The following is a 1,153,433-nucleotide window of genomic DNA, read 5'->3' on the forward strand; positions in this document are numbered from 1 at the left end:
AAAAGACAAGCAGATAGCCAACAGGGACATGAAAAAAATGTTCAACATCACTAATTATTAGGGAAATGCAAAACAAAACCAAAATGAGATTGTTACCGAATGCAAGTCCATGTGCCCGACGCACAGTGAGGCCAAACGATACCAAAACGTCGAAGTTTGGAGCAGAGAAAGTTTTATTACAGGGCCATGGATGGAGACAGGTGGCTCATGCCTTAAAAACCCTGAACTTCCCAAAAGCTTTCAGCAAGGTCCTTTTATAGGGAAGATGAGGGAGGGGCATGGTTAGTTTTTGCAAACTTCTAGGTGTCAGATCCTTTATTCTTGAGGTCAGGTCATGGTCAGTCATGATGTTGCTGTAAACCTCCACAAAAACAAATGTTATTCTCTGTTCTGACAAGAAAGGGCAAGGTCCCGAGGCTCAACTTTTACCCTCTGAGGTCCAGGCCCTGGCTAAGAGGAGGGGGTCCCTGCATGGGTTGGTTACCCTGCCTGGGAGCATTTGTCCAGCACCCAGTCTGGGTGCTCCCACCAGTGCCCAGGCCTGGCTGAGGAAGCAGATCTCAGATGGCAGCAGAGATGACCCTGCCCAGCCATCATCACTCAGGCAGCCGGGCGCCCAGAACCCAGCTGGCCCTCAGGCTTCTCAGGCTGTGCAAAATGGGGGCGGGTCCTGCAGACTGTGACCCATGGAGACTGCCACCACGGCCATTAGGTTGTGGAGGAGGGGATGGGGGAGAGGTTCGCTGCTGCTTCAAGGCCTGAGCCTGGCCAGTGGGAGGCCATGGAAAGGGCTCTGGAGCCTTGCAGGACACAGCCCTCAGCCTGTCCCTGAGCCCCCCAGCTCACCTACCAGCCCCAGGCTGGAGGGCCTGAAGGGCCCAGAGGGCCCAGGGGAGAAAGCTGTGATCCACCTCTCACTGCACTCTCTGCTGCCAGGACCACTGCCCGGCTGACTGCTACTGGAGCAGGATATCTAGGGTCTTGCGCTAATGGCCTCGCACCTGCCCTGCCCCTATTACAATTCCCCTCTTTTCCTGCAGGACAGAAACAAAAGGGTAAAGTCCAACGATTTCCTCAACTTTTTCACAGCCACAAGAGAAAACAGTATGGAGGATCCTCAAAAAATAAAGAATAGAACTAAAATATGACCCAGCTATTCCATTTCTGGGTATTTATATGAAGAACATGAAAGCACTAATTTGAAAATATATATGCACTGCTACGTTCATTGCAACATTATTTACAATAGCCAAGATATTGAAAAAACCTAAGGGTACACTGATGGATGAATGGGTAAAGAAAATATGGTATATATATATATATATATATATATATATATATATATATACAATGGAATACTACTCAGGCATTAAACAGAATGAAATTCTGCTATTTGTGACAACATGGATAAACCTCGAAGGTATTATGTTAAGTGAAATAAGTCAGACAAAGACAAATATCATATTATTTCACTCATATGTGAAATCTAATAAAAAAAAAACAACTCATAGGTACAGAGAACAAATTAGTGGTTACCAGAGGGAAAGTGGGTTGGGGGTAGGTGAAATGTGTGGAGGGAGTCTACTCTATGGTGATGAATGGTAACTAGACTTATAGTGGTGATCATTTTGTAGTGTACACAGATGTCAAATTATAATGCTTTACACCTGAAACTTACATAATTTAAAAAAAAGATAAGTAGGGAACTCAAGTAGAAGTTGTATTTCAGGGTGTTTGAATATCTGGACAATCGAAGCTATCTTCTATAAGTGAGGAATTCACTGTATAGTTTCTCAAATTCTGTATTTTCTATTATCTTTAGAAATAACCTATGTATTTAGAATTTCCAGCTCTTGTGCAAATGTTAGCTGTTTATCCCAATTCTGATTTTTTTAACTTAGAAAAGAAAGCGGCAACAAACATATCAACTTCCACCATAAAAATACTGATTTGGGTTCTTTGTGATACATATTGTTGCCTCTAGAATCATTACATTCACTCACTAATTCCCAGAAGCAAACTTTCCTACCTTTTTAGAAACATAATAAGCCATCCACAATGTCATCCAGAGTTGTAATTGTAATTATGGCTAAAAAAATTCATGGCTTCAAACCAGTTAGATATATTTGAAGATAAACACAAACATAAACGTGGCACGGTATTAGCACAATGCCCTGTCTCCCGAGTGCCACCAGACATCTGTGTTGGAAAGAAAGAAGCAAATGCACAAGCAAGCTCTGGCTTCTCCGTCTCTGAATGTGTGTTCTGAGATGACACACCAGGGTGTATGTGAACAAATAATGAGAAAACGTTGTGATCAACACGACTCATTACCCACATCTCATGAGGATTCCTGTTGGTAGTTTGTTGTCAATTTGTGCCTCACTAATTCTGTGATCCTGAACAGAAAACAAACTCAAACCAGAGTTAAAGGTAATAATATTAGTTCATTTCTAGGTATTTGAATGAACTTGTCAGGCTGTTTATAGTTACCATTCCCCTGAAATAGGGAAAGACTGATATCAATCACATTGGTAATGGAGCCCACTTCTTTGTTACTTCCAGCTGCATAACATGATGGTTCTAAATATCTTCCCCCATTGGCACTGTTTTGTATACCATGGATTCCAGTTATACAAAGCTTTGCATTTAACTGTTCCACAAATATGTGCTGATCATGTTACGGGGAGAATGAGTTTATTCACCAAGTCACACCCCTAGGATTGGGGTGAATCAGTTTGAGCATAATGACCTTGGTTAGTTAAAGTAAACATTTATTAATTCACATTTATTATATAATAAACTGTGTTAAATGCTGGGATATACCGAAGAGCAAAAATCAACAAGATTCCTACTGGATGCAGATGAAGGACTGTGGGAAAGCAAATTGTAATTACATACTCAAAACTATAGCTCTAGTGATGGCTAAGAAATGAGAGGTGTCAGTACTAGTTAACAGCAAAGAGGAGAGGGGAGAAGCAGTTTATGCTGAAGTATCAGCCCTTGCAAAGGTCTTATGATAAAGGGATCAAAGAAGGATTGCATGACTGCAGTGGAGAAACTGGAGTGGAGTATGACTCAAAATGAGGCTGGGGAAATAGTTAGGAACACGACTTTTGTTCCTGTTTTGTTAATATTTTGTTGTGAGACCAACAGGAAATTGTGAAGGGCACATCATTGCGGCTGTGGGATATATAAAGTGCAGACTGACTAGAAGGAGTCAAGGGTGGATGAAAATGAATAAGTGTATAGTGAGGAATTTAGCCCTACCCAAAGCAAGGTCTGGCTTTTGTTTCTGGCTCTTGTTTCTGGCTCCTGTCAGGTAACCTCTAAATCCTTGGAATTTCCTGAGTGATAGGAGTGTCTTTGTTACTTACAGCAGGCCCCAGGGATGATACCTGATAGTTTATGCGAATGGCATGACCTGTGATGGGCTCCTTGGCCCACATAATATTGGCTTGACCTCCAGAGAGGAGTGAGATTGAGTTCAAACACATGGGCAATTGATCAATCTGTCATGTCTACATAATGAATTCCCAATAAAAACTTTGGACACTGAAGTTTGGGTGAGCTTCCTGGGTTGTCAATGCTCTGTGCAGATTGTCACACATGAAAACTGAGAGGGTAACACATTCTGAGGAGACTCTGAGATTCTTCCCTGTCTCTTCTTTTGGCTGAATTTCTGTATCCTTTCCCTGTAATAAATATAACCGTGAGTATGATAGGTTTTCATTAGCTCTGTGAATTTTTCTAGCAAATTGTCAAACCTGAGGATGGTTTTGGGAAACCCTCTCTGATGGTTAATTTCATGTTTCAATGTGGATGGGCTAGGGTGCCCAGATATTTAGTTAAACATTATTCGATATGTTTCGGTGAAGGTGTTTTTTAGAAGAAATGAACATTTAAATCCGTGGATTTTGAGTAAAAAAGATTAACCTCTATTATGCGGGTGGACTTTATCCAATCAGTTGAAGATCTTAATAGAACAAAGACTGACCTCCCCTGAGCAAGAAGGAATTCTGCCAAAAGAATGCCTTTGGACCTCCACCTGCAACTTTTCTCTAGGCCTCCAGCCTGCTAGCCTACCTACAAATTTTGGACTGGATAAAGCTCTGCAATTGCATGAGTCAGTTCCTTAAAATCTCTCTCTCTCTCTCTCTCTCTCTCTCTCTCTGTACATATATGTACCACTGGTTCTGCTTCTCTGGAAAACCCTGACTAATACACCCTCCAAACTTGCGGTTAGTATCAGGTAGGGCAATTTTGTGTGGACTCTTCCCTCTAACTTTGTAATCAGGCCCTAACTTTTTGTAGTATGGGTCAAAAGTCTTGGGCAGACTTGGAAGTCAGGTGCACTTAACCTCGTGGCTTGGCTAACTCTGGGTAACAAGTTATGAGGAACTTCTATAGTCCTGGAGAAGATACAGTTTTAGAACAGATAAAAATAGAGCTGAGAGATATATGTTAAATAAAATCAACAGGAATTAGTGAGAGGGGTGAAGAAGGACAGGATGTAATGTTGATCAGGGAGTTTGCAGATGTTCTCATTGGATCATTAGGAGGGTATACAAGTATGCAAGGAATTAACTGTTTGGATAAATGGAGTATGAAAATTATTTACAGTGGTCACATACAGATGTTTGGAAGAAACCAATCCTTTTGGTGGAGAGATGACTCTAATATTGAGAATATATGTGGAGAACAAAATATGCAAGAACAAACTAAAGCCAACAGTTAACCCCCTTGTCATCTCCCCTCTCCTGTGTTCTCCTTCCCATTCTCCCCAGAAAGCTTGAGGACCAGCTCATTTCAGTTGATTCAGGATGCGCCAGTCATCACAAGAACAGACTCTGCACTATTAGGCAGTTCCAAAAGGTGCTGGCTAGAGGAAAAGCACCAAGAACAAGCAATGGGTCTGTAAAATTTGTGAGACATTTGAAAGAACAAACACTGACGTTTGCATTTTCCTCTGGGAGACCAAAAGCAGAGATGTTTCAAGAGAAAGGACTTGAAGAGTAAGGGGAGAAAGAATGGTGACTAAAAAAAAAAAAAAACCAAACAAACAAAACTTGTAAAACATCTTTTGAGGGCTTCCCTGGTGGCGCAGTGGTTGAGAGTCCGCCTGCCGATGCAGGGGACACGGGTTCGTGCCCCGGTCCGGGAAGATCCCACATGCCGCGGAGCGGCTGGGCCCCTGAGCCATGGCCGCTGAGCCTGCGTGTCCAGAGCCTCTGCTCCGCAATGGGAGAGGCCACAGCAGTGAGAGGCTCGCATACCGCAAAAAAAAAAAAAAAAGAAACCCCAAAACAAAAAACATCTTCTGAGAATGTAGGGACCATCTGTTACCTTTCTCTCTATTACTAATAAGTGATGGAGTTTGTGCAGAGTGTAGCTGGTAGACCAGACACACACTCTGATTCTCCCCTTTAATAGTACCTGTCCCTCTCCCTATAAACCCCAGATGCTCTACTTTGCTCTGTGTAATAATCATCACATTCTTGAGTGAAGAACTGATTAAATCCTCCTTGAAGTACTCAGATCACTGGTGATATATGAGATAAGTGGAAAAGTGATGGTCCCTTCTTCCCTGGACTGAGGCAGGCTCTGGTAACATCATTTCCACGGATTGCGTGTCACAGAACATCTTCCTTTCCATGTTCCTTTTTGGAACATTCTAATTAGAGAAGTAGTCTGGTAAGTCATTCTTGCTCTCCCCACAAGTTCTGAATGTGTAGTGTCATGTTCTGTGGGTCAAGAAAAGAATGGACCTACCACATTCATTACAATCTCTTTTTCCATGTTTCAATTTAGATTTCCTTTTAGTTCATTAAGTCCTTTGATGATAAAACACAATACGAGAATTCTGATTCTACTGTAGTCAGACAAGAAGCTATTGTTTTACTGAGGTGATATACTCACTCACTTTTCAGAGGTGTCAAGACATACACAATTCCAGGTGGAGAGAGAATAACTATCTATTAGCAATAATGTGAAAAGGGCTCCAAAATAAGACTCAAGACTGAGTTCCAAGATAATTTGTTTACACCTTTCAACAATAACACTAGTAACCAGTCCAACTACAGAAAATTCTATAATCTGACCTCTAGCCTTGGGCCACGATGCATGGTATGTCTGACCCCTGCTCCAAAGCATTCAGAACATTCTCACAAAACAGGCTCACCCTTAGGTCACTGGGAAATGGCTAAAAAGAATGATTTCTGTGAGTAAATTGAATCCAAATAGTGGTAAATATATAATCCTTATTCTAAATAACCCTAATGATGGGAGGAGGTTTTATGAAAGTTAGGTTTGAGAAACATTTCTGAAGCACAAATTCTACTGATGCATATATTAATCAGACATATTTATGGCAAATGTTGAATGCATAGAGACCTTAAAATGTGTCTGAATTTAGTGATAAAATATTGTACACATTTTAGTATTTTAAATTGTTTATCAGTTGAAGATTACATAAGCTATATCTTTTGTACTGTTTAATGCATATTTCCAAAGTCTCACAGACACATGAATCCCTGGACTGATAAAACTCTGTCTGTTGCATATTCCAGTAATGCAGCATATATATTTCTGGGCTTATTGTGGAAAATTACAGAGCCTCAGGTGTCTACAGTAGATACCAAATGATGTTTAAAGCTGTCTTTATCCTTATTTTTGAAGTAGATTTCTGATGAGAAAATACTGCAATGACACACCTTGCTTCTTTAAACTTAATATGTTTCATGTGAAAGTAAGAGATCAGTTGTCATTTTACCAGGGAGATTAAGATGTTTGATCATCTTAAGTACTGCTTTAAGAAGGAAATACCTTTCTTGCATTATTTTGGGAGTCTGGTAAATTAATAGCTTAAAAGTATTACATGCTCTGCAGAAACGGAGGTGTATATACTTGCAAAACCTTAGGAACATGTAATTGAGAACAATTTTGAACTTGCTTAGGCTTTTTAAAATTCAAAATATACCAATATAAGTCAATTATTTAGACTGTTCTAAGGCTAGCTTTCCTCCAATATGAAAATAATAAGGTGACATTGTCATTAAATCAGAGGCTTACATTTGACCACTGTGAATTTGCCAGGCTTGAAGGAAATGTGAGGGAATGGTAGTAACTATGTAAGTGTTTTTGAAGACAGGAGTCTCTCTTGCTCTTCGATTATACACCACAATCTCCACCTGTACAAGCTGGCAACCAACTGGCATCAGGGGATTGGCTCATTAAATGAAAATAAACCTAACCCATTTAGGCTAGCTTGTACTTTACGAAACTGGGGCACACAATATTAGTATATTAATATTCAGTAGAATGCGGGGAAATATCAAAGCAGATGTGTTAAGTTCAAACTTCGAAGGTACTGGCAAACACAGTCAACAATTCTGCCTCTCCCTTCATTTATAAAAGCATTTAGTAAGTTGAAACGCTTAAACAAATGTTAGCTACTGTTTTTTAGAGATCTTAAATTCTAGAATGTCATCAACATCACAGACTGCTCACAGATATTCTGTGAGTTAGTTGTAATGTTAGCATGCTAGCCTAATACCTTCATCTACTAGATGAAGAAAACAGGCCCAGAGAGCTTATGAGACTTCCTGAATGAAGTTCACACTGTAAGTCAATAGGAAGTGAGCTTAGAATCAGGCTTTCTGACTCTTATATTGGCACTATTTTCATATTATCACCGACACTGACTTTTTTGAAATATTAGTTTTTTAACTAAATCTCTGTTCTTATTTAAAAAGCAGTTTCAGGGCTTCCCTGGTGGCGCAGTGGTTGAGAATCCGCCTGCCGATGAGGGGTCACGGGTTCATGCCCCGGTCCGGGAAGATCCCACATGCCGCGGAGCGGCTGGGCCCGTGAGCCATGGCCGCTGAGCCTGCGCGTCCGGAGCCTGTGCTCCTCAACGGGAGAGGCCACGACAGTGAGAGGCCCGCGTATCACAAAAGAAGAAAAAAAAAAAAAAAAAAAAGCAGTTTCAACTTGGTATTTTCCAACTTTGTCTGTGTATCACAATGACAATGACAAAATTGCCAATGATATTTTGAAGTCAAACCATCATAATAGGTGCAGGGTAGGCATGCAGAGTTAACACTGAGGTTAGATGCTGGGCTCCGCCAACAGTCAGGTGGGTAGTGGTCCTGGCGGCAGAGAGTGTGATGACAGGTGGATTGCGGCCTTCTCCCCGGGAACCTCCAGGCCCTTCAGGCTTGGGACCCGCAGGTGAGCTTGGGGGCCCAGGGACAGGCTGAGGGCTGTGTCCTGCAAAGCTCCAGAGCCCTCGCCAGGACCTCCCACTGGCCGGGCCCAGGCCTTGAAGCAGCGGTGAACCTCTCCCCCGTCCCCATCTCTGCGACCTAACGGCAGTGGCAGTCTCCATGGTCACAGTCCATGGAGGCCTCAACAACTGGAGTATATGGACACTGTCATTAAGGTAACAGCTTCAGCCAGCTTCAGTCTCTCCATTCAACTTTCAAAAACTGGTACCGCTTAGATCAGTTGTCTACCCCTAGGAGATGGCCAGAGGTCAGGGTTAAGTTGCCAGGACATTGCACATCATTACTTCAGGTCCACCTCTGTGGTTGGGACTATTCTCAAAGAAGGGCAGTTGTTGTGAGCTGAGAATTAACCTGATTGGTGTTGGCTACAACATATATTCCTACTGATCCTATACAAATGATTCTCTCCAGTTTGAATGAAAAGCCTAAGAGCTGGCTGGGTCCTAGGCGCCTTGTTCATTCAGTGATGACAGCTGGGCAGGGTCTGGGGACCCTGAGATCTGCCTCCTCATCCAGGCCTGGGCACTGGTGGGAAGACCCAGACTGGGTGCTGGACAAATGCTCCGGGGCAGGGTAACCGGACCACCCAGGAACCCCCTTCTCTTAGCCAGGGCCTGGACCTCAGAGTGCAAAAGTTGAGCCTTGCGGCCTTGCTCTTTCTTGTCAGAACAGAGAATAACATTTTGTTTTGGTGGAGGTTTACAGGAACATCCTGACCTGACCATGACCTGACCTCAAGAACAAAGGATCTGACACCAAGAAGTTTGCAAAAACTAACCAAGCCCCTCCCTCACCTTTCCTATAAAGGGGATTTGCTGAAAGATTTCAGGGAGTTAGGGATTTTTAAGGCTTGAGTCACCTGTCTCTTTGCATGGCCCTGCAATAAACCTTTCTCTGCACTAAACTCCGAAGTTTTTGTATTGTTTGGCCTCACTGAGTGTCAGGCACATGGACTTGCATTCAGTAACACCATGTCTCAATTAGCAACGAGCAAACCCAGACAGAGAGAGGCAGGGAGAAACTAAGGTCAGGCAGGGATTCCTAAGGTCATGGGTGACAAAGACAGGACTAGAATGGATTTTGTTGACTTTTCAATTATGATAAAAGTTAGAGTTGAGCCTAAACCGCCTCAGAACTGTAGGAAGAGAAGGAGAATTGGGAGGTGTTGTCAAGTACTGGAAGGGTACAGTGAGGCTCTGATCCTGAGGACTTACTTGGAAGTAAGGGAACATGGTGGTTGCCTTTTCCTGTTGAGACTTTTTCTGTTTTTCTTGCCTCACTTTTGCTGTTATCATCTAGGCAGCCTCTTCATAAAGGAAGGAGGCACCTGACCTACGAGATGAATAATTAATTTAAAACAATCATGATGATTCCGTTTCCCTTTGCCACTGATTGGATTAGTGGTGGCCATGTGACCTAGATCTAACCAATAAGATATAAGGGGAAGTCTTCCAGGAAAAATGACCATATTAGCAAAATAGAACAAAAAGAGAAAGCTCTCTTGGCTTTGAGCTTACTTGTGTAATTATGTGATGTTTGGAAATGCAGAAATCTTTTTTCACCATGCAAGAAAATTAGGAGACTCTTGAAGAAGTTCAGTGTCCTGACATCATTGAACTGGTGAACCAACTCTAAAATTTATATCATCAGATATCTTTTTTTTAATGAAACAAATAATTACATTTTGCTTAAGCCACTTTTAGTCAGGAAATTTGTTACTCATAGCCAACAACATCATAAAGGACTCTGGTTCCCATTAGTCTTCCTTTGCCTGCAGGTCCCTTCTCTGCCCTTCTCTGTCTTGCTTTGTGCCTTTGAAGACTGACCCCTATAGGGACTGTATCACCTAGACCTCTTTGCCTTCTGGTTTCTGGTTGGCATTACCTAGTGAGAGGCTCCTATAGATCATAGTATTTTTTTCCTACAACTGTGTCTCTGTTTCAATGTGGTTCTGACTATGCTGTGCCCCTAAGGGGGTGGCTTCTCTCTGGTAGCCTTTATTTCATGGCTGCAGCTCTCAACTAGGCTTAATGACTTACATTTTTTCCCATTTTTCCTTCAGGTCAAGGGGGACAATATTAGATTCTTGCCGTTGATTCCTCCCCAGTGTCTCAACATCTTGTGGATTTCTTTAGCCTTACCTATACCTCTATAGATAGTTCCTTCATTAAAAATTCTCAGCTGAGGCTGTTGACTATTTCTACTGAAAATCTGGTGGATACATACACTGTCTAAAGGCTTTTAAAAATGAATCAGAGCAGAGATATGTCATTTATTTAAAGAGTAGAATAATTCTAGGCCAACACAAGTTGTTTGTATTGAATAATTAAGGTGGAAGTCTTACCCTGTGTATTAGTTTGCTAGGGCTGCCATAACAAAATAACACAAAAGAGTTGGTTAAACAACATAAATTTGTTGTCTCACAGTTCTGGAAGCTAAAGTCCAAGATCAAGATGTTGGCAGGGTTTGTTTCTTCTGAGGTCTTTGAAAAAGAATCTTTTCCATTCCTCTCTCCTAGTTTCTGGTGATTTGCTGGCAGTCTTTGGTGTTCCTTGGCTTCTGAAGTATCACCACAGTCTCTGCCTTCATCTTCACGTGGTGTTCTCCCTGTGTGCTTGTATGTGTCCATTTCCCCCTTTTATAAGAAATCAGTCATATTGAATTGGGGTTCCACTCTACCCCAGTATTACCTCAACTTTACTAATTATATCTGCAATGACCTTATTTCTAAATAAGGTTACATTCTGAGGTGCTGAGGGTTAAGACTTCAACATATAAATTTTGGGAAGACACAATTTGATCCATAACACCCTGTCTGAAGAAACCAGTATGGTTAGTTGTTCAGCCTTGGAACAGAAAAAGGACTTAGAAAAGCCTGTCAAACACTAGTTATGGTTGATGGTACCCTGGACCAGGAATATCAACTCTCCACATAAACTCTCTAGTCTGAATAGTAGATACACTGCCATCTTGGAAATGGTTATCTCACATAACTTTAACCATATTTACCAAGAAACATTTTGACTGTAATTTACCTGTCCATTTTAAGATTTAAACATTTATTTAAATACTTTACATGTTTTATTTAATTTAATCTTTACAACAGTCTTATAAGTTAATACTAGCCTCATCATTTTTCAGATAAGCTTGAAGTCACTTCACTAAGGTCTACCAGCCAGAATGGTGAAGCCGGAATTAAAATCTAAGATTTGACACAGTGAGAGAAGGTCATAGCTAGGGATCATAGTGTGTCATCTTGGCTTTCTAATTTTTTATTGGTTTGTTTAAGTTATGAAACTGAAAATCTCATGTGTACATCAGTATCACTAATTTATTAAATGTTAGGTTGTCCTGGGACTGATTGATGTCCTATGCTGTCAACTCTGTTTTCCAACTCTCAAGTCTGAGGTTCACCTATAACCCCATCTCTGCTTGTTTTCTTTAAACTTTCACAAGAGCTAATAGACAGTAAAGTTACTCTGAGTGAGGTTTAGCTAAAAAATTCTTCTCTTTCCTAAATATAATTTTTCATGCTTTTATTTATTTATTTATCTATTTATTTTATGGCTTGTGGGATCTTCCCTGACCTGGGATTGAACCTGGGCCCTGGCAGTGATAGCACCAAGTCCTAACCACTGGACCACCAGGGAATTCCCTTGTGCTTTTATTTTTAATAAAGCATTCCTATGTGATGAATATAAAGAGGATATTCCTTAAAACCACTCACACACAACTATGTAAGATATGATAACTGTCCCAAATTGGCATGGGAAACTGACGAGAAGCTGTGTAAGACTGCAGTAGAAATTAGTATGTTTGATCTTTACCACTGCCTGAGAAAACCATACATTGGAAAGAACATCCTTCCCCTTCATTCACTGGGAAATAAACAGGCAGCAAACAGGACTACATTCTAAAGCAGATGGAGTTGGAGGCCTGAAAGATTAGCATAGCTCCAACAATCAGAAATTGCAAACTAAATCGTTTTTCTTTTCACAGATTACTTACTAATGGATGTAATTCCTTACATTTAGTCAGACAAAAATTGCCTTATTGGACCAGGTAAATCTTGTTATCTTTAAGGACAGTTGGATGCCTGTGGTCAGAGTGGGTGTATTTTTGCTGCTGTTTTACCATTTATAATGTAGTTTAAAAGCTTTGATTACATTTCAAGCCAATATACTCTTCTCTCATCCCTCTATAATTGGGCTTCAGAGACTTGAGATTCAAATTGGCTTACATATAAAGTTATAAATGCAAAATTTATGGATGTCAAATAAAACAAGTAGTTGTGGATGCTCAGTATTATGGAGAAGTGGGTGAGAGAGTGGGAGAGTGTCCATGATGTGCCAGCTGATCTCACATAGATGAGTTCCCTTGATTCCTTCAACAGTGTTTGAAGTGGATATGCTTACATTTATCAAATTTATGAGAATACTGGCGTTCAGAGACATTAAATTGTCCAAGGTCTCATAGGTAGGAACAGAAGACCTGGGAATATAGATATCATCATTTTAATCTTAAACTCTTTATAGGATAGCATACTCCCTTACATAGCAAATTAAATTCCTTACCAGACATGTTATAACACGATAGTTACAAAAAGTCTGTTTTGTAATAATTGACTCTGCCAATTCATTAAGTACATTCCCATCCTTCTTTCCCTTCTTACTTCTTTCCTTCCATCTCTCCTTCCTTCCCTTCCTTCCAACATTTTTTATCAGGCACCACAATGAACCAGATCATGTTTCATTTTAAAGGGGACATGGATTCATTGAGCTGTAATTCTCAGGTAATGACAGTTGTCTCAAGGAGTCCCAGGCTTCAGAGATGAGAGACCTGGGCCTATACTGGGTGAGCTAGGAAATCACATCCTCATGAGCCTGGCAAGATGGTATAAATCTGGTGGGAGAAAAGGAAAGTTCAGAGTATGGCGCACAGTGTAGCCACCTCTAAACAGAGCAACGTGGCCAGTCCTACTTTTCATGTGAGAATTTTATTACCCTAATTTTAGCTAACAGCAAACTTAAGTCTTATATATAAAGTAACATTGACCATTTAATCTACGCTCCTTGGTCAAGTAGTTCTGTCTTTAGAAATCAGACTGGGAATGACAGAGATTGAATTTGGGGATGTGGCCGCTGGGCAGTCCTTTGCCGCACATCTCTGGAGTCAGATTTAGCACAGTTTTGAATACTACCTACTTTTGAATGTTAACTAGAAATCAGTTTCCCTGGACTTTCCATATGTTCATGATATACTTTTAATTAATTATCGTTCTTTACTTTTGTTCATTCATTTCTTTCTCTATAAATCAAATATAAATTAAGGTTTAATATTTCTTCCTAGCCCAGTGGTAGGCTCTGCAGTTAGAGGAAAGAAAAATAAAGATCTCTGTTCTCTGAACTCCATTCAAATTGTGGCTGGTATATGTTTGCTATATTTTTACATTCTCTATTCGGCTTTCACCAACAAGCATACCGATGGGTATTATCAGAATACAAGTATCAGTGTATTAAATAGAAGTCAACATTTTAACATGTTTATCATTTCCTAGAATTTGAATATTGAATTGTTTCATCGATGCAATACATTACATAATAGCATAGTACTTGTGATTTAAAAATATACAACAGTCTACCATTCAGGTTTAAGTATTGGACCAAAAAACTTTTTATGGGAAAAGTCCCAAGACATTGCTTAAAACACCTTGAGAGGAATCTGAGATGAGTTGATTGCCATCTTGAGACAAAGCAGTGCTGAACCTAGTCAAGATTCAAGCCCATCCAACTACCGTTCAGCTTTTCACTTTGATAACTTGATTTTGCATTCAACACAATCTCTCGGCATCTGAATCTCTGTCAAACTTAACAGCTCTGCTTTACATACATGTTTTGAAAAGCCTCACAGACTCTCTGTTTGCACATACAGTGTACCTTTTAAATAATATAAACTTGAAGCAGCATTGAACGATTATTTTCATAAAAGGAAAACTAGAAACCAGTGAAGCTTACATGTTTGCTGTCTTCACAGGAAAAAGAAATGCACTCCTTGCCTTATTTTCACTCTGTAGCAGAGCTCTGCCATTTTGAGACTGTAAGCACAATTCTTTTTTTTTTTCGAATAATTCAGAGCCAAGATATGGGGTTGCTTCATTTCTCCCTAAACCTAAGAGCTTTTTCAATCATAAATTAAATGTTTTCTCAAAGAATTGAAACTCTGGGACACACATTTTACCTATTCTTTGTAGCCCAGAATTCCAGTGAATATTATTGGTAACCTATAAACTCAAAGACTGGTAACAACACAGAGCCTACTACAGAGTTTGATTGTGCTTAAAAGACAGAGTGTAGACTATGGTGTGGGGGTGATAATTCTTTCATGATTTTCCTTTTGTTATGTCATGATCTTATCTACATTTGTATCTTATTCTTAAACTCTTTATAAGACAGCATATATCTTGTATATTACTCAAAGTTTCTTTATTTACAAATTTACATGGACAAATAACTATTTATAAAAAGCATGTTTTATAAATATGCTGATTGATCCAACCAATTCATATATGTACATTTCCTTCCTTACTTCTTTCTTCCCATTTTCATCCTCCTCCCTCCTTCAATTACTCCCTTTCCCCTTCCCTGACTCCCTCCTCTCTTCCTTATTTTTTTCCATCCAACACGTGTATTGTGCACCACAATGAACCAGGTTATGTTTCAGTTCCACGGAAAATGGGTCCATTGATCTGTAATCATAATGCTTGCAGGATGATTGTTGACTCATCCAGGGGTCCCGGGTTTCAGAGATCAGAGACCTGGTACTATATAAACTTTTAAAGGTTTAGAAATCTCATTTTTATTCTCTACTCTTTTCTATAATGGATTTCCTTATAGAGAAATAAATGTCTCTTAGTCTGTTCTATCCTCTGGACTTAATAATCATGTATAGATATGAATTCTACAGGTGCTACATGGAATTCTGAATCTGATGCCTTCATGCTTGCATTAGAAATTTGATCAAAGGAAGAACATTATAAGGGATGAGATTGTGGGCCTGGAGGGGTTTAGTGCTTAAATTTTACATATTCCATTTTAACCCTGGTGATGCCACATGTTTCTAGTTAACATCCAACAGAGATGAGCGCTTTACTAGGCTCAGCAGTAATTCATGCTGTGAGCTCATAAATAATACTACAGGTGTTGCTTAATAATAAATAATGTTATCAGGAATAAAAAAGATCAACACAGAAGAAGGGGCAAAGAAAAATAGCATCCTAAAATGTGACATTTTCCATGGTTCTTACCAAAATCTTAAGAGGTTACTCCTGATAAGTAAATTTTCTGTGTTTATATAGCTCATAGATAACCAGACTGGTATTCATAACCTTAAAATTTTAGAAATCTGGCTACAAGTCTATATGCATTCCAGTCTACTGTGATTCCTCTCATATTGATACAAACCTCCCATTTGCTCCATGCTGAGACAAACTTTTATTTTATTATGTATGTATGCATTTATTTAGTCATTTGATACTTTTTATCTACTATGGTAGACATGGATTTATAAGAGATGTAAAAGAATGAGGCAACATGATATAGTTGAATAAGTACTGAAATCAGGCAGATTTGGATTGAATTCTCATTACTGTCATGGAGACTCAAGCTGGTAGTGGCTTTAAGTCATGCCCACAAAGAAATGTAATATAATGTCAAAAGTAGTATATTTTTAGTACCCTATGAATATGATAGCAAATAAATGCTTAGAATTCATTGGAAGAAGACCTTACAGTGTTCATATTTAGTTACTTTGAATCTATATACATAAACCTATCTAGTACAATCAGCCTGAGAAAGATACCCATGTCTTTTAAAGTCCACTTGGAATTATCAAGTTATATAGAACATTTTACAATTTTGCTATATTTTAAATAAAACTTCTAAAATGTTTAATAACATAGAGTAATCCTACTACAACATAATTTCTTTATTTAGCTTTACTTCCTAGAATGGAGTACACATTTAAAAAATGTATCTAAGTGGGACATAAATATTCCTGATTTATTAAATAGTCTATTGAACAAGGTTTATATTCTGCTTTTAAAGATATTAACCTTCATGTTTTGCATCCTGTCTGTCGAATAACTGGAAGAGGAAGAAGATGAATACACTCATTTTGAAACATTTTACTGATTTATCCCATTCCTGACTCTCTCAGCTTCCTGTACTGTTTGCCCTTAACAAATCTGAGTGCAATACAATCAGAGGTTGTAAACTGGCAGCTGGAGGACCCCAGATGGTTCACAGATGCATTTTGTTTGACTCATACAGTGTTGGCTTACACAGTATTTATATTTTATTCTCAATTAGAACTGGGAGATTTCACTTCATTTGTGAATAATTGACTTCCCTTGAAAAAATACCAGAAAATTTCATACCAGTGGATCTTTTTTCAAACATTGTGATTACTCGCTGTGTTGAGGTCACTTTCCCTCTAGTTCACCACAGTCCCCACCATTCCGTATTGCATCCTAACACTGAGGCCCAATATCAATTTCTATGTAGCAGAGCACTTGTGCTATTGTTTTTCTTATTGTTGAATGAGAAGAAAAGTTAAATAGTTTTAATACCTGCCTCTATCTTATACAAGGCCAACACTGCATATTTATATAGTCATCTGTTGAAATCTATGGTGGATTAGTTCCAGGAACCCTACAGATACCAAAATTCATGGATGCTTATGTCCCTTATATAAAATGTGTAGTCAGCCCTCTGAATCCACAGGTTTTGCATCTGCAGATACAGAAGGCAACTGTATTATATGCCTTTCTCTAAAATTATATGACTTTAGGACTCCTATATCAATCATTAGATAGTTGACCCAGTACAGTGAAAAGGATCAAGCAGATTTAGATTCTGACAGATCTGGGTTCAAATCCAAGTTTGCCACTCACTGATCGCATAATAGTACAGTCAACCCTTGAGCAACAGGAGTTTGAACTGTGCAGGTCCATTATACATGGATTTTTTTTTCCAATAAGTACATATTACTGTATTACACCATCCACAGTTGGTTGAATCTGCAGATGCAGAGCCATGGATATAGAGTATGTGTGGACTGTACTGCGTAGAATGAGAGTTGGCACTAATAACCCCTGTATTGTTCAAGGGTTAACCATATACAAATTAAGTCAACTGACTAACCTTACCAGGCCTTTGAGGTGTCTAAAAGAAAGCACTAAAAGTATTTTTATACTTCTAAAGAAACTGAAATGTATTTAAAATATTTATAGAAATTAAATACATTTCAGAACGGTTTTTATGATAAACATTATACAGTGCTTGTATGATACCTTTGGTGCAGAGCAGACATTGCATATACATGCAACCTCCATGCAGTGATGAGACAGATTTCTTTGTGGACTCATGTATTTTGGTGCTTCTCAGTATCATAAGGAAGTGTTAGTCTTGCTTCTCCCTCCTCAGGCCTTAGCAGGGAACTAAGGAGTCATTAATAGAGAGTCATTAATAGGGAGTCATTAAACACAGCTACAAAATTGCTGCTTCTAAATTCCTTAGGAAACATAGAAGTTGCCTCTGTGACATGCCATCTATTCTTTTTTTGTTTTTTATTTTTTGTTTGTTTGTTTTGTGGTACGTGGACCCCTCACTGTTGTGGCCCCTCCTGTTGCGGAGCACAGGCTCTGGACGTGCAGGCCCAGCGGCCATGGCTCACGGGCCCAGCCGCTCCGCGGCATGTGGGATCCTCCTGGACCAGGTCACAAACCCGTGTCCCCTGCATCGGCAGGCGGACTCGCAACCAATGTGCCACCAGGGAAGCCCTATTCTTTTCTTAAATCTGTCTTCTGATTAGAGCAGAGTATCTAAAAATCTAAATCCTGTATTGTTATCTATGCCCCCTCCTTGTCGAGTTTAATTAATAACTTGTATTTTGGCCTTATTTCTTCCACCTACACTGAAGAAAAATCCCTATGCAACTATAGTAGCATATGGATCATTACTATAAATATACTGTGAAGAATACTCTATTTCCTTACCTTTTTTTTTTTTTTTTTTTTGTGGTACACGGGCCTCTCACTGTTGTGGCCTCTCCCGTTGCGGAGCACAGGCTCCAGACGCGCAGGCTCAGCGGCCATGGCTCAAGGGCCCAGCCGCTCCGCGGCATGTGGGATCTTCCCGGACCGGGGCACGAACGCGTGTCCCCTGCATTGGCAGGCGGACTCTCAACTACGGAGCCACCAGGGAAGCCCCTCTTGATACGTTTTTGAACTACTCTTAATAACTCAGTCAAATTTGATACCTGCTTCTAAGAATACTGTATGTTGTGTACCATTTCTCATTGTATATTTATAATATTTTGTTTTGAATATTAAAGTCTTTTAAAAATCTCCTTATTTTAACATTTTAATTTTAACTTTATTATGTCTTATTGTATTTATTTGCTAAAGAGAAAATTAAATATGTTTTGGAAGATGGAAGGAAGAAAAATCAGTTTCTTTTTCTTATTTGCTATTTACAGTGGGATGGTAATGGCATTATGGAGTCATGCAGACATAGTGAGAAAGATTTTTACAGAAGGTTACAGAAATTTATGTATATGGTTAGTAAAATAGGTGGTAACACAGAACACTCTCAGAAAGGATCAACTTCCCAGAGTTCCCTACAGATGTAAGCAGTTGTGGATAATCCCTCTTATTCAGAGGAGAGAATGTGGAAAGTCCCTTTGGACCTTCATTCTTTCAGTGATTTTTTTTTTTTTCTTTTCTTTTTAATCTTCCTGACATTTCTCTAACTCCTGATTGTTCCATGACAATGGGCTCATATGTGCTCACTCTTCAGAGGAAAAAAAATTGTTGCAAAAAAACCTTCACTTTCCTTACAAGATTGAGTGAAGTGAAATTTAATTTCCTTAAAGTGTCTCTTAGCAGATCAGTGATTCAGCCAGTCCAAAGTCCATTCCTGCATCTCAGGTCATGTTCTTGCCATTATGGAATAAAATTGAAAAAGCCTATGATTTTGTGCATCCAAGTTTGATAAAACATAATTTATTTGATGAGTTTGTCTTATAAAATATATTTGTCAAAGAAAGGTATTCTTAATGGAGGCAAATAAAATCAACTGTGAGTATTTTAGGGGTAAAATGTTTACACATTTTAATATAAAAGTTTCATTTAGAATCTTTTCCATTGAGCATATTGGCTTTCTATGGACAGGTGCTTTAGCAGGAGGAGTAATGGCTGCTCATATCTTTCTTTAAGAGAAATTGCTGCAAGGAGTATGGCTGTCTCACAGCCTTCAGCTGCCACACCTAGGGATCTGGTGTGGCATTCATGCTGAGGCATATTCTCTCTGAGATCAATCCATATGTGATATATTGAATCATGCTCCTTAAATTCCTATTTTGAAGCCCTAACCCCTCACCCCACACCCAAATGTGACTGCGTTTTGAGATAGGGCCTATAAGGAGGTATTAAGGTTAAATGAGGTCATGAGGATGGGGCCCTGGTTCCATAGGATTAGGGTACTTATAAGAAGACATACCAGAGAGCTTGGTTTTTCTCTTCCTTTGTCATGTGGGGAAACAGCAAGATGGCGGCTGTCTGCAAGCCAGGAAGGATTCACAGTAGAAATCAAATTGGCTGGCACATTGATCTTGGACTTCCCAGCTTCCAGAACTGTGAGAAACAAATGTTCATTGTTTAAGCCACCCAGTTTGTAGTATTATAACAGTGGGAGCAGACTAAGACACCAACCAATAACTGAGCCTGGGGGTGGAGTACTAAAGCTGGGTCCCTTCCACTCAATGCAGTCTTTGTTGGAGACTCCTCAGAAGCCTGGCCTAGACTTTACCAGAGCTGTGCTCTTTCTACACTATTTTTCTTCCTTTGATCTCTCCTTTCACAGGTATTAGACCTGCATCATGGTCTAGAGACTCTCCCTGCCTACTCCTGGTCTTTTTCTTCTTTATCCTCCATCAATCTCTTGCACATGTGAATTCATCCTGGCATCTTATTTCAGGAGGATTGAACTGACACAACACTCCACTTACAATGATAGCAATTTCAAAACTTTTAGTCTTAAGTTTCAACTGTGAAGTAGGTTCCAGGCCATTTTGTGAAAACCAAAAAGGATATTAAGACCATATTTAAAAATACATTCTTCTGAAAAACACTGTGTTAGAAAAATAAAGCTAAGAAGCTTATTAAAGTGTGTAATTATCTACCAAGAATAATTGTCTGTTCTGTTTTTATTTTAATGTATAATAAGATATAAATATATAGTTGTTTGTTTTTATATTCACTGACATACTTTAATATTTGGAAATAACTAGGTTTTTAAAAACAATTTTTAAGCAAGAATGTATATAAGTTTACCAATATAATACAACACGTTTTCAGTCAAAAAATAAATATTTCAAAAAGTATGTAATTTTAATTATTTCAAGACTCTGTTTTAGAACTCAAAAGTGTCTTGGTTAAATAATATAGTCACACTACCTGTAGGGTACTAGTCGTGATCACATTGACCATTTATGTTAAAAAGCTAGGAAAACTTTAAAGTGATGTATCAGGATTAACTAGGTTACTCTGTGGCAAAAAATAACACTAATACTGAAGCAGCAACAAGCAGTGGCATGTTTTCTAATTCAGAATAATTTCTTCCTATCTTTCCTTTCCTCCCAATTTCATTTTTCTCTTACATTCTCCAAATATGAACCGATCATCTGTTTTCTTTATTGCTTGCACTCTGAGCTATAGAGCTACATAATCAGCAATCTACAAGAAACTTCCCACAACAAATCTCTAAAAATAAAAACATAAAAAAGCTTCTAAGGCAGTATCTGACTTAGTACCAAATGGTATTAGAGGGAAATAATTATATATTTATTTACAAAATATTTATTGACAAGCTACCATATGCCAGATGTTATTCTGGCACTAGGACAGAGAAGGAGAAAAACAGGAATATTTTTTCCCCTCATGGAGCTTATATTCTAGTTGGGAGAGGTCAATAACAAACAAATAAACAAGTAAACTTTTAATTTTTTCAGACATAATAATTGTATGTGTCAATTGACTAACTCTGTTTTGAAAGTTTCACTTAAACATTATATTTAAGCACAGACTTTGTGAAGATAAAGGGCCAAACCATGAATGTATCTGGATGAACATTCAAAACAGAGTTAGTAGCTATATTTAGAATATAGAACTAACATGGTTTGCTAAGAGATGGGATTATCAAAGACTGAAATTCCCATTTATTGACTTTGGGATAGACTGTGGGAAGAGCAAGTTTGGGGGTAGGTCAGGAAATCAGGAATTTGAACATCTAAGGATTGATGTTGGCAGTTGGATTTATGTGCTTGAAGTACAGGGATAATGTTCTAGCTCTAGATATAAATGTTGAAGTCATTAGCACATAGATGATATCTAAAGTCAAGGGGCTAGATGAGATTACCTAGAGAGTAAGTGTAGAAAAGGAATAAACGTGTTTGCTGAGTGGGCCCAAGCTCAAGTCAGCATTTAGTTGTTGAGACATTGGGAAACACCAACAGAGGAGACTGAGAAGGGAAGAGCATGACAAAGAGGAAGAAAAAAAAAGAGAATGATGTCCAAGAAGCCAAGAATGTATCTCAAGGATAAATAACGAACTTTGTCATGTTGACCTTTAAAATAAAACAGCCAGTTATTTTACCAGCAAAATAAGTTTATTCAGGAATAGCAAAGGAATTGCAATTTGGGACATGCAAGCTATGGTAAACCAAATACAAGTCTGGCGAACAAAGGAGAGGAACACTACATAGAAAAAAGAAGAAAGGTGGGAGGGGCTACTTTGAAGGAAAGTCCATTGGAGTAAAGTGAGGGCTCACAGTGGTGATGGTTTCTCATTGTCTGAGTGGTGGTAGTTTCTCATTGGCTGAGACTGTTGCTGGGCAAGGAGAAAATCCTCCTTCTTCCTGCTGGCATAATAAGGTAGTGACCTTCTTCCTGCTGGTGATGCAAGGTACATCTCTTCCTGCTTGGGGTTTTCAGAATGCAATGAGTGATAGAGCGTGAGAGCTCCCCGTTCAGGGCTTCCCGACTCCATTTTAAATGAGGTCACCCTTTATTAATTTTCACAGTAAAATTCTACTGATAGGTCAAGTAGGATAACTAAAAATTGACCGTTGGAATTAGCAACATAGAGCCATTGTTGACCTTGGTTTTTGTAGTTTCAGTGGCATATTGGGGACAATGGTTTTATACTCTAGGGTTTAAGACAAAATGGGTATAGAAAAATTAAAAACAGTGACTAATGACAAGCATCAGAAGTAGTGCAGAAGGAGTCAGTAGCTGGAGGTGGGGATTGTGAGTGAAGATTATGTGTTTTTTAAGAGGGAACGAAGGAAAGCATTTTTTTAAAAAAGAAGAAAAGCAGTTTTGCTTCTGGGAGTGAGTCACTGGAGAGGGAGAAATTGAAAGAGACAGTGATAAAAAGTCAGGTAGTATGGAGGCTGTGGAAGTAGGAATCTCTGCTCTAGGAAGGATAGAGAACCTGCACCATCTCCTAGGAACTGAGATATTTCTGTTTCCTAAACATGAGAGAATTTTTTCAAAAGGATACATTTCTTGCTTTGATTTAAACACTTTTTTTCTTGTACATATACCTGTAGCCAGAGAAAGCAGCTGACGAGATTCCCATCATAAAAAATCCTGATCAGAAATGGAGATTGGTAGCTTCTTTGCCTTTTTTCCTTCTTTACTGCTCAGCCTTTTATTCAGTTGAGGGGTTGATATGTATCTGTTTACATTTCCTTGCTCCTAAGAGGAAAACTACATAATGAAGTTTAATATATAATCTAAGAACAGTGATATACAAGTGATTCATTCTTCATTTAGTATTTTTATGTTCTTGCTCTAGCTTCCTAACCATAAATATTTTAGAGTGTATATTTTAGATCCTGCCTTTTAATGCATGCTCTTGTATCCAATATAATAGATTAGAAAGAGACCTAGATTTATAATATCTGTATTTGTGCTCTTCTGCTCCCACTTTTAGTTGTATGAACTTTGGCAAGTGACTTAGTCACACTAAATCACAGTTTATTCAAGTGTAGATGAGCGTGACATTTTTTGATTCACTACATTAATGTGAAAATTTATTAATTAATTCAAAAATAAATATCCAGTTAATGATCTTTTGCCAAGTATATTTATATGAAGTTGAATTTTAAAAGTGTCTTTATTAGTGATGTGATCACAGTTATGGGAGACACTATCTCCTACATTATCATTGTCATCATTATTGTAAAGTAATACTTTCAAATCCTGAAGCCTGAAGTCCAGTTTAATCATGCCTCTGAGGTAGTTTTTACTATTTAAAATATCATTATGGGTTGAGGTTAATAATAACTTATATGAAACTAAATGTAGGATCTATGTAAGGAAATGATCAGAGTTTTGGTTTTTTGTAGAGGTCACTGTGATTTTCTCCCCTACATTTTGTTCTTATGAGTGAACTGAGTCCCAGTTTAGGGTTGGTTTTTAATTTGTACAGATTAACCGTCAAGAATTCCATTCCCAATGAAGCACTCCTATGGTGTACCCTCATGCACAGGTATCAGTTAAAGGATAGTATAATCAGATTAACTTCATTAGATTTGATGAGGAGAGCACTGTGGTGGTACATATATCATGGCTGAAAACACACAATAATTTTGGTGTAATGACAGAAGTCCGCTTGAGAATGAATCCTACATTTAGAATAGGGCAGAGAAAAGACAATTACAGGGGAAAGGATCAGGAGACTGAAACAAACCATACTTGGAATTAACTCTGCTTCTGGATTTTTCAGCAATGTAGAAAAACTTATATATTTCTTATAGCAGTTTGAGTTGTATGTTCCATAACTTGCAACAAGCTTCCTAATTGATTCAGTTTAGCAATCAGCAATGAAGTAAAAAAAGCAGACTCATTTTCCCTGGCATCATTCTTTTTGAACACAGCCACTTTCAAACTTCCATATGAAATTAAAATCCCTATGTGTTCCACAACAGATTTGTTGCAGAATTTTCTCTACAAGTATACCAGATATGCATTTTCATTATGAGACTGATTTCTCATGCAATAGAGAAAACAAGTTTATATCAAGTTATAATTCCACGTTAATATGACTTTCTCTATAAAATATTTTATCATAGGATGGACCATGTACGTTTGCAGAATATAGTCAGCTATGAATTGAATGACAGAAAATTAGAAATCAAGGAGTCTGACTTTAACAGCTCTTACTTTATCATCTGTTTATGATAATTTACAAAATCATTAAAGAAACTTTTTCTATTGTAATCTGGTAAAGTATAAATATTTACACAGCCCCTAATATGTACAAGGACCTATGCTAAATATCTCCAGAATTCAAAGGAAGAGTTTGTGGAGATGTCTTCTCCCAAGATACCTAAAATCTACTTAGAGAGATGAGGTGCTCATGAATTACAAGTGAGAAATCAGACCATATCTAATTGGCAGTTAAATTAGGACTTAACCTCTAATTCAGAGCAGCAAAATATCAGTAAAGACTGAAGAAATCAGTGAAAGCTCTCCTGATTTTTATTGGGTTATGTTCAAGGATTTTTTTCTTAATTTTTATTTTTTTATTCAAATATAGTTGATTATAATGTTTCAGGTGTACAGCAAAGTGATTCTGCTATATGTATATATATGTATTCTTTTTCAGATTATTTTCCATTATAGGTTATTACAAGATATTGAATATATTTCCCCGTGCTATACAGTAAATCTTTGTTGTTTATCTATTTTATATATGGTAGTGTATATCTGTTAATCATAGTCCTAATATATCCGTTTCCCCCTTCCCCTTTGGTAACCATAAGTTTGTTTTCTATCTGTGAGTCTATTTTTGTTTTGTAAATAAGTTCATTTGTATCATTTTTTTAGATTCCACATATAAATGATATCATATATTTGTCTTTCTCTGTCTGACTTACTTCACTTAGTATGATAATCTCCAATAATGTTTTTATATGAAAGTATTAGATAGAACAATATTCAATATCTTCATGAATGAGGACCCTCATGGTCTGTAACCAAGACTCCCACTCTTAAGTGTTTTTGTAGTTGTACTTATGATTGAATTTAGAAGTTTCCTTCATTAACTGAATATTCTCTGTATATTTTATAGATTGTGGATATAAGTCTAGCACATATTCATAGACACTAACAGTGTTTAAATAATTAACCACCAATTGGGATTTAATATGTTGTAAGAAAGGTGTTTTGCATAGGTAAATCGAGTTCTAGAAAGGCTTATTGTTGGATTGAAAAGAGTTAAAAACTTGGGATCAAAAAACTTTGGACTGTTTCCCAGCTTTCCAATTTAGTGGTTTTGTGGACTTGCCTGGTTTTGTTCTGAGTTTTAGCTTTCTTGTACATAAAATAGGAATAGTAATAACATATATAGCACCGAAATACTGGCGATAATTGTGTTTCCATACAAAATATGGAATATCAAAGTACTTGTACGTTGCATGTATTTATATGGATTTTAGTTATTATTGCTGTTTGTCCTAGGAAATTTCTAGATTTCTATTTTAATAGCTGGTGTGAAAACTTATAAAACTACTTTCTGGTGAAAGATATAATAGAATCAAAAACTATAAGAAACTTGGTCATTGATGACTAACTTTTGTCCAAATTTGCCAAATTTGTAATGAATTTTTTTTAATACTATAAAGAAATAAATTCCTTGGTCATCTAGTATAAAGGAAAAAGCCCCACACAAACTGCTTCTAAAATATAAACAGATCTTAAAGTTCACTGGTTGGAGCTCTGAAGATTATATGCAGGAAAAACTTCACAAATAACCAAAGGAACCAAGTCTAACTGTATGGAAGGGTACAATACAAGCTGTACTCTTCTCATTTCTGATTTTTATCGTCAGTTTTGTTTAGTACTAATGTCAGGCAATGCAACCCAATTCTTAGATCTATCAGAAAAGGTGCTGTAAGAACAAAATGAGAGTAGAGCCTCTGATCAGATATCTCCTCAAACTGAATAATTTTGATATATGTGCAATTTTGAAAACTGGGCTTAGAAGGATGAATCAAAAGCCATATTCTGTCTATTATGCACATTTTGTAAATGGAGATTTTGAAGCATGAATTAAACAACTAAACAAAAATTTGAAATCCTGATAATATGAGAAATCAAGTTCAAGAACAGTATAACTCTGCTAAAGAGCTGTAGAAAATTACATGTGTGTCTTTCTGCTTATGGTCGTTAAATCTAAATCTAAGAACCAAATAGTGCTCTTACAAAATTATGATGCCCGATAACTATAGTCTCCTCTTATTTTCATGCAAGCTATTTTCACATGTAGAAGAAAGAAGGAAGAGTGGAGATAAGAGCAGATTTTCTTTTATTCACACATCATGAACTATTGCTCTTTTTATAATAAAACATGTTAGTAAAGGAAAATTGATTTCCTTCAGAAAGAAGATACTTACTGTAATATTTCACTTAAACTGCAAAGAACAGTGAATGATGAATAATTCACTGAGAACTATTTTAAGGAATTTAAATGACTAGTTTACCTGTTGTGTTATTATCTAATTCATTCTCCATTGATTTACATTAGTCATTTTTAAAACATTGCTCATATGGCAAACGGGAAGGGCTTATCACAGTGCTGATGGATCATGCGATTCTGGATAATATTGAAATATGTTAAAATAAGTACAAAAAGAAGGATTCCAGACACATTTCCATCACAGTAGCAGCAAGGAAAGCATGCATATCATTTTTTTCTGCTGAAGAAAATATCTCTTTGTCCTATTTTCACTCTCCCAGAGTGGCACAGGGTCCACATTTTAATGATGACCAGAATCTTCCAAGTAGAGAAATATTTCCCTGAAGAAAGGTAGTATTATTAAGATAGAATTTCTAACTGAAGTTAAACTGAATTTTTTCTAAATATGTAATGTTTCTTCCAGCTTCCTAATTAATTATTGGTGCTTATGAAGTTTATTATTGAAGTTGGGTTTGAGATAGGAGGAAGATTGGTGGAATATTTCACAAACGTTGTCAGAGTACAGAATGAGAAGAATGTCATAGCCACCACTCCATTTCATTGACTACTGGAGAGATGGGGAAATGTGCAATCGTTTTGCTGGTAAGGAAATTTCTAACCCTCTAACAGACACATACAATTGATGCTCATATTTCAATATCCATGCCATAATCATTAACTGAGGATCTTCTAAGTGTCTATCACTTTGCTAAAAGTTATGCAGACAATGCACAATAAGAATAAGAGGTGAAAGGGGCAAGGAAAGACAAGAGCAAGGAAACCATCAAGCTACAATTGTGAATAATGAGATAAAGTCAGTGTTTTTCTTCTTCTGAAGCTTTTCATGAGTGTTATAACTGAGCATGCCTATAGTTCTCCCAAATGGCAAAATTTAGCATTTGTATTATTTATATTGTTTACCATATTTTCACTTTGAAGCATTTTTACCCCATGATGCAGACTCCCTGAAAATCCCATTTTCACTCCTTTGCAAACCCCATTACACTTAGCACAGTGCTGAGTGTAATGTGTGTTCAGCAAATTGTTGTTTGTTAGGTTAAATGTGACATGTGTCACCCCAACCCCCAGTTTACAGAATATAGAGGTCTTCTTACATGCTCTTTTTGACAGATGTCATTGAGATGCTTCAGTCTGGAAGAAGCCTTTACCAAGCTTTAGACTGGCACAGAACAGAGTTCAGTTATATCAAAGAATAAGTAGGACTGAAACATTTAAAGCAAAGAACTTCTCAGGATTCTTTGGACCCAGGCTGACAAAAAACAAAAATAAAACAAAATTTAAAAAAATGCATTACATTAGTATAGGTTTTGATGTAGCAGTTACTTAATAATTTCTAAAAAAGAGGGGTACAAATCTGTGTTCTGATTGGAAGGAGTTGGGGGCTTAACACCAAATATGCATAGCACTTTACTTGAGATTGGAGCTAAAATCAATTTTTCCCATTAAAGATGGAGTCTTTAAACCTGGTCCACCCAGCCCCAGTTGGAATTGTCTCTTAGGCTTGAACCTTGCTGGCAAGACAAGGGGAAGGAGGCTCTTTTTTTCTAGGTTTAAAAGATACTAATTACCAAAACAGTTCATAATTTCCTGAACCTCATAGTATTGACTCTTTAGGCAAAGATAACAAATTAGGTAAGTAAGCACTCTTTATTATTTTCATTTTGTTTTAAACAAAACATCATGTATAACTTAGAAAAGTCCTTAATTACTATTTTCTAATGTAGTACCAATAAATATATAAATGTGTTGTTCTATTTAAATTCAAGTAAGGTAAAAAATTTCTAATTATTAAAATTTAGTCACTGATAAGAGGTAATATTTCTTTATTGAGAAGTTTAAATGGCTGTCCAAAATCTGAGTAAATGCACTAAAATTTTATTGGCAAATTCGAAAGTATATTTTCTTAAACATGTGAAAAAAGTAGTGCTTAATATGTCATCTCATTTGGTCTTTCTGTGAGTCACTCTCTGAAATTGTGTCTCTAATTAAATTTTGGATGAAAATCAGTAACTACCCGATTTCCATAGGTATTTTGATGTCTTCCAGAAACACAGATTAATTTCTTACAAAGGAATTGTTTGATTAACTTACAGAGGAAGGGTTACATTTTAAAAAATACATCCCTAGATAACAATGTCTACTCTTTACATTAACCATGTATATTTTAGTGATTCCACTGAAATCACTTTGGTTGTTTTCACTTACTCTACCCTTTTATTTTTAAGCTTTTATCATTTTACAAATTTGTTATTTTTAATCCTTGCGTTCTCCTCAAATGAAGAAAATAAGTTTTGTTCCTGCATGTGTATCCATGTCATATTTTTTCATCTTCAAAATCCCCATTTGTGACTAATAGACCCTTGTAACTTGAGGGAAGCTAATTCCATTCCTACTTTCAGGGGTAGAGCACATGACCTAGGATGAACCCTAGCAGTGCATTTCAATGTCTGGCCAATGTGATTAGTAAATGGAGCACATATGACTTAACCTGATTGGAGTACATCTCAGAATTTGCTGAATGTTTTGGGCAAAAGATACTCTAGCACATCTGTAGAATATGAAAGAGGACTATGCAGCCAAGTGTCTAGAGGAAGCATTTTGAGATCATAAGAGGAATCCTCTGCAGGAGAAGACAGGGTAGGAAACATTGTAGAGACAAGGAAATAAATAATGTGGCCTGGCTTGGTAATAACACTGTGTTCCTGGCTCTCAAGCCTCAGGACATGTATTCAAATTGGGTTTGCTGTTGTTGAAACTAAAAGCATCCAAGTGGAAATATCAGTACTAAATTTTTTATTCATGGATGAATACAATTAAAAGTCTGTTTTAATTGGAACTGAAAGTATGTGGTATATCCTTCCATAATTGTGTGAATTCCTAAGCCCTAGAACTACCTAGCTAAGATCAGAAATGAGGTCGCTTTGATTTCTAGTACAAATCCATTTTACCTATCTCAGCACTTCCCCAGCCAATGTCCCTCAAAACACCTCTACAAGTTAATAGGTTTTCCATGGAAATATTCCTTTTTACTTGAATAAATTTGAAACTTTTATTTTGTACTTTAAACACATTCAAAGTAGTGTCCTTTCTGTGTAACATCTCAGGGACTTCTCAATACACTAACATACTAGTGTGAATCCACAGGAGAGAGAATTAAGTTCAACATTTCCTAGTCTTATGTAAATATCACATTTTCAAAGCACTCTTACTAATGTTTTCTAGATTAGGGCTGCGATGAACAGAACCTTGGTGACCCCAGTCCTATTGTATTCTTAATACTTTATATTATTTTTTTAAAGAATAGGCAATTTACCTTGTAAACTCTTTGTCTTTAATAATTTTATTCTATGTGATTTTGAAATTTCAAGGAACATTGTTTTGTGATATGATCTTCATGTCATAATGAACTGTGTTATAGTGGAGTTCTATTTATGTTTTTATATTTAATAATATAATATATTTTATTTAATTATCCTTTTTGATAGGCAAATATTAGAGGTGTTGTGCAAAGACAGCATTGGAAAATGGATACTTTATTAGATGTGTTATATTATTATTACCATCTCTACTGGTAGATTGGACACTAGAGGAATAAGAATAATAATTCCACAAGAGATCTAGAGACCATTCAGCCTCAGTATTGAACCAATTACAGTGAGAAGGATGAAGCTGGAAATTTGAAGGTGCTCTTATGGTAGAACACGTAATTTTAAACAGTAACAATTTTTATCACATTCTTTGTACATGTCATTTAGTTTAGCAATGAAGCATTGTGTGCTTGACTGCACATACCCCCCTCACTAAAATCATATATAGCACTGACCTTCCCTTCTACCTCTTTGGAGCAGTTTCTCAGAGCTATCTGAAATGCTGTCTCCCAGGCTATATTCCTCATTTTTCCCCAAATAAAGCTTAACGCACAACTCGCAGATTGTGCTTTTTTTTTTTTTTCAGTTGACAGTCTTCCCAGGAGGACAGCATGGACTGAGGGATAAAAAATTAATAGCATCTGGAAAGATGGAGGAAATGATCACATCTCAAAGGAGAGAAAATTTTAAATATTCTGAAACACTGTGGATATCATTAACTCATTAGACATTCATTTATGTATATTAACTATGAAGATTGCATATATGATGTACATTCTTCACTTTTAAGCTGTTACTGTTGACTCAGACACATTTCAGTAAAATTTGACTTCCTTAAGCTCTTTTATAATTAATATCTTCACTAATTGTTTAGGCTTTGCTCATCAATCTTATGATTAATTCTAAGCCATAAAATACAAGAAAAAAAATAATTCTAGTGCCAAGAAGATACACACATACCATAAAATTTTTTCATTGAACTTCTAGTAGCTTCTGATCATAGTTTGGAGAATTCAGCATTGATAATTATCTTCATATAAGGTAAAATTCACAGACCATATTTTAAAATATGGAACTTGCAGCCAGTTCACTCAAGATTAGAATTCTTTTCTTCAAACATGCATTTTTAGGCTTACAATATGACAGCTGCTTAAGCAAAGAAAAGCCTGGTTTACTAACAGACAGGAGGAATAAAAATTACCACTGCAGTGCCCCTGTTAAAATAACTTGAAGTTTTCTTGGCACTGGAATATGTTTGAGATTTCAGAGACTGCTGCCCTGTATCTCTCTAGACCTGTGCCTGAGTAATCACTTTTCACTCTGTGTGCCATAGAATTATCCCTGAAAGTATGATTATTAGGTTATTTTGGCATCATTCAATGTAAAGCATCTTTCAGGAACTAGGGCAGGGATCCCCAACCCCTGGGCATGGACCGGTACCTGTCCATGGCCTCTTAGGAACCAGGCCGCACAGCAGGAGGTGAGCGGCGGGTGAGCGAGCGAAGCTTCATGTGTATTTACAGCTTCTCCCCTTCACTCGCATTACCGCCTGAGTTCCGCCTCCTGTCAGATCTGCGGCAGCATTAGATTCTCATAGGAACGCGAACCCTACTGTGAACTGCGCATGCGAGGGATCTAGGTTGCGCGGTCCTTATGAGAATCTAATGCCCGGTGATCTGAGGTGGAGCTGAGGTAGCGATGCTAGCACTGGGAAGTGGCTGCAAATGCAGATTAACATTAGCAGAGAGGTTTGACTGCACAGAGACCATAATAAATCAATTGCTTGCAGACTCATACCAAAACCCTATCAGTGAGTGGCAAGTGAAAACAAGCTCAGGGCTCCCACTGATTCTGCATTATGGTGAGTTGTATAATTATTTCATTATATATTATAATGTAATAATAATAGAAATAAAGGGCACAATAAATGTAATGAGCTTGAATCATCCCGAAACATCCCCTCTGTACCACCCCTAGTCCATGGAAAAATTGTCTTCCACAAAACTGGTCCCTGGTACCAAAAAGGTTGGGGACCGCTGAACTAGGGGGAACACATTCAAGTTGGTCATCTAAAATGCAACAGACTTCCCTCTCACTGGTGATACAAGGTAAACACAGGGCTCATCTTATTGAATAGCTGGCTCTACTCTATCAGTGCATTCATTTGCAGTGGGAAATACACATGACAAAATTATTGGGCATGGAGGTTGTCGTAGATAGGGTGGCCTTGGTGACTCTTTTGAGCGGGAATTATGGTGAGAAAAACAAAACAGTCCAGTAGAAACAAAAACAAATTCCTCCCTCCAAAGAGCCAGGAGTAGAGTGTTGGACATAATGGAGATAGTATGTAGAGTGTGTACAAGTATCATGGAACTTAAGCAGCTGGTTTTATTAGAAGTATCACAAGGTCATGTGACAATATGACGAGAGGGATGGAATAGAATCTGAAAAATATACATACATATGTGTATATATGCATGTGTAATTGAATCACTGTGCTATACATCTGAAACTAACATGACATAGTAAATCAACTATACTTCAATTTTAAAAAAAGAAAGAAATGAAAAGAGAGAGGCACAATTATGAAAGTCTAATAATTAAAGAAATGTAGAATTTGGTGAACATTGTGATTGGCTTCTCAACACTCATCCCCCCCCCCGCTTATTGATTAGCGACCTGAGAAGCAGTTGGAGGGCTTGATCCAAGACAATAGGCCAATCAAGTTACTTTTATCCCTCGACAATCATTGTTTCAGGAACTCTGGTCTAAGCCAAAGAATGAATCAAATTCCTGGGACAGCAGGGACTGATTTTGGAAGGGGCATGTGCTATCCCAATCAAATAATGAAATGCAAGAAGAACTGCCAGCAAAGGAAGCCAGAGCTGTGGAACTGAGTCATCTCTGAGGACTGCCCTAAACTGTACTCCCAGGGTTTCCTTTCTACTTAAGAATAGTGGAGGTGAATTTTCCCATTATTTTCAGCTGAAAACATCTTTTTTTTTGCTGTACGTGGGCCTCTCACTGCTGTGGCCTCTCCCATTGCGGAGCACAGGCTCCGGACGCTCAGGCTCAGCGGCCATGGCTCACGGGCCCAGCCGCTCCGCAGCATGTGGGATCTTCCCGGATCAGGGCACCAACCCGTATCCCCTGCATTGGCAGGCGGACTCTCAACCACTGCGCCACCAGGGAAGCCCACTGAAAACATCTTAACTGATATAAAGTCTGTGTAGGAAAATTATACCTATTCTCTGAAATTTAATGCTAGCACTCACAGGCTAAAGAGACAAATTATTTAGCCTAGATTACATGATTCACAACAATCCTAATTTAAGGAAACATTTAAACTGGAATAAAATTACTTTTTTTCAGAGAAGTGCAATCCCTTTGGAACTGTCATCAACCGATTCTTTATTTCCTCTTTGTTACCAAAAGCAGTGCTTTTCAAATTTTAACATGCATACAAAGCAACTGGATGGGACTTGAGATTCAGCATTCCCAATAAGCTTTAGATGATGTTGATGCAGTTGGTCCATGGGCCACACTTTCTGTAGCAAGAACCAAGTGGACTTCAGACTTCCGCAGCAGTAAGGTCAACAAAAATGAGTAATCACTGGACTCTGACCATGTATTGTATTATATTCAAAAAGATCCAATGAATATTTCTACATAGAATCCAATCCCAAACAGAGCTGTATGTTTCACATTCATCACCACCTCAAATATATATTTTAAAAAACTGGGAAGGATAGAGTGCTGGATAGAAAACTTCTTGATTAAATTTTCTTTTCCCATTTAATTTGATTTTACTGACATAAATTCACTAGTCAGTGAATTTGCAAAATGCAAAAATGGGAAAAACCATTGACACATAAATTGGGCAAAATAATCCCGAAATACTTACACAGATTTATATGAAGAAGCAATGTGCATAACATGGTTACTCAAATAGCTTAGTGTATTTTACTTGGATAGTTTTAACTGGGCCTTCATCCAAATGCTTTCATTGCCCTAATTAGTTACCATCATATTCTAGATTCTCTTTAATTACTTGTATTGTTCTTTTTTATTTCTTGAGTGAAACAGTACTTTCAATTGTGTGCTAAAGTGAAAAAAATATTAAAATGAAGAAATTTTATAAAGATGCAAATTTTGTGATGTGTTCCCAATTAATATTTTACAATTTTTAAAAATAAATTTATTTTATTTATTTATTTTTGGCTGCAGTGAGTCTGTTGCTGGGTGTGGGCTTTCTCTAGTTGCGGTGAGTGGAGACTACTCTTTTGTGGTACGCGGATGTCTCATTGCGGTGGCTTCTCTTGTTGTGGAGCACGGGCTCTAGGCATGCAGGCTTCAGTAGTTGTGGCACGCAGGCTCAGTAGTTGTGGCTCATGGGCTCTAGAGTGCAGGCTCAGTAGTTGTGGCACATGGACTTAGTTGCTCCACGGCATGTGGGATCTTCTCAGACCAGGGCTTGACCCTGTGTCCCCCGCATTGGCAGGCAGACTCTTAACCACTGCGCCACCAGGGAAGCCCTAAAATGTTTTTTTTCCCCTCTATATTTGAAAGAACTGACATATAATGATCACTATACTGTAACCACATTTGGGGAAATGCAAGAGAGGAATGCTTTTCTTTTTTGCTGCCTTCATCCATTTATGCAAATATGTAATATGCAGGTACATTATGAACCTTAATTTCAAAATACTTTTCTATCTACTTATATTAATTGGGGGTAATTAGCAACTGTAACACCTTAAGCAAATGTGTCTTAATACGATAGAAACTTATTCTCACTCATGTTTCCCAGTGAGGGTCCTTTTGGCAAGTAGGTAGCTTGCCTCCAGGTCATACTTTGGGGACTCAGGTTTTTTTCATCTGTTGGTTTCTCCTTCGACCAAAGCCTTGGAACTCTCTACATTCAGTTAGTGAAAGGCAAATGGGAGGGTAGAATATACCAAGCTGTTAAAAGCCCTGGCTTTGAGGCGATATATCACTTCTTCTAAAATTTCACTGTTGAGAACCAGTCATGTACATTATTAGGGAGCTGGCAAATTTAGTCCACAGGTGGGAAGTTGTTTCCCAGCAACAACTAAAAATATGAAAGGAGAAGCACACATTTTGGTAAAAAGATTGCCTATCTCTCCATTATTATTTCTATATTATTATACATATTTTGTACAAAATTTGTACATACAATTATTTGTATTATTAGTTCATTATCTGTGCATTGGACCAGGTCAGGAGAGTCAGTAGAAAGATGAGTGAGACATTGAGCATTACTATCTAATGATGTAAGCAGGAATGCAAACTTTTTAGAAACATAGTATAGTGTGGTAAGTACTAGGAGTTGAAAACACCAGAAAACAATGTTTAATCAGAACACTTGCTTGTTGTATAGTTTATTCTGATGACATTAGAAGACAAATAGTAGAGAGAGAAGACTCAGGAAGAAGTTTCAATTGCTTATGTAAGTCTTGACAAGAGCTTAAAGTTAGATATTGACAACGTGAAGAGAGGGAAGATTCAAGAGTCATTTATTCAGCAATATTAAAAGAATGTGTACAATAAAATTAGAAGTTAAAGTTTCAATATAGCATGATTTAGCATTGACCTTGAGAAATTGGATGAATGATGATACTGATATAGGGAATTAAGAAGTTACAATAGAATTTCAGTGGGTGAATATCAATTGATTCATTTAGAAATGCCTAGTGAGTATATATGAAAAGTTATGCTTGGTTCTTATAGCTCAGGAAAGTGATCAGAGATTGAAATAGAATTCAACAGCATAAACATGGTAGCTAAAGCCAAGGATGTAGCTGAAATTGTGAGGAAGAACATGTATAATTAGAAGAGACAAAACCAAAATGGACTAAGGACAAAACCAAAATTTAGGCTGCAAAAGTAAATAAAATAGAATCCAAAAGAAATTAGATTTACTGCCAGATTTTTGCTCAAAGAAGACAGATTATGTAACTCAATCTTTAGTGGAGTAAGTATACTTGAATGAATTTTCAATGATTCTTAGTAGTTTTGCACTCATAGATATTGCAATGTGACAAATAATTTTCTGTGTCAACTTGATTGGGCCAAGAGCTGGTAAAGCATATTTCCTGGTGTGTCTGTGAAGGTGTTTCTGGAAGAGATTAGCATTTGGATTGGTATCTGATAATGCAGATTGCCCTCCCCAATATTAGTGGACATCGTCCCGTCTGCTTAAGGCTTGAATAAAACAAAAAGGCAGAGAAAGGTTGAATTCTTTCTCTCTGCCTGTTTGAGCTAGGACATAATTCTTCTGTCATTGGATTGGGGCCATCAGCCTACTAGTCATCAGGCATTTGTACTGGGACTAAGCTACACCACTAACTTTCCTGAGTCTTCAGCTTGCAGATGGCAGATTGTGAAATTTCTCAGTCTTCATAATCATATGAGTCAATTCTTCATATTTATATATATCCTATTGGCTCTGTTTCTCTGGAGAACCCTAATACAGACATATTTAATAATCAATGAAATTCTTATCTTTTCTCTTAAAATATGCACATATGCATATGCACATGAATCATTCCAACTAATTTCGAGATCTCATAGGCTTCTGGAAACCCATACATGGTACGTAAAATCCAGGTTAAGAATTCTAGCACTGTGTACCTAGAGGTCTTAAACTGTAAGATAAGTTTAAATAACTTTGGTGACTTATTTCTTTTAAGGCAAGCAAAGTCTTTTTTTTTTTTTTTTTTTAACATCTTTATTGGAGTATAATTGTTTTACAATAGTGTGTTAGTTTTCCCTCTACAACAAACTAAATCAGTTATACATACACACATGCTCCCACATCTCAAGGCAAGCAAAGTCTTGAATATGTTTCTAACAAGTGAAAAAAAAAATTTAAAGGAGATACTATGTTCTCATTGCATTGATACAAAATCTTTTATAAAATCAAAGACATAATGGAACTCAGATTTTTTAATTTCTCTCACTTTGATTTTCTCTTTTGTAGGGAAACCCTGAAATATAATAAAACAAAAATACATTTTATTTTGGTGTTTTATAACCAGACATGTTATCTGCTACTTCTTTTAATTGTCAGCTTCATTATTGTTTTCATTTCATGGTTGGTTTATTTATAAAATTCTTCATAGAAGATACTGATTTTTCTTCCTGCACATTTTCTATTAGTAAGATTTGACTTCTGCTTCTAGTTTTCTGATTATTTCTAATGGATTTGAAAAATGACATTAGAATGGATTGTTTGTTTATTATGCTCATTAAAAAAAATTGACCATAAAAAATGATGTCAACATTACCCAACATAAACAAAGGTAAAATATATTAATGACTGAATCAGCTAGAGGAAAACTGAAAGATAATCAGAAAAATTAGACTGATTTTAGTTAGGCTGACAGAACATTTTCTGTAGTTTGTTTTATAGTGTTTTGTCCATTTTGCTTTTAGACAATTGAAGTAATCCATATTTTTCAGTTTTATAGAGGGATGTATTCCTTTGATTGATTTTTACTTCTAAATTTGTATCACTTCTCCATTGCTACAGATTATGAGATATAATGTTCTTTTTTTATAAATTTATTTTACTTATTTATTTATTTTTGGCTGCTTTGTGTCTTTGTTGCTGTGTGCAGGCTTTGTCTAGTTGTGGTGAGCAGGGGCTACTCTTCGTTGCAGTGAGTGGGCTTCTCATTGTGGTGGCTTCTCTTGTTGTGGAGCGTGGACTCTGGGCGTACGGGCTTCAGTAGTTGTAGCGCGGGCTCTAGAGCGCAGGCTCTAGAGCGCAGGCTCAGTAGTTGCGGTGCATGGGCTTAGTTGCTCTGCGGCATGTGGGATCTTCCCTGACCAGGGATCAAACCCGTATCCCTTGCATTGGCAGGCGGATTCTTAATCGCTGCACCACCCAGGGGAGCCCTATTACGAGATAGAAATTGATGTAGTTTAGTCATTTCTTGAAGCTAGCTTAATTCATTTTCTGTAGATCTTAGACTGTTATAATTAATTAGTAAGAACATCAACTTTTAAACATCACCTATTTCCAATTCTCATTTTTCACATCTTAGCAAGTAGTTTTTTAGGGGTTTTTTGTGTGTTTATTTTATTTTGTTTTTGTTTCTTAGTAATATTTACCCTATTTGAACGAGTTATCTCTGTGCAGCTTAACTTCAGAGTGGCAGACACTGGGAGACACTGAAAGAGAGAACTGGTCAAAATACTCCAAGAAGAGTTTAGTATTCCATGCTTAATCACCAAAGGCAAGATCTCATTTCTACTCCACCCACAAGTAGGACAAATGAATTCCTGATGTCAATAGTCATTCACATAGACATTGTTTTATTTAGCTCATTTTCATTAAGTGCTAATCATATGTTGGGCACTGTTTTGGGAGTGAAGAATAACTAGTCAAAGATACATATATTAAGTACTAAAAAGTTTAAAGAATTTCCTACTGCCTCATTATAATACAAACTTATATTTCAGTATCCGTTCATTTGACCAGTAGTTAACATCTTTTACTAGAAGTGCCTAACCTCTCCATGAGCCCACTCAATCAACATTCTCTGATTTTCCTTGGTTTAAGCAGACTGGATCCCTTTTCGCAGAGGCAGTCTTGTACTTTGAAAGAAGTAATTTTTTTTAAAGACTTTATTCTTTTAGAGCAGTTTATGTTCACAACAAAATTGAGAGGAAGGTACAAAGATATTTCATATTCTTTCTGCCCCCACACATACATAGTCTCCTTCACCACCAGCAGATTTGTAATCATAGATGAACCTATATTGATATATCATATTCACCCAAAGTCCTTAGGGTTCACTCTTGTACATTCTATGGGTTTGGACAATTGTATAATGGTGTATACTCATTATTATGGCATCATACAGAATATTTTCACTGCCCTAAAAAGCCTCTGTGCTTTACCTATTTGTCTCTCCCCATCTCCTTCATCCCTATCAACTGCTGACTTTTTTATTGTCTCCATAATTCTGTCTTTTCCAGCGTGTCATATAGTCAGAATTGTACAATATGCAGCATTTTCAGATTGGCTTCTTCCACTTAGTAATACGCATTTAAGTTTCCTCCATTTCTTCATGTCTTGATAGGTCACTTCTTACTGATGAATAATATTCCATTCTCTGGATGTACCAAAGTTTATTTATCCAGTCACCTACTCAGGGACATCTTGGTTGCTTACTTGGCATTTATGAGTAAAAACGCAGTAAAAATCTGTGTGCAGGTTTTTGTGTGGACAAACTTTTCAACTTCTTTGGGTAAATAACAAGGAGTGTGGTTGCTGGATGTTATAGTAGGAGTATGTTTAGTTATGTAAGAAACCACCAAACTGTCTCCTAAAGTGACTATACCATTTTGCATTCCCACCAGCAAAGCATGAGAGTTACTATTGTTCTACATTCTCTCCAGTTTTTGGTGTTGTCAGTGTTCCAGATTTCAGCCTTTCTAATAGGTGTGATGTGGAATCTCCTTGTTTTACTTTGCATTTCCCTGATGACATATGATGTGGAACATTGTTTCATATGCTTATTTGACATCTATAAATCTTCTTTAGTGAGTTATTTTTAAGGTTCTTGGATCACTTTTATTTATTATTATTGTTTTTTGCTGCACCGCACAGCATGTGGGATCTTAGTTCCCTGACCCGGGATCAAATCCCTGCCCCCGGCATTGGAAGTGCAGAGTCTTAACCACTGGACATCCTGGGAAGTCCCTCTTGGCTCATTTTTAAATTGAGCTTTTTGTTTTCTATAGTTGAATTTTAAGAGTTCTTTATATATTTTGGATAACAGCCCTTTATCAGATGTGTCTTGCAAATATTTTCTTCCAGTCTATGGCTTGTCTTTTAGTTCTCTTGACATTTTTTTTTTCAGCACAGAAGTTTTTTAGTTTTAATGAAGTCAAGCTTATCAATTATTTCTTTCTTTTTTTGTTATATGTATTTTTTTAACATCTTTATTTGAGTATAACTGTTTTACAATAGTGTGTTAGTTTCTCCTTTACAACAAAGTGAATCAGTTATACATATACATATGTTCCCATATCTCTTCTCTCTTGCATCACCCTCCCTCCCACCCTCCCTATCCCACCCCTCTAGGTGGTCACAAAGCACAGAGGTGAACTCCCTGTGCTATGCTGCAGCTTCCCACTAGCTATCTAATTTACATTTGGTAGTGTGTATATGTCCCTGTCACTCTCTCACATCGTCACCGCTTACCCTTCCCCCTCCCCATATCCTCAAGTCCATGCTCTAGTAGGTCTGTGTTTTATTCCCGTCCTACCCCTAATCTCTTCATGACATTTTTTTTTCTTAGATTCCATATATATGTGTTAGCATACAGTATTTGTTTTTCTCCTTCTGACTTACTTCACTCTGTATGACAGACTCCAGGTCTATCCACCTCATTACAAATAACTCAGTTTCATTTCTTTTTATGGCTGAGTAATATTCCATTGTATATATGTGCCACATCTTCTTTATCCATTCATCTGTTGATGGACACTTAGGTTGCTTCCATGTCCTGGCTATCGTAAATAGAGCTGCAATAAACATTTTGGTACATGACTCTTTTTGAATTATGGTTTTCTCAGGGTATATGCCTACTAGTGGGATTGTGGGGTCATATGGTAGTTCTATTTGTAGTTTTTTAAGGAACCTCCATACTGTTCTCCATAGTGGCTGTATCATTTTACATTCCCACCAGCAGTGCAAGAGTGTTCCCTTTTCTCCACACCCTCTCCAGCATTTATTGTTTCTAGAGTTTTTGATGATGGCCAATCTGACCGGTGTGAGATGATATCTCATTGTAGTTTTGATTTGCATTTCTCTAATGATTAATGATGTTGAGCATTCTTTCATGTGTTTGTTGGCAATCTGTATGTCTTCTTTGGAGAAATGTCTATTTAGTTCTTCTGCCCAGTTTTGGATTGGGTTGTTTGTTTTTTTGTTATTGAGCTGCCTGAGTTGCTTATAAATTTTGGATATTAATCCTTTGTCAGTTGCTTCACTTGCAACTATTTTCTCCCATTCTGACGATTGTCTTTTGGTCTTGTTTATGGTTTCCTTTGCTGTGCAAAAGCTTTTAAGTTTCATTAGATCCCATTTGTTTATTTTTGTTTTTATTTCCATTTCTCTAGGAAATGGGTCAAAAAGGATCTTGCTGTGATTGATGTCATAGAGTGTTCTGTCTATGTTTTCCTCTGAGAGTTTGATAGTGTCTGGCCTTACATTTAGGTCTTTAATCCATTTGGAGTTTATTTTTGTGTATGGTGTTAGGGAGTGTTCTAATTTCATACTTTTACAGGTAGCTGTCCAGTTTTCCCAGCACCACTTATTGAAGAGGCTGTCTTTTCTCCACTGTATATCCTTCCCTCCTTTATCAAAGATAAGGTGACCATATGTGTGTGGGTTTATCTCTGGGCTTTCTATCCTGTTCCATTGATCTGTATTTCTGTTTTTGTGCCAGTACCATACTGTCTTGATTACTGCAGCCTTGAAGTATAGTCTGAAGTCAGGGAGCCTGATTCCTCCAGCTCCATTTTTCATTCTCAATATTACTTTGGCTATTCTGGGTCTTTTGTGTTTCCATACAAATTGTGAAATTTTTTGTTCTAGTTCTGTAAAAAAAATGCCAGTGGTAATTTGATAGGGATTGCTTTGAATCTGTAGATTGCTTTGGGTAGTAGAGTCATTTTCACAATGTTGATTCTTCCAATCCAAGAACATGGTATATCTCTCCACCTATTTGTATCATCTTTAATTTCTTTCATCAGTGTCTTATAGTTTTCTGCATACAAGTCTTTTGTCTCCTTGGGTAGGTTTATTCCTAGATATTTTATTCTTTTTGTTGCAATTGTAAATGGGAGTGTTTTCTTAATTTCACTCTCAGATTTTTCATCATTAGTGTATAAGAATGCCAGAGATTTCTATGTATTAATTTTGTATCCTGCTACTTTACTAAATTCATTGATTAGTTCTAGTAGTTTTCTGGTAGCATCCTTAGGATTCTCTATGTATAGTATCATGTCATCTGCAAACAGTGACAGCTTTACTTCTTCTTTTCCTATTTGGATTCCTTTTATTTCTTTATTTTCTCTGATTGCTGTGGCTAGAACTTCCAAAAATAGGTTGAATAAGAGTGGTGAGAGTGGGCAACCTTGTTTTGTTCCTGATCTTAGTGGAAATGGTTTCAGTTTTTCACCATTGAGAACAATGCTGGCTGTGGGTTTGTCATATATGGCCTTTATTATGTTGAGGAAAGTTCCCTCTATGCCTACTTTCTGCAGGGTTTTTTATCATAAATCAGTGTTGAATTTTGTCAAAAACTTTCTCTGCATCTATTGAGATGATCATATGGTTTTTCTCCTTCAGTTTGTTGATATGGTGTATCATGTTGATTGATTTGCATATATTGAAGAATCCTTGCATTCCTGGAATAAACCCCACTTGATCATGGTATATGATCCTTTTAATGTGCTGTTGGATTCTGTTTGCTAGTATTTTGTTGAGGATTTTTGCATCTATGTTCATCAGTGATATTGGCCTGTAGTTATCTTTCTTTGTGATGTCTTTGTCTGGTTTTGGTATCAGGGTGATGGTGGCCTCATAGAATGAGTTTGGGAGTGTTCCTCCCTCTGCTATCTTTTGGAAGAGTTTGAGAAGGATAGGTGTTAGCTCTTCTCTAAGTGTTTGATAGAATTCAGCTGTGAAGCCATCTGGTCCTGGGCTTTTGTTTGTTGGAAGATTTTTAATCACAGTTTCAATTTCAGTGCTTGTGACTGGTCTGTTCATATTTTCTATTTCTTCCTGGTTCAGTGTCGGCAGGTTGTGCATTTCTAGGAATTTGTCCATTTCTTCCAGGTTGTCCATTTTATTGGCATAGAGTTGCTTGTAGTAATCTCTAATAATCTTTTGTATTTCTGCAGTGTCAGTTCTTATATCTCCCTTTTCATTTCTAATTCTATTGATTTGAGTCTTATCCCTTTTTTGCTTGATGAGTCTGGCTAATGGTTTATCAATTTTATTTATCTTCTCAAAGAACCAGCTTTTACTTTTATTGATCTTTGCTATTGTTTCCTTCATTTCTTTTTCATTTATTTCTGATCTGATCTTTATGATTTCTTTCCTTCTGCTAAATTTGGGTGTTTTTTATTGTTCTTCCTTCTCTAATTGCTTTAGGTGCAAAGTTAGGTTGTTTATTCGAGATGTTTCCTGTTTCTTAAGGTAGGATTGTATTGCTATAAACTTCCCTCTTAGAACTGCTTTTGCTGTATCCCATAGTTTTGGGGTCATCGTGTCTCCATTGTCATTTGTTTCTAAGTATTTTTTGATTTCCTCTTTGATTTCTTCAGTGATCACTTCATTATTAAGTAGTGTATTGTTTAGCCTCCATGTGTTTGTATTTTTTACAGATCTTTTCCTCTAATTGATATCTAGTCTCATAGCGTTGTGGTCAGAAAAGATACTTGATACGATTTCAATTTTCTTAAATTTGCCAAGGATAGATTTGTGACCCAAGATATGATCTATTCTGGAGAATGTTCCATGAGCACTTGAGAAAAATGTGTATTCTGTTGTTTTTGGATGGAATGTCCTATAAATATCAAGTAAGTCCATCTTTTGCAATGTATCATTTAAAGCTTGTGTTTCCTTAATTATTTTCATTTTGGATGATCTGTCCATTGGTGACAGTGGGGTGTTAAAGTCCCCTACTATGATTGTGTTACTGTCGATTTCCCCTTTTATGGTTGTTAGTATTTGCCTTATGTATTGAGGTGCTCCTATGTTGGGTGCCTAGATATTTACAATTGTTATATCTTCTTCATGGATCGATCCCTTGATCATTATGTAGTGTCCTTCTTTGTCTCTTGTTATAGTTTTTATTTTAAAGTCTATTTTGTCTGATATGAGAATTGCTACTCCAGCTTTCTTCTGATTTCCATTTGCATGGAATATCTTTTTCCATCCCCTCACTTTCAGTCTGTAAGTGTCCCTAGGTCTGAAGTGGGTCTCTTGTAGACAGCATATATATGGGTCCTGTTTTTGTATCCATTCAGCCAGTCTGTGTCTTTTGGTGGGAGCATTTAATCCTTTTCCTTTTAGGAAATTATTGATATGTATGTTCCTATTACCATTTACTTAATTGTTTCAGGTTGTTCTTGTAGGTCTTTTCCTTCTCTTGTGTTTCTTGCCTAGAGTAGTTCCTTTAGCATTTGTTGTAAAGCTGGTTTGGTGGTGCTGAACTCTCTCAGCTTTTGCTTGTCTGTAAAGGTTTTAATTTCTCCATCAAATCTGAATGAGATCCTTGCTGGGTAGAGTAATCTTGGTTGTAGGTTTTTTTCCTTCATCACTTTAAATATGTCCTGCCACTCCCTTCTGGCTTGTAGAATTTCTGCTGAAAGATCAGATGTTAACCTTATGGGGATTCCCTTGTGTGTTATTTGTTGTTTTTCCCTTGCTGCTTTTATTATGTTTTCTTTGTATTTAATTTTTGACAATTTGATTTTTATGTGTCTTGGAGTGTTTATCCTTGGGTTTATCCTGTGTGGGACTCTCTGTGCTTCCTGGACTTGATTGACTATTTCCTTTCCTATATTAGGGAAGTTTTCAACTATAATCTCTTCAAATATTTTCTCAGTCCCTTTCTTTTTCTCTTCTTCTTCTGGGACCCCTATGATTCGAATGTTGGTGCGTTTAATGTTGCCCCAGAGGTCTCTGAGACTGTCCTCAGTTCTTTTCATTCTTTTTTCTTTATTCTGCTCTGCAGTAGTTATTTCCACTATTTTATCTTCCAGGTCACTTATCCGTCCTTCTGCCTCAGTTATTCTGCTATTGATCCCATCTAGAGTATTTTTCATTTCATTTATTGTGTTGCTCATCGTTACTTGCTTCCTCTTTATTTCTTCTAGGTCCTTGTTAACTGTTTCTTGCAATTTGTCTATTCTATTTCCAAGATTTTGAATCATCTTTACTATCATTATTCTGAATTCTTTTTCAGGTAGACTGGCTATTACCACTTCATTTGTTAGGTCTGGTGTGTTTTTATCTTGCTCCTTCATCTGCTGTGTGTTCTTCTGTCTTCTCATTTTGCTTATCTTACTGTGTTTGGGGTCTCCTTTTGGTAGGCTGCAGGTTCGTAGTTCCCTCTGTTTTTGGTGGCTGTCCCCAGTGGCTGAGGTTGGTTCAGTGAGTTGAGCAGGTTTCCTGGTTGGGGGGACTAGTGCCTCTGTTCTGGTGGATGAGGCTGGATCTTGTCTTTCTGGTGGGCAGGTCCACGTCTGGTGGTGTGTATCGGGATGTTGGTAGCCTTATTATGATTTTAGGCAGCCTCTTTGCTAATGGATGGGGCTGTAGACCTGTCTTGCTCTTTGTTGGGCATACGGTGTCCAGCACTGTTCGTTGCTGGTCCTTAAGTGAAGCTGGGTCTTGGTGTTGAGATGGAGGTCTCTGCGAGATTTTCGCCGTTTGATATTACATGGAACTGGGAGGTCTCTTGTGGACCAGTGTCCTGAGGTTGGTTCTCCCACCTCAGAGACACAGCCTTGACACCTGGCTGGAGTGCCAAGAGCCTTTAATCCACACAGCTCAAAATAAAAGGGAGAAAAACATAGAAAGGAAAGAAAGGAAGGAAGGAAGGAAGGAGGAAGGGAGGGAAGGAAGGAAGGAAGAAAGGAAGGGAGGAAGGAAGAAAGGAAGGAAGGGAGGGAGGAAGGAAGGAAGGAAAGAAGGAAGGAGGGAAGTAGGAATGAAAGGAGGGAAGAAAGGAAGAAAGAAAGGGAGAAGACAAAATAAAGTAGGATAAAATATAGTTATTAAAATAAAAAATAATTATTAAGAAGAAAAATTTCTATTAAAGACAAAAGAAAAACGGGTCGGTCTAACCCTAGGACAAATGGTGCAAACAAAGCTATACAGACAAAATCTCACATAGCAGCACCCACATACACACTCACAAAAAGAAAAAAGGGGAAAATAATAGTATATCTTGCTCCCAAAGTCCACCTCCTCAACTTGGGATATTTCGCTGTCTATTCAGGTTTTCCACAGATGCAGCGCACTTCAAGTTGACTGTGGAGCTTTAATCCGCTGCTTCTGAGGCTGCTGGGAGAGACCTCCCCCTCTCTTTGTTCGCACAGCTCCTGGGGTTCAGCTTTGGACTTGGCCCCGCCTCTGCGTGTAGGTCGTCCGAGGACGTCTGCCCTTCGCTCAGACAGGATGGGGTTAAAGAAGCAGCCGATTCGGGGCCTCTGGTTCACTCAGGCGGGGGGGAGGGAGGGGCACAGATGCGAGGCGAGCCTGCGACGTCAGAGGCCGGCGTGACGCTGCACCGGCCCGAGGCGCACCGCGCGTTTTCCCAGGGAAGCTGTCCCTGGATCTCGGGACCCCGGCAGTGGCGGGCTGCACAGGCTTCCGTGAGGGGCGGTGTGGAGAGTGACCTGTGCTCGCACACAGGCCTCTTGGTGGCGGCAGTAGCAACCGTAGCGTCCCACACCCGTCTCTGTTGTCCGTGCCGACAGCCGCGGCTCGCGCCCGTTTCTGGAGCTCCTTTACGCGGTGCCCTTAATCCCCTCTCCTCGCGCCCCAGGAAGTGAAGAGGTAAGAGAAAGTCTGTCTCTTCGGTAGCTCCGTGCCCGTTTCTGGAGCTCCTTTAAGCGGAGCGCTTAAACCCCTCTCCTCGCTCACCAGGAGGCAAAGAGGGAAGAAAAGGTCTCTTGCCTCTTCGGCAGCTCCAGACTTCAACTGGACTCCCTCCGGGCTAGCCATGGTGCACTAACCCCTTCAGGCTGTTTTCACTCTGCCAACCCCAGACCTTTCCCTGGGATCCGCCTGAGGCTCAGTTCCCAGCCCCGCCCGCCGCGGCGGGTGAGCAGGCAAGCCTCTGGGGCTGGTGAGTGCTGATCGGCACCGATCCTCTGCGGAATCTCTCCGCTTTGCCCTCCGCACCCTGTTGCTGCGCTCTCCTCTGTGGCTCCGAAGCTTCCCCCTCCGCCACCCGCAGTCTCTGCCCGCGAAGGGGCTCCTAGTGTGTGGACGGCTCCCTCCCACTGGTACAGGTCCCGTCCCTATTCTTTTGTCTCTGTTTATTCTTTTTTCTTTTGCCCTACCCAGGTACGTGGGGAGTTTCTTGCCTTTGGGGAGGTCTGAGGTCTTCCGCCAGCGTTCGGTGGGTGTTCTATAGAAGTTCCACGTGTAGATGTATTTCTGATGTATCTGTGAGGAGGAAGGTGATCCCCGTGTCTTACTCTTCCGCCATCTTCTCAATTATTTCTTTCATGGACTGTGTCTTTGGTGTTATATCTAAAATGGCATCAACATACCCAAAGTAATATAGATTTTCTCCTATATTATCTTCTAGGAGGTTTATAGATTTTGTCTTTTACATTTGGTTCTATGATCTATTTTGAGTTAATTTTTGTGAAGGGTGTAAAATCTGTGTTTAGATTCACTTTGTGTGTAGATGTCGAGTTGTTCCTGCATCATTTGTTGAAGAGACTATCTTTACTGCACTGTGCTCTGTGCTGTCTTTGCTCCTTTGTCAAGGATCAGTTGACTGTATTTGTGTGAGTCTACTTCTGAGCTCTCTATTCTATTCTATTGATCCATTTATCTATTCTTTTGTGAATACCACACTTTAGACTATGTCTTGATATCAGGTACTATTAGTCCTCCAACTTTATTCTTCTTCAATAATGTGTTGGCTATACTGGGTCTTATGCCTCTCCATATAAACTTTAGAATCAGTTTGTCAATATCAATAAAATAATTTGCTGGGATTTTGATTTGGATTTAAACGTGTTACAGAGCACGTTGGATAGAAACTGACATATTGACAATATTAAACCTTCCCATCCATGAACATGGACAATCTCTCCATTTGCTTTTTTAAAAATCAGTTTTCTAGTTTTCCTCACATAAATCTTATACATATTTTGTTATTTTTATACCTACGTATTTCATTTTGGGGGTACTAATGTAAATTATATTGTGTTTTTAATTTCAAATTCCACTTGTTCATTATTCCTACATAGAAAGGCAATTAACTTTTTCATGTCAACATTGTATCCTGCAATCTCACTATAATTGCTTATCGGTTTCATAAGTTTTTTTTCAACTCTTTCAGATTTTCTACATAGATGATCATGCCATCTGTGAACACACACATTTTTGGATCTTCCTTTCAAATATGTATAACTTTTCTTTCCTTTTCTTGCCTTACGGCATTAGCAAGCACTTTCAATACAATGCTGAAAAGGAGTGGAAAAGCTTCAAGGTTCTCATTATTAAGCATGATATTATCTGTGGGCTTTTTGTAAATATGCTTTATCAAGTTGAAGAAATTTCCCTTGATTCTTAGTTTACTGAGAGTTTTTATTCTGAATAGTTGTTGGGAGAGCAATTACTTTTAATGGTAGAATGGCAAGGGGCCATTTGAAAATACAAAAGGACTTCTTTCTACATAAATGGATTGATGACAATCCCTTATCCTCAGAAAGCATACTACACATATTAAATAACGGGATTGGAAAGGGAGAGGTAATGAGATTTTTAAGTCCTTCAAACTTTAAAGAAAAGTTTCAGAGATTTAAAGGAAAGGCTGAGAAGCACACCACCAGTGGGAGACCAATGGGAGTCTTTCTCTTTCTCTGACTCCATATCCCACCCCCACCCCCAATACACACTACCCCTGTGGAGGAAGGCTACTGATAGGGATCAGTCAAAGACAAGAAAAGAAGTTGACCATGTTTTGAAAGAGTCAAAGAAGTGCTTTATGTGTGAAGAAAGAAGAGGATAACAGCTCTGAATTTTCCATAGCATTTTCTTTTAGGATTTGTTTTCTCTAGTGGATGCTGGGCAATGGCTATCTAAGTGTCCATTCCATTCTCCTTTTACTGCATATGCTGAAAAACTAAAATCATCTACATTAGCAGCTAAAATTCTGAATGTACATTTGGTTTCATCAAATTACATTATATGCGTTCAAGTGAGATTTGAAAATAGGAATAGGAGTTATGTTGCTGATCTTTTGACTGTCTTTTCTTGGTCATGGAGTAGTGAATGTGTAGTTTACTTTTCATAGGTCTGCCTAGCGTAGGCAGAAATCATCCTCGCAGCTCCCTGTGGTTCAAAACGTCACCAGAATCAAGAGTTCCATAGGGGAGCTTGAGAGGTAGGCAAAACTTCTTAGTAGTAACCTGGCATTGCACTGGACACATGTCTTCTTCAAGTACTGAGTAGAACTGACTGCAGTTTTACCAGGTGGTTGAGCAAAGCATATTTGATTTGGTGTAGAGATCCATCACACTACCCTCTTTTTGTACCTGGAGAAACATCTCTCTCTTTTGTGCCATTACTTTTCTTCATACATATTTTCTTCTTTGTACAAGTCGTTGGCTAACAGACTAGACTCTGAGCTCATTGAAGGCATAGGTGCAAGACTTTTTACATATTTGTGTCCAAGGTGCTGTGCAGGACACTTTATAGGGCTCACAAGTAATTACTGAGTTAGTGAATAAGCAAATTCATAAATAATAGGCACCAGAAATTTTAGATTAGACCATTCTTCAAACTACTTGCAGTTCTGCCTTCAAGAACAAGAATTAAGTATTTTATTTGTCATTGCTAAATGAGTATAGAACGCCAAATGTTCTAAGAGTAGAAAAAGTACTTTTAAATATTACAGCATATTATTACACTATTACAGTATTAACTACTTAGCCAAACAGAAGAGCAATAAGAAATGTAGTAATTTTCTTCAGCTTTTGTCTATTAATTTGTTAAGGGGTTGAAGAAAAGTGTGGGTCACTACCAGAAAAGAGATTAAGGCCTTGGAAATCTAGATTCATGATTAGTTTTTAGTTCTGAACTTGTATATTTTTACCTACCTGGATGAGTTTTATTTACTTTTTGACTAAGTATTTAATGCAGCACTTCTGTACTTACTTAATATTTCCTATTTTCAAAGGTGATTTAAATTCAGAATTGAAGGGTGAAATAGGCCAAAGGATTACAGATTCATGTGACTCATCACTACTTTCTTGTTTATGGTATATTTCCCCTTCACAACCTATGAACATGAACTTATACAGGTTATAGCATAAAAGCTGAATAATATTTAAGAAGTATTTGATCTCTGTAGGTCTCATTTTGTGGTTCAGGAAACCGAAGCAGTTAAGCTACGTATTCTGCACAGAGACCAGAAAGCATAACACCTTCAAAGGAATATACATATACATGTGTATATATATATATATATATATATATATGTGTGTGTGTGTGTGTGTATATATATATATATATATATATATATATATGTTCCTTCTCTAAAAGCATTCTTTATTATATGAGAGTAATCCCATCACTTTCCACATCGGAAAATAACTCAGGGCTTACTGATTTCTGTTGAAATAAACAATAGAAATTCATTTTAAACCTCATTTGGAGGCATCTTTCCTAGAGGACAACAGGAAAACTTGGATGTACAGGTTCTATTTCCTTTTTTTTTTTTTTTTCCTTCCAAGTCTAACCAATGTTTCACCAGTCCCAACCAGTCTGGACAGAAACGAGTTTACATTATTGATAATAAGAGACCATCTCTGTCTCCGTTTGTAATTGCAAGTCAGTAGAAATCCAGAAACTCTAATTTGCTCCTAACCAATTTTAGAACATCTCAGGGAGATTGTCACATTTATTTCCAACACTCTGTCCACTTACACATTTTTGTATGCTGTTCAAAATGACCTAAAATTAACTGCTCTGAAGTGAACAGTTCAATATTATTCTCCTCTTCTTGTATTACACATTTTAAAAAGCATATTTTGGCAACATAGAGAAAGACACAAGTTTGTTCCTTTATCTTGTACCTGAATTTGATCTGAGTTCCTGGGGATGTGTAGGGCCTTAGGCCAGAGGTTGATCTTTACACCAATCTCTCTGCTGATCATTTGTTTTTGGACAAAGTGTGCAGATTCTGAACCTCTTTTCTCTTTTGGTGAAAACATCATGGTCCCTCCTGCAAACCGATGCCCAAAGAGCCTGCTTCAGGGGCATCTAAATAGGGGATGAGTTTTTTTGTGGGGATACAGCTGACACCAACATTGTGTGCCTCCATTTCATCTGAAAATGCATTTATTCTATAAATTACTCATGTAAAAAGTGACCTTTATTTTTGTCCAGATAATTGTTTGCAATCTCTTTCTAGTTCACTGGAATACTAATGAAAAAATATTCTGATATAAATACTTTCATTTTGTTATCCTTAATGTTGTTTTACTCACATGATGGTCGTGTGTTTCATGACTTCCTCAGTCTTCATAAATCTGTCTAGCTCAATGGAAGATTGTTTTCCCCTTTCATTTTTTAAAATTTATTTTATTTATTTATTTATTTTTGGCTTCTTTGGGTCTTCGTCCCTGCACGCGGGCCCCTCTAGTTGCAGCCAGCGGAGGCTACTCTTCGTTGTGGTGCGTGGGCTTCTCATTGCAGTGGCTTCTCTTGTTGCAGAGCACGGGCTGTAGGCACGCGGGCCTCAGCAGTTGTGGCACGTGGGGTCAAGAGCTCAGGCTCAGCAGTTGTGGTGCACGGGCTTCATTGCTCCGCGGCATGTGGGATCTTCCCAGACCAGGGCTCGAACCCATGTCCCCTGCACTGGCAGGCGGACTCTTAACCACTGCACCACAAGGAAAGCCCTCCCCTTCAAACATGTTGAAAAATAACTCCTTATTGTGGCTTCCAGAAATTCAGCTAAGGTTTAAGGAGGTATAATGGATATTAACAGTCTATGTGCTACACAACTTTAGCTCAGTAAGTAAAATACACATGAAAAGGATTGGGATTAATAAGACTCTAGGGCTTAATAGAGATGTAGTATAGATATTACACTAAGTGGAACAGAGCTCCCGCTTTCCAAATGAAATTCTTACATGAAATCGAGAAAGTGGTTTTTTTTTTTTTTTTTTTTCCTCTGGTACGTGGGCCTCTCACTGTTGTGGCCTCTCCCATTGCGGAGCACAGGCTCCGGATGCGCAGGCTCAGCGGCCATGGCTCACGGGCCCAGCCGCTCAGCGGCATGTGGGATCTTCCCAGACCGGGGCACAAACCTGGGTCCCCTGCATCGGCAGGCGGATTCTCAATCACTGCGCCACCAGGGAAGCCCGGAGAAAGTGATTTTTTAATGACCAGATGATTTGGTAGGTAAAATACACCTGCCATCTCTAAAGAAGAAGGGCAACTTGCTTCTAACTAGAAAGTAAAGTTCAAAGTTACAAGATGCCTTGTCTTAACTCTGGCAAGAATGCTTGAACATGTTTTTTGTCTTGAATGAGATGTTTATTGATTTTCTGATTTTTAACTCAGATGGCAACTGTGTTTAAAAGTACTTCTCCCCCAGACATGTGGAAAGCTTAAATTCATCCACATTTCATTTGCATATGTGCTGAGATTCTGGGTGCATGATACTGGGCACAGAGCATGGCACTTTTGAGCTATGTGAACTCTTAGCAATCGTTTGACTTGATGCCATCATTTTACAACTCAAAAAATTGATGCTGAGATAGAGTATGATATATCCTTAAGGTTACACAGTAAGGTTTGTAGCAGAACCTAAATTTGAACTTATATCTATGATACCCAAATAGACCATACCCTTTCTTGTGCTCTTTTCTACCCAAAATGATGCAAATATGTCAGTTTGTATAACTAAATGAATAATGGTAAGTCATTTTTATTAGATTTGATGCAAATCTACTTCACTGGCATTTTTGTTTCTCTTTTACCTTATAGTTTTAGTATGTGGGCACAGTTGAATACTTTAGGATGTGACACAGTTGATGACTGAGTGCAAAACAAAAAGAAAAAATAACACTCATTGCATGTTTTTATAACGTGTAGTTATTTGGGATAATATGATACTTATTGAAAGGTTCCAAAACATGTGAACCTTAAATATTTTCTGCTTCAGGTTGATCAATTTATTATTTTTGCATACAAAAATAAGCTACTTAACTCATTCTTTGCCTTATTGATTTATTTTTGATTTTTACCTTTTTTTTTCCCCCAGAACATTTTTGCTTCAGTACCTTTTTGCTGTAAAAGACACTAATCAAATGTACGGAGTACATTAAATGATTAGCAGAAAAGGAAATTATCTGTCTAGAAACAAATGTTGCCATCTTTTGTATGCAAAGAAGACAGTGCGCTGACTATAGGATTTACCCAATACTAGGAAACTAAGAGATGAACATAATTCTCCCAACTCAGCATGGACCATAGTTGTATAATTTAATGTAATATTTCTTTGCTTAACTAATGATTACTTGTGGTGATGTTGGAAATTAAGTTTTCAATTTGTGTGTGTTCTATATGCTAAAGATTGAATATAGGCTAATGTCATGTGATTACAGGAGCCTTATTAGCATATACACTTTGGTTCTGCTTGCCCCTCTACCACTGACAGCTACACATTGGACATCCTGAGACATGTCATTCTTCAGAAGTATTTGCTGAAGATGACCTACTGGTAGGAAATGCCGAAAGAGGGCACTTCACACACAACTGTGAACTTCAAGTCTTTATCTCATCTTGAAATGTATGATGAGTATAATACAGTAATTCTAAATTTTTAGACAATTGAATTTGTCAATGCATGAATAATTATGATCTGACCTTGCCAATGATTATTTCCTTTTAAACATTTCAATATTTCTTGAGACCTGAGTATGAAAAGGAGTTCTGAGAAATAAGTGTATGAGTTTACCCATCTTTGAAGATTTATTTCCAATCTATAGATGCAAAGGAACTAACATCAGGCTATTGCTATTAAATTTTTAGAAACACTACCCATGCAGTAAGATTTCCTGACCTTGCAGGCTAATAAAATGTTTTAATGTATCAGAATCAGCAGAGCATGTGGGCGGTAAGTCACTGAGCTAATTAGTCACCCCTCTCCCAAGAGCTGTATATGACTTAGTGGAGTGTGTTTAGCATTACAAGTAAATCAACATTGTTGCAGCAGGGAAGTATCATTTCAGAGTCATTTCCATAACTCTGCCACCTTGACTTTCCAATAAAATCTTCCAGGTTTATGATGCTAACAGCTTGTGAAAAGGGAATGTAGCAGGAAGGAAATTAATGCCACACATAATCTTATGATAACTAGAGTACACTAATTTTAAGAAACAGAATGGATTCCTGAGTAACGGAAATGAAGATATAAATATGCCAGTTCCTATACATAAATGAACAATGATGAGTAAGTTATTTTCATTAGAAATGACCCACTGCTATTTCACTGGCATTTTTGCTTATTTTCCTCCATTATAGTTTTAGGATGTAGACACAGTTGAATAGAAAATCAGCAAACTTGAAACAGTTGAGGCTGAGTTTCAGGCAGATCCTTTTATGGGAGTAGTGAAGGGAACTTTCATGGCTCTCCTTGGAATTCTTCCAAGGAGCAGGAAACAAGCAATAAAAATAACAAAATTTTAAGCTTTCTATATAATTATATTTTAGTTTTTAATCTTTACTTGTACATTTCATAATCTGTTTTGCAAATACTTCTAGTTTGGACTCTTTGAGTGAGTAAACCCATAAGATAGGCCAGACAAAGACTATTGTTGTTATTCTAATTTTATAGATGGAAACTGAGATACAGAGAGACAAAGTTTATTGCTAAAGCTTACCTGCTTGAAAGTGGCAAAACTCAACATACTTAATACAGTAATACAATGAAAAATGGATCAAAAATTGAGATAAGGAGAGTGCAAGAAAGTTTCCCATAATTAATGCTTTCTGTCTTTCTCTCCTCATCAACTCTTTCTGTCCCTTTATCTTTTAAATAGGCAAACCTCTCTGATCTTAAGACTCATTTCCTTGGCTCTATATTTTCCACAACTCTATTCGTTCCTCCTCTCAATTCCAACATCTGAAAAGAAAGAACAACCATCACTTTCTTACCAAAAATTCCTTTTGTAAACATTTGCAATCTGGCTCTTGCCTCTCACTACAATGAAATTGCTCTCTTGACAGATACCAGTGTGCATCCTTAACTTTAATATTTTGTTCTCAGTAATTCCTCATCCCTCCTTGAACTCTGCAACATTTAGAACTCTTGAAAATTTGCTTACTTAACCTCGCTCCTCTCTGGAGATAAATGACACTGCAAGCCTCTGGAAGAAAGAACGTTTTTCAGACCCCACTTCTGCCTCCTCTTCATCCAGGTCTTGAAAAAGGCCTTGTTTAAGTCTTTCCTTTGGCTGTCTTCCCTATATGTCATTCTCATACATTCCTATCAAATATCATCCTACTGGGTTCTTCCAAATTTCTTTCCTCAACTTCCACTTTTCTCTTGAGCAACTGACCCATATTTCTAATTACCTGTTAGATATCTTCATATAAACTCAATTTAACTACACTTATTATCTTATCCTTCAAGACCATCTCAGTTAACATTCCACAATGTACCTAATTCCCTGGATCAAAAGCAAAGCAAAACAAAAACAAAACAAAAATAGGAAAGCAAACTTGATGTAGAATCTTTTCCTGAATCTAAGGCTTCATTATTTCCTTTTGATCCTATTTCCCCTCTGTCTCTTTCATGCGTTCTTTCCATTTTATTTTTCACTATCATTTCCCTATGTCAGTTCTAATACTCGGAGTACTGAATTTCTCTGTTGCCTAAATTTTTCAACTATAAAAAGGGTTTTGTATTAGTATAGTATTTTATCACTGTTATGAGGTTAAATAAATTGATGCATACAGGACACTTAAACCAGAGCCTGGCTCAGAGCAATTGCTTAATAAATGCTAGCTTTTGCTGCCACCACTACTACTATTACTATTTTTACTACTACACCAGGACCACCTACATAAATTGTGGAGCCCATTAAAAATAAAAGTGTGGGGCCTCAGGGTCAACAAGCAGGAAAAAAAAAAAGAGCTTAAATCAGTTTGTATTACCTTTTATGTTTCCAACTACATTTCCAAAGTCAGTTTCTATTCTACAGTGACAAAATAGTGTCAAAGAGAAATTATTCGCCAGACACTGGTTAAAAATTACAAGGCAATGGGACTTCCCTGGTGGCGCAGTGGTTAAGAATCTGCCTGCCAATGCAGGAGACACGGGTTTGAGCCTTGGTCTGGGGAGATCCCACATGCCACGGAGCAACTACTGAGCCCTCGAGCCACAGCTGCTGAGCCGATGTGCCACAACTACTGAATCCTGTGTGCCTAGAGCCCGTGCAAGCCACCGCAATGAGAAGCCCGCACACCGCAACGAAAAGTAGCCCCTGCTCGCTGCAACTAGAGAAAGCCTGCTTGCAGCAGCGAAGACCCAACGCAGCCAAAAATTTTTAAATAAATTAATTTAAAAAAATTACAAGACAGATTTTATTCTGACTACTGCAGTAGGGAAGAGAGAGATTTCAGTATACAATGTGCTCAACTCCACCAAAACAAAAGATAGGAGGCTTTTAAAATGCTGGGCACGCTAAAAGAAATGTACTGAAGGGCATGAAGGGAGTTAATGACTAGGCCAATTAATGTGACTAGGCCATCAGGGCTTGTTAATTAACACTAATCTGGAGGAGAAACAAACTTTTAATAATTTTAGGACATGAATTAGTTTTGTAAATTGGATAAGGCACCCACCAAAGTTAGGCTCCTACCCTCCCACAGGAACTGGGGGACAGGAGAGCTATCTCTCTGGATGTTCTCATTTCAAAGAGCTGTTTCCCAGGTTCTGAAGGAGGCATTTCTGCATGGTAGAAGATTTACATCTTGAAGGGACAGAGAAAGGATTTATAATTACAAGTTTGCTAAGGTAACTGCTCTAAAAAAAAGGAAGGTCAGGAGCCTATAGTCAGGTTTTGGCTGGAATAAAGGGTAGATTCTTTTGTCAGTTATAATAGTCAGTGCTCTCCATTGATACACACACTCAAAAAAGATACACACACACACGATTTATTCTAAGGAATTGACTCATACCATTACAGAGGCTGAGAAGGACCAAGGTCTGCAGTCTGCACGCTGGAGAACCAGGAGAACCAGGTGTGGTTCCAGTTTGAATCCAAAGGCCTGAGAACCGGGAGAATTGATAGTATAAGTCCCGCCTGAAAGCCAGCAGGCTCAAGCCCCAAGAAGAGCCAACATTTCAGTTTGAATCAAAGTCAGGAAAGAACTGATGTTACAGCTCAAGGCAGTCAGGCAGGAAGAATTCCCTCTTTTCCATGGAGGGTGAGCCTTTTTGTTCTATTCAGTTTATTGGATGAGGGCCACCCACATTAGGGAAAGCAATCTTCTTTGTTCAGTCTGTTGGCTCAAATGTTAATCTCATCCAAAAACACTCCCACAGACACACCCAGAATAATGCTTCACTAAATATTTGGACACTCCATGGCCCAGTCAAGATGACACATAAAATTAGCCAAAATTAACCATTACAGCAGTGTTGAGCTTTCTCAAGTAGACATCTTAACGGGGAGGGCAGGCTGTGATCATCCGAGGAACATGGCCTTGGGCCAATAGAAGCTATTGTAGAGTTTGGTTAATTCTCATAGCATGGAAAGATTGCACGGTGTTGTTTGTGCCAAGAATTTTACAGTTTTCAGCAATCAAGCGGCATTATTATGACATGATCTCCCTTATAATGAGTTTCATGTGATTTAATTGGTCAATGTTTTAAGCCAGTTTAGAATTTAAGAACATTTTAAATGAAATTTGTCATGATAAAAATTATAAGATAAAAATAAATGATTCATGTATCCATTGTAGAACTGTGCATTTTTGAATTGAACTAATTTCTATATTTTGAAGGGCTACAAATTCAGCTCTTATTATTATGTTCAAATTGCTGCCTCATGATGTCCTTACTCACTGCTTGATGTGTACATGATCTTAGGTATTTTGAAAATACAGAAGCAATGAGCTCAGTCACACAGCCTTGAAATTTCAGAAAATATTCTTCTGGCTAAATAAATAGAGCCAGTTTTATATCATTGCTCTTTCCCCTTTAAAGATCAATGTTCTTCAGTTTACAATTATTACATACCAGGATCTTGTTATGGAATTTTATCACTATAATTAAATGAATAATGAGTATAGCAAATATTTAGTAAGTATGTACATAGTAGCAGGTTCTGTGGAAAACAAGTTGTTTTTTTTTTTCTCAGTTTACATACACACCTAACCAAGGAGCTCTTCTTAATTTGAAAGCACTTTTTTCCAAGTATGCATGCTTCTCCCTCTTCTGAATGAGACTTCAGACCTTAGTCAAAGTCCTTAACCTGTGTATTTAACATTTATTTCCCCCTTTGTGAATTCCCTGGAGTATCTATTGGTGAAATCTTTAAAAGTGTCTTCCATGATAAGAAGCAGGTAGCCCAGTACACCCTCCAAAGAAAGTCTTCCTCAGTATTTTGTTTCCTTTTTTCTTTTCTAGATATCCAGTCCTCTTAATATTTTAACCTGTGTCCATAGTATCAGGGTAATTTATAGTACAGACTATGTTCCTATTTACAGGGGAAAATTACTAGTATCATAGAAAATAGACCAATTTCCAGTATTTTAGATATATTTTAAAGTTTTTATTTTCTTGATCCCACTTTAGATATTCAACAAATATTTATTGAGTTCCTATTATGGACTATAAATATATATTGAGTGCCTCCGGGAAGCTGAGACTACACTAGCTAATGAAAGAGAGCATGGCCTCAGACACACAGAGCTTTTAATCTGGGAAGACAAGGAGTAGTCAAATAAAACACATGATGATTGATAAGTGTTATGAAAAGAAAACAGGAGTATTGATAGATATAGAGACCTTGGTTAAGTGACCATTTTTAACAGGTGAATAGGAAGGTTTCACTCGTAAGGTGACATTTCTGAAAAGAAGCATGAGAAATGGAAGTGTAATCTAGAAGAGGATTCCAAACACAACATAGGGCAAGTGTGAGTGTCCTGAGGCAGAAGTGAACTTACCATATTAGAGGAATAGCAAGGAGGTCAGTGTGACGGGAACAGAATTAACAATTGAAGAGTGGTAAGAAATGGGCTCTTAGAGAAGTAGTAGGGGGGTCAGATCACACAGGGCTTTGCTTATCAGTATTTGGATACTGTCTTTCACTCTGAATGTAAAGCTATTTAAGGGTTTTGTGCAGGCTACTGATCGGTATATGACCTACATTTTGGAAAAGTTCCCCTCACTGCTGTTGTTGAGGATAGATTAAAGGAGGATGAATTTGCAAGTAGAAAAATGAATCAGATGCTATTGAGATAATGATGGCTTGGATGAGGGTGTAAACTACAGAGGCGATGAGAAGTGACTTGACGCTGATTTTATTTTGAGGCTAGAACTAACAAGGATGATATCCAGAAGTTTGAGAAATAGGACGGTCTAAGATGAATCCAAGATTTCCGGTTTTGAATATAGCTGCCATCATCTAAGAAGTGTAGAACAGGCAATATCAGGATTTCTATGTTGAAGGTGATACTTTTGAAACTCAATTATTAATCTGAGTGGAAATGTAGACTAAATAGTTGGTTACATGAGCCCACAAAATTCTGGCTGGATATATATATTTAGTAGTTGTCCACATATCACTGGTATATAGAACAAAGAGGCTGGATGAGCCACAAAAAAAGTAGTGTAGATAGAAAAGAGGAGGTTCAAGGACTAATCTCTGGGGGCCCTCATGGTGTTTACAGGTTGAAGATTTAAGTAGAATCTGGTACAGTGGACTGCAGATAGGAAATAAGGAGGTTGTCCTGAGAGCCTAGTGAAGAAATTCAAGGATGACTAAATGACCAATAATAATTATCTGTTAGATTTAGATATATAGTGGTCACTGGTGACTTTGACAGAAACAGGTTCAATGGAGTGGCAGCTTAAAAGTCTGAATAAATTAGTTCCAAAAAAAAAACCCAGGAACATAGTCATGAGATCCAGCAAATATCAAAAACTCCTGAGGTATTGAGGTATATTACTGTTAATAAAAGGAACCTGAGATGGGGGATCAAGAGAGAATTTATTAAAGATAGAGAAATTGTAGCAGATCAATTGAATGGCCGTGGGAAGCATTTTCAATTCTGTTTATATCTGTAAAAAGAGGGTCCCATAGGAATCTCAATGTCATTTAGGAACCTATTCAGATAACAAAATTTGATCATGATCAGAGTTAGCTAGAGAACACAAAACAGACAGTAACCATAGAGAAATTGGTACATAGGGCTGAGAGGTAATGGAGACAGAATATCAGTATTTCTGGAAAGTCTGAATATTCAGACTTAAGTTTATATGGTCATTTTCTAAGCATATGTATATGAATCGTCTTGTTTTATACTCTCAGCAACACTGGTAATAAGTGGAAGTTATTACACCCTCATTCTGAGGCAAGAATGAACTATCTCCAAAGTCAAGGGCTTGACTTAACCTCTCTAGCAATTTTTACTTTCTCATGATATATTAGTGTCACAGCATAGATCAGGGTCGTCAGCTTTCCACTTTAAGAAGATACATATTCTAGGAAGATGACTAGTAAAAAAATAAGATAACCAGTCATTTAAAACATATGCAAGCATTGGAGTTCATTGAGAGGATGTGACCGCAGGTTGACCTGTGAGCTGGACCTGGGCAGTCTAAGGCTTCTCACCCCTCCCCTGTCCTTGGAACATACATTCTATTTGCTTTCCCTGCAATAGAAGCTGCCTCAAGGACAAAGCCCTGAGATAATAATGTGTTATTGAGACCATCTGGAGCATATGTGACTGAACCCACTTAAGACCTCTATTTAAACTTTTAAGATTCTGGTGGGCGGGTTCAGAGATCTACTCATGCTGCCATAGCTGCCCAAGACAAGCCTGGGATGTCAATTCCCTTGCTTATTAGAACTCCAGGGGCTTCCCCGGTGGCGCAGTGGTTAAGAATCTGCCTGCCAATGCAGGGGATACAGGTTTGAGCCCTGGTCTGGGAAGATTCCACATGCTGCGGAGCAACTAAGTCCGTGAGCCACAACTACTGAGCCTGTGTGCCACAACTACTGAAGGCCGCATGCCTAGAGCCTGTGCCCTGCAACAAGAGAAGCCACTGCAGTGAGAAGCACGCACACTGCAATGAAGAGTAACCCCCGCTCGCCACAACTAGAGAAAGCCTGTGCACAGCAATGAAGACCCAATGCAGCCAAAAATAAATTAAATAAATTAAAAGAAAAACCAAACATAGCAAAAACCCCCAAAACTCCACTACCCAGCTGGAGTGACCTGCTCCTTTCTTTGGTCTCTCTTTGGTGTCCCAGTACAGGGGCCTGTTTCACATTTCACCATGGAAGTTCTTAAGGCTTTGAACCGACAGCAAGAGGTAAGTTGAAAAATACAGTAAAATATATTTACAGTAATGCAAAATATAGTTTAGTTTTATGTTGGAAAATGACATCATAAATATAGAAATCAAGGGAGATTTGTACCAAATGGTTTCTACAGCCATAGATAGAGCCAAAGCTTCTCAGAAAAGAACCTGAGATAAAATTAGCTTTAAGAATTTTGACAGGGAGTTAATTGTAGAGTAAATTCTGTGTTTCCTGTTGTAGAGAGGGAATTTGCTGTCCTGTTAAACAGATTTTTAATTAATAAGGAATTATCACATACACTATACATGGGGATTACCAATTTTCCAAAGAATTAGAAAACAATAGAATATACTTAACACTAAATTAAATCAAGCACAATTTAATCATGTTAATGACTCCAAAGTTTGCTAGAAATACTTTACATTAGTAAATGAGATTCAGCAGTTGTCGAGTTTGACACAAATACAAGTGTATGCAGTAAATCAGGTTACTGAGATTATATCAATATTTTGGAGGTGCTAATAACAATGAAATTCAGATCATAGAAACGTATAGACATGGTGTTTGTTATGTAATACAGGAGGATTAGTCATAACTTCATTCATTCATTTATTCATCCTACATTTGTTGAAAGCATGTAGGAAGCTTGGCTTCAGTTGTAGTAATTGTATTGTTATAAGTAGGAATTGCATTAACAAAACTTTGTATTTTCATGAAGTTGACCAAACAGTTCAGAGATAAGAAAAGTTACGTATAGGAGTATATGCTTGATAATATGGAAGCACAGGAGAGAGTTTCTCAACCTAGTCCTAGTGTTACGGACCCTCTAGTGTTGGTGGACCCCAACTAGGTCCTTTCCTTGCCTGGTGCCGCTAGCAACAATTACAGAAGAGGCCAGGTTCAGCAAAGCAGAGCGGAAGCTTTATTCGTTGATCAAGGAATGGGGAAGGGAGAACTCCTGCTCTAAAGACCCCTTCTCCAGGGGTGGGGTGGGGTGGGGGGATGGTGAGGGGAAGCGGAAAACTTTTAAGGGGTAAAGAGATGAATATGCAATCAGAACCCGGGAAAGGAGAGGTGAGTTCCTGAGAGAAGGAGCATGCGCAGTCCTCTGGTCTCCTTTGCATGCGGAACTAATCCAGCCTAACAAAGTGCAGTCCTCCTGTTGGGCGGAGATCCTAGCATGGTAAAGAAGCAAGGCAACTTTCTGTCTCATCTGTGCAGGCGCTGCCATCCTGGTCAGGCTGGAGCCAGTTCAGGGCAGTTGACTGTCGCCCTCTTGGTCCTTTTTGGCTTCAGAGTGGTTCTGTGGTTTTGCTTATGTGGTATCTGCCTGAGTTTCTGTTAAACAAGTACAGCTGTGGGCATAGACGGATAGATTTTGGTGTTGGGGAAGAAAAGTAGGTTAGCCTCTGTGCAGGATGGGTCTCTTCCCTGTGACATTAGGTTGGAAAAAGGAGAAGAATTTTTTGGGAAACTCACCTCTCTATGTTTGAAATGCTGAGGTTTGTTGCCAGTGTATCCATCGTGCATATGGGAGCATATTTAATGGAAAGAGAGATAAGTGCATGTAGTGGAGTAAAGAATTCAAGGTGAAAGTCTTGGGTATTGCTGGTTTAGACTGATTGAATATGTAAGAGAAGGCAGTCCTTTCTGCAAACCTGTTGATGACGACTGAGAAGGTATTGGAAACCACTTTTCACTGAGTTAGTAATGCTGGCCCATTTTTTTTCTAAAAAAGCATAGTGTTTAAATGCAACTCTGGTTTCTTTATCAGTGGCCTTTAGGGATTGAAGTTCAGCTGAAAAATTCATAAGAATTTACACACTGATTTCGTAAACAAATACATGTAGGCAAAAGGATCATTTGTTAATCTGTAATTAGGACATATGTATCATTCAGAGGCCAGTCTGGAGATAGAACTATAGCAGTTTTCATTGTTGTTTTTTTCTGATTTTGGTTTTGATCAGGAGTATTTAATATAAAGATGTAATATTAGTCATTGTAGGATTGGAAAGGCAGAAAGGGTATACTAATGCCTCCGAGATAGTAGCTACTGGAAGGTGATTCCATCCTAAGGCTGGGGCATTTGAAAGGTTGAAATTATTAAAACATTGGAGATGGAGTAGGGAATCTGCAGAGCCTGAAAGTCAGGAGGATGAAACTCGGATGTCCAAGGAGGAACCACTGCTCACTCTGTGAAGCTGACATCTCTGAGGAGGTGTGATAAGGTTGGTCCTGAAAGTGTTTGGATAGTGCAAACTGAAATCAATTGCTGTTACTAAAATGGAATTGTTAGGGTGAAAATATGTTGCTATGGTAAGAGCAGCAAGAAGCAAAAACAGGAACGGGAAACAAACATTAAGGAATGTGTCCCTTCTTTTTCCTTAATTTTTCCACTACTTTTCTAGTACCTAATACTGGTACAGACTTACAGAACCCAGAGGACAAAGCAGTCCCAGTCCCAGAATCACAGACTGAGTATAAAGCACGGGGTTAACTGGAACAACAGAACTTATAACATACATTAGCAATAAGCATACTTGAGTATAATCTTGCAGTAGCCCTGTATAATTTAAGTTTAAGGTTGGAAATGAAACTTTGTGAAGAATTTGCTTTTGCTCCCATAGAATTGAAAGTTGATTACTAGTCAATGCATTTATACTTTTAAAAAGCTTAGTTAGATAAAAGTTGTAGAATATTGTCATAAGTTCAACATGCTTCAAAATAGAGAAAGCTCAATGAGTGGATGGATCCCTCTTGAAGTCATTTTATTCTTCTTTGCTGTTTTTATTAAAGATTGGTATTTAATTTTGTTTCTGGAATACAGTGTGAAAGTTTGGACTGAATTAAGGATATCTGAACATAAATACAAAATTTGCATCGAGGCAATAAACTAGTTTTGTATTTCTTTCCTTTTTCATGTTACTAAAAGAAAAAATTGCTTTAATTCTGAAATATTCTCATTTCAGCTTTATCATGTTTTATCATTTTCTCAAGTATCAATCCACAATTAGCAATGGGAAGAGGTGAAAGAATCTGGTCTTCTGATTATTCATGTAAAAATCTAAAAAGAGCTCAGGATTAGAACAGCCACGAGCTAAACTGTTGGAACTCTTACAAAACTATAGAAATTGCTCAACACAGGAATTCACTCAAAGATGAAATAATATTTAGAGGAAATTATTATTTTCCTTTATTAATGTTGATGTTAAATTGTTAAATTGGGTATCATGTCAAAACTGAGCATTTTGTTTCTTAAGGGGAAAAAGGTAGGCGGAAAGTTGATCAAGCAAAACAATAAGAAATGAGATTTTGTAAAATAAGTAGATTTTAATTGCATCAGTTGCTAAAGTATTATTTTTCCCTCAAGTATTCTAAGTCAATTTTTCATATGCATCATTGCATAACACCAAAGTTGCTTATTGTCCCCCATTTAGATTTTGCTTCTAATCATAAGTCTTTTGAGCAAATTAATAAGTTTGCATATTTTACCTGACTCTCAAGATGATTTTCTTTTAATTCAGCAACTAACTACTGTGGGTTTCTTAAAAGTATTATAGCATTATATAGTTCTGTGAGTTTTCTGATTTATTCTTTGCTAATAATTAGGCATTGTGGGAAATTTAACATCAAGTTTGAAGTTTATACCTAAGATAAATTGTAATACCTATATTTTTGATATAAAAGACTAAAAAAGACATGGATCTCTTTAGTCTTCAAGAAAGAGAGGCCTTTGCAAGCCCTTTGGAAAATTATTTCTTTAGCTTTATTAAACTAGGTAAATAAATATTAACATAATTATATTTTTGATTCAATTAATTAAATTAATAAACATATTAGGCTTGGTTTAAAAGGGAGAAAATATTATCAAATACTTATAATCTCATAATCTCAATTTTTTAAAATCGTGAGAAAATATTTTAAAATTCTTATTAAAAGCAAACAATAAACTATGGCATTTCAAGATGTTCAGGTATGCTTATGTATATAGAATAGAATGTTTTTACTTTTGAATGATAGTTTACTACAAAGTCATAGGTAATAATGAGAGTAGTATCCGTTATCATTTATTAAAAGAATACTCTGTGGTCAGCACTGTGCTAGACTTTATTTATGCTTTTATTCAACAGATTTCTTGATTGATTTTTGTGTATTAGACATTAGGTGAGACAACTGAGACCTCAAAGATTAATAAGGAAAATCTTCTGCCTTTAAGATGACAATACAATATGATAAGCATTGGAGATATAAATATGTTTTTAACTTTTTCATTCCTTTATTTATTCATGCACTCATTTAACAAGTATCTATTTTGGCAGACATTGTGCTAAATGGTGATAATTCAAAGGTGAACAGATGTAGACCAAATACTTTCCAAAAAGGACTTTATAGTATGGAGTAGGAGGTAGAAATTAATGGGATTAGTAGATAAGTAAATTTAAAACTGAACTGTTATAAAAATTACATGGGAGCTACATGGTCCTATGAGAGGGTATGATAGGAGTGTCTACCCTAATCAGGAAAGATAGGAAAATATTTCCTGAGATCTGAAGAATGAACTAGAGTGTGTTGGGGATCAGAGGAGCCAGCATCTTGGCAGAAAGACCATTATGTATTAAGGTCCTGTGAGAGGGAGAGGAATATTTTAGAAAGTGAAAAGGGACAAATGTGACTACTTTGGTAGATAAAATTCAAACAATTTAGAGCCTTCAAGTTAAGAATTTTGATATTTATCCTAAAAATTAAGAGAATATTAATATTATTTACTCAGTCAGATGTACTGGTGGTATTATTGAACCAATGCAGTTTTCATTTTTAAAAATTGCTCTGGCTCTAGTGAAAAACTTGAAGAAAGAATGAGATAAAGACAAGTGCATCTCTAGGAGACAATGTAAGAAGCTATACTTAACAATATTTGCATTCATTTCAGTGAGCTCATAGCTCTCTTGGAGCTAATCCATAAAAAAAGATCTGCTGTTCTAGAGATTTAGTAATTAAAATAAAATTTTATAAAAGAGCTAGTAAGACTAGCTCTGAGATCTGAAGTTTATTTTATCATGGAGGAAAGAACTAGAACAAACCCATGGATTTTGAACTCTTTATATACGGTACTTTTTAATACAATAGTCCAAGATTGACAATATGAGACTATTCTGCCTTGCAGACATTTGCTTATGTTAAGCCCATGGGATTAAGAAACACATCTATACAGCTACACATCTCAGGTTTTTAGTTATCATTGGTTTTGCATTTATTTCTTGTGATTTAGAATTCTTCTGTGAAAGGGAGTGTGACTTCAGTATTCATTTTGAATCAGTAACAATGATGATCAAAGCATTAAAAACAAAATGATAGGTAATATTTGGTTTGTGTATACAATAAAATAAACACTGCTCTAAGAATCATCATCTCAAGAAACAAAATTCTGAGGTGAAACTTTTTGTTATTATTATCCTAGAGATATGAGGAAATTGAAGATTGGAAGAGTAACTCACATAAAATTATATAGTTAACAAGAAGAAATTGAATTCAAGCCAGTGTCTGTTTGACTCCAAAAACCATACTCTCCCTTATTGGGAAGCAGGTAGGGAAGGTCAGTTGCAAATAGTAAGTAAAATCATCCCCTACATTGTCACTTTTAAGCCAACTAGTTTATAGAGGTATTAAGTGCAATGAACAAGGGTTTTTTGAGATAGAGAATAAAAACAAGTAAAATAGAATTTTAGTGAATACCACATAATCGTAAGAATATATACATTCTAGATTTAACACAAAATTTACTATTTTTAACTTCCTGTTTCAAATTGCCAGAAAATATGTAAAACAATAGAGATAAAATTTTAGAAAAAACTTTCCCCTTCTTTTCTCATAAGAGACAAATAAGAATGTGATGTATCCCTTTTGTTGTATCCTGCTTAATACTTTCTACATAATATTTTGTTTCTCTGTAAATAAATGAAAGAATTTCACAATAATTTAATTATACTGTTTTGTTAAGCCTTCCTGGCACATTGGAAGAAGTAATAAAAATGAAACTGGGTTTGTTCGGTTAGTACAATGATGATAGTGGAATATTTTAATCTCTTTCTCTAGAGTGCATTCAAGGCATCACAATTTCTCCTCATTATAACCAGAGATGGAAGGAGCTTGTAGTGGAAGTTGAATAACCCTCTCTGGGTTGATAAAACATATTGTGAAGAGAATACAACATGCTTAGTTGTGAATATGAAAGACTAATTCTGTACAGAATGTTTTTAATTTTTAAAAATAACTTGCTTCATGCAGTTTGATTTTAGTAAGATTTAACTTTTTTAACATTAGATCCTCTGACTTTATTCATCATTTTTTGTTTTAATTAAAGTATAATTGATTTACTATATTCTAGTTTCAGGTGTACAGCATAGTGATTCAATATTTTTTTATAGATTATACTCCATTTAAAATTATAAAGTATTGGCTATTTTCCCTGTGCTATACATTACATCTTTGTATCTTATTTATTTTTACATAGTAGTTTGTATCTCTTAATCCCATACCTTTATCTTGCTTCTCCTCCCCTCCTTCTCCCCACTGGTAACCGCTAGTTTGCTTTCTAGATTTATGAGCCTGTTTCTGTTTTGTTATATACATTCGTTTTATTTTTCAGATTCCACACGTAAGTGATAACATACAGCAGTGATCCCCAACACACACCCCCTCCCACCCCTGGGCCGCACAGCAGGAGGTGAGCGGCGAGTGAGCGAGTGAAGCTTCACCTGTATTTACAGCTGCTCCCCATCACTCGCATTACCGCCTGAGCTCCGCCTCCCGTCAGATCAGCGGCGGCGTTAGATTCTCATAGGAGCGCGAACCCTACTGTGAACTGCGCATGCGAGGGATCTAGGTTGCGCGCCCCTTATGAGAATCTAATGCCTGGTGATCTGAGGTGGAGCTGACGCGGTGATGCTAGCACTGGGGAGTGGCTGCAAATACAGATTATCATTAGCAGAGAGGTTTGACTGCACAGAGACCATAATAAATCAATTGCTTGCAGACTCATACCAAAACCCTATCAGTGGGCTTCCCTGGTGGCGCAGTGGTTGAGAGTCCGCCTGCCGATGCAGGGGACGCGCGTTCGTGCCCCGGTCCGGAAAAATTCCACATGCCGCGGAGCGGCTGGGCCCGTGAGCCATGGCCGCTGAGCCTGCGCGTCCGGATCCTGTGCTCTACAGTGGGAGAGGCCACAACAGTGAGAGGCCCGCGTACCGCAAAAAAAACAAAAAACAACAACCCTATCAGTGAGTGGCAAGTGAAAACAAGCTGAGGGCTCCCACTGATTCTGCATTATGGTGAGTTGTATAATTATTTCATATATGTTACAATGTAATAATAGTAGAAATAAAGTGTAAAATAAACGTAATGTACTTGAATCATCCCTAAACCATCCCCCCACCACCCTGGTCCATGGAAAAATTGTCTTCCACAAAACCTGTCCCTGGTGCCAAAAAGGTTGGGGACCGCTGACATACAGTATTTGTCTTTCTCTGTCTGACTTATTTCAGTAAGCATAATAATCTCTCTAGCTCCATCCACATTGTGGTGAGTGGCAGAATTTCATTCTTTTTATAGCTGAGTAATATTTCATTGTGTATGTATATATGGATATATATATAGAGAGAATGTTGTGTATATATATATTTTTTCAAATTAACAAACTGTAATTGTTTTCCCAAAGATATTTTTTTCATACACATCCATCATACACTGTAACCAAAAAAAGCAGTGTACGTGAAATAAGAGAAAATAAAGTAAAAATCCATAGCATAGGTAAGGAGGCTCTAGTCTGGAGCACAGCTGAGTTTCCAGCAATATAAGGAGGCTCAAAAGTTTCTTTTATAAGAATGCCTGCTAACAAGGGTTCCAGCCACATGGTCGGTTGGTCTGTAGGTCAGTCTTGAGTACTCGAAACAGTTCTGTTCGGTTTTTTTCCCTTAGCATTTAGAATAGCCATCATTGTCCTGCAATACACAGAGCTATCCAGGAAAAATGAGGGAAGGAACCACAGAGGCAGTGTGAGATCCAAATACAACTCAGAGGTAATTTGTCCAGTGGTGCCTAGGGAAGGAAGAAGGGAATGGCACTCCAGGGTTAGCCATCTTCCTTAAGGGGAGTGTACCAGCTGTTTTTATCGTGGATCTGCACCGAGGACATGTAGGACTGCTGTGCTCTTGTCAGGCTGTATTGAGATTTTTTGGCTCCAAACTGCACACGTGCTTTTCCCTTCACTAGTGTGGCACTGATCTGCATGATCACTGACTCTACTGAGTAGGCACTGCTCCAGCCCTGCTTGGTGAGAAGATCCATGCAGATGGCACCTCCATCTGTTGATGGACACTTAGGTTGCTTCCATATCTTCTTGGCTATTGTAAATAATGCTGCTATGAACAATGAGTTTCCATGTATCTTCAAGTTAGTGTTTTGTTTTTTTAAAAATATATGTCAAGGAGTGGAATTTCTGAGTCACATGATAGTTCTATTTTTAGTTTTTTGAGGAACCTCCGTAATGTTTTCCACAGTGGCTGCACCAATTTACATTCCCATTAACAGTGTACTTGGGTTCCCTTTTCTTCACATCCTCGCCAACAATTTTTATTTGTAGACTTTTTGATGTTAGCCATTCTAACAGTTGTGAGGTGATATCTCATTGTGATATCTCATTTGCATTTCAATAATAATTATTGATGTTGACCTTTTCATGTGTCTACTAGCTATCTATATGTTTTCTTTGGAAAGATATCCAGTCAGGTCTTCTGCCCATTTTTTAATCGCGTTCTTTGGGGGTTTTTTTTTGCTGTTGAGTTGTATGAGCTGTTTATATACTTTGGATATTAATCCTTTATCTGGCATATCATTTGCAAATATTTTCTCCTGTTCAGTAGGTTGTCTTTTTGTTTCTTGGGTGGTTGCCTTTGCTGTACAAAAGTAGGTCCCATTTGTTTATTTTTTCTTTTATTTCTTTTGCCTTAGGGACAGATTCAAAAATATATTGCTACAATTTATGTCAAAGAGTGTTTTGCCTATGTTCTGTTTTAGGAGTTTTATGGTTTCCAGTGTTATATTTAGGTCTTTAATCCATTTTGAGTTTATTTCTATATATAGTATGAGAAAATGTTCTAAATTCATTCTTTTACATGTAGCTGCCCAATTTTCCCAGAACCAGGAGATTTAACTTTTTTTCTTCTTTCTTTACCACTGCCCTCTGTCTTTAGATAGTCTTAAAGGTTAGGTTTTACAGGAAAAGTAAAAAACAAATCTGAATTTATCTTTTTAACTTCCCCCCTCAAAAGTCTACTCAGATTAAAGGGTATTAATGCCGTCCCTTCTCTTTTTAATGATAGGTTTCGACCACTGGAAATATCTTAACTATGTTCAAAGTGTATTTTAAGTTATGGAGATAATGTGCAAGATGATGACATAGCTTATTTAAGGTTTGCAGAGTACATTCCTGTCACTGGATGCTGGTTATGTACAATACCTAGCATTTTGTTTACATTCTAGTACATCCCCCATCCATGGTATGAAGACATAAAGTTCCATTTTCCTATTCACACATTCTTAAAGCACCCTGAAAAGAAACATAACATGCTAAAATTGTTTTGTTCTTTGTGGCACTACTCAGGTTTAGGTTAAACCCAAATCTTCATAATTTCTTCCATGGTTTGACAATTCTGTCTGCTTATTGTAAACCCAATGAAGCTTTCTACAGGAGAAAGCCTAGCTTTGGGGAAAGCAGTTGCAGAAGGCTGCAAAAGACAGTGAAATGAACAATGCTAACCTCAGTTTGTTAATTAAAGTCATTGGTTAGCTTTAGAGAATACTGTATACACAATTAAGCAAGCATTTCACACTGATCTTCCTCATTAACTGGTTTTGAGATATTCGGCTGAACAGAAAATTGATGGGCAGGGTAAACACGCTCTAGTTGCCTTATTAGCTCATGTAGTATAATTACTGGTGTTCAATATCTATCAACAAAGCAAAGGTGCTTTAAATGTCATATAAACACTAGAAATAAAAATACAGCACAAAGGAATTTCACACAGTCAGCCATCTGAATGAAAGTCAACTTCTTATTAATTCTGTTTTATAATGTAGAAAACTCAACTTAGGGAAAGAAAGACAAAAAGAAAAAGTACCTTATTTGATTTTAAATTGCCACTTCTGAGCGTTAGAGAGGCATTTAAGAGGGTGTTTACTAGCTTTATAAAACCTCACATTAACTTGGAATACTAATATAGCTATCTAAAAAAGTCAGACTAAATGATACCAGCAGAAATTCTCCCATTCTGTAGTCTCTCCCACTATGCAGAATAGGCCACCGGGAGGATTAAGGATTCCATCCTACAGAATGCAATAAAGTCTCTACAAGTGCAAACATGTTGGTGTGGTAGACTGAACTTACATTCAGGTATAAATTTTTAGAATGTTGTTTTCTTCTAATATCATTTTTACCAATTCTTAGATGTAGCTTTCCTATCATGCCTGCCATTTATCCATTTGATTATTGAGCTGGTACTTTTTAAGTAACCACTTTGTGCTAGGACTGCAGTAACATATACTTGAAATTCTTTGTACATAAAGGATGTCTCAGGGTAGTGGACAGGCTGTAATGGACAGCCCAGGTTGACTTTTCAGTGTTCATCCCCACTTCCTTTATTCCTAGGAGAACCTCTCTCCATACAGCCTTGTGACTTGGGGAAACCTGAGTCTACCCTCAGCTCCAGGTGGTGAGTGAGCTAAGGGTAATTCCAGTCCCCTTCCAAGAGATTAGTTTAGTAGTGAGCTCCTTACCCATTGAGCAATTGAGTCATTATTAGAGATTTGCTGGAGATTTGGGGAAAGTTATTCCATACTTTTAAATTCTTATGAGAGAGTTTCCAAAACTCTTTTCCTCTGGATTCTGTAAATAATAAATGTCAACACAGAAAATGTTTCAATCATTTTTCACATGAAGGAAACAGCCCATAGAAGAAGGGATCACAGAGAGGAAGGCACATTCAAGGCAACAGTAGTTCAAAGAAAGCAGAAACATGGGATTAAGCTGACCCTCAGGAAACCCACTTTACCTCTGACTTTATTATTTTTATGTCAGTATATGTTGTTTTTACTGGTACTTGGAGTCATAGTACATTAGTTTATAAATCAGAGAAATCCCTTTATCAAAAAAATTATTCAGAACCATTTTATTTCTTATTGTTTTCTCATCTTTCTGTCACAATTTGTCATAAAAAATGTGGGCTTCCCTGGTGGCGCAGTGGTTGAGAGTCCGCCTGCCAATGCAGGGGTCACGGGTTTGAGCCCCGGTCCGAGAAGATCCCACATGCTGCGGAGCGGCTGGGCCCGTGAACCATGGCCGCTGGGCCCGCGCGTCCGGAGCCTGTGCTCCGCAACGGGAGAGGCCACGACAGTGAGAGGCCCGTGTACCGCAAAAAAAACAAAACAAACAAAAAAGTAACAAGTCAAGACTACCTGATTATTGGTATATTATACAAAAGGAATTTCTTAATTAATCATCTTTGTTAATGTAATACATGCTCATAGTTTATAAATCAAATAGTTCTGAAATGCTTGTATATATCATTTAGATGCAATATCTAAACTGTGAGAACACCAACTGATTTTTCTGAGGACTTCTGGTATCTGGATGTGCTCTATTTTCTCCCTTTTTCTGTTTAGTTTAGTATTTCTTTTTTAATTGGAGACTTTCATCAAATATCTGGTGATTTTTGGCTATTTGTTAATAGTTAAAATTAAGAACTGAGATAATTAAAAGTCTTAAAAAAACAACATTTATATACTTTCACCAAGTAACTTGATTTCCTTATTTCCCTCCTACATCACAAGTTTCTGTATCCCAATCTCCTCAGCTGGCTTCTCCTCCTGTGTCTGAATTTTAAATTCCATTCTCTCCTGAAATACCCCATTTTCAGAGAATTCCCTGAGCAAACTTATTGAAAATGCTACTCCCCACCAGCCACTCACTAATCCTTATAGTCAGTGCTCCAAAGCACTGATTTTTATTTCAATTTTGAAGTTTTAAAATTTGAAATATTACAAATATTTGAAATATTACACAGCTCTATGCTCTGGTTTATGGTCTGTCCCCTCCTCCTTGTGCCTAAGGTCCATGAGGTTGCAGATAAAATCCTGTTTGAATCTGTATTGCCGTGTAATATGGTGCCTGGCACGATAGATTCTCATTAAATATTCATTGGGTAAATGTATTACCCTTAAATGAGTACTAAGTTCAGCATGTCTATTCTTAAGGGCAGATTGTTCTTTATTAAACTTTTTTGGGGGGAGAGGTGTTGCAGGTATAAATAGAAAGATTGTTTCAAAAGTCTAGACAAGTCACTACAGTTTAAGACCTCTTAAGTTATATATTCAATGTATGCATGGCAGGCAGTGCTAACCATTGTGCCAAAACTCACAAGGAAAGTCTGGCATTTTTGTAAAGTAATTTCAGTGCAAGTATCTTTAGCTTTAGAACCTAGATGACTGGGAAACTGAAATAATTTCCCACTAAAAAAACAGTGATGCACTCAGTGAATCTGTCATTCTGTCACATAAAGGACTAAGGGACTCTTCTTGATTTACTCTAGAGGATTTTTTAAAGTAGTTCCTTTGGAAAAGTCTTCATCTTGCTTAAAGCTACACCTGGTAAATGATGCTCAACAAGGCAGTTTAATTTCATCTAAATTATTTCATGTGTTAATAGATCACTAAGAGAGGAGAGAGCACTAGATACCATTTTTAAAGAAATATTTGGAAGTACACATTCCACGTATTTTGGAAATTTTATTAATGAGGGAAAGACGAGGACTGAAAGCCTTTGTTATTGTTCTTTTTTTCCCTGTGAATTCAGATATTAGACTTCAACTAAATTCAGCAAATGTTAATTGACTGGCTTCTGCATGGAAGGTACTCTTGGATTTAGATACTAGAGATACATAGATAATTAATCTGGGAAACCTTTTTCACAGGAAAACTCAATGTAAGCAAATGTTTGCAACACATATAGAAAAGTGGTATGTGCCAAGTCATACAGAATGGAGTGAAAAAGAAGGAATGATTATCTCTGGTTTGGAGGATATGTGACTGAGGACATTCTAGGAAACCTGAAGTAAACTCTGAAGGCTTGTTGGGGCTTTAGGAACCATAAGGAGTAATTCAGATCAGACTGCTCCAACTTCGATAGAGTTTTAGTAGCCTCGAAAATTTGAGGAGTGAGTTTGCTGGGAACCACAGGGGTAAGTGTGTGCATGCGTTTAAGTCTGTGTTAGGGAGAGACAGAGAGAACCACTTTAGTGACATTTACGCAAAAGACTCATATTTTAAAATGGCTTAAAGCATATAAAGTTTGAATCAAATTGGAGTTCGATTTTGGCAACTATAATTCAGGCTTATACAGCAGGAAGCTAAGAAGTTTTTTCAATATAGTACTCCTATGCTTTAAATAATCAGCAGGGTTGCAATGTCTTTATAATTTATATATTGTTAAATAGAAAAACAAGATCCTCAGTAAGCAACCCAAACTATTTGTGACACAGATGCTTATCCTCCTTGATTGTATTTATATTTTCTATAAAAGGGAGGTTTACAGAATTTAAAAAAAAAAAGATGCAAAGCACCAGCAATTACTTTGTATTTGAGGTAAGGGAGGAGAGACAGGAGTCATATCCATGTCACTTCTTAAAAGTGCAGTAGTAAATTTTTCCATATTGGTCTTTATTTCTCTGTCTCCTTTAACCTTGGAACATGTTAGATTTTACTCCTCTGTGGCTTACAAGGAATAACATTTATTAGCTGGATATTATGCACAGTTGTTACCATTAATTACTTTGATACTAAATCAGGATAATAATACTCAGCTTAAGATAAATTAAAAGTTGCTTTGTATTCTGGAGTCTGACTTGTCAAGAGAAAAAAAAACTCTCCTATGCTTAAAGAAAACAAACATCTAAACTGAGAATAATCTAATATTGAAGGAAGACAAAACACTAAAATGTTATTTTTGGTCTCAATTCAATAGCTTAGATTAGAAAGAACTTATTTTTTACAATAAAGCAAAATAATTTATTTTGTACTATCTATATATTTAGGTATGTCAGCTGCCCATATCTCATGAAATATTAGTATCCTCATGAGACAAAAGAAAATAACACAGAAAATGAATGTGTCAGTACTTGGGTTATATATTATTAGTTTAAAAGTTATATCGTTTATTTTTTGTGATTGCTAGGTTAGGACAAGATTTTAACTTTAGCCATCAAGGACTTTAATTCTGAACATAAAAGGAAAAACATAACTGTGTCTCTGTGAGTGCATATCATTTTGGGAGCTGTCAGACTTTTCTGAAAAGGTAATTAATAATTCATGAAAAATAGAAAACTCTCTCATCCGTGGGTGTTTGGTCTCAGAGGTGTAGACTGAGGTGTAAGACCAAAAAAAATCTATGGAAATGTATACAGCTACAGGCAGCCTTCTTGCTGATCTGGTAACTAACCTGCAGCCCTGAAAAAGACAGGCTTCCTCCCTGCCAGTAACAGGAGATGAAAACCCAAAAGGCAGTTTGTCTGGAAAATAAAGACATGGCATTTGAAAGTGTTTCTACTTGTAGGAAGAAATGCTGCATTAAAGGTTTAAGTACCTCATAAGACTTGGTATCTCTTATGTAGAGAGTCTATATGTTTTTCTGAACTACATCTGTGGGTTATAAAAATTCTCTTTGTTTTTATATAATTACCATTTCTTTTTCCCCTTGTCATCCTCACAATGAAGCATTTAAATAATATAAAAAATAATAATTAAATATATAATCCAAAACATATTCTAACACTCTGATATAAACACCAATAATATTTTAAAATTCACATTTCATATGTTTTCTATGGATACACATATATATCACATCATATTATCATCTATTTTATGAATATAATCAATTTTATTTTTATTTTATTTTATTTTATTTTTTGGTGGTATGTGGGCCTCTCACTGCTGTGGCCTCTCCTGTTGCGGAGCGTGTGGCTCACGGGCCCAGCCACTCCACGGCATGTGAGATCTTCCCAGACCAGGGCACGAACCCGTGTCCCCTGCATCGGTAGGCGGACTCTCAACCACTGTGCCACCAAGGAAGCCCAATTTTGTAGATTTTAAAGATTTTCTTTTCTTTGAACTTTCTCCCGAACTCCTCTCTAAGATAACAATCTTTATAAATATTTTCATAGCCTTCTCTCGTCTCCTATCATACAGACAGTAGAAAATTTTGGTCATTTTATTCTATGTGAGGTCACATTATATGCACTGCTTCCTTGCTTTCTGCTTTCAGCCATGCATCTTTAAGTCAACGGATACAAAGGTAACCAATTTCATTTAATGAGTTGCTGAACCTCAATTTGTTCAACTATTCCACAATTGATGGGATATGCTTAGCTTCTAGTGTTTTGTAACTATGCAAAAGATGTTACAAGAAAGCTTCTGCAGCAAATATCCTAAGGTCCATGTGCTTATAATTCTGTGGAAGAGACATGACATTTTTAATTGAAATGCATATTGCCAGTTTGCTTTCCAAAAAGACTAAATTTATTAACAAAAATTTTCTATGAAATATTAGCTTCTGTTTCATCTCAAACATCAGTAGTTATTATTACTCTTTTTAATTTTTATTAATCTGATAGGTGATTAATAGATTATTTTTGTTAAGTGTTGTTTTCTATATTGGCTATTGACTTTGAACCTGATTTCAGTTATTCATTGGCTGTTGGCTTGGCTCTTTTGTGATGTTCACTCAGTCTTGTACCCATTTTCATTAGATTTTTTGACCTTTAGTCATCAGTTTATAACCAATGTACTATATTATAGATAATTTATCTTATTTGTCTTGCTATTTTCCCCATTCTCTCAGATGCATTTGATATTGTCTATGATATATTATAGCATGCCACATAATTAATTTCATAGCCAAATATATTTCTTTCTGATTTTTTTCTGACATAGAACAGATATGCTTATCTTTAGCTTGTTTTGGCCTAACCACATACAAATCCTTTATTTATTTATTTTATTCATTTAATATTGGAGTTTATAATTTATTTTGTAATAATAGCCAACATTATTTTATTCTAGATAGCCAGTTTTAGTAACACTATTTATTAAATTAACATTCATTTGTCTCACTGAATTAAAGTTCAAACTTTTTAATAAAATGAATTCACAAAAATATTTGCTTCTATTTCTGGATTTTCTACTCTGTTCTACTAATTTAGTTGATTATTTCTGTAATAATCTCATACTTTTTTAATTAAAATTTTTTGGAGTATAGTTGATTTACAATGTTGTGTTAGTTTCTTCTGTACAGCAAAGTGAATCAGTTACAACCTCATACTCTTGATTACAGTAACTTTATAGTATATTTTAACAATTGGTAAGGCAAAGTACTTATGATTATTTTATTTTTATAATGTTCTTGTCTATATTTAAACATTTATTTTGTTCACATTTACTTTATGTTGATTTTATCCAATTTCCCATTTCCTTTTCCACCATAAATATTGGGACTCAATTATAATCATATTAAAACTCTATATTAATTTTGGGAGGATTGTCACTTGTCTTTCTGTCAAGAATATGATAGGCCTTTCTATTTTCAATGTTTATGTTTTCTAGTAATAAAGAATATCTGACATCAAAGATCCTGTTAGTTCTTTTTAATTAATTTAGACTTTTACATCATTTGGTTATGGACTATTTGTAAAAATTGATATATGTTTTGGAAGCCAGATGAAATGCTAAAATCTTTTTTATTGTCACCTACAATTCTTTCACATTTCATTCAGGACTTTTGCAATTTTTACATGATCAGTTCTTGGATATATCATCAAACTACAGAAGATTTCTTGTCTTGGAGTGGCTCTTTGGTATGTGAAGTCAACTTGAAACTCATTTCTTCATCAAAAAAATAAACACACACGCTTTTTTTTTTCTTTTCTGGTAGATTTTAGATGTTAATTTTTTTCCTTTAATAGTTTTTCTCCTTATTTAACCTCCTTGACTCTCTGTGATCCCATTTAGTTTGTAATATAGGAAATGTTAATTGCAAGATAATTTTTTTTCCCTAAAATTTCAACTTAAGAGTATTGATCTTTTCAAATCCAAGAGTGGAGAATTCCATGCTGACTTAGAGGATCTGAGCTTTGTAGGTCATGTTGTCTTCCCACTCATATTTAGTTTTTTTCTAGCTCTCTGCACCTCCAGTCCAGGTTTAATTCTGGAGCTCATGGTTTTCATAGCAAACACAGCAGACCCAACTTTGCCCATTTATCTTAATGCTGTAACTTCCTAAGAAACAGGCTATTGAAGGTAAACTTGATGCTAGCCCTGTGCTCAGAATTTTTCCCCTTTGTTTATATCTAATCAAAATGGTGCTCTATTTACATTTAATATAACGTCCACACTTCTTCCCAATGCTGTAACAGCCCTGCTTCTTTGTTTAGCAAGAAAACTATATTTGCTGGCCATTCTTCCTTGTCCAAGTAAGAAATAAAATTAATTTGTGTTTTTTTCATATGGGTGTGAATTATGATTAATTTGAACAAACCTAATAACCTCAAATACAGTCCTCCACTCTAAATCCCATGGATTTTGGGGAATTCTTAAACTTTATCAAATTTTGCAACAGTTTTCAGAACCATATTGTCTAAATATATTACTTTTTAATTGTCTTGAGCAAAATTTTTAAATGGGAAGAGTGCAATTTTAGTAAAATCTTTGTATTTTGTTCTGTCTTTCCCTATTCTCCTATTGACACATTTACTGCTCACACTGTCTCTATCAGCTCTGTTCACATCCTCAAATGTACCAAAATGTTTCAATAAAGTCTGCTGCTTTTCCCATAAGCTCAACTCCTCCACACTCCATGCTCTCCAAAATAAATCTCTGTCCTGTGCTTTACTCCAGTAAAGCTCTTGAAAGCAACAGAAGATAATCTGACAAACATTCGAACCAGGACATATTAAACAAACAGGATAAATACTAGAAATACCCTATGGAAATTAAAAGCTAAATGACTGACTCTGAATATCAAATAAAAAGTTCATATACTTCTTCATGTTGAGTAAAATGTAGTTAATTGCACAGAGATCATTACTTGTGGTGTGTGTGTGTGTGTGTGTGTGTGTATGTGTGTGAAGAATCCTGTATAAAGTGGCTTAAAACATGTTTGTTTTGTTTAGTAAATTTAAATCTTCAAAAGAAAAGCTGTCTATCCCTGAAATATCATAATTATACAGTGGAAAGAGGAGAACTGGATCATTAAGTTGTGAGTCAGCCATGGACACAGAGATGTTTTTCATGGCATTTATTGGGGAAGAGAATTCATTCAACTTCTTGTGTGAGAGAGAGATATAACACAGGTCACTAAGACAAGCCAGGAGTAGGGTGGGAGTATGTGGAATAGAAAAAGCTAGTACATCAAAATGCTAAGAAGAAAATTATACTCTTTTCTCTGTCTGGCTGGAATAAAGCATCATTAGTTTCCTCCAAATATTAAGTGTTAAAAATATATTAAACTTTGGAGGCAGTAAATAGTTTTCTTTGTTTCCTGGAGTTAAATCTATTTTGATGAGTTTGAGGAAGCTAATCTTTGACAGTGCATTTCCCAGTGAAGCAAAGTGGTAAATTGGAGCACTGGAATTACTATTAGAAAACTAATGTTGAGATTCCAGCTCTGTTAATTACAGATTATGTGATCTTGAGTGTAGATAATTGCTCAGCACTTCTATTTCCTCAGGCATAAAATAGTTAGGTTACTGCTACTGCTTACCTCACTATGTTATTCAAAATTACATTAAATGAAGTATGACAACAGCCCTACCTCAATAGTGGTATCTTACAATTGCTGTATTTATTGAAAATTGTATATGTGATGAAGACCTTAAGCACAACATTTACCATGTATGAAAGATTACTCTAAAAGCACAGAACTTAGAAAGTACTGTGGTGGACAGATTTTAAGATGTCCTTCATGAGCATTAACTCCTAATATCCACAGTTTTCTGTAATTCCCTCCCTGAAACATGGTGGGGAGGGTCTGTGACTTGCTTCTAACTGATGGGATATGACAAAGGTGATGGTATGTTTCATAATTATTTTGTGTCAGAGAAAACTCTGTCTAGCTAACAGACTCACTCTAGAATCTATGCCTCCTTTGCTGGTTTCAAAGAAGCAAATTACCATTAATTCTCCAGCCTCAAGGTAGTGAACTTTGCCAACAACCTGACCCATCCCCAGTTGAGCAGTCAGATAAGTACCACTCCTGACCATCACCTTTGCTTGCAGCCTTGCAGGGAACTCAATTAAACTGTGATCAGAATTGCTACCCTCAGGAACTGAGGGTGTAAATGTGTGTTATTTTAAGCCATTAAATTCGTGGGAATTTGTTAGGCAGCATAGAAAACTAACATCGGGAGCACTTCTCTCCAATGAGCTAGAGAACATCTCTTAACAATTGTTTTAGTTGTGCTTTTAGCTCTGTCAGTCATGAGCATTCACACTAAAGGAGTGGTATGTTCATATATTAGCTAGAAAATATACCAAAAAAATCAACAAAAGTAACTGAGTGCAGGCTCTTGACTGGGGAGTTAAATAGGAAAAATCAATTAATTTTGAAGGTATACTTTGTAGAATATAGACAGTAGCAGTAAAAGAAAATTCAGCAGAGTCTGGGAGTGGAAATGAGGGTCACTACTTATGTTTCATAAGATGGACAACCAAAAGTAGGTCATGTTGGCATTCTTCTCCCTATGATTACAGTTTTAATAACTAGTAAAAAGTTATTTCACTATTAAAATATAATTCTTTATCTCCTCACCTAGATTAGTGACAGAAAGCTACAAGGGGCTATCAGGATTTTAAGTGATTTATAAATATTCGATTAAATCTAATACACAATTATCAAGCAGCTACTAACATTATAAACTACCACAATACATTAGGAGCTTAGAGATTACATGTTAATAACAGCTTAATGTCATCCCCTCAGTGAAGCTGTATGTGGCTATCCAATGCGATCTGTTCTCTATCAAGGACAATATTCTATGTTTTATTTGTATGGATTATTTAAGCACTTTTCCATCATCACCTGAACTTTGATATTTTCTTATTAAAGTTTTATTTTTCTGCCCTTCATTCCCCATAATAAGAATGAAATATCCATGAAAGAAGAGACCTAGTCTACCAGGCTCAAGTAAATGAATAAAGAAATGATCACACAGATAAATGGAGCATGGAATCTGCCCCAAAGTGAATTACAAATAGACAGTGATGGTGGTTTAAAGGATGGAGTGATTACAACCAGTATTATTAGTGGGAAAAGCACTAAGGTTTTCTGACATTTTGGAAACACTGTCCACACTTCTCACATGTCCAGACCCTGTATGTTAACTAAGTTCTAGCATACATTCCAACTTTATACAAAAGTTTTATGAAGACACTTCCACTCCTCTCCTCACCTTTCCACTGATATCAGTTTCTTTTATTGTTTATTCTGCAAATATTTATGGGATGCCTTCTTTGTCCTAGGCATTGTTTTAGGTTTTGGAGATATATCAATAAGCATGGGACGAAGATGTACTGCATGACACCACAGAAATGAACATGTAACTGTGAACAGTGATGAACATTAAGAAAAAAAGATCCTAGGAGTTCACAACCTGGGAATAGGGGGAGTTAAATGACTCTTAGGTTGGGATGTCAAGAAAGATTTTTTTGACGAAATTGGGCATTTGAGCCAACATCTGAAGGATGAGCTGGAATTAATGGAGATAAAGTCTGGGAGCAGGCTTTAATGGACATTCTGGGCAATGAGATCAGCACATCCAGAGGTTGGGATGTGGGTGTGAACTTGAAGAACTGAGAGGAGAGTTGGCATGGGGAGGGGATAAATAGCAGAAATATATTTATCTGTCATTTATCATGTCCTTTGTGCTTTCTATGTTTCAGTTAACACATTTTTCCTTACTCTGATATTAGAAATACTTCAATGTTTTATTCTGAAAAAGTTTCAGACTTTTTTTTTTTGAAACATATAGGTCATTACTCCTCCAAAATGGATTTAAATCTGGCACAAAGAAGTAAATTTTTTAATTTTTTATTAACTTGAGATGGAATTTATTCTAACCTACACATTTCCAGGTGTCTTGAAGTCCTCCCCCTGCCCAAAGCAAGGCAATGTGTTTCTTTTTGGTGATTACTGGATTCATAAAATTGAAAATCAGGGTGCTTACTTACCCCCAGTCCTGGCTTTCCCGGATCAACTTTGCTCAGCCACAGCCTACACCAGGTGGTCCTTTGGGGCCACTACAATGCGGTCTGTTTTCTGGATTCAAAGACAACGATAGCCTTCCAGCCAGCGTGGTGGTGGGTTTAAAAAAATTTTTTTTTTGATAAGTGACACTAGTTTTTCCAGTGTCATTTATTGATGAGTACATCTTTTATCCTGATTTGCAATGCCATCTCTGACATATATGTATGTATATATATATAAACATCTATATTTAGATATGTTTCTAGAGTTTCTGTTTAATTCCAATGGCCATTCCATTGTATACAATTGTTCTAAAACTACTTATTTATTTAAGTTTTGACTGAATCTTGATATTTTTTTAGACAGATTTTCTCATTTATTCTTTTTCAAAATTGCCTTGACTGAGAAGATCTTCACAAGTACACTGAAGAATAATTTGTCTCTAGTAGTTTTGTCACTTAGGGACTGCATTGTTCATCTTCCTGTGGGCCCAGTGAGTCTGGAATTGGACTCCATCCTTAGAACAATAGCTTACTTTGCCATAAAAAGCTCTATTTAAATGATAAACAATTTATATTGCAGAGAGAAAATATGTATGCTTTTAAAATATGTGGTGATTTTTAACAAAAATAACTTATATACTGATATACAAAGAAACCTCAATAATTACCCCAAACTATACATTTTAGAAGTCATATCCCTGATTAAAATTAAGAGGATGGGTTTAAACATTTTGGATCTTTACTTTTTTATATAGATAACTGAATCAGAGCTTCATGTTATATAGATGATCATTTTGTGATTTTGATGGGACAACTTTGAATTTATGGAGAAAAATAGACATTCTTATGATATTGAAAATTCCCCTATATATTATAAAAGCAATGTATCTCTACATTTCTCTGTTTATTTTTAAATCTTTCAATTATGTTTTGTATTATTCTCCATAAAGGTCTTTATACATGTTTTGCTACTTTTATTCCTTAGTACTTCATATTTTTGGTTGGTATATCTAAGAACATTTTACTGACTCTTTATTGCTAATGTGTTAGGAATGCAGTTGAATATTGTCGGTTCATCTTGTTCATTTAACTTGCTGAACACTTTTGCTAATTCTAATTAGGGTATATACAAGACTTCATTGATCAAATTTGCTGGGATTTTGTCTATTACAATAATCTTTTAATGTTTTGTTTTATAAATTGTGGTACTTTGTTCTTATGATTTCAATTACTAGTAAACTTTTTGTTCACTGACCTTCTTAATCTTTTCTTCATATATGTATATATTTTTTCTTCATATATATATCTTTAGTTCATTTTATCAACAGGTCTATAACTTCAGGGATTTATAAAAATTTATTATTTGCTTTGAGTAACTTTTTCTTTTGCTTCCAATTGCTTTGCTTTCTTATGTCTTTTCTAAACACTGTTCAACTAAATTTTGGGTTTTGTTCAGCTTGATAATCTTGCAGTGCTTTTTCATACATTTATATTTGGTTTGTTTTAAAAATCTGATTGGGTTGACCATTTTACACTTATTATTCTTTTTATTATTATTATTATTATTATTATTACAGATTTTGCTTTATCTTAATTTCATTGGATTTTTGGAAATGTTTTAAGTTCAAATTTATTTTTATTTTCTGGATTGAATGTGATACATCCAACTTTCGTTGGTTTTGTGTGCATTTTTTTTTTGTGTGTGGTTAACCTTAGAATTTTAACTTTACACTTGGCCTAACAAAATTTAAACTAACTAAAATTTATATCCTGAAGTTTTAATAAAGCAACATAGATGGTTTTTAATCGTTACCTCCTGTGCAGAGCTGCATTGTGAAAAGACAGTGGTGGCTCTGAGTCCATGAGCTGGAGGATACCTCAACTTGACCTGAATAAGTTTCTCTAGGGTGAACGTGGGCTCTGATGATATGGCCATGTTCTTGATTTTTAAAAGGCAGTAATTTTGAGAGCACAGACAATGGTCATGCATGGCAGTGAGGGATGACCTATCCTTCTTCACTCCTTGAATGACCTGAATGGATTCTACTGCATTAGGTCTAATCCAGACCAGAAGTGCAGCAGCAGCCAGATGTCCTGACTCCAGTGTTGTATTTTAGCACCATAACAGTGGCAAGTGGAAGATCTTCCTCAGATTGGAATTGATAAAAGAGTTGGCCATCACCAATGGGTCGTTGTCCAGGCACAAAGTGAGAACTGCCAGAAATCACTCTCAGTATAAATAACTATCAAAAAAATAGGCATTTTTGCTAGTTGAATCAGGATAGCAGAGTGGGAAACTTAATCCATTTTAATTAGAAAATTCCAAGGTTATTTCTTACTATAAGATGATAAAGTGAGACAAATTGCTGCATGCTTCCTTGTCTCCTAGAGGAAATCTCAAATACTGGCCTAGCATTATTGAAACTGGTGACTAACAATCTAACTGAAGGTTACTCTTTATTGGGCTCCATTCTCAAATAGCTTAAATGACTTTCCTCTTGACCCTCACTACTCTAATCATTGCTATTGGCATTAAAGTTTTATACCAGACTAGATTCTTGCAATACAGACTGGTGTATTCTTTGATACTTTTTTTTTCTGTGCCATATCATCATGCAGATTTGCTTCCTTGAATCTACTTTTACTGCCTTTTGATGTTCCTCATGAAAATATTTTCTTCCTGGGCCATGCCATAAATCTAAAATTATTACTCACTCTGCTATTGTTTAATGTTTAACACTAATAAAAATGCTACTTAACATTTACACAAACGTTCATATTTTTAAGGTGCTTTATAAGGACTATTACTCAGGTGTTTTTTAATGAGTGTATTTTTAGAAGCAATTTATATGAATATTCAGGAGGTGTTATGAATGTGAAGCTAAAGCCCTGCTCCTGTGATGATTTGGAATTTAGATATGTAATACACAGAAATAGGAAAGTGCTGATCTGGCAATCACAAATAAAAAAGAAGCATTTATAGTACTTTATTGAAGTCAGTAAGATGGTTATATCTATAATTTACTTATTTATTTATAATTTGGATAGATTATTTTTATAGAGGACAATGTCTCTAAAATAAGTTTTTAAACCACTTGAGTCTCTAAATTAATATAACATTCATTAAACTGAGACTTTTTTTAAAATTGAGAGCAAACTTCAGTTTGATTTAAAGCCAGAATTTATTACTTAAGGTTTCAGGCTGTTGTTGTGTTTTAGCTTAGTTCATTATGGGTGTGTTTTAATTTAACTTACTCTGATAGAGAAAATGTTCTATTGTCCTATTCAGATATTCATAGGTATTCTGAAAATAAAATTCATTGCCTTACACAATGCACTCCAATTCTCATTAATAAGTGCAAAGCATATGTTTGAGCTGTTAATAATTCTATCTTTGGTTTTGTCAGCACAGCTCTCAAGAATTAGTAATCCTATGCTTCTTCCAGAGGCTTTTGTACCACAAGAGAATTTCTGTATAGAGAATAAATATAAAGTAAAATTATTTCTTCATGCCTGTACTGAGTCAGTAAATGTCTGTGGGCTGCTAGTTACTGATCATATGTAGAGGAACATCATTTCAAGCAATACTAATAGCTTGCGTGGGAGAATTCTGCTGCGGCTGATGCTGATTTCATGGATTTATTGGTTGTGCATCACTTGGAACCGTGCAGAAGCTTTCCATCCCACTCAACATTAAACTTAAGTTGCAGACCACAGCCTGCATAACTTTCTCTCATCCTATGTGGTACCATTCCTTGTCCTCCTTGTCCCCAGTGCTCTGATCACACAGGACTTTGTTTTGTTCTTTGACTCATTTTGTTTCCTTCATAGAGCTGTCTTCATTTCCATAGATTGTATCACGGGTGTTTACTTCTTGTCATCCAGATCTCATCTTGAACATAACCTCTCAAGAGAGGACTTCCTGACCATTCAAGTCCCACAACTCTCCGTCATGTTATTGTAATGTGTGATGGTTAATTTTATGTGTCAACTTGGCTGGGCCATGGGATGACTAGATATTTGGTTAAATATTATTCTGGGTGTTTCTGTGAGGGTGTTTTTGAAGGATTAACATTTAAATTGGAGGACTTTGAGTAAAGAAGTTTATCTTCCATAATGTGGGTGGGCCTTGTCCAATCAGCTTTTTTTAAAAAGGCTGACATTTCCCTACCCCAGCAAGAGGAATTCTCCAGTGGATGTCTTTTAGAGTTGAACTGAAACATCAGCTCTTCCTAGTTCTTTAGCCTGACGGTCTTTGACCTGGAACTGAAACACTGGCTCCTCCTGAGTCTCTAGGCTGCCAGACCACCCTGCATATTTTGGACTTGCCAGCCTCCATAGTTGCATGAGCCAGTTCCTTACAATAAATCTCTATATCTATCTACGTATCTATCTATCCATCCATCTATTTATTTAATCTATCTGTTTAATCTATCTATATATCTAATCTAACTATTTGTCATCTATCCATCTAATTTATCATCTATCTCTCTTACTGGTTTCTGTGAAGAACACTGATTAATGCAGTGTGTTTGCTTATTATATTTTCCTTCCCTACTAGAGGTATGTTTGATGAGAACTGTAACCTTACTTTCCTTGTTCTTGGCTATATCTGCAGGGCCTAGCATGGTCTTACCATGAATAATTTATTACTATATATAGTAATAAATTATTGTTGAATGTTATAACCAATGACTTAATCCATAGATACCAGTTTGTAAGGATACTTAAAAGAATAAATAATAGTTGGGTGCTTCTGATTATCATGTATTCTCTCATGTGAGCTATACAAATATATGAATACATATGAATATATACACATAATATAATTACAAACAAATCTATTAAATAAAAAAATATATTTTGAAATAATTGTGCATTTTAATTACTTTGTTACATTATTATAGTAGCCAAAACAGCTATCACTTATTGCATGACAGACAACTTATACTTGATGTGGCTTATTAGATTATTAATATTAGATATCTATATATCTATTTAATAATACAAGAATACAAATGATTAGGCTTTATCATTCTCATTTACTTCTCTTTACCTCACTTTCCTCATATGTAAAAATAATAACAGTGTCTATGGCACAGAATTTTTGTAAAAATTAAATGAGTTAGAATAGTGCTTGCAGATTATATTAACTATTATTGTTGTTACTATAATTGGTATTGACAAATGCACTCTGTCTTATAGGTTAATGTAAGATTTCATTAATTATATTAATGGAATAAAAGCAACTAAACTGGAAATTATGTTTTTTTAATTAAATTATAATATTTTCAGGTAACATAAGAAATTCCTTTTGGATGTTATTCTATTTTATTATATCATATTCCTGTGAGCTATGCTAAATAATTACCTTTACTTCTTTCTCTTCACACCTTTCAAATATTTATAAAGTTTCTTCTTGCTAAGTTATACAACTTTAGCTCCTCTAATTTTTCACTTAAGACATTGTGTTGACTTCTTTAATTATTTAAATTTCTCTGTTCTGGATGTTCTCCAAATTTCTTAAGTTATTTGGAAAAGATAAGCTAAAAATACATATTATGAAAATTTTAAATATATAATCTCAACCAGAATGATTTCAAAATAATATTTTTGGACATCCAGTGAAAATATGTTCATTACGTTCTTTTCTGAAGTGCATGATGTGTTTTGGTCACATTGGATTTTATTCATTTCTCTAAATATGTCCATACTAAACTAGTATATACAAAAACACACAGACAGAGACATACATCTACATTTACACAGTTGGAAACACAAACACACAGAGGTGCATATGAATTATTTCTATGATTAGATTGGTAAAGGCTTCTGATAAAGAATTTCTTTTGACTCTTAATAGGAAGTCACAATTATCCCCAGTTTCCAAATATAAATACTAAGAGGTCAAATCATGGGCCTTGAGAAAAGTCTCATTTACACTTTCTTTTGCTTTGAGCTAGTGGATTTATTGCTACAAATTCTTTAGAGAAAATGAAAGAGACCTTGCATTTGCATCAGTTTTAGGCTCTGTTGTCTATATTTGCATGCCCCTCACCTTAGAACTCAGCTCTCAAAACATTTCCATGGGGACTTAAAACATGCAGCAAACTTGCTAGAAGTAATAATGAATTCAGTAAAAAGAATTACTATGGCTCCTCTACTGCTACATCATCAGTCAAGCTTCAGTGGAATGTTTTCTAGCTGAGTACCCAACATTGAAGCAAATCGGTCTAATGACTTCCTTCTGGGTCACATAGGATTGAAGGAATGACCCTCTGTCTAAGCAGAATGAATATATGACAAAGTTAAACATGGGGTTATCACACAATCTCAATTTTCTCCAGACCCACACACCGCTCCTTCATCTCTAAAGAGGGTCTGTTTAGTTTTTCCCATTTGAAGCAAACCTGTCTGATGCCCATATGTGTATGTTGTTTATGTGCCTCATAGTCTGTCTGTGGAAAACCTAGAAGTTGTAATTGTGACTCCCAATGTAATAAAAAGCATTCTGGGGCCTGGAAGCCAGACATCCCAGGACCTGTCTCTGCCCACAGATGGAAAGATACACCGTGCTCATGAATTGAAATAATTTATATTGTTAAAATGACCATACTACCCAAGGCAATGTACAGATTCAATGCAATTCCTCTCAAAATACCAATGACATTTTTCACAGAACAAGAACTAATAATTCTAAAATTTGTATGGAAACACAAAAGATGAATAACCAATCAATCTTAAGAAAGGACAAAGCTGGGGGTCTAATGCTCCCTGATTTCAAATTATACTACAAAGCTACAGTAATCAAAGCAATATGGTACTGACACGAAAACAGACACTAGATCAATGGAACAGAATAGAGAGCCCAGAAATAAACTCATGCTTAAACAGTCAATTAATCTATGACAAAGGAGGCTAGAAAATAAAATGGGGAAAATACAGCATCTTCAATAAATGATGTTGGGAAAACCAGACAGCTACATCGAAAAGAATCAAACTGGACTAATTTCTCATGCCATGTACAAAAGAAAATTAAAATGAATTAAATATTTAAGTGTAAGACCTGAAGCCATAAAACTCCTAGGAAAAAAACATAGAAACATAGGCAGTATGCTCTTTGACATTGTTCTTAGCAATATTTTTTTTGGATCTGTCTTCTCAAGCAAGGGAAATAAAAGCAAAAATAAACAAATGGAACTACGTCAAACTAAAAAGTTTTAGCACAGCAAAGGAAACTATAAACAACAAAAAAGTCTGCCTACTGAATGGGAGAAGATATTTGCAAATGATATATCTGATGAAGGGTTAATATCATAAATATACAAAGAAATCATACAACTCAACATTTAAAAAAAACAAACTTGATTAAACAATAGACAGAGGACTTGAATAGACATTTTTACAAAGAAGACATACAAAACCTGAAAAGATGCTCAACATCACTAATCATCAGGGAAATGCAAATCAAAACCACTATGAGATATCACCTCACACCTGTCAGAATGACTCTTATCAAAAAGACAACAAATAACAAGTGTTGGCCAGGATGTGGCGAAAGAGAACCCTAGTACAATGTTGGTGGAAATGTAATAATAATAAATTTGTAATAATAATAAATTGGTAGAGCCACTATGGAAAAGAGTATGGAAGTTCCTTAAAAAATTAAAAGTCAAACCACTATAAGATCCAGCTATTCCATCTATGTATTTTTATAAAGAAAACAACACTAATTCAATAAGCCATAACACCTCATGTTCATTGCATCATTATTTATGATAGCTAAGATATGGAAGCAGGTAAGTGCCCATTGATAGCTGAATACATAAAGAAGATGTGAGTTATACACACACACACACACACACACACACACACAATGGAATATTAGCCATAAAAAAGAATGAAATCTTGCCATTTGCAAAAACATGGATGGACCTATAGGGTATTATGCTAAGTGAAATAAATCAGACGGAGAAAGAAAAATACTGCATGATTTACTTATTTGTGGAATCTAAAAAACAAAACAAATGAACAGTCATAACAAAACAGAAACAGAATTATGTATACAGAGAACAAACTAGTGGTTGCCAGAGGGGAGGTTGGGGGAATGAGTGAAGTAGGTTAAAAAGATTAAAAGGTACAAACTTCCAGTTATAAAATAAATGTCACTGGGATGTCATGTATAGCTTAGAGAATATAATTGATAAGTAATAATTTTGTATGGAGACAGATGGTAACTAGACTCATTGCGAAGATCATTTTGTAATGAGCAGTTTCATAGTCCTGTTGTGAAAATTAAATGAAATAATTGAGATACATTCAAGCATAAATTGGTAACGTATCCATTGTAATGGCAATGTTAGTGTTTCTCATACATTTTCTTCATGCTAAATGCATACCTAATACTGTAGGAATGTGTTTTTTTAAGCACCATTTTTACCTTCTAAATGATCTGACATTTCCTCATTTTCTCATTATATGCATATCACTTCTATTTTTGTTTCACCACTTTTAATTAATCAATCATTTCTATTTATGAAGATTTCTCCACATCCCCTAGTCTTTTGATATCAGTCTAATACTCCCAGAATTTGTCAAAATAATTAGAAATGTTTAATGAGTTTACAAGATAATTATCTTAATTCCATATGATAACTGCCATGGAGTTCAGCTGATATGCTTTCTTCTGAGTATTCTTTTATCTTTGTGCAAAGCTTTAGATCTTTTGAGAAGCCTTTCACTAGCTGGTGGCATTAACTCTAAAAGTTTCAGCTTAAAAAATGAAAATCTATGTTTAATCATTATTATTTTTGTTTCTAGTATTTAAAGCAATATCTTTATATTTTTAAAATTACAGATTACTCTAGTTATATGGAGAAAAGGTAAAATTCCTGTTTTAAATATTTGTTTTCTTCATTTGTTTTCTATAAATCAGCATTCTTTTATTTGTACAAATAAAATATGCTTGATTTTTCCATCTTATATTTAGTATATATTTGGCACCTTTAGCAGGTCACTTTTATTCAACAGACACTGGATTTTAATTGCCCTTTTACTGTGTTATCCTAAATGCGTTAGCTAATTACTCAATTTTAAAACTTTTCTGATTCTTCTCATAATAATTATATGCTCCTTTTGAAGAGAAAATCAGGCAAGTTTACAAGTGAAGAAATGTTTGCTTCTCACCCTGGGAAATTTCCGATCTTGAACAACCTTACTTCCTACCCCTCTGGTTGAATAAATTAAGTTGGCATCCAAATCTAGTTGTTCCTTGTAAACTAAGAAATATAGACCATAAATGTGACTGAGTACCAGGTATTAGAGTAACCACACTTTTCTCCAAAACCTGGAAGTAAATCAACAAATATTTAGGCAGAAAAATCCTCTGATACTATAAGAGTTGACCTGTTCTGTTTCTTGCCATGCATGTAAGGATTAAGGGGAAAAGAAATTCTTTATATAAATTCATTTCCTTGGTAAAATGAAACTGGTGGAAAATAGTTTATAGTGGAATGAATGGATGAATAATTAAATGCCTATGGGCACTATCATTGTGTCTATTTGCTTCTTACCTTTGAGTCAAATAATTATTAACAGTGAATTTGTGAGATCACAGCATTAAACAGACACTATATTTTAGATATTGACCAAATGGCCATTTGCTTCTGTGATGTCAATTTCAAGGTGATTTTTATTTTATCTAGATATGTCTATTGAAAAACCAAGAGCAAGTTTGACACAGCTCCATGTTTCTACATTACTTACTGTTGAGAATTAGTTGAAACTTGTTAGTTAAAGCACAACTACTAAAGTTTTCTGGATTTTGTTGTTGTTTTTGTTGTTTTCTTTTTTGTTTGTTTGCTTGTTAGGTAGTGATAAAGTTAATTCACATATCAGGATCCACAGAATGGAGGACACCACCTTGGTCCAGCCCACATCACAAATCTAAGTCAGCCTTAAACTTAAGTCAGACTGAACTTACTGAAATGCCTGTCAAGGAATTCTAACTGTATATCAATCACAATCCTCCCACTCAGCTTTACCTAGCTCACCTTACCCCAGAAAATAGAACCTGCTATTCCTATAAGGACATCCCAGACCTTCTAGCCAACCATTGCCTATTTTCACGTTGCCTCTAATGCTTTTTAAAACTTGCTTTTGCCCAAAATTCCTGATAAAGAGTGCTCCACTGCTTGTGAGGCACTGTACTCCTCCAATTTGTGGATTGTGTTCCCTTGAATAAAGAACATAAAACGTCTCACTAAATCATTTTAGTTTTGTCATTTGACAGTTTGTGATGGTAGAAGTCTATAATCAGTGGTAGGTGACAGTTAGCTATTCTTTAGAAAGTTCACTACCAGATTGTGATGAAAGTCCTAAACTAAATTCAATTGCACACGTGTAAACGTCTTAGCAAGCAGACACTAAACAGTGACACAGCCTGTTCTGTGAGCTCAAAGAAATTTATCTTTTAGTCTTTTTGGTGCTGTAATTCCACCTTGCATAAAAGGGTCCTCTTAAGCAAATGCAATAATATCCTAACACAACATTTGTCTAATCATCTAAAAAACTAGATTGATTCTAAATCAATCAAGAATCTTCAGAACAAATGATGGAACAGAGCATCTGCTGTTACAGATACATAGGTATATAAGTCTGCTGCTCTAGGTATAGGATGAAGAATCGGATAAAAGTTTTACATTTGGTTAGGAAAATCTCTGACATATTTAATCCACCCACTTAAAAATATAAATATATATATTTCAACAAGGAGAGTCTTTTGAAGCATCCATTCTGCTCATAAACAAGAGACTAATTTCACTCATGAAAACCCATTTCTAATGCTTATTTTGCTAATTAACATCTCTGGCATTGTTCAAGATAAGAAGAACTGAAGTTGTAAGGACTGACTCTAGAGTGGCCTTTCTGATTAAATGATAGAAGACCACCCTTGGAGTGTGACTTACTGATTAGAAACTGACTGTCCCTGGAGTACAGCTTAAACTACCCAACACCTACACAAGATTATACCTTCTATATAGAAGTTATTTTAAAATAATTTACAAACATGATAACATTGATCTTCTCTGAACAAGATCAGAAAGTACCATTCTTTTTTCATGCCAATCAACCACAATGTGTGGCATGGAGCCAGTGTTGAAGAGGGACAGATTAAATTGAATTTTGTGGGGGCAGGAATAAATGATAAAGATGAGGAATTAACCATGAATGACTCATCCTATCAATTTTGCTCCTGATATTATGTGGGATTTGGCTCAATCTCCTTGAAAACACTCTGTGTTTGACTAGTCTATCATTCTTAACAATTCAATGTTTTTTTTTAATCAGAAGGTATGTAGATTATTTAATAACCTAACCATTTTAAAATTTGTTTTGAATATTCAAAAAAATTTATTATAGAATTTTTACCATTGTACATCTTTGTATGAGATGTATAATGATGTGACACTAGGGATATTGAACATAAATTTAAGGCAATCATATTGCTAAAACCAAAACAGTAACTTCTATTTAATAGATGTATTTCATTATAGGAAATTATGATAGCTTTTCCTAATTCTACTGGATTTTAGTATTTTCTTCCCATTTAATCTGTATGTATCTCATCTCTAGTTTTCATACCATTTTATTTGTAATTCATTTGACTCTTTAGATAATTGTTTTTCATATTTTAAGTCATTCTATTATACTTACTATAGGTGAAGAGCAACATTGCCTCTTCCAAATTTATTTTCTTTTGCAAAGTGTTCTTTTAAATTTTATATGACTAGAAACTGATAGATAATTTACACATGCATTTTTCTTAGTCTATAATATAAGTTTTTAACTTTGGAAACAATGAATGTGATTTAGACTGTAAGATTTTTATAAGAATAAATAAACTTTTTCGAAGATCTATATATAGTGATTTGTGCATGCAAAAAATGTTCTGGAAAAAATACAGTAGTCTAACTTTCAGTTTGAGATTACTATGACAGCATCTTTATTTTATAGAAAAAATTAGAATATATGAGTGTGTTCTAGATTTCTCAAAAGTGGAAGGAGTGTGTGTTTCTGTATGTAAAAAAGTGCATACAAATAATTATAACCAAGAATTAAAGAGCTTTATTTTTCTTTAATTATTTATTTTATTCATTAATTTTTGGCTGTGTTGGGTCTTCGTTGCTGCATGCGGGCTTTTCTCTAGTGGCGGCAAGTGGGAGCTACTCTTCCTTGCGGTGCATGGGCTTCTCATTGCAGTGGCTTCTCCTGTTGCAGAGCACAAGGCTCTAGGCACGCAGGTTTAGCTGCTCTGTGGCATGTGGGATCTTCCCAGACCAGGGTTCAAACCCATGTCCCCTGCATTCGCAGGCAGACCCTTAACCACTGAACCACCAGGGAAGCCCAAGAGTTTTCTTAATAGCCAATAATGAAGTAAATTGTACTAAGCTGTCTGGCAACAAAACAAATATCAATTTCAAATGAACATTTTATATTTTAACCTTAATTTTAAGCTTGTTAACTACTAACAAGCAAGGACCTAATAGTGTTGTAAAAATAGCTATATTTCTGTTTGAAAAGATACATTGTTGTAGAACCCAAGTTCATGTGCCTGATGCACAGTGAGGTCAAATAAACCAAAATATCAGAGTTTGGGGTAGAGAAAGGTTTACTGCAAGGGCCAGGCAAGGAGAACTGATGGCTCATGCTCAAAAAAGTCTTAACTCTCCAATGGGTTTCAGGGAAGAGTTTCTATAGGCAAAATGTGGGGGCAGGTCTGCAGGGTGTGTGACTTTCCTCTGGTTGGTTGGTTGGTGGTGAGGTAACAGGGTGGTATTCCAGGAATCTTAATCATCGGCCATCTGGTTCCAACCAGTCTGGGGCTCACGTGTTTGTGTTCACTGAAGTTATCATCCTCTGCCTAGTTGGAGGCCTTAGTTCCTGTAGAACTCAGATTGTTATGTATCAGATTGTTATTTATATTCTGTGAGGAGGAACCAGGACCCTGCCCCATTGCTGCACTATTTTCTTTTCTTTTTTTTTGACAGTGAAGTGATAGGTTGTTTTTTTAATTATTACATTTTAAAATTTTTCTGTGGGTTCATATTTTATTTAGTTATTTTTAATTAAAGTATAGTGATTTACAGGGTTGTGTTAGTTTCAGGTATATAGCAGCAATATGATACTTTTAGAAATATGTTGATTATTCTCTTCAAACATCTGGTTTGATACTAAAGGAATTATAGTTTGCATTCTTGCTCTTTAAAAAATTTAATTCAGCAAAGAATTCACAAATCTATTTAGCTAGTTTCATTGTAGCCACATTTAATATAGCAAACATTTTGAAAAAAATAACAACAACAACACAAATGTTCATGGGAAGGATAGTAGATAAATAATCATATGATCACAGAATAAATATTATTATAAAACTGTTAAAATGAATGTACTGAAGTGACACATAATAATATGGATGAATCTTAGTAATAAAATACTAACTGAAAAAGTACATTCAAATGATCATGTAGAACATCAGTACATTTTTATAAAACTAAAAACATTTAAGATATATATATGTGCATATACATCTAATAGTCCCATATATGTATTCTATATTATTTGCACATCTTTTTTAGTAATGCATATAAATGTAATTTGAGATTGATTATGTGATGGTGAATATGGAACTCGGGATGATTTTTTATTGATTTAGGGAGGGACAGGAGGTTTTATTGATAGGAGGAGGGAAACCACATGGTTGAATGTGGTTTGGCAAGATCTTAGATTTTCTTTTGGGTGGAGGGCCAAGGTTGTCCATTGCAGTATTAAAAAAATAATTAATAACTAACTAAATAAGTAAATAAAAGTAAACTGTTCATGGACTAATTATCAATGAGAATATATCTTGAATCAAACTCTCTAGAGTTTTCTTAGGTTCTAGTTTATTACTAGCTCTTTTTCCTAGTTTGTCTTTCTTTTTCAGGCTTTTCAGTTTTCACCGCTTCAGACAGTTTTTGGCCTGCCTTCTATATATCCCTTTCTTTTTGATCTTTTAAAATTCTATCTTTATTTGATTTATTTTGACCATTTTTATTTTGTTAAGGAGAGAAAATTTTTACCTTCATCCCTTCCCAATTCTTTGGCCTAATAACTAAATTGACATAAGACAGATTAACTGGAGAAAAAAACCCACAAATTTAATTTTGCACATATGGGAAATCATAGAAATATGGGACTAAAAGAAGTGACCTAAGCAGAAAGCTTTTATACCTTTTCAACAAAGAAATAATTATTTGTGAAGAATGGACAAAGGGTTTTGGTCTTGTGGTGCCAATCACTGGAGAAGTAATGAAATTAGTTTACACAGCCTTCTTGGCATGAATTCTCTATCTCTGTGGTAAGGATGCATTCTACCCTCCAAGCACAGGGAGGGTACCCTTCACATGGAATTTATTTCCTGTTTTCAGGGGGACGAAGGACAGTCAGAGTGTCCTTCTCATACCAGTTGTTTCTTAAGTAACTTTAATTCAAAATAATCAATATGCCAGAGTGGCGTATTTTGAGATGGCCTGCCCTAAGTCCTATCAATTCTTTCCTCTGAAATTTCTCTGGAAGTTTCACATATTAAAAACTGAGCTGATGGCTGTACAAAGGAGAGTCAGGTTAGCAGTTGAATGGCAAGAGATCTGCAAAGGGGGAAAAGAATCTAGATTAGAATGAGAATGAACAAACAGAAAAGAATAAATCAAAAACATTCACCTATGACTTATTAAACCAGTCTCCCAATCCTGGGAATAGATCAGTCCAGTAAAATGGCTGTGCCTCATTTATGTGATGGGAATTGTTGATCCTTTCTTTTAATAGATATAAGTTAAACACTATTTGTCATATTTGACTTATATATAAGCAGCATTTTACCCCAGTGATTACACAAATTCCTCTTTGCTGGGCAGTCAGGGTCTCTAGGGCATGATGATTTTGGAGTACAACAGAAGCTAAGCTGGATTAGTTCCAAAGTTCACATAGTGGTATTGAACTCTTGTTCTATCACCATGAAAAGATTTCAGATTTCCCTTTACAATTTATAAATTGTAAAGTTTGGGAATAAGGTCCTTAACATTGAAAAGAACTTAGAATTGTGTTCACAAACAGATTTTCTATGATTTCTTGTCCAACATGTTTGTACAGCGTGACTTTACAAACAAAGGAGCCCAAGTTTGTAATTTGGCTGGCATTTAAGGTAGAGTATCTGGTGACAGAAGGAGCCAGGTATCCAAATCCATACTCTCCCAACCATTTAGATGGGAACGCTTTGTATACCGTGTCACCATGTAAGATAAAAAATCCAAGGTGATTCAAAGTCAAGGTCAGAGTGGAGTCTGTAATTTCTCAGATCTGGGGCATTCATTACCTTTGCTACTAGTAATGTTAGCAACCATATATTTCCACTTTCCAAGTACTCTGTCAATTTGTAAGAGCAGAACAGGTTCTGAAATATCTGATATAGAAAGCTTGCAGTCTGGTTTTGACAGCTACAGAGCTTAGTTTTGTCACATAAGTTATTCCAGATTTTTGGTCCACCCATACATATATAGTTTGAAGTATTGAGCAGTCTAATCAGAGGAGCAGCTGAGATATCCCAATCGTACAAGAGTGGCCAGTGAACTATTCAAAATATTTGGTGATTTGGCAAGCATCTGTGCCAGAGTAGTTCGTACTAGAGTCAATTTTACTTTCTTTGACAGCTTTGAAGATGCCATCTATGGAAGCAAACTGCAGGGTTTGATTGCAATAGTTTCCTGGTATGTCACCCAGGAAAGGTCCAGTAGTATACCTGTTTTTAATACAAAGGGAAAAGTTTTCACTTATTGTCTTTATCTGGGCAACAGACAGCCCTTGAGCTTCTATAGAAATTTTCCTGGACCTAATCACTCACCAGAAGAGTCAGAGTGATGTTCCTCTAGTCATGGATACCATGTCTGTTGTTTATCTCTCTCTTTTTTTTTTTTTTTTTTTTTTGCGGTACACGGGCCTCTCACTGCTGTGGCCTCTCCCGTCACGGAGCACAGGCTCCGGATGCGCAGACACAGTGGCCATGACTCACGGGCCCAGCCACTCTGTGGCATGTGGGATCCTCCCAGACCGGGGCAAGAACCCGCGTCCCCTGCATCGGCAGGCAAACTCCCAACCACTGCGCCACCAGGGAAGCCCCTATCTCTCTTCAATACTTAGTCCAGCAGGTGCTAACAGTGGCAGGAATGAAAACTAGTTCAGGTTCTTTTATACTTTCTAGAGTTTGACACAACCAACAGTCAGATTGATTAGTGAACGTGGCCAAGGTTTGTTAAACTGGCACAAGAGAGTGTTTGGTTTGTGTCTGACCTGCTGAAAAAGTAAGCAATACACAGGTTGAAAGAGAGCGTATAATCAAAACTCAGAAGGAAAGTAGGACAGATTGAAACAAGCAATCTCCAATCAGCCTTTTAATTAAGATTAATAAATGTGAAAGAAAAGAAATATTTAATAAAAAGGGTTTGTTTTGTTGTTGGTTTTTGGTGTGTGTGTGTGTGTGTGTGTGTGTGTGTCTGTGTGTGTGTGTGTGTGTGTGGTGTGTAGGGATTCTTAAAAAGGGGGATTGGGACAGGTGAGAGAAGTTTCTTGATCTGTGCTCTTCGGAAAAGTTGTCTACTTTATGATGCTGTCTGCTTCTGGAGCCTGAGCATTGGTTCTGGAAATCCCTATTTTAAGATCATTTGTAGGGAATGTCTTCCATGTCTACATTTTTACATTCCACTTGCTCTGATAATAGAGAATGGTATGGGTATGAAATTTTAATGAGTACTCCTGAGCTTTTGTAAGCAAGTTTATCTCTGTTGTAAAATGAGTTCCTTGGTCAGATTCAATCCATAAAGAAATGGGAAAATACAGAATATTCTCAGTTATTAATTTCTCTACCCTAGTTGTGGTATCAGCATGTCTAGTTGGATATCATTCAGTCCATCCACTAAACCTGCAGACAATACCCTGACAGTAAGAATAGCCTAAAGCTGGAGGTAAGTCTGAAAAAAATCAGAGTGCGGCAAGGTTCAGTGTGGGCTTTGCAGGACTTCAAGGTGTATGTTGATTCCTTCCACAAATTTGGTGAGATTTACAAGTGGTGCACTGGGAAATAATTTGCTCAGAAATTTTGTGGATACCAGAGAAGAACCAATGGTCTTTAGTTCCTTAATTTCCCCCCAGCTGCACTCATGTATCATTTAATAGGAGATAAGTGCAAGCCTAAAGGTCAAAATAAAAGAAGGCTACAGGAAGTCTGTTTGGACCAATGTATAATCCGCTTGATAGGAGATTGGAACCAAGTTGGTGGAGTAGACTGATGTGCTCTCACTCCCTCTTGTAAGAACACCAGAATCACAACTAGCTGCTGGACAATCATCAACAGGAAGACACTGGAACTCACCAAAAAAGATACCCCACATCCAAAGAAAAAGGAGAAGCCACAATGAGACTGTAGGAGGGGTGCAATCACAGAAAAATCAAATCCCATAACTGCTGGCTGGGTGACTCACAGACTGGAGAACGATTATACCACAGAAGCCCACCCACTGGAGTGAAGGTTCTGAGACCCATGTCAGGCTTCCAAACCTGGGGATCTGGCAAAGGGAAGGAGAACTCCCAGGGAATCAGACTTTGAAGGCTAGTGGGATTTGACTGCAGGACTTTGACAGGACTGGGAGAAACAGAGACTCCACTCTTGGAGGGCACACACAAAGTACTGTGTGCATCGGGACCCAGGAGTAGGATCAGTGAACCCAGGGGAGACTGAACCACACGTACCTGCTAGTGTTGCAGGGTCTCCTGCAGAAGCGGGGGGTGGCTGTGGCTCACCGTGGGGACAAGAACACGGGCAGCAGAAGTTCTGGGAAGTACTCCTTGGCATGAGCCCTCTTGGAGTCTACCATTAGTCCCACCAAAGAGCCTGTAGCCTCCAGTGCTGGGTTGCCTCAGGCCAAACAACCAATGGGGAGGGAACCCAGCACCACCCATCAGCAATCAAGTGGATTAAAGTTTTACTGAGCTCTGCCCACCAGAACAACACCCAGCTCTACCCACCACCATTCGCTCCCATCAGGAAACATGCACAAGCCTCTTAGATAGCCTCATCCACCAGAGGGCAGACAGAAGAAGCAAGAAGAACTGCAATCCTGCAGCCTGTGGAACAAAAACCACATTTACAGAAAGAGACACAGGATGAAAAGGCAGAGGGCTATGTACCAGATGAAGGAACAAGATAAAACCCCAGAAAAAAACACTAAATGAAGTAGAGATAGGCAACCTTCCAGAAAAAGAATTCAGAATAATGATAGTGAAGATGATCCAGGACCTCAGAAAAAGAATGGAGGCAAAGATCAAGAAGATGCAAGAAATGTTTAACAAAGACCTAGAAGAACTAAAGAACAAACAGATGAACAATACAATAACTGAAATGAAAACTACACTAGAAGGAATCAATAGCAGTATAACTGAGGCAGAAGAATGGATAAATGACCTGGAAGATAGAATGGTGGAATTCACTGCTGCAGGACAGAATAAAGAAAAAAGAATGAAAAGAAATGAAGACAGCCTAACAGACTTCTGGGACAACATTGATCACAACAACATTCGCATTATAGGGGTCGCAGAAGGAGAAGAGAGAGAGAAAGGACCCAAGAAAATATTTGAAGAGATTATAGTCAAAATATTCCCTAACATGGGAAAGGAAATAGCCACCCAAGTCCAGGAAATGCAGAGAGTCCCAACCAGGATAAATCCAAGGAGAAACGTGCCAAGACACATAGTAATCAAAATGGCAAAAATTAAAGACAAAGAAAAATTATTGAAAGCAGCAAGGGAAAAATGACAAATAACATACAAGGGAACTCCCATAAGGTTAACAGCTGATTTCTCAGCAGAAACTCTACAAGCCAGAAGGGAGTGACATGATATACTTAAAGTGATGAAAGGGAAGAACCTACAACCAAGATTACTCTACCTGGCAAGGCTCTCAGATTCAATGGAAAAATCAAAAGCTTTACAGACAAGCAAAAGCCAAGAGAATTCAGCACCACCAAACCAGCTCTACAACAAATGCTAAAGGAACTTCTCTAAATGGGAAACACAAGAGAAAGAAAAGGACCTACAAAAACAAACCCAAAACAATTAAGAAAATGGTAATAGGAACATACATATCGATAATTAACTTAAACGTGAATGGATTAAATGCTCCAACCAAAAGACACAGGCTTGCTGAATGGATACCAAAACAAGACCCATCTATATGCTGTCTACAAGAGACCCACTTCAGACCTAGGGACACATACAGACTGAAAGGGAGGGGATGGAAAAAGATATTCCATGCAAATGGAAATCAAAAGAAAGCTGGAGTAGCAATACTCATATCAGAAAAAATAGACTTAAAAAGAATGTTACAAGAGACAAGGAAGGACACTACATAATGATAAAGGGATGAGTCCAAGAAGAAGATATAACAATTATAAATATATATGCACCCAACATAGGAGCACCTCAATACATTAGGCAAATACTAACAGCTATAAAAGAGGAAATCAGCAGTAACACAAGAATAGTGGGGGACTTTAACACCTCACTTACACCAATGGACAGATCATCCAAAATGAAAACAAATAAGGAAACAGAAGCTTTAAATGACACAATAGACCAGATAGATTTAATTGATATTTATAGGACACTCCATCCACAAACAGCAGATTACACTTTCTTCTCAAGTGCACACAGAACATTCTCCAGGAGAGATCACATCTTGGGTCACAAATTGAGCTTCAGTAATTTAAGAAAATTGAAATCATATCAAGCATCTTTTCTGACCACAATGCTGTGAGATTAGAAATGAATTACAGGGGAAAAAACTTAAAAAACATAAACATGTGGAGGCTAAACACTATGTTACTAAATAACCAAGAGATCACTGAAGAAGTCAAAGAGGAAATCAAAAAATACCTAGACACAAATGACAATGAAAACACAACAACACAAAACCTATGGGATGCAGCAAAAGCAGTTCTAAGAGGGAAGTTTATAGCTATACAAGCCTACCTCAAGAAACAAGAAAAATCTTAAATAAATAATCTAACCTTACACTTAAAGGAACTAGAGAAAGAAGAACAAACAAAACCCAAAGTTAGCAGAAGGAAAGAAATCATAAAGATCAGAGCAGAAATAAATGAAATAGAAACAAAGAAAACAATAGCAAAGATCAATAAAACTAAAAGCTGGTTCTTTGAGAAGATAAACAAAATTGATAAACCATTAGCCAGACTCATCAAGAAAAAGAGGGAGAGGACTCAAATCAATAAAATTAGAAATGAAAAAGGAGTTACAACAGACACCACAGAAATACAAAGCATCCTAAGAAACTACTACAAACAACTCTATGCCAATAAAATGGACAACCTGGAAGAAATGGACAAATTCTTAGAAAAGTATAGCCTTCCAAGACTGAACTGGGAAGATATAGAAAATATGAACAAACCAATCACAAGTAATGAAATTGAAACTGTGATTAAAAATCTTCCAACAAACAAAAGTCCAGAACCAGATGGCTTCACAGGTGAATTCTATCAAATATTTAGAGAAGAGCTAACACCCATCCTTCTCAAACTCTTCCAAAAAATTGTGAAGGAACACTCCCAAACTCATGCTATGAGGCCACCATCACCCTGATACCAAAACCAGACAAGGATACTACAAAAAAAGAAAATTACAGACCAATAACACTGATGAATATAGATGAAAAAATCCTCAACAAAATACTAGCAAACAGAATCCAGCTGCACAGGATCATCCACCATGATCAAGTGGGATTTATCCCAGGTTTTCAAGGATTCTTCAATATATGCAAATCAATTACTGTGATACACCATATTAACAAACTGAAGAAGAAAAACCATATGATCATCTCAATAGATGCAGAAAAATCTTTTGACAAAATTCAACACCCATTTATGATAAAAACTCTCCAGAAAGTGGGCATAGAGGGAACCTACCTCAACATAATAAAGGCCATATACCAAAAACCCACAGCAAACATCATTCTCAATGGTGAAAACTGAAAGCATTTCCTCTAAGATCAGGAAGAAGACAAGGATGTCCACTCTCACCGCTCTTATTCAACATAGTTTTGGAAGTCCTAGCCTCGGCAATCAGAGAAGAAAAAGAAACAAAAGGAATCCAAATTGGAAAAGAAGAAGTAAAACTGTCACTGTTTGCAGATGACATGATACTGTACATAGAGAATCCTAAAGATGCCACCTGAAAACTACTAGAGCTAACCAATGAATTTGGTAAACTTGCAGGATACAAAATTATTGCACAGAAATCTCTTGCATTCCTATACACTAATGATGAATAATCTGAAAGAGAAATTAAGGAAACACTCCCCTTTACCTTTGCAACAAAAAGAATAAAATACCTAGGAATAAACCTACCTAGGGAGACAAAAGACCTGTATGCAGAAAACTATAAGACGCTGATGAAAGAAATTAAAGATGATACCAACAGATGGAGAGATATACCATGTTCTTGGATTGGAAGAATCAATATTGTGAAAATGACTATACTATCCAAAGCAATCTACAGAATCAATGAAATCCCTATCAAATTGCCAATGGCATTTTTTACAGAACTAGAACAAAAAATCTTAAAATTTGTATGGAGACACAAAAGACCCCAAATAGCCAAAGGAGTCTTGAGGGGAATAAAAAGGAGCTGGAGGAATCAGACTCCCTGACTTCAGACTCTACTACAAAGCTAGAGTAATCAAGACAATATAATACTGGCACAAAAACAGAAATATAGATCAATGGAACAAGATAGAAAGCCCAGAGGTAAACCCATGCACCTATGGTCAACTAATCTATGACAAAGGAGGCAAGGATATACAATGGAGAAAAGACAGTCTCTTCAGTAAGTGGTTATGGGAAAACTGGACAGCTACTTGTAAAAGAATGAAATTAGAACACTCCCTAACACCATACACAAAAGTAAACTCAAAATGGATTAGAGACCTAAATGTATGACCGGACACTATAAAACTCTTAGAGGAAAACATAGGAAGAACACTCTTTGACATAAATCACAGCAAGATCTTTTCTGATCCACCTCCTAGAGGAATGGAAATAAAAACAAAAACAAATGGGATCTAATGAAACTTCAAAGCTTTTGCACAGCAAAGGAAACCATAAACAAGACAAAACGACAACCCTCAGAATGGGAGAAAATATTTGCAAATGAATCAATGCACAAAGGATTAATATCCAAAATATATAAACAGCACATGCAGCTCAATATTAAAAGTACAAAGAACCCAATCCAAAAATAAGCAGAAGACCTAAATAGACATTTCTCCAAAGAAGACATACAGATGACCAAGAAGCACATGAAAAGCTGCTCAACATCACTAATTATCAGAGAAATGCAAATCTAAACTACAATGAGGTATCACCCCATACCAGTTAGAATGGGCTTCATCAGAAAATCTAGAAACAACAAATGCTGGAGAGGGTGTGGAGAAAAGGGAACCCTCTTGCACTTTCGGTGGGAATGTAAATTGATACAGCCTCTATGGAGAACAGTATGGAGGGTCCTTAAATAACTAAAAATAGAATTACCATATGATCCAGCAATCCCACTACTGGGCATATACCCAGAGAAAACCACAATTCTAAAAGACACATGCACCCCAATGTTCACTGCAGCACTATTTACAATAGCCAGGTCATGGAAGCAACCTAAATGCCCATCGACAGACAAATGAAGTTCATCTGAAACTTTGTCTGAAACTGTCGAAAAGAAGTTGTGGTACCTATATACAATGGAATATTACTCAGCCATAAAAAGGAACGAAATTGGGTCATTTGTTGAGACGTGGATGGATCTAGAGCCTGTCATACAGAGTGAAGTAAGTCAGAAAGAGAAAAACAAATATCATATATTAACGCATATATGTGGAACCTAGAAAAATGGTACAGGTGAACCAGTTTGCAGAGCAGAAATTGAGATATGGATGTAGAGAACAAACGTATGGACACCAAGGGTGGAAAGCGGCGGGGGATGGGGGTGGTGGTGGGATGAATTGGGCGTTTGGGATTGACATGTATACACTGATGTGCATAAAATTGATGACTAATAAGAACCTCCTGTATAAAAAAAAAAAATAGAAAAAACCTATTTATTAAAAAAATAAGGCTTTGGGGCTTCCCTGGTGGCGCAGTGGTTGAGAGTCCGCCTGCCGATGCAGGGGACATGGGTTCGTGCCCCGGTCCGGGAAGATCGCACCTGCTGCGGAGTGGCTGGGCCCGTGAGCCATGGCCGCTGAGCCTGCGCGTCCGGAGCCTGTGCTCTGCAACGGGAGAGGCCGCAACAGTGAGAGGCCCGCATACCGAAAAAAAAAAAAAAAAAAAAAAAAGGCTTTTTCAAAAAAAAACCTTCACAGCAACACCTAGATTGGCACTTGATTAAATCACTTGGTACTACAACCTAGCCAAACTGCCATAGAAAAAGAACCACCACAGAAGCTAATGGAATTAATTTCTCCTTATTACCATTTTTTCTCTATTACTTTTCCAAAACCTTTGAATGAAAAGACAAGATGGCATGGACATAAGGGGAGATTGCTACTTTTGAAAAGCTGCTACACTTAAACGGTTGTTAAAATGAAATTAGTTCTCTTAAAGAATGAAAAAAATCCACTTGTTAACTGGCATCTTTTAGTATCCATTTGTCTTTTACAGATTATGGGGCATTTTCCTGATAGTTACGGAAGAAGGTAGGTTTAAAATCGGTTGGAGAAAGGACAGGGGTGTCCATTTGGGGCTTCATCTTTAGCAGCCTTGTTAGCCCTATCGTTTCTTAAAGATACTGCATTTCCTTACTATGGCTGAACAGTGAACGATGGCAATTTTAGAAGGGAGGTAATTAGCTTGTAATAGAGCAGCAATTATATGCCCTTTAGCAATAGGAGTGCCAGCAGAGGTTAAGAATCCACATGATTTTTAAATCGTGCTAACAGTATGGCAGACTCTAAAAGCACATCTGCAGTCAGTGTAAATAGTGACAATTTTCCCTTTTGTTAATGTGTAAGCCCTAGGAAGAGCTATGAATTCAGCAGCCTGGGCTGATTTTACATTGGGCAGAGTATGTCTCAATTGGTTCATGTGGGGGAAAGCTGGCACAACATGTTATTAATAGCGTTTACAGGAATCATCACAAAATAGAAGTAAGCCTAAGGAAGTGTCTAGGAGGTTTTTTTGTGGCTTTGAGAGCATTTCTGTGGAATAAAGTAGGGCTCTCCATCATCAGCAAGGGGTAGTAAAGAGCTGGGTTCAAAGTGTTACTATGACATAAGATGATGGAAAGGTTAAACAGTCCTGTTTGTAAAATAAAGAATGTTGCTCACCATTCCAGTTCAAGCCATTAGCCACTGTAGCTGCTCACAAACAGTGCACCTTGAGGGGAATTCAGTATGGAGAAAAATAGGACTCATTCTGTGCTTTGCCCCTGGATAGTTAAGATGAAATTTCTCTGAAATTTCATATGTACATTTCAATGACTCCAGATTCTTGCATCTTCCATACATAGAAAAGCACTGAAATCATTAACTTGAGATGTCTGCTTTTTGTGATTACCAGCGATCTTTTAATGTTTGATTACATACTCTTTTGTAGCAAAAGAATCATGTATATCCTGGCTCCTTCCTTACCTCTTTGGATCAGTTGGTCAGAGCTACCTGAGAAGCTGTCTCCCAGGCTATAGTTGTCAGTAATTCCCCCCAATAAAACCTAACTCACAACTTTTATGTGTGCTTTTTTCTTTCATTCTACATGTTCATAGGTGGTCTATAACCATGCAGACAGGTGTTGTCTCATGAACTTGTGAGAGGGCAAATGTAGCATGGGGAACATAAAGGCAAATGTGGGAGTCTAATGTAAGAGTACTGACTTTGTTAATTTAGGTGGCAGTTGGACACAAGCATGGGGGTGTATTTGAGAGGCAAAAGCTTGTCCTAGAATACCTGCAGCAATTCCATTATTTGTGTAGCAGTATAGACGAAAAGTTTTGTCAAAATTAGGTAAGCTGAGAGCTGAGGGGGAGTGGAATTTTAATTTTAAAGCTTCAAAGGAGATTAATGCCTTTGAAGGTCAGGAAATAAGATCTGGAGTAGTGTATGGGAGGAGGGCATACAGAGGTCTAGCAAGGGCAGCAAAGTTAGCAACTTGTGGCAGCAGTTAGTTGCCCTGAGAAATTTATGTAACTGTTTTTTTCATTTTGGGGATAGGAATGCACGAAATTGACTCAATGCATTTTGGGGTGAGTTTTGAATGCCCTGAAATATCTCCTGTCCTAAGTTTATAAGTTGTTTGTACCCATTGAAGTTTGCATCGGGAGACTTTATGGTCTTGTTCAGCTAGTGCCTTTAGGAGAATGAAGGAATATATAAGGGCAGCCTGCTTAGTTTGGTTACAGAGCAAATGGTCGTAAACATACTGAATAAGAGTGGAGCCTCGGAGAAAGGCTACAGAATGTAAGTCAGATAAAAGGATCTGTGAGAATATTGAAGGAGATTTGTAATATCCTTAAGGCAGATGAGTCCACATTAACTGTCTCCCTCTCCATGTAAATGTGAAGAGAGTCAAGATGCATTGGGATTGAAAAGAAAGCTGAGCAGAGGTCAGTCACTGTAAAGCAGACTGCATCAGCAGGAATTGAGGTAAGAATAGTGTCTGGATTAGGGACCATGTGATGGTGAGGAATTACAAAAGAGTTTATGGCTCTTAGGTCTTGCACAAATCAATAGATTTTGTTCTCATCTGAGTCAAACTTACCTTCTTTCTTCATTGGCAAGATTGGAGTGTTACAGGGTGAGGAAGTAAAGACAAATACACCCTGCTGTAAGGGAGAGTCTATTGTAGGTTCATTTCCTTACTCTGCATCTCTGGAGAGGGTGTACTGGGTTACTGATGGAAATAGTTTATTTGTTTATTTATTTATTTTTTTTTTGAGTAGTGCACATGGGCTCTGCACTTAGTAACAATCCAATTCCATTTGCATGTGTGGCCCAGAGACCAACTGGGATATCTTTAAAGATGCATCCTTTTCAGAACAATTTAGATCAAGAGGAGTTTCCAGTAAGGAAAGTAGGAAACTTTAGGGTTTGGTCTGAGGGCAAGGAAACAAAAACATCTTTCTCATTTAGAGTGGCATTACATTTATATAACAAATCTGTACCCAAAATTTTCCTGGTAAGGAGCTGTAAACTAGTGTCTACTGAAAACAAACAAACACAACATAAAAGCTGTGGGTCTAATTTATTCAGTGTGTTACTGAGGACTATAGCTTGGGAGACAGCCTCTCATACAGCTCTGAGAAACTTTTCTGAAGAGGTGGGGAGGAGGTCAGTGTAGTTATGATTTTGGCAAAGGGAGTACATGGAATCAAGCACACATCTCAGTAGAATGCTGTTGCTAGTCACAAGGGGTAGGTGTCTCCATTAATGATTTTAGTGATTTTCTAGGTGTGAGAAGATGCAAAAAATTGGGTTCATAAAATTTTCTCCTGAAAATACCGATCTGAAGCCCTGTTCTGTCAGGTTGATGTTTTTTGTTTGTTTGTTTTTGTTTTTTCCAGAACACAGAGTGCTTCATTCCTGATCTCCACCCTGAATTCCTTTCAGGGTGTGTTGGAGGTCAGCGACTGCAGTGGCTAATAACTTAATCCTCGTAGAGATGGATGGCAAGCCACATTCTTCAGTTGGCTTTAGAAAGGTTTGATGAGTATTAAGAGGACCTAAGGATATTAGGATAGGCTGAGATATGGGCAGTGAAATAGGTTGTCTGAAAACTCCAACCGTGAATAGAATCAGAGGTGACAGGTAGAGATAAATCCTCTGAATGGATGGTAGAGAATTGTACCAGTGTCAATTTAAACTTCCAGTTCTTGATCCTCTATTTTAAGTTTAATGGTGGGCTCTGGAGTGTAACTGAGGATTGGCAGACCCCATCAATTGATGGAGAATTGTCCCATCAGAGGAGAAAAACATACCCTCTCGGGGTGCTGGGACCTATGTGGGTTATTTTTTAAATGTCTCTTTTCCCTTAACTGCAGGATAATTATCCTTCCAGTGTCTTTTTTTTTTTTTTTTTTTTTTTTTTTGAGAAGGGGAATTTTAGAGCCAGGAGCCAGAGATCCAAAAGATCTTCTAGAGGGTCAGAAACAGAGAGGTGCGTAAAAAGGTGGAGAAGGGGAATTAATGCTGGGTGTGGTGTTTAATTTCTGTTCCAAATCTAATTTCTGTCCTTTCGTCTTGTGAAGGGAATCTCTAAGTCTAGGCATTATAATTTTTGTATGCTCTTCCCAGAGACACCAATAAGACGAGAGTTCAGGATGAGAGCTCTGTAAAAAATTTTTCAAATACAGAAGTTTTTCCAATGCAACCTATCCATCAGTTGGCCATTGATGAGTGGGATCTCTATTCATATATTTATTCCAATAGCAATTTAATTCAATAAGGCTTTTTTATGGAAAGACCTGGAGGTAAATTCCCAGGCTTAGAATAAATCTTTACCATAGATACAAGAGGTGTCTTTGAAGTGGGTACAGAAGATGCAGCCCCCATGATCCAGGAGTTCATTTCCAGAGTTAGCAAAGTAAGAAAGCAGAGACTTTTGCCATTATGGGCAGTAAGAATGGTGTAGCAGAACCAATGTCTTCATGTTCTCACGGGAATATGAGAGTCCTCCAGTTATAGACCCAATAATCTGTGACACCAGGCAGGTGCTACTACAATGGGACTTTTCCAGCACTAGCCAGACAATGAAGGTTGAGATGACAAAGGTCCCTTCTGACAAAGATCCCTGAAAACTGACATGACCAGACAAACAGCATACTGCTTGTGATGGTGTCTCAGAATCTGAGTCTATTCAACTGGCCATCAGATACATGGCAGTACATGCCCCTTCCAGGTGGTGAAGGCCTGAGGGAAGGTCATTTGTCCTAAAGCCAAGCTCTCAGGATGTAGAGCAAGACAAAGGGAAAGCTTCATCCAGTTTTTATACAGAGGACCCACAGCAAACTTTGTCTAAACAGATGTCAGTCTGGTGAGAACCGTGAACTTTCCAGTCTGTGAGCCAGCTTGAACAGCAGACCTATGCCTGCCTTTTACACTATAGTTTTCCTCCTTATGACAAATGACACAAAAAGAAAACAATTACCATCTCTGGGAGGAATGAGATCCATAGAAAACAAGAGTACTCATAACAAATCTTTATTAGAGTTGCTATACCCAAGGCATGAGTTCACCCAAATATTTTCTCCTGTCAATCTAAATTTCAAAAAAGAAGAGACTTTCCCTACTCTGTTTCCACCGGATCCTGCAGGCAGAGATCCAAGAGATGGATGTCATAAGTATTCTTACCTTCTGCCAGCTCTTGTCAGAGGTCCCTGGATCTCTCCCCTGTGGTAGTCCCAGAGCAGCAGTGTCCAGCCAGTGAAGTGTCCCACATTGGGCATCAAAAGTGTAGTAAAGAGGCAATTTTTTCCTTCCTCCCTTCTAAGTTCTTTGGCTGGACTAATAATTAAATTGACATAAGACATATTAACTGGAAAAAATTAATTTGGTACATATGGGAGCTCATAAAAATATGAGACTCAAAAAAGTGACCAAAGTAGGCAGTTTTCATACATTTTAAACGAAGAAATAGTATTTGTGAAGAATTGACAAGGGGGTTTGGGCGTGAGTGGCTAATCACTGAAAAAAGTAATAAAATTGTGAATTCCCTATCTCTGGTAATAAGGATGCCTTCTACCCTCCAGGTGCAGGGAGGGTACATTTCATATGGAAATTTATTATTTGGGGGGGACAAAGGAGGGTCAGAGTGTCCTTCTTGTGCCAGCTGTTTCTTAAGTACTTTTAATTCAAAATAATCAATATGCCAAAGTGGCATATTTGGGAATGGCCTGCCCTGAACCCCTTCAATTCCTTCTAAATATCCCTTATCATATTTTCAGGTAAATATATCTCCATTTTTATCTTGCTATTTCATCTTCAATTATGTGATATTTTGTCTGTTTTAAAATTTCTTTCCTAAGCTCACCTGATCTTTTATGTGTTTCTGCTTTTGTCTATTTTTTTTCTGAGCTTCTGAGTTTCTGATTAGAGTTATTCCTTTATATCTGCAAGTGCTTGCTTCAAATTTTTTTCAAATGTGAGTACTATACTAAATTTTTTCTCTGCTCGTGTTTTGTTTCTGTGAGTGTTTTTGTGTATTTCAATGTTTTGATTCGTATTTTCTATGACAGCTTTGTATGAATATTGCCTGCCTTTTTTGGCTTATTTTAAACTTTTCACATTCTCATCTAGCAGTAACAGTATTTCTGTTTATTTATGGTGAGAGATTTATATAGTTCACACAGTCACGTAGTTCATAAGTAGCCTATTTGGGGAGACAATGTAGTGGGATGTTAATAGGTTGGGACCTTGTTTTGGGAGAAGATATGATTCTGCTTTTGAGATAGCTCCTTTTATTTTTTTCTTGTAATACCCTGATTTCCACCATGAGTCTTCTTTCCTTCAACAAATCTCCAATAAACATGCCTTCTCCATTCCCACCAGCAAATAGTATCTTCAGGAGACTCTTACTCTTGTCATGCAAATATTCACGCCCCTTCTTTCAATTCCTTAGAAGCCCTGTTCTGACTCACTATGTTGCAGCCATGTTTTGAGCATTTCCACTACATCAGGCAGACACTTCTCTTTTTTGGAGGGGGTGGTGATTTTATGTGTTTTCTGCCACCACTGGCCTTTGGTAGTTCCCTCTTTTCCCTGCTGCCTCTACCTGGCTCTGCTTAGGTATTGAGTCTGGAGATGGCTTTGCAAGATTTGAATGTTTATTTCTTGACTTACATATACACTTGTTTGTAGTATTCTCCATCCCCAAGTTGTTTTTGAGAATAGTGTGATTTGCTCTTGGATCGTCCATCTGTAGTATGGTTTTGGGGGAATGTGTGAAGAGATTCAGATTTAGGCAGCCTCCATTCCTTGGGAGCCCTGAAGCCTATATGGTTTTTAAGCATGAGTCTTTATTGACTGGTGCCTCATTGAGAGGCTCTTATTCTCTCCTGTATATTTTTCAGCTCTAGCTGTGCCTGTGTTTTACACAGGCTGTCTATCTATTTAAGCATTCTGTGGTTGCTTCCTCTCTGTAGCCTTGGTGTTCTTCCATTTACTGTTACCAGGGTGGAGATTTTAAGCACTTTTTATTGGAACACAAAACATGACAAGCTACCTGCACAATGTCAGTTCATTTCTGTACACAACATCAAACAATGTAATAAAAGCTCCCTTTCCCCAAACTGCTTGTGTGAATAAGATAAGGGAACCCATCTTTCTGGATGACTCTTCTCTGAGCCAGAAGACTCAGCTTTGCATGTGAAGCTGCAGTGGCCTTCAGACTATTTTTATCCTCTCAGCTTTGGCAGGGCCCATCCTGCAAAACCTTACATAGCAGTTCCCTGTGTCTACTCCCCATGGAACCACAGTAACCAGAATCATCTTTTGACATGCAAATGCCACTTAGAAGGGCTAAAGCTAAAGATAATTAACTTTTTAATATACCTTTATTTAATAATAAAACTGTCACTTCCATAAGCAGTTGGCAAGGAAAAAGAGCACAAGTTGAAAAATAGAAAGTACAGCAGTAAAGCTGGGCTTACTAATGATGCTGAGGATGGGCAAAGTCAGATTAGATATCAGAATGAAGGGCTCTGAGATTTGCTTCTAATGGATGGGATATGATAGAAACACATATTTGAGAGGAAGCTCTCTTTCTCTAAGCTTTGGGCTGCTGTAAAATATCATGACTTTGTGAAAGAAGTTACATTTTGTACTGTCTGGGTACTTAGAAGTGTAGAACAGAAGCGAGAGTTGGCTCCCACAATCACTAATTGACAGAATGATTTAATATTAAGTGACTATTTCAGCAATAATTTTCAAAACTTGTGGAAGAAAATGCTCTGGAAAATGTGGCTAAGGGCTGAATCACTGTGAAAGCACTGTTTCAGTAAGTGACACTAATTGCAAAGTAATGGCCATAGACTTTGCAATCAGACTTATTCTGATCAATGTTTTATTATTTTTTAATTTACCACCTTATAAATCCAGTTGGCCTGCCAGAACTCCTTCTTGAATTCTTTTGGAAATGAGCCTGGACATTTTTAGCTGGTTTCTGCTTGATGCATGCCAAATATGGGTTCTTAATTTAAACTCTTATTATGGCAGTACCAGCTACCCCTCCTAAAATCTTAAAGATCCATCAAGATATCTTCCGAATCTTGGTTTCCAGTGAGTCTTAACTAAGCTGTAAAAATACGATTTCTCTCGACACTTGGGATGTCACATTTCCAGGGTAAATGTAGCTCTTATTCAATATCTTTCCATTTCTATCCTTTTCAGATATTTAAAGAATAAAGTGTTGCTCAACATAGTTATGCATTAGGAAAATATTTTTGTCATTAATGCTAATGGTTAAAAATTGAAATGTTGTCTTTGACAAAGTTTATATTGCTAGCGTTACATTTCATTTTATTTATTCTGAGCACAAACAAGCATCTCCTTTAATGCATGCTTTACTGTGATGTTTGATTTGGGGACAAGGTAGTCCCTGGAGAATTCTGGAGCTAATTCTGGCAAAGCAAGGCCTATGGAGCTAAGTTCAAAAAAAGAGTACAGCTGAGTGTCTTGATTTTGTCTCTTAATAGTAGCTCATTATTATTCCATTTATTAATATTCACGGAATTTCAATAAATATTTTTTCTTATGTTTCCTAAGTCTTTCAGTGTCACTTTTCCAAAGATTTAGTTTGCAACTTGTCCTTGTGCCCTTGCAAATTACTGTGAAAATGAAAAAGAAAAAGAAAAAAGCCATCAATGCAGCTGTCAAATGTATGTAAAGTGCCTCTTATTACAAATGATTTCCAAAAGGTCTTTGACTCATGTGCAAGGTGTAGTGGAAAGAGCCTGGCACTTCCAATGGGGCAGAAATAGATTCCATAGAATCTACAGTCACTTTACAATCTACGTAGTCACTTTCTAAAACATAAAGTAGAACTTTCAATGCCTCCTCTTTGTCTCAAGAATTTTAATTTCTCTGTTTAAAAGAATCTTTATTGTTATTATTATTATCATGTTAACAGTGATAAAGCTCATATCTTTTGAGTGCTTGTTGTAGATATTATAATCATTTTAGTGGCGTTGGCATATAATACCTATATCATTGAATCTATTTGTAATGATATTATGATATAATGTAGAGGAACTTAATTACTCTAAGCCTCCAGTTTTTCATTTGAAATATCAAAACAATATCTTAGGGTTGTTTTTCAGATTTAAGGAAGCAACAAATTTAAAATAACTAGCCTAATGTCTGACACATTATAATCTTTAATAAATGTGAATTTCCTTCCCTTGTTTACTGACCAAAGAGAATGGATCCGGTATTTCTTTCTAATATTGAATCTTATATATATATATATATATATATATATATATATATATATATATATATATATGTATATATATATATATATATATATATATATAATTGAAGTATAGTTGATTTACAATGTTGTGTTAATTACTGCTGTACAGCAAAGTGATTCAGTTATACATATATACATTTTTTTTAGATTTTTTTCCATTATGATTTATCATGGGTTATTGAATATAGTTCCCTGTACTATACAGTAGGACCTTGTTGTTTATCCATTCTGTATATAAATGCTTACATCTGCTCACCCCAACCTCCCACTCCAACTCTCCCTCAACCTCCTCCCCCTCAGCAACCACCAGTTTGTTCTTTTTCTAGTATTATATTTTATTTGAGAAAATCACTGTATAGTTTAAAATTTGCTTTCTTACACATCATCTTAATTTGTTTCTTATTGAAACAGTTTTATTCGTGCCACGTACCTAATGGAGAAACAGAGGCCCAGAAAATTCAGTAACTTTTCTCAGACTAACACCAGACTCCTAAGAGACTTAGTCTGCACCTCATCTATTCTTCCTGAAGCCTCATATTTTTACTTATGTGCTTTCAGAAAAACTTAAGTCACTTTTACAGACTATTGTTTTGTCATCTAGTTTTTGACTGATTTGGTAAATATTATATTGAAGTAGGAAGCACAAGTACTTTCAGAACCATGTAGATCAACTTGTAACAATGTGCTCTTGCCACATCTCAAGTTCTTAGCAAAGATAATAAATTTAGAAGCTTGTTTGTAGACGTGGAGATGACAACTGGGTCAGGACTCTATTTGCTATCATGAGGTTGAATGGAAATGACATGGAGGAGCATGGGAATGGTTGCAGAAAGAACAAATCAAACAGAAGTGTGAGAATACACATATTTGCCTTTTCCAGAATTTTATAAGGAAAATATTAAATACTTCATCATTATGTGTGATGTGAGCTGTAGGTTTTTCAGATGCCTTTAGCAGATTGAGGAAGTCCCTTTCCAGCCCTAGTTTGCTGAGATTTTGTCATTTTATCATCATTTATGGTTGAATTTGTTAATTTTTTTTCTGTACCTATCAACATGATCATATGCCAATTTTATTCTTTATTCTGCTAAATTGGTGAATTGTATTACTTGGTTGTAGAGGAGTAAACCAACTTGCCATCCTAGAATAAAACTCACATGACCATGATTTATTTTCTTTTTCTCATTATTTTTTAAAAATAAATTTATTTATTTTTATTTTTGGCTGCGTTGGGTCTTCGTTGCTGTGCATGGGCTTTCTCTAGCTGCAGCGAGTAGGTGCTACTCTTTGTTGTGGAGCACGGGCTCTGGGCGTGTGGACTTCAGTAGTTGTGGTGTGTGGGCTCAGTAGTTGTGGCTCACCAGCTCTCTAGTTCAGGCTCAGGAGTTGCAACCCACAGGCTTAGTTGCTCTGCAGCATGTGGGATCCTCCCAGACCAGGATTCGAACCTGTGTCCCCTGCATTGGCAGGCAGACTACTAACCACTGCGCCACCAGAGAAATCCCTATTTTCTTTTTATATATTACTAAAATCTATTTGCTAATACACATAGAATTTTTCGCATCTATGTTCCTGTGGTCATTGGCTTAAAATTGTCTCTCCTCATGATGTATTTGTCTGGTTTTATTATCAGGGTAATTCTGGTCTCTGCAAAAAAAAGTTGAGAATATTTCCTTTACCTTACTTTTGGAAAACGACTGTGTAAGATTTGTGCATTCTATCAAATTTGATAAGATGCACAAGTGAGAAGTTACCAGCGAAGTCATCTAAGCTTGAATTATTCTTTATGGGAAGATTTTTTTATTATAATTTCAGGTTTTTAATAGATATTGAGCTATTCTGATATGTAAGTTTAGTTTTTTACAGAATTTGTCTATTTCATCTTAGTTGTTAAATTCATTAGCTAAAAGAGTTTCATAATGCTGTTCATAATATTTTATTACCATTTCAATGACTTGATATAGTTATCTCACCTCTTTTATCCTGTTATTGATAAATTTGTATTTTATTTTATATTCAGACTTGCTAGGGGCTTATCAATTTTATTAATTATTTCAAATAAGCAAATTCAGGCTTTGGTAATTTTCTTGACTGTTTTGTATTTATTGACTTTTGTTTTCATCTTTTTATTTTCTTTTACTAATTTTTGGCTTAATTTGCTCTTTTATTAGCCACATAAATTAGACACTCAGGCCATTGATTTTAATCCTTCTTGCTTTTGGAATGTAAGTATTTAAGCACTACATTTTCCTATAAGTGTTGTTTTAGTAGCCTCTCAAAAATTTGGAAAATACGTTTTTATTAAAGTTCAGTTCAAATATTTATTTTTGCCTTGTGATTTCTTATTTGACAATTTGGCTATTTAGCCAAATTTGATTAATTTTGAAGTATTTGGAGATTTTCGAGATATCAAAATTATTGATTTTTAATTTAATTCCATATTGGTTGAGAGTACATATTCTTTAAGATTTCAAAGTTTTGAAAATTTTGAGACTTATTTTATGGCCCAGGATATGTTCCAGGTGTCCTGGAAAAGAATGTATGTTCTACAACTGTTTGTAGAATGCTTTGTAAATATCAATAGTTCAAGTGTGGATATACAGCATTTCAGGCCCTCAGTATCCCTATTGATTTATCCATTTAGTTGTTTAATCAATGACTGAGAGATTTCCAGATCTGGCTGTGGGTTTGTTGATTTCTTCTTTATTTGTAAGCTTTGGTTTATGTATTTAGAAGCTCTATTACTATGTACATGCACATTTAGGATATTTATGTTTCCTTGATCAATTAATCCTTTTTCATTGTGCAATGTCCCTCTTCATTTTTAATAATACTCTTTGATTTTACTTTGCCTGCAATTAATAGAGCCATACCAGTTTACTTATGCTTAGTATATGCATGATACAATGTTGTATACCTTTACTTTTGAACTGTCTCTTTGTATTTAAAGGGCATCTTTCTTAAATAGTATGTAACTTTTTTATTCACTAGTCTGAAAATTTTGTCTTATAATTGGAGTATTAACTTCATTTGCATTTAACACAATTTTGATATATTTGGTTAAGTCTATCAGAAACTGTAATGATATATCTGCAAGCCAAGGAATGCCAAAGATGGCCAGCAAACCACCAGAATGTAGGAGTGCAGCATGCAGCAGCTTCTCCTTCACAACACTGGAAAAAAACAACCCTACCAACACCTTGATTCCAGAACTATGAGCCAATAAATTTCTGTTGCTGAAGGCACCTAGTTTGTGGTACTTTGTTGGAGCAGTACTAGGACACTAGTATACCAGGTACATGTAGAATTTATACTGAGGGTCTGTTTGAGATGATATTACTTAGAAAGATAAAAATTGTCAGGCAGGCAATTGATATTTAAATATCAATGTAAATTCTGGAATTTTTCTTTTCCAATACTGTTGTGCTTTTCTCCTCTTAGGAAGTAGAACCAAAAGTCATAGTTGCCTATCAATGTTTATAAAGTGATTATATCTTAGATTAAAAATGTGCCATAGATCAAAGACCACTTGAAATTGTCAGCATAACTAGTTCACAATAATATACATAGTTATTGTTTTAAAATATATTTAACATAAAATTCACCATTTTAACACATGTACAGATCAATGGCATTAAGAACATTTGCACTGTTGTACAACTATCATTACCATCACAATATATCTTGACATCTAAACTTAGCTTGTTATGAAGAATTGAGCATTTAAACCAATTTAGGCTCTCACTCCTTTGACTGAGACTTAGGAGTCAATAAGCCAGTGAAAATAAGCCCGTCATTTCTAATGTCATTAAGAAGATTATTCACTTGATCCCTTGTGACTTCTTCAACAGCCCACACTTATTTCACAAGGACAAGTTAAAGGCAAAACAAAAAAGCAGGAGAACAGGAGATCTAGCAAAGCTGAGTTCTAGTCCAAGGTGGTCATTGGTTTTTTCTGTCATCAGTCATATCAATTCATACCCACTATGAAAAATTATACTCATATCATGATAACTTCTTATCTTGGGCTAAGATGTGAGATTTTAGGGGGATAAAGATTGCTACTGTTTCATTTTTTTTTCCTTTTTATCAAAATAAACAGGCCTTTCTATGTTTAATTACATGGTATACAAAGATATATTTAGTATAATGAGAAAGGCCAATGGAATAGATTGAAAAGAAATATTACTACCAATTACATAAGCCAACCCAGAAGACTTGAAGTGGTGGCAGCATTCTTGGTATAGATCAACATTTCCTGTTTCATGTATTAACATCACTCATTCAGTGTATTCCAGAGAGATCAGGGCTTTTTTCTACTCCATGAGAAAGTTATATGTATGCTGGTTTATAGGGACAAATAGATATGAAATGGGGACCCCAACTTTCCTTCCTATTGCAAGAAGAACTGGGATTTTATCAACAGGAGAAAAAGATATAAATGGATAGAACTTGAAAAAGTAAAATGGATAGAACTAGGATGATTTTGATAAGCATGGCACTACATTGATTGTTGTATTCCTCTGATCCTGACTTTTAGGCACAATAAGGTGTGAAAAAGCCTTATCCAAAAGGAATATTCTTGTTTCCTCTGACTTCCCTTTGCTTCCTTGCTCAAAACAGCACTCTCACCCTCTGAAAATTTGAGAAATGATATATTTATATATGTTATGTCTATTAAGCAATTTTAATGGCATTCAATAATGTGTATAAATATATACTAAAATGGCTTACATACTGCTTATTATTTAAACAGGATATATGTATAAGTTACTGAATTTTATGGGGTTGATGGTATTAATGTAGCTTTTCAAAATATAAAAAGAGAGAGAGAGCATGCAGGAACCGCAGGAGTTAGTGTTCTTATGGTAAAAGCACTAGTACCAATTCCCTATCACTCTTTGCCACCTCAGCACATGGCTCTAGTTTATTCACACCTTACAACACACAGTACCATACACACACAGTACCAGATTAGTGACTCATTTGAAATCTGCACTACCTGGATCATTGAGAAAGTCTTATTATATAGTACTTCAGTAAAAGCTAATGAAAAATTTGTTCAGGCTTTATAAACCTATATTGACTTTATAATTCAGTCATCTTGGTATACAGAGAAGACAGAACCTTTTTTTCTAGTTTTCTCTGAGTTTATTACAATGTTCTCTGCAACCATTACCCCTTGCTTGTGATTATTTTCAATGGTTTGATGTTTAGGGTTGCAATCTAGCCTTTAACTGACAAATTGCCTTCTTAGCAAAACAACAAAAAGCTGTGATGTTATTTGCCCTTCGTGATCAAGTGCATGGCTGGGAAGAAATAGTTCTTCAGTTGCTTCAGGTTGCTTTCCTATATTACAGCCCCGGTGAAGACTACAACTTTCAGTACAGCATTTATAGCAGGATGATAATTTCCTCTCCAAAAGTCAGTACAGCATAGAGTCAAGGTAAATTAGAATGGTTCTTTGCCTGTTTGTTCTTCCTTGAAAATACACTCTCCTAAAAAGTATATTAAACCAAGGAAATTAAATCCCTCAGTTATTTTTGAAAGAGAGCCTTTTATTTTTTATAAATTAATTAGTTAATGGAAGAGGGAATGATGAAAGCAGGAAGGGACAAAATTTCTTCTCAATTATTCCAATTTTTGTTTTCAAATTCAAATCTTAAAGTTCTAACATTTTGGAATGCTTGTTGAACAATACTGCACTTTAGATGCTGTCTTCAAAGAGGGCAGGACATGCATATCTATACCATAATATACCTTATATCTTTGTTATCAGTACTGACATCTCATAATTATTAACTAGAAGCAACTTTCTCATCATCTCTTAATTTCACGTGTCCTTCCTCTACTGTCCTCTTCTTCCCTCCTTTCTGGGACAAAATATGTTTGCTGAATTTATTTGAATATCAAGTGTTAAAATATATTAATAACAAAATTATTTATCCAAAGCCACAATACGTACATACGTACACATGCACCATTCCTGCCATAACAGTTGCAATTTTTATAATCAATCCAGATCCTAGCACTGGACTATCAGAGGAAGCTGAGGGAACCAAGAGTGACATGGTTTTGTTAAGAAAAGGTCATTTTGGTGAAGAAAAAAACCCATAGGGTTACAACCTAATGATTAAAAACTTAGGGCTTCCCTGGTGGCGCAGTGGTTGAGAGTCCGCCTGCCGATGCAGGAGACACGGGTTCATGCCCCGGTCCGGGAAGATCCCACATGCCGCGGAGCGGCTGGGCCCGTGAGCCATGGCCGCTGAGCCTGTGCGTCCGGAGCCTGTGCTCTGTAACGGGAGAGGCCACAACAGTGAGAGGCCCGCGTACCGCAAAACAAACAAACAAAACTTAGATGAACACCATTTCTGGCATTTCAGAGTTGCATGATCAAGTTACTTAATCATTCACTCCAAACTCAAACTTCTTAATTCATAATGTGGGGAATGATAACCTGTCTTATATACTTACTGTTATGCTTAAATAAGATAATATGTAGAAAATGCTTAGCGTGGTGCCTGCACAAGATGGCTTCTAAAACAGTAACTTCCTTGATGAAGTTGGGTGGCAATTAATCTTAGTTCCTAGCCAATTGTTAACATGAAACAATTTTTGCTTGAAAAACAATAATTCAGGAATTGGAAAACACATTTCTCCCTTTTGCTGTTCTTTATTCACCAGTTTGGGAAAGGAATAACCAGATATGTGTGATATGCTTAAGTTTTAAACATTTGTTCTGAATTTATTCTAATAACTTATTATTAATACCTCCTCTCACAGTTTTCTCAAATTACACAGGTTTAAACCACTGCTCAGTGATGATCTGTAAGATTTATTTGAACACAAAGCCCACTTCTTTTTGGACTTAATTTTGGAAGTGTAGTTTGAGGTCAGGATTTAAGAGGACTCTGAAAACTTTAAGGCAATGGGGAGCTATGGAAGCCTTCTGATTGGGAAGATGGATTATTAGGTGTTATTTTAGGAAGATTATTTTGATATTCTGACTAGATTGAAGTGGGAAGGTAAGGAGTTCTGTTAAAACTGGCATTTTATGTGTAAGTGAAGTAATCAGGAACTCAATAAGGGGCAACTATAAATTAGAAGGTCTATAGAAAGAACTTCTTGAGGACTTGGGGGCAAATGGACTTTGCAGTTTTTACAAAATAAATATCTGATTATGCTATTCCTTTACTTAAAATCTTTTCATAATTTCACAATGCTCTGAGAATAATTTCCCACATCCTTAACATCATTAGACTGTTTTCGCCTCAGATAAAATCAAATCTAAGTGCAGCTGAAGCGATAAGGAGTTTATTATTGTAAAATGAAGAAATCCACAAAAACATCTGATTCCCAAAAGCCACCATATCTTCTAGGCTGTGATTCACCCTTATATTATATATATATATATAGATTTTATTGGATGAATTGCATCCCATAAATATATGTTAAAGTCTTAACCCTTGGTACTTGTGAATGTGACTTCATTTGGAAAATGTCTTTGTAGATGTAATCAAGGTAAGATGAAGTCATACTGAATAAGTGTGGGTCCTGACCCAATATAACTAGCATCCTTATAAAAAGATGAGAAGAGACACATACATACACATAGAGGAGAATGCCACGTGAAGACGTAGACATATAGGTACAGTGTAATCCTTTTCCTGACTCTAGGGTTAGTCCTCCAGAGGTGCCATAACAAAATACCACAGATTGGATGACTTAAAGGATATTTATTTCTCACAGTTCTGGAGGCTGGAAGTCTGAAATCACGGTGTCAGCATATTTAGTTTCTCCTGAGGTCTTTCTCCTTGGTTTGCAGATGGCCATCTCCTTGTAGCTTCCTCATGTGGCCTTTTCTTTCTGCACACACTTCCCTGGTGTCTCTTCTTCTTATAAAAGCATCAGTTCTATTGGATTACAGCCCCACCCTTATGGCCTTATTTAATTACTGATTTAATGCTCCTATCTCCAAATATAGTCCCATTGGGGGTTAGGACTTCAACAAATGAATTTCAAGGCAGGGAATTCCATCCATAACAACTCCCCAAATAGGTTTTCCTTCGTGTTCAATTGGCCATGGTTTAATATTATGCCTAATCCTAATCGCAGGAAAGAGAAAAGAAAATTGCATGGTTAGTTTATCCCAAATAAGATTTATCTCTTAGATTGGGAAGGGGATTAGCTATCTTGGACTCATTGAGAGTGCATATTTTAATGAAATTGGAGTTCTGCCTGTATGGAAGAAGGGAAGATAGCCTTGTAATGACAGTAAGCCATCATTACACAGTGTCTTCAAGGCCTCTTGTAATCGTGTTCCCTACTTTCTCTTTAGAATCGAATATTTCCACTTATTGCCTTGCTCTCTACACTCTAGCCAAAAAGATTTTTTTTCTTCTTTTGAGCTCATCATACTCTTCTAATTTTAATGCTTTCATGTTGGTTGTTCCATATAATTGGAATCTTGTCCTTTATGTCCTCACATAACTCACCTATTCTTATGCTTTAGGTCTCAGCTTAAGTAATATATCTTTGGAAAGGCCTGACTTTTCATATAGCACACATGTTGGTCACATAGCATTCTGCATTTTTTTTTTTTTTTTTTTTTTTTTTTGCGGTACGCGGGCCTCTCGCTGTTGTGGCCCCTTCCGCTGCGGAGCACAGGCTCTGGACGTGCAGGCTCAGCAGCCATGGCTCACGGGCCCAGCCGCTCCGTGGCATGTGGGATCCTCCCGGACCGGGGCACGAACCCGTGTCCCCTGCACCGGCAGGCGGACTCTCAACCACTGCGCCACCAGTGAAGCCTGCTTTCTGCATTTTAAAAAATTTTTATCACACATATTATTTAGATGATATTCTCCTCCATACTAGACCTAAAAAAGAAAAAATCCATAACAAGAATGTCCTTATCTGTCTTATTGATTTCTTCAACATGATTGCTTGACACTCAGTAAGCATTTGTTGATTGGTTTAATGCATACAAATGAGAAACAGGAATATTAAAAGACAATTTACATATTGAACTTAACTCTTTGAAAATGGTTCAGTCCAATAGCTGAATTACAGAAGATAAGAAGCAAAGATTATTTACAGAAACAGTGGAAAGTGTCACCTTTAGTGACACTAATCATATTTGGGTAGAGATACATTTTAATGACTTAAGTACATAAAGTAACATACAAGAATATTTTTCAATACTCTGCATCTATATTATGTTTAAATTTGGTAGATATGCCAAATTTAGATGTTTAAAATTTATTAAACTGGTCATTTATTTTCATGGAGCTAGGTAAATTATTTTAGTGAATTTGATTATTTTCTTTTCTCTTCATGTTGCATAAACATGGTGCCAATTGTGCCACATCCGCTATGAATTCCCTGACGTTTAAATTAGACCAGGGACTTCCCTGGCAGTCCAGTGGTTAGGAATCCATGCTTCCACTGTAGGAGGCACAGGTTTGATCCCTGGTCAGGGAACTAAGATCCCACAAGCTGTGCAGTGAGGTCAAATAAATAAATAAATAAATAAATAGATTTTTTATATAAATTTTTTATATAAAATTAAAACCTACAGTGTGATATATACTAGTGAATATATAAAAATTGGTAGCATTTCAGACTAGCTAGCTTTCCGTATGCTTAATCAGATTTCATTGTTGTTTTAAGATGTAAGGACATGACAGTTCATCATAAATACAATTATAAAGCATTTATAATAATCTGCTAATGTTTAAAAGATATTATTTTCTCTTGTTAGGGCAAGCAGTTTCCAAACATTCACAATTTAATGTAATGATCCCTAATGGATGGGATATTTTGTGGATTTAAACTTTAATTTTCAGCTGTTTCATAGAAAGAAAAGTTTATTCTTTGCTTTTCCAAGTTGTAAAAGATTCAGGAAGGTTGTCTTTCAATGATTTCTTCACCAAGGTCTTAGAAGACTTTTTACTTATGGGGACTTTCAAAGAACTTAACATCAGCTAAGGTTTCAAGCCAGGTTTTATGGCTTCCATGATCTTTAACTCTTGTCATAGTAGCTTAAAATGTTGAAAGAATGAAGGTGAGATGAAGCAGAGGAGACGGGTGGTACATGGGGAGAACAGGGCACAAGGCACAAAGCTACTGTGGGAAAGTAAATGACTGAAAAATTGCTGAGAAATTTATTTGGTGCTGTGTGAACTTTTATCTTAACTCTTAATGTGAGAAGCCATTGGCTTCAGTCACATTGACTTTGAACTTGTAGACAGCATGTGTTCTGAATTTATATTTATATAGTAACAACTGCATTTTCATTTTTAGTCAAAAAGACACAATTTTAATGACATTTGGGGCCAAAATGAAAATAAAAAGTTATAAAAAAGATTTAGATCTGTAACTGATGGGTTTTCAGTATTTTTTGGTGATTGGAAAAAAGCCATTTAAAAGTTGCTACAAATTTTCTATTTTTAAAAGTGAAAATGTTTGCAGCAGAATTTGTGTATTTTGAGAAAGCCCTAGGCTAGGCTAAAGTTCCACATGTTTTTGAAGAACTGTAAAGAGGTTCCAAGTGCTAAAAGTTTCATTTTTAATGTAAACAGAGTTATGTCATTACTAGAAGTACCTTTGCCCTTGCATAATTGGGGAAGAACTCCCTTCCGTGTGATTGTGTTCTGTGTGCTTGTGTGTGTGTCAGAGTGTGTTTGTGTTCATAGTTCAAGCAAGGGTTGTTTACAGGAAATGGGCAGTAGAAATGGGCCAGAGAGCTCAGGGGGCAGATCTTTCCCTGAGACTGATGTAGATGTATAAGAGAAATGGCAGGCAGTGCCAAGGTCCATTTGAGTGGAACTTAGTGCACAAATAAGCCAGATTTGGGAAATGAACTATTGACTATTATCTTTACTTTGTTTAGGATATGGGGGTCCAGCTCAAATTTTGATAAAATACTATAAGAAGAGGAGGAACACTGACAAGAGACTAGTTCTGAGATGACACAATTCTCCCCAGACTTCCGGGGCAGCAGCATTGTGCTGTGAGGACAAACGAATGAGTTAACAAGAGATCAGTAGGACTGAACTGTAGAACATGCCAGAATTCCTCATGAGTTTCCCAGAATTTGCTGGAGAAGAGAATTGAATTTAAATATTTGATTTTTTGTGGTCATTTGATGAAGTCTCTGACTATTGTTACCAAATAGACTTGATTACCAAAGAGAACCATATATACTTGGGGATAAATGGGAGACTTATGTTTATGGCTGCCTCTTTCTCTATCTCTGTCTCTACCTCTTTAGAAAATGATCTACTTATGGGCTTCCCTGGTGGCGCAGTGGTTGAGAATCCGCCTGCCGAAGCAGGGGACACGGGTTCGTGCCCCGGTCCGGGAAGATCCCACATGCTGTGGAGCGTCTGGGCCCGTGAGCCATGGCCGCTGAGCCTGCGTGTCCAGAGCCTGTGCTCCGCAACGGGAAAGGCCACAACAGTGAGAGGCCCGCGTACCACAAAAAAAAAGAAAATGATCTACTTAGAGCAAACTTGTAATGATATAGATTTTTATAGAGGCATCAAATTTCGGGGCCAAAATGGAATTTAAAGGCCAAATAGTCCAATCAGCTCTCTGATGTTTGATTGAATCCCTTCTCATGGCTTGGTCAAGTGGTTATTTACACCCATATTGTCAGGGATCTCGTTACCCACTGAGGGAATATATTCAATCAACTGATGACACTGAATATTATTATACATTGACCTCAGACTTATCTTCTTGGACTTCCACCTATTTGTCCTACCACCTAGGGCCATGGAAAGACATTGTTTGATGGTATCCAAAATGACCTATCATGACCCACTTCTCTTCAATAGGCTACTTATCTTGAATGTCTCAAACTATTCCTCATGGCACATTTTACTCTCTTCATTTCTTATTTTACAACATCACACTTTTACCTGATTATTGAATTCCTCTTTTTGAATGCTGGATCTAGCAAGACAAAAGAAATCATGGAGAAACAAAACTATGCTAACCTCATCATGGCTTTTATACTCATATTTTGATTAAAATAATGCAATATGGTGATAACCTATTCAGAAACATTTGTGATGAACAATTTGGAGGACTCTGACTCTCTTTACTCTTATGTATTTGTCAAATTTTAATTGCTATGTGCCAGGAACTGTGCTGTTTTATCTGCATTGACAATCAATTCTATGACTTTAGTATTATTATTTAAGGCTAAGTGGAGTTATATAGCTTTCTCAAATTTATACAGCTACAGCATAAGCCAGGTTTCAAAACCTAACCTTTGTTGCCAGTGGAGATAATTTGACTCTTGGTCAGTTTGTAGTTCTTTCCCAGGAAAGGAACTGTCAATACCAGCAACCTCATGTTCAAAATTCACAAACTTGTAATGATGGTGGCAATACTATATGTTCTCTTGGTCAGGATATTTATAACATTCTTGAGAGTCACAGAGAGTATAATATAGGAAGTAGGTAGATGAGTAATGACCTAGAGGTCATAGAAAATACAGCCTGAGCCAGACTTAGACCTCATATAAAGACACAGCAAAAACCAGACTACCACTGGGACTTATTACAGCACCAATTCGATTGCCAGGAACTCACTGCACTGTGTCAACAATGACAGCTACTGTCTGTATTGTTTTTGTTTGTTTGTTGAGGGCTCTAGTTGATTTAGAGATCCATTTAAGTGATCTTCTAGAACACTTCACAGTACATTTTAAGAGAGTGGTACTTTTAGGAATGGGGCAGGGGTCTCATTCTCTTTGGTTCCCCCACCCTTATCCCCACTTTTAGTTCAATATTATCAACATATATTTGTTTCTGTATCTATTCATTCAATGAATGCTTATTTAGTGACAAATAATATACTTAGCTAATGTGCTAAATGAGTTAGTCCCTAACCTCAAGGAAATTACAGTCAACTACAGGAGAAAGACAAATGTATTTTAGGGGCATTTTTAATTAGCATCAACAAATTCAGTTTTTATATTTCATTTGGTATTTCTCATGGAATTCAAGATGAAAAATGTTGCTGAACCTCAGGAATGATAGGAATTAGACACTGTCAGAGCTCAATGTCTCTTGACTTTTCTCTGCATATATGCTTTGTTTGTCTCCATTCCTCCTTCTCTCTCACTCAGTCTTCTCACTGGCTCTTCCTTCTCTCTTACTCGTTATATCTCTCCAGTTTGTCTTATTACTTTACGTAAAGGGTCACCAAACAATTTCTGTAAAAGCTAAAAAGGCGATATTTGATGCTTTGTGGACCATAAAATCTCTGTTGCAACTACTCAAGTCTGCTGTAGCATGAAAGCAACCATGGAAGCTATATAAACAAATAAATGTAGCTGTGTTCTAATGAAACTTTCTTTATGGACACTGCCATTCTAATTTCATATAATTTTTACTTGACATGAAATAGTTTTTTCTTTTGATTTTCAACAATACTCTTAGATTTTCAACAATTCAAACACGTGCAAACCATTCTAGTTCACAGTGCATTCACAAATAGTCTCATGGACCATAGTCTTCCCACGCCTGCTCTGTAGAGCAAAATTTGTGACAGCTGCCAGTTCCTGAGCCTTCTATCTTACACCTTAGATCAAGATCTTTTCAAAAATTCTTACTTCTTATGGGCCAGAGGTTCAGGCACGTGTACAAAATGATCTCACTTAGAACAAACATACAAAACAGGATGTGAGTGTGTGGGTTATTAGTGGGAAATATCAGGAGAGTTTCAAGTCAAGTGGAAAGACTGCCAAGGAGAATATTGTGTCCAGTTCAAAAGTTAAATAGGCTATTTCAATACAGAGACTTGGAGAGATCACAGTTAGGGTGACACATGGAAATCATTATTATTTTTTTTTTTTTACTGGCCTGTAAACAGCCAAAAAACTAAAGACATTAGCATAGGATGTGATGTATAACCAGGGAAATTACAATGTTACCTGTTCAATAATCTGGAGTATATATTGAGATGTGGAGTATGCTAAAGATGAGCCTAAAGGGAAAAGCAGAGAGCAGATTATAGCAGCTCTCTTCTGCTACACCTAGGAGTTTGGACTTTCTCCAAACTCATGATGATTATGGGTTGAATTGTGTCTCCACCAAAGATGTTGAAGTCCTAACCCCCAGTACATGAATATGAACTTGTTTGGAAGTAAGGTTTTTGCAGATGATCAAGTTAAGATGAGGTCATTAGGATGGGCCCTGATCCAATGTGACTGGGTATACTTATAAAAAGGGAAAATTGAAACACAGAGATAGATATGCATAGAGAGAAGACAGTGTGAAGACACAGGAAGAAACAATGCATTCTATAAGCTAAGGAACATAATAGACTGCCAAAAGCTAGGAGATAGTCTTGGACCTGATTTTTCCTTACAGTTTTCAGAAGGAAACTACCCTGCCGACACCTTTATTTCAGCCTTCTAGCCTCCAGAATTGTGAAACAATACATTTCTATTGTTTCAGCCCTCCAGTTTGTGGTACTTTGTTGTTTGGCAGCCCCAGTAAACTAATACAGAGAGTAATAAAACAGAGGATACTATCTCTCGAATGTTTGCTTTGTATAGGTCACTGATGTTGACAAGGAGAACACTGATACGGAGTTACAAGTTTGAGATTAGAGACAGCTATTTAAAATACTTAAAGACAGAAAAGAAATGATTTAGCCCCAAGAATCTGGGACAGGTATCAGAAGACCAGGCAGCAGAACTCAAAATTAATCACTTCATTTTCTTCGCGTTAGAACATGATGGATTCTTGACTTCACTGGAAGCAGCAAGAGCAGCATTACTGTCAAGCTGTGTATCAGATTCACCACACAGTCTATTATTAATTCTATAATCAAAGAAAATGTGACTATAGGAGCCTTCAATATTTGTGGTTTTCTTCACTGTTTTTGTTGTTTTGCCTTCAGGGGCTCTGCTGTTTTGGTGCCGATCTCTCTTAATTTTCTTAAAAATATAATTGTGAACTTCAAAGTTATGAAGACAGATTTTTAAATAATACCTGTTATACACATACAATATGGATGTCAACCGTTTCCTGAAGCCTGTGCCTCTGTGTGGCACACACTGGGATTGCTTTCAAGTTAGTCTTGACTAAGTTCTAAGCACCAGAACTATGTTTATTTAATGACTGCCAACTTGAATCCGTTAATAAAATAATTCAGAAATGAACTGAATATCCTAAGGAGGTAACAGTGATCACAGCACCATCTTAAGAACTGAAAAATATTAAAATTGTAGACTTTCAATCTAGTTCCCAATAAATTTGTTCCTAAAAACACAAAACCTATTCATTTGTGATTATTACCTTAAAAGATTATATGGTAGGTTTAAATAAAATATTTTTTGTTTCTCTAAAAGAATCTGTTGGTAAGTTAGTTTCGGCTGAAGATGTCATTATTTAAGACGGAGTGCCATATCCATCTCAATGGATGAGGGAAAGGAGATAAAGAATTGCTCTCAAAGAGTGGTCTGGCATCCACTTTCCAGCTCCAGAGAGCAAATAGAGTTAATTTAGAATACTGGATAAAGCAAAGGAGTCAGGGAAGTGAAGCCTGGATGCAGAAGAATCAGAGACAATGTATTGCTTGTAAGAATAGATATCTTGGGGCTGGGAAGGAAAGTGCATTAGGTGTCACTTGTAATCAGAGGGAAACTCCTTTGGGGTTTACAATAACTAGTCTGCATATAGGTGGTCAATATTTTATGCTCTCTCTTTGCATATCTTCCACAGAGAGGTAGAGTGTATTTCCCTTTCTTGTGATTTGCATTTATCAATAGAATGTGACAGAAGTGACATCTTGCAAGTAGCTTTGGGTTCAGCCCTTAAAAGACCTGTAAGCTTCTACTCTTGCTTTTTCAATCTAGTTGCAAGGAAAAATCAGGTCTTTCTTCTGGAAAGAGACACTGTGTTGAAAGGCCCCAGAGGCTAAGGCACATGCTGTTAGAGAGAGACCAAGTGGAAGAGAATAGCGGCACCTTAGTCAACCACTGGCACTAAGGCTCCAGATATGTGAAAGCGGTCTCCTTAGAACTTTTAGCCAAGCCTGTCCAGCTTGGGTGACCTCACCTAATTCTTCGGGGATTAGATTTGCCCAGTCAACTTTGAGAATGGTAAGAAATAGCAAATCATTTTTGATTTAAGCCACTAAGGTTTGGAATGGTTTTTTTAATGCAGCAAATCATATTTCCTGTGCTAGGTTGAAGAAGTATGAGTAACAGCTTTCTGACAGAGAAAATATTAACAAAAGTGTAGATGGCTAGAATAGTGATGGATAATGCAAAAACATATTTTTTTCCTTCCAAGGGTACTTCAATAGCATAAACATTCTGATTCTATGCCTTCTTTACTTATTCTGCTTAAATGGAGATGAAATGAATTCTGTTTTAAGTGAGTGTGGCAGGAGAAACAAAGCCATTTGTAGGCTGGTTTTTCCCTTTCTTTTGTCTTGCAATGAATCTTCTGTAACCATTTTCCTCTGTTCACCCATCTCTATGACATAAAAGGGATAATTCCCACCTGGCATGGCCTATCCTGTCTTGTATTGCTATAAAATTGAGTGAGTGCATCTATCTAATTCTGAGATTTGGTGTCAGGAGTACAACTCTCTTAAATATATAAACCATATTCTACAACATCAGCTGCATCAGTGCTATCTGAGGACAGTGAATCTGGTACTGAAGGAAGAATTAGGTTTGCGCTTCCAGCTTAATGTTTGGGCTTTGGCCAACAACTTTGTTGTATAGACTAGAAATTGGGTCCTAGATAACTGGACATTTAAGAACACTCCTATTTGGAGAATGCAATTATGGAAATCTTTGTGGGAATTCTGAGGGTAAATTGAGGTAGGACCATTCTTTTTTTCAATTTCTCAGTCATTTAGAAGTTCTGTGGGGAAGAAGCATATCAATTATTGGGCGTTGCTTAAGGCCTGATGCTATTAACCTCCAATCTAAGAGTGATGTTTTAAAACTCACTTTATAAACAAAAGTTTTGTAACTTGATTATTAATTCTTAACTACCTAATCAAGAATGTATTTAGTTTTATAAAATATTGCTATCCAGGTATTTGAAAATGACCTGCAGTGACTAAATAAATGAGTTTTGTACCTTAACTTTGAAATGCATTTAAAAGCACTCTCTTCGATTACATAGAAGGTCTTTGCTGTTTAGAAAAGTATAAACTATGGAAAGCTACATATTATTAAAAAGCAGATAATTTTTCAAGAAAGAAAGGTTTTGTGGTATAATTGGACGCAAGCACGTGGAGTAAGAATCGGAACACCTAACTCTTTTATTGATTTTTCTCTTTTCATTCCTCAATTTACTCAACTAACTAGTATAGAGCTGTCTAACTCTCCAGGTGGTTGTAAATATGAAATGAATAATGAATAAGTATACAGAAAACACTTTGAAAATAATCACAAATATTAAAATATAAGGGTTCATTTAATATATTCTCACAGATATGTATTATTATGCCTTTCTGGGAGCTAAGTGAAACTTTGAAAGGTTTTCTATTTGGGACCCAAGTAAACAAATTACTACAGTTCCATCTGGAGTTAAAATGAAAGTTGAATCATGATCATTACCAAGTGCAACAGACCTTTCTGTAGTTATTTTGCTGTCAGTTCAAATTTTTAAGTACTATATATATACTCCTCTTTTAGACTTTATAGCTGCCTGGTTGACCACTATTCCCTGATTAAAGTTAAAAACCACAGCACCCTTAACTAACAAGTCATAAATCATCTCATTCATAAAGGTGCAGATTACAACAGGGGTACAACCTCATCACTTTTATGGATGACTGTTTCTGATTAGGCAAAACATACAACAGGTATATTTTCTAAGCCTGACAGAAGACTCTGGCTCACAATGGTACAGGGAACATCTGTCATTTTGCCTCTCAAGCATCCATCAGGCAAAATTATTAAATCAACATGCATCATTTTGTATAATAGAACTAAAATCACTGTTATAGAACATAATTCCTGGATTGATTTTTCCTGCTTTGAAAATAAAAAACTTGGCTTCACGTTCATGGTTATGTAACAGTGGGAGATCATAATCTTGTGACAAAACTCTATATTATTGACATTATCTCTAAATGATATCTTGAAAGGATATATAAAATTTAATATACATTCAATTTAGAAAGATTCCATTCACATCACACTGACATCTATCTATTTTCTATTTATTTTACAGCCAACATTTGAATCCAAGCACAATATTTATTTCTGTGATGTTTACTTCTTGCTTAAGTCTCTCAGCAAATATAATCCTGATGAAAATCTTGATCTAATGAACAGACTTTGACACCAAATGCTTACCGATGCATCCTGACTCCAGTAGTGTGACCTTGGATGGGATACTTGCCCTCTGATGAAATTTACTAATCTATGAAATAGGCAGAATAATAATAATAAGGTGTAATTCATATAATGTTGCCTGGAATAAATAGGTTCATACATTTAATATTCTTAAAGCATTGTCTGGTATATAGTAAGAGAAATATGATGAACATTCAATTTATAGCATTCACCGTTTCATTCATTTTTTATTCCTTTCTTGGTTCTGTGGCTTAGAGCAACATGTTTCAATTCTCTGAGCCACTGTGTGCTAAAAAGACCTTCTGCCTTTCAGCTGTTTGGCATATTAGATGAGGCAAAATTTGCAAATTATATTTTTAAATAGCATAGAAAAATATCTCTTTCATAAATGATTCAGGGCAATTTGGAAATTAACTCTTTACAAAAGTTGGAATTATGATACTATAGAAAATTTTGTTTTGCAATCATTAATTGAAAGTTATTTTAAATTGACTATGTATTGCTCTGAGTATTTTACTTTTCCTCCTCTAGTTCCACTCTTTATCCTTAATTCTGCTCTGTGCCACAGAAAGCTGGCATCTGTAGACTGTGTCAGTCTGCACCTTTGCCCTATGTCTTCCTAGTGGATTTGATCTAAGTGGGGCATCAGTTGAAGAGGAGAAGTCAAAACTGAGGGAAGTGAAAGTATGTATAGTCTTGATTCTCTCTCTACCAGGTCAAAGGGAATTAAGTGTGTCTCTTTACTGAAGGCCACACCTCGGTTTGGAGGTGACCCCCTCCAAACAACTCTCACCGTTTTTGTTCTGATAACCACTTCTTATTCTTGCCCATTTAGACCTAGAGGTAGTAAGGCTCCAGCTCTTGCCAGCCCAGGAAACTGTATTGTCCCTTGGTAGTTTTCCCAATTCACCCTTGTGAAGCCCACCTTTATTAAACTATCTTGAATTACCCAGTTTGAGTGTGCCATCTGTTTCCTGTCTAGACCCTCACTGGTACATAAATCCGAGTTTGAACTGTAGAGTAAGCAGGCGTACCTGAGGCATATGAAAATGTTAAGTGCTTCAGAGATGAATTTTATTGTTGCTGAAGTTCTTTAGTGTGTCCAGGGTGTGGTAGTTGAAGTGCTTGTTTTATGTGTAATCATTTTGAAGATGTGAGAGTGTTTGTCATCCTCAGCAATACAATTTTTTTTTAAGTGTTAAAAAGTATAGTGCCTTTTGGAAACATAAGGTCAGATTAGCATTCATTTGGATTTCACAAGGTAACTGAACACAGATTTGAATTGCAAAGTAGCTGTAATTTTCTTTTTAACAGACACAGTAACTCTTCTTGGCAACCAGCACTATAATTATAGACATTGTGTTCACTACAAACTTCCATGTTTTTGACAGGCTAGAAGATGAAAAGATACACAAGGACTTCCCGTTTTCAGTCTCACTTTTTGTCTCTTCTCACATCTCTTTACATCTGAAACTATGACCCAAATGGGAATTACACTTCATTATTCATGACATATTGTCCTCTTTAGAGGAATAAAGAAACTATGCATTCATGGAATAAAGCTGATGTTAGGGCTAGAATGAAATTTATTGTTTGCATGATGATGATAACCTTTCTAAAGAATAAAATGTGCCTAGATATTGAGATATTTGTATAGGCAAATAAATACTACTATAATATAATAATAGTAAAAGTGAAATAATTCTTAATAATAAGATATAACACATCAGAGATAGTGGTAATAACCAAGCACGTCAGAAAACTCAGGAAAAATGCTAGAGCAGAAATGTAAAAATGCATTTCTGTTTGGAACATCATTTGGTGGGCTTATGATACATTAAAATGGTCACCAGAGCAATTTTTGGTTTTTCAAGCAACTCTGCCCAAATTAGGGGCAGACATACTCACACTCAAGAAAGCTGCAAACCCCAGAAACAAACCTCATATCCCCAATTTCACACCTCACCTTTCTAGCTGATCTCATACTTATAGTGCCTCTCTACCAAGTTGGTTGATAAATGCTAATGTGTTTATAGATATCAGGGAAAGATTTTGCTTAATCTTTTGAGAATGAAAATCACACTTTTAAAATGAGTATCTCTATAAACTTCTTTTCTATTCTGACTTGAGGTGAAAATATTTATTGTAACGATTAGCTGAGCGGTTAGGCAATGGTATGGCTACACCAAGGAAATGAAATGAGCCATAACTGTTTCATAAAAAAAAATTTTTTTAAAAAGTAATGGGAAAATTGGTTTAGCATTTTCAAGGAGAAAGTTTAGTGGGAGGTAAAGGACAAGTCCAAGACGTTCCAGACACTTGTATTTTGTGATTTATTATATAGTATGTATAATAAAAGTTATTTATAGAAAACATTATTATTATTATCTCATCTTCCATCCCATCTACTTTCACACAGGGAAACAGCCTCAAGTTTTAAAGAGATAAAACAAAACCTTGCTCAGGTTCATAACCTACAACCATTGCAACTCAGCACACAGTCATCTCAGGGAGTGGCTGAGTCAACTCAGGCTGCCGTAAGAGTATACCATGGACTGGGTGGCTTAAAAGATAGAAATTCCTTTCTCACAGTTCTGAAAGCTGGGAAGTCCAAGATCAAGGTGACGACAAGGCAGGTTTCACACTGAGGCCTCTTGGCTTGTAGGTAGCCACCATCTCACTTTGCACTCACGTGATCTCTTCTTTGTGTGTGAGCAGAAAAAGAGAGCTCTGGTCTCTTTTCTTCTTTTTATAAGAAGAAATCTCATCAGTAATCTCATCATGGAGGCTTCACCCTTGTGCCATCCTCTAATCCTATATACCCCCTCAAGGTATATAGGTGTTAGCTGCAAATATCATATTGGGGGTAAAGCTTCAACATGTGAATTTTGGAGGAACAGACACATTTGGTCTATAACAGAGAGGGTACATTTTATACCTGTTGATCCATTGGTACTCTGAATTGGGTGATAAAGGAAGTTATCCCATAGGTGATTTTCTTGCTTTTCTTTCTTCTTTCCTTTTTTCCTTCCTTCTTTCCCTGCTTCCTTCCTTCCCTCTTTGAGGTTTATACATGACTATGAATAAATATAAGTAGATGATGTGTTCCTAACCAGTTTTTTCCTTAGGAAGTATATGGCCATTCCTCATTTAATTTACAATTTGATTCACAATTACATTACTATTTTTCCAAAGAATGCAAAGAATTTATACATATTTTCATAGTGTACACTTTAACAGTGTATAATGATTTTTCAAAATAATAAAGAAAATTAAAATTTCAGCTCCAATTACCTGGCACTCAGAACTCATCTCACTTGTTTGCAGCCTCTGGTGTAAGAGTTATTTTTTTTTTTAAAGCTGATTTTAGACATATCATCTGATCACTTTTTTTATTGTATCTTTAAGCTTGTACACATGTGCATATAAGTATATTATTTTATAAGAATATATATATTGAGGATATTATGTAATCCTAATCCTTCCTGTCATTCAGGAAATGATAAAAGTGATTTTTTAAAAAACCAGTAGGGCTTCCCTGGTGGCGTAGTTGTTGAGAGTCCGCCTGCCGATGCAGGGGCCACAGGTTCGTGCCCCGGTATGGGAAGATCCCACATGCCACGGAGCGGCTGGGCCCGTGAGCCATGGCCGCTGAGCCTGCGCGTCCGGAGCCTGTGCTCCGCCATGGGAGAGGCCACAACAGTGAGAGGCCCGCGTACCGCAAAAACAAAAAAAAACAAGACTGTGACTTTTAGTGATACAGAATAAAGAAAAGTATATTTGGGAAAAGGAGAACAATTAGATATAAGAATAATTTACATTTTTAGGAGTAGACATGAAATTAATCAAAAACATTTGAAAAGAAGGTGGTAGATATAGTGGTAAATATTTGATGATTATAATTGTCAAATATAATTTCAGAGAGCATAATTTTCAATGGAACAGACAGAGAAAGAATCCAATATTCTGCCTATAGTGTTTTATGTTTTAGTCCTAGTCTTTCTCTCAAACATCCCCTCTTATTATTATGTTTTTAAGCAAATTAAATGAACAAAGCTGTTTGATTTGAATAAAGTAGTCTCTGTATGTCATGTACAGTGTTGGTCTTCAGGAAGTCTAACAAGTTAAAGTCAACTCTATTGGTATGTTTTGAGAGACTTGGTCAAGCCTTTCTTTCCACGTCAATCTTAGAAGGAAGCCAGCATGCATTGATCATCCTCCTTTTAGGATACTCAGGCATATGTCACAACCTAGTGAGATGAAGTATAGATTTGGCCAATGGCAAAAGTAAGCTGATTCATTGTATTGATTGATATCATGATAGTTCTTTTCTCAGAGGAAGAAGTAATAAACTATTTAAGAATTGTGGTGATGTATATGACTAGATGAGGCTAAAAGACAGGGCCCAACCTAATCAGTTAAATTTGTGAATAACTTGGTCTGTGGCCATATGTGACATTCTATGACATTCCTCAGAAATTATAGAATACACTACAGCCTGTATCAGGCCCTACTCATAAGAAAAATGCATACTTTATTATCAAGCAATTTGGATTTAGTTGGACCCATCAAAAGTCCTGATATTTTGTTTTCTCAAGCTTCCTGTTAGCTTTGATACATGAAATTACACATTGAAATGTGGTCCAGAGCACATATAGACATGCAGCAGACTGAACTCAAACAGCATCATTAATCAGCATCAATAACATATGATGTTATCATACAAATGATTTTGAAAGTAACTGCTATGCAGACACATAGAGGATGCAGTCTATTGTAGAAATCTAACATTTTGCTACCATAATGATTATTGAAATTTTGGGCTCATAGGTTACCTGATGCAGTGGATAGATATAGCTCCTTTGAGGGACATACAACAACCTGCTAATGAGCTTTGGTGAAACATCCCCACTGAAAGACATCAAGTGATCTGAGAACTGAAATATCTTTTCTGTCATAGGTGTATTAGAGAGACATTGCAATAAGGATAGGCCATTTCAGCAAACCTCATTAATAATACGGAAATAGATTACAGGAATATGCCACCTATATATCCTATAGGTCGCATCACATCTCTGTTTTGGGATAGGTAATAGAATCCCCAGAAAAATGGTCAATACCTATAGATGAATAGTACAATTTCTAAATATTCTCCATGAATTCAGTATGAAGCAAGCTGACTGGTTGACTGATAAAAGTCTCATAATGAAGGATGCAATGTCATTTGGAAGTCTGCTGCTACTTGTCTTGGTTGAGGAAGAAAAAGATGAATCTGTGCAATGAGTAGAAATGAGGATAGTGCATCTGCTACTGAAGGAAGAACTGGGCTCTCACTTCCAGGTCAATGTTTGGGTTTTGGCCAAAAGCTTTATTGTGTAGTCTGGAAATTGGGTCCTAGATAACTGGACATTTAAGAACACTCCTATTTGGAGAATGCAATTGTGGAAATCTTTGTGAGAATTCTGAGGATAAATTAAGGTAGACTTTTATGATGTTTACCAATTGCTAGCTCAGAAAGCAATTGTAATGCCAAGGCTGATAACCTGATTTGGCCTCTGGACATGGCTACTGGTGAATATGAAGTCAGAAGACACAGAAGTGTTTAAGCTGTGCAGTTTTGGATAAAATGATGATATATTCCTTTGTCAATGACTGATGTTGCAAATGTGGTTAAAGATGTACAGAATGCCAATAGAAAAGAAATCATCAAATATGATTATGGTAGACAGTTTTCAAAGAAGATATCTGATGAATCATACCTGCCAATATTTAGCCCTCGTACAGTCTTCTCACACCTTGAAAGTGGACTGACCTGTGACTCATGTTGACCAATAGACAATGGAGGGAGTCACTGCACCAGTTACACCTCTAGACTTCAAGACGACAGGTAGCTTCTGCTTCCTTTTTCTTGGAATGCTCACTTTCATAAGCTTTGAAATAATATGTAAGAGGTATAACTACTGTGCTGAAGATATGAAAAAATCCTGTAGAGAAGCCACTTGGAGAGGAGAGGTCTTGAGATTACATGAAGATGGGTAAAGATATAACAGTCCCATCATCACAGAGACTCCAGTGACTCCAGCACCAGTTGCTCTCTGCCTGCAATTTTATGAGACACTCCAAGTGAAACCAGTGGAGCAACTTCCCAGCACATCCCAGTGAATTCACAAAACTAGGAAAGGTTTTAAAAAATTAAAAATGTATTTTAAGCTACTAAGTTTTGAGATGGTTTGTTATTTAGCAATCAACAATCAAAATAATGACCCCGGATGAGATTCCCAAAGCTATATGATTTGGTAAAGAATTTATAAGTTTACTTATAGGGATAAGTGAAAATAAAGCTTACATAGGTAATGAACCCAGGATGAAAAATATTTTGTAAATTGTCCTAAAAGCCTCAATTGATTTAATGTCCGTGAAGACTGATGAGCTAAAAGAAAATATGAATGTAGTTTTGGAGTGTGGTATGCCTCTACTAATACCTATAAAATGTATAAGTGGGATAAAGGGGAGATGGGAGAATAATTTAACTGGTAACAAAATATTTTAAAAAGTAAGCATATATGATCACAATAAACATATTTTATTTTTTCTAACTCATTGACTGATAGAGATGATAATGATTGGGTGAACTTGGGGAAGTAGAGAGGTAAACAGATGATTCTTTTTTCTTTCATCTACCTTCTGAAATGCCAAAAGACCTCTGGTCAAATACATCTTGTAATATTGACTGACGAAAAGTATAGGAGGATACAGGATCCAAGGTAAATGAGCATCTGGCCAAGAGCTGAGTACTAGAGCAAACATCTGTACTTCAATATCAATAATGGCTAATAAGTAATGACTAAGTGGTATTGATGGTATGCACCTAAACCAGAGAATGAGAGCTATCCATGTATTCCTGAATCTACAAATTAGGAGTAAAAGCTGAAAGAAGCCTAGATCTGATAACTTCCCTAAGCTGAGGTTGAACACACCTAAGCATCATCACTGTGACCATGCACATCTCAAGGATAGAATGATTGCAAGATGTTCAGATGCTGGACTTGTTTATATGCCATTCTTATAATCTATGTTGTTACTTGTTTAATTTCTTAAAGCTAAGTAAATTTATTGCAGGAAGAATTTACTATGTCTGATAAATTTGGTTGAAAAACTGAATCCAGGATTACTGCACCTAAGAAAGTAAAATGTTTTTTGCTGCTAAGAATCAGGGATTCTTGTGGCAATAGGTAAAAGGAGTCTCAAGGTTATGTGATTGTGTCAGTGCCTTACTCTGATAAGGAGGGACTTGTCTTCTCCTGCTTTTGAGCATCTAATGACTAATCCCTATCTTCTTTTGGGCAAGGTACTGACATCCACTGCTGAAGTCTGTAACTAATCAAATTCATGGTTTTCTTTCTGTTGGCTCCAGTTCTTAATGAGCTCATCTTGTATGATTTTTGACATTATTGGATTCAGTGCTACAAGACCTATCATGTGTCACATTTAATAGTTCTCATTTGCTCTACTGGGAATTCCTTCTTTGCCTCATGACATCTGGAATGCAACAAAGGACTCTGCATATTTCTAAAATGTATGAAAATTTCCAATTTTTTGTCCTTGTAACTGATAAACAATCCCCAATTGTATCTAGTTATTTGTAGCTTCTGCTGGCTTCAGAGTTTCTGCCCAGACAGGGATCTAGGACATATTTCTCACTTCCTGTCCTCTTCTTTCTAATTCTCCCTCAGATCATTTAATTGTTACTTCCTGCTTGGCAGAAAATACCCCTAAGTCCTATGGTTTTCTTTTTCAAAGTACCACTCGTTTTCTCCTTTACTTCAGACTATAATTGAACACTGAAACTAAAGAATTCATTCATTCTACATCAAGTAAAATCAACATCTACCATGAGCCACACTTTATTCTAATGCTCGGGTTAGAGTTGTGAACAAGTGAGATAAGATCACTGATCTCATGCAACATATTTTAGTGAGGAAAAACAGAAAAAAGCAAAAAGTATAGAGATAAGTAAGGTGAAAAATATTAGACATACAATAAAACAATATGATTTGGGTGATGACTTAGGTTGGGTAGTCAGAATAGGTCTTAATGAGGCGGTACATTTGAGCAGAGACATGAATGAAAGAATAATAGAGTGAGACCTGCAGGGATGACAGGCCAGATTATTCAAGTGAGGAAACAGTGAGGGCAAAATCTCTTGCTAAAAAATGGTTTGAAGGCCCATGAATCAAGAGAATAAAGAACCACTGAGAGAAGAGTAGATTAGGTCAAAGAGCTCAGTAGGCAGCAAGTCATGTAGAAGTTTTTACCATGATGAAACATTTAAATTTGAGTCCATTTGCAAAGAGAAAGTTTTGGAAGATTCTAAGCAAAGATGTGACATTATCTGATTTATATTTTTCAAAGATCACTCTGGTCTTGTTTGGAATTCTATGCAGAAACTGTAGCAGGGTAAAGAGAGCAAGCAGAAAGATCTGTTATGAAGCTATTGCTGAAACCTACATGAAAAATGGTGATGTGTAGAGAGAAAAGGATATCTAAGGAACATCTTTTTGTGGTAGGGCCTATAGGACTCACAAGTGGATTGGTTGCAATACATAAGGAAAAATAAGAAAGTAAGAATGATTCTACATTTTTGGTTTGAACAAGTAGGTGGATGGTGACTCTATTTAGAGAGATGAGTAAGATTAAGAAAATGACAATTTAGGTAGGGGTGGGAGAAGAAGAGAGGGATTATTCTATTTTTTTAATATTAAATCTGAGGTTTCCTCTTGGACATCTAACCAGTGCAGATGTCAAGAAGCAGGTTTATTATATTAGTTTGAATCCTAATGAAAAGTTCCATGTTGGAGTTATAAACTACAAGATACCAGTAATTTTAGTACTTAAAGCTCTCATAAAATAAGGTTATGTGGAAAGAGAAGGCCTAAGATTTACCTTGGAATAATACAACACTTAAAATTTGAGTTGAATAGGAGAGGGAGAAGAAAAGTGGTTGTTATTTAAGAGGAATCCGAGAAGGATGTGTTGTCATGGAAGACAAGTGAAGAAGGCGTTTAGGAAATAGGGAGTGGTCAACTGTGCAGAACACTCCTGAAATGTAGAGTAAGACGAGGCAGTGGATATAAGTATGTTTACTCTTTAACCTTTCAGATCCACTCTGTCGTTCATGTGCCTGTGTTCTGTCCCAAAAGGCTGAGATGTGTAGAATAATCAAGAGTTGCCTTGAACTCCGAATTCTGTCAACTCAGTTAACTGGGATCTCCAGCATGACATCTGGAGAGAGAGAAGAGAGTAAAGTCAAATGTTTATTCCTTACCTCATTTCTTGGAGGCTTGCTTTGTTCTGGCTATGTTCCTCTACTGGAAGACATAGCTTCTCTCCAGGGGGCTCCTTCTTCATGACTTTTTTCTTCATGATTAGCAAATGCATTCTTCCATCATCATTCCAAGATAAGGGTCAATTACAGCTCTGCTGTTAGTCGACCTTGGGTGCTATTTTATCTCTGTGGTATTTCTAGAGTCTTCCTACATTTTGTAAATAAACCCTGTATTCAACCTTCCTTGAATTACGCTAATTGTCTTATGTAATGTTTCCTGTTGCAACTCTGAGTGTGACAGTGCATAAAAATGACATTGGATTGCAATGTGGATGTTGCAGCAGTCCTTAACAAGAACAGTTTCATCTTACGAGGGGAGTTGAAACTTAATTAGAGTAGTGCATAGGGAAAATGATGTGAGGAATTAGAAACAGCAACAGTAGAACAAATTTTCAGGATGTTTTGCTGTAAAGGGAATAGGGCATTGGGGTGGTTCTTAAGAAGGGGGCATGTGGTAAAGAAAACATTACTGACAATGAAAAAAACTGAAATGAATTTCAAAAATATCCTTATAGTGAGAATTTTTTCATATATGGTATCCAGTTATGTTACCTTCATATAGAAAAACACTATGACCCTGAAGCTCTAAGAGGGATTAAGAGGATGTCCTATGTGGACATTGGGGATAGAAAGAATAAACTCTATTCCTTAGTTCAACTCTGCTGCTTCACCTGAGAAAAAATAGAAAACAAAGGAAGAGGAAGGGATCTTTGAGACTCTAATTTTCCAAGATTTTTTTATGGTAGTAAAGAAAGCAGGGGTTAACGGGAGAAGATCTGTTCACTCTTTTAGAAAGTTGTGTTTTGTTAAGCTGTTCAAATGTTATACATCTTTAGAACATGAGCAAAAGGAAAACATGCATTTGAGTAATTCTACACACATTTTATCAAGTATTTTATAAATAATCCCCTTTAGCTTTTAACATAAAATTAATTATACTTGAAAATAATAGCTAATTTCAGACTTTAAGAGTTCTCAGTTTCTTAAAATCTGTGCTTACAGCAATTTACAGTTTGTCTCATAAGGAAAGGTGTTGGTATAAGATACATCTGTGGGAAAAATGAGAAAAATGGAACTGCTGTGAGATCAACACTGCCTGGGAAAATAGGGTCATGGAGATATAATTGCTGAGACTCACCCCTTAGGTCTCATTTATTTCCCCAGGAAAAACATAAGAAGCTTTAGAGAGGAGGAAACATCTGAGAGTAAAGAAACTAAGCAGATCTAAAGTGTAGTTGATAAAAAAGTACAAACTCCTAAAGCTTTTTCTTTGCCAAACAGTTGTCACAGAGATCCTGACCCTCTTCACAGGTCTCTTGTGACTAGATCAGTTTTGTGAGATGCCTCATTAGTTCAAGAGAGCTGGAAATGGCAAGCTACTACATTTGTATTACATTCAAAGGCACCACTCACTTTTATGATATACACTTGATGGATTCACTTGAGTAATTACATTGGTTTAGAGCACAGCAAAAATCAAGTTTTGGCAATATATTTATTTCACTAACCTATTAAATGAGTTTTTCCCTGTAAAACAAATATATAATAAAGTAACAAATGCAATCTATCTAGGTCAAATACTGAAGCTATAATGGTATAAAATTCTAAAGATTGGCCAACAAAGTTTTTAATAATATATTCATATATCTCCAAGATGATGAGAGGCTAGAATTTGAAAAAGTATTGGAAAACTTCCAAAATTATATTCTATTCTACAAATATTAAGGTATTATTATTTATAAATATGTGTTTAAGTTAGCTTTAATTATTTATCCAATGGTTGTGGCTTCTTTTTGAACCTACAATAACAAAAAATCAGAACAAAGAGTTCATAATAATGTAGTTTTAAAAATGTGTGTCAGTTGACAATTATGTTGTGACCACTGATAGGCTTGCTGACCATAACAAATATTCAACAACATTAATATCTGCTTAAAAAGGCAGAGTAGTAGTCTAGCTTAGTAGGCTTATTTCTTTCCTTTCCAAGGGGAAGGCACAATAATGATAGGAGAGCAATGATCACTGCACACAGGAAACTGCAGTTTTATAACAAGCAGAAGCACACAGATAAGCATAAAAGGCAAAATGCAATATATCAAAGATAACTGATTAGACTTAATAGTAATTAATATTAAAAACTCATCACCCTAAACTCATCATTCTATTAGGGTCTGAGGAAAATCAGTGATTGGTATCTCTGTTTACTTCACTTAAGTTCAAAATCTGTTAAGAAACAAAAAAGATTATGGCAGATAAAAATCAAAGTAGAATATTTATTACCAATAAAGCTGATACTAAAGAATGTAAATTAGGTGTACTACAACAGTGTTTTAATACTGAACGTCAGTGTTAGACCTGCCCATCTACTAGGTTGGAAGATCTGTGCACCACACGTTTGTGTTCCTCCAGGACAATCGAACAAACTTCACAGTCATATTTTAGAAAAGCTTTTCAAGGTACCTATTGTAATTTTTTTGTTTTCCTCAGGCTTTCTAAATTACAGCCAATATCTCTCCTTTCCTTTCTTTTTTTTGACAAACCACTTCAAAATTTCCTTACGGGTGTGGTGTGTGTGTGCGCTTGTATCGCGTATTTGTGCATGTGTTATGTGTCAAAGTCCACCTTATCGACAATAAAATATTTTTTTAAATTGTGGTTACATTTGATAGGCAGTGGAAAATATTAAAGTTTTTGGACAAATATCAATTTAAGATTAAAAATTTATGATTACAACCTGAAATTGTGAAATTGATCATGTTTTAGAACGTCCCCCTTTCCCTACCATTACTATATTTCATTAAGTGAAGGCATTAAAGGGCAGCATTTATAAAAGTTAAAGCAAGTGGCTTATCCACAACTGACTCTCAGTAAATGACAGTTCCCCTTCTCCCTTCACTTCCTTACTCTGGACCCTTGGAGGGAAAGGATGTGAATTCTGAATTTCTAGGTGAATTTTATAATCATGTAGAATTGGTAGCTTCTGAAATTATCGCCATTGATTTTTTTGTATCATTTAAAAATAGAATTGTGAAGTGTTATGAGAAGAAATAAGCCTGTTATTATTTGGGAACAGGGAAAGGAAAACCACAGTTTTCCAAAATTTCTTTGTGCTTTTCAGAATTCACTAAGTCAACATATTTGTTCTTGATGTTATCACTACACTTTCAGTTTCACTTTTCAATTTTACGGTACTTTTGAAAGAAAGTCTGTAGCTTAAGCTTTATAAATATTTAAGCTGCTGCCAGATAGAGTAGAAATATGAAGCCAAGTGGAAAGAAGGAAACGTATTTGAGGAAAAAAGACAAAACATTAGGAAAACCTCAAACAGTGTCTGGAGAACTTTGTAGGAAAACAAATGTGTTGACAGACAGAATCATCTACTTTGGAGCTAATTTTAAAATACCCAAAAGCTGAAAAAGTACACAAAAATTCTTGCATGTTCCATTGTAATAATTTGTATATAGGACTAGTATTAATATAATCAAATTCCCTTCTATAGGTTTGGGCTTAGAACTAGGATCTTAGTAAGAATAGATAGCGTTAAACAGCTAGTATAAACCTATTTATTCTATTTGTTCTAAAAATAAATTGTGATTACTCATAAAGCACATATTTAATAATTATAGCAATAATTAAAAGTTCAAAATACTTCTAAGTAGTAGGCATGATAATAAGTGCTGCAGAATTATCCTCTCACGTAGTCATCCTCATGAAGTAGATCTTATTATTCATACTTTATGTATGAAGGAATTGACATTTATAGAAGTGAAGTGACATCAACTTCACAAAGCTAACAATCAACAGAGCCAGGACTCTTAGCCAAGTCTGTTCTACCCCAAAGTCGATGATCCTAACCACACAAAACACAATTATTATTATCACCTGGTGCAGTAGGCATACTTTAGAGAGGGCCCCATGATACCTGTCCCTGGGTGTTCATGCCTGGTATAATCTCTTCCCCCTGAGTGTGGTAAGACCTCTGAGTTGCTTTTAGACAATAGAGTGCAAGAAAGGTGAAGAACTTTGGCAAGTATAATTACAACCCAAATCAGACTCTCTGTGCAGCCTTGGTGAAATAAGAGGCCAGGTAGGGAAAGACCATGTGGCAAGGAACTGTGAGTGGGCTCTAGAAACAGTGGGCAGGCTCTAGGAACTGTGGGAATCCTCTAGGACCTGAAGTAGGCTCCAGGTGACAGTCAACAAACAGGCAGCATCCTTACTCACACAACTGTAAGGAAATGAATTCTGCCAACAATATGAATGAGCTTTGAATTGGATTCTCCCCCAGCCAAGACTCCAGATGAGAATGTAAACCTTTTTTTTTTTAATATTTTATTTTTTTTTAACATCTTTATTTGAGTATAACTGTTTTACAATAGTGTGTTAGTTTCTCCTTTACACCAAAGTGAATCAGTTATACATATATATATGTTCCCATAACTCTTCCCTCTTGTGTCACCCTCCCTCCCACCCTCCCTATCCCACCCCTCTAGGTGGTCACAAAGCACAGAGGTGAACTCCCTGTGCTGTGCGGCAGCTTCCCACTAGCTATCTAATTTACATTTGGTAGTGTGTCTATGTCCCTGCCACTCTCTCACATCGTCACCGCTTACCCTTCCACCTCCCCATATCCTCAAGTCCATGCTCTAGTAGGTCTGTGTTTTATTCCCATCCTACCACTAATCTCTTCATGACATTTTTTTTTTTTTTTTAGATTCCATATATATGTGTTAGCATAAGGTATTTGTTTTTATCCTTCTGACTTACTTCACTCTGTATGACAGATTCCAGGTCTATCCACCTCATTACAAATAACTCAGTTTCATTTCTTTTTATGGCTGAGTAATATTCCATTGTATATATGTGCCACATCTTCCTTATCCATTCATCTGTTGGTGGACACTTAGGTTGCTTCCATGTCCTGGCTATCGTAAATAGAGATGCAATAAACATTTTGGTACATGACTCTTTTTGAATTATGGTTTTCTCAGGGTATATGCCCAGTAGTGGGATTGCTGGGTCATATGGTAGTTCTATTTGTAGTTTTTTAAGGAACCTCCATACTGTTCTCCATAGTGGCTGTATCAGTTTACATTCCCACCAACAGTGCAAGAGTGTTCCCTTTTCTCCACACCCTCTCCAGCATTTATTGTTTCTAGAGTTTTTGATGATGGCCAATCTGGCTGGTGTGAGATGATATCTCATTGTAGTTTTGATTTGCATTTCTCTAATGATTAATGATGTTGAGCATTCTTTCATGTGTTTGTTGGCTATCTGTATATCTTCTTTGGAGAAATGTCTATTTAGTTCTTCTGCCCATTTTTGGATTGGGTTGTTTGTTTTTTTGTTATTGAGCTGCATGAGTTGCTTATAAATTTTGGATATTAATCCTTTGTCAGTTGCTTCATTTGCAAATATTTTCTCCCATTCTGATGGTTGTCTTTTGGTCTTGTTTATGGTATCCGAGAATGTAAACCTTGATTGTACCCTTGTGAGACTCTGAGTGGAGGACACACCTAAGCTGTGCTCAGATTCCTGACCCAAAGAAACAATGACATAATAAATTTGTGTTGTTTTATGCTGATAAATTTATAGTAATTTGTTATATAGCAATACAAATACTAAATTATATTAACTGTAAGAACATTTCTTTAAAAGAAATTTATTTGGATGGGCCAATGTTTATAATCTACTTTCCTCCCCGCCCCAACTTCATTGAGGAATAAATGACAAATACAATTGTATATATTTAAAGTGTACAATGTGATGGTTTGATATGCACATACATTTTGGAATAATTAAAAAATCAAGATAATTAACATGTCCATCACCTCACTTAATTAATTTTTGTGTGTGGTGAGGATGCTTAAGATCTACTCTTGGCAACTTTTAAATGTATAATACTATATTATTAACTATAGTCACTATGCTGTACATTAAATCCTTAGAACTAATTCTTCTTATAACTGAAAGTTTGTACCCTTTGACATATATCTCCCCGTTTTCCCCTTACCCTAGCCTCTGACAACCACCTTTCTATTTTGTTTCTGTGAAATCAACTTTTTTCTTTTTTTTAAGATTCCACATATAAGTGGAATCTTCACAGCATTTGTCTTTCTCTGTCTGGCTTATTTCACTTAGCATAATGCCCTCCATGTTCATCCAGCTTGTCACAAATGGCAGGATTTCCTTCCTTTCTATAGCTGAATAATATTCTGCTGTGTATGTATATCACATATTCTTTCAATTTTTCTTCCTACAGTGTTATTTATTTATTATTGAGGCAACATTGGGTTATAACATTATATAAGTTTCATATATACAACATTATATTTCTAGTTCTGTATACACTACAGCGTGTTTACCACCAAAACGTTAGCTTCCATCAGTCACCATACAGTTGACCCCCTACATTTCACTCTACTCCCTGCTCTTTTCCCTCTGGTAACCACTACTCTGGTCTCTGTAGCTACATGCTTGCTTTTGTTTGATTTGGTTTGTTCAATTATTTTATTTGTTTGTTCATTTGTTTGTTTTATATATTCTACATGTAAGTGAAATCATACTATATTTGTCTTTCTTCATCTGTCCTATTTCACTTAGCATAATACCTTCCAGGTCCATCCATGCTGTGGCAAATGACAGAATTTCATCTTTCTGTGGCTGAGTAGGATTCCACTGTATATATGTACCACAATTCCTTTATTCATTTATCCATCAGTGGGCACATAGGTTGTTTCCATATCTTGGCTCTTGTAAATAATTCTGCGATGAACATGGAGGTGCATATATCTTTTCAAATTAGTGTTTTTGTATTCTTTGAATAAATATCCAGGATTGGAATTCATGGATATATGGTAGTTCTATTCTCAATTTTTTGAGAAATCTCCATTCTATTTTTCATAGTAGCTGCACCAATTTACATTCTCATCAACAGTGGATGCAGGCTCCCTTTACTCCAAATCCTCTCCAGAACCTCTATTTCTTACCTTTTTTATAATAGTCATTCTAACAAGCATGAGGCTTTATCTCATTGTGGCTTTGACTTTCATTTCCCTAATAATTAGTGATATTGAATGTCTTTTCATGTGCCTGCTAGTCATTTGAAAAAATGTTTATTCAGGGTCTCTGCCCATTTTTAAAATCAGGTTATTTGTTATTGTTGTTCTTGAATTACAAGAGCTCTTTACATATTTTGGATATTAACCCTTTATCAGATATAGATTTGTAAATATTTTCTCCCATTTGGTAGGTGGTCTTTTTGTTTTGTTGATGGTTTCATTTGCTGTGCAAGAACTTCTTAGCTTGATGTCATCTCACTTGGTTATTTTTGCTTTTGTTTCCTTTGCATGAGGAGAATTATCAAGAAAGATATATCTAAGACTGATGTCAAGGAATGCACTGCCTGTATTTTCTTCCAGGAGTTTTATGGTTTCAGGTCTTACATTTAAGTCTTTAGTCCACTTTGAGTTGATTTTTGTGTATGGTGTGAGAGTGTCTAGTTTTATTTTTATTTTTTGTATGTGGCTGTCAAGTTTTCCCAACACCACTTATTGAAGAGACTATCTTTTCTCTGTTATATGTTCTTTGCTCCTTTGTCATAAATTAATTGTCCATATATGTGTGGGTTTATTTCTGGGCTCTCAATTCTGTTCCATTTATCTATATATCTGTTTTTCTGCCAATACCATGGTGTTTTGATTACTTTAGCATTGTAATATAGTTTGAAATCAGGTTTATTCTTTTTTTCTCAGGATTGCTCTGGTTATTCAGGGTATTTTGTGGTTCTATATACATTTTATAGTTTTTGTTTTATTTCTGTGAAAAATGTCCTTAGGATTTTGATAGGGATTGCACTGAATCTGTAGATTGCTTTAGGTAATATGGACATTTTAACAATATTAATCATTCCATTTCATGGGCATAGACTATCTTTCAATTTATTTGTGCCTTCTTCAGTTTCTTTCAAATGTGTCTTACAGTTTTCAGTGTACAAGTCTTTCACCTCTTTGGTTAAATTTATTCCTGAGTATTTGTTTTTATTCTTATCATGATTGTAAATGGGATAATTTTCTTAATTTCTCTTTCTGCTAGCTCATTGTTAGTGTATAGAAATACAACATATTTTTGTATATTATTTTATAACCTGCAATTTTACTGTATTCATTTATTATTTCTAATAGTCTTTTGGTGGAGTTTTTAGAGTTTTCAATATATAAAGTCATGCCATCCACAAATAGTTAAGTTTTACTTCTTTCTTTCCAATTTGGATGCCTTTTATTTCCTGTTCTTGCTTAAGTGCTATGGCTAGGCCTTAAAGTACTATGATGAATAAAAAAGGCAAGGGTGACATCCTTGTCTTGTACCTGATCTTAGGGAAGGTTTTCAGCTTTTCACCACTGAGTATGATGTTAGTTGTGGACATATCATATATAGCCTTTATTATGTTAAGGTACATTCCTTCTATACCTAATTTGTTGAGAGTTTTTACCATGAAAGAATGTTGAATTTTGTCAAATTCTTTTCTTCATTTATTGAAAGGATCATGTGATTTTTACCCTTTATTCTGTTAATGTAGTATATCATATTGATTTGCATATGTTGGACCATCCTTGCATTCCAGTGATAAATCCCACTTGATCATGGTATATAATCTTTTTAATGCACTTTTGAATTCAATTTGCTAGTATTTTGGTAAGGATTGTTACATCTATGTTATTCAGGGATATTGACAGGTAATTTTAACTTCTTATAGTGTCATTGTCTGTTTTGTTTTAACAGTAATGCTGGTTTGGTGAAATGAGTTTGGAAGTGTTCCCTCCCCTTTAATATTCTGCAAGAGTTTTAGAATAATTGATGGTAATTATTATTTATTTAAAGAATTAAAAAATCCAGTATCAGGAACAGGGAGGAATGACTAGACAGATCACTGAGGACTTTTAGGTCTATGAAATTAGTCTGTATGATACTATAAATGTGGGTACATATAATTATATATTTGGAAAATCCATAGAGTAAAATAAAAGGGAACCCAAATGTAAACTCTGGATTTGGGCTAATAATGAAATGATTTGCCAATGTAAGTGCATCAGCTGTAGCACTCTGATGTGGGATGTTTGTAGTGGGAGGAGGATTTTGCATGTGTGGGGGAAGGGGTATATTGGAATTCTCTTTAATTTCCACTTAATTTAGCTATGTACATAAAATTGTTTTTAAAAATAAAGCTTATTTGAAACAAAGCACAGCAATGCTGAAATGGATTTTTTACCCAATATTTACCATTAATTATCTCTATGTAAATTATGGTCAGGAAACTGATTTTACTTAGGTTTAATTTAGATAGCAGCAGTGAGATGTAACACATTGTTTTGAAGTAGTGTGGACAAGAAGCAAGCTTGACAAAAATGAGAGTTTGAGCAACAAAGGACTCCACAATCCACTGCCTAATTACCTTAAATATTACTTGTAACTGTTTTCTATTTGTTGTATTAGTTCTTTGCTTTTGAACCCCTCTTGTTCTGCCTTCTATGATTTTAATTGATCATTTTATTTGATTCCATTTTATCTCATCTCTTATCATATCAATTATATTTATTAAAAAAAAATTCTAGTGCTTGCCCTAGATCCTAAAATACATGGTAACTAATCTGAGTCCATTAGCAAATAATGCTATACTGCTTCACGGGTAGTGTGGTTACCTTACAAAGTATTCCCAAATTCTCCCTCCCATTCCTAGTATATTGCTGTCATTCATGTCACTTACTTTACACATTCATTAGATTGCCTGAATAGATTCCCATTGGCTTCCTAATATTAGTGGCAGAGAATCCTTGGATCAAAAAGTAAGAAGTGCCCTGTGCAGCTGTGGCTGGCTGCTATCAGGTCACTCCTGCACATAGCTTGCTGCTGTAACAACTCAAGGAAAAATGTAGTCAGCAAGGATGTGAGATAGGTTTCAAGAAGAGTACACTTTTGTCTCTGGAACCAGATTGATATAATTTAATTGCATATTTTACTGTTTTTACTTAAGTAGCATTGGAAAAACATTATTTTATATTTCTCAACTTGTTTCCTCATATACAAAATGAGCATAGTAATAACATAATTCACGGAAATGTTGTAAAGGCTAAAGGTATATATGATATATCTATTATATACATAATATATATATATACACAAACATACACATATATTTCTGTGGATAGTAAATACCAAAAATAGTTTTGTTGTTAATATTTGCTATAATAAAATAATTATGTGATAATGAGGGAGTAGGAGAGCCTGGATGGAGGCTGGGTTGAAGGTTAGCGCCTTTTCCTAGCTGCCGTGGCATGGATCCCTACCTGAACACTGCAAGTGACTTTTACCCTGGGATTCAGGAATGTCTACAGGACTGAGACTGGAACTGCTAAAGCTATCAAAAAAAATCAGTAAGATCAGGAGAGGCAAGTGGGAGCAACCCTCCCAGACCCTAGACTGGAGGAGCAGGAGAGGAGGGCATTTGCCCCACCCACTTGAGCCCAGGAAGCCTGCTGGGCTCCCAGGTGAGGTACCCTGCTCTCTGAGACCAGGGATAGGAGGCACACCTGGGCCCCTTGGTTCCTTGAGCTGAAGCCCCATCTTCCACAGCCCCCAGGACCTTTTCCAGCACTGTGGGTCCTGAGCATTGGCCCCACCCACCACCTAAACCTCACCCTTGCTTAGGGCCCGCTCTCCACAGCCAAGGCTTTCCCCCCACCCTTTTTTTTTTCTTTTCCCTCCTCCTCTTTTTTACTATAGTGGTACTGATGTACTTTCTGGTTGTTGATTAATCTATATTTTTATTTTTACATTCTTTATAACTTATCTGTTAGTTTCCTAGTCTAATTTTATTTTTTACTTTGTTATTGGTCTTTTTTTTCTTCTGCTGCCCCACATGGCTTGCGGGATCTTGATTGGTGAGCCTGGAGTTGGGCGGAAGCTCCTGCAGTGGGAGCTCTGAGTCTGAACCACTGGATTAACAGAGAACCTCAGACCCCAGGGAATATTCATTGGAGTGAGGTCTCACAGAGTTCCTCATCTCAGCACCAAGACCCAGCTTTACCCAATAGCCTAAAAACTCCAGTGTTGGAAGCCTTAGGCCAAACAACCAGTAAAACAGGAACACAATCTCACTAAAAAAAAAAAAAAAAAGGAACAGCAAAAAAATATGTCACAGATGAAGGAGCAAGGTAAAAACCTACAAGACCAAATAAATGAAAAGGGAATAGGCAACCTACCTGAAAAAGAATTCAGAGCAATGATAGTAAAGATGCACCAGAATCTCGGAAATAGAGTGGAAGCACAGATTGAGAAAATACAAGAAATGTTTAAGAAAGGCCTAGAACAACTAAAGAACAAACAAACAGAGATGAACAGCACAATAACTGAAATGAAAAATACACTAGAAGGAATCAATAACAGAATAATGGAGGCAGAAGAATGAATAAGTGGGCTGGAAGACAAAATGGTGGAATTAAATGCTGAGGAGCAGAATAAAGAAAAAAGAATGAAAAGAATTGAAGTCAATATCAGAGACCTCTCTGGGACAACACAAAATGCATCAACATTTGAATTATAGGGGTCCCAGAAGATGAAGAGAAAAAGAAAGGGTCTGAGAAAACATATGAAGAGATTATAGTGAAAAACTTCCCTAACATGGGAAAAGAAATAGTCACCCAAGTTCAGGAAGCACAGAGAGTCCCATACAGGATAAACCCTAGGAAAAACACATGAAGACACATATTAATCAAACTAACAAAAATTAGATTCAAAGAAAAAATATTAAAAGGAGCAAGGGAAAAACAAAAATAACATACAAAGGAATAGCAAGGAATACAAAGGAATAAGATTATCAGCTGATTTTTGAGTGGAAATTCTGCAGGCCAGAAGGGAGTAGCAGAATATACTTAAAGTGATGAAAGAGAAAAACCAACAACCAAGATTACCCAGGAAGGATCTCATTCAGATTCAATGGAGAAGTCAAAAACTTTTCAGACAAACAAAAGCTAAGAGAATTCAGCTCCACCAAACCAGCTTTACAACAAATGCTAAAGAAACTTCTCTAAGCAGGAAACAGAAGAGATGAAAAAGACCCACAAAAACAAACCCCAAACAATTAAGGAAATGGTAATAGGAACATACATATCAATAATAACCTTGAATATAAGTGGATTAAATGCCCCAACCAAAAGACACAGACTGACTGAATGGATACAAAAACAAGACCCATATATATGCTGTCTATGAGAGACCCACTTCAGACCAAGGGACACATAGAGACTGAAAATGAAGGGATGGAAAAAGATATTCCATGCAAATGGAAGTCAAAAGAAAGCTGGAGTAGCAATACTCATATCAGATAAAATAGACTTAAAATAAAGTCTGTTACACGAGGTAAGGAGGGACATTACATAATGATCAAAGGATCAATCCAAGAAGAAGATATAACAATTATAAATGTTTATGCACCCAACATAGGAGCACCTCAATTCATAAGGTGAATGCTAACAACCATGAAAGGAGAAATCAACAGTAACACAATAACAGTGGGGAACTTTAACACTCCACATACACCAATGGACAGATCATCCAAACAGAAAATAAATAAGGAAACAAAAGCTTTAATTGACACTATAGACCAGATAGATCTAATTGATATTTATAGAATATTCCACCCAAAAGTGGCAGAATATGCTTTATTCCTAAGGGTACATGGAACATTCTCCAGGACACATCACATTTTGGATCACAAATCAAGCCTCAGAAAATTGAAATCATATCAAGCATCTTTTCTGACCACAATGCTATGAGATTGGAAATCAATTACAGGAAAAAAAATTGTAAAAGACACAAATACATGGAGGCTAAACAGTGCATTACTAAATAACCAAGAGATCACTGAAGAAATCAAAGAAAAAATTTAAAAATACATAGAAACAAATGACAACAAAAACACGACAACCCAAAACCTATGGGACACAGCAAAAGCAGTTCTAAGAGGGAAGTTTATAGCAATACAATCTCACCTCATGAAACAAAAAAAAAATCTCAAATAAACAATCTAACCCTACAATTAAAACAACTAGTGAAATAAGAACAAAGAAAACCCAAAGTCAATAGAAGGAAAGAAATCAAAAAGATCAGAGCAGAAATAGGAACAAAGAAAACGGTAGCAAAGAGCAATAAAACTAAAAGCTGGTTCTTTGAGAACATAAACAAAACTGATAAGCCCTTAGCCAGACTCATCAAGAAAAAAAGGGAGAGAACACAAATCAATAAAACTAGAAATGAAAAAGGAGAAATCACAACTGACACTGCAGAAATACAAAGGATTATAAAAGACTACTACAAACAACTGTAGGCCAATAAAATGGACAGCCACAAAGAAATAGACAAATTCTTGGAAAGGTACAATTTTCCAAGACTGAACCAGGAAGAATTAGAAAATGTAAACAAACCTATCACAAGTAATGAAATTGAAACCAAAATTAAAAATCTTCCAACAAACAAAAGTCCAGGACCAGATGGCTTCACAGGCATATTCTTAGCAAACATTTAGAGAAGAGCTAACACTGATCCTTTTCAAACTGCAGAGAGAGAAACACTCCCAAATTCATTCTACGAAGCCACCATCACCCTGCTACCAAAACCAGAAAAAGATATCACAAAAAAAGAAAATTATAGGGCTTCCTTGGTGGCGCAGTGGTTGAGAGTCCGCCTGCCGATGCGGGGGACACGGGTTCGTGCCCCGGTCCGGGAGGATCCCACGTGCCGTGGAGCGGCTGGGCCCGTGGGCCATGGCCGCTGAGCCTGTGCGTCCGGAGCCTGTGCTCCGCAATGGGAGAGGCCACAGCCGTGAGAGGCCCGCGTACCACAAAAAAAAAAAAAAAAAAAGAAAATTATAGACCAATATCACTGATGAATATAGATGCAAAAATCCTGAACAAAATACTAGCAAACAGAATCCAACGGCACATTAAAAGGATCATACACCATGATCAAGTGGGATTTATCCCAGGGATGCAAGGATTCTTCAATATATGCAAATCAATCAATGTGATACACCACATTAACAAATTAAGGAATAAAAACCATATGATCATCTCAAAAGATGCAGAAAAAGTTTTGACAAAATTCAACAGCCATTTATGATCAATACTATCCAGAAAATGGGCATAGAGGGAACCTACCTCAACATAATAAAGGCCATATATGACAAACCCACAGCAAGCATCATACTCACTGGTGAAAAACTGAAAGCATTTCCACTAGGATCAGGAACAAGACAAGGATGTCCACTTTCGCCACTCGTATTCAACATAGTTTTGGAAGTCTTAGCCATGGAAATCAGAGAAGAAAAAGAAGTAAAAGGAATACAATTGGAAAAGAAGAATTAAAACTGTCACTCCTAGCCTATGACATGCTACTGTATATAAAAAATCCTAAAGATGCCACCAGAAAACTAATAGAACTAATCAATAAATTTGGTAAGGTTGCAGGATACAAAATTAATGCACAGAAATCTCTGGCATTCCTATACTCTAACAATGAAAAATCAGAAACAGAAATTAAAGAAACACTCCCATTTACCATGGCAACAAAAAGAATAAAATACCTAGGAATATACCTGCTCAAGGAGGCAAAAGACTTGCATTCAGAAAACTATAAAACACTGATGAAAGAAATCAAAGATGACATAAACAGAGGGAGAGATATACCATGTTCTTGGATTGGAAGAATCAATTTTGTGAAAATGACTATACTGCCCAAAGCAATCTACAGATTCAATGCAATCCCTATCAAACTATCAATGGCATTCTTCAGAGAATTAGAACAAAAAGTCTTACAATTTGCATGGAAACACAAAAGACCCTGAATAGCCAAAGCAATCTTGAGAAAGAAAACCAGACTTGGAGGAATCAGGCTCCCTGACTTCAAACTATACCACAAAGCTACAGTAATCAAGACAGTATCGTACTGGCACAAAAACAGAAATATAGATCAATGGTACAGGATAGAATGCCCAGAGATAAACCCACACACATATTGGCACCTAATTTATGATGAAGGAGGCAAGAACATACAATGGAGAATAGACAGCCTCGTCAATAAGTGGTGCTGGGAAAACTGGACAGCTACATGTAAAAGAATGAAATTAGAGCATTACCTAATACCCTACACAAAAAAACTCTCCAAATGGATTAAAGACTTAAATGGAACACCAGACACTGTAAAACTCTTAGAGGAAAACATAGGAAAATCATTCTTGACATAAACCACAGAAAGATCTTTTTGGACCCACCTCCTAGAGTAACAAATAAAAACAAAAATAAACAAATGGGACTTAATTAAACTTAAAAGCTTATGCACAGCAAAGGAAACCATAAACAAGACAAAAAGACAAGACTCAGAATGGGAAAAAATATTTGCAAATGAAACAGCAGACAAGGATTAATCTTCAAAATATGCAAACAGCTCATGGAGCTCAATATCAAAAAAACAAACAATCCAGTTAAAAAATGGGTGGAAGACCTAAGTAGACATTTCACTGAAGAAGACATACAGATGGCCAAGAGGCACATGAAGAGATGCTCCACATCACTAATTATTAGAGAAATGCAAATCAAAACTACAATGAGGTATCACCTCACGCTGGTCAGAATGGCCATTATCAAAAAAGTTAGAAACAATAAATGTTGGAAAAGGTGTGGTGAAAAGGGAATGCTCCTACACTGTTGGTGGAAATGTAAATGGATACAACCACTACGGAAAACAGTATGGAGTTTCCTTAAAAAAATAAAAATAGAACTACCATATGACCCAGCAATCCCACTACTGGGCATATGCCCTGACAAAACCATAATTCAAAAAGATACATGTACCACAATGTTCTTTGCAGCACTATTTGCAATAGCCAGGACATGGAACCAACCCTAATGTCCACTGACAGATGAATGGATAAAGAAGATGTGGCACATATATACAATGGAATATTACTCAGCCATAAAAAGAAATTAAATTGAGTTATTTGTAGTGAGGTTGATGGACTGAGAGTCTATCATACAGAGTTAAGTAAGTCAGCAAGAGAAAAACAAATACTGTATGTTAACACATATATATGGAATCACCCCCCCCCAAAAAAAATGGTACTGATGAACTAGTTTCAGGGCAGGAATAAAGAGGTAGACATAGAGAATGGACTTGATGACATGGGGAGGGGCGGGTGAAGCTTGGACAAAGTGAGAGTAGCATCAACGTATATACACTACCAAATGTAAAATAGTTGGCTTGGTGGGAAGCAGCAGCATAGCACAGGGGACATTGGTTCGGTGCTTTGTGATGACCTAGAGGGATGGGATATGGAGGATGGGAGGGAGGCTCAAGAGGGAGGGTATATGGGGACATGTGTATGCATATGGCTGATTCGCTATGTTGTGAAACAGAAACTAACACGGTATTGTGAAGCAATTATACTCCAATAAAGATGTTTTTAAAAATAAATAAATAAATAAATATGTGATAAAATTAATCAGATTTTAGATTAACAATAAAAAAGCAGACAAAAATTATCGGATGAAATTTTTTTAATTGATCAAGATGTGTGTGGGAGGATAAGTGAATTGGTCTGAGGAAGCAACCCTTGTTAAGTTCCTCATATTAAATGAGGAGTACTCAAAATGTCCTATTTATTCCCAACCCTGAAAAACAGATACATATATTTTAAAGAATACCTTGGAATACTGTGAATTAACAATTGATTGGATAAGATGTTCTCTATACCTTCAAAAGTACTAGAGATACAAGCAAAAAGTCTTTATCTACAGAAATAATTTGCAAGTCTTAAAAAAAGGCAAGATGACCAAAGATCAAGTAAATCACTATGAAATCGCAAATGTGATACAAATTAATTTTTGTAAATGAGAAAATTTACTTATAGCAAATTTAAAACTTTCTCCAAGGTCATGTAATTACTTGGAATACATTTATTTTTTTGTATATGTACATATATTTCATAAATATATGCGTGTACATATCACATTTTGTCCAAAGGTTTTGAAATCCTTCACATGACAAGTTAAAATACAAAATTTAATTTTCTCAGTTCCTTGAACACTGTCAAACACAAATCTGTGAATAAATATTTTCTTTCCATTGAGTCAGTATATTTTATGTGCACTATATATTTGCTTGGAGTGTTTATCATTAGGAAACAGGAAATATAGTGCCAGAGTTATTTCAGAATATCAGGATATAATTTGATGAGGAAGAACCATCACTTTTATGATATTTTATGAAACCTTTATGAACAGGTTGATATCACTGATTTGATAACATTTATTGAAGTTGTAAAGCATAAAGAAACTTCCTAAGTTTTGTCTTTTACTCTTGGAAGTAGATATACTCCAAATAACTACTTAACTTAGGGCAATGTGATTTATTATTTTTTATATACTTTGATATGATTTTTTAATCTAAAAACATTAGATTGAAGCTCTATGAAACTTTAAGACAAAGAGTAATGAAAATGCAAAAAAAGTTAGTACTGGGGATTTTTATGGACTGAAATTTGTGTCCACAAAATTCAACCAGTAAAGCATTAACTCCCAATGTGACTGTATTTTGAGATAGGGACTTTAATGAGGTAAATAAGATTAAATTAAACCATAAGGTTTGGGGCTCTAGTCTTATAGGACTGGTGTACTTATAGGAAGAGACACCAAAGATCTCTCTTTCCGCAGGCACAGAGGAAAAGTCACAGGGAGAAGATGGCTGTCTGCAAGTCTGGAAAGAGGGATCTCACCAGAAAGCAACCCTGCTGGCACTTTGATCTTGGATTTCTAGCCTCTATAACTGTAAGAAAATTAATTTCTGCTGTTTAATCCACCCAATCTCTGGTATATTATTATGGCAGCCTGATCTGACTAATACAGGGATAAAATGATGGGGGGAAATATAGAAGACTCTGTGGAAAAATCTACAAAGGTAACATCTCAGTCTTAAATTGGTAAATAAGATAGTTCTAAAATGAGGAAAATGATAATAGGAAAATGGAAAGATTAACTTAAGGTTAACTAAGAACTATATCAATTAAGTCTTAACATCAAAGTCTTTAATTAGTTCTTCTATAATGTATATTAATATGGCTAGGGAATATAACAGGAAGCATATATAATTGCCAGAAATGATACTTAAAATTCAATGGATTATGTTTCTGTAAAGTTTGTTTCATACACCCTAACTTGTGAAAATCCTAAATGAGTAACTCTGCTTCAAGAAGTCTGTGTGTGGGCTTCCCTGGTGGCGCAGTGGTTGAGAATCCGCCTGCCGATGCAGGGGACACGGGTTCGTGCCCTGGTCCGGGAAGATCCTACATGCCGCGGAGCGGCTGGGCCCATGAGCCATGGCTGCTGAGCCTGCGCGTCCAGAGCCTGTGCTCCGCAACGGGAGAGGCCACAACAGTGAGAGGCCCGTGTACCGCAAAAAAAAAAAAAAGTCTGTGTGTGTGAATGTGGTATGTTCTCTTTTTTTTTCCTTTTTTAAAATTAATTAATTAATTAATTTTTGGCTGTGTTAGGTGTTCATTGCTGCCCGCGGGCTTTCTCTAGTTGCAGACAGCAGGGGCTACTCTTCCTTGTGGTACGCAGGCTTCTTATTGCAGTGGCTTCTCTTGTTGCAGAGTATGGGCTCTAGTCACATGGGCTTCAGTAGTTGTGGCACGTGGCCTCAGTACTTGTGGCTCTCGGGCTCTAGAGAGCAGGCTCAGTAGTTGTGGTGCACGGGTTTAGTTGATCTGCGGCATGTGGGATCTTCCAGGACCAGGGCTTGAACCCATGTCCCCTACATTGGCAGGCAGATTCTTAACCACTGCACCACCAGAGAAGTCCCAAATGTGGTATGTTCTATACTTTTATAGCCAGGATAATTTTTTAACTTTATAATTCATTTTTTAACAGAAAACAAATATACCTTTATGTTTTATGTACTTGACTCCATAAACAAATCTAATGCATAAAACTAGTATTTAGGAGCATTCTGATATTCCTCAGTAATTGACAAACACACTCATTTAAAATGTAAATAAGATGGTCAAAATATTCATAATATATATCATAGGCATTTTCAAGCTAATTATACCATAGATTCCTTATTATTAGCACTCAAGAGAATTTATATGTATCAGAATGTAAATTAAAAATGTTTGTGAAAGACAAAGTACTTCAGTGTTACATTTTGTAGTTAAAGTACAAATCATTCAGGGAGTTATTCTAATGGTTTATTTTTTCATGGGAAATAAACACAATACCTTATGCCTTAGTGTGATTAATTAGACTAGGTCATATTAATGTAGACTTTGAGAGGGAAGAGGGTCTGACATATACACACGGAGGAATCTGAATGGTACGGTCCTTAATACTGAATCACATTGTTTGCTAGAGTCTTATTGTTTCTCCAATTTGGGATTATAGGCAGCCTCTCTCTAACTCTACCTAAAACACTTCAGTTCTATTTTTATTTTAATTTTTAAAAATTTGGATATGACTATAATGTTCTACTAAAAACAATTTAAAACTTGACTTATATTTCAGTATCAATTTAGTTAAATTATTATAACTTTTAAAAAGTGTTATCACCTTTCTGTTTCTTTTACAGACTCTGAAATGTTGTCCTAGTTCTTTCTCCCCATCCTAATAACATGTCTGGCTATCACAAAAGATAAGAATTTTACCATACACTTCCACAGAGCCCTTCCCACTTTAAATTTTTATTGTGAGAATCTAAAAAGGACACTTCATAAATTTTTTAGACATTAGATTCTCACATTAGGGTTCAGAAAAATAAGGTATTATCATCTGCAAAATGTAATGTCACATATGTGGAAATATTATATAGTCTTTGAGCAGCTTAAATCTAGAACATGACACATTTTTGTCTAATATAAACCTATGTAATAACAAGATTGATGAAAATAAGATAGTCTGTGAATAATTATGTGTTTTCAAAATTTTCAGAATACCTGTATGGTTAATCTTAGGTGGTTTATATGGGGGAGTGGAAGGAGGAAAAGAAATGAGTATCTATGTTTAATCATGTGCTGATGATGTCAGGACAAAATGATTGGAACTTATTCAGTAGACTACTAATCCATTTTGAGTTATTAAATAGGCAAGTAGGAAGACAAACAATATTTTGGGAAGAATAATATTGCCACAATATACATTATGGAGAAACTTTAAAAGTGGAGTCATTACAGCCCAGTGAATTGTTCTATTACAAAAAGGTATAAAGACAGCATGAGTCAATGCAAAAGAAAAGGTATAAAGTTTTGTTGCATGAATAGATATAAGCAGGAGAGAGAGAAGTATAAAATGAATTTGGGATTTTGATTTAAAGAAGTGGAAGAATGTAATACATTTAACAAAGTGAGAAATTAGATATATAGGGGAAATTCATGAATTCTCCTTTAGGTGTGTTCATGAAATGGAAGTGGAATATTCAGTAGGTGATAAACATATAGAACTTACTACATATACACATACTTCTAAGCAGTTTACAGATATTTACTCATTCACTATTAAATAATATATTTTAGAATATGTAAATAATACTTTAGGCAATTGTCAGTATCTGGTTTAGAAATGTAAACTTTCCTACATGATCATCAGTATTTATCGTTATTGCAGATCCACAGATGCGTGGATGTGTATGGATGTGTGGGTGGGAGGTTTTGTAAAATCTCCTCTGACTCAATTTGTTCTTTGTAAAATTTGAACTAAGGTCGGAGCTAATAATAAGAGAATGGCACTACTGGAGAAATAAAGAGAAAGGAAAAGGTATGGAATAGTCATTTAGAAAAGTGGAAGAATGAGTGAGGGAAACATGATTTTTCCAGGCATTATAAAGGACCACTTGAGGTTTTTGATACTGACATTAAAGTGAGAGTAGCCAGCACTGTTTTATTTTGGTTTTTTGGTTTTTTGTCCTCAGATGCTTTTAGTTCTGGAGATACTGGCCTGCAATATGTTTACTCTTGGCTTTAACTAGGTTGTTGCTTTAATCAAACAAGTATATCAACGAGAGAGGGGAGCAAAGATATTGATGATGTATGCATATGTGATAATTTATCCAAACATTTACTTGTTTATTTTCTTTTAGGTGGCTTTATCAATAGAGTTTCTCCAGAGAAACAAAACCAATAGGGTGTGTGTATGTTTACATATCTATGTATCTATATCTATGTTTATTTCCATATCTCTATCATCCATCTATCTATCTATCTATTGAGAGACTGATATAGAGATAGAGAGATAGAGAGAAAGGAAAGGAAAGCACTTTATTTATTTTAAGAAATTGCTTCATGTGCTTGTGGGGGCTGGTACATCTGAAAGTTGCAGGGCAGTTCTGCAGGCTGAAGACCCAAGGAGGAGGTGATATTTCAGTGCAGTCTTCGGTGATGGTAGTTTGGAACATAATTTCTTCTTTTTCCAGGCCTTTTCTCTTAAGGCCTTCAGCTGAATGCGAGACCCACCCACATTATATAGGGTAGTCTACTTGTTCAAAGTCTACTGATTTAAATGTTAATTACATCTAAAAAATACCTTCACAGCAACATCTAGACTGGGGTTTGACCAAAAACGGTACCATAGTCTAGTCAAGTTGACACATAAAATTAACCAGCATAATGGTTTATAATTTACTTGCCATCACAAACATTGCAAAGAACTATCTTTTGGGGGTATGATACAAATATCTATAGGATATTTTAGGGTATGATATAAATATTTATGTTATAATAGTATATTACTATATTATTATATTTTTAGAATTTTTCTCTAAAAGTAGAATTTGCTGGGAAAGGTGTTTTTATGTGTTAAATATGAAATATATTATCTTCCAAAAATGCTACATTTAATGTACACTCTGAGTCTATGAAATTGCAAGATATATTTAAGGATTTTTCAGTAATTCTCTGTGACTACCAACCATAAAAAATATGATTTCATTTATTCACTGTTTAATCCAATATATAATTACTGAGTACCTTCTATCCTCAGGCATTAGAGAAGTAATCATACAATTAAGTAATTGCCCTCAAGGAGCTTAAGTCTAATGGGGGAAATACAGACAATCAGATAATTATAAATGATGTGGAAAGTGCTATCATAGATGTGTGCACAGAATATTCAGCAGCATGCAGTAAGTGCCTTCTCATTCTCTTAGAGTTTGGGAGGGAGGGACATCTGGGTTAAAGACTTAAAAACTAGCAGAGAGCCATAAAAAAGAAAGGGATGACATTTCAAAAACAAAACCCTGTATGAGCAAAGACACAGAGGTTAGGAATTATATTGTATCTCTGGGGACTCTATACAGTTTCACACTGCTTGAGCATGAAGTGTGAAGTCAGTCGTGACAGAAAATGGGGCTGCGGAGCTAAGCAGTAGTCAGATCATGGATGACCTTGAAAGCTATTTTAATGAGCTTGCATTTTATGTGCTAGATGATGAGAGGATTTTACGGGGTGTTGAGCAGGACATGGAAGTGATCATATTCACATTGCTGATGCATCGTGTGGAGAAAGGGTTTAAGCAGTGCAAGGGTGCAAGGGTGATGACAGAGTAACCGGGGGAACTGAAGTAAGATGTACGTTTGAAATGGTTAGCAATGGCCAGACAAATGGGAACCTTATTTGAGTAATGAATTTCAACTTTATCTGACCTAAAAGGAAGGAATTCAGGCAGAGGATTAATATAATTAAATTTTAGAAAGATCACTTTCAATGATATAAAGGATGGATGGGAGTAGTGGGGATACTAGTTTGATGAAATTTAGTTAATATTTGCCAGACAAAAGATTACTGTCTGTAAACTTGTAAGGTATTCTATTAATTAGTGAGAAAAAGCTAAGTAATTCAAAATAAAAAGAGCACAGTCTGCCTCCCTATATTTTTCCCAATTTTCTAAAATCCATGTTTTCCATTTTTTAATGTAATGTGTTGTGATGAAGTCCAGAAAATAATATTCATATCTTTCAGGTTATGAAGCAATTGGGTATTACAAGAACCAGTAGTGAAAGAGTAAACTGTTAACTTTATTACTGATGAAGATAAAGGTATCTAGGAAAGGTGGTATTTAACCCAAGTCTCTGCATTAGAGAAAGGCCCATTAGGAGGAGTGAACAGTAGATACTGAGCATCAATTTACCTTATCCCCCAATTCCTGAGCCATGTCACTTCTTAGGAAGGTTAAGGGAAAAGAGGGGGGCAAGAGTCATTGCCAGCTCTTTTTCCCCTTCTTAACCTGCTGGATATAATCACAGGTCAATGACTGACCGGTAGAGTAGTTATGGTTACCACCTATCAGGATGATAAGTCTCTAACCTCATGAGACAATTCTCTGAGTATCAATGACTGCTCCTTTGGTTCTCTTCCTTGGACCATTCATCAGCAGAGTAGTTTAAGCTTATACTCTCAGAAGTCTCTGAAATGGGTCAGATTTGTCTTTAGTAAGTTCCTTTCAGAGTCATTCTGTTCACAAGCCCGAAAATTCATTTATCATTCAGTTTCCTATTACAAATTTTGTTCAGCCACATTGTTTAATCTACACTATTAGAGATTCTGTAATGAGGAAATAAAATCATAAGAGAATTCTATTATTTAAACACTAGCTACTCCAATAATAAAATAGCCACATTGAGATGCCCCCAATTCTAATAAAACCTTTTTCTATTTTCAAATTCCAAAGATAAATTGAACATTAAAGGTTTAAATTCTCTTGAAAAAATTAAATTCAGAAACAAAGTCAGAAAGAAAGAAATTTTAAAGTCAAATTTTATTATTTTAAACTTAAAAGTCTAAAATCCAAAATCATTGCTACATATTTTTCCAAAATCCATCCTCCCCACTATTTTCTTTTTTTTTCATTTTGGACAAAGTCAGTAAAAGGGTTCTCAATGCCAGTGTGGGGTTTGGATTTTTTAGAAGCCGAGCTGTCTTTTATTGGAATGGCTGTGGTAATTTCTGGGTCTCAGAAGTTGTATTAATTTAACATCAAATTTTTCTTTAGCTTTATTTTGAAAGAATTGAACGAGTTAAGAAGATGTGCAAGAATATACCAGCACTGAGCTTATGTATTCCAAATTAGGAAAATATATATTCTAAGCCCTCAGGCTAATTATCTCAAGTTTAATTAACAATTCTGTTCCCAGAAATCTAGTTGTAGTTTTGTAAACACATACACACACGCACCATAGTATAAAACAACTGGTACTGAGTGAAGGTGGAGAAATCTTTGTTTTTACCTTATTGGAATGCTAGTTGGCCTTTGCCAGCTGTCAGAAATTCATCACCTGTGAACCTAAACTGACCTGGGTACTATACATTCTTAGGGGGCAACAATCCATATATCTACTCTTTCAGAGTAAAAACTGAGACATCTGAGAAGTTGCTGACTTCTCACAAAGTTCAGAAATTTAGGGTGACTGCACTCATATTCCATGCCTTACTTGCCTATCCATTATATCCAATTATACTCCACTACCCCATCAATAATGAATTGTGTGTAAAGTCTGAACATTAAAAGAAAAAAAACTAACAAACAAACAAAACTTCTTTCTTTAATGAGAAGGCATTCCTGGGTTGTGTGCTGCAGTGTTTCTACTGACTGTTTTTACAGAACTGCTTAGGTCTGAGAAAGCTACCTCTTACCGAAGGATCTTGCCTCATATGCAGTGAATCCCTGCAGAGCCAGATTTAGTCCTTGTGGCACCAGATGCCTCCAGAGCATGTGTTCAAGCGACAGGAATCCAAGCTTAGTCAGCTCTTCTGCAGTTCCATTTGGGAACAAAATAAGTACTAATTACATTATTAAGTTATAATAAGTAACGTCTTTCCCTAAGTATGATTTTCATTCATTCATATATCCACTCATTTATTTATTTAGTTTTTTTCTGTGAATATATGTGCTTTCCTCACTTATTCTTCCTTTCTCCTGTCCTCCCAAAGAAGACCTGAAGGTTAGAGCAATTTTTCTCAGATACCACTAACTGGTAGAGAGAATAGGTGGGATGTTCAGCAGAGAGAAAATTTTCTGAGATCCTAATGATCTGTAAGAGAGTTAGACTCATTAGTTACCTTACCAATTAAAAGGGAAGGTGAACAGATGTCATCCTATTTGGTGAAGCTTATTAAGATGCGTTAGAGTTATTCACGGTGCAGTTCGGCATAGGGGTCTATGTATATTTATTGCTATCTGGAAGCTCCATGCCCTCCTCCCAAACTAGTTTTGGCTCTAGAGTTATAAACTTATAACTTGGTAGATTTATTTAGGAACTTTTTGTAACTTTTAATAGCTTTAAACAGCTAAGAAAAAAAAGGATCCTTCTCCACTTCCACTATCCTTCATATTATTATCAGAGAAATCCTCCTTCATCAGTCAGCCTGCTCACTCACATAGTGGGTTTCTACTCTTCCCTAATGTGAAGAGCCAACTTGGCCTTCAGGCTTGGTGTATTATACCTGCTATGCTCTTTTCTTCACCTCTTTTCTTTCTTCCTAATTCCCATCCAATTCCCATAGTTAATGATTTCAAATAACAGAGTCATGGCCATAATGGAGATAACCTGCCCAAAGAAATTGGGTATACAGTACAAATTTTCAATATAAAATCTGTGTACCCTAAAAACATATTTTTTATTGTAAAATAAAACTCATATATACATAAATCATCATAAACAAATGAATTGCCTAATGATTTATTGTAAGACTAACCCGCATATAGTTTTACACCCAGGTCAAGAAATGTAACCCAACAAAAATAAATGATAAATTAATTAATAAACTCCTACCCCCAACATATTCTTAAAAAAATTTATATATATATAAATAGCTCATGCAGCTGAATATCAAGAAAAACAAATAACCCAATCCCAAAATAGGCAGAAGACCTAAATAGACATTTATCCAAAGAAGACATACAGATGGCCAAGAGACATATGAAAGCCTGCTCATCATCACTAACTGTTAGAGAAATGCAATTCAAAACTAAAATAAAGTATCACCTCACACCGGTTACAATGGGCATCATCAGAAAATCTACAAACAATAAATGCTGGACAGGGTGTGAAGAAAAGGGAACCCTCTTGCACTGTTGGTGGGAATGTAAATTGATACAGCCACTATGGAGAAGAGTATGGAGGTTCCTTAAAAAACTAAAAATAGAATTACCATATGACCCAGCAATCCACTACTGGGCATATATGCAGAGAAAACCATAATTCAAAAAGATACATGCACCCCAATGTTCACTGCAGCACTATTTACAGTAGCCAGGACATGGAAGCAACCTAAGTGTCCATCAACAGATGAATGGATAAAGAAGATGGGTACATACGTGCAATGAATATTACTCAGCCATAAAAAGGAATGAAATTGGGTCATTTGTAGAGATGTTGATGGACCTAGAGACTGTTATACAGAGTGAATTAATTCAGAAAGAGGAAAACAAATATTGTATATTAATGCATATATGTGGAATCTAGAAAAATGGTTCAGATGAGCTGGTTTGCAAGGCAGAATAGAGACATAGTTGTAGAGAACAAGCATATGGACACCAAGGTGGGAGTGGGATGAACTGGGAGATTGGGATTGATATATATACACTGATATGTATAAAATAGATAACTAATAAGAACCTGCTGTATAGCACAGAGGGAACTCCACTTTGTTGTACAGTAGAAATGGACACAACACTGTAAAACAACTATACCCCAATAAAAAAAAAATTATTTCACAAATTAAACAATTTAGACTATCACTAGATTGCCTGTACCTATTATGCACACATCATAACAGCTTGAATCTGAAAAATGGAGAACAGTAATAGTCAAATTGTCCTTTTTAATTGTACATTAATTGTGATAAATTTCTTGAGCACTTAATGTGGTTTGAGAATGGTTTAAACATACTGTAAATAGTTTTTATATTTGACACAATATAATACAGAAATAAATTCAATACCATAGTTAATATGTAAAGATCTAGATTATACATTTTAAACAATATAAAATTCCAAGTATTCAGGCATAATTGTCTATATTTCTTTGAAGGAAATTTTTCCAGTGAATGTTCATCTCCCTGCAACATGGTATTGTTATCAAGAACATGCCCCCTGTGTTCAGATGGCGTGTGTTTGAATCCTTGCTCTGTTGGTTGTGAATTATGTAGTCATGGATAAATTACTTAACTTCTCAGTGTCTCAGGTCCTTGGTCTTTACAGTTCTTACTTCTTCTAGTGTTTGATTAGTTGAGCTGATATCTGTACGTCACTTAGAACTGTGGCTGACACACTGAGCTTACCCATGTGTCTTTCTATATATAGCCTTTGATTTTTAAATAAATTATAGACCACATTGTTGCATGCATTATTTTAAATATCAGTTTTAGTTTAGTTAATATTACAGCTAGCACACTTTAAAATATCTCAAATATCCTGTTGGTGAACTTAAGATGTAAACAATAAATGAGTTTGTATTCCTTGAGTGAGAATGACTATTAATATTTACAGCGAAATTGAAATAAAAGGCGCTATGTTTCTGTGCTGTGTAAGTGTACAGCTGACACATTCCAAACGCTTGCTGGAAGAACTGTTACTGAGCATGTCCCAGAGGTACAGAGTCAGCAAAAATTTCCTAGTCCTGTTATCCTGAGGAATCGTGTCTCTAACAGATTGCCAGGAAAGATTAACTGCTGCAGGTAGAACAGCTGCTGGTTCAAACAATTTTGATCTTTTGATATCTCATGTTCATTCTGTTCCCAGGCGGAATTGTCCCAATTGTTAAGGAGAGCTGCAGGTAGTCCAGCTGCTGGTTCGAAAAGTCTGGTTTTCTTATACTTTGTGTTTTGACATAGAATTGGCTCAGTTGTTTTTGTAAAGCCCCCAAGGGAAAGTTTTTACAAAATAGTTTCATAACCTTTTCAAGGAGACAAAATACCTCCCTTGTTTACTTCCTCTGGCAAGTAAAATAGGCCATTCAGGAAACCCAGCTGTAAAACTTCTGCCCTAAAATGTATTGAAGAGAGTGGTATAGAGTTCAATAAATTAATCAGGGAATTGATAAATGGCCAGACTTTCATGATTAGCTTTTTCATTTTTAAATGGGTATTTGGCCATTACAACTGAGATTCCTGCATTTGTGTGTAGGAAGGTTTCTGTGCACTTGAAACATCAAAAGGAAATTGTTCTCCTGAAGCATATTTTAGAGAAAGTTAATTGCCCCTTACTACAGGACTTTCCCCACTCAGAGTACAGTAGCAGGGCTTTTGGATTGTGTTCATCACAGCCTTTTAAACATTTCAAATTATCAAAAAGAATGTCTATTTTATACAGGCATATTTGTAAACATATATAGTATTTACAACAATAATATCCAGATGCTATATATAGCTGCATGTTATTAAGGTGAATTTCCTTCTGCTTCTCCAGGTTTGTTTGTTGTTTTTTTTTTTTTTTGCGGTACGCGGGCCTCTCCCTGTTGTGGCCTCTCCCGTTGCGGAGCAGAGGCTCCGGACGCGCAGGCTCAGCGGCCATGGCTCACGGGCCCAGCCGCTCCGCGGCATGTGAGACCTTCCTGGACAGGGGCACAAACCGATGTCCCCTGAATCAGCAGGCGGACTCTCAACCACTGCGCCACCAGGGAAGCCCTTTCTCCGGGTTTTTGATTCTAGATATTCTGAAATCCAATTCTGAGTTTCATGCCATTACATTCCCCTACCACCAATGAATAAAAGTTACATGCAAAATGATTAACATATGATTGGAGAAATCACTTTCTAGTACATTTGTTCTTCTTTGTGGAAAATTACTGGGTGATAAAAAAATCTATATGCAAATCTCTTCCTATTTTAATTAAAATCTTTAGCTGACTCTAATATCATTTATATATTTTTGGCATACGCTATATCTTTGTGCTTCTCAGATGCAACCCTCATTTAAATCCTTCCTGATAAGAAGTAAACAATGAAATCATTAATTTAAAAAATAAAAGCATAATTTTGATTAAATACTAGTAGCATAAAACATCATTAAAGAGAAAAACCACAGGCCCCAAATAGTGCTAAAGTCCATGATACAAAACCTAGATTTAATACTTAACTATAGTTTCAACCTTCCTCAGAAATGTAATCTTAATCATCCAGAAATTTTCTGGTCAGTACCAATGAGGTAATCAGTCATGTGGGCCCTCTCTATTCTCCCCCCACCACCAGCCCACCTCCAGGAAGAAGAGGCAATCTGCAGGATAAAACATTTGCTGTTCTCTTTCCAGGGAAAAGAGGATATCCTGGCCTAAAATAATCCTTTCTTTTATTTTGCTAATAGCTCCCTTGCCCCACCCTTCTCCCTACAAAACCCTCCACTGTGTATAAGCCCTCAGAGCACCCAAGTTGCTAGAAGGGATGCTGCCTGATTCATTGATTGCTGAATAAAGCCAATTAGATTTTCAAATTTACTCAGATGAATTTTGTTTTTTAAGAACACGTAGCTTATTAATCCATTGGTTTTCAAAAGATATACTATAATTTAATCAGTTGTTGAATGACTGACCTATCATAAATGTAGAGAAAAAAAGATGATGAAATATAAAGTTTTGTCCCATAATTGTTTTGAATACCAGTGTATACCCAACATAAAGTACAGCATATAACATAGAGTAGTTAATTAGGCAATTAATAAATAAGAAAAATGCATTGTAAATCTTCCCTTTAATATAGGAATTGGTTACCATATAGGTAAACATCTATTCATATCTATGACTAGATAAACAACTGTCTTCAACATTCTAAGATTTCTACCTGTGACAATGAACATAATTTATGATAAATCAACTAGGCATGATTTATTTTAACAAACTAGCAAGAGCATTCTAGAAATGACAAAATAACTGGTGCTGGTTCTAATACTCATAGAAATAACAATTGCCAACACTGTACAAAATATAAAGAAACTCTTCGAAGGCCCTGAGGAATGGCAATAGCAAGCAGCTATTAAAAGAGTCAACCTTTGAAAGAAGAAAACCACACTCACTGGATGACATTCACAATTATATTACATTTCCCTAAAGTCACGCCCCTGTCAGTGTGATGTGAGGCCACTTGAAATATAAGCAGAGAGGTACAGTTTTATTGACTTAAGGTGTCCAAGGAGAGCGTTTAGGGCTGTCAGAGTAAATGAACATTGGTTGGGGGTGAGTGGGTGTCCAGGAAAGGAAGGAGACCTAAAATCTGTGAGTAGAATCCCCTCAAATATTTGCCTGACTCTAAACTTCATGTGTTGGGGTTCCTGCTAAAAATGACAGCCAGAAAGCTAAAAGAATTGGGCATATATTTTAGCTGATGCCTATTGCAATAAAAACAGTTTGCCGTTTGAGTTCTGCTGAGTTTGATGAGTTTGATAAACAGCTCATGCTTTATACAAATCTGCACTGTCCAATATTAAAATCAAGCCTCCACAGATTCTTGGTGATCACATACTAATTTGTCTGCCTGCTACAACAATAAGCAAGCATCTTTAGAGAACATAATAGAACCAGGGAAAATGTCCTTAATAAATGAAAAGTCACCAGGCATATGTAGGACAAGAAAATGTGGTATATAGTTAAGAAACAAAGTAGTCAATAGGAACAGACCCCAAGGTGACTCAGATGTTGGAATTAGCAGACTGGCACTTTAAAACATCTATTATAAAAGCTCAAAAATTTAAAGAAAAAGACAGCTATAATAGGTAAATAGATGGGAAGTCTCACTAGCAAAATAGAAAATACAAGAAAAAAAATCAAATTGAAATTCTAAAATGGAAAATTACAGTGTCTTAGGGGTAAGGGGGGGAGAGATAAACTGGAAGATTGGGATTGACATATACACACTAGTATATATAAAATAGATAACTAATAAGGACCTACTGTATAGCACAGGAAACCCTACTCAATACTCTATAATGTCCTATATGGGAAAAGGATCTAAAAAAGAGTGGCTATATGTATAACAGATTCACTTTGCTGTACACCTGAAACTAATACAACATTGTAAATCAGCTATACCCCAATAAATTTTTTTTTAAAAGCTACAAAGAGATATTGTACAACACAGGGGCTATGTTTTATAGTAATTATATATAACCTTTAAAAGTTGTGAATCACTATATTGTACACCTGTAACTTATACAACATTGTACATCAACTATTACTTCAATTTTTAAAAAATGGAAAAAAGAAAAAAAATAGTGTCTTAAATTTTTAAAAAATTACTGGATGACCCTAATAGTATTTTGGTGATTGCAGAAAAAGAATCAGTAAATTTGAAGACAGATCAATAGAAATTATCTAATCTGAGGAACAGAGAGAAAAGGATTTAAAATGAAAAATCAATGAAAAGAACATCAGTGACCTGTGTGGCAATAGCAGGCAGTCTAAGGTATGTGTAATAAATTTCATAACAGTCTACTGTGCTTATCTATACTTTCCATCATTTCATTTTTTGTTTCCTTCTTAGTTTTAACCACATCTACAATCATCTCATATAATAATATTAAAAAATTTCATTATCTTAATCTTTGTAACACATAATTGAAATTGTCTCTGATAACTTACAGTTTTGTTGGGGCTACCTGCATTTGTTGGACTAAGGGATATCATAGTCTGGCTTTCTTATGATATTAAAAATAAAATCTGATGTAGAGTGAAATGGGGAGCCCCTGAAAATTCCAGCATTTGGATCATACTTCATTTTCCTTAAATATTTGCTTCTCAAACTTTTATACATCAAGAAACACAGATAAAATGATGCTGTTTTTACAGAATACTGAAGAAAATGAAAAACCCTCTTGTGGCCAGAGGTACCCAGACTGGGCCCCCTCAAGTCTCTCAGACCCAAGGCTGAGAGAATCAATGTCTTGACTCACCTTTAAATCATCTGTAGCTCCTTAATTAGGACATCTGACTAATCTACATCTATCGATCAACTTTAGCAAGTTGAATGTACTAAAGGTTACTAATTCAATCAATCAATCAATCAATCATTCTTTATTTATTACACAAATATTATTAAGCTTCCTATGTGCCAAGCACTGATTTAAGTATGTTTATTTCGGTGAACAAAATCTTTTCTTTTAAAATTTGCATTCTGATAGTAGTTGACAGACAAAAAATTAAATGATATAAGACAATCATAAGTACTTTAGAAAAAAATCAGACAAACTAAGAGAAGATTTTGAGTAATGGGCATTAAAGTTTTCAATAGATCAGTCAAAGGATCCTCACTAAGAAAGCGTCATTTGAGCAAAGACTTGAAGGAGAGGATGCAAGAGGGGAAGATATGAATGTGTTAAGGTAAAATATTTTAGGTAGAGAAGGAGCCAGTGTGAGTCCCTGAGGTGGAGGAATGCTTGACATCTTTAAGGACATTGAGGAGGCAACTGTTGCTAGAAAATAGTGCACAAGAGAAGATTAGTCTGGAAGAAGTACAACTAACTTGGTTCCTATTAAACATTATAAATTCTCTGACTTTTACTCTGAAGAAAATGGGCAGCCATTGGAGGCATTTCCATAGAGAAATGCCATTGGCTAAGTCGCATTTTGAAAAGGGATCACCATAACTGCTGAGCTAAGAATTGATTATTAGAGGGAAGGTTAAGGGTAGAAGCAAAGAGCCAGTTGCAATAATATGACAGAATGAATTTTCTTCTTGTATGATGGCATTGCAACAGCTAAATCATGTTTGGTTTACTGGATTATAACATGACCAGCGTAGATCTCTTTTCAGTTGGAGAAGACTTAAGAACTGATTCATGGATTAATATTCTTCCAGATTTTTAGGATTCATCATCTTGCATAGATAAATGAACAAGCCACTGTTTTAAAATTTTTCTTTCTCTACTACCAATACCAGTTTTCAGGGTATTGAGGGAGACAGGTTTCTTTTAATGTATAGTAAAATTACCTTTCACTTTTTCATATTCAAAGACTATGTAGGCCATTACTCTACTTAAAGTTATGGCACTTTCTTATAAATCTAGGTTTGAGCCCTTGTTTTTCAAATACAGAGCAGGTGGAAGTGCTTCTCCAGGTGGAGGGTGAGACCATCTTCAAGCATTATGAAGTCTCATTTTTCACCTTTCACATGCCTATCACAAAAGCATGCTTGCTGATGTGTATTCTCTTAGATAAAAATGTCTTTTGGATCTGTTCATCTCTTAGCAAATGAAATGATATTTGATGGTTAATTAGTTTGTATGGCTGAAAATATTGATTTTGTTGAGCAAAATTGTGTGAACAAAGTTCTGCAAGTGTACCAGCATATTAATCAAGAATGCTAGAACACACACACACACACATGTCACACCAATGACCTCATCACTAAACATTCTAATACAAAAGTGAAGTTGGTTTTGACAACTTACATTTCTAATGGGGCTAATGGATTTTGTTGCACTAAGAATTTTTAAATGGAGAATGAATTCAAATTTAAAATGCTCTTATATCCTGATATAAGAGTAATTAAGCACATTCATTTTACTGAAACACAAATCTAAATTCAAATCAGAGTTTTGAACTTAATATATATATCAACTTGGAAAATAACTAAGCCTCCCTAAAGTTCAGTTTTCTTCTCTCTAAAGTGGAGAAAATTATAGTCTCTGTCTCATAGGTTTTTGAAAAATTAAATGAGATAATGCATGTAAAGAGCTACCATAGTTTCTGTCATAGAATAGATATTCAATACATGCTAGCTATCATCACTATGGTTATCAGCAGTATAGTTCTTTATATTAAGGTCCTTAGTAGTAGTACATGTGGAATTCTTATCAAATAGGGAGAAGCAGGGTCTATATCTGTTTCTCTCAATAAAGATAACTTAGTTTGAAATAAGTATGTATATAAGTAGAAAATGGAGACAATTTTAAATTGTTGTATAAAGACAAACAAAAATACTAAATCAAGTTCAAAGTAAAACACATCTTTAAAGGGAGATTTTATCCTATTTACTTAGTATCAGGCTATGCTTTCTTCAGTACACAACTTGTACACTTGACCTCAACATACTTAGTCGAACAGGAATCAAAAATATTTATTCATATTCTTCTTGTCAAAGAAGTAGACACAGAAAGCATGAATAAAACAGAAAGGTAATTTACTTTTAGAGATCAGGATGAAAAGATTCAAGATATATATATGTGTCTTTCTCATCCTGAGATAATTATAGTCTCTGTTTCACAGGATTGAGAAAAATTAAATTAGATAGTGCATGTAAAGATTATATGTATAATTATGTTTTTCATATATATGTATATATAATTTATTAATGATAAACAGGATCATTTTTACCATGGAAATATTTTTATAGTTTACACTGTACAGAATGGTATATTTTTATTATTTCTTTGGATTAAACAATTGCTTTAGGAAAAACCTAATAGGATAAAGATTTACAATATTTTAAATGTGGATCATCTACAGATGGTTAGACTACAATGAAGTGAGGATAGACTGACAATATATAGTGTTGGTAGGATTTCTCAAACAAATACAGACCTAATAAGCAGATTTTTATAATATATAGTTTTTTTTAAATCATAGAACTAATAGATGATCTACCAACTTAAAACCTATATATGAGAAATCTGTATTACTTAACAGATTATTAAGTAATTTACTATTGAAAATTATGTAACTTTACTTCTAAATCTCCCCCATGTTCAATAGTTGTAGGCGTACCTACATGCATTTATAACATTTTTTTTCACCTCTGATAGCTTTCGTTGAGAAAGGGCAATTGTGAACTACTTATAACTTAGTATGTGCTGTTGAAGAAGTGTGAACTGAGTAATTAAATCTTACTTAAAAAAGAAAATAGATTTAGCCACTGTTCATGCCTCTTCAACTCCTTTCATCTAGCTTTAATAGTTGCTTTTCTGAAACAATACTGCCATTTCTGTTAACCTCAATAGACAGTTTTAGGCAAAATGTATAATCTGGTTTCCTACACTATTGAGAATTATTTTATGCAATATTTATTCTGCTTGGAGAGTAAAAATCAACTCAAATAGTAATTTAGCGTACAGATGCTTTGTCTTCAGATAACACATTGAAAATGTACCAAAAATGTCTCAATGGACATTTTTGTCCGTAGGACTACCTATATTTGATCTTTTTGATAATTTTATGTGATATTTGAGTAATAGAGCATTTAACTAATGAATTCAATTGCAATAGAGGCATGTTGGCTCTCAGTTTACATCCTGAAGCATGAAGACTTAATTACCTTTAGTTTATCTAGATAGCTACAGGCAGCATAATTGGTCATAAAGTTATATAGGGCTTTTTCAAAATTCAGACATGGTATTTGACTCAAGAGTCTCCTGCATCAGTGAATTCTATTAGCAAATAGAATATTTTTTTTGGAAACAATCTAATTTGTTTGGAAAATTGCATATATTACTTTTCTTTATTTGTATGTACTATACTTTTTAAAAACATTTTTATTGGAGTATAATTAATTGCTAAACAATGGTGTGTTAGCTTCTGCTTTATAACAAAGTGAATCAGTTGTACATATACATATGTTCCCATATATCTTCCCTCTTGCATCTCCCTCCCTCCCACCCTCCCTATCCCACCCCTCTAGGTGGTCATAAACCACCGAGCTGATCTCCCTGTGCTGTGCGGCTTCTTCCCACTAGCTATCTATTTTACGTTTGGTAGTGTATATATGTCTATGCCACTCTCTCACTTTGTCACGGCTTACCCTTCCCCCTCCCCATATCCTCAAGTCCATTCTCTAGTAGGTCTGTGTCTTTATTCCCATCTTACCCCTAGGTTCTTCATGACCTTTTTTTTTTCCCTTAGATTCTATATATATGTGTTAGCATACGGTATTTGTTTTTCTCTTTCTGACTTACTTCACTCTGTATGAGAGACTCTAGGTCCATCCACCTCACTACAAATAATGATGAAAAATCTGAAAGTGAAATTAAGAAAACACTCCCATTTACCATTGCAACAAAATAAAATATCTAGGAATAAACCTACCTAAGGAGACAAAAGACCTGTATGCAGAAAATTATAAGACACTGATGAAAAAAATTAAAGATAATACAAATAGATGGAGAGATATACCATGTTCTTGGATTGGAAGAATCAACATTGTGAAAATGACTCTACCACCCAAAGCAATCTACAGATTCAATGCAATCCCTATCAAACTACCACTGGCATTTTTCACAGAACTAGGACAAAAAATTTCACAATTGTATGGAAACACAAAGGACCCCAAATAGCCAAAGCAATCTTGAGAATGAAAAATGGAGCTGGAAGAATCAGGCTCCCTGACTTCAGACTACACTACAAAGCTACAGTAATCAAGACAGTATGCTACTGGCACAAAAACAGAAATATTCATCAATGGAACAGGATAGATAGCCCATAGATAAACCCACTCACAAATGGTCACCTTATCTCTGATAAAGGAGGCAAGAATATAGAGTGGAGAAAAGATAGCCTCTTCAATAAGTGGTGCTGGGAAAACTGGACAGCTACATGTAAAAGTGTGAAATTAGAACACTCCCTAAAACTATACACAACAATAAACTCAAAATGGAGTAAAGACCTCAATGTAAGGCCAGACACTATCAAACTCTTAGAGGAAAACATAGGCAGAACACTCTATGACATAAATCATAGCAAGATCCTTTTTGACCCACCTCCTAGAGAAATGGAAATAAAAACAAAAATAAACAAATGGGACCTAATGAAACTTAAAAGCTTTTGCACAGCAAAGGATACCATAAACAAGACCAAAAGACAACCCTCAGAATGGGATAAAATATTTGCAAATGAAGCAACTGACAAAGGATTAATCTCCAAAATTTACAAGCAGCTCATGCAGCTCAACATCAAAAAAAGAAACAACCCAATCCAAAAATGGGCAGAAGACCTAAATAGACATTTCTCCAAAGAAGATATACAGATTGCCAACAAACACATGAAAGAATGCTCAACATCATTAATCATTAGAGAAATGCAAATCAAAACTACAATGAGGTATCATCCCACACCAGTCAGAATGGCCATCATCAAAAAATCTAGAAACAATAAATGCTGGAGAGGGTGTGGAGAAAAGGGAACACTCTTGCACTGCTGGTGGGAATGTAAATTGATACAGCCACTATGGAGAACAGTATGGAGGTTCCTTAAAAAACTACAAATAGAACTACCATATGACCCAGCAATCCCACTACTGCGCATATACCCTGAGAAAACCATAATTCAAAAAGAGTCATGTACCAAAATGTTCATTGCAGCTCTATTTACGATAGCCAGGACATGGAAGCAACCTAAGTGTCCATCAACAGATGAATGGATAAAGAAGATGTGGCACATATATACAATGGAATAATACTCAGCCATAAAAAGAAATGAAATTGAGTTATTTGTATGTACTATACTTTTATTGGCATAGATAAATTTTGCAAGAAAGTAAAAAATAAATGAATCACATTTGTTTTTTGTTATAGAATAATCTTATTTGTTAATAAAGATAATACATGTACTCCATTAATTTAAGAATAGAAACGTTAATCTCAGTTATGGTGTAGAATGACTATTTCACATCTTTTCTATCTTACTATATTTGACACTGCCTTGTTCTCACTTTTGTAGAAAACCATCTCCTCATTTCACTCAAATCTGGATTTGCTTTCATCACTTCACCAAAATCATCCTCACTTATTCAAGTGTAGCCTTTTTTTTTTTTGACTTCCAAAAGACATTTTTTCAATACCCTTTAGTATTTACCTCACTCTTTTTTTTTTTTTTTAAATGAAACTTTCTGGACTCTAGAATCTCATGAGACAGCACTTTCCTCTTTCACCCTATATCTCTCTGGCTACTATTTCTAATTCTTTGCAAGCTCAATCTCCTTACATTCAGTGTTGTAGTCCTAGAGCCTTTTTTTTCATAGATTTTCTTTAGGCACTATTGTACACATCTATGGCTTAATATCTGCTATACAAAAGTGATCCAAACATCAATGTATTCCTTAAGATTATCAGGAAATAAATATGTATTAAGTGAATAATCAGATAAATAGAGTTAGAGCTCTTATTCCAAGTTACGCCATTATGAATTTTAAAAAGCTTCTTTTTAAAATTAAAACTAATGAAGTGAATTTATTGGGATACAGCCAATTATTTTTTCCTAGGAAGATAATAAAAAAGATCACCTCGAGACTGTAATTTCCAACTCTATAAACATTAAAAAAAAACTCCCCAAAAGAAAACATGAAACTTTTGTTTTTATTTTCCACTGAACACATGGATAGCCAACATAATATAGGGTGTGTATAATTAAACAGTCTCTCAGCCAAGATTGCTCTACTCCAAGGAGATTTTTAATGGTCATACACAGGAAGTATATTGTCCATCCAAGGTTCAGCCCCATGTGACATTCCAAATTCAGTTGTAACTCCAATTTTGCCAGCATAGAAAAAGAGGTTTAAAATACCACTTCTATTCTTCTTGGAAACAAGGGAGCAGAAGTCTGTTCGGAGAACAGCAGTTTTGGTTTAGACAAGAAAATGCAACAATGCATAAGCTTAGAGATAACTCAGTCTTTGACATATAAATAATTAGTAAAATTTAATCCTACTGGGTCTGTGTGTTCTTAAATATTAATATAGAATAATATGTGTTATTTGTAAGTTTTTTATACTAAAGAGATTTTTTGAATCAGATAAACCTGGGATTAAATTTCACCTTTGCTTCCTAAGAAGCTAGAATTTGTACAACGGGACCTTTGCTTCCTATTTTTGAATTGAGATCAGTTTGCTCATTGGTAAAGTGGAAACCATGAGGTATTCCTCAAGTTACTTTATGAATAAGTCAATGACTTACATTAAACTACTAGACTGTGCTTTTCTCATATCAGGAGCTCATGAAAGATTTGTTATTTTTCTTGGCTTTTCCATCTTTTCCATTTCTATTTCTATCTATCTATATATCTATCTAATAACTACCTATCTATCTATCTATCTATATAATCTATATATCTTTTACAGGGTCTTTATTATATTTATTATCCACTAAGATCTTAAATGACAACATAGTAAGATTTTTGTGACTTCATCAGAGAGGAGAAGATAAATCTAGATGAGGATTCTTTCTAAACTACTGGTTAAAGAGCACAAACTGTGGTATCAGAAGGAAGTAAGTTTGAATCGTACCTTGATCTTTATAATATAAGGCAAGCTACATTATCTTGCTAAGACACTGTGTGTGAAATTAAAATGACATTTGTTTTTTGTTTTAGAAAAAAACATGTTTTTGTGAATGTTTTGTTAACTGCTTGTGATGTTCACAATATCTGCATATATATAATAAAGCACTCAATAACTTTTACCTCTTATTTCATTGTCACCCCTGGAACTACTAGATTCATAATACATCTGACTATTCTTTATTCTGTTTACTTATAAGGGGTGGTCTTAATACAAATATGAAGCACATAGATATTTGTGGAATTTTAACACCAGGCTTATAATCGGTGTTTTTGAAAGCTTTCAAGAATTAGTTTCTATAATATCTGAGTAAAGTCAAGTTTTATTTCCCTAGATTTACTGATTTAATAAACGAAACCCTGAAAGTCCCAGGGAGGTTTAGCCAAGAACTTAACTTCTTTAAGTTCATACCAATTCCCTCATTTATTTTTGGTTTATCATAGTCTAGGATTTTACATCCCTCTACTTGCAAAATTAAAGTGCTTAGCTTGCACTTACTGTCCTGTCCCAGGCTCCCTGCCCAGTGGGCTTGTAATATTATTATTACTTAGTCAGAATTGAACTTCCCACTAAAAACAACAACAAAAAAGCTTAAATAAAGTTTAAATGAAAGAAGTAAGGAGTTTATAAAATATGCATATTTTATTATTTTATATGTTTCCCTCAGTTTCAATGTTAAAAAGAAGTTTTCAGGAAAGTTTCATACTAAGAGCAATAAACTGGCCCATTAAACAAATGTTGACTATTTTACATTATTCTTTCTTTCTTTGAGCTCACTGATTTTAGTATATCCTTTTATTTGGGACAAACTTTCTTTAAAGTAACTTTAAAAGGAAAGGATAGGAAATAGTTGTTTATCAGTTCCATTAATATTTCATTACTTGCCTTAGTATGTTTTTAATGATTTTAAGGGTTTGAATGAAAAGTATTGTGACTAATATTACCATGTTACATGCAATTTTAAAGATTATAGACCAAAAGTAAGTTAACATTTACTACAATGATAATTTTTTTAATTTAGTAGTCAAAAAATTTCTTCTATGCATAAGTCTATTTCCTAATTTTTAAATTATACTGATGTAACAGACTGTAGCTCTGCTATGTTTTATATATCCAGGCTGGCATTAGTCCTTAGTCAGTACATAACTTAATACCAAACCTCTATACATTTACTTGAGCATATAAAAAATGTAAGTGAATAAATTAAAAAAGCATACAAACAAAAATCCCACAGGCAATTAGGGCATATTTTATTGAGGCACTCTTCTCTGCCTTGTTATGTATTCCTTCAATAATACTCAAAAACTTTATGGCTTGGGCTACATCAGTTGAGGAAATTGAGGCATAGAAATATTCAAAGAGTTGCCCCAGGACACAGAACTCTGAAGAAAGTGCCAGGATTATGACCCAGATTATGGAACTCCAGTGCTCTTATAATCATTACACTAAATAGGCTTATAGTATTTACCTTGCTATACACATTCGATCTATCTTATACAAGTTCTATGTCTTAGCATCAAGTATGAAATATTACAGATTGTTAGTAATTGAACATTGAACCTTAAAATTTGTCACAATAGGTAAGAAATGTGTCTGCATTCTAAAGATAAAGAAACCTTGACGAGAATGTGATTGCAAATTTGAAATTTGCTTGGAATAGGCATTACAATACCACAAATAAAATTGTTAATGCCTGAATATGATTTTAAAGGCTATGGCTCTATTTGATGTATCATCCAGGCACAGGAGAAAGAGTTCCAAGATCACTCATCTAAAAGCTGAAGTAGGAAAGAATTAAATTGTTTCCTACTTCACACACTATCAAGACAGTTCCTTCAATAAACAAGTAAAAGAGGTAATAAGTTTAAACACGATAGCAGAAGTCTTCCATGAGGGTATGCACCATTAAATTTCAAAGGTCACTAAGTTTGAGTCTATTTCCCAGCATGAGTTTATCCTACCTTATATTCACTGGCTTAACTCTCCCAATCGAAAACAGTCTCTGTGAAAGGTGAAATAAGACCTGATATCTTGTTTGAAAGCTTAACAGGTAGGCAGAATAATGGCTCCCCAAAGATGTCCATGTTCTACTTCCTGGTGTTAAACCTGTGAATATGTTAACATTACACGACAAAAGGGAATCATAGTGTATATGGAATTAATGTTGTTAATTAGTTGACCTTAAAATATGGAGAGTATCCTTGATTATCCAGGTGTGTTCAGTGTAGTAGTCACATGGGTCCTTAAAGTTACAGGATAAAGCAAAAAGAGTGGGTAGGAAAGATACGACAATGGAAGAAGGCAAGACAGATGGCAGCATGTGAAGGATTTCATACCCTGTTGCTAGTTCCCAGAAGTAGGGAGCCATGAGCAGGGATGAGAAAGATGCCTCTAGTTGTTAAGCTCAGCCCCCAGATTACAGCAAGCAAGTAAATGGAGACCTCAGAACAGCTGTGTGGAACTAACTGAATTCGCCTGCACCTGAGTGACCACGGACATGGATTTTCTCCCGGAGCCCTCAGAAAGGAACGCAGTGTGCTGGCATGTTGATTTAGCCAGTGAGTCAATGTTGGACTTCGGATTTCCAGAAATGTAAGTTCATAAATTTGTGTTGTTTTAAACCACTAATAGAGTTTTTAGTCATTTGTTATTTTGTTATTGTAGTAATAAGAAACTAATACACTAAGAACCCATAAATCACCACTCAAAATCTTCTGTTTTTCTATCACTTCTCGTTACTTTTCATTTCAAACATTTTAACATACAAATAGTGGCTCAGTCCTCTTTTTAATTGGTACCCAAATCGTCAAACTGCAAGAAATTGCTATTTAAAAGTTAACTGCCAATATTCTATTTTGAAGTATAACTCAGAAAAATAATACAACCAGAAAGTAAAAAAATACATGTTATAATCTAGGCATAGAAATAACTAATTGTCTTTTATTTTCTCACAAAGCCTTAGGGTTGTCTGATATTTTATAGACAAACTTCTTGATATCTGGGTGTCATTCTAGAAAAATAAATGGTCTTGTAATATTATTGATTATTGATTAAATTTCTTTATTAACTATAGGTGTATTCAGATGATTATTTTTCCTTGTGTGAGTTTTGGTAGTTTGTGGCTTTCAGGGTACTGGTCCATTCCATATCAAATTCGTGAGCAAGGAGTTTATCAAATTTGTGGGCATAGAGTTGTTCATTTTGTTCTTTGTTATTCTTTATTGCCATGTGATCAGTAGCAATGACCTCTCTTTCATTTTAATTCTAAAATTGGTCACGTGTCTTTTCTCTTTTACCTTCTTAAGAATGTCCATCAAAGGCACTATTTCTGTTAAAGTGTTTTTTTGAGTTCTTATATTTTCTTTTGATTCCTTCCTAGAGTTTCCATCTCTCTGCTTATATTACCCATCTGTTCTTGCATGTTGTCTAATTCTTTATTAGATCCTTTAACATATGAATCATAGATATTTTAAATTTCCTGTCTAAAAATTACAACTTCCGTGTCATAGCTGAGTCTGGTTCTGAATCTTGCTTTTCCTCTTCAGACTGTGTTTTAGCTTGTCTTTTGGAAGGCCTTGTAAGTTTTTGTTGAAACCAAAAATGTACTGGGTAATAGGAACTGAGGTAAACAGACTTTAGTATGAAGTTTAATATTGACCTGGCTAGGAGCTGGATTATGTTTAATGTTTGTTCTGGTTGGATTGAGAGGCTTCCAATTACTTTAGCAGATTTGTTTTTGTCTCTCCTCTTGACTTTGGTCTTCCAGGTGTATTTCTCCTCAGAGACAACCTGCGTCATGCAGCTCTTTCATTTGTAAACCATAAAATTGCAAAAAACTTTCTTGTGTGTATCTTCACATTTTTAAGAATAACCTGGATTTGATAGTTTGTACCTGGGAAAATTCAAGGCAGACTGAAGAATACCAGAATATTATTTCAAATCCTATTGGTTAAATTTATTCAAAAACAATTTTCACCAGCTGAATTTAATATTCTTAGATGTTTAACAATTTCTGTGGGAAAGAAGTCAGAAGTTTATGACCCAGAGATATTTAGCATTTGAGTGATATTCTATGACACGTAAGTTGCTCACAAGAAACATTTTTCTACCTTAAGGAATTGAGTATTCTGAACTATTTGGCCATTCTGTTGCCATTTACTTCATTGTGTGACATATGACATATACTTTTCTGAGTGTCTAATAGCTTTACAACATGTAATAATTTTTAAGACAATCGAGGATTCATATTCAAGTACGTGGTTCAAAAATCATAAGTGAGGGCTTCCCTGGTGGCGCAGTGGTTGGGAGTCCGCCTGCCGATGCGGGGGGCGCGGGTTCGTGCCCCGAGCCGGGAGGATCCCGCGTGCAGCGGAGCGGCTGGGCCCGTGAGCCATGGCCGCTGAGCCTGCGCGTCCGGGGTCTGTGCTCCGCGGCGGGAGAGGCCACAGCGGTGAGAGGCCAGTGTACTGGAAAAAAAAAAAAAAAAAAATCGTAAGTGAGGGCTTCCCTGGTGGTGCAGTGGTTGGGGGTCCGCCTGCCGATGCAGGGGACACGGGCTTATTCCCCGGTCCGGGAGGATCCCACATGCCGCGGCGCGGCTGGGCCCATGAGCCATGGCCACTGAGCCTGCGCGTCCGGAGCCTGTGCTCCGCAGAAGGAGAGGCCGCAGCAGTGAGAGGCCCAAGTACCACAAAAAAATAAATAAATAAAAATCATAAGTGAGATGATAATCTGATAAAAAGTATATTATTCAAGGTTCCTGGTTCCTACCTATTTTAAGCAGAAGGAGAATTTATCAGAGAACATTAAGTAACTAAGATTAAGTAAATTTCAGTAGATTTGTTCAGTTTCTATAGATCTCATGATTGTTACCAATCATGAGATCTATAGAAACTGAACAAATCTACTGAAATCTTCATTGCTCCCAGGCTTTGGACCATTGAGTTGGGGGAGATGACACATATAACCCTGTTGCTGGGAATAGATACAAACTCTATTACTGCTATTGCTGCTAAGACAGATATGTTAATCCTCACATAAATGATCAATACTGTGCATCCTTTGTTCCTCATCTAACATGCTTCTTCATGTCGCTCAATTCCAAAATTATGAAGCTTAGATGTTCTTAATTGAGGGTCCTAGGTTACATGCCTGCACCCAAGCTGCAGAGGATGCTGGGGGAATGAGTTCTACCTTTTGCTTTTGGAAGAAAGGACCAATCATGTGAAAAGCTTCTTTGAATAGAAATGTCAGTTTAATACTTCTAAGATGAGTTAAATTTGAATACTTGCAATGAGTGAGGCTATATAATATCTGGATAGCTGGTAAAATTTTTTCTTACACTGACTGTAAGGGAAATGTTAATTTTTAGGAGTTAAATATGCAAAAAATATATCATAGAATTAACTACATGAGATTTATATCACTTATTTTCCCACTCTATGAATAAAGAAATTGAAGGCCTAGAAATAAAATTATTTCTATAGTATGTGAGTTGTACAGTCAAAACAATTGTCTTTTACTGTGACTACAAGTTTTAGGTTAAGTAAAATGATGTATACTATTTGGTGTATTAACTGTAGATATAAAAGTAATATTTTAAAATAGCTTTCTTTTATTAGTTACAGGTAAAGAATAAATTTCTAATTTATATAGCATATATTTAATGAAAATTGCAGCTGTTGAATTAAGAACTTGGGTGCCTGTATGGTGTACATCAGGTTTTATATAGATAGATAGATAGATAGATAGATAGATAGATAGATAGATAGATACCTATATATATGTAATCAATATATGATTATGTTTTCTAAGTAGCTAGTAAATAAATGCCTAAGTAGATAGTTTGAAACTCTTTTAGGACCTCAAAATGGAAGGGAAAATCTGTAACTGCACTGTAAATTGAAGAGCATATTGTGCTCTTTATAGAAGTTATCTATTTTAGTAATTACCTGTCATCTGCTGGAACGAAAGAATGGAAATGGAGCCAGAGAGAAGTAAGATTCAAGGGAGAGTTTTTTATAGACTGAAAAGATCTTGCATAATTGAAATTTTTCTTTAGTAGGGAATAATGTGAAATTGATCTTTCAGACTATAAAATTGACAAGCTTTTTCTGGAAAATTAAATGCTTGCATAAATGATGAATCTCAGGGCATAGGCTAATACAATTTTATTTCTGATTTTTGCATAACTATTTGTATAGTTAGAAACATCTATTCATGAATTCTGAATATCTTCTTTATAATATGAATTATTAAATTGGACATTAAGTTAACATGGATGCTATAATTGTTTTTTTCTATAAACTAAGAATTTACAATTTGCATTGCTTTTTGAAACTTTAAAATACTGAGACAATGAGCCTCATATACGTCCCTTTAACAGATGTGTATTTTAGAAGCTGATATCTAGAATCTGCTCATTATTAAATCATAATATAAAATCACTAAAGAAAATAGAAAAGAAGGAAAGAAGGAAAAGAAAGATGCAAAGAAAGAAGGGAAGAAGAAAGGGAAGGAAGAGGTGACAGAGGAAGGAAAGGAGGGTACATTTCTGTTTCAATTTCTCCAACTCCAGAACCTAAAGAAGCAGTTGATTTATATATTGTTTATGTCAAACTGACTTCCCTAATTTAAAAAAATTCTTTATATCTTTCAAAAATAGATGAAATCTTGCCATGATAGGGACTCTGTTACATAATGTAGTATGGAATCACATGATTAGTAAAATAGGATTACCTGATGAATGATTATGCAACTGGGAAAGATTTGCCACCCTCCTGTACCACCCAGGTGCAGGTCCTTTGCATGTTCCTTTCCTAATGAGCAATAACTTTCTAATACTAAGGATGCTATTTTGTGTTTGGGGCTATCATGTATGCCCTAGAGCTTTGATAAGTGACACTTCAACTTGGGATACTACAAATGGGTCACAGTAAAGTCTTATTGCATGAAATGTCATCATTGCTTCTTGTTCACCCATAGACAGCATGTAGGTAGTTGTAGATGGAAGACCCTCAGCAAAGACCAACCAGACGATACACTCAGCTAGGACAGATCTCCAGCTCTGCTGACAGAAAGTACGTTCTTAAATAGTCATGGGTGTTTGCAGGCTTTGACTCAACTTTCACAGGTGTCACCGGTATTGGTCAGTCATGGTTCTGGACAACTTCCAGATACTGATTCTCTCTTTCCATCAACTGATGTGATTCCCTTGTCTCAGGCTTCTTGAAGCTGCTCCAAAATCATGTCCTTTTCTTCTCCAACTAGTCAGCCCACTGAATCCCTGGAAAGTGGAGTTCTCTGATCTTGCTCTTACATCTTCCAAATTGTTGCAATAAAAACTGTTGCCCTGATTCCCTCAGAGACTTCCATTATGATTGCTTTGAGACCTTTCTTCTCTCAACACAACCAGCTCTTGGAAATCAAAACTTTGGCTTTATTATTTGTGTGTTCTTGCAGATCTTTTATAACAAGACTAAATGCCTCTAAAGAAATGTGGATACTTCTGACATACAAAAATAGTGATTCTCGGACCTGGCTATACATTAGAATCAGCTGGAATTTAAAATTACTAATATCCATGCACCAACCCATGAATCATATATAATTGCTATGCTATGTAACCTAAAGATCAGTAATTTTTAAAAAGCTGCCTGGGGAGTTCAACACGCAGCTACAGTTGGAAATAATGATACAACAAGAAGAATCATACAAAGACAAGTTAAAAAGTAAAGTACAATGATTCATATTGATATTTTAATGAAATCATGTTATAATTGTTTAACACTATAGGGAAAATTATCAGTATGGGGACTTTTCAAATATTAAATAATTATGAGATTTGTTTGTTAGAATTATATAAAATGTTAGACAAACAATAAACTATACAAAAAATGCTCCAGTGAAATGAATTTTCCTTTAAATATTACCTTAGGAACTAGACAAGAGTCTCAGTCATGCCATTTTGTTTCAGAACATTAACAAAGAAAAATATCTAATACTATTGATTTGGAAAGATTCTTAATTCCTATAAAACAATTTTAAATGAATTTAATCTTTATTTTTTGGAAGGACGCTTTAAATTTGGAAATTGTGAAAATGTTTGCAGATATACCTGCAAGATTATTTTTAAACAAAAATATATTCTATTTTAAAATTTATTTTAAAAAATTATTTGTTCCAGACATCATCTTAGGTTACATGATTTCTCCAAATGTTAATAAATTGTGTTTTGTGCTACCTGATAATTATATTCTACTGGGGAGCAAATATGAAAAAAACAAAAATGCTATATAAATAAAAGCAAGTTTCTCTAGTTTTGTTTTAATATTAATAGAATTGAGATACAGCTAGTCATATTTTCACCAGATTTGGAGAATAAGATTTGGGATGATCTATCATAGAATGTAGGCTGTATGTGGACTCTAAGAGCATCCCAGTGGTATAGGTAGGAACACTTAAAAGCAAATAACCGAGATTTCTATTATGACTCAACCAAAATAGACATAGTTATACAGCTTAGATTCTTTTGAAGCATTTTAAATAGGTGAATAGCATGCCCAGACCAGTTGGTAAGACCACTCTGGCTATGGTGTGTAGGATGTATTGATTCCAGTAGAAGACCTGGATTCAATAATAAGGTTTCAACAGTCATTAAAGAAGAGATGTGACCTAATCTATGGCCTTTAAAAAAAAATCCATTGTTTAATACTTTTAGGGAAAATAATTTATTAAAATTCTTTTGTGGTGAAAAAAAGAGTCCTCTCCCAGAGTAATTTTATTAAAGGCATTGCCATGAGCAGTGGTACCAAGACTGAGATGAGAGTGCAACCTCCAAGTAAACTTCTTGAACTGTAACACACAAACACATGCATCCTAGAATTTTTAACGCACATTTGCCACTATTTTTTAAAATGAGGTGCAGAATTTCTGTATATATTTGTCATAAGGGAATAAACTTTTCTTTTAACATTTTTATTAGAGTATAATTGCTTTACAATGGTGTGTTCATTTCTGCTTTATAACAAAGCCATAAAAAGAAATGAAATTGAGTTATTTGTAGTGAGGTAGATTGACCTAGAGTCTGTCATACAGAGTGAAGTAAGTCAGAAAGAGAAAGACAAATACCGTATGCTAACACATATATATGGAATCTAAAAAAAAAAAGGAAAGAAAAGAAAAAAAAGGGAATAGACTTTTTAATCCTGAAATCTACTAACCAATTAAATTGACCCAGGAACTGTGTCTAATAAAAAGATTAGATTTAGATAAACTATGTCCATCTGGTATTTGCTTGCCTCATAGTAGCCAAAATGGATAGACTACCAAGTTGCAGAATTTAGTAGATAGGGGGACAAAATAATGAATGAAATACTGTCAATAAAATAGTATAATTATAGTGTAACACTTCCACCATGCTTTAGTTTTGTATTTTAGAAATAAGGTCTGGGTTCATTTTACGAGTAGAAGAGGATTTAAACTTTCACATTAGTATCCTGAATCCAACTTGACTTTTCTGAAGTAAGTAAAGGAATATCTATCATCTCAATAATGTAATTATGTTAGTGAGTATCATGGGGTATACTACATTAAGAAGAGATGGCCAAGTAGGCAGTTTATTCTGGCTGTGTGCCAGAAAGTATCAAACGTCTCCATGGATTTCCAGAAATCAGAGAGCTTTTCAGTCTCTTCTGAGCCTGAGAGACTTCCAAAATACTGGGTAACATATGCCAGGCCTGAGGACAATGAAAAACGTGGCTTAACGTAAGATATTGGTGCAAAGATAACTAGAAAATATTGACAGTAAAATTAGCATAAGAGAACAGCTCAAGCATATTAAAATAGTATCCTAGTTACGTAAAATTCATAAATTAATGCTCCCAGCACAGTAACTAAAAGAGATCTGTTATTTAATTCCATTCCATTCTATTCCATTACAGAGTCAAATGTTCTTTTATTTCCATGGGGAGAAATTCAGTCCCAGATGCTTTTCTGCCCTTTCCTGTCAGTAGAATTTTCACATTTGTACCCAAGCATAGAAAAATTCTATTTTACTGAAAGCCCTGAGAGACTTTTTATTATATACTATTCTCCAAAGCCTTGTTAGAAAATCCAAGCAATTTTACATTATAAAATGTTAATCAAAGTCTTGGGTCTCATCATCTATAACTAGTTGCTTCTCATTCCTATATTTACCTCAGTGGAGGTGACTTTTCCTTCTACATAGACTGATCATGTTTTGTAATGTATGTAAAAGAGTGCTGTGTAATGTGATTTTACAGTAACGATTGTGGTTCAATATTCTTTCTGAAGGTAATTCTGTTTATTTTCTTTTAAACTTTCTATCACAATCTCAAGAATACAGATCTGCTATAATCCTCTGAAGATTTTTTATATATTGTTAAAGAAAGGAAGGAGGAGATATTTGCTTGTTTCTTTGAGTGTTTTTCCAACCAACAGTGGTTTTTCCAAGCCACTAAACCATGAGACAGGTCCTTAATTCTTAAATGAATGTAATCAAAATATCATCAGGATTTTGAATGGACCAATGATCACATGAGAGGAAGTTAAAAAATGAAGTAGAGATATAAAATTAGAAGTATGCTATAAGGCCATTTCTCCTCCACTTATCTAAGCATCCTTCATCTTTTGTGCTTCTAGCTGGACAATTTTAGTGAGGGCTAGATTCTTCAGAATAGTTTTCACTCAGCTTAAAAGAGACATTTCTCATTTAGGCTTGAGGGGTAAAGAAATGCATTTAAATGCAGGTAAGAATGAGAGGAGAGTCATATATATATATATGGAGTCAAATATTGAATATTATGTATGCAAGGGATTATTAAGTACCCAAATGTATAATCAATGTATATTTAAACTCAACAGATCATAATATGACTGAAAGTTTATCTTATAATCATCAATTATATTATATGGCGCATTTACTAAACAAATTATGCAAGTTTTAAGTTTTGAAAATAGAAAATATCTGAACCATGTATGCTGCACTTTATGTATTTGGAAAATGTTTTAGAAATATGTGGTATTATTTCGTATACATACATCTATTTCCTTAATAGTAAAAGTAGAAAAACAGTAGTTAATATTTTACACAAATGTACAGTTTGATGAAGATATTTGATGTCGTTGGTACTGTGCCTAGCAATATTTTCTACTGTGTTAAATATATAAATATTTGCTCTCTAAAATAGGTGCTCTTCCCTAACACTGACTAGATAGACTGTCGTCATATTTACAATGTTTATGCTTATGGTGATTTTTTTTTTTTGCTCTTATCAGATTTTCAAACTGATTACTCACGTCTCAGGCTCACCAAAACTAAAAAAGCATTATATTATGAAATCAATCTTTGTAAACTGAAAAATGCTGTCTACATTTTAGGTGTTAGTGTTAATACTCATACTATGGCTGAGTGTCTAAGACATGAAAAATTGTGTGCTACTGAAAGTGACAGTTGAACTCTTTTATCCCAGGGGAAACCACTTCGGATAGCAGAGATTCAATCACTTGTTTTTTTTCTCTCTATTGGTGACAAAATAAAGGGTGTGTTTTACTATATACTAAGTTGTAAAGAAATCATTGTATATAAAAAGGAACAATGGGGCCTCCCTGGTGGTGCTGTGGTTGAGAGTCCACCTGCCGATGCAGGGGACGTGGGTTCGTGCCCCGGTCTGGGAAGATCCCACATGCCGAGGAGCGGCTGGGCCCGTGAGCCATGGCCGCTGAGCCTGTGCTCCGCAACGGGAGAGGCCACAACAGTGAGAGGCCCGTGTACCGCAAAACAAAAAACAAACAAAAAAAAACAAACAAAGGAACAATGGAAATATGTGAGACACAATCATTAAGTTTGGCTGACTCTGCATTCTGAGAACTGCCTCTTTCTGTTTCCTTCTTCCCTACCCACAAAATTACAGAGAAGGACCTTGGAATACATCTTGAACAATGTAAAGTGCATCCCACCATGTGCTACATCCCTGAGCCATGCATAATTGATTAGTCCAGAAGGGGCTAAATCATTTATTTCTTTAGGAGTCTGAAATTTAGATATGGAGGGAAAGTCTAGGTCTCTCTTTAGGTTTCTGTAACCAGATATTGTAAAGTGGGCACCTTTCATTTTGTGTGTACAGTAGAGAATTTCTGTTCGCAAAGTCAGAGAGTAATGATGCTACGAGGAATAAGTTGAGAGACAGAGAGAAAATCTGGGGAGTGTTTTTTATTTCCTTGTTTCAGTCCAAAAGACTTCAGTGAGACAACTGTTTATCCTTATTATAAATCACTGTTTTACTTCTTGATTTTAAGCTGTTTCATTTGTGTTACATTACATCTTAAAAGAGTGCAACAAAATTTAAATCTTGAAATTCACAAAATTTATTGATGGTGGGCTTCCCTGGTGGCGCAGTGGTTGAGAATCCGCCTGCCAATGCAGGGGACACGGGTTCGTGCTCCGGTCCGGGAAGATCCCACATGCTGTGGAGCGTCTGGGCCCGTGAGCCATGGCCACTGAGCCTGCGAGTCCGGAGCCTGTGCTCCGCAACGGGAGAGACCACAGTGGTGAGAGGCCCGCATACCGCAAAAAAAAAAAAATTATTGATGGTATCAATAACAAAATTTCCAACATTTTCATAAGATATCAAGCATAGTAGGTATTTTGTAATTTATTTGCTAACATTTTTCCTAATTCCTCCAATAATTTCTGGTTTTAAAATGAATATAAACCAGGGTGCATTCAACTGTATTCTTACCCTGAGACATTATTGTATTTTAAAATAGAATGGATTAATACCGTGTTGAGTAACTACTGTAGAATGCAATTCTCTATGGGTGTCTCCTGTTTCCACACATCTCCTGAGCAAAGCATTGACTGCACTGTGTCCTGGATTTTATATATATATATATATATATATATATATATATATTTTTTTTTTTTTTTTTTTTTTTTTTTTTTTTTTTTTTTTTCGGTACACGGGCCTCTCACCATTGTGGCCTCTCCCGCTGCGGAGCACAGGCTCCGGACGCGCAGGCTCAGCGGCCATGGCGCACGGGCCCAGCCACTCTGCAGCACGTGGGATCTTCCCGGACCGGGGCACAAACCCGTGTCCCCTGCATCGGCAGGCAGACTCAACCACTGCTCCACCAGGGAAGCCCGGGACTATATTTTTAAGATGTGTATATAGTGAACAGCCATGGGGGGAGCCATGGGAGGTAGAGATAGGGCTCACCTATTTGGCAAAGGACAGATTTGCTCACAGTCTTTCAAGACAAAGACAATGCTCTTTCTAGAACAAAGGGCACCATGCTCACTTCCCCAGAAGATTTGGGTTCCCTAAGCTCAGGGTACACATGAGCTATGCAGGTCTTATCTGGCCCTCTTTGTGTCACCCTGTGGGAATTGGGGCTCTGGGAAACAGTGAAAAAACACTGATACTCCATCTACTGCTATTTCTGTGAGTACTAACCTGTCTTCAGTCTCTAACCCAGGAATCCCATGTTTTCTACTATCATCCATGTAACTGAGACAGGTTAATTTATTAGTTTGCATGTGGGATGATGTTTGATATCCTTCATAGTTCTTGACACTTATTTCTTATCAAGTTTGTAATAAATTATTCATTCTTAATAATAATTTTGTCTAAGCTCATTAACACACACCTTTAATGGTAAAGAAAGTAGCTCAAATTAAATAATATGGTGTAATGGCTTATTTAGAGACAGTATTTGAACTCTGTTCTGTCTGCTTAAAAATACATAATCTTTATGTCAAGTATACCTGAAAAAATATATATGTATATATTATATATATATATATATATATATATATGTATAAAACCTTTCTACAGTACCACATACTAACAGGTGGATTAATTCTAAGTTTTTAGTGATCTCTGTCAGCTATTTAATATTTATTGGATTTGTATTTGTATGTTTGATTTGATTATTGAGTTTCAATCATCTATTAATCATCAGGAAAAAATAAGATTCTTACATTTTGTATTTAATATTCTCATAGGATTCTTCACAGTTTAATATAAAATTAATCACAAACCTTGGTTAATATGACCATTTGGCATATTGTATTTACAGTGCTCTTATATAAATTATTATAGCTATTTTTAAAATTATCATATTTTATTATGCTCTTGCCATATTTCATCAACTCACATTTGATTTCTGTAGTAGACAGTTCAGTGGGAGCTCAGACCCACCCCTCCATGCCAGCATAAGTGGTACAACTATCTAACCAAGGGTCTTCTCCAAAGCATAGCTCTCATCCAGCCCTCAGATTTTATGCAAGCAAGCCTGAATGGCCAGGGAATTAACACCCATGGGGAAATTTCTCAAGGAAGGGTGAATAACATTCTAGATATAAAGGTCCTTGCTCCCCCTTTTTTTCCCCAAAGTATACAACTCTGGGAAGAATTCTGTGGGCTTTCAGATAGTACCACCAGTATAACAACTCTTTCTCAAGCAGTGATCTCAACAAACTCTATAATATATCCTTCTATGGTCATTTCCTTTTTTGACTCTCTCTTGAAGCTGTCTTCTTTCTGCCTCTGGGGCTCACCCTGCCAACATACCAATAGATCATCTCCAACCCTGCAAACAAATGCTTACCTCAGGCTCTGCTCTGGGCAGAACGCAATGAAAATGTAATTTAATTGAAGTTTATTGAATGTCTTCTCTATATCAGGCATAATATACACTTTAGCTTCATTTCTTAATTTTACAGAAGAGGAAATGAGCGATATAGGAACTAAATATTGAATCCAGTTGTCTTAATTCAATGGCCCCATCTTTTCTACTTTATGTTTATAACACCTAGCCAGAACTAGGTGCATTTTAGGTTAAAAAATTTCTTAGTGATATTCTTGAAAAGATGGTATTTTTTGTGGGAGCCTGTTCTATAAATTGTAGGATGGTTAACAGCATTCCTAACATCTACTCACTACATGATTGTAGCACCTTCCCTTCCGCCAAGTTGTGACAAGAAGAAAAATCTCCAGATATTGCTAAATTCCCCTTGTGTGGGGGGCAGGGGAGGCAAAAATCCGAAATCTTCCCCACCCCGGCACAACACACGAACAATGTTTAAAACTACTGTGCTAGACTAAGCTTTCAAAGCATAAAGACTGCACCATTCTTTTGTTCTCCAGCATTTTTCACAGTGGTTGACACCTAATCAGGACTTATTAAATATAAAGTTGATCCTTGAACAACAAGAGAGTTAATTCTAATATAATTTATAATTGGCCTGCCATATCCACAGTCCCTCCCCATCCTCAGATTCAACCAGCCATGGACCATGTAATGTTACAATATTTACTGTTGAAAAATATCCGTACATAAGTGGACCGGCTCAGTTCAAACCTGTGTTGTGCAAGGGTCAACTGTATACTGCAAAAAAAGAAAGAGTAAACCCCTTAGAATTAAAAAGAAAATCACTATAAAAGCTTACAACTCATTTATTAAAAGTGTCAGGTATCTATTTAGTAATTTGTAAACTACATTTTTCATGTTACCTGTTAAATTTTGGTTACTAAAATTGTGTAAATGTATTTTTTTTCTCTCAGTTTTAAACAACTGACCTCTACGGGGAAAAATACACTAAAAGAGAACACTGGAGGGTTTTTTTTTTCCATTTTCATTTTTCTGTTTCAGCAAAAACTTTTAATTATTACTCAGTAAAATGAAGTTATTATTTTCACACGACTGTAAATTTGTGTGAGCTCAGAGAAAAGCCTCAAACACTTATTGTTGATGACTTGTGTTATTCCTATGTCTTTCATGAAAACATTTTCCATCAGAGTTTCTCCTCCTTCCATAAAATATATTTCCACCTATTGAATAATGTAAGTTTTTGAAACACATAGCAATATTCATAGCATTATATGAAAAAGTTTATAAATACATAGGAATTTAGGTGTAGTTAAAATTGAATTCTTATGATTTATGAGGTCTGCAGAATGTCTGAGAGTAAGACCCATAAGATAGCTGTCTCAGAATGAAATTTCATCACTTTTTTAATACTTAAAATATAATAGTCTCATCAAATTTATCAGCAAGATGTGTTTTAATGTTTTCATGGTATTTAAGAGATAAACAGCATTCTTCTTTTCATTGTAATATTGATGTTCTTGTTCCATATTTTCAAAATCTGGGATTTTATGTCTTCATAAAATCAGTGGCTGAGATGACCTGCCATAGTATATTTGAATAAATTATACTTATTAGAGGTATTTATTAAAATCAATTCCAGTGATAATTTTAAAAGTTGCTTTGCTTATATCCCTAGTACCTGCTTCAGCTGTAAAGAAACAAACAAAAATTGGTGGATTAAACCAGGGTTTGTTATATGGTTGTAAACGTGTACTGATAGGAGATTCTAAGCATGTCATAATACGATACAAACACATTTCTACTGCCTAATATATCTTTATTCTTATTAAAACTGCTAAGTTTTAAATAGGGGCAACATTGTTTCCAAAATTTATTCAGAGATAGGATAACAGCATGAAAATTTGATGACCTGGCTTCATATTCCTGTCTCATATCCAACAAAATTTAAGCTACATGAAAGTATATTTTACCTGTTTTGGTCACTGATGTATCCCAAGGAACTAAAACAGTTTCTGACAAATTACAGAAATTTAAAGATTTCATAAATGAGTGAAAGAAAAAATAACTGCAGTCCTTGAGTATGAGCTTTCTATTGTTGCTGTATCAAATCACTACAGTCTTGGTGGCTTAAAACAACACAAACTTATTAGCATACCGTTCTTGAGGTCAGATGTCTGGCATGCATCTCCCTCAGTTAAAATCAAGGTCCTAGCAGGGCAACCTTGTTCCTGGAGGCTACAGGGGAACATCCACTTTGTGTCTTTCCAATTTCTAGATGCTGCCAGTATGTCTTGGCTCACAGCCACCTTTCATCTTCCAAATGAGTAATGGCTGGTTAAATCTTTTTCACATGGCATTACTCTGACACTAACTTTTCTTCTGTCTCTTGCTGCTTTTGAGGATCCTTATGATTAGGTTGAGTCTGCCTGAATAATCCAGGATAGTGTCTATTTTGAAGTCATCTATTAGCCTCATCACTTCCAGAGACAATCTTATTTCCTCCTTGGCATCTATGTAACATAACAGATTCCAGGGATTAGGACATGGATATCTTCAGGTGGTAATTCTGCCTACTATAATTTGGCACTCAACAATTATGGAATATTAGGTAAATCATTTAACCATATTGAACTAGTTTCCATATCTATAAAGTACAGATCCTAAGAGAACCTATTTATCAATTTGTTTTGTTGCGTTATGGGAAGCTCTTGGAATAGTATCTAGCACACTGTAGCACACAGTAAAAGTAGTTCTTATTATAACTGTGTCTCTTTGAAGCTAAAATTTTGTATTTAATAATTTAGTTCTATTCTTGCTTAAAGGAGGATGGATTGATGTCATCTGCCTAAGGTTCTTTGTATACTGAATTACATTCAGGATTTGAAAATAGAAAAAGTGAATGCAATTTCAAGATTCTATCCTCAAAAGGAATATCTTCCTGGCTTTAAGTGGTGAAAAAAATCACCTAAAAATATTGTCAGAAAAGGTGAACATGTTTGCAGGGTAGATGAAGTAGTGAAACTCTTAAGTTTAAAAAGGATATATATATATATATATATAGTTATCTAGTTTTTATATATTTGCATTGTACATGTAATGCAAATATATAAAAACTAGATAATCTTGAAAAATAGAAAGTTTGGGGGCCCTCTTTTGAATGTTTCTTAAACAATAGGTGTAAAGGTGGTATAGGAGGAATTAATTATATTAAACAAGGGACTATCATTCAGATCAATACCATAGCACAGTGTGAGGAATTACCTATTTCTAGAGAATGAGTGCTTAGATACTTGAATTAATCTTTTGGCCTCTCAGCTAAACCAAACTATCCCTACATCTTCGTAGGAGAAAAGTGAGATATAATAATGACAGGTATTTGTCAATGTGAGTTAAAGATTGTTAAACGTTATTAAAGATTGCATGCTTGTGTATGGTGTTAGGAAGTGTTGTAGTTTTATTATTTTACATGTAGCTCTTCCATTTTCCCAGAACTACTTATTAAAGAGACTGTCTTTTCTCCATTGTATATGCTTGCCTGCTTTGTTACAGATTAGTTGACCATAGGTGCCTGGGTTTATCTCTGGGCTTTCTATTATATTCCATTGATCTATATTTCTGTTTCTGTGCCAGTACCATACTGTTTTTATTGCTGTAGCTTTGTAGTATTGTCTGGAGTCAGGGAGCCTGATTCCTCCAGCTCTGTTTTTCTTTCTCAAGATTGCTTTGGCTATTCAGGGTCTTTTGTCTTTCCATACAAATTGTAAAGTATTTTGTTTTAATTCTGTGAAAAGTGCCATTGGTAATTTGATAGGTATTGCATTCACTCTGTAGATTGCTTTGGATATTATAGTCATTTTGATAAAACTGATTCTTCCAGTCTAAGAACATGATATATCTCTCCATCTGTTTGTGTTTCCTTTGATTTCTTTCATCACTGTCTTATAGTTTTCTGAGTACAGGTCTTTTGCCTCCATAGGTAGGTTAATTCCTAGTTATTTTATTTTTTTGATGCAGTGGTAAATGGGATTGTTTCCTTTATTTCTCTTTCTGATCTTTATTTTTAATGTACAGGAATGCAAGAGATTTCTGTGTATTAATTTTGTGTCCTGCAACTTTACCAAATTCATTGATGAGCTCTAGTAGTTTTCTGGTCGCATCTTTAGGATTTTCTATGTATAGTATCATAAACACCAAATGAATTAAAGACCTAAATGTAAGACTGCATACCATAAAACTCTTAGAGGAAAACATAGGCAGAGCACTCTGATATAAATCAACAGCAAGACCTTTTTCAACCCACCTCCTAGAGTAATGAAAATAAAAACAAAAATTTTTAAAAATGGGACCTAATAAACTTAAAAGCTTTTGCACAGCAAAGAAAACCATAAATAAAATGAAAAGACATCCCACAGAATGGGAGAAAATATTCACAGACAAAGTGCCTGGCAAGGGATTACTGTATATAAAATAGATAACTAGTAAAGACCTGCTGTATAGCACAGGGAACTCTACTAAATAATCTATAATGACCTATATGGGAAAAGAGTCTAAAAAGAGTAGATATATGTATATGTCTAATTGATTCACTGTTCTGTACAGCAGAAAGTAACACAACATTGTAAATCAACTATGTTCCAATAAAAATTTTTAAAAAAGAAAGATTTCATGCTGATTGTGTAGCAAAGGGGCAAAGCTGCAAACAGTAGCCACTTCCTCAAGATGCAAATAATTTCATGTAAATGTAATTAATAAAATAACAATAAAATAATTCTTAGTATTGTCTAATGTAATTGTAATTTGAAGTATGGGTTTATATGTTCTCCAATAATCCCATAAAATATGAGTCAGTGTTCTACTTGCTTCGTTTCATTTCTCCTGAAAAAAAAATTATTTTCAAACAGACTCTAACTGTATTTGTATCACATACTTTTGTACATTTTGAAGATACATTTATCTTCAAAATAAAATTTTATTTCTTGGCAAAGAAGTTAAACTTAAGGGAAAAATTGCTGTTAAAATGTAAAATCTTTCTATGTTGCTTCAATGTTTTTTCTGGCTCTTCTATTCAAAATAAAACTCTAGTATTGTTTTTCTCTTACAATAAGAGAGAATTCTTTTTCCAGAACAACTAGTGTATATTTTGGTCATGCATTTAATTTCACCAGATATCATCTTTCTCATTTGTTAGAAATGGGCATATTATTACTTGTCTTTCTCTCTTATCCTTGTAAATATCAAATGAAATGACAGATGACCAAAAAAAATTTTGGTCTATGAAGTTTTTACATGAGTCATATTGTTTAGTATTTTAGCCTTGCTGTTGAGTTGCATTAGCTCTGTGAGTCAAGTCCATTTGAACCTCCTGAACAGTTAGTTGGCTGCTGTGTGAGGTCAGTGACTTGGAGTTGCAGAGATGGGTGGCAATGATAGTTATCGAACGTGCAGGAATTTACTGTTTCAAATGTAGCCTCTTTATTGTTTGTTATGATATTGTAGATTTGTTTTGAATTTATTTCAAGGAGGAAGTGGGCAGAAAGAGTTTAAAACAAAACAAAAATCAGAAACAAACCAATAACTGGATGCAGACTTTCCCTCAATATCCTATTACTACTGTTTGCACTACTATTGCTACTTCCACCACCAATATAAACACAGCAACAATAACAACTTTTGTCATGCCAGAAAGTTTTCCAAATGCTTTTATAACAAATTATTATGTACAAATACAGTGATTTTTCAATTTCTCTAACTCACCTCTATTATTATTTACTTAGTATATTTTGTAAAACTTTCATGCAGACTGAATATTCCTACTTACTTTAGCTTCCTCTTGAGAATTATTATCCTTGAAAGAATGGGAAGGATATGGCTAGTCATACTGTTGTCTAATCCTGATTTAAAAAAAGCAAATATGGAAATTTTAGAAAATTTATTAATATGTCTCTTAAAATAAGCTCTTGCTTCACCATTGGTTTGCTAGCTACACTTTGGGAAAGACTAGATGCATTTCTATACTCATTTTACAAATGTAAGAATACAGACTTATGGAGGTCCAGTTACATGTCCAAAGGCACACAGTAAGTCAGAGGTAGAGCTTTTCATCAGTGTAAAATTCGTACTCTAGTAGCCTGTGAGCTCATAATCCCTTGGTATGCTAGCCCAAATTCATACCATCTCACCATCCATTAGGGATTTTTCAGAATGGCTTTTTGTCTTGAGAAAAAGACAGGGCCAGATGTCCACTTAAGCTATTATAAACTTTAACAAGCCAAACAAGAAAGTTTGTGTTGTTTGTCCTTGGATTGGGCATTTTATTTCTCATATATCAAGTTATGCCTTTGTTTGAGAGCATCATGACATTTATTAATTATCCAAGCTGAATTCTCATTTTCAGTAAATGGCACCTTACACAGTGGGACCATGTCAAACAGGAGCCTTGACTGGGGAACAAATGTCAGTGTTGTGGGGAGCCTGCTGAGTGTTTAATAACTACAAATGAGTGCACTGCTAGTGTTATAAAGCATCGTTTCATCACCCAGTAGGTTTCCTTTGTAAGTAAAGATAAAATGACTTGGACAATCTGTACTAAATCCATCAGCTTTAACTGTAAAAGCACCAGGCAAGACAAGATCTCCTCTAATAGAATGGATGTTGGAGAAGAAAGAAAAACAAAAAGTCACTATCTAATAAGAGGTGAAATATGTAATCAATGAATGCACAATATCATAGTTTTGGGAAATTAGCTTTAGAAATGATGAGCTATTTTTGAGCCCTACTCATTCTCTGAATGTGGTGGACTTAAGGAGTTGGAGAGATGTGCATGAGGGACACAATGAAAAACATGACAACTAATTCTAAAGGAAAAGAATCAATGATTTTATTGTGCCTGTAGGTCTCCAAAAGACAGAGAATATAAATAAAGTAAGCACACTGTACATAATAAAAATGTGATATATTGTCACCAGGGCAAGAGGTCTTTCTTTCAGCAAAAATTCTAGTGTTTGTGACGTTGTCCTGAATTACAGCTCAAAGAAATGACAGTCCTTGGGAAGAATTGTAGGCAAATAGGAAAAAGCTGGATTAAACATGAAGGTTTCATGAACATTTTATTAAACATAGCTTCTGAGCTATTTGTTTCATGAATATCATCTTCTTTAATTCTTGCAAAAATCTTGTGAAATAAGTAGTATTATAACTTATTTAAAGCTGGTAAGAGTGATGCTCAGTGATTTAAGGGAAGTCAGAGTCAATCAGAACAAGGGAGATCAAATCCATGATCTTTCATGGCAGGCAGTACTGTGGCCCTGCTGTATAGTCTTCAAAATAAATATGGGTCTGTATGAGTCCAAGTGACATATTAGTGGAATCTATACTGACCCTGGCCAGAAGACATTAAAAAAAAATGGAGTATATTTCATGGGCAAGACTACATGTGCATGGAGAACTTTCATGGTAATGTTTTAAAAAATTACTTGGAGCAGCCAAAGCAGGTATATAGTTAAGTTGGGACAGAGATATAGAGGGAGAGAGAGAAAGAGAAAGAGATACTATCTTGGAATGAGTTCATCAGGGGTGTCATTGGCTCACCTGGCACTGATTCAGTCCTGAAAGTCCCATGATTTGAGTTTCTCTCAATCCCTTATTCCTATCTCAGACGTTAAATTATCTTTCCTAAGATCCTCCTCAGCAATTTATACTGACTACACCTATTTTTTTATTCATATTGGAGACATTAAACTAACATCGAGTTGAGGAATCATCAGGTTTGGGTTTGAACTTTCATTCTTCCCCTGGTTGATGAGTAACTTGCACAATGGACCTGACTTCTCTGGATGAACTTCAATATTGTTATTTTAAAAATGAGGATATAACCACTTCTCATGGGATGGCTCTTAGAACTACATAAAGCAATGCACCTCTGCCCTAATGATAAGTAGCACATGCTTACTATTGCATGGGGTTTACAGAGATTTTTTTTCCTCTTGAACCATCAGAATTGTTCATTAGTTCTATTAGTTATTGTTGTATTAGTTATTCTATTAGTTCTACTGGTTATTCTGAACTCAGGTGACAGTAAGAGAGTGGTCTGTTCTCTTGCAGCTGAAATAACTTGCAAGTTGTATCAATTCAATTTAGAACTCATGAAATATTTGACCATCTTTTAAGATAAACAAGCAACCGCAACATATAAATACCCTTACTTAATTTAAGCAGGAGACTGGTTCCAGGGAAAAAAAGAAATGCCTGAAGACAGGGTAACTTCATGATATATGATACTGCACCTGTTTATGCATATATTTCATGAAGTTACCCTGTCTTCAGGCATTTCTTTTTTTCCCTGGAACCAGTGCCTCCTGCTTAAAACGTCAATTTCTATGTTCTTTCAAAATTATTAAGACTTTTTTAAATAAATAGGAGTCTTTTATGGAGGAAAATGCACAAGAAAGAAAACAATACACCTTTTTGTCTACCCTCAAGTCTAATAATGTAATGACTATAATTAATACAATTAACTTAAGAAAATATCTGTAAAACTTCTGAACAATGAGAAAAGCTACTTTTTAGGAATCTGCCATCTGAGTCAGAAGATGGTACTCTTTCCTTAAAATAGCACAAAAGTATCTAGAATCTTGGGAAGCATCTAATATGACTACTATTTATACTTAAAGAGATGGCAGTAGGTTGGCCATTATCTTTCCTGATGAAGCTGTACCATTATAAGTACATCAGATTTTCTTCTGAAATTGGCTCTACAAAAGATCAGCTTTCTATTAAGATGGTAGCTGAATACAAATTAGAATCTTTCTTTGTCACCAGTTCTAGGAACAAATCATTAGCATTAATGACTATGTTGTTTTTACATATTTTGACATTAGCTTATTAGAATAAGAAGAAAAAGGGGGTCCAAGTAATTTACAATCAATAATAGCTTAGCTGTCTTGTCAAATTTCAGAAAGTGAACATTTTACCTTTAAAATGAATATTAAACTATAGCTGAAGTTCCTTCAAAATTTTATAAGCAGAATGCTATAATTTGTTAAAGTAAATATTTTCTGGATACTTTTCATTAAAATATTACTGTGATTTGTCAGTACATATTATTTAGAGGCTTCTAAAACATGGCATGTCTTCTTTAATTGTTGAATATATAGAATGTGATATAAATGATTATTCCTAGTTTTTCATACTTTACTTATATTTGTATATTTTAAAAAGGAAAACACTGAAAAGAGAAAATGCAACAAGAAAGTTAGAGTGAAGATGTGTTGTTTGATTTTGACTTTAATTAATGATTCGTAGAGTTTCATTTTAAATGTCAAAATGTGTATCACATACCTATTGGGATGTGTTTCATATATATCGTTGTGCTAACAAAAATGCTAGCATAGCCGGGTCAAGGTAAAATTGGAAAGACAAAATGTGTGTTTCCTAGACTCTTTGTCAACCATCTTTGAACCCAGGTTGGAGGATATATCATTATTTCAAATTACATTCAGATTTGTGTGAGATTAAAAGAATGGCTAAGCATGGGGAAATATGACATATTTTTAAGTGTGAGGTGCTTTGATACTGATCTCCTAATTATTCCCAATAAGGGAGTTACTATTTTCAATAGAGAAAGTAAGTTAAACTTAATTGAACTGGTTTCTCCAACAAAGAATATCTGTTTTATTTATCAATAAAGATTTACTAGAGTATGTAAAATCTTAAAAAGCTGAATTCATATAAACAAAGAGTAGAATGGTAGATGTCACTGGGGAGGGGAAATGGGGAGATGTTGGTCAAAGGTCCAGCTATAAGGTAAATAAGTTCTGTAGATCTAATGTATAGCACGGTCACTATAGTTAACAATACTGTATTATATACTTGAAAATTGCTAAGAGTGTAGATATTAAGTGTTCTCAGCACACATACACACACACACACACACACACACACACACACGGCAACTATGTGAGGTGATAGATGTCTTAACTAATCTTATTGTGGTAAACATTTCACAATATATACATTGATTCATATACACTTCAAAATAACGTTCATATGTTACTTTATTCTACAGAATAACTGACTGTGATGTTACCACCACTTTGTAGGTTAAAGAACTGAGACCCAGGGGTACAGAGCTCCTAAGTAGAAAATCCAGGCCTATTACTCATGACTTTTTTCATGAAACATTGAACTGAGGAATCTGGTGGAAGGCTGGGAGAGAGCTTTAGGGAGAGAGATTTGCTGGAGAAGAAATGAGTGTAGAAAAGTTTTCATTATATAGTTGAACACATTTCAGGGCCAGAAGAGCTAAGTCATAGCAGTTTTTTCAGTCACCAGCTCTATAAATCCTTTTTCTTCAGGGTTGTAGAGTATTGCATCTAAGTGCAGAGGCAGCCATAAGAGATCAGAAAAAGATTCTGAATCTCTGGATATCAATATATTTCTTAAAAAAATTTTTTTTGCTACTTTAAATTTAAATCTTTTATCACATAAATAAGGAATTAAAAGGAAAACTCAGGATATATTCCATTATACCTTTGTATATCCTTTTTGAAGTTGTTAAGCATGTAAGATTTTCAGAAGACTTGAAATTGACACCAGATGTGTATATCTCAGTTTCATAGAAGGTAAAAATAATATTTTAAAGGCACTTTTCCAAATAGTCATATCCGTTATTTACTTTTACTACCTCTGCTGTTGTATATCAGTCCATGAGTATGAGCAGAGACACTTACAAATACGTTTTTGTCTGTACCTTTTTCAGACATTCTAATCCCACTGGCAAGTTTCCCAGCTATGATTTTTTCCCCAGTAATAATGCTTTGCCATATTTTCATAGGAAAGTAAGAGAATGCAGGGAATATTTGGCAATGTTTAAGATGGTTCATTCTGTAGCACTCTTTCATAGGTAATTTTTACCAAGTATGTACATTTACTGTTGTTGCGTATGTATTGAGTATATTCATTTATTTGTTATTATCTTGTGGTGCATCTATTCTTGGGATGTTTTACTTAAAATAGACAACATATATTGCAATATAAGGTATAATAATGAAGAAAAAAGGAATAAAAATGTGATCTTGTGCACATATATATTAAAATTTAGGAACTTTTTGTCACTATCCAGTGTCCAAAAAATCTTAGCTGTAGAAATTAAGAGAAAAGAATATAGTATTTGGGGATGGAGGGCTGAAGGCAGAGGTAGCAAAGTATACATATAACTCCATAAGCCAATGGAGAAAAATTAAATGTGTAAAAGTGATATGGGATTTGGTTCTAATAGTAATAGATTACAGATGTCATTGACAATTTGTTAACCCACCTTGTTCTCTCCAGTGTATGTTTACAGTGTGTGGATATTCTGCTATGAATTCTGGTCAAGAGTCATGGTAACTGTTCATTAAATTCTGATTGAATATCTGACATACACTAATTAACAGTTTTCTCATTAAAGGATAAGAAATCAGTTGGCAAAAAATGGAATCAAATGGTCATGTCTTCTTGGAGGCTATACTGGAATTTGAACTATAGCCTTTTGCCCCTCTTTAAGGATGTGAGTTAAGTGATATTCTTGCTGTACTATTAATTCCACTCAAGTTAAACTTCTGAATATATGGTTGAAAATTTAGCTCTTTGAATAAAATCTGTGTTATTTGGTTCCTCTCAACCACCACTGTTTTTGAAAAGGCAGTCCAACAAGACAGAAGGAAGAAAGGAATGAAAACTGGAATAAATAGAGGAAATTAGAAAATGAGTAAAGAAACAAATGAGTAAAGAAAGAAACTGGAAAGTAGGAATAAAGAAGAGTAGGTAGAAGTGGAGGAAAGAAAAGAAAAACAAATGAAATGAAATAATGAAATGAAATGAAAAAGATAAAGAAATTAGTGTTTATTGCATCTGTCCCAAAATTCTACTGAGTTCCCACAGTTACCTTATTTAATTCCTACATGAACTTGAAATCTTGCATGTAAAGTGCAAAATTCATGTCAAGCTGTCTCTTAAGCCTATACTTGAAAGATGATCTGTTCCTACTATCCTATAGTCTGCCCTGGACCACATATGCTTGTCCTCAGTAGCCACTGAGGATTGGACAGACTTGGACCACTTGCCCCATCAGGAACAATCAGTTTCTTTAATGAGTGTTTGTCTTTGAATATCATGATTCTAATTGGTCTTTGCTGAAAACTTGAACTGATAAAGTATATCAAGAATAAACTGGGGGGCTTCCCTGGTGGTGCAGTGGTTGAGAATCCGCCTGCCAACGCAGGGGACACGGGTTTGTGCCCCTGTCCGGGAAGATCCCACATGCCACGGAGCAGCTGGGCCCATGAGCCATGGCTGCTGAGCCTGCACGTCTGGAGCCTGTGCTCCACAACAGGAGAGACCACAGCAGTGAGAGGCCTGCGTACCTCAAAAAAAAAAAAAAAAAAAAAATTATTAAAAAAAAAAGAATAAACTGGGGCAAATAAATCTCTATGGGGACAAAAAGACTAGATGGTAATTCATTACAAAGTCAGAGAAAGACAATAAGCCAAACAGACCCATAGAGAAGGAGAGAATGGCCTCAGTAACCTAATGGCTTTTTAATGCCTAATCCTGTTCCTTGTATTCAGTTCCATGAAATATCCATGTATTATTTTCAAAAACTCACTTTTGGGCTTTCCTGGTGGCTCAGTGGTTGAGAGTCCGCCTGCCGATGCAGGGGACGCGGGTTCGTGCCCCGTTGCGGGAAGATCCCACATGCCGAGGAGCGGCTGGGCCCGTGAGCCATGGCCGCTGAGCCTGTGCTCCGCAACGGGAGAGGCCACAAGGGTGAGAGGCCCGCGTACTGCAAAAAAAAAAAAAAAAACCTCACTTTTTTCTTAAGCTATTTTGAATACATTTTTATTTGCAATTGAAAGATTTCTAACTGAGGCAATAATATGAGTAATATTCCATATTTAAACAAGAAATCAAGAGTTACGGTGAAAGTAAGAGTCCAAAGTGAGACTGCTAATGTGGGTCAAAGCTGTGTTGAGGAATACACAGTATACAACATTAATTTTTCCCTAGTTGATGTATTACTTAGTAAATTGTCCTTTACTATGTGTTCTTTTCTCCTAAGAAGAGTTTCTTATTCTAGAAAGCAGAATTTATGTCTTTTCTTTTTAAAGTTCCCACAGTAACCTAATATAGTCCTCTGTATACACAGTGTACATTGGATATTGTTTTCTACCTGAAACTATCGCAATTAATTCTGTAAGCAAAATGGGAAAACTTGTGCCTAGCAATTTTTTAATCTGTTCTTATGAGAGACACCTTCAATAACTTGTAAAATTGTATAAACATTAAACTATGGTTATATTAAATTCCGAACAAAATACCTGCATTATTAAAAACTTATATGAAGCATCAGTATGAATTATCAGTGGTTACAAATGCCAAAGGGAACAATGCATCTCCAGTTTCTAAAGATAGCCCCTTTGAATACTACACTGAGTGCTTCATTCCAACAAAATGATCTTTCAACATAGGCTGTAGGGGCATCAAAGATTTTAGTTTTACTTTTTCAAAATTTATAGGGATACAATGTATATATAATAAAATGAATATATTTTATGTGTACAGTTTGATGAAACTTGACAAATCTATACAACTGTGTGACTATAACCATAATCAATATACTGTAGAACATTTCCATCATCCCCCCAATATTTCCTTTTCCAATATTTCCCCCAATATTTCTCTTTCCAAGTCAACCCATATCTCCAGCACCAGATTTCTTTCTATAACTGCAGAAAATATTTGTCCTTTCTGGAGTCTCATGTAAGTGGAATTATACAATATTTTCATGCCTGGTTTCTTTTGCTCAGTATAACATTTTGGAGAATCATCCATATTTATGTAGTGTGTGTGTGTGCACGTGTGCACATGCACATGTGTGTGTTCCCTTTTACTGCTGATTCATATTCTACTTAGGAATATATAAAATTTGTCTTATTTATTCTGATGGACATTTGAGTTGCCTTTAGGTTTTGGCTATTATAATAAATAAAACTCCTAAGAATATTCGTGTGTAGGTTTTTGTGTCATTATATGTTTCCATTTCTCTTGAGTAAATAATTAAGAGAGGAATCACTGGGTCATTGGTAAGTATCATTAAACCTTTTAAGCAACTGCCAACATGTTTTCCAAAGTACCATTTTGAGTTCTACAAGCAATACGTGCATGTTCTAGTTGCTCTGCATTTTCAGCTTATTTTAATGCTTATTATTATTTTACTTTTTATTTTCTTTTTGCGGTACACGGGCCTCTCACTGCTGTGGCCTCTCCCGTTGCAGAGCACAGCCTACAGATGCGCAGGCCCAGCGGCCATGGCTCATGGGCCCAGCTGCTCCGTGGCATGTGGGATCTTCCTGGACCGGGGCACGAACCCGTGTCCTCTGTATCGGCAGGCAGACTCTCAACCACTGTGCCACCAGGGAAGCCCTAATGCTTATTATTAAGCAGTCTTCTTAAGAACCAGTCTTCTTTATTTTAGCCATTCTGATGGATAAATACTGCTTACTCTACTTGTATTAATTTGCATATTATTAATGACTAATGATGAACATCTTTCCATGGGCTTATTGGACAATTTACATATTATCTTTTGTGAAGTGTCCTGTCAAAATTTTCCATTTAAAAAATTAGGTTGTTTCTGTTTTTAGTTTTGGATATAAAAGTATTTTATACATCCTGGATAGTATAACTTGCCATATGTATATTATGGATATTTTTCTGTCTTTTCATTGTGTGTTTTGAATAGAAATCTTTAATTTTGATGAATTCCATTTTATCAATTAGTGTATGGATAATCTTTGTCAGTGTGTTTTAATCTGCCTACTTCTGTGTTTTAAAGATTTTCCTCTGTTGTTTGCTTTAATAGGTTTATAGTTGAAATTTTAGTTTATATCTATGATCCATTTGAGTTAATTTTTGTGTATAGTATGATGTAAGTGTTGAGTTTTATTTTTTATCACATTGTAATAACTTCTCACCTTTTCCATTGACTTGTGCTTACATTTTAATAGTTTCCTTCATTCTATTTACTTTGGGTCTGTTTTCCTCTTCTGTCTATAGTTTAAAATGAAAATATATTTAATTGATCTTAGATCTACCTTCTTTTCTAATATAAACATTTAAATTTATACATTTATTTCCAAATACAGCTTAGATGAATCCTATACATTTTGATGTATATTTTAATTATTTGTGTAAAAATACTTTCTAAATTCCATTTTGTTTATTTTTGAACTATGGATTATTTATAAACACGTTGTCATCTAATTTTCACATAAATGAAAATATTCCAAATATTTTTCTGATTTTCATTTTTAATTTAATTCTGTTGTGATTAGAGAACAAACTCTGTATGATTTCATTTCTTTTAAATTCAATGAGATTGATTTTATATCCTAATGTATGATTTTATATCCTAATATATCATCTATCCTGCTGACTGTTTCATGGAATTTGAACAGAATCAGTATCCTGTCCTTGTTGGGTAGTGTTTTCCTGAGCAGAGTGTCATTTGCATCAAATATGTTGATAACAGTAGTTGCAATTACCTCAGCATTTGTTTCTCTGAAATTGCCTCCCTTTGTTTTTATTTAAAAATTTTTTTTCTGAGTATGGAATTCTGGGTTCCCAAGATAGAGTATTTTTTTCTCAGCATTTTGAAGATGCATTCCATTTTCCTTCAGTGTGCTAGTTTCTAATATGATTCTGAAATCATTCTTACCCTTATTCTTCTGTACATAATGTTTTTTATTATCCTCCTGCTATTATTAAGGTTTTCTCTTTATCACTGGACACAGGAACTTTATTTGATGTGTCTCGAGTGGCTTTCCTTGTATTTTTCCTGCTTTGGGTTCACTGAACTTCCTGATTGATTAATCTATAATTTTCAGAAATTTACAAATTTTATGTCATCATATCTTCTAATATATTTTTTGTTATCCCTTTCTTTTCTCCTCATATAGGACTACAATTACTCATACTGTGTCTAATATTGTTCCATATATCACTGAGAATTTTTTTGCCGTATATTTTTCTCATTTTTCTTTTTATGGGAAAGATTCAGTTGTTATATCTTCAGGTTCACTGATCTTTGCTTCTGCAGTGTCTAACCTATGAAATTTTTATTTCTGATTAAAAAAATTATCTTCTCATACTTCCGTGATTGTGTTAACATTTTCTTTTATATCCTGGAACTTATGGAGCATAAATTATTTCACTTTTGTCATTTCTGGTTCTCTATTGACTGATATTCTTATGAGTTACATTTTCCTGCTTCTTCTTTGGTCCAATAATTTTTTATTGCATGTCAGATATTATGAATTTTGTATTCTTGAGTGTTAGTCTATATTGCAGTCTTCTAAGGAGTACTGGACAGTTTCTTCTGGTTGGTAGTGAAATAACTTACAGATCAAGTTGACATTTTCAAGGTTTAGTTTTAATCTCTTTTAAGTTTATAGAAAAGTGTGTAATTTAGGGCTAATTTAGCTGCACTTGAAGTTATGTCCTATCTGATGTCACTATTGAAAGTCTCATATACTAAATGAAGTCTTTGATGAGTGGAAACTTAATCAGCCCTTGGCACTCTGATCTCTGGAAATTGCCCAGCTTACAGGTGAGACTCTCTAGTGCCTTCTGAGTCTAAGCTTTTTCAGTCTTTTTTCTTTACTCATTTGTTCCATTTCCACGATGGAATGAATTCCTCAAGGGAACTAATTTATTCCTTGCTTTGGCTATCATCAGTAAACAGAAATTTTCTTTCTCTATTCACCCTTCTCCCCTCTCTTCCTTTCACTTTCCTCCTTTTATCTCTCTCCAGTGCTCTGTGCTTCTGTAAAGTCCCAGGTGAAATTTAGGGGCCAGGATACAGAACAGACACATGAAAATAGTACATTTCCTATCTTATTAGTTTTTTTAAAATTGATCTTTATGTTACATAAATTGCATTTGATTACAATTTTCTTTTCTAGACTTGTTGATACTTCCTCTTGTATTTGTTACTTATTATATCTCCTCATATTATTTGATATTCTCCTTATTATATTTTTTTCCTGCTAACTAATAAAGGACAGATTAATTGGAAACAGAGAGAAGGAAATTCAAGCAATTTGATTCTTCAGGGTTATATTGACCCTGTATTTGTTTCAGGGCTAACACTTTTGGTTTCCAGCCCTGAACCTTTCATGTAGAGAAAAGCCATGATATTAGAGCAACTATAAATTTTTTAGCAAATTATTGATTCAAGTTTATATTGACATGTGGACATAAAGGGATAACATGAAAGTTGTAATTGTTTATAAATAAATCTTTCACATTATAATATCTTAACTGAAGATGTAATTTCTATTTAGAGAAATAATGAAATAGCTTACTAGTGGAAGATGAAGATGGTAACTGCAGGATTCTTGATCTATTGATTTACAAAAATATGTGGTTACATGAGTTATTGGATTAAGTACATATTTATGGACAATAATCCAAAGCATAAGACTAGAAGTACTAATAGTGGCTTTTCATTTCATTTATGCTTTTTGTAAAAAGTCGATTCCTTTTTCCCATTCTCTCCTTAGATAACAGAATAACACACACAGCAAATTATTTTCATGAGTATTATTTAATGGCTGTAAGATAGTATATGTATAAATGATATACATTAGCATTATTTATAATTTATTACTCAGCTGAGCTTTTATCGCAATTAGAATTCATTCAAGACTAATGAAGCTTCATCATCACTAAATTATCCAATTGTCTTCCAAACATTCTTCAGAGAACAGATTTTATTTATGCTTTTCATATAAATCCTTCTAATATAAAGCCTATGATGATGATGGTCTGTTATGATGATCTAAATGCTTTTACCATCAGTCATAGTTACCTAATGCTGAATAACAAATCATCCCAAAACTCAGTGGCTTCAAATGATAACTATTAGTTCATGATTCTATAGGTTTGTGATGTAGGCACCACTCAGCACAGACACATAGTTTCTGCTTCACAGCCTGTCAGCTGGGTTCACTCAGGTTTTGTAGTCTCGGGTGTGATGGTGGGGACTGTGTAGTCTCTGGTGGCCTCACTCACATGTGTGGAGCCTGAGCTCCACTGGCAAGGCTGTGACAGTTGAGCCTCTCTCTCTGCACAGTCTCCCTCTGTTAGATCTGTCATCCTGATAGATTCTATCCTGAGCCTCTGCACAGGTAGTGATGCACTGAAGTGGCAAGAGCAAAAGTTACAAGATCTCTGAAGTCTTGGATTCTGAAGTTATACAATATTTCTTCAGACACAGTCTATTGGTCACAACAAGTTACAAGAGCAGCCCACATTGAAAGGTTGGACAAAGAAATATCAGCATGTTTATGTAAATATAAGGGGAGATAAGCAAAACATTTTTCAAGTTTGAAGACCTAGATTAAAATCTTGGCTCAGTCTCTTATTAGCCATATGTTTAACATCAAAGCATGTAGTTTCTCTGAGTCTTCCTTTCCATAATTATTTTATTAATAAAATAGATGTGAGAAGTAAGACTTGGACCTGGGTTACAGAATGTATAAGGCAGTTAAGAAATGTAGGTAATGCATAGGGAAGAATTCTAAATGCAGGAAGTGTTATGAAAGTGTAAGGTAGTCATTTTATTCCCATAAAGGTTCAGTTTGGGCCATGCTCTCTATAGGGAATTTGAAATAGACACATCATATGAGACTACTGTACCTCACTGCTGTCATTGCCTCTACAGTTCTTTTAATGGAAGTGGTGTTGCATTGTAATTGATGTCAGTTTTATTCGAGGCCTCTATTTAGAAAATTTCTACTCAGCAAAACCTCAGAAAAAGGTTGTCAATAATTTGGACCAGAATTCTTTGTAGAGATTTTGATCCTTTGCTGTAGAAGAGAAAATTTAGTCTGAGACCGACAATGACCATTTTTTTAAAATGACCCTTTGCATTTTACCCTGTTGATGGATAATGGATAAAGCAGCTTCACCTGAACCTTGTATATTTCTCTTAACTCAGTAGACATTGCTGTCTTTTTCTTACTTCTATCTCCCTATCATACGATACTCTGAATTTAATCAAGAGCTTTTAAATTATTCTGTCCTTGAAAAAACACTGATAGATTACCATTTTCGTTTTATAGATTATAAAACCAAAGTCAAAGCATTCAGTAAAAATTCCAATAGATTGATAATGATTTTTAATGCTATCTAAGGATAGATTCTTATGTACAGAATTACTGGAGCAGTGGTAACAACTATTTTGAAAACTCTTGATACAAATTGAGAACTTGCTTTCAAAAGAGAGCATCTAGAAATGAATATATCTGACCCCAAAGAATTTGCCAAACACTCCCTATCACTGACGATTAACTTTAAAATGCGTTAATTTGGGAGACAGAAAGGCATTTTGTCAAAAGCCATCAATTACCATTGAGACGAAATATTTCTCTAGGTTTATTTAAATTATACATTTCTTCTTTAATTTTCTTCTTTGCTTTACCTTTTTCTATTATCAGTTTATTATTACCTATTTGCAGCAAAAATTTTCATAATTTACAGTTGTTCTTGTAATTTTTTTATGGTATAATTTTATGTAAAGTGGTTTATATTTCTACTTATTATTTCAGAATTTTATTTTGGCATTTCTAACATACATTTTTTAATTTAGATTTTTTAAATGAAATTTTTATTTTGTAATAATTGTAGATTACTTGCAGTTTGAAGAAGTAATACAGAGAGATCCAATGTACCTTTTTCCCAGTTTCCCTCCAGTGGCAACCTCTTACAAACTTACAGTACAACATCACATCCAGAATATTGACATGATGCATATGTCCATCACCATGAGGATCCTCATGTTACCCTTTTATAGCCATGCCCACCTCCCTCCCAACTACTCCCTTCTGTAACCCCTGAAAAACTACTGCTTTATTCTTAATTTCTTCATTTCAGAAATATTATATAAATAGAGTAACAAAGTATGTAACCTTTTGCAGTTGACTTATTTTTTTCACTCGGCATGGTTCTCTGGAGACTTATTCAGGTTATTGTGTGCATCAATAGTTAGTTCCTTTTTTTTTTTTTTTGCTAACTAGTATTCCATGGTATGAATATATCATCATTTGTTTAATCATTAACCTGCTGAAATGGTTTGTTTAGCCATTAACCTGCATCGGGATTGTTTCCAGGTTTTGGCTAATACAAATAAAGCTGCTTTACACATTCATGTACAGTGAACATGAGTTCATAAGTTTTCATTTCTATGAGATAAATTCCCAGAAGCACATTGCTGAGTGGTATAATAATAACATATTTGGTTTTTAAGAAATCATTAAATTGTTATTCAAAGTGACTGTGTGATTTTATATTCCTACTAGCAGTGTATGAGTGATTAAGTTTCTCTGCATCCTTATCAGCATTTGGTGTTGTCACTATTTTTTACTTTTAGTTATTCAGATAGGCACTGCAGATTATAGTTTAAATTTGCAATTCTCTAGTGGCTAATGATGTTGTTATTTCATTGTGCTTATTTTTCATCTTTATATCTTTGTTGGGCATATTTGTTTGGGTTTATTTCTGGGTTCTCTTCCATTAATTTATCTGTTTACCCCTCTGTCAGTACCATATCATCATGATTACTGTAGCTATATAAATGTCTTGAAACCATATAGAATGATTCCTCCCCCTTCAATCTTCTTTTTCAAAATTGCTTTAGCAATTTTAATTCCTTTGTTTTCTATATAAATTTTCAAATTATATTTTTTATATCTATGAAAATATCCATGCTTGGATTTTCATAGGAACTCTATTAAATGCATATATCCATTTGGGAGGATTGACATCTTTTCTGTGTTGAGTCTTCCGATTCATGAACATAGTTGTGGTAGACATTCTAATTACTAGACTTTGTGTAGTTTTCAGTTGTAAAATTTCCCTTTGGTTTTGCTTTGTATCATCTATTTATTTACTGATAGTTTATTTTTTGCTAAGACTATTTTCCATTTGTTTCAAGCATGCTCCTAGTTGCTTGTTGAAATATTTTTTAAATGGCTGTTTTAAAAGCTCCCTTAGCTAGTCCTAACATTTCTGTAATCTTAGTGTTGGTATCTTGATTGCCTTTTTTTTTCATTCAGTTTGATATCTTTCTGGTTCTTGGTGTGATGAGTGACTTTCAAATGAAACCTGGACATTTTAAGTATTATGTTACAAGACTCTGGCTTTTACTTAAACCTTCTATTTTATCTGGCTTCTTCTGACACTACCTTGGCAGGAAAAGGGAGTTACCACCTCTTTACTGCCAGTTGGAGATGGAAGTCCACGTTCCCCACTTGGCCACATCTAATACACAAGGGAGATCCTCATTACTCCTGGGTCATTTGGTCATTTTGCTCTCCACTTGTCCTCCATTATACTGCCCTGGTTGGGAAAGGCATGTATGCCTACTTACTGCTTCTCATGTGGCCTCCAATGACACATGGGAGGTGAGGCTTCATTATTGCTGGATGGTGGTGAAAGTTCTGATTATCCACTGGGCTCCCTCTGATACCACTGGGGAAAGGGAGGGGAATTCATTACTGTTGGATGAAGGTTGAAGTCCAAACATCTCACACGGTCTTCACTGACTCCACAAGGGAGAGGGCTCATTAATGCCTGATGGGGATAAAAGTCTTGGCTCCCTTCCACTATAGTCTTCTCTGCTACCACTCTGGCAGGGAGTGGAGAGGGTGTTGGCTGCCTACTTTCAGCTGAGCCAGGGTAGAAGTCTAGGCTCTTCCCTTGGCCTTTGTTGGCATGCATGGGGATGGAGCCATATGTTTTTCTTGTGACTTTTGCATGGAATAAATCAGTTGTTGTCTAAAAATTTTCTCTCTAACTCATCACTGTGTTCTTCCTTTGGTTTTTGAGGTCCCTAGTTGGTCTTTCTACTTTTCCAGCTTTCAGAGTCTTCATATGTTTGTTTCATATATATCATCAAGTGTCTATTTAGTGGGAGGGTAAAGAAAAGAGCCCATTGGGACTTCCCTGGCAGTCCAGTGGTTGGGACTCTGCACTTCCACTGCAGGGGGGCATGGGTTCAATCCCTGGTCAAGAAACTAGGATCCTGCATGCCATGTATCATGGCCCACTGAGAGCCTGTTGCCACGGGAGTGGTCATGCGAGCCTGCTGGTGCGGGTGAAACAGAAGTGTGGTTTCACAGGAGTCCTCTCAAAGCTGCCTGGACCCATGGGAGCTACCTGTGACCCCTGGAGCTGGACTGCTCCCCGGTGGCCTGAGGGCCTCCAGTCACTGTGTCCTCTAGGAGCCTGAAACCAAGGAAGCCCCATGAAGCTGCATGAGCTTCCTGGAGCCTCTGGAGCAGGCACACTGGTGTGAGATGGGAGCCCTTTGGGAGCTACTGGGGCCACTGGACCTGACAGGCACAGTGAGCCAGTGGTCTGAAGTCACTGGAAGCTGCCTAAGACTGCGTGAGTCAGCTTGGTGCTGGGACAGGTCAGCTTTGGAGTCCAAGGTGAAGTTGGATGCTCACCATAGGAAAGGGGTCTCCATGCTAGGCTGCCAGCCCTTTGGGGGCCGGTGATGGGAGTAGGGTGAATCCATCTTCTACTCTCCTCAATGTGTCTTTTCTTATTTCTCTGCTTCACTCAGGTGCTATCAATGCTCACCTGGAATCCTTGGCTATTGTGAAGGTTTTCTCCTGCACAGAGAGTTGTTCAACTTGAGGTTTCTGGATTCGGGGTGAGTGCTAGCAATTCCTCTTTTGCTGACCATTACGCAAGTGTCTAGTCATATTTTAAAGTAAATCAAATTCCTAGTAGTGTTTGATTAATTACCTTAGGTTTATAAGTGAATTTGGAGGACTTTACCTCTTTACTATATGTAATATTTTCCTATCGATGTCGATTTTTTGCAAGTCTTTTTTCTGACATCATAGTCTTTTGGCACTCTTTGTCAAATGTATCTAGATACTTCATATCTTTTGTTACTATTGTTAATTGGCCTTTTCTCTGGTATATTTTACGAATGTTTCTACTCATATAAAAAATATAGCCAATGGTTATACGGTAATTATTATTTTTCCAGTAGCTTTATCATATGTCTGAGTGTTTAGTAGATGATTTAGGAGTGTTAAGAAAGTGTTATTATGAAAGATGCCATATAATTATCTTTACAGTCCAATCTGTGAGTCTTTCACTTTTAATAGATGAGTTTATTATTTTTATACTTTTATTAACATTCATTTTTATTTTTCTATTATGGACCTATTTCACTTTTCAAATACATATATATTTAAAAATTTTTTATTCTACTCTATAAGGTTACATTTTATTTTTTTTTCTTTTATATTATAATTCTATTATATGGCCTTGCTCTACTACTATCCTCTGCAAAGATCTTGAAGAAATGGCACATTTCTTTTAATTCTGTTGAGGACTTTGGACTTCCTTTCAGAGATTCTTTTATATTTATCAAACTAAGCGCCTATCAAAGAAGATATTTTAAAAGGTAACTTTAATGCTTTTTTGAGATATGTTTCCAGGTTTTCATATATCTACTTGACTTTGTTAATTTTATATAGAGTCATAAATTATGCTATTTGAATTTTTTCTTACATTGCAGATTCTAATTGGTTTTGTAACCAAACTTAAACTATAATTAGACTACATGTATGACTGGTTGTAATGCTGTCAGTTAAAAGCCAAAAAGTTTATTAAAGAAGGTTACATAATTGATGCATTTTCTGATATCACACAAGTCTGAGAATTTCTATGGCTATGCTGACATTGCTTTGGAATCACAAACTTATTTCCAGCACTTTGCAGTTATTTTTAATTTTTTTTCTTACAGTTTGGTGTTGCAGAAAAATCAACAATATTCCTTAGATTTTTGTTCCTTTATGGGTAACAATATTTTCTTTCCTTGAGTTTTATAGATTCTTTCATTTTATTTGATAAATTATCCTTGAAAACTTCAAAATGATACATCATATAATACAACTATATTATTTACATCTATCTAAATAATATAGTTTTTGATGATTACATAAGACTGCTTATGCACTTTGCAGAAACTATGAAAATATAGAAAGTATAACATGAAAATTAAAATCTACCATAATTTCAAACCAAGAGAACACTTGGTCAATAGTATATCCTATGATTTATTTAGATATACTGCTGTAAAATAGCTATAACAAATACTGGTTGATACTATCATCCAGCTTGTATTTGATCTTTTTTATAGATCAAATAATAGTTTGAAAAATTCTTTTCAAATTATTGAATAAATAATATTTATTTTTCAGATATAATTTTATTGTTTAATACCTAAGGTGATTGCACTACGCTTCAATGAACAAAGATGAACCTAAGTCTATTTCCATACTTATGATTCTGTTCTTAGATTAATTTCATAGAAATATAAATAATAGGTTAAAAAGCACATTTAAAATATTTGTATGTATGACTGAATTTCCTCCCTGATGGCAGAGACAATATAGAAATATACAAGAGTATCCATTTTCAGGAGTGTTTCTCTTAAAATTAATTTTGAATGCACAACTTACTGTCAAGTTTTGGGCATTATGTTACAACAGTGTTTTACTTCCTTTCTTTGGCTTCATTTGTATTACTTCAGCTGCAGTTTATTTCTCTTTGCTGTAGAACTTCTATACTGAGATTTTATTGATCGTTTGTGTAATCTAAGAAAATACATCAACTACATAACTTTCTTTAATAAATTTGTTGGCTATTAACTGACAGTATTAAAACCAACCATACACATGGTATAATTATAGTTTAAATTTAGTTTCAAAACTTCATATTTTTTTTCCTCTCATTGAAAAATCAAAAGACTTCTCTATTATTTTTTTGTCAGATTTGGGAAATTTTTCCAACTTTCTTTATGGGTAACTTAGTAATCTCTTTCTTAAAATTTTATCAGTATATGGCCTGCTCTTCACAGACACCATTATAGTTTTAACTCAATAATTCTGTTATTTACCTATACAGTGTTTCCTACTTTTAGAAATCTTCCTTTTACAGTGTAGATTTTATAGATAGATTTTTCTTTGGAATTTTGTTTAGATTAGGTGTATGCTTTACTTCATATTTGCCAGGAGTAAATCCTTTGCAAATCATGGCATCTTCCATTTTCTTTGGGTCTTCAGTAAGATTGTTTGATGGGTGGAAATGACTAAGCTTTGATGTTATCCGTTCGTACAGTGTGGGCAATACCTGCACTGCACTGATTTATATATGTATCTAAGGGTCGAAAGGGTTTTTCACTACTGGTGACATGCCTGACCACATTTTGTCTAGAGGACCTTGAGGGATGGCGATGAAAAAGTAAAAAGTTGCCCGTAAATTTCTAGTTCAAAGAGGGAGTATGGGAGCAATGAATAAAAAGAGCTGAATTTATAGACAGCTTGAGAGCCGTCTTTTAAAACTGAAAACATCTTTGTGAAACACACAGAACCTGACACTTAATTTCTATTATAAATCCTGAGGGGTTTTTTTTGTTGAGGTTTTTCTTTGCTCTTTACAATACCAAGTTGCCATAACTAAATTCAACTGGCATGCCTTTCTACAGTAGGGGGAAATCTTCGACCGCTGAGGACCTTCTTTAACCAGTCAAAAGAGATGAGAGCCCAGACTCCTTACCTCCGTCATCCTTTTAGTTGGGCAGATCAGAGAGCATTTTCAAAAATATCCTCAGTATTTATTTCGTGAAAAGCTGTTCTGTTTTTTAGATGGTAGAGGGAGTGGGCATCAGATGGAGTGAAATACTGGAGATGGGGTTAGACAGATTCTCAATGCTTCTGTCAAGCTCTTGTCATTGAAATTGTATCAATCACACCAATAGCACCTATCCTAAGTTTCTTTTTTATTCCATTTTGATACAGGTTTTCTCTCTTTTATTTTTTCAATTATTTCTGTCAGTGGGAGTGCGCAGTGAGGGATATAACTACTGTGTTCATTCTAACATCTTGTCTAAAATGTCTATAGATGTTTATTCAAATGATTATTTGAATAATAAATAACAACAATAAATAAAAATAACATTGTTGGGGACTTCCCTGGCAGTATAGTGGTTTAGACTTTGCCTTCCAATGCAGGGGTTGCAGGTTCGATCCCAGGTCAGGGAGCTAAGATCCCACATGCCTTGCGGCCAAAAAAACAAAACATAAAACAGAAGCAACATTGTAAAAAATTCAATAAAGACTTTAAATAAAGAAAAATAACATTGTTAACAAAATTTACCTTGTACTTACTTCTTAGCTCTCTTTCATATTTTTTATTTTATAACAATTAACATCAACAAATATTACTAAGTTATTATATTTGTAGGTATAAGCTACATAAGGACACATATTTTATTGTTGTTTTCTTTGTCATTCAAGAAATAAGGAGCTTTATTGGGTGAAACAATTTTCTCAGTTTCTTTTTTGCATTTTCTAATTGTATTTTACTGTTTATTAAGATATAGTAATTGTACCTATTCTCCATATCTCATCATCTGCTTTGCTTCATTCTGACTCATTTTAAAATCCTGCTAGTACAAAAAGTGGCTTGGTGTCCATACATTTGTTCTCTCCATCTGTGTCTCTATTTCTGCCTTGCAAACCAGTTCATCTCTACCATTTTTCTAGATTCCACATATATGCATTAATATATGATATTTGTTTTTCCCTTTATGACTTACTTTACTCTGAATGACAATAGAGAACAAACGTATGGACACCAAGGGGAGAAAGTGGGGGGGGGAAGAATTGGGAGATTGAAATTGACACATATACACTAATATGTATCAAATAGATAACTAGTAAGAGCCTGCTGTATAAAAATAAATAAATAAAATAAATTTTTTAAAAAGTGGTTTGGAATCTTTGTCTCATGCCTGAAACAGGTTAAAAATTAATCTATTTTTGAGTATGGATGACCTTGTTACAGAAAACCCTAGTCAATTGATATAAATTAATATCTTCTCTGAAGTTAAGAAAAATAGTTAAGAGAAAGCATTAAGCTTAATCAAAACTAATTCTCCTCTAATAGCTTGCTTTCCTGACAGTTATTTAAGTGACCTGCAGAGTAAGATGGTGAAGGCCATTCTAAGTGGACGGTCTGGGGTTATTTATTATTCCTGACTATTAAAACCTTCTGTAATCTATGAAAAGCCTAATGTCATAATTTACAATGACAATCATACTTCATAGAATCAATCTGAAGACCTCAAGTCCTTTCTGAAAATGTAATTTTTATTCACCATAAATAAACTAAGATGGGTTAAGTAGCTAGACCTGTATTTCTTTTCTTTTTTTTTTTCCGAAACTCAGGCTCAGAGTTTAGTAGTAGCCCTTAAAGTAGGTTTATGGTTCTACAGAACTGGCTTCCAGGGTTAGAAATAAGAACAGCTGAGTATTTTAAAGTAAGACTCCCTAGTGGATATAGTTGCCTGAAAACTCACAGTATCTTTGTCTCAGTGTAAATACCATATGGAATAGACATGGTTGAGGTCAAAGATTTACTCTTATTTTTATTCCTAAGCTAAAACAATAAAGAAAATCCATATGCAAAGGATAATTTTAATGACATTTTAAGTAACATTAATTTGTAATAAAATTTACTGTGCAGTTCAATATATCTTTGATTTCTTTGTGACTTGTGCTTTTGATGACCATATTTCATTCATGATATAAATGAGAATGATTACTGGTAGGGGACATAGATATGAATATAGATTATAATTAAGAAATAAAAACCATTCTGCCCAATTTTTTCCTACAGTATAAATATCTTTACCTTGGCAAGAGTGTATAATCTTATTCTGAATGTTTATGTGACTCTATGTAGATGTGTTAACTAAACCAACGTGCCTCAAAAACAATTCCATGAAATATTAATTCTGTAAGACAGATTATGAGTGAAAAGCAAATTTATAGGAAATTCAAGTTTGAAAAACATGGGATTCAATCATGTGTAGTAGTTTTTGCACTGCAGCAAATCTCAAAGACTTTAATCTCCTAATATGTGTTTTTAATTGATAAGAAGGAGATGTTTGGAGCATTTTCTAAGATGATTTTATCATGACATATGACATCTTATTGGACTATATTTGAGAATAAGGATTTAGGCTTTCTGAATGTGTTTCCTCTTTTGAAGAATGCATATATGCCAAATGATCTTTTTGAGAGTCTTCTGTACCTCATTATAACCTTGGGAGAAATCATTTGTATTTTGTCTAGTTTTATATTTAGAATTTTCTTAGAGATTTCTCAAGATAAAGTCTATGAATAAGTTATAGTATGAACATCGGGGCAAAACACAAGTTGGTTTGTTTTGTTCAGAGATGCATTTGCTCCTAGAACAATGCCTGGCACAGAGTAGGTACACAAATATTGTTGTTTACTGATGGAACTAGTAAGCTACTGCTTTTCGAGGAGGGCTTTGATTTTCTTCATCAACTTCTAGAAAACATTGCCTTCTTGGTCTGCTGATGCCATAGCTGTGCCATGCTGATCTGAAAGCATGGCAGCCAGTTACATTCTTTCTGCTGCTCCTAACACTCAGTGTGACCAGAGATGGGGTGGCCATTTTGAACACATTTGGCTGTGGAAGAATTACCGCTGTCAAAACTGGAAATAGTATGTCCATCTACACTTTCATAACATCATTAACAGCAGCTCTTATTAAATCACTTCACGCCCAATATAAGATGACACAAATAGCATCTCACTGCATTAGCCATGGCCTAGAGAGTCAGCAAGAATGGAACAGTGGAAAATATCACAAAAGTCAGAAGAGTAGAAGTCAGTGAACATAGGGTTAACCATTACCTTAAGAGAATTATTAAGACAATAGAGTGACTTCAAGATTCTCACAGTTACCAAAAATTATATATAAGAAATGACTTTATGCATGTGTGAATTTCCCTGATGAAGAGTTCATAGCTGTAGAGGTTGCCATGCTGTCTCTTTCTCTTCCTCTCTCCTCTCTCTCAATGCCTGCACATCAGTATACATAAAAAAATATTCAGTGGCACTGTCATCCTCATTACATACATATCTCTCACTAGTGGCTTAAAAGAAGATAATATATAATAGACATATATGTGTGTGTATACACATTTACATGTATGTTCGTTACATATATATGTATGTATGTAATGTACATATCTCACTTCTATATTCCTAGAGCCTAGCACAATGCTCAACACTAGTAAGTGAAGAACAAAAGTGTAAGTAGAAATTCTAAATTTTCCTGAATTTTCAACAAGATCAGTTACATGTTCTTCAGTTTACAGTTTTCTGGGATAAAATTAAATTTAATTTTAATCACACACACAAATGCACACACACACTCTATCATATGCAGGAGCAGAATATTTACCTCATTGAGATAAATTTCTTCTGTGTTTTAAGTTAGAGATTTTCAACTGAATGTCTCCTTGGCTGTTTTAATGAATGTTGTTAGAAATATGCATCCATAAATATTCATAGGAAGGAGTAATATGAATATTTATAAGGAACTGAAATTTTTCTGAATTGGAGGACATTTATTTCTTGGAAATCCAGTATTAACAATAACAACTACTGTTTCTCTTACCTCTTGTTATCTTGTTAAGGGCTTAATACAAACATTTCAGGAACCTTTAGGCAAAATACATCTGAAGAAGCCAAACTTTGTTGCACTGATTTTATTTAAATGAAATATTTGAAATGCTTTTTTTGTGTGTGTACCGCAGTACAATGCAATAAAACTAATGTATGTACATAAACCAATTTTGCTCTCAAATATGCATATGTAGAAAATTTGAAAATAAACCAAATCTATTGGAACAGTGTATTTTCAATATGAATTAATTGCTGAGTGCTTGGAAACATTAATTTCTTTTGAATTCTTGGAGGATATATACTTAAATCTTATATTTGAAGTCAGAAAATTATTCTGTTACCTAAAAAATAACTGACAAGTAAAAGCATACACTGGAAACCTCAAGAATTCCCCTATTTGGGACTTCCATAGTGGTCCAGTGGTTAAGACTCCATCCTTCCAATGCAGAGGGCACTGGTTCAATCCCTGGTCAGGGAACTAAGATTCCACATGCTGTGTGGCATGGCCAAAAATATTTTTTTTAATTAAAAAAGAAAGAGTTCCCCTATGTGTAATATCACAGGACACATTATTTTAAAAAATCACTTTAAGTCATAAAGTAGAATACAGGTACTGAAAATTGTACCATAGCTAGAAAGACATAACTTTTATTTGGGGTTGAGTATGCCTGATTTAATCTTTATTTTCAAAACCAATGGCCCACGAAACTGATAGTTAAGAGACATTATTTTTTGATGTTTCTCCAATTGATCTTATAGTTCATTAATTTTTCATTTAATAACAATAATAGGACAATGATAAGTAACATCTGTGGAATACTTACTATGTGTCAGACACCTGTCTAAGCGTCTTTAGAAAGTAGAGTTCTTATTTTTCACATTTTATAGATAAGAAAATAAAGACTTGAAATATTTGATCAGTTTGTCTAACATATCTCAGCAAATATGGTGTCTTGAGTTGAGATTCAAACCTCTACTTTGGAGTCAGCCTGACTCTGAAACTCTTTTCTTTTCAATTCTTATAATGTGCCCAGATGGCACTTCTGGAAAAACAATTGTGTTAATGCAAACCAAAACCAGAAAGTCATAAGGACAGATTTCTAAGTGAAAACTAGATGCAGTGAATGAAAATATTTGCACTTATCCCAAATGCCAACTCAACATCTATTTATTCATACTTTTTTATAGTTCTCACAGATTGGCAATTTTATTTGCAAGGGCATAGAATACAAGAATAGAAAACTATTTGATACAAGAATACTGAGTACAGGAAAGTAGTGAAGGGTGTCACAGAGTAAATAGTGAAATATTCCTAGGAAAATCAGGAAAAAAACCCTTAACATTGTTGGATGATTTTACGTTACAAATTGACATTTGATACACGTATGTATCACATTCATTCTTTGTCTGTTGCTGCAGTAGTAGGTATTGAGCATACAAAGGAGGAAATATTGCTCCCTTAACTATAAAGCAATTAAATGACAGCATAAACAAAAAATTCTTTTAAATGTTTGAAAATTTGAAAATCAGACCCATAGTTCTTGAAAATAATCAACATAAGACACAGAAAAAATAGAGTATGTTAATTTTCACATAAATGATTGTTTTAAATAAACTGTCTTGGGGACCACCTTGCTTTCAACCAAATTGATTGTACTCAGAATTTATTAGCAAATTTTGGGGCACAAATGTATGGGCTAATACTACATGTTGACAATTGTTCATTTATTTCTACAATGTCTAATTAAGTAATAATTATATACATTTTTGTTATTATTTTTATCAGTTTTGTTTGAATGCTTTCTAGATTAATCACAATGGTCAAATTACTTAATTTATTGACTCAGTTTCCTTTTTTAAACATGGATATAATGATAACACCCACATCACAGGCTGATGAGTTGAGTTTCTACATGTGAAATACTTAGCTCTGTGCATGGCACATAGTGATTTCTCAGGAAATGATGGCTTTACTAAGCTTTTATTAATAAAGATGTTTCTTACATATCTTTGTAAATTTATTTATTTTTGAATTAATTTTTATTGGAGTATAGTTGCTTTATAATGTTTTGTTAGTTTCTATACAGCATAGTTACTATAGAGCAAAGTGAATCAGCTATACATATGCATACATCCCCTCTTTTTTGGATTTCCTTCCCATTTAGGTCACCACAGAGGGCTGAGTAGAGTTCCCTGAGCTATACAGTAGGTTCTCATTAGTTATCTATTTTATACATAGTATCAATGTGTATATATGTCAATCGCAGTCTCCCAGTTCATCCCACTCCCCATTCCCCCTTGGTGTCCATATATTTGTTTTCTAAGTCTGTGTCTCTATTTCTGCTTTGCTAATAAGATCATGTATACCATGTAGATTTTTCTAGATTCCACATATATGCATTAATATATGATATTTGTTTTTCTCTTTCTGACTTACTTCACTCTGTATGATAGTCTCTAGGTCCATCCACGTCTCTACAAATGACCCAATTTTGTTCCTTTCTATGGCTGAGTACTATTCCATTGTATATATGTGCCACATCTTCTTTATCCATTCCTCTGCTGTTGGACATTTAGGTTGCTTCCATGTCCTGGCTATTGTAAATAGTGCTGCAATGAACATTGGGGTGCGTGTGTCTTTTTGAATTTTGGTTTTCTGTGGGTGTATGTCAGGTAGTGGGATTGCAGGGTCATATGGTAGTTCTATTTAAAATTTTTTAAGGAACCTCCATACTGTTCTCCATAGTGGCTTTATCAATTTACATTCCCACCAACAGTGCAAGAGGGTTTTATATATTGCAACAAGTAAATTTGTCCCCATCTTTCATTTTACTATAATCTAAAATCTCTCTTTCTCAATCTTCATTTTGTAGCTGTTAACATGTTTTATTCCTTTGTTAACCTCAAAGCTATAAAACATTTTATGACAATGATTTATTATACATTTATTATATATTATGTATATTTTATATATATTGATTCTAATATATCTAGGTGATTATTAATGTATTTCCTGGATCATTGTACAGAATAAATTATTGATTTTAAATGATTACTATGAGTGTTCCATGAACCAAAAGGACTTATTGGTGTTTATAACAAGTATAACATTTGTAACATGATGTTGGTAAAATATATGGACCACATTTTATTTTACTTTATGTTTTATTTTATTTATTTATTTATTTATTTATTTTTGTGGTACGCGGGCCTCACTGTTGTGGCCTCTCCCATTGCGGAGCACAGGCTCCGGACGCGCAGGCTCAGCGGCCATGGCTCACGGGCCCAGCCGCTCCGCGGCATGTGGGATCTTCCCAGACCAGGGCACGAACCCATGTCCCCTGCATTGGCAGGCGGATTCTCAACCACTGCACCACCAGGGAAGCCCTGGACCACATTTTAGAAGAAATGCTTTCTTTGAAAAGTTAAATAAGTATATGTATATATAATCACATACAGTTATATATTTCTATGTATGTATACATATGCATATAGATATATATGTGTTTATACATATAAATATATACAAATGCATATATATGTATATCTAAAATAAGGTGGTAACCCTACAAGTATGGTAACTCCTTTCTTTGCTTACTGAGTTACCAGTATGAGGAGACCAAAGTGATCAGGTGCCAGCTGCAGATTCATGTTTAGTGGGGATCTTATTGTGTCCTGTAATGAAAGATTCCTTTCTCTGGAAAGCAGGATATCTAGATCTACAAGGTATAAAATTGTGAGATCAGAAGTAGAAATTCCTCAAGGGTATCTCTAGGAGTAATAGGAAACAGAGACACTCTAATGTTCAAACTAGATGCATGGAGTCTAACCATTGGTGACACAATACAATATAATGCCAGATGGTTAAACCATATACCAGATCCTGACACTTTCTTAACCTCATAGTATGTCATCTTTATTTAGCCCCTTAGCTGTACCTTCAAGAGGATATTCCAATGTTTCATCAGGCTACCATTCTTCTCAGGAATGTGATATGTGGTAAGAACAGTGGATCCATAATCATATGCCTTTGGCCACACTTCCTTAGTCATAAAATTGTTCCTTAGTCCATGGTGGTCTTATCTGGGATCCCATGTCAATAAAACACATGCTTTGTGAGTTCTTGGACAGTTAGTCTGGCTGAACTGCTGTAGACATGAAAAGCTAACCATACCCAGAATAACTGTCAGTGGTGGTCAGAAAGAATTGCTGCCTTTTCCAGAAGGGAAGAGTGTGATACAAACTATTTTTTTCACAAGTGGCTGGTTATTCTCTGTGATGACAAGAATTCTAAGATGTCTCCCCAAGATGTCTACTCCTAATCCCCATGACTGTGAATATGATGAGATATCATGCCCCTGATTGTTCCATTGCATGGAAAAAGGAATTTTGCAGAGATAGTGAAGTTGCTAAATCTTAAGTACTTGTGTGTAGTTAATTCATGTGGATATCAGTTGTTTATATTCATCAGTTGACTTTGAGTTAATCACAATGGAAATGATCCAGGTAGGCCTAACTGAATCACATGAGCCCTTTAAAAGCAGAGACTTTTCTCCTGCAGGTTGCAGAAGGTGGAGTCAGAGAGACTTGAAACAGGAAAACAACTCACATATTTTAGCTGTCTTTGAAGTTGGAGGGGTCAAGTGCCAGGCCTTGAGAACGGCCTCTAGGAATTGAGAAGCTTGACTGACAGCCAGCCAAGAAAAGTTTAGACTCCTACAAACACATGGAACTGAATTCTGCTAACAATTTGCATGAGTTTAGATGTGGATCTTCCCCAGAGCCTCCAGATAGGACCTAAGCTTGGTGGACATCTTGATTTTGGCCTTGTGAGATCCTATAGGGCCTATCTAGGGTCTCACACTTGTCTCATGCTTCTGACCTACAGAATTGTGAGGTAATAAATACTTACTCTTTTAAGTCACTCAGTCTGTGGTAATTTGTTATGCAGGAACATTCTCCTTGAGGCATGGTGCCATGTTTAGAGCTGTGTTTTCCTTGTCTCCTAATTGTCCACGCAAAAAAAATGGTCAGTAACTAGATCAGTCTTGGCAAACACATGCTGTTAGGCCTGTGCAAGGCTTCCATGACTGCTCCTTGCATGGGCTTTTGGACAATCACATGTGTTGTCAAGACCAGAAACTAGTTCATATCTCTGAATTAGTTATGTTTTCCACCTGGGTGTTTGTTGGTTATTTTGCAGTTGTTTTATTGTGGCTATTAGCTGAAAGTTAAAAGTAAAAAATCTTCAGTTCAAGATGTCCAAGGGTAGAGAACACTGGTAGAAATTACTAATGATACACATACTTGGTTATGAAACATTTACATTTAGTTCCTCCTATAAGCTAAGCAACCAGTGAGTTAATGAGGGTGAGAAGGACAGTAAGGACACTGTTGTATTAACAATGGTCAGTCTGCCATTGACTCAGATGCTCTGACTCTCCTGCTGTCAGGTCAGTGACCTCTGTTAGGAAAAATTTTTCTTACAGTCTGCATAAGAAGGTTGGAGTTTTCTCACAGTGTGTGCATCCAACAGAAAACCCAGTTCAGCACAATCCATGAAAGTCCCAGGGAGATTGATGCTCAATGCTTACTCATTGTAGGGCTGGCTAAGTTTCTGTGCCACATATTTTCCTGGGGGATCAGAGGTTCTGGTAGCTTGGAGTATTAGCAGAGATCTCTATCAGGGTTTCCACAGGCTTTCTTTCAAACACAAACAACTGGCTTACATTACTTTGTGTTATGGACTGAATGTCTGTGTTCCCCCAAAATTCATATGTTGAAGTATTAACCCTAAATGTGGTGATATTTGGAGGTAAGGCCTTTGGGAGTTAATTAGGTTTAGATGAGGTCATGTGGGTGGCACCCTCATGCTGGGATTAGTGTCCTTATGAGAAGGACACAAGTGTGTCCTCTCCCTCCAAGGCATGCACTGAAGAATGGCCATCTGAGCACATAGAAGGTGGTTGTCTACAAGCCAGGAATCAGGCACTCACCATGAACCAAATTTGCCAGCACCTTGAACTTGGGCTTTCTAGCCTCCATAACTGTGAGAAATAAATATCTGTTGTTTCTGCCATTGAGTCTGTGGTAGTTTGTTATAGCAGCCTGTGATGGTTACTTTTTTGTGTCTACTTAAGTGCACCATGGGGTGTCCAGGTTAGATGTTAGTTCTGTCTATGAAGGTGTTTCTGGATGAGATTAGCATTTGAATTGGTGGACTCAATAAAATAAATTGCCTTCCCTAATGTAGGTGGGAATCATCCACTCTTTTGAGAACTTGAATAGAACAAAAGGCAGAGAATGGAGGAATGTGTCTCTTTTTCCTCCTGCTTGCTTACTTGAGCAAGACATTTGTCTTCCCCAGCCCTTAATCTAAGATTTACTTCATTTGCTCCCCTGCTTCTCAGGTCTTTGGACTTGGACTGAATCATATCACCAAGGTTTTTGGATCTCGGCTTGCAGATAGCAGATCATGGGAATTCTCAGCCTCTGTAATCATGTGAGCCAATTTCTCATAATAAATCTCTTTATCTCTATACTATGTATCTATCTATGTATCTATCTATGTATGTATCTATCTATCAATCTATCATCTCCTATTTGTTCTATTTCTCTAGAGAACCCTGACTAATACACAGCCTGATCTACGATAATTTCTTTTTAGGTAAAATTTTTATCAAAATGCTTTCTCAAAAATAACAGGTCCAAAATAAGATTTAAAGAAATATGTTCATGGAATTTTTAATGACAAAAGTTTTACAATTTAACAAAGTAGGGGTGAAAATGCTAGTAAAACAAATTCACTTTGGGGGCAAGTGAAGCATAATCCTTTACAAATTCTAATACAAATCACACACATAACAGCAGGGGATGCTCCCTGGTGAGCATTAATGTGTGATGAACCAGTCCTCACATTTCCTGTTCACTTCTTCAGTTCTATCAACATTCCTTTTACCTGGCACCTTGTTTCTTCCAAACCTTGATAAAAGTCAATCCATTCACCATCATCCAGGGATCCAATTGTATTTTTACATCAGAATGCTTCTCACTGTCCATAAAATGACTGACCAGATCTGCTGCCCAGAGCTCTTCAACTGTTCTTTTCTCTCATAATTCTCCGTCTTTTAGGGATACCTTTGAGTAGATCTCTAGTGTACCAGCATTCTATCTGTGCCTTACTCCAACTAACTGAGTCAACCCATCTGGGAACCAGGCTCAGCATTTTTCTCCTCTTCTAGCTCTTTATAGGGAACCACTCATGAGACCATAAGTATAAGTTGAGGGAGAGGCATTGATGCAATAGTGATAGGTGATTTGTAGGTAGAGACCACCTATTTATGCAACTTATTTGTGTTCTTTGGTTTTCCTGGAGGGTAATTCTGAATATACCATTTCCAGTGATATAATCTTCTGAGGCTGCCCAATTACTTATTTGACTTAGTGTCTCTGCCCAAACTGAGCTAATAATGGGAAGCTTTGGTTTCTCAGTCACTTGATGTTAGTTGCTTGGTCTCAAATCAGACTCTCTATCCAAAGCTCCCAAAGATCTGGGTATTTCTATCTCCCCAGTATGAGTTAGTCCTTTTGGGCCATATGTCTCTTTGGGCAGGACTATGAAAGAACTATACATTCACTTGCTACATTAAAGTGAACAAATAATTTTACTTCTCCTTTAACACTTACATGCATAGATACCATATACTTTTATAATTAGGAAAAAATTATTCTGCTTTATGTATTGTTTGGTAGTGATTTGTTTTCCTTAAGTAAATGATATCTGAAAATGTTTTAACTATAAATAGGTAAAAAGATTTAATCTTAAGGTAAACAATAAATAGTATAATTAATCTTAAATTGTATAAATTGAATAAGTTACTGATATAATTTAAATAAAAATGTTTTGAAATTTAGCATACTAATTTTCTGTTGCATAACATATTAGTTTCTATTGCTGCTATAATAAAATATCACAAACTTAGTTGCTTGAGACAATTCTACCTGAATATCTTATATTTCTTTATGTTATAATTTAATACAAGTTTTACTAGGCTAAAATCAAGGTGTGGGTAGGGCTGCATTTCTTCTGGAGTCTCTAGGGCAGAATCTGTTTCCTTGCCTTTTTCAGCTTCTACAGGCCACTTGTATTCCTAGCTCATGGTCCTCTTCCTCCATCTTCAAGCAAAATAGAGCAGGGAGAGTCCTTCTCATATTGCATCACCCACTGAATCTTTTGACACTCACTTTTAAGGACCCTTGTGATTACATTAGCTTATATAAAGTAAAAGTGAGTGTAACCTATTGTACATTAGGTTACCTAATATAAAAGTGAGTGTAACCTAATGTAATCACCTGGAAAATCTAGGCTACTTTCCCTCTTTTATGTCAGATTATTAGCAAACTTAATTCCATCTGCAACCTTAACCTCCTCTGGTTACCTAAAGTAATCTATTCACAGATTACAGATATGAGGTAGACATCTTTGGTGGGGAGGAGTATCATTATTCTGCCTACTACAAACACACACATGATAGTGTATAAAATGGGAAATATTTACTCCACAATTATTTTCCTTGCTAGGTTTATTTTACAGTGGAACAAAATCCCATCTGTGAATATATATTTATATATTATATATATATATGTAGGATATATATATATATGTAAGTCATATATATATGGATATAAAATAATTTTATCATGATCTATGCAATGTTTTATAACTTTGTTTTATTATTTTAAATTAATGAAAATATTATTATATATTCCTAGAGGCTAAATTCAGCACTGAATTTATTTAGACTATAGAAATTATTGCTCTGAATTGCTAAGCATAAACTGTTAGATGATGAAAAAAGGGAATAATTTTGTAATGAAATTCAAATTTTCCTTAATAGACATGACTCATGATACATACACAGTGTGTACTATTCAGTCAATTGAAGCATCACAATACTTTGAAATACAAGCTTAGCTTGATATGCTAATTGGAATCATCACCAGATGATACCCATAATATGACATTTTATTATAGAGATCTCTTCTGAACTTGGTAGTTTGAGGCATACCAAAGAAAAACTGAACATATCTTTTGTTGTTATCAAATGAGAAATAATTTCAATTTTCAGGCATTTATTAGTAAAGTGGAAAAGTGTAGTTTCTTATTGGACATAATTATTGAGAAATACATTTTAGAGTAAGCTAAATTGAATGTTAGCAAGGTTACAGTGAACTAATGTTATTTTATTCCTTTCTTTTCTCTTGGTTCAAACGATTATGGGCCTGACATGTAGTTTATCTTTGATGGATGAAAGAAGACAGTAAGAGAGGGGATGAGCTAATAATGGTAAAGTCAGTATTGAATCAGAAATATATTGAGATTCTGAGAGAAATCAAGATATGTGCTCCAGTCGTTAGAGTTTGTCACTACTGAGATTTGTTGTTTGATGAGCTGTCAATGAACCAAGAGAAAAAGCTTTTATAAGAAGCAACTAGACTTGCAGAAAAAACAGTTTAATACCCAAAGGACTCTATAAATAGAACTTATAAAGTAAAAGTGGCAATAAAGTTTGTAGATCAGAAGGGATAGAGTTTAACTTAATTCAAAAAAAGACAGCTTCTATATTTCCCCTTTAGTATGTAAATTTTTTATAATGACTTTTAAATATGATAATGTCTCAGCTTTTTCCTCTAAGTAAAGAGGCGTGTAGATGCAAAACATGATAAACTACAAGATGTAATTTTGTCCTCAAACCAGTCCATTTTAGTATCATTAGTATAAATATTTTCTATGGTCAATTTAAATCAAGTCTCTGTTATCCATGGGTCATGAATAATTGAAATTCACAGACTTTCCATGGATTTAACTCTGTTAAAAGTTCTGGGGCTTCCCTGGTGGAGCAGTGGTTGAGAGTCCGCCTGCCGATGCAGGGGACACGGGTTCGTGCCCCGGTCTGGGAAGATCCCACATGCCGTGGAGCCTCTGGGCCCGTGAGCCATGGCCGCTGAGCCTGCGTGTCAGGGGCCTGTGCTCCACAACAGTAGAGGCCACAACAGTGAGAGGCCCGTGTACCGCAGAAAAAAAAAAAAGTTCTGAAAAATGCATCTAGTGAAACTTTTACTAGAGGGGCTAAACATGGCTTTGGGTATATACTAAATATTTTTTTTTTAACTTCATGAATAGAGAAATGGATTATTTTTGGTCATCCCACAAAACACTGAAAGTATATCATCCCCATGACATTAATCAAGTACTAATTCCTGATGTTTCTCTAAAACTTTCTATTATGTCTACTGTTTACTTCACTAAAATTTATGATGGATTCTGAAGACTTGTGTCTTTGTTCACAAAATTATCTGCATGGATCTCCTTTTCTGAAAATTCTTAGAAATCAGGAACAGACCTATTTGACTGATGTGATTTACTTGTTAGTCTGTGTATCTGAAAGAAAGATGGATTGTTGAAGAACAATCTACATTTGAGATTCTTTGATATGGGAACTTTCATTTTAGGAAAATTGGTCATTTTCTTTATTGAATAACTTGTCTTGGAGTATTCTGGGGAGACCACAAGGCCAAGGTTTCCCTAGAATCCATGCTGTTTGATACTTTCCAATGCTTGTTCACAGGCTCTCAAGAGGGAAATATTCTGCTCATCTGGGTCCTAGGCCTTACTCACAACCTTAAACTTCATGTTTGGTGTGTTTGCTTCAACAGAAACAGTAAACATTGGCACTGGGAGAGGATAGCCACAGGGATATGTTGAATCTGCCATCTTTCCAACATTGTTAGCTAGTGAGAGTTGTATAAAACAATGTGTTTCCACTCATTCCAATAGTAGTTACTTAAGCTATACAGAGGGTCATCTATTTAAAATGGAATTTTGTTTTGGTTTGTTTTCTTCTAGAATCAATTAAATGAGTTAGCTGAAACTTTAAATTTTAGGGTATGTATGACATGGAAAAAGCAATCCTTTCATTAGCAATTATATACATAAAATATGACTTAAAATCAGTTTATTAAATTGTAGCATTTGGTACCTGGAGACAAAACCTTCCCTTCATTTAATGTATGAAACAAGAGTACAGAAAATAATTCTGAATAGAGTCCATTGAATAAAAATATCTAATTCACATATATAGTAAAATTTTAAATATTACATTGTGGCAGAAAGATGTAGTAGAAAGGAAATGGAATTTGGTGTCAGACATGGTTGGATTTCATTCATAGTCCCTCCACTAACTAGATCTTTAAAGTGTATAAGGTGCTTAAAAATATGAGAAGCTTAAAACTATCTGGAGTGAGTCTTACTGTTCAGAGACTAATTTGATTAGGTGAAGTCTACTCTGTGCCAGAGGGTAGTGCTGCATTTGATGTCTGGTCAGGCCTAACATTTTGGTCTATTTGTCTACTGAGCAGATAGTATGGACTAGTCAACACACTAACCATTTGAGATATAAGGAATGAGACTAGGAAAACCCTGCCATTGCAGAGTCTACAATCAAGTTGACAAGAATGGCATTTAAAACTCATATAGACTTGATCTGGATAATATTATTGGCTGGAGACATAGTTGATTTCCTCCTAGACTTCTATAGTCAGTTTCTAATTTCATTGTTTTCTTTACTTTTTATGAATCAAAAGTAAATTTTTAACCTAGCTGTGTATGATTTTGAGCCTTATTTTGTGCGAGGTATTTGAAAAATGTTGCAATATAAAAAAGCTTTTGTGATACATTCATTTTGGCAAAAGTGAAATGAGTTTGAAATATCTCTTTGGTTACTCCCCTAATGCTGTTCATATAATATAAATAATAATTAAAACTCTTAAGATTATATATTTGATGATAATCTTCACATTGCTGACAAAATTCAAAGACATGACTTTACACAGAAATAGATAACAATGGTAAAGTTTTTCAGTGAAACTCAATGACATAATATATTCATCTGTGAAACAGAGTATGATAATAAATTTCTTGAAGGATTGTTTTACATTTAAAAGAAATAACCCAAGTATAGTAACTAACACTGTGCATGACATTTTGTGAGTTTTAAATAACTATTACTTTTCTTCTACTTCCACTTATTGAGTAACTGCTGTATATGTGGTACTATATGAAAATCAGGAAGGTAGCCCAAAGACTATCGAATAGTCTTGACAAATGGAAATTAAATTATTAGAAAAGTACAGAGACAGGAAATAAAATAACTAAACTAGTTGTGGCAATTTGGAATTTCTACCAAAAGCTAAATTCCAGGACTTTCAAACTAGACTACAGAAAAGTATTTGAGGTGGTTATAAAAATTTGCTATGAAAAATACATAGCAAGTTTGACTTGCATTTCATAAAGTTTGACTTACATTTCTATGCCTTATCCCCTTCCTCAAAGCATTAAAGAAGAAGAATTGAAACCAATAAATGATGGGCAGTGTATAATCTCTCTGTTGCTTATTTCTCCTTTCTCATTCCCAACACAAATATTCTATCACATGTCCATTAAGAGATGCTTGCCAACTTCACATTCCTCTTTAACATTCTTGAGCATATAGATTGCATTGTCCAATCTCCCCTTGCAGTCATGTGTGGCTATGTTCTTGAGTTCTAGCCAATGATATGTGCTGTAGGATGACTGTATCCTCAAAAAATTGTATATTAAAACCTTATCCCCAATGTGATGATATTTGGAAGTGGGGCCTTTGAGAGGCAACTAGGTCATGAGTGTGGAGCTCTCATTAGTCAGATTAGTGCCCTTATACAAGAGACCCTAGAGATTTCCTTCACCTCTTCCATCATGTGGAAATAGACATGACACAGAAAATAGACAGTTGTCTATGAGTTAGGAAGTGGGGCCCTCACTAGGCACTGAATCTGTGGGTGTCCTGACCTTAGACTTTCCAATTCTCCCAGAATTATGAGAAATAAGTGTTTGTTGTTTATGAGCCACCCAATCTGTATTATTCTGTTATAGTGGTTCCAACAGACTAAAACAATGTGTTAACAGATGTTAAATGTGCCTTTTTCAGACATAGGTCATACAAACCTCTTGTATTTTTCTAATGGACACTATTGCCGCAAAACTTAGCAGCTTAAAATAACCACTTTATTTTTCTCAAATTTGGGGGGGGGTCAGAAATTTGAGAAAGGATTGGTTTGGATGTTCTTGGGTAGAGTCTTTCATGAAATTGCAATCTCCTGAAGGATCCTCTGGACTGCATGGAGATCTTAAGTCATTCATGTGGCTAGATGTTGAGGCCAGCTGTCAACTAGACTTCCTGTTCAGCCAAGAATTGTGACTGGAGCATCTACATGGGACATTCCAGTAAGGTGGACTCAGGGTAGTGGGAGTTTTGAAATGGCATCTGCCTTCTCTGAGGGTAAACACCTTGAGATCACCAGGCAAAAGTAGCATCTCCTTTTCTGAACCAGCCTCAGAAGTCACATAGCTACACATAACACACTGAATTAACTGAATTCCACCCAGATTTATGGGGCAGAACATAAACCTCATATTTTGATAGAAGTATCAAATAATTTGGGAGCCATTGTTATAAACTTCCACTCTTCTTTTTTTCTCTCCCTTTGAGTCATCTGCATATTGGTGTCCAGCATAACATTGGAAGTCATACGTAGAATTTGGAAAAGATTACCTTAGTTTAAGTCCTTGAAGAAAACTATGTGGAAGAGGAATTGCTCACTCTTTCATTCCTATAATGTAAGAAAGGCATACATTACCATTATTTGTAAGATAGGGTACATTTTTATTGTATTCTTTATGACAGCCTTTTCTAACACACACACATCGGTTTTTTTTTGCTTCTCAAGAAGTACTCTTTAGTATCATTTTTTTCTAACAAAAAGTTTCGGGTTTATAAACAACACACACTTTTTGTGAAATCCAGATTGAGAGGTATGACATATTTTAAATGTATTTAAGTAAACACTATAGCTTTTTGTTAAAATTTAGAGAATAATTAAAATAATTATAACATCAGCTATTATTATATTACAATATTGATAATTGATGATAATTAACAATTAAATTCTATGAAAGCTTTACTCATTTGATTGTTTTTTTCATTTATGCAGTGACCAGTGTTTTGTTGTTTGCTATAAAATGTACTTGCAAACACAATGAACTTGAATGAATAGAAAATATAAAACACAGAATCTCTATTCAATAGTATAGTATAAAATCAATTTTTGATTCATAATATAATGTTTTCATTTAGTTGTTTGGCTTTTTTACTATTTATATTTCTTTTAAAAAATTTTTATTTTATATTGGAGTATAGTTTATTAACAATGTTGTGTTAGTTTCAGGTGTACAGCAAAGTGATTCAGTTATACATATACATGTTTCTATTCTTTTTCAAATACTTTTCCCATTTAGGTTATTACAGAGTATTGAGCAGAGTTCCCTGTGCTATAAACTATTTATATTTCTATTCAGAAATGAGCTTATATTACATAAGATGCTAAAATTCAGACATGTCTCTAGTTTTACTTTTTAAAGTGTAATTTAAAAATTTCTGCTTTATTCAAAGAGAAACTATTAGTTAACTCTTATTTGAGTGACTTGAGAAAGTTGGTTAGCCTCTCAGAAGTGTTTCCTTATCAGAATAATAAGGATGATTTAATTAATTTCCTCATAATTTTTGTGAGGATTCAGATCAGTGATGTAAAAACAACATGGGTCTAACACATAGTCAGACCCAATAATTAACAGTCATTTTCTTATTATAGTTCAACATTATCTGATATTTACTGAGAACCTAAATTATTTAAAATCCTTTGCATATCTCATACACTTATTTTAATTCATACAATAACTTAGAAGTTCAAAAGCTATTTTAATCATCACTAAAAGATAAGTTAAAATGTCAGGGAACTTAGATCACTTTCAAAAGCATTAGAAACATGGCTGAAACATAATTTTCCACATAAAATTATTTTTCATTTGTACATTCTAGATCTGCTTCCATTTTGTCAGTTGAAAACATACTCTTTTCTCAAGACCTCTAAAAAAAATAAACCACCCACTAATCCCACAGCAAAATGATTCCTTCTTTGTGAAATGGTCCATAGTAAATAATGGTACCTATCACGTATTAGACAGAATTCTAATTGTGTGTGTGTGTGTTTTGTACTAGTTTGTAGCCTCTCTGAGATCGAAAGTTCTGCTTTATTCTTATTTTGACTACTATTCTTCCTAGCACATATGTTCCATATATTAAGTGATCAATACATATTTATTACTTACATTTCTGAAATATGAAGTCAGTCTCCAAAAGGAAAGAGCTATGTGGGGAGAATCCACTCTGAGGAAGTTCTAAGATAATGGAAGGAACACTAAATGAATGACTTTACCTACTTAGACAAATTTGCTGTCATTATTTTTGTGGTGAATATCTGCATGAAAATTTGGAGAGCTTTGTAACAAAACCTTAATTTAAAATGGTTAATTATAGTCATTAAATTCTTAACTGTTTGCTGTGTAATATGGATAACAGTTTCTGATGTATTATGGATAAATGAAAATGTTTGCAAATAAATGCAACCAGAGGGAGTACTCTACTCCGCTGAAGATACCCACGAGGATATATCAGGGAGGGATTATTATGCAGAACATGATATTTCCCAGGGGTCTCTTGAGAATTTTGAGTTATAATAAATTTTGCACAGGAAAAATTCAAGTGTCTTAGTACCTCCTTGACTCTGTGCTCCCACTTTTCTTCCATATTTAGTCCCTCACTCCAAAGCACTCCCTGGTTAAGCTAGTTATTATTTCTCTATGAAAAGGCTAAACTAATCAATCTACTGGCAGATAATCCTGTGTTGGTGGGAAGGGTATTTTCTTCCAGGTCTTTTCTATATAAATGGGTAAGCGCTAAGATTGAAAAAATGCCTGGGTCAGTCTTCAACTCTTCTCACTACTCTTATCAACTTCTTTATGATCCTTTCCTCGTTAAATTAAAAGGCTCAATTTCTGAAGGCTTATTTAGCTATGAGGAAAAGAAAATAAATTAACTAAGAGACTGTAAGGGATAACTCACTTAGTTCAAAGATAATTGCCTCGTGACTGATATTTTGCAATCCAAATAGAATTTAATGATGGAAATAAGTGAATAAGATTGAAGTCAGCATAAACCTATAGCCAATTAAAAACAATTAAAGGAATGAATAAGGCATTAAATTTATTCTAAATAAAAGTAAAACTGAGTACACTTACAACTGATAGAGAGGAGGTTGCTCTATTTATTGAACAGAACAAGACATATTAATGACTTATGCATACTATTATATTAAACTGAATTAATGTGAAATTACAGCATATATGTTAATCAGCATCCTTTTCAAACTATAATTTTATAGGAAAATATTTAGATTATTTCCCTTTCTTTTCTGTTTAATGGAAATGAAAAAGATGATTTTTTTTTTTTTTTCTATTGAGGGCTGGTTCAGGCATAGTTGGTCCCTAGTGTAGGTTGTATGTTAAAAATAAAAAATAGTTTCACATGGCAAGCCTTTGCCTACTCATTAAATTGTAAGTACATTCAACATCAAATTCTTTCCTAGGAAAATTATCAAATTTACATAAACTTCCTATGAGGAGTTAATAAATACTATCATAATTTTTCTTTATATATTCACAGATAGAAGAAAAGGTTTATGGGAACCATAAGAAAAGATGGTTAAGAAAAAGAGGAGGATAGTACTAACTTCTGACATTACACAGAGCAAATTTACCTACAAAAAAGTATCAGCTTCAAATATTACAGCTAGAACTATATTCCCAACAAACATTTAAAGTAAGTTAGTCTTCTCTACTTGGGGTCACTCTTCTCAAAATACATTCTGAAAGCAGTGATATCTGCTATAAACTGTAATAGCCTAAGAGTATCACCATTATTTGGCAATCAGAAAACTGACATAAGAGAAATGATTATCATTAAAATATGTATAGTATATGTTATATAAGGTGATGAAAAACAGGAAGTTTCTTTAATCACAATTTGGACCTTTGAGATTATATTCTAAAAATAGAGATATACATAGAGAATGGAGAATCTAGTTATTATCATGATACTCCTGCCTAGACTCCCCTCCATTGTTGAGAACGGGGAAGTGATAAGGAAAAACATCAGAAGCAGATGGTGACTCTGCCATTAGGATTAACAAAAGGGAATCTATTCTATAATCAACCTATTTTCCTCACAAGTATATATATATATATATTTTTTAAATTTATTTAATTAATTTATTTTTGGCTGTGTTGGGTCTTCGTTGCTTCGCAGGGGCTTTCTCTAGTTGTGGTGAGCAGGGGTTACTCTTCATTGCAGTGCGCAGGCTTCTCACTGCGGTGGCTTCTCTTGTTGCGGAGCACGGGCTCTAGGCAGGCTGGCTTCAGTAGTTGTGGCACACGGGCTCAGTAGTTGTGGCTCGCGGGCTCTAGAGCGCAGGCTCAGTAGTTGTGGCGCATGGGCTTAGTTGCTCCACGGCATGTTGGATCTTCCCGGACCAGGGCTCAAACCCGTGTCCCTGCATTGGCAGGCGGATTCTTAATCACTGTGCCACCAGGGAAGCCCTCATATATTCTTTAGTTTATTACTTTCTTAATTTATTGAAAAGAAACATTAAAGTACACTTAATATGTGCTGAAAACTATTATAGATACCGAGGAGGCAAAGATGAGAAAGAACCACTTTTTGGTTTTGAGGAAATATTTTCCAAAAGGTGGACAATGAAAATCAGGTGGTCCCTATTGGTCTCTGAAGTGGCTCATAGGCGCTTAGTTTAAGAGGAAAGGCAAGTAAAGGCAGTTGTTTTACAAATTTGATATGTAAGACTTATCTTAAGGATATTTATGCTTTTAGAGGTGGAACATATGCTACAAAAATTGAATGTATCAGTTGACATTTCATCATTAAGATACAGTTCGTCTTAACCAATACAGTTTCATAGCATTTGCATGCTAGAGTTTACACTTTTTAAATTACCATTTTTCATGTATACTATTGTGTTGCTCTAGCTTCTCAATTCACAAAATATTTAAACCACTCCAAAGGTGTTCAATTAAAAATAAAAATACATTTCTTCATTGAGTAGTTATGAATACTACAGTTTAGACATTACGAAAGTAAAATTAATGGAGAACTTACTGTGTGCCAAGAGGTAAATATTCAACAGTGAACAAGACAAAGTTTCCAAATTCAAGAACCTTATATTCTAGTGGGAAGAAACACAATAACTATTTAAATAAATAAATATGCAACAACATCTCACATAGTATTTACTGTAGAGAAATGTAAAGCAAGGTAAAAAGATGGTGAGTGATAGAGAATGATTATTTTAAGTAAGGTGGTCATTGGAAGATCTCTAAGTAAAGGTAATTTTTGAGGAAAAGACTGAATAAAATGGAGAAGCAAATCAAATGAGTTTTGAGGTTAAAATTGTTCAATGAATGAAAAAGATTAAGTGAACCATTCTTGAACAGAAACCTGTAACTAAAATATGAATTTTGATATGCTAATGATAAGAAGTCTTATCAGCAACTAATAATGGAAAGGATATAAAAAAGAAAAATGTCAACAAGATGAAAATAAATATTTTTAAGAAATGTAGCCCTTTTAAACATCATCTCTTGTGCTACGAAATTATCCCTAGTAGTCATCAAAATGTTGAGTCATTTTTCAAATAAGGCATAGAGTGCCCTTTTTAAGAAGTCAAATGAGTTTTTCTCTAGAATACACATAAAATATTGCTTTCCAATATTAAATTGTTTAACTTTGTTGTAAATTATTTCACCATAGTATCATCATTCAAGTATGATATGGAAAGGTGTTTTTCTTCTTCTTTTTTAAATTTTTTATTTAAAAAAAATTTTTTTAAACATCTTTATTGGAGTATAACTGTTTTACAATAGTGTGTTAGTTTTTCTGGAAAGGTGTTAAAACTCACATTTTTCTTGAAAAGTTTATGAAACTGATCATAACAAGTATGTTTAGAGTGAAAAATATAAAGAGTTCCTGGAAATATTTGTTGTCAAATAGCACAGTTAGAAGATACATATTTTATTGCCATCAAGAGCACAATGAAATGACAATCACACGTGTGTTCTGCAAAATAGCTCACTAGAGAGTTGGAAGAAATTACTAATGACCAGATTATAAACCAGTTCTTGACCCTGACAGTACAGTGCCCAGTTAATTATCTCTGTTCACCATTGAAACTTTATGCAGTATGGCTTTGAGTTTCTTATTCAAATATATTTTAGAGCCAAGATTAATTCTTTCTCAACTCTGACCCCACATTTTTTTACATAATCATACTTAGACTGTAGGGAATTGGTTCCAGTTATATGATCAGGTGGGTTGAGTTAGCCCTAATAGATCACATGATTCTTATTCAGACAAGTAATTCCCACCAACAAAGTGGTGATAGGATGAATATTATGCTGGGCAGAACAACTGATGTTCTCTTCTTGTTCTACCCCATGACTGCCCAATACATATGCAACCATCAGTGTGAATGACTGATGTGGTACTATAATAGGTCATCAGTAGGTTGTATATCCTCACAATGATACTTAAAGAAGAACTGCACTTAAAGTCCTCAATACTTACATGTAATTTTAGTAGGGAATAAGTAGTTTCCCTCAAAAGTGGATAAAAGCAGTATAGGGCAAAAGGCCAGATAGGAACATTAGAAGCCTACTGAAATATTTAGTAATGGTTATTGATATGTATTTGTGAGAATAGTTATCATCTTCTATTCACGATTTTGGGGGAAAAAATCCCTGTAATAGTTTTATAAATCTTGAAATCAAATGCAGTAAAGTAAGTATTCTACCTGATATTGTGTGTCAATCAAAATTGTAGGAAATTAAAATGTGGCTTCTGAAGAAATATTCTTTTGAGATATTGTAGAATAGCAAGAATTCTGTATAAAAATATGTTTAGAAAAGACTGCATGTTTTACTCCCCACTCCTTTAGTGATTAACATAAGCTCTTCATATGGTTCTGCTAAGTAATACAGAAAAGCAATTTATTTAGTTTTTTTACCTAGAATTTCCTAAATGTATTTGTCTAAAAAAAATGTTTTCTGGTATTAAAAGCCTGTGTAACCATGCTCCTTGGCATACAGTTTGGGAAAGACTGTTTTAGGCAGTCTTTTGCTTTACTGTAAAATAGGAAATTTGTGTCATCTGTTTTTCTTAACAGTGAAATTGAAATTTCGAAAGTGAAAGCACTGTTCAGTAGTGCCAACTGAATTTGGCAGCTAGGATAGTATTTTCATGATGACTTTTGAAGCTAAGAGCTGAGATTTCTCTTGGTAAAATCTTATTTAATCATAATCTCTTAAAGCTTCAAAAACATCTATGAGAGCAAACAAATGGCCACGGGGATTGAAAAATGAATACTTTCATGTGTGGAGTCTCATTGGATCCTGTAAACGTTTACAGTATTTTCTGTCTCTAGATTTCAGTGCTCATTGTACCCTAGGGGGAGAAAGAGAGAGATAAACACATACATATATTTCTAAAATCTGCGACTGCAAAGTTAATTTTCTTTATTCCAATCTATCAGTAGTCTCAACTGTTAAATCTGTTGTTTAAATCCCATATCAAAAATGAGAAAATTAGGGCTTCCCTGGTGGCTCAGTGGTTGAGAGTCCGCCTGCCGACGCAGGGGACGCGGGTTCGTGCCTCGGGCCAGGAAGATCCCACAAGCCGCGGAGCGGCTGGGTCCGTGAGCCGTGGCCGCGGAGCCTGTGCATCCGGAGCCTGTGCATCCGGAGCCTGTGCTCCGCAACGGGAGAGGCCACAACAGTCCCGCCTAGCACAAAAAAAAAAAAAAAAAAAAAGAGAAAATTAAAGGGCATTTGTTCTGAAGCTGTTGACTAGGAGTACAAACTGGACAGATTGATAAAATCCATTTTAAGTGTGAAGTCTTATTTAGGTACTTTATTCATGTCATTTTTGGATTTTAGCTCTTTTACTCAGGTGGTAGGCTATAAATATAGGATGATGGCATTGGGGGGGGGGTGAATAATTGTGGATACTTTTATACATATTTCTTCATCTCAACAGAGAAACTACATTATTGCACTGTTTTAGCAAATTTGGACTTTGAATGATTATGCATTTGTGTCATGCATGTAATCACATTAGAGATGTATGTTCTTGGAAAGAATGTACAGGTAACCTTCCTACACATCTCTCTTGCATTACTCCTTTCTAAAACTCCCTTTGGGGCTGGTTATCTGAGGTCACCAGCAAAACATTGTCCTACATTTACTAAGTGATGACTCTGGTATTAATGTCCAGAATTGAGTGCTGATTCAACATTATCACTCAAGACAATTTACTTCATATTTTTGATTCTCTGTTTATATATCAATAAAATGGGTGTGATAAAGAGCATACTACATTGCATTGTTACAAATAAATGGGATAGTATATATAAAGATTTTGAAGAAGTGTATTCAAAAAATAAGTGCTCAAATAATTGGTGACTATTTTTATTACTGTCTAAAATACCTTTCCCTCTAGCCCCTTCTCATCCTTTTAAACCCTACAAAGCTAAACTACTAAAAAGTCTTCCAAACTTTTTTGTGCATCAGAATCATAATAAGGACTTGTTTAAAAAAAAAAGCATAACAAAGCAAAACAATACAAAAACAGAGTCCTGATATCTATCTATAGTCTTCCTGAAGCCAAATATTGAAGTGGGGTTCCTCGCTATATAGATTTACATCAAGCTTTCCTGGTGTATCTTATGCAAGAATGTGAAGTCTGGTTGTATTTTAAATATGTTATATTGCCAAGTTATTCTCCTACTTCTACCTCCAAATACTTTAAGTATACTTCCTTATTTTCATATCCCTGGCCAGTAGTTTTTTTTTTTTAATGGATTCTTTTGTTCCCCTGCCTTTGTTTAAAAAAATGTCATAGCAGGTATAGTTTTAAAAACACTTAAAAATATTTGTTATATATAGTATATAAACTAATATATTTACCTATTTTTATTCAATAAAATTTTCCCTCTGATCAATATAAATACTATGAAAATTTTCCCATGCTCTAGGTTGACTCTTACTGTCTTCTGTTTCAAATTTTTATAGCTTACTGTGAAGGCTCTCTCTGCAGAAGTCATCTTAACATTATTTTCCATTATTCTTAGGTATAGATTTTGGGGTTTTTTTTGCGGTATGCGGGCCTCTCACCGTTGTGGCCTCTCCCGTTGCGGAGCACAGGCTCCGGACGCGCAGGCCCAGCGGCCATGGCTCACGGGCTTAGTTGCTCCGCGGCATGTGGGATCTTCCCGGACCAGGGCACGAACCCGTGTCCCCTGCATCGGCAGGTGGACTCTCAACCACTGCGCCACCAGGGAAGCCCTTCTTTTTTTTAGCAAAGCAAATCTTTGCTTTCTCTAGAGCATAGATGATTTAATTCATCCTCCCAAACTATACACATCTTCTTCTTCTTTTTAAATTAATTATACATATTACCTCTTTAAAAATATGACTGAAGATTTTTCTTATTGAGATGTATGGCTTGCAGCATGAAGTTTCATGGAAGTAGAAATGATTTCGAGTACTCTGCTTGAGCATGGCGGAGTACATAAAAACTTATGTCATACTTTGGTAATATTACTGTTTAATAAAAAAGGCTGAGGTGTCACATGTTATTGGGTAATAGTCTATGTTAATTTTTAACTTATAAGTATTTAATCAAAATGTGGAAATATCAGATTATGACTTGGAACTAATCTAGGTAGAATCATTTAAGTGAGATGCAAAGAGAAGTTTCTGAAAGAAGAAATCACAAGTGAAAAAGTATGAAAGAGCATAATATGTTTCAGATATTCTCATTTTTTCTCAAATATGGAACAATGAAATCTTACAGAAGAGTAGGGTAGAGGGAATACAAGAGATTGGGTCAGGTCCAGAATTCTGTTTGTATGCTTGACTAAATAATCCTAATCCAAGAATTAAAGCAGATATGAGGTACTGGCTGCAGAGATTTTACTAAAGTAGCCCTATGGATAAGTCATCCAGTGCAACTGAGGTAGGAAATGGTACAGTGAACCTTGGGATTCTTAATTCACCATAAAGTAGAATGATGGCAGTGGTTGGAGATTTAAATGAAACTAAAGACCAAGGAGTTGTAATAGCCCCCACCAACACAATCATAATTTTTCTCCAGCAGTGAAAACTACCTGGATTTTGGTAGGATTACTTACGGCCTCCCAAAATATCCAGGTCCTAACCCCTGGAATCTTGTAGAAAAAGGAATTTTGCAGATGTGATTAAATTAAGGCTCTTGAGATGGTGAGATAATCCTAAATAGAATAAGAATTGGCATTGACTGGATTCTGAGTAAATCAGGCCACCCACTAGTGTGGATGAACAAGAAGCTTAGGTATTTGAAGTTATTAGTATGAGAGAATTGAATTGATGGCAAAATAAGGTAGTTTATTCAGAGTAAGTTGAGACTAGTAGCTAGTGCTGTGAAAGTGAGACTCAAAGAGAAAGGAAAGGCCATGCATTAGAAGATTTACTGAGTTGAAAGGAGGTTAAATGAAAGTAAGAATTGAGAGATCTGAAGGAGTAAATTTTTATAATGAGTTATTAGAATTTTGGAACCCACAGATGGAGCCCAACATGAGGCAATGGAGAGGTGCTGAGGCTTAATTCTTTTCTTTTTCCTTTCAGTTCACCCTTAGATAACCTCAAACTAGCAAAAAAAAAAATTGTTCAATGACTAAAAAGTGGAAGCTGTGCATTTGGCTGTATTTATTCATTTATTAAATGTTATTTAACAGTCTTTGGGAATTATCTATTTTCTCATGATAAAAAATGACTGAAAAAAAAGCATTTGGGATAATAAATTCATAAATAAACTATCAATTTGTATAGGAATACAGAAATAACTGTTGCTCTAATTGTAGGTATAGAGTGTGGTGTTACTTCACTAATGCAATTCATTGTATGAGCATTCATTTTCCTAAAGGTGGGGTGTTCTCTTTTTGTTCTTTAAGGCAATAATACCAGAAGAAAATTGGCATTAGTTTCTCCTTCTTAAAATATATTAACATATGAAAAAGAGATTGAGAGGAGACTAAGAAGATTTATGAGACTAGAAAGATTTATAAAAGATCAGCAGGAAGTAAATAGTACTAAAAGAAGCCCTTTAATAAAAAGAGCCCTCTTAGTCTTTCTAGCCTTTTGAATCCAATTCTTTGTAACTCATCCTAGTGATTCCTTCAAGGGTAAGTTATTGTACCCTGGGACACACAACTGAATGGTTCTGGGTCAGGAAGTACTCATAATATAGAAAGTTCTACAACACATGTTATACATTTGTAAGTTTTTAGGTAGTCTTCTTCCGGTCATATAGGTATCTACTATATTGCAGTTCTCCTCAGGTTATGGAACTTTGCCTATAGATACTGTGGGGTTATTTACAAAATATCAAATAGAATAGTAAAACTTAGCAATAGTACTCCTGGAAAATAATAACACATTTCCTGATTGTTTTTTAACAAATGAGGCTTACATTTTAATTTTCACAATAGAGGGAAATAAGCTACTCTGATTTAACCCATTCTTAGGTTATCTTTTCATATCTAGTTTGAGAAGGAATTGCTCATCATATACAATTAGCATATTTTATAGGAAATTATAAGTAGTTTGGGGTTGTTTAACAAAAAGGCTGTGCAGCAAGAAAGTGTGTATTTTTAATGAAAATATCTTTAGTATTATTACAAGAGTAATGAATTCTGTTAAAAAGCTTTCTAAAAATATAGAAGTATAGAACATTGAAAGTATAGTCAATAGTCCTCTAGGTTGTAACCAAAAATAATTATTTTATAATTTTTTTCTCTCTCAATATCAACACTAGTCTTATATATTTTGTCTTGAAACCTGACTTTTTCATTTACTAGTACATAGGAAAATGTTTACAGATGTATAGATGCTTCATGACTCTTTAATCTTTTTTTTTTTTTTTTTTTTTTTTTTCGGTATGCGGGCCTCTCACTGTTGTGGCCTCTCCCATTGCGGAGCACAGGCTCCGGACGCGCAGGCCTAGCGGCCATGGCTCACGGGCTTAGTTGCTCCGCGGCATGTGGGATCTTCCCGGACCAGGGCACGAACCCGTGTCTCCTGCATCGGCAGGCGGATTCTCAACCACTGCGCCACCAGGGAAGCCCCATGACTCTTTAATATTCTAAACTATACATAACTTTAATTTCTAAATTTCTATTGATAAACATTAAAGTTCATATCATGTTTTACTAACACAGACCCTATTTCTACAAGGGTAGAAATAGGGTCTTGTTCAAGTTAAATTTCAAGAACTGAAGTTTGCTTGGAAAAAGCAATATGATATCTTCACACTGTACTCTTGCTTTACTGTACTTTTGTAGATATTTTCTACTGAATACTACTCTGAAAAGGGAGTGATGAAGAACATTTGACATTACTAGTACATAAAAAAAACGTAGAATTTCAAACTTCAATTGATTTTATTGTTAAATCAAATCAGGTTAAAACATTTCTTAAAAATAACGTGTATGATCTTTCCTCCCTCCCTCTTTCCCTCTCTCTCTCACACTCTCTCTTATACACACACTCGTATGTATGCAATATATATAAAGCAAATATTATTGTCTACCCTACTTTAAAGCTTAAGACACTGTGACTGAGAAATGTTAAGTGGCTTATCAGAGCTCATGAAATAAAGACAAATATAGATTGTATATTTTTGCTAAATTTACAGTCAGAATTACAGATCTTTGATACTAGATCTAACTGATCTAGGTTTGGAGCCTTCAATATATGAATCATTTGTTTATTCCGAACTTTGTTCTGCATTTTTCTGTAACTTAGCATTTACATCTATAGTATCTAGTAACCATGTTATATGAAGAGATATGACTGTGAATTTAAAAGTACCCTGAAAAATATATCACACTATTCAAATGTACGGTGATATCCATGAAGTGAATTGTGGTTTTGGAACAGATTTTAATTCTTTTTTGATAAATGGAACATTGATGCATATATATAGAGAGATATATAGATATATATCTCTCTATATATGTATATAGAGATATATATTTGTATGTGAGTGTGTGTGTGTGAAAATAGGAAACAAAATGGTTGGATTTGAACATGTTGACTACTGGGGACCAATGAGATAAAAACCACAGAGAGCTAGCAACTAGATATTAGAGATCTGAAGTGGAAGTACAGATACATGAATCCCCACCACATTGTCAGAGTCTTGGGATTTGAGATTCTAGGTGGGGGTCTGAAACTGACATAGAGGTCTGAGTAACTCATGATATGCCACCATAACAATGTGCTTCTCCTCCAGCCTTTTCTATCTTAGTAAATGCCAATAGTGCTCATGGAGTTGCTCAGGAAATGAACCTGGAAATCATCCTCGATTCCACCCACTCTTTCAACCTCACATCCAGTTCAGTCTTATCTGCAAAAGTACATCTCTAATTCTAGAGACATTTTATTTTCTTTATCACCTGAGGTACTATCATAGCACTCTGATTTTTCATCTTGATTCCACTCCAGCTTTTGTTCATGCAAACAACAGTCAGAATGACCTTAAAAAACTATTTTTATCCTGTAATTCATTAAGTTTTTATTCCAGTTTCTTATTCCAATCCAGTAGGGATTATTTCTGTATTTACAAAGAATGACTTGTGTGATATGGCCCTGGCCTTCCTTCCAGACACCCCCTTACTTTATAACAAATTCTTCCATCTCAGGGTTTTGTTGCATGCTCTTTTTACTACCTGACATTCTCATTCTGCCCACCCTTCATTCTCATATACCTTACTCATTCTTCTCAGCCTTAAGTCTCAGTTTAAGTATTAAATCCTCAAAGATGACTACCATTCCTTTTAAAATAGGTGATTTTATTTTATTTTACCCTACTTTGATTGCCTTTGGCTCATAATACTCATGCAATGTATAAGTACATTAATTGTGTGATTGTTGGTTAAAACTAGGTTTCCCACAACAGACACTCAACTCTGAGAGGGAAAGCACTATGTAACTTGTGCTCACTACTGCATTCCTGAAGGCTAGAACAGTCTGCCCCAGAGTAAAGAGTAAACAAATATTTGTCAAATTAATGAAGTGGTAATTGTAAAACAAGGGCTGATGGAACTGATAGATATCATTAAGGACATAGATGATTGTGGTCTATTTCACATACTTGGGTGACATTTCCATAAGCATTCATCATTCAAAGTATTGGGGGAGTGCTGCAATGGGCTAATCAGTTTGAATGATCTAAAATTACACCTTTGGAAGTAAGATATCATGAAACAAGGGAGTAAAGGACGTAGACAGATGGTTGGTTGGGTTCAGAAATTAGTGATTTCAAAATTGGGAGAGTTCCTGTTGTTGACACATTTCACAGGGTATCTGTAAGAATTTATGTATGAATTGGTACACAAGTTTGTGTCCTTGATGAATGAGTAGGGAATAACTGGAAGGATATTGAAAGACAGAAAAGTGGAATAGTAGAGAGTAGTAGAGAGATGACAAGACTCTCAAAGAAAGATAATTTGTAGAAAATGTAATATTCTGAATGTAGGAAGCTAAAATATTATAAGCCCTACTCTACACTTCATGACACATAGGGCACAATATTTAATATAAGCATAGAGAAATAAGTTTAGATAAATAATAATAATGACATTAATACTAATTTTATGCTTGGCACTGTGCTAAGAGATTAGCACTTATCTCTTAAATTCACCAACACTAATGAATTAAGTGTTATCATTATCTGTATTTACAGATTAGGAACAAGAGGCTCTTAGATTCTGTTGGCTGCCAAGATACAAGGGCAAGAAAGTGACAACCTTGACAGGCAAATGCAGGAAGTGTGCCCACTAGCTGATTTACTTACCTTTATGTTACTACTATCAGTCACTATGCCAAGTATTCCACTTAATTACCAGTATTTGAAATAAAAATATGTAAAAATGTAAACTTTATGTAGATATATAACTAAAATTATAGACATATAACATTGGTCCTGAATTTATATTATTTCTTCTTGGCATAAGATTTGAAGGAGCTTAGGTATTAAATGTTCCTTCTAGATTTGCTCAATATCCACATTGGTGGGATGGCTTTTTAGAGACTAGAAGTGCAGTTTCATAGACTGATTCCTTGACTGATCTTGCAAACCCATTAATGACATAAATTCTATTAATTCCACATACTCATTGAATGAGAAAACTGGACCCAGACACATTTTAGGTTTGAAAAATTCAATAAGAATAGAATGTTTTCCAATTTTGCCAACTGCGTTTTATAAAATCTCCATACATGTAAATACACACACACACACACACACACACACACACACACACACACACACACACACATATATATGAAAGTAAATTTAGATTCTGTCTTTTTTTCCCCTTGCATTTCCATTCTCACCCTTTGAAAAAGAGCCACAAGGACATTACAAGAGAAAACATCCTTCTGGTTTTCCTGGTTTGGAACAGAAGTTAAAGTATAGTAAATCTCATGAGAAAGTCTGCTTTGTGACATTTACAGCTCAATTTTACTGATTCAAAGGTTTGAATAAGCTTCGGATAAGCATCCAAACTTATCCAGGGTGAACCTGAATTCTGAAACTTCTAAAGTTCCATCATTGGTAATCTGACCTTACTTTTGAAGATGCCAGCCATAGCATCCCAGTGGAAATCCTGGTTTGCCATTGTACCTCACAGTCAAGGATGAATAAGGTCATGTATTCATCACTTTATTAAAAATATAACATAAGAGCTGGCCGAGAGGAAAACTCCTTAAGAATCAATGATGGAAAGAAGTGGGAAGATGTCTTAATAATGACTAGGTAGTATAAGGTCATGCAATTCATCTAGTACATTTCAAAACTATTTATGAGACAAAGTAATAATGATACCAATTAGTTAAATGTAATCTTGTCAACAGAATTGATATTTTTATGTGTACAGACCAATAATGTCAGTAGATCAGTACTTGGAAGAGCAGATATGCAGAATAATAAAATAATATACACACTAAAAATTATTTAATTTTATACATGCAGATAATTTCAATGAATATTAAATTAAAACACTTAATGGAGCCTCTCTCTAATATAAATGTATATATGTAATGTACAGTATCCTTTGCATAAGAATGTTTCAGAACAAGTTGAGGGACAGTTTGGTTAGGAGTAATTAAATACTTGTATAAAATTTGAGGTTTATGTCCACCTTTGTAATGGTCTTCACAACTGAACTTATTTAAAACCCTCTCAACAGAGAAAAGTCAACTGATAAAGCTGTTTCAAATTTAAATTCTTAAACTTTGGTACAGCTGAATGAAAAATAATTTCCTTATTTTTGATTTTCTGTCTTTAAGTTCATGTAAGAGTAAGAAACAAAAACAGTAAATCATCCACAATGGCTTAGTATGTCTTTTTTAATTACATTTTTTCCCATATACTAATTAGTTTTCTAAAAGTTGCTTAGACTAATCTCAGGAGCTCAGAAACAATTTTCAGTACCACACTTTTATTAAGCTCAATCTACTGTATGCAATTTTTAAATAGATTTATAGGAATTATCAAGTGAAGAACAACTTAATGTGTGCATGTTCTTGTCTCTTTATTTTCTCTTTGAAGGAAAATCTTAGAATACTGCTATTGTTTTCTTCCTAGTGTAGCAGAGTAACATCTGTGCAGTTACACAAACCTGCAAATTACTTTTCTTTTTCTTGTGAGCTAATTGCTTCAAAATTATTGTGGAAAAAGATTTCAAAATCTAAATATAAAGCAATGATGGGCAAAATTAAACGGTAAACATTCTGATTAACATATAAAATTTAATGAGTGTGTTTTGATAGAAAATCTTGAAAATAATGTAAGGATATAGAACTGTTGGCAAATATTTACTTTAATTAATGAATTTCTATAATTGATAGTTGTATTTCACATTAAATGATTATTATTTAACCCACATTCATTTTCTTTTCTGCTTTGTAAATGAGAATACCCTTAGGAATCTGAAGAAAAGTAAAACTGAGTTGAATTATGCTCCTTTCACAGACTAAGAAAAAGAATGAAAACACACAAGTTTAAATAACAGTATTATTTTGATATATTTGAAACAGAAAAAGTCAGCAAAAAACTGTAGTCCATGGAACAAACTCACTTGTGGGACTTTTACTGTCTGGACTATGAATATTAGTTAGATATCATCTTCTATTGTTTCTTGTCTCCAACTTCAAGTTTTCAATAATGAACGATTTGTACTCACCCACACAAATGTGCCCATACAGAAGTATTTTTCTAGAATGTTCCTTTGCCTTTCTGTCCCAGCTAGTCTTAGTGTACATATTATTTCCTTCCAAATGATTTCTTCAAATCTTTAAGTCCACTTTGTAAATAATTTTTATATAGCTGACTTTTCCTTTAAGTTTAATATTTTCTGTCTTCTGGATATGGAGTGGTCTTTCTAAAACACAAGTACAGTCATACCTTAACTTATAATTAAACAAAGTGGTAGCAAACTGGAAACCACTTGAATATTCATAAAGAATGGTTTAATTAATTCTGCTAATTATCTAATATGGAACAGCATGCCACTATTTAATTAAATGGTCTAGACATTTCTTAAGTATTAACTATTTACCTGGAATGATAGTTATATTTCATTAAATGATGAGCACCAAGTACAGAGCAATAGTATAATATTAATTTTTTAAAAGAAGAATATGTGTGTTTATGAGCATGAATAAAAGTTAGAAAATATATTCACCAGGTGGTGGTTACCTTAGAGAAAAGAGTGTGAGTGGTAGGTATGGAGTTAGGGTATTATTTTGTCTTCCATGTACAGAAAACAAGTAACCTCTAAACCTAAAGAAAAAGTTCTATATAAATTATTCAAAGACTACAACTTGTGATCTGAGATTTTCAAGGTACCATTACAGAATAAAAACAAAGAAAACTATACCTGGGCACATCATAGTCAAGTAATATAAAACTGAAGATTAAAAAGTAAAAATCTTAAAAGCAACCAGAGACAAAAAGACATTACATAGAGGACGTAAAGATAATGGCTGAATTTTCACTAGAGAACATGTATAACAGAAAATGGTAGAATCACAACTTTAATGTGTTGAAAGGGATCAAAGTCCTGTCATTGAAAAATTCTATATCCTGCAAACATATCCTTTGGAAATGAAGGTAAAATAAAGGCATTTTCCTATAAAGGAAAAGTGAGATAATTCTTTGCTGGCAAATCTGCACATAAGAGGTACTAAATGAAGGGATTTAGGCTAAAAGAAAATAGCCAGATGGAAACTCAGATCTATAAGAAAAAGTAAAGAACACCAAAAATGGTAAATATCCATAGCGATATGCATAATGTAGATTTTTTCTCTATTTAAAAAAATATAGTACTGCTTTCAGAAACAATTATAATATTGTATTATGAGGTTTGTAACATATGTTGATGTAATGACAAAGTACTATGAATAGAGCATATTAAAACTGCTTTTGCAAGTTTCTTACATTTTACATGAAATAGTACTAACATTAAATATATTATGATAAATTAAAGATGCATATTATGATTCTGAGAGCAAAACCTAAAAGAAATTGCCTAAGTGTAAAGCTAAGAGATATGAAAATGAAATAACAAAATTATGTTAAGCTCTGAATATAAATCTATAAAATATCTTCTAAATATCAAATAAGTAATAGATATATCTATCATGCTTCTCATTAGAATCTCATGAATAATACTATGTACCATTCATTGTGATGTTTCATTAATATTTCCATAAAGAGCCAAGAAAGGGCTTCCCTGGTGGCGCAGTGGTTGAGAGTCTGCCTGCTGATGCAGGGGACACAGGTTCGTGCCACGGTCTGGGAAGATCCCACATGCCGCGGAGCTGGGCCTGTGAGCCATGGCCACTGAGCCTGTGCGTCCAGAGCCTGTGCTCTGCAACGGGAGAGGCCACAACAGTGAGAGGCCCGTGTACCACACACACAAAAAAAGAGCCAAGACAAACTGCATAGAAATTTAAAGTACAAAGGCAAACTTTATAAAAATATTCCATTTTTCTAAAAGTAAACATACTATATTATTTTAAAATAATATGAGTATATAAATTGTATAAAACAAAGTCAAACTTAAAAATGATTATTTTTTTCCAATCTCCCCCCAGAGATCACTGCTTTTTAACTGTTTGGCAAAAGGGAGGGTTCCTTATGACTTCACAATATACATGGTAGAAGCTCCACAGAAAAGACTGGGATAACACAAGAAAACATATTTGTTTAAGAACAGAGGGAATATTATGGAACAAGAGAAGGAAAACACAGGTTGTCATTCAGGATATGATGAAAGAAGTTGCCACTTACCTCTTTAAAAATCAGCCATTTGGCCCATAAGGAGATATGGTTCCTATTGGATTTCAAGGGATAGTGTACTTGCCAATAAAGCAAGAGCAGAAGGCACCCATAGACTGATCCTAGGAAAAGGTGAAATAACCATTGTGTTATAGTTATGCTCTATCTGTGGGACACCATATCATGAATTTAAATTTGTTGGAATGGTAGCTAACTCAAAGGAGTCACTCAAATTAAATGTAGGTTGATATAATGTGATTTTGTCAAAATGAAATTGTTTCTTGTTAGCTTGTTGTAAATATCAAAGATTTTTAAAAAGATAAGTTCAAGTCTCATCTCTTTTTTTTTTTTTTCCCGGTATGCGGGCCTCACACTGTTGGTGGCCTCTCCCGTTGCGGAGCACAGGCTCCGGAAGCACAGGCTCAGTGGCCACAGCTCACGGGCCCAGCCGCTCCACGGCATGTGGGACCTTCCCGGACCGGGGCACGAACCCGTGTCCCCTGCATTGGCAGGCGGATTCTCAACCACTGCGCCACCAGGGAAGCCCTCATCTCTTTCCATTTGATTTTTAAGTGTTCTTTATAATCACAGTGCCTTATGGACATTATTACTAAACATAAGAGTTTTAACTTAAACATTCAACCCTCAGTAGTTATATTTCTTTTTTTTACAATAGCATAATAATAAAAAAATGTGCTCACTCAATTTAAATTGACAATACTGGAATAGAGAGAAATTGAGTGATAAGATTGAATTCTAGAGGAATACATACAAAAATAAATTTATTTTATTACTTTAAGAATCCAAGAAGTAGCAACAAAAATGGAATAAACTATGATAATAATAGAACGATTAACAACTAGTCCCACATTCCTTCTTATCAGACATATGATCTCTCTAGGTTTCAGTATTTTGTTTTCTAAGACAGAGGTGAGAAGTTTCAAAGGAGAGAGACCCTTATAAGAGATTGGGATTGGTAAATCCATAGTACACACGCCTTCCTATCCTGTGTCCAGGACAGACACTGTTAATTGATGATTATATTTTTCATTGCTAAGTTTCAATAGTGACTCAAACTTTCCATACAATGTTCTGGGCCATCAGTATCAATTATTTAGAGTTCCCACTAAAGATGAAACTTCTTTGTTATTTATTGCTGAGATGACTTTTATAGCCTCTTTATTGTCTCTTCAATAAAGGTGCAAGTTCAAACACTTTATTATTCTCTTTTTATAGAAGTTACCATCATTACTGTTTAAAAGTGATCTATTGAGATGTATTCAATTGGCGAGCATCCCAGTACCAGGACATGAGTTCGATTCAGGTTGATCCAGATTAAAAGTCTATGTTCTGGGGCTTCCCTGGTGGTGCAGTGGTTGAGAGTCCGCCTGCCGATGCAGGGGACAAGGATTTGTGCCCCGGTCCGGGAAGATCCCACGTGCCTCGGAGTGGCTGGGCCCGTGAGCCATGGCCGCTGAGCCTGTGCTACGCCACGGGAGAGGCCACAACAGTGAGAGGCCCGCGTATAGCGAAAAAAAAAAAAAAAAAAAGTCTAGTTCTGACTTAACTACCTATGATGTGATTTTATGCGTCAACCTGACTGGACCGAGAGGCACCCAGATAGCTGGTAAAACATTTCTGAATGTGTCTGTGAGGGGGTTTCTGGAAGAGATTAGCATTTGAATTGGTAAACTAAGTAAAGAGATCGCTCTGACCAATGTGGATGGGCATCAAACAATCCATTCAGGGTCTGAATAGAACAAAAGGTGATAGAAGGGCAAATTCGATCTTTCTTTGAGTAGAGACATCCATCTTCCCCTGCCTTCAGACATAGGCATCTTGGTTCTCGAGGCTATGGTCTCAGATTTAATTATACCACTGGCTTTCCTGGTTCTCCAGCTCAAGGACTGCAGATCATGAAACTTCTTGGTCTTCACAATTGTGTGAGCCAACTATAAATAAATATATTTATTAATACTTGGAGGTATCTAGACGGATGATCCCTGACTTAATGATCTTTCAACTTTATGAAGATGCAAAAATGATATGCATTTAGTAGAAACTGTACTTTGAATTTTGAATTTGATGTTTTCCTGGGCTAGCAATATGCATTATTCTACTCTCATGCTGCTAGGCACTGGCAGCGAGCTGCAGCTGCCAGTCAGCCATGTGATCGCAATGGTAAACAAATGATACACTCAAACCCATTCTGTACCCATATAACCATTCTGTTTTTCACTTTCAGTACAGTATCCAATAAATTACATGAGATATCATTTTTTATGAAATAGCCTTTGCGCTAGATGATTTTGCCAGACTGTATCTGGCAAAATGGAAATGTTCTGAGCACATTTAATTAAGGTAGGTTAGGCTAAGCTATAATAGTAGGTTAGGTGTATTAAATGCATCTTGACTTACAATATTTCCAATTTATGATGGCCTTATTAGGATGTAACCCCATCAGATCTGTATATCTCCTATTGGTTCTATTTCTCAGGAGAATCTTGACTAATATACCATCCATTTTACCTTCTTTAAGTGATATAAAGTTTAGAATGACCCAAGATAAAATTAAAGTCATGATGCTATTTTTTTCTTATGTCTGAAATCATGGAAGTATTCATGGTAATCTTTGAATATGTACTCTCTTTAAAAAGAATGTCCTAAGTAGAATTATATTTCCTTCTTTTTAAGGGTTGTTTCTGTTTACAATTCAACGCTATTACTGTCTGTTCACAACATTCTAATATTTCCTCATCCTTTCCAGTTGACCTTGCTATATGTCACTTGAAGGTTTGGAGCAACACAAAACTAATCCTCTTTTTCATTTTCTGCAAGTGTTTATAGGTAATAGCACTAATAGCCTCTATGCTTCATTAAGTATTATATTTAATTTTCTCTACAAATTCATGTGATAGGAGCCATTAGCTGTCTTCTGAGTCTTTTCATAATTGAGAGTTCAAACCATCAATAATACACTAACATGACTGATTTTCACAAAGCTGTGATCACAATTCAGATTTCCAAATCAGGGGACATGATTATTTTTAATGACTTAATAATTAACTTAAATAACAATTAGCATTTTTGTTGGTTTTCCTGCTGTAAGTCTTTTCTTAAGTTTTTTTCTATACCCTACACAGACACTGATATTCCAGAATCATTTTTCATTACTGAAAAGTCAATTTAGAAAGGCATGAAGTATTAGTGTTGATTTTCTATTCTCAACTCTTATCTAAAGCAGGTATCTACTTTAAAGGTTCCAGCCAGTTTCTCTGGCTCCTGCATGAATATTTTGGTTAGCTGGGAGTATGAACTCTGCAAAGCAATTTATTTTCTATTGTAGAGTTCTAATTAATAGATGGGGTTTTTTTGTTTTTTGTTTTTGTTTTTTCTGCAGTACGCGGGCCTCTCACTGTTGTGGCCTCTCCCGTTGCGGAGCACAGGCTCCGGACGCGCAGGCCCAGCAGCCATGGCTCACGGGCCCAGCCGCTCCGCGGCATGTGGGATCTTCCCGGACCGGGGCACGAACCTGTGTCCCCTGCATTGGCAGGTGGACTCTCAACCACTTCGCCACCGGGGAAGCCCCTAATAGATAGTTTTGGTTTTTATTAATTTGAATCTCCATCTGCTTTTGGAAACTGCTTTTGATTATTCCATTTTTATCAATGCCTCCTCTAGTCAAAAATTTGCTGACATTTGTTTAGAAGTCTTTTCAACAGTGCCCCTCCCCATAGGTTTCTTTTTTAAAAGTATTCACATTTACATGGGATTTTTGTGTAATTTATGACTCACCAGTTCTTAGTATTTTTAGGTAAATTATAGTTGGTCTCAGTTTAAATTTGGATTAGAGAGAATAAATAATTCGTAATGATATTCAGATGATTTCTTTTCATACATGCTATACAAAACATGTTAAAGAAAGGGTAGGTAATTCTCAAACTCTATCTTCCACAAAGCTGGGGGAAGGTGGAGAGAAAGAGATGCTGATTGATTTTCAATTCTTTTTTTTTTTTTTTTTTTTTTTTTGCAGCCCATTGCTGCATTTCAATAACAAGCTTTTGCAGCCATTCTCTTTGGTGCAAAGTTTCAAGCATTTTCATATTTTTCCTGTAACTCCAACAGTAAACATTAAACCTTAAAGGTAAGAAGGATTGTAAAATATTTTGTTTTTGTAAAAAGCATTTTTAGTATTTAATGTATATAAAGGAGGGTGTACTAAAGAAAACTTGATGGATAGTGAGAGTTTCTAAATGTGTCTAGGTTTTTTTAATTAATTGATATAAGATTAACATACTTTAAGATTTTGAAAGTGAATGTACCAACACTTGATGTAGCACACTAAAGGATGTTTTTTCCCAAAGAAGGGATATTTAGAATTGATTTACTAGAAGTTGTTAAAACCAGTGTGAAACTCAAAATATGATAAATATGCAACAATGATTATTATGATTATTAGTGCAGAGGATGGCCTGATTAAGCGAGTAAATGAAATGCTTTAATTGGATAGATAATGTACAGGCAACAACCTGCAAAAAAGATGATGCTTGCTTCTTTTTATTTATGAAAAAATTGATTAGGTGAAAAGAACAGATTCCATATTAGGTAATGATTTATATAAAATGGATATAAGTATGTTATACAATCTTGTATTATATAATGGATTCCATTAATATTTCACATTCACTTAACACATACTATATATTTCAGACATTTTATTAAATACTAAAACAAGATGAATAGGAGAGTTTTTTCCCTTAAGATGATTACTTTTTGATAGGAAAGGTAAACCTAAATCATATAAATAAATATCTATTTACTCATATAAGTGTAGAATTAAATATTTGGATTATTATAAATATTTACATCATGGAAAAGTATACCAAAATAAATTAAAGGACCTCTGAAGCAACACAATTCAAAATTTGCTGTACATTCATAAAGAATAATATAGACCTACATTTAATAAAATTGCTATATACATAGCCATTATAACTACAATTGTTTTTTAGTGTTGATTATCAGTCTCTTTTTTACTCCTCCTAGACAGAGGTTACTGAGGACTGCTTGGGATGATATTGGTGTTTTGCTCCTTCTTTTCTCATGTCTGTTCATGTGTTTCAAGTCTGTGCACTGCCAATATTGATTTCTGAATATCCATTGGTGTGTAAATGACTTGAATCATAGCAGATATAATTCTTAATTATGTTTAGATTTGCTTAACTTTCAATCTTTGCAGTGCAAAGTTTGTATCACACATTCACACACAGACACACTCATATTTCTTTCCTTCTATTTTGCTGATTTTAGGTTGGAAAACTGGCCTATCCTCTTTTGGCCATAATGACTGGATTGAAAGTAGATATTACAGTGTTGTGCTTTGTTTTGTTCTGCTTTTTGGTTTTTTAAAATTGAATTATTAGATGTTGCTCTTGAGGATTTATATACTGGGTATATGGTTCTGAGGAGATCTCTGTAGGAAACAGATTTCTGCTAGGATTAATTTTAAGCCCACCAAATTTCATCATAGAATAAAAGGCTTTCAACTAATACTGCTTTTCCATGAACCATTCAACCAAAATTTTTTTTCTACTTAACATCCCTTACATGTATCTCTTTACATCTGATTTTAGGTTTACTAATTGAATTAGTTGTAATGATAGAATCAAGAACATTCAATTTAGAAAAAGAGGAATAAACTTGAAATAATACATCAGAATCAAATGAAGCCAAACTTCATTTTAAATTATTGCTTAATATTTAATTTTTAGTATAGGCCTCCCAGAGGGCTTCAATTTGGTTCAAGATCATCACCTACTTGTGGAGTGCTTTTTATTTTTCTCTATATTCTTAGTACTTGTTTTAGGTGTTTCAGTAGCCTATGTGGATTTGGAGTCTCATGGGAATATGTTGTGGTCTCCTGTAAAACTTGCTCTCTATTTTATTTTATGTTCATTTTAAAGATGATATAGTAAAGTGCTATCAAAAGTGAAGAAATTCACATCAGGGTAGAAAGTTATTAAAGTACCAGACTTACGTATTTGACATATATTTCAGATGTAATAACAAAAGAACAGTTTTTTTTCCCTTCTTTTTAAAAATTAACCATTGTTGATTTCTTTTGTACCACTTAACTAAATAATAATTGTCTTTTAAACTTAATATGAATTTATCAAAGCCAAATTCAAAATAAGTATACCAATGTCAGACCAAGTCTAAAATATTTGAACACTTTTAACAATTTCAGAAGTGTTATTGACTTTGTTGACTCGTGGAAGATTGGCATATATGTCAGGGTCCAGCATCATGACCATAAGCCCCCTTCCAGAAAATATAAAACACTCACCCTTCACTGTCCTCCTCCCTCCTGAGGAGACTGAGGATTTGTACCCTACAAGGTCTCTTCTCCTGATTGAGAATCCCTGATACTGAAGAAATGGCATCACCAGCTGTATATTTGCTGAGCTTTGCCTTTCCATAATTTGACTGTAAAACAACAGATTTATTTTTGCCTTCCCAGAAATGTCATTTTTTATATTACCAAATATGCTTTTCGAACTCTACAGCTCCCTTCTATCCCTCATTCCTTACAAGATTTTAATACACTCCTTCATGGGGAAAAGACATCCCCTCTTGAGAATCACTGAACCAAAATATAATTTCTGAATTACTATTCATGATAAAGCTCAATAACTAAGTTTGAGAAAACAGAATTCAATTTAAAGATGGAAAAATACTGTATCATTGATAAAATGAATATTATAATATTGAGTATATTCTAATTATTAAACCAAATTATTTAAACTTCATTCTTGAAAACTAATGTAGAGACTTGTTTTTAAAATGATCTACTGAAACCATAATGAAATGTACCTTTCATACTGGTAAATTATAGTAACAAATTATATTGCTTTCCTTTGTTGAAATGTTTTCTTCGATTATATAATCCACTCATTTTCAGATATTCAGAACTAAAACTTTTAGATTCTTCTAAATAAATTTTTATCAGTTTCACCTAGTTTAGCAACTTAGAATTGAATCTGTTTCTTCTATAGAATTGCCAACTAGCACAAACATCTCTCTGACTGATGCACAATGACAAGAATATAAAATAGCCATGTCTGCAAGAAATACTTATATTGTCTTTATTTTTCCAAATTCTAATAGAATGAAATTCTGTATACCCTGAAGCTAGAATTATAATGCATATAGAGTTTTAAAAATAGTTTTGGAGAAAATATGGATGCATTTCTTTCCAAATTTTAAAAATGATTTTCTGCATCTAAGTTAAGTAGATTGGAAAGAGGAAACAGGAAAGGTCTACCTCCAGATCCAAGGTGAAGGGCCTAAATAAAATCATTCAACACAGCCCCCAACAAGGCACAGTAGTTTAAAATTTTACACCAGTGACACCAGGGAGGGGTCCCACTCCCGTGGCTGTCAGTATTCCAAATCGATGTGCTTTGGGATGGTGTTCAGCTAGATGTTTGAAGTTCTTTCATACATTGTACCAATCTTCACATCTTGGAAGTATTTTTCCACAGGGTAATTTTTGGTGTAGCCTACTCCTCCCATCCACTCGATACATTTGCCAGTTATTAGGCCTGCAATCTCTGATGCATAGTACTTGGCCATAGCTGATTCTTTAATGAACGGCCTTCCAGCTTCTAAAAGCCTTGCAGCGTTGTATGTGAGTAATCTTGCAGCTTCTAGCTGGGTGGCCATGTGAGCCACTTGGTGTTGGCGTCCCTGAAAATCAAATATTATTTTGCCAAATTGTTCCCTTTCTTTAATATATGGAATATTGTAGTCAAAACATCCTTGAGCCAGTCCCAGCATCTGTGCAGCAATTCCTATTCTACTTTCATTAAGACCTCCAATGGCTTACTTATAGCCATGTCCAATTTGTCCCAGGATATTGGCTTCTGGAACCTTTTCAAACATTAATGGGCAGGTAAAAGAAGCCCTGCTTCGCATTTTGTTCTCTGGTTTCCCTATATGAAGACCCTCAGTATCACAATCTACCAAGAAGCAGGTAATTCCTTTATACCCAAGAGTAGGGTCTACATTTGCCTTCACCATGAAGAGATTAGCATCCTTGGCGATGCTAATCCACATCTTTGACCCATTGATGACATAATAATTTCCCTTTTTATCACTTTTGGTCTTCAAAGCAAATGAATCACTACCTGCTCCAGCCTCTGAAAGGCAGAAACTTCCCATTTGTTCTGTAGCTAGCTTGGGCAAATAGATAGCCTTCTGTTCTTCTGACCATATTTTCCTAATTACTGTGTTCTGGATGTCACATACCAGAGCCACAGACGCATCAACTTTGGCTAATTCCTCTATCACTAGGATAGAGGAAAAAAACGAAGCTCCTGTTCCTACATATTTTCTGTCAATTTCAATACCCATCAACGCTTGTTGAAATAATCCTCGTATGACTGATTTTTCCATTCTTGAATTTTCATCCACTTTTGAAGCCAAAGGAGCAATTTGTTCCTGGACAAATTTTTTAACCGTGCTCTTTATCATCCTATCCTCATCTGTAAATGTTTGCAGAGGGGCATAGCGTAGGCCATTATTTGTTGCTTTGAGTCCAGCTCCTCAGAGCTGGGAAGATTTTAAGACATCAGGAGGATTTTTCCAGGAAGACAGGCAAATTGGGAAGTTTCTTCTTAGCGGTGCGCTGCCACACAGCAGCCGAACCGTGGCTCCCTCCATCTGCGCCCCAGGACAGTCGCCCTATAATTCTTCTTTTCGTTTTAAGCATATTTATGTTTTTAAGTTTCTGCAATTTCTTTAGCATAAGATATATTGTTAAAGATATATACTATTTTAAAATCTAAAAATCACACACATTTTCAATAGTGACAAAACATATTTTCCTATTATATCTCCTGTTAAGGTTTTGTGACTCAGAATTAAGTTGGGACCAGGGTAATATTACTACTTGATACACAAATTATTCCTTTGACTTACTGAATACAAACTCACAGTCAACACATTTATCAGGAGAGGAATAGTTAAGAGCATTTGTTAGGTTTGTATATGTACACAGTAAATAGCAAAATATTAGGTTTATGGGACAGAACAAGATAAATGAAATGAAAATTAAATGTCTGATAGTGTATTTCTAGTCTGTTTCAGCTGCTCTAACAAAAATATCATAGACTGGGTAACTTGTAAACAAAATAAATTTATTTCTTATACTTCTGGAGACTGGCAAGTCCAAGATCAAGGTACCAGCAGATATGCCTGGTGAGAGCCAGCTTCTTGGTTCATACACAGTCTTTTCACTGTGTCCTCACATGGTAACAGGGGAGTGGGAACTCTCTGGAATCTCTTTTGTAAGAGTCTCTTCAGAGTGTCTTTTGATCTCATTCAATGTGATGGTATTTTGACATGGGACCTCATGACCTAATCAAAGGTCCCATCTCTAAATACCATCACATTGGGTATCAGGTTTCAACATATGAATTTGGGCAGTGGGGAGGGGGCATAACTATTCAGTCTTTAGCATAGTGACTAAAGAATAACATAATATCTCTTCCATACCATTCCACAGAAAAGGATGTAATGCAGAGGAAAAGAAATAGTGGAAAGTTTGAAGGTCTGGGTTCTAATCTTTGGCCTGCACATGCTGCTTTCCTTTTGTTGTAGACAAGCTGTGTAGCCTCTATTAACCACAAAGTCCTCATCTAGGAAATATACTTGTTAGCACCTATGAAAATCCTTAAAGTCTCTTGAAGCCTTAAGATTTTTTTGTTAAATTAACAATAGATCAAAGTAACATGAACCATGAATAGTTAAAATAACATGAAAAATTATGATGTATATAAAGATCTGTGGATTGTTCTAATCATAAATAAATTGTAAATTTTGCATTTTAATTATCCTTCCTAGACGTCCATCTAAAAATATATCTATACTGTTATTTATTTTGTAGTGTTGGGAGAAACGAACAAAGCTTGAGTGCTACACATGGTGATAAATTTAACATATGTTAAAAAAACCACGTTCTGATTTGGCAATCATTCTTTTGTGTATATAATGAACCTGTAGTATTTTTCTTTCAAATTTTACTTCTGAGCTATAGTTATCTACAAATACATGTGCATACATACCTAACCTTTGGGTTTCCAAGAGTGATTGTAAATAATTTAAAAAATAAATCCCTTTACAATCTCTCATGCAGTAAGTATGTGCTAGAGCAACTTATTATGGTGAGAGAAAGGATGTATCACATTGAGGTTTCATTAATTCCATACTGTGCTAAAGCACTAATACAAAAGAAGGACATGAATTAACAAACAGCACATTTTACTATTGAAGTATGTTAGATAATACAGTCAGATATTATAACCTAATTTCCAACTTAGAAAAGTTTTAATGAAAACTGTGGATAGTTGCTCAGATAAGCCAGAGGAGGAATAAAGAGCACAATTGTCCACCATTAATCCATTTCATTAAATTCAATAATTTGAGCATATTAAGATAAATCAGAATAAAGGTAAATGCTGAAAGCCATATACCTTTCAATCAAAAACAGGATTAGGAGCTGACATTGAACTGAGAGAGAGCCTAATTTAAACATGCTAGCCTCTGAACTTTTGAAGCCCCCCTGAGAATGAAGTTTTATTCATATGAAGCACTTGTTCTGAATAATAACCATGTTCCTTTGGCACTTATACCTAAGGAGTTTAACTTAGTCAATCATCACTTCTTTCCATTGTCTTCTTACAGATAATTATGTCTTGGGGCCGCAAATAATATCATTATTAACTCTTTGAGATAGCCACTGTGTCTTCTGAATAGTGGCAAAATCCGTAAAGCAGTTAAGTGGGTTTTTACATCACTGGAAACTCATCAGTCAAGAGATGGTAGTCCTGTTAAGCAGGTGACAGACATTAAAGAGATTCATTACATCTGAAAATGCCAACTCCTTGTAACAGCTTACTGAATATCCCTGCCACTACAAAGGCCAGTGTGTAAGATGTGACTAATACTGTTGTCAGAAAGCTCATATACTTCAATGCCAGTTTTCATTGCACCTTTTGTTTGGCACATATTGGGTGAAAGTTGTATTATTTTTCATCTACTTGGAGAGGTAGATAATAGCTAGAGTTTGTTTATGATCACAGTGCTTCATTAAATGCATTCTGCATTAAATGAATCAAACTTATTGGCTTTATTTCTGTAACTTTCCGTTGAAGTGTTTAAGGTTACACTATGAGTGATCAAAAAATACTTAAGATGCTATGTTGACACCTTTGACAGACCTAAGAATGACTTCTAATGAGTCTGCATCTAGGTAAGTGTCAATGCTTCAAATATGAAGGTTCCAATACCCTGTTTGGATTAGAAGGGGAAAAATGGTATTTTGCTTATAGCTAGCATTTCCTAAAGATCCTTTCATAGGCAATTGTATTAATGCAAGAACAGTTCTCTATATAAATGTCTGTGGTATTTGCACAATTCCTGGAATATTATGGTTGTATATATACATATATATGTGTGTGTGTTTGTGTGCATGTGTGTATAAAATAATGACCAAAAATAGCACCAAATAAAAGTTATGGGCTCCATTCTTCCCCTAAATTCTGGGGAATATAGGCTCAAAAATACTAAATCAATATACCCTATTTAGTTTCCTCAGCTTCAAAGTCTCCAATTCACATTAACCAAAGAGTGTGATTATTGATGCTATATGATCCTGACATCACTTACAGTGCCTGGAAGTGTTGCCCTGGTAGGGAATAGAAAATGATCTTATAATGTTTCTCTGAAGTTGGTTTATATATTTGATTCATATTTAAGTATGCTTATTCTTGAGAGAAAGTATAACATTCTCTGAAGAAAATTTTTTCTAACATTTGTACCTGAAATATCTTTCCTATACTCTACACTGGCCGTTTTCCTATCTGAATGTAACTTTAAAACTTTTAAAAATATGAATGGATCACTCTACCTTAAAGTCCAGTACACTGGTTTCCTATGAATAAATTGTTCCTAGCCACTTTAAGAAAGTCATCTGATCCAGAAATCCGACAGATTAAAGTATGCTAGAATATGGCGATTTTTTTTTCATTAGAAGAGGTAAATCATATATCCTAGGAATAAAGTGTCTGCTACATTAATGCCGTTGACTTCCGGTCATAGTCTGTCCTTACATAGTGACTACTATATCATTTATATCGAACAAAGAAACATTTTAAAGGAGGCAAGGGAGGTGAGTGGCATTTGTCACACAGCTGTGCAGAGATATCTCAGGTAATTTCTTGAGCCTCTGATGTATTGTGCTATCAGTCTTAATTTTCTCCTGCCATTTCTTCATCAACCAAAGAAAATGAAAAATTATTTTCTTAAGATCTCAAGGGAATGCAAAAATAAGATCAAATAACATATATTTAGCAAAGAAAGTTTTTTAAAAAAGGAAAAATGAGGTGGCTTAAATTTTAGAAGATAGACCTGACATATTATGTCCCCTTTAAATGTTTCCTCATCAGGTTACATGTTCTGCTAATTTTTAAAGAAATCTGAGCTAGAGATTTTATATTACTTAGATTAAAATAAACTATTTTATGTGAAGTAAAATGTACATAATATGGAGCTTTAAGTAATATTTTATTATGTCACTGTATCTCTGCCGGTGAGAGGCAGTGTTATTTAATTCTGAAAGGATGGTATGGTAAACTGTGTACATATTATTAGCTCTTTCTAATGCACACAATATGAAGAAAGAACTGAGATTTAAAGCATGAGACTTTAGTTCTAGACCAATCTGCTACTATCCAGTTATGAAATATTAGTGAGTGAACAAGTGTCTCTGGACATTGATAAATCTTCTTTTAACTGAATACATACAATGAACAATATCTGAAGTTCTATAATCAGTAATGTCTTTAATTTTAATCTCTTGAGAATAAGACCAAAATATAGGCTAAAATCACATTTGGGAATGATTTTTCATTATATGTATATATGTATATATGTTTTATATGTATATGTATATATGTTTTTCCTATTTCTAATCCCATGTCCCCACTAATATAAACATATATTTTGGGGAAGAAATTTAGAAAGGCATACGTGCACAGATTTTATTGGTTACTGAAGTACCTGAACCTGCCAAAATAAGCATTTTATTAAAATATTTGTTTGAAATAAGTAAACACAGGTTTCTTCTTTCAACCTAATAGACTGTCATCATATGTTTTGGTATTGAAATGATGCTAGCATGCCTCCAAATTACTTTAAATGAGGAACATAAAAGGTACAATAAATGGCAAAGTAAATGGTAGAATAAAGCACTGATCTAGATTCCCTCTCCGGTAAGCTCTAGGGATAATAAGTTCAATTTTTTTAAGGCAAGGTGTTCAGTGATAAAAGATTGGGCCAGCTATCATTTATAGTCTCTTCACTCGAAACCCAACCTTCTTTTTTCCCAGTTTTGTGGACCCTGTACATATTTCTATTTCTCTAGCTGGTACATTGTTGGGCTTTTGTTTCAATAATGAGTGCTGGAGCGACATAGTGAGGTGATAGTGACAAGAAGCCACTTCCCTCAGGTTGGGTGCTGCCTCCATATTTTATCCAGTGCAGGAGGTGAGGCCTGGTGGCTCTCATTTCATGAGACTTTATAGACAGTTTCTAGTCTCACTGTCTTTCACAGGAGCTGTGCCCTTACTTTTAAGCCATGCTCTTCCTACCTGGCTGGCTGCTTTTATAGATGAACTTCATCCATCATCAAGCAACTGACTATCCTTTATGAGGTTGCTTCTAAAGAAGGTCCAGCTGAGACCTCAGGCAACTGTCTCACCAACAAGTAACTTACTTCTACAGACAAGCTCACATCTGCCCACTTCCTTTGGCAATGGCAGACCGTTTATGTAGATCAGCAATGGCCTGCATCCTCTAGAAAGCTTTGTTGCCACTGGAAGACTGCTTGTCTCTCTCTAGCCATGCCTTCTGCAAAGAGTTTGAAATCTCAGCCTTGGGTGGAGGAACCTCTCCTAAGCCCTCAGTTTCTTTCACTGTCCAGTATCCTTCAACTTAGTAATAGTATAACGTGTTTATTTGCACTTGCAAATTCTGGACTCCATAGGGTTCCTTATTTCTCTTTTAGTAGTTAAAGGCTTTGTATAGTTAATGATTCTTTATAATAAAGATTCCTTGTTTAAATTACTAGTGTATTTTTTGTCTCCTAACTGGACCCTCACTGATATAAAAGTAAAATGGAACTCATTGCTTTTGTTCAGCAATTCAACTTTCATATTTTTTGGAAGTATATGCATAAAAACAAAAAAATGCAGTGAGTATATGAATATTAGGAAAATAATTTGAACTAAAGTTCACAACATTATTGTCAGAGGAAATATTTGTCAGAAGAAGAAAATTAATATTCCTAGGCACTAGACACTCTTATGGCTTCCTGAGATATAAACACCCCTTTCACCTGCCAAGATCCAGGATACCTATGTAGGGCTTAGGTATTGGACAAATGAATTATCTGTAATTCATGTCATCTGTATCAACAACTAATTTCATCTTTCTTAAAATGTCCAGGTAATTGTAAATTTTTTGACCATTCCGCTTAGCAACATTTTAATCTTTTCTTCTGTCAGTATAGTTTGCCTCCTTTTAGAGAGGGGAAGAAAAGAAGGTGGAATATTAGACTGAGATATGGTATATAAAAGAGAGACAGAGAGACTTGAGAGAAAAGGGGGAAAACTATTAAAATAAAGCTTCGTGGGCTTCCCTGGTGGCGCAGTGGTTGCGAGTCCGCCTGCCGATGCAGGGGACACAGGTTCGTGGCCCGGTCCAGGAAGATCCCACATGCCGCCGAGGGGCTGGGCCCGTGAGCCATGGATGCTGAGCCTTCGCGTCCAAAGCCTGTGCTCTGAAACGGGAGAGGCCACAACAGTGAGAGGCCCGCATACCGCAAAAAAATTAAAAAATAAAAAAAAATAAAGCTTGGTCTTTATGTTTCATCAATGGCCATATTCCCCAGCAAAATACAACAGAAAAGAAATTGAACTAAAATGAACTACCATGTAATTATTCTGGGAGTTTTAATTGCCCTTACCTTCTCTTGTTCTCAGCTTGCTTTTGTTAACACGCCTACCCACTTTTCCTTTATGTATGACCTCTGCTCAGTGTTAAAAGCTAGAATGTCCCCAGTAGATGTTTAAGCTGAACCTCTGAGCCAACTGAGGCAACAAGTTGTGGTTAATAAAGTATAAGAGTTTAGAATTAGAAGGGGCCTTAAAGATTGTCTACTCAAATCCTTAATTTCACAGAAAAGGGGGATAAAGCTAAGGGAGTTAAGAACTCAAAAATAAAAAAGGACGGTCTGACATAAGAATGGGTAGTTTGGGTTCCTGGGTTCAAACTTGGTTCCATGAACTTGGTTCTCTATCTATCATATACTCTTGAGGTTAACATCAGGCCTAACTTTCAAAGTACATCAGGATTTTGCTCAGAAAACATAACATTATCCAGATTAAAGAAATTTTTGTTGATATTAGTAATTATATTCTTAACTCTGGCATTCCTGGAAGATGCTAGTAAAATGTTTTTAGGTCAAAAGGATACTCTCACAGTTTTCTAGGCAATTCTCAAATATTCATTCTTTCTTTCTTTTAACAAGCAATTATTGAATGTCCTTAATGTGTTCTTGGTGTTGGCTAGGCATTCGGGGAGAAGAAAGAAAATTAATAGAAAAAAGCAGAAATGTTGATCCTTGATTTCAAAAATCCTAAAACCTATATTTTAAACAACATAAGCACATTTGATTGGCATTAGTACATTTAAAATACTATAATTCTAAGTAATAAATTATATGGGTCATACAGTCTAAACAGAAAGAAAATAAAGGCATAATCATGGTAAGGTACATTTAATCTGGAAGTTTTTTGAGAAGGCTCAATAATGTAATGAATACAAAGGTGAAGAGGAGAAAAAGTAGGGAAAGGCTTTTTAAATGGTAAAACTCACACAAAGTCAGGAAGAGTGAATTATAAAAGAAAGTGGCAGATGAACTAATGTGGATGAAATAGTAACTAGTTTGAGAAAGTAATTTTAAATGGCAATATTTATCTGCAGTATAAGAAAAGAAACAATTAAAAGTAGATATTCATAACATGGACAGTAATTCTATTAGATAGATCGATAGATAGATACATAGGTAGTTAGATAGACAGATAGGGAAACAGAGCTACATCTGTACCTGTACATATGGGTACATTTATCTTCTATGTGCATTCTTTGAAGAATGGTGTACATAGATGTTAGGGGCACTGTTCCTGAAGACTGACTTCCTGGTGCAGTAAATTCCCCACACCTCCTATGTGAAAGAAAGGTGCCTATGGCACTTAACTATAATGTTATTGTGTGGATGAAATTAGATAACTTGTGTAAAGTTTAGCATGTTAATGGTATCTCACGGCCTAATAATTCAAATAATGTTAACTATTTTTAGTAAGATACAGAGAAAAACCATTAAAATATGAATTTGAAAGGATGGTTAAATTTATTTAAATTGATAATTAGCCAAAGGTTATAAATAAAAATGCACAACTAGTCTCCTTGCACTGGAAAGGCTTTAAAAGCATTCTGTTTCAGCATTTAAGAAACTAAAAAACTAATAACATCTAAGAAATCTACATTCCTTGGTGACATCTGGGGGCTGGGGCTGAAAAGCAGCTGCTCATTGTAGCAAGCACATGTTGTTGTTGCTCTTTTCACATGTCCCAAGCACTGGTTATTGTTCTTTTACCACTGAGCTTTCTTAATTTATTTTTCATTATCTGCCTGATCCCAACAGTTTTTTAAATCACAACTTCTAGTTAATCGAATTCTGAAGACCCTACCAAGTAAAGATCTGCGTATGACTAATGAGGGAAAAATACGTGCAAAAAATTATATCCTATATTCATTATAGAAAACTTGAAGCTACATGTATATTCTTTGAATGCAATATCCCCAGAGGTAACCTTTAGTTCTCTTACTTTAATATGTTGCTTATAACATATGCATTTCAATCACTCTATAAGATGATGTTACCATAAATAATTCAAGTCAGTAGTCCACTGTACAGCATTTACTATAAAAAGCTAACTGATAAAATATGTAGAATTATCATTTACATTTTGGACAGCATAAGGGCATGGAGCCAATCATGCAACCATGCTTAGTTTCAACAGAATGACACTGTACACCTCTGCCTACATTGATTAGCACAAAGAAAGCCATTGCTTAAGCTTATAATCTTTTGGATGGATTTAATTTTCTAGCAAGGAAAATCAAGACAAAGAATTGTTGAGACTGTATGTTTTCTTATAGTTGTGCCTCATTTAATTGGTCAGTTGCATAAGGGCATTCTAAGTATTCAAATCCAGAAGTTATAAATTGGGCAGTCTAATGCTTCACTTACGGAAAAGTGCAAAGTTAGGAAGTTATTCAAAAGTCAGCTACTGATTTACTCTCTAGCCTCATTTCCATATATAAAGGCATCTAGATTGTTGAGGGTCAATTGCCATGAACATTCCCCAGGATAAGTGGTTAGTCAAATAAATGTATCAAAGTAGTGAATACTTTTTCTCAAATACCAAGTATATTCTCATGGCCATGATACCAATGCTAGAAAGAAAATTAAACAATTAATTAGATACTATTCTGGAGGGGGTAATACATGCAAACAATAAACAAATAAGCTAGTGAAACAGTAGCTACAGAAATACATATTTTTTTATAGGTGATAGTGCTAATAGTTTTTACCTATCCCACAGGCTATAGACGAGTATCTTTTAAATCTTAAAAGTATGTATTGTATTGGTCAAGGAAAATCTATAAAATGACTTATACAGCACACACACACATAATGATCCAATGTTCTTTCAGTTGTAAACTTAGAAAGAAAATATACTTTAAGTGTTAGCAGTACCAAAACTCATTTATGACCAATATAATCTCATGCATTTTGGGATAGAAAATATTTTCTGTTGGTGAGAAGGGGTCAGAGATATATGATTTGGGCAGGTAAGACAATATTTTTTAAAAGTCTAAGGAGAAATCAAAGAAAACTCTAAGGAATTCTAAAAGAAAACTATGTTTTTCTCCTGAAAATCTGCTCTCATTCATTACTTGATTTATCTCACTGAATGATATATTCCCCAATATGCAACAGAATGGACAAGCAGTCAGAGAAATTTAGTTCAAGCATTACCAACTTTTAGGTCTGTGAGCAACAACCCTGCTATTCAATGTGTGGTCGGTTCATAGACCAGCAGGGTGGCATCATCAGAATAGCTCAATCTGAATCTACATTTTAACATGTTGTGTTTGGACTGGACATTCAAGTTACAGAAACTTTGTTTTCCACACCATCTAATCTGAGAATCTGTGTACATATTCCATTACTTCGCCAGTTTCTAATCTCTTTTCTACCTATCATCTCTCTGGCTATCTACTCAAATCTTCTACTTTTAATTAAATCACTTCCTGACTTCGTCATAAAACCTCATGACACTGTTCATCTACTTCTAAGTCCTTCTATGGTTCAGTACTTCTCATTTTCTGCCCTTCAGACATACTGTCTTTCTCTCAGTTACTCTTGATCTTAACTAATTAAGAAATGTTAACCAAGACTTTCTCTATTACTAAATGTATTTATCAAGAATTGTTGATTTTTGTCAGCTGCCTTTTCAGCAATTATAGAGATGAACATATAGCTTTCTCCCTAAATGTATAAGTTTGGTGTCTTATATAAAGAGAATTTCTAATACTGAAACATCTTTGAAATCTTGAAATAATCTCTACTGAGATTCAATTAAGTTTTGTGAATCTTTTTAAGAATATTTTCATTAATATTTATGATCTAATTTATAATATGTTTATGTCATGTCATAATTTTACTAGCATGGGATTATCAATTAGTTAGAGTTTGTTAAAATTTACCTATGAAATAATTTATTCCTAGTGTTTGTTGTTTTTCTATCTATCTATCTATCTATCTATCTATCTATCTATCTATCTATCATCTATCTACAATCTACCTATCTATGTATCATCAATCTGTCTGTCATTTTTACAATGTGGAGAGTAGCAATTTACAAATTTTTCTCTTCCTTCTGCAGAAATTAGTCAATTTGAATTTAAATTTTCTCTAAGATCAGTTTAAGTAAACTTTATTATTCTATTAAATTACCCATTTAATCTAGGTTTCAAATTTTTTTGTTTGAATATTATCATAAAAAATATTCTAATGTTTTGTGAAATTTATTTTTATCTATGAATTATGTTCTCCTCTAATCATTCTTTAGGCTTTAATTTCATTACTTTTATTCCTTGATTTAAATAGTGGTTTAAATAGTGGTTTGCTTTTTTTATGTTCTTTTATCAAAGAACATTATATATTTATTTATTTTAATTCTGCTGTACTTTTTGTTCTCTAATTCCTTTAATATTGATTTCATAATTTAAGTCCTTTCTTTTGCTTTATCTCTGTTTAATCTATTGTTATTACTCAATTTAAAAAACTGAATGCTTAATTCTTTTATTTTGTTTAAAAATCAATATAGGTCCTTAAAGTTATGCATTTTTTCCTCTGCACACTGACTTAGATATAGTACAAGTGTTAGTCTATATATTGTTTTATTTTCATCATTTTCTAGAAATTCTTCAACTATGTTTTGTATTTTCTTTAAGATTTTTTAAATTAACATATTTTATTTTTAAAGTAGTTGTAGATTTACAGAAAAACTGAGCAGAAAGTACAGTGTTCCCATGTACCTTCCTCCCATTTCCATTTTTATTAATTTTGCATTAGTGTGATATATTTGTTACAATTGATTAAATAATATGGGTATTATTATTATTAACTAAACTCTGTCATTTACATTAAAGTTTCCACTTTGTGATGTACAGTTCAATGTTTTTGACAAACGCCTAGTGTCATAAATTCACCATTACAGTATCATAGAGAATAGTTATACTGCCTTAAAAATCACCTGTACTTCACCTATTCAGCCCTCCTCTCTCCCTCTCCCTCTAGATCTTCTTAATGTCTCTGTAGTTTTGCCTCTTCCAGAAAGTTATATAGTTTGACTCATACAGTGCATAGCTTTTTCAGACTGACTTCTCTCACTTAGCTGTGTGCATTTAAGATTATTCCATGTCTCTGTGGATTTAATAGATCATTTCTTTTTATTGTTTAATAATATTCCATCTTATGCATGTACCAGAGTTTATTTATCCATTCATCTACTGAAGGACATCTTGGTTGCTTCCAAATTTTGGCAATTTTAATAAAATTGCTATAAATATTTTCATACATGTTTATGTATGGACATAATATGAATCAGATTGCTAGATCTTATGCTAAGACTATGCTTTGTTTTGTAAGAAGCCGTCAAACTGTCTTCCAAAGTGACTATCATTTTGCATTCTCACCAACACTGATTGAGAGTTCCTATTGCTACACATTCTCGCTAGCATTTGGTGATGTCAATTATCTGGATTTGGGTGATTCTAATAGGTGTATAGTTGTGTCCTATTGTTGTTTTAATTTGAATTTTCTTCAATTACATATGATGTTGAGCATCTTTTTATACACTAATTTGTCACCTGTGTATCTTCCTAGTGAGGTGTCCATTCAGATCTTTTGCCCATTTTTTAATTGAGTTGTTTCTTATTGTTGACTTTTAAGAGTTCTTTTTATATTTTAGATACAAGTGCCCTAGAAGATATGTTATTTGCAAATATTTTCTCCCAATTTGTGGATTTCTTTTGATTATTTTAATTTATTCCATTTGACTCAATATTTCTTCAGCATCTAGCATGATGCCTGTTCCACAGAGGGTCTTTAGTGGTTATTTTGGGAATTAATTCATAATGATTAATGTATACAGAATATAGGTACAGAAATATATGGTCTTATATACTAGATTATTTCTCTCCAGTGCAGAAGTAGGAAAATAAAAAAGAAAGTAATAACTCAGAAGAATACTAATGATATGTGAAAAATAACTTTTAAAATAAGGTAAAAGAAATGGGAATGTTATTAAATTCCTTTCCAAAAGTAAAATTATAAAATGAAAACTGTGTTGATACTTGACATTTTAAAAATAAGCTCTGAATAAAGTTGAAATTGTTAACTTGAAAAAAATGTATGCAGTATTTTCTCTCTGCATACGTTTTCTGCATTCTATGCATGGCAACACCATGCTGTAACATCTATCCAACCATATTTTACAAGTTACTCTCTTTTGCTTATAAATTCCTTATTTGTTACATCCTTTAACCATCAGAGACCTTCCTAATTTTTCCTTGAAGTCTCTATGAAATTTTCTCAAACTCAGTGCAATTAGTCATTCTATTGTCAATATTTGCTAACAGTGTGTGAACATTTCTCTCAGCACTTTTCTTATTTTTTTTTGCAAATATTTGTTTACCATATTGTGTACCCAAATAGTCCATTTGTCTTTGGAGGGTTGGGACTATTCTTATTTTTCTTCATAATCTATCAGCATTGGATTAAAAACTAGCACATAGAAAGTTCTCAATAAATGTTAATTAGATATATAATCCAGTGAAAAATATTCTAATTAACATTTTTCTTTAATATAGTAACAACTCTTAATTTTTAAAATTTTAAAATTAAAAGAAATATAGTAAGAAATAAAGCCCATGACTTTGGATTTTTAAATCTTCTTTTATGCCCAAACATCTTTTTAAAAGCTTAAGGTTTAATACTGAAACCTGGCAACAAATATATAAAATCTTTTAAATGTAATTGTTAAACTCAATAGTATTTTAATAAAGAGAATCAAAACTGGCAAAATATAATGACAAATGTTTTATTTTAATAGGCAGGTGGTGAAAAGAAAGTTATATTTATTGGCTATATTTTATGTCAGGCACTGTACTAAGTATAAAGCATTTACTTTGCACAACAAATCTTGTAAGTATTATAATCACTATATGCAAGGAAATTAAGACTTAGCAACAAAAAACAAGTTGCCCAGTGCATCATACATGTAGAAAGACACAAAAGAAGGTCTCTCACACTCTTAACACCATTATCATTTTGCTTCCAAACTGCTTTCATGAACATTATATTTAATTAGTTTTCCATTTAAAGAATATTACATTTCATAGGGTAAGAGGTTTGCTCAAGATACCATAATAATAACTAAGAGATATAGAACTCAATTCCTTTCATTTCATAGCTTCTGGATATTCCATTTACTCATTACTATAATAGGAGAAATATAAAATCATTAATATAGAAAACAGTACAATGATGACATACTTGTATTAAAATGAGGAAAAAAAGAAGTGTTTACTTGTGTGTGTGTTACTGGAAACTCTTTATTAAATGGTTAATATGTATTCTTGTTCACTTTTACTAGTTGTGTTCAAGGAAAGAATAAATTATATGAAGATTTGACCAAAAGCAAAGAAAAACCCAGCAGTCTTCATTGAGATTAAATGTTTCTCAGAAGCTCATAAGTGAACAAGTCAGATCATTGTGGTCGTTTATCTGTAGTTGATTGCATCCATTTATCAAACCTCTTTTGTTTCCCCCACTTCTTATTTTTTTTTAGTAGAAGTCCACTTCTTACCCAGTCAGTGATAAAGTAACTTTACATGATGCTACTTTTCTTTAAATAATTTTCTTCTCTGACCATTATTGCTTTCTTCATTTCTTATATCATTGCTTCTGATCATTCATTAAGGAGTTAGCAGTTTTAATGATAAAAAAAAAAGAAAACTAAAACTAGAGAAGATGGAAGAAAGGAAGGAAAGATATACATTGTAGTAAACTCATCATCTTTATACAACGTTTGTCATACTAAGAAAGGAGAATTTCTTAAAACATGTTTGGATGTCACCAATAAGACTACTTGTAGGTTTTTCTAGGAATGATGATAGTCTTACCTGTATATTCATATACAGAGTTGAACTATGACTATATGAAGATTAATCACTCAATTTTTATTGTAAGAATGGATTTAGAATTTATATTAAAGTCAATATAGATATTTGAGATTATAGATGAATTTTCTATTATAATTATTGTATATTTATGAAAAATGACTACAGATTACATGTGAAATTATAGGGATTATTATAGTGTAGTTATGGAAAAATATGAACACTTTATGGGATAGTCTTAATTTAAAAATAAAATTTCATATCTGAGAGTTTAGACATTGGAGATAGGCTTACTCATACCATAGAATATCAAACTATGCACTTTCATAATAGTAAATGCTACCAAGAATAAGCCTTTACTGAATTAAGAAGACATAATATTTCTAAGTTGCTAAGTAATATAAAAGAAATTAAAGCACATGCAATAATTAATACTGGTTTTATAATTCTGTTTAACTGTTTGTAAAATGTCTAATGTATACAGTGAGTTAACTATAAAAATAAAAATATGTGCCGTAATTGAGTAAAAGTCAGTACATATCATAAAAATAATTTGATATATGGTGACTCGAATGTAAATTTTCGCTGAAGATGTCTAGCCTTAAGTCTGATACAACTTTTCAATATACCTATACTGTTTTCCAGAGTTTTCACAGCATAGTCATAACATTAGCCTGATGTACATGTTAAAAGCATATTTGAGTAAACATTTCAACATGTACAATAAGTCAAAATAAACACAGAAATTGATACTTTATAAGCAGATCAGGATGAACATGAGATAATTCTATGTATCTAATAGATTGAATGATTTTACATTTTCATGGACAAAATTACAAATATGCTAGAAAAAATACTGAATTTGAAGTCAGAATTTTGGGGTTTCCATTTTTGTATGTCCAATCGTTAGCTTTTTACCTACTTTAGCTCTCTGAGAAACTTTCTACTGCTGTGACTGCTTTCCCTACTGGTCCATTTCTCTCATTCTAAACATGTCATTATATTTCCCATCCTTAGGAAAACAAAGCAAAACAGTAACAATTATATCTACACTCCAAAAATAAAACGGTTCTCAGATTAACCATCTACACTTTGGAATAGACTATCCTATTGTTCTCTTCCTCTTCCTCCCTAAATTTATTTTTAGACCACAGGTATAAAATATTGAGTAACCATTTTCATTAGTGTAAAGCACTTTATCACCATCAGTAGAATGCCCCCTCTTGTTTTAATATTTAATATTAATTGTATTCCTTTTATATCCATGGATACTCTGATCCCCATTGGCATTTACTTAAACACATATGTATATATTTGAAAAACGATGTGCCCTTGCAAAATGCCTGCTGTTTTATGTGTATATTACACGTTAAGTATATGTGAATGGCATTTTGCTATTCTGCCCTTGTTATTCTTTCAACACTATGTTGTTAATGTGTAGGTTATCGCTAATTACATCTAGCTTGCTGCTTCTGTTTCATAGAATTCTATGGTGACATATACCACATTTTCTTTAACCAGTCATTCAGAGATGGGCATCTAGGCTAGCTCCTACTCCCTACTACCACAAATGATGTTACATTGAACATTCTCACACCTATCCTCTCATGAATCAGCATTAGATGTTTTCTGGGATGTATATTGCAAAGTGGGATTTCTAGGTCATATTTTATTAACATCTATCCAATATTTGACATTATATAACTTTTTGCCATTTTCTCTGGATGTGAAGTGACATCTCAATTTAAATAATATTTCCTTGAATGCTTATCATCTCTTGATACTTTTTTATTTTAGCACATTGAGTTCTAACTTCAAACATGCTCTATTTGGTAATTTGTTTCCTTTTAATGACATAATGGGAAGATTCCAGAGCTTTCCAGTTAAGAAACTAAAATAGCTTATCTGAATATCATTCATTCTGTTAAACAGGGGGAGCACCTCCAGAGGAAAAAATACATAAAACAGGTCAACCAGACTAGTTTCCCTGTAAATGTATTCTCAAGTAAATAGAAAAAAAAAAAAAAAGATATATGCTGAGAGGAAGAGAACTTATCATTAAAATGCACTTCATAGGATGATTCTGCCTAAGAATAACGTGTACTAAGTAGGACTTAGGTTCCCTGAGACTTGATACCCTGGAGAATTCTGTGTAAGCTATGCAATCTCTGATATAAAATGGAGACGTGTCATAATTGAAATTCTTGCTGTGAGAAGCAAGCAAGCACTCTACAAATTCATTAGGAACCTCATCTCTCCTGTGCCAGAGATGCATATCTGACATAGAAATGTGGGGGCCTGGGGAACTGCCTCAGTTTCCCTGACCTCTTTTTGTTTCACTGCACCTCTTGCTTGCCTATGTCCTTGAATTTATTTAGTAAAGCTTGACACCCAGTGAGATCTCTGATTTTAGCTGACTGAACAGTCTGATCCTGTATTTAGCCCATTAGTCACTTTCTGTTATTAAATGTCTCATTTGATAATTTAAGTACATTCTCAAGCATTAAAACTTTCAGTCTAGTTCAATTTAAGATATCAATCTCACATCCAATTCAAAGCTTCCAAATCCAGTTTGAAACTTGATCTTAAGCTCAAGAACCTGCAGCAGGAAGAGAAGCACAAGCTGCTTTCTCGTTATTCCTTCCTCTCACTGCCTCCATCCATTCCCGCACAAGTGGCTCTTCTATAAGCTGAAATGAGAGGTTAAGGGATCATGTAAACAGGTAAAATCCTTATAAGACTGCCACTACTTTAATTCAGACTTCAGTGAGAGCTCTATCACAGGCATTTAAATGTTGCTGTTTCTAGGATCCCCTTCTTCAATTTACATTTTTGGGAGGCCTTATTAAGGCATAGAAAGACAGATTCCTCACGTGGGAAGTACATTTTCATGAAAGTTGACTTCTTGTGATCCCACCCCTCAGGGCTCTTGCTACTGGCAACTCAAGCAAGCCTTGCACAGGGTCTTCAAGGCAGCTCCTTGGTGAAGTCTGACATGACTATGAAGAGAGGAGACTTAGCTGATTACCTGCTGAACCTATAGGCTTATCTGAATGAGCCCTCAAATTGCATCACACAGGATTGTATTTCCTGTTCACAAAGAGCATCAATATCCACAGAAAGAACTACTATTTACACCACATAAATGAAATGCTTTTTCCCATTTTCTATTAACTACGCTCATCATACAACTCTGTAAGAAACACAAACTTCAGGGTAGGGAAGGGAAGATGACTGAAAGAGTATAAAGAAGAAGAATAAATCATGTTCCCATACTTTCTCTTGGGAAGGATGCTAAGCCACAGTTCTACTGTGAGCCCAGAATAAAATAAGTTGTATTTGCTGTGAGATTAAAGTTTGACAGAGTATTGGACAGGACTTTATAATATCTGAAGATAAATAGCAATCACCAAAATTAGACCAACTGCAAAACAAAAATCAAAGGAAATCTCTGGGATGCACTGAGATCATCAAAGAGTAGATGTGAGAGAACTGGCAGAGCCTAACTGAACACAGGAGTAGAATAAAAATAAAGCCATTGCTTATTTGTGCCCCATTAAAGTCAACTCATTCAGTGCATCCATTACGTACATGAGTCGTTTGGGGTTCTTGTCTAAATTGTCTCTTTATAGCCTCCCTACATTTTTCTTTTAGGTTTTCTGGGATTTTTGACTTCTCTCTCAGCCAAGTATTGTAAAAATTATCCAGTCACTCATAGCTTTACTATACATTTCCCATCCTCAAATATATTAACACAGCTTCTATTTCTTCCACTCTATTAAAGCTGTTTTTCTAACATGGATTCCTGCATGCATATTTTACTGAGACTCCCTAATGCTGTTTAATGGTCAGTTTTTAAACTCTTTGTTCCTTCTAGTTTAATGAGACTATTTTGTCTGATTTTTCATCCCCAGTCCTTTGTATCCACTTTTATACTTGACCCTTAAACACTGAATCTCCGAAGGAGTTGTAAACTAGTCCACTGTACTTTTTCTTTCTCTGTTTGTTTTAATCTACTCTCCTGGCTGAATATTCCATCAATATGCTAATGATTCCCAATGCCTCTCTTTAGCCCTCTACCTGCATTTCTAACTCATGTATTTACCTGCTTATAAGTCAGGTCTGTATGTCTCAAAGATGTCTTAAGCTTATACAGTTCAAATTATAACTGAATACTTATTATGATGTCACTTAAACTTCATATATATATTTAATGGCATATATCTGTTAATTTAATGGCAAAAATTTAACCCAGGTACATGAATCTGTAACCCAGGGTCTATCCTGTAATTCTTCTTCTCCTTCCACTTCCAATCAATTTTCAACACCTCTAGAAGACTTCTCTGAAATGCCCTTCCCCTCTTTGTCATCATACCACACCATACATGCTTTTATTTTAATGCCTATATTGGAGTGGACGCATTTATTCATTTGTCTCTCTCATTAAAGTATATGCTTATCCCGGACAGGAATTCTTAGGCACCTCTGTAGTATATTACCTAGCATAGAGTCTGCAATCAAAAAGTATATGTTCCATATGTATTTTCTTCCCTGAACTGACTTCCAGTTTGCAAAATAGTTTTCTTTTACTTGCTTCTAAGATTGATAACCTTTCACTAGATCAAAATATCATTCATGTGAAATATTTTATAAAGAGAAATATGATGTGCCCTTATTAGCTGTGGCTGACCATCTGAATTGCTTTGTGAAATGATGCATAATAAACAAACAACAAAAAATTGATCACTAAATTTAATTTATAAATGTTTTTTCCTTCCTTTTTAAACATATGCAGTGCCAATTGTTATAAAATTATTGATTCAATTAGGAGAATGCCACTTTATAGAGAATATAATTAAAGTATAAGAATACTTCACAGAATTGCCATAAAAGTAAATTTAAAAAGTTCTCTCTATTTCCATGCTGACTGCATATGTACTATTTCCTTCCTTTTGCATTAACCTAAGTCCCTCTCACAAACAAACTTATTTGCCCTTGCTGTGCACTGTATCTATAACCAGTTTTTTACTTCTATTTTCTACAAGATATATTATTTTGCTTTGTACACCTACTATTGCTCTCTCTTTACCTTGCTTTCACACTCTTTCTCATTATAATCTGGCAGCTATATCCTCTTGGTCTTTGTTCTCCTTAATCATTTTTGTAGGATTTAGCAATGTTGACCATTTCTTTTTGGACATACTTCCTTCTTATCCAAATATTGTTCTACTCAACTGCTCATTCTGTCTCATTTTCTCTTCATAATAGAGAAGGTAATAAATTTCCATTGATTTATTCAGTCAGCCAACAAACATGTATTAAATGGCTCCTGTGTGTCAGCACTTTGCAAGTGATAATAAAACACTTATTCCCGAAGAACTTACTATTTGGATGGGAAGACAGATATATAATGAATTCAAACATAAAGAGGAAGGCATTCTAAATAACATATAAACATCTGGAGGGTTAAATTTAATTTTGACCCAAAAAAGCATTAAAGGAAAAAGTAGATACCATATACCAAGAAATATGGTGAGAATTTCCTATCTAATATTTATTCCTTTGTAAGGCAATGGAGGAATAAATTCAACTATGAATCATTGATAGACAAATCGGAAAATATAAGTCAAGAAAGGCTAGCTTTGAATTCTCAAAAGATATTGCTTTAGAAATTCCTATGCTAATTTTCCACTTTTGTAATGAATTTATGTTTTAAAAATAATCTAGTCAAGAATTATATAATATTTAAATAATATTTTTCCCCCTCTGATACACTGTATAGCTAATTCAAGTGCAGTAGTCTGCTGTAGCACAAAGTTTTTATCATGCCTTTTGTGATATTTCGTACTGATAGGATGTTTCCTGTCACTCAGAATGATCTTGCACAGTCTTTTGAGGACTCATGCATGTGAAAAATAATCCTTCGTGACAGTTTCCTCCAATTTAAGACAGCAATTTCTTCCACATCTGCCTGTTTTATTGATAAGCGTCATTGGTGAAAGGGAATTGTCTGCAACCCAGTATAGATGAAAATGAATAGTACTGGAGATTATAAATGTAACCTTGCTAGAGAAATTATATCAATTTGAGACATATTGTCTCTTGAAGGTAGACAAATACTAAAAAGCTGAACCATACAGTTTATGAAACAATTTATTTTTGTCATCTCTTTCAGCAAAATCAAAACCAACTTTTTCTTTCTTCCTTCCTTCTTTCCTTCCTTCCTTCCCTTTCTTTTTTCTTTTTCTTTCTCTCTTTCTCTCTTTTTCTCCCTTCTTCCCTCATCCTCCCTCCCTTCCTTTCTTTCTCCCTTTCTTTCTTCCTTATTTCCTTCTTTCCTTCCTTCTCTCTCTTTCTTCATTTTTAGTGCTATATATGTGAATCACTGTGCCTCAGTTTACTCATGTATAAAACTGGCATACCAATCATACTTCACACAATTATAATTTTTAAAAATGAAATGTTTTCAACAATGTCTTTCACAGTAGTGTTATTTAAGTGTTGTAATATTATTTTTTCATATCCTTATCAACTTCTTATGAAACATTCAAGTATAAATTTCTGTACCTTATATTGTGAGTCAAGGGCTATGATTCCCTCTCTTATGCTATGTGCAGTGGGCAGAATTCCCCTTAGAACTGTCAATGCCCTAATCACTGGAAGCTGTGAATATGTTACCTTACATGGCAAAAGAAAATTTGCAGTTGAGATTAAGGTTACGGTTCTTAAAATAGAGAGAAGATCATAGATTATCAAGATGAGTCCAATATAATTACATGAGCTCTTAAATCTGTCTTTGTGTGGAGTCGAGTGAGATGAAGTAGGAAGAAAAAAAAGAGAGATCCCAATCACAAGAATACTGCCACCAACACAATTTGCCCACCATCACTACACTATTGAATCTCAGAGGCAATAAGATGAGAGAAAGACAGAGGGAGAGAGAGATAGTGCAAGGATAAGAAGGAAGAAAAGGAGGGGAGAAGGAAGTAGTAATACAAGAAAAACAATAATAACCTATTCCAAAATAAAGTAAGACTGTAGAGACATCACTTAAAATAGCAACAAAATTAAAAAATATTTAAGAATGAATCTAACAAAATTTACACAAAACATGATTGAAAGAAAGTTGAAAAGCATGATTGAAAGACATAGATTTTCATTTGAAGCAAAACAAAACACAATAGTGTTATAACAAATGGTCTTCAAAGCTAAGTCTCTTATGAGAAACACAAAGAATGGAAGGCAATTTTTCACATTGTCTAGAAATCAAGATATATTATAAAATATATTAATTAAAATCTAGTAGTTTTATACAAAATTATGGAAATAGATTAGTGGACTAGATACAGATTCGGAGGACAAAATATACATATATTTTGCTCTAATTTGAGAGAGGAAGGCTTATAAATAATCAAGAAAAGATTACTTAGTAAATTTTCCAAAAGTTAGAAAAACTAAATATATAAGAACACATTAGATATCAAATCATTCAAAATTATATAAACATGATAACAGTTAAAATTTAGAGAAAAATTTCTTATCTTGGTATATGGATATATATCTTAAAAAGCAAAAAGCAAGTATATTAAAGAACTGATAAATTTACCATATTAAAAATAAATATTTTGTGAAACAAAAGACATTCTAAATGTTCAAATAAGCAAAAGACGAATGAGTATAAAAATGGGTATAAAATTAATTCGTGCAAAATTATGACAAGCAATTTATTTTAAAAAAAAAGATCAAAGGAAGAGTTCCTCATAATCATATAATGAGATTCTGTGGAGCAAAAAGAGAAAAATTCCTTGATCTACAAGTATCAACATGGATGTGTTTCCATTACGTTAAATGAAAACAGCAAATTTCTATGAGGCAGGATAATAGGACAGAACTTATGAGAATTACAAATGTTCATAAAAAGTATCATCATAAAGTTTATGGCTATACATATATTCAATATATAGAAATATGCACTGGAACAATACATAACTTTTTTTTTTCCCTGGAAATATCTGATGGGGGCTGGAGCAGGGGAAAATACACATTAATTTTGAGTGTTGTGTACAACTTGTGTCTATAATATTAGTTTCTGTGCTTTTAATGTTTTGGAAAAAAACAAAGTAAAACACGTGGGGAATAATCAATCAGGTTTTTTGGCTCTTTTTGCAACATTATATTTGTTACCAAACTTAAAACTTCCATCACTTTCTGTATCCATATTATTTTGTCCCAAAAGCTCTGATCTCATTTGCATTCAATTTACTTATAAGAATTTCATCATACCAAATTATTTTTCTTGCTGACAAATTTGTAACAGGTATAAAAAGATCTTATTTGACTTCTACTAAACCTAAGTACAATAAAAGTATTATATTTAATATTGATGACTCCAAAGACATGTCTGTATTAATTAGATCAAGAAACTAACTTTAATACCAGGTATTAACAATATTGAATATTTCCCAGTTCACATGAACCTGAAACTCATTCTGTCTAGTTCCCCCTATATTTTTTAGAGTTCAGTCTGTAAGTGCTTATTTTTAAGTCAATTAAATAGGGCTCTTTTACAAGTTCAATTTTGATAATATTTCCCAGGGATAGAGACATGGCATATGTATAATTTGTACACTGACATAAACAGACAAAACTAGAGGTCTCATAGCTTCACTTTAAAAACTTAGTCACAACACAGAACACAAAGTACACATGCACAGCCATCACAGGTTGACCAGCAGAGGCCCTAATCAGACACTCCCAAATACAACTGTCTCTCAATGGCATATGCATGTCAGAACCCACTGGCCCCAAAGAGCACCCCTTACCCAAATGGTGCCTGGTGCCCACAAATGATTCTCAATGGCAGATGCACATCAGAATCAAGTGGCCGTGCCTGGGCATGCTCCATTGGGAAAACCTGGTCCTGGAGCTTGTCAGTTCATCCAAATGCACGTTCCCATCTCCACCAACTGAAAGTGAAAATTGGCAGCTGGTGCTGAGCAGGGGAGAGACAGGGAGCATCCCAGGAATGAATAGTTTCCGCAGCTGCTGGGACTTCCCTGATAATACCCCACTCTGGCCCGACTAGCCATTAGCATCTGGCTCTTCATGGCCAACCCAGCATGGTGCCACAGCTGGCAGCTTCAATCTAGGAAGCCTGGAGGAACTGGATGCTGCACGAGTGCAGCCCCATGTTGGATGCCATGTTACCAAACTCAGCTCCAGCTGCTTGCTGCTCAAAAAACAGTACCCGAGAGGCAGTTGTTGATAGAAAAGAAGGTTGCTTTTAATCAGAATGCTAGCAATCTGGGGAGAAGGTGGACTTCTCTGTTTCCCCCCAGAAACCAGCTCTGAAGATTCTGCTCAGCCATGGAAGTTTTAAAGGGAAAAGGGGAATCAAACTTGTAGCCATCTCCCTCTGCATACAGGCTTGTCAACTCCTTGTAATCATTCTTTAGATGCTATCTTGTTCACACAGTTTGTTCGGGAGATTACTGAAGGGGAAGCTAGGGAAGAGATCTGGTCACCTGTTAGTTATTCTTCATTTCTACTTATTTGATCTAAGTAAAGAACCAAATATACATTTGAGATATATTTGTATAGCAAATATATCTCACATTTAGAGCAGACAGAAATGAGTATTAAATTACTGTTATCTACTACTGACATTATTGTATTTAGGCAAGGTATTGTGTGATCAAAAGATTTGACAAGTGTTCTTGAGTCAGAGATAAGGAGAGCATGGGGGTCCCTGGTTTAAGGTTAGTTATAATATAGCTTTGCTAAAATAAGAGAAAAGGGGTTTCCTGCTGAAGGTGGTTTCCTGCAAAGAGCTGCTTACATATTCTCATTAAGAAACATTGCAACACATTTCAATTTTCACCATAAATTTTGAAAAAGTTTGAAGTTTAAAAACTTTGACTTAATTTTTATGAGAATATTTGTATTTACAAATTGGCTTAGCATTAACTCTTCTTGTTAACCACTGAAAATGTGGCATAAAGCAAGCAAAACTGCAATTTACATTTAAAATACACAATGCATTATTCAATTGTACTCTGCTTTACATTTCTAGAACTTCAAAAGGTGGTGGGAGCCTTATTTTAATCTCAAATAGAAATCCGAAAAATATTTTAGGTGTGCAGGCTTTTTGTTCATTGACTGATTCATTCTTTTTATTTTTTTATCCAGGTGGTGCATATATATTGACCTAAGTACATTGCTAATCTTTGGAAATAAAACAGTGTTTCGAAAAGTACTATCATGACTTCTAGAATTCTCAGTTATTCGGAATTTTTTTTCCATTTTATTTAGGCATAGAGAATAATTGTTCCGACTAATGTTGAAGATCTGCTTGGAAAAGACCAGAGAAAATTTTTACTCTGCCAGGTGAGAGGGTTTGAGGAAAAGAGGTATGTGAGTAACATCATGACATATTGGCGGGTCTAAAGTTGGCAGATCTGTTAAGTAATACATTCCTGTTGATTACCAAAGAAATCTCCCTTTCATGTTTTAGGTACTACTTGTTATGCCATGAAAATGACCCTTTTACTAAGGTTTGAGTGAAATAATATTTGTAGATAGTCACACATAATTATGATAGAAATAAATGCATCATTTATGTTTCCATAAGTAGATGAATAATAAAAATTTTAAAGTATAAAATTTTATATTTTTTACGCTTTTATTTCACAATAACCAGAAACCTGACTTATCCTAGCCAACACAATTGCAAAAATGTAATGTGTGTGTACTTATAAAATGTTAAAGTCATGTTTAAAACAATTGTAATCGTTTGTTCTTGACAATGAAAAGTCATAATCACTCATTTTGACAACACAATGATGGGTTCTTTTTATAGATCACTCAGATGTTCTAAGAACTTAAGGAATTAAACTTAAATGACTTATATTTAAATACCATTTCTAAATCATAGACCTGCTCGGATTTTTTTGATCAATCTTAACAATGAAGCCCTAATGCATAATTTAGATATTTAAAATGTGTCAATTTTAAAAGCTGAATTGAACAGAAATATTATTTAGAAATCAAACAAATCTCTCTCACTTAAAGTTGATGAAAAATAAACTTCTCTTAAAAATGCCCTTATTTTTTTACTATATGTTAATGCTTGTAGATAGTTTTATTTGCTATGATTTTTTCTTTCATAGAATTATATTTCTAATAAATATAAAAGTATTAATTATAGGCTTAATTAAATTATCTAGTGATATTGATAAATTACATATCTTAATATCCTGGTAAACTTTAATTGCCAATTAAGCTTTCTAAAAAATTTGAATTTTTTATTGGCTAAGAAAGGGACATCTTTTATGGGCAGTGGACAACAAGGGGACCATTGAATTACTATAATGCTTTTAAGCTATATACTTGTAAAATTTTGTCTGTATTCTGAATAATCTTACAAATATTTGTTTTGCTATTTTTCATATTAGAGGTAGCTGTGATTAATCATTTTTTTCGAAGTAAATTCATATTGTTTCCATTAAATTAAGTACATTCTAAATCAATGAATACTTAGAGCATAAATGGTATCATGCGGTCATCTGAAAATATTTAGACATAAAAAGTGTTCCTCACATTGGATCATTTAGAAGATAGTTCTGCCATTGTTTGCTCATTTTAAGAATTATTAATGTTTAATTTTTTCAATGCACTCTAATTTTTCATGAGACATTTTATTGTGATGTCTCCATTAAAACTATTCTCCTGCTAAAGAACTAGAAAAATGATTATTGTAATATTCTCTCAAGACAGCAAACATCTAATGAGAAAAATTTATTTTTACTGGCAATGATAAATTACATTTTAAAAAGAGTTTCTGAGGGAGATAGGATATGTACATTGACTTAATTATATATTTAGTCAATCTAAACAACTATTGTCTTCAGGTATAGCAAATATATCTCACATTTAGAGCAGACCGTAATGAGTATTAAATTACTGTTATCTACTACTGCCATTATTGTATTTTGCCAGATTACATTATGAACAATATATGACGTTAAGACTTAGCTGAGCAGAGTTCTGAAGTCTAGCAGTATGATTCATTCTGTTACATGCCTTGCTCTGTATATATAACATCTGAAGTTCATGAATAGAATTAAAAAGAAACAAAATTCTAAAATAAAATATGTTCTTAATATTTAGTCAACTTTTATAACAATTAACATGTGGCTGTTCCTTCACAGGGTGCATTCCTATGTCAGGTGTAATAAACATTGTGTGGTGAGGCAAGATAGTAGTCACTGATATAGTTTTTAGTGTTCTAAATTTGTTAGGAATGGTTTGCCTGATTTAATACTTCCAGATTTTTTCCATTATATCCATGACATATGATAGTCTGGTCTGATAATCTGATATTTTGCTAGCATTTTTCTTGTTTTTAAAGATTAAGCCTCTTATAGTATTTTATCATTAATACAATCTATAACCAATCATGATGTCTCAATATAATTATCTCCCTGCTATTAGGCTAAAATCTATTTAACTGGGAAAACCTTTCCTAATTAATAGGGCAATACTTATACAAATGAGGAACTTCTCATGAAAGAAATTCACATAATATGTGTGTGTGTGTGTGTGTGTGTGTGTGTGTGTGTGTGTGTACCGTGGTATATTTTGTAAATTTGCAATCTTTTCAATCGTGTGACATACAGCCACCTCATAAACGATTCACATGGTGCCCAGAAGTACAGTTAAAAAGGGCAAACTGATGTCATGAATGCTTGTTTGTATAAAGCTCTATTAATAATAAATTAGTTCTCTCTTCTAGAGTCAGGATATAGTACCTGTGTCTAGTAAATGGTAAGCATAAAATCGGGCAATTCTTTACAAAGAAAATGTAAACTTCCAGAAATATATATGTATCCTTTGGCTCGTTGTAATGATTGTCTCAGAATAATAACAGTGAAAATATAACAACACATTTAAAATAAGTTTTCTACTGTATATTGTTGGAAAATAAATAGGGAACCTCCACTTTCTATTTCAGCACATTGTTCTTTTTATTTTTAAATCTATGCTGGTAAGATACTGCTACAAATTGACCCACTGTGCTAAAAATATGCTATGAAAAGAATAACAAGAAAGAAATTTTATATTTAACCTTCCATAGGGGACTTCTTATAGCTGGATGAGCTTATAGTGTGTCTGAGAGTCATTTTCATAATGTATTCCTTTATATGCATATGTGTAGTAGTTACTCTATAGCTATAAAGTGTTACACTTCTTTTTTTTCTTACCAAATTTGAATTATTTTTACTTAGTGTAACATTAAAATCAAAAGTACTTAAGAAAAGTAAAACTTCTGATTAAAATCAGTGAATTGAACATTAAATTCCACTACATCTGCAAATCACCAAAATGACCATAATGGAGGTTTTAAAGGTATTTCCCACAAAGACATAACAAAGGAAAGAACAGCAGTATATATCTTGAGATTTGGTTTGACATTAGATGAATGGAAACTGGGCTTACCTGAACCAAAATCTCTAATCTAAACAAAACAAACAAACAAAAATGAAAATCAATTTATATCATAAATACGTCAGAAGATTGAAGAAGATATGAGTGGGGAGATGCAATGGAGGAATAAGCATGATAAGATTATGTGGCAGTCTTTTAAGAAAAAGACCAATGTATCTACCAGGTTAATTCTACAACCCTGAATATTCCTCTACCCCTTGGGAGGAGTCTGGAGATTTAATCTCTGCAGAAGGTGAGAGAAAATATTTCTGGACATCAGGCACAATGAAGGACCCAGACTGGACATTAAAGGAATGTTTACAAAATGTATAGACCACGACTTACTTTCCCCATGTGCTAAGCACAAAATTGGTAACCAGGTGGTTTACAATCCATATATGGTATTGGAATAGTCTCCTCTCTGAAATGTGATGAACCCAAAGGAAAATTCACAAAGATATTCTAATGGAGTGTGTGTATGTTGGATTGATGGGGAACAGTCTTTTTCAATCAGATTCTTAGTTTTCTATCATAAATACAAAGTGACAGGTAAGGATCACCACACATTTAAGAAAAAAATAATCTAAGGAAAATATCTTAAGAAAATTATCTAAAATTAAATGCAGAAACAAAAGAAAAACAAGAAACAAATGTAGATTGAAGGAAACAGTTTAGATAAAGCTGGAGTAATCAAATTTAAAAGATTACCAGTAGGGCTTCCCTGGTAGTGCAGTGGTTGAGAGTCCGCCAGCTGATGCAGGGGATGTGAGTTCGTGACCCGGTCTGGGAAGATCCCACATGCCGCGGAGCGGCTGGGCCCGTGAGCCATAGCCGCTGAGCCTGCGCATCCGGAGCCTGTGCTCCGCAACGGGAGAGGCTGCAACAGTGAGAGGCCCGTGTACCGCAAAAAAAAAAAAAAAAAAAAAAAAAAAAAAAATCACCAGTAATATTTTTAGTCTTTTGAGTATCCCTAATAAAAGAAAAAAAATGCTGTAATAATTATTTACCAAAAAAAAAAAAAAGGAAGTTAAAAGTATGATGGCAATAACTAACACCTAGTAGAAATATTGGAAGAAAGATGTGAAACAACCTCCCAGAAGGAGAGAAAACAAAAGAAAATTAGAACACTGGTCTGGAGAGCCAATAAATGTTTTTTGTCAGAAGCGTGAACTCAGAGGCAATGCAGTCTATTTTCACTAAGTTTTGAACGATTCCTGCATGTTTCAGAGAGAGACAAGGCCCACGATTCTTGTGAATTGCTGATCCCTGGAAGGTGATAGTGAAGCCTTTGATTTACTCTTTACTTAGAGCAAGTGAAATCACTGATTCTTTAGAAGCTAAAACGTGTATCTTAAACACATCCCCAGTGTCTTTGATGATTATCAATTCTGTGATAATCCATAGAAACTAAGAGAGCCTTCCAGAGCTTTCACGTCAAGACGCTGAAAGAACAAAAGGCATCCATGGTTGGGTAGTCAGGACTTTCCAAACAGCTCAGAAACAAAGGTAAAAGGGGAACCTTCCAGGTTACCTGGGGAGGCACTATTCATTCCATCTATTTCCAGTGGTAGATGAATATGTTATAATCTTTTTCTGACTTTTCCCCTTCTAATCTATTTCACTTTGAGGGCTGAGGAAATATGTTAAAATTTAGGTATCCCCTAGGCATCAAGAATATCACTGGACTCATTTTTGGCAGGTTATTATGTATATATTTTTGTAATTTAACCTGACAGTCAACAGTTTTCTTCCATTCAAAGGTCCCAGTTTCATATATGCTTGTACTCTGTAAATTCTTGTCCGTAACCTCGGCAAGGTCATTTGGAAGGGAATTAGAGATAAATATTCATGCTACACAATAACCACTTATTGATTTGTTTGGCTCCAGTAAAAATAATATAAAAGTGTTACTTAGGAAATGATCCCAAACTAGTTTCCAAAGAGTAAAAAGTTCATATTTTACCAAAACTTTGAAATAAAAGAATTAAAAGAATCACTTTACTTTTGATCTTATAAAAGTATGCATCTTCTTTGCTTACATGATATAAACTCTCCTGGTATGTGTATAATATGTTGAATGTAGTTTTAAAATAATCTATAACATAGGTGGAGAATATTATGAAATTTACTCAAAAACTTCCTAAAACTCTTTCTTACGCAATGTTAAAGGCATAATATTGTGGAGGACTGCCACTTCCAGCCACAATGAAGTAACAATTCTTGCTGAAATAACTTAAAATCCAGGAAAAAATATATGGAAAAATTGTTTTTAGAAACAAGGTAACAGCAGCACAAAGCAGTGATCGCTGAGAGAGCGAAAATAAGCAAAGGCAGCCCAGTGTCTGTCTCAGTTTATTGCCTGGAAGAGTCCTAGATCAAAGCACAGGGAGTGGGACCTCAGCTGTTCTACCCTGAGCTCACCAGAGTATCTTGTGCACATGCATATCCAGCGAAGGATGTGAGGGGGTTTATACTCAGAGCTTTTGTATTCACATTATATGACACCTTCCTTTCCAGGTTTCTCCCCCCAGTGACAGCTCTGAATCCCTCTGACACCTTAAGCCAGTGACAATGAAGATTTCCCAGAGAGCTCTTACCACCTCTTGCTAATCAACTGGAGAGTGGTGTTAGGGGCCAAGCCACATAAATGTGGACTTCACCCTCTGCAGTTCACTTCTTTCAAGGACTGAACTCTTCCAGATTCTGTGTGATTTAGGTCATTCCAATTCCATCAAATAACCATTTTATTTTTTAGTCCAGTATATAATGGTCATCAAAGTTAGAGTTGCATCCAAAACCAGTCATGTGAAATTAGTTTTCTCATAACTGTTTACACATGTTTCTCAACTTGAATTGGAGCATATATATAAAAATATAGGTATCTACTTATATTCATTATAAAACATGGCAATGCTTAGCAGTCTACCATCTAGTACTCATACTGGAAACATACAAACTCATTTAGTATACTGGAATCTCAAATATTTCATTTTCTGATCACATTTTTTGTGCCCAGGTACATTACTGATGAATAAGTTCATAGTTATGGTCTCATTTTATAATATTTCATAATTTTAAGCATAAAAGGTAGCAAGCAGAATGGGTGACATTTCCTTCTGTAAACAATCTTTTACCAAGCTATTCCCTATCTTGTTCATTTGTTTGAATCTAAACATATTATTACCAGTCAACAGTTAGTATTCCAGTTTGGGACACAGACAAAACAATACAAAAGACATGAACATATAAAGTAAGCGTTATATTTATTTTGGGACTCATCCATGTTGCTGTGTGAATCCCTAGCTCTGGCTCTTTGTTGCTGAGCCAGACTGGAAAAAAAAAATATATATATATATACTATAAAATTCCAGTTGCACAAAATTCTATAAAACACAAACTGATGGACTCACAGACAGCAGGTCATAGTTGCCCGGAGGTGGCGGATGCAGGAGGGAAGGATTGCAAAGGGGTATGGTGGAACTCTTGAGGGAGTTGTGCATGTTTACTGTCTTGACTGTGGTAATGGTTTCACTGGCATGTACATATGTCAAACATTTATCAAATTGTGCACTTTAAATATACATGGTTTATTGCATGTCAACTATAACTCAACTGAAAAATTTAAATTAGAGTCATTAAAACATTAATGATCCCCTAAAAAAAAAAGTTAAGTACATATTGAGATGAATGCCATTGGGGAAATACACAAATATTATGAAAGGTATGCCCCTCCTTCATGCAATGTTCAGAGACAGCCTCCTGGAGAGCGTAACATTTAAGTACAGATATGAAGATGAGACAAAGTCACTTTGCTACATTTTGATGGAATGTTTTCCATGAAGAATGAACAAACTATGCAAAGACGGACTATAGAGACCAGTGTGACCAGATTTTGATGAGAAAGTAGCAGGGGAAAGATCAACAGCGACCAGATCATAAAGATCCTTATCTCTATGGTATGGAATTTAGACTTTTAAGTATGAGAAAGAAAAATCTACTGGATTTTTTGGAAGGAAATATGACTTAAAATTTTAAAAATAAAGTCATTCTGTGCTAAATGGAGAAGGGAGTATGAAACCAGCAGAAGATAAGCAGGGAAAAGTTGCTTTCATGGGTGGTTGATTGGAATTTTGCTGATTGGGAGGTGAAGAGAAAGTGAATTAGATTAAAAACATAGATTAAAAATATAATCTGAGAGTACAACAGAGAGATTTAAAATGATAGACTGAATGTATGTGGCTGATGAACAAGGTAATTCTTTGATGCCTTTGGAATTCACGATTATTACTATAATGATGGGGGGTTTGATTAGGAAGTTGGTTATTTCATAATCCATCTGAATATATGAAGCCATATTTGTCATGCATCTTAAAATAACTTGATGAGTTTCTATACGTTTTAGCAAATTCCTCCTGTGCATTTTAAATATGGCACCAAAACCACAGTCAGGGCTGGTATATAGCTATTGTCTTGTACATCTAAACCACTTGCGTAAATGTTGAATTTCAATACTTCTATACTGGTTGGTCACTACTCCAAGTCCTGATATGCTCCCTTTTCTTCTCTCAGGACCTCTAGATTTTCTGGTGATCCCAAAATTAGAGGACTAAAACTTAGCATGGTAGGAAATGTCCAGAACTCTGCTGTAGTTTTATGGTTTAGCTCCTGTGTCTACTCAGAACGCTAAGGCCCAAGCCATGTATTTTGGATAGTACACAAGACCAATTTTTTACAATTATTCAATTTTTCTCTAGATAAAGTTTCCTAGCTATATTCATTACATCTTTTAGAGCATTTTTCTATCTCTAAAAAATATTGTTCTAATATTTGCATTGTGATTACATTACATATATAGATACATTTAGAGACGACATTAAAATTCTTTACAAAATTGAAAATAAAGCAATTTTACCCTAGGTCATAAAATAGAATTTTATAATTTTATTTATGTAAGTTCTATACATTTCTAAAGAAGTTTATATTTCTAGATTTTATGTTTTAAAAATGTAAGTGGGAATTAAAAAAAAATTATACTTGCTATGTGCTATTAAAATTTAAGAAAAATATTTCTTCTCTCACATTTATTGGTGCAACTGACCACCTTACTAAATCTCAGAATTTTCCAGTGGTTTTCATCTTCCTATGCTTTGTGCTTAGTAAATCAAATAATTTTTTTGATGAGTAATGATCATTATTTTCCTTCTTACCTATATTTATATTTCTTGTGTATATGTTACATACATCAGAGTTTCAATTAAATAATTATGGCTTCTTTCTCTGCAATTGTAGAATTACACTCCTTTACTCCCCTCAAATCAGATATGACTATGAGGCTTGCTTTGAACAATATTTATGCATGTCAGAATGGTTAGAAATATTTCATTGTGTCCCACCTAAAGAACACTATACAATCCTGCATCCTGCATGTATTCAATATGCACTATGTCTAGAAGAAATTCTATAAAATATGCTAAATATGATTAGTATCAATCCCTTTTTTCAGCTCAAAGGGATTTTCCTTCTTATAATTTTTCTATGAAGAAATGTACTTAAATTATCTGATTCAGAAAATAAAATTTGATGCCATTTTTGCATATATAATTGTGTGTATTCATACACATATATTTCTATTTAAGAAAACAATAGTGCTTAAAATTAAGCAGAGTTGAATCAAACAAGTATATCATTATATACATATGCTTTATGTATGATATACATCCCCCCTCACACACACACTTCCTGTTGTATAATAAATTCCTTGAGAGAAAAGGATTACTTATTTAAAAATTTTTCTTTATATATTACATACCTAGTATAATATCTAGTTTAAGAAATATTTCTTGACTGAAATTCTAACTGTAAATGCTACTGTATATCTTATAGTTTCTGCACTATTGATATGGTCAAATAATTTGTGCACTTAAAATATGAAAGGTTGTAAAACTTGCCATTGTTTAAAAATTAAAAAAAAAAATTTAGTTTTCTCTCCAGCCATAATAAAACGATATAAGCAAAGCTTTAAATGACTATATAAATGTGTGTAATTCTCTGCTTATAGTTTAATAAATACTATTATTATTTCATGAGGCACCGTTAACTTTTATGGTGGTTTTTCTATACATATAAAGTCACTGCCCATTTGATGTACTGGGAATTCTTATTTTAAGATTAATATAAATAATTGCATGCACAGGGCTCTGGTTATTTTTTTGTAAGAGCATATTTTAATTGAGTTTGAATGCCTAGGCAAGGAAATAATAATTGGAATACCAAACATAAAATGAATCATCCTTATCCAGGACTGTTCATTTGTGCTAATCTTTAGGATTGGAATCATTAACAAATAAAATGTATATCCTGAGCATGAAAACCTGAAGGCAATGGATTTTTTATCTTGTATAAAGCATTGCATAAAACCTGGGAACTTGCCTGCTGTGTAACTATCTAACTCCAAAGCTAACTTTGCTCTATCTCTAGATATTTAGAAACAAAATGTTCTTTACAAAAGTTGTCAGCTTAAGGTAGAAAATTAATTTCTTCGTACTCTATGAAATAAGTTTAAGGAGTGTAGCTAATGATTTTTAAAAATGTGATGTGATACAAGAATGATGTAAAATAAATGAGATGAGTTATAAAGTAATAATAGATGAAAAGTGGTGATAAATATAATTTGTATGGCAAAATAGCTAATACCTGAATCACAAGCACTCTAAAAATTATAGTTAAATTATAAGAAGAGTAAAAGTAATGCTACTAATTTACATAAATATATCGTATCTAGAAGACATCCGTTCCATATGTCTGGAAGTTACCAGAAAAGAATCTTAAGGGGGAGAATATACTCATTCTCAGATGCCTTATGGATTATTATAATCTCATTTAAAAATATAACTGGAAACTCTCTTGATATTTTCAGTGTGAGAGCTTTGGGAGGGAGATTAATTATCATGTTATTTCCTCCTACCTTCCTTTTAATGCCTAAAATCCAAAAATCATTCTTCCACCTGTTCCAGGGTTCTCAGCTGAAGAGGCTCATGGAATGGATGCCATTGATGATATGGCTCAGCTCTCTGTGATGCCCAGACGTTGTGTGCTGTATTTTTAATCTTAAATTCCTAGAAAGGTAAATATGAATGTTCAAGGTGAACCAATCAATTGGTTCTGGGAGACCAGGTCCAAAATCAGGAATATGAGAGGAAGCCATTATTGTGAATACGGCAGACTTTTCCAGCAATTACATACTGGTTTCTTCTAATACATATCCATGAGTCTTTTTCTGACTACAATCTCACCTTGTATCATAGTTTCCAAGTCGCACCATTCTGCAGATATTCTGGTCTCCCAGTTTCTTAACCATATGCAACTATTTTCTCAGCTGTGGGTTTTTCACTTGTTTCTTCTAACTGGTATATGTCCTTCTATGCTTCTTGCCACACTTAACCTAGGGGATCGGCGGGAGTGGGGGGGTTCTTTTTCTGCATGCTGAAATTTCACAGGTAAATTACTCTGTTGAAATTAGCATCCTCCCCGTGTGGTCTTTCATATCACCCTTTAATCATCCTGCAAAGACTCTATTAAAATCTGTAGTTTTCTTCTTTGTAGAAGAAACATGTAGGTTTACGTTTTATTCTGATTTTGCCATCAGAATTTGAGAGCCATAAAGGCAACATTTTTTAATCCTCATTAATGTTATATCTCCAGTGACTAGCACAATCAATACATTTGCAAATGAATAAATTTAAATAATTCAATAGTGAAAAGTGAGCTTGAATGTATGATTCCTGAATGTCCTCCTCCCATTTCACAATTTTAAAATAGAATTATCGACTACATTAACCAATTAAATATAATTGGTGAATACATATAAGTTGTTGATATTAAAAATGAAAAATCATACACATTAGTATTAACAAGAGTTAATGTTGTTGTGGAGACATCTTCATGTTCATATTACAATTAATTTTCAAAATTCTTATATACTAAAGCAGAGAGGCCTGAGTGTGTAGGGTCTGGAAACAAGCTGAGTTTAAATCCTAGCTTGACACCTTCTCTTTATGTCACTTAATTTCTCTGTGACTCAGTATTTGTATCATGAAGGTATAATAATAATAAATATGAAATTGATTTTTATGGACATTAAGTAAATACATAAAATGATTATAATATGAAAATTATAATTATGTTCTGTCTTTAACACTGGAATATTCACTAATCATTTGTTTACATATCTAAAAATGAACTACACAGAGAACGGATTTCTTAGTAAATTGCTCAGAAAAGTTGTGATCCAATGACAGAATTTATTATATCTTCATGATATCAAGTCCCATGGCAAATATAAACACAATATTTGTATTTAAATTTGAGCCACATTTATTAACCTAAATCAGTCATTACATTAACATTGATGTCTTTACTTTATAAATCATGGATTTTTTTCCCACGTTATAATTCTAACTCCCTTTTCATCTATTTTACAATAAACTGCCCTTCAACTTGAACACAGGAAAAATTTACTGCTTTTTAATAGTGTGTGATTATCTTGTTTATTTATGACAAAAGGATGAATTTGCTGTTTAAACTACATGACTCATCCTAGACAATAATTGTCATTCTACAGCAAAAGCTTCACTTTCATTTTTACTCTAGGCAAAATATGTCTTTATTTGTTTCAAACAGAGAGAATGGAAAGGGATGGTAAGCCTAACTATTTGAATCCTGGGGTAAATATTAAGAACTATGTTTAGGAATCCAATGTCTCATTTTTTTAAATGTAAGTTTTATCCTTATTTCATCTTTAAAGCAAAGAAAAAAAGTTTATCATAAGAGTGGAAGTATGATTGAAAAGATTTGCTCACATAGAGAAAATAATTTATGGTTATCCATAGTTTAAAAAGTTTATTTTAAAAGAGAAATGTAGCCGATTTCACAATTTAAATGGATAATAAGGATCAGAAGGAATGTTAAATGTATCCAGATGACAACAATAAGCATAAAGATTCATGAGAAAAGATCTGCATAAATAATGGCTATAAATTTCTCAAATTTGAGAAAAAAACATTAACTTATACCTCCAAGAAGTCCATTCAACTCCAAATAAAATCAAACCAAAGGAAATCACATGGAGACACATTATAACAACATTGCATAAAGCCAAAGCTAAAGAGAAAATATTGAATGCTGCAAGAGAAGAATGATACATCACTTACACAAAACAATTAATCAAATAATGGTTGAACTTTCATCAGCAATAACAGAAGCCAGAAAACAATGGAATGACATATTCAAATGTTGAAGGACAAAATCTGTCAAACAAAAATTCTTCATACATTGTAACTATTCTTCAAAAATTAAGTGAACACACATATGGTCACCTTATCTTTGATAAAGGAGGGAAGGATATACAGTGGAGAAAAGACAGCCTCTTCAATAAGTGGTGCTGGGAAAACTGGACAGCTACATGTAAAAGTATGAAATTAGAATAATCCCTAACACCACACACAAAAATAAACTCAAAATGGGTTAAAGACCTAAATGTAAGGCCAGACACTATCAAACTCTTAGAGGAAAACATAGGCAGAACACTATACGACATAAATCACAGCAAGATCCTTTTTGACCCATCTCCTAGAGAAATGGAAATAAAAACAAAAATAAACAAATGGCACCTAATGAAACTTAAAAGCTTTTGCACAGCAAAGGATACCATAAACAAGACCAAAAGACAACCCTCAGAATGGGAGAAAATATTTGCAAATGAAGCAACTGACAAAGGATTAATTTCCAAAATTTATAAGCAACTCATGCAGCTCAATAACAAAAAAACAAACAACCCAATCCAAAAATGGGCAGAAGAACTAAATAGACATTTCTCCAAAGAAGATATACAGATTGCTAACAAACACATGAAAGAATGCTCAACCTCATTAATCATTAGAGAAATGCAAATCAAAACTACAATGAGATATCATCTCACACCGGTCAGATTGGCCATCATCAAAAACTCTAGAAACAATAAATGCTGGAGAGGGTGTGGAGAAAAGGGAACCCTCTTGCACTGCTGGTGGGAATGTAAATTGATACAGCCGCTATGGAGAACAGTATGGAGGTTCCTTAAAAAACTACAAATAGAACTACCATACGACTCCGCAATCCCACTACTTGGCATATACCCTGAGAAAACCATAATTCAGAAAGACTCATGTACCAAAATGTTCATTGCAGCTCTATTTACAATAGCCAGGACATGGAAGCAACCTAAGTGTCCATCAACAGATGAATGGATAAAGAAGATGTGGCACATATATACAATGGAATATTACTCAGCCATAAAAAGAAATGAAACTGAGTTATTTATAATGAGGTGGATGGACCTGGAGTCTGTCATACAGAGTGAAGTAAGTCAGAAGGAGAAAAACAAATACCATATGCTAACACATATATATGGACTCTAAGGAAAAAAATGTCATGAAGAGATGAGTGGTAGGACGGGAATAAAACACAGACTTACTCGAGCATGGACTTGAGGATATGGGGAGGGGGAAGGGTGGGCTGTGACGAAGTGAGAGAGTGGCAGGGACATATATACACTATCAAATGTAAATTAGATAGCTAGTGGGAAGCTGCTGCATAGCACAGGGAGATCACCTCTGTGCTTTGTGACCACCTAGAGGGGTGGGATAGGGAGGGTGGGAGAGAGGGTGATGCAAGAGGGAAGAGATATGGGAACATATGTATACGTATAACTGATTCAGTTTGTTGTAGAGGAAAAACTAACACACTATTGTAAAGCAATTATACTCCAATAAAGATGTTAAAAAAAAAAAAAAGTAAATAGTTCTCTGGCTTTGAATAAAGAGTACCTATAAGGACCTTTCATCTATATACCCAACAACATCAAAGAATGAGTGCTTCAAATGCATATTATAAAACTACAGAAGAAAAGTTTTATCTGACACTTGATAAGTTTACTAAACTATGTGTGGAGGAAAGAAAAGGCTCCAGTAGCAAAACAGAAAGACATAATTGATTACACTATTAGAAAGCTGTTACAACATGAAACAAACATCAGAGATTGTAAGAAGACTCAGCTAATAATGTATTTCTGACATCAATAAAATTAGTTGTTTTTCAAAAAAAAAAAAATTAAGTGAAATAAAGACATTTCTAGACAAACCAACAGTGAGAGAGAATTTGCAAGCAGACCTACATACAAGAAATTCTTAAGGAAAAATTGTTGAAATGATGTCAGATGGTAACTTGAATCCACAGAAAGGAAAGAAAAACACCAGAAGTTATGTTATCTGAATTTATTTTATAGTCTTAGAACCATTTAAAGTAAATAGGAGAAACAAATACATCTAATGATATTGTAATATATAAAGTAAAATATTTTTCAAAATGTAATAGAAATAAATGTGCCTAATGGCATTGTATTAATATGTAATTTTATATGAAAATATAGTGCTCTCTGCCTAAACCAAGTTATTTATAATTTCAATATCATTCATTTAGACCAGCGGTCTCCAACCTTTTTGGCACCAGGGACCAGTTTCATGGAAGACAATTTTTCCATGGACTGGACGTGACTGATGATTCACCTCCTGCTGTGAGGCCTGGTTCCTAACAGGCTGCAGACCGGTACTGGTCCACAGCCCAGGGGTTGGGGACCCCTGATTTAGATTATACTTTTTATATGCATTCATTGAAAACTCATTTCTTTTAAAAGAGAAAACAGGGATAAATTTAAGTATATGCTAATAAGGAAATCAGCTATGTTTCTTCATTTTATCTAATAGCTTTAACTTTTTTCTAAAGTCCATTTGTTTAAAGTATTTGAGTTAATTTTAATTTAATAAACAGGCACAGTTTCTTTCATAAACACAATTTTATTAACCTTTGTGGGAAAGCAGAAGAATTCTAGAAATTGTGTTTTTGAGGAAAACACTTATTTATGTTATGGACTGAACTGTGTTCCCCCCAAATTCATATGAAGAAGTTCTAACCCCCAGTACCTCAGAATGTGACTGTATTTGGAGATGGGGCCCTTAAAGAGATAATTAAGGTAAAATGAGTTCATTTGGGTGGGCCCTAATACAATAGGACTGGTGTCCTTGTCAGAAAAAGGATATCAGGACACAAATAACAGAGACCAACCATATGAGGACACAGCAAGAAGTCAGCCATCTGTGAGTCAAGGAAAGAGGGCTCAGAAGAAACCAAACACCTTGACTACTAGCCTCTAGAACTGTGAGAAAATTCTTTTTTCTGTTCACCACCCAGTCTGTGGTATTTGTTAGGGCATCCATTTCAAACTAATAGAACTCAATACCTCAATATTCTTACAATAATAACATAGAAACACCACAATATGATCTCAATCTTACTGATTATTTTCTGACTTAGTATTACTTTCTCAGTTAACTATGTCTGTTTTTAAGTTATTATAAGTTTATAGGTACTGTACACACATGTATACATACACATATAGACACACACATATATATAATTTTGCTTTTTAATATTTTGATGATTTTTAGAGAGCTGAAACTAAAAAATATCTAAAGACAACTGAAGATTTATTAATTACTATTCTTAATATAATCCAAACAGTAACCAAAAATCATGTAATACAGAGATACCATGAAGCCAGTTGATATTGCAACAATAAGAATAAAATATGACATTTTACCCTCCTTTTCCTTTATATATGTTATTTTTCAAAGATTATTTTAATTGAAACAGTTTTTATAATTACTTTTTTGTTTCATTTGGTTTTATTCTTCATTCATCTGTCATTATGAATTATATGTCTTTCCAAAAGTATATACTTATTGAAAGAGAATATAATTAATAATGTGGTTAATAATTAACTAATATTTAATTTAGATAAGAACATAATGTCAGAACCTGAATAGCCCATGACTCTTAAAGTTCCTTAAAAATTCATAAACTGTCTAGGGGTTTATATTTGTTCAAAATCATGAATCACCAAGATGTATATCACAGTTAATACAATTTACATATATTATTTTCTACTTTTGTAATATATTCCATATTATTTATGCTTAGTAATGTATATAAGTAGGAAGGTAGGCAGATAGATAAATAGGTAGATAAATGGATATTGCCAAATTCCTCTTTCTGGAGTTTGTATCATTCTGTCTCTTCACAAGCAAGATATTAGAGTTCCAATTTCTCCAAACTTCACCAACAGAATATGTTTTAAATTTTAATCAATCTGATAGGTGAAAAATGGTATCTCAGTATATGCTGATTTTTTATTTTGTTAGGAGCAAGGTTGAGCATCTTTTATACATTTAAGCTATTGGTATTTCTTTTAATCAAACTGTGCATTCATATTTTGACCATTATTCTATTCAAATTTGGGGTTTCACCTCTCAATTTATAAGAAGGAGGAAACAGAGAGAAGTAGACAGGTTCTATTTCTATATTTAGAGAATCTAGATTTCTCTGAATATAAATTATTATAAACTTGAAATTATATGGTAAATAAATAAAACTAAACTTAGTAAAGGGGGAAAGCATTCCCTAATTTGGAATACAAACTTTAAATGTCTTTGGAAAACAACTGTAGAGGAAAAATAATTCCCCCCCCTACCCTTCTAGGTTCTTGGATAAGACTCTCCTGTAATAAAAGAGAGATTAACAGGAGAGAAACAAATAGAAGTTTAATAACTTGTATACCTCCTGTTTATATGGAAAATACCTAGGAAAACTGAGTAACTTCCCCGAATGGCCCAAGCCTCCACCTTAATTCCATCTCCAGGTAAAGATAATAAGAGAATGTTGGGAGGTGGGGGAGAGGTTTCAGGAGGTTACAGGAAAAACACAGTAAACAAGGATATATTTGCCATGCAGATTTAAGTCGGTACCATGTTCTTTAATAAGAGTTTCTAGAGATTTGGTCATACTCCTCTTCCTGGTACAGAGATGGAGACACCCTCACAAATGGAGATTTTCCTTGTAAATGTAAATGTCTCTTAGAAAAGAGTAAGTTCTACTCTGTTTTCAAAGCTTCTCCTATGTCTCCTGTTCCTTGAAATAATCTTTATGCCAAAGAAGCATATTTTGTGGTGGCATGTTCTGCTACCCTTCAGCTGCTTTGTGCTTCTGCCACGATCATAAAGACATACCTAGACTAGTCCAGTGTTCTCAAAAGAGGATAATAAATAGTCAGAGCAGAGCCCTTATGCCCAGGTGCCCCCGAAGAGTAGCCCACTCCTACCCTAAAGCATGAGCAAATTTAGCTATGATCAGCACAATCCACAGATGTCCCAATCCTGGATCAGCTGACTTTCAGTCCATCCATGGTAACAAGAGCTAAATAAATGCTTATATTGGGTTGGCCAAAAGGTTCGTTTGGTTTTTTCCATAAGATGGCTCTAGTAGCACTTAGTTGTTTTACCTTCATTCAAAACAATTTTGTTAGATTGTGTTGTGACCGCTGTCATATCAGCATGCATTTAAAAAAAAACATCAAAATTGGTAAATATTTGTGTAGCCATTTTAATATTGAAGATGAAAAAAGCAACATTTTTGGCATACTATACTTACTTATTTCAAGAAAGGTAAAAACTCAACTGAAATGCAAAAGAAGATTTGTGCAGTGTATGGAGTTGGTGCTGTGACTGATTGAACATGACAAAAATGGTCTGTGAAGTTTCGTGCTGGAGATTTCTCACTGGATAATGCTCCACTGTCAGGTAGACCAGTTGAAGTTGACAGTGATCTTAATTGAGAACAATCAACATTATACCACGTGCGAGATAGCCTACATATTCAAAATATCCAAATCAAGCAATGAAAATCATTTGCACCAGCTTGGTTATGTTCATCGCTTTGATGTTTTGGGTCCCACATAAGTTAGCAAAAAAAACCTTGACCGTATCTCCTCATTCTATTTTCTACTTAAACATAACAAAACCGTCCCGTTTTTAAAACAAATTGTGTCAGGTGATGAAACATGGATACTGTACAATAATGTGGAACGGAAGAGATTGTGGGGCAAGCAAAACGAACCACCACCAACCACACCAAAGGCTGGTCTTCATACAAAGAAGGTGATGTTGTGTATATGGTGAGATTGGAAGGAAGTCCTCTATTACGAGCTCCTTCTGGAAAACCAAACGATTAATTACAACAAGGATTGCTCCCAATTAGACCAACTGAAAGCATCACTCCATAAAAAGTGTCCGGAATTAGTCAACAGAAAACACATAATCTTCCATCAGGATGATGCAAGGCCGCATGTTTCTTTGATGACCAGGCAAAAACTATTACAGCTTGGCTGGGAAGTTCTGATTCATCTGCCATATTCACCAAACATTGCACCTTTGATTTCATTTATTTAGGTCTTTACAAAATTCTCTTAGTGGAAAAAATTTCAATTCCCTAGAAGACTGTAAAATGCACCTGGAACAGTTCTTTGCTCAAAAAGACTAAAAGTTTTGGGAAGATGGAATTATGAAGTTGCCTGAAAAATGGCAGAAGGCAGTGGAACAAAACGATGAATAAGTTCTTCAATAAAGTTCTTTGTGAAAATGAAAAATGTGTCCTTTATCTTTACTTAAAAGCTGAAGGAACTTTTTGGCCAATCCAATATTTGTATAACCACGAGTTTTGTTCTTGTTGCTGTTTCTTTCACATTGTGGCAATAAATAACTGACAGGAATAATAGGAGGGTCTGTGTTCAAATGCCATCTTTCTTTCACATATTGGTTATTTAATGTTCTGGAAGATTCTTAAACTGAGTTTCCTCATACATGTGATGTGGATAGTAATACTTAATTCAAGAGCATTAAATGACAGGGGCATGTGATTGTTTCATAATAGGGACATATTTCGTGTCAAATATAGCAGTAATAAAGGTATTAAAATATCTCAGGTATTAAATACTCATTTTTCAAAGAACCTTTCTTATCAATTTTTAATTAATCATACGTTTTTGATTACCTACTATGTATCAGGCTCTGTGCTAAGCACTGGGAGTAAAATGATAAGGATGATAAAACCAGTGTCTGTTCTCGTGTAGCTCAAAGTTTAGAAAAAGAAATAAACAACAAATAATATAAATATGCATATACAATTGCAGCAAGCATTACAAAAGTGCTATATGATGATATCAAATTTAAAGCAGTGAGAACTGCTCTGGCATCGAGGTTTAGAGAAGATATTCCTAAGGAACACTGTTTGAACTGAACTATGAGTAGATAATTTCAAATAGATCTCTTCATAACCCAGATGAGTGTTGTGTGAATATGCATTCGTGTGTGTGTGTATGTGTTGTACCTTACTATTTGGAAAAGTTTGGACTATCTGAATCTTTTAATAGGTATCACGGATTAATTCTGGAAATGTATTTGTTGTTATTTCGTGATTACATTTTCTTTATTCTCCTTCAAACTATTTTTCCTGGAACTCTAATTAGGACAATGTTGGGCTTTACACTCTTCTCCATGTTTCCTAATGTTACTTCTATATTTTCTAGTTCTTTGATAATCTTTGTTGAATTTAGGATAATATCTTCAGCTCTATCCTCCAATTTACTAAGTCTTTCCTCACTGTTCATTGAGGTTCTAATTTTTATTGTCATGTATCATATTTCAAGTTCCAATTGATTACTTTCCAACATTGCTTTATTTGTTAGTCTCTTTTAACTTTGTTATACTTCATTCATCTCCTTTTATTCCTGAGAACATATGAAATGTGTCATTTATATTTTTATTTAATAATTTCAATATGTAGATACAATATAGAGATTATATTTCAAATAATTTTAAACCATCAATGTTTCTGTTTGTGTTTAGTAATATTTTAAAATTATTTGCTCATATTATTTCTATATATTACATGTGGCAGATTTTTGAGGACTAATTTTAAACTGTTTTACTCCAGAGAGATTTGCTTTCTGTTTCTGCCAGGCACTAAGGCTTCACATTAAACTTTAAGTCAAATTTCTAGGTTCCTTGGTTGTTGACATTTTTATTATTGTTTTTATGGTTGTTGATATTTTTTATTATTGTTTTTATTTTAACTGCAAAGATATCATTAAATATAGCTTAAACTCATGAAAAAGTGTCCTTTATTTAGGAATGGCCAGAGGGAAATTTTGTTCTTTTTTGTTGAATTTATACTTCCTGCCTTCTACCTAGAGCCAAGATTAAGACAGTCAATTAAGTATTCCCTGTTAATTCTGAAGAACAAGTGTTTTCTAGTTCACTCACTGAAGAGAATCTGTATTATCTGGGTAAGTCTGAGTTATCTCCTGTATTCTGAAAGTATAGTTCTTGCCTCCTTTGTTGTAGATTAATTGACCTTAAGTGTGTGGGTTTATTTATGGGCTCTCTATTCTGTTCCATTGATCTATGTGTCTGTTTTTGTGCCAATACCATACTGTTTTGATTACTGTGGCTTTGTAATATAGTCTGAAGTCAAGGATTGTGATTCCTCTAGTCTGTTCTTATTAGTCAAGATTGTTTTGGCTCTTTGGGGAGTTTTGTATTTCCATACAAATTTTAAAATTATTTGTTCTAGTTCTGTGAAAAATGCCATTGGTATTTTGATAGGGATTGCATTGAATCTGTAGATTGCCTTGGGTAGTATGATCATTTTAACAATATTGATTTTTCCAATCCAAGAACTCAGTGTATCTTTCCATCTGTTGGTGTCATCTTCAATTTCTTTCATCAGGGTCTTATAGTTTTCAGAGTACAGGTCTTCTGCCTCCTTAGGTAGGTTTATTCCTAGGTATTTGATTCTTTTTGATGTGATGATAAATGGGGTTGTTTCCCTAATTTCTCATTCTGATCTTTTGTTTTTAGCATATAGCAATGTAACCAATTTCTGTGCATTAATTTTGTATCCTGCAACTTTACCAAATTCATTGATGAGCTCTAGTAGTTTTCTGGTGGCACCTTTAGGATTCTCTATGTATAGTAGCATGTCATCTGCAAACAGTGACAGTTTTACTTCTTGCTTTCCAGTTTGGATTCCTTTTATTTACTTTTCTTCTCTGATTGCTGTGGCTAGGACTTACAAAACTATTGTCCATTGGTGTAAGTGGGGAATCTAGGTGGTTTTGATAAGACAAAATAATAATGTTCCTATGAATCAACATATCACTATCAATTCCATAATATTGTAGATTTGTGGTTTCTCAAAATTAATTAATAAATAATCTTACATCAGTGATTCATGTACATGAATATTTATATTCTATAACTTCTATCCATAAAGACTGCATTTTTATAAACTCTCCTGCTCAAGTGTTTTCTACACCACATAGAAATACTAGTATAGTTATCTTACATTGTTTATGATGGTTAGTTTTATACATTAACTGACTGGACCATGGGGTTTCAGATATTTGGTCAAACATAATTCTGGATTTTTCTGTGAGGGTGTTTTTGGATGAAATTAACATTTAAATCTGTAGACTGACTAAAGATGATTACCTTTCTTAATGTGGGTGAGCCTCATGCAGTCAGTTAAAAGCCTGAATAGAACAAAAAACTGACCATCCCCTAAGTAAGAGAGAATTTTTCTTGCTCCATGGCATTTGAGCTGGAACATTGGCTTTTTAAATTGTCTTTCGACCTGAACTGAAACATCAATTCTTCCCAAGTCTCACCACTTCTAGCCTTTAGACTAGAACAGCAACATTGTCTCTCTTGGTTCACTGGCCCTTTTAGCCTTGTCTGGAGCCAAAACATTGGCTGTCCTGACTTGCCAGTTCACCCTAAAGATCTTGAGACTTGCCAGCCTCTATAATCATGGGTCTTAAATCCTTATAATAAATCTCTACATATGTTTACACACACACACACACGCTACTGGTTTTGTTTCTATGGAGAACATTTACTAATACAATATTACAAATCTTTCGATTAGGCTCCAACTTGATATTTAATAAGATTGTGTTCTTGATATTATAGTCTGTTTGCAATTTTTGTAGGCAAGAAATGAAGTCATTAACTCTCTCAAAGCAGGACTAATCTTTTTTTTTTTTTTTAACTGTAGAAGTATTTGGCTGATGGTACCATAGAGATCATGCGTATATTTCTGATATTCTTTCACAGCATTTTCCATCATTCTGGGCAGGAGGCCAGATGGTGACAGGTGTCTATGATCACTGTGAGCCTCAGGAAGGAGGCAAAGAAGTCATTCCTGCTGACATTATATTGGAACTGCTTCCCCACCATGGTATCCTCCTTTTCTTCCTCATCCTTATCTCTCTCCCTGCTACTGCTGTTAACATGATCCTGATCAATGTGGCTGCTCCTAAAGTGCAAACCCATGGGATGTAGCTCCAACCATGCTGCCACTGTTGGCGTCATCTATAACTTCCCAAATAAGCAGATTCCTAGAACCCAAGAGCAACTGAATCAGAATAACTTACAGTTACATGTAGAATTTAAAGTTTAATATGACTGTTATAAAGAAAATGTTTGAGGAATATTTTATTCATGTGAGTAAAAAAATAAATTAAGCATTATTTCTATATCAGCCCTCACTGGGAAAAAATTGCTTCGTTCAATGTTAATCTTCCCAAAATGAGAAAGTCAATTTAAAGTTGTTATTCAATATGGCCACCATTGTACATGGTAGTCCTTCTATCAGTCACCACATGTATCTTTGGCTTGCCTACAGGTAGTTGCCTTGATCTCAGACATCAATTTGGGGTCCATTCAGCTGTAGTCAAGAGTGCAGAGACAAATGGCATAGTATCTTAGACTCAGTTATCTACTTATGGAAGATCACAGTCTGGGAAATGGGTAGTGAGTATAACCATTCATTAATCATAGCCTTATGATCTGAGAAGACACTTCTGAGAAGACTGTTCTACATCCAGAAATACAGTAATGAAATGACTTTCCTTTTCTACAGAAAAATGAGAGAGATATGGAGAAAGAAGAGATAAATCTGTACCTTATATTGAAAGTAAGCCTGTAGAGTTTTTGTACTTAATCTCCTTGGATGTACAAAGTCTATATTTAGTCCATCTGTGTGTTTGTATGTATGTTCATACTATTCTTTTCCCATTCTGGTTAAGGAATCAAGTCAAAACACTAGAGTAGGTATTAAAAGAGACCTTCATTGTCAGGAGCAATGGAAGAGGCCAAGGAAAGGATGAGTTCATGGGTAGTTCAGTCAAGGTGCTAGAAATAAGAGCAGCAGCCAAAGACACTTTAATTCTATAAAGGTAACAATACTGATTCAATATATAAACTCATGGACAAGGACAGGACTAAAAATAGTCATATTGGCCAACTTTTTGCCCTTAATGAGCAATGCAAGACAATTAAGGTGCCCAAGGGAAGGGGAAGGGGAACTTCAAGGACATGAAAAAAGTACCATACTGGGCTTCCCTGGTGGCGCAGTGGTTGAGAGTCTGCCTGCCGATGCAGGGGACACGGGTTCGTGCCCCGGTCTGGGAAGATCCTACATGCCACGGAGTGGCTGGGCCCGTGAGCCATGGCCGTTGAGCCTGCGCGTCCGGAGCCTGTGCTCCGCAACGGGAGAGGCCACAACAGTGAGAGGCCCGCGTACTGCGAGGAAAAAAAAAAAAAAAAAAAGTACCATACTATTGCCTGAGTGGTTTAATTATTCACACATTCGACAGATATTTACTAAGTCCCTATTATATTCCACAGACAGTTCTAGGCACTAGGTATATAGTAGTGAATGAAAGGAAAATAATGCCTGCCTTCATAGAACTTAAAGCCTGAGAAGTGAAATGACTGAACAAACATTCTACAATTTATTGTCTGAGATAAGTGACATGAAGGAAAAAATTAAATAGATTCAGAGGGAAAGTAAAGAAAATATAATTTAAATAGAGGGTATAAATTTACACAAAGATTCTTTCTGTAACTGATATTTGCGCTGATGTCTGAAGAGAAAGTTGCCATTATCCTGAGAGAAAAGAGAAAATGGGAAGGTTTGATGGGAGCAATCATTGGTTAAATATGAGGAACTAAAAATATCTCAAATGTGACTAGATCATAGTTAGATTATTCAGAACCTTAAAAAATACTACTTAGCATTTTAATATACTTATAAACTTAAATAAAGTTTATATTTAAGTATTTAAGAAATGTGAATTATAAAACTATAAAGTTCCCATTTGGACAAAAAATATAGGCACAGAAGTAATGAGAGATAATTAGAAATTACATCAGAAGAGCAATAAAAGATTCTTTGTTTGGTTTCCTGTTAGCACTAAATAATATTCCATTGTCTGGATGTAGCATAGTTTATTTATCTCTTCCCCTCTTGAAGGACATCTTGATTGCTTCCAAGCTTTGGAAATCACATAGAAAGCTTCTATAAACATCTGTGTTCAGGTTTTTGTGTGGACATAAGTTTTCAACTCCTTTGGGCAAATACCAAGTAGTACAACTGCTGGATTGAATAGTAAGAGTATGTTTAGTTTTGTAAGAAACTGCCAAACTGTCTTCCAAGGTGGCGGTACCATTTTGCATATTTAGCAGCGATGAATGAGAGTTCCTGCTTCTCCAGTGTTTTAGATTTTGGCCATTCTCATAGATATACTGTAGTATCTCATTGTTTTAATTGGCATTTCCTTGACAACACATATTGTGAAATATCTTTTCATATGTTTATTGTAGTGTATTTTTTATTTCAAAAATATATTTTCAGTTCAGAAGATGCGTATTTTGTTATCTTTCATTTCTCTCATTATCAAGCTAACATTTTCCTCTACCTTCCTGAATAAATGTAATGTACTTTTAAAAGCTCTTTTAATGTCTTTGGTCACTAACCCTATAATCTGTACCATTCCTCAATTTGTTCTATTAACTGATTGATGTCCTTATTATGGTTTGAATATTCTTACTTCTTTGCATGTCTGCTAGTTTTTTTTTTTATTGGATGACAGACATCATGTAGCTTACATTATTAAATGTTGAATACCTGTATTCTTTTAAGTATTTTTGTTTAAGCTTTGTTCTGGAATTTAGTTATGTTACTAGTAAAGGCCTTGATCCTTAAGAAGGTTGCTTGCAATTCAACCAAAATCTATGGCTATTCATGAGGTGATACCCTTCTGCGGGCTTTACTTGACTGTTCTTGTGTTAGGAGGTCTTTCCATTCTGACCACTGGGTACCTGATCTATTTGTAGCCCTCCATGAGCTTTGAGGATTTTTCTAACTGCTTGTCTTCAGGGGTTCTTTCCCTGACTTCATTGTTTCTTTTCATGCATGAGCTGTTCAGTATTCTGCTAAAGACTGGAGAGGAGCTATTCCATGGATCTCCAGAGCTCCCTCTGCCTTTCTCTCCCCTCTGGTACCATCTTTACATGCCATCTTACACATCTGGGTTTACATGAGCTCTGAATCCAATGTTCTCAACTCAGTGGAATTTCTGGCCTTTTTTGTGCTCCGGCTCCCTGTACTACAGCCTGGAAACTCTTACCAGCCTATTATATGGCCCATCTCATTTGTTTCCCTTCTCTTAGTATTTACTGTTCTGTATTACCTGTTGTCCAATTTCTGAAAACCGTTGTTTCTTGTTTTAATTCTATTCTATTTTACTCCATCATAGAGGTGAAATTCTCAACATTGTTTGAAAATTAATTTGTTAAAATTTCTCATCCATTAGTTTAGCAAAATATCTTTGGGAGGAAGAAAATATTTCATATGTATTTTCTATTTTCAAAACTCTAAACCCAGAGATTTTTATAATGGTTGTGTTCATTATAACAACAGTTTGTTTATATGTATCAGTGAAACACTGCATTTTATTAGCAAATTCAATCAAATATCACCCTAGACAGAAATGGTAATTAAAAAAAAAAAAAGCAGTTACATACAGCCTGAATGAGTTTCACATGTTGAACCAAAGAAGCTAGATGAAAAAGCAATATATATTGTGTGAATCTAAGTATGTATATATCAAAAAAACAGGCAAAACTAAACTATGGTATTAGAAATTAGAATCACAGTTTCTTTGGAGACAAAGGAATGTGTAATGATTGAGTGGGTGCTGGTAATGTTGTATTTCTTATATGTCTTGCAAATATTTTCTCCAGTCATTTTTAGCTTTATATTTTAATCATATGGAAGATTTTAATTTGTATCTAGTGAAATTTATAAATATTTGATTTTTTAGTTGGGGATTTTAGCTTTGTATCACTCATATTCTTCTAAAACATTTCAGGTTTAAATTTTTATAACTGAATATAAATCTATGCTCCATTTGAAATATATGTTGAAGACAGGTGGAAAATAACATCATTTTTAATTTTTTAATAATATCCTTTAAAATTTTTTTGTCAATATACAGCTTATAGATCCAACACCATTTTTTCTCAAGGATTCAAAATACCATATTTTCTTTTTCAATTTTATCTAAAATTTACCATTAAAGATCACTACAAAAAATGAATAAATACTAATATTTTGTTTGAAGATGTGTAAGACATAAAACTATATCAAAAATCATTGGCCAAGGTTCTAGGGACAAACAACGGCACAGAGAGGTAAGCATTTGCAGAGGGAGCTCAGTAAAACCTGACACCCTGGTTGGAATCCTGAAATGCTTCACCCCTGAGGTAAGGAAGATCCATAAACAAACATAGAATTCTTTCTGGAAGAAGAGAAAATTACCCTAGCCGTCAAATTATTTACTACAAAGAATTGTGCAAACCCAGTATCTAGCACACAATAAAAAATTCCAGGCATATAAGAAGATAATATAGCATGAATGAAAAGTAAGGGAAGAAACTGACAACAGAAACAGAAAACCAGGGGTCCAGTTATTGGAATTCTTTAAATAAACTGTAGTATATCTGCTTGCTATGTTCAACGAGTTAAAAGGCAAGATAGAGAAACAGATGCTATAAAGAAATGGGTGCTATAAAAGAGAAACAGATGTGATAAAAGAGAATCAAGTGAAATTCTAATCCTGAAATATATAATAAGCAAAATTAAGAACTCAAAAAATGACTGTAATGGAGAGATACAGATAGAAAAATAATTAATTATTGGGAATATTGTCCAGAGGAAAATATAAAGAATGAATAATTAATAGAAAAATTATAGGGAATTAACTAAATAAATGTAGAAATACAATATACTAATGGTTTGGGAAATTAAATACCATCATGATGTTAATTATTTCCAAGCAGATCCTTAGATTCAAAGTTATCCCAATAAAAATCTCATGGAAAAATTTTTAATATGTATATGTATATAATTGAAAAGGTCAATTCTAATTTTTGTACACAATTTCACAAAACCAAGAATAGCCAATATTATTGAGAGCAAATGAGAATAAGTAGGTCCACCTGATATAAAGATGTATTGTGAGACTTTAGTAATTTTAAAAGTGTCATTAGCATAAGAATAATCATGTAAATAAATGAAATATAAAGATTCCAAAAATATATTTACTTTTTTGTTTGTTATTATGTATTTTTCCAGCTTTATTGAAATATGATTGACAAAAAAGATTGTATATATACTTAGATTGTACATGTGATTTTTTAAGGTGTAAAAATGTGATGATTTAATAGACATATACATTATGAAATTATTACCATTATGATTTAATAAGTTACTAATATATCTATCACCTCCCATAATTACCTTTTTTGTGTGGTGAGAACACTTAAGATACACTTTCTTAGCAAATTTCAAGTACACAATAATACAGTGTTAACTATAATCACTATGCTGTACATCAGGTCCCAGAATTTGTTTATTTAATAACTGAAAGTTTATGCCCTTTGACCAGCAACCAGAAATACATTTACATAAAATAATGTGGGCTTGTTGCAAAGATGGAGCATTTGCATGTATGTTAATTACAACTACGTCCTCAGCCATTCTGAAGTGTGGAAAAAGTCCCACAGATTTTTCTGTTGCCTGAACACAACCTCTGTCTGTATTACTAAAAGGCTAGTTTAGCACTTCTAATTTTTTAAATCAGGTTTTGGGCCCTGGGAATGGAATTCCTGGGTTAAGAACCTGGCTCTGCTGCTTATTGGCTATGCCTGGCTTGCAGTATTGGTATTCTGATCAGATCTTCCTAGATCTCTATTACCATTTTCTGTCTCTCCCTCTCCCCCTTGAGCACACACTTCAGTATGCTTTCTTGTTCTAACAGTCAGACTGCAGCTCTTAAGCAACTTGAGCCTGCTTTGCCCATATCCAGAGACACCCAGACATTACTGGGAATTTGTAGCCCCCAGGGTCCCATATGAATGACTAGAGAGAATGGAGGAATCAAGCTGAAATATCTTTCTGTGGGACTTTGCCTGAGATCTCACCCTTACTCGGTGTTCTCCCTTTCTTGTCCTGTTTCTTCTGCACATTTTCTGATTGATTCTCCCTGTGACCACTTAGAAACCCTGGCACAGGAATCTTCATCCTGGAGCCTGTTTCTGGAGAGCACAACTGAAGACGTGGTGTAATATGAAACTAGTTGTGTAAATTCCTCAGTTTCTTCCACTGCAAAAATGTATTAAAAAACACCCTTTTCATAAAGTTGCTATGGCAATTAAAACAATTAGCACAGAGCTGGGTGTGTGCATACACATATGTATATATGTTCTTATTTAGCTTCCTCTCATGAAATGTTGTACCTTTTCTGTTTCATTACTTTTTGTTTATTTTATTGTATTGGGTGACTGCTTTCAGGGAAGAAAGTATACTATTGTGCTATTTTTTACAAAGATATCTAATCAGTTGAAATAGGAATTGATTTTACAACACTGTTACCTTTATTGATTATAAAGACATACTTATAAAAAAGGGACATAATTGTTTTGTATTTTCCTTCATTTAAAAATTGTCTAAAGAAGTAAATCTAGGAAATGAATACATAAAAGTACAAAAAATCCCAGTATATTTTTGAAAGTACAATATGGCTCCTTTTCTTTTAAATCAAACGGTCCTACGGCCCTAATTCAAATTTTGTGAAGTGTTGCATGAGCCTCTCACTACATGATTCCCGTTAAAGTCAATGATCCTCACTGACTGTAATGGGGATCATACAGTTCCACCCCCAGGAAGCCCTTTGCACATTTGCTTATGTCTATAAAACTACTTAGGCAACTTAGGTATTATTTTGTTTCAATAAGAAAAAAAAATTGGTATTCTAAAAAGGCTTAATTTTCACCAAAAAAGCACAGTCTAAAACAGTTGAATAACGTTTTAAAGAAAGAATGCCCCACATAATTGGATGTTGTGACTAAGTTTTGGCACCACTTAATTTCATTTCATGCAAGAAAATAAAGAAGTGTAGTTTAATGACATGAACATTTAAATAAGAATACAGCATCTAATATCAAGACCTGGTCAGGTGATTCCTCATTGACAGTACTGGAAATTTTATTATTTCCACTACTTCTCTATTTCCTTTGCAAATAAGAGGGATCATAGAACAATGACCTTTTTTTTTTCTGGAAAATTTAAAGGAGCAAAAGAGAAATATTTGGTAATTTTCTATCTTATTTATCATCTCTCTCTTACAAACAAACACACATTCTCAAACACACATACACACACACACAGAGCATGAAGATGCATGAACACTTTTCATTTCTAAGTGGAAACAGTATATCCTGAAGGTAAGCTCTACCTTCTGTAGAGCTAGACTGCTCAAATGGAAACCTATCCCTTAATAGCTAAGTCAACTTTGATAATATCAAACCTCACAATTTTCCTAGTCTATAAAATGAGGATAACAATAGGATTTATATTGTAGGGTTATTGTCTGAAAATATATGTGTTAATATGCGAAAAGCACTTAGAACAGTGCCTAGTATGTTAAAAGATCTCTACATATAAGCTAATAATTTGAACTACCCATATCCATATTTCAACTAGGTGATTTACATTATGTATACTTTGCCTAAGAAGAATGGGAAGGAAGGGAGAATATGTGTGTTAATCTTAGGTATAAGACACTGTGCTTGGTACTATAACGTGCATTCTGTAAGTAAGCAGCAAAGCTGTATTAATACCTTTATTTTGACAGATAAGGAAAAAAGTTCACAGTGCTTAAGTAACCTTAAAAGGTCATGAACTGGGGCTTCCCTGGTGGCGCAGTGCTTGAGAGTCCGCCTGCCGATGCAGGGGACACGGGTTCGTGCCCCGGTCCGGGAAGATCCCACATGCCGCGGAGCGGCTGGGCCCGTGAGCCATGGCCGCTGGGCCTGCGTGTCCGGAGCCTGTGCTCCGCAATGGGAGAGGCCACAGTAGTGAGAGGCCCGCGTACCACAAAAAAAAAAAAAAAAAAAAAAAGGTCATGAACTACTGATTGGTGGATCTGTGAGTAAAACTTAGATTTCCTGGAAATGTATCAATTCATTCCTAAGTGATTTTCATATGCTAGCTATGTGCTATATAATATCCCTGAACAAAACAGACAAGGCCCCTTCTCTGATGCTTCACATGTTCTAGTAAGGAGAGAGAGAAAATAAACATGGTAATAAACACAAGATAATTTCAACAATGATAATTATCTAAAGAAAACAAAATGAGATCATTTAAGAAATTGTAGGGCTTCCCTGGTGGCGCAGTGGTTGAGAATCTGCCTGTATGCAGGGGACGCGGGTTCGTGCCCCGGTCTGGGAAGATCCCACATGCCGTGGAGCGGCTGAGCCCGTGAGCCATGGCCGCTGAGCCTGCGCGTCCGGAGCCTGTGCTCCACAACGGGAGAGGCCACAACAGTAGTGAGAGGCCCGCGTACCACCAAAAAAAAAAAAAAGAAAGAAATTGTAACTTGAGAAAGGAGGCTTACAGAAAATAGAGGTAACAGGAGAAACACTGAAGAGAGTTAACATATGAGTTAAGAAATTAGGGTTGCTGGAGGTGGTGAGATTTCAAAGCAGAGAGAACTACAAGAATAGGGGGCTTGATAAGAGAAAGAGAGAGATTAAAGATGCTAGCTTGAGCAGTTGATTAGTACTGGTAAGAATTACTGGGAAGAAAGAGGAACCAGTTGGGAATCAAGTACAATAATTTGATCTTGGACAAGTTAAGTGTATATTATCTTAACAGATATTCCAGTGGAAATAAATCAGCAATTGAAATATAGGTGTAGAGCTGAGGAGCAAAATCATCTTCGTATGTATGATGTGAATTTTGTTGACGCACTGAATGAAAGGATCTGGAGAAGAAAGCACAGAAAAGAAGGAGGCATAGGCACAAGGCTTGGGGTACTCAAAATTATAAGATTAAACAGAAAAAATATTCAGTAAAAGAAATAAAAAAGGGACAGCCTGGTCTAGACAGAAAACAGATTGTATTGTCACAGAAGTCAAGTGAAACAAGTTTTTCAAAGACATGTGAAAGATTACTTCAATGAGAAGCTATTAAACAGGAAAGCAGAAAGAGCATAGAGGATAGTTTGTAACACAGATTTCAGGGATCGATGTGGAGTGATGTGGTAAGAGGTATGCTTGCTCCGGATTAAGGGAAGACTTCAGGGTAGGGGATTAGAGGGAGCTGGTTGGGACAACTGTTTCAGTGGGTCGTCTGGAACAAGAGCAGAAACCTGGTTAGTAGCAAATGAAGAGGTCATATAGAAAATGTTAGAACACCTTAAGAAACAATAGATCACGTTGTTAGCTAATGAAAATGAACAAGTAGAAAGAGTTAATTTGATGATGTAGAAAAGAGAGAAAACTTGTCAGAGTAAAATGCTAAAGTGATTAGAATATATTGAATCTAGGGCACAAAGAGGAGTTAGGCTTAGACAAATGCAGAAATGTGTTCTTCATTTTAGGAAGAGGAAAAGGAGAAGGTTTAATTGCTGCTGCAGGTGGGTTGGTAAATTTGAATATGGAGGATTATGGAATTCTCACTTGATTACATCCCTGTTCTGAAACTAGGGTAGAGTAAAGCCTTCAGCTTCCTTTGGTGAGTTAGATGTTTAAAGAGGGAAGAGAGGATGCAAAATGGTTGTTTTGGAAAGTACAAAAGTAAACATACTCACTAACATGAAGGAAGATTCCTGTAAAACGCTGAGTGTATAAGCCAAATCAGAGGACACATAACCAGAATTACATGAATCAGAGATCAAGATTTGCTAATAATTTCAAGTAATTAGTCATTTAAGAGGGGCTGAAGAATTAGTGAGAGAGCTAGGATGTTGAGGACAGCTATGTTGGTCCTATATTCCTGTACCAGACATGAACTACCTGGCCCAGAATAATAAATGAAGTCTCCAATGAGGTCTGCATGAGGTCTGCATGTCACCTCACACAGCAGGCAGAATTTATGTAATGGAACATATCTGTTTTATATTATAGACAATTGCATAGCTTACATGACTTTATCCAGTGAGCCATGTCTCAGGTTTATTTAGTATAAGATATACTTTAGGCAGGGAACGTCCTATAGATATGTCCTTCCTTCTAATAAATACTCTCAATTTACTTTCCTGGAAGTGCAGTTGACAAGGATATTAGCCTAGATGCATGTTCTATTTCCTTGCCTTGCCTCAAAGGAGTTTCCCCACCTTCCCAAGGAAGCAACACAATACATGCCAACAGTTTTCCCGTTGCGGAGCACAGGCTCCGGACGCACAGGCCCAGCGGCCATGGCTCACGGGCTTAGTTGCTCCGCGGCCAACAGTGTTAACACCTTGCTCCTCAGTGCTCATTTGCAGTTTGTGCATTTATAGATTTTAAATGAGAGAAGTCATCATGCTATTTGTTGCTATTATTCGTTTGTTTTATAAAACTAGTAATGTTAATAGATTGGAAGTCTTGAAAAGATTTTTAAAATATTGGAATGAGGGATTCTAGTGTAAAAGTACTTAAGAGTAGTGGCATAGTGGTGCAGTGATTAAAGTTAAATCTTTAGAGATGGTGTAGTTATAAGTGATAGTAAATTTAAGATAACTATGGGAGTGGAATGTGGAAGGAGAATAAAGGAAAATACTATAGGAGGTAAGGAAACCAAAGAATTGAGAATCTGGGTTGAAATCATACACATATGAATATACATATCCATTCATATATATATAGATATATATACATATATATTCAGTTAAAACTTAATCTAAAAGCTATCATATAGAAGTTAAAATATGTTTACATTGAACTTTTGTGAGATATTTAGTGAGTTAAGTTTCTGGAAACGATCATAATCAATGTTATTGATTATTCTAAAGCCATAGAGCTTTTAGGGCTGAACCATATTTTCTTTAATGAAATCTACCTTTCAATGTTTATTCATAATGTTCTAATTAATTGTCAAGTGCAATCCATCAAAACAAATTGGGATACAATTTGCACAATATTGTGTAGAATTTGACCTTCACCAAATTTTACCTCACTAAATCTTCCTCATATGCCTTTGAAAATGCCCTCCTAAGTCAAATGTATTTCTCAGTTGTCTTGTACGTCAAGAGGAAATACAACTAGAGGAAATGAATGATAGGTATACATTTTATATTTAATATTCAGTCAGCCCTCTTCCATTCAACAGCCAACTCACACAGTCCTATAAGTATTAAGAAAAGAATTAACAGTGGAGGTAACACTGTTTGCTCCTCGTAGGACTAGGTTTCCCTCCTTTCAATCCACTAAAAAAAAAAACCTGGATGATGATACGTGTGTATTTCACACGTATGGCACACGTGTGTATTTCACACTTCTGACTCTAACCATACCATCAGAAAGAGAGAAGAGACAAGTGTAGGACTACATGGCATAATTGGCAAGATCTTCAAAACGGAACGAAAGATTCAGCTGAGTTAACAAAAATATACGCATTAAGTTTCACGACAAATACCTATCAATCTTAAGAACCGCTCAGGTAATTCTAGGAATGCACAAATAAACTAACTAGAATCACGGAGGAGAAAATCCTAGAGCGTATAAGAAAATGTATGGGGTGGGAATGTTGGAAAGGTGGGTTGAGCCCAGACTTTCAAGGATTATGAAATATAGAGCCATCAAATAGTTTTACACGAATTTTAACTAGAATCATTGAGCCATAAAGAGGTAAATGTCCACTGAAAGTTGCAGATTGTTGTAACTAGGCAAAACAATGCCCCCTTCTCCCAGATATTATACATACTGTTTCTATAAAACTAGAGAAAATAGAGTGTATAACATGTAAATTGAATATTCCAAAATGTTTTTTCCCTAATGAAACGATAATGATTGTCGTAAAACTAAGGAACCTGAGAAAAGAAAACAAAACAAAACAGAATTTCAGCATTTCTTTAAGCAGTATATTGGGTGGGGGGCAGAAGTGACTAGCAATTGCAGCAAGGCAAGGTATTAAGTGGATGAGGTAAAGCAAGAGACGAATTTGCTCAAATGCAAAAATAATCCTTCTTCATAGAAAATTGGACAAGTTACGCTTTTTCAATATCCAAAATGGATTACTCTAAAATGGAATGATTTCAGTCTTTGATTGAAATATCAGAAAGAGAAATATTAAAATCCTTAAGTTCTGAAATTGAAGGGGAAAAGTGAACCAGATAATTGATCATCATTTTGACACCAAAGGAAATAGAATTTTAAGGACATCTTAATTCATTAAAGGACTGAGAATCTGAAAAGTATTGATAAGTGCTCAGGAGAAAATGAATATCTATGAATCAATTCCAATGCTAGGTTAGCAGTAACAGGAAGAATTCAACAGGGCAAGATTTATGACCAGAGTGAGGAAGATCATCGACAGCAGGGCAATGGAAATAAAATTTTGCTAGATGGTGTGATAATAAAAATGTAATAAAATGGTCAAAGGCTTAGAGACTCATAAAACATTTTGAAAGGTGAACAATTCGTATTATATTAACCAGACAAGAAAAATATGAATATGATGTAGCTATATTCTAAAGTTTAGGAAAATGCTCTTTGCTAACCCATGCAAAATTGAAGTGATACTCATGGCTAGGACATTACAGTAAATCTACTTGATGTCTCATAGAAATGAAGGCAACATTGTTTCCAAATGACAGTTGATAAAAACATAGGAAGGTAGTGGCCTACCGTAATATGATATTAAACTTCCTCTAAATCTGAAGTATTATGTTGATCAAAAGAGTTGTGAGCAAATATTTTTTATTTTACTACTAGCAGTAAGTAATTTTAGATTGAGGATAAAATTTAAATTGAGACTCACCATAAGAACACGTTTACCTAAATGTTCAGATATTTGCGTTCAGTACTAACAGTTGCGGAGAAAGACTCTGCACGGTGACGCAGAGTGATCTATTTAGCCTTAGCCTCCCAACTATCACACTCACACACACACACACACACACACACACACACACACACACACACATTCCATATTCCTCTTATATACTTTATTTCATATTGATATTTACATTTTATGTATTCAAACTGACAGAACATGTCAGTAATTGATATTAAGAACCACAAACCCTTATAAATCAATAATACAAAAGATAAATAATACAAATGAAAAATAGACAAAAATCCTAAAAAGTTAGTTCACAGAAGAGGAACCACCAGTTGCTAAAAAGATTTGAAGAGAAGCTAAACCTCATTAGTGATAAGGAACATATGCATTGAAATTTCTTTTAAAATCGCATTTTTTATACATTCTACTGGAAGCAATTAAGAACTCTGATAACACCAATGTTGGAGAAGATATGGATCAATAGGGCTATTTATTCATTTTGAAGGGGTGGGAAGTATAGAATGCTTTAGAAAATGAATTAGCACTACTTTTAAGTTGACTAGTCACATTCCCTACTACTCAACAATTGCACTTCTTGGAATAATCAAGATAAATTTTAGCATATTTGAACCAAAAGAGGAAAATGATATTTATACCATTGTTCTTTTAGTAATAGTTACAATAGAAATAGTAGTTATAATAATAATTATTATTATAATAGAAATAATAACCTGAAGATATTCAAATGCCCATTGATAGGAAAACTGGACACATAGTTAGTGGTCTATTCACATAATGGCATAAAGTTAGGGGTAGTTACACAACAATATGAATTCTAGTAACTTAAAACTGAGTTGCCAAAAAGGAAGTAGAGAAGAAAGAATGTAATATATTATAGAATGTTCAATCAAAACTAAATCATGTATCATTTGGACATACATATATGTGTAATAAAAGTTGAAAAATTTAAATAGGAGGGAAATGATGAAACTAACTAATAGAAAAACATCTGGGGAGGTACTAGGTTCAGGGTATAGGGAAGAGAATATGGGAAATATAAGAAACAAGTAATTTCATAGTTGTTTGAGGAGTAGGTCCCTGAATGTAGATCATATATAATAAATTTTAAGTTAAGTCATCTATTCACTCTTTAAAATAGCAGAGGGCTGTATAGAGGAAAATAGGATTAACCTAATTCAGTGCATCTGAGGATAAACACAACCATTAGAAGAAATCTTTGATAATAATTTATGTAATGTATATAATTAGGAGGTAAATATTACAGTGCATACAAGAGTTAAATTTATCACCAATATTTTTATGCTTCTTTAGTTTGTAATAGTTAAATGTATGAACAGGCTTCCAAGGGTCATCTCTTCACTTCTCTGTAAGTCAAGTTTCTCAAACTTTCTTAGCCTCACATTTCATATGTGGAAAATTAACATAATAAAATTAGTTTGCTTAGTTATTTGGGGCATTACATGTAACTGTGTGTGTGTGAAAAATAGGACAGAGTATTTTCTCAGTAAATACTATTATTGTATTACAATTCCTGGCAGTGGCCTACATTCCCCTCTACTAATATTATTTAGAGAAGACATTCCGTATTAAATCAGATGCTTTGGGTTTGGCAAACAAGCATTGTCTATTCAGTTAGCTCCTCTTTCCAATGATGTCTTCAGATGAAAATCATAGACAGCTCAGTATTTTATAAACTGTGATTGTATAGCATTCAGAGAGCTCTGGCAAATACCATCACTTCCTTTATAATTATGCAATTTATAGGAGTTATTAACATAAAGTAATCTAGCTACAAGTAATTGATATAAAAGATACTCGAAAAATCATTTAAGAAGAAAAAGGAGAAGCAAACTCAGGAAAAATTCCCTGATTAATGAGGGAAAATGTGAGATTTGCTTATAAGGTGCTTGAAGACTTGAGATGGGCTTGGAGGAGTTCCTAAAAAAACATTAGCATAGGAAAGATATAGTAAGAAAGCTAATACAATTTTTACACATTTTTTTCTAGGAAAAAAATTGGGTTGAGTTAAAAAACAGCTCACTTGAGTTTCTTTTTTCTTTTTTTTCATTAAAAATATGAGACTTTAATAACTTCTGAAGATAAAAGTGTAATTTTTGAATTTGCAAAATTTTATGAAAATGTTATGAAATTGCAAAATTTAATTTATAAAAGGAAATGAAAATCAACCTAAGTCTGATCAGCAAGTTAGGAACTTCCAGTCATGACCAGTGTGGAAATCAATTATACATGGAGATGAACATATTTCTTTTTTTTTTTTTTTTTTTTACTTTGTAGGTTTTATTTCATTTAACTTTTTATTATGGACAATTTTAAACATGTGCATAAGAATATGGTGTAATAATCCCCATACACCTAACCCAGCTTCAAAAATTAACAACTCATGGTCAATCATGCTTCACCTCTACCCCCACCCAACCCTCACCTACCCTATATCATTTTGGAGCAAGCATCAAGAGATCATGTAATTTACTCCTTAAATTTTCCAATATGTATCTCTAAAAGATATGGATTTCACAAAAAAATAACCACTATAGCATTATCACACCCAAAATAAAATTAAGTCACTTGAGTTTCTTGAACTTCTGGTTCAAGCTTCTATCTACAAGATTTGGCTCATTAAGTGTTTTAGTTATTTTAGGTACATATAGTAGTGCCCAATAACAATGAGTTAGTTAAATGAATAAAATAAATAAGAAAGAATTAAATATATCAATAGCTGGAGATAGACTACGGATGTTTTTAAAAATTTTTCTCATCTTATTTTTCTTGATTATTGAAACCACAGTTCATGTAATTTTAGTTTTATTTTTTTTATATCCAATATCATAGCCCTCCAAGTTCTTTCCTGTTCATAATTCATATGATTAGTTTTGATCTCTGGCCTCATTACTGAACATTCTGGCATATTTAATCACATTAACAACTTTTTTTAGCCTGTAAACTTTACCTAGGAGATTTTGAAGGATAGCATGAATTGAAATTCATAGTTAGTCTTTGTAGTAATTTGTGTCTGCTACAAATTCAGGGGCTATACGCTATTTAATTTAGTTTATGTAATTATGTATAACATCATCTTGCTCTGAGAAGTCTCTTTTAGTCCATTTAAATGAGTTTTAATTATTTTTCTGTATAACAACTACCTTTAACTTTTGCTCTATTAAAAACAAACAGTAAATTGAAAGTTATCATAGGTAAGGTATTGGTTCTAAAAATTATATGGAAGAAGCTATAAAAATAAGGACTGGTTTGCATAATTAAACTGATTAAACTTTAAAAGCACATCAAAATTTGTTTAAAGTTAATATTTTCCATGTTTTCAGACTTTGTATTACTATCATTTATTAATAATTTCTTGATTATTTAATAACTCTCAGTCCACCTCTTCATTGTATTGCATGTGTCCATTATTGGAAAATATTTGCTTGTGCCCATATCCTCTAAAATTAACTGGCAAATACCCCATTAATTCATTGTTAAAATGATAATTTAAAGGATAATTCACAACCAAATTAATTTTAGGAAGACAATAATAAAATTATTAGGAATGTTTTCAATTATCAATGTAAACTAAACCAAATTGTATAATAATATCTGAAAGCCATTTGATAAAATTAATTCTCCTCAACCCATCTTTGAAATAATTATTTCCTAGCCATTTAGTTCACCTAATATTGCTACTTATGACTCAGTCTATACAGTATATTTATTTTACTGCAAACAAAGTGTCTGTTAACACAAACTGGGGTCTGTTAACACAAACTTGTGGGAGAATTAACAGTAAGGTATATTTGGAAAGCACAGAATAACTCAATTATATTTAGGACTTAAATAAATTTATAAGAAGTTTTGGTTTTCATATAACTCCTTTGGAAAGAAGTTTAATCTTAGTTATAGCACATGATGAGTATTAATTATTATTGAAAAATTGCTGGGATGATATGAGTTTAGAATGGCATGAAGTAACTATAACTTTATTAACCCCCTTACTCTTGGAGAAATATGTCTTTCCTATGGGGAAACTCAATCCTTGTAGTCCCTGTGATGTCACCACCCTTGATCCACACCAGGGAAAGATGTATGTCTTAGGTTTTGCTAATCAGAGCTCTTCTTTCACTTTGGTACAAACATATAGACAGGAAGAAAATTTTTAATTATATAATTCAAGAAATCTCTCCTTTCTTTTGCCCCAGGTGTTTTGAGATGGATTTCTATAAGAATTCTAGTTAATAGATAGTTTTAAAATCACTATTAAAGTTGTATAATCAATGATTGCTGATTTGATAACATGAATTATTGACCTCATTTGTATATTTCAGTAATAGCTGAAAAGTCCAATTTTTAAAAGGGTTAACTGATTGATAACATTACAAAATTCTGTGCTAAAGAAATTTCAAGAGATTCCTTAAAACTAATCTCAGAACTTTTGGTATGCTAATAAGTGATAGAACTCAAAGAAAGGGTGTAGTTTGCTGAACTATCCAGGTTTCTTTGAAAACAGAAAAATTTCACCTTCCAACTAATGTCTCTTAGGATACTCATGTTCATTAACAGGCATTGGCAAAACTGGGCCAAGCTGCTTGTTTTTGAAAATAAAGTTTTATTGAAACAGTTACACACATTTCCTTTTTCTGTTGTTTTAATGTATTTTCTGTGCATATTTTTGGGCTACAACAGCCAACTTGCTATGGAAACTGTATGCCCCATGAAACAGGACATATGTACCATCTGGCCATTTACAGAAAAAGTAAATTGCCAAACCCTACTGATATGAAAAGTTTGGGGACAGCATATATGAACTTTTACAAAAGAATTCAAATTACTGAATGAATCATTTAATCTGAACAAAACTATTAGCATATGTGACTTTTTGGAAGACTAGAGAGGTATCTGAAAACTATTATTCATTAAATATAGGCCATTTCTATATATATTCCAGTATTTATTTAATCTCTATGAATATGAGATATGTTCTTATCTTTTTGGTATTGTTAAGACTAAATAACTGTAGTAAAACAACAGGCATGGAGTAGTCCAGACTCTTTCTTTTAACTTGAATTCAGTGGGTCTGAAAATTGCTAGATTATTTGCATAAGATCATATGACATATGTGTGCAAAAGTGTATTTATTTTCAGAAATAATTTAAATCTTGTATCTTATTCCATTAAGATGGGACAGATCTGACAGTTAACTCTTGTGTCTTTTTTTTGGTAAGACATAAAGAAATTCTGAATGTGATGGGTTTTAATAACCAAATCTCTCAATCTATCTGCAGACAAAACTGTAGACAGAATGGTGAAACTCAGCCTCCTTTAAATCTTATTATTTTGATAAAATACTATGAACTACATTACATTTTACTGGGAAGGAGAAATATTATTAAAATATGTTAAGATTGAACACATCCAACCCAAACTCTGATTTCTCACACTGATAAAGTACCTTTCTCCGGCACCAATTTTTACACATAAGTTGGTTTATAAAACATTTTATCCTAAATGCTTTTGAGATCATTTCCTTCAGGAGCTCAGAATAAAGTATTTAGTTAGAAGTAAGCAATGATTTTAACATAGCAACTATTTGGAGATATCCTGCCTTTTAAATTCTGCCTACATATTAATTTGAAAACATTTATCAGTGCCCTTCCTTTAGGCACTAAAGTATTTTTCCCTTTTGACCTGCCTTGCAACTCAAGGAAATTATTCTGAAATAATTATCCCAACAGAACTTAGTGATCAGTACATCAGCAGAATTGTATGTCTTGGGAGCAAAATCAGCAAATTAAAAGGGCATTTTATGAAGAACAGGTCATTTAGGCTAGTTCAACTCTTAAACCTGAAAGGAAAACCATAACAGAGAGAGAGAGCTATTTTCCTAACGTCCTTGAGTATACTGGAGCAAAATCTTCTCAAGTCTTTTACACAAAGAGCTCTGTTCATAAGAAATTAGGTCAAACTATTAAACTCACCTCTGTTTGATGTAAAATAAAACTGCTTATTGCAGATCTAACAAAACACTCGGTGTCCTATTAGGTTGCCTTCAAAGAATGTCCTAGATAACCTTAAGGTAATTTAAAGCACAAGCTAACTTCAATCCTTCTTGTCTACTATAGGACTCAAGCACATTAGAATATATTTGAAAATGCAATCTTGCCAAAACATAGCCATTTCTTGCTGATTATATGTTTCTTTTCAACTGGTCACCTGTGTTTTAATTTCTCTATGTTTTGTATATCATAGAGAATGTTAAGATAATTAAAGGTAAAATAAAAGAACCAGGTTAATTAATGTTAAATCGATGAAGCTTTGAAAGGCATATTGATATACAAAGCATCAGTGCCTTCTTGTGTGATATAACTTGACTCCTCTTTCCCTTCTCTCTCTCCTCTCTTTATCTCTCAGTGTTCTATAACCGTAGATAACTTCATGTGAAACTATATTTTCCTCTTTCATTTCCTAAAATGATAGAGGGGGAACTTTAATCCCCATTTTATACCAAAATATTTGTAAATAATATTTTTAAATACTCCTTTAATTATTAAGGGAAAATTACTCATAACCCAGATGCACCATCAAACAAAATTACTTAAGAACACTTGTATATTGATTCAGTATACTGTACTCTATCTTTCTTTGCCTATAAGACAAAGAAAGATACATTAATCCATCCGGATGTTGCCTATGCTACTCCACAGCAAGGCAGCAAGAAGAGACTCTTACATATTTTTCAAAATTACATGAAAACTATTAATTGACTGATTTCTATTAAAATATCTTACAACATAGTGCCAGGTAAGTTTGCTGCATGACAAAAGATTCTCAAATGTATTGGCTTAAATGTTATTTTAGTTCATGATCTGTGTGGCGTTTTTCCTCTTGGTCAAGCTCAGCTGATTCCAGCTAGGTTCACTCATGGGCTCCCTACAGTAGGCAGGTTAGCTAGAGACTGGCTTGCACTGGATGGCCTCATTCACATGTTTTGTATTTGTTGGGTTTTGGCTGGGACAATGGAGACTCGGTTCTCATCATCTCATAGGCTAGCCTGGACTCTTTCACATTGTAGATGGATTTGAAATATTATGTTTTCTATTTTCAAATTAAAACCAATTGTTATGAATTAAAAAGGAATTAAAAATGTAATTCAAATTTGATTCAGATTACAAATATCACACATTATAATGCAAAATACATTATATATGTATATATATATTTACAAAAACACCTGTTGTTTAATAAAGTACTGGGGTGATATTTACATTTGGGATTTATTTTACAGGTTTATTGGTACTTAGATTTTTTTTGAATTTTAAGGGTGAGTCTGCTTAATTAAAGATAAATAAAAAGCAGATAAGATTTCAGATGGGATTTTATTTTAACTATATCGATGTTTATTCTATATGAATTTATTTTGGAGATACTTCTCCAAATATTGTCCAAATTGAAGATAGAAATGCTAGTTTTTTTCTCATATTTTTCTCTTATTCTGGCTTGAAATTATTTTTCTACTAGAATTTAGTATTGGGACTTTGCTAAGTCATACTATGGTTCCCAAGGTTTTATTTTCCTTTTTTAGGAGCTTCATATTCACCTGCTCCATTGACATCTGACTTTACCATGTGACTTGTGGTGTCTCACGCAGAAGGAAGATTAAACTTTACTTTCCACTGTTGTCATGCTTGGTGATGTGATTTGCTTTGATAAAATTTGAGAAAATGGTATTCATCACCTTTCAGCAGAAATTTTAAGAGATCCTTCCTATGATTCTACCATGGCTCATATGTTTCCCTCTGCAAAAAGTTTAGGCATGTCTCAGCATATTCTTCCAGTAGGGTCCTATACTGAAGGACATGTGGAGCAGATTCAAAGAAATCATCAATGAACATGTAAAGTAAGACAGAAATAAACCTTTTTTGCATTAGGCCACGAAGATTTTTTTAAAACTATCACATGTTGACTGATAGAGAAATGAGTAATTAGAAGTAGGGTGCTTCCAATGTGAGAAAATCTATGATATGTGACTTTGACCTGGGAAGAGGCAGCATCTCATGTTAGAGGCATTGTAATTGGATGTTAGAGATGGCATTTCATACTGCTGTGCAGTGGCAGCACATTTGGTAAATGGTGCCTGTGATAACATATAAAGAAAAAACCTGTATCTAATAAACTTGCGGTTTTAGGTGGAAATAAGGGAAAAAATGTTAGTAGTTGACATTGTTGCTCTTGGCTCTCCTTGACAAAATACTTAAAGAAACCAATGAATTTAGAAAATACTAGGCCAGATGCAAGAAGAAATGTAAAAAAATAAAGTCCAGAAATTCCAAGATTTGCAGAACTTGAAGATGAAATTATTATCGTTGTTAACCAAAAACCGAAAGCCCCTGAATGGCAAGGATAATTCAAGTGCAGCATCATGGCCAAAAACAAAATCAAGGATGTGGCCCAAAACCCCCAGAAAAAAATTCTGATTAAGATGGCATTTAAATACTTTTTTAAACATCTTTTTTGGAGTATAATTGCTTTACAATGGTGTGTTAGTTTCTGCTTTATAACAAAGTGAATCAGCTATACATATACATATATCCCCATATCTCCTCCCTCTTGTGTCTCCCTCCCACCCTCCCTATCCCCCCACACCTCTAGGTGGTCACAAAGCATCGAGCTGACTTCCCTGTGCTAGGTGGCTGCTTCCCACTAGCTATCTATTTTACATTTGGTAGTATATATATGTCCATGCCACTCTCTTATTTTGTCCCAGCTTACCCTTCCCCCTCCCCATGTCCTCAAGTCCATCCCCTATGTCTGTGTCTTTGGAGTAAATGGCTCAAAGAAAACACAATAAATGCTGGCTCTCAAACAAAGTCTGATTAAACTCACTATAGATGTAATTAAGCTAAATTTAATAACAGTATGGTTATTGCTATAGGCATGTCAAATTTATTGAAAGCAAATAGATTTTTTTACAGGTTATGAAGGTTTTGAGAGAGGTGTATGGCCAAAAGAACTACCGACCTGGATTAAAAGAGATTGCAATTGTCTGAAATTCAATATAATTTTTGGTTTCCAACCCCCCTCAAGTAGGAAGCCCTTTAGAATACTGAAATATTCCTCACTTAATTATTTATATATGGCCAAGGAGGATAATAGGATAGCACAGCCAAAAGTCATGGCAAAGAATGGGCTAGGTGACATTTCCCAGGAAGCAAAACTGGGGCCTGGCAAAGCTCCAGAGTTGAGACTCATATTTGCCCAAAGAAATTTCAGAATCGCAATTGACTGATTACTGCTCTAAGCTTTCCATTCTTTCCCTTTTTAATGGGAATGTTTATTGCATTTGTCTTGTCCCTGTTCCATCATTGTGTATTTCATGTTTTATTAAATAGGAGCAGAGAACAGATAATTTGTTTTCTTGTTATTGTACTTTTTTGTTGTATGTTGGTTGTTTGGATTGCTTCTTGCTATTGTTCATAGGTCTCAATATCAAAAGCAACCAGACATAACTAGATAGAAATAGATACTATCATACAATTCTGGGCTTTTGGACTGATGTTATTGGATTAGATTGTTGGGTTTTCACCCTTGGGAGAGGGTAAGTATCTTTTCAAACTTAAGGAAGAGAATTGGATCATAGATACTGGTTGATTATATTTTCTTCTCAAGTTTCCTTACATTTCCTGAAGTAGAATTATGCTACATGCCCCAGTGAAGTCTTAGGTTTCCACATTATATGCTTTGGCCAAGGATATATACGTGGAAGCAATTTATGTCACTCTTGAGAAATTTAAAAGTCATTGCTTGGTTCTACCATTGTTTTTCCTTTCTTTCCCAGCTCAAAATATCCCAAATAAAGGCAGCTCCTTTTTAAGCCTGGGCCCCGTGATAAAGAAAACATGATATAAAACCGAGCCAACATGCAATAAATGAAAAATAAATATCAATTTTATAAACTATTTGATATTATTTTGATATTTAAAAAATTAGATATCAAATATTTTTGATATTAAAAATATAAGGTGTTAGAGTTGTTTGTGTAGTTGAATAACTCATCTAAGATGATTTATTCAGACTCCTGTTGAGCACAGCCTAAACATTCTTAGAAAATTGAAGTATTAAATTTAAAGAACATGTGTTTATGTAGAGAAGAGGATCCATGGGAAGGCTAGCTGCCTAGACAGGCCTACACCCTGCTGAAATCAGGAAGTCTTGGCTCTTTATTTACCAGGCTACAAAACAGCACTTGTCAACACCACAGATCTGTATCACTTTAAGAATGAGAATAATACTAGCCTTTATTTCTTAGGGATTTTAAGGAATAAAAGTATCTGGAAAAATGTAAATTAGTATAAAATAACATTTATTTTATCTGGTTCTTAATTATATATAATATAATATGTTTTATATGACTGGCAGCTTGGTGTTCTTATTGATTTATTTAAAACAAAGGAGGTCACATCTGTATAACAATATCAATATTTTAAGGTTTCATATCAATATTTTTAAGGTTTCACATAGGGCAGATTAATGTTTTATGAATTATTTTAATGCTTTAGGAATATTACAACAGTATTTAAAATGTACAGTACATAGGGATGTCATAATTAATGAACTGCTGTTAAATAGACTAATTTTGTTGAGGCCAATTTGACCATTGTTAAATAGCCAATTACTGGGAGTTAGAGCTGTAATAATCATAGTCTTTGTTATTAATTAGAGTTTGAGACTTCTATTTCTTTAGTTGTGATTCATCATTTTCATACTTACAAAGAATTAGCCTAAGTGGACTTAAACATCTAAAAATAGCAAGACATTTAAATGGCAGAAACAGATTTCTAGATACCTTCTCACACCTCATCCCCAGTAAACCTCTTCTTTCCCCATTCTCCCCAACTCAGTAAAGCCACTCACAACTCCTATGCTCCTAGATGCATAAGATAAACCCAGGGAACCATCCTTGAATCCACTTTGTTCTTCTCTTGACATCTAGACTCTAGCAAGTCTTATTGTCTGTCTTGCCAAAATATATTCTGAGGCCAACCACTTCTCTCCATCTTCACAAATAATTCCTTAGTCCAAACCATTGTCTCTCAGCTGAAGTACTGAAAACCATCCTAAAAGTAATTTTATTAAAAATAGTAAAGCACATCATGTTATCCTCTATCTTAAAATCTTCCACTATCTTCCCTGCATACTTAAAATATAAATCTAAATTTTTATCAGGTCCCTAAAGGCCTGTGCAGCCTGGCTCCTGTGGCCTTTGTGAACCAAGGTCCCATAGCTCTCCCCTTACTCGTGGCACTGTCCACGTCACTCTGACCAAGCTCCTGCCTTCTTCAGGGCCTTTCCTGGGCTTGAGAACTCTGGCTCTAACTGGTCACATAACTGATTTTACCTCATTATTTAGGCTTTAGATCACAGACTGCCTTAAAAAGTGCCTTTTCAGACCAAGCCAGAGAATCATAGGCCCCAGATACTTACTGTATAACAAATTACTTTATTTATTTTCTTACTGCACTTCCAGTAACTTAAATTATGTTATCTAATTATTGGTTTACTGTTCAATAAAAAAGTAGAGAGAGATCTTGTCTGCTGTAATTCTCCCTATAATTCAGTTCTTAGAATAGTGCTTGCCAAATATGAAAAAAAATTCAGTGCATCTGTTGAATGATAAATTAATGAATATTCCTTTTCCTTTGGGGAAACAAGTGGCTAAATTTCTGCCAAATCACTTTCTTTAGTGGTTTACCATGCAAAAGCACCCAAGTACAAAGACATTTGTGTAAACGTTTTTTATGTAAGAAGACAGAAAGAATGATCTCTGGAAAACTCTGCTTAGAACTGAGAGATTAATTTTAGTTTAAAAATACAGTATGTAAAACATTATTCATGTCATCAGAAACTTCACATTTATATTTTCAATTACTTTTCAATAAGTGAGCAATACTTCATCAATCATTACTAATAGCTTTCTAATCAATACAGTATAATTTTCCCCATAGTAATCTTAGATGCCAAAAGATTACTGTATGCATATGAACTAGCAGTATCCTATGTTAGTTTTAGACCATTTCCCAACTATATTCCTGTCTTCTAAATGGAGAAAAGCATAGGAAAGAGACATTTGTGTATGTGAAGGCTTTTAAATGCATGATCAAAGGTCTAATCTAATTTCAAAATAACCATATTTTAATAATATTTTGTTGTCCTAGCTGGTACCATAAAGTCATATCTAAATATATCAAGAAACAAAAAATTTATGAAAATGAACTGATAAGAATGGTTTGTAGCACTTCCTTTAATACTACAGCTAAGGAGATAACAATAGGGAAAGTGACTTAGACACTAATAAAATAAAGAATTGAAATACTGTGTAAATATTTTGAAATAAATGCTGTTTAATACCTGAAATGCTTTAATCTCAAATATGTTTAATTAAATTTTAATGTTTAATGGTTACTGTTCAGAAATACTAAATACTCAAAGAGATATTATAGTTTGACACAGTATATTGCAATTGTATTTGGTTATGAAACTGTTTCTTCAGCTACCAATTGCTGGTGACCTTGGGAAAGTCACACAATATTTCTAGATTTAATTTTCTTCTTTGTAAAATAGGAGTATGGAGATTTCTTACAGTTATCTTCATGCCTAGCATTATTTTTATCTCTGTGACCTCATCCTCTGCATTATTTATTTTTGACCTTCATGTAATGAATTTTTCTTTTGGCACTGACAATTGTGCTCCGACTATCTGTGCTGTACATTTAATCTGAGGTCTGAATTTTTATTTTGTCTACATTCCTTGCATATATATCCACTTCATTTTCATCACAGCTTGCATGTCCTGCATTCTCTATTGAGACAAAATAAAAATCTTCCTCTTTCCTTTAGAAAATACTTCTCATGAATGTAATAACATTAATGCAAAAATAACAACTGCTAAACCTTCATTTTGCTAAGCTTTAGGCTATTTGGTGTAAACACACACCCATGTACACACATTATTTTCCTACCACCATAACATTTGTATTATTATTCAAGTTGTATACATGACAAAAGTGAGGCTTATAATGACAAAGTAATTTGTTGTCCAAAGTTATACACTTGCTAAATGCTAAAGCCAAGATATAAATGGCGGTTTCTCTGATTCTAAAACTCATGTGATTATGCATTAAACTCCACATCTGCCAACTTTGTATTGTACTCTTTTTTCCTGAATTTTTAGAACAGTGATCTTCTTCTACTTGATATATTTTATATAATGTATCCATATATTTTAAATGAAATACTTATTTTGGAAGAAGAAACATCCTCAAGATTAGTGTTTGCCAACTATCAGAGTGTGTGTGTTTCCACATCATCGATTATCTCATTTCTTCTATGATTGTGCTATCAGTTCTTAAGTTGAAAGGACAGCATTTAATCATTAGTCAAATAATGAAATTTCTGGTATCAAACAGGTATTCATAAAGGATAATTCTGCTTAACCGAGGCAGGATATTCTCCTCCAGTTATCTATTCTGAATATAAAGTAATTATTTTCTGATTGATTTGAAAAATATTTTATACATATCTTACTAGAAATAGGGTTTTTTTAAAAATTACATTTACTGACAGCATTCCTTTGAGCCCTCCTTCTGCCTTTGCTACAGCTGATTGGTTTATTTCTAATCCAGTCTGAAATATGCCAGCCCATTCCACAAAAGCTCACTTTTATTTTATTTTTTTTAACATTTTTATTGGAGTATAATTGCTTTACAATGGTGTGTTAGTTTCTGCTTTATAACAAAGTGAATCAGTTATATTTATACATATATCCCCATATCTCTTCCCTCTTGCGTCTCCCATTACCTGGGCTGAAATGAGTTTTGGAGACACAAAACCTCCTTTGGATGTTTAAAAGTTCTGATGTAGCAAGGAGAAAATTCAACTTCCTTTCCTTCTTAAAATTGGCTTCTGAATAATTGCAGAAGACTTTTTTTTCTCACTGATGCAGCCCTAAGCCGCTGATACTGGGGCACAAAGCAATTCTAAGTTTGCTTTCTTTTAGAACTCTAGATATTAGTCAGTGTAGTATGTTGAATTGTGTCTCCCCAAAAGATATGTTCAAGTGCTAATTCCTGGTACCCGTGAATGTGACTCTATTTGAAAATAGAGTCTTTGCAGATGTAATCAAGTTAAGGTGAGGTGATACTGGATTAGATGACTTCTAAATCCAATTTCTGATGTCCTTATAGGAAAAAGGGAGGGCACACTGAGAAGAAGGCCCTGTGAAGATGGAAGCAGAGATAGAAGTGATATAGCTATGAGCCATGGAATATCTAAGATTCCAGGCAGCCACCAGCTAGGAACAGGCGAGGAAAGATTCTCTCCTGAAGCCTTCATAGGGAGCATAGTACTACTAACATTTTAACTTCAGACTTCTAGTCTCCAGAACAGTGAGAGAATAAATTTGTCTTTGTTTAAGCTACTTATTTTGAGGTAATATTTTATGGCTGCTGTAGGGAATGAACACAGTGAGCAACCTGTAATTCCTCAACATTTAGCAGCTATCTTCCTTGAGACTACCCTTCCTAAAGTTTAAAAATCTGTCTAATAATAGCCTCACATTTCTGTACCATTATGACTTTGTATCTTAGAATGCATCATGAATATTTCTTTTCACTCAAAGAGATGTAACTGAATCCATCTATTAGTCACCACAAATTTGAAGTTTGATATTTACATTTTAAAGTAAAATAGTGAACATAAAAGTTATTTTAGAGACAGCTTAAAGCAGGTTGATTTTCAAAATCACAGAGTATATACATAGTATTTTATTTCACCTAAACATTTCAAAGCATACATATGCACACAAATAAAGGCTTTTAGTTAGATTCTTATTTGTTGACTATTATTCCATTTTTTTACTTACAAGTATTTATTTGTTTAAAAGAACAATACAAATTCATATTAATATATGCAAATGGTTACATATGGTTATATATGTATATATATATATTCTCTCAAATTATTAAGATCTACTTCAGAAGTTGAATAGATGAGAGAGAAAGAAATAAAACATCATAAACTGGAAAAATGATTTTCCTAAGCCATAATAACTAGCCCAAATAATAAAGGTTTGATTATTGAAATTTTATTATATTTCTATTTTTAGAGTATTATCTTTGTATTAGTTTCTGAATATTCAGGGCACTCTAGAATAGGAGTTAACTGAAAAAGAAAAGACAGTAGAAAGACTTTCAAAAAGTATATGGAGCTTTGGACTATATATTTAGACTATTTAAAGTAATATTTAATTAAAGATACTACAATAAAAATTAGTTTACATTTGCTGTTTCTGCTGTAAGTATTCCTGCTGCATCCTCATCACAGCAGAAAACCAAAGCTTTGTTCCACCCAGGGGTTTTTGTTTTCAGGCTTCCCTGAATAGTAGCCAGGCGTTAAGAGATACCTCATTAGGATGGTCTCAAAAATGAGATGGAAGGAGGCCTGACGTGGGAGTACAGGACTCACAGCAGAACACAAGCGTCCCTGAGACTGTGAAGGAGTAAGTGTCCATGTGCTGCAAGTGTGGGTGTGTGATCAACTTCGTATGTTTATGATGACTTTTATCCACTAAATTTTGCACATCTTTCCATTATCTTTTAACAATTTGATTGGTTGTGGACTGAGTTTATTTGTTTTTATTGTTTTTCCCTGATAGCAAAAAACAATTTTATGCCTAGATTCTAGAAGGATTTTTCTTCTCTTTTCCATGCTTTAAAATTATATGAAAATCTATATCTATTACTGTATGTATAGATATAGAAAATAAATCTTCCTTTTTCTATACTATATTTAGCAGCATATCTATTAAAATATTTTTACACACTAATTTTCCATATGTGAGCTATATCTGGCCAGTCCCACCTATTGCACAGTCTCTGTCTTTTTCTCCATAATTTTGTCCTTTTTCTCTGCATTCTGAGGTATTGTTTTCAAGTAGATCCTCCATATATCACTGCTTCTTTTTTCCATGCTATCAATTTGTTCTTTATTCCTGCTTCATTCTTTGAAATTATTACATCCTATATTGTTTCTAAATATTCACCCCACTTAGAATTCACTGAAATCTTTTATTATAATTGTTGTGATACCACTTCTCTTTCTACTTCCTATAGTTGTTTAATCACTGTAATTACAAATTTCCTTTTATGTTGCATCCTGACCTGAGATGCATTTTATTTGGTTTCTATCATGTAGGCTTATATCATTTAGAAGGTGAATAGCTAATATTTAAAAAATGGAAACTTTCAAATAAAAATTTAAATGGCCTATTTCTCTATAATATAATTAGAATAACTAGCAATGATGGTACCACATTTCCATGTGACAATTAAGTGGAACTCAGTAGTGATTCTTCCTTTTAGATGAAACAAGCATGCACTTCCCAGAATGTCACAGTCCCCACTATTCCCTATTTATGCTTGGCCTACTTAATCTATGAATCCTTCAATCATCTGCACTCTCCTCACGTTTTAACTTTCTGAAAAAAAAAGTGATATAAGCTTACAATGGTAAATTATATATTATATAATCAAAATTTCCCTGAATATTCAGCATGGAACACAGAGCTTCCATAAAATGAAAGTGCTTTATGTTACCACACATTTACTATCAGAAATAAGACTATCAGATAATCACTGATATGAAACATTAAGCAATCAAAAAAATTAAATTTTGTATTAACACACTAGAATTATCCTGAAAATTCTAAACATGAGGAACCAACATTATTGGAAAATATAAACATGTTTTTCCTAAAAAGAGTAACAGTAAAAGCTTCATCAAATAAAGATGGCTCAGAAATCCTTTTAAAATATTTTAGCAAATTTAGTTCTCTTCCTAAAGGCTATCAGTTGCTCCTCTTTGTTTTCAAAATCAGGATCTCAGAGATTTGCAGCCCCACTTTTGTTATAGCATCATTCACGATAGTTGAGATGTGGAAACAACGCAAATGTCTGCTGCCAGATGAACAGATAAAGAAAATGTGATATGTACATACAACAGAATATTATCCAGCCTTAAAAAAGAAGGAAATTCTGTCATTTGTGACAACCTAGATGAGCCTAGAGGTGACAGTAAGTCAAATAAGCCGGTCACAGAAGGACAAACACTGCACAATTCCCCTTATACAAGGTATCTCAAATAGTCAAACTCATAGACGCAGAGTAGAACGGAGGTTGCCCGGGGCTGAGGTGAGGAGGGAATGGGAAGTTGCTCAGAGGGTACAAAGTTTCTGTTATACAAGATGAATGAGTTCTAGAGATCTGCTGTACAACATAGTGCCAATAGTCAACAACACTGTATTGTGCACTTCAAAGTATGTTAAGAGGTTAGATCTCATGTTAAGTGTTCTTAAGATAAAAAACAAAAAACAAGCAAACCACACAAGGAAATTTTTGGAGGTGATGAATATGTTTAGTATTTTGATTGTGGTGATGGTATCATGGGTGTTTGCATATATCCAAACTCATCAAAATGTATGCATGAAATGTATGCAATTTTTTTGTATACCAGTTATAATTCAATAAAGCTTTAAAAATGGGTTCTCACGGCATGTTGTAAATATATTAGCTAATCTTCATTTACAAAATAAACTCAAGTATATGAAAGTGTTTATGGAGAGAACATTAAGATTCATTAAGATTCTGATCATGATGATTTAGTTTTGTATTTATAAATAAACAATATCAAGCTTTAGTTTAAATAATAATATTCCAGGACTTCCCTGGTGGTGCAGTGGTTAAGAATCCGCCTGCCAGTGTAGGGGCCACAGGTTCAAGCCCTGGTCTGGGAAGATCCCACTTGCTGCAGAGCAATTAAGCCCGTGTACAGCAACTACTGAGCCCAAGTGCCACAACTACTGAAGCCCGTGCGCCTAGAGCCCATGCTCTGCAACAAGAGAAGCCACGGCAATGAGAAGCCCAAGCACTGCAATGAAGAGTAGCAACCACTCGCTACAACTAGAGAAAGCCCGCATGCAGCAACAAAGACCCAACGCAGCCAAAAATAAATAAATAAATTTATTTTAAAAAATAATAATATTCCATTCTTTCCTCTTAAACTTTGAAATGTCTCTCTTATTTTTTAACTTGAGAGATACAAGATGCCAATTTCATTAGTCTGTGTTGATTCTAACTATATTATAAAACCATACATTCGTAGTCAAATTTTAAGTTGGAAGATATTATAAAAATACTGTTCATATTAAGATTTTATGATGATCTGGGAATACTTAAATTTTAATATTTCTCATATTCTAAATTACTCATGCTAAATATCATGCTACAATACATGTTACAAATAATATGACAAGCATAACAAATATGTTTATATTATAAGTTGTGTATGCAGATGCATTTTTCTTTAAAATTCAAGCATAAGAATAATGAAATATAGACTATGTCAGTAATTAACGACCTTTAATTTTGAAAATATATTTATATATTTAATTTTTAAGTATTAAATATACTATATATAATTCCAGGTATTATAACACATATAATACATCCTAAATATCTGTGAAACTAGTAGAAAATCCAAAATTCAGAGAATAGATACTATGGGTATCAAACATTAAAGTGTGTCAAAGGAAATGAAAATTAAATATGATATTGCATATCAAATTATCCAATTATTTTAATGATGTTTTGGTGGTACAAGCATGTTAGAACATTGTTCTGGCTCTATAAATGTACATAATGTGGAGTAAAAATAATATTTTGATTAAGTTTTCAAACAGAAGTATTTGATAAAATTCCCCTAGGATATATTCATAAAAATATAGTTACTAAATTAGAATTATAAATAGTATGAGTTCTTGATATATAATATATTGTCATATTTATTTTCCAAAAAAGGTATACATTTATAAACATTATAATTAATTTTAATTAATTCAGATGTATGTTTTTCAAAATGAGTCGTAAGTAATAAGATTAATTACATAAACTAAATTTATTTTTCATGTATCCAAATAGTCTTTGCACTGAAATCTTATATTTTGTGTTAAAATAAAATAGAAAAATGTTTTACAAAACAAGGGAAAATATTAACCTGTAATTTGCCATACTTATTAATACTCAATATTTTGTTCCAATACAAACATATTTAACATGTACTTCTAGAAAATACACTTGGTTTACATGTAATAGATGAATAAAAAGTAGTAAATAATTAAATCTTCCTAGGTGGATAGGAACTGGTTAAGACAATATTAAGATTTGATTTTGTATCTTTGAGTGTTCAATTTCAGGGCTTAAATTATATACTAAATTATTAAATTACATTTTTAGGTCCTTGGAAAATAGAAATTACATTTAAAACTACTTAATTTGCTTTCTGTTATGTACTTAACATTTGTCATTCATTATATTCCCATTGTAGTATTCTAACTTTATTAAGTATTTTATCCATGTTTTAAACGATAAAATATCCCATATGATTATCAAATAATGAATCACTTATTCAATTCCATTTTTTAATCACTAAATCAGAATAACAGTAATTTATCAGATACAAAAGTGATTTAAAAATTTTTCTGATCAACTGATAACTGTATAGAGAGAAGTACTTTGTGACCACCTAGAGGGGTGGGATAGGGATTGTGGGAGGGAGGGAGACACAAGAGGGAAGAGATATGGGAACATATGTATATGTATAACTGATCCACTTTGTTATAAAGCAGAAACTAACACAACATTGTAAAGCAATTATACTCCAATAAAGATGTTAAAAAAAAAAAGGAGAAAAAGTGATGAACTACTTTAAATCTGTATTATTTGGCAGAAGGGCATTTTTTCAGGATCCTATGAATCACCTAAGGTTGGTTTCAGGGTTCTATGAGGTATAAGTCTTGAATATAAATAATTTATTATTTCTGTCTCACTAAGCACTATTCTAATTAATATACAGTAGGTTTATAAACTGCATTGAAATATAATTTAGTGTCAAAAAACAATTTTTGTTGCCTCCTGGAGTTCAAATTATGAATCTAAATGGACATAATTTGAGTGATTATAAGTGGTATAAATGTATAGTCCTTCTACCCATACATTTTTCTAGTTGCTCTACAGTGATGATGTAGAAATTCTTACTACTGTAGAGATACTTTTGAGACAATGCGTATATAAATACTTTGTCACTTTATTCCAATTAGTGTGTCAGATTAGAAAATCAGTTCCTGCTGAGATCATGAAGGCAAGCAACACGGCACTGACTATTCAAAATAGTGAGAAGATATAATGTTGAAAGTCTGAATCAGGCTTATTAAGATCATATGGAGTGTTCCAATCACAAATTTTCCTATTAGCTTCTCTTAGTGCTGTTTATCTTTCCTATATGACATTTTTACCAATTGCATGGACTGAAAAACAAAAAGAATTATATCTGTCATTTTTTTACAAAGTACACAGAAAAATTTGATTTTCCTTGTATGCTACTAGTTAATCTAAAATCTAGTGTTAACCTAATATTACTTTGTATGTGGTTTTTACTTTCTTTCATGTTGATAATGTATGTTACTGATGTAATAATGATGTACATATTTATCTTCAAAAATAATACAAAGACCGTGAAAGCCTTTTGAAATATACTAAATAAAAAATAAAATGATGAAAGGTCAATGACTATATTTTTTCTATTCTACATGATAAGTGACACATGTCATATTTTCTAAAAACACAGAATCAATAATTTCAAATTCTTTTAACATAGCCACTCATTAAATTATAAAGAAAAAGTATATTGTCAATTTTGTTCAATACATATACACACACACATACAACCACCACCACCACCAAAGCCTGAAGTTAACAATAGTCTATTTGCCAAATATTTAAAAGTTATATTTCAACTTTTCTAAAATATTTTGATTTATGTTTATTATGACCACACCTAGAGCCAGAATCACATTAATAATAGTTTGTAAGCAATGGAAACAGTTTCTACTGCCTTAAGTCCAAAACTGTCTATATTATTTCCTTCTTTATACAGCATATCTCTTATACTGATGAAATTAGCAAATAAAGAATAATCTTACAAAAGAAATATAATTTGTAAGATTCAAACTAATTGCTGATTTAATAAAAAGTTAAGACAAAATATAATGCTTGCATAACTAAATCATTTTATATCAGTTTTATAAAGACTTTAATTCTGGCCTTGTGAAATTCTTCATTCATATGAAAACTAATTTACATTGGATTACTAAAAAGGCTCATTATTGTATTCTTAATAAATTCATCTTATTTGGCTAAAAAGGACCGTAATGAAATTTGTTTGATAGTTGCCCAGTAAACATACATTTCATAAAAAGCTGGAGAAATAAATAATAATTACATCATAATAGTCTTCATTTACAAATATAGCTTAGTTTTCTCCTAAAAAAATTTATACTGAGCTTATGAATGTTTAGTGCTTCAGAAAGAGAATATGACCTCACTTAGCAATTAGTTTTCTTTCTATGCTCCATAAAATTGAAGAGATTTACAAAGCAAGTGGAAATACTAACTTTTATAATGATGAGCCATATGGTACTTGTTTTACTATATTTATGCTTAGCACAGAGTATAAAATTATAGTTATTGCATTTTTTTTTTTTTTTTTACAAAATGAGGTTACTACTTCTATTATGCTTACAAATTAGCAAAATGAGGATAACAACCACAAAAAATTCAGGTTACTTTAAAAAAAAATTGATTCTGCTGAGACTAACATTTTCCTTGAGCTGTTCTGGTTTATAAATAAGTTTTAAAATGTTTATAAACATGAAATATTATGTTTATAAACAATTGTCCAGGTGAAATCCATGACACAGTTCATTTGATTTGGGAGGCATCTTACTCTCAGTCCAAATGCGTTCTTAAAGGAAGAGAAACAGAGGCACTAACTCTGATCTCCCACTTACTCCCTATCTCCTCAACTGAGTATATTCAGTTTGAAATGGATAAATTTGTACTTAGTGACAGGTTAATCTATAATTCATTATAAGAGATTGTATAGGCCCATATTTTGGTAAATTTTAATCTCCAAATGACCTGGAGAGGCAGATTTATGTACATGAAATGTGGTAGATTTAGCTAATAAAATGTAGAAACCAAGTACGCCATTTATTAGTTGTGTGGTTATAAGCAACTTACATTTTCTGCTTGGGGGAAGCTCATATGCCTTAAAGCAGATAGTAAAAAAATATTAAAAGTACAATTTTTTTTCAAATTATAATAGGAAGTCTTAAGAGCATTTTAAGCAAAAATTATTAACCTAGTTCACATAAAATGTGAACACTTTCACCTCTTACGCATTGGCCACAGAGGGGCCAACATAATGAAATGATCCTAGGAGAACAATGATCAAGTATGTTGGTGATAACACATAAAAAGGAGATTGCATTTCATCTCACCTCAAAATAGAGTGAGGATGGATCAAATATTTTTTAATATTAAAATAGTCATCAGTTGAGTGAAAACTCAGAATACCATGTTGACTCACCCACAATATTTTATTAACATAATTATGCCAATTTTCTGAGGATGACAAATATTTACCACTACTATGAACATATTTTAAAATCACAATAGGTCTTGTTTACAATGTCTTGGCTATGCAATCTCAGTTTGAAAATCATCATACTATGCCCTCATCTCAAGCAACAAAAGGCAATGAAAAGTTTAAGTGTAGACACAAAATATATATACCAGCTATTCTTTTAGTAAGAATTTAGTATATATTTATGTCATTTTGGTGCTACACAATCAACATCTCATAATCAGAGCCCATTAGTTTGTTACCATACTCACAAAATGATAAATTACTCTCACAGCCTTCAGTTCCATCTAGTTTTGAATACTAGATCAAAGTAGCATTTTATAATGAGAGTAGGGCTGAACTCAAGCTCATGGTCACTGCAATGAATTAAAGAGTAAAAACATTACACTAGTTTCAAAATAAATAGGATAAACTATCAGGTATTTGCAGAAACAGAGAATGGAGCATAAACCAGGGAAACTTTCTAGTAGTATTTTTATTTTCCGTAAGTCAGAAAGATTAGCTTTCCTTTGTATAACAATGTGCTATCATTTTGTAATGCTAACAGAAATGATTAAATCAAAAAATGTAAATGTAATCAGTTTTAAAGCCATCTGAAGACTCATCATCTAAGATATAAATTATAGGCTTTCCATGGCTGCTGAAAACTTAATAGCCTTTATTTCTAGAATACATACTATATTGAAAGTCTGATGTTTTACACAGCTTAATAAGAATTCAAATCAGAGTACTTGTAAAAAGAAAGTAGTGGTTCACACTCGGTCAACCATGATAAAAACCTCTTCCTACAGCTATCTGAACTACTACATAAATCCATTCTCTTGTCAATTGTAACTTGTTTCAATTGCCCCTTCATACCTTTTAAACAAAATGTAAATGGACTATTTCAGTCTATAAATGGATTAGGTCTTTTATACATAGATCTATCTTGTACATTTATTTTCAAGAGCCTCTACTGTAATGTCAGAAAGATCAAACTCATCAACGGTCATCACAAAGATCATTTCTAAACTTTTAAAACTCCCTCTTGGGAGCACAAATTTTTCATCGACTATTTTATTTATTTTTTTGCTTTTATAAAGTTCTAAACTAGCATTATTGATAGCAGTGTAATCTGCCACTCTTTTCCCTTCTGACTGTCAGTAGTCATAAAAGTGGTGTAGTTTAAAAGATGGAGCCTATTGATTTTTATACTCAGTTAATGAAAATACTTTCTCACTGCCTGAAATATTTGGGAATGTTGGCAAGAAATGTGACAAAAAAGATAAAGTATGATTAATACAATCTCCAACTTTGAAAATAAATTACTTTTACTTGAATTCTGACTGACCAATTTATAGAAAAACACTGAAGTAGGTGAGGACAGGAATTTTATATTGCTGACTTTATGAAAATGTTTGTATCAACTAAATCCTTGATTCTCATTATCAGTTTATAATCTGAATGGAACATGTAAATAATGAAAGATATGGTTTAGGAACTCTTGTTAAAAAGAATTTAAATCATATTTGTCTACCAAACTAGTGAAACCAGTTTTACATATTTGGATGAAAGGTTCAGAATAAAATTTGCTGTGCAGAGTGAGATCAAACTGAAAAAAAAAATTGTTTAAAAATTACACCTGATGAAATTTAGAGCTGTGGTCACAATAATCTTGGAGAACAGACTCTGTCAAGCATGAGAAATGTGGCTAAGGGGATATGACACAAGTGTCATAATGCATTTTGGAAGTGAAGTACCTCATGATGATGGAGGCTGGACTGAAGTGAGAAGAAGAAAGTTATCTCTATGGGCATTTTAGTCAATATATATTTCAGTAAACTAGAAGGCATTAGAGAAATATATTAAAACCTTCCAGTAAAGAGAGATGCAGAAGAGCAACTGTATTTTAACAAAGCCCTGTTCACTAAAGGCCACATTTGATTGTCATATTGTTTGCTTTTTCAGTGGAGACTGGAGTGTCTCTATAAAATATACCTTACAGCTTCTTTATTTTTAGCTCTTTCACATGAACTGCCAAATTTTTCACATACTTGTGGTGGAACTTTCCTTTAATATCAAACTGTGTAGACCTGCCCTTTATATTTTCAAAAATAGTTACACATTGATTCTTGATTTCAATTTTATACTTATTTTGGATAAATATAAATATTTTTGCACTTCCAGTTATGGTAATGTCCACAATATCTAATTTGTTTCAATTTTAGCCTGTTCTCCCACTTCCAATTCATCACCATCTTGTTGCTTACATTGTATGTGTGAGAGAGAAGAAGAAAAGGAGAGACAGAGACAGAAAGACAGAGAGAGAGATTTCCCATGTGTAAACTCATATGTATATTCACACAGACACACACTCACTTCATCCTCCTCTCTTGCTGTCCACCACTTCTCTGACTATATACTTCCATAGTGTGTTTGTGTCACCTGCACCCAGGATACTCTCCACAATGCAGCAAATGTGATACACATTTTTTACTGGAAATATCATCATATATCTTCCATGTGTAATATAATACACTTCTTATTAGTTTTAGTTTAAAAGTCAAAGTTCTTAACTAAACCTGCAATACTTTGTCTTTTCACCCCTGCCTAAATCACCAGTCTCATCTTTCAACACTCATTCCTCTCCCTCTCAACACTCTGGCCAAAATGTCTTTTAATTTTATGTGTGCTGCATTCTGTTCTGTTCATGACCATTGCATATGGGTTCCTTTTCCCAAGACATTATTCCTGAGGTCTATGCTTGGCTGACATCTACTGGGCTCTTAAGTCTTGAAGAGTCTCAGGAGCTTCCTTTATGTGGCCTCAAAAAATACAGCGTATCCCCTTCATGGCTGATGTGGCCATTTTTTCCAGTTTCTTTTTCTCACCTCCATGGCATATGGCTGAGGATAGAGACTTGCCATTTCTGTCCTTCACATTATTCCTAGGACTACTTCATTGATCAGCATATTGCTTAAACATGTTTGTTGCCGAAAGAAATAAACATGATGTGAAGCTATCCATGGTTAGACATGAAGTGCTCCATTTAACCCCCTTCCCTCTTTCTCATGGGTACTACAATCCAAATGGGCATTGCTAAACTGTCACAGTACCCATGCTTCTACCTAATGGCTATTAATACTCCAACTTAATAAACTCTACTCCTTTGAAGATCCTGTAATTAAATTGTACGTGCAACTTCAGCATTGCTACCTATTGGCCTCCTGAGAGTCCATGGTTTGTTATGGTTTTAGCACATGGTTTACAGGTTACCTTTTCAACCAGATGCCTATTGCTAGCCTAGGTATTTGCATGTTCATCATCATGGACAGAGCGAGACATATACTCTTGCCTTTGCTTTTCTCTTTGCCCTGCTTAAATTCTATTATCCAGAATCATCTTCCTTCTTAGGCAAATTCCCTAAAATCATTGTCATTTTTTCCAAAATCAATTCAGCCATTCTTTTGAATTAAAGTAGTTTAATTCCACTCAAGAATATTTTATAATCTGGAATTTATTAAATGACAATATTAATAAAAGCTGCATTTACTATATGCCAGGCCAAACAGTTAATCTTCACAATAACCCTATGAGGTAAATGTCTTTTATCACTACATTCAACAAAATTTCCAGTTTCACTTGTGCATTTTAGTACATTTCTCTTACTGAATTCATTCATTCACTCTTTGCTACAATGATTTTCATACACTTTCTCTCATAGGATCCCTCAACCTTATCTCTGCCCCACTACTCTCAGTCGATGACCTTTCCTCATCTTTCACTGACTGATTTCAAGTCACCCAATGGAACACCTCTACCCTCCTGCCACACCTCTCTCCAGCATCTCTGCAGGTACTCTATCTTTCCCTCCCATTATAGTGGCAGAACTGCCTCTACCAATCAGGGGAAAACTACTCTGCATGTGTCCTGAAGCCTATCCTCTTCTCTCCATGTAACTTGCCTTCTACAGAATATCGATTATTCTTCCCCATTCTTTTATACAATTCACTTTTTCCTGTCTCCTAGTCCTTTTTTTTCAACTTCCAGTATCTTTTCTTTTTCCTAGAAGCTGGATACAATTAACTCTAGCAGGGCAATGCTCAATACTATTGAAGCCTCACACTTTAGGTTCTACTACTTTAATATTTGTAAATGCGAGAATGCACATTCCAAGAACTGCAAACTAAAATTTGACATTATACCAACAAGTTTACTCAATATTGATGTAATTATACAGAAGCTTAAATATATCACTCAAACTTTAATATTACAGAATTTGGCCTTCTTATAAGTCATCTTACATATAAACAAAGTTACTCTTTGCTTATCTGTCCTAACCTATGAAACGTTGCACCAACAGACTCTTCCCATAGTTCTTCACTATGTACTTAAACAGGTGATTCCTCCCACTTTGGGAAGGTGAAAAAACTCAAAATCCCTATGCAGAAAAAAACGTTAACTCCGAATTACCAAATTCTGAAGTTACAGCTGATGGTACACCATAAATAAGTTTTGGGAAACTCCTATTAAAGTCTTTTACCTAAGTAGGACTATAGGAAGTTACAATGGTGACCAAAAGAAGACACACGTTCTTCATTAAAATTTGTTTTAATGGGTCTCAAAGTTCTGTGACAGATTTTTGGTCAAGTTGTTTCCATTAGAAAGTACTGATTTTAAAAACTAATAACTTAAAATAGTCACACACATGCACACACAAGTAAATGGCCCACAAGACATTCTCCTTTCCTTCTGAAGGCTTTACAATGTGTTTTATCATTAATCAGTCCTTTACTATTAAACTTAAATGGCCAACTGAGACAAACAGTTCTGAGACTGTTCTACCACTGATTAAGACATGGGTGGCAGGGATTGGGGATAATATTCATCTAACCTTCTGAGCTTTGGGGGCAGACTTGGTGACCTTACCAGCTCTAGCTGTCTTCTTGTCCACTGTTTTGATGACACCCACAGCAACTATGTCTCATGTCACCAAAACGAAAGTGCACCAGACGAGGATTTTCACAGAAGCTCTCAACACACATGGGCTTGCCAAGAACCATATCAATGGTTGTGGAGTCACCACATTTCAAGAATCTGGAAGCATCTTCCAGCTTTTTCCCAGAACAACAATCTATCTTCTCATTCAGCTCAGCAAACTTGCAAGCAATTTAAGCTGTGTGACAATACAGCACAGGTGCATATTCAGCACTGGTCTGGCTGGAATTGTTCAAGATAATCACCTGGGCCGTGAAGCTAGCTACTTCCATTGGTGGGTCATTTTTGGTGTCACAAGGCACACTGCCACAATGGACATCTTTGACAGACATGTTCTTGATATTGAAGGCCATGTTGTCCCCAGAAAGAGTTTCACTCAAAGGTTCATGGTGCATTTCAATAGAGTTTACTTCAGTTGTAACACTGACTGGAGCAAAGGTGACCACCATGCTGGATTTGAGAACACCAGTCTCCACTCAGCCCACATGGATAGTATCTATACCAACAATTTTATAGATGTCCTAGAAGGGCAGACACAAGGGCTTGTCAATTGGATGAGTTGGTGGCAGGATGCAATCCAGAGCTTCAAGTAGCATGGTTCTACAGGCATTGTCACCTTAATGGGTAGCTTTTTAATCCCTTGAACCAAGGCATGTTAGCACTTGGTTCCAGCTTGTTGTCACCATTTCAACTAGAAATTGGCACAAATACTGCTCTGTTGGGGTTATAGCCAATTTTTTTAATGTAAGTGTTGACTTCTTAAAGATTTCCTTGTATCTCTTCTGGCTGTAGGGTGGCTCAGTGGATCCATCTTGTTAACGCCAACAATTAGTTGTTTCACACCCAGTATGTAAGCCAGAGGGGCATGCTCACAGATCTGCCTATTCTTAGAGATAACCTGCTTCAAATTCACCATCACCATCAGCAACAATCAGGACACTGCACAGTCAGCCTGAGATGTACCTGTAATCATGTTTTTGATAAAGTCTCTGTGTCCTGGGGCATCAATGATGGTCACACAATACTTGTTGGTCTTGAATTTCCACAGGGAGATACCTATCAATAGTGATACCAAGCTCAGTTTCAGCTTTCAGTTTATTCAAGACCCAGGCGTACTTAAAGGAGCTCTTTCCCATATCAGCAGACTCCTTCTCAAATGTTTTGATGGTTCTCTTGCTGATCCCACATTTGTAGATCAGATGGCCAGTAGTGGTAGACTTGCCTGAGTCTACATGTCCAATGATGATGATGTTGATATGAGTTATTTCCTTTCCCATGTTGCCTTAGATTTAGCAGTGGTTTTCATGACACCTGTGTTCTGGTGTCAAACCCATTGTGAAAAAGCCCTCCTATTCCTTTTAATCAATATTCAATATTCAAACATGGGCTGATTGCTCCCAAATTTAAAAAAAGAAAAGAAAATAAGATTCATCAGATACCATGTTCTCTTCCAGCTCCCTTCCACTGACAGCTAAGTTCAAAGAGAAACTGACCATACCCACAATTTCTATTTCTCCATCTCTCATGCCTCTACCTCTGCTCTTACATGTCATATTTCCCCAAAACCTTCATTTTTCACTCTGACTGCTCACCTAGATGATTTAATCTCCCCACAAGTTGTCAAAAATAGTCAACTCTATTATATTGACTCTGAGCTGTAAATTTCTTTCATATTTAACATCAAAAAGGTAATTCACTTTTAGATTAACTGCATGTCATATTTCTACAGGCAATTTTTATTTCTTTCTGTGTGGTACAAAAATAATGGTGCATATTACAAATATAGCATCTTCTATATGAAGAAAGACAGAATCGGCATAAGCAAACATATGTTGATTCTCCTCTCCATTCCAAACCTGTATCTGAGCAATAGTTACATGCAACTTTTCCTCAACATTTGTAGATGGAGTTCTCTCAAGCATCTTGTATTCATCAAATAAAAAAGGAAATCTGTGGAGTACATTAATCACATATGCTCCAACTATATTTTTTACCATTAAAAAGAAGCCTTAATTTTTCAGAAATTTGGGAGTGATTATCAATATTTGTCTTAAATCCACATTCAGTAATTTGGTAAGTTTTACCTCCTAAACAATTATTAGTAAAACTAATATTTATTAAGGAATTCATGTACAAACACTTTAGGCTCTTTGTATGCATTACCTTAGTTTTATTACAAAAGAAAACAAAAACTAAGAGTTTGGTACCACTGTCATCCTCAATTTTCATATAAGGGAACTGAGACAGAATTTTCCAAAGCTACTCAGCTAGTTAAGTGGGAGTCCAAAATTTGATTTAAATACCTTAGGATCTGTGCTCTGTTAATTTTTCTTTTTCTCACATTTTTCATGAACTTCAATAGAAAATCCACTCAACTCCTATTAACTGTGTATGCTGCACACAAGCAATCTTTTAAAAGGACAAATTGAATTGCTGATGTTTCTCTTGCTTAAATTCTTTAATTTGTTTCCATTTAAAATACAGTCTAAAATTCTTATAATAATCTCCAAAATTCTTCCTTACCAGGTCTGTCTCTCTTTTAAGTTAATTACATAGTATAATAGTATGGTAGGCAAAATAATAACCCTCCCAAAGATTTCCATGTCCTAATTCCTGGAACTTGTGAATATGTTAGGTTACATGGCAAAGGAGGAAATTAAAGCTGCAGTTGGAATTAAGGTTGCTAATCAACTGACTTTAAAATAAAGAAATTATCCTATATTATCCCAGTGGGGCAAATGTGATCACAAGGGTGATTACATTAAAAGAGAAAAGAGAACCAGAGAAATGTCAGTGTGAGAAATACTGACATTGATAGCACTGAAGATAAGGGAATTGAACAATGCATCAAGGACTACAGGCAGCCTCTAGATGCTGGAAAACACAAGGAAACAAACTCTCCCATAGAAACTCTAGGAAGAATGCAGATGTGTCAATATCTTGAGTTTAACTCAATGTGACTCATTTAGGAATTCTGATCTTCATAAATGCAAGATAATAAATTTGTATCATTTTAAGCCATTCAGTTTGTGGCAATTTGTTACAACAGCAATAAGAAACACATGGTGATATTTCTTTCAAGCATTCATTTATTCCTTCAATTATTCTTTGAACAGGTGTACTGTGCAGTTGCTATCACTTATTAGAAACTGCATATTCAGTCATTTAAAGAAATACTCCTATTTTCTCAGATGTATATATTTTCTAAAATATATTGAATTTATTTTAGATAGATATATGAAATAAAAGGAGATATGGGTATATATGTATATGTATAGCTGATTCCCTTTGTTATAAAGCAGAAACTAACACACCATTATAAAGCAATTACACTCCAATAAAAATGTTAAAAATATATATTAAATGAAAAAAAAAAGATGCTAGCATCCCTATAACAGTAAAGATTTTGGTACATGCATCCACATTGAGAACTTAATGAAATGTTAGAATCATTAACCCCCTCTTGCCTTGTCTCTGTGGCAAGTTTGCTCTTGTGCTACAAGCTCCAACAAAAAAAGAATGAGACAGAATAGCATATGTGTTCTCTGGGAATGTAGAAAGAAGAAAAATTGAGTATCAAAATGATGTGGAATATGAACATAGATACGTCCATGTTTTTAAAGGAAATACTAATGTTTAACAATGGGTAAATTTTTCAAATCTTAATTTAGAAAGTGTCCAGTACATACTTATAAGACAACTAGTAGCAAGCACATACAGGGTTATCTATATATTCTTATATTTTAATAGTTTTCTAACAGTCAATTGTGTCAATTGATAGAAAGCCATGTTTCATTATTTTACAAACTTAAATGGATTCATTTCTTTTGGCAGTTAAACTCAGCAATTAAAATGATGGGAGAAATAATAACAAAACTGAATTTTTACATTCCCCCCTCTTTCCTATTTTCTTTTTAGACTATAATCAGTACATGACAAAAAAAATAACCTTATAGATTCTTTATTTTGAATCTTATTTATTTTTTTATACAACAGGTTCTTATTAGTTATCTATTTTATACATATTAGTGTATATATGTCAAGCCCAATCTCCCAATTCATCCCACCCACCACCCACCCTCTGCTTTCCCCCTTTGGTGCCCATACGTTTGTTCTCTACATCTGTGTCTCTATTTCTGCCTTGCAAACCAGTTCATCTGTACCATTTTTCTAGATTCCACATATATGCATTAATATATGATATTTGTTTTTCTCTTTCTGACTTACTTCACTCTGTGTGACAGTCTCTAGGTCCATCCACATCTCTACAAATGACCCAATTTCGTTCTATTTTATGGTTGACTAATATTCCATCGTATATATGTACTGCATCTTCTTTATCCATTTGTCCATCGATAGGCATTTAGATGGCTTCCACGACCTGGCTACTATAAATAGTGCTACAATGAACATTGGGGTGCGTGCATCTTTTTGAATTATGGTTTTCTCTGGGTATATGCCCAGTAGTGGAATTGCTGGGTCATATGGTAATTTGATTTTTAGTTTTTTTAAGGAAACTCCATACTGTTCTCCATAGCGGCTGTATCAATTTACATTCCCACCAACAGTGCAAGAGCATTTGTTGTTTGTAGATTTTCTGACCATGCCCATTCCAACCAGTGTGACGAGATACCTCTTTGTAGTTTTGATTTGCATTGTTCTAATCATTAATGATGTTGAGCAGCTTTTCATGTGCCTCTTGGTCATCTGTATGTCTTCTTTAGAGAGATGTCTATTTAGGATTTCTTCCCATTTTTTTGATTGGGTTGTTTGTTTTTTTAATGTTGAGCTGCATGAGCTGTTTATATATTTTGGAGATTAATCCTTTCTCTGTTGATTCATTTGAAAATATTTTCTCCAAATCTGAGGGTTGTCTTTTTGTCTTGTTTAGAGTTTCCTTTGTTGTGCAAAAGCTTTTTAAGTTTCATTAGGTCCCATTTGTTTATTTTTGTTTTTATTTCCATTACTCTAGGAGGTGGGTCAAAAAAGACCTTGCTGTATTTTATGTCAAAGAGTGTTCTTCCTATGTTTTCCTCTAAGAGTTCTATAGTGTCTGGCCTCACATTTAGATCATTAATCCACTCTGAGTTTATTTTTGTGTATGGTGTTAGGGAGTATGCTAATTTCATTCTTTTACATGTAGCTATCCAGTTTTACCAGCACCACTTGTTGAAAAGACTGTGTTTTCTCCATTGTATATCCTTGCCTCCTTTTTCATAGATTAGTTGACCATAGGTGTGTGGGTTTATCTCTGGGCTTTGATCCTGTTCCACTGAACTATATTTCTGTTTTTGTGTCAGTACCACACTGCCTTGTTTACAGCTTTGTAGTATAGTCTGAAGTCAGGGAGTCTGATTCCTCCAGGTCTGTTTTTTCCCCTTAAAATTGCTTTGTCTATTCATGATCTTTTGTATTTCCATACAAATTTTAACATTTTTTGTTCTAGTTCTGTAAAAAACGCCATTGGTAATTTGATAGGCATTGCATTGACTCTGTAGATTGCTTTGGGTAGTACAGTCATTTTCACAATGTTAATTCTTCCAGCCCAAGAATATGTTATATCTCTCCATCATCTGTGTCATCTTTGATTTTTTTCATCAGTGTCTTATAGTTTTCTGAGTACAGGTCTTTTACCTCCTTAGGTAGATTTATACCACGTATTTTATTCTTTTTGTTTCAATGGTGAATGGGAGTGTTTCCTTAATTTCTCTTTCTGATCATTCATTGTTACTGTATAGGAATGCAAGAGATTTCTGTGCCTTAATTTTGTATCCTAGAACTTTTACCAATTCATTGATTAGCTCTAGGAGTTTTCTGGTGGCATATTTAGGATTATCTATGTATAGAATCATGTCATCTGAAAACGGTGACAGTTTTACTTCTTCTTTTCCAATTTGTATGCCTTTTATTTCTTTTTCTTCTCTGATTGCTGTGGCTAGGACTTCCAAAACTATGTTGAATAAGAATGGTAAGGGTGGACATCCCTGTCTTGTTGCTGATCTTAGAGGAAATGCTTTCAGTTTTTCACCATTGAGAATGATGTTTGCTGTGTGTTTGTCATACATGGCCTTTATTATGTTGAGGTAGGTTCCCTCTACACCCACTTTCTGGAGAGTTTTTAATCATAAATGAGTGTTGAATTCGGTCAAAAGCGTTTGCTGCATCTATTGAGGTGATCATATGGTTTTTATTCTTCAGTTTGTTAATATGGTGTATCACATTGATTGATCTGCATATATTGAAGAATCCTTGCATCCCTGGGATAAATCCCACTTGATCATGGTGTATGATCCTTTTAATGTGCAGCTGGATTCTGTTTGCTAGTATTTTGTTGAGGATTTTTGCATTATATTCATCAGTGATATTGGTCTGTAATTTTCTTTTTATTGTATTATCTCTGTCTCATTTTGTTATCAAGAGTGATGGTGGCCTCGTAGAATGAGTTTGGGAGTTTTCCTTCCTCTGCAATTTTTTGGAAGAGTTTGAGAAGAATAGGTATTAACTCTTCTCTAAGTGTTTGATGGAATTCACCTGTGAAGCCATCTGGTCCTGGACTTTTATTTGTTAGGAATTTTAAAATCACTGTTTCAATCTCATTACTTGTGACTAGTCTGATTATATTTTCTATTTCTTTTTGGTTCAGTCTTGGAAGGTTATACCTTTCTAAGAATTTGTCTATTTCTTCCAGGTTGTCCATTTTATTGGCATACAGTATTGTCTCTTAGGATGCTTTGTATTTCTGCAGTGTCTGTTGTTAACTTCTTTTTCATTTCTAATTTTATTGATTTGAGTCCTCTCCTTTTTCTTGATGACTCTGGCTAAAGGTTTATCAATATTGTTTATCTTCTCCAAGAAAAAGCTTTTAGTTTTAATGATTTTTGCTATTGTTTTCATTTCATTTATTTCTGCTCTGATCTTTATGATTTCTTTCCTTCTACTAACTTAGGGTTTTGTTTGTTCTTCTTTCTCTAGTTCCTTTAGGTGTAAGGTTAGGTTGTTTATCTGAGATTTTCTTGGTTCGTGAGGTAGGATTGTATTGCTATAAGCTTCCCTCTTAAAACTGATTTTACTGAATCCCATAGGTTTTGGATCATGCTGTTTTCATTGTCATTTGTCTCCAGGTATTTTTTGATTTCCTCTTTGATTTCTTCAGTGATCTCTTGGTTATTTAGTAATGTATTGTTTAGCCTCCATGTGTTTGTGTTTTTTACATTTTTTTCCCTGTAATTGATTTCTATCTCATAGCGTTGTGGTCAGAAAAAACGTTTGATATGATTTCAATTTTCTTAAATTTACCAAGGCTTGATTTGTGACCCAAATGTAATCTATCCTAGAGAATGTTCCATGTACACTTGAGAAGAAAGTGTAATCTGCTGTTTTTGGATGGAATGTCCTATAAATATCAATTAAATCTATCTGGTCTATTGCATCATTTAAAGCTTGTGGCTTCCTTATTAATTTTCTGTCTGGATGATCTGTCCATTTGTGTATCTTAGGTGTTAAAGTTCCTCACTATTATTGTGTTACTGTCGATTTCCTCATTTATAGCTGTTAGCATTTGCCTTATGTATCGAGGTGTTCCTATGTTGGGTGCATATATATTTATAATTGTTATATCTTCTTTTTGGATTGATCCCTTGATCATTATGTAGTGTCCTTCCTTGTCTCTTGTAAATTTCTAAGTCTATTTTATCTGATATGAGTATTGCTACTCCAGCTTTCTTTTGATTTACACTTGCATGGAATATCTTTTTCCATTCCCTCACTTTAGTCTGTATGTGTCCCTAGGTCAGAAGTTGGTCTCTTGTAGACAGCATATATATGGGTCTTGTTTTTGTATACATTCAGCTAGCCTGTCTTTTGGTTGGAGCATTTATTCTATTCACATTTAAGGTAAGTATCGATATGTATGTTCCTATTACCATTTTCTTAATTGTTTTGGGTTTGTTTTTGTAAGTCCTTTTCCTCTCTTGTGTTTCCCACTTAGAGAAGCTCCTTTAGCGTTTGTTGTAGAGCTGGTTTGGTGGTACTGAATTCTCTTAGCTTTTGCTTGTAAAGCTTTTGATTTCTCTGTTGAATCTGAATGAGATCCTTGCTGGGTAGAGTAATCTTGGTTGTAGCTTCTTCCCTTCCAACACTTTAAATATATTGTGCCACTCCCTTCTGGCTTGTAGAGTTTCTGCTGAGAAATCACCTGTTAACCTTATGGGAGTTCCCTTGTATGTTATTTGTCATTTTTCCCTTGTTGCTTTTAATAATTTTTCTTTGTCTTTAATTTTTTGTCAGTTCTATTACTATGTGTCTTGGTGTGTTTCTCCTTAAGTTTATCCTGACTGGGACTCTCTGCACTTCCTTGACTTGGTGACTATTTCCTTTCCCATGTTAGGGAACTTTTCGATTATAATCTCTTCAAATATTTTCTCAGGTCCTTTCTCTCTCTCTTCTCCTTCTGGGATCCCTATAATGCGAATGTTGGTGCTTTTAATGTTGTCCCAGAGGTCTCTTAGGCTGTCTTCATTTCTTTTCATTCTTTTTTCTTTATTCTGTTCCACGGCAGTGAATTCCGCCATTCTGTCTTCCAGGTCACTTACCCATTCTTCTGCCTCAGTTATTCTGCTATTGATTCCTTGTAGTGTATTTTTTATTTCAGTTATTGTATTGTTCATCTCTGTTTGTTTGTTGTTTAATCCTTCTAAGTATTTGTTCTTTAATTCTTCTAGGTCTTTGTTAAACATTTCTTGCATCTTCTCGATCTTTGCCTGCATTCTTTTTCCGAGGTTCTGGATCATCTTCACTATCATTATTTTGAATTCTTTTTCCAGAAGGTTGCCAGGGACCCAGGCTCCTTTGAATTTACTTCTTCTGCCTTGGGTCTCAGAGCATGTAATGTTTTGTGTGCTCCCTTTGGGTGCAGCATCTCTGTTTCCTGCTGTCTGCTGGCTCTCTTGAAAGCAAGTCCTTCTGGCCTTGGGGTTCTGTTCTAGGGGTTCATCTTCCCAGTGTAGGACCCTTCGGCTAGGGAGCTCAAGTGGGGTTCAGACCCCTCGCTACTTGCGGAAAAGCTCTGTAATTGTGATTATCTTTCTGCTTGTGCCTTGCCTACCCAGGGGGATCCATCTTGACTATACCATGCCTCCACCCCACCTACCTGTCTTGTTGTGGCTCCTCCTCTTTTATATCCTTAGTTATAGATGATCTTTTCTGCTAGTCTTAATGTTGTTCTCATTGATAGTTGTTCTGTAAATAGCTGTAATTTTGATGTGCCTTTGGGAGGAGGTGAGCTCAGGATCTTCCTACTCTGCAATCTTGGTTACCTATCAAAGGCCTCCTACATTTTCACTGTTGCAATGCTCTTTTGAATATTTTTAAGAAAAGAGAGTAATCTATACTTTATTTTAATGTTTCCAAAAGTAAATTTATTTCTGAGATAACTGCTTGAACATTTATAAAATTGGTGTTCTCCAAATTTATAATATTAAAAATCTTTTCCCCAAGATTTTTTCCTCTTCTGAAGTCCACAAACCTTTGAATGGTTTGTTACTTTTTACTAAAATGCTCTCTTTGCCATTTATTTAGCAGACCTTCTTCCAGATATCCAATTTACTGTGTGGAATATATATTTTATATTTATATCTTGCTTACATGGTTGAGACAGTATTTGTTTTATTATTATTTATATATTTTGCTACCTAGCTAAAAAACATTGCTTAATAACTGTGATGGTCCATTTTATGTATCAGCTTAACAGTGTAAAGGAATGCCCAGAGAGCTGGTAAAACATTATTTCTAGATGTGTCTGTGAAGGTGTTTCTGGAAGAAATTAGCATTTGAATTTGTCGACTGAGTAAAGAAGATCAACCTCATCAAAGCAAGTGGACATCATCCAATCCATTGAGGGCTTAAATAGAACAAAAAGGTGGAAGAAGGGTGAATTTGCTCCATGTTTGAGCTGGAACATCTATCTTCTCCTTCTCTCAGACATCCGGGCTACTGGTTCTCTGGCCTTTGGGTTTGGACTGAAACTATGCGTCGGCTCTCCTGGTTCTCCAGCTTGCATATGACAGTTCATGGGACTTCTCAACCTCCATAAAATCATAAGCCAAGCCCTCTTAATAAGTCTCTTTCTATATAGCTACATGTATTCTATTGGTTGTTTTTCTTTGGAGAACCCTGAGTAATACAATAGGGCAGGGAGGTGCTTATAACATCATCTTGCCAAAATAATTTTACTTTAGTTAACTTGGTTATTTTAATAATTATGAATGATGTCAAAAGAGCAGAAAATAGAGAGTAACAAACTCAGGGAAACCCATTTGTGCAACACATAACAAATATAAAACTCTTGCATATATGCTTATGATTAATTTGCTTTTAATCTATGAAGCATCATAGATTACACTGAAGATCTACACCTCCCTGCAAATACAGACATCCTACACCCCTCCGTCACTCCACAGAAGTAATATCTTAATGTATTTGAGCATCTCCTCCTCCTAAGGACTCATAATTTTACTAATTACTCAAATTATCATAAAGAACATATAATATACTTTAAAAATGTACATAAATGGTATAATGTTTTTGCCAAAATTTAATTCAAAGTACACTTTCAGTATTTCTCTGTGTTGGTAATTACTATTTTTTATTTTATTCACACTTTATTATATTTTTCAGGTTACATATGAAGAGAAGAGAATGTGAAATGTAGTAGTATATTGCATTAGAAACATTTTTCATCCTGGGGTTGCCAATTTAGAATGAGTATTGGGAATGTATTTTACTGAAGTCTCAAAATAAGGACAAAGAAACTACTTTTGTTTAAATGAATTGACTTGCTCATAAATGAAATTTAAGTGGAATCTTTTCTACTACAGAAGCCTACAATAAAATATAGGCTTAATTAGAGAAGCACTATGGAATTGTTTAGTTCTCATACATTTAAAAAATTGCTGCTATACAGAGTAAAGGCTTATTAGGGGTCTGTCATACAGAATACTCCATGCTGTGAGTAACTTAGAGGGATATGATGGGTTTTTCTTCAAAAACTTGTAAGGAAGTTGTGAGTCACAAATATGAAACATATAAGAGAACTTTACTCAATGGAACTAGATTTGTTAGTTAATTATTTTTATGTGTGTGACTCAGAGAATCTCATTATTTTATAAATATAATTTGTGGAAGAAATTATAGTGATAAAAGCTTTAGCAAGAAATTACTGTTTTATATTCAACTTGAGGGGGGAATTGGGAAGTCAGAGGTTTCTGTGCTCTACTGTCAGTCTCTCTGTCATCTTCTTTTTATTTGTATTTGCCATCACATTTACCCATGAAACCAGTATTTGTTGAATGCCTACTATGCATTAGTTCCTATGGAAATAAATATTTATACGACTCTTCAAATTGCTCACAGTCTACTGGACAAGGAGATACATTGATGTTTTCCTCTACATGGATTAAAAAAGTATCCTCATCAAAATATAAAATCTGAGCTCTATGGACTTACCTTGCCTACTGGAAAACATACCATAGTTTCTTTATGAGAAAAGGAAGAACTAGGGCTCCCAGATCTCTAGAAAAGACAACTCCATCTGCAGTACCTACACCTACATTCCTAGTAGTGAAGGGTATGCTCCATCTAATCATTTTGCTCCTACAAAGGGTCCTCTTGTCCCATCCTCCCTCTATAAAATATTCAAGATTGGCTGTGGTACTACACTCTGGTAATCTCCTTATCATTTTTCCTCCTATTTTACATCAGTCTCTATAAGAAATCCATATCATTCCTGGAACTACTAACTCCATTTTGCTTCAAAATATATCCCATTTACATCTGCCACACAGTCAGTAGAACATAGTTTAAGAGTGAAGAAAACAGACAGAAGTAGGGACAGTGAACCTATGTTCTCAGCTTGGTTTTACAACTTACAGTGTGACCACTTGAGTCTTTGTTGGACTTGTCTTCTCACTGCAAAGTGAAGATAATCCTTTCTGCTCAATGGGTTGCTGTAAAGTAAATATGAGATAATGAATATGAAGTTTAGGAAAATTCTTAATCACTATACAAAAATATAATCACTATACAAATATGGACTATTAACAAGTATTAATATAAATTATAGTGTATGTAGTATATTGAGAATTAAATTCAGATCTGTAAATAATAGTCTCTTTGTATACATGATACATACAAAATTGTCATAGGATCTACCTTTTAAATTAAAATAAGGGATTGGGAGGAGAAGATGGCGGACGAGTAAGATGCGGAGATCACCTTCCTCCCCACAGATACATCAGAAATACATCTACACTTGGAACTGCTCCTATAGAACACCCACTGAACGCTGGCAGAAGACCTCAGATCTCCCAAGGCAAGAAACTCCCCACGTCCCTGGGTAGGGCAAAAGAAAAAAGAAAAAACAGAGACAAAAGAATAGGGACGGGACCTGCACCAGTGGGAGGGAGCTATGAAGGAGGAAAGGTTTCCACACACTAGAAGCCCCTTCACGGGTGGAGACTGAGGGGGGTGGAGGGAGGAAGTTTCGGAGCTGTGGAGGAGAGGGCAGTAACAGGATGCAGAGGGCAAAGCGGAGAGATTCCCGCAGAGGACCAGTGCCGATCAGCACTCACCAGCCCGAGAGGCTTGACTGCTCACCCACCAGGAAGGGCGGGGGCTGGAAGGTGAGGCTCGGGCTTCAGTTGGATACCAGGGAGAGGACTGGGGTTGACGGTGTGAACACAGCCTGAAGGGGCTAGTGCGCCACGGATAGCAGGGAGGGAGTCCGGCAAAATGTCTGGAACTGCCGAAGAGGCAAGAGACTTTTTCTTCCCTCTTTGTTCCCTGGTGCGCAAGGAGAGGGGATTAAGAGCACTGCTTAAAGGATCCAGAGACGGGTGCCAGCCACAGCTATGAGCACAGACAGCAGAGATGGGCATGAGACGCTAAGGCTGCAGCTGCTGCCACCAAGAAGCCTGTGTGAGACCACAGGTCACTTGCCACACCTCCCCTCCCAGAAGCCTGTGCAGCCTACCAATGCCAGGGTCCTGTGATCCAGGGACAACTTCCCTGGGAGAATGCATGGCGTGCCTCAGGCTGATGCAACATCATACTGGCCTCTGCTGCCGCAAGCTCGCCCCACATCCGTACCCCTCCCAACCCCGGCCTGAGTGAACCAGAGCTCCCGAAGCAGCTGCACCTTTAACCCTTTCCAGTCTGAGCGAAGAACAGAGGCCCTCAGGCAACGTACACGTAGAGGCGGGGCCAAATCCAAAGCAGAACCCCGGGAGCTATGCTAACAAAGAGAAAGGGAAATTTCTCCCAGTAGCCTCAGGAGCAGTGGATTAAATCTCCACAATCAACTTGATGTGCCCTGCATCTGTGGAATACCTGAATAGACAACGAGTCATCCCAAATTGAGGGGATGGAATTTGGGAGCACGATATATTATTTTTTCCCCTTTTCTTCTTTTTGTGAGTGTGTATGTGTATGCTTCTGTGTGTGATTTTGTCTGGAGAGCTTTGATTTCACCATTTGTCCTATGATTCTGTCCGTCCGTTATTTATTTATTTTACTCTAAAAATTTTTTTTCATAATAATAATTTTTTATTTTAATAATGTTATTTTATCTTACTTTATTTTATTTTATTCTTTCTTTCTTTCTTTCCTTCCTCCCTCCCTCCCTTCTTTCTTTCTTTCTCTTTCTTTCTCTCTCTCTCTCTCTCTCTCTCTCTCTCTCTCTGTCTTTCTTTCTTTTTCTTTTGTGGATGAAAGGCTCTACCAGCCAGGAGTCAGGGCTGTGCTCTTTCTTTCTTTCTTTCTTTCTTTCTTTCTTTTTCTTCTCACTTTTATTCTGAGCTGTGTGGATGAAAGGCTCTACCAGCCAGGAGTCAGGGCTGTGCCTCTGAGGTGGGAGAGCCAACTTCAGGACACTGGTCCACAAGAGACCTCTCAGCTGCACGAAATATCAAATGGCGAAAATCTCCCAGAGATCTCCATCTCAACACCAAGACCCAGCTTCACCATATGACAAGCAAGCAACAGTGCTGGACACCCTATGCCAAACAACTAGCAAGACAGGAACACAGCCCCATCCATTAGCAGAGAGGCTGCCTAAAATCATAATAAGGCCACAGACACCACAAAACACACCACCAGACGTGGACCTGCCCACCAGGAAGACAATATCCAGCCTCATCCACCAGCACACAGGCACTAGTCCCTTCCACAAGGAAGCCTACACAACCCACTGAACCAACCTTAGCCACTGGGGACAGACACCAAAAACAACGGGAACTACGAACCTGCAGCCTGCAAAAAGGAGACCCCAAACACAGTAGGAAAAGCAAAATGAGAAGACAGAAAAACACAGCACATGAAGGAGCAAGGTAAAAACCCACCAGACCTAACAAATGAAGAGGAAATAGACAGTCTACCTGAAAAAGAATTCAGAATAATGATAGTAAAGATGATCCAAAATCTTGGAAATAGAGTGGAGAAAATGCAAGAAACATTTAACAAGGACCTAGAAGAACTAAAGAGGAAAGAAGCAATGATGAACAACACAACAAATGAAATTAAAAATACTCTAGAAGGGATCAACAGCAGAGTAACTGAGGCAGAAGAATGGATGTGACCCGGAAGATAAAATAGTGGAAATAACTACTGCAGAGCAGAATAAAAAAAAATGAATGAAAAGAACTGAGAACAGTCTCAGAGACATCTAGGACAACATTAAATGCACCAACATTCAAATTATAGGGGTCCCAGAAGAAGAAGAGAAAAAGAAAGGGACTGAGAAAATATTTGAAGAGATTATAGTTGAAAACTTCCCTAATATGGGAAAGGAAATAGTTAATCAAGTCAAGGAAGCACAGAGAGTCCGATACAGGATAAATCCAAGGAGAAACACCTCAAGACACATATTAATCAAACTATCAAAAATTAAGTACAAAGAAAAAATGTTAAAAGCAGCAAGGGAAAACAACAAATAACACACAAGGGAATCCCCATAAGGTTAACAGCTGATCTTTCAGCAAAAACTCTGCAAGCCAGAAGGGAGTGGCAGGACATATTTAAAGTGTTGAAGGAGAAAAACCTACAGCCAAGATTATTCTACTGAGCAAGGATCTCATTCAGATTTGATGGAGAAATTAAAACTTTTACAGACAAGCAAAAGCTGAGAGTTCAGCACCACCAAACCAGCTTTACAACAAATGCTAAAGGAACTTCTCTAGACAAGAAACACAAGAGAAGGAAAAGACCTACAATAACAAACCCAAGACAATTAAGAAAATGGGAATAGGAACATACATATCAATAATTACCTTAAATGTAAATGGATTAAATGCTCCCACCAAAAGACACAGACTGGCTGAATGCATACACAAATAGACCAGTATATATGCTATCTACAAAAGACCAACTTCAGACCTAGGGACACATACAGACTGAAAGTGAGGGAATGGAAAAAATACTCCATGCAAATGGAAATCAAAAGAAAGCTGGAGTAGCAATTCTCATACCAGACAAAATAGACTTTAAAATAAAGACTATTACAAGAGACAAAGAAGGACACTACATAATGATCAAGGGATCGATCAAAGAAGAATATATAACAATTGTAAATATTTATACACCCAACATAGGATCACCTCACTACATAAGGCAAATACAAACAGCCATAAAAGGGGAAATCAACAGTAACACAATCATAGTAGGGGACTTTAACACCCACTGTCACCAATGGACAGATGATCCAAAATGAATATAAATAAGGAAACACAAGCTTTAAATGACATAAGAAACAAGATGGACTTAATTGATATTTATAGGACATTCCATCCCAAAACAACAGAATACACATTTTTCTCAAGTGCTCATGGAACATTCTCCAGGATAGATCATATCTTGGGTCACAAATCAAGCCTTGGTAAATTTAACAAAATTGAAATCGTAGAAGTATCTTTTCTGACCACAACACTATGAGACAAGATATCAATTACAGGAAAAGATATGTAAAAAATACAAACACGTGGAGGATAAACAATGCACTTCTTAATAACCAAGAGATCACTGAAGAAATCAAAGAGGAACTAAAGAAATACCTAGAAACAAATGACAATGAAAACATTATGACCCAAAACCTATGGGATGCAGCAAAGGCAGTTCTCAGCGGGAAGTTATTAGCATTACAATCCTACCATAAGAAACAGGAAATATCTCAAATAAACAACATAACTTTGCACCTAAAGCAATTAGAGAAAGAAGAACAAAAAAAACCCCAAAGTTTGCAGAAGGAAAGAAATCATAAAGATCAGATAATAAATAAATGAAAAAGAAATGAAGGAAATGATAGCAAAGATCAATAAAACTAAAAGCTGGTTCTTTGAGAAGATAAACAAAATTGATAAACCATTAGCCAGACTCATCAACAAAGAAAAGGAGAAGACTGAAATCAATAAAATTAGAAATGAAAAAGGAGAAGTAACAACGGACACTGCAGAAATACAAAGGATCATGAGAGATTACTACAAGCAACTCTACGCTAATAAAATGGACAACCTAGAAGAAATGGACAAATTCTTAGAAATGAACAAACTGCCAAGACTGAACCAGGAAGAAATAGAAAATAGGAACAGACCAATCACAAGCACTGAAATTGAAACTGTGATTAAAAATCTTCCAACAAACAAAAGCCCAGGATCAGATGGTTTCACAGGCAAATTCTGTCAAACATTTAGAGAAGAGCTAACACCTATCCTTCTCAAGATCTTTCAAAATATAGCAGAGGGAAGAACACTCCCAAACTCATTCTACAAGGCCATCACCCTGATACCAAAACCAGACAAAGATGTCACAAAGAAACAAAACTACAGGCCAACATCACTGATGAACATAGATGCAAGTATCCTCAACAAAGTACTAGCAAACAGAACCCAACAGCACATTTAAAGGATCATACACCATGATCAAGTGGGGTTTATTCCAGGAAAGTAAGGATTCTACAATATACGCAAATCAATCAATGTGATACACCATATTAACAAATTGAAGGAGAAAAACCATATGATCATCTCAATAGATGCAGAGAAAGCTTTTGACAAAATTCAACACACATTTGTGATAAAAACCCTGCAGAAAGTAGGCATACAGGGAACTTTCCTCAACATAATAAAGGCCATATATGACAAACCCACAGCCAGCATTGTTCTCAATGGGGAAAAACTGAAACCATTTCCACTAAGATCAGGAACAAGAGGGCTTCCCTGGTGGCGCAGTGGTTGAGAATCCGCCTGCCGATGCAGGGGTCACGGGTTCGTGCCCTGGTCCGGGAAAATCCCACATACCGCGGAGCAACTAAGCCCGTGAGCCATGGCCGCTGGGCCTGCGCGTCCGGAGCCTGTGCTCCGCAACGGGAGAGGCCACAGCAGTGAGAGGCCCGCATACCGCAAAAAATAAAAAAAATTAAAAAAAAAGATCAGGAACAAGACAAGGTTGTCCACTCTCCACTATTATTCAACATAGTTTTGGAAGTTTTAGCCACAGCAATCAGAGAAGAAAAAGAAATAAAGGGAATCCAAATCGGAAAAGAAGAAATAAAGTTCTCATTGTTTCCAGATGACATGATACTATACATAGAGAATCCTACGGATGCTACCAGAAAACTACTAGAGCTAATCAATGAATTTGGTAAAGCAGCAGAATATAAAACTAATGCACAGAAATCTCTGGCATTCCTATACAATAATGATGAAAAATCTGAAAGTGAAATTAAAAAAACACTTCCATTTACCACTGCAACAAAAAAAATACAATATCTAGGAGTAAACCTACCTAAGGAGACAAAAGACCTGTATGCAGAAAACTATAAGACACTGATGAAAGAAATTAAAGATGATACAAACAGATGGAGAGATATACCATGTTCTTGGATTGGAAGAATCAACATTGTGAAAATGACTGTACTGCCCAAAGCAATCTACAGATTCAATGCAATCCCTATCAAACTACCACTGGCATTTTTCACAGAACTAGAACAAAAAATTTCACAATTTGTATGGAAACACAAAAGACCCCAAATAGCCAAAGCAATCTTGAGAATGAAAAATGGAGCTGGAGGAAGCAGGCTCCCTGACTTCAGACTACACTACAAAGCTACAGTAATCAAGACAGTATGGTACTGGCACAGAAACAGAAATATAGATCAAGGGAACAGGATAGAAAGCCCAGAGATAAACCCACGCACATATGGTCACCTTATCTTTGATAAAGGAGGCAAAAATATACAGTGGAGAAAAGACAGTCTCTTCAATAAGTGGTGCTGGGACAACTGGCCAGGTACATGTAAAAGCATGAAATTAGAACACTTCCTAACACCGTACAGAAAAATAAACTCAAAATGGATTAAAGACCTAAATGTAAGGCCAGACACTATCAAACTCTCAGAGGAAAACATAGGCAGAACACTCTATGACATAAATCACACCCAGATCCTTTTTGACCCACCTCCTAGAGAAATGGAAATAAAACCAAAAATAAACAAATGGGACCTAATGAAACTTAAAAGCTTTTGCACAGCAAAGGATACCATAAACAAGACCAAAAGACCACCCTCAGAATGGGAGAAAATATTTGCAAATGAAGCAACTGACAAAGGATTAATCTCCAAAATTTATAAGCAACTCATGCAGCTCAATAACAAAAAAACAAACAACCCAATCCAAAAAATGGGCAGAAGAACTAAATAGACATTTCTCCAAAGAAGATATACAGATTGCTAACAAACACATGAAAGAATGCTCAACATCATTAATCATTAGAGAAATGCAAATCAAAACTACAGTGAGAAATCATCTCACACTGGTCAGAATGGCCATCATCAAAAAATCTAGAAACAGGGGCTTCCCTGGTGGTGCAGTGGTTGATAGTCCGCCTGCTGATGCAGGGGACATGGGTTCGTCTCCCGGTCCGGGAAGATCCCACATGCCATGGAGCAGCTAGGCCCGTGAGCCATGGCCGCTGAGCCTGCACATCCGGAGCCTGTGCTCTGCAACGGGAGAGGCCACAACAGTGAGGGGCTCATGTACAAAAAAAAAAAAAAAAAAAAAAAAAATCTAGAAAAAATAAATGCTGGAGAGGGTGTGGAGAAAAGGGAACACTCTTGCACTGCTGGTGGGAATGTAAATTGATACAGCCACTATGGAGAACTGTATGGAGGTTCCTTAAAAAACTACAAATAGAACTACCATTCAACCCAGCAATCCCACTACTGGCCATATACCCTGAGAAGACCATAATTCAAAAAGAGTCATGTACCAAAATGTTCATTGCAGCTCTATTTACAACAGCCAGGACATGGAAGCAACCTAAGTGTCGATCAACAGATGAATGGATAAAGAAGATGTGGCACATATATACAATGGAATATTACTCAGCCATAAAAAGAAACAAAATTGAGTTATTTGTAGTGAGGTGGATGGACCTAGAGTCTGTCATACAGAATAAAGGAAGTCAGAAAGAGAAAAACAAATATCGTATGCTAACACATATACATGGAATCTAAGAAAAAAAAAAGGTCAAGAAGATCCTAGGGGTAAGATGGGAATAAAGACACAGACCTACTAGAGAACGCACTTGAGGATATTGGGAGGGGGAAGGGTAACTGTGACAAAGTGAGAGAGGCATGGACATATTTACCAATCGTAAAATAGCTAGCTAGTGGGAAGCAGCCGCATAGCACAGGGAGATCAGCTTGGTGGTTTGTGACCGCCTAGAGGGGTGGAATAGGGAGGGTGGGAGGGAGGGAGGCGCAAGAGGGAAGAGATATGGGAACATATGTATATGTATAACTGATTCACTTTGTTATAAAGCAGAAAGTAACACACCATTGTAAAGCAATTATACTCCAATAATGATGTTAAAAAAAATTAAAAGTTTTCAGAGAGTCAGTCAGAGATACAATTTGATCATTAACGGAGCTGTTACAGACTTTTTAATTGGAAAATGAAATAGTCATAGCCCTAGAGTACACTTGACACCTTGTTCATTATCTGAGGCTTGATTTTGTGCTATAATTACTTTAGGATTCCATTAAAGTTTCAGGCTTACCAAATGATTGAGCCAAATACGTGAATAAACCTGAAATATGTGCAAAGTGAATTCTTTGATAAATATATCCTGCTGATTTGGTTTCAAGGGAATCTGCAATAATTTCAGTTCTTTTTTCATTGAACACCTAAGAGGCAGTCACTTGGAAAGAAGCATCAAAACATGTGCCTTGAGATAAGATAACAGACTTTCTAAGTGCTAATTTATGACTCATAATTAGCAGCAATGCCATTTACTCTGTGTGTTTCAGTCCCAGTAAAGTTTGAAACTCTTTCCAGTAACTCAAGATCATTAAATATCAACTCATTGCCTAAGATAAGTGTTGTGGGAGAAAAATGGAAAAGAAAAAGAGAAAAGAAAAATGTGACCTCTGATGCTGACAAGGTTTCTAGTCAACCAGAAAGAAAAATGAAAGGAAAGTCAATGGAGCTCCAACTACTTTCCAGGAAATAGGAAAAGCACTATTCTATCTCATTTAATCCTTATAATCAAGTTTAGCAGAAGGATATTATAATCCTTCTCATTTAATTACCATAATCAAGTTTAGGAAGAGGATATTTTAGTCCTTTTGACGATAAATTCAGCTGAATGGTTCACATAAAATGACTTGTTAGGCATTTAATAAACATTGTCCAGAATCATACAATTTGTATATGGCAGAACTAATATATGCTACCCTACAGTCTCTTAAAATAAGAGTTAAATAAAAAAATACATACATACATGCTTATATAGCAGTGCTTTTAGCAACTGAAAGATATAGCAATGGACAAAGGAGGCAAATCCCTGCCCTCATGGAGTTACATTCTAGAGATAGACAGAAAATTACCATATATTTAAACAAATATGTGATGAAATTTTAGTTAGCCCATGATGCTCTCAAGAAAAATAAAGCGAAGTATGTAAAGGGATTAGGATTGGTGGAAGTCATTTTAGAGTAGTTGGTTAAGGCCTTTCTGAAGACATAACATTGAATAGAAACTAGAATGAAATGTAGGAAAAAGGCCTAGAAGTAAATTTGAGCCAGAAAAAGCAGCAAGTGGAAACCCCCAAGGTTTGGACCAACCTTGGACTAGACAAGGAATTGAATATGGTAGATTTGGACTGAACAAACAAAAATATGGTGAAAATTGTGCAATAGCCATTATTAAATTTTATGCACCCCAAGTCATCGTAAATAATTTGAATTTTACTCTAAACGTGATGGGAAGCCTTTAAAATCTTCAGAGCAGTGTTTTAGACTAATGCAGTTTAAATGACAGACTGAGGAGAGTGCCTCAAGGCGCTGAGGAGCTTTTGAACTCTAGAGGATTGGGCATTTTACCAGGAGACCTGTACAGGTTTATGAAGGTGGTTTAGTTAAGAAGTTACAATTGCTTGGACTACGGTTATTATAGTAAGGGTAGAGAAAATTGAATTCTGAATATATTTTAAAGATAGCCTGATATGGAAAAATAACATTCTTATGTGCATTAAATTAGATAATGAATATAAAAGATTTATCATATTTTGAGTATCAAGATGGTAGACAATTGTAGAAGACTTAAAAAAATCATACAAATAAAAGGATTATACTCCAGGGTTAATATAGAAATATTTAAATTTCCATTTAAAATTGAAGACATAGTACTCAATAATTTTTATTATCAATCTTATTTTTATTAATAAAAGAAAATGTGGAAATTTGAAATATTTCTCTGTTCCTCAGTTTTTCCTTTTGCTATTTTGTCTGTACATTTAAAATGGAAATGTCTTACTGTTTAAATATAAAAATGTCGTAAATTTAATCCCAGCTGTTTAGAATACGCTTACATAGTGTGTATCATGTGCATCAGTTAAAGATATAATTTGGTTTTTATACTGAATTCTAATGTGTGTGTGTATGTGAATTTGTGGTATTTGGGGTAGAGGGTTGTGCTTGAGCCCTTGGGGTAATTTTGGTACTCTCATGGCATGATACCCATATAAATAATTATGCAATTAGAAATTTCTCAGGGTAGACCCATATGAGACCAGGTTCAAACCTGCTCATCAAGATTAATGATATATAATCTGTGCAGATCAAAGTGGTAAATTTTAATCAGTAATGGTGTAGTTAATAATTTGGCAACATATTACATAAGATTGATACTGAGTTTGTTAAATAAAAAAAAAAAAAAGAATCTGTGGCTGACAAGCAAGATTGAAATAAAAGCATTCACATTTGTAGGGCTCGGCTTCTGAATAGCAATCTGGCTCAGCTCATCTATCACAGCCTACAACCTATCAGGTGGAAGACAGATGCTCAATTTCCAGTGTTAGTGATCTCCTTCAAGGCTTTACTGGTTTTCTTCAACTTATTAATTAGAAAGATGAAAGCCTGTTTCTGGAGGGAGGTGAAAAATGAGACATGCAACTTAAAGGTTTAAGTCATTATCTGGTGGGCTATTATGTTCCAAGTAAGAAACTGTGATTATTTTGGGTTATTAGGAATATACACATATGATGTAGTACAATTTTTAGATGCTTATATGTTACGCACTACTCAGAGAGAATTAAAGGGAATTTAGATTTTGCTTCCAAAAAAATTGCTTCAAACTTTTGAATTAGAGAATTTAAGGAAAAAAATCTGGGAAAGACTTCTAGCATAGTGCTTCTTAAAATTTAATGTTCAGGGCTTCCCTGGTGGCGCAGTAGTTGAGTCCGCGTGCCGATGCAGGGGACACGGGTTCGTGCCCCGGTCCGGCAGGATCTCACATGCCGCGGAGCAGCTAGGCCCGCGATCCATGGCTGCTGAGCCTGCGTGTCTGGAGCCTGTGCTCCGCAACGGGAGAGGCCACAACAGTGAGAGGCCGCGTACCAAAAAAAAAAAAAAAAAAAAAAAAAAAAAAAAAAAAAAAAAATTTAATCTTCATACAAATCACCCAGGGGTTTTATGTTAATATGTAGATTCTAACTCAGGAGGTTTGGGGAAGGACCTGAGATTCTCTTTTTCTATTAAGCTTCCAGATGTTGGTGACACTGCTGGTTCACGGATCACACACTTTGAGTATCAAGTTTCTGGACAACTAACAAAAGACAAGAAATATCATAAAACTTAAATAATTCTATCCTTAGTTTGATAGAGAAAGTTTCTTTGAATTTCTGCTCAACATTAAAAAACTAAAACTGAGAATAATAAATAGTGCATTATGGGTGTGCTTAGAAAATATTATATAACATGCTAATCAACAGACAAGGGAAATTTTTTTTATAAGAATCTCTCGGTGCTTCCTCTCATCTAATCTGGGACGTCTTTATTTAGTCTTAGAGCATGTAGTTTAGTCGTTAGATGATCTCCTCAAACTATGGTTCCTTCACTGACTGTTTCCATAATCATCAACTTAATTTCCTTACTGAATTTCTCTTATGTCTTGCCTGAGGCTACAAAAACAATTCTTAGCTAATTGAATCCTTATGAATTAAAGTATTTCTTCTTTTCTAAAAGTTAACAAATGAATGAAAAACCCACACTGGGTTAATATTTTTAAAACTATGATCCTGTTGAATTTGTCTTCTCATTACATCTTTGCTCATGAAAAAATTTACATTTTGTTTTCTCTCAAAACACTTATCCCAAATTCCATAATAAAGGGAAATCAATTCTCTATTCAGAATCAGTTTTACAGTACAGTAAATGCCACACACACGAAAAAAAGCAGAATAAAGATTTGAGAGTGATGCCTTCCCAGATTTTTAAGTTGAAAGAGGTAAGCCTACCTGACATGAAAGATTCTCAGCTGCCTTCTTGGCCATTAATGAAGACACAGTTTCACTTGAGCTGAGATCAACTTACTTACAGTGGACCCCACGTAAGATAGAAAATAGGTATGAAAGTTGCTGTGAACCCAATTCAAATTTCAAGGCACATCCTCTTCTTCCTCAGCCTCTGAACTTTTGCCATCTACCACAAGACAGAAGATAGAGCCTAGGGTCCTGTAATTATATTCGCTGGTTTCCTTCTGTGATCTCCAGGTACCCACACCTTGCTCTGAATCCCTCATTTCTAGCTCTGGCCTGGTCTATTATTCAATGATGAGTTTTGCTACAGGCAGAATGATATCAGAACTCATACTTCACTAAAGTTCTAGAGTTTGATTGGAATTTTTTTCTTTCCAAGGCTGTACGGGATTTCTGGTCTGAATTCCCAGAGTTTACATCTGTTAGTGTCTGTAGTTAAATATGGCAATAGGACAAATACAAGTCTTCCTGATAGCAAAGCAAAAAGTGCACCAAACAAAGTTAAACAGGCAAGGACAACCTTATTTAAGGCAATTGCAATAGGAGAGAGATGTCAGAACTCAGTTTGAACTCAACTCTGCTGAAGCAAAGAGAAGTAGGCATTTTAAAGGCTGGGATAAGCTAGTGGAAAAGTCCCAGAGGAGGTTAGACCCTTTGTGTTTGCCAAAGGCACATGAAACTTCCCATACCTTTATGATAGGAGGCAGTTTTGCAACTTGGAGCAAGGCACTCACCACCTTCCCAAGTTATGCTCCTACCTTCCCACAGAGCCTTGGGTAGAGGGGGCTATCTTCTTTGACAATTACATTTCAAAGAGACAGCTTCCAGGGCCTTCAGAAAGACATCCCTGGGTTGTAAAACCGGCAAAAGACTTTTAAAAAGATTTATATATCCAAAGGGCAAAGAAAGAATTGATAATTACAAGTTTTCTAAAATAAGTTATGAGAAAAGGAAGTTCAGGGACCTAGAGTCAGGAGGAATCCTATCTAAAGATCAGTCAAACAGAAATGTTAAGACCATCTTGTGCACTGGTTATATTGTTACTCATTTAGAATCTGCTATTATGATCTTTAAAATAAAATCTAATCATATTGCTTCTATTGGTTTCCTAGGTCTGCTATAACAAATGACCACAAAATTGGTGGCCTAAAACTACAGAGATTTATTATCTCCCAGTTCTGGAGGCTGGAAATCTGAAATCAAGATGTTGGCAAGGTCGTGCTTCCTAAGAAAGCTCTAAGGGAGAATCTTTCTTTGCCTCTTCCAGCTTCTGGTGTCCCTTGACTTGTGGCTTCATAACTTTAATATGTGCCTCCATCTTCACACTACTTTCTTCAATCTCTCTCTGTGTTTCTCTTCTGTGTGTCATTTATAAGGATACTTGTCACTGAATTTAGCCTGTATAATCCAGGATGATCTCATTTTTATATCATTAACTTAATTACAACTGCAAAGACCCTTTCTGTAAATAAGGTCACATTCACTGGCTCCAGGGGTTTGACATGGACAGGTCTTTGGTCGGGGATGGGCACCATTCAACCCACTACACTGTGCTTATGCTTAAAATCTTCCTGAAGACACACATTTTCCTCAAATTCCTCAGTTATTCTAGAGGCTCTGCTACACCTCTAAGGCCTAATTTCTCACAACTTTATCCTTTAACTAAGCAGCATCATAGAGGTATTCCCCCACCTCTACCAAACAAGAACGCTTTCTATATACTGGTAAGCAGTGGGGAATGGATAGGGAATGATAGGAACAACTCCATGATACTTTTAATTTACTTAATAGAGGTATGATTTGATTTGTCTATCAACATGTAATATATGTGAAATACTATGGTTGTCCCACAGAATTTTGCAGATAAAAAGAAAATCCGGGGCTTCCCTGGTGGCGCAGTGGTTGGGAGTCTGCCTGCCGATGTAGGAGACGCGGGTTCATGCCCCGGTCCCGGGAGGGTCCCGCGTGCCGCGGAGTGGCTGGGCCCGTGGGCCGTGGCCACTGGGCCTGCGCGTCCGGAGCCTGTGCTCCGCGTACCGCAAAAAAAGAAAATCCAAGCTATTTTTTTGTTGAGAGACAATTTAAGAATACCTCTTAAAAGAAATGGTAACTAAATTTGAGTTTAATTTATAAGTAGGCTTTAGGCAAAGTTTATGTTTTGGATAAAATTCAGTGGTGGCAGAGAAGATAGTGCATGCAAAGACAAGAGAGAAGAAACAGAGTTGTGAGTTATTTCTTGAACCATTCACAATTTGATATTGCTGATGCATATAGTTTAAGGAAATACAATATCAGAGCAACAAAGGTGTCCTATTATGAAAGATATGCTATCATTTATTAAATATAAAACCATGTTCAATTTTATGACTAAGAGGAATTCTTGTTGATTATTCAGATGATTCGTTTGAGAAAGACAAGATAAAGAGTATGTAGATACTTTTCATAGGCAAATAATAGAATCCTTATTAACTCCATACTTAGAGATATAACAGAAAAAATATGGTAAAATTATGGGGAAATGAAAGAATAAAAATGAGAAGAATTCTACAGATGTGGATATAAAGAATGGAAGTTTAAAAATTAAATAACTTATGGTCTCAATGATGTTTGGGAATATACACTGTTTCTTATTTTAAAACTTATAACAGTCCTCTGTTTGATCAATACCAGGATTGAAATTTCTTTATAAGTATTATAACATAATATTCATATCTACTGTTGATATTAAAAATCCATTAATTTATGCTTTCTGAAAAAAGTGCACTTTTTATTGAAATATTTTGTCCTCTCATATTTAATAATGCCATTTTCACAAGCCAAAAACATTAATACAATCAATAAATGAGAAAACTGTCATAATTTATTGAAAATTAATTTTCAGGAGAAGAGTCAAGCTACATTTGAAAATAACTTTTAATTCAAATGGTGAAAATATAAGACAGCTATTTATGGAGAAAGAAAATCATTTAAAAATGACTTTCACTGACAGATAAATTATGTTTCATACTGATAAGAAAAATTATTTATATAGGACAATAGATTTCTACTGGCTATTAAAAAATCACAATCATCTATTACAGAGTAGAGTTGTTTGAGTAAAAAAAAAAACTAATTTTATTTTACCATTCTAATGTAGGCTATTATTGTAAAAGAGGAGTTAGTTAAGTAAGAATGAAAGGAAGGATAAGAAAAGGTAAAAATAATTTAAGCAATTCTTTGGTGCATTCTATGAGTTAGGAACAATTCCTAATTATTATGATTTATGAAGAATCACAAGATAATAAAAATGTAACACAAAGAATCCAAAACTCTAAATTACTACTGTCTATTATCAACTATAATAGCCAATTGTCTGAAAAAAAGTAGGGGATTTATATGATCACACAACTGACAACATAGTTAAGGGTACCAAGTAAAATTCTCTTGGTTTTGCCTTTCTCCCTGAACAAGTTTCAGCCTCATCCTGGCTTGCATTATGGATACCCATACCTACATATTCCAGGACTCAGAAATTAACATCTCTCCATCCTCCATCCGGGGGAAGATCTCCTTTACTTAAACAAACAAACAAAAATGTCCTCAATTCTCACTTATTGGTCCCACCTAGGACACTTTCTCACCACTAACCCAATCGCTGATTATTTTAAGCTATTCCCAGTAGCTCTATACAAGAGATGAGTGTTGTTCACATGGCTCCTACAAAATCTGGGAGACCTTGAGTGGCTGGTGCAGAGACTATTAATATTTGTTGCTCTAACACCATGGACTTAATAATTCTAAAAGTAGAAAAAAAAACATGAATACATCGTGGTCAAAATAGAATGAGAAAAATAAATTTTCTGCTAATTTTTTCTCCCTTGTACTATTGGAGAGAATCATCCACTAATTCAGGATTTCTCTGGGCCATTGGCATCAAAATCAACTCAAGCTCTTGTTGCAATGCAGTTTGTTTTTTTTTTTTTTTTTTTAATTTGGATTTGTTTGAAATTGAATTCAGATTTACAGATACTGTCTTTTAAGAGGTAACTGCTTGTAATAGTCTGCTTTTTTTCCTGTTTGAATACAGGAGTTTTTGTTAATTTTATTCTTTTGGAATCTTAATTTTATAGGAAAATAATATAGCTTCAGTTGATTCTTCAAAATCACACAGGCAGCATTAAAATCAACACCAGAGAGACATTTTGGAACTCCACTCTGCCATGAAAATGAATAAACAACTCTACTGTTTGAGGTACTGTAGCTATTAAAGAAATCTCTGAAGACCTGTCAATTTTATCATCATTCAACCTTTAGAGTTAACAAGAGATGTTTTTATTAAGAAACACCCATGAACTTGAGAAAAATATATTTTTCTATGTGGTGTTTTTATTGTAATATCAAAGCCTGTATGTTAGAAAAGATGGCTTGCTGAGAATAAATTATTCTGTTGACATATTTTAGCTGTTATATTCCGAACTCATATACAAAGGATAACCTGAACAAAGTAACCTGAGATGAGAAAGTTACACTAAATGCAAAGGTAAGACTCATATGCAAATTGTATTTGTACAATCAGGAATCAGAATTTACAGGGAAAAGATAAAAGAGAGAAGAGGAGAAAAAAGAGAAAAATTATCAAACATCAGGGTGAGGGGAAAATAATATTTTGAAAGGAGGATGGTATATTCAATTTTAATTTGCTCTGGTTTTCTATAACACCCTTCATCTTCAAAACACCTCTATTAAAGTTTGATTCCCACAGAGGGGCATGGTGTGAAGGCCATTAAAAAATAGTAATAGCAATTTTTGAATTTGTAGTTAGTTCTATGTGGTATGTTCCTCTCCAGACTTTTCCCATGGCTGACTCATCCTTAGAATCGAAATCTCAGTTTAAGTTGACTTGTTCAGAGTATTCCTAACTAATTATCTCACATAATTCTTTATTGTAGGACTTTATTATTTTAAGACATTTATCATAATCCACAATTAACTAATTTGTTGAGTTGCTAATTATTCTCTTGTCAACTATAATGTAAACCATGAAGGCAAGGACCTTCTCTGTCTTAAGTCATGGTAACAAGTATGACTTAGTTGGGGCAGTTTAGTGCAAATGACTTGGGATCTGAAATACCTGTATTTGAACTAAGACTTTGTTGGAGCTATCACCAAGTGTGGATATTGTTAGGTATTCAATAAATATCTCTGAAATTGAAAGATGAGGGACCTAAAGGATAATCAAATTTTTGACAATTTTAATGCAGATTAAAAGGCACTGCTCTAAAATTTCAAGGTGGAGTACAGATTGCAAAAAATGAAGAACACTAGAAATAAAATTGTCTCTTTGAAAACTTACAGACATTTTCGGGGTGGTAATAAGGTTCAATCCAATCATGTATGTAGGCATACACACACATACATACATTTACACGGGCACACATATGTCCTATACAAAACAGATCATATATTCTGGTAAGGGTTTTAAGACTTTTATGTATATTAACCATCTATTAATCATAATAAATCTATTATTAATCTGTTAAGTCTATTATAAAATCTATATTATCTCCTTTTTTATAGATGATAGAACAGAGGTAAAGAGAAGATAAGTAAATTGCCCCTGTTTAAGACTGCTATTAATGGCTACAGTTAGTTCAAATACAGGTATTTCAGATCCCAAGTCCTTTGCACTAAACTGCCCCCTAAGGCATAGGTGAGTTTCAGCTGATATCTGAGTTAAAATATATCCATGTGGATGAACTTCTAAGAATTACGACATGTAAAAGATTACCAAAGGTTATCACAGCTATCTGTTCAAATGTTCTTTGTAGTAATTGAGTTTTAGCAGGGTACATGGCTGCTGGCTAAAACCTACATTCATAGAGGTCATTTTCTACGATGTCTGTTAAGGATGTGAGCAGAAGTAATGTGTCTCACTTCTTTGTCTGGTTCTTAATATTTATGTCCCTTCTGTATTCCCACAGACTAGGAAGAAGTGAAAATTGGATTAGTGAACTTGAATTCACAGTGGAAGCTGAGAGATAACAAATATCAAGAAAATCTATCTTAAGGGATTTCTTAAAAAGAAAACAAAGTCATTGGAGAGGAAGAAATGAAAATAATTTATGTTAAGCAAGAGATTGACATAAATCTGGAGTTCTACATATGGAGGTTGGAGAAGAAAAGGTAATAATACAGTAATATTACAATTAAGCATGTAATCAAAATTCAAAAGGCACATGACCTCTAGTCTGCAGTAAGATTGATTTACAATATTTTGAATGAAAATTTGATTGTTCTTAGATTTTTATATCCAGTCATTCTAATACTCATGTTTGAGATCAATAAAACTTTTTAGGCATATACAGGTATAATATTTATAACTTGCCATTCTTTCTGAATACAATTACTCAAATATTTTCTCTAGCAAATTGTAAAAACAAAAGCATGAAATAAGACATAGGAATCAACATTATCGTTATCATCATCAACAAAAATAATGGCAGCAACAAAATTGGAAATGGACAGGTGGGTGATAAAACAAATCTGGAAACATGAAGCTGGTATGAAATTTTTCCTTCAAATGAAAGTACATGAATTCATGACTAAGAATCTTAAAATTTTACAATAAAAATTAAAAGTTCATTAGACACTAGAGAACACAAATATAAGCACATATATACACAGAACACTATGTATATAAACAAGGATATATATAATCTCATGGGGTATAAATTGGATTGAAATGTGATATGATGGCCAGTAATTAGGTGATTGTAAAATATAAACTTTCTGAAAATAAAATTTATTTACAAACTTATCTACAGATTAGGTTATGTAATTCAAGAAAGAGAAAACAACTGGGGTTCTGAAATCATGAGTGATAATCTTGGGTTTATAGTTGGTAAAAAGCTATCACAATTTTCTAATGGCATTCACTTTATCATCTATATTTTTTCAGAGTATGGTTTGCTTTTTTTGTAGGAAACGCTCTGAAGTTAGCAGTATTTAAATATATTAACTCTAACTTAGATTTCTTCATATTCTTATTTACTGGTATTTATTGCTTTTTTCCTTTATTAAAGAGTGATGGTGTTATATTACTTTTGTGATATAGTAGTTTAAGTTTATGGGAACATAAATGTATTCCAATTAATGTCATATAACAAAAAATAATTACACCTCCCTCAGAAGCTTTATTTTAATCTTCCAAATTTAAAGTTACTGGAAACTTTGGAACTCGTCTTTTTCATAAGTAATTTTTATATAAAATATTTACTTTTATTATCTTTTGTTCATATTAAGCAAAATGTAATCTAAACTTTTAATTTAAAGATACTATTGTTAGATTTTACAAGAATCCTTTATTTTTAAGAATTTTCAAAATATCTTGAGCATTAGCTGCTGTTATAACTAAGAAAAATATTTATTTAATAGACAAATAAAACCCTGGGAATTCAAAGAAGGATGAGACTTGCCAATCTGCTAGAGTTTCTCGGTTTTACACCATCTGTGGCCATGGAGCCCATTCTGCTACAGGCAAGAACAGTTTAGGAGCCATACATGGAATAAAAATCACAATGTAACTCTAAATTTTCATTTTCAGAATGTGAATTTTATGAAACTTTGGCACCGACTGCTCTGCTGTATTCACTAACCTAAAAATGGACAAAGACAGAGGTGCCTGATGTGGCTAATGCATTCTGATACTACAGAAATAGGAAAAGTAAAATAAAAATTACTCGTTGCAAATAGCCTCCCAACCAATGAAATACACGGAAAATTTCCTCCTTTAATCTTTTATCTTACTCTGTTTTCAAATTTCCATTGTTTCCTGGCCCTTGTACATATGCGTGTTTGGATCATTTAGAGACCATGTGAGATACAGAGTTTGGTCTTGGGCACAACAGTAAGCTATTGATTTACACAGCTTAAAATATTACATAGAGCAGATCAGCGATTTGAAGATAATCCTGAGCATGGTGTGTTGAAAACACAGCTGATACATTTAATGAAAGGCAAAAATTAAGGGTCAAAAGATCAACAGATTTATGAATCAGCAGTAATAAAAGCTGTAGCCACACACCATGAAGCAAATTAAAGGGCCCTATCAATTAGTCTGTCAGTCATTTAATACTGATTGAGCATATATTATAGACACTGCATCATATCAGTATAAGAAATACAGAAAGTGCTCTAAGTCCCTACCTTTTATGAGCTTACAAAGCAGTGAAAAGACTAAATCATCTTGCATGATATATTAATAGACATTAAATATCACTATATAGTTACATTAAAATGGATGCTCATTGTGATAACCTCTATCTTAGGCATCAACAAAATGCTTTCTCCTTTTTCTTATAGGGATTTTTGACATTTTTCATTTAGTTTTGTTATATTTATCCCATACAAATAAATTATCTTATTATTACTCTAAGTTGTTTCAAACTCTTTGAAAATATGTGTAAATATTGATTGCTTAACTGTTAAATTGAGGCTGCCCCAATAATTTAGAGGTTATGAGGTGGGACTTGAAATTTTGTAGGCAATTAAGATTTAATTTTGGAAGTGGGGAACAACAGGCAAGAGAATAGGAGTGATGCTCAATATAAGAGAGAAGTGGGTATAGCATAACTGGAAACGGGATAAGTAAAGTTGGAGACCAGCCAGATAACTGAGGGCCATGTATATCCAGAAGATGTATGCAAACTGGAGTTGACAGAGAATAGAGTTGTATGATTCTGGGTATTATATGATGAAATGTGTCTTAGACATGTAATTTAATAGAGTCCAAGATGAATTAAATTGAGAAAAGTTTAAAAAAGAGGCAATGATAATCACAAGTATCAATAACAATGACGTATTAGGAAGGTTTTTAATAACCAAATTTGGTAATGCAATTAAGATATAAATACAATTTAAAAATTAAAATAATGACATTTGGACTAATCAAGCTGAGTCAATATTTTAAAGTATGTGGTGTTAAAAAGTGGAGAGAGATCAGCTTAATGTCATTGCTTTAGAGAATAACACAATAATACAAAATGTAATTATGAATTTGAAGGGAAAATTTCAGTATACTCATTTTGTCTATGATCCATTTATATAAAGATACATAAATATAGTCACAGATATAGAAAACAAACTTATGGTTACCAGTGGGGAAAGGGAGGGATAAATTAGGAGATTGGGAGTGACATATACACACTACTATATGTAAAATAGATAACAAGGACCTACTGTTCAGCACAGAGAAGTCTACTTAATACTCTGTAATGGCCTATATGGGAAAAGAACATAAAAAAAGAGTAGATATATGTAAATGTATAACTGATTCACTTCGCTGTAGAGCAGAAACACAACATTGTAAATCAACTATACTCCAATAAAAAATTTTTAAAAGATATAAGAATAAGCGAATGCTTAGTTGTTAAAAGGGATGTGCACAGAATAAACATTTTTTATATCCTTGGTATATCATGATAGCATAAGTGCTAATTTACTTATAAACATCTTTGCTACAATATGTAAAATTACAAAATTATATTCTAATATATACACATTTATATACTCTAACCTTGAGATGAAGACATATCATTTGATTTTAAAAATGTCGTATTAAAGGAGTTAAGAGAAGAGAGCTTTTATGAGTTTATGTATTTTGTTCATATATATATATCTCATGTATATATGTGAGAAAGTAATTAGTTTTGACACTTTTGAATTAGCTAATGTAAAGAAATATGAGTACAACTGGAAGTCAGAACAATCATGTCATTCAAGTCAATCTGTTTAGTGGATAGACTTACAGATAATCATGCTAAGTGAAGTAAGTCAGAAAGACAAAGACAAATACCATATGATATCACTTATATGTGGAATCTAAAATATGACACAAATAAACCTATCTACGAAACTGAAACAGACTCACAGATATAGAGAACAGACTTGTGGTTGCCAAGCAGAAGTTGGGAGGGAAGGACTGGGAGTTTGGGGTTAGCAGATGCAAACTGTTATATATAGAACGGATAAACAACAGGTTCTACTGTATAGCACAGGGAACTATATCCAATATCCTGTGATAAACCTTAATGGAAAAGAATATAAAAAATAATGGGGCTTCCCTGGTGGCGCAGTGGTTGAGAATCCGCCTGCCAATGCAGGGGACACGGGTTCGTGCTCCGGTCCGGGAAGATCCCACATGCCGCAGGGCGGCTGGGCCCGTGAGCCATGGCCGCTGAGCCTGCGCTCCGCAATGGGAGAGGCTGCAACAGTGAGAGGCGCACGTAACGCAAAAAAAAAAAAAAAAAAAAAAAAGAATGTATATATAACTGAATTACTTTGCTGTACAGCAGAAATTAACACAACATTGTAAATCAAATATACTTCAATTAAAAAAAAAACCTGTTTAGGAAAAAATACCAGTGATGGGGGGATGGAGAAAGAAACATCACAAGCTCATCATGCTGCCTCCCATTGGCCAAATCCAACAGCTGTCAGAAGCAAGGGAAGCTTTTGCAGCAGCCTGCCGCCAGCCGCGGCGGGTCCTCAAAGTGCAGCAACAATCGACGAGAGGGGGTAGGGAACTGAACGCACCAAGGTATGGGATCAGAAGGGCACAAGCAACTGATGGTTGCAAGGCAAGCTTAATAACAAAGCATAGCCATATATATACCCCTAAAGCAGGGAATTTGCTTAGTCATGCCTTATCGGCATCAGCTGGTTGATTGGCTTCTCGGCTTCTCCCTCAAAGGCACCAATTTCCCCTCCAGGGTTGCTTTTCCTAGCTTTAGGGAACAACCAGGGACTCCCAGTAACTGAGCAGGTCCCTGGAGCGATTTGGCCAAAGGCCATCTCCTTTTTCACGTTCATACCATAAAGTCCAGGATGCATACCAAGGAGAGTACAATCGGGCCCTGAGGCTTATGAGGGTCTTAATGGCGCCTTCCTCAGAGGGCAATGCTCGCCACATTTCCCCCTCTTTTATTTTTTAAAGGTTGATAATGGAATTTCAACCCATACACCTCCTGACGAAGAGCAGCGAGACGAGACGGCCAACAATAAAGCGTAAAAAACAAGGTAATGCAATTAACATCAACAATACACATGACCCCACGGTAATCAATCCTGTGAGTCCATTTTGAAACCAATGCATTGGGTTTAACCATTGAAGCTGATCCAAGAGTCCTTGAATTGTTGGGGCCCGTCTTCTTGTAGACGAGCTTCTTGAATTGCTTGTATTTCCGCATTAAGTTTTTATATGTCCAAACTAATGTGTCCATCAGTCCATACACTTAAAAAGTGCATTTTTACTTTGTTCCAATCCCAGTCAGTTTCATTATAAGCGTGTTGAGTCACACAAATCCAAGTATATTTAGCACGGCAAATCAAACGCATTTTCAATTTTAAAGCCATAATTTGGTCTCCTAAACCTATGAGAGCATTTTTTAACTCATCAACCTCAGTTTTTAGTTGAGTATCAATATGACTTTGTAATGCTAATGCAATACTGGTATTTTTAGACAATTGATTAACATAATGTGCTTGTTGTACAGTTTTACTTAATGCTAAACTGGCGGTAGCGTCTGTGGCTGTTAAAGCAGCTAAGGCTAATATGCTACATATTAATATTCCAATGAATCGTTTAGGTCTTTTTAAAGCTTCAGATAATTCTAGCCAAGCTCGCATGCTAGTACTATGATACCATGGATCAGAAATATTTACAGGCAGCATTACATAGGAAGGTTGTTTTAACACCATAACAGAAAAAGTTCCTTTCATAGGCAGAATGCAAGTACTAAAAATACAATTCTGACAAGTTATATTATATCCTAAGGAACCAGAAGTAAACTCAATCTGTAAATCTCCTATTAGCAAGGCATATGAGGGTGTAACACAAGTAATAACCGGTTGATAAGAATAAGACAATGCAAACTTCCCAAAATCCCAATGCTTATAAAAAACCAAACTATTATTAGTAACAGAAACTGAAGAAATTAAAATGGTACCATTATTATAATTTAACGTGCACCAGATTTGAGAATTCAAAATCAGATTGGGGAAAATCAGAAGGAATAAAGGAGGGAAACTTCTAACTTGTAACAGCTTTAACTACCTTTAAACTATGGCCGGCCAGCAAAGTCCCTTGTCCTCCTACATATACTTCAGCACAAAAATAGTATCTTTGACTTTTCAGCTTCTATTAGAGCTCCACTTTCAGCTTTATGATTAGACCCATCTTTGTTGCTGTAATTACCAGTCTCATTCTTTCCATTTTTGTTATTGTTGCCCTGTGAAATCATTTTTTCTAGAACAGCAAGAAGATGTAAAGCTTTCTCAGCTTGGTAGGTTAATATATACAGGTCTACGAACAAAAAACACACTGCTTGGGCAAATTTTTCTTCAAAAGGTTCTATGAACTGATAAAGTTTTTCACCAACGGATATGGCTTCTGTATACTGTCGGACATGATACAGGATGACTGCTTGATTGTAATACAACATACTATTTTCAAGATCATCTAGTCCATCCATTTATTCAACAGCCGAGTGCACCTGATTCTTCAATTGGTTAAGTGTCTGTCTTAAACTATCTGTTGTTGTCTGGTTACTTTTGAAAAACTCAGCTACTGCCATATTCAAAATTATTTTATAATCGTCTTTGTTTATATCTTGTAGGCAGGCAAGATGTTGCAGACAGACATCATACTTTCCAGCTGTGAAAGCCTGGAAAGCACTGGTGGACAACTCCTTCTCTTGATCAGTGATCTCAGGTCGCCTCTTAGATACTTTTTGTCCCATATTTTTTTACTTCTGACTATTGCCCCGAGTTACTATCAACTTTACTATGTGGCCACATTTTCACTCTTCACTCCGGGGATTCACCTACCGAGATTCAGATGACCCTCTTGTCAGGTCCCTCTTCGGGCGCCACTTGCCTCCAGCCGCGGCGGGTCCTCAAAGTGCAGCAACAATCGACGAGAGGGGGTAGGGAACTGAACGCACCAAGGTATGGGGTCAGAAGGGCACAAGCAACTGATGGTTGCAAGGAAGCTTACTAACAAAGCATAGCCATATATATACCTCTAAAGCAGGGAATTTGCTTAGTCATGCCTTATCGACATCAGCTGGTTGATTGGCTTCTCGGCTTAGTCACGCCTTATCGGCATCAGCTGGTTGACTGGCTTCTCGGCTTCTCCCTCAAAGGCACCAATTTCCCCTCCAGGGTTGCTTTTCCTAGCTTTAGGGAACAACCAGGGACTGCCAGTAACTGAGCAGGTCCCTGGAGCGATTTGGCCAAAGGCCATCTCCTTTTTCACGTTCATACCATAAAGTCCAGGATGCATACCAAGGAGAGTACAATCGGGCCCTGAGGCTTATGAGGGTCTTAATGGCGCCTTCCTCAGAGGGCAATGCTCGCCACAGCAGCCCATAAAGGTCAGCCTCTTGGCACACAGGGCAGGATGGGAGAAGAGTGGAGAAGATCTGGATGAGCCAATGGAAAGTATTCAGCATAGTCACATTATATTGTGTATTCCATAATTGAGGTACTGTAGCTTTGTCTTTAACGCATTTGTATCGTGTAAAGATGTCTGCACATACTGTTCCTCAAACAGTTATGAGTTGAATGATAAACCAAGATGATTCATGTTTATACTATTTTTTAATAAAATCATAACTGAAAAAAAAAATGAAGATAGTTTCCACAAATTTGGATGAGTGCTTTTTTGATGGTATCATGAAATTGAACCACAGAAATGACAGAGAATAGGCTTTACTCATCTAGACATCTCTGTGTGATCTAAAGGACATAGTAATTTTATGAAATTCAAATTTATATGATTCTTTAAGTTACAAACTTTTCTTTTGAAATACAAGTTGTAAGTTTTCTTTTCAAATCAAGTGGCAGAAAAACACAATTAATTATAAAATGTACATTTCTTTCACATTATAAAATATAGGTGTTGTTCATAGTGACTGGCTCTATCTTTATGAAATTATAGTATATACAAAAACTCTTATGGTAAAATTTGAAGAAGGCCATGATTTTCTGTTTTTATGAGTTTAGTCTGTTCTGTACCCTTTTAAGTACATCTTGACTAGATAGTATGAAAATAACTTGAAAAACTCTAAAATTAAATGTACTCTTCAAAGTTATTTTACTTCTTTGTGGTAAAGTAAGAATTGGTTATATTTCTTGGACTACTGTTTATCAGGGCAAGTCCCTATAAGTATCTCTAAAAGTATTCTATAATCTATTTCACCACTGACACCCCATACCAACCACCTTCAGGACCCAATGTACTATCGAGGTACATGCTCTAAGGTACTCACTGGTGTTTTATCAACAGTATATTTTTAATTATCAGTGATAAGCTAAAAATTATTATTTCATTATGTACTTCCATTTCATAAAAGTCAAGAGAGTGATCTATGAATGCATATTATTAATTTAACCTGTTGCTAGTCATTGGAGATATAAAAATAATTAGTAAATGATAATGATGCTCAAGAAACTCATGATCTAGATGCAGATATATAAACAGAAAGCTCATAATTCATCATGTCATAAGTTGTTATACAGGTATCAATACAATACTTGTAGTGAATTGGCAGAGAAGTAATTAAAAAACTGGGAGTAGTGGAGAGGTGTCATCAAGAATGTGCTTAGAGATTAAACAGCATTTTGAGAGGAGGACTTACAGACAAAAGAGAATTGCATACCTGAGACAGTCCAGGGACTTTTGAGACATTTATTGTTTGAGAATGTAAGATAATTGAAAGTAGGGTAAGATTATGAAGGGCTTCCTAGTTTCAAAGGTAAAATGTGGCCAGGTAGTGAAAAGTCTGTATTCTAAGCAAAGGAGAGTCAGCTTCATCTTTTAATCTACCAAAAACCAACAGAGGTTGAACATAAAAGAAATATTGGGACTATACTTCCTGTATTTAGTATTTTAAATTAGCATTTTATTTGCATTTGTAGCAATGATTATTAAAGATCATAATAATGGTTACTATAATGGCTGTTCTCTCTTGAATTCCTCAAAGAAATATTATGGAAAGAAACATCCAATTTACTGATATTTTAATTTAACTCTCAGAATACTTCTATGAAGTAGGTATAGTTATCATCATATTATAAGTTCAGACAGGTTAATGTAGACAGGTTAATTATCTTACCCAAGTTGCCAGAATTATGAAGACTATATAAAAGTTAAACCTATAGCCAGCTGAGTTCAAAGTCTTTACATTTTCTTCATGGTCAGTAGTTTTTTAACTCTCAAATATTAGAAATCACAAACCTTTAGTATTTTTAATTAAAATATATTTGACATATAACATTGTACAAATTTAAGCTTTACAACATGTTGATTCAATACATTTATACGTTGTAATATGATTACCATTATAGTGATAATTAGCACTTGTATTGCGTATTATCATTTCTTTTTTAGTGGTTGGAATAATTAATTCTAGTCTCATAGCAAGTTTGATGATTATAGTATAATATTCTCTTCTATATTCACTATACTGTGCTTTAAATCTCTAGGGTTTATTTACTACTCATTGCAAGTTTGTACCTTTAAACAACATTCATCCTATCCCCACCTTCCCCCTCCCCTGGTAACCACCATTTTACTCTTGGTTTTTACAAGTTTGGCTTTCTTTTTTAATTCCACAAATGTGTGATACCATACGGTGCTTGTTTTCCTCTGTCTGACTTGTCTCTCTTAGCATAATGTACTCAAGGTCCATCCATGTTGTTGCAAACAGCAGATAAATAGATAAAGAAGATGTGGCTGTGTGTGTATATATATATAATGTTATTCAGTCATGAGAAAAATCTAATATGTTTATTGAGAAAAAGGTCTGACCAGTTATTATATTACCACTTGAAGTATATGTTATTGTTTCTGACCCACAATTTACTTTACTTAACCAAGATTCAATAAAAATAATTCTTAGAGAATTATATAAGTAAACACTCAAAAGCTATTGGTGATGTAGTTTTGTTTTTAATTCAAGTTAAAAGTGAGATGGCTGCTACTCCACTACTATTTTTATGAAAGAAAGAGCTTAAATTTTTCATGTTCTATAATCTATTAGTAATAAAGATATATTTAATAATTTCACCATGAAAGAAAAAATAAGTATTTTAATCCATCATAGAGCTCAATCCATAGAGCTGAATTGCCTACAGTGAAATAAAAATTGGTGTTTTACGGAGAAACACAATATCTCAAAGCAACATTGGTATCACTAAACAATATTATCGGATGTATTTAGGATGACATGTGTAACTTATCTTTCTTCTGGGCTTTGTTTGTAAATATAACTTGTCTTAGACTAGATTGCCTAGAAAAATATTTCCGAAATCATCAGGACTGGTAACTTAAGGAGAATGAATATGAGTTTTATTCTTGGCCAACAAACTGACCTGCATATGAAAAAGAAGAGGATGAAGAAGAGAAAGAGGAGGAAGAAGAAGAGAAAGAAATTTCCAGTTAAGACTTACTTAGAGCTATATTAAAACCAGTAATTTAAAATACCATGTTGACTGGAAATACTCTGCTTTAACTGGTTTTGCTAGCAAAGACCTTTATTTGATGGTAAATTTAAATATATGGTTATAGTAAAATTACAGATAAAAGCAGCTAATACAAAGTAAACAGAGAATAAACTAAATTTATCAATTTTGTCTATTTAAATTTATAATTTTGACAATGGGCTTCAGACTGGGGTTATTACCACTATTATCAATCTCATCCATTCTCAGGATGTTCAGGGCATCATATTGTCATGATAATAAGCATCACAGATTCAAACAAAAATGCCAGATCTCATCACATAGATCGAATTTAATTGAAGGTACAAAACTAACATTTTCTATTAAAGAGAAAATAACTTTTGTTTAAGAAATAACATTAAAAATCTCACTGGTATAATATGTATTTTGCTTTAAAATGAGACTAATGGTTACTGTTGGGAATTATGATGAGGTTTCGATAAGTTTGACAGAGGGGTTTTGGCATATCTCAATCCCTATAAAAATACAATAAACTTGAAATAAATTTTTAAAAAAGAAATAACATAAAAAGTTTTATGAAGATGGAATTTTAGAGACTTCAGAATGGGTGTTGTCTTAGTCTACTGAGGCTGTCATAACAAAATACCATAGACTGTGTGGCTTAAACAACAGAAATTTACTTCTCATAGCTCTGCAGGCTGAGAAGTCCAAGATCAAAGTGCTGGCCAATTTAGTTCTTGGTGAGAACTCTCTTGCAAGCTGGTTTGCAGATGGCCATCTTCTCATTGTGTCCTCACATGGCCTTTCCTCAGTGCCTGCAAGTGGAGAGAGAGAGATAGCTCTCTCTCTTCTTCTCATAAGGCCACCAATCCTATTGGATTAGAACCTCAACCTTATGACCTCATTTAATCTTGATTATCTCCTAACAGCCTTATTTCTGAATATAGTTGCATGGGGGGGTTACAGCTTCAACATACAAATTTGGCAGGGTTGGAGGTGGGAGGAAACACACAATTCAGTTCATAGCAGGTCTTATAAGGAAAAATAAAAAGATGGCCGAGAAACTCTACAGAATAAAGAGAAATACAAGAAAGAGGAGACAGAAGAGAAAAAGAGACAAGAAATAAAGGGACAGGCAATACTATAGGAGGCTGGACCCTATAAAGGAAGTGGGCAATACAAAAGTCCTGATATTAGGGTAGCTGAAGAATATCAAAAAACAGGGTTGAATATTACTAAAATTCAAGTTATTTTGCATTAAGTACTGCCCTTCATATTATTCAAAATTTATTGAAGTTTGAAATACATAGAAGGGCCAGTTAAATATTTTATTTAATTCTTTCTCTCTCTCTGAAATGGAGAGCTGTGACTGACTTGTGTGTCCAGGTATGTATGGCACAGTGGGAAGAGATCAGCAGCAGGTGGTAGCAACATGAGGTGACATATGTATGAACATTGGAATCAATAGGAAGGGGCTTAAAATCACAAAAGTTCTTGTGAACTAATACAATATTAGTTAACACATTTATCTACATGAGGACTGAGGTAATTTTAAGTATCTTAAAGGACAAGGTGATGTAAGCAGATATACATATTTTATAGTGATTTCAGAAGAAATATATACGCTATAGGTGTGTGTTCCCACATATGCATATATATATGCATGATATGCATGTATATTACATATGTAGATATGTAATACATATAATATACATACTATATTATATATATATAGTATCTATAATGTACACACACAAACACATACTCAAATGTTTATGGTATGTTTAGAATTTGTGATGGCATATACAATTAAACAATAAAATGTGTTGTCAGAATAGGAAGTCCTACTTGATTTCAAAGGAGTGACTAGATTATTATAGAGTTAGATGCATGATAATATTTGCTATAAAGGAAGTAGAACTAGAAGTAAGAGGAGAAGGGTGTGGAAATGTTATAAACAAAGTTTCCTAAATTGAATGAATAGAAGTATGTTATGAGGATGACTGCAGGATAAGAATGTCGAAAAATATGGGGAAGGATGTAAATAGGGACTGCATTGTGCAGGGCCTCTACTGAATATCTGAGTGGGAAATTTATCCTTCAAGTCAATAATTCTCACTTGAAGCCATCATAGGTTTGAACCGTGACTGTGAGTATCTGTGCTTTATCTCGATTTATTTTGTGCATCCATTAGCAAGATGTGTCCTAACGTAATTGGTTCTTTGCCTTATGCCATTTTGATTTACAAAACGTTTCATAGGAATGCTCTACTTTCAGATAGAGGGGTAAACATGTACTTCTGTAACGGAGAAATGATTAGTTGATTACACACTCTTGCCATGAATTACACACAGCACTCAGATAATCTTAACTGTGAGGTCATACACATATTTTATCAGAATAAACATTATTTTTCATGGCTATTTCTAGACAAAAATTAAAACAATGTTAAAGACATCCATCTTGAGCAAAGGAAAGCCATCAGAGGTAGTTGTACAAGGTGTGGGGACTATAGAGTAATATTTTTAGGAGGGTCAATCTTGCAACACTAAGTAGGGTATGTAAGTAAGGAGAAGGAGAATAAAAAGCAGGAAATTACTTAATCTGTTATAATATTCCAGGTTGTCCTGATTGCTTTACTTGATTTCTAGTGCTCATATCAATAATAAAGGGTTATAACAGACTATCACTTAATACAATACAAATATAGGCATTATGTATATGCATATACACACAGGGGTATATGTGCATATGCTTGTATATATGCACATACATATTCATATTTACATATATTTATATTTGGATTATGAATGATCATGTAAACAGGTATTTTCTTTTAAATTAGGGAGTACATTACACAAAGTCCATAAAACATGCAATTTTAGAATACAGTAAAATAGGATGATATATTTGAACATTCAAGGTAGCTAGAAAACCCATTGAAAAATTATATGGCACTTTTCAGTATATAAACTTATTAGCATGAAAGAAAGAGAAATCAAATACCATTTACAACCCTACTCCAGGATATATCTAAGGGCTGTCTCCTATGGTCTGGCCTCAATTTACCCCTCCAGATTAATTTGCGCATGTGTGTATGTCAGAATAAAAGATGAAAGTTGGAATTTTCAAAATGCAAACCCTAAACACTGCTTAACACTTTGAAAGAAGCCAAAGAAAACATTACATTGAATTGTTTGGACAGGGAAGAGAAAGAGTATTTTAAATTCTAAGTTTAAAAGACTGAGGAAATGAGGTGGCAGCCCTCACCCAAGTGATGTTGGATTCCAGGAGACAAAGTGTCAGAAGCTGCAAGCTCATCAGCATATGAAGAAAAAAGAACAGGTACCATGGAAGTTCCCATCAATGGCTGTAGAAGCCACAGCAGTTGGGAGTCTGGATGAATATCTCCCAGATTGGCAAAGGAAGAAGTAGAGGCACTACCTAGCCCCATGCTTTCAAATAGTCCACTCGGATTTCCAAAATTTGCAGACAGGTGGCGCAGCACATTTCTTGCATTTCTATGGAAACAGTTTTCTTCGTTAGAGAGAGGGAAAGATAGACCTGGAAATTGACGGATTCAGGATCACCAGAAAGTATCCTATGGAGAAGCCAAGCTAAATTTAAGATAATAAAATATGATGTTACTTGTACTTCAAGCATAGTTAGCAACTGATAACTTTGTGTAGATAAAAAGCTTACAGAATAAGCAAATTCAAGACTTTAGAAAAAGAAAAAAGTGGGAAATTGAAAAGCACATGAAGGATATTTTACTTATTTTACTTTCAGAGTTGGAAATAAGAGCAGAAATAAGTTAGTCTTTTGTGTATCATGAATTATATCTTATATATTGTGACCCAATAAAATTATTTAATGAATAGTGATGTCATATCAATAAAAATAGCTTAAATTCTATGTGTTCTTGATTTGTGTCTATTCTCAAAGCCATAAACAAAAAGCAGTAAGTACATTTATTTATGAAGAAAGTCTTTTTTTCCCTTAAAGTACAATAAAAAAATAAGAATGTCAATAGCATATTCCATTTTTTTACTAAAGTATTGATGATTTTACTTGTAGTCCAGAGTAATCTATCAAAATAAAATATAGCAATAAAAAGTGACTCTCAGAGAAGTATGGGAAATATATTTTTCGATTATTACAATTTAAACATAGAGAACTATGTCATCCTCACCTACTAGTATTTTTTATTGGGACATCTCTTAAAGTGATCCTTGTGATTATAAGAACAGCCACAAGACAAGTCATGCTTTTGTTATTTCCCAAGGGAGATTATCTTTCGGTGAATTCTGCATTCTCAATTTAAAGAAAAGCATAAAAATAACTCTAATGAAATTAGTGAGATTAGTGTTAATGTAGTTTCTAACAACTGTAATTGTGTTTTGCATGTGGGAACAGAGACTATCAAAGTCAGTTCAGGAATAAATGCTGAAAATAGAACGCCTCCCTCTCTTGACAGTGTTTGCAGAGAAAAGAAACGGCAAGGGAGTCAGATTTTCAATTTACGTTGGTTCTTTAAATTAACACCTTTAAACTCAGATTATGCTGCTAAATAAACTATATATTTCAAAATAGATTAGACCTTAAAAAAATAGAGAGGTGACAGAACATAGTACAACAAAAGGTAAAATGTGAGTTGAGATTGTTTCATTACCAGGGAATATATTATGACTTTTTTAGGTAAAGAGACTTTTAATTTTCATTGTTATTTAGTTCACACAAAGCTAATTCTAGATACTTTTGTGAAAAATATACTTGAGGAAAAAAAGATTCATTGGAACAGACCGACTTTCTGGCTTGGAGTTGGACTAGATTGGAGTTATAGACACAAAGAAAGGGGAAATTATTTATATTGCTAAGCAAACCAGAAAAAGTAGATTTTTTTTTCTGTGTTCTTTTTTCCTTATTCTATACTTTCGGTGCCTTCAAATATAAATCCATTATTCTGGAAAAGAGTATAGTATTTTACCAAGATTGGTAGACAAGGGTAAAGTTTTGTTCTCTTCTGTGCAATTTGAAACTCATTTCTTTAAGTCTATTTTAAATAATGTGACCTCTTGAATGGTTTCTGACAGTTTCTTTCTACATATGACATACATATATACACGTGACAATAAAAATGCTGTGCATTCTATTTTTATTGTGTGAAAAGAAAATGTCCTATAATCTCACACTGGGATAAATATTTACTTTAAAAATCAAGGATGAGATAAATGCAGCCATTTACAAAATGTTGTAGAGAAGATAAAATGAAGGATCACTACATTATTCATTACCTAATGCATTATAACCTTATAAACAAAATCAGGTAAGGACAATATGAGAATTAAAAATTTTAGACAAATTAGCTTGCAAACATGTAATCACCTAAATATTAGAAAAAATGAATCCAATAATGCATATATGTATAATGTCATCAGTTGGACTCATCTCAGAAATGCATGAACAGTGTTAACAGTCCATCTATTAATATAACCCAACACATTAAAGATTTTAAAAGGAAAAGATATAACTGTCTTAATAAATGCATCAGTAGAAAACTATTACAGGGACCACTTCTCTAGAATGATTAAGAGAATCTCTCTTAACGATTGCTTTTATTTAGCCTATCTTTGCCAGTCATGAAAAGGAAGTATCATTCATTTGTTATTAAACATAGGACTTTTAAAAACTCTCCTTATATTCTTAAAGTAGCAAATTCCATGAAGCCTACTACTTTGAAAAAAATGAACAGAATAAGCTTTAAGTATCTTTTTTTTTTTTTTTTAACTTAGTTCCTTCACTATATAGAGTTGGAAATTACATAAAAGAAAGGTACAATCACAAGTTTCTAAGTGCTCCTTATTCTCCTAAACTAGTAGTACCTTTTTGCCTTCAGGTTTTTTTTTTTTTTTTTTCCTACCTACCTATGATAGTTAATTTTATGTTTTAACCGGACTGGGCTAAGGAGTGTCCGCATAGCTGGTAAACATTGTTTCTGGGTAAGTGTGGTGTCTCTGGAAGAGATTAGCATTTGAATCAGTAACCTGAGTAAAGAAGATCCTCACTAAGATGGGTGGGCATCATCCAATGTATCAAGGGCCTGAATAGAACAAAAAGGTGGGAAAAGGGCAAATTCTCTCTCTTTGCTTGAGCTGGAACATTCCTCCTGCCCTTGGGCACTGGTACCCCTGGTTCTTGAGCTATTGCACCTAAGACAGGTACTTATAGCACTGTCCCATATATATAATTGGTTCTGTTTCTCTAAACCTAATTTCCTTAGTTAATAAAAGAAAAATTTCCTGCCAAAATCCCATTGTCTTTTCCTTCCATTACGCCTCTTAACACTACCATCACTGCCATTTGCAAAATTTATATCGAATAATATAATCTTCACTTTCCTTTCTTCTTGGCAGTGAGAAATGATGCAATTATACAATTAGGGCCATCACAGATTTATGATTTCTAGCTCCAGCAAGAACATAAACATACTTGATAAAATTTAAGGAGAACTATCCAATTAAGTTTTCACAGCTTTAAAGATTAAAGCTACAGAGACCTGACAAAAACCACAAAGAATTTTAATATTTAAATTGAAATAAAGATATATATATATATATATATATATATATATATATATATACAATACATACACTCCTGACTCTGTCCGTTTTTGTATTATATGACTTTAAATCGACAATGTGAAGAAGATATGAATGTCAAAATATTTGCATAATAGCTTTCCAGTTTTTTCATTTCTTTTCCCTAAAGTAACTGGGTCTTTTTAAAAAAGAGTACTTCAGTTTTAGTTTTGGCTGGAGTTTCAAAGGCAATGAACAATACAATTGATGCTGAGAAACCTAAAATAATCTATGCAAAACATGCTAAGGGTTCATGTAACTGGTCTAGAGAGTGTCAGTGAGCTTTCATTTCCACACCTATATTAGTGGGTCAGGTTGCAGAAGCCAGGGAAGAGGCATTTCTTTATACAAAATTATTGAAGCTTGCTGGGCATTCTTCTCCTATATCTTATTTAAAACATCATTATTCCCCATAGCAAAAACCTTACCAACTTCTCTTCAGATTCTTTTTGATAATAGGGAACACTTTCCACTAACCACTTTTCTTTTACAGTTCTTTGCACTTAGTAGGCACATTATTTTGAACATATTAGCAACTCAGTAAAAATGTTACTCAACAAATGAGAGAAGTCAGGACAGACATAAGGAAATGGTCAACTTTTACTGTATTAGAAGTTGAAATGAATATCTAGTATATAAAATCATGGAGCCAGAATAGGCAATATATGTCATCTGCTGAAATTATATTTTATAGAAAAGAATCTGCTACAATAAATAAATAAATACATAGGTAGATTGATAGAAAAATAATTCATGCAAACTCACTTTAGTTAAAAATAAAGAATATATAAGAATTAGAGTCAGGTAATAGAGGAGAATAAACTAGTCAGTTAATTAAAAATGAATGGTGAGTATATGTTCAGTTAATCAGCACTTTGTGACCAGTAAAGAATAGATATCCTCTATTGCAATATTGTTTCACTAAAACCATGTTACCTGTCATCGAGACATGATAGTCTAAGAACAAATCCAATGTTTATTTTAATTTGAAATGTGTATGTATGTGCAATCTCCACTTTTTTTTTCTTTTCTTTACTTTATCTCTTTAAATGTTTTTATTTTTTATTTTGTTTAACATCTTTATTGGAGTATAACTGCTTTACAATGGTGTGTTAGTTTCTGGTTTATAACAAAGAGAATCAGGTATACATATACATATATACCCAAATCTCCTCCCTCTTGCGTCTCCCTCCCACCCTCCCTATCCCACTCCTCTAGGTGGTCACAAAACACCAAGCTGATCTCCCTGTGCTATGTGGCTGCTTCCCACTAGCTATCTATATTACGTTTGGTACTGTATATAATACATGCCACATGTTCACTTTGTCCTAACTTACCCTTCACCCTACCTGTGTCCTCAGTTCCATTATCTACATCTGCATCTTTATTCCTGTCCTGCCCCTCATTCTTAAAAACACTTTTTTTTTTTTTAGATTCCATATATATGTGTTAGCATACAGTATTTGTTTTTCTCTTTCTGACATACTTCACTGTGTATAACAGACTCTAGGTACATCCACCTCACTACAAATAACTCAATTTTGTTTCTTTTTGTGGCTGAGTAATATTCCATTGTATATATGTGCCACATCTTCTTTATCTATTAATCTGTCAATGGACACTTAGGTTGCTTCCATGTCCTGGCCATTGTAAATATAGTTGCAATGACATTGTGGTACATGCCTCTTTTTGAATTATGGTTTTCCCAGGGTATATGCCCAGAAGTGGGATTGCTGGGTCATATGGTAGTTCTATTTGTAGTATTATAAGGAACCTCCATACAGTTCTCCATAGTGGCTGTATCAATTTACATTCCCACCAACAGTGCAAGAGGATTTCCTTTTCTCCACACCATCTCCAGCATTTATCGTTTGTAGATTTTTTGGTGATGGCCATTCTGACTTGTGTGAGGTGATACCTCATTGTAGTTTTGATTTGCATTTCTCTAATGATTAGTGATGTTGAGCATTCTTTCATATGTATGTTGGCAATCTGTATATGTCCTTTGCAGAAATGTCTGTTTAGGTATTCTGCCCATTTTTGAATTGGGTTTGTTTTTTTGATATAGAGCTGCATGAGCTGCTTGTAAATTTTGGAGATTAATCCTTTGTCAGTTGTTTCATTTGCAAATATTTTCTCCCATTCTGAGGGTTGTCCTTTGGTCTTGTTTATGGTTTCCTTTGCTGTACAAAAGCTTTTAAGTTTCATTAGTTCCCATTTGTTTATTTTTGTTTTTATTTCCATTTCTCTAGTAGATGGGTCAAAAAGGATCTTGCTATGATTTATGTCATACAGTGTTCTGCCTATGTTTTCCTTTAAGAGTTTGATAGTGTCTGGCCTTACATTTAGGTCTTTAATCCGTTTTGAGTTTATTTTTGTGTATGGCGTTAGCGAGTGCTCTAATTTCATTCTTTAACATGTAGCTGTCCACTTTTCCCAGAACCACTTATTGAAGAAACTGTCTTTTCTCCACTGTATATTCTTGCCTCCTTTATGAAAAATAAGGTGACGATATGTCCATGGCTTTATCTCTGGGCTTTCTATCCTGCTCCATTGATCTATATTTCTGTTTTTGTGCCAGTACCATACTGTCTTGATTACTGTAGCTCTGTAGTATAATCTGAAGTCCAGGAGCCTGATTCCTCCAGCTCCATTTTGCTTCTTCAAGATTGCTTTGGCTATTCAGTGTCTTTTGTGTTTCCATACAAATATTGAAATTTTTTGTTCTAGTTCTGTGAAAAATGCCAGTGGTAGTTTGATAGGGATTGAACTGAATCTGTAGATTGCTTTGGGTAGTATAGTCATTTTCACAATGTTAATTCTTCCAATCCAAGAACATGGTATATCTCTCCATCTGTTTGTATCTTTAATTTCTTTCATCAGTGTCTTACAGTTTTCTGAATACAGATCTTTGGTCTCCTTAGGTAGGTTTATTCCGACATATTTTATTCTTTCTGTTGCAATGGTAAATGGGAGTGTTTCCTTAATTTCTCTTTCAGATTTTTCATCACTAGTGTATAGGAATGCAAGAGATTTCTGTGCATTAATTTTGTATACTGTTATTTTACCAAATTCATTAATTAGCTCTAGTAGTTTTCTGGTTGCATCATTAGGATTTTCTATGCATAGTATCATGTCATCTGCAAAGAGTGACAGCTTTACTTCTTTTTTTCCATTTTGGATTCCTTTTATTTCTTTATCTTCTCTGATTGCTGTGGCTAAGACTTCCAAAACTATGTGGAATAACAGTGGTTAGAGTGGACAACCTTGTCTTGTTCCTGATCATAGAGGAAAGGGTTTCAGGTTTTCAACATTGAGAACAATGTTGGTTGTCAGTTTTTCATGTATGGCCTTTATTATGTTGAGGTAGGTTCCCTTTACGCCTACTTTCTGGAGGGTTTTTATCATAAATGGGGTTCAATATTGTCAAAATCTTTTTCTACATCTATTGAGAGGATCATATGGTTTTTATCCTTCAGTTTGTTAATATGGTGTATCACATTGACTGATTTTCGTACACTGATGAATCCTTGCATTCCTGGGATAAACCCCACTTGATCATGGTGTACGATCCTTTTAATGTGCTGTTGGATTCTGTTTGCTAGTATTTTGTTGAGGATTTTTGCATCTATGTTCATCAGTGATATTGGCCTGTAGTTTTCTTTCTTTGTGACATCTTTGTCTGGTTTTCATATCAGGGTGATGGTGGCCTTGTAGAATGAGTTTCGGAGTGCTCCTCCCTCTGCTATATTTTGGAAAAGTTTGAGAAGGATAGGTATTAACTCTTGACTAAATGTTTGATAAAATTCACCTGTGAATTGCTCTTGTCCTGGGCTTTTGTTTGTTGGAAGATTTTTTTTTTTTTTTTTTTTTTTTTTTTTTTTTGCGGTATGCGGGCCTCTCACTGTTGTGGCCTCTCCCATTGCGGAGCACAGGCTTCGGACGCGCAGGCGTAGCGGCCATGGCTCACGGGCTTAGTTGCTCCACGGCATGTGGGATCTTCCCGGACCAGGGCACGAACCCGTGTCTCCTGCATCTGCAGGTGGATTCTCAACCACTGCGCCACCAGGGAAGCCCCTGTTGGAAGATTTTTAATCACAGTTTCAATTTCAGTGCTTGTGATTGGTCTGTTTAAATTTTCTATTTTGTCCTGGTTCAGTATCAGAAGGTTGTGCTTTTCTAAGAATTTGTCCATTTCTTCCAGGCTGCCCATTTTATTAGCATATAGTTGCTTGTAGTAATCACTCATGATCCTTTATATTTATGCAGTGTCAGTTGTTACTTCTCCTTTTTCATTTCCAATTCTATTGCCTTGAGTCCTCTCCCTTTTTTCTTCATGAGTCTGGCTAATGGTTTTTAAATTTTGTTTATCTTCTCAAAGAACCAGCTTTTAGCTTTATTGATCTTTGCTATTGTTTTCTTCATTCTTTTTCATTTATTTCTGATTTGATCTTTATGATTTCTTTCCTTCTACTAACTTTGTTTTTTTTTTGTTCTTCTCTCTCTAACTGCTTTAGGTGTAAGGTTAGGTTGTTTATTTGAGACGTTTCTTGTTACTTGAGGTAGGATAGTATTGCTATAAACTTCCCTCTCAGAACTGCTTTTGCTGCATCCCATAGGTTTTTGGTCATCGTGTTTTCATTGCCATTTGTGTCTAGGTATTTTTTGATTTCCTCTTTGATTTCCACAGTGATCTCTTGGTTATTTAGTATTGTATTGTTTAGTCTCCATGTGTTTATATTTTTACAGATTTTTTCCTGTAATTGATATCTAGTCTTACAGCATTGTGTTCAGAAAAGATACTTGATACAATTTCAATTTTCTTAAATTTACCAAGGCTTGATTTGTGACCCAAGATATGATCTATCCTGGAGAATGTTCCATGAGCACTTGAGAAGAAAGTGTATTCTGTCATTTTTGGATGGAATGTCCTATAAATATCAATTAAGTCCATCTTGTTTCTTATGTCATTTAAAGCTTGTGTTTCCTTATTTATATTTATTTTGGATCATCTGTCCATTGGTGACAGTGGGGTGTTAAAGTCCCCTACTATGATTGTGTTACTGTCCATTTCCCCCTTTATGGCTGTTAGCATTTGCCTTATGTATTGAGGTGCTCCTATGGTGGGTGCATAAATATTTACAATTGTTATATCTTCTCCTTGGATTGATCCCTTGATCATTATGTAGTGTCCCTCTTTGTCTCTTGTAATAGTCTTTATTTAGCATCTATTTTTTCTTATATGAGAATTGCTACTCCAGCTTTCTTATGTCCTTTTTCATGGAAAAAGGACATAAGTCCCCCTACTTTCAGTCTGTATGTGTCCCTAGGTCTGAAGTGGGTCTCTTGTAGACAGCATATATATGGATTTTATTTTTTTTTTATCCAATTAGCCAGTCTATGTCTTTTGGTTGGAGCATTTAATCCATTTATATTTAAGGTAATTATCGGTATGCATGTTCCTATTAACATTTTCCTATTACCGTTTTCTTAATTGTTTTGGGTTTCTCATTGTAGATCTTTTCCTTCTCTTGTGTTTCGTTAACATTTTCCTATTACCGTTTTCTTAATTGTTTTTGGTTTCTCATTGTAGATCTTTTCCTTCTCTTGTGTTTCCTGCCTAGAGACATTCCTTTAGCATTTGTTGTAAAGCTGGTTTGGTGGTGCTGAATTCTCTTAGCTTTTGCTTGTCTGTATAGGTTTTAATTTCTCCATTGAATCTGAATGAGAATATTGCTGGGTAGAGTAATCTTGGTTGCAGGTTTTTCCCTTTCATCACTTTAAATACGTCCTGTCACTCGCTTCTGGTTTGTACAGTTTCTGCTGAAAGATCAGCTGTTAACCTTATGGGGATTCCCTTGTATGTTATTTGTTGCTTTTCCCTTGTTTCTTTTAATATTTTGCCTTTGTACTTAATTTTTGATAGTTTGATTAATATGTGTCTTGGTGTGTTTCTCCTTGGATTTATCTTCTATGGGACTCTCTGTGCTTCCTGGACTTGATTGATTATTTCCTTTCCAATATTAGGGAAGTTTTCAACTATAATTTCTTTAATATTTTCTCAGTCCCTTTCTTTTTCTCTTTTTTTCTGGGACCCCTATAAGTCAAATGTTGTTGTGTTTAATGTTGTCCCAGTGGTCTCTGACACTGTCCTGAATTCTCTTTATTCTTTTTTCTTTATTCTGCTTTGCAGTATTTATTTCCACTATTTTATCTTCCAGGTCACTAATCTGCTCTTCTGCCTCAGTTATTCTGCTATTGATTCCTTCTAGAGAATTTTTAATTTCATTTATTGTGTTGTTCTTCATTGTTTGTTCTGTAGTTCTTCTAGGTCCTTGTTAAATGTTTCTTGTATTTTCTCCATTCTACTTCCAAGATTTTGGATCATCTTTACTATCATTACTCTGAATTATTTTTCAGGTAGACTGCCCCTTTCCTCTTCATTTGTTTGGTCTGTTGGGTTTTTACTTTGTGCCTTCATCTGCTGCGTATTTCTCCATCTTCTCATTTTGCTTAACTTACTGTGTTTGGGGTCTCCATTTCACTGGCTACAGGTTCACGGTTCTCATTGTTTTTCATCTCTGCCCCCAGAGGGTAGGGTTGGTTCAGTGGGTTGTGTAGGCTTCCTGGTGGAGGGGACTGGTGCCTGTGTTCTGGTGGATGAGGCTGGATCTTGTCTTTCTGGTTGGCAGGACCACATCCAGTGGTGTGTTTTGGGGTCTCTGTGAACTTATTATGATTTTAGGCAGCCTCTTTGCTAATGGGTGGGGTTGTGTTCCTGTCTTGCTAGTTGTTTGGCATAAGGTGTCCAGCACTGTGGTTCGCTGGTTATTAAGTGGAGCTGGGTCTTAGCATTGAGATGGAGATCTCTTGGAGAGCTTTCACTGTTTGATATTATGTGGAGCTGTGAGGTATCTCATGAACTAGTGTCCTGAACTCAGCTCTCCCACCTCAGAGGCTCAGGACTGACACCTGGCTGGAGCACCAAGACCCTGTCAGCCACTCGCCTCATGAGAAAGGGAAAAAAAAAAAAAGTAAGAAATAAAATAAAATAATTAAAATTAAAATTGAAAAATATCATTAAAAATAAAAATATAACAGGCACTAAAAACTATACTAAAAAATACCAAAAATGGATAGACAGAACCCTAGGACAAATGGTAAAAGCAAATCTATACAGACAAAATCACACAAAGAAGTATACACATATACACTAACAAAAAGAGAAAGAGGAAAAAAGTATATATATCTAGATATTTTAAAAAAGGAAGAGAGCAACCAAATCTATAAACAAATCTACCAATGATAATAAACTCTAAATATTAAACTAAGATAAACATAAAACTAGAAACAAATTAGATGCAGAAAGCAAACCCCAAGTCTACAGTTGCTCCCAAAGTCCACCATCTCAATTTTAGGATGATTCATTGTCTATTCAGGTATTCCACAGATGCAGTGTACATTAAGTTGACTGTGGAGATTTAATTCCCTGCTTCTGAGGCTGCTGGTGGAAATTTCCCTTTCTCTTCTTTGTTCTCACAGCTCCTGGGGTTCAGCTTTGGATTTGGCCCTGCCTCTGCATGTAAGTCTCCTGAGGACGTCTGTTCTTTGCTCAGACAAAACGGGGTTAAATTAGCAGCTGATTAGGGGGCTCTGGCTCACTCAGGCCATGGGGAGGGAGGGGTATGGAATGTGGGGCAAGCTTGCTGTGGCAGAGGCCAGCATGATGTTGCAACAGCCTGAGGTGCACTGTGTGTCCTCCCAGGGAGGTTTTCCTCTGGATCATGGGACCCTGGTAGTGGCAGGCTGCACAGGCTCCCAGGAGAGGAGGTGTGGATAGTGATCTGTGCTTGCACACAGTCTTCTTGGTGGCTGCAATGGCAGCTTTAGTGTTTCATGCCTGTCTCTGGTGTCTGAGTAGATAGCCGCGGCTCACACCCATCTCTGGAGCTTGTTTAGGCAGTGCTCTGAATCCCCACTCCTTGCGCATCCCAAAACAATGGTCTCTTGCCTCTTAGGCAGTTCCAGACTTTTTCCCAGACTCCCTCCCGGCTAGCTTTGGCGCACTAGCCCCTTTCAGGCTGTGTTCACGCAACCAACCCCAGTCCTCTCCCTGGGATCTGACTTCCAAAGCCTGAGCCTCAGCTCCCAGCCCCCACCTGCTCCAGTGGGTGAGCAGACAAGCCTCTCAGGCTGGTGAGTGTTGGTTGGCACCCATCCTCTGTGTGGGAATCTCTCCGCTTTGCCCTCCACACCCGTTTCTACACTCTCCTCTGTGGCTCTGAAGCTTCCCCCCTCCTCTACCCACAGTCTCCGCCCACAAAGGGGCTTCCTAGCGTGTGGAAACCTTTCCTCCTTCACCGCTCCCTCCCAGAGGTGGAGGTCCTGTCCCTATTCTTTTGTCTCTGTTTTTTTCTTTTTTCTTTTGACCTATCCATGTAGATGGGGAGTTTCTTGCCTTTTGCAATTTCTGAGGTCTTCTGCCAGCACTCAGTAGATGTTCTGTAGGAGTTGTTCCGCATGTAGATGTATTTCTGATGTATTTGTGGGGAGGAAGGTGATCTCTACGTCTTACTCCTCCACCAGTTTGTAGGTCTCCCCCAATCTCCACTTTTAGACAACTAAGAATGCATTCAGCAGTGACATGAATACAGAAATGTGAGTTCGCATCTTTGAAAATCCCAATGTAGTAAGCAAAAAAAAAAAAAAGAAAAAGAAAAAAATGCCTATAGTTTGAATAACACTATTGAGGTTTATATTTTGTCATTGGAGCTTAATATTTTCCCAGTGATTGCTAATCCAGAACGTGTCCTTTTTTAACAATGCATATAATGGTAAGGTTACTTATGTTTAAAATATGTATGGTTTCATCTGTGGAACTAAATTAGAGGCAATCTATAATGTTGAACTACACTTGTCTGTAAACCCTGTTGGTGGGTCCTTGCTCTGTTCCAAACATTTGTATAGAATAATCAAGAATAAAGTGGTTTTCTTGTATCTATCTTCTACTACCAATTTAGATTATGTATTCTGTGACTAGAAATAGGAAAGTAATTTAGTAAAACAATAATTGCTTTAATATATATAAAAGATGTACTATGTCATACCAGAGGGAAAATGTGATAAAGTCAAATAAAATTATTTTATGGTAAACCATACAATGTGGAAGCAGAGAGCAGATAATGTGAAGAGGTCAATTAAAATCATCTTGTGATAAGCCATACAATAGGAAAAGTTAAGGCTGTTATGCATACTCCCGTTTGGGGGATTTTTGTTTTTTTAATATATGCTTTTCTTCTGTTTCATTTCTTAATCCTTCATAATTTCTGTACATGATCAAACTCTAACAATTCTAAAGTTTATACATGTTTCCTTCTATCCACTGTAACTGTTCCCTTTCCTGCTTAGAAAAATAATTAATCCTTCCAGACATACCTCAAATATCACTTCTGTGGAGCATTCCTAATCCTCTTTCCATCTGTTGTAGCACTTTCATTATCCTCTTCCTTTTTATCCTTTATTCTTTCAGGAGAATCACTATACATTCAATTCTTTGAAGATAAGGCTATTCCTTAAAAATTTTTAGATCTCTACATGAAACACTGTGTACATGAATTATTCAATTAATTTATGAATTAAACTGAATGAGATTTTATATAATTAATTGTTAACTCAGTTAATTGCATATAGGGATGAGGAAAAAATAAAGTGAATTCAAAGATGAATTAAAGAGAATAAGCATATTAAGATGTCATATCTATGAAATTATTTGGGGATGGAAAGAGATATAATTCAAGTGGGAAAATGTGGGTCATTAAGAAAGAGAGAAGGCATACATTCATATTATAACTTGATTTTTTATGTTGGTTTTTCAGTGCAAATGAAGTACCAGAGGGAAGCAATGAGATAGCTTCTCTGATTTAGATGAAATACCTCTTATAATCATAGCATTTTACAGATGTAAGACACTTCAATAATTATTTGGCCCTGTCAAAAACAAGCATATTTGATGTAATTTTCTACAAGGAGAGGGAGAACATTTTCTCCATTATTTTTTCCAATAATTAATGAAAGCATTCATTTCCACATGTTTTGTTGAAGCTACAGGAACTAACCATTCCCATTTTCCTCCTCCTCCTTATCTGTTTAACAATAAACTCACTGAAGTCATGACAATATTATTCTTCATCATTTTACTAACATTTTATACACAATATTCATCTTGATTTATATAAAATTAACTCATAAATTGTTTATGACCCATCTTATACCAGAGATAATTATTCAGATTAATTAACGCTAATATATGACTTTTATTTTTGCCATGTAGACACTGCATATCATTTCAGTTCCAAATGATGTGTAATGTGGAATGTGATACCAGTGAATTGATTTTAAAGTATGACAGTACTCACAATTAGCAATTAATATATCTAAAGAATTACACCTTTGCTTTTCATTTGACTGAAATATTTTCTTCTTTTTATGGAAAAACTTAGTGGAAGTTTTACTGTAAATAATTTTTAAAATATTGTAGCCAAACTACACATATGCTTTTCAAGTTAATGTGTACATGATTCATGTCCAACTTTTAATACTTCAGTGACAACACTCTTACATAAGAAGCCATAAGAAATTTTTTGCCTGAGCTTTTCCAAATAACACAACTTTGCACTCAGACTTGTAGTGATGGTAGAAGTGAAGTGGTGGGAGGAAAAGATATGTGTTGACCTTTTTGCAGAAGCATCATATTTTGAAATTAATGGCTGCTTAATGGAAAATGACAAAGTTAATTATAATGTACAAATGAGTAGAGGCTTCTATTTGAAATGTAATCACCTGAGGTGATTTTCTTTTTATCTGCTTTCTGACTCCAAAGAACCAAGAAGGAATTCTTTTTCTATTTTGGTTAATTCTATTATCTTGGAAAAAAAAAGTACACCTATTATAAATATTAGATCCGTCACCTACAAATTAAAGACATAATTATATACAGATAACAGGTTTCTATATGCAATGAAAATACTTATAAACTAATAACTATGTTTAAGATATTGTGGTAAAAAATAAAATAAATAAAATTGTGTGTGAATACATGAACGGCCTGAGTTTCTTTAGCTAGGGGTTTCAATATATTTCCTTCCTTGATATTTTGCCAAATATAGAAAACTATTATTAGTTAGATTGTATCATTTAAAATCCTTGATTACTCTCTTTTCTATGTAGACTTGACAGGTGAATGTACTATGTGCCAGGTACTGAAGTAACTGTTAGATGTATACTGATCCTTGCTCTCTTCAAGTATACAGTTAAAGTAGTGAAAAAAGGCATGGAATGATTAAGAAAAAACAAGTAGACATATACTTATAATTCATAGCAAGTATCACAAGAAATACACAAGTCTATAAGAGACAATATGAGGTATATATATTTGAAATAGTTGGGGAAGGTCTTTTATAGAAAGCAACAAGATGGCACCTGAATTAAAGGAGATATCTAGGGGAGGGTAAAAGAGAAAGACTTGGTAAAGTGGCGTGTGAGTGTGCTGACTGCTTGCTTTCATGACAGAAATGGCAGTATGTGCAAAAGTCCTGAGGGAGTAAAGAAATTAATATATTGAAAAGACATTAAAAAAAGGCTTTAGTAGTTGAGTCAAAACAATGGCATTAGATAAAGCTAGAGAAGTAAGCAGAAGATAATCACCTATGGCTTTTGAAAATACATGAATACTACTGGAAGCTTTAAGTGTATTATAAACAAGGGATATTTTCAAAATTCCATCTGGTTGTTCTATGTAGAACTGATTGAAGAAGTAGGAGTAGAAAAAATAGCTGGCAGTGGAATTGGGAAGAAATGACTGTAGTAAAGACTCTTTTTAGGTAGTACAAACAAATTAAGTTACTGATGAATAAATGTTGAGAGTGAATGAGCAGGAAAAGACAAGAATGATTCTTATATTTTGACTTGGTAGAACTGACATTTACTGGTATAAGAAAGCTGGGAAGGAAATAAATTTTAAGAGAAAATTGTTAAATTTGGGGAATTATAAACGAAAATGCATGTGCAATTTCAAAGAAATAGTAAATAAGAAGTTGATACTAATTATAGAATTCAAGAAATAGTTCTATAATATCTATATAAATTTGGGAATGATCAGCATATAGCTGGCAGAAAACCAAGGAATGGATATGATCATCTAGAGAAAGAATATGGATGAAAAAGAAGAAGACTTACATTCAAGTTCTAAAGAGTTCCAGCATTTAGATGCCTGATGAAAGAAGTGTTCAGCAGAAGTGCCTGTGAAGGAGTAGACACACATGTCCTAGGAAATCAGAAGATAGTAGAGTTGCAGAAAGCAAGAGAAATATGCATTTCATGAAGGAGGTGATGCTTAACAGTAACAGCTCTAGAAATTTTACTTAGGAGAGCTTTAAAAAAAAAAGGAGTTGGAGTCATGTGATTGGAAGCAGATAGAGGACCAGTGTTACTTAGATTATATATGTTCATTTATTGTGGCTTGAGGGGGAGGTGATGGAGGAAAAGAGAGGGGCTAAAATTTCCCCAAGCTCTCCCTTGATATGTCAGGCTTTCTTAAATTGTGCAATGAGAATGACACAGTACATTGTCTAGAATCTAGACCAGTTTCAGTGTAATGTTGGAGACATGAGCCAGAGTAGGGTAAGTTGAAAATGACATGGAGGTGAGAGGTAAAGAAAACAAATATCAGTAATTTTTTATAGAAGTTTATTTCTGTGGCCACCTATGATGTCAATGGAAAGTTTTTTGTTTCTGTTTTTATAACATTCAGTTTTAAGTCATTTCTGTTTGGGTGAACCTGTCATCTAGTTATAATTTATAGGCCATATTTACCTATATTTTATTTTTTGCTTACAATAATTCCATAAACCATTACATTTTACCAAAGAGGCAAATAAGATTCAGAGAAATTAGGTTATTTGTCCAAAGTTTTGTAAAGCAAAACAAAAAGTAAGCAACTTGATTTTTGGTGTATGAGGTTTATTTGTAATTTATCAGCCAAGATTTGTTTTCAGCTCACCACTACTATTATGAAGTAAAAGTCACAGACTGTTTTAGATTTGCACTTGGCCAAATCAGTTTGGCCTGATTTGCTACTTTGATTCAGAATAATCAACACTAATAAACAAATGTAATTTTCCATAATTTTTATCAAAGAAAAACTGAAAGTGGGATGCAAATATATCCTGAATTCATGATTCTCTATTTCCTATGTTTGTATTTTTCTAATGTGAGTTTGGTCGTTATGCTGTATAATTAAACACACTGACTTTTACAATGAAAAATAGAGAATTACTGCTTATTTCACACACTATACAGATATGAATTAGACGGAGGGTGGTTAATGAGAAAAAATTAATATAATTTATAACATGGCTATTGATATTGAAGGTCTGAACCATGGTAAGATCCTTAATTTTAATTCATAATTAAAGTTATATGAACATACATGTAGATGGTGAAGTTATTAGATGTTATTCTGAATTGTATAGGAATGTAATGTACTGCTTAATATGTCTTATATGTAATACATAAAAATAACTCATATAATTAAATAGAATGGCAAAAATATAATAATTCATCATTATCTTGAGCAATGATCCATTTTGTAAAATTCAGGTTATAAGAATTCATGAATAGTATCAAACTAACACATCTTGGTTTTAGATGCATGACCTCTAGTGATTTTGAGGCTGTTTGTTTCTCTGAACCCTCTCTTCCTCTGAGTAAAGTTGTTTGTATTGTCTTTATGTCTCTATAAATGTCTCCCAAACCTGTGTCTTCAGCTTTCTTCTGAGTTCTAGGCTTTTCTATGTGCATATGTTTCTTTTGAATATTCTGCTACCATTTTTAAACACAGCATTTAAAAGATATCAATATTTGACCGCAGGACTTTTTCCCTGCCTTATTTCTTGTATATGCCAAAGGAAACTACATTTCATGTGGTCACGAGGCTTAAAACCTTAGAGATGTATATATCTCTTCAGTGCTTTATATCTCTACCAAGTTCTAGTACTTTCCCTTTACAAAATTTCACAGATTTGACCATTTTGCTATATTTCCAAAACACTACATTGATTGCAGTCATTTTTCATAACCATTGCATTTTCTGTTACCTGGTTTCATGCCTGCAAAACTCCCCTCTGCAAAATATCGTATGTTAGAATACTCTTCGTAAATATGACTCTCCCTTCTCTTAAATAACATCTCATTCTCTTTAGAATAACATTCAAACTCTTTACTCTGACATGCAAGGCCATAAATGACCTGGCCAAAAGGAGATCCTTATACCATGCCATCACTCACTTATACAAATGTGTAACTCCAACTAAAATTGTAAATCATTTTTACCCCAAAGATGTTCCATCCGTTCTTCTCTCACTGTCATGTCTTTTATTAGGTGCCCTGCCTCTTCCTCTGCTTATTTAATCCTAGCCCTCATTTCAATGGCTGGCTTAGGGTCATAGGAAAGTCTCCTACCTTTGAATGTTTATAATGTTTGTTTCACTATTATTTGCCACAATGACAACATACTTCACCCCCTCTAACTCCCTTCCCCACTGATAATATTTTGATATACTGTTATTTGTATTAAGTATACTCTCAAAACCACAAGGAAACAAATAATAACATCAACTTACTGAGGATATTTACCAGTCCTAGGCTGTCTAACATATAAGCCCACATATATTTCCAGAATTTTCCAATATGTGTGTCTTGGGAGAAGAGCCCGATTCCCACTAGAGGAGATGAAATGTTTTTTCTAGCCTTTTAGAATGCCAAGGTATGGACACAATATCTAGACTTGGCCATCAATTTGCTAAGTCAAAAATTTGGATCGGAAGCCAGGGACTTAAAGAAGCAGCATCAAAGGCAGTTAATCCAGTTTCAAAAGGCATTAGTATAAACTATCAAAGTTGAGTGCCAGTATGGTGCTGGTAGGTGCAGGGTATCTGCATTCAGTGGCAGCTGCAGTTGTGTTCCTTACTTAACTATTAAGTGGCCTGATACTGTCTCTGGTTCTGGCTTTTTAGAGTTTCTTATGCCTTCTAGCTCTGTGCATACTTTCCTGAAACTTACAATTCCTTCAAGTACTCATTATCCTTTCAATAAATTCTCTCTCTGCTAATATGATTCAGAGTTATTTTTCAGTTCTGCAAATAATCTAACAAATGCACTTGGCTATAGTAAGGTAAAATCTTTTTTAAATACAAGGATTATTGGTTGAATTTTGTCTGCATCTCCCAACCATATGTTGAAGTCTTAACCACCAGTACTTCAGAGTGTGAACTTATTTAGAAATAAAGTCACTGCAGATACAGTTAAGATGAGGTAATACTGGAGTAGGTTGGACCTCTAATACAGTAGGACAGGTGTCCCTACAAAAAGGGGAAAATTGGAGACAGATACACACAAGGAGAATAGCATGTGAAGATTAAACAAAGATTGGGGTGATGCTTCCACATGTCAAGGAATGCCAAAGGTCACCAGCAAACTACCAGAAGCTAGAGGATAGGCACAGAATAGAACAGATACTTCTATAGAATAGAATAGATACTTCTTCATGGTCCTCAGAAAGAATTCGCCCAACTGCCACCTTGATTTCATACTTCTAGCCTTCAGATGTGTGAGACAATAAATTTCTTTTGTTTAAGCCATTCAATTTGAGGTACTTTGTTAACGGCAGCCCTAGTTAACTAATACAACCAGTATATCATACATTCTCTTTCCTAAATGAAGGAAATTATCTAGTCAGTATAATCTAAGGTAACACACCATAATCATCATAGAATAGGATAATGCTTTTAAACTTTTTATGTATTAGACATGAAATAGGTAAAACTCCCACTTGGTAAGGGCTGGACATTTTGTCACATGGGGACATTTGTTACTCCAGGTGGTAAAGTTTAATAGAAGCTTGGAAAAGGTATCTGTAATTGAGACAAGAAATTACCCTGCAGGAAAGTTCTTTTGAGTAGGAAAGGCACTCTCTCTCAGCTTCCACGGAGTACATTGCATCTACATTGCTCTGCCCTCAACCATGTAAGTTATCATGATGTGAATAGTGGGAGGAAAGAGAAATGGAAGAAGAAGAGCAGATGGTAGATGTATTTTCAAACTGAGAGCATGGATCATTTAGGAAGAAAAAAAACTTAAAGGGAAGAGATGGGGCAAGTGTGAAGTAGAGTTTTGCTGAGGAAAAACTAGATGTAAAGCAAAAGCCAAAGCAGGGCAAGTTTATATTGAGTAGACAATTCAGGTGATGTTCTAGTTAATGAAAATGTGTTCCCTAGAGTGAGATGATTTGAGACCTATGAAACTATTCTTGGTTCCAGCTCATTAGCATCTTGCCATACTAAGTGATTTCATCGCTTTAAACAAACCTATCGTTTTGTGTTGGTCTATCCAATGGAAACCTAGAACTTGTTTAGCCAAATAAGCATCAACAAAAGGTAATTTTCACTCTGATTTTTTTCAGCTGTATTTTATAGCTGTATATTTGAATATTTTATAGCTGTACATTTGAATCAAGAGTTAATGCTGGTCTTTGTATTAATCTTCAGTGTTTTAGGGAGGCAAACTCAGGTGGCTCTAAGATGGACCTTTATGTTAGAGCAAGGAGATCCAGATTTATCTGGCCTACAAGAGAAGTGGAAGCTTCCAGGGAGCTTGGGACATGATTTTCTATGTCAAAATATTAAATATTTTAAAATATTCAAAGTTTTCCACCCGCACTGAGGTCACTCTCAGATAGCCATTCACGAACTATATTTAAGAAAACTTTGTACTAGTTTTGTGTGAGAACAAATAAAAACAGAAGTGACAGGAAAATAGAAACATGATTGCTGAACAGTGAGTTTTTGATGCAGAAAACTTACGTTTCCACTTGCAACTTTAAAAACAGAAATTGCAGGATTCCCTGGTGGCGCAGTGGTTGAGAATCCGCCTGCCGATGCAGGGGACACGGGTTCGTGCCCCGGTCCGGGAAGATCCCACATACTGCGGAGCGGCTGGGCCCGTGAGCCGTGGCCACTGAGCCTGTGTATCCAGAGCCTGCGCTCCGCAAAGGGAGAGGCCACAACAGTGAGAGGCCCGTGTACCACAAAAAAAAAAAAAAAAAAACCAGAAATTGCAGGTATCAGCAGTTTTTATGTGAGCCCTGTATGATAAAGAAGTAAATCATGTCTATATGACAGCTATTTAAGAAGAGACACCCCAAAACGTGGAATTTTAGTTTGAATAAAACATCTTGTAATTTATAGTTCACAATGTACTTTCATGTGTAATCCTTCCTTTGATCCTGAGAGTAGTCCCATAACTCACACAAAGCAAAGATCTTTACCTGTTTTTTATAAAAAGAGAGAGAGACTCAGAAAGTAAACAGGTTGAGTAAAGCACTGTTGGTGTCAAAGGAAAGCAAAGGGTAGGATCTGAGCTCTTCTGCAGTTCACTCTGTGTGACACGAAAAGTTCAGTTTGAAAGGTCTGCCGCCCAAGACATTTGAATGGGGTATCTTTCTTTCAAAATAAGTATATTTATTTTATGATTGTAAAACGAAACCAAAGAAATATGTGGTTGCAGTAAGTTCTATATGGTGCTCAGCACAATTACACAAGTAATTAAGCACACTTTATTGTTTTCAGTGATCAAAAATGTGCTATAAACCTATGTATATCACTTCCACTAATGTTGGAAAAACTCAGGAAAATATACTAGAATGTGTGGATAATAGATGTTATTATGGTGGAGTAATGAAGTAAAGATTGATGAGGTGAAGGTTGGGTTTATTTGTTTGCAAAATTCAATGCACTATACTAAAAAGTATGCTCTGCAGGTTATAGTTTTTATTTATGTTTGTTCATACATGAGAAATAATAAATGTTGGATTGTCATATTTGAGAAACCAAGTTTATTCAGTAGAGAAAAATTCAATACAGAAGGGCTCTAATTCATAACACCCTAAATGAATTTAAGTAGATCTTAGGAAGCTGGCTTTTTTTTTTTTTTGTGGTATGTGGGCCTCTCACTGCCGTGGCCTCTCCCTTTGAGGGGCACAGGCTCCGGACGCGCAGGCCCAGCGGCCATGGCTCACGGGCTCAGCCTCTCCGCGGCGCGCGGGATCCTCCTGGACCGGGGCACGAACCCGTGTCTCCTGCGTCGGCAGGCGTACTCTCAACCACTGCGCCACCAGGGAAGCCCAGGAAGCTGGCTTTTTAAAAGATTTTACGGAATACATAGTTTGTATACTTCATTTTATAAATGAGGAACCTGAAACTCAGGGATCTTTATGTTAAAAAATTACAGAACAAAGATTTAGTACAATATTCCTAGCTTTCTGCAGTTTCAACTCACCTTACTCATGGTATTCAACTATCTCTGAAAAAAATATTTTAAGAGAGTAATATTGCTGTTTTGGTGTTTAAAAATATTTTCTTATTCATGTTTATTTTGCAAAGTGACTATTTTGAGAAAAAATATAGAAAAACAAAACAAAACACATTTTTGGCTAATATTTCTAATGACCAGAACTGAAAGAAAATATAAGCATATCAATGGCTCAGTTGAGAACAATGGGAATATTCTAAAGTTTAATAAAGATTCATAATTTAAATGAGATTTCTTACCACTCAAGATTGAAAACATATGTATGACATAAAATTAAATTTATTAAAGTCCTTGATGTTATTCAGTAAAGAAGTAAATCTATTAAATACAGTAATTAGTATGCTAAGCCCCTGAATAGGCTAATAAAACATGCAAATTTAAAATGCAAACAGCATATATAATCTTGTAGAAAAGTGTTTATAAGTTAAAAAAATACTTGAATAAAATTAATTAGAATAAGTGGGTTTGGCTCCAAAATGATTAGTTTGTTATTGTTTATAATATATGAAATAGGAAAATAATATAAATTAAAATGATTTTCTATTTTAAGAAATATGAAAAGAAATATATTCAGGTAGGGAGAAGTCCTTCAACATAAGCAAGGAAAAAAAAAAGAATAATCTTGAGGGTTAAACTTTAAAAAGATACTTTTGGGGGTCCAATAAAATACTCAAACTGCTACCTCTCTGTATCAGAGAAGATAAATGAAAATTTATTTTTATCTTAAAGATTAGTAATTAAAAAAGACATTCTTATGGCAAGATTGACTCTATAGTCCCAAGAAAGTATTTTGCTAAGCTTCAAGCAAAAACAGTCTAGCTTCATGGTGATTTTGTGACAAGAAGCTTCTCCCTTATTTAAAACGTTTTAAAAATTCTTTATTTCCAAAAATAATGCTATGTCATATTTTATAGTCATAGAAAATTTCATGTTTTTAAAGTGAATTTTATTTAACCCTTGGAATATTTCATTTTCTTTATATTGTGTTCTCTAGTCTAGTGTTGACTGTTCTTAGATAATTCTGCCCGTGTTGCTTGAAGGTCTTTTAAGGAAACACTTATGGTCAAGTCAAAACATCAACAGAGCTTACGTGGAGTCATTTCTGGTTAAAAAAATTTTTTTTCTCTATTCACCTTTTATTCTGTCCTGCAGGAATGATCACAGGTGATAATCTTGCAAACATTTAAAACCATCCTTATAAGACAGGAACTGTTACGAGTGATCAACAGCAAGTGGAGAAGAGCCATTTATACGTAATAAATGCAATAGGAAGGAATTTTGCAATTTGCTAATCTCTTTCATATGCATTTTCACATTCAATTTTTGCAATATCCCTGGAGGTAGGCATTGTGATTCCTGTTTTATCAGGAAAGAAATTCAAGTCTCAAAAAGTGTATGACTTGCCCAAGGTCACGTCAAATGTTAAGAAACAGCACTAGGGGGCTTCCTTGGTGGGGCAGTGGTTGAGAGTACGCCTACCAATGCAGGGGACACGGGTTCGTGCCCCAGTCCGAGAAGATCTCACATGTCACAGAGCAGCTAGGCCTGTGAGCCATAGCCACTGAACCTGCGCGTCCGGAGCCTGTGCTTCGCAACGGGAGAGGCCGCAGCAGTGAGAAACCCACGTACCGAAAAAAAAACAAAAAAAAAACAGCGCTAGGAAATGACTTCAGGTTTTCTGGTTCTTAGTTTATGTTTCTAGAAACAAAGCAGTCATGAAAACCTAAACTAATATTGTCAATAATTGATTTGGGTCCCCATGTGGCTTCTCTATTTTATTTTTCACTTTTCTCTTGTCAAAGAAAAAACAACTCTGGACTTAGGTAAGGAGAGACTTTATTTGAAAGCATTATTGAAGAAGGGAGGAAAGGGACTATTGCAATAGGGGAGATGGAAGGAAAAGGGGACTATTACAATAGGAAGAACCTAAAAGCATCTCAAAGGTTAGACCGACAGGGCTTTTTTTTTATAAGAAGTAGTAACCAAGGCAAGACATACTGGGTATGGGGGCGTAGGATAAGCAAGGGTGGCAGGATTGAACAGTACATGAATGCTTTACCCTGAGGTCAGTCTATTCTCCAAAGGGGATTTTAAGGAGAGGTTTTATGCTAGCTCAGGTTAAAGCTGGGTCAAAGTTCAGGGGTCCTGGGAAGGAGAGAATCGTAACCAAAGTTTGGTTTACAAGCATTTTGGTTACAATTGCTCAGAAGGGACAAACAATTCAGCTAATTATTCATGAAGCAAAGAATGGTATTTGGAATGTCTGTCTCTGGCTTTGTCATAGGAGCATCTGTGAGTCTAATCTAAGTTATATAGGGAAGGATGGTTTTTTGAAGGAAGTCAAAAGTTACAAACTTCCAGTCATAAAATAAACAGGTCATAGGAATGTAATGTACAGCATGGTAACTATAGTTAATAATACTGTATTGTGTATCTGAAAGTTGCTAAGAAAGTAGATATTAAAAGTCCTCATCACAGGAAAAAAAAATTTAACTATGTATGTTGATGGATGTTAAATAGAGTTATTGAGGTGACTGTTTTACAATATATACAAATATCAAATCATTATGGTGTACATATGAAACTAATATAAAATTATATGAGTTATACCTCAATAAAACATAGTTCTTAAATTTAAAAAAATCACTCTTCTCATTTAATAAACATTTTTCCAGAGAAGAAAATACATGGAAGCCCTGAGATCCATGATAGTCTTCTCATGACCTCTGGCCTCTATGAGAACTTCCTTTTATTTCCTGTATCACATGAAGTGGTATATCCACTCCTAAGGTCTTTTAATGCACATCAGGGTGGGGTTAGCATTTATAAAACACATTAAATTCAAGAAAGTTGAACAAATTCCAATCAGACATGAAGTTATTAAATCAAAGTATTTCAGGTTAATCTGAACTTCACTTTCTCTTTAAATTTCTAACCATATACATTACATTGTTTCTGTAGGTTTTTATTTTTCCTTTGGCAAAGGAAGTTGCTCTTTATCTCTGGATATTTAATAAACACAATATGTTTGTTAAACCACTCAACATTTGAAAAATGTTATGCAAATATAAAATATCTTTACTAGAACTATTAAAATTGTCTAAGGAGCATTAACTTGATATGGCCCATGAGATCAAATGCTTTGTCAGTCTGCACTATTTCAAGCTATATTCACATATTGGTCACATGTTATTAGAGATGCAGCATGTCAGAATAAGGAAAATGTTGAATCTTCAAAACATATTTCACTTCATTCCAAAACCTTTCCTGCAGTATAATATAGCCAATAGCTCTTTGCCTTTTTTCACAAACATACTTGTATTATCTTACTCATCAAACAGTCTTGATGTTTATTTATTTACATATCTGACTACCAATTTTCAATAAGTTCTTTGAGGAAGATATGAGGACAATAAGTCAGGAAATAATACTTAGCTCATAAAATTTAATTTATAAAGATCATATTAAACGTATTTTTATTATCCATGTTCATTACAGTGATTGGTACATACATAGTAAGTGTTAGATTATCTTGGCTTAGTGTCTGTTTCTCTATATGTCCCAAGCCATAAATAAGTATGATGATAAAAATAATAATAATAATAATGAAAAAAGAAAAGTTGCACTGCACATTGTATAACTTGTCTCATTTAATTATTACTAAACTTCTTTTAGGTAAGTACTGTTATTTATATCCCATTTACAGATTAGGAAACAGTCATAGAACAAGCAAAGTCACAAGGATAGCCATATAACTCGATAATATGTGCAATTAGCACGTATATCTAAGCTATATTACCAAATGAGAACACTAACTTAGGCCAGATAAGGTAGAAGCAAAGTTACATTTTAATATTTCCCTAAAATTCTCATTACTTGGTCCTGATTCTCCTGGGGGGACAAAATTATATGCATAAGATTTAATGTTATTTTATCAGTTATTTTACTTTTAGCTTTATTTCTCATTTCCAATTTACTATTTTTATGTTCAGTAGGTATTTTATAATATAAATAAGGATAACAAAATAACTAATATTTATGTAATTACCTACTGTGTGCCAGGTACTGTTCTAAGCATTTATACCTACTGAAACCAAGCAGGACACTCTGAGGTTTTCCCAGGAGCAGAACCCTTGTGTCCCCCACCTCTTGTTCATAGAAAAGCTTTAGCCTCCTAGGTCTTCCTCACATTCCAAAGAGCAAATTTAATCAGAGACGTGAGAAAATGCAGAAACAAAGGAAAACAGTCAAGCAAAACAAAAAATAGTTTAGCCACTTTGTTTTAACAAAGTAAAGAACTTTTAGTTCCTCCTCAAGGACTCTAGATGATATCCTGAGCCATATCCTTGAGTTATTTTATGGATACTGAAACCTCCACCAGATGGGAGAAGTTAACTGCATGCTGACCACAGTCACACAGACCCCAGACCAGTTGGATCCAAAAGGTTGATGATGTTGACTCCCAAGTGACCACTGGTTACCTCACCACAAACCAATCAGAAGGATGTCCATGACCTGTTCACACCCTGTGACACTCTCCCTCACCTTGCCTTTAAAAGCCCTTCCCATACACAGAACTGGAAATCAAGTATACTTCAATTAAAAAACAAAGAAGCAAACAAACTCCAAAAACTGTTCCCTGAAAGCCATAGGGCAGTTTGGGTCTTTTGAGAATTCTCCTTGCTTGGCCGCATGCTGGATGCCCTGCAGGAAATGCTGTACTTTCCTTCACTACAACTCTGGATCAGGAGATTGGTTCCACTATGAACTGGTAAGCAGACCTAAGTTTGGTTGAGTAACAGTAATAACTCATAATTCTTTCAACTCAAGCCACTTGACCCCTAATTCATGCTCTTAAACATGACACAATACAGCCTCTCTTAATAAATGGTATGCAACTTTTTTGTTTTGTTTTGCAATGAGGAAAGTTATAAATAAAATCAGCTACTACAAAACATTTTTTAATAAAATGGTAGATGTATACTGCCAATCTTAGTACACTTAGTACACATCTATTTACATATCTTACATCAGTAAATAGGAAAATGGAAAAATGGGAACACTAAAATTTATATAATTTAATGCTGAAACTCATAAAGTCCTAGTATAAAATGTAATATTTCTTATTTTATTCAGCAATTATTTATTAAATAATTTCTATTAGTCAGGCACTGCTCTAGTTACTATGGATACCAAATAAACATAAAAGTACTTGCCTTCTTAAGTGGAGAGGAGCAGAAGACAGAAAATAAACAAATCCTGTATTTCTAGCTTGTGATTTCATAGAATAATATGATGGTCCCTGATCAAGAAATTTCTGTCTAATGAGTAGCATTTTGTAGCTCGTGTGATTATATTATTCTTTATTTGACTTGTTCATAAAGGCCCAATTTTTCTGGAAGTTGTACAGACCTGGACAACAATAATCTGTTAAATAATCTACACAAAGAATCAAATGATTCTGGGGAAAAGAAGGAAACACTTCTGACTTATAGTTTGAGAGACTGAATGTGCTTAGAATTAACATTGGAAAAACTTAACATATGCAAGGTTTAAGCAATAAAAAAATATCATGTAAATGGCAAAATGCTGAGAAGAGTAAAAATCAGAATACAGTAGAGCTTATGAGGAAAAATCTCCTAGAATGTAAAGCTGTTTTATAGTAAAATTGAATGATATAAAATTACAGAGGAGGAGGGATCTTCAAGATGGTGGAGGAGTAAGATGTGGAACTCACCTTCCTCCCCACAAATACATCAGAAATACATCTACATGTGGAACAACTCCTACAGAACACCAACTGAACACTGGCAGAAGACCTCAGACTTCCCAAAGGCAAGAAACTCGCCACGTACCTGGGTAGGACAAAAGAAAAAAGGAAAAACAGAGACAAAAGAATAGGGACAAGACGTGTACCTATGAAAGGGAGCTGTGAAGGAGGAAAAGTTTCCACACACGAGGAAGCCCCTTCACTGGTGGAGACGGGGGTGAGCAGGGGGGAAGTGTTGGAGCCACAGAGGAGAACTCAGCAACAGAGATGCAGGGGGCAAAGTGGAGAGATTCCCACACAGAGGATCAGTGCCAACCAGCACTCACCAGCCCTACAGGCTTGTGTGCTCACACACCAGGGCAGTGGGGGTTGGGAGCTGAGGCTTGGGCTTCAGAGGTCAGATCCCAGGGAGAGGACTGGGGTTGGCTGCATGAACACAGCCTGAAGGGGGCTAGTGTGCCACAGCTAGCCAGGAGGGAGTCTGGGAAAAAGTCTGGAACTGCCTAAGAGTCAAGACACCATTGTTTCGGGGTGCATGAGGAGAGGGGATTCAGAGTACTGTCTAAATGAGCTACAGAGACAGGTGTGAACCAAGGCTATCAGCTTGGACAACAGAGATGGGCATGAAATGCTAAGGCTGCCGCTGAAGCCACCAATAAGCCTATGGACAAGCACAGGTCACTATTCACACCTCCCCTCCCAGGATACTGTGCAGCCCGCCACTGCCAGTGGCAGTGAAGACATTATAGATGAAAACTTCCCTAATATGGGAAAAGAAATGATCAATCAACTCCAGGAAGCACAGAGTCCCATACAGGATAAATCCAAGGAGAAACACACAAAGACACACATTAATCAAACTATCAAAAATTAAATACAAAGACAAAATATTAAAAATAGCAAGGGAAAAGCAATAAATAACATACAAGGAAATCCCCATAAGGTTAACAGCTGATCTTTCAGCAGAAACTCTACAAGAAAGAAGGGAGTGGCAGGACATATTTAAAGTGATGAATGGGAAAAACCTACAACAAAGATTACTCTATCCAGCAAGGATCTCATTCAGATTCGATGGAGAAATTAAAATCTTTACACACACGCAAAAGCTAAGAGAGTCCAGCATCACCAAACCAGCTTTACAACAGATGCTAAAGGAACTACTCTAGGCAGGAAACACAAGAGAAGGAAAGGATCTACAATAACAAATGCAAAACAATTAAGAAAATGGTAATAGGAACATACATATTGATAACTACCTTAAATGTAAATGGATTAAATGACCCAAACAAAAGACATAGACAGGCTGAATGGATACAAAAACAAGACCTGTATATAAGCTGTCTACCAGAGACCCACTTCAGACCTAGGGACACAAACAGACTGAAAGTGAGGGGAAGGAAAAAGGTACTCCATGCAAATGGAAATCAAAAGAAAGCTGGAGTAGCAAGTCTCATATCAAAAAAATATATACTTTAAAATAAAGACTATTAAAAGAGACAAAGAAGGACACTACATGATGATCAAGAGATCAATCCAAGAAGAAGATATAGCAATTGTAAATATTTATGCACGCAGCATAGGAGCACCTCAATACATAAGGCAAATATTAACAGCCATAAAAGGGGAAATGGACAGTAACACAATCATAGTAGGGGACTTTAACACCCACTGTCACCAATGGACAGATGATCCAAAATGAATATAAATAAGGAAACATGACATAAGAAATGACATAAGAAATAAGATGGACTTAATTGATATTTATAGGACATTCCATCCAAAAAAGACAGAATACACTTTCTTCTCAAGTGCTCATGGAATATTCTCCAGGATAGATCATATCTTGGGTCACAAATCTAGCCTTGGTAAATTTAAGAAAATTGAAATTGTATCCAGTATCTTTTCTGAACACAATGCTATGAGACTAGATATCAATTACAGGAAAAAAATCTGTAAAAAAATACAAACACATGGAGGCTAAATGATACACTACTAAATAACCAAGAGATCACTGAAGAAATCAAAGAGGAAATCAAAAAATCCCCAGAAAAAAATAACAATGAAAATACAATGACCCAAAACCTATGGGAGGCAGCAAAAGTGGTTTTAACAGGGACGTTTACAACAATACATTCCTACTTCAAGAAACAAGAAACATCTCAAATAAATAACCTAACCTTACACCTAAAACAATCAGAAAAAGAACAAAAAAACCCCAAAGTTAGTAGAAGGAAAGAAAGCATAAAGATCAAATCAGAAATAAATGAAAAAGAAATGAAGGAAACAATACCAAAGATCAATAAAACTAAAAGTTGGTTCTTTGAGATGATAAACAAAATTGATAAACCATTAGCCACGCTCATCAAGAAAAAAAGAGAGAAGACTCAAATATACAGAATTAGAAATGAAAAAGGAGAACTAACACTGACACTGAAGAAATACAAAGGGTCATGAGAGATTACTACAAGCAACTATATGCCAATAAAATGGACAATCTGGAAGAAATGGACAAATTCTTACAAAAGCACAACTTTCCGAGACTGAACCAGGCAGAAAGAGAAAATATAACAGACCAATCACAAGCAGTAAAATTGAAACTGTGATGAAAAATCTTCCAACAAACAGGAGCCCAGGACCAGATGGCTTCACAGGCGAATTCTATCAAACATTTAGAGAAGAGCTAACACCTACCATTCTGAAACTCTTCCAGAAGACAGCAGAGGGAGGAACACTCCCAAACTCATTCTATGAGGCCACCATCACCATGATACCAAAACCAGACAAAGATGTCACAAAAAAGAAAACTACAGGCCAGTATCACTGATGAACATAGATGCAAAAATGCTAAACAAAAAACAAAACAGAATACAACAGCACATTAAAAGGATCATACACCATGATCAAGTGGGGTTTATCCCAGGCATGCAAGGATTCTTTAATATATGCAAATCAATCAATATGACACTCTATATTAACAAATTGAAGGATAAAATCCATATGAAAATCTCATTAGATGCAGAAAAAGCTTTTGACAAAATTCAACACCCATTTATGATTAAAAAAAAAAAAACCCTCCAGAAAGCAGGTACAGAAGGAATTTACCTCAATATAGTAAAGGCCATATATCACAAACCCACAGCCAACACTGTTCTCAATGGTGAAAAACTGAAACCATTTCCTCTAAGATCAGGAACAAGGCAAGGTTGCCCACTCTCACCATTACTATTTAATATGGTTTTGGAAGTTTTAGCCACAGAAATCAGAGAAGAAAAAGAAATAAAAGGAATCCAAATTGGAAAAGAAAAAGTAAAACTGTCACTGTTTGCAGATGACATGATACTATACATAGAGAATCCTAAGGATGCTACCAGAAAACTACTAGAGCTAATCAATGAATCTGTTAAAGTAGCTGGACACAAAATTAATGCACAGAAATTTCTTTCATTTCTATACCCTAATGATGAAAAATTTGAAATAGAAGTTAAGGAAATACTCCCATTTACCATTGCAACAGAAAGAATAAAATATGTAGGAATAAACCTACCTAAGGAGACAAAAGACCTCTATGCAGAAAACTATAACACACTGATGAAAGAAATTAAAGATAATACAAACAGATGGAGAGATATGCCATGTTGTTGGATTGGAATAATCAACATTCCAAAAATGACTCTACTACCCTAAGCAATCTACATATTCAATGCAATCCATATCAAACTACCAGTGGCATTATTTCACAGAAGTAGAACAAAAAAATTCACAATTTGTATGGAAACACTAAAGACCCCATATAGCCAAAGCCATCTTGAGAAAGAAAAACAGAGCTGGAGGAATCAGGCTCCCGAACTTCAGACCATACTACAGAGCTACAGTAATCAAGACAGTATGGTACTGGCACAAAAACAGAAATTTAGATCAATGGAACAGGATAGAAAGCCCAGAGATAAACCAATGCACATATGGTCACCTTATTTTTGATAAAGGAGTAAAGACTATACAGTGCAGAAAAGACAGCCTCTTCAATAATGGTGCTGGGAAAACTGGACAGCTACATGTTAAAGAATGAAATTAGAGCACTTCCTAACAACATACAAAAAAATAAACTCAAAACAGATTGAAGACCAAATGCAAGGCCAGACACTATAAAACTCCAGAGGAACATGTAGGCTGAACACTCTATGACATAAATCACAGCAAATCCTTTTTGACCCACCTCTTACAGAAACGGAAATAAAACCAAAAATAAACAAATGGGACCTAATGAAACTTAAAAGCTTTTGCACAGCAAAGGAAAACATAAACAAGATGAAAAGACAGCCCTGAGAATGGGAAAAAGTACGTGCAAACGAAGCAACTGGCAAAGGATTAATCTCAAAAATATACAAGCAGCTCATGCAGCTCAATATCAAAAAAACAAACACCCAATCCAAAAATGGGCAGAAGACCTAAATAGACATTTCTCCGAATAAGATATACAGATTGCCAACAAACACATGAAAGGATGCTCAACATCATTAATCATTAGAGAAATGCAAATCAACACTACAATAAGGTATCACCTCACACCGGTCAGAATGGCCATCATCAAAAAATCTACTAACAATAAATGCTGGAGAGGGTGTGGAGAAAAGGGAACCCTCTTGCACTGTTGGTGGGAATGTAAACTGATACAGCCACTATGGAGAACAGTATGGAGGTTCCTTAAAAAACTAAAAGTAGAGCTACCATATCACTGAGCAATCCCACTACTGGGCATATACCCTGAACAAACCATAATTCAAAAAGAGTCATGTACTAAAATGTTCATTGCAGCTCTATTTACGATAGCCAGGACATGGAAGCAACCTAAGTGTCCACTGACAAATGAATGAATAAAGAAGATGTGGCACATATATACAATGGAATATTACTCAGCCATAAAAAGAAACAAAATTGAGTTATTTGTAGTGAGGTGGATGGACCTAGAGTCTGTCATACAGAGTGAAGTAAGTCAGAAAGGGTAAAACAAATACCATATGCTAACACATATATACAGGATCTTAAAAAAAAAAAAAAAAAAAAGGTTGTGAAGAACCTAGGGGCAGGACAGGAATAAAGATGCAGACATACAGAATGTACTTGAGGACACAGGGAAGGATAAGGGTAAGCTGGGATGATGTGAGATAGTGGCATGGACATATATCCACTACCAAATGTAAAATAGATAACTAGTGGGACACAGCCGCATGGCACAGGGAGATAGCTGTGGGCTTTGTGTCCACCTAGAAGAGTGGGATAAGGAGGATGGCAGGGAGATGCAAGAGGGTGGGGATATGGGGATATTGCATATGTATAGCTGATTCACTTTGTTATACAGCAGAAACTAACACACCGTTGTAAAGCAATTAAACTCCAATAAAGTTGTTGAAAAAAAAACTAATAAGAACTAGAAAAAAAAATTACAGAGGAGATAGGAGATTATGTAAGGAAAAGAAAGTGGCAAGAGCTCTGAGGCAGAAATTTAGTTTTTGAGGGATAAGAAGCTCTGCACTTTATTGGAAGTTTAAATGAAACTGATTTTTTTTTATATCTAGAATATAGCATACCTAGATTGAAATATATAACATATTAAAATGTATTAAATGGGGGATTATCACCTTACAGCTTGTTTTCTCACTTCTGCCTTCAGTAGTGACTTACTGAATCTTCCTCCTCTTGACTTGGCAAAATCTCAAATAAATCTGTATGTATCCATTATTGATTTGATCACTGTGCTATTCTTGACATTTCCCATAATTTTAGCTTCTCTCAGTTGCTTGAACATTTCTCAGTTCCTTGAACATTGTAAGCTTTCATGATTCAATTTAAATCAAGATGGAAACATGGGGCCAGAGAGATGATTTCCCAGAGAGAAACATAGCAAGGCACTGACCAAAACAGCAAACCACCTGCATTTATGACTGCAAGAGTATTTCTGTTTTCTAGAAAAAAGATTACTTTACAAGAGGATAGAGAGTGCTTATATTGCTTACATGCAGGGCACAATTATTATCTCTAATTGTGGCTTTTACTTGGGCTACATGCATGCATTTTAAAAATGATATATACTGTAACAATCCTGAACTTTTATTTAATGAAATAGCATATCCATCAATATTTACCACTGCCTAATTTGTGACATTTTTCATTGCACTAGAGAGATACATTGTTTTCAAATATCTGAAAGCAGCCTTAATATTGTGCAATTTTCAAAAACAAACTTAGAGGTCTGAAGTGAGAATGCTAACAGAAAATTGACTCTCTAGTTACAGGACCCACAAAATGTTAAATACAGAGGTGACTCCTTCCTGTGCTCTGCTTACATTCCTAAGTGCTGGATATAAGTGCTCATTTCTGGGAGGAATGGAAGTTCATGCATCCATCTCACATACTTTTTCCTTTGTCTGACTGTGCTGCCAGCCAAGGAACCTATTAATGCCAATCATCATGGCAAATGTTAAACAATAGAGTCCTGTCCAGTTAGAACTGGCCACAGCCAACTACCTCATTTCACCAATGTACAGAAATTTTCAGTTTTCAGAGGATAATATGTTTTTACTAACATCTAAAGAAATAGGAATTCTATTTTGGGATCAAAATGAAAAGTGAAAATTAATGTACTTATTAGCACTTGAATCAGGACCATAATTCTGCAGAACTAGATTTGTAATTTTTATTGTTTTTGACATTATTATTTTTTTTTTTTTTTTTTTTTTTTTTTTTTTTTTTTTTTTGCGGTATGCGGGCCTCTCACTGTTGTGGCCTCTCCCGTTGCGGAGCACAGGCTCCGGACGCGCAGGCCCAGCGGCCATGGCTCACGGGCTTAGCTGCTCCACGGCATGTGGGATCTTCCCGGACCAGGGCACGAACCCGTGTCTCCTGCATCTGCAGGCGGATTCTCAACCACTGCGCCACCAGGGAAGCCCTGTTTTTGACATTATTGAGGGCAGTTTTTTGTTACATACCTTAGGATTTCTGATGCTGCAACGTATCATAAAAATTAATTAGTAATATCACTATCAGTTTAGAGATGAGAAGATTTTCCAGTTATATTCTAAGGGTTAAATCACAGATTCAATTCATCAAAGTTATATGAGTTGAACAAATGAATAAGGAACTCATAAACAAGAATAAAGTGAAGGACTTGGCACACAAGTCTGGCATCTGGGGTGATACTGTTATACTAATGTGAAAAGAGAGAGAACTAGCTGCTGAGATCCATAAGATGAAAAGCTGTATGTTTATCTGGAAAGTTTGGCCAATAAATGCCTGAGTTCCTTAACAGAGGTGAAGGAGCCCTGTTAACAATACTTGACAATGATCTTGCATTAATTTTTTGGAATCTCACTAAACTGACCTTTCATAACTTATTAAAATTACAGCACAATCTAAAATAGAACAATACAGAAGTATAGGAGTTCAAAAGCTAGAGTTTAAATCTTGTTCCCATACTAGCGCACATAGAGGGTTTTAAAAAAAAGTGGAATGATATACTGAACATTTTTAAAATAGATTTTCTTTTGTAGACACTTTATTTTACAAACACCATTGGGTACAATTATTAAAGTTGTATAACCAATAGTTTGTTGATATTTTTAAAAAGAATTTGGGATGAAATACACACACTGAAAAAAAATTTTAAATATGGAAACACCACAGAGAAAAATATTTAAATACATAATATTGTTGGCATTAGTCCCCACAAATTTTCCTATGTATCCAGTCTTTATTTTTCAGTGAATAAGGATTTTGGTGACAATGAGACTTATCAAGCAGAGTAGAACAGTCAGGAACCCAAGAATATAAATAACATTACGTGGTCACAGGAATGATTAAAATATTTAATGAACAGTTAAACAAATAATTATACTAAAGGGGAAAAATACTATTGTACAATACACTAAAAAGTAATATACAAGTATATTATAATACAAATTTTAAAATAAATGCTTTTAAAACTTTATATAAAATATATAATATTTTTATGTAATTGTATTAAGAATTCTTCAAACAATATCATGGCTGATATTTTAGAACTTTAAAAAAATAGTCTTGCTAAATTTAGCAATTCTTTTTTTTTGAAATTAATTTGAATTTCTTAGATTTTTTTGTGAAATTAGCTGTACTGTTTGTGTCATGGATTCTTCATCCTTGAATATTTATTTTTAATAAATTTTAGTTTTATAAAATATATGTAAGGGTTTTTTCTATATTTTATGTGCTATGTTTTTTAGCCTTTTGTCACAAATGTTTTATATTGTCTTTATAGATGACTGATAGTTTTGACTACAAATAGAATTACTTGATCACAACCATATCCCACAATGCTTTCCCATTAATATTGGATATCACCCTCCTTTGTTAATTTTCTTAAACTTGCTTATACCTTCGTAATGAGTGTCTTTATTAAACTCTCAATTACACCTTTGTATTTGCCATTTATTTTCTGCCAAAACCCTATTAATCTTCCATACAGAAGAATGAAAGAAGTTAACAGGATCTGCCCTTTCAGAAGTCTTTATATCTCAGAATACTTGAGTTGGAGTTTGTGTTCAGTTAGCTTTCTTCCAGAGAACTCTGGTAGTGTAACCTATCATATTGAAAACACTGGTTTGAGTACTATTTGTTGTTTATTTCTGGTGTTCGTTAATACTTCATATTTATGGTCTGGTCCCTTCTTTTTCTGGGAATATATGGCTTATTTGAAATTTCCTGCTTGAAAAAATAGGCCTTCAGTTTATTAATTCACAGATGTATATATGATATAGCAAATCAATGCCCATATATGTCTAGAACAAAACACACAGATATATTTTATGAAAAAGTATAAACTTAATAGAAAAATAGAACTCTACCTAATTTATCCATGTATCTATGTATTTATCTATCTATATATATGTATGTATGTATATATCTATCTAGATCACAAAATTTTTTAATCAGTTTATTCCTAGCTACTATGTTTTGTTGTGACTGTTAATAAGATTGCTTGTCATTATGATTTTAACTGCTTATTACTAGAATAAAACTACCTGAAAAAAATTAACAAATATATACTTTATATTAGCTTCAGTGTATTTCACTTGATTGTCTTGGATTTTCCAAGTATCTTATTCTTACATTTGCTTTATTAGTATTTTATTCTAGTTGCTTTAGCAGTTTATTTTAACCTATCAATAAAACTATGAAGTAATTAATTTTTGAGATTTGTAACCTCACACATGTTCATCATTTTCCAGGTTATATGTGTTTTTAAAACATATTTGTATTTTTAAATGTAATAAATTATTGTAAAATTTGCAAAGCTGCATACTATTATATTAGATATAGTATATTATACAGCACTATATTTTATATCACATATTTCATACTTTCATTTCATTTTCCTTTTCTTCAATGTCTTTGAAAGTATATCAACTTTAGTTTCTACACTACTCTTCAATTCTGCTTTCTAGATATTTTTAGATTTGTTAATAAAAATTTATTTTCCTCCAAGTGCTTATTTATATTATGAGTTACCTTTTCTCCAATTATTTTTTATCAATCTCTTAAATATATTTTAAAATTTATAAATGCTATATTTTTATACATTATATTTTACTATGGATTTGAAAACCTTTCTGAAAATTTCCTCTTAATCTCTACATAAAACATTTTTGTTAGGAGTTTTTACTCTATCTCTTGTAGTAAAATTATTCAATGGTCTACTTTCTCATGAAATAACATCCTCAGAGTTCTGAGGTAGGTAGGTAAATGTTGAGAGGAGGGAGGAGAGGCTTATGAGAATTTCCTGGTTAAAAAAAAATAGTCTCCTCTCCCAACTCCACAAAGAGGATCTTCCATGACCACTTACACTTGCAATACTTGACTATGTTATCCAAATTGCTCAAAGGCCACTTTTCAACAGCTACCATAACCACCACATTTCTTACTGCAGCTTTTACTGCTCTGATTTTTCTGGCCCCACTTTAGCATGTTATTAGTAATTTTTTCCATAGTCTTTATTATCTTTTAACAATACATAATTTGTTTTGTTTATTGTCTAGAGTTCTACCTTACCTCCTGCTAGAATGTAGGCTCCATGAGGGCTCAGAACTGTTACACTTATGGCTGGAACACATTTTATTTCATGTGATTAAAACTCTGAAGCTCACCCCAGACTTACTAAAAAGACAAATTCTGGAATTCTGAATTTTTATAGGTTCTCCTCTGATTTTTATGCACAGAAAGTTGGAAATTACTGTACTCTAAAATTAGAGATATGGGTGGAGTGCAAGTACGTGTATTTTGAAAAGCTATCCAGGCGACCTCATTAAACTCCTGATTTTCTTACATCTACTGGCCTGATGGATATTCAGCAAGTGCAGTCCTTTTGTACCCAAGCTGGGATCTACCCGTAAGGTCATGCTTGTTTTCTGAAACTTGAAAGTTTTTGCTTCCTGCTAACACTGTCACTAGTCACATTCAGAGACACTAGGTCTAGTCCTGCCTCTGTCTTTGCCTGGCTTACTTATCTTGGTCTGTGAATAAGATGGTATCCACCACCTTTGGGGACCCCACAAGCTTTCCTGCTCTGTTCTTTACTTATGGCTCTCTATATGAAAGGAAATAGTGCCCCCTGGAGGCACCAAAGTGTCTTTTACTCATCTATATTTAGGTAAACTGGGCTGCTTTAAGTGAAGTAAATTATAGATGATACACTTTTTTTTTCTTTTTTCCAAATCGACTCTGTTCTTCTTATTTGTGAAATCTTCCAAGTAATTATATAATACCTTTAAATGTTTAAACTTTCAGCTTTCTTTTTTGTCTTCATGGGAATTTTAGTGAGAAACTGGGAAAGACTACATAATAGACTACTATCAGATGCCATGTGAAACCAGACATTTCTCTTGATATAATTTGTTTTGATGTCTCACAAGGAAGTAAACTATTTGTTTTTATTACTGATATATTTCAAAAATACTTCAGGATCAAGATAAGATACCACTATTGTTAAAAGATATGTAAGAGATATTTATGAGATAGACTAATGAAAAAGACCAGAAAGTCAGGTGCAGTGCCAACAGAATTGATATCAGAGTAGACCTCTGAGGATTGCTTTGTTTCAAAGTCAGTGTCTGTAAATTTGCTAATATTCTTGAGACTAACTGGCATGGGAATAGTGAAAAACAGATGTACGGGAATTTTGGTGACTTACGTTTCACAATGTTTCTGATGTTCTAAGTAAGTTATACAATTATAGAGGTCTCATCAACTTAATATGTGAAAAGCTTAAGTATTTAGTCATTAAAACAAGTCAAATCAGTATTACTAAAAGAACTTTTACTATGAGCCAGATACTTGTGCCATGGACTGTGAACACTATGATAAATGAAACTTCAAGTAGATAGAAATCTAATATAAGTGACACACACAAGCAGATGCATGCACGGCAGTGTAGTGGGTACAATAAAAGGCATATAAGCGGGCTTCCCTGGTGGCGCAGTGGTTGAGAATCCGCCTGCCGATGCAGGGGATACGGGTTCGTGCCCCGGTACGGGAAGATCCCACATGCCGCGGAGCGGCTGGGCCCGTGAGCCATGGCCGCTGAGCCTGCGCGTCCGGAGCCTGTGCCCCGCAACGGGAGAGGCCACAACAGTGAGAGGCCCGCGTAACACACACACACAAAAAAAAGGCATATAAGCTCTTCAGGGGTGACACAAAGGAAGGAGTTATCGATTCTGATTCAGTGCTTCAGGTAAAGGTTCAAAGAGGTGACTATTTAGGGACAGGGAGCCTTAGAGAAATAGGTAAAATATCCAAGCACAGAATGCTATCCAGTGCCACAGTTGGAATTTGCACAGAAACAAAAGACTCCCAGAGAGTAAGACTCTCACTCTTACATAGTGAGAACACTGTGTAAAACACAGCCCTTCATTGTTGTCTTCAGAATTTTTTTCTTTTCTTCTTAAACTTCAAATCTAATATATTTGAAAGAGTATATTAAAATATAGGGAATAACAAATATTGGTTCTTTATCACATATATAAAAATGTAATAAGCCTGTGGCAAACAATGTGTAAAATATTTAAACTGGTATCTATTCTCGAGCAGTTCTCCAGAGAGAATAATGGACACCCTCATCCAACACAGAGCAGTAAAACAGCAAGAGAACACAGGCTGTTTGGCATGGTCACAATATATACACTAGAAAGTAATTTGGTAATAGAATCAAATATAATCAGAAGCCTTAAAACCTTCATTATTAGAATCATTTTCTATTTTTAGAACTTATGCATAGACTATAATGAAAGAAATGTGAATTACTGGATGGCAAAAGGTGTTCATTTGCATCCTTGCAAATAGTATATTTTTAAAATACTCAAAAATAAAAGTGCTGTTAAGTAAACTATGCTATGTTCACATAATTGAATATTGTTAATTTATTTTCAATTTGTATGCCATGAGCTCCCGGGGATTAAGATAATAAGATTCAGGTTTTGCCACGTGCTTGTAAACAAGAGTTCCTCCTAAATGTTATATTAGAATTTAATATAAAATTTTATCTAAAAAGTTTCAGATATAAAAAATTCAAAAATATTCTGTACCTATGTAACTGTATAAAATTAATAAATATGCATGTCAATAAAAATGATATTTCTGAGAGTGCTCATGCTTGATTTCAAAAATAGTTCCAGAATTTATCTAGAAAACAAAACTGAAATAAAATGAAGAGAACATTAGCTATAATGTGAGTTAAGCAAAATCTTTAAAATACAGAATGAATCATGTTGAATTTTTATACAGTTTTCCATACAGATTATATCACAGTATAATTTGAGTTTCACAGCATGATCATGTATTTCTACTTCTGCAAACTTTCAAGATCTTAACTCATTTCCCCCAGCTTCATTCACTCTTGATTTTCAAATAATTTTCCCTTGAAAACCAATCATATCTTCACGCTTGTAAATGTTACCCAATTGACTGCAATTGGCTTTGTAGTTCTCCAATATCATCTCCATTAATTTCACAAAATCCTATATTCATGAAGTATTGCTATGTACTTGCACTGTGCTATAGAATGTTTCCAAAATCCAAAAATCAGCTAGATTAGCCCAGAAAGATATAGCTTATATAATCTCATAAATGTAGGACTCAATTCATAGGTAACTAAAAAAATATTTCTACTGATATTTTGATACTTGATGTGTTTCTGAAATTGCTCTCCATTTCATATTATAATTATTGTCACCAAGTTATTCTGTCTTCAGGGGCAGAATTTAGATCAAAAGTTGGTAAATATAAGTAGACAAATATTTAAAAAACACTTTTAGGTAGAACTTGCTAAACATAAGACTGTGTCCTTTGTAAGAATGGAAGCTGACTACAGAACCACGGAGATGGCAGCTATTGTAAAGGATCGAGCAAGCACCTCACACTTGTCAGGGCTGGTGGCTGGGCTAAATGGTCTTAATTCTATACTCCCAAGAGTTTTCATTGGTTTTAATACGAAGATGAGGAACAGCCTGAAATCAGAGATTTAAATTAATTTGTGGGTTCTGTCCCAATCTGCTTATGCCAGTCTATACAGAAATTCATCCTCAATTTATATATATATATATATTTTTTTTTTTTATTTTAAATATTTTATTTATTTATTTATTTGGTTGCACCAGGCCTGGGTTGTGGCAGGCAGCCTCCTTAGTTGTGGCACATGTGCTCCTTAGTTGGCTCTTTAGTTGTGGCAGTACGACTCTTAGTTGCAGCATGCATGTGGGATCTAGTTCCCTGACCAGGGATTGAACCCAGGCCCCCTGCATTGGGAGCGTGGAGTCTTAACCACTGTGCTACCAGGGAAGTCCCTCAATTTATATTTTAATGAAAATTCTTTTAGTTTTTTCTGATATTATTCCAGTAAATGTGGGCAGCAGAAGCTAGTTTTTTATTCTATTTCACCTCGATCATCAACTTTTTGCTTACAAATAGGAAAGAGCTGAATGGGGGAGGAAGTTGTTTTACCCCTCACAAGATTCTTTTGAATTACAGGTTAGAATCCTACAGCAGAAGGGTATTTTATTTTAGCGCCACTTTAATAAATGAGTAAATGTTGTCCCCGACACTATAATTCTGACTCCTGTGAGCAGCTGACGGAGGATTTACTACCAATCCCCAAAGAGATAACCTAGGTGACTAAATTAACACTGTAAATAACTTCTGTTTTTTCTAAACTAGAGGTTTAATTAACCTCTGTCCTTTCTGTTTTCTGATGAATGGCTTGCCTATACTGAAGAGCTAGCATTTTCACTAAGCAGCAGCATTATTTCTTCAGTTTCACTGGCCTTTATTACTCTTAGAGGTTATTTGGAATCATTGAAACACATTTTCAAAATAATTGAAAAAATATAACCTACTCATACAATAAGCATCTTACCAGAACTCAACAAATTTTAATATACTATTTAACAAACTTTTCTATCTTGTTTTCTTCAAATTTATAGTCTGACTTGGCATGCGAAAAGCTGTAGATGTAACAGAATTCTAAATTACACTGAGTTTTATGTACACCAACATAGTTCATTCTCTAGTACAGATCAGAATTTCATTCTATTACCATACAATTTGCTATACAACAAAATAATTTAGAAACTGAAGTTGATGTCATCCTAATTTCAAGAATGGTAAATGCATGACAAAAATTCACTGTAACAAAGGCCTTGTCGCCAAGACTTTGGTGTTTATTATGAGGTTTTTTCAATTATTATGACAGTCAATTTCAGTTGTTTGAATTCATGAGTTAAATAACCTCCCAATCTTGCTTTATTTTTCTGAAGGCAACAAGCTTCTCCTTTATTTGCGAACAACGAACTTGAAATTTCTGCTCTCAATTGCAAGTGTAAAAACATTGTTTCGCTGTTAAGAATTATTCTATCCTGGTTTAAAAAAAAAAAAAGGTAAATTTTTTCTTGCTTTTTCTCAAGACAGCACAGTTTTTCAGCTTCCTAAGAGATTTATAATCTGTCTAGTCACAATATAAAGCTTTCTGTTTGATATGGTTGACTCCTTTTTATCCAATGACCCAGAAAAATGGTTATTTTTGATCAAGAGAAGAATCAGACATAGTTGGCAATTAAAAAAAAATCATCTCTGAAGTCATGTAGGTGATGAGGGAAAGAGACTAGGGCTGGGTTAGTGTTGGCGGGAGGGGGTGAAGCTCTGATTTTTTGAAAAGGTCTCATATGAGTGTATTCAGCTGGGTCTATATAAACACAAAATCACTTATTAACTCAGAGATTTTGGTGTCAATGATTCCTGTAAAATTACAAGATAAATAAATAAAGCTTGAGTATCAGGGCTTAAACCTTAAGTTTAATCTAAGAGATCCTAAGGAAGCCAGGTCAGTATGTGTTTAGGAGACAAGGAGCTGAGGGGACGGTGAAGAGCTGGTATGACACACAAGAGGGACAGTGTCTACCGAACCAAAGTAATACTAAACTTAGTATTTTAAGCTACTATGGTTATGAACTCTATGTAAGATCCAGATATATTTACTGATACTTCTTAATATTCCTAAAGTAAAATATGTACTTTTTAAAACAGTTTCATGCTATGCTTATCAGAACTCTGTTGAACAGATAGAACATGTACAATCTATGATACACACAGCTTAAACATCTTACCTAAAGGTCCATCAAAGGGAATCCTGCTTTCTTACTGATTATTTTTCCTGATGTATTTCAGGGATAGGATAACAGTATAGTAATGTCTCCATCATTGTCCTATCTCATAATAAAAATTCCAATTTTTGATTCTTCCAAGAAAGTCAAGTTCACACAAATGTCTGTTTTTTCACTACACTGTTTTAATATTATAATCCATGCACTACTTCTGCATTATAGAAGTTTGTTTTAGTGTGTTTATTATGTGTGAACAGGGAGAATGTGGGTTGTATACTTTGAGCTAGGTATATTTGTGATAACAATCTAAGTTATTTACCTATGTACAGCTGTGTATTTCCCATGTAAATAATACTGAAATGTGCAGAGAGACTTCTCACGTTCTGGAAGAAGACAAAAAGATGAACGGAATAAGTATCCTACGCAATAAAATAAAGATCCTACCTCTACCTTAAGAAGTGAAAAAATACCCTGAAAACCTTGTAGATCTGCCTTTCAACAATAATCAGCTGAGCTCAGAGATGTATTTGGCTATGTGAATTTTTTTCTTTAATTTTTACCTTATGTCCTTCAGACAAAGCATGAGCTGATATATTTTTTCAGCTCCACATCACTTTTTCTTTATTCTTACTCTAAATAAACCCACAGCCAACTCTGACATTTGGATTTCCTGAAATTTTGATGATAGCCAATGGGTACATAAAAGATAATTTTTAAGAAACTGTCAAAATAAGACCGGTAATCTAAAGAATCCTCAGGTACTCTGGCAGGATAAATATATAAATGTTGAGACATATTATGTGTATTTTTTGGAGAGCTGAATAAAAATTTAAAGAAAGAATAGGTATTGGGAAGCTCAAAATAATTTATAAGACATTATTTGTGATTAATATGCCTCCCTTTACTACGATATTTTGTCATGAGGAATTAGAGAAAAGGCCAAAATTTTGCAAATTATACTATGATTTTTTTGTATATAGCAAAGGTCATTTGCTCAGAATTTCTAAATTTAGGATATTCCACCACATTCCAAAAGTGATTTAAGATGTGAGATGTTTATTTCAGAGGCAGGCTCTCTCAGTTAATTTACAAAACTATAAAAAAAGAATGGGTTGATAATCTAGTTTACTGGATTAATGAAGGTATTAAATAAAGCCATGTGTATATCATAATGTTGGGAGATAAGAAATAAGGCAAAAAATAAACATATGGATCTGAAATAAGAGTTGGTCCAGTTTGAACTTCGATAATAAGGGGACATTTCAGGAACCTGACTGAGGTCTCAAAATCAATCCAGAATTTAAGAAAACCTCAAATGAGCAATGTACTAATAAGTGCAAGTTGCGATTATGTAATGGAAATCTTGCATATTCACCACTTACTTGAAACATTTGGCATAAGACAATTAAATGAGAGTGAATTCCATATTTAATATTTACTTATGTGGCATGTGTTACCTCATTAGTAAATATGTTGGTATGCTGAGGAATCTTGCACATGTCAGTGACAAGTATGCTGTGCTTGAGATAATATAAAATATACAGTTACAGTATTAAAATTTAAGAAAAATAAAGTTAGCATGCATCAGTTCCACATGGCATGTGCCCCAAGGAATACTTACACATCTCTCAGTGTGAGTTAATCACTAATAAGCTCTGCTTACCAAAATGCCTAGGCATTCTTTTAACTATTGAACAATAGAAATTAATGTTTTCCTGGGGGATTCTCTAAATGCTATCCCAGGGCTTAGTGTTATATATCAGGTATTCCTCAGTCATGAAGGAAGACAGATGATAAACATGCCTGATTTTTTGAGGACTGCTCATCTTAGGGTAAAGAACGACTGTTAACACCTTTGTAACCACTTACCAGAAGGATGTGAGGCAACCATAAGTTTGTTACTATTGAGGTAATCCTAGAAAGACATTGATTCCAACGCATTTATTCAAACACTCTGGAAATGGGAAGGACAATCAAAGACCAAATAATTTAGTTCTAGACCCCATAAAGCCTCTCAAACACTGCCTATCCATTGATGCATTAACACCTTTCTGTACCACATTTTGGTATTCAACTATGTATTCAGTAACTATATTGTGAAATCTTACTATTTGCCTTGCATTCTGTTAATGTTCTGGAGATACTGTGGAGAGAGATTGTCCCCAAACTTGAAGTGGTTTGAAATTCAGTGTATGTGATATTTCTTTATGAACTACTATAATATGGCAAATAATTGAGAAGCAAAAACAAAAACAACAACACAACAGAACTAATGTCTTGGAAACATGGTTTGGACTTAGCAGGGAAACATCCAACATCTGCTTTTCCATGCATACGGCTAAATGAGAAATCTGTATTATGTCTCTGAATGCCTGTACTTTCATTAGAGGGAAATGAACGTGTGTGTGTGTTTGTGTGTGCACATGTATGTGTATGTTCTTGATTCATTCAAGCAGAGCAGTTATACAGGATCATACATCCTCCTCTATTCTACTTTTGCTTCTATTATCAGCATTCATAGTTTGGAGAAAGATCCATTATTACTCGTGGGAAATAAAGAAATGTAAAAACATAGTACATCCCAGTGATATATTATATTTGGGTCTCTGGTAAAACTAGAACCAATGTACCAGATGTTGGTGTATCCATACCAATGTATCCATCTCTCCTTTTTGCTTTCTCTTTGCTTGTGGGCCTTAGGTTTTCTCACTTAAGTTTGACTACTTCAATGTGTTGCAAGAGAACAAAAGTTACTGATCATAGCTTTCTTTTAAATCTGACTATTCTAAGTCGGAAAAAGGTTACTTATAAATTTTTTTCACAATATTTTATTTATTTTTTATTTTATTTTTTTTAACATCTTTATTGGAGTATAAGTACTTTACAACGGTGTGTTACTTTCTGCTTTATAACAAAGTGAATCAGCTATACATATACTTATATCCCCATATCTCCTCCCTCTTGCATCTCCCTCCCACTCTCCCTATCCCAACCCTCTAGGTGGTCACAAAGCACCCAGCTGATGTCCATGTGCTATGTGGATGCTTTCCACTAGCTATCTATTTTACATTTGGTAGTGGATATATGTCTATGCCACTATCTCACTTCATCATAGCTTACCCTTCCCCCTCCCCATGTCCTCAAGTCCATTCTCTACATCTGCATATTTATTCCTGTCCTGCCCCTAGGTTCTTCACAACAATTTTTTTTAAATTCCATATATATGTGTTAGCATATGGTATTTGTTTTTCTCTTTCTGACTTACTTCACTCTGTATGACAGACTCTAGGTCCATCCACCTCACTACAAATAACTCAGTTTCATTTCTTTTTATGACCGAGTAATATTCCATTGTATATATGTGCCACATCTTCTTTGCCCATTCATCTGTCGATGGACACTTAGGTTGCTTCCATGTCCTGGTTATTGTAAATAGTGCTGCAGTGAACTTTGTGGTACATGACTCTTTTTGAATTATGGTTTTCTCAGGGTATGTGCCCAGTAGTGGGATTGCTGGGTCATATAGTAGTTCTATTTTTAGTTTTTTAAGGAGTCTCCCTACTGTTCTCCATAGTGGCTGTATCAATTTACATTCCCACCAATGGTGCAAGAGGATTCCCTTTTCTCAACATCCTCTCCAGCATTTATTATTTGTAAATTTTTTGATGATGTCCATTCTGACCAGTGTGAGGTGATACCTCATTGTAGTTTTGATTTGCATTTCTCTAACGATTAGTGATGTTGAGCATCCTTTCATGTGTTTTTTGGCAATGAAATGTCTATTTAGGTCTTCTGCCCATTTTTGGATTGGGTTGTGCTTTGTTTGATATTGAGCTGCATGAGCTGCTTGTATATTTTGGAGACTAATCCGTTGTCAGTTATTTCATTTGCAAATATTTTCTTCCATTCTGAGGACTGTCTTTTCATCTTGTTTAAGTTTTCCTTTGCTGTGCAAAAGCTTTTAAGTTTCATTAGGTCCCATTTGCTTATATTTGTTTTTATTTCCATTTCTCTAGGAGGTGGGTCAAAAAGGATCTTGCTGTGATTTATGTCATAGAGTGTTCTGCCTATGTTTCCCTCTAAGACTTTTATAGTGTCTGGACTTACATTTAGGTCTTTAATCCATTTTGAGTTTATTTTTGTGTATGGTGTTAGGGAGTGTTCTAATTTCATTATTTTACATGTAGCTGTCACAATATTTAGAATATTAGACAACATATAACTCCGTTGATAGGTGAAACACTCAAATTTAAGTGGCCAATTTTTCATTGACCCTTTTACTCATTAACCAAGCAGAGCAGTCAGATACGTACGGAAGGAATATGGGGTAGTTTGTTGTTTGTTTCTAGTCATATTTTACTCTTTTGAGGATTTGTGGAGTTACACTCCATGGTGTGAAATTACATGCTAAATATAAACCAAGTTTATAGACATGGGGCAGATATGCATATAATTTATCATTAAACTTTAGAACAATCTACTGGGTAGGCATAATTATTTTCATATTATATATAAAGAAACTGAGATTCAAATATTTTAGGGGTATATAACTTGTAGTCTAGTGCTTTTACAACCTTTTCTGCATTGCTCTATTTTCCTCAGTATTGCCAAAAAAAAACAAAAAACAAAAACAAAAACTCCCCTAATACCAAAAAAAACCCTTGCAAAGTCAGTGGTCCTGCACAGGAAGGCAAATAGGACTGATGAAGAATTCTGTATTCCATAATTATAAATTATCTTACAATAGCTATTTCCCTTTAGCTTACATTGATATCCTATATACTGTCCCTTTGGTATTCATTTCAATGAATTCAAAATCCACTTAAACATTTGATTTCAGAGCATACCATGCTGTTTCACGGGTCATGGCAAAAACATATCAGCTGGCTTATCTAACGAACTAATACACTCTGAAATAACCTTGACATCCAACCATAGATTATTTTACTATATTAGGAGAGATTAGCATAAGCTTTTATTATAATTACTTACATTATTAACATGTAACTGATTAGCTGTAGAAATTTCCAAAGATTATGTCTACAAAAAATATTTTGAAAAGGAATTAGCAAGAGTGCACATGAAAAGACCATAAGTGGGAAACTTTACTACTAGGAGAAAATTGTCTTAAGTTGAATAACAATTATAATTTCTGGCAGAATTTTACAAAAGGTAACTGAAAAGATAAAATATAGGATTACAATAAAAGGAATACTAGTATGATTTCATTAATAAAACATGCCCAAAAAGTAACTTCACCATCTCTTTCCTTACTGAAAATTGATTGTAAAGTTGGTTGTTTATAGTAAATTATCAGTTAGCAAAGATATTTACATTTCTTTCCTAAGCATGAAATGCATGGACAGCTTCAGAGAGAATAAATTTTGTTGTTTTAAGAGAAGCAAGATGTTTATGACAAATTAGTTACTTTGATAAGAAATACTAATATGCAGTTGATCCTTGAGCAACACAGTTTTAAACTGTGTGGGTCCACTTATACGCAGATATTTTTCAGTTAATACATACTACAGTACTACAGTACTGGTTGAATCTGAGGATGCAAACCTGTGGGTATAGAGGGCCAGCTGTAAAGTTATATGTGAATTTTCAACTGCATGGAGGGTCAGTGCTCCTAACGCATTCAACATACCCATGACATGCCCTAGATTGAGACAGTATCAATTTTACATACATGCATGTGTATGTATTATCTCCTTACTAGGCAGTTTACTGGAAAACCAGGAAAAACTAAAGGCAATCTGCTGGAGAATTTTCTTTAATGCTCAGGATGCTGGTTTTTTGTTCTACTCAGAGCTTCAACTGATTGGATGAGGCTCACCCACATTATAGCAGGCACATGCTTTACTCAAATTCTATTGATTTAAATCTTAAGATTTGGGGGATAATTTGAATGATCTAGATTTCTTTGGAGATTAAAAGTTGATACGAGGGGAAATATGAACCATGGCTTTCTTTTTTTCTTAGAGAGATGACACTGGCCAATCTTTCTTAAAATCTGCTCAGTGCCAGACATTTTATGGAGGGCTCCAACAAACAAAATAATTCAAACTTATAATGTTGATATAAAAGCTTCATTTGTTGGGACCATTCTTTCCAAAATAGCTGTTGCATTGTTTAAGTATTTGAAGACCTTACTACAGAGCTTGATTACATCCTCAATGTCACCTATTTATCATCTCTATTTAATATATATTTTCATGATGTTTTCAAAATGTTAATCTCATCTGAGAACACCTCACAGAAACATCCAGAATAATGTTTGACCGAATAGTTGAGCACTGCATAGGCTGGTCAACTTGACACATAAAATTATCCATCGCAAGTATACCCCTTGTCAACCCGTCACCCATACACATGTCCTTAAACCATACTTAATCTACAAATAAGGATAATAACAAGGTTATACTACTACTTGACATGATACAACTGTCCTGCATACAACTGAAAATGCTCTAGCTTTTCCCTAGAATAGGAAGCAAAGTCCTTGTAGATGTTGACTCTTCTCCTTGATATCCCATAACTTAAATGTATATTATAATATAAAGTCAATGCATTTTATGTTACATGATAAGAAGGTAAGATATTTGACATATATATATATATATATATATATATATACACATACATACACATGAACATATTCATAACAAATTAAGGAGGGAATACTCATGACAATTACATTCCTTGTTTCTGTAACTGATCATGCAAAGCTGGTATTCATAGCTATAACACCTTTTACCAATAGTCTTTCCATATTCCCTTTGCCTTAAGCAAGCACCTCAGTTAGTCATGTTTCTTTACCTGGTGAGGGGCCCCAAGTCTTAACTGCTGAAGGGTCTGGGCCATTGGTAGTCTAGCCTGGTTTGGGCTGTTGCAGTTTTTCATTGACTTTAATCACAGGGCATGGTAATGCTAAGAGAATCCTTGGATCTTCTGTATTCAGGACATGTTCTTCCTTAGGTCTGTTGTGGTGTAGTAGCCCAATTTCCCCTTGATAGTCAGGATTTATCATCCCAGCCAACACAATAACTTCCTTATTTTCCCATTGATTTTTAGGCATGAGGAGGCCAACAGAGGCTAGACAGCAGTCTTAACTTCCAGTTCAGTAAATCATTGTTGTGTCTCCAGGTGGAAGCATCCTTCCTTTTGGAACTAAGACCACTAGACCAGCAGAGTATAAGGTTTCAGGGACAGGAAGCAAAAATTTGGCTAGTGGGTCACTAGGGGTAACAGTAAGTGATGCTGCTCTCATTTTCATCCCTTGATTCCTGAACCTATGAATCCCACCTATGGGAGAAACAGCACCATATATCTGATGCTGATGCTCCTGGAGAACCCTGCCACAGTCCTATAAGGTATTGCCACCTATCTAGCACTGTAACTGTCTTCAAAAGTTCCTTTGTGACATAAGAAATGTATATTTCATCTTTGTCCCTGTTTGCTTGCAGATGGCGCCTAAAACTCTTGTAATCTGTCAAGTTATGTACATTTTTGCATGCTAATGAGATGACTGATTGCATGGGCCTTCTGGGTAACCTTAGGATGGGGATTTGTTGCCAGGGGAAACAACTATATGGATAGAGGGTTGAAATTTTCAGCTCTTCTCTCTGACCTCTGGTGATGGAGCGAAGGGGCTGGAGGTGAAATTAATAATAATTTTTATTAATAACAATAATTTAATCATTCATACTTACATAGGAAGGCCTCCATAAAAAGCCCCAACCAAAAGGGTTCAGAGAGCTCCTGGGTTGGTGAATACATCAAGGTGCTGGGAGTACAGCATGCCCAGAGATGCATGGAAGCTCCACCTCCCTTCCCACATGTCTTACTCTACCTACCTCTTTCTTTTGGCTGTTCCAGAGTTGTATCCTTTGTAATAAGTGGGTAATTTATCAGGGATACATAACTAACATAAATATGTAAATTACATGGACTAATTACAATTTCAAATTCATAATTGGAGAATACCCTTCTATAAGAAAATAATAGAACTAGATTTAAAAATTGTCGTAAGAGATAGGAAACAACTATCAGCTATCCTAGATATATTGATAGTTAATATAGCACTACTACTGACTACAAATATACACATTTTTGAAAATTCATTTTTTAAACTAATTTATACCATATATTGAGCCATAAAAGCAAATTTTGATGAATTTTTACAGGATTAAATGGTACAGGGTATTTCTGTCTTTTTTTTGTTTTTTAACCAAAATACAATGAAAATTGAAGTCAATAAAAATGAGAAATCTAGAAACCACCCAAATATTTGAAAACTTAGCTACATACTTTTAAATAATTAATAGGTTAAAAAGTAAGTCATAAGGAAAGTTATAAAATAAGTGGAACTGAATAGAAATAAAAGTTCAAAATACCAAAATTTGGGGATAAAGTTATGCCTAAATGTAAATTTAAAAGTTTAAATTCTAATTTTAGAAAAAAAAAACACAAGGTGAGGAAAGAGACTAAAGATCATCAACCTTTGTATAAGTTTTTCAATAAAGGGAGTAGAGATTTTATTAAATATCCCACTAAATTTATGAAGAGCTCAACTGAAAATTGTGACACTAAAACTGATATTTGAAGATACCATGAGGCAAATATTATTCAGAATTTAGTGTTAAATTATTAACATTGATTTTCTATCTAGTATGTGTTAAATATTTTATGAACATAACATCATTTGATTCTCACAAAAATAGGTCCTATTCAGTTTTTGTGAGACAATTGAGACCTAGAAATATCAGTTTATTTGTCTAATGTGAGGCTTAGTAAGTGATAGAGCTCATTTTGGAATCCAGGTAGTGAGGATCCAGAATCTTCTCTTTCACATCACTGTGCCTCTAACTACAGTGGTCTTTTGATGCCATTTTACTTTAGAGATTAGAATATACTGACTCTGCCATATAGACAATGTAAAATCAAACAGTCTGGAAAATAAATTGAATCTGATCAAGAATCTCTTCTAACTGTTGCCAATTCTGGAACCACGTCTATAAGATTTATAATTAATTGCTACCTTGCCACTTATGTTTCTTCATTTCTGACATTGAGAGAACACAGCAACTAATCTGGTTTTATGGCAACAGAAGTAAAGAATTCTTATTACTACTGGTCTACTGTCTCTGTAGCTTCCTTTCATTAATCCTATTCTATATCTATAAAGGCACTCTAACCTCTATTCTATTAACCTGTTTTATATTTGAAGACTTATCCACCCAAATCCAAGACATCTCTCAGAAATATATGTCTATTGCTTTTCTTCTTCTGTTTTGGCTTTTTTTTTCGTTACATGGGCCTCTCACTGTTGTGGCCTCTCGCGTTGCGGAGCACAGGCTCCGGACACGCAGGCTCAGCGGCCATGGCTCACGGGCCCAGCCGCTCCGCGGCATGTGGGATCTTCCCAGACCAGGGCACGAACCCGTGTCCCCTGCAACGGCAGGCGGACTCTCAACCACTGCGCCACCAGGGAAGCCCTGTTTTGGCTATTTTTAAACTAAATTTTATTTAACCAATATTTTTATGCTGTGAATACAGACTATTTTATATAAACTAGAACAGTAATGATTCAATGCATCTGTGGGCCTTTAAATGAAGACTTAAGCTTCCCTGAACCATCAGTTCTACACTTCAAGAGAAAAAAATCTCTCTTGGAAGTGAATGAAAAGCACAAAACAATGCTATTCTGACAGTGTCAGGAAAAGAAGTCCTATCTCCAGAATATTAAGTATATATATTTTTTCTATTGCAAACTTCCACAGTGGGCTACATACTGGACCTACAGTAAATTTTTATGTGTGAAGAATATGAGCTAGAAAGTTATTTGAAATTGCAAAAGAAAATGCATATGAATAACAAGTGCACTTTGAGAAAGTGCTGCATAATTATTGACAGGTGGATATACAGTATGTGTTACCTTCTACATAGAAAAAGTCTGCATGACCAGACAGACTTTTTTTAATTAACATTTTATAATTTTAACAGATGTGGCTTTGGGGGTTGGTTTTATAGGCATTGCTTCCTCAGTTGATTTGGGAGAAAAGCAAAATAAATATTCCATAAATACAGAAGCAGTAATTAATATGCTTATTAAATAGGAATTACAATTTTAAGATGAGAAAGATGCTATCTCTGAAAAAGTGATTAATTTCAAGTTTAACACTGAATTAACTAGTATTGAGTACTTTGCTGAAAGATATAAGTGATTAATAATTTCATACATTAAAAAAGTAGAGGGGCATAACAGTGAAATGTGTATAGTACTATAACACTTTGGTCATTAAGCCTACCCCCCAAAAAATTCAAGAAACAAGTTATCAATTGCAAAATAAGAGAAAAACATTATCTCTGAGTTATGGCTCAATCTGAAGCTTTTACCACATCATTCATGATGATAATCTTATAGGCAGCAGTGAAAATCATGCTCATGGACAGCTTTTCTATTATAGAAAATGAGATTTTGAGAGGAAAAGGGCTAAATAATTTGAATAGCACTACTTAATTTTCACCAGAAAGGCTGAACCAAGTTGAATATGCAGTGTTGATTACTTATTCAATGAATAAAACTCATTAGCCTGCACATAAGTAAGTAGATGGCATGACTTTATGCCATCTCTGACTAATAAAAATAAGTTATGTTTGCTTAAATTACTTAGATATATTCATCTGTAGATTACAGGAGGGGCAAACTTGTGTCATGAATGACTTTAAAAGCTGCCTGAGTAAATTATTCATAAAAATTACTAAGTGTTCTTTGGATGAATTAATCTACTTCTAAGTTAGGTTAATATCTCATCCTTATTTAAGCCATACATATAGGAATAATCTTGCTTTTTCAAATTGATGTATTATTATTCTTTCTAGTCTTTTATAAATGAGAGAAACAGATTTTACAAGTAAGTAGCATAAATTTGTAGTAAGCTTAGCCATAGAAACTTCATTTGCTACATATAAATGGTTTTAAGTGATAAATATAATCTGTTTTTGAATTCTTACAATCTGACTTGCCTCTTTCTATTAAGTTTAAAATATTTTCAGAATCTAAAAAGAGCAATTTTAAGGTGGTTATTTGTTGATCTCTAATTCTCTGACATTGTGATAACCCGTAAGGGGATGTCTACTTCATCTTGGGGTCTGCATCAATAGAATACAAGACTTCTTCAGACAAAGCAAGTTCACAAAACTAGAAGCAACAATGATTCAATGCCCAAAGTGCTTATTCCCATCACAATTATAAATGAAAAGTGTAACACAGACATGTACACCGGCATTATATATGTTGAGAACCAACTGGGAAAGAATAAATATAAGTTAGATGTAGAACATTTTATTTCTAATAAAAGCTGGATTGGGTGCATGAAATACATGTGCTGCCACAATAATCTAGTAATGGAATATACACATGCATTCACAGGAAGTACTACACAGCTACAACTCACACTGCAGCCATAGGTCCCAGTTATGTGGCTTACTGTAGGAACCCTTGGTTAATAGCCATTGGAACTGCAATATTATAAGCAATTGTGTAGGTGAATTATGGATTTTAATTCCTTATGACATGAATTTAGATATCTGAGTATTGGACTATTAACATACATTGCCAAGTAAACAGTATGTTTTGACTGATATTTCACTGGTTATTTAGTAACTTGAAAGGATTATGTTGGGGGAATTTATATATTACTGCCATAATATTATTATAATATAGCTGTGATATGATTTTACTTCATTATATAACCTTTAAATAGCCATTTTTTACAGTGTATTATGAGGAACAGAATAGTAGTGAAATACTATCCTGGAGCATTCCAAGTTCTTGGGATGGAAAAATTGGTATTATATTCAAAGTCACTTCAGGACTTTTGAGGGCAAAGTCAAACTGTAGCAGCTCAGAAGGATCCACAAAATGCAGAGGATGCTAGTTTTTGGAGCTGCCTCATAAAGGTAGGAACAGGAGCTGGCCTGTGCTTATACTCTCCTGTTTTCCTCTGCAAGGACAAGATGCATCTCTAACAAGCAGAGGTTTCTTGGTTAAGCCCAATGTGTTAAGATAGGAACGGAGATGTGAAAGGAGAGCTGGGGAATGTTAGGGCTAACCTCTACTTCCCTGACTTCATATTTCTATGTGGAGGTACTTCTGTCAGAATAATACTTCCAACCTCTATTCATACCACCCCAATGATTTTGGCTAAATAAATAAATAAATAAAACTGCAGTAATGTAGACAGTAAAAAAATAAGTACCTAAAGAACTGGATGATTTTGCTAAGGAAATTTCCAGCCAGGATGTTGAAAATATCATCTGTTTCTTCTTATTGCTTATAATAAGATATGAGAGGAGAGAATTACACTAAAGGAAGGAATTTAAACATGAAAGAATCAGGACTTTATGATTTGAAAAATCCTCATCCTCTACAGATACCAAATGATGTTAAAATTAAGAAACAGTTTTGAGCAAAGATAAATTTAGGGCAATGCCAACAAACCATAGTTCAAAGCATATGGCAGACCAACCATGTGATTTTTAAAACTTTTGTTAAGTTCTCATAAGCTATGAGGAATAAATGTTTGTTTAATGTCACTAAATATTGAAGGTATCTAAGTACAGTTCAGACACACACACACACACACACACACACACACACACACACACACAAGTTCCTCTGAAGTATTCATGGGTGTGCTTCATAGACTTTCTCAATCAACAAAAAGAGCTTCTAAAACCCCTGAGATCAAGATGGTGACACAGAAGGCTTCTGACATTCCCTCCTCCTAATAACACACCAAATATACAGCTACACATGGATCAACTCCCTCTAAGAGAAATTCAGAAACTAGCTGAGTGACTCCTTCATATCCGGTGACTGTGAAAATACCCATATCAAAACAAATATGAAAGGTTGAGACACATTCTTCCTATAAACCCAATTCCCTGAACAGTGACTTAAAATCAGAAGGGAACACCCAACTCCCAGCTTCTCTCTGAGGAATGAAGGGGTTGGACTACACATACAATGGCCTAACTTTAAGGCTATCACCTGAAGTATGTGTCCCCAAATCACCTAGCTCTGATAGACAATGGTGTTTTGCATTCATGAGTCCCGTGTGAGTACAGCAAACAAAAAAGCAGCATTAGGAAGCATTGCAAGTAGTGCAGACCATTTGGAAGAGAGAATCAACGAGAATCGGGAGATTGGCATTGACATGTACACACTACAATATATAAAATAGATAACTAATAAGAACCGACTATATAGCACAGGGAAGTCTACTCAGTATTCTGTAATGGCCTATATGGGAAAAGAGTCTTAAAAAAGAGTGGATATATGTATAACTTATTCACTTTGCTGTGTACCTGAAACTAACACAACATTGTAAATCAGCTATACTCCAATAAAAATTTTTTTAAAAGATAGAAATCTAGATATAATTCAGGTAGAAGAGGAGAGGGAACTAAGATTTTTAAAAAGTGAAGTAATTCTCCAAGAACTATCTACTCCATTAGGAAGGGCAACATAAGGATAATGGGTATCTCAGAAGAAGAGAAGGAGAAGGGAACAGAGAGTTTATTTAAAGAAATAACAGCTGAGAACTTCTCAAACCTGGAGAAGGAGCTGAATGTACAAGTCCGTGAAGCTAAGAGAACACCTAATTATCTCAAGGCAAAAAGATGTCTCAAAGATACATAATATTAAAATTGTCAATGACAAAAAGAATTTTTAAAGCAGCCAGGGGGAAAAATGGTAACCTACAAGGGAACCCCAATTAGGCTACACACAGATTTCTCAGCAGAATCTCTACAGGCCAGGAGAGATGGAGAGTGTGGAAAGACATACTAAAAATATTGAAAGATAAAATCTGTCAGCCAAGAACACTCTATCCAGCAAAGTTACCTGTCAGATATGAAGGAGATATAAAGGCTTTTTTAAACAAACAAAGGCTGAAGGAGTTCACTGCCACTAGATCTACCGTATAAGAAATGTTGAAAGGAGATTTTCTACCTGAAACAAAAAGGCAGAAGTACACAAATCTGTGAGTAAGGTAATAACTAGACAGAACTAATCAGAAGATTGCAACTGTAAATCAGAATAGGCTGTTAAATAATTATAGCATAAAGGTTAAAGTTAAAATAAGTTACAATAACTATAGCTATTTCAATGTGGTAACAAACTCACAATATAAAAAGAGATAACTTGAAATAACAAAAACATAAAAGGGAAGAAGAAAAGGATGGATCTCATATAGACAAATAAAAATTAGAAGCTATCAGACTATTTTATGTATGAGACATTTTATACAAACCTCATGGTAACCACAAAATAAATCTAGAGCAGAGACACAAAAGCTTTTCTTTAAAAAAAGAGGAAAACAGAAAATTTTAGAAAGCCACAAAGCTAAAACAGCAGACAGAAACACAAGAAAAAACAATGGAGTTATAGAGCAACCAGAAAATAAAAGATAAAATGGTAGTACCAAATCCGTATCTGTCAATAATCATCCTGAATGTAAATGGATTGAATTCAACAATCAAACGACATGCTGTGGCTGGGTGGATTAGAAAACAAGACCCAACTATAGGCTGCTTCCAGGAGACTCATTTCAGCTCTAAAGATAAACATCGGTTTGAAGTGAAGAAATGGAACATGATGCTCCAAGCAAATGGCTGCCAAAAGAAAGTGGGTGTAGCAATAATCGTATCTGACAAAACAGGTTTCAGGTCATAAAAGTTAACAAGAGATAACAGTGGACATTATATAATGATGTGACAACTAACCAAGAAGACATGTTATTAATATACATACTTATAAGAGCAGAATGTGGGTAGATGAAAAAAAAAAGTATGTTGAAACACAGCCTATTATAACCACCAATTAAAAATTCTACTAATAAGTCCCTGAACTACAACATTAGACTAAAAAACTTTAGAGTTTTCAAATGTAGGTACTTAATAAAACTTGGTGTAAAACAAAAGGTAATATCATTGTCTTTGATAAAAGAAAATGATTGCTAGCATAAAATATTTGTCCTTAATTTCTCTGTAGCTTCTTAATATATAGCACCCAGTTTATCATAATCTTTATAACACATGACTCTGGGTATTAAACATCATTGTTGCTAATGCCCAACTGCATACTTCTCAATAAAATGTGAAAATGTGTTCTCCTATTTATTGAATTTGCTCGATATTGACTACTGTGTCCAAATTTGGTTTTTTCTTTTTTTTTTTTTTTTTTGTGGTACGCAGACCTCTCACTGTTGTGGCCTCTCCCATTGCGGAGCACAGGCTCTGGGCATGAAGGCTCAGTGGGCACGGCTTACGGGCTCAGCTGCTCTGCGGCATGTGGTATCTTCTCAGACCAGGGCACGAACCCGTGTCCCTTGCATCGGCAGACGGACTCTCAACCACTGTGCCACCAGTGAAGCCCCAATTTGCTTTAAAATCAATAAAATGTCACTGAATATTAAAAAGGTTTCACTTACAGAGGCGAGAAGATGGCAGAAAAATAAGACGCAGAGATCTCCTTCCTCCTCACAGATACATCAGAAATACATCTACACGTGGAGCTTCTCCTATAGAACACCCAACGAACGCTGGTAGAAGACCTCAGACCTCCCCAAAGGCAAGAAACTCCCCACCTACCTGGGTAGGGCAAAAGAAAAAAGAATAAACAGAGACAAAGAATAGGGACGGGACCTGCACCAGTGGGAGGGAGCCGTGAAGGAGGAAAGATTCCCACACACTAGAAGCCCCTTCGCGGGCGGAGACTGCGGGTGGCGGAGGGGGGAAGCTTGGGAGCCGCGGAGGAGAGCGCAGCAACAGGGTGCGGAGGGCAAAGCGGAGAGATTCCGCAGAAGATCGGTGCCGACCAGCACTCACCAGCCCGGGCGGGCGGGGCTGGGAGCTGAGGCTCGGGCTGCAGTAGGATCCCAGGGAAAGGTCTGGAGTTGGCAGAGTGAAAACAGCCTGAAGGGGTTAGTGCACTGTGGCTAGCCGGGAGGGAGTCCAGTTGAAGTCTGGAGCTGAAGAGGTAAGAGACCTTTTCTTCCCTCTTTGCTTCCTGGTGCGCGAGGAGAGGGGTTTAAGCGCGCCGCTTAAAGGAGCTCCAGAAACCTGTGCGAGCCGAGGCTGTCGGCACGGAGGACAGAGACGGGTGTGGGACGCTACGGTTGCTGCTGCCTCCACCAAGAGGCCTGTGTGCGAGCACAGGTCACTCTCCACACTGCCCCTCCCAGGAGCCCGTGCAGCCCGCCACTGCCAGGGCCCCGTGATCCAGGGACAGCTTACCCGGAAAAACACGCGGTGCGCCTCGGGCCGGTGCAGCGTCACGCCGGCCTCTGCCGTCGCAGGCTCGCCCCGCATCCGTGCCCCTCCCTCCCACCGGCCTGTGCCAGAGCACCCGAATCAGCAGCTCCTTTAACCCTGTCCTGTCTGAGCGAAGGGCAGACGCCCTCGGACGACCTACACGCAGGCGGGGCCAAGTCCAAAGCTAAACCCCAGGAGCTGTGCGAAGAAAAAGGAGAGGGGGAGATCTCTCCCAGCAGCCTCAAAAGCAGCGGATTAAAGCTCCACAGTCAACTTGAAGTGCCCTGCATCTGTGGAAAACCTGAATAGACAGTGAAATATCCCAAGTTGAGGAGATGGACTTTGGGAGCAAGATATACTATTATTTTCCCCTTTTTTCCTTTTTGTGAGTGTGTATGTGTGTGCTGCTGTGTGAGATTTTGTCTGTATAGCTTTGTTTTCACCATTTGTCCTAGGGTTAGACCGACCCATTTTTTTTTTTAAATTTTTCTTCTTAATAATTATTTTTTATTTTAATAACTATATTTTATCCTACTTTATTTTGTCTTCTCCCTTTCTTTCTTCCTTTCTTCCCTCCTTCCTTCCTTCCTCCCTCCCTTCCTTCCTCTCTTCCTTCCTCTCTTCCTTCCTCTCCTCCTTCCTTCCTTCCTTTCTTCATTCCTTCCTTTCTTCCTTCCACCCTTCCTTTCTTCCTTCCTTCCTTCCCTCACTCTCTCCTTCCTTCCTTCCTTTCTTTCCTTTCTATGTTTTCTCCCTTTTATTTTGAGACGTGTGGATTAAAGGCTTTTGGCACTCAGCCAGGTGTCAGGCTGTGTCTCTGAGGTGGGAGAACCAACCTCAGGACACTGGTCCACAAGAGACCTCCCAGCTACATGCAATATCAAATGGCAAAAATCTCCCAGAGATCTCCATCTCAACACCAAGACCCAGCTTCACTCAAGGACCAGCAACGAACAGTGCTGGACACCCTATGCCCTACAAAGAGCAAGACAGGTCTACAACGCCATCCATTAGCAGAGAGGCTGCCTAAAATCATAATAAGGCTACCAACATCCTCAAGCACACCACCAGACGTGGACCTGCCCACCAGAAAGACAAGATCCAGCTTCATCCACCAGAACAGGGGCACTAGTCCCCCCCAACCAGGAAACCTACTCAACACACTGAACCAACCTCAGCCACTGGGGACAGCCACTAAAAACAGCGGGAACTACGAACCTGCAGCCTGCAAAAAGGAGACCCCAAACACAGTAAGATAAGCAAAATGAGAAGACAGAAAAACACACAGCAGATGAAGGCGCAAGATAAAAACACACCAGACCTAACAAATGAAGAGGTAATAGGCAGTCTACCTGAAAAAGAATTCAGAATAATGACAGTAAAGATGATTCAGAATCTTGGAAATAGAATAGACAAGATGCAAGAAACATTTAATAAGGATCTAGAAGAAATAAAGAGGAAGCAAGCAATGATGAGCAACACAATAAATGAAATGAAAAATACTCTAGATGGGATCAATAGCAGAATAACTGAGGCAGAAGGATGGATAAGTGACCTGGAAGATAAAATAGTGGAAATAACTACTGCAGAGCAGAATAAAGAAAAAAGAATGAAAAGAAGTGAGGACAGTCCCAGAGACCTCAGGGACAACATTAAATGCACCAACATTTGAATTATAGGGGTCCCAGAAGAAGAAGAGAAAAAGAAAGGGACTGAGAAAACATTTGAAGAGAGTATAGTTGAAAACTTCCGTAATATAGGAAAGGAAATAGTCAATCAAGTTCAGGAAGCACAGAGAGTCCCATAAAGGATAAACCCAAGGATAAACACACCAAGACACATAATAATCAAACTGTCAAAAATTAAATACAAAGAAAACATATTAAAAGTAGCAGGGGAAAAACAACAAATTACACACATGGGAACCCCCATAAGGTTAACATCTGATCTGTCAGCAGAAACTCTACAAGCCAGAAGGGAGTGGCAGGACATATTTAAAGTGATGAAGGAAAACCTACAATCAAGATTACTCTACCCAGCAAGGATCTCATTCAGATTTGATGGAGAAATTAAAACCTTTACAGACAAGCAAAAGCTGAGAGAGTTCAGCACCACCAAACCAGCTTTACAACAAATGCTAAAGGAACTACTCTAGGCAAGAAACACAAGAGAAGGAAAAGACCTACAAGAACAACCCAAGACAATTAAGTAAATGGTAATAGGAACATACATATCGATAATTACCTTAAATCTAAATGGACTAAATGCTCCCACCAAAAGACACAGACTGGCTGAATGGATACAAAAACAAGACCCATATATATGCTGTCTACAAGAGACGCACTTCAGACCTAGGGACACTTACAGACTGAAAGTGAGGGGATGGAAAAAGATATTCCATGCAAATGGAAATCAGAAGAAAGCTGGAGTAGCAATTCTCATATCAGACAAAATAGACTTTAAAATAAAGACTATTACAAGAGACAAAGAAGGACACTACATAATGATCAAGGGATCGATCCATGAAGAAGATATAACAATTGTAAATATTTATGCACCCAACATAGGAACACCTCAATACATAAGGCAAATACTAACAGCCATAAAAGGGGAAATCAACAGTAACACAATCATAGTAGGGGAATTTAACACCCCACTGTCACCAATGGACAGATCATCCAAAATGAAAATAAATAAGGAAACACAAGCTTTAAATGATACATTACACAAGATGGACTTAATTGATATTTATAGGACATTCCATCCAAAAACAACAGAATACACATTTTTCTCAAGTGCTCATGGAACATTCTCCAGGATTGATCATATATTGGGTCACAAATCTAGCCTTGGCAAATTTAAGAAAACTGAAATCGTATCAAGTATCTTTTCTGACCACAATGCTATGAGACTAGATATCAATTACAGGAAAAGATCTGTAAAAAATACAAACACATGGAGGCTAAACAATACACTACTTAATAACGAAGTGATCACTGAAGAAATCAAAGAGGAAATCAAAAAATACTTAGAAACAAATGACAACGGAGACACGACGACCCAAAAGCTATGGGATACAGCAAAAGCAGTTCTAAGAGGGAAGTTTATAGCAATACAATCCTACCTTAAGAAACAGGAAACATCTCAAATAAACAACCTAACTTTGCACCTAAAGCAATTAGAGAAAGAAGAAAAGGGAAAAATCCAAATTTAGCAGAAGGAAATAAATCATAAAGATCAGATCAGAAATAAATGAAAAAGAAATGAAGGAAACAATAGCAAAGATCAATAAAAGTAAAAGCTGCTTCTTTGAGAAGATAAATAAAATCGATAAACCGTAAGCCAGACTCATCAAGCAAAAAAGGGAGAAGACTCAAATCAATAGAATTAGAAATGAAAAAGGAGATGTAACAAATGACACTGCAGAAATAAAAAAAGATTATTAGAGATTACCACAAGCAACTCTATGCCAATAAAATGGACAACCTGGAAGAAATGGACAAATTCTTAGAAATGTACAACCCACCGAGACAGAACCAGGAAGAAATAGAAAATATGAACAGACCAATCACAAGCACTGAAATTGAAACTGTGATTAAAAATCTTCCAACAAACAAAAGCCCAGGACCAGATGGCTTCATAGGTGAATTCTATCAAACATTTACAGAAGAGCTAACACCTATCCTTCTCAAACTTTTCCAGAAGACAGCAGAGGGAGGAACACTCCAAAACTCATTCTATGAGGCCACCATCACCCTGATACCAAAACCAGACAAAGATGTCACAAAGAAAGAAAACTACAGGCCAATTTCACTGATGAACATAGATGCAAAAATCCTAAACAAAATACTAGCAAACAGAATCCAACAGCACATTAAAAGGATCATACACCATGATCAAGTGAGGTTTATTCCAGGAATGCAATGATTCTTCAATATACACAAATCAATCAACGGGATACACCATATCAACAAACTGAAGGAGAAAAACCATATGATCATCTCAATAGATGCAGAGAAAGCTTTTGACAAAATTCAACACCAATTTATGATAAAAACCCTGCAGAAAGTAGGCATAGAGGCAACTTTCCTCAACATAATAAAGGCCATATATGACAAACTCACAGCCAGCATTGTTCTCAATGGTGAAAAACTGAAACCATTTCCACTAAGATCAGGAACAAGACAAGGTTGCCCACTCTCACCACTCTTATTTAACTTAGTTTTGGAAGTTCTAGCCACAGTAATCAGAGAAAAAAAAGAAATAAAAGGAATCCAAATAGGAAAAGAAGAAGTAAAGCTGTCACTGTTTGCAGATGACATGATACTATACATAGAGAATCCTAAGGATGTTACCAGAAAACTACTAGAGCTAATCAATGAATTTAGTAATGTAGCAGGATACAAAATTAATGCACAGAAATCTCTGGCATTCTTATACACTAATGATGAAAAATCTGAGAGTGAAATTAAGAAAACACTCCCATTTACCACTGCAACAAAAAGAATAAAATATCTAGGAATAAACCTACCTAAGGAGACAAAAGACCTGTATGCAGAAAAATATAAGACACTGATGAAAGAAATTAAAGATGATACAAATAGGTGGAGAAATATACAATGTTCTTGGATTGGAAGAATCAACATTGTGAAAATGACTCTACTACCTAAAGCAATCTACACATTCAATGTGATCCCTATCAAATTACCACTGGCATTTTTTACAGAACTAGAACAAAAAATTTCACAATTTGTATGGAAACACAAAAGACCCCGAATAGCCAAAGCAATCTTGAGAATGAAAAATGGAGCTGGAGGAAACATGCTCCCTGACTTCAGACTATACTACAAGGCCACAGTAATGAAGACAGTATGGTACTGGCACAAAAACAGAAATATAGATCAATGGAACAGGATAGAAAGCCCAGAGATAAACCCACACACATATGGTCACCTTATCTTTGATAAAGGAGGGAAGGAAACACAGTGGAGAAAAGACAGCCTCTTCAATAATTGGTGCTGGGAAAACTGGACAGCTACCTGTAAAAGTATGAAATTAGAACACTCCCTAACACCACACACAAAAATAAACTCAAAATGGGTTAAAGACTTAAATGTAAGGCCAGACACTATCAGACTCTTAGAGGAAAACATAGGCAGAACACTCTATGATATAAATCACAGCAAGATCCTTTTTGACCCATCTCCTAGAGAAATGGAAATAAAACCAAAAATAAACAAATGAGATTTAATGAAACTTAAAAGCTTTTGCACAGCAAAGGATACCATAAACAAGACCAAAAGACAACCCTCAGAATGGGAGAAAATATTTGCAAATGAAGCAACTGACAAAGGATTAATATCCAAAATTTATAAGCAACTCATGCAGCTCAATAACAAAAAAACAAACAACCCAATCCAAAAATGGGCAGAAGAACTAAATAGACATTTCTCCAAAGAAGATATACTGATTGCCAACAAACACATGAAAGAATGCTCAACATCATTACTCATTAGAGAAATGCAAATCAAGACTACAATGAGATATCATCTCACACCAGTCAGATTGGCCATCATCAAAAACTCTAGAAACAATAAATGCTGGAGAGGGTGTGGAGAAAAGGGAACACTCTTGCACTGCTGGTGGGAATGTAAACTGATACAGCCACTATGGAGAACAGTATGGAGGTTCCTTAAAAAACTAAAAGTAGAGCTACCATACGACTCTGCAATCCCACTACTGGGCATATACCCTGAACAAACCATAATTCAAAAAGAGTCATGTACCAAAATGTTCACTGCAGCTCTATTTACGATAGCCAGGACATGGAAGCAACTTAAGTGTCCACTGACAAATGAATGGATAAAGAAGATGTGGCACATATATACAATGGAATATTACTCAGCCATAAAAAGAAATGAAACTGAGTTATTTGTAATGAGGTGGATAGACCTGGAGTCTCTCATACAGAGTGAAATAAGTCAGAAGGAGAAAAACAAATACCTTATACTAACACATATATATGGAATCTAAGAAAAAAAAATGTCATGAAGAGATTATTGGTAGGATGGGAATAAAACACAGACCTACTAGAGCATGGACTTGAGGATATGGGGAGGGGGAAGGGTAAGCGGTGACGATGTGAGAGAGTGGCAGGGACATATACACACTACCAAATGTAAATTAGATAGCTAGTGGGAAGCTGCCACATAGCATAGGGAGATTACCTCTGTGCTTTGTGACCACCTAGAGGGGTGGGATAGGGAGGGTGGGAGGAAGGGTGACACAAGAGGGAAGAGATATGGGAACATATGTATATGTATAACTGATTCACTTTGTCGTAAAGGAGAAACTAACACACTATTGTAAAACAGTTATACTCAAATAAAGATGTTAAAAATAAATAAATAAATAAATAAAAATAAAAAGGTTTCACTTATAAACCACAAAATAAAATTGATCTCCTAGATATTTTGTTCCATAAAGGCTAAAATGTTAATTCATTTGCTAGAATTGTATAACACACAAGTTGCCCATTCTTTCTGTAAGTTAACTTATTCATAATCTAGTTTCACTGATTCTAAGTTTCCTCATCTATAAGTGGATTCTATTATATGTTTATATTTGCATGTTTTTGCTATTTGCATATGCAACTTACATATGACCTACCCAGTGAGCTCAAGACCAACTCGCCAACCTTCTAGACCAGGAGAGAATATGAGGACATCCTCTACTTTTTGCTGAATTAAGCTTTCAACAAATGATTGCTGAACAAACTGATGAAGTATATAAATTTATGTATATTTGTAAGATCAAAGACTGCTAATATTCATACTTCTGACTGGCCATTTAGAAACAAATTCTCTGGTATTCACATACTACGCATAATTCTACAGGGGTCAATGAAGGTTATACACTTTTTTAGCACATGGATGATATTTTGCAAATGTAATTGCCCTAATCAAAGCAAGCCTATACTATTCATTTATTCTTGCATGTATTCATTCATTTAACATATTTATTGAATGCCTACTATTTGGAAGGTACACTTTTAAGCACTGGATACACAACAGTGAACAAAATACTATCTCTGTCCTCATGTGGCTTAAAATCAGGGGCTGATATATATTAATTTTCTTTTCTTTTTAAAAAAAATTTATTTATTTTTGGTTGTGTTGGGTCTTTGTTGCTGCGTATGGACTTTCTTTAGTTGTGGCAAGCAGGGGCTACTCTTTGTTTCAGTTGCTTCTCTTGTTGTGGAGTACAGGCCCTAGAACGCACAGTCTTCAGTAGTTGTGGCACGCAGTCTCAGTATTTTTGGTTTGTGGGCTCTAGAGCACAGGCTCAATACTTGTGGCACATGGGCTTAGTTGCTCTGCAGCATGTGGGATCTTCCTGGACCAGGGAACAAACCCGTGTCCCCTGCATTGGCAGGCGGAGTCTTAACCACTGCATCACCAGGGAAGTCCCTGAATTACTTCTTGATAATATATTCAGTTACTCAGTTCTGTAACCCTGTTTTGTGATAGATAATACGTACTTTTGACATTGTGGCCATCCGTATTTAATCAAACCATTTCTTGGAAATCATTTGGGAAAAGTATATTTCTTGTCACAGAGTTGCTTTCTCATTTTAATTTTTTTCTTTACCTTTACTCCACTGCTGAGTAGGCAAACAGATACAACCATTTTTTTCTGGCTGTCAATGTTCATATAACCAGGTATTATAAGGAATCACCTCTGTAGCTCAGCCATCAACCCAGTATAAAAATAGTCCCACCCAATATTTCCTCTCAAGTGACAACTGCCTATATATATATTTTAAAACCTTTATACACAGGATATTAAAAAATTGTGCTCAAAGTGAAGTGTACAGAAAACTGTTCTCAAAACCACTTTCTTGGAATTGTTTACAAACAGCTCTGCTATCTAGCAGCCATTTAACTTTGCACATTATTAGAAGCAAAAGAGTTAATTTTTATAATGGTAATACATGATAATATTAGCATTTCATTTGAATTCTTAATTTCTGAATTTCATCTATTCTTCTAGTCAATTTTAGTGCACAGATAATTATCTGGTATTCCTCTTCCATGTATTTCTACTCTTTCACTTTTGTGATAGCTTATTTGTAAAAATGTCAATATCTTTTCCATATCCTTTGCAATGTGATTTTGTTGTCTCTTCCATCAATAAGAGGAGTCTATTTCCTCACTTTATGAATCTGGGCTGGCTTTGTGACTTGCTTTAACCAACAGAATAGATTAGTAATGAAGTTGTGCAGGTTCTGAATCTAGGCTTCCATAGGCTTCTCACTCTTCTGCTTTCTGTCTGCATTGCTTATACCCCAGGCCAACCTCCTAGATGTTGAGAAACCACACAGAGCAGAGATAAACCATCACACATGAGACCAGCCAAAATCAACCTGCCTCTAGCCAATTCAACAGTTGACTGTAGTCACATGAGTGAACACAGCCATACTCAGAATGGCCTAGCTGAGCCTTGCCCAGATTACTGACAAAAAAGATGCTGTGCTAAAGGACTGCTGTCTTAAGCCACTACTTTTGGGGATGATTTGTTGTACAGAAATAGTTAATCACTATACCCTTAGACTATTGGTCAATGGTGGGATTTTAGATTCTACTCCTATGCTGATGACACCAAAATGCATATGCTGATGTTCAGCTCAAACAACTTTTTCTTGTGCTTCCATGACTTCTATCACTACTGTAAGGTAATTAAATCATTTAATCAGCCCAGATCACTGTTCTGAGATACATGTCTGCATATCTCCTTGCCCATCAAGAATCTTGGCTCATTTAACTTACAGGCTACTCATATTCAGAAAGTCAAAAAGTAAATTAAACATTTTCCCTAGAAAATTCCTTCTCCTTTATCATCTCCCTGGTGAAAGACACTACGCCAAACACTCAGCCATAGTGATATTAATTTTTACACAATCCCTTACTCTCCATAATAACTTTTAACTTTTGCATAATAGCACATGACCATTCAGGTGAATGGATTACAGTGGTAGGGAATCCAGAGATCAGAAGGACAGAGGTGCCTTTTATCTATGAGTGGAAGAAACATATTTCCCATCCAGGAAAAAGACAAAAAGGAATATGGGTCTCTGCCGAAAGTCTGATGTTCTTAATAGTGCTGTGTTTTGCAGGGCATATAGTATATATTGCAAAATAATAAATTAAATGTAGCAGTAGGGGTGGCACAACATAGAGAAAGACTGAAAAAGTAAAAAAAAAAGGCAGTGATGTTGGTACAACATGGCTTTAGAGCTGTGGTCCCTAATAAAAGATCCTGTAAACATACTGGCATCAAGGGCAACTTAGAAAACAATAACTCTGATTGTCAGTGTGTCATTGAGTTCCAAATTTGAGAGAGAAACCTAAAAATTTTAAGCCCCATCAGATGAGTAGATGTAGTTGTTGATATTTCTATTATCCTAATCAGGATTAGATAAAAAACTAGATTGAGATTTTAGGTGGAAAAAATCAGTGGATCAAGTTTCTAGGAAAAATAGAATGGACAAAAACATTTGTAAGTGATTAACACGGTTCCAGCCAAGAGTAACACATTTTTGTTGTGAATGTGCCCAGGATTTTCCATTACATGAATGTATTCTTGCATTCTGTCTTATCTCATTTGCTCTCCCTGCCCATTGCAATTGTGAAATTCCTATTAATCTCTAATTCTGCTTCCTCCAAATAGTTAAAGTGTAATGCAATGACTTCCTCATATATTTCCTTTTTATCACATATCATGTTTTCTAATAATTTATGTATTCCTATGAAGCAGCAACTAGAATAAGAACACAGTAACTTTTACATAATAGATGTCCTATAAATATCATGGACAGTAATAATATTGTTGTCAATATTATTAAAGGTGTTTATAGAATATATCATTTAATTTCTTTATTATATTTTTGCTACCATAAAATAAGCCAGCATATTCTAATGATTATATATAAAATGTCTATGCAAAATATTTTAATGACTGTTTCTCAGAAATCAACCTTCATTATGTCACAAGTAAAATTCCATTTTTCTAAAGTGTGAGGAATTTCCAACCTTAAGAAACAGAAAGATAGTGACAGTGTAACTAGGTTATAATTTTCAGCTTTTTAAATAAATAGTATAGGTAGATAAATATTAGGTAATTTTTATTATAAGTGTCAGTTGAAAATGCTAGCAGCATTTGCTAAAAGATTTACCTGATACTCAAGGAAGAATTTTAATAATAATAAAAAAAGCATTTTCCTTGGACTTCATAGTTCCCATAGTGAATTGTTAAATGTTGATGAAAATTTATAAATTTTAACTGTATTTTGGTATTTTCCCCAAGCATTAGAAGCAACAAAAGCTAATATCTCCTCTTTTTTTTCTTAATAGCACACAGAAACTGTCTATAAGAAAAATCAATAGGTTCTGGGAAAGGGAAAAAATAGTCTGTTTTGAAATGGACTATATATATATATATATATATATATATATATATATGTATAGTGGACACTTGATAGGCCACCTCTTTTATTTCTCAACTTAGGAACATGATCATTTGTCACTTATGAATTTGATGTTTTAATATATTAATCCTGGACTTGGTTTTGGAACTGTGGCATTTTTCTGTCTCAACCATAATGAAATTAATCGCTTTATGCATATCTACAATTTAAAAATGAGTAGAAATTCCACTTTCTGTGAACCTAAAACTCATTAGAAAATAGTCTATTTAAAAAATATAAAGTGGGAACACATAAAGAAAAGCCTAAACAAGCTAATATTTCTTATTTTTGAATACCACTTCTACCCTCAATTTCATTAAGTATAACCTTTTCAATATTAATTTTTTGCCTCACTCGTGGGAAGTGTTCTTTTCGAGATTAGTTGGAAAATATTTTCTGAAGAAATCAACTTTACTGAAGGAACTATCTTACATGTCCCAATTCAGAAATACCTAAGTAACATGTAATATGTTTCAATTTAAATTGTTTTGATAAAGTGCTTACTGACATTTTACTGATATTTTAGCATGACTTACTGATATTTTAGCATAACAATTAGTAAATAAAAAACAAAAATTCAAATTGTTAGCTGTCATGGTTAATTTTTTGCAATCGTACATTTGACATTGAAAATTTAGATTGATATTGTTACTATTAATGAGACATGTAACATAACATCAGTAAATTCTAGTTATATTTGGAGATACAGAAATCATTCAGATTTGGTTTATGTAGAAAAGTTTAAGAAAAGTACTAGAATAACTTCAATAGTGGGGGGGAGGGAATAAAGCCTAATTTGCATTTGGGTAAAGAGGGTCAGCGTAACATATAATTTAGTCTCATATTCAAAAAAATAATAAATTTACCAAACCTAGGAAGGACCTAGGTAGGAATAATTAATGAGATACTGTGTTAAATATCTGGCTTTATTAACTAGCCTACTAAAAATCTTTTCATCCCTCTTTTTCCAAATAAGTGAAGGATTCTGACATTTTCAATGGGAATGTTACATTTTCCTTTCTTGACAGGCTTTGATAATATAATAGCGGCAATATCTGGGAAATAGGACAGGGTAAAAACAGTCCAAGTATCTTTAGTATCTTTATTCTATATATATTCTATATATATTCTATATATATTCTATATATATTCTATATATATGTATTTCTTGATTGTCTGTACCTTCACTACCAACCACCTACCACTGTTTATTCCATTTTAGTGAGCTGATTATTCTTTTTACTTATTTATTTATTTTTGCAGTACCTGGGCCTCTCACTGCCGTGGCTTCTCCCGTTGCAGAGCACAGGCTCCGGACGCGCAGGCTCAGCGGCCATGGCTCACAGGCCCAGCCGCTCTGCGGCATGTGGGATCCTCCCAGACCGGGGCACAAAGCCGTGTCCCTTGCATCGGCAGGCGGACTCTCAACCACCGCGCCACCAGGGAAGCCCTGATTATTCTTTTAACATGAGCAATTTAAAACATCTATTCAAGTGCTTGAGAAGGCATCAGGTCCTTTAAGAAAAGGATGTAGAGTTTCTGCTTGGTTGGATGAGGAACTGCGTCCTGAGGAGGATTGAAACCAATGAACGAAACTACCTGGTGCAAAGTTTAAGGATAACTTGCTAGAAAGACTGTTGTATGGTCTAACAGAAGAAAGCAAGGCCTACAGGGAAACGGTGAAACAATACACAAAGCAGTCAAATCGATGGAAAGTCTTGGCAGAGATATGAGACCAGTTCCATCATTCTTCCCTTGAAATCTACCACTACTAATACACTATTGGAACATCATAGTCTATATTGACAGCACACAGTTCACACATAGGAAATTTCAATATATTCAAACTTTTTATTTATATGATTTAGTTTTTCATTATTATTTACATGACTAGAGTAGTGTGTTGGCTAAGCCTGGATATTGTTTTTTAACAAATTTATATAATGCCTCACACAAAGTGCCAGGCACATAGCAGGCCCTCAGTTAATATTTGTTGAGTGAATGAATAATCAATCAATCAATAAAATAATCCTGGCATTGTTGTGAACTGCATTACTTATTTCAAATTAGGAGGTGAGACTTAAGATCAGTATTCTATTGGCTTGATCCCCTATGTTATCATTTGCCATTTTTGTATAATTAATCCAGTAATATTGACTTAGTTTCATTTAAAAAAATTCAGCACACCTACATTGAAACAAAGACTATGTTACATATTGAGTGTACAAAGTTAGATGAACAGCCACCTGGTGTTAGAAGATTTTGAAATCCAGAGGTAGAGACTAACATGTAAATCAGGAATTATACTGGCAGGATTAGTGTCATAATTAGATAAGCAGAAAGTAAAATCAGAACAAGGAAATAGCATCTAATGAACTCTTGAGTTCTTTGACAAAATAAAATATTGGAAAATTTGGCTGAGTTGAATCTTTTAGGGTGAATGAAAGGAAATCAAGTGGAGAGGAAAGGACAAGGCAAAGAAGTAGCAACCACCCAGCTCAATCTGTAAGAATTTCAGCACAACTGAAATGGGTGGGGCTTGAGAACCTGAAAGACAGAAGAAATTACAACACAAATGAAGACGATGATCCTGAAGTATCTTAGGTACCAGCTTGTCTAATGAGTTTGAACTTTATCCTGAAAGCCTCATGGACAGCAATTGCATTATCTGAAAATGAAATATTATTTTAAGCTCATAAGAATAAATTGCTTAAAATAGTTATTTCATGAAGCAATTAAGATGCTGAAATAGTACCCATTAACTATCAGTGGAAGTGTGAATAGTGTGACAAGAACTCTAGTTATTATTGAAACTGTATCATTCCATTGAAATCTTACTATCAGGAATGTAACTCCCTGCACAATACTGAAAGAATGGTGCACCCATGAAATTGAGAAGCAGCAAGATATGGTTATGGAGCTCAGTTTCAGATGATGAATTATTTTGTGATGCTATGAGTCAGTAATTTGTCACTAAGATCAAAAAGGAGGACGTTTAGTTTGTAAGGAATCTCTGATAATTTTGGGGAGTTAATTCTCTTCTAATATTCATTTGCTTGTTTCTTGCTTCAAAGAATATCTGTTATTTCCTAAGCCTACTTAAAGCATTAATATGCTTAAAACCTGTTATAATAGAATATGTAGATGGCCTCTGAAGCAATTTACCACATTCAAACTCAATACTCATATTAATCTTCTCAAGATACTTGAACACTTTATAGTGCTAATTATGTCTATTAATGGGTCATTTACTTTGAAATGATATGTATGTTTTCTTCTAAAATAGAAATCCCTAATTTTGCTTAGTTTCTTCTAAAATAGAAATCCCTAATTTTGCTTAGCAGAGTTCTATTTCAGTAAGCCTTTATGATCTAATGACTCTGATTTCTCTTGGAAATAATAGGTTTACTTGTACAACGAACAGTAACACATATGTTTAATGCAGATAACTGGCTGCTTATCAAATTGGTTCTAATTAGACATTTTTGCATTATGGGATGAATATAAGCACTTCTGGGGCCGGGCACATAAAGCATGTGAAATTTCCAAGTTAGAATACATTTGTAAAGTTGGCATTTTCCATTTCACACTAGCTTTGTACCATTTGCTAAATGAAAATAACTATAGGTACACAACTGGTTCTTGATAGTACCTTCCTAGTACCTGGATATTTGGGTGGAAATAACAAATATGGTGAGATTTGACAGGAAAATGTTTAAAATGCTGACATTTCCACATAGTACTCCTAAATTAATATATGAAGAGATGAGAAATTTCCCAAGTGATAGGTTCCCGTGCTAAACTAAATTTATTGGTACCAAATGATGTCTTTTCCAGCTTGCTATTGAACACTAGCAAGGGAAGCCTGGATGATTCGTCCCTGAGCCTATCATTCTTTTTCTCACTCATCCATTTTATTTCTTATATGTATTTAATCAGGATTCCTGATTAAATGTTACTAGTTGAATACACGGTTCAGTTTCCCACAATTTTTACTTTATTTTAAAGCAATTCTACCAATTTATATTTGTAAAAATTTTCCTTATATCAGATTAAGATATACTTCTACTTTAGCTGAAGAACTATTTTCCGGAAATTTATTTTTACATTAAAAAAAATTAGATGCTAAACTGCTAAACTCTTCTTTGTGTAGAACTCTATTTGCCCTTGTTTTGTTTTGTGTTATTTTTGCATAAAACAGCATATTCTTTTCCATTATGATTTTACTAAAATTTCCATGCAATTATCATATCTTTCCAATGTAACGTCTAGTAGGTAAGTGATGAATCCTTAATTACCTACGTATAGTATGTGTCATGCCAACAGGAGCAAACAGCTAAGCAGTTCTGAGCCCAGGTCCGTTGGTGCAGCCTGGAATGGGGAAACCTCCCAGAGGCAGTATCAGCAGCAGATGCATAGGTCACCCAATACCTGTCATCCTTTAAGACATTGCACATCTATCTGGCAGGGCCAGACATCACATTTAAAGAGAACTTAAAAAGGAACCCCAACTTTTGACTGAGGGGCTTTGAAGCTGCATGATGAGGGAAACTACTTCTGGTGTCATCAGGGGTTGGTCCTAAAATATAACATGCAGAATCTTGGCTCTAGCTCTATTCTGCCAATACAACATCAGTCCCACCTGTGGTACAATCCAGGGGCTGGGGTCTAGTATTTGATGTTGCAGCTATTTGATGGGGCATTATTTGCTATCTCTGCTTATGGTTGGGAGATCTTCTGTCCCTCATTCCTTCCCTCATGATAGGGACTTGGCTAGGAAAGGGCTATGGCTCAAACTTTGTGGTCAACCAAGGCTGTTTGTCTCTATGTGCCAAACTTTGTAGTCAACCTAGACTGCTTGTCTCTATGCATCTATGCAGAAGGCCAATGTCTTTTGCAGGAGCCCAGCTAAGGATGAATTTGGAGAAATGTTTCCTTACCACTGAGTAAGACACTGTCTACATAAGTTATAAAATACTACATCCTATTTATATTACATACATATGAAGTAAAATTTTTAAAAAACAGAGAAAGAAAATTTTTTTTCTCAATTGTCAATTATCCCATAACCATTCATTGACTAGTCAGAATGAATAGTCTACTAATTTTGCACTGCCCCTTCTATCAAATACCAAGTTTCCATACATGTACAGGAGTATTTCTTCACTTTCTATCATTGGTTCATTGGCTTAGCCCTGTATCAATGCTATACAGACTATGGCTGTAAATCATTTAATTATCCATATTAAATGAAAGATATTTAATGTTCAAGAACTTCTTAAATGATTTGCATGTAAATGTTATACTTACATGCAACATACAGGCAAACATTATAAAAAGTTAATATTTGCTAAGAAAAATATGATGGCACAGTCAAGCAGTATAAAACATTTCATGTCATATCTCAAATATATAACATATTATCTAAAACAACAGTGTTTACTACTTCCCCTCACTAAATTTTGGATTGTAACTCATTACATACAAAAAAACCTTATAAGTCATTAATAATCTTAAGAAAGTATCAGAAGATGCTTTGGAGTAATTGCCTTTATATGTGAATTATATTGAACAAAACAAATCTGGAAAGTTCAGAGCTACAAATGTCCCAAAACAGAGTATTTTCTTCTTTAGGAGAAAAAGTTCCTTTGTTCTCTTTGATAAAACCTGTGGTTCCAGAAATGGGATAAAACATAGTAAAAGAAAATTATGTTGTGAGGAAGTTGGATGAGAGAGGGAATGTCAGTTGGAAAATCAAGTATGTGACTACCATATATGTGACAATTTTAACAGGAAAATTATTCCTAATAGTCAACAGTTAAATACTGTAATCCTTATTGCACACTCTTGAAATCACTATAAGTAATTTGCTTACTAAAAGTTCAACCAAGTCACTTAAACATGGGATAAATAAACTTGTCAGAGAAGGATGCTAGATAATAGTACAGGGCTTATATCTGCTCCTCTAACATAACCCTCCCTTTCTTGTGCAATATGAGAAATCAGTTTCAACTGGGATTATAAGGAATATCTAGAGTCTCAATTCAATAGTTCTCATTAACTATTACAATTTAATGGCCTAGATTACAATAATAATTACCTAACTGGTGTCCAACCCTTTCTTTATACTTCTCCAATTTATTTTCCAAATGCTTTCAATAGACATTTCTAATCTAAAAAGTGGATTACATCACCATCTTAATTAAGATCTATCACCAAAAAAATAGAGTCCAAACACTTTAATACAGCATACCTTACCATGGTCTTTGCCTACCTGCCTAAAGTTATCTCCACCCACTCCCAATACACACACACACACACACACACACACACACACACACACACACACACACACACACACCTTGATAAGATTTCAATTATCAAGCAATATGAACCACATGCAGTTCTATTATTCACTGGGAATACTGCTGTGGAAGAGACAAAATACCTGCCCATATTCATTTACATTTTAGTGGAAGAGGCTAACAAAATAAGTAAAATATATAGTGATATATACTAAGGAGAAAAATAAAGAGGGAAGAAATAGAAAGTATTATTCTATTTCTATGAGGTAAACAAGTGGGAGAATGTTACAGGATGACTGCTGTTGCAAACACCTCTTCCTTTATTGTCAACACCAAGTCTTTACCTAAGTTTTATTCCTGTTTCAAATTTGCCTTGGACAATTCTTCCAACCAGAAACCATCCCTGCTATTTACCAAAGTCTGGTGAAGGTTATGCTTCTTAGAATTTTAACAGCATGTTCTATGTACCTCTATCAAAGCTATTCAAGCACATTGTTGTCTACATGTTTGATTGTACATGTTTGTTGAATTATTCATCTCCTGCACAGGAAGTTATTGACTATTGGTGTAACTTAAGGCTAAAGGGCAGTAAAGGATAAAAATTAAAACTTAGAATCTTTGGGTTCTAATGTCAGGTTTTCTATGAGCTAGCCATGACTTAAAGAGTTAACTAATCTCACTGTTTCAGACTCCTCATCTCTGAATTGGAAATAACTGCAATAATATAATACTTGATATGGGCCAGGCATTGTTCTGGGAGCCTCATAGTTATTAATCCATTCATTTTCACATTATTCTTACCTGTAAAACTTGCAGGGTTATGGTAAAGGTACTGATTTAGTTAAATTATGTAAAATGACTTTAAACTGTTTCTGGCATACAGTTAGTGTTTATCTAATTCTGTATACATTTAAAGAAAAATATTCATGAAATAAATTGTTATGGATTTCCAAAAATTTCTTCACATTCAAAGATCTACTATTAATCACTTTTCAAAATCATTTATGGCCATGTTCTATTATAAAATGTCATCTTCTGTGAAATAATGATTGTGGTTCATACCATATTTCTTAAAACAGTGTTCCATATTTGTCCCTTGGATTTTCTCTAGGCCTTAGACATTCATTCTGGTACTTTCTTGATATTATAAAATAATAAACACTCATATTCCTTCCTCAAGGGACCCTTATGTGGAACATTATGTCAAAATATTAAAATTGTCCAGTCATGTCCTCAAGAACTACTTGTATGCACACCCAAGTAATGAAAACTATTTCTTTACTGGCTAATAGTAATTTTAAGGTTCCATAAATTTAAAGCTCACTCATGCTCAGAGATATAAACAAGTGAAATTTTTCAGCCAGAGAAATATAGTAATTATTTCTATATCTCCTGAATTTAGCAGTGTTCTTGGAAAACTGTGAAATTGTAGGATGAGTAAATCACTCATAGAGGGAATGAGATAGATCTTTCTTATACAAGAAAGTAGCATCAGCTAAATTATATAGATAGAATTTTCCTAGGGAAGTTAGAAAAGCCCTGGGTAGTCATGTGTAAATCTATAGTACAAGCAGAATAACCAGAAGTGCCATACATGAAGTAGTAATGATCCAAGAATTTTTTGTAACCATCATGAAGAAATAAGGAGTTTGTTTCAGCATGTAAAGCAATGCACTGCTTCTTTTATCAAGAAAATCTTACCATGAAAATGTAATGGAAGCTTAACTAGAGTATGCTTTATAAAGTATTTTGATTTACATTCTGGTGCAAGCTTTTTATCTCCTCAAGTACATGTAAGTACAACACTTTGGGACTGGTGTAGAGAATATATAGAAAACAAATGAATTACAATTTTGTAAAGTTGGACAGTACCAGAATATGGAATTCCTTAAATGGCAGGCATTGATGAATATTAATGCTCTGAATAGTGTAGTCATATGATCAGTTAATTTTAAGGACTCATAATAGCTAATCTTACAGGAAACACTGGAGTGGCAAAGAAAGGAGATATTCACCTGGAGGGAACTAAAACTATGAAGGGTACTCATTAGCATGCTAAAACTTGAAAATAAAAGGAAGAATTTGATAAACAGTACAAGTTGATAACCAAATGGTTTTGGAAGCTTTTGTTTTTTAATCCATTGGGATACACTGTATGCAAATTTACTAATAAAGCCCATCATTATTTTAAAAAAGCATAATGCATGACTGTACATAAACAAAAGAAATATACAACAGGACTTACACATTATCACTTTTTTTTTTTGCTTTAAAGGCAACTAGTCCATCAACAATTGCAAGCATATCTGGGTCTATAATGTTAACCAGCAATGAAAATATAATATTAACTACACCTGGAAACAAATATCTCTATAAATCTCTGCATCAGAGGTTAACTTGCACAAAGCCATAAAGACAGTTTCCATGTGTATAACTAAACATTTACCTAGATAAGTACAGATAACACAAGCTTATGAAAATCTAAATCTGTTAAACTTGAAAGTATTTTAAGAGTTACCAAAATATACTAAGGAAAAAAGGACCATAGGAAGTGGTTCTTTCATGGCTGGACCTCATGCTGAAAGGGGTAATAAATAGAATATATTTTCTCAGCAACAATATATTAATATATTTTTAAAAGAAATAAAAATACAAACACTTTTCTTTATAACATAGACTAGATTTACCAAATGAAAGAGAAACTTAGGTTATTTATTCAACATAAATGAAAGGTCAACGTAACCTTCAGAAATGAAATTACAAAAGTACTTTTGAATTTGACTTAAATACTACAGCAATTGCCAACAGAATGATTTTAAATTATGTCTCTTAAATCTAAGTGCTACAATTATAAAATTCTCAGAACAGTCTTAGAAATGACAGATTCAATGTTCTGTTACATAGAAGACAACAGTACTCGGTGGGCAAAGCTTTTCTATAACAAATTTTCTTTTCCCTTTTCAGAAAGGATTGACAATATGAACAGCGATCCCGGAGGATGGTTTGGAAACATCATAATATCTGAAATATTTTTTGAATTTCAAAGAAGAAATGATGGAAAAGAAAAATGTGCAGAGATTATTTAAGGTAATGACAAGGCTTGCACACACAATGAAACATCCATCAAAAATTACTTTTATCATATATCCATTGGGGTTCAAAAGTAGAGAACTGCCTATAAAAATGGAAAAATTAGACTAACTGAACAAAGATTTGCTACATAGGATAATTTGGCATCCTTAGACTGTAGAAGTTAAGACAACAAAACTGTGATTCAGTCAAGTAATAGGAGTTTTTGTTTCAATAATCAAAAGAAAGTGATATTGGTTATATAATGATGTTTATGTATAGTACATAAACTTTAAAACATTTTAAAAAAACTTTGGGGCTTCCCTGGTGGCGCAGTGGTTGAGAGTCCGCCTGCCGATGCAAGGGACATGGGTTTGTGCCCCGGTCTGGGAAGATCCCACATGCTGCAGAACGGCTGGGCCCGTGAGCCATGGCCACTGAGCCTGTGCGTCTGGAGCCTGTGCTCCGCAACGGGAGAGACCACAACAGTGGGAGGCCTGCGAACCGCAAAAAAACACACAAAAAACAAAACAAAACAAAAAACCTTCCATGTCTGTTAACTATATAGATCATGCATATTAAACTTATCCCAACATTCAACACTGTTGTCAAAATGTTAAACTTGTATGTATAATAAAAGGCCTGTGAATACAACACTCCTTAGGCTTCAAAACACTGCATTTAGAGAAAAAGAATGTGTTCAAATAAGGTGGGAATCAGAGAGAACTTGATCTAACCATGGCACAATCTGCAGTACTACGGGTATAGAAGAGGGATTTTCGAGTTCATACGTAAGAATTGCCTTCAAAGAGAAATGGAGATTGTCTAATCAAATATTTCATTAAAAATGTCTTTTTCCACCAACACATAAAAATATATTATTTTAATCCAGGGAGATTTGGGTCTCTTGTTGCTTCAAAGAAGATTGAAAACAGTGCCCTACTACCATCCAGTTCTAACAAATTTATTAATATTTATGCCATTATGAAGAGTCTTAAGAAAAATGTCTAATTGCTGGAAAACTTCAAACTTATTTTTAAAATCGATTTGGCTATTTAGGTTACATCAATATCAAAGGGAAGAAGTGCCTAGATATTTTAGTATATAGGAAATCCTATGATAACTAAATTTTATGGAACCTTCCAAAAAAGAGAAAAAAGTTAAATAGGTATTAATTGTGAGTACAAAGAGTTCCTCATATTCATTTTTCTTTCATATATCCATTTCTAACATATGTTACAGCACTAAATTACAGAGATAAATGAAAAACTTAGCATTAACAATTTAAGAATCAAAAAGCCCCTCCCAAAGTATCAGAAGGTAACAAAATTAATGAAAATCTTGAAAATAATGCTGAGTCACTCTTTAAATGATGGTAATAGATTTTATATATAACATAATTTGCAAAGGCGATGCCACTCATTCATATCTTTACATCCATCCAGGTTTTGCCCCAACATTTTTCTGTTGAGCAGTGTACAGCAATTCAATTTCATACGCATCATTTATGAGTGGAGATCTTTGAAGACCATAAGGCTAAAAGAACTTGGTAGCACTATCTAGTCCTTTTAAGTGGCAATTTATATACTATAACCAAAAGGCTAAAATCAATTCAATTGAACAAATCTTCATTAAGTCACTCATATCAACAAATTGCTAGATGCAATATTCAAGGAACTCAGAGCCTAATGAAAGCAGACAAACATTTTAAATAATATACATTAAATACATTTCAAAACAATCTATATACCATGTTAAGTTCCTAGTGTATCACATAAAATTATTTACCAATGAAGTATAAATTAATTTGTTCCTTGCCTTTTACTCTTAATGACATTGCTTTATGATACTCAAAAGTATAATGAATATTTCTAAAGTTGCATTTTTCCTAGTTGATTATATTTTGCTAATCGTGCATTTTACAGGACTAGGTATGACTCTCCTCCTTTGCTATAATTGCTCTCTTACTTGTTTCTTGTCATTTTTTAGTAGGGCGCTTTTTTTTTCTTTTGGTGTTATATACTTTTATCTTCCTTTCTCAATGCATTAGTTTTACAAAAGATTTTTTTACAGATTTCACCATTTTTGTATTTTTCAATAATTTAACATGTGATTTGTATTAACACAAAGTTTTCAAAGATGTTTTCAAAGAAGTAAATAAAGTTCCTGGTGCAATCATTATAAACTGTTACTCTCCTCTTATCATCTACGGTCAGCATTGTATAATCAAGAGGTGTGGCTTTCATATTTCATGCATGCCTGTCTGGTTTTCCTTAGTTGAAGCCCTTACATTAAAACCATACTTGTACGACATTGTAAATCAACTATATACTTCAATAAAATTAAATTAATTGAAAAAACATACTTGGCTTTATGTGGAATAGAACATACTTAGAAACATGCAAAATATGTTTTTAGATGTTAAGAGAAAGCATAGGAGGTTGCAAAGTCAGGTACACACAAATGTCAAAATTTGGGAGAAAATAAGGTATGATGAAATTAGAACAAAAAATCAGAATGATTTGAATTTGTATAGTGTATAAAATAGGATTAGACAAATAAATAGCATTTTCTATGTTCTAGGCACCATTTAAGTGTTTCAACTATATTAACTCATTTAATTATTTTAAAAACTCTACAAGGAAAATGCAATTATTATCCCAACTTTAGAGATGGAAAAATTTGAGGCCCAAAACTACAGAATAGCTTGCCCAGGTTCTCACAAGTAAGCATCAGAATTGTGTCTTGATGCAGACAGCTAGGTTCCGGGATCTTGAGCTCTTCAAAACCAGGCAATATTGCCTTTCAGAAGATACATGTGGGGAAAATGGAGGCTTATTAATGCCAGGTTAAAGAGTAAGAAACTGTAGTTACCTTAGCAAATGTTTCTAAACAGGAATATCCCTCATGGTATATATTTTTATAAAAATAACCACTGGATAGGAATTTTTTAAATAGATCTTTATTGGCATATAATTGCTTCACAATACTGTGTTAGTTTATGTAGCACAACAAAGTGAATCAGCCATAAGCATACACATGTCCCCATATCCCCTCCCTCTTGAGCCTCCCTCCTATCCTCCCTTTCCCACCCCTCTAGGTCATCACAAAGCACCTAGCTGATCTCCCTGCTATGCTGCTACTTCCCACCAGCCAATTATTTTACATTTGGTAGTGTATATATGTCGATGCTACTCTCACTTCGTCCCAGCTTCACCCTCCCCCTCAAGACCTCAAGTCCATTCTCTATGTCTACCTCTTTATTCCTGCACTGCAACTAGGTTTATCAGTACAATTTTTTTTTCTTTTTAGCTTCCATATATATATATGTGTGTGTTAGCATATGGTATTTGATTTCCTCTTTGACTTACTTCACTCTGTATGACAGACTCTAGGTCCACCCACCTCACTACAAATAACTCAGTTTTGTTTCTTTTTATGGCTGAGTAATATTCCATTGTATATATGTGCCACATCTTCTTCATCCATTCATCTGTCGATGGACATTTAGGTTGGTTCCATATCTTGGCTTTGTAAATGGTGCTGCAATGAACACTGTGGTACATGTCTCCTTTTGAATTATGGTTTTCTCAAGGTATATGCCCAGAAGTGGGATTCCTGGGTCATATGGTAGCTCTATTTTTAGTTTAAGAAACCTCCATACTGTTCTCCATAGCGGTTGTATCAATTTACATTCCCACCAACAGTGCAGGAGGGTTCCCTTTTCACCATACCCTTTCCAGCATTTATTGTTTCTATATTTTATGATGATGGCCATTCTGACCAGCGTGAGGTGATACCTCATTGTAGTTTTGATTTGCATTTCTCTAATAACTAGTGATGTTGAGCATCTTTTCATGTGCCTCTTGGCCATCTGTATGTCTTCCTTGGTGAAATGTCTATTTAGGTCTTCCGCCCATTTTTTAACTGGATTGTTTGCTTTTGATATTGAGCTCCATGAGCTATCTGTATATTTTGGAGATTAATCTTTGTCTGTTTTTTTCATTTGCAAATATTTTCTCCCATTCTGAGGGTTGCCTTTTTGTCTTCTTTATGGTTTCCATAGCTGTGCAAAAGCTTTTAAGTTTAAGTCCCATTTGTTTATTCTTATTTTTATTTCCCTTAGTCTAGGAGGTGGGTCAAAAAAGATTTTGCTGTGGTTTATGTCAAAGAGTGTTTCCTATGTTTTCCTCAAAGAGTTTTATAGTGTCTGGTCTTACACTTAAGTATTTAATCCATTTGGAGTTTACTTTTGTGTATGGTGTTAGGTAGTGTTCTAATTTCATTCTTTTACATGTAGCTGTCCAGTTTTCCCAGCACCACTTATTAAAGAGGCTGTCTTTTCTCCATTGTATGTTCTTGCCTCCTTTGTTGTAGATTAGGTGCCCATATGTGTGTGGGTTTATCTCTGGGCATGCTATCCTGTACCATTGATATATATTTCTGTTTTTGTGCCAGTACCATACTCTCTTGATTACTGTAGCTTTGTGGTTCAATTTGAAGTCAGGAAGCCTGATTCCTCCAACTCCATTTTTCTTTCTCAGGATTGCTTTGGCTATTCAGGGTCTTTTATGTTTCCATACGAATTGTGCAATTTTTTTTTCTAATTCTGTTAAGATACCATTGGTAGTTTGATAGGGATTGCATTGAAACTGCAGATTGATTTGGGTAGTATACTCATTTTCACATTATTGATTCTTCCAATCCAAGAACATGGTATATTTCTCCATCTGTTTATGTCATTTTTTATTTCTTTTATCAGTGTTATATAGTTTTCTGAGTACAAGTCTTTCACCTCCTTAGGCAGGTTTATTCCTAGGTATTTTATTCTTTTTGTTGCAATGGTAAATGGAAGTGTTTCCTTAATTTCTCTTTCTGATTTTTTGTTGCTGGTGAATAGGAATGCCAGAAACTTCTGTGCATTAATTTTGTAACCTGCAACCTTACCAAATTCATTGATTAGTGCTAGTAGTTTTCTGGTGGCATCTTTAGGATTTTTTATGTGTAGTACCATGTTATTGGCAAAGAGTGACAGTTTTACTTCTTCTTTTCCAATTTGTTTTCTTTTTCTTCTCTGATTGCTGTGGCTAGGACTTCCACAACTATGTTGAATAAGAGTGGTGAGAGTGGACATCCTTGTCTTGTTCCTGATCATAGTGGAAGGGCTTTCAGTTTTTCACCATTAAGTATGATGCTTGCTGTGGGTTTGTCATATATGGCCTTTATTATGTTGAGGTAGGTTCCCTCTATGCCCATTTTTCTGGAGAGTTTTTATCATAAATTAGTGTTGAATTTTGTCAAAAGCTTTTTCTGCATCTATTGAGATGATCACATGGTTATTATTCCTTAACTTGTTAATGTGATGTATCACATTGATTGATTTGCGTATATTGAAGAACCCTTGAATCCCTGGGATAAATCCAACTTGGTCATGGTGTATGATCATTTTAATGTGCTATGGGATTCTGTTTGGTAGTATTTTGTTCGGGATTTTTGCATCTATGGTCAACAGCAATATTAGTCTATAATTTTGGTTTTTTGTGATATCTTTTTCTTGTTTTGGTATCATGGTGAAGGTGGCTTAGTAGAATGAATTTGAGAGTGTTTCTCCCTCTGCAATTTTTTGGAAGAGTTTGAGAAGGTTCGGTGTTAGCCCTTCTCTAAATGTTTGATAGAATTTGCCCGTGAAGCCATTTGGTCCTGGACTTTCTTTTTTTGGAAGATTTTTAATTTTGGTTTCAGTCATTACTTGTGATAGGTCTGTTTATATTTTCTCATTCTTCCTGATTCAGTCTTAGAAAATTGTACCTCTCCAAGAATTTGTCCATTTCTTCATGGTTGTCCATTTTATCAGCATATAGTTGTTTGTAGTAGTCTCTTATAATCCTTTGTATTTCTGCAGAGTCAGTTGTTATTTCTCCTTTTTCATTTCTAATTTTATTGATTTGCATCCTCTCTCTGTTTTTCTTGATGAGTCTGCCTAAGGGTTTATCAATTTTGTTTATCTTCTCAAAGAACCAGCTTTTAGTTTTATTGATATTTGCTATTATTTTCTTTGTTTCTATTTCATGTATTTCTGCTCTGATCTTTATGATTTCTTTCCTTCTACTGACTTTGGGTTTTCTTTGTTCTTCTTTCTCTAGTTGTTTTAAGTGTAGGGTTATATTGTTTATTTGAGATTTTTCTTGTTTCTTGAAGCAGGATGGAATTGCTATAAACTTCCCTCTTAGAACTGCTTTTGCTGCATCCCATAGGTTTTGAGTCGTCATGTTTTCATTGTCATTTGTCTGTATGTATTTTTTTATTTCTTCTTTGATTTCTTCAGTGATCTCTAGGTTATTTAATAGCGCACTGTTTAGCCTCCATGTGTTTGTGTTTTTACAGTTTTTTTCTTGTAATTGATTTCCAACCTCAAAGCATTGTGATCAGAAAACATGCTTGATATGATTTCAATTTTCTTAAATTTTCTGAGGCTTGATTTGAGACCCAAGATGTGATCTATCCTGGAGAATGTTCCATGTGCACTTGAGAAGAAAGTGTATTCTTCACTTTTGGATAGAATGTTCTATAAATATCAATTAAATCTATCTGGCCTATTGTGTCATTTAAAGCTTGTGTTTACTTATTTATCTTCTGTTTGGATGATCTGTCCATTGGTGTAAGTGGGGTGTTAAAGTCCCCTACTATTATTGTGTTACTGTTGATTTCTCCTTTCATGGTTATTAGCGTTTGCCTTATGTATTGAGGTGCTCCTATGCTGGGTGCATAAATATTTATAATTGCTATATCTTCTTCTTGGATTGATCCCTTGATCATTATGTAGTGTCCCTCCTTATCTCTTGTAACAGTCTTCATATTTTATAGTCTATTTTATCTGACATGAGTATTGTTACTCTAGCTTCCTTCTGATTTCCATTTGCATGAAATCTTTTCCCATCCCTTCACTTTCAGCCTGTGTGTGTCCCTAGGTCTGAAGTGGGTCTCTTGTAGACAGCATATATATGGGTCTTCTTTTTGTATCCATTCAGCCAATCTGTGTCTTGGGGCATTTAATCCATTTACATTCAAGGTTATTATCAATATGTATGTTCCTATTATCATTTTCTTAATTGTTTTGGGATTGTTTTTGCATCTTTTTCTTCTCTTGTGTTTCCCACCTAGAGAAGTTTCTTTAGCATTTGTTGTAAAGCTGGTTTGGTGGTGCTGAATTCTCTTAGCTTTTGCTTGTCTGTAAAGGTTTTAATTTCTCCATAGAATCTGAATGAGATCCTTGCTGGGTAGAGTAACCTTGGTTGTAGGTTTTTCTCTTTCATCACTTTAAGTATATCCAGCCATCCCATTCAGGCCTGCAGACTTTCTCCTGAAAAATCATCTGATAACCTTATGGGGATTCCTTTGTATGTTTGTTAGTTTTTGTTTTTCCCTGCTGCTTTTAATATTTTTTCTTTGAATTTAATGTTTCTTAGTTTCATTAATATGTATTTTGGTGTGTTTTTCCCAGGGTTTATCCTGTATGCAACTCTCTGCGCTTCCTGGACTTGGGTGGCTATTTCCTTTCCCATGTTAGGGAAGTTTTCCACTATAATCTCTTCAAATATTTTCCCAGTCCCTCTCTTTTTCTTCTGGGACCCCTATAATTTGAATGGTGGTGCATTTACTGTTGTCCCAGAGGTCTCTGAGATTGTCTTCAATTCTTTTCATTATTTTTCTTTATTCTGCTCCTCAGAAGTTATTTCCACCATTTTGTCTTGCAGCTCACTTATTTGTTCTTCTGCCTCAGTTATTCTGTTATTGATTCCTTCTAGTGTATTTTTCATTTCAGTTATTGTGCTGTTCATCTCTCTGTTTGTTCTTTAGTTCTTCCAAATCTTCTTTAAACATTTCGTGTATTTTCTCAATCCATGCCTCCATTCTATTTCCGAGATTCTGGATCATCTTTACTATCATTACTCTGAATTGTTTTTCAGGTAGATTGCCTTTTCCTCTTCATTTTTTGGTCTTTTAGGTTTTTACCTTGCTCCTTCATCTGTGACATATTTTTTTGCCATCTTTTTGTTTTTTTTTCTTATGAGTTGGATTGTGTTCCTGTCTTACTGGTTGTTTGGCCTGAGGCTTCCAACACAGGAGTTTTCAGGCTATTGGGTAGAGCTGGGTCTTGGTGCTGATATAAGCAACTCCATGAGACCTCACTCTGATGAATATTCCTTGTGGTCTGAGGTTCTCTGTTAGTCCAGAGGTTCAGACTCAGAGCTCCCACCACAGAAGCTTTAGCCTGACCCCCGGCTCCTGAACCAAGATCCTGCATGCAGCATGGGGCATCAAAAAAAAGATCAATAACAAAGTAAAAAAATAAAATGTGACTAGGAAACTAACAGATATGTTAGAAAGAATATAAAAATAAAAATATAGATGAATCAACAGCCAGAAGGTGCATCAGTACCACAGTAGTAAAAAACAGGAGGAGGGAAAAGAAAAAAAAAGGTGTGTGGGGGGAAGGCCTTGGCTGTGGCAGGGTCTAAGCAAGGGCGAGGTTTGGGTGGTGGGTGGGGCCTACGCTTAGGACCCACAGGGCTGCAAGAGGCCCTGGGGGATATGGGGGTTGGGGCTTAGGCTCAAGGAAGAGAAGGGGCCCAGGCATGCCCCCATCCCTGGTCTCAAAGGGCAGGGGACCTCACCTGGGGGCCCAGCAGGCTTCCTGGGTTCGAGTGCATGAGGCAAATGCCCTCCTCTCCTCTCCTGCTTCTCCCGGAAGGCCCCTCCCACCTGCCTCTCCTGTTCTCCCCTCAGCCTCCTTCCGATGCCCCCAAGGACCCGTGAGACCTGGAGGGAGCTTTGGAGTGTAGTGCATAGGCCTGGGAGCTTAGCAGACTCCCCAGGCCTGAGTGGGTGGGGCAATCACTCTCTGCTCCTCTCCCGCTCCTCCCACCTGCCTCTCCTGATCTCCCTGGCCTCCCTCCTATGCCCCTAAAGACCCATGCAGCCTGGAGGGGGCTTTGGAGGGCACAGGATTGGTCAGGGCGCTCAACAGGTTTCCTGGGCCTGAGTGGGCCAGGCAATCACCCTCTACTCCTCTCCTGCTCCTCCCAGAGGGCCCCTCCCTGCCTCTTCTGATCTCCACAGCTTCCCTATTGCCCCAAAGGACCCACACGGCCTGGATGGGGACTTGGAAGGGGGTTACTGGCTTGGGAGCTCAGCAGGCTCCACAGCCTGAGTGGGCCAGTCAATTGTCCTCCACTCCTCTCTTGCTCTTCCCGGAGAGTCCCTCCCTCCTGCCTCTCCTGATTTCCCCAGCCTCAGGGACACCAATCCTGTCTGGCCTCCAGTTCTCCTCCCCCCTCAGTCCCCTTATGTCCTACGGGTTCACTTTGGGGCTCCTTGCATCTCCTTGGGCATCAGAGTCCCCCACCAGCGGCCGGCAAGTGCTCAAGTTGTGGGGAGACACTAACTCTGTGTCTTCCCACACTGCCATCTTCCTGCATCTCCCTCTTTTGGATAAGAGTTTGATGAGAATATCTAATGCTGGACTGACGGGATTCAAGATAGTAATTAAAATGCTGGTAAAGACACGTGCATGTGTGTGTGCCCACACAGACACATGTGCATGTATATATGTAAACTTTTGAAATAACCTCACTTTTTCCAAGGAACACAGAGACAAGTGAATGTTTTCCAAAAAGAGGTCATATGCAAAGCAAATTTAGACAGCTGATTAGAAAGTATAATAAGGTAGATAGGTAAGGTATAAATTGTACATATATACAATTTTTAAGTAAGAAAGGAGATATTTTTCTCTTTTAATAACAAGCTATACATGCTGGAGAGGATGAGAATTGAAGGTCACAGAACAGATTTATTTATAGTGCTTTTTAAGAGAAAGAAACAGTTTGGACAAAGTTCTAGGGTAGCGGCAGCTCTGAAAATTGCCTTTAAAGAGACAAAGTGTTTCTGAAGTAGTTTGTCCTTTTGGATTTAAACATACTGATTTTTGCAATGAATTGTTATGTCAGCACTTCATCTACCCCAAAGGAAAAGCATGATAAATCTGCATTATGCTTTGAGGAAAGAGCATTACCAAGCTCTTGTATTAGCTTTCAAACCAGCTATTTCTAATAACAGGTCAGAAGTACCCACCAGCTATTCTGCCACACATGCATAGATTCACACTTTATGCTGAATGGGCTATATGTTTTTGAATGTACCTATTAATTTAACTATTATTACAGCATTTATTTTCAACATTTAACAAATTAAACTAATTTATATTTACTTTGCAGTTTTTCCTGATTAGGATATATAATTAATTTCAAATAGTATCTGAATGTAAAGTGTTTTATGACATGAAACAAGTCTTTTTAATCAAGAAATATTATCCGGTATTACCTCTGCATTGACTCTATACCATATTATTATTATTGCAATAGAAATTATTTATATTCTTCTTTACATGAACTGGTCTTTCTTTCATGTTTATTTTGATTTTAAAGAACTAATCAAGGCAAGTCACAGAATTTCTCCCTTAGGATTTTACTGTGTCTGCTTTGAAATAGAAATTGGATTGTCAGCTGAATCTTTCTAAGGGCTTTAAGAACATGTCACAGAGTATGGAACCAAGGGTACTAAAATATTTTATTTAGAATACAACCTTGCTTTTGTCTTTGTTTTTTTTTTTTGTCATAACCTGATTCTTCCATTAAAGATATCCATTTTTATTCACATCATATTGGCTTTGACAATGCCAGAACTGAAAACAATAGGAAGCGTAAACACTCTTGGTTGCTTCGAAGGAACTGGGAAACTCAAGAAAAACGAATACTTTCTCAAAATCATCATCTTTCCCTCCTTTGTGTCTCTGATTTGCTTCTGCAACAATTTGATAGATGTATCATACTGCTAGTCTACAAATAGCTTAGCTATTTTGAAGGAAATGGAAAAAATGGAAGGAATGAGCTAAAATATTTGCTATTTGTCTCTCTCTAGAACAAAGCTAAAAAGACACAATAAGGAAATGCTTAACCTATTAAAATTACCAAATCCCATTTTCCCATCTCCATGCCTGTCTCCCACTTAATACAGTGTTCCAAATAATTTTCCACACACCAGCATGTTGAGATTATTGACTTATCAAGACACCAAAAGTACTGATCATCTTAAAGGTTTAGGACCCTGTGTGACGTACTAGAAAAACAAATTAGTGTAAAGTATGAATCCTTCCTTAATATAAGATAGTAATTTAGGAAAAATGCACACAAAATAATGATTCAAAGTACCGTAATGTAAGGATTGAATGGGTGGTATGTCCCTTAAAGTCAACCACATTCATATGAATGAGAATACTCTTAGAATCACCTGAGAAGATAACAAAAGATATCCCCTCCCGCTAGAGACTAGGATAAACTAATTATCACTCTTACCACCACCCACAACTCCTGCTTTCTCTTCTCAGCAAAGAGAACAGTGAAGAATGCAGAATAGTATGTGATTTCTGAGGACTGGGGCCAAATGAACAAGACTTTGTGTCTTAGCCATTTTTAATAAAGTGAGGGCATTGCAAGTTTATAGTACGTTTAAAGATGTAAAACATAGATAGTAGTAGAAGGATTTTTGTGAAGCTTGTTCTTACTAGAACTGACTTTATCAAACACAGGAAGAAGAAATATAGAATGATAGCTTGAAATGGTATCAAGGGAAGATTTCTCAAACTATCAACACCTAGAAAAGTCTGATTTTTGAGGGTTTTTCTTGGGGCGGGAGGGCGTGTTGCAGAAGGGAAAGGGCCCACAGCCAGGGCAAGACTAAAACTACAAAGAAATAATAGAGGCTAATTGATGAACCATGACCCAAGACAATCCAGAGAGAAGAGAGAAGAAATAGAGAAGGAAGACTTTGTTTTAGAATGAAAGAATAATGTTTCTCATTCTGGGGCCTGGAAAGGAATGAAAATATAAATGAAGATTTTTTTTTTTTAAAAAAGATGTAGATAAAGACATATTTAGTGATGAAAAATAGAATTTAAAGTGTGTTTAACGTCTAATGGCACCTTCATTTAGCGTTATCAAATATTCCCAAACATTAACTTTAGAGAGATTACATCAAGAAAATAGACATTCTGCAAATAAGGACGGTATTTAAAACATTAGGCTATCTACTATGTTTTATTTTTTAATTTAAAAAAAATATATTTTTTATTGTTTAAATTTTTATTTATTTATTTAATGTTTATTGGAGTATAGTTGATTTACAATGTTGTGTTAGTTTCAGGTGTACAGCAAAGTGAATCCGTTATGCATATACATATATTCACTTTTTTGTAGATTCTTTTCCCATATAGTCCATTAGAGTATTGAGTAGAATTCCCAGTGTTATACAGTACGTCCTTATTAGTTATCTATTTTCTATATAGTAGTGTGTATGTGTCAATCCCAATCTTCCAATTTATCCCTCCCCCCTCCTTAACGCCTGGTAACCATAAGTTTATTTTCCACATCTGCAACTCTATTTCTGTTTTGTGGTTAAGTTTATTTGTAGCCTTTTTTTAGACTCCACATATAAGCAATATCATACAATATTTGTTTTTCTCTGCCTGACTTACTTCACTCAGTATGACAATCTCTAGGTCCATCCATGTTGCTGCAAATGGCATTATTTCTTCCTTTTTTCATGGCTAATATTCCATTGTATATACGTACCACATCTTCTTTACCCATTCCTATGTTGATGGACATATGTTGCTTCCATGTCCTGGCTATTGTAAATAGTGTTGCGGTGAACGTTGGGGTGTATGTATCTTTTTGAATTATGGTTTTCTCCAGATATATGCCCAGGAGTAGGATTGCTGGACCACATGGTAGCTCTATTTTTACTTTTTTAAGGAACCTCCATACTGTTCTCCATTGTGGCTGTACCAGTTTACATTCCCACCAACAGTGTAAGAGGGTACCCTTTTCTCCACACCCTCTCCAGCATTTATTGTTTGTAGATTTTTTTGATGATGGTCATTCTGACTGGCATGAGGTGATATACCTCATTGTAGTTTTGATTTGCATTTTAGTGATGTTGAGCGTCTTTTTCATGTGCTTTTTAACCATCTGTATGTCTTTTTTGGAGAAATGTCTATTTAGATCTTCCACCCATTTTTTTGATTGGGTTGTTTTTTCTGATATTGAGCTGCATGAGCCATTTGTATATTTTTGAGACTAATCCCTTGTCGGTTGCTTTATTTGCAAATATTTTCTCCCAATTTGAGGGTTGAATTTTCATTTTGTTTGTGATTTCTTTTGTTGTGCAAAAGGTTTTAAGTTTCATTAGGTCGCATTTTTTTTTGTTTTTATTTTCATTACTCTAGGAGGTGAATTGAAAAAGATCTGGCTGTGATTTATGTCAGAGTGTTCTGTCTAATTTTTCCTCTAAGAGTTTTATAGTATCTGGCCTTACATATAGATCTTTAATCCATTTTGAGTTTATTTTTGGGTATGGTGTTAGGGAGTGTTCTAATTGCATTCTTTTACATGTAGCTGTCCAGTTTTCCCAGCAGCACTTATTGAAGAGACTATCTTTCCTCCATTGTATATTCTTGCCTCCTTTGCCATAGATTAGGTGACCATAGGTGCATGGGTTTATCTCTAGACTTTCTATCCTGTTCCACTGATCTATATTTCTGTTTTTGTGCCAGGACCATAGTGTTTTGATGACCATAGCTTTGTGTAGTATAGTCTTGAAGTCAGGGAGCTTGATTCCTCCAGCTCCATTTTTCTTTCTCAAGATTGCTTTGGCTATTCAGCATCTTTTGTGTTTCCATACAAATTTTAAGATATTTTTTCTAATTCTGTGAAAAATGCCATTGGTAATTTGATAGGGATTGCCTTGAATCTGTAGATTGCTTTGGGTAGTAAAATCATTTTCACAACATTGATTCTTTCAGTCCAAGAACATGGTATATCACTCCATCTGTGTCATCTTTTATCACTTTCATTAGTATCTTATAGTTTTGAGTAGAGGTCTTTTGCCTCCTAGGTAAATTTATTCCTAGGTATTGTATTCTTTTTGTTGTGATAGTAAATGGGATTGTTTCCTTAATTTCTCTTTCTGATCTTTCCTTGTTAGTGTATAAGAATGCAAGAGATTTCTATGCATTAATTTTGTATCCTGCAACTTTACCAAATTCATTGATGAGCTCTACTAGTTTTCTGGTAGCATCTTTAGGGATTTCTATGTATAGTAGCATGCCATTTGCAAACACTGGAAGTTTTACTTCTTTCCCAATTTGGATTCCTTTTACTTCTTTTCCTTCTCTGATTGCCAAGGCTAGGACTTGCCAAAACTATTTTGAATAATAGTGGTGATAGTGGACATCCTTTTCTTGTTCCCGATCTTAGAGGAAATGCTTTCAGTTTTTCACCACTGTGAATGATGTCTGCTGTGGGTTTGTTTTATATTGCCTTTATTATGTTGAGGCAGCCTCTATGCCCACTTTCTGGAGAGTTTTTATCATAAATGGGTGTTGAATTTTGTCAAAAGCTTTTTCTATTTCTACATCTATTGAGATGATCATATGGTTTTTATTCTTCAGTTTGTTAATATGGTATATCACACTGATTGATCTGCATATATTGAAGAATCCTTGCATCTCTGGGATAAATCCCACTTGATCGTGGTGTATGATCCTTTTAATGTGCTGCTGGATTCTGCTTGCTAGTATTTTGTTGAGGATTTTTGCATTATATTCATCAGTGATATTGGTCTGTAATTTTCTTTTTATTGTAGTATCTCTGTCTCGTTTTGTTATCAAGAGTGATGGTGGCCTCGTAGAATGAGTTTGGGAGTGTTCCTTCCTCTGCAATTTTTTGCATCTATTGAGATGATCATATGGTTTTTATTCTTCAATTTGTTGATGTGGTGTATCGCACTGTTTGATCTGTGGATATTGAAAAATCCTTGCATCCCTTGGATAAATCCCACTTGATCATGATATATGATCCTTAATGTTTTGTTGGATTCAGTTTGCCAGTATTTTGTTGAGGATTTTTGTGTTTATGTCCATCAGTCATATTGGCCTGTAATTTTCTTTTTTTTGTGATATTCTTGTCTAGTTTTGGTATCAGAGTGATTATGGCCTTTTAGAATGAGCTTGGGAGTGTTCCTTCCTATGCAATATTTTGGGAGAGCTTCAGAAGGGTAGGTGTTAACTCTTCTCTAAATGTTTGATAGAATTCACCTGCAAAGCCATCTGGTCCTGCACTTTTGTTTGTTGGAAGAGTTTTAATCACAGCTTCAATTTGAGTACTTTTGATTTTCTTTTCATATTTCTATTTTCCTTGTTCAGTCTTGGGAAATTGTATCTTTGTAAGAATTTTTCCATTTCTTCCAGGTTGTCCATTTTATTGGCATAGAGTTGCTTGTAGTAGTCTTTTATGATCCTTTGTATTCCTGTGGTGTCCATTGTAACTTCTCCTTTTTCATTTCTAATTTTATTGATTTGAGTGCTCTCCTTTTTTTTTTCTTGATCAGTCTGGTTTATCAGTTTTGTTTATCTTCTCGAAGAACCAGCTTTTAGTTTCATTGATCTCTGGTCTTAATGATTTCTTTCCTTCTACTAACTTTGGGTTTTGTTTGTTCTTCTTTCTCTAATTGCTTTAGGTGTCAGGATAGGTTGTGAGGCATAAGGCATTAGGTGTAAGGAGGCAATCACTGGGGTGTGCATGCTTGCTCAGCTGGGATCCTCCTCCAGTGCCTGTGGCAGCAGGAGCCAGTAGGAGGTGGTGACAGACTGGGTCTTGCTCAGGCACGAGGGGGACAAGGTGGCAATTACTGGGGCACGTGCAGTTGCTCTGGTGGGAGCGCCCCCTCCAGTGCCAGCTGTATCATATTTTAAAATGCCATTTCTTGATAGAAAATGGTAGAAGCTTCCAGTCTTGGAATATGAAATTGTCTTCTGGCTATTGCTTACTGCACTGAGAGACTTTAAACTGCACTATATGGATTTAGTAATGTTTGGGGGAGAGGATCCACTAAAATTGGAAAAGCCCCACAGTAGATTCTTAGGTAAAATCATACTACCTGGAGGAAATGGTAGACAATACGTTTTTTTTTTTTTTCAAGTAAAACTGCTCCTTGATTCCATGTCATGTTTTGGACTCTTTCTTCATAAGGAAGGGATCAGATCTTCATTAAAAATTCTCTGGCTAAGGGCTAAATAATAATTCCTATAAAGCACATATTTATGGACCACGTAGGCATCTTATCTATGTTATTCATAATTTAAATTTTAGGATATTCTTGCTAACTAGACTATCAAATCCTCAACGATGGAGACCATTCCTTATGCATGTTTGTATGCTATCATCTAGCACATAGTCTAACACTTAACAGAGGCTCAACATGTGTTAATAAAGCCCACTGATCACAAAGACCACAAGAAATATATTATTAGCCAAACCAGTTAAATTTTATTAGCCTTATTAGAATGCACTTCAGGATAACTATGGGGCATATCAAAAAGAAGGTGGTTAGAAAAGGATACTTATAGGATTTGGAGGACTAGAGTTAGTCATAGGATTATCTTTGAAGGAACTGATAAATATTTCTCATGGAGAACAGCAAGGTTTCAATTAATTGACAGTCTAGCTGATTATAGTACATTGATAAAGCCAGGGAGTCAGTCATATTCCTATGATTTGGCCATAGGACTTTCTTCGGCCATGGAGACATTGGCAAACATGATCTAACCTTAAGCTTGAAGAGTGTGTGCCTTGGTGCTTACGCTTTTTGCTTGATAACCCAATTATTAGGTAAACAAACCACCCATTTGTATGAACATCCAGGAGGAAGAGGGAAGTCATTCTAGATTAGGTTATCCCAGATGAATAGGACTGGTGACTGACTGTACAAAACTTAGTGAACCAAATGGAGAACACGTGAACCACCCAGGTAAGCCCAGCCCAAATTACTGACTCTCAGAGTTGTAATCTGAATGTGTATGGTTTTAAGCTACTAAGATTTGGTGTGGTTTTGTGTCTCAAAAGCTAACTGATAAAGAGAGAATAGAAGATGAGCCAAATCAGGAAGTCCTTCTATTTCCATTCAAGTGTGCAATCATTCATTAAGTATGTTCAGAATTTATGTTAAATGCATAAATTGAGGGCATTTTATTGACAGTTTTCTGCATTAGTTGCCTCAAAGTTTGTTCAATCCTTCTTATCTACCTTGAAAAGACAACCCCTTTTTCAACGGATTAAAACCTTCAAAAGATACCTTATCTCTTATGTATATGTATAACTGATTCACTTTGTTGTAAAGCAGAAACTAACACACTATTATAAAGCAATTATATTCCAATAAAGATGTTTTAACAAAAGAAAAGATAAACTGAAATAACAGTGAGAACAAGTGAAGTGAAAATCCCTCCTCCCCCAATACTTGTCTTTGCATTAGAAAAATGGAGCTAGTCCACAAGGAGATGATGAACCTGTCCTCCCACCACAGTATGTGTTATATACCAATACAAATTGCTGGAAAAAAATCAGAACATTTGGGAGATTCAGAACCCTTAGTTTGGCTTCAAAAATAAGCTTGACCACCTACCTGCACATTTTAGTTTTTTTCTTTGGGAAAACTCAGTAGATGTTACTCAAAAGTCTGTATTGCTTATAAACGAAAAAGAATTTGGAGTAACTCAATGCAAGTACGGCAGCTTAATTACAAACATGAGGTGTGTAACATTTTGGTAAAGCACTGGCTCTGTTGAAGATGTTATAAAGCAGTGTTTTAAGTCCATATTTTGTCATGCCTGTAATTTAATGGCGTAGAAGCAAAATTAATATGTTGGTGTTTCCCTTTGATTAATACAGAACATTTTTTTCAAAGTGGCTTGCTATTCCTTTTTGTTTCTACCAAAAAGGCCTGGTAGACACTGACAAGCAAATAGAATATTGTATGGGCCAAATTTCTGACATTCATTTCCCTCAGACAGTAATTTAGTACAAAGGAGAATAATCTGCTGTTCACAATGAAGAAAAAAAAAAGATTCCACACATTTGAAGAGAAATCCATTTACTTAGAGGTTATAGTGACTAAAAATAATTTTTTTCAGGTGGGAACTTTGATGTCTGAAATGTCTAAGAATCATCAGAAGGGAGAGTTAGCTGCATCTTGTCAATTGTAGGTCTTTGGGTAGTTAAGGACACTGGATAAAGGAGAAAATTCCATCTGTTTGGAATCAGAATCAATTTTGACACAAGCTGTCAAATAAAAACAACAAAAACAAAAAAGAAGCCAAACTGCCCTAGAGGAATATAACACTGCTAAACCAACTTGATGGAAAATTAGAAAATTATACCTGTATTTAATTAAATTTGGGCCAGAGGAGACTACCAATTCACCCCTTTGAAACAAAGTTAGAAATAAATAGACCTACATAGACTTTACCATCAGAGATTATCAAAGTGTCTTTTGAAGGTGAAGTACAAAGTGTAAAAAAGATGTTGAATATTTTCATAGAGTAATTTGAAATTCAATCCATTAAAACTGTAACTAAAAACTAGAGGTTGAACATGACCAGAGGCATTTTAAATTCATAACAGATGTGGTAGCAAAGAACTGGTACAAATTACTGAGGGAAACTGAAAGAAGGAGATAGTTTACTTATTAGAAAACTGCATCTTTTAATAAAGAGCAAATCCTTATACAATATTAACAAAGAAAGCAAAGGGAATGTGACTTTATATACAGACATTTCTACTGAATATGCACAAAATATATTTTATGTATATATACATAAAATATAGAGGATTTTGCTATATAAAACTGGTCTTTATTTTCCCTGATGCCATATGAGGTCTACTTACATCTTAAAAAATACATGGTTATCAAGATAACAGAATTGGGACTTTGGAAGAATCCAAAATGTTTTAATTTTATGAAGAAAAAATAAAGTTCTATTTATTACACTTATTCTTTTACATCCATCAAACTATACAAAGGAGAGTAGCTTAAACACGTACTCATGGGTAAGAGTGCCTGTATTCAAATTTTTACTCTGCCAATTCAGCCACATTTTTAAACTCTCTTAATATTAATTGAGTCAAATAATTTACTTTATCTCATAGATTGGTTGCAAGAATTAAATATGATATATATCAAAAACTTTTAGCAGAGTGCCTGTTTAAAACATTTAAAAAGCACAAAAATATGGTGATAAAGACCATTTATCATTTATTCCAATGAAAAAATACAAGATCCAAAAGAACTCTTATTAGTGAGGGACTATTGTAGATTTGATTTAGTTATTTTAGAGTACAGTGGCAAAATACTTTCGTACAGTTCATTTAACTTTTCAAATTTTCAAATAGCACTGCCATTTATAAAATAGCAATATGGTCAAATAATGAATTCACATATTTATTGTCTCGATTACCAAATATTTATTAAACACCTAATATGTGCCAGGAACTCCCTAAGCACTAGCTATATTGAAGTGAACCAAATAGATAAAAACTCCTATTCTCACAGAGTGTGCATGTTAGTGGTAGAAAATGTATAATAAACAAATGAGTGGTGAATATATATCATATGACGTGTTAAGTGCTGCAAAGGTAAATAAAGCAGGAGTTGGGGAACAAAGATGGCTGGGAAAGTGTTTGCAGTTTAAAATCAAATAATTAGTGTAAGTTTCAAAAGACAACAAGGACATTTGAGCAAAATATCTGAAGGTGAGGCAGTAATCAGTGAGATGGGGAAAGTACTCTCCAGATGGAGAAAAGAGCAAGTAGATTGGATGTGATGTAAGAGAAGAAAAGGAATCAAGGTGATTTAAAAGTTTTTGGCTTATGCAACTAGAAGAATGGACTTTCCATTTTTTGAAAAGGGGGAGAGTGAGAAAAGAGGAAGTTGTAAGGAGGACATAGAAACATCTAGAGACCACTGATTTTAGGGATTAATATTAGATATTAGTAAATATTTAACATTAATGAGAATATTAGTCGACTATTAAACATCAAGTAGAGATATTGAGAAAGTAGTTAACACAAAAGTCATAACTCAGGGGAAGTGCTAGGCTAGAGATAAAAGTTAGAGTAAAAGTTTATGCTAAAAATAGCATAAAAATGCTATTTTTAAAACAGTTAAAAAAATGATCCCTGTCCTTAAGTACCTTATTTTTACCTTGTTTTTTACCTAAATATTTCAAATTCCTTAAGACTTAAGACATGCATTTTCTCGTCTTGGAAGCCAGACCAGTCTGAAATAAGTTCTTTTCCTAAGTAGACGTACATCTCTCTATTATTATAACACTTATCATTCTTTATTGTAATTAACTTTTTATTTAGCATCTGCACTCTGGTAGAATGAGAGCTCCCAAACTGAAGAATTTGTCTTATTTCTCTTTGTAGGTCCAGTTCCTAGAGAAGATTCTCAATTCAAGACTGAAGAGTGTTATATAACCAGGGAATATTTTCATGTGATTTAATTAAACAGTTTATTGTAAAGAAAATTATACAGAACTGGAAAAAAAAGGGCTGGGCTTTGTATATACAAACATAACGAGTTTGCATCCTTCCCTGAAAAGTATGAAATTCTAAAGAATTTTGAGCAAGTGATTTGCAATTTACAGAACAATTCTCTTATGACTTGATGGAAAATGGACTGGAGAGAATACAATAGTGGTTATGTACTTTGGGAAATGGCTCAAGTTGCCTAAATTTGGGTGTGGATACTGTTGCATCCAGTGTAAAAGTCTATATTGCAGCAGAGAAAGAGGATCTGGGGATTAATATGGGTGGCAGTTGAGGCATTTACTTTGGGAGACTGTAGAATGAGAACAATTGATAAAGGACTGCTTTTTATGGAAGTACTAATAAGTTGTGGAAGCAAAAGTAAAATAAGGGATATAATGAAAAAGAGAAACAAGAGAGAGAAGAGAATGACCAGAAGAAAGTTGTACCATAACGAACAGAGAGTTTCAAGGAGAAAGAAATGGATTAATATGAAAAATTTCAGAGAGGGAGCAATTACATAAAGAGCAAAATTATCTACTGAATTTGACAATAAGTTCATCACTGGAAATTTTAGGAAAAAGATACTTCAGTAGTAATAAACTTAGGAGTGAATAGGAAGATTAAGAAAAAAAATTTGAATACGATACACCATTACAAAGCTTAGAGGTGAAGGAAAAGATATGACATTAGCTGAGGGAAAAAGGGCTTAATCAAGGTTTCTGGGTTTTGTTTGCCTAATGATAGGAGCAATATGAGCATTTTTATTTTCCAAAGGGAAGGATCGCTCAGAATCATTTGCCATTGCTTAGGATACTCTCTCTGTTACAGTTAATGATAAAAAAATAAAAATGTTCACAAGCTTTGGGCTTCCTCTGGCAAATGAGTGTCTCATTTTTGCCTTTATGTAGATTGAGCAAATTTCAAAATTTGATGTTTCTAAAATAATTGTCTTTGTGTCTCTGGGTATCTGGAATGAGAGTTGTTTGTATTAATGGGACATCTGCTTTACAGTTAATTCTATGCATCTCTTTTCATGACTCCCTAGATGAAACCTGTACTTTTTAAATATTCTTAGGTTATCATTAATTCAACAAAACACTTCTTGAAACTTAAAACAAATTTTCTTTGAAATGTCTTAACAAGAATCTGTAACCCATAAGTTGGGTCCAAAACAAACTATTTAGAAAAGTGTAATCAGTCAGACTAATTTGTCCTTTGTAGCCAAGGGCTATTCCAGAATAGTATCTGTCTAGTTTTCTCTGTTCAATCCCTGCAGCTACTTTTGAGCACTTCTGGTATAGTAGCTTAAACAAATCTCTTCTCACAAATACTTATGTTAAGGTGTTCTAAGAGTCCACCAAAGGAAAAAAAAAAACCAAAAAACCCTCTGTTTGCAAACTAAAATATATAAAGCTTATATAAATGTAATATCCCAAATAATTATATGAAATAAAGGTCATTCTAGTTACAAGAAAATAATCTTTTTATTTTATAATTGTATATAATCCATTCATTTTGGCTAAATAAAAAAATAGAATCAGATTTGTATTGCATATGAATCTGTGTGTGTGTATAATAAATCATGACATAATTTGCACTAGTTTCTAAGGGGTCAGTACTAGAAACAACAGTCTGGTTTCTGTAAAAACAGCTTAGGATTGTGCATCAGACAGTGCTATCTATGCCCTTCAGGGAAGGACTAAAGGTCCAGTGACTCTGGTATATGGCTGAACTGTTGTTTAAATTGTTGCCAATTCTGCCTGACAGCTGTTCTCATTCCTCTTATCATTAACCCTTGATCCAGATGTTTTGAAACTCAGGGAAAGTTCAGGAGAGTGAAATTTTTCTTTAAGTGAGAGGTAGAAAGCATGAAGCGGTTTGTTACCAAGAAAGCCCATCTGGGGAATGCTGGGTTTATAGTCTTGAGATAAAGGTGGCAGGAAGCAACATCTATGGGGTAAGGGATTAGTCCAGGAAAGCTAGCCTAGTATGCTGTGAGATGAAATGTGGTGCCTTGACCATAAAAAAAGAGAACAAGACTTCATATCAGACAAGAATAACTTCTCTAGGAATCCTTGAAAAATGGATGATCTTAGACCAACCCATTTCAGAAAAGTATTCAATCAAGAATTGACCTCTCCCTTGAGCATACACCAATATGAAACTTTGGCTTAAAAGAAAAATAGAGACACAGATAAATGCAAGTAACAGCCCATCCTAAAACTCTCTAGATAATAGACTTTCCATACCTGGTTACAGCTATATCAATTTACTTTCCTGTCTCTTTCAGTTTTAAAATCTACCATATAAGCCAGAAATTAGAACAACAAAATACAATATAAAAAGAGTAAACAAAACCAAAGCTAGTAACAAATTACTTTCACTTTTTGTTTATACATATCTTTGCCATCATCTAAAGAAATTAAGGTCTGTTGATTATGTGCTCTGTCTTCAGAAAATTATTTTTATAAATTCAGTTGACATCAATAAAAATACTGATGCTCATATTTGTCATTTCATAAAGAAAAATATATGACTAAGTTATTATCTGCTAGAGTAAACTGGAAACTAGTTATAAAGAAACTCATTATATCGTTAAAGAATATTAGTTCACTCATAATCTGGCCATTCTAAGATTTTTGGAAATTTCAAATTTATACACAGTAACTGAGACACTTCCAGCCATTTCAATTTTATCTACACCTTCAGAACTTGTTAACACGCCGAGGTCCAAGTCAGAAATTCCTTTTTTATTTATTTATTTATTTTTTTTAATTTATTTTTTTTTTTTTTGCAGTACGCGGGCCTCTCACTGTTGTGGCCTCTCCCATTGCAGAGCACAGGCTCCGGACGCACAGGCTCCGGACGCGCAGGCTCAACGGCCATGGCTCAAGGGCCCAGCCGCTCCGCGGCATGTGGGATCTTCCCGGGCCGGGGCACGAACCCGTGTCCCCTGCATTGGCAGGCGGATTCTCAACCACTGCGCCACCAGGGAAGCCCGAGAAATTCCTTTTTTAAACACTCATTTAGGTACATGGATAATACTCAGAATATTGAATAATCAATACAAATCTGTGAATCAGCATAAAACCACCATAACCTTTGTTATTGAAATTAACTTAAACTAGATTTTTAGAAAGTGTTTAACATGTGACTTAAGCTGTAGCACAAATCAATATATTCTAGAAATATTCAGTCATCTGTTGATTTATAGAAGTTGTGAGGTGACCCTTTTGTGTGATACAGCTATCAATATGTCAACACGATAAGGAACTGTATTAATCTCTTCAAAGATTTCTCCACTAAATGACACCATATGTGACTGAGTATGTGGTAGATGCCAAAGGACACTGAAGTCACTGCCTCCCGTCTTAGTCTTCCCACTGCCGTCTGTGTTTTCCCTCTACTTTCACTATCGTTTTTCCTCTACCATTAGTCAGGATCTTCTAATCTGGACACTGTTTACATGCCTACAGTGAGGGTGAAGAATACTCACACCAGATGGGGAGGAAGCCACGAGAAAACTAGAAGCGAGTGGGCATATACAGAGCTAGTTGCTGGACCCAGGAGTTTGACCTGTTTTAGCCTGATCCCATCCTGGGCATGAGATAGCTGTGTGCCTTGCACAGACCAATTCAGTAAACAGTTGGTTCCACACACGGAGGCAATTGTTGGCTGAGGCTCTGTTGTTAAACCAGAGTAAAACAAAGGGGAAGAAAGGCAAGATACCAAAGAGTTGAAGTAGTGATTATTGACAGACGGAGTCAACACGCAAGGGCTCTCCTCAAAGCTAACTGTTCCAGCTCACAGGAGGGAGTAAGCAGAGGAAGGGGAGCTGGGGAGCTGGAGGGAGGCTCCTTGGCTTTGCAGGAAGAGGAGGGGGAAAGAGAGGAGGGTCACCATGTCACACCATCAAGATATGTTTATGTGTGTACCTTGTTAACATGGATACAATGTACTGTTTCCCTTTGCACAGAACTTATCACAAGGAGTCAAAAGGGCCTCCATTTGCCCTTGCCAACACCACAAAAGGACAATTTTCCGATAAGGAAAGAACCTGAAACGTATTTAAGGAATGAAGTCTCCACACATGTATACCCGACGCAATAAATTTTCAATATCCTTGGGTCCTCCACAGCCAGAGTCTGAGCCCATAAAATGCTGAGCATTTCTTTGTGCATTTGTGTGTAAGAGGACACACAATATGCCTTCCTCAGCTTTGTGGTACAGCCTCCCTCTCCATCCAAGAGCTTTTCAAGCTAGAGACAGTTCTTCACATCTGATATCATTAAAATACCTGTAACACTCTCAGCCCCATACCTCCCACCCCACAACACCCATATACTCCAAAATGTGTGCTCCAATTTCCAAACTAGAATTAAAGAACAAGTTTTGTTGTGCTAAATGAATCACATGCACTAGAAATATTAAATAATTTAACACATTGCAATTGTATACTATTCCCCAATGATGACACACATTGTAGTTCAATATTTTAATCCTTACTGCACCTGTGATTGAGCAAATTGACTCTCATGTAAGCCTCATCAGGGCTCCTATTTGTTTCAATCTTAAATTAATACTAAAGTCGTTGTTAAAACCCATCCCTCTGCTAGTAGTTTACCCCATTAAAGCCATGTACTTTTGTAATTTAAGATGGTGCTATTGAAGATATTTGATAGTTTCTACTTTGCATTTGCTTTGTCAGCAGAGTTTGACTTAAGTACACTACTTCTGTCCTTGCTAAATTTTATCTCAAATAATTGAGAACATATGCCTAAGAGGTGACTAGACTTAACTATTCTTTAGAAACATTATAACTTAATTGATTTTTAAGACCCTTGCCTTGTCTAGAAGGATATGTTATTTTGTCTAATTGCTATCTTAGACATTGTTTCCAGTTGGAACATATTGATAGATTTTCACAGTTCCTCCATGTAAGATTTTTATCATTGTTATCTTTATCATCACTTACCACCGAATGAAGAAGGATTTGAACTCTCTTGGGATTTGAAAAAGTTAAAATACTAACCATGGTTTATAACTGTATTATGAGATGTGAGAAAAGTTAAAAGGCATAGAATTTCAAAATATTAATTCTAATTCAATAGCTTAAATGAATTTGGTTATTAAGAATAACTAAATACAAATTTATAAATTACATATGTAAAAAGGTCAAACAGAATTACATGTTTGCATGAAACATACATTTTAAATATCAGGCTTTAGAAGTTGCTCATAATTTGAAATTTGATGTTTTCATTACATGAAAACATTAAATAAAATACTATGTGTACATGTCTGTGTTCTAAAGTTTAGAGTTAAATTGCTTTAACTCTGTGAGCATAAGTCATATTCTGAGATATACTGATGGAAAACATGTTGATCCTAGTAAGAAGTTCTTTTTAAAAAAATCTCTTAATTATGTTAACCAGTGAAAGAGATGAAGCTGGGGAGTTAATCAATGAGGAGATCTCAAAAGGCCTTTCCAAGAATGTGAAATTTTATTTTATCCTGAGGAAAATGTGGGGTCATTAATGGCTTTTAGCTCTCACATCATTAACATTTCTGCCAAATGTCACTTCTTTAGAGATGTCTTCCCTGACCACCTGATCCAAAATGAAAGACCCTCTAGTTCTTTATTGTCCTCCTTTACCTTTCTTTGTTGGCATTGCCTACTACTATTTTATTTATCTATATTTTAGATATTTGCTTAATGTCCAACTTTCTCATTTTCCCTTTAGAATGTAAGCTCCATATAAGCAAGAACTTTATTTTCTTACTTCTGTTGTTATTTTTATCTATTGCTGTATTCCCAGAGCCAATAATACTACCTGGAAATAAGCATTTTTTGAATGAATACTGGTATAATGAACACATGAATTGCATATAATCAGCAATAGCTCATCTATCTGAAAAACACATGGATAACTTCACCTAACCAGAAAATAGGTAAAATCTGGAAATAAAGACACAGTAGCCACAAAAAAAACTTTAAAAAGGCATAGATATATTATTGTTTTTGAGTACTGAGGAAGAGCTTTGTCTTTCTCGTAGGACTTATTAATTACATATAACTCTAATTTATTTAGTGATCAGATTTCCATCCCTACATCAAGTTAGAAATGCAGAATATTAGAGAAACAGGAAGGTGGTACACTTTGCAGCAAGTGCAATCTTTTGAAACTCAGGTATTATTAGGTCACATTACTCCCTATTCTGGGTTGAATAGTGTTCCCCCAAACTTCTTGTCCACCCAGAACTTGTGAGTGTGATCTTATTTGGAAATAGGTATTTGCAGATGAAATCCAGTTAAGAGGAGGTCATACTGGATTAGGTGGGCCATAGAGCCACTGACCTGTATCCTTATAATGAGAGGGCTACTTACAGACACAGAGACACACAGAGAAAAGATGGCCTTGGTGAAGACAAAGGCATAAATTGGAGTAATACAGTTACAAGCCAAGGAATGCCAAGGATTGCAAGCAGCCACCAAAAACTAGGAGGATGCAAGGAAAGATATGTTCCTAGAGTCTTCAAAGGGAGTATGGCTCTGCTGACAACTTGATATCAGACTTCTAGCCTCCAGAGTTGTGAGGGAATATATTTCTGTCATTTTAAGCCACCTAGCTCATGGTAATTTGTTACAGCAGCCTTAGGACACGAATGTATTCCCTTGTTTAAAATGCTACAGAGGCTTACAACTGTATGAGCAACAGCACTAAATGGTGTAACAAACATATGATATGTACACAAGTGTCTGCTGAACATGGGATAATCTCACAAAAGTAGAAAGTTGGCTGGATATATTAAGAATTCTCAAGTCAGGAGGAGAAATCCAGGTATCATATAAAGAGGAGATTCAAATTGCCCTTAATGTCTATGTTTGTGAAATATATGTTAGGATATTCTTGGTTTTGGATACAGAATACCAAACTAAGGTAGGTTTATAGAAATGAATATGGCTTTCATTATTTAAGTCTTTTTTCCATGGGATAGTATTGCCAGGGTTGGGTTTTTAGTGGCTCAGTGGTATTAGACCTTTCAAATTCTATAAAATTTCACTGGCTTTTACCTTTATTGTTGCAAGATGGACATAGTAGTTCTAAGTATCATGTCTTCATTCAAGATGTCCAGAGAGTAGATTCTAGGGTTGTGTTTGCACATGCATGTGTGTGTGTGTGTGTGTGTGTGTGCGTGTGTGAGTGCACTCACGCTTGAAGAGAAATATCCCATAATCCACCCAGAACAAATTATCACTCATTTCTTTTTGGCCAGTATTTTATCATATGCCTATGCCTTAACTAATTATTGGCCATGAGAATGAGGTTAACAGGTATGGCCTAAACCCATCAAGATTCTCTCCGTGGGGCTAGGCAGGAGGGCACTGTCCTCTTCTCTCCTGAAGGACAGTTTCAGCTGAATGGTGGTGAACAGATGGGGTTTCTGTTGGCAAGAAAGATTTGTATCTGGCTGTTAAGTAGCCAACAATTGTGTCTACCACAGTTTAAATATGGAAGCCACAAGACTGTGACAAGATATGAGTGTCTTAATAACGTGATTATCAACATCTCAGTTTACTCACATTTCTTACTATAATAATCAAACTACCCCCAGAAAATCAGTCAACACTTCTGACTTCTCGAATTCTAGATTCTCTCCAGAATCCTTTTTGTACAATAATGAAGAGTTAAGAACAGGGTATAACACATTTATCTTTGCATAAATATGTCTTTTGGGTGGCTAGGGATATTTTCCCCCTTAATTCCAGAGAGAAGGCCAACAAATAATAGTAATTCATTCCAACACCAACTCATTTTTTCCTTTTCTCAAGGGGTTTGATTAAAATATTTACATTTACATATTTTACCAAATGTACAGGATTATGTTTTGGCTCTAACAGCAATGTTCTATAATTATTTTGATCTTATAAATACTAATACGATTAGAGAGGTACTTAAATAAAATTAAAGTGATTGGAAAACATTATAAATTCACTAAGTTAATAAACATTTATTAAAATAAAAACATGTGCTTAAAACTGTGTTGAAACAACATGCATATGTGGATATAACAGTTTAATATCTGAACCACTGCCCTGGGAGGATGGCAAGATCTCTGTTTCCTAAAGTAGGTGAATCAGGGGATATTGTAAAGGTGTTTCCTAAAGGCTTGGGATTCCTTGGAGTTCTGTAAAGTTGTTCTTGGAAGGTAAAAGAGGAAACAAATAAAATGGGGCTCTTGGGCCCATTCAAACTCCTCTTCTCCGAGGCAGATTAGACTTAAACATTAGAGTGTCCAAGAACAGTTAAGACAGAAGGAATAAAGAAAAGAAGTTAGGGTGGAAGCAAGGAAGAGGAGGAGTTTTTTTAACTGTGGACTATTGTTTCTTGATCCATTCTTTTATGACAATTATTGGTCAGCTACGAGATTATACATACAAGTATATAACTTTTAATTTAGGGAGTTTTTAGTCATATTTCCCCAAAATAGAGATGCACATGCCGAAGGTTTATTGGGGAGTGCTCTTCAGAATAACACAAAAGAAATGAGGGAATCAGTGTCATCAGAGGGAAAGGATGAAGGACAAATGCATTTGTAACAAAGACCTCAGCAGATCCCTGAGGAAGCTCTGGAGTTGGAATGGTCCTTCAGAAGTGCTTTATTGAGGCAAAGGGCCGGGCCTTTGTTCTCCTACTTGTCCTTAAATACAGACTGCTCCTGGGGGCTGGTCTAGCCTTAGATGATGTGGCTTTTTAAGCTGAGGGAAAGCTTTGGCTAGCAACACTCCAGGCAACCAGGGGAAGGAATGCCTTGGTCCTAAATTTGGAATCTGGGGGAGGGGCAGAGTGCATCACAGCATTCACTACAGGGTTTAGACTTTCTTGATTACATGTTCAGAAAACAAAATAGGCTACCTCCCTAATTTACCTCCTCCATACATATTTTCACACGGTTGCAATTTATTCTCTGTACTTCTCCCTAGGAGAGGTAGCTAGGAAACCCAAGGCTTACTATCTAGAATGTACTACAATGGTTATTGCAGAGATATGGAGGCGGAAAAAGAGCAATTTTCAGTTTCTGACTTCCAAATTGACATTGAGGAATATAGTCCTATGAGAAAGTTTTCTGCTTTCCAAAATCCAGGACTTTGTTTTTACAAAAGAAGGCTCTCGAAAGACTCCAATATATATCACAAAGGGAGATTTTTCCCATTTGCCCAGACCAGAGGAAGATACCATTGCTTAGCATAAGAAGGAATGTGTAAAAGGAAATCAACAAAGACTGAGGTGCTGCTGTGGATATATATTCCACTTCTGTCACTAGCTGAGCACAGTGCAGTGGCATGGGGGTGGAGATAGACCCTTCTGATGGGTCAGGGTTCTAAAACAGAGAGAAGCTATGCACTACTTCCACTGTAAGTCCATGGTAGGCACAAGCTCCCAAAATTCTTTGTTTCCATGGCAAAGGAGACTAGACTTTGAGATTTGGTATGCCTAGGTTGATGGGTTACAGCAAGCCTTATAGAATTCCTTAGAACTCCCAGAAGTTTGCTAGGACATCAAACTCTACTTGTGTGGTCAAAAATCTGACATAAATATAATACTAAGACCAGGCTAACATAGAAAGAGCTTGAAGCTTTGACAAAGTGATACCATCAATAAATAAGTCATAGACTGTTTGGTTGGAAACCATTTGGGAAAGGTCATGCCTCAGAAATTCCAGTGTGCAGGAATGGTCATGTTCAATAAGGTTTAAGGTATATCTCAATGGAGATGCATGTTGAACATGTACAAATGTCTTTCCCCAAAGCCATGCTAATACATTAGATATAATTTAGATGTAGGGTTTGGAGAGTAGAGTACTGACTGATGGCAGAAAATACAGTAAAAATGTAACTTAATAATTGAATTGCAGAAATTTATTCATATTTCATAGATTGTTCCCACTACTATACAAAATAAAATCAAGATAGAGATAAGGTTGAAATATTGAAAAATAAAGGCAGTTACATCTATTGCAAATCTGAGTAAAGGGCTTGAAAATATCGTAGTCCACATAGGGGAATATAAAGCAAAACCAAAAATTATAGTGCAAGAAGGCAGAGAAGAAACAGGAACAGTTATAACACTGAGAGATACAATCATTTCAGCCTAAAATTGGAGGTAATGAGGGTTGAATGAGGATTCTATCTGGTGACAGAGCATCCTTACCTCTGTGAGAAGGGCATTTTCAAAGTCCCAGGGTCTGAGGAATATGCTTGCTCAGGAAAGTTTTTGCCTTACCATTGTCAGGAGAGTTTTTCAAAGACTTAGAACTTGACCAAAGATATTACGGGGTATCTTTTCAGTCACTGTTGGGTATTGATTAGTGCGCCTCTGAGGATTATCTGATTGTATAGGGTTTTGTAATTTTATTGTCTTTCTATTGATTATTCTATTTCACAACTCTTAGGTGTAGAAGTTAAGTGGTGAAAAATTGATAATAATGTAAATATAAATGCATATAAATTTTGTTTACAGAAATAAAATTGGGGCTTCCCCCTGGTGGCGCAGTGGTTGAGAGTCCGCCTGCCGATGCAGGGGACGCAGGTTCGTGCCCCGGTCCGGGAAGATCCCACATGCCGCGGAGCGGCTGGGCCAGTGAGCCATGGTCATTGAGCCTGCGCGTCTGGAGCCTGTGCTCCGCAACGGGAGAGGCCACAACAGTGAGAGGCCCGCGTACCGAAAAAAAAAAAAAAAAAAAAAGAAATAAAATTGATTTTTGCCCTGTAGATAATATGAGCCCAAATATTAAATTTTATTGCCCTATGTATATGATATTAAAAGCTTTGTTTCTTTAGCAAATTTATTTCAGCATTCTTTACATATGTGTGTGAGTGTGTTCTTCATATTTTGAGTTAGTTTTAACATCTTAATGTTTTCCTCATTAATGAGTTAACTTACATGACTGAAATACATTCACTTTATACATTTATATGAATGTCATGATTTTGCATTCTGTAAGTTATGCTTACCATTCCATATTCACTTCAGCTGGAAAGTCACTCAGATTCTTGAATTAAAATTTCTAATGCTATATTTGTCACTAGAGGCCTAGTGTGGATCTACACCTCAGTCATGTGCTAGGCAAAACACTTTTAGAATTCCACAAATTTCATAAATATATTTTCTTCAGGACCAAGCAGTAACTACAAACCTGCCTGCCTTAAGCTCACTGAGCAATTCTTTGAATATTTTCAAGGACCTAATTTCATAGACAAGCTACATATATTAAACAATTTCCTTCAATCCCCCCTTGGAGCTTAACGCAGAAAATAATTTGGAACAGCTGATGTAATTTTACAAACATAGGCCTAAAATGCCTATTGTATCACACTAATATAGGGTTGTTAGATAAAAAACAGGAGGCCTAGTTAAATTTGAAATTCAGGCAAACAAATACTTTTTTAGTATAAGTCCCATGCAATATTTGGGACACATACTTATTTACCTATACTAAAATAGTATTTATCTTTAATATTCAAATGTAAATGGCATATTGTATGTTTATTTGCTAAATTTAGTAATCCTACACAGGTAGGAATACAAGCTGAATGGAGCTGTCTTGATGTTTTAAATCAAACAGCAAAATCTAGAGAGAGAGGAGATCTTTACTTTGTAATTGCGGCCTAAGCCACAACTATTATTTAAGAAACATGGTACCTGAGTACTGAGCTGCAGTAGCCTGTACTTTAAAGCTAAGGTGCCTCTGGCTATGCTGCCTGTACTGAATATATGCCCCAGCAGTCCCCATTTAACTGTCTCAATTGGACTACAACAAAATACTGTAAACTGGCTATAAACAACAAGAATGTATTTCTTACAATTCTGGAGGGTCAAAGTCTGATATTAGTATCAGCACGGTCAGGTTCTGGTGAGAGTCCTGTTCCAGGTTGCAGATTGTCAACATCTCCATAAATCCCTCAAGGTGGAAAGAAAGCAAGAGAGCTCCCTGGGGCCCTTTTTATAAAGGCACTAATCCCATTCAAGAGGGCTCCACCCTCCTAAACTAGTTACCTCCCAATGGCCCGGCCTCCAAATACCATTACACTGTGGATTAGGATTTCAACATATGACTTGGAGGAGGACAGAAACATCCAGTCTACTGCACTTAGAACCCAACAGCTTGTAATTGACATGTTCTTCTGGCCTTCATTTATGCTTCTTGACGCTGCTCCCCACACACAGGCATCTTTGATTTTGCTGAGGCTGCCAACGCAAATTGCCAGAGGTCCTCATCTTTGCTAAAAGGTTCCCAATCTTGTCTGCACCTTGGAACCACCCCGTGAGTTTTAGGACACTACTGACACCTGGGTCCTACCCTCAACAAGTCTGTATGGGGTACCCTCAGGTGACCCTAATTGAAACCAAAAATTGAGAATGTCCAGGTGATACTAATGCTGCTAATCTAGGGAACCACTGCTCTGTAAAAACAACCACTCAGCTGTGGATAAAGCCAAGGTCAATATACTAGGTACCCTAAGGTTTAATCCTATGACTCAATTCAATTGTAAAAACCCAGTCAACCTGATCTTTACACTCTACCAAGGTGAAAAAGCCTCACTGTTCTACACAAGTCCGAGTTTCAGGGTCAAATAGCCAACCTCATTAAAACCCTATCTACACATTTATTTTTCCTCTAAAAATTTATCAGCATGACCACCTACAAAAACAAACAACTCTTTTTAATTTCTCTTTCTTTAGTGTTAGGACCTCTTAACATCCCTCTTCCTCATCCAGGTCCTGAATAATTTACGGAATAACAGAATATCATCTTATTTTTGACAAATACCAAGTTAAATGACTTCACTTTACCTTTGTACTTGGCCCACACCTGCTGGGTAAGTTCTCCTAACTCTGCTGTTATTAAGTTGGTACATTAGCTTCATATATTAAAGACTAAATAAAAGGTCAGCTTTAATTAGGGGATTAATTAATGTACATCAGAGAAAATTGTATCATGACACCAGAGTAGTAGTCTGAATAAAATGAGTTAGTTGGGTGATTTACTACATTACTAATCAATCTTTGACAACTTAATGAATCCATCACCCTGTGAATCATATAAATGTCAAGTTAACTAGAGTATTCATTTAACCTGAAATGGTCTGCTTACTTCCTTATTTGCCCTATTAGATTTTAAGTTTCTTTAAGAAATGGATTTATTTCTTTTAGCTTTACCTCCAGCACCCAGACTAGGTTAATGACACAATGGATGTCAGTTGAATTAATGGTAATGCCATATGAAAAATGGCACCACCAAGTTAGAGACAGAAGGACACCTCTATGATCTCATATGTTGTAGAAAAGTTCTAAAACACAGAAATGTTGGAAGAACCTTCCCAAGAACAGGTACTATCTCATGTAGACCAGAGGAGGAGCAAAAGAGTGTGTTTGCACATTTGTTAGATATTAAATAGTTAATAGACCTGGAGATCAGTGCATATATGAAGGCACTTTATGAGAAATGGCTGGAACAAATTTATGAAGTGTCTTGTAATATTCTAAGTGACTTGAAGACTGATGTGTTCCTTAAGCAACTGTTGTACAAAGAGCTATGCAAGTCTCCAAAGGGAAAAAAAAATGTTTATTTTTATTGTACCAATGGACTTTTAAAAATATGTAACACAATAAATTACATTGCTTAAACTGGATCCTGCTCTGATTGACAGTAAACCAACAGATCTGCAAAACTGTCCTTGATCTTTGATCTCTTTACCCAGAAGCAACCCATATTTGGAAAAAAAAAAAAAAAAAATCCTTCCTGTTACAAACTTGAGACATTTCTTTTGCTGTCTTAAGGTAAAATAATGATGATGATGATGATGATGATGATGATGATGATACTAAACAATAACAGCAATTCTTATGATAATATCTAAGAGCCTGTAGAATTTGACTGAAATCTAGCTTTGCCTTTACCTGAATTACTTTACCTCTTTGTGTCTCAATCCCTTCATCTATAAAATGAGAATATCACAGTGTTTATTTCATAGACTTGCGAAGGATTCTTGAGTTAATCTGTGTTAAATACTTGGAGATTGGCAAAGAATAAATGCTACATAAACAGTATCTGTTATTAATGACAGCAGAATTTTCTACAGACTTTCCACTTAAATTAATTTTTCTAATATCACTTACATTTCCAATAAAATGGACTTTGTATTAATCAATATTTATGTCCTTAACTTTGAATCTTCCAATTTCCAGATTTTGTTAGAAATTTAAATTATGATTTTTTACTCTATTTGAAAAACTGTATGTGATAACAGAAGCCCAGTTAGCCAAAGTCTGGAAATGAAAAGTTGTTCATCTAGGAAAAAATAGTACTGTTCTACATTTAGAAGCAATTTACATTTAGGAAATACTCCTTAGCATTCTATGTCAGATGCTATGTGTTCAGAGCATGATAAGGACTGGATTTGTTCAATAATCTCTCTTGGCCTGCCATGTATAAACTTCATGGATCAAATGCATATCATTAGCTGAGAACTGGAACAAAAACATTCTCTCAAAAACTAAAAGTAAATTCTGAAAGTTTGACTTATTGGTATCTTGTCCCTCATGCTACGAATTTTGCAAAGAATATTGATGCCACATGACAAATAATTTTTGTAAAAGAGTAGTATGATTCTTAAATATTGTTTTTTCTTTGAATTGCCATCTAATTCACTATAAAAGTATCATAAATAAAATTAACATATAGTTATATAAGATATAGATCAGACAAAGACACAGATATATGTAACTATTCTTGGAATATCAGATTTTAACTTTTTTATGTTACTTCTAGAATCCTTAAAGAAAACATACACCTTATGACTAAACAAATCACTGAGGTTATTAATTAATTAGAATTAAAGTATTATTAAGATTAATTTTCTGTTTAACTTGTACTTTTCAAGATCAATAGTATTAATGAGTATCTGGTCAAAGAAATGTTCTGGTTTTTATACAGATGCACTTTTGTTTGGAGATCAAAAAATGTGTCTAAATGTCATGAATCATTGAAATTACAAATTGTACTATAATTTCCATTATTTGAATCTCTGAATTTGAAAGGGACCTAGAGAATTATATGAGATTATTTAAATTATGCTTGGGAGTATTCTATGTAAATTAAGTACTGTAAACATATTAAAATTATCATTACTCTTTAGTTTGTCTTACAAAATTTGGGGGCTAGTACCAAATGTCAGAATTAATATACTCTTCAGAACTGTTCTTCTCATCAACATACAGCATTTTGTATTTTGAGAAGAGACCTATATTGACTGACTTAGGCATGGGCCAACAGAAAATTCTTATGAGTATTTTCATTTCATTAAATGTCACTTTGGCCAATGCAGATTTTGCAAAATTATATGAGGGTAAATAGCAATTCTAGAGGGTAAAAGCAGAAGGTATATGGATTTAAAGGAAAAGCAGATAGGAACAAATGGATTACTTTAAAATAATTGCTTGCAATTCAAAACATGGTAACTAATTCTCCTTCCAGTCTTTTGAAATTCCAGGTACACTGTGCCTTTATTATTTTTCTGGGTATATTCCTTAGTGGGAAGTTTGTAAACATTCTTTTTATTAACCTCATTAGTACCCTTTATGTACGATTTGCTGCCTAACATGGTCTTTTGGTGGAAAAGCTGTTGAGAACAAGCGACTTTCCCTCTGCACTCACAGAAATATTTCCAAGAGAACCTCTGGTGAACACATCTAAGTTTCAGGCACTTGCTTGCCAAATGCCATCTGTTTTGACATATAAAATTCTCTAGAAACCCAGAGAAGGATGTAATGAGGGAATCTGACTCATCTGTCATAACCCTTTAAGATATTTTTGTTCATCTGACTTTAAAAAGAAAACGATGACCCTTAAAAAGACAATTATTGATTTTGACTATATTATGAATGTACAAAAGAATATCAGCTTGTCATTAGTATCCCTTTAAGAAAGGAATATGAATATATTGTAGACAAATCATCAATGTCTAGTGTTGCAAAGGTTAAGAGCATTCTTACAATATGATTAAAACTGGTGACTTTTAAAGTAATCACTTGTGAGAAATATTAAGACACTTCAAAGAAACTCAGGTAATGGCTCTGCTTTAAATACATTCATCTTGTGATGTTTTTGAGAGAGTTTATACAAATCAACACCGCAAAAGAAATTAACAGTTTAATGTAATCAAAACAATTATTTTAATGTTATTGTTGCTGAAGTTAATATTACCTCAAACCTGTAGTATATAACGGCACAAACATGCCAATGATAAAGGTACAAACAAAATAGCAAAGATATTTCTACTGTGGTAAGCAAGGTCTAAGACAGCACCTGAGACTCCAGTCCCCAGGTGTAATAAATAAGATGGGCTATCATTCACTTGATTAGATTCTAATCAGTCAACTTTGAATTAATCAAAGGAAGATTAATTCAAGATTAACCTGAGGATTAGGTTAATTGCCTAAGATTGCCTGATGATACCTGGACTAATCAGGTGTGCCTTTTTAAAAAGAAGGTTGGAAAAGTCAGAGATTGGAAGTGTGAGAGGCCTGTGGAGGCAGCCACCTGACAAGTCACTGTGGGGAGCAGCACACAGGTTAAGATCAGTCTCTGGATGACAGTCAAAAAGAAAACAGGGCCTCGATTTTACAGCAGCAAGGAGTGAATTCTGTCAATAACTACATTAGCTTGAAAAAAGACCCTGGGCTCCAGAAAGGGCAGGTCAGTTGACACCTTGATTTCAAGTTTGTAAAACCTGATGCAAAGAACTCTGTTCAGTTGTGCCTGGACTTCTAACATATGAAAACCCCAAGATAATAAACAGGTGTTGTTTCAGGCTGCTAAGTTAGTGCTAATTTATTAGGAAGCAATAGAAAATGAATGGTGTACAGGGCAAGGGGTGAGGGTTTGGTGACAGGAGAGATATGGAGGCTCATTTTGGTTAAAATTCTGAACCCATTTTAGAAATTGTTTTCGGGAGGTAAGCACACCAAAAGTGTATCTCATTGAGCAGTTCTACATATTAATCCTCTACTATTTATTATTTTACTACAGAGAACTAGGGAAATTCTTCAGGAATTATTCGAAAACAGTTGAAATTTATTCACTGACTGTTCACCTGTTTGTTAGATGTTATTAGATTTATAGGAATTCAAAAGTGTAATCACTGTGAGGTATCAATGCAAATTCAAATAAATAAAAATAACAACTATAAAAATGAGAATTATTTGAAGATGTGCATTAAAATCGTTTCCAAAGTTATAGTAATATATTTGAAATGGTCTTCTAATTAAGGATAAATTAAAAATAAGGACAACTATAAAGTATGAGATATGTGAATACATGGCAGTGCTAATTAGAGAATTTCAGCCTCTTTATAGACAGTCATAGTTATAGATTTAAATATATATATATATATTAAATATATACACACACATGTATCTGTCTCTCTCATTTGAGTGAAAGCACTTAGCACCTTTGCATATTTTTGACAGGCAGTAGTGGCTCAACAACTATTGCTCCACTTTTTTCATTTACTGTATTGATTTGGAAGATAAGGTATTGTGATGTAATCATTCCACCTATATACCTACAGATCTTTCTAACCAACAACAGTAGCTTCGAATTTCCTTAAGGGAGATACCAAACTCTGTAGTGTAGGCCTATACCTTCTCCCATATTCTTCAATTTTCAGATCATTAGGAGATACCAAATTCTGTAGTTTAGGCCTATACTTTCTCCCATATTCTTCAATTTTCAGATCATTACGATATTCCAAAGCACTTTTTTTCTGTGTGCTCAGCTTTCTTCTTTTTATTTTTCGTTTATTTTGTTTCCCACAATTACACTCCTTTTCTGTTGCAGTCCAAAAAGAACCAGGCCTGGATTAACTCAGGAAAAATAATCAAGATGGGCAGATGATTATGAGAAACATTTATAGTAAGGTTTTCTAGTTGGAGGTTCACAGAACACTTTGGCCTATGAGCAGTTCTGAATGTGTTTGTGTTTCAGCGGATGGGGGTGGGCAGCATTTCCCCAAATATTGAGGCAACAAGATTTTTATTTTCCATGTAACAACAACTGACATTTTGGATATAATGTCGCTTAGGATAATCATTGAAAAAGGCTGAATCAGACTCTGGAGCTAAAATTCTTCCCATTTTTGTGTTGCTTTTCAAAGCACTTAAACTCAATGGTATTTGCATATTTTAAACATCTCTGTTTGACAGTCCTTTGTCTTCAGAGGTCCTTCCTTTTGAGTAACTTTCCTAGGCCTCTGGCAAAGTTGAAGGAATTATATACGAATACCAACTTGATAGAAAAAGATTGTCCTGGATTACACAGCTATCTTAAAATTATAACTCATTTTTCTGCCTTATTTTAGGACTTCCTTACCTCTACTTCTAAATGGCCTCCTAACCATTCTCCATAACTCTCCATAACTCAAAACTTTTGTACGACTTCACATACAACTTTCATGACTTTTGTACAATTAAAATTCAGTAATTTTTTAATGGAAATTTGGTTATGTCATGTTCTTTCCTCTTGGATTGGAAGCCTCCACATGTCTTTTTCTTTCTGTTAGATTTTAAAAAATTATATAAGAATGCTCCCCTATATTTAGTAGTTTTAACTGAAATTTTGTGGACAATCTCTCTCACTTTTTTAACCACTTCTGAAAATTGCACCCTGCGTGTTGTAGTTTTTGTTTTTTGTGGTTTTTTTTTTTGTTTTTTACAATAGCACTTCATTTAATTTGTCTTCCTGTATTTGGAAATCACTTTCTATTATTTAGTCATGAATTAATGATGTTCTAACATCTGGGTCTATCAAGTGTTCTTATATCTTAATATATATTTTCATCTATGTTTTCCATATCTGTTTCTTTTATTTTGCTTTCCTGATTGAATTTTCAGAATATTACTGCTCATTTATCTTACTAGTAACAATAAGATATAATGGTTTCATTGAATTGAAACCCTTATTCATATTCCAATAGAACAAGATTCTAGAGCCAAACTGTCCAAACCACTTACTTTTGGATGAAATCTGGTAACTTCGTAAACCTTTGTCTCTGTGTCCTCATCTATATACTTGTGATAGTCATACTGCTTACTAGAACAGGTTGTTGCAAAGATGAAATGAGTTAATGCATTAAAAAGAACCTAGCATTATTCCTAGAATGTAGTAAATATAAATATAACTTTAAATTATAGTAAATTTAAATGTAGCTAAATGTAATTTTTACAGTTATTATTATCTAGTTAATTTGTTATATTTTTTCCATTTGACTAAGTCTCTTTTAGAATAAAATGCGTATTTATGTCACATTTTATATAGTAATTAATTAAATAAATCTAAGATGATTTTATAGCTTTAAAATATTTTGATACTTGACATTTTGCTATTTGTTTTTCACCTTGGTGATTAAACCATTATCTTTTCACATATATTGCTACTGAATATTTACAGCTAGGTGAATTTTGATAACATCTAAGTTTTGGAAATATAACTGGCAACATTTGGGGGAATTAATTGGAAGTGAGAGGCACAGAGATAGAAGTATGAGGAAGAATGCAGAAAGAAACAATCTAATTAGGAAGTAAATTTTAGCAAGAGAGATATGCTATAACCAGAAGTTAGAGAACATTTTAGAAATATATTATTTCATCTATTGATTACAGTCCTCTACAAACATTAAAATCATTCATGTATTTTATCTGTAGTATTAGCTTGCTTTTTATTGAATTCCAGGTTTCTTATAAAAAAATGTTCAAGAAATTAGGCTGTAACTGTTCGTTGAAATTATCCTTGATATATTAGAATTTCTAAGAAAGAAAGATGATTTTATTATAAATAAGTGTCAGCTATATTGTCTTAACCAAGTTATCTATAAGAGAAAATATATGTTGTATTTGGTTTTCTATCTTAGATAATAACAAAAGACCTTTATATTCTAAAATATTATAGACGTGTCTCTTTCAAATATATGTAATTATATTTTTCATAATGATACTTCACAATGCTTGATGAATAATTATTTTTAGCACATTCTTTAATAACTTGATACTGGCTATTAGAAGACTATTATCCAGATGTATTCAAACTAAGATAATCCAGTAACAGTGTTACAATTTGAAGATACTGGAAAATATTTTAATTGTTAGGATAGCTACCAAGCCAAGCACTATATAGATCTGCAATCTGGATCAACTAATTGGTATAGTAATTTTGTGTGTCTATTTGAGTGATCTTTAAAAATCTTCAAAATGAAGTAGACTGTTTAAATAGATATTCTTCTTGCTAGTTAACAAATTAATTATTAAATTAACATTTTAAGCAAAGATTTGGACACTCAACATAGATCATACTTGTCTTTTAAAATACATTACTTATTTATTTTTTTTCTTTCTTTTTCTTTTTTTTTTTCTTTTTTTTTTTTTTTTTTTGTGGTACGCGGGCCTCTCAGTGTTGTGGCCTCTCCCGTTGCAGAGCACAGGCTCCGGACGCGCAGGCTCAGCGGCCATGGCTCACGGGCCCAACCGCTCCGTGGCATGTGGGATCTTCCCAGACCGGCGCACGAACCCGTGTCCCCTGCATTGGCAGGCGGATTCTCAACCACTGTGCCACCAGGGAAGCCCTACATTACTTATTTTTAAAAGATTCTATTAGAGAATTTCCATTTATTAGCAATGAACAAAGACCATAAAGAATAAATATTTTCCAGTGAAAGTTTTGTTTTGCAGACTATGACATATCAAAAATGCACTCAAAAGAATTACCAATATTGCCGCATAAAGGGATTATAAACCAATCTTTAACCATTTGAAAAATTTCAGCTCAGAATAGAAACATTTCCTCTAGGAGGGTAATAACATTATAAATCTGAAATTGTATGCTGAGTTTTAAGCATCTCCATAAAGGAAAAAACAACAACAACTAGAAGACTGTTTAATACTTCATTATCTATTTCAACCACCTGGATTTTACTTTGTTCAAACTACTTTTAAAAACTAAAATATCTTTATATGAGATCAAGCAAAATATAGATAACACCAATCCCAAAGTATATTTTTCTGGACAGCATGATAAAGAGAAGACTGGGAAATTTAAAAACAGGAGACTGTTTGGCCAGCAACATTCTAATCAGTGCATGTTGCTTTCCAATGGCACTGGAGAAGTGTCTGCCAACTAGTTATTTTAATTAGAAAAATTAGATTCTATACATAAAACACATATTTCCCTCTAAGTTTCTTTCTCCATTTTCACATACTTTATGCTCAGCAGGTAACTTTCATTTATGTCTCAAACACACACACACCCACACACACACACCACACACACACACACACACACACACACACACACAACACATTAGAACCAATAGGCATGCACTCAAACACAAACCTAGGTATTACTGTGCAGGTATTTTGTAGATGTGATTAGCATTTACAATTAGATTTACAAAGTAGAATATACTGGATAATCTGAGTGAGACTAGTCCAATCATTTGAAATGATGTAAGAGCAGAACTGAAGTTTTTCTAAAGAGAAAATTCTATCTCTGGACTATAGCATAACCCCTTCCCAAGAGTTACTCTCCTACTCTTCCTTATTCATAGCTTGCTCTATAGATTTCAAACTTGCCTAGGCTGTCCCCACAACCATGTAAGCTAATTTGTGTTAATAAATCTCTTTAAATATATATATTTAATATAAACAATTAATATATATTATACTACAAAACATACATTGTACATTATATTACATAGATATAATTATATTAAATAATATATAATACACATAAATAATTTATAAATATAATTTATATAATTATAAAATATCATTATTACATGTAAATATATACCTTCTCCTATATATGTATATAAAATCTATTGGTTCTCTCATCAAGCTCTGAGTTATATACCCCCGCTCCTTTTTCTGTCCTGTATCTTCATATCTTCCATTTTCCACAAAAGTCATCCTACATTGCTTAAAAAAAAGTTCCACCCACTTCTCATTAAAAATAGTTATACATGTCTACATGTCTCTAAGACCCTCTGGCTTCCTCTCTATTTTATTTTAATGACAAAACTTCCTGAAAGAGATCTAGACTCTTGCTACTCAGAGTTGCTACTCATAGACACAGCATCATCATCACCTGAGAGCTTCTCAGAAATGTTCATTCTGGGGCTTCCCTGGTGGTGCAGTGGTTGAGAATCCGCCTGCCGATGCAGGGGACACGGGTTCGTGCCCCAGTCTGGGAAGATCCCACATGCCGCGGAGCGGCTGGGCCCGTGAGCCATGGCCGCTGAGCCTGCGCGTCTGGAGCCTGTGCTCCGCAATGGGAGAGGCCACAACAGTGAGAGGCCCGCGTACCGCAAAAAAAAAAGAAATGTTCATTCTGGAGGCACATCCAGACCCATGGAATCAAAATCTTTATTTTAACTATGTCCTATGGTAATTCATATGCACATTAATGTTTGGAACTATTAGACAGCCTACTGATTGAAGTTTCTCCCTCAGCACCCTAAATTCCATAACCACCAATCTTCTGTATCAGGGTTCCCCAAGTTCTCAATTAATCATCTAATTTTAAAATCCAATGCAAATCTTTAGTCCATATCTCAAATAGCTTAAATTTTATTTTATTACTGAACTTATTTCTAGAACCCTCTTTTCACATACTCAGAATCATTAAAGAATCTCATCCTTTCTAAAGTTTAAGTTGTCACCTATAGAAGGTCTCTCCAAAATTTATTCCAATATCTATTTGCAGGTCAAAACAGAAAAGTGAGGAAAAAGGAAAACCAGGAAACTGTTATGTCCCAGACACCACAGTACGTAAAGTATTTAAAGATGAAAGGGAAAGTCAATTATATAAAATTCTGCTGAAAAGTTGAGTAAAATGAAGACCAAGAACTGACTCTTAGTTGTCCTAATATGTTACTGGTGATCCCAGTAAGAAAAATTTCAAAAGAGTGATGAAGGCAAAAGCAGAGAGGAATGTGCTCAAGACAGAAAACATGTAGGCAGATATTTAGTACAGTTTTACTCTAAAAAATGGATGATGAGATTGTGTTGGAATGGGTGATGAAAGCAATCTAGGAAGGATTTTTTATATTACAACATGTTCTTATTCTTATTGAGAACTATTGATCATGAATGAAAGAGTGGATCATTGCTAAATCAAAGACATTGATGACACGATGACATGGATGTTGGCTATCGCACTAAGGAGCAGTAAGACTGAGAGGAGGGAAAACAGAGATTATGGGTACAGATGTAGGTAGGTTATTACATAATATAATGGAAGAATATGAAAGTTCACTTCTGTTAGCTTTTATTTTCTCAGTTAAATAAGAAGCAAGATAATCCTCAGAGAGAGAGGAACACACACACACACACACACACACACACACACACACACAGAGAGAGAGAGAGAGAGAGAGAGAGAGAGAGAGAGAGAGGAAGAAGGAGTGTATGTATGTGCGTGGTATGTTAGAGAAAGGAAAGTTATGAAATACCTGTCTGAGAGAAGTTAATGTATGTTAAAGGTACACTGGAAAAAGGTTGGAAGAGAAATGCATAGTATGTAACTGTAATCTTTATCTACACTTTTAAATTAAAATGCAAATAATTAAAATATTTTGCTGGATTTTCAAATAAACACTTAGATAATGCAAAATAAAGTGTTGAAATATGGCCAATAACACTTTAAGATTACACATTTTAATGTAAAATCTGTTCTATCCTTGAAAAAATAATATGCCTTATTTCATTGCATTTTCAGTGCCTTATCTAAGAACATTTACAACTAACTATTCTTATGGGCAATACACAAATGGTTGCAATTTGTTGACTCATTCTCAGCTAGCTGAAACTCTGAATTCTAACTATCCCCAGTGGTAGAAGTTTAATCATTGGGATCACTGCTTACTCTGGAAACAAACTGAGCAGAAATTGAAATTATCATTCTCCCAAACCCAAGAAACATTTTCAGGGGCAGTGACCTATTTTAGATTTCCTGCACTAGACTTCATCCTAAACTCAGACCATGCTATCAAAACACAATGATGTCCACTATATTTCACAAGTTTCATGAGGTCTGCACTCTTATTTCTAAAAGAAAAAAAAAAAAGGCCATGGCATTATTACTCCCCCACCCCACAGGTTTATTTATTCTTCTCAACAGGTAGAAGCATTTCATTCAGTATTTATTGAACAACTCCTGTGGGCACAATACCAGGAAACTGGTGATAGTAAATGAGCCAGATTATATTGTTAGCAAGCAGATGTTCGAGCAGTATTTGTCACCTGTGACTAGTGGGGTGCTTGACTTAGCTGATGTTTGAAAATTCAGCAAAGCAGCTGGAATCCTTTATGTGAATGTGTGTGATTTTTGCAAAGGATGTTAGTTAAAATGTAGTTCATTGGAGATTAGTTTCCTGGTGTATACATTCAGAAACTCATAACCTCAAATATCAGAGCTGTATTTTCATCAATAACAATGAAGACATCCATAGAAGTTTATGGGAAATATATATATATGTATTACTGTCTCCTTACCACCACTTCTCTTCTGAAAATGAGTTTTACCTAAAACAAAGATAAGCTTACAAAATGAAATCTGAGACAAAGCCAGGTTACCATTGTAAATATCAAATGGATTTTTCCAAATTTCTTTTTATCCATGCAATGTGTTATTAAATTAGAATAGCCAAATGGATCCTAAAGATATTGCCTCTCCAAACATTGTAAAAATGTATTCAGTGCTGTAAAATAAAAGTCTCTTTATGAATCAAATAAATCAACTAATTTCCCATGATTGTACAGAAATATTGATGTAAGATAATTTTTACTGACATAAATCATCCTTCTATTTTTAATTATTTATTTCATGAATCCCTATTTTCAGCAATGACTCTTTCTCTCTCTTACTTCCTTCTCTCCCACTCTTCTTCTCTCCTTTTTTCTTCACTTCTCTGAAATAATGAACTGAAGTAAAAAATTTAAGATATATATAACTGAGATATAAATCTGATTAATACTTATATACAAGCATACTTCTGATCCACCCTCCACCTGCTCAAATTTTCTCCATGAATCTCAGTAAATGGCAGCTTACTTCTTCAGATTACTCAAAAACAAAACTCTAAAGTTATCTTGCTATACTGGTCTCCTTGTTTCTTTTCCTACGCTCAAATTATCAGCAAATGTTCGTGGCTCCATCTTTCCATATTTTCTGATTCCATCCACTTCCCACCAAATATACCAACAACATTCTTGTTCAAGCTACCATTTGTCTCATTGATTGTAATAACACCCAAACTAGTCTCCTTTCTTTGGTCCTCATCCACTTCATTCTGCATGTGTTAGCCAAAGCGATTATTTTAAATTCAAATCAGATCAGGTTACCCCTATTCTATACTCTTCAATGACTTTCCATCTCTCAAATTGGCCTATGACGCTTTACACGTTTCATTCCTTGCTGTTCCTCTGGTCTGATCCCCTACCAGTTTTTTGTTTGCTTGCTCTACCTTAGTCACTTGCCACCTTACTGCTACTTGCTCATACCTCATGCCAAATATGCTCTGGCTTCAGGGTGTTTGCACTCCCCTATAGGTGGAATCTCTTCTCTGAGGTAACTCCAAGGCTTTTACCTTCCCTTCCTTCAGGTCGCTGGTCAAATGTCACATTGTGGAGATAGATCTTCATTTACTAGCCTATAAAAAATAGTACCTTCCCTACCTATGCACATATTTTATCCTTTTCTCTCTGGAATATTTTTTCTCATAAACCTTATTTGAAAGAAAAACCAATATTTATTTCTCTATGTGTTTTCTGTTTCCTATCATGTGTTTTCTGTTTCCTATCATGTAGCTGTAAGCTTTATGAGAGCAAATGTTTTATGTGTTTTGTTAAATACTATATCCAAAGCCTCTAAAAGAATGGCTTATACGTAGGAGCCACTTTAAAAATTGTTTAATTTTAAAATTTATTACCTCTAAGTCATAGTCTATTTATGTATTTTGCATTTTTCAACATATCTTAAAAAACACATTCAAAATTAGATTATATTTTAATGGTCTAAAAACAAACCCACTTCATGTAACAAATAAATATACTATATTTCATATCAATTTAAAGCATTGAGCCTAACCTCCATATCCCACCTACTTAATAGTGGGAAAACAGCAGTAAATAAATAAAGAAAAATCCCAGTTCCTTTGAGAGATTTTGATTAAAGAAAGAAGTCCTCACTTACAAGCATCTTTGATGGTGAGCTAAAGTGGAAAGAAAGGATTATGGTTGCCTTGTTCTTAACTCATTCATCTGGAATAGCATAAGGATTAACACAGAAGATGAGAGAAAATGAATGTAACAGCTACAAACAGAAATATCACAGGAGAGTCTGTCACTGTGCTTTACACAATCCCTATACATTTTGCTGCTAGATAATGCTGAGGAAAATATTTTCAATCTCATGAAAGCATAATTACTCAAGGACAAGCAAGTAACTTTAATAAATTGAATTCTCTCTTATAAGTATATTCTATAAAAAATAATTTGGAACCTCATTCATAAAGGATCTAAGAGCATGGATCATATCACACAGTCTGGGAACTTCTTTCTCTTAGTCAAATGACACAAAGCAACTACAAAAAAACAAATCAAAAGCAGCAATAGAAGGAAAAGAAGTGATCAGCAAAGGAAAAATATTTTGCAATGAAATAAAATATAATTTCATATATAATCTTTAAAAATTAAGTAGGTGACATAAAAATATTAATAAGTGCTTACCAAAGATAATCAGCACATCAATGAGGAAATTACAATTTCAAAAAGCTTTTATCAAAATATTTTGAGATTTTTGGTATTTATAGGCATTAAGAAATTGTTAAAATAAGATTTCTGGGTTGGTTATAACCTATTTAATGTTCTTATTCAGGATAGAGTTATTTTATAGTTAGATGAGGGAAGCTCTATGCTTATCTCTGGAGATACTGGGGTATCTGGCTTGATTCTTGGCCAAAATAAGGCCTACTTTACTAATAATTTGTGATGTACTGTTTAAAGTCTGAAGCTCACTGGTATAAGAAAGGTTTGTTTATGGATGACCATCTCCTGAGTAACAGATTGCACAACTTGGCTTGGCTAAGTGACCAGAGAGACAAAATACACTGCTGAAAACATCTGTCTGGGGTTCTCTGAAACCAAATTTCATTGCACAAATCTTGAAAGTTCATCCCAAAGGCTATGCATATCTTTGTGCAAATAACATAACATAAGCCTTGATGTCTCTTGGACCTCCTCCAAAGTTTTCAGAACTCTCCTTTTGCTGTCCTGTATTTTTTGCCTTTATTACAACACTTGAATATGTTCTGTAGAGTCTCATGAACCCTAGAAATTATCCAAACCTTTGTCATATTTGCAATTATACATAGCAATTATTACAAACAAAAAAATACAACAAAACAAGAACACCAAAAAACAAACAAACAAAAAACCCGACAGATAGCCTTCGATGGTATCTTCTATGGGAGAGGAAATCTTTGCAACTCTACTATATAAGATGTACAACATAATATATAACTTTATGGTATTTTGGCTCTAATTGAGTAGTATATAGCAAATCAAAATATATTCTTCTACAGAATTAAATAATCCTTTAGAGGGCTTGTTAAACAGTGCCCCAGTATGATATTGAAAAGACACACTGTTTAACCTTTGTCTTATTTCATATTTTAAATTACTTTCCCTAACAACAATAAAAGTGAGTAGGGGGAGGCCTTCAAGATGGTGGAGGAGTAAGGCATGGAGATAACCTTCCTCCCCACAAATACATCAAAAATACATCTACATGTAGAACAACTCCTACAGAACACCTACTGAATGCTGGCAGAAGACCTCAGACTTCCCAAAAGGCAAGAAACTGCTCACGTACCTGGGTAGGGCAAAAGAAAAAAGAAAATACAGAGACAAAAGAATAGGGATAGGACCTGTATCCCTGGAAGGGAGCTGTGAAGGAGGAAAAGTTTCCCCACACTAGGGAGCCCCTTCACTGGCAGGGACGGGGGGTGGGTGGGTGGAAGCTTTAGAGACATGGAAGAGAGCGCAGAAACAGGGGTGCAGAGGGCAAAGCAGAGAGATTCTCGCACAGAGGATTGGTGCCAACCAGCACTCACCAACCTGAGATGCTTGTCTGCTGACCTACTGGGTCAGGTGAGGGCTGGGAGCTGAGCTCGGGATTTGGAGGTCAGACCCCGGGGAGAGGACTGGGGTTGACTGCGTAAAGACAGTCTGAAGGGCACTAGCACACCACAGCTAGCTGGGAGGGAGTCTGGGATGAAGTCTGGAACTGCCTAAGAGGCAAGAGACCATTGTTTCAGGGTGTGAGAGGAGAGGGGATTCAGAGCACCACCTAAATGAGCTCCAGAGAAGGGCATGAGCTGCGGCTATCAGCTCGGACCCCAGAGGTGGGAATGAACTGCTAACACTGCCCCTGCTTCCACCAAGAATCCTGTGTGCAAGCACAGGTCACTACCCACACCTCCCCACCCTGGAGCCTGCTGCTCCTGGCAGCATGACACTGCCAGGGTCCCATGATCCAGGGAAAACTTCCCCAGGAGAATACATGGTGCACCTCAGGCTGTTGCAATGACACACTGGCCTCTGCCACTGCAGGCTTGCCCCACTTGCCAATTAGGACTACGGTACTCCTCCCTCTCCACAGCCTGAGTGACCAAGAGAACCGTAAGCAGCTGCTGCTTTAACCCCCTCCTTTCTGGGCAGCAAACAGATGCTTGAGGACAGCCTACATGCAGAGGCAGAGCTAAAACCAGAGCTGAACCCCAGGAGCAGTGCAAACAAAGAAGAGAAAGGGAAATTTCTCCATGCAGCCTCAGGTGCAACAGATTAAATCACCACAATCAACTTGATAAACCCTGCACCTGTGGAATACCTGAATAGGCAATGAATGTTCCCCAAACTGAGGTGGTGGATTTTGAGAGCAACCATAGATCTGGGGTTTGCTTTCTGCATCGGATTTGTTTCTGGTTTTATGTTTATCTGAGTTTTTAGTGCTTGTTATCATTGGTGGATTTGTTTATTGGTTGGGCTGCTCACTTCCTTTTATTTTTTATTTATTTAATTAAAAATTTAAAAAAAATTTTCCCCCTCTTTTCTCTTTTTGTGAGTGTGTATATGTAGGTTTCTTTGTGTGATTTTGTCTATTTAGGTTTGCTTTTACCATTTGTCCTATGATTCTGTCTTGATTTTTTTTTCTTTTTCTTTTAGATTTTGTTGTTTTTGTCTCTGTTTATTTTTATGAGTGTGTGTGTGTGTGTGTATATGTTTCTTCATGTGATTTTGTCTGTTTAGATTTGCTTTTACCATTTGGTTTGGGGTTCTATCTGTTTTTCTTTCTTTTTTTTTTTTTTTTCTTCCTTTTCTTCCGAGCGGTGTGGCTTGCAGGGTCTTGGTGCTCTGGCCAGATGTTGGGCCTGAGCCTCCAAGATGGAAGAGCCAACTACAGGACATTGGACCACCAGAGACATCCCTGCCTCACATAATATCAATTGGCGAGAGCTCTTAAGATATCTCGGTCTCAACATTAAGACCCAGCTCCATCCAACAGCCAGCAAGCTCCAGTGAGGGAAGCCCCTTGCAAAGAAACTAGCAAGACAGGAACAAAACCCCGCCTATTAGCAGAGATACTGCCTAGAGTCATACTAAGTTCACAGACATGCCAAAACACACCACCAGATGCGGACCTGCCACCAGAAGGACAAGATCCAGCCCCAACCACCAGAACACAGGCACCAGTTGCCTCCACCAGGAAGGCTACACAAGCCACTAGACCAACGTCACTCACTGGGGTCACACACCAAAAATAACAGGAACTACAAACCTGCAACCTGCAAGAAGGAGAACCAAAACACTGTAAGTTAAACAATGAGAAGACAGAGAACTATGCAGTGGAAGGAGCAAGGTAAAAACCCACCAGACCAAACAAATGAAGAGGAAACAGTCAGTCTACCGAGAAAGAATTCAGAATAATGATAGTGAAGATGATCCAAAATCTTGGAAATAGAATGGAAAAAAATATAAGAAGTGTTTAACAAGGACCTAGAAGAACTAAAGAGCAAAAAACAATGAGGTAAAACACAGTAAACAAAATGAAAAAAACACTAGAAGGAATCAATAGCAGAATAACTGAAGCAGAAGAATGGATAGGTGACCTGAAAGATAAAAGTGGAAATAACTGCCACAGAGCAGAAAAAAAAAAAAAAAAAAAGAAAAGAAAAGAATTGAGGACAGTTTCACAGACCTTTGGGACAACATTCGAATTACAGGTGTCCCAGAAAAAGAAGAGTAAAAGAAAGGTTCTGAGAAAATATTTGAATAGATTATAGTTGATCAATTCCCTAACATGGGAATGGAAATAGTCAATCAAGTCCAGGAAGCACAGAGAGTCCCCTAAAGGATAAATCCAAGGAGAAACACACCAAGATACATATTAATCAAACTATCAAAAATTAAATAAAAAGAAAAATATTAAAAACAGCAAGGGAAAAGCAACAAATAATATACAAGGGAATCTCCATAAGGTTAACAGCTGATCTTTCAGCAGAAACTCTGCAGGCCAGAGGAAGTGGCAGGATATATTTAAAGCAATGAAAGGGAAAAACCTACAACCAAGATTACGCTACCCAGCAAGGATCTAATTCAGACTCAACAGAGAAATTAAAACCTTTACAGACAAGCAAAATTTAAGAGAATTCAGCACCATCAAACCAGTTTTACAACAAATGTAAAGGAACTTCTCTAGGGAGGAAACACAAGAGAAGGAAAGGACCTACAAAAACAAACCCAAAACAATTCAGAAAATGGTAATAAGAACATAATATCAATAATTACCTTAAATGTAAATGGAATAAATGCTCCAACCTAAAGACACAGACTGGCTGAATGGATACAAAAACAAGACCATATACATGCTGTCTATAATAGACCCACTTCAAACCTAGGGATATATACAGGATGAAACTGAGGTGATAGAAAAAGATATTCCATTCAAATGGAAATCAAAAGAAAGCTGGAGTAGCAATTCTCATATCAGACAAAATGGACTTTAAAAAAATGAATGTTAAAAGAGACAAAAAAGGACACTTCATAATGATTAAGGGATCAATCCAAGAAGAAGATATAACAATTGTAAATATATATGCCCCCAAAAGAGGAGCACTTCAATACGTAAGGGAAATGCTAATAGCCATAAAAGGGGAAATTGATAGCTACACAATAATAGTAGGGGACTTTAACACCTGACTTTCACCAATGAAGAGATCAACCAAAATGAAAATAAATAAGGAAACACAAGCTTTAAATGACACATTAGACAAGATGGAGTTAATTGATATTTATAGGACATTCCATCCAAAAACAACAGAATACACTTTCTTCTCAAGTGCTCATGAAACATTCTTCAGGATACATCATATCTTGGGTCACAAAGCAAGCCTAAGTAAATTTAAGAAAATTGAAATCGTATCAAGTATCTTTTCTGACCACAATGCTATGAGACTAGATATCAATTACAGGAAAAAATCTGTAAAAAATACAAACATATGGAGGCTAAATAATACACCACTAAATAAGCAAGAGATAACTGAAGAAAGCAAAGAGGAAATAAAAAAAATACCTAGAAACAAATGACAATGAAAACATGACAACACAAAACCTATGGGATGCAGCAAAAGCAGTTCTAAGAGGGAAGTTTAAAGCAATAAAATCCCCCCTCAAGAAAGAAGAAAAATCTCAAATAAACAACCTAACCTTACACCTAAAGCAATTAGAGAAAGAAGAACCACAAAAAAATCCAAAGTTAGCAGAAGGAAAGAAGTCATAAAGATCAGATCAGAAATAAATGAAAAAGAAATGAAGGAAACAATAGCAAAGATCAATAAAACTATAAGCTGGTTCTTTGAGAAGATTAAAAAAATTGATAAACCACTAGCCAGACTCATCAAGACAAAAAGGGAGAAGACTCAAATCAACAGAATTAGAAATAAAAAAGAAGTAACTACTGACACTGCAGAAATACAAAGGATCATGAGAAACTACTACAAGCAACTATATGCCAATAAAATGCACAACTTCTAAGAAATGGACAAATTCTTAGAAAAGCACAACTTTCTAAGACTGAACCAGGAAGAAATAGAAAATATAAACAGACCAGACACAAGCACTGAAGTTGAAACTGTGATTAAAAGTCTTCCAACAAACAGAAGCCCAGGACCAGATGGCTTCACACGCGAATTCTATCAAACATTTAGAGAAGAGCTAACACCTATGCTTCTCAAACTCTTCCAAAATACAGCAGAGGGAGGAACACTTCAAAACTCATTCTACTAGGCTACCATCACCCTGATACCAAAACCAGACAAAAATGTCACAAAAAAAGAAAACTACAGGCCAATATCACTGATGAACGTAGATGCAAAAATCCTCAACAAAACACTAGCAAACAGAATCCAGCAGCACATTAAAAGGATCATGGACCATGATCAAGTAGGGTTTATCCAAGGGATACAAGGATTTTTCAATATAGGAAATCAGTCAATGTGATACATCATATTAATAAATTGAAGGATAAAAACCATATGATAATCTCAATAGATGCAAAAAGATTATGACAAAATTCAAAACCCATTTATGATAGAAACTCTCCAGAAGGGGGCATCTAGGCAATCTACCTCAACATAATAGAGGCCATATATGACAAACACACAGTCAACATCGTTCTCAGTGGTGAAAACTGAAACCATTTCTTCTAACTTCAGGAACAAGAAAACGTTTCCCACTCTCACCACTATTATTCAACATAGTTGTGGTAGTTTTAGCCACGGCAATCAGAGAAGAAAAAGAAATAAAAGGAATCCTAATCAGAAAAGAAGAAGCAGAACTGTCACTGTTGCAGATGACATGATACTATACATAGGGAATGCTAAAGATACCAAAAAACTACTAGGGCTAATCAATGAATTTGGTAAAGTAGCAGCCTACAATATTAATGCACAGAAATCTCTTGCATTCCTTTACACTAATGATGAAAGATCAGAAAGAGAAATTAAGGAAACAATCCCATTCACCATTGCAACCAAAAGAATAAAATACCAAGGATTAAACCTACCAAAGGAAGTAAAAGACCTGTATTCAGAAAACTATAAGACAATGATGATAGAAATTAAAGACAACAAAAACAGATAGAGAGCTATACCATGTTCTCAGATTGGAAGAATCAACATTATGAAAATGACTATACTACCCAAAGCAATCTACAAATTCAATGCAACCCCTATCAAACTACCAATGGCATATTTCACAGAACTAGAACAAAAAATTGCACAATTTGTATGGAAACAGTAAAGACCTTGAGTAGCCAAAGCAATCTTGAGAAAGAAAACTGGAGCTGGAGGAATCAGGCTCCCTCACTTCAGAATATACTACAAAGCTACAGCAATGAAGACAGTGTGGTACTGGCACAAAAACAGAAATATAGATCAATGGAACAGGATAGAAAGCCCAGAAATAAACCCATGCACATATGGTCACTTTATTTTTGATAATGGAGCCAAGAATATACAGTGGAGAAAAAGACAGCCTTTTCAATAAGTGGTGCTGGGAAACTGGACAGCTACATGTAAGAGAATGAAATTAGAACACTTCCTAACACCATACACAAAAACAAACTCAAAATGGATTAAAGACCTAAATGTAAGAGCAGACACTATAAAACTCCTAGAGGAAAACATAGGAAAAACACTCTTTGACAGAAATCACAGAAAGATCTTTTTTGACCCACCTCGTAGAGTAAGGGAAATAAAAACAAACATAAAGAAGTAGGACCTAATGAAACTTAAAAGCTTTTTCACAGCAAAGGAAACCATAAAAAAGATGAAAAGGAACCGTCAGAATGGGAGATAATATTTTCAAACAAAGCAACTGACAAAGGATGAATCTCCAAAATATACAAGCAGCTCATGCAGCTCAATATCAAAAACCAAACACCCAATCCAAAAATGGGCAGAAGACCTAAATGGACATTTCTCCAAAGAAGATACACAGACTGTCAACAAACACATGAAAGGTTGCTCAGCATCACTAATCATTAGAGAAATGCAAATCAAAACTACAATGAGGTATCACCTCACACTGGTCAGAATGGCCATCATCAAAAAATCTACAAAAAATAAATGCTGGAGAGGGTTTGGAGAAAAGGGAACCCTCTTGCACTGCTGGTGGAAATGAAAATTGATACAGCCACTATGGAGAACAGTATGGAGGTTCCTTAAGAAAACTAAAAATAGAACTACCAGCAATGACCCAGCAATCCCCCTACTGGGCATATACCCTGAGAAAACCATAATTCAAAAAGAGTCATGTACCACAATGTTACTGCAGCACTATTTACGATAGTCAGGACCTGGAAGCAACCTAAGTGTCCATCGACAGATGAATGGATAAAGAAGATGTGGCACATATATACAATGGAATATTACTCAGCCATAAAAAGAAAAGAAATTGAGGTACTTATAGTGAGTTGTATGGACTAAGACTCTGTCATACAGAGTGAAGTAAGTCAGAAAGAGAAAAACAAATACCATATGCTAACATATATATATGGAATTTAAAAAAATGGTTCTGAGGAACCTAGGTGAAGGACAGGAATAAAGATGCAGATGTAGAGAATGGAATTGAGGACATGGGGAGGGGAAGGGTAAGCTGGTGTGAAGTGAGAGAGTAGCATTGACATATATACACTACCAAATGTCAAATAGATAGCTAGTGGCAAGCAGCTGCATAGCATAGGGAGATCAGCTCCGTGCTTTGTGACCACTTAGAACGGTGGGATTGGAAGGGTGGGAGGGAGGCACAAGAGGGAGGAGATATGGGGATATACGTATACATATACCTGATTCACTATGTTATACAGCAGAAACTAACACAACACTGTAAAGCAATTATACTCCAATAAAGATGTTAAAAAAATAAAATAATAAAATAGAGTAAAATTTGTATGATGTAGTAGTTATTATATTTTCTTATTTTATGATATTGTAGTGATAATGCTTCCTTATTCAACTTCTGAACAGTGATATTTAAAGAACGTAGTTAATAAGATCTAGTGCAATTTACCTAATGTGCTATACTTGAAGAAATCTCTGATAAGGATTGAGTCCTATAGAGAAATTATACATTATACTTTTGTTTATCTAAATATATTTTAGCACAAGTGTATTTATTGTGGTTGAACTGTTCAGAGAGCTTACACAGTGCTGATCAAAACAGCCCTGACACAAGATGTCCTCATTTATTTTAGGCATACAGTGAGGAAATCTGGTATTCTGCTAGTCTACTTTATAGCTACTGTATAAGTAGAGATGAAGGGAAGAAAAGGAATAATGTGCAAGCTTAACGTGGAGTTAAGAAAAGGGAAAATGTTTTCATAGTTTGCTTTCATACTTTATACACACACACACATATACACAGACATACATATATACACATGTATGGGAGTTTTTCATGTGTTTATCACTTAATAAAATATAAAATTTAAGATGTAAGATATATCTAATATATCCCCATACAGCTTTCACTAGTGTAAATTGAACACTCAGATAATGCAAGCCAATGATATAAAATTTAAAAACAAGGACAAGCTTATATCATAAGGAAAATGGCATTGCAAAGGTGAGATATTCTTTTAAAATACACTATGTTTAAAGAAGATTTAAAGTTGATTTATACGTTATCTTTAATGGAAAGCATTCTCCAACAATTCAGTTAGTTCTTAGAGTGAAGTGTGAACTAACCACCCCGAATTTTAAATACATGTATATGCTGTAATTGTTTACTCTAATTGATACTCATGGAATAATATTTTGTATAATTTTAATATGCTGCCATCATTTGAATAAAAATGCAAACTACAAACTTTGATACAGTAAATTTTGAAGGTCAGTTTATTTTATAACATAGAGCTTGAATATATTTTCAGGTTTTTCCTTTATATAATTATGCTCATAAAAACAATTTATCTCAAAATGTGGTATATTATTAAAAATGTCATATTATTTCCTTTCTCGCTTTTTTCCAAATTTTTAGCTTTTATACCTATTACTAGTTATTTTAGGAGTAGCCAGAATTTAACTACCCACTTTGTTGCTAATGGCATAGAGATCTAAGAGCCCATAGTTAACTTTGTTCTATCAAGAATATTTTTAAAGTATTTACATAAACGCCTAGACAGAATTTTCTCTCAGAATCAAAGACTGATTTTTAAACTTTAATTTAAAAAGAAACATTTTGCTAGAAATATATCTTATTTAAATTCTCTGGAGAATTTTCTATGATAATTATGAACTCTCCTTTGGGGATATTCATCTCTAAAATTCTTGTAATTAACTGCAAGTAATGTGCTGTGGTGTTTCCTAGTTGTAAAAACAATTGGGTCTCAAAGAATAGAGTACCTCATTAAAGCTAAAACATAATGATCACCTGAGTATTTTTCCAACAAAGTTTGCTTTACAACTATAACTTTATCACATTTTTTGCAATATCTTATCACATCATGAAACGTAAGTGCTTAGATGCTTATTGCTGACAAGTTGGAAAACGAGCACAAGTTCCTAGTCCAATCATGAAGATGTTCTGCAGGTCAGATAAAAATGTAAGACTACAAAGAGTTACAGCGAAACCAGTGGGAAACACCTGAGGAAAGAGAAGGCACTTGGACCTGATGAGGAAAGGAAAGGGCAGTCCAGAGCTGAGCAGGATCAGTTTCCAGATTCGAGTGAGGGGATAAAAAAAAAAAAAAAAAAAAAAAAAGACCCCTATCTTATGCCATTCATAAAAATCAACTAGAAATATATTAAAGACTTAAATGTAAGACCTGAAACTGAAACTGTAAAACTTATAGAAGGAAAAATAACAGAAAAGTTTCTTAACAGTAGCTTTTACAATGATTTCATAGATACAACACCAAAACTATAAGCAAAATGAGTAAAAATAGATAAGTGGGACTGCAATAAACTAAAAGGTTTCTGCATAGCACAGGAAAAAAAAAGATAAAAACAAAAACAGAATGCAAAGACAGCTTATAGAATAGGAGAAACCACTGATATGATAAAGGGTTAATTTCCCCAATAATTCAGGAACTCGTACAACTCAATAGCAAAACACAAACAAAAACAACTTGATTTAAAAAAATGGGCAAAGGACTTGAATAGACATTATCATTTTTAAAATATCTTCTTGTTTTTCTGCTACAATAGGCACCAATTTCAGTAGCAGGGTGGAGGTGGCTGACTAGACAGAGGAAAAACTAAAATATAACTGTCTTTCTAAATGAGAAATAGGCCTTCTGGGCCTTCTGGAAATATATATATTTCTCACAATATAGTTTGAGCACCCAGATTTGGGTTCATAAATACTGTTCCTAACATAAAAATAACCGAAATTTCATTTCTGGGGTGATGTGGCCACTCTACCAAAGCAGCATGGACACCTACCCAAAATTTGGTTTTAGTGTCGATATTGAGACTAATATCATACACACTAGAGGGTATGAAAAGATTTAACACTCAGATTATGAGGCTTTTCAGAATATCAGGGCAGGACCACCAAGCTGTTTCAAAAATGGTTTGAGGTAGCAAGGAAGTGAACTAGTTTGAAGTTTTTTTTTTGTAGTGGGAAGGGAGGGGCTGGGATGAGTATTCGCAAGTGTGGGAAGGGGCTTGTGTGGTTTTAACCTCCCACTGACACTAAAGAAAGGAGTGCCCAGGTTTCCTTATCAACTTGCCCAAATGTTCGGCAGAGGAGAGGGCCACGGCTTAAAAGGGTCTCAGCAGTCAAACATCAAAAAATGGAGTAAGACTCTACTACAATTCATCTCTGATGTTTGACTGATGATTAAAATGTGACATTTTTCATTTAATCAAGTTTGAACTTGTTCAGAAAAGCCATTATGGTGATCTATGAAGCCTGTAGCCTGTAAAGAAGGTGAAAGTTCTATTGGATGCCTTATTCAGGAGCCTAGCATTGTACATTCTGGGAAGTGAAAAGAGTGCTTTGGTCACTATCAGTAGTTCGTGAAACTCCTCAAAATGTTAGTGTCATGAAAAACAATAAAAGGTAGGAGGGATGTCCTAAAGTAAAAGAGACAAAAGATATATGTCAATTCATTGTTCTTGTTTAGATCTGGGGGAATATATATGTATAAATTGGGGGGATGGCAATTGGAGAAATGTAGATATTATACTACATATTATTTTATTGATAAAATATTTATATGATATTTGTGGTGTAGAGCAGTAGGAATATGTCCACGAGAAGCACACACTGAAATATCTGATGAGATAGCTTTATGTCCGCTACTTTGTAAAATATTTTTACAAAATTGAATACAAAATAATACTTGAATATTCCTTCTTGACTTTGTAACTGTGGCTAATTGAAATGAAGTTTATCTGGGGTTGATGGATGAATGGTAGATTTTTGCAATGTCTCAAGGCAACAGGATGTGTATTATTAAACTGTAAATATTCTTAGTACAGTAAAATTATGCTGGTAATTTTATTTTGTATAATTTTTACTTTTTTGTTAATATTTTTTCCTCTCACTTTGTTTCCTTCCTTACCCTCCATTCTCTCTCAGTGTTTCATCAGATTTAATTTAGGGTGCCTAGAAATTGCAAATATGTATCCTTTTTTGATTTGTATTTTATTACATTTTACACAAACAACGGGGTTTGTGAACTGTATTACTCCTGGTATCATTAAAATATTGTGGGTGTTTTAATAAATTTTATATTTATTTTGTGCCCCCCAATTTTTTTTTTCATTATCAAATATTTTATTTTTCTTAACATCTTTATTGGAGTATAATTGCTTTACAATGGTGTGTTAGTTTCTGCTGTATAACGAAGGGAATCAGCTATATGCATACATATATCCCCATATCCCCTTCCTCTTGTGTCTCTCTCCCACCCTCCCTTTCCCACCCCTCTAGGTGGTCACAAAGCACCGAGCTGATCTCCCTGTGCCATGTGGCTGCTTCCCACTAGCTATCTATTTTACATTTGATAGTGTATATATGTCCATGGCACTTTTTCACTTCATCCCAGCTTACCCTTCCCCCTCCCTGTGTCCTCAAGTCCATTCTCTACATCTGCGTCTTTATTCCTGTCCTGCCCCTAGGTTTGTCAGAACGATTTTTTTTGTTTGTTTTTTTAGATTCCACATATATGGGTTAGCATATGGTATTTGTTTTTCTCTTTCTGACTACTTCACTCTGTATGACAGTCTCTAGGTCCATCCACCTCACTGCAAATAACTCAATTTCGTTTCTTCTTATGGCTGAGTAATATTCCATTCTACATATATGCCACATCTTCTTTATCCATTCATCTGTCGATGGACACTTAAGTTGCTTCCATGTTCTGGCTATTGTAAATAGTGCTGAAATTTTTTTTTTCCTCAGCTCAAGTTTAATAAAACTACAAAAGACCAAAAGTGATACCCTACTACTACACATATAAATTTTCCTGCCCCATAATACAGCTCAGGACATTCCCTCCAGAGGAAGAAAAGCTGGCCTCCCCAACCCCTGCAGGAAAGGCCTGTCCTGTCCCACACCACATCTGGGCTAAGTATAAGGTCTTGTGTTTTAAGCATGACAATAGTACAAAAGAGGTTTGTTCTCATGGTCACCTACTGCAGCCTGGCCCTAAAATGACCCAGTGCTCACTTCTGCTTAGAGAAATATACTTTGCTCTTCTGGACATCAGGCTTGATGGTATCACTGCCAGGCTTCCAGCCAGCTGGGCACACTTCCCCATGTTTGTCAGTAAACTGGAAGGCCTGAACTAGTCTCAGCGTCTCATCCACCAAACAGCCAACAGGAAGGTCATTTATGGTGATCTGTCGAAGGATACCTTTATCATCAATAATAAAAAGACCCCTGAATAAGATGCCTTCATTGGCCTTTAAGACTCCATAGTCCTGAGCAATGGTGCATTTGGGGTCTGATATAAAGGGAATGTTCATGGGTCCCAGTCCTCCTTGTTTCTTGGGTGTGTTGATCCATGCCAGGTGACAGAAGTGAGAACCCACAGAAGCACCAATCTCTTGGCAGTTGGAAAAATGGTATAGTCTTAGCCTCCTCAGAAAGCACAGCATATTTGGTTCAAACAGCAAATCTGTGGTGGCCATCAGACCTTTGGCAGGGGTTACATGACATTTGTTAAACAAGTTGGGTTTTTAGCCATTTCATAAGTTTGTAAGACCTGGTCATTTACATTGGAATATACATATATATAAATATAAACACACATTTTTCACCAATACAACATATATACTATCTAGAACCCATTTATCTTCTTATGTCAACTTTGGTTTCATTGTGATCAAATTGTGGCAAAACTAAATTAGAGGTACTGATACTGTCATTAATTTGACTTAGAAAGTTAACACAAAGAAGAACCAACTGTTTTTTAAAAAAAGTCTTTGGTTGCATGTTAAAGGCATACTTCAGCATGAATAGAGAAAAACATTCAATTACAAGATTTAGTTTAAAAAAAAAGGATAATCCTAAGAGGTCTCACAGCATGACCTATATATTGACAGAGTCCTCTGTTATGTGATTTTTTAAATGGCTAACACACTTCAATTGTACTATTTTTACAAAATTTTTTAAAATTTTAAAAATGCACACACGGATACAGAAAGAGAGATGATGGAAATGAGTGTGGTAAAGTATTAAAAATTGGTAATTCTAGTTAAAGGGCATATGATATTCATTATTCTATTCTTTCACCTTTTTTGGTAGGTTGAAAATTTTTAAAATAAAATTTAAAATCTGTTTTGTATGAAAATTTTTATTAACTTATGGAAAATAATATACAAGATCTATGCCAAAATATTTTGAATTTTACAAATCTTAAGAAAAACTAGGGTAGACTATAAGGAACAAAAGTAGCAGTAAGGAGACCAGTTAAGAAGCTCCCATAATTCAAGTGAGAGATGATAATGGCAGGTGAATAAAGGTATAGAAGAAAACCAAGAAAATGTGATACTCCCGAAACCAAAGGAAGAAAGAACACCAGTAATGCTTCTAGAAGACTGAATAAAATGACTAAGATGTTTTATCATGATTGGATAAAGTGAAAATCCTTAGTTACCTCAACAGAAGTGGTTTTTAATTAGATTGGAGGGGATATATGTGTGATTGAAGTGGGCTATAGAGAGGATTTTGAAGAAAAGAGTTGAGAAAGCAAGTAATGGAGAATGTATTTGACTTTGTCTTTTCTGTGAAGAAGAACAAGGAAATGGGATGTCAGCTAGTGAGAAGTGGGTTACTGCAAGGATATTTTTTCATGGTAGATGTTTTAGCATACTTAGTTTCCAGTTAAAAGGCTGTTAACAGCAGGAGCATTGATTGCATTGTGTAGAACTCACAGGATATATTACAGAAGTGCAGGAGATGGCTGGGGGAACAGAAGAGGTCTTCTCTTAGTAAAGAAAGGATGTCAGGGTATATGGATACATGTGAAGGAGAGATGATAGATTGCATAACGAATAGATAGTGCAGTTCTTGTACAAATACTTCTATTTTCTGAATAAACAACAAGTCTCTGCAGTAGAGAAGAGGAGGAAGAATTTTAGGAGAGATTGAAATTCTCAGTTCAGAGAGTGGAATTTAACAAATTTAACTGGGGAAAAAAGTGGGATTCCTATAGACCATTGCTAAGCATCCAGTAAGCAAGTAGCATAGTTTTTTTCCAGTCATCTTAAATGATACACAGAGAGTTATAATTGGAGTTGGGGTTTCAAGAAGTGAGTAGGGGTGAGATAGTGGTTGATGAGTTACATTCTATGTGAGAGAGTTATGATGAACAATGGAATCTCAGCTAGAATGGAAGATAACTTAAGATTTCAGGGGAGTAATATGGAAAAAGGAAAGGGTCAATGAACTAGATTTCCTGATGAATTGAAGAATTTTGATGTGGTAAGTGAGTTAGAAGATGTTGACCAGAGTGTCATAGTTGAAATTAAGATTTTAGAGGTGATGAAGTTAGTATTGATATGAGTGAGCAATATCTAGAGTATGGCTATGGAAGTGGGTAGCTGAGGTGTAGGAAAGGGGGAAATGTTTGAAAATGTAAATTCTGGAAATAGAAGAAAAATGATTTAGAAATTGGAAATATAGACATAATGATAGATCAATAGAACAAAATTAAGAGTCCAGAAGTAAAACCTTAGAGTCATAATTTCTGTCCAGGGGGTCAAGACAATTCAGTGAATGAAAGGGAATAATCTTTACAACAAATGGTGCTTGAATGACTGTACAGACACAGTTGTTGTGAAGTTGAACTTTTTCCTCACACCATACATTAAAAAAAAAAAAAAAGACCTCAAAATGAATTATACATCTAAATGTAAGAGCTAAAGCTACAAAATACTTAGAAGAAGAGAGAAGTAAATCTTGATTAGGCAAAGATTTCTTAAATATGATATAAAATCACAAATGTCAAAAGAAAAAAATAGATAAATTGAACTTCATCAAAATGATCAACTTTTACACTACAAGGAATACCATTATGAAAGTGAAAGACAACCATCAGAATGGGAAAAAATATTCACTAATTTTAAACCCAATAAAGGACTTATATCCAGAATATATAAAGAATACTTACAACTCAATAATAAAAAGAAGACTATTAAAAATAGGAAAGGATCTGAACTGCCATTTTGCCAAAGGAATTAGACAAATAGCTAACAAGCAAATGAAAAGATGATTAACACTTCATTAAAATGCCAATAAGAGTCACAATGAGACACCATTTGCTTTGGAAAACAGTTTGGCAAGATGTTAAACATAGAGTTACCATGTCATCCAGAAATTGTATTCCTAGGTAAATAACTAAGAGAAATGAAAACATGTCCAGAGAAAAACTTGTAGGTTAATGTTCATAGCATCATTATTCATAATAACAGCAATAGAAACAGCAAAAATGTCCATCAACTGTTGAATGGATTAATACAAGGTGGCATATTAATATAATACATGCCATAACATGGGTGAACCTTAAAAACTTTAAGTGAAACAAGCCAGTCATAAAAGATCACATTTGTATGATTCCATTTAACTAAAATACCTACTGTAAGTAACTCTATAAAGACAGAAAGTATATTAATGGTTGCCTTGAACTTAGGGGTGAGGGAAATGGTGGAATCAGTAGTGCCATTGGGCCCAAAGTTTTTTTCTGACATGATGAAATGTCCTAAAATTGATTGCAGCAATAGGATACTACTTTATAAATATACTAAAAAACACTGAATTGTACCCTAAATGGATGAATTATATGGTATGTGAATAAAATACTAATGTCTGTTTAAAAATGAAAACAATGAAAGCAAAAAATAAAGAGTAGAAGTGTGTGTGATGCAAAGTATTCAATCTAATGACAGTCTGGTAAAAATATGGAAAACTGGACTCCATGCAATAACTTAGAGGTTTGTGAGGTGTCAGTATATCATGGCTTAGAATCAGAAGCTTTCTAGTTATACTACAGTGGAAGCTTATGTTTCAAGTTCCAAACATTAATGTTCTTTATTGACATTTGGAAGACAATTTTTAAATGTGTTACCATTCATACTGCGATTTATTTTTTGTCATTCATTTTCCAGGACAAGGTATAAAATAAACAGTACTTAACTCCAAGATCTAACAATATTAAGTCATTTCCTGAGTAAAGATATATTTATACTTTATAATTTTTCTTTGTAGTAATTTAAAATATAGGATCACAGAGTTGAACTGAAACTCTGCCTCTAGATAGATTGTTTCTATCAGGCTTCCCAATGGAGGAACGTAAATTATCTGTATAGCACCTTTGACAGAAGTAATTTTCGTCAATAATGTAGTGTAACATGCTAGTTTAAGAAGCAGCATATTCATTGCTAGACATCCCTAAATATTTAATTTCTCCTTATAGTCAAGCAACTATGGTCCTATAAATCTCATACAAGCAGCTCCCATCTGCTATCTAAAACAACAAGTACAGGCTTCCCTGGTGGAGCAGTGGTTAAGAATCCACCTGCCAATGCAGGGGACCAGGGTTCAATCCCTGCTCCGGGAAGATCCCACAACCCGCAGAGCAACTAAGCCCGTGTGCCACAACTACTGAACCCGCATGCCACAACTACTGAAGCCTGCACGCCTAGAGCCTGTGCTCTGCAACAAGAGAAGCTACTGCAATGAGAAGCCTGTGCACCTCAATGAAGAGTAGTCTCCACTCGCCGCAACTAGAGAAAGCCTCATGCAGCAACAGAGACCCAACACAGCAAAAAATAAATAAAACTAATTAATTTTTTAAAAAGTAAAGCAAAAAGTACATGTCTACGCTCAATTCTAAAATAGAAATCCTCAAATATATGCAGATAAATAAAATACCTCTCCTTAGTTTTCAGCTTCCTAGACTAAACATACCATTTAAAAATGTTACTCCATGCTATTCCACCCATTAAGTAATCCATCCACCTATCCCACTATGCATTCATCCTAATAGTCAGCCCTCATATATGGACTGATTGAGCTTTTATTAAAATCCAGGGTAACTGAATAACTATGCTAATTAAAGGAAGCACAGGATGCATGGTCCACAATAATTTTTTTTTTTTCTTTAAGGAAAGCAGTTTAATAAGTGATTTCTGGTCTCAGTTTGCTTTATTTGGAATACTTTGATATTGACATTCAAATGTTTGTCAGTTGAGTAATTATGTGATTAGAGTTATTATACACTTATGAACTAATTAGACATGGAGAAAGGTTAGACCAAGTATGGAAATAGATACAAATATAATAAATTAATAAAAGTAATAAAGCCGGCATAAGTCATATAGTTGGTATAAAAGAAAAATATAAATATCTATAAAGTTATCTTTAAAAAATTCCTCTGTGATCTCTATGTAGTCAAAGTTTCTGCTATTTTTTTATATGTAATGACTTAGTTTTATTTTTATTCATTGTGAGAATGAAAAATTTCAAACAATATAAAAATAGAACAGTATAATAATTTCCTCATTTCTGTTACTCAGGTTTAACAGTAATCAGTGCAAGATTAATATAGTTTCATCTATACCCCAGCCGCTACATCCTCCAATATCATATCATTTCATTCATAAATATTTCATTAGGTATCTCTAAAAGTTAAGAACTTTAAAAAAGTAACCACGTTAACACTGTCATAATTAAAAAGTAATAATATCTTAATATAAAATATCTTTTGTTCAAATGCAGTTGTCTTATAAGTGTCAAATGTTCTCTTGTTTTTGCCCTTTTAGCTTTTTTACTTGAATCAGGGTCAAAATAAAGTCTAAAAATTGCTGTTAGTTGATGTCTCTTTAGGTTCTTCATATATATATATTTCCCTCTATTTTTCATGTTTTAATTTTCCTTGTAATTTATTTGATGAAGAAACTAGGCTATTTATCATATACTTTTACCATAAAATATGTCTTCTTCTAAGTTCCTTATAAATTGTAGTTGATTAATTTCAAGGCATATAGTTATCATGAAATCTATAAACTGTACTTAATATATATAATATATAATTTCCAAAATTGAGTCTCTAATTGAAATACTCATACTTTGTCTGTCCTTGTATATTTTTCTGTAGATCTGTGGCTCTCAATTATTTAGAAAAACAAAAACAATAACATATACTTAAAAAAAGAATGACTGAAAACATAGCAACTGCATTTAAATTCCCTATTAAATAATATATTGCAATAATTTAAATATATGTGCATATGCTCATCTTTAAGTTATCTGATAAAAAAAGAAATTACATTATACTCTTTATTGCTTAATTGTAAGTAGTTAGACATTTGGATAAATCTTTTGGAAAATAATCTCCTGAATTTAACTTGAAATGATTCACAGTAGCCAGTAAAATTTGGAGAAAATTATTCTAGCTTCTAATGTAATTATATTCATATTATAGAATACAGTTAGCTGAAGGAATTATTACTGCTCAGAATCTTGGGGAATTCAATGGAAGATTTTTATTTAAAATGACGTTTATTTCAGGGACATCCCTGGTGGCACAGTGGTTAAGTATCTGCCTGCCAATTCAGGGGACACGGGTTCGATCCCTGGTCCGGGAAGATCCCACATGCCGCAGAGCAACTAAGCCCATATGCCACAACTACTGAGCCTGCGCTCTAGAGCTCTGAGCCACAACTACTGAGCCCACATGCCACCACTATTGAAGCCCACGAACCTAGAGCCTGTGATCTGTAACAACAGAAGCCATTGCAATGAGAAGCCCATGCACCACAATAAAGAGTGGCCCACACTCACCACAACTAGAGAAAAGCCCAAACACAGCAAGGAAGACCCATCACAGCCAAAAATAAATTTTTTAAAAAATGTGACCTTTATAATAATAATTGTAGGTACACAAGTAATTGTAGGTACACATTATTAATTGCACAAAAATATTATAGCACCATTAGAAATAAAAAGAAATTGCTCTTGGTTTAAATAAACTATTAAATTATATGTAATATACTTAGTAAAACATTTGATGAAAATAGGCACTAAATAGATGATAGCTTCTAAAAACATGATTATGTTTATTATTATCATAATCAACAGTTACAGAATATTCTCTTGAATGAGTTAGTATATTATACTATGCTTAATCATGCACCTTAATCATCCCTATTCATAACAGTCATCACAAAAAGCCTTAGACTCTTATACTCACCCTCATATTTATACACTAATTCCTGTATATATAACAATGTTAATTTGCTCCTTATCACACTCCTTCCCAAGTTCTAAGACCATTCTCCTAGCTGGGAAAGGGAAATGAATTCCCTGATAGACAAGAGATGGCCTAGAGCTCACAATTAGGTCATGGTGGTCTCCCACTGAATATAAAACTGCACAGAACACCAACATGAGACAAAAACACTGTGACTGGATAGATGAAAACAAAACCAAAACCAGAGAACTTCATAATTATGTCTGAACATAGACACAAGGAAGAACATTGTACTAAACATCAAATTGACTAAATATTCTCTTATACTGGCTAATAGGAGTCACCAGTGCTTCTTTCCTAATCAGATGTAGCCTCTTTTCTTCTTCTGATTTTCTAGATAGGAGTTAATAAAATACCAAATTAAAGAATTACTGCACTTCTTTAAAGCAATCCAGTCCAGAGAAAAATTCCCCTTTTTTGTACTTTCTACCAAATAATCTAACACAAGACCAAATCTTATAAAAATCCTTTCTACCCTTCTCTCACTGAAATACCCAATGTTGCATTATGGTGCAACAGGTTTTGACAAGCCAATAAACCCATCTTTACTGAACTATTCAATACATGTGTGTTCCTTGTGGTCTTTAGCTGAAGGGTATTGACAGTGCCCTCTGAACTTTAACATCCATAAGAAGCAACATCTGCTCTATCCTCAATATTTTCTCCAAACCATCTTTTCATGTTTTAGCTGAATTGTAAATCAAACAATCATGTTCCCTCAAGTGTAGCACTTATCCTGCAGTTCCCTCAAATGCTGGCTGCTTTTTCATCCTCAGTCTTCATATCACTGAGCCTAAAGCTGGAAAGAGGTCCTACTGCTGCTTGCTTTTGTCTCTTTTAGACAATTCTTCCTCTCACTTCCACTACTCTCCTCCAGTTTTGTATCATGTGCCATGTGATTATCTCATCCACCATATCTATCTCACTGATACCATCATCTGCCAACCCCAAAATCATTCCTACTCTCTTTAAAAAGTTTTAAGACCCATACATATGCTGTCTACAGAGACCCATTTCAGACCTAGGGACACATACAGACTGAAAGTGAGGGGATAGAAAAAGATATTCCATGCAAATGTAAATCAAAAGAAAGCTGGAGTAGCAATTCTTATATCAGACAAAATAGACTTTAAAATAAAGATTATTACAAGAGACAAAGAAGGACACTACATAATGATCAAGGGAACAATACAAGAAGAAGATATAACAATTACAAATATTTATGCACCCAACATAGGAAAACCTTGATACAAAAGGCAAATGCTAACAGCCACAATAGGAGAAATAGACATTACACAATAATACTAGGGGACTTTAACACCCCACTTTCACCAATGGACAGATCATCCAAAATGAAGATAAATAAGGAAACATGAGCTTTAAATGACATAATAAACAAGGTGGACTTAATTGATATTTATAGGACATTCCATCCAAAAACAACAGAATACACTTTCATCTCAAGTGCTCATGGAACATTCTCCAGGAGAGACGATATCTTGGGTCACAAATCAAGCCTTGGTAAATTTAAGAACATTGAAATCATATCAAGTATCTTTTCTGATAAAAACTCTTTGAGACTAGTTATCAATTACAGGGAAAAAACTGTAAAAAATACAAACACATGGAGGCTAAACAATATACTACTAAATGATCAAGAGATCACTGAAGAAATCAAAGAGGAAATTTAAAAAATACCTAGAAACAAATGACAATAAAAACATGACAACACACAACCTATGGGATGCAGCAAGAGCAGTTCTAAGAGAGAAGTTTACAGCAATACAATCCTACCTTAGGAAAGACGAAAAACCTCAAATAAACAACCTAACCTTACACCTAAAGCAATTAGAGAAAGAAGAACAAAAAAACCGTAAAGTTAGCAGAAGGAAAGAAATCATAAAGATCAGAACAGAAATAAATGAAAAAGAAACAATTGGAAAGATAAACAAAAGTAAAAGCTGGTTCTTTGAGAAGATAAACAAAATTGATAAACCATTAGCCAGACTCATCAAGAAAAAAAGGGAGAAGACTCAAATCAACAGAATTAGAAATGAAAATGGAGAAGTAACAACTGACACTACAGAAACACAAAAGATCATGAGAGATTACTACAAGCAACTCTATGTCAATAAAATGGACAACCTGAAAGAAATGGACTAATCCTTAGAAAAGCACAACCTGCTGAGACTGAACCAGGAAGAAATAGAAAATATAAACAGACCAATCACAAGCACTTAAGTTGAACCTGTGATTAAAAGTCTTCCAACAAACAAAAGCCCAGGACCAGATGGCTTCACAGGCGAATTCTATCAAACATTTAGAGAAGAGCTAACACTATCCTTCTCAAACTCTTCCAAAATACAGCAGAGGGAGGAACACTCCCAAATTCATTCTATGAGGTCACCATCACCGTGATACCAAAACCAGACAAAGATGTCATAAAAAAAGAAAACTACAGGCCAATATCACTGATGAACAACAATGCAAAAATTCTCAACAAAATACTAGCAAACAGAATCCAACAGCACATTAAAAGGATCATACACCATGACCAAGTGGGGTTTATCCCAGGAATGCAAGGATTCTTCAATATATGCAAATCAACCAATGTGATGCACCATATTAAAAAATTAAAGGAAAAAAAAAACATGATAATCTCAATAGATGCAAAACAATTTCGAAAAAATTCAACACCCATTTATGATAAAAACTCTCCAGAAAGTAGGCATAGAGGGAACCTACCTCAACATAATAAAGGCCATATATGACAAATCCACAGCCAACATCATTCTCAATGGTGAAAAACTGAAACCATTTCCTCTAAGATCAGGAACAAGACAAGGTTGCACACTCTCACTGCTACTATTCAACATAGTTTTGAAAGTTTTAGCCACAGCAATCAGAGAAGAAAAAGAAATAAAAGGAATCCAAATAGGAAAAGAAGAAATAAAACTGTCACTTTTGCAGATGACATAATACTATACATAGAGAACCCTAAAGATACTACCAGAAAACTACTAGAGGTAATCAATCAATTTGGTAGAGTGGCAGGATACAAAATTAATGCACAGAAATCTCTCTCATTCCTATACACTAATGATGAAAAATCTCAAAGAGAAATTAAGGAAACACTCCCATTTACCATTGAAACAAAAATAATAAAATACCAAGGAATAGACCTACCTAAGGAGACAAAAGACCTGTATGCAGAAAACTATAAGAAACTGATGAAAGAAATTAAAGACGATTCAAACAGATGGAGAGATATACCACGTTCCTGGACTGTAAGATAAACATTGTGAAAATGACTATACTACCCAAAGCAATATACAGAGTCAATGCAATCCCTATCAAACTACCAATGGCATACTTCACAGAACTAGGACAAAAAATTGCACAATTTGTATGGAAGAACAAAAGACCCCAAATAGCCAAAATGATCTTGAGAAAGAAAAATGGAGCTGGAGGAATCAGGCTCCCTCACTTCAGAATATACTACAAAGCTACAGTAATCAAGACACTATGGTACTGGCACAAAAAAATGAAATATAGGTCAATGGAACAGGATAGAAAGCCCAGAGATAAACCCATGCACATATGGTCACCTTATCTTTGATAAAGGAGGCAAGAGTATACAATGGAGAAAAGACAGCCTCTTCAATAAGTGGTGCTGGGAAAACTGGAGAGCTACACATAAAAGAATGAAATTAGAACACTTTCTAACACCATACACAAAAATAAACTCCAAATGGATTAAAGACCTAAATGTAAGGCCAGACACTATAAAACTCTTAGAGGAGAACAAAGGAAAAACACTCTTTGACATAAACCACAGCAAGATCCTTTTTGACCCACATCCTAGAGAAATGGAAATAAAAACAAAATAAACAAATGGGACCTAATGAAACTTAAAAACTTTTGCACAGCAAAGGAAACCATAAACAAGATGAAAAGACAACCCTCAGAATGGGAGAAAATATTTGCAAACGAAGCAACTGAGAAAGGATGAATCTCTAAAATATACAAGAAGCTCATGCAGCTCAATATCAAAAAAAAAACCCAACCCCATCCAAAAACGGGCAGAAGACTTACATAGACATTTCTCCAAAGAAGATATACAGATTTCCAACAAACATGTGAAAAGATGCTCAACATCACTAATCATTAGAGAAATGTAAATCAAAACTACAATGAGGTATCACCTCACACCAGTCAGAATGGCCATCATAAAAAATCTACAAACAATAAATGCTGGAGAGGGTGTGGAGAAAAGGGAACACTCTTGCACTGTTGGTGGGAATGAAAACTGATACAGCCACTATGGAGAACAGTATGGAGGTTCCTTAAAAAACTGAAAATAGAACTACCATATGACCCAGCAATCCCACTACTGGGGATATACCCTGAGAAAACCATAATTCAACAAGAGTCATGTACCACAATGTTCACTGCAGCACTATTTACAATAGCCAGGACATGGAAGCAACCTAAGTGTCCATCAACAGATGAATGGATAAAGAAGATGTGGCACACATATACAATGGAATATTACTCAGCCATAAAAAGAAATGAAATTGAGTTATTTGTAGTGAGATGGATAGACCTGGAATCTGTCATACAGAGTGAAGTAAGTCAGAAAGAGAAAAACAAATACCATATGCTAACACACACACACACACACACACACACACACACACGTATATATATATATATATATACTCTAAAAAAAAAAAAGGTTCTGATGAACCTAGGGGCAGGATAGGAATAAAGACACAGACATAGAGAATGGACCTGAGGACACAAGGAGGGGGAAGAATAAGCTGGGATGAAGTATGAGAGTAGCACTGACATATATACACTACCAAATATAAAATAGATAGCTAGTGGGAAGCAGCTGCATGGCACAGGGAGATCAGCTCGGTGTTTTGCAACCACCTAGAGGGGTGCGATAAGGAGGGTGGGACAGAGATGCAAGAGGGAGGGGATGTGGGGATATACGATATACGTATGCATATAGCTGATTCACTTTGTTACACAGAAGAAACTAGCACAACACTCAAAAGCAATTATACTCCAATAAAGATGTTAAAAAAAAAGTTTTATTTATTGGGTCAGTGTCACCATTTTCAATATATTTTTGTCCCGGGCTTCCCTGGTGGCGCAGTGGTTGAGAATCCGCCTGCCGATGCAGGAGACACGGGTTCGTGCCCTGGTCCGGGAAGATCCCACATGCCGCGGAGCAACTAAGCCCGTGAGCCATGGCCGCTAGGCCTGCGCGTCCGGAGCCTGTGCTCCGCAACGGGAGAGGCCACAACAGTGAGAGGCCCGCATACCGCAAAAAAAAAAAAAAAAAAAAAAAAAAAAAAAAAAAATATATATATATATATATATATATATATATATATATATATATATATTTTTGTCTTTCTTTTTGGCTTTCATATTCACATAGATGATTTTCGTCAAAACTGTGGTCCCTCAGTCTCTTGAATGACTCTTTTCCATTGACTGTATCTGCTGCTCATATCAGGTACTCACTGCCATGAACATGACCTAGACTTTTTTATCACTTATTACTGTGATCTGTTTCATTCACTCCATTCTCAGACCACTATCTCAAATCTTTCTAGCTCAGTGTCTTTAGGGTGGCAGCATTCCAAACCTAAACTGGAGTAGGGCTAGAGAAAAATAGACAACCAAACTGAATATTCTCAGATTAAATACCATGGCCTGAACTTGACGAGTGAACTCTTCATGCTGCTAGGCTGTCATAGTATGTATTCTTAATTCATTCTCTCTTCAACTTCCTAGATGACAACTTTGCACCCCCTCTTTTCCTCAAACACCAAACATCTTCTCCCCATACTCAGTTCCAGGTGGTGACTTTCTTCTAGTTACTAAAACAATTGAAGGAATCAGAGGAGAATCTTCAAAGAACAAGCATTAATTTTTTATTGCTGTGTAATAAATTACTGAAAACTTAGTGCCTTAAAACCACAAACATATATTATCTCACAGTTTCTGTGGGTCAGGAATCTGGGCTCGGTTTAGCTGGATAATCTACTTCAGGGTCTCTCATAAGGCTACACTCACAGTGTCAGTCAGGGCTGGGGTGTCATCTAAAGCTTTACTGGGGAGAGATCCTCTTCCAGGCTCACACAGTTATTGTCAGGATCCAGCTTCTTGAGCATTCTCAGCTTGGGGCCTCAGCTCCTTGCTGGCTGTCAGTCCAAGGGCACCTTTAGTTCTTCCACCTGGGCACCGCTATATGATGGCTTATGTCATCAAAGCCAGGAAGGAAGAGAATCAATAGAGTTTACTAGCAAGACCGAAGTTAAAATTTTACGTAATGTAATCATGAAAGCGACACCCCATTATTTTTGTTATATTCTATTCATTAAAAGCAAATCACAAGTTGTGCCCACACTTTCAGGGGCATAGATGCCAGATATATTGCCAGATGTAGGTATATTTGTGGGCTATCAGAGTTTATTTGTCACAGATCGAAAACATCACATCTACCCTAGAATCTATACTCATCTTTCAAGAAGTTTCTTGATCCATTTTTTTACAAGATAAGCAAACCATATATTTGTTCCTTTTTAAAACAAAACTTCAGGAAATTTTTATCTTTACTCACTGTCTTTAATTTCTCTCTCATTTTCTTTTAAAGCCCCTCTAATCATGATTATACTCATTACTTAGATGGAATTGCCCCTTTCAAGGTCACCTATTACATAAATGTTGGTAAATTCAATTGTAAATTTTAATTTCTCACTTTATTGATTTAGCAGCAGCATTTGACATAGTAGATTATTAGCTTCCTTGCAACATTTATTTTATTGGCCTAGGATTGCATATACTTTTGCCTTTTCTCCTCCCTCACTTCACACCCCTTCTCAGTCACCTCTGATGTTTTCTCCTCCCCAACCCTTCATGGTTCATCTTTAGAAAATCTTTACCCTACTATCTACACCTAGTTTCCTCTTGGTGTCATCTGGTGTTACAATATTCAATGCCAACTACGTGCTCAAATCTCTCCAATAATCTTTCCAGTCCAAACTGTTCTTCTGAAAAGCAGGCTTGTATATTCAACAGATTACTTAGAACCTTCATTTGCATACCTAACAGAAACCTTAAACTCACTATGTCTGAAACTACACTTGATCTCTTCACCTCCCCCACCCAAAATATCCATCACTTTTCCCTTCTGAGTGAAAAGTAAGTACACTTTTGCAATTGTCCTGGGAGTATTATGACTCTTGCCTTTTTCTCACACTTCATATATAACCATTTAGAAAACCTTATTAGCCCTACTTTCAGAATTTTAACATTTTCAACATCTGCACTGCAATCTCCCTAGCTTATACCAACACCATATTTGACCTGGATTACTGCAGATAGCTTTCCTAAATGCTTCTAATCTCATATTCACAGCCTGTTAACAATACAGCCAACAGAATGTGCGTTTAATATATAAGGCAGATCATATTGCCTCTCTCCTCAAAACTCTGCAATGCCTATTCCATTCAGAGGAAAAGTCAACATCCTTATCATTCCCCAAAGATCTCATATTTTGCCTCTTTCCTCACTAGCTTTATATACACTACTTTCTTTTTACTCTGTAAGGTCTGGTCACTGAGCCTCCTGGTTATATCCAGAGAAAACGTCAGTGCCTTTGCATGAGCTGATGCCTACATTTGGAATATTTCTCTCCCACACATCTACTTGACTTAGCTCCTTCAAGCCTCTCTTCAAATCTCAATTTCTCAGCAAGGCCTATCCCAGTCACTCTATTTAATACTGTAACTACTTCCAACTACTGCTTACAATGAGCCACCTTTCTCTTCTTCACTGTTCCCCCAGTAAAATCTATAATCTTGTAACATACTATCTATTTACTTATTAAATATGTATATTGCATAACCTTACCCAAGAAAATGTTAGCTTTAAGAGAGCAGGTACCTTTCTTTCCTGGTCATTAACGTTTTGCAAGCAGCTGGTATGGTACCCGGCACACTGTAGTCATTCAAAAATACATGTCAATTGAATGAGTAAATAAAGGAACAAGTGTGTGAATCATTTTGGAGTAATGAGATTAGACTTTCCTACTCTGGGATTTAAGTGCCATATTAGAATAACACTACTTTTTTTAAAGTCAATCTGTTTATCCCATAAACTGTTTCCTATACTTTACTTTTAAGAAAAGTCTTCATTATTAAAAGAGATTTATTTAGACCTAATAAAGAAAAACTGCAATAAAATTTGCTTTTATTCTTCATACAGACTTTAAGAAATAGACCTTATCCTAAGAATGATTTAAATGCATCTATAAAGAAATCTCAGTTTAGACTAGGTTCCAGGAAAAATAGAATCTAAGTGGAATTTAGTCCTGACGAGGAAAGGAAAGAAGAGAAGCACAGACTGTATCACTAATATGAAATTATAACAAGTACAGCTGATTATTCTGTTTTACAGGATGTCTTCTAATATAACCTACTGTTTTATTGAATAGTTTGTTTAGAGCAGAAAAAGAGTCCTACTTGCTTGCATCTCCCATTGGTCAAAGTTTACTCCACAGGGTGTCAATCCAGGCACTTCCAGGCATTCTTCTTTTTTGGATAGTTTCCAGGGAAACCAGATCTCAAGATAGCGGTGGCAGTCTCTAAGGCTTGTGCCAGCAACACTCACAACCTTTCTTTGTCTTTCAGTCTTGCAGGTCCCATTGTGGGGTGGGTGTGGGATGAGTTTGCTGCAACGTGCTGTAGGTGAACACTTCAGGTCTCTGGCTTCAGGGACAAGAGGGGCAGGAAGCATGTCCCAAGCCATGGCCAGTTGTTTACATAAGTGATGTGAAGGAAAAGGGCCAGGTGCTATAGAGGATCACCAGACACTGCCACAACAAGGCCACTACCATGTATTGGTGATGAAGCTCATAAAGCTCCATCTATAGCCTATAAGAATTCTCTAGGTCCAGACAATCATCCTGACAGATCATCAGTAGCATCAAGCAAAAACCACTGTCAAGTAAATCCAAGGAAATATCTAAACAGGATCCAGCACATCTAATCAATGAAAAATTTTCTGCTATCATTCTCATAATTTCCCATTCTTAAGCCTGGGTTTAATTATTTTGAATAAATTTATATTTAGATGTCTATATAAATTATGTCAAGATTTTTCAGTATTTCTTATGATACTCTCACTTTGTTTTAGACAACAATGAAAATATTATTAGAGTGGTCAGTTTCATGTGGCAATCTATACTGGAATGAGTCAATTTAATCAGATGACTTTATTTGCTTCCACTTTAGGACCACTTACACTCTTGGAATAATTTTCAAACTAGGCAAGAATGAGATGAAAATTCTATCGAAGGTGGTAAATTCATTATAAAACGTCTTCTATGTTGTTCATATCCTAACACCCACTTAGACCCTTTAAGATCTGCTGTTCTCTACATACATCATTATGAATTTCTATTTTTTTAACCACAGTTGCAGTAGTATCTCTAGCTCTGTGCTGCCTAATATCCATGCACAAATTCTTGAATGTTTGATGACACTTCTTAATGTATTTATAATTTGCGGATGCTAAAATTCATGGCTCTTCTTTAGTCTTTGCCTGACCTTAGGCTGCCACTTAACTCTGGACCCTTTTTTTCACTGAAAATTCTTTAATATGGTTCTACGAAAAACATGATTGTCAGGAATCTAAAAAATGGTCATTTTTCTTTTTTAAAGAACTTACAGTCTAACAGAAGAGACAGACAAGTGAATAACCTTAATAAAAGTGCTAAGCATGTTCATGAAAGCATGAGCAGATTGCCTTAGAAGGAATTTAGTCCTGCCCAGAGCAATGAGAGAAAACTGCCCTTCATTCTACTTTGCCTTGCATGATTCACATTCCTAATTTTGAAAGGATCATTTCACTCTCTTCTCTCCTCAAAAGATAAACACCAGTTTCTCCTTCCACATTTTCAGCTGAGAATTTAGCCCCTTATTTTACTGAGAAAATCTACAGGAAGTTCTTACTTCATGCTTTGCTAATTCAACATTCAATCCTTATCTTAGTTAACTATCAGAATCATTTATCTTTCAACAGATGTTTCTTCTTTGTCCTCTTTCTTATCCCTCCCCTCTTCTTCCTCCCTTTCATCCTCCTTCTCCTCTAATTAGAGCCATTCAATTTCTCTCTAATTTAGTTCTTCTCTTTCCTCACTGCCTCTCATTCTCACTCCTGCTAGTGCTATCTTCCTCCTCCTTTAAAATAATAGACTGGCCTAGGGCTCAGATTTTGCATATCTTTTCTTATTCACTTCCTAGATGATTTTATCCATTCCTAAGGCTTTAAACATTATTTTCACCCTGATGACTCCAATGTCTTTATCTCCTGTTTCAACACTTTCTGTGAACTCCTGAATGATATCAAACAGAATATTTGCTATCTCCATTTCTAAATCTACCAAGCTTCTCAAACTTGACATATCTAAAAGTAAAAGTTCCCTCTTACAATGTTACCCCATGTCATTAAATGGCAACTACATTCTCTTATTTGTTCAGTCCACAAGACTTGGAGTCATCTTTGACTTCTCTATTTTTCACTTACTACTTATCTCATCAGTCAAGAAACCTTTCAGCTCTACTTGTGGAATCCAGACTTTAACCTGTCATCACCAACAGTACTAACATCCAAGATACCATCATTTCAGGCATGAATTGTTACAATAGGCTTCTTCCCAGTTTACTTGCTTTCCTCTTTACACGTCCTAGTCATTTTCCAACAGAGCAGCCTGAGTGACACTAGTAAACTGTAGGTCTGATCATGTAATTATTTATTAAATTCAACTAATAACTCTCATTTTACTTGGAATAAAATACAAATACCTTACTGTATTCGACCAGGCTCTAAACAACTGTCTCCAAACTATCACTCTAACTTCAAATGCTACACCATTCACTAGCTCACTCTTCTCAACCCAAAATGACATGTTTTATGACCTTAAAGAAATAAGGCATGCTCTTTCCTCAGAGCCCAGGCATTTGTTTTCCTATTTGCCTGGTCTATTTTTCCTTTGGACATCTTCTTAGATGATTTCTTGCCTTTCTCAAGAGCTCTGTTCAAATGTCATCTTACCAGAAAGGACTTTCTTCAGAGCTATATGATTTGCAAGTATTTTCTCCCTTTTCATTTTATTTATTGTTTCTTTTGCTGTGCAGAAACTATTTAGTTTGATGTAGCACTATTTGTTTATTTTTGTTTTTGTTACTTGTACTTTTGGTGTCGTATCCAAGAAAATCATTGCCAAGACCAATGTTAAGGAGTTTTCCCCTGTTTTCTTCTAGGAGTTTCACAACTTCATGTTTTACACTGATGTTTTTCACCCATTTCAAATTAATTTTTATGAGTGGCATTAGATAGGAGTAGATTTCTGCTCTTTTGTACATGAATATACAGTTTCCTTAACACCATTTATTGAAGAAACTATACTTCTCCATTGAGTATTCATGGTTGCTTTGTCAAATATTAATTGACTTTACATGCAGGATTTATTTCTGGGGTCTTGATTCTGTTCCACTGGTCTATGTGTTTGTTTTTATGCACGTACCACACTGTTTTGATTACTATAACTTTATAATATAATCTTAAATCAGGAACTGTTATCCCTACAGCTTTGTTCTTCTTCTTCAGGATTGCTTTGAATCTCTGGGGTCTTTTGCAGTTCTATACACATTTTAGAGATTTTTTTTTCTACTTCTGTGAAAAACGCCATTAGAATTTTGATAGGGATTTCATTGAATCTATAGATGGTTTTGGGTTGTATGGACATTTTAATAATATTGAGTCTTCTGATGCATGAACATGGAATATCTTTTTATTTATTTGTGTCTTTTTCAATTTCTCTTATCAATGTCTTATAGTTTTCAGTATACAAATCTTTGATCTCCTTAGTTGACTTTATTCCTGAGTATTTTATTCTTTTTGATGCTGTTGTAAAAGGGATTGTTTTCTTTATTTCTTTTTCACATAGTTTGCCGTTAGTGTACAGAAACACAACTAATTTTGGTATAGTTATATTGTACCCTGCAGTTTTACTAATTTGTTAGTTAGCTCTAACAGTTTTTTTGGTGGAGTCTAGTATTTTCTACATATAAATCATACCATCTGCAAATAGAGACGTTTTCCTTTTCCTTTTCAATTTGGATGTGCTTTATTTCTTTTTTTTTTTCCTGATTACTTTAGCTAGGAGGTGCAGCACTATGTTGAAAAGGAGTAATGGGAATGGGCACTCTTCTCTTATTCCTAATCTTAGAGGAAAAATATTTAGCTTTTCATCTCAATATGATGTTAGCTGTGAGCTTGTCATAATGGCATTTATTATGTTGAAGTATGTCCCTTCTATATCAAACATGTTGGGAGTTTTTACCATGAAATGATGTGAATTTTGTCAAATGTTTTTTCCACATCTATTGAGACGATCATATGATTTTTATCCTTCATTTTGTTAATGTGCTCTATCACGTTAATTGATTTACTGATGTTAAACCATCCTGGTGTCTCAGTGATACAGCCCACTTGATTATGCATATAATCCTTGTAATGTGCTGTTGAGAATGTTTGCACCTATATTCTTCAGTGATGTTTTCCTGTAATTTTCTTTTCTTTTGTCTGGGTGTCAGGGTAATTCTGGCCTCATAAAATGAGTTTGGGAGTGGTCTCTCATCTTCAGTTTTTTGGAAAAGTTTGAGAAGAACTGGCACTAATTTTTCTTTAAATATTTGGTAGAATTCCCTAGTGAAGGCATCTGGTTCTGGCACTTTTATGGGGGGGGGTTCTGATTACTGATTCAATCTCTTTGAACATTTTTTTCAAGGAATACATACAATAGCCAACAGGCACATGGGAAGGTGCTCAAGCATCACACATTATCAGGGAAATGCAAATCAAAACCACAATGAGATATCACCTTACACCTGTCAGAATGGCTATTATAAATAAGACAAAAGATCACAAGTGCTGATGAGGATGTGGATAAAAGAGAACTCTTGAGCATTGTTGGTGGGAATGTAAACTGGTGCAGCCACTAGTGAAAATAACATGGAGGTTCGTTCAGAAATTAAAAATAGAACTGCCATATGACCCAGCACTCCCACTTCTGGGTATATAATCCAAAGTAATTAAAATCAATACTTTGTAGAGATACCTGCATGTTCATGTTCACTGCAGCATTATTCACAATAGCCAGGACACAGAAACAACCTAAGTGTCCATCAATGGATGAATGGATAAAGAAAATGTGAGATATTTGTATTATTATATATACCATTATATAATAATAGATAATATTATTTGACCATAATACAGAAGGAAATACTGTCATTTGTGATAATATGGATGGACCTTGAGGGAATCATGCTAAGTAAAACAAAGAAAGAGAAATACTGTATGACCTCACTTATATGTGAAATCCAAAAAGCCAAACTCATAGAAACAGAGTAGAATGGTGGTTGTCGGGGGCTAGGGGCTAGGGGGAAAAGGGAGAGGTTGGTCAAAGGGTACAAACTTCCATTTATAAGATGAGCAAGTTCTAGGGAATCATGTACAGCATGATGACTATATTTAACAATATAATACACTTGAAAGCTGCTAAAGAAGTAGATCTTAAATGTTCTCACTACTTACCAAAAAAAAAGAAAGATAATTAAGTGACCTGGTAGATGTGTTAACTAACTAATCTTATGGTAATCATTTCATTATATATATATATATATATATATATATATATATATATATACATATATATGTATATATATGCATCAAATCATTGGAAAATGTGTGATTTAAATAGAAGTAGAAATCTAAATGCTTATCTCATCTTCTACCCTTAAGAATTGTGTAATCAGGGAAATTTAATTTAACCTTTCTGAAATTCACTAATTTCCTCTCTAAAATAAAGATGCAGTTCCTAACTCTAAATATGAAACACCATGTTCATAAAACACTTAACACAATGTTCAAAACATAGTAAGTGCTACATAAAGAACATTTCTTGTTATTGAACATCCAATATAGTTTTATCTTAGCAAATTTATGAATTTTAACATACTAAAAAGATTTTATTTTCACTCTTTAACAATCTGAAAGGAATAGGAAAGAGAAAGATGTTTAGTTCTTTTTCTTTTTTTCCTCTTTGTCTTAATAATTTGTAGGAAGAATTCTACCCAGGTAGAGCTTTACCATTTAATGAAGAATAATATGAATACCCTGATTCAGCGACTTTTGTCTTTAGTTACTACTCATTACAAATATGTTCATTCCCTTAGAGAAAAGCATTTAATGATTGACAGGTAAGTGAAACATTTGCAAAGATCTCACATCTGACTAAATTCATGGAGAAAATATCAACACCAGAATCAAACTTGCCAAAAAATATGTTATCATGAAATGTTTTTTCACCTTACAGCAAAAACATGTTTTTGTAATATTCTGCTTTAAAATCCTCCATAAAAACAGATATAATTAAATATATGTGATATATTGATAGGGAGGTGTTAATTAGGTTGCATTAGAGAAACTTATCTAAAAACACTCAGAACTGTTTTCCATTTTTAATGGACAAAAGATCATTTTGGGAAGAAAATATCAGTAGCCTCAAATGCTTTAGATATGCTTTTACTCTTCATGATAATTGAATATTTTACAACTCAAGTCCTTAGAGTCTTATGACATGTTTCGGATTTTAAGTTACCTACATAGATATACTGTAGGGATAATTTGAGGATACTCACTGCTCTTGAATCTAGGAGATAAACACAACCACCATTACAATTTGGAAGGGCATGAGGGCATGCATCCTGGCCTCTTCTCCTTTCCAGTAAATATGATTTTGGATTTGCTAGTTCAGTTTTTTTAATCTCCTTTCACACCCTGTCTGATTGCTTCTTTGTACCCTGGTAAATCTATAAGAGGTAGAGAAAGGTACAGAAGTAAAGACAGAGGAAAATATAAAAAACAAACAAACAAAAAACATACCAAGTACTATCAATGACTTAAGACTTTGGGAGTTGGGAATTGGTAAGGAAGGCTTTAGAACATCTAAAGGAAAAATAAATGGGAGAGAAAAGGGGATTTTAAGATTGTTTTTAGGGACTAGCTTTTGCTTTAACAATGTAAATGAACTTATAATATTTTGAGAATTTTTCTTTAGTGGTTGGATAGTACTTCATTGAACTAGGTATATAATGATTTGAGATTGACTACATAGTTCAAAGCTTCAATAGGACAATAGGAAGATATGTAAGTCATGTAAGAAATAATTTTAAAAACTCCCTTCTCTATTTTAATAATAATAATATTACAGGGAAACTCCTACTTGAGGGTAAATGGAGTAGAACACAGAGGAAGAGAAAGAATAGATCCTACATTGTGAGAAACAGAATACATGACAAAGAATTTTGGACACAGGGGATTACAGAAGGGTATGTGAAAATCAAGGTCTCAAGCCTTCAGATATACTTAGAATTTTTTTCTTTACTAAGTTACTGGCAGACACTGCTTAGAAAATAGGAACTAATTCAATGTATAGCTTTTTTTTGACTTCCTATTGTTTTCATCTTTTGACTACATTATTTCTGGGCATGTAGTCAAGTACTAAATTAAAATATGATAGTTGGCATGAGATTTCCCCTGTGGTTTATTTTTTCAAACTGGTCTTTTTCAACCTTTTAAAACCTGTGCTCTCTTTAATGAATATAAAATCTAATTGTGGTCTTTAAAATTATTTGAAATTAAAAAAAAAAAAAGACTCCTGTGACTAAAAATAAATTAAAACACATTGCTGAGAGAAGCAACTATTTTCAGACATGTAAAATATGATAGCTAACATCCTAAAATGGGAATACAATAGTATATTAACAAAAGCATATATCCATCTGATTATGGAATTTTCTGTAAAGGTATACCTCAAAAATTACTTTTGCTTCTATATCTTTCTGAGCAAGGCATTTAAAACTCCTTGAAGATTAAAAATTAAGGATCTTTTCGGCACAATGAAGTTCTTTTAGAAATGTTCACTATATTTTACCCTCTTAATTTATCACAGACACAGACAAATTGACTTCTGTAGAATTTACAAATTCAGCTCCAGCAGTAGCAAAGCAGATTCAGAGCTTATGATGATTTTTATCATCCATGAAGTATTGTTGAAAAACATAAAAATTTGTAATTTCATTATAATGCTGACCTTCATTAAATCAAATTTCAGAATGCTGAAGATACTATGATGCCACATATAAATAGTAACTTTATAATTAACTTATTTATCCCTTGATATGAAGCAAGTGCACAGAATTATTTGACTACAATTTGTCTGGGTCTTTTTCAATTTTGTGTAATAATTTAAAAATGAAACAAAATATAGCAAGAGGAAACTGTGGTTTCCATGGGCACAAGAGAGAAAAACAATGAACTGGCCATCTTGGCTTCTGGAGATCTGAGTAAAAACTCAAAACCAGAATACAAGTCATGTTTGCCTAGAAATGCCTGTGTTTTGTTTGGAGGGGATAGTTTAATAATTTAACTTCTCCTAATTTATTTAGCTTTAAATATCTTAGATGGAAAGGAATGAGAAAAGTTAAAGATGACTGCTATTTAATAGTCAAGTAACCTCTCTTCTTGTTTTCAACACAAAATGCATACATCCAAAATTTTTTTGAAAGACTCTGTGTCAATAATGCTCAAAACTGAATTGATGACGCCTTGTCTCATCAAGCCACCTGTGTGGCACTTGAGCTTTGTTATTTTATCAGTACACAAAGAATAATGCAAACTGCCTCTGATAGTTATCGATGATTATCATCATTTTCAAGTAAATTTTTTCATATATTAATATTTTGAGAATGGATTGTTTTATTAGGTTGATAATAATGCAGGAATGCTTTCTCTGGCACTCTCTTGTTTAGGATGCAGGATGAGTAGAGAAGGAGGCATATAAGGAAGCCAGGATAGGAACTGGAAAAGCTGATCTGGCTTCAGGATTGACCCTTCAAGAAGAGCTCAGTCTTCATATGTTCAGCATCTCTTAGGTAGCCAAGATCTCCCTGTGGTCATTCATTCCAATAATCCTTATTGAACACCTTGTCTGTGCCAGGCAATTTGTTAGGCACTGGAGGTTCAAAGGTGAGAAAGTGAGAGATAGTTTTTGCGCTTATGGATCTTGTAGCCCTAATGGAGGAAACAAAAGTAAAAAAAAAAAAAACCCAGATGGTGGCTCAGGTTGTAGGGTCAGACCTATACAGGGTTCATCTAGATTAGCTAACATGGACTGTGATCCTAGAAGATGTATGAGAGACAGGGCACCAAGATATAAACAAAGCATTTAGGGGGGTTTAAAAACAATCACACACGGGTTCAAATCCAACCTCAACTATTTGAGAGACAGTACAGTAGTTGTAGAGAGCAACTCACACTAATCTGCCTAGATTAATATACCAGTTCTATTATTTCTTGGCCAAGTTACTTAAGCTTTTTGCATCCCAATTTCCTTATCTAGAAAATGAAGCAGATAATGAGGGTAAAAGAACTAACCTTATGGTGATTGAATTAGTTAAAATATGCAAAATTCATTGAACAGTGTTTGACATATAGTAAATGCTAAAAAAAATTATTATTTTCTTTTTATTGTGTAAACTGAGGGAAATGACTGGACTTTATTAAGACTCTATTTCATAATAAGCAAAATAGCATACTAAAATGCTTACCCAATAGTATTCTTGTTGTTTCAGTTAGCTGTTGCTGTGTAAATCTTAAAATGACAATTCATTGAATAGGCTCAAATGGATGGTTATCATGTGGAGTCACTTATACTGTTAAAGTCAAGTGTCAGGTAGGGCTGCAGTCATCTGAAGTCTTGAAGGGGCTAGACTTGCAAAATGACCACACCCAGGGGTAATAGTTGGTGCTGTCTATCATCTGAGGCTCATTTGTTTTTTTGGTTGTTTTTTTTTTTTTTTTTTTTTTTTTTGGCCACACCACGCAGCTTATGGAATTTCAGTTCCCCGACCAGGGATCGAACCCAGGCCCTAGGCAGTGAGAGTACAGAGTCCTAACCACTGGCCACCAAGGCATTCTCCTCATTTGGTCTTTCCAAACAAAATGACTATATACAGCTTCTCCATGTGGCATGGGAAGGGCAGATGGACTTCATAAGGGAATGTCTTGCGAGTGAGTACCCTTCCAAGAGGTCTGATAGAAGCTTTAAGGCTTCTTATGACCCTACCTCAGTAGTCCTAGAACTCCACTTTTGCTGTATTTCATTGGTCAATTTACAAAGGTCAGTCCACATATAAGCAGAGGTGAATTCAACTTCACTTGTCAATGGTAAGAGTAGCAAGTAGTTTAAGGCCATCTTCAATCTACTTCACTTGTGATGAACCTGCCATGTAATAATCTTTACCAACACTAGTCCTTGTTCTCGTCATCATCGTCATCATCACTACACGTTTACCATCATTCCACATTGTAATGACCCTTGTGATATAGACATTATTTTCAGTTTTTCTAAATAAGGAAGGAAAATGATAGAAGCCAAGTGGCTTAATAAAGGTCATATCACCTAGTAAGCAGACAGGCAAAGTTTTGTCTTGGACTTGTTGATTCCAGAGCTTATAAAATGCAATACTTAAAAAATTTAGAAACCTAAAATGCAACTCATTCCAGTATTTCAGTCAAAAAATACTTTTCAAATCTTGAGTAGAGCAAGAAGAAAATAGAGATTATAATTTTAAATTATCTTAATAATTTGTACTATGTACTTGATTATATATTTTTCTACTTTAATAATATTTTTGGAGAAATTATTCAAATTTATGATATATGTTCCTTAAACCTTATAGCTTTAAATAAGATGTAGCAAATACTTTGTATCTTCCTTTAAAACTAACATCTAAATGCAAATATTGAACTTTCCTGTGGGTAAAATTATCCACCATTAACCTACTTGTTTGTTGATGTCCAATACTGAAATTTTTTCCCCCAAAATTCTAACTTTATAGTCAATAGTGCATAGCAAGTTTCTAGCATAATTATATATGAAAGAGTGAATGTCATCATTTCAAGTTAATATCTCAGTGGGATATTTGGCAGAATATTACCAAAACTGTAAGTAAAGGCAACGTTTAATCACAAATACAGCCACTCAGAAATCTCTCAAAAAGCAGAATTATAGAGGGCCACTGAACAAAAATACTCAAGAGAATCACCTTTCTCTTAAAATCTCTATGTTTTTGCATACTAATTAAATCATGCCTGTTTCATTTTAAAAGCACAGGCATACTACTTGCCCTAAGGATACATTTTATTATCATGTGGAATATGAAATGTTATTCTGCTTCAGGAGATAAAAGCAATTTAATTTGAATCTCTCTGGAAACTAAAGCATCAGCACAGCTAGTCATCTGTAACATCCGTACTATTATCTTTTAGTAAACTATTTTATACTGTCATTAATATATGTGACATTTTTGTATACTGGGCCTATTACAAGGTGATGCTATTTCAACTCGCCCCTTATAGCTAGAAAAAAAAAAAAAAATCCACTGGTTGGTATGGTAAGTCACTTTTGCTCAAAAGATTTTTGCTTAGATCACTCATAGTTTTAGAAAGCAGCCAAAAGTAAAAAGTAGAAGGTGTTCTATAGAGAACCAGGTGGGGACTATTCAGCATCCTTATTTTATTAAAAAACAATTCTTCTGAGATTAAAAAAAATTCCATTATAATCTCCTGAGCTGTCTAGATCAGTTTCACAGTCCATGTAGGCTTTAACCAATCATAGCATGTTGCCTAATGGTGTTAATGGGAATTCATTTCTTCTTCTAATTAAACACAGATGTAGATTTAAAATTTAAGAAAAAGAGAAAAGCTGTATTCCCTTGCCAAGCACATAATTTCTTTTTTTTCACACTACAGGGTCGTTGACAGTACCCAGGAGCCTAACACAGATGCACATTAATTACTCGTTCTCTAATTACTAGGGTACCAATATAACTGCTCAACCATTCATTATAGATTCTTCTCAACTTCACAAAACCCCAGAGACATATGCATGAAGCACACCACTTGGCAACATTAATTGAACCCTATTAACTCATAAAATTTATGAAAAGTGTAGCTATTAATAAAAAAAAAAAAAGTGCTCTTCATTTAATCCACGAAACCCACAATGTACAAATGATCATTTTCCTTGTGCTGTATACTGGATATCGGACAATGCAGCTGCTCACAGATTGTTAATTATCAGGAATACATCAACAGGATCAGACTAGAATTCTGGTGGTTAAATTAGCCAGGCTAATTTGCCATTCTGGAAGTTATTCACAGTAGTAGTTAGCTGTATAAGCAAATCTAAATAGTATGCTTAGCCAGGGAGTTAGATTTTTTTTAAAAAAGTAAAACAAGAAGTAAACAAAAACTAGCTTAGTCATAAGCTCAGCCATAACAAATCATTGTACTACCAATTTGTTTACTTCCAACATAATTCAAATTTTAATATTTTTGTTGGAAATGTATCTTTAATAGGATATTTTACATTGGAAACAGTGTATTATTCATATCAGATATATTTTTCCTTATTTGTATATTTATTATTGCTGGATATAATCCAAACCCCATAACCTAGATTCACAGTGACCTACATTGGTTTAACAAGGCATTTCTGGTTTATCTCCTGGTAATCTATACATGAATCTCACCTTTAAGCCTACTGATATATGTGCCTGTCTGCCTACCTGTCATTCCATTCCCAACACAGATACTACTATGGGCCTCAAATGTGCTCCATCTCTCTTCTTTTTGAAAAACATAAACCAATGGGCCTCTAATATTCATTAAATTTTCTCATCTCTCACTTCTGAATTGATGTCTTCCACACACACTGATTGAAAAAAATACCAGGTACTATGCATTTGACTAGTCACTGTAGATACAGAAGTGAGCCAGATGAAATGTAAAACAAACAAAATAGAGGATCTGACAGTTTAGTGGAGAAAGGAGTAGTAAACAATTAAATACACGGGATATTAAATGCAAAAAAAAAAGGCTGGAAAAATGGTAGCAGAAATGGAGATTGACAGCTCTGGACTCCTGAGACACAATATGTCCATCTAATTCACATGTTATTTAGCATGTGCTGGCTTGTTTGCCCACTTATATTTTTATATATCTACTTTTTTCTGCAATTGAATTATTTTCTTTGTAATCACATTTTTATACTAGAGATACTTATTTAAATATTTATTGACATTAAGAAGATCCTGAAAATACAAAAATATCTGAATTCTCTACCTGTATTAAGATATTCCTTGGCATTTTAAGAACAAATTTCAATAGTTAAATATATTATTCACAAATTTGTTTTCTATTTTATTTATATCATCTTGAATGTTTCTTAACAAAATAAGGTACATACATGATATGATAAGGAATGGAAGAGTATTACCACTGCTTTTGGTTCTTCCCTATTACCCTCTTTGAAATTAGGGTGCAAATTATACCATTCATTTAATGTAGTGAGGCATTGTTTCATTTCTTTATGTGGGCATGACTTAATTTATTACCTATGTGATAAGTGAGCAAATGACTTTCCTTAAACATTGTGGTACACGACACTTTTTGAATTATGATTTTCTCATGGTATATGCAACAAGTAGTGGGATTGCTGGGTCATATGGTAGTTCTACTTTTAGTTTTTTAAGGAACCTCCATACCGTTCTCCATAGTGGCTGTATCAATTTACATTCCCACCAACAGTGCAATAGGGTTCCCTTTTCTCCACACCCTCTCCAGCATTTATTGTTTGTAGATTTTTTGATGATGGCCATTCTGAATGGTGTGAGGTGATACCTCATTGTAGTTTTGATTGGCATTTATCTAATGATTAGTCATGTTGAGCATCCTTTCAAGTGTCTGATGGAAATCTGTATATGTTCTTTGGAGAAATGTCTATTTACGTCTTCGGCCCAATTTTGGATTGGATTTCTTTTTTATATTGAGCTGCATGAGCTTGTATACTTTAGAGATTAATCCTTTGTCAGTTTCATTTGCAAATATTTTCTCCCATTCTGAGGGCTCTATTTTTGTCTTTTCACGGTTTCCTTTGCAAAAGCTTTTAAGTTTCATTAGGTCCCATTTGTTTATTTTTGTTTTTATTTCCATTTCTCTAGAAGTGGGTCAGAAAGAATCTTGCCGTGATTCATGTCATAGATGTTCTGCCTAGGTTCTTCTCTAAGAGTTTTATAGTGTCTGGCCTTACATTTCGGTCTTTAACCCATTTTGAGTTATAACCTGTGTTCTGGAGGATGAAGCTGGATCCTGTCTTTCTAGTGGGCAGGACCATGTCCTGTGCTGTGTTTTGGGGTGTCTGTGAACTTATTATGATTTTAGGCAGCTTCTCTGCTAATGGGTGGGTTTGTGTTCCTGTCTTGCTAGTTGTTTGGCAATGAGGCGTCCAGCACTGGAGCTTGCTGGCAGTTGGGTAGAACTGGTCTTTGTGTTGAGATGGAAATCTCTGGGAGAGCTCTCGCCATTTGGTATTACGTGGGGCCAGGAGGTGTCTGGTGGACCAATGTCCTGAAGATAGCTCTCCCACCTCAAAGGCTCAGGCCTGACACCCGGCCAGAGCAACAAGACCCTGTCAGCCACATGGCTCAGAAGAATAGGGAGAAAAAAAAATAAATAAATAAAATTTTAAAAAGTAAAATAAAATAGTTATAAAAATAAAATAAATTATTAAAATAGAAAAATAAAAAATTAAAAAACAAAAAAAGAGAGCAACAAAACCAATAAACAAATCCACCAATGATAAAAAGCGCTAAAAACTATAGTAAAGTAAACATAAAAAAATCAGAAAATAGTCAGTCACATACAGCAAACCCCAAGTCTACAGTTGCTCCCAAAGTCCACTGCCTCAATTCTGGGATGATTCATTGTCTATTCAGGTATTCCACAGATGCAGGGTACATCAAGTTGGTCGTGGAGATTTAATCCTTTGCTGCTGAGGCTGAATGGAGAAATTTCCCTTTCTCTTTTTTATTCTCAGAGCTGCTGGGGTTCAGCTTTGGGTTTGGCCCCGCCTCTGCATGTAGGTCTCCCTCTGGCTTCTTTTTTTCACTCAGAGAGGAAGGGGTGAAAGGAGTGGCTGATTATGTGCCTCTGGCTCACTCAGGTTGGTGGGAGGGACGGGTACAGAATGCAGGGCGAGCCTGTGGCAGCAGAGGCCAATCTGACATTGCAACAGCCTGAGGCACGCCATGTGTTCTCCAGGGGAAGCTGTAAGTGGATCACGGGACCTTAGCAGTGGCGGGCTGCACAGGTTCCCAGGAGGGGAGGTGTGGATAGTTACCTGTGGTTGCACACAGGATTCTTGGTGGCTGCAGCAGCAGTGTTAGCGGTTCATGCCCGTCTCTAGTGTCCGTGCTGATAGCCACAGCTTGTGCCCATCTCTGGAGCTCGTTTAGGCAGTGCTTTGAATCCCCTCTCCTCACTCATCCCGAAACAATGATCTCTTGACTCTTAGGCTGTTCCAAACTTTTTCCCTGACTCAATCCTGGATAGCTGTGGCATACTAGCCCCCTTCAGGCTGTGTTCACACAGCCAACCCCAGTCCTCTTCCTGGGATCTGACCTCTGAGGCCTGAGCCTCACCTCCCAGCCCCCACCTGCCCTGGCGGTTGAGCAGACAAGCCTCTCAGGCTGATGAGTGCTGGTCGGCACCGATCCACTGCAGGAATCTCTCCACTTTGCCCTCTGCACCCCTGTTGCTCTGCTCTCTTCTGTGGCTCTGAAGCTTCCATCCCCAGCTTCCCCACCACTGAAGGGGCTTCCTAGTGTACTGAAACTTTTCCTCCTTCACAGCTCCCTCCCAGAGGTGCAGGTACTGTCCCTATTCTTTCCTCTCTGTTTTTTTCTTTTGCCCTACCCAGGTACATGGGGATTTCTTGCCTTTGGGGAAGTCTGAGGTCTTCTACCAGCGTTCAGTAGGTGTTCTGTAGGAATTGTTCCACATTTAGATGAAATTTTGATGTATCTGTGGGCAGGAAGGTGATCCCCATGTCTTACTCTTCCACCATCTTGAAGGTCCCTCCTCTGGAATCTTCAATATGTTAATGTGCTTGATATTTTATAGTGCTAATGTGACTCAATATGCTAATATATTCTAACTTAGAGCAGCGTTTCCTAAAAATTATTTTTTCACAACTTTGTTTTTTTCTATGGAGTACAGTGCTCCATAGTACATGGTTGGGAGATTTTGTCTAGAATCCTGTCAATGAAAATGAGTTACAGGCAAATAAGGGCCATGTGCTAGAGGTAGAAGAGGTCATATTGAAAACAGACTGTGGGGGAAGACCCCGAAGATGGCAGAAGAGTAAGACGCGGAGATCACCTTCCTCCTCAAAGATACATCAGAAATACATCTACACATGGAACTTCTCCTATAGAACACCCACTGAACGCTGGCAGAAGACCTCAGACCTCCCAAAAGGCAAGAAAACTCCCTACGTACCTGGGTAGGGCAAAAGAAAAAAGAATAAACAGAGACAAAGAATAGGGACAGGACCTGCACCAGAGGGAGGGAGCCGTGAAGGAGGAAAAGTTTCCACACACTAGAAGCCCCTTCACGGGCGGAGACTGTGGGTGGAGGAGGGGGAAGCTCCGGAGCCCTGGAGGAGAGTGCAGCAACAGGGTGCGGAGGGCAAAGCGGAGAGATTCCCGCACAAAGGATTGGTGCCGACCAGCACTCACCAGCCCGAGAGGCTTCTCTGCTCACCCACCGGGGCGTGCATGGGCTGGGAGCTGAGCCTTGGGCTTCAGTCGGATCCCAGGGAAAGGTCTGGAGTGGGAAGAGTGAAAACAGCCTGAAGGGGTTAGTGCACTATGGCTAGCCGGGAGGGTTGAAGTCTGGAGCTGCTGAAGAGGCAAGAGACCTTTTCTTCCCTCTTTGCTTCCTGGTGCGCGAGGAGAGGGGTTTAAGCACACCGCTTAAAGGAGCTCCAGAAACGGGCGTGGAGCTACCGAAGGGACAGGATACTTTTTCTTGCCTCTTTGCTTCCTGCGGTGCGAGGAGAGGCAATTAAGCGCACCGCGTAAATTACAGAGCTCCAGAAATGGGCGCGAGCCGCGGCTATCGGCGCGGACAGCAGAGACGGGTGTGGGACGCTACGCTTGCTACTGCCGCCACCAAGAGGCCTGTGTGCGAGCACAGGTCACTCTCCACACCGCCCCTCCCAGGAGCCGGTGCAGCCGGCCACTGCCGGGATCCCAGGATCCAGGGACAGCTTCCTCGGGAGAACGAGCGGTGCACCTCGGGCCGGTGCAGCGTCATGCCGGCCTCTGCCACCGCAGGCTCGCCCCGAATCCATGCCCCTCCCTCCCCCCGGCCTTTGCAAGAGCCCTCGAATCAGCTGCTCCTTTTACCCCGTCCTGTCTGAGTGAAGAACAGATGCCCTCAGGCGACCTACACACAGAGGCAGGTCCAACTCCAAAGCTGAGCCCCAGGAGCTGTGCGAACAAAGAGAAGAGGGGGAGGTCTCTCCCAGCAGCCTCAGAAGAAGTGGATTAAAACTCCACAATCAACTTGAAGTACCCTGCATCTGTGGAAAACCTGAATAGACAGCGAAATATCCCAAGTTGAGGAGGTGGACTTTGGGAGCAAGACATCTATTATTTTCCCCTTTTTTTCTTTTTGTGAGTGTCTATGTGTGTGCTGTTGTGTGAGATTTTGTCTGTATAGCTTTGCTTTCACCATTTATCCTAGGGTTAGATAGACCCTTTTTTTTTTTCTTTAATAGAAATTTTGCTTCTTAATAATTATTTTTTATTTTAATAACTATATTTTATCCTACTTTATTTTGTCTTCTCCCTTTCTTCGTTCCTTTCTTCCTTCCTTCCTTCCTCCCATCTTTCCTCCCTTCCTTCTTCCCTTCCTTCCATCCTTTCTTCCTCCCTTCCTTCCTCTCTTCCTTCCTCCCTTTCTTTTTTTTTTTTTTTTTTTTGTGATATGCGGGCCTCTCACTGTTGTGGCCTCTCCCTTTGTGGAGCACAGGCTCCAGACGCGCAGGCTCAGTGGCCATGGCTCACGGGCCCAGCCGCTCCGCGGCATGTGGGATCTTCGCGGATCGGGGCACGAACCCGGGTCCCCTGCAACGGCAGGTGGATTCTCAACCACTGCGCCACCAGGGAAGCCCCCCTTCCTCCCTTTCTTCCTCTCTTCCTTCCTTCCTCCCTTTCTTCCTTCGTTCCCTCCCTCCCTCCCTTCCATCCTTTTCTTCCTTCCTTCCTTTCTTTCCTTTCTATTTTTTCTCCCTTTTATTTTGAGCCATGTAGATTAAAGGCTGTTGACGCTCCATCCAGGCATCAGGGCTGTGTCTCTGAGGTGGGAGAACCAACCTCAGGACACTGATCCACAAGAGACCTCCCAGCTCCACGCAATATCAAATGGCGAAAATCTCCCAGAGTTCTCCATCTCAACACCGAGACCCAGCTTCACTCAAGGACCAGCAATGAACAGTGCTGGACACCCTATGTCCAACAAAGAACAAGACAGGACTACAGCCTCATCCATTAGCAGAGAGGCTGCCTACAGTCATAATAAGGCTACCAACATCCCCAAATACACCACCAGATGTAGACCTGCCCACTAGAAAGACAAGATCTAGCCTCATCCACCAGAACACAGGCACTAGTACCCCCAACCAGGAAACCTACTCAACCCACTGAACCAACCTTAGCCACTGGGGACAGCCACCAAAAACAACGGGAACTACGAACCAGCAGCCTGCAAAAAGGAGACCCCAAACACAGTAAGACAAGCAAAATGAGAAGACAGAAAAACACACAGCAGATGAAGGAGAAAGATAAAAACACACCAAACCTAACAAATGAAGTGGAAATAGGCAGTCTATCTGAAAAAGAATTCAGAATAATGATAGTAAAGATGATTCAAAATCTTGGAAATAGAATAGACAAATTGCAAGAAACAGTTAACAAGGACCTAGAAGAAATAAAGAGGAAGCAAGCAACTATGAGCAACACAATAAATGAAATGAAAAATACTCTAGATGGGATCAATAGCAGAATAACTGAGGAAGAAGGACGGATAAGTGACCTGGAAGATAAAACAGTGGAAATAACTACTGCAGAGCAGAATAAAGAAAAAAGAACGAAAAGAAGTGAGGACAGTCTCAGAGACCTCTGGGACAGCATTAAACGCACCAACATTTGAATTATAAGGGTCCCAGAAGAAGAAGAGAAAAAGAGAGGGACTGAGAAAATATTTGAAGAGATTATAGTTGAAAACTTCCCTAAAATAGGAAAGGGAATAGTCAATCAAGTCCAGGAAGCACAGAGAGTCCCATACAGGATAAATCCAAGGATAAACATGCCAAGACACATAATAATCAAACTGTCAAAAATTAAATACCAAGAAAACATATTAAAGCAGCGAGGGAAAAACAACAAATAACACACAAGGGAATCCCCATAAGGTTAACATCTGATCTTTCAGCAGAAACTCTACAAGCCAGAAGGGAGTGGCAGGACATATTTAAAGTGGTGAAGGAAAAAAACCTACAACCAAGATTACTCTACCCAGCAAGGATCTGATTCAGATTTGATGGGAGAAATTAAAACCTTTACAGAGAAGTAAAACCTGAGAGACTTCAACACCACCAAACCAGCTTTACAACAAATGCTAAAGGAACTTTTCCAGGAAAGAAACACAAGAGTAGGAAAAGACCTACAAGAGCAAACACGAAACATTTAAGTAAATGGTAATGGGAACATACATATCGATAGTTACCTTAAATGTAAATGGATTACATGCTCCCACCAAAAGCCACAGACTGGCTGAATGGATACAAAAACTAGACCCATATATATGCTGCCTACTAGAGACCCACTTCAGACCTAGGGACACATACAGACTGAAAGTGAGGGGACGGAAGAAGACATTCCATGCAAATGGAAATCAGAAGAAAGCTGGAGTAGCAAATCTCATATCAGACAAAATAGACTTTAAAATAAAAACTATTACAAGAGACAAAGAAGGACACTACATAATGATCAAAGGATTGATCCATGAAGATATAACAATTGTAAATATTTATGCACCCAACATAGGAGCACCTCAATAGATGAGGCAAATAAAACAGCCATAAAAGGGGAAATGGACAGTAACACAATCATAGTAGGGGACTTTAACACCCATTGTCACCAATGGACAGATGATCCAAAATGAATATAAATAAGGAAACACAAGCTTTAAATGACATAAGAAACAAGATGGACTTAATTGATATTTATAGGACATTCCATCCAAAAACAACAGAATACACTTTCTTCTCAAGTGCTCATGGAACATTCTGCAGGATAGATCATATACTGGGTCACAAATCTAGCCTTGGTAAATTTAAGAAAATTGAAATAGTATCAAGTATCTTTTCCGACCAAAACGCTATGAGGCTAGATATCAATTACAGGAAAAGATCTGTAAAAAATACAAACACATGGAGGCTAAACAATACACTACTTAATAACGAAGTGATCACTGAAGAAATCAAAGAGGAAATCAAAAAATACTTAGAAACGAATGACAATGGAGACACGACGACCCAAAACCTATGGGATACAGCAAAAGCAGTTCTAAGAGGGAAGTTTATAGCAATACAATCATACCTTAAGAAACAGAAAACACCACGAATAAACAACCTAACTTTGCACCTAAAGCCATTAGAGAAAGAAGAACAAAAAACCCACAAATTTAGCAGAAGGAAATAAATCATAAAGATTAGATCAGAAATAAATGAAAAAGAAATGAAGGAAACAATAGCAAAGATCAATAAAACTAAAAGCTGGTTCTGTGAGAAGACAAATAAAATTGATAAACCATTAGCCAGACTCATCAAGAAAAAAGGGAGAAGATGCAAATCAATAGAATTAGAAATGAAAACGGAGAGGTAACAACGGACACTGCAGAAATAAAAAAGATTATTGAGAGATTACTACAAGCAACTCTATGCAAATAAAATGGACAATCTGGAAGAAATGGACAAATTATTAGAAAACCACAAGCTTCCAAGACTGAACCAGGAAGAAATAGAAAATAGGAACAGACCAATCACAAGCATTGAACTTGAAACTGTGATTAAAACTCTTCCAAAAAACAAAAGCCCAGGACCAGATGGCTTCACAGGAGATTTCTATCAAACATTTAGAGAAAAGCTAACACCTATCCTTCTCAAACTCTTCCAAAAGATAGCAGAGGGAGGAACACTCCCAAACTCATTCTATGAGGCCACCATCACCCTGATACCAAAACCAGACAAAGACGTCACAAAGAAAGAAAACTACAGGCCAATATCACTGATGAACATAGATGCAAAAATCCTCAACAAAATACTAGCAAACAGAATCTAACAGCACATTAAAAGGATCATACACCACGATGAAGTGGGGTTTATTCCAGGAATGCAAGGATTCTTCAATATACGCAAATCAATCAATGTGATACACCACATCAACAAACTGAAGAAGAAAAACCATATGATCATCTCAATAGATGCAGAGAAAGCTTTTGACAAAATTCAACACTCATTTATGATAAAAACCGTGCAGAAAGTAGGCATAGAGGGAACTTTCCTCAACATAATAAAGCCCATATATGACAAACCCACAGCCAGCATTGTTCTCAATGGTGAAAAACTGAAACCATTTCCACTAAGATCAGGAACAAGACAAGGTTGCCCACTCTCACCACTCTTATTCAACATAGTTTTGGAAGTTCTAGCCACAGCAATCAGAGAAAAAAAAAGAAATAAAAGGAATCCAAATAGGAAAAGAAGAAGTAAAGCTGTCACTGTTTGCAGATGACATAATACTATACATAGAGAATTCTAAGGATGCTACCAGAAAACTACTAGAGCTAATCAATGAATTTGGTAAAGTAGCAGGATACAAAATTAATGCACAGAAATCTCTGGCATTCTTATACACTAATGATGAAAAATCTGAGAGGGAAATTAAGAAAACACTCCCATTTACCATTGCAACAAAAAGAATAAAATATCTAGGAATAAACCTACCTAAGGAGACAAAAGACTTGTATGCAGAAAAATATAAGACACAGATGAAAGAAATTAAAGATGATACAAATAGGTGGAGAAATATACCATGTTCTTGGATTGGAAGAATCAACATTGTGAAAATGACTCTACTATCCCAAGCAATCTACAGATTCAATGCAATCCCTATCAAATTACCACTGCATTTTTATAGAACTAGAATAAAAAATTTCACAATTTGTATGGAAACACAAAAGACCCCTAATAGCCAAATCAATCTTGAGAATGAAAAGTGGAGCTGGAGGAATCAGACTCCTTGACTTCAGACTATACTACAAGGCTACAGTAATCAAGACAGTATGGTACTGACACAAAAACAGAAATATAGTTCAATGGAACAGGATAGAAAGCCCAGAGATGAACCCCCACACACATGGTCACCTTATCTTTGACAAAGGAGGGAACGATATACAGTGGAGAAAAGACAGCCTCTTCAATAATTGGTGCTGGGAAAACTGGACAGCTGCCTGTAAAAGTATGAAATTAGAACACTCCCTAACACCACACACAAAAATAAACTCAAAATGGGTTAAAGACCTAAATGTAAGGCCAGACACTATCAAACTCTTAGAGGAAAACAGGCAGCATACTCTATGACATAAATCACAGCAAGATCCTTTTTGACCCATCTCCTAGAGAAATGGAAATAAAAACACAAATAAACAAATGGGACCTAATGAAACTTAAAAGCTTTTGCACAGCAAAGGATACCATAAACAAGACCAAAAGACAACCCTCAGAATGGGAGAAAATATTTGCAAATGAAACAACTGACAAAGGATTAATATTCAAAATTTATAAGCAACTCAGGCAGCTCAATAACAAAAAAACAAACAACCCAATCCAAAAATGGGCAGAAGAACTAAATAGACATTTCTCCAAAGAAGATATACAGATTGCCAACAAACACATGAAAGAATGCTCAACATCATTAATCATTAGAGAAATGCAAATCAAAACTACAATGAGATATCATCTCACACCGGTCAGATTGGCCATCATCAAAAACTCTAGAAACAATAAATGCTGGAGAGGGTGTGGAGAAAAGGGAATCCTCTTGCACTGCTGGTGGGAATGTAAATTGATACAGCCACTATGGAGAACAGTATGGAGGTTCCTTAAAAAAGTACAAATAGAACTACCCTACAACCCCGCAATCCCACTAGTAGGCATATACCCTGAGAAAACCATAATTCAAAAAGAGTCATGTACCAAAATGTTCATTGCAGCTCTATTTACGATAGCCAGGACATGGAAGCAACCTAAGTGTCCATCAACAGATGAATGGATAAAGAAGATGTGGCACATATATACAATGGAATATTACTCAGCCATAAAAAGAAATGAAATTGAGTTATTTGTAATGAGGTGGATAGACCTGGAGTCTGTCATACAGAGTGAAGTAAGTCAGAAGGAGGAAAAACAAATACCGTATGCTAACACATATATATGGAATCCAAGAAAAAAAAATGTCATGAAGAGATTAGTGGTAGGATGGGAATAAAACACAGACCTACTAGAGCATGGACTTGAGGATATGGGGAGGGGGAAGGGTAAGCTGTGACGAAGTGAGAGAGTGGCAGGGACATATACACACTACCAAATGTAAATTAGATAGCTAGTGGGAAGCTGCAGCATAGCACAGGGAGTTCACCTCTGTGCTTTGTGACCACCTAGAGGGGTGGGATAGGGAGGGTGGGAGGAAGGGTGACACAAGAGGGAAGAGATATGGGAACATATGTATATGTATAACTGATTCACTTTGTTGTAAAGGAGAAACTAACACACTATTGTAAAACAGTTATACTCAAATAAAGATATTAAAAAAAATGACACATTTAAAAATGCGTTACTGAATTAGAATTTAAAATTAGCATCATGAAATTTTTATATTTATGAACATATTTAATAAAGGAAAAATGAGTCTTTTAATCTCAGTCCTTTTGTGCTCCTAACATTCCAGGTGAAATTAATTTGAAAGCTTCAGTATATAGCAATGTAATTTTCCTATGTATGCTTTCACAGGTTCTAAATTAAGAAAAAAATAGTTGTTAATTAGTTCTGCTTTTAGTGTTAGCCTTAAACTTTTCAATTTTCAATTACTTACTTTAGACATTTTACTAAGTTAAAAACAATTCATAGATGATTGCATTTTGGCAGTAGCTGTATTTGAACAGATTATATATTTGATCAAGGAATAAACTTGTAATGAATTGAAGCTTAAGTTTTATAATTTTGGTATCTAGCATATATTAAAATCTCTAAAAAGTCATTTTGTCAATTATCAGATAATTTCTTTTTGAATAAGAAGTGCAATGTCACTCTCTGACCATGAGTTTTGTAACACAATATGTGAAAGTTCTTCATTTAAAACTGTTGTATTTCAAGAAATTTCATCACTAATATTGTAATTTCTTAAATTGAATATGTGAACCAACTGGTAATTTTGAGAAATGAAAAAAGGAAAAAAATGTTTTGAAGTTTTATGATGAACATCTCAAATCATGTAAATTCTCTGAGAAGCCAGAAATACCCTCATCCATACTAGTGTTTTGTCCTCCCTTCTTTCACACTGAACTTCCTGTAAATTAAGGGGCTACTTCTATTTTTCAATCATATCAAAGTTTCTATTGATGAGTCCTAGATAGACAGTCTTTTTTCCTTTATTCTTTATCCCTGACACCTCCTACTAAATACAAAGGCATTCTAATTCTCTAAGTTTCAGTTACAAAACAATTTATTCCATTTGATGTCATCTTATTTAATGACATTGAGATAAACAGTTTCAAATGACTTTTGGAGCAGTTTCTTAAAATTTTCATTAGCTTGAAAGCATGTTTCAAATTAGAGATTATTCACACCATACACTAAAATATAATAAATGCTTATAGAGAGCAAAAAAAAAAAGAACTGGAAGAAACTAATTCACTCAATCCAAACTAATCTCTATTCTTGGGAGAGAGTACTATCAAGCTCATGATATTCTTCCACGTGGAGTAAATATGACTGACAGGAAATGTCATAAAAGTCACTCTTTAGAAGTGCAGTGTACTTGTCTTTTAACCTACTCGGGAAGAGCTGAAACTACTACACAACAGTTTCGTGTATACCGATGCTGAGACCTTGACAGTACTTTCCTTATTACTGCAAATTATCAATTTTCCTTATTACCGCAAATTATCAAATTATCCAGACCAGCTTCTCAGGAGTCATTTTTCTCCAAACATTTTACATCAGAAGCAGGAAGCTTAATTTCCCCTAATACCCGGTTAAATAAGAAAAGGGTTTTTAAAATGTAAAATAGCTAGCTAGTGGGAAGCAGCTGCATAGCACAGGGAGCTCAGCTCCCTGCTTTGTGACCACCTAGAGGGGTGGGATAGGGAGGGTGAGAGGGAGATGCAAGAGGGAGGGGATATGGGGATATATGTATACGTGTAACTGATTCATTTTGTTGTACAGCAGAAACTAATACAACATTGTAAAGCAATTATACTCCAAAAAAGATGTTTAAAAAAGTCGTATTTAAATTATTATTGGCTCAATGATTCAGTTTACTTACAAAAACATAATTTATTAATACTATAGGAATCAAAACTATCTCCAACAGTTTCAGTAATACAAAGTTTTCATTAATACATTGTAAACTACACTAAAGTAAGAACAAATTTTTCTTGTAATTGCAGAACCTAAAAAAGAATATGGAACATAATTCTCAAATATCATTATTGAAAGAATTCCTACATTAATAATATATTTAAATAAAAGCACATCTAATAGTGAAGTCTAAATATAGTCAATATTAATTTTTCTTCTTTCATAATTACTTTCTTTCTTTTAATCTCTTCCAGAGACACCCTCACCTAGAAATAATGTTTTATCAGCTCTCTGGGCATCCCTTAACCCAGTCAAATTGACACATAAAGTTAATCACAACAGCAAGAATCTACAATTTGCTATAATCTAAATGCACAAATATTTCAAGTAACCCAGAAATTAAAACTCTCAGCACTGAATGTGGCTGAAAGGATATCTGAGAGCTGATCTATGAGTATACTATCTTAGCCAATTTTTGGAAAACCCAGGAAATTCCATGCAAACCCTCTGCCAATTGGAAAAACACAATTGGTTTCTAAAAATTTCAGGCACTTCATCCAAAGTTTTTTTATCTTCACTGTTTTACATTTCCAATAAAAATTCTGACATAACTGCCTAGCTAGATGATTTCTATAGATTTTGTAATGGTAATGTGGATTAGAATGCAAAACACGTCACCAAGATATATTTCATTCAGAATTACAGAAAGTACTTTGGAAACAGTTTTCTATTTTGCAAAACTGATGTTATAAATAATGGATCTATAGATGGTCTTTTGCTTTGTTTAATTTGTTTTGTATTTCTTTTGATGCTAGTCAGATAAAGGAACTTTAACCCCATTCTTTTCATTCACAGTAAGTCATTTATAGACTTTGACAGTATTCATATTGATTTCACTATTTCCCCCAACAAATAAAACAGTTTGAAATGTAGCCCTAAGAGCAAAATAAAGTAGTATGCTAAGCCACTAGCAGTCATGACCAGGGTAGGCTTTGATTTCATATCAGTTTTCCTTCACCACAAATGTAATTTGGGGATAAATATTGCTATGAAAATTCAGTAAACAATTTTACAGTGCTTGCAGCATGGCAAGTGAATATATTTTGTGCCCAACACAACTTAATCTGCTAGTGGTCATTTCATTTTTAACAGTTTCTCTAGAATTGAATATATATGAATGCCTGCCCTCCACTCCACAAACCTTTGAAATTATCATTTGGAAATTATTGAGCTTTCTCTCCTCTAAAAATGGCTTGTACCTTTCATTTATGTGTATTTAGCTCTTTGTACTTTTCATTTTCCCAAATACTATCATCCCTTAGTATTCAGCTCAAAGCCCAGGTTCTCCCCTAAAGACTTCCTTTACATGATCTTTAATCTAAAAATAGTGCAGAAAAAAAAGTGGCATATACACTTTTGGGGTGACTATTTTCCTAATGAGGGTTAACTACTAATAAATAGATAAGTTACATAAATTATGATTCACAAAGAAACATTTTGGAAGTGTGAGAGTTATTAGGGCTGCATTTGATTTTCATTGTGCATTTCATAGTTTATTCAACCAATATGTAATTTGAGGACATTTCAGTTCTTTCTAGTCATTTATAATTAAAAATATTTTATGCATATGTCAGTTTACATATTTACTGGTTCATAACTGAGATGCAATGCTAGAAGATAATTGGTGAGTCAAAGTTTTAGTTTACATGTAGTTTTGTTAGATATTGCTGTTTTTGTCTCTATTATAGAGGCACCCATTTGCATCCAGTCTAAGAGTGTATGAATCCTAGCAGCCTCAGAATGGTATATGTTGTTAAACTTTGGGATATTTTCAAATTTTTTAGTTTATAAAGCTAAACCAAAAATGAGATCTGTTTCATTTTAAATTTAAATTATATTTATACTTATATGAATGAGATTGAATATTTTTCATAAGTTTAAGAGACATGTAACCACATTAATTTCATTTTCTGTGAACTGTGCTAATTTGTCTGTTCTTCCATAAGTTTTTTGCTCTTTTTAATTGACTTGGAGCACTCTCTATGCTAGACCTACTTGACTCTCATCTATGTAATTTGCAAAGGTAAACACATACGTACTTACATACACAATATATATGACCGTCCAACACATTTTTAATGCACTCAAATTTGTCCCCTCAAACTTGTTATTCCCTCAAGATTTTGAGTCATTGTTACAAAACTAGTCTCTCCCCCCAAAATATAAAGGAGAAGTTTTCTGTAAGAAATTATTTGGTTTCATTGGTAATTTTTTAATTTAGAATCTATCATGGTGAATGGTGAGATATGTGGATCTAGCAAATTAGCATAAATGTCCAGAAATTAAACAGAAAATAATGTAAACAAATTAACTTCCTCTCCATCCTCCCTCTCTTTTTCCTTTTTTTCTCTTCCTGTTTCTCTTACATAATTCTTTCCTTTCCATGCTTCTTGTTATTTCCCATTTTGTTTCTGAAAGTATCTATGGTAACAAAAAAGAATACTGTAAAACATAATAGCTGAAACAAAAACTAAGGCAAAAGAAGAAATTTTTAAAGATTTATAAATATATTGAATTAGAAAATATTGGACAGAAATCTCATGTGACTGTTTAGATAATCACTTAATCAAAGTCACTTAACTAATCTGTGATAAAACAGAATCTGAACCCAGTTAACTATAATTCCATAAAAGCCCCACAAAACCACAGTATGAACATCTAATCAACCTAATCCAAAAATGTATGACTTAGGTCAATGCTAACAACACAAAAATAATATATTCCTGACAGATGAAAGTATGTTGTATGCTGAAAGGTCATATTACAAAGAGCAGCCCTATGCAATTTGAAAATCTTCCCATTACATTCATTTTTCTTTTGTAAAGATATATATTTGATCAGGGTTAGACCTGAATATATTTTACTCTACAGATTATCCTCTCAGTAAAACAATCAAAAAGAGATTATCTTTCAATTTAGGATGCTATTTTAGATTTGTATTTCCAATTAACACATAACAAAATTGAGTCAAGGATGAAACAGGCCAAGGTATATTCATTGTATTTGTTTATTTTGAATACTATTTTGTTGATGAGAAAACAAAGAGAAGTAATGGCTAATGATAAAGAGGATTTGTTGTTAAAAGAAAATCTCCATGTGAGGAGCAACGGAAAGAAAAAAAGATAACAAGTAAAAATTATTTTAAGTAGTTCTTTGTTGCTCGAAAGATATCTTTCCTAATTTGTTTTTTCAGTAGATCAATGATTTAAAGATTTAATTAGATACTTAAAGAGCTATCAGCCTTTACAGTTTATTACAACAAAATCAGGTTCACAGGATAGCACTTAATCAGAAGGTTCTGTTCATAGTTCATAACATTACATCAGGGCCAAATTATCAAACTGGTGCAAAGATGAATTAAAATAGAAATGACTTTTATAAAGTAAAAAATGCTACCTCATTAATCAAATTAATTTGATTTTAATTTTTCCAAATGCATATGATGATTAAGGAGTCATAAACTATCTAAAGATATAAACATTTGTATAAATTGTTTCCTATGTGAAAAAAACAAATTGGAAAAAAAATATTTTTATAGCAATCAATTAAGTTGCTTCCTATGGTTTTGTGTTAGATAAAATGATTTCTCTGGTAAATTTTAATAGGCAATATTTATGAGAGAATATTTTACAGCTCTAAAAAATTAAGTCACTTAATATTTAAGTTAATTCTTAAACCTGTAGATTCCTTTAACATGAAATACAACCTACCCGTATGCTGATACATGATGGACTTATATATCATTACATATTATATATATGATATTTAAATTACATTTATAATATATACCGTGAGCAAACATGTACAAGTAGAAATGTATATTTTTATATTTTAAGAAAATATAACTTTTCTGTATTTTTAATCTTTTGAATTATTTTTTGTTGGTTTTGCCATGAAAATATTTTGAACATGGTTTTCAGTGTTTTGTTAGAAATTATTATAAACATATATACATGTATATAAATATGCATATACATATATATGTCCATGTATGTGTGTATGTACATTGATTAATGGTTTCCTTTTTGGCTTATGAAATTAAACACATCCTCAGAAAATCATTCCCACTAATACAGTACATCAAAATTCTCACGTATTTTCTACTAATCCTTCTGGGATTTTATTTTTAATGTTCAAAACTTCTATCTTTTCTGAATTTATTTCTCTAAGAAGTAAGGCAGACATCACCTTTCCTTTTTTTTCCCCCCAAGTGGGAAAATGTTACTATCTAAGTTTTCCAAATGCTATTTAAAAATGAATCATTTACTTATTGATATAAAATGATACAAAACAAAACAATATATAATACAAGATAATGTAATAATGTCTATTATTTCACTGATTGGTTTCTCTCTTCTTGGGCTATTACCACATGGCTTTGATTCATTTACATGGAAATAATTATATATTAGGTCTAGTCACCCTTCACTAATTCAACTTTTCAGAATTTTCATGGACAATTTTCCCAATATTTTTATATCAACTCTAGAATCAATGTATCTAGTTCTCAAAGTGAAAAAAACACCAAAAAAACCTAATCCTATTGGTATTTTTATTAAGATTGTATAGAAATCATTTATGGAAAGTTGACATCTTCATGGTAGCAATGTTTATTTGCAAGTAAAACAAATCATGCCTTTGATATTTAATATTCTTATTCTTCTGCTTACAATAGTAATTTTATCTCTTATTTCTTAAGTCCCTTATTTAAAAACTTTTAAAAAAATTCAACATCTGTAATTTCTATAATTTTTAAGGTTATATCCTTATAACCGGTTATATCCTTTTTGCCAATTAACGATTCCTAGTCATTTTGTTCCCGGTATAAATCCAGATCATATGACTTACTGGATTTTAATGACTTATTGGATTCTTATTGCTAAAAATTCATTTAGATTTAGATTTTTAAAAATTATTACATGTGATTTGGTCAGAGGGTTATTTTTCATGACATCTGAGTCGGGTTAGGTTTCTATATCTTTATAAAAGGGTTTTATTATGGTTTTTTTTCTTGCTTTTGTATGATCTGGAATATTTTAAATAGCCTTGGAATTTGTTTGCAATTCTATGGTTTTCCATGGACATGATGCTTTATTATAGCATTAGGGATAGTTGACTCTATCTATCTATCTATCTATCTATCTATCTATCTATCTATCTATCTATCTATCTATCTATTTATCTATCTAATCTATCTACCTATCTATCTTAGACATTGCTTCCATGAAATTGGCTCACACTGTTGTGAAAGCAGGTAGGCTGAAATCACATTGCTTATTCATTTATTTCCCTGATTTCATGGCAATATGTTGGGTCATAATTTTTATCTGCTCAGGGGCAGCATTATTTTTCAATGAGTGATGATAATCTGCTATTTTATCTTTTCTTCTTATAGATATCGTGCTGCATCCTTTTATTCTTATATTCTTATTTACCTTAATTTGGAGTGACTAAGGTAATTTTTTTTTTTTTTTTTTTTTTCTGCTAAGCCCCTTGTAGAATGTCTAAAGTGAATAAAGGAACCAACACAATGTCTTGCTGGAAAAATTCTGCCTGTTCTCATTTAAGCCCCTCAACAAACAGACCTGTGTGTGTGTTTTTGTGTGTGTGTGTGTGTGCGTGTGTATGTGTATGTGTGTGTGTTTACTTTTACTCCTCAGCCTACAGGGGTTAGTAGTTGACTGGTTACTTAAAAAGTAATCTCAATCTCTCTCTCCCTCTCTCTTCCTCTCCTCCCACCCTGTCCCTGCTTATCTTTACTCAGTTTCATGGACATATTGCTTCTGGCAAAGATGGGATGTCTATTCTTCTTCTTTTGATGTGTCTTCATTCTACTCATTAGTGACAGGGTCCAAGAGAATCCTGATGCCAACTTGTGTACCCCTTTCCTGTGGTTCCAAATAAGAGATTGTTGGATTTTCTCCCTACTTAGTGTGGCACCTGCTTTGGAGAACTGAGCTCTACTGGCTTTGCTTAAGATTTGCAAAGCAGATGTCCTCTCTAGGCAATTTTTTGTCACCCTGGTTTGATCTTAACGGCATTTGGCAGCCCTTTTTGATATATCATGGTTTACATTAACATTGAAGATGGAGATTAAGTTTGCATTTCTCACCAAACTTGCTATTTAGGGATAATATACAAAAGAGGAAGGGAAGTGCTTCTTAACTCTACCTCCATAGAATTGTAAGTTATTCTTATTTGCTTAGATATTCTTTTCATTCATTCACTTATTGCTTTATTTAAGTATTTATTAGAAATATTACTTTTAGTTAAAATGTTAACATTTGAAAGATTTTGTGGAGAACAGTAGATGATAATTGTGAAGGTTAATTTTACATGTCAACTTGGGTAGGTCATGGTACTCAGATATTTGGTCAAATGCTAGTCCAGATGTTGTGTGAAGTTATTTTTAGATGAGATTAATATTTGAATTGGTAGATTCTGAGTAAAGCACATTACCCTCCACGATGTGGGTGGGCCTCATCCAATCAGTTGAAGGTTTGAAGGCCTTAAGAAAAAGACTGACTCTCCAGAGAAGAGAATTCTACCTGCAGTCTGCTTCAGACTTGAGATACAGCAGCAACTCTTTCCTGTGTCTCCATCCTGCTAGCTTCCACAATAATGTGAGCCAAATCCTTGAAATGAATCTCTCTCTCACACACACACCCTACTGCTTCCATTTCTCTGGTGAACCTTGATGGACACAGTGCATAAAATGAAGCCTATGCACTCTGGATAATTGCCTAATAGGAGAAAATAACACCTCTTTGCAAAAGATTTTAATACAAAATTATGTTTTTCATTTTTATAAAGGCATCATATGGATTCTAATGTCATGAGTTATATGGAAACTAAGAGGCAGAAAACAATAAATCTTGGAAATTATCAAAAACTTTAAGGAGGATTTTGTAGATTGTAAAAATGGCCACAAATCTTAATTTCTCCTTCTGTGCATGCCCTTTTATTACATGTGATTTTGCAACACCTTTCTCTACCCCTTAAATTTGGTCAATCAAATGTGGCAGAAGCAATACTATTCTGATCTTGAGTGCAGAACTCAAGATAGCTTGCATACTATCATACTCTTTTTTGATTTCAAGCCAAACTACCTTGTGAACAAGTCTGGCTAGCCTGCCAGATAATGAGAATTCATCCTAATCTGAAACCTGCTACACCCAGATTTAGTGAGCCAACTGCCCTAAAACAGCACAGCTTTGCTATCCTGCAGCTCACTGTAGCCACACAAAGAGACCAGCTGGTATCAGCCAAGTGTGATCCAGGTTAACAAAACCATCCAGCTGAACCCAGCCTAACAGCCAACCATTAGCATGTAAATTAATGGTTGATATTTTAACTTTGGGGGTGATTTATTACACCATTAGATACTTGATAGTAGAGGACGTGACATTTGAACTTATTTAATTAGTAATGTTTGGAAATGTGATTTCTGATGGGCATAACATGTTCCATAATTATTTATGAGGTTGTAAATTATGTAAGATTCTTTTAAAATGAACTTCACATATAATAATATTATGCTTTATTTTTTTCTGTTTGCATTTAAACTTCTTAACATCTCATCAGAAATCTTACTTTTCTCTTTGACGGAGAGTTAAGGAATTTAAAGTGAAAAATCATAGTGTCTAGCTCAGGGGCTAATACATAATAGACACTTAAGGAAGAGTTCCTGCCTTTAACCAGCTCCAGGAAGAATGCTTTTTCTCGACTGTGAAACCTATTACTAAAGCAACGTTATTCATTTTTCTAGTTAATGTTCTTCTCTGATTTAATTATTTTATTAATTAAGGTTAATAGTTATTTGATTCATAAACTGTCCAGAGATTGCTATATTTGCATGGATTCTAACCCCTAACAAAATAAAATAAAATTAAAGCAGATTTTTCTTCTGATTAAACACTAAGACTTAGTAAAGCTACTGCTTTCTCAGCTGATTCATTAATTGACTTCAGTTAGAAGTTTTGCCAAGAGGAGTAATGACTGAACAATTGACCTCAAAGTGATTAATCCATGGAAGAGTATGAAAGCAAAGGCAAAGAAGACAAAGGAATAAAAGTAAAGTCTTTGCTTCTTTATTTCTCACTGTCTACTTGAGGTTAGTCAGACAATGCAAATGTTGCACTTTACATATATAAAACAAAATCCCATCTCAGAAACAAAATTTTTTAAAGTAAGCAATTTGTCAAAAAGATGAATGAAATAAAATCTGATTTTCATGTTTTTTAAAAAAAAATTTGCTAAGTGGAAAATACACATACATACATAAAAAGAAATAAGGAAAAAAGATAAAGTTACAAATTAAGTACATTCATCAAGTAAAATTGTCTCTTCAAAAATATTTCTATTCTATATTTAAGTTTTCTTACTAACTTGTTAAATATGGTTACTTCTCTGAAGCACAGTAGATTATTACACAAGATGTAATCCTACACAGGATCAACATTGTTCAATCAACTTATTTAGTCAGTTAATCATTATTTTTTCCCTGAAACCAAGTTTTTGTCAGAGTTAAGACTTGGGCATATAAAAGTGAATGAACTATAGTCATAACTGCCCTTTAGGAATTCAGTCATGAGATGCAGACAAAGAGATGAAACATCAATTACAATAGTTGTTATAAAGTGCTACAATGGGTCACTTAGGAGATATAGGATTGTATGAAAACTCCAAATTTTTTAAATAAAATATTATCAAAGGCTTTACAGGTCAAAAAATGCTTAGAAACAGTTTCATATTTGGATAGATATTCACCATTCGAAAAATGGACAATAGCGTTTGATAAAATATGCTTTGTATACACAAAAACATGGATTAAATATATCATGGCATATTCTGAAAATTAAATCCATTAGTAGTAGGAGCACAGTGAGAAGGGTTGGAAATTGTTTAAGATAATTTTAAAGATTCAGGTACAAGTGATGGAAGGTTTCTTCCCTTCCTGCCCCATTGGCATAAGATGTTGACACCACCACATGAGCAAGAGATGTCAGTGAAGATTTGTACGTAAGGAAATATCACAATCTGATTCCATATTCGAAAACTCACAGTGTTTCCTGATGATATGTGAGATTTGTAAGAAGTCATTACAACTTTTTATACATATAGATTGGCTTACATATTTGACTTTAAATAAACCGCATAGAAAGTGAGTCTACATTTTTCCCATGTCATTTTATAAAGGAGTTTTACCAAGAGAGACATAAATAAAATAATTATTTAATAAGTTATACTACAATAAATACAAAATAATGAAGTAGCTGTGAATGCAGTGCAAATAATATATGACAAAGAAACATCTCTCTTGTATGCATGCCTTAGTTTTAGAGCAGTTTGAAATTGTGATAATTTCAACACTTGTTTATCAGAATGAAAACAGTTAGACCAAAACAAACAAATATGCTTAAGAAGAAAATGAACTCAAGTGAAGTAAAAAGGAAGAATATACAGTTGCTTTCTTTGCCTTTGAGTTTCAAGTTCTAGTCTGTTCTGTTGTAAATCTGGGGAGTGGAAAGCATGAAATCTTGTTTTAGTGCTGGGTGAGAAGAAAAAGAAAACCCAGGATGTGGAAAGTGCACCAAATCCTCACATTCCAAACTATAGCTTGTATTTAAATTGGGGAACATCATATAAAAGAACAGCAATGTATTGGAGGGATAAAAAGGAGACGGAAATAGCAATTTTCTTGTAGAAAAATCATATAGAATTATTTTACTTTAAAAATGTTTGCAAATGTAAATTTGCTCACAAAAGTTACAAAATATTTAATGGGATAAATAGGACAATTTACAAACTTTCTAACTTTATCTACTTCAAAAAGTCTTCTAATTGTTTTTTCCTGCTTCCATATTTCTCCCCTTCTAAATATATCCACACAGTAACCAGGGAGCCCTTTATACAACAAATTGAACCATATTTCCTTCTTGCTTAACATCAAATGGCTACTCACTGCACCAACAACACAATTTCATCTTGTTGCCACGTCTCTCAGCCATGCATTGTCTGCCTACCTCTGTCTTCATCTCATAACCTTCCTAGAGATTATTCTTCAGCCACATCAGCTATCTTCCTGTTTCTCAAATGAGCATAGTCTCCTTTCACCTGAAGGAATTTGTGCTTGCATTAAACTTGCATATTTTTCATTCCTTCTCGTAAATTTGATGCCAATGCTCTTTGCTCAGAAAATGCCCAAGCTTGCAGAAATGTCTAACTATTCACAGAGCATTGTCCCCTAATATCACTCATCTATAAAACTAGAGTAATAATTGTTTGGATTAAGGAACATAATATACATATACATGCATATACATATAATATGCTATTGGTTTGAAACCTCAGGAGTTTCCCAGGTATGATCTGAAAATGACTCCTGTACATGGAGAGCAAGGAGAGACAGAGAAAGAGGCAAACCACTCCTGGTTCATAGGTTGCAGGGTTACTAAGCAAGGGGTCTGATTGACAAAGGCTTGTCTTGGACAGTCACAAGATGAGTAGATCTCCGTGACTGTCCACCAGAATCAAGGCTGCATCCTTGAAAATAATTCCCTCTGTGGAACTGGTGGGCAGAACGTACATTCCAAGGACAGGGGAGGGGGAAGAGGAGCATCCGATTGCCCAGTCCAGCTCAAAGGTTAACCTGTGGTCACATTCTCTCCATAACTTCCTTCAACACCTCACCCCTCCTGACTGGATCTTCCAATGTTATATGTTCCACCTCTTCCACAGTGTGCCCTGAGAGGCCAATAAGGGGTTTCACTAGCATGGAGGTGGCTCATTTGACAGCTCTCTGGCCATACTGGAGGCAGATGCCGTAGCAACAATATAGGCACATGCAAGAGAAACACAGGTTAAGATAATGATTCCCAAAATAAGTAACAGTTTTTTCCAATAGGAGCCCTATGAGTCAAACTACTGATTTATTAAGTCCCCTAGGCTCAGGGCAAGATCACTGAGGATGTTCACTTGTGTCCTCAAATGATTTAATAAAGATAATACATCAAATCATCAGATATGAACACATAACATTCTGTTTGGATAATGGCTCAGGTGCCTTCTTGTGAAGCAGAAATCCTATTTTGGAGGACAACTTTTCTCATTAGACATATTTTAGTGCTCAGTAAGGACAGGCTTTGTTGGCTTTCATTTAAGACTTGTTGTATGAATTTAATAAGGGCTTCTACATGTGCTATAATGACTTCCAGGCCGATGGAGGGGACAAAAACAGCAGACAAATCAGTGTACCAGTGTTAAAGAGAATGTGCCTATCCTATAACCAGACACCCCAGGAGCAGCAGTGGAAGTCTAAGGTTTAAGGTCAAAATGACAGGTATTTAGTAGGGATCACATAGGAAGGTCAACTTCTTCTGTAAGAATTACACATGTAGCCTGATCCTTAGATATTGCTGTGGCTATAGCTTTAGGATCTTGAACTGATTGTGCATAATATGCATGTTGGCCAGAGGAGGCAGCACTGTCAGGGGTAAGTAGGTGGACTGGGGGTGGCATATGTGAGATCAGAAGTCCCACTTTACAGCTCTACCCACCACCAGTCCCTCCCATCAACCCTCTTGGATAGCCTCATCCACCAGAGGGCAGAGAGCAGAAGCAAGAAGAACTACAGTCCTGCAGCCTGTGGAACAAAAATCACATTCACAGAAAGACAGACAAGATGAAAAGACAGAGGGCTATGTATCAAATGAAGGAACAAGATAAAACCTCAGAAAAACAACTAAATGAAGTGGAAATAGGCAACCTTCCAGAAAAAGAATTCAGAATAATGATAGTGAAGATGATCCAGGACCTTGGAAAAAGAATGGAGGCAAAGATCGAAAAGATGCAAGAAATGTTTTAAAAAGATCTAGAAGAATTAAAGAACAAACAAACAGAGATGAACAATACAAAAACTGAAATGAAAAATACACTAGAAGGAATCAATAGCAGAATAACTGAGGCAGAAGAATGGATAAGTGACCTGGAAGACAGAATGGTGGAATTCACTGCTGCGGAACAGAAAAAAGAAAAAAGAATGAGAAGAAATGAAGACAGCCTAAGAAACCTCTGGGACAACATTAAACGCAACAACATTTGCACAGGGGTCCCAGGAGAAGAAGAAGAGAGAGAGATAGGACCTGAGAAAATATTTGAAGAGATTATAGTCGAAAACTTCCCTAACATGGGAAAGGAAATAGCCACCCAAGTCCAGGAAGCTCAGGGAGTTCCATACAGGATAAACCCAAGGAGAAACACGCCAAGACACATAGTAATCAAATTGGCAAAAATTAAAGACAAAGAAAAATTATTGAAAGCAGCAAGGTTAAAATGAAAAATAACATACAAGGGAACTCCCAGAAGGTTAATAGCTGATCTCTCAGCAGAAACTCTACAAGCCAGAAGGGAGTGGCATGATATACTTAAAGTGATGAAAGGGAAGAACCTACAACCAAGATTACTCTACCCAGGAAGGATCCCATTCAGATTCGATGGAGAAATCAAAAGCTTTACAGACAAGCGAAGCTAAGAGAATTCAGCACCACCAAACCAGCTCTACAACAAATGCTAAAGGAATGTCTCTAAGGGGGAAACACAAGAGAAGAAAAGGACCTACAAAAACAAACCCAAAACAATTAAGAAAATGGTCATAGGAACATACATATTGATAATTACCTTAAACGTGAATGGACTAAATTCTCCAACCAAACGACACAGGCTTGCTGAATGGATACAAAAACAATACCCATATATATGTTGTCTACAAGAGACCCACTTCAGACCTAGGGACACATACAGACTGAAAGTGAGGGGATGGAAAAAGATATTCCATGCAAATGGAAATCAAAAGAAAGCTGGAGTAGCTTTACTCATATCAGATAAAATAGACATTAAAATAAAGAATGTTACAAGAGACAAGGAAGGATACTACATAATGATCAAGGGATCAATCCAAGAAGAAGATATAACAATTACATATGCACACAACATAGGAGCACCTCAATACATAAGGCAACTGCTAACAGCTATAAAAGAGGAAATTGACAGTAACACAATAATAGTGGGGGACTTTAACACCTCACTTACACCAATGGACAGATCACCCAAAATGAAAATAAATAAGAAAACATAAGCTTTAAATGACACAATAGACCAGATAGATTTAATTGATATTTATAGGACATTCCATCCCAAAAGAGCAGATTACACTTTCTTCTCAAGTGTGCATACAACATTCTCCAGTATAGATCACATCGCGGGTCACAAATCAAGGTTCAAAAAATTTAAGAAAATTGAAATCATATCAAGCATCTTTTCTGACCACAGTGCTATGAAATTAGAAATGAATTACAGGGAAAAAAACGTAAAAAGCACAAACACATGGAGGCTAAACAATATATTATTAAATAACCAAGAGATCACTGAAGAAATCAAAAAATACCTAGAGAAAAATGACAATGAAAACACAATGATCCAAAACCTATGGGATGCAGCAGAAGCAGTTCTAAGAGGGAAGTTTATAGCTATACAAGCCTACCTCAAGAAACAAGAAAAACTGCAAATAAACACTCTAACCTTATACCAAAAGGAACTAGAGGAAGAAGAACAAACAAAACTCAAAGTCAGCAGAAGGAAAGAAATCATAAAGATCAGAGCAGAAATAAATGAAATAGTAACAAAGAAAAAAAATAGCAAAGATCAATAAAACTAAAAGCTGGTTCTGTGAGAAGATAAACAAAATTGATAAACCATTAGCCAGACTCATCAAGAAAAAGAGGGAGAGGACTCAAATCAATAAAATTAGAAATGAAGAAGGAGAAATTACAACAGATACCACAAAAATACAACACATCCTAAGAGACTACTACAAGCAACTCTAAGCCAATAAAATGGACAACCTGGAAAAAATGGACAAATTCATAGAAAGGTATAAACTTCCAAGACTGAACCAGGAAGAAACAGAAAATATGAACAGACCAATCACAAGTAATGAAATTGAAATTTTGATTTAAAATCTTCCAACAAACAAGTCCAGGACCAGATGGCTTCACAGGTGAATTCTATAAAACACTTAGAGAAGAGCTAACACCCATCCTTCTCAAACTCTTCCAAAAAATTGCAGAGGAAGGAACACTCTCAAACTCATTCTATGTGGCCACCATCACCCTTATACCAAAACCAGAAAAAGATACTACAAAAAAAGAAAATTAAAGACCAGTATCACTGATGAATATAGATGCAAAAATCCTCAAGAAAATACTAGCAAACAGAATCCAACAACACATTAAAAGAATCATACACCACGATCAAGTGGGATGTATCCAAGGGATGCAAGGATTCTTCAATATATGCAAATCAATCAATGTGATACACCATATTAACAAATTGAAGAATAAAAACGATATGATCATCTCAGTAGATGCAGTAAAAGCTTTTGACAAAATTCAACACCCATTTATGACAAAAACTCTCCAGAAAGTGGGAATAGAGGGAACCTACCGCAACATAATAAAGGCCATATATGACAAACCCACAGCAAACATCATTCTCAATGGTGAAAAACTAAAAGCATTTCCTCTAAGATCACGAACGAGACAAGGATGTCCACTCTCACCACTATTATTCAATATAACTTTGGAAGTTGTAGCCATGGCAATAAGAGAAGAAAAATAAATAAAATGAATACAAATTTGAAAAGAAGTAAAACTGTCACTGTTTGCAGATGACATGATACTAAATACAGAGAATCCTAAAAAGGCCACCAGAAAACTACTAGAGCTAATCAATGAATTTGGTAAAGTTGCAGGATACAAAATTAATGCACAGAAATCTCTTGCATTCCTATACACTAATGATGAAAAAATCTGAAAGAGAAATTATGGAAACACTCCTATTTACCATTGCAACAAAAAGAATAAAATGCCTAGGAATAAACCTACCTAGGGAGACAAAAGACCTGTATGCAGGGCTTCCCTGGTGATGTAGTGGTTGAGAGTCCACCTGCCGATGCAGGGGACACGGGTTCGTGCCCCAGTCTGGGAAGATCTCACATGCCGCAGAGCAGCTACACCCATGAGCCACGGCCGGTAAGCCTGTGCGTCTGGAACCTGTGCTCCTCAATGGGAAAGGCCACAACAGTGAGATGCCCGCATACTGCGCAAAAAAAAAAACAAACAAAAAACTGTATGCAGAAAACTATAAGACCCCGATGAAGGAAATCAAAGATGATACCAACAGATGGAGAGATATACCATGTTCTTGGATTGGAAGAATCAATATTGTGAAAATGACTATACTACCCAAAGCAATCTACAGATTCAATGCAATGCCTATCAAATTACCAATGGCATTTTTAACAGAACTAGAACAAATCATCTTAAAATTTGTATGGAGACACAAAAGACCCTGAATAGCCAAAGAAGTCTTGAGGGAAAAAAACGGAGCTGGAGGAATCAGACTCCCTGACTTCAGACTATATTACAAAGCTACAATAATGAAGACAATATGGTACAGGCACAAAAACAGAAACAAAGATCAATGGAACAAGATAGAAAGCCCAGAGATAAACCCATGCACCTATGGTCAACTAATCTATGGCAAAGATATACAACGGAGAAAAGACAATCTCTTCAATAAGTGGTGCTGGGAAAAGTGGACAGCTCCATGTAAAAGAATGAAATTAGAACACTCCCTAACACCATACACAAAAATAAACTCAAAATGGATTCAAGACCTAAATGTAAGACTGGACACTATTAAATTCTTAGAGGAAAACAGAGGAAGAGCACTTTTTGACATAAATCACAGGAAGATCTTTTTTGATCCACCTCCTAGAGTAATGGAAATAAAAACAAAAATAAACAAATGGGGCCTTATGAAACTTCAAAGCTTTTGCACAGCAAATGAAACCATAAATAAGACAAAAAGACAACACTCAGAATGGGAGAAAATATTTGCAAATGAATCAATGGACAAAGGATTAATCTCCAAAATATATAAATAGCTCATGCAGCTCAATATTAAAGAAACAAACAACCCAATCCAAAAATGGGCAGAAGACCTAAATAGACATTTCTCCAAAGAAGACATACAGATGGCCAAGAAGCACATGAAAAGCTTCCCAACATCACTAATTATTAGAGAAATGAAAATTAAAACTACAATGAGGTATCACCTCACACCAGTTAGATTGGGCATCATCAGAAAATCTACAAACAACAAATGCTGGAGAGGGTGTGGAGAAAAGGAAACCCTCTTGCACTGTTGGTGGGAATGTAAATTGATACAGCCACTATGGAGAACAGTATGGAGGCACCTTAAAAAACTAAAAATAGAATTACCATATGATCCAGCAATCCCACTACTGGGTATATACCCAGAGAAAACCATAATTTAAAAAGACACATGCAGCCCAATGTTCATTGCAGCACTATTTACAATAGCCAGGTCATGGAAGCAAGCTAAATGCCCATCAACAGATGAACGGATAAAGAAGCTGTAAAAAAAAAAAAAAAAAAAGAAGCTGTAGTACATATATACAATGGAATATTACTCAGTAATAAAAAGGAATGAAATTGAGTCATTTGTTGAGATGTGGATGGATCTAGGGACTGTCATACAGAGTGAAGTAAGTCAGAAAGAGAAAAACAAATATCATATATTAACACATGTATGTGGATCCTAGAAAAATGGTACAGATGAACCAGTTTGCAGAGCAGAAGTTGAGACACAGATGGGGAGAACAAACGTATGGACACCAAGCGGGGTAAACCATGGTGGGGTGGGGATGGTGGTGTGCTGAATTGGGCGATTGGGATTGATATGTATACACTGATGTGTATAAAATTGATAACTAATAAGAACCTGCAGTATATAAAAGAAACAAACAAAAAAAGTAATACTAAACTTTCTTTGGGTTATTTGTAAGGAAATATGTTAACATAAATGTTTCAGACATTACATGAAATTTCTAAAAATCTTATCTGTTCTGGTATAAGTCATAATTCTAGTTATTACTTTAAAATGTATAACTCAGAAATAACTAAATTTCCTTGTCAATTGCATTATTATGAACTTTCATCAAATCTTTAACCGTGGTCACTTTTAAGTCTTTTGTCATTTACAGACAGTTCTGGGTGTACTCTGATGCTTTTGCAAAAATGTTCCTATAAAAAGGTTTTATCTTCAAGGAATTCATGGAAAAGACTGAGAAGTACAGGTTTTGGTAACTGACTATACAGCTGAACTGAATGAATAAGCATTTTCAGAACTCTAATGGAAAACTGATGAATTCATAAAAGTGCTAACAAAAGATCAAGATAAAAAAATTAATTACATGGGACTGAGTGAACTGATGAGCATGATTATAATTTGATAATTTCTGTGACTTTGAGTAATAAAAAAAAAAAAACCCACAAGGACTCAGATGCCAAAAAAAAAAAAAAAAATCCCACTTTCTCCCCTCTTTCAATGGTGCATGTTCCATTCCATATACAGTGCGTTTCCACAGGTCCAGCTAGCAGTAGAACAAAGGGATCCCAGTGGAGATTGAGTAGTTCCCCCTCACCCAGGGGTGCAAAGTAGTTCTCCCATCCTGGTGGGACATCCAATTGCAAATTCCAGTAGTTAATGCCTTTCCCAGGACTGATGAGGCTTAGTGTTCTCAGCAGCATAGCACGTTGAGCCATGCTGAGAGTCAGGGCAATGGCTGTTTCCTGAGACTTCCATACCTTTATGATGTTGGGTGTTTCCACAGGGGTCTCCAGTCTGGCATTTGGGGCAACAGACCTACTGGTTGATCATTCAAATGTATTAAAGGCTGCGATAGTACTTTAGTTCACCCATTCAATCTGGTTTTAGCTGTTAGTAATTTAATCTGCTACTTTAATATTCCATTCTTCTTTTCTATCAACCCTGCTGTTTGTGGGTCATAGGTGAGATGGAACCTCCATTCAATGTCATGTTCTGTTGCCCAGTCTTGCATGTCATGACCTTTGATATGTGACCCCCAATCACTATGTGCTTGATGAGGGTACCTGTACATGGTATCCAGCTTCTCTAACCTCCGAATGGTGGCAACCTGATTTGGGCAGCAACAGGGGAAAGCTTGGGTTAGGACAGACGCAGTGTCCACAAAAACCTAGACATACGAGTATTTGGAACCCTCACTCAGAAGAAGGGGGCCAATATAATCAACTATACAATCCCTCACCAGTTGGGAACTCCAGTGGGTGGCCTTTGGCTGTTACCCTAGGCATTGTTTAGAACACAGAGCATGTGCTGTTACTGCCTTAACCAAGTCACTGTATTTCAAAGGCAATCCGGCATCCTTGGCAATATGCCATCACACGTAGGCCCTATGGGGGCCCTTCTTTCTATGTACCCAATCTGCCGTATCTACTGAGGGGTCAGTTGCTAGGGCTTGTACCCGGTCTAGGGCATCAACTTACTAATCACCAGGGGGTGTCTGTGCCTTATGAGCCAGGTCAGGGAAGCCAAGACTGCCTCAGGCGCTTGCAGGCAAGCTCAAATGTCTTCCCACATATCCCAACCCCACAAGGGCTTATTCATGATCATCCACTCCTTGGCTTCCCATTATGTAAGCCATAGGGTTAATCCCTTTAGAGCAGCCCAACTGTCATGAGTAAGGGGCAGCCAAACATTCAGCCCACTGGCTGCTATAGTTCATTCCTGTTTCAATCCAGATGGTGTCAGTGTTGGACTGAATAGTGCCTACAGTTTTTGAGGAAGGGTTGCCCCAAACTGGGCCCATTTATACACCAGGGATCAGCGGGAATCTCCTTCACTTTCTCTCTATAGGTCATAGGGGCCACCAGAGGAATAGGGGCAGGGCGTTTGGAGGATCTACATACTCTACAGGGCCTAGTAGTACCTGCATTTCTAGAGACAGTGGGCTGGCAGACAGTGTTCTTCCTCTGGAAATAGGCTGCCACTTAGTGAAAGTGGCAGTTTGAACCATGGCAGAGGTGGGTTGATAGAACATACTCTTAACCCAATCCCTTCATAGGAAGGGAAGTTCTTACGGAGACACTGTGCCAGATTGGAAATAAAAGTTCTCAGAACTCTCAAAATCCCTACAAAGGCTCAAATGTCTTTCATGTTCTTAGGGGTTGGATAGGCTGACAGTTTATCAACAACCCTTCTGCAACAATGCACGTCTTCCCCACCAAATGACTCCCCAAAACTTTACAGTGGTGCCTGGGTCTTGAATTTTCTGCCCATTTTACTGCCCATCCTCTCCCTCACAGATGTTCCAGCAAAGTTTACAGACTGTTCTGCAAAAGAGGTAAGTTTTCTTAACATTATACCATCAATGTAATGGGCCCATTTTATTCCAATGGCTTCCAAAGGCCCTCACCTAGAGAAAAATCTTAGTCTGCCTCCTATACCAGGCATTTCTTCATGGGAGAAAAATCTTAGTCTGCCTCCTATACCTGCCCTGAACAGAACTGTACTGCTGAGGCCTCTGCTTGAGAAGTGGGCCATCACGGATGGTAGGGGCAAGCTGGGGCAGGTCTGAACAGTTGTTTAGGTTTTAAGTCTTTGTTTTAATGGGAAGCAGATACAGGTACATCACAGGGTGGGAAGCAGCATGATGCCTCCTGGTGAGACTCAGGAAAAAGGTAGCCAGAGTCAGGGATACCAGCACGACCAGGCCTAAGGCCAAGTCCAGAGAGGTATGAGAAGAGCTTGACACTCCATATCATGATCACTAGCCATTCCCAGGAAAATCAATGGCCCCATTGTGACATCCGCTTCTTCTGTCATGTGCCTGTGACCATGGGAAGCAGACTTGTGCCACTGTCTCACTAGCTGGGACAGCCTCCTGGAATGGGCTGGAATGGCACAGCCAGCCTTGTTACAGCATCGAAAGATGTCAACAGTGTCTTTCATTGGGTACCTGCTGCTCAGGGACTTGATGAAAGAAAAAGTTTTGTTTCATTGGTTCAAGACTTGATCAGCCAGAGTGACCTGGCCAAGAGAGGAGAAAAGGCCCAGGTAATAAGGACCACCTGACAAAAGAGAATGAGGATGCTCTATCCAAGCTCAGGAAAAGGCACTGGGGATGCCCATGGGTGAAAGGGTCCCAAGGTATATATGAGACTAGTGACATAAACCCCATTATTGGGAAGCCCTGAGAGCTGCTGGCAAGAACAGGAAACATCCACAACTGGAGACCCCTCCTTCCCCCTCTGCTTGTGAGGTGAATCTTGGGTGATGCTTTATCAATGAAGGTTCCACGGGCTCTCCTCCCTGTATCAGCACAGAATACCAGTTGCCCCAGTGATCTGGTGAGTACCCTACGGGAATCCCTCATGATTTTAATTCTTACCCAGTGGGAAGTCCAAAATCTCCTCCTTTTCACCCAAAAGCAAGAAAGAGAAGACTCCACCCCACCCCTGCTGCCTCAGCTGTGCCACTCCCTGAGGGACCAAGTTGGTCAGGAACTAACGTGGCTAAGCTGCTTTGGCCCAAAGGAAGTCTCCTCTAACCTCCTGTGGGATATTCTGACTGAGGATGGACAATCTCGAGCATGGGCTGTTACAAATTCAAGGGGAACCCCCAGTTATATCAGAGTCCACACCATTTGAATGCCTGGTCTTTTGAGGGATCCATTAACAACTTGGTGTTGGTTCCAAATTTCCCAAATGGGAAACCATATTTGGATCAAACCTTGTGGCCTTTGGGTGCCAACAAATCACTCCAACCACCCCCACCCCCCTTGGTGGTTGGAAACAAATCCAAAACAGATCATCTAAGGTATGGGGAACCAAACTTCCACCATACTGAAGGATACCCCATTACAGTGTATTCTACAGAACTGGAAGTTTTTCAGGTATCACTCCCTGACCCCGAAACATTTAATTTCTCTATATAACTTGGCCCTGATACTGGCTGAGAGATGGGGAAAATTGGCCCATCAATGGGTCTCTGAATTACACCAACATTTTACAATTGGACCTGCTATGCCAGAGACAAAAGAAATGGGATGAAACTCCCTATGTCCAGTTTTTTATGGCCTTATATCAGAACAAAGGCCTTCAAAAGGGATATGGGCTCTCCTCCACTGAGGTGATACCAAAGGAGATTAAGAGCCTTCTACCAGTCCTTGGCCCTCTCCTAGAGGGTCTTCTTGACCTCCTCCCTAAGCTTCCTCCTACCTCTCCTCCCTACCCCTTTCCTTCATGTATCCTGATTTGGGCCACAGCCTGGAGGGATCCCCTCCATATCAGCCCCTCCTCCAGAACACAGTCCAGCAAGTACATGAAGTGGGACTAATTATCAGCCAGGGTCCAACAACCTCCCAAGAAAAGTGCTCCCTTTGAGGCAGGTCCTTGATGGAGAAGGAGGGCTCATCCAGGTACACAACCTATTTACTACTTCTGATCTGCATTAACTAGAAAAGTCATAGTAAGGGGTTGAGGGAAGATCTAGAGGGATTCCTAAATCTGATTACGGCAATCTTTCAGACCCATGACCCACAAGGGCTGACATCCAGAGACTCCTCAATGTACTCGTAACAGGGGAAGAAAAGGCCACAGCCTTTTCAAAAGCCCAAGAGGAAGGAGGCAAAGGGAACAGAAACAATGCAGGTCATGCTATTTTCAGACCAGGAATTCAAGAGGTCCCAGGTAATGAATCCAACTGGCACCACAGAAACAATGGAGAAGGGGGTAGAAGACAGAGACTAACCCATTATAAAAATATGATGCTAAAGGGAATTCAGGCAGCAGAAAAGAAACCTGTCAGTTGGAATAAGATAAAGGAAATCAATCAGGAGCCATCAGAAAACTTTTTGGCATCCCTAGAGTACCTAAGGGAATGCCTCTTAATCTATACTACCACTGACACCTTGATTCACTGGAAGGTAATGTAATACTGGGGTCATGTTTAATTTCCCAAAGTTCCCCCGACATTAGGTGTAAACTTCAGAAGCTGAAAATAGAACAAGATACTCCTACCCCTCCCCTAGTTGAGGTTGCCTCTGTGTTTAATAACCAAGATATAAGAGGAGGAAAAGTAAGAGGATAAAAAAGCCCACAAGCAAGCCCACCTGCTGGCTGTTGCCCTCCAATGTCAACAGGTCAGCATGGGAATCTGGACTCACCACCCACGGAGATTGTCAACTTTGGTAAGAGACTCCTGGTCCTCACAGAGGGATAGCAAGCCAAGGATACTAAGACCCAAACAATGCACCATATATAAATAGGAGGGTCACTGGAAGGGAGAATGCCCTCACCACCCCTGAAGGGGGAAGGAAATGGTAGAATTCTGGCCACCACCCTAAAAGGCAGATAGTCCAAATAGATGAAGAATGACAGGGCCAGGGGACTCCTAAGCTGGCACTTCAACTGACCCCCAAGGAACTCTGGACAAAGGGGGAAAGCCTGTTGAATTCTTGGTCGACACTGCTGCCACTTACTCGGCTCTGAATACCAGATCAAAAAAGTCACAAGAGCTGTAAAATTATGGGGTATCAGGGAAGGCCCAAGAACAGGAATTCGTAGAGCCATTAGAATATAAATTAGACAAACACATTCTCATTCATTACTTTCTATGTCCCCAAATGTCCTATACCCCTGATAGAAAAAGCTATCGCATAAAGTGGAGATCGGCATCCCCGTAGACAAAGGGCACTATATGATAATGTTAAAGGTTGAGGACAAACCTCCTCGAATAAAGCAATCTGATCACCCCAGAGTAAATCCTGAGGTCTGGGCCCAGGGATGGGTGGGACAATCTGTAGGAACCAGTCCCATAATGGGCCATCTAAAACCCTGACATACTTGATCTGGTAGAAAACTGTATCCTCTCTGTCAGGAGCCCTTGTTGGGCATTGCTTCTATTACATGGGGCCTAACTGACCACGGCCTTAGAAGACCATGCCAGTCAGCTTGCAACACCTCCCATTCTCCCCATAAAGAAACCAAATGAGGAATACCTGATGGTACAGGACCTCAGGTCAGTTGATGAAGCCATTGAGGATGTACATCCAGTAGTCCCTAATCCTGATGCCCTGCTGGCCACTCTACCATCCACCAGGGCGTGGAATTCAGTATTATATTTAAAAGGTGCCTTCTTCTGTATCCCACTAGCTTCAGACTCATAAGAAATCTTTGGCTTTGAGTGGCAGGAGCAAAACACACAACAAAAACAATACTGTTGGACAGTCCTGCCCAAAGGGTTCAAAAATTCCCCCACTATCTTTGGAGAAACTTTAGCTAAAGACCTGAAAGATCCACATACTGGAGGAGGGAATCCTCTTTTTTTTCTTAAGCAGGAAAAAAATAATAAACTTTATTTCTATCAAACTAAAAAGGATGAATCAATCTTCAAGCAAGATAAAATCATCAATAACACAATTAACAGTTAAGAGGACATGTACAGATTAGATTACAGGTTTAGATACTTTGAATTAGACACATCCTCCTCCTCCAGTATGTAGATGATATTCTGATCACCAGTAAGGAGGCCTCTGACAAGATACTGTAATCACCCTGAACCACCTAGCCAATAAAGGATGTAAGGTATCCAAGAAAAAGTCTCAAATATCACAGACTAGGGTGACCTTCCTAGGATTTATTCTCACAGAAGGTCAGAGAAGCCTACCCTAGGAAAAGAAAGAAGCCATTTACAGCCTTGCCCCTCTGAAAAGTAGAAGACAGCTTAGGGATTTCCTGGGGATGGCTGGGTTTTGCGGCATCTGGATCCCTAGCTCTGGTCTAATAGCTAGGCCTCTACATGAAAAGTGAAAGGAAAGGATGATGATCCTTTTGAATGGAATTCAGAATGTGTGGAGAATTAAAAAAGCAATTACTTCAGGTCCCTGCTCTGGCCCTCCCAGATTTAGCTAAACCCTATAAGCTTTACATTTCTGATAGAAGGGGAATCACCCTTGGGATATTAGGTCAAAAACTGGGACCCCTTATTTGGGAGGGTGCTTATTTATCTAAATAATTAGATCAAGCCACTAAGGGATGACCTCCTTGCCTACAGGCAGTAGCGGCTACTACAGCCCTGCTAAAGGAGGCTGAAAAGTTAATGTCTGGTCAGCCAGCCACTATATGGACCCCACACCAGGTTCAGGCTTTAGTAAGTTCTAAGGAAACAGAATGGCTATCCTCAGGAAGGTCAATTCAAGTTCAGTCTATGCTTTTAGGCAACTCATGGCTACCATAAAAACCTGCCAAATGCTAAACGCTACCACCCTGCTACCCACAGAAATGGGGCCCCTGGACCATGATTGTATAGAGACCGTAGACATGATCTAGTCACCCTGACCTCAGAAGTGAGCCTCTCCCAAACACTGAAGAGGAATCGTTCCCAGATGGGAGAAGTTTTATGAGAGAAGGAAAAAGGCTGCCCGGATATGTAGTAGCCTACCAGACCCTGGTCATAGAAGCCAGAAGCCTACTCCCAGGGACTTCTGCACAAAAGGTGGAGCTGATAGACCTCACCTGAGCCTTACAGCTCAGGACAGATAAGATCTTAAAGGTTTACACTGATTCCCGGTATGTGTATGCCATCCTACATGCACATGAGGATATTTGGAAGGAAAGAGGTATACTTACCATGGAGAATAAACAGGCAAAACATGGCTTAAGCAAATTGAAGCTCTTAGAAACAGTATGGCTTCCAAAAAAAGGTGGCAGTGATTCATTGTAGGGGTCACCAAAAGGGGCATGCAGAAGTAATAAAGGGAGACAATGGGGATGCAACTGCCAAAAGGGAGGCCTTAGAACCAGTAACTTGGCAACAACTCCTCATACCTCAAAGGCCAGATCCATCCAAATATTTCCCAATCTATACAAAGGAAGAATTTGACAAATCCCAGTCTAGGAGATGTAGGAGGTCATGGGTGGCTTGTTAACGAACATAGGCAATACTTCTTTCTCCAAACTGTACCTTGTCAAGACGTCAGGGAGGCTCATCAAGGAACTCACTATGGGAAGAAAGCCCTATACAATTGGTTAGTTGAGCTCATGGTAACTCCTGGTATGAAAAGGATAATCAATAGGATGGTTGAGACATGCCCCATCTGCACAATGAACAACTCCAACACCAGACCACCCAGAAGTCCCCATATAAATCCCATTTAGACTAGAGTAATAAATCCTAGAGAATACTGACAGATTGATTTCACTGTCACGCCAAAAGTACTGGGCAATTTCAGGTAGGCAGCTGAAGTGGCTAAGATAGTACTAAAAGAAATAATCCCCAGGTATGGGCTCCCAGGATCCCTACAAAGTGATAATGGTCCAGCATTTGTGTCTCAAATGACAAAGGGGGTAATTAGTGCACTGGAAATAAAATGGACCTTGCACTCAGCCTGGAGACCCCAATGGGGGAAAGCAGAGAGATCCAATCAGACCTCAAAACAGGCCTTAGCCAAGCTACGTCTGGAAACTCCAACTGCCCTGCTCCACATGTGTTTAGCCCCAAGGGTTAAGTTTAAATGCATCTGAACTCCTCTATGATAGCCACTCCCCAAGCCAGAGAGAAGCCATTATCCCCCTCGAAATGGAACAACTCAAATGTGCTCTCCAGGTAGAGAAACCATGAAAGCTCTTGTGGAATATGGTAAACAGGTGCTGCCACACCCACTGACCATCCCTCCACCCCTTTCCACCAGGAGACTCGGTACACCTAAAAACCTGGAAAACGGCAGCCCGCAAGGTCAACTCACTCATAAGTGGAATGAACCTCACCTGGTGATCCTAACCACTCATTCTGTCCTCAGGTTGCAGGGAGCACTCTGTGGGGATGTTACACACAGTGAAGAGGGCCCCCGAGCCCTAACCTCTGGAAACAACCTGGGGCAATGGATCCCCTTGACTACTCGTGTGAATCTCTCTCTGGCCTGAAGCTTCTCTTGTGAAAAAACACCAAAGTATGACCAGGGATATTCAGGCTACGGCAGAGCCTCAGTATCAGGGCACACTTTTGCCTACAGGACAAAGACCTAGATGCCTTCATTTTTAGAAAAAAAAATTCACATGTGACCATTATTCTCTTGCTAACATTTGGGCCATGTATCTTCAATTGCCTGGTATCCTTTGTCTCCAAAAGGTTAGATCCCCGATGGTTGCTCAAGGATACGAACAGTCAGGGCTGAGGCCTGGTGACAATCAAGCATATCCAAAGGCTGCTGCAGAGAAGTTCTGCTCCTCCACCCAGGCTATGACAATGCTGAAACTCAGGAGGAAGTAGTTACAGAAGACAGACCACTGTCCCTCCACGCCCCTCAAGAATGAGAACAAAAACAGATGAAGGTTCATCACCACCAAAGCCCATTAACAATTCCCAGAAAATAAAAATAGAATTTGGGTAATGAAATGAAATCTAACCTTTTTTAACTATTCCTTTGTGGTTTGCCTAGTTTCACTTGCTCACAGAGGGCTGTATGCAGAGCCCCGTGACTCAGACCCAAGTTCCTGGTACTAAACTGCTGCACCAACACCGCAGCTTGGCAGGCTGTGTGTGCAGAAGCACTGTGTACAACACCACAATTTAAGATGGTGGTGGGCCATGTGCAGAGACGCTGCGTCTAGCAATGCAATCTGGAGCCTTCAGCAACACAGCTGCGCCAGCCACACGAGAATTCCACCCCGACCCCACTGACGGAATCCCTATAAAGCAGTCCTGCCTACCACCTGTCCAAGAGACCATGGAATCTATAGCAGGAGCTCACACATTTCCATTATTTGATTGAAGAATAAAGCTTTCCTTTGCTTCTGAACTGAACTCGGTCTTGTTCTATTGGCTTGAATGACTCCAGGCCGAAGGACTTTTGCTGGGGACCTACTCAGGAAGGTCTCTAATACTCGTTGCTCTGCAAAACAACACGCTAAGGTTTCCAATTCATTATCTTGCTCTCCAACCATGTCTGCAAGCCTGAAGCTACAGAGCAGTGGACGCCCACATGTCCTTCTCTAACCTCAGCTCTTCGTGCAACTATCTAACTTGAGCTTCAGCCTCTGGTTGGGCATGGGTGGCGAGCCAGACCTACCCACAGTAGAGGCCAGCCTGCTGCCTAGCATTCATCTCCCTTCTTTGCCACAGCGCACTCTGCACAGTTCCTCAAACCAGTGCATCAAACCAGCCTGCTTTTTCTGGGAATCCCGGTACTCACACAGTGGTCCACAAGCATCTAACATTCAGGCCAGCCCTGCCCACTTAGAAGCAGATAGTTAACTGGAAGTTTCCCCTACAAATGCCTCTTTTCCAAGATCCATTTCATTTTTCAGTCTGGCTTGCCAGTTGTTGGTTTGCAACCAAAGCAGCTTCCCAGGCTGAAATCTGAAACTGGTCTCTGTACATGGAGGGCAAGGAAAGACCAAAGAAAGAGGCAGATCACTACAGACTGGTCAGCAGCAGAGTTAACAAGCCAGGAAACTACATACCAGGCTTGTCTGGTATGTAGATGAGTAGATATTGGCACCTGCCCACTAGAATCTTAAAAGCTTATATAAAGCCCTTAACTGGGTTCAGTCACATCTTCAGTCCAGATGGTCTCCACCACCATTGCTATCTCTCAAAAACTGAGAACTTCTTAGAAGGTACGTGTGGTAACTCAAAGGAAACTGGGACACTAATTGGCAAGTCTGAGTTTTTCCAACACACAAAGATAGGGAGACATTTGTGCAGAATATTAGATCAATCAGGTTTGTGCTACATATTTGAAGAACACTGTGACCTCTGAACCTTACCTCCTTCCTGCCAGGTAAGTATAGTTAAAATTATGTTGTTGTTTGTTTGTTTGTTTTTTAATGAGGAAACTGGTGTTTAATAGTGAAATAATAGTTCAAGGACAGTGCTTTGGATCCATAAAATCAAATTTCAGATCTCAGAATCCTGATACAATGTATACTGTCTATAAGAGGTTAATACAAGTATAAAACTTAACTAAATATCTCATAGTACAGCTTTCCCAGGTCAGAACCAGGTCCCTCTAGATCATTATGCCTCCCTGAGCATATCACTTGTGCTTTAAATACTGTAGGCACTTAAAATATATTTGTTTAATTAATAGAACAAATAATTTTCTTATCACATAGAATTGAAGGTATTGACAAATACAATTATTTTTCTCAGCTTCTTCCATAATGAATCACCCTTACACATGAATCTGATTATCAACAAGTTTTCTTCAGATATTTATCTTCAAGTGATTACTAATTCTGATTGAAGGGTTCGCTATATACTTTTCCACAGAGAAAGTCAACATTGGTTCTCTTCACTCGTTAAATACTTGAAGAAACTAGTGCTGTACATTTGGAATAATAGCCTAGATATAAAGGAAATACAGCAAATATCATGTTCTAAGGTTAATTAATGATGAATTATGCCTACATTATTTAAACAAAGTACACTTATAAAAATAGACATAAAATGCCATTAATTTGGGCTTCCCTGGTGGCGCAGTGGTTGAGAGTCCGCCTGCCAATGCAGGGGACGCAGGTTCGTGCCCCGGTCCGGGAGGATCACACATGCTGCAGAGCGGCTGGGCCCGTGAGCCATGGCCGCTGAGCCTGTGCATCCGGAGCCTGTGCTCTGCAACGGGAGAGGCCACAACAGTGAGAGGCCCGCGTACCACAAAAAAAAAAAAAAAAGCCATTAATTTGTTTCCTGATGTAATTCACAAAGACTTCACTGAAAGACCATGCTTTAGAAGGATTTAAAAGAGGACAGATGGATTTGGGAAACTATCTGAAAAGCATGCAGAATTGTATAAGATAATTAATGGTCCATATGTAATGCAGTTTAGAGCTAAGTATTGTTTAAGGAATCATTAAATCAGACATAAAGTTGTGGTGTGTTATTATGTTAAGGAAGGAGAATATTGTCCTAATCATTTTCTTCCAATTGTTTTGCCCTGGATGTTCACGGTCTCTTCTCATGTCAATAAAGTCTCACTTTTAGTAGACTCCAGAACATGGAGGTATATGTTTGGGGAAAATCACCTTCACATATTGCATTCACATTTTATTGTTGCATAACAAATTGCCACAAACACAATGGCTTAAAACAACTCACTCACTTGGTTAAAACCAATGTGTTGAAGGTCCTGCATCTCTTTCTGGTGGCTGTAGGGGAGAAACTACTTCCTTGTCTTTTCCATTTTCTAGAGCTTACTGAGGAGCCTAGGCTCATGGCCCCTCCCTCCATTTTCAAGGTCAACAATGTTGCATGTTTTGTGTCTCTCTTCTGCAGCCACAATTCCCTTTGAACACAGTGTTGTGATTATACTTCATCCACCTAGATAATCTAGGATAATCTCCCTATCTCAATATCCATAACCTTCATCATATCTGCAAAGTACTTTTTACCATATAAAGTCACATATTCTCAGGTTCTGGGATGCGCAGTTTTGGGGAGACCTATTCTGCCTATCCCATACCTTATTTGTTTTTCCATATAAAAAATTGATTTTACTCTGTCTTAGTCTATTTGCCCTATTATAATAAAATACTATAGACTTAGTGGCTTATAAACAACAGAAACTTATTTCTTACAATTCTGAAGGCTGGGAAGTCCAAGATCAAGGGGGTCAGCAGATTCGGTGTATGTATGATGAGAGCCTACTTCTTTTTTTTTTTTTTTTTTTTTTTTTTTTTTTTTGCGGTACGTGGGCCTCTCACTGTTGTGGCCTCGCGGAGCACAGACTCCGGACGCACAGGATCAGCGGCCATGGCTCACGGGCCGAGCTGCTCCGCAGCATGTGATATCTTCCCAGACCGGGGCACGAACCTGAGTCCCCTGCATCAGCAGGCGGACTCTCAACCACTGCGCCACCAGGGAAGCCCCGGAGCCTACTTCTTGACTCATAGTCATCTTTTTGCTGTAACTTCACATGCATAACGGATAGCTCCTCAAATTCGTATGTTGAAACCTAATCCCCAATGTAATGATATTTGAAGGCGGGACCTTTGGGACCTAATTAGGTCATGAGGCCAGTCAGTGAGTATCGAAAAGACAATTTCTTAAAATATTATTTTTCCATGCAACTGCATTTTTTTCCTTTTACTGAAGTTATTTTCAATGTTAAGTTATTTAAAAATTGTATATGACATAAAAAATGGAAGAATAGTAATAATACAATGAATGAAATAGAGATGGCTGAGTACTCTGGTTAATTATGAATTAATCATTAAAGTTCTTTGAATTTTAGTTCTAGCATCTAACATAAATTTATGTGAATTACCCTGGTTTGTATGGTTGTTCAAATTATCATTTTAATCCACTCTTATCACTGTAAAGTAATGCATTCATATAAGCCATAAAATATTTAAACAACATAAGGTGTTAGCAACTACAAACATAATTTAAATTAAATCCCAGATATTAACTTTGTTGTTATTGGTTCTTTTTCCTAAACTGCATTTTTTTCCTAAATTGCAGTTATTTAAAACTTGCAGTTATTTGGTCCTGTATGGTAGAGTTCATTACACATATTATAAGATTAGATTTTAAAAGTCATTTTATGCATAATTTACAAAAGTAAGAGTAAAACAGTAATGACAAGCAAATTTATTACAAATTTTAATGAGAACTTAAATGTACTAAACATAAATTACACTTCATAATTTCTTGGGTTTGAAAATATAAATACCTGAAATGGGCAACATCCTTTGTATACAACTAACTTCTCATCAACTCTCATCCAGAAGCCTGCAACGTAGCCATCTTATAAATACTGATTCCATATTAGAGACAGTACAGCTCTAATATGCTCCAGCTTATCCTTAACTTTGGGTTCTTCTTGCACTTACAGCATAAAAATGCAATGTAATTTAAAACTTTAATGGCTCATAATTTTGTTGAAGAGAGAATGGTCAGCTTCTTTGCTCTATAATTCTAAAAATATTTCATATTTTATTTCATTTCATATTTATAAAGCCAATTTTAATTATCTATCCAATTATTTCTTTCACTTATACATCGTGTATTTATTTCCAATCATTTCTGTACACATACCCACCACCTTCAGCATTTGTCCTCTTCTGAACAGTATTAAGTAGATTTCAGTTATCATAAAAGTTAATTTTGTCACATGCTTTTGGCACAATAGAACCATCCAGATTCATTCTGTAAATGTTATGGTCTTCCTATTGCATAACTTACTAAGTATTTTTCTTAGAAGTGCATTGTTTAATTACTAATTCTTGAGTATAAAAATTCAGTTAAGATAATATCATATGAAGAGTCATACCCAGAGATTGTGCTTATATGATCAATTTCACTGTCATCATTAGAGGTTAGGGTACAGCTCTCTGTCCTTTGTAGTCATCTTATAATTTGTCTAATAACTGTGATAAATCTTCCTCTGTCAATTTTCTTCTCTTTGCTATTATGGAAGAAAATGAAAATCTGAATTCTCATGTGTGTTTAATGAAGCCTAAAAAAATTAAATACTACTACAAAAAATGTCTCCAGAGTTCTTTTATACCTTTTTTGAAAGCTGATGTAAAATTTTTGGCAATAAAGTAAGAAAAATTAAGGATAATGAAAAAGTGATAATTTCAGCATTGTATTACCTTCTGGACAATTCTCTTTCCTTTCTTTTCATATTATTGTAGCCTTTCTTTTAGCATAGTTGGGATAATTGCTGAGTAATAAGTAAACAATTCCTATGATGATTAAGCATCAAAATTTTAATACATAGAAATATTATTACAAAAATTTATAATGCATTTTATATTTACAGAATCACCCGATGGCAATTGTAATGTAGAATACATTTTACGTTCTATTTAAAAATTTGTTCTTTGTTTGTTTTAGGAAAATCTCTGAGAATAAAAAATACTAAAATACCAATGCTAACAAAGAGCCGTAAATACTCAAAAAGAAATTCAAGAACTAAAATCAGATTCAATTGACATTGATTGTATACCAATGGTTAAGTAAATAAAATATATGTATCATTTGCAGGCCCATCCCTGCTCTTAATGTATCTGGGAAATGCTGACTTTCTGATTTCATATTTCGTATGCAAATGGATGCTACAGAGTATTGCCAATCTTACGTAGTACACATTTTTAGGTGGCACTTACACCGTTACCAATGAACAAATTTCTCAAATCCTCATTGTACATTTAGAGCAAATGTACATTTAACGGATTACAAAAAATACTATAAATTTCTGAGATCATAATAAAATATTTTTAACATTTATATGTCCATAAATCTGTATATTTTATTTGAATTCCTAATATTTGTACACACACATATACTTACATATATATGTACACACACACACACACATACACACACATTTATATGATGTTATTTGCCATTTTATATGCATTTTGCACTGGTTTTATCTCAGTTTCCAGACCCTTGTATAAGTAAATATGGTTTGAAAGCAGACAAGAATTAATAGGTTCAGGTAAATTAATGTCCTGCAACAATGCCTCAGGTTTGATTAGTCTTATTGGATTTCTGCTCTAAACATTTATCTACAAAATAAGACACAGGTATCCCAAAGCTTATAGAGCAGGCGTTAACCTGGAGGTAAATACTTTAAAAATCATTGCATTAATTATTAGGTAAAGCCACCTTGGAGAACTATTCAATTTAATCAGCTCTAAAACTTAGGAGAAAAAGAAGATAAGGCTGTTTTCACACCCTGAGAGGCTCGAGTAATTAGCAAATTAATTTTCATCTGATCTTTATGAATTTGCATATATGGTCATTTGCTTCAGGAATTCCTAGGAAAAATACATATAGATAGAAATTAACAGAGACTGATAATGTCCTTATATTTTGATCATATAGGTTACATATATATAATTATCTATATAGATAATTATATATAGAGATATATAATTATCACTAATGTTTGTTGGGCACAAGTATAAATGCTTGTGTCTGCAAAACATATAAACTGATGTACAGATATTACATTCTAGTTAATTCGATCTCTTCGGCAACAAGTCTAGTCAATACAGATGAGAGCACAAGTTGACTGAATACAGTGCTCTAATCCTCCTTTCTTCATCTGCCTTAGCAGACTAATAGATTACTTTCAATATCAAAATCTTCATCAAGACCTCTTCTAAAAACTCCCCAGGCAATCATGGACAACTGCCATTGCTAGCATGTTTCCCACATTCTCATCGCCGCTCAAGCACTTTTGTAAATTGCTGAAAAAGACAGGCAGGTCTGAAGTTAAGATATACAACTTAATAAAAACAATTCTGAATATGGAAATGAAATATCGTATTTCTAATGGAAATTAAATATCATATTCCTAGAGACACCACAAACAGAATCCTTTATTTGTCTATAACTCATACACATGGCTAAAGTGACAGTACCACTTCTAAGGTGATCTTCCCAAGGCCTAAGTGTAAGAATCATATTTATTCTTGCTATAGTCCATGAAAGGCTCAATCATTTATGATACTGCCTCTCTTTTTACCCCAAATAAGGTTCAGAAAAACAGGGACATATCCCACTGTTTTAAACTTAGAATAGATCCATAAGCAAAGTCAGAATCAATTAGGCCAAATTAAAATTCAGATGCCAATTGAGATCTAATGCAAACAATTCCAAATTGCTAAAGGTGAGGTTAAGATCAGTCATACAGCCAAGTATTTGAAAGTTAGCTTAAAAAAAATAGATGATGGCAAACAAGCTGGAACATGGATAGGAGTGGGGTATCCTTGAAAAATTACTTCAATCTCAGTAGGTTTTTTATGGTCAAACTTCCAGGGTTAATTACTATGTCCATATTAGCTTTAACAGATGAAGATGGAAGGCAGCACAGGATCTAGGGGAGTTAGGAGTAGCATGGAATCAAGGAAGCTAAAAAGAGTTTGTATTTTCAAGGCAACTGAAGATAGGAGGTGGTGGATTTGATTGACTTGATAATTTTTGACCAGCCCTAGCAAGCAATCTTTCAATTTTCATCAGAAGCAGGTGGTATGAATGTGTCAGATGGAAGGCCAGGTGGGATTTGGAAATCACATTTTATCTTTGAAAATTCAATTTCTATCAGCATATAATAGGTAACTCTGTTGACATATTGTCGGGTGTCCTATTGCTCTTCCTGTGTGTCCTACTCTCACTATCACCTGGGTACTGACTGAACATTGGTGTTTTGTTGCAATCTTGTTATAGAAAAGTGGCAGGATAGAAGGTACATTTATTTTGGAGTGGTGTTTTAAGAGTAGAAGTATATGCAGTGAATTGCTATAGGAAAACGTAGTCATGGCCAGAGAAGATGTGAGGTTGGTAGTTTTCAATTTCATTCTAATAAAGTTGTAATAGTGTAGACATTTTCCCAAGGTCTACTTGATATTTCTATGCAGCAATTGGACTATGAGTGATGGCTAATGGACAGGCAGCTACAGAGAGGGACAGTTTTGAACAATATTTTTCAATATCCTAATAAAACCTATGATGACTGTTGGTGTTAAAATCATTTTATGAGACAGAAAATTTCTTCGATAAAAATGAGATAAATTTGCTGAGGCAAACCAAAGAGATGATAGGGATATTATTAAAGAGACCATGTCCTAACAGAAATTATGAGTGGGATTAGATTGATTATAAATGTCATTGTGATGTCATAGGATAATCAGTATGTCAGTGAATGGTAATTTTTGAAACTATCTATGTCTAGGACATGCTTAAGGCAGGATGTGGATATATTATTCTATATATAGAACCATAAAAAGACTTAGCAAAGCACATTTAACATTTTTAATAAATTATGTTGATCTCAGAGATGGGGTCATGAAAGATGTAGAGCTCTTATAAGTAAGTCAGTGACAGACATGTATGTGATGGGCCATGAACAGGCCCATTCTGCATCTTAATCCAGAGGCTTGTAGCTGTAGTTATTGTTTTATTTTGGCTACACGATATAGATATCTTCAGCTATGGCTTAAAAAATAAAAATTTTCAAGAGTGATGAGCTCTTGATATTCTTTTTATTGACATTCTGCTTGAATGAAAAGACATCTGGCTCAAGGGTCTTCCTTTTGTGATTCCTACTGAAGAGAGAATTTGTACAAAATGCACACACAAAAATATGTATTTACTTCATAAGTCTGAGATTTCTCCTTTGCTTATGTTGTTTCCAGTTTGAAGGTTCAGATGTTAAAGAAATGAGGTAATGGACTCTCATAAAGTAAAGTCACCACATATTAAATCAGTCACTGATTAATGGGTTCTGGTCCCACTATATAACTGACTTCTGCTGTGAACAGCATGCTTAAGTAGTCACAGGGTCAGTGGTTCTTATATCTGCTAGAGTCATGCTATGAAGATTGTTGGTCATCGTGTTTCGGAAGGGGTCAGGGGTGGGTGTGGTAAGCTTATAACACATAGATTCAAGGCTATACTGGGTCATGAATTCCTGAAATGCTGTGGCTGAGGCTGATGAAAAGCACCAGAGATTGAGTCATTCTTGGTTTATGGTTTCACAAGGGTGACGTTTTTTGACTGATATTTGTTGTTTTGTCACTAGAATGTGAGCACCTCTTACTAGGTTCACACATGCAGGTAATGGAGGTAATGGTTTAAGTACAAATTTGTCATGGCACTATCACTAAGATAAATATTGCCCACCTTTATCTCAATGAGAATCTAGTGTATACCTCAGAGTGACTGGTCTATGTTGTGTTATTGTTTTTATTTTTCTGGGGATGGGGTGAGGCTGGTTTCATAATAGAATCCAATCATTTTCTTCACTATTGGAAGGTTTGGGGTTCTCAATAATGACTTGGATGATGTTCAAGTTGAATTCCCATAATTGAAACTCCACTAGTCCAACAACATAAGGAGCAGGAGCAAGAACTCACTGTGTTGTAAGTTGATAAAATCAGTTAGAGTATCTTAACATCCAAAGATCTATTAGCCAGGGTTTCCAGAGAAACACTAACAGTGTGTGTGTGTGTGTGTGTGTGTGTGTGTGTGTGTGTGTGTGTGTGTGAGTGTGTCTATGTTTGTGGACAAGGACAGAGAGAAAGGGGCTCTCAAGTCCAAAATCCACAGGGCAGCCCAGCCAGCTGGAGATCATAAGAGTTGATGTTGCAGGTCAAGTTCAATGGCAGTCTTCACTACATCAATATAACCAGAGCTATTTAGCATACCTGAATAAGTTCTAGGAATTCAATAATCCATTCTGTAAAAATTTTCTCAGTGCCTACTCTATAGCAGGACTGTTCTAGGTACTGAGAAGATTGCATTGAATAAAGTCAACAGTATCCTGCCCCATGGAATTTTATTCAAGTGTGGTGGTGTCGGGAGAAGAAGTGACATTTATATATATATATATATATATATATATATATATATATATATATATATCATACAGAGTATCAGAGATTAGAATATGCTATGGGGAAAAAATAAAGCAATGGAGGAAAGCGTGCCAGGTAATCTGCTATAGTCTCCCCTGAAGAGGACTGTTGTTTTCTGACTAGTGCTTTTAAACTTGCTGGCAGCCCTGTCAAACAGCATTCTAGAAATATTGTCTTCTCAGGTTTTTCCACAACATAATAGCCAACACAGTCCATAAATAGGTTATAGCAGCTGGAAAAGGCCAAGTATTTAAAGGGTAGTTTTTTTTCTAGAGAACAGAGGAAGACTGTATCTAGAGATAAAAACTGAAAGTCCAAATTAAACCTCAACTCTGATCACTGGCTACCAAAAGTAGACACCTATCGTCCGAAAGCTGAATTTCCATGGCATTTACCATATTTCCAAGTCCCGTCGATAAGACTTGTTCTGACTTTCCTCTTGTCAGATAGGGCACAATAATGGATTTGCATCAAGTTATCTAAATTTGTCTCTCCCCTGCAGAATTGAAGCTAACTCAGAACAGATGTGGATTAAATGTAAAGGGTAAGAGTGTAGGTTTCATAAAGCTCAGATAAGGGTGAAGTTTCCTCTTTAATAAAGGGGGCTGTACAATACAGATGTGCAGCATCAGCAAGAATATACTTAAAGACAATTGGAGAAGACTATTAGGAGAGCATGAGATCTAACAACTGAGATGATGAGTGTAAACAGAAAATGCAAAGAACAAAAATTCTATTGTTAGTCAGTGACAATTGAGTTAAATACAGAATAGATAAGGAATATGTAGGACAGGCAGTTTTGGGGAATACTGTTAGATTCATCTTAACGACAACTGGGACATGAAGTAGGGATACCCATTTGTCTTAATGAATAAAGGAAAAGTGGGCAAAATTAGGTAATTTCCATTTTTTTTTAACAGAAAGGAAAGGAAAGAATCTCCCATTTTTTTCTCCATTTTTGAAAACATTCTTGAGTCTTTTTTTTATGATGTTACTTTTTAAATCTCTTTATCTTATCATTTTCTGGCCAAACTGTTATGTCAAGTTTTCCTTAGTACCTTGCTTTCAATTAATATGCCAAAATGACACTTTTTATTACATTACTGTAACATCTAGCTAAACTGTCAACTCCAAAATTACAGAACAGCTTAATTATAGAGTGTGGCCCTTTAATATTTATTTAGATATTGAAATGATTAATGATTTCCTTGGATAAATATAAAATTACAAATTATTGGCAACTTCATTAAATGAAGTAAATGTATAAACGAAGTAAAATTAGAAGCTACAGTATTTTAAGCTAAGAAAAAATACACACTTCTCAGCCATGAAGAAGTAGTTAAGAGAAGGGGACTTTATATCATGTAATAAAGCAGCTGTGGGTCTTAAGAGTAAGACATAAGGGCGGGGGGGAACACCAAAAATATACAAATTGTTTATAGGAAAGCATATAAGCATTAAGACAAGTAATACAACTTGCCATATGACCAGACACTCCACTCTGAAGAAAGCTTAACTAGTAGGAAAGTCAAACACCTTTGAACTGGTTTATTCTTCCTGGGAAAACTCCACCTTGCCTCACACAGAGGGTCAATCAACTGAGTAAAATGGAATCAAGCAGCCTCTACATGTCAGATGTTCTGACCCCATTATACGGCATTTTAGGAAAAGCAGCTAGAGAGCTACTTCCAGGATTCTCATTAAAATCCTTGGAATCACATGATGACAACTTTTTTATATAACTATATTTACTTATTTTATTTATTTGGTTTTGGCTGTGTTGTGTCTTTGTTGCTGCGCGCGGGCTTTCTCTAGTTGCAGCGAGCGGGGGGTAGCTACTCTTCGTTGTGGTATGCAGGATTCCCGTTGCGGTGGCTTCTCTTGTTGCGGAGCACGGGCTCTAGGAGCGTGGGCTTCAGTAACTGTGGCGCACGCGGGCTTAGCTGCTCCGCGGCCTGTGGGATCCTCCTGGACCAGGGCTTGAATCCGTGTCCCCTGCATTGGCAGGCGGATTCTTAACCACTGCGCCACCAGGGAAGCCCCATGATGACAATTTTTAAATTAGAAAATGAAAGTCACCAATGCCTTTAATAATTTTTATTTCCGTTGGAATTAAGACGCCGTAAAGCACAGCTTTGAACATTAACTTTCCAAACTTTTATCTGCAGAATACTTTAAGTCATTATTTCCCAAAACAAAGAAATGAAAAGCTACACTGTCTGTAGTAAGATCATGGAGTCACCAACTTGAATACTCAGCATTTCTCTCACTACCTACAGTGATTCTTTAGCTGCTTCTGTGGAGCCTAGAGTTGAGTAGGACTCAGTTTGGAAACCATTTTTCTGGAGGAGCTCAAGAGGACAGAATTTAATGAGTTATGATGATAATGGTTCTTTGGGAACTGACAGCATTAAGAAGAACATTGTCTACTATACATTTAAATTAGTGAGAAGAATATGGTATAGTGCAACACTTAAACCCCACAGTTCTTAATCAAACTTCAGCTAGTTAGAAATATGATACAGCATTTAAAAAATGAGTGCGGTCTATTTAAAAACCTACAATCTGGCTTAAAATAGAAGACCCTGCAATTCTGAGTGTGCAGCAAGGCAACAATGAACTGAATTTAAGCTTTGGCTGTCCTTATGGATTTAGCCTGCACTCTTGAATTGCCAACTTCTTCATCTTCCTATTCTGATACACCTTGTATGATTCACTGATTTACTGTTACCTGATTAGCAGTATGAGTTTGCAACCTGTGTAGAAGAAAGAGTAAAGGCACCAAGGTCAGAATTATTTAATTCCTGATCGCTAACAAAAATCATATGATACTCAGAATTTTAGAGTCCTAATCTGGACGATGAGGATAAAACAAATTACATTTCAAATGTTTGCATGAGAATTAAACAAGTAAACATATTCTGAACAAACTGTATTTTGAATGTAAAAACGGAAAGGACCATTTCTTAACAAGCCAAAATGACTAACCAAATATGCGTATTTACTAATGTAAAGTAAGCACTGAAAGACTTCAAACTTATGATATTTACTTATCACTACCCTTTGATTTCTCACTCCCCAGTCACAACACCTTGAAAAATGTTTCAAGACTAACATAAAAATTATAAAGAAAAGCATATATCATACTCTCTCCTATTTGAGTAAATCCAAATGGATTTTGATGCAATTATATCAACATCAATAGTTTCACTGAGCTACTGACTAGGGAAGCATTGCCCTGCCCAGAAACATGTTCTTGATTTGAGGTTATGCTAATCTTGTAACCTTGACCAAAGAACTTTAAAATTAAAAATCAAATAACTTATAAACTGGAATTAGCTACTTTAAGTACTCAACAGCCAATTAACTTGGTGATCTTCTATGCATGACATGGGGAGATTGTGTAAAAGTACGTAGAGAAAAGAGGATATTGGGCTAGTGCCCTTTAGGATTAAAGAAAATTCTAATGATGAGCATAATGAAGAGAATTTCATTAGTAGATAATTCATGCATTTGATATATACCAATTAATTGACTGGAATAATTACTTGGCTCTGACTTTTTAAAAAAAATTTTATTACCTTCTTTTACTGGCTTTTAAAAGCACAATTAATAGTAAGATCCCCTGAACTCTAGTTTACATTATTTATATGGGTTTAATTACAAACCGTAGGCAATATATGAAAGGTACAGCCTAAGGACAATTTATTACATATTAAATTGGTTTTAGTCTTATAGTTGAAAAAATCATTACATTAGTTAGATTTATGTTTACCAACACATTCAAAAATACCAAATAAGCATATATTACATGGCAGGTTCTACATGCTAGGATACAGTAAACAAAATACACAAGAAATACAGCCATCTTGAAGAAGACGTTCTAGCAGGAGAGGAAGTTAATAAACAAAAAAGATGTAGTATTTTATATGGTAAGTACCATGGAGAACAAATAAGTCAGAAACGAATGGGATGACAGCTGGGAGAGGGTTAAGTTTCAAATAGAATATTCATCTGTGGATAAGACAACATAAACACAATGACTTGAATGTGGTCAGGGAGTAAACTGTGTGTATATATGTTAGGGAAAAATATAAAGATAAAACAGAACATTTCTGAGCTGTAAAATCACTGGCATATTTCAGAAGCAGCTATAAGATTGAATGGCAGGAGAGGAATTATAGAGGGTGAGTTGAAGGCCAAGAGATAAAAAGGGTGTAGGTCATCACATATGACATTTTACACGACTATAGGAACTTTGGCTTTGATTGTGAGATGGGAAGCCATTGAGGTTGAGTGGAAAAATCATATGACTTTGCTTATATGTTAAAAGGATTACTTTGGCTGTCAAATTATGGATGGTTTTTGAATTCCAAAAATGAAAGCAGGGACACCATGTTGGAGTCTGCACGATTGTGGATGGTGGCAGGGTGATGATAGTAGATGTGAATATATGTAACTGTATTCTAGATAAGTTTTGAATAGAGTCAATGGGAGTTAAGGATTGAACATGGGGATTGAAAAAGACAGAAGGATCAAAGATGATTCTAAGCTTTTTACCAGATCACCAAAGTTAGAGATAGTTTCTTCATAATGGAAAAGCATGGTAGTCTTTTCCCCACATGATCATCAAAACTACAGAATCATCTCACATTTATAGGCATCACTATTGTGAAAGGGGGAAAAAGTCCTATTTTATATATGTATAGAGCAAGGAAAGAGCTCAAGTAGTCTCTCTTAGCTCTGAAGTCTTCTCTAAACTGTGACAGTTTCTCAGACTTTCCTTGCTTTAAGGGTCTTGAGTTTTAAGTTCCAGTTAGGTATATTGTTGTAGACTTGTTAATAGGGATTTTGCTGATGTTTTCCTCAGGATTAAACTGTGGTTTTGAGTTTCAGGGAGAAAGACCACAAACATTAAATGCCACTTTCATAACAATGTACCAAGGGTACATACAATCAACATGACTTATCATTGTTGTTGACCTTAATTACATGGCAGAAGAAGTGTTAGGTTTCTCTACCTTAAATTTACTGTCCCCCCCATCCCTCTTCATACTCTTCAGAAGTCAGTGACTATGGGCATCCCATACTTAAGGAGTAAAGAGTTATGCTCCACCTCCTCAAGGTCAGAGAATCTATATATGAGTGTTTCTGATCCATCTGCCTCCAGTCAGTAACAGAAATTATTACACCAAACTCATTAGCTACATATAATTCTCAGTAGTGATTAACTTATTTTTTTAGCCTCAATTGCCTGCCCTCCCCCCCACCACACACAATATTTAATAGCATTGCTTGGGTGGAAAAACTACAAGCTTAATTTGATCTTTGCTAGCAAAGTCAATCTTAATGGACCTTTGTATTATACTTAAAAGTTTTTCAATCCTACTTCAGATTATTTGGAATCAAGAGGCAGAAGCTTTACCAAGTACGCAAAACTCCATCTTTAAATTCTATTATTCTTTTCTTGCATTTCTCTTTTCTAGAACAAAGACTAGAACAGCTAGTCTTTCCATGAGCTCATCACTTTCTTCTAGTACCTTATTAAATATAGCCAGGGATCACCAAACACACACATCTATGATTCTCTTTTGCAGCCTCTTCTATAATTAATTTTAAGTAATTATAGGCAACCAATTTGGTTTATGTGGGGGTTTTGATTTTTACTAAAGATTACCATAGCATAATATTCTCCCCAAATTCAAACTTCCTATATTAGTTTCTTTGTCCATCTACAACTTGTCTGTTAAGCCAATGTTATATAACTTATTTTTATTTACTTATTTTATATATTTATTTATATATATAAATATATTAATTTATATATATATCTATTTTTATTATTGCAACACCCTACTTAAGGAACCTACATCTGCATTGCTCATGGTATATTAATGTTTATGCTTAACACATCAAAAGTTTATCTCCTGCTCATACAACAGCCCAAAGCAGCAGTTCCTGGACAGAATGGATAGTCTTAACATATACTAATGAGGTAATATTACTAGATCTTGCTTGTTGACAGGACGTGGGACTGAGGGACTATGATATTTTGGGATTGACTACCCGATTTCTGGCTTGAGCAATGGGGTGTTTTACAATGCTCTTTATGTGAGGGGGGACTAGAGTTGGATCAGGTGTTGAGAGTGAACACGAATTAGGTATACACATGTAGAATATAAAGTGTCACAAAGACGTTTAGGAAGAGCTATAAAAAGGCGATTGTATATATGACCCAAAAGAGATATGTGAGAGGAGGAGAGAAGATGGTGGAAGACTAAGACGCAGAGATCATCTTCCTCCCCACAGATACATCAGAAATACATCTACATGTGGAACTGCTCCTATAGAACACCCAGTGAACGCTGGCAGAAGACCTCAGACCTTCCAAAAGGCAAGAAACTCCCCACGTACCTGGGTAGGGCAAAAGAAAAAAAGAAAAAACAGAAACAAAAGAATAGGGATGGGACCTGCACCAGTGGGAGGGAGCTGTGAAGGAGGAAAGGTTCCCACACATTAGAAGCCCCTTCACGGGCAGAGACTGCGGGTGGCAGAGGGGGAAGCTTTAGAGCCACAGAGGAGAGTGCAGTAACAGGGTGCGGAGGGCAAAGCGGAGAGATTCCCGCACAGAGGATCGGTGCCGACCAGCACTCACCAGCCGGAGAGGCTTCTCTGCTCACCCGCCGGGAAGGGCGGGGGCTGGGAGCTGAGGCTCGGGCTTCGGTTGGAAACCGGGAGAGGACTGGGGTTGGCTGCGTGACCACAGCCTGAAGAGGTTAGTGCACCACAGCTAGCCGGGAGGGAGTCCGGGTGAAGTCTGGAGCTGCTGAAGAGGCAAGAGACCTTTTCTTCCCTCTTTGCTTCCTGGGGCGCAAGGAGAGGGGATTAAGCGCACCGCTTAAAGGAGCTCCAGAGACGGGCGCAGAGCTGCCGAAGAGACAAGAGACTTTTTCTTGGTGCTTTGTTTCCTGGTGCGAGAGGAGAGGGGATTAAGAGTGCCCCGTAAAGGAGCTCCAGAAATGGATGCAAACTGCGGCTATCAGCACAGACACCAGAGAAGGGCATGAGACGCTAAGGCTGCTGCTGCCGCCACCAAGAAGCCTGTGTGCGAGCACAGGTGACTCTCTACACCTCCCCTCCCGGGAGCCTGTGCAGGCCGCCACTGCCAGGGTCCTGCGATCCAGGGACAACTTCCCCGGGAGAAAGCACGGCGCGCCTCAGCCTGGTGCAACGTCACACCAGCCTCTGCCGCTGCAGGCTGACCCCGCACTCCATACCCCTCCCTCCCCGCGGCCTGAGTGAGCCAGAGTCCCCAGATCAGCTGTTCCTTTAACCCCGTCCTGTCTGAGCGAAGAGCAGATGCCCTCGGGCGACCTACACGCAGAGGCGGGGCCCAGTCCAAAACTGAACCCCAGGAGCTGTGGGAACAAAGAGGAGAGGGGGAGGTCTCTCCTAGCAGCCTCAGAAGCAGCGATTAAATCTCCACTATCAACCTGAAGTGCCCTGCATCTGTGGAATACCTGAATAGATGGCAAATCATCCCAAGTTGAGGAGGTGGACTTTGGGAGCAAAGATATATTATTATTTTCCCCTTTACCTCTTTTTGTGAGTGTATATGTGTGTGCTGCTGTGTGAGATTTTGTCTGTATAGCTTTGCTTTCACCATTTGTCCTAGGGTTCTGACCGACCCATTTTTGTCTTGTTTTTTTTACTTTTTATAATTTTTCTTCTTAATAATTATTTTCTATTTTAATACCTTTATTTTATCCTACTTTATTTTATCCTTCTTTCTTCCTTTCTTTTCTTCCTTCCTTCCTTTCTTCTTCCTTCCTTGCTTCCTTTTCCTCCTTTCTTCCTTCCTTCCTTGCTTTCTTGCTTCCTTCCTTCTTTTCTTTCTTTCCTTTCTATTTTTTCTCCCTTTTGTTCTGAGCTGTGTGGATTAAGGCTTTTGGTGCTTCAGCCAGGCGTCATGGCTGTGTCTCTGAGGTGGGAGAACCAACTTCAGGACACTGGTCCACAAGATACCTCCAAGCCACACGTAATATCAAATGGCGAAAATCTCCCAGAGATCTCCATCTCAACACAAATACCCAGCTTCACTCAATGACTAGCAAGCTACAGTGCTAGACACCCTATGGCAAACAACTAGCAAGACAGGAACACAGCCCCATCAATTAGCAGAGAGGTTGCCTAAAATCATAATAAGGCTACAGACACCCCAAAACACACCACTAGACGTGGACCTGCCCACCAGGAAGACAAGATCCAGCCTCATCCACCAGAACACAGGCACTAGTCTCCCCAACCAGGAAACCTACTCAACCCACTGAACCAACCTTAGCCACTGGGGACAGATAACAAAAACAACAGGAACTACGAACCTGCAGCCTGCAAAAAGGAGACCCCAAACACAGTAAGCAAAATGAAAAGACATAAAAACACACAACAGATGAAGGAGCAAGGTAAAAACCCACCAGAACTAACAAATGAAGAGGAAATAGGCAGTCTACCTGAAAAAGAATTCAGAATAATGATAGTAAAGATGATCCAAAATCTTGGAAATAGAATAGACAAAATGCAAGAAACATTTAATAAGGACCTAGAAGAAATAAAGATGAAGCAAGAAACGATAAGCAACACATAAAGGAAATGAAAAATACTCTAGATGGGATCAATAGCAGAATAACTGAGGCAGAAGGACGGATAAGTGATCTGGAAGATAAAATAGTGGAAATAACTACTGCAGAGCAGAATAAAGAAAAAAGAATGAAAAGAATGGAGGACAGTCTCAGAGACCTCTGGGACAACACTGAACACACCAACATTTGAATTATAGGGGTCCCAGAAGAAGAAGAGAAAAAGAAAGGGACTGAGAAAGTATTTGAAGAGATTATAGTTGAAAACTTCCCTAATATGGGAAAGGAAATAGTTCATCAAGGCCAGGAAGCACAGAGTCCCATACAGGATAAATCCAAGGAGAAACATGCCAAGACACATAATAATCAAACTGTCAAAAATTAAATACAAAGAAAAAATATTAAAAGCAGCAAGGGAAAAACTACAAATAACAAACAAGGGAATCCCCATAAGGTTAACATCTGATCTGTCAGCAGAAACACTACAAGCCAGAAGGGAGTGGCAAGACATATTTAAAGTGATGAAAGAGAAAAACCTACAACCAAGAATACTCTACCAAGCAAGGATCTCATTCAGATTTGATGGAGAAATTAAAACCTTCACAGACAAGCAAAAGCTGAGAGAGTTCAGCACCACCAAACCAGCTTTACAACGAATGATAAAGGAACTTCTCTAGGCAAGAAACACAAGAGAAGGAAAAGACCTACAACAACAAACTCGAAACAATTAAGTAAATGGGAATAGGAACATACATATCAATAATTACCTTAAATGTAAATGGATTAAATGCTCCCACCAAAAGACACAGACTGGCTGAATGGATACAAAAACTAGACCCATATATATGCTGCCTACAAGAGAGCCACTTCAGACCTAGGGACACTTACAGACTGAAAGTAAGGGGATGGAAAAAAATATTCCATGCAAATGGAAATCAGAAGAAAGCTGGAGTAGCAATTCTCATAACAGACAAAATAGACTTTAAATAAAGACTATTACAAGAGACAAAGAAGGACACTACATAATGATCAAGGGATCGATCCATGAAGAAGATATAACAACTGTAAATATTTATGCACCCAACATAGGAGCACCTCAATACATAAGACAAATACTAATAGCCATAAAAGGGGAAATCAACAGTAACACAATCATAGTAGGGGACTTTAACACCCCACTTTCACCAACGGACAGATCATCCAAAATGAAAATAAATAAGGAAGCACAAGTTTTAAATGATACATTAAACAAGATGGACTTACTTGATATTTATAGGACATTCCATACAAAAATACACATTTCTCTCAAGTGCTCATGGAACATTCTCCAGGATAGATCTTATCTGGGGTCACAAATCTAGCCTTGGTAAATTTAAGAAAACTGAAATCGTATCAAGTACCTTTTCTGACAACGCTATGAGACTAGATATCAATTACAGGAAAAGATCTGTAAAAATTACAAACACATGGAGGCTAAACAATACACTACTTAATAACGAAGTGATCACTGAAGAAATCAAAGAGGAAATCAAAAAATACTTAGAGGGCTTCCCTGGTGGCGCAGTGGTTGGGAGTCCGCCTGCCGATGCAGGGGACGCGGGTTCGTGCCCCGGTCTGGGAAGATCCCATGTGCCGCGGAGCGGCTGGGCCCGTGAGCCGTGGCCGCTGAGCCTGCGCGTCCGGAGCCTGTGCTCCGCAACGGGAGAAGCCACAGCAGTGAGAGGCCCGCGTACCGCAAAACAACAACAACAAAAAATACTTAGAAACGAATGACAATGGAGACACGACAACCCAAAACCTATGGGATACAGCAAAAGCAGTTCTAAGAGGGAAGTTTATAGCAATACAATCATACCTTAAGAAACAGAAAACACCTCGAATAAACAACTTAACTTTGCACCTAAAGCAATTAGAGAAAGAAGAACAAAAAAACCCCAAATTTAGCAGAAGGAAAGAAATCATAAAGATAAGATCAGAAATAAATGAGAAAGAAATGAAGGAAATGATAGCAAAGATCAATAAAACTAAAAGCTGGTTCTTTGAGAAGATAAACAAAGTTGATAAACCATTAGCCAGACTCATCAAGAATAAAAGGGAGAAGACTCAAATCAATAGAATTAGAAATGAAAAAGGAAAGGTAATGACGGACACTGCAGAAATAAAACAGATTATCAGCGATTACTACAAGCAACTTTATGCCAATAAAATGGACAACCTGGAAGAAATGGACAAATCATTAGAAACCCACAACCTTCCAAGACTGAACCAGGAAGAAATAGAAAATAGGAACAGACCAATCACAAGCACTGAAAATGAAACTGTGATTAAAAATCTTCCAACAAACAAAAGCCCAGGACCAGATGGCTTCACAGGAGAATTCTATCAAACATTTAGAGAAGAGCTCACACCTATCCTTCTCAAACTCTTCCAAAAGATAGCTGAGGGAGGAACACTCCCAAACTCATTCTATGAAGCCACCATCACCCTGATACCAAAACCAGACAAAGACGTCACAAAGAAAGAAAACTATAGGCCAATATCACTGATGAACATAGATGCAAAAATCCTCAACAAAATACTAGCAAACAGAATCCAACAGCACATTAAAAGGATCATACACCATGATCAAGTGAGGTTTATTCCAGGAATGCAAGGATTCTTCAATATACGCAAATCAATCAACGGGATACACCATATCAACAAACTGAAGGAGAAAAACCATATGATCATCTCAATAGATGCAGAGAAAGCTTTTGACAAAATTCAACACTAATTTATGATAAAAACCCTGCAGAAAGTAGGCATACAGGGAACTTTCCTCAACATAATAAAGGCCATATATGACAAACCCACAGCTAGCATCGTTCTCAATGGTGAAAAACTGAAACCATTTCCACTAAGATCAGGAACAAGACAAGGTTGCCCACTCTCACCACTCTTATTCAACATAGTTCTGGAAGTTCTAGCCACAGCAATCAGAGAAGAAAAAGAAATAAAAGGAATCCAAATAGGAAAAGAAGAAGTAAAGCTGTCACTGTTTGCAGATGACATGATACTATGCATAGAGAATCCTAAGGATGCTACCAGAAAACTACTAGGGCTTATCAATGAATTTGGTAAAGTTGCAGGATACAAAATTAATGCACAGAAATCTCTGGCATTCTTATACACTAATGATGAAAAATCTGAGAGTGAAATTAAGAAAACACTCCCATTTACCACTGCAACAAAAAGAATAACATATCTAGGAATAAACCTACGTAAGGAGACAAAAGACCTGTATGCAGAAAAATATAAGACACTGATGAAAGAAATTAAAGATGATACAAATAGATGGACAGATATACAATGTTCTTGGATTGGAAGAATCAACATTGTGAAAATGACTCTACTACTCAAAGCAATCTACATATTCAATGCTATCCCTATCAAATTACCACTGGTATTTTTTAGGGAACTAGAACAAAATATTTCACAATTTGTATGGAAACACAAAAGATCCCGAATAGCCAAAGCAATCTTGAGAATGAAAAATGGAGCTGGAGGAATCAGGCTCCCTGACTTCAGACTATACTACAAAGCTACAGTAATCAAGACAGTATGGTACTGGCACAAAAACAGAAATATAGATCAATGGAACAGGATAGAAAGCCCAGAGATAAACCCACACACATATGGTCACCTTATCTTCGATAAAGGAGGGAAGTGTATACCGTGGAGAAAAGACAGCCTCTTCAATAAGTGGTGCTGGTTAAACTGGACAGCTACATGTAAAAGTATGAAATTAGAACACTCCCTAACACCACACACAAAAATAAACTCAAAATGGGTTAAAGACCTAAATGTAAGGCCAGACACTATCAAACTCTTAGAGGAAAACACAGGCAGAACACTCTACAACATAAATCACAGCGAGATCCTTTTTGACCCATCTCCTAGAGAAATGGAAATAAAAACAAAAATAAACAAATGGGACCTAATGAAACTTAAAAGCTTTTGCACAGCAAAGGATACCATAAACAAGACCAAAAGACAACCCTCAGAATGGGAGAAAATAGTTGCAAATGTAGCAACTGACAAAGGATTAATCTCCAAAATTTATAATCAACTCATGCAGCTCAATAACTAAAAACAAACAACCCAATCCAAAAATGAGCAGAAGACCTAAATAGATATTTCTCCAAAGAACATATACAGATTGCCAACAAACACATGAAAGTATGCTCAACATCTTTAGTCATTAGAGAAATTCAAATCAAAACTACAATGAGATATCATCTCCCACTGGTCACAACGGCTGTCATCAAAAAATCTAGAAACAATAAATGCTTGAGAAAAGGGAACCCTCTTGCACTGCTGGTGGGAATGTAAATTGGTACAGCCACTCTGGAGAACAGTATGGAGGTTCCTTAAAAAACTACAAATAGAACTACCATACAACCCAGCAATCCCACTACTGGGCATATACTCTAGAAAACCGTAATTCAAAAAGAGTCATGGGGCTTCCCTGGTGGCACAGTGGTTGCGAGTCCTCCTGCTGATGCAGGGGACACGGGCTTGTGTCCCGGTCCGGGAAGATCCCACATGCCGCGGAGAGGCTAGGTCCATGAGCCATGGCCGTTGAGGCTCTGCTCCGCAACTCGAAAGGCCACAACAGTGAGAGGCCCGCATACCACAAAAAAACAAAGAAACAAACAAAAGAGTCATGTACCAAAATGTTCATTGCAGCTCTATTTACAATAGCCAGGATATGGAAGCAACCTAAGTGTCCATCAACAGATGAATGGATAAAGAAGATGTGGCACATATATACAATGGAATATTACTCAGCCATAAAAAGAAATGAAACTGAGTTTTTTGCAGTGAGGTGGATGGACCTGGAGTCTGTCATACAGAGTGAAGTAAGTCAGAAGGAGAAAAACAAATACCGTACGCTAACACATATATATGGAATCTAAGAAAAAAAAATGTCATGAAGAGATTAGGGGTAGGATGGGAATAAAACACAGATCTACTAGAGCATGGACTTGAGGATATGGGGAGGGGAAAGGGTAAGCTGTGATGAAGTGAGAGAGTGGCATGTACATATATACACTACTGGGAAGCAGCCGCATGGCACAGGGAGATCAGCTAGTTGGTTTGTGAGCACCTAGAGGGGTGGGATAGGGAGGGTGGGAGGGAGGGAGACACAAGAGGGAAGAGATATGGGAACATATGTATATGTATAACTGATTCACTTTGTTGTAAAGCAGAAACTAACACACCATTGTAAAGCAGTTATACTCCAATAAAGATGTTAAAAAAAAGAATAAGAATGTATATACGTATAACTGAATCACTTTGCTGTGCAGTAGAAATTAACACAACATTGTAAATCAACTATACTTGAATAAAATAAATTTTTAAAAAGTGAAAAAAGAAATTTATAATGTAATATACCAAAACCACCGTGTGCTTTAAAATGGGTGAATTGTGCCTCAATAAGCTGTTAATAAAAGAAGTACAACCGTGAAAAAAAAAAGTCAACAAAAACATTAAAAAAAAAAAAAAAAAAAAGAGAGATATCTGTGTTGAAGATTTGCAATGTGATGTAGCCACGTTCCTGTGACCCAGCTTTTAAGTGAAGAAGGAAGATTTTGGGTTCACTCAGGATTGTTCTTTTGTTAGGGAGGCAAAATGGAAAGGACAGAGGGTCAAGGAATATGTATATATTATTGCCTACCAATTTTGTGGTAAGCTACATTTTAAGACAGCTCCTAAGATTCCCACTGCTGGTACAGCTGTGATTAGGATGCACTATGTGGCAAAGATTGAGGGTTTCTGCAGGTGTAATTAAGGCCTTAATTGGTTTGACACTGAGTTAAATGTAGATTAACCTGGGTAGGACTTAAGCAAGTCCTACTTGCTCAATATGTTTATCTCTATAAAAGAGGACTTAGGCCTTCCCTGAATTCAAAGATATTTTCCTGTTGGCCTTGAAGAAGCAAGATACTACGAATTCTATAGATGCAAGAAAATGAATTCTGCCAATAATTTCAGGATCTGGGGCGAGGAGCCTGGGCTTCAGATGAAGTCAGAAAACTGACTGTAGCCTCATGATAGTCTGAGCAAAGGAGCCATAGAAACTCTGCCTGGGCTCCTGGACATGGTGATAATAAATGTGTTTCATTTTAAGCTTCTAAGTTTGTTGTTTTATTTTACAGCAATGGAAAATGAAAACAGCTTTTATAGGTGTTATTAAATGATTAAACTTTGAGTCTGAGTTAAATAAGGAGAAAAGTAAAGGCAGGAGCAGGCTGACAAGATATAGCTGGAGGGGTTAATGTTCTGTTGGTCTGGATGAGATTGAAGAATAGTCACTAAAGTGTACAAACTGAGTGCACTGTGGTCAAAAACAGTGGTATTTATATGCAACAAATTTCTGCAGTTAACACTGACCTGAATGAAAGTACATGAGCAATTGGGCTAGATGGAAAGACTCTGGGCACTGATTAGCTGGGTTCTCTGTTTGGGATCTCATAAAGCTGAAATCAAGGAGTTGCTTGGCCTCTGTTCTTTTCTGGAGCCTGGGGTCAGGGGTGGGACAGGGCTGCCTTTCAAATTCATGTGGTTCTTGGCAGAATTTAGTTTCCTGCAGACGTAGGCCTGAAATCCCTGTTTTCATGCCATTTATCAGTTGGGGGCCACTTTTATCTCTCAAAATTTGCCCTAAGTTCTTTGCCATGTGGCTCTCACCCCCATGGGCAGTTTACAAAATGACTATTTGCTTTCTCCTGGGCCAGCACGATCCCTTCTCTCTGACTTCTTCATCTCCAGTCAGCTACAACAGAGTCTTGCCTGATGGAATGTGATCACAGGAATGACTATCCTATCACCATTTACCTTATAATATAACGTAGTCAATGGAGCCACAATCCCAGCATAGCCACAGGCTCCCTGGGCACCAGAGTGTCCAGGTTATACAAGAGTTGAACACCAGGGAGCAGGGTTGTTCTGGGCCATTTTGGAAATTTGCCTATAGCAATTATCAGGGTTTAGGAAAATAGGAATATATATTCACTTTTTATGGATTATAAATTGATTAAAAAATCTGTAAGTAACTTTGTATCAAAACTCAAATTTTTCATATCGTGTGATCAATAATTTTACATTTAAGATCTATTCTGAAGAAATAATCTGCTGTGAAACTCATTGAAGTGTTTTATAAAATATAAAGTAAGATCGAAAAAATGAGACTGTTGGAGGATATGTGATTGATTATACAGAGTTTTAGTACCATACAGGAATGAAAATCACTTTTTCAATATTTTAAATATTTGACTAATATTAGCAGAAAAAAATGAGACTTTGTCCTTTCACTTAGCATAACTAAAAGTACTCTATGAGTATACATATATATGTATGTATACTCATAAGTGTGTATATATATATATATATATATATTTTTTTTTTTTTTAAGTTGTGGAGCGAATTTTTAAGTTGTGGAGTGAATTAAGGGCAAAATTAGTAATTCATTATTAATGCCTTACTAACAAGTAGGGAAAACTCTCAATATATTATCCTTCATGAATTTCTTCATGCTCTCCAGGTTGTAAAGATTCATTTTAGCAAATAGGAATTTTTTTCATGAAATACAGTTGCCCATATTAATTATCTTAGTACACAGATTACTATATGAGAGGGGCATCCTACAGACTTACACTCTAAATGTAAAAATTCTTTTGAAATTTAAAAAAGATTATTTGTCCCTGGAATAAGAAATTAATTCACCTTAAATCAATGCTTTAAGAACATTTAAGTATTAAAAAGCAGAAATTCTGCAGATTTTGGTGGATTTCTAAAATAATATTAGCATAGAATATTAATACAGATTTAAATTGTTTTTGACTGGGGTCATTAGGTATATTTGGGGTTTGTGTTGACCAGATGGATTATAATACTCATTAAACTGCTGAAAAAAAATGGGACTATGCCTTGATGATAATGCTTTTTATCATGCCCAACATCCGTATTTCTAATTTGTCTTAATTATGTACATATACAGTTTGGTCAGTGTTTTGCATTTCAAAAATCCTTTCTAATTTCAAATGTACCTGATAGTTCATATGAGCAATTATGTATTTAAATGAGACAATCATTGTCTAATTGGCATATTTCAATTTCCACTGAGATATGCCAATTAAGCAGAATCCACTGTAGACCATAATATCTCCAATAGAGAATTTATGGACTATCAACTAAACACAGTGGTTTTGAAGTAGCATATCCTAAAGTTCATTTCCCAAAATGACTTTCACCAAGTGGGGTTGTGCTCAAGTGCATACACTGCATTTCCACTAAAACATATATCATCATTGATGGTGCTTTGTCTACTTCTAGGTTCAATATCCTCCTGTTTTATGCAAGCAAATGTAATGAAGTTATTAGGTTGTTGGAATGAATTTGATCTACTGCATTTGTATTTAATGTCTCAAGAACACTGCTAACTTCTGAAGGTGACTGAAAAGCAATGCAGGGTATCATCTTTACATTCTATAAAATGTCTAAACAAGTGATCCAGTGATGAGTCAGCCTTTCTTTTCTTTCTCTTTCTTTCTTTCTTTCTTTCTCTCTCTCTCTCTCTCTCTCTTTCTTTCTTTCTTTTTCTCTCTCTCTCTCTTTCTTTCTACCTTCCTTCCTTCCTTCCTTCCTTCCTTCCTTCCTTCCTTCCTTCCTTCCTTCCTTCCTACCTACCTACCTACCTACCTACCTACACTTTGTTCTATATGTGGCAGTATATGACAAATGGTGTGGATGACTTATACAGGTTATTAGGGATACTGAATTTCAGATAAGGTTTTCCTATGTTTTTTTGTTTTAAAATGTATTTACTGAGATGACCATTTAAGCCAGTACAAAATAGCAAATTTAGAAGTATGAAGTCAAGAAACTGACATTTTAATATAAAAGTAAAGGCTTACTATGACAGCATATGACAGGATTTCCTTCCTTTTCAAGGTTGAATAATATTCTATTGTATGTATAAAACACATTTTGTGCTAAGTGGAATAAAACAGTCACAAAAAGACAAATACTGTATAATTTCACTTACATGAAGTACTACTACAGTAGTCAAATTCACGGAAACAGAGAGTGAATGATGGTTGCCAGCAGCTGAGGTTAGGGAGGGAAAAGGGAGTTGTTTAATAGATAAAGAGTTTCAGTTCTGCATGATGAAATAGTTCTGGAGATGTTTCACAACAATGTCAAATACTAATAATACTGAACTGCACGTTTTAAGATGGTTAAGGAGGTAAATTTTATGTTATTTTTTTACCATAATAAATAAATGCAAAAAAGTAAAGTTTTAGCAAATTGTCCTAGGAGTCTGGGGATTACAATCTGTATGTCATGTTTGCTTGTACAGATTCATAACATGCACCCATTGTCAGTTCTGTCATATTTTGGAACTTCCTTTTTTGTTTGTTTTTAGATTTTGAAAATTCTTAGCCTCTATTTCTCTTTACCCCATAAGTTTCACCTTTTTTTCTCTTAGTTTATAATATTACTTTCATTTTTATAAAAATAATTTGGTCAACAGCTTCTCATTTGAAAGAGATGGTTAATTTCAAAAAAAAAAATCATTTTGAAAAATTTGTTCAAATTCTACTTAATACAATTATATTATCTGATTGGGTCATACACCAATTTTAGATTTTTTTTTGTGATTGTTCTCTTATCATTTTTTAACACACTAAAATTTTTTACTAAAACAACCTTTCAAATAGTGCTTTATATAAATGATCTCATAGATGGAAACCGTTTAAATTTCAGTTTGGAAATTTGTTTTTAACCTTATATTTTGGATTGTAATAATGTGACCTGGATAATTTCAGCCACTGCTGGATAATGACAATTTACGTCTAGCATTAATACCTCATTCTAATGGACTGCAGCTTTCAGTATGAAAAAAATAATGTAGATTTCTGAGTTGTGCCCCCAGAAAGTCTGAAGCTATATTTTTGGAGTGGATCCAAGTAATTTGAATATGAACAAAAATTGATGTCATGCTTTCAGAAAGTCTGACCTCTTCATACGTAGGTATAAAAGAACACCCAAACTGTAACCACCATTGACATATTTATGGACACAGCACGATATAAAATAAAGTTAAACATTCAATAAAAATTCATTATTCTCATATAATCTGGATTATGCTGAACTTCAGATAAGAAAATACAAGGTCCCTTACTTAAATATATACCTCATCTGTAGTTTCCACCCTGATCTCTCTCTCTAGACCCTCCTTCTGCTAATAGGGAAGCTATGCAACCAGACACAGGAAGATTCTAAGAACATTTCTAAATACAGGCCATGTGACTTAGAAAACTCTCTGCACAAACACAGATGAGAAAACAATTAAGAACACTCATACTCTATAAATTCATACCTTTAAAATATAATTATAAAACAGTTTCTTCCACAATTAAACAGAGAACTTATAAAATATCAATATAAGATTTGGTGAAAGTGACCATTTATTAAATTCTAAGCTTTAAGAGTAGACATGTTAACCCCTTAGAATGTCTTTTAACACCTGAAATTACTTATTCCACCTGTCTTTTCACAAATTCTCTAAAATTATTATTATAATTACATTAATGCAGTCTAAAATCTTTCTGACCTTTTTGGCTCTCTATATGCCTGGGATTTCACACTTAATCTTTACAACATAAATCCAAGTCTGAGCTCAAATTCTCCTTTGTCCAGGATACTCTTAAGGTGTTGTGTTTATGCTGTGTTTTCTTCTCCATTTATGCTTTCCCACAAATTATATCTGTAAAAGGAAGGGTTCTCCCTCTCTCTTTTTCTCTCAAGGGTTCTCCCTCTCTCTTTTTCTCTCTCTCAGTCTCTCAATTTTTCTTTTTCTTTTCAGTTACTGGGCCAGTTCTGCTTGAGAATGTCTTAGTCTTCCCTAATATCCTTTTCTATGTAGAAATGAGCATTATTATCTTAAACTAGGGTTCCTCTAATGTCTTTTTGAATGTATGCAGTTAGAAATACATTTTATGCTACAAAATGCACTACAAAATGCACTACAATTTTCGCTTAACTAGGTAATTATTGAATTTAATTTTTAAATGAAATTCATTGTGGCTTTAGGTGGTAAATCTAGTAATGGCATATAAATTTAAAGTTGCATGAGAAACATCCTATTTATATCCAATAGTCTGTGAGTACATATGTAAAACTCATTTATATATAACTTGATAAGTCTAAATTTGAGATCTTTATTGGATGCGCAGTATGGGTCGAATGATTCAACTGGCCCCAAGCTCTGATTGGCCCTGAGTTAAACTAGTAATGTGGTAGCTCATCTTTTGTTCCTATAATCAGGGGTGACACCATCACCATCTTCAGGATAAACTTACATCTTGTGTGGGACAGTTCTTCCACAGATAAAAATGGTTAATACTTGTTCTCAAAAATGAGTCATTTGTGTTTGAAGTATCACAGATTTTACTTTAATTCCATTTGGAATTTATTTGTTTCTTGGTCTAAATTAAGAGACATAACCATTTAGCTTAAATAGGTTTGAGGCAGAGTAATGAGGTAAACAGTGGGTATTTTAAGAAATGGGTTTTCTCCAACACCACACAGCTAGAAGTAGTGTTACTTTTGCAGGCATGTGAGCAAAGCAATTCTGAGGAAGAAGAACAAAGCCTGGAGGCATAGCACTTCCAGACTTTAGATAATACTATAAAGTGACAGTAATCAAAACAGCATGGTATTGGCACAAAAAAAAACTGATATATAGATCAATGAAACAGAATAGAGAGGTCAGAAATAAAACCACACACTTATGGTCAATTAATCTACAACAAAGGAGGGAAGAATATACAATGACAAAAAGACAGACAGTCTCTTTAGCAAGCGGTGTTGGGAATGCTGAACAGCTACATGTAAATCAATGAAATTAGAATACTCCCTCATACCATGTAAAAAAATAAACTCCAAATTATTTAAAGACCTAAATATGAGACCTGACACTATCTAACTCCTAGAGAGAATATACAAAACATTCTCAGACATAAATTGTAACAATATTTTCTTATATCAGTCTCCCAATGCAAAAGAAACAAAAGCAAAATTAAACAAATGGAACCTATCAAGCTTAAAAGCTTTTGCACAGCAAAGTAAACCATCAACAAAACAAAAAGACAATCTAGGGGATAGGAGAAAATATTTGCAAACAATGTGATTGACAAGGGGTTAATATCCAAAATACAGAAACCGCTCAAACAACTCAATAACAAAAAAACCAAACAACCCAATCAAAAAATAGGCAGAAGACCTAAATAGAAACTTCTATAAAGAAGACATACAGAAGGCCATCAGGCACATGAAAAGATGCTCAACATCATTAATTATTAGAGAAACACAAATCAAAACCACAATGAGGTATCACCTCACACTGATCAGAATGGCTATCATCCAAAAGTCTACAAACAATAAATGCTATAGAGGGTGCGGAGAAAAGGGAGCCCTCCTACATGTTGGTAGGAATGTAAACTGGTGCAGCTGCTATGCAAAACAGTATGGAGATTCCTTAAAAAAAAAACAACAAAACCTAAAAATAGAGCTACAATATGATCCAGCAATCCCACTCTTGGGCATGTATCCAGAAAAGATGAAAACTGTAATTTGAAAAGATACATGCACCATGATATTCATAGCAATACTATTTACAATAGCCAAGACATGTAAATAATCCAAGTGTCTGTCAAAAGATGATTGGTTTAAGAAGATGTGGAATACACACACACACACACACACACACACACACACACACACACACACACTTGGAATACCACTCAGCCATAAAAAAGAATGAAAATGTTGTCATCTACAGCAACATGGATGGACATAGAGATTATAATACTGAGTGAAGTAAGTCAGACAGAGAAAGATAAATATTATATGATATAACTTATATGCAGAATCTGAAAAGTAATGCAAATTTATCTGTATAAAAAACAGAAAGAGACTTACACACATAGAAAACAAACTTATGGTTACTAAAGGGGAAAGGGAGCGGGGGGGAAGTCTAAATTAGGACGTTGGGATTAACAAATACAAACTACTATACATGAAATAGGTAAGCAACAAGGATTTATTGTATAGCACAGGGAAGTAAATTCAGTATCTTGTAATAATCCATAATGGAAAGTGATCTGAAAAAAAAAAAAATGACTGAATCACTTTGCTATACACCTGAAACTAACACATTATTATAAATAAACTATACTTCAATAAAAAAAAAGAAAGAGTAGTTTCTGTCTCTATACTATACATAGTTTGTTTCTATTTCTCTATCTACATACCAGTACTACCTACATGCCAGTGCTGATTGTCAAGGGACGTGTTTTTATTGTCATACAACTTCTGGCCATGAACCTTCATGTAATAACGTGGGAGTATCAGTAAAATTGGTCAGGAGTATCCCTGGAAGTCATTCCTACATCAGACATCTGGTAGTGATGTAAATGTTAACAAAGGCAACTATAAGTCATACAAATATATCCAGGAAAAACAAATGAATTGAAATCCCAACTCAACTTCCTGTTAATTGGTTCCCCCAAATGTTCTCAGCAATTCTAATGTAACTAGCACAAGGGTAAATAAGAAAAAAAAAAAAAAAAAGATTAAGTTGGAGTGTTGTTTTAACCAATTTCAATAAAAAACAATCTTGATTTTGCCTATTTTATACAAAAGTATGACCATATGGACACTTTGCTAAGGTCCCTGCAAGGTGCCTGGAAGGCATCCAAAAAGTGAGGCGCTCTGATCTGATATTTAAGCTTATTTAGCTTCATGGTGAATTTGCCTCTGGCTCTGAGTATAGAAGACCTGTATTAAGTATTTGTTGTTTTTCTCACACACAGCAGAATTCTGCCTTGCAAATAGACCCACTAGGGTATCTTTTTCAACCTTACTTTCAATAGATTTTTAAAAACTAATTTATTTAGGAACTGATGAAAATTGTGTGTGTGTGCGTACGTTTCTGATTTATAGCATTCCTGAAATGCCACAGCCTTTAATTAGGGACTTTATCGACTGACCTGTCTATTAGTATTCTCTTAAGAGTGTGGTCTTGCCTTTGTTTTATCAATAATTATTGGGACACTGAAACTCTGATTTAAAATGCACCCTTTTATCCTAGGAATTTAGGACCTATCTGTCATTCTGCCTGTAATTCCATATTCTACCTGGCTGTACCCAACACTGACACTCCCAAGTTCAGTCCCCAGAAACAGTATAGTTTTGAATATTTGATCAAATTGTGTCTAAAAACTACCAACTAGTATTCCTATATGTATTACCCTCTCAGAAGAACTAAGAATTTTCCTAAAGCTAGAATAACTCCTGAAATTTCTAGTCCAAACTTATTGGTAAGTCAACTTTCAGTTTCACTTCTTCAGTACTGTTGGCCTTATTTGAATCTAAGAGAGTCGTGTTAATGCTGGAAAATTAGAAGACAGGATAGAAAATGGCAATATAGTAGCTTATGTTTGTGAATGTCAACCACCTCCTCATCCTTCTTCTGGTAACAGATTCAATGCACCTGACTACATACGTGGACATGTGACTTAAGATGAGCCAATCATAGTGCTATATCTCTGTGTCTAAGCTGATAAGATCAAATATTAAGGGAACATTAACTGGACAAATTCATTTGTTCACCAAGAGTCTAGGTTTGGGAAGGATACAAGTAAATGAAGATTGATAGAACATATTAGGGAGTTTTCATCAAAAAAATGAGTTCTGAGGGCTTCGCGGGTGGCGCAGTGGTTGAGAGTCCACCTGCCGATGCAGGGGACGCCGGTTCGTGCCCCGGTCTGGGAGGATCCCACATGCCGCAGAGCGGCTGGGCCCATGAGCCATGGCCGTTGAGCCTGTGCGTCCGGAGCCTGTGCTCCACAACGGGAGAGGCCACAACATTGAGAGGCCCGCGTACCAAAAAAAAAAAAAAAAAAAAAAAAAAAAGAGTTCTGAGACACTTTCCATAGAAAGAAATGATGTTAGTGAAGTAGACAGAATAATGCTTACCCAAAGATGACCATTTCCTAATCTCCAGCAGTTATCAATACGGTACCTTATATGGAAAAAAGGACTTTGCAGATGTCATTAAATTAAGAATTTTGAGATGGGGAGATTATCCTGGATAATCTGGGTATGCCCAATATAACTGCAAAAGTTGTCCAAAAAAGTGGCAAAAGAATCAAATTCATAGGAGACAATGGGATGACAGAAGCAGAGGGTCAGAGTCAGAGAGAGAGATTTGAGGATGCTACACTGTAGGCTTTGAAGATGGAGAAGGGGCCATGAACCCAGGAAGCCAGGCTGTGTCTAGAAACCGGAAAAGCCAACAAAATGGATCTGTCCCAACCCTCTGGAAGGAACATCTTAATATTAACCCCATGAGATTGATATGAATCTCTGCCCTGCAGAATTGTAAGGTAATATATCTATGTTGTTTTAAACCACTATGTTTGTGGCAATGTTAAGTAGCAACAGAAAACAAATACATTTATCTAAGATCTAAGAAAATTAGAATCAATTTTTCAAATAATAAGGAAAGTCTATGCAGAGGGAGAAGATCCTTTAGCAAGCGTGTCCACTTAAGAAGAACAGGGGCTTCTGTGGTGGCGCAGTGGTTGAGAGTCCGCCTGCCGATGCAGGGGACACGGGTTGGTGCCCCGGTCTGGAAGGATCCCATGTGCCGCGGAGTGGCTGGGCCCGTGAGCCATGGCCGCTGGGCCTGTGCTCCGCGTTGGGAGAGGCCATGGCAGTGAGAGGCCCGTGTACCACAAAAAAAAAAAAAAAAAAAAAGAACAGAAAAAGAAAAGTCACTGGGAAGATAAGGGATGCATTCTGAAAGAAGAAATTGGAGTGGGAAGGGGTAGCCATTTACCAAAGGGCAGTTCAGGCCAAGGTCAGGATTCTGGGAGACCATGGATGCATTTTAATATGACTATGTGAATGGGACATGATTAGACTTTCAATTTGAAAATATTTCTCTAACTTCACTCTGGAGAATGGTTATGTGTCCTGGGGAAAATCTTGGGAAGTTACTTCAAGTCTGGAGAATTATTTAGCAGTGTGTGATGGGGGGAGGGGCATGCAGGAGGTTGAACATTTAGAAACTACTGCAGAAATCCAGGCAAGGGGTGACAGCAGCTGGCCTAAGTGGACATGCTAGAAGTACACAGAGATTGACATGTTCAGGAGGTGTCTGTAAGATAAAATTCACATGTGGGATGTGTGAGGCTGTGGATAAAGTACAGGCTGTGTAAAGTACATCCTCCCCAGACGTTTTATATGGTACACATCAAAGCTAAGAGAAAAGTTTTGAAAGGATCCTATGGATGTGGTGAAATTTTACTAACAGTTGGAGAAAATTAAGTAGCACCAACCAGAAATATGGGGAAGTAGGGAGGGAAAAATAGGAGAAAAAGAGAGATAGATTGACAGAGAAACAGAGATCGGTCATTTTAGACGTGAATCCACAGGTCCCTGAAACAAGTTCTGCCTAGGCACTTAACATGTTTTGACCGGATGAACCAAAAATTTCCCTTTCGTTTTTTAGTTAGGGCTCCACAACCAGCTCTTGACAAATACTACTTGACAAGTACCACAAATAATTCAGTATCACTTCAAAATAAAATTTCCAAATATAAATGATTTTATAATTAACAAGTCAATAGACAGAAACCAACTTCTAGTGGCTATTGGAATCTGTACCTAGGCTCCTGGCTAAACCATATTACTGTAAAGAGAAGGTTTTGACCCATCTTAGCAATTGCATGTGTGGGGTAAGGGGGAGAGAGTACGGGCCCTCTGGAGGGGCTGATGAGCCTGCACAGCCTCCAATGCTGAAGTAGCATCATGCTGGCTCCTGACACCAGACATGCTTTTCAGGATCAGTTGATTCACAATAATTGATGTAATTCCATCAGAACTTTTTGAATAGAAGTATTTTTAGGTGTTACCTCCATTAGTATAGTCAAGACTACTGAAGGCCAATTACCTAGGATTTTCCTGTCAGCAGTTAGATACTTTTATGGCAGAAATAGCCTTCTCTTAGGCTCTCATGGTCAAGTATAGGAACAGATGGTAAGAACTAGAAGGAATATGCAACGGACCTATTTTTTTTTATTCTAGCCCAAACTCTGTAAAAGTCATACATTTTGACAATGATAAAATAATGCTTAATAATATGGCTACATCTAAAAATATAGCCCCCTTTGCTTCCTGGGCGCGAGGAGAGGGGATTAAGCACACCGCTTAAAGGAGCCCCAGAAATGGGCGTGGAGCTGCCGAAGAGACAAGAGACCTTTTCTTGCCTCTTTGCTTCCTTGGGCACAAGGTGAGGGGATTAAGAGCACCGCGTAGAGGAGCTCCAGAAACGGGCGCGAGCTGCGGCTGTCGGCACGGACAGTAGAGACGGGTGTGGGACGCTAAGGTTGCTGCTGCGCCACCAAGAGGCCTGTGTGTGAGCACAGCTCACTCTCCACACCGGCCCTCCCGGGAGCCCGTGCAGCCCGCCACTGCCGGGGTCCCAGGATCCAGGGACAGCTTTCCCGGGAGAACGCGCGGTGCACCTTGGGCCTGTGCAGCGTCACGTAGGCCTCTGCCGACGCGGACTCGCCCCGCACCCGTGCCACTCCCTCCCCCCAGCCTGAGTGAGCAGGAGCCCCCGAATCAACTGCTCCTTTAACCTCGTTCTGTCTGAGCGAAGGGCAGATGCCCTCGGACTACCTACACACAGAGGTGGGACCAAGTCCAAAGCTGAACACCAGGACCTGTGCGAACAGAGAGGAGAGGGGGAGGTCTCTCCCAGCAGCCTCAGAAGCAGTGGATTAAAGCTCCACAATCAAGTTGAAGTGCCCTGCATCTGTGGAAAACCTAAATAGACAACGAATCATCCCAAGTTGAGGAGGTGGACTTTGGGAGCAAGATATACTATTATTTTCCCCTTTTTTTCTTTTTGTGAGTGTGTACGTGTGTGCTGCTGTGTGAGATTTTGTCTGTATAGCTTTGCTTTCACCATTTGTCCTAGGGTTAGACCGACCTGTTTTTCTGGGTTTCTTTTTAATAGAAATTTTTCTTCTTCATAATTATTTTTTATTTTAATAACTATACTTTATCCTACTTTGTCTTCTCCCTTTCTTTCTTCCTTTCTTCCTTCCTTTCTTCCCTCCTTCCCTCCCTTCTTCTTTCCTTCCCCGTTCTTTCCTCCCTTCCTTCCTCCCTTCCTCTCTTCCTTCCTCTCTTTCTTCCTCTCCACCTTCCTTCCTTCCTTTCTTGCTTTCTTCCTTCCTTCATTTCTTCCTTCCTTCCCTCCCTCCCTGCTTCCTTCCTTCCTTCCGTTTCTTTCCTTTCTATTTTTTCTCCCTTTTATTTTGAGCCGTGTGGATTAAAGGCTCTTGGTGCCCCAGCCAGGCACCAGGGCTGTGTCTCTGAGGTGGGAGATCGAACCTCAAGACACTAGTCCACAAGAGATCTCCCAGCTCCACATAATATCAGATGGCGAAAATCTCCCAGAGATCTCCATCTCAACACCAAGACCCAGCTTCACTCAAGGACCAGCAAAGAACAGTGCTGGACACCCTATCCCCAACGAAGAGCAAGACAGGTCTACAGCCGCATCCATTAGCAGAGAGGCTGCCTAAAATCATAATAAGGCTACCAACATCCCCAAACACACCACCAGACGTGACCTGCCCACCAGAAAGACAAGATCCAGCTTCATCCACCAGAACAGAGGCACTAGTCCCTCCAACCAGGAAACCTACTCAACCCACTGAACCAACCTTAGCCACTGGGGACAGCCACCAAAAACAATGGGAACTACGAACCTGCAGCCTGCAAAAAGGAGACCCCAAACACAGTAAGATAAGCAAAATGAGAAGACAGAAAAACTCACAACAGATGAAGGAGCAAGAAAAAAACACACCAGACCTAACAAATGAAGAGGAAATAGGCAGTCTACCTGAAAAAGAATTCATAATAATGATAGTAAAGATGATTCAAAATTTTGGAAATAGAATAGACAAATTGCAAAAAACAGTTAACAAGGACCTAGAAGAAATAAAGAGGAAGCAAGAAACGATGAGCAACACAATAAATTAAATTAAAAATACTCTAGATGGGATCAATAGCAGAATAACTGAGGCAGAAGGACGGATAAGTGACCTGGAAGATAAAATAGTGGAAATAACTACTGCAGAGCAGAATAAAGAAAAAATAATGAAAAGAACTGAGAACACTCTCAGAGACCTCTGGGACAACATTAAACCCACCAACATTCGAATTATAGGGGTCCCAGAAGAAGAAGAGAAAAAGAAAGGGACTGAGAAAATATTTGAAGAGATTATAGTTGAAAACTTCCCTAATATAGGAAAGGAAATAGTCAATCAAGTCCAGGAAGCACAGAGAGTCCCATACTGGATAAACCGAAAGAGAAACATGCCAAGACACATAATAATCCAACTGTCAAAAATTAAATACAAAGAAAACATATTAAAAGCAGCAAGGGAAAAAGTACAAATAACACACAAGGGAATCCCCATAAGGCTAACATCTGATCTGTCAGCAGAAACTCTACAAGACAGAAGGGAGTGGCAGGACATATTTAAAGTGATGAAGGAAAAAAACCTACAACCAAGATTACTCTACCCAGCAAGGCTCTCATTCAGATTTGATGGAGAAATTAAAACCTTTACAGACAAGCAAAAGCTGAGAGAGTTCAGCACCACCAAACCAGCTCTACAACAAATCCTAAAGGAACTTCTCTAGGCAAGAAACACAAGAGAAGGAAAAGACCTACAAGAACAACCCAAAACAATTAAGTAAATGGTAATAGGAACATACATATCGATAATTGCCTTAAATATAAATGGATTAAATGCTCCCACCAAACGACACAGACTGGCTGAATGGATACAAAAACAAGACCCATATATATGCTGTCTACAAGAGACCCACTTCAAACCTAGGGACACATACAGACTGAAAGTGAGGGGATGGAAAAAGATATTCCATGCAAATGGAAATCAGAAGAAAGCTGGAGTAGCAATTCTCATATCAGACAAAATAGACTTTAAAATAAAGACTATTACAAGAGACAAAGAAGGACACTACATAATGATCAAGGGATCGATCCATGAAGAAAATATAATAATTGTAAATATTTATGCACCCAACATAGGCACACCTCAATACATAAGGCAAATACTAACAGCCTTAAAAGGGGAAATCGACAGTAACACAATTATAGTAGGGGACTTTAACACCCCACTTTCACCAATGGACAGATCATCCAAAATGACAATAAATAAGGAAACACAACCTTTAAATGATACATTACACAAGATGGACTTAATTGATATTTATAGGACATTCCATCCAAAAACAACAGAATACACATTTTTCTCAAGTGCTCATGGAACATTCTCCAGGATCGATCATGTATTGGGTCACAAATCTAGCCTTGGCAAATTTAAGAAAACTGAAGTCGTATCAAGTATCTTTTCTGACCACAACGCTATGAGACTAAATATGAATCACAGGAAAAGACCTGTAAAAAATACAAACACATGGAGGCTAAACAATACACTACTTAATAACAAAGTGATCACTGAAGAAATCAAACAGGAAATCAAAAAAATACTTAGAAACTAATGACAATGGAGACACGACGACCCAAAACAGATGGGATACAGCAAAAGCAGTTCTAAGAGGCAAGTTTATAGCAACACAATCATACCTTCAGAAACAGGAAACATCTCAAATAAACAACCTAACTTTCCACTTAAAGCAATTAGAGAAAGAAGAACAAAAAAACCCCAAATTTAGCGAAGGAAAGAAGTCATAAAGATTAGATCAGAAATAAATGAAAAAGAAATGAAGGAAACAATAGCAAAGATCAATAAAAGTAAAAGCTGGTTCTTTGAGAAGATAAATAAAATTGATAAACCATTAGCCAGACTCATCAAGAATAAAAGTGAGAAGACTCAAATCAATAGAATTAGAAATGAAAAAGGAGATGTAACAACTGACACTGCAGAAATACAAAAGATTATTAGAGATTACTCCAAGCAACTCTATGCCAATAAAATGGACAACCTGGAAGAAATGGACAAATTCTTAGAAATGTACAACCCACCGAGACAGAACCAGGAAGAAATAGAAAATATGAACAGACCAATCACAAGCACTGAAATTGAAACTGTGATTAAAAATCTTCCAACAAACAAAAGCCCAGGACCAGATGGCTTCACACGCAAATTCTATCAAACATTTAGAGAAGAGCTCACACCTATCCTTCTCAAACTCTTCCAAAAGATAGCAGAGGGAGGAATACTCCCAAACTTATTCTATGAAGCCACCATCACCCTGATACCAAAACCAGACAAAGACGTCACAAAGAAAGAAAACTACAGGCCAGTATCACTGATGAACATAGATGTAAAAATCCTCAACAAAATACTAGCAAACAGAATCCAACAGCACATTAAAAGGATCATACACCATGATCAAGTCGGGTTTATTCCAGGAATGCAAGGATTCTTCAGTATACGCAAATCAATCAACGGGATACACCATATCAACAAACTGAAGGAGAAAAACCATATGATCATCTCAATAGATGCAGAAAAAGCTTTTGACAAAATTCAACACTCATTTATGATAAAAACCCTGCAGAAAGTAGGCATACAGGGAACTTTCCTCAACATAATAAAGGCCATATATGACAAACCCACAGCTAGCATCGTTCTCAATGGTGAAAAACTGAAACCATTTCCACTAAGATCAGGAACAAGACAAGGTTGCCCACTCTCACCACTCTTATTCAACACAGTTTTGGAAGTTCTAGCCACAGCAATCAGAGAAGAAAAAGAAATAAAAGGAATCCAAATAGGAAAAGAAGAAGTAAAGCTGTCACTGTTTGCAGATGACATGATACTATACATAGAGAAGCCTAAGGATGCTACCAGAAAACTACTAGAGCTAATCAATGAATTTGGTAAAGTTGCAGGATACAAAATTAATGCACAGAAATCTCTGGCATTCTTATACACTAATGATGAAAAATCTGAGAGTGAAATTAAGAAAACACTCCCATTTACCACTGCAACAAAAAGAATAACATATCTAGGAATAAACCTACCTAAGGAGACAAAAGACTTGTATGCAGAAAAATATAAGACACTGATGAAAGAAATTAAAGATGATACAAATAGGTGGAGAAATATACCATGTTCATGGGTTGGAAGAATCAACATTGTGAAAATGACTCTACTACCAAAAGCAATCTACAGATACAATGCTATCCCTATCAAATTACCACTGGCATTTTTTACAGAACTAGAACAAAAAATTTCACAATTTGTATGGAAACACAAAAGACCCCGAATAGCCAAAGCAATCTTGAGAACGAAAAATGGAGCTGGAGGAATTAGGCTCCCTGACTTCAGACTCTACTACAAGGCTACAGTAATCAAGACAGTATGGTACTAGCACAAAAACAGAAATATAGATCAATGGAACAGGATAGAAAGCCCAGAGATAAACCCACACACATATGGTCACCTTATCTTTGATAAAGGAGGGAAGGATATACAGTGGAGAAAAGACAGCCTTTTCAATAAGTGGTGCTGGGAAAACTGGACAGCTACATTGAAAAGTATGAAATTAGAACACTCCCTAACACCACACACAAAAATAAACTCAAAATGGGTTAAAGACCTAAATGTAAGGCCAGACACTATCAAACTCTTAGAGGAAAACGTAGGCAGAACACTATACGACATAAATCACAGCAAGATCCTTTTTGACCCATTTCCTAGAGAAATGGAAATAAAAACACAAATAAACAAATGGGACCTAATGAAACTTAAAAGCTTTTGCACAGCAAAGGATACCATAAACAAGACCAAAAGACAACCCTCAGAATGGGAGAAAATATTTGCAAATGAAGCAACTGACAAAGGATTAATGTCCAAAATTGATAAGCAACTAATGCAGCTCAATAACAAAAAAACAAACAACCCAATCCAAAAATGGGCAGAACTAAATAGACGTTTCTCCAAAGAAGATATACAGATTGCTATCAAACACATGTAAGAATGCTCAACAGCATTAATCATTAGAGAAATGCAAATCAAAACTACAATGAGATATCATCTCACACCGGTCAGATTGGCCATCATCAAAAACTCTAGAAACAATAAATGCTGGAGAGGGTGTGGAGAAAAGGGAACCCTCTTGCACTGCTGGTGGGAATGTAAATTGATACAGCCACTATGGAGAACAGTATGGAGGTTCCTTAAAAAACTACAAATAGAACTACCATACGACTCCGCAATCCCACTACTGGGCATATACCCTGAGAAAACCATAATTCAAAAAGACTCATGCACCAAAATGTTCATTGCAGCTCTATTTACAATAGCTAGGACATGGAAGCAACCTAAGTGTCCATCAACAGATGAATGGATAAAGAAGATGTGGCACATATATACAATGGAATATTACTCAGCCATAAAAAGAAATGAAACTGAGTTATTTATATTGAGGTGGATGGACCTGGAGTCTGTCATACAGAGTGAAGTAAGTCAGAAGGAGAAAAACAAATACTATATGCTAACACATATATATGGACTCTAAGGGGAAAAAAAATGTCATGAAGAGATTAGTGGTAGGACAGGAATAAAACACAGACTTACTAGAGCATGGACTTGAGGATATGGGGAGGGGGAAGGGTAAGCTGTGACGAAGTGAGATAGTGGCAGGGACATATATACACTATCAAATGTAAATTAGATAGCTAGTGGGAAGCTGCTGCATAGCACAGGGAGATCACCTCTGTGCTTTGTGACCACCTAGAGGGGTGGAATAGGGAGGGTGGGAGAGAGGGTGATGCAAGAGGGAAGAGATATGGGAACATATGTATATGTATAACTGATTCACTTTGTTGTAAAGGAAAAACTAACACACTATTGTAAAACAGTTATACTCCAATAAAGATGTTTAAAAAAATAAAAAAAAATAAAAAAAATAAAAATAAAAATGTATAGTATTAATTTTATTATAAAAATCATCTATGGGTCTTAATCACAAAACTGACCACAGATAATGTTTGCTGTACATACTACTGATTTATCATAAGGCATATTACATTATTTTTACTAAAGAAGGTTCACACATGCATATTAGTATATAATCTGCCTTTCACCTAAGTAAATATCTCAAATATTTTCTACTTAATTAAAATTATCCTACTGTATATCTTGTGCTTTTTGTAATAATTTTCAGATAATATATGACATGTGTTGAAAAATAGAAAATATTACTATCTTTTTAGCACAGCAGGCAGCATGTCTGTCTCATAATCTGAAAAAAATAAAAAATTTTGACAATCAAAATTCCACTACATAGAGCTAACTGCTGTCAACATTTATTTTTTTTCTAGACATGTTAATGCATGTGAATCCATATTATATTAACACATGTATTACAAATCTGGATCATATTACATATAATGTTTTGTACTTTTTTCATTCACGCAGTATTATAGCCTAAATATATTTCTATACCAATGGATATACATTAACAACTTCATTTTAATGGTTAATATTCTATTTTCAGATGACCTATAATTTACTCAATCAGTTGACTTATTGATCATTTAAGTTACTGTAGATGTTTTGATACTATAAAGTGCTATAGGGGTATCGTGGTGACTCTATGTGCTTACATTCATGTGAGTGTAACTTCTGGATCAAATTTTTGTGAAAAAATATTTTTGGCTTTAATTTCAATTTTTATTGAGAAAACAATAATGGTCTCTTCTCTCCTTATATTCTTAATTGAATATTTAGAGGATTTTATAGAGCTTTACTTAATTGTCTTTTTCTCATTATAGTACCCAAATGACTCTTAAAAGTTATATCTTCATCTGAAGCTATGTCAGCATTAAAAGTGACACTGAAACAGTGTTAGACTCTGGAGTGTCATTTAAATGTCACTATTTTTTTCCCTTTTAAGGTTGGCTTTAAAGGATTAATGGTGCTTTAAAAAATATTTCTTATTGTTACTTTTGCCCCAAGTGCATTCATACAAATACATTTCTAATATAATCAATTGAAGCATCAGTCTTCTAATTCAATACCTTCAACAACAGAACAATGCTTATTTTCTACTTTGGGTGATATATAATATATATATTTTTCACATGCTCCTAGTATAATGTCATACTAAAATATATATAAGATACATCTGCCAACATCACCACTGTTGATAGCAGGTGGTGAACACAGACTGCAAAACGTTCCTCAATGACCCTCTTTCATATTAATAGCACACTTACCTGTACCTATAGCCACTCAGAACAAAGACTGTATTTTCAGCCTCTTCTTTAGGACACGATTGTAAGTTTAAATTGTGACAAGAAGAATGGCAGTAGAAACTGTGAAGGTTAACTTTAAGAACTGTCTTAGCAAGCGTGTGCCTTCCTTCTATTTGATCTTCTTGTCAACATCAATAGGAATTTTAGTAACTGGAACTGGAAAAGCCATTTTGAATCACATGGGGATGGAGGCTGCACACAAAAGCAAAATGACACTGAAAGAAAGTGAGTCCCTGACACTGTAGAGCAAACACCAGCTCTGGACTATTTATCTCAACTTTTACGTTGGAGAGAAGTAAATATCTATCTTGGGGTTCTGTCACAGCTTAAATTAAAACTTATCTATACACAAGGAAAACATAAAACATTGCTTTTGAATATGTAAAGTAACCAAGGATTTTTATCATTTTTGAAAATATTGTGAGAAACACAAATATATACACACACACACACATATACGTACTGTGTGTGTATACATAAATGCATATATATGCTCTTATTACTTGAAATAAAGATAGGTATAAATAACTGCAAAATTCCCAAATAATTTTTTAATTATATTTTTAATCTATACAGTTGTCATTTCGTATTATAAACTGGTGTATAAATGTGACTATTTGCCATGAATGGCATGATTTTCTGTAGACATTAGGTTTTTAAAAGATTTTTAGACAAAATACTCAGGTGTTATCATATTCTTTATGCAGAGGTAATATTCAAAGGCTTTTTAAAAATATATATATATATAGATTTAAACCTAAACTTTAAAATTCTCCTTGAGTTTTTTTTTTTTTTTTTTTTTTTGTGATATGTGGGCCTCTCACTGTTGTGGCCTCTCCCGTTGCGAAGCACAGGCTCCGGACGCGCAGGCTCAGCAGCCATGGCTCACGGGCCCACCCGCTCCGCGGCATGTGGGATCTTCCCGGACCGGGGCACGAACCCGTGTGCCCTGCATCGGCAGGCGGATTCTCAACCACTGCGCCACCAGGGAAGCCCTCCTTGAGTTTTTGAAGAGGGCTTTTAAGAACTGACTTGTGAGATGCTGTAGAAACCTTTTGAAACATAAACATTCAGTTTAGTTCTATTATCTGAAGCAGGAATCTTGCTATAAAAGAATTTCGAATTTACCCCAGTGGACAAGTTAGTGAAAGTAGAATAAAGCCTTTTCCTACCTGCCACTGTTTACTTTGTTATTGCCAATAAAAAATCATTCACTGCTATAATTCCCATGAATGAAACACTATTTCTCTGTTATTAGAAAACTTTCAAGGGCAACTCAATATAGTTAAAATGGAACTCTGCTAAGGTTTTGGCTTTCTGCAAAGTTAAACCTTTAAATTGACTCATTAACTTGAAGGAGGACAATAATGAGCCTGCTGGAAATTAGAATTCTATAAATTTGCAGAGAAATGGAGTTCTACCCTTGATGATTAAGTTATCGCTTATTTCTAAAGTGGTGTGTATCTACAATATTGCTATTTGTGCCTGTATTTTGATTAGTGCCTGAGAACACCTGTTGTCAGACTCCTTCCCTAGTACCCTCAACTCAAATAAGATGAATACACTTGCCAACATTTGCACCTTCACACCTAGAGGTTAACTAGATTCAGTGGTAGTTCAGGGTCAAAGTTTTAAATGTCATTTTTATGGTTACTCTGACCCTTGGATACCAAAATTCTGTCTTAGGTTCTAGGCCTTTTGTTTGTTAGCATTCTTTTCTTAGTTGTTTCCATCTTTGCTTAGTTTCCTCAAATAAACCCTTGGTTACTTACATATGTTTGTTTTTCCTGACCACCTCTTCTTTCCTTAGGTGGATTCTCTGGTCTTTCATTCTGACTTGCCCGAACTACTGTGACTCTCAGTTCTGTGACAGCCATTCCCCAGTTTTGACCAGTTTTTTCCTTACTGGGCATTTAGTACTCAGGCTTTGAGATTGAATACAAGAATACTTTAGCTATTCTTATTTTTCTTTTTAAGTGGGGAATATTTTAGAAATATCAATTCTGACTCTTCTAATAGCCTCTACATTTTTTTAGAAATGTTTTAGCATATTCTTAAACATAACTCAGAAATGGTCTCTAATCTATGAACTACAAGAATGAATTGACCCATATGACCAGAACTCTTAAACTTGAGGAAAGTCAAAAATGTGTAGATAATTCCAGTAAAAAGATTAGTTCTTGTAAATTTTGGAGATTAATACTTTGTCAGTTGCTTCATTTGCAAATATTTTCTCCCATTCTGAGGGGTGTCTTTTCGTCTTGTTTATGTTTTCCTTTGCTGTGCAAAAGCTTTTAAGCCTCATTAGGTTCCATTTGTTTATTTTTGTTTTTATTTCCATTTCTCTAGGAGGTGGGTCAAAAAGAATCTTGCTGTGATTTATGTCAAAGAGTGTCCTTCCTTTGTTTTCTTCTGAGAGTTTTATAGTGTCTGGCCTTACATTTAGGTCTTTAATACATTTCGAGTTTATTTTTGTGTGTGTGGAAGCAACCTAAGTGGCCATCGACAGATGAATGGATAAAGAAGATGTGGCACATATATACAATGGAATATTACTCAGCCATAAAAAGTAACAATATTGAGTTATTTGTAGTGAGGTGGATGGATGTAGAGTCTGTCATACAGAGTGAAGTAAGTTAGAAAGAGAAAAATAAATACCATATGCTAACACACATATATGGAATCTAAAAATATTTTTTAAAAAATGGTCCTGAAGAACCTAGGGGCAGGACAGGAATACAGATGCAGATGTAGACTTGAGGACATGGGGAGCGGAAAGGGTAAGCTGGGATGAAATGAGAGAGTGGCATGGACATATATACACTACCAAATGTAAAATAGCTAGCTAGTGGGAAGTAGCTGCATAGCACAGGGAGATCAGCTCAGTGCTTTGTGACCACCTAGAGGGGTGGGAGGGAGACACAAGAGGGAGGAGATATGGGGATATATGTATGTGTGTGGCTGATTCACTTTGTTATACAGCAGAAACTATCACACCATTGTAAAGCAATTATACTCCAATAAAGATGTTAAAAATAAATAAATAAATAAATAAAAGTCATCTTATCCAAAACAAAAAAATTAGTTCTTATAAAACATATCACTACACAGATGATAAAATGGTTAAACGTTTAAAGGATTGATCACACTACATTTTATTAATGATGTGGAACAATTAGAACTTTCATACAATTATTTTGGGAGTTGTCAGTTGACAACATTGATTTAGAGAATTTGGTGCAGTGGATACTAAAGTTGGCGCTAGGCATAGCATATGTCCCAGAAAATCCACTCCTGGTATATACCCAATAAATAAGTGCAGATATGTTCACCACAATACTTGTTCCAGAATGTTCACAGCAGAGATACTGGTAATGTCCAAGATATAAGAAACATCCAAATATCAAACAATAGCATAATTAAAATAACTTCTGGTATATTTATACAATGGGATCGTATACACATGAAAATGAATGAAATGCAGCTACAACACAATGCCATAATGGATCTCATGAACATGATATTGAGAGAAAGCAGCCAGACACAAAAGATTGAATTTATATAAAGTTCAAAGAGGCAAACAAGAAGTTAGTGGCTGGGAAAGTGGCAAAAAGCAGCTTATAGGATATTGGTAATGCTGGATTTCCAGATCTAGGTGATGATTCATGGTTGTGCTCACTTTGTAGTAATTCATCAACATGTACACTTACAACTATGAATTTCTCTGTCTTATATTTTTACTTCCAAACAGTTTATGAAAGAAAATTAAACCAGTATTGGATGATTTACTCTTATTTCCCTGTGTTCTAATGTATAAAATATTTGCCACAAATCTTCATATATAATTATCATTAACTATTGAAGAAGGCATGAGATTATTTCAGAAACATTTTCTTCATAAGTTTTAATACTCAGAGTACTGTATGTTTGCTAAGCCAAAGAAGTTGTGTAGGAACCAGGGAGATAATGTAAATGAAATTTTGGATGAGTGGATTAAAAAATACACATTGCTGGGCACTCTATAGGACACAAGAATCTAAAGTGGGAAGTCTCTCTTGTTTTACCTTAGTGTTTCTGAGAAGGAGAGCCCTATAATGATGATCGGACATGTTTTCAAGACAAATCATAAATCTGTATTTAACATGCAGTATTCTGATTAAAAAGTAGGCTAATAATTAAAAGTTGTCATAATAAGAACCATAAATCCAAACCCATTATGAGTCAAACAAAATGCACCTATGAAAAATGTCATTATATCAGAATTAATGTAAACTTCTGAAATAACTCTATATATTTCTTTAAAAAAATCTTAAAGAAGATAACAAAATAATTAGGCAGTGAACCTTTTCTAAGATGGTCAGTGATAGAATTCAAACTTGAATATAAAACCTACAATTTAGATGAAGTAGAATTTTCAAATAATATTCATAGGAATTTTGGACATCTTTTGGACATAGCTTTTGGTAAAGAAAAGTCCAACTGGCACAATTTAGGGACCTTAGTTGGAGTTCAGTATAGTAGTTGAATAAGAGAGAGAAACTCAAACTAAAGAGTCTTCTATCCTAGAAGTACTATGACAATGAAGCTGATGAAAAGTATAAGAACATGAATCAAGGCTTCCCTGGTGGCACAGTGGTTGAGAATCTGCCAGCCAATGCAGGGGACATGGGTTCGTGCCCTTGTCTGGGAAGATCCCACATGCCGTGGAGCAACTGGCCTGTGAGCCACAGCCACTAAGCCTGTACATCTGGAGCCTGTGCTCTGCAACAAGAGAGGCTGTGACAGTGAGAGGCCCGGGCACCATGATGAAGAGTGGCCCCCACTTGCCGCAACTAGAGAAAGCCCTCGCACAGAAATGAAGACCCAACACAGCCAAAAAATTAAATAAATACATTTATATAAGAACATGGATCAGAACAGAATGGCACACAAAGGAGACCAGCTAAGAAGAGATAGCCTAACATAAGAAAATAATTAGTAATAAGGAAAAGGTGACAAATACGATTCTACAATTTCTTGTTTGCACAACTCGCTGTCTTTCTTTCTCCCTCATAACTTGTTATTCTAATATTATTAAATACTCCAAACCCTTCTTACTGTAACAGCAGCAAACCCTCAGTTCAGCATTTTCCACTCTGCTTAAAGTACTGCAAATATATTATTATTATTTTAAAATCAGATGTTCTGATCTGCCAGAACACCTTTCTTTGTGATCTGCCAGTATATGTACACAGGTCATGACAGTCAGGGTCTAAGGTAAAAGAAGCAACACACTACAGTGTGATAAGTAATGTCAGAGTACTGACACTACATAGAAAGCAGGCCAGAGGAGAGTCCAAAAAGACAATGGGAAGCCAGATATCTGTTTTCAATGAACCTGAGAGTTTGAGATGTTGAGTGGCCGAAGGGTCAAAAATCTATCAGCAGGTTGACAGAGGTCCAAGAGGGGTAATCCAGTGTCAGAGGTATCCACTGGAGATGAAAGAACAGGTATTGCTTCTCAGGAGGGAAGCAGTGTCATTCAATCTGGCTGCATCAAAGAAATTCTGTTTTTCTATTTGGAAATAAATACGCTTTTTTTTGAAATTCGTTCATTTTTTCCTGTTTTCTGGACACTTTCTTTTAACAAATGAGCAATTTTTCTATTCAAATTTCTAATCAATTCTATTTTGAGTCTATAAAGAAGTTATTTAAAGCTGACAGGCTGGAAGATGAGCATCATTTCAAATATGCACACAACTAGGTAAAACAAATATTTTTTTTTACCCTAATGAACCACACTAATAAATACTCAGCTTTAAAACAATAAAGAGGGGCTTCCCTGGTGGCGCAGTGGTTGAGAATCCGCCTGCTGATGCAGGGGACACGGGTTCGTGCCCCGGTCTGGGAAGATCCCACATGCCGCGGAGCGGCTGGGCCCGTGAGCCATGGCTGCTGAGCCTGTGCGTCTGGAGCCTGTGCTCCGCAACGGGAGAGACCACAACAGTGAGAGACCCGCGTACTACAGAAAAAAACAAAACAAAACAAAAAAACAATAAAGAAATCAATGGAAAAACTCTGCCAGATATTTATGATGGAAATGACCTTACAAGACATGAGGGAAAACCTACACCTTCACTGAGGCATGCATGGGTTTCCTTCCCTTTATTGTTTTAACAAGTCTATCTGCAGCTGATATTTCTCCTTTAAAAACCTGGTCTCTGTGGACTCCTCTAGAGTGTTTTTTCCTTCCTTTTTGTCATTAATTCTCTCTGTATGGTTTCAATTTATTCCTTTCACTTCCTCCTTTTTTCCACCCATAAACTTGATACCTTGTCCTTTAAAAACAATTAACAAAAGGAAAAAAAAAAATCCCTGGACCTTGTATCATCCCTACTTAGTATCAAATTTCTTTTCCCACAGCAAAGTAATCTTCTGGAAATAATAGTCTACACCAGGGGTCAGCACACTTTTTTAGTAAAGAGCCAGGTAGTAAGTATTTAGGCATTAGAGTCTATACAGTCTCTACCAAGACTATGCAAGTATTCCCTTATTATGCGAAGGCAGCAATAGACAATATGTAAATGACCAGACCTGGCTTTGTTCCAATAATATTTTATTTATAAAACTAGGTGGTGGGCTGGTTTGACACACAGGATGTAGTTTGGCAAGCCCTGGTCTACATACTTACTGAACCCTCTTCTATCAGCATATTTTATTCCTCATACTTTATGTCACCTTCCCAGCATTTAAACTATGTCCACTATGTAAACCAAATGAAGTATACACAGTCCTTTTAAAATGAGACTCTCTACTTGTTCACTGGATTCCTTCCTTTGGCTTTCTCAGAGACATTCATCCAATAATTCTCTGTCACACGGCATTTTTTCAATTATTATTTCTCTTAGATCATTGATGTCAACAGAAAAAAAATGCTGTTATTTCTCTCATGTTTAAAAACACATAAAAATATTATTGACTCCACCTCCCCGATGATTACTATCTCATAACTCTGACATTTTTCTAAATTTTCTGTCTCCAGTTCCATTTGTACCATTCTCTCTTATATTCACTCCAGGAAAGAATTTGCCCCCATCACCCCACTGAAACTTCTCCCATCAAGATCATCAGTGACTTCTGTGCAGCAGAATCTAAAGCTCAACTTTTGGTCCTCATCCTACTAGACTAACAAGCAGCATTTGACAAACTGTTATCTCCTCCTCCTAGATATACTTTCTTTTGGCTTTCTGTTGCTATTTTTATTATTTCCCTCACCTCAATAGTTGCTTGGTTTCAGTTAACTGTCAATGGTCTCTTAGGTGTTGGAGATACCCTAGGTTCCACCCCAGGTTTTCTTCTCTTTTCTAGCCAAACATTCTCCCTAGAAGATCTCATCCTGCTCCATCCATTTAAGTGACATCTCTTTGTTTACCACATTCAAATTTATATCTCTAGCCTAAATCTCTTTTTCAAGCTCAAGTCTCATATATAAAAGATCATGTTTAATAGATATCTTAAGGCTAACATGTTTAAACCTGAATTCTAATTCTTCATCCCTCATTTCATTTAACGGCAACTACATTCTTCTAATTGCTCAGGTCTAAAATCTTGGAATTATTTTTAATTCTTCTCTTTCTCAAATCCTCTATATCAGAAAATTGTGTTGAACCTGTCTTCAAAATGTATGAAGACTATGATTACTTCTCAACATCTCCTGTACTATTGTTCTAGTACAAGTTATTAACCATCTTTTACCTAGCCTCCTAAAAGGTCTTCTCCCTTCTACCCTTTCCCTCTACAGCCTATCCCCAAAATAGCAGCCAAGACGCTCTTCCTCAATGTAAATCAGATTATTCCACTTTGCTCAAAACCTGCAAAGACTTCTCATTTCCTCAAACTAAAATCCAAGGTCCTTATAATGATTTATAAAGCACTGACTTATTTCCCACTCCTCCCTGAATCACTGCCTCTTTGACCTTGTCTCTCTACTTCCCTCCTCACTATCTATGCTCTAGCTGTATTCACCTCCATGGGGTTCTTCCAACATATGCTTTGATAGGTTTAGTTGAAAATAGTCCCCTTGTCTAGAAATTCTTCCTCCAAGAATCCTTAACATACCAGATCACCTTTACCAAGTTTCACTTTTCTTCTCTTTTCACTGTTCTTTAAATTGAATTCACATGTAACATTAATTTTTCAACTCACTGCAATCTGAATATTACCCTAAGTTTCCTTGAAAATATAATCCCTAGGGTCACTTTTAAGCTGCCATCTTTCAGATCTCAATTTAAATGTCACTCAGAGAAGCCTGTCTTAACTTCCAAATATAAATTAGGGAACTCCTTATTCTCTGTTGCCACTCTTCTTTTTCTAATAAGTACTCATCATGATTTAGGGTAATAATTTTTCTTTTATGATTTTCTTCCCCACTAGACTGTAATCTCCATGATGAAAAAGGGCGTGTCTATTTTTTTCACCTCTGTGTTGGTAGTGCATAGCACACAGTACATCTTCAGTGTATATCTACCAAAGAAGTGAATGTCAAATACCAAGGATATTTTTAGGTCTTAATTTTCTGCTTCATTTGACACCTGTACTCACTCTTTCTTTCTGAGCCCCTCTACTTCCCTTGCTTATAACATATTGTAAATTTTTTTCTAACTAACTCTTCTTTGCTGCATGTACTACATTTTGGCCCACCATCTATATTTTTGTTTTATAGAATGCCATCCAAAGTCAAATGATTTTTCATTCTACCATCTCCCTAGGTGATATCAACTAAGTCTATGCCAAAATCTAATAACTATGTGGTAATAATTCTTAAATTTATATCTCCCTCCTAGATGACCTCCATGATTATAGAAACATCTCACTGACTCTGGAATCCCAAATTTAAACTACGAAAATCCAAGTTTGCCCTATAGGCTTTTGTTTCTGCTTCATATTTTATATATTGTCAGCACTACCATTCACTCAGTTTCACATCTAATAAACCTTTTACTGTTGTCTGTCTCTAAATCCTCACATCTGTTTTGCAAATTTTTGTGCCTTTATGTCCTCAGTATCATTTGGTCCCTTCATTACTTATGATGAATGTCCTGCTTCAGAATACCATCTCCTCTCACCTGGACTGCCTCAACAATCTACTGGTTAGTCTTCCTACCTGCAATCCTTTCTGGAACATAATCTGATATATGTTTATACTTTAAAACTCAAGAGAAGTGGTTTAAATATCTATTCAATAACTTTTAACTAAGTGTAATGGATATTTTGCACGTTTCTGAGCCTCAGTGCTCTCAGCAATATGAGTGGATAAAACATTACTTGCTTCATGGGTTTACAGTTATGATTACATGGTAAAAGTTATATGAAGTACTTTGCACATAAAAAGTAATTGGTTATTATCTGTCAAGTGAATGAATTGAGGCTAGTGTTCTCATCTATTGAATGCTTTATGAAGATGCAGGAAACAATGCACAGAAAAAAATGATATATTTGAAAAATGATCTTTTTTAAAAATCTAGATAAGCCATGCCTAAGGAAAATCCAATTTTAAATTAGTGCTGTGGTAATAACACTAAATAGATGTCAGAAGACTAGGTTCCTATTGAGTCAGTTATTTACTGTTTTATAAGTTGTAATGCAGAGTAAGTACTTACACTTATTTAATATATTTTTTAAAATTACCTATACAATGAGAAGATACTACTTTGGTGGTTATAAGGATAAATTTAAAACTGCTTTGATAGAATTTTGTTATCCATAATCTTTTTCTGTTGATTTCCCAGAATAGTAGAAAATTGGTTAGTGATGATGAATATAGTATCTAACTTTAATAGATAAGAGCCTAATTTTTATGATGAAACCATCCATCCTTGATTTAAATTCTAAGTTAACTTTTTTCTATGTTATTTTGGTTGGTTACATGACCTCCCTGAAATTCCGTTTCCTTCATTTGTTAAATAAAATTATGGTAAAATTTAAGTGAGAAAACTAATGCAACCTGCCTCTGGAATAGTTTTGTGTCAAATATGTAATTACTATTAACTTTTATCAGCCATCAAGGTTTTAAAATCTTGTTTGAGATCCTAACTTATTATTGTAAAACACAGTTGGTTTAAATAAAAAATTTAAAAAGATTTTTAAATGACAAACTGAATATCCAAATATTATCATTTCACTCTTCATATAAATTTCCACACTTTAGTCTTCTAGCAAACTAATATAATGGTCCTTAGTGTATATACTATTAAGCCAGCAAATCAAAAGCCAACATACCCACTAAAGTTATATGATATACTAATGAACTGCATGATCCAAAGATATAGTTTTTGTTTAGTTTGAATGTGGATTGAATATAAAAATTAAGGATGTACTTTTAACAGATATAGTTGTAATAATGAGGGGAGGGGTTTATTAAATGAGTTCTAGAAAAGTCAAAAACAGAAGGTAAGAAATATTTAGGGAATGAATCAGGCCAATCTACTCATTCAAGTTTGCCAGTTCTTAGTCCCCCAGTTACTGGTAGGTGGTTTCTCACTTTCCTCACACAGCCTCTGCATCTTGCCTCAGCCATTTTGCCTAACATCTTCTCCCCAGTACTTATCATTTGCCTCTGGAGGGAAAAATTAATTTAGTCATGCATTACCATTTGACCGATCCTTTGTACAGAAATAATTTTTTTTTAAATCAAGCTTATTTTTTAAGATGTTAAAGTGATTTATGTTTTACCACATTTTAGGAAATTTATTTATGTTGTTTTAGATTCTCTATTATTGCAACAATCAAATCTCCAAGATTATTGGCTTTATTTTTTCTATAGCTGTTTTAACATTTATTTTATATATCCCAACACTTGGACCTAAACCTAATATCCAAATGTAAAATAAAAAGTGACATATATCCTATTTTTATCTTTTCATTTTGCTCGTTAGTTTTTTATTTTATTTCTCTAGACAATTTTCAGAGTTACTTATTTCTGTTATGAAGAGCAAGAAACAATAACTCTCTAATTCTAAGGAATGCTATGTAATGATTTGGTAGTTATCACCAATTGACCGTTAGCAAATTTTTATGTTGAAAGTTGCTTTAGAGTTTGATTTGACACACGGAATAGTGTGCTGGCAAGAATACTGGAATAGGAATCAGAAAACCTAGTCTGTGAAAAAATGGTAGAATAATGAATAATTTTAAAATTTCAAGATGTGTTTCTTTTCCAAATAAATTATAAAATATGTTACCTTAAGTTGTCTTTTAAGTTCAAAATTTTATTATACTTGTTTCCTTTCCACAACCTTAGAATTATGAAATGGCATGATATTCAAATAACAATTTGCTTTAGAGTTCTGAATGACAAAGACATTATTTCAGGTGCTCATTAGATTTTGTTTTATATCACATTTGGAACTTGAAATCACAGTTAACATAGTGACACAAACTCTTTTAAAAGAAAGAAAAGTAGTTCTTTTTCAAGTATATCTTCCAAAATAATTCAGCAGTTAACTTTGGCCATAATAATTTTCTGCAATCATAGGATGCAACAGACTTCTGCGTGTGAACATATGTTAAGGTAATCTACTCAAAATTGTATGTTTAAACATTTTAAGAGCTTCAATAATGATTATCATTTTTTCTGTGGAATTGATAAACAATATCAGTCTTACATTTTATACCTATCTATTCCATTTATCAATTTTTAATGAAACAAAAGATACAGAGAAAAATGAACCAAAATAAACATTTAATGTATTACACTGCAAACAATGAGCGCTAGTGGAAAGTATAATTTTAATAGAGAGTTATGCATTGCAATGTGCAGTTATTACTTTTTTTGGTTACTTTTCTTTCTCTCTCTCTCTTTTTCTTTATCTCTCTCCTATCACCCTTCCCACACACCCCAGTGGAATTTATATATAAATGGCTGTTTTCTGTGTTTGTTTTTTTTTTTTTTTTTTTTTTTTTACTATATTGAAGGTATGGCTGAAGCAGCCATGTAACAAAGCAACTCTTTAAGAGTAGTCTGATTTAGGAATATGCGTCAGATTTGCAGGTGCAAATCACCTTTGCAGTATTACCCCAAACCTAATTACTAGTTGGCTTCTCCAGGAGAGGACATATAAAATCATATCACTGGCTAGCTTCCCTAGGATTTTTGAAGTTGGAAATGAGAGGCTCTTTTTGGTTCCTGGACTGAAAGAGAAAATGCTTGGGAGCTACCTGCAGCCCAGTGTCCTATTATATAGACTAGAAAAGCAAAGAAGGTTTGGATAGTGAAGTGATATATAAAGTTTCTATTTAACATGGGACAGGGCCAAGCACAAACAAAGCATGCTAGAGCTGATAACGATTATTTATTGTTGTTATTATTATTTCTGAGTGTGGAAGGAAGCGTTCTGTTTTCTTTTCTTCTTTTCTTTTTAATTCTCCCAACTCTTCTCTAAATTTCCCTTCTGTGTCTAGAAAATTCAGAATGCACATGCTATCAAGTAATATTTCTGCAACGTAAATGCAGACTGGTTCAGAAAATAAGTCAAAAATAAAGCCCACAAACTTTTCAGACAATCTATTTTATTTGATTGATTGCTCTCAAAAAATCCTTTGATTCAGACATCTTGATAGTGTGGTAAAATAGGTGTAATTCAGACTAATTGAGATAAAAGCTCATCTCAAATCCGTAAACAAGCAGGACTTATAAACATTTCTAAAACTAATCAAATTGCCATTTGTTCAAGTACCTAAAATATTTGGCCAAAAGCACTCACTCTGACCCTCAGAAAGTAAGTCTTTGGACAGCATGACACAAAAACACGGCCTCGAGGACACAGAATAAGTTTATCTGAGCACACCAAGCTTGCAACAATAGTCTGAGTCGCAGACTGCTCCATACAGTTGAAGGATTAACTGTGTTGGACCTAAAAAGAAGCTCAAAATTTGAGCTATTAAAAGATAAACTGATGTACATTAAATTTTTAATTTTACTTGAGCAAAAATCGATTTGAACTGGGCAGTGCCAAACAGGAATTCATTAGGAACACTCCACCCAAGGGCGCTAGGGGAAAGACTATTATAGAGAAAAGGCAGAAGCAAGGTAAAGAAAGTATTGACTGGCACAGCTTAAAGCCTAGTTGGCTGTTTGTGATTGGCTGTCCTTTGATTTTGATTTCATAATGTAACCCAGCTTGACCCTATGGGGCCTTCCCCCATATCCTCTCCTTTAGCTGCTCTCTGAAGTATCTAGATAATAGTATTTGATGCAAATTTCCTGAGTTGTTTTGCAGATGTGAACCCCGCCCCCCATCACCAAATGGAAGAACTATTTGATGACCTTGAGCACATAGCCCCAGGCCTCCTTGAGCCTAAGGACTGATAATGTTAACTCCTGTGACACCTTCCTGCTGCCTCACCAACAGCCAGAGAACTGTGCACAAGCTGATCACATACCCTGAGACCCACACCCCTCACCCAGGCCTTTAAAAATGCTTTGCTGAAACTCTTCCGGGAGCTTGAGGCCTTTCAGGGCATGAGTCTCCTTGCATGGCCTTGCAATAAACCTTTCTCTGCTACAAATGACTACATTTCAGTTTGTTTGGCTTCACTGGGCGTTGGGCAAACAAACTTGAATTAACAATAATCTGGAGACATTTACTGGCTTAGATTTTGGTTTGCTTACATAAGGCTGCCAGGGAGTTAGAGTCACTTCAGTCTAATGACCTCCTTGATTAATTGATTTAACAGAGCTTATATTATTTTCATGTCTTAATTGTTTGCAATATGTTATAAGTTGGCTAGAAGTTTTGACTTTGTTTTGTGAAAAATAGTACAGGGGGAAAATGATTGACATTGACAATGTAAAACTGTTAGCCTGAGTTCTATGCTCCTGGAATCAAACAAGGTTAAGGAATCCCCTCCTTTTCTGTTCAGGAAACAGCTTACTGAAAAGAACCATTCTTTCTCCATGAGTCTCCATAAGACTCATGAATATCCCCCTCATTTACATATGACAAGGCCAGACAACCAAATAACCATTATTTGCCTCATAAAAGTTTAGCTGAACCACTGGAGGCCACTGCTCAATAGTAAAAAAAGTGCTTGTTAACTAATTTGACTAAACTTTAGTTAAGCTTTTTTCCTTTTTCCAGGTCCTGAATTTTGACTGACCCTTAGCATGTAATCAATCACTCCTTAATGTCCTCTCCTGAGAACCTGCTGAACACAAGGAAAAACAGTCCATGATGAACTGTCCTCTAGTCATGTCACCCACACCCTATGCCCATTCTTTCTAAACTTACTTCCTTTCCCTATAATATACAATCTTTTTCTGCCTGCCCATGAGATTGTTGTCTATATCCATATTGCAATAGTCTCTTTTCCCTTATTGCAATAGTCCTTTTAAAAAAGTCTCTCTTTCCTAAGTTCACATGTGATTTGATTTAACATCTAAATTTTTAATCATTGAATTATATTAACCTATATATTTTGCTTGAGAGAAACTTGAGATGCTTCTCTGCATCTATAACATAAAGGATATAATTATCTGAGGTCTAAGAAGGAACACTGCTTTTAAACACAAATTGATGCAGTTACAGTTGCTTTCTCTTTCTTTAAATTGCCTTTAAAACACTTGGTTAAACTTTTAAAAAAATCTTAAAAAAAAACCTTGAATTTCCTAAAGACCACTTAAGCACAAATCAATGCATTTTTCTGTAAGGCTAAATTTCCATACCTTAAAAATATCTATTAATTATGCTATAAACATTATATTACATGTATGAGTACAGAATCTAGAAGGATGAATGCCCTAGAGAATAATGTTCCACTTTCAACAATCATTTTCTTCCAAATCAAGTTTAAAATTGTCCTTTTCTTCAAGGCCATCCCATTGTTCCACAAGAGGTTACATTTCCTGAGAGTTCCTCCTGCTCTCTTCCTCCTACACTTGACACCATTAATTTCTACATGTTATATAAATGGCTGTATGGCGGAGCAGAAAGGGCTGTTGATGTGGAATCCTGTAGCATGGGTTCAACTTCAGGCTCTACCATACATTTTCAGTTTGAACTCAGGCAGATAATATAGCCTGTCTATTCATAAAGTGGGGAATATAAATTTACCTTGCAAGAAAGATCAGTTAGAAGATTAACTAAGATAAAGATGCAGGACTTTGCAAAAAGGTATTCATCCTTAATAAACAATGATCTCTGTTTCTTCTCTCGCATGACCTGCCAACAACTTTATAAAATCACTCAGGAAATGCCTGGTTCAAGAATTCTGGATAGAAAGTCATAGATGTTGTTAAAATGTAGAATAATGAATAAAATTGTTACTGTTCTCTGTGGAAGAGAGCATTTAGTTAATTCCCCATTTTTCTCTAAGAGAGGACATAGAATTATTAACATAAATTAGGAAATTATTACAAATTATTTTCTGTATAATCCTTCCTACCATTGTTATTTCATCCCTGTGCATTCTTTAAAAATATGGGCTGTAAGGAATTCATTTAATTTTCCACTGTCTACATCATGCACATTTCTACTATTTATTAAAATCAGTGAATTTAACACTACTTTGAAAAAGTAAAAAAATAAAAGCCATGGGCATTGCAAGTTATCTGCTGTATGATTCCCCTCTTCTCTTTCATTTAGGCCTCCTTCTTATTTTGTTTTGTTTCTGTTCTTTCAGATTATGTGTGTCTATAGGAATTAAAAGTACATGGCCATTAAATTATATGGGATAGTAACAGATGTCATGCATTAGGCATTTACAACAAACCATGAAATGTGAAGTGACTTTCATTCATTCATTCAACATCTGTCTTCTAAACTGTATTTCTTTTTTTCCTTTTTTTAACTAAAATTTACAAATGAAAATTATCTTTTAGGTGTACAACATGATGAATATATATTTCACCATACATAAATATAGTGAAACAATTACTACAGTCAAACTAATCAACATATCTATCTCCTCACATAGCTACCATTTTTGTATGTGAAGTGAGAGCACCTGAAATTTACCCTTTCAGCAAATTTCCAGTATTCAATATAGTATTATTAACTGTAGACATCATGCTTTATGTTCGATTTCTAGAATTATTCATCCTACATAATGGTAATTTTGTGCACTTTGATCAATCTCTCTGTTCCTGGTAACCTCCATTCTACTGTCTGATTCTATGTATTTTACTTTTATAGATTCTGTATGTAAAGTGAGATCATGCAGTATTTTTCTTTCTGACTTATCGTACTCAGCATAATGTCCTCCAGGTTCATCAGGTTGTTGCAAACGGTAGAATCTCCTTTTTTAAGGCTGAATAACATTCTATTTGTGTGTATGTATATGTATGAGTGTATATGTACATATATACACACATATATATGTGTATGTACATATATGTGTGTGTGTATCTCACAATCTCTTTATGCATACATCCACCAATGGTCACAGGTTGTTTCTGTATCTTGGCTATTTTGAATACTGCTACAATGAACATGTAGTTCATGCAGAGTGTAGATATCTCTTTGAGGTACAGTTTCATTTCCTTTGGGTATATACTCAGTAGTAAAATTGCTGGTGCATATGGTAGCTCTATTTTTAATTTTTTGGGGGACTTTCATGCCATTTTCCATAATGGCTATACCAATTTACATTCCCATTAAAAGTGCACAAGGGTTCCTTTTGTCCACATCCCCACCAATATTCTAACCCAACTCAGGTTTAGCTGCTTGCTGCTTGAAAGCCAATACTGGAGAGACAAATGTTGGTAGGAAAGGAAAATTTGCTTTATTCAGGAGGCTGGCAACCTGGGGAAAAGGTGGACTCATGTCCAAAAACCAATTCCCAACTGCTGACCAGGGCACAAAAAGCATAATGCCTATGCTCTCTTGTAGGAGTTTCATGGTTTTAGGTCTTACATTCAAGTCTTTAATCCATTTTTAGTTTATTTTCCTGTATTGTGTGAGAAAATGATCTATTTTCCTTTCTCTTCTTTTTTTTTTCAGGTGGCTGTCCAGGTTTTCCAGAACCATTTATTGAAGAGACTATTTTTTTTCTATTGTATGTTCAAATTTACATATGTATATGTATATATATATATTATATATATATATAGAGAGAGAGAGAGAGAGAAAACCTGGAATTTATTTGTATATGGTGTGGAATAACTGTCAGATACCATTTTTTTCTATACGTAACATTTATTGAAATTTATTAGGTTTCCTCAGCACTCTACTATATTATTGTTGCCAAAAATCAATTGGGCTTCCCTGGTGGTGCAGTGGTTGAGGGTCCGCCTGCTGATGCAGGGGACACGGGTTCATGCCCCAGTCCAGGAAGATCCCACATGCCATGGAGCGGCTAAGCCCGTGAAGCATGGCCGCTGAGCCTGTGCATCCAGAGCCTGTGCTCCACAACAGGAGAGGCCCGCATACCGCCAAAAAAACAAACAACAACCAAAAAAACAGCCCAGCACACATAGTAAGAAAAAGGTCAGTTTGGATGATGATGATCATAAGGTAATGAGGCAAAATGTTAAGGACTAAGAATACTGAATTAAATGAAATAGATCACAATGGGGTATGCGTTGATAGTAATCTAAAGCATTTTTCTTTCTAATTCTCTATTTTCAATCTCACATCCAGGTTAATATTTATTCAGGATATTTAGTAAGAAGAGAAATAATTACAAAGTTCGAAAATAATAAATACATTTCATCTTTCTGTTATCTATATTGTCTTATATTATATTGTGATGACAAAATTTCCTTTCATGACCTGTTGGTGTTACATAACTAAAAAATGCCTTTCTATTACTTTCCTATCTCTTATATACTACTTCTCTCCTGATACACAATTGACCAGTTCTACTTTTTGTGACATACTCATTTATTTTCTTCACTCTATTACTCTGACTATAGTCAATTTTGTATCTCCCTATGGCATCTGTGCTTTTCATACATTTGTAAAAAAAGTTTTCTTTAACATCAGTGATTTTTAATTTAAAGAGTATAAATTGTCCTTCACACTTCTTTCTCATTGAGTTAAGCTTTTGGATACCTATTTTACTCATATAAATTTTAATTATAGTATTAATTATATTTTCCAGAAACTGAGTGCTTTTACAATATAGTATTTCCAAGTATGTGTCCATTCATTCTTACTTATTCAACTATTTGTTCTGACTTGCCTCGAGGACATTTTTCCTGTTTTAATAATTTTTCCTAAGATTATATAATCTAACGAAGGCATGACAGCTCAAATGTAGGGGCAGATATAGAAATAAGTCAAAGAAAATTAGGATTGAAAACAGATATAAGTTCAAAAAGAAATATTTAAAATCAGGTATTTGGCCAAAACTAGGAATTAAAGAAACCTATATATCTTGAATATATTTAAAATATATAGGTCATAGGAATTAGGATAAAACTACTCAGAAACACTGGCCTTTTATTCAATTTATTCCCTAGTAATAGAAAATGTAAGTAATAATCAGAATTCATTTGTGGACCAAGTTTGAAAATAAACATGTGATTATCTAAGAATCCACATGCTGTCCTGTGTTATCATCTGTGTTTGCTTTTCTCATTAGGATAAAAGCTCTTTTGCATGGAGAGCTTATTTCATTTATTTTGTCAAATCTATCACCTCTGCCAAGAAGCTATCACAAGGATTAAAAAAAAATCATTTTTCAATAACTCACAGTCTAATTAATTAGTTAATTGTTATAGTACATGAAATACCACAAAAAGAACAAAGCCAACTTTAGAACTAACTGTACCCATAGCGAAAAAATGAGCAATAGATTCCAAAATGATGCCTTTCAGTGTCAAAGCAGTTACTAATGTTTCAAAATTTCTCTTAATTTTCATCAAGCTTTTCGGTATGTTCCCAAACACTTCTTTGGTTTTATAGCAATAAATATATTTTCTCTCGTGCTTTATGCTTCTAAGTTAAGATGAAAAATCAATTACTTCTGAATTGAAAATACTGAATGCAGCTGAAATGGGATTCTCACATTAAGCCTGCAAACCTCAGTGTAATTCTAAGAGATGATCAAATTTAAAGTATATGTGCTTTATAGAAAATTAAGAGGAGTCATACTGAGTTGTTGGTATGATGTTTTGTTTTTAGTACATTGTCAGAAATTCTGTCCAATAGCCTGCCAATGAGTATCTGTGTTAATGAAACTTGCTGCCATTCTTTAAGACATAGATATATCCTAATACGTTTAAAGGTTAACATGGGTGGCAGTGGCTAAAAGTGATAGAGAGGTTCAAAGAAGAAAGAGATGAGGGTTATTTGGACAAATCTGTATCAAAGTGATAAATGAGCTAGGTTCAGGAATAACTGAATACAAAATTTCCACTGTAGTATCTTAATTGTGGCTAATATAGCTCTTTTACTCATTTACATTTTGTCATAAATATCATGATTTTTAAAGATTTTCCTTCTGAAAAAAGTATAAAACTAATTTCTTAAAATATTCTTTAAAAGGTTTTATAAATACAATTTTTGTTTGGTTTTATTTGTAATATATTTAGAACAGTCGATGGGAAAAAGCAAAATTATCTAGGAATATCTATGTGTGAATTTTATTTTTATTTAATTTTTTTAAATTGGAGTATAATTGCTTTACAATGTTGTATTAGTTTCTGCTGTACAATGAAGTGAGTTAGCTATATGTATGCATATATCCCCTCCCTCTTGGACCTCCCTCCCACCCCCACCCTGATCCCACCCACCTAGGTCCTCACAGAACACTGAGTTGAGCTTCCTGTGCTTTATAGCATGTTCCCCCTAGCTATCTATTTTACGCATGGTAGTGTATACATGTCATTCCTAATCTCTCAATTTGTCCCACCTTCTCCTTCCCCCACCCATGTCCACATGTCTGTTCTCTACGTCTGCGTCTCTATTCCTGCCCTGCAAACAGGTTCATCTGTACCATTTTTCTAGATTCCACATACATGCGTTAATATACAATATCTGCTTTTCTTTTTCTGGTTTACTTCACCCTGTATGACAGACTCTAGGTCCATCCACTATGTGTGAATTTTAAAACTTCCCATTTCATTAATTTTAACACTCTTGTAACTCCTAGCTTTTGACCCTCTGTTGTGTGTCAGGCACTATCCTAGCAACTGAGGATACAAGAGATACCTTTCCCAAAGATCCTAGAGTCTATGAAAAGATAGAGGATATGCAAAATAAATAAGTAAAATATAGAGCAGAGTTTCTCAACTTTGACATTTTTAATATTTTGAGCCAGAGAACTGTTTGTTGTCTGGGGGCCTTTCCTGTGTACTACAGGATTTTTAGCAGCACCCCTAGCTTTACCCACTAGATGCCATGATCTTCCCCAGTTATGAAAACCAAAAATGTTGCCTCATAATGTGCCCTAGGAGACAAAATTTCTCCTACCGAAAATCATATAGAGCTATGTGGAATATAGTTAAATACACTGCTTCTTGAAATTAAGATAATGGGCTTCAGATTATCATCTCTGTAATTACGATGGGAGTTTTACTAAAATATTAATGTTGTTCACATCAGAGGAATGGCATAAAAATAAACAAATAAAATATATTTAAATATATAAATGTATGTATTTATGAAACTTAAAATATAGGAAGGACCTTATAAATTCCTAGAGACTATATTAATAATTAAAGCTCTTGCATTTATTGTCTCTTCTTTTTTACCATCCCTAAAATATATAATGTTTTTGTTATCACTGTGCAAACATTTAAATAATTATTCCTTTCACACTACATTTCAATCACCTGAATATGAAATATCTAATGAAATACTGACTGATGATAGTCATGATACCAGGAATTGAAATGGCCAAGTTACCAAGAAATAAAGCAAGGTAGGTAATAAATTGGTTATTTTCTAATAGATTTTCCTCCCTCTGCTTTTCACAATGTGTCAGAGTTTTACATTTAATTCAGTGCTGCTGAGGTGTTTGGGTCTGTTTTTAATGAGCAATGCATAATAGTTTCCATCTAGGTACAATCTCAAAACTACCCACCTTCAAAAGTATAATTTAAGAAACAACATATGAGAGAAAGCCTATTCCACTCAATTCTCCAAAATTAACACTGCAATCCACATAAGCAGGGAATGTATATGTGGACCTTTTAATATTCTATTTTTGCTCTGTCACCACAATCCCTGCAACACACACAAAATGAGTCAATGTTATTGAATTGCACACTGGTGCATATGCCCCTTTTAAAAAGTGCTGTAGGAAACATACGAGCAAAATTCTTGTTTGGTCCACTGTAAGAAATATTGTTGAGGATGATGGTAATTATATTATGTAGTTTGATTTTTATGATTTCTCAAAGGTAACAAAATTCTAATATTAAGTCTCTAAAATAACTGGCCTTTTGATATCATAGGCATTAGCTACTTTGCAGTTAACCTGAATTCTTTTCACTGATGGGATTCATGGAATAATAAAAACAAAATTGGTGTTCTAACCATCTCATGTAATAGGTTTGCATTGTACTGTATTACCCTCATTGCTAATGACATGATATGGCTCTACCCTACTATTACTTATCTTTGTTATTTTAACTATGTTATATTATATCCTATGTGTCTCTATATATTCAGCCTTATGTCTTTCTGAACCAAGAATACATACAAATAAACTGTCTGTTCTAAAAACCTAAGATATAAATATGTGTTAATTTATATAGATGAGAAAATATGTTTTGCTCTACACATAGGGTTTAATTAAATATTCACGTCATTTCAAATTTAAACTTTCCTTAAGAATCTTTGATCCAAACAACATAAACAAAAAGAATAACATTAGAAACAACAATAAAACCATTTCTTGAATTTCTACAGCATCCTATGTCTCAACTTAGCAACTCACTAGTAGATCAATAGAACTCAGAACCTTATCAAAGCCACATCCTTGTCACATTCATCTTCATTCAGTTTGTTCCAGCAACCAGTTCAATTTTTGCCTTATTAGATTCCACCCTGCATACTGCTGCCTGATACTTCCTTTTAAAATAACTTAAGAAAAATTATTATAAAAGCAAAGAATATTTGAACCAGAAAATCTAAAAAGTATAGATAAATTTCTTACATGTGCATTAGTGTCTCCAAACTCTCTTTTATGAAACTGTGCTATAAATAGATAGGAACACATTTTTCATAGAAATTATAGAAGCAATAAAGGCAATCTTTCATAATTTCCCCCCACATTCCCCATCCTTTTTTTCATTAAACACCCTCCTTCATTTCTTTTTGCCTTTTTTTTTTTTTTTTTTTTTTTTTTTTTTTTTTTTTTTGTGGTACGTGGGCCTCTCACTGTTGTGCTCTCTCCCATTGCAGACCACGGGCTCCGGATGCACAGGCCCAGCGGCCATGGCCCACGGGCCCAGCCGCTCCACAGCACGTGGGATCCTCCCGGACCGGGGCTCGAACCCGTGTCCCCTGCATCGGCAGGCAGACCCTCAACCACTGCGCCACCAGGGAAGCCCCCTCATTTCTTTTTAATGACTATAAATTAGTCTACCTAATGGACTTACCATAATATGTTTAATAACTCTCTCATTATTAGGTGATTTAAATGATTCAGCAATATACGCAATGCTTTGACTATATCTAACAATTTAAATTTGAACAGATGATGTCCAAAGTTTAAGTTCTTGAAGTGAAATTGTTGAGGCAAAAAGCAAACCAAATACCAAAATTCTGACAGAAGATGTCAAATTGCTTTAAAAGCTGAAATCATTTTTTATTACTTTTGCACCATATTGTTCTTGTTACTCTAACATATTTATCATATTGCCACCGGCTTAAGAATCACTACTGATTATATGATATCAAGTCTAGACTCCTTAACTTGCCATTAGAAAATGTTTTGCTCAGACTTACGTGTACAGATTCATCATTTTATCCTAAATGATGTTTAAAACAAGAAAGCTAGCTTTTATAAACATGTTTTACCTTTTATTTTGCTTTCTGCCTGTATTCATTCACATTGTCACTTCGATTGTGCCTCCATACACTGTCAAATAAAATTCTGTATTTACATTAATCTTTATCGTGACTATAACCCCAAACTAATTTAAAATGGAAAACAACTCAAATCTTATAAAGGAAAAGGGCATGACCTCCAATTTTATACACTCTATGATAATTATGATATAAACCTAGAAAAGCTATATGATTAATGATGATAGTAAGAACTATAGAAATTTTATTTAGTGGGTGCTTATATGGTAGGTACTATGCAAAGTGCCCAAGGTCAACTCAAAACTTCTCTGTGAAAGGCATCCATTGATTGACTGATTCACTGATTGCTATTTACTCAACAATGTATATTCAATATTTCTTATATGCAAGGCTACGTTCTAGGTCTGGGCTGCAGTATTGAATAAAACAAAGTACTTCACACATAGATTTTACATTCGAGAGAAAATTTAGTTTATTATCTATACATTACAGGCAAAGAAATGAAGGCTTAGAGTGTTTTGATAAGTAGAACATTTCACACTGAAGCTATACTGCACTCTGTATGTTCATTCTAAATGTTAACCCCATCACATGTCTCTTGTCAGGAGTTTGAACATCTGAATATCAGCTTCATTCACATATCCACCGCAAAATTACTATTGCAAAAATATTCTTAGTTTGTTCTCCTTTTGGAGAATAATCACTTATCAAAATGATAGGAAGATAGCTAGCTAGTTACCTATCTATCTAACTCTATCTACCCATCTATAAATATACATATATAGCCCTACTTGTGTGTATAATACAGATATGAACCATTTCAGTTAGCCATTAGATATATAATATATGCACATTTGCTGATTTTTATCTCAGCATTACTGTAAACCATCCAACATGTAATCATCATATAGTAAAGATGAAAAAGCTCAAATAAAATTTTTGAGTTTATTTTTGAGAAATAATTGATAAGTTGGTTTTAAAATACCATCTCTCATTTCAATTGTTTCTATTAATAATTTCAAATGACAGACTTAAAGTTTTGAAATCCATTTCTAGAAAGAGAAGAAAACATTTTGTTTTAAATTCTTTTTCAGTATATTTTAAAACAGGCAGCATCCACTAGACTAGTAGCACCACTAGAATCACAAGGCAGGAACCATGTCTATATATTTTCTGACTCCACAGTTTCTAGCAGAGTATCTGACTAGAAGAAGCATTTTAGGGCTACTTTCTGGGAAATCAAATCTTATTTATATTTTGCTCTGTGTTACTTGTCTGCTCATCTGATATAAGAACTGGAAACCAGAAGAAGTAGTGATAAGATAGGTTCAAAATAAATATTTGTTTCAGTATACCAGGCCAAAAACAAACATGTGGGCAGTGATTTTTAAACTGATTAGCTCCAAACAATGAAAGGAAAGATCAAAGAAACTTTCTCATTAACACTAATAGGAAAAAAAAAAAAAAAAAAAAGATACAAATGTTACCTGGGCAATTGCTTTAAACTCAACAGGAGACCTTGTTGAACTAAGATTCTAGAGAAAAATACTATAATTAGAGAGGGCATCTTTATGTGGTATTATCATTCAATGCAACTCATTTCAGTGTAGAATTATTTCCTCAGCACAAAATCTATTTAAATTAATTCACAAATGTTAGAAATAGATTTATTTTCAAAAATACTACACAAAGTGAAAATATGTTCTGTGTTGTTAAGAGAACTTATTAAACCTAGAGGGTAAAGAGACACTAAATAATTTAGACTGGCACATATTTTTGTCATAGCCCCCAGCATAATAAAAATACATTTAATTTATTAGTCCTACAAACATGCTACTTTTATCTGTAAAGGAGTTTTGTAACTCTATTCATAGTCACACAATAGCTAAAAGTATCTAATTTGCAAACATTTACCAAGTGTTATATTTTAATACCGTTATCAAAGTGTCATTATGTAAAATATATGTATAAGAAGAAAATATTGTATTGAGAGGGAGGTAGATTAATGATTCAATTTGAATGTGCTACTGTATTTGATCATCTTTGTTATCCATCATTTTAGCAAAGAACTATTCTGTAAATTAATCTATTGATTTGTACAAAAGAAAAATCAAGAGATTCAATTATACATACACACGTATATATTCTTTGTCAAATTCTTTTCCCAATTAAGTTGTTACGGAATATTAAGCAGAGTTCCATGCACTATACAGTAGGTCCTTTTTGCTTATCCATTTTATATATAGCAGTGTGTACATGTCAATTCCAAACTCCTTAACTATCCCTCCCTCCCACCATTCCCCCTGGTAACATGTTCTCTAAGTCTGTGAGTCTGTTTCTATTTTGTAAATAAGTTCATTTGTATCATTTTTTGTTGTTGCTGTACACCTGAAACTAACACAGCATTGTTAATCAACTGTACTCCAATATAAAATAAAAAGTTAAAAAAAAATGGAAAATCAAGAGAGGTTTATAATACCATTTACACAGTTTCTTAAATGTAAAATACAGATATAGATTACATTAGAGATATAATTTGAAGCTATATTAAAATACATAGAAAGCAAATTATGTTACTATGATTATTATTTAGTGTAAAAACGTTTCAAATACCCATTGATGTCATTTGAGATAATTAACTTATATGTTGTTTGTAAAATGAATCACTGTTTATTATTTTTAAAATGCTATTATAAACTATAGAAAAGCATAAACTAATAAGTTAATATTACTCATAATCACTTTACCAGAAATATATTTTTTAACATGCAAAGAAATTTTGACTTTTATTTTTCTACTTTTGTTTCTATAATATAGGTAAGTTAAATTTTATTATAGGTAAAACATGCAAGTATCATCTATATTGTTAAAGTATTAAATTTTCCATATTTCCCTATAGATATATTTTTTAAAGAATTAACATTCATACAAAAGAGTCCTCTTTGTTCTGGTCATTATCCCACTTCTCTTTCCAACCTAACATTTTGCAGCATTTTAAATTTAACATATATGCCTTGCTAACGTTGTTATGTATTTACTAACCATGTATAGTGTAAAAATATACTGTATTGTCTTCTTAAAATTTCCCTTGGTGTTATCATCTGAATATGTATTTTGCCTTTTGTATTCATTTTTTAAAAATATCAACCCAGGTTCATATAGATTTAGTCATTACTTTTTACTGTTATATAGAACACACACACGCACACACACACACACACACACACACACACACACACACACACCACCCCACTAAACCTATTTCCACTGTTTTACTGGTATAAATACAAGATGTTTCCAATCCTCCATTACAACCTCGTCATAAAGAAATTTTACATGTTTTCTTGTGTAATTGTGAAAAATTTTCTTTGGATTTCATGCCTAATGCAGAATTCCCAAGTCTTAGGATATGTATGTTTTTAATTTTGTTAATTATTGCTGAAGACCTTTCCAAAGTGTTCTAACAATTTGCATCTCATCAACAAAACTGCAAGTATCCTATTTTGCACCTCCTCTTATTTTGCCCATAACATATGCTAAGAAACTGTTTAAAAACATCTTGTACCCTGGACCGGGGCAGGAACCCGTGTTTCCTGCATCGGCAGGCGGACTCTCAACCACTGTGCCACCAGGGAAGCCCTAGGAGCTTTTTAAAATGCATAATTTCTTAGAGAGGACGGCTTAAAGATGGCGGAAGAGTAAGACGCGGAGATCTCCTTCCTCCTCACAGAGACATCAGAAATACATCTACACGTGAAACTTCTCCTATAGAACACCCACCGAACGCTGGCAGAAGACCTCAGACCTCCAAAAAGGCAAGAAACTCCCCCCATATCTGGGTAGGGCAAAAGAAAAAAGAATAAACAGGGACAAAAGAATAGGGACGGGACCTACGCCAGTGGGAGGGAGCCGTGAAGGAGGAAAGACTCCCACACTCTAGAGGCCCCTTCGCGGGCGGAGACTGCGGGCGCCGGAGGGGGAAGCTCCGGAGCCGCGGAGGACAGCTCAGCCACAGGGGTGTGGAGGGCAAAGCGGAGAGATTCCCGCAGAGGATCGGTGCCGACCGGCACTCACCAGCCCGAGAGGCTTGTCTGCTCGCCCACCGGGGCGGGCGGGGCCGGGAGCTGAGGCTCGGGCTTCAGTGGGATCCCAGGGAAAGGTCTGGAGTTGGCAGAGTGAAGACAGCTTGAAGGGGGCTAGTGCACCACGGCTGGCCGGGAGGGAGTTCGGGAGAAGTCTGGAGCTGCCGAAGAGGCAAGAGACCTTTTCCTCCCTCTTTGCTGCCTGGGCGCGAGGAGAGGGGATTAAGTGCGCCGCTTAAAGGAGCCCCAGAAGCAGGCGCGGAGCTGCCGAAGAGACAAGAGACTTCTTCTTGCCTCTTTGCTTCCTCGGGTGTGAGGTGAGGGGATTAAGAGCACCGCGTAGAGGAACTCCAGAAATGGGCGCGAGCCGCGTCTGTCGGCACGGACAGTAGAGACGGGTGTCGGACGCTAAGGTTGCTGCTGCCACCACCAAGAGGCCTGTGTGCGAGCGCAGGTCACTCTCCACACCGGCCCTCCCGGGAGCCCGTGCAGGCCGCCACTGCCGGGGTCCCGGGATCCAGGGACAGCTTCCCTGGGAGAACGCACGGCGCGCCTTGGGCCTGTGCAGCGTCACGCCGGCCTCTGCCGCCGCGGACTCGCCCCGCCCCCGTGCCACTCCCTCCCCCCAGCCTGAGTGAGCTGGAGCCCCCGAATCAACTGCTCCTTTAACATCGTCCTGTCTGAGTGAAGGGCAGTCACACTCGGACAACCTACACGCAGAGGCGGGACCAAGTCCAAAGCTGAACCCCAGGAGCTGTGCGAACAGAGAGGAGAGGGGGAGGTCTCTCCCAGCAGCCTCAGAAGTGGCGGATTAAAGCTCCACAATCAACTTTAAGTGCCCTGCATCTGTTGAAAACCTGAATAGACAACGAATCATCCCAAGTTGAGGAGGTGGACTTTGGGAGCAAGATATACTATTATTTTCCCTTTTTTTTTCTTTTTGTGAGTGTGTATGTGTGTGCTGCTGTGTGAGATTTTGTCTGTATAGCTTCGCTTTCACCATTTGTCCTAGGGTTAGACCGACCCATTTTTCTGTTTTTTTTTTTTTTTAAAGGAAATTTTTCTTCTTAATAATTATTTTTTATTTTAATAACTATACATTATACTACTCTGTCTTCTCCCTTTCTTTCTTCCTTTCTTCCTTCCTTTCTTCCCTCCTTCCCTCCTTTCTCCATTCCTTCCCCCCTTCTTTCCTCCCTTCCTCTCTTCCCTCCTCCCTTTCTTACTCTGCACCTTCCTTCCTTCCTTTCTTGCTTACTTCCTTCATTTCTTCCTTCCTTTCTTCCTTCCTTCCCTCCCTCCCTCCTTCCTTCCTTTTCTTTCCTTTCTATTTATTCTACCTTTTATTTTGAGCCGTGTGGATTAAAGGTTCTTGGCGCCCCAGCCAGGCACCAGGGCAGTGTCCCTGAGGTGGGAGAACCAACCTCAAGACACTAGTCCACAAGAGACCTCCCAGCTCCACGTAATATCAGATGGCGAAAATCTCCCAGAGATCTCCATCTCAACACCAAGACCCAGCTTCAATCAAGGACCAGCAAAGAACAATGCTGGACACCCTATCCCCAACAAAGATCAAGACAGGTCTACAGCTCCATCCATTAGCAGAGAGGCTGCCTAAAATCATAATAAGGTAACCAACATCCCCAAACACACCACCAGACGAGGACCTGCCCATCAGAAAGACAAGATCCAGCCTCATCCACCAGAACAGAGGCACTAGTCCCCCCAACCAGGGAATCTACTCAACCCACTGAACCAACCTTAGCCACTGGGGACAGCCACCAAAAACAACAGGAACTACGAACCTGCAGCGTGCAAAAAGGAGACCCCAAACACAGTAAGATAAGCGAAATGAGAAGACAGAAAAACACACAACAGATGAAGGAGCAAGATAAAAACACACCAGACCTAACAGATGAAGAGGTAATAGCCAATCTACCTGAAAGAGAATTTAGAATAATGATGGTGAAGATGATGCAAAATCTTGGAAATAGAATAGACAATTTGCAAGAAACAGTTAACAGGGACCTAGAAGAAATAAAGAGGAAGCAAGAAACGATGAGCAACACAATAAATTAAATTAAAAATACTCTAGATGGGATCAATAGCAGAATAACTGAGGCAGAAGGACGGATAAGTGACCTGGAAGATAAAATAGTGGAAATAACTACTGCAGAGCAGAAGAAAGAAAAAAGAATGAAAAGAACTGAGGACAGTCTCAGAGACCTCTGGGACAACATTAAACGCACCAACATTCGAATTATAGGGGTCCCGGAAGAAGAAGAGAAAAAGAAAGGGACTGAGAAAATATTTGAAGAGATTATAGTTGAAAACTTCCCTAATATAGGAAAGGAAATAGTCAATCAAGTCCAGGAAGCACAGAGAGTTCCATACAGGATAAACCCAAAGAGAAACACGCCAAGACACATAATAATCAAACTGTCAAAAATTAAATACAAAGAAAACATATTAAAAGCAGCAAGGGAAAAACAACAAATAACACACAAGGGAATCCCCATAAGGTTAACAGCTGATCTTTCAGCAGAAACTCTACAAGCCAGAAGGGAGTGGCAGGACATATTTAAAGTGATGAAGGAAAAAAACCTACAACCAAGATTACTCTACTCAGCAAGGATCTCATTCAGATTTGATGGAGAAATTAAAACCTTTACAGACAAGCAAAAGCTGAGAGAGTTCAGCACCACCAAACCAGCTCTACAACAAATCCTAAAGGAACTTCTCTAGGCAAGAAACACAAGAGAAGGAAAAGACCTACAAGAACAACCTGAAACAATTAAGTAAATGGTAATAGGAACATACATATCGATAATTACCTTAAATGTAAATGGATTAAATGCTCCCACCAAAAGACACAGACTGGCTGAATGGATACAAAAACAAGACCCATATATATGCTGTCTACAAGAGACCCACTTCAGACCTAGGGACACATACAGACTGAAAGTGAGGGGATGGAAAAAGATATTCCATGCAAATGGAAATCAGAAGAAAGCTGGAGTAGCAATTCTCATATCAGACAAAATAGACTTTAAAAAAAGACTATTACAAGAGACAAAGAAGGACACTACATAATGATCAAGGGACCGATCCATGAAGAAGATATAACAATTGTAAATATTTATGCACCCAACATAGGAGCACCTCAATACATAAGGCAAATACTAACAACCTTAAAAGGGGAAATCGACAGTAACACAATTATAATGGGGGACTTTAACACCCCACTTTCACCAATGGACAGATCATCCAAAATGAAAATAAATAAGGAAACACAAGCTTTAAATGATACATTACACAAGATGGACTTAATTGATATTTATAGGACATTCCATCCAAAAACAACAGAATACACATTTTTCTCAAGTGCTCATGGAACATTCTCCAGGATTGATCATATATTGGGTCACAAATCTAGCCTTGGCAAATTTAAGAAAATTGAAATCGTATCAAGTATCTTTTCCGACCACAACGCTATGAGACTAGATATCAATTACAGGAAAAGATCTGTAAAAAATACAAACACATGGAGGCTAAACAATACACTACTTAATAACGAAGTGATCACTGAAGAAATCAAGGAGGAAATCAAAAAATACTTAGAAACAAATGACAGTGGAGACAAAACGACCCCAAACCTATGGGATACAGCAAAAGCAGTTCTAAGAGGCAAGTTTATAGCAATACAATCATACCTTAAGAAACAGGAAACATCTCGAATAAACAACCTAACTTTGCACTTAAAGCAATTAGAGAAAGAAGAACATAAAAACCCCAAATTTAGCAGAAGGAAAGAAATCATTAAGATCAGATCAGAAATAAATGAAAAAGAAGTGAAGGAAACAATAGCAAAGATCAATAAAAGTAAAAGCTGGTTCTTTGAGAAGATAAATAAAATTGATAAACCATTAGCCAGACTCATCAAGAATAAAAGGGAGAAGACTCAAATCAATAGAATTAGAAATGAAAAAGGAGATGTAACAACTGACACTGCAGAAATACAAAAGATTATTAGAGATTACTACAAGCAACTGTATGCCAATAAAATGGACAACCTGGAAGAAATGGACAAATTCTTAGAAATGCACAACCTGCCGAGACTGAACCAGGAAGAAATAGAAAATATGAACAGACCAATCACAAGCACTGAAGTTGAAACTGTGATTAAAAATCTTCCAGCAAACAAAAGCCCAGGACCAGATGGCTTCACAGGCGAATTCTATCAAACATTTAGAGAAGAGCTAACACCTATCCTTCTCAAACTCTTCCAACAGATAGCAGAGGGAGGAACACTCCCAAACTCATTCTATGAGGCCAACATCACCCTGATACCAAAACCAGACAAAGACGTCACAAAGAAAGAAAACTACAGGCCAATATCACTGATGAACATAGATGCAAAAATCCTCAACAAAATATTAGCAAACAGAATCCAACAGCACATTAAAAGGATCATACACCATGATCAAGTGGGGTTTATCCCAGGAATGCAAGGATTCTTCAATATACGCAAATCAATCAACGTGATACACCATATCAACAAACTGAAGGAGAAAAACCATATGATCATCTCAATAGATGCAGAGAAAGCTTTTGACAAATTTCAACACTCATTTATGATAAAAACCCTGCAGAAAGTAGGCATACAGGGAACTTTCCTCAACATAATAAAGGCCATATATGACAAACCCACAGCTAGCATCGTTCTCAATGGTGAAAAACTGAAACCATTTCCACTAAGATCAGGAACAAGACAAGGTTGCCCACTCTCACCACTCTTATTCAACATAGTTTTGGAAGTTCTAGCCACAGCAATCAGAGAAGAAAAAGAAATAAAAGGAATCCAAATAGGAAAAGAAGAAGTAAAGCTGTCACTGTTTGCAGATGACATGATACTATACATAGAGAATCCTAAGGATGCTACCAGAAAACTACTAGAGCTAATCAATGAATTTGGTAAAGTTGCAGGATACAAAATTAATGCACAGAAATCTCTGGCATTCTTATACACTAATGATGAAAAATCTGAGAGTGAAATTAAGAAAACACTCCCATTTACCATTGCAACAAAAAGAATAACATATCTAGGAATATACCTACCTAAGGAGACAAAAGACTTGTATGCAGAAAAATATAAGACACTGATGAAAGAAATTAAAGATGATACAAATAGGTGGAGAAATATACCATGTTCTTGGATTGGAAGAATCAACATTGTGAAAATGACTATACTACCCAAAGCAATCTACCGATTCAATGCAATCCCTATCAAATTACCATTGGCATTTTTTACAGAACTAGAACAAAAATTTTCACAATTTGTATGGAAACACAAAAGACCCCGAATAGCCAAAGCAATCTTGAGAACGAGAAATGGAGCTGGAGGAATTAGGCTCCCTGACTTCAGACTCTACTACAAGGCTACAGTAATCAAGACAATATGGTACTGGCACAAAAACAGAAATATAGATCAATGGAACAGGATAGAGAGCCCAGAGATAATCCCACACACATATGGTCACCTTATCTTTGATAAAGGAGGGAAGGATATACAGTGGAGAAAAGACAGCCTCTTCAATAAGTGGTGCTGGGAAAACTGGACAGCTACATGTAAAAGTATGAAATTAGAACACTCCCTAACACCACACACAAAAATAAACTCAAAATGGGTTAAAGACCTAAATGTAAGGCCAGACACTATCAAACTCTTGGAGGAAAACATAGGCAGAACACTATACGACATAAATCACAGCAAGATCCTTTTTGACCCATCTCCTAGATAAATGGAAATAAAAACACAAATAAACAAATGGGACCTAATGAAACTTAAAAGCTTTTGCACAGCAAAGGATACCATAAACAAGACCAAAAGACAACCCTCAGAATGGGAGAAAATATTTGCAAATGAAGCAACTGACAAAGGATTAATATCCAAAATTTATAAGCAACTCATGCAGCTCAATAACAAAAAAACAAACAACCCAATCCAAAAATGGGCAGAAGAACTAAATAGACATTTCTCCAAAGAAGATATACAGATTGCTAACAAACACATGAAAGAATGCTCAACCTCATTAATCATTAGAGAAATGCAAATCAAAACTACAATGAGATATCATCTCACACCGGTCAGATCAAAAACTCTAGAAACAATAAATGCTGGAGAGGGTGTGGAGAAAAGGGAACCCTCTTGCACTGCTGGTGGGAATGTAAATTGATACAGCCACTATGGAGAACAGTATGGAGGTTCCTTAAAAAACTACAAATAGAACTACCATACGACTCCGCAATCCCACTACTGGGCATATACCCTGAGAAAACCATAATTCAGAAAGACTCATGTACCAAAATGTTCATTGCAGTTCTATTTACAATAGCCAGGACATGGAAGCAACCTAAGTGTCCATCAACAGATGAATGGATAAAGAAGATGTGGCACATATATACAATGGAATATTACTCAGCCATAAAAAGAAATGAAACTGAGTTATTTATAATGAGGTGGATGGACCTGGAGTCTGTCATACAGAGTGAAGTAAGTCAGAAGGAGAAAAACAAATACTGTATGCTAACACATATATATGGACTCTAAGGGAAAAAAATGTCATGAAGAGATTAGTGGTAGGACGGGAATAAAACACAGACTTACTCGAGCATGGACTTGAGGATATGGGGAGGGGGAAGGGTGGGCTGTGACGAAGTGAGAGAGTGGCAGGGACATATACACACTATCAAATGTAAATTGGATGGCTAGTGGGAAGCTGCTGCATAGCACAGGGAGATCACCTCTGTGCTTTGTGACCACCTGAGGGGGTGAGATGGGGAGGGTGGGAGAGAGGGTGATGCAAGAGGGAGGAGATATGGGAACATATGTATATGTATAACTGATTCAGTTTGTTGTAAAGGAAAAACTAACACACTATTGTAAAACAATTATACTCCAATAAAGATGTTAAAAAATTTAAAAAAAAAATCTTGTATAATTTTGTTAAATTCAAAAAGGTATTTTATTATTCTTTTAGTTCATATACTCTAGATTATTGGTAGAACGAAACATCATCTCACATATTTATTAGCCATTCAATTCACACATTTTGTGAACTGACTGCACATAAGTTTTTTGTTTTCTATTGAATTGTCTTTTTTCATGAATTTTAGACCTTCTTTATACATTATTGATACTAAAATCTTTCAGTTTCTTTCCTTTTTGAACTTTATGTATCTTTTGTCAAAATGAAATGTTAACATTAGCAATTTTATTAATTCCCTTTTTTATTTTTTGAATTGAGTGTCTTGTTGAAGAAATTCATTTTTACTTAACAAATACATGTCTCTCTATATTTTTAATAATGTTAAAGTTTTATTTTATTTTTCTATCTTTAGTATTTGACAAATATATTATGTACAGTGTAAGGTCAAGAACTAAGAAAAATATTTATGTACAATGAGAGGTGAAGAACTAATTTCATACTTTACCTTCTGCATGTGATGAATTAATTGCTCCCAAAGGAAGTTATTATATAATAAAGGTTTTCTGGACTAATTTATAAAGCTAATTCTGTCACAAATATTCACACATATGTGGTTCTTTTCTGCCAATTTTTTTATATCTATGTCGATATCATACTGTTTTAATTAATATTGCAGTATTACCCAGGATTTGATCAAGCCAACAGAAACCATGCCAAAATACAGTCAATTTACTACGGGAATTATTTGTAAAGGTGGCAGAACTGAAAGGGAATGGGGAGGCAACCCAGAGTTTGGCAATAGCAGAAAGGCATTACAACCCCCAAGAATGGAAGGAGCCATGGAAGAGTTGGTATTTGCAAGGTCCTGTGGTTAAGATGGTAGGAACAATTTGGCCTGGATGTAGCTAGAACCTTGGGGAAGATGCAGTCACTGCCAGAGATGCTGCCTGGAAGTAGAGAGAAAGAAGCAGAAATAATCCATCTTCTACCTGACTCCCACTCTTTAGTCTTCTCTAGTACCATCCATCCTGAAGCCAGCCTGAAGCCAGTAGGTAAGGTGGCCTGGGAAATAGGGTTTAATTTATCAGTGCAAATAAATGGTGGTCAAAATAAATTCCAATATAAAATAAATCCTCATATAAGATAATGTTAAACCATCACCCTTTCTTAGTCTTTCTTATATAAATTGCCTTTGCTTTTAAATTTACCTTGATTCCTTTATGTGAAATTTAGAAGTCAAATGTCAAGTTCACTAAATACATTTTTAAAAAGCAAAGGATAATTTTGTATTATAGCTTAATTAATACGTAAGTGAATTTGGAAAAATCTTGCCATATTTATAAGGGGGTGGTATGGCATACTACTGGGATCAAGAATACTAGCAAACGTTTATGCAAATTCTACCACTTACTAGCTGTGTAAATGACATATCTCTGCATCAGTTTTCTCACTTTTAAAACAAGTATAATGGTAGTACATAATGTAAGCTTGTTGTTTTTTTTTTAATAAAAATGTGTAAAGCACTTAGAACAAGGCCTGGTACACGGTAAGCATTCAATAATGCTGTCATTGTTGTGTTATTACTATTATCATTAAGGATTTTTTTTTTTTTTGGTTTTCTGGTTCATTATGATGACATCACTACTTAATTCTTTATAATTAAACAATGTTTGTATAGAAGACTTGTATAACTTCAAAATTATTTTTTATCCTAACTCTATTTTGAATTCTTGGTAAATTTCATTTTATTCACTCTCAATTTACTAATTTTTGAACACTGTCCAGCCTATACGTTTTACATATGCTAATTTTTACAAATTTCAGTATCTATGGTTTCCCATTCCATGTTTAATAGATTGCTCTTTTCCTTATTATATGTATTTTAAGGTTTATTTTGGTTTCTTACCTATGGTTCCTTTTTTAGAGATTAGATATGAATATGTGAGTGTTCATGTCATCAAATTGTTATTTATATTTTACTGGGAGTAAACTTGTGGTGCAATGCGTGTGAGCGTGAGTGTGTGTGTGTGTTGTGTGTGTGTGTGTATGTGTGGGCTGTCTTCTTTAGTAACAGTATTCCTTTTCTTTTTATTTTATAGGTTCATTTTGAGTGGGAGTTTGTGTGCTCTTTCTTCTTTAACTGTACTTTGTTGTTTTCAAGTTACTTCCTCCAAGTCCCTCCACATCATGACTTTTATTGGCACTAGTGCCTCTCATTCTGTAGAAATACAGAGACATCAAAGATCCGGCCACTGAGCCAGTAGGTTCATTCACAGTACAGATTATGATTAGTTTACTGAGTCTGTTTCTTTCTGTTTCTCTTAATAATCAGACTGGGGAAAAAAAAAGAGCACAGGCATAACTCAGACATTTTTCCCCCTTAGCCTCATTTTATGGTTGAGAAAACTCTAACCCACACCTTAATCATATAATAGGATGAAATCCAGCCACTTATTTCACATAAATTCCTTTAGACGTTCTGACAAATAAAATTAAAAAAACAAAATGATAAAGAAATACTATACTAAGAAAGGCAGGCAACATAATGGAAAAAAAAGTGATAAATTTACTCCTGGTGAAATAAATTAATACTGAAATCTGTTGGAGCATTACTAGTCATAACTTTACCTCATGATAAAAGCTTCTAGATTCCCCTGCCTGTTTTTGTGTGAGGAGTTCAATACACTTGTGACTTCACTTCTAATTAACATTTTAGCTTTCTGTTATGTATCTAGAGATAGTTATAATTTTTAGTGTACTATGTTCTTTCAATCAACTCTATTCTAATTTTATTGATCATAATCTTGTGTTTAGAATGGTGAGGTTTCCTTAAATATGAGATTATAAAGCCATTTGGTCACAAAGCCCATGTGTCCATTGCATACACAGTTTCTAAGGCTCACAGCAACACTGCAAGTGTTGGGCTGCACCTCGCAGGCCTACAAGGCCTGCACTTGCCCAACTTTTAGACCGAAGAAAGAGCCCAGAGTCAGTAAGAGAGACACCAGTGGGTTAGTGGATGGGGGAGCTTACATGTCTGAGACAAGGTCCTGGAGCAACGCTCCACCATGTGTGGTGGGCAGTGGGCAGGATGCGTTGGCAGGCTTCGCTCCTGAGGGGAAAGGGAGCTTGCCAGTTATAGGGGGAATTACATCAGTTTGGCTCATTAGTTACCAGGGAAATCAGCCAGGGGCACACCCCTCACCACCCCTTAGAACAGCTATCACTAGCTAGGGCCTGGGGCAAGTACGTAGGAAGGTCAGTCAAGTGAGTAGGGTATAGGTGAAGCAGGCACTGGTCGGGCAGGGGATGGACAGAGAGCAAGAGAACTGCCATCTTGAGTGGCCTGACCATATAGCAAGGTAGGTGTGAAATCATGAAGCAGGTGCCTAATATAGGGTTTGAAGGTTGTTTTGTTTGATTCCCAAACTCATGCTCCTTCCATTTTATCTCTGATTGTAGGGACAAGGAGATTTATTTTCATCTCCCCTTTGTATTTTGTGCAGTTGGTAAAGCACAGTGAATGTGGGACATGGAGGGGAAGGAATCAGATAAATCTGAGTTCAAATACAAAGCATCCTAGTAGAAACTGTGTGGAACCTAAGTGATGGTTTATTGTCAGAGACAAACTCTCACCACTATCAGTGCTTTTGATTGGGGTGATGGACATAGATGAATAGGATCCTGGATATGCAGTGTTAGAAGCACTTTCTACTACAGGCTGAAAGCATCTCAAAGCCTGTCCCTGAGGCAAACCACATATTCTAGTGCCTGAAGGGCCTGTTTAATGTATGGTAGAGATAACTGCAGTTTCTTTGAACATTAGTGTCATTAACATGGATAGCACATGTTCACTGACATGGAAGTACACAACATAGAAGCTTGATTTCTCTAGCAAATGAATAAATAATACAGAACTTGAACCTGAGGCTCCAGAAATAATTCTAAATAACTTATATTATAAATAAGAGCAACATTATTAAAGTAATTATATAGCCTCCTGATGTAACCATTCAAAAAGCAGATACTAATTTAACAGTGTAAATTCTATCACATTTGTTGAAAAGTTAGTTTTTAGACATAATTGAATATGTTCACATTTTGTGAACAAAATTTTGAATAACATTTTTTTTTTTTTCAGAATGAGGCAAGGACTGTGAAACAAGAGCCAAGTGCTACAAATGTGATTGAGCTCCATCTACAATGACCAATTTTCCCAAGAGAAAACCCACCATTAAAAATTTATAGTTTCTGTGGTTTGCAATTTTTCATTTTGACTACAAACTGTCATTCTCAGTTTTTCTTTTAGTCTACCAAAAAGAAAGACACATTGCACCAAATTTGAGACTGTATCTTAAAGCCAGAAAACATATTTTTGCTAGTGTGAAGAAAGAATAACCAATTGTTTTCAAAACATACTATGGAGCTATATGAATCTCCTATTATTCTTCTATAACACCATGTTACCCTGGAAAAGGTTGAAATATGTCAACTATGAATTCAGGAATATGTATATACTACAGTCCCACTACAGATCATCTTTCCTATTCAAATTTCCCTGCTCTCTTCAACATTAATATTGTACCAAATTGGCATACTGCTCTTTTCATTATTACTATGACATTCAGTTTTGCCAATGAGTTCTTAGATGGATGGAGTAAGTTATCTATGCTAATTAATGATAATAAAATGCTCTTAAATGTTAAATCATGTTCTTGGTGTATTTAATACAAAAGCCTTCCCAAGGTGCTCTTGGAGAGATTTTTCTCCCCCGGTGATCACCTCTGCTCCCCTAAATTAATGTATAATCCTTCTTCTCTTCCTCTTTTTTCTCCATATTTTTATCTTCAGTCAATTAATTTATTTTTCAGAAATATGCTAAGAGATACATCAGTTATCTGTCCCTGTGTAACAAACCAGAAAACTGTGATGGCTAAAAGATCAACCATTTATGTATCTCATAGTTCTGCAGGTTGGCACTGGTCTGGACTTAGCTGTGTGGTTCTCCTAATCTGGGCCTGACGCAGCTTGGGTAACTCACGTTCCTGCAGTCAGTTGACAGTTTGGCTGCAGGGTGTCTGGTCCCTGGTGACCTCACTCATGTGTCTGGCTGCTTGTCGGCTGTCAGCATGGAAGATGGAAATTATTGGGTCAACTCTTTCTCACCATTCACCATGCCTACCCCAGGCTGGTTCAATGATGGCTTCAGGATTCACAGAGTAGCAAGAGAGGCCAAGTTCCAATGTGCAAGCTCTTTAAAAGTTTCTTCTTGTATCTTGTCTTATTATTTCTCAATAGCGTTACATTAAAAGTCATTGCTGCAAAATCTTCCACAAGAGCCTATTTTGCTAGGTATCTCTGTTGTTACTGGATACACAATTTATATGATAACAGTGGGCAGAACAGAATCTAGCACGTTAGGCAGACTGAGTAACTTTAGAGAAAAGATGAATTACCAGTTTTAAAACTGCTATATCTGTGGACTTTGCATGCCTTATGTAAAATCACAAAACTCCTGTGAGGTAGGACATGTTACCTTGCTCACTATGCCAATGAAGAAATTGAAATTCAGATGATCTTGCTCATAAATCTAGAGAGTGTGAATAACAGAGCCAGGATGTGGACAGAAGGATGTCTTGTGCTAAATGCTGCTGTGTTTTCCATTTGTAGCATGCTGCTGTAAGTAGTAAGACCCTTTAAATGACACAGAATATTCAAAATTCACTGAAGCTATAGAGGGACTATCCCCATCCAACAAACAAAGTGCCAACTCTGCCTAAAGGAAACAGTTAAACTCTTGCATGTTTCTCAATGAATCAGCAGCTGTCTTTAGCTCTCACTAACTGCCTCAGGGACAAGCTAAATTAAACAAAGTAAAAATTAAAAATAAAATCATTGCTGAAAACTTTATAGTTAGACTGAAGACTGTACTTAGTACTATTCTTAGATCACTGATGTCATATTTTTTTTTTCCCCTGAAAGTCTTGGTTGGATAATCAAGTCCAGAAGCCACCTGGTAAGGTGAGTACCCTTTTACTCCTACTTGTACGATGTCTGCTGATATTTCTCAAATCTTGCTGCTTATTTGACTAATGTTTTTGCTTTAGGCTTAAGAACAGTCTTGGTCCTTGAAAATCACTGCTTCGTCTACTTCTTTGCAGAGGCCACGGCCCAAAGTGAATCCTTCCAACTTCCTCACCTCTTTCCTGACCATCTGCAGCTGTAGTAAGCATTCCGAACCAGGAGTAAAGGAACTCTAAAAGATTTAGCAGCTTGTTTTTGATTTCTGGTCCATATGATTTCCAAATACTCATGCTGCTTTCATGGAGATCCAAATAATATCATTATGAAATAAATAAATAAATAAACTTTCTTTACTAGGATAAAAAGGCTGTATTAAAAAAAACAAAAAACAACAAAAACAAAAACTATGAAAAAAGAAAATAATACATCTATCTTCTTATTAGTCTTAATCATCGGGAGATATTTGTGGTAGCCATTGACCACCTCTCAATATGTGCTATGTAATATGTTAATAATACTAATAAATACAAATAAAACAATTTCTGCCATCAAAGAATTAATATTTCAGTGGTAACAGATGTAAAATAAATGCAATAGTATACGAAAAGCAAAACATTAAAAATGTGTACAAGGATGAGTTGGCATAAATAAGAAAGCAATTTACTTTTTAGAGTTTATTTGGGAGAATTAATTGAAGAATGGTGACTTCTGAACTTACTCAAACAAGAATATAGTTCCATTGGAAAAATGGGAATGAGAAAGTATATTCTAGTATAAATGAAATCATAGAAAAGAATGAGCATGATTTCAAGATATTAGAAGCAGTTCAGGTCTAAACAGTAAAGAATTCGCTCAATTTATACCATTAGGTATGATATAAAGACTAAAGTTAAATAACTCTTTAAAGTTCTACACCTATTCTTTCCTCCTATATGTGCATGCAGTTTTAACAATTGAGTTGATGAGTATTTTCAAAACTCACTAAATATCTATTTTGTTTGAAGGCTATTATATATAATATATATATATGCATATATACATACATGCATATTTGTGTGTATCCTGTGTATATACATACACACATATATATATAAGTATATACAATATATGCATGTATATATATCCATAAATATACATGCATACATATTTAAATTCAGTGATTACAATTTGACTTTACTATTTTAAAAAATTTCATTTCTCAAATTATTGATGAAAACTTTAATAGTCTTAATAATAGAAAAATAAATCCTATTAAAACCGTTTTATTAGTTTCTTTGACCTATTTCAACTCATTTCAAGTGAGCAGCAGACTAAAATGAAACCTTGTGTGGACTGAATTCTAAGCAGACTCATGCCTGTATTTAAAAGTTGAGGTGGTGATTTCAAATTCTGTACTCTTTCAATAATAAATGGACACATAGGAGTATCAATTAAGTTGACCTTGGGTCACTCTAGTTCCCAGGAAAAATAGTGTCATTTCTTTTTCCTGACAATATCCTAACACATTAAAAATACAATTAAAGAAAAGAAGAGGTAAAAATCATTTCTCTCATACAAATATAAAATGAATATATTTTAAAGATATTTATATAATTAACTAACGACAGCTGCAGTAAGATATTAAAGTTTGTTTAAAAGACAATTCAATATGGCAGGAACCATTTACATTAGCTCAATAAGAAAACATGGGCCATCAATTTCTCCATAAGTTAAATTCTATCTCTACAGAGTTCCAAAATAGACTAAATCTATGAAATGAAAAGACCCCTACAGAATAAGACACCCCTTAAGGGTCTACTAGACAATGTACTCGTTTCACAGAAACAATTCCAAGTAATCTTTTTGCCTGTTTTATTCTTTTATGATATTTTTTAAAATATGCTTTCATATTTTTGAGACAATAATATTTAAAGCTTTATTTAAATGACAACATCTCCCAACAGGACAAAATAGCTTGTATTACTTTCCCAGATTTCCAAAGGGAAATCTCAGGATTCATTTATTTTCTTGATTGAAATAAATATCAGACAACATCTGACAAGAAACTCACTTTGTAAATATTAGACATCACAAAAAACACAATGTGTATTTTAAGTACCAGGGACATGAATTCAATGCATTTGTTGACAATTTAAAGAGATCTTTAAAACTTTTAAGAGGAGTCAAATCATCTTTTTCTCCATTATTATACATGAATAAATGCAGGACATAGATCAAGTATGGTTTTAACAAATTTGCATACATTTAACAATCCTCCTTCCTGATATAACTAACTAGCCCATTGATGGCAGAAAAATCAATTTACTGTGAAAAAGAAATTCAGTCACTTCAAGTTTAAAACTCACTTTTTGATAGGGTGGGGTGAATAAGCAATTTCTTTGGAATAATCTAATTTCCTAGAAGACACACCTGTCCTTCTCCCATGCTATTCTACACATCTATTATCTATTCTCCCTGCCCTTTATTGAAGTATAGCTTCTCCTGCCTAGAGGTACAGCTTCTCCTTCCCAATGGTCTCTTCTGCTTTGTCATTAGATAATGTTGGTGACCCTGCTCCCCTCTCGGGTGTCAGGTCTGTACACTCTGTGTTCTTCTTTCCCCCTGCTCAAGCTAGTTCAGTTGTACTTATTTCAACCAATTCTGAAATCCCTTTGGTAGGGGTGGGTACTCTGGGCTACTGTCCTCATAGAAGATTAGGAATACTAGCCTCAGTAAATACTCTTTCTGGGCTATTAGCACAGATACTTCCTTTAGCAACAACTTCTGGTACCTTGGTGGACCCAGAGCTTCTCTGCAAAGGTCAAAGCTATCTAACCTTCATTGTAGAACCAGGCAACTAGGAATTCTACCCTTAGCCAGACTTGGGTCAAACATGCTGTGTTAGGCCCCTTCTCAATACGTTACCTACATCAAAACTTCCACTATCCCTTCAGACTCTCACTTTTCCTAGCTGACCCAATTTTGTATTTTTACCCAACGAGGAAACCTAGGAATTCTTAATTTCTTAGATTCATGCACATTTCTTTCTCACCTATGGCAATATGGTGAAGTTTGTGTCCTGTGAGTCCTCTAATCTTTTATATGCAAAGCCATATTCTAAGAATGCCAAAGGGAAAGTCTTTTATTTACTCAAGTGCCTGGGCTTGAAAAGTACTTTGATTTTCAGGCTATTGTTTTTGCTAAGCATTTACTAAAGCCTTCTTAAGAGCTCAAAACTAGGAATTCGACTATTTGTCGAATTCTTATCTTGAATAGAGGTAAAAAATATATATATATATATATCATAGGTTGTATTTAAATACATCAAAATACTTATTGACTATAAGGACAAATCAATTACTAGAATTATTTGGAATCAGTACACCAAAACAACCTCAGTATTATGGCATTTCACAGAACAATTTTAAAATAAGTATACAACAAAATTGAGTAGAATTATTTTTGTTTATGTTGTTAGCACTTTCGGTTGATATCTATAATAAACAGCTTCAGTTCTCATTTTTCCCATGTTGCTGTCATGTAGAACAAATTTAGAATGTATTTGGCTGTTTCATACAAGATATTTCTCTTTTAATTATCTCACATCAGGAAGTTATGACTTCCCTTGAATTGTCAAAGAAAAGATAAAAACATAACAAAGTAATACCAGTTCATCTTTATTTGGCTTAGCATAAACAAAGAATAGCCTGCATAGGACTTCAAGGGACATGAAAAATCTCAGAAACCACATAAGGTCCTATATAAAATTCAATACATCCCTCCTATTTTGGGTCCACTCCCATAACCATATGTGTGGTTGAACTCAAATCTTCTAGCATGCATATCAACACAGAGCACATTCATTTTACATTAATTCACATGAAAATAATGTTTTGAGAGGGAAGGAAAAGATCTAACTTAGAGATCCAGAGACGGAGCTTTTTCCTTAATTTAAGTACGGTAAAGTGAAATCTATAGCTCCCTTTAATGGTTTCCCAATGACTGCGGATTTCAAGTAGATTGAATGTAATTTATCCATCTAAACAGACATTTTGAAGTGAAAATGGACACTAAAATCCATTATGCTAGGACATCAAGCATAAACGGGCAAAATGGGCTACACCATCACACTTAGAAGTCTAATTCTTGTAATTGTATTTTTTTAAGTTTAATATACATGTTAGAAAACACACATACATGGATTAAAATGACAAAAGGTGATGCACCTTGCTTTTACCATCCGTCTCTTCACCTCCACACAAAATAAACATACATGCTTTAACTCCATAACCTATAATAGAGTTAGGTATTTTCTTGTCTTTGTTGGGCCACCAATCAATGCTAACATACTATACTTTTTAATACTTCAGTTAGTTATTTAAAGCAACTTCCTCCTAAATCTCAAAGCAACACCTCTACCTACATCTTTGTAATAAAAAGTTATTCACATGGGCATACCTGTCCACGTGAGAACATTGGAAAAAATATTCTTTAATTGCAGTGACAATATAAATTGAGCCCCATTACCCAAGAGGAAGCATATACAATAATTTCTACTGAAGAGCATATTCTCGCTCTCAAAGTATCTTTTTTTCCCCATAGCATTCTGGTATTATCATTAATATACTAACTTATTTAACACTCTGAGGATTCTAAAAAGGATTCTGAATTTACTTTTTCTAGAATTGTCGTTCCCTATAATTTATTTTATACTTTCATTGTTTTGGTCTCAGTTTTACATTGAAAATGTTCTTTAAATATCAAGTAAACCCATGTTATTCACTTATAGTTAAGTGTAGGACACACACAAAAAAGCTAACTAGAAACTATGTATAAGAAGGAAGAAACTTGTGAACTGATGAATCTCAATATAATGACTCATTTACTGTTAAGAGTTTAGGGGGGAAATTACAACTCTCAGAAATACTAGATTTCTGTGCCCCTAAATTTCTCTAGAAAGAATAATCAGATTTGCAACCTAACAGACATAAATATTTATCTCAGATTTCAATGGGGAAAGGAGGGTTCACCATGTAGGTATTACTTAAATTCATTATTTTGATTTGAGTAGCCCAGACTTCCTCTAGGTTATATATAGCTTTAGTCTTCAGAGTCCCTCGGGTGCTTCCTTTCTAGTTAATTCTAACTACTTCCAGTTTTCATTTGCTTATTAGAAGTGCCTTCTCCCTGACTGTCTGGCATGGTAAAGAGGACGGTAGGAACAAATTTCCAATTGACACATTTTAATGAGGAATGTCACCTGAGCAAGAACATATTTTACCTCACTGACAGTAGTGTAGAGAATAGTTAGGATGGAGATAACCTGGAGAAAGGGAGTGTTTAGCATGTGATTGTCATGGCCCAGCTGGCAAGTGATAGAGGCCTGCAATTAAGGTAGAGGAAGTGAGAATGAAGATAATTTCCTTCCATTCTCTTTCATGTGGATGTTGAATTAATTGGGTCCATGTAAAAGCAGATTGTTATTAGGTTTCTAATACATAAAGTAAAAGATTCCATTGTGAGGAGTGTAAGGACAATTTATAACTAAACTCTGAATTCCTATAACCTAAACCTTTCCACTGTGTTTGTTCTTCACAACAGCTGTTCACCCTCTGGATTTATCCGTTTAAATAAACAATTTGATACCATGCACACTGTGTTTTTGATAATGTAGTTAGTGCAAGAGCATTCAATTCCAAAAGAGCCCAGAGTACTTAGAAAAAAATAAATTCTCAGATTTATCCTGTACTTTATTTTATACATATTCATTAGGACAGATGACATTTTAGCAAAGCTTCAGCTAGGGATTTCAAACTGGATTTTAATGAATACAAATTGAAACAAACATGGCATCTCACAGTGAATTTTCTTTAGTAGAAAAGTAAAACTATAGAGCAATAAAGTGAGATTTCTAAAAATTAGGTTTTTTAATCATTTAATGTAAACAACAAACCATAACTCTTTCCAGTTCAGCAAGATGAATAAAAAAAGTACTGAACACTGTAGGTATTTTTTAGCAGAAAATTGCTAATTTCATGGGCAATTATAAGACATGTAGGTAATGCTCTCTAATCTCAGGGTAATTATATTTCATGCTTCACAGAAAAATGTAATCACTACAGATGTAGAAGAAAGACTATTTATCACCTCAGAAAGCAGGTTGGGGCAACCTAGGTATCACAGTAGATGTGTTTATTTTTGTGCAAGACCTTTGAAGGTCAAAAATTTCAAGGCTGTGGTGAAAGAATCACTTATTTAATATATTATTGTGAGAAGAAGACATTGCCAGCTTGAATTGCTACTAAGTATAGTGTTTCACCAAAATTAATTAAGTTTAAAAGTATTGTCATTGCCTGTAAATATGTCTTTTTTTTTTTTTTTTTTTACTTTGTTGGTTTTCTCCTGACTGTGATTAGGTAGAACTCCTGATATGCCTATTCACTTAAAAATGTAGATTCGCCTAAGGAGAGACAGATGTTTCCTCATTTTATTTTAATGTTTATATTATTAAGATAACAGACAAATAAAAAAGAATATTAAATATAGTACTTTTGTACAAAACTATTATTGTATGATATTAGTTTTAACTTTTGAGGTGAGGGACAACTTAGTAACTGAAACATGTCTAGGATCTTAAGTCATATTGTCCTGATTTCTGATTTTCCAAATTTTACAGTTTACTAAAGAAGTGCATGGTAAAATGTTATGATAACCTCTACTGACAATGGGTAAAATGAAAAGCTCAAGGACTTTGAAGGCAAGCAAATATATTCTGAGTAACTGAATTTTAGATAAAACCACTCTAAGACTTGTATTTGATAATGGTTTCCAGAAGATAGTGCTAATATTCCCTTTGTTGTGGGGAATTAAATAATGAAATAGATTAAATAATTTTAATAATCTATTTTATTTCAACTTATTAAAATTAGTAATTATAATGTACAATTTATAAATATAAAATATATTAAAATAAAATACTAATTTATTAAAATAGATTAACATTTATTTAATAACTCAGTATCTGTGATATAATGTCAGTGTTTAACTCCTATCTATCACCTTTTCTCCCTGATCTTATATAATCATTTGACTTACAGTTTTTAGTCTGTTTTACTTTTCACTCATTAGTTAGGTAGGCTTTTTTTTTTTAATTGTACAATATACCAGGCATATTTAATATCAATCAATGTAAAAGCTTATTATTGATTATTGATCATGAAATCTTGTAGCTTCACTTGCTGTAACATTAAAAAAGAAAAAAAAATTACAGTAACAGAAGGGTAAAATGGAAGGGCAAGAAGAACTGTGTAACATATTGTTATTAATTGCCTTCTAGACAGTTGCAAAGAAAATGATCTGACAAAGTGCCATACCATCTACTGTATTCTATATACCTAACTACTTCAGACTCTGCAAAGAGCACTGGATAAAGAAAAGTTTAGAAAGAGTGAACAAGACAATCTGAAGGCTATGACATTAACATGAGAAAAAAAAAATGCCATAGAAAGGTGAAAAAGATAGGGATCTAAATGCAAATACGTCAGTGCTGACCTTTCTTTAAAATATGGGAAAATGTGACTTAATTTTGTTTCTCTGGAAGGTTTACCAGTAATTATATTTTTAAGAATATAAATGATTAAAAAGTATTCAAGAAATAGAAAAGTCAATCCTCAAATTCAGAAGGAATTTTGAAGGACCTCAAATCATCAAAATGATCTTGAAAAAGCAGAGCAAAGTCGGATGAGTCACACTCCTGTTTTCAAAACTCACTACAGAAGTACAGTTATCAAAACAGTGTGATACTGGAATAAAGATAGATACACAGGCCACTGGAATTGAACGAAGATCCAGAAATAAATTTAGACATGTATGGCCAGTTGATTGTACACAGAAGAGACAAGTCCATTCAAGAAAAGTCTCTGCAACAAATAGTGCTGGGACAACTGGATTCTCAAAGGCAAAAGAATGAAGTTAAACCTCAAATTCATACCATATATGAAAATTAACTCAAAATAGATCAAAGACTTAATTATAAGAGCTAAAATAATAAAATTTTAGAAGAACACATAGGTGTAAGTTCAGGATCTTAGAGCTTTTAAACATTAAAAACTTGTGAATCAAAGAAAATTATTAGGAGAGTGAAAAGTGAACCTACAGAATGAATAAAGTATTTACAAAACATATATTTGACAAGCGTTTAATATATCAAATATGTAAAGAATTCCTACAACTCAACAACAATAAAATCCAATTTAAAAAGTGGGCAAAGGACTTGAGTAGATATTTATCCAAAGGAGATACAAAAATCGCTAACGAGCACAAAAAGATGCATAACGTCATCAATCAGTAGGGAACAGAAATCAATACCACAATCATACTCATTAGGATGGCTATAATAAATAATATTTTAACTAGAAAAAAAACCATAAATAACAAAAATGTGGGAAACATGGAATCCTTATGCATCACTGATGTAATGTAAAATTGTGCACCCCTGTGGAAAACAGCTGGATGGTTCCTCAAAAAAGTTAAACAGAGAATTACCACATGACCAACAATTCCACTTCTAAGTACAGTTGACCCTTGAATAACTCAGGATTTAGGGGTACTGACCCTTCACACAGTGAAAAATCCAGGTATAACTTTATAATCCTTCAAACTCACAGTTGGATTCAACCAGCCACAAATTGTGTAGTACTATAGTAAGTACTTATTGAAAAAAATCCACATATAAGTGGACCTGCACAGTTCAAACTCAGGTTGTTCAAGAGTCAACTGTACATACCCAAAATAAATAAAAAGAGGGACTCAGATATTTTTATAAGTGTTTATTGTAGTATTATTTACAATAGCCAAAAGGTAGAAATGATCCAAGTGTCCATACACAGGTATATGAATAAATGAAATGTGTAGTATATATTGGGTTGGCTAAGAGGTTCATTCATTTTTTTTTTCTGTAAGATGACTCCAGTAGCACTTAGTTGTCTTTAACTTCATTTGAAACAATTTTGTTAGATTGTATTGACAGCTGTCACATCAGCATGCATTTAAAAAAAGACTTATCAAAACTGGTGAATTTTTGTGTAGCTATTTTAATATTGAAGATGGAAGAAAGAAACACAACATTTTAGGCATATTATACTTTATTTCAAGAAAGGTAAAAATGCAACTGAAACGCAAAAAAATGATTTGTGCAGTGTATGGAGAAGGTGCTGTGACTGATCGAACATGTCAAACATGGTTTGCAAAGTTACGTGCTGGAGGTTTCCCGCTGGATGATACTCCACGGTTTGGGTAGACCAGTTGAAATTGAGAGCGATCAAATTGAAACAATGACTGAGAACAATCAATGTTATCCTACACAGGAGATAGCTGACATACTCAAAATACCCAAATCAAGCACTGAAAGTCACTTGCACCAGCTTAGTTATGTTCATTACTTTGATGTTTGGGTTCCATGTAAGTTAAGTGAAAAAAACCTTCTTGACCATATTTCCACATGTGATTCTCTACTCAAATGTAACGAAAACATTCCGTTTTTAAAACAAATAGGGACAGTAAATGAAAAGTGGATACTGTACAATAATGTGGAACAGAAGAGATTGTGGGGCAAACGAAATGAACCACCACCAACCACACCAAAGGCCTGTCTTCATCCAAAGCAGGTGATGTTGTGTATATGGTGGGATTGGAAGGGAGTCCTCTATTATGAGCTCCTTCCAGAAAACCAAACGATTAATTCCAACAAGTACTGCTCCCAATTAGACCAAATGAAAGCAGCACTCGACAAAAAGCGTCGAGAATTAGTCAACAGAAAACGCATAATCTTCAATCAGGATAACACAAGACCATATGTTTCTTTGATGACCAGGCAAAAATTGTTACAGCTTCGCTGGGAAGTTCTGATTCATCTGCCATATTCACCATACATTGCACCTTCGGATTTCCATCTGTTTTCGTCTTTACAAAATTATCTTAATGGAGAAAATTTCAATTCCCTGGAAGACTGTAAAAGGCACCTGGAACAGTTCTTTGCTCAAAAAGATGAAATGTTTTGGGAAGATGGAATTATGAAACTGCCTGAAAAATGGCAGAAGGTAGTGGAATAAAAGGGTGAACATGTTGTTCAATAAAGTTCTTGGTGAAAGTGAAAATCGTTTTTTATTTTTACTTAAAAAACCGAAGGCACTGTTTGGCCCACCCAATACATACAATGGAATAATATTCAGCTTCATAAAGGAATGTATGATACTTCCTATAAAGGGGATAACCCTTGAAAATATTATTCTAAGTGGAATAATATATGAAAAATCTAGAATCGGCAAATTCATAGAGAAAGGCAGTTGTTTCAGGATTGCCATGGGCTGGGGTGAAGGGGTATGGGGATTTATTGCATAAGAGTTACAGAGCTTCTGTTTGGGGTGATAGAAATATTTTACATAGTAGTGATGGTTGCATGACATTGTGAATGTAATTAACACCACTGAATTGTACACACTAAAATGGCAAATTTTATGTTATATACATATTTATCATAATAAAATTAAAAAAATAAAAAGTTCAATTAAATACATGAGAAAGCTCTTTAGAGGTAAAACAAATCATATAAATTCATTGTTTCTGAAATGCTCTATAAAACAGGAGGAAAAAAAATGCTCTTGAAAAAGGAACAGTACATATTCTCAGTAGCAAAAAATACAGTGGTTTATTATTTAGTTAACCATGGTCAATGGGCCCATATCCTCATATACGTATCTCAAAAACAATTCCACTCAATTTTTTTCCTGAAAGTTTCCTTTAAAGAATAATATATTCCTAATAATCTGATTGTATATCTCTATACTTTCAAGTGATGTTTTGACAACTTAGAACTTATTAATGAGTTTTTTTGTTTGTTTTTTTCTTTTTTTTTTTTGGCGGTATGCGGGCCTCTCACTGTTGTGGCCTCTCCCGTTGCGGAGCACAGGCTCCAGACGCGCAGGCCTAGCGGCCATGGCTCACGGGCTTAGTTGCTCCGCGGCATGTGGGATCTTCCCGGACCAGGGCACGAACCCGTGTCTCCTGCATCAGCAGGCGGATTCTCAACCACTGCGCCACGAGGGAAGCCCTATTAATGAGTTTTGAGGCATAGTACAAGCTACTGGGAAATCATTAAAAAGAAAAAAAAATCACATTCTTTAGAATATAATTATTTCTAAAATCCTGATATTATTAACTGATCCATCATATATCTTCTAATATAATAGAATACTATTCTACCTAGTTACTGAAATATTTATTTTAGTTCATGACAAAGTCAGTGGTCAATAAATGTTTATTGATAAAAGTAATTTAAAGATAAAATGGCCCCTATAACAGGACATAGTTTTGTTGTCCAAAAAGCATGTCACAGAGCAATGTGAATGCTGTGGAAAGTTTTTTTGTTTGTTTTTTTTTGTTTTTTTTTTTGTTTTTTTTTTTGCGATACACGGGCCTCTCACTGTTGTGGCCTCTACCGTTGCGGAGCACAGGCTCCGGACGCGCAGGCTCAGCGGCCATGGCTCACGGGCCCAGCCGCTCCGCGACATGTGGGACCTTCCCGGACCGGGGCACGAACCCGTGTCCCCTGGATCGGCAGGCGGATTCTCAACCACTGCACCACCAGGGAAGCCCCTGTGGAAAGTTTTTTATGGTGCATAATTAATGACAAAATTCTAGCCAATAGATTATTTTATTTGTTGAGACTTCACATTAAAACATAAACTACAAATATGTGTAAATCATGCCAAATGCATTAGATTGATGGAATGCATTAGATATGTCATGTCAACAGTGATGGACAGAACTCTTTTAAGACAGTAAAGAAAATGATGTTCATTAATACTTAATAGGAAAAAATGCCATTTCTAATAGCCCCTCTCTTATCTTTAAAGTTATGGTTTTCCATAAGTAAATACATTATATACATACATCAAAGACAGATGAGATAGATAGATAGGGATTTAGATGTAGTTGTAGATACACAGAAATACCTTTATGTCATCTTCTGCTCTGGTGGCAAAGAAGCTCTCAGGTTGAGATGGATAAGCCATATGTATAAAACAGGCTAGGCAGCTGAGCCATACCATGAAGGACAGATGCTCTGAAAGGGCTCCTAGGTCTGCAGTGATGTAGTGACTGTTGACTGAGTGTATAGATACACACTCACAAACCTACATGTGAATGTGAGAGTGGATGTGAATTAACTCATGGACTAATTTGGGACTGTTTTATCCTATAGCACAATCTAGCTTAAACTGAATGACACACATACAAAGAAATATTTTTTCTATTTCTGATTTTTTTTAATGATTCATGCATTTATCAAATTATGACTAAAATATCACTTATAGTCTCCAAGAGCATGTTGTCTCATAAGTGCCAAATATGTGAGTATTGGAAATGAAACCAGGTATGGATGGTTTTTATCAAATCTACATATGTATTTAGTGGGTAACTTCAAACAACTCCCTCTATGTTTGGGTCATTTATATGCTTTTCTTCAGTGCAAACACATACTGAACAGATTCTCTTACCAGATTTTCTTGTAGAAGCTAATATGCAGACACAAGGCTTGGATTTTTTTTCTCTCATTTTCCTTTCTGGACACCACTCACAATCTGCGCATAAATTGTATTGCTCCTCTAAGCTTATAATTCCTCATTTTGAGATTCCAACCTCTTCTCAGATTTTATCTTAACTTTTTCTGTCCTTAATTTATTGCTAATTTCCCTATGCATATGCATGTTTTATGTATATTTGTTAAAAGGTTTGGATTTTGTAAACCACCCTAAAGACCTTAAGGAGAAAGGCAAAATATAAAATATTATGTGTCAAAGCCAAAGTTATTGTTTGAACTTTTGCCTTCATGAAATGTCTATAAAACTTATGAAATTGATTAAGAAAAAAACTTTGAATGCCTTTGGATAACTGTAAAAGAGATAGGAGAAATGTGGTTAAGAGCAGATGGAGTCATTTGAAAACCCAAGCATTTTAGTATTACATCTGCAAGCCATGTAAAAACTTCTAAATAAAGGATAATATAAAAAATATTTTAAACAGCAAACCATTTGTTTTTTATACACTTGATTACCAGAAAAAATAATCTAGAGAAATCTAGCAAATATTTGGATGGTTTATATTTGTCAATATTGTAGAATATATTAAAAACCATCTTTATTTTAAGAGTTACATTTTTTAAATTATTGGAGTTTGAATGTCTCTAAGACTGCATTTTTAAAAAATAAGCAATCAACTAAACTTTTAAGAAATTGGTATCTGTTTGGCTTAGTCCCAGGACACTCTGCACCATGGTTCTCAGTTAAGGGGCTGTTGACTGACATAGGGTCTGTTTACACAGTTTCCTGGAATGCCACAGGATAAGATCTGGGATGTCATTCAATTTCCTGTAAGTTGTGCAGAGCAAAGAAAGCACAGTCTATCACCGGGAGTAAAGGGAGAGCCATTTGCGCTTAGTGCAGACCCTGTGCCTAGAGGCACACATGGTTCCTCTCAGCTGCAAGCCAAGCACTGAAAATCACACCCAGTCTTTAGCACATTCATCAGGCTGTGGGAACCACTCTAGAATGTTAATGAGTGTTAATGAGTCAATGCCAGTGGGGTTTGCCAGAGTGCGGAAAGCTTCTGCCATATTCAAGGCAGCCAGCAGCGCTTTCTAGGGAAGGTTTAGGAAGGAGACACCATTTCCTATAGATACCAGGGTTGTAGCAGCATATGTGTTCCTATGAAGCTCTTTAATCTAAATGCTGCTGTGGATTTTATTTTATTCTTTAATTAAGACATGGCTGATGTAAAATACCTTGTAATTTACGTGTGTACAACATAGTGATTCACAATTTTTGAAGGTTAATTATAGTTATTATAAAATATTGGCTAGATTCCCTGTGTTGTTCAATATATCCGTGTATCTTATTCATTTTATACATAATAGTTTGCACCTCTTAATTCTCTACCCCTATCCTGACTTTCTTCCCTTCCGTCTCCCCACTGGTGACCACTGGTTTGTTCTCCATATTTGTGAGTCTGTTTCCTTTTTATTTATTCACTAGTTTGTTTTATTTTTTGGATTCCACCTATACGTGATATCATAAAAAAAAGAATCAATCACAAAAAACTGATACTTTCTAATTACATCTAATTAGTTACTGTTAGTTTCTAATCACAACTAACTTTCCTTGGGGAAGAGTAAAAACAAGTATGGAACAAGAGAATCTTACTTTGGAAGCATGTCTTTGCATTGCTAAAAACATTCTTGGTTATTTAGCAATAAGTCTTATGAATGAATCACAGAAAAAAAAAGTGAATGAAAACAAAAAAGAAAATCTATATTTTTTTCAATTTAGTCTTAAGTTCAGATTGAAGTCAGTACCACAAGTATTTTCACAGACAAAGCTATGAATAGCACGATTATAGCCAGAAAACCAGAAGACTATGAAAAGCATCCACCAGTTAAAATTAGACACTCATCCCTCTACCCTCCTCTGCACTCATTCAGGAATATGGGCTCCCCAAAAAGGTTACAGGATGGATAACTCAATAGATACACCACTTGTTGCTGGTCAATGCATCCACCTCTGATTGGATTTCCTACTAATGTCCATTCATCTAGTCTCATTTAATATGTCCTCTACATATGATCTGCACATGCTCTGGAGTAAGATGTATCTCTTTTTTTTGCCTATATATATTTTTTTCAGATTATCTTACATTATAGGTTATTATAAGATATTTAATATAGTTCCTTGTGTTGTACAGTAAATCCTTGTTGCTCATCTACTTTATGTACAGTAGTTTGTATCTATTAATACTATACTCCTAATTTATCCCTTCCCCCTCTCTTTCACCTTTGGTAACCATAAATTTGTTTTCTATGTCTGTGAGTCTGTTTCTTTTTTGTATATAGATTCATTTGTATTAGTTTTTAGATACCACTTAAAATTGTGTCAAAAAAAAAACCCCCAATTAAAAGTAAACTTAACCAAGGAAGTGAAAGACCTATATGCTAAAAACTAGAAAATACTGAAAAAGGAAACAGAAGATGATTCAAAGAAATGGAAAGATATCCCATGCTCTTCGATTGGAGGAATTAATATTTTTTAAATGGCCATACTACCCAAATCAACCTCAGATTTAATGCAATCCCTATCAAAACACCTGTGACATTTTTCACTGAACTAAAACAAATAATGCTAAAATTTATATGTAACCACAAAACCCAGAACTGCCAAAGCAATCCTGAGGAAAAAGAACAAAGGTGGAGGCATAACCCTTCCAGACTTCAGACAATACTATAAAACTATGGTAATCAAAACAGCATAGTATGGGCACAAAAACAGACATACAGGTTAATGGAACAGAATAGAGCATCCAGAAATAAACCCACACACCTACGGTCAATTAATTTATGACAATGGAGGCAAGACTATACAATGGAGAAAAGACAGTCTCTTTAGCAAGTGGTGTTGGAAAAGGTGGACAGCTACATGTCAATCAATGAAATTAGAATACTTCCTCATACCATGTACAAAAATAAACTAAAAATTGTTTAAAGACCTAAATATAAGACATGACACCATAAAACTCCTAGAAGAGAACATAGGCAAAACCTTCTCAGGCATAAATCATAGCAATATTTTCTTTGATCAGTCTCCCAAGGCAAAACAGATAAAAGCAAAAATAAACAAATGGGACCTAATCAAACTTAAAGATGTATCTATTTATTTGGTGTCCTCGTTGCACTGACTTTCACACTCCATGAAGTTTCAGAGTTGGTCCTAATAAGTTTCTTTTCCATCTCTGGATCTTAATAAGTAAAGACCACGAACATTATATTTTCAGAAGGATCTGCTGACACTATATGTTCTAATCAACTGATAGTATGTGGGCCAAGGAAAAACTATATCCCCACTCATTGCTTTACTGAATATTTTTGTGGTCCTTATCTTTCTTTTCTTGCATGGAGTGTTTTTCTTTCTTATTTTAGTTGTTTAAGGATCAGTGGTCTTGATATTTGAATTCCAAATGTGAAAGAACAAGCCCAAAATGTCAATATTAATTTCCTCTTTCCCTTACAGATAATATAAATTATGAATTTCAACTTCAATATAAACCATATTTTTTCCAAATTTAGATCATATGATTCAATTTTCTCTTATGTAACAACATAAGATTAATCAGATAGAACTGACCAATTAGGATGTTAACTTGATAATCATTCAATTAGTTATAAATAAAAAGTAAATTATATGTATACTTAATTAATTTTTAAGTATATATATATTTAATAAATATTTCTTTTATTAAGTATATATATGGTGAAATATATATATATATTACACCTAATTCATTGGAATAATAGTATATGGAATATAGAAATTATTTAAACCTGGATTCCATTCTTTAATTCATTCTCCATTCCTAAGAACACTTGACCAATAATCAGATGAAATTTTAAAATGCACTACTTTAAAGTTAAATTTCTGGAGCTACAAAACACACCAGAGCTCTTGCGTATAGGTATGGTGTTTTGTTTTTGTGTTACAAGGAGTTTGAGAAGAGATTGACTGCTTCCATTGACCTAATTCACTGAACAATAATTAAGTAATTAAATTTCACCCTACTGAATATGTAGACAAGCAAGTAGTATTTGTTCAGGTATCAGATGAGTCGCTGACCTAATGAAATTACTTGGAGATTTTAATGGGTGATAGGACTATGTCTTAAAACAAACAGACAGACAAACACAAATCAGACTCCAAGCCCTCAAAAAAAGAAAAAAAAAATTAAAAATGGAGTCATAGAAAGGTAAATGAATGAACTATCTATTGCTGTTGTTAAGGATGAGTAAAATGTAATCCCTGTTGCATATATTGACAACATCATATAAAGTAAAAGGCCAGACTACAAGGGAATTGAGTGTATTTACAAAGGTACTTGTAACAGAAACTCTGAAAGCAGGGAAATCTGTAATTGTTTTGTAGAGTAGTTCAAACTGCTGAGGCAGCATTGTGAATTCAGTATAAAGTTGAGCAATACTTTACAGAATGAAACAGTACCAAATTGGTTGTTAACACAAGCTGGCCTCAGAAACAACCTAATACTAAAATTCTAAAAACTGTGAGGACCATAATGAATGGTAGGGGGAAAAACTTGCAAAATGTATTTATGTTCTCTTATAAATCAGTTTGAAAATGGGAAAATATCCATAAATACATTTTTCTAAATAGCATCCATCTAATTCACTGGTTCTCACTTTTTGATGTGCATGAACGTCATCTAGGAAACCAGATAAAATTTAGACTTCAAGCCTCCTCACTCCAAGAAATGTGGATTAGCAGGTTTGGAATGGAACAAAATCCCTGCATTTTTACTGAGCACACCATGTGAATCTTAGATCTCACTTTGAAAACCTCTGCTAATCACTTCAGCATGTAACAGGGAAAGAGAAAACAGCATTAAAAATCAACAAAGTAGTTTTTTTCTTAAAATGCATAGATATCATTTGTTATAGGGCTTATATTAGGGGGAAAAGGGACTAATCACAGAAGTGGCATAAGTGGAATTAATGAAGTTTGTTCCTTGGATCAGATACCTATGTTACCTATACATCATTATAAAAAGTCCTAATGTTAAAATATCAAGAGATAGTTCTAAGACTGCATTTCACCTAACAATGATACAAATCAAAGATAATCAAATAAAGGTAGCAAGGGGAATGACACACCATCATGCCTATATACTTTAATAGTAGACATATGCTGTTTTATTAGAGGGTTGCTTTTTTTTGGACTAGTTTTATTTGATTATACTGTATTTAGTTTCTGAAAGATTTCTAGGATTTAACCAAGAATAAATAACAAGGAATGTTGCTTTTTTCTAAGTTGTCTTGAGGAAAACACATTTGCAATTGACATTTTTTGCATTCATATGGTGAAATCTCAGTTTCCCCAGCGTCCATTTTGCAATTGTAGTGATAGAGTCACAAAACACATACCATTCTTCCTATATTAGACATGGAAATAAGAAATAATTATGTTTTCAGGCTTCCCTGATGGCTCAGTGGTTAAGAATCCGCCTGCCAATGCAGGGGACACGGGTTCGAGCCCTGGTCCGGGAAGATCTCACATGCCATGGAGCAACTAAGCCCGTGTGCCACAACTACTGAGCCTGTGCTCTGGAGCCCACGAACCACAACTACTGAAGCCCACGTGCCTAGAGCCTGTGCTCTGCAAAAAGAGAAGCCACCGCAATGAGAAGCCTACGCACTGCAACAAATAGTCCCTGCTCTCAGCAGCTAGAGAAAACCCATGTGCAGCCGCGAAGACCCAATGCAGCCAAAATTAAATAAATGAATAAATAAATTTTTAAAAAAGAAATTATTATGTTTTCTAGCCTCACTTCTTTCTCATCCCAAACCATAATTCAGTCGAAAAATAATAATGATAGCAACAATTCGTAAGAATGGCTGAGCACTCACTACAGGGACAATCAGTGGTGCATGAATCATCTTATTTAATCCTCATGACAGCCTTTGAAATAGGTACACTCATTATGAGTGCAATAAGAGGAAGAAACTGAGTCTTAGATGGAACAAGCAATTTCCTCAAAGTCAAAGAGCTAGCTAACCATGTAGGAAGAGCAGTGGGTTGAATGTGAAGTAGAAAATGTATCAAAACATGAGACATGAGGCCTGACTTGTCTTCCTTCCTCAATTTGTTTTGAGTAAGGGGTACTTTTCTTTGGAAGGTATAATATTTTAAGGCAGCAATTTTTTTTTTTTTTTTGCGCTACGCGGGCCTCTCACTGTTGTGGCCTCTCCCGTTGCGGAGCACAGGCTCCAGACGTGCAGGCTCAGCAGCCATGGCTCATGGGCCTAGCCGCTCCGCGGCATGTGGGATCTTCCCGGACCGGTGCACGAACCCGTGTCCCTTGCATCGGCAGGCGAACTCTCAACCACTGTGCCACCAGGGAAGCCCAAGGCAGCATTTTTGATGGGAAAGGGCTGGAGGAGACAGATTAGTAAGACATGGTCTCCTCCTTCAATGAATTCACTGTCTAGTCTGAGAAAAAGACATATAAACAAACAATTCTGAATTCTAAACATAAGTAAAAATAACACAGTGCATGGTTTCTGTAACAGAAATACTTTATGCTGTATTTGGAGGAACAGGACATATTTGACGTACTACTGGTATTTAATTTGGTTTTTGCATAACGGTAAGAGATTGTTAAAGAAAATGGTAGAAGTGTTTTGGGCTGAGGGAACAACAAAGGTAACCAAAAAATGACAGATGTCTCCTACCAATTACATAATGAGTATCAAACATGAGTGCTGAGGGCCATGTATTATCTCATTTAATTCTATGAGCTTGGTCTTATTTTTCCAGGAAATTGAAATATAAAGAGATTAAAGGATTTGCCAAAGGTCATAACCAAATAAGTGATATCACTGGGGATTGAGCCTAAGGAAGTCTGACTTCACTGCTCAAGCTCTTAACAACAGAATAGTAGTTACTCCCCCCTGAAAACTTGGTTGACACATTTGAGGACCAGCAGGAGAGTATAATTAGACTTCAGTGATTTTGAAGGACATAATGTGAAATGAGGCTGAAGCGTGAGATTAGGAACAGATTGTGGATGGCCTAGCATGTCTTGCTGCAGAGTTTAGAATTCACTCTATAAGCAATACTCAGTGACTGTTAAATACGAGGAGAAGAAGTTTAATAATCAGATGAAAGTCTTAAAGAAGGTAACTGTAGAGGCAGTGTGGAATCAGAATAGTAAAATATTTTAGGCAGGCTGAGAATTCTGGAAAATATTAAAATAGTTTACATGTGAGTTTAAAGAATGAAATCAGGTCAGTAGGGATACATTCCCAGAAGCAAGAACTGCTTTAAGTGGCATTATAATGACAGAATTGACAAAATTTGCCAACCTATTTTATGTGCAGAAAGTGATCCAAGGAGAGTTAATTACATTAACAAAAGCCTGTAAGAGTCTGTAGCAGGCCTTGTCTTACAAACATTCAGCCATTTAATCATCTTAAAACCCTAAAAGGAATGTACCACTATTAACCATTACAGAAGTGAAGAAACTGAGGCAAAAAATAGCTAAGTCCTTTGCCATAAATCCTTCAGCTAGTAAGAATTAGAGCAAAATTTGAACCCAACTATTGTGTTTCATTAGAAGGCTTTATTAGAAGCATTGCAACTGATGTTTGCAAAACAAGACAAGTAATATGTTGTTATGCCTTGGAGAATACAGTTGAAAATAGAATATTCTGTATCATAATTATGAGAGGGTCATTACCAGGGGTAACTGGCAGGTCGCCCAAAGAGATCCTCACCAGATGGCTTTGATCTGTGTGACTTTGGCAAGTGTAGTTTTAACTCTCCGTCTTTAAGGCACAGAAACTTGATATTACCTGTGTCCCCAAAGTCATCAAATTTAAGAATTCTAATTCATAATAACCAAAGCTTATGAGAAGGGTACACAATGCCACGATGTCAATTCATTTTTTATAAGGAGAAATATAATTCTCAGAATTAGATCAGCTTTACCATCATTCTCTCATTCTGAACAGGCTTTATGCGAAGCCAAATTACAATTGGAATTTTTCTCAGTGAGCATGGAAATGGTGCAAATTGATTTAGCTACATACATGACACATGAGCAATATCAGGCTTTGCTAGCCTAACATACAATTCTACGCGATTCGGATTTGCCTACCAGGAAGATAAGATATCCAAATTAACCCTGATAGATACCCTCTCCCAGGTGGAGTCTGGATAGTGGTGCCAACATGTGTATAGGTGACTCTCCTATTCTTTGTTTGCTGAGCAACACCATCCACAATGACTCATACATGCATATAATTGTATAACTACATACTTAAATATCATTTCATATAGTACATGTGCTATGTCATTCACACTACACATTGGTCTTCACCCATCTCTATTCTTCTCCATTATATGATAATTCAGAGTGTAGGGTCAAGTTCTCAATCTTATTCCCTCATTTTCAAAAGCTTACTGGGTGAAGGCACTTTTTGCCCTAGGAAGTACCATTTATGATTATGTCCATTTTAGAGATGTTGATATTAAATTATTGAAGAGTCATCCATCCATAGGAGTCAAGTAGGAATTTTGGAATTTAAAAATGGACCCTAAGCAAAATGACAATAATTTTCAGTTATAATTAAAAAGTCAATAATATTATGATATTAGTTCTCACAACTTCCACATCAAATGTATCTTAATATTAACAGGGCAGTGTCTCAGACTCAAGAGACGTATACATTATTTACATTGTTTAACAAAAGAAACATTCCTCTGCATGATGGAATTAAAAAGCGACTATGTGTTTGGCAAGCCTTAGAACTCTGGCTAATTACCTATAGAGCATGGTAACATCTAATGCATCCTAATTTCAAGGGTTTACTTAGCATTGCTATTTTACTATGGCAAATGTATTATATGCCTCATAATAGAAATCAATTACCCTATTATGTGTGGTCTAAGATTAAACTCATCATTCCACTATACACATGGGTAGGCAGATATTTAGGCTATTAGAAGGAAAAATGAAGGCAAGGTGAAATAATCACAAATAAAAGTTTCTCTTTCAATGAATGTCAGTTTTATAATTTTACATCATCAGCCTACTTCTCTCGTATTTATGAATTATAATGTAGTGTTGTGAGAAAAACAAACAGCTAACACTTGTGCTTTATAAAAGGGTAATGCACACATTCAGTGCCAAGCTTCCTGAACCAGAACCTTCTTAAAAAGATGAAAAATAGTTATAATTCAACCTTGTTGAAGGTTAGAATAATTTGATTTACTGAAAACACTTTAATAGAAGTTACTACAATTTTATTTTGTATACTCTAATCAATTATGTACATGGTAAGTGATAAGATCAATTCACACTCAAGATTTGGTCTCTAGATCATATCAGGTGGTTTTTTAAGTTGGTTCATTGGCACACATTTCAACATGTGACTGTATCATGCCACCTATTTAGATGAGGTGAACAAACTAACTCAATTTCAATGCACACTTGAAAATATATACTCTGAGTTGTGCATGATAGTAAATGGTTCAAGCAATACTTGCATTCAAAAAGCATTTGCCATTATTTTGTTAATAGGCCCTATTGCTTTAAATCTACAAGGAATGCAAATAACTGATAATTCTACACTCATTGAGGAACTCTCCAGTGACTTACTTCAGTTAAATGTTCCAACAGGCATGTTTAGCACTGCTTTCGGGATTGGTAAAATTCCAAAAGTCTATAAATTAAAGTTCTGCAGAGTGCTATCAAATATGCATAATGAAGCCCAAGATGTAAATTAAGAAGATTTATATGGCTGCATTCTGCTTACGTTATTCAATAGCAAAGCCTCACAGGCTTTTTATGCAGCAAATAAAGTGTTCTTTTTCTTGAATTCCATTTTAAATGGTCACTATGGATTCATTCTGACATTACTTGGTTCACCCATTATAGAACTAATTGTTGTTTTAAATCTATAAATCATCCTAAAGGTTTATCACACAACACAGTCAAATTACATGGTACTCCAAGCATACCACTGAAAAGAAATGGTCTAAAGATATACAAACAGCTCAAGCAGATTCAGAAATAAATGCACACCATTTATATTGATGGCCTTTCAAAATATTATCCAGGAATTATGATGTGACACTCCAACAATTTCCTTGTCGTTTTTGACTTAGAGATGCTCATCTCTGAAATTTGAAGAATGTTACTATAAGTTTGATAAGTAATGCTAAGATCTATTAAGAGAAATGTATGAATTTTGTCTACATAGAGACAATTCACCACCACATATAATTGGGCTGATGAGATAGGCATGTATCCTAATATTGTAAGTGTGAAGCCTGGGTTCTTGAAAACATGCATTATTTTATATAACAGTTAAGCAAAAAAATAGTATCTAAGTCTTCAGATGATACTTTGCAGTAAGAATAAAGGCATTTGAAAAGCAGAAAAGGGATAAATAGGAAAATATGGCATTCCATTTAAAGAAACTATTCTAAAAGCTTGTGACTAAAACATACAGGGGAAGGATGCCAAGTGGAATTAAGAACTAATGTTAAAGATTATTAAAAAAAAAGTCTAATAAGGTTAGAGACATTCGAACATATCTTTGAATGTTTACGTCTGCATGCATCAGGAAATAAATGCTATGTTCAACTTAAAAAGATGGGATAATTTTCTAACTGAATATTAACTTTTACTGGCACAAACTAGAAATCAGTTTTCTCTTAGTGTCTGTTTATTTCCAATTTATTTCAGGGCATTGAAAATATGTGATAAATAATTTCATATTGAGTATTTTAAACAAAAAGAAGTATAAAGCAGACTGAATAATTATAATAATCCATTAATATCAAAGTATTCACAAGCTTTAAACATTGAAATATATACTTTTCATTCAAATTTTTGCTCTTACACATAAAATATTGTCTCTTCAGGTCACTGTAAATGTTTTATTTGTCTGCTCCCATTTTGAAGAAAGATTTTCATCATTGTGGCAAGAAAGAACATCTGGGGAAGCTTAACACCAATTTATTATTATAACCCTCTCTTCAATATACTGCATCTGAATGAGAATATTTCAGTAAGATCATTATTCATTAAACTTTAGTTTAACTTAAAAAATAGCTACCTTAACATTTTACATAAAATGATTTATTTTAAATTAAAAGTTTCATGATTAATAAAATGGGAGTGATATAATTTAGGCTTTTCGTTGGGTACCTCTGTTGTTCTAGCAAGAGATTACAATGTTTATACTTAGCAATCTGGTTCAGACCCAGTATAATCAGACTTTGCATCTTTATAGCCACAATGATTTGTAAAAGGTGTTGGACTAGGTCAGTCCAAAGATTTTGAGAATATGTTAAAGCAACCAGAAAAGAAATTCACTCATTTTCTTAATATTCTTTAATGTGTAAGGAGAGACTGGCATTTCTGTGCTCATTGGGAGAGAGAGAAAGAGGGAGAGAGAGTGGTAAGACAGAGATGCAGAAAGAGATTAAGAGAGATAGAAAGAGAGAGAGAGATATGTAAAGAGATGAAGAAAAAAAAGATCATCACTTGTGATGGTTAATTTTATGTGTCAACTTGGCTAGGCTATGGTGCCCTGTTATTTGGTCAAGCATTATTCTGGAAGTTTCTGCAAAAGTGTATTTTGATATTAACATTTACATCAGCTGACTTTGAGTAGAGTTAATTACCTCCATTATGTGGGTGGGCCTCATCAAATCAGTTGACGGCCTTAATAGAACAAAGATTGACAACTCCTGCACAGGAAGGAATTCTGCTAGCAGACTGCCTTTGGACTTGAACTTCAACTCTTTCCTGAGTTTCCACACACCCTGTTGGTTCTATTTTTCTGGAGAACCTGGCTAATACATCATTATTTTTTTGTTGTATCAATGTCTGAAGCCATATCTACTTCTGATCTTCTCAGTTATTTGAGGCCACTAAATCTCCTTTTCACTAAAATAATTTACCTTGATTTTCTCTCATTTATAGTTGAAGGAATCCTGATGCAGTTTATATACTTTGAAAGAAGCAGAGAAAGAAAAGAAGGGACAAGTTCTTAACTAATAAATGCTAACATGTTTGTAAAATGTCAAAGTAAAATAATTTTGCTCTCTGAGTCTTAGCTTTTTCATCTGCAAAATGAATATAATTATAAAGAATTATTTTGCGATGTAAAATGAATATGTGCAGTAGTGTTTTGTAAACTATAAAATGTCATAAATACAATATATTATGTAACAATTTCAAGAAAATGGGATTTTGCTGACTTTTAATTAAAATATTTTAAATTATCATTTTATTCATATTATGCTTCTTTGTAATGTCCATAGTTTAAATAATAAATAGAAAAATATTTAGAAATATGGTAAGGAATCTCAAATAAATGGATGGTTGAACAAGACAATTGTTGTGGTATACAATTAAGGCATTAATTGGATTTTTAAGTAATGGTGAGAAAGTTAAGTCAAGCAGCCTACACACTTTATTCTCATAGGTAGTATAATTTGTTTTTTTCCCTAAAGTATGTTCCCGTATCGCACACCTGCCTCCAGAGATTTTCTGCAAATAGATGAGGCCTGTATGGATGTATAAAGCATTTCAGTACGCTTTATGAGATGGCTTTTCTGAGAAGTCTTCCAATTTAAAAAAATCTGCTTAAGTGTGTTAAATCCAATATGTTCCATATTTATATAACCACAGGTATTTTTATTCACATGATATATTGTACCATCCTCTTGAATCACATTACTGAGAACACAGTTGAAAACCACAACCTAGTAGTAGGTCTGTTTTCATACTAGACACTTGATAATTTAGTAGAAAATCTAGAACCATAGAATTCTGCACCATTACAGACTTCTATAGCACTCAACAAATTATATTCCACTCTTCTACATTCATTAAGTTCTGTGTTAAATCCAAACTCAAGGAATAAAGGAAAAATTTGAAGGGATAGACACAGAAATGGTCAATTCTTGATTGTTCTTTGTGTGTGTATGTGTTTGTATGAGATGGACAGAAACATAAGAGAAAGAGGAAAGAATAGGTAAGTAAAATGAAAATTCAAGCCCTCTTCTCCAGAAACGTGAGACATGACTGGAAATGTTCGTAGGACTTAGATTTCTGGAAAAAAATAGATACTAATTTTTAAATAAAGAACTTACAGAATCAGAAAATTGATTAGTAAATACTGTATCATTTCGTCCCAGTCTACTTAAAACAACATTAATAAAAACATAGGGGAATCCAATAGCAAAAACAATGAAGTTTACATTGCATATAGAAACCTCTTCTCAAATTATTATTATTTTTTTAAGATTTATTATTTATTTATTTTTATTTTATTTTTGGCTGCATCAGGTCTTACTTAGTTGCAGCACATGGGATCTTTATTGAGGCATGTGGGATCTTTTGCTGCAGCACACGGGCTTCTCTCTAGTTATGACGTGCAGGTTTTTTTCTCTTCTCTAGTTGTGGTCTGCAGGTTCCAGGGTACGCGGCCTCAGCAGTTGTGGCGCATGGGTTCCAGAGCACGTGGGCTCTGTAGTTTGCAGCAGGCAGGCCCTCTAGTTGAGGTGTGTGAGCTCACTAGTTGTGGTGTGCAGGCCTCGTTGCCCCGCGGCACGTGGGATCCTAGTTCCCCCACCAGGGATCGAACTTGCGTCCCCTGCATTGTAAGGAGGACTCTTTACTGCTGAACCACCAGGGAAGTCCTGACATCTCAAGTTAATTATCACCATTCAGGTTTATTATCAAAATTATTCTCAAATTTAAGTGATATTTAATATTTTTACAGAAAACTATTTTTCCCCAAAATATGGATTTATAAGGTATTCAAACTGTGTTTGTGTGTGTGTATATACTTTCATGAGACATATAATTTTTTTGCTGTTAAATCATGCTTAGAGATTTTATTTCTTCTTTTTTATATTTTATAAATCAAGTAATTAAAATGAGTTGAATTCTCTCTTTTGGTAATGATACTCTCCCCAGTAAGTCAACATGATTGCTGTATTAGTCACATATATTCAATATAATGATTCCACATACCTAGCCAGTAGCATGAATATTACAAAACCCCAAGATTCCCAAGTAATATAAACATTCAATTCAAGAGGTCCCTGTTTTGACAGTCATATTATCTAACTATCAATTCTGGGTCTCACTAGTCATTACCTATACAGGGAAGGTGACAAGAGATTACCAAATAAATACCATCCTATTTACAGTTGAGAACTTCTAGAGATTATGACATATAACACAAATACAAAATTTTTTCTTTTTTTAAGAATTATATAATTTCAATATGCAAAAAACTTACATGTTGTTGGTGTGGAAATTATTTCTTATTTTTTTTCTTAAATCAGCTGTAGAATGAACCATAGTCACCTTCCTAAGGAGTACTGAGTGAACGACGAGGGGACAGAATTTCAAAATAAAATATGTGAAGTGTCTAATTATTTTTAAAAAATTAGAATATAATTCAAATGAAAAATCACAATCAATAACCTAAATCATATTTTTAAAAATCAAATGAGATTGTAGATATGCAGGCAATTTGTGAATTAAGTTGCCAAATATTCATTTGAATATTTAGAGTTAATGAGTTGATACAGTAATGCTAATTGCCTCACAGACTGAAATGCATGAGATGTGTGTACATGTATGTATATTTTAATTGAATGCATATGAATACTTTTGTTAACACTTGTAAATATAGTTACTGATACTTTGGCTTCAGTCCTTACTCTGCTTCTTATTCTGTGTGTAATCTCACATAAATTTATTAAACTCCCAGATCTTCAGCTGCCTGATGTATAAAAAGGGAGATTAAAAACTAAACTAAAACTAAAACTCATTTGGAGATCATTCAATCTAAAAAGAAAAAACTGATTAGCACCTATTAGATTACCGAGGATATAATAGTTCCATAAGAACCATTTTTTCAGTGAATGTTTAGACACAGGTATTCACCTGTATAGTGTTGGGGAATAAGTATTTTTTTAAGCAAATAGTGAAATAAATTAGAAAATATGTTTTATTGGTTATCTATACTCATTCTGATACTAATCAGCAAGGCGGACACCTATCACCTCTTTGACCTTACTGTCTATTTCTCTTGCTTTATTCCTTCTGCTGCAGCCCAAATCTGCCTTCTCCATGCACTGGGAGTGTTCCAAGTGGACCACATATATTCCTGCCTTGGGGCTCTGAATTCAACTCTTTTTAAAAAATTGAAGTATAGTTGATTTACAGTAATAATTCAACTCTTCCTTTTACTTAAACCAAGGTCCACAAACTTTTCTGTAAAATACAGACTAATATTTTTTCTGGGTTTGCAGGCCATATGGCCTTTGTGGAAACTCTGCTCCTAAAAGCAGCCACAGGTAATACGTAACAATAGATGCAACTGTTTTCTAACGAAACTCTATTTACAAAATAGGCTGGGGTAGGAGGAGGAGTAGGCAGAAGGGAGGGTGCTATAAATGGTCAATAGGCCTTGGTTTCTGGTCTTTGGCTTAGACTGCTCTCCTTTCAAATATGTGCATGACTTGCTTTCTCCCTTCCTTTCAGTTTCTGTTAAAATTCCACCTTCTCAAGTCTAACCAGAGAACTGTAATTACAATTGCAAATGACTTCACCCCTGACCAACACAAACTTTTCCCCTTCCCTACTTAAATTTTCTTCAAAGCAATTATCACCTTCTAACAGACTTGTGATTTTTGTTTTAAATTATCTGTATACTATCTATCAGAATGCTCCATAAAGTCTAGAACTTTTAACTTTTTTTTCTGTTTCCATTCAACGTTTTACCTCCAGTGTCAAGTATAGTACCTGATTCACAGTACATGCTCAATATTCATCCTACTTTTTGGAATCTGATATGAGGCCAGTTAACACTACATAAAGAATATCTTGAGAGAAGGAAGAGAGGGGAGGGGGAATGGAGAGGAGCAGTGATTTGTATTTAAGACTGCTGGGGAGGCTGCAACTGGAATTGCTTACATGTTCTAGCCCTTGCTTTAGCTACCAGGTTCAGTGATGCATGTTACTGCACTCTAACTTGAATTTTCTTATCTGTTAAATGATGACACCCAATGAAAGCCTCTAATGATTCGGTAACAAATATCTTAAACAGTACTAACTTTCTTCCTTGATGATATGTCAAATCATCCTTCAGGATATTGTTGGGCATGCACTAAGAAAGCAGTAGCTTTTCAAAGAAGACCACAAGATGCCAAGAGCTGGGAAATAAAAGATAAGAGGAGACTTTTCTGAAAAACATCGCTGATGTAAGGACAAGGGTCATTGTGGCATGCTCTTTTGCCCTTATGATAATGATATTCCTTTACAGGAATATTTTTCTCTTGTTTAGAAAGTCTATTTTGAAGTGTATTGGCATCACCAAACAAATAAAATGTCTGAAGATTCCTGTGACTGATGTACCCAGATGAGATTCTCAACCCTGCTGGAATCTCAGGGGGAGTAGAGGACTGTGATGCTAGAACACAACAAACATGATTCATTTGTAGACATTTGGGGTGAGCCCTCAGCTCCTTTTCTTTTTTTTTCTTTCTTTATTTTACTTTTGGCTGCATTGGATCCTCATTGCTGCGCGCAGGCTTTCTCTACTTGTGTGGAGTGGGGGCTACTCTTCATTGTGGTGCACAGGCTTCTCATTGCGGTGGCTTCTCTTGTTGCGGAGCATGTGCTCCAGGCACGCGGGCTTCAGTAGTTGTGGCACATGGGCTTAGTTGCTCCGCAGCATGTGGAGCTTCCTGGAGCAGGGCTCAAACCCGTGTCCCCTGCATTGGCAGGCAGATTCTTAACCACTTCTCCACCAGGGAAGCCCTCAGCTCCTTTTCTTAATAAACCACTTGACAAATAGATTTCTCAGAGTAATGAAAATAAACTCACACTAATTATGACTATTTTATGCTCAAAGTGGAAAATTCCCTGTGGATAATAAACTGCTGCTTTGTTTATGAAGAAACAACAACATTGTGATATGTAATTTTAAAAATTATTTGAGCCAAAATTCATACATAATGTGCTATTTGTTAAACTCTAAATATGGTGTTATGTTTAAAAATAAAGTATTGGATTAAAAACAAACTAGACATTAATTCCAGAAGCAAAGATGAAAATAGTGAAAGTGAGAAGAACTGCATATTTGAGACATTCATTGTTTAGTTTTTATTATTTACAAAATGAGGATTCAAAGTAAATAGAGTTACTTGACCTCAAAGATCCAATCTTACTGAATTATTCTATAAGCCTACACTTGAATAACTATGACGCTTCAAGTTTTTAAGTGTTTATTTAACTAAAATAGTAATATTGGTCATTCCCACTTCTTCACATAATTCTATTTTAAAGAATAAAACAAAACATTAAAAAAATGTTCACTTATTGAACTCAGAAAAAAAATTAACGTTCCAGATAAACAAGTGCTAATGAGAGCTACAAGGTACTGCACAAAATGAAAATTGTGGATCAAAGGGGTGGACAGTAAACATAGTTTTGAACTGAAATCAACTGGAAGACATACTGGCAGTGTCCATAAAAATCAACACAACTGAACTGAATATCAGGATTCATCCAGAAATCTAAAGCCTGAATACCCAGATGACAGGTAGAACTTTCCTTATACATTGGTATATTTAACACAAATAATCAGTCCTGCATTTTTTTAAAAACATTTTTACTGGAGTATAATTGCTTTACAATGGTGTGTTAGTTTCTGCTGTATAACAAAGTGAATCAGCTATACATATACATATATCCCCATATGTCCTCCCTCTTGCATCTCCCTCCCACACTCCCTATCCCCCCCCCGCTAGGTGGTCACAAAGCACCGAGCTGATCTCCCTGTGCTATGTGGCTGCTTCCCATTAGCTATCTATTTTACATTTGGTAGTGTGTATATGTCTTGCATTTTTATATATGCTCACTAGAAGGATGGTATATCAAACAACATCCACATGGTTTAATTTAACACTTAGACAAATAACTCAAAGGCATTTAAAATTTCTTTTCTGTTAGGTGTTGTTTTTGGATGTTGACTACAGATACTGTTTAAGTTTAATTAAAAATGATATGCCATAACTATTTCAGTAGCACGTGCATGCACACACACACACACACACACACACGCACACACACACACCTGTAAAACCCTGAGTTATTTAGAAGGAAGGCAAATGTGAAAATAATGTGACTATAAGTTTTTCTAGGCAAAGAAATTTCTTCTTAAGTTCTATACAACCTTTTTTTTTTTTTTTTTTTTTTTTTTTTTGTGGTATGCGGGCCTCTCACTGTTGTGGCCTCTTCCGCTGCGCAGCACAGGCTCTGGACGCACAGGCTCAGTGGCCATGGCTCATGGACCCAGCCGCGGAGCCTCCCAGACCGGAGCACGAACCCGTGTCCCCCGCATCGGCAGGCGCACTCCCAACCACTGAGCCACCAGGGAAGCCCCTACAACCATATTCTTATATTCTTATGACAGAATACATTTCTTTTTTAGCATTGCATTATACCTCTAAAAGCATGTTCAGCATATGACTTTAAGGGAGTTCTACTACTCATATTGTTTCATCTAAAGGACAGAACTCTAATCTACTTCTTGCGAAGAGTGACAATAATCTAACACTTTTATGAGGACAGATCTTGACTGAACTAAATTAAAATTAAAATTTTAATTAGAAAGGGATTTTTACATTGTCACATCAAGAATCCATTCAATTTAGCCTAGTGCTGGATTTGTAATTTTCCTCATTTGTTTTGAGGATGTGCCTTTTACTTAAGAATAATTCTCAACTTCATGATAATATAATAATGTAATATTTTAATCTCATTGACACTGGTAAATGTTGTGATTAGCTAGATATATTTTTAGTTCTGCAGTTATAGTGTACATTTACCGAACAACAAACCAATTTCATTTATTGGAATTAAACTTGTCATTATTATGAATCTATTTGGAGGACGAGAGAATTGTTTAAGTGAACATGCAGAGAAGATTTAAGTGAAAAATTCAACATTTGCTCTGACTCATTGAATCCTTTCCAATAAATTCAACTTAATTTTAAACATTCCTTTTTATGTGTCATGGAAAATTTGAAACGCAAAGAACTATTACAAGGCGTGTCTGGATTTTTAATATGCAGTTTATCTGTCATGGTAAAAGAACGCTACTTCAGTAAAAACAAAAAAGATTTGTACGTTTGCCTTATATTTGGGAATACTTTCATTAATATAAAGATAAGATGTTAGAATATATACAATGGCCCTTTCTTGTATACTAAATGGCTGGCAAGAGCTTCACAATTTCAGCTATAAAAGAAATGAAGTCCTGCCTAATAGACCTGTAGAACCAAATAAGAGAATGGAAGATAATAATATAAAAAACTGCATATAAAAGAGTCAGTTGCCTTATTTGTGCCCTTTTTGTCAAAGGATTAACTTAATAGCCATAAAGATAAAAAGTAGAATATTTGCCCTGGCTTGACATGGATGGAAAATATTTTAAGAGAGTTCTTCCTTAAGTGATAAAAAGAGAAGTCACCAAATGTGGTGTAAAATATTTCCAACATATATAACTCTCAAAAGGCTTCTATCCAGAATACATAAAGCACTCCTATAAATTAATAAGAAAGACAAAAAAACTGAATAGAAAAAAGGGCAAAAATCACACTTTAGCTTTAGAAGCTTTCTAAATGAACAATAAACATCTGTAAAGGAAAGAATATCAGTTATTTTATACATATGCACTTTTGTGATAAGTCCAAAAATGTCTCCTTAATTATAATTTAGTCCTGTCCCTTTCTCATTTATTGCCTTTCTATCACCTCCACATTTATACAAGTTGAGATGCCTCAGCTATGCTAATTTCATCAAGACCAGGTATGCCTTTCAATTAGGGTATGTGATCCAGTGTACAATACTTTTCAAGGAGCACAGGACATGGATTGTTTAAGGCAATGGATTTCTAAGATTACTGATTCCAAGTTACAACCCCCCTAAAATTCATATGCCTGAAGACGTGTAAGTAACTGAGGGATAGTGCACAATCTACTTCCCTACACCTCACTGTTCACAACCACCTAACCCCACTATGTAGAAGAAAGATATATATATCTCAATTAAATGAATTTTACTGTAATGTATTGCCCATTGTCCTAAGTACCCAAACAAAGAAGCAAGTTTGAAAGTAAAATATTGACATGAGCAAAGACTCCTTTAATCAAGCAGTGCATAAAATCTGAAAGACTTCTTTTTTTTACCTTTTCCATTTCTAAAGACTAAGCCTCATACTAGAGTCAAGACATACTGGCCCATAAAACAAATTATTACCTAAGTGTCAAATTCATGGTCCTATATTACTAGAGCTAGAATTCAGAAATAAAATGTATATCATAAAGATGAATGTTAAAATATTTTTCAAAATTGATAATGAAATCAAATATTTTCTAATGGAAAATAGGCAAATTTTTTGCTTGTTTGGTAAAACAATTTGTATTTTACAAGTGGCTTTTATGAACTAAACAAACTAATTACAACCACAATAATTAAAAATATAAATAATTCGTATGGAAACACAAAAGACCCCAAACAGCCAAAGCAATATTGAGAAAGAAAAACGGAGTTGGAGGAATCAGACTCCCCAACTTCAAACTATACCACAAAGCTACAGTAATCAAGACAGTATGGTACTGGCACAAAAACAGAAATATAGATCAATGGTACAAGACAGAATGCCCAGAGATAAACCCACGTACATATGGTCACCTAATTTACAACAAAGGAGGCAAGAACATACAACAGAGAAAAGACAGCCTCTTCAATAAGTGGTGCTGGTAAAACTGGACAGCTACATATAAAAGAATGAAATTAGAACACTACCTTACACCATACACACACAAAAAACTCCAAATGGATTAAAGACTTAAATGTAAGACCAGACACTATAAAACTTTTAGAGGAAAACAGGAAAAACACTCTGACATAAACCACAGCAAGATCTTTTTTGACCCACCTCCTAGAGTAATGGAAATAAAAACAAAAATAAACAAATGGGACTTAATTAAACTTACAAGCTTTTGCTCAGCAAAGGAAACCATAAAGAAGACAAAAAGACCACCCTCAGAATGGGAGAAAATATTTGCCAATGAAACAACACAAAGGATTAATCTCCAAAATATACAAACAGCTCATGGAGCTCAATATCAAAAAAACAATCCACCTAAAATATGGGTGTAAGACCTAAATAGACATTTTACCAAGGAAGACATACAGATGCTCAAAAGGCACATGAAAAAATGCTCAACATCATTAATTATTAGAGAAATGCAAATCAAAATTACAATCAGGTATCACCTCACACCAGTCAGAATGGCCATTATCAAAAATATCTCCAAACAATAAATGCTGGAGAGGGTGTGGAGAAAAGGGAACCCTCTTGCACTGTTGGTGGGAATGTAAATTGATACAGCCACTATGGAAAACAGTAGGGAGGTTCCTTAAAACACTAAAAACAGAACTGTCATATGACCCAGCAATTCCACTAGGGGGCATATACCCTGAAAAAAACCGTAATTCAAAATGAGACATGCATCACAATATGCACTGCAGCACTATTTACAATAGCCAGGACATGGAACCAACCTAAATGTGCATCAACAGATGAATGGATAATGAAGATGTGGCACATATATACAATGGAATATTACTCAGCCATAAAAAGAAACAAATTTGCATCATTTGTAGTGAGGTGGATGGACCTAGAGTCTGTTATACAGAGTGAAGTAAGCCAGAAAGAGAAAAACAAAATCATATGCTAACTCATACATATGAAATCTTAAAAAAAAAAAAAAGGTACTGATAAACCTAGTGGCAGGGCAGGAATAAAGACACAGACATAGAGAATGGACTTGAGGACATGGGGGTGGTGGGGGGAAGCTGGGGTGAAGTGAGAGTAGCATCGACATATATACACTACCAAATGTAAAATAGTTGGCTGGTGGGAAGCAGCAGCATAGCACAGGGAGAATGGCTCAGTGATTTGCAATGACCTAGAGTGGTGGGATAGCGAGGATGGAAGTGAGGCTAAAGAGGGAGGGGATATGGGGACATGTGTATGCATATGGCTCATTCTCTTTGTTGTGCAACAGAAACTAACATGGTATTAAAGCAATTATACTCCAATAAAGATGTATTTTTAAAAATACACACATATATATAGAAAGAATGTATTTAATAAGATAAAGACACTTTATCAAAAATATATTGACAGTGGAGTATTTAAAATGACAATATTTTAATTTTCACAGCGTTTTAGGTTATACAGGATGTCTCTAATTTAAAGGGTAATGTCTAATAAGTAGCCATTCATTGGATAATGTTTTACTATATCTCTTCTTACACATGCCTTTGAAGTATGAGGAAGTAAATGACTTTGTATCAATGCCTCAGTAATAAAATATTTTGAAACTTAGGGAATATACAATTAGGGATTTAAATAAAATTTAAATAGGACCAAAAAATCTTTTATATTTTATACAATTGTGCTATACAACAGAAAGATTTAAAAGAAAAAAGGGATAAACACCTTAACAAGATACTTCAATTCCAATCTACTTAATTATGTGAATAAGATTTCTTAGTGTTTGTATCCAAATATACCAAATTAATGAATATAACTGATAGTTAACCTTTCCTCATTCTATAATGAGGAATATTATATTATATTATATTATATTAATTCTAATTTTATTCATTCACATATATGAGCTAAATAGAGAAGAGTAAATATAATACTTTTATTTTTCTGATTATTTAATGCATTCTAAAAGTATGTTCTTCGATAATCATATGTTAAAATTCATTCATTGTAATTAGTTTATCATTTGTGCACTACTGCATGTGCACTAAGAAAATTATGCTTGGAAGAATACAAACTAATATAATTTTTCTTGGGTACTTTTTCATGGATTATGATGGAGACAAAACGCTATGACATGTAGGTTCCACTGCACATTTTTACATATGACATAGATTATTCTTTAAATTTCAAAATGCCAATATCTGGCTCCCAATTCTGATACGGCATCTATAATGACTATAAATTCTTGAGAAAATCAAAAAATTGAATGACCTTATGGCACTTCAAAGTGAATAGAAGCAGTAAGGCTCTGGAGGTGAGCCAAAAATTGGAAGAAAGAGACAAACAATAGAGAAAGTTAATGTAACCAAATGTTGACTCTTTGAAACACTAAACACAAGATTAAAAGCAAAGCAAACGTCTAGGTAGACAGAACAAATAAACTAGAGTATGGAATTTACAAATATCAAGAATTCAAGAGATGTGCATGTAAAGATGTACCTTCATGGGTCTGATAGACATAACATTAATAAAGATCTATTATGAACCACTTTTATGCCAACAATTTTTTTTAAATAGAAAATATACACATTAAAAAATACAGTTTAGCAAAAATGACACAAGATGAAATAGAAAATATTCATAGCATATCTATTAAATACATTGAATTTTTATTTAAATCTTTCTGGGTTTCCCTGGTTTCACAGTGGTTAAGAATCCACCTGCCAATGCAGGGGACATGGGTTCGAGCTCTGGTCTGGGAAGATCCCACATGCTGTGGAGCAACTAAGCTCATGCACTGCAGCTACTGAGCCTGCGCTCTAGAGCCCACGAGCCACAACTACTGAGCCCGTGTGTCACAACTACTGAAGCCCACGCACCTAGAGCCCATGCTCTGCAACAAGAGAAGCTACCACAACGAGAAGCCTGCGCACAACAAAGAGTAGTCCTGCTCACCACAACCAGAGAAAAGCCCACGAGCAGCAACAAAGACCCAACACAGCCAAAGATAAAATAAATTTAAAAAATAAATAAATTTTAAAAAATAAAATAACAATTAAAAAATAAAAACTTTCCATCAAATAAAATTCCAGGCACAGAATTGTTTCACTGGTGATTTCTATTTAATACTTAAGATATAAATAACAAAATTCTTACATAAGCTGTGTCAGGAAATAAAGAAAGGACACTTTCCAACTCTTTGTATGAATCAGCACATCTTTAATACTAAATGCTAAAAAAGACATTCTATTTTAAAAAAGTGAGAGCAAGAAGAAAGAAAAGTACACAGCAATTTCCTTCATAAACAAAATCACATATGTACAGTAATTTTATTTCTGACAAATATTCCACAACAAGCTAATGGGAAAAGAACTGTATTTTCAATAAATGGTGCTGGATTAACATGAAAAAAAACAAAAACTTAGCCATTCACATGAAAAAAAAACAAAAACTTAGCCTCATATCACACTATACACAAAGATTAAATTTAGATGGCTCATAAACCTCAACATAAAAGTTTAAATGACACAGGTTTTAGAGGAAAATATAGATAAATATTTTCATGATTTGGGAATAAGAAAAATCTCTTCTTACATCTAGGTCATCTAAGGCAAAATACATAAAAAATAATAAAAAGAAAAAAAGAAAGAAAAACAATAGAGAAGAACTACAAAAACAACTGGAAAACAAGTAATAAAATGACAATAAAGGAAAATGACAGTAAGTACATACCTATCAATAATTACCTTAAATGTGAATGGACTAAATACTCCAATCAAAAGACACAGGGTCGCTGACTGGATGAAAAACAAGACTCATCTATATGCCGCCTACAAGCCTACAAACTCACTTCAGAACTAAAAATGCATAGACTGAATATGAGGGGATGAAAAAAGATATTCCGTGCATATGGAAACAAAAAGTGAGGGTAGCAATACTCATAAGACAAAATTGATTTATAAACAAAGTCTAAAACAAAAGAAAAAGAAAGGCATTATATAATGATAAAGGGATCAACACAAGAAGAGGATATTATACTCATTAACACATATGTACGCAATACAAGAGCACCTAAATATATAGAGCAAATATTAACAAATATAAAAGGAGAAATTGACAACAACACAATACTTGTGAGGACTTTAAAACCCAACTTACATTAATGGACAGATCTTCCAGACAGAAAATCAATAAGGGAACAGGGGTCTTAAATGACACAATAGACCAGTTGTATTTAACAGATATCTACAGGACATTCCATCCCAAAGCAGCGGAATACATATCTTTTCAAGTGCACATGGAGCATTCTTGACAACAAATCTTATACTAAGGCACAGAACAAGTCTCAACAAAGAAGACAGAAATTATGTCAAGCATTTTTTCTGAACATAATGGTATAAAACTAGAAGTTAATTACAGGGGAAAAAATGGGGAAATCACAGAAATGTGGAGACTAATGAACATGCTACTAAAAAAACTAATTAGTCAGTGAAGCAATCAAAGAGTAAATTAAAACAAAAAACACCTCAAGACAAATGAAAATGGAAATACAAATTTCCAAATTCTATTGGATGCAGCAAAGTAGTTCTAAGAGAGAAGTTCACAGCAATACAGGCCTTCCTCAATAAACAGGTAAAACCTCAAATAAACAACTTAACCATCCATTTAAAAGAACTAGAAAAAGAAAAAAAAAAAACAAATCCCAATGTCAGCAGAAGGAAGGATATAATGAAGAGAGGAAGTGAATAAAATAGAGACAAAAATTATAACGATTAATAAAATCAAAAGCTGGTTCTCTGAAAAGATAAACAAAATTGATAAACCTTTAGCCAGGCTCATCAACAAGAAAGAGAGAGGATGAAAATAAACAAAATAAGAAATGGAAAAGGAGAAATAACAACCAATACCACAGAAATACAAAAAAATCGTAAGGAAATATGATGAACAGTTATATACAAACAGATTGAACAACCTTGAAGAAATGGACAAATTTCTAGAAACATGCAACCTCCCAAAACAGGATCAAGAAGAAATATACAATCTGAATAGACTGATCAGTAGTAGTGAAAATGAAAATAATAGTACTTCCAGCAAACAAAGTACAGGACTAGATAGCTTCACAGGGGAATTCTACCAAACATACAAAGAAGAGGTAGTATCTATTCTTCTGAAAGTACTCTAAAAAAATTGAAGAGGATGGAATACTAATTTTTGTGAAAATAGAATAATGCTTATAGAAGAAAAAGATAAAAAGAATACAATAAACATAAGGAGTCATTATTTTTAAAATTCTGACACAATTATCCCAAATAAATTTTAGAATCCAAACATAAATGTCTTACACATATACTACAGAATTAAGTAACACAAAGATTCAGTATTTGACTATTTATTAATATGTAAAATAATGAAATATTGTCTATAGATATTAACACTTGCCTTTGGTTAATTCTAGAAATATCTGAAGATTATTTTCAAATAAAGGTAGGAATGATATAACATTAAATCAACATTTATAGTTCATTGAGTGAAAGAGTAGAAAAACAGAACTAAGACTCTATTAAAACTATTATATTTTTGGAAGTTTTTATCTAAAACTGTAGAGCAGAAAACATGCAAATCCTTAATCACTGGAAAGAAAAAAATCAATATTGATACATAATAGTTTTTATATAATGGCATATTTAGAAAATCAAATAAAATTTAAAAGAGTAAAAACAGGAAAAGTATAATGGATAGAGAACACAGCAATAATAAATTTCATGAAATTAGAATTGACATGCTGTGTTCACAAAAAAACAAGTCTTGTGAGGCTAGAGAGAATGAGGCATTGAAAGAAAGGCCAGAGAAGTAATTAGAGGCTTCGGCAGATGGAAAATCCTTTCAGAACTTTACGAAGGCAATATTTTTAGATTATGTTCTGAGTATGATGGGAACCCATTTATATGTTTTGAGAAGACGGATATGTTTGCGTATTGATTTTAAAATTTATTTTTACTTCTAACTTTTATAGTTTTATTAAGTAATAAGTGGTTTACAATACAACATATATGATTAAAATGTATAACTGGATACATTTTGACATATATATGCAACCATGAAACCATCATCACAATTAAGACAACAAAAACATCCCTCACTGCAAAGTTTGCTCTGCCATTTTGTCATTTTTCCTCTCAATTTACTCTCATACCACTATGCCCAGGAAAATACTGATAAGCTTTCTGTAACTATAGACTATTCTGTGCCTTCAAGCATTTTATATAAATGGAATCATGCGATAAATACTATTTTTGTCCTTTTTGTCATTCAACATAAATTATTTTGAGAATTTATTTCATGTTATTAGGTGCATAGACATAAAAATTTTTATGCTTTCTTGTTGAACTGAACCATTCATTATCATGAAAATAATCTTTTAATCTCTGGTTAACATATTTTATTATAAAATCTACTTTGATGTTTATATGAACATTCCAATTTTATTTTTATTGAAGTTAGTACTGTATGCTTTTCTGTTATTTTACTTTTAAAAATTTTACATCTTTATATTTGAAGCATTATTTATAGACAGTATATATTTGAGTCTTGCTTTTTTATCCAATCTGAGAATTTTTGCCTCTTAATTGGTGTTTTTATACCACTTCGATTTGATGTGGTTATTGATATTTATGTTGGTATTTCTATTTGCCCCATGAGTTTTGTTTTTTTTTTAAAGTTATTTATTTATTTATTTATTTTCGGCTGCATTGGGTCTTCATCGCTGCGTGAGGGCTTTCTCTAGTTGCGGTGAGCGGGGTCCACTCTTTGTTGCGGTGTGTGGGCTTCTCATTGTGGTGGCTTCTCTTGTTGCGGAGCATGCATGGGCTCTAGGTGCACAGGCTTCAGTAGTTGTGGTGCACAGGCTTTCGAGCACAGGCTCAGTAGTTGTGGTGCACAGGCTTAGCTGCTCCGCGGCATGTGGGATCTTCCCAGACCAGGGCTCGAACCCGTGTCCCCTGCACTAGAAGGCAGATTCTTAACCACTGTGATACCAGGGAAGCCCAAGGTTTTTTTAAATTCATTTTTTCTGCCATTTTGAATAATTAAATAAATTTTTATTTCATTTTTCTAAAAACAGGTTTATTGAGCTATAATCTTTAATGAAATTCATCAAAAAATTATAGAGTTCAATGAGTATTGACAAATGTATTCAGTCTTGTAACCATCACCTCAATCAAGATTATTTTTCAATAGTTCCCCAAAGTTTTCTAAAAAATTGAGTTAATTCTCCTCTTCTTAATGAGTTATAAAAATTATATATTCTAAGTACATATTTTTATCATATGTATGTTTTACAAATATTGTCTCCAGGTCTATGGTTTGCCTAAGTTGCTTTTTTTAAAACTTTTTACTTTAATTATAGACTTACAGAAAAATAGGGAAGATAGTAGAGAGAGAGTTCCCATATACCCCACATTGTTTCCCCTATTAGTAATATCTTACATCAGTATGGTACACATCACAATTAATGAATAAATGCTGATAAATTATTATTTAACTTAGGTCCTTATATTATTCAGATTTTCTTAGTTTTACCTAGTATCCATTTTTCTACTTCAGAATTCCATCCAGGATACTACATTATATTGAGTTGACACATTTCCTCAGGTTCCTCTTGGCTGTGACGGTTACTCAAATTTTCCTTGTTTTTACTGCCCTTATCATTTTTGAGAAGTCCTGGTCAGGTATTCTAAAGAATGTCTCTAAATTTGGATATGCCTTACGTGTTTTTCTTTATTAGACCTAGGTTACTGGTTTGGGGGAGAAACACTACAGAGGAGAAGGGCTATTTTCATTATAACATGTCAAGGTTACATACCACTGAGTATTATTTATCACTGCTGATTTACCTTGATTTTCTGGCTGAGGTAGTGTTTCCAGGTTTCTCCACTAAAGTTACTCTTTTTTTCGCCATTTCCGTAGAGTATGCTTTGGAACGAACTCCATGTGTGTTCCACACTTAAGGAGTGGGAGTTAGGCTTTACCTCCCTAAGGGTTACTTTATTTGGCATTCTTATGCACTGGAGATTTATCTATCCTCACCCATTTATGTATGAATTCAGTCATTTATATCAGTATGGGCATATGGATATTTATTTTATATTTTGGGTATAATCCAATACTATTATTGTGTTTTTATGTGGCTCAAAATGTCCCAACTTTCACCGAGAGCTCTTTGACTTGTCCTGACAGTTTCCTGTGCCCCTTTGTCATACCCCCCATCATTCTTTTCCTTAGCAGTTCCTTGCTTTTGGACACTACCAGATGCTCCAGGCTCATCTGTAAATTTCCTGACCAAGTCCTAGAATGAGTCATTTCTCCAAGGAGCTTCGGTTCTTTTTACTAGAAAATGGTATTAAGACCAACATCTGGACACTAGGTGTGCTTGTTACTACTGGGGAGTGACTGCTTCTGGAGAACAAAGCTATATATTTAGGTATGTTATGTGAATTTCTATATATTTAATAAACTTGATATTCTCTTTAAATAAACTCTCAATGGTAACTCTATTTCGGGGGGTTAAGTTTTCATAGTACAAAATTAGAGAACTTTTGAACACATTTATTTGCAGGTTAAAATATTTGCTGTTTATTTTTTACCCTTTCACTGTAAGCTAATCTTTATTTTCTTAACCTGATTTTTGCTTCACGGTGCATTGTTCACCCGTGAGGTTTGGTTCCTCAGCATTAATATTTCTTAGCCCAATTTTAGCACTTAATCATACATTGACTAAATTTGTTCCCTAATTATGTTTCTATAAGTTAATTGCACCAAATATATTTTAAGTACCATGAAGATGCACCCTACACTACATTTAGTTCCAGCTGCCAGCACATCCAACATTGAACGTATAGATAGAGTAAGTTCCTATTGAGCATTCCTCTTTCTCTTTTGGCAAATAAGAATCCATCTATAGTCATAGATAGATAGATAGATAGATAACATAGATATAGACATATAAATATCTAGATATAGATATAGCCATGTGAATGCCAGAAATAGTTTGGGTACCATATTTAGAACATATGGGTTATTCTGAATCTCTAGCAGTTAGAACTGAGCTTGACCTTTAGCAGCATTTCAATGAATACTTGTTGAACAAATTAATGATCTCTTGCTGGGGCACAAACATGATCATCCACATCTGCCAAGTAGCTTCCAGCTATAATCTACTGTATCTAGACCCTTGGCGTGTCATCATTCTGACTGATGCCAACACAAAAAACTATGTTCACATTTCTTGTACTGAGTTTCAATAGTTGTGTTTTCTGGTAAACTTTTGCTCATAGACCTTGGAAAAGAGCTGACACCTATTACGTATCCTATTCAAACTTATGTCTGCCAAACCAAGCAAAGCCTGCTCTGTGCTGTTGGCAAGACAGGCAATCCTGACAAACATAAACAGCCTCAGGTGTACCTAGAAAAATATTGTCTTGAACCTACTGCTTACATAACTCAATTCATGAACCCACTTTTGCAAAGACCGAATTTGTCATCTTTAAAGACTATGCCAAAATTTCTGCCTTCATATTACAGCATTTCACTCCTCCAACAACCTACATTTACAATTCAAAAGCCTATACACACTTTCACAATTTTATCCCTAAACAGAAATGTTTCAACACCTCTTTCTAGTCTACCTGTTGGAACAGACAGCCAGAGTCAACATAAATCCTTAGAGTACAATTGGATGTTTTTGTATCTGGGTTTGGTGTGCCAAGCATACTACATAAAAATCAGTTCATTAGACAGATCAGACTTTCTTTGAGAATCATTTTCTGAACTGGATGAAATGATTCAAGACATCCAACAATAACCCTTCTCAGTGAATAAGATGATATTCCCAGTAAAAAGCAAACTTGTTCTTTTTCTTTGGAATTTAAAGTTTCCAATGTAAAAAACCATAAACACAATATAATATAAAGATGGTATGGCTTGGATGGTGTCAGAATAGCTGTTACTTGATGATCGACTCCCTCCTATTCTCATAGACAAATTTCATCTCAAAAGAAAATGTCAGTGAGCTAATTGTGTGAAACACACAATTGCTCAGCTTCCCTCCTATAGACACTTTCAAGATGAGGATCCAGGAAGTTGGAGTCCAAGAATAACTTTTATTACCTTTTGGGAGCATTGGAAAAATATGAATAGTATTTATTTCTTTAAATATTTTATTTGTATTATGGGAGAGCTTCTCTCACTGTTAATTTACCATTAAAATTAAAACAAATTCTTAAGGCCTTGAGGGCCACAAAGTCCTTCATGATCTAGCACATGTGTAGCATTTCAAACTCATTTTCTAATACCGTCCACTTTTTTCACTACTTTCTCTCCACACTGGCTTTCTTGCTGTTCATGGAATATACTAAGCATATACCATTATCAAAACTTTTCTACTTGTGTTTCCCTCTGCCTGATATGTTTTTCCCTCAAATAGCCACATATATAGGTTAGTAGTATCTCATATCAAGTGGTATTCAAATATTACACTATGAGGCCTTTCCTGATATTACTATATAAATTAGCATCTTTTATCATGATTAGTCTGTTCTTAAGCTCAACTTTTATTAAAAACACTACAGAGATTTATAGTTTACTTTTATTTATAGCTAAATTATTGCCTATTTCTCACTATAGATTGTAAATTTTATGAAAGCAAGAAGATTGTCCACTTGATTCACTACTGTATGTAATTCACCAAGTACCAATAATTCTAGGCTAGGGTCACAATTACCACCTTAATCTATGAGAATTGCTCCATGACAAGTACACTGCACTATTCCAAATGGAACTCCCTTGAGTGATGTAGTGTACAAACTACTTTCTGTATATGTTTACCTTAGCTGCATCCCTGGAATCTATAAAAGTGACTGGCATAAAATAAGCTCCAAAAATGTTTTTGGATTATTATTTCATAACAGAAAAAGATTTTCATTGAAACATCTGGTCCCAGAGCTATTTGAGACTTTTCAAGTCATCTTGTTCATTCTCAGCCAGTGTTAGCTAGCCTTGTAGTATTGTAGCTGTTAAAATATTTTCAGTTTTAAGGCCAAATGACATTTTGTATTTTAAGGTATACTAAACTTCTATAAAAACCAAACTAAAGATAAATAAAGCTCAAAGACAACAGACTTTTTTTTTTCTTGCTCACATAAGAGTCTAAGGTAGATGTCCCTGATTGATGAATGACTCTCTTCCACATAGTTATTTGTGTCACTTGTACCCTCATAATGTTATTGTCATTTTATTCAGATGTTGGAAGGGAAAGAGGGTATGGAGGAAGTACACCAATTATTCAATAATCTTTTTACCAGAAGTGGCACAAAAATTCTACTCACTTTTCATTAGCAAAACTATTCACGTGATCATAACAAAGTACAAACAGGACTGGGAAATGCAGTACCTAGCTCTGCAGGTGCATTCTAGCTATAACTGTATATTATAAAGGAGAGAATAGGGTTTTAGCAAAACGCAGCACATGAAATATCTGTGCACACACTTATTTCCACAGATAGAATACATTCATGCCACACCCACTGCAAGGTCAGAGATGGACAAGGGGAGATGGAACCTATAGTTGCAACCATTTGTACCATATATGCTAAATTCCAGGATCTTCACTGGATATATTTCAGGTTTAGATATAATGCTTTGAAACTGGATATTCTGTACCTGCTTCTTATAAGCCTTGACCCAGATTTTGTATGTTCACTTCTACCTACATGCATTGGCAAGAACTACTCACATGGCATGCCTAACTGCATAAGAGCCAGAAAAGGAAGTCCCTAAGTGGGAAGCCATTTTCTAGCTATAAATGCACACTACAGAAAGATGATGGACTTAAATATATTAAAAAAGTATAGTTTGTCATGATATGCCCAAGCAGTAATGTTCTTCACTGACTTCTGCTAGAATCTCCAGACAGAATTAGATCCTCTACCAGATTCTTCTAACATAATAAGTAGATTAGAATAAGAACTATTCTTAAAGGACCTAACCATGCTACAGTTTTTTTTTCCAGGTTCAGTCAGTTCATCCTGCTGCTTCTCTCTTCCTCATTTAAAAATGGTATTTTTACATGCCACTTGTTACATGGATATCATAAGCACACCCAAGTTTGAAATACAATTCCTCTAAAGTGCAAGTAATAATAATCCTTGATTATTTATTTATCTTGATGTGAGACAAGAGATAATAGAGATTTAAAAAATATCTTTATTGGAGTATCATTGCTTTACAATGTTGTGTTAGTTTCTGCCGTACAACAAAGTGAATCAGCTGTAAGTATACATATATACCCATATATCCCCCCTCTTAAGCCACCCTCCCACCCTCCCTATCCCACCCTTCTAGGTCATCACAGAGCACTGAGCTGATCTCCCTGTGCTATGCAGCAGCTGCCCACTAGCCATCCATTTTACATTTGGTAGTGTATATATGCCAATGCTACTCTCTCACTTCATCCCAGCTTCCCCTTCCCCACCGTGTCCTCCAGTCCATTCTCTACACCTGCGTCTTTATTCCTGCCCTGCCACTAGGTTCATCAGTACCTTTTTTTAGATTCCATCTATGTGCATTAGCATATGGTATTTGTTTCTGAGATAATAGAGATTTTATTGCTACATATTTGTTCTTGTCATTCTTGGTTTTCGTGGTTTTGTTGTCATTGTTTGGCAATACCTGAGTAGCCTAAACGTATGTCATTCTCACTTTGGCACGACTGACCAGTCAATCTCAGAATGCCATGTGTTATAACTTCTTCATATCACAGAACTACTTCTTTGTCTATGACTTTCTGTTAATATTTTACCATAAGGAAATTAATTATAATACAGGTACTGGTTATCACAATCAGATATTTCCTGATTTTGTCCCATTTTCAAGAAAATTAACATAACCTGTTGGCACCACATGAAGATATAATGCATCTGTGATGGCTTTAAAACATCTTCACTAGGTTAATTATGTGAGGCTAAGGATGTGTTAATTATCTTTAAGTTAGTAATTGTTTTACAATGTTCATGTATATCTAATCATCATGTTGTACACTTTGAATATATTTAATTTATTTGCCAATTAGTCCTCAATAAAGTTAAAACATTAAAAAAAAAAGAACATGTTCACTAATTCTTTGATATCCCTTTCCTAGAATAGCTGGAACCTAATTCTTTCCTCAACTGTGGAATGGACTCAATAACTTATTTCTAACAAATGGAATGAAGTGCAAATAGCAGTGGGTGGTTTTGGAGATAGAAACTAGGTTATAAAATACATCCACAGTCTCTTTCTTGTTTTCTCTTGAGGCTCACTTGCTCTGGGGAAAGTCAGGTACCATCTCATGAGCAGAAGCCCATATGGTGAGGAATCAAGGCCTTCTTCCAACAAACCTGTAGGAGAGCCATTTTGGAACTACATCATTCAGCCACAGATTAGACTTCATATTAACAATGCTCCTGCTGACATGCTGACTGCAACCACATGTAAAATTCACTAATGTAAATTACTCCTGAATTCTTGATCCACTGAAACTGTAAGATCATGTTTTACTTGTTGTTTTAAGACACTAACTTTTGGGGGCAATGTCAAGAGTAGCTAAGGTATTCCATAGCATTTTGGCCTCTGTATCCATTTTACTTGGCCAAGTGGCCTGCAGGATCCTTAAACCTCAAGTAAGCATATGCCCTAGATAGCAGCCCAGAGTCACAGCAAATATAAGTCCTTGATATGACTTCTTCAACAGCCCTTGCAATCAACAGTCTCCTCTGCTTCCCAATGCATTCACCTTATGTAACCCTTTGATAAGATCCCCCCCACCCACCCATGGGAAAAGCTTGCTTTTTTGGTTTGATTTCACCAATTTGGTCTTAATCTGGGAACTCTAAAACACTTTATCTACAGACCCTAATAAAGCCATGTTCCCCAGTTCCTTTCTCTTTCTCTTTGTCTGCACGTTGCTTTAGCCTCGCCGTGGGGTCCCACGAGGTGTGCCAGATACTTCTTCTAGTAACTGTGAATAATAAACTTCTCTATTTCACCTTCCTTTGCGGTCTTCTGTGGAACCATGGCTCACCATCCAACATCCTGTGCTCCACTTAACAAGTGCTAATTTGACAGGTAATCTGCCATGCAGTGATAGATGACTAATATGCATTTCATTCCACATGTAGTCCCCTAGCTAGTCTCTGAGATTGAACCAGAAAAGGTAGTAGCAAGTTTGATTATGCTCAGCCTGCTTAACATATTTTACCTCAGGTATCATGCCAGTGGAGGAATGCCTTCATGGACTGCCCTGTGATCAACTGTAATTCCCAAGTTTCATTCTGCTTTATATGTAATAACCAGGTCAATCTATTATACAAAGCGTTACCATGTATAACCCCTCCAATGAACATTTCTTAATTGTTAGCACTAATTCCAATTAATCCCCAAAGGGGTCTATACTGCCTCAAATTCACCTCAGCTCCTGTCTTTTGTAAATACTAAGATTCTCATTTATTCTGTTCTATTAATTTTAGATAAAATACAAATGCAGCTTTTTCTATTCACTCATCAAATCCATACGAAAGGTATGTTTGTGCTCTGTGTAAGCCATCATTTCTCAAAACAAAACATTTATTCCTTTAAATATTTCCTAAAGCAACTGCCACATCAATAGTTTAATATTGGATGCTTGTTACAGGATCTTATCATCACTGTATATTAATGTCTTGTATCTACATGGGGAAACACTGGTCCTCACCTCTAGGCAATTGAAGCTGTGCCTCAGCACATGGCTTCACATTCCCTTTGGTGACCTAGTGAAGAAATCCAAGCTTGCTTGGATTTTGAGTTTATAGCATCTCCTACAGGAGGCTTCTCTTCACAGAGCAAGAGAGCAAGTCTACTTCTTTAGTTACTATTTCTTTACATTTTTCCTCTTATCTATGAATTGTAAAAAGTCTAAATCAGGTCCAGTTAACTAGCATTACTTGTATAGGATAAATATTACAGTGGAAAGATCTGTCCCATACGTTGAACTATGATAATAGATCCAAATCATGGTAGATTAAATATCAACAGACTGTTCCAACTCAACTTGTTAAAAAAAAATCTAAACTTAAAAGTAAGACAAAGATATAACTACATGTCTTCTTAATGCCACTCTGGAGAATTATCAACCCCAAGCATTTTATTTTTTTTTCACTTTTTTATTAAAGTATAGTTGATTTACAATGTTGTGTCCATTTCAGGTGTACAGCAACATGATTCAGTTATGCATACATATATATCTACTTTTTCAGATTTTTTTCCCTTATAGGTTATTACAAAATAGAGTATAGTTTCCTGTGCTATTCAGTAGGTCCTTGCTGGTTATCTATTTTATAGACAGTAGTGTGTATATGTTAATGCCAAACTCCTAATTTATCCCTCCTCCCCTTTCACCTTTGGTAACCGTAAGTTTATTTTCTATGTCTGTGGGTCTATTTCTATTCTGTAAATAAGTTCATTTGTATCATTTTTTTTTTTTTAGATTCCATATATAAGCAATATCGTATGATATTTGTCTTTGTCTGGCTTACTTCGCTTAGTATGATAATCTCTATGTCCATCCATGTTGCTGCAAATGGCATTATTTCATTATTTTTTATGGCTAAGTAACATTCCACTATGTGTATATACCACATCTTCATTTTTATTAATTTTTATTGAAGTATAGTTGATTTACAATGTTGTGTTAGCTTCTGCTGTATAGCAAAGTGAATCAGCTATACATATATATATATATCCACTCTTTTTTAGGTTCTATTCTCATATAGGTCATTACAGAATACTGAGTAGAGTTCCCTGTGCTATGCAGTAGGTTCTTATTAGTTATCTTTTTCTTTTCTTTCTTTCTTTCTTTTTTTTTTTTTTGCTGTCACTGGCCTCTCCCGTTGTGGAGCACAGGCTCCAGATGCGCAGGCTCAGCAGCCATGGCTCACGGGCCCAGCCGCTCCGCGGCATGTGGGATCTTCCCAGACCGGGGCACAAACCCGTGTCCCCTGCATCGGCAGGTGGACTCTCAACCACTGTGCCACCAGGGAAGCCCCTAGTTATCTATTTTATATATAGTAGTGTGTATATGTCAATCCTAATCTCCCAATTTATCCCTCCCCTCTTTACCCCTTGGTAACCATAAGCTTGTTTTCTACCTCTGTGACTCTATCTGTTTTGTAAACAGGTTCATTTGTATAATTTTTTTTTTTTTGATTCTACATATAAACAATACCACATCTTCTTTATACATTTATCTGTTAATGGACACTTAGGTTGTTTCCATGTCTTGGCTATTGTAAATAGTGCTGCAGTGAACAGTGGGGTGCATATATCTTTTTGAATTGCTGTTTTCTCCAGATATATGCCTAGGAGTGGGATTACTGGATCATATGGTAGCTCTATTTTTAGTTTTCTAAAGAACCCCCCTACTCTTCTCCATAGTGGCTGTACCAATTTACATTCTCACCAACAGTGTAGGAGGGTTCCTTTTTCTCAACACCCTCTCCAACATTTATTATTTGTAGATTTATTGATGATGGCCATTCTGACTGGTATGAGGTGATACCCTACTGTAGTTTTGATCTGCATTTCTCCAGTGATTAGCAATGCTGAACATCTTTTCATGTGCCTTTTGGTCACCTGTATGTCTTCTTTGGAGAAATGTCTATTTAGATCTTCTACTCATTTTTTGATTGGGTTCTTTTGCATTTGTTTGTTTTGTTTTTGATATTGAGTTTTATGAGCTGTTTGTATACTTTGGAAATTCATCCAAAGGGGAAAGGGGGTAGGGATAACTTAGGAGTTTGGGATTAAAATATAGACATTACTATATATAAAATAGATAACCAACAAGGACCTACTGTATAGCACAGGGAACTGTACTCAATATCTTGTAATAACCTATAATGGAAAAGAATCTAGAAAAGGATAGATAGATAAACTGAATCACTTTGCCATACACATGAAACTAACACAGCATTGTAAATCCACTACATTCCAATAAATAATTTGAAAAAGAAAATCTGACCAGACTAATTACTAGTAATGCAATTGAAAGAGTCCTCTATAAATTCCCAACAAAAAAAAGTTCAGGGCTAGACAACTTCCCAGATAAATTCTACTAAACATTTACAGATGATTTAATGCCTATCCTTCTCAAATTATTCCAATAACTGAAAAGAAAGGAACACTTCCAAGTTTATTCTATTAATTCAGCATTGCTCTGATATCAAAACAAGACAAAGATACTACACAAAAGAAAATTATGACCAATATCCCTGATGAATATAGATGCAAAAATCCTCCAGAAAATATAAGCAAACCAAATTCAACAATTCACTAAATGGATCATACGCCATGAGCAATTAGGGTTTATTCCAGAGATACAAGGATGGTTTAATATCTGCAAGTCAATCAATGCAATATACCACTTTAATAAATGAAAGATAAAAACCACACAATCAATCCAATAGACATAGAAAAAGCATTTGACAAAATTCAACATCCATTTATAATAACTCTCAACAAAGGTGGAGAGGGAACATACTTTAACATAATAAAGGTCATATATGACAGGCCTAAAGCTAACCTTGTACTCAATGGTGAAAAGCTCAGAGCTTCTCCTCTTGGATAAGAAAGAAGGATGCTTGCTATTGCCACTTTATTCAACATACTATTGGAAATCCTAGCAATAGCAATCATACAAGAAAAAGAAAAAGTAACTAAATTGCAAAGAAAGAAGTAAAACTGTCATTATTTGCAAATAACTTCTTATATATAGAAACCACTAAAGACTCTACAAGAGAGCTTTTAGAATTAATAAATGACTATAGTAAAGTTGAAGGATATAGAATAAATATACATAAATCAGTTGCATTTCTCTACACTATTAACAAACTATCAGAAACAAAAATTAAGAAATCAATTTCATTTACAACTGCATCAAAAAGAATAAAATACCTAAGAATAAATTTAGCCAAAGAGGTGAAAGACCTGTACTTTGAAAACTATTAAGACACTGATGAAAAAATTGAAGAAGGAATAAATAAATGGCAAGATATATTGTGTTCATGGACAGGAAGAATTGCTATTGTTAAAAATCAATACTAGTCAAGCATTCTAGTTTCAGCATAATCCCTATCAAAATACCAATGGAATTTTTTCACAGAACAAGAACAAACAATCCTTAATTTTTATGAAACCACAAAAGCCCCCAAATAGCCAAAGCATTCTTGTGAAAGAAAAACAAAGCCGTAGGTATCAAACTCTCTGACTTCAAACTATATTTCAAAGCTATAGTAATCAAAACAGTGTAACACTGCCACAAAAACAGACACATAGATCAATGGAACAGAATCAAGAACCCAGAAATAAAACCACACTTACATGGTCAAATAATCTATGAAAAAGGAGGTAAGAATACACAATGGGGAAAAGAAAGCATCTTCAACAGATTTGAAGATGTTTGGAAAGCTGGACAGCTACATATAAAAGAATAAAACTAGACCAATTTTTACATCGTATTAACAAAAATAATTCATGTGCCTTTTGGTAGGATTAAAGACTTACGTCTAAGAATAGAAGCCATAAAACTCTTAGATGTAAATGTAGGCAACTTGTTCTTTGACATGGGTCTTACCATTATTTTTTGGATCTATCTCCTTAGGCAAGGACAAAAAAAATTAAAATTGGACCTCATCAAGTTAAACAGCTTTAGCACATCAATAGAAACCATCAACAAAAGGTAAAGGCAACTTACTTAATGGGAGAATATATTTGTAAATGATAAATCTGGTAAAGGGTTAATATCTAAAATATTCAATGAAAACATACAACTCAATATCCAAAGAAAGAAAGAAAGAATACAACTAAAAATGAGCAGTAGTCCTGAGTAGGCATTTTTTTAGTTAAAACCTACAGATGGCCAACAGGCACACGAAAAGATTTTCAACATCACTAATCATAAGGGAAATGTAAATCAAAACCAAAATGAGATATCAACTCATACCTGTAAATCAAAACCAAAATGAGATATCAACTCATACCTGTCAGAATGGCTATTATCAAAAAGACAACAAATAACAAATGTTGGCAAAGATGTGGAGAAAAGGGAACTCTTGTGCACAGTTTTTGGCAAGGTAAATTGGTAAAGACACTGTGGAAAACAGTATGGTGGTTACTCACACAATTAAAAATAAAACCATATTATTCAGAAATTCTATTTATCTGAAGAAAATAAAAGCACTGATTTTAAAAGATATATGCACCTCTATGTTCACTGCATTATTATTTAAAATATCCAAGATATGGAAACAACCTGTGTCCATCTGTGGATGAATGGATAAAGAAGATATGGTATATATGTACAATGAAATAAAGAAGAATGAAGTCTTGCCATTTACAACAACATGGATGGACCTTGAGGGTGTCATGATAAATGAAATAAGTCTGACAGAGAAAGACACATTCCATTTGTTTTGTTTTTTAGAGTCAGAAAACAAAACAAATGGAAAAACAAAAAGCAGAAACAGACTCAGATTCAGAAAACAAACTGGTGATGGCCAGAGTGGAGGGGAGTAGAGTGATGTGAGAAATAGGTGAAGGGGATTAACACGTAACAATTTCCAGTTATAAAATATGTAAGTCATGAAGATGTAATCTATAGCACAGGGAATAACAGTCAACAATATTGTTATAAATTTATATGTTGACAGACAGTAACTAGATTTATCGTGCTGATTATTTCATAATATATAAAATAATGAAACTATATTGCATACTAGAAACTTTCATAATATAGTAAGTTAATTATACTTCAATAAATGAAATAAAATTAAAATTAAAAATGAAATAAAATAAAAAGTTCTATGCCTTACTGCAGACTCCCTTATTTGGTGTTAATGTTATAAAATCATTTGTTGTATTTGTTAATTCCATTAGCATTCAAGTAGCCAAAGTATTTGATGTTATATTATCCTCTCGTTACCAGTGAAGATGATCTCATAAATTTATCAATTGGAGACATCAATGAAGAGAGTCAGGAAATGTTTTTCTTTTTCTTTTCTTTTCTTTTTTTAAACAACTGAAGTATAAAGTTCCGTGGGATTTGGAAACTAGAGTATTATAATTAGGAACAATGTTGATGCAAACACTTGCAATTAGTAAACATGGCCATTTTAAGAAGTTAATGATTCTAAGTTGAAGACTAGCAGGATAAAGGCTATTCTGAGCCAGCCATAGAATGCTTTCTCCTTTCTCTTGTACTTATGCTTTCATTTCTCAAATAAATGATCAAAATTTCAAAGTCAAATTGGGGAATTCTGAATTTTATATCTGTAATCATGTATTTATGCACAGTAGTTCTTCAAAACCTATAATCATAAATTCTATAAAATTTGCAGAACACTGGGAAATCATCCGGCAAGAACACTTTATTGATGGTTCTGTTATTCAGAGAATAATATACAAAGGGTACTTGAAAAAATTAGGTTTTATTCTAGGTAAATTGAATGTATGCAATCCTAGGAAAACACTGTTGGTGGTAAAAATAGTTAATAACCTGTTACCCTCATGGAAAAGACACTTATCAAGAAAATTTATATTATTAATAATAATGATAAAGTTTTAGTATCACATGGAATATTTTTCTTGCAAAATTCCTAAGGTAAATTATGCATTGTTCTTAGTATGTATAACAACACTGCTGCTCTTCAACTGATTAGCCTACAACTGTCAGATAAAATTTTATATTAATATTTCCAAAGGCTGCTTTGTCATGAATAAAAGCATTGTGTAAATTTTGGCAATAAATATAATGTAAACAACAAAACGCTGGGATATGCTAAGGAGTTCCAGTTGGCTCTTTCTCAGGAGAATTTCTGAGGCATTATCAACCTAGTAAACTCACCATAGTCTATAAACTCCTTATTCTTAAAGGTTTCAAATGCTGATTTCCTGGCATATACAAAATAAAGTCATTTCCAGAAAAAGATTTACATTCACCTTACATATTGAACAGAACTTTCTTATTTTGGAATATGTACTCTAAGTAGACTTATGTTTTTTAGAGGGAGCACTTACTAATTCTCTATTCCTTTCTTCAACTTAAACTTTAGTTTTTAAAGAAGAGCCTGACCTTTTCATGATCACTTGTCTGGAGTGATCTGGAATGGAATGGAGAGATGATCTTCTTCTTAGGCTCAATACATAGAAGGCTCCTTATATTCATATCAATGTCTTGGCTGATCTACATATAAGAAGATGAGGGAGTTGAGCTCTTTGTTATATATCAAGATGACTTGGTTTCCATTTCAGCCTTCATTAGTGTTACCTCAAATGTACCTTTTTTTATACTATATACCTTTACCAACTCTCTCAGCCTGATATACTGCTTGGCATATATATGCTAGATAATCATTCATCAAAAAAAAAAATAATAGCAAAACTTCTCTTCCTCTCCTGGACTTCATATATTCTACTCTCTCTAGGACAAAATATCTTTTTAAGGATTATTCATGAGTGTTTTTCAGGTTGCAACTTAAACATCCTTTTATCAAGGGGTCTTCCTTGGTCTATGTTTCTGTATATAGTTTTATTTCCCCATACTAAGCACTAATTTTGAAGAATACACACACACACACACACAATAACACATTCTGCACAAGTTGGTGTAAAAAACTACCAAATTGTCTGTTTTCTGCTTAGAGTATAAGCCTCATGAGGGTATTTTTCTATCATTCTGTAGCTCCAGAGCCATGGATATAGGAAGAGTTCAATAAATATTTGTGGAATGATTGAATAGGGTTTAAGAATTAGCCAATAATCACACACATAGTTGTAGAGGCTATAACAAAATTCTCTCCATCTTCCCAGTCATAAGTTATTTTAACTGAGCATTCTGTCACTTACCTAATTTATTATGCTCCTTATGTTCCATGAAAAATTAAATATGTTTATGGCTTGAAATGTTGACATAAACCCTCCAAATCAAGTTTAAGCAATTTGTGATAAAATGTTGAAATCAGGGCTTCCCTGGTGGCGCTGTGATTGAGAGTCCGCCTGCCGATGCAGGGGACACGGGTTCATACCCTGGTCCGGGAAGATCCCACATGCCGCGGAGCGGCTGGGCCCGTGAGCCATGGCCACTGAGCCTGCGTGTCCGGAGCCTGTGCTCTGCAACGGGAGAGGCCACAACAGTGAGAGGCCCGTGTACCGCAAAAAAAAAAAAAAAAATTGAAATTTATATTATTTATGAATATAAGGATAATTTGAGCCATAATAACCTTTTTATTCTCAATTAAGCTATGATAATAATATAGATATGCTTACCAAATATTTATTCAGCTGAATATTTAAAAAATTTATTCTGTAAAAACAAATTAATTAAAGCTATTTTGAATCCAAAAAAACCCTATAATTTTTAACTTAAATTCTTTACTTTTTCTTGTTTTTACTTATATAAAATGATATTTTAAATTTTAGGCTTGGAATGGGAAGAGTTCAACAGGATCTACACCTAAATTCTATTCATCTAAATCCTGGGTCTGATAGCAAAAGCCATTAGTAATTTTCTGTTATGAACTTAAGTATTTTTTAAATTTAGGTTTCAATTTCAATTAAATTGAGTTTACCAACATTATCACTAAGTTCCACTGTGCTCTAAATTCTTGGGTTCTGTGGTGGGACACTGGCTTCTATGGTAACTTCCTGGGTTTAAAAAAAATTGTTGTTGTTGTTTTGTTTTGTGTTAATATGTCGTCCAGAATATATGGATGCAAGAAAATGTTGAATAGATTGAAAGGGTCTTAGTCCTCACTTTCAATGTGGGGCTTATTACTTTTTTTTTTTTTTTTTTTTTTTTTTTTTTGCGGTATGCGGGCCTCTCACTGTTGTGGCCGCTCCCGTTGTGGAGCACAGGCTCCGGACGCACAGGCCCAGCGGCCATGGCTCACGGGCTCAGTTGCTCCGCGGCATGTGGGATCTTCCCGGACCAGGGCACGAACCCGTGTCTCCTGCATCGGCAGGCGGATTCTCAACCACTGCGCCACCAGGGAAGCCCGGGCTTATTACTTTTATTTTAAAATAGGTTTTATAGTGGCAAATGTCTATATATCTGTGTCAGATTCTGTTTAACTGTTAAAGTTCCTCATAATATTATCATTAAAATTAATAAAGGTCAATGTCATCTTGAGATCATAACAGACAAATCATTTTAGAGTACCCTCCACCAATAAACAGAAGACTGAACAAAATATATAAAGCAAATGTTTTTAGATGTTGGACAGCATCCAATACAAAAATGAAAATTCTGTGGGAAGGGCAAAATATGAAATGAAACACACAATTGCTCAGCTTTCCTCTTATAGCCACCTTCAAGATTATAATGGAGGAAGCTGGAGTACAAAAATATGATGGCCGCCATGGAGATAAAGAGTTGGGGATGCAGAGGCTGCTGAAAATTTGTAGGTCAGGGTACCAGAGAGGAGGAAGTCCTTAAATATGAATAGGGGTTTCTTGAATTGTCTAAGTAATAATCTCTGCATAAGAAGGACAAGACTCTGTAGATTGTGAGAGAAAAGGTATAGGGGAGCTCTGAGCTGAACAGATACTACAGAAGTTTCAAAATTCTAGAAGCTGTTCAGTTTCAGTTTCCAAAGAGCCAGTCAGCATGGAGTGATATCAATGACAACTCTTGCATGGCCAGGTACTAGCAGTAGTGGGACATTAACCTTTAGTGAGTTCACTGAATCTAATTTAACAAAGATTAAAGCCAACCTTTGAGGAGTTTGTTTGGTTAGGATGTAGAAAGTTTCAAGAAAATATTGTCCCTACTCTAATGACAATTTTTTTGATAATGTATAAAATCTTAATTTTTCTTGAGATCAGTTGTGATTACAGGACTCCCAGTCAATCTGCTTTGGCATGGCTATCGTTTGACATGCTAAGAATCTCCTCCTTAATATTAAATTGTCACCAAAAAAAGAAAATAAGAGACAAAACTGAGGCTACTATTGTTCTCCTAAAGGTACACCTCAGCCCCTCGGAGGTTGACTGGATCATCCTAAAGAGGCCCCACCCCCTGCCAAACATCTAAAGAGAGAGAAAATACTTTTAACCACGAAGAGATACAAGTAATAATTATAAAAAGATTTTGCTTACGAAAATAAAAAGAGGAGGTGGGAAGGGGGAAACATTATCTGGCAGACAGGGGTTATCCCAGGGAAATGTTGCCAAGAGGTTGACCTGGCTGCTTCCACTTTCCCTCTTTTCCTCTTATAAGACAGAGTCAGAAACTAATGACTCAGGTTTCAGGAAGCTAAAAGACTAAAACAGGAAAGAAAAAAAAAAAAAAAAAAAAAACAAGACAGAAAGGAGAAAAAATAAAAGGAAACAAATAACATATTTAGCAAATGCCATGTCTAGCAAACATAATGCTAGCCTAGCCCTAGATAGCTTATTGATTTAAAAACAAACCCCTATAGAAGTACCAGTTAGTGTTTCCACTTTTGGGTACTCATCCAACAGAAATGAAAACACTAACTCAAAAAAAGATATATGCACGTCCATGTTCACTGCAACATTATTCACAATAGCCAAGACATGGAAGAAACCTAAGTGTTCATCAATGGATGAATGGATAAAGAAAATGTGATATATATAGATATCTATAAAAGATATCTGTATCTATCTACCTATACATACAATGGACTATTAATCAGTCATTAAAAAAGAAGAAAATCTTGTCATTTGCAACAATATGGATGAAGCTGAAGAGTACTACACTAAGTGAAATAAGTCACACAAAGAAAGACAAATACTGTATGATCTCTTTTACAGTGGAATCTTGAAACAAACAAAAACTGAACTCACCATTCTAAAGAACAGAATGGTGGTTGCCAGAGGCAGGAGGTGGGTGGTGGGTGAATAGTGAAGGGAGTCAAAAGGTTAAAAGTTCCAGTTATAAAAATGTTCTTGGATTGGAAGAATCAACATTGGGAAAATGACTATACTACCCAAAGCAATCTACAGATTCAACGCAATCCCTATCAAACTACCAATGGCATTCTTCACAGAACTAGAACAAAAAAATTTTGCAATTCATATGGAAACACAAAGGACCCTGAATAGCCAAAGCAAACTGAGAAAGAAAAATGGAGCTGGAGGAATCAGGTTCCCAGACTTCAGACTATACCACAAAGCTACAGTAATCAAGACAGTATGGTGCTGGCACAAAAACAGAAATATAGATCAATGGTACAGGATAGAAAGCCCAGAGATAAACCCACGCACATATGGTCACCTTATCTTTGATAAAGGAGGCAAGAACATACAATGGAGAAAAGATGGCTTCTTCAATAAGTGGTGCTGGGAAAACTGGACAGCTACATATAAAAGAATGAAATTAGAACACTCCCTAACACCATACACAAAAATAAACTCGAGATGGATTAAAGACCTAAATGTGAGACGAAACACTATAAAACTCTCAGAGGAAAACATAGAAAAAACATTCTTTGACATAAACCAGAGCAAGATCTTTCTTGACCCACCTCCTAGAGTAATGGAAATAAAAACAAAACTAAACAAATGGGATCTAATTAAATTTAAAAGCTTTTGCACAGCTAAGGAAACCATAAACAAGACAAAAAGACAACCCTCAGAATAGAAAATATTTGCACCCTGAGAAAACCATAATTCAAAAAGAGACATGTACCACAATGTTCATTGCAGCACTATTGCAGCCAGGACATGGAACCAACCTAAATGTCCATCGACAGATGAATGGATAAAGAAGATGTGGCACATATATACAATGGAATATTACTTAGCCATAAAAAGAAATGAAATTGAGTTATTTGTAGTGAGGTGAATGGACCTAGAGTCTGTCATACAGAGTGAAGTAAGTCAGAAAGAGAAAAACAAATACTGTATGCTAACACATATATATATGGAATCTAAAAAAAAAAAAATGGTACTGATGAAGCTAGTGACAGGGGAGGAATAAAGACGTAGACATAGAGAATGGACTTGAGGACATGGGGGTGGGGAGGGAGAAGCTGGGGTGAAGTGAGAGAGTAGCATTGACATATACACACTATCAAATGTAAAATTGTTAGCTAGTGGAAAGAAAGCAGCTGCATAGCACAGGGAGATCAGCTCAGTGCTTTGTGATGACCTAGAGAGGTGGGATAGGGAGGGTGGAGGGAAGCTCAAGAGGGAGGGGATATAGGGATATATGTATGCATATGACTGATTCACTTTGTTGTACAACAGAAATTAACACAGTATTGTGAAGCAATTATACTCCAGTAAAGATTTTTTTTAAATGGTATGGGGATATAATATACAGCATGGTGACTGTAGTTAATAATACTGAATTGCATATTTGAAAGTTGCTAAGAGAGTAGATCTTAAAATTGTCACCGCATGAAAAAATATTTGTAACTATGTGAGGTGATAGATGCTAACTAGACTTACTGTGGTGATCATTGCACAATATGTACAAATATAGAATCATTGCTGTACAGCGTGATACTAACAGAATGTGTCAACCGTATCAATTAAAAAATTCCTAGATAAAGAGGGAGAAAATAAAATGTAATTAAATAACGTAATTAAACGTTTATATATTTTAATAAAATATATATCATATATGTATACATGTGTGTATATATATATTTAAAACAAAATTAAAACAAAGTTTAATAATTTGATCCAACTGGAAATCCAAAATGTATATATAAAATCTATAAACTAAAGAATTTGTGTAACAAAAGGTAAAGAGGACAGAGATGACTTTGTGCCTATACAACATAGGTTCTCAATTAACTTTAACATTAGCTAAAATGCATCAGTTGACAAAACTTCATAGATTTAATTTATACTGAGGCTCAAATTATAATTATACCTGGGGATTCTACTAAATTTAGACACAGTGCCTCCTATAATCTTAAAAAAGTTAATTAAATACAAATAGAGGAAAAACTGACACGCCTCACTGTAGACTTGCCTAAATTTCTCATAGTCCTAGTACCCATGGAACCCTAAAATATTCCATATTGAGCATATTGAGCTCTAACACAATGAATAATAAAGTGTTTGACACTTAAATATTGACTTGATAAATGGAACCCCAAGGACCACCCAGCTAATATGGTCCAAATTAAATTAAAATAGAGCTTTTAAAGATTAAAACTTATTATATGAAACCTAATCAACAAAGGGGTGATTATCTCCGTGGCTTCTTTATTTGGCAGCCCAATTGTGCCTATTCTTAAATCTGGGAAAAATAAAGCAAACTTTATGGTGGATTACTACAACTACGTTCCCATCCATAAAGACCTGTGTTCCCATCCATCAAGACCTGCATACCTAATATATAGTATTATTAAAATTACTGATTCCATTCAATCAGTAACCAGTACATAATTTGCTGATATAGATTTGGTTAACATGTTCTATTCAGTGCCTATTTCAACAGCCTCTCAACTGCAGTTTGCTTTTGCCTCTGAAGGTACATGATACACCTTTTCCAGACTACCCATGGAGTACCTCAGGGGCTTTGCCATCACACACGATCTTTGCAGACAATATTTTCACTACATCCACCTTTCTCCAAGAACACAGGTTTGACATTACATTGATAACATCCTCTTCTAAAGAGATTAATTTGACACACCTATTAATAACACGGGAGTCCAACATCTTTTAGTCCTTTTTGGTTGCCAACATACTCCTCATTTACAAATTTTACTTACAAATTAAAATCAACAAGCACTGATGATAGTGCCATCAGAAACTCTTTCACTGTAGATGCTTTGGCAACTTCTTCCCATGCCTACTAGGGTCCCTGGATAACCTATGGCCATTAGTTGCCCCAGGACTTCTAATGTAAGAAATTGCTCCTCTTGGCTTTGGGCTATAAACCATTAAAGCAACAAATGACTGGCTACCTAGGGGACTCTCCTGGAAATAGAGTCTCTCACAAACCATTAGCCTGTGACCCTCCATACCCAGATGCTTCTTTACCTTGTGTCATGAAAACAGCACTTCACAACCTCAGCACTGCTACTGAGGCCTGCTTAAGACAGGATGAAGTCAAACCTGGGCTCTCTGGTATATTCCACATTCAGGAGAGAATGCCTTCCCCCATACTCAGTACATTACCAGATTCCCCAGGTCATCCTTCCTCCAGACCCCTTGGCTATCTGGTGACTGCTTAGAATTAACTGAGAGAACAGCAATGGGAGTCAGTGGAATAACCATCACATGTGATGAAGCTTTGTGGAATATTGCTGCTTTTGATCCCTTAGCTAGAATGTCTTTGATAAAGGATGGGACCCAAGAAACAATATACTTGGCCAAACTTCAGTCAATCATCTTAGTGCCATATGCCTTGGCCAAAAAGGACCCCATCTTAACATTTATTATAAACTACTGAATCACTGCCTAAAAATTGCTTCTTTCAGGGTAAAAAAAAAAAAAAAAAAATGCTGGGAGACTCTTCCTCCCCACTTACCCAAAATATAAATCAAAATCACACATGTTTCTACATATACTAAGGTTGTAAAACAAGGCCTTGCCAGGACACTCCTTATTCTCTTCAGAATTACAGACATTACTGGTAGCAACCAAAATGTACATTTTCTCTTTTCAAAATACTAATCCTGGACTATTTTTTTAAATTGAAGCATAGTTTATTTACAATGTTGTGTTAATTTCAGGTGCACAGCAAACTGATTCGGTTTTATATATATATATATATGTATATATATATATATATATACACATATATATACATATATATATGCTCTTTTTTAGATTCTTTTCCATTGTAAGTTATTACAAGATATGGAATATAGTTCCCTGTGCTACAGTAGGTTCTTGTTGTTTATCTATTTTATATATAGTAGTATGTATCTGTTAATCCAAAACTCCTAATTTATCCCTCCTCCCTCTTTCCCCTTTGGTAACCATAAATACACTCACAGACATTGGATTCTTGAAAGAAATATGCAGTAGAACTTTCATGTGCCTGATAGTTCCCATATAACTAATTTAATTGGGAGACATACTATTCTCCTTGAACAACTCCTTTTCAAATTCCAATATAGCAAATAATCCCCTAGAGTTTTCTATCTTTCCCAGGTCTTAACCTAATTTTATACATTTTAGCTCTTCCCCCCGCCCCCCACCCCAGATCCTGGGCACATAATCTCCTGGGGCTTATTAACTATAGATCTCATGGCACGCTGGTCAGCTGCTCATTTGATACAGGATCCATCTGAACCTAGATTTCTACCAAAACAAAAACCATGTCAAGTACATCTGCATACCATTCTGTTGACTGTTGGTCTTATTACTACTGGTCTGGGTGCTTCCATTGGCTTACAATCCAGAAACCCACATCAATTCAAGTAGATACTCACCTGGAAAGGATACTCCAGCGCCACATACCAGATGACATTACGTAACCCAGGAGCTCACCACTGTAGATGACATTGCCTCAGATGACTTCACCCCCTGTGCTAGGGACAATTTAACTTGGACACTGAGGTCTCTGCCCAAGCAATGTCCACAGACTGCCTTAAAGTCATAGGACATTTCTGCTTTTGTTCCTTTGATATTAGGGATTTTATTATGTTTCTAAGTTCACTGTCTGCTTAGGCTGTGATCTTGGTATATTCTTTGCTTTCAGCTAAAACTTTCATCCCTACACTACAAGGCCTAAAGGGAAATCTGGTAGAGGTTACTAAAATTAATGGAGATTATTGCTCTCCCCACAAGGAACCTGCTTCATGTTAGTCAACCCCTACACTCCCTGAGGAGAGTACCACCCACTTTCTGATGCCTTTTCATACTATCCTTTTCCAGCTTTCCACAACTCTCTCTTGCCTTGCACCTCCAATCATGACCACTACACAACCAGTTTTTCCCCTTGGTTAAACACAACACCACATTCTCTCAGTTACATTATGCTATGAATAATTATAACTTCAGGTTCTATTGTGGCCCAAATTCACAGGCACAGCACCTTGTATATTTTTCCTTGCCAACTCCCCAGCAGGGTTACCCTAATGAAGCCATACCCCACTGTGCAGTTGCTACGCTGGGGATTTCCATAGTTCTTTATCCACCAGACACCTCCCTGTTTCCATCAACCAAAGGATGCCAGGTAAAATGAAGATTATTCCTATCTTAATAGGACTTGCCAGAGTCACAGTAGCCACTAGTATTGACACCAGTAAAGCAGGCTTTGTCAACAAAATCAAATCATAACTGTCAACTAACACTTTTCAGTGGCCCTTTACATCACATTCAAAAAGTGCATGAAATATTTTTCCATATGCAACAAGCCTATAAGTCTCTAGCTCAAATAGTAAAAGATGACATACTAGCTCTTGACTACTTACTAGCCAGGAAAAAATAATTTCTCCCATACATCCTGCTGTATGTTCATTATTAGCTCTGAATAGGTACAGGCAAAATTGTGAGAAATAGGCCAAAAGGTAAAGAACCTTTATAACATAACCAAAGTTTTCTATCAGATTTCTTTAAAATCAGAGATACTTGACAAATTCTCTTGGCGATCACGCAAAGTGTTATGCCTGGTTGTGAATTAGGTTTCAAACCTTCCTCATATGCCCAATAGGACTCTTTCTAGCTGTTACTTTTGTCAGAGTTGGCCCACTTTTTCAAGTTGTCCCACTCACCTTTAACATCTCCACAACCAAGGTGACAAGTGTTATCCATCTCAATTAGTATTGTTTACAATGTTGACACATCACATCAAATTTTACAAATTTACGATTTGTAAATTTACATTGTAAATTTTTAAAATTTGATGTTTTACTGATGCCTCGACATCCCCACAAACAGGCTGTGAGCACCCTGCCTAGGTGATCAGGTGCACCAGTGTGATATGTCTGGTCCCTGCCACCAGCTCCCCTTCTTACCCTCCCCTGACTGTGACATAGTGATATTTAAATGTACCAGTGAAGTCCCCTCATGAGTTTTACTGTGCATTCCACCTTGACCCTGAATAAAGGCACTTTCCCTTAGGTCATTATTCTCTCTCAGCCCCCCACCTGCTTGGTTGAGCCCGCTTCCTTGGAACTCCTCCTATATGACATTTAGACAGCAGAAAAATAAGAGCAAGATAGAAGCTTTAAATCCAAAGACAGCAACACATTTATATTAAAAGTAAGTAATCTAATAACTCCCATTGAAAACAGAGATTGTGACAGTGGAAAAAAATACAAATCAGATACTTCTACAGAAATCCACTTTAAACAAAAAGAAACAAAAGATTTAAAAGCAGGTGAAAAATTATACACCATAAAATGTCTCATCAAAAGAAATCTTGAGTGACTATGTGCATATTAGACAAGTAGATTGAGGAAAAAGAAGCATTACCAGCAATAGGATGGACACTTACCAATAAATTCTATCAGATATTTAAGAAATAAACAATATTCATGTCCCACCAGCTCTTTGAAAAATTAAGAGGTAATACTTTTCAAATTGTTTCATGAAAACAGCACTACAATTATATGAACAATTACTATGATATTAACAAAGAAATGAATTCTCCAACAAAATGAAATAAGCTGAAAGCAAATTCTTCCCCACTGATGCCTCCAGATCAGAAAACAGCCAGCTGACAACCTGAGTTCACCCTAACCCTGATCAAAAGACTCAAGCCCCACTCATGACCAACAGAAACTATAAGATAATAAAAGTATACTGATTTAACCTGCCAAGTTCTTGGTAATTTGTATCACAGGAGTAGAAAACTAATAAAATCATATTAAATGGTGAAAGAACAACCATATCCCTCCTAAGACTCATGACACAACAAGAATGTGTAGGTCCTAAACATTACAAATGGCAAAAAAATAGATAAAACCATACATCTAGAAGGGAATAAAATATAACAGTGTTTATTTACTTATATATAACAGGATTATATGTGTACAGAATCCTAGGTACTAATCAGGTTTTATCATTTAATTTCTATTGACATCTGTGTTATATTGTGGGCAACAGAAATTTCTTAGTTTCATTTTGAATAAACTAAACATGTATATTAAGTAATGAAGATTTAAATGGGGAATATATAATTAACAAAAAAGTTCACTACTGGATACCATGCATGTTCTAAATTTAAAATATTTATGATTTTATTAACTTACATAATTTTTACCTGTTGGCGTTAGATCATTTCAAAAACAAAGAGATACCCAAAGAACATCTATTTGAGAAATCAAGTTATATCATTAATTTTTGCATTTAACAGTATTGAACAAATCAAGTAAAATAATATAGTTTAAGAAAACATATAACTTTTGAGGATCTTTACAAGTTATGGAATTTGAATTTAACTGTGTTAAGACATTTTCAAGTTTTGGACGAAGTTTACAGCTGAACCAAATGATTTATCCATTTTGAAAAGTAACTGTAAATCTCCAACTGAGAAACTCACGAAATCTTACTAGAAAATATCTAACTTTTCTGCTGGAGAGATGACTAGCAATATAAGTAAGCAATTTTAATTGCAATACCTTCCTATTTTGAATTCTTTTTTAAACTCTGACTCTCACCTTTTGTAATTTATTTTTTAAAATAATTTATTTTTTATTTTATATTGGAGTATAGTTGACTTACAATGTTGTGTTAGTTTCAGATGTATAGCAAAGTGATTCAGTTATACATATACATATATCCATTCTTCTTCAGATTCTTTTCCCACATAGGTTATTACAGAATATTGAGTAGAGTTCCACTTCTTTTTAGAAAACTGTTTAGAGTAAAGATCATTCTAATCTTGATTTCCTTTGACATTTGTGAACATGCTAATTTTCATTTGGGAGATTTTCTCCAGATCTTATTTTGCTCAGCTTTGTTACTAAGCATAATGATAGAATTGTTCACAAATGAAAATAATAATAATGATAATAATAATCTTAGAGAATTTAAGTTTGGTGTTCTTTCTTTCCATGCCTTTCATATGCTAAAAAGTATCCAAAAGGACTGATAGCAAGGGTCAAAGAGCTATGAAATCAAGTAAATTAACAACTAGTTACTAAATAATCAAGGGCAAATGGTGTTATTGCTAAAATGCTACAAATTGTATTATATTTACCTTGTAAAATTAAGCTTCACATTTTATTTTTAATGTTCTATCACACATTTTTTATTGTTAGTGTTCTATACATTCTGACATATATTTCAGTATATAGCCATAAAAAATAAATATTTCTTTCTTTCTGTAACACTTACTACATGTTCCATCCTCCCCGCCCCCACACACAAAATTAACAGTGTAGGATATAAATAAGAAGAATAATTCAGGTTTTCTAAAAACTTTACTTTTTAACACACTTCAATAAGTCATATATAAATAACAAGAAATATTTAGGTTTTCTAAAAACTTTACTTTTTAACAGACTTCAATCAAGACGTCTTTTGTAATGTCTTTGTGCTTTGTATCCAAAATACACACTAAAATGAAATTCATTTTTCATAATATCATTGTCATTGCAGAGCATGAAAATGCAGAATTAGCATCAGCATTAGTTCCACAATGTACTTTCTTCAGATTAAAAGTCAACAAATTATTGTAAACAACATGATTTATTTCATTGGCAGTGATATTTTTGGCAGTTCAGTCACTGTTAGAATTATGCTAGAATTATTATTTTTTTTATCAGCAGTCATGATGTAAGTGATGCGAGAAACAACTATGAAATTATAATGTGCATAATAGACAATTCTGAAGCAGTTATTTTTCTTGTTTGCACGTGCTTTTAAGACTATGAAAATAAATTAACTTCCAGCCATTCTTCATATGTTTTCCTGTACTGACTACGAATACCAAATGCTCATTTGTGATCGCAACAGAACTCAAGAACAAACATAATCCAGAGATTTATATAAGCAAAATTGATGGCATAATAAAATATTGTTTTTGTAAAAGAGCTCAACTGTCATTTGAGTAAACTTTCTGGATATATAACAATCTGGCCAATGACATATTTTCTTAGCATTGAAGGTTTGGGTTTTGGTAGATAATTCAAGTATTCTCTATAGTTACCCTCTGAAATTTACAGGTTATGGGTTTTCAAAAACTCTCTAATTTTGGTTCTGTCAAAGTAGAATTCTATTAAAATTAAATAATCCATATGGTAGGTAAACTGATGAAGTTATCAAAAATATTAAAATAAAAAAGATATCCAATAAGAACAATAAAGTGCTCTTATAGAAACTGAACCATATTTGATATTTACAAATTTAATTTGCATATTAAGGGAACTATATTAAAAAATGAAAACTTTTAAATGAAATGTCTTATATTTTAAATAATATGGAACAATGAATTCTAAACATTTAAGCCTGTGATCATTTCACATTTAAACAATCTAGTTTTTTTTTTTTTTTTTTTTTTTTTTAACATCTTTACTGGAGTATAATTGTTTTACAATAGTGTGTCAGTTTTTCCCTTACAACAAACTGAATCAGTTATACATACACATATGTTCCCATATCTCTTCCCTCCTGCATCAACCCCCCCCGCCCTCCCCATCCCACCCCTCTAGGTGGTCACAAAGCACAGAGGTGATCTCCCTGTGCTATGCAGCAGCTTCCCACTAGCTATCTAATTTACATTTGATAGTGTGTATATGTCCCTGCCACTCTCTCACTTCGTCACAGCCCACCCTTCCCCCTCCCCATATCCTCAAGTCCATGCTTGAGTAAGTCTGTGTTTTATTCCCGTCCTACCACTAATCTCTTCATGACATTTTTTTCCTTAGAGTCCATATATATGTGTTAGCATACAGTATTTGTTTTTCTCCTTCTGACTTACTTCACTCTGTATGACAGACTCCAGGTCCATCCACCTCATTATAAATAACTCAGTTTCATTTCTTTTTATGGCTGAGTAATATTCCATTGTATATATGTGCCACATCTTCTTTATCCATTCATCTGTTGATGGACACTTAGGTTGCTTCCATGTCCTGGCTATTGTAAATAGAGCTGCTAGGAACATTTTGGTACATGAGTCTTTCTGAATTATGGTTTTCTCAGGGTATATGCCCAGTAGTGGGATTGCTGGGTCGTATGGTAGTTCTATTGGTAGTTTTTTAAGGAACCTCCATACTGTTCTCCATAGCGGCTGTATCAATTTACATTCCCACCAGCAGTGCAAGAGGGTTCCCTTTTCTCCACACCCTCTCCAGCATTTATTGTTTCTAGAGTTTTTGATGATGGCCAATCTGACCGGTGTGAGATGATATCTCATTGTAGTTTTGATTTGCATTTCTCTAATGATTAATGAGGTTGAGCATTCTTTCATGTGTTTGTTAGCAATCTGTATATCTTCTTTGGAGAAATGTCTATTTAGTTCTTCTGCCCATTTTTGGATTGGGTTGTTTGTGTTTTTGTTATTGAGATGCATGAGTTGCTTATAAATTTTGGAAATTAATCCTTTGTCCGTTGCTTCATTTGCAAATATTTTCTCCCATTCTGAGGGTTGTCTTTTGGTCTTGTTTATGGTATCCTTTGCTGTGCAAAAGGTTTTAAGTTTCATTAGGTCCCATTTGTTTATTTGTGTTTTTATTTCCATTTCTCTAGGAGATGGGTCAAAAAGGATTTTGCTGTGATTTATGTCGTATAGTGTTCTGCCTATGTTTTCCTCTAAGAATTTGACAGTGTCTGGCCTTACATTTAGGTCTTTAACCCATTTTGAGTTTATTTTTGTGTGTGGTGTTAGGGAGTGTTCTAATTTCATACTATTACATGTAGCTGTCCAGTTTTCCCAGCACCACTTATTGAAGAGGCTGTCTTTTCTCCAATGTATATCCTTCCCTCCTTTATCAAAGATAAGGTGACCATATGTGTGTGGGTTTATCTCTGGGCTCTCTATCCTGTTCCATTGATCTATATTTCTGTTTCTGTGCCAGTACCATACTGTCTTGATTGCTGTAGCCTTGTAGTAGAGTCTGAAGTCAGGGAGCCTAATTCCTCCAGCTCCATTTCTCGTTCTCAAGATTGCTTTGGCTATTCAGGGTCTTTTGTGTTTCCATACAAATTGTGAAATTTTTTGTTCTAGTTCTGTAAAAAATGCCAGTGGTAATTTGATAGGGATTGCATTGAATCGGTAGATTGCTTTGGGTAGTATAGTCATTTTCACAATGTTGATTCTTCCAATCCAAGAACATGGTATATTTCTCCACCTATTTGTATCATCTTTAATTTCTTTCATCAGTGTCTTATAGTTTTCTGCATACAAGTCTTTTGTCTCCTTAGGTAGGTTTATTCCTAGATATTTTATTCTTTTTGTTGCAATGGTAAATGGGAGTGTTTTCTTAATTTCCCTCTCAGATTTTTCATCATTAGTGTATAAGAATGCCAGAGATTTCTGTGCATTAATTTTGTATCCTGCAACTGTACCAAATTCATTGATAAGCTCTAGTAGTTTTCTGGTAGCATCCTTAGGATCCTCTATGCATAGTATCATGTCATCTGCAAACAGTGACAGCTTTACTTCTTCTTTTCCTATTTGGATTCCTTTTATTTCTTTTTCTTCTCTGATTGCTGTGGCTAGAACTTCCAGAACTATGTTGAATAAGAGTGGTGAGAGTGGGCAACCTTGTCTTGTTCCTGATCTTAGTGGAAATGGTTTCAGTTTTTCACCATTGAGAACGATGCTAGCTGTGGGTTTGTCATATATGGCCTTTATTATGTTGAGGAAAGTTCCCTGTATGCCTACTTTCTGCAAGGTTTTTATCATAAATGAGTGTTGAAATTTGTCAAAAGCTTTCTCTGCATCTATTGAGATGATCATATGGTTTTTCTCCTTCAGTTTGTTGATATGGTGTATCACGTTGATTGATTTGCGTATATTGAAGAATCCTTGCATTCCTGGGATAAACCCCACTTGATCATGGTGTATGATCCTTTTAATGTGCTGTTGGATTCTGTTTGCTAATATTTTGTTGAGGATTTTTGCATCTGTGTTCATCAGTGATATTGGCCTGTAGTTTTCTTTCTTTGTGACGTCTTTGTCTGGTTTTGGTATCAGGGTGATGTTGGCCTCATAGAATGAGTTTGGGAGTGTTCCTCCCTCTGCTATCTGTTGGAAGAGTTTGAGAAGGATAGGTGTGAGCTCTTCTCTAAATGTTTGATAGAATTCGCCTGTGAAGCCATCTGGTCCTGGGCTTTTGTTTGCTGGAAGATTTTTAATCACAGTTTCAATTTCAGTGCTTGTGATTGGTCTGTTCAAATTTTCTATTTCTTCCTGGTTCAGTCTCGGCAGGTTGTGCATTTCTAAGAATTTGTCCATTTCTTCCAGGTTGTCCATTTTATTGGCATACAGTTGCTTGTAGTAATCTCTAATAATCTTTTGTATTTCTGCAGTGTCAGTTGTTACATCTCCTTTTTCATTTCTAATTCTATTGATTTGAGTCTTCTCCCTTTTATTCTTGATGAGTCTGGCTAATGGTTTATCAATTTTATTTATCTTCTCAAAGAACCAGCTTTTAGTGTTATTGATCTTTGCTATTGTTTCCTTCACTTCTTTTTCATTTATTTCTGATCTGATCTTTATGATTTCTTTCCTTCTGCTAAATTTGGCGTTTTTTTGTTCTTCTTTCTCTAATTGCTTTAAGTGCAAAGCTAGGTTGTTTATTCGAGATGTTTCCTGTTTCTTAAGGTATGATTGTATTGCTATAAACTTCCCTCTTAGAACTGCTTTTGCTGTATCCCATAGGTTTTGGGTCGTTGTGTCTCCATTGTCATTTGTTTCTAAGTATTTTTTGATTTCCTCTTTGATTTCTTCAGTGATCACTTCGTTATTAAGTAGTGTATTGTTTAGCCTCCATGTGTTTGTATTTTTTACAGATCTTTTCCTATAATTGATATCTAGTCTCATAGCGTTGTGGTCGGAAAAGATACTTGATACGATTTCAATTTTCCTAAATTTGCCAAGGCTAGATTTGTGACCCAATATATGATCAATCCTGGAGAATGTTCCATGAGCACTTGAGAAAAATGTGTATTCTGTTGTTTTTGGATGGAATGTCCTATAAATATCAATTAAGTCCATCTTGTGTAATGTATCATTTAAAGCTTGTGTTTCCTTATTTATTTTCATTTTGGATGATCTGTCCATTGGTGAAAGTGGGGTGTTAAAGTCCCCCATTATAATTGTGTTACTGTCGATTTCCCCTTTTAAGGTTGTTAGTATTTGCCTTATGTATTGAGGTGCTCCTATGTTGGGTGCATATATATTTACAATTGTTATATCTTCTTCATGGATCGATCCCTTGATCATTATGTAGTGTCCTTCTTTGTCTCTTGTAATAGTCTTTATTTTAAAGTCTATTTTGTCTGATAAGAGAATTGCTACTCCAGCTTTCTTCTGATTTCCATTTGCATGGAATATCTTTTTCCATCCCCTTACTTTCAGTCTGTATGTGTCCCTAGGCCTGAAGTGGGTCTCTTGTAGACAGCATATATATGGGTCTTGTTTTTGTATCCATTCAGCCAGTCTGTGTCTTTTGGTGGGAGCATTTAATCCATTTACATTTAAGGTAATTATCGATATGTATGTTCCTATTACCATTTACTTAATTGTTTCGGGTTGTTCTTGTAGGTCTTTTCCTTCTCTTGTGTTTCTTGCCTAGAGAAGTTCCTTTAGGATTTGTTGTAGAGCTGGTTTGGTGGTGCTGAACTCTCTCAGCTTTTGCTTGTCTGTAAAGGTTTTAATTTCTCCATCAAATCTGAATGAGATCCTTGCTGGGTAGAGTAATCTTGGTTGTAGGTTTTTTTCCTTCATCACTTTAAATATGTCCTGCCACTCCCTTCTGGCTTGTAGAGTTTCTGCTGAAAGATCAGATGTTAATCTTATGGGGATTCCCTTGTGTGTTATTTGTTGTTTTTCCCTTGCTGCTTTTAATATGTTTTCTTTGTATTTAATTTTTGACAGTTTGATTATTATGTGTCTTGGCGTGTTTCTCTTTGGGTTTATCCTGTATGGAACTCTCTGTGCTTCCTGGACTTGATTGATTATTTCCTTTCCTATATTAGGGAAGTTTTCAACTATAATCTCTTCAAATATTTTCTCAGTCCCTTTCTTTTTCTCTTCTTCTTTTGGGACCCCTATAATTCGAATGTTGGTGCGTTTAATGTTGTCCCAGAGGTCTCTGAGACTGTCCTCAGTTCTTTTCATTCTTTTTTCTTTCTTCTGCTCTGCAGTAGTTATTTCCACTATTTTATCTTCCAGGTCACTTATCCGTCCTTCTGCCTCAGTTATTCTGCTATTGATCCCATCTAGAGTATTTTTCATTTCATTTATTGTGTTGCTCATCGTTTCTTGCTTCCTCTTTATTTCTTCTAGGTCCCTGTTAACTGTTTCTTGCAAATTGTCTATTCTATTTCCAAGATTTTGCATCATCCTCACCATCATTATTCTAAATTCTCTTTCAGGTAGATTGGCTATTACCTCTTCATCTGTTAGGTCTGGTGTGTTTTTATCTTGCTCCTTCATCTGTTGTGTGTTTTTCTGTCTTCTCATTTCGCTTATCTTACTGTGTTTGGGGTCTCCTTTTTGCACGCTGCAGGTTCGTAGTTCCCGTTGTTTTTGGTGGCTGTCCCCAGTGGCTAAGGTTGGTTCAGTGGGTTGAGTAGATTCCCTGGTTGGGGGGACTAGTGCCTCTGTTCTGGTGGATGAGGCTGGATCTTGTCTTTCTGATGGGCAGGTCCTCGTCTGGTGGTGTGTTTGGGGATGTTGGTTACCTTATTATGATTTTAGGCAGCCTCTCTGCTAATGGATGGAGCTGAAGACCTGTCTTGCTCTTTGTTGGGGATAGGGTGTCCAGGACTGTTCTTTGCTGGTCCTTGATTGAAGCTGGGTCTTGGTGTTGAGATGGAGATCTCTGGGAGATTTTCGCCATCTGATATTACATGGAGCTGGGAGGTCTCTTGTGGACTAGTGTCTTGAGGTTGGTTCTCCCACCTCAGGGACACCGCCCTGGTGCCTGGCTGGGGCGCCAAGAACCTTTAATCCACATGGCTCAAAATAAAAGGTAGAATAAATAGAAAGGAAAGAAAAGGAAGGAAGGAGGGAGGGAGGGAAGGAAGGAAGAAAGGAAGGAAGAAATGAAGGAAGGAAGCAAGAAAGGAAGGAAGGAAGGTGCAGAGGAAGAAAGGGAGGAAGGAAGAGAGGAAGGGAGGAAAGAAGGGAGGAAGGAAGGGAGAAAGGAGGGAAGGAGGGAAGAAAGGAAGGAAGAAAGGAAAAAAGAAAGGGAGAAGACAGTAGTATAAAGTATAGTTATTAAAATAAAAAATAATTATTAAGAAGAAAAATTTCCTTTAAAAAAAAAAAAAAACAGAAAAATGGGTCGGTCTAACCCTAGGACAAATGGTGAAAGCAAAGCTATACAGACAAAATCTCACACAGCAGCACACACATACACACTCACAAAAAGAAAAAAAAAAAGGGGAAAATAATAGTATATCTTGCTCCCAAAGTCCACCTCCTCAACTTGGGATGATTCGTTGTCTATTCAGGTTTTCAACAGATGCAGGGCACTTAAAGCTGATTGTGGAGCTTTAATCCGCCACTTCTGAGGCTGCTGGGAGAGACCTCCCCCTCTCCTCTCTGTTCGCACAGCTCCTGGGGTTCAGCTTTGGACTTGGTCCCGCCTCTGCGTGTAGGTTGTCCGAGGGCGACTGCCCTTCGCTCAGACAGGACGATGTTAAAGGAGCAGTTGATTCGGGGGCTCCAGCTCACTCAGGCTGGGGGGAGGGAGTGGCACGGGGGCGGGGCGAGTCCGCGGCGGCAGAGGCCGGCGTGACGCTGCACAGGCCCAAGGTGCGCCGTGCGTTCTCCCGGGGAAGCTGTCCCTGGATCCCGGGACCCCGGCAGTGGCGGACTGCACGGGCTCCCGGGAGGCCCGGTGTGGAGAGTGACCTGCGCTCGCACACAGGCCTCTTGGTGGTGGCAGCAGCAACCTTAGCGTCCGACACCCGTCTCTACTGTCCGTGCCGACAGACGCGGCTCGCGCCGGTTTCTGGAGTTCCTCTACAGGGTGCTCTTAATCCCCTCACCTCACACCCGAGGAAGCAAAGAGGCAAGAAAAAGTCTCGTCTCTTGGGCAGCTCCGCGCCCGCCCCTGGGGCTCCTTCAAGCGGCGCACTTAATCCCCTCTCCTCGCGCCCAGGCAGCAAAGAGGGAGGAAAAGGTCTCTTGCCTCTTCGGCAGCTCCAGACTTCTCCCGAACTCCCTCCCAGCCAGCCGTGGCGCACTAGCCCCCTTCAAGCTGTCTTCACTCTGCCAACTCCAGACCTTTCCCTGGGATCCGACTGAAGCCCGAGCCTCAGCTCCCGGCCCCGCCCGCCCTGGCGGGCGAGCAGACAAGCCTCTCGGGCTGGTGAGTGCCGGTCGGCACCCATCCTCTGCGGGAATCTCTCCACTTTGCCCTCCACACCCCTGTGGCTGAGCTGTCCTCCGCGGCTCCGGAGCTTCCCCCTCCGGCGCCCGCAGTCTCCGCCCGCGAAGGGGCCTCTAGTGTGTGGGAGTCTTTCCTCCTTCACGGCTCCCTCCCACTGGCGTAGGTCCCGTCCCTATTCTTTTGTCCCTGTTTATTCTTTTTTCTTTTGCCCTACCCAGATATGTGGGGAGTTTTTTGCCTTTTTGGAGGTCTGAGGTCTTCTGCCAGCGTTCGGTGGGTGTTCTATAGGAGAAGTTCCACGTGTAGATGTATTTCTGATGTCTCTGTGAGGAGGAAGGAGATCTCCGCGTCTTACTCTTCCGCCATCTTTAAGCCGTCCAACAATCTAGTTTTAATGTTTATATGTATAATATATTTAATGATGTTCATCAAAATATATTTATTTATACTTGGCATTCTCTTTTGGTAGATATAATCTGCATTGAAAATTCACTTGAAAATAAAAGCATCAAAATTCGTACAAACATTTACTGAATCCACACATGGAAATAAAATAAGAATTCTTCCATACAGTTACTTCAAATCTAAGTGATAAGATGACACAAGGGAATAATTAAAACATTATAAAACAGAATTTGATGTATCATTTATTATGCAGATAAGTTTTTCCAGAAAGATAGAAATATGGAGGCTGAAATATTGTCAAAATCATGACACCACTAATTGTCCTTCCTCCCTTCAGTAGAGAATGTGACTGGGTGTTTCTCAGAAGTCAGTATTTGTCAACATTCACTTAAAGGAAGTCCACATACTTCTGGAAAGATAATGTAAATTTTGACAAAAATGCAGTATTAAGTCAATAAAATCTGCCAATGTATTGGGTTTACCTTGTTCAGATAATTCCACCAACATCCAACTGCTAAGCTACTGTATATTCTGTCATATGCAATCTCTTCTGCTCTTATGCTCTCCTCTTTTCAATAAGACCTTGTAAGTTTGGACGTTTTATGTCACCCTACTGCGCCTGCATGCGGGTGTGTGTGTTTGTGTTCAGTTTCACCCAATGCATATTTCATCCGAAATACTGTAATCACAGAATGTGAAAAGAAGTTCAGAAGAATAGAAGGAACTACTTCATCTTTTTTTCCTAGGAGAACTACTTTGTGACGTCTTGATGTATAAAAATCAACAAGATCTGAGCAACAGAATAGCTTTCATATACTGATGTTTGCAGTATGACAAGAAAGTTATAAGTAATCTCTAGTTTAATCCCTACAAATTTTTGAATTAAGCATCATTATATTCATTTTACATTGGAGAAACTGAGGCTATGAGACATTAGAGATAAGCAGAACATCACATACTGCTTATACAGAGAAACTAGATTTAAATGGTGGTCAACTAGCTTTCTAGCTGATCCCTTCTTGAAAGAAGGAACTGGATCGTCATACCTAATTCTTCTGTCATTAAGCTCACTCTACTACAAAAGATTTATATCTACATTTTGCATAATTTTTACATTATGCCAAAGGACTTATTAAATTACGGTGAAACAGTGAACATACTGTCAAGGCAAGTGTTTAACCAAATAAACAAGAATGGGCAAAATAATGTTTCAAAAAATTGTAACAGTGTATAAATTCACCAAAACATAGAAATTTAAAGTATAAATTATTATTAAACATAGTGCTTTTAAAAAAAATAAATGCCATAAGCATGCAACTTTCTAGATACACCATTACAAACAGCAATGTTACTACTGCCACTCTTCAGATTGGGCTTTTTTGTTGTGGTTACCTTAAGTTGAAAATGATAATGGGTTTTCTGCATCAGAATAGAAACAGAATATCAAACACTTATAAGACAGCTTATATTTAAGCTAGTATAGCACACAAATGAAATTCCTTTCATTCTGTGTGTTCAATATATTTGTATTTCACCTAATTACTATAGTCTTTAGGTATTTCATCATTTTACAGAGGGAAGATAAAGGAGGAATGTAAGTAGAATATAAAAGAAGAAAAAGATTGTTTTAAATGTATTTCACTATATTTTTATCAGTTAAGTACACACTTTCTCTAAGGCACAGTAATATACTACCGAAAGGGTGTGTCTGTGTGTGTAAGAATGTGTGTATGTGTGTGAACATGTGTTTCTATGTATGTTGTCTCTTCAGTGGGAGTGAATATATGTATCACACATACCCATCCCATATTGTGATTAACATGATGTGAATACCCACAAAATATATGCATGTCCCATAGTCTTCTCTCTATAGGAAAGACAACACTGACAACAGACATGAATATCCAGGATATCGGTGACAAAAATCCAACAGTCTAAAATATGTGGACTCAAGAGTTCAAAAGAAGAGAACAGAGAAAATGGGTCAGAGCAAATATTTTAAGGGATAAAGGAATTCATCCTTGTTATGTGAGTAAATAGTTTATTCTTTTTATAGTTTAGTAGTATTCTATTGTATAGATATGAAATGTGTATATTATTTTATGTATTAAAGGACATTTATGTTATTTCCAATTTTTGATTAATACAAACAGCTATAAAAAATTTGGGTACAAAATTTCTAAGGACATGCTTTCATTTCTCCTGGGAAAATACCCAGGATTGAAAAAGCTGGGTAATATTTAAGAGTATGTTTTACCTCTTATTAATTTAGCAGTGTCTTTAGAACACTTTCTGAATTTTGATCAAGTCAAAAGTATCAACGTTTTCTTTATGGGTCATGCTTTTGGTGTTGCACCTAAGGCGTCTTTGCGTAACACAGGTCACAAAGAACTTTCCCGATATTTTCTTCTAGAAGCCTTACAATTTTAGGTTTTATATTTAGGTCTATATTTCATTTTGAATTAATTTTTGCATATGGTGCAAGGTATGGATCCTCTGCATATGGATATCCAGTTGTCATAGCCCCATTTTTGTTAAAGTTTATGTTTTCTCCTTTCAATTGTCTTGACAACTTTGTCAAAAATTGAATTACATATATGTTCAGGGCTATTTCCGGGTTCTCTATTTGTTTCCACTGATCAGTCTGCTTTCATGCCAATACCACACTCTCTTGAATACTGTAGATTTATAGTAAGTCTTAAGGTCAGGTTTTATGATGAAGAATGCCTGGAATTATCAGAGGCACACAGCTATTGAAAAGTGTAAATCATTTCCAAAGGTTTATTATATTTCATGACAAATAACAGGACATCAATCAAAATAAATGTCAGTGTCCAGAATTAAACACAATTAAAAATACATAAAAGCACATAGGATATACTGAAAAACAAAATATAACGAGATTTCTAGAAAACACATTTTTAGAACATGTAATCAAGTTAGGCTCTGAAAGAAGATCACATCACTTTCAAATTATTCCATGAAAGGTGACAATGATTTTCTGACTCATACTATTTCTGAAAAAATTGACATAATCTAAAGAAACTTATGCTGGTGGATGTCAATGAAGTTTTAATAGTAGTACATTCTTCAAGAACCCTTGACAAAAATAATGCTTACTGTCCTGCTTCTTTTAATTTAGCTCTGTGACTATAACTGCTATAAATAAAAATTTAGATGAATTCAAGCTACATTATATTAAATTAATGTAATTAACTAATACATTTTGAACCAATATTAGTGGATTACTGTATCTTTGTTACTTAATTTTTCTATCACACCATCATGTCTGTAATTATTCTTGAAGAATTAAACAAAGATTTTTTAATGAAGTACTGATACATGCTTAGCATGGATGAAGCTTGAAAACATGCTAAGTGAAAGAAGCCAGTTACAAAGGACTATATATTGTATGATTTCATTTATACATAATTTTTTAAATAGGCAAATCTATAGAGCTAGAAAGTATATTGGTAGTTATCTAGGAGTTGGGAGGTTATGGGAATTTATGGCTAACAGAAGGTTTCTTTTTGGGGTGATAAAAATGTTCTATTGACTGTGGTAACTGCTGCACAAAAATCCACTAAATTGTACACTTTGTGCATAAATTGGATGGTATGTGAATTTTATCTCAATAAAGCTATTATATATCTCAATGAAGCTATTATAAAGTATTTTCTTTATACTTAATTCAAAAAAAATATTTTGAGTCCTTAAATGTGGCAGACAATCTGGTATGTTCCAGGGATACACTGATAAATAAGGACATTTTGTGATGACAACACAAAATCAAATGGAAAGGTCAGAGACTACTTGAAAATCTGTCTACTAAACTCAACTTCTACTTCTCTTCCAACATTTTATTTTATTTATGTATTTATTAAAAAAAATTTTTTTTGGCTGCATTGGGTCTTCATTGCTGTGAGCGGGGTCTATTCTTTGCTGCGGTGTGTGGGCTTCTCATTGTGGTGGCTTCTCTTGTTGTGGAACACAAGCTCTAGGAGCATGGGCTTCAGTAGTTGCACCATGCAGGCTCAGCAGTTGTGGCTCATGGGATCTAGAGCACAGGCTCAGTATTTGTGGTGCACGGGCTTAGTTGCTCCACAGCATGTGGGATCTTCCTGGACCAGGGCTTGAACCTGTGTCCCCTGCATTGGCAGGTGGATTCTTGACCACTGTACCACCAGGGAAGTCCATCTTCCAACATTTTAAATCTCACATGTGCGTCTCCCAAGTTAGAAATTAAAATAGTAATCTACTGTCAGAAACCCTCAGAGAGGAAATTCCATTCTTTCAGGCATGAAACAATGAGAAGATGATACAAAGGAGGAAATGGGTGAAACTGGCACTACACCAATTAATTTTCCTCAAAAGATAACCTTCTATGTATATTTAAGTTTCAAGTAAAAATAATTGAAATTGAAGCATGATGTTGTCTAACTAAGGTAATTATTCCTTCTGTAAATGAAGTGTTACCTGCTATCTCCCAAAAAAGTAAACAAAAGTTCTTATTTATCACTATATCCAGCTCTGAATTATGCCCATCTTTCTTCCAGATGGGATATATATATATATTTATATATATCCAATATATATAAATATATAAAGAACACATAGTTTATAAATTAAGTTCCTCATTTCTGAAATTGTATGGTTATGTGGCTGTATTTATGACTTCCTTCTTTTACTAACCATTTCATGTTGTACTTGACTTTAGACATTAATTCTGATGCCTTTTCTTCCCCCCAACCTGACTGAGTAACTGAAACATTTATTCTGAAGACTGTGAGCCATTTGTAGTCCTATAGATATTTTGGTCTTTAAAATCATCCCTGAACATGTAAAAATTAAGACATGCTATAAGTTGTTCTGAGTGTCAGTTCTTCTCCAGTTTAAGCCCATTGGATACAAGAAACAATGTTTCCCCTTGACCATTAGGACAACCACTCCAGAAAATGCAATAATGTCCTTCTTTGTTGTTTCAAAGACATGAAGAGCAAAAATGACTCAAGAATACTCTTAATTTTTGTTTAGATGATATTACTTTTGGGGTACTTAGGAAAATTACGCCATCTGAACCAGCAATATAAATTTGGGTGATAGGAAACAAAAATTTTGCAAATGTACTATAATGGGTAAATGAGCTGAGCTACATCCACTTTTACTTTTTGGTTGGGTAGTGAGTTGAATGGTTCCCTGCTTCCCCCAAGGATACATGCCCAAGTCCTTAACCTTCAGAACCTATGAATCTTTATTTGGAAAAAAGTCTTTGCAGATATAATTTAACAATCTAGAAATGAGGTCATCCTAAATTATGTAGATGGACCCTAAATCCAATGACAAATGTCCTTAAAGAAGATTCAGAGGAAAGGAACATGAAGACAAAGAGGCAATATGAACATGAAGGGAGAGATAGGAGTGATGCAGCAAAGAAAGTCTAGAAATGTCAGAAAGCACCAGAAGCTGGAGGAGACAAGGAAAGATTCTTCCCAGAAGTTTCCAGAGGGAGTGCATCCTGCTGACACCTTGAATTTTAACTTTTACCATCCAGAACTGTGAGAGAATAAACTTCTGTTGTTAAGCCACCCAGTTAAGTTAGTGGTAATTTGTTACAGCATCCCTAGAAAATTAATACAGTTCTTATTTATATGTACTTTGTCTTTAGAAGAATACTTTATTAATTAAGAAAACATACAGCATTTTGTATAAGAGTACAAACTTCAAGGTGTTGTCACAAACTTGGTGCCCTAAAAGAACCATTCCATCATAATATCAGGACTTTTGCTTGTCAGTCATGAGTCATTTGCTAAAGTCAGTGAATTTTATGAATATGAGCCTATTTTTCTTTTTTAAAAATATTAAATAAGAAGTGAAAGTGCACACTTATGGGGTTCTTAAACTACATGTTGAGTTGTATAATATGAGTTGAAAATAGAGTATAATGAGTTAAAAATATAAAATATAAACACTAATGAGACCACTAAAATAACATAAGATTTATAGTAAATAAAGCAACAAAGGGTATGAAATGGAAAATAAAAATTACCCAATTTATTCAAAAGAAGGTAGAATAAAAGGAAAACTCAAAGAACAGGATAAATAGAAAACAAATAACAAGATATAAACTTATCAATTATAATATTCACTTTAAATGTTTATGATCTAAACACCTAAATTAAAGAGATTACCAGGTTGGATAAAAACAAAACAAAACAACAAAGGATTGTCTATATGTTGCCTACATAAAACCCACTTTAGTTTTTAAAATTAATTTTGTTTTTTTGGTCACACCATGTGGCATGCAGGATCCCAGTTCTCAGACCAGGGATTGAACCCGTGCCCCCTGCAGTGGAAGTGCAGAGTCTCAAGCACTGGACTGCCAGGGAAGTCCTAAACCTACTTTAAATATAAAGACAAAATAGGTTAAAATTAAAAAATGAAAACAATATGACATCCTTCCATTAATCCAAAGAAAAATGGAATGGCATTATTGATATCAGAAAAGATTTAAGAGCAAAAATAATACTGGGGAGGGAGACCTTCAATATGGTGGAAGAGTAAGACGTGGAGATCACTTTCCTCCCCACAAATATATCAGAAATACATCTACACGTGAAACAACTCCTACAGAACACCTACTGAATGCTGGCAGAAGACCTCAGACCTCCCAAAAGGCAAGAAACTCCCCACGTACCGGGGTAGGGCAAAAAAAAAAAAAAAAAAAAAAAAAAAACAGAGACAAAAGAATAGGTATGGGAGCTGCACCTCTGGGAGGGAGCTGTGAAGGAGAAAGGTTTCCACACACTTGGAAGGCCCTTCACTGGCGGAGACAGGCGGTGGCGGAAGGGGGAAGCTTCGGAGCCATGGAGGAGAGCACAGCAACAGGGGTGCAGAGGGCAAAGCGGAGTGATTCCCACACAGAGGATCGGTGCTGACTAGCACTCACCAGCTCGAGAGGCTTGTCTGCGCACCCACCAGGGTGGGAGAGGGCTAGGAGCTGAGGATCGGGCTTCCGTTGGATCCCAGGGAGAGGACTGGGGTTGGCTGCATGAAAACAGCCTGAAGGGGGCTAGAGCACCACAGCTAGCAGGGAGGCAGTCTGGGAAAAAGCCTGGAACTGCCTAAGAGGCAAGAGACCATTGTTTCAGAGTGCATGAGGAGAGGTGATTCAGAGCACCGCCTAAACAAGCTCCAGAGATGGGTGAGAGCTGCGGCTAACAGCGCAGACACCACAGATGGGCATGAAACGCTAAGACAGCTGCTGCAGCCACCAAGAAGCCTCTGTGCAAGAACAGGTAATTATCCACACCTCCCCTCCTGGGAGCCTGTGCAGCCTGCCACTGCCAGGGTCCTGTGATCCAGGGACAACTTCCCCGGAAGGAACACACAGCACACCTCAGACTGTTGCAACATTACACCAGCCTCTGCCGCCTCAGGCTCGCCCCGCATGCCGTACCCCTCCCTCCCCCGGCCTGAGTGAGCCAGAGCCCCCAAATCAGCTGCTCCTTTAACACCATCCTGTCTGAGCGAAGAACAGATGCCCTCAGGTGACCTACACGTAGAGGCAGGGCCAAATCAAAGCTGAACCCCAGGAGCCGTGCAAACAAAGAAGAGAAAGAGAAATCTCTCCAAGCAGCCTCAGGAGCAGCAGATTAAATCTCCACAATCAACATGATGTACCCACATCTCTGGAATACATGAATAGACAAATGAATCATCCCAAATTTGAGGCGGTGGACTTGGGGAGCAATGATATATATATATATTTTTACTTTTTCTCTTTTTGTGAGCGTATATGTGTATGTTTTTTTTGTGTGATTTTGTCCGCAGAGCTTTGCTTTTACGATTTGTCCTAGAGTTCTGTCTGTTTTTTTTTGTTTGTTTGGGGGTTTTTTTTTAGTATAGTTTTCAGCACTAGTTATCATTGGTGGATTTGTTTTTTGGTTTGGTTGCTCTCTTCTTTCTTTCTTTCATTTTTATTTTCTTTTTTAATTACTTTTTAATATTAAAAAATTTAATGATTATTTCTTATTTTTTATTTTAATAATTTTATTATTTTTTCTTTCTTTCCTTCTTTTTTTCTCCCTTTTCCTCTGGGCCATGTGGTTGATAGGGTCTTGGTGCCCCCGCCGGTTGTCAAGCCTGTTCCTCTGAGGTGGGAGAGCCGAGATCAGGACATTGGTCAACCAGAGACCTACCGGCTCCATGTAATATCAAATGGTGAAAGTACTACCAGAGATCTCCATTTCAATTCTAAGACACAGCTCCACTCAATGACCAGCTAGCTACAGTGGTGGACACACTATGCCAAACAAATATCAAGAAAGGAACACAATGACACCCTGTATCAGAGAAGCTGCATAAAACCATAATAAGGTCACAGACACCCCAAAACACACCACCGGATGTGGTCCTGCCCAACAGAAAGACAAGATCCAGCCTCATCCACCAGAACACAGGCACCAGTCCCCTCCACCAGGAAGCCTACACAACCCACTGAACCAACCTTAACCACTGGGAGCAGACATCAAAAACAACAGGAACTACAAACCTGGAGCCTGTGAAATGGAGACCCCAAACACAGTAAGTTAAGCAAAGTGACAAGACAGAGAAATACACAACAGATGAAGGAGCAAGGTAAAAACCCACCAGCCCAAACAAATGAAGAGGAAACAAGCAGTCTACCTGAAAAAGAATTCAGAGTAATGATAGTAAAGATGATCCAAAATCTTGCAAATACAATGGAGAAAATACAAGAAACGTTTTACAAGGACCTAGAAGAACTAAAGATCAAACAAACAACGATGAACAACACAATAAATAAAATTTTAAATTCTCTAGAAGGAATCAATAGCAGAATAACTGAGGCAGAAGAATGGATAAGTGAACCAGAGATAAAATAGTGGAAATAACTAACACAGAGAAGAATAAAGAAAAAAGAATGAAAAGACTTGAGGACAGTCTCAGAGACCTCTGGGACAACATTAAACACACCAACATTCAAATTATAGGGGTCCCAGAAGAAGAAGAGAAAAAGAAAGGGACTGAGAAAATATTTGAAGAGGTTATAGTAGAAAACTACCCTAATATGGGAAAGTAAATAGTTAAGTCCAGGAAGCACAGAGAGTCCCATACAGGATAAATCCAAGGAGAAACACACCAAGACACATATTAATCAAACTATCAAAAATTAAATACAAAGAAAAAATATTAAAAGCAGAAAGGGAAAAATAACAAATAACATAAAAGGGAATCCGCATAAGGTTAACAGCTGATCTTTCAGCAGAAACTCTTCAAGCCAGAAGGCAGCGGCAGGACATATTTAAAGTGATGAAAGGCAAAAACCTACAACCAACATTATTCTACGCAGCAAGGATTTCATTCAGATTTCGACGGAGAAATTAAAACCTTTACAGACAAGCAAAAGCTAAGAGAATTCTGAACCACCACACCAGCTTTACAACAAATGCTAAAGGAACATCTCTAGGCAGGAAACACAAGAGAAGGAAAAGACCTACAATTACAAATCCAAAACAATTAAGAAAATGGTAAAAGGGATACACATATTGATAATTACCTTATATGTAAATGGATTAAATGCTCCAAGCAAAACACACAGACTGGGTGAATGGACACACCAAAAAGACCTGTATATATGCTGCCTACCAGAGACCAACTTCAGACCTACAGACACATACTGACTGAAAGTGAGAGGACGCAGAAAGATATTCCATGCAAATGGAAATTTTAAAAAAGCTGGGGTAGCAATTCTCATATCAGATAAAAGAGATTTTAAAATAAAGACTATTAGAAGAGACAACAAATCACACTACATAATGATCAAGGGATCAATCCAGGAAGAACATATAACAATTATAAATATTTATGCACCCAACAAAGGAGCATCTCAATACGTAAGGAAAATGCTAGTAGTCATAAAAGGGGAAATTGACAGTAACACAATCACAGTAGGGGACTTTAACACCCCACTTTCGCCAATGGACAGATCATCCAAAATGAAAATAAATAAGGAAACACAAGCTTTAAATGATATATTAAAAATGAAGAACTTAATTGATATTTATAGGACATTCCACCCAAAAACAACAGAATACACATTTTTCTCAAGTGCTCATGGAACATTCTCCAGGACAGATCATATCTTGGGTCACAAATCAAGCCTTGGTAAATTTAAGAAAACTGAAATTGTATCAAGTATCTTTTCTGACCACAATGTTGAGACTGGATATCAATTACAGGAAAAAAATCTGTGAAACATATAAACACATGGAAGCTAAACAATACAGTACTTAATAACCAAGAGATCACTGAATAAATCAAACAGGAAATCAAAAAATACCTAAAAACAAATGACAATGAAAAACATGATGACCCAAAACCTGTGGGATGCAGCAAAAGCAGTTCTAAGAGAGAAGTTTATAGCAATACAATACTACCTCAAGAAACAAGAAACATCTAAAATAAACAACCTAACCTTACACCTAGAGCAATCAGAGAACAAAGAACAAAAAAACCCCACAAGTCAGCAGAAGGAAATAAATCATAAAGATCAGATCAGAAATAAATGAAAAAGAAATGAAGGAAACAATAGCAAAGATCAATAAAACAAAAAGCTAATTATTTGAGAAGATAAACAAAACTGATAAGCCATTAGCTAGACGCATCAAGAAAAAAAGGGAGAAGACTCAAATCAACAGAACTAGAAAAGAAAAAGGAGAAGTAACAACTGACACTGAAGAAATACAAAGGATCATGAGAGATTAATACAAGCAACTATATGCCAATAAAATGGACAAGCTGGAAGTAACGGACAAATCCTTAGAAGAGCATAACCTTCCGAAACGGAACCAGCAAGAAATAGAAAAAAGAAACAAACTAATCACAAACACTGAACTTGAGACAGTGAGTAAACATCTTCCAAAAAACAAAAGCCCAGGATCAGATGGCGTCACAGGTGAATTCTACCAAACATTCAGGGAAGAGCTAACACCTATCCTTCTCAAACTCTTCCAAAAGATAGTAGAGGGAGGAACACTCCCAAACTCATTCTATGAGGCCACCATCACCCTGATACCAAAACCAGACAAAGACGTCACAAAGAAAGAAAACTACAGGCCAATGTCACAGATGAACATAGGTGCAAAAATCCTCAACAAAATACTAGCAAACAGAATCCAACAGCACATTAAAAGGATTATACACCATGTTCAAGTGGGGTTTATCCCAGGAATGCAAGAATTCTTCAATATATGCAAATCAAACAATGTGATACACCATATTAACAAAGTGAAGGAGGAAAACCATATGATCATCTCAATAGATGCAGAAAAATTGTTCAACACAATTCAACACCCATTTATGATAAAAACCCTACAGAAAGTAGGCATAGAGGGAACTTACCTCAACATAATAAAGGCCATATATGACAAACCCACAGCCAACATCATTCTGAATGTTGAAAAACTGAAGCCATCTCCACTAAGATCAGGAAGAAGACAAGGTTGCCCACTCTCACTATTATTATCCAACATAATTTTGGACGTTTTAGCCACAGCAATCACAGAAGAAAAAGAAAGAAAAGAATCCAAATCAGAAATGAAGAAGTAAAGCTGTCACTTTTTTGCAGATGATGTGATACTGTACATAGAAAATCCTAAAGAATCCACCAGAAGACTACTAGAGCTCATCAATAAATCTGGTAAAGTTGCAGGATACAAAATTAATGCACAGAAATCTCTTGCATTGCTATACACTAATGATGAAAAATCTGAAAGAGAAATTAAGGAAACACACCCATTTACCACTGCAACAAAAAGAATAAAATACCTAGGAATAAAACTACCTAAGGAGACAAAAGACCTGTATGCAGAAAACTGTAAGACACTGATGAAAGAAACTAAAGATGATACGAACAGATGGAGATATATACCATGTTCTTGGACTGGTAGAATCAACATTGTGAAAATGACTATACTACCCAAAGCAATCTACAGATTCAATGCAATCCCTATGAAAAGACCAATGGCACTTTTCACAGAACTAGAACAAAATATTTCACAATTTGTATGGAAACACAAAAGACCCCAAATAGCCAAAGCAATCTTGAGAAAGAAAAACAGAGCTGGAGGAATCAGGCTCCGTGACTTCAGACTATACTACAAAGCTACAGTAATCAAGACAGTATGGTACTGGAACAAAAACAGAAATATAGATCAATGGAACAGGATAGAAAGCCCAGAGATAAACCCATGCACATATGGTCATCTTATTTTTGATAAAGGAGGCAGGAATATACAATGGAGAAAACACAGCCTCTTCAATAAGTGGTGCTGGGAAAACTGTACAACTACATGTAAGAGAATGAAATTAGAACACTCCCTAACACCATACACAAAAATAAACTCAAAATAGATTAAAGATCTAAATGTAAGGCCAGACACTATAAAACTCTTTGAGGAAAACATAGGCAGAACACTCTATGACATAAATCACAGCAAGATCGTTTTTGACCCACCTCCTGGAGACATGGAAAAAAAAAGAAAAATAAACAAATGGGACCAAATGAAACTAAAAGCTTTTGCATAGCAAAGGAAACCATAAATGAGATGAAAGGACAACTCTCAGAATGGGAGGAAATATTTGCAAATGAACCTATTGACAATGGATTTATCTCCAAAATTTATAAGCAGTTCATGCAGCTCAATATCAAAAAACAAACAACCCAATCCAAAAATGGGCAGAAGACCTAAATAGACATTTCTCCAAAGAAAACATACAGATTGCCAACAAACACATGAAAGAATGCTCAACATCACAAATCATTAGAGAAATGCAAAACAAAACTACAATGAGGTATTACCTCACACCTGTCAGAATGGCCATCATCAAAAAGTCTACAAACAATAAATGCTGTAGAGGGTGTGGAGAAAAGGGAACCCTCTTTCACTGTTGGTGGTAATGTGCATTGATACAGCCACTATGGAGAACAGTATGGTGGTTCCTTAAAAAACTCATAACAGAACTACAATATGACTCAGCAATCCCACTACTGGGCATAAATCGTGAGAAAACCATAATTCAAAAAGAGTTATGTACCACAGTGTTCATTGCAGCACTATTTACAGTAGCCAGGACATGGCAACAACCTAAGTGTCCGTCAATAGAGGAATGGATAAAGAAGATGTGGCATATACATACAATGGAATATTTCTGAGCCATAAAAAGAAACAAAATTGAGTTATTTGTAGTGAGGTGGATTGTCCTAGAGTCTCTCATACAGAATGAAGTAAGTCAGAAAGAGGAAAACAAATACTGTATGCTAACATATATATATGGAATCTAAAAAAAAAAAAAAAAAAAAAAAAAAGGTTATGAAGAACCTAGGGGCAGGGGAGGAATAAAGATGCAGAAATAGAGAATGGACTTGAGGACATGGGGAGGGGGAAGGGAAAACTGGGATGAAGTTAGAGAGTGGCATGGACTTATATATACTACCAAATGTAAAACAGATAGCTAGTGGGAAGCAGCCGCATAGCACATGGAGATCAGCTTCGTGCTTTGTGACCACCTAGAGGGCTGGGATATGGAGGGTGGGAGGGAGACACAAGAGGGAGGAGATATGGGGATATATGTATATGTATAGCTGATTTACTTTGTTATAAAGCAGAAACTAACACACCATTGTAAAGCAATTATAATTCAATAAAAATGTTAAAAAAATAATACTGGGGTTCAGAGATCTGTTTTATAATGATAATCAATTAACCAATCTTACTTATGTACCTAAATGCAGATTTTCAGACAATATGAAACAAAACCTGGTAATCTTCAAGATCTGTCCATAATATACATTTTTCCAATTGTAGTAAAAATTTCATCTCTTACAGAAAATTGTTAGGCATACAGAAGACTTAAAAGATATTATCAACTAAATTGATGTAATTCTTCCAGCAACATTAGAATATAAATTCTTTTCAAGATCACATGGAAAATTTATCAAAATAGACTATATATGGGCCATAAAAAAGTCTCAATAAATTTAAAATGATTCAAGTAATACATATTCTCTGATCACAACCGAAATAAATCAGATATCCATTACAGAAAATCTGAGAAATCCCCAAATATCTAAAGTTTAAATAAACTTCTAAACAACTCATGAGTCAAAGAAATCTTGATTATGCTGATGGTTTCAGGGGAGTCTAGCTATGTCAAAATTCATTAAATTGTACTTTAAATGTGTTGTTTGTTGCATGTCAATTAGACCTCGAAAACACCTTTAAAGAAAGTTTGCTCCAGTAATTTCCTAGGCATATTCAAAGATACTTCTGTGAGGAAAAGGAAAGCTGGATACTGTCACATAGCATGGTCTTGGGAATGGGCAGGAAGGCATCTTCCTAGGCTGACAGAGATCAGCAGTGGTCTCTGGGTCTGTGGGTCCATGGGCTATTAGAGAAGCTCCACCTAATAGCATTTGCAAATGTGTCTCTATATTCATCTGTTTCCCTTGGGCCATCCCTGACTTTAATTAAAGTACTGCTGAAGATGTAGCCACTGTCCTTGTGGGCAATTAATAGGCATTTCTGTGTTCACATTTGGGTCAAAGACATTAGGAAAACACACAACTGAGGAGAAACAATCCCACAGAAATCAGAAGGTGTGCTTCAGAAAAGTGAGAAGTGGCTTCTGGGAGAAAAATAGCAGTGGTCATGAGTCAGAGAGCTGGCTTAGTCAACAAAAGGCTATAGGCCAGATTTGGGAAACTGGAGCCATTTACCATAAGTACAAAGATGGAGATTCACTAAGCAATTTGAGCATCTGTAGACCATAGCAGTTCCAAAAATTCTACATCAAAAAGGCCAGCATCTGTAATACAGTTGGAAGAAATATCTAGGTTCTGGGGTTTCCCTTGTTACATTTAAAAGCAAGCACACTGCTTTTGGTTAGAAAGTATGTCTTCTTCAGTTGGCTTCCAGAATCTGACAGAGATTTTGCCAAATTAAAAAAGTCTCCAATGGGTCTTCAGTTTTATGTGAAAAGAATTAAGATACAGAGATTTAATTGATTAATTACATCTGTGTTTATTCTGTGTATATGTAGATAACCACACACACAAATACACACAGATTGCTCTAGAAACTGATCCAGGCACCAAGAAAGCAACACTGATCAAACTGCATCCCTGATATTTAATAGAGAAGAAGCGATCATAAATGTTAAGTAATTGAGATAATTTCAGATATAAATGGTAGTAGAGATATAAAACAGGGGACTGATCTAGAGGGAATTACTAGGAAGAGGCAGGAAGAGCCTCTCTGAGAATTGTCTATCTGAGCTGACATCTGAATGATTATGCAAAGTGAGACATGGTCAGTTCCAAGGGCATTAATTCCACACAGAGAGAGCAGCCTATGCCAAGGTCTGAGACAGTAATGAGCTTGGCAATTTTGAGGAAGAGAAAGCAAGCCGGTATGGCTGATGTATATTAATAAAGCCAGTGGCAGAAAATTAGGTTCTGGACACAGGCAATGGCAAGATTATGTAGGACCATGATGGATGTGTTAAGATTCTCTAGGAATCTGGAAAGCATTCTAACATGGTAATACGCTAAACTTTTTGGATCAGAGGAATGACTTGATTCTTAAAAACTAATGTGCTGGGGCTTCCCTGGTGGCGCAGTGATTGGGAGTTTGCCTGCCAATGCAGGGAGCACGGGTTCGTGTCCCAGTCCGGGAAGATCCCACATGCCGCGGAGCGGCTGGGCCCGTGAGCCATGGCCGCTGAACCTGCGCGTCCGGAGCCTGCGCTCCACAACAGGAGAGACCGCAATGGTGAGAGGCCCGCGTACCGCAAAAAAAAACAAAAACAAAAAACAACTAATGTGCTTTGTTTTGAGCACTAGCTGATAAGCCCAGAATTTATTCATTTCATTCACATGCTGGGCTAATGGGCTAAAGGGGAAATGATTAAATTAGGTGGGAGGGAGGGAAGGTGGGAGGGAGGGAGGGAGGGAGGAAGGAATTCTTTTGAATTGGTCAATTTGTTCAAAAGAAATGGGCCATTTGTAGGGTAGATCCTTTGGTATGGCTATTTGGCTTTTACTGATAACACAGTGAGATTTTTGGTCTTTGGTACTAGACATTTTGTTAGGAGGATTCCGCTTCAAAGATAACTGAGTTCTCAGAGAAATACATTACCAAATACAAATACCAAGAATCAAACATAGGAGGTAAACTTTTATTCTAAGAGTAGTGCTATTAACAAAATATGTTTTGTTGACAAATACCACATACCATGATCAGTGAATGACATGGTTATGTGTATGATAGCAGAAATAATTAGTTGACTATTCCATTTTATTGGGCAAACCAGACAGTTTTAAATGTTGCATCATACAACCTGCAGTAATGGAACAAATCAATTTAACTAAATATATACTTTCTGATTTCCTCCCACATGTTAGACATTTGTGTGGGTGACTGTTATAAACTTGGCATCACTGTCATCCATATCAAAGGTATCTTCTGAACTGCAGAAGAGAATCTTGCATTTATATTTCTTCAAAACACATTTCCTGTATAGTTGGGCACTAATTCCTGAAAACTGCAACAGCTTTATTGGGAGACTGAGAGAAATAAACTCCTTAGTGTTGTAGGATCAGATCTTCAGACTTAGCTTCTCTGACTTCTAGCACCTGCATCCCTGTCCTTCACTATTCAGCTCTGCCATTATTATGTAAGTCCATAATTCCTATATTAAATATTTTATACTCAGAATATATTAACTGGCATACATTTTACTGCATAAATTCAATTTAAGATACTGAAAGTGGTCTCAAAAGAATAGAATCTTGAACATGGGGATCTGGAATAAGTTATTTGATCTGATTAGAAATAAAAGGTGGTAATGATTTCATTACCAATATTAAATGAGGTCCTGGTAGACAAGGGCCAAATTAGTTACATAAATTCTATTTGCATGTATTCAAGGGCCTAAAGAAGAGAGAGATTTGAGATTGTAGTACATTTTAGTAATAACAGAATCTTACAGATGAAAATAAAACAGAGGTTATATGAGATGACTCCTTACCACACTGGAAAACTTGGATAAATAAAGCATTAAACTCATGGTTTTAAGTTCTGAGAACAAAAAATAAACAAAGAAACTGAAAGCTTATAGTATGGCTGTGATGGTTAGTTTTATGTGTCAACTTGGCTGAGTCATGATGCCCAGATATTTGGTCAAACTGTGTTCTGGATGTTTCTGTGAAGGTGAATTTTTTGGATGAGATTAACATTTATATTGGTGAACTTAGAGAAAATCAGAGTGACCTCCATAATGTGGGTGGGGTTCATCCGATGAATTCAAGACCTTAATAGCATAAAGACTAGCCTCTTTTAAGGAAGAAGAAATTCTGCCAGTACACTGCCTTTGGACTTGAAGTTCAACTCTTCCCTCATCTCCAGTCTGCTGACCCATCTTGCACATTTTGGACTTCCCAAGCTTTCACAATTAAATGAGCCAATTTTTTAAAAATAGCTTATTTCGCTCTCTCTTTCTCTCCCTCCTTCCCCCCATCCCTCTCTCCCTCTACACACACACACACACACACACACACACACACACACACACACACACACACACACACACACCCCTTGTTGGTTGAGACTGCCAAACAGAAACTCTAAAGTTTGATTCTCCATGTGGATAAAGCAGGATGCAAATTGGATTCACAGCTGCATGTAGTTGTTATATTCAAGTTAGGGACTGGTTGAGTAATAGGGAGACGTTGAGCAGTTTACAGTGTGATTCTGACATCCTTAATTTGTTATCTCAAGGGAGAACTTCCATATGTGCTTCCTTGATCTTGGCTGGCAACTTTCTGAACTTTTCAGAAGCTCTCTTGACTTTTACTCTGCCCTCAGCTTTTCTGACAGTCATCTAACTTTTAATTCCTGTATTAAGCCTTTTATACTGAGAATGCTTACAGCAAATTCTGTTCTCCTAACTTGGCTTATTAATTGTGCTAACCCCCAGAGAAAGCAACAAAAATGTAAGCAAGAAAGTCATAATGAGAGACTAAAAAATATGAAATAAATAGAAATAGTTTTTGCCTTCATAAGCTCAAATTTTATTTTAAAACAAAAATGTTTCAGTAAAACAAGTGAAATCAAAATATAAAATAATAATTAATGGACTCAGTAAGTTTCCAAAAAAAATTGATCATTCAACTCTCTGAATACCAGGGAATCAAGGAAAATTCTAAAATTATTCAAAGAAACTCACAGGAAATTATAATAAATAATGCTTCCTTAAGAAAATGGGAGTAATTAACTCAATTGTGTTGCTGGAAAATTTTACCAATACAAATGAATCTTGTTACTTTGTCATCATTATACCCAACTTTTAAAAATATAGGTTTGATATTATGTATTTTTACCAATTTTATTTAATTAATTAGTTATGTACCTAAACCTTTTAAACTGGCCTATATGAAGAGTTCATAAAATATGATAAAATTAATTAAATATAATTTATAAGATATAAAAATAGGGATGAGAATAACTGGAGTTAAGAATGAGGATAAAATGACTATTTCAAAGTTGTATATAGTTTTCTTCCCATGAATTAAATGCAAGCTTGTCTCTAAAGCTTTTAAAAGATTACTCAAAAATGAAATCTTATATCTAAAACATCCACAAAATATAAAAGAAACAATTATCCACCAGGATCTAACATCATTCAGGAATGACTCAACAGAGCCTTTATTAAACAAGGACAATTATTCATGAGACAATGGAAAGGAAGACTGGAATATGGGTGGAAAAAAGCAATACTGTTATAGGAACCCAAATACCAGCTAATATGACTGAATCTTGGTATCTTTTTAGCACAAATGAAAAGAAATTAAGTGTTTTTCCCAATAGTTTTACTTATTTTCTCAGCTGAACTTTTGATAAATACTGGGTTGGATGTAACAGCTAGTTGATTCTGCTTGTTGAATACAGCCATGTAACACCAAGACAGTTTTGTATAAACAGATAATCCCTATAGTAAGCACAGGTGACAAAAAAGAGGGCATTTCTTTAAATAAAAAGCAATTCTCTGTGATGAACTGATAGAACAGCCAGGATTTGCTTTAAATTATGTAAATTTTCTCCAAGTCAAACAAATGACCAGTTTTCCCAAACTCATCTCACAATAGTATAATGAAAAGTGGTAGTTTAAATTTCCTATTCCTGCCATGACAAACATCACAAATAATGACTTAAAGCAACACCAATTTATTTTGTTATACAGTTCTGTTGGTCCAAAGGCCAAAATAGTAAGCAGTTCTGTATTCCTTTTGGAGACTGTAGGGGGGAAACTGTTTCCTTGCCTGTTCTAACTTCTATAGGTCACCTGGATGCATTGGTACATAGCCCCTTCCTCCATCCTTGAAGGCAGCAGTTTAATATCTGTATCCTCTGTTTGTGTTATCACATTTTCTACTCTAATTCTGAATATCTGTATCCTTCTTATAAGTACCCTAGTGATTATATTAGGCCCATCCAGGTAATTCAAGATAATCTCTCCATCTCAAGATCTTTAACCTTTATCACATGAGAAAAATCTTCTTGCCATGTAAGGTACCATATTCACAGTTCCAGGGATAAGGACATGGGCATTTTGGGGAGTAGAGGCATTATTCTGTTTCCCATAGTAGTTTACCCTAATATAACATCACAGTAGATATTAGCCAACATTTCATGAAATCTCACCAACAAATCCATGATAGAGTTAGCTTAAAATAATGTTACTTCTTCTGTATTCTTTTGACAAAACAAAAATTGCACTAGCATGTAGTGAAGTAATCTGTTAAGTGAGATTATTATTTATAAAGTTAAACTTGGGTGGGGAGGAGGCTCCAATACACATTCATAATAGAAACTGCCAGGAAACTAGGATTAGAGGGGATATCATCAACTTGATTAAAAAAAAATCTACAAAAGTCTAAACCTAACATACTTCATAGTGAGAAACTCAAAGTTTCCCACACTAAGATTCGGGAAAAGGAAAGGAAGTTTCCCCTCACCACTCCTTTTCAACATTGTGCCAAAATTTCCAGGTAATGCAACAGGTCAAGAAAAGGAAATAAAAATGTAGAGAGTGGCAAAGAAGAAATAAACTTACTGTCTTTGTTCACAGATGACATGACTGTCTATGTAGAAAATCTGGAAGGAACAAAACAAACAAACAAATCTTCTGGAAGTAATAAGTAATTGTAGCAAGGTTGCAGGATACAAAGTTAATAAACAAAAATCAATCACCTTCCTACATGCCAAGAATGAATAGGTAGAAGTTGAAATTACATACATAATACCATTTTAATTATCATACCAAAACGTCAAATACCTAGGTATAAACTAACAAAATATGCACAAGATATATATGAAGAAAATATAAAATTCTGATGAAAGAAATTGAACTCAATAAATGGAGAGGTAGTACATGTTCATAAATAGTAAGATTCAATACTGTCAAATCAGTTCTTCTCAAATTGATCTACAGATTAAACATAATCCAAATCAAAATCCCAGACAATTATTTTATAGAAATTTATAAACTGATTCTAAAGTTTATATGCAGAGGCAAAAGACCCAGAATAGCCACACAATATTGAGGAAGAACAAAGTTGGAGGACTGACACTACTCAATGTCAAAACTTACTAAAACTACAGTAATCAAGAAAGTGAGATACTGGCAAAAGAATACACAAATAAACCAATGGAACAGAAGAGAGAACCCAGAAGTAGACCCACAGAGATATAGTGAACTGATCTTTGCCAAAGGAGCAAAGATAATATTTTCAACAAATGGTGCTAGAACAACTGAATATCCACATGCAAATAAATAAATAAATGAAAATAAAAAATAAAGAAAAAATAAAGAATCTAGACACAGGCCTCATATCATTCACAAAAATTAACTCAAGGGGCTTCCCTGGTGGCGCAGAGGTTGAGAGTCCCGTCTGCCTATGCAGGGGACACGGGTTCGTGCCCTGGTCTGGGAAGATCCCACATGCCGCAGAATGCTGGGCCTGTGGGCCATGGCCTCTGAGCCTGCGCGTCCAGAGCCTATGCTCCGCAACAGGAGAGGCCACAACAGTGAGAGAGGCCCGCGTACCGCAAAAAAAAAAAAAAAAAAAAAAAAAAAAAGAAAAAAAAAAGAACTCAAAATGGATTGTAGACTAAAATGCACAGTGCAAGACTACATATCAAGCCACAGACTTTGAGAAAATAATTGCAAAGACATATCTGATAAAGAACAGTTACCCCAAATATACACAAAACTCCTAGAACTCAGTAAGAAAATAAGCACCTAATTTAAAATGCGCAAAACATTTGAACTGACAGTTCACCAACAAGATATGGCAAATCAGTATATAATAAGATGCTCAACATCATGTTATTAGGAAACTGCAAATTAAAACAACAATGATATACTATACCTATTAGAATGGTCAAAGTCCAAAACACATTTTTTTTTGAATTTTATTTATTTTTTTATACAGCAGGTTCTTATTAGTTATCCATTTTATACATATTAGTGTATATGTGTCAATCCCAATCTGACAACACCAAATGCTGTTGAGGATATGGTTCAACAGGACATTCACTTATTGCTGGTGGGAATGTAAAATTGCAGTCACTTTGAGAAAGACTTCTGCAGTTTCTTACAAAATTAAGCACAATCTTCCATATGATCCAGCAATTGTGCTCCTTGGTATTTACCTAAAGGAACTGAAAATGTACACACAATGTTTATAGCAGCTCTGTTCATAATTGCCAAAACTTGGAAGCAACCAAGATGTCCTTCAGTAGGTGAATACATAAACAAACTGTGTTACATCCAGTCAACGGAATATTATTCAGTGCTAAAAACTGATGATGAGCTTGGGCTTCCCTGGTGGCGCAGTGGTTGAGAGTCTGCCTGCCAATACAGGGCACACGGATTCGTGCCCCGGTGTGGGAAGATCCCACATGCCGCGGAGCGGCTAGGCCTGTGAGCCATGGCCGCTGAGCCTGCGCGTCCAGAGCCTGTGCTCTGCAACGGGAGAGGCCACAACAGTGAGAGGCCCGCGTACCGCAAAAAACAAAACAAACAAACAAACAACTTGATGTGCTATCACAACATGAATAGACATGAAGGAATCACAAATACATATCAAAAAGTGAAAGAAGTCAATCTGAAAATCTAAATCCTGTATGACTCCATCTATTTGACATTCTGGAAAAGGTAAAACTATGGAGACAAAAGATGAGTGGTTGCCAGGCTTAGAGGTGGAGGGATGAATAGACAAAACATGGATTTTCAGGGTAGTGAAACCAATTTGTATGCTGCTACAAAGGTGAATACATGTCTTTATCCAACTGACAAAAACCACAGAAGGTACCACACCAAGCGGGAAGCCTACGGTAAACTGTGGACTTTGGGTAATAATGATGTATCAGTGCAGGGCCATTGCTTGTAGTAAGTGTACCATATGCTGGCACAGGATGCTGATGCTGAGAGAGGTGGTGGGGGGTGGGGAAAGTATATGGGAAATCTCTGCACCTAAAAAAAAAAAAAGTTGGTAGGACTTCTACAAAGGATGTAACATAACAAAAATTAGCTCATAGGGTGTATTATGTGCTCATGATATCCTATTTATTGTTAAGATGATTAAGAAAGCTTTTAATTAATTTCCATTGGAGTATAGTTGCTTTACAACGTTGTGTTTGTTTCTGCTGTACAGCAAAGTGAATCAGCTATATGTATACACATAACCCCTCTTTTTTGGATTTCCTTCCCATTTAGGTCACCACAGAGCACTGAGTTCCCTGTGCTGTACAGTAGGTTCTCATTAGTTATCTATTTCGTACATAGTATCAATAGTGCGTATATGTCAATCCCAATCTCCCAATTCATCCCACCCCCCCTTCCCCCCATGGAATCCATACATCCATTCTCTAGGTCTAAGTCTCTATTTCTGCTTTGCAAATAAATTCATCTGAATCATTCTTCTAGATTCCACATATAAGCAGTATTATACGATATTTGTTTTTCTCTTTCTTACTTCACTCTGTGTGACAGTCTCTAAGTCCATCCACATCTTGGCAAATTGCACAATTTTCTTCCTTTTTATAGCTGAGTGATATTCCATTATATATATGTACCACATCTTCTTTATCCATTCTTCTGTTGATGGACATTTAGGTTGCTTCCATGTCCTGGCTACTGTAAATATTGCTGCAATGAACATTGGGGTGCATGTATCTTTTTGAATTATGGTTTTCTCTGGGTATATGTCCAGGGCTGAGATTTCTGGGTCTTATGGTAGTTCTATTTTTAGTTTTTTAAGGAACCTCCATACTGTTCTCTATAGTGGCTGTATCAATTTACATTCCCATCAACAGTGTAAGAGGGTTCCCTTTTCTCCACACCCTCTCCAGCATTTATTGTTTGTTAAAGAAATTTTTAAAGAGACATGTTGCAACAGCTGGATGCACAAATTCTGCTTTTCAACACTAGTAATATGTAACCACTGAAACATGTTTTCATTCTCGTTGGTCTGACACTGGATGTCCTACTGATATACTTTCCATAGAAATATCTGTAATTGGGAAAGTAGCCTACTCCAAAACAGACACACTTGTTCCTGTTCATAGAGTCAACAGTCCATGACATGTTGATTAAAGCCACAAATAAGCTAATATTATCTTTAGTAGATGTTCATTGTTCTCTATTTGCCAAACACTTCAGTAAGTCTAAGGGTTTTTTTATTTGTTGTTGTCTTTCCACTGAATCTGTCTTACTGATTGTCCTGTGGTATCATAACCATGATGAATCTTTTATCATTTCTAGTTTTAGTTTTCTTTCGAGAGTTAGATCTTAAAGACATTTAACAACACACTGACAGAATAATCTAAATTGTATTACTTAATTTCTGGGTTTTATTTCATAGTGTTGGCCCACATTTAATTTGACACCATTCCTTTTATTTATTTATTTATTTTTTAGTGGTACACGGGCCTCTCACTGTTGTGGCCTCTCCCGTTGCGGAGCACAGGCTCTGGACGCGCAGGCTCACCGGCCATGGCTCACCGGCCTAGCCTCTCTGTGCCATGTGGGATCTTCCCAGACCGGGGCACGAACCCGTGTCCCCTGCATCGGCAGGTGGACTCGCAACCACTGCGCCAATCAGGGAAGCCCCTGATACCATTCTTATTAGCAACTTAACTATCTTGGATTTACCCCAATATTTATTTACTTTCATTTGGTATTTAATGAAACATTCTCTTCACTTACAGACTCTCATTCCAACTGCCCATCAAATATTTTATTAAAATATGTAATTAAAATGCAAAATCCCACTTGTGTAACCATATTTGGGAAGAAGTACAAACAACGTTCAATAAGCCTTTAGTTCAATTGTTGTTAGTAGAGCATGGTGGAGAGTCAATGTTTGCTGAGGTAAGCATGCTGGCGTGTGTCAATTAAGTGGAGCTTATTGAAGAGATCCTACCACCAATTTTATTCCAGTATATTATCTCTTCTGTACTTATTCCTCTGTGGAAGTTACAGTATTGTCACATCTAGAAATTATCTACTCCAGCATTTTATTAGGCACACTTTGTACACATTTAAAAAATTTCTTCTCTAAGGCAATTTACAATGTTCATAAGAACAAAAGAAGTTGAACATGAAACCTAAATTCCATATTATATAAATTTTATTATTTGCTTCCAGAGATTTCTGGAAGATAAATAAACCTTAAATCAAGAAAACAAAGAGCAAAGTAAAAACCAGAAGAAATTAAAACAGATAAAAAGAAGCATAAAATAGAAAGCAAATATAGAACTGAGAAAATCAACAAAGACAAAAGTTGATTTTTTTAAACTATTAAGCCAATTTGTAAAGTCCTAGCTACTAGACTGATGAAAGAGAGAGAGAACAAACTTAATACTGACAATTAAATAAGGGGAATTACTATAGACCAAGAAGACATTAAATATTATTTAAAAAAATAGAAATAATTTTACAGCAATAAATTTGAAAATTTTGATTAAATGTTTTTATAAAATAATCAACTTTAAAATGAGAGTAATAGATAATCTGAAATATCTAATATCTATTTAAATAGTTTAATCTGTTATTAAACCTCATTTCAAAAATAAAACCCTAGGCCCATATGGGCTGGTTAATTTTCTCCCCAAATACATAGAAATAATAACATCAATATACGACATTCTCTTTCAAAGAAAAACACAAAAGAGAATGCTTCAAAATACATGTTATAAAGCATTAAAACCCTGTAACCTAAAAATGATAAGAACATTACAGGAAAGAAAATTAAAGACACAATGCAGTCATGAAATGGAATAAAATATTAGCAAATAATATTCATCAATATGAAAAAGTGGAGTTTATTCCAGCACTACAAGTGCTTACATGTGACAATATATAATTAATCTATACAAGATGTCACCATATTGTAAAAAAGATAATCACGTGACCCTCTCTAAAAGTTCAAAAAAGTACCTGACAAAATTAAACACCATCATGATTAAAATTCGTATTAAATTTGGAAGATAAGAGATGTTTCTCAATCAGACAGAAATGCTAACAGAAAACTTACTAGAGCAAAAAAAGTAAAATATTTTAAGCTTTCCCCTGAAGTCTGGAATCACATTTGACATTTCATTTGAAGTCCTAGAAAAGTACATGAAAAAAATCATTATTTGAAGACTTAATGACAGCATGGTAAATCTAACAAAATCTATACAGAAAAATAAATATTAGAAGTAACAATTCTAAACAGTGAGAATCCTGGATATATGGAAATATATAATCAATTTAATGTATGTATATTTATAAATATATAAGTATGCTTCACGTGTGTATATATGCATGTAGTTATGTATTTCTATATACTAGCAACAAAGACATTAGGAATAAAATGAAAAAAAAATACCATCTACCATAGCATCAAAAATCATCATGTTTTAAAACCACAACATGTTTTCCCTAATACTCAAAACTAATATATTCTAATGAAAAATCCCTGCATTATTACCTGGCCACACAATAGCTGAGACAAATAATCTTACATACATGTAGTGCATAGAAAAATGGAGTTAGTCTCAAGTGACCAAACAACTAGAAACATTTAACCACAATATGAAACATCAGATTCTGTCCTGCTCCTGAGTCAGTGAGTTGTGGTTGATACATGTTCTGAGACGTGAAGAATCACCATACTCATATCCATTAAGAGGAGAGATTATTCTACTCCTAACCCACATTTATACCAACCTATAAATCCTTTTGCATTAGAAGAGTTTGATCTGAAATGATACCTATATTCTAAGAATTTCATTAAAATCAGTAGATATTATTGACCCATTTTTATTAAAATATATAATTTGCAAATTAAAAAAACCACAAATTCTCATGGAATGATAGATACTGAGTGTTAACCCTTTAAAACAGATTCTATTTTTTGTACATGCCATGAAAATAAATATACTTATGTAATTTTCCAATAAAATAATTGTACCCAGAGATATCAATTGCATATTTAAAGTAAATTTAAATGGCTGAGAAATATACCTCTGAAAAGAGGCATTCTAACCGAAATAGCAAGTGACCTTTAACTCAAGTGGTTCTAGTAAGAACAGCTATACTTGTTTGGAAAAATGAAAGAAATTGCTCCTGTGATTTCTCTGTGGTATTCATCCATTGGTAAAAATGAAATGCTGCTATGTGATTGCTTTTTGGAAATTGGCTGCCAGGTGAATTTAAGACATGAGAAAGTTAGCTTAAAAGGTTTATGAAGATGACTAAATTTAAAAGTCAACAAAATAAAAGGAACGTGTACATGGACTACAATAGTCTTAAAACATGCTTTGCCCTTTGATGTTTCTTCCCCCCTCCAGCTTTACTACGGAATAATTGACCAATATAATTGTATATATTTAAGTGTACATTATGATATATATTGTGAAATGATTACTAAGATAAAAATAATTAACACATCTATTGCTTCACATAGCTAACTTTTTTCTTTCTTTTTTTTTTCCTTTGGTGAGAATGTTTAAGCTCCACTCTCAGTGAATGTTAAGAATACAATGCCATATTATTAACTATAGTCACCTTGCTATACATTAGATCATTAGAACTTATTCATCTTATAACTGTAAGTTTATACTGATTGACTTACATCTCCCCATTTCCTCTCCCCATAAGCTCCATAAAAATTACCATTATATTCTCTGTACCTATGAAATCAGTTTTTGTTTTCGTTTTGGGAGACCACATAGTATCGTCTTTATCTGGTTTACTTCACTAAGCATCACGCCCTCCAGGTTCATCTATGATGTCACACATGTCAGGATTTCATTCTTTATCAAGGATGAATAATATTTAATTGTATGTATGTATACATATACACATACATACAAACTGCATCTTCTTCATCCATCCATCCATTGAAGGACACTTAGGTTGTTTCCATACCTCGGCTATTGTGAATAATGCTGTAATGAACATTCGATGTGCAGAGATCTCTTCTAGATACTGATTTTGTTTCCTTCAGATAAATACATAGAAGTGGGATTTGTGGACTATACGGTAGTACTCTTTTTAATTTTCTGAGCACCATCCATACTGTTTTCCATTGTGGCTGCATCAACTTACATTTCTACCAACTGTGCACAAGGGTATGCTTTTCTCTACATCCTCACCAACAGTTGTTATCTTTTATCTTTTTGATAATAGCCATCCTCACAGGGGTGAGGTGATATCTCATTGTGGTTTTGGTTTGCATTTCCGATTAGTATGCTTCTTAAAGAAAGATTCTCAGTTATTATAATATAGAAAACATATAATATAGAAAATTGATTCACTCTGTGTTGCTTAAGTTTCTGAGTTACAGATATCCTCACCTTTCTAGATGGTTTTAGCAGAAACAGATGTATTAGTTTAAGTAGTCTTTGAAAAATCCATTGCAGCCAACAATATTCTTCCATACTACAAGACTATCTATCAGAAAACCACTACTGCCATGCTGTTTCACTTGCCATTTATGATGCTATAGACCAAACAGTGACCCTCCACTGGAAGTGAACTAAAAGAACCAAATAGTTCTAGCAGTATGCCTAGAAGAAATATGCATCTCCCACTGACATCCAGTGTTCCATGTTGCTCATGTCTTCTTTCCAGGTTGTATGTTGGGGCTACTGCTTGGCCTAACCTAGACCATATCTAGAACCCTACCCTAGTGAAAAGGAAACCTGAGAAATATTGTTTGACTGAAAGACAATGTTGAAGAAGAATAGATATGGAGTAAGCTAATCCATAAAATACACATTATTTTCACTATTTTGAGCACTCAACATCCATGTACATAGTCACCATATGGAAGACAACAATGACAAAACTGCTGGGTTGGCCAAAAAGTTCATTCGGGCTTTCCCATAAGACGTTATGGAAAAACCCAAACGAACTTTTTGGCCAACCCAATATATCCTTGTCTAACGAAACACTATTTTACTTCATAAAAATGAAATCCACTTGCCCTTTCACCTGAAGGTAAGAGGTAATGTTTCAATAGTCACTGTATCTTTCTCTGGCTAATGTTCATTCCTCCCTAAATTCAGTTACAATCCTGTGACACTGTAAATAAGGACTAAATTATATATTTAATAACAAGATTCATCCTCTGAATACAGTTACAGAAGAAAGAGAGAAGAAGAAAAGGGAAAATTGATTAACAAATATAAATATGCACATAACAAATGAAATAACACATTTAACTAGCACCTACATTTCTCCTTTCTGAAATAAGTCCCAAGGCAATAATTAATATTTATAATTTTCTCTTTACCTTATCCCTCCATTTATCCTTGTCTTCATCCAGCAACTCCAATAGTCAGGATGCTGTACTTGTTGGACTGACTCAGACATTCTTGATACTACAGCTTGAGTCCTCAAGGAGTTTGCTGGCAGAACTCCCTCCTCTTCAGGAGAGGTTGATCTTTCTCTTAAGCCCTTCAACTGACTGGATAAGGCCCACCCACCTTATGGAAGTTAATCTGCTTTACTCAGTTTACTCATTTCAATGTCAATCTCATCCAAAAAATACTTTCACAGCAATATCCAAACATGTTTGGTCAAATATCTGAATACCATGGTCTAGCAAAGTTGGAACATAAAAGTAACCAACACAAGTCCACTCTTTATTAGCTTGGAACCTGTGCACATTACATTAACCACACCTAATCTCCAAATAAAGACAAAAACAAGTTTATGCTTCCACCGAGCATGATACAACTATACTGCAAACTGTGAAAATGCGCTACCTTTTCCCCAGAAGAGGATGCAAAGTCCTTAGTTCATTACTTTTATTCTTAATATCCTGTAATAATTTAAATACTATGTTATAAAATTAATGATACTTAAATACTGTGATGTAAAGTTAATATATTCTATTTTATATGATAGTGGAATAAGAAGAAAGCAAAGATATATCTATATATGTATATGTATGTGTGTATACACATAAGAAATTTTCATAATAAAATAAGGAAAAAACACTCATAACTATTATAGTCATCACTTCTGTAACTTGTTACATGACTGTAGCTGTTATTTATAACTTTTTCCACTACCCATTCTGTAATCTCTTCATCTTCAACTGATCATGGCTCTTTACCCAAACCTACATTCCTAAAGGGCCTGGGCCATTAGTAGTCCTGCCTGAATTGGGTTGTTGTAATAGTTATCCACTGACTTTAATCACAGGGCAAGGTAAGGTAAAGAGGTACTCTAAGGGATCTCTGTATTCTTGACAACCTCTTCCTTATTCTCATTGTGTAGTAGCAATCCAATTACCTCTTGGGAGGCAGAATTAATTACTTCAACCAGTACAGTAATACTCTTTTCTGTCTGTTGATTCAGAGGCATGAGAAGCCCAAAGTGGCTAGGTGGCAATTTGAACTTCCAGTTTAATGGAATCATTGTGCCTCCTGATAGAGGCCTCCTTCACTTTGGAACTAAGACCTCTAGTTCAGTAAATCATAAGACTACAGGAACAGGAAGTGATTTATTTTATGGGTGAGTTACTAGGGGTTGAGAGTGAGTACTGCCACTCCAATTTCCACCCCTTGGTTTCTGGACGCATGCATTGTGGCTATACTGATTTAGAGTGTATACGGCCTTCAGGAAGACATTGCCCTGCCCTGATATTGCCACCTACTTGGTGGTGTAACTGATTCTTTGAAATTTATGACACCATTACATTAAATCCAGTTTCTTCAGAATCGTAGGGAACATGCTAAGACCAGTGAATTCCATGAGTTTGGACCTACTATGATACTATTCATTGTGAAGTGAGTTCCTTGATCAGAAACAATGTTGCATAGAATACCATGACAGAGGATAAAGCATTCTATAAGTCAACAGACAGCAGTTTTGTAGGCAGAAGAAGAAAATACATGTCCAGAGTAAGTGTCTATTTTAGCAAGAACAAAATGCTGTCCCTTCTATGATGGAAGTCATTCTATGTAAGCAACCTGCCACCTGGCAGCTGGTTGATAACCCTTGTTCATAGTGCCATACCAGAGACTCAGTGTCAGTCTTTACTAGCAGATCGGTACTCAACAGTGGCTGTAGCCAGGCTGGCCTTGGCAGGTGGAAGTCCCATGTTGCTGAGCCCATGTATAACTCCCATCCCTTCCAACTAACCACTTTGTTCATGAGCTTATTGGGCAATGACAAGAGTACCTCCAGAAAGAGACTGACATCCAAAAAACAGATCATCCTATCCACTCAATTATCAAAATCATTTTTTTCTGGAGTCATGATTTAGTGAGCATTCACATGGGACACAAATATTCACATCCTTTGCCCATTCAGAGAGCTCTACCCATATACCTCTTCCCCAGATCTCCTTGTTATCAATTTCCCAAATATGATTCTTCCAAGTCAAATCATTGTCCATATCCCATAAATCAGTATATAAATGTCTGCCTGGCCATTTCTACTTTCAAGCAAAATGAACAACCAGGAGTAGTCCTTAAAGTTCTGCCCATTGAGAGGATTTCCTTTCAACTGTCTTTTAGGAATATTCCAGAAAGGTGCTATAGTGCTACAGCTGTCCATTTCTTGGTGGTGCCTATATTTCACATAGAAAAATCTGTAAACCAGGCATGACTTTTCTATACTTTTCCATCAACTGTAGGGGACACCCTATGAAGCCACAGGTGCAGATTAGGAGAGAGAACATAGTGTAGCAGGAGTGAGGATCATTGGCATTTGAGCCACTTCTTAATGTAAATTACTTGTGCCTTTAGCACCTGCTTGAGCTTGATCTCATACATACCCCTTCCATTCCGTGATGGGGTGCTGCTGTGTATGCCTACTTTATGACTTGGTGTGTCAGATAACACCCAATTCTTGATAGGAGCTCAGGTTGGAAAGTAATTTGGTGCCCGTGGATAAGGCTTCAGTCTTTACTAAGGCCCAGTAAAAGGTCAAGAGCTGTTTCTCAAAAAGATAGTAGTTATCTGCAGAGGATGGCAGAGCTTTGCTCCAAAATCCTAAGGGCCTGTGCTACTATTTACTCATAGGGGCCCGCCAAAGGCTCCTAACTGCTTCCCTATCTGCCACTGTCACTTCAGGCACCACTGGATTTAGTGGATCTTGTGATCTAAGTGACAGAGAAGCTTGCACAACCATCTGAACCTGTTGCAGAGCCTTAGTTCTTAGCTCCACTCAAAACTGGCAGATTTTTGGATCACTCAGTAAAAAGATCAGAGTAGCACACCCAGATAAGGAACATGTAGCCTCCAAAATCCAAAGAGGCTCACTAAGTGTTGTGCTTCCCTCTTGGCTGTAGTAGAGGCCAGATGCAATAACTCATGCTTCACCTTAGAAGGGATATCTAAACATGCCCCACATCACTGGGCTCCTCAAATTTTCTTTTTCTTTGGCTTGTGGGATCTTAGTTCCCTGACCAGGGATTGAACCCAGGGCGAAGGCAGTGAAAGTGCCTAGTCCTAACCACTGGACTTCCAGGGAATTCCCAGATTTGCATTGAGGTATAAGGCCCCTGAATCTTTTTTTCAGATTTATTTCCCTTCCTCTGACATACAAATATTTTAATGATAAGTCTAGAGTACTTGCTACTTCTTGCTCAGTAGGTCCAATCAGCATAAATATTGTCAATATAATGGACAAGCATGCTATCTTGTGGAAGGGAAAGGCAGTCAAGATCCCTGTGATATAAATTATGACATAGAGCAGGAGAATTCATACACTCTTGAGGTAGGACAGTGAAGGTGTATTGCCAGCCTTACTATCTGAAAACAAAATGCTTCTGATGAGCCTTACAGACAAATGGAAAAAAAGGCATGTGGTAGATCAATAGCTACGTACCAAGTACCAGGGGATGTGTTAATTTGCTCAAGCAATTAAATCACATCTGTTATAGCAGTTGCATTTAGAATCACCACCTGGTTAAGCTTACAATAATCCACTGCCATGCTCTCAGATCCATCTGTCTTCTTCATGGCCAAACAGGTGAGTTGAATGGGGATGCAGTAACCATCCCTGCATTCTTTGAGTCTTTGATGGTGGCACTGATTTCTGCAATCCTTCCAGGAATTTGGTATTGCTTTTGGCTTACTATTTTTTATATGTTGAAGCAATTCCAATGGTTTCCATTTGGGCTTTCCCACCATAATTGTCCTCAATCCACAGCTCAGGGAACCAATGCGGGGAATTCTGCCAGTTGCTATTTATGTCTCTGCCAATGATGCATTCCAGAACTGGGGAGAACTGCAAGACAGGATCAGGAACCTACCAGCAGCACTGTGGAATGGTCTTGAGCTAAAACTCCATTACCTGACCTCCATAAGGGCATACTTTGACTGGTGGGCCACAGAGATGTTTTTGGTCTCCTGGAATTAGTGCCAGTCAGAACCAATGTCCAGTAATCTCTGAAATTTCTGATTTCCTTTTCTCCAATGCACAGTTTCCCTGGTAAAAGGTCATAGGTCCCTTTGGTGAAGGATGGGAGAAAGAATAATGGTATAAATTTTTGGCAGTGTAGCAGAGTTCTTCAGGGGCACTTGGCTTCCCCCCTTTATTCAAGAAATTTTGGAACTTGCTCTAATGTGGGAATTTATTGACAGACCGTGACTTTCTTTTTATGATTCAAGTTAGAACTTTGTTCATTTGATCTAGAACCCTTCCCCTTATATAGTGCAAGTAAGAACTTAGTCTTCCTATCTATTTTACTCCTAGAAATACTGTGATCAACTTGCCAATACCATAGCTCTCTGCACGTCAGATTATTCAGGCTGCTGTGTTGACTCTATTGTCCATTATGGTAATCACACTTCTTTTAATTCTGGCAACTGAGTGCTGCCACCTGGCTCCTCCCACCCTGGGATCCAATTACTCCATTTCATCCATGCTTCTCAATTCAGTGGCAGCAGTTCCTGCTGTAATTTGTGACATACAAGAAGAGCAATCAGAGCTGAAGCTCTGTGACACTGAGGCACCCTTCACAAATTTATTTTCACTGTCAAGGTAAAAGGTATGTCCTCTAGACTCTCCCAGGGTGGATCTTAAATGATGAATCCATTCTAACATTACAATCTTGCTAAGCCATTGAATCCCTTCCTCTACAATTACCAATGGAGGTCTGGCATTTTAATTTATTTAGTGTGGGTCATCTTTTGGTGTTTGTCTCAGTCAATTCAGCCTAACAAAATGTTAGAGATCTTTCTAACACCCCAAGCTGCAACATTAAACCCAGAATCTCTGCTTAATGGGCTCATATTCAACCTGATCCAACTTTAAGTTCCTTCCACCATTATCACATACCCTTAATATTCATTCCTATAGCTAGTCCCTGGCTTTCTGTCTATAACACATTGGAAAAATCATGCAGTTATTTTGGAGTGTAGCACCCTTCCTCATGGATTACACTCTTTTATCATACACTTAGGGGCCTGCTGGGATTTGAGTCTAGTTTTTGGCCTAGAAGAAAAGAATAGTGGGGGTGGGTCCTGAGGAGAACCAGATGGGTCTTGCAAGGCAAATACCTCAGGGGAGGCCATTCAAGTTTTCTCAGGCAAAGCAGAGTTAATACCCTCAGACAGCAGTGGTTTGTCTAATCCTATACACGAAGAAGACACATCGGAATTTAAGGCTTTGACATCCTCAACCTCATCAGGATCTTTTCAAGTGTTCCCATTTCAGTTTTAAGGATCCCATTCCTTCCTAATCAATGCATTGACTTTAACATTAGGCACCCTGAAAGGTTGGGAATTCAATTTGATTGTAATTCAGCTGCTTGCAGGAAAAGACTCTGGGTTTGGCTTTCAGCAATCTCCCCTATCTGGCTATAGGAGATAAGGGACTCTTTCAGGGAAAACACAGAAGCTTTCAGGTCACATATGTAGCACTTGAGCTGGGAATTTGAATTCCTAAACTCATCCTTTTCTTTTCCCACTTTGCCTAGTGAAGTTAGGAGCAACAAGCTATTCTCATTATACATGTTTGTTTGACAAAAATGTCCAAAGGTATCATATATATGGTCACCTAGATGCTTACCTCTTATAAAGTATTTGGAGTATCCAATGGTGATATTCTGCATATGTCTACTGCCACGTCACACTATGGACTATCAGTGCTCTTTTTACTACTGAAAATAGTCTTAGTGTCTTTAAATCTAACAGATCACAGAAACAATTCCAGAATCTCCAGAACCAATTCAGAAAACTCATACTTAAGATTCTGTTCCTCTGGAACCACTTCTGGTACCAAAATCTGTATTAGACTCAACAGAAACTGGAGAACCAACATGATGAGTGTATATAATAATGATAATAATTATATATAAAATTGTGTGCCTAATAGATAGATACTTAGATCTAAGATAAAGCTTTATTTTAACATATCGGCTCATGCAGTTGTGGGCTAGCAGGCTGGAGATACAGGGAAAAGTTGAACTGCAGCTCAAATACCAAGACAGACTGCAGGAAAAATTACTTTTTCCTGGAAGTTGTAAGTTTTTTTCTCTTAAGGCCTTCAACTGATTGGATGAGACCGACCCACACTGTGGTGGAAAATATGCTTTACTCAAAGTCTACTGATTTAAATGTTAATCTCATCTATAAAATACCTTTGCAGCAACATCTATGCTAGTGTTTAACAAATATCTGAGTACCCTGTCCTAACTAAGTATTGATAGTATTCCACTGAATGTAAATACTACAATTTGGCTATCCTTTCACATGCTTATGGACATTTTAGTTGTTTCTAGCTTTGTATTAGTATGATTAAAGTTGCAATAAATAGTTATGTGTAAGGCTTCTGTGGACATATATCTCATCTCTCTCTAGGAATTGAGTTGCGAGGCACAGGCTATACATAAGTTTAAATTTTTAAGAAACTACTAAATGGTTTCCAAGGTGGTTATATCATTTTAGACCCCCACCAGTAATGTATGAGGGTTCCAGTTGCTCTACAACCTCTGCAATACTTGATATGGTCACCATTTTTTTTTTCATTTTAGCCACTCTAGTAATTGTGTGGTCATATCTCATAATGGTTTTAATCTGAATTTCCCTAATGGTCAATGATGCTGAGCATCTTTTCATGAGCTTATTGGCCATAGATCTTAGTTTGTAAAGTATCTGTTCAAGGCTTTTACTTTTAAATTAGGCTGTCTTTTTATTACTGAATTTTAGCAGGGTTTACTGTATGTTTGTTTCTTGAAACCATTCCCTTGATGATATAGTTGAATATTTTCTCCTAATCTATGGCTGACATACTTTCACAATAATGTCTTTTAATGAGTCAAAGTTTTAACTTTTGATAAGGTTCAATTTATCAACAACCTTTTCATGGTTAGTGCCTTCTATGGTTTCTCTAACAAATTTATGTGTAACCACAAAGCCACGAAAATATTTTCCTAGTTTTTTTTCTACAAGATTTATATTTTTAGTTTTTATGATGAGGTCTATAATTGATCCTGAAATAACTTTTTTGTGTGATGTGAGGTGTAAGCCGAGATTTTGTCTTTCCCTGTCATATGGATATCCACATGTTTCCACACTATTTTTAGAAAAACAAAAATTATTTTCCCATTGAACTGCTCTGGCATTTTGCTGAAAAATCATTTCATCATATATGTGTCAGTTTATTTATGGAACTTCCACTTTGTTCCACTGATTTGTCTATTCTTACATAAATACAATATGTCTTCATCTCTCTAGCTTTGTATAAAATTTTGAAGTCAAGTAGTTAAGTACACAAAATTTGCTTTTCTTTTTAAATAATCTAATCTACATTCTTTGAATTTTTTTTTCCCTTCCTGAAATGCAATCTTCCTCTACGATTCTATATAGTAAAGGAATGTCAATAACTACCTACTTTCTTTTCTTTTCGGTTATCTATAAATTATATGACTGAAGAAATATGCATTGCAGTAACTTAAAGCCACTCGACCTGGCCAATTCCACAACATTTCCCTATCTACTGCCACTGTTGTGAATTTTGAGATGATTATTCTTATGTTTTTTCTTTACTTTTTTTTAAACCAATGTATGAATTCATCAAGTACATTAAATTTTCATATCTTTTACAACTGTTATTATACTAAACAATTTATTTGTGCAATTTAACCATTATGACTCATCTTTCTGTAGTTTGGTCATTTTCACTGTTGTATAGTACTCTGATGAATAGCTATACTACAATATATCAGTCTAATATAGTATCAACAGGCCTTTTGTTGGATTCCAGTGTTTGTTATTATTAACAATGCTGTTATGAACATTCTACTATATATGTACAAGAGTTTCTCTGGAGCATATACTAAATATATACCCTATATATCTCTTCCTCTAGGGCACGGATTTTGACATGCATAATTTTTTATGTTCCTCATTTTCCATACTGATATATAATAGGTTCAAAATACATAATTTCTGCTGCATGCATAGATGAATTAAACAAAATCAATTACCCTGGTTAAAAAAAAAGAACTTATAATTCAGACGTGCAAAATTTCTAAGAATATTCATTATAGCTCTGCTAATAACATCAAACAATTAGAAACTAAACTAAGTATTAAATAAAAGAGTGATTAATTAAACAATATATTAATACATGGATTATTTTATAATTAATAGATCAGCCAAATCCTGTCAGACTAGGTGTGCAGATGTATAGATGAACCTAGCAAAGACACGGAAAGTGCCAGTGTGACTAGCCTAGGTATCCAAGTCTCAAATTGATGGGGTAAATATATGTTTATTTTGTATGCCACTAAAGACTGATTTTTGTTTGTTATGCAACATTATTATTACAATAATAACTGATGACACATATAACTGACAGAACACTAAGTAATCAAAGATTTTAGGAGTCTCTTTGTACCTATTACAAAGAAAAAAGTGAAAGAACCCCCAAAAAAGAAGTCTAATGGCCAATAAGCTAAAAAGGATGTGTAATATTAGAAATCAGGGGAATTCAAATTTAATTTACAAAGAGATATTATTATATATCTATCAGTTTGGCAAACAATTAAAAAGTCTGACATCATGTATTAGCAAGAAAGTTCCAAGCAGTGGGGACTCTCCTTACTGTTGGTGAAAGTGTAATTTGCCATAACTTTGGAAAATAATTATCATTTATTTATTACCTAACAAGGTAAAAATCCATATACCTAATATCTAATCAATTTTACTTCTAACTATAGATTCTTTGAATTTCTATAAAAATTTCAGAATCAGCTTATAAATTTATATTTTCAAAAACCTAGAGATTTAGATTGGGGTTGCGTTGCATTGATAGATAAATCTGAAGAGAACTGACATTTTCACAGTATTGAATTTCAATCTATATTGTATATATTTCTATTTATTTAGGTTTTTCTTTTATTCCTCTCAGCAATGTTTCATAGTTTTCATTATGGAAGTCTTATGTTTTGTTAAATTTATCCCTCAGTATTTCATGTTTGGGGATGCTACTGTAAAGGGTATTTTTAAATTTTTATATTCAAATGCTACATAATAGTGAATGTATGTGTGTATTGTATGTGGAGGGGTGTACATATGTTTGTGAGTGTATTTATATACAATGCAGTTTAGAGTACCCTTGTTTTTAATCTCAATTGCTCAGAACTACATAAATATACTCCTTAGTTCATGGTACAGTCTCACAAGCTCATCACTGATCCCTGCATAGCATATATATTCCATGTATATATGTATGTATTTTTAACAATATAATAAGTATCCTCTAATCCACCTCCCCAAACAAGACTTCACTGGCATTAAACTATATCTAATCACATGGTCTCCTGCTTTCAAAACCCTACAGACTGCTTGTTCACAATCAAGGTACCCTTCATTGGAAAGAGGTAAGCAAAGGGATGGAGAAGGTGCAGAATTTGGGAGAGGACTGGAGAGGATGAGGAAGTTCACTTGATTTCTTAAGTTTAGAAACAGTCTGAGTCAACTTTTCATCTAAAGTTGGGAGGGAAGTAATTTTCTCAATGTTAAGCTTAGAGTCCTCTAGATACCAATTAAAATATGCTTCCCACACATTTTGTCTAACTGATATTTTTTCTAGTGGTGTAGAAAATAGACTAATTTGGGAATTTTGAGAACTCCCCACCTGGACAATGTAAATTTAAATAGTCCCAGGTTAAATGGACCCATTTAGATAAATAGTTACAGGACAGGGGTCCACAGGTGTTAAATATAAAGCCGGCAGAGGTCCCTCAGTGGGGTGGGGTGTGGGGGGGAGAGGGTGCATCTTCCTTTAAATTCTTCCTGTAAGAACTTCTCATCATTCTGAGAACTCACTAAAAGTAGAAAGAAATCCTGAAACCCAAATCTCTTACCAATCAGTGAAGACAGAAAACCTGAAACCTGAATCACAAGATGGAAAAACCTTGAACCCCAATCTTGAGATAGAAAAACCTAAAAGAAATCCTCAAATAAAGACCTGAACCTCAACCAAATGGGAGGTTCGGATCCAGGAGCACTCACCCTGCAGCTCTGATGCAATTGAAGAGAAGGCTGGACACAATGGGTTCGTGTAGTCAGAAAAGGTGCTGGACTGCTGAGTGGGGGGTCACTCCAGATCCTGCCAACTACGCCAGCTATGTTCACCAAAATTTCAGAAACGAAGACCTGATTAAAATAAAGAGGTGTTTAGTGGGGGACTTGTTAGGACTGCTGTCCCAGAGACACAGATTCAAGAAGCACTTAAATTGTGTTCCCCCCAGACTACAAAATGGAGGAAGCTATAAAGGCAAAAGTTGCAAGGCCACAGTTTGTTTCATAAGTTGTTTGTCAATAATTATAATTGGAGCTGGCAAGAAGGGAGGGTCTTGTTAAGCAACAGTTGGTTGGAGTCTGAAATGATTGCACAGTTACAAGGGGGAACCTTTAGACCATAAGGCTGCAGCTTACAGATGTCATCCTGAATATGGCTTGTGGTGTCCTTGGGTTTGGTACAGTTCAAAGAAAGTTTATGTACTCAGTGGTGCAGGAATGTGTCTGATCCCAGATCCTCAGTGGCTGCCTGATTCCATTTTTGTATGCCTGAATGTTAACTTTTATGGTCAAAAAAGGAGAGGGGAGGTCTTTAATGATATGATTAAGGATCTTGAAATGGGGAGATTATCCTGGATTATCTAAGCAAGCTGGTAATAAAGGCAATTAAGTGTAACCTTAAAAGAGGAAGATAGAGATTTGACATACACAAAGGAATAGGTAATATGAAGACAGAGCAGAGAGATTTGAAGATTCTGACCTTGGAGACTGGAGTGATGTGAACATAAGCCAAGGAATGCTGACAGCTACCAGACGATGCAGGAAGCAAAGAATGGATTCTCCCCTAGAGCATGCAGAGGGAGTGTGACCCTGCGAACATTTTGATTTTGGTCCTGTGATACTGATTTTGGGCTTCTGATCTCCAGAATGATGAGAAAATAAACTTCTGTTGTTTCAGGCCACCAAGTTTGTGGTAATTTGTTACAACAGCTACAGGAAACTTATATAGCAGAATAGAGGGTCATATGGGGTGGGCTGTGTGGCCCTTTTGGATACTCTGGTCAAGGAAGTCCTTGCTGCTCAAACCTAAAGTCAAAGAGCATGGAGATGGGGTTGCAGGAGACCAGGGTGGTTTGGGAAGACCAGCTATCATGCGAGAACTGATAGCTGAGTTAGAGGGGAATTAAAAGTTTGGCAATGAAGCTGCTGACAATCTGAGAGATTCAAGAGACATTTAGGAGACAAAGCCTACAATTCTTCTTACTACCCTGGATATGAAAAATGAACAAGAGAGTTAAGAAGGATTCCCAGCTTGAGCAAAGAATGAGGTAATTGTTCCCACCAACCGTGGGAATTGGAGACATCAAGAAGAGGCTCTGTGAATTTTTGAGGCCATAAGACCTAAAAATATTTAGTGTTTTAAGATGACTTTGAATAATTTGAATAGAGTTGTTGAATAGTCATTTGGATTAATGAGTCTGAAAGCTCACAAGAAATGTCTAAGCTGGAGATGCAAGGTTTGGTCATAAAAACAATAAAATTAAAAGATGGAAGGTTTGGACAATGAAACACGAAACTGTTGGGAAGTGATGTTTCTCTAAAGCCCTCCTAGCCCTGGTTAACACATTCTCACAATGGAATCAGAACTAGCTGGTAGTGGCATCAACCCCCACCCCGCTTCAGCACACAGCAATCACCCTGCTCTCCCTCTTACTGAAAAATAACGGTTTCTTTAAATAGTTGCAAAAGGAAGCATTATCTTCTCCTCCAGCTTTATCTGGAGTAGCCCTCTGATACCCAAACCCCTCTCATGGATGAGGGAATTTCTGAAATACCTCTTCAGGACTGTGCAAGACCACGTCCCGCACCAGGCTGATTGTGGGATGAGGTCCTTCTATATACTTCTCACAGCACAAGTCTTATAAAGCCAAATTAAGGAAGATAACCATGTTGTTCACAGAATGATCATCATTATGAAACTCCTGTTAGACACTCACAATGCATAAGTCCTTATTAAAATGCAGATTTGGATAGGATCTGTGCCTAGGCTTAATTATATACTATACTATGATTAATGAAAATATGATTCTTAAACACCATTCAAAAATGATTTTTCATCTAGCCCACATTCTTAGCTCCTGAAAGTCATCCACTCATTCATTAATTTATTCAGCAAGTAGTTACCGAACAAGGTCCCAAAAGAAAAACAGTCACTGTCCAAAATGGTAGAGGAGAATTGACTTGTAGACATGTAACCTCAGTACAAGGCAATATATAAACAAGAAACAGGAGGAGAAGCATGGCAAAAAAACAAAAAAAATGCTATAGACCTCACAAACCAGCCTCTATTTCAAAGGTCCCCAGATTTTGAATTTTATTGACCCTTACCATTACAACAATAACAAAAACTTAGGGGTTGCCAACTTTCCATTTTGCCAAATAATAAAACTTTAAAAATTACCCTCATAATTTCTATCATTTTATGAGATAACTTTCCTGAACTTTTTTTTTTTTTTTTTTTTTTCTTTTCCTGTTAGACAGACAACTTCCCCAGCCTGTGGCAGCCTCAGAAGGGGATATATGAAGTCTTCGGGGAAGGCTGATCTAACCAGGTGTACACAATAGCCCTGGGGAGATTCTTCTCTTGTTTCCACACACTATCAACCAATCATCAGCAAGTCCTGCCAGTTCTACTTTCAAAATATGACCAGCTTCTAAGCATGTCTCCTTACCTCCATTGCTTCCACCCTGTTCCAAGCCACCTTGTTCATCTCTCTCCAGGATGCAGTTGCCTCTGACCTGCCTTCCCTGTCTTTCCCCCTCAGTCTATTCTCAGCACATCACTTAGAGAGATACCTGTTAAAAGTCAGATCATGTGACTTCTCCACTCAAAACCCTCTAATGGCGTCCCATTACACTCATGATACCACCCCAAGCCCTTACCATGATCTACAAGGTCAACAAAATCCATCCCCACTATCTCCTATCACAGTCTCCCTCACTCTGCCCAAGACACACAGCCTCCTTGTTTTTTCACACACACCGAGCACATTCCACTCCAGGGCCTTTATACTTGCCACTTATTGTCTGGATACCGTTATGGCCACGGCTTCACTTATTCTGGTGCTCAGCTCAAATGTTACACTATCAGAGAGACCTCTTTTGTTTTGTGAATCACCTGTGGCTCCAGAACACTTAGTAAGGATTTGACCTCAACCCTATTACGATCATTCATGCTACTTGTTGGTGTTCTGACTTCTACGTGGAATCCTGGGAGACTCCCATGCCAGAGATTCTCAAACTTTAATGAGCACATGAACCAGAAAGACGACTAGTCTGTGCTTCTCACACTGCAACATGCAAATTCACTTGCAGATTCTGACTTAGATTCTGCATCTCAAACACATGTCCAGGAGATGCTTCTGCTGCTGCCCCCCTCCCATATTTTAAGCGGCAAGGTTCTGACTTAGGTGAGGAAACTCTGCCCCTCAGCCCAGACATACAGGCCGAAGGCTGGACCCCCACCTCTCTCTTCCTTACCTGTTTACAAGTTACTCCATTAGTCAGAGCGCGGTCAGCTCTTCCAGCCCCAAGGATCTAACGACATGACAGCTGAGTCACCTTGGGGTACCGGCCTGTGGGGTGAACGCTTAGCTGGACGGAGACGACTGCTCGTGGAACTTTACAAACGCCGCGGCTCTTTCCCACGCATGCGCACCACACCCACCACGCTCACCACGCCCACCACGTTCACGACTGCGCACCCACGCACCGTCCGCAGCACGCACCACACGCACCACGCAGGTTCAAGGTGGCTCCGTGGTGTAACCTGTGGTAAGCCTTCGGAACAGAAAGGGACCTGTATAAGTTGAGAAAGCAGAGAAAACCAGAAAACCGTGAGAGGAAATGAGGTCTGTGTGCTGAGATCTGAAGAATGGGAGGGTTGGGGCAGGTGGAGAACGTAGGTGGTGTCTCTGACAGGGGAACAGGAAGTAAAAAGGAGCCGCTCACATTCAGGGACAGTAGGGTGGTAGAGCAGTGGGGGAACACTGTGATCTGAATGATCAAACCCCAACCTGGGTACATTTAAATTGTCTGTTAAAAAGTTACAAAATAATAAGTACTTTGTTTCAATAAAATAACAATTTGAAGGAAGCATATATTGTTTAAAAAAAAGAGAAGGAAGGAAAGGGAAGAAAAAGCTCCTTCCTGTTCACTGGAGGGAGGAAGAGTCCCTCCAAGTTCCCTTGGAGAGGGAACTGCCCTTCAAGAACTTTTAAGGGAATCCTCTAAGTTGTTTCGCACCTAGTTATTTCAACAAAATATACTGGATCTGTTTATGGGCCTATAGTTTAAATTCAATTATATAACATTCTCAAAATGTCAAAATTACAGATGATAGAGGTGGAAAGCACATTAGTGCTTCCACATTAGGGGTACGGAGGTGGATGTGACTACAGAGGTAGCATAAGGGAGAACTTTTTTTTTTAATGGAATAGTTTTGTATTTTGGATGCCCTTAATTGTATGTAATGAATGTCATAGAACTATACACACATATTGTGCCAGCATCAAATTCTTGGTTATAATTATGTAATATGTCACCATTAGGAGAACTGGGTAAAGAGTACATTGGCCCTCTCTGTACTGTCTTTGCATCTTTCTGTAAATCTTCAATTATTTTATAATAAAAAGGCTAAAAAGTTATAAATCTGGAACTGAGGAAATCACTATAGAACAGTTTCCCAGGCCTGCTGAGCTCTTTATGAATCATTTATCAAGATAAGCCCCTTCTGGCTTGTGGACAATGGTAGAATTCTCTGTTCCCAGGCACGTAAGTGTCAGCTCAGAGAACATTTCCAAAATTCTTCCAAAATGTGCTTTCCCCTGTGATAAATGACTGCAAGTCCATCGGGGAAGACTGGAAGGAAAATGTACTTATGGAGTTCTCTCAGGATTCTTTCAAAATAAACCCCAGCCTCAGCTTCTTTGAAGAAATTCTGTATCTATGAATTGACTCAGGGCTGGGAATTACATCAGGGCCATTTAAGGAAATTCAAATTAGTCTCCAGAATTAGAGGGCTCCCTCCTTCCCCCTCTCCCCAACTCCAGTTAAGTTGATCAAAGAAGATCTTGGTGAGACTTAGTCCTAGGCCTCATACCACTGGTTGGCCAAAGATTCATGAAGTTGATGTTCTGATTACAAATGCAAGTAGTTGGCTGTTAGAGAAACCAAGACAGCATTGCTTTAGCAATATTGTGTTACTGCTTTGTTTCTACCACCCCAGGAATCCATCAGTCGATTCCAAATAGAGAATCTACTTCAGTGGTAGCATTTCTTCTATAACAAATAGAACCGTTTTAAGGAACTGCAAGGGTGATATTCTACTTATCAATGTATATCTCAGTGCTTTGGAAAATACAGTGTTCTCTGAATTCTCTCAGGGACGTAGGTAGGAGGTGAATGTTGTATCACATATAATTCATTAACTCCAACATTTCAATTCTCTAAGTGTTTGGATATCTTCCTCTGTATTTTAACATGGAATCAACTTCCAATAAAATAAACCACTAATAACTTCCAGATTAAGCCAAGAAATGAATCAGCAGTTAAAACCACTCCTAGCTTTTCAAACTAGTAGATTGATTCAGAAATTTCTGGCAAGTGTTCCACATTAATAAATTTGGCCTAATATACTATTATTTTCTTCTCCATCTAGCAATCTAAAACTATCCACACATAACTCCTAGGTTCCTGGCCTGAATGTATGAGCCAAATCTTTCAATTAAGTTGGTATATAAACCAATTTATACAAGTTTTGGCTTTGCAGTTTCTTTCTTGGAACATCTTGAGTGTGATGTATATTGTAGATCTGGTGGCAATAAAAGAAGATAAGAAAGGAGTATGAGGGGAATTTGCATTCTCATCAATGCTGTTTCCTCATGTGGATTCATTATATTTGTTTGAAAAAAGGCTAGAAAGCCTTATGTTTTGCCAGAGGTTTTTGGAGAGGTTTTAGGATCATGTTCCTGTCACTCGAATCCTATCAAATGATCTGTTTCCAAATTTCACTATCCCACTTTCACTTAATAGATGTCCTAATTTTTAACATATTTGAAAAGGCTGTGTGTTCAATCTACACTTATTATGGATTGAATTGTGTAACTCAAAAAATATATGTTGAAGTCCTAACTCTCAGTACCTCAGAATATTCCCTTATTTGGATATAGGTATACTTTACAGAGAGAATAAAGTTAAAATGAGTTTATTAGGGTGGGCCCTAATTTAATGTGACAGGGGTCCTTATAAAAAGGGGGAAATTTGGACACAGAGACAGGCATGCAACAGAGGGAACGCATTGTGAAGACACACAGGGAGAATTCAGTCATGTGACTGGAATGATGCATCTACATGCCAAGGAACGCCAAGGATTGCTATCTAATAATAGAAACCAGAAGAGGCAAGGAAGGATTCTGCTCCAGAGCTGTCAGAGAGAACATGACTCTCCTGACACCTTAATTTTGTACTTCTAGCCTTCAGAACTGGGATACAGTAAACTTCAGTTGTCTTAAGCTACCGTTTTTTAGGACTTTGTTAGGGCAACCCTAGGAAACTAATGCAGTGCCATAATTCACCAAACTGAAGGGTTAGATTTTATTTTTGAATTTATACCTATGTGAACCTTGCTGTTAACAAGATAAATGATTACTTTATTGAAAAAGAAAATCCTGGTGGTCTCACCAGGCTTTGAGGTGAGAATTTAAATCTTGAGATGGTCACCATCTTTGTAGTGTAGTAGGAACTGCCAGCCCTCCCTCCCTCCACCCTACTGCTCTGTGTGAACATTGTTATGATCATCTGTCCTAATACTACTACATCTCTTAAAGCTTAGCTCTCAATAGGCAATTCATTTCAGGCAACCTTAGGTAATATTTAAACAAAGTATTTTGCCACTGCATGCCATGGATTGTTAGTGTCTTGCCTTTCAGTGTTAATTGACTCCTCACTGACTTAATCTCAACCTTGTGAAATCACTAATCCTAGATATCCTTGAGAGTGTCTTTTTTTGCAAGCACCTTTGTAACCCATTACTGTATTGCTTATAATTCTTTAGTTTCAGGCAATAATATGCATGCTAATTTATGAAGAAAGGATCATATTAAATAATTTTCAGAATCTCCCAAATAGGCTAAGTTTAAGTACTGCATAGCTCAGAATGTGTATATATATATATTTGTTTTTCTAGTTATAAATAACGACGAGATACACTATAATGCTCTTCTAAATATTTCTTCTAAAACTGCTTCTGGAAATTCCATTGATGCACCACCATATTACTCAATATCTGAGATTCTAGGGAGGCTAGGAAAGATAACAGAAAAGGTAGCCTAGCGAAGTGGTTTAGAGCATGGACTCTGGAGCAGGACTAGCTAAATTCAAATCTTGCTTTCACCATTCATTAACCCTGTGACCTTGGCCTTGTTAGGAAATCAGCTGTGCTTCAGTTCCCTCCATCTACGAAAAAGTAATAGTGCCTATCCTCTAACATTGTCATGAAGATTAAATGAATGAATATTAAAAACATCTGATACTAATCAAGCATTAGCTAAAAGCTTGTGAAATAGGAGATGAATAAGTAAATAGGGATTGAACACCATAATGTCTATCTGATTTGTTCCAAATAAAACTACTCCAACCATGCTAGAAAGATAAATCAATTTATTGTGAACATTTTAAATTTTCTGCTTTCCAGTCTCATGTGTGTGTTCCATCTTCTACACATCTAGAATCCTGGCAGCAAGTAAGTTTGAGAAATACGTTCTTTAGATTTGAAGTATCCATATTGAAAATGCACAAGTCATTTCATACTGTGCATGGTACCCAGCCACAGCCTCTTCCCACCCAGACATCACTGTGTTTAGATAACAGAGAGCATGTGATATGAAACCCCATAACTGCCTAAATCTCTTGGAGAAGAATTTCTAAAACATATTACATAATAAAAATATTACAAGATCAGAATTTAGGAAAATTCGCTCAAACATCTTTGTAAATCAAAAACTCATTCCCAGCTGCGTAAGTGGCATCCCCAAGATCAGATTCCAACTCTGCTAAATGCAGCAAGCAGCAACTCCAGGAACTTGTTTATAGTGACTCTCCTTGGCACATAAATTTCCTTGGCCATATTACTGTTCCACAAAGACCATGTTTGGGGAAAAGTAAATTTTGAAAACATTGTTTTTTACATAAATTTCAGTCTGGCTAGCCTATGGTGAGCTCATACTGTTGGTACAGAATGATTATTGATCTAGCTAAAACTTTTTGCTCTGGTTTCTCATGCCTTCTGCCCTGTGTGATAATATACACAAAAGTTGTCTGAATGTTTCCGGTGCTGAGTTTTCCAATTATTGCTCTCTTTATCTTGTGGCCTGTGACCAGGAACTGTCAACCTGGTCTTAGCACACCTTCAATCCAGTGATACTTTCTCCAAAGCCATGCTAATGTTTTTTGGATTCATTCATTCATTTTTATAGGAACAGAGCATGACTAGAAGGCTGTTTCATTAGCATTGCAATTATTCAGTTACAGCTTTCATAATTTCTTTACTGAAGCAAAGTTTCAGTGTAAATTTTGGCTACTTCATGATGAAAAAGAATTTTTACCTTGTATTTTCATTTACTTTTCATCATAACACATTTCTGCAGCCAAACTTGTGCGTAGTCACACTCACTTCATGCTGCATATGAGCTTGTTTCATATCCAGAATAACTGGTGGTCTTAGATATATGTTCACTTCCTTGTCAAAAATTGTCTAAGTTTGTCAAATCCTTTCAGTTATGACATTGTCATAGTTTTCAGTTTTCAAGCTCTGGACTGGTCTTCTGTTTTTAATTGTTTCTAGATCATTACTGTCTCTAATAAAACACCAACAACTTATGATTATGCTTTTTAAATTAAATATGGTAGTAGTTTCTGACCCCATATTTTCAGTAAATTGCCTCAGTTCAATAACACATTCAAGCTTCTGTAATAATTTATTTTTCTGCTCTACTATTAAGAAGATGCTTCCTTTTCTCTTTGCTCTGCTTTTTTGCTCATTTTTACATGTTCACGGAGTATTGTTACTGACATGCACACACACACAATGCAGTATTACTGAACAGCAGAGTTATATGTAATTGACTGGTGGGAATACTGAGATAAATTGATAGGCTCACATGGATTTAAGACAGGTGTAGCTGCCACATAACCAGAGACAACAACCTCCAATGGTTTTAGTGGGTATTTTTAGTGGATGCAGGAGATGCACATATAACCTTATGGACCTATATTAATAAGTGAAATAGACTGGTTTAATCATCAGATTCAGAGATATCAAAAATTATTTTTCTTATACTTGTAAGTTAAAATTATAATTAAAGTTATGCTTTAATCCATGTTTTGAAAACATTAAAATAAAAATTATTTTATTTCTTATTACACTTTTATTTGGAAACTGGCCTCTGAGAGCTTTTGCCTTTCATCAAAATGTCAATTACTATTGTTTGTTTTATATTGCAGTATCCAGTACAGAAATTACTTTTGAACTCTGGGAGTGATATTTTTAATTACTCAGTTAGAAAACAGAAGTCAGCTAATGAAAATTATAGTTATTCCTAAACACTGATAGAACCTTTGACTTATTATTTTTTTTAATTTGTAAGGTAGCTACTTGAGAGGTGGTCATTGAATTCTGATATGTCAAAAACGTCATTTTAGTTTCAAGTCCCAAAAAACAGTCCAGGTAAATAATTCCCATTTGTAAACTTTTTTTCCTTCCTCAACAATGTAAATTGAGAAAGCTGATCTGGTCACTGGTTAATTCAGTTTTCTAAAATGTGACATCAAAAAAAAATTCTGGACTTTAATGTTCCATCTGCAGTTTTACAGTGTGGTAGGGAGTATGATATCTTTGAAAATTAATTTTAGCATACGGAAATTAATCTTATTTTTCCTTGATACTTTAATAGTTTAGAGATAGGATTTTGCCAAAAGTGAGACATTAAATTATATATTCAATTTAATAAACTACCCCACCTTTGCTGATACCCACTTGCCATCTTTTCCTATGACTTTTCTTTCCTCTCCCTATTCTCTTGCAGCCACACTAGCTTATGTGTTGTGTTCAGACACAACAACATTTCTCCAAACATAGCACATTTATTTTATTGTCTTATTTTCGAAATCTGGACAGTTCTTTCCTCAGATATTTATATGGGTTACCCTCATTTTTAAAAATTTATTCATTAAAATGTTGACTAATCAGAAATTTTTCCTGGTCACCATAGACAAAACACTCAAATCACACTTATTCAGTATCATTTTTGATAACTTGTTTGTTCATTAACCTGTCTCAGTCTCACCCTCCTCACAACACTTAGAATGTAGGTGCATGAGATCAGTAAATGACAATTTACTATTTATTACTAGAATGTAGATGCATGAGATCAGTAAATGACAATTTACTATTTATTACTATATTCCATGTCTTCTGATACTTGAAAATTAAATAAATTCTGTAGACATTTTTGAACACATCTTTGTTTTTATATTTATGTTCTCAAAGGAAATAGGGAGATATGAAGATAGTATAAGTGAAAGATTAGTACAATGAACTAATTTCTATGTAACTGAAAATAAAAATGTATGTAATACATGCTATGTGGCAGACACTATTATAAATTCTTAAGAAATTTTAATTTATTTACTCTTCATTTTGAGGAAAAGAAAAATGGCCCCAAACTTTCTGCAATGGCCTAGCAACAGCTAAGTCTCAGTGTTATTAGCTGGGATATCAATACATGAACTGTGGATAATAGTTTTGGGAATGGAACAGTCCATAGTATCTCACTAGAGCCTGTAAAGTTTTAAAAAAGTTTTAACTTTGTAGCTTTGTTAACTTTATTAATTGCATGCTAATATTTCTTTTTCATGGGATAAACTCATTAATTTGATATATCAAGAATATGTAAGTCTCCTGTTATATTTGACAAATAAGACTGCACAACTGTAAAATCTCACTATTAAAAATAACAGTATCTTTCACCATCCCTTTATATTTTATTTTAAACTAAATTATTTACACAATCGCTATTGTGAGGAATACTATCCAGAGCAAGGAAGACTACATATTATTTATAAACTCGATTTCATCTGGTTATAGCTGAAAGTGAGACGTTGCTCTATATTTAAAACATGTTCTTCTCTACATAAATATCTGACCAAAATATGTTATAACTATTCATTAGATGAATGTGGTTGTCAATGTGTATATAAGAAGTATATATATATGGCAGTAGCTGAAGTGGATAGTTATTACAATCAAAGGTTTTAATAATTCCTTTGGTAGAAACATGGGGATATAACTCCCTTGATAGAACTCCTTGCAGTTTTTATTAAGACTAAGAGAAATTTTTCATATGGTTGAAGACAAGAGTATACCCCCAAGAGTTAAATAGTAAAAAAAATTAAAAATTCTTACAAAATATCAAAGTAGTTTAGTTGATCTATAAACACTGAAATAAAAGGGTAAGATATAAAGACTTCACAATCTGTAAAGCTGTATAAATACAAACAAGTATCCTGTTATATAACTTCTTGGACAACAGTAAACTTTAAATTAATATGCAGATTTTTTTAAACCCTGTTAAAATAGACTATTCATGTAGAAAATTTAACATTATTCCAGTTTAACAGTTTTGCCCTAAATACCAAGGTAACTTCACAAATATAAATTCTATTTCATCCTAATGAGGTTTAGGATCAAATATCACTTCATAATAAAATATCATGTTTTTATTGACAGATGCATTTGGTAACTTTTATAGGGAAGAAAAAGATTTAGTTGCTCTTCCCAAATGCTTTCAAAGTGACTTTGAGTAACAAGAGCTGTTAAATATTTCTATATTAAAACTATTTTTCAGAGATTTGAGATTACCATAAATAAATCCAGAAACAAATCCAAATCAGTCATTATTCTCATATGTAAATAAGTTAATTAAATAAGTAGAATTATCACTTATTATATTCATATAAAATGGCGATCACAATTACATGATTTTATTATTAATAAAAATTATCCATTAGACAAAAAATACCTTTCAAACCTTTAATAAAGCTTCAAAACTTAAAAAAATTCATGAAAGTTGTATCAATGTGTGTCAAGTTCACTAATAGTCAACATTATTTCTCTGATGTTAAAATGGCATTTTATCAGTTTTTATACAGTAAGGTAAAATAGAGATTTCTTTTGATATTACAGAATAGAACAAAATGGCTTTGAAGGCTATTTTTGGGGAGCCCTGTAGCAATGGTAAAGAACTGATGAACTTAGATTTTTTGTCAATCTAAAAAGTTTATATAAAAAAGTAGTGCAGGGCTTTCCTGGTGGCGCAGTGGTTGAGAATCCGCCTGCCAATGCAGGGAACACGGGTTCGTGCCCCGGTCCGGGAAGATCCCACATGCCGCGGAGCGGCTGGGCCCGTGAGCCATGGCCGCTGAGCCTGCGCGTCCGGAGCCTGTGCTCCGCAACGGGAGAGGCCACAACAGTGAGAGGCTTGAGTACCACCAAAAAAAAAAAAGTGCAATGTAACTGAAAGTTTTAGTATCAGGTATGTTAATTGTGTATTTCTAAAATTTATTTTGAAATATTTGAAGCATTTCCCCACAATAATAATGTTAAAAAACTTTTTAAAAAGAAAATGTTATATTTTACAGTTATGCCATGTAGCAAAACTTAATATTCATACACATAAATAAAAGTTGTAATTTTATGAAAGTATGTATTTTTATTTATGCAAGGATGTGTATCTTCTTTTCCTTAATCCAAGAAGAGATATTTTAGTGCCTTTATCTTATATTAATACTTAGTAAAATGTGTAGCATGGAAGAAATGCAGGTTAGTCATTTAGAACAGTTGTGAAAATAAAGTCATGAAAGAAAACTTGTTTTTGAAAATATGTTAGTTTTCTATCATAGTCTTATTTCCAAGATACATTTTTATTTGGAAAAAAATGTCATGGCAGCTTATCTGGAATCTCAGAGATAATGAAGAGTCTCTTTAGTTCACACTGTTTAATACCAGAATGATCCTTTTATGTCCAGTCTGTCCCACCCTTGGAGTGGTAGGTGAGCAAGAATACTTGGACTTTCCCCATATCAGGCCCATCCTTCCATGCAGACCTGCCTCTGCTTTTGCTGTTTACACTTACCTTATAAACCAACTACAATTGGTTAGTTTAATAAGCAAAAGAACTCTCCCTACCTCACTGTTGCCAGTCACTTTGCATTTTCTTTTCTTTTCTTTTTTTTTTTTTTTAAAGTTTCTTCGGAAGTACTTTGTGCGTGTGTGGGAGGGTGCGGGGGGGGGGGGGCTGTTATCTGGCTTAACAGTAACTAATTGGAAATCTGGGTTATGAGATCCTTAGTTTGTATCTGATCAAGTTATTTGGTATTTAAAAAAAAAAAAAAAGGGATGTGGATATTTCCAGAGATGACTTACTTGTTTCCAAAGTTTTTCAACAAGGTCTGGTAAACTTTCACCGTAACTTAGATGTTAGCAAGATGACTGGTGAAAATCCTTTAAAAAAAAAAAAAGTTGTCTAGTCTACTTGATTTTCTGTCTCTTCTTATCATTTTTGTGTTTGCTAAGCCCTTTACTAAGAAATAGTTATCCTTGATGGCCCTTTAGGTGACAATTATGTTTAAGAAAGTTTATCATATCTTCCAAGTTCTTTTTTGTTTTCCTTATCTTTGCCTTATTTGTCCTGATTATATGAGTATCATTATGCATTAATATTTTTCTGGTTATTGATTTGTAACTTTGTCTCTGAACCTTTATTTGAAAATATGTTCTTATGAATCTCTATATTCAGCATCCTCATTTATGGTAGTTTTGAAAAAAATGTCCATTGAATAATATACTGAGTGAATGGATAAGTAAATAAATGAACATAGGACTCTTTGGGCCATTATCTTAAGCATTTAGTGTTTAGTTTTGGGCAGTCTTATTTCCTAGGCTCTTTTTATCTCAGGTTTATCCATTTTATTTTTGTCCTGTTATATTCCAATGCACTGCAGTATTTCTGGCCAACCTTGGATTATCTTGTTTCCTATATATCTAGTCTCTGTTTTTATAGTCATTGTTAATATTAATTTATTAACTTTATCAGGATTATAAAATCTTTGAAGATAGTGATAATTTGTTGGTTTTTGGTTTTTTTTTTTTTTTTTTTTTTTTTTTTGCGGTACGCAGGCCTCTCACTGTTGTGGCCTCTCCCGTTGCGGAGCACAGGCTCCGGACGCGCAGGCTCAGCGGCCATGGCTCACGGGCCCAGCCGCTCCGCGGCATGTGGGATCTTCCCGGACCGGGGCACGAACCCGTGTCCCCTGCATCTGCAGGCGGACTCTCAACCACTGCGCCACCAGGGAAGCCCGATAGTGATAATTTATATCAATATTTTTGAATCCTTTCCAATGCCTTTTACCAAAGTAGAGACCCAATCAGTTCTACCATTGATTCTGTTGAAGTCATAAGAACATCTTGTACTTGTCTCTCTTCATCTGGTATGAATAATCCAAATTCATCTTTTAAATTTTCTTTAATATTTTATAATTGCATATATGATGCCTCACTATTTAATCCTTAGTGGCTTTCTCTAGTTTTCAAAATGAATTTCTAACTTGTAAACTACAGAGATAAGTCTGCTCAGGTTCAGCTCCTTACTGCCACCTTCAGTATCATCACTCACCTCCTTTCAATTCCATATTTGTTTGTTTCTTCTACTCCAGTCATACTGTAAGGTATATTGTTACTAAAAGGGAATATGTTGTATAATATCTAAGCCTTTGCATATTATTTCTTTTTCATCTCATGTAATTTAACTCATAAACAGCCTCAAGTCTCAGCTTAAATTTAACCTCCAGGAACCTTGTTTGGTTCTCAAGATAGCATTATAGGAATTTTGGTTTACTTTTCTATCTCTCAAACTTGGTTGGAAACTCCTTGAAAATTTTCACTGCCATTTCTTATCTACTAGTCTAACACTAGCAATCACTACAGTGCTTCACATTTTAGATACTGCTAAATGAAGGAATTAATAAATTCATCTGGACCAGTATGAAACAGTTGCCCCTGATCATGCAATCCACAGATTATGTAAACTTTTCAGTTCTTGCATACAAATTAGGAAGGATGAAATAAAACTATCCTTGTTCAAAGATGACACGATTGGCTATGTATAAAATCCCGAAGAACTAACAACAGCAAAAGCCCTAGAACTAATAAGGAATTGTAGCAAGGTTTTGGGATGATTCTAATATACAGAAGTCAATTGGTTTTTTTATATGCCAGCAAAGAATAATTCAGATTTTATAGTGAAACAAAACACCATTTACATTAGCACCAAAAAAAGAGAAATACTTAGGTATAAATCTAACAAAATATACACACAGAATTTTGTAGTAAAAAACTACAAAACTGATGAAAGAAATTAGAGTAGACCTATATAATGGAAAGATAGTGAATGTTCATGGATAGGACCCCATATTATTAATATGTTAGCTCTCCAGATCTCTGCAGTTTGATCTAGAGATTCAATGCAATCCCAAGCAAAACCCAAGTTACTTTGTAAACATCAAAAAACTAATTCTAAAATTTATATGGAAATGTAAAAGACCCAGATTTGTCAAAATAATAAAATCAAATCTTCTGCTCTGAGAAAGACAGTGTTCACAGAATGAAATGATAAGCCACAGACTGAGACAAAATATTTCCAAAACACATATCTAATAAAGGACTTGTATCAGGAATATACAAAGAACTCTTAAAACTCAACTGAAAGAAAACATAATGTAATTAAGAAGTAGGGAAAAGATCAAAACAGACACCTCACCAAAGAAGATATACAGATAGCAAAAAAGCATGTGGAAAGATACTCAATATTGTATTTCATTAGGAATTGCAAATTAAAACAACAATAGGATATGACTATGCCCCTATTAAGCTAAAACCCAAAACACTAAGAACACCAAATTCTGGTGACGGTGGAGCAATAAGAACTCATTCTTTGCTGGTGGAAAGATAGAATTACATATCCACTCTGGAAGACAGTTTGGCAGTTTCTTACAAAGCTAAACATAGCCTTGCCTATAATACAGCAGTTGCAGTCCTAAGCACTTGCTGAAATGAGTTGAAAACTTATGTACACGTGAGAACCTGCACACAAATGTTTATATTATAGTTTATTCATAATCTCCAAAACATGGAAACAACCAAGATATCCTTCAATAGGTGAATGGAAAAACAAACTGTGGTATATCCGTACAATGAAATGTTATTCAGCTCTGAAAGAAATGATCTCTCAGGCTGTGAAAAGACACAGAGGAACTTTAAATGTAGATTGCTAAATCAAAGAAGTCAGTCTGAAAGGGCTACATACTGTATGATTTCAACTACAGGACATTCTAGAAAAGGCATTACCTCAAAGTTAGTAAGATCAGTGGTTGCCAGGCGTTGGGAGGAAGAAAGGAGGAAAGAATAGGTTGAGCACAGGGAAATTTGAAGGCAGTAAAATTATTCTGTATGATCTAGTAGTTGTGGATATATGACAGTATGCATTTGACAAAACCCATAGTGGATTCTATAATAAACTAGGTTTTTAATAATGTATCAATATTGGTTCATCAATTGTAACAAAAGTACACATCAGTGCAAAAGACTAATATTAGAGGATTTTGATGGGGCAAGGAGAAGGGAATATATTAGAACTCTGAACTTTCTGCTCAGTTTTTCTGTAAATTTTTAGCCACTCTAAAAAGAAAGTCTATTAATTTTTAAAAATAAAATACACAGTGCCTATACCAATGATCATGCTACGAAAAGAACTGTGTTTATTCATTTAACCTCAACTACAATGTTTCTATTTAAATAAACCTATTGGTCAGTAACAGGGTAATAACTACATTTCTATAGAATGTCTGCAATGTCAGTAATCTTTTTTGAGAATATTACTTGACAAAAGTTAAAATTAAATATGTGCTAATTTTCATAAGAAACATTTTTTAAATCAGTGAGTTGAGGTTATAGTTCAACTGAAGAACAAATGAATCATTACTGCATCACAATAACATTCACAATAATGTACAGTTTTTATAAAATATTTTCACAAATATATTCTCACTTAATCCTGACAGTAATCCATTTGAAGTTGATTCTGTTTTATCTGAAGTTGTTGCTGTTTTCTGTTTTTGAAAAATGGATCAAATTTCATTCTGAAGGATTCTTGGACAAAACCCCAATCATGATTGTGATCTGCATTTCCTAAGCCCAGGACAAGTGAACCTACATCTCACACTGCTTCCATCTTCATTAGTAGGGAGTTCAAGAGCAGAGCTAGTGTCTTCAGTGAACTTGGGAAAGGAGAGGAGTACCTAATACTGTTTGAACAGCTTATTATTACAAAAGTGAATTGTAGTGCTTGCTAACTAATGTGTACTTAGCAATATGTGTCATTTGTTTTGGAAGTCTCAGAATACCTCACAGAATCTTTCAACTTTCTGCAAGCTCCATATACATAAATATGTATCAGGGTTTTTTTAATGGCTTCAGAACAGCATGAGCTTCTGTATTATTGTCTCTGGAAGTATTTACAATCTAAAATGCAACTGGTTTAATTATATGCTGACTGCCGAAACCATTACATACACAAGTATCATCCTAAATATTTAAACAATTTCTTTCCAAATTTTAAATAAGCAAACAAAAAGAAAAACAGGAAGATTCATTGAAATCTCAAGATTAAAAAATGTTCTCAGTGTAGGGTTGGCAGATAAAACACAGGGCACCAGCTAAATTCGAATTTAAGATAAATAATGGATTTTTTTTAGTGTAAGTATTAAGTATTTAGTATAAGTATTATGGAGATATTTATACTAAAACATTATACATTCTGTATCTGATTTTCAAATTTAACTGTGTGTTGTCTATTTTTATTTCCTAAATATAGCAACCCTATCTCAGAGAAAAATCCTCTTTATATCTATGAATTTTTTACTAAGTCCTGCTGTTAAAAATCAGTGACTAAAAAGATTAAACAAGAATGTGTGGAAAGTAAGTGTCAGGAGTTGAGAATGAGACTGAGAACCTGTAAGGAATTGGCTCACACAATTAAGGAAGCTAACAGTGCAAAATCTACAGGGCAAGCCAGCCAGCTGGAAATTCATGTAGGAGATAATGTTGTGGTCTTGCTAGGACAGGCCAAAGGGCTAAAAGCTCAGGCAGGGTTTCAGTGTTGCAACCTCATGCAGAATTTCTCTTTCTTCAGGAAACTTCAGTCATTTGCTCTTAAGGCCTTGCTCGAAATGATTGAATGAGGTCCATTCATATTATGGGGCATAATTTGCTTTACTTAAAGTTACAGATTGTAAATGTTAATCACATCTTAAAAACACCTTCACAGCAACATCTAGACTAGCATTTGACTGAGCAACTGGGCACCAAAGCTTAAAATTAAGAAAATTAACACACTAATCTAGGCACTACTGTAATGGATTTTGAAGATGCAATTAAGATCCTAAATCAGCTGATCCTAGATAGGATTAATATTGGGGTAAGCCTGACATAATTACATGAGGCCGTTAAATCTGGGTTAAGTGGTCAAAAAAGGAAGTAAGATATGTTTAAATCATGATGGCATTTGAGCCATGAGAAATTTTCCATTGCTGCCTTTGAAGAAGAATGAGGCCCATGGCAAGAGGGCAGGTGGCCTGGCCCCTAGGAACCAAATGCTCCAGCTGACAGCAAGAAAATGGAGACCTCAGTTCTACAACCATAGGGCAATGAATACTACCAACAATCTGAATGAGCTCTTAAGCAGAATCTTCCTCCAAGCCTCCAGATGAGAACAGCCTGTCTGACTCTTCAGTGCTACAACATAAAAACCCTATCTTGTGATAACCTGAGCAAAGAACCCAGTCATGCCTTGCTGGACTGTGACATAGAGAATTATAAGCTGATAAATAGGTGTTACTTTAATCTACTGTCTGTGGTAATTTGTTAGGCAGCAGCAAACTGATACACACTATTTATATTTTATTATAAATAGATTGTCTTGAATCCTCTATATTCATGGAAATTGAATGTGTTAAATATATAATATACATTATGCAGTGTAAATATATGTTTAGACATGCGTGTGTATATATATCCCTATTTTTTTGAAAATTTAACATACACATTTTTCTTTAACTTGTCTTAATTATCTTCCTAATATGAACTGGATATATTGCCTTCTTAGCTAAGAGAACTCTATGCATTATATGGTGGTTAACAGTGTAGCATGTGGAGCCAGCCTGCCTGATTCAAATCTCAGCTCTGACACTTCCATGTTGTGCAACTTTAGGCAAATTAATTTCTCAGTTTTCTCTTCTGAAACATAGGGACAATAAGGCTGCTGTGAGAATTCAGCAAGACCTGTGAAAATACCTGGAACAATTCATACATAACACATAGCTCTCCAAACTGTTAGCAAGTAGTGCTATTCCTCTTAAGTTTTTAAATTGTACATGTAATATGCAAATGCATTCTCTTGTAATAAGAAAAGGAATACTGACACATATAAGTATAAAGAGTGAAAGTACTCTCCTCACTCTACCCACAGTAATGTTCTTACCTGCATCAGTAACTTACTCTCTGAATTTTTACAGCTTTACAGTTTGCTCTGTTACCTCATATAACAAGTCCTTCATATTTATTTGATATTCTTGCATATTTTCATGTGTAAAGATATTAGTTGATATTTTTCAGTATGTAGTTAGCTTGTCAAACCCATCAAATGTCCTATTGACAGTTTTTTTAATTCCATTGATTTATTAGATTAATTTGGGGAGAATAGTCATTTTCATATAGGGGTACTTTTTCATGGATTTGAATTTCTACACAGAAGTATTATATTGAGCAGAACCTCAAGGGAAAGAAAAAATGTGAGCAAATAAATTAATAAATGATCTAATAGTTGACATTTTCAAATTCCCTCCACCTAAATCTGGCAGATAATTCATTATGACATTTGTGCTGATCTGTTTTAGTTACTAAGGAATCTATGTGATCTATATGTGTTCAAATTAATACCTTGAGTTACACCGGTAAAGCATGGGGAAACTAGTGTTAGAGATCTATGTCATGTTTACTACCATATAATTTGTTTCTAATTAGAAAAAGAAAAAATTGTGGAAACAATTTTGTAGCTTTTATTTTTTTTAGAGCAAATTTAGGTTCACAGCAAAATTAAGAGTACTTCCTATATACTCCCAGCCCTCACACATCGTCAGCATTCTCCACCAGAGTGGTACATTTGTTAGAATCAGTGAAACTGTACTGACAGATCATTATCATCCAAAGTCCATAGTTTACATTAGGGTTCATTCTTGGTGTTGTCCATTCGTTCTGTGACTTTGACAAATGTGTAATGACGGGTCTCCATCATTATAGTATCATCCAGTGCATACAGAGCAGTTTCACTGCCCCAGATAGACTCTGTGCTCAGCCTGTTTATCCCTCTGCCTCCCCGCCTCCTGGCGACCACTGAGATCTTTTGCTGTCTCAGTACTTTTGCCTTTTTTAGAATGTTACAAAGTTGGATCGTACAGTATGTACACTTTTCAGATTGGCTTCTTTCACTTAGTAATATGCATTTAAGGATCCTACATGTCTTTTCATGGCTTGATAGCTCATTTCTTCTTAACGCTGAATAATATCCCATAGTATAGATATACCACAGTTTATGTTTTCATTCACCTCCCAAAGGACATTGTGGTTGCTTCTAAGTTTTGGCAATTATGAATAAATATGCTATAAACATTTGTTTGCAGGTTTTTGTGGGGGTGTAAGTTTTTATCTCCTTCGGGCAAATACCAATAAGTGTGATTGCTGGCTCATATGATAAAAATATATTTAATTTTGCAAACTGTCAAACTGTCTTCCAAAATATCTGTATCATTTTACATTCTCATCAGCAATGAATAAAAAAGACTTCCTGTTGCTCCACACATTTATCAGCATTTAGTATTATCAGTGCTATGGATTTTGGTCATTTAAATAGCCGTGTAATGTTATTGTGTTCTACTTGTCCTTATTTTTTGTTCCTAATTTTTATCTTCCATTCTTTTTCTGCTTTTTTAGATTATAATTGAGCACTGTGTACTATTCCATTTTCTTTCCTTTCTTAGAAAATCAGCTGTACTTCTTTTCTACTTCATTTGTGGTTGCCCTAGAGTTTGCAACATACATTTATAGCTAATCCAAGTTCACTTTCAAATCACACCCCCATACCTCACAGGTGGTGGGGGTACCTTATAATAACAACATAATCCTAATTTTTCTCCCTATCCCTTGTCTTATTGCTGTAATTCACTTCATTATATAAGCATATATATATGTGTGTGTGTGTGTGTGTATATACACACACACACTATAAGCATACATAATCAAATATATTGTTACTATTATTATTTTAAACAAACTGTTATCTGTTAGACCGATTAAAAGTTTTAAAACAGTATCATTTTCTTTCTATTTAAAGTATTTCTTTTAACATTTCTTGCAAAGCAGGTCTACTACCAACAAATTCCATCAATTTTTCTTTCTCTGGGAAAGTATTTCTCCCTCACTTTTGAAGGATAGTTTCTCAGGGTACAGAATTCTGGCTTGGTGAGGTTTTTGTTTTCCTTTCAATACTTTCAACATTTCAGTCCACTCTCTTTTCCTTGCATAGTTTCCTTAGTAGAAGTATGTAACTGTTATATTTGTTCCTCTATAGGCAATGCAGTTTTCCCCCTTTGGCTTATTTCAAATTTTTTTCTTTATCTTTGATTTTCTGTAGTTTGAAAATTATGTGCCTCTGTGTAGGAGTTTGGGTATTTATTCTACTTTGTACTTTCAGAGCTTCCTGGATCTGTGGTTTGGTGCCTAACATTAATTTGAGGAACTTATCAGTTATTAATATTTCTAATATTTCTTCTGTTTTTTTTCTCCTTTTGATATTCCCATTATATTATTGTTACACATTTTGTAGTTGTCTCATAGTTCTTGGATATTCTGTTCTTTTTTTTTTTTTTTTTTTTTTTTTTTGCGGTATGCGGGCCTCTCACTGTTGTGGCCTCTCCCGTTGCGGAGCACAGGCTCCGGACGCGCAGGCCTAGCGGCCATGGCTCACGGGCTTAGTTGCTCCGCGGCATGTGGGATCTTCCCGGACCAGGGCACGAACCCGTGTCTCCTGCATCGGCAGGCGGATTCTCAACCACTGCGCCACCAGGGAAGCCCTCTGTTCTTTTTTTTCAGTCTTTTTTCTCTTTACATTTCATGTTTGGATGTTTCTGTTGAAATATCCTCAAGCTTAGAGGGTCTTTCCCCAGCTGTTTCCAATGTACTAATCAGCTCATCAAAGTAATTATTCATTTCTGTTGCAGTGTTTTTGACTTCTAGTATTTCTTTTTGATTCTTTCTTAGCATTTACATCTCTCTGCCTACATTGCCCATCTGCTTTTGCATGCTATTTTATCCATTAACACCCTTACCATATTAATCATAGTTATTTTAAATTCACAGTTTGATAATTCAACATTCCTACCATTTCTTGTTCTGATGCTTGCTCTGCCTCTTAAATTGTATTTTTTTTAATCTTTTGGTATGGCTTGCAATTTTTTCTTGACAACCAAACATGATGAACTGGCAAAAGGGACTGCTATAAATAGTTCTTTAGTAATGTGCAGGTAAGGTGCGGGGAGAGTGGAAGTGTTCTATGGTCCAATGATTAGGTATCAGCCTATGCCTCTGGACTGTTAGCTTCACAAGAATTTCTGGATTTTTTCTCAATCTTTAAATGGGAGAGGATGGCTCACATGGGCTGGAGTTGTGCTATTTCCCTTCCCTGTGTCAATTAGGCTCTAACAATACAGCAGGTTAGGTTCTGGTTACTAGTTTCACCTGAGGGCAGGCCTTATTAAGAAGAACAGAGGGCCCTGGTGTATTTCAAAATGGTTCCTTTTCCCTTCTTGCAGGAAGCAGAAGGGGATTTTTCTCCAATATTTATTGTGAGAACCTGGCCAAGCTCCTGGAAGCAAATCTCCGATTATTGTGGGGTACCCCTCCACTGCGGACTGTTTCTTCATGAAGTTTTTAACTCTCAGAGTTGTCCACACTGAGCCTTCAGCAGTTTGTTGACAACATTTTCAGTTTTCCTATCCTGGCACTGGTTCCTGTGGCAGTTTCACTCCAGTCTCTGCTCTGGTAAGTCGTGACTCCCTATGTTTACCACTCTGTCTCTAATATCTGGGTCAGTGTTTTGCTCTGCATCTTCTCCCCTTTTATTGATCCAAAAAGAGTTGTTGCTTTTTTTTTTTTCCAGTCTCTGTGGTTTTTTACTTGCTGTTAGTTTGGAGTGCTAGCTTCCAGGCTCCTTACATCTGTAATTGAAAATCAAATCCTCAATATTTTTTGTTAATTTACTTTTAGAATGATTGAACTTTAATATGTTGATTGTAGCACAACCAGTAAATACAGTGGATAACTTATAAAATGTTCTAAAGGACTTCCATTTGAATTTAAATGAATGTGATTGCATAATGTGCCTTTTAATTAGACAGAGCTTAAGAAAAAACAAAATTATAAATTTGGAATCCTTTAAGTTTACAATTTCCTGTTTGAAGAATATATGGTCTCTTACTTAAAAAGATCACTCCTTTGACATGTGTTTCTCTTCCCTCACCACACTGATATATATCACAACAAAGCATTGAGATAAGTCATGTGTGAAACAAATACTATTAGCACTCTTAGAATTTAATTATGAAAGTTAAATGTAACACACATGTCTGGTATCAGTGCTAATAAGTGGTACTTTTCACTTTGACAAGCTGATAGGCTTCTTAGTAACAATTTCAGTCAATTGATGGGATAATGGTACACCTGATACCTCAGCTTTCTATAACACACAGAATGACTGGACTGTAGATAATTCCACATAGGAGTTAATCTATGCAAAACATCCAGTACATCGTAAAAACGCAGTAAGAATGAACCAGTATTATTTGAAAATATTAGCAGTCCCTGAGAAGTGTGATCCTAACTTGGAGGCTAAAAGGTTGAAAGTGTCTTTATTCTGAATAAGAAAAAAACATGTTGTTTAAAGATATATTTATAGATAGTAAACCACTGATTGATATCACCAGAGCAATCCAGATTTCATTCAATTCTTTTTGACTGCTTAATTCTTGTGCCTGCTTTTTTTTTTTTAAAAAAAGGCTTTTATAAAATAATGTAAAGTAATAAATTTTGATAAATTAGACTTTTACAAATTTTGGTTAAGTAATAATACCAGTTAAAAATATGTTCTTATATTATAGCACAGAAATTTGAAGCCTCAGTTGACTTTGCTACTTTGTGTTGGATTAGACTGCAAACAGTATTTAGGGGAAAGCCTGTGTCTGGCAATTGTACTTGTCAAACACCTGTAAGTAGGTGGTGGGGCTTTATAATTAGGAAGGGGAGCAGGTCAAACCTTTCTGTCACCCTAAGGGATGGGCACATGTTATACAGTAAAGTAATATTTGATAAATAAAAATAAAAAGAATAAATAAATAAAGCTCCAACCCAGTTGATAAAGCATGTGCATCTGTACACAGCTATCAGTATAGGCTATCAGATCTTCATTTACATTTCAAGATAAGGCCAAGTAGAGAAAATAGAAAAGTTAATAATTTTTTTCTTTTGTTTTTAATGTGACATTTTATCTTCCAATCTCTCTCAGACTTTAGCTATACTGTGTCCTCTGAAGTCAGTGATTTTCATAGTCCATTAAAACTTTCTTGGAACATATAAATCTTTCTCTTTTAAATAAGATTAATGGAGAACCCAATTATTAAAACACACACACACACACACACACACACACACATTTTTGCTAGTAACATAATATACTGAATATGAAAAAACTAAGTACAATTTCCCCTACATTATCCCTTGCTATGTTTTTTTCAGTTTAACCCTCAGCAAATGGATTTTCATAGGGGAATTAAACACTCATATTGGTACTTTCAAAAGTTTGTCCACAGACAGGATTTTGTTTCAGACACAAAACATTAGATGGGTGAAATAAGATAACATGGTACATAAATGCTTTGAGTAAAGTAAGTCATCTGGGAATAGAGTGATTTGCAATCTATTATAAATGTAGCCCGAAATACAAAAGGAGTTTAACCCAAATTAAAAAAGGAGTTTAACTGTCTCAAATTTATTGCAAAATCATAGAAATTTGTACACTCATTTTGATATTTAAGTTCAGCCACTTCTTAGTAAATGAGGTAAGATCTAAACATAGTAAACTGTTTTTATCCTTTGCTTTTTAATTGCAGTATAACCCCACAAATTAAAATGAATAAATTTTAAGCATATGGATCACTGGATTTTTAAAACTAAGCATTCCTGTAGAAATATCAAATATATCAAGATCTAGAATATTACCAGCCTCCAACATATGCCCTTATGACTTTACTTAGTTACTAGCCCTTCCAAAAGTGTAATCACTCCACTAATATCTACTACCGTAAAAAGGCCCTGCATGTTCTCAAACATAATCGGTATTCACTGTTCTTTCTATGGATTTCATTTTTACTAAACACTGTGAGGTTCATCTATGTTGTTGTACATAGTTATAGTTCTTATTAATGTATAATATTCCATTTTAGTAGTAATTCTGAAGTTTTTCATCCTACTTTACCTATTTTACTGTTGTGATAATTTTGGTAATTTCTAGTTTGGGGATGCTACGAATAGTGCTTCCTTAAATATTCTTGCACTTTGGTGACATACAGATTTCTGTGAAGTGTATACATAAATTTCTAAAATATAAGAATTTAATTGATTCATAAGTATACATATGTTCAGATTTGGTAGATGCTGCTAAACAGTTCAAAGTGTTTGTAACAATTTACACTTTCACTAGAAGTGTGTGAGAGTTCCTGTTACTCTATATCCCTACTAACACTTGGCATTGCTGTTTTTTATTTAGTTGTAACCATTCTAATTCTTTTATAATGATATTTTATTATAGTTTTATCTGTGTTTTGCTAATACCTAAGTATGTTAAGCATATTTGAGTATTGAGTCCAAAACACCCAGGTGAGAATTGAATTAGGGATTATATATTCAACTGTAGCTCACTTATGCTCAAAGGTAACTAACATTATGAATTAATTTCTGCCTTAGGTTTTGAGAAAGCAAATCCTCTCTATGTAAACATCCAGCATTTTAATCCAACTAATTTACACTTAGAGTTGACCTCTTTTAATAAATAAAAATTAAAGTTCATACAGCCATAACTTTTAAAGTCAGATTGGAAGAAATGTAAGTATCTATCTGGACAACACATCATTATGTGAAAACCTAGAAAATAATATGCTTAATTTTATACGCAAAAGGATATAGAATAAAACAAAAAATGTTATCAGAAAAACTGAGAAGAGAAATTTAAATTTAGTTTTCAAATAACATATCAGGAAGTACTCTTAGCTATCTCAAAGAACAATGGGGCTGTGAAACATGTGTCTAGGAGGCAGAAACAAAAAATCTTAGGAGACGATCAAAATGTAGCTCAGATTTGCTGAACACACCTGATGATGTAAAGTTATAAAACGTAGTTGAATAGAGTTTAGAGAAAACACTAATCTACTTGAAGCTGTTTATGGGGGTGGGGAAACTATGGGAAAAGCATGAATTAATACCCTCTTAAATGAAAAACTATATGTATGTATATCTATATGAATGCTTATATATTAAAGCAAGCCATTTAGAGATAAATCCTATGACTGTGTATTATTATTATTATTTGATTATAACTTTTTATCCTGATTCCTCAGTAGGTTATAAGTACCACTTTCATTGTTTGTTACTCAAAACAATGAGCTTATAAAACAAAAACACTCCTGTTTTTACATTAAATTACTATGTGAAGTCAATGGCTATCAGGCCGTTGCCCTTAATTATAACTTGTATTTTCCAAAAAATTATTTTGTTAGTAAATCTCTCCCTAGATTCTATAAGCATGATTGGATTGTATGCATTTGATTTTGTTTGAATGTATTCTATGAGGAGAACATGCCACAGGGGACTGAAAACTCTTGACGATAAAATTACTGCCCATGGTTAAATGTTCTTAGAAAATGAGGGTGGAAGGCAAAAAGTCAGCAGATTAAATTAGCACATAATTGAACTGAAAAGCCAGATCCAATCACAATGTTGAAAGTCTGGTTGAATGCCAGAGGCTGAGCTTGCTTGAAGTCACTTTCTGATGGAAATCTGAGGAAGAAACATCTTTGTTCAAATGAGCTGGAAAAAATGCTGGCTGAATATACTCTCTGTTTGACTTTTCCAAGAACAGCAACGTTGCACATAACAAACAGCACTTGTCTTTTTCAAAGAAAGTGAAGATTGGCTGGCAGCCAAAGGCAGTCTTGCCTTGAAAATAAAGAAAAGCCAGTACAGCATCACAGCTTAGCCAGGAGAGAAGAGAGGGAGAAGAGAAAAGTGAGAAGTAAAAGAGAAAACAAGTAGAGAAAAGACGAACAGAACAGAATAGGTTATAAATGAACAAATAGCATTGCTGAAACTCTAATACATTCATGTTGCAGAAGTGTAAAGAGGGAATTTATTAATAGAGGAGAGACCGCAGGACTCACAAACCTAGGCATCAGTCTTGGTTCTGTTATGTAGCTAAGGCGTCTCTGGTTCACCTTGTCTTTCTGTGTTTAAATATGCTTATTTTTAAAAAAATAAATCAACAGACAGGATGGTTAAAAGGTGAGCCTGTGGACCCTTCCAACTATAAGACCTGAGGGATGATGAGTGCTTGGTGTATGATTTTTGTAAAGTAGTGCTTATTTCCTTACCAAGGTACTTCATCAAAATCTAAAGGGACTACACTTCCATGGTCTATACTGATATAATTTGTAGTAAAGGTATACTTTTACGCAATTTGTTTATTAGTGAACAAAGAGCAAAATACAAATAGTGCCCTCTCCAAATAATAGTCAATGAAAACAAAACAAGACAAAAAACTTGGCCAATGAAATTTTTTTGGAAGCTAACTTTTTGTTAGATGTCATTGCCACACACAGGAAGTAGTATATGGTTGTAGTTGTTGATAGTCCACAAACTACTTCTTCCTTTAAAAACATGCTGATTACCAATTCTACCCCTAAAAATAGTTAGAAGAGTAAATTTTATGTTATGTGAATATATTTTACCACAATAAAATGTATACACAAAAATATATATTGCTTAATTCCAGCAAGGATGTGTTATGGAAAAACACTGAAATTTTGTTGTTCACTTATCTGGGTGAAGTGGTGTGTGTTTGTGGGGAGGGCATCCTAGTTTTCTCCAAAATATTGTTTTTACAGGTTAGATATATTTACTAAACCTTAGCCATTTCTTCGAGTAGCAGTACAAAACTCTCAGCGCAATAGAATTGCTTAGTGACCTTTAAAAAATATAGCTGCCCTGACTTCAACCTCAAGGGTTCATTTCAATTACTCTGTGGTATGGGCTATGCATCCGGATTGTTCAATTCTAACATGCAGCCAGGGTTGAAAACAACTGCTCTAGAATGTAGAATCTTTGAAGACAGGAACTACATAGATCTCGTTCACAAGTATAGCCCTTGCATATTGCCTGACTTACTAAGCATCTTGTGGGTTGAATGAAGGATTGCATAAACAATAATCTCCTAGTCTATTTTGCCTGTACATTTATCCTCTATTAGATTTTCTTTGAAACTGCAAGAGTCATGCAGATTCCACAAAACCAGCCAGAAAATATGAAAGTAAATTGAACAAAGTCAATTACCTCTTCTTTTTTCCGATCCTCCCACCACTACCCCATTGATAAAAGCTGGAAGTGTGGTACATGAACTTTCAATCATTGTATCTCTCTTAGCGTGCAAATAGACACAAATATAAACATGCATGTGTTTTTAAAAAAATTTCTACCACGCTGTTACTCAGCCAAATGAGATGAAAATATCCACCATAGTCTACTTTTTTTTTTTAACTTAAACATTTTACTTAAACTTTTCTCAAAAGATCACACCTTAAGGACTAGTTCATTCTTTAATATAGAGCTAAATTGTATTCTAATAATATGTCTATTCCCTAAGCTGTTTAGCTATTTAACCATATTATCTCCATATTATCTCTTCACTTCCTTCCTTTCTCTCTTGCACATACTCCAGTAATACTCTGGCTTCCATCATACCAGAAAAGCCAATGTTAAATTGTCAACATCATTCTCAAACTATGTGTAATATTTGACCAAGTCTTCATTCCTTCCTTATTGCAATACTTTTTTTTCCCCCCTCTTTGGCCTCTGAGCTGCCACCATCTCTCAATTTCCTACTTAACTGTTGCAGCAACATTTGTAGGTAGTTCCTCATCTTCTCTAGCTGTAAGTTTGGAACTAAGCCCCAAAGCCTTTTCTCTTTTATATACATTCATTCTCTTGGTTCATCTAGCCCCACGGTTTTTAAGACCCATTATATTATGACAGCTCCCCAAATTTTTAATCCAGGCTGAAACTCTCCTCTAAACTACAAAGTAGTTTAGTAGTCTACTGATATCTTCAACTTTGCATTTAATAGGCATCTTATATTTAATGTGCCCAAGATAGAAATTTTGACTTTGCACTAAATTTCCCATTATCTTCCCCAGTTCAGTAAATGACAGCTCTGTTCTTTGAGTTGTCAGACCAAAATTCCTTAAATCTTCCTCGACTTCCCACTTTCTTTTGCATCCTGCAACAATTTATTGACAAATACTGCTCTTAACTTAACCTATCTGTAATACAACCAATTTTTACCACTACCTAGTCAAAGACAGCACCATTTTCCACCTGGAATATGGCAATAATACTCTAGTCATTCTCCCTGCTTGTCTCTTGGTTTCCTAAAATCTTTATACAACAGCAGCAGTGATATTTGAAGATATTAATCAGGTCACATCATAATACCCGGGTTCCACATTCTTAAGGGGCCTCCCATTTTACCTGGATCTCATTTTCCTTCACTCATTGAGATACCTTCCTTACATATGCTTGACTCCTGCCCCCCGCCACCCCAATACACACAGCATTACTCCTCAGATTTCACTTCATAACATTTTTATTGTCATTACCTCTATTCCCATTCTACCTCTCTACTTAATGCTTCTTTGGAGACACCAAACATGTTCTAGCCTTTGGATATTTAGACTTGTCATTTAGCTGATGTAATTCTTGTGTAGATATCTGCATGGCTTGATCTGTCATTTCATTTATTTCTTAGCTGAAATATCACCTAATCAGAGAGGTCTTCCCTGATAATTCTAAAATACAATCATCAGAACTTGTTACACCTTACCTAAGTTCATTTCTTTTATCCTTTATCATACAGTTGCTGAATAAATGAGTTATGGTTGTTACCAGTATCTTCTCTGCATAAAATGCTGTGTCAGGGGCTTCCCTGGTGGCGCAGTGGTTGAGAGTCTGCCTGCCGATGCAGGGGACACGGGTTCGTGCCCCGGTCCGGGAAGATCCCACATGCTGCAGAGCGGCTGGGCCCGTGAGCCATGGCTGCTGAGCCTGCGCGTCCCTAGCCTGTGCTCCGCAACGGGAGAGGCCACGACAGTGAGAGGCCCGCGTACCATAAAAAAAAAACAAACAACAAAAAGCTATGTCAGTCATCTTATATACATATTTCTTTCATAGTGGTGTTTAAGAAATGGAGTAGAATTATAAAACACAACATGGTCAGTTCTCTCAGAAATTTATCATATATCTTTCAAAAACTAGTATAGTTTTTTGTATCACACCATGTGTTTATATATTTACCTACATTGTCACCTGTATTGCAGCTTGCTGCTTGTTGTCTCTTTCTCTCTGTTTCTCTCTGTCTTTTCTCCCCTCTCTTTCCCTCTCTCCCTCCCTTCCTTCTTTCCTTAAAATATAACCACAAATTCTTTAATATTTCTCATTTAGAAATGTGGAAATGTTAATTCCTTCCTCTTGAGTGTGGGCTGGCTTTATATAATATCTTGTTTCCTATAAATAGAATAAAGTGGAGATAATGATGTACACCTTTATGTGGAAGCCATTCTGGATACATGTGTGTACATATATGCATGTATAATGCAACTGTATATTTATATATATATATATATATACACACATATATATATACACAAATATGCTTATAAATTTGTAGTTCAGTATTTTTCATAATAGTCTCTTCGGTAAAATTAGACAATATTTGAATATATACATAAAAATAATTTTATTTTTTAATATTTTTACAGGTTTATTCTCATGTTGTATCATGTAACTACAGGAATATTTTAATATTTCATGACTTTATATTGGAGTTTGTAAATATTTTCATTTTGTTTAATTTTTTTTTTCTATTTTGACCCTTTATAAACCTCTTTTAATGTAGTTTAATTTATTTCAACTTATTTTAAAGTAGTGTTATGTTATTTAAGAAAGTTGCAATATTCTGGGACCTCGATTTACTTTTATAGAGGCATTATCTCTCTCAAACACTAGGGAAATATTTTGGACATAATTTTTTCTAGGAACTTTGTAAACATTACATGTTCCATTTGTCTAATGTGATACGGAGAACGGTGAATACAGATTGCAATGGGACTGACTTGAGAATCATAGCTAACAGCCTAATAGTTTCCATTTTTTTTCCAGAAGAGGTAAATTTATTAAGTTCAGGTTGCCTTATTTTAAAGGGAAATATTACCAGACATCCTCTAGACTCTCAGTTCAACTTCTAAGGACATACCATGTTGAAAAAAAAAATACCTGGGATTTAGAACAGATGCTTATTATCAACAAAAAATCTATTGATTCACCTTCCTTTTCTATTACCTGCCTTTTCCATTGGTGGCTGTATGCTGTGTTCCTCAAAGGTTACATAGATTCATCTGGTCCACCTACCTTTCACAGAAGTCCCAAAGGAAGCCCACCCAGATTTGTCACCATAAGAAGGACTTCAAAATCTTATTTAGTTTTTTACCCTGTGCTGAGAAGAGATAAGAATATTTAGAAGAATATAATTTGATGAAGGCAGTTTTTTGTTTGATAGTTTTGCTCTAAAACAAAGACTTTCATCTTCATGAAAGATAGGTGTTTGAGGGAAAGTAGTACATTTTTCCTTTTAGGTCTTTATTCCTTCAATTATTTCTGAGCATCCTATGTTTTACATGATATATTAAATATCTTAAACTGAACTTATCTTTTGTAGCTTATTAATATATACTGTATTTTATATCCATGCAATATTTTTATATCATTTACATTCATAAATATATCAGACATATAAGTATGTTTTTATTCTTAATGCATATGTATTTAGCACATTTGTCATAACTGAATGAATAATTTATATTCATGTTACTTTATCAAATTATTTATTTCTATAGAATTAATTTCATAGTTAATATAGCTCTCCCCCCAACCCCAGTCACCACCAACAGTAGTTTTAAAGTAATTGAAAATGAGAAATGAGATGTTTGGGAAATGAGAATGCCAAAGCCTCTCCTACTTCTTTACTCCATGCTACTGGGTGGAGGAAAGCCAAACTTTATTGATCAAATTCCCAAAATTCAAACTAGAAAACAGTGTTGTGGGTTAAAGCTTTCAAACAGGTGAAAAGTCACAACATGTAAAAATCTCTTTTTGTGATCTCTTACTCTTTTAGAGCTGTGGGTATGGTACAGGCCCATGTATTTTCTCATAAGGAAGATAGAATCTGTCTTTACTCCCTCTGCTTTGTTCTGAATCTCTCACTTTCAACTGTTAAAGTCCCAAGCTGTTTTTTCATGAAATACTGAGCCATCATTATTTCCCCTTTATGGTTTACTCTTTCTTTCTAATAGAAAAATTAAAATAGGTTTGGAGTCTGCTGTACTTCACTTTATCAAGATGTCACTGGACATGTACTATAGACCACTCCTTTCGTAGGCACTATGGCAAATGTCCTTACTTCTGTTTCCATTCTTTGACTTGTTACTCTTCCCAACCCTGGGATGGCATGGTTTCAAAGTTAAGATTTGGGTTAGAGTTGGGGTAGAAGCTGACTGTTTAAGTCAAACCTCTTCAAGCAAATGGAGCCTGAGAAATTAAGAGCAACTAATACATACAGACTGGGTGGGGGGAAGTTGATGAGAAGTTTTCTAAAGGAAGAGTCATATAAGCAGGGTAGGGAAGGAGAAAGAAGATTTGGTCAAACAAGAAGGGAAATGGGTGAGGAAAGTGTTCTAAGCAGAGGGAGCAGCTTGGAGTAAGGTCCAGAGATTAGAGTGAGTCACTTGAGGAACCAGATGTTTTGGTACATTGTTATAGATAGTAATGTGGGATACAGGCTGAGATGCAAAGTGTTATTGTACATATGCATGATACACTAGAGAGGCAGAGGTGCGGGGTTGTGCTGATGGCAAGAGATAATGTTGGAGAGGTAAACATGGGCCAGAGAATTAGAAACTGAAATATTTAAAAGATTAGGGACACTAGTTGAAAATGTAAGGAGGAATTTAAACTTTAAATAGAACCTTAAGATGAGGACTGACTTACGTTCTTTGTGTAAAGAGGATTCTGCTATATGGAAAATGATTGAAGATTAGACTAAAAAGTATAAATTCTATTAGAATCCTGTCACAGTAACCCTCGCCAAAGAAGATAGTCGGGGGGAACAGGATAGGGGCAGTGCAGGTGAAAAAGGATTCCAGAGATCTTTACAGAAGTAGATTTGGCCCAGCTTTGCATATAGTGTGAACAGAGATTTAGAGCAAACCATCAAAAATGACATCTAGGATTATGACACCAAAAAATGAGAATATGAAAGGAAAAGCAACTTGAGGAAAATTATGATGAATTGTTTTCTGTACATGTTAACTTTAATGTGTCTTTGGTCCATCCAAGTTATTAGGCCTACTAATCAGCTGAAAAAGAAAATATGCCCGTGAGAGAGACCTGGGTGAAAGGTATTCAGAGAATAGATGTTTTCTAATAGCTGAAAAGTAGAGGGAAAAGATGAGAGAGATTGGTTAAATTGTGTGAAATGAGCAAAGGCAAAGATGAAAATGCTAGAAAGTGAAATTATGAAAAGTTATTTGAGGGGTAAGAAAAAAATAAACAGTATAAATTAGATACCAGGACACTCCTACCTAGAAAAGCATAACCCAGCACACGCTGGCATGGGATAGAAATAACCTGAGCCACAAAATAACACTAAATACGTTTAAAGGAGAAAAAAAGCCAAAAAAAGACAGGAGTCAAACAAAATATATATATATTTCCTACACAAACCTGACTAAGGACTTTATTCCTTCCTGCAGAGTGAAATCAAACCTTCTCTGTATTATATTTATAGTTTGCATATAGAAATAAGCTGTATATTGTTACACAGAATTACACGTATGGTTTGCTTTTCATATTGTGGATTGAGTGAGCAAAAAAATCATTGCATAGTGATAAAATCTGTCACACAAGCACATACACTCTCTCTCTCTCTCTCTCTCTCTCTCCTCTCTGGCAATTTTATTTATGATCCAGGTGTTCAGATAGTAATGCCTGTTAATTCTTAGGATGCTATTCAGGTGAGTCTTATTTCTGTTATGTATGTTACAGTTTTATATGTTGTTTTGCTTATTTCCAAAACAAAATTAAGGTACTGTCATATAATCAATAAATGATGATTCTGTAGTTCTATTCCATGTCTTTTTACAGATGATTCTGACATACAAAAAAAAAATTAGGTAATTGACAACAAACTGGGACAGGCTGAAAAGACTATCTTTCTTCTTCCATTATTCACAAATAGGGCAATTTGTCTCATCTTCCCTCATGATGAGTTCTGGAGAAATAAAACTGCACTGCAAAGAAGGTTTTCCTTAGATACAAGTAGTCTTTTTGCTAGGGGCAACCGTGTTTGTAACCTCTTGTAAAATTGGTGACAGATAATGGTGTACTTGGTGCTCTTCAGTTTTAAAAATATTTCCTCTTATACAGTATGCAGTTCTTTATTTGGTTCCATGAACTTGGAATTGTCTAAAATTTATATAAAGACTCATATCATAAAAATATAGAGATGGAAACACAAAATCTTGTCCAGAGATTGTTCCCACTGGACTTATGTTTCCCCACTTTTTCCTCCCACACTCAGAGAGAATCAAGAGACCTCTGTTGTGCTTGGACATGATTTCAGAATCCTTTTCCAAGCAACAGGGTAAGCATCAAGTATGTTAAAATGGGTTTGACATGGAGATGAGTCCTAAATGATATTCTTAATTTGTTACAAATTTTAATTGAGATATAATTGACATATCACATTATATTAGTTTCAGGTGTACAGTGTAATGATTTGATATATGTATATACTGCAAAGATTACCCAAATAAGTCTAGTTAATATTCATCACCATACAAAGTTACGATTTTGTTCTTATAAGAACTTTTAAGATATACTCTCTCAGTAACTTTCAAATATACAATAGTGTTTGATTACATTTCCAGTTTTTCGTTATGGAAATTAAGAAACTGAAATGGATGAAATGATTCAATCTTAGCTCGATAGTAGCAAAAAGAAGATTAAATTGCATTTTCAACCTTCTGTGTTTTCAGTATAAAAAAAGTAATGTTTGGTGTAATTAAATGTCTTGCCTAAGGTCATTAGATGCCATTGGTACATCTAGATACCTGGTTCAGAGCTTCTTCCTCTAGAACAAACTCTTATTGAAGTCCTTCCTTTTAATTTTCAACTTTAGATCCTCTCCGTGGTTTTTATTTGCTAGTACACTGTGCATGGATTCCTGATAATCGATACTAAAACATAATGGGCTCTCCCCTTCGCTCCTCAGAGCTAGCTTCTTCTACAGTGTTCCCTTAGCTTGGCCAATGCCGCCAGCATAAATACTGCTGAGAAGCCTGAATCTCGGCTCTCATCTTTGACTCCACTCAATCCCTTGTGCCTCACCCCTTTCCTCTCTAAATTCTGTGTTCTTCCTCCTGGTTATCTCACATTACTATTAATCTAATTCCCAGTGTCTTCAGCTTTCATTTCTCCCTCTGTCTAGTATAGCAGCCTCCTGAAACTGATCTTCCTTTATTTTCTCTTCTCCCAGAGTAGAATAAGAACCTGTACATGTCACTATGTTAATTAAACTATGTTATGGTTTCCCATTTCTCTTAAGGTCTAAAATATTTATGAAAATTTATGTCTCTGGGCTTCCCTGGTGGCGCAGTGGTTGAAGTCTGCCTGCCAATGCAGGGGACACGGGTTCGTGCCCTGGTCTGGGAGGATCCCATATGCCGTGGAGCGGCTGGGCCCGTGAGCCATGGCCGCTGAGCCTGCGTGTCCGGAGCCTGTGCTCCGCAACGGGAGAGGCCACAACAGTGAGAGGCCCACGTACCGCAAAAAAAAAAAAATGTCTCTATTCGTAGAACAATTCTCTCTCTTCTTCTTATGACCCCTTAGCCTAGACTTGTTTTGTTTTTATTTTTAATAGACTTTATTTTTCAGAGCCATTTTAGATTCACAGCAAAATTGAGTGGAAGATACAGAGATTTCCCATATACCCACTGCTACTACATGTGCATAGCCTCCTTCCTTATTAACATCCTCATCAGAGTGGTATATTTGTTACAATTGATGAACCTACATTGATACATCTTTATCACCCAGCATCCATAGTTTACATTAGGGTTCACTTATTGCTGCTGTACATTTTAAGGGTTTAAACAAGTTTATAATTACATGTATCCACCATTATAGCATCATGCAAAGTAGTTCCACTGCCCTGAAAATCCTGTTCCTCCTATTCATCTCTCCCTCCGTCCAACCACTGGCAACCACTGATTTTTTACTTTTCATAGTTTTGCCTTTTCCAAAATGTTACATAGTTGGAATCATGCCAATATGTGGCCTCTGTCTAGCTTGTTGACTCCAATTATTTAAAAAGAAACAAAATTATCTTACCTCTTTAGATAGGTCCATCTACTTTTTTTTCACATGTACTATTGCCTCAACCGACATAACTTTATATTTCAGTTCTCAGTTGAAATGCCATTTCCTTTGGGAAACTTTATTGAAATTTCCCAGAATAAGTTATCTTTCCTATACACATTTCATGGCATGTTATACATCTATCTTCCCAGTATTTAACTTCAAAAATAAGTAAGAGATTATTCTTAATTATATATATAAGATCCTTTTGTCCTGCATATTTTAAGCTCTATTAGGACAAGCATTTTGTCTGTCATTTACATTGCTGTATCTCTAGCAACTAGCATGGAAATTATTATATATTAAATGCTTAAATATATATCGAATGACTAAATAAATTAGTGCCCATGTACCAAGTGGGTAGGAATAGGGTGGGTACAACTTTAGTAAATGCTATTAAATACATAGATTATGAAGACTGCATTTAAAAGTCATATGGAGGGCTTCCCTGGTGGCGCAGTGGTTGAGAATCCGCCTGCCGATGCAGGAGACACGGGTTCGTGCCCGGGTCCGGGAAGATCCCACGTGCCGCGGAGCAGCTGGGCCCGTGAGCCATGGCCTCTGAGCCTGCGCGTCCAGAGCCTGTGCTCCGCAACGGGAGAGGCCACAACAGTGAGAGGCCCGCATACCACAAAAAAAAAAAAAAAAAAAAAAAAGTCATATGGAGAAACAAACTGATTCATACTTGATGATAACTTGTGTTACACATGCAGTTAGAGAATCATAATTTTAAGAACTGATTAAGCCAATCTAAATTAAAATGTTATAAAATGTTAGGATATATATAGAACTAGAATAGTTTTTTAACATCAGATATACATATGAAACTATCAGTAGGTGATGAAGTGTTTCTTGATAGAAGCTACAGAGGAACATATTACAAAGATAGCTGTTTTCAGGTGGTTAGTTATTTTAGTGGTTTGAAAGAGAAGCTTTTATTCCTAGTTATTAGATTTTCTCTAATTGATTAAACACCCTCCTAAAGAAAGAAATCTTTTATTCTTCCTTCCCTTAATATTCCCAATACTTTTGGATAATATTACAGATTCTTTTGGGAAAACCTATACAGATAAAAACATAGTCATATTACAGTGTTTTCTTTTTTCTTTCTTTCTTTCTTTTTTTTTTTTTTAAATCTTAAGCAAAACTCTCTGGCCCAACTGTGGAAGGCAGAAATAGAAATGAGGTTGATGACTATAGATTTCTGTTGGGCAAACAGTATTACTTGCTTTAAACATACTTGTGCCCAGAATTATTGAGCCAGACAAACAGATTGAGAAAATATAAAATCTGGGTAAGCTTCATTGAGGAGTGTATATATATATATATATGTGTGTGTATATGTGTATATATATGTATATGTGTATATATATGTGTATATATATGTGTGTATATGTGTATATATATGTATATGTGTATATATATGAATATACATATATATGTGTATATATATGTATATGTGTATATATATATGTATATGTGTATATATATATATATGAATATACATATATAATACTTTTTTCCCTTTACAGAAATTTTATAGAAATCTCCCCCTAGTGAAAGTTCTCTCACAAAATTTATAGCTTCATGTAAATAGTAAATGAAATAATATATTATTATTTATTATTATTATTTATCTTTCACGCAGGAAATCAGTAGGCTTCTAGGCATCATCTTCACATGGATATTAACAGCTGTCTATTAATTATATTTTATTGAATACCCCTCTCATTTAAGTTTTTCTAGGTTTTTAAAGATATACTTTATCTCCATGATTTGCAATAGACAAAAGTTCTGATTATGTGGGAATAGTATTTTTATAGTTTATTCTACTTTCTGTCATTCCTTTTGTTCCATGTTTAACTATTGGATATTAGATTGTGAGGTGATGCCAGCTGTCATTCACAATATTGAAATTAATAAAATTTACCAAAAGATTATTTCAAGTAGCAAAACAAAATCTCAGAAGTATTTTTTTGTTTGTTTTTTGTTTGCGGTATGCGGGCCTCTCACTGCTGTGGCCTCTCCCTCTGCGGAGCACAGGCTCCGGACACACAGGCTCAGCAGCCATGGCTCACAGGCCCTGCCGCTCCGCGGCATGTGGGATCCTCCCGGACCGGGGCACGAACCAGTGTCCCCTGTATCGGCAGGCGGATTCTCAACCACTGCGCCACCAGGGAAGCCCCCAGAAATATTTTGTTTCAAGCACTTTTTCATTACATATTAGTAAATGAGACACATATATCATGACAAAGGTGATGATGTGCTTCAAAGAGAATACTTGTTAAATTTAAAGCACGCATTTAATGTCTCCCTACAGAGGTCTCCAGCACACTGATTAGTATTCTAATGAAAGTTTTATTTTTCCCAGGTAGCTTGAAGGTGTAATATAAGCATTTTAAACAGTACCAATGAGACTGCTTGAGCCTGTGATCAATAATATCCCTGTGGATCTATAACCTAGATAAAAATCATATAGAAATCTTACCAACCCATTAGTTAATTGCTTATTTGGGTCATGGAAATAGCACATCTTCAAAGTGCTAACAAAACGTAATGTCCAGCATCCACAAAATAAGTATTGGTAGACTTCAAAGAAGAGTCAATACTATTTATCAAATTAATTTTCATAGTCATATTATTTGATGTAAATAAAAGTTGGTAATCTGGCATAGTACAGAAATCTTGATGGTTTACTCTTCCCCATCTCAATTAATGAACATTTCCTCTTTCTATTTAATCAGACCAATAAAGTCAGGCTTCCTTTATTTCTTTTTCTCACACGTCCTATTTCCAAGCCATCAAATTGTGTCCAAAGTCTTACCACTACTTCAAAACCTCTACTGCTATTCTAATGCTACCATCCTGGCTAAGCCTTTTAAACTAGTCAGCCTGCTTCTATTCTCCTTCTCCTACAAACCATGTTCAATATGTCAGCCAGTGTGATCCTTCAAAGACAGATCAAGCCTTTCCTCTGCTTAAAATCCTCCAAAGTCTCCCAATTTCATTGAGTCAAAACCAAGACCCTCACAGTGCTATACAGCATTTGACCACAATCAGGTCCTCAGTTTGCTCTCTGAATTAATATCCTACTGTTTCCTACTTAATCACTGATTCACCTACATCATCTTGATGTGCTTCAAACATTCAGCTAAGTCCCAGCCATAAACCCTTGAACTGGATGTTCCCTCCACGTGAAGAGATCTTTCTCCAGGTATCCACATAGCTAGCACCTTCTCTTTCAAGTCATTGCATAAATGTCATCTTCTCACAGAGGCCCCACTTGAATCATTTTGTTTAAAATTGTGACCTGTCCATATCCCCTCACAGATTGGTCTATGTGATTCAACTTATCCCTGCTCCTTTGTTTCCCCTTCAATACTACTTTGACCTTCTAGTTTGCTATACCATTTACTGTTTATTATGCTGCTTCTGTAAACTCTGCTGGGTAAGATTTTTTTTTTTTCAATCTGTTTTGTTCAGTGATGCTTTTCAGGTGTCCAGAACAGCGATTCTGGCGTCCAGTAAATATCTAAGTGAATGAATGAATGATAACCCAGCATCTGTGTCGATTGCTTCCCAAAGGAGACATTTTTTTGTTTGTTTTTTGGTGACTTTTGATAGCAGAGGGCAAACCAGATGGGCAGAATGTTTACGAACTGTGATGAGGCATTTTTTAATATATCTTGTTAGATTGAGACATGAATTGATACTTACACTATAGCATTTCGATGTGGTCAGGCTGTTGTACTTTATAACAATATGTCTTTAAAATTTTTCATTAATAATTCATAAGCTTTTTTACACAGTAGTAAATTAAATTTAGGAACAATAGGCAAAATATGAAAATATTTTAAAATTTTTATATAACCATACACATAACTCCTAGAATTTGGATAAAAATTGAATCACTTGAAAAAAATTGATACAAAGAGTATTTAATGGAGTTAAATAAAATATCCTTTATGCTATGTGATATGAGAACCACCCATATACCTCACACATATATACACAGATTGTAGCTGCATTTGAGAACCATAAAATATCTGAAGAAATGATCTTGAAAACAAGTAGAATATCTGAATTGTATCATTTACGTGATTTGAAGGTAAGTTTTACCATAAAAGATCTTATATTAGTAGACTACTTAGAGATTTTCCTTTGGAAATTGAATTGAGCCTTAACACTGTATACTCTGTATATTTCTGACACTAGGTAGTTTCAAATTACACAATAAAGTAAGTATGCTCTATATTTGAAACTTCTAACATTTAGGAATCAGAGTAGTACAGGAAGTTTTAAAAATCTTCAGCAAAGTGGAGTAATTTAATGTCTTCTCACCTACATAATGCAAATTAAAATTAAAGGTTTAGGGCTTCCCTGGTGGCGCAGTGGTTGAGAGTTCGCCCGCCAATGCAGGAGACACGGGTTCGTGCCCCGGTCTGGGAAGATCCCACATGCCGCGGAGCGGCTGGCCCCATGAGCCGCGGCCGCTGAGCCTGCGCGTCCGGAGCCTGTGCTCCGCAAAAAAAAAAAAAAAAAAAAAAAATTAAAGGTTTATATGCTTTCAAATAACTAGCAATAGATACTTACTCTTCATGTTTCTAATAATTATTTCTTTGCCTTTTGTAAATAGGAATGCTAGAAACAGCAACAATAGCATCAAGATTAGAAACAGCAATGAAAATACATATTGGATGGCTACATGCCAGTACTTATATTAAATTCTATACATGTGCCAGTTTTTTCTAATGCTTGGGGATAATGCTAAAGTGACTTCTAAAATTAATACTTCTTTTTTTAATCATTGTGCAACTGTTATGGAAAGAAAACATCATAAGGCATTATTATTTGAGAACAGAAACTTTTCCCATTTCCTTATTATGGAGACTATTGATCAGTTTTGAAATTTATTTCTGAGAAAACCTTTGCCATCTATAGATCTGTAATGTGATGTCTTCAATCTGGCCACTAATCACTGTCCCCCAGATAATCGGGATATATAAGATCAACTTCCATTAAAAATTAGCATATACTAACTGAATACTAAAAATGTCTAAGGTATTACACATGAAATATCATTTTGAGAAACTATGACTCTGAAACAATTATGATCATATGACAAGTTTCAGAGAAGGAAGAGTTCTAATGACATTATAGTATGTGAACTCTGCTATTTATGGTTTGTACTAGGGCTTAACCTTGCAACATTAACAGAATTTTAGTATATATAAATGATTTTGAAAGCACATGCTAAGTTTAACTTTGCAATAAAAAGATAAGATGTTTATTGAAATCAATCAAGCAAAACAATATCAAACTATTGTCTATGAAGGTGCCTTAACCAAAGCATGTTCAGTTTGTCCTTTAGCAAATGAACAGGACTATTTTAATACTGAATGAGGCAGTTTGATGTTTAGCCTCAAGATTGCTATTGACTCTGTGCATAGACTAAAATAATCAACATGTGGGTTTACCAGTGATTTTAAATTAGTTACATTGAAAGATCTCAGTTTTCAAAGTCATTCTCATACTTATTAGGAGTTTACTTCTTGCAAAATAATGTAGAGGTCAGGAAGAGAAATCAATATCTTAAGATTTTTAATAGAAAAAGAAAATTCATATAACTACATTTGGATATATTAACTAATCATAAAGAATGGCCTGCTTTAAATGGCAGGGAAGGGAGCAAGTCTGGACATCATGTATAAGCCTATGCTAGAAATATAGTGTTTGTTTATAAGTGCCACCTTTTCAATGTTCTAAGCTTCCTTACCTGTTGAAGAGATTGCATCCAATTTTACATGAACTATTTTTTCAGCAAGAGATTAAATATATAATAAATAATCTCATACATGCATATAAAAATATCGCTTGCAGTCAAACTAATTATGTCTGTGCTATTATATAGGCATATATGATATGGTATGGAATAGTGGTTGGGGCATATTCTTAGAAGACAGGTAGCCGAGTTTGATGCCCCATTTCCCTCTAGTATTCTAGGAGATCTTGACCAATGCATGCAACCTCTCTGTCCCTCAGTATACTACCTATGAAATGTGGGAAAATACTGGTAGCTCTCTATTCTTTAAGATTGTTGTGAATATTAAATTAAAAATGTGAAATATTTGTGACAGCATGAGCACATACTGTGGGGAGTACAAATTATAGCAAAGATTTACAATATATGTGATACATATAGCAAACATATAAAATGCTATTTGATATGTAATGCACACTTTATTATGTAATATGCAACGTAATTATACCAAACATATAAAACGTATATGTCATACAAATTTAACCTATATAAAATATCACAATGTGGAAAATTGAAAACGATAAAAATAGAAGTATAAGACTTTTTTAGCATAACAGTTTAACACTGCAATAAAACAACACAAAATACATAATATAGCATTGCTACTTTGACATTCTCAATTTAAGTGGAAGTTTGTATTCAAAAATTTATTATGATTATACTTCCATATTGTGTCATTGCTTATAGTTAATGACTTACAAATATAATTGTTTTAATAAAGTAAGACATTAAAGAGCAATTTGTAAGGAATTATTGAAATACAAACATCTATCTTATATATAAATTATGTAAGATCACCCTAAGCTCTGTTTTATCTATATCACTCTACATGTAGTCCATTGCTATGCCTCCTTAGAGAGGGCTGAAAAGGCTTAGAACTTCTCAGAAACTGTGCAATCAGAAAGGAAGGAAGGAAAGAGCAAAGACCCACTCTCAAAACAACGACAACAACAAGAAAACCTTTAGAATAGCCATCCCTTGATAGACTCCCAATAATGGCTCTTTCAAAATTCATAGCCTCCACCACCTCTTCCAAAAAAAAAAAAAAAATTTCATCATTCCAGTATTTACTGATTAACTCTATTTAACTTTGTTAAATTGTGTTAAAATGTTTTATGATTTACAGATTATTGTGGTTTTTTTGTTTGTTTGTTTTTTTGTGTGTGTGGTATGCGGGCTTCTCACTGTTGTGGCCTCTCCCATTGCAGAGCACAGGCTCTGGACGCGCAGTCTCCAGACGCGCAGGCTCAGCAGCCAGGCCCATGGCTCACGGGCCCAGCCGCTCCACGGCATGTGGGATCTTCCCGGACCAGGGCACGAACCCGTGTCCCCTGCATTGGCAGGCAGACTCTCAACCACTGTGCCACCAGGGAAACCCCCAGATTATTGTTTTTAATAAATATTCTATTTCAAAAAAAATCAGAAATGTCTATCTCATAGCTCCAACAATAGCAAACATTGATTATAGCATTGGTCTGAATTGGTACAATACAATTAATTTTCACCTACCACCTAATGAAACTTTGCTGAAAGACTGAAAGTGTTATTGAGTGAAAAGGAAGTTTAACATAATCGGTGGTAGAGGCTATGTTGAAAATGGTTTACTAATATCTGATTTAAAGTTATGTGTAGGAGGACATAGACATCTGGGAGAAAGTATCCAGGAAGAGACAGAGAGTCTATAATTTTAGTGTATTCTGCAATGTATTATAAGCAACTTGTCTAGGATCCTTTATGACATTCACTGGCATACCATTGTTTCCATTTAAAAAAAATCATCTTTAGTTTTAAATGAACATGATACAAACAGTTCTAAAAATAATATATTCATGGTTTAGAGAAAACCTGTTTGTAAAAATTATAGAATTTGGTTTCCCATGGGAGAGAAACAAAAATACCATAGATTATCTAAAACCTTTCTCTAGTCTTTGCCAACAATAAACTTAGAAGATTCATTTTCAGCAGCAAAGATTTGTTTTTCTATATATTTCAGTGGTTTTTAGGTTACTTCTGCTTATCTGCACAGTAAACAAGTAAATAAAGCAAGAAACAAAGCAACAGAATCAAACTTTGATGAGACATTCTCATGCTGAAAATCTGCTTTTTTAGGATCAAATAAGAGAATGTATGTTTGACACTGGATTTCTCTGGCCTTGTGCAGGATTTGACTCTGTATGAGTCATTCCAAGTCCCTCATTGAGGAATTCACAACTCAGAAGAGAGAGAGTAAAATACCTCAATAAATTAATCTGAAACAACCTATGTGAAAGATGTCTAATAATCATAAAGATGAACTTCATTCACTCATGTATTCAACCATGCAGTACAAAGTCATTGTACCTTCCATTGCATTATATTGTATATTAGGGAAGTAAAGGAGAATGAGATATATTCTCTGTGCCCAAAGACTTCAGTTTTCTTGGATGGGGGTGGGGGAACAAAACTGAAAGGAAAAATGGATTAAAATATGGTATAGAATATGAAATTATATAGCTTGTTTAAATAACAAAAGGTAGAACTGAGGGAATGAATAATCTTGTTGGAGTTTTTAAGGAGAGTTTTATAGAGCATTGGATCATTGATAAAATGAATATGACCCATTAGATAATAACTGTCTTCACTGTGTACAATCTGAATCAACCTATGAAAATTTGTTAAATTTTTTCTTTTTTTTAAAATTGTAGTTGTTTTACAGTGTTATGTTAGTTTCAGGTGCACACCAAAGTGATTCAGTTTTATATATATATATATATATATATACTTTTATAGGGTGAATACATATATATACTTTTCATATTCTTTTCCATTATGTTTTATTACAGGATAGTGAATATAGATCCCCGTGCTATACAGTAGGATATTGTTGTTTATCCATTCTATATATAATAGTCTGCATCTGCTAGTCCCAAACTCCCAATCCAGCCCTTCCCCGGCCCTCCCTTTGGCCACCACAAGTCTGTTCTCTATGTCTATGAGTCTGTTACTGTTTTGTAGTTAAGTTCATTTGTGTCATATTTTAGATTCCACATATAAGTGATGTCATATGGTATTTTTATTTCTCTTTCTGACTTACTTCACTCTGTATGATAATCTTTAGGTCCATCCATGTAGCTGCAAAAGACATTATTTCATTCCTTTTTATGGCTGAGTAATATTCCATTGTATATATGTACCATGTCTTCTTTATCCATTCATCTGTTGATGGACATTTAGGTTGTTTCCATGTCTTGGCTATTGGTAGCAAAGTAGTGCTACCATGAACATAGGGATGCATTTATCTTTTTGAATTATAGTTTTGTCCAGATATATGCCCAGGAGTGGGATTGCTGGATCATATGGCAACTCTATTTTAGTTTTTTGAGGAACTTCCATAATGTTCTCCATAGTGGCTGCACCAACTTATATTCCCACCAACGGTGTAGTGTAGGAGGGTTCCCTTTTCTCCACACCCTGTCCAGCATTTGTTATTTGTAGGGTTTTTAATGATGGCCATTCTGACCAGTGTGAAGTCATACCTCACTGTAGTTTTGATTTGCATTTCTCTAGTAATTAGAAATGTTGAGCATCATTTCATTAGCCTATTGACCATTTGTATGTCTTCTTTGGAAAAGAGTCTGTTTAGGTCTTCTGCCCATTTTTTGATTGGTTTGTTTTTTTTCCTTTGTTATTGAGTTGTATGAGCTGTTTGTATATTTTGGAAATTAAACCCTTGTTGGTCGCATCATTTGCAAATATTTTCTCCCCATCTGTAGGTTTCTTTTTATTTTGTTTATGGTTTTCTTTGCTGTGCAAAAGCTTATAAGTTTGACTAGGTCCCATTTGTTTATTTCTATTGCCTTGGTAGAATGACCTAAGAAAACATTGGTATGATTTATGTCAGATAATATTTTGCCTGTGTTCTTTTCTAGGAGTTTTATGGTGTTATGTCTTATATTTAAGTCTTTAGTCCATTTTGAGTTTATTTTTGTGTATGGTGTGAAGATGTGTTCTAACATTGATTTATGTGCAGCTGTCCAACTTTACCAACACCATTTGCTAAAGAGACTATCTTTTCCCCATTGTATATTCTAGCTTCCTTTATCAAAGATTAATTGACCATAGGTGTGTGGGTTTATTTCTGAGATCTCTATTGTGTTACATTGATCTGTTTGTCTGTTTTTGCACCAATACCATGCTGTTTTGATTACTGTAACTTTGTAGAATTGTCTGATGTCTGGGAGAGTTATGCCTCCTGATTTGTTCTTTTTCCTCAGGATGGCTTTGGCAATTCTGGGTATTTTATGGTTCCATATAAATTTTAGGATTATTTGTCCTAGCTATGTGAAAAATGTCATTGGTAATTTGATAGGGATTTCATTAAGTCTGTAGATTGCTTTGGGTTGTATGGCCATTTTAACACTATTAATTATTCCAGTCCAAGAGCATGGGATATCTTTCTGTTTATTTAAATAATCTTCAATTTCCTTTATCAATGTTTTACAGTTCTCAGTGTATTCGTCTTTCACCTCCTTAGTTGGGTTTATTCCTAAGTATTTTTTGATGCAATTTTAAAAGGGATTCTTTTTTACTTTCCCTTTCTCATATTTCATTGTTAGTATAAAGAAATGCAACTGATTTCTGTGTTTATCTTGTATCCTGCTATCTTTCTGAATTCGTTTATCAGTTCTAGTATTTTTTTGTGGAGTCTTTAGGGTTTTTCCATATATAACATCATATCATCTGCATATAATGACAGTTTTACCTGTTCCCTTCCAATGTGGATACATTTTACTTCTTTTTCTTGTCTGATTGTTGTGGCTAGGACTTCCGGGACTATGTTGAAGAAAGGTGGTGAGAGTGGGCATCCTTGTCTTCTTCCATATTTTAGCAGGAAGGCTTTCAGCTTTTCACCATTGAGTATTATGTTGGCTGTTGGTTTGTCATAAATAGCTTTTATTATGTTGGGATATGTTCACTCTGTATCCACTTTGGTAAGAGTTTCTGTTTGAGTTTTGTCAGATGCTTTTCTGCATCTGTTGAGATGATCATGTGGTTTTTATCTTTTGTTGATGCAGTGTACCATATTGATTGATTTGCATATGTTGAACCATTATTGTGACCCTGGGATGAATCCAGCTTGCACATGGTGTATGATCTTTTTAATACGTTGTATTCATTTTGCTAATATTTTGTTGAGAATTTTTATATCTATATTCATTAAAGATATTGGCCTATAATTTTCTTTTTTGGTAGTGTCTTTGTGTAGTTTTGGTACCAGGGTGATGGTGGCTTCATAGAATGACTTTGGGAATATTCCCTCCTCTTCATTCTTTTGGAAGAGTTTGAGAAGGATTGGTATAAGTTCTTTGGTATAATTCCCCAGTGAAGCCATCTGTTTCTCGACTTTGGTTTGCAGGGAGGTTTTGTGTCTTTTTTGGGGGGTTTGTTTCTTTGTTTGCTTGTTTTTTTAATAGGTTCTGTTTCACTTCTAGTTATTGGTCTGTTCAAATTGTCTATTTCTTCTTGATTCAGTTTTGGTGGGCTGTATGTTTCTGGAAACTTTATTTCTTCTAGGTTGTCCAATTTGTTGACATATAATTGTTTATAGTATTCTCTTTGTATTTCTGTGGTATCAGGTGTAATTTCCCTCTTTCATTTTCATTTCTTATTTTGTTTATTTGGGTTTTCTCTCTTTTCTTCTTGGTGAGCCTGGCCAGAGGTTTGTCAATTTTGTTTACTCTTTCAAAAAAACAACTCTTGGTTTCATTGATTTTTCTATTGATTTTTTTAAATTCCTTTTTTTAATCTCTATTTTATTTATTTCCTCTCTGATCTTTTTTTTTGCTTTCCTTCTGCTGCCTTTAGGTTTTGTTCTTCTTTTTCTAATTCTTTTAGGTGGTAGGTTAGGTGGTTTATTTGAGACTTTTCTTATTTTTTGAGGAAGGCCTGTATCACTATGAACATCCCTCTAAGAACTGCTTGTGCTGCATTCCATAGCTTTGTACAGTTATGTTTTCACTGTCATTTGTCTCAAGGTATTTTAAAATTTCCTCTTTAATTCCATGGTTGACTTTTTTTTTTAAGTAGCATGTTGTTTAGTCTCCCCATAATTGTTTTTTATCATTTCTTTTTTGTTTTGATTTCTAGTTTCATGCCATTGTGGTCAGAAAAGATGCTTGAAATAAAGAACCTAGTAAACAAAAAAAGATACATATATGTGTATATGTGTGTTTAAATACACACACATAAAGAAATGTATTTACCTGTAGAATAAATAGAACTTAACTGGTTTTCTTTGAATCCACGTATAATCTGAAACAGCTCAATTCAAAGGGGAAAAAAATGAGATTTAGGGACTCTCCAAGAAGGGAATAGACCACTTCTCCTGAACTAGATTGAGAGGAAATATAAAAGTTAATTTTAGAATAAACTTCTATGAAAACAATCTAGTTAACATAATACTTCTATACATTTCAGCCAAGATCTGACTCCTCAGTTAAATAGCAAACAGAGAGCCCTTGATGTGTGAGCTGGAGAGTAAAGCAGAGGTATTTGACTGTATAATCCCTCAAAATGTACCATCTGTGGAAATAAAATTGATTTCAGTATATGCACTTAGCTAAATATGTTGTATATCATATATGTTTTACCTGTTAAAGAAATTAACCAGGTTAGTCAATTTAAAGGGTACTTTTAAAATTTTCTTATTGCTATCAAATATTTGTAATCAATATATTATTGAGAAAATAAATGTAATGTGCAAAGTGCCAGACACACGGGTGTTGCTTGCTGGTTGGTGCACTTTACTTCTATTAAAATTCAGGACATGTGATAAAGTATAGAGGAAATGAAAATATGAAAAGTGAATGGTTGAAAACAGAAACTCGGGGCTTCCATGGCTGTCCACTGGTTAAGACTCTGCACTTCCATTGCAGAGGGCACAGGTTCATTCCCTGGTTGGGGCAATTAGATCCCCCATGCTGCACAGCATGGCCAAAAACAAAAACAAAAACAGAAACTCTACTATGTAGAGTTTTAAATATTTGTATTATTATTCAATTAAACATGTTCATTGTCAAGAATGTAACATTTTAACATGGTTTACATTCTCTGAAGAATCTAATTTACTTAGTGGATGAGGGTATACTTTTGTTAAATAATCTAGTAAAAAAAAATATAAAGAAATGAACATTTCCCTGTAGAAGAAATAGAATTAACTGGTTATTTTCTTTGAATCCAAGTGTAATCATGTGTCTTATTATTCTGAAAACCTGAATAGTCCTTAGAATTCCTTATTTATTTGCTGATTTTTACCAAGTAATGATCACATGATCAGTTGTAGTATTTAGTGTGGTGTATCAACTCACAGGCTGAAATAAATGCCCTTAGTCACCACAGAGCTATGCATAGTTGCATAGAAGTTTGTTTGTTTTGTTTTGTTTCCCTGTTCCTTAAGATTCTTATTTACCCAGGAGTCATACTCATGATCTATGTTTTGTTGCAAAAAAGTTTTCCCTGTTCTTGAAGATTATTCTTTACCCAGGAGTTACAGTCATGGAAGAATATCAAGTACTAGCACATTCTGCCAGAACATAATAAGGGCAAATACACTTGCAGATACACCTCAAGAGGAATTCTGGATTGAGATCAACTATGAGCAAACAGCTATTATTATTATTAATCAGCCTAAAGAGAATACAGTTAGAGGAGAAGGGAATATACTGGAGAGAGAAATAATATGGAGATAGATTGATCACTAGTTCACACACCCTGGTGTCTTGGGCTAAAATTATTTTGACTGCTATGAGAAAATGGATTTCAAGAGGCTTCTCTACGTTTCTAAAATATTCATTCATTGTTAGCTACCAGAACTGTACTGTAAAAACTAGATAGTAGTTCATAGTACTATTCCCATAATTTCAATTATTAAATATGTGTATAAACTATTTGGTTTCTGAGTAAGCTTATTGAGGTCTGCCCTAACCCATAGATATATCTGCTTTACTTGTCACAAAATGAATGAACTGAACTATCAAATAAACAACTAGTCTTCAAGTATAGATTCATTTAAAATAAGCTGGGGAATTTACACTACTGATTAGAATGATTCTATAGGAATATTTTATTTTTCCTTTTTTAATCCATAGATTACTTGATACAATATAGAAATATTCAAAAAAAGCAGAAGAGATATTTAATGAAGTAAAACAAAGAGGAAAGTCTTATTTAAACATTTTCATATTTGCAAAAATATTTTCTCCTTCTGTTTCAAAAGGTTTTTTCAATTATATGTAATTTCCTGAAGTAACAATATCAAACATGTAATACTACTTGAGGTTATACTTAGATTTTTAAATTAAATTATCACATGCATTTTCTACTTTTTCTATAAATAATCATCTGTGACATTTGAACTTATGATACATTCACTATTTACTAGCTATGGAGTATTTGTTAAAATATTTAAATTTGCCCAGATAAGATTCCAAATCTATAAAATGACAATTAAATGATTCATGCCACAGCAGTTTTGTGCTGATTTAAATAAGACATAATTGAACATGACTGCATATGTTTCCTTTATCCTACCCTTCTTTGTCAAGAATGTCAATCATGTGTTGAACTATAAGCGACTTGTGGGCAGTAATTGTGTTTTGAGTATTCTTTGACAAAGTACACTTTTGAGTGTACCTTTTGAGTACTCGCTGAGAAAAATTGAATTAATCTGCAATTGATCATTGACCATCTTGGGGGGAAGATGGTCACTGACCATGCTTTGAGAAGTAGCATACTTGACTTTTGAGTGGAGCAAGATTTTCTTCACCTAGTAAAAGCAAATTATTTCTGCTAACGTCATATAAAAATGTATGCATCAACTTTCAGAATAGTCCTTACTTTAAATAAACACTAGGAAAAACATATTTCAATTGTGGCAATACAAAAATTCCATGAATTGTGCCACATGCTCTTCAGGGAGCTAAAATTTGGTCAGGGAAAATGGGCTGAAGAGCAGTATATCAGTAGCTTAATGGAAGTGACTTTAAAGCTTAAAGTCAGCATTTTTCAGTTTGCTATCAATGACACAACCAGATTGAATTAATCCTCAGGATACCTAGATTTGATCCTTATATTTTCCTTATCTGCTGTATATTTTCCTTATCCACTGTTCCCCTCAACTTCAAATGTAGGTGCTTTTCCACTTTGCCTAATAAAGCCATACCATTTTTGCTGTAGTGACTCTTCCAAAACTATTGACTATTCAAAGCAACCTGTTATTATAAGCTCTCATATTATCTTCCTCATGTGTTTTTCTCAGCAGTTGTAACATTTGTAAATTTCCTGTTTGATTATATGTGGTATATGTGTTATGTGTGTGTCTGAGTATGTCTCCCTCTGAGACTATAAGCTAGAGTATGTGATGGGAATGTATTTTTGTTTTGAGTCACCATTGTAGCTCATGGTTTAGCACAGCATTTGGCATCAACTAGTACCTCAATTACTATTCTGAGTTTCATTTCTTCTATTACAGAAAAGTACCACCAATGCTATTAATAGTAGCACTTTAAAATCCATTCTATAAATGTTTTTCTTTTTTCATTTTTAAACATAAAAATTAAAATCTGACTTATACTTTAATAGTGCCTTCCACCCCAACCCCACTGTTTTCTTTTCATTTGTTATGACTCATCACTTTGTCTCCTAACCTGCAATACTTTCTCAAGACCTCACCCTGACTCTTTCCTTCTCCCACTGCTCACTGAGCACCTGAACCCCATCATACTTTCAAAATCCTTTTTTGGGGGTTTTCTCTGAATTTCCTCATCAGCTACCCTTGCCTTCTCAGTCTTCCACCTCCATAACTGAAGCAAAACTCCTAACTTTTCCCTGGGAACAGTTTTAACAGTTAGCAGTTTAACATTGTATTATGTGTGGTGATCTACACAGCCTGACATCCTGGTGCAGCCAGGACATTTCCCCCTCGTGGAGCTCAGCTAGTCCCTCTGAAGAGCCACATGCTAGAACTGTTCTTACTTTTATGGGTTTTTTCCCCATCAATTCTTTGGGTCCTAATCTCTTTTGCTCCCCTACTCTCCCCTCTTTATTCCAATGTAAGTGGTTGCATAGCATCAGTGTTTAGAGTTACCATCATTTATTTAATCTCAAACTTCAAACTTTTAGCCAATTACATAATCTTAGCTACTTAGCTGATTTTTTAATGTATTTATAATTGCTTTTTTAGGTTAAATTCTTAGTTTCTCCTCTTAGCATTGGTGATTGAGCTCTAAATTCTCTACAAGGGTAAATGAATACACAACATCAGTGAATGAAGATTTATGCTTAGTTCTATATACGCTATAACTGGATGAGCCAGAGGTTCAGAAGAAGGGATTTGGTTAAAAAGAAATGGCTAAAGTTAAAGGGCATTTATTTGGCTTATTGGGACTTATAGAAGTGTTGAAGAGGACTATGGTGTTAGGAGGAGGAAAGGGAGAGAATCATTTCAAGGGAAGTGAGTATGGGAGACAATGTGGCCAGGTCGTCTTTCTATTATAATTGTACTGGATAGGAAGGGCGTGCAAATAATGGAAATGAGATTTCAAAGGTTTAATTTAGGTCAAAGCCTTACATTAGCAAATGATAAATGCCTGAAAGAAGTGGCCCTATGAACATTCCTCTGAATTTCTTCACTTGCTCTGGCCTTCAAGTCATTTTTAAATGGTCATTTCGATTTTCAACTTCAAATCAGCACTTTATTCTTTCCTGCTGCAAGTGTTTTTGGTCTCATTTATGATTAATGATAAAACATATGCTCCTTGAATACTAATACTCCCCTTAAGTGTGGAATTCTTCACAGAAACCATCTTATTTTAAAAACACACCCAGAGATGCAAAGTATCTTGTTAGGTTTTTCTGTTAAACAGTGAAGTGTTTTAAACAGCTCTTCCAGTAGTCTTTTAAGATGCATTCATTTATTTGTTTGAAGAAAGGAGATATGCTCAGGAGCCATTTAAAAACCTTTACTTAATGTGTCTTCTAAAGCCCTAGGGAAGACTGGGATGTAAATCAAGAAATGGAAGACATCTGGAAATACATCTTCATAAATTCAACTAAACTGTCCTGGGAGTTTTGGGCTCCTACTATCAAATTATAGAATTCCCAGAAGACCCTAAAGGAGCGGATGTTCATATCAGTAACTCAAATATACAAAGTCCCAGGTTTATCATGAGGTTTTTGAATGGAAAAAATAGTTCTGACTGTAACTTCCATAGGGACCATCAAAACAGCCGATGGCTTCACTTAGCAAAACTGTGAAGTGGACAATAATTTTACCATTAAAATCATAATCCCTGTTGGGCAACACAATGATTCTTGCCATATCAAATATAATTTCAAAAGTAATGATAGTGCTGAATCTTCATTTATTTAGGTTTAATTCCCTGAACAATAAAAAAGAAAGCAAAAAAAAAAAAGATGAAATCCTTGTAGTGATTTTACAATGCTAATTCTCAAGATTCAGGCTGAAGTCTGTCCTCTGTTTTATGTGGTATCGTACAGGACATTTAGTTAGATTACTAGATTAGACTAGATTACTAGTCTAGGTCCTAGTGACCTCCTGAGTACAGTGGTCATTCTGTGTCTAAGTCTATATTGTAAATCTTGTGATTAAGCCTCCACCGGAAATTATTGATATGCAGTTGGTCAGCAGTTGTACTTAGAATTCCACTGCTTTTTGCTCCTGATAATTTTTGTTTGCTCTTGATGTGAATTTCATGAGTAGAAAATAAAATCCAGTTTCCAAAGTGAAATAAGGAACTTCGTAAACATGAAACAAACAATGAAAGAAAAGAGGAAAATGACAAAATTAAATATATAGTCAGTTCTTGTTATTCATGGTAGTTCTGTTCTATCAAGTTGTGTGGACACTGAACTAACAAACATGGAAATTTAGGGTTAGTTTCCTGCAGAGCCTCTGTTCACAACACTTAGACAGCTGATCAATACATACTTTTATGTCTGTTTCTGCTTAAAAACATCTTATTTACTGTGTATTGTTAATTCATTAACATTGAACTCAGACACTACAGCATTATAACTCTTGCCTGAACATTTATCTAACATGCATTTTTCCCATAAAGCACATCAGAGCCTTTTTGTGCTTAGGAGCACAATAGCCCTCAATATTATGCTCTTGGGGCATTTTTCAGAAATCCTCATAAAAGTACAAAAACAGAGTGTAAAGTGGTACTAAATAGACTGCACAAAGGAGACTTGTTTACAGTATGAGAATTGCAACATGAAGGCAGAGCATCATCCTACTCCACCTCAACTGGGAAAGTGCACTGTGAGGGACTCACATTTTGTGCAGCTCTGTGTCATGTCCACAGATGACTGTGAAAATGTTGTGAACACTGATTTTGGGATTACAAATAAGTTTTTGTGAGTATTCAAATTCTTGAAGACCAAATCTGTGAGTAAAGAGAGTTGACAGTGTACCTCAAGTGATTTAGAAGAAACATGTATTTTCTTTTCTTTTCTTTCTTTTTTTTTTTTTTTTTTTTACAAGAGACCATTGAATTGGGCGCTTCAGAAAAATATTTCCTAAGATACCCCTTTCAATGACCTAATGGATGATGGCATGTTCAAAATATTAACCTAGAACTATTTGCAAATCCTGGGAAGATGAAAATGCCAAGTGTTGCTATTATCCTTTAATATTTTACTCTTTCACTATTTGAAATGTGTAAATTACCACATACATAATTACTAGGTGTTTGGAACATTTCTATTTCTTCCTTAGAGAGTTACAATTTTTGGACCCAAACCTTTTATTTTTGTATTGATATGTTTTTTTCATGATGTTTAAGTATACTTTATAATTAAATGATGCTGTTTTTGTATCTCTTGTTAATAATTTCCTTTGGTTTCCAATTTAGTTATTTGCTTTTTCAGTTGAATTTATTTGTGCCGCTAGGTCATAATTATGCCGTGGTCTTGGCAGCCTGGGGCTGAGAAGTAGTTTAGCGTTTATTAAGTACAGGATATCCTCCTTCATCTGACTCAGCTGTTTTTCTTTATCATAAATCTAGTTTGTAAAATGCACATTTTCTATTAAAATCTAATGCACTTTTTCTGTTAAAATCTAACTCCTTCAGTTCCTTTCTTTCTGTCTTACTGTTGAATCTTCAAGTATGTAGTATCTGATAACCCCATTATAATGAACTTTGGGTTGCAGATGTATACTGCTCCAGAATATGAGTTCAGAAGACTTGTAGAAACAAGTTGAGTTCCTTTGTTCATTCTAACTCCATAAGACTGTTTTCAGGATTTCATTATTTTTTTGTTCTGCCAATAAAATTTAATTGAATTGAGAATTCAACAGGTATATAATGTCTCTTTGTATGCAGGATTATGACTCGTGTATTTTTTATGTTTAGTATTATGATAGATCATGGATCATATTATCTTTCACCTTCCTCTTTGCCTATTTTTCATGTTGGCTGCTGCTTTATAGTTTATTTTTCCCCAGTATTGTATGATGAGTAAACAAAAGTAAATAAAAAATGGCAGAAATAAATAAATGAACAGGGAAAACACACTGGAAAATATTCCAAGAGTATAATATATATAAAAGGAATAGAGTAGACATCTAAAAGGTAAGAGTTAATCAGTGAAGAATTAATAGAAACATAACAAGAACATTGATAATAACCTCATGATATGAACTCACTTAAAAGTTACATGAGGGGGGACCTTCAAGATGGCGGAGGAGTAAAACGTGGAGATCACCTTCCTCCCCACAAATACATCAAAATTACATCTACATGTGGAACAACTCCTACAAAACACCTACTGAACGATGGCAGAAGACCTCAGACTTCCCTAAAAGCAAGAAAATCCCCATGTACCTGGGTAGGGCAAAAGAAAAAAGAAAAAACAGACAAAAGAATAGGGACTGGACCTGCACCTCTGGGAGGGAGCTGTGCAGGAGGAAAAGTTTTGACACACTAGGAGGCCCCTTCACTGGCAGAGATGGGTTGTGGGCCGGGGGGAAGCTTCAGAGCCACAGAGGAGAGTGCAGCAAGAGGGGTGCAGAGGGCAAAGCAGAGAGATTCCTGCACAGAGATTCGGGGCCGACAAGCACTCACCAGCCTGAGAGGCTTATCTGTTCACCCACCAGGGTAGGTGGGGGCTGGGAGCTGAGTCTCGGGCTTTGGAGTTCAGATCCCAGGGAGAGGACTGGAGTTGGCTGCGTGAACACAGCCTGAGGGAGCTAGTGTGCCACAGCTAGCCAGGAGGGAGTCCGGGAAAAAGTCTAGACTTGCTTATGAGTCAAGAGACCATTGTTTTGGGGTGCACGAGGAGAAGGGATTCCTTCCCCCTCTGCACACAGAAGGCAGAATGCTTCTGCCTAAAGGAGCTCTAGAGATGGGCATGAGCCATGGCTTTCAGTTTGGATACTGGAGACAGGCATGAAGCACTAACGCTGCTGCTACAGCCACCAAGACTCTGGTGTGCAAGTGCAAGTCACTATTCACACACCTGCTCCTGGGAGCCTGTGCAGCCTGCTACTGCCAGGGTCCTGTGATCCAGGGACAAATTCCCCAGGAGAACATATGGTGCACCTCAGGCTGTTGCAACATCACGCTGGCCTCTGCTGCTGCAGGCTTGCCCTGCATTCCAATTATAACTACCATACCCCTCCCACCCCCCAGCCTGAATGAGCAGGAGCCCATCCATAAACAAGAGAATACGCTTTCTTTTCAAGTGCTCATGGAACATTCTCCAGGATAGGTTATTTCTTGGGTCACAAAACAAGCCTTGGTAAATTTAAGAAAACTGAAATCATATCAAGTATTGTTTCCGACCACAATGCTATGAGACTAGATGTCAATTAAAGGAAAAAAAAAACTCTAAAAAATACAAACACATGGAAGCTAAACAATATGCTACCAAAAAACCAAGAGATCACTGAAGAAATCAAAGACGAAATAAAAAAATACCTAGAAACAAATGACAGTGAAAACATGATGGTGAAAAACGTATGGGATGCAGCAAAAGCAATTGTAAGAGGGAAGTTTATAGCAATACAATCCTACCTCAAGAAACAAGAAAAATCTCAAAATAAACAACCTAACCTTACACCTAAAGCAATGAGAGAAAGAATAACAACAACAACAACAACTCCCCCCCCCCAAAGTTAGCAGAAGGAAAGGAATCATAAAGATCAGATCAGAAATAAATAAAAAAGAAATGAAGGAGACAATAGCAAATATCAATAAAACTAAAAACGGGTTATTTGAGAAGGTAAACAAAATTGACAAACCATTAGCCAGACTCATCAAAAAAAGGAAGAAGACTCAAATCAACAGAATTAGAAATGAAATAGAAGTAACAACTGACACTGCAGAAATACAAAGGATCATGAGAGACTACTAAAAGCAACTATATGCCAATAAAGTGGACAACCTGGAAGAAATGGACAAATTCTTGGAAAAACACAACCTTCCAAGACTGAACCAGGAAGAAATAGAAAATATAAACAGACCAATCACAAGCACTGAAATTGAAGCTGTGATTAAAAATCTTCCAGCAAACAAAAGCCCAGGACCAAATGGCTTCACAGCTGAATTCTAGCAAACATTTAGAGGATAGCTAACACCTATCCTTCTCAAACTCTTTCAAAATATAGCAGAGGGAGGAACACGCCCATACTCATTCTATGAGGCCACCATCACCCTGATACCAAAACCCGACAAAGATGTCACAAAGAAAGGAGACTACAGGTCAATATCACTGATGAACATAGGTGCAAAAATCCTCAACTAGGGCTTCCCTGGTGGTGCAGTGGTTGAGAGTCCGCCTGCTGATGCAGGGGACGTGGGTTCGTGCCCTGGTCTGGGAAGATCCCACATGCCGCAGAGCGGCTGGGCCCGTGAGCCATGGTCACTGAGCCTGCACGTCCAGAGACTGTGCTCTGCAACGGGAGAGGCCACAACAGTGAGAGGCCCGCGTACCACAAAAAAAAAAAAAAAAAAAAAAAAAAAAAAATCCTCAACAAAATACTAACAAACAGAATCCAACAGCACATTAAAAGGATCATACACCATGATCAAGTGGGATTTATCCCAGGAATGCAAGGATTCTTCAATATGCACAAATCAATAAATGTGATACACCATGTTAAAAATTGAATAAGAAAGGGCTTCCCTGGTGGCGCAGTGGTTGAGAATCCGCCTGCCAATGCAGGGGACACGGGTTCATGCCCCGGTCCGGGAAGATCCCACGTGCCGCGGAGCGGCTGGGCCCGTGAGCCATGGCCGCTGAGCCTGTGCTTCTGGAGCCTGCGCTCCGCAACGGGAGAGGCCACAACAGTGTGAGGCCCGCGTACCAAAAAAAAAAAAAAAAAAAAAATTGAATGAGAAAAATCATATGATCATCTCAATAGATGCAGAAAAAGCTTTTGACAAAATTCAACACCCATTTAAAATAAAAACTCTCCATAAAGTAGGCATAGAGGGAACTTACCTCAATATAGTATTGGCCATAAATGATAAACCCACAGCCAACATTGTTCTCAATGGTGAAAACCTGAAACCATTTCCTCTAAGATCAGGAAGAAGACAATGTTGCCTACTCTCATCACTATTATTCAACATAGTTTTGGAAGTTTTAGCCACAGCTATCAGAGAAGAAAAAGAAATGAAAAGAATTTAAATCAGAAAAGAAGTAAAACTGTCACTGTTTGTAGATGACATGATAATATACATAGAGAATGCTAAAGATGCTACCAGGAAGGTACTAGCACTAATCAATGAATTTGGTAAAGTAGCAGGATATAAGATTAATTCACAGAAATCTCTTGCATTCCTATACACTAATTATGAAAAATCTGAGAGGGAAATTAAGGAAACATTCCCATTAACCATTGCAACAAAAGAATGAAATACCTAGGAATAAACCTACCTAAGGAGACAAAAGACCTGTATGCAGAAAACTATAACACACTGATGAAAGAAATCAAAGACGATACAAACAGATGGACAGATATACCATGTTCTTAGATTGGAAGAATCAACATTGTGAAAATGACTATAACACCCAAAACAATCTACAGCTTCAGTGCAATCCCTGTGAAACCACCAGTGGCATTTTTCATGGAACTAGAACAAAAAAATTTCCAATTTATATGGAAACACAAAAGACCCTGAATAGCGAAAGCAATCTTGAGAAAGAAAAATGGAGCTTGAGGAATCAGGCTCCCTGACTTCATACTGTACTACAGAGCTACAGTAATCAAGGCAGTATGGTACTGGCACAAAAACAGAAATATAGGTCAATGGAACAGGATAGAAAGCCCAGAGATAAACCCACGCACATATGGTCACCTTATCTTTGACAAAGGAGGTAAGGATATAGAATGGAGAAAAGACAGCCACTTTGCTAAATGGTGCTGGGAAAACTGGACTGGTACATGTAAAAGTATGAAATTAGAACACTCCCTAACACCATACACAAAAATAAAGTCAAAATGGATTAAAGACCTAAGTGTAAGTCCAGACACTATAAAACTCTTAGAGGAAAGCATAGGCAGAACCCTCGATGACATAAATCACAGCAAGATCCTTTTTGACCTACCTCCTAGAGAAATGGAAATACAAATTCAATAAACAAATGGGACCTAATGAAACTTAAAACTTTTGCACAGCAACGGAAACCATAAATAAGATGAAAAGAGAACCTTCGGAATGGGAGAAATATTTGCAAACGAAGCAACTGACAAAGGATTATTCTCCAAAATATATAAGCAGCACATGCAGCTCAATATCAAAAAAACAAACAACCCAATCCAAACATGGGCAGAAGACCTAAACAGATATTTCTCCAAAGAAGATATACAGATTGCCAACAAACACATGAAAGGATGCTCAACATCACTAATCATTAGAGAAATGCAAATCAAAACTACAATGAGGTATCACCTCTCACTGGTCAGAATGACCATCATCAAAAAATCTACAAACAGCAAATGCTGGAGAGGGTGTGGAGAAAAGGGAACCCTCTTGCACTGTTGGTGGGAATATAAATTGATACAGCCACTATGGAAAACAGTATGGATGTTCCTTAAAAAACTAAAAGTATAACTACCATATGGCCCAGGAATCCCACTACTGGGCATATACCTGGAGAAAATCATAATTCAAAAAGTCATGTACCACAATGTTCATTGCAGCTCTATTTACAATAACTAGGAGATGTAAGCAATCTAAGTGTCCATAGACAGATGAATGGATAAAGAAGATGTGGCACATATATACAATAGAATATTACTCAGCCATAAAAAGAAACAAAATCGAGTTATTTGTAATTTGGTGGATGGACCTAGAGTCTGTCATACAGAGTGAAGTAAGTCAGAAACAGGAAAACAAATACGGTATGGTAACACATATATATGGAATCTTAAAAAAAAAAAAAAAAAAAAAAGTTCTGATGAACCTAGGAGCAAGACAGGAATAAAGACAGAGACGTAGAGAATGGACTTGAGGACATGGGGAGGGGAAGTATAACCTGGGACAAAGTGAGAGAGTGGCATGGACATATATACACTACCAAATGTAAAATAGATAGCTAGTGGGAAGCAGCCTCATAGCACAGGGAGATCATTTCGGTGCTTTGTGTCCACCTAGAGAAGTGGGATAAGGAGGGTGGGAGGGAGCCACAAGAGGGATGGTTTTCGGGGATATATGTATACATATAGCTGATTCCCTTAGTTATACAGCAGAAACTAATACAACATTGTAAAGCAATTATACTGCAATAAAGATGTTACAAAAATTAGATGAGGCCATGCTGTATACTAATTGTTTCATGCATTGTTTGCCTTAACCAAAAATAAACACAGGCAGACATGAATATCATTGCCTGATGAATGAACCTTGGGCCTGATATTTCAGAAATGTAAAGGGGGCAATTTTAGATATTGCGAGTTAACAACCATGAAGAATCAGAACTAAACAATGTCATGAATGTCCTTGGAAAAAGATAAATGTTGGAGAGTTTTCTGCTAGAACACTAGTCAGTGAGATCCCTTTATCAGCAGTCTTGCCATTATCTGGGAATTTGTTAAAAATGCAAATTCTTGGATCTACCTCATGCCTTCTCAATCTAATTTTCTTAGAATAAGACAAATCAAAATGTGTTTATATTAATGGCTCCCTTGTATTTCTTATGCACTCTAAGTCTGAGAACCACTGAGTTAGCACAACATGGGGAAAGAATAAGTAAGGACTGTGTGTGTGTGTTTGCAGGTACTACACTGTGCATAGATATACCATGTAAGTAATATAGTAATTGGATATTATCAAAGATAATGACATCTACACATACCAGACAGTGTGAAATCTAGAGTCAAACAGGTTCTCAGTAATTCAGTTTCTTTTTCTCATAGCCAGTATATTTTGATGCTGGATACTGATTCTGGCAGAGTGAAGATGTGCTTTATTATGTCTCTTCAGAGTGAGGATGCTAGTGTGTTGATTAGCCTGTGGGCAGTGAAATCACACTGCCTGGGTTTAACTCCCGACTCTCCCACTTACTATCGGCATGACTTCACACCAATTACTTAATATCTCTTTGCCTTTTTGCTGATTTGTAAAATGGAGAAATCAGTGATACTTACAGGTTTATGATGAGGGTTAAACAAATGAATACTTTTAAAGTAGTACCTAAAATGTATTTGAAAAGTAATAAAATTTTAACATTAGGTCTTATTTGTATGGATTCATTGCTAGAAATAATAGTGTATGTATTCTTAAATAGAATTGCATGAATAGAGTCTATGTCCTACTTCTCTGTCTTCCCTAAAAATATCTAAAAATTCAAATTAATTTGCATGGGGACCTATAAACTGATAGTTTGGCATTTTTCTTTTAGTACATGTATTTCCTATAATCCTAGAATCCATTTTTCCTTTTGTCCAAATGGCATTTTCCCATATTCTGTCTGTCATTGGCACAGTCTCCTAATTTTGAAGCAGAACTTTATCTCAACCACACAGATGTTCTTTGCTAGTTTTCCGGAGTTTAACAATGTGCCTGACACTCCATTTTCCTGACAATTTGGTGAAATCCCTTTATGTCTTTGTATGCAGGTTCTGTGCTTCAGAGGGAGCTCTTTTACCCATGTTTTGAAATGGGACATCCCTGTCAGTCACTGCAGCCTATTGTATTTTTCTAAGACTTGCACATTGATCCTTAATCTGTGTCCCCTGAAAGGCTGCTATTTTTCACTATTTCATTTGACTTGCTATGTTTATGGTTCCAATTAAAGGATTCTGGGTCACAGTTATAGCAGTTGAACACTGTCATCCGAAAGATCACAAATTTCATACATCAGTCTACTCGGTCTTATCCACATAACATCAATTACAACAGTCCTATGTCTAACAGATTTTGACATTTATGTCTTTATTGGCAATAATCTTAAGGGGGCCTATCCTTATATTTGAAGCATGAAGGTACTTAAAAGTTACAATCTGTGATGCTATCATTCGGAGAATGCTTTGAATGCCCAAATCTCTTAGCTTCTTGAATGATCCCAATGCTTTATAGATGCTTTTAAAGTACCTTCAAATAGTTGAGCTGGAATTAGGTGAATCCTATAGTTAAGCTATCCCGTGGATGCTGATGGGAGAGGAAATTGAAGGTCTTTCAGATTAAAAGTTCAAATTGTGATGACTGCACCTTTTAGCCTCCAAACTGGCTTTTACCTTGATCTCCCTAAGCCTGTTCAGTTCATCTTATTGAAAAGATTATGACATTTTCTAAATCACCTGGGGGGGGAGTATTCCATTTCAATTCAGTGACTAAGTCATTCCCTGGGCCTACAGTAGTATCCTGCTGCATTTAGTTCTTTAATGTGGAAGTAATTCTTATGTTTATAAAGTTTTGTGGCTTTTAAATCCTACAGGGAAACCTCACACTTTAATGTGAGAAAAGCTAAAATTATTCACTGTACCTCAACTGGTCTAAAGGAAAAGCTTATCAAAAGTAGGGAAATGCTAACCACAGCCACTTTAAACATCAGTAAAGAGACATCACTGAAAATAAAATCACACAAAATAGCCTTTTGATGTTGGGAATTTTGAATTGAGATACCAAATCTGAATCTTCATTTTTCACAAATAACAGTTTTATAATTTCAAAAGTCATATGTACTTTTGGGAAAAGATTTTTAAAATATTAAGAACAGTAGACAGAAAGTACCTTCAGTTGAATACAATCATAACTCTATACATCTTTTCCAGACTTACTCTATACATGCACACATGAATTTAAATAAAATCAGTTCTCTGAATTTAGCATTACCTTATAAATTTTATCCAAGCCATTATATTTTTGAATTTATTTTTAATATTTTATAGATGAACCACATATTGAATTTCCTTATTTTTATTAACATTAATTTTGGGTTTTCTGGAACTATAAATCAATTATAAAGTCATGAATATCTTTGTAAGTAAATCTTGGTCCCTTCATTTTTATTACTGCCTTAGGTAAATTCCTAGGAATAAAACTGATGGTTAATGATATTAAACATTTAAATATATTGCCAATATTTCCTCCAGAAAGACCATACCAATTTTTGCCCTCAACTTTGGCAACAATGAGATTTACACGTTAAAAAAAAATAAAAAAATTTTAACCAAAAAAGATAAGTTAAAAATGACCTCATTCCAAATTTAATTTACTGTTTCACTGGAGAAAAAAAAAAAAAAATCCTGTTTTTTCTTTTTTTTTGGATTTGTCTGTTACATATCTTTAACATTTCTATGTCATTTTTACGAACACTGGAAAGTAGAATTCTGCTTCTAGTTTTAGTAATTAACATCTTTAATACAAAGTTTTAAAAAGAGAAAACTTTATTTAGCTTTTATAGATATTTTATATCTGAAATAGAACCTCTAGTAAAACATGACGTGTCCTCTACGATTTCTTTGCTAATTTGTCCGAAGCTAGAAAGCATTTTTTCTCTTTTGTTTTTTGCCTATCTCCTTCCACTCTATAAGGGTAGGCAGAGATTTGTGTGTCTTGCTCTCTGAAATCCCTCTAGAGCTACAACCAAGCCTGACATTGTAAGCACACAATAAATAGTTATTGGATGTTTAATGAAAAATTCCTTGACCAAACAGTTCCTCAAATATGAGATAGTTATGCTCTCAACATTCACTCATAAACCTTTTGCATGGTGTGGTCTTTAGACCTGGGGATAGCCCACAAAAACCTGATGGCTCGTAACATACCTGGAGACCTGGCCCCCAGCCCAGGCTGCTGCCATGAAGACAAGGCCAGCACGGGTAGAGCTTAGAAGGCCAGGAATGCCTTGTCCCTCTCCACACACACACCCCCATCCCGAATGACCCCATGAGAGAAGGGTCTCCTGGCTTCTCTCAAAGACAGGAAGAAAATACATTTTCAAGAGATGAAGGTGAGTGGAAAGAGCATTTTCAGGAACAGGAATGGAGGCTGCTTTAGGGAGAGGACCAGAGCGCTCCAGGGATGGAACATTCTGTCATGCCTTTCCCGTGGGCATGTTGTGGCCTCTGCCTCCTCCCTGGCCACATGGCGCCCTGTGCCCCCAGAGACCAGCTGGCCCACCCCGACAACCAGCTGCCTCCGGCCTGAGCCCCAACTGAAACCGTGCACCTCAGATTGGGACTTGAACCCACGTACCTGGGCTTGAACCCAGCCTAAACCCACAGTCTTCCAACTGAGTTCACACACCTGGTTTCAGAACTTGATAAAGCTCAGGTTCTTGATGTCTCATCGCAGAAAGAACTCAGTGAGAGACAAAGTGATCGTTAAGAAGTGGATTAATTTAGAGAGAAACACACTCCACAGACAGATTGTGGGCCATCTCAGAAGGTGAGAAAGGCCCTAGAAAACACTTTTAAACCCTCTCTGCTCATACTGAAGTTTATACCTGTTAGAAAACTTGAGAGCTGTAAGACCAATAGCAAAGAAGAAACTCACTATGCTTGGAATAATTTTAGATGAAGAGTGTGAGATCTTCCTCTTACTGCTTGTAGTGTCATAAAAGTAGTTAACTAAAAATATTGCTATTTTGACCTGCCCTCTTCTTGAGAATGTTTATGTGATGTGTTGGTCTAGTTTTTATCCCACTACCTGTAAGAACTATCTATAACTGTTATATTTCTGGGCTTTGTCTTACCCTACTATGCAAAGCAAGTCATGAATTCATAGAAGTCAAATCTTGGAACAGCCATCCTCACCTGTTATCTAAGCTCCTGTAATTTTTTTTTTTTTTTTGACTGCGTAGGGTCTTAGTTGCAGCACATGAGATCTTGGTTGAGGCATGTGGGATCTTTTGTTGCGGTGCTTGGGCTCTTCATTGTGGTGCTTGGGCTTCTCTCTAGTTGTGGCATACAGGTTTTCTCTCTCTAGTTGTGGTGCTCAGGCTCCAGAGCACGTGGGCTCCGTAGTTTGCGGCACATGAGCTCTCTCATTGAGACGCACAAGTTCAATAGTTGTGCGTGTGCTTAGTTGCCCCGCGGCCTGTGGGATCTTAGTTCCCTGACCAGGGATCAAACCCTTGTCCCCTGCATTGGAAAGAGGATTATTTACCACTGGACCACCAGGGAAGCCCTAGCTCCTGTAAATTATTGACTCTCTAATCCCAGGTGGGAACAGATACTTCTATCTACTCTGTAACATGCAATTGTTTTTAACTCTGTGGAAATTTCACCATATTGATAAGGTATAATCCTCTAATTAATTATTGTTAGTGACCACATAATATCCACCAGTTTATATGTTCCATTGTTTAATCATGTTTTTTTATCAACAATAATTTACTTATTTTTTTCTATTATAAATAGGTTGCAGTAAATACAAATATTCTCATATATATAAATGTAGGTATCATGGGATTAATTTTATGATATATGGTATATATAATTACATTGAATTATAGTAGAATTTATCAAATTGCTTTCCCAAAATTATGTAATGATTCATACTTTTGACATGGTATGTAATGTTATCGAGTTGCTTTCCCAAAATTATGTAATGATTCATACTTTTGACATGGTACATAAACACAGACATTTTATTCAGATCCCTGACAAAAATAAATGTTGTTTATTTCATGTTTGTCAATCTAATAAATATAAAATGATATCCCACTTTTACTTTAATTTGCATTTCTCTGATTGCTGAAAATGTTGGGCAGTTTGTTATGTCATATGGTTCATTTTTAATTCTGTCCTGGGACTTGTCTTTTCATGTATGTTTTACCTGCTTTCTCTGAGATAAATTTGAGTTTTTCTTTGTGATTTGTAAATGCCCTTTTTATAACCATCACTTACCTGTCATTTGTGTTATAATATTTTCTAATATTTCTGTTTAACCTATCTTTAAAATTTTTTTCAAAGGGTTAGCTAAGGGTGTGTTTAGTATTTTTCAAGTAGGCCAGATTGTTTTGGTCTCATTTTTTCTAATGGTGATTTTATTACTATTGAAATTCCAGCTTCAGCTTTTTTTAAATTAAATATTTTAGTTCAGGCTTCAACTTATCATTGTAAGTTTTATCTTTTCTGATTTTCCTCAACTAACTTTAAAAGGAAGTTCAAAAGCAAGTAATCTTTATATCCATGATATTGATAGTTTTATTTAAAAAAAAGAAAAGTTTGTTCTTTGCTCAGTCCTAGATGTAATTTTGAATTACTAGTTTGTATTGTTTGAAACAATTTCTAGTCTAGTAGATTCTCCTATTTTTTTTGAAAAACAAAGTATAATTCTAACACACTGCATTCTTGTAACATAGTCTTTTATGATGGTGGCTCAACTTTAGTACTGTCAATGAAAATAATCAGTAAAGAATCAAAAAGAATAGAAAAGAATTTTTTTTTTTTTTTGCCACGGAAAGGTGAGTTTTAATTTTTTATTTTTTTAACATCTTTATTGGCGTATAGCTGCTTTACAATGGTGTGTTAGTTTCTGCTTTATAACAGTGTGAATCAGCTATATGTATACATACATACCCATATCTCCTCTCTCTTGCATCTCCCTCCCACCCTCTCTATCCCACCCCTCGAGGTGGTCACAAAGCACCAAGCTGATGTCCCTGTGCTATGGGGCTGCTTCCCACTAGCTATCTACTTTACATCTGGTAGTATATATAAGTCCATGCCACTCTCTCACTTCATCCCAGCTTGAGCCAAATGGAGGACAAGACTGGAAGCCCACTTTCCAAATAACTCTGAGAAACGACTCACTTATTGAAAAAAAGAAAAGAGACAAAACTCCTTTTGTCAGAATGTTGAGAAATGTCCCTTGAACTGAAGATTAGCTAGGTTAAGAATAAAATAATTACTAAAAATAATTAGTAACTTTTTCAGCAAACAGAGGAGATCTGCTGCACAGAGAGAAAGCAAGATATTGTAACATTTAATGCCATTCCATCCCATGGTCACCAACCTGGGTTAAAAGGTTTGGGGTCTATAAGAAACAAATAACTAAGTAGCACGATTGTTATTTTTATTTCAATCAAAATGCATTCCCAATTTACAAAGTAATTCTAATTTCTATCTCAAAAGGTAGCAAGTTCAAAAACAAACAAATAATTGCTAGATTGATACAAAGAATTGATCTTGTAGGAGCACATTATATCTTAAGGCAATGGTGTTTCTATAATATGCAGTAACAAATGCCAATCAAAAGGAAAAATAACAAACTAAATAAAGCAAAAAATAATGAGCACACAAACAAAAAATCCTAAATCTAAAACACTCTGGTAGCAAGGCATTCCAGGAAGTATAGATTTTTTGAGTTCACTATTATTTTAGCTTGACAGAAGACTATGTGATGTGAGTAGAATACTCTGTTTGGGACACAAAAATTTGTGCATGCTATCTACTTGGAATTTAGTCTTTATTTATATCTGAGAGTTGGACATAAACAGTATCCAATTTGTGTGTGTGTGTGTGTGTGTGTGTGTGTGTGTGTGTGTGTGTGTGTGTGTGGCGTATATGTGTGTGTTTAGAAAGAAACCAAATAATACAGAGGGAAAAATAGTATGCTAAAGGTGTTATGCTATAAAAGTTATGCTAAGTATTAAATAGACATAATAGAAAACATTTAATTATGTGGAGATTAAACTTCTGGAGTTTTCCCTTAATTAAGGAAAAAAAACGCAAAAGTGATTGAAATGAGGGGAGAATAGATTTTGATGTGAACAATGTATCTTATTCATGAATAATAGAAATTCAGTGGAAGAAAAGCATTATAAAAGACAAATTGAGTTAAAAGTATTTTTGAGTCAAAAGTACACAAAACGAAATCAAAAAGACTTATTTATTCCAAGGATAAAGGTATATATGCCTAAATTATTCAGGTAGAAAATAAAATTGTGCTATGGCAAAAATATGCTGTATCTTTGCAGATTTCAAAAGAAGATAAAAATGAATCATTGAAAATTGTGTAAGATATTCAGCTTTAAGAAGGAATAGAGATTTGAAGTAATTTATAATATTTTATTTTTTTAAATGGAAGATATTACTATATGTGTATAAGAATGTTTTGATATCTCCGTGTGATAATATGTGATCCAACAGAAAAAGACTTGGTAACTACAGAACATGTATGACATACAACTCAAGGAACTATGTGTAGTCTTGAGTCATTAGAACAACCTTAAGAAGAGGATTTAGGAATCATTGTACATACTGAGATGTGTTCAGTCTGTTGGAGAGCCTCCAAATTGCACCCAAAAATAAATTTTAAAAGAAAAATAAAACATGAAATCAGCTACATAAATTAATGGAAATGGAGGAAGGTTTTCTTCGTGGTAAATTGCTGAAAACTTTAAAAATTGATCTATAGTTTATTTCCAGAAATTTGTATGAAAAACGGCACATGAAAATAAACTAAAAGAATTACATTTTTTAACCTATCATTAAGTTCCACATTGAAGCAGTATGTTGTATGATTAACAGAATTTTCACCAGCTGACCTAAATCCATTTTATGTGCAATAAACAATATAACTCTACTGTGTTTCCAGTCAGTTCACAGCTTTTGAACACATATTGCATTTGCCAAAGAAACTCATTTCTCACATCCATTTTACTAACTAAGTAAGCCACTCATTTCGCCAATGATATCCGATGTCTGTAACATCATTTGGTTTAGTTAAGCCCTCGTTAAGACTGCTGGTGATGATCCAAGAAAAAGACTAGACTGATAGTAGTTCTATCTAAGCTGTGGACATTTGAATAAATACTAACTATCCTTGAAGTTTGTATAACTGATTGGGCAAATTGAATATCCCTAAGATGAAGATAAAACTAACAAACACTTAAAATGCACATATACACGTCAGTCATACCATGTTGGGGAAAAAATATAAACATTATTGTAGGATTTTATGTCAGGAAGGCAGGTTTGAAACTGATTGTCTTGGGCATTTTGCTTAATAGCTGTGAGCCTCAGGTCCATCATGCATGAAATGGATATAATACAGATCACCCACAATAGTATTGTAAATATTAAATTATATAATGAAATAATAGAACAGCATGGTGCCCGGCTTGTCACAGATTGCAGTTGTGTTGATGATTGTATGAGATAATTTTCCTTGGAGGATAACTCTAACATTCCCATGAAAAATACTTCAATATTTTAGCATACAGCTCCTGAGACATAATTCTAAATATATATGATTTAAGATTGTATTCCAAAATGCCTGATAAAGTATTCTGGAGCCCATACAATGTCTCCCCAAATGCATTTAATAATAAGGGATCATTCTTAAAAGATTAAATGCAAAATCAGAATAAATGTACATATGTTTAGTGGGATATTCATGTAAAATCATCTGAAAGGGCAAACTATTAAAACTAGACTGAGATAGTGATTTTAAGGAGTATTTTTTAGGTATTACCTTACATTTTTATAAGGCACATGTGTAACTGCTCTGAGAGCAGAGAAGAGACAAATGATCATATCCATACTATAAAGTTCCTTTATTATTATTATTTTGCTGAGTTTTTTGATAAGTATGAGTTTGCATCTAGTGGAACATGTGGGAAAAGCAGACATAGAATTTGGAGCCACCAACGTCATTCTAGAAGGGATGGAGTAAAGAGGTTAGATGGTGGAGAAGAGCAGAACTAGGACTTTGGTGGTGTCAGAAGGCCACAAAAGTTTTCCACATGTCCCTTTGTTTACCTTAAAATCTTCAAAATTTTTGCAAAATTTCTGAAATTCTTGGATTAAGGATGGCATTTGTCAGCCATTCAAGGGAATGAATTTTGAACATCTGGTCCATTTACTGCACAGCATAGTCAAACTTGGAGGAAGAGAAAGGCAGGAGAAAATCACCCTTTGGTTACTTGAAGAAATCTCAGGAGTGGGTGGATTTCTAATTTTCATAACCCTTGGAAGAAGTACGAAATGAAGTTTCTCCACGGGACAAAGGGGACCTAAATGTTAGGTTGCAATATGAAAAGTAAGTCATTTTATTATTTGTTTCGTTTTTAAACTGCAGCAAGGGATGTAGTTATAATAGTCAGATTTTCATTAAAGTAAAAACGATTTCTGTTTAATTTTTTTTTTTCAGGGCAATTTTAATTGAATATATGTCATCATCTGTGTCTGGTTCTCTTACATTGTTTTTCATATTATGGGTCATATTTTCCAGTGTCTTTGAATACCTGCTAGTTTTTATTGGTTTCCAGATATTGTTATTTACTTTACTGGTTTCTGGATACTTTTGTATTCCCTTAAATATTTCTGTGCTTTGTTCTTGGATGTACTTGGAACAGTTTGATACTTTTCAGGCTGTCTAGCTCTATGTATCTACGTATCTATGTATCTCTATCTATCTATGTATCTATGTATCTATCTAATCTGGTAAGACCAGAGCAGCCTTTCATCTAGGGATAATTTTGCCCTACAATGGAGACAATACCTTTTTGAATACTCTGTCCAATATTTCATGTATTATGAGGTTTTTCCCCAAATTGCTGGTTAGAACACACACTATTTCCAGCCTTTTGTGAGCACTGGGGCATCTTCTATGTGTTCTTTTTTGGTGGTTCATTTTCTTGCACATAGTTTCCTTGCATGTTGATGCTGATCAGTTCTCAGCTGAAGACCTCAGTGGAACCTTCTGTAGCTCTTCTTAACATGATCTGTCTGCATCTCTCTCTTAGTGCAGTGCTCTTCTCTCCTGCCATCTGTCCTGAAAATTCTAGCAGCTTGGCCAGTCTGAATCTTCAGCTTTTTCTCTTCAATTCATACCGACTGAGGATCTGTTTGGGTTTTCCCTCTTTGTCTTTGCCCTAGAGAATCTCTCCATATAGTAACTTGAGGTAATTGTAGACCTCAACTTGTTTGTTTCACTCTTCTTAGGGATCACTGCCCTGTGCTTCTTGTATCCCAGTGTATGAAAGTATATCCACCAGCTAACTATCAGTGTTCTACCTTGATCAATAGCAGAAAAAGTTCCATGGACTTACAGTTCAATGACCCTTGCACTCTCTATCCCGCAGAAGAGTATGATTTCATATATAATAATTAGTACAGTCAGAATTCAGACTTATCAATAATGAGATATTTGGGGACATGGACATAATGATATTCATCAAATGTTAGGTATTTCCTGATTGTCTTATAAGTAACAGAATAAATACACCATGAAAATTTCATAATTAATAAACATGATTTTTTTTGCACATATTATGTATAAGATTTCTTCAGATATTTACAAAATTCTGGCTTTTGTGTGGCTCAGCTAAGAATATTGATGTATTATACCTATTAATGCTTGGCATAGAGGAAATGACAAGTGATAATACAAACCATATAAAAGTAGACAAAACATTAGTTTTGAATGAGTTATTTCAATATTTCATACCAATGAAAAAAAGCTTAAGTGGACTAATTGAAAATAAAATCACCTTATTAAAACTGAAGAGTAGGCAACTTAATTTGTAATTTAATTTCAGTTTTAATTTGCTGCTAAAAGACATGTTTTTGTGTATATGTATTTTATGTAGATCATTATTTGTGTAATTTGTAATTTTAGGCATTGCTTGGAATATTTTATATTTAAATCTATTAAAGCATATTTATTGTAAAAATTTTAATATCATAAATTAACACTCTTGTACTCTTTATTGCACATAGCATATCCTTTGAAATGAACATGTTTACTCAAGAACCAAAATTTTGGCATTTAGAATACTTGAGAGAGTTAAAAGTGTGTTGTTGTTTTTTTTAACATCTTTATTGGAGTATAATTGCTTTACAATGGTGTGTTAGTTTCTGCTTTATAACACAGTGAATCAGTTATACATATACATATGTTCCCATATCTCTTCCCTCTTGTATCTCTCTCCCTCCCACCCTGCCTATCCCACCCTTCTAGGTGGTCACAAACACCTAGCTGATCTCCCTGAGCTATGCGGCTGCTTCCCACTAGCTATCTGTTTTACATTTGGTAGTGTATATATGTCCATGCCACTCTCTCACTGTGTCACAGCTTACCCTTCCCCCTCCCCATATCCTCAAGTCCACACTCTAGTAGGTCTGTGTCTTTATTCCCGTCTTACCCCTAGGTACTTCATGACCTTTTTTTTTTTTTTTCTTAGAGTCCATATATATGTGTTAGTACACAGTATTTGTTTTTCTTTCTGAGTTACTTCACTCTGTATGACAGACTCTAGGTCCATCCACCTCACTACAAATAACTCAATTTTGTTTCTTTTTATGGCTGAGTAATATTCCATTGTATATATGTGCCACATCTTCTTTATCCATTCATCTGTTGATGGACACTTAGGTTGCTTCCATGTCCTGGCTATTGTAAATAGAGATGCAATGAACATTTTGGTACATGACTCTTTTTGAATTATGGTTTTCTCACAGTATATGCCTGGTAGTGGGATTGCTGGGTTGTATGGTAGTTCTATTTGTAGTTTTCTAAGGAACCTCCATACTGTTCTCCATAGTGGCTGTCAGTTGACATTCCAACCAACAGTGCAAGAGTGTTCCCTCTTCTCCATACCCTCTCCAGCATTTATTGTTTCTAGATTTTTTGATGATGGCCATTCTGACTGGTGTGAGATGACATCTCATTGTAGTTTTGATTTGCATTTCTCTAATGATTAATGATGTTGAGCATTCTTTCATGTGTTTGTTGGCAATCTGTATATCTTCTTTGGAGAAATGTCTGTTTAGGTCTTATGATCATTTTTGGATTGGTTTGTTTTTTTGTTATTGAGCTGCATGAGCTGCTTATAAATTTTGGAGATTAATACTTTGTCAGTTGCTTCATTTGCAAAATATTTTCTCCCATTCTGAGGGTTGTCTTTTCATCTTATTTATGGTTTCCTTTGCTGTGCAAAAGCTTTTAAGTTTTATTAGGTCCCATTTGTTTATTTTTGTTTTAATTTCCATTTCTGTAGGAGGTGGGTCAAAAAGGATCTTGCTGTGATTTATGTCATAGAGTGTTCTGCCTATGTTTTCTTCGAAGAGTTTGATAGTGTCTGGCCTTACATTTAGGTCTTTAATCCATTTTGAGTTCATTTTTGTGTATGGTGTTAGGGAGTTTTCTAATTTCATACTTTTACATGCACAGACACTGATGAAAGAAATTAAAGATGATACATATAGATGGAGAGATATACCATGTTCTTGGATTGGAAGAATCAACATTGTGAAAATGTCTCTACTACCCAAAGCAATCTACAGATTCAGTGCAATCCCTATCAAACTACCAGTGGCAATTTTCACAGAACTAGGACAAAAAGTTTCACAATTTGTATGGAAACACAAAAGACCCCAAATAGCCAAAGCAATCTTGAGAACAAAAAATGGAGCTTGAGGAATCAGGCTCTCTGACTTAAGACTATACTACAAAGCTACAGTAATCAAGACAGTATGGTACTGGCAGAAGAACAGAAATATAGATCAATGGAACAGGATAGAAAGCCCAGAGATAAACCCACTCACACATGGTCACCTTATCTTTGATAAAGGAGGCAAGAATATACAGTGGAGAAAAGACAGCCTCTTCAATAAGTGATGCTGGGAAAACTGGACAAGTACTTGTAAAAATATGGTTTACAGACCAAATTATGATATGTGAACACTAAAAAGCAGACAATATTCAATTCAAAATTAGGCCACATTGAATTACCACTTCTATCAATCCAGTTTCCTTACTTTTTAGTTTGTAACATGTATGTCATTAAGAAATTAATAAAGAGCTTTATACAAAAATATTTATAAAGTATTTAACAGGTTTAAAAAATATTGTTCTTAGCTATTCTGCATTCCTCTAAGATATTATTGCCATTAGAGATTTAATATTCAGCTTGTAATCGTTCTCTCATTTATTTCAACTTTTCTGATTTGTAAACTGTTTAATCCTCTGAGTGGAAGACATAGATTAAATGGGGGAAGCATTCAGTGTCATTTAGCAGAAATTATTTACCATAGTAAATAATGAAAATAGAATGAAACAAGATAAAATTATATCAGTGGATGCCTTTGCACATAGAATTAAATCTATAAATATTTTCACAAGCCAAACTCAGTGTTAAAAGTCATTAAGAATTTTTAGTTTTGAAAATCAAAAAAGGTAATGTGAATGAACAGAAGTAAATTTCAAACAAGCAAATAGAAATAGTAAAGGTGTTCTTTTTTTTGTTTTGTTTTTAAATGGAGAACCTAATTTGTCCTCTGTTTATAATGAGTTCTTGACCCAAAGTATACTTTTGAGTTTAGGGAAATGATTCTTATCATGAATTATGCTTATATATTTCTATATATGATAGATTGGATATATTTAGAAGTAGATTAAAATTTGAAATGTTGCTCTGTCCTTAAATTTTGCTCACAGTTAATTTTGAGAAATATTTTTTATAGGTTAAAAGACAAATCAAATGATTTTATAATTATAGCTTTATAATGAGTTATCATAAAATAAGTATAATATTTCTATGAATTCCTTAATGTTAAATATTAGGGAAAGTTTTCAAATATTTTTCCTCAATTTCATGTCCTGGAATATAGACTTTTTAAAAAATGTACATTGTAAGGTCTCATTTCATAATGAAAAAATAATTTCAATTGCTTGTTTTGATCTCAGTAATAAATTATTAAAGCATGCTCTAATTTAAATGATTTTTTTTGTTGTTTATAGTTTTGGAATTTGCTCATGATTTAGGTAGGGTTCACCTAAGATCTATTAGACTAAAACTACAGTGAAGTTCTGTTGCTGTTGTAAATAAACATTTAGTAAATATTTAAATGTCTCTCTTCTCTGTAAACAGGGGCTAATATGTTTATTTAATACACTGTATTTAAACTTTTCATACTGTTCTGTTCACGGTTTTTCAGTGACCATCTTATAAAATAAGTTTTCTTTGGCCAGGTGACATTATTTTTGATGATCTTTCTTTTGCCAGTGCTTTAAACTTCTCTTTTTATTCACTGATTACTTAGGAAATGCAAGAAATTTAACTCCATTTCTCCAGACCATGGCAAGAAGATAACACAGGTGATAAAAAGGTCAAGAAGTCTTAAAACTCTAAGCACAGTTGACATCTTCTTGCTCTTATCATCACTTTTGTATACTATTGCTAAAATAGTTTCTCAAAATGGTTCCTGTCTTTAAAAAATCATATCTCAGGTACATCTTAACCATTGTATATAATCCTACTTCCACACTCCATGCTCTCTGATGCTCAGAAATCTTTGATTGTCCTTCCCCAACTCAGTGACCTACCATTCTTCTAAAGTCAGTCCCTGTCTCCACATTGTAATCTCAGCCTTCCACTTAATATCCTCTTCATTGTGTGTAGTAGGCCATGCATTTTGCTCCTTCCAAAATATAGTTGAAAAGCTCACACCTTAGAGAAAATCTTTCAGGCATAACTCATCCTGGCTGAGTCATTTATTTGACTCAAATTCAGACACTTTCCTACTCAGTTTTTCTATTTAGTGTTTTTTAAATAATTTTTTTCTACTTTCAAAACATTTGTTAGATATTTTTCAAAATCATTTAAACCTTAGTCAATTTTGTTTCACCAGATGGATTTAAAGAAAGAAATAAGGGAAGTAGAGAAGAAGGAAACAAATATAAATAAGTTTATTTATTTATTTACATTTTCATATATTTCACTAATATAAAAAATGAAAATATATAATTGGTGAGATATAGCTATATCTATATCATCTATACCTATATGTCACTTATTTAAATTGTAAGTGCCCTGCAGTGCTTTTTCTCCAGAGGTAGATAACAATTAACCTGAGTATAAGTACAAAATAATTTTGCTAATTTTTAAAATCCTTCTAAAGTGACCTGCCAATAAGCAGTTTCCTGTGGTTTTAAAATAAACATGAACTTCCTGATATGCTGGTAAATGATAACTGGTTATATATACCATAATTACAGTGATTAACAGCAAAGTTTAATGGATTTAAAGTCAATCTTGGATTCAGTGCCTAAGGGCACATAAAGTATTTACTGATTATAGGACTAAGTAGTTGAGGCAAATAAAATAATGGAATAGTAGTGGTAGAAACAGAATAGGTTCTTGTCATAGTTTAAGGAAGTAAAGGTGGAGATAATGCTATCTAACATAGATAGAGCTCAGCCCCAAATTCATTGCATTGCAAGTAAAATATCCAAGATAACTGATCCTCAGGAAAGAGTGTAGTACAATTTTAAATTTAAATGTCACACATATGTTAAGTGAAAGGTAGAAAATCATATGGTTAAAAGCAGCACTTTGAAATAGCCATTCTTTTGAGAATACAAAGAACATTTGTGTATTTCTATCCTGAAATGCCTAAACCCAAAAGACATGTTAATTAAACAACTAAACAACTTGGTAAAATACAGTAAAATTAGAAATGTTTGTTATTTTCAATCTTCTACATATTTACCAAATTATAAAATCCATGTGGTTGAGAAGTTTATATTTGTTCAAAGCCATAACTTTAGCACCTAGTAAAATGCTAACACATAGTAAATACTCAAAATATTTGTTAAATGAATGAATAAGTGAATGAGTATTACAATAAAGGTAAAACAGTCATTTAATAACCATGTTGACTCTACAATAGAATGACATCTAAAAATTAAATTGATTGGGTACTCTCACTTATTAGGACAACTGATTGAGGCAACCATGTATGTCATGTTTACACTACATGATACATGATGTCACCATGTGTCTATGGAACCTATCAAATTAATTTAGGATCTGCAAGATAAAGGCAAATTAGCCCTTGAATTCTGCATATGCCTATGAGGATTTGAGAAAATATTTTTGGTATATTTTTTATTTAGAGGAGTTGAGAAACGATTATTTAAAAAAATAACTTAGTATTTTAAATGACATTTTTCTTGGGTGAAATATTAAGGATATATTAATGATGTGAAAAAACAGGTTTTTTTTAGGCTAGACACTTGCTATATGTGTGAACAGGTGAAGCCATAAGGTTAAGTTGAAATCTTTTCCAACATAAACACTATTGTGTGATCATTATTAAACACCAAAAATGAAAATTATAGTCCTTTAAAAATCTTGACATGATACTGTTTAAAATAATCACCTGATCTGTTTAAAATCACAATACAAGGAAAGAAAGTTTTACAAAGTCTTAATATTAGTAAATTATTTTTCATTTACATCTAATAAATATAATTTGGTAAAAGCATATGCTCATCAATTACTTGAAAGCTGGATTTGGCATAAACAGTGTGAAGCATATGGATTAAAATTCTGCTATTGAGCTCTATAAAGCACTTCACACAACAAAACATGGATCAATATGCTCTAAATTTTAAATTTTATTTCAGTATTACTATTTTCACTAAGGGTTCTTATCACTTGTGAATTTTTTAAGGTAGCATGGAAATTGCTTATTTCTTGATTTAAAGCATACCAGTGATATATATATATATGTGTATATATATATATAATATGTAGTATACCTCTATATTTACTGTAATTTCTAAAGTATCATAAACATTCATTATTTTATTGCTGTTTTAATAGTGTTTATTATTTCAATTTCTTGACAGTCTGACTCTTTTTTAAAGTGTTGAATACTCTTTGTTTCTAAAAAAATGCATTATGAGTCACTCTATCAATCAGAAAATGTACCTTTAAAGTAAAAACAATTCTGGAGGAAAATGATAAATGATGACTGTTTAGAGGCTTCAGTTTAGCTACCCTTATCACAATAAATGCCGCCCTATTGCTCTTATTTTCCAATATTAGCTTGTGATCCTAAAGATGAAAAAGCTGTTACCTATAGTTCTCACAGTGACTAAAATCAGGGGTTTTTTTTTTTTTAATTTCTACTGGGAAATTAATTGAGGCTTATAACTTTTAGTATAAAATACTCAAAATGAGATGATTTTTGATTGCACTTTGCCACAACTCCTATCCTTTCAATTCAATTTTGCTCTCAAATGTCTCTATGTCTTTTGTGATATTTTAATTTGTTTAAATCCAAACAAAAGCAAGGAAAAAAATAAGTATGATTAGAATATGCGTTGCCCATAAGATAGAGAGCTTGAAGTAATTAAATAGTAATGCCCTTAAGCCATTGCTGTGCTAATGCTACTAACAAGATGTATTAAAAGTGTTCAACATGACGTGCCATGGAATTACCCACTATATTTTCATCTTTGACTCAGAGTTAAAATAAAATCTTGCAGAAGCCAACGTGAGTTTAAAAAGTCTTTTGTAAAGATGCAGAGTCTAGAGTAGCATTGTCTAAGGAAATATAATGTAAGCATATGCTATTTTAAATTCTCTATTAGTGACCTTAAAAGAAAACAAAGTGAAAGGAAATGATGCCCTACTTGCAAACTAATAAACTAGAAGTTGGATGGATGGATAGATAGATAGATAGATAGAGATATCTATGTGAGTATACATGTATAGACACATACATGTACACATAAAGACAGTTTATTAATATATGTTACTATGTATATATATATTTAGTTGCAAGTAAAATATCCAAGATAGCAGATCCTCAGGGAAGAGTACAGTGTCATTTTAAATTTAAATGGCAATTTAAAATTTACAGTTTTAAACTTATATTTGAGATATATCTATATCTCACATACATGGTGGGGGAGAGAGAGGGAGGGTGTATGGGAGATAGAGAGGGGAAGGACTGTGAAGAGAGAGAGAAAAGAGAGAGAACTACATGTATACTGTGGGAGGAGACGCAAGCTTCGTGGATCAGACTAACAAAAAGTTACTAGTCATAGCTTGGGCCAGTTCCCAGTTGCCCACAGGGCTATGTGAATGAATAAAAGACATCACCTCCATATGCAGTGGGTTTGATTCTCAATAAAGTTATCCCAGAAGTAGGACAATTGAAGTTTATATAAGATGGCTGTCATATCTGTAAATCCTGCCCTCCAAGAGGGGAGAGAGAGAGACAGAAACAAATAAACAGAGACCTTTACTTTGGAATTTAAACAAATTTTATCCAGGGTGTGAAGGGGAAAATATGTAGCTTCACTACCATGGAATTGCAAATTACTGCAGGGATGTAAATCTCTAAATTTCTCCAGAGTGATGCACTGTCACTAGCTTCAATATATAATTTCCATTCAATCAGGTTGTGAGTGCCCTTTCCTCCAAAAGCCTAAACCATGCAGAAACTTGAACATATTCATGAGAAATTCCTCCCAATGCTACTGTATTGAACAATATGTACCTAACATATAGATGAGAAAAATAACATTCAATGGACTGAGTGTTTAAAATGTATATTTTGAGATCCTAAGCCCCAATGTGATGGTATTCGGAGATGAGATCTTTTGGAAGTGATTGGGATGAGGGTGGAGCCCACATGACTAGTATTAGTGCCCTATAAAAGAGACCTCAGATGTTCTCTCAGTCTTTCTACTGTGTGAGCATAAGAAGTCAGAAGTCTGCAACCCAGAATAAGGCTTTCACCAGAATCCAAACAAGCTGGCACACTGATCTCAGGCTTACAGTCTCCAGAACTATGAGAAACACATTTCTGTTGTGTATAAGCCACCCAGTCTATGGTATTTTTTTATAACATCCAAGAGGACTAAAAGAAACATAGACAGGCTCTATATAAATTTAGAGAAATAGAGAGGCTCAGATATGAATACAAAGGTCATTTCCAGGAAATGGAAAAGGAATACTCAACAAAGAATATTCTTAAAGTTCAATTTGGACATTTAGAGATATGAAGACTATGAACTAACTATCTGCAAATTGTAACCAGAGACTCTGTACAAGAATGCAATATCTTAACACCAAATGCCTGAGGACAAGAACATATTGAATCCTTGGAAGACAAATCTTGGATAAAGAACATTTACTAAACAAAAAGATTATATTTTATTTTCTCCATTGCAATGGTATGAGTTATTATTCAAGAGAAAGTAAATAAAATGTTGACATCAAAAGATTAATATAGGACTTCCCTGGTGGTACAGTGGCTAAGAATCCACTTGCCAATGCAGGGGACGTGGGTCTGGGAATGTTCCATATGCTGCAGAGCAACTAATCCTTTGTGCCACAACTACTGAGCCTGCCCTCTAGAGTCCACGAGCCACAACTACTGAGCCTGCGTGCCTACAGCCCGTGCTCCACAACAAGAAAAGCCACTGCAATGAGAAGCCTGCACAACGCAACAAAGAGTAGCCCCTGCTCGCCACAACTAGAGAAAACCCGTGCACAGCAATGAAGACCCAACACAGCCAAAAATAAATACATAAATAAAATAAATTAAAAACAACAAAAAAGCAACATCTTAAAAAAAAAGAAACAAGGTGACATACATAATTTTTAATCAATATATAATTGGATATGTAACCTCATCAAATAATATGTATGTAATATAATAATATGTATGTAACCTCAAATAATTTTTCCATGTTCTTCCTCTCACACCTACCTGTTTTTCTTCAAATCCAGTTCTCATTTCTGGAAAGGTGGCCATGAGAGGCAAGCTGATACATTATTGTGTCTTCAAGGAGATAGTCTTTAAGTATTTCACTTTCTTTTTTTTTTTTTGAGAGGATGCTGAGTGCATGAAGGAGCAAAAGAGAAGGACTATCGTTCATAGCAATCAGTGGCTAAGATTTTGCTGTAAAGTCAGCACATCAAAAGTCCCTCTGGATCTACCAACATTAGAAAGTAGTTTATATACATTTGAAATATTCAGCTCTCTACTCTGTATAACTACTGAAAATATTTCTTACAACTATGTAGTAGTGTACTCTCTCTGATATGACTTATGATAACACACTATTCTCCATTTCATTATATAAATATTTAGTACATTTGTGATTTTTAAGATAGCTTTAAATGATGTCTTAATCCAGTATTGCCTTTTAAATTTAATGTAAATATTTACATATATCAAACATACAGTGATGATTTGATAAAAATGCTATGGATATAAGATCCATTATAAACATTTTAAAGTTAGTTAATCTTTATCATTTGGAGATTAGGAAGCCTATATGGCTTAAACTGTTGTCAGCAATTTTGGGTAAATAAAAATGTTCAGTATCTGTTTATAGCAGATGAGAAGTAGGTGACCAAATCTCACATATATTCTGTGATAGCTGGAGCCGCTGAGAAGTTGATTATCACTGGAAAAATGGAGATTTAATACAGGAGGACATAAAAATGAAGGTGATGGCAGTAACTGTTGAAAAAAGAGAAGAGTATGAGAAATGGAAGCTATATGGAAGTCATATGGGCAAAAGTCATATAAAAGAATTGTACCCTGGGCTTCCCTGGTGGCGCAGTGGTTGAGAATCCGCCTGCCAATGCAGGGGATATGGGTTCGCGCCCCGGTCCGGGAAGATCCCACATGCCGCGGAGCTGCTGGGCCCGTGAGCCATGGCCGCTGAGCCTGTGCGTCTGGAGCCTGTGCTCTGCAACGGGAGAGGCCACAACAGTGAGAGGCCCGCGTACCACAAAAAATAATAATAATAATTGTACCCTGGAGATGTAAATTCGAGGACATCTGTCCCTAAAAATGTATATATTTGGGGGAGAGTTTGTGCGACTGTACAGAGAGATGTATTTGCATGTAGTACTGATCCTTCAGTTGATATCCTGCTGAGTATAAAAACGGGTACTAATCATCACAGGAGAAAAAATAGCAGGAAAGTGAAAATGAAGCAAAATCCTAAAAATTCCTAAAACAGCAAGTAGTGGTAAGTAAAGTATGGGGAGATTTGCATGACTCCAGCCGAGAAAACTACAAAGCATTGCTAATGGAAAGATATGACGTGAACATTGATCAGAAGAATCAGTATCATAGTCTATTCTCCCCAAAATTGATCTATAGACTCAATACAATTTTAGTCAGAATTCAACTAGGATTTTGTTTGGTTTGTAAAAAGCTCCTTCTAAAACATATGAAATCACAAACCACCTTAAAGAGCATGGTTTTGGGTGGTTTTTGTTTGGTTTCTGTAAAAGAACACATCGGGCACTTTTCAAAGTTATAGGTTATACTTAGAACTCCTTTACAATACATTACTGTGAAGTTTCCTTATTAATGATAAGTATGTTGTGATTTGTAAATGATAGTACCCTAACTTCACAAGGCACTCGCTGAGTTTTTTGTAAGTAACTACTTTAAATGGCAGCTGTTGGACAGAAATTTACTTCTATTGAGCTTTGTTGTGTTTAATTAGGAAAGGTTATGGAGCATGTTTTATATTCCTTTTTGGCCTCAGAGTGTGATAAGCATGAGCGGACATGACAGATACTGCAGACGATTTCCACATTGTGGGATGTTTTGCAAAGCTTTGCATTGGGAATCCTATTAATAAAAGTATTGAGTGTATAATTCCCCAAGTACCTCTTCAAAAATTAACTCCAGTGGGTTAATTTTTGATTTGCAGACTACAGGGTTGGTCACAGATTTACTTTTTAGCAGACATTTGATGGAAGTAATAAATAATAACCTATCCCAGAATAAAATAGTAACTGGGGGAAATAGTCAATGTGGCCCTCTAAATTTAAATTTTCTTATGAAACCTGAAGTGAAATTCATGGTCACATTCCTGTGTATAGCAAACCTTTGGGCACAAAATAATATGATAAATATTGTTAAAAATCATAATAAATCTAAACAAATTGAATGAATTATTATTTTGACTTACATCTAAGTGTACCAAATACCCTCATCCATAGTTTTCTAAAGGTGCTTGAATAGAGATATTGAAGTTAAAAGTATCCCTTTTAATTAGAAATAATTAAGGGTAATGAAAATATTACAGAAATGTTAATACAAACATTAAATACTTGTTAAAGCAAAAAAAAATATGTTTCCAAAAGTGGTAATATTAAGGGAAAATGATTTTATTTTTAATATATTCCAAAAGTAAACTAAGATAAAACCATGCATATTCTCTATTCAAAAAATATAAGGATTGTTAAACATTGGAAATTTATTATGCCAATAAATAAAACTTTACATGCTAATAAAATGAATATATTTTCTTCAGACATGCTATTTCTATTCATTTATATGATGTGCCCCTTAAACCAACATTACTACCACTGATAATACTAATAATGAATTTCAGAAAATATTCATTTGTCCAGATGTCAAGATTCTGTCAAAGTCAACTAATCAGTAATAATCTAGAACAGATCAGAACAGAAAGTGTGATTTAAGTAATAAACAGATATCACAAAGACCAAATTTATCATCCTTTATGTGATCAGGACTCAGCACAGGCTCTTACCTGGCTGTGCATATAGAATGAGAAAGCACATGAGAAACATGTTAAGAATACACAGTATAAACATTAACAAGTGGCAAACTATCATCTGAAAAAAAAACTTGGAAAATAAAGGCAAATAGCTAAACTCACAGTGTTACAGAATAAATTTAATACAGAAAACAGACATTAACTTAGAAGCCCTAATATACTACTGTAGATATACAGTCTTAAGGATGATAGTGAAATTGTCAATAAGATACATGTTGAAAGAATTAACAATATTTGCCATCTTTAAATTACTAATATGAGATGAAATAAAATATATGTGTTACCTACACAATTCTACTGTGCATGTGTGTGAGAGAGAGAGATGGAGAGAGGGGGAAGGAGAGAGAATTGCATGAGACAAGGATCTCTATTTGGTTAGGATTTATGTTTGGTTGTGGAAAAGTTTGTGTCCACTTAAATTAAAAAGTAGATGATCAGTTTTAGATTTAACATGTTATAATTTACATTCAATAATATTCACTCATTTTAAGTGTGTAGTTTTCTAAATTTGGTAAGTTTATCTAGTCATATAACCTGAACTGTAAGATATAGAAGAGCTACATCATTGTGAACATTTCCTCAAGCCCTTCTGCAGTCAGTTCCCTGACCCTTGGCCCAAGACAACAATTGATTTGTTTTCTATCACTATCCTTTTGTCTTTTCTAAAATTTCGTATAAATTAAACCAAACACTATATAGTTCTTTTGCTCAACTTCAGCTTAGAGCAATGCTTTTGAGGTTCCTCAGTGTTGTTTTATGTGGTATTATTTCTTTTTTTCAATTTACTTAGCAGTATTCCGTAGACCTGATAGCCCACAATTTAGGTAGTCACCAGTTGATGAATAACTGTGTTGTTTCTAGCTTTTGGCTAATAATAATACTACGGAGAACATTTGTGTAGAAGATTTTGTGTGTGGCATATATTGTTTTTATTTCTCCTTAGTAATTCAAAGAAGTGGAAGGTAGATGAACTTTTAACCTTGTAGATTGCTGTGATAACTGTATTCTAAAGTTGCTAAAGATGATTATCACCAGGGCAGGAGGACAGCTTCACATCTCATTCACATTTGTGTTTGCCAATCTTTTCAAATTTAGCTATTTTATTGAGTATGTAAAAGTACTTTATTATAGTTTAATTTTCATTTCCCTGATGACTAGAGATATTGACCATCTTTTCATGTGCTTATTGGTTATTTGTGTATCTGCTTTTATAAACTTACTATGCAAATATATCAATTTTTTAAAATATGAGTTCTGTTTTTTCACTATGTATGTTTTTTATATATTCTGGACATGATGATTTTGCAAGTATAACTTTGCAAATATGTTCTCATTATGGCTTGTGTAGTCTCTATTTTGTTTAGATTTTGAGGAGAAGAAATTTTAATATTGATAACATTAATTGTATCTTTTTAAAATTTTGCTTTTTATAGTGTTTGAGAAATTGTTTTCATACCTAATTTCACAAAGATTTCTTCTATGTTTTCTTCTAGAAGCTTAATTATTTTAGCTCTATTTAAGTGTATGATTGATTTAGAAGTAATTTTTCTATGGAAAATTCATTGGCCTTATAAATGTGGGTTTAGGACTAGACTAGTTAATTTGTTCCATTTACATTGGTTTGTTGTAGCAGTACCATGCTGTTTTTAATAGTGTTGCTTTATAGGAAGTCTGGAAGTTAGGTAGTGTCAGTTCTTCAATCTTGTTCATTTTCAAAGTTTTGACTATTCTAGATCCTTTATATTGCATATACATTTTAAGCTTGCTGATTATTTTTCAGAAATCCTGGCTAGGATTTATATTTATAATGACTTGAATCTGTAAATCATTTTATGAATTGCCCTCTTAGTAATATTCTCTTCTAATCCATGAATATTCTATGGATCTTTAGATCTTTGATTCCCCATTAATATGCTTTATAGTTTTCAGTCTGCAGGTTTTGAAATTATTTAAAAACTATTTTGAATGTATTAATTTTGATTCTACTGTCAATTTTATCCCATTGTCTAAATGTTTACTAATGATATTAGTATATAATTTAGTTTTATATACTGAACTTAATTCCTGTGACCTTGTTAAGTTTACTTATTAGTTCTAGTAGCTTTTTGTAGATTACTTAGAGTTTTCTACATAAATAATCATGTGATTAGCAAATAAAGACTTTTTATGTCTTCCCTTCATTTGATATGTCTTTTATTTATTATTTTGTGTGCTTTATTACACTAGCTAGGACGTAAAACACAATTTTAGGTAGATACAGTAAAAGTAGGCATTCTGGCTTTTCTTTTTCTTAAGGAAAAAATATTCACTCTTTCACCAAAATATTATATTAGCTATAGATTTTCCATAGCATCTTTTTACTAAATATTATATAAATACAATTTTTGTATATTATTATGTTTATATATTTATAATTATAATTTATATACAAATTTACACCCACTATCCAAAAGTAGAACATTCCTATGAAACCTTTGTAAGCATAAATGGTGTAAAGAAGCAATTACCTTAGGACACATCTTACCAACAAATGGGCAAAATAAACCAAGGTAAAGCACAGATGCTCACAGACCACAGACACAGTTCAAAGCTCTGGTGGCTTGACGCTGAGATGCTGAGTGTACTTCCCTGGGAAGTGGTGATGCCACTCTCACTGCTCCAGGTGTGTGCTGCCTCTATAATGGCTCAATGGAAAACAAACGCTGAATGCCATTTTTGCTTTTGTATTTTTCTGTAAAAGTAAAAATCCTCTTTAGATTTCTTTTGGTTAGCAAAAGCAGGTACTAATGTAGGTCTTTCATCCAATGGAAGGGCATAAGGCAAACTTTCCAAAAGTAGGGGATAACTGTGTTAATATATCTTGTATAATATATTCAAAGTTATATACTAATAACATTGACATATTATATATTTATAGTCATATAATATATGATATATATAATACTTTGTAATTAAAACAGTGAATTACATTTACATAAAATTATATAATAATAATTTGAAGCTCTGCTATTACTTGTATACAAATTTATAATCATTATGTCTTTCTGATGATTTGACCTTGTTATTACAATAGTGTTTCTCTTTAACTCGGAAAATACGTTTTGTCTTGAGATCTATTTTATAATACTAATATAGTTACTCTAACCTTCTTACATTTAGTTTAAATGGTATATTTTTCCCATCCATTTTTTCCAGCCTGTGACTTTATATTCAAAATAAGTGTCCTATATACAACAAAGAGTTGGAACTTACTGTTTTTATTGATTCTGACAATATCTTTTAATCAGTACATAATCCAATAATATTGAGTGCAATTATTCCCATGCTTGAGTCTTAGTCTACCTTTTTGTTACTTGTTTTTTAACTTATTGTTAAGTTTCTTCCTTTCTCCCTTTCAGTTATTGAAATACTTCAAAATTTTTATTTTAATTTTTCTGCTGTATTTTTAGCTATACTTCTTTGAAATAATAGTGAGGGCTTTAGTGATTATCATATACCTCCTTAACTTCACAGTCTACATATATATAGTTATTATTGTACCACTTTACCTAAAATAACTTGCAAAGTTACCTCCCACCAAACTTTATAATTCTTCCACAGATTGCATCTATACATGTAAATACCACCAGATAATGTTACAACTTTTGTTTTAGAGTATATTTGAGTTTTAAAAATTTAAGAAGATAAGAGCAGAGAGAAAATAGTCTTTTGCATTTACCTAGGTATTTTTAATTTCTGATGAACTTCATTCTTTTCTTAGGGTCAAAATTTCCATTTGGTATGGTTTCTCTTCAGCCTGAAAAATTTCCTTTAGTGTTACCTGTAGGGTAAGCTTGCTGGTGACAAATTATTTTAGGTTTCATTTATCTGCAGTTGTCTTTATTTCTTCTTCATTTTGAAGGATGTTTTTGCTAGAATTCTGTGAAATGTATATTTTTTGTCCTTTAAAGATGCACTACTCAGTTGTGGAGTCCATGTTTTTTGATAAGAATTCAACATTAATCGATATATACAAACACAACACAGTGTGTGTGTGATTTATGTCATTTTTCTATAGCTCTTTTCATGACTTGTTCTTTAGCTTACACCACCTTTACTATGATACACCTTTGTGTGGGCTTCTTTCCATGATGCTTATTTTTTTGAGCATCTTGTATCGCTAAATTTCTGCTTTCACCACATTTGGGAAACAGTCAACCATTATTTCTATTCTCTCTCAACTCTCCTTGTGGGATTCTCATCACATCTGTGTTTGACTGTTTGATATCATTAATGTGCACCTTGAGACTTTGCTCATTTTTTCATTATTTTTCTCTGTGTTCTTCACATTGGATAATTTTTATCATTCTGTCTTCAAATACACTTACTCAATTTTCTGACATCTCTTTTCAGACATTAAGTCCATTTAGTGAATTTTTAAATTTCAGATAATGCAGTTTCTATTTCTAGAGCTCCCATTGAATTCCTTTTCTGTCACTCCTAATTCATTAGTTAATTCTTTTTAGTTATTTTGTTTGAAGTTTTGTAGACTTTTTTGAATGATTTTTTTTTTGTTTTTTGAGTTTGCTTCATTAATGATTGTTATAACAGCCACTTTAAAACTTGTATAATAGTTTCAGTATGTGTTTTATTCAATGGTCAGACGTGGTTGATTCTCTTTTCTCTTATTTCTTTATATGTCAGGTAATTTGGGGTTATATTCTGAACTTTATGAGTATTAACTAGTAGATATTGTGTATCTGTTAGTATTATCTGAGTTAAGTGCTGTTGCTTTTGTAAAATTAGGCAATAATCTTTCTGGGCTTGAAGTGAAAACTCTTGTTCTTCTCTGACAGCTCCAGCCTTAATTCATAATTTTGTCTTTAGCTGGGAATATCTGATTCTGTTTCATACATGTTGTGGTTGAAAGGTCATTTTTATAGGTAGACATATCTAGTTCTTTTCATTCTAGAATTTCCTTCAGCCACAGATTGATTGATTGATTGATTGATTGATTTAGGTTTCCATGGCAGGGGGGTACAACTTTTCTGTTCTTTTCTTTTACTGGTATACATGTCCTTCTGCAGGTGTCAGGCCAGTCGACTCAACCCTAGGCTAAAATCTGCATAATGGGGAAAGTTATACTTAACAGACCTTACTCAGCTCCTCCAGATATATACTTACCACCATTGTCCATCTACTTCTGTTCTCTCTCTAATTTATTTGAATGGCTTGAGAGTTGCTTTTTATGGGAAAGTCCTCTAATGGAGTCTTCAAGTATTATTACTAGAAGTGGAAAGGAAAATTTAATAAATATATGTTCAACTGATTTTTGAAATAGCATTTCTAATATGTGAAAGTAAACATTAGATTGAAAAGGAAAATAAATAGAGTAAATATGCAGTCTCTTTTTTCCATTATATATTTTTTAATCCAGGTTTTGTGAAAAATACTTCTTTGGGGCTTCCCTGGTGGCGCAGTGGTTGAGAATCCGCCTGCCGATGCAGGAGACACGGGTTCGTGCCCTGGTCCGGGAAGATCCCACATGCCGCGGAGCAACTAAGCCCGTGAGCCATGGCCGCTAGGCCTGCGCGTCCGGAGCCTGTGCTCCGCAACGGGAGAGGCCACAACAGTGAGAGGCCCGCATACTGCAAAAAAAAAAAAAAAAAAAAAGACTTCTTTGTATATTGTTTTGTACCTAATGGCTATAATTATTTTCATGTCCATGTTTGATTGTCTTCAAACTTGGATCACCTGATGGTCTATTTCATTTTTTTCCTCTCTGCTTTTGGCTATTTCTTCATGCTACCGATGTTCATGATGATTGCTTATTTAATGCCAAGTGTCAGTAATAGCCATATTGTCTGAATAATGTTATCTTTTTCCACAAAAGACAGATTTTTTTTGTCAGTTAGGAATTTACTGTATGGCAGTTTAATTCTATCCAGTCAAGGGAAATGGACTGTTGTAAGTACTGTGTAATTAAACTAGTTTTCAGTTATGAAGGTAGAGATCTTTAAGGATATTAATGAGAAATCTGGGGAATTTATTTCTCTTTTGGTGGTGTCCCTACTCCAATTTTAATCTCCCTAATACTTGCAACTACTGAAATATATAATTAGATTTTTAGCCTCTTAGCCATTGCCTTTTCTTGATTTTGTTTTTAATATCTTTATTGGTGTATAATTGCTTTACAATGTTGTATTAGTTTCTGCGGTACAACAAAGTGACTCAGCTATATGTATACACATATCCCCATATCCCCTCCCTCTTGTGCCTCCCTCCAGCCCTCACTATCCCACCCCTCTATGTGGTTGCAAAGCACGGAGCTGATCTCTCTGTTCTATGCAGCTGCTTCCCACTAGCTATCTGTTTTACATTTGGTAGTGTATATATGTCCATGCCACTCTCTCACTTCATCCCAGCTTCCCCTTCCCCCCACCCCCATGTCCTCAAAGCCATTCTCTACATCTGCATCTTTATTCTTGTTCTGCCCCTAAGTTCATCAGAACCACATTTTTTTAGATACCATATATAAGTGTTACCATACAATATTTGTTTTTCTCTTTCTGAATACTTCACTCTGTATGAAAGAATCTAGGTCCATCCAACTCACTACAAACAACTCAATTTCATTTCATTTTATGGCTGAGTAATATTCCACTGTATATATGTACCAAATCTTTATCCATTCATCTGTTGTAGGATACTTAGGTTGCTTCCATGTTCTGGCTATTGTAAATAGTGCTGCAATGAACATTGTGGTACATGTCTCTTTTTGAATTATTTTTTTCTCAGGGTATATGCGTAGCCACAGTGGCTGTATCAATATACATTCCTGCCAACAGTGCAGAAGGGTTCCCTTTTCTCCACACCCTCTCCAGCAGTTATTGTTTGTAGATTTTTTGATGATGGCCATTCTGACTGGTGTGAGGTGATACCTCATTGTGGTTTTGATTTTCATTTTTCTAATGATTAGTGATGTTGAACATCCTTTCATGTGTCTGTTGGCAATCTGTATATCTTCTTTGGAGAAATGTCTATTTAGGTTTTCTGCCCATTTTTGGATTAGGTTGTTTGTTTTTTCGATATTGAGCTGCATGAGCTGCTTGTACATTTTAGAGGTTAATCCTTTGTCCGTTTCTTCATTTGCAAATATTTTCTGCCATTCTGAGGGATCTCTTTTGGTCTTACTTATGGTTTCCTTTGCTGTGCAAAAGTTTTGTTTCATTAGGTCCCATTTGTCTGTTTATTTTTTTTTAATTTCCATTACTCTAGGAGGTGAGTCAGAAAGGATCTTGCTATGATTTATGTCATAGAATGTTCTGCCTAGGTTTTCACCTAAGAGTTTTATAGTATCTGGCCTTTAATCCATTTTGAGTTTATTTTTCTGTATGGTGTTAAAAAGTGTTCTAATTCCATTCTTTTACATGTAGCTGTGCAGTTTTCCCAGCACCACTTATTGAATAGGCTGTCTTTTCTCCATTGTATATTCTTGTGTCCTTTGTCAAAGATAAGGTGACCATGTGTGCATGGGTTTATCTCTGGGCTCTCTATCCTGTTCCATTGATCTATATTTCTGTTTGTGTGCCAGTACCATACCTCCGTGATTACTTTAGCTCTGTAGTATAGTCTGAAGTCAGGGAGCCTGATTCCTCAAGCTCCATTTTTCTTTCTCAAGATTGCTTTGGCTATTTGGGGTCTTTTGTGTTTCCATACAAATTGTGAAATTTTTTGTTCTAGTTCTGTGAAACATGTCATTGGTAGTTTGATAGGGATTGCACTGAATCTGTAGATTGCTTTGGGTAGTCTAGTCATTTTCACAATGTTGATTCCTCCAATCCAAGAACATAGTATATCTCTCCATCTTTTTGAATCGTCTTTGATTTCTTTCATCAGTGTCTTATAGTTTTCTGCATACAGGCTTTTGTCTCCTTAGGTAGACTTATTCCTAGGTATTTTATTATTTTGTTGCAGTGGTAAATGGGAGTGTTTCCTTAATTTCTCTTTCTGATTTTTCATTGTAAGGTTGTAAGAATGCAAGAGATTTCTGTGCATTAATTTTGTATCCTGCTACTTTGCCAAATTCATTGATTAACTCTAGTAGTTTTCTGGTAGCATCTTTAGGATTCTCTATGTACAGTATAATGTCATCTGCAAACAGTGACAGTTTTATTTCTTCTTTTCCAATTTGGATTATTTTATTTCTTCTCTGATTTCTGTGGCTAAAACTTCCAAAACTATGTTGAACAATAGTGGTGAGAGAGAGCACCCTTGTCTTGTTCCTGGTCTTAGAGGAAATGGTTTCAGTTTTTCAACATTGAGAATGACGTTGGATGTGGTTTGTCATATATGACCTTTATTATGTTGAGGTAGGTTCCCTATATGTGCCCTTCTGGAGAGTTTTTATCATAAATGGGTGTTGAATTTTGTTAAAAAGTTTTTCTGTGTCTGTTGAGATAATCATATGGTTTTTCTCCTTCACTTTGTTAATATGGTGTATCACACTCACTGATTTGTATATACTGAAGAATGCTTGCATTCCTGTGATAAACCCCACTGGATCATGGTGTATGATACTTTTAATGTGCTATTGGATTCTGTTTGCTAGTATTTTGTTGAAGATTTTTGCATATATGTTCATCAGTGATATTTGTCTGTAGTTTTCTTTTCCTGTGACGTCTTTGTCTGGTTTTGGTATCAGGGTGATGGTGGCCTCGTATAATGAGTTTTGGTGTATTCCTCCCTGTGCTACACTTTGGAAGAGTTTGAGAAGGGTAGGTATTAGCTCTTTTCTAAATGTTTGATAGAATTCACCTGTGAATCCATCTGGTCCTGGGCTTTTGTTTGTGGGAAGATTTCAAATCATTGTCTCAGTTTCAGTGCTTGTGATTGGTCTGTTCATATTTTCTATTTCTTCCTGGTTCAGTCTTGGAAGGTTGTACTTTTCTAAGAATTTGTCCATTTCTTCCAGGTTGTCCATGTTATTGGCATATAGTTGCTTGTAGTAGTCTTTTATGATCCTTTGTATTTCTGCAGTATCAGTTGTTACTTCTTTTCATTTATAATTCTGTTGATTTGAGTCTTCTCCCTTTTTTTCCAGATGAGTCTGGCTAATGGTTTATCAATGTTGTTTATCGTCTCAAAGAACCAGCGTTTAGTTTTATTGATCTTTGCTATTGTTTCCTTCATTTCTTTTTCATTTATTTCTGATCTGATCTTTCTGATTTCTTTCCTTCTGCTAACTTTGGGAGTTTTTGTTGTTGTTGTTCTTTTTTCTCTAATGGCTTTAGGTGTAAGTTTAGGTCGTTTATTTGAGATTTTTCTTGTTCCTTGATCTAGAATTGTATTGCTGTAGACTTCCCTCTTAGTACTGCTTTTGCTGCATCCCACAGGTTTTGTGTCGTCATGTTTTCATTGTCATTTGTTTCTAAGTATTTTTTGATTTCCTGTTTGATTTATTCAGTGATCTCTTGGATATTTAGTAGCATATTGTTTAGCCTCCATGTGTTTGTTTGTTTTACATTTTTTTCCCTGTAATTGGTCTAGTCTCATAGCATTGTGGTCAGAAAAGATAGTTGATATGATTTCAGTTTTCTTAAATTTACCGAGGCTTGCATTGTGACCCAAAATAGGATCTATCCTGGATAATGTTCTTTTGGCTCTTGAGAAGATGTTTTCTTGTTTTGGTGTGGAATGTCCTGTAAATATCAATTAAGTCCATCTGAACTAATGTATCATTTAAAGCTATCATTTCCTTATTTATTTTAATTTTGGATGACCTGTCCATTATTGAAAGTTTGGTATTAAAATCCCTTACTATTATTGTGTTACTGTCAATTTCCCCTTTTATTGCTGTTAGTATTTGTCTTATGGATTGAGGTGGTCCTATTTTGGATGCATAAATATTTACAATTGTAAATCTTATTCAATTGATCTCTTGATCATTATGTAGTGTCCTTCTTTGTCTCTTGTAATAATCTTTATTTTAAAGTCTATTTTTTCTGATATGAATATTGCTCCAGCTTTCTTTTTTTTTACATTTGCATGGATCTTTTTCCATCCCCTCACTTTCAGTCTGTACGTGTCCCTACATCTGAAGTGGGTGTCTTGTAGACAGCATATATATGGGTCTTGTTTTTTATCCACTCAGCTAGTCTGTGTCTTTTGTTTGGAGCTTTTAATCCATTAACATTTAAGGTAATTATGGATATGTATGTTTCTATACTATTTTAAAAATTGTTTTGGCTTGTTTTTATAGGTCTTTTTCTTCTCTTGTGTTTCTCGCCTAGAGAAGTTCCTTTAGCGTTTGTTCTAAAGCTGGTTTGGTGGTGCTGTATTCTCTTAACTTTTGCTTCTCTCTAAAGGTCTTAATTTCTCTGTCAAATCTAAATGAGAACCTTGCTGGGTAGAGTAATCTTCATTGTAGGTTTTTCCCTTTCACTGCTTCACATATATCCCGCCACTCCCTTCTGGCTTGCAGAGTTTCTGCTGAAAGATCAGCTGTTAACTTTATGGGGATTCCCTTGTATTTTATCTTTTGCTTTTCCCTTGGTGCTTTTAATATATTTTCTTTGCATTTAATTTTTGATACTTTGAATAATATGTGTGTTGGTGTGTTTCTCATTGGATTTATCCTGTATGGGATTCTCTGCACTTCCTGAATTTGATTGACTATTTCCTTCCCATGATAGGGAAGTTTTCAACTATAATCTCTTAAAATATTTTCTCAAACCCTTTCTTTTTCTCTTCTTCTTCTGCGACCCCTATAACTCAAATGTTGCTGCATTTAATGTAGTCCCAGAAGACTCTGAGACTGTCCTCAATTCCTTTCATTCTTTTTTCTTTATTCTGCTCTGTGACAGTTATTTCCACTATATATCTTCCAGGTCACTTATCCGTTCTTCTGCCTCAGTTATTCTGCTGTTGATTGCTTTTAGACTTTTAAATTTCATTTATTGTGTTCTTTACCATTGTTGTTTTGCTCCTTAGTCCTTCTAGGTCCTTGTTAAATGTTTCTTATATTTTGTCCATTCTGTTTCTGAGATTTTGGATCATCTTTACTATCATTATTCTGAATTATTTTTCAGATAGACTGCCTATTCCCTCTTTGTTTGGTCTGGTGGGTTTTTGCCTTGCTCCTTTATTGCTGCATATTTCTCTGTCTTCTCATTTTGTTTAAGTTTCTGTGTTTGGGGTCTCCTTTTCACAGTCTGCAGGTTCGTAGTTCCTGTTATTTTTGGTGTCTGCCCCCAGTGGGTGAAGTTGGTTTGGTGGCTTGTTTAGACTTCCTGGTGAAGGGGACTGGTGCCGTGTTCTGGTGTGTGGGGCTAGATCTTGTCTCTCTGCTGTTCAGGGTCACATCCGGTGGTGTGTTTTGGAGTGTGTGTGTGAACTTAGTATGTCTTTAGACATCCTCTCTGCTAATGGATGGGTTGTGTTCCTTTCTTGCGAGTTTTTTGGCATCAGGCGTCCAGCACTGGAGCTTGCTGGCCGTTGGGTGGAGCTGGGTCTTAGTGTTGAGACAGAGATCTCTGGGAGAGCTCTCACCAATTAAGATTACATGGGACTGGAGGTCTCTGGTGGCCCAATGTCCTGGACTCAGCTCTCCCACCTCAGAGGCTCAGACCCAACACCTGGTCAGAGCACCAAGACCCTGCCAGCCATATGGCACAGAAGAAAAGAAAGAAGAAGAAAATAAATGAACAGATAGAACCACAAAACAAATGGTAAAAGCAAAACTAAACGGACAAGATCACACAAAGAAACATACATACACTCTCACAACAGGGAAAAAAAAAAAAGGAAGAGAGCAACAAAACCAATAAACAAACCCATCAATAAAAACAATCACTAAAAACTAAACTAAGATAAACATAAAACCAAAAACAAATCGAATGCAGAAAGCAAACTGCAAGTCTACATTTGCTCCCAAAGTCCACTGCCTCAATTTTGGGAATATTCATTGTGTATTCAGGCATTACACAGATGCAGGGTTTGTCAAGCCGATTGCAGTGATTCAACCGCTGCTCCTGAGGCTGCACGGAGAAATTTCCCTTTCTCTTCTTTGTTTGCACAGCTCCTGGGGTTCCTGGTATTGAATGTAGTGTTATTTCAATATATCACCTTTTTCTGGAGTTCTAGCCATTCAAATCTTAAATGCTATATATTCTCCAATGCCTTCAAACACCTGCTTTGTTTTGTTTAATATTATGGAGAGACTTAGTCTAAACAAACTTCTCTGTCATACCTTGCAGTAGAAGTCATTCAAAGTATTTTAATGTAGCATACTTTATTCTTTGGAATCAAGAAGCAATATGTGTTTAAGCCCTTCATGTTTCAACATTTGTTCTATCTGAAATTTATTTCATCCCAGCTTGCAAATTGATTATTCTTATCTCCTTCTTGGAATACCATGTTGAAAAGGGCCAGTAACAGCCAACATTCATATCTGTGACCAGATATTTTCTAAAACCTTCCCTAGAGTTAGCTGCTCTAGAGACCCATGTTGTCTGTCTTAAGAACTGCAAGTGAGGATTTACTGTTTTTCCACTGTATAATCTGTATATCTAGCTTTCCAACATGTTATATTGATTTCCTTGCTTCCCTCACCCCAATCCAACTGCTAAGCCTGAGTTACTTATTTATATTTTGGTCACTATTCTACCCATTTCTAAAAGAAAATTTCTTGTATTAATAAGTTAACATTAAATGCAATAATAAACAGCCTTGTAGTTTCCAAAATAAATAAAATCAAGATCTGTATCTTATTAATGGTGAATTCTGATATGGTTAGGGTAGCTCTCATGGAGAGTTCTCTTTTAAATGATGACTAGGGGATTCATGCTTTTAACATCCAGTGGCCCACCATCCTCTAAAGTTGTGTTGTCCACTACAGTAGCTTCCAGCCTTGTGCAGCTATTTAAATTACATTTAAATTAATTAAAATTTTAAAATATACAATTTGGTTCTTCAGTCCTCAGTCCCATTAGCTGCATTTCAAGTGCCCAGTAGCTATGTGTGGCTAGTGTTGAGTGTATTGGGCACTACAGATACAGAATCTTGCCTTGACCTCAGAAAATTCTCTGATTCAGACCTACTATAGACTCTCCTAAAATTCCCCATGGATTCCTTCCCTCTGCCCAGCCGACGAATAAAGAAACGGAGATTAATATCTAGTAGGATTTTATATGGCCAGATATTGATGTGAGGTGCATCATTTTATCCTACATGCCATTGAAATATCAGTCAAACAGAGTTTCCCATCTGTAAAGGAAGCTGAGAAATGTAGTTTTCCTGTTTTCTTAGTAATATAAAAGAAAATTGGTGAGCAACTAGCCTCTTCCACAGACTCACAGCATTTATTTATTTATTTATTTATTTTTGTAATTTGGAAGGGTAGGAAAATGAAAATCAGAACATTTAGAAGGCTGTATGTATGGTAGTCAAGGAGAGGGAGAGGAAAGAGAAAGACAAGTATTAGGTTCTGGATTATACAAATGTGTGCACAAGTGGGTATATAAAGGTGAAATTTACTAAGATGAGGACCACGAGTATATGAACATATGTAGGTCAACAGTACAGTTTGGGCATACTTCATATACATATGAGTGGAGATATTTAATAAACAGCTAAATATGTAAACATGAGTCTGAGTATATAAATCAGAGATATAAATCGTAAATATAATTTGAAGATGTACATTTAGAGTTACTAAAACTTAGTAGGTATGAATTCACTTGGAATTTGGGGACTATTAAGAGTCAGACAGAATGCTCAGAACTGAACCTCAAGGAACAAAAATCATTAGAGATTGGGTACAAGATAAAGAAATGCAAGTCAAATCCAGAGCATGTCTGAGAGCAAAGAAGAAAACCAAAAGTATAGTCTCCTATAAGCCAAAACAAGATTATTTTTAGAAGTCAGTACTCATTGTGCAAATAATGCTAAGAGCTCTAAACATCAATGATTTTAAAATGTCCAGACTATTTCTATAAAAATTTTTGAAATTATATGCAAGTAATAATTAATATCTAAATAAAATTTGTCGGACAATATGTGTCTGTATTCTCTTTTATCAATAACTATAAATTGCCCTAATATTGTAGTTTGTCTTTTTAAATCTGCATAGATTTTACTAGTGAGTATCTTTTGACTTCGTTTTTGGGCATTTCATATAGTACAACCCAGTTGTAGCTGCAGGAAAATTGTGATATACATAATTTCTAGGATCATTGTTCATTTATGGTTTATAGAAAAATAAATTCTCCTATTGAAATAACTTGCATTTGATATGAGCCAAGTGAGGCATCAACATTAATATAGGTTTCTATGCTTTATTAAACATAATGCTAAATGATAAATGATTTAGTATCAAGGAGCATTACAATAAAATTTCATTTATACTTGAAGAGTAGGTAAGAAAAAAAGTCAGTTATTACAGAGCAGAAAACATTTCCCAGTGGCAGATTATGCAGATTGTGAAAAGATAAAGTTTACTTAAGGCCATATGTTCTCTTTATTCTCACTCCTACATAAACTTAAAAAATTAAAAGCACTCATTTTAGAACTATGCATTACAAAACACTGTTTTGAATGGTCTACAGATGAATGCCAAAAGGTTCTCTCACTGTGAAAATAATTGGATGCCCAGAGGTTAGCTTTTTTTTTTCTGTTTTTCAGCTTCTGTTTACTTATCTCATCCCTAGCTTTTCTATCTTCTAAAATCCTCTTAAATAGTAAAAGTATTAGCATGGTGATTTGAAGGAAAAAACATAAGGCTGAAAAAGAAAGCCGTGAAAACTGAGTAGAAAAATTCATTGCGATTAAAACAAATTGCATAAAATTCTCTTACTCTTTCTTTGAACTGTCAATATGAACCATTTGTTTTTTTTTCTTTTCTAAAGAAGAAAAATAAGTCACTAGAGGCATATAGCAATACTACATATTATAGAGCACTATAACAACTTATATTGCATTCAAACTTGTAATTAAAATGTTAAAGAGTCTCGTGATTCAAAGCCATTAAAATACGCACAGCATCAATTATCAAGTAAATTTTACTATTATAATCTTATTGGTAGGATGATGTTTTGGCTTCCAGCATGAACTCACATGATTGTTCCATTTTACTTGAAAAGAAGAAATAAAGGCATTCAGGTTCCATTATCATACCAGAAAAGTGACAATATATATTCTTTGATAACAAGTATTTCAGTCTCATTTTAAAATGGCTTGTGATGATGAAAGGCTTTCTCTCTACACACACACACACACACACACACACACACACACACACACACACAGCCATGATTACCAAATATTTGAAGTAAGTGTAATAAATTCCTTCAGTATAGAAAACAACCAAGATAGACTGTACTGTTTCCTTTACTCTCATTGTCATCTTTAAAATTTAAATTTCGTTTCTCTTTCTCCTACAATCTGACTTGAAAATTTTATAGGGTAAGAACCGATATAAGCTGATGCAGTGCTCTACTGAGACCCCATTAAAGAAGGTGAAAAGATTTATCTCTGATAAACTTGCTTGGACTTTGCACAATTCCTGATTAAGATGATGTACATAATTACCATTTGCTAAATGAAAGAGAAGATTTAATGTTCATACTTGCATATTTCATAGCATAATGGCCACAGAATTCAACTAGTAAATTAAGGTTAAACTTGGCTCTACCACCTATTATGTGATCATGAGCAGGTTATTTTAACTTGGACTCAATTTTTTCATCAGTGAAATGGAGAATATTATTATTTTACCAGCCTCAGGATTAGATGTTAGAGAATGAGTAAAATGCTTTGAGCATAGCCTCTTGTATAATCACCTCAATATATTTTATGTTTTTCCCCCTTAATTTTAAATCACAATTTGGAAACTATCAAAATAAGTCAAAAAAAAATAAACATTCACTGGATAAATAATTTTAGAAATTTGAAAAATAAATATTGCCAAAAATAAAGTGCTTCTGAATAGTACCTAACAACACATTTTCTGAATTTTGATTACTTATTACATATACAAATAGAGAATACTTTCTTAAAAACTTTTCTTAAAGTATCTCAAAAGCCATGTTATTCATACAATAAAATATAAATTAATTTTAGTTAATATCAGAGTTTAGTCAATAGTATCTATCATCCATTATCACTTTAAATTGTTGCAGAACACCTATAAAATTTAATATGAAAACATGATAGAGAAAAACATAAAAATTAGCAGGAAAATTTTTTATTGTTTACAGGCAATGTGATTTTTAAAAATATTCTTACAGATACAGTTGCTGTAAATAGGAAGTAAGGGAGCTATAGTATTCCAATTAATTTAAAATATTTTTTCTATTTTTTTTAAAAAAAGATCAGAAAATATAACGGAAAAGATTTAATAAATAAATTCAATTAAATAATAAAATAATTAGACTAAAAGTCATGAGCAATATTCAGAAATCTTTAGACAGAAAACTACAAACCACTGAGGGACACAAAAGTAGTTTGTTTGTACGGATAGCCTATGTTACTAAATGAAAAAACCTAGCATGAGAATAATTTGTAATAGTGATAACAGCTAACCTTTATTGAATGCTTGATCTGTGGTGGAAATTAAACTCTTTGACTTACATCGATTAATGCATGTATTACTCTCAGCAGTCCTGTAAGGCAAATGTTAATGTGTTCCCTAAGTTAAGGTAGGAGACACAGAAGGAGCTCACGTTGCTGCTTTCATACATGTAGGGAGGGCTGGAGGAAGAATTCAAGCACAGCCAGATGTATAAAGCCATTGCATTCCATCACCGTAACTTTTTTCTAAAATTTCATATAATTTGAATTAAATTTATAACTATAAGAAGTTTTATAAAACCAGATGAGCTAGTTTTAAAGTTCACCCTGAATAATTAATATAGCACCAGCAACTTAGTCAAAAAATGGGTGCAGTTTTTGCCATTCCTTATATAGTGGCATGAAGAATAAAGAAACTGTCCTTTACAGAGGAAGAATTATGATCCAAGAAAAAAGGAAAATTTAATAGAATAGGAAACATATGTTAAGAAAATACTTGGAAAAAATCTTTATCTCATATCTTGTACTACCTATAAAGTCATAAAATTATAAATCTTAGAGTATATGCATAAATACTTTAAAGGAATTATATACAATTAAAAATATTAGGAAGGGGTAGGTGATTCTAAGAATAAAATGAAATGCAGAAACCATAAATAAAATCATAAAGCCACAACATTAATCAACTTTAAAAGAAAAATGGGTAAAAATAAATATAAAATCCAAAGCATCAATATCTGTAACATATGTAAAACTCTCTTACCATTCAATATAATAAGTATTTACCTTCTGAGATTTTATTAAAAAGTAAACAATATATTTTAAATGTATCTTAAATAGAGATAGACATTTTTCATGCAAACAGTTAAGTATTTAAATTCACAAATAATAAAAATGTAAAAAAAATTAAATAAGACATTTTTCCTAATTATTATTATGTAAGAGTTTAACAGAATATTACTCTTTTGTGGTGAAAGGGAAAATAAAGCATTCTTACATATGAACATGGTACATGTTCTTTGTACTCTAATTGATGAAATATGCTGATAACCATAACATTATGTGTGACTCTGGAGTCAGAAATTATTGTTTTAGTACTTCTGAAGGCTATAATTTGATATGACTGTCTCATAAATAAATTATTATTTTATTTATCTGATAGTATAGTCTGTATTATCAAATAAAATATCAAAAAAAGATTACTGGCTCTTAAAGTCTGAGCAGGATCTTGTTGCTTTGAAGAGTCAGAAGAAGAGTGGGGGTGATAACTAGTTCAGTACAGAGCCCAGAGTCTTTTATCACATGTATAATTTTATCATAAAATTATAACTATTGGTATTTAAGCAGATATTTTACCAAATGGATTTCCCAAACATGAGGGGAAAAACTGTGCTTATAAAAACAGTAAAGCTAAGTGAAAATAAAAATCTCCAGATTACAATTAGCAAGAGAAGATCCTGTATTGCTTTTTCAAAAAAAAACTAGAACAATGGTATAGGTTGGAGATAGTTGCAGAATTTCAGTAAGTCATGATATTACTGTTGCAATAAGACTTAAAGTTGATTACTCCCTGAAATTAAAATTGTTTTTATTTTTGCTTCAGAGCCTCCTTCATACTTGCAATTGTTTAGCCTATAGCTGTAGAATACATATTTGGCTACATGCAAATTTTCAGATTGGACAGAATTTACAGAGAACAAAGATGCAAAAATGATTTAACATCATTTGCTGAAAACTGTTTAACATGATTTTTAAAATAAGAAAGTGAAAAGTATGTCTCAGATATAGAAGTAGATATAGAAAATAGCATACAGCTAGTCCACTTTTCAGGGATTTTATTTTGATTATATGTGTTAAGTAGTTAAACAGACACACCTGCCACCTATTATCATGGAGTTTCCAACTCAGTGAGGTAACAAGATATTAGAATAATAATTTAACAAATAATCATTCAAATTTAAATTTTGGTTAGTACTATAAAAGAAAATTAAGTGTTTCTGAAAAGTTATTTAGAATCACTTCAGTTCTTCTCAACTGGGACCAGTTTTTCCACCAAAAAGACATTTTTAATTCTTGGAGACATTTTTAGTTCCGATAACTGGAACACAGAATGCTACTGACATTAGTGGATCAAGTCTAGGGGTGCTGTTAAATATCTGAGAATGCACCAAAATAAAAATAGTAAGAAGTATTTCCAGAATGGTGGAGTACTATACTCTGAAAAGTTGCCCACCCATAAAAGCAATAAAATCATTGGCAAAATTGTCAAAATCAAACATTTCAGATCTGAAAATTAACCAAGTACTTCAGGAGTTTAAAAGTACAATACTTAAATTTAAAAAGTCACTAGAGGCATTCAACAGCAGACTAAAAGTAGAAGGAAAATAAACGGTAAACTGTAAGACAGGTCAATTGAGATCACCCAGTCTGAGAAACAGAAATAAATTAAAAGTGAAGAAAATGAATAAAGCCTCAGAGACTTACAGGATATCAGAGACTATTTTATATATATATATATATATATATATATATATATATATATATATATATATATATATATAATTATTATTTAGATGCTATATTATATATGTATATATAATAGAAGGCCAAAGAGAACAGACAGAAAGAATACTTAAAGAAAGAATGGCTGAAAATTTTACATTTGATGAAAAACATTATGCTCTACTTTGAAGAAGCTTAATGAAGTCCAAGGAGGATAAACTCAAAGAAATTCACAACTTGATACATCATAGTTAATCTGTAGAAAGACAAAAACAGAATCTTGAAAGCAGCAAGAGAAAAGCAAAACACGATGTAGTAAGGATCCTCAATAAGATTAACAGCTGATTTCTCATCAGAAGTCATGGAGACAAGAAGACAGAGAAATAATATATTCAAAGTGTGAAAAGAAAACAGTTGTCCACCAAGAATATCAGTAAATATCTGATAAACTGTCCTTCAAAAACAAAGGGAAATTAAGACATTCCAATATAAAGAAAAACTAGCAGACTTGCCCTGCAAGAAATACTGAAAAGAGCCCTTGAGGCTGAAGTAAAAGGACACTAGACAGAAACTCAAACACACATGAAAAAATAAAGAACACCGGTAAAAATAACTACATAGGTAAATATACTGGCAGTATAAATGTATTTAGTTTTTTTGTAAATTATTTATTTTCCTATCTATTTTAAAGAAAACAAAACAATAATTATTAAACTGAATTGAGGTGCTTATAATGTATAAATATGTAATATATAAAAAATATGACACAAATAAAGGAGAGTTAATAGAGCAAATTTTTGAGTACTATTAAAATTAAGTTAGTATTGATCTGAACTAGATTGTTTTAAGTTAATATGTTAATTATAAACACAGGGTAACTAAAACATACTCAAAAATATATATTACAATAAAGACAAACACTTATAATAGAATATATTTATTTGATACAAAACAGGGCAGTAATGCAGGAAGAGAGGAACACAAAATCATAAACTATAGAAAAATAGCACAATGTCAGATATGAATCATAACTTATCAGTAATTACATAAAATAAGAATATATTAAACTTTCCACTCAAAAGGAAGAAATTGTCAGAGTGGATAAAAAATGTTATCCAGCTCTACGCTATCTAAAAGCGATAGGCTTTATAGTCACAAATAGATGCTATCTAAAAGCGATAGGCTTTATAGTCACAAATAGGTGGAAAGTAAAAGGATAGGAAAAGATATACCAAGCAAATAGCAACCAAAAAAAACAACCAGCCTGAGTGTACATACTAATATCAGACAAATAGGCAATAGGACAAAAATTGTTACTTGAACAAATAAATTTTATAATAATATTGCCAATCCAGCATGGAGCCATAGAATTATAAATAGTTACCTAGCATTGTATCCCCCAAATACATGAAGAACAAATTTACAGATGAAATGAAAATCAGACCACCTGAAAATAATCATTGGAGACTTCAATATTGCACTTTCACCAATACATGTAATGAATAAGTATAAGAATACCAAGGAAATAGAAGACCTGAACAACACTATAAACCACCTAGACTTCACAGATGTCTATATAACACTCCACTCAAAAGCAGAAAAATTCATTGTTCTTAAGCATACATGGGAGATTGCCCAAGACTGACCATATGTGAGACCATAAAACGAGTCTGAATAAACTTAAAAGGATTGTAATCATACAAAATATGCTTTCCAACAACAAAAGAATGAAATTAGAAATCAAAACCAAGAACATTTCTTAAATACACAAATATGTGAAAACTAAACAACATACTCCTAAGTAACCTATGGGTCAAAAAAATATTGCAAGAGGGTTTAGAAAATATTGTGAGATAAATTAAAGTAAAACCACAGCATATCAAAACTAGCAGAATGCAGCTAAAGCAGTGCTTACAGGGAAATATATAGTTGTAAATGTCCATGTTAAAATATAGATAGATAGATAGATACAGTATTGATACTATGTGTAAAATAGATAACTAATGAGAACCTACTGTTTAGCACAGGGAACTCAGCTCAGTGCTCTGAATGGGAAGGAAATCCAAAAAAGAGGGGATATATGTATACGTAGAGCTGATTCACTTTGTTGTACAGTAGAAACTAGCACAGCATTGTAAAGCAACTATAGTCCAATAAAAATTTAAAAAAAGAAAGATATCAAATTAATAATCTAATCTTTCACCTTAAGGAAGTTAAAAAAAAGAAGAGTAACCAAAACTCAAAGCCAACAGAAGGAAGAAAGTAATAAATATTACAGTATAGTAAACAAAAAGAGAGTAGAAAAGCAATAGAGAAAATCAACAAAACCAAAGATTGTTCTTTGATGTTATCAAAAAATTATAAGATCTTTAGTGAGACACACCAAGAAATAAAGCTCAAGTATTTAAATCTAAATTGATACAGGATTATCACTATTGATATCACATAAATTAAAAAAAAGATTGAGATGATACTATAAAAAATTGTATGCCAAAACTTAAATAACCTAGATTAAATGGACTCATTGTTAAAAGAAACAAACTACCAAAACTGACCTAGAACATATCCAAAGTCAGAATAGACCTATGACAAGAAAGGAAATTGAGTTAGTAATCAAAAACTTCCCACAAGAAAAGCTTAGCCCCAGATAACTTCGCTTGTGAATTCTACCACACACATGAAGAACATGTTACGGCACAAATTATTTCAAAGAAAATAAAGAGGAGGGAACACTCCTAACTGATTCTGTGAGATCAATATTACTAAGAAAAATAAGCAAAGACATCACAGGAAAAGGCAACTTCAGTCAGATATCCATTATGAGGAGAGATGCAAAATCCTCAGCCAAATTTTAACAAACCAGCAACATATAAAAAGGATTATGCATTATGACCAGTAGGATTTTTGCCAGCAATGCAAGTTTGGTTTAACATAAAGTAAATGTATGAAATATACTATATTAATAAAATAAATGGTAAAACACATGATCATTTAATGCAGAAAAAGCATTTGACAAAGTGCAACACTTACTTGGTAAAAACACTAAACAAACTAGGAACACAAGGGAACTTTCTCAGTCAGATAGAGGTCAACTTTGAAAAAACCTCAGCTAACATACTCAATGGTGAAAGACTGAATGTTTTCTCTGAAAGATCAAGAACAGGACAAAAATTGTACTGGAAGTTCTAGTTAAGGAAATAAAGCAAGAAAAATAAGTGAAAGACCTCCAGGTTTCAAAGGAAGAAATAAAATTATATTTTCAGATAGCATGTCTATATCAATTTTTCTTTGGTATAAAAAAATTAATATAGTTAAGATCAAAATATTACCTAAGTTAATCTACACATTCAATGCAAACCTTACCAAAATTGCAGCTGTCATTTTTGTAGAACTGACAAGTTAATCCTAAAACTTATATGGAAATGCAAGGGCTTCATAATAGACTAAACAGTTTTGAAAAAAAAAAAGTGTTGCAGGACTCACATTTACTGATTTTAAAAACAAGGCAATGTGGTACTGGCATATGAGTAGACATATAGATTAATGGAATAGAATTAATATAATGGAATAAAAACTCTTCTATTTTTGTATAAATGATTGTCTGAGACTGTGCCACGATAATTCAATGATCAAGAATAGTATTTTCAACAAATGATTCTTGGACAACTGAATATTCACGTGCAAAAGAATGAAGTTGGATTCATGCCTCATATAACACTAGGTGAATCATATACTTTTTTTAAAAAAGCTTGTTAAAAACCAATATATTTTAGAAGAAAATATAAGAATACATCTTCTTGAATTTGGATTAGTCGGTGGAGTCTTAATTATGACAAAACACAAGAAATCAAGAAAATCAGATAAATTAGATTTCATCAAAGTTAAACTCTGGTATTTCAAAGTACACCATTAAGAAAATGAAAAGGTAACATACTAAATAGCAGAAAGCATTTGTAGATTTTACCTCTAATAAGGGACATATATCCAGAATATATAAAGGAGTCTTAACACTTAACCATAAAATGATAAAAATTTTAATAAAGAGGCAAGGTATTTGAATAGAATTTTCTCCAAAAAAGGTATACAAAATTGCGAATAGCATATGAAGAGATGTTCAACATCACTATCATTAAGAAAATGCAGTTCAAAACTACAGTGATGGTGGACGGACCTTCAAGATGGTGGAGGAGTAAGATGTGGAGATCACCTTCCTCCCCACAAATACATCAAAAGTATGTCTACATGAGGAAAAACTCCTACAAAACACCTATTGAATGCTGGCAGAAGACCTCAGACTTCCCAAAAGGCAAGAAACTGCCCACATACCTGGGTAGGGCAAAAGGAAAAACAAAAACAAAAGAATAGGGATGGGACTTGCCCCTCTGGGAGGGAGCTGTGAAGGAGGAAAAGTGGCCACACAAGAGGAAGCCTCTTCATTGGCGGGGACTGGGGGTGGGGGAGGAAGCTTCAGAGCCATGGAGGAGAGTGCAGCAATGGGGAGCAGATCCTCGCCTCACAGAGGATCGGTGCTGACCAGCACTCACCAGTCTGAGAGGCTTGTCTGCTCACCTGCTGGGGCAGGTGGGTTCTGGGAGCTGAGGCTCCAGCTTCGGAGGTCAGATTCCAGGGAGAGGACTGGTGCTGGCTGCATGAACACAGCCTGAAGGGGGCTAGTGTGCCACAGCTAGTTGGGAGGGAGTCTGGGAAAATGTCTGGACCTGCCAAAGAGGCAAGAGACCATTGTTTCAGGGTGAGTGAGGAGAGGGGATTCAGAGCACCGCCTAAACGAGCTCCACAGACGGGCACAAGCCACGGCTATCAGCTCAGATCCCAGAGACGGGCGTGAGACACTAAGGCTGCTTCTGCAGTGACCAAGAAACCTATGTGCAAGTACGGGTCACTATCCATACCTCCCCTCCCTGCTGCACAGGGAGCCTATGCAGCCTGCCACTGCCAGTGTCCTGTGATCCAGGGACAACCTCCCCAGGAAAACAAATGGTGCACCTCAGGCTGTTGCAACGTGATTCCAGCCTCTGCCACCACAGCGTCCCCCTGTATTTCACAGCCCTCCCTCCCCCCGACCTGAGTGAGCCAGAGCCCTGAATCAGCTGCTCCATTAACCCCGTCCTGTCTTAGCAAAGGACAGATGCCTTCAGGCGACCTACATGCAGAGGTGGGGCCCAATCCAAAGCTGAACCCAAGGAGCTGTGCAAACAGAGAAGAGAAAGGGAAATTTCTCCCAGCAGCCTCAGGAGCAGAAGATTAAATATCCACAATCAACTTGATGTACTCTGCATTTCTGGAATCTTCATCTCACCTCCTAGAGAAATGGAAATAAAAACAAAAATAAAGAAATGGGATTTAATGAAACTTAAAAGTTTTTGCACAGCAAAGGACACCATAAATAAGACAAACAGATAGCCCTCAGAATTGGAGAAAATATTTGCAAATGAAGCAGCTGACAAAGGCTTAATCTCCAAAATTTACAAGCAGCTCATGCAGCTCGATATCAACAAAACAAACAATGCAGGGCTTCCCTGGTGGCGCAGTGGTTGAGAGTCTGCCTGCCAATACAGGGGACATGGGTTCGTGCCCCGGTCCAGGAAGATCCCACATTCCGCGGAGCGGCTGGGCCCGTGAGCCATGGCTGCTGAGCCTGCACGTCTGGAGCCTATGCTCTGCAACGGGAGAGGCCACAACAGTGAGAGGCCCGTGTACCGCAAAACAAACAAACAAAAACAACAACAACAAAAAAAAACGAACAACACAATCTAAACATGGGCAGAAGACGTAAATAGATATTTCTCCAAGTAGATATGCAGATTGCCAACAAATGTATGAAAGGGTGCTCAACATCACTAATTATGAGAGAAATGCAAATCAAATCTACAGTGAGGTATAACCTCACACCAGTGAGAATGGCCATCATCAAAAAATCTACAAACAATAAATGCTGGGGACGGTGTGGAGAAAAGGGAACCCTCTTGCATTGTTGATGGGAATGTAAATTGATACAGCCTCTATGGAGAACAGTATGGAGGTTCCTTAGAAAACTGAAAATAGAACTACCATATGACCCAGCAATCCCGCTTCTGGGTATATACCCTGGGAAAACCATAATTCAAAGAGTCATGTAACACTATATTCATTGAAGCTCTATTTACAGTAGCCAGGACATGGAAGCAACCTAACTGTCCATCGACAGATGAAAGGATAAAGAAGATGTGGCATGTATATACAATAGAATTTTACTCAGCCATAAAAAGAAACAAAATTGAGTTATTTATAGTGAGGTGGATGGACCTAGAGTCTGTCATACAGAGTGAAGTAAGTCAGAAAGAGAAAAACAAATACCATATTCTAACACATATATATGGAATCTAAAAAAAAAAGAAAAAAAAGGTTCTGAAGAACCTAGGGGCAGGACAGGAATAAAAACACAGAAGTAGAGAATGGACTTGAGGACACAGGGAGGGAGAAGGGTAAGCTGTGACAAAGTGAGTGAATGGCATGTACACATATACACTACGAAATGTAAAATAAATAGCTGGTGGGAAGCAGCCATATAGCACAGGGAGATCAGCTCGGTGGTTTGTGACCACCTAGAGGGAAGGGGGAGGGAGGGAGACTAAAGAGGGAGGAGATATGGGAATATATGTATACGTATAGGTGATTCACTTTGTTATAAAGCAGGAACTAACACACCATTGTAAAGCAATTTTACTCCAATAAAGATGTTAAAAAAAACACAGTGACGTTCTTTCACATTCATTATTAAGGCAAAAATATAAAGACAATAATCAATATTAAAATGTATGTGGAGAAATTACAACTCTTGTACATTACTTATAGGAATGTAAAATTGTGCATCCACTTTGCAAAACAGTTTGGCAAGATGTTAAACAGTTCAAAATATTAAAATCAGCATTACCATAGGACCCAGCAATTCCACTCCTAGGTATATACTCAAGATAAATAAAAATATAGGTTCTTATAAAAACTTGTTTATGAATATTCATAGCAGCATTGTTCTTAATAACCAAGAACTGGAAACAACCCAGATGTTTATCAGTGGATAACTGGGTAAACAAATTGTGGTATATCTATACATGGAGCAATAGTCCACCTTAAAGGTATGTAAACACTGCTTTATCTTACAACATAGATGAATCTTGGGAACAATGTTCATAGTGAAAAAAGTCCACACAAGTAGGAGGCTGTGAAGACTTTTGTTGTAGAAGTGACATTTTTAAACGAGACTTATCACTACAAACGTAGTTATAGGCTGATGTATTAAAAAAGGAAAGAAAAGGGTAGAAGTAAGGGAGGGAGGGAAAAAGGAAGAAAGAAGGAAGGGAGGTGTGGGAAGGATGGAGGGAGGAAGGAAAGAAGGGGAAAAGAATTTACATTGAGAACAATAAAACTAATAGCCACTTTTTGCTTATTTTTTTAAATATCCTATTTTATTTGTTGGAAAGCATTCTATTGACTTTCTTAATGAAGAGAGGTATTGTTGAGGAATTTGAGGCTTTGAAATGTTACTTGCCTACAGTTACAGAGCCATTAAGTGTCAGAGCTGTAAGATGAGTCAAGGGAATTTTGTTCTAATGTCCATGTTCTTAACAGGAGAGAGAGTTTGTAGTAGGATATCCCTGAAGATAATAGATTTCATCTGGATAAAACACTTTAGAAGATAGAATGGAACAATCAAATGGAGATGATCCATAAGAAACCAGCTGTAGGTTTACTTGAATAAAGGAAAGGAAGAAAAGCACAGATGTAAAAGCATGTAGCCTCTTGAATCATCTTGTCTGAAGCCTATATCCAGGGTCCTCCATGTATTAGTTTAATCAGGTTGGGTCGTAGTGTTCTCTTTTCTGTACTAGAGATAATAATATTCCAATTTATAAGGTTGAATATTATATGTAAAGAGTTTAAATGAGTAGTTACAAACTAAAATCAACTGTTAGCTTTTATTTGTGGAACTAGAATTTAGGAGAGGGAAATATCTTTTGTTGACTATCAGTCAGTCAGTGGAGTATTTGTAAGTACATAGAATTATGCAGGAAGAAAATGTAGAAGGAGAACAAAAGTGAAATCTGTGGAAATTCATTATGGTTTCAATTTGATTTAGATTAATCATGGTTTTAATCTGATTAAAGGTATAAATTGGGACCACATTTGGACTTCAGAAGTTGTTAAGTCATTAAAATGATTCTTTGTTATTTGGACAAATAAAAGAAGATATGATTTGACAGTAGACACATTTTTATAGTGGTTATTCCAGAAGAGTGGCTATGACATGGGAAAGGGTTCTGATTGTAATAACTAAAAGTAGGTACCAAATTTGAAAAAAATGCTTTGGAAGAAGATTTAATTTATTTATTTATTTTAATTTTTTTTTTTTTTGGTGGTACGTGGGCCTCTCACTGCTGTGGCCTCTCCCTTTGCGGAGCACAGGCTCCGGACGCACAGGCTCAGCGGCCATGGCTCACGGGCTCAGCCGCTCCACGGCATGTGGGATCTTCCCGGACCGGGGCACGAATCCGTGTCCCCTACATCGGCAGGCGGATTCTCAACCACTGTGCCACCAGGGAAGCCCTGGAAGAAGATTTTAAATAGATGGGATATGGCTGATAAGGACAAGAAGAAATCAAAGACAACTATATATTTAATAGCCTGGTGAGCCAGGAGTATAATGATAATATTGACAGTGATGGGAACACAGAGAAAATAATGAGCTTGGCTATAGACATGTTAAGTTTTAAGTGTCAGCAGGATATTCAAGTAGAAATATCTTGCAGACAGCCAAACATGAGGGCTTGGGGAGCATATGGGGATTAAATTCCCTTTTGCAGATATGTATATGTTACTTTCATCTTTTAAATTTTATTTCCCTTGGTTATTTGGCCATGTGATTTCTTTACTAGAGTCCCTTCTGACTTTTTATTACTTCATATTATAAATATCTGGATACATTTCAAGTTTCCCTTTATTTCAGTAACATTCCATTATTTTCTCATATTTCTTGGAAAACATTGAGATTATTTTATTCATTTCCCTCTCAGTTTTATTTTGAAACACTTACTGTGATACTGCTAATATTTAGTAAGATGTGTTAGGTCTACAGGCATGCACACACACATACTTACATACAAATCTACTAGTTCAGGAGAGTTTCCATGTTTTCAATTATTTGTCAAGAGCTTTCCCATATCTCTGCTTGTGTTTTTGACATACTTTTGACTTGATTGATTTATGTAAATATTTAATTAAATGTTATTATTTTAAAAGTGCTGTGAAAGCTCTGGGAGGCTCAAGAGGCCCTTCTCAAGTATAGGATAATGACTAACATGCTCCTAGAAATTATTCAATTTAAATCAAGTTCTTTTACAGTTCCAACACCAGTATAGTTCACAATAGTCTAACCTCACTTCTACACAAAAGTGTGAATAAAGGATCCAAAAATATGTTTTGTGACAACAGAATAGAAACATGGGATCACTGAACATGTGAGTGGATGATATGCCAAAGTAGAAATTAAAAATTGAGAAATTTGGTTGCATTACATTTTAATAATTGCCTAATGTGTCATTATTCATAAGCTTTAGCAAAGTTTGCAGGGCAGGGAAAGCCACTCTGTCCATCTGTTCTTATCAAAGAGGAAGAAAACTAACAGGATGTATCATTTTCTAGGGCTTTAGACTACATTTGTTAGCTGGTCTTTTTCATTCCTCTAAGTTACTCAAATGGATATACAAATCTTTTCATTCTAAGGAACCTATTTTAATCAAGTTAAATTATCCACTACTATAATTTCCTATTCAAAAGTAAAATCTTTGGATGAGCAGAACTATACTTTTCTAATATTATGTATCATTCAGATAGATAATATTTGTATCAGGAGCTATATTTTTGAATATCCACAGCCTTCCACATGAACAACTAGTAGATGTTAAACAGTTTATACCATATATCTACCACAAACCAAGAAAAATTGATAGTTAAAGCATTTTACTGAGGATTTCTCCATAAAATATTGATGATCTGATTTTGGTAAAAAAAAAAAAAAAAATTCCACGTAATGTTTTTCATCTTGAGGGGTATTTGCCCGTTTTAGTTGTGAAAGAGCTTCATTTAATACCAGTAAGATTCATCATGATCCCAGCTTTTCAAACTGATAATCAGGAGGTGTAATCAGGAGGGCCTGGTTTCAAAGAATAATGCAAGAAAGGTTTTCACATAGATTCTGCATATGTTTCTACTTATTCTACCTACAATGCAATAATAAGATTGTGACTCAGCAATGCTTTGTTGGCTTTGTTCTCTGATCACACACCTTTCTTTCTTGCAAGACATACATCAGATATCAAATTTCATACAAGAAAAATTTTGGAGGCATAAATTATGCCAGGATCGTTCTGAGGCTTTAGCAATGGAGAAACCATCAGTCACCACCTGACTATAATATCTTAAGTTGGCTATTCTAGGGGCTGTGAACATTTTAAAGATTCTTGAGAAACTTTAAAGAAAAATAATTTCTGGCTTCAAAGAAAACTATAAAAATATCTAGGGAGTGACAAACATTAAAAAATATAGTGATTAGTTAGTGGTGTGGGTGACACAGGTGTTTTCATTCACCAGAGCTAATCAAACTACACATGTCATGTCTGTGCATTTCACATTATGTAAACTATATTTTAATAAAAAGAAATATATTTACATTTTTATGACTTATCTGCCCATCAAAGGAATTTGCAGCGTATTTTGTTAGATTCATTTTCTCTTAGCTCTGTTAAAGTAACTTCAGCAGGGATTTCTCTGGTGGTCCAGCGGTTAAGACTCCATGCTCCCAAAGCAGGGGGCCTGGGTTCGATCCCTGGTCAGGGAACTAGACCCCGCATGCCACAACTAAAGACCTGGTGCAGCTAAATAAATATTTAAAGAGAAATAAATAAAATAACTTCAGCAATAGATACTTGTCATTGAAAAGGTTGACTTGATAAATGTTTGTGTGATATGAAAGTGATTACACCAAGAAGTGCTATATGACATATTTAGATAGGCCAACAATAAGCCATGCCACAACATAGCATTTAGAGAATTTTAAAAAATACTACTAACATCTCATGATTATTTATTAAGCTAACTCTGTATGGAAGATGTCCAGATAACTTTTCCTACTTGAATTATTTAGCCAACTGCTGTAAAATGCATTTGAATATAATTACAAATCAGAACACAATTAGAAAACATTAAGAAAGTATGTACATAGGAGTTTACTGTATTTGCTCATTTTAGTGTTAGTACCAGTTATAAACAAAATGTAATTTCTGTGTAATACTATAAGATCCATAAATGGTATGAGACCAAGAAAAATATTTTGTTTTAGAAGTTTAGAAATATATTTGTTAAACGTATTTATTAAGCATTACTATATGACAGGCACTGTTTTAAACACTGGCAATCTGTCAATTAACAAAATACCTGTCATCATAAATCTTACATTATATTGATGGAGAAATAAAAATATGTCTTTTGGTTCTGGTTCAGTTGACTTGGATGGTGTTATATCATATGTAGCTATATTTCCTAATACTAAATCCTACGTCTCTGAAGCAGAGGTACAAAGGAATATGATATGAAACTGTGTCCTGAGGTATACCGCACACATACATGAATAAATGGCACATGTGAAGGAAATTCTCAAGTGTGATGAACAGCCCGGGGACCACTGTAGAGAACAACATCACAAATGACTAGTAGCTAAAACACATCATGGAGTTGCTCTCAAAAAAGGTAACAGAAGACATGACAGAGCAGAGTTTGGGTAAAACAGAAATAACTTCATAGCCTTTCAGCATTCAGCTAATAGACACCAGTAGGAACTCCAAGTAGAGACTGTGTCTCTCTACTAATAGGTCCCTCTATGACTATGCAGGGCACACATACTGGGGAGTGAGGAATAGAGAGGAGTCACTAGTTCCTCTATCCACATGCCTTGCAGAGCTTCCTTGGTCCAAAAGTTTTTAAAACTTTCTTTTATACTTCTGGATATTGCTTTCCCTCAGGGAGAAAAGTACATCAGAACAAAAAGTTACTCTAGTTGTTTGAAATAATATTTTTTTAGGGAAGTGTAAGCCAACAATTCCATGAGAAGAGGGCAGGTGATCACAATATTTGTGGGAAAAGAATATTCCATCTAGTATCTAATGCTATACAAGAAGACTTTTTAAATGCATGATGTTCTTTGAGTTATAGGTAAAAAAGCAAATAAAAAATCATAACTAATAAAACAGATCCAACAGTGTTTATGTAAATATTTGTCTAACATTGTATAATCATTGCCCAGACCTGAAATGATATTCACATGTCCAGAGGGCAATTGTCTGTCAAAGTTAAATATTTCTTGTTTTCCCCATCTTGTTTCAGTGTCTTCCATGGCCTTCAAGTTAAATATATTGATGTATTGTGAACAAGAAATGTCAATAGGTACACATGTGACGTATCAGGATCTCTAAAAACTGGTTTTATTTCAGTTGAAAAATCAAAAAGCAGATGGTACCCCAAAAAGGGGCATTTTGAAGGTACACTGAACATAGAAACTTTCTGTTAAGTACTACTTGTCTTTTCAGAACTACCCAGAATTATATGCAGGATGCTGAACATAGAAATTTCTTCACATTTTGTGGTGAAATGGGTGATTGTCAGTAAAATGTCTGTGGCTACTTTCTTATACAGAACCAAACTAATTCTGTTTATTATTTCCCAACTCAGTTGAAAAATGCATGTGTTGACATCTAAAAATTGAGGTTCAATATGAAATGATCATAGGAGAAAAAGAGCAGTTGTTTTAAAAATACAGTCCCACCAATTACACGATAAATTCTCCCAGTGTTGATTTTTTCTTTTAACCTTAGAGTTAGCATGTTGAGAATATTTTCTGTTATGTGTATTTATAGTTGTTCTAATAATGATGAGGCTTTCTGCTTTTTCATGCTTATGTAAGTTATTAGTGTTTCAGAGGTGGACCTTTGATCTTTTCTGTCATTTATCTTCAGTACCTTCCATTCTATTGGGGCACAAGTTTTACATCTTACAAAGTATCTGTAACATAATAAATAAATAAACAAACAAATAACATGTTTGAGAATAAATTAGCATACCAAATTGCTTTTGAATTTAATTATTTTATTTATTCACAAACATATAAATATTTACTATGTACCTATTAATGCCAAGTGTTAATAAGCCAACTATATTCATGGCAAAATACCATCTTCTAAGTCTATAATCTTGAAAAGGGAGATTAATTAACATAATATAATAGCATGAGGATATATGTCATTGTATACTGTTGGATTTAAGGAATGAGAAGTCATTTATTCCTATCTACCTGTGAATATTAAGGAAAATTTTTTACAGCTTAGTCCTGAAAGTGAGAAACTATGACACATTGGAGCACATGCAGGCAGATGGAGAAATGTGAACAAAGGAAATGCAAATATATAGTGGATGTTTTGGGAAACTCTGAGTTTCAAGAGTTCTATTTCTGTACCACAGACCATGAGAAGGATGAAAATAGAGATACATGCAGAAGATAGTTCATGAAAGTTTATATATGTTATGCTACACATTAAGATGGAAGTCATATGATTAATATTTCAATTGATTATAGGGAATTGGAGGTAAAGCAGTATGATTTTAATGTAAAAACCATGACAAAAGATAGATCCAGAATATGGAACACTCACCAGGAAAGGCAAACTTTGTGAGGCTTTAGTCAAATAAGAGGTTAAGTCATCTAATAGAATAGAAAAAAATGGGAAAAAAAAAGGATAAAAATCACTTTTTCTTATTTATATTGATAGGTTTGGAATTCTGAGACTTATTTTAAATGGAGGCTTAGATATGAGGGTATTTGGCTGTGACATCTGTCATTCCATTGATCTCCAGGGTTGATTCGGCTGATTTGGCTGGCTAGGCAGCTGTCCCCTTCCTCACTACTGCATATTTGTTTCTCCCATAGCTACAGTATGCTCTGTCAAAGAGGACAGCGATTCCTGATGGAGGAGGATCATTCTTCAGTCATTTTTTAGGGTATGCCAGTAGCCATGCTCTCCTTTCCTTCTAGAATCCCAAACAAGCTTTATAAGGTCCATTTGTAGGAGAACTTAGGGTAGTCAAGCCTCCAAACTCCAGGCACCTCCAAATGAGGTGCTACCTGTGGCTGTCTGCCTTTTGGGGAAAAAAAAAAAAAAAGAGAGAGACTTGATCTAAAGAAGGATGTAGAACAAAGAGACTATTCAGGTCTGAAGATATCTTTTAGCTATGAATTCATTTTCTCTTTTGTGTGAATAACATGAGTCCCAAGGCGGTTTCTAGAATTTTCTAAGGTCCCTCTGGTAATTAGAGAATACATAAATGCTAACCTTTATAAAATAGTTCATAATTAACATTTCTTAAAAACAAAACATTGTTACATTATGTAACAGTTTTAAGACTATTTTTAGGACAGTTTTAGGATTAAACAAAATTGCAAGGGAGGTACAGAGGTTTCTCATATACCGCCTGCATAGCCTCCTCTATTACCAACATCACTCACCTGAATGGTACAGTTTTTACCAAGGATGAACCTAATTCACACATCATAATCACACAAAGTCTATAGTTTATCTCAGAGTTTACTCTTGTCATTCTCTGAGTTTGAACAAATGTATAGTGACATATCCATCATTATGTCATACAGAGTAATTTCACTGCCCTAAAAATCCTCTTTGCTCCGCCTATTCATTTTCCCCCAACACCCAACCCCTAGCAACTACTGATATTTTTTATCATCTCCATAGTTTTGTCTTTTTAGAATGTCAGGTAGTTGGAATCAGAGTATGTAGCCTTTCAGATTAGCTTCTTTCACTTAGTAAATGCATTTAAGATTCCTCATACTTTCCATTACTTGATAGCTTGTTGTTTTTAGTGTTAAAATCCCACTGTCTGGGTGTGCCACAGTTTACAATGAGTTTGAGTTCGAGTTGCTTCAAATCCTTACCACCATTTGGTGTGTCGGTGTTCTGGATATTGTCCATTCTAATAAGTATATATTGGTACCCCATTGTACATTAACTTGCATTTCCCTAGTGATATGATGTGGAGCATCTTTTCATATACTTATTTGCCATCTGTATATCTTCTTTGGTGAAGTATCTGTTAAGGCATTTGGTCCATTTCCTAATCAGATTGCATGTTTTCATACTGTTGAGTTTTAAGAGTTCTTTGCATGTTGTGTTAGAGGTCTTTATCAAATGTGTCATTTGCAAATATTTTCTCCTAGACTATGTTTTATCTTCTAATTCTCTTGATATTGTCTTTGCAGAGGAGAAGTTTTTTTCATTTTAAGGAAGTCCAATTTATTAATTGTTTCTTTAATGGATCTTTATTCATAGGTGACAGTACCACATAAGATGCCTGCATTTAGGACATTAGCCTATGTAAAAAGAAATCACCGTTGCCAAGGTCTTGTAAGTTTTCTTCTATGTTATCTCCTAGGAATTTTATAGTTTTGCATTTCACATTTAGATCTCTGATACAGTTTAAATTAATTTTTGTGAAGGTGGTAAGGTGTGCATCTAGATTCATCTTTTCTGCACGTGCGTTTGTGGTAGTTCCAGCACCATTTGTTGAAAAAACTGCCTTCATTCCATTGTATTGCCTTTGCTCCTTTGTCAAATATCAGTTGACTATATTTTGACTATATTGGGGTCTATTTCTGGGCTCTCTGTTTTATTTCATTGATATATTTGTCTATTCTTTTAGCAATACTCACTGTCTTGATTACTGTAGCTTTATAGTAAGTCTTGATATTGCGTAGCATCAGTCCTCCTTTTTTTTTTCCTTTCAATATCATTGACTATTATGTGTCTTTTGCCTCTCCATATGAATATTATTATCAGTTTGTCAATATTCACAAAATAATTTGCTGGGGTATTGACTAGGACTGCACTGAATCTATATATCAAGTTGGGAGGAACTGACATCTTGACTGTAATCCAATTTTGATTATATGAAGGTTATTGTGATTCCCCAAATCATCCTGATTGTGATGAGACTCTTGTTCTGGTTCACATATTTAGCTAACAAATGTTTGAACATATACCATAACATATACTCAGGAAGTAAAATGTAAGCAGACCTATATATTCCTGTTATCCTGGAGTTTTATTTATTGTTGGAAGATAGCTATCGAAAAAAAAGTTAAAAGATTGATAATTCTAGGAAAGAAAATAAATGGAAAATATTAATTGCATATATATCATCAGACTCTTAAATTCTCAGGTTTGCAACTGAATCCTTCATAGCAGTTTGGCCATGTTTCTTTGATATATGCTAATTGGACATTTGTAGATCTTCTTTGGAAAATTGCCTATTTAAATCTTTTGCCCATTTTTTACTGGGTAATTTGTCTTTTTATTGCTGATTTGTAAATATCCTTCATCTATCCTGGAAAATAGACCCTTTCCAGATGTATAATTTGTAAATACTGTTCCCATTCTACAACTTGCCTTTTTTTCTTTCTTAATAGTGTCCTTTGAAGTACAAAAGTTTTCAATTTTGATGCCTTTCAATTTAATGATTTTTCTTGGGTTTCTTGTGCTTTAAGTCGAAGAAACTATTGCCTAAAACAAGTTTATAAACATGTATTACTATATTTTTATTTTTAATTTTTACATTTAGAAATATAATTCATTTTTACTTAATTTTGGTACTTAATGTGACATAAGGGTCTCAATTTATTCTTTTGTATGTGGATATCCAATTGTCCCAGCACCATTTCTTGAAAAGACTGCTCATTTCCCATTGCTTTACCTTGGGCACCTTTGGTGAAAATCAGCTGACAATAAATGTAACAGTTTATGTCTGGACTTTCAATTCTATTTCATTGATCTATGTTTTTATCTTTATTCTAATTTCTCACTGCATAAAATTTTTAAATCAATTTGGGGAGTATTTGCCATCTTAACAATATGAAATTTTCCGGTCATGAATATGATATGTCTTCTCATTTATTTAGGTGTTCTTCAGTTTCTTTTGATGATATTTTGTAGTTTTTTTTTTTTTTTTTTTTTTTTTTTTTTTTTTTTTTTTTTTTTTTTTGCGGTATGCGGGCCTCTCACTGTTGTGGCCTCTCCCGTTGCGGCGCACAGGCTCCGGACGCGCAGGCCTAGCGGCCATGGCTCACGGGCTTAGTTGCTCCGCGGCATGTGGGATCTTCCCGGACCAGGGCACGAACCCGTGTCTCCTGCATCGGCAGGCGGATTCTCAACCACTGCGCCACCAGGGAAGCCCTATTTTGTAGTTTTAAGAATACAAAAGAATACAAGTTACTGCTTAATTTGGTTCAACTATTCCTGAGCATTTTATTATTTTAAATGCTATGATAATTGGAATTATTTTCTTAATTTTAATTTCAATTTGTATATTGCTAATATATAGAAATACAAATGATTTTAGTATATTGGTCTTATATTCTGCAAAATTACTGAACTTGTTTGTTAGCTCTGTTTTTGTAGATTTCTTAGTATTTTTTTTTTTTCTATTTATCAGCTTGGATAATCTCAATTAACCTATCTTCAAGTTCACTCTTTTCTTGTTTTCCTGCCTGCTCATATCTTCTGTGAATCTAGTGAATTTTGCATTGTAGTTATTAGACTTTTCAACCCCAGAATTTCTATTTGGTTCGTTTAAAAAATTAATTTCTATCTCTTTCTTGATATTCTTTATTTGATGAAGCACTATTCTGATACTTTGTTTTAGTTCAATAGACGTTTGTTATGTCTTTGAAAATATTTAAAATAACTGAATTAAAGTCTTTGTTTAATGGATTCAACATCTGCATCTCCTCATGACAGTTTCTATGGAATACTTTTTTTTCTTATATATGGGCCATATTCTCTTGTTGTTTTTGCTTGTCATGTAATTTTTGGCTGAAAACTGGACAAGGTAAGGTGGCTACTCTTGACATCAACTCCTCCCCAAAGTTTTTGTTATTGCTGATTATTTTAGTTGTTTTTTTGTTTAGTGACTTTACTGTAATAATTCTGTCAAGTCTGTATTCTTTGTCATGTGTGTTTTCTGTAGTCTCTGTTTAGTTAATTTAGTGGTCAGCTAATGATAGCACAAAAGGTTTCTTAACTGCCTGGAGCCAGTAAGTTTCCCAAACTTTGTGAACAAATTCTGTATGTATGTAGGTCATGCCTTCAATATTCATGCTCGCAGTTGACAGCTCTGCCTTAGACTTGACTTCTTACTCGATGTATATCCTAAAGGTTAGCTAGAGAGGAGAGACTAGGGCCTTCTCAGATTTTCCTTAGCTTGTGTACTGTCCTGGGTGGGCAAGATGCCCTCTGTGTGCATGTGTCGTTCTAGATTCCCATGAATATGTAGAGCTTCATGAAGCCTCTGTGAACACTTCATTACCCAGATTCTTCTTTACAGATTTTTGTTGTTGCTGCTGTTGTTAGTTAGTTATTTGCCCCAACTCTTATTTACAGTCTTAGGCTGTGACGTTTAACAATTGCTTGTAATTATTTTTTACAAATACCCTTGGGGGAAAGGCTTTTCACATAGAGTGATCTCTAAGCCAAGTCAGATACAAACAGCCTTGCCAGTGGAGTCTTTCAGGAAACCACAAATAGATAAAATAATGTCAATTCTCTTGGAATGAGCTTTGAAGGAGCTCCAGCTTTAGTCTTTTCCCTTCAGTGCATGCAAGACTGCCAGTTTTCACCGTGAATGCAAGTTGTGTTTTCAAGGCTCACATACAGTTGGAGAACAGGGAATGGGACTAGAGCAAGTTAAAATACAATAAATCTCACAGTTCTTATAAAGATTCAGTCATTTTTCTTGAATTAACATTCCTAGATTGTTGCAAGACTTTGGTTAATTTCCAGAGTTCTGAAAAAGATGATTCTGATAATTGCTAGTTTTCTTGTTGCTTTTATGGAGGAGGGAATTTTTAGAGATCCTTATTACTTCACCATTTTTTCTGACATACACAAAGTGGATACAGAGTATGGAATTCAGTTGTGACAGTTTGCATTTTTTCACTTAACGCACAATTTTGAAAAATTATATATACTTCCATAATTAGTACAACTATAAAAATTACCTTATTCTGTGACAGTTGTTTTTATAAAATGTAATTCTGTTAGGTAAATCGTTAGATAATTTGATTGTATTATTTAATTGTATAATTTACTTATATAATTCTGGGCAATCATGGTGAACTTTCCAGAATATATACTATATATACATATACTGCTTTTGTTTCTGGGACAATTTACACACCACCTGAAGTTATCAGTTAACCCATTCCTTAATTCATTCATACATGCATGCATCTATCCATTCATATATTTGTTAATTTGAAAACTGTTTATGCAGTACTTGCTTTTTGTTGGCTTTACTAGAAGCAGAGAATGGAATGAGAAGCTTCGAATAGAATGATGAAAAAATTATATATATATATGACAAAAATTAGAAGGTTCCAGAAAAATAGGCATACGATTGAATTCCTGTGTGTTATATTCTATTATGGAAGAAATAATAGGATACATGTGAATTGCTTGGTACATGAAACACCATCTTGAATAATCTGGTATAATTAATAACTATTGTCAAGTTACTGTATTTATATATGACTCATATTTAGGTTATGTTCTATTAATTTAGGGACAATCAGTTTTCTCTTTGAGCTATTTTATAGTTGAGATATAATTGACATGTAACACTATTAGTTTCAGGTATACAACATAATGATTCAATACACATATATATTGCAAAATAAATTTAGATGCTGCTAAATAATATTACCAAATTCCCAGGTACAATTGCTCATTTTTAAGAATGCCTCATACTGTAAAAGTATACATATTAATAATTTCTTTTAAAAGATTTATATTTGGGGCTTCCCTGGTGGTGCAGTGGTTGAGAATCCGCCTGCCGATGCAGGGGACATGGGTTTGTGCCCCGGTCCAGGAGGATCCCACATGCCGTGGAGCGGCTGGGCCCTTGAGCCATGGCCGCTGAGCCTGCGCATCCGGAGCCTGTGCCCCGCAACGGGAGAGGCCACAACAGTGAGAGGCCCACGTACCACAAAACAAAAACAAAACAAAACAAAAAAGATTTATATTTGTACATATATTTACACATAAATTATGTGGCAATCTCTAAATAAGAAATGTAAGAACCTTTGCAGTTGCTGTACCCTAGAATATTATTTTCCTGGATATCAGCATGGTTATCAGCATGATTCACCTCCTTATCTCCTTCATATTGCTCCACTACCTTATCTGAGAGACATTTCCTGATTAGGCTATTGAAAAGTGGTGCTTCTCTTACATATTTGATTTTCCTTCATAATGCTTATCTCCTTCTAAAATATTTTATATTTATTTTTTCTATCTTACTGCCAGTTTTGTTTACTGCAGCATCCTTCTAATCTAGAATAGATGTGGTATACACTTGATAAATCTTTGTCGAATTTTATGCTTCTCTGCTGATAAGCCCCATTCTTTCTTTCCTTGTGATTCACCTGTTCTGTAGAGCACATCTTTGTTTCTCCTTTTTCGATAAATATTACTGTATTTTTCCCTGGTTTGATGAGTAGAAAAGTAAAATACTTTCTCTGTGTTATCAGAAATTTTAAAGTACAATTTATGTCTCCTTTCTTAAATGATTGAATCTTGTATGTAAATTATGGCAGAGATGTTTTCAGTCTTTTTTTTTGAATGCTGATTTCAGAATCCCTGAATACTAACATTTTATTTTGAATGGATATGTTTGTTATTTGACTAACTAGCTAATATAATATATAACTTCTTTTCAGGTGTAATATGATTGAACTAATGGTCAATAGTATATGGTTTCAAGTATCACCAAAAGGAAGTTCTTTGTTATAAAATCCTGAAGGTTCAGCTGATCCTGTAACAAACTTTTAACACACTAAGTTCCCATATTAACTTTTTACCAGTATCATATTTTAAAGTATTATTTCTATAACTTTTTGTAGTGATGATTTAACAAGTGCCAGGCTTTGTTTCAAACAGTGAAACAAACATGGCCTTGGGCAACCTTTTAATGATTTCAGATTTAAAATGAAGTTTCTACCCACGGTATTCATTATACCTTTTAAAACTAAGGAATACTTTCCTAATGCCATTATTCAATCTCCTACCTCACACAATTCTGCTTACCTCTAATTACTTCAAAACTTGACTGAGATTGAGGTCTACATTTTAACATATGAGTTGGAAAATCAATAAAAGATCTAGAATGATATTTACCCTATTAAGGTACATAAACATTATTAAGGATATAAAAGAGAATTGTTTGGCCAGAATGCATTTCAATGTGCTTGCTGCCTCACTGCTTAATACAAGACTCACTGGATTTAGAAGCCCACTGGAAAACCTTCCTATCACTGTTGCAGCAAAAAACAACCTCCAACTTTTTAGAAAATTAGATTTGTCAATACTATTGAGTTGTGTGGCTGAATACACAGTAGATGAGGATGAAAGATTATAAATTAAGCCCTTAAAGTCCTTTTTATTTATTTATTATTTAAGACTATGATGTGTTTGCCTTCGCCGAATGTGCTCTGAATGTGCTATTGTTTCATTATCTATAAATGGCTTGTGAGATATTAAGTTCACATTTTAACTTTTCTTTTTAGCATGCATTAGAATGCCATTTCATTGTTTTCCTGAGTAGAATTTTGGGAGCATTCTTACTGTAAGAAAGAACTCACAAATTCATATTTAAAATAAAATTGATTATGTTGGAGATGAAAACATCTCACATGGCACAAGATGTGTATTCACTGTATGAATAGAGGAGAATTGTGAGGCATATGTTTTAAAGTTGTATTTCCTCCAATTTAGGAATATGTATTTTAATGGAGTGGTATTTAAGATCATATTGTTTGTTTTATATATATATAGATAATGCATCACAGGTTTATTAAATGACTTCATATAAGTCAAACAGTTAAGAAGATATCTGATTAAATAAGTAGGGCATGACTTCTAGTTCTGTGAATTTCTACAGGCATGTTAATTTTTATATCTATGTTTCTCAGTGAAAATAGCCATAATTATTACATATTTATAGCCAGTATTTTAGAATTTTATATAAAAAATTAAAAGTACTATGGGTATATGAATATATGTATACCTAGATGAATGTATAGATGCTACTGGTGAATATATATGTGTGTTTATGGACGCACATGACACCATTGAGAGAATTCTCAGGAAATGGAAAGTTCTATTAAACCTAAATTATTAAATGTAGCTTAGCCAGTACTTTTGGAAAATTTTACTTTATCTATATTGATCTCAATGCTTACTAAAGAATGTATTTTTGCTGTTATTTTAATGGTTAAATTTAAATATGTATTTTTTTTACTTGATTATCTCTTTTAAACTAATTTTTAATAACCTAAATTTGTTGGTTCAAGCTATAATTACATATAATAGAAATATTACACTAAAATGCTAAATATGAGCCTGAAATTGGTAAGTTAATTGCTTAATCATTTTATTGTTTCTATATCTGATTTAATATTATCCGTAGTATACTTGCATATCTATCAGTCTGTTATCTATATCCCAATTGCCATATTTAATGGTTTACAGAAGGATAAACCCAATGAATAATATTTATTTAATAAACATATATTTTAACCAATCAATATAATTTAGAAGGATATGAATCTCAATTCATAATCCATAAATTCAAGCATACCAAAAAGTTAAATTTTGTTAGTTTATATGTCATTTAAAGTATGATTCTGAACTCACACTCTGGTGGAATAGTAAGAAATTAAGTAACAGTCATTATCAAGTCTAAGTCCATCACCTCAGATATGCATTGCATAAGGCTTCTCCAGTTATTAGATATTTGTTCGTGACGGTTATTACTGGGATGCACATGGTTCATTTAATCGGGTGTCTTTTGGTTCAGTAGTTCTGTTACTTTTAGGAAATGACTGAGAATAAGTATATTCAATAATTGGAGCTCTTGGGTCTTGAATCCAGTCTTTGCTACTGCACCACAGATATCTTTTCTGAGATCTTGCCACATCCCACACGCCCCAGGAGCAAGAAGGAAACATGCTTGGTGTCTTACCTTGGGCTGCCATGACAAAATTTCATAAACTAGGTAGCCTGAACAAAATAAATTTATTGTCTTACAGTTCTGGAGGCTGCTAGTCCAAGATCAGTGTGCCAGCATTGTTGGGATCTGGTGAGAGCTCTCTTTGTGTCTTACAGATGGCCGTCTTCTTGCTGTGTCTTCACATGGCAAAAAGAGGGTAAGAACAAGCTCTCTAAAGTCTCTTGTTACATGGGTATCAGTCCCATCCTGGGGGCCTCACCTTTATGACCTCATCTAAACCTAATTACCTCCCAATTTTCTATTTCCAATACCATCACATTGAAGGGTAGAGTTGAGAAGACGGATTCTAAAATCATGGGCATGAGTGTATTTTGTTATGAAGAAAAAAAATGTTCCTTTCGAGAAAATGAATTTAGTTCATTGATTCTAACTTGTCCACCATCTCTTGAATTCCAAGTGTAGAAATGAGAATAATGAAAATGGTAAGAGATGACCTTGCAATTGATGAATCAATTGACTCCATACTGGAACTATGCACCTAGTGATAGCAAGATGTTTTTTTTTTTTTTTTTTGCGGTATGCGGGCCTCTCACTGTTGTGGCCTCTCCCGTTGCGGAGCACAGGCTCCGGACGCGCAGGCCCAGCGGCCATGGCTCACGGGCTTAGTCGCTCCGCGGCATGTGGGATCTTCCCGGACCAGGGCACGAACCCGTGTCTCCTGCATCGGCAGGCGGACTCTCAACCACTGCGCCACCAGGGAAGCCCAAGATGTTTTAATGTTTGTTACAGAGAAACAGAAGTTCAGAGGAGGTGTTAACATTCATGCCCTCAGAATTCTCAGAAAGGTAATATAGTGTGAGGTGCTCTAATACAATAACTGTGATTGTTAGAGTAGTGTTTAGCATTTTGTAGTGCAAGTTATAATTATAAAAAATATAGTATGATATGATGTATAGTATATAGAAATACAAAAAAGTATAAAAGTTATTAATTTCCAAGCAATACTGAGTCCAAATCTTCAGTGCTTTCTAATATTATAGAAATATGGATTCCACCATTATTATATACCATTATAAATCATGGATTCACAACTTGTGGATTATAGTACCAAACTGCCTTCTAATTATTGTCTTCCTAGTTTAAGCTTAAACAGAATGGAAAACAGTTCTCTTTTGCTGTTTCCCCTTCTCATAGGTAATCTTAGGATTACAGAAACAACCCACTGAGGCATTTCTTCTTATATACACTACCTCTTTCTCCAAGTAGCTACCACACTGCTCTCATTCAGTTCAATCATCTCAGCTGATTGTAAAAATAATGATATATATTCATACTAATTTGTTTTCACTAAATAGAAGTTTGGAATAATTGAATGCCATTTTACTTGAATCCTCCATGATAGTTATCACTTAAAATAGGACATTTTAAACACTACAGAACAAGTTTCTAAAAGTGGCCCATCCAGCAGCATGACTGCAATACCAATAATTTTAAGAAGGACCAAAGTTCTGTGTACTCCCTCACACTGTGATTGGACAGTCTTTTTCTCTCATGGGTTGTCCCAATCACTGCAGTCTTGAACTGCATCACATGTCCACAGCAGTCTGTTCACCTCTCAAATTCCCTCCTGCTCTCTACTCTTTTTAGGGATTGACACAGGAACTCCCTCTCCCCATCCAAAATCTACCCTTGCTGTGTCTGTGTTATTGATGCTTTCTTCTCAACTGCTAAAAGGGAGCAATGTTTTCTCTCCTGTCAAAGTCAACCTGTCCACAAATGCTTCTCCCATTTTACATTCTCAACAGTTTCACTTTTTCAGACATCCTCTCACTAGTGCTATAAGCTTCTCATGTCTGCAGTATTTTTGCCAGTAGCCTAGAAACATATCTTAACTCCTACAATTTTCGAAAGAAAACCAAACAAAATGAAACCTCCTTTGATCCCCACATTCCTCTATGGCAACAGTTCCACTTCATTTATTCCCTTCATATCTAAACTTCTTAAAAGACAGACCTGTACATGCTGTTTCCATTTCCTGAGCCGCCCATTCATGTTGCAACCCCCATGAACTCTTGCTCATACTTCCATCACTCTATCAAGTGTGGGAGTGATTCCAAGGCACCCAATCACCTCTGTTCAGCTGTTCAGACTTAAATTTAGGTGTCAGAGCAGCCCTTTACTGAACTAATCACTTTCTCAAGAAATTACTCTTTTTCATGGCTTGCTCCCACTCTTTAGAGGTTTTTCAACCACAGTCCAAACTCCTGTAGACTTCCACTCTTCCACACTCTAATTGGTGCTATTCTCTAGGATTCTATCCTGACCATTTCTCTCTCCTTTCCTTCTCTCTCTAGGGGATTTAGGCAACTTTGAATGTGATATATGTGCCAATGATTCCCAGATAGTGACCTTTATTTGAGATAGATGGAGATATATATCATCTACCTACTTCACATATGTACTTCTCTGTGTTGCAGGTATCTCAGCTTAATGCATGCAAACTCTTTGGCACATCTGATCTTAATTCCATGTTTTCACTTTCAGTGTCTTTAGCATCCAACCACTTGCTAACCTCTGCCAATCAACCAACCCCCCAAAAGATAACCTCCTTAACCAGTTTCTATCATCTCACATTTTAAAAGCCAATTTGAAAAATCCCCATAATTAGTAATTTTAAATACATATGCCACTTTAATTATGCATTGCTTCTTCCCTTTGCTAGAGTCTACTCTAATAGGGACAGATAGTGCTCATATCTATGTAATAGTTCACCTCTCACTACCCTACCAGTCGGGGTAGTTGGAACATATTTGAGCCACTCCCTACTTTAATTTGTTTGATTTCATTAAAGGGAGTTTTTTCAATCACCAAGAAATGGAATTTTTCAAAGGATTTCACAAACTCTGAATGGAATTCCATTTTACCTTTTGTCTACTTGCCAAAATTTTATTTTATTTTAAGATACACTTCAACCCCCTCACAAATTAGGTACCTAATTTTGAATTCCAATTCTACCAGCCCCTGTGTGTGTGATCTTTGGCAAGTTACAGTCTTTGTGCCTCCGTTTTCTTGTCTGTAGAAAAGAGACAATATCTTATAAGGAAACAACATACAAGTATTGCTTTGGGGTTTATTTATGTGAAACACTCAGAAAAATCCCCAGTTCATAGTAACCACTCAGTGAATGCTATGCTACTGCTTATCCTCTTCCTTCTCCTTGTCATCATTTTCATTTTTAATACTATGATAATACATACCACTATTACACTACTTAACTCACTTAAGAAGAGTGGGCATGTCTTATTTATCTTTGTATTCTCATGTACTAGTTACTCATGGTTTCTTTAAGAATATCACAAATTTAGTTACTTAAACAACACAAATTTTGTATCCTACAGTTCGGTAAATCAGAAGTTCAACACGGAAACACTGGGCTAAAATCAAGATGTCAGTAGGGCTACGTTCCTTACCAGAGGCTCCATGGAAGAATCTGTTTCTTTCCCTTTTCTGTCTGAAGCTGCTCACAGTCATTGACTTGGGTGCCCCCCTTCTTTCATCGAAGTCAGAAATGTTGACTTTTTTCTTCTTCTTTCATTTTTCCCTCTGACTACAATCAGGAAAAGTTCTGTGTTTTCCAGCCTTCATGTGGGTAGATTGGATCCACCTGGATAATCTAGGCTAATCTTCCCATTTCAAAGTCCTCAGCATTTATCACATCTGTCAATTCCCTTTGGTTCTGGAGATTGAGACACTGATATCTTTGGGAATCCATTATACTGACTACCATACCTATTTTCTAATATACCCACTAACATGTTGAGTCATAGGTATCATATGGAATCATATGATGGGTGAAGAAATTTGCTAATAGAAATTCCTTAAATTTTTGCCCCCAATCCTTTTATTCTTAACAATACTGCAATTAAAAGTTATTCTTGAAATTTGTACTCTTTACAGTAGATTAATACTTTGGATATAATGCAATTTTAAATGTCATGTATTTCTTTTTTATGTGCATAAACAATGTCTTAAGGGGAGGCATTTAGTTCAAAAGAACTTGCATTACTGAGAATGGGTAAAATAATTACCTTTAAATATTAAATTGCCACCAATATACATTAATATTCAAAGATGTTCACAAAGTCTGAATGGAATGCCAAATTTATCCTCCGTGACTAGTATTTTCTAATAGGAAGCCATCTGGAAGCCATTATGTTGGAGAGTGGGAAAGTCATAGCAGTTCAAAATGTTCTCACACTATACAGAGTAAGTTTTCTTAGGGGATGTTAGGGTTATAATGTTCGGCTCTTTGGGAAGTCATATAAGTGTTAATTTCAGTTCATTATCACCTTTCCCTTATTTGCTGTTAGGGTTGCTTTATTGTGACTGCTACTGAGAAAGGGGTCGATTATATAGGAAGAGTGTATCTATACTAATGGAGATAAGAAGAAGGATGGAGATAGATTAATAAACTAAAATAAGGCTTCCCTGGTGGCGCAGTGGTTGAGAGTCCGCCTGACGATGCAGGGGACACGGGTTCGTGCCCCGGTCCGGGAAGATCCCCCATGCCGCCACGGAGCAGCTGGGCCCATGAGCCATGGCCGCTGAGCCTGCGCGTCCGGAGCCTGTGCTCCGCAACACGGAGAGGCCACAACAGTGAGAGGCCTGCGTACTGCAAAAAAAATATAAATAAATAAAAATAAAATAAAATAGACAAAGCTATGTATGTATATGTAGTAGGGAAATTGTGAAAGGATAAGAATAAAACTTGATAGATTCTATAACCAGTAGCAAAAATAATGATAGCTTTTTGCCTGTTCTACACTCCTCTTAAAATTTCTAAGCATTCATGTGAAAAATAAGCAGTTTCCAGACACTGAAAAAGGTTTCTCTTTCCAAGTCGTAGAAACATACTGCTCTTTGTAAGTACATTCATTATTCTTTAATTTTATTGAAATTTAAATGTTTCTGACACATTGAACCTAGGTTGACATTTTCTGCTATTTTTAAAAAGAAATGTAAAAGTAATTCATGAATACAATCTAACTGTAAAAGATTCATGAAATACATAATTATATAGAACAAAAGTTTTAAGTCTTTTATGACCCTGGTCTGTCACATTTCTAACTCCCCCACAGAAATAAACATGACTAACATTTCAACAGGTGTATGTACACACACACACACATGAACACACACATATTACACAAATATTTCATTTTAATAGAGTTTGGATCACATCATACTTTTATATATCTTTCAGGTTTTTTTTTCTTTTCTGTGTAGCCACATAATAGATTTTCCCTCTCAGCCCATGTAGGTGTTATTTTTCCTTTGATGACTGACATGGTGTTCATAGTACATAAATAACATACTTTTTTATTTAAATTTTTAAAAATTTTATTTTATATTGGAGTATAGTTGATTAACAATGATTTGTTAGTTATAGGTGTAAAGCATAGTGATTCAGTTATACCTATACAAGTATTCTTTCTTTGGGATTGACATGTACACACTACTATATTTGAAATAGGTAACCAGCAAGGATCTACTGTATAGCACAGGGAACTCGGCTCAATATTTTGTAATAATTTAAATGGGAAAGAATCTGAAAAAGAAAGGCTACTTGTATGGGTATAACTGAATCACTTTGCTGTACACCTGTAACTAGCACATCATTGTTAATCAACTATACTCTAACATTTAAAAAAAATTACAATTTAAATTAAATATTTTTTTTAAAATATACTTTTTTGCCTACTCCTCTTTTAAGGAATATTTGTTTCCAGTTGATTGCCATTTCACATTATGGTGTAATAATCACATTTTGCACACATATTTTGATGCATAGATGTGGTTATTCTTTGAGGATAGATTCCTTGCAAAGGGTTACTGTCAAATGTGATTCTCAGTTCCTACGTAATTCTAGGCCACAATGGTGTTTCATTTCCACAGTGAGTAATATTCTGCCATAGTTCTTCAATAATTACTATTTCTTTTTAGTATTTCATATGACTTTAATGCTAATTTCCCTCTATTTAAAAATTACTAAATATTTGTATTCTATTACCAGAAATGAATATGTTTTACAAACCAGTGTTACAGTGGCATACTTTCACTTAAAGTTGAAGCAATCATCAGTTATCCTCCCTTACTCTCTTCATTTATTTATTGAACAGTTATTTATTGAATATCTACTGTGTGCCAGCCTGGGGTTAGAGATGTAAACAAAGCAGATAAAAAGTCTTGTTCTCATAGAGGTTACATTCTAGAGGGAAAGAGACATTCAATTAAAAAAAATAAGAAAAAGACTGCATGTAGTGTGTCATATGGCGAAGGAACTACAAAAAGTTTTATTTATTTTTTAATCAGAAAAGAAATACAGTATATGGAGTCTCGATGTGTAAGAGGAGGGTATGTTGCAATTTTAAACAGAGAAGTAAGGAAATGTTAATTTAGTGGGTGGGATTTAATTTTTTTTAAAAAACTGAGGGAGTCATGCACATATGTGTAAGAAAGCTTTCCAGATTAAGCACCTGAGGCAGGAATATGCCTGCTATGTTTGAAGATCATCAGGGCTGCTGGTGTGACAGCAAAGAGTGAGCTGGGGAAGAGAAGTAAGTAGTGAGATTAAATAGGCAGTGGGGTAGGATGATGTACATCCTATTAGACAAAGATGAGAACTTAGGTTCTCATCTAATTATGAATCATGTGGGGAGCCAAACTCTTGAAGGATATTGAGTAGGTGAGTGACAGCATAAATCACATGTTTAAAAGATGCAGGCATTTGTATTGAAAAAAGACCATAAAAATTAAATTACAAGTAATGAGAACAAAATTAGCTTATTGTGTTTTCCTATGTGTGACATGATGGCAGCTATTTTCAAAATGTTAACTAGACACATGATGATAAATATTCAGATTCTAGATATATGGTAAAAGTAGAGCTGTACAAATTTGTTGATACATTAAAGGAAACTTTGAAAAAAAAAAACTGGAGAAATTCCAGGATGATTTCTCAGCGTTTTAGAATGAGCAAATGGAAAAATGGAATTGCCATTTACTAAGTGGGAAAGGGAGAATTTGTGCAGTGGAGGAAGGGAGAAATAGGGATTGGTGATCACTATATAAATATATATTTATATATTTCTGAGCACATTACTTTTGAGTTGTCTGTTAGAAGGGGAAATGTTAAGGATGCTATACAACATTTAAGTCATGAGTTCAGAGTATTGTCGGGTGATATACACTTGTGAAATAGATGATATTTAAATCAATGAAACTGGGTAGGTGTGAATAAAGAAGAGTACCAAGGATTGAACTCTGGAGCTTCCCAGCATTCAGTGGTTCGGTTGCTGAGTAGGAATAAGCAAGGAAGTCTGAGGAGGAGCCAATAAAGTAGAAAGAAAAAGCAGGAGACTGCTTCAAGCCAAGTGACAAAAGCATTTCTAGGAGAAATCAAATGCATATGAAAGATCCAATAGGGTGAGGAGAGAGAATTGAAGACTGTGTTGAAGACATGAAAGCCACTGCCTAATTTGCAAGAATAGTTTAGGTGGAGTTTAGGGTGTGAAATCCTGATGAAGATAGGAGAAATAACATCATGCTTCTATGTTGTTAGGAATCATCCACTAGAGAGGAAGAATATAATCAAGAGAGAGGAGAGAATTATGAAGAGATAACTTTAAGTAGGGAAGATATGATCCATTACCTGGCTACTCAAAGCATGACTCATAGGCAAGCAGCTTTGGCACCATCTAAGAATTGGGTAGAAATGCAAACTCTCAGATTTTACCTGGGTACTGAATCAGAATCTTCATTCTAACAAGATTTCGGGTGGTTCATGGCATTTAAAAGGTTATTAAAGTGAGTTTCCTGTTAAGGGTACAGGGTGCATGGACATCTCTCATATATCGCATTTTGCTAAATCAGACAATGGTGATAGTATTTTAATCATGGCACTTAAGTAAATTATTCTAACATCAGTCCACAAATTAATTTTTTTAGATACATTATGAAAGGGAAAATGAAGAGAAATGTTAACTATTATGAAGTTTTTGGTGTTGTTTTGTCTTACAGAAATAACACGTTGTTCTCTCTTCTTGGAGAATTCTTTTATTCCAGTGCATTTACTCAGAGATGACTTCCCAAGCCCTCCCCCATCCTATAGACCAGATTTATTTCAGTAACCATAAGCATTTCACCTTAGTTGCATTAATCAAGAGTAGGGTGGCAAAGGTTGGGAACTAAAAGATCATGGGGTACCCTGGCATTCCTTTGTATGAGAACTTAGACATTTCTTCAAACTGGCCGTAATCATATACTTTTATTTTGTATATTGGTAGAAAACTTTGCTGAAAATGTATACAGACATAGATTTACTTACTAAGCCAATTCTATATGTTGAAACAAGGTTAAGAGTATGACAAGTGGCAAAACATTTATCACTTTTGTGTACCTCTTGTTCTTTTTTCAGTAATTTTCTTTCTTTTGTGATCTTCCAAATTTAATAACTTTTTACAGGGCACATTAAAGAGCATAAATTTAGATGGTTAACTTAATAATATTTCTGAATAGCAAACAATAAATACATGCACTTATTGCATTGTTTCTCAAATTTAAAAAAATATTCAATTTACATTAATGGAAAAAATTCTTAAAAAGTTTCAAAGTACCTCTTTAAATCCTAATTGCATATAGTTACAATTATAGAAAAAATTTTGCCAATTTAAGTTGGGTGAAATATGATAATTTTTTGAGCCACCATCAAAATGAATAACACACACCTTTTAGAAAGATAAAAAAAATTACACTACCAATTGATGAGAATTTGGAGCAAATTTAACTTTTATATATTGCTAATAGGAATTCAAAATTATATAGCCTTATAAAATTAAATATTAACCACCTGATCATTTAATAATCCTAATCCAAGGTATTTATCCAAGAGAAATAAAAACACATGTCCTCACAAAGACTTACGTGAATGTTTATAAAAGCTTTGTTCATAATCATTAAATATAGAATACAACCCAAATGCCCATCAACTAGTGTATGGGTAAACAAATTATGATACATTGGTACAATAGAATAAGAAAAATTAATTATTACGTGCAACAACATGGAGGTATCTCAAAAGCATAATGCTAAGTGAAATAAGTCAGACCAAAGGGACTATAACCTGAATGATCCCATTTATATGCTCTTGTGGAAAAGGTAAAACTAAAAACACAGGAATCACATTAGTGATCCTAGGGAATAGGGGTGGAGGGAAGGGAATTGACAACACAGATGAGCAAGGGAACTTTTGTGTGTGTGCATTTGTGTGTGTGTGTATACATCAAATGTATATGTGTGTGTTTATACTGAATGTATATAAATATATATATAAATGAAACAAATATACAGCTAAATGGAATATATTTTACTGTGTTTAAGTTATATCTCAAAAATATCTGACTTTTAGAAAAGGAAAAATCCAATTATAAATTCTTACAGACTACTACTCTGTTTCACTTTGAAAACATGCTGACTTTAAGCTTTAAGGTAATGTATCTACATATTATCCCTACAGAGGTGTTCAAAAGAAATAAATTTGACCAGAAAGAAGTTTTCATTATTTTCCTGCACAAACTCCCCACTACTACCTGTGTTTCTCACAGTGTTCCTGAGATTTGACTGTCAGTGGAAATGAGACAAATTATATTTTATAAGTTTAGTTCAGTGGTGTTTCATGGAATCTTCTATTTCTTCAAGTAACTTCCCGTAGAGCTGGCTTGGCTTCTTCATTAGTTTTAATAATAATTTAAAACTATAATGTATGTTAAGTGCTTAGCTGACTGCGTAAGAGGTCTTGTCAGAACTTAATAAATATTAACTATTTTTCTTATCACTAATGTATTTTAATAATTAATTGCACAATCAATTATTTGCACAGTCTAACATGTATACAGAATATAAGCTTTGTGAGAGGAGGCACTGTGGTTTATTCATGACTGCCTATATTCAGAGTCCAGCATAGTGCTTTGCAAAAATGATATTAATAAATATTTCTTGAATAAATAACTATGAATAAGTAAGGTCATAAAGAAGCATAAAATAACAATAGGGTTAAATAAATTTAAATAGGATAATAGAAAAGAGACTAAGCCTTAAACTCTTATTTTGTATTTGAGTCTCATAGGGAGAAAAAGCAAAACAAAACAAAAATAAAAACTAGAAAGGGATGGGGAAGAAAACTGCTAAATTTAAGTATGTACTATAAAATATTTTTAAAATTACTATCCAATAACCCACATTATTATCAGTCATAAGACATTTATACTTTTCCTAAACGAAAGACACTGTGTTCATTTCAAAGATTAAAATAATCCTTGAACAAGTATATTCAAGTTGTCCTTTTATTAGCACTGAGAGTCTCTGGGACCTCAAGGTTCATTTTTTCAATTGAGATTCTCTTCCCTTAGCTTCTTTTTCTGAGATGGTATCCCTGTATGATGTGGGGAAGGCTGTACCTCACACAGACCTGCAAAAGATGTAAGAGCAGGTCTGTTGGCTTGATTTTCTCTGCTTCCTCGTGACCCTTTTGTCCATCCGGTCACTCATTGCCTGATTGGCATCTGTGTCTGAGGTCTGAAAATGTCCCTCAACTTGGTTAGCCCATTAATCTTCCCAGCTGTCTTGGCTTCACCCTGGCTCCTGTGGCTAAGTCCTGGTTGTTTCCATACCTACCTCTCACCGTGGTGCACCTACCTTATCCTGCTGCAGGGAGTCCCATGCTACATTCACTAGCTCTCAACTCCATGTCCACACACTCAAGGGACAAGCCTTGGGGTCTACTTCGTCTGACCCCAGTGTGTCCATAGGTTGATCTATATCTACACTATGTGCATGCACTGTGGAAGCCAGAGGGCAGCTGTTTTATCCAGAATTTTAATGTGTGGGTGGGTATATGAGAGGTTTGAATTTTACTCCTCATTTGTCTAATCCCCTGAGCTGAAGCCCAAAGAGGAGATAAAAGTGGCCAGATTGGCCCAATTTACACTCCTCCCTCTCTCTTTCCCTTTCTCTAATTTCTTCAACTCTCAGGCTCTCTAGAGGTTTCCCTTTTTTGTTGTTGTATTTTTATTATTGTTGTTATTGTTATTAATATTATTAATTTCACTTCCATGCATCTGATACTTATTTTGCTCATAAGGGGCAGAAATCATGGTTCCATCATCACAGGGAGAAGGTTATTTTCTCTAGATGGTAGAAGGAGTCTAGGAGATGTTTCCAGGCCTCAGTTCCTGGCACTTTAATGGAAGGAAAAAGGTCATAAAGTGATTTCAAATATCTTCCTTCAAGGCAACAATCTAAGTGAGGTTAATTGTTCCCCCAAAACTTCTATTCAGGGCTTCCCTGGTGGAGCAGTGGTTGAGAGTCCTCCTGCCGATGCAGAGGACACGGGTTCGTGCCCCGGTCAGGGAAGATCCCACATGCTGCGGAGTGGCTCGGCCAGTGAGCCATGGCCTCTGAGCCTGCACATCCGGAGCCTGTGCTTCGCAATGGGAGAGGCCACAACAGTGAGAGGCCCGCGTAACGCAAAAAACAAAACTTCTATTCAGTGTGTTGGCAACTGAATATTGTCTCTTTATTTTTCTTTATAATCTTTCTATAGTGAACCATATTTTTTTTTTTTTTTTTTTTTTTTTTTTTTTTTTTTTGTGAACCATATTTTTAACTCCAAGCAGAGACATTTCTTACAGTGTCTGGCATAAAGGTTATATACTGTGAAGGAGATGGGGAGGGACATTTTTTTAAAAGTTCACAATTTTGCTTTACAGCATCTGTCATATTTTCTTCATAGCATTTATCATGTGCTACGTTATGATATTTGTTTATACATTTACTTTTTTTACTTTCTGTCTACCGCACTGGAATGCAGGCTCCGTGAAATATACATTTAACCCTGTTCATCACTGCAACCCCAATGCCTACTATTGTGCCTGGCAAAGAGCAAGTCATTAAGTTAAATTTTTAGAATCAGTAAATAAATGGAGCATAGTAAATAGTTTTAGCAGCTTTTGACACAAATGACAAAAAAACTGAAGTGTTTCATTATATAAGAGAAGGTTTAAGAGACTGACAGCAGTTCTGGAATCTCAATATTAATTCTAATTGTGATTGTTTCTTAGTCTAGTGGCTCTGTCAAACCCATGGCTTAATTTACATCATTCATTCTTTCTATTTTTGCCATTATCACTACTGAAATTTCCTCTGCACTATGCCTGTGAACACTCATGTTTTCAAGAGGGACATGGTTTCTGCATGTTGCATTCTGTATACCTTTCATCTTCTCACAAATGTTTTTCACTTTATATTTCTTACATTTTAATGTTAAAAACAGACAGTTTGATTTGATTTATGCATTGCCATGTAGAGTAGAGGCCTGGTCTAGGTTTGAACCCCACACTAGACCACGTCATACGTCATTAGCCTTCTTTTGATGGCTACATTAGGGTCTGGTATCAAACTGCAGTCCAAGTAGTAGGGCTGTGTAATACAAAACATGATAAAATATACTCTATATATTATATACATATATTATATATGTTATATGTATATAATACAATTATATATTATATCATATATATTATATTTTATACATATAATCTTCCTGTAGTGCTAAGCAGAAGGAGAGCTTTCTAATAGTTGTCATAAAAATTGTTGACCTTTCAAAATGAAAAGACAACCTACTGACTTGGAGAAAATATTTGCAACTGATGTGACCAATAAGAGGTTAATATCCAAAATATATAAACGCCTCATACAACTCAGTATTTTAAAAAGCCACAAATAACCCAATTCAAAAATGGGCAGAAGACCTGAATATACATTTTTTCCAAAGAGGTTACGCAGATGGCCAACAGGCACATGAAAAGATATTCAACATTACTAAACATCAGAGAAATGCAAATCAAAATCACGATGAGATATCACCTCATGTCTTTCAGAATGGCTATAATGAAAAAGAACACAGTTAACAAATGTTGGCGAGGATATGTAGAAAAGGGAACCCTAGTGTACTGTTGTTGGGAATGTACATTGGTACAGCCACTGTGGAAAACACTATGGAGATTTCTCATAAAACTAAAAATAGAACTGCCATATGACCCAGCAATTCCACTCCTGGGTATATAACCCCCCCCCCAAAAAAAAAATTGCAACCCTAATTTGAAAAGATACACACACCCCGATGTTCATAGCAGCATTATTTACAATTACCAAGATATGGAAACAACCTATGTGTCCATCAACAGATAAGTGAATAAAGAAGATGTGGTGTGTATGTGTGTGTGTGTGTGTGTGTACACACACACACACACACACACACACACACACACACACACACACACACAATGGAATACTACTCAGCCATAAAAGTGAATGGAATTTTGCCATTTGCAGCAACATGAATGGAGTTAGAGTGTATTGTGCTAAGTGAAATAAGTCAGATAGAGAAAGACAAATTCTGTATAATACCACTTACATGTGGAATCTAAAAAATGCAACAAACTAGTGAATATAACAAAAAAGAAACAGACTCACAGATACAGAGAACAAATTAGCAGTTACCAGTGGAGAGAGGGAAAGGGAGATGGACAATATAGTTGTAAGTGATTAAGAGGTACAAACTATTATGTATAAAATAAGCTACAAGGATATAATGTACAACACAGAAAATATTGCCAATATTTTATAATAACTATGAATGGAGTATAACCTTTAAAAATTGTGAATCACTATATTGTACACCTATAACATATAATATTACACATTAATTATACTTCAATTAGAAAAGAAAAAAAGAAGAAATTGGGAGTTTTTATTTAATAAATTTTAAGAATGTCATTGAAGCTGTGAAAAAAGTTACTTACCCATTTATTAATGCAATGCATTATATTAGTAGAATTCCTAATATTAAATTAGCTTGACATTCTTAAAATAAACCTTAACCGTAGGTGAATTATTCTTTGAATATACCATTGAATTATTTTTTTACTCTATTTTTTAATATATATGTGAATTTGTAAATGAGATTGTTCTTTGTGTTGCAAGAATCAGTCTACATAATCAAGATTAACTTGGTTTAAAAAAAATCATGGCTTTCCATTTATTCTTCTGTCCTCAAACATATTCTAATGATAAAGTATCTGCTACTTAAAGGTTTAAAAGAACTTAGCAGTGAAACTCGCTGAAGACATCAACTTGTATGGAATAATTTTTGTCCACTGCTATTGATCTATTCAGATTAACTAATTATGAGATCATTTGATATTTATTTTTTGAGGGGAAAAAGTGAAAAGTGACATGAGGGAAAATTTCATGACTTCCAGACCTAAACCCATTGAGTCGCACATGCAATGTATATTCTATCATACTGTGTAGAATTGCTGAAAGAATGCTGGAAGAAATTCATCATAGGTCAGAAGTGAGATTTGGGGAGATTTTTGTTGTTGTTGTTTTTGTTGTTGATGTTTTATAGTTGTTACTTTTGCTTTTTATTTCCTGCTCACTGTAATACAGGAAACATTCTCTAAATAAGACCAGGTTGAGACCATCTGCAAAGAACTACATACTAAAGTGAATGTCTTAATCCCATTTTTCTTTCAAAATAATATTATCACAAAACAATTTTTGTTATGAGGTATTATAGTTCTGATATTTTATGAGACTTCAATGCTATTTTTGAAATATCAACTACCAACTTCCTTTCAAATTAAACATTTGGTATCGCTGCTTTGCAGAAGATCTTTACATTATTAATCTAACTATTGGTTTATCCTACAGCGCATTTTTGATTTCCAGAAACAGTATTGCAACAATTTGAGGAGGATAAGAGGTCTGCACATGAATTTGAGGAAGGTATTTTGAAATTCAGAGTGTATGCTAAACACAACCCCATATTTACCTACATGTTGGCAATGTAGAATATTGCACATTTAGCTAGAACTAAACTAAAATACTGTTATGAGAAGAATCTTTGAAGCTTGGGTAACACAGATTTGGAGGAACACCTATATTCCTTTTTTCATGTATATAATAATTATGTATTTCAACTCAACAAACTTTTAAGAAGTGCATGTTTATAACAAGAATTCACTAGAATTTAACATTTTGTCTTATGCAGATAAGACATATATTTAGAGCTCCAAAACTATGAAAGAATGTTTGTTTCTTACAAGTTTGTGGAGATAAAAGCCTGTATGCACATTCAAATATATTTAATCTAAGAGAAATATAATTATCAAAGGTAATATACACTACTATAAAACAATATTGAATGAAGTGAGTTGTAGGTTTTCAACTTGTTTGCATTTAAAACGTTCATGTGGTTTCATGCATGGACAAAAAAAAATGTCTAGAACCTAAGAGTAATCCCTAAACACAGTATAATTTTTTTGTAAATTAAATAAATACTTTGAAAAAGTTAAAAGTATATTTTCAAAAAATTAAAACATGCAAACACACAATTATACCTGAAATAGACCTTTTATACATGTTAATTTATAATAAAGTATAAGGTTTTAAGTTTGGATTATTTATCTTTGGGGATTCATAACTAGTTTACCATTGCAATTTGCATACAGTTACAATTTACATATGACATTTAAAATACATTTTTATGTTTTCCAAATACTATTCTGGCATACGTTTTAAAAAATTAGCTATTTTAGGAATCAGAAAATTAATTTTTTTAATGGACTTTATTGTTTAGAGAAGTTTAAGGGTCACAACAAAATTGAGTGGAAAGTACAGAGATTTCTCATATCTTTCCAAACACTTTAAGAATGAATTCTGTAAAATGATTTTTAAAAGATTTTTAAACCTTTGTACTTTTTATGATAATGGGTTAATACAAACCAGTGTCTTTTAAAAATTAACTGGTAGGAAATATGCACTTAAGTGAACTAAATTGGTTTAATTTTCTGTAATATTTGGAAAACAGTTGTCTAGGTGAGAATACTACATTAAGAATAATGACACCAGCGTATAAGTTCTATTCATTTGGGTGTGGTACAATAAACAGATGTCTAAGCAATGGAAATTCCCAAACTAGAAGCATCATTGTGATTTTCCTCTTTAAGTAATTATTTTAATTCAGTTCTTGATCATTTCTGCTTAATATATGCACTTGACATATGGTCATTTTAAATGCAAATATTCTATGTCTGAAGAGCAACAGTTTCATGCCTATTTTGGATATTGTCCAGAAGCTATTAATGTGACTTGACAATAGATAAAATTAATTTGATTGAGCATAAATGTGCCTTGAATATCCATATATAAGTAAGTACTTGGAAAAAGTAAATTTAAAATGAGAGAATGCTTATTTTCCTTCCTCCTAGAGGGAGGAAGGAGGGAAAAAACAAGGATCTGGCCATCTATGAAAAATGAACCAATTATACAACAACACTTCCAATGGCACACATTGATTCTTTAAGTTAGAGTCATTAATCAGGGAACTAATAAAAGAGCTTCTTAAAAGCATAAAGAAAAATAGAAAATGAGTATTTAAACCAGTTTCAATTTTAATTTGTTTAGATATAGCCATTGGCCAGAAAACAGAGAAAACAAGGTTTTCAAGTTAAATTGCTTTTGCAATCTGGTTTTCTGATTTACTTTCAATAAAGGTATGAAGTAAGTAAAATGGTTAATTTAATTCATTCTGCAGCTATTTATTATACAAGAAGAAAATATGATATCAATGCTATGATATCATATTTTTAAAGATTTCTTTCAATCATTTCATCAATGTCCATGAAAGAAAAACATAATAAATACTTATACACTAAGATAAAACTTTCAAACAAAATATATTTCCCTTTTGGTTCTTTTTAAAATATTGAATTTAAATTTGTTGTTGAGGTAGGTGGGTTAGATAGTTCCAACATGAAATTAGTGCTTGATGTACTTTTAAACACTACCATTATGTTACTAACTGAAGAAGCTTAACCTTAATGTGAGGTCTAAAGAATGAATGTCTTTGAATATAGTGTAATGAAAAAAAGACAAATCATTTAGAACTTAGACATGAGCTTACTGTGATTTACTAGAGCCCCAAGTGTCTATTTTCGACTTCCAGTTTTTTTCTCTGGCATATACGAATCCTGGAAGTATGAAAAGAAATAATTGGAGTAATAATGGCTGAGAATTGTCTAAAATAAATAACACATAAGACTATAAATTAAGAAAGCTGAGAGAACTCTAAGCAAGATAAATACCCCCAGAAATGTGTATCTAAGCATATCATTTCCATATTCTAGAAAACTAAGGACAAAGACACAATCTTGAAAGAAATCAGAGAAAGAAACACCTTACCTATAGAAGAACAAAAGATAAGGATTAAGGTAGATTTCATGTTTGACACAATGCAAGCAATTAGTGAGGAGGATGAAATCTTTTCAGTGTTCAACAGTAAAACCTGTAGTTTGAAATTCTCTATCCAGTGATATCTCCTTCTAAAGTGAATGAGAAATAAAAATTCTCTCAGACAAGCAAAAGAAGAAAATGCATTGTTGGCAGATTCTTTCCTGTGAGAAATGTTTTAAAAAAAAATTCTTCATGAAAAAGGAAAAGTATATGTGCCAGAAACTCAGATCAACTTAAAGGGAGAGATTCAAAGAAGGAATAAAAGAAGGGAAAATGAAATTTTTTTTTGTCATTGTTGTTATTCTTAAGTGATCTAAAATACAACTGTTTATGTAAATTAATAGCAATAACAATGTATTGGATGATTATAACATATACATAAATGAAATGAATGACAGCAATGACATGTGGTATGGGAAGGAATAATTGGAAATACTCTGTTACAAGATAACTCCAATACCCACTAAATACTATGATGTTAATAAAAATGAGGGAAAATAAAAAAGAAGAACAAAAAATGCAATGAATGGAAAACAGTTACAACTGTGATGGATTAACTCAACTATGTCCATATCACATAAATGTAAATACTTCATATACAGCAATTTAAAAACAGAGTAGATTTGCAAAACAGACTCAACTGTATATATTTATATCTATAAGAAGCCCACTTTATACATAAGTAGTCAAGTTACAACTAAAGGGATGGAGAAAGATATGCCATGCCAACACTAAAATCAAAAGAAAGCTGGAGTAGCTATATCAATTTCAGGCAAAGCAGACTTCAGAATAAAAAAAATTATTAGGAATAAAGAGCAGCTTTATTTAATGATATGGAGGTCAGTTCTCCACAAAGACATAACAATACTTAATGTATGTATGTCTAACAACAGAGAATCAAAATACATGAATAATTAATATGACCATAATGATAAACAGAGAGTCCAATATTACAGTTGGAGACTACAACACTTCTGTTTTATTAATTGATGGATCAAACAGAAAATAAGTAAGGACATAGTTGGCCTGAACAGCACTAATAATCAACTTGATCAAATTAAGATTTGTTCAATATTCTATTAACAACAGCAAAATATATATTCTTCTTAAGCCTGTGTAAAACATTCACAAAGACAGAACACATTACAGGCCATAAAACACACATTAGCATTTTTAATTGAAATATTACAAAGCATATTTTCAAACTAAAATAGAATTAAATGAGAAATTAACAGTACAAAGAGAGAAAGAAAATCCCCAAATTTGAGGGAACTGCATAATATACCTCAAATTAACAAAAGGGACAAAGAAGCCTCAAGGGAAATGATAAATTATTTTGAACTAACTAAAAATAATAATACATCTTATCAAAAATTTTGTGATGCATCAAGAGCAATACTTAGAGGCAAACTACATGTGTATATTAGAAAATGAAAAATATCTAAAATCATTAATTGAAGTTACCAGCTTAGCACACTAGAGAGAGAAAAACAATTTAAACTTAAAACAACCAGAAGAAAAGAAATAAAATTCAGAGCAGAAATCAATGAAATTGAAAAAGCAGTTTCTCAACAGAGAAAATAATGAACTAAATCTGAAATGAAAGAGAGATAATCAGTACTGATTATATGGAAATTTTTTTAAGTGGTAGTAAAGAAGCACTATGAACAATTCTATAAGCACATTGTTGATAACTTAGATTAAATGAACCAATCTTTTTAGTTGAAGTATAGTTGACTTACAACATTATAATAGTTTCAATTATACAAGATAATGACTCAGTATTTTTATAGATTATGCACCATACAAAGTTATTACAATATTATTGACTATAGTCCCTGTGATGTAAATTATATCCTTGTGACTTATTTTATAACTGATAATTTGTACCTCTTAATCTTCTTCACCTATTTCATCCATCCCCTACCACATCCCATTTGGAAACCACTAGTTTGTTCAATGTATCTGTGAGTGTGTTTCTGTTTTGTAATATTTGTTCATTTGTTTTGTTTTTTAGATTCCACATATAAGTGAAAATATACAGTATTTTTCTTTCTCTGTCTGACTTATTTCACTGAGCATAATACCCTCTATGTCCCTCCATATTGTCATGAATGACAAGATTTAATTGTTTTTTTAATGACTAATATTCATTACATATATATGTATTATATATCTTCTTTATCTGTCTATACATGGACACAGGTGGCTTTCATAGCTTCACTATTATAAATAATGCTGCTGTGAACATTGGAGCACATATACCTTTTGGTTTAGTGTTTTCATTTTTTAAGGAACCTCCATACTATTCTCCATAGTGGTTGTACCAATTTACATTCCCTCCAACAGTGCAAGAGAGTTCCTTTTCTCCACATCTTTTCCAATACTTGTTATTTATTGTTTTTTGACAATACCAATGCCGAGAGATGTGAGGTGATATCTCATTGTGGTTTTGACTTTCATTCTCTGCTAATTAGCAATGTTGAGAGTCTTTTCATGTGCCTGTTAGACCTGGTTTCAGGTCTTACATTTGACACTTTATATTTTAGTTTATTTTTGTGTATGGTGTAAGAAAGTGGTCTGTTTTCTTTATTATTATTATTATTATTATTATTATTATTTGCCTATAGCTGTCCAGTTTTTCCAACACCATTTATTGAAAACACTATATTTTCACAACTATATATTCTTGCCTCCTTTGTCATAGATTAATTGACCATATAAGCATTGGTTTATTTTGGGGCTCTCTACTCTGTTCCATTTATATATATATGGTTTTGTGCCACTACCATACTATTTTGATGACTGTAGCTTTATAGTATAGTTTGAGGTCAGGAAGCATGGTACCTTTAGCTTTGGTCTTCTTTCTTAAGATTGCTTTGGCTATTCAGGTTCTTTTATGAAATTAACCAAACTCTTTAGGCATGAAATTCTAAAATTTGAACAAGGAAAAAATAATAGGCTTTTATTATTATTTTTTTTTTAATTGAGCCCTCCCTCCCTCCACCCCTCTGCTGAGCCCATGTCACCAGGGTCCCCATGCAAATGGCATCAGTGTCACGGCTCTGGAGAAGAGCAAGCAGTGGCAGTGGCAGCAGCTGCATTGGTGACACATACCTCCTCTGTAGTGTCCTCACTCCTCTTCCCTGCAGGCTCCACCCCCATCCAGCCCCTCCCTCCTGCCCCAATAAGCCTTTATCTTTTAAAGGTATTGAAACAATAATTAATAATTTTCCAAAACACAAAGCCCTAGTTCAAGATTTCACTAATGGATTTCACTAAACATTTAAGGAAAAATGAAACCAATTCTCCACAATGTTTTGCAAAACACAGAAGCAGAGGGAATATTTCCTGTAGTGGGTTGAGTGGTAGCTCCCAAAAAAGATTGACCCCTGAAATGTGATGTTATTTGGAAAAAGGGTCTTTGAAGATGTAATTATTTTAAAGATCTAGAGATTATATCTTCTTGGGTTAAAGTGGACCTTAAGTCAAATGACAGTGTCCTTAGAAGAGAAGAGAAGGAAAGGACTGAAATAAAGAAGGCATGTGAAAATGGACGCAGAATTCTGCAGCCTCAAGTCAAGACATCAACAAACTTATTCTGAAGTTCCTAGGGAAAGGCACAGGACCTAGAATAAATAACCCAATACTGTAACTAATGAACAAAGTTGTAGGACTCACACTACCCCATTTCAAAACTTACAGTAAAGATACAGTAATCCAGAATGAATAGTAATCGAATAGATAGATCAATGGAACAGAAGTGAAAGTCCAGAAATAGACCCACATAAATATAGTCAACTGATCTTTGACAAAAAAGCAAAGGCAATACTTTGGAGAAAGAATATTCTTTTCAACAAATGTTATGGATCAATTAGACATCTATAAGCAAAAAATCCCCTAGAAGCAGACCTTATACCTTTTGCAAAAATTAATTCATAATGGAGCATAGACTTAAGTAAAAAACACAAAAGTATAAAACTTTTAGAAGAAAATATAGAAGAAAATCTAAGTGATGTCTTCTGGTGATTGATTTTTAGATACAACACCAAAAGAACAAGCCAAGAAAGAAAAAAATTGATAAGCTGGACTCTATTAAAGGTAAAATTTCTGCTGTACAAAAAATAAGCCACTAACTGGGAGAACATATTTGCTAAACACATAAAGGATAAAGCACTTGTGTTCAAAGTATAATATATAAAGAATTCTTAAAACTCCAATATGAGAAAGCAAATAACCAGTTAAAAACTGAACATAATATCTGAGCAGAAACTTCACCAAAAAAGATGCACCAGTAGCAATTAAGCACATGAAAACATGCTTCACCTCATTTGTTATTAGGGCATCTCAAAATTGTGTGATGCCACTACAGACTTATTAGAATAGTTAAAAGCTAAAAAATTGGATAGCATCAAATGAAACAAGAACTCTCATTTATTGCTGGTAGAAATGCAAAATAGTACAGCTATTTTGGAATACAGTTGGTTTTTTTACAAAGGTAAATGTTGTATTATCATATACTCCAAGAATCATGCTCCTAGGAATTTACCTAATGGACTTGGAAACATGTTCACACAAAAATCTGCACCCACATGTTCACAGAAGTTTTATTAATTGCCAAAAACTGAAGGCAACCTAGATGTCCTTGAATAGATGAATGTATAAACAAACTACATTACTCTCATACAATGGAATAATTTTTGGTGATAAAAAATAAGCTATAAATTCACAAAAAGACATGGATAAGTTTTAAATATATGTTGCTAAGTGAAAGAACTCATTCTGAAAATGCCACATACTCTATGAATCCAATTATATGACATTTTAGAAAAGGCAAAACTATAATGACAGTAAAAAGATCAGTGGTTGCTTGAAGTTTGGTGGAAGGGGAAGGCAATTGAATAGGTGAAGCACAGGGGAATTTTAGGGCAGTGAAACTATTCTCTTTGACACAGTAATTGTGAATACATGAAAGTATGCATTTGTCAAAACCTATAGACAGTTACAGCACAAAGAGTGAACCTTAATGTATGCAAATTAAAAAAAATCATTTAGGAGCTCACGGCACCCCAGGGAGAAATGCATAATATGACAAGACTGTCTCTTTTTGCATTTTTTTTGGTAAATCCAAAACTCTACTAAAAAATTTTTATATGTCTATTTGTCTAGACAACTGTATTATATTATCAAAGCTTTTTATTTCCTTATATAAAATTAAGTGCCACATTTCAGAAACTATTAGAATTTGGGGAAAAATCTTTGCCATTGCTTTTCATCAAGCATAGGAATGTAAGGCAAAAATAATTACTAGTATTCAAAAATAAGAATTCATTGTTTCACTATGCACCAGTGCTGGACTCTGTGATATAAATGGTTGATTGCTTCCCTTGTGTAGGGTCTTTCTCTGCTTATGTATTTAAACTAAAATTAATTTGTGAATAGTGCTGTGGGTAAGAAGTAAGAGATGCTGCCTTTGCTTAGTTCTTTGCCATTTAAAAGGGCAATATATTGTTTTTTGTTTCTATGTTCCCAAGCCACCTTCCTTTTCCTTTCTTCCTCTGGGAAGTGATATGTTTGAAATATATAGGCTTATTTTCCAAGTATTCCACAAGGCTAGATTATCTCTTATCCAGATTCTCACTGCAGCTTTAGTTGCAATCTAAAGTTTCTGTTAATAATCCAACTCTTCAACTCTTAATAGTTGACTGGAAACCATTTAATCAGTGATAAAAAGTGTTAGAAGTAGTTTAATCTCAATATCCCTCTCTCTCTCATCTCTTATCTCTCATCTCTCATCAACTGGACTACAGAAAGCAGAAAACATTAGACCCTAAACACTGGGGAGCTATGAGACAGTACTGGAGCTTCTTAAGAAAACTTTAAAATATGGTGCAGCATAACTTCTTAGCTGCAATCCTATATCGATTTTGACATTTCCAATTAGTAAAAGTCATAAAGGCAATATAAAAAATTAAATACAACAAAACAAAATGAAACAGTAGTAAAAGTTGTGTCTCCTCTCAGATATTTATTAATTGTTGTGACTAATAAAAATATGATTGAAACATCATACTCTTGCTTGATTTTTCAATGTAGCAGTGAATAAATAACTTCACTATATTTAAAAATATAATACAAATATGTATTTTCCTCCTAAAAATTACCTTTCAGAGAGGAATAATGTGCCTTTTTGTTAAGTATAAGGGATTTCATATTGTCCAGAATTTACATTAGACTAAAATATCCTGGATTTAGAAGATACTAAAATAAGCTCAAGCAATCCTGGATGTTTAAAAAGGTTAACCAGTGAAATAGGTAAAATAGAAGGCAAAGGAATTAGCAAAGACATAGTGATGTTCCTGGGGCATGTGACCACACATTTATTGTAGTGTAATATTGTAAACAAATCTTATAAAGATTATTTATTTTAAAAAGTCAGTAAAATTAAAAACCCTAAAAAAATAGTCAGTGTTGACATTTTTGAGATCACACATATATATATATATACATATATATATATATATATATATTGGAGGAATGAAAAAATAAAACCCTGCTATTAATGGATACTTACGGATTTGGAATATATTTTCAGTGACAGCATAATATATGATTTCCACAAGTGCTGTATCTCATGTTAAGACATATTGAGGATAATGCACGCTAAAAACTGTTGATGACACCAAAAATTGTTTGCGTGATACTGAAGGCATCATATATATAAATGATTTTAATAAAATTATTTTATGAAAGGTAAAGTACAAAAGCAGGTTTTCTAAGTTAACACATGCTAATTAAATATGTGCTTAAATAAGTAACTTAAATGATATTCATAAACAGTTTTATCATTTTTGCCCCTTTAAACATGTATGTATTTTTTGATCAAATTTTTTGACTTGATAGGAAAAGTGGGCATCCATTTTTATAAGAAATGGTCTTAAATCATGGCATAGAATGGATATGAGTATTGTGTTAGTCTGCTTGTACAACAAATGCAATAATGCTTATAATCAAGGAAAGTTTTAATACAGCACAAGCTAGGGAGAAATTCAGGGTAGATTTTGATTCTAAAGTTTAATGCTTTCTTGCACTCCGATTTGACTGTATGTTTTCCAAAAGAAACCATCAAAGTATTGCCCTTACCAGTAGGATAGACCCAGTATTTGACTGAAGAACATGAACTATCATTATTACTAGGTCAAGTATTGTAACTGCCTTTAAGATTTAAAGATCCAAGGACAAAGAAGAGAGATCAAATATGACTAAAGAATAAAGGAATTCACAAGAGAAATTTGTTTAATGTACTATTTTGTAATGTGAAGAATTATAGTTGTCATTCATTTGTCAGTTATCTCAACATTATTTCCACTTCAGAATTTAAATTGGAAGTGTTAGTTACATTCAGCTTCAAAGTGAAGAAGGAGCGAAGGAAAATGGTCCATTGTTCATTATTCAGAATCCATGTGCAAAAAGAAATTCTAGGACACATCCACCATTTCAGTGCTCATCACAGAGGCAAGATCTATAATCAGAACCGCTTTATAGCCATGACCCAGTTGACTGTGGGCCAAGAAATTGGTTGTGTGGACTTCATAAAAGTCATTAAGCCATGTAGGGACATCTGTGAAAAGATTCTGGGTTGTAGAAGCAGTTCTTTGGATGAGATTACTTCTTTGTTCACTAAACACAGTATTTAGATCACAAAATAGAAATTGTAAAAAGAATAAATATATTCAAGTGTTAAAAAATCAAACAGTGTCAAATGATATATAATTTAAATATCCCTCTCATACCTTCTAGCCTTCTAAATCAGACTTCTTCATTGAATCACAGAGCAGAGAATGTACTTGGAGTACTTCTTTTCTCATTTCTCCCTAGGATGGTTCAAAACTAGTCATTGTAGGTTAAAAGTTATGAGATTAATTTTTTGCATGCATGGATATGTTAGGACACCAGTGATTAGTTCTTTACAGAGAGTCCCACTTTAAAAACACTATGGTGCTTATAACATTCACCCTGCCTCTTCTTGGGTAGGCAATTTTCATTTCAGGGATAACTATCCACAAGAATCTAATGCATATACAAGCATGTATGCAAGTGAGGATCTATGCATATATATGAATGCATGTGTTTGGGTGCATGTGTGGCTGTACACCTTTTAAAATTACAAGTATGCTCTACTCCTAGCTACTCTAAATCCTTGACATCCAAAATCTATATTTGGGTCATTCCTTATCAGGTAACCTAAATGACTAGTTTTTAAATAGCTTTATTTCATTTTTTAAAATGTACCATTAATTATTTTACTTTCCCCTAACTTACAAGCAATTAATTTGTTTTTAGTCTTTTACCATTAAAAATAGTGCTGTAATGGATAAACTTGTCATACTTTTTTTGCACATATGTATGTCTGTAGGATAAATTACCATAAGTAGAAATTCTGGGGAAAAAAAAAATATGTTTCAAAAGTACTATGTATTGTCACATTGTTCCCTAAAGAAATTGCTCCAATTTATACTCTAAACATCAATGTCTCTGAATGTTTGTCCTGAGTACTTTATATGCCTTTGTATATTTCATATCATGTTATTCCTAGATTTTAATGCAGTAGCAAATGCAATTTTTTTCCCTTACATTTTACAACTGTAGCTCTTTATATAGGGGAAGCTATAAGAAAGTTCTTGCTTTGATAGCTTTCCTTAATCCTCATTTTGTTTAGGATAGTGTTTTAATATATTATCTTGGATTAGTGTTTTAATGTATTTTCTTGTATCTTCAGGTAAGTTATAGCATCTAGAAATAATTAAATTTCTTCTTTTCAATTGTAATGGTTCATAACTTTCTCTTAACTAATTTTATTAACTAGCCAGAAAACATTTTAAATAATGTTGGTGCTACTACATGTATTGTCATTTTAATCCTGACTTCAATGTTTATGCTAGACATTTTGCTTACAACATATTATGATTAAGATTTCTAATTGTTTCCCAATGATTTTAAATATTGATTAACTTTCTATTTTTCATATTCTCCACTTTGGGGATAAATAAGATAACAGAGATGTCTGTATTATTCTTTTTTTTTTTTAAGTGTCTGGTGTTAAGAGTACATGCCCTGCATTTGTATTAGAAATTATAAGGGGTGTTGGAAATTTAGGGTTGCTAGTTATACACACCTACTTTCTTACAGTTCCTACTAATTGCTAATTAAGGAAAAAAACAACTGTGGATCACTTCATTTAATTGTAGTAAAGAAGATGACTTCAGGTCCGAGTGGGATTGGGAGTAGAGAGAATAGGGAGGTGCATTTCAAAGTTATCTCACCTTGCATTTCAGGCAGCTGATCCTATATACTGCTAAGACTGGTCATTGTGTAATCTAACCAGTGCTTGCCTGGGGAAGAGATATTGAGGAATGGTAGGGTGAGGGGTGGTGAGAAGTAAGTCACTGAAAGATGTTTTCTATCTTCTCTGGATACCCAAAGCTAGGCAGAGGGGAGGGAGTGAACCTCACTCTTCTCTCCTATTTCAGGACAGTATATCATTATGGTCATTCTGGAGAGGATTTTATGCACAATAAACATATCATGAGCCAGAGAAAGACTGAAAGACCTGTTGTGCCTCAACTGTAAGATATGGAATTATGTAGAAAAGACATGTAGCAGGGCAATCGCAGGTGGCTTGGATGAAGTATTTGATTAAATGAATAAAAAATGCTGTAACTGGGTAGCTATCTTTCAGCAATTAAAATATTTTCTATGATAAAGGAACATGAACCTAAGGAAGTGGCATCTTTAGCCAAAGACTCCAGAGACAATAGAGCTACTGCTGGCTGTTGAATTATATAAGAAACTGAGGAGTAGGAAGGAATTACATGCACTCTACTTCCCTCTCTGACTACTCAAAACAATTTTGAAATGTAGGAAAAATAAGTGGCCATTAAGGGTATCGGCCAGCACTGGAGTAAAGTCATGTTTTAGTTGGACAGCTACTACATTGGGGTTTTTTTTTGAAAACAACATCCAGTCCCCCTCTTCCTCTGGAGGGGTAAAAAAATGAAAAAAGAAAGAAAGAAAATGAAAAAAATATAGCCTTAAAAACAGATGAAACCCATGTAGAATTTTAGGATCTTAATTTTCTTTTTTTTGGGGGGGAGGTATGTGGGCCTCTCACTCCTGTGGCCTCTCCCGTTGCGGAACACAGGCTCCGGACGCACAGGCTCAGCGGCCATGGCTCACGGGCCCAGCCTCTCCGCGGCATGTGGGATCTTCCCGGACCGGGGCACGAACCGGTGTCTCCTGCATCGGCAGGTGGACTCTCAACCACTGAGCCACCAGGGAAGCCCTGGATCTTAATTTTTGAAAAGTCTTCAGAGTTAATTTATTGGCCAACCAAATAGTTCACGTATCTAACCGTCTCTAAATCCCACTTCATGTCACTGTATACAAAACACTATAACTCAAAGGACACTGGTGATCTCTTCCAACCAAATTCTTCTCTTTAGTCAATCATGGTGCCTTAAATTCCCTGGACTAATATCATGAAAGTCTTCTTTTGTATTTTCAATTTTTTTCTTGGGTGGAGAATTATAAAGTCTAGGAAGACTAAAACACTGACTAATTAATAGTAATTAGGTAGACTAATAATTTTTCCATTCTAACATTTTTAAGGTAAATATATATTTTGAATTTAATTTCTTAGAGACTTTGAATACACACTGAAATAAAAACTTTAAAATACAACTATATTTCACTGGGGAAAGGTAATTTTCAGAAACACTATTTTATATTTTCCAACAGATAGTGCATTTTATGTGACACATATTGTTTTAATTCATTGTACTGAAACTGTTGAGATCGTTGCTTTCAAAAAACTTCCTAAAATATCTGAAAATTAGAATGACTAATAAAAAAAGATTAATGATTACATTTCATAAGTAGTCATGTTTTAAATCTTTAAAGTATGCATCACATATTTTTATTTCTGCAACACAATTGGCAGGAAGGTTAAACATTCTGCACTGTAGTGTAGTATAGTGTACACATCCTATTCCATGGTTATATAACATCTCATTACCAGTTAGTAGTATTCTCTGCAGTTGAATATGAGCAAACCACTCTCTCCATGGGCACTAACTCAAATTGGCACTAACAGTTGCTAATTGATCAAATTAGATTTCTTAACATAGCTTTTTAAAAATAGTGGTTAGTGACTAGTTTCAATCTCTTCTTCAGGTTTGTCTTGGTCTGTACAAAAACGTATTCATTTTTGGTTTGACATAGCCTGAATTGATTTTTCTTTTTAATCGAAAGGCAACCTCACTTACAACTGACCTTAAATAAGAGTTTTTTGTTTTTGTTTTCTTTGCATCAAACATAAGAATATTTAGAAGAAAGGTATTACCTCAGCTATTACATCAATATGTAAGTAGATGAAAAAACACATTTGATTGCTTGAATAAAATGAATATTATATTCAGTAACAAGAACAAGTTCTTGTATGTTTATATGATTAAAGTACTGTTATAATTAAAATATTTAGAGTTTTAGAACCAACTCCTATCCATATGAATAAACATATTTTTATTTGAGTATATCATTTGCAGAATTCATTCCACAATATGCTATTTCTTTCTCTAATAATGAGTTTAATGTTATCAACAAAAATGAAGATGAAATCATTGCATTAGTTTGGGTTTACCTTTACTCATTAGTAAGAAATCAGCTACTCCCAAGGAATTTATTTTTAGCATTAAAATTTTATTTCCTAGAATGTACAGTCATGTTTACATATCCCAGTAAATTGTTACCATTTACAGTTATACTATATCTTATGAACATTATTTAATTTTAGATTTATGTCATAAAGAATGAACCAGAAAAAGGAACCTCAATATTTTATGCTGTCTATGATGTCAATTTACTGGCTGGCTTGGGAATACTCATTTTTCTCTTTATATAGATCCATTTTCATAAACCCTACTATGACATAATCCCCTCTAAAAGCCTATAAATATAGCCTCAACCTCTTTACAGTATTGTTTAAACAAATAAATAGGGCCAGTTAATCAGGTTAGTTCATCATTAGGTAAATGGCTTTTTCTAATTTGTCACACTGTCTCAGGAGCTTTTCCACTTTCAATTACCAGCTATATGTTGATGATCTTCCAATCTGTATGTTCAGTTCAGACCTAGCTTCCAAGGCCTGTACCTGTGTTTTCAGCTGTTCCCTGCTCAGAGTTAAGACATCCTTATCTAAATAAATCAGTTCAGTTCTTCTATCATGGCATCCTATTAATTTTCTATAGAAAATGCTCCAAGTTCCAGCTATCTATGTATTTGTTTTTTAATCTGCTTACTACCTACTTCATCCACTAACCTATAATATCTCATCTTGCCTGTTTTATTTATAACTTAAAAACCAGCACCTAGCATACAATAAGTGTTTAATAGACATACACTTTTGAAATTATTGAATGGATGCATCTCAGAAATTCCTAGCATACACACAAATTCCAATTTATAATTTTCCCTTTCAGACTCGTAGTTTTCATTATCATTATTATTATCATCATTACTATTTTGGTTTGTTTCATTACTTGATAGCATTGCCATCTGCACAGTTAATCCACAACTCATCCATCTCCTTAGTTCTTAAAATCTAGATGATCATTAAATCCTTCAACCTTCTGTACACTTCATGGCACTTTCTCAGTTGGTTCAATTCTGACAGATCAATGCAGCATCCTTTTAACATTTTATCTTGTTTTGTTTTCTTTATTTGTTTTTGCCAGCAACTCCTATTTCTCTACAGACTCTTCTTTAATGCTCTCCATGTTATCTTTTAGCAAAAGAGATTTGATCTTGTCAACTCTTGATTAGAGATCTCCACTGTTTCTTCATGAACCAACTGTTTGAATACAGTGATCTTAGCCTATATCCTTCCACCATTCTACTTCACATGGTACTTCCTCTAACCTGAAATATATATATTTTTTAAACTCAGTCATGAGAACCATGAATTGCCTTAAGATTCAACACAAACACCAGTTTTTCTGTGAACCTTTTCTGATACTTCAAGGGAGGCAGTTGTACATATCTCTTTTTATATATCTACTGGTGATAATAATAGTGAATTCTCTATTATGACACATCATTCCAATCAATGTTCAGTGATTGATGATAGATTAGTGATTAATAACTTAGTCTCTGCTATGTTCTGAATAATTGTGTTGCCTCAAAATTTGTAGGTTGAAAACCTAATACCTGAGGTGAAGATATTAAGAGGTGGGACCTTTGGGAGGTGCTTAGGTCATGAGGGTGGAACCCTCATGAATGGGATTAATATCCTTATGAAAGAGGCCTGAGATAAATCCCTCAACTCTTCCACTGTATAAGGACACAGCAAGAAGTTGGCAGTCAGCAAGCTAGAAGAGAGCCTTCACCAGAACCGTGACCTCTGACTTGCAGTCTCCAGAAATAAATTTCTGTTGTTTATAGGCCACTCAGTCTATGTTATTTTGTTATAGGAGCTCAAACTGCCTTAGTATCAGAGGTCTTTTTATTTCTTTTTTTTTAAATCAATCTCTATATGCTTAGTATCTACTATAGTACACTTCAAGTGTTAGACTTAACTGATATAATATCAATTACATTAGTAAGTAGAAAAAACTTAGTGTCTGAAATCTGTGTTCAAGTTCTGTCCATAATATTAACATTCATGGATTTAGAAGCAATTTTTAAACCAGTGAATTAACGTATAAAAACAGAAATAATAATATTGATAAAATAATGTATGACCTACCTAATTCATGGACTTAGCTCTATGCAAATATATCATTACAAAGCGCATTCAGAGCATTACAACAGAAAACAAAAGTTTAATCTTTATCTACACCAGTAATTTTAGGACAACAAACATAATTCCAGGTAAATGAGTTGGTAGTTATAATCAAATTAATTAGATCAAAAGAGCTCAAAGTTCAAAACTGATTGGAAAGTGTAGTTTCCTAGATATGAATATACTAATTAGATCATTGGTTTGTAGTTCTAGGGATGGACACGTTAACATGTGAGTATAAAATAATAAAATAGTTTATTTTACATTGAGACTTAGAACCTAAAATTTGCTCACGAAAATGCGTGGAACAAATCCAGAAATAAAAATATAAATTACAAGTTTGTCTCTGGATCTCCCAGCAAGTAAGAATCACATTTTACCTAAAACAATAGTTTTTACAGATCACAACTGCAGTTTCATACACTGAAATCACAGAAGTAGAAGGTTTAAAAAATGTTTATCCAGTGGACTCTGTAAATTATAACAAAGGAATTAACATTATTCAGGATAAGAAGAATAGTAGGTATAACTTTTTGTTTTTGCTTTGTGTTGAGATGACCTGGAGTCACACTATGCATATTTTATGATCCTCCCTAATGAAGATAATTAATAATGTAAAATATTTCAAGAGAACTTACAAAACATACATGTAATTTAAATTAAAATGTTGATCTCCAGGCCAAATTTATTTCCTACTTCGTGATTCACTACAAAGTTAAAAATATTGTTGAACATATTTTTCAACGATATTTTTTCAACTACAAATATACATTTCTTATACATTATACCCTTTATATGAAGATGCCACTTACTAAGAAGAGTGAAGTTGAATTTCCAGTGATTATGGTTGACTTACCCAGAAGCACATATATTTTACGAAGCAAGCTTCCATTTTGACATATGTTGTATACTCATAGGGGTGTAGCTTTAATAAAATGCTTCACAATATATGATGATACTGACTCATATGAGAATAAAATGCTTTGTCTCATTAACATACTCTAACTTCAAAACCTAACTGACCCAGTGCTTGAGTAAGAATAGTATTTAAGTTCACATTGCGGTTAAATCTGACTTTCCAAAATCATTAGTTAACAATAAAATCTATTCTATCCATTTTGATCACATACAAATTATGAATTACTTATCCAGGCCGTGCTCCATATTTATTATTTCATTCAAAAAAATTACTTATCTCTATATACAAATGTGGACACATATACCAGAGTATGCTTATTCCAAATTATTATGGAAGTGGTTTTGAATATAAAACTAGGAAAATCATGATGATTTGATTCTCAAATAATTTTTAAAAGTATTTGGAGATTTTTTTTTTTTTCTTTTTTGGTGTTCTTTATCAAATTGAAGAAGTTCCCCTCTATTTTCAGTTTGCTGACAGATTTTAACTTGAATAGATAGAGTTATGAAATGCTTTTTCTTCATTAATTGATAAAAACATTTAATTTTTTTATTTTTAGCCTCTTGGTGTGATGGATTACATTAATTGATTTTCAAATTTTAAATATGCCTTGCATACTTGGAATATTTCACTTGGTTATGATGTATATTTTTATACAGTGTTGGATTCTACTTGTTAATATTTTGTTTAGGAGTTTTGTATTTATGTTGTGAGAGATATTGGTCTGTAATTTTCCTTCCTGTAGTGTATTTGTTTGGTTTTAGTATTAGGGCAATCTTAGAGTCATAGAATGAATCAGGAAGTATTTCCTCTGCTGCTTCTTTCTGTAAGATTGCAGAGAATTTGTATCATTTCTTCCTTAAATGTTTAATGGAACTCAGCAGTAAAACTATCTGGAGATGGTGCTTTCTACTTTTTAAGGCTATTAATGTTGATTCAATTTCTTCCATAGATATAGGTCTAGTCAGATTATTACTTTTTCCTTGTGTGAGTTTCGGTAGAGTGTCTTTCAAATAATTGACCCAGTTATCTGAATTATCAAATTTCTGGGCAAAGATTCATGATATTCCTCTATCATCCTTTTAATGTCCATGAGATTAATAGTGGTGGCCACTCTTTCAATTTTTCTGTTAGTAATTTGTGGTTTCTTTTTAAAAATTTTTTTCTCAGTTTGCCTGGCTAACAGGTTATTAATTTTATTTAATGTTTCAATGAACCAACTTTTGGTTTCATGGATTTTCTCTTATCAGTTTCTTGTTTTCAATTTCATTGATTTCTGCTTTATTTTATATATATTTTTTCATCTGCTTCCTTTTAATTTCCTTTTCTAGCTCCCTAAGGTAAAAACTTAGATTACTGATTTTAGGTCTCTCTTTTGTCTAATACGCATTAACTGCTATAAATTTACCTCTAAGCAGTGCTTTTGCTGCATCCCACAAATTTAGATAAATTGTGTTTTAATTTTCATTTAATTCAAAATATTTTAAAACTTATCTTGAAGCTTGTTCTGTGGCCCATGTATTACTTAGAGGTGTATTGTTTAATCTCTAAAGATTTTGGGGTTTTCTAGCTATCTTTCCATTATTGATTTTTAGTTTAATTCCATGGTGATTTGAGGGATACATTATATGATTTCTGTTCCTTTAAATTTTTTAAGGTGTATTTGATGGCTCAAGACTAGTCTATCTTGATGAATGTTACATATGAACTTGAGAAGAATATGTATTTCCGAAATTTATTTCTGATAGTTCTGGAAGCTTGGAAGATCAAGGTGGCAGCAGACTCAGTTAAGGTAAAGGCTGTCTTCCTGGCTTGCAGATGGCTACCTTCCTGCTGTTCTCTCACATGGCAAAGAGAGAAAGCACTCTTGTCTCCTCTTTTATTTAAAGGGCACTAATCCCATAATAAGGGCACCACCTTCATAACCTCATTGAAACCTAGCCCCATCTCTAAATACCATCACCTTGGGAGTTAGGGCTTTAACATATGAATTTGGGGGAGATAGAAACATTTAGTTTATAAAAGCCACTATCCTGATTTCTAAGAGCATGTGTTAGATGTCCTTTATTTTATATTTGTAAAAAAAAATGTTCCTGGGCTTCCCTGGTGGCGCAGTGGTTGAGAATCCGCCTGCTGATGCAGGGGACACGGGTTCGTGCCCCGGTCCGGGAAGATCCCACATGCCGCGGAGCGGCTGGGACCGTGAGCCATGGGCGCTGAGCCTGCGCGTCCGGAGCCTGTGCTCCGCAACGGGAAAGGCCACAACAGTGAGAGGCCCACATACCACACACACACACACAAAAAAATAATAATAATAAAAAAATGTTCCTATAGTAAATAATATTTTGCCTTTATCTTCTATTCAAAAAAAATTGTGATAGCCTTTGAAATGAAGAAAACAAAAATAAAACAAAAACTGAGTACCCAGGGTCTATACTTCCAGATTTCCCTCAAATTTCCATTCTTCTCTCTCTACCTCCATTGTGGAAGAAGCCAATTTTGTATCTACTTTCACCTTAATTTCAACACTCTTGATATGTAGTGTTTTGATTTCTCCTTTGGACTGGTTGTAACACCTTAATGGTTCCCTCAATAATTGAGTTACACAAATTTTTTGGCATGTGCTTATTTTACATTTCTATGAGAAATATGAGTGTAACTTTTTAATAAAGATTATCCTATAATAACTTAAGAAGCTTTTCACAGAAATTCCTCTTGTATTCACCTGCGCCATGAAAGTTGTATACTGGAGAAGTACATGGCATATGCAGCTGTACACCAAACATGCCTTTTTTTTCCTGGTTGCCAGAGATAAATCCAAACCATCAAGAAAACTTTACTGATTCTCTGCTAGTCATTAGTTGTTTTTTTTTTTTTTTTTTTCTCCCTTATAAGCTGGTTTGTTTTGTTTTGTCATTTGCAAAAGACATATGTTAAAAATGTCTCTTATTTAAAATATACAAAAAACTCTTAATAAGGAAACAATCTGATTAAAAAATGGGTCAAAGTATTTAATAGACATTTTACCAAAGAAGATGTACAGATGGCAAATCAGCATAAGAAATGATGTTCCTCATCATATGTCATCAAGGAAATGCAAATTAAAGCAACAGTGAGATACCACTACACACCTATTAAAATAAACAACATCTGGAACACTGATAACACAAAATGCTGGAGTAACAGGAACTCTTGCTTGGCAGATTCTGACAAAACTAAACATTCTCCTAACACATAATCAGGAAATCATGTTCCTTGATACTTACACAAAGGAATTGAAAACTTAAGTCAATCTTCATCAGGACATGTGTTCTGTGACCAAAATTTCAGACATGAAGGGGAAAGGAGAAGCAAACAAACGTCTTAATTTCTGCCTAGGGAAATATTTTATTCTAGATCACAATCATCCTTTATACTAAAGTCTGAAAAAATCAAAAATTCCCTTGATCAACTAATTTGTAGACACAAAGAATGTGTTGCTGCTGTAAAAACTATGAATGAAAATGTGATATGTACATTGAAAGGCAAAACTATGATGAGGGGCTGCCAGGGATTCAGGTAGAAAAGTAGAAGGGATAAATACATGGAATACAAGGCATTTTTAGGGAAGTGAAACTATTCTTCTGATATTGTAAGAGCAGATAAATGGCATTATGATTTTCCAAACCCCTAGAACTGTACAACACAGAGGAAATGCTAAAGTAAACTAGGGACTTCATTTAATAATAATGTAACCGTATTAGTTAATCAACTCTAGCAAATGTATCACCCTAATGCAACATGTTAATAGTAGGGGGAATCGGGTGGGGAGGGAGTATATGGTAACTTCCATATTTTTTGTAAACTTAAAACTGCTTTTTACAAAATCTATTAAAATTGTGATATACGGTCTCAATACTTGAAATAATCATATGCAATAAATGGACAGTTTGCCAGACATTGGAGTTAAATAAACTTTATCAAAATTTGGGAAATATTTTTTAACTCAACTTGGTTTTGCTCAATAGCTAGTAAAATAGTAGATTTCTATTTTTTTATTCTACCTATTTATATTCTATGACTATGTCTTTGATTTTCTTTTCTATTTTTACTAATCAATATCTGCTATTTTAGTTATTGTTGATTATATTTATGATCTACAGAACTGCTATATGTGGGAAAATATTAGACAGTATACCATGAAAGTTTCATTTTTAGGAATAAAAACAAAGGTCAGGGGTCTTCCCTAGTGGTGCAGTGGTTGGGAGTCCACCTGCCGATGCAGGGGACACGGGTTCGTGCCCCGGTCTGGGAGGGTCCCGCGTGCCACGGAGTAGTTGGGCCCGTGGGCCATGGCCGCTGGGCCTGTGTGTCTGGAGCCTGTGCTCCGTAGTGGGAGGGACCACAACAGTGAGAGGCTTGCGTAACACACACACAAAAAACAAAACAAACAAAAAAACACAAAGGTCAATGTGCAATGTTATTTAAGAAAAGTTCATCCCACTGCAAAATGGTAGAAAAATTACTTCTACCATTTAATATAAGTCTAGAAGAGAGGATAGGGTCCAAATGACCAGATAACTGAAAACCACTTTACTATTGGAACTATAAAGTACTTTTTACTGAATATAGTTGGAAAGTCAAAAGAAAAAGGGAATGATCATGGATAAGTCACTGATTTCATTCTCTTGTGAAATAAGCAAAAGTATTTGACTTTTCCACTTGGAACTTAACTGTAAAATGTTGTGTTAAATTGGTTGAGAAAACAGAGCAAGTAAACTCTCTAGAATTGAAATTTGATAGACATTCTGCTTTTTTTTAAGTAAGAATATTTTATCTTTAACTTACTCAGTACCCAGCATACTTAACTTCTTGTATTTATCACCTTATAAGTTGAGGCAAAAGGAACTTATGAAAATGTAAAATGTTATCTCTAGATATATTAAGCCCAGTGAGCAAAGATGAGTCATTATACAAAAGCAGGGCCAAGCTTACTTAGTGAAAAGTTCCCCTAGGATCTCACTATAGTATAGAGATACGATATGCTATATATACAAAAGCATCTGAATGAAAAAAGTGACAGAGTTTCCTCAATTGAACATTCCCAAAAGACTATTCCAGCAGATTACTTTTAGGGCACTTCTGGGTGTCTGTTCCTCAGTTCCTGATCAACGGTAGCATGCTGCTGTCAGAAAACTTTCTGGGGACACTACTGTTTCAGACTCATGTACAGAGATCCCAAAGTGTATGAGAGTTTACATTTCCTTTGTTCATCCCACAACCAATGACTGTCAGTATAGAATAGTGAAAGCTGACTTTACTTGACTCTAGGATTGATGATGGGCCAACCTTAATGGTAAAGTTATACTCTAGGATTTTCTGTAGGATTCAACTTCACTGGGTCTTCCTCAGAAATAGCACCCTTGCTTGGCTCTCTAACATCCGGTGTCCCGCTCCTCACTTCCTTTGTTAATAGGTCACTTCCTCAGTAAGTCACTCGCATATGAATCTTTACTTCAGTATCTGCCTCTGGGAAACCTTATCTAAGAAAGTCTCGCTGTTCCACTCTACATCTTATTCAAGATTCAAAGCCAGAAATATAAAGAGAAACTAGAGGAGAGATATAAATATATGTAAATATACATATAGGTATGAGGATATACATGTATACATGTATCAGTGTATATATATAAAGAAATATAGATATATCTGTATATCTTTTTTCTTAGTGAATTTATTTTAGAAAACTTGTAAATTCCTTTTCTTCACCACTGTACCTTTCAAATGTAAATCCTTTAAAAAGCCTCCTGCCACTTTCAAAACCCAGGAATGTCTTTCTCAAGGACCTGGGGAACCATCCCTTTGAACTGTAATTGTCTAGAAAGATAGCACCCTGTTATACAATTTCTGTGGGAGCATAGGAGCCTAACTTCTCTGCATGTCTTGCTCCAAGTTGTAAAACTATCTTCTGTCTTAAAAGATATGAGAAGTTTATTTTGCCTTTGGGTAAATCTAATTAGCAAACACAGTGCCCTACCATCCCGCAATACTTTTTCTTTAGCTCACTACACTGCTTAAAAATCCTCTTGCCCTAAACCCTAAATTTAGCAGAAGGAAAGAAATCATAAAGATCAGATCAGAAATAAATGAGAAAGAAATGAAGGAAATGATAGCAAAGATCAATAAAACTAAAAGCTGGTTCTTTGAGAAGATAAACAAAATTGATAAACCATTAGCCAGACTCATCAAGAAAAAAAGGGAAAAGACTCAAATCAATAGAATTAGAAATGAAAAAGGAGAGGTAAAAACAGACACTGCAGAAATACAAAAGATTATTAGAGATTACTACAAGCAACTGTATGCGGATAAAATGGACAAGCTGGAAGACATGGACAGATTCTTAGAAATGCAAAACCTGCCGAGACTGAACCAAGAAGAAATAGAAAATATGAACAGACTAATCACAAGCACTGAAATTGAAACTGTGATTCAAAATCTTCCAACAAACAAAAGCCCAGGACCAGATGGCTTCACAGGAGAATTCTATCAAACATTTAGAGAAGAGCTAACACTTATCCTTCTCAAACTCTTCGAAAATATAGCAGAGGGAGGAACACTCCCAAACTCATTCTACAAGGCCACCATCACCGTGATACCAAAACCAGATAAAGATGTCACACAAAAAGAAAATACAAGCCAATATCACTGATGAACCTAGATGCAAAAATCCTCAACAAAATAGTAGCAAACAGAATCCAACAGCACATTAAAAGGATCATACACCATGATCAAGTGGCATTTATTCCAGGAATGCAAGAATTCTTCAATATATGCAAATCAATCAACGTGATACACCATATCAACAAACTGAAGGAGAAAAACCATATGATCATCTCAATAGATGCAGAGAAAGCTTTTGACAAAATTCAACACCCATTTATGATAAAAAACCCTGCAGAAAGTAGGCATAGAGGGAACTTTCCTCAACATAATAAAGACCATATATGACAAGCCCACAGCCAGCATTGTTCTCAATGGTGAAAAACTGAAACCATTTCCACTATGATCAGGAACAAGACAAGGTTGCCCACTCTCACCACTCTTATTCAACCTAGTTTTGGAAGTTTTAGCCACAGCAATCAGAGAAGGAAAAGAAAAAAAAAAAAAAAAAGGAATCCAAATAGGAAAAGAAGAAGTAAAGCTATCACTGTTTGCAGATGATATGATACTATATATAGAGAATCCTAAAAATGCTACCAGAAAACTCCTAGAGCTAATCAATGGATTTGGTAAAGTGGCAGGATACAAAATTAATGCACAGAAATCTCTGGCATTCTTATACACTAATGATGAAAAATCTGAGAGGGAAATTAAGAAAACACTCCCATTTACCATTGCAACAAAAAGAATAAAATATCTAGGAATAAACCTACCTAAGGAGACAAAAGACCTGTATGCAGAAAACTATACGACACTGTTGAAAGAAATTAAAGATGATACAAATGGAGAGATATACCATGTTCTTGGATTGGAAGAATCAAGATTGTGAAAGTGACTCTACTACCCAAAGCAATCTACAGATTCAATGTAGTCCCTATCAAATTACCACTGGCATTTTTTACAGAACTAGAACAAAATATTTCACAATTTGTATGGAAACACAAAAGACCCCGATTAACAAAAGCAATCTTGAGAACGAAAAATGAAGCTGGAGGAGTCAGGCTCCTTGACTTCAGACTATACTACAAAGCTACAGTAATCAAGACAGTATGGTACTGGCACAGGAACAGAAATATAGATCAGTGGAACAGGATAGAAAGCCCAGAGATAAACCCACACACATATAGTCACATTATCTTTGATAAAGGAGGCAGGAATATACAGTGGAGAAAAGACAACCTCTTCAATAAGTGGTGCTGGGAAAACTGGACTGGTACATGTAAAAATATGAAATTAGAACACTCCCTAACACCATACACACAAAAAAAACCTCAAAATGGGTTAAAGACCTAAATGTAAGGCCAGACACTATCAAACTCTTAGAAGAAAACATAGGCAGAACACTCTATGATATAAATCACAGCAAGATCCTTTTTGACCCACCTCCTAGAGAAATGGAAATAAAAACAAAAATAAACAAATGGGACCTAATGAAACTTAAAAGCTTTTGCACAGCAAAGGACACCATAAATAAGACCAAAAGACAACGCTCAGAATGGGAGAAAATAGTTGCAAATGAAGCAACTGACAAAGGATTAATCTCCAAAATTTATAAGCAACTCATGCAGCTCAATAACAAAAAAACAAACAACCCAATCCAAAAATGGGCAGAAGAACTAAATAGACATTTCTCCAAAGAAGATATACCGATTGCCAACAAACACATGAAAGAATGCTCAACATCATTAATCATTAGAGAAATGCAAATCAAAACTACAATGAGATATCATCTCACACCAGTCAGAATGGCCATCATCAAAAACTCTAGAAACAATAAATGCTTGAGAGGGTGTGGAGAAAAGGGAACACTCTTGCACTGCTGGTGGGAATGTAAATTGATACAGCCACTCTGGAGAACAGTATGGAGGTTCCTTAAAAAACTACAAATAGAACTACCATATGACCCAGCAATCCCACTACTGGGCATATACCATGAGAAAACCATGACTCAGAAAGAGTCATGTACCACAATGTTCATTGCAGCTCTATTTCCAATAGCCAGGACGTGGAAGCAACCTAAGTGTCCATCAACAGATGAATGGATAAAGAAGATGTGGCACATATATACAATGGAATATTAGTCAGCCATAAAAAGAAATGAAACTTAGTTATTTGTAGTGAGGTGGATGGACCTGGAATCTGTCATACAGAGTGAAGTAAGTCAGAAGGAGAAAACAAATACCGTATGCTAACACATATATATGGAATCTAAGGGAAAAAAATGTTATGAAGAGCCTAGGGGTAGGGCAGGAATAAAGACACAGACCTACTAGAGCATGGACTTGAGGATATGGGGATGGGGAAGGTTCAGCTGTGACGAAGTGAGAGAGTGGCATGGACATATATATACACTACCAAATGTAGGGTGGTTAGCTAATGGGAATCAGCCACATGGCACAGGGAGATCAGCTAGGTGGTTTATGACCACCTAGAGGGGTGGGATAGGGAGGGTGGGAGGGAGGGAGACGCAAGTGGGAAGATTTATGGGAACATAAGTATATGTATAACTGATTCTCTTTGTTGTAAAGCAGAAACTAACACACCATTGTAAAGCAATTATACCCCAATAAAGATGTTAAAAAAAAATCCTCTTGCCCTTTATTTGAATAGAATTTTGTTCAGACTGAAATGATGTTCTCTCTCCTTGGTTGCAGTGGCCTTGAAAGTCCTCCTTGCCTGTTGAACTTTGTTGCAAGTTTTGCTGTAACAGTGATCAGAACTGGCTTTTATTGAGTGGAATAGAAAGATATTTAAGAATTTTGAGCAGATTGGGGGGCATGATGTGCTTTGTGTTTAATGGAGTGCAAAATATAAGGAAGGAAGGCAGAGGCATGAGTAGTTAGAAGAGTTGGAAAGATATTACAATAATCCTGTCTAGAGGTGGCAATGGTTGAATGAGGAAGGTAACAAAGGAAGTGAATGATCATATGTGGATATATTTTGTAATTATAGCCAAAAGGCTTTGCTGGTCGGTTATATGTGTGGTGTGTCAACGAAAGAGAGATAGAGGGAGAGAGGAGGAGTGAATGAAATAGTGAGAAAGAGACAGACAGAGACAAAAAGAAGACCAGTTATTGGTGACTCCAAGATTTTCTTTCTGGGTTTGATTCACTAAGATGGAAAGTTTGCAGGAGGAATACATTTGGGACATAGAAGGTGAGTTTGTCACATATTGAATTTAGTTGCCTCTGAGATAATGAATAGCCATTTGGACATTATGAATTTGAATTCAATGAAGACATCAAATTTGGGAATATAAATATGGCAAATATCAGCCTAGGAAGTTATTTAAAGAGAGGAGATTCAGTGAAATCACTAAGGAAGAACAATAAGTATTCAAAAAAAGTGTCCAAGTATTAACCCTGAGGACATTTCAGCAGAGAATTAAAGAAGAATCAGCAAAGGGGTTTGAGTGCTCAGAGAGGTAGGAAAAAAATAGAAAAGGTATATTCTGGAAAGTAATTAAACAAAGTGTTTCAAGTGTAAGAATGTAATCAACTTTACCAAAAAGTTATTAAAGTTTAAATTTTAAAAGTCCTGAAAACTTGGTCTTTATATATAGCGAGATTTGGAGGTCACTGGTGACCTTGATATGAGCAGTTATAATGAAATTCCGGTGACAAAAGGCTGAAAGGAGTGGGCTGAACAAAGAATATAGGGAGATGATTTATAGAGATCAATTATAGAAGACTCCTTTAATAAGTTTTATGGTAAACAGAAGGAAACAAATGATTTAAAATCTGGCATGAAAACTGGGTTAAAAAAGGCTTATTTATGTTGGGAAAATAACATCTGGTCTTTATACTGCTGGGGATGGTCCTGTAGAGAGATTGATATTACAAGAATCAGACAATGGGATTTCTGGAGAAATGTTCCCATGTAGTACAGAAAAGATGAAGTATAATGTAAAATGAAGGGGCTACCCTTTGCTAAGAGGACAGACAGTTCATTCATTTTGACATAATGCATAGAAGATATGGGCAGAGGTACAGATAAGTATAGGCAAGTAGCAGGGGTTTTGGATTTTCTCTTGTGATTGCTTCTTTTTCTCAGATCATATTTTGAGAGTGAGGATAAGGGAAGATGTATGTTAAAGAAAAGGAGAAGTACTGAAATGGTAACTTAGGAGAAGGAGGAAGAGAAAGGACTAAAGAAATATTACAGAATTGCCTGTAATAGAAGAAGAAAAAGTGTTACCACTTGAGGTAGGTGATCATAAATTTAGTCAGAATGGTTGTGTGTTTTGTTCTATCTGTTTCTCTGTGTGGATACAGATGTTATATGGGTAGAGATTTGATTTATACAGGATTGTAATTTAACCATATTAGTACAGCAGAGCAAAAGATGAGAAAGAAATTAGATGCTATGTAATGATTAAACATAAGATTAAAACTGTAAGCAAAGAAAGGAGGCTAGAAGCAGGAGGAGGGATATTAGTGGAAGTAATGCTTTACAGCTCTCAGTAAGACTGAAAGTATGTTTAATGAAGAAATTGGGCAAATGGGAGATGGTGGCTGGAGAGTGAGGTGCTTGAAATTGAGTTAATTGATAATGACAGAGCTATTGATAATGCCAACATCTAGTATAGTCTAAGATGGGGCTGGATAACTGACAACTGGAAGAGAGAACTTCACAAAACTGAGAGGCTGTGGTAATAGACACTGAAATTACTGAGGTTCATGACAGTGGCTGTGTTGGAGAGACCATCAGTGTGGCAGGAGCTAAGGTCTTTATATCAGAAGGGAGACTGACCCAAGGATCAGCAGATAATTAAAACAAGGAATAACAGTTGGTGGTAGAGTCTGATTCACAGCTGAATAACTTTTTTTCTGGTGAAGACAGAAAGAACAATTTGAAAGAGACAAGGAAGAGCAAGGAAGAAAACTACCCATCTTGAGTTTCAGTAGATCAAGAAGTATGGAAAAAACAAAACACTGACACTTTGTCTTTGAAACAGTCAACTCAAAGCAGAACCAGGTTTCAGAGTGAAAAAAGATGAAAGGATTATTCAAGGAAGAATTGCAAAATGTCACAAACTTTGCTGATGACTGACTATGAGTTATAGATGGTTTAGTGCAATATTTTGGTAGTTGATAAGGTTTGTAAGATGGAAACAAGGAACTCAGTGTATAGAATCCTATGGGGACTGAAATACAGGCAAAAGGACTGATCTATCAGAACTGAAGTTCTTATGCTAAATGACAGAGACAGGTTTAAAAGACATAATGAGATTATACCTTTTGTTCCCAAGACAGACAGTGGTGGGGAGCAAAGAATGTTAGAAGGGAAAGAGGAGTGGGTGATCTGGCCAGAAGCACTCAGTGTTCAGAGGGTCCTTCATGACTCTTGGTGACAGGTACCAAGACTGGCAAAACAAAGATCTTATTCCAATAGCACAGGCTCCCTTTTTGTGATGGAGGTCTTGAAATCTGCTGTGTCTGAGAAACGGGACCTCTATTTTTTTTTTTTTTTTTTTTTTTTTTTGCGGTATGCGGGCCTCTCACTGTTGTGGCCTCTCCCGTTACGGAGCACAGGCTCCGGACGCACAGGCTCAGCGGCCATGGCTCACGGGCCCAGCCGCTCCGCGGCATGTGGGATCTTCCCGGACCAGGGCACGAACCCGTGTCTCCCGCATCGGCAGGCGGATTCTCAACCACTGCGCCACCAGGGAAGCCCGGGACCTCTATTTTGACTGATGTCAGTTGAGGCTTACAAGCAGCTGATCTAACTTTAAAGGGATGGACACTCTCTTGACTCCTGCCAATAAGTACAGTATTAATTTGAACTCTCCTTTGAGATCCTAAGTGGTATTTCCTGCCACATACTAATGAATAAAGATATATATGTAGGAAAAGGTAAATAAGATGTTATATTGCATAGCAAGTAAAATTGTAAATATTCTTAGTATATTTACTTAATCATATATATTTATGGATTGCCCATGGAATACACACTGGCTAAATGCTGAGGGAACTATGACAAACAGGCCCACTGGCATATCTTTCCTCAAGGAAGACTTGAAAATAACAGAATATATCAGAGATCCCTAACCTAGTTTAGAAAGTTAGGGAAACTCCATCTTCTATGTTTTATTTTATAATCCTAACAAGTTTTGAGTAGACTATAAGAAAATAAATATTTTAAAATAAATTCCTATTACTATTTTCAAATACCCAAAGGTTTTTCTAAGTTACTCAAAAGAAGCAGTTCTACTAGAACATTTTAGTGACTGAATAATTTGCAGAGTGTTCAGCTATTCATCCAACAGATATTGTTGAAATATCATATTGTGTACAGTAGAATGAATATGAAATATTTTTGCTCTCAGTACTCAGAGATTATTAGAATAACCAATTATAGTAACAAGTAACCCTAATACTGAACGATAGGTATAACCTATTAGAGCTCCAAGAAAGAATTGCCCACTCACTCTGGCACAAGGGTGAAAGGTATTAGAGGGGATTGCCTCAAGAAGGCAATGTAGGACTTATGTTTTAAATGATGTTTAGGATTAGGAAATCCTCCCTAGAAAATCAATAGACAAAATAAATAGCATCCATTCCCTCATTCTGTCTGTCTAATAAGATGCCAGTTTCGTTCAGGTACCATATCTCCCGAATATAGTCATGACCCACAGTTGCCACTACCCTACTCAGACCTTCAGTGGTGAGTCTGAGTATTCTGGAGATAATCCCTTTCCTCTTGCATGTGACTGGTTCAGAAATGATTATATTACCCAATTCTAACATACCTAGTGGTATATAAGAAAAAATGTACAGGTGGTTATCTGGCTCCTAAAGGAAAATCACAGAAAATTATGGTAGCTTTTATTTTTAAAAATATTGCTGTGTGTATATATGAGGCCTGAATAGCTACTAGGCTGACGATGAAACCAGTACCAAAAATGGCAGAGCTGAGAGATGGAAAATGCCTAGATATTGCTGACATTTTTGTTTGGATAAGTTGATCAACTCTGAAATCTATCTTATTTTGGGATACTTATTATTGGCAATAACAAATATTATTTAAACCAGGTTGAGCAGAGAGCTAAGACATATGCAGCAGAATTCTTCCTAAGTTCAGTCACATGTGTGAGGAGATACTCATTTGTTTCATTAAATTCCAACAGATAAATCTTAGTCATAGCAGAAGTTGTGTTATATACTCCTTGTGGATGATAGATAACAAGGAGTCCAAACTCACATAGTAACTGAAGGTGACCTGCTGAAGGGTGTGGAGTAAGATATCAAGTTTAGACTTCAGAGAGAAATTATTGATTTTAGGAGGAAAAACTGTAATTAGGAAGAAGAGTAATAAATTAATGCAGTAGTTTAGGCAAATAATATGTCTGAACTAGAAAAGTAGTAAGGGAATGATTTAAAGGTAAAGTATTATGAAAGTTTTTAATGGGTTAAAATCCGCAATACATGATTGATTGCTAATTCTGAGTGATAAGGGAGCAAATAATGTCAGGGATTATTTCTTTTTTTCTTCCTTGGATTAGTTAGAGTATAGAAACATTAGAAATTTGATTCATTTCAAAAACTAGTTGATGGGCTGAAGTTATTTTTATAGTGTCTTCTGAAATCTGCATTTATAAACTTGAAAAAAAAAAAACTGTTTCCATCTTTTTGACATGTTCCCCACTAAATTTTAATTTAATAGTTAAATTTAATAGTCCGTGGCTAAAATTCTGAATTTTACTTTCAAATCAATTGTTATTCGTCATTATTTTTACTTTTTCTAATTGTATTCATTTCACATTATAGAAACCTTTACAAACATTGAGTCTAAACACATGGACAAGTTTAAATATAAAAATGGAATGTTTCTACTGCATTTTAAATTTGATATTTTTGAATCAGGATAGTTCTCATATATTTTAAGAAAAAAACATGTTGCAACGTTTTTTCTCATATCAGTGTTAGAATACTTTGTATTTTCTGTGGACTGTGAAATTCTTAACAACTTGGAATGACCACTTTACTGGTCAAGATATACTTCAGTGACCTGAAATCAACGCCCATTTGCCACCACTTCTTTTCATTTGACCTTCCTACTTCCCATTGTCACATTGTTTGATTACGTAGCTGAGCATCAAAGCACTTCTCACTCAATGTTCTTGGCTAGATTATCCGACCCTGCCTTTTTTGTATTAAAAAAAAAAATTTAAAGTCCAATAGTCTACCAGTGGATTACGTAACAAATTGTGAGGTCTTTAAAATGTGTTACCAAAGCCTAGAAAATCATCATTGTTTTTCTTTATTCAAAGATATAATGACAATGTTTATTCAAGCCATTATGCATGTATATGAAATTCAACATATGTTGTATTTCTTCATGTTAATGGAAAGAATCACATATAGATAGATATAGGTAAATATAAAAATTTCAATATCTGAATAGGCTATGCAAAAATATTTTATTAGGTATTTCTAACAAAAGTCCTCTCTGTTCAGACAAGTTCGGTAATATACAATAGAATATATAGAACGCATGTCCTGATCCCTCAATTTCCTTTGAGACGGCTTTCTTGCTTCCTAAGCCAACCATGTAAGCCTTGTTGGGCCAATCATTGTACTGCTGGCATCAGAGATCTTTTTAATGGCAAGCCTAAAGCCTAGGTGGGTCTAGTTAAAGCCCTTTACCAATCAGAGAGAATGCAAACCTACATATGTCAGTGGTCCTTTTCATACTACACAAAGAGATTCCCTCTATAGAATGAAGCCAACATATAGAAATAAACAGAGAAAGAAATAAAAGAACAATAGCCCTTGATGATATAAATTTTGCTCTTTGCTCCTTGATGATATAAATTTTGCTCTTTGGATCCAGACATCCTGTAGACAATTTATCCTATGGACTAATTAATACAATAAATTTATGCTTTAGAAAATTTGAGTAAGGTTTGTATTATTAAACTTTTTAAAAAGCTCTGGGTATTAAACTATACTTCTTTATAACATAGAACATCACAGAAACTTTTTAAGGGTAATTTGCCTCATGAATCTCCAAGAAGGTTGACCAAATTTATTTAACTATGGAACTTATTTTCTTTTTCTGAGAACACTTGTTAGATTATATTGCCTCATAACTGTGCAACTAAAGCCTTGCACTAAGCTAAATAAAAGTCAGTCAGGCAAGAAGGTCACTGATACATGTGCTTGAAAAATTGACATTAGGTTCATTGTTTTTTTCATCTTCACCATATCTTCAACAAAGATATCATTTCAGAATGGAATAATATAGATATTCATAGGTTATAAATTAGACTGGCTTATTCTGAGCAAAGGAGTAGGAAAGCAGGGATAAAGAGAAGATCTGGAAAGAAAACATACCTATTTTAAAAGGATAGGGAATATATTTTTCTGTTCTCTGAAAGAGGGAGTCTGGAGCTCTACACATTGTTTATAGTCAGCACATTACTGTTGACTTGATTAATCACAACAGCAGGACAACTTGTGATACGGTGACACTACTGATCTTTCGTTCGTTCACAGTGATAATGGGAAATAACAACAGCAGAAGTATTAAATTGTAACAGATAATAGGAAAGATAAACATCAAGTTACACAGATATGATGTCTGATTATGTTGATGGGACAGAAATATCAAAGACACATCAAAATGCTTAGATTATTGTCCACGTAATTCATTCACCTGTTATGATGGCAGAGTCAAAGGCTAAGCATGAGCACAACAAAGACTTTCATTCACATAGACTGTCTAGTTGCTGCTCCTGAAGAATATCAAATATCAGCAGAAGAGACAAATATCAAAACCTTGATGCAGTAGCACCCATCAAGGAGAGCAACTAAACACTTTGTGACAAGTTGATCTTAACAAGGGCAATAATTCATCCTTACTGAGATCACTGTGCATTACAGGTCTGGGTTTGCCTTCACTTCCTGCAGTGCCTCAGCCAGCGATTCTATTGGAGAGCTGAAATACTGATTGCTAACATAGGATCCAGCCTAACATTCCTTTGGAGAAAGATGTTCATTTTATAGAAAGTGTGACAATGTACATATAGGTAAGGGACCCATAGTTACATATAGCATCAACTGTAAACGGCTTACCTGGTAGAATATTGAAATGGTCTCTTAAAGGTTTGACCTGGGCACCAGTCTAGAGATGATCCGTTTCATTGTTGAGAGAGTATCCTTCAATTTTCAGTATTATCTTTGATCCAATGGGCATTTTACAATTTTGTTAGAATACAGATCCAGAAATCAAAAACGGATAGAAGAAGGGGTGGTAATTTTACCATCACTCTCAATGACTCACTTGGGGAATTTGTGATTCCTCTACAGCAGCTGTAGTATAGTCCCTTAGGGACGCTAAAATTTCCCCATTCCTTAAAAATATGCTTTACATGCTGCATGGTTATTTCGGACTCTAGATAGAATTAGACCAGCAGACAAAAAAAAAAGTTTTAATAATGTGTGGGAAATTAGCCTTGATTATTATGAAGATCAAGAGTTTGCTGCTACATAATGGGAGCAGAGGTGTATATGTCTAGGGCTCAGGGGATACCCTGTGATCCTTCTTTTATTTTTAATTAATTAATTAATTAATTTTTATTTTTGGCTGTGTTGGGTCTTCGTTTCTGTGCGAGGGCTTTCTCTAGTTGCGGCAAGCGGGGGCCACTCTTCACTGTGGTGTGCGGGCCTCGCGGCCTCTCTTGTTGCAGAACACGGGCTCCAGATGCACAGGCTCAGTAGTTGTGGCTCACGGGCCTAGTTGCTCCGCAGCATGTGGGATCTTTCCAGACCAGGGCTCGAACCCGTGTCCCCTGCATTGGCAGGCAGATTCTCAACCTCTGCGCCACCAGGGAAGCCCCCTGTGATCCTTCTTGATGCCTGTTGTCATCAGCAATAGCAAATAGGCCATGGCACCAAATGAACCTCATAAGGGCAGAGCAATGAGGGCTCAGACACCTTAGGGATAAAGGTCAGGTTCATGCCACTAAAAAACCACTGTAGACCAGCAGAAGTGTTGTCTTCAGGTGAGCGACCCTGCGAATGAGTAGATGAGAAGGAGGATGATGGTGTTAGTTGTGGTCTCAGGACTAGTACACACATCTAAGAAACTGTGACCTTGAAAACTTGCTTAGTGGTCTGTTGTCTTTATTATCATGAAAATAAGAGTTTAACTAAAAAAATTTCAAATGCCCTTCTGACTTTGTAAAGGTTTAATAGTGTATAAAAGCTATGATATAATTGTTTATTTATATAGTACTTGATACCTAATAGGCACTTTTCCAAGTGCTTTCACTATGTTAAACATTCATCCTGTAAGATAGTCGCTATGGTGGTTGTGGTGATGATGATGAGGAGGAGGAGGAGGAAGAAGAAGAAGAAGAAGAAAATTATGATGATGATTCTCACTTTACTAGTGAAGAAACAAAGACCCAAAAAACTTAAGTAATACGGCTTTGCTCACACAGCTAGTAAAGCTTGTGCTTTTAATCAATGATTGCATAAAACTAAATACTAGCCACTTTAATTTTTCTTTCTATTGAAAATATTGAATTTATTTTTTACTTAACATGCTTTTGATATTTTGTAGATAATTTAATGAGTGACAAATAAATGATTTATGATCATTCAATTTGGGCAAACAATATATATCTTCCAGAGAGTAAGGCTCTGTTCTACCTCCCAAGAAAATCAGGTGTTCAAATAATTTTAAAATATTTTAGGGATATTTTTTATAAGAAGTTAGCTCTCTCATCCCTCCAAATGAGAGAGCTAACTTCTTTGCTGTCAAAGAAAGTAAAAGGAATGTCTTCCTCCAGAGCAAAGGCTGAGCATATTTGCTATCACGTCCCTTATAAACTCAGGGTTTCTCTAAGCTCAAGATTTCTTAGCTGTATCACATCTGCCTGGACATCTGCATCCCCCCTGTTCCTCCATGGAACTTGAGGGCAAGAGGAACAAAAGGGAAGATGATGGTCATGCTGCCTGCTGTGCCATGAGGTATAAAATACTTTGTTTCTGGCTCAGGGCATAATCCTGGTCATTCAAACTGAGGCAAAGTCATCCATCCCTTATGAGTTTTCCTAATAACTTGAAATTTATTACTTAATTTTAGTGTTTTAAATGTAAGCACATTTGTAAAATATTCTCTCAGGCCCTGAAGCTGTCAGCTCATTAATATTGTTGTTTTGTTAATTAGTTTCAATAAATTTTTTCTTGCTACAAATCCTAAGTATAGATGCCAGGTTTGTACAGGTTTATTTCCGTGAAACTTTGGGTATAATTTCCCTAATTTGACTTTTTAGAAAATATTGGACTTGGTTATATTATGTTTTGCTTCATGTTGGGAATATACTTCCCTGCTTTTTAATTTTGGACTTGGCTCTGTGACTTGCTCTGAATAGTGGGGGGTTACTTTTCACATGCCTACTTGCTAAGGTTTGGCCTTTTGCAAATCTATCGTCACATAAAAATGACACCACCAGGTTAGCTGCCACCACTTCAGCCTGGGACATATTGGGTTGGCCAAAAAGTTCATTTGGGGTTTTCTGATGTTAAGGAAAAACCCAAACGAACGTTTTGGCCAACCCAATAGAATTTAACAAACATGATGCAGACCTAAGCCTAACCAAGGATCAGGAGCCAAGCCCAGATGGAGCTTCAGCTTGAGCAGAACAGCTCAGCCAAACCCAGCATAGGTTGGCCAACCCCCTAGCCAACCTGCATCCTGCCTAATGAGAATAAATGAGTATTGCTGTGTTCATTATTCAGAAATAGCTGGCTGATAAGAATATATATGGCGAGGGGCAGGGAGAAGGAGATTGAGACAGAATGAGAAAAAAATTGAGATAGATTTGAAATTTTAGTGAAAGCTTTTTTGCCCACCCAAATCATATTCTTCTTTCTTAATAACAGAAATCAAATTAATTTAGGTATCCACACCTAGGGAAGATGATTTTTGAACTTTCAAGACAGTTCGTTTGTGCATAATTTTGAGTTTTGTGCTTTATTTTTGTTTTATTTGTTTTGCTTTTCTTTTGCACATAGAAGAATAATATTTAGAGGATGTTATGGGCTACATTTATTTTTTTTCACAAACTTGAAAGTGTGAAAGCAAGTCTCAGACCAAATTCTTCGGCACATAGATCATATATTAATAATGAGGCATATAAACACACTATCATTTAATCTGTTGTATAACTTCATTCAGTCCCGCCAGCTAGCTCAGTGAATATATGACTACATACATACATAGAAACATACATCATCCATACGAAAATCAAAAATTTATATTTAGCATTTGCTGATTTCCATGAAGTAAATACTCTTATTCTGGCCAAAATTGTAAGCAGTAGATATTATATCTCTCTATGTTGCACTGGGAAGAGAATCTAACTATTGGTGCTTGCAAATTGGTACAAACTGACAAGAGCACGTCAGTCTTTAAACTCACTTTTAATGAAAGGTTTTACTGAAGGTAACATGACTATTCTAGAGGCTGAGTTCAGTCAATCTTATAAAAGGGACCAGATACCCACTGTCTTCTATATTCCTGTTTCTGGACACAGAAATATTTCCAAAGAAAACACCTTGCATAGCATTCTGAATGGTAAAAAGTGAAGGGCTTACTAAATTCTTATGCCTCATTCATGCAAACGCAGCTAGTGTCACTACAATATTTTAGCTGATCCATACACGTTCACCAATTCACTAATTTAACCAATTATATTCAATTCATAAAATTGATTTTACTGATTAAAGAGCTATCAATTTGTTCCATAAAAAATCTATTTCAAACTTTGATTTCATTAATTAACAACATCTCTGGCACTGCTCAGTGACAAATATAGCTGGATTGTGGAATTAGATCTCAGATTTAATAATGATTTCAGATTATAATTACTGGAAAATCCCTGGATGTAGATTAAAACACACACACACACACACACACACACACAAGCACACATAACACTATAATTTACATACTATGTAACAGTGACTGCCTCCAGATGTGGAATAAATTTGAATAGCCTAAACCAATGACAAATATTTTTGTTAACAGGGATTGTTCTTGTGAATCATAATTTGATTCAGTTTGGGCAATGAGGAGAGGTCTGCTACAGGATAACCAAGAAAAACATCTTTGCTCTTAAAAAGTAAAACATGGAAAATGATATTCTGTTTTTCTGTTTTCTGTTACACCTCTAGATGGAATGCCAGGAATTATAATAGCTGTATTGTGCCTAGGATGGGAGCTAAATTAAAGGGTGAAATAAACATGCTGTGAACTGTACAACAGAAAGATGGAAAGAACTTTTCTTAATGATGGCATTGACAAAGAATTAGAATCCCTACTAGGTTTCCTAGTTCACATTTTTTTTAATATAAGATAATACATTTACATAATTTTAAAGTGATATTTAGATTACCTTTTTGTAACCTGGCTAAAAGACATTCTACCTGATGTAAAATTGTGTCTGTATCCTAAAGAGACTGATTTTCATAGTTTCTCAGAGTTCAAGATAAAACCATCAATTTAGGGAAGCAAAATTCTAAATAATTTTCATTACAGAATGGTTAGATGTAAGAAGCATAATAATCTCTACTATCTGGATAAAAATTCATTTTGATAGTATCATATTCCAAAATCTAAACTGGCATAATCTGTAATCACATATACATATATGAGATGAATATTGAGAAAGTTAAAAAAAATCGGTATGCCAGATATATTTAAAAGCATATCTTTAGGCATTATCCCTGACACTGTGGATGGAGTAATTGACTTTTTCCCACATATTTAAAGATTATTCTGTATTCAAGACAAATATTGTTAGATGTCTGAGATTTGCTATTTTAATAGTTATGAAAGGTAATTTGTTTTGTAATATATTGCACCTTTTTTCAGTTACTAGAGTGGAATATATTTAAAGTTTTTAATATTAACAATTTCTTTGATTTGGGTTTTAGAAACAAAACAGGAGTAGTATTTTCCTATTACAGTTTACTCCTGGAGATGTTGGAAAGGATTAAGTCTCAAAATTTAGAAATCATGATGTTTCTTGTTTTGTCACAACATATCAAATATACTTTCAAAGTGTGTTTATTTTACTATTAGTTAATTTTGATATCTTTTGGTAAAGTTCTGCCTTGTGATAAAGAATGGAAAACAACACTCTTAAAAACTGTAAGATTAGAGTGAAGGATGGCTAACAGGAATGAATGGAGAAAAAAATCGTTTCTCAGATAGAGATCTGCAGTAACATCTGAGAATATAAAGCTTAGCCAGATCTTGTTCCCAGAAAGGAGATATAAATGTTTCAAATAAATAAGTGATGCTGAGGCAGCCACAACGTATCAGGAATAAAGACTGAAGCAAAGTTTCAACATCCGTAGGCCTGGGTCTTTGCATATTCCATTCACATACCTGCCAAAAAAAGAAAATTACATTGAAAGGAGGGATCAAAGAGACATCAAGAATATAATTTCTTCTAGGACACTAAACTAGTCTCAAACAATGGCCCCCAACACGTCCTCTCTCTGTGTGTATACGTGCCATTCCTCACATCAAGAGGTGGAGGTTATTTTCTCTGCCCTGAATCTGGGTAGGCCTTGTGACTGGTCTTGACAAGGAAATGCATAACAAGGAACATTAACAGACTTTAAAACCCAACCTTACTTTAAGGATTGCCAGTTTTCACTACATGCCTCTTAGAACTGAGGCACCACTCTCTGAGAAGCCCAGGCACATAACATGGTTAAGAGGAGAGACGTTTCATTTGGCAGCCTCAGCTGAGCCCCAGCTAATTGTCTGCACCAACAATCAGTGTGTGAATGAGCCATTTTGGATGTTCCAGACGAGTCAGCATCTTAGTTGACTACAGCTCACAGAATCATGAGAAATAGTAAAATTGCTCCTATTTAATCCACTGTTATGTAGTCATTTTTGATACAACAATAAATAATTGAGAAAGGCTTCACAATCCACATCCTATAAGGATTCATCATTTTCAAATTTGAGAACTGTCAGTTCTTAAGATTTGAATTGACCTCTCTTTATGATCTTACTATCTGACTGAAGACATCTGTAAAGTTAAATAAAAGAAATAAGATGGCTATTTGCAAGGAACTTGGCGATAGAAAGATAATGACAAAGATTGCTCTCCATATCTTGTAGTGTTATGGAAAGCTTAATGTTGTAAGCATGAAATGCTTTATGCATATATTAAATTTATATCTGGTAGAGAGTGCAGATGTTAAGAAAGGAAAATCTGAAAAAAATTTGGAAAAAATGATGAATGATAGAAAATTAAATGGAATTAAATTGAGAGGAAAACACCAAAAATGTGTTAGAGAAACCTCAAATTATTTCATGTAAGATGTTATTTTTGAGTATATTTTCAATATTATATATATATGTCATTATATATAATTGACATAATTGATGTAGTAAGAATGAAAGCTGGAGAGGCAAGTATGGAAAAAATCTTAAAGACTGTTTTAAGCAACTATTACATTTGGATCTTTTTGTGAGCTATCAGCCATTTTAGTGTTTCAAGAATTTAGTTATCATATTTCAGTCTTAGAAAAAATTGTATGGTAAAAGCAAAAAACATTCTGAAGTGAGGTACAGCATTTCCATTTGTGCTCATGAGAGGGTCAGAGTCTGAAGTTACTTTCCCGACATACATTCTAAAAAAACTTGACAATATGTATGAAAACAACAATTGTCAGATATCAGGCAACGACCAGCACAGAATAGTAGTCTCTAAGATAAGGAACATATAGGAGCCGAGCTGTACCATTGCGCAGACTCTCTGTGGGGAGGCAGTTTTCAGTATGTGATGCAGGGAGAAAAAAGATAATAGGCTCACTGAATTGAGAAGACAGAGATCTGAGTTCAAGGAGACTGAATGGACTAGAATATTTGCAGAGTACAATTCCAGAGAGGAGAGAGGTATAGGGAGAAAGCATTCCAGAAATTTGCATAGGGTTACCTCTTAGTTTTTAACTATATGCCAATCTGCATATGCATGGCTGAAAACCCATGAGACTGGGCAAGAATTTATAAGAAAACAATTAGAGATATGTAAGACAAACCATTCCCAGAGGTCAGAAAGAGCCGGGAATTGTTTAAAATTCTTTTAGTCAGAAAGTAGAGAACTTGTTATTTATATGACACATTCATTGCACATTATAGAGTGCCTGAAAAACATTATTTAACAGTCTTTAAAAACAACAACAGGGACTTCCCTGGCTGTCCAGTGGTTAAGAATTTGAACTTCCACTTCAGGGGGAGTGGGTTCGATCCCTGGTCGGGGAACTAAGATCCCGCATGCCACGTGGTGCGACAAAAAGAAAAAAAAAGGGACTTCTCTGGTGGTGCAGTGGTTAAGAATCTGCCTGCCAATACAGGGGACACGGGCTTGAGCCCTGGTACCACATGCCACAGAGAAACTAAGCCCATGCGCCATAACTACTGAGCCTGCACTCTAGAGCCCTCGACCCACAACTACTGATCCTGCATGCCACAACTACTGAAGCCCACATGCCTAGAGTCTGTGCTCTGCAACAAGAGAAGCCACCACAATGAGAAGCCCGCACACCACAACAAAGAGTAGCCCCTGCTCGCCGCAACTAGAGAAAGCCCGCACGGAGCAAGGAAGACCTAATACAGCCAAAACTTAATTAATTAATTAATTAGAAAGAAAATCACCACCAGCACAAAACGTATCATTCAACAACAGAAATTTAATTATGTTCTGCATCAAAAAACCAATAACAACAAATGAAGAAGTAGGACAATATGACGTATAACCAGAAGAAAAATCTATGGATAGAATCAAACCTAAAAATGAGAGATACAATGGAATAGGCAGGTAGACTATGCTAATAAATATAAATTTTACTACGTGAACAAATCTTTAAAAGAAAATTGGTTGCTTCAAGCAAAATATTACCAAATCTTTGTGAATTTCAAATATATGCATTAGTAAAACATCAATATACCTCAAAATATGGAGAAATGGGAGTATACTATTGTAAAGCTTCATTATACAAGAAGAAAGAATAAGAAACACATGAAAAATCAACAAATATGAAATGCAGTTGAAAATTTCAACACCCCTTTCTTTGTAATTGATAAAAGAAGTAGACTTCAGAAAATCAATAAAACTATAGAACTTTTGAATCATATCATCAATGGAGCCAAATTTACATTTGTATAACACTATCCAACAACAGAAGTACAAGTACATAGTGACATTGATTATGATATACCACATCCTGAGCCATAAAACAAATTTTAACAAATTTTAGCAAATTTACAGATTGAATTTATACAAAATATATTATCTGATCACAGTTAAATTTAACTAGACATTAATAACAGACTTATAAATATATTCAAATATTTGAAAATTTAAAATGTAATTAAAATCCATAAGAAAAAGAAAAACTCAAGATGAATTTTTAAACATTCTGTACTGAATTAAAATGAAACAAATCAAGATAAATCTATGCTTAGAACTTTATAGATTTAAATGCTTATATAAGAAAGAAATCAAAGGTGTTCCATATTATAGAAAAACAAGAAAAAAATAAACATAAATTAAGTGGGAAGAAGAAACAACAAAGAAAGGGAGGGAAAAATCCCCAAGATTTAAATATATATATATATGTATGTATACTATCATATCCTACCCATCTTCTTGGCTCTTCCCATAAACTGTTGTAGACTTGCCCTTCTCAGTACATAGAAATAAATGTTTGTGAGCAGTAAACTAACAGTTAAACAGACATATATTTTTAAAATTTTTTATTGAAATATAGTTGATTTGGAATGTTGTGTTAGTTTCAGGTGTACAGCAAAGTGATTCAGTTATACATACATATATATAATTTTTTTAACATTTTCTCCCATTATAGCTTATTACAATATAGCGAGTGTGTTTCCCTGTGCTATACAGTAGGTCCTTGTTGATTATTTTATATATAGTAGTGTATATATTTTAATTTCAAACTCCTAATTTATCTCTCCCCCCCACTTTGGTAACCATAAGTTTGTATTCTATGGCTGTGAGTCTATTTCTGCTTTGTAAATAAGTTTGTACCATTTTTTTAGATTCCACATATAAGTGATAATGTATATTTGTCTTTCTCTGTCTAGCATACTTGACTTACTATGATAATCTCTATCCATGTTGCTGCAGATGGCATTATTTCATTCTTTTTTATGTCTGAGTAATATTCCAATGTGTGTGTGTGTGTGTGTGTGTGTGTGTGTGTGTGTGTGTGTGTGTATACCACATCTTCTTTATCCATTCATCTATCAATGGACACTTAGGTTGCTTCCATGTCTTGGCTATTGTAAATAGAGCTGCTGTGAACATTGGGCTGCATGTATGTTTTCAAATTATGGTTTTCTCTGGATATATGCCCAGCAGTGGGATTGCAGGATCATATGGTAGCTCTATTTTTAGTTTTTAAAAGGAAACTCCATACTGTTCTTCACAGTGTCTGTACCAGTTTGCATCCCCACCAACAGTGTAGGAGGGTTCCTTTTTCTCCACACCCTCTCCAGAATTTATTGTTGGTAGACTTTTTGATGTCGGCCATTCTGACCAGGGTGAGGTGATACCTCATTGTAGTTTTGATTTGCATTTCTCTAATAATTAGCGATCTTGAGCATCCTTTCATGTGCTTTTTGGCCATCTGTATGTCTTCTTTGGAGAAATGTCTTTTTAATCTTCTGCCTATTTTTTGATTGGTTGTTTGTTTTTGATATTGAGGTGTATGAGATGTTTATATTTAGGAAATTAATCCCTTGTCAGTCACATTATTTGCAAATATTTCCTCCCATTCTGTAGGTTGTCTTTTTGTTTTGTTTATGGTTTCCTTTGCTATGCAAAAGCTGTTAATTAGATCCCATTTGTTTATTTTTTGGTTTTGTTTCTATTATTCTAGGAGACAGATCCAAAAAGATATTGCTTCAATTTATGTCAAAAAGTGTTCTGCCTATTTTTTCCTCTAGGAGTTTTATAGTATCCGGTTTTACATTTAGGTCATTAATCCAGAACATTCTCTAACACCATACAGTTAAACAGTCTTTGAACTCCACTTTAGGCTCTGTATACTACGGTGCCTACTATTGGTTTGAATTCATTAAAGGACATTTACCTACCAGTATTATTTGTAGTGTTACTAATAATCATAGCAAAATGGAAACAATTCAGGGGAAAAAAAACTTTTCAAGAAACTTTTAACACCTTTCTGAAATGATAATAAATTATGATTAGCTAATAGCTTTTGAATTCACAACTACTCAGTCTTTCATTCTGGTGACAAAGTTCTAAGGTAAAAATGATAAACTTTTAGAGAAATGTGAAAACACTTTCTGTAGGCAAATTTTATAAGTGTTTGAAAAGTAATGGGTAGCTTGAAATATAATAGTTTTTAGTTCTGCATCTGGCTACACAAAATACCCACCTATGAACTCAGAAATATGAAATCACATCTAAACAAAAGTTACAAACAATTTGGCTATATGTTTTGCTAGATGTTTCTCTAGAGGAAAGAGGTATTCATTTCTGTCAATGAAAGTTAATTGTTTCTTTGGCAAAAATATAAATAATTGTACCTATAGATGTTAAAAACACATTTTGTTCCATTCATGTTACATAACTGATAAAAATAATTTCATTTGCAAATTTTAAAATTTTTATAGATTAGTCGTATGGTTGAATGATGATAAGTTTTTTGTTGAGCGAGTAACTATTCTTATTTGAAGCACATTTATACATGTTTCTTTGTCATATCTTAAAAGTCATTACACATAATGGTTAACCCCAGGAATTCCCATTAGGCTATCTGAAGAATTCTGTGGCAATTCTTAATATCTGTAACCATGGTCATCAATTTATAAAACTAAAGGTGGAACTCTTGAGTTATAACACAAAAAACATCATATTAAAAGCAACATTCAATTCATCTGGTTATGTTCAATTCATCTAGTTATTCTAGAAAGATTTAAAATATGTGAATAAAAATAGTGTTTCTTTTGATACATCAGACACTAAGTAAAAAACAAAGGTGACCAAAACCAAATATTATTTTCTCATAAATAAGCTCATCATGCCAGGTCAAATGAGTTGTATCAAGCCTATTTTCAAGAAGAGGAAATTTATCCATGTAAGTTCAGGAAGAAATTTGTAACTTAGAATTGGATTAAATGGGTACTGGTAAGAAAAGTGCCATTGAAACTCAAAATGCAAATTTGAATATAGCAAAAAGAATTTGTTTTAGTGAAGGAGTGAAAATATCTTAAGGGAGAGCCCCCTGATATATTTATATTTATAATAGAAATGGCAACATATATACCTAAACCACATTTTTACTCAAGAAATCACATTCAAAGGAATGATCTGGCTTTAATTAGAGTTAGTCAATTTTCCCATCATATCTATACCAGATACAGGTAATTTATCAGAATTATAACCAATCTTGGAAAATAGACACATCACTTCTTATATTCAATATTTTTTTAACAAAGCCTTGCATGTGGTAGCTAATACATAAGTATTTGTTGAATATATGTGTTCTGAAGACAATGATAAAAACTTGAAATATTGTTACTGTAATGCAAGAAGTTTATAATATATCATTTTAAATGACTTGTGAAAAAGTAATGACTCAAACTGAAAAACCAAACAAGGAAAAGAAATAAATTTTTAAGAAGATCAAAATGATCTTAGAGAAACTAGTAAATATAGAGGATAAGCAAAGAGGGGACAACATCTGCATAATGGAAAGCTACAAATTAGGAAATTAAATCTAGAGGACAAATGTGCAATTATATACTCTTGTGTATTTAAGAGAACTTGGCCTTTTAGAATAACTGCCTTGTAATTAAAATTTAATATATATGTGAATAATTGATTTAACATTATACTTTATCTTAAAATCTTATTAAATGAATGCATGACACTACAGCATGGAAGAGAAGTTAGGTTCACTCTATTTGTAAATTTCATTTATTTATAAGAATTTTTTAAATACCTAGAAGATGGCTAAATCTGAAAATGGAATTCTAAAGAATAAATAAAATATATTGAATATATAAATTTTGTTTTGAGTCTGGTATGTAGATGGGAATGAAATTTCTCAAAGCTTCTTAAAATTTTCTAGATACGTGCATAGTCTCCCGAGATTTGCAAGCTGAGTTTAAAAGTCTAAGATGGAGGTCAAGTTTTGGAACAGCAACTTTCATAAATTGAATGCTAATTGCTTAAGTTGCTTAATAGACTTTTCTACATTCAAAAACCATCCTTGAGGACAACAAAAAGTGCACCAATAGGCTTGTGTAGTTTTAGTTTTTAGGATATAATTACACCCAAGAAATTATAGATGTGGCTTGTCTGGGAGGCTTTCCTAGAAGGTGGTCACTTATCTTCGTTATTAAAATAAGAAAAAGAGCACTTGCACATTGTAGAAAGTTTTTTTTTTCCCCCCTTTTGATGTAGCTTCCTGTGATAAGTTGTCTGTGAAACATGCCTACTGCTTAGCGAAAGGTCCACAGCTCTAACTTTTATTCCGCACTGTAGAGGTAGTACAGTACTGAGAGAGGAATCAGAGTTCAGAACATTGGGGCCAGAGGCAATGAGCCTGCATCATTAGCACTTCAATGGATCACTCTAAAGGAATTAGCATCAATTTGAATGATGTCTGCAGTGCCCTCTTCTCTGCGAGCAACTGCTCCACTTTCCCCATTTTCGAACTACTTACTTGAAAGAGACAACTATTTCTTAAGAGGTGATTGGAGGAGCCAGGACAGACTCCCACAACAAGAAACCTGTGAGGGAGGAGTGATAACTTACTTTTCAAGGAATGTGCTTTATTCTTACAAAATACACATATAGACACTGGTATTTCAATATGCAAATATGTATGTTTTCCTCAATCCAGGGAGTACACTGTTGATTAGAAAAAAAGATTTCAAATCTAAAGCTCAAACAAAGGTGAACAATTCAGAATGTTAAATCCGAAAAAAAAAAACTTCAAAGATTATTGATGCTAGTTCTCTCATTTTAGAGTCTATGGCACAAAAAAGTTAAATAAAATTTCCAATTTTATACCTAACACCCTGTTAGTCTGGGAAAGATATGTTTAGCTTCCAGTTCAGTGTTTATTTGTATTTAGCAACTATAGAGCTAAGATTAAGCTGTTTCTCTGAATACACACAAATTAGATGATAAATGTATAATATCCTACTGGCTTTACTCTCAGGAACCCTATTTGGAGTGTGTCTGTAGGAACTGCACCATCACTGTTACACTTCTTCCTCTTATGTAACTAGACTCATCTTTCCACTAAATTTACAAGTAATGCGTGTGCCTTTCTCCCATACTCTCCTGTTGCACATAGACTTGTCCTCATTTAATTTATTCTGATATACAGGATTTTCTTAAAAATATATTTATTTATTTATTTGGCTGAGCCGGGTCTTAGTTGCGGCACACGGGATCTTCATTGCTGCATGTGACATCTTTAGTTTCAGCATGCGGGATCTTTTAGTTGTGGTATGTGGGCTCTTACTTGTGACATGCATGGGGGATCTAGTTCCCTGACCAAGGATCGAACCTGGGCCCCCTGCATTGGGAGCACAGAGTCTTAACCACTGGATCACCAGGGAAGTCCCAGATATACAGGATTTAAAGTTGAGATTTGCCTGATGTATGTGCATGGGTAATGGGGATATGGATCATAGAATAGAAAATACTGAGCATACCCAAAGCAAGAAAATATGATCTCTGTGCTGTCTTCTTTAGCTCTAGGGGGAAGTCCTATTCTTTTCCGAAATCTCTTCCTCCTGACAGAAGAACCAGGCAATTATGCAACCTGATCCATGTCGTCATTCAGGTGACTTCCCCTTCTGATAAGATATACATCTGGCTCATAAAAGTTTGACCAACTAATACTAAAGAAAAATGGGAATTCAGACCAGATTGGCCTATAGGGTTTTCAACATAGCAGAGAGCTTTGTCCTTTTCACAAAAGAACCTCTTTCCCTACTCTCCATTCTGTCAAGTGATTCCTGCAGGACCTTGTTCCCAGTGAATTTCATAAATTATGGCCTTTAAATTTATGTGTGGATAGACCAAGAAAAGCTGTTCTTATAAAATTTAGTGAGTGAAAGGTCAAAACACTTTGGTTATATGAGGAAAAGACTACGTATGTAAGGTCATGGGTTGCTTCTTGGATTTGGGGCAATGCTATTTTATTCAAGGCTGTTGCTTTATTAAATTTATAAGCAACAATCATGGAGTGGCTATATAATCTTCAGTTTAGATAGGTCAGTAATTGGAGAATTTAAGGACCAGGAATCCCTTGGAAGGCCTCTGAAGACTTTTTTAGCCAGAAACTCTTAAGGGAATCCCACTGTGGTTTTCAATATGTCATTTCTATATTTTGCAAAGTGAAAATACAGGTGAAAAAATAAACATTAAAATTATTAAAAAATAATATTATTGATTAATAGAAAAATTTTTCTAATAGTGTACAAATATTATTAAAGCAACTCTTATTCTTAGAAATAAAGAGTGCTTAAATTATTTTGTTACTTTTAAATAATACTGATAGAAAAACAATCACATCTAATGTTTGCCTATGTCCTTAATTAATTCCTCAAGATCAGTTCCTATAAATAAAAGTGTTGAACCTAATATAAATCACATTTTAAGATTTTGGTGCATATAAGTAAGTTTCCCTTAAGAATTATCATTGATTCATGATTCCCAGAATAGTGTATGAGGAGCCCCTATACCCTCCCAAATGCAAATGACCCTTAAACAATACAGGGGCACAGAGGCCCTGTATTGGGCCCTGTATTACGGGCACAGATCCCTTCACAGTCATGTAACTTTACAGTCAGCCTTCTGTATCAGCAGTTCTGTGGCCATGGATCCTACCAATCATGGATAATGTAGTACTGTGTTACTCTTTATTGAAAACAATGCAAGAAGATCTGAGACTTCCCAAAAGGCAAAAAACTCCCCCATGTACCTGGTTAGGGCAAAAGAAAAAAGAAAAAACAGACAAAAGAATAGGGATGGGACCTGCACCAGTGGGAGGGAGCTGTGAAGGAGGAAAGGTTTCCACACACTAGGAAGCCCCTTCACTGGCAGAGACTGGGGCTGGACGGGGGTGGGGGAGCTTCAGAGCCACGGAGGAGAGTGCAGCCACAGGGGTTCAGAGGGCAAAGCAGAGAGATTCCCGCACAGAGGATCGGTGCCAACCAGCACTCACGAGCCCAAGAGGCTTCTCTGCTCACCCGCTGGGACAGGTGGGGGCTGGGAGCTGCGGCTCCGGTTTTGGAGGTCAGATCCCAGGGAGAGGACTGAATTTGGCTGTGTGAACACAGCCTGAAGGGAGTTGTGCACCACAGCTAGCAGAGAGGGAGTCCAGGAAAAACTCTGGACCTGCCTAAGAGGCAAGAGACCATTGTTTTGAGGTGTGTGAGGAGAGGGGATTCAGAGCACCGCCTAAATGAGCTCTAGAGATAGGCGCGAGCTGTGGCTATCAGCACAGACACCAGAGACGGTCATGAAATGCTAAGGCTGCTGCTGCAGCCGCCAAAAAGCCTGTGTGCAAGCACAGCTCACTATCCACACCTCCCCTCCCAGGAGCCTGTGCAGCCTGCCACTGCCAGTGTCCTGTGATCCAGGGACAGCTTCGCTTGGGGGAACACATGGCACACCTCAGGCTGTTGCAATATCATGGTGTACTCTGCCGCCACAGTCTCGCCCCACATTCCATGCCCCTCTCTCTCCACAGCCTGAGTGAGCCAGAGCCCCCTAATCAGCTGCTACTTTAACCCTGTCCTGTCTGAGTGATGAGCAAATGCCCTCAGGCAACCTACACATAGAGGCAGGGCCAAATCCAAAGCTTAACCCCAGGAGCTGTTCAAACAGAGAAGAGAAAGGGAAATCTCTCCCAGCAGCCTCAGGAGCAGTGGATTAAATCTCCACAATCAACTTGATATACCCTGCATCTGTGGAATACCTGAATAGACAATGAATCATCCCAAAATTGAGACGGTGGATTTAGGAAGCAACTGTAGACTGAGGTTTGCTTTCTGCATCTAATTTATTTCTGGTTTTATGTTTATCTTAGTTTAGTATTTAGAGCTTAACATCATTGGTAGATTTGTTTATTGATTTGGTTGCTCTCTTCCTTTTTTCTTAATATATATATATATATATATATATATATATATATATTCTTTCCTTTTTCTCTTTTTCTGAGTGGGTATGTGTATGCTTTTTTCTGTGATTTTTGTCCATATAGCTTTGCTTTTACCATTTGTCCTAGGGTTCTGTCTGTCCTTTTTTTCTTTTTTTTAAGTGTAGTTTTTAGCGCTTGTTATCATTGGTGGATATGTTTTTGGTTTGGTTACTCTGTTCTTTCTTTTTCTTTTCCTTCTTTTTCTTCTGAGCCTTGTGGCTGAAAGGGTCTTTGTGCTCTGGCCGGGTATAAGGCCTGAGCCTCTGAGATGGGAGAGCCGAGTTCAGGACATTAGTCCACCACAGACCTCCCAGCCCCATGTAATATCAAACAGCGAAAGCTCTCCCAGAGATCTCCATCTCAAAGCTAAGACCCAGCTCCACTCAATGACCAGCAAACTATAGTGCTGGTCATCCTATGCCAACAACTAGCAAGACAGGAACACAACACCACGCATTAGCAGAGAGGCTGCCTAAAATCTTAATGACTTCATAGATACCAAAAAACACACCACTGGACATGGTCCTGCCCACCAGAAAGAAAAGATCCAGCCTCATCCTCCAGAACAGAGGTACCAGTCCCCTCCTCCAGGAAGCCTACACAACCCACTGAACCAAACTTACCCACTGGGGGCAGACACTCAAAAAAAAACAGGAACTACAAACCAGCAGCCTGCAAAAAGGAGACCCCAAACACAGTAAGTTAACCAAAATGAGAAGACAGAGATATATGCAGCAGATGAAGGAGCAAGGTAAAAACCCACCAGACCAAACAAATGAAGAGGAAATAGGCAGTCTGCCTGAAAGAATTCAGAGTAATGATAGTAGAGATGATCCAAAATCCTAGAAATAGAATGGAGAAAATACAAAAACATTTAACAAGGACCTAGAAGAACTAAAGCAAACAAACAAGGATGAACAACACAATAAATGAAATTAAAAATTCAGTAGGAATCAATAGCAGAAGGAATCAATAGCAGAATAACTGAGGCAGAAGAACGGATAAATGACCTGAAAGATAAAATAGTGGAAATAACTACCACAGAGCAGAATAAAGAAAAAAGAATGAACAAAAATTGAGGACACTCTTGGAGACCTCTGGGACAATATTAAATGTACCAACATTCGAATTATAGGGGTCACAGAAGAAGAAGAGAAATAAAAGGGACTGCGAAAATATTTGATGAGATTATAGTTGAAAACTTCTCTAATATGGGAAAGGAAATAGTCAAGTTCATGAAGCACAGAGAGTCCCATACAGGATAAATCAAAGGAGAAACATGCCCAGGCACATATTGACCAATTATCAAAAATTAAATACAAAGAAAACATATTAAAAGCACCAAGGAGACAAGAGACCTGTATGCAGAAAACTGTAAGACACTGATGAAAGAAATTAAAGGTGATACGAACAGATAGAGAGATACACCGTGTTCTTGGATTGGAAGAATCAACATTCAGAAAATGACTATACTACCCAAAGCAATCTACAGATTCAATGCAATCCCTCTCAAGCTACCAATGACATTTTTCACAGAACTAGAGCAAAAAATTTCACAATTTTTATGGAAACACAAAAACCCCAAATAGCCAAAGCAATCTTGAGAAAGAAAAATGAAGCTGGAGGAATCAGGCTTCCTTGACTTCATACTATACTACAAAGCTACAGTAATCAAGACAGTATGGTGCTGACACAAAAAAGAAATATAGATCAGTGGAACAGGATAGAAAGCCCAGATATAAACCCACACACATATGGTCACCTTATCTTTGATAAAGGAGGCTAGAACTTACAGTGGAGAAAAGACAGCCTCTTCAATAAGTGGTGCTGGGAAAACTGGACAGCTACATGTAAAAGAATGAAATTAGAACACTTCCTAACACCATACACAAAAATAAACTCAAAATGGACTAAAGAACTAAATATAAGGCCAGACACTATAAAACTCTTAGAGGAAAACATAGGCAGAACACTCTGACATAAATCACAGCAAGATCCTTTTTGACCCACCTCCTAGAGAAATGGAAATGTAAACAAAAGTAAACAAATGGGACCTAATGAAGCTTAAAAGCTTTTGCACAGCAAAGGAAGCCATAAACAAGACAAAGAGACAACCTCAGAATGGGAGAAAATATTTGCTAACAAAGCAACTGACAAAGGATTAATCCCCAAAATATACAAGCAGCTCAATATCAAAAAAACAAACAACCCAATCCAAAAATGGGCAGAAGACCAATCTAAACAGATATTTCTCCAAAGAAGATATGCAGATTTTCAACAAACACCTGAAAGACTGCTTAAAATCACTAATCATTAGAGAAATGCAAATCAAAAGTATAAGGAGGTATCCCCTCACACCAGTCAGAATGGCCATCATCAAAAAATCTACAAACAATAAATTCTGGAGAGGGTGTGGAGAAAAGGGAACACTCTTGCAGTGTTTGTGGGAATGTAAACTGGTACAGCCACTATGCAGAACAGTATGGATGTTCCTTAAATAACTAAATATAGAACTACCATAGGATCCAGCAATCCCACTACTGGGCATATACCCTGAGAAAACCATAATTGAAAAAGAGTCATGTACTGCAATGTTCATTGCAGCTCTATTTACAATAGCCAGGACATGGAAGCAACCTAAGTGTCCATTGACAGATGAATGGATAAAGAAGATGTGGCACATATGTACAATGGAATATTACTCAGCCATAAAAAGAAGCAAAATTGAGTTATTTGTAGTGATTTGGATGGACCTAGAGTCTGTCATACAGTGAAGTAAATCAGAAAGAGAAAAACAAATACCATATGCTAACACATATATATGGAATCTAAAAAAAAAAAAAAAGGTCCTGAAGAACCTAGGGGCAGCACAGGAATAAAGACACAGATGTAGAGAACGGACTTGAGGTCACAGGAGGGGGAAGGATAAGCTGGGGTGACGTGAGAGAGTGACATGGACATATATACACTACCAAATGTAAAATAGATAGCTAGTGGGAAGCAGCCACATAGCACCGGGAGATCAGCTCGGTGCTTTGTGTCCACCTAGAGGAGTGGGATAGGGAGGGTAGGAGGGAGACGCAAGAGGGAGGAGATATTGGGATATATGTACATGTATAGCTGATTCAATTTGTTATACAGCAGAAACTAACACAACATTCTAAAGCAATTATACTCCAATGAACCTGTTAAAAAATAATAAATAATAATGGGGCGTAATCAGCAAAAGGCCATCCAGCATGTCACTCAGAAAAAAAAAGAATTGCATATAAGTGGACCCACACAGTTCAAACCCATGTGTTAAAGGGTCAACTCTCCTTCTACATGTATGTTCCCAAATACTTCATAAATTATGTGGATATTAAATTGTGTTTTATTGTTGTTTTTACTGTACTGTTTGATAATTTTACATTTATTTGAAAATACGCATTGATTATTTATTCTTTATTGAGTTAATCCTTCATATTTTCACAATTTTCAGTTAGAAAGTGTGTCATATTTTAACTTACTTGAAAATAAATTATGTTGTGGATTTTCCTATTATCTCTAACATACACTGAAAGGAAATTTCTCAATATGCCATTTGATTTTAATTTTTTTGTACTAAAATATTTTAAACTTATTATTGATCACATTTGGTTTATTTTTCTCTTTTGGGTTTCTACCTTTGCAATGTAGAAAGTCCTTCTCTACCTTCCACATTCTTAAAAAATATTTTATATCCTTTTATGCTTTAATGTATGAGGACACAAATGCTTAAAAAAATTAAAAATGAAACACATTAAAAGTAAGAACTTCAATTACATTAAGAAAGTGAAAAGGCAAACTGTAGAGTGGAAGAAGAAGTTCACAAAACAGATAGAATCTGACAGCCTTGTAGCTAGAAAATACGAAGAACTTCATTAAGTCAATAAGAAAACAAAAGTAAAGGGAAAATTCATGAAAGTTGGGAAATTGTCTTTAAAGAAAAAACAATTTATGGCTTAAAATTACTGAAATTTATATAGACGTATGCTATGATCTGAATGTTTATGACCTGCTCCTCCCTCCCCCACCAAATATATATGTTGAAATCCTAACCCCCCACTGTGATGGTATTAGGAATTGGGGCCTTTGGGAAGTGTTTATATCTTGAGGTTGGAGCCCTCATGCATAGAATTAGTGCCATTAAAAAAAGAGGCCTTAGAAAGCAGCTTTGCCCCTTCTGCCATGTGAGGTTACAGTGGAGAGATGGTCATCTAGGAAGTGGGCTCTCACCAGACACCCAATCTGCTGACACCTTAATCTTAGACTTGTCAGGTTTATAAGCCATCCAGTTTATAGTATTTTTTTGTTAGAGCAACCCAGACAGACTATGAATATCACTCATTTATGATGATAAAATAAGATAAAACTTATAAGTACTAAAAGGCTGAAAATCAGCTTGGACTGAGGAAGAAAAAAGTAGCCCTGACTTTATGCCATGAGGCAGGATAGACAGGTAATGCCAGAATCAAAGCTAACAAGAAACCTTGTTTCTTTTAAGGTCATGTGGAAGTTGTAAAATGTCATTTGAACCCCCTAAGTGATAACTTCTTTCTTACTAGTGATGCCTCGGAACCATTTGGCTTCTTTAATTCATTACTATAAATCCAATTGCTAAGCTGCCCACATTTCATGACATTACCCCATCTTTGGTTATTACCCTCTTCTTCTCTCACTTAAGGAACAGAATTCAATCCAGTCTGTTTCCTAATTTAGTCTCTCCTTGTTATCCATCAGCACAAACCCGGGGCTTACAAAAGACACTTCCCTTCAACTCTTGTGAAGCAGCATCTCTGGGTTCCTGTGTAGCCTCTTCCTTCCCTGCATCCAAAGTAAATCTGATGCTGTCAGACTAGAACCTTATTCTGGTGTTCTTGGCTGATTAGGCTTTAAAGATATAAGCATGATGTCTCTTAAGAGCTGTTTTTTTTTTTTTTCTGTTATAAAACTAAAGAGTTAAATATCACAGAGTTTGAAGTGAAAACAAATATATTTCTAGAGAATCAAGTTAAATTTAGCATATAAGATAAGAATAACAATTTAAAATATAATAGTAAATAATAATAATAGAACACACTCATTAATGAATTTGTATTGTCAATGAAAAAAATCAATAGTCAAACTAAGAAAGAAATGGATAATTTTATTCAATCCAACCTGAGAATTATAACCCAGGAGACAGTCTTTCAGAAAGGTCTGAGGACTGTTCCACCCATTAGAGGTCAAAACACAGGTATATGAGATTTTGAGACAAAGGATTATACCTCAAATGATGTGTCAACAGTTCACACAATTCAGATCTGCACATATAAAGCCAGTAGTGGGCCATCATGACCCTTTACAAGATTAAGAAGGAAGGTTATCTCCTAAGGAGGTCTGGTTATTGAAGATGCACAACACACAATAAAGGGGAGAGAGGAGGCCCAAATGGGCAAAGAAAAATGTTATGTTTAAATTTTTCTTGTTTTGACATAAAATATGAATTTTATTTCATCAGTAGTTATGCATAAAATTGTTTTGGTTAAGATTAGATGGCTACCAAAGTGTAACTTAATTTTAAAATAAGTTGGTTTTCTATAAGTATCTAATTACAAATACATGATAAACCTTACTTCTTTTATTTATACTGAATGAATGTGTTGCAGAAAAGAAAGTGACCATCGGAGGATGGTCACATCCCAGGTCTCAGGTGGGTACCTGGGATGGCCACCAAGTGTGGGATCATGGCTTCATGTAGGAAAGGATTCAAGAGCAAGCCATAGTAAAGTGAAAGAAAGTTTATTCAAGGAGATACACACTCCACAGACTTTGGGCCATCTCGGAAGGCAAGAGGGCCCAGAGTACGGGGTTGTCAGTTTTTAGAGGGGTGGGTAATTACCTAGGCTAGTGAGTGGGAGGATTATTCCAACTATTTTGGGGGAGGAGTGGGGATTTCCAGGAATTGGGCTACCGCCCACTTATTGACCTTTTATGGTTGGCCTCAGAACTGTCATGGCACCTGTGGGTGTGTCATTTAACATGCTGTTGTATTACACTGAGCGTGTATAGAAGGCTCAAGGTCTAGTGGAAGTTGACTCTTTTGCCATCTTGAACCTAGTTGATTCTAACCAGTTTATGTCGTGTCCCCAATGGCTGTCATTCTTTTAAACGTTGTGCCCTGCCCCCTTCCTGTACACTCAATGAAAATTTTATTTTTTTCAGGATGTGTGCTTATATTGGTTAGAATAATATAATGGTGAAGTCTGATGAAATTCCACAGTATTAGATTAAAATAAATATTTTGAGAGTTTTTATATATTATGATTATAAATCTCTAATTTCTTTGCCTTTTTTTCTCTCCTTAACAAAAGTATTAGAGTAACAAAAATATTACAGTAACCAATAATAGAGTGGAAATTAAATCTGCCATTTATTATGTACTGATGTAGCATTTAAAAATATGATTCAGGGTATTACTACACTGTATACTATTTTTTGATAGGATAGTTAAGGTAAATAGAGATTCTTTATAAAATTTACATGGAAAAAAGATACTAGATCTCTGCATAAATGGAAATGAATACAAATTTTAGCACTCTTTATTAGAATCTTAACTCTTTTCTTCCTTGTTTTCTATGCCCTGAATACCAAGCACTTAGTTGGTAATAAGTACCTTAACAAGAAAATTGCATCTTTGCTTCAGGTCAGTGATAAGCAATAATTAAAGTAGCTAAAACACTAGGAAAATAGGCTAGGAAATAGAAGAACATGGTAACTCGATCCAGTTTTAAGTTGTTAATTAAAATAAGCAAAGACACATGCAAAATGAAATATACCCTCCAGTCAATAAAATGCTATTAAATACCTTTAGCTTAATTTAACCTTTATTTTTCTTAATGTTTTACATTAAGATCTAACTAAACACATGATAGAGGGATGAATTTTGCTTTGGTCCATTTCATCAAGGAAGGTATCAAACAACTAAAAATTAAAAATGACTGAAGAAGAGATTCTGCTCCTGGAATACAGCTTTAGCTCCTGCCCAAGGTTTACCCAGGAGTTTCAGACAGTCCTCTGCTGTGGGTTTTAGACTTGCCTAGCAAGGCCCCATAATCACATAGGCCAATTCGTTGCAGTAAATTGATTGCTCTCTCGGTGTACATGTAATCACTTTTGTTTCTCTGATGGAATCCTGATTAATGCAGTAGCTATTTATATCTTAATTTAAATGAATTAAAATTAAGTACGATTTAAAAGTCATTCAAAGTGGCCGTATTTCACATTTCAGGTGTTCATCACCCATTTGGACAGCACAGAACATTTCCATTGTATCAGAAGCTCTAATGCACAGAGCTTTTCTAAACCAAGCATTTCCAGTTCCCTCAATCGTTTCTTATTTCACATGCTGACTTAACATCACACTACATTATCATTGTTTTAATATCTCTGTTAAAATATTATACTGGCAATTGAACATTATATCCTCCATGTGAAATCTGATCAGCTCAGGATACAGAGGAATTATGCTCCCTTAAACTGGATATTATTGAAATGGTTCCCAAAACTATCCATATCTAGATAGTCAGGCTTGCTTTCCCATCCACTATGGAAAAATTTGTTCCATATATCCCTCTAGCTTACCAATAAATAATTTTACTATAGGGCTTCCCTGGTGGCGCAGTGGTTGAGAATCCGCCTGCCGATGCAGGAGACACGGGTTCGTGCCCCGGTCCGGGAAGATCCCACATGCCGCGGAGCAACTAAGCCCGTGAGCCATGGCCGCTAGGCCTGCGCATCCGGAGCCTGTGCTCCGCAACGGGAGAGGCCACAACAGTGAGAGGCCCGCATACCGCAAAAAAAAAAAAAAAAAAAAAAAAAAAAAAAATAATAATAATAATAATTTTACTATATAAATAAAACTAATTAATTGAGAGGAGATGGAGGAGAGAGAACCTAACCTCAACAGCTGCAGTGCTGCAATAATCATATTGGAAAGATTAAGATTGACTCATAAACAGAAAATAATAACAGTAAGAAAGAAGAGAAAGAATCAAGGGAAACACTGAGGACTATAGTGTGGAAAATAGAGACAAGAGGTAAGGGTGAGAGATGGAAGGAAGAAAATCTTTTAAGCAGGCAAAGACTAAGAAGGTTGGTGAGAGAAAGGAATGAAGGAAAGATGATTTTAAGAGGAGATGGTTGCTCTTTGAAATAAATCTTCTTTAATGTTGACCTAGAAATGTATGTAAGGACTGGGCTTACTTCAAATCACTTTTAATTGTTTAACTATTTTCCATTTTTAAAATTTTCTTTTTAATGAAATATTGCCCTCTGCAAAAAAAAAAAAAAAAGAAAGAAAGACTGGCATTCACCAGGTAATCTGAGTAGGATATAAACCTTCCAAGCAGAGACAAGAATAGATTAAAGGTATTTCGACTGTAAGGTAGACCAAATTGGGGATCATCGGGTTTCCCTATTGGGGGAAAATAACTCTGCAGAAAGAATTATTTGAAGAAAAAATACTATATTAAAGATAGTTTATTCATTTTTTTCTGTTCATTTGTTTATTCTTTCAAAAAATATTTGTTAGGCATTGTATCAGTCATAGAGATACAATAGTAGGAAAAACAGAATCAGGCCCTATACTATGAGGGTAAAATATTGACTAATAATAACACAAATGTATAGATATAAACTCATATATATGCCACAGAGGAAAGAATATGAAACCATATTTTTTGTAACATGGATTATATAATATGGATTAAGTAGATCATTATATTTTACAAACATTGATTAAAACTTTGAGATGTAGAATGCTAGCTGAATTATGTGATGCTTTAATAAGTTGTGATTAAACAATTCTTAGACAGCTGACAATCCTTCTTTGAAAAATACACATTGTAGTGTTCTGTTCAAAATTCAAAAATATCATAATAAATGATCACTGGAAAATGAACTTTCAAAACAAAATATTTTAAAAGAATAAAAATGTGAAAAGGTAACATTAAAACAGTTTTTCAAGACACTGGTTTTTGTTAGATTTCCAATTTAAGTAGAGAGTAGAAGTTCTACAGAAAAATATAGTCAACTCCCAAATTTATTTAATACTCTTTTTTTTTTTTTCTTAACAATAATCTCAGTGGGAATTGTTAGAATAAGAACTTAAACACTGCATGCACCCCAAGGTTCATAGCAGCATTATTTACAATAGCCAAGATATGGAAGCAGCTCAAATGTCCATTAACAGATGAATGGATAAAGAAGCTATGGTATATAGATACAATGGAATATTACTCAGCCATAAAAAAGAATGAAATTTTGCTATTTGCAACAATGTGGATGGACCTAGAAAGTATTATGCTTAGTGAAATAAGTCAGAGAAAAAAAATACTGTATGTTATCACTTACATGTGGAATCTAAAAACTAAACTAATGTATATAACAAAATATTTAGAAACAGATGCACAGATATAGCTAACAAACTAATAGATACCAGTGGGGAGAGGGAAGGAGGGAGGGCCAAGATAGGGATAGGGAATTAAGAGATAAAAACTACTATGTATAAAATAGATAAGCAACAAGGATCTATTGTACAGCACAGGGAAATATAGACATTAGTTTATAACTTTAAAGGCAATATAATCTATAAAAATATTGAATCACTATGCTATATACCTGAAAGTAATACAATATTGTAAATCAGCTATATTTCAATTAAAAAAACAAAATAAAACGTTAAGCACTAATCAATATCTGCACTGAACTCACAATTTGGTACTTACATGTGACTTCCTTAAGTTTTTGTAACTGTGAGCATTTTGAACAGATCTAACATCTGAGGATTAATAATAGCCCATGATTGTATGTTTATGCCTTTAGCTGTAAAGAGCTATTATAGTAAACCAGCTCTTCAGAATAAATAAATTAAATTTACAAAGCCATAATATAGCATTTGCTGATATTTACAGTATAAATATTCCCATAATGGCCAATTTCAATCTACTGAATATTTTCACTGAAACTTGGAGTTGGGAGAAATGTAGACAGTTGGCATTTGCAAGACAATATAAGCTTGGTTCAGTACAAAACTGGTTTCATCTTTTTTTTTTTTTTTTTTTTGTGGTACGCAGGCCTCTCACTGTTGTGGCCTCTCCCGTTGCAGAGCACAGGCTCCGGTCATGCAGGCTCAGCGGCCATGGCTCACTGGCCCAGATGCTCCACGGCATGTGGGTTCTCCCCGGACCGGGCACGAACCCGTGTCCCCTTCATCGGCAGGCGGAGTTGCAACCACTGTGCCACCAGGGAAGCCCTGGTTTCATCTTTTAAGATACATCTCAACCTAGTAAATCGATATATGTTTGCCCAATTTATTTCTAAACCTATTGCAGAAGTTATAATATTTGGAAAACTTTTAAAATAATGTGGAAATTTAATATACAGTATGACTACAATCTTCATTCTTTCTGTTTTTTAATTCCCCATCTCATTTGCAAGAGATAAACTGTTTTCATAAAAAGTGAGTTTGTTATTTTTTTCCTCCAAAAAAATAACAAATAACAGTCAAAGACAGTGCTCACATTAAAAGTTTACAGAGTTTTGGCAACTCACACCACTCTTTTGGCTTTCTTCCCATGGAGGATAATATTGAGCTACATGTTAATTCTTCTTGGCACCAATTCTGTTGATTTTAGCTTTGGAAATACTGTCTGGTAGTGTTAAAATGTCACTACTCCATGTATCTTGTTTCTTGGAGGGAAATTGTTTCTAGTGATAATGAAAAAGATAATCAAGAGAACCACAGTGAATTAAAAGAAGTATGACCAATACCCTAACATAGTTTTCACTTGGCATCATAATTCAGAGATTAAGGATATCGGAAGTGAGGCAGCAGGAAAATAGTCTACTGCAGGCAGCATGGTATCATCATGATTTAGCAGTGTATGCTGGGATAGGGTTCAAAGAACTAGGAATCATTGTCACTATCCCTCTAAGGCTAGTAACAAATCAAAGAGAGAAAAATATGGAATTCATATCTATAAACCTAAGGGAATAGTATATTATACCGAATCTACATGCAAAGGAAAATAAGAAACCATAAATGGGAAGTGAAAATTATACTATTTTGAGAGATGGAAAAGATGAGTTGTGGATGATTCTTATTAAGTGATGCTGTGTTTAAGCAAAGTTAAAAAAAAAGAAATTTCACAGTTCATGGAAAAACTGGTTTGCTCAGAGGTGAAAGAGGACAAGGCATCAGGGGATGGTGAGAGTGAGAGATTTCTCAAAGATACAAAAAAAAAAGAATAGCTTATAGTTTAAAGATTCAAAAAGAAAATAAACTTAGGGTGTTTTTTTTAAGGCAGTTGAAGAATAAATCGAAGGGAAGACAGTTCCAGTAACGCTCTGTCATCTGAAACCTGAAGTATCCTCCCCTTGCCAGTGATTCTCTTTCTCACACTAATTTGCTACTTCGAACTATAAATTCTGTGCCATTGATTTTATCCTGAATCTTATCAACCAACTGGCTAGCTTTGGAAATCTTAGTCTATTTTCTCTCTTTCTTTTTTTTTCTCCTGCTATGTAAACTAAAAATCTCTGTTCTTGAAACTTTTTATAAACTTAATGCCTAACTACTGATCATTTAGGCTGCCTGATGTGTGACTTAGAATTGCCCCCTGTGTAGGGTTAACCCAGAAAATATGAATCATTGGAAAGACAACAAAGCTTTTCCCCTGAGAGCAATTATATCTGATCAGAATCAAAAATAGATACAGATGGATTTCAAGCCAGCCAGAGCCAAACAGATGGAAATTTCTTTGCAGGAATATCTTTATATTATCAGAGATCTAGTTGGTGTGTTAAATTTAATTTTCATTCCTTTAGAATCTTTAATTTTGGAAATCAAAGTGCATATTTACAACCAAAAATTCAGCCATTCTTAATTCTCCTTTCTTTCATAACACCATTCATATCAGGATTCCCATTAACTTTAGATCTTCAAGACATATTGCAGAGCATACATTCAGGATATCTAAAAAGAAGCTTACACAAAAGAAATTACATACATCTGTCAAGAACTGCGAAGTGTTTTAGACTTTACCCTATTTGCAAGCCAACAAGTTAGTATGCCACACTTTCCTGGATGCTGGTAGAAGACATAAGTCTCCTGGGTCAGAGAAAAGACAATATATTAATCACAGCAATGGCACTAAGCATTATATTATCATTTTTAATTGGCCCTCTGACCACCAATTTCTACAGGGCTATGCAAAAAGGGTCAGAGGATACTTGCACACACAGTGAGCTTCATTATAGGTGGCAGACCCTGAGATTAGGGAACCAAAATCTTTTATAATGATAGTAAGAATGCCTGCCCTTTGCTCTGGAGGGATATATTATCTCTGCACCAAGTCCGCTCACTGTACAAATCTCCTTGAAAAAATAGTCTGGAACAAGATTAAATTAGTACCTCTGCTCTAAGATGTGCAGAAACATGAAAAACCCCTGGAGTCATCTCCCATCACAAGGTGAGGAAATACATACAATAAAAGAAATACACTTTTACGTTGTCATTATTGATTAATACAATTTACTATACTCAATTTATACTGGAGGGGAGTATTTTAGGTATGTTTTCTCCTTTAAAAACATACATGTTTTCTCCATCATTTCAGAGAACTAAAGAATTGTTTAGTCTCGATTATGGAGAGCAAGTATTTAGTTTTTACTTAAATATTTAAGAATCATGAGGAAACAAGATTACTTTATGTTTCATTTCCAGGCTATTATCTATTTTTTTATAAGGCACTAAGAAATTTTCACTTGGATTGTGTTTAATTTCTGGCCACATGGCTTGTATGTCTAAAACTCGGCAGATTCCCATGCTTTGCCCAATTTCTACTAAATTGAAATCGCCAAGGGAAGGCCTTGGGAACCCAGAATTTTAACTGTTTCTGATGATTAGAACAAATTGGGAAACTGGCTCAGAGCAACTGAGTTTGTAGCCTCATCTCTGAAAACTAAATAAAAACAATTGGGCTTCAAATATAAATAATTTAAATGCTAAAATCCAAGTGTTGTTCATCATAATATTTCATGTTTATTAAACTCTGCTCCTCTGGTAGATATGTTGTTAAAGCTTTAAATGCATTATCAAGGTTACCACTCACACTCACCCTTTATGAGGCAGGGTAATGTTATCACATCCATCTTCCTGATTGTGAAATGAGCTCAGTGAAGATAAGTAATTTGTCTCAGGTGAAAAGTGGAGTAATGGATGCTTGAAACCAGGTCACTAATTCAGGTGCCTGGGCTCTTCCTGTCTTAATTACTTATTTATGTCTTTAAATTTCTAACAAAAATATCATCCACCTTTGCTTCTTAGTCTAAGTTCATCCAGACATTATAATTGTAAGGACCTACTCTTTAATCATCTTCTATCCTTGCCTCACTCTAAATCCTAAATGTTAAGTACATGAAATACAAAAGAATGGCCTATGTATTCCTAAAAATTATGCTGTCATTGTATTGTGCATTTATACTGTAAGAGGTTCACATGCTAATAACATTTTAGCTTTCACTTTACTTATTTGTGGAGAGGAAAGAGAACCCATTCTGGCAGTACTAGGTTTCTGATTGGAAAATACCAAATTTATTTTTCATGTTTCACCTGTGACTTAACATAATTACAACATACAAATGTATACTTTCTTTGCATACAGCTCTGCTAATATTTTCTTATGTTTGAATGGTGCTTCAACTTCTAACTACAGGCAGATTCTTTGAAGGTGGCATTAAATAAACCATTCTTATCAATGGGAGATTTGAATGTGGCTCGAGGGCTCCTGGTACACAGCAGAGAGTGACTAAATATGATAAAAATAAGCAAATGTTACACAGATGCTCATAGCTGACTTCTTGGTTTCCAACTTTTATTAAATGGTCTTTTTGCAAACCTATAGATCGTTACTCACGCATTCTCTATCAAGGGTGCTTCAGTAGAGGCTGCCTATTCTGAGTTAATGAGAAAAGTCCTAATTAAGCTGGCCATATGTTCAATTGCACTTATAAGTGGAAAAATAGCCCTTTTTTGCTGCTGATACTACCATTGTTGTCATCTCCTGCTGCTATGGGTGTCACTGAAGCAGTTACTGTTTCAACAGTTTCCTCTATATTCCAGCATGTTCATTCCAGGCCTGCACTCTGTTTCATGAGATATTCTTGGCATGCACAGTTGAATGCCTGCAGTGCTTGCTTATGAAAATATCTTTCTAGAGATCTATGTCTGTATTGAATGCAACTATATCTTCAGTTTTGCCTTGGATCTCGCAATGCTGCCAAAACATATTCTTCCTTTTCAAGCATTTAATATGTTCTGCAGCATGTGGAGAGCCCAGGAGTCAGGATTGCCCCACATAACCTTTGTCCCTTTTGCCTTGATATTTGGGCATCCTTTGGGGCCTTTTCTTCTGTGCAGGTGCAAAACTTTTGCTTGAAACTTTATCATTGAAAACAGGTAAATACTCTAAGTGTAAATGTGTACTACCTCGAGCTTAAAACTGCTTAGAGGAACATGCTTTCTTTTCAACTACCTATGCCTAAACACTTGAAAACTGTAAAATAAAATTTTATAATTTCTTGATGGTGTCAGACCCTCAGTGTGTATTAGCATTATATTATATATTTATTTATTCTACATTATTTAGCCATATGATAAGCATGTACTGTGCACCTATTATGACCCCTATACTTCCTGGAGAATTAAAAGAATAACTATCATCTCTTTGCAAGGTTTTCATAACCATAGTCATCAGTGATATTTGTGCATATATACATAGGTTCTGTGACAGTAAACATACAGAACTATATTAAACATATATAATTAACAGATTTGGATAACTCAGATGCCTTATCTAAATAAAGAAAAGGAAAATATAATAACATGTGATATGTATAATCACAATAATGAGATGTTTAATTTTTTGTATCTTTTTCAAGCTACTCAGTCACTCTCAAATTTATTTTGTTATATGATATGAGGTAGAGAAATTTTTGTTTTTTATTTTCTGTTATTGTTATCCAGTGGAGTGATAACTATCAATAAACTATCCTTTTCCATTTATTGCACTAGAGGAAATTAATAGTTCTCCTAGATTTTACCTGATTGTCTTGGGTACTTCAAATGAACTATTATATTGATATCTACTGCAAATGATGAAAATTTTGTCTTCTTTCAAAATTTATGCCCCATTTCATTTTTTCAAGTATTTGAGTTAATTTCCACAACAATGTGTAGTAAAAACACCTGCCAATTAACCTTTTTGATTGTACTGTAACTGCCTGACATTAGTTTTTGATGGCAGAGGCCTCTACTTCAAAAACATCCATCTTGCCAGCTACACAATTAGATAAAGAGCTAGGCTGGCCCACCCATGAAGTTGTTGGGTTTTCTTGAAGAGCTCTGGTTGACTTAACTGAATATTTCACTGCTTGCTTTTCCCTTCCTTCACTTTAATTCCCACTCTTGTGTTTTAGATTCAACAATAAAGAGTGAACCCACGAAACCCTAGTTACTTCACCGTCCACCCCAAGAAAAGCTGAACCCCAGGTCTTCTCTCTCTCTTTCTCTCTCCCCCTCCTGTGACCTCGCTGTGTGGTCCCAGGCATGCCATGGTTCCTCCGGGACCTATGGGTAATAAACTTTGTCATCTCAAAGTTCTCTGATGATTGTTGCTGTGGTGAATCTTGTAATCATAATAAGAGCCACAAGGTTTGGTACAGCCACCAACATTGACTTTGGTTGGGGAAATGTCTGTGAAGGCTCCCCACAAATAATACAGGCCCAGGTGAGTGCCTATGGATTTCTAACGTATAATGTCACTACTGATAGGCTGAGGCCAACACAAATCACAATGTCACATAACATACATATTAAGCATATTTATCTTATATGTGACTTTATTGGAAATTCTACATTTTTCTTGATAGATTTGATGTTAGTGTTTGAATTCAGATAGACATTCCTTGGTGTGTTTAAAAAGTAAATTCCCATACATAGTTTTCCTTTTTATCAGTAATGGATTAATTGATGTTGAGATTTAACAAACACTTATAGCTGACAATGTGATATTTCTTTTTGGAACTGTTGATACGATAGAATCTTGTAGTCTAACTTCCTAAGCTATATGAACTTGTTATTCATTCAATAAATCATACTTGATTTACTATTTAATTTTTTAAAATATATTGCTAGATTTGATATTCGATAAATGCTCCTTAAAATGGTTTCCTTGGAATGAGGAAGAAGGAAGACAAGCTAGTTTTAGTCTATCTCATTTTGTCTGCTAATTATTATAAATGGATAATAGAAAATAATTCCAAGCCTTCGCTTCAGCTTTTTTTCTCTTATTTCATCTTTTTCAATGTTTTATTACCAAATTATTAGGATTGTATTTTTATATGTATATATATACTATATATGTATGTATGTATATCTTAGTCATAAAACATCTGAAAAGGTATATTTGTGAGGGTAGTCTTTAAAAAACTTCTGTTTCCCATTGGTTCCCCAGGAACAAGACTCTAACATGGAGCTTTGATGTAGGAATATTATTGGGTAGTGCTTTAGAGATCAACACCAGGGGGAGGGTGTGGAGAAAATAAGATTGGTCAGAGTGAGAAGTTGAAATGCAGTACAGTCTTGAAGAAGACGTTGGCTGATCCTCTGATTCCACAGGGAGTCCAATGCCAGAATGGTCCTTCATTATTTTTCCTCCTTGGTGCAAGGGGACCAGGCCAGGCCTATATGTCTTGGTATAGATCAGCCAGTGCAGGATGCTCTGGGGAGGGGCCATGGGAAGATGTCTTTTACTGCTTGAGGCAATTCCTGAAAGCCTTTAATCACCAGTACTTGCTAGCGGCTGGGACATTGAGTCCCAAGGTGCTGAAATTGGAATTTGAGAGCCTCCACTACAACTTCTTACTTTTTCCAGTTGTTCCTTTAACAGATACTTACTGATCACACACTACTTATCACATATTCTTCTAAGTACAGAGGATATGACAATGAACAAAGCAGACAAGAGTCTCTGACTTTTGGGAGTTTATAGTCTTTATTGAATAAGAGAACACACTCATACAGAATTTACTGTATGCCAGGCATAACTGTATTTTACATATATTCACACATTTAAATTTAAAAAAACATGAATTAAGAACTAATATCTCTACTTTACAAATGAGTTAACTAAATTCTAAATAAGATAACTCACATGTCTATTATCATATCCAGTAACATTAGTCAAGATTTGGACCAAGGATTTCTGGCTCCAGAGACCATAGTCATAATTTCCAAAATATGCATTCTTCTTTATTGCTAAATAAATATATTTCTGAGATTTATTTTCCCATTTTTCCTTGATTTGAATTGCTAAAAAATTTTAGTGTTTTACTGACCTTTTAAAAATATATGCTCCTAGATGTTATCAAACCTGTTACAGTTGACCCTTGAACAAAGTGGGTGTGAACTGCACAGATCCACTTATAAGCAGCTTTTTTTCCATGGTAAATACTACGGTATAGCACTATTCAAGGGTCATTGAATCAGTACATGCAGAACTATGGTTATGGAGGAATTTGAGACAGGTCCTGCAACCAGCTTCCCTTGCATACCCAGGGAAGACCGTTATTGTTTTTGTAATTATTTTTGCTTTACCATTATTTTTACTAAACTGATATATGTACATGGTCATGCAAACATGTCTTTCAGACCTTCTGTGCAGGAAATGTACATAATTACCTGACAGCGGTCTTTACACCTAAGTCACACCTTCAGTGGGCTGTCCCAGACAATTACTGAGCACTGTATTAGTGTTGGCCCATTACTGAAAAGTAAGAGACTCCAAAACTTGATAACTCCTCATTGTTAAGCAAGTAATGAGGATGGGAAATATGGTCCAGGCAGTATGTATAGTGAAGGCTGTAAAGGTATAAGAAAATTGATAACTCTAATGAGTCCATAAACATCCAGTACTTAATTGCATAATGTTTCATAGATATTATTTTTCTATTTAAACATAAGTTCATTGAAAAATTATCTAATGCATTAAATTATAGGGATTTTGGTTTTGTATTTGCAGAAACATGTATTAGGTCATGTGTGACACTGCAGCTTAAAAATGCTATGGAAATTTATCTCTAGTCCAACGGAAAGCTACCTGGTAGATATTCCTGGTAATATTACTTTGTGTAATCAAGATTAGGTAACTCTCATCAAGAAAATGGAGATATCAACTTCATATTTGATCCAAAGTCATTATAGTATTCTATTAATCTTCCTGTTGATTCTCTTTTTCCATGAGTAATGTTCACCATTTTGACAATATTTTAACATCCAATTGTGTATAAATGCAGTTTCTAAAGGAAAATAATATGAAGGTCACTTCAATGAAAGTTGCAGGAACTTTTTTAGATGATTTGTCACCTGAGTTAGAATATCGTACACTGGGTCTAAAGATCAATCCTTTGGAAAGAAGCTATTTTTGGTCTTTATTGCATAGATTTAGCCATAAAAATTTAACAGAATAGCAATAATTACTCAAAGTTTTAACAATTTGAGAAGCACTCTAGTTTCATTTTTCCTTTTTAGAAGGGACTGATATTTGAACATGATAAAGAATCACTGAGTGATGTAAACTGTATCTTCCTTACTGTATATACCTGAGCATGTTCTTAAAGATCAGATCTGCGGATCTTTCTGAATGTGATACATTTGATTATTTTATTGGACATCTGTCTCCTGTAATTATATTAATTCCTTTTCTTTTCAAAGCCAGACATTAGAGATGATTTAAGAAATATAAAATTTCATTTAATGAGTTCATTCAATGCACTCTGGATTTCTTTCTCTCTCAAAATACGTTGACTTTTGAGAGATTTTGAAATTATTTCTTAATGGGTAGTTTTGTGACATCCTGTAATAATACTATGTATAGACTGAGTTAATAACTAAAAGGATAATTTATGTCACAGGTTTCAATTGTTGTTAATTGTATATGAAATGGTTTAATAAAAATAATTGTATATTTTTATAAAATAATACTGGCATAATGATTAATATCAAGGCAAAAATTTTAAAAATTGCTATCCAATATAAGGCCCTAATACTGGGTAACAAACTTTAAAAGTATGGAAACAGTTATTCATTTAATTATTCAGTATTATTATCAAAGATTGACAGGATGCTTAGGATAACTCCTTATCAGTAACGTAAATACTTCATTAAGTTTTTTGAATCAAGATTCAGGCTATATACAATTGCTCATGGAGTTATTGATTGCATTACATGACAATCTGTAAGAATGTTTATTCTGCCATTCTCTCCAATTCTATATTATCTACTACAAATATTTTTAAATGTGTTATTGGAATATAGTGTCATAAATATATCTCCATTTATAAATTCAGGTTGTCTACATATAAGATAAAATTTATCAGATGTATTATTTTAAAAGACAGTATTTCACAAATTTATATTTTAAAAATGACTAAAGCCTAGGTAATCAGCATGCTGCCATCTCTAGGAGAATAATTTTAATAAGTATAAAAAACAAAAAAATTAGAAGAGTAATATAACTGAAAACGTTCTTTTGGAAAATAGACATGATAAATGAACACTTGTGAAGTATTATGTAAGGAACTAATACCTAATCTATTTTAGAGACTTTAAAAAATGTAGTGTCTAAAAGTACATATTTACATACATTCCTTACTAAAGGAAATACAATATATAAAAGTACGTAATTAGTTTAAAACCAGTATAAACCTAAAATTTTGTTCTCTTTGGAAACATAAGAACCTTTAAATGGCATAAGCTTAGAGATGCCTTATTTGACCTAATAATGTCACAGTTTGTAACATAACCACGATTCTTTCCTGTCAGTATATTGTTTAACTATAATTACTTTGAAATTCAAAGGTGTGCAGAAACTATAACAAGCATAATCTAATCAAGTTTTTAAATGCTTTGCTACAGCTGACCTTTAAACATGTATTCTAATCAGTAATGAAATTTTATTTTGCACCCTGTAATAGTACTCTGAATGGCATTATAGAATAATAAGAGAAAGTATACTTGAACAAAAAGCTTTCAAACATTTTAATACATTTTTTAGATTATACTCTTAATGTAGAGACGAATATGAAACCTATATTTAAATAACATTTATGATAAAGTGGTAGATTTGAGTTGTTCCTTCTAATTGAGCCTTAATTTAAATAAATATTTTAAATGTATAGTTCTCTTCTAAGTAAATAGTGATTTGAAAATTCTAGTAGGAAAATTCAGTTCAAAAGTTCTAGTAGGGGTCTTCCCTGGTGGTGCAGTGGTTGAGAATCTGCCTGCCAATGCAGGGGACACGGGTTCGAGCCCTGGTCTGGGAAGATCCCACATGCTGTGGAGCAACTAGGCCCGTGAGCCACAACTACTGAGCCTGCACGTCTGGAGCCTGTGCTCCACAACAAGAGAGGTTGCGACAGTGAGAGACCCGCACACTTTGATGAAGAGTAGCCCCCGCTCGCCACAACTAGAAAAAGCCCTCGCACAGAAACGAAGACCCAAAACACCCAAAAATAAGTACATAAATAAATAAATTTAAAAAAAATTCTAGTAGGAAAATTCAGTTCAAAATTATCACTTTCAAAATGATATTTCTACTTTTGATGTTTAACTGAATATAAGAAGCATGACTGAAATGGTGGGATGAAATGGAGAGACAACTAATTTTTAAAATTTTTTAACTTCAATAATGTCAATATTTTCATGTGTAGATAATTTTTAATGTAGCAATAAAATATGATCAGCTATAATTTCAGTCCCTTAAGATAATCACCTGTAATATGATGGTATATATATTTCGATTATACTCTGTTTATATTGGGTCATTTTTTGGTAGAAGTAAGATTATTTCCTGAACAATGCTGTTTTATCCTAATTCCCATGGAGGTGGCTTACCACAAATCACAGCATAATCCCTGCCACATTTTCAGTCAGCATCCTACAATTGGGATTCAGTTCTTCCAGGCAGCACTAATGTTTATAAGTGCTTTTCTGAAATTGCATAGGAATTCCAACAATTCAAAATTTTCTCTGAATTTTACCTGTTTCTGCCATGATTTCCTTAGAGATTCCTTGTGTAGCTCAAACATATGTTTTACATTTAGAATTGTCCTTTTCTTTGGAGGAGATAAAAGTCTAACTTTCTGACCATTTGTCAGGCAATATGGGTCAAAAATATTCCCTCAAATAAAAATTAAGGCAGAAAAATAGATTATAGAGAAATGAAGGACAAAAATCCAGATCACAGTGAACTCAGGAGAGCACAAGGTAGCATTCACTGCCTGAGAGTAATTGCAGTATGCAGAGCTAATAACATTCAGTGGATGAGAAAGTACAGTAGAAAGTGCCAAGCTGATTCTCTTTACTTAATAGTGTATGACGGAAATCTGGAGTGCAGATGCCTATCAAGCTTAGGCAGAGTCCCTGGAACGCTGGGTGGTGCAGGCAGCTCAGATAGCCTGGCTCTGACCCCAAGGACACCAGGCTGCCCTGTGCACCTCAGGCCACCATCCTGCCCCTCCGGTGGCTCCAGGTCCCCATTGCTGTGCACCAGCCAGGTGATTCCAGGGATCTGGAAGTCTGTATCCCTGGGGGACCATTACTTCCCCTGCCACATGCCCTGTGGCTGACATGGTCTTGGTGCTCCAGCCTGAGCCTCTGAGGTGGGAGACCTGAGTTCAGGACATTGGACCACCAGAGACCTCCCAGCGCCACATAATATCAATTGGTGAGAACTCTCCCAGAGATTTCTCTCAATGCTAAGACCCAGCTCCACCCAACGGCCAGCAAGTTCCAATGCTGGATGCCCCATGCCAAACAACTAACAAGATAGGAACTCAAACCCATTCATCAGCAGAGAGGCTGATGAATCATCAGCCTAATCATCATACTAAGTTCACAGACACCCCAAAACACACCACTGGAAGAGGTCCTACCCACCAGAAAGACAAGATCCAACCCCACCCACCAGAACACAGACATCAGTCCCCTGCAACAGGAAACTTACACAAGCTACTGAACCAAACTCACCCACTGGGGGCAGACACCAAAAAACAATTGGACTATGAACCTGTAGACTGCAAAAAGGAGACCCCGAACACAGTAAGTTAAACAAAATGAGAAGACAACGAAATATGCAGCAGATGAAGGAGCAAGGTAAAAACACACCAGACGAAAAATTGAAGAGGAAATAGGCAGTCTACCTGAAAAAGAATTCAGAGTAATGATAGTAAAGATATCTAAAATATTGGAAATAGAAAGAAGAAAATACAAGAAACTTTTAACAAGGAACTAAGAGAACTAAAGAGCAAACAAACAAGGATGAACAACACAAGAGATGAAATTAAAAATTCCCTAGAAGGAATCAATAGCAGAATAACTGATGCAAAAGAACGGATAAGTGACCTGGAGGATAAAATAGTGGAAATAACTACTGCAGAGAAGAATAAAGAAAAAGAATGAAAAGAACTGAGGACAGTCTCAGAGGCCTCTGATACAACATAAATGCACCAACATTCAAATTATAGGGGTCCCAGAAGAAGAGAAAACGAAAGAGTCTAAGAAAATATTTGAAGAGATTATAGTTGAAAACTTACCTAACATGGGAAAGGAAATAGTCAATCAAGTCCAGGAAGTGCGGAGAGTCCCATACAGGATAAATCCAAGGAGAAACATGCCAAGACACATAATAATCAAATTATCAAAAATTAAATTCAAAGAAAAAATATTAAAAGCAGCAAGGGAAAAGCAACAAATAACATACTAGGGAAACCCCATAAGGTTAAGACCTGATCTTTCATCAGAAACTCTGCAAGCCAGAAGGTAGTGGCAGGACATATTTAAAGTTATGAAAGGGTAAAACCTACAACCAAGATTACTCTACCCAGCAAGGATCTCATTCAGATTTGATGGAGAAATTAAAACCTTTACAGACAAGCAAAAGTTAAGAGAATTCAGCACCACTAAAGCAGCTTTACAACAAATGCTAAAGGGACTTCTCTCGGCAGGATACACAAGAGAAAGAAAAGACCTACAAAAACAAGCCAAAACAATTAAGAAAATGGTAATAAGAACATACATATTGATAATTACCTTAAAAGTAAATGGATTAAATGCTCCCACCAAAAGACATAGACTGGCTGAATGGATGAAAACAAGACCCATATAAATGCTGTCTACAAGAGACCCACTTCATACTTAGGGACACATACAGACTAAAAGTGAGAGAATGGAAAAAAATATTCCATGCAAATGGAAACCAAAAGAAAGCTGGAGTAGCAATTCTCATGTAAGACAAAATAGACTTTAAAATAAATCTGTTACAAGAGACAAAGAAGAGCACTACATAATGATCAAGGGATTGATCCAAGAATAAGGTATAACAATTGTAAGTATTTATGCACCCAACATAGGAGCACCTCAATACATAAGACAAATGCTAACAGCCATTAAAGGGGAAATCAACAGTGACACAGTAGTAGTACAGGACTTTAACATCCCACTTTCACTAAAGGACAGATCATCCAAAATGAAGATAAATAAGGAAGCACAAGCTTTAAATGACACATTAAACAAGATGCACTTCATTGATATTTATAGGACATTCTATCCAAAACAAACAGAATACACTTTCTTCTCAAGTGCCCATGGAACATTCTCCAGGATAGATCATATCTTGGGTCACAAATCAAGCCTTGGTAAATTTAAGAAAATTGAAATTGTATCAAGTATCTTTTCTAACCACAGCACTCTGAGACTAGATATCAATTACAGGCAAATAATGTAAAAAATACAAACATATGGAGGCTAAAAAATAGGATACAAAATAATCAAGGGATCACTGAAGAAATCAAAGAGGAAATCAAAAACTACCTAGAAACAAATGACAATGAAAACACAACAACTGGAAATCTTTAGGATGCAGCAAGAGCAGTTCTAAGAGGTAAGTATATAGCAATACAATCCTTCCTGAAGAAATAACAACCTAACCTTACACCTAAAGCAGTTAGAGAAAGAAGAATAAAAAAACCCCAAAGTTAGAAGGAAAGGAATCATAAAAATCAGATCAGGAATAAATGAAAAAGACATGAAGGAAACGATAGCAAAGATCAATAAAACTCTGGTTCTTTGAGAAGAAAAGCAAAATTAATACACCATTAGCCAGACTCATCAAGAAAAAAAAAGGAGGAGACTCAAATCAATAGAATTAGAAATGAAAAAGGAGAAGTAACAACTGCCACTGCAGAAATAACAAACTGACAGTGCAGAAATACAAAGTAATCATGAGAGATTTCTACAAGCAACTATATGCCAATAAAATGGATAACCTGTAAGAAATGGACAAATCATTAGAAAACCACAACCTTCTGACACTGAACCAGGAAGAAATAGAAAATATAAACAGACCAATCACAAGCACGGAAATCGAAACCGTGATTAAAAATCTTCCAACAAACAAAAGCCCAGGACAAGATGGCTACACAGGTGATTCTGTCAAACATTTAGAGAAAAGCTAACACCTATCCTTCTCAAACTCTTCCAAAATATAGCAGAGGGAGGAACAATCCCAAACTCATTCTATGAGGCCACCATCACCCTGATACCAAAACCAGACAAAGACATCACAAAGAAAGAAAACTACAGGCCAATATCACTGATGAACATAGATGCAAAAATCCTCAACAAAATACTAGCAAACAGAATCCAACAGCACATTAAAAGGATCATACACCATGATCAAGTGGGGTTTATCCCAGGAATGCAAGGATTCTTCAATATATGCAAATCAATCAACGTGATACACCATATCAACAAACTGAAGGAGAAAAACCATATGATCATCTCAATAGATGCAGAGAAAGCTTTTGACAAAATTCAACACCCATTTATGATAAAAATCCTCCAGAAAGTAAACATAGAGGGAACTTACCTAAACATAATAAAGGCCATATATGACAAACCCACAGCCAACATCATTCTCAATGGTGAAAAACTGAAACCATTTCCACTAAGATCAGGAGCAAGACAAGGTTGTCCACTCTCACCATTATTATTCAACATAGTTTTGGAAGTTTTAGCCACAGCAATCAGAGAAGAAAAAGAAATAAAAGAAATCCAAAGAGGAAAAGAAGTAAAGCTGTCACTGTTTGCAGATGACATGATGCTATGCATAGAGAATCCTAAAGATACTACCAGAAAACTAACAGAGCTAATCAATGAATTTGGTAAAGTAGCAGGATACAAAATTAATGCACAGATATCTCTTGCATTCCTATACACTAATGATGAAAAATCTGAAAGAGAAACTAAGGAAACACTCCCGTTTACCATTACAACAAAAAGAATAAAATACGTAGGAATAAACCTACCTAAAGAGACAAAAAGACCTGTATGCAGGATGAATGAATAAAGAAGATGTGGCACATATATACAATGGGATATTACTCAGCTACAAAAAGAAACGAAATTGAGTTATTGGTAGTGAGGTGGATGAACCTAGAGTCTGTCACACAGAGTGAAGTAAGTCAGAAAGAGAAAAACAAATATTGTACGCTAACACATATATATGGAATCTTGAAAAAAAAAAAAAGAAAAAAGGTCATGAAGAACCTAGGGGAAAGACAGGAATAAAGACACAGACCTACTAGAGTATGGACTTGAGGATATGGGGAGTGGGAAGGGTAAGCTGTGATGAAGTGAGAGAGTGGCATGGACATATATACACTACCAAATGTAAAATAGATAGCTAGTGGGAAGCAGCCTCATAGCACAGGGAGATCAGCTCGGTGCTTTTTGACCTCCTAGAGGGGTGGGATAGGGAGGGTGGGAGGGAGGTAGACTCAAGAGGAAAGAGCTATGGGGACATATGTATATGTGTAACTGATTCACTTTGTTATAAAGCAGAAACTAACACACCATTGTAAAGCATTTATACTCCAATAAAGATGTTTAAAAAACAAAAAAAGAAGACCTGTATGCAGAAAACTATAAGACACTTATGAAAGAAATTAAAGATGACACAAACAGATGGAGAGATATATCATGTTCTTGGATTGGAAGAATCACCATTGTGAAAATGACTGTACTACCCAAAGCAATCTACAGATTCATTGCAATCCCTCTCAAGCTACCAATGGCATTTTTCACAGAACTAGAATAAAAAATTTCACAATTTGTATGGAAACACAAAGACCCTGAATAGCTAAAGCAATCTTGAGAAGAAAAACGGAGCTGGAGGAATCAGGCTCTCTGACTTTGAACTATATTGCAAAGCTACAGTAATCAAGACAGTATGGTACTGGCACAAAAACAGAAATATAGATCAATACAACAGGATAGAAAGCCCAGAGATAAACCCACGCACATATGGTCACCTTATTTTTGATAAAGGAGGCAAGAATGTACGATGGAGAAAAGACAGCCTCTTCAATAAGTGGTACTGGGAATACTGGACAGCTACAAGTAAAAGAATGAAATTAGAACACTCCCTAGCACCATACAGCAAAATAAACTCAAAATGGATTAAAGACCTAAATGTAAGGCCAGACACTATAAAACTCTTAGAGGGAAACAGAGGCAGAACACTCTATGACATAAATCATAGCGAGATCCTTTTTGACCCACCTCGAGAAATGAAAATAAAAAGAAAAATAAACAAATGGGACTTAATGAAGCTTCAAAGCTTTTGCACAGCAAAAGAAACCATAAATAAGATGAAAAGACAACCCTCAGAGTGGGGGAAAATATTTTCAAATGAAGCAACTGACATTTACAAGCAACAAATGCAGCTCAATATCAAAGAAACAAAAAAACCAATCCAAAAATGATCATAAGACCTAAACAGACATTTCTCCAAAGATATACAGATTACTATCAAACACATGAAAGAATGCTCAATATCACTAATCATTAAAGAAATGTGAATCAAAACTACAACGAGGTATAACCTCACACCAATCAGAATGGCCATCATCAAAAAATCTACAAACAGGGCTTCCCTGGTGGCGCAGTGGTTGAGAGTCCGCCTGACGATGCAGGGGACACGGGTTCATGCCCCAGTCCGGGAAGATGCCACAGAGCGGCTGGGCCCGTGAGCCATGGCTGCTGAGCCTGCGCGTCTGGAGCCTGTGCTCCGCGACGGGAGAGGCCACAACAGTGAGAGGCCCGCGTACCGCAAAAAAAAAAAAAAAAAATCTACAAACAATAAATGCTGGAAAAGGTGTGGAGGAACGGGAACCCTGTTGCACTGTTGGTGGGAATATATGTTGATACAGCCACTATAGAGAACAGTGTGAAGGTGCCTTAAAAAACTAAAAATAGAGCTACCATACGACCCAGCAATCCCACTACTGGGCATGTACCCTGAGAAAACCATAATTCAAAAAGAGTCATGTACCACAATGTTCATTGCAACTCTATTTACAATAGCCAGGACATGGAAGCAACATAAGTGTCCATCGACAGATGAATGGATAAAGAAAATGTGACACATATGCACGGTGGAATATTACTCAGCCATAAAAAGAAACCAAACTGAGTTGTTTATAGTGAGGTGGATGGACCTAGTGTCTGTCATACAGAGTGAAATAAGTCAGAAAGAGTAAAATAAATACCGTATGTTAACATATATATATGGAATCTAAAAAAAATTTTTTTTAATGGTTCTGAAGAACCTAGGGGCAGTACAGGAATAAAGATGCAGACATAGAGCATGGACTTGAGGACACAGGGAGGGCGAAGGGTAAGTTGGGACAAAGTGAGAGAGTGCTTTGACTTACATATACTATCAAATGTAAAATAGATAGCTAGTGGGAAGCAGCCGCATAGCACAGGGAGATCAGCTCGGTGCTTTGTGACCATCTAGAGGGGTGGGATAGGGAGGGTGGGAGGGAGATGCAAGAGGGATGAGATTTGAGCATATATATATATATATATATATATGTATAGCTGATTTACATTGTTATAAAGCAGAAAGTAACACACCATTTTAAAGCAATTATACTCCAATAAAGATGTTAAAAAAATTACATTAAGTAATCCTTCAGATTAAATTGTGAGTTTCGTGTATTCTTAGAAATATTTTCTTAAAATATCCTCTCAAGTGTTTAAACCTTTAAAAACTTTTAACTTTGAAGCATAATATACAACTTCTTTTTATTTTTCTAAGAAACAGAGATCGTATCATATATTCTAAACTGATGTTTCCCTTGTTTTTATATAACTCTACCATTATACAAATTTTATGCCCACGTTTTTTCTTTGCAGTATTTGCTTTATTTTTATCCAGTAGAAACCAATGTATCCTAAACAAAATATCTTAGAAGTATTATTTTATCTAATGGATGCTTGCATAAAAATATTCTCTCAAATAACATATGAAGTTCACTTCTTAAAAATAATATCAATCCATAATATGAATAAGCTATGTAAATATATATTTTTTGCAAATATTATGAAGTCTGAGCAATAAACACAGTTCTGTTTCAATTATTATTTCTTTCATTCAACCTGCTAACCTGCTTTAGATACTGGACTCTATTCATGTTTATGTTTCTTTTCATAATCTTTGAAATTAAAAGAAGAACACGGTGATGGGATTTTTAAAGCCACAATAAGTACATATTGATCCCATATATTACAGTGCTATACCCATAGGCAATATTAAAACAATTGAAAATTTAAAAATTAGGGACGTATAATTTACTGAAGGAAAAATACAAATAAATATGTACAATATAACATTAATGTAAATGTTATCCTGACATAGAAATATATGTTTTTCCATGCAAAGGACCAGGCAGTAGAGGGTAGGTCTGGGATTGATTTCTACTGGGGATAGCAATTGAGGGAGGAACTTAAGAAAGGCTTTATGTAGAAGTAGAGATTCAAGCAATGCTACAGAAATGTGAAAGTGCATACTACATATGCTGTAAAATGGCTAGTGTAAATGGTATTAAAAGGAAAAAGGCGCTAGTTGAAACAAAAGAGATAGACATCAGAAAGGGGATAAGCTTGAAAGATGTGCAAAGGAATTGAGATTGCATGAAGGAAAAGAGACTCATTGGAGGATTTTGATCAGTGGAGAGAGTGACTTTTATGTTTTCATTTTTCATTAAATAAGTCTGATACCATGTGGAGAGAAAACTTGTATAATTTAAATTTTTTTAATTTAGTTTTTATTTTTGCTCCGGATAGAAGGCTTGAAGACCTAGAGCTCTCTTATTCACTGTCCTATACTCAGCACCTAGCATTATGCCTCTTATATCCTAACACTCTTGCATTACGTACTGGGTGAAATAAATAAAAGAATGAGTTGGTGAGCACAGTTAAGAGGCAGGACAATTAGAAGAATTAGATTTCTGTCATGAAAGTTTAGGTCTCTGGTCTTTGGGAAGTGAATGCATTTAGTGGCATTGAGAATGGAAAGAAGTCTAACGTAACAGACATTTCAGAGGTAGAATCAGCACAACTAGTTTGCTAATTAGTAACTTCCTATCCATTACCTCATATGCTCAGGATTGACATTCAGTTTTCTTGTCTGGATAAAGTTAATATGGTTATCTTTTCTCTTTGTCTCTTCTGCTAATATTCTTAATCATTATACAATACTGTTTGGAACAATGGTAAAGCCATTGTTTTAAAATGATTACAAAAAGAAGTATATTTCCAGTAGAAGAAAATAACTGGTCTTGATAAGAATGTATTGAATTTGAATCACCTGCAACATTATCAGCCTGGAGAGTCCCTCTCAGGTGCTGAATAAACATAAATGACACCTACATCTTTATATTGAGGATTAAACTTCACTAGAGGTATTATCTGAAATTGCAGGAATAGAGGGGATCACTCAGAGAGGAAGAGTAATGAGGGAAGACTGAACCCAGTGCTCAGTCATTTATTTATGCATCTATAAACTTAATGGAATAACCTCAATATATCTAACACTGTATTAGTAGCTGGATATTCAAAGATGATTAAATCATAGTCCTTATCCTCAAAAACTTATGTGTGGTAAGGAAAACAAAGTTTATATAGTATAAAAAGATCTATTAAAGTCATATTCCAACTGCATTTTTTATGTTATAAAACATTTGTTTGGCAAATTCAAGAAATCTATATAGAAAAAAAGTTAGCAAACTTTTGCTTTAAAGAACCAGTTAGTAAACATTTTCAAGTTTCCAGACAATATGGTCTTTGTCTCAATACTTGACTCTACCAATGTAGCATCAAAGCAGCCAGAAACAATAAGGGATGGATGTTGCTGTGTGTTCCAATAAAACTTTATTTACAAAAACAGGAGATGAGATGGATTTATCTGGCAGGCCATAGTATGCCAGCCTCTTTTAATGTAGGACTTGAGAGGGCTGCGTCTGAAAGAAGAAGTAGGAATTTCCTAAGCATATAAAGATACAATGAAATACACTATTCTTTTTTCTCTATTCTAGTAAATTTCATGTTAGTATAGACATTGTTTATTTGTAGCTCTATGTTCAATTGAAGGTTATCCTGTATCTTAATACACAGAATAGATGCTCAGTAAATATTTGTTAAATGAATAAATATTTTCCCACTGAGGTTTTTATTTTCCCCTGGCAATTAATAGTATTTGCAGAAGATTCCTAGTAGCATACTCTTCAATGTTTTAATCAAGAGTAGGCAGTGAATTTTATCAAATATCTCTTCTATCTCTATTGAGAAGTTCTGACATAAACCATTCCTTCATCCACATACTTAATTCCTCTTAAGTATGTGTTGTGGTTAATACTGTTATGGCTCTGTTCCCATCAAAAAGTGGGAGTCTCTACCCTACCCCTTGAATATGAGAGGTTTGGAAATGCTTTGACCAAGAGAGTATAGCAGAAGTTCCATTGTGAGATTTCCAAGACTATGTTATAAAAGACTATGGAGCTTCTGCCTTGGTTGTAGGGAACTTACTTTTGAACTCCTGAGTTACAGTATGAGAAGTTAAATCACACTGAAATCACTGAGGGAGAAGCCATGTGGAGGTAGTCCAATGAGCAGTTTCAGCAATGCTGAAGCTAACTGAATCATCATCCAGCCAAGTGAGTAAGTTATCTTGCATGACCAGCCCTGTTGGGACTTCAGATTACAGCAGCCTCAGGTGACACTTAACTGCAACTAAATGAGAGACTCAAGAGAGAACTTCCTAGCCAAGCTCTTCCGGAGATTCTGACCTACAAAATTAGTAACAAAATAAAGTTGATGCTTTAAGGACTATGTTTTGGTATAGTAAATTTTACAGCAATAGTAAGTATGAGAATGGTATATTTCTATATAGTATTGAATACTATATTTGATTTGAGCAATACTGGTAAATAGAATTCACTTATGTTTATAATATTTGCCAGTTTTTTTGTTAGCATTATACAGAAATATTTATTGCCTTAAATGCTCTAAGATTTTAGTACCTTACATTTTTGAAAAGACATATTAAAACAATGGACATGGACCTTTCAAGGGAGTAGGGAATATAATAATAATATTAATTTATATGCAAGGCAACACACTAAAAACTTTACATAAACTGTTTTTTAGTTCATGCAACAATAACACAAAGCATTATGAAGCAGGTATTTTTATTATGTCAGTATTTTTAAAGATGTGGGAACTGGGGCATAAAAATTGCCAAGATTGCAGTATATACTGGAATCTGAAAAAAATCTGATTTCAATGGCCATGACAAGATACTATTCATTGAACTTAAATTTCTTTGATTTCTTCAGATCATTGGTGGTCTAGTAAAGTTTCTGTTGTTGTTGTTGTTGACTTTTTAATGCAGATATGTTCATATAGGTTTTTCTAAAATATCATTTATTTCATTTGGAGTTAAATTTGCTTACAGATGCATACCTAATTTCCTTTTCAATAATGCTCATTTAAAGAAAATTTCTCTAATTTTTACTTTTTTGAACTTGATAGATACTTGTATGTTCTATCATTATTTTTTTAAGTAGGCCACTGTATTATTGTAATATGTGTATAATTTGTTTTCTCTCTCTCTTAAATGTAGTCTTATATTTCCTCTCTCTTCAAACCTCCAACTCATCTTTCACTACTCATTCTCTGTTGAAGAGCTTGATCCTTATTTCACTACTTCTAGGTTAATAGTTACATAAGTACAAAAATAGTACACCTTCTATCCTTTTCTATAGTTGAACAATGCATGGTCCTAAAAAAACCTTTCTGTTCCTGGATTAAAAACCAACTCCTCTCGGGCTTCCCTGGTGGCGCAGTGGTTGAGAATCCGCCTGCCGATGCAGGGGACACAGGTTCGTGCCCCGGTCCGGGAAGATCCCACGTGCCGCGGAGCGGCTGGGCCCGTGAGCCATAGGCCTGCGCGTCCGGAGCCTGTGCTCCGCAACGGGAGAGGCCGCAACAGTGAGAGGCCCGCGTACCGCAAAAAAAAAAAAAAAAACCAACTCCTCTCAACAGCCATTTTTCCATGTCTCTTCTGTTACATTTTAAAAAAACAAAAAACAAAACCCTCCTCTTTACTCCTCAACTTTTCATTTCAGCATGTAACCATGAAACTCTTCTTCCATGGTAAAACAAAAGAAGCAAAAAAAAAAAAAAAAAAGGAAAGAAACTAATTTTTGAACCCACTTCCCCTTTTCCTATCTCCTACTTTTCTTCTTCCACTTATAGCAAAACTTGAATTAACTGTTTATATTGCTATCTCAAATTTCTCTCCTTTCATTATTTTTTAAACATATTTAAATTGAACTCTCACCCCACCTGCCGTAGTAAAAGTCAAAAATCACCAACATGGTGTTAAATATCATCTAAATCCTAATGACTCTAAAATGTATATCTCTTTAACAGTTCTCTTTAATGCCTAACATATATCTAACAGTGAACTAAGAATATCTGACTGGATACCTATTTGGACTATTAAGTTTATCATGACTTGGACATGAACTTCAAATATTCCCCACATTCGCTTCTCTAAGAGTCTTTTCCATTGCTATAAATGGCAACTTCATTCTTCCACTTGCTTAAGCCAAAAAACTTAGAGTCATTCTTAAATTCTTTCTCTCAAAACCAATTATGTATGTCAAGAATCTCATTAAATATATCTTCAAAATATAAAGAAAATTACAGTGTCATCCAGTTCAACCCAGCATCATATTTTGCCTAGAATGTTGTAGTAGCTTCCTAACTAGTCCCCCTGCTTCTGCCCTGGGTTACCTATAGTTTATTTTCAACCATTAGCCAGGAAAAAAATTGTTAAAATATTAAAGATAAGTCAAATCCTGTCATTCCTCTTCTCACAGTCCTCATTCATACAATGGCCAAAATCTCAACAATAACTTTAAGGATATGTATGATTTGACTCCTTCCTTCCTCACAGCAATCCAAGATATTTCTCTGACATCATCTTCTACTACATTATTTATCTTGTTCTTTATCTTCCAACCGTATTGCCCTCCTCATTGTATCTTGAACTACCCCGGTACTTTAATAGCTGCTATTCCTTCAGCCTGAAATGTTCTTTTCTCAGAACATTGTTCTCACACTTTCTTCATTTTTTAGTCAAGCATTCTATTTTCATGGAATTCTTTCATGTCTTCACTAAGTTTGCAGATTTTCCTGGCCCTCCTTAATATTTTCTATCCATTCTCTGCTTTATTTTTCTACTTAGAATATGTAAAATATTTTATTTACCTTTATGTTTGTTTTCTCCCTTATAAGCTTAATGAGGATACAGTTTTCATACAGTTTGAGTATTGTATTTTCCCCACTGCTTAAATTTTTTTCTTAATAGTTGGTATTCCTTGAATAAACTATTATTCAATATTTCCATGTATTACATTAGATCCGTTAGTGAATTACCAACACTTTCTCTAAATTTCACTGCTAGAGAGTCAACAATTACTCAGTTTACTGATTTCCTTACTTTTAATTTTTCTTTTATTTTAGGTTGTCCTCTTTCTAATATCTATTAATTTAATATTTATTTTACTGGATTACTTTGATTTTATTCAAAAATAATATTACTGGTGAATGTTTTTGAATGGTCAAATATATTTTTATCTTGCTTTGATTTTTGAAAGACAGAATATAGAATTATATGTTAAAAAAATTTTTCCTCAGCATTTACATTTAAATTACAAAACTAAAATATATTTATGATGGGATGCTGGAATTAGCTGGACTTTGCTTTAAGGTCCCCATTGAGTCTTTGAGTTCTGTCAACTTCTTGTCCCTCTGGAAGTTACAATTCCTCAGAGCTCTACCTGACATTTCTCTACAGTAAAAATGTCCCCTCTGGAGGTGTACAGGTATAGATCTTGAGTTAATTTTAGAGGTCACCATTCTTAAATTTAGTTTGATTGGGAAAATGAAAACTAGAATCCTGAAACTGTTTTCACTATTTTAATTAATTATCCTCTTCTTCCACTTTCTTTTATGCCAGCTCCACTTCCTATGATTGAAGGATATTTGTCCAACTTTTATTAGAAAACGCCTCTTATTAGGTAATCTCTCTTTGGCTTAAATTGTGTTTCAGGATTTTTTTTTTTTTTTTTTTTTTTTTTTTTTTTTTTTTTTTTTTTTTTTTGCAGTATGCGGGCCTCTCACTGTTGTGGCCTCTCCCGTTGCGGAGCACAGGCTCCGGACGCGCAGGCCTAGTGGCCATGGCTCACGGGCTCAGTTGCTCCGCGGCATGTGGGATCTTCCCGGACCAGGGCACGAACCCGTGTCTCCTGCATTGGCAGGCGGATTCTCAACCACTGCGCCACCAGGGAAGCCCAGGATTTTTAATTATTGAGATTCTTGTTAATCCTGCCCCCAACTTATTTTATATATTACAGAAATTTATCATTGTTTCTGTCCGTTGTTTAAGCACTATCTAACCTTGTGGGGCAGTTGACTATATTTTTTCTTTATTTTGGTTTGCAAAAGGAAGATAGTCTTGGTCTTGAGCATGACAGCTTGTCTAAGTCTGCCTCTTGCTTAACAAATTTCTTACAGCTTTATTGAGATATAATTAACATACAAAAAATTCACATATTTATTATGTGTAATTTAATGAGTTTGAACGTATGTACACACATACCTGTAATGCTAACATGCACACACACAAGTAATGTGGTGGAAAACCATGTTTTAGGGTTAAGATGATAACTACTTTTGGACATACAGCATAACTGTTATCTTTGAGTATTATATTTACAGTAATCAAAAATTGAGGCTGGGGAGGTCAGGGTTAAGAGTAATATTGTTCTACTATCTTTTTTTTTTTTAACATAAGAAACATAACCTATGAAATTTAAGTGACTTGATTCCAGGTCAGTATTCAGTAATAAATTCAAGGCTGAGTCTTAAGTCATCTGACAACATTTCATTTTTAGATTCTAGTGCCTTTCTAATGTTTGTCTATTTAGAATACTTCTTTCCTTTTCTCCTGAGCTGTCTCTAAAACTCCCATCAAAGTGATGTATTAACCCCATTAGCTACTTTAATTTCTGTTCAGAAATGATATTTTATACTTTGTATTGTCAGGGCCTGTCATTCAAAAAATTATTACGAATTTAGTTCATTGGAAAATTGCATATTAGTTATATTATTTACTATTTATATAAAAGATTCTTGCCACTGCAATTTTAAAAATCAGATAATGTATCATTACTCACCACACACTGCCAACAATGATGGTCACAACCTTTGTTCCTTTTCAACAAACTATAATTTTGTGACATGGTGTTATATGCTCTCTATTGTTTAATTTGAACCTTTCAATAGCAATAGCCAATTGAATATACATCTCAGACTATGAAGTAATAGCCATACAATTATTGCAGTCTGTTAGCTTTAACTGTCTCTAAGTCAAAATTAAATGGAATAGATAATGCATCCAATTATTTTTCCTGTATTATACCAATTACATATATACTGTTATGTATCACCATAATCCATTAAAAATTCCCAACAGTCTCATATTTTAGCATCCCAGCTACATATGCTGTTATACTATTGCATGATCTTTGATGTCAGAGATACTTTTATATACCAGAGGAAACTTTCAATCCCCAAAACCTATGTCTAATTAAACTATTGACAACTGCTTTGCTCGTATCTTTATTGATAATATATTGATTAATAAAATCAGTATACTTGAATAATAGAAATGGCAATCCCTATGGACTTTACATTCACCAGAATATATATTTATATGTGAACACAGTTATTAACGTGTCATTTATGCTATTGAGTTAAAACTATCTGAACAAATACTTATAAAAATTTAACTATTTTTCCTATAATATGCCTTACTGTAGTTACAACTTTTATCATCGCTAATGTTTAAGTAAATTTGCTAGGTATCACTTTTTTTTTTACTTTGTCTCTCTTGAAACCTGGACCTTGTGTCATGGTCAAATCTCATTGGGCTGATTCCTCTCAGACAAAAAAACTATACTTGTTATATAATAGAAACTTTACATGGTTATCTGTCATATAGGTTTTAACTTTTAAAAAATGTTGACTTTTCCATAATGTAAGTATATCTTAACTTGTGTATATCCAATGATACCTGGCATATAGTCCTTTCAAGATTATATGTAGAGCTGATTTATTAGCATTGTTAAAAATGTATATTTTTTCTCATTAGTATTTTATAATAATTAGTAAGTGCTGTTATAATTAGAAGAGGTTTAATTTCCTCTGATATGAGGAATTGTGCCTACATATTAACTCTCACCTTTTAGAATATTTGTCTAATTTATCATTTAACTATACTGTTATACCTTCTTTCTAATTAGTTTTTTGTATAGCATCCACCAACATAATTTAGATGGTTGGACTCCCCTTCCATCTTCATATTTTATATGAGTCCACTAATAAGTACTTTTTAATTCTTTGAATAGTTCCTGATATTTAAAGGACTGTTTTAACACAAAAGTTTTTGTTCACTCCTTTATGATCCCATAGATATTTAATATATACCTACATTTCTAACCAGATACATACTTGAAAAAAATACTAAACCCAGAAATCAACTCTTCAACAAATCACTCTTCTAATTATTAAAACCATAAAATATAAATATTATTTCATGCTTTCTTTATAGCTTATTTCTTAAATAATATAATCTTTACAGTGTCAACCATCATTATGTACTAGTGTCATTTCACAAATTTACCTTATTATGATACATCTTTTTTGTAATCTCAATGTAGTTATTGTTTGTTTTAAATAAAATAGTTATAGCCTCACTAGAAGGTGATGCCTTAACTAGCTTCTTTGTCATTTTACAGCTAATCATGTTGCTATTGAAAGCACGATGAAGCTGGACAGCCAGAATTCCAGTCGTATCCCTGCTAGCTGTGTAACCTTAGGCAATTTATTTAACCTCATTGTTCTTATCTGTAAAATGGAGGCAATAATATTTCCAACCTCACAATGCTATGGTGAGGATTAAAGAAGTTAATGCCTATAAAACACATGGAACAGTACTTATCAAACAATTATTGATATTAAACATTTTCTAATGATATGTAGATAGAGACTGATCTACTATTGATTGAAAGACTTTTTCAACAATTCTTATATTTTCACTGGAAAATATACTCATTGACAAAAAAAAGATAAACTCTGGAGCAGAGACAAATGTCAATTCAGTTATTATTGAAAAAATTAAGAGACCCACCCCATATTTTAACCTCTGGCATTTTGCTAATAGAAATTACAGAGAAATAAAATGGAGAAAATGGTTAGCAAAGAATCATTTTAAAATACCATTGGTAATTATTTTCTAGATTTAAGAAAAATAAATTTGCAATACAAAAGTGCATTCTAAATCTACGTTTCTTAAACTAACTTGAATCTAGATATGTCTGCTGTATAATTTCAATCTATACCAACATTTCATTAAAAAAATTGCACAGAGATTTTTATTTTTTAAACATAGACCAAAGGGTGAAATGGGGAGGAGAAACAGAAAGAAAAATTTGTAGTTGGAAAGGAGATAAATAAGTGGCATGTGATTTAGCAGATACAAGGAAGGTGAATCTCAGAACAGTGCTAAGAATGTAAAGAACTATCCCTTTTAAAATGCAGAATTCTCAAAAGCATAAAAATATTTGTGGAACCAGGTACCTCTGTTTTAGTTTCTAAATTCAGAGCAGTACTAACTGACTAGTATAGTGTAATTTCTCTCTTAATAGGTAAGTAAAAAATAAAATGTAGCATTTAATGGAACAAGAAAACATATGAAAAAATGGAATGAATGGGAGACCATGAAAGGACGTTACCAAAAGGAAAGATAACTGTAATAGAGAACATCATCAGAAATTAGATTATGCAAAAGAAAAGAAAAGAAAAAAACACTACATTATTTGGAAGAAAATCTGGGATAAATTCTGTTATATATAATCAATACACCCAAGTTGCCACTTCTAAAGTAATGATAATAATAAAGTAGTTTTGAGGCTCAAATTAGTTATAGATTTGGATATGGTTTATGTTAGTTGTTACTATTATTAGGAGTATTTAACAAGGTCTTGTTAAAAAAAAGCTGCTATAACTTGTCTAAAATTTATACTTCTTAAAAAGTTATCTTACCACAGGTAGAATTTTTATACTCTGAACAATGGAAATAGGTTCCATCAGTTCGTGTTATAACTGGGCATGTAGCAGCAATGGAAAAGTGAATAAAAGAGTTATGGGGCTTCCCTGGTGGCGCAGTGGTTGAGAATCCGCCTGCCGATGCAGGAGACACGGGTTCGTGCCCTGGTCCGGGAAGATCCCACATGCCGTGGAGCAACTAAGCCCGTGAGCCATGGCCGCTGAGCCTGCGCGTCCGGAGCCTGTGCCCCGCAATGGGAGAGGCCACAACAGTGAGAGGCCCGCATACCGCAAAAAAAAAAAAAAGAGTTATGGTTATTTTACATTTGCAACTTCCTTAGGAAGCAAATATCTATTTTAATATTTACTATTCATTCTGTAGCATATGATTTGTTTTCCAACTGTCATAATAAATCCTCAAAATGTTTTAGTAATATTTTTTAAAAAATTATAAACAAATTATATTGAGTTTTGTGTAACATTATCAGAATCTCAAAATATTTTTGTTATTATAAAAGCAACTTATTCTCTTTAATGAATATTTGGGGTAAACACTGAATTATATTAAAAAATGATTATAACTACAGCCAAGGAATATAGGTAATATCCACAAATTGTTGTATTTCCTTTTATTTTTCTCTACAGAAATTTTTATATTTTTCAGATTACTAACCATACTGTTGAAAGAGTTCTTCATCCCATATGTTGTAGAAACTTTCTGTATTGTTACATAGTTATTTCACCTGTAGTTGGATATAGGTGTTTTCAGATGTACCATTTTTAGGTACAGTTATTAGTTAGCACATCATGTTTTATTTTGAAAATGCCAAATAAATACTCCTGATTATCAGAATTGAAAAGAAAACTGGTTTTTAAAATATGGGCTTTACAGTATGTAGAGTTATCAGTCAGCTTTTTTTAAAATCAGCTTTTTAAAAATTGTATGCAACTGCCTTAATTGGTATATTATCACCAACTCATATGTTTATTTTATACCTGAATAAGAGTAAAGCATACCTCTTTTTTTCCAAGCAAAGTTAGGTTAGTATCACTGTAGTTGTGGTCTTAACTCTGATTGGTCAAAGGATGAATCACTTGTTCTAACAATAATAAAGCCAATTTTGAGCACATGCCTTAATAACATTCATGTTTCTCATATGTTTTGTCAAATGATGTGATTTTAATAATGTGATTCTGGACTCTACCTTTATAAAGGACTGAACATTTGAGAATTTTTGTCACCTGGATGATATAATTTTAGTTCTAGTTGATAGCACCAGAGGCCTATTTTTAGATAGGTGCCTTATTCCTCAACAGTGGATAGTAGGAATGAAGGATAGTAGAAATGAGAAATGGCTGATATCACCCGTAAAACAGCCTTATATTGTTCATGAGGCAGTGAGTTAAAATGATAGTGTAAGCTTTGAGGGCAATGTTGTAGACATCAGTCTTAAAGTGTGTCCTGCTTGTAACAAATATTGACCACATCATAGTTTGGCTTTTCCACTCATAATTTCTGGAACTCTAATCCCTTTAGTATTTATGTCATTTTTTGATTTAAGAAATGTATTCATGGAGCAACACTATTTTCCTGTCACTGGCATGCCCACCCTTCCTACACAATTCCAGAGTAATTCAACCAATGACCACAGTATCATCTAGTCTAATCTCTCATCTCACGTTTCCAGCTCACCTATACTCTTCTCGAGGAGCACTTCAGTTACCATTAGGAAATGTTACAATAAGAAGTGCCCTTTTCCTTCAGTGAGTGTGGAATATAGATGTAAGTAATGATAAATGGATTTATAGACCATTTCTTTTGTATAATACCTTGCCATACTGATTAATAACTGTAGCTGTACTTATAAGACCAGAGTGCCAAAATTAAACTGTACACTAGTGACTGAAATTAATTATTGTGTTTACTGAAGGGTGGGAAATTTGGAGGTGTTTTTAAAAAAGGGGATAGAAACAGTAAGTAAAGACTGAGTTAGGTGAGATATCCTGTCCCTGATTAAAATGAAGCAAATATGATTATAAGGAAATTCATTAAGTTAATAAAAGAAGTAATTGAATAGGTTAATCCATATTCTGTAAAAAGTTATAAACATAGTACTATACAGAATGAATATATTATGTTCTAACCACATATCAAGTATATTTCGTAGTCCATTTGGGCTGCTATAAAAAGATACCATAAACTGGGTAGCTTGGAAAGAACAGAAATTTATTTCTCACAGTTTTAGAGGCTGGGAATCCTAAGATCCTCACATGGTGGAAGGGACAAAGGAGCTCTCTGAGCCCTCTTTCATAAGGGCACTGATGAGAGTGGAACCCTCATGACCTAATCATCTCCCAAAGGCCCCTTCTCCAAATACCATCACATTGGGAATTAGATTTCAACATATGGATTTTGGATTGAAACATTCAGTCTATACGTATAGCAATCTGATATCAGTTTGTAGTGTGCCCTCACTAGTAACTCACAGTAGGCTGAGCAGTGTGGGGAGGTTCTAGCAATTTGGATTCCTGTCTGTGTTCCCAATTTGTTCTTGTCACACGTGCCCTAATCTACACTGGGATGTCTTGATTTTTGATTCAGGGTCTTTGTAATTTAATTTTCAACTTTAATCTTTTAAATATATCAAAGTGCTGTGGCATTTAGATTTGGTTGAAATGTTTAAATAAGTCATGTAGCAATTTTATTTTTTAATGTAATATTTATAAGACATCAGAAGTTACATCTACAGGGCTTCCCTGGTGGCACAGTGGTTGAGAGTCCGCCTGCCGATGCAAGGGACACAGGTTCGTGCCCCGTCCGGGAAGATCCCACATGCCGCAGAGCGGCTGGGCCCGTGAGCCATGGCCGCTGAGCCTGCGCGTCCGGAGCCTGTGCTCCGCAATGGGAAAGGCCACAGCAAGTGAGAGGCCCACGTACCCAAAAAAAAAAAAAAAGAAATTACATCTACAACTAGTTACATTTATGACAACCATTTTTCATGTCAGCCTAAACATATGTGAGGGGATATGTACACTCAAACACACAAATATTCAAAAATGTATATTCAAATATATATATTCAATATTTTTTCAAAATTCTTCAGGAAATATTAAAGCACAAGAATTCTAAAGGCAGTGGTTTAAAGGTTATTTAACACTTTTATATTCCTTAGTCAGAGGTTCTTAAGTGCAAGTAGATGTGTAGTCTGTATACCTTAAGAATTTAAATGCCAAATTTAAGATTAGGTGTTTTTTTTTCCAATTATTTTCTAGTCAATAATTATCATGAGGTTCTCAGATCAGCAAGCCAAAGTTGTATAAAATCATATCATATGTCCATAAGTACTGAACGGAATCAGATTTCTCAGTTTTTACAAACTAATGATACTATAAAAATTAAATTTAACACTAAATTTGTTGATATTTGTCTTTATGAAAACTACAAACACATGAGAATTGAACACATGAGAAATGTCTTGGCTTTAAAAGCATTATTTGCAAAGCAGTCACCTTCCTTTATGTGTTTTGATGTCCCATTAAAATTTAATTCATAAATCATATGCAGAAATTATTTCTGAAGAAAAAAGTTGTTTCTTCTCAACTATCTGGTTAGATTGTTCTTTTATTATTTTATCTTTTTGTGTTAAGAGCACTAAACTTTTGATCTACTCTCTGAAAATGTTAAGTGTATAATACATTATTGTTGGCTACAGCTACACTGCTGTACATCAGATTTCCAGAGTTCATTCATCTTGCTTAACTGAAACTTTCTGGCCTTTGACCAGTACCTCCAAAATACCCACTCACTCTAGCCCTGGCAACCGCTATTCTATTCTTTGATTCTATGAATTTGGCTATTTTTGATATGTCATATAAGTGGAAACATGCATTATTTTTCTATCCATACCTGATTTATTTTACTTAGCAGAATGTCCTCAGGATTCATCCATGTTCTTGCACATTTCAGAATTTTCCTCATTTTTTAAAACTTGAGTAGTATTCCATTGTATGTACATAGCACATTTTCTTATTCATTTATATGTTGGTGGACATTCTGGTTGTTTCCATATCTTGGCTGTTATGAGTAGTGCTGCAAGGAACATAGGAGTGCTAATTAATATCTCTTGGAGATCCCAATTTCAATTTTTTTGGATACTGCTCAGAGGTGGGATCGCTGGATCATATAGTAGTTCTATTTTTAATTTTTGAGAAACCTCTATACTGTCTTCTATATAAGCTGTACTATTGGCATTCCCACCACCAGTTTTGAAAGTGGTCAAATTTTCTCCACTTCCTCTGTTTAACATGTTTCTTTCTTTTTTTTTTTTTAAATTTTAATTTTTGTTTGTTTTTTAATGGTGGGGGGATAACAGCCATCCTGACTGGTGTGAGGTGTCATCTCATTGTAGTTTTGATTTGCATTTCTGAAACGACTGGACATTTAATCATCATGGAAAAGATGTTGAACTTTTGTGTGTGTGTGTGTGTTTGTGGTATGCGGGCCTGTCACTGTTGTGGCCCTTCCTGTTGCAGAGCACAGGCTCTGGACGTTCAGGCTCAGCAGCCATGGCTCATAGGCCCAGCCTCTCTGCGACATGTGGGATCCTCCCGGAATGGGGCCGGAACCCGCGTCCCCTGCATTGGCAGGCAGACTCTCAACCACTGCGCCACCAGGGAAGCCCTGAACATTTTTTCATATACCTTTTGGATATTTGTATGTCTTCTTTGGAAAAATGTCTATTCAAGTCAATAGCCCATTTTTGAATCAGGTTATTATTTTGGTTTTGTTGTTTTCAAGCTATTGAGTGGTAGGAGTTTCTTATATAATTTGGGTTTTGACCCCTCATCAGATATGTAGTTTGCAAATATTTTCTCCCAGTCCATAGGCTGCCTTTTCACCCTTTCCTGTGCAAAATCTTTTTATATTTGATATATCCCCAGTTGTTTTTTTGCTTTTGTTGTCTGTGCTTTGGTATCATAACCATGAAAACATTGCCACAATGACTGTCATGAAATGTTCCCCCTATGTTTATTTCTAGAAGTTTTACAGTTTCAGATTTTACCTTTAAGTCTTTAATTAATTTTGGGTTGATTTTTGTGGATGGTATAAATAAGGTAAGGGTTCAGATTCATTTTTTTCATGTGGATATCCATTTTTCACAACACCATTTGTTGAAGGTACTAACCTTTCCCCATTGTGTATTCTTGGCACCCTTGCTGAAGATCAGTTGATCGTGGATTGTGAGTTTATTTCTGGGTTCCCTTTTCTTTTTTATTGGTTTCTATGTCTGTCCTTAAGCCAGTACTATACTATTTTGGTTACTGTAGTTTTGTAATATATTTTGAAATCAGGAAGTGTGATGCCTCCACCTTTGTTCTTCTTTCTCAAGTTTGAGTTGGCTATTTCTGGGGTTTTTTGAGGTTCCACATGAATTTTAGAATTGTTTTTCCTATTTCTGTAAAAAGTATCAGTGGGATTTTGATAAGGATTGCATTGAATCTGTATATTATTTTAGATAGTATGGACATTTTAATAATATTAAATATTCTAAATCAAGAACATAGGATGTCTTTCCATTTGTTTGTGTTGTAAATTTTTTTAATCATAGTTTGTTGTTAGTGTATAGAGATGCAACTGATTTTTGTTTTTAGATTTTGTATCCTGTAACATTATTGAATTAGTAGTTCTACCAGGTTTTTAATGGAATCTTTAGAGATTTTTATATATAAAATCATGTCATCTATAAAAGGGGGCATTTTATTTCCATTTTTATTCCTTTCCAGCTTGGATGGCTTTTATTTATTTTTCTTGTCTATTTGCTCTGACTAGATTTTCAGTACTATGTTCAATAAAAATGGTTACAGTGGGGGTCCTTTTCTTGTTCCTGATTTTATAGGAAAAGCTTTCAGTGTTTTTTATCATTGAGTATGATGTCAGCTGTGGGCTTTTTATATATGATCTTTATTACATTGATGTAAATTCCTACTATTCCTAGTTTCTTGAGAGTTTTTATCTTAGAGAGTATTGAATTTTGTAGTTTTTTCTTTCCCATCTGTTGAGATAATTGTGTGACTTTTATACATTATTCTGTAAATGTAGTATATTATATTAATTGATTTATATATGTTGAATCATCCCTGCATCACAGGGATAAATCCCACTTGGAAATTATATGTGATCTGTTTAATCTATTGTTGGATTTGGTTTGCAAGTATTTTGTTGAGATTTTTTTTACTCTGTATTCTTTACAGATATTGGCGTGTAATTATCTTTACTTGTGATGTCTTTGTCTAGTGCTGGTGTCAGAGTAATGATGGCCTCATAAAATGACTTTGAAAATCTTCTCTCCTCTATTTTTGGAGGAACTTGAGAAGGATTGGTGTTAATTCTTTCTTAAATGTCTCATAGAATTTACCAATGAAGCCACTTGTTCTTAAGGTTTTCTTTGTTGGAGGTTTTTGATTGCCAGTTATATTTGTTACATTTTCCTGATGCATTTATCCTTTTATCATTACATAATGTTTTTCTTTGTCTCATGTGAGAATATTTTATTTAAAGTCTCTTTTTTTCTAATACAACTATAACCATCCCTGCTCTTTTTTAGTTACCATTTTCATGGAGTATCTTTTCGACCCTTCACTTTCAGCCAGTGTGTGTTCTTAAATCTAAATTGAGGTTTTGTAGACAGCATATAGTTGAATCTTTCTGTTTTTATCCACTCAGCCACCTTATGACTTGATAGGGGAGTTTAGTCCATTTACATTGAAAGTAATTATTGATCACGAAGGACCTGTTATTGCCATTTTATTGGTTGTTTTCTTTTTAGTATTGTAGTTCCTTTGTTTCTCTTCTCTTGTCATCTTCCTTTATGTTTTGATTATTTTGTATTGAAGTGCTTTGATTCATTTTTATTTTTTATAACTTTACAGTTATATTTTTCCTAGGGGCTTACATGAAATATCTTACAGTCTCTTGAGTGGCAGTCATTAATAAAATAAATGAATTGACATATGTGATAAAGGGGATGAAGAAAATGAAAAACTAATGCCTCCTTTGAGTTGAGTTGAGATGGGAGTTAGACAGTGTACAAAGTAACAGCATATACAGAGGCTCTGAAACAAGAAGTAGTGTGCAGTGTCTGAGGAACTGAAAATACTTCAGTGTATCTGGAATGCAGAGGAACAATTATACACACATGACTCTGTAGAGTTAGGCAGTGGGCATGTCATGTAGGGCCATATAGGATTTTGGATGGGGTTTTCAAAACCATGGAAAGCTACTGAAAGGAATCAAGCACGTTGGAAGGTGGGGGATGACATGATCAGATGTACCTTTCTCAGATACTAGTTTAGAGGTGGAGGCAGAGACAGTCCATAGACATTAATGCTGTCTAGGTGAGAGATGACATTAGTTTGGCATATGTTGGTGGATGAAAAAATGCTGAACAGTGGGTAAAATGCAGATATTAAGAATTAAAAAGTAAAACTTACATGAGTTTTCATGAGCTAAGTATGAAAAGTTGGGAAGAAATAACAAGAAGGGTTTTTTGATTTCTATGACAGCAGTTGAATGAATTGTGAAGAGTAGTACTGTATCCCTGGCCTCTCAAAATATATAGACTACATCCTAAAAATGTGAGGCACATTCTTCTAACCAGAGGGTGAAATATCAGCTCCTTCATTTGTTAAGAACCAGCAACTTCCCAAACATGTTTGTTTATATATTTTTAAGCACATAACATACTTGTTGACACTTATTCTGAATTTCCCATAAAAGCAGTGAGGAGTTTGGCTTGTGGTTAAAAACCTATGTATGATTTTTCATGTCCAACTGTAGACAGTTACAAAGGTTTTATCTGGTAGGTCTCAGGAGGAAAACTGCCCTCCCACCAGACTCGGTGCACAGCCATTGCATTGCGGTCTCTGAAGAGAGCTGCAGTCGAGTAATCAGGCCCTTCCAGAAGGTCATGCCCTTTATGCATTTTTGTATTCCTAGACTAGACACCTTTATTCCTAGATTTTTTTATCAGGAGGCTTTGGTAGAGATCTTTCTCAAATGTTTTTGCCGAGGCCTCCTCATGAGAAGAGAAAGGGTAAAACTTGAAGACACTTTCCCCCCTCAGACTCAGTGCCCAGTACTTTTCTGCTCCTATCCTTTCTCCTCCATAGCCCTACCCTAACCCCCGGGTACAGAAAACCACCAGGTCTTTTTTGGGGGGTCTCCCTCAACAAAATAAGACACAAATGAGAAGACCCCACATCTGTGCTGATCCATCAGACCCTTGAGTGGTGTGCCCTTCAGTGGGGGAAATGAAACAGCGGGGAGTTGGTGCCTCTTCCCTTTTTAGCATCTTGCTTTACTTTTGCTGTGATTAGAGGCTTCAACATGACTTTCATTTTCACTCATGATTGCTTTAATTGGCTATTCTAGCAGCTCAGCTCTTTCTCCAGCTCAGCTGAGCTCCTTACAAATACCAATATTTCTTTGTAACAGTTTACATTTTGTAACCAGATTAAGTTAAATATGAATCTGAATTTAATAAAAACATTTGTACTTCCAGAGTATATGGAACCATGAAAGGGAGAAGAAAACACCCCAATATACAACCTATATTGAATTTTTCAAAGCAACTGTTGTTTTTTGGAAGGCAACTGCATATTAGGGCAACATATATCATTCTATATGATAAATGCATGTCTTACGTGTACATTAAAATGAAACTTTAAAGAAAAGTACTTATGAATTATTTTTTGTAAAATTCCTTAGGGCCATTTAATTGCCTTGCAGTTAGAGGGTCATATGTTTCAGTGACTGCTCTACAGTGTGTGTGTGTGTGTATATATATATATATATATATATATATATATATATATATATGTGTGTGTGTGTGTGTGCATATGCCATATGCATGTGTATGTATATATATAATATATATGTGTGTGTATGTATTTATGTGTGTATACATACATATATATATATATACATATAAGATTTATTTTAATGATCAGAGGGAGGCCTGCTGCTTAAAATGGATGATTGATCCCTGCCCATCATTTTCTTCATCTACATTTGGCTTTTCCTCCCTGGCTTCTTGGGAAATCTAATTTTTACTGAGTTTCTGTTTTTCAGTGCCATCTTTCTCATAGTTGTTATGAATGCAGTTTTTGGTGATTTTTCCTTCTTCTTTGTGTTCTACTTTGTATTTCCCCAAGGCAGTGAGTCATTCTGGAAGTATTGTGTAATTTGTTTTGTTCAACAGATTTCTTGCCAGGCATGTACTGTGTTTTTAGCTTCTTTCAACTCTCCTTCCACATGTTGTTTTCTTCTAGTAATCACTTTCACCTTTTTTAGTACACTGCTTGATGGCTGAGGCTGGGATCTTTTTCTGTCTTATTCATTGCTATGTTCCAAATAGAAGGGTATCTGACACAAACTATATGTTCAGTAAATACACATCGAGGCAATAAATTAAAGTGAGGCTCCCCTTCCTATTTCAATTTTCCACGTTGTCTTATTAGTGATGACTTACGAAGATACTTACTATTACTTTGGTAAAAACTTTTGAATTTCTCTATTTGTGCTACTGCCGTTTGTAGTTTTCCAAAGGCACTACAGCTTTCTGTGCCTTTGTTCTTAAATCAATGAAGAAAACTTCAATTCTGATTTTAATTTTGAATTAAAGAATTGAAGTTTAAAAGTTAGTAGAATAAATATAGTTTTTATTATGTAATATAATAAATTACCTTATAGTCTCTAACGTGGTGTACTGTTCCATAACTGTTTCTTATCACTCTCCTGACACCATTATAATTCAATAATATTTTGCTTTCACCCATTCTTGCCTCTCTAAAGACCCGATTATCCCCACAGAATTAAAAATCCCAGAAAATAATTGAGATAGCAGAAACACACATTCATTTAAAAAATACAAACAAAATAACTTTTCCTCTGTAACTAAGACATATATATGTATGAATGCATATATGCATGTAAACACTATATATATCTAATATATTTTGTAGTTTAGATAATTAGAATGTATTTATATCTTCTCAGTAAAGAATTTCTCTTCTTTTAATATCTGTTGCTAAATACCAGGAGGGACACAGTTCTTTTCAGTTCCTTCTTAACCTGAGATGGAGGAACCAGGTATACCCTCCACCTGAATTGCTCTAATACCAGTCTGGCCTAGGCTTATGTCTCATTGTTATATAGCTGAACCCAGTGAGTAAGTAGACATAAAGTTTTTTCTTGGGGTTTTGCCCTTCACAGTTGATGGTGCTTTTACAAGTTAAACACAAAGAGACTTAAGTACCAAGCTGCCCTATAAAAACAAGTATTGACTGAAACAAATAGACTACCAAATATTTCCCCAGCAAAGATGGGTTTATTCAGGATCCACAGAGAACTGCAATTTGGGGTCTGCAAGCATGGTGAAACACATACAAGTCCTCATCCCCATGGAAAGGAGAACATTTTTATAGAGAGGAAAAGGAAGTTGGGAGGGCTGTAGTAAACAGTCCCTGGCTTTTCATTGGCTGAGGCTTTGCCAGGAAAAAAGTGAAGTCTTTCTTCTTCCTGTTGGGCTCTATTATTATCACAGGGAGTAAGAGCTCCCCCTTCTGGTTTCCCAACTTTATTTAATTGAAGTTTCTGTTAATTAATTTTCTTACATTTCCCTGTTTTGATCAAGATCTGTCTCTGACAGTATTGCTAATTTAGAGTCAAATTTTATAGTTTCAGCAGCTTTTTGTCCCTCAATGTCAGTAAAGATCTATTCTGGGTGTAGTGTATCCTTTCAGAGGGAAAATATACATATTGGAAATCTATTAAAGTCGCATTTGAGTAACAAAGAGGGGTAGGGGGAGAACTCTCAAGCATTTTTTAATCTAAAGTCCATATGTTATCAAGATTAGAGAAACTGGAGATCATCTGAAGTGTTATGTCATCATCAAAGGTTTGGCAACAAACTTCTAACAGGCCTTGTCTGGAAATATTGGGAGAACTGTTTCATTAGATGTCGTCTGCTTCGATTCCAGGAAATCTTTACTTTCAGGTCACCAGATGATGTGCAGGTCCAGTCAAGGTTTGGTGCTTTGTTTAGGTGTGTCACAGAATCCAAGATTCATTTCCTTGGAGTTTGGCGGCACAAGGGTTGGTTAGCAGTTCTTGAAAGGGGCCTTTGCAGTGAGGTTGAAGAGAGTTCTTCTGGAGGTGTATTTTCCAATAGACAAACGTGATTCAACGTCTTCATCTCCCAAGGGTTCACTGTGAAAAGATTGCTCTGGGCTTCCCTGGTGGCACGGTGGTTGGGAGTCTGCCTGCTGATGCAGGGGGCTCGGGTTCGTGCCCGGGTCAGGGAGGATCCCACGTGCCGCGGAGTGGCTGGGCCAGTGAGCCATGGCCGCTGAGCCTGCGCGTCCGGAGCCTGTGCTCCGCAACGGGAGAGGCCGCAACAGTGAGAGGCCCGCGTACCGCAAAAAAAAAAAAAAAAAAAAAAAAAAAAAAAAAAGACTGCTCTACCAAAACATGGTTATTTTTAATAGATACAATTAGACCTTTGCAATATTGGAGGATCTCTCCTTTTATCAGTTGTGGGTCAAAAGAAGCAGTAACCAAGTGCATTGAGCCATCCTATAACTATCTCAAAGGACGAGAGTTCATGAGTTCCAAAACGGGTGGGTCTGAGATTTAGAAGGACCGATACAAATGCTTTTGTCCACGATGTTTGGAGGGCCTCCACACATTTTGCCAATTGAGTCTTAATAATGCCATTGATGTGTTCAACTAAACCAAAGGATTGAAAGTGGTAAGCCCAGTGAAAGTGCTATAAAACCAGCCAAATAGCACAGACTCGTCGAAACATATGGCTAGTAAAATGGGCTCCTCAATCACTATAAAGTTTGAGAAGAGTTTTCCAGGTAGGGATAATCTTTTCCTGTAGGACTTTAGCCACAGAAGAAGAAGTAGCCTATGTGCAAGGGAAGACTCTACACCAGAGTGAAAATATACAGACTGTGACTAAAACATATTTATATCCCATTAGATAGAGGGAGTCATATGAAATCCATTTGATCCATTTGCCAGAACTTAAATGGTTCATTAGGCAGTTTAAAATATCCAGGATCAGTAATGAACAGGCTTCCCTGTTTGTACTTTGGACAAGTGGGACAAGTGAAATAGGCACTTTTTGTGGCTTTGTTAATGTTTCCCCACCAATATTGATTCATGAAGGCTATCGTTTTGTCAGGAGACCAATGGTTTAATGCATGTGTAGTGGTGAAGAGTGGGAATTTTAGAATTTCTGGTAGGACTGGGTTGTTAGTTGGTCAAAACCAGAGCTTTCTCTTTTTATCAAACAAACGACTGTTGAATATCTAACCTTGTTTTCCTTTTCTGAGGTCAATATTTGGGCCTCTCTAGACAGTTTTTCTCAGTTATCATTTGAGGAAATATCAGAGACAATGGACAGTGACAGAGGTTTGGCTACTATTATCCCCTTAAGGGCAGCATTTCTTACAGAAATATCAACAAGGTGATTTCCCTTAGCTTCCAGAGAGTCAACTTTAGAATACCCTGAGATCATAATAAGAGCTAAAACAACAGTTAAAAATATTGCATTCAGGGCTTCCCTGGTGGCGCAGTGGTTGAGAGCCCGCCTGCCGATGCAGGGGACACGGGTTCGTGCCCCGGTCCGGGAAGATCCCACATGCCGCGGAGCGGCTGGGCCCGTGAGCCATGGCCGCTGAGCCTGCGCGTCCGGAGCCTGTGCTCCGCAACGGGAGAGGCCACAGCAGTGAGAGGCCCGCGTACCGGAAAAAAAAAAAAAAAAAAAAAAAAAAAAAAAAAAAATATTGCATTCAATAATTTCTAAACATAGGGGCCATTTTAAATTTTGTTTCCTCTGGAAATAAGGGAACCACATTGCTCCCACAACATTTCAAAATCATGAGCTACTCTAAAAGCATATCTACTATCAGTATAAGTATTGGGAGTATTGCTCTTGGCTAAAGTAAAAGCCTGTGTAAGAGTGTATATTTCAGCCTGTTGGGCCAAAGTAGCCATAGGTAAAGATGCTGCCTCAACAACATCAAAAGAAGTTGTAATAAGATATTGAGCACAATGTTTGTCATTGTCACCTTTTAAATAAGAATCATCAGTGAACCTTGAGAAATCAGTGTTACCCAGTAGAATTTCCTGGAGGTCATCATGAGGAATCAGGAGGTGTTTTGTCAGTGTTAAGCAGTGTGAAGGACTTTGTTGGTGACAGAGGGGAGAAGAGTGGCTAGGTTAATGTTATTACAATGTAAAGGAATTATGTGAGGAGCAGTTAACAAAGGACTTCATAGGAGGTGAGGCAGCTGGCTGAGAAATGTTGAACATGATGAGAATTTAGGAGAACTTTACTGCATGAGGTACAAAATGGTTAAATGGAATGCCACAATGATTTTCTCTGTGGCCTTAACCAAAAGGGCAGTGGCCTTAATGGCTCTAAGACATGAGGGTATCTCCATGCCATAGGGTCCAGTTGCTGGCTGTAATATTTTATGTGTTGATGGTGTTCTCTGTGTTTTGGGTGAGAACCATGAGGGCATTCCCTTCCTTTTCATACACAAAAAGGAAAAAGGGAATCTGATAATTGAGAAGCCCAAGGGCAGGTGGGTTCATCAAACTCTTTTAAGGCCTAAAGACTATATCATCTCTTTCTTCTGGGTCAGGCTTGTTACTGTTGAGTAAAACAAATAGAGGTTTGGATATAAGAGAAAATTTGGAATCCAATTTTGGCAGTAACCAACTAATCTGAGAAAACCTTGCAGTTGGCATATAGTTTTGGATTGGGGGAAACTTAAGACACCATGAAGTATATCTGGATATAGTTGTAGCCCTTGTTCTGGGCTACACTAAATATCTAACCTAGGTTTGGGCAAACTACAATTTTTCTTTGGTGACCTTATGCCTCTTTAAGGCTAAAAGGTTTAGCAAGCGGATGTTGTCAATCCTTTGAGGAGGCCTGAGAAGAAGAACAAAAAACCAAATCATTTCCATATTGTAACAAAGTAGAACCTCTAGGGAACTTTATGTCATCCGGATCAGCCTTCAGGGTCTAGGAGAAATAAGGACTCTCAGTATAACTCTGAGGCATTACTGTCCAGGTTGAATTGTTTTTCTTCCAAAATGGAGGCAAAAGATATCGGCATGATTCATCAACTGCAATACTAAAGAATGCACTGCACAAATTACAGTAATGAATTTACTTCTGGCTGGTGGCAATGGATTTTAGTAGTGTACAGGGGTTAAGAACTATAGGGTGTTGACAGTAAAAAATGATGTTTATTGCTCTGAGGTCCTGGACAACCTCCACCCTCATCCCTTTTCTCACACGTAAAATGGGAGTGTTATAGGGGCTGATACAATAAAGACTTTAGTCTTGTAATTTTCTATTATGGGTGCCATGCCTTGAAGAGCTTCTTTACTTACAGGATATTGATTAATTCTCAGAAGAGATTTTGAGAGGTTTATTTAAATCTTGATGGGAGTGCACTGTGAATTTTGCCAACATCAGTTGGAGATTTTGCCCATAAGGAAAGTTGTAGCTGATTCAATGTTTCCAGATGTGTTCAATGATCAATGTTTCCAGAATCAGCTCTAGTATCATCAGAGATGGAAAAAAAATAAAGATATCAAAAAGAGTCATTTAATTCACCTGGTGGGTTACTTTGTAGAGTACTCCCAATTTCTAGAATTATTTCCCCCTTTGGGGAAAAAGAAATTCCAGCATGATAATTCTCTAAGAAGTCTCAGCCTAATAAATAAATAGGGTCAGAGGAAATAAGGAGAAAAGCGTGTGTATTTCTGAAAGGGCCTAAACAAAAGGGAATAGGTTCAGAAACAGGAACCTCTTGAGGTTCATTAGAGATCCCCATAATTTATGCTATGTTAGTACTCTGAAGCTGGGTCTATTTTATAGTAGTGGGGTTGAGCACAGAGAATGTGGCTCCAGTGTCAATTAGGACTGGAAGGGATTCATCCCCATCTGGAGAAATGTTTCTCCAATCTGATTAAGAGGAAGTGATTGGGGAATTCCCTGGTGGTCCAGTGGTTAGACTCCATGCTTTCACCGCTGAGGGCCCGGGTTCAATTCCTCGTCAGGGAACTAAGATCCCACAAGCCAAGTAGCACAGGGGGGGGAAAAAAAAAGAGGGAGTATTGGAAAGAGCTTCTGTAGGTGCTTGGAGCCCCATCACTGAAAATTAGGAGGATGTTGGAAAGGCTGGTTAAAGGGCTGAAGGTGCCTAAAGCACTTACATTTGTAACAATCTCTTTTCCAATGTTCCACCTTTTTTTGTTTGTAATAATAGCAGAAACTAGGAGAGTTTTGGTTTCGTTTAGGAACCTTCATTTGGTGGAGTTGAAGGTTAAGAATTTTAACAGTATTCCTCTGAGATGACTGAGAAAACTGATCTGCAGATTAACTAAATCTGGAGTGGACATAGTTTCTCATTCCATCCTGGTCCTTTTTACTGAAAGGGAAAGGTCCTGATTCAGCACCTTAATAAACAGAATTAAAAGCTAACCAGGTGAAATCAGCTTCTGAAGGAAGACCAGAATTTTCTTTAAAAACAATCTGAAGTGGATTGTAATTTTCATGAATGAGTTTGTCACATTTTTGTGTGTAAGCCTGAATTTTGTTCTAATCAACAGCCTTTGGAAAAGCCCTGGAAATTGCTGTAGGAATTGCTCAATGAAGTTGCGTAAGACTGATTATAAAAGTTTGCAGGCTGTTGGCCTGGTTTTAATTCTAGAGACATTTCAGGATTTTCTTAGTTAGCAGTTTTTATTCAATGCTGGTCCAAAACCTTTTTTTTCCCCCTCTTTTTTAGCCAGTCTCCAGAAGCGAGAACTTCCAATAGGTTGAAGTCTGAAAAACCATTTCAGAGAAACAACCCCTGTTCCCGATGGAATGGGTAGAAGGTTAGCCAGCTTCAGGAGAAGCAGCCCTTCTTCTGAAGGGAATAGACCAAAGCCAGTCAATTTCAGTGAAACAGTTAGATCTCAAAATCAGACCTAAATGCCAAATGAGTACTTGCATACAGAGCAAAGCCTTAACAAAAAAGACAAAACTTTTGAATAGATCCTGAATAAAGTTGAGAGCTTCAAATACAATGAGGGCATAAGCTCAGATCCAGGAGAAAGATGCACCTTCAAACCCCAGAGTCATTGAGAAGGCAGTGAGCCACAATGAGTTCATTTGTGAATAGAGCACCTGTTTGCTCACCAGCCCTGGAGCCATCAAGAGTCTTCTGTGGTCCCCATACGGGCCACCAAAATGTTCTCTTAAAACAAATAAACTGCTAGATATTTGTCCAGCAAAGATGGGCTTATTTGTGATCAGCAGAGAATTGCAATTCAGCATCTGAAGCCATGGTGAGCAAGCCCTGTGTAGGTCGCCAAACTGAAGGGGAAAATTTTCTACAAAAGAAAAGGAAGTTGGGATGGCTGCAGTCAACAAAAAGTCCATGGCTTTTCATCAGCTGAGTCCTTGCCAGGAAAGAGTAGTTTTCTTCCTGCTGGGCTGCTGTTGTCGCAGGGCACGACAGCTCCCCCTTCTGGTCTCTCAACTCGATTTAGTGGAGGTTTCTCTATTTTTTTTTACACTTGGCAGCCAAATTCTATTAACATGTGATTATTTTCAAACTAATAGGACTGACTAAACCCTTAATTCACAGGGCTCATATTAGTGAAGGGAAACACATAAACAAAAATAAATAGATAAATAAACTATACAGTGTGCTAGTTAAGAACAAATGCCCTTGAGAAAAATTAAAGGAATGGATGACTTTCTGGGGAGGAAAGTGTGTGTCTGGAAGGGGTTTTGATTCTCAAACGGGTGGTCATTCAAAGCCTTAATGTGAAGGACTTTTTTGAGCAAAAGTTGAAGAAGGTGAGCGAATTACCTATATGGATTTCTGGGGATACAATGTCATAAGTAGAGCTGGCTACATAATTTGTGAGAAGTATAAAATAAAAAGTGAGGGCCTTCTGTTTAAAAAGCAGCGAGAAGCTTTTCTTTTTCTCCCATGATGTGTCTCAACTTGCCGTGGGTTTTATTTGCTATTTAATGTCACAGTGCTTTGGGCATGGGATACTTGCTGTGAAAGTGCAGACCCTCACAAGCCCAGCCTCTTGCCTTTGTGTCCTGATTTACCTCATATCCACATCTAACACCCCACTGGGGGCAGAAGGTGGCAGTGGTAACTGGGTGGGGAGAGAGGAGTGGGTGCTTGAGAATCTATTCCCAGCCAAGAGAGAGGAGGCAGGAGAAAGGACCTCACATGAGCCAAGACTCCAAGTCTATGACCTATGCATCATATCCCCATTGAGCTTTATTTATAACACACATATGCAATGATAAAATATTTAATAATTTCAAAATTGTGGCTGTAAAGCATTAAACCCCAACACAGGGGCCCTCTTCTGAATGTGGGGTTTTGTGGAACTGCACGGGATGCACACTATAAAGCCACCCTTGGTTACAGGCAGAGGAAACATCAAGTATAAAAGCCATGAAATGGGACTATGCCAGAGCGAGCAAAGGGGAGAATAATAAGAAACAAAACTAGAAATATAAGAGGGCTTCAGATTGTGTAAGGCCTTGTTGTCATTGTTAAAACTTTGAACTTCATTCTCAGTAAAATAGTGAGAAGTGATGGCGTTTTGGACCAAGATTATAGTGGTGAAAGTGATTGGTTTCTAGTTAGAATTTGAAGGTAGAGACCACAGGTTTGCTGACTGCTTGCCTGTTGAGTATAAAAGAAAGAGGGGAGCCAAGGATAATTCCAAGATTTTGTCTTGAGGTCTACTGGAGTTGCCCCTGAGTTCAGGCAGATGATGGGAGGGGCTTGTTTTGGAGGGAAAGGGAGTGGAATCTGATATTTGATTTGATACATATTAATTTGGAAAGCTTGTTAGTGATTCAATTAAAGAAAAATATTATTGATTGTTCAATAAATCAATCATTAATCATCTGTTGAACATCAGAGTCTAGAAATGAAAGGAGAAGTCTGTGTGGGAGATATAAATATGGGAACCATCAGCCTTAGTGTATAGATAATATTTAAAGCTATGTAACTGAATGAATTCAGGAAGCAAGTAAGTTAAATTATAGAAGAGATACTAGGACTGAGTCCTGGGATACTCAAATAATAAGCAATCAGGAAGATAAGGAGGAACAAGGAAGGGTACTGAGAAGGACCAAAGATGGAAGGGAAAACAAGGAAAGTATAGTTTCCTGGAAGCCAGTGGAAGAAAGTGTTTCCAGGGTAAAGAGCAATCAATCAGCTAAGTCAAACACTACTGACAAAGACTTGAAAGACTTAGACTTAACCATTGAACTCAGCAACATTGATGACATTAACAAACTTGGCAAGAGCAATGTCTGTGGAATTGTTGGGAGAAAATACCAATAAGAGTCTCAGGAAAGAATAGGAGAATGAAAATTGGAGACAACTGAGTTTTTGACTACAGAGGTTTTTGTTTGTTTGTTTTGTTTTGTTTTTGAGTGGAAACGGAGAACTGGGTAGTAGCTCGCACAGACTGGTGGTAAGATTATTTGTTATTTAGCAGGTACTCATTTTGATACCTGATAGGACTATAAGCACCTTGTGGGCCAAGGCTGCACCTTACAGTTCTTACATATCACCTGGTGCTAATTCCAAATAGCAACTTAAGTGAGGTGTAGAGTACTGTGCCTATAGAGAGGAAGATAGGAAAGTGTGCAGGGGCAGGGAGTGCTAGGTACCAACTGTTTGACTAGTTTGGTGGTTTTAATTTTATATTTTTGTACTTAGAAAAGCTGTTTTCTAAGTAGAATTTTATTTAAGAATATAATTCTGTGTGTCCAGTAAACATTATTTGTATATAACAATGGGAACACTGATGATATTGGCCATGCTGTTATCAGCCTATTTATAGTATGGACTATTATAGATATGATACATAAAGCCATGTAGGTGACACAATTCAGGTAAGTCAGTTCACCAGTGGTCAGTAGTGTTTTTAGAAGCCACCCATCACTCGTTTCTCCAGGAAGACAACAATAACAATGGAGGGAAAATGGCCAGAGCTTTGTAGAGATTAAGGCTTCATGGTGAGTGAACATGTAGTTCAACACAAGGCTTTAATTTAGGGAATGCAGTGCTGCAAAAGAAATTCCATGCAGAATCTGATTTAATTTGTACCAAAAAGACATGGGATTTAGAGCAACACAACTGGGTCATAATGGCTGGTAGAACCAAGGATCTTCATATCTGAACTGTGGTTTGGGGGCCCACATAAAGAGAAGTATTTGGATACAAGCATTAAAAACTATATTTTAACAGACCTGAAAATGGTCTGAATTGATATTTAAGCAGTAGGGAAATTCAGAGTTCATTTTAATCTGTGAAGAGTTTTTTTTATAGGAAGTAGCATTTAAGATGATATGGGAAAGGTTGTATTTTAGTAATTATGAGTGTTTAGAATACATCTACAATTACAAAAAATAAGAAATGTCATACTAGCATATTCTAGTTAGTTGAATAGTCTAGCAACACCTAACTAAATACCCGAGTTGCTTCAAACAAGCCATTTCATCCTCTGTGACTCAATTTCATATTTGTAAAATAATGAGTCAGACTAGACAGTCTCTAAAACACTTTTTACCTATCATATTTTTTAATTTACAAGATTACTTTGAAGCTGATGGCTTTGGGAAATACAAGATACACTCTGAGGGGTGGAGGAGACTAGAGTTGGTGTGTAATTCAATATATAGCTATTTTAAAAGGAAGTTTTATAAAAAGGTTTTTTTAAATTTAAATATTGATAAAAGTGTGAGAGGAAAGAAGGAAGGGAGGGAGGGAGCAGGGAGGGACTAGTTAATTTAGCATCATGGAATCTGAGGCTGGAAGATAAACAACAGTTAAAAGAAGCAATACAAAAGAACTAAACCTAGAGTCTGAATTTGGTCAAATAGTTCATGGGGAGTGAAAGGCAGTAAGGAATGTACTGGCAGTATATAGTTATTTCCACAAACGACCTTTATGCTGAGGGAAAACAAGGATTTCAAGTGGGAATGAGTAGTTCCAACTCAGCATATTACATTTTAAATACTAATGTAAAGGTGTTCATTTAAAGTAAACGTACAGAAAGTTCTTTAAACCCTACCTAATTAACCATTAACTAATAGAACCAAAAAAGAATTCAGATGAGACAAAGCTGTTATTTAACACGTGTTCTGCTTATTGAACTACCAGGTAAGGATATTTTTATTGCGATTTGAGACTCGATTCCTTCATGTTTCCGTGAAGAAGTGATCCCTACAGTTAACATCTGGTTTCCTTACTCAGTTCCACACTGGGAAGGGATCCAACTAAACATTCAGGACAAGAACTAGGCATGTATAACTCAAAACTCCTAGATTTCTTTGAGGGTAAGTCTTCCTAGAAGAAGCATGCATTCCCAATAGTTCTTGACTCTTGTTAAGCTGATCCAGTACAAGCCCTGTTCCTGTGATTAGCCTTAAATTTGGCCATTTGCCTTTGTATGGGTGACTAAATTTGCCATATTCATTGCTGAAGTATTAGCAAGTACCCTTGACTCAGTGCCAAATCTGCATTCGTCAAAAAACTTCATTAATAAAGAAAATTATATTTTACCTCGATTTGTGTAACTTGAACAACTATCTCCCAACTGCTCCAACATCAGGCAGGGAAATGGAATGTTGCTTACACAAACCTCAAAGGTGCCTCACCTTTCTGTATTCTTTATGTAGTGTGCAGTGAGCTCTGTGGCATATCCACAGTTTAAATGGGTCCACTGGGGTCTTGAGTACCATTGAAGGATGCTGTAGGCTCTTCTTCATAAAAGAAAACATATACTCAATCATCTTTTCATCTGAAGCAGTTTGCTCAGTTCTAAACCTCTTTTTGCCTCAGCTCACAAACATGAAACAAAAACAGAAACAGTAGAGAAAGGACATCTGAAAGAGATAGCATTTTTACTTTGTTAGTCTTTGTGATAGCTCTGTTAACTATATCTCTCTACCTCTATGGAACTTAATTTCTGCTTCAGTCACAGTGACCTAAAGTCTTATCATGCACCCATACTGAGTATGTGTGTTTTCAAAGCAACAGTTCAGAGCATTTCAGAGGGGTGCCAAACCTAGTTTGGGGAGGGTCAAAAGAAGATTCCTTAAGAATAATGGTATTTAAAACAAGACCTAATTTATAAAATAGAATTTGAGAGTTGGCTTTTCAGGAAGAAAAGATGATACAGAGGCAAGGCATGATATGATCCAGGAATATAAAGAAGTCTACAATGGCTAGAGTCAAGAAAAATACAGTAAGTAGCACAAGACAAGGCTTCAGATGTGAGAAGCAAAGACTGGCTGACCATGTTGAGGATGACAGGTGGAATTGCTAGTGAAAGCTGCAAATGTTTTGAAATCACTACTTGTGGAAGAAATAAGCTTAATAGGTAATCCATCATAATAAACATTCTGAAGGACAGATATAATTTCTAAAAGCACCAATGCTCCTTCCTTCTTGGTTTGCAATGATCTATAATTTTAGATAAGTTTCTTTGTCTAGATTGATAGCATATCCTCATTTATAAAATGCTGATATATGACAGAGACTTCTAATCCTTAAATAATGAATTTTAGTGACCTGTGAATCTAATTTGATAGGTGCTATAACATTGCAACATAGTATTATGATCTAGTTTAAAATATGCAGTATCATTATGCCTTTAAAATGTTCTTAGGAATTAGGTTGATTATACATGAGCATTCGCTGAGTGAGTCCAAGAATGTAAATGATTGCTTGGATGGCTAACTCTGGCTTAAATTATTTCAGAAGGGATAGACCAGAGGAGAGTGATGAAAAGTTTAAAATTTTCCAGCCTCTATAGGAAGCTGTCATTTCAGGTTATATTCTTTGTATAATGGGCCTTTGAAGTAAATTCTGTTGCTTTAACATTCCAAGGTGATGTGGAATATTTTCGGAGCCTCCCAATCATTCTAAACATACAGTACAACCCTCTCTAGGATTCAAGAGTTGCCACTTGGCACCTTTATATCCCCAATCAGAAAGGAACTGCATAGAAGCGTAGTACTTCATCATGGAAATATTTGAATTACATTTCCCTTAAGGACAAATATTTTATTGATTTAGTAAGGTAAAGAACCAGATTTTGTTTTTTAACATACATATGCATGTAATTTGTACTGAATCATGAGTATCTTTCACATCAAATCAGATCCTTCTTGCTAACAAGGTTGCATACTTTCATTTCATGAATACAATGATAGGTATACAACTAAACCCATCATCAATCTTGTTTCCTCATTATTCGGTACTTTCTATGTATGGAGACAAAGTTTTACAGTATGCTGTGCATTGAAGTGAATTATTGTACATCCTTCTGCATTAGCATATAGTCTTAATTTTAGGTCTTAGTATCAAAATGTAAATGCCTGAGACTTTTCTTGAAACAGTAACTTCTATCTGCCATTTTTATTCTCTTGTACTCATAAAAAAAATCCTTGGGTAAAATAGCATTGTCACAAACTAAGAAATAATTATTTTATACCTAACTTCAACAGAGACATATCATTGCCAATTACTTATGCACTTGAATACATGTTATTTTATTTTCCAAAGTAGCATCTTTGGCAAGAACTTGCAATTTGCATATTCTGGTGGTCATAAATGAGTATTAATATGAATATTAATTGATGAGTCAAATAACATCTTCAAATAATTGTTCCATGGCTTGGTTTACTAAGATTGGTCTGGCTTGGCCCTGTGATAACATAAGGTCTTTAGGACTCTACTTGTTTACAGGGATTAGTTATTCTTAATATGTGAGCCTATTGTAACACTTTTGGCCATTATCTGTGGTCCATTAGCCCCCATAGCTCACTTTCAGATGCCAATGAATATAGCTGTAGCTCTGAGAATCAATATTCAACTTCTACCACGCATCTGTGACCAGTGCTCTCTTAAGTGCCTCTTCCAATGCTACTAAGTGCAACGTAAGTGCCTTTGCAGCACATACCTACAGAAATACTTTGGTGACAGAATGCTTTCAACCAGAGTTTTCACCTTACTGAAAACACACAAGGTCTTTTAAATATGAAGAATGAGTCACTTCTCTTTCCATATCACTTCATTGATAAAATGACAAAGCCATATGAGCTCATTTGTTGTTCTGCTGAAATTAACTTTGTGCTATATTTAGGCAGTTCTCAGATTTCCCAAATATTCTTTATGTGCTCCCACCTATAGGACTTAGCTTTAACTGTGCCCCGTTCCTAACAAGGTTGAATGAGAAGTTTTGTAGTATCTCCCAATTCAACTCTTTATTCAAGATATAATTTAGAAATCAGTATTTTAGGGAAATTCTCCTTAACTTCTCTAGCTCACATAATTTGGTTTTACTGACATTTACAAGTCCTTTGAGTAATATAAATAATAGTATGTTGTTCATTTTGGGGTATTTACTACTTGTATAGAGTTTGCAGATTGGTTTGCATAATTAGTATATGGGTATTGTGAGAAAGAAGACAAAGTTTATATCTTTTATGTATCCCTTTATTTCAGTTATTGTTGGTTTACTTAGGTATTCAGAATTTAATCAGGTTTTTATACTATACTAATAGAGGAAACACATGACTTGTGAGGGTTAATGTTTTGAGAAGTATTCAGCTGCTCTTCCAGCCTCAGATAGAATTTACCTAAGCAATGTTAAAATGGGCCACTGTGGTTTCTTTCTACATTTAGAGAAATGTGCAAATGGTGATTAATGCTACTCTCAGTGTTCAGCCCATTTTTGAAGAGTGGACAGAAGCCTTTCCAGAGAGATTTGTTAATTTTAAAGACATGTTAAGCCTTTTAAAAGTGATCTTTTTCCCCTTGTTAACTTGTCTGAAAATTGTTTTTCTTAGAGATACGTAACACACACACAAACACACACACACAGGAGTGTGTACTATAGACAATGATTATTGCACAGTTTCTCCAACAGTAATGGAAATTCAGGTAGTTTGCACACAAAAATATTTAACAGTATAATATTTGGAGGAAAATAGTGTTTTGTTGTAAATATTTTAGTATGTGAGGAACTATGATTTTGTCAGTTTCTGTACTGTAGGATTTTAAGGAACTCTTTCTTTTTAATGCTATCTATCAAAATAAAATCAGAAATCAGGACAGGATTCTAGTCTTAAAAGAAATCTCTAGAATTTGCCGGGTCATATTCAGTCTATAATTTGGGACATTAGTGCATGCAATGTAAGAAAGTAACAGAAGATATAAAAGAGTGAGTATTGGCCTTCAAATAACTAAGGAGCAATAAGAAAACAAGCGACAAATAAAAGACAAAAAGTCTTTCATGATACACAAAATGTAAAATGAATGAAAGTTTAGAAATTAAGAAAACTTCAGCATAGCATGAGGTTATTTAGAGAAAAAAAAACATTTTACCAGATTTTCAGTAGAAATCATAGAAATATATAAATGTAGATCATATAAGTATCAAAAATTATATGATAAATAAAAGTGAAAATGAGATGTGTGATGGAGAAAGCACAATATCCATAATTTTGTAGCATTTCGTGAAAATCTGCATCCTACATTTGCAATTCAGATAGTCACATTCTCATACACATATACACACAATGCCAAACTTTGCAGAAAATATTTGGGACCACTACTATTAATTTTGTATTGGCAAATTAGCACAACATTAATGACAATTTAAATGAAAGTGTGAAGAAAGCTTGGTAATGTACCAATAAGAAATTTGTTATTTTGCTTTTATATATATACAAATAGGTTTTTTTAATGCATAAGTATACACATCCTAATAATTCTAGTTTAATATCCCTAGAGAAAGATGATAAAGCAAAAGTGAGCATAAACATATATGTCATAATCAGATTGGTTAAATGGTTTTCATCTTTTAAGACTTACTTTTTATAGCCGTCTGAGCTTTCTGCTTAGAGGAATATTCTAGTAGATGCTGCTTGAAGGAAGCTGTTCCCTTAATTCACACCAGATGGCACTATGGAACTTTTCCATTTCCTTAAGAGGCCAAGCAGAGATAAAAGAGATGAAGTACAGTGAAAAACTATTGTTGAGTAAATTTGTCTCTCATGTCTGTTTCCTAAGATCAGCTGGCACTATTGTTTAATATATAACACAAGAATATACTGGTCTAACATGCTCTTCCCTCTGTAACTCTGTATGTACAAATAAATATGTAATAAGACTTTGTTTTAAAAATTCCAGAAAGCCTTGGGTTAAACTCATTTTGGGGGAAATAATGTATTATCTTATGCAGTTTGTACCCATTTTCTGGGCCTGCTAGAAATCCATCAAGGTATAATCACTAATTATTTCTCAGTGTTCACATTCCTAGTATGGTGCTTGCAAAACTCAATTGGCCCAAACTGTACCTCTTTTTAATTTTCAAGTTGCATCGATATAGTTCACTTAGTCCTTTTTTCCTGCCTAAAAAGGGTATGCAGACAAATTGAGACTTTTAGTACATTATGACTATTCTATTTCTTAATCTCATATATTTTCATAATTTCTGTATCTTTTATTTTTTTACTTTTTTGTACAGTGAAGATGATATGAATATATACTATTTTGTTTTCAGTCATGCTGGAGAAAGCACTCCAAGTTGTGGTATTTTAATGAATGATGAAACAAGATTCATGTAAAAGGACATTTTCTTCTATTATAATTTCTTTTTAAAAAAATTTTACAGCTTCTCTTTGGTGCCTTTTATCATAAAAAAAATGACTCTGGACACAATGGTATAAAAAATCCATTTAGATTGCTATGCCATGCATTTAAATATTAATATTTAATTAGAAACATATCTATGCTGTGCATAAACCAAATTATATGCAACATTTCCACTTTTCTATAATTCAGTTCTATCCTTATATTTATATAGAAGTCTATTGACTTCGGGTTTTTAAGAAACTACCAAAATGACTGCATTAAAAAAAAAATCTTAGCGAAGTTTAAAGCTCAAATATTATTTTTAACATAGATAATTTTCCTATACTTTTTATAGAAATAACGTTATGTATTGCTTTAGACAATGCGATGAATTACATGAAAATATGCTATGTCACTATTTAGATATATTAAAACAATATATTACCACTTATCAAATCCATAATTATAAATTAATCAAGTAATAGAAGATGTCAAATATATATCCATTCACATCTAATAGAACCTAAGAAACACAAAAATATCTTTGACTTTTACTTATGTGCCTTAAAAAGAGAGCTGTAAACATCTGTAAACCATAAAGAGACATGATAAAGTAGTTCTCATTTCATTTGACATTCTATAAATAGGGCTCTATAATGAGAGTTTTTTAACATAAAGGGAAAAGGCATATGCTTATATGGATGTTTTGGTAGAATTGTCTAAAGGTTACATGAGAAATAAGTTAATGGACTGAAGTTTATTGTTGTGTATATAACTGTCAAATCTTTCTGTAAATTACCTTTCTCTTCTGCTGGCTGGAATGCAAAAATCCAATAAACTGTTAATAAAAATGGAAAGGTCATATGTAAATATCAAAGATCTTGAAAATGAACCAGAAAAGATGATAGTTTGCAGAAAAATATCATTTTATATTCGGTTTCATTGTATTATAAGTGTGATTTGGGTTGTATAGTGTGTTTCCAAGAAAAAAAAAATGAGTAGAAAAGTTTCTATTAAAAATAGATTAGTTTCCCATCTGAAAAGAGGAGTTTGAGTACTAATTGGTTGTTGGTTTCTGCAACTTCAGAATTGCAAACAATTAAATGCTTTGATATTTTCTCTGCTTAAGCAAACTCTTAATAGGGCCTCATGGAATTATTCCAGAAACACTGAGAGGGCACAATCTGTGTAGAGTGTGTGTATGTGATGGAAGGTTCGTTGCTTAGGACCTAGGAGGCTCCTTCTTTCTGCAGCCAGACACCTCACAGTCCAACATTGGGTGGCCTGGTCTTGAGCTTGTAAAGAATTCAGGCCTGAAAGAACTAGAGCAACAGAAACTACTCTTCTCTGCCCAACTCCATTTATCCAAAGACAGAATAGTCTTGTAAAGCCGATTTGAAAGTTGTAGCCTCATAAAGGAAATGCATTTAGTCCTGGGGAGAAGCTGAGTTTGAACACATGCTGCTTTTGATGAAGCCATGCATGGTACCTCTTGATCTTCTCTGTCTGTATTTTAAAAGCTGTTCTGGTTCCTGAAAATAATGGTTGGCAGAAGGGCAAAGTGTGGGTTTGGTCCCCTGAATAGGTCCTTGAAAGAGCAATTTCTTTCCCCCTTTCTTTCCCTATTTTATTTTTAGCAGTGCCTAAACTCTAACATTTTTGTATAGGATCAACATAAGAATCAAGTTTCATCAAGACTATGAAGTCACAAGTAGCATTGATTGCTAGTGATGTCTTTTAGCTGAGGGGACGATTAGTCCTGTATGACAGGCAGATACTCAGTTTTCTTTAAATGTGCTAAATTATTCACCAAAAGCGATGAATGAATAGATGAATTTGTTTAGGCCAATGCTTCACATTTTCCTTAAATGATCTAAATTATTCAGCAAAAGCAGTGAATGAATGGATGAATTTATTTCACTGGAAACATATAGCGATTAAGATAAGATTTCCAAGTAAATTTGTAATGTTCACATTTGATGTAAATAAGTATGCTCCTTTCATTAACTAAAGGCTGGAAAATAGCAGTGAAAGAAACCCAGAAATGATCCAAATACATACTCAAGTGGGATTTTGAATTTCTAGAAAAGTTTCTTCCAGAGTACATTATTTACCATATTTAAATAACATTGGCTTAAGGTCAGATTTAAATTTAAAAGCCCTTTCAATTTTAACCTGATTCCTGTGATCACTTTTCAATTAGACAATGAAAAACAATTTAGTGGATACTTAGCTTAATTGGTTTGCTTCTACTTTTTGACCTCCAGGTAGGGCTCCACTTATGTATTCCATGCAATATGCTTGTACAATTATCTGCCTCTTTAGAATGCACATTTCCTATGATTTTGTACAAACTGTCTGATTCAATCACTGTTAAGTACTCTTTACTCCTTTTTCCTTTTAGGATAGTAAGGTTCAATTCAAGACTTGCTCCTAAATTCTGGGATTAAAAGCAAACAGTATCTTCTTATTAATAGGAAAGAACAAGTCTGAATCAGTAAATGTTGCTGTAGTTTATAGACACAGTTATGCTACAGAATGTTAAATAGAATGTCATTAAAACTCTGAATAGAATGATAGAACAAGTAGTTGTTAAATAATTAGTTAATAAATACACTAATATCAGCTCCAAACTTGATGAATCAAATATTTTGTAGTGATGGAATGTATTTCTGTTTATGTCTGTGTTTGTATCTGAGTGTGTATATCTCTCTAGGGGCCAGGTTCTTTTGACTAAAGTCCATGGCATTTCTTTCAATAAACTTCAATACATTTTAAGTTTGATAGGTTACCAATTTATACCTAGTTGTATGCAACTAGTTATATGAAAAATATCTCAAATATAGTATAGGCTAAAAAGCAAAATCAGTTTCATATGAATCCTGGTCCTAATTTTCTAAAAGCTGTCATCATGAGAAAATAGATTTAGTATTACTAAAAAAACAAAGTTTACTAAAGATCAAATTTTCTCACTATATTTAGGTAGAGGATGACAAATGGCATCTCATGTTGAAAAACATAATTTTCAAAAACCTGATATTTATTAAACATTACTATTTAAGGTAATTTTACCTCATTTGTATCAACCTCATTCATTCATATGTTTAAGGACTTTTTAGCTAAAAGGGAAAGAGACTATCTTTCTCCTTAAGAAATATACTGTACTGTAAAGGAGATAGCAAGTTCTCCCCTACAGAAGAAACAATAATTATACAGTATGACAACTCTACTCTTTAAGACCCATAATCTATTTTTAAAAAGAGTTAAGGGTTAGCATGAAAACTAGGGAGGATTAGCACTTTCTCCCCATTTTATAGATATGTAAACTGAGCCCAGTAGCTCTGTACATAGTTAGTGAGGAGTTCAGGAAATAGAGAAGTCATTAACTCATGGTCCTCAGTTTTTCCGCCAGTAAAAGGCTTGTGTTAAATTCTGAAGTTTCTTTAAATTAACCCTTTTACCATTTTATTACTTGTTCGAGATCAGGTAGCTGATGAAACTTAGAAATCAGGACTTCTGTTTCTTAGGACACTGTGCTCATCAGTATCCTCAATTTATCTTCCCAGATGCATCCAATCCCTTCCTAAGACCTAAATTTCTTCCTGCGATTAGATTTATCAAACCACCCATTCTTTGTATCTCATCGGCTCAGATTAATTTTCTCCAGCTTTATGATTATTTGGCATGTATATAATATTTAATGTCTCTGTAGCAATTATTTATATGTCATTTTTTATATCTGTTATGGTTTTACATTTTTAACTGTTCTTTCTTGTTATAGTGATATATCTACATAGTATACTTATGATTCTTTTACTTGTGTGCACTGTACTTTTGTTTATGCATGAGGCTATTTAATGTCAGACTATATTATAAGTGAGATTCTTCAGTTTCTAGAATCAAACTAGGTCTGGATGTAAATCTTAATGTAGCTCCTTACGAGTGGTATGAGCTTGGGGAGAGTTGTTTAACTTCTACAATAGTTGCTTGATTTTTGTGTTTAAAAAGCTTTTCACATAAAATTAGAATTACCAAAGTGAATATTCATAAAGAATTAACATTGTTGATTGAGGAATGCCTTTTTTATGGTGTTGTAATTGTATTTGTTTTCCTCTTGAAATTATGTTTCTAGCACCAATATTCCAAATAGACTTTTTTTCTCTAGCTCTTCTTCTAATTGCATATCTTCAGTGTTTCTTCCTTAAAAAAAGTATAGTTTGAACTCCATGAACTAATATGTTTTGGGGGAAAGATACCATTTTGTAATATGCAAATACTGTCAGTATTTCTAAGATATTTTAGTTCTATCTCAAACCACTTTCTCATCTTTCCTCAGCTCACACTAGCACTCCTAGTCATTAGCTGTTTTGATACTGGGAGAATTATCGGCAATTTGGGAAAGTATGCGTGGTTTGTAGCTGAAAAATAAATGAATGTTGCAAGGCCCATAAGTTTCCATCTTATTCTTCCTCTTAGATTCCTTTGCAACCCATGTCAATACTTATATCTTCATACTTAGAGAGTTAATCTGTATAATGGAACTGGTGGAATCATTGTTACTAATACATTTAGGTCAGATGATGATGGAAAATGGATTGCTAGTATTTATGGAGGTTTGGTTTAGGGTAAATGTGCCTGGATAATCTAACATGAATTGCTGATAATATAACAGGGGAGAGGGATGTAACTTTAAATTTTTCTTTTGGTTATTGTTTCATCATAAGACAGTAACATGTGAGCTCTTTTGTGTGGAAGTGGAAATATAAGAACCATAACACCAATAGCAGGAATGTACTTTTCCTTTAAATTTAGATCATTGGCATTACATGCTTTGAAAACTAGAGATGAGACAAAAATAAACCTGTTGATCTTTTCTAGGGACAATAAGAGGAAGAAAAGGTAAAATTGCAATGATATGCCAAAGTCAAACTACAATCCTACCTACTTACAGCTATGCCGTATCTGAACTATACTTAACAGCACTCCTGAGGCAGAGTAATTATAGCAAGGCAAAGAGATAGGTGGGAAAAATATAATGTCTTTGTGTTTTTCCCCCTAGATATTAGGGGAATTGTTATTTTAAATTTATATATGTATCCTCTTTGACATTCTAGAAGCAGAATCTTCTAACACCAGAAATTACCTTGGATCTCCTTTTAAAGATGAAGTCTATGCATAGCTAGATAGTCGTAGTGATGAGAATGATATCAGTGTTTTCTCTATTGTCTATTCTGTCTTATACCAACCACTAAAGATATTGATTTACCTCTTGTTCTTTTGGCTCAGCTGCACACTAGAATTTCTAGTTATGGAGCCCACAGGTGAGAATCCATTAAGAAATTCTCCTCTCACTTTCATGGCATCAAGTTGGTGGAAGATAGACCACTCCTATTATTATTACTTGCATGGACAAGGGCCTTGGAATGGCAAAGAAAAGTAGATATTCTCAATAGCTAACAGAAAATTAACTACCCTTTCTGTGTTTCACTGAATTCAATAGGATGAGTAAAAACATTTATCTAATTTTTTCACTGTTATTGAGAACTTACCATGCACTTATATTGACCTAGATAAATTGGAAGATGCAAGCTAGAACTTTGGTTACTTGTGCTTACTTACTCACATGTATGAGTGTTGAGGTGAGCACTTGGGAGTAAAAGAAGGTTGATGTCAACAGAAAAATTAACCAGTCGATCTAAGAAAGAAATGGAAAATTGTATTCACACCAAATTGAGGATTATAAAAATGGACCAGCCTCTCAGAAAGCTCTAAGAACTGTTCCACCAGTTAGAGGTCAAAGCACAGTTACATAAGTTTTTGAGACAGAGAGCTGTACATTAAATGACCTATTATTGACTGTTTATACAATCTAGTGGGTAGTGGGTCATGGTCATTGTGGCCCCTTACAAGATTAAGAAGGAACGTTACCTTTTAAGGAGTTGTCTTGGTGGTGGTAGGGGAATGTTGCTTTTTATGGTTAAGCAGATATTTCTTCAGATGGGGGAGGTTTGGTGGATGCATAATGAAGATACACAATGCATAGTATACAGGAGAGAGGAGGCCAAATGGCAGAGGAAAAAAAATATTTTATGTTTAATTTTTCTGGTCTTGCCATAAAATATGAATTTTATTTCACAATGTGAAGTAGCACTTAGAAATGACAGAGCAAAACAGTAATTATTATACTATAGTATGCAGCTTTTGGTAACTTCCAATTCATCCAGTACCCTAGAAGCATGGACCTACGTAGCAACAGGAAAGACTACCTTAAGAGCATCCTTGGAGGACTCTAGGTGAAGAACAATGAGATTCTAATAAGAATAGATCTCTACTCTCCTGTTCGCTAATATGTCCCCAGAGGAGCCTTCCAGACTATTATCATGGCACTTATAATACAGTATTCTATCAATCTGTGTATTTCATTGTTTCTCCTAATGGACAACCTAATTAGGTCAGATATTGTTTCTTCTAATTAGGTCAGATATTGTGGTATTAATCTTTGCATTATGTTTAATCTTTAATACAGAGAATGTAGTCAAAATGTACATTACAAATGAAGAATACTACCATTTTAACTCTGATATATTCTATCTAATGAATGTTTTAACTACATTTTTGAAAACAAATATTTTAATAAGAATTATATCAACATAGTTGAATTTTCTTTCAGAAATAATTTTTGAAGCACTCAAACATATGTTACTGTTTATCAATTTTCTATGCAATGCAGTTATAGTTTTCTACCTTGCCCTTATTAAAAAAAATGTGGGAACAATGGCTTTAATTGAACATTCAGAAAAAAAGCTAACATTGTTATTGTCTATTTGATTATTTACTAATTATACTCCTTGGCCATTCTTAGGTTTCCTTTTGGGATATAACTCTGTGCCATTTTTTCCCAGTCCAAATTTGTCAAGAATATTTTATTACATTTTCAATGATAGCAACTAACACCATTGAAAAAAATCAATGTCCACTGACATTTTAACAAAGATCCATTTCATTTGGGAACAGACTAAATTATCCATTAAAATAGAATAAAGTTATTTTTCTGGTACTTCCATTTAAAGTTGTCTTAATAACGTGATATAACATTTACATTAATGAAAATATTTCCCATCTCTTTTTCAGACTATGGTACTGCCATGCATCCAGCCACATAAACAAGAAAAATAGGCATCATGCTTTTTCTGCTTTCTTCTAACTCAAACTCTCATACCTAATCCATCACTCAGTCTCTTAGAATTTACCTCAAATATATTGTAAGTGATCCCACCCTTTATAACCACCCTTTATAACTACCTTTGCCACATAAGCACCCATAATGTTTTGGCTAAATTAGTATAATAGCCCACTTTTTGGTCTCCCTCCTCTCATCCATTCCACTTTACATTGAACTCAAAGTCATTTCCCCGACCCCAAAATTCAAATTGAAATTCAAATCCTACAATGTAAAATACTTCAAAGGTTCTGAGATGTCACTTGGTATCTATCATATCTGAACTGCCATACATTGTGGGATATGAAGAAAAAAAAAAGCCTAAATAAAATACATTGCTGAGCTTTCATGTAAGAATACTGTTAAGGATAAATCTCACTATTTTCCATAAGGTATTTTTCTATGACTCAAGAGTTAATTTTGTTTTCAGCTTCAGTGTCAATAATAGTTGTGCATATATATTTACATATTGGTTGTCCTAACTAAACTTTGAGTTCAGGCATGACAATTATCATTGTTAATGTAAGAATGAAACATAAATAGCACTTAATGCATCTCTGTTGTCAGGCATTTCTTCTGTCAGCTACACCAATGCCAAAAAAATTTTTTTAATTCTTATAGATTCTTTCTCTCTGACTACTGACATCTTCTTTCTATGCCTTTTGTTATTGCCTTAATATTCCCTTAATATTCTTTTAATATCTTTAAAAACTGTAGTTATGTCACTTCTCATTCTTAACATTAGTATCTTTTTTTCATGGTCACTGTGGCTATAGGCTTATCACATTTATATAACTCCAAAAAGAACCAGTTTTTGTTTCATTGATATTTTTTACTATTGGTTTTCTATTTTCTATATCAATGATGTTAATTGAAATTTGCATTGATTTAATTATAGATTCCCACGCAATTCTAACAAATAATATAGCGATCCCATGTATAGTTTGTTCATTTTCCCTCAGTGATGATAGTTGCTTGTTGTGGTTGAAATTCCCCCCTACCTGTGGAGAACGAAGAATATTTCTCCCCTAGGTACTTGCTGTGGTAGCATCACCTACTATGGGTGCTCCCCAGCAACCCTTTAGTCTCTGGCAGTAAAAGGTGTGTATCAGGCTTACAAAGAGGCTTACAGAGGACAAAGAGGCTTACAGGACCAGGATGTTTTTCACAAAATCCCTGCCTGCCTCTGGGTGATGGAGAACACTTCCCAGGTTGGGCAACTTGTTATGAGGGAATAACTATTGGGGCCTATAGCTATAGCACTGTTTGTGGTCAGGGGAAGAATGAGTCTACCTGAGTGGCCTTCTGTTGATAGTTTGAGAGTCGGGAAACATGGGATCAGGATTCCTTTCTTCTTTTGGGTGGGGAGACTTAAGATTCCTTAGCATTGTGTTATTTTTCTGGTCATGTGGTCCCAAACCAGTATTCCTCCTTCTTTTTACCCTTCAGAGTTCTACTTTGGATGCCTGTTTTATTATTTCCAAGGTTTATAATTTTACTTAGTGGAGAGGAGGGGTGAGAAATGTACCTATGCCATCTATCTGGACTGAAAGTTTCTGTTTGTTGATTTTTGCCCTGAACTTTATTATTTTCTTTCTTCTGTTTTCCTTAGGAATAATCTGACTGCCTTCTTTAGCTTCTTAAGAAGGAAGCTTAGGTCATTAATTTGAGAGCTTTCACATAAAATGCTAAGTTAAATTCAGTTAAAGTTGTGAAAATTAAAATTCAAAAGTCACTTCTGGAAAGTGAATTTTGAAAGTTTACATGATACTTAAGAAATATAGGCAGCTATTCTTTTGAATTCATAGTCATATTTAAAGAAAAGAACCCCCCAAATTGTATTCTCATTATAGGAGCCAGAATAATCCCTTTAAGGCATGGGTTAGCTCACATCATCCCTCTGCTCAAATTACTGCAGTGGTATCTTGTCTCAGTGTAAAACTTAAATCCCATACAATGGCCTAAAATTCTTTTTAAAATATGCACTTTTCCTCACTCTTTTGTCTGAGCTCATCTAAATCATTTTCCTTTCACAAGGTCTGCTCTGATAAAACTAATGTTCTGGATATTCCTCAAATACACCAAAAGCATACATCTGCTTTTGGTGCAAAACTGCAAAGATCTTTGCATTTCAGATTTCTATACTTGGAATGCTTTTCCTCCAGATTACTGCATGGCTGTCATCTTTGTCTCCTTCAGGCTTCTGTGCAAATCTCTTATTTTTATCAATTTGGCTTTCCTTAATGACTCTATTTAAAATATTAATTCCAACCTAGTAATATTTATATTTCTTATATGCTTTATTTTTTCTTCAGAGAACTTATCAAAATTAAAAATATTATTTATGCTACTTATCTGATGATAGTTTCTTCATAATAGAATGTAAGCTCATATAAGGCAGGGTTGTTTTTTGTTTTTCTGTCTGCATCATTGCTCTCTCTTCCACATCAGGAATAGTGATATATATCCAATAAATGTGTGGCTTTTTGACAAAAGAAAGGAAAAAAAGAAGACAGGAAATAAGAAAGGAAAAAGACAGGAAATGGGGAGAAGAGGAAAAAAATAGAAAGAAGAAAGAAAGGATCAAAGGAAGGAAGAAATGAGGAAGGAAGAAATGAGGGATAAACATTGGGATCACAAGTATGGAGATAGAAAAATAAATACTTTAAGATTTGAAGCTTACTATCCTTGGGTCTGAATTTTCCAACATGTTGATATGTTGCTTGTAAATATATTTAAAACTTTCACAGCCTTCTAGTCTTTCCTTTCAACTAGAAGAGAAATATGGGGTCAGGTGAGCACTGCTCTTGTTGCTATTTGATTGAGTTCTCTGGAAACAAACTCTGAAATGAAAACTTTCACACAGATGGTTTGCTGAGGAGCGACACAGGAGATACACTTGTAAGAAATTGAGGAAGGAAACATCGATCAATGCAGTTGCAACTGAGACCTCAGCCAATTCCGAAACAAAGTTCTGGAGCAATGATATTCCTTCCAAGTCCATAGGGCTGATACTATGAATTCCCTATCCAAATATTAACTCTGGGAGAGGAAATAACCCTGGTAGGCAGCTCCCTGAGGATAAGGGCAACTCTGAGTGACTAGTTATAATTTACCAGCAGCTGATAGCTCCTTTGTCTAGGAGATAGATGTTTCAACCCTGCTAAGGATATTTGGGCAGAGTAACACAATACCCTTTCTATTGTGTTTTTTTTTCCAGCTTTATTGGGAGATAATTGACACATAAAATTGTTTAAGGTTTATAGTGTGATTATTTCACGCACATATACATTGCAAACTGATTACCAGAATAAGTTTATTTAACCATCCTTCAACTAGCAAAATTAACGTTTTGTTGTTGTGTTGGTGGTGTTAAGAACCTTCAATATTTACTCTTGTAGCAGCTTTCAAGAATGCAGTACAGTATTGTTAACTATAGCCACTACATTAGATGCTCTACATTAACGCTCTACATTAGATTCCCAGAATTCACTCATCTTAAGCTGCAAGTCTGTGCTTTTTGATTGGCTTCTTTCCACCTCCCAGCTCCCCACTGCAACAACCGCTGGTAACCACCATTCTACTCTATTTCCTTTCTTTATTTTTCAGCTAGTTCATTGTTAGTGTATGGAAGCACAACTCATTTTTGCATGTTGATTTTGTATCTTGAAACTTCACTGAATTTGTTGATTAGTTCTAACATTATTTGGTGGGTTCTTTAGGATTTTCTGTGCACAAGATCATATCATCTGTAAACAGAGACATTTTTACTTCGTCCTTTCTAATTTGTAGCCTTTCATTTCTTCTTGCCTGATTGCTCTGGCCAGGACTTCCAACACTATGTTGAACAGGAGGGTGAGAGAATAGGTACACTTGCTTTCATCCTGATCTTAGAGGAAAAGCTTTCAATCTCATTGTTGAGTATAACGTTAGCTGTGCATTTGTCATATAAGGTCTTTATTATGTTATGGTACATTTCTTTCATACCCAATTATTTGAGAGTTTTTACCATACATGAATGTCAAATTTTGTCAAAACCCTTTTGTGTCTGTTAAGAGGTTTATATAATGTTTATCTTTCAGTCTCTTACTGTGATATATCACATTAACTGATTTGTGCTTGAACAATCTCTACATCCCAAGGATAAATCCCACTTGATGATGCTGATAATCCTTTTAAGGAAATGTTGATTTCAGTTTGCTAGTATTTTGCTGAGAATTTTTACATCTGTATTTATCATGTATGTTAGCCAGTAGCTTTCTTTTCTTATAATGTCATCTGGCTTTGGTATTAGGGTCATAATAACCTCATAAAAGAGTTTGGTTGTGTTCTCTCCTCTTCAAATTTTTAAAGAACTTAAGAAGAATCGACTCTAATTCTTCTTTAAATGTTTGATAGAATGAGTTTCTTTTTTGAAGATCTTTCTCTTTTTGTTGATATATGTGTTTATCCCTATAAACTTCCCCCCTAGAACTGCTATTACTGCATCTCATAAGTATTGGTATGTTGTGCTTCCATTTTTTGGTTTGTTTGTTTCACAATTTTTAAAAATTTCCCTTTTGATTTCTTCTTTCACCCAGTGGTTGTTTGGGAACATATTGTTAAATTGCATATATTTGTGAACTTTCTGATTTTCCTACGGTTATTGATTCTAGTTTCATACCATGGTGGAAAAAAAAATACTTGGCATGATTTCAGTCTCCTTGAATTTATTTTTAAAATTTTTTTATTTTAATTTTTAAAATTTTTACACAGCAGGTTCTTATACATTTTAGTGTGTATATGTCAATCCAAATCGCTCAGTTCATCCAATGCCCCCACCCCCCACTTTACCCCTTTGGTATCCATATGTTTGTTCTCTATATCTGTGTCTCTATTTCTGCCTTGCAAACTGGTTCATCTGTACCATTTTTCTAGATTCCACATGTATGTGTTAATATATGATATTTCTTTTTCTCTTTCTGACTTACTTCACTCTGTATGACAGTCTCTAGGTCCATCCACATCTCTATAAAAGACCCAATTTCGTTCCTTTTTATGTCTGAGTAATATTCCATTGTATATATGTACCATATCCTCTTTATCCATTCATCTGTCAATGGGCATTTAGGTTGCTTCCATGACCTGGCTATGGTAAATACTGCTGCAATGAACATTGGGGTGCGTGTGTCTTTTTGAATTACGGTTTCCTCTGGGTATATGCCCAGTAGTGGGATTGCTGGGTCATATGGTAATTCTATTTTTAGTTTTTTAAGGAACTTCCATACTGTTCTCCATAGTGGCTATATCAATTTACATTCCCAGCAACAATGCAAGAGGGTTCCCTTTCCTCCACACCATCTCCAGCATTTATTGTTTATAGATTTTCCTATGATGCCCATTCTTACTGGTGTGATACCTCATTGTAGTTTTGATTTGCAGTTCTCTAATAATTAGTGATGTTGAACAACTTTTCATGTGCCTCTTGGCCATCTGTATGTCTTCTTTGGAGAGATGTCTACTTAGGTCTTCTGTCCATTGTTTGATTGGGTTGTTTGTTTTTTTAATATTGAGCTGCATGATGAGCTGTTTATATATTTTGGAGATTAATCCTTTGTCCATTGATTTGTTTGCAAATATTATCTCCCATTTTGAGGGTTGTCTTTTTGTTTTGTTTGTAGTTTCCTTTGCTGTGCAAAAGCTTTTAAGTTTCATTAGGTCCCATTTGTATATTTTTGTTTTTATTTCCATTATTCTAGGAAGTGGGTCAAAAAAGATATTGCTGTGATTTATGTCAAAGAGTGTTTTTGGTATCAGGGTGATGGTGGCCTCGTAGAAGGGGTTTGGGAGTGTTTCTTCTTCTTCAATTTTTTGGAAGAGTTTAAGAAGGATGGGTGTTAACTCTTCTCTAAATGTTTGATAGAATTCACCTGTGAAGCCGTCTCGTCCTGGACTTTTGTTTGTTGGAAGATTTTAAATCACAATTTCAATTTCATTACTTGTGATTGCTCTGTTCATATTTTCCATTTCTTCCAGGTTGTCCATTTTATTGGCACAGAGTTGTTTGTAGTAGTCTCTTAGGATGCTTTGTATTTCTGTGGTGTCCATTGTAACTTCTCCTTTTCCATTTCTAATTTTATTGATTTGAGTCCTCTCCCTCTTTTTCTGGATGAGTCTGGCTAAAGGTTTATCAATTTTGTTTGTCTCCTCAAAGAACCAGCTTTTAGTTTTATTGATCTTTGCTATTGTTTTCTTTTTTACTATTTCATTTATTTCTGATCTGATCTTTATGATTTCTTTCCTTCTACTAATTTTGGGTTTTGTTTGTTCTTCTTTCTCTAGTTCCTTTAGTTGTAAAGTTAGATTGTTTATTTGAGAATTTCTTGTTTCTCAAGGTACGATTGTATTGCTATAAACTTTCCTCTTAGAACTGCTTTTGATGCATCCCATAGGTTTTGGATCATTGTGTTTTTGTCATTTGTCTCTAGGTATTTTTTGATTTCCTCTTTGATTTCTTCAGTGATCTCTTGGTTATTTAGTAACATATTGTTTAGCCTCCATATGTTTGTGTATTTTATATTTTTTTCCCTGAAATTGATTTCTAATCTCAAAGTGTTGTGGTCAGAAATGATGCTTGATATGATCTCAGTTTTCTTAAATTTACCGAGGCTTTGTTTGTGATCCAAGATGTGATCCATCCTGGAGAATGTTCCTTGTGCCCATGAGAAGAAAGTGTAATCTGCTGTTTTTGGATGGAATGTACATTAAATCTCTCTCGTCTATTGTTTCATAAGGAAAGCTTGTGTTTCCTTATTAATTTTCTGTCTGGATGATCTGTCCATTGGTGTAAATGAGGTGTTAAAGTCCCCCACTATTATTGTGTTACTGTCGATTTCCTCTTTTATAGCTGTTAGCAGTTGCCTTATGTATTGAGGTGCTCCTATGTTGGGTACATATATATTTATAATTGTTATATCTTCTTCTTGGATTGATCCCTTGATCATTATGTAGTGTCCTTCCTTTTCCCTTTAACATTCTTTATTTTAAAGTGTATTTTATCTGATATGAGTATTCCTACTCTTTCTATTTCGATTTGAATGGAATATCTTTTTCCTTACCCTCACTTTCAGTCTGTATGTGTCCCTAGGTCTGAAGTGGGTCCTTGTAAACAGCATATATATGGGTCATGTTTTTGTATCCATTCAGCGAGCCTGTGTCTTTTGTTTGGAGCATTTAATCCAATCACATTTAAGGTAATTATCAATATGTGTGTACCTGTTACCTTTTTCTTAATTGTTATGGGTTTGTTTTTGTAGGTCCTTTTCTTCTCTTGTGTTTCCAACTTAGAGAAGTTCCTTTATCATTTGTTGTAGACCTGGTTTGGTGGTGCTGAATTCTCTTAACTTTTGCTTGTCTGTAAAGCTTTTGATTTCTCCATCAAATCTGAATGAGATCCTTGCTGGATAGAGCAATCTTGGTTTTAGGTTCTTCCCTTTCATCACTTTAAATATGTCATACCACTCCCTTTTGGCTTGTAGAGTTTCTGCTGAGAAATCAGCATTAACCTTATGGGAGTTCCCTTGTATGTTGTTTGTCATTTTTCCCTTGTTGCTTTCAATAATTTTTCTTTGTCTTTAATTTTTGCCATTTTGATTACTATGTGTCTCAGTGTGTTTCTCCTTGGGTTTATCCTTCCTAGGACTCTCTGCACTTCCTGGACTTGGGTGGCTACTTCCTTTCCCATGTTAGGGAATTTTTCTACTATAATCTCTTCAAATATTTTCTCAGGTCCTTTCTCTCTCTCTTCTCCTTCTGGGACATGTACAATGTGAATGTTGTTGAATTTAATGTTGTCCTAGAGGTCTCTTAGGCTGTCTTCATTACTTTTCATTTTTTCTTTAGTCTGTTCTGTGTCAGTGAATTCCACCATTCTGTCTTCCAGGTCACTTATCTGTTCTTCTGCCTCAGTTATTCTGCTATTGATTCCTTCTAGTGTAGTTTTCATTTCAGTTATTGTATTGTTCACCTCTTTTTGTTTGTTCTTTAATTCTTCTAGGTGTTTGTTCTTTAATTCTTCTAGGTCTTTGTTAAACTTTTCTTGCATCTTCTTGATCTTTGCCTCCATTCTCTTTCCGAGGTCCTGGATCATCTTCACTATCATTATTCTGAATTCTTTTTCTGGCAGGTTGCCTATCTCCACTTCATTTAGTTGTTTTTCTGGGGTTTTATTTTGTTCCTTCATCTGGTACATAGTCATCTGCCTTTTCATTTTGTCTATCTTTCTGTGAATGTGGTTTTCATTCCACAGGCTGCAGAATTGTAGTTCCTTCTTAAATTTCTTAAGATTTGTTTTGTGACCTAACATGGAATCTGTCCTGGAGAATGTTCTGTGTGCACTTGAGAAGAGTGTGTTCTTCTGCAGTTGGATAGAATTATCTTTATTTATACTTTAGTTTCATTTGTTCTACAGTATAGTTTAATTCTAGTGTTTCCTTATTGATTTTCTGTCTGAATGATCTATCCATTGTTTAATGTGCATTATTGATGCCCCTAATATTATTGTACTGTTGTCTATCTCTACTTTCAGGTCTATTAGTAGTTACTTAATATATTTAGGTCATCTGATGTTGGGTGCATGTATACTTACAATTGTTATATCCTCTTGATGAATTGACCCCTTTTTCATTATGTAATGACTTCTTTGTCTCTTGTTACAACTTTTGATTAATCTTTTTTGTCTGATATAAATATAGCTATCCCTGCTGTCTTTTGGTTCCATTTGTGTGGAATATCTATTTTCATCCCTTCACTTTGCACCTTTGTGTTTCATTAAAGCTAAAGTGAGTCTCTTATAGACAGTATATATTTGGGCCTTGTTTTTTTATTCATTCAGCCATTCTATGTCTTTTGACAGGAGAATTTAATCTATTTGCATTTAATGTAATTATTGATATGTAAGGAGTTACTATTGCCCCCTTATTAATTGTCTGGCTATTTTGTAGCTGCCTTGTTCTTGTCTTCCTCTTTCACTGTTTTCGTTTATAAATTGATTATTTTCCTCAGTGATGTTCTTTGATTCCCTTCTCTTTATCTTTTGTGAATCTTATGTAGGTTTTGCCTTGAGATTACCATAAAGCTTACATTAAACATCATATAAGCATCTATTTTAAGCTGATAACAGCTTAACAGCAACTGCATACCAAAAACCTACCTTTTTACCTCCCCCCCTTTATGTTTTTGATTTCACAATGTACATTTTTTATATTGTGTATTTATTAACAAAGTATTATAGCTATAGTTATTTTTAATAATTTTGTTCTTTATCATTTATACTGGAGTTAAGCGCTTAACCTACTACCATATAACAGTATTGGATTATTCTGGATTTTACCGTATACTTACCTTTGCCATCATCCTTTCATTTCAGCTTAAGGAACTTATTTTACCTTTTTTTTTTTTTTTTTTTTTTTTTTTTTTTGTAAAGCAGGGCTAGTGGTGATCTATCTTGGTTTCTGTTTATCTGGGAAACTATTTATCTTTCCTTCATTTCTGAAAGACAGCTTTGCCAGGTAAAATATTCTTGGTAAACTTTCTTTTTCTTTCAATACTTTAAATGTATGATTGCACTCTGACCTTGCCTTCAAGGTTTCTGCTGAGAAACCATACAGCCTTATGGGGGTTCCCATGTATGTGAGGATTTTTTTTTTTCTCTTGCAGCTTTTAAAATTCTCTCTTTGTCACTGATTTCAGACAGTTTATCATAATGTATCTTGGAGAAGATTATTTTGGTTTGAAACTTTTTGGGTACCGTGAGTATTATGAACTTGGATACCCAAATGTCACACTAAATTTGGGAAGTTCTCACGATTATTTTTTTTTTTAAATAAGCATTCTGCCCTTCTTCCTTCTCTTCTCCTTCTAAAACTACAATAATGAGTAAATTATTTCTTTTTATGGTGTCCTACAATTCATATAGGCTTTTTTCTCACTATTTTTCATTCTTTTTCCTGCTCTGACTAGAGAATTTCAAATGATCTATTTTCATGTTTGCTCACTGATTTTTTTCTTCTGCCTGGTCAAGTGTGCTATTAAAGATTTCTATTGTATTCTTCAGCTCCAGATTTTTTTTAATGGCTTCTATTTCTTGTTCAACTTCTCATTCTATTCATGTACTGTTTCCCTGATTTCATTGAATTGTTTTTCCATGTCTTCTTGTAGCTCACTGAGCTTACATAAAACAGCTTATTTTGAATTCTTACTGGATTCTTACAGCTATAGTGAATTCTTACTCATCTTATTGGATGAATCCATGTCTTTTGGGTTGGTTACTGGAAAATTATTATGTTTCTTTGATGGTACTGTGTTTTCTTGATTTTTTATATTCCTTGAAATCTTGAACTGCTGTCTTTGATTTTGAAGTGGAGTCACCTTCTCCAGCCTTTAATGACTGGCTTCGGGAGTGAAATATTTTCTATCAGCCCCTCTGGGGATTCTGAGGCATAGATTTTCTCTATGGGCATGCCTACTCCACCCATCTTGCTTCCTCTTGTGGCAGAATTCTTAAGCTTGTATGCCTTCTCTTGATTCTGCCAAGCAAGACTGGATACTGGCAGCCTCCACTTTGCTTTCCCTAGGGTGGTGCTGGATGTACAAGTTTGTGGTTTCTCCCAGGCCCATAGAATTTGTGTGTACTCACTAGCTGTCTGCAATGGCTCACTCTTACCACCATCAGGAACATGCACAAGGAGTCAGGTACAGGGTGGGGTGTGTGTGGGGGTGAGGTGACTGGAACACTGGTGGTGCCCAGGGGCCTGTTGTGGGTATCCACAGATGAGTCATTCCCAACACTCATAGGCAGGCTTCTTGATTAGAGTCTGTGATGCAGTTAGTTGGATTCACATTCCTGTAATGCCCTACAAGAGTCCTATCTGCTGCTCTCCGAGATAGCCCCTGGCCCCTAGTCATGTAGCACACCTCAGTATTCTGGGTGGGGCAGGATAAAAGTGAGTCTCCACAACTTCCAACAAAGCTCAGCAAGACAGACGCTAACTTACATGCTCTTACTTTCCCCCATGAGAGAAATCACAAGTCAAGAAGGTGTTTCTTGGCATTGAGCTGTCACACCTTAGGCAGGGATTGATGTGAACCTTCTCATATTACCTGATTCAATGCATATAATCTTGGATTTTTTGCTCTAAAAGTGAGTGGCAACTTCTCCACTGGATTCCTTGACTTCCACGAAGGCTGTCTTGTCCATAGGTTATTGAAAATATCAGTGTTATTCAGGGACTCCTGAAGTGTGTTAAGAGGGGCTGAAGCTGGTTCATGGGCTGTAGACTTCAGGCTCTATAGGAAGGACTTAGGTCTGTATACCTATTATCGGTTGCATGGGTGGATGGGTGGGCCTGATTACTCTTGGGTACTTTGGTGTATGTTGCTGGTGACAGAACCAGGCATGGGTGGGCCTGATTACTCTTGGGTACCTTGGTGTATGTTGCTGGTGACAGAACCAGAGCCAAACTGGGCTGTAGCTGACTCCTCAGGTATATTGAGCTATGTCTGGGTCTGTAGCCAGGGCCATGGTTACAAGTCAGCCACCTAGCTGTAGGCTTACTTTCTCAAAACATCTCTCCTCAGTCTTGGACTTTACCAGGTTTTCACAATTGCAGTGAGCCCACAAAGGCATTTCTGTCTGTATAAATACCAAGTTATTGTTGTAGAGGGGAGATACATGTGAAAGATATATTATTTCACTATCTTGCTGATATCAATCCCCATTTCATTGTATTTTATTGTTTGTACCTCTCTAGGATCTCATTCTTTGGAACAGTAGTGGTTCTCAAATATCTGAGTCATCTGAGATGCTTATTAAATATACATATTTTAGAGACTCAGAGAAATTTATTACATCAGAAATTCATGGAATCAAGGTAAAGAACCACATTTTTAATCTGCATCAAATAATACTGGGCTTCCCTGGTGGCGCAGTGGTTGAGAGTCCGCCTGCCAATGCAAGGGATACGGGTTCGTGCCCCGGTCTGGGAGGATCCCACATGCCGTGGAGCAGCTGGGCCCTTGAGCCATGGCCGCTGAGCCTGTGCGTCCGGAGCCTGTGCTCCACAATGGGAGAGGCCACAGCAGTGAGAGGCCCGCATACCACACACACACACACACAAAAAAATAATAATAATAATAATACTGACCTAGGTGTCAAGTAGTTTCCATGGTAAAAAAGACTCCACTCACATCTCCACCCTAAACTCAAAGAAGGGAAATTTTATCTCGTTAATCTTATTTCTACATTTTCTGATACATAATGACTTATTAATAAACATTTATTTTTAATGAAAAATTGTGTATCAATGGTATGATATCCATCAATTCTAATTGGCAAAAACATTTTATTATCGGTACAGACATCATTTTACTGTAAAGCTAATTTCTTTCTTTCAGAAAGAGAATTACAGCCTTTTTAAAGTCAAATACATTATTAGGAGATTACTAACAATGTCTTTGTGCTAATGTAATGGAATAACATTACCCTTTTATTCATACTTGCCAAAACTTGGAAGTAACCAAGATGTCCTTCAATAACTGAATGGATAAATAAATGATGGTACATCCAGATAATGGGATATTATTCAGTGCTAAAAAGAAATGAGCTGTCAAGCCATAAAAAGACATGAAGAAAACTTAAATGCACATTACTAAGTGAAAGAAGCCAGTCTGAAAATTCTACGTACTGTATGAGTTCAACTATATGACAATTCGGAAAAGGCAAACCTATGGACAATAGATAACAAAAAGATCAGTGATTACTGGCGGTTGGAGGTAGAGGGATGAATAGGTAGAGTGCAGAGGATTTTTAGGGTAGCAAAATACTCTATATGACACTAATGATGAATACATGCCATTATACATTTGTCTAAATCCATGGAATGTATAACACCAAGAGTGAACTGTAATGTAAACTATGGACTTTGGGTGATTATGATGTGTCAGTATAGGTTATCAATTCCAATAAATGTGCCCCTCTGGAGGGGGATACTGATAATTGTGGAGGCTGTGCATGTGTGGGGGAAGGGAGATGGATAAGCTCTACTTTCCTATTTTTTGGTGAACCTAAAACTGTTCTAAAAAATAAAGTTTATTAAAATAAAGTGTAGATAGCAATGGGGACAAGAAGAAATATTTTTTTCACACAGAGGCCTGACCTTGGGAGAGGAGAAATATTTTATCTTATATGTAGTTGTGATTTTTTATACAGACTTGTACTGGAAATGTATTTACTAAATGGTGACTATATTGGTTCTTAAAATGCCTGCAAGAATGTATACTATCTAAGAATAAGCTAAAAAATGCATAGGGCCTATCATGTTTTCATGGAGGGGCAGGGGAAAATAACCCCCATGGAGTAAATTTTATGGAATGATTCTGAGACCAGAATAAAGCAAAATTTCTCATTTTAAAAAGTCACCTAATATTCACCCCCACCCCAGGCCTTCTGCAAATCAGTAAATTCAGTTTCTTATTGGTTATTAGATGCAATCACAGTAAGTGAGGAAGTAAAACTTAGCAGTAAGTTTTGTGGATGTCACTTCTTCTAACTGCTTGCTCAATATCTTACTGACAGATGTTTGTAAAATACAGATAGCTAACATAAAATACTTACTTTTGAAAAAAAAGCATGTATTTTCATATGTGCGTGTTTTTCCTTGCTAAAGCAGTTTACAGCTGCACCTGGTAGCATTAGAGATGAGTTGATCCTTTGAAAGGCCAAGAAAGGCCCTTAGGGCATATTTCTGTTCTAGGTCTCAGATTCCAAAAGCAACTAATAGACAACATTGGGGACAAACTCAAAAGTTGCACTCACAACCCAAGTTGAAAATAGTGTATATTTATATTTTGTCATGGAAAACCTATTAAAATGCCTGAAATCTAAGCCTGAAATCAGAATCTCACTGACAATGCTGAACTTGTTGTGCCTTCCATTTTACTGTCTCTTACTCTCTCTCTCTGCATCACATCTTAAATGATATTAAGCATCATCCTTTAATTTATACCAGACCATTTGAAATAAATTAGGACAATACTAAGAACATCAAAAAGTCTTGGATTTTCTTCCTGTTCAGTAAGTAAAATTATTAGTCCTTAATTATTGACTCAATAGGACAAAAGACTTAAAAAGTAGAAAAATAAAAATAAGATAGTCTGTGACTTTTTGTAACCAAAACCAAGTCCACCATATCATTATGTCTTCAAACTCATGTTTATTATTTTGAGAACCACCACTGCAAAGTCTTTTTCTATATTTTCCTTTTCTTTTCTCTTTTTTTAAGTATCTTCTTGGCAACACTACATATATATTAGAGTAGCATCAAAGCATTCAATCTGTATTTCATGACTGAAACTTTATTTCAGTTGCTCATTGAGTTGTTCATGCACTCGACAAACATTTATTCAGCACCAAATATATAAGCATATGAGAGAGAAATGTTTGCTCTCATGTGTCTTATATTATAAAGGGAAATATAAAAAATAACAATGTAGGTGTATGTATGTTCATTAAATGTTTATATAACATCTTGTATAAGATGTTGTGGACTGAATATCTGTGTCCCCCTCAAAATTCGTATGTTGAATTCCTAACCCCCAGTGTGATTGCTTTTGCAGATGTGGCCTTTGGCAGATAATTAAGGTTAGATTAGATCATGAGGGTAGAGATTTTATGATGAGATTAGTGCTCTCATAAAAAGAAACACCAGAGAGCTAAGCATCTCTCTGGGTCTCTAACTCCTTCTCTCTTTCCTTCTCCCTCTCTCTCTCCATTTCCCACATACACACACAAAGAGGTCATATAAACACACAGAGAGAAGCAAGCAGTCTGCATGTCAGGAAGAGAGTTCTCACAAGGGACTGAATAGTTTGACCCCTTGATCTTGGGCCTCCCAGCCTTTAGAACTGTGAGAAATAAATTTTCATTGATTAAGACACCAGTCTATGGTTATTTTGTTATCGTAGCCTGAGATGATTAATACGTATATGTTCATAATAACTGTGATGAAAGTTATGATGAGAAATGAAAAATGCTTGCAGCACTTACTAATGAGACCTAATCTAATTTAGGGAGTTTAAGAAAGTTTCCCTAGCACTTCCCTGAAGAAGTAGTATGTATTTCTGGCCTGTAATATGAGGAAAAGTAATCCAGGTAAAGAAATTATAACTAAGTCATTAGGTATGTGTGGTTTAATTATTAAAGTACTATGATCATAATTGTAAAAGATCATTCTAGCCTCATTTTGAAGAATGAATTATAAAAGATCAAAGCTAGAAGCATGAAGCATATAGGTCAGGTAAGAGTTGATTATAGCTTGTGCAACAGTGGTCATAGAGGTAATAGATTTTATTAGATGAATTCTAGATGCATTTGGAGTTAGAGACAAAATTAATTGCTAATAGATTTATATGAGGGTAAAAGAAAGAATTATCAAAAACTAGATATACATTTCTAACTTGAAAAATTATACTGCTAATGGTGGAGTTTTCTAAGGGGAAGAACCTTCTCAGACTGGGAGAGGTGCAGATTTGGGGAAATAATCAGTAAGCCTTTTGGGCCCATGTTAAGTTTGAGTTGCCTACTAAACATCTAAGATAAGGTATCAAGTGAGCATTGAATATGCATATCTGAAATTTTGTAGAAAAGGCAATCAGTGTTGAAGATTCAGAAGAGAATTATAGATTATAATTGTTTTAAATCCAAAAGCCTGAATGCATGCTCACTGGAGAGCATAGATACAATCATAAGAGAAAACCCAAGATGCATCCAAAGCTGTAAGTAGGAGAGAGGGAGGAGCTAACAAAAGAGGAAGGAAAGGAGTTGTCAGTGAGATAGAAAAACACATAAAATGTAAGCTAAAAGAAAGCAAACAAAAAGTTTAAAAGTTATTACTTTTTCCAAATACATCTGAGTTTAAAAATATGAAAAGATAAACTGATCATTAGATTTAGAAAGCTGGAAATAAGGGACAACATTAAAAAAAAAAAGCCTCAATGGAACTATAGAGAGAAATAGTAGAAAACTGCCATAAAGACAAAAAAGAAAATTGTTATTGAGATAAGAGAAGAAATTATTTAGAAAAACAGAGACACAAGAAAATAAGTACCCAAACCCATGTCCCCAAGTACAGGCATAAAAGGAGGGAAAGTACAGATTTCCCATGAAAAGGCTTTAAGGAAATCAGTTATTAGAAGAAAACCAACAGTGAATTTACAATATGAAGTAAAGACGAAGGGAACATTTTTAAAAAATTGAATATATGGACAATTTTGTTAGTAAGAAAGGAATTTTAGAAGAGGGAAGTATGAGAATCTGTATCAGATTATTGGATGTGCAGGGTAGTGTGCCAGTGAGGGTCTGGGCTAGGTCTCTTCTTCCTAAGGTAAACAGATATGAATCATTATAGGTTTTCTGGAAATATGTCATATATAAGGAATTAATTCTAGGGAATTCACAAATAGAGATATTTATGTTATAGATATTGATTACAGACTTACATTTAAAATTATACTAAACTCTTTTATGAGGCCTTCCACAAGCCTCTTCTGGCTGAGTTTTATTCTTGTTTTACATGTTCATATATTGCTACATAATTATCTCCTTTCTTTCTGTTATTTTTTTTTTCAATTCTATTTTTCCTCTGAATTTTATAAGACATTATTGAAATGGTATCAGAATATCATTCAGAATGTCAGTTTTAGAATATTTCAAATATTTACCTACAGGTTTTTTAAATGGCTGCTTTCACAGTCTGAATGTGGCACTTAAGGCAGTTATAAAATTGACTTTCCTTGCACTTCATAAGCTCAAACTTGCATGTTTAAAAGGTAGCAATTGGGATTTCTCAGTTTGCAAACATGGCTAGATAGATAGATAGAATTCCAATAATTAATAAATATACCATGATAAGCTTATTTTTTAAAAAACAGATTGTCATGTTATTATCACATAATCTCCAACTCTCAGACTCCTAAAATTTGGCACTTGTTATTTTGAAACTAGATGTGATTTATCCTTCATGGTTGTTGTATGGTCAGGCCACACAAGATGGCTGTTCTCTTTCTCTCTGTACATCCCCTGCTGGACCAGCACCTGCTTCACCTACATCCTACTCACAGGACGGACCTTCCTACATACTTGCCCTGGCCCCAGCTAGTGATTGTTCTAACCCTTGGAGCAGAACATCTCCACCTGTTAGCTTATCGAAGTAGTGGTAAGGGGCGTGCCCCTCTGCTGGTTTCCGTGGTAACTGATGAGCCAACCTGACATCAATTCCCCCTATAGCCTTCCCTCCCCTCTGGGAGCGAAGACTGCCGTCCTGTCCTGCCCCTTATCTGCAGCACACGGTGAGGTGTGGCTCCAGGACCTCGCTTCAGACATGTAAGTCCCTCATCCATTAAATCATTGATGGCTCTGTCGCCGACTCTGGGACCTTTCTTTGGTCTTGAGGCTGGGCAAGTACAGGGCTTGTAGGCCTGTGGGGTGCGGCCCAACAATTGGCGGAGCAGTCAGGAGACCGAGGGAACTCCCGTGAGCGCCGAGATGTCGGGAGATGAGGACGGGGGATAGGAAGTTGGGGGGGCATTCACGAACATGTGAGGCCTGAAAGTTGCAGGGGGTGATCCTGAGGTGGCCGTCCACTTGCATGTGGGCCCTAAAAGTTCCAGGGGTGATCCCAGAAGTTGTGGGGTGATCCCAGCATGGCTGTCCACTAGTCTGTGAGGCCCTGGGATGGGGGCCGCTGAGAGAGGGCAGAGGACTCCTAGAAACCCTTAAGGCCGTTGCAGAGATAGTGGCCACAGCTGTGGACTGGCTGTTGCTTTTTGTATTAAGAAAGACCACAGAGGCTGAGCTAACTGCCGAGGCAAAGGTTAACTTGAGTGCTGATTCTTGTTCCTCTGAAAGTTAGGCATGTGAATGTGAGTGAATATGTATTATTGTCTATCACTGTCATTTGTTTAAACTGAATTGGCTATTTAGAAATGGAAAAAAAAAAATCTCTGAAAATGTCCAAGATGGAACTCTTTTGACATTCTTAAACTGGTTTTTCTACACATAGGAGAGGTTAACTTCCTAGAAGAAATTGTTATTTCTCTTCTTGTGCCTTTGAGATGTAAATGATCTACCTGGGCTCTCAGGAATTTTAACCTAATCCCTACTAGTGAAGGAAAAAAAGGAGGCCTCTTAAACTCTAGCAGGAAAACTGTGACATCTCTGTGTCTATATAGATACGTATATGTCTATGTGTACCTTATAAATATGAGGTGTCTCTGCCTGCAAATGGCATTGCCAAGATTGGTTCGTGGATGAGCTCTGTTTCATTGGCTTAAAAAAAAAATTAAGTATGATGCCAAAAACTTGGCCTCTGTGCACCAGTGCCAAATCGAAGTTCAGAGACAGAATTTTGAGCGAAGTAGAAAAGAATAGCTTATTGCTTTGCCAGGCAAAGGGGGCCACAGCGGGCTCATGCCCTCAAAACTGTGTGTCCCCCTTTCCGTTATTTTGTTTCTCTAATTTTCTGTCCGTGAGTCTTTCTCTCCCACTACATCTTTTGAGAGGAGAGATTGTGTATTATATTTCTTTGGATTCTGGGTACATAGAATAGTGCTTATGAAGTGTATACAAAGCACTAGAAATGTATCAGTTGATGGCATTAATTGACTTCAAGCATCAGGAAGGGGGAAAATACTCATGTGTCATCCAGGGGACATTGTAATGAGATTTTCTTCATAGGCTTCTTAATATGTAATATGAAATATAAAGTTTTAATTCCCAAGAACATGGGTCTTTTTTGTTTTTCTTGGAGGGTTGTGTTGGCATTACAACTTTATCAAAGAGATTCAGTCTCGTAAGAAGAAAGAATCATGTTAGTGTTTCTTAGTCTTTATCTTTTTATACCTGAAAAATAAACAACAACCTGTTTGTATGCAGAGAAACTTAAAACCATCTAATTGTTTCAATCAGAGAAAATTTAACACAGGGAATTGGTTACAGTTTACTGAAGACCAAAGGAACATAGTTTATGAGAAAGTAAGTAGAGATTAGAAACAGCAGAAAGTACAACCACTACTAAGACTGGAAAACTCATAAAAGAAGAGATGTTATGAGAACCCTGAAGCTGGTACTCTATAGCAAGGGCTAAACCTCAGCAGGAACTGAGACCCAGAGGGAAGGGCTATTTTGTAGGAAAGAGAATAATGGAAAGAAACAGCTGATGCCATGAGTCTACTGGAAGCAGAGAAGAGAGCTTAGAAATAATCTCACTTCTTTCCTACACTTGACCTATATATTCTTCTGATTCCAGAGAGCAGACATTTAGACAATTTCGTTCTACAGTACTAAGGAAAGCAAGAAGAGGAAGTGTTAGGAATGCATCTAAGAGGAAATAGACCAGTTACTGGCACACATTTTTAGATAATAGGTATTCAAAGATAAATCTCTCAAACATATCTTACTAAATAATATAAGATGATGACAAAACACAATTGTATTATTACTATAGAACAACTTGGCTGAAACTGTGAATGCTTGGATGTGTTTAGAAGTATTGTCCATTTATTCATAAATTTGTATCAGTATACAAAAATCTATGACTAAATCTTTATTCCCTCATTTGGTTCACACATCAGAAAAAAAAACCCATTCTTTTCTGATTTAGAAAGTAACTCTACTATTAAGATAGTAGAGTTCACTGACTTTTGAAAGCATAGGAAGAAATTGAGCAATATTTCTCGCCTCAGATCAGTGTTGTATGCCATTTTTAGTTTGAAATTACCCATTTGACTCTGCTGCAGGAAAATGATGTTGGACAATTTAAGTAACAGCAATCAAAATTAATGATTATGTTCATTAAATTCCAGAGCACTAGAAGAATTGGCATTGAAATCATGTTCCACCATCCAAAAGGAACACTTTATTTTCAGTGTTTTTTCTTAATAATTTTCATATGTAATGACATAGAATAAAGTCAAAATCACTCCCATATATTCAACCAATAATTTCTTAGTTGGGGATTCAGTTTCAGCTCATTTTTGTTCCTTAATAGGATGTATTTATTTAAAAAATAGAAGGGGGGATATCTTCCACTAAACATTATTATAGATACTTCTGATTAATATTGTTGATATTAATGGATATTTTCCCCCTAAATTCAGTAGGACTTTTGGCAAATCAATTGCTACTTTCCTGTTACTGAACAAATAATAAATCAGCCTGGTTGAGGGCAATGACAAAAATCATATCAACTAGTAAATTAAAATACACCTTAGCTTTTATCACCTTCTCGGGCTTACCTGATCAGAGGTAAGAGTTTTCCAGGCAAAGACAAAGTGGACCAGGGAGCGGGGAGCTATAGATAGGTAGTCTGGACAGTAGAAATAAATACCCTGTGCAAGAGCCTAGAGGGAAGAGAAAGCGTGTCATATCAGGGACCAGCAAATAATTCTATCTAGGTAAAATGTTGAGTACTAATGCAAATGTGACATAATATAGAGCCAGAGTGTTAATAAGGAAAAACCCATGTCATGAAAGCACTGGAATTTGGCAAATTATCCAGAGTGATGGAATTTCACTGACTTTTTGAAAGGAAGAAACATGATCACATGTTCATTTTATAACATCCTTTCCTTAGTATTGAGAAAATATTGATAGCGATATTGCATTAAATTGAAAGGAGAGAGAGCAATTCAAATGTTGTTAAAATTATCCTTGAAAATAATATTAGTTCCTGAGCTACTTAGAGGTGAGAGGGATAAGAGAGAATTAGGATTATTTAAAATCCATAAAGAAGAAAGCAATGGGGCTTCGCTGGTGGCGCAGTGGTTGGGAGTCCGCCTGCCGATGCAGGGGACATGGGTTTGTGGCCCGGTCCGGGAAGATCCCACATGCTACGGAGCGGCTGGGCCCGTGAGCCATGGCCGCTGAGCCTGTGCGTCTGGAGCCTGTGCTCCGCGACGGGAGAAGCCACGGCAGTGAGAGGCCCGCGTAAGGAAAAAAAAAAAAAAGCAAGCAATGAATAGTCTTTCATTAGATGAGACATATGAGTTAGAAGGAAGCTAATGCAAAACCATGGTTAAACCCTGAACTCTTTCTATTCTGTGTTTGCTCTTGTGTAGCTTCACATGGCTGGAGGGAAATCACAACCACATGGACTGGGTCTCAGTTAACATGTGCATGGTTTTTCAGTGCTTCCTGGCTCTCAAACCATACTCCACTAAGTTACTTACTCTCCCACTACCAAGAATCACTGTTTCACACATTTTGGTCTCTAGTCAGTTGCTCAGTATTTCCTTTCAAACTCATCCTCAGGTGATACCCCTGCTTTGTACTTCACTGGGATAATTGGAAGGAATTTCATAGACTCCTATTGTCATATCTACACATCTACCTGCACAAATATCTGCAAACACTTTCTTTGTGCCTAGATAATTCTCTCTCAAACATGCCCCCTTTTTTGGATATTAGATATAATACCTGTTACCATAATTACCTTACCTCCAAAAACTTAATGTCAGAGCAATAATTCTTTGGTGATGTAGTCAAGTTTCATGGACTTAAAAACCATCTGTATATTGATAACTCCCATTTTTTTTCCAGTACAGTTCTACATCCTGATATTCCACCACTTTTGACATTTCCACTTGGATATCTAATATACCTCAAATTTAATATAACCAAGATAGAAATGCTCCTTTCTTCTCAAGCCTGCTTCACCAATAACCTTTCTTCAATTAGTTGACAACAACTCAATCTTTCCACTTGTCTGGAACAAACGTTTTTAAGTCGTTCTTTGTTTTTCTCTTTCTCTTATATCCTGTGTTGAATATGTTACAAGTCTTACTTGTTCAACATTCAAAATACATCTAAAGTATTGTCACTTATCATCCTATACCACTACCTTCTGGCCCAAGCCACTGTTATTTCTCTTTGGATTAGTGCAGATAGCCTTCTAATAGATTCCCCTGCTTCCAGGCTTGGACACCTACAGTCTATTCTTTATTCTTCAGCTGGAGTCTGTGAATCATGTCACTCTTCTGTCATCCAGTATCTCATAATTCTTCTCATTCCACAAATGCAATGCCAAAGCCATTGAAATGGTCTACAAGGTCCTTCTATACTTCCCTCATTACTTCTAGAATGTTAATTCCCCATTACCATTGACTTCATCATCTACGTTTCACTCACTGCTTATTCATCTCCAGCTATACCAGCTTCCCCGGTGTAATTAAAATATGCTAGGAATATTCTAATTTTAGTGGTTTTTTTTTTCCTGAATATTTCCTCTGACTGGATCAGACTGGATCACTCAATCCCCAGTTATTCACTTGGATAATTCCATCACTTCCTTCAAAGCTTGGCTTAAATCTTATCTTCTCAATTAAGTCTACTCCTGACTACCCTATTTAATACTACAAGTTTCCCACCAACCTGGACCTCTTTAAATCTCCTTTAGCTTACTCTCATCTCCATTTTTAAAATATAATTTACTTATTTACTGTATTTACTGTTAATTTTTATCTCATCTCCATATTAAAAGCTTAATAGGTCACACGTCTATGCTGCCTTTTCACAGATATATCCAAAATAATGAAAACAAAATCTAGAGCACAGTAGGTGATAAATAAACATTTATTAAATTAAAGAATGTATGCATGGTTTTCTCTGAGTATATGCCCAGTAGTGGGATTTCTGGGTCACATGGTAATTCTATTTTTAGTTTTTTAAGGACCCTCCATACTGTTCTCCATAGTGGCTGTATCAATTTACATTCCCACCAACAATGCAAGAGGGATACCAAAGGGGAAGGCGGAGGTTGGGATGATTTGGGAGATTGGGATTGACATATGTACACTATTGATACTATGTATCAATAGCACAGAGAACTCTACTCAATGCTCTGTGGTTACCTAAATGGAAAGGAAATCCAAAAAAGAGGGTATATATGTATACTTATAGCTGATTCACTTTGCTGTACAGTAGAAACTAACACAATGTTGTAAGGCAACTATTCTCCAATACAAATTTTTTTTTTAAATTTGATTTTTGAAGAATGGAATAATGCCATTTGCAGCAACATGGATGGACCTAGAGATTATCATACTGAGTGAAGTAAGTCAGACAGAGAAAGACAAATATATGGTATTGCTTATATGTGGAATATTAAAAAAGGTTACAAATAGAGTTATTTGTAGAAAACAAACTTATGGTTACCAGGGGTAAGGTGGGGAGGGATAAATTGAGATTGACGTATATACACCACTATATATAATATAGATAACTACTAAGGACCTACTGTATATAGCACAGGGAACTCTACTCAATACTCTATAATGGCCTATATGGGAAAACAATCTAAAAAAGAGTGGATATACGTATATGTATAACTGATTCACTTTGCTGTACACCTGAAACTAACACAACATTGTAAATCAACTATACTCCAGTAAAACTTTTTTTTAAAAAAGGATACATACATGAAGTCTGTTACTTTTGCCCAATTTTTTCTAAAGGCATTTCTGTTTGAAGTGTAAACATCTCTCTTTTCTTTTTGTTTTTTTTCTTTTATTATTTTTTTTCTTTCAGCATCCCACCCTGAGGTCATAGATATCATTAGATATAAATGATTGAATAAGATAGATGCCAGGAATATAAAGAAAAATACCTTTAAATATCAATATATCAGGGGCTTCCCTGGTGGCGCAGTGGTTGAGAGTCCGCCTGCCGATGCAGGGGACACGGGTTCATTCCCCGATCCGGGAGGATCCCACATGCCGCGGAGTGGCTGGGCCCGTGAGCCGTGGCCGCTGAGCCTGCGCGTCCGGAGCCTGTGCTCCGCAACGGGAGAGGCCACAACAGTGAGAGGCCCGCAAAAAAAAAAAAAAAAAAAAAAAAAAAAAAAATCAATATATCAAATGTTATCCAGTGGCTATTTGTTTTTTTTTAATTTAGTCTTTCGAACTATCTGGAGGTTGTGTTAACATCCACATTTTATATAGGAGGAATAGGACATGCAGAAAAATTAAGTAACATGCCCAAGGTCATACAACCAGAAAATGGCACAACTACTGTCTGAGCAGAAGAATTTTCAATTTTTTCCCTCCATTTCACATGGAGAACCATTATAATGTTCTACTTTTTATTTCTTATCTCTATTCTAAATGCCCTGTTTCTTCATATATTTCCTACTTTCTTATCACTCTAATCACATTTTTTAGGCTATAGAATTTGTCAGTGATTACAGCCTGTCCCCGCAAGTCAAAGTGCATTTCTGTATCAAGTCTCAGTTTCAATTTGGGTGTATAAATATGGTAATATGTGTCACTGGATTATTTATTTTGAATCAAAACTTGTTCATTCCAGTAACATAATAACAGTGATATTGGTGTTTGCCATGGCATGACTAGCATATTTAGCTCTCTCTATGGTGACCAGGAGGAAATATTAATACATGCATTTTTTCCCAGATGCTTGCTTGCATTCCACCTTTGTGCTTCTCATCTGTTCTTAATGTCTCTCTTCCTTTTACCTTTATAAAAATCCTAATAAATATGAGGTATATTGCTAAGCACTAGGAGCACAGATGTAAATACATAACAGGCATAATCAAGGCATTCAAGGTACAAATTAGGGAGATACATGCATACATCAGACTGGGATACATTCTTCTCTAAATGCTGTGATGGAAATATATGCAAATAGGGGAAATTAGGTTTTATTAGCATCTCATTATTTTTTCTAAGTATATGTTTCTGTGTGTGCTTACTTAAAACAATCTGAACTGAGTCTGTCATTTTTTTTAAAAACCCTACTTCTGTTTTTAGGTGTGATTATGTAACAAGGAGATACAGGAATTACTTGTCACACGTTCTCTGGGATTTCAAAGTTTTTATTTAAATAACATTGAAGATGTCACAGCAATTTCGTTTCAACCTTTGAGAAAAATGTTCTACAGAGACTGAGCATATTGTGAAGCTTTTTGCAGACTTAAACCAGAACTATTTTAAGGACAATTTAACATTAAGCTAGAAGATGCTTTAAATAGTAGTAGCATGCCTTTTGAATTTAATGGCTGTACAACTTCAATCACGAATACTTTCTCAAATTCTTTTTCAAACTGAAAATTAAGAAGATTGTTAAATACTCTAACCAGATAAAGCTTAGATGAAACTTTTGTTCCAGATATTGTTGTGCTTGTTTGGTTGAGTCAAATTCAATATTATTGTGAATGTCAGAAGAAATTTGGCATCAGCGCTGCAAATATTTTGTTTGAAAATGTATATTTAAACAGCTGAGTTAACATAGAGACATCTGTGCATCTTTCTAGTAACAAGGGACCCAAAGTATGTTTTCTAGACATTGGTGCTAGCAAAGACCAGTGTGTCAAATCCTGGGAAGAGTGAAAAGTATGAATTCATCACTCTGAAAGCAATGCTTTTTATTGATCTTTGGGGAAGAAATAAGGGAAATTCAGAGAATTACACAGGAAAAGATATGTAGAATAGAAATTTTTCATGTGATGATCATCAAACATCTTTGGAACTCCTTTCTTTGGCATGGGAAATTTCTCCTACTGTGATTCTCATCTACCAGTGTAAAAGCCAAAACTTGCCTTTCTAGTCATAGGACCAGAGATAACACAGGTCTGTGATTCAAAAGTGAGAAAGCACAGATGCGCAGAATTCTATTTTTCTTGAGGACACATTGGAGATATTTAGCTTTAGGAGGACAGCAGGTTCAGGAATTTTGCTGTCCACTCCTTTGATTTACCTATAAAAGCCAAGATGTCTTTGATGAACTACCCATTGCAGAATGTTTGTAGCAGTAGTTTCTTCCCTAAAGCAATTCCCATACGTACTTTTCCTTCTTAAGTAACTTCCCCTGCCAAACTCTCTGGCACTACTGGAGGGTCTGTGAGGTTTGAAATATCATTTAATGAATTTATTGTTTGATATAATTATGATTGTTGTAACCAAGAACTCTATGTGATACAAGTGCCTTCATATCATGGCTCAACTTTTTCATTGCTCTTTGGACAATTTTCTCAATTTCCTTGCCCTTCTGCTTCTGTCACAACTTTCTAGGAAAACACATACACACTTTCATTTATATTTTGGTTTCCTCTTTGCCTTTGTGCAGACTTCTTATAGCTGCTAAAAAATACATTCACAAAACTGGGCTTGTGACATCATGATCAATTCATATTAATCAATCTCAGTTTGGCCCTTCTCATCAACATTTAAACATTCTCAAAGTTCTGAAATATGAAAATTATATATTTCCCATTGTAAATTATCTATATTAGCTACTCATTTTAACTCTTCCTTTTTTCTGATCTTAATAGGCCTTTGTCACTCATAACAACTTCAAGGTCTTTTGGTTGAAGTGACCATGCAGTACAGTGAAGATAAAGCCAGGAAAGTGGGTGACTTAGTTTGGATGACAAGAAGGTCCATGGTGGGACTATTTCAAGAAGCAGTACTTGTCTTGCCTGTAAGTGGGCTTGGATAAGCCTGTGTTTATAAACCCTCTGGTTAAGACAGAATTTATATATCATCTTATTATGGTTGGCAGGAGAAAATAAATCATATGAAGGACTTAAAATATTTTTTCTTGTGAAAATATGAATTTTAATTTTAAAAAATTCTAGAAGTGTAGTTATATCAATCTTAACACCTTTTTTGTAAAACACTCATCCTTTGATTTCCCTGATACTAAATTCTGAGTTTTCCTGTACCTCTGTCCTTCTCCATCTGAGCTCTAATTCCCAATACTCAACTATAAAATAAATGTTCAGTAGTTTCAGTGCATCTTAAACTCAACACATCCACATCTGAATTCTCTATCACTTTAAAACCTTTTTACTTTCCCCCTCTTCTGCTGTCTATCTCTTCTTCCCATACTTCCCTCTGTCTTAGGAAATATCTGTGACTCTGTCTTCTCCCTCACTTCTCATATTCCCTCAAACACCAGTCTTACAACCGTACCACCACTTATCTGTCTGTAAAATTCACCTACTTTTTTCTTTCTCTATATATACTATGTTATTGAAGACACCATTACTTTTTACCTATATTACTGTAGAAGGTCTGCTGATTGGAAATCATGTCTATCCTTTTATCCCCTTCCAATCTATTCTCCAAAATGAAGCCGTAAAAAATAATTCTAAAACATTGATGAGGGCTTCCCTGGTGGCGCAGTGGTTGAGAATCCGCCTGCCGATGCAGGGGACACGGGATCGTGCCCCGGTCCGGGAAGATCCCACATGCCGCGGAACGGCTGGGCCTGTGAGCCATGGCCGCTGAGCCTGCGCTTCCAGAGCCTGTGCTCCGCAACGGGAGAGGCCACAACAGTGAGAGACCCGCGTACCACACACACACACACAAAAAAACATTGATGAGTAAATGTCTTCCCTGTGTGAATCCTTTCCAAAGCTAACTTTGAAACTAGTGATGTTGCTTACTACTACTTATTCTCCTGGTCAAGACTTAAATATACCTTTTAGAGAAGTGTTTTAAAACTCGCTACAAATAGTAATTTTTATTTTAGATGATAAGAATTAGGACAAAAGTGATTTCTTGTGTATCCCTTAACTACTTGCTGTGGATATAGATGATTTTACTACTTTTGTCTTTTAACCTTTCTTCTAGTTTTATAAGTGGTTGATTTACTACTTTTACTGTATGTTTGCCAATGAGATTTTTCCTTTCATAATTTCACATTTCTAGTTGTTGTCTTTTCTGCTTAGAGAAGTCCCTTTAACATTTCTTATGAACCTGGTGTAGTACTGCTGAACTCACTTAGCTTTTGCTTATCTGTAAAATTTTTATTTCTATTTCCAATCTGAATGATAGCCTTCCTGGGTAGAGTATTCTTGCTCACAGGTTTTTTTCTTTCATCACTTTGACTGTATCATGCCACACCTTTCTGGACTGCAGAGTTTCTGCTAAAAAGTCAGCTGAGAGTCTTATGAGTTCCATTGTATGAAATTAGTTTTCTCTTGATTTTATGATTCTCCCTTTATCTTTGATCTTTGCCATTTTAATTATATTGTGTCTTCATTTGGACCTCTTTGAGTTCAGCTTGTTTGGGACTCTCTATGCTTCTTAGACCTGGATATCTATTTCCTTTAGCAGGTTAGGGAAGTTTTCAGCTATTATTCCTTCAAATAAGTTCTCTGCCCCCTTCTTTTTTCTCCTTCTGGGACCCCTATAATACTTGATGTTGTCTTAGAGATCTCTTAACCTATCATCATTTTTAAAAATTATTTTTTCTGCTTAGCTTAGGTAATTCCCACAATTCTGTCTCCCAATTCACTAATCCATTCCTCTGTATCATCTAACCTACTGCTGTTTCCTTCTAGTTTTTTTGTTTTGTTTTGTTTTGTTTTGTTTTGTTTTTCATTTCTTGTATTCTTCAAGTCTGTTTGGTTCTTTTTCATATTTTATAACTCTCTGTTAACCTTCTCACTGTGTTCAGCCATTTTTCTTCTGAGTTCAGTGAGCAACTTTATGATTGATCATTATCTTGAACTATTTATCAGGTAAATTGTTTATCTCCACTTCATTTAGTTCTTTTTTCTGAGGTTATTTTTTGTTCCTTCATTTGGAACATATTCTTCTGTCTCCTCATTTTTGCCAAATTTTCCTTGTTTATTTCTATCTATTATGTTGGTCAATTATGTTTCCCAATTTTGGAGAAATGGCTTTATGTAGGAGGTGTCCTATGGAGCCCAGAAGGACAGTCCCTTCTGATCACCAAAGCTATATATGCTCTACAGCCTCACCCTATGTGGGTCGCATGGCCCCTTCTGTTGTGTTGGGGCCAATTACTGTGGGTGAATTTGTTGATGGGGCTGGCCCTAGGCCCAGCTGACTACCAGGCCCTGCCTCATGTGGTGGCTGCCAGCTTGCTGGTGGCAGGGCTGGGTCCCAGTGTGATTGGCTGCAGAAACTGAGGGGTCCCAGGGCTGGTGCTAGCCCACTTGTGGGTGGGATCAGGTCCCAGGTCTTTTTTTTTTCTTTAGATTCCACCTGTCAGAGAGATCTTATGGTATTTGTCTTTCTCTGTCTAACTTATTTCCTTTAGCATAATACACTGAGGGTCCATCCGTTGACCCTCATATGCTATTATTTTTAAAAAACTGAATATTTTCTTTGTCTATTTGCTTCTAGCAGTTTAATGATTAAAGGTGAAAATGAGATAAAAATGTCAAAGATAGTTCAGTAAATGTAAAGCAGAAAAATATAACCAATCTGAATATTTGAAAGTTGTCTGCATTCTGATATCACTGCTTCTGAGTACAGAATGAGTATATTTTCTTTCTTTTACTCTGTAGTGTTTGTGGGACTTCAGTATTGGCCATAGGGACTAGTCTAGAAACACAACTAGATGAAGCTTCAACCAGTTAGAATGTTATTGATTTCATTAATTAACACAGCAATACAAAATATGGGGAACTTCATTAGCTTTTAAGATTATAGTTACTTTTCTCTCAGGCCTCAGGGTACATGCTTAGTTTGATTTTAGATTTTCTTTTTAAGCATTAAACATGTATCTAGTGGGAGCTTCCCTATTACAATTAGTTAGTGGAGCAAACCATTATGTGGATTTTGTGGGGAGCTGATATAATATTAATAAGAACTCCACCAAGGTAAATGTTGAGGAACTAGAGATTATTCAGTTTATCTCTCTGTGACAACAGTGGAGCACAGCATTGATACGATGGATACAATGGAACTGAGGACACCAGTGGTCTATATTGTACACACTAGTTGTTTGTTTATTTATTTATTTATTTATTCATTTATTTGGTCTATAGGTTCTGGCAACAAAGTTTGCCAGAAAGAAGAGTGACCACATTAGGGAACTGGGGCTTTATCCTGCATAGCTGTAATCTTCAAACTAAAGATTATGCTATCTTCTTAAACTCCGCCATAATACCATCTCAGTCTAGGCTCAGTCAGAAAAACAGAATAAGGGACTTTAACATAGGAGTTAGGATTTACAGGAGAGAAATGAGAAAGGTGGGGAAACAAAGATGAGTAAAGTCACCAAAAAGGCCAAGATTGCTACAGCAATCTTGGTTCTCAAAGGAACCTGTTGTGATTCTCAAGAATGTCCCTCCTGTCTCTGTCATCAGCATTAAAGCAGGTGATAGATAAGCAGTTCCAAGCTCTGTGAAACTTATGTTTGTTCACTACAACCACTTCTTAGAAATCACATAATTTACTCCCATTCCCCTTGCCTTACATGAGTTTGTCTCATTCTTATTCTTACTAAATATCATGCGGAGAGGGCATTCTGGTAAACATGGTTCCAGATTTTTTCCCTTCATTGTAAAGAACAGCACTGGAAGTAATGCCAATTTGACAAAAATTCAGAATAATTTCTTTGGGATAGAAACTGTCATCACTCATTTAATGGAGGAGGAAATTAAAGTTTATAGAGTTTAGGTAGCTTGCCTGAAAATGCAGGTTAATAATGAAAGAAAATAATAAAATGCAGGGTATTTAAACCACAAAGAAAGTGTTATTTTGTTGTTTTTGATGGTTGTTTTTATTGTCTTCATAGCATCAGTGATTTTGAACAGTAGCTTAACACTGGAATTACAAAGGGCTTCAAAAAATTGTAAGCAGCTATGTGAGCTCCAGAGATTTTAATTTTACTGCCCTGAGTTGGAATGAATGGAATTTGATTTCTATCATACCATCCTAGGGGACTATGATGCACAAGAAGGCATGAGAAACACTGATATAGATCAGACTTATATTCACCCAGGATTTTCAAGTTGTGGATCATAACATACTGGTGGGAATAAATATTTTCCTCATGAGCCCTTAACAATTAAAAACTTCAAATCCACTCTTGTTCTTACAAATAAATTATAGACAATTCTATGACTTATAATTTAGTATTATTTTTAATATTAATATTATTTTATTTCCCATATCTTAATGACTACTATATAAAAATACATATATATCAGTGATTACTTACAATTGTGATTCATACACTATCATCAGTGCACTGCTAGATAAATCAATTATTCTACTTTGAATATTAGCAGGTTTGCACAGTTGCAAAACTTAGTGAAAATCTATAAAACTAAACAGTTGGATTGATCAAAAATTTCTGGGAAATTTCTTTATTGTACGGATAACATCATTTTTATGTTTAATGGATTTTATCTTTTAAATACAGTTTTCTTATAATTTACAATAATGAATGATTTGATATATGGGTAATTGCTTAGAATTATTACTGACAGTAAGTACTCAATAAGTAAAGTTTTTAAAAAGTGGAAAAGAAAAGACATAAAAATGTACATACAGAAAAAGTTTACATTGTTTTTGACCTGGTTTTTACAATAGTGCACACTTACATGCATATAAATTTTTTTTTTTTTTTTTTTTTTTTTTTTGTGGTACGCGTGCCTCTCACTGTTGTGGCCTCTCCCATTGTGGAGCACAGGCTCCGCACGCGCAGGCTCAGCGGCCATGGCTCACGGGCCCAGCCGCTCCGCGGCATGTGGGATCTTCCCAGACCGGGGCATGAACCCGTGTCCCCTGCATCGGCAGGCGGATTCTCAACCACTGCGCCACCAGGGAAGCCCCATGCATATAAATTTTATTTAAATCATTTCATAGATATTTATTTCTATATATATATTTAACTGTACTATTTGTCATCAAATCTATGAGGCCATTGGCTGTAAGAGATACCATTTTTATGTGTCACTAGAGAGAAAAAACCCTGCTAAAAAAGCAATAACACAGGCTTTATTTCACATAGAACGCTTATTTTATACCCTTTGACAAATCTCTTAATTTTATTTAGGTATAGATTTTTCTCCTTAATAAAAGGAAAATATGACTAAAATAACTCAGTTTAAGTGGTAGATCTTACAAGTGTCCATTTTCCTCCATTTCTGGATACATGGAAGACTGAGAGTCTCAATCCCCATGCAGTGAGTTATTGCCATGTCTATTGACCCGATAATAAAATGGAAACAGAAGTGAAATATGAAATTTCTGCACTGAAGTGGTGATTGTTAGAGAAGCTTCATGCAACAAGGGAGCCATAGGTTTGAAGCAACTTGGTCATTGATTCACCACACAGAAGACATAGTCTCTGAAAACTGAGCTAGATTTGCAAAATAATTTGCATAAGTAAGAAATAAACTTTTATTACATTAAATAATTGAAATTCTGTTACTTCAGTATAATATATCCCATTGTGATGAATGCGAATATTGACACAAAAATAGGGCAATGACCTAGAAACTTAAAATATATGGCTGGGGGCTTTCCTGGTGGTGCAGTGGTTGAGAATCCGCCTGCCGAAGCAGGGGACACGGGTTCGTGCCCCGGTCTGGGAGGATCCCACATGCCGCGGAGCGGCTGGGCCCTTGAGCCATGGCCGCTGAGCCTGCACGTCCGGAGCCTGCGCTCCGCAACGGGAGAGGCCACAACAGTGAGGCCCGCGTACCGCAAAAAAAAAAAAAAAAAAAAAAAAAAAAATGGCTGGGCCATGAGTAGTGAAGAAACCAATAGGGGCTGGAATGATGGCATTCCATGTTTCAGTGGAAAAACTTTCACAAAAATTACTATGTACACTACCATGAGAAGTAGATCACACTTTTAATGAAATAGTAGTGCACTTCGGTTGTTATCCATTTGGTGTTTTTGCTAGGTATCATCAGAATGAAATTAGGGTATTAAAGAATTGGTTGATTTGCATACGGGTGTGAGAAGAGTCCAGAAGTTCATGGACTTTAGAATTGTAAAAGACAGCTGCTTCTCCATTCTAATGAATAAACCACAAGTTTGAGAAACACATGAGAAGGAAATATACAAGGAAGCCCTTCAACTGAGCAAATCTCCCTGTTATAACAGATAAGATTAAAGGTGTTGAGTCCAGTAATTTAAGGAAAATATTTTGACTAAGTTTTAGCCTTCTCTAAAACTGCAAAAACTTCAAAATTGTCTCTGCCAAATCAAAAAGCAAAAGACATGGGGCAAAGAAAGCAAGGAAATACAGCAGATCTGAGATTTTGTATAGTTGCCAAAGAAATGAATCTGGACTGAATGGGTAATCACAAGATAACCTAAAAAAATTTTTTAAATAACACTCTAAATCATTTTTGAGCAGGCAGTAAACTAAGAAAAGTAGTCAGTCCTCAAAGAGAGCATATTCCCCATTGTCAACTTCACATTGGCTGAGGAAGATAATAGAAAAGAAAGAAATCTCCTTCCCAGAGAGTAAAGCCAGCATCCCCAGAGGAAAAGAAAGAAGGTACTCACAGAGAACAAAATCAGTGCCTTAACAGGAAATGAGAACATCCTCTCCCCAGAATAGGAGCCCTGGGTGCACATAGCATTTCAGAATGCTGTGGACCAGTGGCCATATCTCTTCATATGGACTCTTGCTGAATAGGCAACTGAATTTTGGTATAGGGGTATGAAGGATGGATAATTTTTTTTTTCACTGGTCCTCAGATAGAAAATGACCTTATCTAAAAAAAAATATATGAAAACTATAGTATATTACAGCTTAGTCTTTGAGCTCAGTTTTGAATTTGAATGGGATTTGGGGCTTGTCTTCCTTCAGGAGGGTTCTATCTGTTTGGCATGAATCAAATATTTGACAATCAGGTAGTGAACTCTGATAGGCATTATTTGTATTCACCAATATTAGGTGTACTTCTATTTCCCTAAATTAAGACATCACATCCTAGGCTGTCTGCACATGAGTGGGCCTCCGTGATTACTTCTAACCAATGCTAATGCAGTGAAACCCATGTAATGTGAGATTTTTCTATTCTCTCTCTTCTCTACTTTTTCAGTAACTATGGAGGTAGCCTCAGTAAGATGATTGAAATACAAGGTAAAAACACCTTAAATTGCTGCTTTGCAGAATAATCTTTATAAATCTGTATGATAGACAAACATTTGATGTGATAGCCTATAGCAATCTCTAGCATAATCTGGCCAATTCTGACAGAGAGTTAAAGCATTTCTAAAATTTCTTCACATTTAGGGCATGATGCTTCTGAATTATTTGGGGCTCAGAATAATCAATGTTTTTCATTTCCTTTACAATATTGTTCTCTGTGACATCAAGCTAACGGCGATGCTGCAAAGCCACTATTATTTATTATGTAAATTTTGATCCTGGTCCCTTGTTATCTTATAAGAAAATATCAACAGATGGCTTTTAGAGTAAGTTCACTGCATGCACTAACATCGACCACTATATCAATACTGTTGCCTGGCTGAGAATAATTGTAAGGCACCTTCATTGTAACAATGCATCTTAATTTCAGAAATGTTTTTAAAAGCTGATCTTTAAGTTTATGAAATACAGCATATCCCTCAAAATTTGTTGGCATACTGACACTTTCTTAGGAACCTGTAGATACTGTTCTCTAAAACAACAAGTTAAAACAAGGAAAAATAAAATGGAACTCAGCAAATTGATTCATCAAGAAGCCCAAGAAGATAGTGTAGAATAAGTCTAAAGAATAGACCAGATTGTACAATGAAGCCTCTAGTAGATATAGATAGGCAATAAGTAAAAAGTAAAATGAAAATAAATAAAAAATAAAGGTAACACACAGAGTGAATTATGAACTGAACAAAATATCTGATGTTATACATCTTTTGAATAAAATGTAAAAATCCTTATAAGAAAGTTCTACAAGAGGAAAAGAAAGAAAATAATAAGTCTAATAATAATAATAACAAAAGCTGTATATGATTGAAAATATAACCAGAGTATATACTTTGGCTCTGTAATTAACAATACTTGCTTAATTATAAAAATAATGACTTTTTGTTGATTGAAAAATAAAAATAGTACTATAATTGTATAGCAAAAATGGCAATGAACAGATGGAATTTATAAAGGAGGGCCCAAATCTCACCTCCGAGTGGAAAATGTAAATAAATAATGACGAAATTTGATAATCCAAGGGATAGTATATAGACAAATCATTCAGATACTGAATAGAACTATCAGGAAAAAAATTAAAATAATTAAAATTGTTATCTCTGGAAATAATTGCAGGATGGGAAGTGTTTATTAGGAAAAACAATGTTGATTTTAAATCCATCCTTGACAGTTGATATTTCAACTGCAAACATGTGTCACATTACTAATATTAAAAAATTTTATAAAAATAATTTAAGAATCACATCTCCATATTTATATGAAGATACTTATTAATGTGAAACTAACGACTTCCACTATCATAGAGAGTGAAGTAAGTCAGAAAGAGAAAAACAAATACTGTATGCTAACACACAAAAACGGTACTGATGAACCTAGTGGAAGGGCAGGAATAAAGACGCAGACGTAGAGAACAGACTTGAGAACACGGTGGGGGGAAGGGGAAGCTGGGACGAAGTGAGAGAGTAGCATTGACATATATACAGTACCAAATGTAAAATGGATGGCTAGTGGGAAGCAGCTGCATACCGCAGGGAGATCAGCTCGGTGCTTTGTGACCATCTAGAGGGGTGGGATAGGGAGGATGGGAGGCAGGTTGAAGAGGGAGGGGATAAGGGGATATATGTATACTTACAGCTGATTCACTTTGTTGTACAACAAAAACTAGCACAACATTGTAAAGCAATTATACTCCAATAAAGATATAATAAATAAATAAATAAAATAACAACTTCCAAGTATCTGGCATGCCATTGTATAGTTAGAGCTTAGGTATACTTTCCTAAATTACCCCTACCACTGGGCCCACACCAAAGATTAAAAGTGAAACTCCTATATTTGTTTATGCTCAATACTGTGGATAAGTTTAGGGGCATCTGGATTATACTGTCTTCCTTTAAAGCAGAGATCAGCAAATTATGGTTATGGATTAAATCTGCTTAACACGTATTTTTGTAAATAATGTTTTGTTGGAACACAGCGCCATTTATTTGTTGACCTATTGTCTAAGGCTGCTTTCTACCTGCAATTGCAGAGTTGACTAGGTGTGGCCCTCAAGCCTGAAATATTTACTATTTGGCCTGATACAAGAAAAATTTTCAAGCCCTGCTTTAAAGGGTGTTACGATTCCTTCTGACAGGCAATCAGGATTGGTTTTATTCTTTGTTTTATTTAAGTTTTATCCTTAGCCCAGAATGTTGTCCTTAGGACATGATCCTTAACTCCTAAGTGGCTTTTATGGAGTCTTACTTAACTGAATACTGGAAATGCAGTGTGAGGCGTCTGTAGTCTAATTAGGCTGGTCCAATATCTCCCAGACATGCATGTCCCACTGAATCTTTCCCTGCATGTATGTGGCTTCATCCTCTGCCAAGCTCCTGCAGGAAACCCCCATGTAGATTTAGGGATTGCCCTCTGGGTAGCTCCCTTCTTCTGGTAACCTGCTCCATAAATTCCAGCTACCTCAGGAGCCTTGAAATCTGCTATCTGCCTCCTGGGCACACCAAAGAACTTTGTGCCCTACTTGGTCTCTACCTCTCTTTACCATGGCCGAAAAGTAACCCTGGAAGAAAGGTGGTGTGAAAGTAAAAATGTGTGTTTCCTTTTTCTAAAGGATTGTAGTTCTGTGAGGTCTGTTATCTAATGCCTGAAAACAGTTGTCTCATATATTCTGCCCAGTTTTATAACTATTCAGGCAAGAGAGTTCATCCAGTATCAATTACTCCTAGTGGCTAGAGTGGAAGAATCTAGGCAACGCACATTTTAAGTGTAGTGATTGGCAATGGTACAATATCAGGCTTTGGTATACATTAAAAATAGCTTACCTGTCAGTAATCATTAGCTCATGTAATCTTCCAGCTCTGCAGGATCTGAGGTGACCTCAGTTCCCAGGCCATATGCTGTTCCTCAGCCCCATAGTAATAGTGCTCTCTGAAACCCAGACAAGGCTCAACTGCAGCCCTAAGATACAGCTTCAAAGGAAGAAAGCCTTTGATATTTCCTTGATGTTTCTTTCCCCATAATGTATAGCCCAGTCTGCTCCTATTCCTCCTCCCTGACTTCTGGCTCTGCAGGTTCATTACTGACTTCAGTTTCTCTCTGATGTTTTTTCGCATTTGATTATAACCCTTTCTCTCTCTTTCCTTCTGTGACTTCCACTTTAACCACACACAAATTACTTCATTATCATGATTAATCCCAAATATGCATCATTATCAAATTACTCTAATACTAATTCAATAATAATATGATAATATTAATAATGATAGACAATCATTTATCTCAGACTGTGGAAAGCATACCCATGTTGAGAAGAGATAGAATCTGTGTTTGCAAACAAATTTATTGTTATATATAAACCTTATAAGTGTAAGGAACGTGAAAATTCCCCAACAATCTGAAGTATGCTACGAAGTAGCCCTCAACAAGTTTGGGATTTCTTTGGAATTCCCTGATTTAACTAAAAAAAAAAAAAAGTAAATGTTTCTTCCCACTCTATAACATCTACATTTTATGTAACATAAAGTGGTTTAAATTAAAAGTTAAATCAATTAACTTCCTCTGTGTACTACCAGAAATATTTCAGCTAGGAGTAAATAATATTTGTAGTGAATTAACTGAATAAAATTTACTAACCAATTTTTTAAATCTTTCACAACAAGAAATTTGGAGAAAGAGAATTTAGGAATAGTGCAGGGTCCTAATGATTTCACAAAAGAAAAAAAATACTAAATTTCTGCTTTTTCACTCTTACTGTGTAGTTTTCTTAACTCATGATTACAAAACAGCTAATTAAACTCCAATGTATATCTTCACCCAAGTCAAGAAAAAAGGTAAGGTATTGATCACAAACACATTTTTTTCCTAGAAACCCCCAAGACTCACATTTTCCTGGACAGAGATACTTCACATGGCTACCCCTCAAGCCTCTCTAATATATACCAGCAAATGAGAAAGGAATTGGAATCGAGTTTTCACTCATCAGACACCATTGCTTCAAAAAAATTTGTTATTCCCCAAAGAAGCACCATGTTTCTTTCATGGCTTCTGGCCTATCCCTGAAACCTCTGGCATATCCCTGGATCATACACCAGAATGAAAACAAGGATATTACACATAAAATGTATTTCTCTGTATCTTCCAGCACAAAGTTTGTGTGTGGCTACATCCTGCTGACACAATTTCATGGTTCCAGTTCTGGCATGTTTTGCTTCTCTTTCCCCATCGATAGCTCCTCAACGTCTACACACACACACACACACACACACACACACACACACACACACGCAATACTAGCTCTTTACATAGAAAAAGTCAGTCACAGGGGTGGGATGCAGGGTGGTGGTGGTGGTGAGATGAATTGGGAGATTGGGATTGACCTATATACACTAACATGTATAAAATAGATAACGAATAAGAACCTGCTATATAAAAAATAAATTAAATAAAATTCAAAAAAAAGAAAAAAAGCATTATAAACACAGAATAAATCACCATTGAAAATTGAAAAAGAAAAAAAAAAGAAAAGTCAGGTAACTAGATTCTGTGTCCAATCTTATAACTGGTACCATAGGCTGATGGTTGACAATACATTTCTTTTTATTTGTCGGTAGAGATTCATTCACATGACTAATCACTTTCAGTTTATGTATTCACAACACTAAAAAAGCATATTGATATTAAAGTGTAAAGGAATGTTTCTTTTTACTTTGTTACATATGTGTATATGTTTTAAGATAAACTGTTTTACTTTAAAAGCTAATTCAATTTATTTCAATGCTCCAGAATTTTTTAAATTGCATTATTATCAGTAATAAACATTTACTCACAATCTACCTCATAATTATTATAATACAACCACAAAACCATGATAACTGCTGTATTCTGTATTATAGGCAGATTTTATGAAAGGCTTTTATTCTTTTAAGCACTTGGTTAGAATAAACTATATTTTCTTTTTTTGTTTATTTATTAGTTTATAATACAGGGAAAATATTCTAAGAATAAATAAAGGTGCAGCACAATCTACTTAAGTCCCCATAAACTGGACTAAGTAGTGAAGTCTTAGAAAATAGCCTTTATTGTTAATTTGATGTTGCTATTTTTAGGATTTTACTTTCTCTAGTAACAGTGATTTGATGGCTTTGGTGACTTAGTGTATTAATATTTATATATGGCAATCCATTATAAAGGGTTAGTGGAAAACATGTGTTGTACAAAAAGATTATATTTTAAAATTAAATTAAGTTTCTCTCTATTCTCTTCTCAAACTTGTTTTTCTGTTGCTTAGGGCAGGCTCTTGGTGACAATGACCGCTATGCTGCAGATATTCCTTGATGTTGGATAATAAAATCCCTGTGGGGAAGCTACACCTTTGCCTAGTGCCAACACATTCTTGGCAGCCAGAACTTTTGCATGATAAATGTTGCAATTAAAGCTATTGAGTTGTGCATAAAATAACCTTCTTCAATCTTGTTTCAAATTTATCTGAAGGCTATTAAAAGAACATAAAAATATGAAGTATAATTTTCAAATAAGGAAAGTGTATATAATTTACATATCTCATAGCTTAATATTAGTAATAGCAATACAGTTTAAAAAGAAAAATTTCTTTTACCAAAAAGAGAACGTTATTTTGTGAGACTCCAAAAGTAGAGGAAATACAAGATTAACTAGCATTATTATTGTTAAGAATATCTTCTTTTGGGCTTCCCTGGTGACGCAGTGGTTGAGAACCTGCCAGCCAATGAAGGGGACACAGGTTCGAGACCTGGTCTGGGAAGATCCCACATGCCATGGGGCAACTGGGCCCGTGAGCCACAACTACTGAGCCTGCGTGTCTGGAGCCTGTGCTCTGCAACAAGAGAGGCCACGACAGTGAGAGGCCTGCGCACCGCGATGAAAAGTGGCCCCCACTCGCTGCAACTAGAGAAAGCCCTCGCACAGAAACGAAGACCCAACACAGCCAAAAATAAATAAATTTATTTTTTTTTTAATGTACAGCTTCTCTTTAAAAAAAACGAATATCTTCTATTAAAATGTATATTTAATAGAAGGGCATTTTTCTCTACTACTTTCTATTAGTGGTTAACTCTAATTTTTTGGAACCAGGAAAAAATTACCACTTAGAGCTGTTTCTTTTTAACTTAATTTATATTGTTTGATCTTTAATTCCTATATGGACATATTTTAAATTTAATTATATGTATGGGTGTAATTGTATACATTCTTGTAATTTTTGTCCATCTTTTCTTTCCTTTTTTGAGTTGATTCTGCTCTCCCTGTCTTCTCCCTTATCAGCCTGAATCACCTCCACTTACCCCCAATATTTCCGTGCATCACCTTAGGACAAATTCTTTCATCTTTTACTGGTATCCATATGATAATATTACACAAATATATATATGAATGCACAAGAGTTCATACACCCATCAGGCACACATATAGAATGAGAAGTTTTATTTGTTCTTGTTTCTTCTAAAGAAAATGGAATCCTACTATGCTCACTTTTCCACAAATCTCTCATTCAACCATATTTTCTGGAAATCCATAATACATCCATTACAATGTTGATTTGATTTCTCTTTCTGTCCTTTTTTAACGACTATGGGTAATACCATAATCAACATCCTTGTGCATTCTGTAGGAACTTCAAATCTGACATGTTGATATTTGGCTTCTGCTGAATAAATTTATTGGAATAACATTGTTGGATTTGTGTTATTTAGTCTGTAAATATTTTTGTATGTGCCTCTAAAAGTTAAGGGCTTCTTTTGCAAATCTCAATACTATCATCACTTAAAAAATATTATTAGCTTTTTAATATCAAATATCTAGCCAGTGTTCATTTCTCATATATCTTCAAATCAGAATAATAAAAGGTAATTGTATTTTAAAAATTTGTTTCTTAACATCTATTTTAATTTATAGTTTCTTCCTCCATCATTTTATTTTCTTTAATTTCAGTTGTTGTTATTAAAGAATTTTTATTTTTCCTTAATTTTGCTGATTGTTTCCCAGTGGTGTTATAAGTATGTGCCTCTGTTCACTGTATTTCCTGGAAATTGATAATGCAATCTAGAGGTCTGATTACATCAGAATCAATCTATATAGAGACAACTTCAAAACTGGTGTTGTGTACTTATACCAGCTACTAGATAATGTCTACTTGCCTAACTTTTTGTAATGCTAGTAACAATTGGGATTATTTTATTGAAGATTGCAAAACTTAATATTCTAATTTTTTTCCCTTCTTTGTTTATTAGCTAGAATATTTCTATACAGATATATTTTTCCTGAATAACAATTTGTATTTTGGTTTTTCTGCTTTGATTTGTTTAGAAAAGACAAAAAAGTCTCCAGTTTTTCTTTTTATTTGTCATTTTCCAAATAAATAGTTTATTTCTCAGCTTCCAGCACAATGACCAAAAATATGTTTTTAAACGTTATGAAATCATGCATTTAATTATTTTTTACATACTTCAGCATATTGAAGTTCTAATTCTGAAGATGTTCAAATTATCCATGGTTTGTAAAGAGAAAGTTATTCAGTTTGGCTCTTGAGTTCTTCAGCTCTGTTTTTAGCTGCCCTTGATGCTTGAGGATCATCTCAAACATTTTCTATCCCTGATGTGAAGCATCTCTTGCTCTAAGAAACCCTGTCCCTTACAGTGGTAATAGAGGCCAAAACCTGTACACAAGAAGTGTTCATGACTATGGATGTACTAATTGTTTCTCAGTGTTTTTATCTAACTAAGCTAGAAAAAGATATTTTTTAAAAATGAAATATAAGTTCCAAAATGTTCCCAATTGACCTTCAAAAATTATATGATTTGTCTCATCCTTTTATTCAATCGCTATTCTCCCACACTAAAATTTTTAATCTTATTATATAAACTTTGTTACTTATTTGTTTTATCTTACATTGCATCACTACATGCTTAACGGTCTCAAAACTGATGATACCATAAGCAATATAATTAGTGAAAAAATAACAATTATATTAATATAAACATTTGTTTTGTATGCTTTTATCCTTAGGGATTATCCCACCAGGATGTGTAATCAAATTACTCTAGATGAATGCCACTGGGAAGACTTCCACTTTGTGCGGTTACATCACAGGTTTGTACCTCTACACACATTTCTTCAATTTCAATTTTTAGGAATTTGCTTATCTTTGATTTAATTTTGTTTTATAATTGTGCAAAATGTTTATATGTTTCCAAAGTCATATTTACAATATAATGTACATTCATAGACAGCTTCATTCTAATATTATCCTCTCTAATCTATTCCCATTCTTACCTATAAGCAAATATTTTTAAAATATTATGGTTACGGTCTGATAATGCTTAATGAGAAAACACAGATATTTGCATATATAGGAGCTTCTTTAGCTAGCTTTTTAATTGTTTTGAACTTTTAATTTTTCTGAACTTCAAAAAAAATGTAAATATATGTATTTCATTTTCTCTTTACCTTTTTTAACTTAATAAATCCTGTTAGCCTCTCTTTATAGATAAGTTTAGCATTCCCTTTTACAGTTACATAGTACTCTATTGTATGGCTTTTCTTAGTTCATTACATCAGTTGCCTATTTTCACCAACCTTCTGCTATTACAAATAGGACTGCAGTAAATACCCTTGTGCACACCTCTTTTCATGCTATGTGAGTGCACCTTGGGGATAGAGCCTATAAATAGAATTATTGGATTAAAGGATGAATTTATGTATAGTACTTAGATATTTGTAAAAAATTTTATTTTATTTATTCAATATTTTAATATTAAATATGTAGGCCAAATGTTCTTTTTTTCTACCAACGTTATTAACTCTTTGAACACAAAACTAAAATAAATTTTAAGCTTTAAATAAATTTAAATAAAATTTAAATTTTAAATAAAATTTAAGCTTTAGTAAAGGAATATTATTTTTAAAATATCAACCATATGAAACTTAATGCATTCCCTTTGTACTATTTATGTTTTTATTTTGTTTTGTTTTCTGTCATCACAGAAATATCTGATTATAATGTCACTTTTAAGAGATCCATTGAGGGGGAAGAATGCAGCTTTGTACTGTGACTACTGTTTTCATCAAGTTATAGTTTTCAAAGTTAGTCTTTATTTAAGTTGACTGTGAAAAGGAACTCAGGCCTGATTTGTCATGATTATTATCATTACTATTACTGTTATTATTATTATTCCCATTAGTGAGGAAAAATTAAACAAAAGCTACACTGCTATCTATAAGGGAACTTAAACTGAATATACTAAAAACAATTACTGCATGGAAAAGGAGATGTAAATATAAACACCGGATAGATTCAAGATTGTTGGGATAACATTTAAGCTTAATTTAGAATGATACACATTAACACCCTTGTCGCCATTTAAATCCTGCTTTTTCTTTGAAAATATGCTCAGTTTTCTGTGTAGCACCTGTAATTATCTGAACCTCAAAAATAGCAATGTATAAGCATGCATTTCTTTCCTTTAATTACAGGCTTTTGCTTGTATACAGAACTAATGGCACTGCTTTTAGAAAGGTTGATACAGCACTCCTATTGATTAACTATTTTCCAGGCCCAAATTCAGGGGTGAAAACACACACTACCTCTTGATGGGAAGAGAATCAAAGTTAATTACAAAGTGGCATGAACATTGGTAGAGGAGACTTTACTGTGGCCATCTTTGCAAAAAATCCACCTACAGTACTACAGTCTTACAAACTGTCACATTAAAAGCAACTGCAAGCTTATACTACATTTATGGTTATTATAAAATATTGGCCATATTACATGTGTTGTACAATATATCCTTGTAGCTTATTTTATTTATTTATTTATTTATTTAACATCTTTATTGGAGTATAATTGCTTTACAATGGTGTGTTAGTAACATATTTTGTACATCAACTATATTTCAATAAAAAATTTATAAAGAATAAAAAGCAACTGCTAGAAAATATGCAGTTAAAAACATAGCACGTAAATTAAACAATTCCTTGAACATTTAACTTTATAACTTTAGTTACATTTATTACATGATGTACAGCCTATAAATATAACTAATTTGCATCACTGAAGTTCACCACATCCTAACTGAACACAATGTTTCTTTATTTCAGTTAAATGGATAGTGTTCAGTTAGGTACATGTGTCTGAGTCAGATTGCCTGAGTTTAAATACTGACTCTGCCATTAGCTAATGGTGATATTAGGAACACTGAAAAAAAATTTAAGCCTCAAATTGCATTTATTTGAAATTAGCATAATACTAGGATCTCCATCAGCGTATTTTTGTCACATGAAAATGATATGATTTCTTTTTGGCACATAGGGTTATATAGTTATTATTGAGCATTTACTAATTACCAAACACTATACAGAGGATATAAATAATAAATCATAAAAATATATGATTAATTGTTTAATATACCTACATTTCTTTGTAAGAATCAGAGTCATTTTGGCTAACTTAAGTTGATGGAACTTTAGGAGGAATAAGGAGAATTTCAAAAAATTCAAAAACACGAAAGGCAGAAGGATAGGACATCACTGAGGCCAGTGTTTGTTGTAGAAGCCAGAGTTGTGAAGGAGAAGTTTATTTCCTTACCTCATTGAGTTGTGGCTGGTCCCTTTGACTTACTTAACCAGTGGGATATGAGCAGAAGTGAAGTATGCAAATTCTAAGTGGAAACTTTGAGTCCAGTTTTGGATAGCACTCTAAAGAGAATAGTATGTTCCAAAATGGTGGCTGCTTTAGCCCGTATCCATGAATGAAGAATATTCATGGGGCAAAGCCAAGCAGAACAGAACAAGTGTCATAGCTGACTGCTGTGGTTGGAGCAATCACAGAGTAGAGCTGCGGCTGACATGCAGTGGGAACAAGAAGAACTTCCTTGTGGTTAAGCCACCGAGAAGGTGGGTTGTTATAATAGGAGCAAAATCCAACAAAGTTGATCCAAAGTGGCACATATTGGAATTATGTCCTACGAATGTTGGCAGAAATTTAGAGATAATACTAGATTGTAGAAAATCTAGGAAACACCTTTATTGAAAGTCTTTTAGAATGTGGTGTCTGTGAAGCATATTCGGCAGTCAAAATCCATTCTACTCCCCTTTTTGTTGGAAGATGGTGGAAGTAAAAGCACATTTCCTAGACTCACTTTCAGCTGCCTTGACAAAGTCATGCTCCCATGTAAGATGTGGAAGGTAGAAGTGATAATAACACCCTATTTTTGTGTTTCTTGGTAGTTACTACTGGCAAAAGGTTATGAGAAGGATGAGATAGCAGTCCAATTCCACTATCTGACTTAGCTCTATTTTATGCAGAAATAGTAATAACTCTCCTGGTTCTATCATCTATTTTATGGGATAAATCCCTTATCCAGCCAGGGACCTGCCCATACTTTCCTTGAAATAATTATATAAGCACCTGATTTCATGTATTACATCATTTCCTATTTAAAATAGCTAGATTTGATTTTTGTTTATTTATTCCCTGCACTGAATGTTTGGTAATAAAGGGCCCATTTTGTCACAACATATGATTTTACATTGCCTACAAAATAAAATGATATTGAGTACTCACTGCCCAATTCATTCATAAATTATCCCAATTTATCCATAAATTTTCTAATTTAAACAAAAAGTGATTTGAGGAAAAGGTTCTTATGGGCCCTTTTGATAAATAAAACCAAAGTTTCACTATGGGAGAAAGAGAATAAAAATAGGAAATGGTGGGAGGTCAGAAAGAAAATATGAATGTAAATTAGAGATAGCAGTATGTGTGGTAGGCAGAGTAATGGCTCCCCAAAGATGTCCATGTTCTAATTCTGGAACTTGTGAATATGTTGCTTCATATTGCAGTAGGGACTTTGCAGATGTGATTAAGTTAAGGACCTTGAGATGGGAAGATTATCCCGGATCATCTGGATGGACCCAACTTAATCACAAGGCAGGACACTCACAGTCAGAGAGAGATTTGTAGATGTTATGCTGCTGTTTTTGAAGATGGGGGGAAGGAGCCATGAGCCAGGGAATGCAGATGGCCTCTAGAAGCTAAATAAGGCAAAGACACAAATTTTCTCCTAGAGCCTCCAGAAGGACTGGGGCCCTGCCAACACTTTGATTTTAGTCCAGTAAGACTTGTTTCATATTCTGGCCTCCAGAACTCTCAGATAATAAATGTGTGTTGTTTTAATCCCCTAAATTTGTGGTAATTTGTTACAGCAGTAATGGGAAACTGATACAGTGTGGGATCACATTTTTTTCATTCTTTTTTGTTAACTTATTGTAGTAAAATACACAAAATGAAATATGTACATATTATCACAAACAACATAACTCTGAACCAGAAACAAGGCCAAGAAACTGAACATTCTCACAACCCAGAAGTTCAACCTAATACATTCAGTTTGCCTCTTTATATAAATGGAATGATATACTATGTAATCTTTTTATTTAACCTTTTACTCAACACTATGTCTATAGTGTTTATCCATATTTATTTGGGTAGTTTTATATTATTAAGTACTCAATTCTATATAGTATATCATTGTATTAGTATACTGCAATGTCTTTATCAGTTCCACTGTTAATGGGATTTTAAATATTTTCTCTTTTTTTTCAATTATAAACAGTACGATTATGAACCTTCCAGTACATGTCTTTTGGGGTCTTTTGGGGACATGTGCACAAACGTGTTTTGAGTATATACCTAAAGGAATTTACTGGAAGTGAAAGCTTGCTGAGATAAAGGATGTGTATATGTTCAGCTTTAGTCAATTTTAACAGTGACAGATTAAAGATGGGAGATAGCCACAGATTCTTTGACAAGCCTCCCATTTAGAGGCAGGGCTCTATTATGTTCCATTCCCTTGAATCTAGGCAGGCTCTGTGTCTTCCTAGAACAAGTGACTATGGCAGAATGATGTTGTACCTGTTTCTGGGGTAAGGCCTTAAGAGACTGGTTGCTTCTACATCTACTTTAGAAATGCTTGCTTATAGCTTCATCTCTTTTGGGACCCAGCCACAAATGTGAGAAACTCAAGACATATGGAGAAACCACATGTAGGCACTTTCCACAGCCCAATTTGAGCTCCTAGCATCGACTACTAGCATCCCAACTCAAGTGCCAGACAAGTGAATAAGAAAGCAACCTGGAAAGTACATTCTCCAGTCCTAGCCACCCCACTTAGCACTATGTAGTTTAAAGGAAAAAGAAAAATCCAGCCAAATCCTTCGCAAATTTCTGACTCACAAAATAAAGTGGTGTTTTAAGCTGCTGAGTTACAAAGTAGTTTATTACATACCAACGTAAAACTTCAAGGAAATTGGGCATCTGGAAGTGGAGTACTACATACCAAAAGCCTAAGACACGTGACACTAGCCTTCAGACTAGGCAGGTAGCAGAGGCTGGAAGGGATGTGAGGAGACTGCACATGAAAGCCAAGACGTCAAGACTTGAAGCCTTGAAGGATAGGGAGAAAATGTTGTTGAAAATTCAGGAGAGGGATAACCGTTGTAAAATGCTTGCCAGTTTGGCGACAGTGTCACCTGCAGGAATGTGGAACATAGGAAGGGTATCTGGTTTAGTAGCAATTTAGCTGGAGAGAATTTCAAGAGCAATATAGGGAATGACATGTGGCTTCAACTAACTGCCTATGATAAAATACAGGAAGACTAAAGAAGGCTTAAAGAAGGAACTGTTAAGATTTTGAGTAGCATTTTAGGGAAATATAAAGGAGCAGGAAATTCTGGATTTGAAAATGAAATTGTTTTTCATTTCTAGGCTCTTCCAAGAAATGATTCTTAAAGTAAGAAATAATATCCAGGTAAGATCAAATTCATTATGAGATTATAATAGCCTATGTTAAGTCCTCAGAAAAATCTTAGGCAGATAGCCTGTCTTTTTAGTTCACAGGTCTTAAATTTAAAATAACTGCATCTGAGAAACTTCTTTTATTTCTGTGCCTGATTTAAACGATGAGATATTAGACCTTGATCTTGTTCTTATGCTTGTTCTTGTTCGTGTAATGGTTAGGTTTCTACAGTCTTGGAAGGATGATAGTTTGTATGTGTAAGGAATGTAAAAAATTTGTGTCTGGAGTAAGGATTTTAGTGGACTTTATGTAACTACAGATTCTTTGATATTATTTCCATCTAGAAAGATAGGTGGCCTGTCTTTCCCTTTGCTTTTAATCTGTACAGGATTCATGAGTGCCTTAACCAAAAGAATGTGGCAGAATTTATGCTGTGTCAGTTTCCAGAGCCAGGCCTACTTCTCGTCTATTGAAATTATTGCTTTTGGGAATCTAACTTCCATGACATGAGAAACCCAAGTGTGTGTGCTTCAATAACAGCCATGGCTCTTGGCAGAGTGGTTCTCAGTTTTCTGTAATTTAAGTTAATCTGATTCTTAAAGGTCCTACCAATTTTAATGCCTTTAAAAATATGATTATGGGGACTTCACTGGTGGTATAGAGGTTAAGAATCTGCCTGCCAATATAAGGGACACGGGTTCAATCCCTGGTTGGGAAGATCCAACATGCCTAGGAACAACTAAGCCCATGAGCCACAACTACTGACCCTGCACTCTAGAGCCCACGAGCCACAACTACTGAGCTCATGTGCCACAGCTACTGAAACCCGTGTGCCTAGAGCCCATGCTCCGCAACAAGAGAAGCCACCGCAATGAGAAGCCCGTGCACTGCAATGAAGAGTAGCCCCCACTTGCCACAACTAGAGAAAGCCCGTGCACAGCAACGAAGACCCAATGCAGCCAAAAATAAATAAATAAATTTATTTTTAAAAAAAGAAACACTGGGGCCTTTAAAAAGTCATTAAAATATATATGTATGATTATGAAACTAGAAAATATCAATTCTACATGAATTTTGTTATAATGAGGTATAGTAGACATTGCTAATTGCCCTTCCCCCAATATCCATTTCACAGTCTTTCTTTATAAATTAACCCCAATATTTTTAGGGCAGAACAGGGTTGAACTTAGTCCTCAAGGTTTCCTTTTAGTTATAGGGATATGACAAAGCTGTGGCCCATGATATGTAGACATCAGGGGCTGGAAAGGAAATAAAAAGTTAGTGTCTCATGGAAAGACATCCTGTGTTCATGAATTGGAAGAATACTCTTTGTTATTGTTAGGAAGGCAGTGTGACCCAAAGTGATCTAAAAATTCAATGTAATCCCTACCAAATCCCCGAAGTTTTTTTTTTTTTCCAGGAACAGAAAAACTGATACTAAAATTCATATGAAATTTCAAAAGACAGAATAGACAAAGCAGTCTTTAAAAGAAAAACAAAATTGGAGGATTAATTTCAAAACCTGCTACAAAGCTACAATAATAAACACAGAAGCATAGGCTTAATTATAGACACATAGATCAATAGAATAGAATTGAGAGTCCATTAACAAACCCATAGATGGCCAGTTGACTTTTCAACATGGATGCCAAGATCATTCAGTGAGAAAATAATAGTGCCTTCAACCAATGGTGTTTGAACAACTAGATATCCACATGCAAAAGAATAAATTTGGACTTCTATTTTGCAACATACACAGAAGTAAACTAAAGATGGACTGAAGACCTGAATGTGAGAGCTACACCTGTGCAACTCCTAGAAGAAAATATTGGAATAAATCCTCATGATCTTAGATTTGGCAATGGATTTTTAGATGTGGCATGAAAAGCACAAGCAGTAAAAGAAAAAAAACTGGTAAAATTGACTTAAAAAAATTAAAAACTCCTGTGCATCAAAGAATAATATCAAGGAACTGAAGCTGAAGCAGTCATTTTGAGACCTTGAAAATTAAAGGCAAAACTAGAAGAAAGTAGAGCAGAAAGAGAATGTCTGCCTCAGCTGAGTTTATATGAGAGAGAGAAAGAAAAGAAAACAAAAACCCCCCAACATACTGTTTAATGGCATTATAGAGGTGTTCTGTTACAACCAAATGCAATTTTACCCAATTGTTTAACAATAAAGACATCATAAGTTTATATAGAAAAAAATCATGGAAACTATTTTTAAATTATTGGGGAAAACAATTTTATTAACCCTAATTTAACTCATTATTCATATTGAAATGAGCATAAAAACTCAGAAATTTGAAAATGGATTTCAAGGAAGACTATTAAAATATGCATTGGTAATATGTTTCTCACTTTAAGTAACCAAGATGTTCATTAAAGAGCTATTTTTGTGGATTTGCTGCATGGATTATATTCGAGACATCTTCCACCAGGTGATGAAGGCAGTCTGTGATTGCAAAGATGGTCAGAAATAGACTTGTTTTGAAAAGTTAAATAAAATTTGGAGTAGTGACTCAAGCCACTTAATTCCCTAAAAGTTTCGTTCTCCATTCCATTAATATTTTAGGTATATAAATTTTGGTGATTTAAAAAACTTGTCCATTTTCTTACATCTCTCTGTTTCTGAGTTCTGCCATGTCAAATATTATATATTTTTTGATCACTTTATCTCCACATCTAGTTAGGGTCACCAGATTTAGCAGATTAAAAAGACACCCATTCATATGTCATTTTCACAGCCAATATGTTCTTACTATAAGCATCTCCCAAATATTGCAAGGGTTATACATATTCTAAAAGCATATTCGTTGTTTAACTAAAACTCAAATTTAACTGGATATTTTTTATCTTATCTGACAACCCTTAGTAGTAAAATGCCTAAAATAAAACAGACGCTCAGCATTTTTTTTGTTTGTTTAATAAATGTATGAGAGATATACCATTCCACCCCAGTCAAAACTCATTGGCTCTCATTCTCATTGATACTGAAATGTTAATTTGCAGTTCTTTTTCCTTCCCTCCCTGTTATTGCCTCCACTGTCTCTGTAACTATAGTCACCTTCCCATGACCTTTTTCAGCACTTGGTTCAAAACTATTCAAGGAAATTTTATCTAAATATTATAAGGAAATTTTATCTAAATATTATAATCTATTGTGTTTTATTCAATCCTGGATAATGCCTATACTCTTCTGTTACCTAATGATAATATTCCTTAATTTTCCTATATTTTAGACATACACTTCAGTGTTATATATGAAATATCAACTTCTTAATGGACTAAAAATGAGAGGTTTATATGTGTATACTGGATTGCTTTGGAATGTTTTAATACTTAGACTTGTTTCAGCTCATATAATTTGAGGAGAACTAGTTTGGAATCCCAGTACCTTTTATGATTACCACTACAAGCCCACAAAATGCAAAACTATACTCAAGTTGATTATATGCTTGTCATGTCAGTTAACCCAGTATCCCATTTATTATCTACTCATGTACATTCAGTTGCATCATGAGTAGCACATACCATTTTTCCTGCCAAAATATCCTCATAAGAGATTGTTTGAACTAGAATTTTCATTTCCCTGGAGGCAGTTTCCTTCTGAAATTTTCCTCTGAAAATATGCTCAACATGATGCAGACTGTTTGTATAAATTCTCAGAGCCAGGTTTGTTTTGTTTTGTTTTGATTTTTACACTTTATAGAAGAAACATCTGACAAATTATTATACTTGGGGATACTTTAGAAATTTAGGGCACTTAGTGATGGAATTGGGGTATTTGTGTTACTTTTGGTCAAAAATAAAATATAAGAGGAAACTTTGCTGTTGCTCAAACCTTAACTTTGAACAACCTTAGCCAAATATACACAAAGTCAACTACAGAATCCTGCATATATATTTCATCTTGACAGATGCAGGTTAAAATTGTTTTACAGAATTCTGTCAACACTGAAAGGCACCAGAGCCTTAAACTTAAACCTTTTGAAAATCTTACAGTTAATTCGAGAGTTATAATAGTTTCATCTGTCACAGAACCTGACCTGTCAGGTCTTTAACTTTTACAAACTCTGGCTCTTCAGCAAATATGTCTTAATATGTTTGATTGACTGTTAGAGTATATCTTTGAAAACAGCCATCTTTTCACCTCTGGCAAAAAAGCAAACTAGGAAATGCCTCTGAATGAACATGTTGGGTTTCAAACTATTCAATGTTCACTGTAGAGTTTTTCTATTTCCTTTCCTTTTTTATTAAGTCTCAGATAACTGCAATGTCACAAGATCAAGTGTCACACATATTCTAATCTCAAAGCTTTGGTATAGTTGATCAAATTATTGATATATTAAGGGACTCCATAGTAATATCCACTCTAAATACAACTCTTGGAAAAATATGAACCAGTTAAATTCCCTATATGCCTTTTCTGTTACTTAATAAAGCCTGAATAAAGATCAAAATAGGTGATAGAGTTTAGAAGGTAGTAGTGAATTATCAGAAACTTTTTCTTATTGTGCAACATGCATAAAGCATAAGGTCCCAGATGGTTTCGTTCATGAGCCTCCATTCTTGCCCCCCCCCCCTTTACAAATGAAGCCACTCTCAGGCTGATTGAAAGACAGATCACATCAGCAATGTTTTGAATCTGACTGACTGACAAAAGGATGAGCCAGTTTAAAAAGAAAGACAGTTTTATATAGATGCCAAACTGAAGCCATTGCAGTTTTACTCAGTGGATTTTAATTCTCAGTACATTTATCGTTATCCTTCACTTTGTGAAGTTCCCTTGTCCTCTGAATGTTGCCCAGACAACCGCAGTATGTAAAATATATTACAAAGTACAAACAAAATATCTTAGTCAGCTTATGGTGCAACCATGTGGATATATTTCTATGGGCCTATGTCTCCCTGGTTTCTTCCTTCTGAACATGAATACACAATGGCTTTCTGTTTTGCTGTCTACTTGGGATGTCAGTGCTCACTCTTATGGTCTGAATACAATGGGATTGCAAATTAAGCTTTAAAGAGAAAAACATTCAATCTCAAAATTGTAATGAAATTAACTTTTTAGTAATGAATCCCTATTCTGCAACAATATGATATTGGTTAACTGATCTAGAAGAAAATGCCAACCCACTTGAGAAGAATTCGTACTGGCTACACACTAGGGGATGATACAATAAAGTTTCTCTCTATTTTTAATTTCTGTGTAATGCATAGGCTCCTGATGCCTTGTAAAATACAAAGGTGCACATGCCAGAAAAAAACTAATTCTGAAGTACTTAGCTCTCCATATGGTAAAGCCAAGTGTAATTGATTTCACCATTTTGTAACTCCCTGCCCACTATTATTATATAATAAATTGAAAATGTCCTTCTTACTCCAACAACAGCAAGGATATTTAATTAAAAATTTAAAAACACAAACAACTTTAATATATTCTTTGTTGGCATCTTGTTTTTTTAATGGGACTTACCTATTATGTACATAATTATACAGGGAGTGCAGAGAAGGAACATGAAGATGTTTCCCTTTCCCTCTTCATGATATTTTACTTTGAGATATTTAGCCTCCATGAACTTGAACTCCTAATTGTTAAGTATGGAATTGTATGTTTCTCCTTGTAACTTGTTTCTTTCATGAATAGTCAAATAGTTTTATCTCCTACTCAATATTCAAAAAAAAACCCTAACAGAACACCCTTTGCTTTAGTGCCTTAGAATGTAATCATGCAGAAAATATGGTTAAAAATGTTTTTAATCAGCTGTTAATTGTCTGAACTAAATTCTGCAAATACTGAAGCTAAATCTTCATCTTAACATAGGTATGTATGTTAGGAATCTTTCAGTTGCAAGTGACATTAACTCATCTCAAATTAACTTCAGCATAAATGGGGATTAATGGGCTTGCATAATTATGAAGAGCAAGGGTGCATATTGTAAATGCTTCAACCAAGGCCCTGATGACTCTAAGACATTTTTCCCCTTCTCCTCACATTAGTTTTTCTGTGCATGAAAATCCATTTCTCTTCTATTGCTAACTAGAGCTTTCTATTTGACAGCACACAGAAATGAGGAGATGGTGAAAGCTCTTGGTAACGTAAGAGAAAATGGGGTATCTTCTTCCATTCAAAGTTAAACAGAGAGAGAAGGAAGGAAAGAGAAAGAGAGATTGTAATTAACCTTGGTTATGTGCCAACTCTTTGAAGTAATCTTGGTAGCCCCTGGAATAACATACTGTTATCAGACCAGCCTTGGTCACAGGAGCTCCCATTTCACCTGTTTGGCTAATTTTGGATGTTAGAGCCAGAAAACAAACTAAACAAAGAGTGTTTTGTTTTGTTTTTAGGAAAGGCAATGGTATGACTGGATTTATTTTATAGGTAGCTTGCTAATGGCATTGAAGAACAGGGAGGAGAATCAGTTATGAGACAAAATGATAGAGCCACAGAAGGAGGGCCACAGGCATGGGCATACACAGCTCTTCTTTCTGTAGATGTTCACAGGAGTTGGGTGACTTCAGATGCTAGAGCAGCACCTCTGACTTGCAGGGCCTGGAGAAGACCTTCAGGAAAGGCTTGGATGGGCCTTCATCATTCCGGAAATACTTGCAGAACAAGTGGCAGGCACTGTGTTAGATGATGGAGATACAGAAGCAAGTTAGACTGGTAGTTATCATCAAGTAGCTAAGTCTAGTGGAGGATGCCAAGATTCAGCCATTTTTCTTGAATAAACAGTCCTCCATTGTTGCAAGCCTGCAGTTAATTTCCAGAATCCTGAACAAGTTGAATTTGACAGTTTTTGCCAGTGTTCTTTTTGCTGTTATGGAGGATCAGATTTTCAGAGGTCTTTATTCTGTCCACCATTCTGGATATTGAAACCCCAGTTGATTCTTATATATTTCAGTTAAGAAGCCATAAAACGATTGGTGTCAAAAAAATGTGATTCCACCTTTCTTTAAAGATCCAAAGATGAGGAAAACAATGATCTACACATGAGATAGAAATGAGAAACTTCTAAAAGATTAGACTTAGCATATATACATTTTTCAAGAAAAGGATTCAGAAAAAAAAAAAAAAGGATCTCTGAGGACATGGCCTAACTTTTCTCCAAGAAAGTAGGTAACTAGTATCATCATATTGTATAATAAATGTAATCTGTATTAATATTACTTATAGTGTAGAATAGTATGGTATAGTATTATATTTGTTGGGAAAGGTAGTCATGTACAGCTTCTCTTTCCCAATTCTGGGCTTTTCCTGCTTAGGTACATGTGTTAATAACCCTCAGGCATGCCCCTAACTTTCTGTATTTCGGGGTGGAGGTCTTTCTACTGCAGCACGATGTGTATTGTGTCCAGCTACATCATCTGCTGTAGAGTGGATACGCTGGCCTTGGGAGACTATCGCATTGCAAGAGGCTGGATTTTGGGCATTCTCTCCCCTATTGCTATAAGTAAATGCTATACCACTTACACTTCGTACCACTTAGGGAAGAGAGTTGTGTGTGTGTTCTCTTCTCAGTGATCTGGAATCACACTCCTCTCTCTTCCCTAGTTGGTATTTATCTGCCTTTTAACCTTTGTCACATAGATCACACTGTATGGGACCTGATGTAGTTCTTAGCATAGAGTTAGCATACAGTTCTTAGCAGAGGTTCCAGTGCATATTAAAAGATCAATACATGTTAGCTATTTTTATTTTTACGATTTTAGAGAGAAACATACCAACACAGATGCTGAAAAATGTTGAGGAATAAATATGATATTTTAGGATGTTGGTATAGGCTTCTAAAGAATTACTAAATTAAAATCCCAAATTTAGTAATTCCTAACCATATGATCTTTACAAAGATCTCTTTTTAGTCTCTTTATGTGTACATGGGGATATTACTGGTGGTAACGTCATTAGTTTGGTGTGAAAATAAATGCAATGATACCAGTGAAGTGCCCAATTTTGTACGTAGCACATATTAATCACTAAATTAATGTTAGCCCTTATTATATCTGCTTCTTGATCTAACTTCTTTTTTTTTTTTTTTTTTTTTTTTGTGGTACGCGGGCCGCTCACTATTGTGGCCTCTCCCATTGCGGAGCACAGGCTCCGGACGCGCAGGCTCAGTGGCCATGGCTCACGGGCCCAGCCGCTCCGCGGCATGTGGGATCTTCCTGGACCGGGGCACGAACCCGTGTCCCCTGCATTGGCAGGCGGATTCTCAACCACTGCGCCACCAGGGAAGCCCTTGATCTAACTTCTTGAACCTTCTGTGTTCTCCCAGTGCTTTCTACTCCTAATTATGGATTATTTTGCTCTAATAAGAAACTAATCTGTGTCCTATGGAATGTGAGAGCTATTGGGTTAGTTTTTTTTTTTTTTTTTTTTTTTTTGGAGAGAGGATTCATATTCACTTTGGAGTTAGAGAGCTGAAGTAGCATATAAATATTCTTTTAAACAAGTGAAGCAAGCGTACATAATATTTCAGAGTGTGTGCAGAGTAGTAAAACCTTAAATAATACCATATTTATAATGGAATATTAGAATTTGATGGCATATAGTTTGAGGACCATCTTCAAAGAATAATAAAAGTACTGAAATGAGAAGGCAAAACACCATGGCAGAACTGTAGGAGACAAGATAAAGTAGAATAAAGAGAAAAAATTAACAAAATTAGGAAAACACAATCAGAGGAGCCCCAAGATGGGACTTTGGTGAAACCCTTCCCCATTTTAATAATGTATAGTGTTGTCTAAATTTTACAACAAATGGAGGAGCTGCATGGACAAAGTTAGGACTCAAATATAGTGTGATGGTTAAAGAAGAGCACTTATTGATTGATTACTGATGCAGGTAATGTGAAAAATACTCAGAAGGTACACCGCCTCATTCACAAATAACATGTTTATTGAGACCTATATAAATAATGCAACATGTGTGCGTTTCAGGTTTAAAGAAATTTTAAGCCAGCGTAGGAAAAAAAGCATTATTCTCATTAACTACCAAAGAAATATCTTGCATAGGAATCTCACAACCCTATTCTGCATGGACAACCTCAGTAAGGCTTTTAAAGCCTCAAAATGTTTGATTTAATTTACACAGTTGGGCTGAGGACTGGTAACACAAAGAGAAGTCAAATACAAGGATGAATGATTCACCCTAGTGTCTACCTATTTGTGGTAAAAACTTCATAATCATGTCTAATTTAATTTAACCTTTATGACGCTAAAGTTAAATTTTAAGTACTGATTAGAGAGGAATAATGAATAACATCAACTTTTAAACCTCACAATATTATCTCATATACTCAAGTCCTTTTAGTTTTTCCTAAATTCACATTTTCTTTAAATTAAAATTAACTTTAACCTTTTGCACTTGATCTGTATCCTAGCTATTTAATCAATTTTGTGTCTGTTTTTTGATTTCTGAAAATAATTTTGGAAAGAATAAAATAACTTTTGTTAAAGCAACTCTAATTTTAACAACTAATTTATGATCACATAGACCAAAGAAGATATAGCCATAAAAAATTATGTGGTCATGTCATGCTAATATTCAAACTTGACACAATTAGTCTCTTTTCTCATTAACTTCTTACAAGGTGTAGCAAGGCTGTTAGATTCTGTTCCCATCAAATTGGGCAGACTGTCAATAAACTAGTTTTTCTAGTTATGGGTGGTACTGAATTTTCATTGTTGAGAAAAGCAAAACACTTCTTGAGACAATATATTGACGACAAAAGACTCTTCCAAGTAGTCTCTAAATAAGAGAAGAAATTTGAAACATGCTCATTGGTAACTTTAATATAGAGCATATTAAATCTCAAAGATTTACAGACATGGATATGAAAGAATACAATAGAGAAAAGCAATTGTTAACCTATAGCATCACAAGCTTTCTTTCCTTTGGAGAAAAGGAAAAAGGGAATTTTTAATGCCCAGTGATATATAAAGCATATTTTATTTTTAAATTAACATTGCCACTGCTAGTATTTGAAATGTGGAGTTACCAGAGAAAATGCCCATCAAAATAATTTTCAAGTTAAAAGAATTTTACCCACTTGGGCTTTGGCTTAGTACCCATAAAAAAAATTAATATGTATATCTAACCATTTCTCTCTGTCTGTCTCTCTCTGTCTGTCACTCTCTCTCTCATTCAGAGTGAAATCCAGACTTTCATTAAAAATTGGAATCTTGGGGCTTCCCTGGTGGCACAGTGGTTGAGAGTCCACCTGCTGATGCAGGGGACACGGGTTCGTACCTCGGTTGGGGAAGATCCCACATGCCAAGGAGTGGCTAGGCCTGTGAGCCATGGCCACTGAGCCTGGGTGTCCGGAGCCTGTGTTCCCCAACGGAGAGGCCACAACAGTGAGAGTCCCGAGTACCGCAAAAAAAAAAAAAAAAAAAAAAAAAAAAAAAAAAATTGGAATCTAATCTTAATTTTATGGATTTACGAAGAGTGGAATAAACTTTATTCCATTACTTTTTTCTTATGGTTATAGAAATAGTTGAGTCTCCAATCCTCCCAACAAATCTTAATATATCTACTTGTTGATATATCTATATAATCACACAATGTAGCCTAAGCATCAAGGCCCTTATATGTGTGCATAAGGGCACAGTTTCCTCTTTGAATGATTTGGTACTTCTTTACCTCATCCTATGCAGTAAGAGTATTACATTTAATAAATTACTAGACATGGAATGATTGTAAATAATATGAAATAATTGATCAGTGTATCAATACTGATATATATTAAATCAGTTTATCAAGTCTTAATAACTCTGGAGCATTTGTTATATTTATGCTTTGAAAAAAATGAAGTTAAAGTGGAACCTTGTCTGATAGAAATGCTTTGGACCTCATAGGAGTGAACAGCTGTGCATGCCTAGAAGCAGGCTGCTGTTCATTCTCTACAAGTTAAAAAGTGCCCAGAGGTGCAAGCAGAATAGCTCTATTACATTAGTTCTTAATTCTAACTTCACAAAATGGAGACCTTGCATTTTGGTATCTTGCATATCTACTTCATCAATTCTCACTGGAATAGGCCTCAGATCTTTTCTGGTAGATGCAAAAAATGTATTAAAAAATTTTAGTTATTTAAAAATATTAAGTGTGATTGTTAAGAAATTTGGTTGAAAATCTTGGTTGCATTTGTTTAGCTTTATTCTTTTTAGTAAATTATATTCACGTCATTTTATCCTGTTATTCTTTTTTTCTACAGTTTCTTCTTATATTTGTTTAAATGGCACAGAAGCATTAGGGCCATGTATTAGTCTGTCAGCACTGCCAAGGCAAAAGGCTAGGCAGCTTAAGAAACATAAATTCATTTTCTCAAGGTTTTGGAGACTGGAGGGGCAAGATAAAGTGTGGGGAGTTTGGGTTTCTTAGGAGGTCTCTCTCCTTGGCTTGAAGATGGTTGCCTTGTGACAATGTCCTCTCATGGCCTTTCTCCAGTGCATGTGCATCCCTGAGAGAATGAGGAGAACAATTCTAAGCTTCTAAAATCAGCTTCCCAAGGGACACCTCATCCTCTACCCACTGTCCTGGAGCAATGAAGTCTTAAGAACCTCCCTAAATATTCCTCAGTAGAGCAATCCCAGCCCAGGGCAAATCCCCAGGGAACCTGGAGAAGGAGAATGCTCCTCTCACTGAGGATCCTTGTATCCTTAGGTTTAAAAGGCCAGAGGGAAGACAAGGATTCTGAGCTTTTAAAAGTCTCTCAACAAAAAAGTTCCTCATGCCCCTCTGACACAAAAAAAATCCTATTAAAGTCATAAACTTCTCCTGTGGAACACTTCTCAAAAATGTATTTATCTAAAGGGCATCTGTGCTCAGTCTCCAACTAAAAAACAATAATAACAATAACTATGACATTAAAATACTACTCAGTGTTGCCGAAAAGATTTTAAGACTTTCTATTATTTACATTAAACAAGCAAGTACCTTAAAACAAATCAAAACAAAAAAGCCTCACTGTTCCTTCTCTTACACCCTTGGCCAGAGGGGACGCTGTGCCCCCTTTCAAATGACCAAGACCCTTTGCAGGTGCTGTGCTCTGCAAAGTCATCCTCAGATTAGAAACACCACCTCTGGCTGGAGTCATATGGGAGATAGGGGAGTGGGTGGGGGAGAAGAGGGATCCAGATTTGGGCAGGGGATTCTGGCCCCTTCTGGCTGCCTGCCCTGAGACCCTTGCTGCATTTTGCCATCCTTGGGTGGACAAGGTAGGCTGAAGGTGGTGGCAGGAGCTGTTCAATCTCTTCCTCTTCTTATAAGAACATCTGTTGTATTAGATTCGGGCCCCACCCTTATGACCTTAATTTAACTTTAATTATGTCTTTAAAGATATGGTCTCATTGAGAGTTATGGCTTCAACACATGAATGTTGCGGGGACACAATTCATCCCATAACAGGCAATTATTATCTTTTGCCCATGCCTAAAAAGAATGTCTCTATCAGTTACATCAGCAGAGACTCACACTTGCTCTATGTATAGGTCTTCCAATCTGTCTCCTAAACCACATTCTTAACTTGTAAATCCTATTCTCTTAATCCCCGAAGCAAGACTGAATGCACAGAGATGTTACTGGCATTCTGTTGATAACTAACTTCCATGGAAGTAAATATGTTCTACTCTTCCTAGACTCCCATAGTAAGTTTTAATAAATGTATTATTTGATTTATCCATTTTAACTTTGCAATATAGTTGGTTTTGTTGCAGGAAAATCTATCCTGACAGTGGGCTTTATGCAGGATAATCTATGTTTGATTTACATTTGGCACCTATTTTTATCAGACAGAAAACTCCAGCATTCAGTGAATAAATGATTGATTAGTTTAGTGATCAAATACATTAATATAAATATGGAGCTTCAGAATAATTATGTTAGCATGTAGATTCTGCTAATTCATTTCCCTTTCATTAGAATCATTGACGGTTTAGGTGATAATAGATTTAAAATAGAGACCTCTGTTCTCTAGTGTGATAATTTTACTTCCGGCCTTTCAAATATGGCAGTCCCACAGTTTTATTTTAATTTATATGTAGATGCGATTGGAGTAATTCAACTAGTTAACAACTCCTAAAGAGTTTCTTACCCCTCAACTAATTTTCTAATAAAATCTACTTCTCCTTGAGTAATAGATACTTGGTTTGTCCACTGTCACATTAAGTCTTTATAGCTGGCTTTCTCTTCAATTACATGCCCTCCACTGACATGACACTGGAGCAATAGAAAAGAGCCTGATCCTAAGGATATGCTACTCTCTGCATTTTCTATGACCAAACCTATACAACCATGGAAGATATAGGGGTTTAAAACAGATCTTCCCAAGATGTGCTACTTTGGCATGTGGATTATTTTGAGCTAAAGGCAAAATATGGAGTATTTTGAGCTAAAGGGAAAATATGGAGTATTTTGACCCCTGTGGGCTCAAGAGAAACAAGTGCCTCTCATTTAACTACATAGGAGAATTTAAATTGGGCATTTTTTCCCAGAAAAGGAGTTATTATCCCAGATGAATTTTACCTAAGGGCTCCATATATATAGCAACATATATCTAATTACCAAATATCTACTCTTCCTCTTAACATCCTGTGAATGACTCTCCTGTCCTTGGAAGCCCCGAGCCCTATCCCATTCCTTAGCTCAGGATGGCATATATACCTCATTTTACCTTTTTGTCTTTGAACTTTTCATGTATGTAGGGTCTCTGGCCCTCTCAGGTATTTGGGGTTCTTGTATATAAAACATTAAGTTTGATTTTTCTCCTGTTACTCTATCTTGGATCAATTTAATTATTTTGATGGTTAGCTTTTTTTTTTTTAGCAATAAAGTACCTCTATTTTATTTTACTTTTTTATTGAAGTATAGTTGATTTACAATGTTTGTTAGTTTCAGGTGTACAGCAAAGTGATTTGGTTTCATATATATATTTTTTTCTTTTTTATATTCTTTTCCGTTATAGGTTATTACAAGATATTGAATATCCCTGTGCTGTAGAGTGAATCTTTGTTGTTTATCTATTTTATATATGGTCGTGTATATCTGTTAAACATACTCCTAATTTATCCCTACCCCCCTTCCCCTTTGGTAACCATAGGTTTGTTTTCTAAGTCTGTGAGTTTGTTTCTGTTTTGCAAATAAGTTCATTTGTATTATTTTTTAGATTCCACATATAAGTGATATCATACAATATTTGTCTTTCTCTGTCTGACTTACTTCACTTAGTATAACCTCTAGGTCCATCCATGTTGCTGTAAATGGCAATATTTCATTCTTTCTTATGGATGAGTAATATTCCATTGCGTATATGTACACATCTTCTTTATCCATTCATCTGTTGATGGACACTTAGGTTGCTTCCATGTCCTGGCTATTGTAAATAGTGCTGCTGTGAACATTGGGGTGCCTGTATATTTTCCAATTAGAGTTTTCATCTTTTCTGGATATATGCCCAGGAGTGGGAATCCTGGATCATACAAGAATTCCATTTTTAGTTTTTTAAGGTACCTCCATACTGTTCTCCACAGTGGCTGCACCAATTACATTCCCACCAACAGTGTAGGAGGGTTCCCTTTCTCCACACCCTCTTCAGCATTTATTATTTGTAGACTTTTTGATGATGGCCATTCTGACTGGTGTGAAGTGATACGTCATTGTGGTTTTGATTTTCATTTCTCTAATAATTACCAATGTTGAGCATATTTTCATGTGCCTGTTGGTCATCTGTATGTGTCCTTTGGAGAAATGTCTATTTAGGTCTTCTGCCCATTTTTTTATTGGGTTGTTTGGGGGTTTTTTTTGATATTGAGTTGTATGAGCTGTTTGATATTTTGGAAATTAAGCCATTCTTGATCACATTGCAAATATTTTCTCCCAGTCCATAGGTTGTCTTTTCCTTCTGTTTATGGTTTCCGTTTCTGTGCAAAAACTGATTAGGTCCCATTTGTTTAGTTTTATTCTTATTTATTTTGCCTTGGGAGATTGACTTAACAAAATATTGCTACAATTATGCCAGAGAATATTTTGCCTATATCCTCTTCTAGGAGTTTTATGATATAATGTCTTATATTTAAGTCTTTAAGCCATTTTGAGTTTATTTTTGTGTATGATGTGAAAGTGAGTTTATTTTTGTGTATCATGTGAGAGTGTGTTCCAACTTCATTAATTTGCATGTGGCTGTCCAGCTTTCCCAAAACTACTTGCTGAAAAGACAGACTTTTCTCCATTGTATCAATATATTCTGGTCTCCTTTGTTAAAGATTAATTGACCATAGGTGTGTGGGTTTTCCTGGGCTCTCTATTCTGTTCCATTGATCTATATATCTGTTTTTGTGCCAATACCATACACTTTTGATTACTGTAGTTTTGTAGTATTGTCTGAAGTCTGGAAGGGTTATGCCTCCAGCTTTGTTCTCTTTCTTCAGGATTGCTTTGGCAATTATTGGTCTTTTGTGGTTCCATATAATTTTAGGGTTGTTTGCTCTAGTTCTCTGAAAAATGGCATGGTTAATTTGATAGGGATCACATTAAATCTATAGATTGCGTTGAGTAGTATGGCCATTTTAATTCTTCCAAACTTTGATTTCCTTTATCAATATTTTATAGTTGTCAGCATATAAGTCTTTCACCTCCTTGTTAGGTTTATTCATAGGTATTTTTTTAAATTTAACTTTAAATGGATTTTTTTTTACACTCATATTTCATTGTTAGTGTAAAGAAATGCAACGTATTTCTGTATATTAATCTTGTATTCTGCTACCTTGCTGAATTCATTGGAGTCCTTAGGGTTTTCTATATAGCGTATCATGTCATCTGCATATAATGTCATGTCAATTTAATTCTTAGACTAGCCAGAAGAACCTAGAAGTATGGAGGAAAATTTTCTTCCTCTCTCACATAGGTTAATTAACAACTATATTAGATGAATGATAATTTTATAATGAAATTATTAAAATATAATCTCTAAAAGGCAAATTTTTACACTTCCCCTGGTCTTAGAGCATTCCAAAACATGCTTTCTTTAATGTGACATGGTAGATAACAATTGCAAAAACCCTTAAACTACTGATTTCCCTTGTGAACCACACCTTGACTTATTTTCTGAGAGACCTAGACTGATCATTATATCTTGTGCAAACTATGATAATTTACTTATCAAGTTACTTGACAACAAATTCTTGAGAGAGATAAGGATGTGTTGGGCACACTGATCATGGTTAATGCCAGAAAAATGTGTTCTATAGCCCCTGGCAGATGACCCAAAATTTAAATTTTCCAATTCTTAATATGGAATTTTATTTATATCAACTTATTACTGTCAATGTTCATGTCATGAATTTTTAAAAATCCAAATGATAGCATTTAAAATATTCTTTACATACTTTAGCATCATTTTACTTAACTGATTATACAAGAATCTTGAAGTTTGTGGCCAGTAGTAATTTCTGCCAAAACTTATAGAAAGTGTGGATTTGAAAAATTACTTTCTTAAATGAAAAATTTATTATTATTTTGATTGCATAATCTCAAGCTTGTTGTCTGCATGCTTGTTTAAAGCGTAAAGGAATTCTTTAATAAAAAAATATTAAGACTTTAAATATCTATATTCCAGAGCACTAAAAGATATATTGGAAATATAATGGAAAATTTATTAAAAATTATAAATATAATGGAAAATTTAATTAAAATATAATGGGAAAATGTAGATACATTTAAAATATAATACATATTTTTAAAATATGTTATAGTGTACTATTATATAACATGTATAACATGTTATATATAAATTTTAGTTATACATATAAATCATGAAATTTTATAACTAAATCACATTCACTTAACTCTGAACAACAGAGCAAAAGGACCAAAGGGTTCCAGTTAAATTCATTTCTTATATGATGTAGGACAATACTTGGTTTGAGGGAAACTGAAATGAATAAACCCTAGTCTCTAGGAATTCATAGACAGTAGGAGTGAGAACTATAGTTAATCTTTGTATGATGTTTTTGGCTTTTATTAAGGACTTAAATAAGAAATGACCAAATGAAAGCTATTTATGATTTTCTAAAAATTTCTGTTGTGAATTGTATCAATGTTTTAGTTCTATATATGGTATGAAAATTTGTTTGAACTATTATCAAGAAAATTATCCTTTTTCTAATTATATTACTTTTTTCCTTTCATTTTATAATTAAACCTATATCTTGTTTCCATTTGTTCTGTAACTTCAAGGGATTTAAAAAATAATTATAATATTCAATCTGTAAATGAATCAGCCTATTTCTCCATATGAATGTATCATCGTATTTCTTGAATTCCCCTAGCTCAGTATTTTAGTTTGTTGGATTTTTTTTTACCTGAAATACTTTAATGGAATTAAATAAAAAATATATTACATAAGGTAGCTCAGTCAGACACATAAGCAACTATGTTGTATTCATATATAGGAAAATCTGACTATAATCAAAAGAAACAGAAATTAGAGATTGTTAGAGAGCAGCCAAACTGTAGTCATATATCCATATTTATTGAGAAGTTACAATGTGGCAGGTACATAGTGAAATATGGTATAATTCCTTATCTCTAGGAGTTATTGGCCAAGTGAGGGAAAAAGAAAAATGAATTAAAAATGAATTTGTTGGCATAGAGTATCTATTTAAGAATAGGCTCATTCAGCTGCCTTGTGAATGTCAGTGAGCAGCTTCATGAGGATGATAGGAAGCATTGTTTCAGAAATTAAGATTGAGATTTCCAAAGTAAAGAATCTTGGGAAAGAAATGGTAAACTAGAAGTATTGGGTTGGCCAAAAATTTCACTCAGGTTTTTCCGTAAGTTGTTTGGACCTTCAGTAGTGTTTATAAAGGAAGGGCAGTACCTGAAGAGATTAAAATATTTAAATCATGAATCATGTGCCTATATAGAAGGCAAAGGTAAATGTTACACTGGAAGAAAGCAAAGATGGCATTCAAGAATAAAAAGCCGGGCTTCCCTGGTGGCGCAGTGGTTGAGAATCCGCCTGCCGATGCAGGAGACAAGGGTTCGTGCCCTGGTCCGGGAAGATCCCACATGCCGCGGAGCAACTAAGCCCGTGAGCCATGGCCGCTGAGCCTGTGCGTCCGGAGCCTGTGCTCCGCAACGGGAGAGGCCACAGCAGTGAGAGGCCCGCATACCGCAAAAAAAAAAAAAAAAAAAAAAAAAAAAAAAAAAAAAAAAAAAAAAAAAAAAAGAATAAAAAGCCAAATCCCCACCTGGTGTACTTTATATCTCTGCCACACACTCATTGATATGAGTTGCTCCATAAGTTCTTTTCACCAAAAGTTTCTTGTTCAAAGAGCTTTCAATTAATTCACCTGATGTTCACATGGCAATAATAACCCAGGATATCTGGACCCCTTATACTCTATGATATGCTGTTTATATTTTGCTGTAATAGTGCCATATTAAAAACAACTTTACTGTCTCAGTCACTTCCAACAACAAACCTTTATTTCTTTCTCATAGACCTGTAGGTAAGTTGCAGTGTTTAGCAAGTCATCCTGGCATACAGGATGTTTTCCTGGTGGATGACAGGACTGGGAAGGGTCCAAGGCAACTCCCCAAGTACATATAAATGCTTTGCTTGGGCATGAGGTATCACATTCCTTTAGCTAAAGCAAGCAATGTATCCATTATTAACAGGGAGGGAAATTATACCTTTTCTTCTGAGTCAGACAATGGAAGTGTAAATATTTCCTGAAAAATAGTAGAACATATCACACTGACTTTCAAACTACTTAAAAAACTACCAGTTTCAGGGAAAAGCCGAAGTGCAGCAAGAAGATAGTGTATTGCATATAAGATGTTCACATACAATATTAAAGTAAAAAGACAGTTCAGTAGTTTGTTTGGAAAATGACAGATCAACTGAAATTCTCAGGAGCTGAAATGAATACCTAGATTCCAATTTCTGTTATCTCCTGGAAGAAGAAGCTCATAAATAAAATATAAAGAAAAAATTATTAAATTAAGAGGTGAGGGTGGAGTGTCCAGAAACATAGCGTGATAATCGTGGGGGAATAGGGCGCTAAGAGGAGATGGAAGTGAACATGGGCAGAGAGAAGGAAGCCAGTGTGTGGATAAACCAGAAAGACATCTCTCTGAAATTAGGCCATTTTGATCTGCTTTGAAACTGGTAATGAACTTCATTTGGAGGCAAGCCCTCTCTAGTGAGTAAACCATGTAAAAGCAGATCCTGTTCAAAGATTCTTTTGAATCTTTGGAGGAAACTGCTGGGTGATTGTGGAATCAGAAGGGACCTATATATATTGGTCAGTTTTAGCTTAATATTGGCAAATCTGTGCCTTGTGTTGTCTGACTGCCCATCTCCATTTACTATTTCGAATATAACTAACATTCTGCTGGAGGTTTAAGACTTAAAGTTTTCTATGTGACCAATTTAATTTTCTAAATGGGTAATAGTCATAACCAAATAAATCCATGTGCCTTTGATAGTAGTAACATTTGTAAATAACTGGTATTATTTTCTAACTTTCTAAAAAATACAAAAAAATAAAAAAGAGTATTTGTCACTGATTTAAATCAGAAATTCTAAAGAAAATATTAAAACACACTGGTGCATATTGATTGGTGGAACAGGGCAGAACTATAACTATCAGGTCAACTATTGTATAGACAATATTATTTTACTCATTCTGAAGTTTTAAAATTCTTTGGATCTAACCTTGGGAGTGTATCTTTTGAATTACTAGTTAAGAGACAATACTAAAGAGACCTTATTTGAAATCTTGTTCTACCATTTACTAGGTATGTGTTCTTCAGGAAGGAATTTTAAGTCCCATAAGTTACAGTTCTCCAGAGAAACAGAACAACAGGATGTGATATCTATATATCCATATCTATATCTATATCTATATCTATATATCATCTTTATCCTGAGAGAGACAGAGAGAGAGAGACAGGGAGGGAGATTTTAAGAAATTGGCTCACAGAATTATGGAGGCTTCATAAATCCAAAATCTGCAGGGTAGGCTGTTAGGCTGTATACCCAGGGAAGAGTTGCAGTTAGAGTCTAAAGGAAGTCTGCCAACTGTTTGGATGAGGCCCACCCACATTATGGGGGGCAATCTACTTTAGTCAAAGTCCACCAATTTAAGTGTTCATCTCAAAACAAAATAACAAAAAACCTTCACAGAATTATCCAGAATAATATTTGACCAAATAATCTGGGCAAAGTAGCCTAGCCACATTGACTTATAAAAGTAACCATCACAGCCTATTTCTCTATGTATGAGATTGCCAAATTGTTAGTATTTGCTTCATAAAACTATTTGGAAAATTAATTGTGACAATTTATGGCATATGCTTAGCAAAATGCTTAGCAGATAGTAAGAACTTGATGATGAAGGTAAGCATTAATTCTCCCAGGACAGCTTCTTTTGAAAGCAGTTGATCTACAAATGTCACAAAGGTATTTTAAAAGGTATATCTCCCAACATGTCCCTCTGCAAGTCATTATTCCAGCCCTTACACCTACAGGTTGTAAAGTACATCCACAGTTCTCCCAGGATTTTCTCTAGTAACTTTCTGTGGTGCTATACTGTTTTATCAGCCTCTATAAACTAGTCCCTTAGTAATTTCAACTATATAATATTTTATTTCTTAAACAAGGTTGTTTATCAATAGTTATTCTTTATATATTTTATATCCTTTTATATATCCAATGCATCTCATAGTAATAATAGAAATAATTATTTTAATAATAATAACAACATAAAGGATGAGGCTACAATTCAACATTAAATGTCCAACATCATGCAATATTACAAGAAAAATAATAAACTAAATATATTATTTTAAAAAGATATAAAACTATCAATATTGTATATAACTGAGCAGAGTCAAATCAACCCCTATCCGAGAATAAAAAACAGAGAATTCAACAGGGTGTTAGTTTACTAGATCATTTTAGGATTCTAACCTTTGTTGAGAGGAACCAGTGTTGTAGGTGGAAAGATAATGTGAATGATTAAATTCCAAAAGGTAACAAACAAAGGAGAAAGCTAATTTTGAAATTTGGAAAACTGATTCCAGAAAAAGATAAGCATAGAGGGATAAACTGAAACCAATATTGAAGACTGAGGCCTTGAAATGAAAATCCATGTAGAGCCTTTTTCAAAGGTGGTAATTGATTTAATGTGTACAAATTTTACTTGTCTGTTGATGCTTGCAAGTATTCTGTAGCAATATTCCAAATTCAGCTATGCAGAACATAGGTTTACCAAATATACTCTCAGAACTATTTAATGAACAAAATATGTTTGAGAACCCTAACATTATAGCTTACTGCTTGAAAAGCCCAAAATTACATTAGCATATTAATAATGCTAAGAAGGCTTGCCTAGAGAAAATTAACTTTGATTAATCATTACTTACCAAATTTCTACTGCTGAACCTTCTTCCCTCAAGTAATATCCATGAACATTCCTAAAAATTAGAATATTTTGAAAAATTTTGAGAGGAATAGTGCATGCAATCAATAAAAATAAATACTTCAGTGTCAGATAAACAGGATTAAAATCACAACCATGTCAATTTCTACTTTTATGACTATGGATAAATCTTTTTGTATTTCTAAATCACACCTGAAACCAACACAACATTGTAAATCAACTATATTTCAATATAAAATAAATTTTTTTTAAAAAATGCTGACTATCAAACACTTATATTGATGACAATGATGATGATGACTCATGTCAGTGTTCTTAAAGAAAATGTGGCTTTGCTTCATAATATGTTTGGGGTAGCTTTCATCATTTAGTGTCATAGAAATTTTAAAAACAGTTCATATTTGACAATAATACATCTTTAATTGTATTATTATCATTATTATTAGAATTAGTATTAATGTTACACCATTATCATAATCATCATTACTGGTTAATTTAGATTTCCATGTATTTTATCAATTTTGTCTTTCAGGAAATAATAGTTTATGGAAATATTCAAATGTATTAGTAAATAATTGATAAAATTTTTCTGATAATATTTTTAATTTTTTCTTTACATGTGTAAATAATATCTCACTTTCATATCTAATTTATAATTTGGCCTACTTGTCCTTTTCATTTTCTTTAACTGTTTTGATTTAATTTCAGAGGTAGAGACTTAAAGTAACAGTAACTAAAGTGAAAGAGCAATAAACTTCTCTCTCTCATAGACAACATTGAGCCATAAGCACTCCAAGGTTTTAATGACAAGTTCATCATCACAAAAGACTGATTCTGTAATGTATATAATCACACTACCATTCTCTACCTCTTGGGCAAGAATAACGCCTTAAGCCTAAGACATAATAACCACTTTCCAAACAACAGGAGAAAGTTTTTCATCTGCCTGTTAAAGATATTTTCTAGAAGTTGCACACAGGTTACCTTATCCTGTTATCCAGAACCTAGTCACATAGCCAAAACTCTCTGTTAGGGAAGCCAGGAAATAGAAACACTATTTTTAAGAGGCATTGTAATATGCCCAGCTAAAAATAATTATTCTATTATTAAAAAAGAAGGAAGAGAGAAAATAGTGGCAACAGCTAGCAGTGTTGGCCAAAACCAGCTGTAAGTTTCAGTTATTATTTTCTTTATTTGCTATATTATAGCTGATTAAGTTCTTAATCTTCATTACTCAACTTATCCATTTTCCTTGAGAGTCGTATCTTTTTCTAAATATTAATATTGACTTTTAAAAACTTTCTTTTAAAAATGTTTATAACAAATAATTTAGGATTATACAGTAGTCTAGTATAGAGCTAGTTTTTATTTATTTATTTATTTTTGGCTGCACTGGGTCTTTGTTGCTGCACGCAGGGCTTTTCTCTAGTTGTGGCAAGTGGGGGCTACTCTTCATTGTGGTGCGCAGGCTTCTCACTGTGGTGGCTTCTCATTGCGGAGCACAGGCTCTACGCGTGTGGGCTTCAGTAGTTGTGGCTAGTGGGCTCTAGAGCACAGGCTCAGTAGTTGTGGCTCCTGGGCTTAATTGCTCCGCGGCATGTGGGATCTTCCCGGACCAGGGCTCGAACCCACGTCCCCTGCATTGGCAGGCAGATTCTTAACCACTGTGCCACCAGGGAAGCCCCTAGAGCTACTTTTAAAATCTATATTCTTTTTGCTTTGTTTTTATTCAAAATAATTAAGTCCTTTAGAGTTTTCATAAATCCCAATTTACTTAGGACAATGGGCTAGTTCTAGCTAGTTAGTTAATAAACATATTTTTAGTTGTCAGGAGTGACACAAAGTAAGGAAAGGAGCGTGGACTTGGGTATAAGCTACCCACGATAACATTTTCCATATGTCCCTATTCCTCAATACACGATTTAGTCATTGAATACATGAAACATGAGACATATTTATGGTATGCTGCTGGGAAAAAAATGAGGTTCTCATAAGACATTTTGTCTGAAAGTAACTTCTTAGGATGTTTTCCCCAAAAAACAAACAAAAAATCCAGTAGGGAACTGGGAAAATAGGACAGGAATAAAAGTAGAACAAATAAAGGGCAATGCAAGCAAAATCCCTCAGAGGGTAATTCTGTCCCAATTCCAGAAGGAAAGCTTGGTATGTGACACCCGGAGTCAAGGGGAGTGTTTATACCACCTCGACAGGGCATTCATTAAGTTGGTAGGGTGGGGGCAGGAATGTGGTCATAAATTCCCAGGAAATTCTGACTCTCTGTGAATGGCTAAGGGGGTTTTGGCAGCCTCAAGCAGACCTCCAACAAAGAAACAGATGCTGGCTAATGGGAGTGAAAGCATGGGTCCCAATGTGCACTAAAACTGTAAAGGGAGATACAGCCTGAGCACTAACAGTGAATACTATATATATTAGGTAATTTCTTAAAATGATCACAACGGTTATTTCAGGATGATACTGATGATTTTTATTTATGCAAATTTAATTTTATTTCCAAATTTCAAGAATAAGTATAAATTGCTTGTTTCTAAATAAAAATTATTTTCTTAGAAAAATATAATAATGTATTCTAGATGCTCTCTATCCTGACTTATCAGCCTACTTTACCATGAAATTCAGTCTTTGAATTATTATAAGTGATCCAATTTAATGTCTACCACTTTAACCTTATGATCACAGAAATAGAATAAAATGCAAAGTGGTCTTCATAGCATTTCTCTTTTGACACGTTGTAAAGATGTTCCTTCCAGAGTGATTTGATTTGCTAAAGTTGAATCTCTAGAAACATCTTTTCTAGAATCTCTAAAAACATTTGTTCTTTAAAATTCTCTATAGCTAGCACATCCTCTGCAGTGGTATTGTTTGGATTCTATGCTAAGCACTAGAAGAAAACTAGTACTAACAAAACCGACAACAACAAATATATACATATATATATATAAAACCAAAGTATATATAGATATAAGTATATATAAATAAAACAAAAGTGTATATATATATATAAAACAAAAGTACCTGCCACCCAACTACGTAAGATAATATGTACACAGTACTTAAAGACATATGTATGTCATATTTGTACATAGATTTTTTTTTCTGTAGTTGTAAACAACAATGAAATGACTGTCTTCTAAAAATTCCTACTATTCCATCCTTTGTTCTGTTGTAGTGCAACACAAATGTGTGAGAGAAAAAGAGATAATAATAGTTGCCAGCCATATGCTCACAAGCACTCCATGAGAACTAAAATGGTTAAATCAGCAAACCTTTCTCAGACAACACGCACACATTTTAAAGTTGGATCTTTAACCATTTTTTAAAAATCCTTGATGCAACCAGAAACATCTTTGCTTTTGAAAACTTGCCAAATTCAAGTTTTACATTTATTTAAAGTTGTCTAGAAATTTCTTCATTTTTAAAGGATGAAAGGCACCAATCCATCAATTCAATTCATCTTCTTCTAAGTCAAAATGAAGATATTAATAAACTAGATTTTACCTAATTAAATATTCTTTTATAATCAATAGATGAATATCATGAATTAAATATGATTGGACCTATATGAGAATAATGTGACAAAATATAGAAAATGTTTATCTTGCTTTCATGTGAGATAACTCAAATTGTGTAAGTGAAGAACAGATGGAATGGCAAAGAGCTTGAGTAAGGAAATGTTACTAATAAATTTATGATTTATTATGTATATATAAATTATATATAACATTTTAGTTTGTATACATAAAAAAAGGAAATTCCACAGGCATATATTAGAAATACCATGTGAGAAAAATTTATGATTTGTCAACTGATTTGAAGTTATTTGAAATAATGTTGGGGCTTGGAAAGGATGAGCAGCAGATACATGGAAATTCATATCTAAGACATAAAAGAATACTTAGAATGACTAAATGTTTGCTTTATTGGTATCTTTACTTCACTCTGAGTTCTTCATTAACTTCAGGTGCCTATATAGATGTTTTTGCCATATCAAGTGTTTTTTTTCTATATTTCTGGTGATTTTCTAGTGAAAATAATTTTAAAAGACAATTTTACTTGTTGTATGTAAATGTTGAAATATAACAAATGACTTACTCACTGCTCCAGAAGGAAACTATATCTTTTAAAAAATCATGTTTAATTAATTTCCTTTGAGAATTGTGAACTGTAAAATAGAAGAACAATAGGTAATAGTAAAACTCCTGAAAATTGGCCTCCATAAACCAGTTACTTGTAAAATTGTGAAATTAAATTATCTTACTCATATGCATAAATGATATAATTCTCCCTGGTGTGTACCCTTGTTAATTGATATGGATCCATGATAATGTCCCTGGATATACAGAGGAACCAGGGATTTTCAAAAATAGAAATTGTTATTGGAACAGTTTGGCATTAATGAGTTTACAATTAGTCTGCTTTACCTTTGTTTCTTTTCTGTATAGTTTCTTCTCATAATTATATTACTGTTGTCTAATTTATAATTTAGATTGTAGTGCCTCTATATTTGCTACAAAGTTATTAACTGGAAAATAAGTTTATAAGGAAGAAAGGTGAAACTTGAAGATGCTAAAATTATGTAGAAATGCATCATAGCCTGTGAAGCAAAGCATAAATGTTATAGAACAAGTGGTCTTGGCATGTGTTAAAATTTCTTCCCGGTTCTTTTCAACTATCTGATTAAATAATAAATAGTATATATTTCCATATTTTATTGGTTAGTCTTATCTTAAAATTATATTATTGAGAAGTTTTCTGTGGAAACAACTGAGGAAATATGTTCTGATGTGTTATTTTTGTATTTATTTATTTAATTTTTTGGCCATGCCGCGTGGCTTGTGGTTCCCAGACCAGGGATTGAAAATGGGCCCTCAGCAGTGAGAGCATTAAGTCCTAACCACTAGACTGCCAGGGAATTCCCAGTGTACTTTTTTCTTTATAGGCTCTGTAGAGTCATATGATTATACATTTAACCACCTTAGTCATTTATATAGCAAAAATTTACAATATTTTTGTTAATTTTCAATTATACTTAACACAGACACATGTGCACAAATATATTTGTTTTAAATCTGGAAATTATGAAATAGCAAAGAATAAAATATGTTAAATATTCCACAAAAATGACGCTTCTAAATCTGTGATAAAATAAAGGGTAGTTGAGTTTAATAACGAAGAGTCTAGAGCACTTCCTGACATTTTGCACGAATAAGAGGAACCTAGAAAGCCTTTTAATACTGTGAAAAAATTTACTACAGATATAACAAACAATTTATATTTCTGGATTGGAAAACATTTTGATTATTTCAACCAAAATGAGTTACTTATTCATATCATTTAAATACTTGATACAAATTGTGCCCAAAAGGTGCATTGTTAAAAGTTGAAAGTGTTAAACATTTATATTTCTTATCAGAACATCATTTATATTCTTTTAAAACTCATGTTTGAAATATAATTTGCAATCATAACTAAGAGAAAAAGACACAACTAGTTTTTACACAATAAAGCAATTGTGTAATTTTACTTTAGTCTCTGTTACACTTGCCTGAGTCTCTATACCTTAATTTTAAATTTAAAATATTTAGTTACATCAGATAGTCTCCATGGTGTTCACGGGAAGAGTGTTATACCAGAGGGCTCATATACTATTGAGCATCAGGATTATGGATTGGCCAAACTTGGGTCTAGTGCTTACTTGCAATTTGATCAATTGTGGCTGAGAATAGTGGATTCCTATGTTACCTACATGCAAGTTATCTTCAAGGAATTCCTTATGAGGACACAGTGGGTGAAGAAGGCATTGTAATATCTGGCCTGGAAAATAAAATGTTGCATTCAAGTCTATCTAAGAATGTCTGGAGGTTTTTAAGGAGGATCTAATACTGGTATTTTTCATTGAAAGACTGAGTCTTGAATTAAAAGTAAAATTATTGTATGCAGAAAAAGAATTGAGTTTGGTTTAAAGGCAATAAGGCAGGCCAGAGAGGTGTAAGTTATCTGTAACCTTGGTCATGTTATCTAAACACTTTAATCTTACTTCCCCTTTTTTTTGTTTTGTTTTGGTTTTGGTTTTTTTTTTTTTTTTTTTTTTTTGTGCTAAGTGGGCCTCTCACTGTTGCGGAGCACAGGCTCCAGACACGCAGGCTCAGCAGCCATGGCTCACAGGCCTAGCCTCTCCTCAGCATATGGCGTCTTCCCGGACGGGGCCACGAACCCATGTCCCCTGCATCGGCAGGCGGACTCTCAACCACTGCGCCACCAGGGAAGCTCTTACTTCCCTTTTAAATAGGAATTATGGTAGTATATATTTTATAAGGTTGATGTGAAAATTAAAATAATTCATATAAAAACTTGGCCTATAATAAATGTTACATGTTACTTTTGTTGCCTAATAAGGTGGTATTTTTTTTAATAATAGTTTCTCATTTGCTGCTTGTTGGCAAATACTTAATTAGCTAGAGCCATAAATTAAAATTTAATAATCAAAATAATGAAAAGAGACAGACTACAGATCAAAATGTGCAAGACAATATTTTCACGAAATAAAATGATATTTTTGATTTAGATCTGTGAAAAAAACTAATGTTCTACTTGACTGCTAAAAATATATTGAGGGTATTTACATATTTAATGAACTTGGAAATCTTTTAAAATAATGTCAGCTCAGAGCATTACAGTACTATTATATATAACTTTCTCTATATATACATATGGTATGTAAAATGTAGTATATCCAGCTCTGAGTATTACATATATTTTAAAGCAGTATGCGAATTAGGGTACCTAAAAGGAAGGTGACCAAAATTATTAGGAAATCATGTTGACTAATCATCATCTTAAAAGAATTGGCTTAAATAATTGAGACTGTTTAAACTCATGCAAGCTAATATAAATGTTTTACATTCTAGAACAAATGAGTAGAAATTGCAGTGACGTAGGCTTAGGTGAAAACTGAAGCAAAAACTTGCTCACAATTTGAAATACCAGTGATAACTGTACTGTCCCACATTGAACTACTAGTCACTCAGTTTTCAATCAATGGTTAGGAAACCATCTGTTAGCTGATTCCATGTTTATGCAAGAATTTGATAATAATAAAACAAACTTGTTTCTCAAATGTGGAGCAGTAGTTCCTTGCAGCACCTGTACTAAAAAGGAACAAGCCTCACTTATTGAACTTTCTGCCCTCAGTGTTAGAATTAGAATTCATGTTATCACTCTCACACATATGAATTCCCCCTTTCCAGCTTTAATAGATAGCATGGAATACTTTTGCAATTTTTAGTCTACTTTGCCCACATCAGTCCCAACAGACTTGCTTATTCTGAATGTAATAGCTAGCATTTTAATCAATGAAGAGTGTATTTCACTCTATTCATTGATATGGCAAATGTGTCTGCCTGTAACTCTTATCCAGTGAAATATCAGCAGTTAAAAATGAGAAGAAAATGTTAATTAAATGGTCTTACAGTTCAGTAGACAACCTCACTATCTGATATGTGAGAGAACAAGATTGCATTGCTAGCCTTATTCTTTCTGTTCCTCCACTGCCTACAATTCTTAGGCAATAGATAGGAAACTACAACACAGTTAATCAAATATGTGGTGGAAATTTTAAAGTTGACAACTGGGGAAAACTTTATGGGCAACCACAGAATTAAGATTGGCTTGATAAAGGTCACTACTAGAAGGAAAACAATAGAATTTGAGGAGATACATGAGGAAAATAATGGTCAGTAGGGCAATCAACATTACTAAGGAGATAATGTACCTGGATGGGGGAAGTCAGACAATTTGGATAAATTACAATTTTTCAGTACCTATGCTGGATGTTTAACATGTAAATTGGTAATTGAAACAGTTGGAAACATAAGGTGGTGGTTCAGAGATCAGATATCTTATTCAGAATCTGACCCTCCTACTTATTTGTATGTTTGCTTTGGGAAATGTTAGTTAAGACTATCAGTAATAGGGACTTCCCTGGCAGTCCAGTGGTTAAGACTTCACCTTCCAATGCAGGGGGTGCAGGTTCAATCCCTGGTCAGGCAGCTAAGATACCACATGCCTCAGGGCCAAAACAACAAAACATAAAGCAGAAGCAATGTTGTAACAAATTCAATAAAGACTTTAAAAATGGTCCATATCAAAAAAAAAAAAAAGACTATCAGTAATACTTTTCTTATCTATGATACATGTAGAATTATACCTGCTTTGCTTTTCTCTCAGGTTTTGGTGATAATCAAAGACAATTAAACATTTTAATAATAGGTAAAAGAAATTGGTAATTAGTACGTGAGCATGTGTGTACTGTGAAATCCATGGTAAATTTTATTTGAACCATGAATCATTTTTCCCAGAGAATGTAAGAGACCCATGTACATATGATTTATCACATGACTTTAGCAAGAATATGGATTATCTGAAACCTATTTTGAAAATTCAGTGGGCCCATAAACCCTAAATTAAGAAGTCCCACAAAAGCTGTAGTCTGTATTATCAGGAAATCCTTTTCTTTTATCCTCTTTTTTGAACCATTGTTCTGTGTGGGTAAAGTAGACAAATCTATTTTAGTATTTTACTGGCTGAAAATATCCAAGGTTGCATGTCAAGGAGGGTGATTTAATAGTTGACTCTTCTCTCAAGATATCTACCTATGATTCAATGACCAAACTTTTCATTGAAAGAGAACTGAATGGGTCAGAAGCTATTAAGGGGGAAAATGGTTCTTGGTTATTTTAAACATAAAGTATTTGATACACAAAAAGTCACCTTGATTTTGGGGGGATACAGAGGCTCACCTTAAAAGAATTAAAGTCCTCCATCAATGCAGTTACAACTATATGCTCATTTTTACAAAAAAATTGGAGAATATGTTTACACAGTTTTGGATAGCAGTGAAGAGACGACACCTCAATGGGATCAGATTAATCCTTCCTATCTGAAAACTGAGGAGCTTGCGCATGTCTGCAAAGAACTGCTAAGTGCATTATAATACATGGGACATGGAAAAACACAGCAATTTGAAGGAAGACATTCATTTTGATCTTATTATCTCTATCCTCCACCATTTTCTAAAGTTTCCTGGGCCTCTGCTTTTAGGGAGGAAATTGAGGCTTAGAAAATTTTAGTTGTTCATCCAAAGTCACACATTTATCCTGAGCAAAGAGGTAATTAGAGTCTTACATTTTTATCAGATATTTCAAAACAAGATCACACAGGATTTCTGTGGATGTATATGAATCTCAATACTGAATAGAGTGAATTGCTATGAAACAATAATAGCATTTTAACAGTTTCAAGTCAAATCGTTGACAAACATTGATGTTCCCTTCCTCTCCTATTAGTAATGGCTATTGGAATTCAGAACTGCTCTAATAGACCCAGAATCATGACAGAAGAGAAAAAAATTTTGTTTCCTGATGTCAATGAAGAAATAATACAATATGATAACCAATTAATAGAAAACTAAAAATTTTCCTTACCAACAAATTTAAGTTTTAGATAAAAACGACATGTAGCTTTTGCCATGACAATATTTTACTTTTTTTCTATTAAGAAAACATTCCTTTAAATTTAGGACAAAAACAATATACTAACTGGCCAGTCTTGGGAACACACTTAGATATTTCAGAGAGTTTCCTTTAACTTCTGTTATGCTGAAAACTTTCAGAAACTATTTTTAGAGATCAAATGGAAACCACTTTGAAAAGCTCAGCTTGATTAAGAACAGACAACACACATTTAGGGAATAAAAGGAATCACTCACTACTTTTGTGAAATTCTTCAGGGATTTCACTCCAGGTAGACAAATGTGGGAAGGGAGTTAAAGAAGATTTTTAACTTAGATGTTTGGAAAGCCTTTGACAAAATTCTTTATAGTACTGTAAGATCAGTGGAAAGGATCAATGAAACTAATAGTAAATTGGCCTACTGTTCTGAACAATGATTTATGGAAAGGAAATAAAGGTACTAGAAATAGGTTTTTGTGGTCCAAGCCAATTTTAAATATTCTGCTTCTTCATAGATCAGAAATAAATCTCCAATGTTTTAAAAACTTGTAAAATAGACTTTTAAGATATTATATTAGCATTTACTTTGTAATAAATCAAACAACATTGAAGTTTATTATAACACTTAGCTGATGACAAATAGAATGTGACAAATAACAAATATGTAAGTTCAGATTTGGGAATACTTGTTTTTAAATGGTAGTGGATTTTAAGGAAGACATCTTGAGAATGTATTGAAACATACATAGAAAATATTAAACAGGTACTAAAAAATGATTACTTGAACCACATGCTTAACATTATCACAAGAATTTTTATTGTGTTTCTTAACTTCTTTGTGAATACATGAATAAAGTTGTTTTTTGTTGTTTGAGAAGAAGCAAGGTTGTTTGATATAAAAATAATCAGAAGTCAAGAACCAATTCACAGGTATTCTATGTCTAGTTTAGTAGTTTTATTCCAACAAACATAAGTGTCTAGCATAGAAAGTCCTCAATAAATCTTCATGAATAAATGAATATATGACCAAATAAAGGGGGTGAAGTAGCTTTAAAATTGAGATGGATCACTGAAATATCAACCCCTCATGCTAGATTCTCTCCAAGAAGACTGGCTTCATTTTACTTCTCCTTATTTTAGGATGCATAATTATTTTTAAAATGAAGATTTCATTTTGGAAAATAAAAGAGCACATACTCAAAATTTTGAAAATAATAAACTTTCATATTCCTAAGCACTGTTTTACAGGAAAGTGCTCTCTGGCTATGAACTATCACACCCCAATTCCTTGGCACACCCAAATGGCTGGCTTTTTTTTTTTTTTTTTTTTTTGGATACTTGAGTAAACCTAAAATCCCTTCCAAGATTTATTTTTTGATCAGCAGTGGAGGAAGCATCTCAGGATTCTCAGATAGGGAAGATGAAACATGGTGTCACTCGGCAGGGTATGGGAAAGAGGTCACAACTATGTGTCCAGACTATCACTAAGAATCTACAAAAAGATGATAGTCTTTGTCTAAGACAGCACATACTAAAGCTCTATAAAGGAGTTTCAGTATTTGACCAACAACTAAACCATTATTTCTTTTTTTATGAGTTTTTTTAGATGTTCCATATTTAATAATGAGAATATTATGACTAAAATTATGATATAATAATGACAGTTCTTATTAAATATATTTGGCTCTGAAGCTATACCATACATTGTACACAGCACTCACTTCACATACCTCATCTCATTATTCCCCCAAACAATTCTTTGTAACAGGTTTTTTTATTATCCACATTCAACAGATGAGGAAACTGAGCTAGTAAGCTTTGGAAGTGGGATTTATTTTCAACATCTTTCTAACTGTAAGCCCATATTTTAAAACTCTATGGTATATTACCTTGGCATTTCTTCTTAAGAAGTAAGGGGAAATTCGCACCAATAACATACCAGCTACATGTGAACTGGTATAAACTACACATTTTGATTAACTCTTGAAAGATCTTAATGAAGGATAGTATTGTCTCTAAATAGTTATAGATTTTAAATAGCTTCAAGGGATATCACAGAGGGATTCAGCTTAATCAGAAAATCAAGATGAATTTGTCATATTGCTACAAACATAAAACTGCTAGATGACACCATACATTATATTTCCTGGGAATTATTAAAAATGAACCTTTTAATGTTAATTTTATTTGTTTCAGATTGAGAGTGTACATTGCTGTTTTCATTCTCTTTTTATTTGTCATTCATTGCTCTTTTTGACACTATTACTACATATGCTAAGTATCTATTTTTTTCATTTCTTTTTCTTTTCCATGAAGTTTAACACAAGTAGAGCCACATTAATATAGGCAGATTCTATTCAGTTTAAAATCACTTCTCTTACTGTCCAGGATATTAGTAGAAATGTAGTATCCTCACATGGAAAGGTGTTATTTTCTTTACCTACCCCCAATACTTAAAGATACTAGGGAGGAAGAGAGAAGGTATCAGAACCAGCTTCAGAATAAAACTATAACTGAAAAATTTATCTGCTGAGATTTTCATTTATTCTGATTTCACTACTCAGGCATTCTTTCCACCCCAATTAAAATCAGGTAGTCATCTAGAATATTTGTTTGCTCATTCATCAATTATTTCATTCATTTTTTTAAAAATTCAAATTGTGTTATTTAAGAGGTTACTTATTCTCTGCGCTGTACCATGTGCTGGATATAAAATGACAGACAAAAAGACTTTCATCTCTATGTGGCACATAGATACAATGGAATATTACTCAGCCATAGAAAGAAACAAAAGTGAGTTATTTGTAGTGAGCTGGATGGACCTGGAGTCTGTCATACAGAGTGAAGTAAGTCAAAAGGAGAAAAACAAACACCATATGCTAACACATATATATGGGATCTAAGAAAAAAAAATGTCATGAAGAGCCTAGGGGTAGGACGGGAATAAAACACAGACCTACTAGAGCATGGACTTGAGGATGTGGGGAGGGGGAAGGGTAAGTTGTGATGAAGTGAGAGAGTGGCATGGACATATATACACTACCAAATGTAGGGTGGATAGCTAGTGGGAAGCAGCCGCATGGCACAGGGAGAGCAGCTAGGTGGTTTGTGACCACCTAGAGGGGTGGGATAGGGAGGGTGGGAGGCAGGGAGATGCAGGAGGGAAGAGATATGGAAACATATGCATATGTATAACTGATTCACTTTGTTGTAAAGCAGAAACTAACACACCTTGTAAAGCAATTATACTCCAATAAAGATATTTAAATAAACAAATAAATAAAGTCTTTTTCAGATTAAAAAAAGACTTTCATCTCAGGCTATTTTAGTATTTCTAGATGTTTTCAGTTACTAGCAGGACTCAAGCAGGATTGTTGACCTGATGTTTGCTGATGGTCCTGGTAGCATCTCTCAAAAAAACACTGTGTGTAGTTCAAGAAAAACATAATGAATACTCAAAACTTTTGTTTTGTCTTACGACTATATTGTTACTAATCATATGGCCTATAGAGAAATTTCTAGCTTCCACTTTTCTTGCCTATAAAATACATGTAATAGTTAACACTATTGAGATGTTGTTAGAAGTAAAGAAAATAATGCATATCAAAAGTTTTACACTGATAATACATAGAAGACAGTCAATAAATGCATTCATCCAATCATTCACTCACTTATTTAACAAATATCTCTTAAATGCCTACTTAAGTTCAAGGTACTTTGCTGGCTCTAGAAATTCTTTAAAAAGATGAATGTAGTGTGACATCTGCCCTCCTGGACTCACAGTCTTATTAAGGACGTGGAGATTCAATATGTAATTATGTGATAAATCATTTAATCTAGATGATGATAAATGCTAATGTTAGCTAAAGTGATAGATAACTTAGATTAGGAGATTGGGATGCTACGGGCTAAAGGTATGGGTCAGAGAAGGTTTCCTTCAGCAGTTAGAAGGATACAGAATATAGAGTTACAGAAGATAAAATGTAAGGCAAGACTTGATGGAGGATCCATTTGGCTCTTAGGTAGTATATTAGTCTTCAATTGCTGCTGTGACAAATTACCACAAACTTAGTGGCTTAAAACAACACAAATGATTATAGATCTGTAGATAGAAGTCTGACACAGATCTCACTGGGCTAAAATCAAGGTGATTGAAGAGAAGCCAGTATGAGCATATACTAATTATGAGGCTTTTATACTGGTATACAAAAGATAATGGTAGCCTGGCCTAGGGAGTGTAAGGGACATGAAAATAATGGTTAGATTTAAAATGTGTTTAAGATGAAGAAACAGCAAAGTTTGGTGCTTTATTTTTTGGGGTGAGCGTTGACATGAAAGGGGGTGTTGAGTATGAATCCCATATCTCTAATTTTAGTAGCTGGATAGGGGGAAAGTTTTAACACTGAAATATTGACCACTGGAAATAAATCACAATTTGGAGAGAATATAATAAATTCAAACATGCATATATTGAGTTTGACATGTCAGTTAGACCAAATGAAGATGTTATTTGGCAATGAGACATACTGGTCTGGAATCAAGGTTATTACTTGGAAGTTGTCAACATAATGATATCAAATGAAAAACACAGAACTCATTACGGTCCTCTACAAAGGAGGGAATAATTTGAGAGCAGAGACAGTGTAGATTCCTAAATATCTATCGAACACTTAAAGCATGAATAGAGGAATAAGAGGTGTGAAAAACTACTAATAGGTTGTAGATTTATAGGATAAAACCTGGAAATAAATTTTGTTTTTAAAGAGAGAAAATAATCAAGGGTATGAAATGTTTTAAAGTTCAAGAAAATTAATAAAAACTGAAAAAATCCCTAGTAACTATCTTCCTTCAGGCAGATTCTATTTAATTCTGTTCTATTCCTGTGAGCCAAATTTAGTACCAAATACTAGTTACAAAAAGATGAAAAAGGCATTAAAGCTTTATTTTATTAACTCACAGGCTAATGGGAGGAGTTTATTGAAATGGTTAGTTTAAGTATAAAGTGACAACTGAGGTGAAGTTGTGCACATAAAATGTTATGAGAGTACAGAATAGAAGACATATTGCTGAAATTTCTGAAATTCAATAAAATGTAGTTCAGATTAAGAAAAAAGTGGTTTCTAGACAAAAAGATCAGCACTGCTAAATTTGTAAAGGAACTGTAACTGATTAAAATTGCCAGAAATGAGATTTCCAGATAGACAGAGGTAGGGAATGAGTTTGCATACTTAGGTCACAATATGTAGGACTTTATTCTCAAAACTAAGGAGCTTAAAGTTCATCCTACATGATAGAGAATGATTGACAGATTTGAACAGTTGATGTGAAATGGATTAGTCTAGCTGCAGTGTATAGTTGGCTTTCAGAAGACCCATCATAGCAAGAATACATAAGAGGTTCTTGGCGTGATCCTGACACAACAATAGGGAGCCTCAAAGAAAAAGAAACAGAATTTAGAAAGTTTTACAGATGAAAATCAGTAGAATGTGATTAATTACATTTGGAAAGAGGGAAAGGAGAGGTTTAATATGACTCAGTTTTCTGAATTGGGCAACAAGGTAGGAGACAGTTACAATCAATGGAGAGGGGAAAAAGGAGATCAAGGTTATTATGCAGTGAAAAATGAGGCCAGTTATAGAAATGTTGACTTAAACATTCCTACAGAAAGACAAGTTAGTATACAAGTTCAGTAGACACATGGACAACAGACTTTCAAGGGAGAAAACAGTGTTTGTGACAAGAATAAATGAGATCACCCGGAGAAAATATATAGTAGGAGAATAATAATGAGTTGAGTATAAAAACCATGATGAACACCAGTGTTCAAATAACTTGTTGGAGGAAAAGATAGACAAGGAAGGAAAGGAGCAAATGATCAGAGAAATAGGAGGAGGATCAGTA

The 1,153,433-nt window shown here is 35.2% G+C and overlaps 1 non-coding gene and 3 pseudogenes across 1 annotated transcript; all 4 read right to left on the reverse strand.

Moving 5' to 3' along the window:
- Nucleotides 1-11,866: 11,866 nt before the first annotated feature.
- Nucleotides 11,867-11,938, reverse strand: TRNAD-AUC (transfer RNA aspartic acid (anticodon AUC)). The gene has a single exon. It is a non-coding gene; the product is annotated as a tRNA-Asp (tRNA).
- A 254,852-nt stretch (nt 11,939-266,790) lies between these two features.
- Nucleotides 266,791-268,074, reverse strand: LOC131758067 (short/branched chain specific acyl-CoA dehydrogenase, mitochondrial pseudogene; annotated as a pseudogene).
- Nucleotides 268,075-355,426: 87,352 nt separating this feature from the next.
- Nucleotides 355,427-356,816, reverse strand: LOC131758066 (elongation factor 1-alpha 1 pseudogene; annotated as a pseudogene).
- Nucleotides 356,817-538,970: 182,154 nt separating this feature from the next.
- LOC131758069 (peroxiredoxin-1 pseudogene) lies at nt 538,971-539,438 on the reverse strand (annotated as a pseudogene).
- Between the last annotated feature and the right edge of the window lie 613,995 nt (nt 539,439-1,153,433).

This window comes from Kogia breviceps, chromosome 6 (assembly GCF_026419965.1).
Source record: "Kogia breviceps isolate mKogBre1 chromosome 6, mKogBre1 haplotype 1, whole genome shotgun sequence".
Lineage (NCBI taxonomy): Eukaryota > Metazoa > Chordata > Mammalia > Artiodactyla > Physeteridae > Kogia > Kogia breviceps.